Here is a 944833-nt window from a genome sequence, read left to right as displayed (position 1 = left end):
CACTTGGCAAAGAGAGTATTTCCTTTACACAACGCAAATTTGATTATCTAATAGTCATTATATTTTGTAACATGCTAATTATTGGGTTATGTAATATTTGAATCAGCTTCCCTGGTGAGTCAATGGTAAAGAACACACCTGCCAATTCAGGAGAAGCAGGTTCAATCCCTGGGTCAGGAAGACCCCCTGGAGAAGGAAATAGCAACCCACTCCAGTATTCTTGCCTGAAGAATTCCATGGACAGAGGAGTCTGGTGGGCTACAGTCCATGGGGTTGCAAAAGAATTGGACACTACTTAAAGACTTCCCTGGTGGCTCAGATGGTAAAGCATCTGCCTACAATGTGGGAGACTTGTGTTCGATCTCTGGGTGGGGAAGATCCCCTGGAGAAGGAAATGGCAACCCACTCCTGTATTCTTGCCTGGAAAATCCCATGGATGGAGGAGCCTGGTTGGCTACTGTCCATGGGGTCGCAAAGAGTCGGACACAACTGAACAACTTCACTCACTCACTAAAGACTAAACAACAGAAACAATATTTGTCCCATGTTTTGTTCCTTATACATTCACTCATTTATTTGACAAATGTTTATGGTATTCCTGGGCTTTCCTGGTGGCTCAGACAATAAAGAATCCACCTGCAATGCAAGAGATCCTGGTTTGATCCCTGAGTTGGGAAGATCCCTTTGAAGAGGAAATAGCAACCAACTCCGGTATTCTTGCCTGGAGAATTCCATGGACAGAGGAGCATGGCAGGCTACAGTCCATGGAGTTGCAAAGAGTTGGACAAGGCTGAGCAACTAACACTTTGACTTTATGGTATTCCTGCAATGTATTAGGCACTGTGCTGAGGTCCAGGAAGAAGCCAGGGAGAAATTACCTCTGCAACAAGTGATTACTATGAATAAATTGTGATGAGTGTTACGAGGGGAAATAGAGAAAGTTTTGGGAGGTTATAGCAGGAGACCCCTTCTGATCTGGAAATCAGGAAGACTTCTTTGAGGAAACAACTTAACCTCTTTGAGTTGAAGCCTGAAGGTCAGAAGTTAGTGGGCAAGCAACATATAGGCAAGAATTCTCTAAGCAGAGCACTTGAGTGAGCACATAAAGTTAAAACAGGGGCCACTAGAACGAAGGAAAACATTGGTCTATTTAGGCCACAGAGGCTAGGGGCAGTTCCAGAAATGGCAATAAGACCCAGTGCTTATACAGTGCTTATTATGTGCCATTTGTGCTAAGTTGCTTCAGCGGTGTCCGACTCTGCGACCCCATGGACTGTAGTCTACCGGGCTTCTCTGTCCATGGAATTCTCCAGGCAAAAATCCAGGCTTCTCCAGGGGATCTTCCCGACCCAGGGATCCAACCTGGATCTCTTGCATTGCAGGTGGATGCTGGAGTCCAGCTCCAGCAGCCAGGGATTCAACCTGAAGGGGTGAGCGGTGTCGGCGAGAGAAACTGAGGCAGCCTCTCATTTTACTTGGACTGCCTGTTTATTTCAAGCTTATGATTCTCTTTTATACTTTTACAAAAGCGTTAGGTCAGAGGTTTGATATTTTTAGTTCCCATGGACCCAGATTTATTTTTCTCCAAAAATCATTGTTGCCCCTCAAAAGGAGTTCCTTCCTCAGCGATTCTCTTATCTACTTTTTCTCATGTGTCCTTGTGAATACACTGTAACTCATGCTAATGTCTGGGCTGCATACCACATTCCTCAGGTTAATTCTTATCTTTCTAAGTCCTGTTTGCTCCTAGTATCCTAAGCTCACTATTTCTTAGAAAGGGCTTCTACCTAATAATATCTCTCAAGTCCCTAATTTCTATAAGCTATAGTAGAATATGCTAACATTACAGCAATCCTTAAATCTTTAGCTTCTAATTATTTTAATTATTCCTAAGCCCTAAATTCAGCAAACTCCTTTGCCATAAACTTTTCTCACAAATGGGCTTCAGATAGCAACCCCTCCCATGGCCTCAAGCTGCGGCCTGTGTGCTCACCCTGGAACACTTTTTTGTAAAAGTCCTTGAACAAATGTCAGTGATTAACTTTATGAATTATTCTTTGAGCACAGTTGCAGAAGGCTTTATGCCTTCTCATGCTCCTCTCAAAAACAATAAGCATCTTAATATTCTCTTCAGTCAACTCAGCTGAGGAAAGGGAAAAACAAGTCAGAATCACAAAGCCTAACTCCTTCATTCTGGGTCCGTGCCTACGGAACAAAGGGAGGGGGTTTAGGGCCGTGCCTCTATTTTGTCAGTAATGCCTAACGCGGCTCTCGACAGGTGGATTCTTTACCAGTAGTCTGAGCCACCAGGGAAGAGCTCTATATCTATTAACTACTTTACCTCTCATAACAACTCTCTGAGGCAGGTATTAATACTACAATTTTCCCTCTTTTATAGACATGGAAACTGAAATAACAGCAAGGTTAAATATGTTATCCCAGGCCATAGTGGCAGAGCTGGGCTTCAAACTTAAGCAGGTTGTATCCAGGGTCTGTGCCCTTAACTACTGAGCCATTGTGCCAAAAGATGAGGCTAGAGAACTTCTTATACATATGCACATTTGTGCATCCACACAAAATTTGCATGCAGTTTCATTCATAGAACCTAGATTAAAAACCAAGGTTGCTTTAGTTGATTCCACAGATCTGGTGACTGAAGATAGGCAAGCAGATAAGTAGTTTGGAAAAGAAGTTAGAGAAAGTGGAGAGGAGGGCCTTGAGGAGCACTCGCATGATAGGACAGCTAAGCCTGGAAGCGGTCTGTGAAAGGGGGCCAGAGAAGCTGGAGACATGTTAGATTGGGTCTGAGCAGATTAGGAAAGTCACACAGTAAATTTGAACAGGGAACATTTAATATGAAGAACTATTAAACATAATGAGGGCCTGGAATAATGAACTGACTTGTACAGGGGTGGTTAAACTTTTCTTGTAGAGAAAAATATTTTAGGCTTTGAGGGCCATCTCTTTTGTAGCTACTCAACTCTGCTATTGTAGCATGAAAACAGTTATAGGCAATATGTAAATTAATGAGCATGACTGTGTTCCAATAAAACTTTATTTACAAACAGGCAGTGGGCTGTATTTGGCCTGTGGGACAGTTTGCCAACCCATGGGCTAGCAAGGAGATGGCAGCCCACCAGGCTCTGCTGTCCCTGGGATTCTCCAGGCAAGAACAATGGAGTGGGTTGCCATTTCCTTCTCCAATGCATGAAAGTGAAAAGTAAAAGTGAAGTCGCTCAGTCATGTCTGACTCTTCGCAACCCCATGGACTGAAGCCTACCAGGCTCCTCCGTCCATGGGATTTTCCAGGCAAGAGTACTGGAGTGGGTTGCCTGCCGGGGTCCAGCCCCGGCTGATCCAGGGTATTCAAAGCGGGGATGGCGTCGGCGACCTATTTAATTATTTATTCATCAAAGATATAAAGAGTAATAGAATGAGGATAGCTCAGTAGGAAAATTCAGTGGAGAAAAGAGGCTGAGTAGCTTGGTTTACGCGGGGGACCAATAAAACTTCAAGACAAGAAGCTTGCACCACTTATGTAGGCCACAGGCGTCCTTCCGTTCTCCCGAAGGAGAGGAGACACTGAGGCCTCCCCGGTCGGATCTTAGAAGCCCAGGCATAATTAGTAAGCATGGTGGGTTCCGCGCTCCAGATGGAGACTCAGCCAGAGTGAGAGAGAGACATGGGGAGACCAGTCTTTCGAGGAACTGATCCCAATTCTTTATTTTCCATGGTCTACTTTTATACATTGAGATGTTATGCAAAAGTCACGCAGGGTCAGCAGTCCTGACTTTTATCAAAGTCAGGTGCTTCATACAAATGTATACAGAGGTCTTAGGGGTGTTACATCATCCTCTGGCCAGGGGGCCTGCTGACAATTTATGACCCTCTCCTTGTGACAGCGGTCAGTCAACCAGGACACTTATTTCTCCAGGGGTGATTATTCTTAAAACAGACGCCACCCAAATAAAGTTACATTCCTATAGGGTGAGGGTATAGTGGGTTTTAGTTAAGGAAAGAATTTACTTAGCCTAAGGTCTAACGTGATTTATATCAAAGGTTAATACTTATTTCTTCTATATATTCATTAATGTGTGTAAGGGCAGGGGATATGGAGACTTAGCAACAAACATTGGCTCAACAAATGAAAAACCCTTCATCAATACAATTTCTAATCACCCCATTACACTTATACTAATAATTTTCTAACTTTTCTAAGGAACCTGTTTTTAGAAGGTTTAAAGCATCTCGTGCCTCTCACGGTTGGGAGGCTGTGAGCAATCACATGTGGCCGGACAAGCCTGTCAGGCAGGCTAGAGAACCTTCAGAGGAGTTTGTAGGTTAAAACACTCTTGTCACGCCCAGGAGTTTTTATTAACTGGAGCTCTAGGTTAACGCCTTCTCCAAAAGAGGTGGTGGGGGACAGCCCCCCGTAAAGTCAGAGGTGTAGGTGAGAGCACAAAGTAGTAAAGTAGGCAGGCTCTGGTTATGGGGGTAGATGCTCGAGGATTTCCAGGGGGACTCCTGAGGCTCGATCCCACCTTTGCGTATGTCGAGCCTCCTTCCTCATGACCTTTGCCACGGGCGGAGTACCTCACTCTGGCCCCCAACAGTTGCCATTGCTTTTTTCAAATAAAGAGTAAAGAGAACTCTTAAGAAGATGAAAATAACAGCTGAAAAATATGACCAATATTTAAAATTGTAATAGCAGGTTGTCATTGTTCAGTCACTCAGTCAGGTTTCCTACTCTTTGTGACCCCATGGACTGCAGCACTCCAGGCTTCCTTGTCCTTCACCATCTCCCAGAGCTTGCTCAAACTCATGTCCCTTGAGTTGATGATGCCAGCTAACCATCTCTTCTTCTGTCATCCCCTTCTCCTCCTGCCTTCAATCTTCCCCAGCATCAGGGTCTTTTCCAGTGAGTCAGCTCTTCACATCAGGTGGCCAAAGTAATGGAGCTTCAGATTCAGCATCAGCCCTTCCAGTTAATATTCAGGACTGATTTCCTTTAGGATTGACTGATTTCATCTCTTTACAGTCGAACGGCCTCTTGAGTCTTTTCTAACACCACAGCTCAGAAGCATCGATTCTTTGACGTTCAGCCTTCTTTGTGGTCCAACTCTCCCATCCACACATGACTACTGGAAAACCATAGCTTTTGCTAGATGGACCTTTGTTGGCAAAGTAATATCTCTGCTTTTTAATATGCTGTCTAGGTTTGTCCTAGCTTTTCTTCCAAAGAGCAAGCGTCTTTTAATTTAATGGCTGCAGTCACCATCTGCAGTGATTTTGGAGCCCAAGAAAATAAAGTCTGTCACTGTTTCCATTGTTTCCCCATCTATTTGTCATGAAGTGATGGGACCAGATGCCATGTTCTTTGTTTTTTGAATGTTGAGTTTTAAGCCAGCTTTTTCACTCTCCTCTTTCACTTTCATCAAGAAAGTTCTTTAGTTCCTCTTAGCTTTCTGCCATAGGGTGGTGTCATCTGTGTATCTGAGGTTATTGATATTTCTCCCAGCAATCTTCATTCTGGCTTGTGCTTTAACAGCAGGTATAATATAAATAATACAACACAATACAACATATAATAGCTTCTACCCGGGGCAGAGAACTCCCAAGGGAAAGACCCCTTCCACTTCCAGACTGGAGCCCAGACCTTGTTAGAGCGTATAGCACACCGAATGGCAAAGAAGTCACTTTCTGCTTCATTAGTGGAATTTAATGGAAATCCACTGTGCTGGGGTAAGCTGTCCCACAGAGAGATGTCTTGCTAGAGGCACTCTGCTACAAAACCACCTGACGGGAAGGTTGCTGGGGGAGGCTGTGAGCAACTGAATGATGATGGAGCCAGGCACTGGAGAGGCTGTGTGGATCACAGGAGTCTGGCACTGCAGGAGCCAAGCACGCTACAGAAGTCTACAGAGCTAGGGCACCAAACCCCTTTCCTTTTTTAGTGTCTCTCCAGTGCCATCTGTTGATAAAGCTTAACATCCTGCCACATGCCAAAGAAGAGGATATTTAAAGGGTCTAGTTTCACTCTCACAGAGTAGGCAAAAAAGATGAATTGGATCTGAGAGGCAATAAATTGATAACTGACACCAGAAGGAGGGGTTTCCCTGGTGGCTCAGTGGTAAAGAATCCATATGTCAACGTAGGAGCCACAGGAGCTGTGGGTTTGATCCCTGGGTCAGGAAGATCCTCTGGAGGAGGAAATGTCAACCCACTCCAGTATTCTTGCAAGGATAATCCCATGGGTAGAGGAGTCTAGCGGGCAACAGTCCAAGGAGTCACAAGAGTCAGAGATGACCAAGCACACATGCAAACACCAGAGGGACTCCAGTGGATGTAATGTAACAGAATGCATTTAAAGACATTTAAAGAAATGGGTACAATACCAAAAGCATAATCCATAGACTAATGAATTGATAAGTTAGACTTTATCAAAATTGTTAACTTCTGTTCTTTGAAAAATAAAGACTGGGAGAAAATATTTACATATCACGTGTCTGATAAAGGACTTGTAGTCAGAATATATATTTTTAAAACTCCCCAAACTCAAGATTAAGAAAGCAACCCAGTTTTTTAAATGGTCAAGTGATTTGAACTGATACTCCAACAAAAAGATATATAGATGTAAATGAGTACATTCTTTAAATGCTCAAATCATTAGTCCTTGGAGAAATACAAATTAAAACCACAATAAAATGCCACTATATACCTACAACAATGGCTAAAATAATAAAGACTGACAATGTCAAGTGTTGATGAAAATGTAGAGCAACTAGAACCCTCATACACACCTTTTGAAAATGCAAAATGGTACAACTACTTGGAAAACAGTTTTTTAATTTCTCAAAAAGTTAAATGGAAGTTAAACCTACATCTATCATATAGTTCTTAGGTTATCTCCCAAGATAAATGGAAGTTTATTCCTACAAAGACTTGCATGTGAATGATCACAGAACCTTTCTGTATTATAATAAAAAAAAATAGGAAACAATCCAAATGTCCATCAACAGGTGAACAGATAAACACATTGTAATATATCCACACAGTGAATATTACTCAACAGTAATAAAGAATAGATTTCTCAATGCACTCAACAGCCTGAATGAATCTCTAAGTAACTATGTTGAGTAAAAGAAGCCAGACTAAATGATTCCATTTATATAAAATCCTAGAAAAAGCAAAACTGTAGATTATAGATTGTGATGACAGAAAGCAGACCAGTGGCTTCCTTTTAAATGGGGGCAGAGGGGAGGAAGAGGAGAGGGATGGAAGGTTTTACCAAGGGGAATAAGGAAACTTCAGGAGGTGATGGATGTGTTCATTGTCTTGATGGTGCTGATAGACTGTGTGATAAGCATATGTTTATGCCCAACCTCATCAAACTATATACTTTTAATATGTGCATATAAATTATACCTCAAAAAAACTGTGAACAATAGAAGTAGGTAGTGATCAAGTATACTATACTACTGATAAGTCAGGCAGCATAAAAGTTGAGACTTGCCCACCAGATTCAGCGTTGTGTCAGTCATTGGCGACTTTGGGGAGAACAGCTTCAGAGAAGTGGTGGGGTGGGAGCTTTATTGGAGGTGGCTGTGGGGTGAGCAGAAAGTTAGAAAATGTAGGCAACTTTTCAAACTGGGAAAGAGAAAGAATTTAGTATAAGGAAGAGGAGGTGGGATAGTAGGAATATTTTTATTTACTTGTTTATTTTTGGCCACCCTGCATGGTTTGTAAGATTAGTTCCTCCATCAAACCTGGGCCCTCAGTAGTGAGAGCATAGGGTCCTAACCACTGGGCCCCCAGGGAATTCCCTGGTAGGAGTATTTTTAAAGACCACAGAGGAAAGAGCAAGAGAAGATAGGAGGTAAATGATAAAATAAGATCCCCGAGAAAGCAGGAGACAGTGGGCTAGGGAGAAATTTATTTTAGGAGGAAATGAAACTACAATGAGCATGAATTCAAATAGACTTCTAGACTTGGTAGCAGAATATTGAGGACTATTTCTTCTGATGGTCCCTATGTATGTGTGTGTGTGTGTGTGTGTGTGTGTTAAGAGGTCAGGATACATGCTGAAATCCAGACAAGAAGTTAAGAGGGATAGTAAAGGTGTGAAACAATCTTTGTGGAGATGAGGTTGCTGGCAATTAGGGAAATTAAAAAAAAAGACTGACTGACAGTTTCTTTGGAAGCCTTGGGTGACATGGGTGGCTATGCACTTATAATGGCATCATCATGCAACGTGATGTGATTTTTCTCTAGCAGCTGCACGAAGAGGACCAAAGCATGGGTTCATCCAGAGTTGGGGTTTTCAGGCTCTTAGCACAGAAAGACTAGAGTGTCAGGGGCTGAGGATATTGGCGAGAGGATGATTGAAGTGGTAGGTATGAAATCTCAGTTGGATAAGAGTGGAAGTGATGACAGCAGGCATTTATAGTGATCCGGAGGTCCTCCTGGGGTTAAATATCTGTTGGGATTCATGCCACGAGACCTAGATAAGTAGGAGGTGCTGAGAGGGGGAACCTGAATGTAGAACTTCAGAGGTGGATGGTTCCAGGTGCGGACAGACCCAGGGACAGGAATGAGGTAGAGGAGAGGGTTTCTGGTGAAGAGGAGGTCAAGGGTCCGAGGGTCCAGGGAGTTGCTGGCTCATCTATGAAGATAATGAAGTCACCTGGATGATGGTAGTATTAGGATGAGAAGGCTGAGAACCAGGCACCAAAGTCATCTGTGAAAGAAGAGACATGGAGGGAAGTCAATCCAGAACAGGGTCAGAGAGGAGGAGTCTCATGAGCCAAAAAAGGGGCAGACACTTCATGTCAGGGTGGAGGAAATGTCTGAAAGTGGGAGTGGGGTGTGGAGAAGACAGTGATACCCTGGCCCTGGGGAGCTGAGGCATATGCAGAGTGGGAGGAGCAACAGCCTCCACTTCAGAAACTGCAGGCAAAGAGGTGTTCACAGGACAAAGCCAGTTTTCAATTGAGGCCTGGAAATGGGGGTACATCAGAGATACAAGGGCTTCCCTGGTAGCTCAGTTGGTAAAGAATCTGCCTGCAATGCAGTAGACCCTGGTTCAATTCCTGGGTGGGGAAGTTCCCCTGGAAAAGGGATAGGCTACCCACTTCAGTATTGTTGGGCTTCCCTGGTGGCTCAGCTGGTAAAGAATTCTCCTGCAAAGCGGGAACCTGGGTTCGATCCCTGGGTTGGGAAGATCCCCTGGAGGAGGGCATGGCAACCTACTCTAGTATTCTTGCCTGGAGAATCCCCATGGACAGAAGAACCTGGCAGACTACAGTACATGGGGTCACAAAGAGTTGGACACGATTGAGCGAGTAAGCACAGCAGAGATACAAAGGCTGAAGATGTGAGGGTGTTTATTATTCATGAAAAGGGAATTCCAGTGAGAATTGTGGAGGGGAGAGGGTTGTGGGCTTGGTTCAGGGAGGTTTATGTTTGAGAATGTTCACTCAGCAACCCTGTGTGCAGTGTGGTATGCTTGTTCTTTCAACAGCCAGGAAAATGTCAGTGAGGACGCAGCACGATAAAAGGCTGTTGTAGAAATAGCACAGGCCATTTGAGGGTACAGGAGTGGAGCACCACTAGGCCAGGCAAACCAAACTCCAACTAATGAAGGAAAGGCATAGTCAAGAGGCCAGGAGGAAGGGCAGGTGGACCAAGCTGGCCAGTAGATGGGGCGGACGGGTGATCAAAGCACACCAGGCATGGGTTTGAGGGCACGTGGTGACTGAGGGCACAGTGTTCCAAAAGCATGAAGGAGTCTAGATCAAAGAAGGGGAGGGTACAGGTGAAGGATGGCAGATCAGGTCAGAGACACAGGCAACCGTCAAATCATGAAGGACTTGTGTGCCAAGCCAGAGTTACAACTTTATCCTGAAATCAAGCCAGTGAATAATTGGATTTATGCTGCTGTCCCCCCAAACAAACTGTTCAGTTCAGTTCAGTCACTCAGTCATGTCCGACTCTTTGAGAACCCATGAACCACAGCATGCCAGGCCTCCCTGTCCATCACCAACTCCCAGAGTTTACCCAAACTCATGTCCATTGAGTTGGTGATGCTATCCAACAATCTCATCCTCGGTCATCCCCTTCTCCTTCTGCCTTCAATCTTTCCCAGCATCAGGGTCTTTTCAAATGAGTCAGCTCTTCACATCAGGTGGCCCAAATATTGGAGTTTCAGCTTCAGCATCAGTCCTTCCAGTGAACACCCACTGATTTCCTTTAGGATAGACTGGTTGGATCTCTTTGCAGTCCAAGGGACTCTCAAGAGTCTTCTCCCACATCATAGTTCAAAAGCATCAATTCTTCAGCGCTCAGCTCTCCAACTCTCACATCCATACATGACTACTGGAAAAACCATAGCCTTGACTAGATGGACCTTTGTTGACAAAGTACTATCTCTGCTTTTTAATATGCTGTCTAGTTTGGTCATAACTTTCCTTCCAAGGAGTAAGCATCTTTTAATTTCATGTCTGCAATCACCATCTGCAGTGATTTTGGAGCCCCTCAAAAATAAAGTCAGCCACGGTTTCCCAGTTTCCCCATCTATTTGCCATGAAGTGATGGGACCGGATGCCATGATCTTAGTTTTCTGAATGTTGAGCTTTAAGTCAACTTTTTCACTCTCCTCTTTTACTTTCAAACAAACTGTAATGCTCAATAAAACAATTTCTCCTGCCCAGACTTCTCTGAGCTCCAGACCTGTATTTCCAACTACCTGCCAGATCTCTGGAGAAGGCACTGGCGACCCACTCCAGTGCTCTTGCCTGGAAACATCCATGGATGGAGGAGCCTGGTGGGCTGCAGTCCATGGGATCGCTGAGTTGGACATGACTAGGTGACTTCACTTTCGCTTTTCACTTTCATGCATTGGAGAAGGAAATGGCAACCCACTCCAGTGTTCTTGCCTGGAGAATCCCAGGGACGGGGAAGCCTGGTGGACTGCCGTCTATGGGGTCACACAGATTTGGACACGACTGATGTGACTTAGCAGCAGCCAGATCTCTCCCTTTGACTGTCTTGGCCTGTCCTCTGTGTGCCTTGAATCTAGTGAATGACACCTCCCTTCTTTATGCCTACACCCAACCTTATGGGTGCTTTTAGAAAAAAACATGCTGCTGGGTAGACTGGTGCCAAGACAGATTAATGGTTAGCAATGAAGTTGCCTAACAGACGTGGGTATTAACTAATATGCTTCATTATCATGCTTGATCAGAGTTTGAAGATGACCCAGTCAGCATAACTGGTTTCAGGGTGGAACTGATCTCTGTGTGCATGCTAAGTCACTTCAGTTGTATCTGACTCTTTGCAACCCTATGGACTGTAGCCAGCCAGGTTCCTGTATCCATGGGATTTCTCAGGCAAGAATACTGGAGTGGGTTGCCATTTCCTCCTCAAGAGGATCTTCCTGACCCAGGGATGGAACCCACGTCTCTTACATCACCTGCGTTGGCAGATAGGCTGTTTACCACTTATGTCACCTTGGAAGCCCAGAACTGATCTAGGGCATATTATTTTCTTTTTCTCTTCTAAGCTTTTATTTAAAAGATAAATGCATAGATAGTAAGATTTCATTAGTAAGGCTATCTGCTCCTTCCAATCACTTAAGGAAATTACTTTGCAAATATAGGCTTGCAAGAGTTCTCCAGAAAAGTTCTCTTAGGTTGTCTTTTCAGTTACCTATAGTTGTGTAACAATCCACCCACATGTAAAGATTAAATAGCACTTATTTTATAACATTCACGAATTGTGGGTCAGAAATTCAGGCAGGGTTCAGCTAGGTGATTCTGCCTCTCCATATGGAGTTGACTGCGATTATCCAAAGAGGAAATCAGATGATGTCTGGGTTGATCTAGAGGGTCCAAGAAGGCTTCTTCACACACGTCTTGAATCTCAGGAAGGATAACAAGAAGCTGAACTCAGCTGTACCACTCTCCCTCTCCACAGAGTCTCAGGGCCTCTCTATAGTCTTTCCAGCAGGCTTGTTTGACTCCTTCCATAATAACAGAACTCGAGGAATGATATTGAAGAGAGGAAATCTCTTCTCATCTGGTCTTGGAAACTGGCATGTTTCTCTGTAGTTTGTTGGTCACAGAAGTCACGTGGAGCCCACCAAGATTCAAAAGGGGAGGAGGGGCACATAGACCTACATCTCCATAGTTAAGAGACCGAGAGAATGTATGCCAATTTTATTTTTTTTCTTTTCCATTATGGTTTGTTACAGGATATTGAATATAGTTCTCTGTGCTCAATAGGACCTTGTTGCTTATCCATTCCCTATAAAAAGGTTTGCATCTGCTAATCCCAAACTCCCAGGCCAACCCTCCCCTGCCTATCCTCCCCCCTTGGCAACCACAATGTATGCTGTCTTTAAGCTGTGTTCTTGCTAGGAATCTAGACGAATATTTTATAAGTGAAATTATTCTTTGGTATTTCTGTGAAATTTACTGAAATTTTTATCATTCAAATATGTGTGAAGCCAGGACATCCCTGGTGGTCCACTGGCAAAGAATCCACCTGCCAACGCAGGGGACTCAGGTTTGGTCACTGCTCTGGGAAGATTCCACATGCCGCGGGGCATCTAAGCCTATGGCCCACAACTGCTGAAGCCCCCATGCTTAGAGCCCAGTCCTCCCCATCCACAGAAGGTACTGCATTGAGAAGCCAGGGGGAAGAACAGCTCCTGCTAGTGGCAACTAAAGATAGCCCACCCACAGCAACAAACACACAACACAGCCAAAAGTTAATTAATTTTAAAAACTCTAAAAAAATGATTAAACTTTGTAATATGTTATTGAATTCTTTTCTTGTAACTGACTTCTTGTTTTCACTTTTGCACCTAATATTTATTCATAGTTCTATATTCTTTATTTTCTGGTTACAAGTTTAATGAAGTCCAAAAGGCTTGCACGATGGTGCTCAGAGTTAGGGAGGTCCAGGCTTTCCCTTTGCACCTCAGTAGAAACAATATGCGGAGAAGGCAATGGCACCCCACTCCAGTACTCTTGCCTGGAAAATCCCATGGACGGAGGACCCTGGTGGGCCGCAGTCCATGGGGTCGCTAAGAGTCGGACACAACTGAGCGACTTCACTTTCACTTTTCACTTTCATGCATTGGAGGAGGAAATGGCAACCCACTCCAGTATTCTTGCCTGGAGAATCCCAGGGACGGGGGAGCCTGGTGGGCTGCCGTCTATGGGGTCGCACAGAGTCAGACACGACTGAAGCGACTTAGCAGCAGTAGCAGTAGCAGAAACAACATGGTGTCCAGGTACCCTGGCCAGGCTTAGCACATGGGGTTTGCTGGCAGAGAAAGAATCTGATAGCTTGAGGAATTCCTGCGTGGAGTCCATTATTACGCTGCCATCGCAGTGGGTCAGTACAGAGGAAGCAACCGACCAGTGTCTGTCCATCTGTCATGCGGATGCACATAGTCTTGTTTAGTGTCACCCCCAGCTTCTGCCTGGCGTGTACAGCTGGGGGGTCCTCAAGGAACACTCTGCACTGAGCTCCTCTCCTAGCAGCATGGTTGGTCCAGCTCCAGCCATTTGTCCCCCAACCGCCTCCACGCCCTTCAGCTTCCTCCAACCTCCTCCAGGACCTTCAGCTTCCTAAGAACCTTTCAGGTACTGTGGTCTCATACTACTATGTCCTTTTTCTTTAAAAGAGTCCCGTAAATTGAACCCTCCAACTTTGCCATCCACTTCTGATGTTTTATTTCGTTAGCTAGATAGTGAGTAACTGTGAGTATTCTTTATATTCTGTGCTACAGGTTTTGGTTTACCCCAAATAGATTATAGTCAAGCATTTTTAAGTAGTCTAGGTCAGGAATCCCCAACCTCCAGGATCTAATGCCTGATTATCTGAGGTGGAGTTGATGTAATAATAATAGAAATAAAGTGCACATTAAATGTAATGTGTTTGAACCATCCCGAAACCATCCAGCCCTCACACACCCAGTCCATGAAAAGTTGTCTTCCATGATACCAGTCCCTGGTGCCAAAAGGTTGGGGACCTCTGGTCTAGGAGGCATTTGTTTTTTGTATCTCTCCTTGTCCTGGTATTGGGTGACTCTGACTCTGCTGGTGGCCGTGGGTACTCGAGTTGGCAGAGAGTCTGGACAGCTGAGTCTCTTCCTCCTTGAGGTCTCACAGTGCAGATCTAAGGCTTGGGCTTTGGGGTCCTCTTTTATTTAAAAAAATTTTAAAGACTTAACTGCAAAACCCTCTTAGCTTCTTTTCTACATCCCATTGCATTTCAATCTCTAGGGCCCAGTGCATTCCCTTTTTAATTATTCCCTATAGGGATGACTCACAGTTCACTTCTATTAGAACCAAAATCGTCACAATGTTCACAAAGCTGTGAAGAATTAATCTAGAATATTTTAGAATTTCATAACCAGAAAGAGATTACTATAAATTCAGTCATAATTACCACTATTGATTGGGTGTCTGCTTCATGCAAATCTTGGTTCTAGGTGCTGGGAAAAAAGAAAAAGGAAGACCCTATTTCTGTCCTTGAGTTGAGAAGACAAGAATTTGCCTAACTAAGCTACAAGCCAAACTACTATGGTTCCCTTCAAAGTGTTTTAGTCCCTCAGTCACGTCTGACTCTTTGCAATGCTGTGAACTGTAGCCTGCCAAACTCTTCTGTCCACAGGATTTCCCAGGCAGGAATACTGGAGTGGGTAGCCATTCCCTTCTCCAGGGGATCTTCCCAACCAGGAATAGAACCTGGGTCTTATGCATTGCAGGCAGATTCTTTACCACCAGGGAAGCCTTTAGGGAGAGGTGAGTGAACTCCAGGAGTTGGTGATGGACAGGGAGGCCTGGCGAGCTGCGGTTCATGGGGTCGTGAAGAGTCGGACACGACTGAGCGACTGAACTGAACTGAACTGAAATACCATGTATGGGAACAAGAGAAGGAGATGATGATTAGGGCAGGTGAATGCTTCAGGGAAGAGATGATATTTAAATTAAACCTTAAAGATAGTAAAACTTCTTCAGCTGAAGGAAATTCCCATGACTATATAGTAGGGCAATTGTCTTCCTATCATTGCATTTTGTTCTATACTTCTCAATATTGTACCATTATAATCTTTGGATAATTTTTTTTAAATACAAAAAAAGAAAAAAGTATAACACAACATTGTAAATCGTTCAACTAATACTTCAATTTTTTAAAAAGCATAAATATGGCAATGTTTTCCAGCTTTTTATTCTGAAATGTTATGTCTCGATTCTTCATGACAAAAGGTTTGTGTGTTTTCAACATTTTAATGTGAACAAATGTGAACATTCATAAAAGCTTAAAGAATTTTACAGTGAACATCCACATGTCCATCACCTAGATTGTACATTAACAATTTGTTATGCTTGTTTTTTCACAAAAATAAAACAAGTGTAATAAAATGTCTTCCTTCTATCCATCATCTATCTTATTATATTCATGCACTTCAAAGTAAATTGCAGACATAAACATATTTCCCATTTAAAAACTCCAGTTGGGGATTTCCCTGGTGGTACAGTGGATGGCAGAGAAGGCAATGACACCCTACTCCAGTACTCTTGCCTGGAAAATCCCATGGACGGAAGAGCCTGGAAGGCTGCAGTCCATGGGGTCGCTGAGGGTCGGGCACGACTGAGCGACTTCACTTTCACTTTTCCCTTTCATGCATTGGAGAAGGAAATGGCAACCCACTCCAGTGTTCTTGCCTGGAGAATCCCAGGGATGGCGGAGCCTGGTGGGCTGCCATCTATGGGGTCACACAGAGTCGGACACGACTGAAGCGACTTAGCAGCAGCAGCAGCAACAGTGGATGGGAATCTGCCTGCCAATGCAGGGGACACGGGTTGGATCCCTAATCTGGGAATATCCCATGCCACGGAGCAATTAAGCCCGTATGCCACAACTACTGAGCCCATGTGCTCTCGAGCCCATGTTCCACAAGAGAAGCCACCACAGTAAGAAGTCTGTGCACCGCAATGAAGAGTAGCCCCCAGGTGCTGCAACTAGAGAAAACCTGCACGCAGCAACAAAGCTCCAGTGCCACGAAAAAAATAAATAAAATTTAAAAAACTTCAGATGCATATCATTAACTAGAACTTAATATTTGTCTACAGTTTTTTTCTTTTGATGCAAAATTTACATATAGTGAAATGCACAAATCTTAAGTGTTTATTCACTGAGTTTCAACAAATGCATAGATCCATGTAATCCAAACCCTCTCAAGATATAGAACATTCCCATCACCCTGGAAAGTTTCCTCATGAGGAGTGCACAGATCCCAGCCCTAGTAGACGAATAGAGTCATCAGAGGTATTCAGAATTAAGCCTTACTAGAATAGAATATGTGCATGCTCAGTCGTGTACCACTCTTTGTGACCCCGTGGACTCTAGCCCACCAAGCTCTTCTATCCATGGGATTTTCCAGGCGAGAATATTGGAGTGGGTTGCCATTTCCTATTTCAGAGGATCTTCCCAATCCAGGGATGGAACCCGAGTCTCTTGCATCCCCTGCATTGGCTGTCAAGCAGATTCTTTATCACTAGCATCAACTGGCATGCCTGCAGAATTCAGCTGGGAGAAGGTGAAAGGGTTAGGAGATAGCTAGAGCCTCTAGCTCCTGGAAATGTACTAATAACTGACTATGTATAAACAGGTTAATCTGGCTAAACTCCAGCTGAGTGAAAGACCTAGGATACAAAGCAAAACATTACTGTGCTCTAACCCTTTTTATTACCACACATACTGAAGTTGTATCATTCTGTTATCCTGAAGGCTCTACCTCTTGGAGAGCAGTGGCTCTCAAATGGGATAGTTTTGCCCTCCAGTAGATAGCATAGACTGGAGATGTTGTGGTTGTCACAGGGGCAAGTAGTGCTACTGGCTTGTATGTATAGAGGCCAGGGATGCTGCTAAGTACTAAGTACTTCCTCCAAAGTACAGGGCAATCCCTCACAGGAATCTTTTGGCTCCAAAATCGGTAGTACCTGCTGTAGGTGACTAACCCATATGGGAAAAATCAATACATATTACATACTAGCAGTAGACTTTTTTTTTTAAAGAAGAATAATAAGTTTTTCACCTTTTAAAATCAAGAAAAAGGAACAATCAGTGTTTGCTTTGGCAGCACACATAGTAAAAAAAAAAAAAGAAAACTGGAAAAAAGGAACAATCATTATTATTGGATAAAACTAACCATTTTGGTAGTTTGGGGGTAGGGATATTGGAAGAGGCAGCAAGTTCCTCATGGAAGAAATAGAAATATCTATGCCATGCTGTATAAGCCCTTTTGGAGAGGTGGGGGCAGTTTGTGGTAGGAAGTTTGGATTTGAGACACTCTACTTCTCTGCTAAGTGTCCAGAATCCGTGATTTTAAGACTAGGTGCGATCCAAAAGTCTACAAGTAATAAATGCTGGAGAGGGTGTGGAGAAAAGGGAACCCTCTTACACTGTTGGTGGGAATGCAAACTAGTACAGCCACTATGGAGAACAGTGTGCAGATTCCTTAAAAAACTGGAAATAGAACCTCCTTATGATCCAGCAATCCCACTGCTGGGCATACACACTGAGGAAACCAGAAGGGAAAGAGACACGTGTACCCCAATGTTCAGCGCAGCACTGTTTATAATAGCCAGGACATGGAAGCAACCTAGATGTGCATCAGCAGATGAATGGATAAGAAAGCTATGGTACATATACACAATGGAGTATTACTCAGCCATTAAAAAGAATACATTTGAATCAGTTCTAATGAGGTGGATGAAACTGGAGCCTGTTATACAGAGTGAAGTAAGCCAGAAAAAAAAACACCAATACAGTATACTAACGCATATATATGGAATTTAGAAAGAGGGTAACAATAACCCTGTGTACGAGACAGCAAAAGAGACACTGATGTATAGAACAGTCTTATGGACTCTGTGGGAGAGGGAGAGGGAGGGAAGATTTGGGAGAATGGCATGGAAACATGCAAAATATCATGTATGAAACGAGTTGCCAGTCCAGGTTCAATGCACAATACTGGATGCTTGGGGCTAGTGCACTGGGACGACCCAGAGGGATGGTATGGGGAGGGAGGATGGAGGAGGGTTCAGGATGGGGAACACATGTATACCTGTGGCGGATTCATTTTGATATTTGGCAAAACTAATACAATTTTGTAAAGTTTAAAAATAAAATAAAATTTAAAAAAAAATCAGGTCACTATAAAAATAAAAAAAGGAAAATTAACCTGAATACTAACCATTATTGTTTGGTAGTCCAAATATCTTCTCATTTTTTAAAATATATATAAAATTTGATAAAAAAAAAAAAAGACTAGGTGAAGAGAAAGTGAGAAGGAGAAGTTTCTAGTTCTTCCTCCTGCTCTAATTTGTAAGAAGTCCCTTTCAAGAGTAACCAGGGCAGGTGCAGGCGCAGGTAACCAGGTGGCCAGAGCAGTATGACTTCATATGAATTGCGACCAAAAGTCAAATCACAAAGCAGCCTTCCAGCTTCCTCTCGTGTGATCTCTCCATAGCACACTCTTTAAGGATGGTGTTACCTTCTGATCTGTGATTTAGCAGGTGTCAGGATGAGGTGTTGCAAATGATGAATGCTTCCTCATAGCTGAATTTTAGGTCTGTTCCTGCACTGGTTCCCCTGATGTTTTCATCTCTTTCTATCACATGTAAGATTAAAATCCTTAAAAAGCAAGTGTCAGATTTTGGTGTCGATTCCAATGATGAAGTAGGTCAAGATGTTGGTTTCAATACACCTATGGGCACTTCATTTATTTATTTATTTATTTTTTACAAAGGAGGCAAGAATATACAATGGAGAAAAGACAGCCTCTTCAATAAGTGGTGCTGGGAAAACTGGACAGCTACGTGTAAAAGAATGAAACCAGAACACTTTCTAACACCATACAAAAAAATAAACTCAAAATGGAGTAAAGATTTAAATATAAGATCAGAAACTATAAAACTCTTAGAGGAAAATATAGGCAGTACACTTTTTGACATATATCACAGCAAGTTCCTCTTTGACCCACCTCCTAGAGTAATGGAAATAAAAACAAAAGTAAACAAATGGGACTTAAGCTTAAAAGCTTTTGCACAGCAAAGGAAATAATAAAAGACAACAATATTAAAAGACAACCCTCAGAATGGGAGAAAATAATTGCAAATGATACAGCTGACAAAGGATTAACTCCGAAATACATAAGTAGCACATGTAGCTCAATACCTGAAAAACAAACAACCCAATAAAAAAAAATGGGCAGAAGACCTAAACAGACATTTCTCCTAAGAAGACATGGATGGCCAACAACCACGTGAAAAGGTGCTCAACATCACTCATTATTAGAGAAACGCAAATCAAACTACAATGAGATATCACCTCACACCAGTCAGAATGGCCATCATTAAAAAATCTACAAACAATAAATGCTGGAGAGGATGTGGAGAAAAGCGAACCCTCTTGCACTGTTGGAGGGAATGTAAATTGCTACAACCGCTCTGGAGAACAGTGGGAGATTCCTTAAAAAACTAGGAATAGAACTACCATGTGACCCAATAATCCCACTACTGGGCAAATACGATGAGAAAACCATAACTGAAAGAGGTACATGTACCCCAGTGTTCGTTGCAGCACTTTTTACGATAGCACGGAGGAGCCTGGTGGGCTGCAGTCCATGGGGTCGCTAGAGTCGGACGCGACTGAGCGACTTCCCTTTCACTTTTCACTTTCATGCATTGGAGAAGGAAATGGCAACCCACTCCAGTGTTCTTGCTTGGAGAAATCCCAGGGACGGGGAGGCCTGGCGGGCTGCCGTCTATGGGGTCGCACAGAGTCGGACACGACTGAAGTGACTTAGTAGCACCAGCAGCAGCAGGACATGGAAACAACATAGATGTCCATCGACAGATGAATGGATACAGAAATTGTGGCACATATATACACTGGAATATTACTCAGCTTTAAAAAAGAGCACATGTGAGTCAGTCCTAATGAGGTGGATGAACCTAGAGCCTATTGTGGAGAGTGAAGTCAGAAAGAGAAAAACAAATACTGCATATTAAGGCATGTGTATGGAGTCTAGAAACATGGTACTGATGACTCTATTTGCAGGACAGCAATGGAGACACAGACATAGAGAACAGACTGCGGGAGGGAGAGGGTGGAACAAACTGGAAGAGTAGCAGGGAAACATAGATGTCACCATATGGAAAATAGCTAGCCAGTGGGAATTTTCTTTTGTGACACAGGGAACTCAATCCAGTGCTCTGTAACAACCTAGATGCATGGTATGGGGTGGGAGATGGGAAGGAGGTTCAAGAGGAAAAGAGCATGTGTATACCTGTGGCTGATTCATGTTGACATATGGCAGAAACCAGCACAATATTGTAAAGCAATTATCCTTCAATAAAAAAAAAATTTTAAATGTTGTTTTTGCATATACAGAAACACATGTTTAAGAATATCTCCATACAGTTTTGAGAAATAGCCTTGTTTTGTGATATTGCAATGGTTCAGTTCAGTTCAGTGGCTCAGTCGTGTCCAACTCTTTGCGATCCCATGAATCGCAGCACGCCAGGCCTCCCTGTCCATCACCAACTCCTGGAGTTCACTCAGACTCACGTCCATCGAGTCAGTGATGCCATCCAGCCATCTCATCCTCTGTCGTCCCCTTCTCCTCTTGCCCCCAATCCCTCCCAGCATCAGAGTCTTTTCCAATGAGTCAACTCTTTTCCAATGAGTCAACTCTTTTCCAATGAGTCAACTCTTCACATGAGGTGGCCAAAGTACTGGAGTTTCAGCTTCAGCATCAGTCCTTCCAAAGAAATCCCAGGGCTGAACTCCTTCAGAATGGACTGGTTGAATCTCCTTGCAGTCCAAGGGACTCTCAAGAGTCTTCTCCAACACCACAGTTCAGAAGCATCAATTCTTTGGCACTCAGCTTTCTTCACAGTCCAACTCTCACATCCATATATGACCCCTGGAAAAACCATAGCCTTGACTAGACGGACCTTTGTTGGCAAAGTAATGTCTCTGCTTTTGAATATGCTATCTAGGTTGGTCATAACTTTTCTTCCAAGGAGTAAGCATCTTTTAATTTCAATAAACAAACAATTTGTTTCAAAGTGATCTGGGTCTTTTTGCTCAAAACTTTAATTTTTAATAAGCCATGGCTTATAAGTTCACAAGGTGCAAAAAGGGTACATTCAGTGAAAAGCCTCCTATTCCTGTCCCCTGTCCTCCTAGAAGCAACCATTGTTAACTACTTATCTTTTCTGAGATGGTCTATGTATATCAGATAAATATGTCCATATATTCTTTTTTAAACAAATGGTAACATATTATAAACACTCTTCTGCTCCTTGACTTTTTACCCTATGTTCTCAAAGATTGTTCCATGTCCCTATGTTAAAAAAATTGTTCTTTGTTACAGCTGGACATTTAGAAGGGTTTTCAAACTTTCACTATTAAACACAGTGCTGCAATGACATTCTTATAAAAATAAGAACGTGGGATGTCTAGGTCAACAGGTAAGAGCTTTGATTAACTGGATGTTTCTACACTTCTCTCTGTAACAATCAACTCTCAGTAGTATTTCATCATTATTTATTCATACTCTCAACCAGTGGATCATATTATAATCTTTTTGATCTTTGCCAAACTGATAGGTGAAAAGTGGCTCCCGGTGCAATTTTAATCTGTTTTCTCTTATTATGAGTGAGGTTAAAGAACCACCTGTATTATTTTTCTGTAAACTGTTATTTTAATTGAGTTTTTATTCTTTTCTTAGTGATTTTAAAGAGTTTTTTATATGCTAAATAAATGCTTATCTGCAATGCATGTATTTCCTATCTTATTATTAGGTTGCATCACTTGAAAATCATTTAAAAATTTGTTCAGTGGTTTTTCTTAATACTTTAATGGTTTTGTTTTTCACATTTTTATCTTTGATCTATTTGGAATTTTTGTGTAAAGAATGAAATAAGGATCAAGATTACTTTTTCCCAACTGTATACCTAGGTATTATACTTTATTAAATACACCATCTGCCCCACCCCACCCCTGATTTGAGATGGTGTTTTAGCATATCTATATTTCCGTATGTATTGGGATCTGTTTCTTGGCTTTCCATTTGTTTCTACTGGTTTGTCTGACCATTTACCTGCTTGTACCACACCATTTTTAGGGCTTCCCTGGTGGCTCAGATGGTAAAGTATCTGCCTGCAATCCGAGAGACCTGGGTTCAATCCCTGGGTCAGGAAGATCCCCTGGAAAAGGATATGGTATCCCATTCCAGTACTCTTGCCTGGAAAATTCCATGGACAGAGGAGCCTGGTAGGCTATAATCCATGAAGTCGCAAAGAGTCGGATACGACTGAGTGACTTCACTTTCACCACACCATTTAAGTTGGTATAGTTTTAACATAGTTTAACATTTGGTAGACGGGGGAGCCTGATGGGCTGCTGTCTATGGGGTCGCAGAGTCGGACACGACTGAAGCGACTCAGCAGCAGCAGCAGCAGCAGAGCTAATCAATCACCTGGTGATGGTCTTTGAATTGCAATATTTAACATGTTTTCAGCCAATTATTTGTGTCTTTTCATAATTCTAGATGTCTTATCTTCCTTCTAACATCTTATCTGTGCTGCTCCAGAGCACAATATACTGTACTTTAGGGCTCTCTGCCTCCCAGACAAACTTAAGATAAATTGCATATCATCTCCACAGGGGCAGGGCATTTTAATTTGATTCAGTAGTGATGGGGAGCCTACGAGACTTTAGTACAAAGGTACTCAGATTTGAGGTTCCTAGATGTACTTTCCCTCTCATGGTATGGCACTGTGTCTGTCTCAGTAGTTGACCCTAGCTCTGATTACATGGGGGTAAGGAGGACTCAAATAAAACACCAATAGATCTTGCTTTCACATGAAATCTATGGTGTTGCAGACCCAGTATCAGCAGGTATTGAAGAAAAGGACTCTGTCCAATCAACAGGACCCGGTGGGCCCAGCAGACATCCATCTCAAGGAGACAGACACTGAGAAGCACCCATAGAAAGTTCGCCTCAGGGGCTTCAGAGACTTTGCACTATTTGCAACTGTCATTGCTGCCGTGAACTGAAGCCAGCGTAGGAGACGTGGGAATATATGGGAGAGGCAACCTGGGAGTCAGGAAGGATTCGCCTTGAGAGTGATCTGACTACTCCTTGTTCTGTTCATCGGTTCTTGGGATTCGCGAGGGGCGGGAGTGGCTCTGAGAAATGCTCAGTGAGTGTATGTTCAGTAAATGGATGAATCGTTGAGTGAGGGAGTGAGCAACTGCCTGCCGCAGAAGTCTTTTTTCATCACTCATGTCTTTTAGGGGCCTCCTCTATCTGTGCAGGAGGGAGCGGATCTGGGGCATAAGTCTTGGAGTCCTGTCCAGGAGAGGAATGCTGAGTAAGCAGAGGCTGTGAACCCTTCACATTCCCCTCCCATCCCCTCACGCAGCTCCAGAGGACTCTGAGAGTTTCTGCTAGGTTTGTTTCTTATGTTTCCCCTCATCTTTAATAGCATTCCACTGAAACATTCCCGGCATTCATTACCTCTTGGTTTTCTTCACTAACCCCTTGAATAAAGCAAGTAAAACAGCAAAGGAGACAGAAATCAATACAGCTAATGACAACAGCCAAATCCTACACACAACTAAATGTGTTAGTTTCTGTCTCAAATTTTCTATTTAAATACTTTAAAAGGTAGGTATATATTTTATCATGCCCATTACACAAGCGAGGAAACTGAATTAACAGAGAGGTTTAGTAACTTACCCAAGGTCACTGCTCTGGTAAACAGGTCAGCTGAGATTTGAACCAGAAAGCTCACTCTAGAGACCACGCGCTGGCACACTATCCCTTTGCTTTGGCTTGTGTACGTGTGGGTTAACTTCACTGAAATAGAACATAAACACAGCCAAGGGCTTCCGTGGGGGGCCAGTGGCTAAGAATCTGCCTTGCAATGTAGGGGACGCCGGTTTGACCCCTGGTCCAGGAGGACCCCACACGCTGTGGAGCAACTAAACCCAAGGGCCATAACTGCTGAGTTCATGAGCCGCAGCTACTGAAGCCCCATGTGCCCAAGAGCCTGTGCTCTGCAACAAGAGAAGCCACAGCAATGAGAAGCCCATTGCACCACAGTGAAGACTCAAGTACACTAAAAAATAAATTAAAAAAAAATTAAAAACCCACCAAGTGCACAGATCAAGTGCATGACTCAGTGAATTTTCACAAAGTGAGCACACCTGTGTAACAGCAGCCACCTCAAAGAACAGAACACTCCCAGCACCCCCCACCAGAAGATCCTAACATGCTCCGCCCCAATCTATACCCCTTCCCCATCAAGGGAAACCACTCTCCTGAATTCTCTCATCGTTCTCCTGGGGGTTTCTTTTTTGTCTATTTTAATCATACTGTATTTCAAATATCATGGGATCTGTTGCTAAAGTTAAAAATATTCTATTTTGCAGGTGTGGAGCTGGGGGTGGTTGAGAGATTAGACCCCCTAGATAAGAGAAATGATTGAGGATGGGAAAGTTAGGGGGCTGTTCTCCATCTGCCCTCATTCTCTTTGCTAATGTGAGGCTCTGCTCTTTTCTCTGTCCTCCTCCCCCAGGACTACATCTCCCAGCAGGCTGTGCTCTGACAGCTCTCGGATTTAAATAGGATTCTGGGCTACGCTCAGAGCCAGGCTGTTGCTGAGCACCCAGGAGCGAGAGGAGCTGGAGGAGAGAGAAGCAGCAAGAAGCAGCCAAGAGTTGGAGCCAGACCAGGAGGAGCCTGAGCCAGAGTTGGAGTAGAAGTTGCTCTTGCTGAAGCAGCAGCAACTAAAGAAATTGAAAAGATGCTGGTTGTCTTGGGACTGCTTACCTCCTTCCTTTCTTTCCTGTATTTGATCGCTCCATCCATCAGGTTTGTCTTAATTCAGTAATTCATTGAATAGTTTACAAAGCCCTAAGTTGGGAGCCATGGAGCTTGTAAGGAGATGAGTTCTCAGCTGCTGAAGGAGGAGAAAGGGATGGAGGCCAAGGGAGAGAAAGTCAAGGCAGAAAAAGCACGAAGGAAGGAGATGGTTATGAATACCATGGTGGAAGATGAGAAGGAAGCACCTGGGGCTGGGAGAGGAGAGGCAGGTTTGAATTCTGAAGCTAGTGAAAGGCTGCATGGATGACTCTAGTAAGTAGCTTGAAAGCCATCTTATGGGGGAGCCCTTGCTCTTTCATTCTACTCCCTTGGGTTCCTCTGAAGACCTCCCTTTCTTCAGTATCCCCAGTCAAGGTGGGCTTGCTGCATTACCAAGGGACTCATTGTTAAGTACCAGGCATCTTGGGAAGGAAATGAACTCTCCCCACTTTGCAACTACTGACAGGTAATGTTTGGGGATGGCTATTTTGCTGTAAGATTTCTGGGGATGTCAGAGAAATGTGTGTTCTGACTAGAGAATTTTTAAATTGCTGATGGCCAAGAAGGTTAAAGGGACATATCAAGGACAAAGTATTACTCTAGGTCCTGGCAGAGAAACCTGGGTTCAGATTCCAGTTTTACCACTGTTAGCAAGTGAACTTCTTCAAGCCTCAGCTTTCTCCATTGTAATATGGGGATAATAACAGAATGACTGAATTAAATTCCCTTGGAAAGAGCCTGGCTTAGTGCTTGGCAGCTGGATGATGTTCAGGTCATGTCAAGTCTGTTCCTTCCTGTCCTATTTTGGGGAAATTGTCAGGTCAACTCTATGTAAAAGAATGCTCTTCGCACAGAGGTCTGAGCAAGGGAGGTTTTCCTCTCTGTGCAGACGGCTAGAATGAAATTTCTAATAAGATGGCAGAATATTCTGGCTCTCTTAAAACTGGCAAGGCAACCCAAGGGCCATGTTTACATATGGGACGCCTGGAGGTGCTGTTCATCAGTTACTCACCACTGATGCTTATTGGAGACCGAGGGCTCAGGACCACTGATTGCACGAATGCCCACCCCTCTCATGTTTGTGGCACAGGTTAGAGGAGGAATCTGACCTCTGAGAACCTCTAGAGTTAAGAGCAAGATATCTTTGTTATCTAACAAGGAAGGTCTCCATTGGCTCTGGCTCAAGAGAATTGATTTTATTTGCTCTTATGATCATTTGTAGCTTCCAGGCACATGACCTCCCCACCTGAGCTGATAAGCAGGAGGCTGTCTTGCTCACTGGGACAATGCTGTCCCCTGAAGATTAGCTGCTTTAAATCTCCTGACACAATGCAAAGAAATCCCTCTTTGAGGGCAGGTGGGTTTTATGAATCTCCTTCTGGGGTTAGAAAAGATGGTGCATAAATGTTTTGTTTCCTTTGCCTATAGGAAGTTCTTCGCTGGCGGGGTTTGTAGAACAGATGTGCAGCTTTCTGGGAAGGTGGTGGTGATCACCGGCGCCAACACAGGCATCGGCAAGGAGACAGCCAGAGAGCTTGCTCGCAGAGGCAAGTCTTTCCCTTCATCTCCACAGGGCAGGACCTCCTGCCTTTCTTGCTAGGAACTCTGCTCACATTCCCTTATCTTTCCTCCTGGGCTTGGAGGTTGTGGCCAGGAGCTCAAGGATCCTGGGGTTCAAGTCCAGCTGGGACACCAACTTACTCTATGGCCTGAAACCTTCCTTCCTGCCTGCCCCTTCCTTATTATATAAAGTAAGGAAAACAGTGATGCCTGCATATAATATTGGTCAGGTTGGTTATTCTAAAAGGAGGTCCTTAGCTACAGTAAATATAAAACCAGGGTTGTAAAAATCAGGGTTCCCAGCCTGGGCTGAAGCTGATAGCAAAGAGAATCCAGAAGTGACAATATAGCCACTCATTGTTTTAAGAATGGTGAGGGGGAGTGCTCTGCCCACCAGTCCTGAACTCACTTACTAGACTCTTCTTCAGCCCAGACTCTGAACTTGTAGTCCTCTGTTTGTTTTGGCCCTAGGAGCCCGGGTATACATTGCCTGTCGAGATGTACTGAAGGGGGAGTCTGCTGCCAGTGAAATCCAAGCTGATACAAAGAACTCCCAGGTGCTGGTACGGAAACTGGACCTATCTGATACCAAATCCATCCGAGCCTTTGCTGAGGGCTTCCTGGCAGGTGAGGCCCCCGTAGGTGGCTAGAAAGGCAGAAAGCTGGGTGTGGGAGTGGCTGCTCCACCCTGGACCATCTCTGACTGTAAAATCAGAACCATCATGGATCCCACTGGACAGGTTCTGCCGCGTGAACTAGCAGGGCAGGGAACTGGCACAGGGACAGCGGGTGGACAGGTTGGGCAGGATCCTTATCATTCTCTCGCCTCAGAAGTGGGGATGTTGGAGGTGTCAGCTCCCTGTCTGGGCTTGCACCTTGGCATCGTGGTGTGGTCCTGATGCCACGCTCTTCTTTGATTCTGAGAATCAGCATTCTGTTGGCACAGGCACTAGAGGAGGTTGTGTTGCTGCTAATATTCTTCTGTATCTTGGAAAATGACCATCTCCCATCAAGAACTATGAAATCTATGAAGGACAGGGACCATCTCTGTCTTATTTACCACTGTGTGCCCAGTACCTAGCCCAGCCCTGAGTCAGTAACTGAATACACATTTGCTGAATGAATGGATGAATGGTGTCCGGGAAGACAACAGCAACCAAAATTAGAAACCCAGTGACAGCGGTTACAGAATATCACTGAGATAGGCCCAAAGGCAAGGAACAAACACTCAGAAGTGGGACAGGCAGCTAACCACATGGTCTCTTTGGCTGTGCTCTTTAGAGGAAAAGCAGCTTCATATTCTGATCAACAATGCAGGAGTGATGCTGTGCCCATATTCCAAAACAGCTGATGGTTTTGAAACCCACTTGGCAGTCAACCACCTGGGTGAGTATCTTTGAGTGACTGAAAAGCAAGGCATACTGGTTTTTCCTTCATTATCTCTCTCCTAACCAGTACAAAAAAGTGAGCTCCTCTTACTCACACCATTACAAAACCCCCCAAATTAGGAGATACCAGGAAGAAGAATGTCATTCTTGAAGGGAACTATGGTAATGAAGACTTGCCAGGCAGGGCCAGATGTGGGGGTGCAGGGATCTTTGGCTGCAGGGGGTCAGTTACTGTAACAAGTAAACCAAGGGTTGGTCCATGGAGGAGGCAGACCTTTGAGACTTGAGGTATGAGAGAGGTTATGGTTCAGAGTTCAAGGCGATGGCTTTCATGAGGGTATCATGGAGCATGTTCTCTGATCATAAGCACGTGTTATTTTCCCTGAATATTTCATCCTTCCTTAGTCCATGGTCACAGCTGTGTGATCACAGCTAGAGGGGAGATGTCCAAAGCTCACAGTTGCCCCTCACTGGGGCAAGGGCAAAGGTAGAAATAACTACAGATTACATCTGTATTGCCTTACCTACAGTCCAGCTCTGGCCCTTGCCTTGAGAACTCCACTAACTCAGACTGACTGACCACTAGTGCTAAGTTGCTCATTGTATCAACGTGTTCACATCCAGAAGAGAGTGAGCTGGTGCTAAAGTCCTGTCATACGCCAGCTCTCACACCCAGGCCCAGGCTGCCAGTCCACTCTTACATTCCCCCGCACTGGCTCTCCTCACAGGTCACTTCCTTCTCACCCACTTGCTCCTGGGGCGGCTGAAGGAGTCCGCCCCTGCACGGGTGGTGAACCTGTCGTCCGTGGTCCACCATATTGGCAAGATTCGCTTCCATGATCTCCAGGGTGAGAAGTACTACAACTGGGGTTTCGCTTATTGCCACAGCAAGCTGGCCAATGTGCTCTTCACTCGCGAGTTGGCCAAGAGGCTCAAAGGTGAGTCTAGAGAAAGGGCCAGAGTTAAGACGGCAAAAGCGTGGGCTCAGCCCAGTTTCGAAGTTGGCAGAAACTTCTGAAGTCAGAATGTCAAGCATGCACATGTCAGTGCACTAAGGAGAATGAGGTTACAAACAGAGTGAAAAATGAATGAGGTTATAAAACAGAGTCCTTGCCCTTGGGAAGGACTGTTAAAATTGAACAGGGGTCAGGAAAACCTATAAACCTGATGTGTTTTGTTACATCTTATTGGGTTGGCCAAAAAGCTCATTTGGGTTTTTCCATAACATCTTACAGAAAAACCTGAATGGACTTTTTGGTCAACCCAGTATTTCATATTTATAATCTCATCTGATTTTTAAAATAATTTTATTTATTGTGACTGTGCTGGGTCTTCATTGCTGTGAGGGCTTTTCTCTAGTTGCGGAGAGTAGGGGCTACTCCCTAGTTGCAGCATGCAGGCTTCTCATTGCGGTGGCTTCTTTTGTTGCAGAGCGTGGGTTCTAGCGCACGCAGGCTTCAGTAGTTGGGGCGCATGGGCTCCATAGTTGCGGCTCCTGGGCTCCAGAGCACAGGATCAATAGTTGTGGTGCACAAGCCTAGTTGCTTCACAGCATAAAGGATCCTGCTGGATCAGGGATCGAACTCATGTTTCCTGTATTGGCAGGCAAATTCGTTACCACTGAGCCACCAGGGAAGCCCTCATCTGATTTTTTTATGACAACCTCTTGCAACAGGCAGAATAGGTATTATTTTTACTGTTTTATGGGTCCGCACTGAGATTCAGAGAAGTGGCCGGCCCAAGATTATACAGCAAGTGAAGGACAAGGACTGGAATGTGGGGACTGTGATTTAAGTCAGGTTGCTTCCTTTACTGGGCCTTCTGCTGAGGTTCACATGGTGAGCTGAGATACAGAGCGGCCACTTGCTGCCTGGAGTCAGGGTCTCAGATACTTGGGTCTGAGTTTTTGCTCTGCCATATGCAGAGCCACGTGTATATGCAAACATGTCCCTTTAATCTCCCTTGACTTCATCCCTTCAGCTGTAAGGGGAGGTGAGGCCACTCTTAATCCTATGATTCAAAAACTCCCCTGGAGTTTTTGTTGAGCTGTTGACTTTGATATCTTTGAATCTAGAGGACCATTTGCTCTAGTGAATAAGCCAGAGTTTGGGGGAAGTGGTATTTACTATCAGAATGCAGAAAGTAGAAGAATCGGGTAACTCTGTTCAATGTCATATGGTGGCCTGGGTAGGAGGGGAGCTTGGGGGAGATGGATACATGTGTATGTATGGCTGAGTCCCTTTGCTGTCCATCTGAAACTATCACAACATTGTTAATCAGCTATACTCCAATATAAAATAAAAAGTTAAAAAATACTAATAATGACAACAATAATTGAGAGTTTGTGTATGCCATGTACTATTGATGTCTTTACTCATTTAATACAATATTCCTATGAGGTAAATGCTATTGTTTTTCCCCTCCCTACAAAGAAAGAAATGAGCACAGATACCTTAAGAAACTTTCCCAAGCAGGATATATTATTCCTAAATGAGACAGGATTCAAATCCAGGCCACTTGGAAGTCCATGCTCTTTGCTCTACATCAGGGTTCAGACCTTAGCTCTGCAACCTGCTAGGTGGGACCTTGGGCAATTTCCTTAACCTGTCTGATGAGAACTCAATTTTCTTAGCTATAAGTGGGCTTCTTAGTATTGCTTACCTCATGAACCTCTTTGAGAGTCAAATGAGATAACATGTAAAATATCTGGCACAGCCCTTGGATGTAATAAATACTGAAGACAGTAGAGGTAGCAGGGGTGTCTTAGGGGCCTGTCAGTAGCCCCCATCATATCCATCAACACCCCTCAACCTATATACTTCATCAAATGTGTTTGCCTGGCAAATGCAGTTTACAACAAGGTCCTAGCTTCCTACCTTCTAACAGAATTGTTACCCCTGAGACCCTCCTATAGAAATTCCAAAGATACCATTTAAGCCAAAGATTAAGATAACACTGAAACAGGGACTTCCCTGGTGGTCCAGGGACTTCACCTCCCAGTGCAGGCGGTATGGATCTGATTGCTGGTTGGGAGGTAAGATTTCATAGGCTTCATGGCCCAAACACCAAAATATAAAACAGAATCAATATTGTAACAAATTAAAGACTTTAAAATCAGTCCACATAAAAGAATCTTCAAAAGAAAAGATGACACTGAAATAGAAGGACCTTCAACCAAGCATTCCATCTGGCGCATAGAAGGCTGAGAAAGTTATAGATCTTTCTGGATAACATCAATGAATTACTTGTGAGCTTCTACCTGGCGACTTAGTGGCTAAACCACCACCACCACCTCCACCTGGCTAGAAGTGGTGTCTTTGGAACACAGGGGTTCCCGAGGCTCTTCTTGTCACTTGTGCATGTTGGTGCAGGGGGTGAGCTGTTTTCCTGGCCTGGGAGTGTGTCTCTGGTCTAACTGTGCCCTCTTTGCCCTAGGCACGGGAGTCACCACCTATGCAGTGCACCCAGGCATCGTCCGCTCCGAGTTGGTCCGACACTCCTTCCTGCTGTGCCTGCTTTGGCGGCTCTTCTCCCCCTTCCTCAAGACAACATGGGAGGGGGCCCAGACCAGCCTGCACTGTGCGCTGGCTGAGGGCCTGGAGCCTCTGAGCGGCAAGTACTTCAGGTGAGTAGCAGCTGTGTGCCTGCCGGGGGAATCCAGATTCAGGCTGGGCCAGTAAACCAAGTACTTTTACTTTTTAAAGGAAGCTTAGATTTGATACATAGGCTTCCCTGGTGGCTCAGTGGGAAAGAACCTGCCTGCCAATGCAGGAAACGTAGGTTCAATCCCCAGGCTAGGAAGATTCCCTGGAGAAGGAAATGGCAACCCACTCCAGTATTCTGGCCTGGAAAATCCCATGAAGCCTGGCAGGCTACAGTCCATAGGGTCTCAACAGAGTCAGACATGACCTAGTGACTAAACAAAAGCTTTGAAACTTGGCAAGAACTGGTTTCTACAACAACAACAAGGGTTGGTTTCATGGCTCGGTTTGAAGCCTGTGGGCCACATTTCCAGGTAAGCTTTGCAGAGCCTTTTTCTTTTCGCTGAAGCTTTTGGCTGACTTCCTTCATGAATTTTTAAATAGCACATAGCACAAAGCTCCAGGGCAAAGCCACTGCTTCCCAGCGTGAACTCTGTCTCCCAAAGATGCCGAGATTGGCATTAACTGATGGAATGTAAGAATAGACATTTTGTTGTCTACTAGATGAGCTAGCCTGGGGTCTGATCACCACCAGATTTCAAAGGATTGGTGAGCAGAAGTGACATTCTGTGGTCTCTGAAATAGTGGACCTTTGAATAGTGGTCCCTGAAACCACTGCAAAGTGACATGAACATGTTACTCTGCTATACATTTGTTTTTAAAATATTTTATGCTGTATATAAGACAGATAACCAACAAGGACCTATTATATGGCACAGGGAAAGCTACTCAGTATTCCGTGATAACTTTTATGAGAGAAGAACCTAAAAAAGAATGAAGATATATACATGTCTAACTGAATCACTTTGCTGCACACCTGTGCCTAACACAACACTGTAAATCAACTCGACACCAAGAAAATAAAAATTTTTGAAAAGTCAATACAAAACCCAAAATATTTTAAAATTGCATTTTAGTACAGTTAGTTTCTTTTTTATCTAATATATTTTATACAGTTAGAAATCTATTCCAAGGAAGAGGACGTGAACTTTTCCGGACTGTCCATTTTCACACCTGGATATTCACTCTCTTTCTCTGCCCTCCAGTGACTGCAAGAAGACCTGGGTGTCGCCCAGGGCCCGGAACAACAAAACGGCTGAGCGCCTGTGGAACGTCAGCTGTGAGCTTCTGGGAATCCAGCAGGAGTAGACCTGGTGGAAGACGCACGGTTGTATCAGGCCGAGTTCACACCATGAGAAACGGGGACCAAGAAGGCCTACCCTGCAGGCTTGTCCTGGCAGGCTGCTGTAGTGAGCCCTGGCCTGCTGTGATACTCCCGGCCCTTCTAGAAATCTTTGCACACCCAACACTCTCATGAGGCTAGCTCATGGCATAAGATGGTCACACCTACAAAGCACTCTTCTCCAAGACTTACAGAGACTCTTGGGCCAAGAGAATGGGGCAGATGTCAGGCTGGGCATGAGAATGGCAGAAGAACCTGGGAAACTGGGTCAGTTTCCTCACCAAGACCAGGAATGCCAGTCACCACACTCAGCTGAGGGGATGAACATCAGTGTTACATCTTTCTAGGATCTATAGGCTCAAAGACTATTGACTGATCTCTTTCCTCTTTGTAACGCTAGTCTGGAGTCTGGACCAACTCAGGAGGATCTTGGCTCAACCTTGGCTGACTTTATTTCCTTCCTCTGAGCATCCTGGAGCCATAGTGTAAAGGCTCCAGTGTAAAGGCACAGGAGCCTGTTCTCTCTTTCCAGTAGTTTTTTTTTTTTTAATTAAAAACAATTTTCTCAGCTCTACTGAGATATAATTGACACATAACGTTGTATAAGTTTGGACCTTCCCATTTTCAATCATGTAGATGGTTTCTTTTCCTAAAGAGTTGCCTTTGCCTCAATTTTAGAGAAAATAAAGACTGTGTATTCATCTTATTGCCTTATTTATTCTTTCAGGGTAGCAAGGGAGAAATGAAACCAACTTCAATGAGTAATAGTTCACTTTCTTACCCACTGACCCATAATCTTCTTATAATATGTCCTCTAGGTACAGAATAAGATGGTTCAGTTGGGTGTTTTCTCAAGTTTCTTTCAGCTCTCACATTTTACTATTTAAGAAGTGGTAGGAGTGATTTAAATTATACAGATGCTGAGCTTCACTATAGCTTCACTATAGATCAAGGTCAGAGAGGACTTCATTTAATTTGATACATAAGACAGAAAAATCAAGCTCTGATAAACCCTCTAATTAAAACCATAGATCTCTTCTCTTCTGGCCTCCCTGTTCTCGTCTACTGTGGCCCTGGGTGACCTGCTCCTTGCCTTAAGTGCTGAAGGTCACCAATAAGAGACAGAGAGATGCCAAATTTTTAAGTCAATTGACCCAAGAAATTATGTTATTGCTTCCAGTTTGAACGTATCCAAAGGGCATATTGGAGAAGGCAATGGCACCCCACTCCAGTACTCTTGCCTGGAAAATCCCACGGACGGAGGAGCCTGGTAGGCTGCAGTCCATGGGGTCGCGAAGAGTTGGACACGACTGAGCGACTTCACAGCTATTTGTAAGGCCTCCCCAGACAGTCATTTTGCTTTTTTGCATTTCTTTTCCATGGGGATGGTCTTGATCCCTGTCTCCTTGTACAATGTCACGAACCTCATTCCATAGTTCATCAGGTACTCTATCTATCAGATCTAGGCCCTTAAATCTAGTTCTCACTTCCACTGTATAATCATAAGGGATTTGATTTAGGTCATACCTGAATGGTCTAGTGGTTTTCCCTACTTTCTTCAATTTAAGTCTGAATTTGGCAATAAGAAGTTCATGGTCTGAGCCACAGTCAGCTCCTGGTTTTGTTTTTGCTGACTATACAGAACTTCTTCATCTTTGGCTGCAAAGAATATAATCAATCTGATTTCTGTGTTGACCATCTGGTGATGTCCACGTGTAGAGTCTTCTCTTGTGTTGTTGGAAGAGGGTGTTTGTTATGACCAGTGCATTTTCTTGGCAAAACTCTATTAGTCTTTGCCCTGCTTCATTCCGTATTCCAAGGCCAAATTTGCCTGTTACTCCAGGTGTTTCTTAACTTCCTACTTTTGCATTCCAGTCCCCTATAATGAAAAGGACATCTTTTTAGGGTGTTAGTTCTAAAAGGTCTTGTAGGTCTTCATAGAACCGTTCAACTTCAGCTTCTTCAGTGTTACTGGTTGGGGCATAGACTTGGATTACTGTGATATTGAATGGTTTGCCTTGGAAACGAACAGAGATCATTCTGTCATTTTTGAGATCATGGTATCCGGTCCCATCACTTCATGAGAAATAGATGGGGAAACAGTGTCAGACTTTATTTTTCTGGGCTCTAAAATCACTGCAGATGGTGACTGCAGCCATGAAATTAAAAGACGCTTACTCCTTGGATGGAAAGTTATGACCAACCTAGATAGCATATTCAAAAGCAGAGACATTACTTTGCCAACAAAGGTCCGTCTAGTCAAGGCTATGGTTTTTCCTGTGGTCATGTATGGATGTGAGAGTTGGACTGTGAAGAAGGCTGAATGCTGAAGAATTGATGCTTTTGAACTGTGGTGTTGGAGAAGACTCTGGAGAGTCCCTTGGACTGCAAGGAGATCCAACCAGTCCATTCTGAAGGAGATCAGCCCTGGGATTTCTTTGGAAGGACTGATACTAAAGCTGAAACTCCAGTACTTTGGCCACCTCATGCGAAGAGTTGACTCATTGGAAAAGACTCTGATGCTGGGAGGGATTGGGGGCAAGAGGAGAAGGGGACAACAGAGGATGAGATGGCTGGATGGCATCACTGACTCAATGGACGTTGAGTCTGAGTGAACTCCGGGAGTTGGTGATGGACAGGGAGGCCTGGCGTGCTGCGATTCATGGGATCGCAAAGAGTCAGACACGACTGAGCGACTGATCTGATCTGATCTGAGCGACTTCACTTTCACTTTTCACTTTCATACATTGGAGAAGGAAAGGGCAACCCACTCCAATGTTCTTGCCTGGAGAATCCCAGGGATGGGGGAGCCTGGTGGGCTGCCGTCTATGGGGTCGCACAGAGTCGGACACGACTGAAGCGACTTAGCAGCAGCAGCAAAAAAGGGCATATGGTGACAAAAGTGCCCTTTCTCTCCACAGCAGGCAGACTTAAAAAACAGACAAGCAGGACTTCCCTGCAGGGCTAGTGGTTAAGAATCCACCTGAAAATGCAGGGGACACGGGTTCAATCCCTGGTCCCAGAAGATTCCACATGCTGTGGAGCAACTAGGCCCATGTGCCCCAAATATGGAGCCCATGCCCTAGAGCTGGTGCTCCACAACAAGAAAACCCACTGTAATGAGAAGACTGCACATCGCAGTGAAGAACAGCCCCCACTGGCTTCAACTAGAGAAAGTTTGCATGCAGCAAAAAAGACCTAAGGCAGTCAAAGATAAATAAAATATATTACAAAAAAAAAAAAAACAAGGAAGCAAAAAACTATTTTACTAAGGATGTTTTCAAATAGATGAAAGTAAAGCAAATAGTGGACTTCCCTGGTGGCTCAGTGGTAAAGAATCTGCCTGCCAATGCAGGAAACACAGGTTTGATCCCTGGGTTGGGAAGATCCCCTGGAGAAGGAATTGGCAATCTACTCCAGTATTCTTGCCTGGGAAATTCCATGGACAGGGGAGCCTGGTGGGCTATCATCCATGGGGTTGCAAAGAGTCAGACACGACTGAGCGATTTCACTTTCACTTTCACTTTTCCAGTATTCTTGCCTGGAAAATTCCATGGACAGAGGAGCCTGGTGGGCTATAGTCCATGGGGTCGCAAAGAGTTGGACATGACTGAGTGACTAAACAACGAGGCAAATAGTTTTGTGAATGTCCAGGTACCTACCTATCATCCAGCTTTAACAGTGTTAACATTTTGTCAATCCTGTTTCATCTATTTCCTCTTGACATTTTTTGGTGTTGGGGGTGGGGGCTGGGGGTTGGGGGAGAGTTGGGTAGATATTTTAAAGCACATACTGCTGCTTAGTCACTCAGTCGTGTCTGGCTCTGTGCGAACCCATGGACTAAAGCCCGTCAGGCTTCTCTGTCCAGGAGATTCTCCAGAAAAGAATAGTGGAGTGTGTTGCCATGCTCTCCTCCAGGGGATTTTCCTGATCCAGGGATTGAACCCAGGTCTCCTACATTGCAGGCAGATTCTTTACCATCAAGCCACCAGGGAAGCCCTTTGAAACACATTCCAGACATCAAATATTCACCCATAAAGACTGTAATGTGCTTATCTCCATAACCTCCGTGTTTTACAAAGCGACAATACCATTATCACTCCTAACAACATTAACAATTCCTGAATCTCATTTATCAATAATACTCAGAGTTTTAGTTCCCCTGGTTGTCTCACAGATGTGTTTTTACTGTGGGTTTGTTCAAATCAGGGAAAGAGAAATGGTTCTTCTGAAGAAAGAAGAAGATTTTCTTTGCAGAAGCCCCAGCAAGTCTGCCTGTGCTTCACCGGCTGGGATGAATACAGGTTTCCCTCCTGAACTCATCACTAAGGCTAGGGATGAGCTATGTTCATTCCATTCAGTTCAGTCGCTCAGTTGTGTCCGACTCATTGCGACCCCATGAACTGCAGCACACCAGGCCTCCCTGTCCATCACCAACTCCTGTCCATTGAGTCAGTGATGCCATCCAACCATCTCATCCTCTGTCATCCCCTTCTCCTCCCGCCTTCAATCTTTCCCAGCATCAGAGTCTTTTCAAATAAGTCAGCTCTTTCCATTGGGTGGCCAAAGTATTAGAGTTTCAGCTTCAGCATGAGTCCCTACAATGAATATTCAGCACTCATTTACCTTAGGATGGACTGGTTAGATCTCCTTGCAGTCCAAGGGACTCTCAAGAGTCTTCTCCAACACCACAGTTCAAAAGCATCAATTCTTCCACGCTCAGCTTTCATTATAGTCCAACTCTCACGTCCATATATGACTACTGGAAAAATCATAGCCTTGACTAGACGGACATTTGTTAGCAAAGTAATGTCTCTGCTTTTGAATATGCTATCTAGGTTGGTCATAACTTTCCTTCCAAGGAGTAAGAGTCTTTTAATTTCATGCTGCAGTACCATCTGCAGTGATTTTGGAGTCCCCCAAAAATAAAATCAGCCACTGTTTCCACTGTTTCTCCATCTATTTCCTATGAAGTGATGGGACCAGATACCATGATCTTAGTTTTCTGAATGTTGAGCTTTAAACAAACTTTTTCACTCTCCTCTTCCACTTTCATCAAGAGGCTCTTTAGTTCTTCTTCACTCTCTGCCATAAGGGTGGTGTCATCTGCATATCTGAGGTTATTGATATTTCTCCCAGCAATCTTGATTCAAGCTTGTGCTTCCTCCAGCCCAGCGTTTCTCATGATGTACTCTCAGTTTAGTTCAGTTCAGTTGCTAAGTCGTGTCTGACTCTTTGCGACCCCATGAATTGCAGCATGCCAGGCCTCCCTGTCCATCACCAACTCCCAGAGTTCACTCAAACTCATGTCCATTGAATCAGTGATGCCATCTAGCCATCTCATCCTCTGTTGTCCCCTTCTCCTCCTGCCCCCAATCCTTCCCAGCATCAGAGTCTTTTCCAATGAGTCAACTCTTCGCATGAGGTGGCCAAAGTACTGGAGTTTCAGCTTTAGCATCATTCCTTCCAAAGAACACCCAGGACTGATCTCCTTTAGAATGGACTGGTTGGATCTCCTTGCAGTCCAAGGGACTCTCAAGAGTCTTCTCCAACACCGCAGTTCAAAAGCATCAATTCTTCAGCATTCAGCTTTCTTCACAGTCCAACTCTCACATCCATACATGACTACTGGAAAAACCATAGCCTTGACTAGACGGACCTTTGTTGGCAAGGTAATGTCTCTGCTTTTGAATATGCTATCTAGGTTGGTCATAACTTTTCTTCCAAGGAGTAAGTGTCTTTTAATTTCATGGCTGCAATCACCATCTGCAGTGATTTTGCAGAAATCAAAAATAAAGTCAGCCATTGTTTCCACTGTCTCCCCATCTATTTCCCATGAAGTGATGGAACCAGATGCCATGATCTTCATTTTCTGAATGTTGAGCTTTAAGCCAACTTTTTCACTCTCCTCTTTCACTCTCATCAAGAGGCTTTTTAGTTCCTCTTTACTTTCTGCCATAAGGGTGGTGTCATCTGCATATCTGAGGTTATTGATATTTCTCCCAGCAATCTTGATTCCAGCTTGTGCTTCCTCCAGCCCAGCATTTCTCATGATGTACTCTGCATAGAAGTTAAATAAGCAGGGTGACAATATATACAGCCTTGACATACTCCTTTTGCAATTTGGAACCAGTCTGTTGTTCCATGTCCAGTTCTAACTGTTGCTTCCTAACCTGCATATAGGTTTCTCAAGAGGCAGATCGGGTGGTCTGGTATTCTAATCTCTTTCAGAATTTTTCACAGTTGTTGTGATCCACACAGTCAAAGGCTGTGACATAGTCAATAAAGCAGAAATAGATGTTTTTCTGGAACTCTCTTGCTTTTTTGATGATCCAGCAGATGTTGGCAATTTGATCTCTGGTCCCTCTGCCTTTTCTAAAACCAGCTTGAACATCTGGAAGTTCATGGTTCACGTATTGCTGAAGCCTGGCTTGGAGAATTTTGAGCATTATTTTACTAGCATGTGAGATGAGTGCAATTGTGTGGTAGTTTGAGTGTTCATTGGCATTGCCTTTCTTTGGGATTGGAATGAAAACTGACCTTTTCCAGTCCTGTGGCCACTGCTGAGTTTTCCAAATTTGCTGGCATATTAAGTGCAGCACTTTCACACCATCATCTTTCAGGATTTGAAATAGCTCAACCGGAATTCCATCACCTCCACTAGCTTTGTTCATAGTGATGCTTTCTAAGGTCCACTTGACTTCACATTCCAGGATGTCTAGCTCTAGGTGAGTGATCACACCATCATGATTATCTTGCTCGTGAAGATATTTTTGTATAGTTCTTCTGTGTATTCTTGCCACCTCTTCTTAATATCTTCTGCTTCTGTTAGGCCCATACCATTTCTGTCCTTTATCGAGTCCATCTTTGCATGGAATGTTCCCTTGGTGTCTCTAATTTTCTTGAAGAGATCTCTAGTCTTTCCCATTCTGTTGTTTTCCTCTATTTCTTTGCATTGATTGCTGAGGAAGGTTTTCTTATCTCTTCTTGCTATTCTTTGGAACTCGGCATTCAGATGCTTATATCTTTCCATTTCTCCTTTGCTTTTCGCTTCTCTTCTTTCACAGCTATTTGTGAGGCCTCCCCAGACAGCCATTTTGCTTTTTTGCATTTCTTTTCCATGTGGATGGTCTTGATCCCTGTCTCCTGTACAATGTCACGAATCTTCATCCATAGTTCATCAGGCACTCTATCTATCAGATCTAGTCCCTTAAATCTATTTCTCATTTCCACTGTATAATCATAAGGGACTTGATTTAGGTCACACCTGAATGATCTAGTGGTTTTCCCTACTTTCTTCAATTTAAGTCTGAATTTGGCAATAAGGAGTTCATGATCTGAGCCACAGTCAGCTCCCAGTCTTGTTTTTGCTGACTGTATAGAGCTTCTCCATCTTGATGTACTCTGCATAGAAGTTAAATAAGCAGGGTGACAATATATACCGCCTTGACATACTCCTTTTGCAATTTGGAACCAGTCTGTTGTTCCATGTCCAGTTCTAACTGTTGCTTCCTAACCTGCATATAGGTTTCTCAAGAGGCAGATCAGGTGGTCTGGTATTCTAATCTCTTTCAGAATTTTTCACAGTTGTTGTGATCCACACAGTCAAAGGCTGTGACATAGTCAATAAAGCAGAAATAGATGTTTTTCTGGAACTCTCTTGCTTTTTTTGATGATCCAGCAGATGTTGGCAATTTGATCTCTGGTTCTTCTGCCTTTTCTAAATCCAGTTTGAACATCTGAAAGTTCACAGTTCATGTACTGTTGAAGCCTGGCTTGGAGAATTTTGAACATTATTTTACTAGCATGTGAGATGAGTGCAACTGTGCGGCAGTTTGAGCATTCTTTGGTATTGCCTTTCTTTGGGATTGGAATGAAAACTGACTTTTTCCAGTCCTGTGGCCACTGCTGAGTTTTCCAAATTTGCTGGCATATTGAGTGCAGCACTTTCACAGCATCATCTTTCAGGATTTGAAATAGCTCAACTGGAATTCCATCACCTCCACTAGCTTTGTTCGTAGTGATGCTTTCTAAGGCCCACTTGACTTCACATTCCAGGATGTCTGGCTCTAGGTGAGTGATCACACCATCGTGATTATCTTGGTCGTGAAGATCTTTTTTGTACAGTTCTTCTGTGTATTCTTGTCACCTCTTCTTAATATCTTCTGCTTCTGTTAGGTCCCTACTATTTCTGTCCTTTATTGAGCCCATATTTGCAGGAAATGTTAGGTTAATCACTATCCACCCCTGAAGCCAGTGTTCATTCCACCTCACCCCACCCCATCTCACCCGTGGGAAAGAATAGTAGTTCACAGAAAGCCTTTGTATATTTAGGATTCGCTATCCTGGCTTAAAGCTCAACATTCAGAAAACTAAGATCATGGCATCTGGTTCCATCACTTCATGGGAAATAGATGGAGAAATAGTGGAAACAGTATCAGACTTTATTTTTTGGGCTCCAAAATCACTGCAGATGGTGATTGCAGGCATGAAATTAAAAGACGTTACTCCTTGGAAGGAAAGTTATGATCAACCTAGATAGCATATTCAAAAGCAGAGATATTACTTTGCCAACAAATGTCCATCTAGTCAAGGCTATGATTTTTCCAGTAGTCATGTATGGATGTGAGAGTTAGACAATAAAGAAAGCTGAGCACTGAAGAATTGATGCTTTTGAACTGTGGTGTTGGAGAAGACTCTTGAGAGTCCCTTGGACTGCAAGGAGATCCAACCAGTCCATCCTAAAGGAGACCAGTCCAGGGTGTTTATTGGAAGGACTGATGCTGAAGCTGAAACTCTAATACTTTGGCTACCTCATGTGAAGATTGACTCATTGGAAAAGACCCTGATGCTGGGAGGGTTTAGGGGCAGGAGCAGAAGGGGAAGACAGAGGATGAGATGGCTGGATGGCATCACCGACTTGATGGACATGAGTTTGAGTGAACTCCGAGAGTTGGTGATGGACAGGGAGGCTTGGCGTGCTGCGGTTCATGGGTTCACAAATGCCGGACATGACCCAGTGACTGAACTGAACTGAACTGATCCTCACAATAACCCCCTGGGGTAGGTATTATTGTTATCTCCGTGTTTTACTAATGAGGCACAGAGAAGTTAAGCAGCTTGCCAAAGTTCACATACCTGGTAAGTGGTAGAGTGGGCCCAGATAGTCCGTGTCTAGAACCTGGAATCTTAACAAGTGGAGGAAGCAACAAAGTCCCTCAAGGAAAAACGTAGGAGTGGGAATGAGCAGGGTAGAGAATGCTGGGAATACAACCAATGTATGTTCACTACTGGGACCTCTAATCTCTGCTTCATAGGCTATTGGGTCCAGTGGAAAATACTTGGTGAAGAATGAAGGGGAAAAGAGGAGAGAGAAGAAAAACAACAGGAAAAGACCATGCAAGGGTGGGAGACAAGGCTGGCAGAGAGCACACCAGGTGTTGATGACCCTGGATGTCTCCTCCGGGCTGGAGGAACACACTTAAATCAGAAACCAGGCGCGCGGAATGTGGAAGCAAGCATGCAGGGCTGCTTTTGGGGACAATTATAGCTGGGAGGGTGAGAGCCACACCTGTGTGTTCCTGTGAATGTCAAGCAGTGCAGTGGAAACACTAAGGCAAGAGGGGTGAGCTTGAGGCCTTTATGCACATCAGAGGGAGCTGGCTGTAAATGGAAGAAACAAAGCCATGCTAGGGCTGCAAGGCTTTGATGCCAGCTGCCATATCTAGGCAATACACTGGCATTGATCTTGGCCTAGTGCATGCATGCTCAGTCATGTCCGACTCTGTGCAATCCTATGGACTCTAGCCCACCAGGCTCCTCTGTCCATGGGGTTTTCCAGGCAAGAATACTGGAGTGGATTGCCATTTCCTTCTCCAGGAGATCTTCCCGATCCAGAGGATCGAACCCGTGTCTCCTGCACTGACAGGCAGATTCTTAACCACCAAGACACCTGGGACTATGGTTCTGGAATAAACTTGCTCACAGGCTGGGTTCCTCCACTTTCACACATAGTCGTTTTAAACAAACCTATGGTTGCCAACCTATGCTTCCCTTGTAGCTTAGTTGATAAAGAATCTCCCTTCTATGCAGGGGACCCAGGTTGGATTTCTGGGTCGGGAAGATCTCCCTGGAGAAGGAAATTCAACCCACTCTAGAATTCTTGCCTAGAGAATCTCATGGACAGAGGAGCCTGGCAGGCTACAGTCCATGGGGTTGCAAGAGTCGGACATGACTTAGTGACTAAACCACCACCATGGTTGCCAAAGGGAAAAGGGGAGGGAGAGGGATGAATTAAGAGTGTGGAATTAATATACATACACCACTGTACATAAAACAGGCTTCGCTGGTGGCTCAGATGGTAAAGAATCTGCCTGCAATGTGGGAGATCTGGGTTTGATCCCTGAGTTGGGAAGATCCCCTGGAGGAGGGCATGGCAACCCACTCCAGTATTCCTGCCTGGAGAATCCCCGTGGACAGAGAAGGCTGGTGGGCTACTGTTCATGGGGTTGCCAAGAGTTGGACACTACTGAAGCGCCTAAGCACAGCACATATTAAAAACAGAGAAACAACATAGATTTTCTGTATAGCACAGGGCACTATATTTAATGTCTTGTAATAGCCTCTACTGGAAAAGAATCTGAAGCTGGACACCCAAACCGAACCAATATTTTAAATCAACTATAGTTTAATAAATAGAATTAAAAAATAAAACCAAATGCAGTCATGTTTATTAAAGTGGAATCTTCTCTCTATAGAACATATTTTTCACATAACAAAATGCTAACCCATTCAAAAGATTGTTCTTTAAAATATATGGAATCCTTACAGTATGTGTGTGTTTGGAATCCTTTGGGCTATTACATTTTATACTTTTTGTGTGTTTGGCAGACTTTTTGCTAGTACAGTTGGCTTAATAAAGGTTATCCAATTCTTGTGTGCTAAGTCACTCAGTTGTGTCTGACTCTTTGCGATCCCATGGACTGGAGCCTTCCAGGCTCCTCCGTCCATGGGATTCTCCAGGTAAGAATGCTGGAGTGCGTTGCCATTTCCTACTCCAGTCTAATTCTTGACTTGTGTCAAATACCTGAAATCTGAAAAACCTCTTTGTATGTTCTGAGACTCAAGGGCTTTCCCTGTGGCTCAGATGGTGAAGAATCTGCCTGCAGTACTGAATACCCAGTTTCAATCCCTCACTTGGGAAGATCCCCTGGTGAAGGGAATGGCAACCCAATCCAGTATTATTACCTGGAGGACCCCATGGAGAGAGGAGCCTGGTGGGCTACAGTTCATGGGGTCACAAAGAGTTGGACATGACTGAGCAACTAACACTGTAAGAGACTCAGAGAGCTTGGGACCAATTGCTGGGGGCAGGGTGCTGATAATCTCAGTCTAGAGTACAGGGCCTGGGGCATAGCAACCGAATGGGGCCTAGGACTCAGGGCCAAGACAGAAGCTTGAATATAGAATCCTCAGGGCCTATAAATGCTAGAAGCGGCACATCTAATTTGGGGAGGCAGATGTAAACAATCTGAGTGGGATTCTGACACCCAAGAGGGAGGGACTTGTCTCCCCCACAGCCTAGTGGTCTTAGGAACTTTGTGGGCTCATGGTTGAGGGTCATGATGTTTGTTGGAGAAATCCATCCTCTTGAATTCTAGGGTGGGGACTGGGGAGAGTGCATTCCCTACATTATCACCTAACCCTGGTCTCTGGAAAACACAGAAATTGCCCCAATCCTACTTCCCTAATCATAACTCCCATATTGTAGATCCCCCTCCTTCCTGAAGAGCGACTCAACCAGAACATTCCCCCTTTTCCGCCATCCTTCGCAAGGGGCACAGCTCAGCCAGCCCAAGGTGGTCAGGCCAGGGTGGTTACTCCTGACCACAGTGCTACAAGGCTTCTCACTGAAAGAAGTCTAGTGAAATATTATTTGGCCAGGGAAGATATTTTAAATCAAAAGTTTTCTCTCTCATCCTATTGTTGGGTGCATTAATACCTAACAGTAGTGATGCCAGCTGTGGGAGAGCTGAGAAGAAAAGAAGGCAAAAAAGAAAGAAAGAAAAGAAAAGAGGTGTGGGTATTGATTTCACGGGTTGTTGGTGTTTTTCGGCTACTGTTTCCCTTGTTTGGATTCTAGTCTCCATCACTGCTCATGGCCTTAGTCTCCCATGAGACTCAGCCTCCCTCAGCGTTTGCTCCTCTTTTGGGAGCCTCTCCTGCTCAGGCTTCATTACGTCTCTGTGTGACTTTCTGCCCCCAAATATTGTCTTCTCTGTTCAGCCTGGGCAAGGAACAAGTACCAGCCTTGACCTCTTGTTATGTTTCCGGAAGAGACTTGCCCCACGTTCACCGCCATACAAGGGAAAGGCTTTGTCCCAGCACAAACAAGGCTGGGGGATCTGGTGGCTGAGTCACTCTTCTGCCGTCTCATCTCTGCACCTTAGCTTCTTCTGTGACCACAGAGTCATTTCCCTTCCATTCCACTTGTGCTATGGATATGCCTTCCTGTCTGGAAGAATGCCTCTTAGTGTACAGGACACAAAATTGCAGATGAGGGCTCAGGAATGACAGTCACTGGGGATTTCTCTGCTCCTTGGTGCCTCTCTAGCAGCCCCAGGTCACTGCCTTCACTAGTCTTCATTTCCGTAATGCTCTGAGATGCTCAGCTAGCCTAGCCCAGGTGAGGAAAAATCTTTCCCTTTGGCTCCACTGAGACTGGCTTAAATTTCTAAAAAATAAAACTTGTCCGAGACACTAAAGAGAAAGGAAATCAAAGAGACATGAAAGTCGAAAAGCAAAAGTCCCAGAGCACAGACTACCTAAGGGCTGACTAGCTGCCGCACATCACCTTGTTGGCACTTGGTCCTTTTCCAAGTCAAATCTGTGCTCCAAGTCCTGAAGGATCTACCTTGTATGTTTGGCCTCTTTTACAGGATACACACCCACTTTGAGAAATCATAGGCAAAAAACAAAACATGGAATACCTTCCTCATAAATTCAAGGAAGGACAGAAACTGGAAAGTGGGAAAGGGCAGGGATAGGTCTCAAAAACTAGAACTCAAGCATCAGAATCACCACACTCCTATACTAGGCCTTTCTCTAGATGTAGGCTTCATTTCAGAGTAAGTGGCAAGACACTGTGTTGTTGCAAACTCTCAAGCTTTACACCTTGTGGTTTTTACCATTGAAGAGGTACTGTAGCTACTTTTTTTTTTTAGTATCTAACGAATCTCAGGTTTGGCTAGGAAGCATTCAGCTATGGTAAGGGAAGGAAGAATCATGTGCGAATGTGACTAGATGTTGCATTTCAAATTAGGGAGAAAAATGTGGACTGTTGAATATATGGGGTTGAACATACAGTTCTCCAAGTGAAAACATAGGGTTAGAGTTCCTGTCTCATACCATTCTAAAAACAGGTATACTAGAGGGATTAAAAAAAATGTATTAGAGGAAAATATAAGAATATATCTTAAAGATCTTAGAAGAGGGAAGGTCTTTTTGAGACTTGAAAAGCAAGAAGCATACAGGAAAAGAGGGATATACCTAAAAAACACGCCTTAAAAAGTTTAAGTCAAAAGTCAAGTGACGTTGATGAGTATACTTGTAATTCAGGTCAAGTATCCTGGGAGATTGACTTTGAGATGGACATTGGCACACAGGGAGTTTGTGGGGATTTCTCTTGGGATCAGTGTCTATGGGGGAGGGATGCAAATAGGGTTGGGTAAAAGGGGAGTGGGATTGTGGGGCAGTCCTGATCCCACAGGGAGCGCTGGAACTGAGTTGTCCTGAATTGAGCAGAGGAGGTTGACCCCCCCCCCCCACACACACACACACCGGATGTGGGCAGTGTCCAGGAAGGGGACATGATCTGGGTGAGGGCTCTGTGTTTAGTGAAGGCATGCTCTAGAGAGAGACTCAGCTGTGAACTATCAGCTATGCTCCCAGCATCTAGGGGGATGGAGGCTTTGTTTCCTTTTTGTTTCTGTTTATTTAATTATTTTTGGCTGCGCTGGGTCTTCCTCGCTGCCTGTGGGCTAGTCTCTAGTTGTGGTGCGAGGGTTCTCACTGTGGTGGCTTCTCCTGTTGGGGAGCACAGGCTCCAGGGCTCAGTATCTGTGGTGCATGGCTTAGTTACCCTGCGGCATGTGGTTATCTTCCTGGACTAGGGATAGAACCTGTGTCCCTTGCATTGGCAGGTATATTCTTAACCACTGGACCCTCAGGGAAGTCCAGGTCTTCATTTCTGAAATGAAGACTCTGGTTGGCACCCCACAGCATCTACTGTACTGATATATAGGTCAGAGAAAAGAGTAGCGCTCATTTAAAGAAATTTTACTTGTCAATTAAGATAGGACATAGTACCCAACAGACCACTTTGCAAAAGGTATTAATAGGAAATTTGCAGAAGAAATAAAAATGGTCTATACACCTTAGTAATAATCAGGAAACTACAAATCAAAACAAGATGCCATAATGTAATTTTTCAGTCATCAGATTGTCAAAAATTAGATTGCTTAACAAATTTTGGCAAAAGTCTATGAAATAGATATTTTTATATACTGCTGGTATGAGCAGAAGAAATGGAGAAGCCAATTCTACTCAGAGATTTACTTCTTACTATCTGTGGTAACATTACTAGTAGTTATTTTTTATAAGAAATAAAAATAAATACTAACATTACGACACATAAACATTATTCCTTATGTGTGAAGAGGCATTGTTTGTACTAGGAAAGAATTGGAAACAACCTACAAGTCCATCAGCTGGGGAAAACTAAATGATCTTTGGTGTAATCACACAATGAATTAGTACACTTGCATTTGGGATAATTACTCCTAAAAATAATTGCACACACACACATACGCATACGCTATATGTATATATTCATATAAATTGATGAGTTGCAGAATGATAAATATGTGCAGGTGATAAGATTCATATTAAAAAATTATACACACATGTAACATGATATCATATATCTTCTATGGGTACATATATAAGTATACAAATGCACGGGAAAAGGTCTAAAACCAAATGCAATGAACACACAAGAGAAATTGCTCTTTAAGAATTGATGGAAAATAATATTTCAATTTTATTTGGAAATTAAAAATTAGTAGTTTCAGCAGATGCTGTTGGCTACTGCAGTCACTGTGGCCCTGATTAGCCTATTGCAGTGTTCTCAGCCCTGGAAAGTCAAAGTGAAGTCTCTTAGTTGTGTCCAACTCTTGAGCAACGTTATGGACTGTAGCCCACCAGGCTCCTTCGTCCTTGGGATTTCCCAGGCAAGAATACTGGAGTGGGTTGCCATTTGCTTCTCCAGGGGATCTTCCCTACCTAGGGATCAAACCCGGGCCTAACTACATTTTATTTTTTTAAAAAATATTTATTTAACTGGTCTGGGTCTTAATTGTGGCATGTGGGATCTACTTCCCTGATCAGGGATCAAACCTGGAGCCCCCTGTGTTAGGAGTACAGAGTCTTAGCCTCTGAACCAAGCACCAGGGAAGTCCTGACCCTAGCTGTATTTTATAACATATAAAATGCCAATATCTGGGGCTGTGAACCGCTGCTCCAAGACAATCATGGTGAGCACATTTCTCTTGCAAGTGACTGACTGTGAAAACCACATGTGCCTCAATCATGGGATGTGGAAGCTTCTAGGAGAGGCCTTCCTCATTGATCAAAAAGTGAGACACATGAAGAAATTTTCTGTCTTTTTCTGCTAGACATTGTCATGGCCGAATGTTGTATCTCAATCTATAACAATTACCTTGAGTCATAAGTGGAGCTGAGTGAGGACTTTAAGAGGTGAGATGGGGAGGGTGGAAGGGAGGCTCAAGAGGGAGGGGATGTACATATTAGCTGATTCAAGTTGTTGTACAGTAGAAGCTGACACAACATTGTAAAGCAATTATCCTCTAATTAAAAATTTTTTTAAATGTATAATTTGAAAAAGATAAGTGGAGCTGAGCTGGCCCAAAGACCAAGCTCACATGCTGAAGATAGTAGAGGGAAAGAAAAAAAGAAGCTGGGTTGCTGACAGTAAAGTGCTGCTGCTGCTGCTGCTGCTAAGTTGCTTCAGTCGTGTCTGACTCTGTGCAACCCCATAGACGGCAGCCCACCAGGCTCCACCGTCCCTGGGATTCTCCAGGCAAGAACACTGGAGTGGGTTGCCATTGCCTTCTCCAATGCATGAAAGTGAAAAGTGAAAGTGAAGTCGCTCAGTTGTGTCCGACTCTTTGAGACCCCATGGACTGGAGCCCACCAGGCTCCTCTGTCCATGGGATTTTCTAGGCAAGAGTACTGGAGTGGGGTGCCATTGCCTTCTCCAACATAACACCATAAATTGTCTTTATTATTGAAGTCTATGTCCTAACTGACGGAGAAGGCAATGGCACCCCACTCCAGTACTCTTTCCTGGAAAATCCCATGGACAAGGGAGCCTGGTAGGCTGCAGTCCATGGGGTCGCTGAGAGTCGGACACGACTGAGCAACTTCCCTTTCACTTTTCACTTTCATGCATTGGAAAAGGCAATGGCAACCCACTCCAGTGTTTTTGCCTGGAGAATCCCAGGGACAGCGGAGCCTGGTGGGCTGCTGTCTATGGGGACGCACAGAGTTGGACATGGCTGAAGCGACTTAGCAACAGCAACAGCAATGTCCTAACTGACACTATAGTATTATGTTGAGCCATATAAAATTGCTGACAATAAAAGTGTTAGTCGCTCAGTTATGTCCTACTCTTTTGTGACCCCATGGACTGTAGCCCACCAGACTCTTCTGTCCATGGAATTCTTCAGGCAAGAATACTGGAGTGGGTAGCCATTCCCTTCTTCAGGAGATCTTCTCAACCCAGGGATAGAACCCAGGCCTCCTGAGTTCTATGCTTTACCATCTCAGCCACCTATTTTTTAACCTACTTTTTTCCATCGTCACTGCTGATCTAAGGCGGATGCCTCCCTGAGTTACTTTTATCACCTTTAACTTCCTTCTGTTTCATTGTATTTTTCTCATCTCCAAAGATCTGTCATCTTTCATTGATTTTAGTATCCACAGTGATAACTTATCTAACATCCTAGCACAGAACCTTAATAGCTCTGTTTTATTTTTACAGGTATACATCCAAGTTTTAACCTGTATGAACAATCTATTTTTTCTACTTGATATCTTTTAGCCAAAATAAGCAGCAGAAAAGATTATAAAACATCATGTGCAATTTATTCTGATAGAAGGAGTAAATTAGCTGTTGGAACAACAACGCTAAATGTTGGCAGCTTAATGCTTGCTCATAGTCCAATGTGGGGATGTGAGTGGGAGGGTGGTTCTGCTCCGCATGGCTTTCATTTCAACACAATCATGAATTATGTGGCTGTAATCATCGAATATTTTTCATTCTAATGGCAGTAGTTATTTAACTGAAGGATCAAATACAAAATATACTTGTATTCAAAATATGTGCAATTTAAATACATTTTCATAAAATGTAAATTGAAATAAAAAATTTTTTAATGTCAGTTTATTTTCTAAAATATTTAAATTAACTATTAAAATTAAAGACAAAATACATTATCACTATGAATATCAACATTTTAAATCAAAATTTTGTAAATAAAGCTAAATTTTTGTCTTTAAAATTTTAAATATTTCTATGAATTTTTATGAAAATAAAACTATTCACAATTCTAATGTTCTGATCTGAATGTTCAATGTCCATTTAGCTGCCACTGTAAATCATGGCTATCATACTTCATGCATGCTTCCTCTACACTGACATGTCTATCAGTTTAAAACTAATATAAATTGATTATTATTTAGCCTCCATTATACAAGTGTTGCAAACACATGTGTATTAGAATATGGAGAGATGAGAAAATAGAAACTCAGTACTACTAAAAATGATACCTATTTTTATGCAAGTGTTCATTATAATCATGCTGAGAAAGAATTTGACAAGTTAATTAATTTGTCTTGTCCCCAGTTGCTTCCTCTATTCAAATTCTTCCCGGACTCAGAAGCAACAGCACAATCTACATACCTTCAGAACATTTGGATGTAGTCAAGCTGTATTTTCCAGGGGCTTAAACAGTGCTTGTCATGGGAGCCAATGTCTAGGGAATCAGGTAGTATATAATGTCAGAAATGAACACTAAGAACCTCAGTAAAGAGATGTCCACATATTCTTATATACATTTTCTTGTATATGCTTGTGAAATGTAGGGCTTTTAAAAGTGAGTGACTAAGAAAAGGAGCCCTTCCACAGTATAGGCCTGACATGGTTGTTAGACCCTGGTAATTCCCAGAAAAGAGGCTCCTTTCCTGTGCCAGGGCACATGTCTATCTTGGAGGTTTAATGTTGATCTGGCATGAAAGAAAGATTGAATGTTTACTGGACACAATAGAATTCTGCCTCATAAAGTTTCTGAGAGAGTATGATTACAGAGCAACCATCACAACTCAAATAACAACATGGTACTGTAGGAAGACCAAGGGAAGAGTGTGATGATCGTGGGTATACATGGGCTGCCCAAAGCACAATTATTTGAAAATGTCCACTCAGACGCAGTTCCCTGATCTCTGCACTGACCTGTCCCTCCATCCCCTTCATCTCCCTTTACCATGACAAGAACCACCCCTGGGCACTTTCTCATCACATGAACTTGCTGTGTCTCAAATATCTTAACTTCCAGCATTCCACTCCAACCACAACCTTCTACTCCTCCAACTTTCTCCTGCCAATTCCGTGTCCCATTATCACCCTCTCTGGCAAAGGCTAGACGAATACAGCTGCCTGAGTTCTACATGCCAAGAGTGCTGCTGGAGAAAATAATTCAGCCTGGCAGACTGGAGCCACTGTCAGTCACTGGTCCTCAAGGTCAACTTGGCTTTCAGTGCTACTGGACTACCTGTTCTTCCACAGTCAACGATGGATCCAGGGATGCTTATACAGTTCATGGGATCATCTTTAAAAGTTCAGTTCAGTTCAGTCACTCAGTCGTGTCCGACTCTTTGTGACCCCATGAACCGCAGCGCACCAGGCCTTCCTGTCCATCACCAACTCCCAGAGTCCACCCAAACCCATGTCCATTGAGTCGGTGATGCCATCCAACCATCTCATCCTCTGTCATCCCCTATCCTCCTGCCCTCAATCTTCCCAGCATCAGGGTCTTTTCAAATGAGTCAGCTCTCTGCATCAGGTGGCCAAAGTACTGGAGTTTCAGCTTCAACATCAGTCCTTCCAGTGAACACCCAGGACTGATCTCCTTTAGGATAGACTGGTTGGATCTCCTTGCAGTCCAAGGGACTTTCAAGAGTCTTCTCCAACACAACAGTCAAAAGCATCAATTCTTCGGCGCTCAGCTTTCTTTATAGTCCAACTCTCACATCCATACATGACTACTGGGAAAACCATAGCTTTGACTAGACAGACCTTTGTTGACAAAGTAATGTCTCTGCTTTTTAATATGCTATCTAGGTTGGTCATAACTTTCCTTCCAAGGAGTAAGCGTCTTTTAATTTCATGGCTGCAATCACCATCTGCAGTGATTTTGAAGCCCCCCCCAAAATAAAGTCTGCCACTGTTTCCACTGTTTCCCCATCTATTTCCCATGAAGTGATGAGACCAGATGTCATGATCTTCATTTTCTGAATGTTGAGCTTTAAGCCAACTCTTTCACTTTCCTCTTTCACTTTCATCAAGATGCTCTTTAGTTCTTCTTCACTTTCTGCCATAAGGGTGGTGTCATCTGCATATCTGAGGTTATTGATATTTCTCCCGGCAATCTTGATTCCAGTTTGTGCTTCCTCCAGCCTAGAGTTTCTCATGATGTACTCTGCTGCTGCTGCTAAGTTGCTTCAGTCCTATCTGACTCTGTGAGACCCCAAAGACGACAGCCCATCAGGCTCCACCTTCCCTGGGATTCTCCAGGCAAGAACACTGGAGTGGGTTGCCATTTCCTTCTCCAATGTATGAAAGTGAAAAGTGAAAGTGAAGTCGCTCAGTCTTCGACTTAGCGACCCCATGGACTGCAGCCTACCAGGCTCCTCTGTCCATGGGATTTTCCAGGCAAGATGTACTCTGCATTGAAGTTAAATAAGCAGGGTGACAATATATACAGCCTTGACATACTCCTTTTGCGATTTGGAACCAGTCTGTTGTTCCATGTCCAGTTCTAACTGTTGCTTCCTGACCTGCATACAGGTTTCTCAAGAGGCAGGTCAGATGGTCTGCTAATCCCATCTCGTGAAGAATTTTTCACAGTCTGTTCTGATCCACACAGTCAAAGGTTTTGGCATAGTCAATAAAGCAGAAATACATGTTTTTCTGGAACTTTCTTGCTTTTTCGATGATTCAGAAGATGTTGGCAATTTGATCTCTGGTTCCTCTGTCTTTTCTATATCCAGCTTAAACATCTGGAAGTTCATGGTTCACGTACTGTTGAAGCCTGGCTTGGAGAATTTTGAGCATGACTTTGCTAGCGTGTGAGATTAGTGTAATTGTGCGGTAGTTTGAGCATTCTTTGGCATTGCCCTTCTTTGGGATTGGAATGAAAACTGACCTTTTCCAGTCCCGTGGCCACTGCTGAGTTTTCCAAATTTGCTGGCCTACTGAGTGCAGCACTTTCACAGCATCATCTTTTAGGATTTGAAATAGCTCAACTGGACTTCCATAACCTCCACTAGCTTTGTTCGTAGTGATGCTTCCTAAGGCCCACTTGACTTTGCATTCTAGGATGTTTGGCTCTAGGTGAGTGATCATACCATCATGATTATCTGGGTCATGAAGATCTTTTTTGTACAGTTTCTTCTGTATATTCTTGCCACATCTTCTTAATATCTTCTGCTTCTGTTAAATCCATACCATTTCTGTCCTTTATTGAGCCCATCTTTGCATGAAATGTTCCCTTGGTATCTCTAATTTTCTTGCAGAGTCTCTAGTCTTTCCCATTCTACTATTTCCCTCTATTTCTTTGCACTGATTACTGAGGAAGGCTTTCTTATCTCTCCTTGCTATTCTTTGGAACTCTGTATTCAAATGTGTTTATCTTTTCTTTTCTCCTTTGCTTTTTGCTTCTCTTCTTTTCACAGCTATTTGTAAGGCCTCCTCAGACAGCCATTTTGCTTTTTTGCATTTCTTTTTCTTGGGGATGGTCTTTCTATCTGTCTCCTGTACAATGTCACGAACCTCCATCCATAGTTCATCAGGCACTCTGTCTATCAGATCTAGTCCCTTAAATCTATTTCTCACTTTCACTGTATAATCATAAGGGATTTTATTTAGGTCATACCTGAATGGTCTAGTGGTTTTCCCTACTTTCTTCAATTTAAGTCTGAATTTGGCAATAAGTTCATGATCTGAGCCATAGTCAGCTCCCGGTCTTGTTTTTGCTGATGGTATAGAGCTTCTCCATTTGGCTGCAAAGAATATAATCAATCTGATTTCTGTGTTGGCCATCTGGTGATGTCCATGTGTAGAGTCTTCTCTTGTGTTGTTGGAAGAGGGTGTTTGCTATGACCAGTGCATTCTCTTGGCCAAACTCTATTAGCCTTTGCCCTGCTTCATTCTGTACTCCAAGGCCAAATTTGCCTGTTACTCCAGGTATTTCTTGACTTCCTACTTTTGGATTCCAGTCCCCTATAATGAAAAGGACATCTTTTTTGGGTGTTAGTTCTAGAAGGTCTTGTAGGTCTTCATAGAACTGTTCAACTTTAGCTTCTTCAGCGTTACTGGTTGGGGCATAGACTTGGATTACCGTGATATTGAATGGTTTGCCTTGCAAATGAATAGAGATCATTCTGTGGTTTTTGAGATTGCATCCAAGTACTGCATTTCGGACTCTTTTGTCGACATGATGGCTACTCCATTTCTTCTAAGGGATTCCTGCCCACAGTAGTAGATACAATGGTCATCTGAGTTAAATCCACCCATTCCAGTCCATTTTAGTTCGCTGATTCCTAGAATGTTGACGTTCACTCTTGCCATCTCCTGTTTGACCACTTTCAGTTTGCCTTGATTCATGGACCTAACATTCCAGGTCCCTATGCAGTATTGCTCTTTACAGTATTGGACCTTGCTTTTATCTTTAAAAGAGAATACAAAATTACAGATACAGGGGACATCATTGGTGGTTCAGTGGTTTAAGACTTTGCCTTCCAATGCAGGGGGTGAGGGTTCGATCCCTGGTCAGGAAGCTAAGACCCCCACATGCCTTGTAGCCAAAAAGCAAAAACATAATCAGAAACAATATTGTAACAAATTCAATAAAGACCTTAAAAATGGTCTACATCAAAAATCTTAAAAAAAAAAATACATATACAAAATTAGGTACACAGGTGACATTGATTTAAAATGAGGAAACCCCCCCCCCCCCCCCCCCCCCGCAAATCATGAGTAATTGGAGCTGTGAGAATTCAAAATCGTCTGATATCTTTAGGCAATTTGATAGCAATACTTGCATAAAAATGCCTTCTTAAAGTAGTCTGGCTTCCTCTCCCCACTTAACTCCCCTCCCCAATTCCCACCAACTCCTGTAACTCTCAGGGGCCCAAGTGAACATCAAGAACTTAATTGTAAAAACAGCCCTTAGGTTACAATATGAAGAGGTTCACATCCTCTCTGTATTTTTAAGCCACTTCACAAAGCAGCTCCCTTGAATTAGTAACAGGTGATTTCTCCTCTGATTTCATGGAGAACATGGAAGCCAGCAGTCCTAACTACTTCAACTTTCTGCTACCACGCTAGCAAACTTACCTATATCCCATTCGTATATCTTCCTTTCTACTTTTCACGGTAAAAGAGGTGTTACTCCCTCTATTGTTTAATTTTCATATTGAAAAATTCTCTGAACATTTGTCTCCTTCTTTCATCAAAGATTAAGTGTTTGTGTTTGTTGCCCTCCTTCGCTCTTTGGGGGTGGTTTATGAGAGTAAATAGAGCCACGTGCAAACAAGAGATCAACACTTGTTCCCTTAGTTTCTGTGAACTGCATTCCTAGTTCTCCTCCCCTCTCTGGAGCTTCTTTCCAGGTTCTTCCTCTTCCTGCCCTTAAATTGTAGACCTCCTGCACTTCCGGTGGCAGAGTCTGGGGAAAGGGTGGCAGGTGCGGTGTGGGGCCACGAAGGTGGCAAGAAGAAGACCCTGCAGCTGCCCAGGAAGCAAGCCCAGGGAATGGATGAGGAAGATAAGGCATTCAAGCAGAAACAGGAGGAGCAGAGGACATTTGAGGAGCTGAAAGTGAAGGCCATGGGGAAAAGTTCCCTAGCCTCAGGTGGAATTAAGAAATCTGGCAAAACAAGCTGTTCCTTGTGCCTGAGGAAATTATGATCTTTAATTCCATCTTTTTTAAAACACCTGGGTTCCCTGCCAAAACATTTGTTGCCACCTATAGCTAGAATGAAGCTTTGTCTTGAAATCTATTGTACTTTTGCTATGCTATGCTAAGTCACTTCAGTCGTGTCCGACTCTGTGCGACCCCATAGACGGCAGCCCACCAGGCTCCCCCGTCCCTGGGATTCTCCAGGCAAGAACACTGGAGTGGGCTGCCATTTCCTTCGCCAATGCATGAAAGTGAAAAGTGAAAGTGAAGTTGCTCAGTCGTGTCCAACCCTCAGCGACCCCATGGACTGCAGCCTAACAGGGTCCTCCATCCATGGGATTTTCCAAGCAAGAGTACTGGAGTGGGGGTGCCACTGCCTTAAGAACAAGCTTTTGTTAAAAAAAAAAAAAAGTAAAAATAAAAAAATTGTAGATATCCTCAGGCCACCATTAGATCATTTATTTATTTAAAAAAGTATGCACGATGGTCCAGGATTGTTGCCAAGTATGGGTGATAGGAAGTGAACAAGGGACATGCTGTTTCTGCTTTTACTACAGGGACACGTGGCAGAAGTGCCCATGCTTGTCTGCGGTGGGGTGAAGAGATCGGAGGTGTCCTAAGCCACGTGCCATGTGTTTAGCAGGACTTGTTCACCAGGTGAAGAGAAGGTAAAAAGACATCAGGCAGGAGGCTCACAGGGGGCAAAGAATGGTCACATCTGAGAAGCTGAAAGAAGGGAGTGGGGGTGGAAGGTGAGAAATGAGACGTAGGTAAGGATCCAATAGGGCTTCCTTGGTGGCTCAGTGGTAAAGAATCCTCCTGCCAATGCAGGAGACAGAGGTTTGATCCCTGGGTCAGGAAGATCTGCGGGAGAAGGAAATGGCAACCCACTTCAGCATTCTTGCCTGGGGAATCCCAAGAACAGAGGAGTCTTGCAGGCCATGGGATTGCAAAAGAGAGTCAGACATGACTTAGCGACTAAACAACAACGATGAGGGTCTAATAAGGATGGGCCTTGTGAGCCCTGTTGAGGATTTGAAGTTTATTCTGAGGGCTACAGACAGCCTCAACTACCATCCAAATTTGGTAAAATCTCTGCTTCTCCTCCTCCCCCTGCCCCAACTAACCTGTGCTCCATTCTGCAGCCAAAGTGACCTTAAAATTAAAGACACATCATGTCATTCTCTTGTTTAGAACATTCTGATGCCTTTGTATTATTCAGTGGGTTAAATCCCGAACTCTTTAACAAGCTTATAAGACCCCACATCACCAGGTCAAAGCATGCTGACCTGGAAAGTTCTTTGATTTCTCTCATTGAGGTGCTCTGTTGTTTCTGGACCCCAAGACAAATTGTTTATCCTGCCAGGAACCTTTCTCCAGCTATTTGTGTGTTGAGCATCACATTTGCTGGGAAACCTCCATTGACTGCTCCCTAGTCTATATCTAGGACTCCTCCCGTGAGCTCTCATTTATACTTGGACATCCTCTCAATATTTAATACATAAGACTTATAACAAGTGACTGGGCATCTGCTATGACTCTAAAAACTCTAGCATACAGCTCACAATATAACCTTGATATTTGTTGGATAAATAAGTGAATAAAAAATGAAATAGGGGATGTAGTCAACATGTTCTGTGATCGCTTCTAGCTCTGAAAAATACATTCTCTGTAGGTGCTGTCTGATACAGGTGACTTAGGAAGAGTTGAACAATTTACTTCTAACAAGACAGTGGGAGTCAAATTTCTACTCTTTGAGTTCCTATTTCCATTAAATTGAAGTAACTACTATGTTGGATTTTTTTCCTCAGCTCAAATGTTCTCAATATATCAACACAGAAATGAAAAGTATCTCCTCAGCTTTTCTTTAAATATGTTCAATCTTGCCCATTTTCTCTATAAAGTACTTTTCTCTATAAAGTCTTTTCCTCTCTGAGGAAATGATTTCTATTCAGGTTTCAGTTTCAGTTCACTCAGAGAGTCCAACTCTCTGTGACCCCATGAACCGCAGCACGCCAGGCCTCCCCGTCCATTACCAACTTCCAGAGTACACCCAAACCCATGTGCATTGAGTTGGTGATGCCATCCAACCATCTCATCCTCTGTTGTCCCCTTCTCCTCCTGCCCTCAATCTTTCCCAGCATCCGGGTCTTTTCAAATGAGTCAACTCTTCCCATCAGGTGGCCAAAGTATTGGAGTTTCAGCTTCAACATCAGTCCTTCCAGTGAACACCCAGGACTGATCTCCTTTAGGATGGACTGGTTGGATCTCCTTGCAGTCCAATGGACTCTCAAGAGTCTTCTCCAACACCACAGTTCAAAAGCATCAATTCTTCAGTGCTCAGCTTTCTTTACAGTCCAACTCTCACATCCATACATGACTACTGGGAAAACCATAGCTTGACTAGACGGACCTTTGTTGGCAAAGTAATGTCTCTGCTTTTGAATATACTATCTAGGTTGGTCATAACTTTCCTTCCAAGGAGTAAGCCTCTGTTAATTTCATGGCTGCAGTCACCATCTGCAGAGATTTTGGAGCCCAGAAAAATAAAGTCTGCCACTGTTTCCACTGTTTCCCCATCTATTTGCCATGAAGTGATAGGACCGGATGCCATGATCTTAGTTTTCTGAATGTTGAGCTTTAAGCAAACTTTTTCACTCTCCACTTTCACTTTCATCAAGATGCTCTTTAGTTCTTCTTCACTTTCTGCCATAAGGGTGGTGTCATCTGCATATCTGAGGTTATTGATATTTCTCCCGGCAATCTTGATTCCAGCTTGTGCTTCCTCCAGCCCAGAGTTTCTCGTGATGTACTCTGCATATAAGTTAAATAAGCAGGGTGACAATATACAGCCTTGACATACTCCTTTTCCTATTTGGAACCAGTCTGTTGTTCCATGTCCAGTTCTGTTGCTTCCTGAACTGCATACAGGTTTCTCAAGAGGCAGGTCAGGTGGTCTGGTATTCCCATCTCTTGAAGAATTTTCCACAGTTTATTGTGATCCACACAGTCAAAGGCTTTGGCATAGTCAATAAAGCAGAAATACATGTTTTTTCCTGGAACTCTCTTGCTTTTTCGATGATCCAGCGTATGTATGTTCCTTAAGTAAACTATTCTCATTGGTTCGAACCAATTAAAAAATTCAGCTAAAACTGATTGATAGCCCATCACATGCCAGGCTCAGTCCTGGGGATATAAATAAGTCATTTGACCTTACCGTTATCTGACCGGCTTACAGCCTGGAAAGAACCTCTTGAACAGATAACTTAAAAATGTTTCACTTTCTCAACTATTTCTGGTTCAGGACATGCTTTATACTATACAGTTTAATTTAAAATAATATTTATGTACTGGTAAGCAGTGCACAAGTAATTTGTAAGTGAACTTGAAGATGAGAAAAGATGACCCTGGCTTCCAGGAGCTTATGGTCTATGAAGAAACAAAATGACAAGGAAAAACTGACTGTCAGCTCAGGGAACGTAGAGGGGTGGGAAGGGTGGCAGGTGGGAGGGAAGTTTCAAAGGGAGGGGACATACTACACCTATAACTAATTCATGTTGATGCATGGCAAAAATGAAACCAATATTTGTATAGCTTTATCTTTCAATTAAAAATAAAGAAATTAAAAAAACTGAATGTCAGGAAGGCAGACTAGGGGAGCTTTAAGAGACACAGGGTTAAATGAGTAACAGCACACATCCTTCGGGGAAGGGCAGAGACAGAAGTTGCCTAGTCACTCGGTCGTGTCTGACTCTTTGTGACCCCATGGACTTTAGCCCACAAGGCCTCAGTCCATTGGATTCTCCAGGCAAGAAAACTGGAGTGGGTTGCCATTTCCTTCTCTGAGAGAAGGAAGTGGGGAACCAGGAAACAAAAACTTCTCAGCACAACTGGTATTTGGAAAGGGCCCTGAAGTACCGATAAAATTGATGTAGGTACCTTATGTAAGTGGAATCATGTATTATTTATTCTCTGTCCTTTTGCATCTGGCTTAGATTTCACTTAGCGTAATGAAAAGACAGTTTTTATGTAGTCAAATGTATGCTTATGGGTTTTTAAAATATGGGCTTCCCTGGTGGCTCAGATGGTAAAGAATCCACCTGCCATGCAGGAGACCCAAGTTTGATCCCTGGGTTGGGAAGATCCTGTAGCAAAAATAAAAGGACTACCGAAAGTTGGAAAAACATGTTTGCAACATATATGACAAACAAAGATCTAATTAATTGAGATGTAAGGTAGAAGGGTGATTACCAGGGACTAGGGGTGGTCGAGGAGGGATAGAGGGTTAGTGGTGAATGGGTACAGGGTCTCAGTTTGGGAAGATGAAAACGTTATGGAGAGGGATGGTGGTGATGGTCGCAAACAATGTGAATGCATTCAATGCTACTGAACTGCACACTAAAAAATGGTTAAAACGGGAACTTATGGTTACCAGGGGGAAGGGAGTTAGGGAGTTGGGGATGGTCATGTACACACTGCTATATTTATAAAGGATAACCAACAAGGACCTACTGTATAGCACACAGAACTCTGCTCAATGATATGTGGCAGCCTGGATGGGAGGGGGTTTGGGAGAGAATGGATGCATGTATACATATGGCTGAGTCCCTTAAGCTGTTCAACTGAAACTATCACAACATTTTTAATCAACTCTACTCCAATACAAAATAAAGAGTTCCAAAGAAACAAAATGGTTAAAATTATGAATCTTTTTGTTAGGGACATTTTAATCACAATAACAGCTAAAAAACTTCATGGAAAATAGATGGGGAAACACTGGAAACAGTGACAGATTTTCTTGGGCTCCAAAATAACTACAGACAGTGACTGCAGCCATGAAATTAAAAGACGCTTACTCCTTGGAAGAAAAGCTGTGACAAATCTAGACAGCGTATTAAAAAGCAGAGATATTACTTTGCTGACAAATGTCCATATAGTCAAAGCAATGGTTTTACCAGTAGTCATGTACGGATGTGAGATCTGGACAAAAAAAACTGCTGAGCACCAAAGAATTGATGCCTTCGAACTGTGGGGCTGGAGAAGACTCTTGAGAGTCTCTTGGAAAGTGAGAAGATCAAACCAGGCAATCCTAAAAGAAATCAACCCTGAATATTCATTGGAAGGACTGATGCTGAAGCTGAAGCTCCAATACTTTGACCACCTGATCTGAAGAGCTGACTCAATGGAAAAGATCATGATGCTGGGAAAGATTGAAGGCGGGAGGAGAAGGGGACGACAAAGGATGAGACAGTTGGTAGGCATCACCGACTCAATGGACATGAGTTTGAGCAAGCTCTGGGAGATGGTGAAGGACAGGGAAGTAAGCCTGGTGTGCTGCAGTCCATGGGGTCACAAAGAGTTGGACACAACTGAGCGACTGAACAACAATAATTAAATGTTTCAAGGATTCTGGAACTTACATCTGCTTAGAAAGACTTCCCATGCTTGAAGATCATAGAAAAGTTATTTTTTCTAGAAGTATTTTGTCTGTTAATATGGAGTTGATTGGAGGTGCAACTTTTAGATAGGTGTTTGAGATGAAGAAAATAGGCTTCTGCAACAGTCAGAGGAGGAAGTGACAAGGACCTGAAGTAAGGTGATGAAGGGCCAGGTTCTTCAGTTGGGAAAGCAGGATAGGAGGTCTTGGCTTTCAACAGGATATATGCTTGATGCATGGTAGGTACTTGAATATTTATTGAATGATGAGGGAAAAGAAAGAGTCAATACAGAGAACTCCTGAGGTTTCTAACCCAGGCGGCATTCACAATAGTAATACTAATACTAATTAATTGACGATACTAATATTCATTGAAGGAGGAAGGTTTGTGGGTAGAAGAGGATTGTGTTCCATTTTGAACATGCTAATATTTTTAGGGGCAGTTCAGCCATCCGGGTGAGTTTCAGAAAAGAATCAAAGATGGATCTGATGTGGAAAAAACTTAAGGAAGGCAAATTTGGTTTATAACTTGCTGATGAAGATGATTGCTTCATCTTCATCATCAGCTTCATGCCAATGAAGATGATTGCTGAAGCTATAGGATTATTCAGGAGAGTATATGAGTGTCAAGGAAGAATGGATGAGACCTTGAAGGATTTTAGTCCTTCAGTGGGATGAAGAGGAAGTATAGCCAGAGCAGCAAATAATTTGTAGACAAGGCACTTGAAGTCGGTTTGAAGGGAATTCCCTGGTGGTCCAGTGGATAGGAGTCTGCACTTCCACTGCCAGGGATATACGTTTGATCCCTGGTCAGGGAACTAAGATCCCACATGCTGAATGGTGTGGCCAAAATAAATAAATAAATAAATAAAAGAAATGGGCTTGAAGGAAGGTTTTGGATAACAGCAGATTGGAGGGTGGGGTAGCGGAGGTGATGAAAGAAGAGCGCCAAGCAGAAATAACAACGTGAAGAAATAAGGAGTGTGAAAGCACCCCACTAAAGAAGCCATTCAGTAACCAGATGTTGAATAAATCTGTTGTAGAAGAATTGGAGGCTTCAAGGATGGGTCAGTTAACATTATTACTAAAGAAGAGAGGATGATGACCAAGACAGGCCGTTTCCCTCAGGGTTATGGTGACCGTTGCTATTTGGTTGCTTGAGTATGAAGAATCTGAGAGCATTTGATCTACTTCATTTAAAGCTCCAGCCAAAGATATCCAGTAAATTTGGAGCGTCTCAGGTTTCTAAACAGTCCAGGTCCTCTATCTTAAGATTTACTTTGGGTGTTCTAATTTCCTTTGTTTGAAGCATCTTCGTGCTAGATCCCAAACAGGGGGTTTTCAGGTCGACTTTCATCATTACTTTTTGTTTGTTGTGTGTTTGAAGTTTTGTTAATTTTCTTAAATGAGATATTGGATGAGATCACGTTCCTGGGGAAAGACGATAACGGTAGCAAAGCTCCTGTCTGTGGCTTAAGTGTCATTCTGCACACGGGTGCTGTAAGAGGGCGGCCAGAAAATGACAAGCCCAGTGTGAGTTCTACTTTCCCCAAAGATCCGACCCCTGGGTTCAAAGAGTCACAGTTTGGTTGATACTAAAAAGATACGTAGAATTAAAAAAAAAAAACCAGCTTGAAAAAAAATTTCAGAGTTCCATTTTTCATTCTCAGACTGGCACAGATCTAGAGTTTGCTAAGTGTTGAGGTAAGGGTGTGGGAAAGCAGGTCCTTGTCTTCACTGCTGGTGGGATAGGTAATTACCATGACCTCTATGGAAGTGACTGACAACACTCACCAAATGCTCATATTCTCTGACCCAGGGTATTCTAGTTCAGAGGTTTTTAAATTTTTTGACTATGCCATGCAGCATACAGGATCCTAGTTCTCCAACCAGGGATAGAACCCATACCTCCTGCATTGGAAGTGTGGAGTCTTAACCACTGGACTGCCAGGAAGTCTTTGACCCAGGGTATTCCAGACAAGATAATTCCCTGCAGCATAATCTGTTGTGGTAAAGATGGCAACCACCTAAACTATCCGTCAATAGAGACTGCTTAAATAATTATGGCATATCTTCACCACAGAATACTTCGGTCATTATTGCTTCTATATGCATAAAAGAGTTCTGAAACTATACACAAGAAACTGGTCACACAGGTAGCCTCTGGGAGGCGATGGGGCTGAGGGCTGAGGAGATAGGAATGGGAAGGACTTTTCACTTGCCTTCTCTACCTGATGAATGTATAACCAACGTCCACCCACCACTCTAATGAAGCAAAAAGAAAAAAAAAAATCCCTGGCGGTAGAGAGTACACTGGTAGGTTTTTGTGTGTGCCTAGTTGCTTCAGTTGTGTCTGACTCCTTGTGACTCCATGGACTGTAGCCTGCCAGAATCCTCTGTCCCTGGAATTCTCCAGGCAAGAATACTGGAGTGGGATGCCATGCACTCCTCCAGTGCATCTTTCCAACCTGGGGATTGAACCTGGCTCTCCCGCATTGCAGGCAGATTCTTTACCATCTGAGCCACCTAGGAAATTTGAGAAAAATCTTAACCCAAGAGGCCTGACTTATAACAGGAATCATTTTGAGAAGTTCAAGAGTTGAAGGTTATTGCATCTTTCCCACCCACCTTTTCACTCCACACAGAACCCAAGGCAAGAAGGGAAAGATAAGAGCAAGACAGCACAAATGAGCCATGAAGCCAAGAACTTGTAGGACAGACATTTTATTGTGACTTGCTTATAGTCAAACATTCAACCCGTCGACTTGCCCATTAGTTAATTGTTTTGCTGGAGATCACAGCCTGATGCCCAAAGGCCCTTAGCCTCATCTTATGTCAGTCTAGTCAATGGTTGCCTATTTTACAGTTCAATTAATTAGAGGAAAATGTCAGGAAAATCTGGTCTTAACATCTCAAATTAATGGCTGTGAGATTTGCAATCCATTTAATATAAAGTGCTCAAGTTCAGTGCAAAAAGGGCAGACTCAGAAGGGCAAGCAGATGCCAGGGAGGAACGTTTCCTGGGAGACAGATGCATTCTACAACTCAAAGAAGAAAAAGCCACTTGTCCAACTTCCCCATAACGGGGTCTAGTATTTTCTTTGCCATCTCTTCCCTCCCTCAGAGGACCAGAACTTCTACAGATACTCTTAGAGTTGTTAAGTTCACTATTTAAAAAACCCGGTTCAGAGGGAGATCTGCAGGGTTTCTGAGCACCAGAGATACTGACTTGGGCTTCTAGCTCCCGTTCCTCTCAGCAGCCCCTGTGAGGCTGACAGGCTGAGTTCTGGCTGGTAGGAGGCCTGCAGCTGTGGAGCTCTCTTCACACCCCTCATTTGCAAATTCACATCACGGACTAGGGCAGACCTTTCCCCAAAGCTTGTCAGATCTCCAGTGGGAAGACAGGCCCACACTAATTAAATAAAGGAGCACTTCATTTGGTTGCTCATCAATTGGACATGACCTACTTCATCATCCCCTTGTTTAACTCTTGTCCTCAGGCCCAACTTTAAAGTGAACCTTTGACTCCCACTGTTAAGACAAAGAAGTGCACTGCCTTCTCAATGATCCTGGGTCTCTGCATGTCCATCCTTCTGTTCTGAAGAGACTGAAGAGAAGCAGGTGGGAAGAGGAAGCGATTTTTTAACCAATTTAAGGGGCATAAATAGGACTGTAACTCAAACAGGCAAAGTCTAGCCATTCGGTCCCAGGACCTTGGCTATTGTTTCTCTCTCAGACTCTCCAAAAGGAAGCCACGTTCTTTTACGTGGCAGCAGGAATATTGACAAAAGCCAGTTCTGTGCTTGTAGACAACTCTCCTGCAATGCTGTTTGGAGAGGTTCCCCTTTCTCTCCCTGTGGATGAACACGATGGTGCCCCTCCTGCCCATGTCTGGGGCTGCAGACTCCCATCAGGTGGCCAGGCAGCCACAGCTTTCAGAAGCCAGCACCTGAGGACTCTTCTGTTCAGACTACTTTCCAAAGACTCACAGTAACTCTTGTGCTTGTGAGACGAGAGATGCTCAGAACGGTTTCACACCACAGGAAGCACCTGCCCCAAAGCCATCTCTGCATCTGGGGACGGGAAGGAGGGGAAAAAGAGGCAAGCCTCTGATGCAGCTCCATCATTCTCAGTCAAAAACCCTTCTAGTCACGAGAAGCTACTGGAACATCTCCACACCAAGGAGACTGTGTACAAACAGGATGAGCCCGGGTTAAGAACCAAAAACGCAGGAAGGTTTTCAGACAGGCAGAAGTCGAAAGTAAAGTGCCTCTTTGCAGTGGGGGAGAGCTTCGTTTGTTCAGAAATGCCTGGGCGTAAACATGAGCGCAAAGAGCGTGCACACTCACACTCACTCTGAGGTAGAAAGAACTGGCCATCTCCAGACAAACACACACACAGACTCCACAGTTCTACAGAAACATGGCACTTGCGTGAAAGATCCTGTCTTTGCTCAAGATGGCAGGTTGGGTCCAATTCCAGCTCTTTCCGACCTGGGGTGGAGCCAGGGAAGTCCTGCCCCACAGGTGGAAAGAGCTGGAAGTGTGCCCATCACTCCTGCCCCACAGCTGTCCGGCCCTGCAGCCAGGGTCACTTTCTGGAGGCCGAACCATGGGCACCCCGGCTGCGGCTCGTCAGAAGCCACTGGGAGCAGATGTCTTGCACCACTGCGTCCCCGCTGCTCTTGGCGGCCTGCTGCACCTGCTCGACTAGGACCGCGGCCCGAGGGTGTTCTTGCTTCACGGCGATCAGGTAGGCAGAACGCAGCTTGCAGCACATCAGGTAGGCCTGAACCTGGCAGTTGGGTGTGAGAGACGGCCGGAAGGAAACCATCACTGCAAGTCACCAAGAAGCACACAGGGCCGCGAAGAGAGACAAGACAGCACTTCTCACCTACCAGTAACTGGGTTCTTGCCTTTTATTACGTTATGGCCACTCTTTAAATATTCTGGACACTAAGCTATTATACTGTATTACTGTACAGTGTAAAAGTTATTATAAATAAGACAAGAATTTTAAAAAGCAGAAGGCAGGCAGGCAGAGCCTGGCCTCTATCTACTCCCTTCAAGGCCCTCGTCACTCTCCTGGGCTCTCCAGCTTTCTCCAGGCCTCACTGCTGACAAACTGGTTTTTGTGGTTATTTGGGTGATTATTTGATTGATGTCTGTCTCCCTGACTAGGAGGGCAGGAAAAGTGTCTGCTTTTTCTAACCATTCCTGGAGCCAAGCACAGGGCCGGGCATGTGGGTGTTCCATGAATGTGCATGAAGTGAATGAATGAATGAATGAATGAGTCATCACACCTGCCCTCTACAATTGGCCCATAGGGCCCCTTTCTCTATTTTTCTTCGACCTGCTTAGTTAAAAATCTTCTACCAGGAAGCTTGGGAAAAGAAACACAGATATACAATTAGAAAAAAGTCTAATTAAGGGGTGGCCCCAGATTGACCTTACTTGCTGTTTGCATCAGAGGCAGTCTAGTTTCCTGCATTCTGGACACACTCCATCTCATGAGTTCCTAGCATAAGGGAGATGAGAGCCCCTTCCTTCCCTGCCCTGACCCCACCTGCACCTCCCTGGTTAGCCAGGGCTCCAGGCTAGCAAATGGCAAGGTCCTGGTGAGCTGCCTCAGACCTCCAGGCCAGCAGCTGCCTTTTGCCATGACAGTCCTCCTGGTGGTTGGAGAGGACTCCCCTCTTCATGTTTCAAAGCTCTACCTTCTTTTCTTACTTCAGTCACTAAAGTCTTCCTTTTCTAAGCTCAATTACAGATAATCGACAGCTGCAAGATGGCTGGCACATTCTGAGCTCTGGTCTGGTTAATCCACCTGCTGCTCTGGGATGTTTGCTCTCACCCAGGCCTTCAGCTCCACTTGGCACCAGTGTACATTGAACAGAATATCACCAAGTCGACAGGCAAAACTCCCTACCTAGAGAAGGGCATTTTTCCAGAAAGTCTGGAATAAAAACTGAATGAAGCTCTTTTACGGCAAGATCTTGTGGCCTTAGATCTTGTGTGTTAGAACAGCGACTAACAGAAGAAAAAACCTGAATAAGTTAACAATGATGGTAGAGATTCCAGGGTCCATCTTTTCCAGGGACAAAGGCTCTGTCCTACTGAGCAGGAGGTCCCTGAAGGCTTAGAAAAGAGCCACACACAGTCTGAGAATCAAGAAGCCTGGGTATCAGGCCTGGCTGTCAGGTTCTCAGTCTGATTCTAGAAAAGGAATTTTTCACATTTTGGGATGTCAGAATTCCATCCTTTTCATAGGATCGCATCAGGATCTTGCAGAATTAGATGAAGAAATGTTAAGAACAGATCCTCCCTAAACCCTCGAATGAAACATGCCCTGGAAATTCAGTTCAGGAAATAGCAATACCACCATGGGGAGCAGCAATGTGGTAGTGTATAAGAAGTTGTTTGCTAACATGAGTTTTCTTCACGAGGCACTCAGCTGCCGGAGGATTCCGCTGCTAGTGGCCAGGGCGGGCTGGCTGGGTTTTCTCATGCCTCTCCTGGCCTGCAGGCCTTCCTCTGAATGGCAGATGGATTGAGCCTATGGTGAGCCACAAACTGGAGCAACTGGGAATACTTTTAGTCTATCCATTTCCTATGCAACAGGAAGCAGGTGCGGGCCTCAGGGGAAAGGCCTGTTCTGGAGACCAAGGCACTAACAGGCATTGTTGGTCAAAGGGCTGGCTGGGTTTTTTCCCTGCCGTAGAGGGTACCCTCGCCCCTTTAGGATAAAGAGATGCCTGTTCACTCTGAGAACCTTATTCAGTGAGACAAGCTGCAAGTGAGGATTTCCTCGGGATGGGAGAGAAAACCTCCATGGAAAATGGGGAGAGTGGAAAGGCCTGTATGTCTTGGGGGTACAGAAGAGAGAGGGCCAAGGCTCATGTGGTCAGGGTTCTTTCTCATGTTCTCTACATGTTCCCTCCCTTCTACGCCCTTCTCTGGGTCCCGGCCCCACCTCTGATAATAAAGAGGGCGAGATAGGGGTTGAATGGAACTGTCGTAGCACGTGAGGGGTGAAGGTGACAAGGCAACTCCAAAGGGCTGTTCCCGAGCATTACTGGATGAGGAGACAACTCTGCTCACCTTGTTGTCGTCACTGTGTATCGCCTGGATCAGGCCCTCCAGCTCCTGTGCGGGACAGAGACACAGCAGTTGTGAGACGGGGCATGGGAGCCGGGGCTCAACTCCGTCTCAGCCCAGCCCTTCTGACTCTGACTGGGGATGCCTGCCTGACCCTTCCTTATAAACTCAACTCCTGGGAAATCCTGGTGGTCCAGTGGTTAGGACTCGGTGCTTTCACTGCCGAGAGCCCAGGTTCAGTCCCTGGTTGGGGAAATGAGATCCTGATAGCCTTGTGGTGTGGCCAAAATAAAAAAAAACAAAACACCTCAACTCCTGCTATCAGAGCAACAGAGGAAATCTAATGATAACACTAAGCTTGGGAATCTGAGAATCAACATCAGATCAAAACCTTTTCCTTGGCTTTCATGAATGATGTGTCTGTTCATCCTACAAAGCCATCAGGGGACAGTTTTGCAGGTGACATGCCACCTGCAGGCCCACACTGACCTCATCTACAATCCCTGGGAGAAACTCAACTCCGTCTGTCCGCAGACACTTCCAGGTGTCAATAACATCAGACAACGGGATGCTTAGGGGGCGGCTTCTGGATACGTACCGTGAATTTTCTTTCCAGGGAAGGGTTGATTAGCGTAAGGCCATTATTATAGAGGGGTCAGAAAGACAGAGGGATCTTGTAGAGTTTCGGGTACATGATGGGGAAGAGAAAAAAAAAGACGGGGATGTGAAGACACTGAAACAGATGCAGGAGCCGAGGTCTGGGGTGGGCGTACCTGGGGGGGAATCCTCCTGAACGCTTCCACGCAGTTGAGGAGGACGGTGTCCCTGTCGCTTTGGGCCGCCATGCCCGACTCGCTGACGCACTTGAGCAGCTGTCGGATCTCACCGAACTTCTCCCTCTCCACCAGCTGCCGGGCGGCCTTGCAGTAGGTAGCGGCGGCATCCAGCTGGAAGTCCTGGAACAGAACACAGGATGACAAGGGTAGGGAGGCAGGGACTCCACAGCTGGGGGAAGGAAGGTGACATTCACAGAGCTCCGAACGGGCTTGGGGCAGACACGCCAAATTGACTGCAGTCCCAGTAGAAACATACATAAGCAGACAACCAGCAGAAGGTTCCTCTTTTGGAGTCTGGCAGACGTTTGGGAAGCAAGCATGGAAACTGGGACTTTGAGATCCACGCTGGTTCATCTCACTTGCTGCCGCATCACTGCCTGAAGATATTCTAATCAAATGCCCGAGACCAGCTCATTCTCCCTCTAACAAGTCAACCGTCTCTTGGAAAATGGATTCTGGGGGCTGATACTGGCTGCCCGGGACACCAGGTGCTCTGAGAAGAGAGGCTGTGGTGTTAGGAGACAGACCAATTCCCCAAAGGGCGGATGATCTAGAAACTACTGGATAAATACTTTGTTGCTTTGGGGTCTGATAGGAGCTGTCACTCTGCCTGCCCACGGGGGTATCTGTGTATGGAGAGCTTTGTCCAACACCAAAAATGGGTGGGAAAAAAGAGATCTGTCAGATTGGATTGCTTGCTGTCTTTGATCCTTGAGATGAGCACAGTGTTAATTAAGACCCTGCGTGCCTGGAGAGGGAGGGGCCTCTGGGTGCCTCTGTGTCAGTGTGGAGTCGGGGTGGTCTGGTTTCTCACGGTCTTAGCTCCCTGCTCCATCCTGCTCCAGTGCCACAGCTGTACCTGGGTCCTCTTATCACAAGCAACAAAAAATGTATGCCTCGAGCTGGCCCGTGGGCAGATGAAGGATGGAGGGGCAGCTCTTGTTGCCAGGGGCCCCCTCCCACTGAATAGGACCTCTCCCCCCACCATCACCTCCTCCAGCCATGCTCCCCTGCAGGGAGGAGAGCTGTGGTGAACTGTTGTAGACCTGGTTTCAGGTATTTATTTGACGTTTTGATGAACTTGTCACCAGTTGCTTGGCTTTTGTCAAAGTGGCCTTCAGTCTCGAACTTGACCCAGTTTTGTAGCAGCCACCTCGTTGCTTTCATCCTTGATGTAGTATAAATCTACTTTTCTCGGGATAAAAATTTTCTGAGGAATAATCTCTCACAGAACTGTGCTCATGTGCTGATCCCCGCTCGTATAAACCTGAGTAATCCGGTCATACCTGCAGAACACGGAATGCGATTCCAAAACCATCTTCTACATTTTTCCCTCCTAGCATGACCTGAAAAGGAGAGGGAAACATGCTTACAGAAACAATAATGACTGGAGCAGCCCCGCAGTTAAGAACAAGGCCCTCGTTCATTCGTTTATTCAACAAATATCTGGGAAGACTCTACTGGGCACAGGCATGAGGGATACGAGAGTCCTCAAAATGGACTCAAGCCACAGCCTTCTGGGGCTCACACTCCATCAGGGAGGCAGCCATCAAACAAACGACTGAAAGGGTCAGACGATTCCAAGCGTGATGAGCATTTAACAGCCTGCCGGGGGCCTGTGACATCAGGCATACCTTGCAGGCAACATCCATTTTCATGTGGTTATTTCCAAACAGGGTTGGCAGAGGCGAGGTGGTGACTTGGGAGGTCCCGGCACTTTCGCAGCGATGCAAGAACCTGGTCACTTCCATCTGCAGCTGAAGGGTGTTCATGTGTCTGTGGGGACAGGTGACATACAGTCTGGCCTCAGGAGGGAACTCGGGGGTAACTAGGACCAGCGGGGACTGAGAAGTCATAACAGGATGGCAATGAAAAGGGCAAGAGAAAAGGGTGCGGAGGGAAGAGATCCAAAAGGCCCTCTGAGAAGTTACGACAGGACAAAAAGGGGTGACGAGTGTTTACAGAGCACGGTATGCTGCTAACAACAGAGGTTGAGACAGACGTGAATCCTGGCCCCAGAGGCTAGAGGAGAGCTGTGGAGGGAATAAACCCACCAAGGCACCTAGCGATTGGGACTGTGAAGGAAAAAACAGTGACAGCGAGCATTCACTTCAGATGCTGTGTTCTCAGCATAAAGGCTGTGAGGAGGGAAGGACTCAGGGTGCCGAGGAGCCAGTGTGCCTGATGCACCTCAAGGAAGGAGAGTGCTTTGACGTAAGATTGAGATGAAGGGTCACCCAGGACTTCTTTTGCCTCTTGCATGGGGTAGGGGTTTAGTCTGATTGTCACGGGTGAGCCTAATCCCCGCCCCTTCCCCTCTCTCCTTTCCTCCAAGCTCCTCTGGAGACTTTTGAGACTTAACACCAGACACTATCATCCGTGAATGACTCCTATCAGGTGTATATGTTCGTTTCCCACGATTTCAGAGATGGGCGAGGGCGGCTTCATCACCAACAGTCCTCCCGGTTCCAGCCCTTCTGCACCGCCCCAACTGTTCCCTGAACCCTGAGCTACCTCGACACATCAGACGCCGCCATCTTCTTTCGGAAGAAGGTGGCTTTCTTCCTTCCGCTACGCCGGGAGGTTTCTTGGAGGTAGATCTTCAGGTGGTCCTTGGCTTTCAGCAGCCAAGAGAGCTTCTCTCCCAGCTCCGTGTACGTCTTTGCTTTGTGAGTGAAGAACCGGATACAGGTCATGGCGGCCCGCACATGGTCCTGGAAGAGGAAAATGAACGTTCGGGTCAAAGGAGGCTTGGAGGATGGGGATGCGGGGAGAATTCTGATCTGAATTCCACCCAGGATGTCTGGTTGCCAGCACCCCTTCCCTCAGAGGCCCAAGAGATCCAAAAGTCAACTGACTGGCTGGGTTCTTGTTTCTGCAGCCTTGTGGGCTATGTGTGTGCTCAGTCGTGTCTGACTCTGCGACCCCATGGACTGTAGCCCGCCAGGCTCCTCCATCCATTGGATTCTCCAGGCAAGAACACTGGAGTGGGTTGCCATTTCCTCCTCCAGGGGATCTTCCTGACCCAAGGATTGAAACTGCGTGTCTGGTGTCTCCTGCATTGCAGGAGGATTCTTTACCTGCTGAGCCATGGGGGAAGCAGCTGGCCACACTCTTGGGTGGGACATTATTTCACCACAAAAGAGATCTTTAAAAAGGAGCACATGTATACCTGTGGCGGATTCGTTTTGATGTTTGGCAAAACTAATACAGTGTTTCAAGTTTAAAAAAAAAAAAAAAAGACAATGGCATAAAGTAACAATTATATAAAAAAAAAGGAGACTTAAGATACTCCATTTGACTTGCCATCACTTTCACTCTGGCTTTGAATCATTCAATGTCTCTGTGACTTAGTATTGGCCACCCTCACAGACTGGAAGAAACATGATCCCTCTCCTTTCGTGCATCTTCTCTACAAATACTTCTCTACCCTTCCTTATGAATTCTGCATTCACACCCCATGTTTATCTAGAAACTACCATATCCCTCTCCTTTTTAATCTTTATATTTCCTGAATTCTGAAGAATGCCATTACTCACAAGATTAAAGTTTGCCTCTTTGGGATGAGAATGGAAATCCTGATATTACATAAGAATGCCTCAGAGCAACATGGATTTGTTGTTGCTGAGTCAAGGAGCAAGTCTAGGGACCAAGTGACAGTCTTGTTCCCTTATCCTGCGCAGACCCACCTCAGTGGCAAGGCTGCAGGGACAGAGGTAGCAGGCAGGATGGGGCTGTTGTTACCTTCATAAACTGCTGCAGCTCATACAGGATGTGGTAGTAGTTCTTCTTCTGTAAATGCTGGCAGGCAGCAATCAAGTACTTTCCCCAGCTTTCCAAGGATGAGTCAATAGATTCTAGGAGGTTTTCTAAATCGTGTAGCTTCCCACTTTTATAGCTTGGCTGGAAAATGCCTTCTATGAAGACTTCTGGGGGACTCTCCTGGAGCAGGGCAAAGCAACAAGTCAGAAGTCTTGAGCCTGGTTCTGGCACTGCTTAGGATCCATTCTGAGTTTCCTTCCACTCACAACCCTCCACATTCTCATATAGGGATGCTACTTAACCTTTTTTGTGCATCACAGATGGATCCCTTTGAGAATCCCACTCCAGTGACTGCTTCTCTCCTTCTCTGTACAGAAGAGCTCCTTGACAGAGTTATCTACACCCCCAGTCTCTAATTCCTCTCCTGTGATTGTCTCTTGAACTCACTCTCATCCAGCTTTTATACCTACACCTCCATTGCAACTGCCCCTTAGGTCACCGAAGACCTCTACTTTGTTAAATCTAAAATTCTTAGACCTTATTTTCCACCTATCCTGTCAATAGCTGCTGATAGCTGGTGGCTTGCTCCTTGAAAAACTGTCTTTACTTGGCTCCCAGGATACCATCCCTGCCAGGTTTTCATTCTATTTCTCTGGTTAGTCCTTCTCTATCTCTTTTGTTGATTCCTCCTAAGCTCCCCAGGGCTTAGGAAGATCCTCTTTTCTTTTAGTCACTCTTTTGATTTTTATAAGTTTCAGGGCTTTAAATCTAGCTATTTGCTGATTATATCTAAATCTCTATTTCTAGCCTGTTTATTCTTCCTGAACTCCAGAACTGTATATCTAAATTATATTCAATTGCCGACCCAAAAAGTCCTCTTGGGTATCTAGAGAATACATACTGATATAAAACTGCACCCTTGATTGTTTCTCCTCACTCTGCTCTTTCTGCAGTCTTCCCTTTCTCAGATGGCAATTTTATTCTTCTACTTGTTCAGGCCAAAAGCCTTCACCATCTTCTTCTTACCTTGCAACATAGAAGTCATTACCAAATTCTATTGGCTCCACCTCAAATATACACAGAATCTATATGTAATTGACCACTTCTCACCACCTCATGTACCACCCTGGTCCATGTCATGGGCACCACTTGCCTGAATGATCCCAATGGCCTTCTCCCTGGTCTTCCTCTTTTACCTCCTGCCTCTTTTTTGCCTAACGTCAATCAACCCAAGTGATTTGGTTAAAAACATAAGTTAGATCACATTATTTCTCTGCTCAAAATCTTCCAAAGGTTTTCCTTCTCACGCAGCACAAAGCTCAAGTCCTCATAATGTCTGCAAGGCCCTATATGATCTGGGCCCTATTAGGTTTCTGACCTTACCTGCTACCACCCTTTCCCCAGCTCACTCTGCTTAAGCCACCCTGGCTTTGCCCTTGTGACTGACTCCCTCCACCTGGACTGTGCTTCTTCCACAATCTGCATGGTTCATTCCCCACCTACTTTAAGCCTTCGCTCAGATGTCACCTGTCCAGACATCCTGTCTACAATCGTACAATTCGCCTCTTCCCTCTCCTCTACTTTATTCTTATTACTTGTCACCTACACTATATATTTTATCTTGTTTATTGTCTCTCTCCCTAGTATAATGTAAGTTTTATAAAAGTAGATTTTTTTTGGTTTGCCTTTTTTTTTCTTCACTGTTGTACTTCTGGTGCCCAGAATAGCCCTTGGCCATTTAATAACTATTTTTTGGGTGAATGAATAAATGATAAATATCATGGATCTCATCAGGAAAGTGTACACACTCACTAATCTACTCAATTCTGAAGTTCATCTGTGGTTCAGAGACCCTGAATCATACCCCCTCATTGCATAGTCATAGAAAAGAAAATCATTTGGCCATTTAGACTTTAGATTATGAGTAAGTGATGAGAAGTGAAGGATAGCTACAAACTCATGGCAGTACAACCATGCTGGCCCTGAAGCACTGGGCACAAGCTGTTTAGAAGTGGAGAGGATCTGGGCTTTAGAACATCCACAGTGGGCGAGTGGCTTCTTTCCTAATTTTGGCTTTTCCTGAACACTCAGACCTAACCTAAAAGTTGTAGGACACACTTTAAGAAGTAGGGAGATCAGCTGCACTGGAAAGGTACAATATCTCAGAAGAGCAACCCCTTAAGAACTTTCATTTCATCCACTCATTCACTGGCATTAGGACAGGTGCCTGAAGATAGCAGGTAAGGGAAGTAAGGGCCTTCTCGGTCCAGATGGGAAGACACAATTGTAAAGAAATAGCTGCAATCCACTGGGATAAAAGCAATAAGAAACCTAGGTTCTAGGCACAGCAGTGGTATATAGGAAGAGGTGAATGCTCAACAGAGAGGGTCTAGAAGGACAAACAGGAGTTCTCCAAGAAAACAAGGAGGGGCAGGGCATCCTAGGGAGGGGAAACAGCAATGCAGACTCCTGGAGCTAAGAAAGGGCGTGGTACTATTAGGAAAATTTAAGCAATCTGGCAAGTCTGGAATACAGATCATAGACAGGATTTGTGGTGAAAGTTAACTGGAGAAATAAGGGGACCTGATCCTATTGTGTTCTGCATTCATGCTAAAGAACGTGGACTTCATCTTACAGCCATGGGGATCCACCGAAGGCCTTTTACAGAAAGGAATCACATGAATTATGAACACCATAAATAACATGTACTATGTTTTAGAAAGCTCTCTCAGGGATGAAAGACAGGGAATGAGCATCTTCCATGCTCTAGGCATTCAGTTGTAGTTTTCACAATGTTTTTTTTTTTTCCTGTTGTTCTCCACCTGCTTGAGAAAGTAAGATAGTCCACTTCAAGGGTAGTTGTGATTACAGGAGACAGAAAGAAGAAGAAGGGGCAAAGCTGTCGTCAGCTTTTACCAAGATAAGTAAGTAAGCAGCTTAACTCTCTGGACTGGTCATCAGAAGAAACAGAACTGGGTGAGGTAAAGCAGCTTTATCTCAAAACTCATTTGGAAACTGAACAAACAATTAGCAATTGAAGACCAAATAACATAACTTTTACAATATTCTTGACACCCGGTTAAGACACAGTAGCTAAGGCAGGAGTGAAAACATCTCCCTTTTGTGTCCTGTGTGTGTGCTCATTCGTGTCCGACTCTTTGCGACCCCATGGACTGTAAACTGCCAGGCTCCTCCGTCCATGGGATTTTTCAGGCAAGAAAACTGGAGTGGGTTGCCATTTCCTCCTCCAAGGGATCTTCCTGACCCAGAGATCAAACCTGCGTCTCCAACACCCTGTAAGGGTGGGGTTACCAGGACTCTGTTCTGCTGACTCACTTGGAGATATTCGAGAAGGTATGTCTACTTGTAAATTTTCATTGGCTACCATTTTGGATGAGGGCAGCAGACTAAAATTAAAGTAAAACTCAAGTTTCTTTAATTTTATATGCAATTTGGTATGAATCAGTTTTTCCCTCAGAAAAACTTCATGGGACATTCAGATAAAAAAAGAGAAGGTCAAAGAGTCATGGTGAAATGGAGTTTTGACTTGGCTTAACAATAGCTCCAAGGAATCACACACTTCACCTTTGCCTCCTGTGAGAGGAGAGCAGAGGACATCAGAGGAACAAAGCAGAGCATACTCTCTCCTCCCGTAAGATGCTTGGGGCCAAACTTAGGATCTGTGTTTTAGGGTGCTTCCTGGGCTTTGTGATGACAACTCGGAGTGGATGTGCAGTTGGGTCAGCAGCAGGACATAATCCAGGGCAGGTGGGAAGTGTGTGGAAACAGAGAGAAGTTAAGCAATTTGCCCAAGGTCATACCACTCATACCAAGCATCTCGTTCCAGAGCCCACATTCTCAGCTATTATTTAGTTCTGCTGTATGTTCTGGAAGAAGGGATGAAATTTGTCATTGCCAGTGAGAAGAGCAATCTAGGATCCAGGTTAAGACTTTTGCATGCTCGTCCAAACATGATTTGTGTAGAGAGAATTTGCCATTTGCAGTTTTTTTTTTTTTTTTTTTTTTGGTCGCGCCACACAACTCGCAAGATCCTAGTTCCCTGAACAAGGATTGAACCTGGGTCCTCGGCAGTGAAAGTGCAGAGTCCCAACCACTGGACCGCCAGGGAAATCCCTAGAATTTGCCATTTGGACTTGACTCTGCCTGAGATGATCCTACAGCTGAACCCTGGGGTAGCGTTAAGGGGGGTTATTGCTCCCTGAAAGCTGGGCAGGCCAAGCCAGGTGGGCAAGGCAGGCACTGCGTGCGAGGGTGTCTGAGGGGCCCACCGTGTGCAGCAGGTGCAGCAGGGCTTCCCGCAGACAGCTGTGCCTCACATAGAAGCTGATGATGGCCAGGTGGGTGCTGTAGCTATGCAGGTAGAACAGGCATTCTTGGTAGTAGGTGTTGTTCAGGATCTTCCCTTCAGGAATCACTTCCAGAGAGAGGCTCTGGGTCCGGAGGGTTGCTTCCAGCTCTTTCAAGGTGGCCAAGAAATCATCATCTTGCTGCCAAGAGAGGACAGAGAGGGAACAAGGGACCCAGAGAGTTCTCAGCAGCCTCTGGAAACGCTGCTTTCAAAAAACGCTTAACAATATGGAAAAATGCTCTCTTGTATAGTGTTAAAGGTAAAAAACAGGCAGGATATAAAATTCTACACATTATAAACCGTATGCCATGCTGTGCTAAGTCACTTCGGTCGTGTCTGACTCTTTGCGACCCTATGGACTGTAGCCCGCCAGATTCCTCTGTCCATGGGGGATTCTGTAGGCAAGAATACTGGAGTGGCTTGCCGTGCCCTCCTCCAGGGGATCTTCCTGACCCAGGGATTGAACCCGAATTTCCTGCATTGGCAGGCATGTTCTTTACCACTAGCACCACCTGTGGAACCCTATCTACTATACAACAGCAATTTAATTCAAAAACATAACAGAAAAGTCGCCAAAATCTAAATACGGCTTAAGTCTGGATATGGGATTATATGTGATTTTCATGTCTTTAAAATAATTCTTTTTGTTGTTGGAAATTTGACTGTTTATGACTTATCTAATCACATAGATGGTGAGGGACAGGGAAGCCTGGCGTGCAGCAGGTCCATGGGTCTCAAAGAGTAGGACATGACTAGGCGACTTTCTTGGAAAAGGAACCACATACATTGGAAAGAAGGAAATCCAAACTGGACAGCTCTGGGCCAGGGCTGCACTGTCATTGGGACGGAAGCTGATCTTCTTCCCAGGCCATTACTGCTCTGGGGCCTTGCTGTTCCCCTGAGCCCAGCCTGTGCCTGCTGTGCTCTTACCACAGATAGGAGTGGCCTCGCTGTGGACTCCAGGTACTCAACCACCTCCTGTACCAGTCTTGAGCCATGACTTAGCTGACTGAGGTCGAAAGGGGGCTTCAGGCAGCGGCTGAACTTCTCCCGTGCAGCTGTGAGGTTCCCAGCTTTGAGGCAGGCCATGCCCCAAGCATGCCATGCCCCGGTGGGATCAAGGCCAGTCTTTGTGGAGACCTGGAGGAAAAACCGCTCCTTTTAGGGAAAAGGACTTGCAGCCAGGCCTGAGGGTCCCAAAGACTGATACTATCCCGTGGTTGTCAATCATCTCCCCTACCCCACCCCACCCCACCGCCATGACTCCCACACTGACAAAGTGGTCATGCCCTAGACATTCTCCGTGGCCAAGGAAAAGTGGAGGAAGTAACTCATTGGGGCAGACATCAGCTCTGTGCCTCACCTCAACACCCAGTTGGTAGTACTCAGCTTCCAAGAGCTGGTTCCTGAGCCTGGTTACCGCAGCCGGTTGCAAGATCTGATCCAGAGATGGCACGTGGCGATAGGCGGCAGCAACTAAAATATTCAGCACATCGACCTTGCTGATGTAGCTATCAGGAGGAAAAGGGCATGGCAGTGAGGCTCCCCAGGGTCCTCCCAGGAACAGTGCTGCTTCAAGGTTTCCTATTTCATTTTTAATGTGAAATGGGATCATGCGAATTGGGAGGTACATGGGCGAATAGGCGCTGGAGTCAGACTTTCTGATTCTCAACTTGATCTCTTGGTGGCTCTATGATCTTAGGCAAGTTAGCTAACCTTTCTCTGCCTCAATCTACTCATCTGTGAAATGGATATAACAGGGAGTTTTAAGGATAAAATGAAATAACTGAAGGAAAAGACTTAGGATGGTATCTGGAGCTTTGCAGTAGATTGCGGTAGATGTAGTGTTAGTCGATCAGTGGTGTCCAACTCTTTGTGACCCTATGGACTGTAGCCTGCCAGGTTTCTCTGTCCACAGAATTCTCCAGGCAAGAATACTGGAGTGGGTTGCCATTTCCTTCTCCAAGGGATCTTCCCAACCCAGGGATCGAACCCAGGTCTCCTGCACTGCAGGCAGATTCTTTACCATCTGTGCCACCAGGGAAGCCCCCCCCAGGAAGCTTTTAGGAACTCATTAAATGTTAGCTATCAATATGTGGAGTAGGGACGTTCTGGAACACTCAGGTCTACTTGAGGCAAGGCCTTTACATTGAACGTTAGGAGCTCACAGGCTACCCATTGCTTTTTGGTTCTCTGGAAGCCTATGTGGGAGAGCACATACAGACTGTATCAGGGGTCTGCACCTCCAGTCAGTATGGAGGTCACAGCACTACCATCCTCTGGAGTGCTGCTGGGCAGGGGCCTCCTGGCTTTTCACTTGGATTCTAGTGCCCTGGACTTGACATCCTCTATCTGGGTCAAGGATGGATACTGTTACTAGGACTGCTGCCTCTGATCTTACTCCGAATATCTGGTGATTGCAAAAACCTTTTAAAGACAGACTCCAGAAAGCTGTCTGGGATCATTCTGTGTGATCCTACCTGAGACAGGCCTATACTCAAGGTTCTTGATCTTGTATCAGATTCTATCAAAACCTCTCCATGGATCCTGACTTGTCCACTGATTTCCCTGGAAAGGGATTCAGCACATGAGTGAGTCTCAATGAGCGGGGGTAGGGCAGGGGATGGTACAGTGTGTAAAAGCAAGTTTGGTATCATCATGTACTGCTGCTGCTGCTGCTAAGTCGCTTCAGTCGTGTCCGACTCTGTGTGACCCCAGAGACAGCAGCCCACCAGGCTTCTCCGTCCCTGGGATTCTCCAGGCAAGAACACTGGAGTGGGTTGCCATTTCCTTCTCCAATGCATGAAAGTGAAGAGTGAAAGTGAAGTCGCTCAGTCATGTCCGACTCCCAGCGACCCCATGGACTGCAGCCTACCAGGCTCCTCCGTCCATGGGATTTTCCAGGCAAGAGCACTGGAGTGGGTTGCCATTGCCTTCTCTGACTAGATACGTGTAATAGGTGGTTTGAGCTTCTGTCTTTAAACATTATTTGTCTATAGACTATTGAGCATCCCTTGGACTGCAAGGAGTTTAAACCAGTCAATCCTAAAGGAAATCAATAGTCATTGGAAAGACTGATACTGAAGCTGAAGCTCCAATACTTTGGCCACCTGATGCAAAGCGCCGACTCACTGGAAAAGACCCTGGTACTGGGAAAGACTGAGGGCAGGAGGAGAAGGGGGTGACAGAAGATGAGATGGTTGGATGGCATCACCTACTCAATGGACAGGAGTCTCAGCAAACTCTGGGAGACAGTGAAGAACAGGGAAGTCTGGCGTGCTGCAGTCCATGGGGTTGCAAAAAGTTGGACATAGCTTAGCAACTGAACGACAACAATTTGTGTACTGGAAGAAGGTATTTAAAACAGTGGAAAATACTCTGCAAATCAGGAGTTCTCAATACCCGAGAGATGAATCTACTGTTGTCAGCAACTGGGTACAAATGCAGCTAATGTGAGGACTCCAGGGTTGGGCGGAAAGAATGTGCAATTTGGAATCACTGCTGTTAGGTGTCCAGCAAGCCCAAGACACCTACGGGTGGATGAGAATCCTCTTGAAGCAAGGCCCTCCTTAATTTCTGCTTGCTTAGTCCAAAGTGGATATTGCCTCCATCTGTACTGGATTTTGAAGGAAGTTTAGGACATACTATTAAATTTGTTCTGCCTCCCCACAATCTGAGTATCTTTTTTCTCTTAATAAGACTGTATTTCATTTACATTTCTGATATTTGAGAAATATTCAGATATCTCAAGATTTTTGCCATTAACTCTGCCTTTTGCTATATGGAATGGTTTCTGTTCTTTCCTTCTCTTCTCCCCCATTTCTGATAAACTGGTATAGTTTTGGTTCTTTACATGGTTATCTAAAAAACTGTATTTAACATATTATATTCCTCTTTTTTTGTCAACTTGAAAAATGATATAGAAACCTCTGTCTCTTGATCAGGCAGTAAAATTAACTCCTACATATTTCCTTCTACTTTCTGTCCCACTTCTTTCTGCCTTTCTCAACCTTCAGGTGTTTGTTAATAAGAATAAAACTGACATTTTTGGAGTACACAGGCCCAGTTCTTAGCCCTTTATATGGTTATAGTACTCACACTTTATCCTTATAACAGCCATATAGAATAAATATCATTAATATCCCCATTTTCCAGAGGAGGAAACTGGGGCCCAGAGTCATCTAAAGTTACAGAGCTCTAGGAAGTGGTGAAGCTGAGCGTCACTGCACTCTCTGTGATCTGGAGAGTGTGCAGGCCGGTACTCTGGGCAAGTGCCTGAAGCACTGACACGTCAAAGAAAATTAAGCTCTCTGCTCTGAAATCTGGGTAGGACTGAGTGCTGGGAACACACAACATGAGTCACACATTTGGGTGGGTAAGCTGGGAATTGAGAGTTTTCAATGTCAGGTTAACGGAGGCAGAGCAGGTTGTGTAGGGGCCTGGGGCAGAATCCTCCCCTTTCCACAGAGACTTCTATTTTATGACTCATGTTTCTCCCTGGGATGCAGGGACAGACCAGTCCACAGTGTGCTTCAAAGATCTGTCATCCACAGCTCCCTGAGGCCACACTCTCAATTTGATCAAGACTAGGTAGAGTTTTGGTTAAGGCTAAGGATACATTTTCCTTGTCTTTTTTTTTTTTTTTTTTTTTAATTTTTGGTTGCACTGAGCAGCATGCAGGATCTTAGTTCTCCAAGCAGGAATCAAACCTGCACCCTCTGTGGTGGAAGATTGGATTCTTAACCACTGTACAGCCAGGGAAGTCCCAGAACACATTTTCTTTAAAAGCCAGAAAGTTCCCCAGGGACTAAAGATGTTCCCCTAAATTAATTTTAATTACAAATTAGCCAGTCTTTCTTTCAGACCGGGTATAGCTAGAGAACCTTCCTTGAGGACCCCTCAGGGAAAGGGAAGAACTGTCGCGGGAGGGTGAGGAGGACAGCTTGTGGTCTGGTGATGGCATTTTGCCAACGTCAGACGGGATGCAAACAGTTCAGCATGTCTTGTCAGAGGATGGGGAGGTGAAAACTCACAGTGGGATCAGAAAAAGAAGCTGGATAAACATGTTGTTTAGTCGCTAAGTTGGCGATCCCATGGACTACAGCCTGCCAGGCCAGAATACTGGAGTGGGCTGCCACTTCCTTCTCCAGGGGGAGTTCGACCCAGGGATCAAACTCGCATCTCATGATCACCAGGTAAAAGAAGAGGGACTCACTTCCGCTTACCTGTCACAAAGCGCCAGGTCCTGGCTCTGGCCTGCCTTGACGAACATCATCTTGGCGCTGAAGAGCAGCTGCTTCATGATGTCCGTGAGCAGCCCTGCATCCACCTCGGGGTTGGTGAGCCCCTGGGACAGCCTGCAGCAGTGCTCGATCAGCTGGTGGCCACAGGCCACGCTGTCCTCGTGCAGATTCAGGATGGCAATGCACAGGGAGGCGCTGGGGGCCTGGCCCGAGCAGAAGAGGAGAGAGGCACACCGTGAGTTCAGGGGCCAGGTCAGTCTTCAAAGGTAGCTGGGGAGGCAGGAACTCTACCCATTTCAGGAAGCTTGAAAAGCTCAGGTGGAAGAAACCAAACTCCCACAGAGCAGAAGTGGAACTAACACAGTTAGCAAAAGCAGAAGTGGAACTAAACCTATTTCGAAGTTCTAAGTCATACTCTGGCTGCTAGGTTTTGTCACCTGACTGGGAAGAAGGCAGCTGTGTCCACGTGTCACATACTGCTTGGGAATGTCCGGAGGGGCCCTTCTTTCCCAGTTTACTAGGAGTTCAGGTACTCTTTGATGCTGGTTTGGACAATAGTTGACTTGCTTGTTTAGCTACCTGGAGAGGTCTCTGCTTCAAGCCACTGGACACAGTGCTGCTAAAATTAATATTCTTAAAGCACATTCCATGGCCCTTCATGTCTACCAAGTACATATATCTCACTGCAGAGTGTAAGGCCCTACACATACGTAGCCCATTTCAACCTTACCTCTATTAACACCCCATGTTTCCTCCAAATTAAACCACTTCTAACTCCCCAACTATTTTGGACACCGTGTCTTTGCTTGGATGTTCTAGTTTGGAACTCTTTATCCTTACCCTATCCTCACTCCCCTCATGACACCCAAACTTCTGCTTGTCAAACTCCTACCTCACTTCCAAAGCTCATCTTAAATGCCACGAAGGCTTTCCTGATTTTCTCCTGTGTATTTCTCAAGCTGTCCCTCATTTTGTGCTTTTAACTGGTTTCCCTGCCTTAGCTCCCATGTGATTACACTGTGAGCAAGTGAAGACCAGCCTGTGTTTGCCCAACTCTGCATTTCCTGCTGTGACTACACATCATGTGTGTGTGTTTTCAGCTGAGCAGTCGTGTCTGACTCTTGGCGACCCCATGGACTGTAGCCCGCCAGTCTTGTCTGTCCATGGGGATTCTCCAGGCAAGAATACTGGAGTGGGCTACTATTTCCTTCTCCAGACTACACATTATAAAGAAACTCAAATGACTATCCATTTTATCGCTATTACCTGCTCATAGTAAAATTCACTCCGCACCAGCTCATTTTCCTCCTCGTTCAGATCCAAAATCCATTCCACCTCTGCTGCTTTGGGGACTCTCACCACAGCTGAATATGGAGGGCTTTCACTCTTGGAGCTGTCTGGGGCTGAGAAGACAAATACCATCCATGTGTCATTCATTGGCAGCAGCCCAGTTAGTCCAGCCAGTGGGCAGCGTGAGCTGTTGGCAGATCCCTGCCTGCTATCTTAGGGCTCTTTCTTTCCTTTTGGTCCCTCGTATTTCCTTCAGGAGATCACCTTGGGAACCTCAAATTTTCTTCCCCAGGCACAGACCCGGGATGAGTGTTGCAATATTTGCCACACAACCCTGTTGCTTCATGTGAGAAGCCCTGAAAGGTACATGCTTCCCCAGTGGACGGCTGAGCCACTGGCTGCTCTAAACCAACCTGCCCAAACTACCAACAGTGACTGCTAAGGGGAGGGAGGGAGCGTTGGGAGGCAGGATGGTGGTCAAGGGGAACCTAGGGGGAAACAAGAAAAATAAGCTACTAAAAGTTCAGGACCCAATTCTTTGGCTACTGGCATTCTCGATGCTGGAAGCTAATGGGCCAGTGTGATAAGTTAATATGAAGCCTGATAGAAATGCCAAGAATTTTCTTTGGTCAGCCTACTGGACTGAGTTGCCACTGAGGGTGTCAGTTGCAGCAGGTATGCTGAAGGAATGGCTAACTTGAGCACAGAAAGGAAAGGTCACAAGGAGGGAGCTCCCTGGCGGTCCAGTGGTTAGGACTCTGTGCTTTCGCCTCCAAGGGCTCAGGTTCAACTCCTGGTTGGGAAACTAAGCTTTTGCAAACCTGGCAGCATGGTCAAAAAAAAGAAGTCACAGGGCATGTGAGTTAGCCTTACCTTCTGCTTGTCCTGGATTCTCCTCTGGTACACTGGAAACAGAGAAAGAAAAGGCGAAATGCCTGTGAAAACTGAATTCCTCCTCCTCCTTGAGCTTGGTATACAGCACTGACATTTACTATTACTGCACTGAGATTATCCGGGAATCATCCAAAACTCTTCTCTCTCTCTCACCTGTCACAGCCAACCACTTATCATTTCTTGTCCATTCCATCTCCTGAATACCTCTTTAAATATCCTCATCTCTCTCCTCATCCCTGTCTCAGAGACAGCCCTCATCACTCAATGCTATTGCCTCTGCAGTAGCTTCTCAACTGGTCTCCTTGATTCTGCCAATCTATTCTCTACTTTGTAGGTATAGCAAGCTTTCAAAAAATGCATTATGCTATGCTTCTGCTTCAAATTCTTTAATAGCTCCTCGGGGTACAAATATTCCACATTTGCAGGTTAGCAGACAAAGCTCATGGAGAAGGCAATGGCACCGCACTCCAGCACTCTTGCCTGGAAAATCCCATGGACGGAGGAGCCTGGTAGTCTGCAGTCCATGGGGTTGCTAAGAGTCGGACACGACTGAGCGACTTCACTTTCATTTTTCACTTTCATTGGAGAAGGAAATGGCAACCCACTCCAGTGTTCTTGCCTGGAGAATCCCAGGGACGGGGGAGCCTGGTGGGCTGTCATCTCTGGGGTCGCACAGAGTCGGACATGACTGAAGTGACTTAGCAGCAGCAGACAAAGCTCCCCATGGTCTGGCTGCCTCTGGAGACCATCTCCTACCACCCATGACCTCTGCTCAACCCATAAAAGTCCTATTCACACTGTCATAGGCTTTGATCAAGTTCAATTGGTGCCATTAACCACTAGATCCCAATGTCACAGGCCAGAGCCCAAGGCTATCACCTGCATGAGGAGCCTTCTGATCAACCAATCCCAGCCCATGCTGCCAAAGAGCAAGCTCCAAGCCATTGTGCCATTCCCTAGGTCCTCCCAAGCTCAGCTGCCAGCCCCTGAGTCTAGAACCCTAGCCCATGACCTACCTATTTACACTTTTCAAAGGACCCACATTTTCTCCTATCCCTGACTTTGCAGCTGTTACTCCCACTTTTGGACACACTCTGTTTTGACTTATTTTATCACCAACTTTTCATCCTCTAGGGAGGCTTAGGCCAAGTGCCACACCCCTAGGAAACCCTCCTGATCACTGAGCTAAGCTGGATGTGTCTCCATACCGCACTTACCAAAGGGCTTTGTGGTCTGTGTTTTGGCTATCTTCCCACCAAAATAGGAACTCCTCAAGGGAAAAGTGATTACTGCTGAGTGATTGCTGAGTGAAAGAATCCTTATTGACTGCTCATTTCAAATCTCAGCAGAAAGATAAATGGGTAATTTCCCTGACCCCCACTAGGAGGGAGACAGTGGTATGCCAGGGTCACAGAAACTGTGGTATAAGCAAGGCACATCTTCCTTTCTATCAGGTCAGTAAACACCATGATAAACAATGATAAAAAAGTTCATGTTAAAAGAAACACAAACATGCATTTGAGATCAATTTAAGTCTGTTCATAAAACACAAAGAAGTCTAAGTAATTTGGCTTTTGGATAGCTGCTTTGGCTCATATGCCCACACGCAGTTAGTTTTACCCTCTTTTGCCGCCAGAAGTAGTGGAAAAAACTGAGCGACACTGAGCCGGCAAAAATCCCTTGACCTGTTTTGCCAGTGGCGTGAGCAGTTTCTGAGATTTGTCCCCGGGTGAACTGTGTGTAGGAAAGTGTGTGGGGACTCTGAGTCATGGATAACAAGCCAGAATGATAAGGTCGACGAGAGCTGATGTAAGGGAGGCCCCAACATTCAGTAGGTGAGCGTGTCGTTTTGAGTCCAGCTGAGACCGACTGAAGCAAGAGTGGCTGGAAAAGAGGTGAGGGTGTTGGCAAGCAAACATCAGTGGCCTCAGTTAGGGGATAGGCCAAAGAACCCAGGGCCCTGATCTCAGAACATCACGCACGCGCTTGCTCTCTGCTTCTACGCACCCCTACGTCCTCTCTCTGATGTCTCTCTGACCAAGGTCGACCATTACACTGCAGGCTGAATGGCATTTCAGTGTGAATGTGGAAAGAAAACCTTCTGTAACTGCTCAGATTTGAGATGCTCTCCCTCATGAGACTTGTAGGTGTGTCAGGACCCCGGGGGAGGGGGCGCTGGTCACCAGCCGCAGTGGCCCCGCCGCAGGACACTCACTCTTGGTTGAAGTAGCTGTAGCACTGGTCACACACGCGGGCGGGGTTCTCTCGGCAGCCTTCCACCACCATTTTCTTGGTGGAGCAGGAACTGCACACCAGCCGGCCACAGCGGCGACAGTGATGACGCCTGTTGAACTGAGGAGCGTCATTGGAAAGAGAAAGAGGAGCAGGGAAGAGAAAGTGAGATGGCCGGACCTGTGAGCAACCTGTCAATCCATTTATCCTTGGAATGAGCCACCTGTGACTTGCTAAGACTATCAGGTGCTTGGGCCTCTGTTGAGAAAGAACACACTAATCCTTGCCTTCACAAAACTGACGTTTAAAAATCTCTTTCGGTTGATGGGCAAACATGCCCAAGTCATGGACAGTTTTGCAAGAGCTTCTGACAAACCCTACCTGTCTGTGGAGGAAACATGTGAAGACGGAATAAAAAGCAGTGGGGAAGAAGTGACTTTCCCAGCCAATGAGGAACACAGTTCTACAAGGTATTGATGATGATGAAAAAGTGTCCTTTTTTCAAGTGTTTTACAAATACTGCCTTATTTCATCATAAGAGGTTGATAGACATTTTACACCTTTTTTATAGAAGAGGAGGAAACAAACCCAGAGAAACTACACCATTGTCATTTTCCCACGTGCTGAGCTATTATGCCAGGCAGGTACTGTGCTCAGTGTGGTAACGTGTTACTATAGTGTTTATGAACCAAGTAATAATCATCACCCCCAGTTTACAAGTGAGCATCTGAGATGAAAAGATTAATAGTCACATTGCAAGTAAGAGGTAGGGCTGGGATGAGAACTGAAGTCCTCTGGCTCCAGCACAGAAAACCATTACCAGGTCACCTGTCTTATTGCAAAAGACACAAGAGCTGGAAACAAGATGTCCTGATGTTTGGTCACTCCTTCTGCAATACCTCTGCCTCTTATCATTTATTTCATAAGAAAGGCAGAGATTTAGAATTTAAGGCTACTCAAGAGTGGGGGGCGGTCTACCCTCTATCTGAACTCAGAAAATACATCCTGGTCAGGTCAAAGATAAACTCAGTGCCTTAGACCTTCTGAACATACCCTCTCTCTTGGGGACAGGAGGTGACTATAAATTCAGGCTCATGAACGAGAACTTTCATTTCTCCTGCAGGTGAAGCTGGAGACAGATAAGACTTACCATGGTGAAGTGCTCCCTGCGGCAGACCATGCAGACGCTCTCACTCTCATCTGGGACCCACTGGTGCCTGGCAGGGGGTGTGGCTGGGGGCACAAACTCCAGTGGCAACTGACTCGGGGGGAAGTTCCTCTCCCTCAGACTTGGGGAATGTACAGTGGAGACACCTAGGAGTCAGAGCCAGAAGTCAGAGTAAAAGGTGATTAACAGTCAAGCTGATAAATGACAAACCAAGGAGGCAATTAGAATTGTACCATTTTACAAAGCCTCCTGATACCACAGCTCCAATTAATGATCATCGATGGCTGATTGCCAAAAGAGCATTGTGTGGGACTTCCCTGGTGGGCCAGTGGCTAAGACTCTTGGCTCCCAATGCAGGGGGCCTGGGTCCAGTTCTTGGTCAGGGGACTGGATGCCACATGCCACAACTAAGACCTAGCACAGCCCAATAAATAAATATGTCATGTTTCTGAACTTGATGATTTAAAGAAAAAAAGAGCATTGTGCATTTCCTGACGGAAGGCACAAGACCGCCTATCAAATATACTAGCCAAAAAACACTGAGCCTGAATCAAATCAAGCTTCTAGATCTATCTACAGGGTACTGGAAATATCGGGGACGGAGACCCAGATTACCACAGGGTGACAGTCAACAAAATCCAGAGTGTGGGAAGCTCTATGGGACAAGTGAACCAGTTTCCTTCACAAATAAAAAAGAGATAGAGGGAAAAAGAGGGTACGGAAACCTATTGATTAAAAGAGATTCTTATTAAGAGAGAGTTTAGTCAAATGCCATGCGTGGACATTATTTACATCCTTATTCTAGAAATACCAATCCTAAAAAAAATTCCTCATGAGATTACTGGGGAAATCTGAATATGGACTGGATAGTTTATAATAATAAGGAATCATTAATTTGGTTTTAGGTATGAGAACGATGTTATGGTTTTGTTTTATGTAAGTCCTTACCTTTCAGAGATATACACTGTTTTTGGGGGTTTTTTTGGGGGGGGCCATGACATGCAGCTTGTAGGATCTCAGTTCGCTGACCAGGGATTGAACCCAAGCCATAGCTATGAAAGCCCTGAACCCTAACCATTAGACCACCAGGGAACTCCCGAGATAGACACTGTTTTATTTATGAACAAAATGGTATGATGTCTAGGATCTGTTTCAGAATAATCCAGTAGAGGGACAGGGGTACAGATGAAACAAGAATGGTCAAACTCAGATGATAAATATTGCAACTGAGTAATAGGTACGTGACACTTCATTACACTATTCTCTCTACTTTTGTGTACTGGAAATTTTGTCTAATAAAAAATAAAGAAAAAATTAAGTACACCAAAGCTGCTCAGGCTGCCTTATGCAGATTTGTGCAGCTGCTCATATCCCTGTACACCTGAGCCCTTCTGTTAGGTCTGCTGATTATCCTGAAGCATGGCTCCTTCTCAAAGTTGGGCCACAAAATGCCACTTTGCTTTATGGTATCTAAGCAGAAGGATGGTATGGTACCTAGCAGAATGATGTTGGCATGTCACAGAAAAAGAGAACTGGGAGCACAGTGACTCTTAGCAGCACCCAAAAGAAGAGGGATTGTTGACCTCTCCCCAGGAGCCTGTTCTCCTGACTGTTGGCAAAACAATCTCTTGCTGAGCCTCTTCTGAGTGCAGCCCATTGGGCAAAAGTCAGCAGATTGGAGTGGAGGGGTGGTGAAAAGTGGTGACCGAGAAATGGCAGGAGACTTCAAAGGCCTTGCACCCGGTGTGGGTGACAGGCATAAATAACTCCCTGCAGGACGAACATGACAACTAAACAGTCGATCCTCCTTATTGGGAGATTCCATATTTGTGAAGTTGCCTACTTGTTAAAATCTACTTTTAACTTCAAAATCGGTATTTGCATTGCTTTTGTAGACACATATAGAGTGGTGAATAATTGGAGTTGCAGGCTTGTTATTATGCAGGTTCTCATCTACGGTTGAATAAGGTCATGTTTTGCTTCCTTATACAGAGCAGACCAGAGAATGGAGCCCGTAGAGGACAGTGCGGCAGGGAGTGCAAGAAGCTCGCTTCTGGGGATGGCTGGACAGGGTTTGAATCCCAAATGCTCAATATGCACTCGTGAATGGGGTGACTTCAGGCAAGTCACTTTAACACTCTGAGCCTCTTTTTCTCTTTTGTACAATAAAGAAAATAGAATCTACTGGGATGAACTGTCTTCAGTTTGAGATTATCGTGTATGTGAAATGTTATATATACATATATATACGTCTGTATACGTACAAGCATACACATACATACAAGCATATTTTCCCTAGGAGCAATGGTTCAGTATTTGCTAATTCATTGTGGAATCTTCATAGATATACTATTGCAAATAATAAGAATCATTCATATGTTGAGTTTTCTGGGATATATAAAGCTGGAACAAATCAAAAAAACCAGTAAGAATGTTGTGACTGGAAATGAAAAAAGCAGCAAAAGAATCAGAAAATCAGAGTAAGGCAAGATTGAACTGAAAAATGGGTAACTCTCAGAACTCATTCTTACCAGGAGCAGTAGCAGAAGAGAACTCGGCTGATGGTGACCTAGACAAGGTCTCGAGGTCTGAGGCGTGACTGACAATCTCCTGGAGGTGAATCACAGAGTCTGCAGGGAAGGAAAATGTTGACAGATCATTCTACCATAAACAAACCTTACTTGTTTTGCTAGGAATTTAGTTCAAAGCCCTGTTGGTTTCACTGTCACCCCATGATTCTACCAGGTATGCAAAGAATGAGAGAAGGGCGTCTAAGACAGTCATAAGCATGCTTCTCAAATGCTTCAATAAACAAACTATGTTAGGCATGTGAGATAAATGATGTAGACACTAGGATTTTACAGAATAAATCAAAAGATGTCCAGAAGAAAGTGGAAGATATTTAAGTGATAGTCCTGGAGGGTAGGGAGTAAGAAAAAAAAAAAAAGCTGGCTGGGAACATTAGCCCTCATTTATTTCATTTTCTTCATTCTAGTAGAGACTGAGTCAGCTCACATACTAGTGACATCTGATGTGACCCTGGGAATAGTCCTCAAATCAAAATGATGGCACTTAAGAGCCCATTGCACCAAGGCTAGACAGACACCACTCTCAGCATGTTTTGTTTTCTGAAGCTTTATGTTATGATGCACATGGCGGTTATCCACCATCATTTCATTCAGGTTAGCCTGCCACTTCCTCCAAGACTGAGATCTCTCCTATACAAAAGAGCTCTCTCTCCTGAAGCGTATCCTCTCATTCTCTATCAACTCAAAATCATAAAAGAGGAGAAATGGAAACTGAGGATGGAGCACAGTATTTCCTTCTCCACGTAGAACTCCTCCGAGCACGCTGGCCGTTACCTGAGCGTTTCTCCCGCAGAGGGTATGGGAAATCCAGGGCTTTTCCCGCGTATCTGGAAAGCAGTGCATCCACCTCGTCCGTGGTGAAGCCGATCTCCTGGCCGGCCAGCAGCTGGCGCAGAGTCTGCACGGCCACAGCGGCCCAATCCACCTTCATGTTCATGAGCAGCTGCTCCAGCATGAGCAGGGGGCTGGAGGACAGGTGGGCGTAGCTGGCCCGGTGCTGCTCGGGCAGGGTCAGCAGCACCTAGGAGTGGGGGAGAGCCCCAGCGTGAAGAAAACAGGATATGAACTTCAGAAGAAAGTCAAGATTCTCACGGGGAAGTGGGAAGGGTATCTGGGACCAATGGGCTCTTGGCCAGCTGGCTGGGAGTCTTTTAGAAAGGAAGTAAGGCTGGACTCCTAGCTAAATCCTCCAGGTGGCAATCAAGATGAGGGGAACTTTCTCTGGAAAGGTTCAGATAGTAAATATTTCAGACTTTATAGGCCATAAGGTCTTTGTGGCAACTACTCAACTGGTAAATGAGCGTACATTCTTGTGTTTCAATAAAACATGATTTATATAAGCAGGCAGAGGACTGGATTTGGCTCACAGGTGCTGGTCTCCTAACCCCCAGCCTAGACCAACCAGGCATGATTGACTTCTTCCTGATCCTTAAAGTCACCATTCTGTCCTTCTGAGGCTTTGCTAGAATAAGCAATATAAGGTGGACTAAACCTGGCATCTCCAGGGTCCTACAGATGAATGATGACTCTAAATTCTTCCTAGGGGTTGTTATCACTGGGCTTGAAATATGTTCACTGGCTCTGATCATTGCCAGTCTTCAAAGATTCCACTCAGGCACAGTACAGCCAAAAAAGAAAAACAGGTGTATCCTCTTTAGGATCATTTTACGTGGTTGAACTCTTGGCAAGTAGGCTGGTGGTCATGTTCATGGTTCTATTCATGCAGTGTGTTCTATACTCAGGGGACAGTATGACAGGCAATCACAATCATCAGAGAGTTAGAAGGCCTTATCTTTTCCTAAACACTACTCCACTGAAATTAGCTTGTAATTTCTTCTACTAGGTTACACATCAAGGGTAAGGACTTGTTATCCCACTGTATAGTGAAAGAGTCAGTTCCTAGGCAGGTTGATAAGGCCTTAAACAGCCTGAGAAAAATGCCCAGAGGGGCCCAGGTGAAAAGGGATGGGCTTGCTATTACTGTGGAAAGGAGGGGCACCTCAAGCGGGATTGCCCTCATGCATCTAAGCCGCCCCCGGCTCCATGTCCGGTCTGCAAAAGACCACACTGGAAGAGAGACTGCTCCCGGAGGCGTAGGTCTCCGGGATCGGACTCTCAAGACAATCAGGACTGAAGGTGCCCGGGGGTCCCCACACAAGCTCCCGTCCTAATTACACCTGAGGAACCCCGGGTATTAATAATTGTGGGGGGCCAATCCGTCGATTTCCTTTTAGATACTGGGGCAATTTATTCTGTGCTTACTGAAGCCCCTGGCCCACTTTCTTCCCGATCCGCTTCCTTTATGGGACTGTCTGGACGAGCCAAAAGGTATTATTTCAGTTATTCTTTATCTTGCAACTGGGATTCTGTGCTGTTTTCACACAAGTTTCTGATCGTGCCAGAATCTCCCTCACCCCTTTTGGGAAGGGATATACTGAGCCAGGTCCATGCCCCTGTTTTCATGAATATGGAGCCCTTCCTTTCCCTCCCTTTAGTTGAACAAAATGTAAATCCTAGAGTATGGGCTGATGGAAAATCTGTGGGTCGAGCACAAAATGCTAATCCTGTAGTTGTTAAGCTCAAAGACCCATACGTATTTCCACAGAAGAAGCAGTATCCACTGAAACCTGAGGTTAAGGAAGGGTTAAAATCCACCATCAAAAATTTAAAGGAGCAGGGACTATTAATTCCCTATAACAGTCCTTGCAACACTCCTATTTTGGGTATAAAGAAATCGAATGGTAAATGGAGACTAGTTCAAGATTTACGAATAATAAATGAGGCTGTAGTTCCTTTACACCCTGTGGTGCCTAATCCTTATACTCTATTGTCTGAAATTCCTGAACGGGCCAAATATTTCTCAGTAATTGATTTAAAGGATGCCTTTTATTCAGTGCCTTTGGTGGAAGAAAGTTAATTTCTATTTGCCTTTGAAGACCCTACACAGCCAGCTTCTCAGTTAACCTGGACGGTTTTGCCCCAGGGATTTCGTGACAATCCTCACTTATTTGGACAAAGTTTGTCACGGGATCTACAAAACTTTAATCGCTCTGAAGCAGTGGTGTTACAATACGTAGATGATATTTTGCTCCGTGCTGAGACAGAGGAAGCTTGTTCACGAGCCTCAGAAGATTTCTTAAACTTTCTGGCAGGCTGTGGTTACAAGGCATCAAGAGAAAAGGCTCAGCTTTGTCAACAATCGGTTAGATATCTGGGCCTAATCATATCAGAAGGGACTAGGGCCATAGGCCCTGAGAGAATTAAACCTATACTAAATCATCCCCTACCTATGACTTTAAGACAATTGAGAGGATTTTTGGGAATCACAGGTTACTTTCACATTTGGATTCCGGGTTACAAGGAACTTGCCCGGCCTTTATATAAACTTATAGCTGAAACTCAGCAGGCCCAAACCGACAAACTGGTTTGGTCTCCAGAAACTCAAAAGGCTTTTAAGGTTCTTCAGGCTGCTCTCCTGCAAGCTCCAGCTCTGAGCTTCCCCACAGGGTCAGAATTTGTTTGTCACTGAAAGAAAAGGTGTGGCACTGGGAGATTTGACACAACCCTGAGGGCCTCACCAGCAACCTATTGCTTATCTAGGCAGAGAATTAGATGTAGTTTCACGTGGGTGGCCCCACTGCCTAAGAGTAATTGGGGCAGCGGCTTTATTAGCACCTGAAGCTTTAAAAATAATTAATGGACGAAACCTTACTGTACTGACTTCTCATGATGTGAGTGGAATCTTAAATTCTAAGGTTAATATTTGGATGACAGACAGTAGGCTTTTTAAGTATCAGTCATTGTTGTTAGAAGGACCAGTAACTAAGCTTAGTTTGTGGAAATTTAAATCCTGCCACTTTCCTTCCTGAGAAGGAAAATGAAACACCTGATCACGATTGTTCTCAATTCCTAACTTTAAACTATGCAGCTCGGGAGGATCTAAAGGATACCCCATTAGACAATCCTGACATGGAAATATTTACAGATGGCAATTCTTTTGTTTGGGATGGAAAGCGTAAAGCAGGTTACGCCATGGTGACTGCTGAACAGGTTTTGGAAGCAAAATCTCTCCCCCAGGGAACCAGTGCTCAGTTAGCGGAGCTTGTGGCCCTGACCCGAGCTCTACAGTTAAGCAAAGGGCAGCGGATGGGCCTGATAATCTATGTGAGTCTACTTCTGCTGACTCCAAATATCCTGAGTCTGCCGTTGGATCCTCAAGACAATGTCTTCCTGTCCTGGGCTCACTCCTATGCTGCATTCCACAATTGGTCTAACTGCTGGGTCTGCGGAGCGCTCCCCTCTTCATCAGTGGAAGGCTTCCCGTGGTGGACATCCCCACTTGAAGTAAAAGACTTTCTCCAAGTCTGTGAATACCTTCGACAACAATCACATGCGATGCCTCTTCTTCATCTGATGACATTTACCAACCCTAAAATGGACTGGTACAACACTTTGTACTTTAACTATGGACATACTGTGACTTTTAATTTCGATTTTAACTTGTTTTAATGACTATGTTGCCTGCATCTGTAATTGTATAACTGGATTTGTTTCTAGCGGCATGAAAGCTTTTAAGTTACAAATGATTGCTCAAATTCCTGCTACTGTTGCAACTTCCTCCAGCTACTATTTGGGGCCCCTGGATCAGATATCCTCAATATGAGGATTAGGAGAATATGTTGCCTCACCAATTTAGGGACAACCCCCCTTGTCAGCTCGGAAGCAGTTATGGAACGAGAACGTTGCCCCTTTTCCCTAGGCAACATAATTCTCCTAAAAGAAAAGGGGGGAATGGGGGAGTCAGTTCCTAGGCAGGTTGATAAGGAGTCTAGGGGTTCCCAAGGAGAGAGGGGTCTGGAATTCTCAAGGAGGAAGAAAGGACAAACTTTTTTTCTTTCCCCACATTCCTTAGGATTATATAACAATAATGTATCTTGCCTAAGGACAGCCTCTGGATTAAACCTTCTGTTATCTTAAAATGTAAATTATGGGAGTAGGTCTGATGAGGTCTTTATAACCTCCAGACATTCTTTAGATTCAATGGAGAGTATATAACTTCATTGTTAACACTAGCAAGCGGGTACTCTTTCTGCCCCCTTCTGATGCCTATGTCAGAAGCTTTCTCTATCTCCTTTATACTTTAATAAAACTTTATTACACAAAAGCTCTGAGCGATCAAGCCTCGTCTCTGGCCGCAGATTGAATTCTTCTCCTCTGGGGGCCAAGAATCCTGGTGTCTTCGCGTGATTCAACAACAACCTTTCAATAGACAATTGACCCCTTTCCTTTAGCACAGAGTAGTTTTAAGGATTTGAAGCAGCAGTTTTAAGTCCTCACATCAGAATCCTTCTGGAAAGCAGGCAGGTCCTGTCCCAAAAAGTTCAGTTGTAATTACTCTAGGGTGTGGGTCAACTACTGCTATTTTTAGAAAGTCCAGGTGATTCTAATTCATAGTCAGAATTTAGAAGCCTTGATATAGCAGATGTCAGGCAAAGCATAAAGAGAACTTAGGAGGGCCGTAAAATTCACTTTGGAGGCAGAGCAGTAGGCAACGCTAAGTTCTAAGGGATATGGTGGGCTATTAGGGTCAAGACTTTGTATAGCACAGGTCAAGGAAGGCAGATGCCTGGAAGAGCAAGTTCTCAAGTGGGAGCTGGACCAGCATGCTTTCCCGACAGCCCCTTCCCCTCCTGACCTTGGATCCCATGTACAGTGCCTGGATTTCACGGTGTCGGTCAGCGGTCAGTTCTCCATAGAAGTGGGTGGTGAGGTAGTTGGCCAAGAAGTGAGAAGTGGCCAAGCTAGGGTGCTGGTCGAGGGACTGCTCTGTGACCTCAAGGCACATGGTGGGGTCGGGAATTCTTTGTAGAAGCTGTTGCAGGAGGAAGGTAGAGGAGAAAGGTGAGGCCTGTAGAAGAACTCTTAGTCCAGCCTTGTTTTGTTTGAGAACAGAACCTTTCGGTTTATTCACTTTGGATTAACCCTTTTTCTGCACTCTTTTTTTTTCCCCCACCACTCCTTAGCTTCACAAATGATGATTTTGACAGGACCAGAGATCAGCAGGATCTTGGACCCAGCTGCCCACCTGGCACCTAATGTAGGGTTGGCACTTACAGGCAGGGTGACTATAACCAGCTTATAGAGGAGCAGATGTGAGACTGTGAGTGCTCTGAATGGGATCCAGTAGGAACAGAGCCATCCGATTCGACCAACCTTTGCATCCCTCCCCAAAGAAAACTGGGAAGAGTTGGAGGCTTACCTGCAGAGCCTTTTCATGATCTCCTCTTTCTAGAAGGTGGAGGAGATGCTTCTGATGTAGGTTGATTAAATGTTCTCTTGGAATAGGGTAGAGGCAGCCCCACTCCTCACATAGCTCATACTCCTGGAAGGAAACACACATGCCTTCAACCCCTTTAAAATCCAGGCCTTGTCACTCATTCAATGCTTGCCTGGTTTTTCTCAGCAGTCCTGAATCTGCCAAAGCCCCAGGACAGCTTGGGAAGTGTTGATGGGAACTTCGTTGTGGGATTAAAGTGGGATCATAAAGGACTACAATTGGCAAGGTAAGTTCTGAAAATGGTGCAAGTAGGCAGCTAAAGATGTCCTTTTCCTCTTAGCTCGACTATAGAAAAGAAACAGATGACATACAGCCACAAGCACTTGGTGTCGGTGACGGGAAGATACTAAGGAAGTGGGCAAGACGGAGAGGACTGTCAAAGGACACAGAGCCTACTCAGCTCTGACTGTGGCCATATGACTGTGCAGGCCCCGTGCTGCCAGAGTTTAGAAATTTTCAAAAAAAATTTTAGGGCTTCCTTGGTGGTCCAGTGGTTAAGACTCCACACTTTCACTGCAGGGGACATGGGTTCAATTCCTCATCAGGGAACTAAGCTATCTCTCACATGCTTTGTGGCATGGCCAGAAAAAATAAATTACAAAAACATTTTTTTTTTTAATTGAAAAATCTCCCTATTTTCCAATGCTGGCAATGAAATCAATATGAAAAGCTAAAAATTTTGCAGACCACTATTGCACAGGCCAAATAAACACGTTGGTGTTGGATTCCATTGATATCAACCCTTGCTACTCCCTGCATCCCCACCCCCAATTTGTGAACTCTGGATTAAAGTTTCAGACGGTGGAATTCTCAGAGCTACGGCTGAGTGTTCTATGGTGGCATGTGGAAGGCTCTCCCCGCAACTCTGCCTGGGGCCACCTTCTTCAGGATGTTCCCTTGTCTCTCAGGCTGCATTAGATGCCCTGCCTGTGCCACCACCACAGTCTGGGCTTGCTTCTGTCACTTGGTATATCACAATCACCTAGGGATATGTCTCACATTGCCCCCCACCCTCGCCCTACCCACCCCCTTCCCAAAAGAATGAGTTGCGCAAAGGCAAAGGCAAAGGCTAAGCTGAATGACCTTTGCTTCACCACTATCTAGCACAGTGGTCAATAAAGGTTTCCTGGATGAGTCAGCACCTGAATAAACACATCTACATTTTGATCTATGATACAGATCAGCTTCTTAAAGGGTAAAGAAAAAATTTACTCAGCATTCAATGTCCAACAAACACATGGAAAGGTAGTTGAGGTCATTAGTAATCATGACAACGTAAATTAAAACAATGACGAGATACCGTCTTATTGGCAGAAAGTAAAAAGCTGGACAATGCCAAAATTGCCAAGAAGATGCAGCAATAGGGACTGTGAGTGGGAGCCTAACAGGGCCAGAACAATGTGGTAACATCTTAGTAAAGGTGAGGATGCTCGTGCAGCAGTTCCACATTGGGTATGTATTTTGTACCTACTGTGGACAGTGTAGGAAATTTCATGTATGAAAACAAGGGTGTTAGTTCAAAAGCGTTAACTGTCTTATTCTTTACACTTCTCTGAATGTTGGTAAGTTTCACATGCATAAAAAAGAGAAAAAAGAGTGTTATGTAATTATAGAAAAAAATGTGAACCTTGACATATGGAAAGGAGTCTACCTAACTGGCTAAGGAGGGGCAAATCTACAAAGAGGAGGAAGGAGAATAGTACCCAGGAAAATGGTACCTTGGCTTCCAGAATCAGGTTCATGACAGTCGATGGGTCCTTAGCACAACAGTTCCTCAGGGCCTGCCAGTCACACCACACCGGGGTAGACTGCAAACCTAGAATCTAAGGAAAGACAAGAAAAGCTATCAAACCACACTGTAGTTTCTCTGTCCAGGAACAAGTCCTTGGAGTTTCCAGGGATGGGCCATCCCCAGGTCTCTGTACCAAACTTGCCAGGAGAGAGAGGGAATGAGAACCAATGGGACAGAGTGTTTGGAGAGATGAGTGAACCGATCTGGCAAGTATAACCAGGGAGCCAAGATTTGGAGTGGGGAGGCCCCAGTTGTAGGACAGTTCTCAGAGGCTTCTGTCCTTTGCAGCTTGTTCAGTCTTCTGGGGTCACTTGTCCCTTGCTCCTTCATCTCAAAACTCTATCCAGGTTATTCTTCTGGCTTGAATGCTCTGTGGGATCACCCTTCAGGTAGCATTTTAGCTCAGCATGAAAATTGCTGAGGAAGAGTGGAAAGAAAATCTTTTTCACTTGCCATTTTCACTTTCCCTGGTAGGGCTCTGGACTCTGGTTAACAGTACACTTGGAAAGATTAGCATATATGTATACTTGTTATGTAGCGGTATCACGTAAATCTACCTCTCTAAGCCTCTTGATCTTGAATATAACACATACATCAAAGAACCTTTCACTTGAAAGGTTGAACTGAAAGTGAAATTGTCACTTTCAGTTATCCCTTTCAAAATAGCTATTGTTATAGTGAAGAGTTCTCATAAAACATGATCCACTGAAGGAGGAAATGGCAAACCTCGAGGAAATTTTTGCCTTGAGAACCCCATGAACAGTATGAAAAGGCAAAAAGATATGACACTAGAAAATGAGTCTCCCAGATCAGAAGGTATACAATACGCTACAAGGGAAGAGTAGAGGGCAATTACTAATAGATTCAGAAAGAATGAAGTGGCTAGGCCAAAGTGGAAATGACGCTCAATTGTGGATGTGTCTGGGAATGAAAGTAAAGTGCAATGCTGTATACAGCAATACTGCACAGGAACCTGAAATGTTAGGTCCTAAAGCAAGGTAAATTGGACATGATCAAGCAGGAGATGACATGAGTGAACACTGACATCTTAGGAATCAGCCAACTAAAATGGACGGGAATGGGTGAATTTAATTCAGATGACCATTATATCTACTACTGTGGGCAACAATTTCTTATAAGAAATGGAGTAGCCCTCATAGTCAACAAAAGAATCCAAAATGCAGTACTTGGGTGCAGTTTCAAAAATGACAGAATGATCTCAGTTTGTTTCCAAGGTAAACCACTCAATATCATAGTAATCCAAGTCTAAGCCCCAACCACTAACACCAAAGAAGCTGAAGTTGACCGGCTCTATAAGACCTTCTACAGCTAACACCAAAAAAAGGTGTCCTTTTCATCATAGTGGATTGGAATGCAAAAGTGGGAAGGCAAGAGATACCTGGAGGAACAGGCAAGTTGGGCCTTGGAGTACAAAATGAACCTGGACAAAGGCTAACAGAGCTTTGCCAAGAGAACACACTGGTCTTCAGATCAGATCAGATCAGTCGCTCAGTCATGTCTGACTCTTTGCGACCCCATGAATCGCAGCACACCAGGCCTCCCTGTCCATCACCAACTCCCAGAGTTCACTGAGACTCATGTCCATCGAGTCAGTGATGCCATCCAGCCATCTCATTCTCTGTCGTCCCCTTCTCCTCTTGCCCCCAATCCCTCCCAGCATCAGAGTCTTTTCGAATGAGTCAACTCTTCGCATGAGGTGGCCAAAGTCTTAGTAAACACCATTTCCCAACAACCCAAGAGATGACTCTACACATGGACATCACCAAATGGTCATACCAAAATCAGATTATGTTCTTGGCAGCTGAAGATGGAGAAACTCTATACAGTCAGCAAATCAAGACTGGGAGCTGACTGTGGCTCAGATCATGAGCTCCTTATTGCAAAATTTAGGCTTAAATTGAAGAAAGTAGGGAAAACCACTAGGTCATTCAGGTATGACCTAAATAAAATCCCTTATGATTATATAGTGGAGGTGACAAATAGATTCAAGGGATTAGATCTCTTAGACAGAGTACCTAAAGAACTATGTACAGAGGTTTGTAACATTGTACAGGAGATGGTGGCCAAAACCATCCCCAAGAAAAAGAAGTGAAAGAAGGCAAAATTCTTAAAGAGATGGGAATACCAAACCACCTTACCTGTCTCCTAAGAAACTTATATGTGGGTCAAGAAGCAACGGTTAGAATTGGACATGAAACAATATGAACAAACTGGTTCAAAATTGGAAAAGGAGTATGACAAGGTATAGCAGAGTATATCATGTAAAATGCTGAGCTGGATGAATCACAAGTTAGAATCAAGATTGCTGGGAGAAATATCAACAACCTCAGATATGCAGATGATACCACTCTAAATGACAGAAAGTGAAAAGGAACTAAAAAGCCTCTTGATGAAGATGAAAGAGCAGAGTGAAAAAGCTGACTTAAAACTCAAAATTCAAAAAACGAAGATTATAGCATCCAGTCCCATCACTTCCTGGCAAACAGAAGGGAAAAAAGTGGAAGCAGTGACAGAGTTTATCTTCCTAGTCTCTAAAATCACTATGGACAGTGACTGCAGCCGTGAAATTAAAAGATGCTTGCTCCATGGAAGAAAAGCCATGACAGACCTAGACAGTGTATTAAAAAGCAGAGACATCACTTTGCCGACAAAGGTCCATGTAGTCAAAGCTATGATTTTTCCAGTAGTCAGGTACAGAAGTGAGAATTGGGACCATAAAGAAGGCTGAGTGTCAACGAATTGATGTTTTTGAATTGTGGTACTGGAGAAGACTCCTCAGAGTCCCTTGAACTGCAAGGAGATCAAATCAGTAAATCCTAAAGGAAATTAACCCTGAATATTTCTTGGAAGGACTGATGCTGAAGCTCCAACACTTTGTCCACCTGATGTGAAGAGCCGACTCATTGAAAAAGACCCTGATGCCGTGAAAGACCGAAGGCAAAAAATAGAAGGGGGTGGCAGAGGGTGAAATGGTTAGATAGCATCACTGAGTCAATGGACATGAATTTGAGCAAATTTCCCTAAAGGACAGGGGAGCCCGGTGTGTTGTAGTCCATGGGGTCACACAGAGTCAGACACAACTAGGTGACTGAACAACAGCAACACCGAAATTTAACTGAAGTTTAAAATAATCTTTAAAGAAGACAGAGATTAAATTCTATAAAAACTCTTGACCACCACCAACAAAGACACCATATCCATAAAATGTACACAAAGCTCAAATATACAGGTATTCCTTGGGGATACTGTGGGTTCAATTCTAGACGACGACAAAATGAATGTAATAATAAAGTGAGTCACACGAATTGTTTGGCTTCCCAGTACAAATAAAGTTATGTTTACACTATACTATAGTCTATAAATTGTACATTGTCTGAAAAATGCACATGCCTTAATTAAATATTTTATTTCTAAGAAATGCTATTTTTTAGCATCTGAGCCTTCATCCAGGTGTAATCTTTTTGTGACAGCAACATCAGAGTTCAGTGATCACAGATCACCATAACAAATATAATAATGACGAAAAAGTGTGAAATACGGTGAGAATTCTCAAAATGTGACACAGAGACATGAAGAGTAAATGCTATTGGACAAATGGTGCCAAGAGACACTCAACACAGGGTTGCCACAGACCTTCAATTTGTAAAAAACGTAGTATCTGCAAAATGCAAAAGAGCAAAGTGCATCAAAAAAAAGAAAGGTATGCCTACACATAAAAAAGATGCTTTTTAGACTGTAGAGCATCATTGCAGTGTTAATCTTGTTATGATTTTTAATCCTCATCTGACACATATGTATTTAAAATCATAGGAGTCAATAAAATGGGAACCAGATAAGAGACCCTATCGATATTCACCTAAGAACAGAAGCTAGATACAGAGAAATAGCCAGGCCTAGATTTTGTTTCTTAAAATCCACCATCACATGAGAACAGGCTGGAGCTGGTAACAGGGTAAGAAGCCTACTTCCTTTCTCTTGATGCCAGGTCCTATACCTTCTGATACACCTGCAGCTCTGCACGCTTTCTCCGTAGCTCACACTCCAGCCCATCTTGGACAGCTGTGTCGGAAAGGCAGTAGGCCAGGATCTCCAGGCACCACTCCAGGGGCCACCGGTCCAAAAACTGCAGTGTTAGCTGACTTCTCAGACATGCATCCTTCACAGCAAACAGGTACTGCCAACCTTCTTTGTCTACAAGACAAAAAGATGTTCAGCAAGCCTGGCACGGGAGCTCAGGAGTCCAGGTTACTTCTTAAGAGAAGGGCTGCGTTCAGTTTTACAAAACAGGAGTTGGGTGGGGTCCTGAAGATCCATCCGACCCAAATTAGTTTTTATACTTGGAACAATTCTATGATGGGGACAGATGCTATATCTTGTTTCTTGTTTATGCAAATGAAATCAAAGTCATGGGAGTTTCTGAAGAGAAAGGAGGAGAAGAGAAGAGAGGAGAAAGGAAAAAAGGGAGAAAGAATGAAGAGAAGGCAGAAGAACAGATGAGGAGCTCTATGGTTTGGCAAGCTGCATGCACAGCACCGTTTCAGACTCAACTTGTCAGCAGAACTTTTGGTTTTCCCTGTATTTCTGTGCTGCTTCCTACATTATGACTTGAAAGTTATTGCAGGCAAACTAGGTGTTTGTTTGTTTTTTTTTTTAACTGTTGTTTTTACTTAGAAGCTCTCTTTCTCACACTCCCACATCATAGAGCTGAAACACAGACTCCAAGCCATTAAGACCTCAGAGCTGGTTATGGATTTCTCCACCTTCTCAAGGAAGGATTTTCTCCACCTTCTCAAGGAAGGATTTTCTCCTTTCCATAGAGAAGCCAAGGACCCACTCACAGCCTGCCTGGCTCTTGCTCCCCCAGTGGAGGGCTGAAGGTCGCCACTCTCACCTCTGGGTACACATCAGTCTCCTGGGGACCTTTTATAGTAGGAGTTGACTAACAGGCCCCTGTGTATGTGTGTTTTAAATAATTTTAAAAAATCATTTATTTATTTACTCTTGAGTGCACTGGGTCTTTGTCACTGCCCAGGCTTTCTCTAGTTGCAGTGAGCACAGGCAACTTTCTAGTTGCGGTGTGCAGGCTTTTCATTGTGGTGGGCTCTAGAGCACAGGTGTGGTTGTGGCTTCTCATTGTGGTGGGCTCTAGAGCACAGTTGACCACCTCAATAGTTGTGGTCCCATGGGCTCTGTTGGGCTCCGCCAGCAGGTGGGATCTTCCTGGACTAGGGATCAAACCAGTGCCTCCTACACTGGCAGGTGAGTTCTTTACCATCAGGGAAAGGGTCTGTTTTTATAAAGATTTATTAGAAGATAGCCACACTCGCTTATTTATGGTCTATGGCTGATTTCATGTCATAATGACAGATCCGAGAGGTTGCCACCAAGCCTGTAGAGCTTACAAAGCCCTTTACAGAAAAACTTTCCTGATTGCTCTTTTAAAGCAAACACTTGCCTGAACCTTATCATGGGCTTCTGGAAATGCTGCTGCTGCTGTGAAGTTGCTTCAGTCGTGTCTGACTCTGTGCGGCCCCATAGGCGGCAGCCCACTAGGCTCCCCCGTTCCTGGGATTCTCCAGGCAAGAATACTGGAGTGGGTTGCCATTTCCTTCTCCAATGCATGAAAGTAAAAAGTGAAAGTGAAGTCGCTCAGTCGTGTCCGACTCTTCGCAACTCCATGGACGGCAGCCTACCAGGCTCCTCCGTCCATGGGATTTTCCAAGGCAAAAGTACTGGAGTGGGGTGCCATTGCCTTCTCTCTGGAAATGGGACTCAGGTATTTGTAGTCTATAACATTTGCCAACGATTCTGATATGCAGGGTTGAGAATACTGGTTATGAGTGCCTGTCCCAAAGTTTGATTGGCTTGGGTTCTAAGCTCTGCTTCACCACTGACTATCCTGGGCAGTTTCCCACACTCTGGGCCTGGCTTGCCTCTCAGTATCATCAGACTATGGCGGCACCTTTCTCTAGAGTTCCTGTGAGAATCAGACATGATGAGCCACTCGGTGAACGCTCAATGTTATTACCACTAGCTGAAGGAGGAAGACACAGCTTTCTGCTCACCACAAGCCGCTGCACAGCTCAAGACTGCATCCTGTATGCTGCTCAAGTCGTCCATATCTCGTCCATACACATCAGTGAGCTGAAGGGCCCGGCGCCAATCTCTAGCCACCAGGGCTTCCTCGAAGGCCTCGGTGAGCACGTCCAGGGCAGTGGGAGAATGGAGGCCCAGGAGGACGGTGGAGAGACTGGCCTGGCCACAGAGACTCGCGGCCAGACTCTGCCCCTGCTCGGAGGACCCTCGGAGGGGTTCCCAGGCAGCCAGGAGGGAGGCCTCCAGCAGAGGGAACTGTTCCAGGAGGCGCTCACACTCCCGAGCTACCTGCTCGGCTGTCAGAGGCACTTCCCTGCGGCCACGAAGCTCCTTCCATGACAAGCTGGGCTTGGTGACCTTTGACCCCCGGGAAGCCCCCAGACAGGCCACAGTAGCCAGCAGCTTCGAGCGGGACTTCAGAAAGGCCAAGGCGGAGGAGGTGAGGGCTGGGGGTGATGAGTCCCTCGGGGAGGAAGGGGGCTTTCTCTCCAGTGTGGGGTTCTCAGTTGACTTCAGGCAGCTCAGCGTGGAAAGTGGGAGGTCATCCAGGCAGCGGGAGGTGTGCAGCTGGGCCAGGGTGCCCAGGCGGGTCAGAAGGGCTGACGTCTGCTTGCTCTGCATGGAGGAGCAGAGGGTGAGGGGCTCGCAGCAGCAGTTGACAATGACCTGCGGCACGCTCAGGCTCAGACCCTCTTGGGCCAGGAGGGCTGCCAGCCTGGAGGGAAAGAAGCAGAGGGCACGCAAGGCTTGAGTACCTGGGCACCATCACTCAATCTCCAAATTTCTTTATGTTTAAACAAACAGAGGTAAATGCAGACTGTTTCCCCCTATTCCCCTCCTCTTTTTAACTCAAAAGGCAGCCTATTAGACCCAATGCCCTGCCCCTTGCTTTTTTATTTAATAACACATCTGGTAGATCTGTCCATATCCATCTACAGAGAGGCCCCTTATTCTTTTTTTTTTTCTTTTTTATAGCTACACAGCATTCCATTATCTGGAGGAACCTGAATTTAACTAGTCTCCTATTAGTGGACGATGGCTATGCCATACAAAGTTGTGATAAAATGACTTAGTACATACAGCATTTTTCAGATGGATAATAAAGCTTTGGGATAAATTTCCCAATGTGGACTGCCAAAAATGTCAAAAATGCGGATCATCATTTTAGTGGACATGGACAAACTGCTTTCCCACAGGGGCTGTACCAATTTATATCCTGCTGGTAATCTGTGAGAATGTTTGTTTTCCTACAGCCTAGCCAACTAATTGTGTTATCAACGTTTTGGATTTTTGCCTACTCTTAAGTAGAGTCACCTCTTTATTTTATTTACTTATTTATTTTTAATCTGATTTTAACCCCTTTATTTAGATGGGGATAGGAAGAAACAAGGCACATTGAATTTTAATGAAGCCTGCATAAGAGTAACTGCAAATTAATGGAAAAGTTGAAGAAATCCCCGCTTCCTGTACTGAACTCAAACACAGCTCCGCTGAGCCCTTGGTTTCCTTGATGAAACAATTAGGAAGGCCCATGCCCGACACTCACAGGGTGGCTCCTACCTGTCTGGGGGTACTTGTCGCTCAAGCAGGAGGTGTGACACCAGTTGGGAAGAGCTTTGTTGCAGGAGAACAAAGGGGTTTCCTACCTTGACCTCCACGTGATCTGCAGAAGTAAAGAAAGTGATCTTTGCATCACAGACTGCAACATTCAGAGCCCTATTTTCCAGAATCACCAACAAAAATAGTGTCAAAACTACACGGAAAGTCCTTTCATTGGTATTTTTCTAGGTAAAAGGTATTCTTGACATGATGCTGACCGCAGGTTTATCTACGCCTTACCACTGTTCTAGAGACTTCCAACTACAGACACACTTCAGTGAACATGTCTAGCCACAAATAGCAATTTCTGCTCCCTTCCATGTGACTGAAGTGCAGGTAATACTTGCTCTGTGGACTCAAGTAAGCGTCTGGCATTTTAAACAGAGACTCAATTCCTCTTCTCAGTTTTCATATCCACAGTAGATGGAAGATCTGAGAGAGTATTTTTGAGTCATTAATGCCATCAAAATGTACTGAATACTCTCGTGTGCTGTACCACTGCATGAGGCATCGGGGAGATAGAGGTGAATAAGAGAGGACCTCATACATCTACTGCTGCACCTGGAACCTCTTCATCGTGTGCCTTCTTCTTCCTTGCCCTAGACACTCGTGGGCCGGTCCTGGCTGTATTTCCTTTTTCCTGCTACTTACCAGGCTCAGAGCTCAGGCTCCGAAGGAGAACAGCAGCCAGGGTGCTGCAGTACCTGAAGAAGGTGCCCATGTAGTCAGTCCGCTTGCTGCCTGCTGCCGTCTGTTTGCCCAGGTTCTTCTGGAGGAGCTGAGCCTGGATATACACAGGGTGGGCCTCGGCCTCCGGAGCTTTCTGGGCCACCTGCTCCACCAGGGAGGAGAGTGGGGTACTCTTGGGTTCTGGGAAGAGTTACGGAAGGAGAAGGCATGCAGTCTTGAGTCTGTGCATCTGGCTTTGGGTCAATTTCCAACACAATACGGGAACTGAGCCTCTGCTCAGTTCTACATGGGGCATCCTATACTTGGGTATTATACTTACAAGGCAGCTATAAAATCCTAAGTTTATGAAATATAAATACAAATATACACTGCATGGGGCATCCTACAGCTTGGGTATTACACTTTAAGGCAGCTACACAATCCCAAGGGCTTCCCTGATAGCTCAGTTGGTAAAGAATCTGCCTGTAATGCAGGAGACACAGGTTCGATTTCTGGGTTGGGCAGATCTGCTGGAGAAGGGATAGGCTACCCACTCCAGTATTCTTGGGCTTCCCTGGTGGCTTAGGTAAAGAATCTGCCTGCAGTGTGGGAGACCTGGGTTTGATTGCTGGGTTGGGAAGATCCCCTGGAGAAGGGAAAGGCTACCCACTCCAGTATTCTGTCCTGGAGAATTCCATGGACTGTATAGTTCCTGGTGTCGCAGAGTAGGACATGACTGAGTGACTTTCACCATACAATCCCAACTTGGTTCCCTGTGCAAATGATTCTCAGCCAGGAAGAGTTCTGAGTCTGGAGAAATTAGGGTGAAGAGTTCCAGTTTCACCCCAGTGTCTCTGGGGTGGAACTCCTCTGCGAAATGCACAGCACTCTTTTGGGCACGGTTTGGCCAATGTTTATGGAGTGACTTCTGGGTATATCTTTCATTAGGAATGAGAAACGTGTACCAGCTAATGGTGCGCTAAGCATCCCTTCACTTAGGAGGTGGGGAAAACATGTGGGATTAGTTACAAGACCAGTCCTGGTTAACTAGAGTGCTGGTAGGGCCCACTTCTGGGCTTCCCAGGTGGCGCTAGTGGTAAAGAACCCACCTACTAATGCAGGAGACTTGGGTTCAATCCCTGGGTCAGGAAGATCCCCTGGAGGAGGGCATGGCAACCCACTCATGCCTGGAGAATGTCATGGACAGAGGAGCCTGGCGGGCTACAGTCTACAGGGTGGCAAAGAGTCGGACATGGCTGAAGCGACTCAGCACGCACACACAAGGGCCCATTTCTGAGTCCTAAGCCTCCATTCCAATGTGCTCCTTCACGCTCCACTATGTCCTTCCCCTAGTTCAACCTCAACTGCTCCCTTACAGAAGGACTGGTACCTGGCAGCTCTAGTGCTTCTCTTAGCGACTGCAGGATCTGCTCCAGCTGCTGGGAGAGGGTGGTGTGGCTGGCTACACAGTCCTCGGTGAGGCTGGGCCAACACATCTGAAGCAGCTCAGCAATGCTGCACCGTGGGGGACCTCCTCCTTTATCCTCTCCACTCTCTATAGAGAGCAAACGAGAAAGAAAAAGTCAGGTCTGAGGCTGACCCAACGTTCCCAGTCCAGGAGATTTAAAAAAGGTAGTTAAGCAGCTCACCTGATTTGATTTGCCCGGCTGACACAAGTGGGTAATTGAGAATCTTACTGATCTGCTGAAGAACGCCTGGAAAACCTCGAATGCCATCAGCATTGACAAATACGTGGTCTAGCCGGCGACCTGGAAATGGATGAATCAAGAGGGAATGCAGAAAAAACATAAGGTACTTTCAGAGATTGAAAGTCCTGTGTTTACGTGTAAAGTTTTATCTCCTTCAATATTAAGGGGGAGGTAGATGCTGTGCCGGTTGAGTAGACCAGTAAATCTGGTGTATTCCATGCTTGTGGTTCCAGGGCTATCTGAGGCAAGATGCCTCAGCTGTCCACAGCAGCAGACCCAGGAGCTCTGGTATTCCTGGGGAATTGCTGTCCCAAGCCAACCAGGCACTTCTTGTGGATTTGCCTTGATACCTTTCTTAGTTGAGAATTTGAGTTGGGATCCAGTCTCCTCTAATTGTTTTAAATTGTATCCTGATACCCTGACTAGACTATAAAGAATTTTATGTAGAGATTATTCCTTATACCTCTCTTGTGCTCCATAAACTTCAAATAATCTGGAAATGCAGCAGGTACTAAATTAATTCCTGACTGGCATGAAACCAGTTGGCCTGAATATTATATAATCTTCATTCATTTTAGAATATAAGTGCTAGACGAGGGGGAAGTAAACTGTTCAGTAAAAACAGCATTGTGTATGCCACAGTACACTTTCTTAGAAGGACTATGTCAGCATTAAAGGATTTCAAGCCAACAGCTCAGAAGTGATTTGGAAGGGCGTGCATAAAAGAGTTAACACAGAAGGCCTGAGACTGCTATCCTCAGAAAGGCCTGCTGGCAAGGTTGGTCCTTGGCTGGCATCTCCGAACTTGACTGGTAGAAGCTTTTCTACACTGACAAAATTCTCCCTAAATGATGGAAGTGACTGATTGCGCCTAAACCGTTTGTATGGTGTGGTTTATGCTGAACACCTGCCTTCCTTCCGAGAGTCTGGAAGTTTGGTACATGTTGGGCAGTGGGTGCCTTTGTCACCAGCCCCCAATAAAAACCTTGGGCTCTGGGTCACTGATGAGCTTCCAGTAAACAACATTTCACGTTTGTTTGTTGTCACAACTTATTGCTGGGAGAGTTCAGTACGTCCCGTGTGACTCCAGTGGGAGAGAACTCCTGGAAGCTTATGTCTGGTTTCCTCCAGACTTTATCCCATGAGCCTTTTCCCTTTGCTAATTTTGCTTTGTGTCCTTTTGATGATACAATTTGTAGCCATGAGTATGACTATATGCTGAGTCCTGTGGGCTCTCCCAGCGAATCACTGAACCCAGGGAAAGCTACTCATGTCACACTTGTTCACCATTCCGCCCTCCGTATTACTCAGAGTACGTTCCTTTCTCTCTGCCTCGTCACTCCTTCCAGTGTTGGGTGTGTGTATCAAGGATGGGTGGGGAGTGACACTTTGCCTAATTCTTTCTTCACATTCCTCTACCTTCATTCCTCTAAGAACTCCATAGACACATTCTGGGATATCATTAACCTCAAGGTACAATCCTCCCCTTAACTGTGATCCACTAAAATTTTCCCTTATACCTGGTGTACAAGTTTGAGACCCAGGTTTAAAGTGAAGTGGGATTCGCTGTGGAGGAGGTATGCAGTTTAGGGGCACAAATTCCATTTGTACCATTTTTGGAAGGCAACTATATTCACCACTGTATCAGCAATGCCATTTGAACCAGTTTTGAATGTTTATCTCTTTCTTGAGTTTATCTATAAACCAGAAGAAAATTTCCCCAAATGACTGTAGACTATTATGTCTGTTAAGAAGGTGAGATTCTTGGGCTTTCCTGGTGGCTCAGTGGTAAAGAATCCGCTTGCCAATGCACGAGGCACGGGTTTGATCCCTGATGGGGGAAGATCCCACATACCGCAGAGCAAATAAGCCCTCATGCCACAACTACTGAGTCTGTGCTCTAGAGCCGGGGAGCTACAACTACTGAGTCCCTCATGTGCTACAGCCTATGCTCTGTAATAAGAGAAGCCACTGTAATGAGAAGTCTGAGCACCACACCTAGAGAGTAGCCTGGCTCTCTGCAACTAGAGAAACAGCGAAGACCCAGCACAGCCAGAAATAAAATAAATTAAAAAGAAAAGAAGGCGAGGCTCTCAATAGACTAGTCACCAGAATGGACATGAAGAAATAAAGAAACAATCCTTTCTCCTTGTCCCTCCTTCCCCAGTAACTTTCTTCCTGTACAATTATCAAGCATCTCAAAACCCTGTCTCTTTATTTGAGAATATAGGGATCATGTGAAAGAAGCATACTCACCCTGACTCTCAAAGCTGCTGTTAAGGCGCCGTTCAGCTGTTTCCAAGAGCTGCTTGCCGGTTTTCCAGAGCTGGCACTGTGAGCAAGCCAGGTCAAACGCAGCCATGGCAGGCGGGCTGAGGTCCTCCAGAACCTCTTTCAGGGGAGCAGTGAGCTCCATTGGGCAACTGCTTATCCAAAAGTCCTCCTGGAGCGTGGGGATGGGGTCTCCAGAGGTGCTGAGCAGCTTGTCGGTCACATCAGAGATGGAATAAAATACCATCCCTGGACACCCAGTGGTTGGGGGTAAAAGGCAAGAGGTTAAAATGATGCTCACTACCACTTTTATTTTGAGAAGTAGTAATAAGGTCAGGAGGAGTAAGGGTTTCTTCCAGGTCGGGCCTAAAAGTAGGCTGAGAAAGAATGTGGTAGGTCTGTGTGTGCTCATCTGAAAAGATCTCTAAAATATATTGGTAAAAAACAAAAGCAGAAAATAGTACTTGTTATAAAAGCCCATTCATATTAAAAACAAAAAGCATATGCATATATTCTTTTGAATCTGTAAAGAAAATTTCTGGGAGCATATAGAAGGGGCAGTGTGTGATGGTAACTTGATATATACAGCCTAGACCGGCAAAAGATGTAAAAAATGGGACAAGATTCCACTTTCAAGAAACAATGAAAGGATGAGCTCTTTCTACAGTACAGCCAAGGTTGGGCCTGGAGATCTGAGAACCCCAGGCCACAGATGTTAGACAAAACTTCTTCACTTTTTAGGAATGTAAAATAATCCCTGAATAACTACATGGGAAGAAGATACACTAATCAATTCCCCAAAGCTCAAGATAATGGCCATCAAAACCCATGGTGGAAACTGCATTCACACTCCTCAGTATAAGTCACGTAGGACAGGCTTAATGGAAAATAGTTCGAGCGGCAGGTAAGAGACCCCTGTGGTCAGCATAGTTGGCCACAGATAGAAGATGACTCGGGGGTGTCAGGACTGCTGTTCTTTAAGGCAAGTGTCCTGCCCTGGGTTTCTATCATCTTCACGGTGAGCCTCTGGTTTGGGTGGTTTCTCGGCCACACCCTCCTCCCACAACTCCCTCAGCACCCGACAAGAGGGAAGCCGAACCTGCGGCCGCAGCACTGCCGATGGCCTGCAGGGTGGAGCGGCCACTTCCTGTTCTTCGGATGGTGCTGCTGCCCCCGTCTGAGTTCTGGTTTTCGATTTTATGTTCTACTCGGGCCAGCTCCTGGATCACCTCCTGGTAGCGCTCCATGAACATCAGCTCCCCAGAACTGTGTGAAGACTTCAGGTTGAAGGTGAACACCACCTGTCACAGGAGAGAGAAAGGAGTGTGGCTTTTGGTGGGCCTGCTGGAGTGGGGAGAGTCTACAGATCTGAAATCTTGCCAGTCATCAGCCTCTGGCCCTGAGACAGCTGCTTTGGGGGGCTGGAAGAGTGCTGGATGTGCAGAGAGTAGAGCAAATGTAGAAATGACTCATAAAAGTCAGCGAGTCACCAGAGCCCCAGCAGAGTATAGGCAAATGATGTAGACAATTTCAAAGAGAAAATACATGTGACTAATACACAGATGAAAAAATGCCTTCCCTTCCAAGTAGGATTCCTGTATTTCTCACAGCTTGCACACAATCCTCTTAACATTCCAGGAGGCAGCACAAGCAGGTATTACATTTAACTCCAGTTTTCAGGTGAGGATATCAAAGCTCAGAGAGAGTACCTCAGAGGGAGTAAGGGTCTTTCCGATTTTTAAATTTTAAATTCAGGGAATTAAAAAGTCATACTACTGTGCATCTATCATAAGGACAAAGTGTAAAAATAAACTCTCAGGGGGTGGTGGTAGAATGAGCTGCCACAATCTTTTTTGAAAAGCAATTTGGCAATCTATGGAGCTTTAAAAATGTTTATATTCTTTGACTCAGTCATTTTTATGAGAAACTTTCTTAATGAAAAAATTCCAAAGTCTTCATGTGTAAAGGTGATAATCTTTACACTAGTTATTACAATGATTACAGGATTGAAAATAATGGTCAAACGCAGCTACATGATCAGATAAGGTCACTAAAATCAGTTACAGAGCAAATACTTGTAATGTAAAAAATGTACTAAAATTTTAGATTCAAAGTGATCTTGGCTCTATATAAAGGTCACATATATTTCAGAAAGACATTGGCAAAAAATATACTTTTATCTTTAGTATTCGTTCCTCTGGATAATAAGATTAAAACTAATTTTATTTTCTGGTGAATACTTTTTGGCATTTTCTTATATGCACAACTTGCTCTGTAACCAGGTTGAAAAACTTCTATTAAAAAAGAAAAGAAGAAAAGAAAAACTCAAATTCTCAGAAAAGGAAGTGAGCACTTTAGTGGTAAAGCATAGGGGACCTCATAACTGACTTTTGGTTTGGGTGTCAGAAAGGCTAGTGAGAGTCCTATCCTCCTGAGAGGGACAGAATTGTCACTGTTATTAAAATACAAGAGCTAAAATGTGTCAGAGGAAGTTAAACAAAAATTGTCCCATCACATAGATGTTTCCATGTAAACTCACATGAAAGAAAAATTCTGACCTGTGTGTTAAGAGACCAGCATAGGCATCATAAGTACAACAAGAGAGTTTTAAAAATTACAATAGTGGGATTTTATGCTATTACATTTAAACAATAGCAGAGGATTCCTGTATTTCTCACAGCTTACACACAATCCTCTTAACATTTCAGGAAGCAGCACAAGCAGGTATTACATTTAACTCCAGTTTTCAGGTGAGGATATCAAAGCTCAGAGAGAGTAGCTCAGAGGGAGTAAGGGTCTTTCCATTTTCACTCCCTGCAATCTCCCCTACACACATGAACCTAACAGTCTGCTAGCCCCCCTCCACTTCCTGCGTATTCAACTGGCATTCTATTTCTTGTTAAAAATGGTCTGCACAGTGATTTCTAACTTTATAAAACCACATATATGTTCAGAGAAGGACTACAAGGAAAGACATAAATATCAATGTTTTGATTGCCGCCCAATATTTTATCTTGCTAAAACACCATTTATGTTAAGAAAACAAATGATTCAACAGCTTAAATCTCCCCCTGGCTGGCTCTTGAAATCCACAGTGCTCAAGATGGGGTTCCGTACATGCAGACTCCCTCCTGCTTCTCCTGCTGGAATTGCGTCCTCGGGTGCACCCGAGTGGCTCTGGCTGCACACACACCTGCCTCTATCTGTGGCCCCGCGGGTCCTGGACGGTAAAAGGCTGCCCTAGCGCTTTCCTGTGACAAGGTGAGGCTGAGGCTCCTAACGCCTGTTGCACAAGAACCCGGCTCACCTGGTGGGCTTCTGCAAAGTTCCCCCGGAGGATGCAGGATGCCAGCAGTGACTCAGGCGGGGAGAACATCATGGGGATGAGTGAACTGTGAGGCTGCGGCTGCAATCGGCCCTCCAGCTCATTCTTCCCAGACGCAGCACTCAGACTTCCCTCTGTTGGGATACAGGAACGTGGGTGGCCACGGAAGGGACAGAAATTGAGGAAAAATTACCCTGTCACGGGCTGCCCAACTCCTATCCTTCTCAAAGTCCTCTAAAAGGTATGTAAATAGATCTTGATTTTTCCTCAAATGAAGGGCACACCTATGCTATCATCTTTGTCTCTTCTTCTTAAATCTGAAGTACAGTTGAAGTAGAGTTAATATTGCATTACTTACAGGTGCACAGAAAGTGATTTGGTTATATCTACTCTTTTTAAAAATTCTTTTCCATTACTGGTTATTATAAGATAATAAGTGTAGTTCCCTGTGCTACCTACCCAGTAAATTCTTGTCTATTTTATATATGGAGAAGGCAGTGGCAACCCACTCCAGTACTCTTGTCTGGAAAATCCCATGGACGGAGGAGTCTGGTAGGCTGCAGTTCATGGGGTCGCTGGGAGTCGGACACGACTGAGCGACTTCACTTTCACTTTTCACCTTCATGTGTTGGAGAAGGAAATGGCAACCCACTCCAGTATTCTTGCCTGGAGGATCCCAGGGACGGGAGAGCCTGGTGGGCTGCCGTCTATGGGGTTGCACAGAGTCGGACACGACTGAAGCGACTTAGCAGCAGCAGCAGCAGTGTGTATCTGTTAATATGCTAAATTCTTTAGCATATTAAATATAACACTTTATCATCTTTAAATATAAGACTTATGTACCAACTACTTTCCTTGGGTATTTACTTCTGTTTCTCTCTACTGATGAGATATGGAAGGGCTCTCAGCTGATATGGAAATAGCCCCTTCACTGCTGAACACAAGCCAGAACTGCTCAGTCCAAGGTTTCACACCGGGGTGTATGACAACTCTATCAGGGCAAAGTTACTGGAAGTTGGCAACTGGCAGGGACACTGATACCTGAAGTACTTGTGCTCAGTTCACTACTCGTATTTTCCAGGGATGATCTGGAACCTTTGTCCCGGTCATCTAGAGGTATTGGGAAGAAACAGAAAATCAACCATCAATGCCTTACAGTGCAGAAAGTGGGAGGCTGGCTTGAGAGCTGAGATCCAGGTAGAGTGAAAAGATAATGAGTAGTTACTACACCAGTGGCTCCTTCTACAGCAAAACACCAGGTTCCTATGGACCTGTATATATACGCATATGTACATAATTATTCCCCCGCCCTGCCCCCCAGTGGTGAGTCTTTATTCCTTTTAGCTGAGCTGTATTGCTCCCCTTGCAGGGAGGAGAATTTCCTCCTATCTCAGTCCAGCTGCTCCTTCTGAGTGCCCTGAGAAATGGGGATCCATCTTCTTCGTCTCATTCTAGAAGGCTCCAGGCTTCCTCAGCTGATGGTCCGCCTCCCCTCCAGCACGAAGATACACCTAGCAACAAGCTCCAGGGAGGGGTGCTGGCCCTGGCAGAGGAGCAGGGTCAGGAACTGGGGTGAGAGAAGCGACTCAGAGTCTGGCTGAAGGTGCTAGAGCAGCAGCTGCAGGAGCAGGCCCAAGAGGTGAGAGCGAGGGCCCTGGCTGGACCCCTCCCTGGGCACACTGATGGCCCCAGGGTGGGCTTAATATGACCCCAGTGCCCATTTGGCTAGAAGCTTATACCAGCGGTTAACAAGCTCTGGGTCTCAGAGCCTCAGGAGCTTTCAAATTACTTCTAGGGGTCACCGACCCCCACCTGCCCACTAAGCACTGTCAACAGTCTGAAAAAAAATAAAAGCACAGCTATTATAGCCAGGAAGCAGCAGGATGCCAAAGAGGGTCACAAAAATTTTCTGACATAGAAAAGGTGGTCCTAGTACTTGAAAGAGTAGGTAACCAAAGTGTAGGGCCAGGCAGGCTAAAGACCACGATACTGAAAGCCCTGGAGAAAAAGCATCTTTTTCTCAACACTTGCTTTCCTGAAGTGCTGGGGCTTTCAAGGGAAGCTTGCTATTCCTTGTTGTGAAGAATATGTAATTCGAGGGTAATGTCAGGCCACATAAGGCAGCCTCCTTGGCTTACTGTGGGGAAGGAACAGACAGCTGCGGGAAAGAGAAAATGAACTATGCATTTGGGGTTGGATCAGCCAGGTGAATGCAAACTATGCCTTTTGACTCCAATTAACTGAGTCACTTAAGGGGCTCAGCCTTTAAGTTTTCCGTTTCTCTCTCCGTATCTTCCAGCCTGGCCAGGATGCTTGCATCTCTCATTGCCACTTATCTAAAGCCAACTCATTCGTCCATGTTTGGTTCAATAGTCAACTCTTTTATAAAACCTGTTTCTCTGCCTTTTCAGGCTATGCTGACCTTCCCTTCCAAGAGATCTCTTCTGTTCTCAGGCCATGCCACTGGGCAGTTTGTTTTTCATGGGTATTGTTTATGCAGGTAAATTATAAATTCTTCAAAGGCAAAGTCCCGGTTTATGCCTCATTCACTTCCCTCAAAATACCCAGTATTTTTTAGGGCACAGTAAACTATTTAAGAATTACCTGTTAATTATTTAAAAACTAACAAAAATCATAATGGAATATGACTATCCAAAATTTAATACTTCTGTATAATGCTCAATAGACAAAATGCAGCAAAGCTTGTAGCACATAATGACAGAATATTTTCCTTCAGGTATAAAGAGCTTCTTACAATTCAACAAGAAAGACAAATCCAATAGAAAATATGGACCTGAGACTGAAAATTATAAACGGCCAATAAATATATGAAAAGACACAATCTCAAACTAAAAATTAGTATTAAGTTGATGACACACCATTACTATACTAATCATATTGGCAAAGATTAATACTACTCATTGTTTTTTTTTGATACTGCTCATTTCTGATAAGTGTATATTCAAATAGGCTTTTATATACAGATGATGGGAGAGTAAGTTGGCCTGCCTTTTTGGGGGGCGATTTGTTACATCTATATTTTGTACCCACATATACTTTGACTCGGTGAAGGCAATGGCACCCCACTCTAGTACTCTTGCCTGGAAAATCCCATGGACGGAGGAGCCTGGTAGGCTGCAGTCCATGGGGTCGCGAAGAGTCTGACACGACTGGGCGACTTCACTGTCACTTTTCACTTTCATGCACTGGAGAAGGAAATAGCAACCCACTCCAGTGTTCTTGCCTGGAGAATCCCAGGGATGGGGAGCCTGGTGGGCTGCCGTCTATGGGGTCACACAGAGTCGGACACAACTGAAGCGACGCAGCAGCAGCATACTTTGACTTTCTGTTAAACTGCTGTCTATATTATAGATATATTCACACAAGTATGCATAGACATACATACAGGGTTGTTTACTGTAGCACTGTTTATAGGAGCAAAAAACTAGAAACAATTTAAATGCCCACAAAAGGGTAGGTAGGACAATGGACTCCTAAGCAGTCTTTAAAATAAGTGAAGTGACTTCTCAATACAGAGTATGATACATTTACATATGTAAGAGGATGTAAGTGAAAAAAGAAAGTTGCAGCTTCTCTATATAGTAACAATGAATCTATATATCTTCCCAGGTGGCACTAGTGGTAAAGAACCTGCCTGCCAATGCAGGAGATGCAAGAGACGCAAGTTTGATCCCTGGGTTCAGAAGATCCACTGGAGGAAGGCCTGGAGGAGGGCACGGCAACCCAGTCGAGTATTCCTGTCTGGAGAACCCATGGACAGAGGAGCACGGAGGGCTATGGTCCATAGGATCACACAACTGCAGCAATTTAGGGCACATATATATGCTTGCATTGCATAGAGAATTTCTGGCAGAAAACTATAAGCAGGGGTTATTTTAGGGGAGTGGGATTAGGATAATCTTAGACCACTTTTGTTTATACTTTATTTGGAATTGCTCTAAGATACTTTATCTTTGGGTGGTCCAGTGGTTAAAGACTCCACATTCCCAGCGCAGGGGGCCCAGGTTGGATCCCTGGTCAGGGAACTAGATCCCACATGCCACCACTAAGACCTAGCACAGACAAATACATAAATAACAATTCAGAAAAAAAGATACTTTATCTTTAAGAATTGCTTGACTGTTTTACCTTTAAGAATACTAGACAAGTGGCAATACATCATCTGCCTGGTGCATGGGATGGAGGCATGGGGAGAGCTCTTTGGATTACCTGCCCGGCTCTTTCTTGTCCGACGACCCCGGCGGAGACTGGGGTGCCGTGTGGTGAGGGGTCGGAATCTTCGGGAAGGTTGTTCCTCTGAAACAGCAAACCCAGTGGGTCATATGGGAGGGTGATCAATTTTTTTTCTAATTGATGTATCACTGCTGCTGTACAGTATTATATAAGTTATAGGTGTACAATATTATATAAGTTACAGGTTATATATAACATATAATGTAATACTGTATATTACAGTTGCACAATATAGTGATTCACAATTTTTAAAGGTTATACTCCATTTATAGTTATAAAATGTTGGCCCTATTCCCCGTGTTGTACAATATATCCTTGTAGCTTATTTTATACCTAACCGTTTGTACCTCTTACTCCCCTACTCCTATACTGCCCCTCCTCCCTTCGAGGGTGACCAATTTTGAGTTGGTCCACCTCCTGGGGTAATAACAGGGAAGATCTGAACCAGACTGTGAGCCGTGGAGCAGTTCCTGAGTTCTGACAGGGGTGGCTCTGGTGATGTGTCTGGAGCTAGTTGGCTCTATGCACTCCTAGCTCTCTCCCGTATTCCTGAGATGTTTCTTTCACCTCCCCTTCTGTTATCTCCTCTCACCTGAGCCCTGGATGCTGGTCACCACCTTGTACCTCCACTGGGCCTCCGAGAGAACCTTGGAGAACTGGTGCAGGCGACTCTGCAGTCCGTCTCTGCTGCCCGAGCCGCTCTGGCCTTCCAGCAGCTTTGGCTTCTCAGGGGGACCGCGGCTGCTCAGCTCATCCAGCTGCTCCTGGAGCAGCCTGAGGAAGGCTCCTATCGCAAATTCATCAGCCAGGAACCCACTGACACCACTCGTAAAGTGCTTTAGGTCCAAAAAGCTGTGCCCGTGAGGCTCCGGGGAACTGTATTTTGGCTCTGGCTTCGGACAGCTTGGAACTGTGTAGGCCAGGCCCCTGGCGGTACCCAGGGCACCCTGTTCTGACTTCCTCTCAGGCTGTGCTACGTGCTGAGGGCTCTCTGACGGGGACCTCAAACCCAGCGGGCCCTTCCCCTCAACATCATCGTCCTCAGCGTAGTCCTCGGGCAGGTGAGGCTCTGGGTGAAGATCGGCAGAGGTGATGAGGAGCAACGAGAAGATGTTTTCTAGAAGTTCCAGGCACAGAGAGTCAGGAATACTGCACAGATACTGTTGACACCTGGCCAGGTACGTTGAGAAGAGATCTGAAGCACCTGAAGCAGCATGGGTAAGAGAAGAGGCCAGAGAAGGAGAAGGAAAGAGAGAGAATGCAAACATTAGAAAGAGTACTTGCCAGACTCAAACACTTTCCCAACTTTAACTCATTTCTTTCTTTGTAACGACTCAGGGAACTGTGGTTACAGTCAGAAGAACGAGAGACCGCTGAGCCATGTCTTCATGATTTGCAGAAAGATTTTGTTCCCTTAACAAAAAGCACAGCTGACTGAGCACTCAAAATTTTGTTTCTGCTTTTTGAAATTAGATTATTCCTCATCTCGGAGAAGCACTCCATATTTCAATTCCTACAATGAAGACAGCCTGGAGACTCCTTATCCCTCATTTCCATTTTCATTCACTGTTACAGTACAGGTGACCACAGGCTACCCAGATCGCTTAAGACATACTCACTGGTCAGAAATGACCATGCTTACAGGTGAAGGTCTATTCCAAAGCTGAAAGGGAGAGAGATCTGAACACAAGGCACAGAAGGCAAATAAGGAGTTGCAAGTTATTAAGAAAAATGGGAGAGAATAGGACAGAAGGTTCTTTCAAACTGTAGGCTGTGACCCAAGACACTGACTTAGCTGCACTTGAAAAAATGAAATAAAACAGAAAAATAATCTGGAGTGTGCTCTGTATGGAAGGGTAAACAATGCTTCTTGAAAGTTATTTCAGTTTTGTTGTTGTTTAGTTGCTAAGTTGTGTCTCTTTTGTGATCCCCAAGGACTGTAGCCTACCAGGCTCCTGTCCATGGGATTTCTTAGGCAAGAATACTGGAGTGGGTTGCCATTTCCTTCTCCAGGGGATCGTCCCTACTCAAGAGATCGAACCTGCATCTTCTGTAGTGGCAGGCAGATTCTTTACCACTGAGCCACCAGGGCAGCCCTATTTCAGTTTATACGTCACATATATACATACACACAAAAGCACAGATTATATACCTAGGTACAAACTGAAGTGATGTAAAATACTGTGGATTGAGTTTAAAAAAAAAGCATTTGGAAAACACGGTACTAGATCAGACTCTGAGAAGTTATACAAATCACTTGCTTTCTCCATGTCCCTTTGATTCACAGAGGCTGATACATGGAAGAAATTAATCATGGGCATAATAAAAGGCCACCTTCCAATCCTGGTGGAAAAGTGTTCCCACGCAAAGAGCCTCCTGGGGCAGGTGGTGCGCAGCTTCTGCTGGGGAAGGGGTGAGGGCGGCACTGTACCTGGGGAGGAGGGAGGATCGTTCACGGGCTCTGCAACTGAGGCCAGGTCATCAGAGGGGCCGTCTTTGCACTGCCGGCACTGGGAGTGCTGGTGTGAGCTGACGCACAGGGCATAGATGGCGTACTTCATGGCACAGAAGCTCCGGTAGAGAGTCAGGCTCTGACTCTGGCTCAGGTGTGCGGGGACGAGGGTGTCAGCTGAATCTGAATTGCAGAGAGAATCAGGCAGAACTTCAGGATTGCTCTTTTTAGGCCAGGGCCGCACTCGGGCTGAAGCACAGAGATATCAAGCTACTAATCCCCTAAGTGTTCTCACCCTCTTTCTTTTTGGGCAGTGTGATGGGTATCTCTTCCAGGTCTTGTTTCCTACTCAACAACAATGTCTAGTTCCCCTGATTCCTTTTACCCACCAACTTCCCCTCTACATGTCTGTTCTACCCAGGTCTCCTGGCTATTTAACAAGTTTTCCCCTTGCATTTCTTAAAATACTTGTTTTTCCTTTTTTAAATAATTAAAACTTGTAAAAGTTTAGTCTACTTTAGAGAATGCCGCATTATCCAAAAGGAGGCTTAAAATGTGTTTAGATCAAGAAACAAGAGAGCAAAGTAACACAAAATTTTTTTAAAAATTGATATTTTTAGGAAAGCCCCAAAGCAGACATCATGGGGAAAAAAATACAAACTCTGTTGAGATTACTTTACACTTATTTAATAATTTATAATTTTTTATTAAAAATTTGTTTTGAATTTAGGAAGCAGGGTCCCATAATCTTTACAGAATCTCTAAACATCTTAATCTAGCCCAAATTATTTCCATAGAAGAAGTACAACCTGTTCAAAGAAATAAAGCAAAAAGAAGAAAAAAAATGTCACCCACAATCCTACCAGCTAAACACAAACCACTGTTAGGTACATTCTGGTTTAACCCCTTTCACACTTTGTGTACATGTAGAGTTGGTGGTAGGTCCTTTAAAAAAGTAAATGGTGGGGTGGGATGAATTGGGAGATTGGGATTGATGTATATACACTAGTGATATTATATATAAAATAGGTAACTAGTGAGAACCTTCTAGAGAAGGAAATGGCAACCCACTCCAGTATTCTTGCCTGGGGAAATCCCATGGGCAGAGGAGCCTGGTGGGCTATAGTCCATGGGGTCACAAAAGAGGCAGACACGACTGAGTGACAAAACAGCAACAATGAGAACCCACTGTAGAGCACGGGGAACTCTACTCAGTGCTCTGTGGTCACCTAAATGGGAAGGAAATCCAAAAAAGAGGGGATATATGTATACATATAGCTGACTCACTTTGCTGTAAAGCAGAAACTAACATAACATTGTAACGTAATTATGCACCAATAAAAATTAATTTACAAAAGTAAAGCAAAGCAATATCTAGGCTGAAAGACATCTACTGCCACATGAAAATGTTTGTTTCTCCCAAAGGTAAGGTCCCTGGCCTGTGTAGTAGATTGAGACCACACTATCGTATGATTTTTGAGAGCGGAAAGAAAGAGCTTGCTACGAGGGCTCTGAATTTACACCAAAGATCTAAGGCTAAAGTAAGGCTTTGTTACTGTTTAAGGCAAGTCTTTTTTTGGAAAGAAAAACTCTAAAAAAGTTTGAAAAAGAATCTTCTAAGAGAAAAATCCAACCTGTTCAATAGACTATGAAGAAGGTACAGGGAAGGCAGGCACAAAATGTGCTATGAGACAGCTAATGGACCTTGGAGACTCACCAAGAACTGGCATAGATACTGCCAGTGACAATGCTGTGAATTGCCATGTCACATGACAGTTCCTAATTCCATGGATTGAGGGTATGCTTGTGGTTCCTGAGCTGGATCCCTAAGGGACTGCTCTCATAGGATTCCCTTGGCCTCACCTAGAAAGGGAGGGTGTCCCTACATCTCATAATCTGATTGGAGCAAACAGCACTAATTTAGAAGGTACCTGCTGGACCACCCATCTTGACAGATCCCAGCAATCATGCTAAATAAATCTTGTGCTAAAAGAAACATGTGTAATACTTTCCTGGGGGGAACCCTGCCTAGGTCACTCCTTCGCCAACTCACCATGCTCTTGCTGGGGGTCCTTGGCTGGCACCTTCTGTAGGAGCTTGAGAACATCTTCCTCCCTGAGGGCTGGAAGGTTTGTAAGGTGATGGAGAGAGTAGAGCACTGAGTGGCTGTCTCCACCATGTAAATGACACAAGAGATCTCTCTTTGGTATGGGGTTGCTGAAAGCAAAAGTTGGGAGGATGGAAGGGGAGACAGTTTAAATAATTGCTTGGGAAAAGACCAGTCTCCATTTCCTCTTATTCTTTCTCTCTGGTTTGTAACACCACAGGTTTCACTTCCCCAAACACTAAATTTCAGATGGACAATGACAGAGGATAGCATTTGTTTTACCCTCAGGGAAGGACATCTATCAAACCAGCTTTTTACTTGTCTAGAAAAGATCTAGGAAGGGCCTTTGTGCTCAGCAGACTCTAAAAAGGCCCCACAGATTAAGCTTCCTAATTTCTGTAACCTTCCTAGCTGAGATCCAACAGGGGCTTCTCTGCTTTTCTTTGAGTCAGGGCCCCTCGCTACTTCCACCTCTGCTGGTAATGTGGGTGAAGAACAAAACAGGAACCCAGATTTAGGGAGGACTAAGGCTAAGTTATCAGGAAAACACAGGACCTCACACACATTTCAAAAGGCAGTTGTTGAATAAAAATGTGACTTAAGATAACATGCAGCTAAGGATGTGGACCACGCCCAAAAGCTGTGTGACTCTAGGCATGTTACTTAACACTTCTGGGCTTCAGGGGCCCCATCTTTAAAATGAGGATAACTTTGGTGTCTATCTCACAGGATTAGGGTCAAGCTCATTACGTAAATGACTTAAAGCAATCCCTGGTATACAGTAAGTGCTCAGGAAACACAAGCTTTTGTTTTTGTTATCATTGTCATCCTTAAATTATCCTCTAGTTATGACCTTGTGGCTGTAGTGAAGATTATCACTACTTGTATTTCTTTCCCGGTTTAATAGTTGGAAAAACTACTTGTTGTGGGTCAATACTGTCAACTCAAGACATTTATGGGGAAGAGGTGTTGAAAAGGCCACATGCGTAGATTGTGGGGTCAAGTGTGCCCAGTGGTGGGAAGGGGGCTGGTGGTACAGAACCGTACCTGCTGTGCTGCACACACCACTCCAGGACCTCCAGGTGAGCCCACAGCCCATCGCAGGCATCCCTCAGGAGCTTATCACAGCCTTGGTCCTGCATTGATACAGGAGAAGAAAGAGATGCTGACTCGGGTCCCTGGGGTCAGAGGCTGTGACCTACTTCAGGACCCTGCCCCAGCCCAAAGCCTCATCACACACATTTCTGGAGGAGCTTGGGCTGCAGCATGAGTTACCTGGGTCCTGTGGAGTGTCTGGAGCAGGCTCTTGGCTGACGCTAGGCTCTGGCAGTGTGTCCAGCCCAGGAGCACGAGCAGTCTGCTGAGAGGCCTGAATTCTCTATTGAGCAGGCAGCCAAGACTTGGGAAGTCTTCCTCCTTCAGTAGGGTGAGTGCTGTCACCTGGAAGCCAAAGGAGACGGCTAGAGGACTTGCTGCGCATCAGGGTGAGAAGATTTTCCGTTTAGAAGGGAGGTTTCCAACAATGCCAGAAGTGGCCAGTTGTTTATAAAATGTTTACAAAAATACTAGATGGTAAGCTTCCTGAAGGCAGGGACTGACTTCTGTTGTATCTCCAGATCCTAGCATAGGATGTAGCACATAGACTAAGTTAATAAACAGTTGTTGAATTAAACTGGACCTCAGCTGCAATCTGGAAGAAGGGTAGAGTAATTAGATTCCCCTGTCAATTAGGCGACATGTTGCTGCCACTGTCTCTTCTTCCTCACACTCTCCAGAAAGCTTACACATACCTGCCCAAGGACAGATATGAAATGAAATGCTGGCAGTTCTAAATATGAATGATACTGGTTCTCAGAGCCTTCTGGAACTGTGAGAGAGACACAAACTAGATGACTTACCACTAATTAAACTGCTTTGCATTGGACAGATGAATGGGCAAGAAAGGAAGAATGAAAAAAACCTGGAAAGGATCCCTGGGAACTTGTGTGATGGAGAATCACTGAGTTTGACTTACCAGGATCTGCTCGAGGAAGTGCTTGCTGTTGCTCAGGCAATAGAAATAGGCCAATTTCCAGGCGTGGGCTGGGTCAGGATTGGAGAACAAGGCTAGCATTGCCCGCTCAGGATCAAGAGGATCTGGTTGGAGTGAAAATTAACACAGACAGCCCAACTGATGTGAGAGTTCATTCTTTCAGAAAGTTACACCAGATTTTCTACACTTCTATCTTAAAGACTCTTTCTTCTCTTAGTGTGTGTGCTCAATTCATCAGTTGTGTCTAACTCTTTGCAACCCCATGGCTCCCCTGACCAGGCTCCTCTGTCCATGGGATTTCCCAGGCAAGAATACTGGAATGGGTTGTCATTTCCTTCTCCAGGGGATCTTCCTGATGCAGGGATTGAACCTGCAACTTTTGTGGCTCCTGCATTGGCAGGTGGATTATTTCCCATTAGCGCCACCTCTTTCCTGCTAGTGTATCATTTTTTCCCCCATCACTCCATCTTGGACTACAAAATACGTGCTTTCACAAAGCACAGATGCCCATTTTTACAGAACCCTTGCCCATTTTTGCTTAGCTTCTCCCATTAGATTTCCAGAGCAACATAGAAGGCAGGGATTCAGAGGGGTTGGACAGGGTGGAATTGGCAACACAGGAGAAGCTGTGCAGGGACACACCTTTTCCCGAGGGCGTGGCCTTCTCTGCACAGGTGTGGCTGTACAGGGACACCAGGTCCCGCCCGGCCTTGTGCAGCAGGCAGCCCAGCAGCCGCTCCTCCCGCAGGGGACTCCCCTCGGACCTGCAGGCCTCCAGCAGCTCCTCACACAGGAGACGCAGCTCAGCCCCGAGCGGCTCTGCAGGGCAGCGCAGCGTCCGCAGAGCCCCGTAGATGGCATCGACTGTCCCTGGGGGAGCGGCGGTAGGGCCCTGCAAAGTTCGCAGTGCCTTCCGAATGAGGTCCACCAGTGCTTCCTGCAGAGGCCAGCCTCGGAGGCCCGCACCATCAACCTCCCCAAGCAGGAGCTCCAGCAGGGCCTGTGCGACCTGGGGGGCCTCCCTCAAGAGATCCCAGAGCACAGACACAGCTTCTGAGCTGAGCCGAGGGGGCCAGCTCTCCTGCCTCAGGTTTCCATCAAGCACAGGGTCCACTCTGTCTTGTGCTAAGACCGCATACAGCTCCTAAATAGAGGATGAAGAGAGAGAGATGGGTGGTATGCCCAGAATGTCATCACTTACAAGCCTCGATGTTTCCCTCCTTTCAGTGTACACATGCATGGATATATACAATAGAAGCAGTAGCAAAGGTTTCTGTAGTTGCTACTATGTGCCAGGTTCTTTAGACAGAAAAATTAATACTTAAAACCACCTTAGGAAGAAGACACTACTATTATCCTCATTTTGAAGGTGTCCTCCAACTAGGGGGTTGAGGCAAAGAGAGATTTGTCCAAGGCCTCCATCCTCAAGCTAGTCTATCCACACCCCTATCCTCATTGCCCCTGAAATGTACACTGTCACACTAAATCAGGGACTGCAAGCTCACAGACCAGGTAACAAATTTTTATAAGCACTTAAATTCAATTTTTAAAAGAACACTACAGACTAGTTTTTAACCCTGGATCTAAATCCCAACAAAGATTTCAGATACAGCCTGTTCTTTTCTTTTTGATTGTTTATTTTTTCTTAACTTTTAATTTTATATTGGAGTATAGCAGATAAACAATTTTGGGATAGTTTCAGGTGGACAGCAAAGGGACTCAGCCATACATATACATGTATCCAATCTTCCCCAAACTCCCCTCCTATCCAGGCTGCCACATAACATTGCAGATACAACCCATTTTTTTATCTTTCCATAAAACCATCCCCAGTACCTCCAACCCACACAACTCTCCCTCCTTATGGGGCTCAGTACCATATGGTTTAGTACAAAATTGTGCTATGCATGTATTTCCTTCTTCCCCCACTAGACTGTAGTCTTTAAAAGGCAAGATCTCTGGAGCCTATAATTTGTTTGGTAGGTTATTTCCCACTCTTCATTCCTGTGGGTGGTGCTCAGGGATACTTCTTCATTACCTGCCTCCGAGACAGTCAAAGGACCTTGAGTCCTAGTGAAAGTCCCTACCTTAAATCCTACTGTAAATATGTCTTTCATTAGCTGGTGGCCAGATCATGAAGAAAATAAGCATTAAGCCTCAGAGCATCCCTCATGCACTAAAGGACAGATCTAGTTAAGATTCTGAATCTCTTCCCAGAAGGTTGTGAGGATTAACTATAACATATTCAGTGCACCTGTTACAGAAAAAAGATTTTTTTTTTTTTTCCTTGTCTATGGGATTTTTCCAGGCAAGACTACTGGAGTGGGTTGCCATTTCCTTCTCCAGAGCTATACTTAGTACTTCTGGCCAAAACACTTCTAGGAAGTCTACAATTAGATAAGATTTCCCTATCTGTAAATTTCCTTCAAGGGGCCTCCCCCTGGTCTGGCCTGAGAAAAGTGAACAGCCAGCATCCTGAGGGCTTGTTTCTGCTGGATCCCTGAAAGCTGGGCTTCTTGAGTGACTGCACCCCTGGGCAGACAGAGCTGGGGCTCTTTCTCACCTTGAGGATGTCCTCTGAGATGTCACTTGGGAGGTCTTCTGACAATAAAAGAAACTCAAGTTTTCTCCGGAAGCCAGTTGGGAGTAACTTCTAGAAGAATCATAAGAAGGAGCATAGAGATTAAGAATATGATTTAAGGGAATTCCCTGACTATCCAGTGGTTTCACTGCAGTGGGCCTTGGTCCAATTCCTGGCCAGGGAACTAAGATCCCACACACCACATGGAGCAGCCAAAAAAAAAAAAAAGACTATATTTTAGCTGAAAATTATAAGTAAGTACTTACTTTTCTCCCGTTCAGCTTATTTCTGCTGTTTTCTCTAAGATAAAGTACTTTCTTTCTTGATAAAATACTTTTGACCATTATGACCATTACATTTCTAGGTATGTTTTCATTCAGACACTTTTCTTTATAAACAAAAACAGCTAAACTGAACATATACTCCCCTTAAATACTAACACTGAGATCCCACACTGATCAGCCTCAAATGCCAAGGCTTGCTCATTTCATGTGATTTTTTCCCTAACTTGAGGACCTTCTCCAAGAATCTTCCTTGTGGTGTCCCAAATACCCAGTTATGAGTAAGTCGGGATGGAATGGCCCACATGATCCTTTTTTGGACCAACCCCCTATTTTTAATTTCCATTTTTAGTTAGAAAATTAAAGGGGGAGAGATCTAATGTTCATGAAACACTTATTCTGTGCCAGTTACTACATGCCAAGTTTTCATATGCTTTTAAAAATCTCATTTAATTGCTAAATCAACAAACCTATGGCCTTGGGATGTTTTAAGACACAATCTTCAGTAAAGATGAAATGATTAGGAAGTATTTTCCAATCATTTCAAGCATGCAAAGGAAGATGTTTGTTAAGGAGACATGTCATCAGAGATTACTGCATAAAGGAAGAGAAAGCTTCTGATTTATTCTGTACCTACTTATTTCACAGTAACTTCCCTTCAGCTGGTCCTTAAAACTAAAATGATAGTTCCCCTTTCTCTAGGCACAAATTAAAATAAGATGAAAGTCTGGGACTAATCCTAACAAGCACTCTTTAAAACTAGAGACACCTGTAAATCTTGCAGCTGGTTAAATCCTCCAGAAGATGGGTTTTATTGAAAAGTCTCCTAAATCAAGGCAAGAAGCACCTGCAGGATTGTGTGTCTGTTAAGAGAAGTTTAGAACATAAGAGCACGCTTACTTTATTCGTGTGTCATTCATTACATCAGAGGCTAATAAGATCTAGTATGTTCTTGGTCCAAGATCCTTCTTACCATGCCCTCCCCTAATGCTCTATGCCACCTGAATCCATGCATAATGCTAGTGATTGGAAGGTGATAAAGAAAATTCATCTGGCAAGCTCAAAGTTAGTGATTCCACTGAGGACTAGGAGGAAGGAATAGATAACGCCAGAGAGCAGGCTCTTAATAAAAGAACTGGTTAAGATTTTAGGACTTTCATTTAAAGTCCTAAAGACTGACTAGCTTGTATTTTTCTACTGGTGAGGTTACTTTATGTCTCCGCAGGGTCATAAACATTTAACATTTGTAAAACAGGCAAGAATTTGCCCAATGTTTCTAGGCACAGATTTTCTTATTATAAAATCAAGGCCATGTTCAATGTAGAAAAATCAGAGAATACAAACAGGCAAATGAAAACACACATTCACAACACACACATACCCCAACTCTTTCAACTGAAGGAGAACTATAATGACAACTGTATTCTAAGAGTATTCAGACCATTTTCTATATGTGCATATAGGCATGCATAACAAACACTGTTTTCTAAACAGCTTTTTCTTTTTCTTCACATAGTAGAGTACAAATATCCTTCCACAAGACTGCAAATTTATTTACCACGTAATTTTAATAGTGCCATGGTATGTTACAAATAGATTAATCAGTTCTGGACTGTGGACATGGGAGCTGTTTCCATTTTTCCTCTTTTAGAAGCAGCAGGCTGTGAACATTATGCTGTTCACTTGATAAAACATAAAAAGGCAGAAGGCAAAAATGGATGAAGGGAAGGGAAAATGGAATCACTGTTTCAACAAATAATTAAAAAGGAGCTTTCAGTAGCAGGTGGTAGACAGGAGAAGGAGCTGCCAGCAAGTCCCTAGAAGATGAAGGCCGGTCTAGGATAAAGACTGGCTTTGTAGAACTACTCCAGGAATGCATTTCAAGTCTTGGTCCTTGTATAAAGTTTTAAAATTCTCTGAGGTCCTTGTATAAAGTTTAAAACATTCCCTAAACTGCTTAAATAACTGAGGCACTGGGGCTTTAAGGACCAGATGATCTTCAATGCTGGCTAAAACAACTCTTAAGTCTGTGAAAAGGAGCCAGGGAAGTGAAATTCACCTTTAGATCTGGTTGAGTAACTGTGCAGAAATTTAACCACCACCAGTTAGCATAGAGTAAGCAAATATGTTCTGTGAGGCAAAAGTTCATCTGGTTTGACAAATTCCATGTGTGTACTGAAAAGGTCCTTGGTAACAGTAAGACATTTTTTTCCCCTTTTCTTTTTGAAGATACTTTTGGATATTTTAGTTGAAGATGTCTCTTTTAGATCTGAAACTACAGCCAACTCTGAATCACCCTGGGGTTGATTATTTCTGTTTTGCTTCTCTTTCTTTCCTCTCCTGCTGACCTTTTTTGTCATTTCTCTTTGCTAGTCCATTATCAAAAATCTGGATGATGAATGCATTTAGATTAGTAACTTCTGGTACTTTTTGAAATCTATGTGAAGAAAGGTAAGTGTCAGGCAAATTCGGAACTAAAGACAAAATTCATTTTGATGACCAAGAGAAGGGAAGAAGAAAATCAGGCTAAATTATAGACATTTACAAAACAGAATTTACGGTTTCTTACTTTCCAGTCCATGTAGGCTAAAGATAACACTGAGGTGGGAAAAGGAGAGGACCGAGGAGTTGGAGGCAGAAGACCCTGGTTCTGGCTCCAGTTCTGCCAACTAACTTTATGGTGTGACCTTGAGCCAGTCATCTCTTTTTTGTCAGAGGTTCCTCACTTAAATCTTAAAGTGTCAGCTTTAATACAAAATTGCCTCAGAGTTTCTTTAATGGATATTTATTTCTGATAATTAACACATATTTCTAAAAGAGCTAAGAATGGTAATTTTTCTTAAAAACAAACCCTAAACCCTTCCTTATGTTTTCTTTCACTATTAATTTATTCAGTTTTTTATTTGGTAACTTTTAGTTCCAGTCACGTGAGTTATTAACTTATTAATTAATGATGTTTAAATCAATAAGATTTCACTGTACTGGACTAGTTAAAATACAATTTTTGTATCAACAACCAAGTTTTGATTTAGCCATTCTCCATTACTTGAGTATTACGAGGATTAGACTTTGTTCACAGTCTTGCCACTTTCACCGAGTTCTCCAAAGTTCTCTTCCAGCACAAGAGTCACAGTGGTTTTTAACACAATGGTATCACCTCAAATGGTAGGTTGGTGACTCAATGCCAATGTAGGTTAGTAAATTAATAAATGAATTTAGATAAGGAGACATCAATAAATATTCAAGCCAACCTCACTGTCAATACTGAAAAAGGAATACAACAAACCTCAAAATAAAGGAAGCAGCAGACAGAAGGGAAATTTCACAACTCCTTCCAAGTTCTTTTTAATCCTGGCCTCAGGAGAAAATTTGAAATGTAAACCTATTTACCTTTTCCAGGGCCAACCATTTTTCCAGTACAAGAAGCCAGACCCAGGCTAATCTTTGAGGACTGATATCCTGTCCACATCTGAAAAATGTAAAAAGAAAAAAAATTCTAAACAAAGAGTTTCTACTTATTTTTTCTTCTTTGTGATCCAAAATTTAGATTTCACTGCTCAGTCTGTTTTACACCTGAACAGGCAAGACATCGCCCTAATGAGAAATTTTTGAATGTATGTGACAGATCAGTAAAGGGACAGATCAGAACAGAATTAGCAGCATTCACTTAAAAAAAAGGGGGGGAAAGGTCTCAATTCTATCTCTATCTCCTAATCTAGTCTTTCTTATTTTTAAACAAAATAATATTCCATCAACAGCCATAAAAGCAAAGCTATCTGAAACAGAAAACTTGAAATCTTGAAATAGAAACTGATATCAAGTAATCAAAGAAACCAGAAAGTTCATAAAAATTTAACTCTATGCTAAAAATAGGATTGGGGCTTCCCAGGTGGCCCTAGTGGTAAAGAACCTGTCTGCCAATGCAGGATACATTAGAGAGGTGGGTTCAGTCCCTGCATTGGAAGATTCCCTGGAGTAGGAAATGGCAACCCATTCCAGTATTCTTGCCTGGAGAATTCCACGGACAGAGGAACCTGGCAGGCTACAGTCCATAGGGTCGCAAAGAGTTGGACATGACTGAAGCGACTTAGCATAAAAAACAGAATTACAGGAGTTCATAAGCCTTTCTTTGAAGTTAGTAGTTTAGACAGTAATTGACTAGAATCCAAATTTAAAGGAAAAAAAAAGGAAGAAAAGAATCATGTAAATCTCCATTCTATATGTGTAAATACAATACTTTCTTATAAATAATCGCCAGAGTAAGGAAAAATGAGGGAAAAGACTGAAGTTTAACTCCTATACCACTAACTGTTAATAGCACTGCCAGGAAGAACTTCAAAATTCACACAGAGAACATTGGTTGCCAGGGGACAAGGAAGGAATCAATGCACAAACAGGTAGTCCCAGGGATGGGGGGAATTCTTTTGTGGTGATGCCTGATTATAGTGGTAGTTACATGAATCTAAGAATGGATAAAGATGCACAGAACTACACACATAAAAATGAATACATATTGGGACTACCCTGGTGGTCCAGTGGTCGGGACTCGCACTTCTAATGCATGGGGTGTGGGTTCCATCTCTGGCTGGGGCACTAGGACCCTGCATGCAGTGCAGCACGCCCCCGCCCCCCCCCCCCCAAAAAAAAAGAGAGAGAATGCAGATTAAAAAATGGTGAAGACTGAATAAGGGCTGTAGTCTAGCTAACAGTGGTGGTGGTTTAGTCACCTAGTCGTGTCCAACTCTTTGCGACCCCATGGCCTGCCAGCTTCTCTGTCCATGGGATTTCCCAGGAAAGAATACTGGAGTGGGTTGCCATTTCCTTCTCCAAGGGATCTTCCTGACCCTGGGGCTGAACCTGAGTCTCCTGCATTGGCAGACGAATTCTTTACCGCTAAGCCATGAGGGAAGCCCCTACCTAGTTAACAGTACCGGTGTCAGTTTCTTGGTTTGATATTGACTACAGTTATATAAGATGTCACAATTGGGGGAAGTTGGGGAAAGGGTACTCTTTGTATTATTTATGCATTTCTTGTGAGTCTATAATTAATTATTTCAAAATAAAAAGCTTTAAGTGAACTCACTTCTGCTCCTTTGTTAAAGCTACAACGGTATCTTCAATTTCACAAGCAAGGGAGCAGGATTTGCTCTTATGGAGGCAAAGAAAATGCTTTATTATTAATGATAATAAACATGAAATGCTGGTTCCAGGCTTAAATGCAGTTTCAGATGATAGTTCAAAGCCAAACTGATTAAGTAATAAACAGGCATGTATCAATATTATAGAAGTAAAATTTCAGAACAAGTGAAATACAATCTGCCTTTGTTAATTCTTCACAGGTGACTGAGTGAGGCACGTGGACCAGAGCTCAAGTATTGAACCTTTCCTCTCCCGTCCTGTGACTGCATGCACGGCACGAAGCGAGAGATCCCTTACCTCAGCTGATTGGGACACAGGACCAGCGCCCAGAGTATATCTTCCACCTTCTTTGGGATATCCCCTTGTGCCTCGTGGAGCTGAGGTACGCATGCCTTTGCCAGTTCCCATTCTCCTCTCCGAAGGCACTCACAGAAAAATCCTAAAAGCCGTTTCTGGGAAGCAGCTTCTTCTTTTCCAAATGGATGGTGCATTTTCCCCAGCACAGAGTGCAGGGAGATAGAAACAGATGAATTACACAAAACACATCGGCTTTTTTCTCATTTGTGGACTATCTCCTAGAAACAATACACATCCGAAAGAGAAGAAAAGAAAGGAATAAGACAAACTAGTAACTATTACCCGCACGAGGAAAGGCAGGACTTACTTTTCTAATTTGACATGTTACTGTCTCCCTTTTTGAGAAGTTCCACCTTTCCCCAAGGGGTGGATCCCATCTTTCTAGGCGCATCCAATATTTGATTAATATTCATCGTCATATTAGCCCGCGACGCAGACCCAAAACTCCACTTTCTTATTTCCTCCTGAACTTTATGCCCAATTCAGCCCCAAATCCCCAGGTGGTCGCCTCCCTAAAGATGAGAAATTCAGCAGGAACCTCCCTAGTTTGAGCCCTCTTTTAAGGCAGAGCACTGATGATCAGGAGAGGAATTGGGGTCAGAACTGGAAGACGGTGGGGATTGGGGCGCAGGGACGCTTCCTACCGGGATCGTGGAGAGCGCTCCTGCCTTCTTGGGGCTCTTTACACTCACCCGCTCCCGGTGCCAAAATCTGTACATCTTCCAGCGAAGCCATGTTTGAACCGAGTCAGGTGACAAATCTTGTTCGGCAGGCTTGGGCGGGGGGATTCGGGGGGGGGGGGGGGAGGCGGGAATGACGATTGACATCGGCTACTGTAATTGGTCAATGGAGGAAAGATGCAAATAAAGCGCCATATTTGTTTGGGTCACGTGACTCTACCTCAGGCCCGGAGGAAGCTAGCCAGCTGGGATACGTGCCTTAGGACCATCCCTCACAGTTCTGACAGTTCCTCGGCTTGATACCTTCCGTTTTGATGGAGCGAGTGGCAGGAATAGCTGTGTGCCTTGACCTTTTTTCTTTTGTTTTCTTTTCTCCTCCTAGTTTGAAGTTAGCGTTTGCCTAGCGCCAGCCAGTGACAGTGCTTTGCCACGCCCTGGGGATACCCAGATCAAGGCGACTTAACGTGAAGTCGCTCAGTCGTGGCCGACTCTTTGCGACCCCATGGACTGTACCCCATGGACTGTAGCCTACCAGGCTCCTCTGTCCCTGGGATTTTCCAGGCAATAGTACTGGAGTGGATTGCCATTTCCTTCTCCAAGGGATCTTCCCAACCCAGGGATCGAATCTGGGTCTCCCGCATCATAGACAGATGCTTTACCGTCTGAGCCACCAGGGAAGTCCAAGGAGACTTAAGTCCTCTGTTATTATTCCGCCCACTTGGACTCCCTTATAATTCCAGAACCCTACGTTCTGAATTTCCGGTTCCTTCTGCTTAACTCCCGTTATGTATTTGCTCATTTACCGACTTATGACCAACCTAAATAGCATGTTAAAAAGCAGAGACATTAGTCAACAAAGGTCCGTCTAGTCAAGGCTATGGTTTTTCCAGTAGTCATGTATGGATGTGAGAGTTGGACTATAAAGAAAGCTGAGTGCCAAAGAATTGACGCTTTTGAACTGTGGTGTTGGAGAAAACTCCCTTGGACTGCAAGGAGATCCAGCCAGTCCATCCTAAAGGAGATCAGTCCTGGGTGTTCACTGGAAGGACTGATGCTAAAGCTGAAACTCCAATCCTTTGGCCACCTGATGCGAAGAGCTGACTCATTTGAAAAGACCCTGATGCTGGGAAAGATTGAGGGCAGGAGGAGAGGGGGACGACTGAGGATGAGATGGCTGGATGGCATCACCGACTCAATGGACATGGGTTTGGGTGGACTCCAGGAGTTGGTGATGGACAGGGAGGCCTGGCGTGCTGCAATTCATGGGGTCGCAAAGAGTCAGACACGACTGAGCAACTGAACTGAACCGACAGCCGTGAACTGTGCACTAGACTCTACTTTAGAAGCTGAAGAAGGTGCGGTCTTATCCTCAAAGAGATCACAGTCTACTGAGGGGTGCAGGTCAATAGTAAGGATGCAGTGGGCTAAATGATAAGACAGAGGTATGCACAGGGGAGATGAGAGCAAAGAATTAGCAAAAAGCCATTCTCAAATATAATAATCTGAAATTGAGTCTTAAAACAATTTACTAGGTTTCCTCATCACAGCTGCTTTTATACTGAACTTTCTGGTTTCTGTCATGTTCTTCAACTATAGACTAGGACTTTTCCCCGTTACATGTTTTTGGCTTGAGCAGTTTCATTCAATATTTTCCAAACTATTTCACCACCAAAGGCGGAGAAAAAACCAAAGCAAACCAAAAATTCTCTTCCAAAACTTGGATGATTGGTGGATTCTCATCTATTCTCAGAAAATTAACTTGACTTTCTGGTCCATTAAGCAGTTTTTAAATGAAGTGACAAAATAAAGAATAGAAAATTAAAATAAAGTTACTTCCTGGCATCGTATTCTCCTTGCTGATATTCCTCCACAGGATTTTAATTATCAGTATAATGGGAAATTGACTGGGACTCACAGATATTGGAGAGTGTGAACTACAATTCCCAGCAAGCAGCGGAGCCGCCCTGGGCCTATGCCTACCTTTTATTGGATAGTTCCCCAGGGTGACGACCCAATCAGCGCTTCTGTTGTTGCTTTTCCTCACTTTCCGCGGGGAAGTGTGTAAGGGATAGGGGAAACTTTGAAAGTTGGATGCTGCAGAACCCGGTACTGGAAAGTTTCCTGTTGCGGGCGGTTTGGGGGAATGGGGTGCGCCCATTATTTCCTGCTCCTTCTCTGGGCACGTGTTGTTGCTATCGGGGGAGTGGAGAGCCACTCTTGGGTGCAGGCGCACGCCCCCTTAGGTACATTGGGATCTTAACTTGATCCCAGCCTCAGATCTTAGGGGATCTGGTCTTCCTTTGTGGGGGTTGCGTGGAAGCTGCACCTTGTTGAGAAGAGCTATTGTTAAGGGATTCTGGGGTGATGTTTTCGCCTCTTGATGTCCATCCATCTTCCCACGTGTGGGCAGTTTGAGGTCTAGGAAGGAGAGCCTGTCATTAAGGGAAGTTGAGTGTCTTCCTGTCTTCAGGTGTTGAATTAGAGGTACTTAATAGTGTGGAATATGGAGTCAGATACCTGGATTCGAGTGCAGACGCCACCTTGTGCTAGATGTTAGGTAGGCTTTGCTTAAGTTTTTCAACTCCCAGTGCCTCAAAAATCGGTGTTCTTGAAAAAGTGGCATGTAATAAGGGCTCAAGAAATATTAGCTATTATTGTTAATTCATAGTTTTCTATCGTGAGTATTTTTCTTTTGATAAGAGGATTCACTTTCCAGGATCGAACTTCTTCCCTCACACCCTTGTGTACATGCACTCGCACATATACGCAGAGTATGGATTTAACGTGGAAGAAACAAACGTTCAAGCCATAACAACGTGTTAATAAGATTATCGAACAAATGAGTACACCATGTGATGAGAACATTGGAGAGAAAGAGAGTAAGCAGGAAGTCTTTGTGGAGGAAAATCAGGGAGGCAGGATGGCGCTTATGTAACCTATTAATGTTATGGCTGGAAGGCAGGTCACCTGAGGTTGCAAATGCTGGTTTTGCTGAATGAATTGATAGTAAATGTTAGCACTACGAGCCAGGCACCATCCACATCCTCTAACCTTCACTACATTCCTGCAAAGTAGATATTTACACGATGTCTGTTTTTCAGATGAGGAAAGTAAGATACTGGGAGGCAAGTGATTTTACCAGAAAGGTCAGAATCTGGGCCTTGCAATCTGATATATGAATAAGAGGAAAGTGAGGGACCAGTTTACCAAGAGGCTTTAGGCCATCATAAGAAATGTGAAGTTTATCCTGTGGTCTCATGGTCCCATGGGCAGTTTGAAAGGATGAAAGCGACAGGATTGGAGCACATTTTTAGGAGGCTACCTCTGACAGGATTGTGATTTGTGGGTCAGGTTGGTGCTTATTCCTCTCTGCTTCCATCTGAGTGTGTGTATTCTTGTTGCTGTCGTGTCCGACTTTGTCACCCTGTGGACTGTAGCTGCCTAGGGGGATTCTCCAGGCAAGAATACTGGAGTGAGTTGACATAGCACATTTAAATTCCTATGACCGTACTTGCTACATGACTAATTATTTGTGTATGTATTACTTTTCATCTTTTACTGTGAGTTTCCAAAGGGGAGAAATAGGCTTAAGTGATTCTTGTGCCACAGCACTCAGCAGAATGTGTGCTTAAGAAGCATCTGTGGAAGGAACAAACAATTTATTTTTTTGTGGGTTGGGGGGTGGGTGTGCAGGGCAGGGAGTGACCAGAAGCAATATGAGTAGTCTAGGCAAGTGTGTGTGTGCGCGCGCTCAGTCGTGTTTGACTCTTTGTGACCCCATGGACTGTAGCCCACCAGGCTCTTCTGTCCATGGGATTTCCCAGGCAAGAATACTGGAGTGGGTTGCCATTTCCTTCTTCAGGGGATCTTCCCTATCCAGGGATCAAACCTGCGTCTCTTGCATTGGCAGGTGGATTCTTTTATCACTGAGCCACCAGAGAAGCCCTGTTCTCCTTTTTGGGTTGAATTTATTAGTCAAAATGATGTCATTGCCCAGAGCTACCTGGTATGTGAAGACCCTGGGCAATGATTCAGCAGATGTCACTTGGTAAACTTTCTATTGGAGGCGCAAAACCCAACACTGACAAATTCCCTTTGAGTGAAATGAGAAGGATTTATTTTGTGATTGTGGGAGGGATGGGTGTGTGAGAGAGAGAAAGATGAGGGAGAGAGAAAGAGTGTTAATCTGATTAGAAATTTGGGCCATGGTATTGGAAATAAATATCTACATTCTCAGTGAATAGTTTAGTTCCCAAATATGACTCTTTTTCTGATCATTTTATTGTTTTATCTCCTGGAACAATGAAGAGTCCCTGTTTCTATTTTATACAGAGGATATTCTGCCATCTGAGTATAATACAGCTTCTCCTTTGTTTGTGTTATTAAGAGAATCACAGTGATTCTGTTCTAACTCTGAAGGCACATATTTCATGAGCCTCATTTAGTCCTTACAGGGTTCAACAGCAAGAGTGAAATTTAATTGCATGTGGGAATGTGAGCAGCTACTATAATAAAAAACAATTTCAGTTTGTAAATAACACCTGAAATAACAAAATCTCAGTTGATTCACAATGTTTGTTCTGATTCCTAAAAGAGAGGTTCAGTATGATTATGGACTTGTAGAAGAGGGTACTGTCTAAGGGATAGGCCTCAGAGTCAGACTTCCTGGGTTCAAATTCTGGGTCTACAATGTACTTTTTCTGGTAACAGTGGAATGGCTAACCTTTCCAGACTTTGGTTTTCTCATATGTAAAAATGGGATCCGTCATCAACCTTCTTATAGGGCTGTTGAGAAGCTTAAATGTGGCAATTGATGTAAAGCTTTGAAACAGTGCCTGATACATAGAAGGTGGTCAATAAATTTATTATTGTTTCAGTGCAATGAAAGCAGACGTTTTTGGAGTGCTCTTTGGAAATATTTGTATTAATTACACACCCAAATAAAGTTTATGAATGAACTGAAAATCTTAAGAAAGAAAGAAAAGAAAGTGAAGTCGCTCAGTCATGTCCGACTCTTTGCGACCCCGTGGACTGTAGCCTACCAGGCTTCTCTGTCCATGGGATTCTCCAGGCAAGAATACTGGAGTGGGTTACCATTTCCTTCTCCAGGGGATCTTCCCGACCCAGGGATCGAACCCAGGTCTCCGGCATTGGAGGCAGATGCTGGTATTATTATATTTGTGTAATAAGTTTTTAAAGAATTTTTGTGAAATGCAGATTCTTACATTGTTTCTTTCCATGTTTGACAAACAGTAGTCTCCCCTATTTAAAGTATTTAGAAAGATTTATAGCCTTCTTTTATTTTATCAGTAATATTTTAAATACCATACATTTCATTTTATATATGGAGAGGCTTGAAAAATGTTTTATTTTGTAGAGTATTGTGGATAGCCCATCTGCTACTGCTTATGCTATTTCCCAATGTTTTTTCAGGGTTCTTTTTCTTGCTGCATCTGGAGGCATGGGTAGCAAGAAACTAAGACGAGTGGGTTTATCGCAAGAGCTGTGTGACCGTCTGAACAGACATCAGATCCTTACCTGTCAGGTACAATTTGTTTAATTTTGTGAGAAACCTGAAGTGCAAATTAATCTTAAGTGTACCTAAATAACTCTTTTCTTAAAAAAATTTTGCTTCAAGTTTTAGAAAATGTGTTTATTTTAATTGGAGGATAATTGCTTTAAAATATTGTTTTGGTTTCTGCCATACATCAACATGAATCAGCCATAGGTATACATATGTCCCCTCCTTCTTGAACCTCCCTCCCAATAATTCTTAATTGCATCTGAATGAACATTTAGGTTAAAAAAAAAAGATAAATGGTGGTGCTTGCTAATTCAAAATAACAAACCACTTACCTTGTATTTCCAAACGTGATTTCATTTCAAGAGTTTTGCATTTTAGTTAGGGTTGGGTCTGGAGAATGCTCATGGCAGAAGGTGAAATACACCTGGCCATTTATTTGGGATTCTAGAGAAGTTTTGTCCTTGTAAAAGAAATTCTGTAGTTACATGAGAAATATGACTCAAATGAGGAGACAGTATTCAAAATGGAGAATTTCTCATGAAAGCAAGGAAAATTTTTAGGATTATTTTTCTATCAGTGGAGTGATGTTGTATATTTAAGCACAAGAGTAAAGCAAATCCCTCTTAGGAGGTTAAATTAGATTTAACATTTTACATTAGGATTTAATCCTTGATAAGATGGACTTCTAGAGAATGCTGGAGTTTTTGTTTGTCTTTTTTTCCAATTGCTTTGTGTGTTAATGCTATCTTTGTTTTCTCTGTTATACATTGGATAACCTTCGTGTTCATACTTTGAAACACTCTTAAAAATATGATATTTAACATTTCAGTCCATAGTTGGTTTTATTCTCTCTCAATTATTAAGTACTTCCTCTGAATGATTTTATAGCTTAGGATGAAACTGATTTCATTTCTGGGTGTCTGTGTCCAAACTTTTGGGCACAGGGGCAGTGCTCATATCCACTTGGGCTGATTTCTGCTGCTATGTATTTTTACTTGGTGTGTCCTCTGATATATACTAAGTTGGATAATTACAAGATAAGATTATGTCATATCTTTTAGTTAAGGAATATGTAGGAGGAAAATACTATAAGAAACATACAAACTGATCTACAATAAATTATGCTTTTATTTACACATGGACAGTGTCAATTGAAAGCTTCCTTTTAATTCCAGTATCTTTGTTATACATGTATATTTAAAATCGTCTCTTCATGTTTTTTAGGACTTTCTATGTCTTTCCCCACTGGAGCTTATGAAGATGACTGGCCTTAGTTATCAAGGTGTCCATGAACTTCTGTGTCTGGTTAGCAGGGCCTGTGCACCACAGATGCAAACGGTATATATGTATTTTAGAGTTATGGTTTGGTTATGATTTTTATTTTGAAAAGCTTCTGTATTCTCTTTAAAATCTTTTAGGGGATAAGGTAAAAGCAAAAATAGAGATGAACACCTCAAAAATACCAACCCTCATAACATAAGAGTTAGTCCTCTAATGAGAATAAATTTATGTTGTTTATAAGTTCATGGGAGACAGTTATGGGAATGAGAGGTAACAGGAAGTTTTTTTCTCTGTAGCTGGCAGTGTTATTTCAAAAGGTCATCTTTCTCTTTTACTTGTTTGGGAAGGATTTGTGAACCTCATGGTTAAACTATAATATACTCATTTAGAGTATATTTAGGACATTTTAGAATGTCCCTTTCTCTATAATACTAACTTTTACCATCGTCATTTACTCTACATCTCAGAGTATGCATGTTGGACTTACACTGACTTTTGATTGAATGAATAATGCTTTAGAACTTATCCTCACTCCTGAGAGGAGTTAAAGTCTTTTGAAATAAGCCCAAATCAAGTTGTACTATTATTTCATACTTTCTGTGTCCTGCCTTTAGCTTTTCAAAATGTAGGTTTAGTGCATGGTAGAAAATGTCTTATTTTCTCAGCATAAGAGTTACCTGAAAGTCTGTCCAGTGTTTTGCAAATGTATTTATTTGTGTGGGTTGTAAACTATTTACTATGTTATATTGAAATTTGGTAACCACTGAGCAATAAAGGAGGATCCAACTCTGTGGAGGAGGAAGGAAGGAATATTAGTATCATTTGAAACTTTGAAAACAATGAACAGATTGAGTATTTTCTTTTGTTCAGGTTTTGCTTGTGGTCTAAGGAAAATACTTTAAAGGTAGAATCATCAGAAGGTGATTTAGAATTGGAATTAGAGATGGGCACTAGTCTTAGCTTTGTCATTGGTTTCAACAAAGATAGGTAGCTTTGAACAGCTCACTTTGTTTTATGGGAGAAGTTAAAGAGTTAAAATCATATGTGATGATTTCATTAGGAGGTTCAAATTAACCTGTCACTATTTTGAAAGTTGTAACGCACCAAGAGAACCTTTTAATTTGACATCTGTGATTCAATATGTATTGCATATTCCTAGTCGGATAATTAAGCAGGAGATGTTGGCTAGGAAATTCACCTTCAGTCTCCACGTCCTTCACCACTTTCAGCTGCAATGTCACTACCATTCCAATTGCCAGTTCAAGGTGCCATCTTTCTCCTTTGTTGCACATTTACTTTTGTAACAGTCATTCTTTAGAGTCCTGCCTTAAATATTGGATTAGCCTTAGTTCATTCCCTCACAAAGATTTTTTGTTTTGTTAATTTATCTGTTCAGTCATTTATTCCTTCAACCAATATTTATCGAGTGCCAGCCATGGATGTGTCAGGTACTGGAAATATTGTAGTGAAGATGATTGATAAAGTTTTCTGCACTTGTGTAGCTTACAGTCTAGTGGGAACAGTCGGACATTAAACAAACAATTGTGTAAATGATCAATTAATTGTAGTAATGAAAAGTCCTATCAGAGAAAATACAAAGAGCTTAGGAACTGAAAGGGACATTACTTAGTGTAGGGGTCAGCAAAGGCTCCCTCATGGAAGCAACACTTCAACTGAAACTGATGGATGAACAGGAGAGAGACAGCCAAAGGGATTGGGAAGGGAGGGGAGAAGGGAAGGGCTTGCAAGCAGTGGGAGTGGGAAATGCAGAGACCCTGTGAAGAGTAGGAGAATGCTGCTTGTATGGTAAGAAGGTCAGGCCGGTCTGAGTGAACATAGCGAAGAAGAGAGGGGCAAGAGATGAAGCTGGAGAAGCAAGCAGGATCAGATCATTGGGGCCTGCAGGCCTGTTAAGGATTTTGGACTTTATTCTGAGAGCAGTGATAAGTCATCAAAGGGAGTAATCTAGTATGTGTTTTTAAAAAACTCAGTCTTTAAACATAGACAAGTGATTGAAAAGGAACAAGGAAGTATTTGTGGACTAGTTAGGTATCTGTGATCATACTCCAGACAGATTGTGACATGGACTATTAGTGTCCATGTGTTAATGCCAATGGTATAATGTCAGTTACCATGAGCGATACGTAGGAGGTAGCATGAATAGGAATTGGTGATGATTTGTCTATGGGTGGTGGTGAGGTACAGGAAAGGGTCAGAGATTCCTTGGTTCCTTGATTTTGCTCTAAGAGACGGGATGGTACCATTTCCTGAGATAAGGAATATTGGAAGAGGATCAGGTTTGAGGGAGGCAGAGCATGGTTTTGTTAGTGCTTGTTGAATTTAGGCACTTGTGAAACACTGAATGAAGATGTGAAGTAGGCAGTTAAATATGTGGACCTAAGCTTGAAGGATAGTGTGCACTGGGGAGTCATTGGAATGAATATGGTAGTCAAAACCATGAAAATGGATGGGAGATTGCTGAGAAAGTATGCACAGTAAGAGAGTAAGTGTGCCTGAGGCCAAGTCCCGAGTCAATCAGCATTAAAAGATCAGATCAGACAACGATGGATCTGAGAAGCAGCCACCGAAGAAGAAAACTGGTGGAGTTGCTGATAAAAGTTTTTGGCCAACCCTGTATTAATATGTTGGTCTCCTGTGTCCTCATAGAGGCAGAAGAGCTTGGATTTGAGACCAGATTTATTAAATTGTAAGCTGTAAGTGGGTAGAAACTATATCTATTTGGTTTACCACTCTATTCCCAGAGCTTATCATATTATATAGCATGCAGTAGGCAATTAATTTGTATTTGTTGAATGAATGAGTGAATGAATAATTACAATTCTGTGGCTTGACCTCAGTTTATTTGGGCAACTTAATACTAGTAATTTTTAATGTTAGAGATTCTTACACATTGCTAGTAGGTATGTAATCATGTCAACCACATCTGGAAAGACCTTTTTTCCAACTAAGGTGACATCACAGGTTCCAAGGATTTGATACGGCTTTCTTTTGAGGGGCCATATCTTAGTCCACACCACCTGCTTTCAGGCTGTTCTTCACATACCAAGCTTGGTTTGAAATGGTAGCTTGATCGTGTCACTCCCTGTTGCTCTCAGCCTACATGCTACACTTCAGCAAGATTCATCTGATGCAGACCCTGCTTATTTCTCCAGCCTCATCGTTTGCCATGCCATCTCACGACCATGCTCCATCTTTCAGCCATTCTAAATCACCTCTTTCTTTTTTGCAATTTCCCTTAGTTTCCACTTCTTATTTCTTGCTCCTTGACCTCTCTTCCTACATTCTTGTCTCTTTGGCAGGAATATGCACATTTCCTTTGCCCATCTCATAGCCTTTTCAGGTTTTAGCTCAGACATCCAGATCTTCCCTTGATCACAAAATCCAGATCAGGTGATTTGACCTGGACAAATCCACTTGCCAGTCTCCACTTGCCCTATCACAGTAGCTTGTGTTTAACTGTATTGTAATTGCCTACTTTCTAGTCCTGGTTTCATAGTCTCTAGTTGGCTATAAGTCCTGTGAGGGTAGGGGCTCTGTCTTTTATATCACAGCCTTCAAATTTAGCACAGTCCATGTGAAGTGAAAGTTGGTCAGTCATGTCCGACTCTTTGTGACCCCATGGGCTATACACTCTGTGGAATTCTCCAGGCCAGAATACTGGCGTGGGTAGCCTTTCCCTTCTCCAGGGGATCTTCCCAACCCAGGGATCGAACCCAGGTCTCCCACGTTGCAGGTGGATTCTTTACCAGCTGAGCCACAAGGGAAGCCCAGCACAGTCCATGGCACAGAGTAAATAGTTGTAGAATAAATAATAGAAGGAAAAAAACATGAATTGGGTTCTAGCTGCTAAAATTTGAATTTGGAGTTGGCTTATGTTTTTGAATAAATATGGAGGTTGAAAAGAACTTAACTTTTTCTTTGATCAGGCTTATGAGATAAAGACACAGAGGTGTGCTGCTCACTCATCAGCATTTTTGTCTACAACCCTGTCTGCTTTGGATGAAGCCCTGCATGGTGGTGTAGCTTGTGGATCCCTCACAGAGGTAAAGAAGACACTTTCCAAACCTTCTAACATTGACCTAGAACCTTCAGAACCAGGGGAAAAAATATAATTAAGATATATAAATTATTTCATGAATACTAATCCAAATTGTAAGTACCTCAAGGGCAGGGTTCTCCACTCAGTCCCTGGTGGTACTAGTGTAGTATACCAAAAGGAAGATGTTCTAAAAATCTTTGCTGACTGACTGAAATCTACTTGGGTGGTTGTTTCTCTGAATTAGAAATTGAATATTATGAAATAATAGGAAACAATTCGGGGGGAATTAGAACAGGATCCCTACTTAGTGTATTAGGAAGGAAAATTTGAAATTTTATTAATGTGCAGGTAAATTTTAGTATTATGCTGAAATGAGCTATTTTTACTCCCTGTTAAAGATAAAATTTGGTTCTAGGAAGTAATCAGTTGTTGTGTTAGTTATTTATTGTTACATAACAAATTGCCCACAAACTAAGTGGCTTCCACGACAGTAAACAGTGATTTCTGTTTCTTTGGGACTGGCTTAGCTTGGAGATACTGGCAAGGGGTGCGAGGGGGCAGGTTGGTGCTGGTTGTTGGCAGGAGGTCATGATTCTCCCCTGGAGAGCTCCCTGCAGGCTGCCTCAGTCTCCTCGTGGCACGATGTCTGACTCCCCCAGGCAAGATGGAAATGGCCATTCCTTTGATGATTTAGCTTTGTATGTTACACACCATCATTTCTGCCACTTTCTTCTCTTTAGAAGGAGGTCATTAAGTCCAGTCCATGTTCAAGGAAAGGCAAATCAAGCTCTACCTTTTGAATGGAGTGTCAAGAATTTGAGGATATTGTAAAACAACAACAGGTTTTTTCCCCTGAAAACTGCATTGATGTGCTTACTGGTCCTGATGTGGTGACTCCATAGGCTGTGTTTACCAGTGCAGTCCTGAGGGCCTCCTTGCCTGAGAGTTCTAGGGGCATAGATGCGTGAAACAAACTTTTAATAAGAGTAGATGCTTAAAGCATGGTGATAGGCATAAATTTAACTGTATATATTTTTCTTGGAAGGTAGAGAACCTGTTTTAGATAGTAAGCCTTGTTTTATTTCCTGAATTCCAAGAAAGATTTAAAAATATGTGTTCTTTGCCTAGTAAATGAACCAGTGAGAGAATTGATCTTAAAAAAGAAATTAGAATCTGCTGTTGCAGGGCACTGCCACCAGATGGTGCCAGAACCCTATCTTCCATAATCTTTGCACTCTCGTTAGATCTTTCTTGAAATAGGTCTGTGAAAAAAAAGTTTTATAACAATTGTGAGCCATAGTTATAAACTTACTTATTTAGATAGCAAAAAATTGAACTTAAAGACGATTAACCAACAAATACTTTTTTATGTTTTAAGTTTTGGAGGAGTTTTCAATACTCTTTCACATTAGTCAGTTTCAGTCACTCAGTCGTGTCCGACTCTTTGTGACCCCATGGACTGCAGCACACTAGGCTTCCCTGTCCATCACCAACTCCCAGAGCTTGCTCAAACTCATGTCCATTGAGTCAGTGATGCCATCCAACCATCTCATCCTCTGTCATCCCCTTCTCTTCCCGCCTTCAACCTTTCCCAGCATCAGGGTCTTTTCCAGTGAGTCAGTTCTTCGCCATCAGGTGGCCAGAATATTGGAGTTTCAGCTTCAACATCAGTCCTTCCAATGAATATTCAAGACTGATTTCCTTTAGGATTGACTGGTTGGATCTCCTTGCAGTCCAAGGGACTCTCAAGAGTCTTCTCCAACACCACAGTTCAAAAGCATCAATTCTTCGGTGCTCAGCTTTCTTTATAGTCCACCTCTCACATCTGTACATGACTACTGGAAAAACCATAGCTTTGACTAGACAGACCTTTGTCAACTTTTTCATGTAGCTTTTATCAAATCTTTTCGAATTCAAGAGGTAGTTACAAGCCCTGAGATGTTTTTTCATGATCTGATAGGATGGCATGGAATATAAATACCCTGATTGTTTATTAGTGGCAAGTTCTTTACTTTCTGTTCCAGCCACAGGTAGCCTCTGCAGTCTTTTTTGGGACTTTTCAACTGATTACAGAGATTGTTTACCTTTTATTAAAAACAAAATTTAATATATATCTTCTGTATACAAGATTAAATACTTCCTGTATGTATAAATTATAAACATTTATGAGCCTGTGACCCCAATATCAACCCCAGAATACCAAAATCATTGAAATTAACTGTGGGCTCCTCCCTGATCCTATCTTTGGCTTTCTGTTGGGAGGTAACTTCCATCCTGAATTTCTGCCATTCTTGTAGTTTTTTAAAATTGAAGTATAGTTGAATACTTCAATTATTTACAATATAGTTGAATTAGTTACGATATAGTTGAATATCATTAAGAATTGACTTATGATAGTATATCAATATTAGTGTCAGGCATACAGCCCAGTGATTCTACCATTCCTGTGCTTTTTTCCCCAGTGGTTACTTATACCTGTAGTTTTTTTTTAATCACCCATGTACATAGGAAATGTAGCATTTTATTTAGTTTTGCTTTTTGAGCTCTGTTACATCATATATTGATGATTAAATCATAGCATATCTCTTCTATGAATCGCTTTTTCCACTTAATATTATTTTGTAAGATTTATCCATGTTGTTGCAAGTAGCCAGAATATAATTCACTTTCATTGCTATATCATACTCCTGGCCTTTTTTTTTTTTTTAATCCTTTTTTCTGTGAATAAACATTTGGCTTGTTTCCAGTTTCCTGCTAGTATAAATAAGTCCTATGAAAAGTGTTGTACATGTCTCCTGGGTCACACGTACAAATATTTCTCTATAGCAGGGATTGGCAAACTACTTCCTAGTGGTCAAATCTGGCTAGCTGCCTATTTTTTGTAAATAAAGTTTTATTGTCACACAGCTATGTTCATTTGTTTACATTTTGTCTGTGGCTTTGTTTGAGATACAAGACAGAGTTGAGGTACTTGTGACGGAGATCTCACGGTCTGAAACACCTAATATATTTACTGTCTGGTCCCTGTTGAGGGTATTTGCCTTGGAGTAATGGCTAGTTATAGAGTATGTACGTAGGTAACTCTGCAGAATCAGGACAAATTGTTTTCCAGAGTGGTTGTGCCTGTTTAATTTCCCACCAGTGATGTGCATGAATACCTTTTGCTCCATATCTCGCCTTGGTATTATCTGACTTCTTAATTTCTGCCTGTCTTTGTTTTCATTTTCCTGATTACTAGTGAGCTTCAATTTCTTTTTTTTTTTTTAATAAATCATTTGGCTATTTAAAAAATAATTTTATTAATGTACAACTTAAATACTATGAAAGTCAATGCTTGTAACTGTGTAATTCAATTGTATTAGGGGATTTATAGTAAGTCATCACCACAATCCACTTTTAGAACATTTCCATTATCCTAAAACATTCCCTCGTGCCCATTTATAGTTAATCCCTACTCCCATTCTCAGCCCTAGGCATCCACTGATCTACTTGGTGTCTCTATAAATTTGCCTTTTCTAAACATTTCATTTAAATGGAATTGTATAATATATAGTCTTTTGTGTTTGTTTTTTTTTTCACATAACATGTTTTTAAGGTTCATTTATGTTGTAACACGCTTTGCCCATTTCTGGTCGGTTCCCGAAGGAGACATTGGGTGCCTCTTGGCATTGGTAGGCTACGGAGAAGGCAGTGGCACCCCACTCCAGTACTTCTGCCTGGAAAATCCCATGGACAGAGGAGCCTGGTGGGCTGCAGTCCATAGGGTCGCTAGAGTCGGACACAACTGAGCGACTTCACTTTCACTTTTCACTTTCATGCATTGGAGAAGGAAATGGCAACCCACTCCAGTGTTCTTGCCTGGAGAATCCCAGGGACGGGGAAGCCTGGTGGGCTGCCGTCTATGGGGTTGCACAGAGTCAGACACGACTGAAGCGACTTAGCAGCAGTAGCAACATGTATTAGAAGGTTGTTCCTTTTAATTGTTGAGTAATATTAATATCACTCCAGCCACAGGACTGGAAAAGGTCAATCCTCATCCCAGTTCTCAAGAAGGGTAGTGCTAAAGAATGGGCTAACCGTCGGACAGTTGCACTCATCTCCCATGCTAGTAAGGTCATGCTTAAAATCTTGCATGCTGGGCTTCAGCATTATGCGAATCAAGAACTTCCAGATGTCCAAGCTGGGTTTAGAAAGTAAGAGGAACCAGAGATCAAACTGCTAACATTCACTGGATTATAGAGAAAGCTAGGGAATTCCAGAAAAACATCTACCTCTGTTTCATTGACTACACCAAAGCCTTTGTCTGTGTGGATCATAATAAACTGTTGAAAGCTCTTAAAGAGGTGGGATTACCAGACCATCTTACCGGTTTCCTGAGAAACCTGTATGCAGGTCAAGAAGCAACAGTTAGAACCCTGTATGGAACAACTGATTGGTTCAAGATTGAGAAAGGAGTATGACAGGGCTGTCTGCTGTCACCCTGTTAGTTTAATCTATACGGTGAGCACATCATGAGAAATGCCAGGCTGGATGAGTTACAAGCTGGAACCAAGAGAAGCGGGAGAAATATCAACGACCTCAGATATGCGGATGATACCACCCTAATGGCAGAAAGCAAAGAGAAACTAAAGAGCCTCTTGATGAGGGTGAAGTAGGAGAGTGAAAAAGTCAGCTTAAAACTAAATATTAAAAAAACTAAGATCATGGCATCTGACCTCATTATTTCATGGCAAATAGAGGGGGAAAAGTTAGAAACAGTGACAAATTTGCTCATCTTGGGCTCTAAAATCACTCTGGTGACTGTAGCCATGAAATCAGAAGACGTTTGCTTCTTGGCAGGAAAGCTATGACAAACCTAGACAGTGTATTGAGAAGAGAGACATTACTCTGATGACAAAGGTCCATATAGTCAAGGCTGTGGTCTTCCCAGTGGTCATGTACGGTTATGAGAGCTGGACTGTAAAGAAGGCAGAGCACTGAAAAATGGATGCCTTTGAACTGTGGTGCTGGAGAAGACTCCTGAGAGTCCCTTGGACAGCAAGGAAATCAAACCAGTCAATCTTAAGGGAAATCAACCCTGAATACTCGTTGGAAGAACTGATTCTGAAGCTGAAACTCTAGTATTTTGGTCATGTGATATGAACAGCTTACTCACTGGGAAAGTCCCTGATGCTGGGAAAGATGGAGGGCAGAAGAAGAGGGTTTCAGAGGATGAGATGGCTGGATGGCATCACGGATGCAATGAACATGAACTTGGCCAAACTTTGGGAGATGGTGAGGGACAGAGAGGCCTGGTGTGCTATAGTCCATGGGGTTGCAAAGAGTCGGACACAACTGGGCGACTGAACAGCAACATTAATGTTATTCCATGGTATGGTTATAACACATTTTGTTTATCCAACTGTTAGTTGATGTTCACTTGGATTGCTTATAGTTTTTTCTATCAGGAATATGACGTGTCTTTGTGTGGATGTCTGATTTTATTTCTCTTGGGTAGATTCCTAGGAGTGGAATGGCTAGATCATATGCTAGGTATATGTTTAGTTTTTTAAGCAACTGCCAAATTTGCTTTCTGGAGTGGCTGTGCCATTTTACATTCTCACCTGCAGTGCATGATAGTTTATTTCTCCATATCCTCACCAACACTTAGTATTGTTTATCATTTTAACTATTCTAGTGAGTGTTAGTAGTATTCATTGTGGTTTTAATTTGTCTTTTCCCAGTGACTGATGACATTGAACTCCTGTTCATGTACTTTTAACCATTTGTATGTTTTTTAGAAATGAAATATCTGTTCCAATCTTTTGCCTGTTTTTAAATTGGTTGTTTTCTTGTTACTCAGTTGTGAGTTCTTTGTATACTCTGGATACAAGTCTTTTATCAGATACATAATTTGCAGTCCAATCTATGGCTTCTCTCCTTATTTTCTTAATGGCAGCTTGTGAAGTTTTAAATTTTGTAGTCTAGTCTATTGGTTTTTTTCTTTATACTTGGTGTCAACTCTGTGAATTTTTTTTGCCTGGCCAGGCACATAAAGATTTTTGCTGTATCTTTTTCTAGAGTTTTATATTTAGGTTTTGCATACAGTCTGTGGTCTATTTTGAGTTTTTTTTTTTTTTTCTGTGATCTATTTTGAGCTATTTGATAGAATGATTTGTGGAATATCTTCTCTTTTTTATGTACTATAATAGTTTGTACATTGTTTCTTGAAAATTTGATATAAGTTTCCTGGAAAAGTGTCTGATCTTAGTATTTTCCCTGTGGGGAAAATTAAAACAATGAAATAAATTCCTTTAATGATTAAAGGACTATTCAGGTTTTTTATTTCTTTTTAAGTAATTTTACTGAATGATATTTTTAGAGATTTGCCCATTTTAAGTTTTAAAATTTATTGTCATAAAGTTTTTATTGTATTCTCATCTTTAAATCTTGTTTGAATGTGTTTCTACCCCCTCTCCCTGTTTTCATTTCTACTGTTACTTCTTTGTCTTCTCTTTCCCTTCCTTTTAAAAAGACCTGGTCAAATGTTTGAGTATTTTATAGTCTTTTCAAAGAACTGTGCTTTTAATTTTGGTTCTTTGTTGGTTTTCTATCTTTTCTCTGTCTTCTACTTAAGTGATTTCTGTTTTTTTCTTATCTCCCTCTATCTAATTGTATTTTTCTGGGATTCTTCTCCCCCTCCCTCCAACTTATTAAATTACACATTTAATTCATAATTTTCAGTTTTTCTTCTTTTTACTCTGAGCTGTTGCATTCTTTTTTTGTGTGTGTGATGAAGTATTTTCATTTTTATTTAGTTCTCATAGTGTTTAAAATTTTTCATTATAATTACTTCTTTCACTCATGATTTTTTTTGGAATTTTTGAATATCTAAATTATTTAATTAAATTTTCTTTCACATTTTAATTAGATTGCTAGCTTATTTGCATTTTAGCCAAAGAATTTTGTGTGCTACTGATTCTTGGAATTTTTCTTGTTTTAAGGATTAACGTGATTAACTTTTCTAAGTGTCCTAAATGTGCATGAGAAGAATGATTATTCTCTAATGATTGAATGTTCTGCTTATGACAATTAAGTTAAACTTGGAATTTGGGTTGTGCAACTCTTCTTTATCTTTGCTGATTTTTTTCTTCAACCCGACCTAATACTAATCCAGAGAAGGTTGTTAAAATAGTCCATTATATCATTAGCGAATTTACTTGTAGTTCTGTTATTTTGAATATTTTGAGCCTATTTGATTATGTTTAAATCAACAGAATTGTTGTATATTCCTTGAGAACTGACATGTACTATGGTTCTTCTATGTAAGTACTTCTCACTGTTACAGTTTTACTGTTTGTGTGATTCGTTACTGTATGTCTTCCTCATTGGAGAATAAATTCCAAGTGGGCAGGAATTGTCTTTTTCTTCTTATTTTTACATCTACAATATTAACACATGCGGTGCTGGTGAATTTAGTTGTTCAGTAATGTCCGAATCTTGCAACCCCATCGATTGTAGCCTGCCAGGCTCCTCTGTCTATGAGATTTCCCAGGCAAGAATACTGGAGTGAGTTGCCATTTCCCTCTCCAATTAGCATATGTAGAAGGTACATAGTAAATATTAACTGAATGAATGAATTTGTTTTCATTTATTTATTTTTAAGCACTTATTTACTCTAATGTTTTGGTTCCTGCTGCCTCTCCTTCACTATCAGACTCTTTGGTCTTGGAATAAGCCAAACTTCAGTAACTTTAAATGTTACTGCTCTTCCGCTGTACGGTATTTATTTTCATTTGTATGCCATTTGGTTTCTTCAAATTATCAAAATAGTACTTTTAAGAAATATGATTTTTCTACCTAATTGATTTCTTTATTAATAAACATCAGTGATTATTTTAGGAGTTTTTTTTCTCATAAGTTTTAAAGTTGTTCCTCTCTGATTCTATATCTACAGATGTATAGAACTGTGTTAAACTGCTGTTTAACAAACCATTCCAAAACTTAGTGGCTAAACACATCAATAAATGTTTATTATCTCACACAGTTTCTGAGTCAGGAATTCAGGAGAAGCTTAGCTGGCTGTTTTCAGTTCTGGTGTCTTAGGAGATTACAATCAAGAAGTTGGCTGAGGCTGCCGTCATCTGAAAACTTGCCTGGAGGTGGGGAAGATGAAGATGCCTTTAAAGCAGCTCCCTGACCTATACAACTGTGAGATAATAAACAGGATTGTTTTAAAGCTGCTAGTTTGTGGTCAATTGTTATACAGCAATAGAGAGCTCATGCAGATCTCAGAGGAGATGTCTAACTAGTTGTGTTGCTGGATCTTTGTTTCTGGTGAAAAGTTCAAACCTAGCATCCCAGATATCAGGTAGAAGTTAGATCTGGTGAAGATAAGATGTAAGGCATCTAGTTGAATAAACTTCGACCAGGCCTAAGGATGACTTGAGGGAGGAAGAATAAATCTGGAAACATTCTGCTGTCACTTTTATAGCTGCTCTTTCCTGACTCTGACTTCAAAACAACCTAATTTATTTATCATCAGTTTTGATTTATATGAACTGCCCTGAATCTGTGTATGTTCAGCTACAGTACCAAGATTAAAAGTGGAATTAGAGAAGTGCTACTCATGCCAAAGGCAGAAGCAGCAGAGGAGAAATCAAAGGGAAACCAACTGTGCTGAATCACTAATGGAAGTGAGCTACAGGGCTTTGTCTCATTCCCAGAGAACATCAGATCCCTTACTTATGGAAAAAATAAGCAGATAATTCTACATCTATTATGACAGTATTGGTAGGGAAGATATGTTTGAAGTTTAAACTTTAAATATTTATGTTATGTGGAGATCAGACCATGTAATGGTAGCCTTCTCATATGAGGTAATATAGATCAGTGTTTCTCAATCTTTGTTCATTACCACCCCTTAAGGAGCTTTTTAGTCATTTTCCCCCCCAATAACACTTCCACCCCTACTTGAGATTTTAATTGTTGCCAGTGAATTTAAGGTTCTTGCTTTGTCATGAAAGAATTTAGAGACAAAACGATAGGTAAGAAGTAGCTTTATTTAGAGAGAAACACAGTCCACAGACAGTGTGTGGACCATCTCAGAAAGAGAGAGCAAGAGAGCCTTGAAACATGATGTGGGTAGTTTTTATGGGTTGGATAATTTCATAGGCTAATGAGTCAGGGATTATTCCAATTATTTTGTGGAAGGGGTGGGTGGGGGTTTCCAGGTATTGGGCCACCACCCACTTTTTGACCTTCTGTGGTTGGCCTCAGAACTGTTATGGTGCTGGTAGGTGTGTCATTTAGCTTGTTATTTTACCAGGAGGAGAAGGGGATGACAGAGGATGAGATGGTTGGATGGCATTGCCGATTCTGTGGGACATGACCTTGAGCAAGCTCCAAGAGTTGGTGATAGACAGGAAAGTCTGGCGTGCTTCAGTCTGTGGTTGCAAAGAGTGGGACACGACTGAGCAACTTAACTGATATTACCATGAGCACATAATGAGACTCAAGGTCTGCTGGAAGTTGGCTCATCTACCCTCTTGGACCTAGTTAGTTCTAACCAGTCTTTGTCATGTTCTGTCATTCTTTAAAAGGTTGTGCCCTGCCCCTTTCCCTCCTGTTTCACGTAGATATACTATATATCTATTTATGTACTATATGTAGATCTGTGCTTTATATGGAAAAGAGAGTAACATCTTTCTTCCGTGATCAAAACCAAGTTTTGCCCTTGAGATCTCTGTCACCCTTGCTGAGAATGCATGATAAAGATGCTGATATAATTAGGTAAAATTAAAGGTTGTATTTAAAGGGATTGTTAAAAAAAGGTATTTTCATATTGTAATCCAGAGAGTATAGGAATAGAAAACTGGTCCAAACTCATGTCAATGAAAAGAGATATGGCATCTGCATATGTTGGTTGGAGAGACCTCTGGATGGGTAAACCTGTGAAGCACCGCCAAATCTTTATAACATTTAAGAAAAATGATTATACCCAGATCCTTGCTCTAAATAATGAGAAACAGTGTGGCACATGTCTACATTATTTGTGTTTCCTGAGTCATTTCTATGCTTTGTTCATGATTTAAGGAGACCAGGTGTCCTCCTCGAAGGGGGCAGTTTTGCTTTGGAGGTGACCACTCTTCTGTCCCTAAAAGGTAGAGGCAGAATGCCAGACTCCTCTTTTGGCTTCCTTATCTTTCCTTAGAATAGTTCTGCTTGTTTCTCGTTGACTGGGTGGGCTGTCTAAGATTACAGGAGACAATAAGTCAAGGCTTGTAAATTCAAGTGTCCACAAAGGTCTTGGCATGTATAGAAATGCATAAACAATGGAATATAAGACATACATACTTTATCAGTCAATTTTGGCTGCTTACTCTGCTTACAACAGCAGCAGACAGTCATTTTTCTTGCTCAGGGGTCTGCAGGTCGGTCAGGGTGGGTCTCATCTCTTTTTCAAGCTGCAGTCAGGTTCTGGTCTGTTCCACGTGCAGCAGCAGCAGTAGGAAAACTAGGGAGAGATTTCTAATCTGCATTCCTGGAACATCATCTGCTGACAAGATTTGTTTATCCTGCCCTGTGTTTTGAAAGGCAAGATAACCAGGCCTCTGTCCTAAGACAGGAGTTTAGCATATGTGGTTGATTGAATCATTGTTCCTAATTCTTCACTCATTTCCTGATTTAGAAATAAGTATCTTTCTCCATAAAGGTTTCATAAGGTCTTTTATATGGCACATATTATATGTTTGTTAAATTTTTTTTTTAAGTTTTATTTTTAAAATTTATAAAGGATAATTGCTTTACAGAATTTTGTTGTTTTCTGTCAACATCAACATGAATCAGCCATAGGTATGTCCCCTCCCTCTTGAACCTTCCTCCCATCTCCCTCCCATCCCACCCCTCAAGGTTGACTCACAGCTCCTATTTGAGTTCCCTGAGTCATACAGCAAATTCCCATTGGCAATCTATTTTACACATGGTAATGTTTCGACACTTTTTTTTTTAATGTGAATCCTGGGGTACTTGTCATTTTCATGTCCTCTTGTTTTCTTTGTCTACTCTGTTACCCTGCCTTCTTTTTTCCCCTTACCTTCCCATTTACTTTAAAAACAGCAGTTGTCAGTATGGAGTAAGAGAGAGTTGTGGAGAGAATTTAAAGTATAAAAGCTTCCACTTGTTGATATAAAATAACTTTAAAGATGAAAGTTTCTTTCACAAGGCAAACAGCTGCCTGACTGTTCTGATATTGTTTGCTTTTTGTTTGCTTTGGGATTCAAAGAGTGATTTTAAAAAAGAATTCTTTAGGTTTGAAAACCTAATTGTATTTCTAATCGTAGAGCACATGGAGACAGGTAGTTGGATGCTGGGGAAGGAGGCCATTAAAAAGATGATGTAACGTTTCCACATGCTCATTTCTCAGGTCAGAACCAGGCAGTCCTTAAATTTTCTCTGCTAAATATTGGCTTGGTGGATTGCCCCATCCTCTTGACCTCATCTTGAATGTGGGGGAACTCTCCCCCACATTCAAGATTTTGGGTCCTACTAGGTCTGGGTTTCACATTCATCCCTACTGCTTGTTCTCTTTTGAGACTAAAGTGACTAGGCTTCATTTTCACTTCAGTACAGTTAAACTGGGCTTCTTAGGTGGCTCAGTGGTAAGAATCTGCCTGCCAATGCAGCAGACACAGGAGTCTTAGGTTCGATTTCTGGGACGGAAGATCCCCTGGAGGAGGAAAATGGCAACCTACCCCAGTATACTAGCCTGAAGAATCCCATGGACAAAGGAGGCTGGCGGGCTCCAGTCCATGGCGTCGCAAAGAGTCAGACACAACTGAGCACACACGCATGCACAATTAGACTTTCTTGGTAATAATTCTTTCCCTTTAAAGCAATTGCTAATATTTGCTTCTTTGTTGATATTCTAGTGATCTTCACTACTGGATGTTTCCTTTCTGTTCTTTTACATTTCTCAGGCAGGATTGTTGAAACTCAGGCTCTAACTATACGAAGCTAATCGTATTTCACCAGTGTCTTCTGTGTGTAAATGCTGCATTCACTCTGAGTTTCCAAGGAGCAATCACTTAGACTATTCTGGTTTGGCATGTTCGCTCTTTCTGACCACCATTGGAGCTGAACCTGGGAACTGAACACAATTTGAAATTTTGTGGTTTGGCTGCTAGAAGTCAGAGCTAAACTATCTGAAGCTAAAAATTATTAATGTTGAAATGTTTTAACCCACTAAGTAAACTTGAAAAAATAATGAAATTTAACTCTAGCCAACCTTTAAAAATTGCATACAGCATATTTTTTGAGGCTAGAAAGAGAGGAAAAATATATGAAAACGATCTGAAATTGCTAAAGAATTAGAAATTATTTATTATAGTTTACTTAAAGAAAATATTAATATTCAAATTTGAAAGCAAAGTAAAGCAAACATAGAAAGCCAAATGAACCCCAAAATCTTATGTTATCCACGTGATGTTCTACTTTTCTCAAGACTGTACTGAATCAGTACATAAAAATAATGAAGCAGGTAAAATGCCAGTTGCACTCGTTTAACTTCAGATTTTTTTAAAAACATGTTTTCTTTGAAGATGAAATGATAAGATATTACCTTACATTTTCATGATATTTTATACTTTACTAAATATTTTCACATATAACATCTTAAAAAATGTTTTTAAGTTGAGGGCTTGCTTCACCTTTCCACTAAATATTAAAAGTATTTCATAGGTTTAAGCTCATTAGATCTCAGAACATATCTAAAGATCTAATTAAATCTTTCAGTTCAGTGGTTCAGTCGTGTCTGACTCTGCGACCCCGTGAACCACAGCACACCAGGCCTCCCTGTCCGTCACCAACTCCCGGAGTGCACCCAAACCCATGTCCATTGAGTCGGTGATGCCATCCAACCATCTCATCCTCTGTCATCCCCTTCTCCTCCTGCCCTCAATCTTTCCCAGCATCAGGGTCTTTTCAAATGAATCAGCTCTTCCCATCAGGTGGCCAAAGTATTGGAGTTTCAGCTTCAACATCAGTCCTTCCAATGAACACCCAGGACTGACCTCCTCTAGGATGGACTGATTGGATCTCCTTGCAGTCCAAGGGACTCTCAAGAGTCTTCTCCAACACCACAGTTCAAAAGCATCATTTCTTTGGCACTCAGCTTTCTTTATAGTCCAACTCTCACATCCATACATGACCACTGGAAAAACCATAGCCTTGACTAGATGGACTTTTGTTGACAAAGTGATATCTTTGCTTTTTAATATGCTGTCTGGGTTGGTCATAACTTTCTTTCCATGGAGTAAGCGTCTTTTAATTTCATGGCTTCAGTCACCATCTGCAGTGATTTTGGAGCCCAGAGAAATAAAGTCAGCCACTATTTCCGCATCTATTTGCCATGAATTGATGGGACCGGATGCCATGATCTTAGTTTTCTGAATGTTGAGCTTTAAGCCAACCTTTTTCACTCTCCTCTTTCACTTTCATCAAGAGGCTTTTTAGTTCCTCTTCACTCTCTGCCATAAGGGTGGTGTCGTCTGCATATCTGAGGTTATTGATATTTCTCTCAGCAATCTTGATTCCAGCTTGTGCTTCCTCCAGCCCAGTGTTTCTCATGATGTACTCTGCATATAAGTTAAATAAGCAGGGTGACAGTATACAGCCTTGTGTATGTCTTTAGGACATATCTGAAACTGGATAGATAGATAGTGTATATTGAAAGGAAGTCCTTTGTTCCTCTATTGGTTAACACTCTGAAGAGCTATCATTTTTCACCTTCAGGATCCACTTTCAACTTTATTTATGAATATTTCCTTTGCTCTGATATCCGGCAGTTAATTTGATCCATATTGTTTTTGATGATGATAAAAAAGTCAATGAAAAGTGTTTTGGGGTCTTCAAAACTGCCAGTCTCCAAAGGAGAGTATGTAGCATGGCCCATTAGGTTATGGGAAGAAAATACTAGAATTTTTATTGGTGTTACATCTAAAACATAAAATAAACCTTAATTGACATTTAACATATGGCATCCTCACTTGATCCCTATCTTATACTGTCATGTGTCAGATAATAATCCACGAGGAAAAGGTACAGAAGGTTGACAGAGACACCTTGTTTATATCTTTATTTTCAACATGTTGGGGTAGATTATAGTCCTACATGTTGGGATTCCCTGGTGGCTCAGACAGTAAAGCGTCTGCCCGCAATGAGGGAGACCTGGGTTCGATCCCTGGGTTGGGAAGATCCCCTGGAGAAGGAAATGGCAACCCATTCCAATACTCTTGCCTAGAAAATTCCATGGATGGAGGAGCCTGGTGGACTACAGTCCATGGGGTCGCAGAGTCGGACACGACTGAGCGACTTCACTTCACTCACTTATAGTCCTACATGGGCCTAGTTAGGTCAGTTTATGGATTTAGCTAAATCAAATCTCACAAAACAGACAAATGGCATAAAAAGATTCCTGCAAAAAAACTGTATATTGAAGGCAATACTAATAATGTGAGTAGAAATGAACCACATGTATGTAAAAGTCAGAGGTGATAACTCTCGTACGATTAATGAAGTAAAAATCAGTGACAGTCTAATCTCATTTGTAAAGACATCCCCAAAATTTGGAATTAGAAAACAATTTGATATATGGAATTATCTCCATTATTGTTAATGATGAAACTTTCTCTGTTATTTTGTTCCTTGAAATAGTGATAGTAGGAAGCCATTGTTAAGAAACATAAGTCACAGAAAGACAAACATTCACAAGTTTTTCAGTGGTGTTTAAGGTCATGTGACACATATTCAGTATCTAGAAAAATTTCAGTACAATTAATGTTAGATATTTAAAAGCCTCTTTTGGGTTTTCTTAATAACAAAAGACCAAATGCAATACATTTTTAATAACATTAGGGACACCCTTCAATGGACATGGTTTTGGGTGGACTCTGGGAGTTGGTGATGGACGGGGAGGCCTGGCATGCTGCGGTTCATGAGGTTGCAGAGAGTCGGACACGACTGAGCGACTGGACTGAACTGAACTGTTCTTTTGTTAAAATGGATGACATAAGACAGGGGAAGCAACATGGAATAACTTACATGGATTCTTTTGGGAATAAATACTTTCAGCTGGAAATCATTGCCAATGATGTGAAGCATTAAGGATTAAAGCAAATTATTCATTGAGGAAAGATGCTAGACAGTTAAAGTACAGAAGTTTCTAATAGGGCCCAGATTATCTTCTTAGCTAGATTCTGTTTCAGTAATGAGATACATGAACTAAATTATTTTTAAGCCACAAAAGTGAAGATATATCAAGGAAGATATATTCTCAAAAATAAATGACTTCTTAAATATAAAACAATGTTTATGAGGAAATTTTCTGGCAGTATTATTCTTGTTCTGACCTGATGGGGTTTGGATTGCTTACATATATATACATTTGCTACAGTTCATCAAATGAAACACTCAAGATCTGGGCATTTCATTGTGTGGAAAATTTACCGTAAAAGAAAAAAGAATCATACTTACTAAATTCAGGTTAATGATACACACATCAAACTTTTAGGGGAAAGTATATTTATGTCTCTGACTTACTTTGAAATACATTTAAAAACATCTAAGATGGACTGATGAATGAATGGATTGATGGATAGTCTAGTGTATTAGTGAAAGTGAAAGTGAAGTCGCTCAGTCGTGTCCGACTCTTTGCGACCCCATGGACACCAGGCTCCTCCGTCCATGGGATTTTCTAGGCAAGAGTACTGGAGTGGGGTGCCATTTCCTTCTCCAGGGAATCTTCCTGATCCAGGGATTGAACCCAGGTCTCCCACATTGTAGACACATGCTTTACTGTCTGAGCCACCAGGGAAGTCAAGTGTATTAGTAGACTGTACAATAGTATAAATGTATGTATATACGCATGCACACTCAGTCGTGTCCAACTCTTTTTGACCCCATTAGTAGACTATACCGCTCCAGGCTCCTCTGTCCATGGGATTTCCCAGGCAAGAATACTGGAGTGGGTTGCCATTTCCTTCTGCAGGAGATCTTCCTGACCCAGGGATCGAACCTGTGTCTCCTGCATTGGCAGGCAGGTTCTTTACCAGCTGAGCCGCAGGGGAAGCCTGGTATAATAGTATAATAGTAATAAAATGGCAGTTGCAGAGTCTAGGTGGTGAGTATATGTAAAATTCTTTGCATTTTTCTGGTACATCATCCTTAGTCTATAGTAACACAGAAGTTGATGTCATATGTGTGAAGAATGCTTCAGGATGGTACAATTTTTATAAAAACCTGACTAGTTTTTATTGACTCTTTATAGTACTCTGTAACGTGATGAGGAGTGATCATGAAGATCATTTGAATCACAAGAGCTTCTTTGGTTATCTCACAGCAAAGATTGTAAAAAGCTGTTGAATTTAAAAATGGGTGAAACTTTTTTAAAATGAAAAGTCAAATTTGTTGATCCTTTTTGTAAAACAAGTGACTGTGTAACTTGCCACCTAGCAGATTGCAAATCAGGCAATCAGCCAACCAATGGAACACTCTTATTCCATCCCTTCAAAGTAAAGGTGATAGTTTTACAATGAGTGAGAAAGTAACTGCTTATTAAATGACAGAGATCAAAATACAGAACATTATTCAAATTTCTGCTTGGAAATGTTTTATGACGTGGTTTTTGTCTTCAAAGATGTACGTATCTTGTGAAAAAACTCTAACAATATTTTCTAAACTGTTAAGAAATCTTCCAAATAGTTTCATTTGATTTTAAAATCAATTTTTAAAAATGTTAAAGTGTAATACATCTTGATTGGTTTGCAAGAATAATTAATTGACCCAAGGGAAAATGACCATTTATTAGCCAAAGTTGAACAATAGCTTTTGCAATTTATCCTTTCTCAACTACAGAGACATTACAATTGAGTACTACAATAAGCAGAACTTAGGAACTGTTTCAGTTGCTGGATTACAAAATATTTAAATCAGTATTTTAAAAACAATGTACATAATTTCATTTATTTTCATTGTTTATTAGATTGAAAAGATCTGTATAACTAATATATAAAATATGAGTATTCTTTATGTTTCTAGATATTACTACTTTGTCACTTACATATATCACAAATGTAACCTTCAAATTTATAAGTCATCTTTTTACTTTCTTTATGGCATGTTTTTATCAAAAAAAGTTCTTAACTAAAGCAATGAAACTATTGATTTGTATTTTAAATGAAAAAATATATGAAACTTTTTAAATGCTTGTAATCTTTTATTTTTAATCTCTATGTGTATTTTTTACTGTCCATAATGTATTAGTAAAATAGTTTATATATAATACATATGCATATACTGGAGGATTGTAATAAAATTTTGTTTGTGTTTGTTTTTTTTGGTGTGTTTGTTGGAGTATGTAATCAAAGAATTTTGGCATTTTCACTGATCACTCATGATCTGGCACAGTGTTATTGCTAGCAGCAATTATTTATACTAAAAGTTTAAATCATTGTTCTAGAGATTATAAATCAACACATGGTTTCTAGCTTGTGAGCCTTTGTTTTTTTCAACGTTAAACTTTGAAAAATGAAGTTTACCTTTAGTCTAAGTTCTATAACTGGTTCTCAAATGTGGAGCAGCATTGGTGTAAACTTATTAGAAATACAAATTTTCAGGTCCCATTCCAGACCTATGGCTAACCAGAAATGCTGGTTAATGAGCTTGCCAGGTGAGTTTAAGCTCAGTCATGTTTGAGAACCACTGGCCTAGATGATTTAGACTCCTGTGTCATCACTTCTTATTTCTTCCTGCTTCTTGGTATACCTGAGACAGTGTCTTCAGATCTGGTGTGTCTCAGTTTAGCTCAGAGTTCTGTTCGTCTCTACCTCAGATTTTCTTCTCTCCTCCTTTTCTCCTTTTTCTTTTCCCTTCTTCCTATTGTGAAAAATTATTCATTAGTGCTATTCTCACAAAAGGGATAGTGTTTTGGTTCTGAAAATTTGGATGCCATAGCCACTATGACAAACAGTATGTTTAAAGGGGTTATTTTAAATATTTCAAATTAATTTTTGACTACTTCCTGTTGGATTCAAATATGCCTTGATTAATGTCCTAGGCATATTCTTTTCCATCTATGCCCTCTTGTTTTCAGATTTTATAGTCTCAAATAGCTTTCCAACAACTAAACTTTCAAAATATACACTTCAAAGTATGAATCACCTAGATTTAGCAGTTGTTGAATTTGTTTCATTTGCTTTCTCTCTCTTCTACACACACACACACACTTTTTTCCTTTGCTAAACCATTTAAAATTGTATACATCAATACCTTTTACTCTTAAATACTTTATTAATATTAACGAACAAAGTACCTTTAAGTGGGACTAATATAAAATTGTTTTGAAAGGCCAGTTCATAACAAATGTTAAACCAATTATTAAAGCCTCTTAAATATTTTCAGAGCTTTCTATAAATGTCTTATTGAGAAAAAAATATAGAACTTCAAGTTGTGAGTGTATCAATGAATACTCAAGCCTTTCTCAACCAAAGTTTTTCATCTGAATTTTGCACAACACAGGGATGATTTTGGTGACTGTTTTCTCATTTCTCCCAAGGATGGTCCATAACTAGTACTAATCCAGATGCATAGGGGAGAAGTTCTTTTATTATATATATAGTGAAAGTGAAAGTCACTCAGTCATGTCCGACTCTTTGTGACCCCATGGACTATACAGTCCATGGGATTCTCCAGGCCAGAATACGGGAATGGGCAGCCTTTCCCTTCTCCAGGGGATCTTCCCAACCCAGGGATTGAACCCAGGTCTCCCGCATTGCAGGTGAATTCTTTAACAGCTGAGCCATAAGGGAAGCCCAAGAATACTGGAGTGGGTAGCCTATCTCTTCTCCAGTAGATCTTCCCAACCCAGGAATTGGACTGGGTGTCCTGCATTGCAGGCGGATTCTTTACCAACGGAGCTATCAGGGAACCCTTAAGAGTTGTATTAACAGTGTTCCCTTTGGGAACCCAGGTTAGTTGAACTGTGGCAAGTTCTTAAAAGGGTTTTGCTTTAACTAGATTGTAATGTTTATACAAATAATATTTTTTTCTTCTTATTTTTTTAGATTACAGGTCCCCCAGGTTGTGGAAAAACTCAGTTTTGTATCATGATGAGCATTTTGGCTACATTACCTACCAACATGGGAGGATTAGAAGGATCTGTTGTGTACATTGACACCGAGTCAGCATTTAGTGCTGAAAGGTAGGAGATTTTATTTTCTATTATAATGCTTTATTTTTGTAACATATACAGCATAAAATATTTACAAACAGATTAATATTTACTTTTGAGAATATAGAGTATCGTTAATAGATACAGGTTAAAGGAATTTTCTTTTTAAAATTGACACAGGAAGCGTATTCTTTTTTTTCAGACTTTAAACTTTTTGTTTTAATTTGATGTATAGCCAATTAACAATGTTGTGGTAGTTTCAGGTGAATATTAAAGGAACTCAGACATACTTATCCATGTATCCATTCTCCTTCAAGCCCGGCTCCCATCTAGGCTGGCACATAACCCTGAGCAGAGTTCACTGTGCTATACAGAGGTCTTAACCTTCCTAAAGTCCCTAACTCTCCAGGAAACATTTTCTTTTTGCCTTTTCTATCCCTTTGTTATGGTTTAAAGGGAGTTTCTGGATAAGCTGTGTTTTTCACAAAGTCAGGAAGAAACAAGTTTAAGAAACAGAGGGAGAAATGTAAGTAGAAAATGGAGAAGAGGGAAGATTAATAAGAAAGACAAAAGGTAAAGTGTTTTGTAAGTAATTTCTAGTTGGAAGTAAAATATTTGTGAATGAAAAAAATTGCAATTTTCAAAACATTTTTTATTGAACATTATTTTACTTTAATCTTTGAAATAATGTGGTATTAAATGCAGGAAATACTGATAGTAAGTATATGCATGCTTAGAAAGAAAAGATTTCCTTAATTTGGCAAGGACCTTTGTTTTAACATTCTGTGAGAAAGGTATTCAGTCATTTATGTAATTCTGTAAATCTGAAGATAAGTCTGGTCTCCTCTTCTGCTACTCTGATAGACATTCATAGACAGGAGTGCTTTATACATCTGGAAACTGATTCAATTCTGTTTTCTTAGCCAAGGTGTAGTGTAGGTATAGTTCTTTGAGTCTTTCTCTAATTGTATCACAATGAATCTTCCTTATTTTTCTCTAAGAGTACTACAAAGATCAAAGTGTATTCCCTGACCAGGTAAATTCCAAATTTTGCCTAGCGCTTGTTTGCTTTGTTCTACAAATGGCACCCCACTCCAGTACTCTTGCCTGGAAAATCCCATGGACGGAGGAGCCTGGTAGGCTGCAGTCCATGGGGTCGCTAAGCATGGGCATGACTGAGCGACTTCTCTTTCACTTTTCACTTTCATGCATTGGAGAAGGAAATGGCAATCCACTCCAGTATTCTTGCCTGGAGAATCCCAGGGACAGAGGAGCCTAGTGGGCTGCCGTCTGTGGGGTCGCACAGAGTCGGACACAACTGAAGCAACTTAGCAGCAGCAGCACACTTCTTGATAATCTTTTCTTCCTAAGTATATACCACTGGTTTGTCAGCTGTTTAAGTTTGTGTTACATCTTTGTATCTTCAAAGCCAAATCCTACAAGTGGCACATACTGGCTACTCAGAAAATGTTTGATAAATGAGGGAATTGACAAGTGTTACTCTCAGATCATGGAATCCAGATACCATTTCCTACTAAAAGGAACTAGGGTTCCATAGGGAAATGGCCAATTCTAGCTATGGAGCAGAAAGTTTTTGTTTTTTAGTAAGAGGCAAAAGATTTATTTGATCTGAAGTTCAGTCAGAGTATTAGGAGGTTTATAAGTTGAATCTGAAACATCAGATATCAAGAGAGCTATCAAAGACTACTTACAGGAGTATCAGAAGGACTTAAGAATCAACCTGAGGAGCTCACACTAGCCAAAGATGAAACAAATTGTTTACCAATAGAACAATAATAGAAGTAGACTAAGATACATGAAATATATTTAAATTCATGAGTCTGTAATATTAAGAATGAAAAGCAACAAATTGATCACCCTTGGAAAATTCTGGAGATCCAACTTATTATTTTGAAAATGGGTTTTTATAAAAAGGGAAATTAAGCATTTATTCTGTTTTCTATATAAATATTACTAAGTAGCAGCTGCTGCTACTAAGTCGCTTCAGTTGTGTCCGACTCTGTGCAACTCCATAGACAGCAGCCCACCAGGCTCTGCCATCTTTGGGATTCTCCAGGCAAGAGCACTGGAGTGGGTTGCCATTTCCTTCTCCATACTAAGTAGCAAATATGTCTTTTTTATAGACAATAAATGAAGAAGAAATAATAGAATATCACCAAATTATAAACCCTAAAAATCTAATGGATCTAGGCACTGAATATTGTGATATAATAAATATGTGTTTTGTAGTCATCCTGGTTCCTGTCAAAAGAACTTCTAAAACTTTTGAAATTTCCCAAGTGATAGAACTGAAAGAAGCATCATTTGTATTCATAATTACCCCCTTTCCAACCATACTTGATTTATGCTAATGAGATGACTCTTGATGGCCCTCTAGATTGCATCCAAATGGAACTGATTGCCAGAGGAATCTGTCATGTAATTATAGGTTTGAACTTTCAGTCCTACCTCCCCAGTCTCTGAGCAGGGAAGAAGGACTAGAATTGGATCAATCAGCATTTCAATCATGCCCATGTAATGGAATCTTCCAAAACTCTCTAATTGATAGAGTTTGTAGAGCTTCTGGGTTGGTGAACCTGTTGAGGTGTTGGGGGCAGGTGGTGCTCTCAATTTATTGCTGGCTGGTCTGAAGTAACAGAGGTCTGGGACTTGTGATTGATGTCTGAGGTCGGGGCAGTCTTGTGAATCTGAGCCTTTAATCTGTGTGGTCTGAGTTAACTCCCAGTAGTTAGTGTTAGAATTGAACTGACTTGCAGGACACACAGTTAGTGTCCATAGGGAATTGGAAAATTGCTTAGTATAGAAAACCTACACATTTCGTGTCAGAAGTGTGAATAAAAACGGTTCATAAACAGAAAAGCATGCTAACATCACAAGGCAACCAGCCATTTTGGTACTTCCTGATGGAAGAATAATCAAATCAGAAAGTGATCAAGGTTTCAGATCCAATGACCAGTTTACAGGGGCTTCCAGGTGGTGGTGGTGGTAAAGAACCCACCTGCCAATGCAGGAGACGTAAGAGATGTGGGTTCGATCCCTGGGTTGGGAAGATCCCCTAGAGAAAGAAATGGCAACCCACTCCAGTATTCTTCCTGGAGAATCCCATGGACAGAGGAGCCTGGTGGGCTATAGTCCATAGGGTCACAAAGAGTTGGACACTGCTGAAGTGACTTCAGTCACTTAATAATGTTTCCTAACTCACAAGGAACTTATGAAGGTCATTTGAAGACAAGGATTGAAATTTATATTGTTTTTACTTTTCTAGTCTATTCTTCACAAGGCTTGAAAAGTGTAGTCATCTAGTTCTAGGGTCAGATCGAATCAAAGGTCCCGATGCTCTTTTGTATAGATGTCAGACTTGTGTTCTTATAGTGCCTTCTGGAGTTGGACATAGCGGGTTACAGAGTGGCACCAGCTCTGTCCTGCTTGGTCATGTTTCATTTGTGCTATTACAAGAGTGTTTGATGTTTGGTGTTGCTGGGAAGGGTAGGTCAGGAAAGCTTTGTCCTGCAAGCAGTTGAATACCCAAAGAATAGTGGCTTAAACAACAAGAGGTTTACTTTTTCTCTTATAGCAGGAAGACCTGAGTTGCTGGCAGTGGTTCTGCTTCTCAGTGGTGGTAGAGACCTAGGGCTGGTACATTTTCGGCATTATATCCATTCTGTGTTCCAGTCAGTGAGATGAGAAAGAGCCATTATATCTTAATCAGGAAAGTATACTTTTCAGAATAGCTGCCTCTTCTCTGCTGATTTTCTTTTCATGCTTTGGAATCCTTCTCCAGATTTCTCAGTTGGTCACCCTTGCATGCAAAGGAGGAGGGAAAAATCAGGGGAGAAATATTTGTAACAAGTCTGATGGGGCTGGTTAACATTACTGCCTGAGTGAAATTGAGGTTCCCACATTGCAGGAAAGAAGTGGAAATGGATATTGGTGGGTAATTAACAGTGTCTGCCACAGCTGGGATAGTTTATGGACTTGGAAAAGATATAAAGCAGGAAAAATAAGACTGAAAAGGGAATATTTTTAGCTTTCTGTATGTCTCTATATGGAGCACTCTCTCCATTTTGTGTTTACAAACAACTTGTTGGAAAAAGGCAAATGAGAAAGTAAATTGAAGGATTAATATGATGGAAGATTAAAGGATTCACATCTAGGGAATTTAGGGTAAGTGGAAAATATTTTCTATCAATAAATTGCTGAATATCTTTTTATCAAGGAGGAGGAAAACAATAAATAGAATGAAAAAGAATCAATAAAAGTAAAAATTTTTAAATTTATTTTAAAAAAAGAAACCCTTGTGGGTGATGTACTAAAAGCACTTTGGAATGAATTGGGATGATTAGTTATATATATTTTTTACAACAGTGCACTAGCTAGCTTATTTTTATATGACTTTGAGCAGTATGTTAATCATACATGTTCATCACAGACTGCAATTGTATTTCCATACTGTTAATAATTAGATAATAGTATGAAAATCAAAGTCGCTCGGTTGTGTCTGACTCTTTGCAACCCCATAGAGTATGCAGTCCAGGGAATTTTCCAGGTTAGAATACTGGAGTGGGTAGCCTTTCCCTTCTCCAGGGAATCTTCCCAACCCAGGGATCAAACCCAGGTCTCCCATATTGCAGAAGGATTCTTTACCAGCTGAGTCACAAGGGAAGCCCAAGAATGCTGGAGTGGGTAGCCTATCCCTTCTCTAGTGGATTTTCCCAAACCAGGAATTAAACCGGTGTCTCCTGCATTGCAGGAGGATTCTTTACCAACTGAGCTATCAGGGAAGCCCAGATAATACTATAGTCTGGTGCTAAACCCTCAGGTACTTAGAGACTGCCTTGGGGAGAGGGGAATGTGGCAGAATTCTGAATCCCCTTCTTCTGATTGATTCAGGAAAAGTCTGTTTTTATTTGTTTTACCTATTGGATTTCTGATTAAGGTCTGATATAGTTTTAGATGCTATATACTGTATACACCTTGAGAATATGGATAAATAGATTAGTGACCTGTCTATGGAAATTTTGGCAGCCATGAAAATTCCAGTATACATGAATTGAATAAATACTATATTGTCCCTATTGGGGATAATTGGAGAAAAAGATGGAACTGGAGGTTAATAATAAAAAAGGAAGGTAATATGAATGGTCAGTAGTAATAGTGATTTTTGAAATAAAACTTTGTGAGAAATAAAATGGATAAAGGAAAATAAACCCAGGTCTTAGGACTGCAAGTGGATCTGTGTGTGAGAAAGGCTGAAGGATCTGGGGAAGCCGGAGATCTGGGGAAGCTGGACTCAGGGCCCCGGAAGGTGGCGACTTGGGGAGGAGGGATATAGAACTGGAACTGTAAGAGGTGGAAGTGGACATTACTGAGTTGTCATGAAATCAGAAGAGCTTGAAAACCAAGGAGAAAGATGTAGTGCAATAGGGGATGAAGACAATCAACTAATCACAAAAATGTAAAATTATAACTATTATAACTAAGTATGCAGAGGAGAGGTATATGTTGTGTTGGTACCATGTGGAAGCAATGGCCAAGCTTAGATCTGAAAGAAGTTTTCTACTTAGGGTGCAAGTCACTTCTGAGGGTACCGGGTACTTTACCACTGCTGCTGCTGCTGCTGCTAAGTCGCTTCAGTCGTGTCTGACTCTGTGCGGCCCCATAGACGACAGCCTACCAGGCTCCTCTGCCCATGGGATTTTCCAGGGAAGAGTACTGGAGTGGGGTGCCATTGCCTTCTCTGACTCTACCATTAGTGCCCTTTAGTTCCTACCAAACTACTCAGAACATCAGTCTTTCTGAACCAGTGAAAGAGGGAGCAACATGTAGTGGTAGTGATAGCTTGACTTGGGCTGATTCTGATGGCAATGGCAGTGTAGTCTTAGGACCGTCTACCTACTTGATAGTTAGTATGAAAGTGAAAGAGGAGAGTGAAAAAGTTGCTTAAAGCTCAACTTTCAGAAAACTAAGATCATGGCATCTGGTCCCATCACTTCATGGCAAGTAAATGAGGAAACAGTGGAAACAGTGGCTGACTTTATTTCTCTGGGCTCCAAAATCACTGCAGATGATGATTGCAGCAATGAAATTAAAAGATGCTTACTCCTTGGAAGGAAAGTTATGACCAACCTAGATAGCATATTAAAAAGCAGAGACATTACTTTGCCAACAAAGGTCCGTCTAGTCAAGGCTATGGTTTTTGCAGTGGTCATGTATGGATGTGAGAGTTGGACTATAAAGAAAGCTGAGCATGGAAGAACTGATGCTTTTGAACTGTGGTGTTGGAGAAGACTCTTGAGAGTCCCTTGGACTGCAAGGAGATCCAACCAGTCCATCCTAAAGGAGAACAGTCCTGGGTGTTCATTGGAAGGACTGATATTGAAGCCTAAACTCCAATACTTTGGTGACCTGATGCGAAGAGCTGACTCATTTGAGAAGACCCTGATGCTGCGAAAGATTGAGGGCAGGAGGAGAAGGGGACGACAGAGGATGAGATGGTTGGATGGAATCACCAACTCAATGGACATGGGTTTGGGTGGACTCTGGGAGTTGGTGATGGACAGGGAGGCCTGGTGTGCTGTGGTTCATGGGGTTGCAAAGAGTTGGACACGACTGAGCAACTGAACTAACTGACTGACTAACAAATCCAGGATCTTTGATCCAGGAGACAAACAGTAAGGGAGATAAATTCCCTTTTACCAGTTTATGAGATAGCTTCTTGAGTCTGATTAGGTTTTTCTTGGTTCACTTCCAGCTCTCCTATCACTTGTGAATCCAAGTAAATTAGTGGTGAGGGAGATCCTGAAGATTTCTGTGATAGAAAATAAAAATTATTCATAAGTACTTATTATCACTAAAACAAAACTTTGGAATATTCTGAAATCTGTAAGGAACTAATAGATTCACATTATTATACTTAGTAATACCACAGTACTAAGCAAGTACATACTGAATTAATGAACAGGAAAGTATTACACGTGTGCAAGAAGCTTTGAGAAACCATAAACATATTTCAGCACATTTATTATGCTAGATTTCAACTAGAATTTTGAAAAGTTTTTTTTTTTTTTTTTTTTACATTAAGCTTGTGTTTTGTTTCAAATTGGCATGTGGTCACTAATGTAAAGCTTTTAACTTTCTTTTTATATGAGAACTGTGAAGTAATAGGGGAAACTAATAACAGAAACCTTGATCTGAATCCAGTCTTCTTCACTTTCAGTTCAGTTCAGTTCAGTCGCTCAGTCGTGTCTGACTCTTTGCGACCCCATGAATCGCAGTACGCCAGGCCTCTCTGTCCATCACCAACTCCCGGAGTTCACCCAAACTCTTGTCCATCGAGTCGGTGATGCCATCCAGTCATCTCATCCTCTGTCGTCCCCTTCTCCTCCTGCCCCCAATCCCTCCCAGCATCAGAGTCTTTTCCAATGAGTCAACTCTTGGCATGAGGTGGCCAAAGTACTGGAGTTTCAGCTTCAGCATCATTCCTTCCAAAGAACACCCAGGGCTGATCTCCTTCAGAATGGACTGGTTGGATCTTCTTGCAGTCCAAGGGACTCTCAAGAGTCTTCTCCAACACCACAGTTCAAAAGCATCAATTCTTCGGCTCTCAGCTTTCTTCACAGTCCAACTTTCACATCCATACATGACCACTTGAAAAACCATAGCCTTGACTAGACCTTATCTTGAATACAGTGTTACTAATTACCTGAGCTGTTCTCTCGGTCAAGTCATTATCTCTTATCGGGATGACTGCACTAGCTGATCTTGCTGTCACCCTTGCCCCTCTGTGCCCTATTCTCCATTTGGTAGCTAGAATAATTGTTCAAAAAAAAAAAAAAGAAGTCAGGGTTTTCCTTGTGGCTCCGTGGATAAGAATCCACCTGCCAATGTGGGAGACACAGTCCAGGAAGATCCCACATGCAGCAGAACAACTAAACCTGTGCACCACAACCACTGAGCCTGCAGTCTAGAGCCCGGGAGGCGCAACTGTGTGAGCCCACACACCCTAGAGACTGTGCTCCTCAATAAGAGAAGCCACCATAAAGAGAAGCCTGCACACTGCACCTGGAGAGAAGTTAGAGAAAAGCCCGTGCGCAGCAACCAAAACCCAGCACAGCCAGAAATAAATAAAGAAATAAAATTATTTTAAATATGTCATATCGTGTCAATCGTGATCGTATCTTAGTGATACGATCTTAGTGAATTTCCTATCTTAGTGAATAAAATCTAAAAACAAAAACAAAACAAAACACCCGCAAACATAAAAATCTTTTGTGTCTTTGGCCCCTGGCTGTCTCTTCGACCTTATTTCCTTTTATTCTGCCTCCTGGTTTCTGTGTTTCAGCTACTACATTAGCCCCCTTGTTTATTCCTCCAGCACACTAGGTATCTTCTCACCAAAGAGTGGACTTGTGCACTTGCTGTAATTCTTTATTCCTGTGTACTGTTTCACTGGATAGCCATATGGTTCATTTTCTCATCTCCTTTAAACTTTGGCTCAAATGTCAGTTTATTAAAGAGGCTTTCCCCGACTACCTTCCATGAAATAGCCCTTACTTCCTTCTGTTACAATGTGTTCTCTGATCCTGACTCACTTTTCTTTAAAGCACTTATCATCTGCCATATATATTTATTTGTCTTTCTCAGTAGCATGTAAGTTCCATGAGGGAAGGATTTTTTTGTTTTGTTGTTTTTGTTCACTGTTGTATCCTTAGCACCTAGAATGGTATCTGGCATATAGTGGTGATGGTTTAGTCACTGAGTTGGGTCCAACTCTTTGTGACCCCATTGACTGTAGCCTCTCAGACTCCTCTGTCCATGGGACTTTCCAGGCAAGAATGCTGGAGTGGGCTGCCATTTCTTTCTCCAGTGGGTCTTCCCCACCCAGGGATTGAACCTGGGTCTCCTGCATTGGAGGCAGATTCTTTACCAACTGAGCTACCAGGCATATGATAGGTCCTCAAATATTGGTTGAATGAATGAATATTAAGTGCACCTTTTGGAAAGAATGCTTTTTATAAAAAAGACATCCACTAGATGGCATTGCTTTCAAATTTTTTGTAATTAATGTCTGGGAGGAAAAGATAAGATCTTTTGCTTGCTGTATCCAAAAAGACCTTTGTAATAAAGATTGTCCTAGATTAATGTGAGGCCTACAGAATATTACATTTATATTTGGTTTTTGATTTATATGTATTTTAGATACATTTTTCTAAAGTAAACATGTGGAGAAGCTTATAGGAAAACAACAGCATATTGGTATGTAATAGCCATAAGATACCGTTACTTAGCGTGGTTAACTGTGATGTCCATATAGTTCATGTCCACACACTGACCATCCTGCTTCTGAGGGGCCTACATGCAACAAGAGAGCAGAAATAAGTTCCAGAGTCTTTCACTACTCGAGCCACCAGTTGAAATCAGGCCTAGTGTTAGAGGCAGGAAATTGTTGTTGTCTGTCAGCTGTTCAGTTGTTGCCGCCAATGAGTTAAGTACTCTCATCTCATTAGGTACTCTCAGTCCGGTTCCTAATCAATTGAAGATCCAAATATTAAAAAAAACCCTCCCTGTTTCCGGCAGATGTCACCATCACTATCCTGTTGAAAAGCAGTAGGCTCCAAGGGTCAGAGTTTTTTAGCTGACTTCTCTGACTAGCACTTAACTCAGCAAATAGTTTTTCTAATCAAGAAATTTGCACATTTTCCCTAAGCTGTTAAAATCTGCCCATTCCGCCTTTGCCCGTGTCACCTCATTTCTTCTTGCTTTCATCACTTACTTCATTATTTGTCCAATCCCTATGCCTACCTCTCTCATGTACTTCTCCTGAATGGTCATTTGATCCATCTTGTTCTCACTTTGATGGATCCTGGTTCTCAAGCTGGAATCGGGGTTGCCAGGAGAAATATAACTAATCTCAGATATGCAGATGACACCACCCTTATGACAGAAAGTGAAGAGGAACTAAAGAGCTTCTTGATGAAAGTGAGAGGAGAGTGAAGAAGCTAGCTTAAAAACTCAACATTCAAAAAATGAAGATCATGGCATCTGGTTCCCATCACTTCATGGCAAATAGATGGGAAAACAATGGAAACAATGAGAGACTTTATTTTTTTGGGCTCCAAAATCACTGCAGTTGGTGATTGCAGCCATGAAATTAAAGGACGCTTGCTCCTTGGAGGAAAAGCTATGACCAACCTAGACAGCATTTTAAAAAGCAGAGACATTACTTTGCCAACAAAGGTCCATTTAGTCAAAGTATGGTTTTTCCAGTGGTCATGTGTGGATATGAGAGTTGGACCTCTTCTTGGAACTCACTATTTAGAAAGGAAAAGTGTTTTTTATACTTTTGTATCATTAAATGGGACATAAAATATAGGATGGTTTTAGTGTTTACAGTCATTCCTCCCAGTCATCCTTGGATGATTAAGTTTTGGAGCTGCTAACTATCAGAGACAGAGACAGTTACACTCGAAGATTTACATTTTTAACCAGAAATATCTGAAATTTCTAGTATTACTCCATTTCTTATATTATTAATGGTAAAGTTGCATCTGTTTCAACTTGTCACCTCTAATGCTCAGCCTACCCCATGTATTTGATCTAGCTTTGAGGTGAGAATTCAGTGTTTAGAAAATAGTTGTTTTTTTTTTTTCTGAAGGAAATGATGGGGTTCTCTTGTGGTTCAGACTATAAAGAATAGGCCTGCAATGCAGGAGATCAGTATTTGATCCTTTAGTCAGGAAGAACTCCTGGAGAAGGGAATGGCCACCCACTCCATTATTCTTGCCTGAAGAATTCCACGAACATAGGAACCTGGTGGGCTACAGTCTGCTGCTGCTGCTAAGTCACTTCAGTCGTGTCCAACTCTGTGACCCCATAGATGGCAGCCCACCAGGCTCCCCCGTCCCTGGGATTCTCCAGGCAAGAACACTGGAGTGGGTTACCATTTCCTTCTCCAATGCATAAAAGTGAAAAGTGAAAGTAAAGTCGCTTAGTCGTGTCGGACCCTCAGCGACTCCATGGACTGCAGCCTACCAGGCTCCTCCGTCCATGGGATTTTCCAAGCAAGAGTACTGGAGTGGGGTGCCATTGCCTTCTCCGGGGCTACAGTCTATGGGGTCTCAAAGAATCGGACGTGACTACTAAGCACAAAGGCAATGTGGATAGCATCCATATGTTTAGAAAATAGCATCCTGTTTACAAAGGAGCAATTAGATAGCATTTATTTAGTATGTATTAAGCTTTAATTGATAAATCATATTTTTCTGGTCTGAGACATGGAGATTTACTGATATCTGATTATTAGAATAATATTCAAATATATATTTCATTCATGAAATTGAAAGCCTTTACTAAACACATCTTATAGGTGGTAGTCAGATGGTCATTTATAAAATAACATTTTTGTGTTAAACCTCAGAGATACTGCTTTCTCAGCACTAGATGAGATCTAAAAGCCCTTGCTGGGCTCATGCTCTGACTGGTGATCTTTTAGGGATTATAAAGAAGGGCTTCCATTCCAAAAACATATACAAAGCCATTTTGCTTATACCTGCTGTATTGATAAGGCTTTTTTTCTAGTGTTACTTATGGCTTATGAGTTTCCTAAATAAAAGTCATTAGAGGTTTAGTAGTGTAACCAGAGATCAAATTGCCAACATCCGCTGGATCATGGAAAAAGCAAGAGAGTTCCAGAAAAACATCTATTTCTGCTTTATTGACTATGCCAAAGCCTTTGACTGTGTGGATCACAATAAACTGTGGAAAATTCTGAAAGAGATGGGAATACCAGACCACCTGATCTGCCTCTTGAGAAATCTGTATGCATGTCAGGAAGCAACAGTTAGAACTGGACATGGAACAACAGACTGGTTCCAAATAGGAAAAGGAGTACGTCAAGGCTGTATATTGTCACCCTGCTTATTTAACTTTTATGCAGAGTACATCATGAGAAACGCTGGACTGGAGGAAGCACAAGCTGGATTCAAGATTGCCGGGAGAAATCTCAATAACCTCAGATATGCAGATGACACCACCCTTATGGCAGAAAGTTAAGAGGAACTAAAAAACCTCTTGATGAAAGTGAAAGAGGAGAGTGAAAAAGTTGGCTTAAAGCTCAACATTCAGAAAATGAAGATCATGGCATCTGGTCCCATCACTTCATGGCAAATAGATGGGGAAACAGTGGAAACAATGGCTGACTTTATTTTTTGGGCTCCAAAATCACTGCAGATGGTGACTGCAGCCATGAAATTAAAAGACGCTTACTCCTTGGAAGGAAAGTTATGTCCAACCTAGATAGCATATTCAGAAGCAGAGACATTACTTTGCCAACAAAGTTTCGTCTAGTCAAGGCTATGGTTTTTGCATTGGTCATGTATGGATGTGAAAGTTGGACTGTGAAGAAGGCTGAGCGCCGAAGAATTGATGCTTTTGAACTGTGGTGTTGGAGAAGACTCTTGAGAGTCCCTTGGACTGCAAGGAGATCCAACCAGTCCATTCTGAAGGAGATCAGCCCTGGGATTTCTTTGGAAGTAATGATGCTGAAGCTGAAACTCCAGTACTTTGGCCACCTGATGCGAAGAGTTGACTCATTGGAAAAGACTGATGCTGGGAGGGATTGGGGGCAGGAGGAGAAGGGGACGACAGAGGATGAGATGACTGGATGGCATCACCAACTCAATGGACAAGAGTTTGGGTGAACTCCGGGAGTTGGTGATGGACAGAGAGGCCTGGCGTGCTGCAATTCATGGGGTCGCAAAGAGTCGGACATGACTGAGCAACTGAACTGAACTGAGCGTGACCTTAAATATTGACTTATTTAAAAATTTTATTACAATTTTAAAGGTTACTATCCATTTATAGTTATTACAGAATATTGGCTATATTCCCTGTATTGTACAATACATCCTTGAGCCTGTCTTACACCCAATAGTTGGTATCTTCAACTCTTCCACCCCTGTACTACCCCTCCCCACTCCCCACTAGTAACCAATAGTTGTTCTCCGTATCTGTGAGTCTGCTGCTTTTTTGTCGTATTCACCAGATTGTTGTGTATTTTTTAGATTACACGTGTATGTGATACCATAGTGTTTGTCTTTCTCTAACTTATTTCACTTAGCATAATGCTTTCCAAGTCCATCCATGTTGCTGCAAATGGCAGAAGATATTAACTATTGTTGCTTGTGCTATTTTTTCCCTTCACAGACTAGTTGAGATAGCAGAATCTCGTTTTCCCAGATATTTTGACACTGAAGAAAAATTACTTTTGACAAGCAGTAAAGTTCATCTTTATCGGGAACTTAGCTGTGATGAAGTTCTACAAAGGTATGCTGTTTTAGATTTTGGCATGTTAGTAATACTTTGAAGATTTATTCTTTTGTTCTTCATGTTTTCAGCTTCTGAGTGAAAAAAAGTCCCTACATATTAGGATTAAGAGAAAAATCATTTCAGTGTTCTTTATTTACCACAGCCTATTGGTTGAAGTATTTCTTTAAAAATGAAAAAAAATTAAATGAATAAAATGTTTTAGATTTGACTAATTAAGTGGTGTATTAATTATCTACTGTTCTGTTAACAAATTACCCCAAAATTTAGCAGCTTAAAATAATCTATTTATCTCACCTCGTTTTTGAGGGTTAGTTATCTGGGAATAGCTTAATTGGGTATTTCTGGGTCAAAGTTGCTCAAGAACTTGCAGTTAAGCTGTTGGGCAGGGCTGTAGTCATCTCAAGGGTCACTTGAGGCTGGGAGATCTTGGAGAATTCCTGGATCACTCATGTAGTTGTTGGGAGACTTCCATTTCTTCCTGGATTCTAGCCAGAGGTCTCCATTTCTCACCATGTGAGCCTCTCCATAGGGCTTCTTACAATATGTTGTTTATGCAAAAAAGTGCACAACTTAAAAGTTGAGAATTATGTTTTATTCAGTGGTCATACTGAGGACTTCAGCTTGGGGGGCAGCCTCTCTGATATCTCTGAGAGACTACTCTAAGGATGTAAGGGAGGAACCAGGATATAGGAGTTTCTGCAACAAAAAACCAGGTAGTCAGAATATCAAAAGATGCCTGTTAATTAAAGAAAAACCAGACATCTTAAAAAAAAAAAAAATATATATATATATATATATATTTATTTGGCTGTAGCAGGTCTTAGTTGCTAGTTTCAACACATGGAATCTTCCTTGCAACATGCAGGTTCACAAGGGATCTATAGTTGTGGCCTGTGGGATCTAGTTCCCTGACCAGGGATTGAACCTGGGCCCCATGCATTGGGAGTATGGAGTCTTAGCCTCTGGACCACAATGGAAGTCCCCAAATCAGACATATTGAGTTAAAGAATTTAGCACGTTTCTGTGTGTGGGAAGATGCAAGAGTCTGGGCTCATTGAAATCATTCCTTTGATATGCACCTTAACTGTCTAGACCCAGTATCTTGCTTTTCTCCATCCTGAATTCCCTCATGGTACACAGCTTCAGTAGCTGATGGCTTGATGGCCTCAACATCATTTGTTTACTCATGTGGCAGGTGGCATTTCTGGTCCACAGTGGTATCTTGCCTTCCCCAGAGCGAGTGCTCTTGAGAGAGAGTGGACAAATGAGAAAGATCCCAAGATGGAAGCTGTAGCCTTTTACAGCCTATCTCTCAGCAATGATGCACCATCGTTTTGCCATTTGGTCCACAGACGAACCCTGGTACAGTTGGGAAGGGGACTCCATAGGGATGTGAATACCGGGAGATGGGAGTAAGTGGGGGCCATTTTGGAGACTAGCCACTGCAAGTAGTTTTGCTCTAAAACTGGAGCTTTAGCAATATCATGAAAAAACCAAGGAATAAATCTACAGGAAAATATTTTGTCCTATTTACAAAAGAATGCAATATGTATGGAAGAGCTGGAAAATAAGTTATGTTTATTGAGAATATCTGCACTAACTACTGTAACTTAGAGAAGAGTAATTTGTTGTTTTGCAGTTGGTTAACCTTTGCAGTGCTCAATTTTTAAGAATTGTACCTTAAAGTCATCCACTATCTTATATATTCTGCTTTTACAGGATTGAATCCTTGGAAGAAGAAATTATTTCCAAAGGAGTTAAACTTGTGATTATTGACTCTGTTGCTTCTGTGGTAAGAAAGGAGTTTGATACACAGCTTCAGGGCAACGTGAGAGAAAGGAACAAGTTCTTGGCAAGAGAAGCAGCCTCTTTGAAGTATTTGGCTGAGGAATTTTCAATCCCAGTAAGTTTTTCTTTTTCTTTTTTTCCTTTCTTTTATATGAAGTTCACTATCTTTTAATATCAAATAATATAATTAGAAAGAATTATAAAACAGATGACTTTTTAAGGGTAACACAGTCTGATTGCTATAGCAAATACTGCCATCTTCTAAAATTTGTTTATCTGTTGAGATTGTTTTATCTTTTTCATAATTTGAGCCTAGAGCAGATTTAAATATTATTTTCCAAAGTTCCTATAGTCGGTCCTTTTCTTCTCTCTCATTGTTTCCTCTTTGTGCATGTTTTTATATTACTTTTGTTATGCTGAGGTAAGTAATAATTAAAACTCCATGAAATCGCCCATATCTATATACCTTTTTTTAAATGACAGTATTCATCAGTTTTATAAATTTTTAAGGTTTAAATATTGTTATTGTGTTCAGTGCTGTTTTGTATGCTGTAGAAATTGGTTTGCTTCAAAAGCCAGAGATTGATTCTTAGGGTATGAACATTGGGAGCGATAGTAATGAAAGTGTAAGTAAGGAAAACTTGAAAACTTACTTTTGGCATGACTTTCAGTAGTGGACCAGGAAATCTGAAGATGAGATGTATTGTAAGTTTGTGGTGGGTAAGCTACAAGAGCAATAAGTTATATTCCCATCAGTAGCGTGTGGGAGAGTACAACTTATTCTGAAGTCTCGCCAGCATTTAGTACTGTCAGGCTTTTAAATTTTAGCCATGTGTCATCTCAACAGAAGATAGGAAAATTCCTTAAACTGAGATAAAATTTAGTAATGATTTTATAATTTTTAGATTTGTTTGGAAAATTAAAACCTTGGATCTTGGTAACATAGGAATATGTACTATTAGTGGAAACTATCACATAGCCTTTGAGATTTATAAACTAAAACAAGGAGTTGAGGGAGAAAATGTGGCATCCAGAAAGTTCTGCATGTTTTAATGGCTTTTAAATTCATATTTTGGATTATATGGTATAATTCCTGGTGAAGCAAGTGCTGTAAAAGTTATCTTGGATGATGTTTATCTTTTAAATTTTGTTACAGTTACATAAAGGGACAAATTCAAACTGTATATTTCCTGGTCAGACTAGGGAATTAAAAAATATTTTATAGAGTGGATTAAGTGGAAAAGTTAAGTATATATGTTTATTTCATTAATTCATACTGTTGCCTGATTTAATCTTACGTAAAATATGAAAATTCACTTTTTAAAAGTTGTATTATTTTTCTATTGTAATTATAGACTAATACATTTCAGTTTTTTCTCAGGTTGTTATTTTTCTGAGTGAGAAAGGGCCTCTGCTTTTGTTTGTTTTTATAGAGCCGTCTGAAAGAATGGGTGCTTAGCATCTCCATATTCCTCTGTCTTTGCCTTTGTTTTTCTGTTTAGAGGTAATAAATGCAGAATACAACATATATTCATATAACACAGTATGGTATTGGTTTTTCTGACAAATCAGTATTGGTTTTAGAAAGCTTTTGAAAAATACTTCCTTTAGGAAATGTCTGACTTTTCCTAGTCTACTTAGCTTGTCTAAATGGAAAACCATAAACTTTTAAACTTTTATACTATACTTTGAATAGGTGACTTCGTATGGAACAAAATACGTTAAAAAGTATGTTGTCTTTTGGTTCATTGTACCTTTCAAATTAGCAACCTTATGCCTCTGTATTAACTCAAAGTGAAAGTGAAAGTCACTCAGTCGTGTCCGTCTCTTTGCAACCCCATGGACTATACAGCCCATGGAATTCTCCAGGCCAGAATTCTGGAGTGGGTAGCCTTTCCCTTCTCCAGGGGATCTTTCCAGCCCAGGGATCTAACCTAGGTCTCCCACATTGCAGGCAGATTCTTTACTAGCTGAGCCACAAGGGAAGTCCAAGAATACTGGAGTGGTTAGCCTATCCCTTTTTTTTTTTCTTTCTTTTTTTTTCCTATCTCTTCTCCAGTGGATCTTCCCATCGCAGAAATCGAACTGGGGTCTCCTGTTTGTGTTTACTCAAACATGTCCACAAACATTCCTGTCCCAGTAAGTGTTTGCTGTTCCTTAGCCTGAAATATTCCTCCACTATATCCATATGATTTATTGTCTCCTGTTGTCTTGTTAGCGAGGACTTCCCTGACCATACAAGTATTAATCACACTGCTTGTGTCTCTCTCTTATTATGCTTTATGTTCCTCCATCATAGTTTTCACCCTCTAGCATTATATATTTTTTATGTTTATTGTTTGTGTGTCCCCGCCGCCCCATCGCATGGTTATAGGGACTCTGTCTTCTTTGTTCATGGCTTTATTCTCAGTACCAGGAATAGTGCCTAACACGTAGTAGGCACACAGAATGTGTGAACTTAGATATTGCATTTCTTCTTAGGCTTGATTTAATCATGTATATATTTATATTGAACTTAAATTTTATTATTTGCTTTAAATTCTATATTGACCCTATCTTTAATATTATTTACTGTTTATATAGTGATAACATATAATTTTAGATGGCAGAATCTTATCATATAGGAGCTGCACTCAGTTTACACTGGTGTCTTATAGGAAGAAAAATAGTTTTGAAGATTCTTAAGCTTGGAAAAGGCTTTAGAGATCTAGATAGTATCACAAAGCCAGGAATTTTAGAAGAGATTTTATGTCAGTTTAGTAAAACTGTGAAAAGTGAATGTCTGATGATCTCTGAAGACTGGGCAAAAAGCCAGGCCCTCCAACCTGTTGTTTGGCTGTGGATCTGAGGTGGTGGATAGGGCCAGGAAACCTGGCATATTGATACACTTTAGGTATGTTTTCATTCAGATGAGAATAAAGAGTCAAACCAACTTGGGTGGTGGGTTGATTGCTTCATTGAATTTAAATATTTCTCGATAGTGAAACTTCAGTGCTTTAAAAATGTGGGAAAAAAGCTTAAAATATAATTTGTATTTCATTTTGATCATCACACTGTGTATGTTTGTGTGTGGTATGTACAGTTGTCCCTCAGTGTCTGTAGGAACTTGCTTCCAGAACACCCACAGATACCAAAGTCTGCAGATGTTCAAGTCCCTTGTGTAAAATGGTGGGCCTCCTTATCTGTGGGTGTTATGTTCAGGGCTTTGCATCAGAAATTCTTTAAGTGAGAATTTTTGATCCATGGTTGGTTGACTCCTCAGTTTTGGAACCCATGAATATGGAAAATGATCATATGTATGTTTGTATGCAAGCATGTCTATGTGCATGGAGATTTCAACTTCCTTTCTCAGTAACTAACGGAATAAATAGAAAGTCAGAAGAATAACATCAATCAGCTTGATCGAATTGATATTAGATTAGATTATAAAACTTCCCACTTAAATGCCTGCAGAATACATACTCCTTTCAGGTGCACATGAGATATTCACCAAGATAGACTATATTTGGTGCTGTAAAATAAATCTCAACATATTTAAAAGATTGAAATAGTACAAAGTATGTTTTTAGACCACAAGAAAATTGAACTAGAAACAGAAACATGTCTGGAAAATTCATAGGTATTTGCAAATTAAGTAAAAACACTTCTAAGTAACTCATGAGTCACAGAATAAATCTTCTAAGAACTTAGAAAATATTTTGAAATAAGTAAAAATGAAAATACAGTGTATCAAAATCTGTGGGTTGCAGCTAAGTCAGTGCTTGGAGGGAATTTTTTTTTTCTGCTATAAGCACTTGATTAAAGAAAGAAAGACTTATTTAATATTTAATATTAATTTTTAATATTTAACATTAAACTAATATTTATTACTTAATTTTAATATTTATTATTTGATTTTTATTTAATATTTATTTAAAGCAATCAGTGATCTAAGCTAGTGAACAGTAGAAAAAAATTAAATCCAAAATAAGCAGAAGGAAGGAAATAAGATAAAAGCATAAATTCATGAAATTAAAAATAGGAAAAAATAGAGAAAAAAATCAGTGAAATAAAAAGCTGGTTCTTTGAAAAGTTTAGTAGAGTTGATAAGACTCTCCAGACTGATCAAGAGAAAAAAGAGAGAAAAAGCAAATTAACAGTATCAGGAATGAAAGAGGTTATATATCACTGGAGGTCCTCAGATATTAAATGAACAATAAGGGATTGTTATGATCAACTTCATTTCACTAAATTTAGTGATGAAATGGATAAATTCTTTGAAAGCTATAAACTACCAAAGCTTTCTGAGGAAGAACCATATAACCTGGATAGTTTCATATCCATTAAAGCAATGGAGCTTAAGGGACTTCCCTGGTGGCTCAGTGGTAAAGAACCCACCTGCCAATGTGGGAGACTTGGGTTTGACCCCTGATCTGGGAAGATCCCACATGCTGCTACAAAGCAACTAAGCCAACTGTTGAACCTGTGGTCTGAAGAGCCTGAGAGTCACAGCTGCTGAGCCCATGTGCTGCAGCTACTGACGCCCATGCAGCCTACACCCAGCTCCACAGCAAGGGAAGCCGCCACAGTGAGAAGCACACACGCCATAACTAGAGAGCAGCCCCTGCTTGCTGCAATTAGAGAAAAGCCCGTGCAGCAACAGAAATCCAGCACAGCCAAAAATAAGGAAGTAAACAAAATTATTAAAAAGAACAGAAATTGAATTTGTAGTTAAAAATCCCATGAAGAGACAGCTACATGTAAAAGGAGGAAATTAGAACACTTCCTAACACCACACACAAAGATAAACTCAAAATGGGTTAAAGACTTAAATGTAAGACCATAAACTATAAAACTCTTAGAGGAAAACATAGGCAGGACACTCAACGACATAAATGAAAGCAAGATCCTCTATGACCCACCACGTAGAGTAATAGAAATAAAACCAAAAATATACAAGTGGGACCTAATTAAACTTAAAAACTTTTGCACAGCAAAGGAAACTATAAACAAAGTGAAAAGACAACCCTCAGAATGGGAGAAAATAGTAGCAAATGAAACAACTAACTAAAGGATTAATTCAAAAAATATACAGGCAGCTTGTACAACTCAATACCAGAAAAACAAACAACCTAATCAAAAAGTGGGAAAAAGACCTGAATAGACATTTCTCCAAAGAAGACATACAGATGGCTAGCAAACACATGAAAAGATGCTCGACATTGCTCGTTATTAGAGAAATGCAAATCAAAACTACAATGAGATATCACCTCACACGGGTCAGAATGGCCATCATCAAAAAGTCTACAAACAATAAATGCTGGAGAGGGTGTGGAGAAAAGAGAAACCTCTTGCAGTGTTGGTGGAATGTAAATTGATACAGCCACTATGGAAGATGGTAGGGAGATTCCTTAAAAAACTAGGAATAAAACCACCACATGACCCAACAATCCCACTCCTAGGCATATACTCTGAGGAAAGCAAAATTGAAAAAGACACATGTACCCCAATGTTCACTGTAGCACTATTTACTGTAGCTAGAACATGGAAGCAACGTAGATGTCCACTGACAGATGAATGGATAAAGAAGTTGTGGTACATATACACAATGAAATATTACTCAGCCATAAAAGGAACATATGAGTCAGTTCTAATGAAGTGGATGAACCTAGAGCCTATTATACAGAGTGAAATAAGTCAGAAAGAGAAAGATAAATATTGTATACTAATGCATATATATGGAATTTAGAAAGATGATACCAAGAATTTATCTGCAGGGCAGCAGTGGAGAAACAGACACAGAGAACAGACTTATGGACATGGGGAGAGGAGAGGAGAGGGTGTGATGTACGGAGAGAGTAACATGTAAACTTACATTACCATATGTAAAATAGAGAGCCAATGGGAATTTGCTGTATGTCTTTGGGAACCCAAACAGGGGCTCTGTATCAACCTAGAGGGGTGGGATGGGGAGGGAGATGGGAAGGAGATTCAAGAGGGAGGGGACATATGTATACCTATGGCTGATTCATGTTGAGGTTTGACAGAAAACAACAAAATTCTGTAAAGCAATTATCCTTGAATTAAAAATTATATAAATTAATAAACAAAATCCCATGGAGAAAATTCTAGGTAAAATTCACTGGTAAAATCTATCAAACATTTAAGGGTGAAATAATATCAGTTTTACACAAACAACTACAGACTGATGTTTCTCATGAACATAAATATACAAATCCTTAAAAATATTAACAAAGTAAATTCAGCAATAAATAAAAAGAGTGAATACATCATGACCGAGCAGAGCTTATTTCAGGATTGCTAGGCTGATTTTGAATGCAACATTAAGATGTAAAATTTACCACAGCAACAGATAAATAAAAAAGATCATTTCAGTAGATGTAGAAAGAAAAAATCATTGACAAAATCTATTAACTATTTATGATGAAAACTCTGAGGAAACCCAGAGTAGAAGGGAACTTTCTAAACCTGATAAAGGATTTAATACTTAATAGTGCAAGGCAATGGCAACCCACTCCAGTACTCTTGCCTGGAAAATCCCATGGATGGAGGAGCCTGGTAGGCTGCAATCCATGGGGTCGCTAAGAGTCGGGCACGACTGAGCGACTTCACTTTCACTTTTCACTTTCATGCATTGGAGAAGGAAATGGCAACCCACTCCAGTGTTCTTGCCTGGAGAATCCCAGGGACGGGGGAGCCTGGTGGGCTGCTGTCTATGGGGTCGCACAGAGTCGGACACGACTGAAGTGACTTAGCAGCAGCAGCAGCAGTGAAATACTGACTTCTTTATTCCTAAGATTGGGAATAAGGCAAAGATGGTCTATTCTTGTAATTTCTAATTAGCAGTGTATTGTTGAATCTAGCCAGTGTGATATGGCAAGAAAAAGAATACAAGTGTATTCAGATTAGAAGAAATAAGACTATCTTTACTCATAGACAATATGATGTATTTGGTAGAAAACCCCAAAGATTTTACCCAAAAAAGCTACTAGATTTAATGAGTGATTTTAGTAAGATTACAGAGTATGGGAATCAATATATAGGCATTAATTGTTTTTCTGTAAGCTAGTGATGGACAATTGGAAATCAAAACTTACAACCTATACCATTAATAAGAGAACCTTAAACCATGAAATATTTGGTGATAAATGTAGCAAAATATATGTAAGATTTATATGCTGAAAGCTATAAAACATTGATGAGAGAAATCAAAGTAGACCTAAATAAATGAAAATATACCATGCTCATATACTCAAGACTCAGAAGTGCCACAGTGTTAATTGTGTATGCTTGTATCTTTGTCAGTATTTGGTAATGTCAGGATTTTTGTTTTTGTTTTTTGAAGTATTTTAACAGGTATATAGTAGTACTGCATTGTGATTTTAATTTGCATTTCTTAATGACTAATGATTTTGAGCATATTTTCTCATGCTTATTTGTCATCTGTATATCTTCCTTACTGAAGTGCTTCCTTACTGAAGTGTCTCCAAATTGCTCTGTATATTCCATACACAATCCTGTAGATCCCAGTAGGCTTTTGGGTAGAAGTCAATAATCTGACTGTGAAATCTATGTAGGAAAGCAAAAGATTAAGAATAGCTAGAGCAATTTATGAAAAAGAAAGTGTAGTTAGAAGACTTGCACTCCCTGATTTTAAGAGCTACTAGAAAGCCATAATAATTAAGACAACATTGTACTGACACCAGATCAATGGAACAGAGTAGAGAGTGAAGAAATAAATCCACAGTTTGCAGTTAATTTTGAACAAAGATGCTAAGAGAAGTCAATGGAAAAGGAATAGTTTTGTCAACAAATGATGCTAGAACCAGTGGATATCCGTATGTAAAAAACAACAAATAAACTAATTCCTTTCACTATTATAGAAACTCAACTCAAAATGAATCATACACCATAACATAACACCTAAAACTATAAAACTTCTAAGGAAAAAAAAAAAACATGGGAGAAAATCTTTGTGGCCTGGGGCCAGGCAAAGATTTCTTAAATGACATAAAAAAACATAAAATATAAAATATTAACATTTCTATTGTTTGAAGACACTTAAGAAAATGAAAAAATAAGCCACAGACTGAGATAATACTTGTGCAACTCATATGTTAAACGACTTGGTAACTAGAAATATAAGGAACTATGAAAACTCTAACAATCTAATTTTTAAAATGGACAAAAAAAAATGGGCAAAATATTTGAATAAGCACTTCAGTAAGGAAGATATACAGATGACAAATAAGCATGAGAAAATATGCTCAAAATCATTAGTCATTAAGAAATGCAAATTAAAATCACAATGCAGTACTACTATATACCTGTTAAAATACTTCAAAAAACAAAAACAAAAATCCTGACATTACCAAATACTGATAAAGATACGCGCGTACAGAGCACCTTAAATTCTCCTACGTACTGATGGAAATGCTATTAATGGTATCGCCACCATGGAAAACAGTTTCTTACAAACATCTACTTTAACCATATGACCCAGCAGTCTTTCTCCTAGGTATTCTTTTTACCCAAATATATCAGTGCAAAAACCTGAAAATATTTTTAGTGGTTTAATTCATAATCACCAAACACCAGAAACAGCCCAGACAGGTCTGGGTTATAGTAGTAACTAGTTGTTCTTTTAAATTCAATTTATTTATCACAGAGCTTCAAATACAGCTTAACAAGTAAAAAAAAAAAAAAAAAAGCTGTAAGGGGCCCTTATGTCTAATATTTAACATCTTCATTTTATAAATCAGAGAATCTTATCATCTTATCTCTCTTCTAGAAACAGTAATGCTTTGTTTCCCACTTGTTTGCTTCAGGACTTTCAAATGCCAGCGAGCGCATTCTCATTTTGCCCTATTAGCTCACTGTCCAAAGGTCAGCAAATCTTTTCTGTAAAGAGCCAGATAGTAATATTTTAGGTTTTATGGGCCCTACAGTCTCTGTGCAACTACTCAATCAGCCATAGTAGCATAAAGGAGCCTTAAACAATTTGTAAACAAATGGGTAAGGTTGCAGTTCAATACGATTCGTTTACAAAACCAGATGGAGGGTCACAGGCCTTGGTTTGCCATCCCCTGATCTGCCCCTTTCCCTTTGCTCCTTAGCCTCAGGACCCAAGGCTGGTGCTACCAGTAGGATGAGGATTTTAGAGGAAGGGTCAGAGAGCAGTCTCCTCATAAAGCAGTGTTTTCTCCAACTAGTGTAAGGCACTGTTGCTAAGTCACTTCAGTCGTGTCCAACTTTGTGCGACCCCATACACGGCAGCCCACCAGGCTCCCCCGTCCCTGGGATTCTCCAGGCAAGAACACAGGAGTGGGTTGCCATTTCCTTCTCCAATGCATGAAAGTGAAAAGTGAAAGTGAAGTCGCTCAGTTGTGTTCGACTCTGTGTGACCCCATGGACTGCCGCCTACCAGGCTCCTCCATCCATGGGATTTTCCAGGCAAGAGTACTGGAGTGGGGTGCCATTGCCTTCTCTGGTGTAAGGCATAATGCAAGTAATACTTTCATTAACCTCCATTTCTGACTTCAGGATTATTATAATATCATAGAAGTATATAGAATTATGTGCTAAGTCACTTCAGTCATGTCTGCCTCTTTGTGACCCTATGGACTATATAGCCTGCTAGGCTCTTCTTTCCATGGGATTTTCCAGGCAAGAATACTGCAGTGGGTTGCCATTTCCTCCTCCAGGGGATCTTTCCAACACAGGGATTGATCCCGAGTCTCTTATGTCTCCTGCATTGGCAGGCAGGTTCTTTACCAAAAAGTAGTTAATAACTCTTCGTTTTAAACCATACTTACGAAACCATAAAAGTGGGTTGTATTTATAAATAACACAATACTATTCAAATTAATTATTCTAATATTATAGATGATAATTTTTTAAATTAAACTATTACTTGCAATATAAATATACTAACTTATGGTGTAGCTTCTTTTGAATTATGTGTGTGTGTGTGAGTGTGTGTGTGTGTGTGTGTGTGTGTGTATTTACTGTAGTTCATGTGATGCCTCAACTTTGAACTACTGTAAAATCTTTTTCTCTTTGGGAAGGATGACATCATTTGGCCTTCACCTGGGCATGAATGCCTTTACATTTGAATTCTGCCATTACTTTTTATCATTCAGTTCAGTTCAGTTCAGTCCAGTTGCTCAGTCATGTCTGACTCTTTGTGACCCCGTGAACCACACACGCCAGGCCTCCCTGTCCATCACCAACTCCCGGAGTCCACCCCAACCCGTGTCCATCGAGACGGTGATGCCGTCCAACCATCTCATCCCCTGTCATCCCCTTCTCCTCCTGCCCTCACTCTTTCCCAGCATCAGGGTCTTTTCAAATGAGTCAACTCTTCGCATCAGGTGGCCAAAGTATTGGAGTTTCAGCTTCAACATCAGTCCTTCCAATGAACACCCAGGACTGACCTCCTCTAGGATGGACTGGTTGGATCTCCTTGCAGTCCAAGGGACTCTCAAGAGTCTTCTCCAACACCACAGTTCAAAAGCATCAATTCTTCAGTGCTCAGCTTTCTTTATAGTCCAACTCTCACCATACTTGACTACTGGAAAAACCATAGCCTTGACTAGATGGACCTTTGTTGACAAAGTAATGTCTCTGCTTTTTAATATGCTGTTTATTAGATTCTGACAGTGAAAGCTGTGCCACTTGGCATCACTTGACTGAAAATACACATTAACATCTGGTGTCAATTTTCAATTATAAAATGCCTATACTAATACATATTTTGAGGCCATCATTGAAATGGAAACATAAAATTTAAAAATTCTCAGAAACAATTTATAAATCTTTGAATATGTTCACTGACTATAGTTTGAGAAATATTTGTACAAGTTTTGCAGAATTTTTTTTTCTGAATTTTATGGCGGAAGTTTAAAAGATACTTTGCTCTTGGGATGTAAGATGCAAAACCTTTGTCTTTTTAATTGAAGTATAGTCAATTTACAATGTTTTGTTAGTTTCAAGTGTACTGCAAAGTGATTCAGATTATTTTCTATTATAGAAAACCTTTGTCTTTTTAAAGTGTGTCTATGCCAGTATTGGAAGAAACAGTAAGCTCTATAATTGTTTATAGATAATTGATGAAAATAACATAAAAGAATTTAAATATTACCTCTATAAAATAAATGTAGATTATGGTTGCTTGTTATCATTGACTTCTAATTACTATACAAAATAGTTTAGATACATTGTTAATTATGTATTAGATTAAAATAATGAGGGTTTTTTGTTTTTTGCCAGAAAAGACCTTAAAAATCATTTTCATTTTATAGATGACACTGATTCTGAGAGGTGACTTGACTTATTCTATTTTTAGCATAAGAGAGGACAGATGAGTGGGTACAATGCAAGGTCTTTGGGGTGCCAGTTCTTAAATTTTTTTCTTACAGTAGGAGTCTCTTTTTTTCTGAGATCTACAGAATGATGGTGGTGCTTCTCTGAAAATGCTCCAAAAGTGTCTTAAACAGGCCCTTACAAATGCAAAAAATGCACAAAATACCGATAGCAATTTTTGATGTTTCAGAGAATTCAAGTTAATTTTAGTGTTGATCTATGAGTAGCATTGAAGTTTCTTGTCTCTTCCCCTCGCTTTTCTTTTACCTTCCTTGCTTGATATTGTGCAAATGTTTTCTAGTGTAAGAGAACTAGTACTAGTTATCAGAATTTAGAGAAGTGGTATTTCAAGAAAAATTAGAATGTACTATTTAAAGGTTCTAAGAAGGAAAAGTCTTTTTTTCATTAAAAGTTGTTAAAATCCAAATTATTTTACCAAAATGTGGTTTTGACAGGTTTTTCTGTTGTTGCCATCTGTATATTCTTGATTATGTGTTTTTTGAGAAAATGCATTGCTCTAATGTGTTGCATAACATGATTTCTTTTGAAATATTAATGCTTATAAAATATTTAAAGCTGTTTAGAAAAATGAATTAAAATGTGTATTCCCTATTTTCATGTTTTAAGGACATAAGAGTTGAAAATAATTAACAAATTGAAATTGTGTTTAGTGAGGCAAATATTATAAGGTTAAACTTTTCATTATTATTTGACAAAAGCATAAAAACATTTTTCTCAGTTTCATGGTAAATTCACATGGGCCAGAATTTCTTCTTCTTTATTTTTAGCTGTTCGTCATACAAGATAGATTTAATCTTATAGCATTATATCTTATTTTAGATATTAATAAATATTTAAAATTAAAAAAATAGGAAGCTAGGTCAATGCATTTAAAATAATTAAGGTTTTGTTAATTGCAAAACTATAATACAATGTTTATGACGTGAAATAGAGGGAAAAGGTACATATGAACCCAGTTTTGACATTTTTATCATAAATGTAAAAATTCAGGACTTGCATTTTCATAAAGCATTTCGTAATGAAGTTTCTCTAATTGCGAAGTTGAAATCCTGGACTCTAGATACATGTAAGTAAGCCATCAAAACTCTATAGTTATATTTTATTCTTGTATAATGTTATTATTTGATTTTTCAGAAATGATACAATTTTTGGTTTGATTACTTTCATCTTAATTACTGAAAGCAAACACTATGGGAATTCTATGAGATAAGAAAAGTCTTTTACATTTTTCTTTCTTTTTTCATAAGTACCTTGTGTTTGCTAACTCACATTTGAAGTCAGAGTATCCTTAACGGTACCCTATATTCATTTTGGTGGCTGAAACTAACAGTCCGGACTAAGTCTTTATTTTATTTCATTAGTAGCTGATAATAATTCTGGAAAAATTATATTCTTCCTTTGTGTGGTTCTTTATAATTTATAAAACTTTGTTTTTATTGTTGACTAGAGCAAAAAGCTAGGAACAACTTAAGGTGAATGAGTATGGGGTGATTGGCTAAATTAGTGGTAGAATACCCATACAATGGAATACTGTGCTGTTGTTAAAATGAAGGAGATAACCCAAAAATGTATTCATAAGTTGTATAGGGAAAGGTTAACTCAGCTGCGGTGGGTTGCTGAGACCTAGCATGCCCCCAAGAAAGTCTGGTTTTTAGGACTACCAGCTCCTGGGAAATGAACTCAGAGCCTTTGGAACATTCTTAAGAGTGTTTTTGTGTGCCGGATGCCTTGGACCACATAATACCAGTTGAATCAGATGGTTTATGCAAACAGTGTGATTTATGGTGAACACTTAACGTTGCTCTGGTGTTTAGTCGCTAAGTCATATCTGATTCTTGTGACCCTATGGACTCTAGCCCACCAGGCTCCTCTGTCCATATGGTTTTCCAGGCAAGAATACTGGATTGAGTTGCCATTTCCTTCTCCAGGGGATCTTCCTAGTCCAAGATTTGAACCCAGATCTCCTGCATTGCAGGCAGATTCCTTACTGACTGAGCTACCAGGGGACTGGAATCTCAGTAGCTCACGTCAGTCATGCAGGCTCTGCATGTTGTGTGACTGACCCCTAATAAAAACTCTGAACACTAGAGCTTGGGCAGCTCTCTTGGTTGACTTTACTTTTCACATGTGTTGTCACATATAAATTCTGGGAGAATTAAACACGTCCCTGCAACTCCACTGTGGGATGACACCTGGAAGCTTGTACCTGGTTTCTCCTGGACTTTGTTCATGCTCCTTTTTTTTTTTTTTTGCTTATATCAGACTATATCTTTTTGCTGTACTAAACCATAACTGAATGTAAAAGCTTTTCTGAGTCCTAGGAGTCCTTTCAGTGAATCATTGAGCCAGAAAGTGGTCTTAGAGACCCCTGACACAGAGGGACATTAGTAGATAGGTACAAGAATGTTTAGGACTTTTATGGCAACTTAATTTAATTGTTCAAAACTAACAAAATTTAGTTATTAGTATTTCATCAGCCTTAATTTATTGGTTTTGATCAATGTATAAGATTATTTATAAAAGATGTCAACATTAGGAGAAGCTGGGTGAAGAGCATGTAAGAACTCTAGGTATTTCTTTTTGCAACTATTTATTGGATGAATCTAAAATTATTTTTAAATAAAAAATTAAAAAGAACAGAGTGGGTTGGGTGCTTTTATATGTGTAAATTGGCTCTGGAAACTCATTAAGAAACTCTGTTGGTTGAATCTGGAGAAGGAAAGTGGGTGTTGAAAGAGGGCTTATGTTTTAATCACTGAATGTCTTCCATTTAGTCATCTGGTCCTGTAGGTGTTACCTAATACCACTCCAGTTTAGATGCTACTCTTCATCTTTCAGCTAATCTGGCTCCATTTCCAGTATATACTAAGTACCATCATCAGATTAATTCCCAGCATCTTCAATGCTATCTACCCTGGTTCCTGGTGGTTAACAGTACTGGCTTTGGAGTTAGGTGTTGATTTGAATCATAGCTTCACTGTTTGCTGGTTTTATGACCTTGAGTAAGTTCCTAGTGCCAACTCTTAGTTTCCCATTTGAAAAAATGGGAATAATAATATCTGACTTTTGGGGGTGTGGGGGTTAAATAAGATAATGTCTGTACTGTTCTTTGTGCAGTGTTTGATACATTCAATAAGAGGTAGCCATTAATTATTAATTTTAGTAGTTATGTCATTCCACATGCTTGGTATGTTTTATCTCTTGCCTCCTATTTTTTTTTTCCTTAGAAGTCTGCAAGCTCTTCAGAAGGAAAAATGTCTTACTGCTGTATCCCCTTCCAGATATTTTGCTGTTACCATCTGACTCTCCTATACCTGGTTTACTCACTTATTCTTTGGATCTCAGACACTCTTCTTCTTTTCCTAATTCAATCCTCAGCAGTGTGTACAAAACTCTGTGCTAGGCGCTACGAGATCATAATGATGAATAAAACATAGTCTTTGCCCTTAAGACTTATGTAAATAAGTTATTTGTAGAAGACAAATGGCTCTCTATGGTATAATGGAGAATGATATAAGTACCTTGTCTGCTATTCTTTTTCTAACAGATAAGTAAATGCCTTGGTGTACTCTCTTCTCTGTCCTTTACTTGGAACTACAGATTACACACAGAGAAATAAAGAGAGGTGGCATAGATCTTCATTTTTGTTGTTCAGTTGCTCAGTCATGTCCAACTCTTTGCCACCCCATGGACTGCAACGTGCCAGGCTTCCCTGTCCTTCACCATCTCCTGGAGCTTACTCAAACTCATGTCCATTGAGTCTGTGATGCCATCCAAACATCTTGTCTTCTGTCCTCTTCTCCTCCTGCCTTCAATCTTTCCCAGCATCAGGGTCTTTTCTAATGAGTCAGCACTTCGCATTGGGTGGCCAGAGTATTGAAGCTTCATCTTCAGCATCAGTCCTTCTAATGAATATTCAGGACTGATTTCCTTTAGGATTGACTGGTTGGATCTCCTTGCAGTCCAAGGGACTCTCAAGAGTCTTCTCCAACACCACAGTCAAAAGCATGAGTTTTTCTGCTCTCAGCTTTATGGCCCAACTCTCACATCCATACATGACTACTAGAAAAATGATAGCTTTGAGTAGATGGACCTTTGTAGGCAAAGTAATGTCTCAGCTTTTTAATATGCTGTCTAGGTTAGTCATAGCTTTTCTTTCAAGGAGTAAGCATCTTTTAATTTCATGGCTGCAGTTACATCTGCAGTGATTTTGGAGTCCAAGAAAACAAAGTCTCTTACTATTTCCATTGTTTCCCCATGTATTTGCCATAAAGTGGTGGGACTGGATGCCATGATCTTCATTCTTTGAATGTTGAGTTTTAAGCCAGCTTTTTCACTCTTCTCTTTCACTTTCATCCAGAGGCTTTCATCATAGATCTTCATAGGCTCTAGCTAAATTCTGTCTCATCTGATCTTGACCCTGATGGTCCATTCTCTTTCAAAGAGTATGCTTTTGGAGACAGATAGTGGTTAAACTGATGAAGTGTAATTCCAAAGTTGAGTTGGTAAGAAAAAGTTAGAGATGAAAGAAAGCAAGTTGTAGCTGTTAGATTTTAGTGTTACTTTACATTTATTAGGCAGCGCTTTGATGTGCTTGTAGAATTTTCCTGTTGAAGATCTTAAGGTTGTAGCTGAATGGCAAACCTCAATTCTCAAGTGAGAACAGGGATGCAGAGAAATGAGGTGTTTTATCTAAGACTGCTCAAGAAGTATTTGCAGAATTGAATACTATCACTTATATCTTCTCTCCTGGATTATTATTACAGTGTCTTAATTGTTCTGTTGCTTTTCTACCTAAGTACCTATTACTGCTGCATAATTTCCCAGAGTATATCTCTGATCACATCCTCTGCTCTGAAGAATTGCATGGCGCCATATTTTTTTTATGGAACAAGCCACTAGACTATCATCACTACAAGGGTAGAGAACTTCTCTGTTTTGTTCACACTTGGATCCTTTGCGTCTCGAATTGGGGTACATGACACAGAATAATTGCTTTAATTGGTATTTGTTGAATAATTCATTCTCAGTTCCTGATCTGATATTCAAAGTTTGCTTCCACATGGTTCTAGCTTACTTCTCCTGCCTTTTCTTTTTGGTTCTGGCTGCTGGTCTGTCCCTGGTCACCCTATGTTTATTCCAGCTGTGGATGTCCTTCATCTCTCCTTTCTAAACTTTACTCTTCTTTGTTGTCTGAGCTCTCACGTTTTCTCTTTTTCCTGAGAGTTTGGTACCACTTGATTTTTAAGTACCAGTTAATTAGCCTATGTAGACACAGGCTTTAATCTCCATCAATTCTGTCTTCTTTGTAGTATACATGGTCTTGACTTCTAAATTGGAACTTTAATCATTTATTGCTTTGCAGTATTATTTAAATTTTTGTGTGTCCCTGTCTGGGCTCCTTAGTTATATTAGGAAGCTTCCTGAAAACAGAGCTATATTATAGGTATACTCCAGAGCTGCCTATATAGAATAGTATCCCTATTCATTAGTGTCCTATGTATATTTTTAGAATGATTGTATCACTTTTTCTAGTCATGCAATTTATGAAATGCATATTTAATTGTCTACTTCATGTCTTACAATACTTAAAGGGAAAACTTTCTAACATTCATTATAAAAAGTGAAAAGATACTTGGAAACTAAACTTTGATGTCTTTTGCCAACCCCTTTCCTTCTTTAAAATTGATTTGCTCATAATTTGCTAGTTCTGTACCTTTAATTTAATATGATGGAAGAACTTCTGTCAGACATCATCGATCAAGATTTTATACAAAGAGTTGTGATCATCAAAGTGGGAATTTAACATTAGTGCTCTGATACATTATTACTATAATGCCTTGTTTGGAAGCTTAACAATATCGGATAATGCTCTATTTTATGATTTTTAACTTATCAGAGGAAAGCATTGTAGATAAATTGGATCTTGAGTTTCATGGAATCAACAAACAGCTCACTGTTTAATTAAATTCAGATGAAGAATTTGAAATACAGTCTTGGCTTATGAGAGGTTGGTCAGAGCATACTGCCTTGTGTTTCTCAAAGACAAAAATGATTTCTTTTGTTCATACTGTTGTATGTTCTTTGTCTTTCTTCAGTATATCTGTTGAGTTAATTACACTTATCTTCCAAGTGCATACATATTGACATGTTGTTAGTGTTTTAGTTTTACACTTTTTAAAAAGTATATTTAAAATCTTCATATTTTAAAAAAAATTGTATTTTTTCGAGCTTAATTCTTTGACATTGTAAATTTTGACTTCTTTCTGAAAGCTTCCAGTTTTATAATTTCTGTTTTCCATCAGTTTATTAAGTCAAATAAATTTATTTCTCAGATAACTTATAATTTTAATAGAGTTTGAAGTCCTAGGCAAAGTTTTGCCTTAAAACAGAAAACAATTTTAATCATGGCAGTTAGAATTTTTTCCTTTATTGAGTACAAGAACTAAAGTAGGCGTTTAATTAACTTTCCAAGATTTAAGAAAAGTTTCCGAATACTTGAGTCTGTGTAAACATGTAACAGCTGTAGTTTAAAGGTTTTATTTCTCTTCCAATACAATTAAAATAATTTACAATAGAGACTATTTAAAGTTAGATGTTTCTTATTTGAGCAGTTTTTCCTTCCCCCTTTTTAATCTTTTGTTTATCCTTGATATTGAAAAATTTCAATTTCACATTTTCCTATTTGTTTTGATTCTCTTAATGTGGATTTGTCTCTGCTGGGAAATGTCTTATTAAAAGTAAAACATTAAGGAATTCTCTGATGGTCCAGTGGTTATAACTCAGCGTTCTTACTTCTGGGGCCCTGGGTTTGATCCCTGGTGGGGGAACTATTATTAATAAGATCCCACAAGCAGCATGGCATGGCCAAAAATAAAGTAAAACATTAAATCAGTTGATGGCTCTTTAATTCTTAAGACTGTTTTGATTGTTATGGGAGAGAAAAATGTATGTGGATAGAGAACAAGGGCTCCTTACCACTATGCTATGCTACGCTAAGTTGCTTCAGTCGTGTCCGACTCTGTGCGACCCCATAGACGGCAGCCCTCCAGGCTCCGCCGTCCCTGGGATTCTCCAGGCAAGAATTACTGGTGGTTTGAAAAATCTAAGCTGCTTCTAAAATTAAATTTTGATCATAGATGTTTGGGTTTTGAAGTCCCTTTTAAGATCAAGGACCCCTTATTTAGTATTTCAGAGTTTGTGTTAATTGTTTTACTGGCAGAAGTAAGTAGTTGTTGACGTTCTAGTTTGTCATCTTGAAAGACTGTTAATTATAAATAGCTGGACCTTACTGAGCACTTAAGTTTTTGTTCCAGGTATTGTAATGAGTACATTTTAAACATTTTTCATCTAATACTTTAAATAATTTTATGAGGCAGGTTATATTATTCTTGTTTTATAGGTGAACAAATTGAACCTTGTAAGCATTAAAGATTTTAACTTTCCCAGAATCACATGGCTCCTGAGTGAAAGGGGTAGAATTTGAACGCAGATCTGTTTCATTCCAATGCACGTATTTTTTATTCACGGTAGAGCATTGTTTCTTAAAGCACTAGTCAAAATTATTCTGCTCCCTCACTTAAAAAAAAAAGAAGAAAGTTTTATTTATTCATTTTTGGCTGCACTGGGTCTTCATCGCTTTGCATGCGTTTTCTCTAGTTGCAGTGAGCAGGGGCTACTCTTCCTTGTGGTACTCAAGCTTCTCATTGCCGCGGTTTCTCTTGTAGAGCGCAGGCTTCAGCAATTGCAGCACATGGGCTCAGTAGTTGTGGTACACAGGCTCTAGGCACTCGGGCTTCAGTAGTTGTGGCACGTGGGCTCAGTAATTGCTGCTCATGGGCTCCAGAGCATGACCTCAGTAGTTACAGCAGCATGGGCTTAGTTGCTCTGCAGCATGTGGAATCTTCCCTGACCAGGGGTTGAACCCATCAGTGTCCCCTGCTTTGGCAGGCGGATTCTTATCCATGGCACCACCAGGGAAGTCCCCTTAAAAGCTGTTCAGTGCTCAGAATTCTTTCTTCCAAAGCTTTTTCAATGGGAGATTTCACACTTCGCTTAATGCTTTGCTTGTTGTTTGGAAGTGTAATGGTAGATGTGCTTCTATGTTAGCTGTATTGGTATTTCAAGTAAGAGAAATATTTGAACAGTTACAGCTTGGTTGCTTTTCCACCTGCATATAAATCATACTTGTATGTTAAGGGTATAATTAATCCCTTTTATCTGCTAGTGAATGTGCAGACTTGTTGGGTTTCTATATTTTCCAGCTAGAATTGGTGAATCTTAGCCTAAATCTTGTGTTAGGTATGCTATCTTAGGAAAATAATTTCTAGACACTTGTACTTTAGACTTCTCTTAGGGAACATCTGAAGTACAGACAACCCCCTAAGATTTTGCTCTGAGGTTTAATGAAGACTTAATACGTGCTGTGACTGTACGGGAGATATTTCAGTTTCATGGCATTGCCAGATGTATCTGGTAAAATTGGGTGTTCATGAATTTAATTAAAAGTTCCTAGGAACTTACAACTTAAGGTAGTTTTTATAAGCATCGGTACTCAAAGGATCTTTAGCGTATATATTTGAGGGAGGGACAGTTTTGACTTGAACTGAAATAAAGCGAAGTTTGTAGTTATGATGACCAAGGTGCAGTATTTTAAAGAAATACTGAAAATGTTATAATGTGAAGTTTTTTTTTTTAATGCTCCTGGTTTAAAGTTATTGCAGTTGGTTTCATTTCCTAGACTATATTGCAGTGAATCTCTCTTTTGTTCTTCTTTGTGATCTTTAGCATAGTTTACTGGGTTGTCCAATGACATAAGCCTTAGAAATGACACTTCTGTGTTCAACAGTATACCTCTCCTTTCACATTTCTTACCCCATCTTTGGGAATCAATCATGTTTTGAAGAGTAAACATGTTATACAAACAGGATGATGTAGTAGAAAGTACCCCAGAATTTCAAGTCTGAAGATACGAGTTTAAGTACCAAGTATATTTCAACTAACTGTGTGATTATGGTCCAATCAGTTCTCCTTCCTGAGCCTCAGTATCCTCGTCTGTAGAAAGAGCATATAAATTCCTTCTCATAAGCCTTAATGTTATTGTTACTCATAATAGTAATATTATTACTAACACAAACTATAACTGCTGCTGCTAAGTCGCTTCAGTCGTGTCCAACTCTGTGCGACCCCATAGACGGCAGCCCACCAGGGGCCCCCCGGCCCTGGGATTCTCCAGGCAAGAACACTGGAGTGGGTTGCCATTTCCTTCTCCAATGCAGGAAAGTGAAAAGTGAAAGTGAAGTCACTCAGTCGTGTCCGACCCTCAGCAACCCCATGGACTGCAGCCCACCAGGCTCCTCCACCCATGGGATTTTCCAGGCAAGAGAACTGGAGTGTACTAGTAGATGAATAATAGTATTCATATTATTAGTAATATTTATTGCTAATACAGATTGCTAAATTACTTTTATACAGATTTTTACAGTTAACAAACCACTTTCATACATAGTAATTTTTTAAGAAGATCTATCTATCTATGAAAGGACTAAATTCTAAAGCACTGTGTGAGTATTAATTGATATTTTCATAACCAACTGAAGTGGCTGTTTTCAGTTTTAGTCATTTGAATGATAAACCAGAGTTTTTAAAATTCAGATAACACATTTCTGTTTAGCTAAATTAGAAGTTTTAGGATGTTTTCTAACTAGTATTAAGATTGATTTTAAGTTAAATTTCAATAACATCTGATTTCTATATTACTATTATTATTTGGATTTCCCTGGTGGCTCAGACGGTAAAGCATCTGCTATTTAAAGAAATAGAGATAGGTGATCAGTAAAATTATGAGTGGTCAGGAGTACTTGTGAGCTAGTGTCATTTCTAGAAACTACAACAAGGTTCCCGTTGCACTAACAGTAAGTTTATCATTTACTGCTAAATCACTGTGATTATTTAAAAATAAATAGCCCTTTATGTTTACAAAGTACCCTGCAGTTGTTAATTAGCCTGCATCAGTGTTTATAAAGGGCTGGACTAGTGCCTATATTGGTCAGCTTTGTGCAGGATTTCCAGACACCATTCTGATGACTCAGTCTAACTCTGGGATCAGTTGATATTTGTCTGTATACTGCAGGGCATTATCAAAGCTTATTTCATTGTTCAGTTGCACCATCATTTTCTCAGAAAAAAGCTGAAGAAAAAATTATTAAATCTTTTCTGTGCATTTGTTTTGAGAACCTCACAGTTTCTGGGACCTAGAAGTTCTTACTAAGTATAATATAAATATTTCCCTTCAGAATTTAAATAGCTAATAGTTTTAAGGTAGTTACCATTTAAGGCATTTTGTAATGAAATAATCTTTGCCTTCAAGACTCATTTTCTACTAGTGGATGTAAGACATATATGTGAGAAAAGATCAATGTGATATAAGGTAGTAAGTAATGAGTGTTAACCAAGTGGTTGTGGCAGATACTGTTAGTTGCCTATCTAGTCCTCATTTCCATCTCCCATTGTTAATAGACCCCGATTAAGGTGGCAGTGTCCTCACCTTAGCTAGTGTTAGTGTCAGTCACTCAGTCATGTCTGACTCTTTGTGACCCCATGGACTATAGCCCGCCAGCTTCCTCCGTCCATAGGATTTTCCAGGCAAGAACACTGGAGTGGGCTGCCATTTCCTTCTCCAGGACACCTTAGCTAAATTCATGGCAATCATGTTCCCTCATTTCCCAGGTTCTTTGCAGGTGAAGGTGGTCACGTGATTTAGTTCTGGCCAATCATAGTCATTTTAGTTCTCTATTGGTGCTTAATAAACTCTTCCAGAATGTAGTGACTTAAAACAACTTAAAACTTCTAGCTGTAGCTAGAAGACTCCAAGATTGGAGGCTGGAATTGTATGAAAAGGCCCCTTTGTACTGTTTGACAGTTAATGCTTATGTCTGCTGGGGACCCAGCTAGAACATTCACACGTGGTCTCAGCGTGGTTTCTGGGCTCTAAGAGTTTCCCAAAAGAGAGAGCCCCAGATGGAAGCTGTATTTTTTTTATGATGTTGCCTCAGAAGTCACATTGCATCACTTCTGCTGTACTCTGTTGGTCAAAAAGTCCCCCTCCCAGATTCAAAGGGAGAAAATATGACCTCTCAGTTGGAGAAGTACCTATCACATTGTAAAAAGAACATGTGGGATGGGGTGAGTTGGTTGGTGTGGCTGTCTGTGAAAAATAAAGTTTGCCACAACCTATTGAAGGGGAAGCTTATAAGAAAGCTTTTATAATACTTTCCAGATAAAAGAGAAGTGATATTTCTGCATGGTTCTTTGTTACTTGTCCCTTTTCCCTGCCTTAAAGGCGCAGCAACCATCTTGTGCTTATGATGTGACAAACCAGTATTCTAAGGATGTTAACATCATTGGATGTCAACCCTGGACTATCTGCTTTCAGACCTTTTCTTTAGTTAGTTCAGTTGCTCAGTCATATCCAACTCTTTGCGACCCCACGGACTGCAGCATGCCAGGCTTCCTTGTCCATCACCAACTCCTGAGCTTGCTCAAACTCATGTCCATCGAGTTGGTGATACCATCCAGCCATCTCATCCTCTGTTGTCCCCTTTTCCTCCTGCCTTCAATCTTTCCCAGCATCAGGGTCTTTTCCAATGTGAGGCAAATAATTGCCTATTTATTTAAAATTGCTGTAGAGAGGTTTTCATTTTTTTTGTTGTAATTTATTTATTTGGCTATGCCAGGTCTTAGTTGCGGCATGCAAACTCGTAGTTGCGGCATGTGGGATCTAGTTTCCTGACCAGGGATCGAACCCAGGCCCCTGCATTGGGAGCACAGAGGCTTAGCCACTGGACTGCCAGGAAAGTCCCTAGGTTTTCATGATCCTGAAATCTCCTGGTTGTCAATACTGAGTGTGCATAGAGATCACCTGGAGAGCTTGTTAGGGCTGACTTAAAGGGAGAGATGGATCTTGGGCTAGATAAGTATGATTTGGACAGATAGAATTAGGTAAGCAATTCAAGTATTACAGGTGGAATGAGCAAATACATCAAAGCCAAAAAAAAAGTTAAGTTTTTTTTTTTTTTTTTAACTTCTATAACGTAATCAGCTTACTTTGAGTTTTTATTGAGGGTTGGAAATTAGTTAAAGGGGAGGTAACAACTATATTAAGGAGGTCCTTGGAGGCCAGAAAGACATTTCTTTTTTATTTTGTAAATAGTTAGATGCCCAGAACTTGTCAAAGGCTTGTACTGTTTGACCGTTGTCATTTCCCTCCCCCCCCGTTCCTGCTAACCACCATTCTACTTTGTTTCCTTGATTTTTTTTTTTTTAAGATTCCATGTATAAGTGAAACCATACAGTATTTGTCTTTCTGTATCTGCCTTATTTTACTTAGCATAATATCCTCCAGGTTCATCCATGTTGTCGCATATGGCAGAAATTCCCTCTTTCTTAAAACTGAATAATATTTGTTCATTGGTTGACACTTAAGTTGTTTCTATATCTTTTTTTGGCTATTGTGAATAATAATACCCTTTAAATTTTATATTTCACTAGATTTGTGTAGTGCCAGATTTATGTAGTGACTTGAATTAGGTACCAATTAGACTTCAAGTTATTGACCCATATCTGAAGATAGCCTTGTATAGTATATATGTAATAATTTATATTGTGCATTGTAGGTCTGATTTTGAATTAATAGTTCTTCCTTTATGTCAGTGTTGAATACAAGATAAAACAGTGAGCCTAACCTGTAAAATGATCACATTCCTTTAGCTTTAGTAGTTTAAAAAACTGTCTCATCTGTTAGTATGTTATGACTGAGATGTTTGCCAAGTTTTTCTTAGGAGCAACTGTTGTGCAAGCTATGAACCTATATAGTTGACTCCTGCCTGTACTTTCTGTTATTAGCAAATAGTGTTTCTTCCAGGGAATGTTACGTTTCCTGAGTCTAGAAGTTCTGTGAGGTAGAGCAACACTGAAGGTCAGATCACACAAACCACATTTTTGGTATTGCTTCCAGAGACCTCTTACGCAGTTTCTGTGACTGATTTTTGTTTAATCTAAATAGTAGATGTTTGACATTTGTGACATATGTGACTGTCTTTTTTAGATAGTTTTCTCCACAAGTTGTTGCTCTGTATTGTTAGAGGGAAGTGTTTTGTTTGTTTGTTTTTTAAAAACAGTTTTTTGAGCTATAGTATACATACCATATAATTCACCCTAGGAGGAAATCTTGCTTCCATCGAAAGACTGATAGTTTCAAAACAAAGCCCACATTTCTTTATTATTTATTCCTACATATATCCCATATTATGAATTTATTTCCTACTTTACTGCTAGGCTACTATATAGCCTGTTGCCATTATTATTATTATTATGCATCTTACTTTATACATTTTGAAATAAAAAGCTTCCATGTCATTTTAGATTGATGAGTATTTTGAAATTATTTTTATAGTTATACTCTAATATGAATTCTAATAGATGAAAGAGCTTTGCAAGCCATCTTATTGAAGACAGTAAAGATTTTAAAGATGTCCCAGTATAATGAGATTTCTAACAGCTGGAAAAGTTGATGCAGTGAATTCAGAACCAAATGATAGCATTGAAACATTAATGGGATGAGGGAAGAAAATATTTATCTTGGATGTTATTTATAGTCTACTAAGCATCCGTTCTTCTTTCTTCTTTCCTAATGGACCCATGCTTTTTCTCCAGGATTCCCCTGAAAGTGAAAAAGAAAGTGAAAGTGAAGTCTCTCAGTCATGTCTGACTCTGTGAGCTCATGGACTGTAGCCTACCAGGCTCCTCCATCCATGGATTTTCCAGGCAAAAGTACTGGCATGGGTTGCCATTTCCTTCTCCAAGGGATCTTCCCAACCCAGGGATCGAACCCAGGTCTCCCACATTGCAGGCAGACACTTTACTATCTGAGCCACCAGGGAAGCCCTGGGATTCCTCTACTCCCATGTAACCAGTGAGCATCAGGAAAGCTGATTTCCACCCTCAGTTCAAGAGTGGGCCTGGTTGATCCAGGGTTACTTGCTGCTTGATGGTTCAGGCGTGAACAGATGACCTAATCCTGGAAAATAGGAAAGTGTTTTAAGTTTTGGGGCTAGTATTCCTTATTCTTATAAGAGATCCATGGGAAGCCACTCTGTATCTTCTGTGGAAAATAATCAAGGATCAGATCAGATCAGATCAGTCGCTCAGTCGTGTCCGACTCTTTGCGACCCCATGAATTGCAGCACGCCAGGCCTCCCTGTCCATCACCAACTCCCAGAGTTCATTGAGACTCACGTCCATTGAGTCAGTGATGCCATCCAGCCATCTCATCCTCTGTTGTCCCCTTCTCCTCCTGCCCCCAATCCCTCCCAGCATCAGAGTCTTTTCCAATGAGTCAACTCTTGGCATGAGGTGGCCAAAGTACTGGAGTTTCAGCTTCAGCATCATTCCTTCCAAAGAACACCCAGGGCTGATCTCCTTCAGAATGGACTGGTTGGATCTCCTTGCAGTCCAAGGGACTCTCAAGAGTCTTCTCCAACACCACAGTTCAAAAGCATCAATTCTTCGGCGCTCAGCCTTCTTCACAGTCCAACTCTCACATCCATACATGACCACAGGAAAAACCATAGCCTTGACTAGACGGACCTTTGTTGGCAAAGTAATGTCTCTGCTTTTGAATATGCTATCTAGGTTGGTCATAACTTTCCTTCCAAGGAGTAAGCACCTTTTAATTTCATGGCTGCAGTCACCATCTGCAGTGATTTTGGAGCCCAGAAAAATAAACTCTGACACTATTTCCACTGTTTCCCCATCTATTTCCCATGAAGTGATGGAACCGGATGCCATGATCTTCGTTTTCTGAATGTTGAGCTTTAAGCCAACTTTTTCACTCTCCTCTTTCACTTTCATCAAGAGGCTTTTTAGTTCCTCTTCACTTTCTGCCATAAGGGTGGTGTCATCTGCATATCTGAGGTTATTGATAGTTCTCCCGGCAGTCTTTATTCCAGCTTGTGTTTCTTCCAGTCCAGCGTTTCTCATGATGTACTCTGCATATAAGTTAAATAAGCAGGGTGACAATATACAGCCTTGACGTACTCCAGTAATCAAGGAAATCATGTATTAATAGCTCTGATTACTATTGTGATCCACACTGTACCCAAAAAGGTAGAGCCAACCTTAGGATGAAGCTGACATTTTGGATGGTATCTCAGAGAGAGAGAGAAGCTATGGGTTCTTGATCACATTGTTGAACAGTTTTATGTCTGGGTTTCCAGAAGTATTAATACATATATTTTTCGTGGTTTAAGTCGCTGGTATGGAAATGGTGGTCTGTGAACTGATAGCATTAGCATCACCTGTGAGCTTGTTTGAAATAAGAAATTTCAGGGCCTACTCTAGTCCTGCTGAATCAGAATCTCCATTTTAATAGGCTGTCCAGTTGATTCATGTACACACAAAAACTGAAGAAGTGTTATTTTAAGCCACTTTGAAATGAGTTTTTGTTTACTTACAAATGAAAGCATCCTACTATGACATTCTAGAGTTTTTTCTCTAAGAAGTTACAACCTGTTCCAAGCATGCCATTTAGAAATAATGGAGTTGGGGATAGACACTATTTCTGGTTGTTATTCTACAGCATTTATTGAGTCATGGTACAGAGTTTAAAAAATTCTCGTCACACTTTGACTGATGTATGGGTTTTTTTTGGTTGTTTTTAATAGTTATTTTTAGATGAAATCTAAAACTGTAGTCCTTACTACTTGTGGTCAAAAAGACCCTAATGTTATTTTGGAAAGTCGGGAGATGTGAACTTAGCTGTGCTGGCTGAAAGCCAGCTTTGAGAGCTGCATTTTACCTTACCTAGGACCACCCCTTCCCATTTTTCCTCACTCCCATTCCTATTTCAACTCGTTTTGTACTGCTCTACTGTTCCAGAACTATTAACCCGTTAACGTCTGGGGAGTATGTCTTGCAAACGTCTGCCTTTTAGACCAGATGTGTGTTTCAGTTACATGAATGGAGAAAAAAATTTTCTCCGCCTGCTGTAAATTATAAATTATCTGTCTGTATGAAGGTTAAAGATAGCATGAGTAAATTAAATCCACTGTCTATCTGGGAATTTTATTTGAGAATTTTTTTCTTCTACATTTGTGCAGAATTAGATGCAGCATTCCAAAGAAGCAACTCAGATTATTAAATTATACTTCTTTGTCCATTTTTCTAGAGGCCTTAATGAGCCTCTGTCAGGATAAATTGGATAATTCAGTTCACAAATTAGATGATCATTTCTGTAATTAATTGAGGATGAATGGTATCTGGTATGCTTTACTGTGAGAATTGCCAAAGGTCTGTGTTCAGTCAGAAAGGTCTTAGCTCTGAAAGGAGTACTTTTAATGGAAATGCCAGTATGCCAATTGATTTTATTATTGCTATTTGCTGAGTTTTTACTGTGTGTTAGGCATTATGCTAGTTACTATGAACATTTATCTCTGATCCTTACAGTTACTCTAAAAGTAAATGATCATTTTATTTCCATTTGGACATGATAAAATTGGGGCTAGAGAGATTCATTAACTCCCAAGATCATATATATGTTAGAGCCTATGACTGGTATACCCAAGCTCATTCAGGCCCTCAAGGAGTTTTAATTTCTACTGAATGGGAGTCTAACATGCAAACAGTGAACTGTAATACAACAAAAGATAAAGTAAAATTTTAAAATAAAGTAAAATCTAAAGATAGAATACAAATAACATTTAATGAGAGAGTAGAGGAAGAGGGAATTAATTCTAGTCCAGAAGATCAGGAGAAAAATAATTCATCTTCCTTCCCATTTCTCTAGTTCCTTAATAGGCTTCACGTGACTTCTCTTGTTCTCTTAATGTTATTAGTAATCAAGACTCAGAACCTTTACTATTTTGATTTTCTTCATATTCTTACATTTCGTCAATCTGTAAAGTCTTTTAGTAGAGTTTCTGGCCGTCTCCTACTGTTCATTCCCACTTCTATTATCCTAGTTTTATCTATTGCTGTACCATCTGGACAGTAGTTGTTAACCTCTGTTGCGCCTAGGATTCATCTAATGGTGCTTTGTCGATGTACAAATAGATTTGATTCATTAATTTGAGGTCACAGGTGATTCTGATGCACATTACAGTTGAGAACCACTTAACTAAGACAGGGGGTCCTCAAAATTTGATCTGGGCCTCCCGGGGTTAGGAGGCATTCCCTGGGAATCTTTCAGGGGTGTGCACAGTCCATAACTGTTTTCATAATTGTACTAAGATATTATTTGCCTTTTTCACTGTCCTGACTTTGCACTGATGGTGAAAAAGCACGAAGAGTAAATTTGTAGTGCTTTACTCAAATTAAGGCAGTGTTGCCAAGCTATGTTAGTAATCATTGTGTTCTTTACTGTCACTCCCTTGTGGAAAAAAATCTAGTTTTGCTTAAGAATGTCTTTCATGAATCAGTTAATATTGTGAATTTCATTAAATCTTGCCCCTTGAGTACATGTTTTATTATGACTCTATTTGACTGCTCATTGTGCATTCTGATGTACAATGGTTGTCTCAAGGAGTGGCACTTTTGCAGTTGTTTGAATTGCGCTAAACTTTTTTTTTTTTTTTTTCATGGAACACCATTAAAAAAAAATACTGATAGACAGACTGTAGTTATTTAAGATTTTGATATTGGGCAGAAGTTTTCCCCAAATGAGCAAAAAGAATTTTACCATTGCTTGTGATAAAATTTAAGCTTTCAAGCAAAGATGAAAATGTGAAAAAAAAACTTCCCAGTACTTGAAGACTTTTAGGGTGAAATTGATGGTGTTTGAAATGTGTCGCTATTAGAAAGATAGCCAGTGTATTCCACATGACCAATGCATGATATTATAAAATCATTCAAAGTGCAAAGTAGAACAATGGATTTTAATGTAATAGAGCCTCAAGAGTTCACTGATAATAGTTCAAGTAGCAAGGCAACTGTCCATTTCTCTATCTCCTCTTCAACATTTGTTATCTGTGTTCTTTATGATAGTCATCTGACAGGTGTGAGGTTTTATCTCATTGTGCTTTTGTCTTTAAAAAATGACCACTTGTTGAGTTTTGATGTACTGTCAAGGAAGACTATCTATAGTTACCCATAAAAGCTACTGAAACACTTCTTTTTCCAGCTACATATCTGAGGCCAGATTATTTTCAGATACCTCAACCAAAACTATACATGATAAGACTGCAGAAGTAGATGTGAGAATCTAGCCATCTTTGATTATGATTTACAGACATATAAAGCAGTGCCATTCTTCCCACAATTTTTTTTGAAAATACATTTATTGTTCATAAAAATGTGTTAAAGTGCAATGAGATTTTTTTTTTTCCATTTCTGTCTTAAATGAGCAAACTCAAGGAGATAGTGAAGGACAGGGAAGCCTGGCATGCTGCAGTTCTTGGGGGCACAAAGAGTTAGACACAACTTAGCGACTGAACACAAACTACAACAAAATAAATGAGTAGATAAGTACTTAAGCACTTAATTTTTATTTCTAATATGGTAGATATCAATATCTAACATGGTCAGTCAGTTCAGTTGCTCAGTTGTGTCTGACTCTTTGCGACCCCATGGACTGCAGGCCTCCAGGCTTCCCTGTCCGTCACCAGCTCTCAGAGCTTGCTCAAGCTCATGTCCATCAAGTTGGTGATGCCATCCAACCATCTCATCCTCTGTCGTTCCCTTCTCCTCCTGCCTTCAGTCTTTCCCAGCATCAGGATCTTTTCCAATGAGTCAGCTCTTCGCATCAGGTGGCCAAAGTATTGGAGCTTCAGCTTCAGCATCAGTCCTTCCAATGCATATTCAGGACTGATTTTCTTTAGGATTGATTGGTTGGATCTCCTTGCAGTCCAAGGGACTCTCAAGAGTCTTCTCCAATACCATAGCTCAGAAGTGTCAATTCTTTGGCGCTCAGCTCTCTTTATGATCTAACTCTAACATCCATACATGACTACCGGAAAAACAGTAGCTTTGACTATATGGACCTTTGTCGTCAAAGTAATGTCTCTGCTTTTCAATATGCTGTCTAGGTTGGTCATAGCTTTTCTTCCAAGGAGCAAGTGTCTTTTAATTTCATGACTGCAATCACCATCTGCAGTGATTTTGGAGCCCAAGATGATAAAGTCTGTAACTGTTTCCATTGTTTCCCCCATCTGTTTGCCATGAAGTGATGGGACCAGATGCCGTGATCTTAGTTTTTTGAATGTTGAGTTTTAAGCCAGCTGTTTTACTCTCCTCTTTCACTTTCATCAAGAGGCTCTTTAATTCCTCTTCACTTTTTGCCATAAGTGTGGTGTCATCTGCATATCTGAGGTTATTGGTATTTCTCCCGGAAGTCTTGATTCCAGCTTGTGCTTCATCCAGCCTGGCATTTCGCATGATATACTCTGCATGTAAGTTAAATAAGCAGGGTGACGGTATATAGCCTTGATATACTCCTTTCTCAATTTGGAACCAGTCTGTTGTTCCATGTCCAGTTCAACATATGAAAAAACTCTTTGGGAATTGCAATCATTTTTAAAGAGTGTTAAGGGGCCTGTAAGTGAGTTGAGTGTTCTCCAAAAAGATATGTTCATGTCATAATCCCTGACCCTTTATTTGGAGACAGAATCTTGGCAGATGTAGTCAAGTTAAAATGAGGTCATGGTGGATTACCACATGCCCTAAATCTAATTACTGGTGTCTTTATAAGAGCAGGAAGAAGGAGATTTGAATATAGAGATGCAGAGGAGATATATAGAGAAGAATGCCCTGTGAAGACAGAGGCAGAGATTGGAGTGATGTAGCTATAAGCCAAGGAACACCGGAGATTACCAGAAACACCAAGGCTAGAAAGTGGCAAAGAAGGATTCTCTCTCAGAAGCTTCATAGGGAGTGTGGCCCTGCCGGCACCTTGATTTCAGACCTCTAGCCTCCAGAATTGTGACAGAATACCTCTCTCTGTGTTAAGCCACTCATCTGTGGTACTTTTGTTATGGTAGCCTAGAAAACTAATACAGGATCTTGAAACCAAAAAAGTTTAAGAATCTCTGACCTAGGTTACCCACCTATCTTTTCTTCCAGATTTTGTCTTGTCAATACATACTGCTCACCACTGCCAACTTACTTATCCTAAAACAAATATTATGCTTCCCTTTCTAAGAAAATGTCACTGAATTTTAAAATTATCTTTCAAATATAGTTCAAACTCTAAATTTGCATTCAAAGTCATCTATAATCTGGCCCTAACCTACTTTTCCAATTTTGTGTCCCACATTTTCCTAAGATACGATTTTCTAATATACTATATACCCTTTGGAATATTCACTTGAGTGTACATTTAAGCATGTATTCTCTTGTTCATTCATTTATTTATTCAACAGAAACAAATACCTGTTCTGAGTTTTTATTCTAATAGTGTGTTGTCTAGTATGGTAAGCAGTAGCTCCAGGTGTCTATTCATTTGAAATTAAATACATAAAACTGAAAATTCACTTCTTTGGTCTCAGTGGCTGCATGTGACTGGTGACTGCTATATTGATCAGCACAGAAATAGACCATATCCACTCTGTATAAAGTTCTATTCTTTTTTTTTTTTTTTTTTTTAGATAGTTCTATTCTTATAAATAATCTCTTCACCTTGGCCCACATCACCTTGCATTTTCCTTTGTTTTCAGCACTCCTGATATGGTCTTCCCGGAACTGGCTCTCTACCACACACACCCCACACCTTTCCTCCAATTCCCTGGCATACTTTCCTTCCTGTTATTTATCAAAATCAACTTTTGATTCTGACTCAAATGATATGACTCGAGCTGGATAGAATTCCTTGTTTCTATTACTGTAACACTAATTTTATTCTGTGACATGTTTTTCTTGACCTGCATTTGCACCTGGCATGAAAGATGAACAGTTATGGTGTCTTTCCTACTAAGCTCATTGAAGGTAGGAACCTTGTCTAATAGATTGGGGTATACTAATCATCGTACTAGAAATAGAAGAAAAGAAAAAGAAACCCACCAGATAAATCAAATGTTTAGTGAATATATTAATTTTAAAATCTTAATTCTATTGAAAAATCCTCTCAGGCACATCTGTAAGGTGTTTATGATGCCTTGTTTTCTTGTTGTTCAGTGGCTCAGTCATGTCCGACTCTTTGCAACCCCATGGACTGCAGCACGCCAGGCTTCCCTGTCCTTCACCATCTCCTGGAGCTTGCTCAAACTCAGGTCTATCCAGTTGTTGATGCCATCCAACCATCTCATCCTCTGTTGTCCCCTTCTCCTCCTGCCTTCAATCTTGCCCAGCATCAGGATCTTTTCCAGTGAGTCGGCCCTTCCCATCAGGTGGCCAAAGTATTGGAGCTTCAGCATCAGTCCTTCCAGGATTGATTTCCTTTAGGATTGACTGGTTTGATCTCGTTGCAGTCTGGGACACTCTCAAGAGTCTTCTCCAAAACCACAGTTAGGAATAAGAATTATACTGCTTCAGTATTTTTGTTTGTTTGTTTGTTTGTTTTTTGTCTCCTGTTTCAGAACCAATCAAATTGCCAGGTAGGTCTGTCTTCTTGGATGTCTCATAAGCTCTTCAGATTCTTTGTATCTAAAACTGAATTTCAAATGTGTTAGTGGCTCCTACTGGCCACAGAAAAGATATGAGTCTCAAAAACAAAACAGAACAAAAACCCCTACACAATTGATTGAAACACATTTAACATAAAATGATCTATATCATAATGACAAAAGGAGAAATACACAACACCTCACTGAGACCACTGAAGAAACTAGGGCACTAATTCTACTCTGAAAATTGGCCATTTAAAGGAAGAAATTCAGCATTTAATTAATTCACACTTAATACTAATTAAGATTTGTATAGCTAATCCTCTGAATTAGCTTATACTTCAGGAAGGCCAAGTAGCCCTTTACAGAAGAATTCCAGCTAATAAGTATGGAAAAAAAATGATAGAAATAGAAGCTCATCATTTTGTGACCCCCCGAAAAAAATTATTGATTTAAACCATAATCATTGACAGATGAGGTTTGAATGAAAGGTTAAGTATGATTGATTATGTGTGTTTTGTTCCTTTACGTATATTTGTGTGATGCCTCTTTACCTAAGTATGCATGTCTCTTTACTAAGTATGCACCTAAATAGTAAAATCTCCTTCAGTCTGAGTTTTCACATGATTAGATGTGAGAAATACTCTTTCTGGGAGGGGGTATATGTATACCTTTGGCTGATTCATGCTGAAGTTTGACAGAAAACAGCAAAATTCTGTAAAGCAATTATCCTTCAAAAAAATAAATTAAATAAAAAAAAGAAATACTCTTTCTGACAAGAATACCACAGAAATGATGTGTATTCTGTGTATCACAACAGAAGGTAAATGATATTGATTTGTCCCATTGCTATTGGTATTAACTTTAATCACCTTGTTTAGGAAGTATCTTTCAGGTTTCCTACAATAAAGTTACTATTTTCCCCTTTGAAATTTACGTATCTTATGAGGGGATAGCTTTGAAGCTGTAAATGTATTCTGTTACCCCTCAAGTTTTCACTATTTTAGCATCCACTGATGCTTCTTGCCTGAATCAGTTACCACTATGTTGGTTGTCAAATGGTAATTTTCTAATATTATCATTTTATTTACATTTGTTAATGGGATTTCTACTGGAAGGAAGAAGTTTTCTGTTTGTTTGTTTTTATAAGCATGAATTCATGGATTTAAAAAAATTCAGTTGTCTGTAAACCATTACTATTATTATGAGAAAAGGTGAACATCTTTTCTTAGGTTTAAAGCCCATTTTTGTATCTTTTTGTGTAAATTATTGATTTTTTGCACATATTTATTTGGGGCTTTTGGACTTTTTTCCTTTAATTTTAAGATTTTTAAAATTTTGTTAGTGATTATTAGCCCTTTATCTGTGACATATTTTACATATACTTTTTCCATTTGTCGTCTTTTGACTTTTGCACATTTTTTGCCATGCATAAGTTTTTTATTTTTATGTAATCAAACATATTTTCTTTCAAATGTATCTAGAATTTAAGTCATGGTTAGAAAGCCTTTTCCTATCCTGAGGTTAGAGGGGAAGCCACTTGTATTTTCTTGAAGTGTGTACATATAGGTGATCTTCATTGCGGATTCTGTATTTATACTAAAATGTATTTGTAACCCCAGGTTAATACTCGTGGTGTTCTTGCAGTCATGTACAGATATTTGCAAACTGGCACAAATCCGAGTCAGCCAGTGATCATGGGCCCAGCTGAGTTCGTACAAGGCGATGCTCTGCCTCCTTTCAGCTCTCGTATTGTAAACAGTGTCCTTTTCATATTTTTGTGCTTTTTGTTGGTGATTTTACTGTTTGACCCCAAAGTATGGTGCTGAATTTGTGTCTACAGAACTTCAGTTCTTAAGCACATGAATACTGTGATGTCCGTTAGGGAGAAAATAAGTGTATTAGATAAGCTTCATTTAGGTATGAGTTATAGTGCTGTGGTGGTGTGTTCAATGTTTATGACTCAACAACATACATTAAATAAGGTGTCTCTGAACAAAAACACATAAAATAAGTTATGTGTTGATCAGTTGATGAAATTATTACCAGAGGCTTGCAGGAACCTGACCCGTTGTTTGCCCTAGGAACAATCATTCAGTACTTGTGAATTCAATGTTTGCAGAGACTTTGTAGAACATTGCCATGAATGCCATGAATACCAAGAATCGACTCTAGTTTCATTTTTTACTTTTTAATCTCTGATCTTTTGGGATTTGTGTGAATGATTTGTTGTAGGGATCTAGTTTTATCTTTTTCCAAATGGCTAAACAGTTGTTCCATCATTTTTCTTTCTTCCTTTCTTCCTCTCTCTTTTTCTTTCTTTCTTTCTAAAATTTGCCTTAGTTGTAGTGATTTGAGATACCACCTTTATTATTACTAAGTTTCTATATGTATTTGGCTCTGATTTCAGAGTCTCTTTCGTAGTCTATTTGTGTGCTGATACCTCATGTTTTAATTATAGATATTTTGTTTTATGTTCTAATTTTGGTAGTGCTAGTTCCCTCTCATAGCTTTTCTTTTTTGGTGTTTTCCTGGATATCTTTACTTGTTTATTTTTCCAAGTTGTCTAGCTCCCCAAAAAAGATTATTAGTATTTTTATTAGGATTGTATTAAATTTAGAAGTTAATTCAAGGAGAACTTACAATTTTATGATGTTTAGTTATCCTGTCCAAGAACACCAGATATCTTTTCATTTGTTCAAGTCTATTTTTGTGCCTGTCAAGTGTCTTAAAGTTTCTGTTATATAAGTTTTGCACATTTCTTGTTAATTTGTTTGTAAGCATTTTATCTTATTTGTTGTTATATTAAGGAAAATTTTATTGTCCACCATATCCTTTAACTATTTAGTATGCTTTCATATGAAGGCTATTGTTTTTTATATTTTAATTTTATATCTGGCTACCTTATTAAATTCTTTTATTATTTTAATTAGTTTATCTTATTGATTTACTAAGATTTTCCATGTTCCCTTCTACATCATTTGAAAATAGTTGTTTAATTTTATTTTATTTTCCAATTTATAAGCTTCTTGCCCATTTCATTGGCTAATACTTTCAGTCCAGTGTTGAATAGTAGTGGAGATAGTGGACATCCTTGCCTTGCATTTGATCATGCATCTCTAGTGTTTATTAAGCAAGATGTTGGCTTTAGGACTGAGATATGTATTATTTTATCAAGTTAATGAATGATGCTTTTATTTTGATATAGTAAGACTGCTAGAATTTCTAACTTAGTGCTGGGAAGATCTAAGTAGAGAGAGGAAATGAAGTTGAAATGGACAGAAGAAGGAAGTAAGTGAGAAAGGAAAAGGCTTTGGAATGATCAGTAAAACTGCTCAATGGGAAAGAGAATGCTGTTTTTAATAACAACACATCTCACTATTCACTTGGTTAATTAATCAAAGACTGAATGTCTGCACATTAAGATAGTAGAAATAATTCTAGAAATATTATTATCACTCTGCCTCTATTATATTCTTGGATTTTGCTGGTAGCTTGAGTAAATAAACTACTTATATGACTATAACCCTGAAAATGGAGCTTTGCCTTGTTTTTGAACTTCCAGTTTTTCCAGATCGCTCTATAAGGCAATCGTAAATGTTTATCGAATGCCTTATATTAGAATATATATATATTTATATATATGCACATGCACATATATTTACAGTGTGCACACACATACACATTGTCTAGCTTCAAGTGAGATTTAATCCAAAGGCTCAAATGATTTTATCAGAACTCAGTCTTCTTTCTCTTGATCTTTCTGTTCTACTTTTGTTAGTGTTACCCTCATCCTCAGGGTCTGCTTTTGGCAGAAGAGATTTAGATTTATGTCTTCACCTCTTTGTAGCTCCTGTACAAGTCCTTGGAGTTCACTCTGGCTGGACTAGCCCCATCATATGCCCACAGTGGCAGCAGGGTTTGTGGTTCCTGCCGGACCCCAATGGCACATTCTACTCCTTCTCATGGGGATGCAGGTTCCTCCCCAAAAAACATGGTCTGAGAGACTGGAGGGGTAGTTTTCCAAAAGAAATGGGGTGTATTTATTGTAGTAGAAGAAGGGAGGGTTAGGTGCCAGTCAGGCAAAAAAGCAGCAGCTGTTTGCTGCAATAACTGAGTAGTTTATTCGATGGACTCGAGTTTAGTAGTGAATGAAAAAGTTGCAGTAATTTGGAGAAAGGGAAAATGCCTGAATGAATTCTTTGGACATAGACTCCTCACTGCTTGCTTCCTTCCTTCCTTTGGCAATAGCTTACTGTTTTCCCCCCAGAACTGATTCCTCTCGCTTTATTGGATTCTTTCACCCTTGCTGGAGGGAAATGATATCAGGTAAGTAGTGAATGTGAAGATAAGCATCACGGTTCTGTTTTTCTGCAGCTTTAGTCCTGTCTCCCACATCTGCTGCCAGAGATGAATAGAAGGCCTCCTCCCAGCTTTCTTCTTGACTCGAGAGGATGAAATGTGTCATTCTTACATAACACAGAGAATATTTATCATATGGCATACTTGTACCGCAGAATTGGTTCTTTTTTTTAGTGTCATCTAAAGTAACAACACGTATAAGTCTCTATCTTTCCTTTCTAGGGCTGCCAATACAAAAAAGTAATATTTCCTTTTGGAGCCTGAGGCTTGTTTTCCTCTTATTTATGGAGAATATGCAATTTAGATATTTGAATAGGAATAGCGGAAGCAGCCAAAAACTTTTCAATAGTCCAGTTAAAATACATAATAGCATGTGTTTAAAGTAAATCTTTGGACTACAGATTGGAAAATCCTGGGTACAGTCATATTGTATGTACCGCAAAGGCATGCCTTGCTAATAAGTACAAGTGGGAGAAAGCAGTACATATCCTACAAGGGGTCAGAGATTCCTACTAAGATGTTTCTCTAGCAGCCTTGTTCCCATCTAGGTAACTGAAGGACTAAAGGAATTTTCCAGTCTTGCTTAATCTACTGGCTTTTATTGAGTTAAATGCCATCACCTCTGCAGCCTCACATATTTGCATAAACACTCTCCTTCAGAATGTAAACAAAGTTATATATTCTCCTTTGTTAGAAATGTAAGAAAAAAACTTGCAAAGCCTGGAAGTCTATGGAGGATTCACCTCATTTTAATCATAGACATGGACAGGGGACAGTCTAAATTTAAACATGTGGACTTTGGCACCAGGCCATCATGGATTTTAACCCGGTTTTTCATGTTTTGGATGTGTATCCTTAGACAAGTTGATCGTTGTAGGCTTCACTTCTCTTATATATGAAAGTTATTCATTTATTCATCCAACATGTTTGTTATTAACTACTCTTCCAGTTAATGCATCAATAAACAAAACAATAGAGGTCTCTTCCTTTCTGCGGCTTATGTTCTAATGGTGGGGAGAAGCAAGAAAGAGAAATTATGTGTTCAAAAATCATAATTGCTGTAAGAAAGGAAAGAGAAGAGCTAGATCATGGGGAAATGGATTAGGGAAGAGAGTGGGTGCAGAAGTAGGGTAATCAGGGTTGGCATCACCGAGAAGGTGATGTTTGAAGTTTTCAGTGAAGTTTTAAAAGACGCTCTCTGCCTTGAGAACAGATTGTCGGGGGTTAAAAAAATAGAATTGTTAGGAGGCTTTCATTGTAACCTCGGTGAGAGTTGATGGTGACACAGTAGTAACACTGAAGATGGTGAGAATGGCTGAATTCTGTATACATTTTGTAGGCTCAGCCAACAGAATTTTCTGATGGTTTAGCTATGTTGTGTGAGATAAGAAGAGAAACCAGGGCTTTTGACCTGAAGAACTGGATGGAGGAATTGTTAACTGACAAGAGAAAGACTGTGGGTAGGGTGAGTTTTAGGGAAAAGATTAGGAGTTCAGTTCTGTGTATATATATATTGACTTTGAGATGTCTGTTAGGCATAAGAACATATACCCACAGGTTGCTTGTGGTGATTCAGTATGGTGAATATAAATCACTTAGCACAGTGCCTGACATAATTATCTGTATGAGATCAGAGAATGTATTGCTACATGAAACAAGAATCAGTTCAGTTCCGTCACTCAGTTGTGTCCGAATCTTTGCGATCCCATGAACCACAGCATGCCAGGCCTCCCTGTCCATCACCAATTCCTGGAGTTTACCCAAACTCATGTCCATTGAGTCAATAATGCCATCCAACCATCTCATCCTCTATCGTCCCCTTCTGCATTCAGTCTTTCCTAGCATCAGGGTTTTTTTCAAATGAGTCAGCTCTTTGCATCAGGTGGCCAAAGTATTGGAGTTTCAGCTTCAAATTCAGTCCTTCCAATGAACACCCAGGACTGATCTCCTTTAGGATGGACTGGTTGGATCTCCTTGCAGTCCAAGGGACTCTCAAGAGTCTTCTCCAACACCACAGTTCAAAAGCATCAATTCTTTGGTGCTCAGCTTTCTTTATAGTCCAACTCTCACATCCACATGACCACTGGAAAAACCATAGCCTTGACTAGAGGGACCTTTGTTGACAAAGTAATGTCTCTGCTTTTCAATATGTTGTCTAGGTTGGTCATAACTTTCCTTCCAAGGAGTAAGCGTCTTTTAATTTCATGGCTGCAATCACCATCTGCAGTGATTTTGGAGCCCCAAAAAATAAAGTCAGCCACTGTTTCCACTGTTTCCCCATCTGTTTGCTGTGAAGTCATGGGACTGGATGCCATGATCTTAGTTTTCTGAATGTTGAGCTTTAAGCCAACTTTTTCCACTCTCCTCTTTCACTTTCATCAAGAGGCTCTTGAGTTCTTCTTCACTTTCTGCCATCAGGGTGGTGTCATCTGCATATCTGAGGTTATTGATATTTCTCCCGGCAGTCTTAATTCCAGCTTGTACTTCTTCCAGCCCAGCATTTCTCATGATGTACTCTGCATATAAGTTAAATAAGCAGGGTGACAATATACAGCCTTGACGTACTCCTTTTCCTATTTGGAACCAGTCTGTTGTTCCATGTCCAGTTATAACTGTTGCTTCCTGACCTGCATACAGGTTTCTCAAGAGGCAGGTCAGGTGGTCTGGTATTCCCATCTCTTTCAGAATTTTCCACAGTTTGCTGTGATCCACACTGTCAAAGGCTTTGGCATAGTCAATAAAGCAGAAATAGATATTTTTCTGGAACTCTCTTGCTTTTTAGATGATCCAGCGGATGTTGGCAATCTGGTTCCTCTGCCTTTTCTAAAACCAGCTTGAACATCTGGAAGTTCACGGTTCACATATTGCTGAAGCCTGGCTTGGAGAATTTTGAGCATTATTTCACTAGCGTGTGAGATGAGTGCAACTGTGTGATAGTTTGAGCATTCTTTGGCATTGCCTTTCTTTGGGATTGGAATGAATACTGACCTTTTCCAGTCCTGTGGCCACTGCTGAGTTTTCCAAATTTGCTGACATATTGAGTGCAGCACTTTCACAGCATCATCTTTTAGGATTTGAAATAGCTCAACTGGAATTCCATCACCTCCACTAGCTTTGTTCGTAGTGATGCTTTCTAAGGCCCACTTGACTTCACATTCCAGGATGTCTGGCTCTAGTGAGTGATCACACCATTGTGATTATCTGGATCGTGAAGCTCTTTTTTGTACAGTTCTTCTGTGTATTCTTGCCACCTCTTAATATCTTCTGCTTCTGTTCGGTCCATATCATTTCATAACAAGTTGCAAAACCAGATATTCAGGGGGAAAGGGCTCATTGAATATAATAGCAAAATGATAAATAATAGTTTGGAAGGCTGAGGAAATCTCTTAGAAAATGAAAGTCAGAGGGATGCAAAAGTCATAGAGAATCCATGTAGGAGGTCTAACTCCTTCCTAATGGGACTCTTAGAGACACAGACCAAAGAAAACTAAAAGAGGAAATTATGAGTGAAACAGGACAAGAAAAAATTCCAGAACTGAAGGACAAGAATTCCTAAATGGAAAGTGCTCAGCACTAAGAATAGGGGGTTGAGTGGGGTGGGAAGAAATATAGTACCAAGACATTTTAGAGCAGCAGAGAGAAGCAGCAAGTCACAAAGAAAGGATTAGAAATTAGCAGATTGTCAGACTTTTCAAAAGTAATACAGGATGCAAGTAGACAATGGATTAGTACCTTTAGGGTTCTGAGGGAAAATGATCAAACATAGATTTCTATGTCCAGCCAGTTAGTTATAAGGATAAGAAATATTTTCCAACGTGCAATTTATTTCTCAGAAAATTTATTTCCTAATACATCCTTCTTTGGGAAGCTATTAGGAAAATAGGATATGACAGTAGAAAGACATAGAGGAAATTCCTAGAATGAAGATGAAATAAAGTCCAGGATAACAGCTAAATAGCAGGTCTAGAGGTTAAGGTAAATACAGTTAGGGCAGAAGGATGTAAGACCCAGGGAACATGTCTCTAAGAAGAAGATTGAACTGACGTTTGATGTGTTTGACTTTTCTGAAGGAGATTCATAGGTCTTTCAGAGAGCTAGGGGATAAACTGTTCCCAGCTTAAAGCAACTTACACTGTAGTATGGCATATGCACAAGGAAGTAGGTAATTACTGTAGTCTGTGAAGGTTTGGAAAGCTTAGTACCCTTCTCCTAGACCACCCATAGTTGGAATATGGGTTTAGAAGTCTAGTATTTAGCTCCTTCAGCATCTGTAATTGAACTGTCAAACCAACAGCTTGAAGCTGACTGTTGGACTAGCTGAAAAATCATTCCACAGTCTAGGAAAGAAAGTCTTTTTCTTTTTCAGGGGGTGGGCGGGGGAAACTATTGCTTATTATTAGTTGAAAGAATTTAAAATATATGTATGTATACTTATAATCATTTATCAGTTTTTATTTTTGTATGTATGACACTATATGTTTGTAAGAATGTCTTGTTTTTACAATAAGTATGGAATAGTACAAGGGAAAAAACTTTCAGTTGTCAATTTAGGTATAAAAAGCAACTGAATTTTTTATATAATAATTTATTTTATCCTCCCAAGATAACTTAAACCCCATTGACTTCTGCCTATAAGATAATGTTCTCCCAATATAATAGTGACCTTTTGTGTGTGTGTGGAATTCTTCACTATAAAGTTATTTTATAGTTGGAGATTGATTGCAAGCAAATTCAAATTTTACTGTTTGGCTTAGACTTTGTATTTTTTGGTAAGCTTTGGCTATAATAGAACATATAGCGGTTTTGTGTCACATAAGTATTTCTCAATATAAATATGGAATGATATTTATGTCTTATCTAATTTCTCACTCACTGCTGCAATCCATGGGGTTGCAAAGAGTCACACATAAATGAGCAACTGAATAGCAACAGTTAATATATATACTGTACAGATGAACAGAGTGAGTATATAAAGAAAAATTGCAAGGGGAGAAAAAGATAATCAAAATGAAGTTTATTATTTTAAAGTTTTAATACTATGTAAGATTTTATGGTAGTTAAGTTCCTATAAAATATGGTCATCTGTAATATATGACCTGGGAATATCAGTTAATCTGCTGGGAACACAGGAAAAGTTAAGACATTATTCCTGCCCTCTGATAATACTTAGTCCTAAAGAAATTAATTTATAAACAAGTAAATGTAATAAAATAGAGGGTTGTTGATGCGTTGTGCTAAGTTGCTTCAGTCATGTCTGACTCTTTGCTACCCTATGGACTGTAGCCTGCCAGGCTCCTCTGTCCATTGGATTCTCCAGGCGAGAATACTGCAGTGGGTTGCCATGCCCTCCTTCAGGGATCTTCCCCACCCAGGGATAGAACCCATGTCTCTTATGTCTCCTTCATTGGCAGGTGGGTTCTTTACCACTAGCGCTGTCTGGGAAGCCCAAATAGAGGGTTAGAAGTACTTTAAATGATATTTACCAAATGAGTAAAGAGAGAAAATCATCCCAAGAAAAGTATGGATTAAGAAGACAGAGATGGAGATGCAGTACTATTTGTGGAAATGGCAAACTTTTTGTTTGTTTGTGGTGTAGATTAAGAGGAAGGACCTGGGAAATACATCCATCTCATAGAGCAGGCCTGCTGTATACTCAGAGATTTAATTATTTCATCCTAGGACAGTGTTTCTCAAATTTATGTGATCATAAGAATCATGTAGAAAGTTAAAGCAAAGCAGAACAAGAAAACCTCTAAAGTTCACCCTTGACCTGACAAATCAGAATCCTCATAGGAGGTCTGGTTTAATGTATCTGGTGCTGCTAGAAGACCTAACTGGCACAACAGAAGAACTGCAATTCATTGGTATTTCTTAGTTGTTGTTATTTGGTCGCTCAGTGTCTAACTCTTTTGCAATCCCATGGACTGTAGCCCACCAGGGTCCTCTGTCTGTGGGATTTCTCTGGCGAGAATACTGGAGTGGGTCACTCTTTCCTTCTTCAGGGGATCTTCCCGACCCAGTACCCGGTCTCCTGCTTGGTAATCAGATTCTTTACCACTGAACCACCAGGGACACCCATTTCTTGGTTAACTTTCAGGTTTCCCAGTTTTATTACGTGGTTCCTCTGGATAAAGGGAGCTTAGACCACTAGGGGGTGCTTTGTAATTAGAAAATGCAGGTCCTCCTTTGCTTCCACTGGGGTCAGTGTAGCAAAGCAGTGGCCAGTCAGAAGAGTTGGTGCCAGTCCTAAGACACATTTAAAATAAGAGAGAAAAGAAGAAAGGAAGAGATGACAATAGCGAGAAAAGAAGTCGAAGGGCAAGAAGAGAGAAGAGGAGAAAGTAAACAGGTATACTGTGAAAGAGGTTGTCAAATACCATCAGTAATTACCTCAGGAAAATGGCTCTTATGCCACTTGTTGCTGATTTATTTCTGTGTTTATTCATTTGACTCTCATTTAAGGAGAGTCAACTGAGGACACCATGGTTAACAAGATGTTCTCCCTACTCTCCGAGAGTTTATAAAGGTAAAGGGAGCTTAAAAAATCTGAACTTAAAATCTTGACCCTTTCTTTGTGGAGTATGTTAAATAATATGGAAAAGTATACTTTAAAATTTTAGTTTTGTTTGTTTCATATCCTCTGTTTCATTCCCCTACTGGAGAAAACCTTTTCTAGAATTTCAAAGAAATTTTTCTGATAAAAGTATTTGAAAATTAGCTGCTTGAGGTCTAATTCTTCAGAAATTCAGAGCATGTAGTTCATTACTGGGCTGTTATTAACAGGTGAGGGAGTGTGGAGGTATCCAAGTGTGTTGAATAAATGATGGGTTCAGAGAGGGCCCTCAGTAGCCAGCTCGTGATTAGAGTCTGCAGCCTTCCTGGCTCGTTCCAGAATTCAGGCTTCTGACCCTGAGCACTCTCCCAACAGCCCAGTATTCCCTCCTCAGCTGCGGCACGCTGCTGCCATTGCCTGTTTACAAGGCATTCTGTGTGTCTCCATAGTGGTGAGTTCTTTTACGGTAGACTATGTGTCTAATTTAACTCATTTATGTAATCCCAATGTTTGGCAGGTGTGAGTGCTCAACAAATTTTGGTTGAAAGGGTGAGTAAATCGAATTCGGTAGTGAACTTGGTAAACGATAGATTCCTAATAGGGGTCCCTTCTACAAGAGGTGTTTTTTGAATATGCCAGAAAGCCCTTTCTTTAACACTTTTCATATGCATGAGAGAGTGTGTAGACTTGAAGTATAAGATTAGAGTACACTTTCAGAGATAACCAAATGATGCACCCTTCATCAGATAGAGATGGATTTGTCAATCCAACTCAAATTTTAATGTTGGATTCTGTTGCTTCACCATAGGTAAATAGCCCAGCTGTAGTTCTCTATATTTCTAATATAATAGGGACTGATGGCACCTATTATTAATACTTCAGGCTCTAGGGCCTGCTGATGACTTTGTCTTACAAAGATGTACATTGAAGTTGTCAAAGTTGAGTTGAGGAGTAAAAGACAGGACGACAGATTTCACAGTGGGTGAATTCTAGTCCCCCAGGAGTCAGTGACAGTAGATCAACATCTATTGAATGCCAGAGCTTTACTATTCAATAATGCACATCATGAAATAGATGTATCATTATAGACCTCAAAATACTTGTTGTTTTATAAAGAACACATTACAGAAAGCCTTCAAATAACAGAAATTTTTAAAAACAGCTTTATTGAGATATAATTCACATATCATACAACTCACCCTTTTAAAGTAGATAAGACTTTTTTTTTAGCATATTCACAAATTTGTGCAACTGTCCCCACTATCTAATGCCAAAACATTTTCATCACCCCCCCAAAGAAACCCATACCTAGTTAACAGTCACTCTCTGTGACTGTGAGAAGAGAATAATTATTTCCCTCTTTTGTGGTTCAGGCAGTGTATGCTTTTAGAGATACAGCTAAAAACAAAAAGCAACAAAGGGCCAGCTGGTTCCAGCAGGGATGGCAGTAGTTCAGCTCTAGTCAAATCATTATCAGAGCAATATCCTCACAGTTGATCAATATCATAGTGCTGCAAGCTGTTATCTATCTTTGACTGTGGGTTCAGTGAGAGTTGCCCTTGGGCTACCAAACACCTAATTTAGATGATGAAGGGGAGGTATGAGGAGAAAATATAATGTCTGTGTCAAGGTTTTCTACTAGCCATGCACGAGTGAACTGCTCTGATGAACATGGACATGGAGTGACACAGTGAGGTGGTTGTGACCACTTGCATGTCTTTTTGGTGGAGTCTCATCCTGTGGTCAAGAACAGTCTTGGGTGCCCTCACCACACCTTTAGCTTGATATCAAAGTGTAGTGGTAACAGTGAAGATAGTTTAAACTCAACTGAGATAAATTAAGAAATGGTCATATGTAGCAAGTGATAGGTACAGATGAGTGATTTTTTTCCTTCTTTTTTTCATGGAGTGTTTGAAAAAGAATACTAAGAGTCTTCTGAGAATGATGTTCAATGTCCCGAAACTTTTTCCTGGAATGACCTATCAAAACTGTTATGGATTCTTGACCAAGACTTCTCAGCTGTATTAGTGTGAAAAGGTTTGGGTTTGGTAAAGTAGCCTGGCATATGCTGCAGTACTTAAATTTTTTTTTTAATTTTAGTTTTTTTTAATAATAGCACTAATTCCAGATTATAGGTGCACTTGTGTGAACAGTTCCCTAAACTTTTCTTTCTAAAGTGTAAATTGTTAAGTCTTTCGGAATAACAGTACAGTTGTCTCTTTAGAAAGATCCTTTAGATTGATGTCTTATGACTGGCCTAAGTTCTTCTGGCACATTCTCTCCTGACTCCTTTTTATACCCAGAGAGATATTTCTTTCTTCTTAATCTATGCTTTGTTCAGAATAAAGAAATGTCAGAGAAGTTCTCTAACATACTTTTAGGAGAGGTTGCACAATAAAATTTTGAATCCAGAATGGCATAAACTGTCTACTTTTGCTGTTCTAGGCTGATGGACAAATTTGTAATCAACCGTTTTGCATAATGGTCATGTAATTGAAGTTGTAGGTTTATCCTTAAGAACACAGCCTCAAAGACACTTGTGTTCAGTTAGTAATGTTTAAGGTGATTATGAAACTCTTTGCTGTCAAATAGTGGGGACTTCTCTATCAGTTTGGTTTGCTTTGTAGACGATGCTGTCTTTAAGTAAAAAACAGTTGACACCTCCATGTCTCATTGGCATGTCTGGTTAAATGTAGCTCAAATACATATTAAACTTTTGTGTGTGATAATGTGCTCTCCAAGTAAGGAGTCAGCACTGTATGACTCTAGTAGAGGAATTGTCTCATTTGATAATTTCAGTACCACCTAAGATTTTATCTAGTGTGTGATGAGGTCATGTAGTGACTGTTATTATATATTGATTCAGAGTCTAGGAAGATAATTGATAAACTTGGTCCTTGGTTCCTAGAGGTCTGTCATAGGAGAAAGGCAATGATTAAAGAAGCAATCTTTATTGTTGCTGACCAGCTCTACTGTGGAACATTTAAGACATTGGGGCTCTGATGTGAAAGATGAATTGAAAAATAAGTATTTAGCACTTATTCTATGCCCATAACTTTGTTAGGTACTGGTAAGTTAGAGACATAATTTCTGATCATGAGGTGCTTAAATTTGGGGGAAGATAGGCAAAAAGATACTTCTTTAAAAAAAAAAAATACATTGAGGTAATGGCTTCCCTGGTGGCTTAGATGGTTAAGAATCTGCCTTACCATGCAGGAGACCCCGGTTAGAACGCTGGGTCAGAAAGATCCCTTGGAGAACGGAATGACTACCCACTCTGGTATTCTTGCCTGGAGAATTCCATGGACAGAGGAGCCTGGTGAGCTACACAGTTCATGGGGTTGTAAAGAGCTGGACACGACTGAGTGACTAACACTTGAAGGACTTTACTTTTTCTCCCCTCCCCATTGTGGAAGCATGCACAAAGAGGGATTAGCAAATACATCAGAACATGCCATCAGTTGTAGTAAAAATTATTTTATAAGAGGCAAGAATAAAATAAATGCATTACTCAGAATATTGATGATCTTCGGGAGGGAGACAGAAGAATGGAATTCAAGAAGGGCCAGTGTGTAACTTCACTGGGATTGGGAATATTCTGATTCATAAATTGGGTGATGGGTTCATGAGTATATATTTTATCATTATGGTTCAGTAACCTACATAGTATACATATTCTTTTATATCTATTAAATGGTATATAAGTTTAAAAAAATCAAGATATTTTAGTAAACATTTCCCAATCTTAATTCATTAGAAGCATTTACTTAGGATAAAATGGGAGAAAGACTGAACTCAGCCAGACTTTCTCTGAACAGTATCTATTCATCCACTCATCCTTTTTTTGTTTTACTTTTATTTTTTGAAATATAATAAAAATAATGTAGATTTTTTTCATATGACCTGAATGCCCTATTTCTGTGCTCCCTAAGGTTCCATGGACTCTGTGTAGAACCCAGTTTATAAGTCAAAAGGATTCTGTCTGGACTGGCTGGCTAGACATTTAAGTATTCATTACCTCTGTGCATGTGTGTGTACGTGTGTGTGTATATTTAATGATGTTTGTGCATGACTTAGCTAGGGATTTTGAAGTATTTGTAGGGTTTTCCTATTTGCTGGGTGGTTTTAGAATTGAGAGCCATCAGTAGAAAGAAAACAAAGAAAAATACTGTTTCTTCTTTCATCTATGTCCTGTATCATACAAGTGTTGGCTGAAAATAGCACCAATTTTCTGGGAAAGGTCATGCCTGAGACTTTTCTCACCCTTTACCCCTACTCTCCAATTCATGTTTCCTTCTTACAATGTGGTCATGCGCTTGCCCAAGTCGGGCTTATGAACCGTGTAGAATATTTGTGCAGTTTTGTTTTTTAAGCCCTGCACTGTGCACATGATGCAGTATTTAATTTGGAATGGACCCTGAGTTTAGTCACACGTGCTTCTTGTGGTGTTTATCTTGGAATCCACAAGTAGGAGGGAGGTATTTTTGCATTTTATACATCTGGACATTGTTCATGATCCTCTTGTGACTTGGGAATTCTGTGTGGGGCAAAATCCAAAGAACAGCATTAAAAATAACATGGAGCTATTATGACATCTGAGTAAAAATCCTTGAGAATGCCCTTCTAATCCCAGCAGAGTTTGATCTTGACGGTGCGTGTGTGTGTTAGTCACTCAGTCGTGTCTGACCCTTTGCAACCCCATGAACTGTAGCCCTTCAGGCTCCTCTGTCCATGGGATTTCCCAGGCAAGAATACTGGAGTGGTTTGCCATTCCCTTCACCAGGGGATCTTCCCGACCCAAGGATTGAACCCAGGGCATCTGCATTGCAGGCAGACTCTTTACCGTCTGAGCCACCTGGGAAGCCCTTGATTTTGAGAGTGAACTTTTTCAATTGCGCACTTCACTGTTGGCCTGAGTAGATTGCTGTGGTTATGCTTACCTGACACCTTTGCATGGAGGCTAATGCACTGCCAGGCTTTCTGAAAGTCTACTGCACAGTCAGCCTTTTGGGAGGGGAAGATTCTGCCTTGATGGTGCATGGGGTAAGACAGATGAAGTAAATTCTGCTTACTGCTGCAGTGTCTCTGCCATTCTCTTACTCCATGGGCATCTTAAGATGATGATGACCTGTGAGCGTCTTTCCAGTCATTCCCTGGATCTTGCCTCATTCCATACAGTTTAGAGCTAAAGGTTGATCTGACACCACCTTGGGCTGTGTCAAGACTAGGGATGGGAGTCGGGGGAGGGTGTTGGGGGATGGGTGGGGGAGGCAGGGAGGTGAGTCCGGTGAACTTATCCTTTCCTTGATTATACATGGGAAGTCGTTTTCAACAGGATTGGACAGATACAGTACATCGCCTCCTCCTTTTGGCTAGGGTTCTGCTAGGATGGCAAAAGTGAGAAGGGATGTATAGAAGTCTTGCTGCTCTTTGAGTGAGTTTGCATACGGACAGTATTGCTTTTTGGCTCCAATCTAGTTTTCTTTCATTCCCATGTTTCATCTTTTATGCAGCTGCAGAGAGCAGGCTTGGAAAGCGGAATGAAAGCTTCAAACAAATTCGCTCTTGAATACAAGAAAAGAGTGATTTCTCTGGGTCAGAGTACAGATTCAACTGAGGAGGAAGCTGTTTGCCTTATCACTTTCCGAATGAGGGCTGTTAGCTTTTTTCCCTTCAAATGTAATAAAAAGGGGGAAAAGCTGATAAGGTAGTTGGATCTGCTAGTTATAATTTATATAGAATTTTCAAATGTACTTAATAAGGTTTATCATATGATTATAAAAGAAGTAAATACTTGGAGGGCAAAGGTCAGCCTTTGCTTGAGGTTTCAGAAACAGTGGAATATGGGGTGGTTGAGTGCTTGAATAGGACTACTCAAATAGGAGCTGTTTCTCTTTGCTGGTTTCTTTGGCTTTTCCTTTGGGAACTTTTTCCTCCTTACTTTCCTAATGCATTTTGCAACTTTCAGTTAAAAAATATCCACCAGAGTTTAAGCTTTTAGCAAATAAACACGTTCTGGTCCTACGATGGGAATCACAACATAACCGAGAATGGCTTGACTTCAGCTGGAGAGAGGTTAATCGTCGGAACTCCGAGGGTTGATACCAAGATCGTGCTTGTTTAATGTTTTAATGACTCCAAAAGGAAATGGTGAAATCTGCTGATGACACCAAATAGTTTTTGCTGATCCAAACAGGAATTTCTGGGAAGCTTCTTCATAGTATTTGGAAGACTGGAAGAATTGGGCAATGTGGTAGCAGACACACCAAACTTGAAGTGAAGGTTTATGTGAAGTAGCAGGAATAATGTCAATTTGTTGAAGCTACAAAGCCTGCCAAGTCCTCCAAGGGGAAGACTGCGGGGTCTCTATAAAGGACTTGGCTTTGATTCCTCTCATGAAAGGAAGATTTAGAACAAAGTACATTTTGCTATATAGAAAATGAAAACTACTGTGGTAATAGTTGTAATTATAAAGCATAGTGATTTAAAGATATGGTGTCCAAGTTTCTTTCTTGTGCCAGCAGTAGTATATCCACATAAGTGCTGTTTTCTCGCCAAATGCTCGTGGAAGAGTATATACTCATTTTATGCGTGCTCCTTTTTGGGGAACTAGGTCCTAGTATATATCCTTTTCACTATTTTCTGGGGTGGCAGGTCTTAATTTTTTAGGTTTATTTTTGATTTTTGATGTAGCCAGTGGTCAAAGGACTTCCCAGGTGGCTCAGTGGTGGTAAAGAATTTGCCTGCCAATACAGGAGATGCAGCCCATGTGGGTTCAATCCCTGGGTCAGGAATATCCCCTAGAGAAGGAAATGGCAACCCACTCCAGTATTCTTGCCTGGAAAATTCCATGGCCAGAGGAGGCTGGTGGGCTACAGTCCACGGGGCCGCAAAAAGTTGGACACGACTGAGTGACTGAGCAAACTACACACACAAGTTGTACAGGGTAATGGTTTGATATATGTATATAGTGTGAAATGATTACCACAATGAAGTTAACACACCCAGCATCTCACATAGTTACTACTGTTTTATGTTTGTTGAGAACACTTAAGATTGACTTTCTTAGCAAATTTCCAGTATATAATATACTGTAGCTCGAAGTATAGTCATCACACTGTACATTAGATCCCCAGAACTCATCCATCTTATTACTGTCCCTTTGTCAAGCATCTCCCCATTTTCCCCCAATCCAGCCCCGACCAACTACTATTTTGCTCTCTGTTTCTGTGAGTTTGACATTTTTAGATTTCACATATGAGTGAGATCATACAGTATTTGTCTTTCTCTTTCTGAATTATTTCACTTAGCAGAGTGTCCTCCAGGTTCATCCATGTTGTTGCAAATAGCCAGGCTATTTAGAATAAGTTCTTGATTGATTTATTTCCCAAATGTCACTCAAATAGATATGTAATGATAGTGTTGTTAAAACACTTGTTTCATTACATTATAGCTACACCATGTTTATAAGTGACCTTCTCTTTTTAAAGAACTCTGTGTCCCCCAACTGTACTCTTAAGGAGGAATGAAGAGATTGAATAGTAACTGGAGATTCATTTAATACATTGATATTTTCTCATTAAAACCTCCATCTGTATAATTAAAGAAGACCCTGTGGGTTAATAAATAAGATAGTCACTGTCACAGAGGCTCTGGGCTAGCTGTCTGTATCCATCCATCCATCCATCTATCTGTTCATTTACTTCATAAGAATAGTCATAGACCCTTACTTCAGGATTTTTTTTTCCTTGACATGGTGGTAAATTCATGTGAAGCAGATAGCAGTGAGTTGTACCGGTGTCAGCGGAGTAAGTCAGTGGTTTTCAGACTTTGTCTATGGATGTATTTTGATTAAATGAGGGCAGGATGGGAGCGGTATTTAATTTTTGTCTTCTCTTTTCCCCCTCAATGAGAATTCATGGAGTAACTTTTGAAAAATCACAGGTACAGAGAATAAGTTATCTGGAAGGTCAGAAAAGAGTTTGTATACAGAAAGCAGTGAGGGAGGCTTACTTCATTTCTTCCCTACTCTTCTAAGATTATTTAAACAGAATTAAGAATTTCCATTTATCAATCTTATATTTTTGTATCTTGAAAGTCAGTAAAACACAAAATCCAAATGTATGACAGTTTCACCATCATAGTTCTCTGTGTATAAACTCTTTAAAATACGAGAAAAGTAAGGAGAACTTCTAATTTAAGAACAGATGGATAGCACAAACATAAACTATGTCTTAGAGCTCTATTGTTCTAAATTCTGGGCCCCAGACTGACTGTGTCAAATCTGGCAAGGCTTTCAAATTTCAGCTCAGACATAATGAATCAATCTCCAGAGTAAGGCCCAGGTATTTTAAAAAGTTCTTTGCGTTAAAATAACACCTCTGGAAAAACAGATGTATACGAAAAAAGCCTATAGGGAGAGATAATGATGTTATAATGTATTAAGGTAAAGTGTTGTAGAGTTTGTCCTATGGAGTTCTGATGACAGAAGGCTGATTAATCATTATTTGAACCTACCTATAGTAATAGCTTGATATCATGGTGAAGAGATGGGTTCTAGACCCAGAATGTCTGGATTTAAACATAGTTTGATCACACTTAGTTGTGCTACCTTGGGCAAAGTTTGCATAACTCCTTTGTGCCTCAGTTTCCTTATCTGTAAAATGGAGATAATACTAATGAGAGCTGTCTCAAAGGTTTATTGTGAGAATTACTTGAGATATTGAGTCTAAAGCACTTAAAACACTGTTTGGCACACAGTAAACTTTCAGTCCAGTTTCATGGATCACAGCCTTGTGGTGAAAGGGCTTGTGACCCTGATGCTGGGAAAGATTGAAGGCAAAAGAAGAAGGGGGCGGCAGAGGATGAGATGGTGAGATAGCATCACCACCTCAATGGACATGAATCTGAGCAAACTCTGGGAGATGGTGGAGGACAGAGGATCCTGGTGTGCTGCAGTCCATGGGGTCGCAAAGAGTCAGACACAACTTATTGACTGAACAACAAAAACTCTCAGTCAGACTTTGCTACTATTATGACTTGTTCTTCTAATATACAGGAGTAAGTATTTGGTCCCTACTGTGATACTCTGCTTATAGTGAGTTTAGGCCTACTAATTAGAAAGTGAAAAGAAAGCAGGAAAAATGATTGTACAGATATGAAAGTGTGTGTGTGTGTGTGTGTGTATAGGTAGGCAGTTACACCAAGTATATGTATAAAAATATGTAATGGGGAAAAAAGCACACCCTCTAATTTTTTTGGAATAGAATTTTAAAGTTACAGATTCTTAATTTACTACATTTTGCTTTTCTCTAGCACTCTGATAAAATGAACAAAAAATGATGTGATCCTGACAGACACAGTAGATGGCGCTTTAGACTTAATTTTTAAAGGAACTGGCACCAGAAGGAAAAAGAAAACTAAAGCACATTTTAGTGGACTTTTTAAAAGTTTCATCACCAGGACAATTTCATCTTAGGATACATGCCTTTAAGAAGTAAGGATTTTTTTTTTTTTTTTTGACAGTGCTGGACAATAATTTTAGCAAAAATAAATTTCCCAGTTGCTATGTTTGTGCCAGGTTTGTCACTTGGAAAATGTTAGTTGTGTTTTAAGCCACAAATATATAAGGAAATAGTTTTCTTTTGAAACACTGAGATTTATGAGATTTCCCCTGCTCTTTTTCTCTATATTTAATATTTCTTTTCCTAGTTTTTTTGGATCCTTTTTAATTATTTATTTTATAAAAATGTCATAAAATTAATTTGAATCACATTCATTTATAATGTAGTTATATTTAAAAATTCAGCTACAGTCATCCTAACAGGCCTCAAAATGTAGGTCTCCTTTAAAGGATAATTATAGTACTTTTGTTACTACTATGTGATGCTTTGTGTACTTGATCTTACTTAATCTTAGCAATAACTCTATCAGGATTGCTGTTCTCTCTTTTTAGATAAATAAACTGTCTCAGAGATGTTTTGTAACTTGCTGAGCTCGCATACTTAGTGGTAGAAGTAGCAGCCGGTTTAAAAGTTTCATCAGTGCAGTGTAGGTGTGTTTTTTGAGCAACTGCTGTGTGTCAGGCTTGCCAAGCACTGGCCGTAGTATAGTGACCAAACCCTGCCCTTCTGGACCTTGCAGATTGTTAGCTATTTGATAGCAACTCTTTGAAGTCTACAAGATTAGGAATATGCAGAGATGTATTTCAGAGTCACTGTGATTTTTAGGTAGATCAGGGAGCCCTTAACCAGAGAGAAAGACTCATGCCTAGCTTGAATGTATTGCTATACTGAAATACTTCTTCAGGCATACTGATTCTAGCCAAGGAAAGAGCAAAATCTCCCTTCTCTCTACAACTCTGGACAGTTAAATTATAAAATCAAAAAATGAAAAAAATAAAATCAACAAATAAAACCCACCATAAGCCAAACTGATTTCCAGATATGGGACAGGTAGAGTAAGGAAAATATAAGTGTACTAGAATGTCAAAATTTTCCTTTGGTTAAATGGTATTGAAATATATAAGGCAAGAAAATGTCAGTGATAGTCTGAGAGAATAATGGACTTTGTGCCCACTAAGAATATGGTAACTTCTAGATGGTTTCACTTGTGCCATTTGGTGAAATGTTTTAGTGTACAATCAGTCTGTGCTTAGTCGCTCAGTTCTGTCCAACTCTTTGTGATCCCATGGACTGTAGCCTGCCAGGCTTCTCTGTCCATGGGGATTCTCCAGGCAGGCATACTGGAGTGGGTTGCTGTGCCCTCCTCCAGGGGATCTTCCCAACCCAGGGATTAAACTAAGGTCTCCTGCGTTGTAGGCAGATTCTTTACCAACTGAACCACCAGGGAAGCCCAACCAGTCTAGTGATACCCAAATTGCCAAGTATCTCTTCCACTTTGAGACGTTTAATATTTTTCTTTTAACTGATTTTTTTTTTCCAAAAAGTTTTGCTCTGTTATTTTCACATATGATCCCAAGCTCCTATGCTAGAGAAAGGTATGTAATCAATGCGGAAACAGACCAAGAGTTTTAAACTAGTGTCCATAACTGGGCTTCAGTAAGTCTTTAGAACTCCTGAAATTGTATGAAATTTTATGTGTAAGTACTCAGGAATGTTACTCTAGGAAGAAACTCCATAGCATTCACAAAATACTTAAAGACTTCTATGACTATTAAAAAAGTTAAGAATTACTGTAATTAGGACTTTAGTCAAAGAAGTTTGCTAGATTCACTCCAGTTCAGGATCATAAAAAGAGAGGTATCTTCCCAAACAGCATCTTAGAAAAGGAGGGGCTGTTTTGTTCCTTGTAGGGATTGCAGTTTTGAGACTCTGAGTGAATTTGGGATTTGAAGGTATGTCTTTATCAATGGAGTTTTAGAACTCTCCACTCTCAGTGGGGTATCCTGACTTCAACTGGGGGATACCTTTGGGGACTTGGAAAATGCTTCTTTTCAATATAATCTTTTAGTCAAATGATTCCCAGGTAGCACAGTGGTAAAGAATCTGCCTGCCAGTGCAGGAGACCCAAGAGACTGGGTTTCAATCCTTGGGTTGAGAAGTTCCCTGGAGTAGGAAATGGCAACCCATTCCAGTATTCTTGCCTGGAAAATCCCATAGACAGAGGAGCCTGGCGGGCTGCAGTCTATGGGGTTGCAGAGTCAGACACAACGGAGTATGCACGCATGGACTATTTTTTTTTTTTTTTGAAAATGAAATAGAAAGGTAGTAGCAAATGAAAAAAGTTGTTAGATCGCAGTGGAATAAATAACTGAAGAAATTAATTCCTAAATCTTTAAATTTCATCACAGGTTAAAGATATTCCTTTAGTTCAAAGTCTTTGGTGTAGGTTCTTTGATAATACAAATTGACTTTTTTGGGACACAGGTTTAAGAGGATAGGAGATGTGTATAGTTCTTCTTTTTTCCCTGTCACCTCTCTTATCTTAACCTTTGCATATATTTTGCTGAAGAGCAGGTAGTTATAACTTACAGTTAGGGTTTCCCAATTAAGCTGTTACCTGTGATTCATATTAAAAAGCAGAAACATTACTTTGCCAACAAAGGTCTGTCTAGTCAAGGCTATGGTTTTTCCAGTGGTCATGTATGGATGTGAGAGTTGGACTGTGAAGAAAGCTGAGCACCAAAGAATTGATGCGTTTAAACTGTGGTGTTGGAGAAGACTCTTGAGAGTCCCTTGGACTGCAAGGAGATCCAACCAGTCCATCCTAAAGGAGATCAGATCTGGGTCTTCATTGGAAGGACTGATGTTGAAGCTGAAACTCCAATACTTGGGCCATCTCATGCGAAGAGTTGACTCATTGGAAAAGACCCTGATGCTGGGAGGGGTTGGGGGCAGGAGGAGAAGGGGACGACAGAGGATGAGATGGCTGGATGGCATCACTGACTCGATGGACATGAGTTTGGGTAAACTCCGGGAGTTGGTGATGGACAGGGAGACCTGGTGTGCTGCAATTCATGGGGTTGCAAAGAGTTGGACGCGACTGAGCAACTGAACTGAACTGAACTGTGGTTCTAGATAGATGAATCAAAAAGTAGAATTAGATTTCTTAATTTGATATATTTGTCTTTTATTTTTATCTAATAATTTTTGATCAAACAGGGATCTTTTAATTCTAACACTGTCACACATAATAATAGTACCTATCAAATAGGATATGGTGAAGATTATGGTGAAGGGTAGACTGAATAATAAATATGGTGTTTAGTGTAGTATCTGAGGTTTAATGAATACTTACACAAGTATTAGCTATTGCTGTCTTCATCATCATCATTATCATTAATAGTAATATGTATATTATATATCTCTATGACTGAATACATAGCATAAAATCACCCCAAAATGTAAAGAAATGGGAAGGCTACGTTAGCTGGCCTCTTGTTTAGGGAAGTAGATTATCCCAGGAGTTGAGAGAGTTTTCTGTAAGGCATGTGTATCTTTTATTCATGGATTAATGGCAATATGGATAGCTTTTTTTTAAAAAAAATTAATTTTTTACTGAAGGATAATTGCTTTACAGAATTTTGCTATTTTCTGTCAAACCTCAACATGAGTCAGCAATAGGTATACATATATCCTCTCCCTTTTGAACCTCACTCCCAGCTCCCTCCTCATCCCACCCCTCTAGGTTGATACAGAGCCCCTGTTTGAGTTTCCTGAGCTCTTTGGATGTAAGAAAAATAATGGTGTTAGATCAATTATAAACTCATTTCGATGTTTGGCAAAACTAATACAATATTGTAAAGTTTAAAAATAAAATAAAAAAAAAATATGAAAAGCAAAAAAAAAGAAACACTCATGAGGGCAAGGACTGTGTTTTATTTGCCTGTATCCTTTTTGGTTTTGGCTGTGCCATGTGGCTTGGGGGATCTTATTTTCCCAACCAAGGGGTCTAATGTGGGCCCCCTGCAGTGGAAGTGTGGAGCCCTAACCACTGGACCACCAGGGGAGGCCCTCTGCCTGTACCCTTAACTCTCCTTTCAGTGTCTGGCCCATGATTGGTGTTCCATTACTTGTTTTTATTTATTTATGTTTTCTTTGTTTTTCCTTCAGCTTCCAAAAATATTTGCTGTTTCCATATTCAGAATTCCTATGAAAGAGTTACATTAGTGTTGTGACTTTTTGAATTATTGATTAAAATGTGGATCTTTTTTGAAATGTTTTGCTTGAAGCAAATTACCTGTGAAACAAGACTCAATTCAACTTAAGAACATTCAGACTTAAGACTTTTTGTAGAAAGGCAAATATTTGGTCTTAACAAAGGAAAAAGAACTTTATCTTCATTTGTGTGTGTGTCCGGCAATCACTAATGTTTAACAACACTTAAGTTACCTAGTGTACTGGTGTGTATATATCATAATGGAAAAATGTACTGCCTAAAGAACAATATCTTTAATAAGATATTTAAGAAACACCATTTTACTCTCCCATATTAGAGAACTTTAGACAGCCCAACAAGTATTTATGATTATAGGAAACATGGTATTTTTCAGAAATGAATACCAATCATAAGTATGGCTACTGTTACAAAATTAGGTAAAATAGTTACATCTGTTAACTCATCTTTCTTTTGGAAATGTATTTAGATTAAATACTAAATTGGACATAAAGATTAGTATCCCTATTGCATAAAAGAGCCCAGCTATACTGCAGGCCCAGGGTACTTTGTTATAGTTTAAAAGAACATTGTAGATATGACCCCTTTGAAAAATGGACTCTTATGAGGCTTGGTTGGTTCTTGAATCACTCAAGATTGAGCTCAAGTTAGGGGACATTTCACTTCTTTGGTCATTGAATTGTTTTCTCCCTATTTCTAGTAATAAACAACTCTGGATGCCTTCTGAGACAGAGTAGAAATAGTACATATCTCTAGTAACAGGAATTAGGGTCTGGAGATAAATGATACTCAACATACAGTGTTACAGTATCTTTGTTTTGGTAGGAGATTTGCTTACAGTATATGTAGCTGGTCACCTATGGTTTGGTATCCATTGAAATGTATTATTACTCATTTGGTCTGGAGTTGGGTGAGGTTTGTATTAAAAATATCTACTTGTTGTCAGAGGGCTTCTGGTCTTTTTCTTTCTTCTGTGGTAGTGTGCTATTATTAAGTGAGATTTTTATGAACATTTTTAGAAGAATAGAAATTGAAAAATTATTTGTTAACTAACTTCAGCCTTAAATGTAGCGTTCATTCCTCCCACCCCCCAAAAAGTTATTGTCCTCTTAGATTAAAAGGTTTAGACGGTGGAGTAAGAATGATGAGTAATTTTGAAATTCAAAAGTTAGAACCTGTTTTCTCTTAATCATATAATCACTGCTGCTCAGTCACTTCAGTCGTGTCTGACTCTGTGCGACCCCATAGACAGCAGCCCACCAGGCTCCTCTGTCCCTGGGATTCTCCAGGCAAGAACACTGGAGTGGGTTGCCATTTCCTTCTCCAATCCATGAAAGTGAAAAGTGAAAGTGAAGTCGCTCAGTCGTGTCTGACTCTTAGCAACCCCATGGACTGCAGCCTACCAGGCTCCTCCATCCATGGGAGTTTCCAGGCAAGAGTACTGGAGTGGGGTGCCATTGCCATATAATCACAGGAGTCACAAAAGAGTGTGACAGTTCAAGATTATCTGAATTTAAAGTTTTAAATTAGGGTCTTCCCTGGTGGGGCAGTGGATAGGAATCCACCTGTCAATGCAAGGGGGCTCAGGTTCCACCCCTGGTCCAGGAAGATTCCACATGCCTTGGAGCAATTAAGCCTGCTAGCCACAACTACTGAGCCTATGTGCCACAACTACCGAAGCCCACTCTAGAGCCCGAGGGTAGCAACTCCTGAAGCCCACGTGCCTGGTTTCTGTGCTCTGCAACAAGAGAAGCCACCATAATGAGAAAATTGTGCTCTGTGATGAAGAGTAACCCCTGTTCGCCGCAACTAGAGAAAAGCTCATGTAGCAATGAAGACCCAGTGCAGCCAAAAATAAAGAAATAAATACATTAAAAAAATTAAACTTTACTTTAACCATAGTAATGTTATTAAAAGCCTTACTTAAATCACAGTTGACTTGATGCCACCATGTTGTCTTGGGAGGTAATGTCAGGTGGCTGGAGAGTTGCTTATAGTTAACCTTGAAGGTACCTCATTCTCCTGAGAACACTTTCTGTAACTTAGTATTTATTTGCAAAATAAACCACATTTTCCCCTTGCCTTATTAAAATGATGGCATTATTTCTAGCATATGGAAACATTTCTGCACCTCATGTTCTTTTGAGCAGGTAACCCCATGTGATTTACAAATGTTGGTAAAAGCAATAGATATTTCCAAATGCTATTAGAATGATGCAACTAATATATAGGTATTAACAAATTTTCTTCATTGGGATAAATGAAAACTGCAATGAATAAGGTATTAGGTACTCTTTCTACTGTTTTAATTCCAGAATTACTTTAATTATTGTTGCTACTTTAATGTTTGTTGCTACTGTAATATCAGTATCACCACAAAAGATTCAACACTCATCTCAACAGGCAACAGAATATTGCCCACCAAAGGTAGAAAGTTCTCCCTGCTTCACTTACAGAGAAAATAGCTGGTAGTTAAAAAAAGGTGTCCAGACTCTTGAAAGTATCATTTTAAATTATCATTGTCAAAATACATGCCAGGTTGAGATTTTAAGCATATAAAATCTGTGCATGGAAGAATGAATGAAATATTTCTATAATATATTAATGATGATCAGATATTAATATACGGGGAGAAGTAATAGTAAACCTGGTCCTGTATTCTGACTGTAAATGAGCAGAGTGCTCATAAAAAACAGTGACATATCACTGTAATAGGATGTATTCTAAACTCCTTCCTAAATGACATCTTGAAATTTTGCCCTGTCCAAAAACATTTTTTTTTTTTTTTTTTTTGAGGAAGGACAGATGGGTTTAGCTGCTGTCTTCAAGGAAAAAGAAAAAGTGACATCATAACCTATATTAAATTTCATGAGGTAAAGTAAAGATGGCCTCTGAAAAAATGATAAGGTAGAGAAGGAGCAGGAGAAGAAGGAAAGGGGCTTTAAAAAAATAGAAATAGTTGAAGATACTGGGATGTCTAATATCATCAGGAACGGTGCGTGTAATGAGACTGTTGGCAGAGTGCAGCTTCAGAGTTCTCTGAGGATTCTAAAAGCAAAAATTGTTTTTTCAACACAAAGGAATCAGACATTCTTTGGCATCTTAAAATGAGTGTCTGCTACTACATCAGCTGTTTTGTGAGACTTCATTAATTCAGTGCATGTTCTAGATCCATCTACTGTAGGCTGCTATGCTGAGCACTTCAGAAAAAAACAAGATGTTACGATATTGTTTCTGTCTCAGAGAATTTATTATCCAGTAAGGGAGAGAACATCCATATACAAATATCCACAGCACAGAGCAGAACAAACATCTGAGAGGACTCTACTGACAAGACAGACCCCATCCTTTCGTCAAGATGAATGCTTCATGAGGGAGGACAGGTGAACTGGATGTTGTTTTGCTCCTTCCCCCCCCCCCACCCCCGGCTGTACCACGTGGCTTGTGGGATCTTAGTTCCCTGACCAGAGATCAAACCCTAGCCCCTTGCAGTGGAAGCACTCAGTCCTAACCACTGGGCTGCCAAGGAAGTCCCCTGGGGTTGTTGTTGTGTAGAATTTGGACAGTTTAAGATGGAATTGGGGTAGGAGTTAGGCTTTTGGCAAAGAAAGAAGCATGAGCAAACTGGAGCAGGGATGAAGATGGGGGGCGTGTTTAGGGAACAGGGCAGAGCTGAGAGAGGGTGAAGTGCAGGTTTTATGGAAGAGAGTGGTGGGAGGCAAAATGGAAAGTAAAGCTTGGAGTCAGGCATGGAAGGTTTTAAAAAGTGAACTGAAGGATTTTGGTCTTGATTCTCTAGGCAGTAGGGAGTCCATGAAAGCTCTTCATCGGTGACAAGATAGAAGCTAATAGCTGTGCTTTAGAATTCTTAAGTCGGAGAAGGCAATGGCACCCCACTCAGTACTCTTGCCTGGAAAATCCCATGGATGGATGAGCCTGGTGGGCTGCAGTCCATGGGGTCGTTAAGAGTTGGACATGACTGAGCAACTTCTCTTTCCCTTTTCGCTTTCATGCATTGGAGAAGGAAATGGCAACCCACTCCGGTATTCTTGCCTGGAGAATCCCAGGGACGGGGGAGCCTGGTGGGCTGCCGTCTATGGGGTCACACAGAGTCGGACACGACCGAAGCGACTTAGCAGCAGAATACTTAACTGGAAGGATACAGTGGAGTAGGGAGAAACTTTAGAACTAAGATTTAAAATTAAGAGGCCTGGAGAGGCTCATGTGAAAAATAATCAGGGCCTGACAGAAGCTGTGGCAGTGGAGAAGGTAAAAAAGGAGAAACATTTAGTGAGAATCAGCAGAACTGAACTGTGATCATGTGGGGTAAGTAAAAGAAAAGAGAATTCAAGGAAGATTTGCATCTGCTTGAGTTAGGGCAGTGGTGCTGCCGTCAACAGAAAGAGGAATGTTAGGCAGAGGAGCTGGTTTGGGAAATTAAAATTCGTTAAGGCAGTGGTTGAGGAGGAAAAAAGAAGATTTGTTAAATGCTTGAAATGAATGGGTAGGGGCACATAAGAATGGTAAGGAAGAAAAACAAGAAGACAAGAGAAGATTAAAGATGAAGAAGCCTTAAGAAATACGTACCTTTGGGGATTCGAATAGAAAAAAAGGAAGAAGTTGGCAAGAATGGTCAAAGAGGGGATGAAGAGATAAGGACGCTGTGTTCTTCAAAGGCCCCTCTTTTAGGCTGTGTGACCCTGTTTTATGGCGGTCACTGAAGATTCTACTATGTGTGGTCCCTGCTACACTCCCTCAAAGACTTTTCACTGTCCAGTGAGTAGCCTTTCTAGCAAAGAAAACCCCCCAAATTTCTGGGAAATTGGTTATAGTAACCCTCTAACTCAACTTAATTCCATTGTTCTTTTTATTTCAACATCACAGGAGCTGTTATGACTGATAATCAACAAAAGGGTACAAGGAATCAGAGGCTTACATTGCCAGTGCCAAGGTTACATAGCACTCCCGAGCTCGCCTGATAGGTCAGATTCTGTGTGCGTACTTCCCCCACACATAGGAAGGAAGGAATCGGTGTGAGTCTGCTGTTTCTTTTCCTGTATCTTATGCGTGAGGGAAGGGTGGTAGGCATTTTGTTGGTGTCGAGGCTGGCTCTCGTGTTCATTCTCCAGATCAGTGTGTCACTTGGAAACCAAGAGATGAAAACATTTTAATGAGAGTTCAGTCAGTAGTATCATGATTAACACCACTTGGTTTAGTGGTTTTGAGCTCATGGATGGCCTTTGAGAAGATAGTTTTAGTAAAATAATATAGGTAGAAGAATCCACTAGTTATGGAATAAATACATTATCAAGAATGGACTTAACTATTGTAAACTACTCTTTCAGGACTTGAGAATAGAGAGGAATGGGAATAGATAGGAGCACTAGGATGAAAGGAAGATTTTTTTCCCCTTCTCTCTCTCTCTCTCTCTGTTTTTAGTGGGAAAATGAACATGTTTGTAGGCAGAGGTAAGGGAGCCTTAGGAGAATGTACTGGGGAGTAGAGGGTTCATTACTGATTGACAGATATTGGAGGAGTCTGGAAAGAAGGAGAGCAAGAGTATGGGTTCAGGTATTGATGTTGGGAGGGAATATTTAGAGATCAGAGGAAAAAGGATGAAAGATGGATGAAGGTGGGGGAGCTCCATGGTGGAGAGCACAGGTGCTGAGGGACAATGTACCACATGACCTCAGACATCTCATTAAAGAAGGAAAATCCACTTGCCAGGGGTGAGGGGAAAGGAAAGAGGAGAAAAGATGTGGAGTAGCTGCTGTGAGAAATAGTTTAATTGTTGAGTTTCAGTGAGAATGCAATTGAGAATAGTTAATCTTATTTCCTGCTTTTCTTTAGTAAGATTTACTTGAGGTTTTTGTTTTTTTCACTTAAAAGGATAGAAGAAATTTCCATGAACGTCTGCGCTCAAAAATGTGAAGAATTTTGTTGTCAGCTAATTCATGCTGATGCACATATCTTGGATCCAGAAATATAGATGACGATGGTACTATTCCTGCTGATGGGTGGATCACAGAAAAGCAATATCCACTGAGGACCTGATGGTTCTTTCAAGTGTTAAAAGAAAACAGAATTTCTTCAGGGACTTGTTTTAGGAATGTAGCTTGGGATTTCGCCAAGCATATCTTCTCTGTCACTCAGTGGCATGGTTTTGCATGACAGTGTCTGGCTCCTCTTGTTTCTGATTTCTTCTTTTTCATATGAAAGGTATTTCTCTAGGTTTGGAAATACTCCAAATCAAGATATGTAAAAGATGCTTGACTCAATCCAAGAAGACTGTAAATTTTCTGAATTTGTCATAATGAAAAAGGAAATATTACATATAGGTATTGGTGGTAGTTCAGAAAAGTGAGACAGTAAATTCTATGGGGCTAACATTCATTGTGTAACATTCATTGTGTATAATGAACTTGACAAACATCTGTAGAACAAAGCAGAATTGAACCATCTGAGAAGACTCCCAGATCCCAGCCTTTTTTTTTTTTTTGGTCAAGGGGAATGCTTCATGAAGGCGCAGTACGTGAACTTGACGATATAGTACATTTAGAGTTTGGATGATGAAGGTGAGTTTGGGGTAAGAGGCTTTTGACAAAGAATATAGTATAAGCAGAGATGAAACAGAGATGGAGATGTGCAACATATTAAGGAAACTTCTTTCTTTCCGTAGTTCCTTTTCTGAAAGTAAATACTTGAGTTAGCTGCTTGTGGAGGACATACAGTTCAGATAGTATAACATCTTTCTTTGTCTTGTTTTACTTTAATGGTTTTTAAATGGATTGTCTGATTTTTAGAATTACTTGCTATTTTTAAAGTGGAAAGAAAAAAGAAATGTCAAAGTCTTTAAGTTTTATCAGTTGCTATCTTCATTTCAACTAAAGAGTGTTTTAAAATACGCCTACTATATATAAGATGTTGATGAACAAGATAAAATTCCTGTCCTGAAAACATGTGCACCCTGTTAAGAGAAATTTTACCTTGGAAATTTTAATTATTTGAGCAAACTATGCTTTAATGTTCAATTTATTACACAATATAAGCAAACCAAATTGTGCATAATTCTGTATATTCCCATTGTGATTCTAGAGCTACATTGTTCAGTATATTAACCACTAGCCACTTGTGGCTATTAAAATGAATGAAAATTAAATAAAATTAAAAATTAAGTCACACTGGTTCATTTCTAAGTGCTTAGCAGCCACATATGACTAGTATTTATTAGTATATACTGTATTGGAAGGCAAAGATACTGAACATTTTCACTGTTGCAGGAAGCTCTGTCCTGTTCTAGAGATCTAGAACATATTTTAATTGTTTTGGTCAGGTGATTGGCTTAGTCATTCATCTCCTCAGTGATGCAGCCACAGTACTGAGCATTTTTTCTGTGCCAAGTCCAGCATTGTGTCAGAGAAGCCCTGCAACAGCCCAGTGAAGATGAAGAAACTGAAGCTGAGCAAGGTCAAGTCACTTGCCCACATCACTTAGCTGAGAAAAGGCTGAGTCAGGATCTGTACCTAAGCCCCTCTGATGCCGTGTGTGCTCACTCAGTTGTGTCTGACTCGTTGCGACCCCGTGGACTGAAGTCCGCCAGGCTCCTCTGTCCTTGTGATTTCCCAGTCAAGAATACTGGAATGGGTTGCTATTTCCTCCTCCAGGGGATCTTCCCAACCCAGGAATCGAACCTGTGTCTGTTGCGTCTCTTGCATTGGCAGGAGGATTCTTTACCCCTGTGCCACCTGGGAAGCCCCTCTATAAACCTTCATTAAATGCCTGCCATGTGGCAGGTGTTGTGCTAGAGCTAAGTAATAAAGAAAAGTCATGGTTTCTGTCCACATGGACTTTTCAGTCTGGTGGAGGAAAGAGATAAGTTAACAGGTGGATTACATAGGCTATGATAAGTGCTTTCAGTTGGTAAAGAATCTGTCTGCATTGCAGGAGATCCTGGTTCGATTCCTGGGTCGAGAAGATCCACGGGAGAAAGGATAGGCTACCCACTCCAATATTCTTGGGCTTCCCTTATGGCTCAGCTGGTAAAGAATCTGCCTGCCATGTGGGAGACCTGAGTTTGATCCCTGGGTTGGGAAGATCCCCTGGAGAAGGGAAAGGTTACCCATTCCAGTGTTCTGGCCTGGAAAATTCCATGGACTGTATAGTCCATGGAGTTGCAAAGAGTCAGACACAATGGAGCGACTTTCACTCACCATGAGAAAAGAAATCCAATAGGCTATGAACAGTATATAAGGAAAACTACAGAAGCAATGCTCAAGGTTTACCTCTGAGGAAAGGTCAATAGATACTGGCTTGTGTAAGCTGGAGAGAGTGGTGAAAAGATGATCCTGGCAGTGTAAAACACCTAGGATGTAAAACAACACGGCAAATTGGAGGAACTGAAAGATGTGCACTCTGACTGGGGCCAAATAATCTCTAAGATCTCATAATTCTTTCTTTTTATGATATATTTACATTACTTTAAAAAACAGGCTGAAGTTGAACAGTTTTGTGAAGACCTACAAGACCTTCTAGAACTAACACCCAAAAAGATGTCCTTTTCATTATAGGGGGCTAGAATGCAAAAGTAGGAAGTCAAGAAATATCTGGAGTAACAGACAAATTTGGCCTTAGAGTACAGAATGAAGCAGAGAAAAGGCTAATAGCATTTTGCCAAGAGAACGCACTGGTCATAGCAAACACTCTCTTCCAGTAGCACAAGAGAAGACTCTACACATGGACATCACCAGATGGTCAATACCAAAATCAGATTGATTATATTCTTTGTAGCCAAAGATGGAGAAGCTCTATACAATCAGCAAAAACAAGACCAGGAGCTGACTGTGGCTCAGATCATGAACTTGTTATTGCCAAATTCAGACTTAAATTGAAGAAAGTACGGAAAACCACTACACCATTCAGGTATGACCTAAATCAAATCCCTTACGATTATACAGTGGAAGTGGGAAATAGATTCAAGGGATTAGATCTGATAGAGTGCCTGAAGAACTATGGATGGAGGTTCATGACATTGTACAGGAGGCAGTGATAAAGACCATCCCCAAGAGAAAGAAATTCAAAAAGGCAAAATGGTTGTCCGAGTAGGTCTTACAAATGGCTATGAAAAGAAGAGAAGTGAAAGGGAAAGGAGAAAAGTAAAGATATACCCATCTGAATGCAGAGTTCCAAAGAATAGCAAGGGGAGATAAGAAAGACTTCCTTAGTGATCAGTGCAAAGAAATAGAGGAAAACAATAGAATGGGAAAGACTAGAGATCTCTTCAAGAAAATTAGAGATACCAAGGGAACATTTCATGCAAAGATGGGCTCGATAAAGGACAGAAATGGTATGGACCTAACAGAAACAGATGATATTAAGAAGAAGTGGCAAGAATACACAGAAAAACTGTACAAAAAAGATCTTCCTGACCCAGATAATCACAATGGTGTGATCACTCACCTAGACCCAGACATCCTGGAATGTGAAGTCGAGTGGGCCTTAGGAAGCATCACTACAAACAGAGCTAGTGGAGGTGATGGAATTCCAGTTGAGCTATTTCAGATCCTAAAAGATGCTCTGTTAAAGTGCTGCGCTCAATATGCCACCAAATTTGGAAAGCTCAGCAGTGGCCACAGGACTGGAAAAGGTCAGTTTTCATTCCAATCCCAAAGAAAGGCAATGCCAAAGAATACTCAAACTACCATACAACTGCACTCATCTCTCATGCTAGTAAAGTAATGCTCAAAATTCTCCAAACCAGGCTTCAACAGTACATACACTGTAAACTTCCAGATGTTCAAGCTGGATTTAGAAAAGGCAGAGAGAAACCAGAGATCAAATTGCCAACATCCGTTGGATCATCGAAAAAGCAAGAGAGTTCCAGAAAAATATTTACTTCTGCTTTATTGACTACGCCTAAGCATTTGTGTGGATCACAGCAAACTGTGGAAAATTCTGAAAGAGATGGGAATACCAGACCACCTGACATGCCTCCTGAGAAATCTGTATGCAGGTCAGTAACCAACAGTTAGAACTGGACATGGAACAACAGCCTGGTTCCAAATCAGGAAAGGAGTACGTCAAAGCTGTATATTGTCACCCTGCTTATTTAACTTATATGCAGAGTACGTTATATGAAATGCCGGGCTGTATGAAACACAAGCTGGAATAAAGATAGCTGGGAGAAATATCAATAACCTCAGATATTCAGATGACACCACCCTTATGGCAGAAAGTGAAGAACTGAAGAGCCTCTTGATGAAAGTGAAAGAGGAGAGGGAAAAAGTTGGCTTAAAGCTCAACATTCAGAAATCTAAGATCATGGCATCTGGTCCCATCACTTAATGGCAAATAGATGGGGAAACAATGGAAACAGTGACAGCCTTTATTTTTTGGGGCTCCAAAATCACTGCAGATGGTGACTGCAGCCGTGAAATTAAAAGACGCTTGCTCCTTGGAAGAAAAGTTATGACCAACCTAGACAGCATATTAAAAAGCAGAGACATTACTTTGCCAACAAAGGTCCATCTAGTCAAGGCTATGGTTTTTCCTGTGGTCATGTATGGATGTGAGAGTTGTGAAGCTCTGTGCTTCTGAGCTTTCTGTGAAGAAAGCTGAGCACCGAAGAAGTGATGCTTTTGAACTGTGGTGTTGGAGAAGACTCTTGAGAGTCCCTTGGACTGCAAGGAATCCAACCAGTCCATCCTAAAGGAAATCAGTCCTGAATCACTGGAAGGACTGATGCTACAGCTGAAACTCCAGTACTTTGGCCACCTGATGCAAAGAACTAACTCATTGGAAAAGACCCTGATTCTGGGAAAGATTGAATGCGGGAGGAGAAGGGGATAACAGAGGATGAGATGGTTGGGTAGCATCACCAACGCCATGGACATGAGTTTGTATAGGCTCTGGGAATTGGTGATGGACAGGGAAGCCTGGCATGCTGCAGCCCATGAGGCTGCAAAGTTGTACACGACTGAGCGACTGAACTGAACTGAACTGAAAAAACAGGCTCCTTCCTTTTCTGAAAAGAAAAAAAAAGGTCCCTGGGTCTCTCCCACTGTTTGGGGAGCTTCTTATACCTATCTTACCTTTGTAGATCCTGCAGTTACAGGAAGACACGAGGTAAAAAGAAATTGGAGAAAAGAAGGAAGAAAGAGAGAAAGATGGCCAGAACAAGCTGCAGAGAAATAGGACAGGTGATATTTGATGGGGAATGTCAGTGCCATTTATAATACTTTGATTCCCTGTCTCTCATCAAAAGTTCAGATCAACCATTTCAAAAGGTCATGTCTTTGTATCATGAAATATATTTATGTGAGAATATTTTTGATAAGGTATCTAAAAACTGAGCTGCTACAGTGATTCATTTCATTAGAAATCATAATAGAATTTTCTTTATTCTATCGTCATGTCTGTGCACTTACAGTATATTCCACCTGGCAGAAATTTAAATGCTATTATTTTATTTTTATAGGGCAATACGTAGTCACTGTAAAACTGTAAGATTGAAACATAAGGAGTCAGAGATGGATTAAAGTCAGGACACAATGAATTGTATCTTTACTCACCAATTCTAGAGATTATTCCATGTATTATACAAAATACATTACACGTAATAAATCTCTCACATTTTGTAAATATTTAGTCGTTGTTGATTTATTTCTGCCTTGGCAGCCATCACGTCTCTGTTCTGCGTTGTGAAAGTCTGTTTATATGTCTGTGTCCACATCATCTGCGCTAGGGTGGAGGCTTCTGGAAGGCAGGGATGATGTCTATTTGCTTTGCATAACGCTTAGCATATAGCTCTGTACATGGAGGTTTATTTTTGTTTGATGAGGATGATTTTCTTTATGTATTTCTTTTCTTTCCTGTCTTCAGATTGGCCACATCTTCTGGTAACAATGACTCCAGTAGAACACAGAGATGAAATTAACTGTTGAATGCCTACTCAGGCTGGGCAGCCCAGTGTCTCTTGCAGCTATATGAGGTCTTACGCCACCACAAAGAGGCACCCTCTTGTAAAAAAATGAAAAATACAGAGAAGCCACCCACGTTGGTTTTCATGAAGGAAAAATTTGGTGTCTAGTTTTACTACCAGTGCTTGTCAAATAAACTTGGTATGAAATCAAGGCTGAATACAGTAAACAGAAAATTCAGATAAAAGCTAAGTGGGAAAAAAAAATCCTCTTTATTTCCATCCCTATTCTTTTTGGGGATGGGCTTCTGGAATAGTGTTGGGGGTTCAATGTAAGTTAGATCAAATGGAGCTGGAGCCAAGTAAGAACTCAGTATTTTTTGAAGATCTTCCAACTCTTTGTTTTAGTATAAACAAATTTTACTACTGTATCCTCCTTTAGGTTATCCATCTTTTAAAACTGGCACCACTAAATTATAAATCTGGGTATCTAAAGTCATTGTGTGGGCACAATTATTAAGTTTAGTTTTGTTAGAATATTCCAAACACTAAAAAGAAACATCCTAGACTCTTAAGGTACCTTTGAACATTTCCTTAAAAACTCTCTTTTCTCCTTTACCTTGCCTTTTCTGCTCTTTCTCTAGATTTATCATGAGTTTTTCTATTGTATTTCAGAGAACTTTTAGGGGTTACTTGTTATAACTTTTGTTATAGTCAGCTTTTTATGTAACCTTTTTTGTATTAACCTATTATAAGTGACATTTCTTTTATATGATTTCTAGATTCTTCATTTTTATTTTTTATTCTATATTTTATTGAGGTCTGTATGTGTAACATAACAAATCTTATTATAAGGGGAATCAATATTCAGTTCAGTTCAGTTCAGTTGCTCAGTCGTGTCTGACTCTTTGCGACCCCATGAATCGCAGCACGCGAGGCCTCCCTGTCCATCACCAACTCCCGGAGTTCACTCAAACTCACGTCCATAAATCACATTTGTTTTGTTAGTTATCAGTGAAGGTTCTTATTTTCTTCAGTGCAACATTTCAGAGGAACCTATATCTTGGCTTTTGTTTCAGGACCCTGTCTTAGGGATTTTAGTAATTTGAATGCATCAGAGTATAGGTTTATCAATATATACAAAATATACGTAAGAGGAAATATATTTAAGAGAAATATATTTTTGAGAACACTGGATGGTGCCTGGACATATTAATCAACAATTTCCCAGACTCTGAAAGGAATTTCTTTATCCAGATACAGTTTGATAAGAGAAATTATCTAAGGTCCTTATTTCCTTAACCTCTGAAACAGAAGAATGAGATCAGTCAGGAAAAAAGGAGAAGTTTTCTTTCACACATGCTCTGTATCTCTGTCTCAGACAGATGGGGTGCTGGTGATTAGAATAGCAACACGGCTTACTTTGCTATTTTTTCAAAGCTACTTACTAATCCTCCTCATAGCTTGAGGAAGAACTTTGTTCTTGGAAAGTTATGTATTTTGGATCATTGACATAAAGATGGTTAGTGCTTAGCTGGATACTTAAAACTTAGAGCTAGCTTAAGTTATAGTTATATAAGCTCTATATCTGTTAGTGCCTATCAATATCTGCGTACAAGTAACAGTATTCAAAAAAATTTAGGAAGTTTAGGTAGGCAAAAGGAAAAAAATCACTGACTGCAGCAGAAAGCTATTAAAATTCTGTTGTTAGCCTTTTGGACTTTATAGTACATGTATATACACACATAAATCAAACACAATATACATAATTAAAATAATACACTTTAAAATATGCTCATATTGATGAAAAGTGAGATTGTAGAGCTATGGAAACAAATTATGGACTAGAACAACACCATTAAAAAACTAGAAAGTGGTGGAGAACCAATAAGGAATAGAATAGAGATGGCTGAAAATTTAATGGGTTGGAGCAAAAGCTTGACACAATCACTGTGAAAACAGGGGTAAAGATGAAAGCATCTTGGTTAACAGTGAAAGATATGACACAAGGCGAGTTAAGGAAAAGATTACTGGTGTCTGTGAGGAAGAGGAGTCAAACAAATGGAACTAAAAAGGTATTCAGAGAATTGAAACAGCAAAACTTAACTGAAATGAAGAGCTGAATCTGCAGGTTAAACATACACACCAAATACTGAAATTGGTAAAGAAGAATCAGTATCAACTCATATCCTGGTTGTGTCTGAAGAGAGACTTCTTCAGTCATCACACAAAAGCATAAGTCATCTGCAAGGGAGAAGATGAGAGTGGTCTGAGACTTCTCCACAACAAAGTGTAAGACTAGAGAAGCTATGTCAACAAAGTTCAGATACAGGAAAATATGACCAAGAATATTGTATCTAGACTAAAGAATAAAGGTAGCAGGCATGTAATCCTCAAATGTGAAAGAACCCTGAGAATACAGTATCTGTGAGATCCCTGGAAAACTTACTTGTTAAAATTTAGCCAACCAAGAGATGAATCAAAACAAAACTGGTTTTGAATATTAAAAACATTTATATATGTCTCAGATTTAGAAACTGTGGTAACAGGATGTGAAAATTATACACCGTAGCAAAGTAAAACAAATATTGGGAGGTGGGTGGAAGGGAAATGGAAATTATTAATCTCTTTATCTTTCATAGCAACAATTCAGTCAATATAGTCTAAAATTTAAAGCAGTTTTGAAGTAATATTAATCTCTATGATTTTTTATATTTTTTCTTAAACATGGATTTTTATAATTAATATTTTTTGAGTGAAGAAGCAATTGTCTAAAATTGCTTCAGTTTCATTTTAACTTCTGTTACTTTCAAGTAAAATTAGCATTGATACATTTTTATTATTTTTAAAAGTGAGTATACTCTTATTTTTTAGAAGTAAGTATACACTACTTTTAAAACTGAGTATACCCATCCTAGAAATTATAAATTTGTTTTTGTTTATACTTCTATCTGTATATGTGAGTAGCTGTCTGGAGTGATATTCACTAAATCTTAATACTGAATATTTCTCAATGGTGAGATTTTGGATCATTTGTTGAATTTTTCATTGTTTATTTTGTATTATATGAATATTGATAGACTATTTAGTGAAAATGATACAATGAATTTATTATCCTGAAAAATGGATTTATACTTATATATAGTTTCTCAGATATAGAATTTACTATCCTCATTTACTTTGCCAACAAAGGTCTGTCTAGTCAAAGCTATGGTTTTTCCAGTAGTCATGTATGGATGTGAGAGGTGGACCATAAAGAAAGCTGAGAGCTGAAGAATTGATGTTTTTGAACTGTGGTGTTGGAGAAGACTCTTGAGAGTCCCTTGGACTGCAAGGAGATCAAACCAGTCCATCCTAAAGGAGATCAGTCCTGAATGTTCATTGGAAGGACTGATGCTGAAGCTGAAACTACAATACTTAGGCCAAGAAGTATTGGACTGATTGGAACTAACTGGGAAAGATTGAAGGCAGGAAGAGAAGGGGATGACAGAGGATGAGATGGTTAGATAGCATCACTGACTCGATGGACGTGAATTTGAGCAAGCTCCGGGAGTTGGTGATGGACAGGGAAGCCTGGCATGCTGCAGTCCATGGGGTCGCAAAGAGTCGGACAGGACTGAGCGACTGAACTGAGCTGATCCTCCTTAAAAAAAAATTTATTATGACCCTTTTCCTCTTGCCATGATATTTAACAGCTCACAGTGTTTTATGGATATGTTACACTTCTTCCAACCTTGATCTCAGTTTCTTCATCTGTAATTTCAGAGTTGGATTAGGTTAGTAGTTTGCAGTCTTTTTCTTTAAACAGTAGAAACTTTCCAATAAATAAAACAATTTATAACTCTTGGAATATAGTTTCAAAGCTGTACAGATTAGGTAATTTCTGAGATTTATTCCATTTTACCAGAAAAGTGTTTTTCTTAGGATTTTTTTTTTTTTTGAGTGACTGCTTACTATGTGTTAAAAAAAGAAAAATCAAGTAATAGCCATAATCTTAAGAATCAGAATTTTAAGGTGGAAGGGAGGAGCCTTTAAAAACCATCTCATCTATTTCCCCTAACTTTTAGATATACAGAAACCAAATTTAAAGTTGCTTAACTAATGTGAAATGTATGGGACTTCAGCCCAGATCTTCTGACTTTCTATGCTGTTCTTTCCTCTACAGTACATGTGAATATATATATATATATATATATATATATATATATATATGTATGTATATTTTAAATGATGGGCAGGAGAGATACAATTTTATCTTAACCTATTTCACATGTAGACTAACTTGTAAATGTGAGGAAATGCACTTAATTTATAGTGTATTTACTTTTTTCCTCGTGAAGAAAGATCTGCAGGGAAGGCATTTGTTGAACTCCTAAGTTCCAGAAGTTAGGAAAGTGAGTGGGATTTTGGTGAGGAAGAAAGCATTTACTTGTCAAAGATTTGGAATTTACTGTGGTTGCTGAGATTAAAATAAAACTAAAACTTGACTTGGCAGAGGATTAAAAACAAAGCAGCTCCAAAGTGTGTGCACATTATGGAGAAGATGCCATTCTTCCTTCAGGCGTCCAAGGGGGAAGGGAGTATTGTTTCTTTGTGTTGCCGGAGTTGATTTATTTAGTTATGATTTCAGCATGCCTAGGAGGCAAACCCCAGAAAACATTGCACAACATTAACCGGAACAAATGTTTTTTTTTCCCCCTATATCCCCCTTCTTAAGGTTTTCCAAAAAAAACAGCACTGTTTTTTGTTTTTGTTTTTTCAGACTGTTTAGATGGTTCTGATTATGTTTGACTGTTGGGTGTGGCAGGTTTTAGAATCTTAAGTGGTACTACAGGTTCCTGAACAAGAAAGAGAATTAAAGATGAGGTGACTTGATTATTGGAATGTGTAGAATGTAAAGTCTGAGAGGTATTATGGTCTGCCGCAGGCTGCTCTTAGTAATAGGCCTTCTTGTTAAAAGCCCTATTATTATTGGAAATTTATTTTGGAAACGACCATAGACGAAATTTGACAAGAAAGTGAAACAAACCACCTTGTCTCGTATTTCCTTTCCAGACAGGCACTTTGAAGAGCTATCTTAAATATTGTCAAGCCTCAATTATCCTGGAATAGGTTAGCATTAGCACCATCCTCACATTCTCACAAACTTAAATTAAACACACACGGTGTTGCATTGTGTGCAACAGCACAGAGACAGTTAGCAAACAAGATCCTTATCCTTTTGGAGCTTGCTAAAAGTTGATAGCTTCGTATATAGTTCACCAAATCCCCATCTCGTTTTCCCACACGCTGTCTCTAAAGCCGCCTCTCTTCCTGTGTTCTCTCTCTTCTTTAATAGCTCTCCGTCCTTTCAGCTGGAAACCTCACGTTCATCTTCAGTCCTTATGTTCTCTTAGGTTTCCCAGCCAATCGATCTACAAGTTCTGTCTCTTCTGTCTCCAGAATTGCTTTTGAATATGTTTCCTCTCCTCCATTCTCATAGCCATAGGCCTTGTTTAGGCCCTTTTCATCTTTCACTTCTTAGGAGAGATGCTTGTCTGCTTTCAGGCTTTCCGTTTTACAATCCATCCTCCATACTGCTGTCAAACCTTTCTTTAAAGACAGATCCAATCATATCATCTTCTGGCTTAAAAACCTTTGATGGGCCCCCATTGCCTTCAAGGGGATAAAGTCTAAACTCCTTAGCTAGTCATGCAAGGGTTTCATAGTCTGGCCCCAATCTGCTTATTCTAGCCTCATTTTCTGCCACATTTCCGTCTCCCTCCACTTCTTGTTCCACCAGCTTCCTCATGGTTTCCTGAGTTCACCCTTTCCTCGTACTTTTATCATACTGTTCCTTGCTCTCTACTCACAGAATGCTTTTTCTTGATTGCCATGATCCCCAAGCCCAAGCGTGGTTCAGTTCAGTTCAATTCAGTTGCTCAGTCGTGTCCAACTCTTTTCGACCCCATGAATCGCAGCACGCCAGGCCTCCCTGTCCATCACCAACTCCTGGAGTTCACCAGACTCACGTCCATCGAGTCAGTGATGCCATCAACCATCTCATCCTCTGTCGTCCCCTTCTCCTCCTGCCCCCAATCCCTCCCAGCATCAGAGTCTTTTCCAATGAGTCAACTCTTTGCATGAGGTGGCCAAAGTACTGAAGTTTCAGCTTTAGCATCATTCCTTCCAAAGAAATCCCAGGGCTGATCTCCTTCAGAATGGACTGGTTGGATCTCCTTGCAGTCCAAGGGACTCTCAAGAGTCTTCTCCAACACCACAGTTCAAAAGCATCAATTCTTCGGCTCTCAGCCTTCTTCACAGTCCAACTCTCACATCTATACGTGACCACAGAAAAAACCATAGCCTTGACTAGACGGACCTTTGTTGGCAAAGTAATGTCTCTGCTTTTAAATGATGACTATTTTCAGTTTGGTGTCTGTCCTTCAAAGCAAGCCTTTTTATATGCGTTGACTTAGAGATAGATGCAGGGGTTGATAAATAGGCTTATGAAAGACACACAGTGTTTTGTATGTGGGTGTTTGTGTGTGCTTTTCCCACAAAAACAGTATTGTATGTATTGCCTTTCATTGGTCAAACTTGCTTTTTAGATTCTACAATTGATATTGGAGATCTTTTCATATTATCACATACAGATGATGATTTATAACCTTTTTTTCAGTTCCTCCCACATGGTATCACCTTTAGGACTAGCTTTACTTTTCCTCTTTTCCTGTATTCTCATATGTACAATTAGAAGGTAAAAGAGAAAACAATTATAGCAAGCAAGTATAGATTCTGATGCCAATTAAATAAGGAAGTGAAAGTGAAGCCGCTCAGTCGTGTCCAACTCTTCAAGACCCCATAGACTGCAGCCCACCAGGATCCTCTGTCCATGGGATTCGCCAGGCAAGAGCACTGGAGTGGGATGCCATCGCCTTCTCCGATTAAATAAGGAAGAAGCTTGCAATTGCTGGCTGGGGGAAGGAATGTTTTCCTTAAAAATTAGACTGTCTTAGAAACACTGTTGGACGCAGTTCAAAGGATATCACTGACATTAACACCCTCTCCCCTCCCCTTCCCCTACCGCGTTTCCCCAACTGTTGCTGGAAACTAAACGTAACCAGGGCTCTTTGTGTTATGTGTACATCTGGCTTTCCCTTTTCCATATGCTCAAGTCCTCCCTCCTCAATTGCTTCTGTTTAGCACTTAATTTAAATTCCCAAATTAATCCAAGAAGCAAATTTGAAACCTGTAAATTGAGGGGGTTTGATGATTTTTTTAGGTCTTTTAGAGCTCTGAAAAGCGAAAGTGAAAGTCGCTCAGTCGAGTCCACCTCTTTGCAACCCCATGGACTGTATAGTCCATGGAATTCTCCAGGCCAGAATTCTGGAGTGGGTAGCCATTTCCTTTTCCAGGGGGTCTTCTCAACCCAGGGATCAAACCAAGGTCTCCCGCACTGCAGGCGATTCTTTACCAGCTGAGCCACTAGGGAAGCTCTTTAGAGTTCTAGGATTCTTTTAAATAGTAGACAGTTTTATTTCAGAGAATTTATTCTAATAAAATGTTTAAGTTGTAGTTAAGAGCTCAAGAGTGGGCTCTTGTCTAACATTCTGAAACAAATTGTCGGAGGAGACAATTATTGGGAGACTTTATTGGGAAGGGGTGCCCAGGCAGAGAGCAGGAGGGTAAGGGAACCTAGGAGGACTACCCTGCCATGTGACTTGCTGTCTCTGGTTTTCTGGTGATGGGGTTGGTTTCCTGGTTGTCTTTGGTCACTCAGGGTCCTTCCTGGTGGCTCACACATTGCTCAGCCAAGTTGGATGCCAATGAGAAGGATTCTGGGAAGTGGTAGGACACATGGGGCCTCCTTTTGACCTTTCCTGAGTTCTTCAGGTTGCTGGTGGCTTGTTTTGTGTTCCTTGCCAGGACTTCCTGTTGTAAAATAACTCATGCAAATAGTTACCACGGTGCCTGGCCAGGGTGAGTGGTTTCAATCAAAGTTTCCTCTAACATTAGGCTAAGAAAAAGTTTTCTATGTTAGAAATAAAAATACTGAAAACTAATATAAAAGTCAAGGTTTGTAACATTGTAGGATCTGATCTGATCTATACAATTCTCTCCAGCTCTAATGTTCGAAGATATTTACTGCCTTTGACAAATAGTTAGTGACACACCTTTTAGGTTTTTTTTGGTTATATATTTGTTGAAATATTCTCCATGAGTTCTGTCCTTTAGATAACCTTGGAATAGAAAGTCATATATAAAATTTTCCACTTTATTTGAATTCTAATCCTTTTTGTGGAGTTATTATGTCAGGTTCTGTTTCTAAATTCCATTTCTCACTTTCTTGTGATTGGTCGTTTTTTATGATAAAAACCTGTTAAAAAAACTCTTAACCTCCTTGAAAAATATCTGTTGTTCTTTCAGTTGATGTAAACACCAGTAAACTTCCTCTTTAAAGAAAAAAAGCAATTGCAGTCGAAAGGAGATATATATTTGAGGAAGAGTGTAAAGAAATGCATACTTTTCTCATTGTACTTCTTTCCAAATTTTTGTCACCCCAGGGGTTGTGAGAATTCTTTCGAAGCTTCAGGTCTGACTGGTGAACAGAGCTGACACTTGATCGTGTGAAGTCCAGTGGTGTTTGGCTGTGTAGTTTCTGCATCTGGAGACGATTCTGTTATGTGAAAAATTAAGATTACAATTTTTAAAGTATATATTTCACAATCAGAGTATTTATAAACACATATGAAACTTGTTCTACATGTAACTTATGCTGAAATGAAATGGTAATGTTTATAACTCAGTAGGTAAACTACTCTGAAATGTTTCAGACCCGTCTCAGCTGACATTTTGAACTAATAACATAAGAAAGAGTTTGTTTCCTTATTCAGCAGTTTCATATGCATTTAAAAAGATAGCTGATGTCTAGTTAGTTCCAAATTTAAGTTTGCTATACTTATGCCACTAGAACATGTTTTTTCTTCTGTTTGTAGACATAGTAGTGTTGGTCTTGGAAAATGGATTTGCAGGTTAAAAAAAAAAAGATTACTTTATTTGATTCTTCTTGAGCTTTAGAATTCAAATCAGTCAAGTAACCAAGAAGCACAATTAGGATACTGTTGACATGCTTTATATTTCTGTTGCTTTTTCTTTCTTTGTCTGCAAACTTATACTGAACTGTGGTTTTGTACTTAAAAATAAATATTAGAGAAAACTTGGAAAATGGAGAGAGGAAAATGAACTATAATAAATAGGGTCTGAGGTGAGTCTTGAAGAATACATAGTACTTAATGTTGGTGTTTAGTCACTAAGTTATGTACGACTCTTTTGCAACCCTTTTGCTGTAGCCTGACAGCCTTTTTCGACATTCAGAAAACTAAGATCATGGCATCTGGTCCCATCACTTCATGGGAAATAGATGGGGAAACAGTGGAAACAGTGTCAGACTTTATTTTTTGGGGCTCAAAAATCACTGCAGATGGTGATTGCAGCAATGAAATGAAAAGATGCTTACTCCTTGGAAGGAAAGTTATGACCAACCTAGACAGCATATTCAAAAGCAGAGACATTACTTTGCCAACAAAGGTCCATCTAGTCAAGGCTATGGTTTTTCCAGTGGTCATGTATGGATGTGAGAGTTGGACTGTGAAGAAAGCTGAGTGCCAAAGAATTGATGCTTTTGAGCTGTGGTGTTGGAGAAGACTCTTGAGAGTCCCTTGGACTGCAAGGAGATCCAACCAGTCCATCCTAAAGTAGATCAGTCCCAGGTGTTCATTGGAAGGACTGATGTTGAAGCTGAAACTCCAGTACTTTGGCCACCTCATGCGAAGAGTTGACTCATTGGAAAAGACCCTGATGCTAGGAGGGATTGAGGGCAGGAGGAAAAGGGGAAGACAGAGGATGAGATGGCTGGATGGCATCACCGACTTGATGGACATGAGTTTGGGTGAACTCCGGGAGTTGGTGATGGACAGGGAGGCCTGGCGTGCTGCAATTCATGGGGTGGCAAAGAGTCGGACACGACTGAGCGACTGAACTGAACTGAACTGACAGGCTCCTCTGTCCATGGAATTTCCCAGGTAAAAATACTGGAGTGGTTTTTCATTTCCTTCTCCAGGGGATCTTCTGAACCCAGGGATTAAACCTGTGACCCCTAGGTTGGCGGTCAGATTTTTTACCACTGAACCACCAGGGAAGACCAGTATTTGATATATTCCAGACTGTCTCTTGGACGATCTGTGTGACTGTTGTGGGTTATATGTTATGCAACTGTGGTCATCCTGCCTTGGTGGAAAGAGTTGATAACTATGGTATAATCTTTTAAAATTTTTTCTAACTTAAAAAAAAATTTTTATTGATGTATAATTGATTTACAATGCTATGTTAGTTTCTGGTATATTGTAAAGTGATTGTTATACATATATTCCTTTTCAAGTTCTTTCCCATTGTGGGTTATCACAGATATTGAATATCTGTGCTTGTTTATCTATTTTGTATATAGCAGTTTGTATCTGCTGATCCCAAACTCCTAATTTTTCCCTCCTCCGCCCCTATAATATAATCTTAACATATCTCCATCTATAAAATGATCATAGCTATATAATTTAAGGTCTGTTTAATTCAGTGGAGGTAAACCTTTTAAATTTGTGGAAATGACTTTCACTGTGAGTGGATTTAAGATAGAAGATAGCATTGCATATTCACACATTGTTCTACATTTAAGATGGAACCACTTTTTTTTTTTTGGCATAACGGTGAAGATTAGGCTCCCAAGATAGTTTGAGTGCCTTCTGCGTGTTCTAGCTGGCAATAGTCTTAACCAGCATCTGGTTTATCCATGAGACCCTTATAATTAGCCAGTTAGTACTTCTCTGTTTGGGAAGATTTATAGTATACTTCAGGTGATGTGAGATAGAAGGCAAAAGACTAAATAGCTAACTCTTCTTAGTTTAGAAGAAATGTGTATTCCTGATACCAATATTGTTAAGAAATTATTTCCCAAAACTCTTCATTTGACGTGATTGATAACTTTACTGTCTGAACAACCAAAGAAGCTTAAGCCCCTTGGGTGTGGTGTGGTTTTAGTCTTAGGAAAGCCTGAGGAACCTGAGCTTTAGGGGGGTTGACTTGTGTGTTCTGGAGTGTTATGCAAGGAAGAATTATTGGGCCAGGTGCCTTTCATGTCTGTATCTGCCACAGTAAAAAGCTGTAGAGGCAAGAGTTTGTCGCAATAAAATTTTCATATGTTCTCTTCTCTAGGCAAAATGGCTTTGTAATACAAGCAAGAGTCCAGATACTTCATAGGTAATCAGTCTCAAAAGGGAAATTTGTTTTCTGATTGGCTATCAAATAGATACACACTTCTGTTGCTGTGTTCTGCTTAAACTATAATTAAGAAAATCTTGTTAAATAGGATTTTATGAAATGAAGCCTATTAATTACATCAGACCCTTTGGTTTTATGTGAAACTATTATCATGGCATGAATTGAGAGCTGATTGTGCAACCTACTTATTTGGAAAATTCTTTACCTTGAAATTTTGTTTCAAATCCATGACTTCTAATGGAAAGGGTGTGGTGAGAGGCAACAGTAGATTTCTCATTCTCTTTTTCTTAAAAATCCCTCAGTGATCAAACTGCTTTGATTGAGTAGATCTAAAACCAGGGTTTGAGGTTAGTTTCAAGACATTTTGTGAAATACTCTTCTAGGGACAGGTTTATGCTAGCTAGACCCATAGAAATCAAAACCTATCAACATAGTGATGACAATGTAATTAGCCACATCTATCAGCAGTGTATAATCAACCATATCTGAGGCTGCTGAAATGTCCACTGAGGTAAAAATTCTTGCCGTACCCTTGACTCTCAGTAATGACCTGAGATTTTGAACTCTGTAAGTGGACTTAAATCTAACCTGGGATTTACTCTGTGGTTCCAGGTAAATAGTGTGCAAAGTTAGGAAACTAGATCAAAACAAAACTCACTTTATAACTTGGATAAATTATGATAGAGTGAGAAATTGGCAGTAAGAAGTTTTAGTGAACAGGACCTTCAAAGAAAGCTGAAGTCTGTTGCACTGACTTTAAAAAAAAAAAACAAAAAAAACTTTGTCTAAACTGTTAAAGAAGATTTTATGTAAATTGTTCATGCTAAATATTTGCATTATATATTCCTATTTCTTTGTACTTCCCATTTGATGAAGTTTTCAAACTGTGGTTTGCTAGAGGGGGAAAAAAAAACCCAAACCCAAACCACATAGGACAAATTGAATTACAAACCTGGTGTGGTCCTTTAACTCAATTACATCTAATTTGTGTTATTTTAGTCATCCTGGGAGGCAGCTGTTCTGCGTGATTGCCCACAAACAATTTCAGTGTAAGAATTTGTCCTGATTAAGACTCCTTAAGATTAGTAGTAGCCTATTTCTATTGTAAGGGGCAAACTTACAGATTAATTTTGTGTTATCAGGACCAATTTAAAAAATTAAAAATACAGTTGGTTTGTTTCTTAAATTGACTTAAGTATTAATAGTAAGCATATAATGTTTAAGTGTTAACTTTTTAATAAGTTCACCTCATTTTTTTTTTAATTTCTTATGCTTCTAAAGTTTCTCCTAACAATAGCCTCTTAATTACATCTTTTAGGCAGTTATCAATTTGAAGGCAAGGGAATATGGAATTTTAGGTTTTTGAAATACCTAAATAAATATTTTGACATTCTAAACCAACATTTGGAATGGTCTTGGAAGAAATGACAGGAAAGAATATGGAATTATTGCTGTTCAGTATAATTGAGAGGGAGATTTCAGTTAGAGTTGAGTTAGGATTGAGTCTGAAATGCAATTGACTTTACAGAAATGAAGAATTTGTAAATTCTTCAGAATTTATAGAAATCTAAACCCAAGTGGCTTATGCAAAAACAGACACGGGAACCACTTACATGAATGGTGTCTAACAATATCAACTTGTCCTTCACTCATCTTTCTGTCTTTTATGATTATTCTTATTTTATTCTCAGGCGATTCATCTTCTGAGCAAAATACTCAGTTTAGATCATAGAGTATTATTAACTTTGACAGTAGGAGGACACTTAAATGTCTTTATTATTAGAGGTGAAATCTGCAGAATATATAGATGCAGAAGAGAACATACATGATAGAGAGATCTCAACTAGTTGTCTAAAGTGGGCAGATGGGATTACTGTGAAGAGATACTGTCCAACAGAGACAAAAATGGAAGAAAAATCTTAATTCCTCAGAAATGATATATGAATATGTTTGGAAAGACATCTTTCTACTGTATCTAGTAATTTTCAGTTAGCAACTGAACATCGGTTATAGGTTAGATGTTGTTTTAGGTACTGAGACTTCACAGATCACTAAACTATAGGTCCCTACTTTGGAGGAATTTACGTGTAGAAAGGATGGCAAACATGTAAATAATAATTTATAGGGAATTCCCTGGCTGTCCAGTGGTTAGGACTCCATGCTTTTAATGCATGGGCGTGGCTTCAATCCCTGCTTGGGAAACTAAGCCACTTGGCATGGCCAAAAAAATATACAATACTTTATGGCACCAAATGGTAGGTAATGTGATAGAGGTTTGAATAACTTCAAAGCTTATATTTTGTTAGGTCAAAGTATAGGACTAAAGTTAGGATTTAGATCAAAATGGAAGTGTATTCCAAAAAATACTACTTTATATGAGAGGCATCAGTTACTAGTTGACCCATAGATTTAGGAATATAAATTAAGTTTGTGGTGTCTTTCAGTTGCCTGTACTACTTTCCCGTCATTCTCTTCATAAGGAAGAAACTAACAATTTGATCGCCTTTTATTCTGAGCATTTTCTTGCATATTATCTGCTTTTAATTAGTTGTGAACTATACCAAGTTCAGTAACATTTAAAAATTTTTTTCATCATCCTATATTCTTTTATTTCTGACCCTATCCACATATTTACTACTTGAAACTCTTACCACCCCTTGGTTTTCAATGGCAGTATATTTTTTTATTTTCCTCTTGCCTTTCTAACCTTACTTGGTGTCCCTTTTGCTGGCTTCATTTCTAGATTAGTTATCTATTGTTGTGACAAATTATCCTAAAATTTAGTGGCTTAAAGCAATGAACGTTCATTGTCTGACTGTTTCTGTGAACCAGTAATAACACAGGCACATAATAAATATTCAGACATTCAACAAATATTGTTGAATGTTTCATAAATGGACGCTGTTATTCTAGTTGATGTTCTCATCATTTCACACCTAGATAACTCCACCTACTTCTTTACTGGCTTTCAGTCTTTATCCCCATGTTGCTGTTAAACCAGCATTTGTGAAGAATTTCATGATGCTGCTTCTCTGGTCTGTAACCAATTGTGACTCTCATTGGACTAACTTTAAGTTTGTATTGGTCTTGGCATTCAAAGTATTCCATATAGGAGCCTCACCCTATTTAACCATTTTTCTCAACAAACACCTACTTTATCTACTTATTTATTTTTATTGGAATATGGTTGCTTTATAATCCTGTGTTAGTTTCTGTTGTACAACAAAGTGAATCAGCTATGCATATGCATATATCCCCTTTATTGGGGATTTCCATTTAGGTTACCATAGAGCATTGAGTAGAGTTCTCATTAGTTCCATTAGACAGTAGGTTCTCACTAGTTACCTATTTTATGCAGAGTGTTGTATATGTCAGTCCCAATCTCCCAGTTCCTCCCCCGACCCTGTATCCATACATCTGCATCTCTATTTCTGCTTTACAAATAGGTGCATCCGTGTCATTTTTCTAGATTCCACAAGTAAGCCATATTATCTGATACTTGGTTTTCCTTTTCTGACTTTACACTGTATGACAGTCTCTAGATCTATCCATGTCTTTGCAAATTTTGTTCCTTTGAATGGCTGAGTAATATTCTGTTGTTTATATGCACCACATCTTCTTTATCTGTTCTGCTGTTGATGGACAGTTAGGTTGCTTCCATGTCCTGGCTATTGAAATAGTGCTGCTATGAACATTGGGTTGCATGTATCTTTTTGATTTATAGTTTTCTGCTGGTACATGACCAGGAGTGGGGTTGCTGGTCTATGGTAGTCTAGTTTTCGTTTTTTAGGGAACCTCCATATTGTTCTCCATAGTGGCTGTATCAGTTTACATTCCTACCAACAGTGTAAGAGGGTTTCCTTTTCTCCACACCCTCTCCAGCATTTACTGTTTGTAGATTTTTTTTGATGATGCCCGTTCTGGTGGGTGTCAGGTGATACCTTATTGTAGTTTTGATTTGCATTTCTCTAATAATTAGTGATGTTGAGCATCTTTTCATATGTTTGTTGGCCATCTGCATGTCTTCTTTGGAGAAATGTCTATTTAGGTTTTCTGCCCATTTTTTGATTGGGTTGTTTGTTATTTTGATATTAAGCTGCATGAGCTATGTATATATTTTGGAGATTAATCCCTTGTCAGTTGCTTTGACAAATACCTTCTTTAGTTAAACTGGTTGTTTATACCATATAAACCCCCAGCTCCATCCCTAATACTGTGTTTGATTTTGTTTTTTTATTGCCTTTATTACTGATTTTCTCCCAAATTTTATTCTCTCTCTAATTATGTTCCTTGCACTTTTTCAGTAGTCACTTTGGACTTTTTCTGGCCCATTCTAGTTTTTAATATTTAAATTTTCTGTTAAGTAATGCTCTGGCCTGGAGAATTCCATGGACAGAGGAGCCTGGCAGGCTACAGTCCATGGGGTCGCAAAGAGTTTGATACGACTGAGTGACTTTCAGTCACACACTCACACACACACCCACCAAACAGTATAGTTCTTTATCTTTAGTTTGAGTTAATTTCTCTTCCCAACTAAAATCCCAATTATCTGAGAGCAAAATTCTTTCACTGCTTGTATCTCTAGTGTACTGAGTCTGTAATGTGCATACATGCATAGTCACTTCAGTCATGTCTGACTCACATGTTGTTTGATTGAGAATTAGAAAACTCGAGTCACCTGTGAAAATGCTGCTGACTGAATCTTAACTCCCAGAGCCATAAGTGAGGATGAGCTGGGACTTCAGGACAGTTTGGAACTACATTTCATCATTTTCATGAAGCATTGATGTATGAAGTGATTAATTTGAAAAATGTTCCCTCTGGCCAACAATCAAAACTGGCTTTTAGCCTTGAACTATCAAAGCAAAAGTTTCACAGTTGCCTGGAGCAAAACAGGTATTCAGTAGCAAGCAGTTCAAGGCCTCTGATCCCTGCTTCAGCTATCTGCCTGGCCAAGCCCCTTGGCATAGATAAATCAAGGAATTTACTTTTATCTTCTTTCTCTTGAAAGTTTCCTGAGTTTGATTCACAAAGAAAGGGTAATAATTGAAATTTTATGTCAGCATCTTCTCATTCTCCTAAAAAAGTTAAAGTTAGATAATAATATTAATCAAAATATAAGAACACATATAGCTTGAAAACATCATTGGGGCTAATTGTGTTCCTTAATCCTGGTATAATTTTGCACTAGCCCTGGAGAATGAGGCCTGAGAGCCAGTGGGAAGTAAAACTCCAGTTCTTTTGGTAGCTTTAAGTTTAGTTTTGTGGTTTTGCTAAGATAGGATTCTCTTAATATTCCCTTGTATGCCTTTATTTTTTTATTTCCTTCTTTCTCTCCCTTTCTGTTCCTCTTTGTTCAGTTCAGTTCAGTCGATCAGTCGTTGTCCGACTCTTTGCGACCCCATGAATCGCAGCACGCCAGGCCTCCCTGTCCATCACCAACTCCTGGGGTTCACTCAAACTCATGTCCATCGAGTCGGTGATGCTATCCAGCCATCTCATCCTCTGTCTTCCCCTTTTCCTCCTGCCCCCAATCCCTCCCAGCATCAGAGTCTTTTCCAATGAGTCAACTCTTCGCATGAGGTGGCCAAAGTACTGGAGTTTCAGCTTTAGCATCATTCCTTCCAAAGAACACCCATGGCTGATCTCCTTTAGAATGGACTAGTTGGATCTCCTCTTTGTTGCTGCTGCTGCTAAGTCGCTTCGGTCGTGTCCGACTCTGTGCGACCCCATAGACGGCAGCCCACCAGGCTCCCCCATCCCTGGGATTCTCCAGGCAAGAACACTGGAGTGGGTTGCCATTTCCTTCTCCAATGCATGAAAGTAAAAAGCAAAAGTGAAGTCACTCAGTCATGTCCGACTCTTAGCGACGTCATGGACTGCAGCCTACCAGCCTACTCCTCTGTCCATGGGATTTTCCAGGCAATAGTACTGGAGTGGTTGCCATTGCCTTCTCCTCCTCTTTGTTACTTACCCCCAAAGCTATAGGTATGGTATTTGGTCATGGTTAGAATATAAGAAGAACATTAAAATTTTCATTGCAGCCATCTCAAATTCTTTTTAGGTTTGTATTTTAGGATTATTTATAGTATCAAAACTATGATTTAGTTTATTATTTGCACAGTTTTGGTTTCGCTGTGGCTAAATTACTGTTGTTTATATAAAAACTTTTTTTTTTCCTTTTTATTTGTTCATGTAGGTGTTTCAGCCAAGATTCCTGACTTTAGCACAGGAATATTTGAATTAGAGAAATAAAGGAAGTTGAAAAGGTTAAAGCTTTTGATTCTGGCCTTTTATCTGTATAGCTAATGACTTTTGGCTGTGTTTCCTGGAGAAGATAAAGAATATCAGTTGTGAATTTACCTGGTTACTACCAGATCACCTTGATTCATACATCCTGCCTCTGCATTCCTGCCTCTAGTTTCCCTGCACGTCTTAGGGCCTGCTCATACATGCCAATCCAATGATGCTAGCTCTGATTATTACCTCTTTTAGTTTTCTTCTGTTCTTATCCCATATTTCTTCACATATGGAAAAGTGAAGTCACTCAGTCGTGTCCGACTCTTTGCGACCCCATGGACTGTAGCCTACCAGGCTCCTCTGTCCATGGGATTTTCCAGGCAATAGTACTGGAGTGGGTTGCCATTTCCTTCTCCAGGGGATCTTCCCGACCCAGGGATCGAACCTGGGTCTCCCGCATTGTAGACAGACGCTTTACCATCTGAGCCACCATCTGCTACACTACCTTCAGCTGTGCTTAAAAGTGGGCTTCCCAGGTGGCTCATTGATAAAGAATCCACCTGCCAATGCAAGAAGCCTGGGTTCGACCCCTGGGTTGGGAAGATCCCCTGGAGGAGGAAATGGCAACCTACTTCTTGCTGATATAATTCTATGGACAGGGGACCCTGGTGGGTGAGCCACTGAGTATGCACATGCTTAAAGGTAAAAGATGAAGAAGTGGGAGTGAGGGAGTGAGGGAGAGGCAGAGACACAGAAGAAGATTGTCAGCAAGAGATATGATTGTCATCTCCAATGGACTCCCTGCCCTTTCCAACCACTGCCCTCCTCTGCCTTGTTCCTGTTGTCAGCACTTGAATGTTTCTAAATGGAAGTGTTAGTCACTCAGTCGTGTTTGACTCTTTGCAGCCCCATGGACTGTAGCCTGCCAGGCTCCTCTTTCCACGAAATTCTCCAGACAAGGATACTGGAGTGGGTAGCCATTTTCTTCTCCAGGGGATCTTCCCAACCCAGAGATCGAACCCGGATCTCCTGCGTTGCAGGTAGATTCTTTACTGTCTGAGTCACCAGGGAAGCCTCAAAAGAGATTTAAATAAAAATTAAATTTTTATTTGAATTTCAGTTCTCAACACTCAGAAGTGCTTTTGAGAAGATCACCAATGTTGTCCTTAAATCGCATGGTTTTTGCTTAGTTTCTGTCTTCGTTGATCACTCTGCTGCATTTTATACAAATTGAACATTCACTTCTTGCTAAGAGAGAAGACTTACGAATACAACTTTTGCCACATGAAACCTTGCCTAATCAGCCTCTATTGAAAGTACACATTTCATTTTATGGCATTTGCAAATTATCTACCCTCCTCTGTCCCGGAACTTGGAATATTAAAATGCTTCCATATGCTAAAAGCCAGTCTACTCATTTTGCTGAAGAAGAAAGAAGAAAAATGTATGTTACTAACTTGCTGTTTTATAAACATGAAGCTACAGTGTGGGCAGACTTGGCGATGGCAGCCCCTCAGAGTTCACTGTAAACAACTTTGCAGCCCTGAGGCCTCACTGCCATTCAAGATGAGTGTGGAGAGTTGTTTTTGCTCCACAAAAGTAAATTGTTAAAAAAGAAATGCATTTGTGACTTGTATACAGTTCTAAACTATTTCAGTTCAGTTCAGTTCAGTCGCTCAGTTGTTGTCCGACTCTTTGCGACCCCATGAATCGCAGCACGCCAGGCCTCCCTGAACATCACCAACTCCCGGAGTTCACTCAGACTTACATCCATCGAGTCAGTGATGCCATCCAGCCATCTCATCCTCTGTCGTCCCCTTCTCCTCCTGCCCCCAATCCCTCCCAGCATCAGAGTCTTTTCCAATGAGTCAACTCTTCGCACGAGGTGGCCAAAGTACTGGAGTTTCAGCTTTAGCATCATTCCTTCCAAAGAAATCCCATGGCTGATCTCCTTTAGAATGGACTGGTTGGATCTCCTTGCAGTCCAAGGGAACTATTTAAGTACAGTTAAAATATAGTATTAGATTTTGATTAGATTTGGACATTTAGAATAGCTAAAATACTTAGCTATTCTAAGTTTCAGATTCTTTATCTCAAGGCATTTATTTCAATAGCCACCACTCTGATCTGGGTCCCCAACACCACATGGCTGGATTACAGCAATAGTCTTCTCACTGAGCTCCCTAACATTAGTCATTCTCCCTTTTAGTCTCTCCTACCTGGTGCTGTAGGATAATCTTTCTTAAATAACTTTATGCCTTTTCCTATCAACTGATCTCACTTATACTAATCTCACCAGTATTTCTTTCAAGCTCTGACTTATAATTTCCTTTATGGAGTCTTCCTAACAATCCCATCTGGCCCTGTTTTTTCCACAGTACTTTTCAGCCAAGCTCCTGCTCAGTTGTATGTAGTTGCTTTGTTACAGATTTCCTTGTTGTTGTTGTATGTGTGTTGTTTCCTTCTCAAGTGGATATTAGTGTGATAGAAATACTGTCTGCTATTTCTTTTGACTGGATTCTCATGGACTTATGAGCAAATAATAGATATAAAATACGTATATTCTGTTAACTACAGGTTATCAGTTAAAAATTGTGGCTGTTTGCCTAAATTGAGTAAATTATCAAATAAAGAGCTGAATTACAGTATCTGAGCAATGCTAAATATATACTAGAGACTTTAGAATAAATCCTACTGAAGTCAGTAGGAGACTGTACTTTGTCTTCTTTGAAGATTTATTGCTTGGGTTTTAGCACTGATGGTTTTATCTTTTAAAGAAAGAAATAGGTCTGCTGTTCATGTGGTTATAGACAGAAATTCCAGTATTTCATATTTATCACTGAAGCATCTTACACCAAAAAAAAAAAAAAAATGTCTTAAAGAACAACTTTGGAAAAGGAGATAAGGTTTGAGGACTAACATTACCTGACGTCAAGACTTATAAACCTAGAACAAATAAGACAATGTGGTATTGTCATTAAGACAGAGAAATAAACAAATGGACTTGATCCACACATAATTGAACAACTGAATTTTGACAAAAGTGTAAAGGCAATTAATTGGAGAGAGACCATTCTTTTAAAATGATGGTGCTAAACCAGTTGGATATCCATATTAAAGAATGATTCATATCATACCATATAAAATATTAACTCAAAATGGATCATAGACTTACATGTAAAACCTAAAACTGTTAAATTCCTAAAGGATATGATAGCAAACCTTTATCTTGGTTAGGCAAAGGTTCTTATACGCAATTACAAATGTATAATCCATAAAAGAACAAATTGATAAATTGGGCTTCATCAAAGTAAAAAAGTTGCTTTTCAAAAGAAAATGGAAAGATAAGCCACTGAGTAGGAGGTAATATTTTCAGAACCTATGTGTGATAAAGGACTTGTATATACTCAGAATGTATAAAGAACTCAAGAAAACAAACCACCCAGCGAGTAATGAGACAAAAGCTTTGAACAGATTTTATTTTACCAAAGAAGTTATATGGGTGATGAATAAGAACATGAAAAGAAGCTAAACATCATCAATTATTAGGGAAATGCAAATGAAAGCAAAAGTGAGATACCATACCTATTGGTATGGCTAAAATTTTAAAGATTGACCATGCCACGTGCTGGTGAGAATGTGGAGGAACTAGAACTCTGATGCCCTGCTGGTGGGAACATAGAATTATACAGTCACTTTGAAAAACAGTTTGACAGTTTCTGTTTTCTAGCTTATTTTGAGATATAATTGATGTTGAACATTGTGTAAATGTAAGGTATGCATGTAGATTTAATAGATTTATATACCGCAAAGTGATTACCACTCTAGCATCAGCTAACATTTCCATCCTGTCACATAATTACTAATTTTTTTTTTTTTTGTGGTGAGACTATTTAGTATCTACTCTCTTAGCAGCTTTCAAGTACATAATATAGTATAATTAGCTATAATCGCCATGCAGTACACTAGACCTTATTAACCTTTCAGATGGAAATTTGTGCCTTTGACCAGTTATCTCCCCATTTCCCGTACCCTTCAGCCTCTGGTAACTGCCACTCTACTCTCTGGCAGTTTCTTAAATGTTAAGCATAGACCTACTATTCAATCAGCCATTCTACTTAGCTTTGTACCCAAAAGTATTAAAAGCATATTACTGTACAAAGGTGACTTATACATGAATATCATAGCAGCCTTATTTTTAATAGCCCCAAAATGGAAATCATGTCCATTAACATGTGAATGGATAAAAAAACTGTAGTATATCCATGCAAGAGAATACTATTAGAAATAAAAAGAAATTAATTAGTGGCATATGCAACAACATGCATGGCTCTCAAAATAATTATGCTGAGTCCAACAAGGCACACTTTCTCTTTACTGCCCGCTCCCCAAAGTATATACTGTAGTATTTCAATTCTGTAAAATTCTAGAAAATGGAAACTTTTCTGTATTGACAGCAGATCACTGGTCACCTAGGAATGAGGGGCAGGGGAAGAGGAAGGAGTCCAGAGAGGCACATGGAAACCTTTGAGGATTATTGACATTTTCACTATCTTAATTGTGGTAATGGTTTTACAGGATGTATATGTGATTCAGAGTTTATAAAATTTTGCTCTTTGAATATGTGCAGCTATTTTATAGGTCAATAAAACTATATCTCAATTCAAAAAAGAAAAAATATTGTAAAAAAAAAGGTCCAATTTAGCAGCAAAAGCAACATCATTTAGCATACTTATTTACATGTTATAAATAATATATAAACAAATATATGTTTATAAACATAAATATAACAACATATACATTATTGAAGAGACCCACATGCCACTTACCATATTTAGTCTTATAGAGTTGCTAGAATGTTATCAAAGAAGACCATTTTAAAAGGGAATTATTATACCCTGACCATCCAGCACTCGCCTTTCATTCTGCATAGAAGATGTGTACAGCTGCAGTGATAACAATAAAAAAAGGAACTGCAAGCTTTATTTTTAATTCTGGAGGACTATCTCAATCTTTATCTAAATATCAATATTTTTGTTTTTTTGTTCTTTCACTTTCTTGATAAAGCCTTATATTTTGCTTTATCTTCTCAATGTGTTCTCTTAAACCAGGTTATTAACATAAAGAGTGGATCCAGAGGAGCCGTGTAAACTGTTCCATGGTATTGCTTAAGCAACTAAATTACAAAAAAATGTGGGAAGGGAAATTACTGTATTTTATCACAAGTGAGGAATGAGAACCAAAAAAATACCAGTGATTAAAATAAAGAGTCTAAATCAAGCAAAGTGTTAAGGTTCTCTTGTTATTTTATATATTGTGCTGAAGTTTTCCATTATGAAAGTGAAGTCAAATCTCATTGGTCTCTTTATTTTTTAAAAAAGGGGAATTTTATGTAGGCCAACTTATATCAACATCAGTCTAAGTGAAAGAAAATAATGAGTTTCTGCTAAGGTTCAGTGACACCACTTGGACAGCTCAGTACTAACATGTAATAATGAGCTAAATATACACAAATTCGTTAGTGTTTTCTCACTGCAAACTATCACCAAACTACCAAGGAGCAGACACTAGGGGTGTATGACTTTGACTTTCTATATATAATGATGTTTAAGAGATACTTAAACTTGACTTTAAAGCTCTGCAATGATTTGTCTAAGATGAGCCTACAAAACTACTAAACTTTAGGTTTTTTTTTTAAGTTCTTGTTGATAGTAATAAGCATGTCAATTATTTGATGTTTTAATACTTTGGAGGAAAGAATGTGACCAGTTGACATTTTGGCTGAAATAACATTGCAAAATAAGTGGCCTGTGCTCACAGTTGTTAGGTATATCTTGATGGTAAATTACCTTGATGGATCGGAAACAACTTTATATCTATAGTTATATAACCTAGACAAGTAAAAATATTAGGTGAAGCTAAGTTTTTATTAAAGATTCAGTTTTGTTCTTAAATGTTATAACTAAGTCCTGATGCATAACTTACCAATGACTTATGTACTTTCCTGAATTAATCCTGTAAGACATTGCCAGGTGTTAATTATTGTAAACATTTTTGGTTTCAAGACACTTCTTACTCTAGATACAAGCTTTTCATTACCTATGTGCTTTGTTCTTCCTTGAATTTATATTCAAGACCTTTCACAAAATCCATCATCAAGCTATCCTTTATCTCTCTGTGTCACTGTGCCTCTGTATGAATTGCTAAGAATTCTGAGATTTTCTTCTTTGCCTTTTGTCTGTCTCTGTTCAGCTGGACCCTCTACTTTCCTCTCCTCTTTAGTTTTAACCCCTCTAAGCCCCACAGTGCTTCAGGTGCCACATAAGTCAAACTTTTCTTGATATTCTGGGCTTCCCTGATGGCTCAGTAGATAAAGAATCCGCCTGCAATTCAGGAGACACAGGAAACGTGGGTTCGATCCCTGGGTCAGGAAGATCCCCTGGAGGAGAAAATGGCAACCCACTCAATTTTCTTGCCTGAAAAATCCCATGGACAGAGGAGCCTGGCGGACTATAGTCCAAAGGGATACAAAAAGATGGACATGAGTGAGCATGCACTTTGGCTGTTGTGCTTGACATTCTGTTCACACATGTTATATATGCCTCTTTGGTGCTACAGGTTGTCTGTGCCATTTGTCACCAAGGTAGGGGCAGAGGAAGAGACTGCCCAGGATGTTCCACTGCGGTGCAGGAAGAAAAAATTAGAATTTTACAAATATTTTTAATCTCATCCTGGTTAATTTGTGTGTGTGTGTGTGTGTGTATGTCTTATAATATATAAGATAAATTATTATCCAAACAGAAGACATAAAATAATTGACATACATATAGTGGGGTTGGGGGTACATGCCCCAAATATGTTACTGATGGAGCACACACCAAAAAGTTAGAGGACCACTGATCTACACTGGTTATCATATGTCTCGAATTGTCGGATCTGTTTCTTCATTTGTTAAATTAGGTCCAGGATTGGGTTAGATCATTTCTAAGGTCTTTTGTAGCTTAAATGTTCACTGAGTTAAAAATGTTGTTAAAAATTTTTTTTAAGCATACAGAGAAGTTTCAAGTATGGTATAGTGAACTCCCTTATGCCATTCACATAGTTTTATCCACTGTTAACTTTGTGCTACATTTCCCATTTCCTCTTTCTCTCTTAAATACATGTATATCATAATACTTTTAATCAGAACCATTTCATAACAAATTGCAAAGGTTGTGACCATTCAATGTAAGTACTTTAGCATGTATCTATTAAGAGCAAGGACAGTCTTACATAACCAGAGGACATTGATCAAATTCAATGCTGGACTATTATCTAGACCTCATTCAAATTTTTCAAATTGTCCAGAGTATGACCTATGTAAGCTGTTTTCCCCACAGTCTGAGGATTGGAGGATAATTTTTTTTTTTCATGTCTCTTTAGCCTTCTTTACCAGAACAGTCTTTTAACTTTTCTTTGTCTTTCATGACACTGACATTTTTTGAAGAATAGAGACTTTCAGTTTTCTGGAGTGTCTCTTTTGAGTTTTGTGCAGCTGTTTCCACTGTACCTTGGTGTTTTCTCTTTTGTAGTTTAATTCTCTCTCTATGTTATGTACTCATGCTGTGTGTCATGTGTGGGTCTTCTTTTCTGAACTAGGTTCTAAGTTCCTCAGAGCCAGTGATGATTTACCCTGTTCATATTTGTTCTTTACACTTCCATGCACATGTAATACTTTGCCTATAATATGTGTTACAAATATTCACAAACCAAAAGCTCTTTCATAATTTTTTGTAGGTTAAAAGGGTTCTTTAAAACATAGAGAAGGATATAACAGATTAATTAACTCTCAGTAATTAATGTCAAAGAATGCCATGGTAACAATAGAGACATTATGTTTTATTTTATTGAGTCTCAAAGGAAATTGGCTGCCTCAAAGAGTAGTATAATATGGGGCATGCTAAGAACACTGTGAATCTTGTACTTATTGACATACTTCTTTTCATCATTCCTTTGAGGAAACCCTTTGCAATAATGTTTGACCCCTTTCCATACACAAAATTCCAATATAGCACTTGCATCTGTTCTGATATTTCAATAGGCAGTGAAATTAGGATGAAAGATCTTAGGCATAAAAATATCTTTCAAGATTGGAAATATCTAAGGTTGTCAAGAAAAGATGTTTATTATACTTAATTATCCTTTCAGTTAATAACTAAACAAAGTTATAAGAAAGTAATTCAGCCAAAATTTCAAGGCAGCCACAAGTTAAAAGTTTTCCATTTTAAAATCAGCATCTGAGAAGATGCACTGTAGCCTTTTAGAGGCTCTGATTTCCCCTAAACTTCATCAGTCATTCGTAAAAGTCCATAGCTTTCAGGAAGTCTTAGAACCCAGTTTTCTCTTGTTTTGATGGCTGACATTTAATACATGGGTTTTCTTAGTATTGACATTTGTAGCTATCATCTGGAACAATTATTGTCTTGGTTGATTATCTCTGAAAGCGTATTCTAACTCTACATTTATCTGAACTTACTGAATAACTCCTCGTTACTCAGCACATACTTTAGTGAAGATATTCTTAGGAGTAGCGGCTGACATTCTCCATATTGCGGTTTGTCTGTGTGTGTGTGCCTGTGGATAACTTGGCAATCACTTCCTCAGTAAAATAACAGTCAGTGTGGTTCAGCCAAAGTTTAGAGGAGTGAAATGACTGAAGTGGGAGTTTTTTGCGTAATGCCAAGTGATACTGTCCTTGGTTCATTCTTATTGAGTTGCTCAGGTAGCAGGTAGTGTTTCATTGCCTTGGAAGGTATTAAAAGCACAATACAAAGCAAGCAAGCAAACAAAGAAAACCCAACAACAAGTGACAAACAGGAAATACCAGGTAATTCAGGTGCTCTACTCTCTTGCCATGGTGTGAAGACAAAAACTCTTCCTGTAACTGAAAAATGTATGCTTAGATAAGAATCTGATTTAGAGAATGAAAAACATCTTTTCTGTTTTTTCCAGGATCAGATTTAGTAAGAAACTGGTGATGCAGTAATCTTTTCTTAGATATGACTTGAGACTATTTCATATGTAAAAAAAAAAAAAAAAAAAAAAAAAAAACCAGAATTTTTTGAGGCTTATTTCTACTGCAGCAGGAAGAGAAGTCCTGTTATCCACTAAATTGTATGAATTAAAGGCATGATCATGGAACAGGCCATTGAAAATGATGGCTCCTGCAGGATTAAAAGTGCTTTGATCTTCTGTTTTCATATGATGAGTTTATCTTTAATTATATGTGATGATAGTTGATTACTATACACTTAGACTATTATAATGTGGTTTGTAAAATGTAGTTTGCACTATATAATAACTTTAGCACCCATGTTTCAGTAGTTATGGGCTTGCAGAGATATGTTCTAGTTTTGTTTAAATGAAAACTACTAGATTTCTGAATTAGCAGACACTTAAAATGTAAAATATTTATCTGCCAGGCAAAGTATCTTTCCTGTAAAATAAGGATTATTGTGCTCAGTTGGACCCAGTGTCTTATTTTATGAAGGTAACAGAATTATGTATGGTTATTAATTCCTGATCTATCCACTAACTGTCTGCTTGACTTCAGGCAAATCACTTAAGTTGTCAGGGCCTTTGAAAAATGAAGGCCTTAGACTGGGTGAAATTGTTACTGAATACAAGTTCATGTGTCTGTCCCACAGTGAAGCCAAGCAAACTGAAACGTCAGAGTTTGGAGCAGAGAAAGGGTTACTGCAGGCGAAGCAAGGGAAATTGATTGGCATTTGCTCTAAAAATCCCCCAATAACAATATCCCAGGCTTCAACTCTGAAATTCTGTAATTCTACTATTCTGTGATGTCTGTGATAGACATAATACAGAATAAAATAGAAATTCCCAACACATTTTCTAAAAGAAAGATGTTTGTGCAGTATTGCATAAGTTAACAGTTTGACCTTGCATTTTGATATGGAAATGAGATTAAAAAAAACCCTACAATGACTTTCATTTTGCTGGGTCAGGGCAATGGATTGGTGGGCAACCCCGCTAAGAAGCCACAATTGTCAATTTTATTTGAAATTTCCTGTATTACACCATCGCTTTAGCCTTAAGGGTATGAGGTCTTTCTTTGAAATTGCCTGCTTTGCTTGCTTGCATTTACATGCCCAGCCTTGGATTTTTCCCAATTTAGGCAGTTATATGCTCTGCTTATGAAATGTCCTTAAAAGTTTGAACTGGATTTAATTCTCCAGAGGAAATTACAAAATGATTCTTTTCAAATGTAGCCAGTCGTAGTGATTTGATTCTTAACACCGTTGCATCAATTTTGCAATTGTTCCTAATGGGACAATCAGGCAAAAAACAAAAGTAAAAGCGAATAAACAAAATCCTTCAAGTCCAGGGGCTATTTGGATAGTACAATTAGGGAGCATAATATTCCATGTGTTTTTATCCTGGATTTTGCTTATCTTTGTCATATGATAATCCTTTACTTGCTTAAAAGGCATCTCATATTTTAAGAAACTTTTCCCTAATTATGGTTGGGATGCTCTGGAAACATACAGGATGATAGGTCCATAATAGAAATTTGTAAATGTGAATATAAACTTTTAATATTTATTTATTATATTTTTATAAACATAAATTCACTCAATAAATATTTAAGTGAATTGCAGTTTCAGAAACGTTTTTCAAACATAAACATGAAAGATTTAAGAGACTGGATTAATGGTTGAAATTGTTAAGCTTCTTAACCAATGCTAGAGTTATCTTTGTTGAAGAAATGAATTGTATGTTTTTCTTCTCTCTTTTTTTAGGTACATTTCTTTAATTTTATTTTATTTTTAAATTTTACATAATTGTATTAGTTTTGATTCATTACTTTAAATTCTGATCTGTTGCACATGACAATTGGGTATGATTATTTACTGCCTAGGAAATAAGCATTACTACTTTGACAAGTTAAAAAAATTTTTTTTTTACTGAAAGATCATAGTATGTTTTATTTGTAAATACTTGCAGATTTTTTTAAGCTAAAGCCTATAAATACAGATAATTTGTAGTAAGTAAGTGACAGAGTGAAAAGCAAAACCAGAAAGGTATAATCATACAGCTGCATCTCAAGCTAGTCTCTTCTTTGCTCACAGACTATTGCTATGTTAAGATTTTAGAATTGGTTTCTTTTTAGGGAGAGTGGAAAGGTGAAGTCTTAGCATAAACCAGCAGTCCTCAACCTTTTTGGCACCAGGGACCAGTTTCATGGAAGACAGGTTTTCCTTGGACTGAGGTAGGGGGGATGATTTCGATGATCAAATGCATTACATTTATTGTGCACCTTGATTTTTATTATTATTTCATCAGTTTCACCTCAGATCATCAGGCATTAGATCCTGGAGGCTGGGGGCCCCTGAATGAACCATTTCCAGGCAGTTAGCTCTATACCACATACTAATGGAGAAGAAAAGAGGTACAGATAATTCAAAACAGTTGTTAACTATTGCTTCCCTTTGTTGGTAAAAAGAGCGCAGGAAAGGCATTTGAGAACTGGAGCTGGGTGGGCATGTAAAATCTGGAAACCCTGTTGTTGGTGTCTTTTTTCCCCTCTGCCTCTGTCTGGATCCCTCTCCCTGTGCTTGTTCAGGATCCCTTGAGATTGAACTTCAGGAGGAAGAATGAAGGGGGAAAAGAGAGAGAGGACAGATCACTGAGCCTAAGACAACGGTGACCCTAATGATAAAGAACCCACGTGCCAAGTGCAAGAGACTTTAGAGATGTGGGTTCGATCCCTGTCGGGAAGATCCCCTGGAGAAGGGCATGGCAACCCACGCCAGTATTCTTGCTTGGAGAATCCCATGGACAGAGGAGCCTGGCGGGTTACAGTCTATAGGGTTGCAAAGAGTCGGACACAACTGTAGCGACTTAGCACACACGCAAGGCAATAGCATCTATGGGTTCTCTTTCTTTCTTGTTCCCTACAGGCAGTGAATGTGACATGAGTCTTCAGTAAAATTCCAGGTTAGATGATTTAGCAGATGAGCACTCAGAAGGAAAAATATTGATCTCTAAGGAGCCAACCTGAGTTTATTAAAAAAAAATGTTATGATAGATTAACCTAAATTCATTCTCCTTTAGCAGATTATCAGGAGATTCCCTGGTGGCTCGGATGGTAAAGCCTCTGTCTGCAATGCGGGAGACCCAGGTTCAATCCCTGGGTCGGGAAGATCCCCTGGAGAAGGAAATGGCAACCCACTCCAGTACTCATGCCTGGAAAATTTCATGGATAGAGAAGCCTGGTGGGCTACAGTCCATGGGGTCGCAGAGTCGGACACGACTGAGTGACTTCACTTCACTTAGCAGATTATTAGACTATTAACACACAATACAAGTGTCTGAATTTCATCATGATGGACCATACCATCATGATATCATTGTAGTCAAGATGAGTGAGAATGATATGATAATGCAGTTATGTTAATGTGCAGCTGGTTGAATAATTATCTGAAAGAGTGTTAACAGAAAAGGAAGACTCCGGGATACTACAGGAATCCTGTCTTCGGCTTCATATTACATAATACATAAACAAAGAGGTAAAAGGAAATAATAGCTGGCACACTGATCTCATTTGTAGATAATGCATAATTGGAGAAGAATGGCTAAAGTTACTAGATGATAGAGACAGGAATCAAGAGTTTTTAAACATGCAGGGATGATGGGCTTGATCAAGGAGATGAAATTTACTGAGAACAGTTTTAGAATGTAATATATACTGTGCATGCATGCTTAGTTGCTCAGTTGTGTCCAACTCTTTGTGACCCTATGACTGCAGCCCACCAGTCTCCTCTGTCCATGGGATTTTCCCCTCAAGAAAATTGGAGTGGGTTGCCACTTCCTCCTCCACAGGATCTTCCTGACCCAGGGATTGAACTCGTGTCTCCTGTGTCTCCAGCATTGCAGGTGGGTTCTTTACCACTGAGCCACTCGAGAAGCCAAGAGGTCATAATAGCCATCTCCTAATCTTTGATGGACCTCCCTATAGAAGAGGGTTTAGAGTGAGGCTGTGAGGGTTCACAACATAAAATGATAGCCAATGGTTGTATGTTATGCAGCGATCGATTTTGGCTCCATATAAAGAAGAGTTTTCTGGTCCTTAGAAGTGTCCGAAAGAATGGAATGGGCTACATTGGGAATTAAATAGTGAGTTTTCCAGGCTCTTGCCAAATTATTTTCTGGGCCTGTGGTAACAGGAAATTTATTCATCCAATAGGGAATAAAACTGGTTGATTCAAAGATGCAGCCTGACTTTTCTTTGGTGGTATGGTCCCTGTTTGTTTACTACCAGTCTTGCTTCCTGTCATTTGGCTAAGAATGTCTTTGACCGAAAATTATGAATCAGGAATCATCTGTATAGGTTATTATCAAAACATGCCTGTTGCTTTTGCAAGGAGCTTTTTTCTTATCTGTTCACTCCTAAAATATCTTTCTGAAATTAGAAGGACTTAACAAAAATGTTTAGAAGGGAAAATGTTTGTAGGAAACATTATGTATATACTTGACACATTTTTTATTAGCACCAGAACCAAGATGATCATATGGTAACTGTTAGAAGATAGTACTCTGCAATGAACACATACGATACATCAGAAAAACCAAGTTTACTGGTTTGGTCTCTCATTTGTTCTTTTACTCATTAATTCATTTATAAATATTTTTTGACTCCTGGTAAATGCTAGGCACTTTGCTAGGTGATAGGAAGCTAATGTATACTAGTTTCTCTCATCAAAAATCTGTAATAGGCTCTGTTTCTTATAACTTGCCAAGAAATACTTTCATTTAAAATAATAATATTTTCTATTTTTTGATAATATAAACTTCAAAAGAAAGTATAGGGAATTCCATGGCAATTCAGTGATTAGGACTCTGTGTTTCCACTGCCGTGGGCCTGGGTTTGATTCCTGGTCAGGGAACTAGATCCCACATTTCATTCCCACAGCCATGTGGCATAGCAAAAAAAAAAAGAAACTCTGGAAAATCCTGACATTAACTCTGGATTATATATATTCATATAAAATTATGATTTTATTAATCATAATTTTATATAATAATCATCATTATTAGCATTGCTTTGAGACTGGATTTGCAGGCAGAACTTGGTGTTTTCAGCTTTCTTTTCTTTCAGAATTAGTGTTTTATATATTTTCTTGTTTTTCTTCCTTGGACTGTTAGTATCCATGTTGCTCTTTGAACAGAAAAATAAAATACTATATAAAGGGCTTAAACATACTAAATACAACTTTTTAAGAAAAAGTTTTGCTCTCTTGACTGAATGTTTTTAGTTCGTTTTAATTCAGTGTGTATTATTGCTAGGTAGACAGGAATGATCTTGAAAAAAGAAAGCTTTTGAAATATTAAGCCAGCAAAGGCATTGCCTGCAGGATCAGTTAATAGTTGAACATATTCACTGGTTATGCTGCCAAGTTTTATCCTTAATTTATTTTAATGTAAGGTGGTTACTTTGTCTTTCATCTTTAAAGTGCACCTATTAATATGAGCTTATAAATCAATATCACACCCAGGTAGGGTTTATTAGTAGCATTTTTATAATTAAAAATATAGAATGAGAAGCAAGTCCTCCTCTGTGTGACTTATATAGCCAAGCAGTGTTTAAGTCAGGGAGGGGTCCCCACTGGGTGGTCTTCAAGTCATCTGTACATGTCTGAGACTATTGCTACTGCTGTGTTGTCTTTCTCTGAAGTTTTCCAGGTTTCTCTGGTGAAATGTTAGCTTCCAACAATCAGTCTTACCATCCCCAGCTTATGGTCTTCTCTAACATTTCCCATAATCATCCCAAGATTGCAGAGAAATGGAAAAGATACTTATATACTCATGTTCATAGCAGCATTGTTTACAATAGCCAGAAGATAGAATCAATCCAGATGTTCATCAGCAGATGCATGGAAAATTTTTCAGCCTTAAAAAGAAAGGAAATGTTACAATATGGATGAACCTTGAGAACAAAACACTGAGTGTAATGAGACAGTAGTAGAGACAGATAGTATATGATTTCATTTATATGAGGCATCTAGAGTAGTCTAGCTCATAGAGACAGAAAGTGGAATGTGGTTGCCAAGAACTGGGGGAGGTGGTAATGGGAAGTTGTTTAATGGGTATAGTTTTCTAAGATGAGAAAATTCTAGAAATTGGTTGTGTTAATACAACAGTGTGAATATACTGAACACTGATGAATTGTATACTCATAAGTGGTTAAGATGGTAAATTTTTTATATGTATTTTACCACAATTAAAAAGAGAACTTTCAAAGATACTTCAAAAGTTAACTAAATAGAAGTGTTCCATCATATTAAATAAAAAGTTGCAAAGAAATGAAAAAAAATAAGAACCAAAACATGGCCTCCACAAAAATAGGTCACCAGATTAAGACCTGGCTTTGACTTTCAGGATTTGGACTGTGAGACAGATTTACTAGAGGAAATAAGTAAGTCATGTACTCCACATGTCCAAAACTGAACTCAGCATCTTTTCACAAATATGTTTTTGCTTCCTCTGTCCCTTGTTGGACATATGAATGTCAATTCACACCTCTTTTTGTCATTTGCCCTCCAGATACTACTGATGGGCAAATCCTGCTAATTATATATTCTTCACCTTTCTCTTAGCTGTGTTCTCTACATCACTGATACAATTTATTCATTTCAGGAATACTTTGTTAGCAGTAGTATATGCAGGACTCTGTTCTAGTTGACTGAGACTTATCAATCAGTCCAGTTTAGTCCCTCAGTCGTGTCCGACTCTTTGTGGCCCCATGGACTGCAGCACGCCAAGCTTCCCTGTCCATCACCAACTCCTGGTGCTCAAACTCATGTTCATAGAGTTGGTGATGCCATCCAACCATCTTATCCTCTGTCGTCCCGTTCTCCTCCCGCCTTCAATCTTTACCAGCATATATCAGATGTATCAATGAATAATAGCAAAAAAAGATCCCTGCCTTCCTGAAGCTTGTGGTGAGGACAGATAATAAAGACTAGATCTAAGAGTTAAATGAATTGTATAATATTTTAAAAGGTATTAATGCCACAAAGAAGGAAATAGTATGATAAGATGGGGGTTTTGAACTGTGGGAGTGTGGAAAGAGTTGTGATTTTAAAAATAGTGGTCTGTGTTGACCTTACTGAGAAAATGGAAATTGAGCAAAAACCTGAAGGAGGTGAATGAGAATATCTGGGGAAAAGCTTTCCAGATAGAATAAGTCAGTGCAAAGACTGTAAGATGAGAGTATCCCTGGTGAGTTCAGGGAACACCAAGGAGGCCAGTACATGTGGAGTACGTCTGGAGTACAAGAGAGCAAGAGCAAGGGTCATGGGAAATGAGATTTTAGATTTAACAGTGGTCAGTTTCTGTAGGTCCTTTGTGGAACACTGAATGGAGGTATGCGTTACACAGAGAAGAGATACCAGATGTATATTTTAAGAGAGTCACTTTGGTTGCTGGGCTGAGAATGGATTGTGTGAGCAAGGACTGAAACAGATGGGTTAGGAGGCTGGAATATTTTAATCAAGAAATGAACATAGCTTAGATGGAGTGTTTAGTGTTAAATGGACTAGCACTTAGTCCAACAGTAGTTGGCAACAGTAGTTTCTAATAGATTAGATACTGGGCATAACAGACAGGGTCAAGATAAATCTAAGGTTTCTTTTCCTCCCCTCACTGAGTGAGTATTTCCCATCAACTGAGATGAAAATGCTGTGGGTGGAAGAGCTTTAGAAGGGAGCAATAAGCCTTGAGTTGTTGGACTTGTTAACTTTGAGATGTCTACTTGGTATCCAAGTGAAGGTATTGAGTAGATAGTCAGATACATGAGTTCAGAATTCAGTGGAAATAAATTTGAGAGTCAAATGCAAATATATGGTATTTAAAATCAAAGGCTAAATGAATGTTCTGAAAGTATGAGTAAAAATAAATAAATGAAAGTATGAGTAGATGGAGAAAGGGACAAGAACTGAGCACAGTGCTCTTCAACACTAAGAAGTCTAGGTTTGGGTGAGATGGGGACAAAAAGAGAATTGACAAAGGAGATGAGAAGAAGCAACCAGTGAAATGACCGGGAGATCTAGTGCGGTGTCCTGGAAGACCAGTGAAGGAAGAGTATCAAGAAGGAGCAAGTAGTTCATCTTCGCCTTAGTTTAGGTTTCCTTAGTCATTTCCTAAGTTATACAGAATCCACATCTCCAGTCCTGTCCTCAGCCCTTTCTGTATACCCTATCCTTTTCCTACATCTCTATTGTGAAAGTGCTCTTTAAAGCAAAAACACAAGGAAAACATTATTCTGCAATTAAAACTTTATCAGGTACTCCTAGTTGTCTCTGAAATCCATACTCCTTTTCATGATACAGATTTTTGTGCTCTGTCATCCGTTTATCTGGTCTCACCTCTGTTCCCTTTCTATCTTCTGCTTCAGCCTTACTGAATTATTTTACTGACTCACATTATCTCATGCCTCTTCTATTTATGGAATATATTGTGTTTTCCTACCTTCATCCCCAAATTCACTTATTGAACATCTGTATATCTTTCAAATCTTAGCTCTGTCATCATCTTTGGATGAAGACTTTTCTGTAGAACATACCTCCTAGCAGAATTGATCACTTCCTTCCTTGCTCTGACTATGGCAAGTACCTACTGTTCTCAAAAATCCTTATATATTGCACATATATAAGCATATTTGTTTATCTGTCTTTCTTCCTCCTAAGTGTCTTGAGGGTAAATATTATTTCTGATTCATCACTTTATCCCCTGATTGTAGCATAATGTGTGATACATAGTGGTACCAAACAAATGATTTAAAGGTAACATTTTGTGCTTTAAACAATGTTTGAAGGAATTAAATAAATGAGGGGAAAAGCCTTTTATATTTAACATTAAATAGTAATATTTTAATGAAATTTATTTTATAAATTTATCAAAGTTTAATTTGTACATGTTTACTATGATAATACAATTTATAAATGATGATTTTATATTTATTAACCCACTTCAGTGTTCTTGCCTGGAGAATCCCAGGAACAGAGGAGCCTGGTAGGCTGCCGTCTATGGGGTCACACAGAGTTGGACACGACTGAAGCGACTTAGCAGCAGCAGTAGCAGCAGCAGCAAATATTAAGTATTAAAACTAAAAATTAATAATAAATGCTACATATTTACTTTTTCTGTTATTCTTTGTTTCTTTGTGTAGATCCAGGTTTTCATCTGGCATCATTTAATTACATCCTGAAGAACATTCTCTAACATTTCTTTTATTGCAGGTGTGTTTGCAATAAATTCTCTCAGCCTTCGTTTTTCTGCAAAAAAAATCTTTATTTTACTTTTGTTTTTAAGGGTATTTTTACTAGATACAGATTCTGCAGTGACAATATTTAGTGTGGGCATGTGTGTTTTTCCTTTTCGCACTTAAGTTGTCATTCTATTATATTCTAGCTTGTGTTGCTTTGCATGAAAACTCAAAGGAATTCTTACCTTTGTTGGTATGTAATGTTTTTTCCGCTACTGCTTAAAATGTTTTCTCTGTTTATAACTTTTCTTTTAGCACTTTGATAATGATGTGATTTTCAGTGGTTTTCTTTATGTTTATCTTGCCTACCATTTGTTAAGCTTTTATGTGTGTTTTTTTTTCCCCCCATCAAATATGGCAACTTTTGACCGTTAGGTTTTCAAATACTGTCCTGCACATCCCCCACCCCCTGCCCCTCTGCGTTCATGATACTCTAATTATATGTATGTTAAAATAGTTGATTTTGTTCCACAGATAGTGAGCCTTTGTTAATTTTATCTTTCTTTTTTCTGTGCCTCAATTTAGGTGCTTCGAGGTCAATGATCTTTTCTTATGTCCAATCTGTGATTAATTCTATTCACTGAATTTTTCACTTCAGATAATGTGTTTTTCACTTTTAGGAGCTCTGGTTTGTGTGTGTGTGTGTAGCTTTCATTTCTGTCTGTGTTTTCATTTCCCTTTATGTTCACAAAAATAAGTAAATTTAGTTCTTTTACAGTCTTTCTCTGCTATTTCTGTGTCTTTGTCATTTATGTAGCTATTTTATTTACTAACTTTTCTTTTGTTTATGGGTTTCATTCTCTTGCTTCCTTGTATGTCTGATAGTTTTTATTGGATATTGTGAATGTTACGTTGTTAAATGAAGAATTTTATTGTCTTTCTATCAAGTGTGTATTAGGTTTAGGTATAGCAAGTTGTTTAAGTTAATTGTGGATCAACTCTCTTGAACTGGGTTGGAGTCAAGAGTTATCTTTTCTCTAGGGCAGTGGTTCTCAAAATACATTACCTGAACTAACTGTATCAGTATTATGTGGAAACTGGTTAGAAATGTGAATTCTAGAGCTTTACTCCAAAATTACTAAATCAAAAACTGTGGGGGTGATACTTAGCAGTCTGGGTTTTAATAAACCCTCCTAGTTTTTCTGATGCATTCTAACTTAAAAAAAAATATTTATTTTATTTGGCTGCCTTGGATCCTGGTTGCATCACGTGGGATCTTCTGTTGCTGTGCCGAGACTCTCTAGTTGTGGAATGTGGGCTCGGTAGTTGTCGCGCCTGGGCTTAGTTGCTCTGTGACATGTGGGATCTTAGTTCTCTGACCAGGGAATCAAACCCAGGTCACCTGCATTGCAAGGCAGATTCTTAACCATTGGACCACCAGGGAATCCCTGCATCCTTACTTTTTAAGTACCACTCCAGAGCTACTCGGGACTCTTTGGAGTCTCTGTGCAGTGTTCTATATATTTATTGAGGGCTCTACTTTAGCTGGTCAAAATATGTCACAGCCTTGTATGAATTCTGGATGTTATTCAGATTACCAGTCATTGAAGTTTGTCTCTGTGGCCTTTATTCTAGTTTTTACCCATAGTCTCAAGAAGACCCCTATACAGATTTCTTGAGCTCTTCTCTGCATGGCTGCCTTCTCTCTACTCTGTCCTGCAGAGTCCATCTCTTCTCTTCTTCAAATTCTGGACTCTGTTCACCCCAAGTCAACAAGACATCTGTACTCTGATTGGGTTACCACTCCCTGTGTTGCATTCCAGAAAATGCTTTCAGACAGACATCCTGGGTAATTTGGGGGCTTACCTTATTCATTTCCCTTCACTTAGGGGACACAGTCTTACCCTGACATTTGTCCAAGGTGTAACAATAATTCTTTTGTATATTTTATCCAGGTTTCTCACTGCTTGTAATAGGAGGACAACTCTGGTCCCAGGTACTTAATTTTTTATGATCATGAGGCCTTACAATAGCTAATTATATGAGGAAAATGAACATTGTATTAATTTCCTCATATCATATCTAGCACTACTAGTGTGCTTTATGTACTACATAATTGACAATATACTAGGATAGGCGTATTCAAACCTAGACAGGACAGAGTCTTTGCCTTCAAAGATCTCAACCTCTGAGGGTGGACTGACATATAAACAACTCATCATAACTCAGTCTACGGTAATGGCTATAATAGAAGCAGCCGTAAAATGTATTATAAAATGTAAAATGTATTATAATTTTACATAATTTAAAATTATGTAAAGACCATGGACTTTGAAGTCAGATAGGCTTCATTGGAATCTCGTATCCATGACTTATAGCTTTAGTTTCCCATTCTGCAGAATAGAGAGAATAGTACTTTGTAGGACCATTGAGAAGATTAAAATGAAACTCTTTTGTAGAGCATCTATCATGTAGTAGAGGCTCGTGAAGTGGTAGTTTCTCCTTAGAATGAATGGAGGATACAGGGACAGGAATTATTAAATACATAGAGTTCTTGAGTGAGGAAATGATATTTAAATTGTTCCTTTGAAGGTCAAGTAGGATTTTGATAAATGTTAGATGTGTGCCAAGAACATTCCACTTTTATGGAGCTAAATGAGCAAAGGCTCAAAGGGTAAAATGTGGGAAAGCTTGCAAATATCCTTATGAAAGTTAGCATAGTCTAGACCCTTAAGAAAAGCAGTTTGGATATTAAAAAGAGAATTCCTAGGAGGAGGAAAGTAAAAATGCAGAAAAAAGGGCAAACCGAAAATCTAAGCCATAGTAAAAAGTATACTTCCTTAGACCATTCCTATTTACTGCCATGACTAATAAATTTGGGCAGGCCTGTGGAAAATTCCTGTGGGCTGATATTTTCCTAACCACTATTCAAAATGACTTTAAGTTGATATTCTAAGCCGATCATTTCATTAATATTAAACTTCAGACCATGTCCTCAAGTTTCCAAGTTTGCTTCATTGTTTTTCTCTAGTATCTGTTTCCTTGGGTTACTTCTATTTTTTTCTTTCTCATTCTGCAAACATTGATTCTCTAGGTTTTCTAAATGATTGGTAATATGAAAGCACTAAAAGGATCTTTCTTACTCTGGTTTGTCTTTCTGTGTTCACATTTGGTAGGAATACTAAAGGGCTTAGTAATTATATGAATGGTATTCTTTCTACATTTCTATTGGTGGGGGATTATAAACATAAACAAGTTTAAAGAGGATTTTAAATTAACTTTCAGGTTAGGATTTGTGCTCATGAGATTTTTGTTTGTTTGCTTTCAGTTATTATCTTTTATACTTTCTATTAAGAATCAGATGGCTTCCTGGATTGAGTTTGCTTCATTTCTTCAGTGAGTAACTTTTATGTGACCTTTAGATATTTATTCTAATATTGTTTGGTTTGGTTTCTGAAGCTTTGGGATGTTTTAGGAAAAATAAAGCTTAGGACTTCCCTGGTGGTCCAGCGGTTAACTTTCTGCACTTCCACTGCAGGGAGCCTGGGTTCCATCCTCGGTCAGCGAACTAAGAACCTGCATGCCAGTGCATGCTCAGTTGCTCAGCTGTGTCTGACTCTTTGCTACCCCATGGACTGTAAACTGCCAGCCTCCTCTGTCCACAGGATTCTTCAGGCAAGAATAGTGGAGTGGGTTGCCATTTCCTCCTCCAGGGGATCTTCCCAACACAGGAATCGAACCCGAGTCCCTTGTGTCCACGGGCAGACTCTTTACCACTAGTGCCACCTGGGAAGCTCTGCATGCCATGGGGTGCGGCACCCGCCTCAAAAAAAAAGTCCCATGGAGAAGAGCTATTATCCCTGAAAATGAAAAGATCAAAAATAGAAAAAAGAAAAATCAGAAATCACCCCTGAAATCTTTATTTCCGTTTTTAAAATGTCCTTTGCTTCTGTCTCTGATACCAATCATTTAGAAGATTATCTGTCTCCTTCTGTGATATATTTTCACCAAATATTCTCTTGTGTTTGTACTAGATTATATTGAGTTGAAAACTTAAGTGAGGAGAATTTACATATTTATGACAGTGAATTTTATCACTCATGAAAATGTTTTTTCCTTTATTTATTTAGACCTTCTTCAGTAATATTATAGTTTTATCCTCAGAGAGCTTACACATCTTTTATTAGGTTTATTCTAATAAAAGTTCTTAAGAGTTTTTTAAAAATGGAGTTATGCACAGTCACATTGGTAATTGCCTCAAAAAATTGATTTTATGTTTAGATTTTGAGTCCAACAAACTTGCTTTACTTGCTTATGAAAATGAGTTGTAGATTTTCTTTGATTTTCCAGGGAGAGAATCCTATCCTATGCAATGCAATCCTTTCCTTTTCAAATCTCATACTTCTTTATTCTTGAATGACTATGGTGCTGCTGCTGCTGCTAAGTCGCTTCAGTCGTGTCCGACTCTGTGCGACCCCATAGACGGCAGCCCACCAGGCTCCCCTGTCCCTGGGATTCTCCAGGCAAGAACACTGGAGTGGGTTGCCATTTCTTTCTCCAATGCATGAAAGTGAAAAGTGAAAGGGAAGTCGCTCAGTCGTGTCTGACCCTCAGCGACCCCATGGACTGCAGTCTACCAGGCTCCTCTGTCCATAGGATTTTCCAGGCAAGAGTACTGGAGTGGGGTACTAGTGGGACCTTATTTTGTTCCAGATTTAAAGAGACTCTCTCTAATGTATCAATTTTCATGTTAGAAAGTTTCTTTTTGTTGCTGAATCAGTGGACATTTTCAAAAGTAGTGAATCTCTATAGAATTTCACAAATGTGTTTCCTGTGTCTACTGAGGTAAATTGTATGGGTTTTCTCTTTTATTCTATTAATGTAGTAACATATGTTAATGGATTTTCTAGTGTTGAACCATTCTTATACTCCCAAACTCTATTTGGTTATATAAAAATAATATATTGCCAGGTTTCTTCTGTTAATATTTTGTTAAGGAATACCCTGGGATCTTTCTTTTTACTATTATACCTACCTTTTAATGATAGAGTAAACTTGGTAGCTTTTCCTCATTTTCTGTTATCTGTAAAAAGTTATATAACATAGGATTTATTTCTTCCCTGAAGATGATACGGTAAACTTATTTTACGCCATCTGTACCTAGTGTGGAGTTTTTAGGTGGGAGGTATTTTGTTTTTTCTTAAATTTTTAAAATATTGGAATATAACATATATATGGAAAAAGTACATAAATCATAAACATGTAACTCACTGAATTTTCAGAAACTGAATAGATGTGTATAACCAGAATCCAGATTAAGAAACTAAAAATTGCCAGCTCCCCAGAAGTCCTTATTGTGTGCTGAAAGGACACACCATGGTCCTCCCCAGGGGTAACCACAATCCAATTTCTAAGCCCTAGGTTAGAATCTTTTTGTTTGATTGGTCTCATACTATATGTAAATAGAACCATAGAGAAAGAAATTTTTTGTATGTGGCTTCTTTTACTCAACAGTATATTTGTGAGACTCATCATATTGTTTTGGTAATTATAGTTTATTCTTTCTGTTTACTGTGTAGTATTTCACTCAATAGAATCCACTACATCATTTATCCATTCTCGTACAAATGGATTTTTGAATACTTTCCAATTTTGGCCAATATGACTATGTCTTTTGATGAGTAAATTTACATATTCTCCTTTAAATTTTTAAATTAAAATATTGTAGATTTACAATGTTGCATTAGTTTCAGGTGTATAGCAAAGTAATTCAGTTTTACATACAAACATCTGTGTGTATATATATGTGTGTGTGTGTTTACATTCTCTTCCATTATAGGTTATTATAAGATATTAAATATAGTTCTCTGTTGTATACAGTAGGTCTTTGCTGACTATCTATTTTATATTTATATATTTTAATCTCAAACTCCTAGTTTATCCCCCACCCCTTGATAACCATCAATTTGTTTTCTATATCTGTATGTCTATTTATGTTTTTTTAAATAAGTTCATTAGTATCATTTTTTTTTATTCCACATATAAGTGATATCATATGGTATTTGTCTTTCTCTGCCTGGCTTACTTTACTTATTTATTTATTTATTTTTTTACTTTACTTAGTATGATAATCTTTAGGTCCATCCATTGCTACAAATGGTATTACTTCATTCTTTTTCATGGCTGAATAATATTCTTATTGATAGACACTCAGGTAGTTTCCATTTACATTTTCTCTTCAGCTGAGAAGTTGAATTCTTGGATCATAGGATTTGTGTTTGTTCAGTTTTAGTGGTGGTGTACAACAGCTAAATTGTTGAACTGCCTTACATTCTTACCAGCAGTGTTTGAATTCTGAATGTTCCACATTCTTGTTGGGATTTCATATTTAATTATTTTAGCCATTTAATGGCTATGTTGAATATTATAGTATTCTGTTAATTTTTCCTTGGTGAGAAAGTACATTAAGGACCTTCTTCATAAACTTATTGCTCATTTGTATAGTCTCTCTGGTGAAGTACCTAGATAAGTTTTTGTTCATTTGTATCATCTGCCTTTTTCTTATTGATATATGAAAGTTCTTTATATATCATAGATACCATCCCTTTGTTGGATTTCTTTATTTCAAGTAGCTTCTCTTAATGATCAATTATGAATAGACATTTATTATAATAGTAATTATGGATGTTTGGGCCTACATCTTCATTTATCAACAGCTCCAACTCAATTTTAAGAGAAAAGTATTAGGAACTTTTCCAGCATAAATTAAATGGAGCTAATTAGTAGCAAAGTGCTGATAAAAACTACATGAAAAATTTAAACATCTGTTTACTAGAAAAACTTTAAAGGTCAACAACAAAGAGGTGGAACTGTTTGCAGCATGTGTGTTGATGAAGGGCAAATCTCTCTATACATAGTGTTCATGAAAATCAGAGAGAGAAACGATGCTAATCTCTAATATAAAATGGCCAAACAATATTAAAAAAAAAAGATTTCACAGAAGAAATACAACTGGCTAATAGAAAAAAGATTAGCCTCATTGATTAAATAAATGCAAATTCAATAATGACATGTTATTTTTTGCCTTGCATATTTTCAAAAAATATGATACCTTTTGTGGGCAAGTATGGAATGGAAACTCTCAGATAACTAAGTAGCAGAAATGTAAGTTGGCATTACCTTGTGGAAGACATTTGACAACACTTATAAAGCTTGATATAATATATCTGTATAATTTAAACCAGAGTTTTACTGCTTGGAATTTATTCTAAGAAAATAATCGTTATTTTTAATATAGGTTGAATACAGTGATGTTCATTCCAACATCAAGTTTAATGGCATAAATTTGAAATGAACAATAGAGAGATGGTTAGTTACATTAGACTTAGTTACAGTAGAATATTTTACCATTATTGAAATTAATCCTTTAAAATGTGGGCTAATTGCTTTTCAAGTAATATTAATGTTAAATGAAAAATAGCAATATACAAATCTATGTAAAAAGTATAACACTTCCATGAAAAACAACAACTATTCCCATAGCAACCATTAAACATATACATGCATATACATATATAAAAATAAACACCTCTTTATATTGGAAATAAATACCACATTTCACTGATAGCAGTTATCTTTGGATGATATTTTCTCCTTTAGATAGTTCTGAATTTTCCACATTTTCAAGAATAGATACATATTGCTTTTAAATTAGGAAAAAAGTATAACAATTATGAATAAAATGTTTTCACACAGATTAAACAGATTATTATAGCATGGTGAGAATTTGTTCCATATGGCCATGGGATTTTCTGTTTATAAGTTGAAGTGCTGACAGTTGTGAACTATTTTTCTAAGTGATAGGAAGCAGCTTTGAAATGTGAAGCATTCTAAACCGTATGGGTTGACAATGAAGAAAATACTTGGGCAAATAGTGTCAATAAGCTTGACAAGTACTGCAAGCTTGTCACCAGTTTGGTTAACGTCCATGTGATGATAACTTTGTTATTCCTCCCCCATTTATTACAGTCTCCCAGCTCACCCTTTGCCAAGCCCATATGAGTAGTTATATGTTGCAATAATAGATATGAGGCCCATTTCAGTAGTTCTCTCTCACTCCAGCTTCCTTCCAAAACCTAACATTTACCTTTAAATGTTATATTTTATTTATTGTTGTGAATATGTTAATGGAATTTCCCTAAATAAGGAGAGCCATCTGCCTGATTTTGGGGTCATGGTCTCTTTTAATTATCTTGGAGTTTTTATAATTATATCTAAAGTGGAAATCTGCATTAATTCAACCTTATTTTACATCTCTTGTGTATCATTGTACTTGTATTAGGGATATAACAAGGAATGGACTGTGAATTTTGTCATTCTGGAGTTACCAGTGGAGACTATATATTAATAGTATAGTGGGGAGAGAATCAGTTCAGTTCAGTCTCCCAGTCATGTCTGACTCTTTGTGACGCCATGGACTGCAGCAGGCCAAGCTTCCCTGTCCATCACTAACTCCCGGAGCTTGCTTAAACTCATGTCCATTGAGTCGGTAATGCCATCCAGCCATCTTATCCTCTGTCATCCCCTTCTCCTTCTGCCTTCAATCTTTCCCATCATCAGAGTCTTTTCCAACGAGTCAGTTCTTCACATCAGGTGGCCAAAGTATTAGAGTTTCAGTAATTGAAAGAATAAACTACTTAATGGGATTAAATGCCTGCTTTATAATTTACCAGCTTGCGATTTAAGCTCTCTATAGCTTCATCTCTAAAGTAGAAATAACAGTACTTCCTTCCATCACCCTCTATTTCCCTTTATTTTTCACTTTTCTTCATTGAACTTTTCACTTGTGAGACATGGTTTTGTTCATTTATTGACATTAATGTAAAATCCTGGAGGACAGTCACTTTATTTGGTTCACTTATGTATTTTCAGCATCTAGCTGAGGATCTACTACATAGTAACTCTCAGTAAATTGCTATTCCTTCTCCTGGGAATATTCTTCCTACGTATTTGCACATAGCGCATCCTCATGCTCTATTATCATGCCCAAATATCATCTTGGTGGAGGGACCTTGCTAGACAACCTCTTCTATAAAACAGCATCCTCTATTTTTCTCTGTTTTATCTTGCCTTATTTTTCTCTGTAACACTTGGCGCTACTGATATTATATTTCTTGTTTATTGTCTATATTTTCCACTAGAATATAAGATTTCTGATTCTAGGACTTTTTGGTTTACTCCTTGATCCTCAGTTTCTCACCAGGCACATTAGGCTCTTAAATGTTTGTTGAATGAATAAACGAATAACAGTGTTGAATATATGGATGAATAGGTAAAGGAATATTACTTATACTATAGGGTTACTATGAAAATGAAAAAATTCATGTGTTACACTTCCATAGTGACAAGTAGATGTTTAAATAAATGCTAGCCATAATATAATGGAGAAGGCAATGGCACCCCACTCCAGTACTCTTGCCTGGAAAATCCCATGGACGGAGGAGCCTGGGTGGCTGCAGTCCATGGGGTGGCTGGGAGTCGGACACGACTGAGTGACTTCACTTTCACTTTTCACTTCCATGCATTGGAGAAGGAAATGGCAACCCACTCCAGTGTTCTCACCTGGAGAATCCTAGGGACGAGGGAGCCTGGTGGGCTGCCGTCTATGGGGTCGCACAGAATCAGACACGACTGAAGTGACTTAGCAGCAGCAGCATAATATAATGTTGCTCAGAATTTCTAATTCTTACAACAAATTTGCTAAAACAGTTTTTTTTTTTTTTACTATTCTATAGATGAGAAAATTGAGGCTTAAGATTTGTTCAAGGTGTAGTAAAGGCTAATTCTGGGGTTCAGACTTTAATCTGCCTTTTTCCTCAACTGCATCTCTTTTCACTCTGCTATGTTGCTGTCAGAAATATTAAAGAGTGCTCATGGGGATGGCAACATTTGAACTAGCTTTGAAAGATGAATGGGAGTTTGCTTAGCATACAGTTGGAGGAAGGGCATTCTGAGTAGTGGGAACTCCATGATGGAAACCATGAGCAGTGAGCAATGACAGAAAGCATGGTTATGCAGGTGCACTTATGGCAAGCTAGCTCCTTACTCTCGGAGAAGGCAATGGCACCCCACCCCAGTACTCTTGCCTGGAAAATCCCATGGACGGAGGAGCCTGGTGGGCTGCAGTCCATGGGGTCGCTAGCAGTCGGACATGACTGAGCGACTTCACTTTCACTTTTCACTTTCATTCATTGGAGAAGGAAATGGCAACCCACTCCAGTGTTCTTGCTTGGAGAATCCCAGGGATGGGGGAGCCTGGTGGGCTGCCATCTATGGGGTCGCACAGAGTCGGACATGACTGAAGTGACTTAGCAGCAGCAGCAGCAGCTCCTTACTGTGAAGAGTATCAAAAGAATTTTTTTAAGCAGAATTTTTATAACTGGGGTGTTATGGACATTCTGGCTGCCAACTTTGTCAGTGATTTTACAAGTCTTAATGGGCATATTTCTGGCACACAAGCAATAGACATGAACTGCCCACAATGGTAGCCAGTGGACATCTGTGGCCATTTAAATATAAATTAAAAGTAAAGTAAAAAATTAGTTCTTCAGATGCCCTAGCTGCATTACAGGTGGTCAATAGCTACAGGTGGCCAGTGGCTACTATATTAGAGAGTGTGGCTATGGAACATACCCATTGCAGAAAGTTCAGTTGTGCAGCATTGTTACAGACAGCTAACACATGACTGGATAGAGGACTCAAGCTGATTTATATAGAAGGAGAGGATAGTGAATAAAAAGATTCCCCAAGCTAAAAATGTTTTACAAACAGAGTGTGGAGTAGTTATTGGAAATTCTACTCTAATCAAACTTAAAAAGGTCAGTTAGGCTTTTGTTTTTCCTTATAGATGAAAACTTCAGTTTGTTTGGCTTGGGTGGAGATACAAAGCCAAAAGCTTCAGGAGTCTTGGAACATCGCTTCATGGATATAGATTAAAAGTCATCTAATGTGACAGAGGATGAGATGGCTGGATGGCATCACCGACTCGATGGACATGAGTTTAGGTGAACTCTGGGAGTTGGTGATGGACAGGGAGGCCTGGCGTGCTGCAATTCATGGGGTTGCAAAGAGTTGGATACGACTGAGTGACTGAACTGAACTGAATGTGCCTCTCTATGCTGCCCATTAACCTGGCATGCCAAAACAAATGGAGTCAGAAACTGGGAATAGCCCATCCCTGATCTAGGCTCTGAACCACTTAGACTGGTTACTCATTAGGTAAAGAGTTGAGTTTACTTAATATGGATTTATAATCATCTTCATATTTACAGAAGTTTATATATTGTCTCTTCTCACTTTATAAAAACTTCACATAAATCCTCAAAATATCCCTGTGAGTTTAGCTCTGTTTCTTCAGACAGAGAAATAAGAATGCATGTGGACTTGTCCAATACCGTGTAACCAGGAGGTGCTAGAGCCAGTATGCAGCCTCATATTTTCTGACTTTTAGGTCAAATGCTCCTTAAACCACGTTAACAGTAAGGATACACTGTTTTAACCTGGATAAAAAGGAATGTAAAACTTATGACCAAAGTGAGAAGAGCTCAGATGAAAGGTAGGATGAGAGGCTTTAAAGAAGAGACTCTTTTGGCAGCAACAGGTTGATCCTCAAAATCATTGAAAGTCACCAAAGTTCTGTCCTTGCAGTGTGGTAAAACTTGGTAATGAACTTGATCACTCTGTTGAGGAGCAACTAGGTGAAAGAGCATGTTTGATGCTGGGAATCTAATGAAGTATTATAAATAAAAGGTGATCTGGGCTTGGACTTTGTAGAAAGAAGTTTAAGGGAGGTGGATTAAGATACATCTTGAAGAAAGAATACATATTATTTGGCATAACATTATTCTAACAGTCAGGCTTAAAACATTGGTCTTCCAAGTTCTAGTCAGGATTGATTGTGCCATCCTCCGGACTATTATAATATGTTGCTTATACCTATATTATAATATTGATTATGTTCAAACTTCATTTTCATAATTTTTGAGTGCCTTGTAGGCACTCAAATGGCAGGTCTCCATAAATGTTTGCTAAACTGGTCCATGCTTTCTGTCTTATTCTCAAATTTAATAAATTGCCAGTTTGTGACAATTTTCAGGTTCCCTTTATCTGTTTCTGTGCCCACTTCGATTTTCCCTCCCACCACTGTCGTTCAGGCACCAGCCACTTACTTTGTATACAGCTGAAGTTTCTTAATTTTGTTTTTTTTTTCTCCAGTCCTTTAACCCTCTAATCCAACCTGCACAAGAATCTAGATTACACTTCTTCAAATATTGCTATTACCATTTCACTCTTTTTCAATGGCTTGCCATGATCTCTGAATTAAGTGAAAATCCTTAACTTGATATTCAAACATTTTTATATGATAGCTAATTGGAACATAACTTTCCACAGCACTAGGGAAAGTCTTAAAGGAAGTAAGTTCTTAAGAATTGCTTATTGATGTGTTTAGATTGCTTTGAGATTCAAAAGCTTCTAAAGACACAAAGCAACATAAAAAATGACTTGAAAACAGTAGAAATCAATATATCATCAATTACTTGACCATGTGATTAGTCCACACATGCCGTAGTTCTCAGAGAAAAAGATCATTGAAACTTTGGGTCATCAGACATACAGCTTTATTGGAGAAGCTGACAGTTTTTGAGACCCTGAATCATTTATTCATTTTATTTATTCAGACTAAATTTCCCCCTGTTTTCCTAGTAAATATATGAGGTTTTAGAATAATGGGCTCTGTTTTGTCAGTATAAAAATATTTCTTTTGTCAGAAGAATTCGTATACTTATACATAGAAACTTGTGGTTAAATGTCATTATTTTAAATGTTATTGGATCCCTTCTCAGAATATTGAAAATATATATACCTGAGCTGTTTCTTCTGATCAGCTTCTACTGTGGGCACTTAGTTTGAAGTCACAATAGAATAATTGGAGAAAAAGTTGAATTTGGCAGATATAGCATTCGAGTATCTATCATAAAATTTGGGTTTCAAACAGGATGTGGCATTGTTTAAGCTCAACTTATAATAAGAATAATTTGTCAATTATGTAATATAATATATACTCAAAAGTTCTATTTTTATGGATGATGGCTTTTCCTATATGGTTAACTTCTCTGTTTTGTACTCAATACAAAGAAATTTGTATTTCTTTGTCTTTTAGATAAAAGAAATCTAGAGTGTCATACACAATAGTAAAAATATTAGATGCCTTTAATAACACTTCTAATTTTCCAGGAATTTTCAAAAATAGAAGATGTAAATTGGCTAGTTGTATCTTTTTAGTGACTGGATTGGTTACTTTTCCTGAGGACTATTTTAACTAATTAATTCATCAAGACAAGCTGTTTCTATTACCATGACATGGCTAGCACTTGAGCTGCTAGTGATACTTAAGCTGCTAGCTGATAGTGTGTCTATCCTATGCCTGTAAAAAGGGCTGTCTGTGACCCTATACTTACTGCTTTTTTTTTACTTAAACTTTATTTTGCATTCCTAAACAAAATGAGTAAACATTTTTATACATATGATTTCATTTCCTCCAATACTTATTCCAGTTTCTAAGGGCTTTCTGATTTACAGACTCTTAAAAATCTTTCTCCTTCCAATTCAAATGTAAGTAATTAGCTTCTTCCTAATTTGGAACTTCAACTTGAAAACTAGTGTGTTTGATTTGGCATTAGATTAGGCATCTTATTTTAGATGAGATCGTATAACTTTGGTTTTAGGTGATCACAGAAGTGTTTGTCGAGCAGCATCTTTGTAGCCTTGAGGAAACTAGAAAACAACTTTTCTACTAAGATTATGATTCTCCTTGACAGTCACTTTAACTGCAGTTAGGTCCTGGCTGTACCAACTCCAGTTTAAACAACTGGACTCTGAACCTGTTTTTGTTCTGATTAAGAAGTTTATTTATATGTTTGGGAATACAGAGGCACAACCTATTAACAGCTGTAAATTTGGTTGATTAAGCTCTATGTAGACAAATTTACTAGCGGGGACTGCTCCCTAGAAATTCCAGTTCACTTACATATGAAGGTAGTCTGGCTATTTCTCACCAGTTTCCATCACTTCCTGCCAAGAAAAATAAACATTTTCTTGCAAAGGATTGATGTAGAGGTTAGAAGTGGTCAGTGTTTTATCAGTCATACTGGGCTGTCGTGAATCTCAATAAACAAACATAGTAATATCCATGTATATGCCTGGAAAAGCAGCCAGACCCGAGAGAGATCATTTCTTTCAGATAGTCTTCCAGACCTTTTCAATGTAGGTGAATGTCAATTATTAATAGACATTTATTGTAATAGAAATTATGGATGTTTGGCCCCATATTTTCACTTACCAACAGTTCAGGGAAGCTTGTGGTTTTAGTGGATAATAATAGGCTGGAGCCAGAAACGATGTTTTCTTAATTTAGTGTAACTGTAGGTACTATTATAAGTATTGTAATAAAAATGAGCTTATTAGGTCAAACTTCTGGTATTCAACATTTCCCTATAATGGTCTATTGGGCAAACTATGGCCCCAGAGCCATCCCACAGAATATTTTTGTGGTGGGCACAATCTGAGAATTGTTTTATATTTTTAAAGAGCTATAACAAAGAAGAATATGCAGCAAAGACTATATATAGCTTTCAACGACTAAAATGTTCATTATCTGACCCTTTAAGAAAAGTTTGCCAACTCCTACTAATATAGGTTAGCAATAGTCATGGTGAGATCCATTGTTGTTTAGTCGCTCAGTTGTGTCCGACTCTTTTGTGACTCTGTGGACAGTAAGTAGCCTGCCAGGCTCCTCTGTCCATGTGATTTCCTACTCAAGAATACTAGAGTGGGTTGCCACTTTCTTCTCCAGGGTATCCTTCCGACCCCAAGGGATAGAACTCATATCTCTTATGTCTCCTGCATTAGAAGGTGGGTTCTTTACCACTGAGCCACCTGGGAAGCCTGGCGATCCATTACAAGGATCCAAAAAAAGCCATCTGAATAAACAAAGCAAGATGAAAATATGAAAAATATGTTTTTCTTGGTTTTAGTTTTAGAGCTTTTTATTTCTGGTTTGCACGTGATATGTGAAATAAAGATGATACCATTATCCTTATAGGGTTCTTAGAATCATTGAATCATGGCTCCTTGCAGTACCTTACATATGGAAGATAACTCGTATCTATTACTGTTGTTATAATAATGTGTTGAATGCCTGACAATTGTTTCTGCTTTATTTTATGAGTCTCTGTTCTATTCATGCCATATTTGCATTTTATTTGATTTTGTAAGCCACTTTAATTCTTTTATATTTTAGTTGAAATGCAAATCTTAAGTGTTGCAGTTTTATTGCTCCTGTTACTATGGCTGCGTAACAAATTACCCCAACATTTAGAAGCATGAAAAAATAGGTTATAATGCTCACAGATTCTGTGGATCAAGAGTTCAGACAGGGCACAGCAGGATGACCTCTCTTTTTGTTCTGCAACATCTGAAGCTGGAAAACTCAAAACTGGGAACTGGAATCATCTGAAGACTTCATTCACTCTGACGGTTGTTGCTGTCTGTTGGCTAGGAAGGCTCCAGTTCCTCTCCATATGGGTCTCTCCTTGTGATATCTCCAAATGGACTAATTTGTGCTTCCTTGAGTGAGCCAACAGGGTTCCCCAGAGCATGCATTCCAAAAAGACAGAGCCAGGCTGGAGCTATCCTCTCTATGACATAGCCTTGGAAACCACAGAACATCATTTCTTTTTCCTGCTTTGATGGTCAGAACAGGCACAAGTCCTCCAAGTTCAAGGGGAGAAAAAAAGACTTTTGATGGAGGCTGAGGATATTTTTGGAATTAAAATTTCCTGTAATTATATCATTTTATTTATTTAACAATTGCTTACATATGATTTAATCCACATACCAGACACTGTTCTAAGTATTTTGCAAATATTAATTCATACACCCTAGAATAGGATTATTTTATAGATGGAGAAATTGAATCAAAATATTGAATTAACTGAAATACAATTTTCTCTGACTTTGATGGATCATAAAAAAGTTACTATAATTTTTTTAATTTGAACAGAATTAATTCAAAGATTTAAAAATATTTCAAATACATACTTCTGTTTCTTGCCTTAGAATTGCTTTGAGAGAGGCATAGTTTCACATAAGTAATTTCTTAAATGTGTGCAGTGGTTAGGCCCCCACAGTTCCATCCTTCCATATTCTTAGTGTTGGGCTGTGTGGTAAATAAGCTGGGATTTCTTAATGAAGCAGGTTTCAAATAATCAATAAGTAGGAATAATACTCTATTTTGACAGCAGTCTTGGACTAGCTTACCAAACTTGACTAATAGATTGATTCTGTGTCCTTTTATGAAAATCAATACAATGTCTTGGTCTAGGTGTGATGATCTTACATATCAATTGCTATCTTTTCCTTCATTGCTATTGAAATCACAACCTTTGGTTGGTCAGTGATCTTTCAGTCTCCATTGTCATGAAGATATTTTATCAGGGGCAAATATTCCTTCTCTTGTTTTTTTTTTTTTTTAATTAACAGTATGAATGTTTGTTGGGTATATTTCAAGCCCTAGGTCTTTTTGGTTTTGTAATTTTTTTTGCTCTTTTACATCTGTTGATTGGTTTTTACCTTGGAGATTTAGCAGTCTCTGACCAAGTTGTTTATAGCTTTTCAATCGGTTTGGTCTCCCAGAATTCAGTAGTCTTATTTTAAGGTTAGCCCAAAGTGACTTTCACCCTGATTCATTTGTGACACAGTTAACACTATATCTCCGAGTCTAATGAATTTATGCTTGCTTATACGTTGTGCTATATTTAAAATGGATAATCAACAAGGACCTATTGTATGTACATGGAACTCTTTTCAATGTTATGTGGCAGCTTGGATGGGAGGAGAGTTTGGGGGAGAATGGATACATATATATGTATGACTGAGTTCCTTTGCTGTTCACCTAAAACTGTAACACTTGTTAATAGGCTATCCCTCAATACAAAATAAAAAATCTCAAGAAACACTATATCTCCTAGTCTCTGCATATATAAATGTATAACAAGTATGAAGTATGCAGATAAGAAAAGGGTAGCCTTGTTAGAGTTCAGTTCAGTTCAGTTGCTCAGTCATGTCTGACTCCTTGCGACCCCATGGACTGCATGCAGCACGCAGGCCTCTCTGTCCATCACCAACTCCCAGAGTTTACTCAAATTCATGTCCATTGAGTCAGTGATGCCATCCAACCATCTCATCCTCTGTCATCCCCTTCTCCTTCTGCCTTCAATCTTTCCCAACATCAGGGTCTTTTCAAATGAGTCAGTTGTTCATCAGGTGGCCAAAGTACTGGAGTTTCAGCTTCAGCATCAGTCCTTCCAATGAATATTTCCTTCCCTTTCCTTTCCTTCCCTGGTGGCTCAGCTGGTTAAGAATCTGTCTGCAATGCAGGAGACCTGGGTTCCATCCCTGGGTTGGGAAGATCCCCTGGAGAAGGGAAAGGCTACCCACTCCAGTATTCTGCCCTGGGTCACAAAGAGTCGGACACGACTGACCGACTTTCACTTGTTAGAGTATCAAAACTCAGATGAAGTATCTAATACTTTAGGGGGATATTTAAATAATTTTGTTCTAATTGTAAAATTTGGATTGTTCTTTTAAAACATTTGATTAGGAGTACATGTAGAAATTTGCGTATCAAAACTTGCCAAATCTAAGACTCACTAATTTTATATTTTTAAATTTAAAATATAAGACAGAGAGATCAGTACTATGTGATCTGATTACACATATGTATAATGTATGTGAATGAACTGATTACACTGAGTGGCATTATTTATTTACTTATTTAGACTCAGAAATAGTGTAAGAATGAATGCACTAAGGAGCTGTCCTGCTGCCCACTCATTTATCTGCGAGGTAGCATGGTGCCTGGTTTTATAGTCTAGCTCTTCTGCCATCTATGTGATTTTGTTCTAGTTATTATTTCTTTGTGATTCAGTTTCATTGTGTAATAGCTTAGTTCTCTCATTGGTCATGGCAGCACCTACCTCTTAATGTTGTAGTGGAAATGAAATGATTTAATACATATCAAGTGCTTCAGACAGTGTCTAGCAAATTGTAAGCTCCTAAACAGCTCTTATTCATTAATCCATCCTTTCACTTACTCATTAAAGAAACATTTATTGAACATCGACTATGATGTGGACACAAAGATAAAGAAAGTTCTGCTCTGAAGGTATGAGTAGTTTAGTGGGGCAGAGGAATATAATAGTTATTGTAACATAGGATGAGGGAAGTGATACATTGTAAAGTAGATATACAAAAGTGCTATGAAAAGGAAGAGGTTGGGGACTTCTCTGGTGTTCCTCTGCAGGGCACACAAGTTCCATCACAGTGCAGCCAAGAAAAAACAAAAGGAAAGGAGGAGGATGGTGTTTTTGATAGCCTTAATCATTTTACTTTTCTATGACACTGTTTTTCATCTGAAAATGTTCTTTTGTGAACCTTTTATTTATTTTTTTTAAATTTTATTTTATTTTTAAACTTTACAATATTGTATTAGTTTTGACAAACATCGAAATGAATCCGCCACAGGTATACCTGTGTTCCCCATCCTGAACCCTCCTCCCTCCTCCCTCCCCATACCCTCCCTCTGGGTCATCCCAGTGCACCAGCCCCAAGCATCCAGTATCGTGCATCGAACCTGGACTGGCAACTCGTTTCATACATGATATTATACATGTTTCAATGCCATTCTCCCAAATCTCCCCACCCTCTCCCTCTCCCACAGAGTCCATAAGACTGATCTATACATCAGTGTCTCTTTTGCTGTCTCGTACACAAGGTTATTGTTACCATCTTTCTAAATTCCATATATATGCGTTAGTATACTGTATTGGTGTTTTTCTTTCTGGCTTACTTCACTCTGTATAATAGGTTCCAGTTTCATCCACCTCATTAGAACTGATTCAAATGTATTCTTCCTTTCTTTGTATCTCTGTATCATTTTATCTTATGATATTTATCACTTTTTGTCTTGTTAAATCATTATTTGTTCATATCTTTTTTATTTGAAGATGTCAACATTTCTGTATCACCAACAACTACTCAACACAGTACTCTTTAAAAATACTTTATAAACATTTTGGGGAGGGAGGAGGGAGGAGGGTTCAGGATGGGGAACACATGTATACCTGTGGCGGATTCATTTTGATATTTGGCAAAACTAATACAATTATGTAAAGTTTAAAAATAAAATTAAAAAAAAAATACTTTATAAACATTTGATAACTTAGCTGGTAAAGAATCCACCTGCAATTTAGGAGACCCCAGATTGATTCCTGGGCTGGGAAGATCCTCTGGAGAAGAGGTAGGCTACCTACTCCGGCTTCCCTGGTGGCTCTGACAGTAAAGAATCCATCTGCAATGCGGGAGACCTGGGTTTGATCCCTGGGTTGGGAAGATCCCCTGGAGAAGGGCAGATCCCCTGAACAAGGGCAGATGCCCTGGAGAAGGGAACAGGCTACCCACTCCAGTATTCTGGCTTGGAGAAGTCCATGGGGTTGCAAAGATTCAGACATGACTGAGCAATTTTCACTTTCTTTCTTTTTCAAGTGGCTCAAAAAGTAAAACTGATTAAAATGCTTAGATGCCAGTCTCTGCTTCTACCTTTTGAGGACTTTTTAAATGTGTAGATAGGTGGAAAAGTACAGAGTCTGAGGGTGAAATAAACAAGATACATATATGGCTCACTGTCTGAATAATCAGGCTAGTTCTCTAGATTCTCTAGGAGGGTAAAAAGCCCCATTTGTACCATTTTCCCATTTCCACAATATGAATACTCCCACTATGGCCAAACTTATGCTACAGTGTGACATTACTGAGTGTAGATGGGAAGAGATGTGCAGTAGAATACCAGTATATAGTAATATCTCCACTGTATAGATACAGTAGCTATAATTAACTTTGAGCAAAGATATTAGTAAGGTGTAGTAATACAATTAAAAAATGATGAATTTTGAGTATTTTTTAATTTAAAATTTAATTATACATTTACAGAATTTGATTTTTAATGATGTTGGTGTTTAACAACTTGCTTAGAAAATTTCTGATAATTTAACAATAAGTACTTGTGAACCTATGCAAGCTGAGTCTATCACATCTCTTGTCCCAGGCCCTGTTCTTTACTGATTATATGTCTTTGACTAGTGATTTAATTGCTAGAATTTATGCTAAGGAAATTATCTGTGAATCCAAAAAAACACAGATGTTTATCTTGGCATTATTAGCATAACAAGAAGCAACCTAATATAATAGTTTAAAGTGAATTGTGGGATTTTTATTGGTTTGTTCAGTCACTGAATTGTGTCCAACTCTTTGCGACCCCATGGACTGCAGCATGCCAAACTTCCCTGTCCTTCAGTATCTCCCGGAGTTTGCTCAAACTCATGTCCATTGTGTCAGTGACGCCTTCCTACCATCTTATCCTCTATTGCCCACTTCTGCCTTCAATCTTCCCTAGCATCAGGGTCTTTTCCAGTGAGTCAGTTCTTCATATCAAGTGGCCAGAGTACTAGAGCTTCAGCTTCAGCATCAGTCCTTCCAGTGAATATTCAGGGTGGATTTCCTTTAGGACTGACTTGGTTTGATCTCCTTGCTGCCCAAGAGACTCTCGAGAGTCTTCTCTAGCACCTCAGTCTGAAAGCATGAATTCTTTGGCACTCAGCCTTCTTTATGGTCCAACTCTCACATCCATACATGACTACCAGAAAAACCATAGCTTTGATTATATGGATCTTTTGTCAGCAAAGTGATGTAAAGTATGAATTGTGTTTAAGTAATTTATTAGAATATTTCCTAGAATTAAAAGTGACCTTATTGAAGACTTTAGAATAGCATAGAAAAATGCCATAAATTTAAGTGAATAAGAAAGAATGCTGAATACCTAATTTATATAGAATTACCAAAAATTTTTATGAATGTAGAAATATGTTAATTAGAAGGAAGTGTTAGTGGTGAGAACATGGCTGTATTTTTTTTTAAATCTTTATCTTCACTTTACAAATTTCCAGCAATGAGCATATTTTATATCTATAATGAAAACAGTATCATTTTTGTTACAAAACCGAATTCTAAGTAATACCTATAATTTTTTGTTGAATTAAAAGCATTATCAACATAGATCTTTTCTGTTTTGGAAATTAAATATTTTCTTGTAACAACCAATAAAACATACGAATTGAATTTTTTTTTTGGAATTCAGAAACACAAAACTTATTTATTCTTTTAGTTTGTTGCTTATTGTTTTACTGGAATTTCTATAAAAAATGCTTTCTTTAAGAAAAAGTAAAAGCTGTTGGCATCCAGTGGCATTTTTTAAAATTTATTTTTTAACTGGAGTATAATTGCTTTATAATGTTGTGTTGGCTGACTCATATTGTTTTATAGCAGGAGCTAACAGAACATCGAATTTGATTTTTATAGATCTATACTAGATTTGTTTTTCTCCCTAGATCTCATGTACAGGCTGTCATAGATTTCCATGGAACATTTTGAATTTTTATAAAAGTATCCTACATTAAAAATACTAACTTCAGAAATACCATTTTAACAAGCTGCTTAGCAGTTAAGTCACTAACTCTTCACTTTAAGAAAACTGAAGATATATTGTTTCACAGAGATGTGGGTCCTGTGTGTCTCACATTCCTGTCTAATCTCGGCATTGTTAAAAAATTTTTTGACCATTATAGCTCTTCTTTTGTGAAAGAATTTCTCCAGAGCTTTTCAAATTATCTTTCGATATAAACTGATAATCTAATTTCACACACTTCCAGAAAGTAGTTTTTACTGCTTTTACTGTCCCTTTTTAGTTAATAACTGGTTAACTGTAGTAGACAATTTAGAAAAGCTTCTGTGTAATTTTTTTCCCCTGAAGATTAAGATGTGATGAAACAAATCACCTGTGGCATTCTTTGTAGAAAGAAAATGCTTTTTTGGTGATTTTTTTAAAGGTACTAATTTAAACGTCAAAGCAAGTTCTGTTAAGATTTTGCCTTTGTTCCAAGGTTGTAATGTCTCTTACCACTTTATTTACTTGGTTTGGATGGGTTTCAACAGGATTTGGTCTAATGTAATTCTCTATATTTTTATGAAGGAGAAATTGAAGCATTTCACGATCTCTTGAACTCTCCCTCCTAGGAACTCCTAGTACTTATTATTTGTGTGTTTTTATCATGTGTTCTTATTAACTTTTTGAATTATTCAACTTTTTATTTGTCTGGATTGTGTTTTTAAAATACCATAAACTCGGTGATGCAGATATGTGTGGGCCATGGGGAATGATAGGTAATGAACTTTAGAGAGGGTAAATCTGACTTATCACTTACTGTCTATGGGACCTTGGGTAATTATTCTTTGGGCCTTAGCCCTCTTATCTCTAAAGTGAATAGAACAACCTCTAGCTTGTGGGGTTACTGAGAGGATTAGAGATAAGGTATAATGTTCCTGGCATATAATAGCTGTTCAATAAATGATTGGTTATTAGGTGATCAGTAACAATTGAGTGAATGATTGTATATTAGTCTGCTTGGGCTATAATAAAACACCATAGAAACACCATAGACTGGTTGCTTAAGCATCAAAAATTTATTTTTTCACAGTTCTGGAGGCTCACAAGTTGAAGATCAAGTTGCCTGCCAGTTCACTTCCTTTTCCTGGCTTACATGTGGCTTCACATGGTTAGGGCTGGGGGTAAAGAGAGAGAGAAAGGGAAGAAGCAAGCTCTTTGGTGTCTCTTATATGAGCACTAATTCCATCATAAGGAACCTTCATGACCTCATTTAACATAATTACTTCTCAAAGGCCCCATTTCCAAATACCATCACGTGAGGTGGGGGGAGATTCGGGCTTTAATATACACATTTTGTCTTGAAGAAGGCAATGGCGACCCATTCCAGCAGTCTTGCCTGGAAACTCCCATGGACAGTGGAGCCTGGTGGGCTGCAGTCCATGGGGTCGCTAAGAGTTGGACACAACTGAGCAACTTCACTTTCACTTTTCACTTTCATGCATTGGAGAAGGAAATGGCAACCCACTCCAGTGTTCTTCCCTGGAGAATCCCAGGGATGGGGAAGCTTGGTGGGCTGCTGTCTATGGGGTCGCACAGAGTCAGACACGACTGACGTGACTTAGCAGCCCCATACACATTTTGGAGAGACATGATTCATAACAGAAATTTGGATTACTGAAATAGCCATTAAACACCTACAAAATTTTAAGCACAGTCAAAACATAAAATTAAAAGATGCTTGCTCCTTGGAAGAAACACGATGAGCAACCTGGACAGCATATTAAAAAGCAGAGATGTTCCTTTGCCAACAAAGGTCCATATAGTCAAAGCTATGGGTTTTCCAGTAGTCACATATGGATGTGAGAGTTGGACTATAATAAAGAAAGCTGAACACAGAAGAATTGATGCTTTTGAACTGTGCTGTTGGAGAAGACTCTTGAGAGTCCCTTGGACTGTGAGGAGATCCAACCAGTCCATCCTAAAGGAGATCAGTCCTGAGTGTTCTTTGGAAGGACTGATGCTGAAGCTGAAACTCCAATACTTCGGCCACCTGATGCAAAGAACTGACTCATTTGAAAAGACCCTGATGCTGAGAAAGATTGAAGGCAGGAGGAGAAGGGGATGACAAAGGATGAGATGGTTGGATGGCATCACCGATTCAATGGACGTGAGTTTGAGTAAACTCTGGGAATTGGTGATGGACAGGGAGGCCTGGCGTGCAGTCCATGGGGTCACAAAGAGTTGGACAAAACTGAGCAACTGAACTGAACTGAAAACTTAGAAAAGAAAATCACTTATAATTGCATTGTCCAGTATTAATGTTTTTAGAGTATATCAGGTCAGACTCTTTTTGTGTTCACATGTAAAAATTTATTATTTTCATGTGATAGATACAGAATTTAAGTTTGGGAAGATGACAAAGTTCAGGAGATGGATTGTAATGATAGTTGCACAATAATGTGACTGTATCTAATGTCACCGAACTGTACATTTGAAAATAGTTAAAATGGTAAGTTTTATGTTATGCGTATGTAACTGCAATAAAAAAACATTTAGTGTTTGCAAAAATAAGCTCATACTCAATATCTTTTTTTAAAGTCTACTTTTTATGCTCAACAATGAAAAAAGAACACCTTTCCACATAAGTAAATATATTTTTGTACTGTGATTTTTGTGGCTGAATATTTATTTTATCCTTTGGATGTACCACCTTTTATTGAGGGCAGTGTTAAAGCAAATAAAAAGGAGTGTTAGCCCTTTCCTTTTTAAGTGGATTCACAGAGAACTTTGTGATGCATGGCAGAGGACTTGGGGAAATAACCAGATGGTGGAAACTGAAAACCCCCCTGGGTCCTTAAACTGTGTCTGCCTTGTTCAAATGACTCTCTAAATAAACTGCTTTACTGTTCTGATGTCAACATGGCAGCTTTGCTTTCTTTTTTTTCCAAGTATAATTTTTTTTTATTTGTCTAAAAGGATGTTTATTCCAGACTAGTGGTTTTCTTGGATTTCTGCCTTTACTACGTTAATGTCATATTAGAGGAATCAGGGCAAAAGAGAAGCAATAGATGGAGAATATTGCACCCTGAGAATTGGTTCCTTCACACAAGGATCAGATGCCATGATGGCAGGCATGTCTGAAATTTCAGCATTGGTAAGCCACTCTTAGGAAGCTTCCTCTTGACTTAAGGTCTGGCTCTCCCCTAAGATGCTATTTTTTTTCTTTTTTTTAATAGCTCTTCTGAAAGGATGCTCCTCATTTTCCCACACTTTCTCTGTCACAGGGTCCTTGTCTTCCTAGGCTGCCCCTACCTCTTTTAGACCACGATTTCTTCACCTGCTGTAAAACACTCTGCTTCTTTTTGTTTCTGTATTTTTGACTGAGCTGGGTCTTTGTTGCTGCACGCAGCTTTTCTCTAGTTGCAGAACGTGGGCTTCTCATTGCAGTGGCTTCTCTTGTTGCGGAGCAGGGCTCTAGGGCATGCGGGGCTTCGGAAGTGTGGTGCACAGGCCTAGTTGTCCCACGGCACGTGGGATCTTCCTGGGCCAGGGATAGAACCTGCATCCCCTGCATGGGCAGGTGGATTCTTATCCACTGGACCACTAGGGAAGTCCAGTACTCTGCTTCTTTGAGGATGCCTTTGCTACTCAGCTAAGCTAACTGGTATTTCTTTTCTGTGCCATAATTTCCTTATCTTTCCAGCTTATACACCAAATCTTCAGCCTTTCAGGGACTTGCTATTATATGGCACGCGTTCTTCACTCCTTTTTATCTTCACTTTAGATTCCATGGACCATAACTCTTAACTTATCTCTTGTCAGCTTACTGAACTCCAGTGCCCCATTATCAGTCATGTCTGCTTGGTGTTTTCACAACTGTGGGTGACTCTGAGGTTTTTCTGCAATTGCTCCCAGGCTGCTAAATTCAGTGGGAGAAAAGTATAGCGTAAGGCAGATGTCTCCATCAATACACGGCCCTCTCCTCATCTGTGCTCTCAGCATTGCCGAGAAGCCTTGTGTCATTCCCTAAATAACCCTCTCCTGCATCCTCCATGGCAGTGTGTTTCACCTGGGGCTTTTCCTGCGAGTCTCAGCTTGCACCCCCCCCCCCCCCCCCCAAGCACCTCATATAAAGCAGTTCTCTGTAAGTTCTCTTGGCCCCGGAATCCTGATTAATTTCCTCCAGTAGCATATCACAATGTGAAATTATCTTGTTTGCTTGTTTATTTTATGTGTTCCCCTGCATAAACTTAAGGATCATATGAGCTGATAACTTAGTTTTGTTTTACTACTGTATTCCCTGTGCCTAAAATAGTACCCAGTGCCTTTTGTTGAGTGAATGGGTGACAGTTTCAGTTATTTTCTACTCTTTAATCCTATCTTGATTCTCCGCAAATGACTACTTCCAAGTCAATAGGAAAGATGTATGTGTGTGCTCATTTGCTCAGTTGTGTCTGATTCTTTTGCGACCTCATGGACTATAACCTGCCAGGCTCCTCTGTCCAAGGAATTTTCTAGGCAAGAATACAGGAGCAGGTTGTCATTTCTATGCCAGGGGATCTTCCTGACCCAGGAATCGGACCTTTGTCTCTTGTGTCTCCTGCATTGGCAGGCAGATTCTTTACCACTGTGCCATCTGGGAAGCCCCAATAGGAAAGATAGAAATCTTCAAATGGAAAACCTGTTCCTCATTTGCCATTAAAAGTAAACCTTTCTACATGTTTTTTTTTTTTCTTCCTCTGTCCTGTCTGTTATGAAAAAAAGGCTTTCCTCATTTCCTAAAGCCTGGGGCCCATCCTTTTTCACCTTATAGGTATCTTGATTTTTCTCTAATCCTGTGTATGGAATGGTGATTATGAATGTGGACTTTGTAATCAGACATATGGATTCAAATTTGAGGTCTGTTGCTATGAAATTTTGGGAAAAGTATCTAACATCTCTCAGCCTCAGCTTCTGTGTTCTTAGTTGGAGATAGTAATATCTATATCATAGAGTTGTGAAGCTGGAAGGATTTCATATTTTTAAAGTGCTAATAAGTTTTGTGGTTGGGACAAAACAAGCACTCAGAAGAAAGGTTTTTGTTATTATTGCTTCCCTTTCTATGAACTCCTAATTTTATTAAGGTCATCTTTAAAAATTGTCCTATTTCAGCGACATATTTAACACCCTATTTTTCTTTTACCCATCACACCTGTTCTCCAGTTTTTACCTCCTCCTCATTTTAGAACCCACTCTGGTCTGGCTTCCCAAACATTTCACATTTTATTCCCAATCCTAATCCCAGTCTTGTTACTTTCCCATCCATCGCTCTCCAAGCCTGTCCACCTCCAGTGATTTCATCTCCTAGTGGTCCAAATCAGAAGCTTGGAAAGTAGGCTTGTCCTCTCCTTCTTCCTTCCCTACATTGCATCACCAAGCAGAATTCTGATAATTCTACCTCCTAAATATTTCTTCAATTTTCCCTCATCTCTTTTTCCTTTGATGCTGCCATTCCAGTCCAAAGATCTATATCTGTCACAGGATTGTGATCATAGCTTCCTGTCATTCACTCCTGTACCACACTGTTCCATACTCCACACTGTCGACAGAGCAATCTTCTAAACAGCGCAAAGCCGATAACATTATTCCCCTTTTAAACATTCCAGTGACTTCTTACAGTTCTTCAGGCAGAGCCCTTATTGATTAGATCTTACTTATCTCTTCGGCTTTACCTTGTACCATGGTTCCCCATGTCCAAGCCTTAGCCCTCTAATGAATTTAATTTCTTTCTCGTTTGTTCAGCTCTTTCACATACTGTTCTGCTGCCTCTTTCATCATCCCTCTTTCCTGCTTAGCCTTCTGTTCTCAACCTAAATTTTACTTCCTCAGATAGGCCTTCCTGCAGTTTGGTGCCCTGTGGTCTGTCCCATATCGCTGTATCAACATGGTGTTTGTTACATGTGATAGGTCCTTGTCTCTTCTCTAGATCCCTGATAGCAGGAGGCATGTAATGTTTCCTCATCAGTGTATTCCCTTGTGGAGTGCCTGGTTTATAGTAGATACTCAGCAAAGTTTTATTAAATGTTGTTATGAAATGATAATTCAGTGAGGAGAAAAACCATGCTGTTTTACATTTGGTAGGGTTTAGAGCTACATATGGTATTCCTGTATTTAGCTTTGAATTTATCTTTAAACATAAGTAAATGTGGAAAATAATAAGACTGCTTTTCAACACATACTCTTATTTTTCTATCTTCACACATTCCCTTATTTTAAAATCTTTTAATGTTTGTTTTTATTCTGTACTACAAACACAGATTCCCCCATGTGGATGCTTTTGAGTGTGAAATGCCACTTAACATCAGCACGTCTGCCAACTTTCATTCAGCTCTTTTCCATAGACAATCTTGTGAAGCTTTTCTATTAGACATTGAGTCTAAGTCATGCAGTCTTCTAATGGTGCATTTGCAAAATGGTGAAGCCTACTGAACTGTCTTGTTCTCTAGCACACTAAATAGAAAGCACTAGAAGGACAGAGAGCTGTGACTTGGACTTTTTGGCTCTTCATTGCCACTCCACAGGCTCTTGATGGATTAATGATCCTTTCCTTCTCAGTCAGCCTTGGGTCTAAGCAGGTTATGGAGCTGAATCATCCCTGACAGGCAAAAATAAATGCTCTGGAAAGACTTGGGAACTGGCTTAGATGCATTTTCTTCAAGGGTATTGATGAAAGCTTCATTATGGAAGGTAGCTGACACTGATTGTGTTTTTACTGTTCTTAAGAAAGAAATCCTTTTTTTTTCTTTTTTTAAAATCTGAGCTACAAGGACATCACTGTATGTTAGTTTCCCTTGCCTTACTAATATGACCACCAATTATTTGACTGTTGTTTGATAATGTAGTTTGTGGCAGCATTTATTCGTTTTTTAGTGCATTTTGGATTAAAAGTGTAAATAGGAAAATTTTACAGGGAAATATTTGTAATCTTGTATTTACTGGGCTTTCCATAGGATTTGTCAGAACTCTTTTCCCCGAACGGATTAGACTTTTATTTTTAGATCAGTCAAGATTATTTGCTTTTTTAAGTCTATAACAAGAATATAAGATTATTATATTTATATAACCCTATTGATACAAAATTATCATTAGCTAGAGTTAAATTAATGGATATCCCTTGTGCACAGTTTCAGGCAGACTTGGATAGCACTTTTAGCAAGAAAGGTAAATCGGTTGTTGAAAATCCTCAGAGGAAGGTCAGTCTAGTTAGTTATGAAAAGTCCTTTAGGGAGAAAAAGTAAGCTGTTTCAATTATTTATTTATTTTTGATGTCAGGAAAAACTGAGAAAGCAGTAGCTAGAGGGATCAATGGTTAAAGAGGTTCTTTTGTTTGTTTTTTAAATTTTTATTGGGGTATAGTTGATGTACAGTGTTGTGTTAATTTCAGGTGTACAGCAGAGTCAATTAATTATACATATACATATATCCATTTTGTTTTGTTGTTAGATTCTTTTCCCAGATAGGTCATGACAGAGTATTGAGTAGAGTTCCCTGTGCAATACACTAGGTCCTTAATAGTTAGCTGTGCCACTTTTTTTTTTTTCCTTCAAATTTTACTCTGGCAATTGTCTATACCCAGGGAGCCTGGAGGGCTCCTCTGAAGAAATTGGGATTCCTAATGTTGCAAATTAAGTAATTCATCCTTGTGCCTTGGATTTCAAGCAGAAGCAGGAAGAGGATCTGATGAAGGAATTAACTTTGTGTCTCCAATGTTAAATATATTCTAAATCCATTTTGGTAATAGGTGTTTCCTGGTTGCAATGTGATCTCTGGTTCTTTTAGACTCTGATAATTTAATTTACTCAGTTCTACTTTAAGTAAAACTGTCAAGAGCTCGTATTCATGGATTTCATCATTTTATCTCTTATTTCCAGAGTCTTTTTTTCCTTTTATCCTTATCTTTAAAAAAATAACTTAAGGTGTTTGTCTTAGGAAGGCTGGCAGGATGTCAGTTTTAATGTGTTCATAAAATGAGCTGTTTTTGTTTTATGTACATGCTCAGATACTCTGTGTAAACATCAACTAATTTAAAGGAAATTAATTCAAGTGTTTTAATAAGTGAATAATTACTTTCTCACAGATTAACACATTCTGAATTACATTCTTGGGTGAGATATGAAAATAAGAAAATACACCATTAATCTCCTCTTGTTGAGTACTAATATGAAAGAAAGTTTATCTCATTACTACTTCGACACTCCGGGAGGTGGACTCAAGCTGCTGTTTATACTGTGGAGGAAATATATCCAGGGTTAGATGGGGAACAGCAATCCGAAGTTCCCCCCTCACTCTTTCCTTCTGCTTAATCATGGGAGGAAAGGCTGGGGCCGCAGGAGCTGCCACTGATATTCTGGATGCTAAGAGAGCCATGCCTTCCTCTGGTAGTGTAAAAAATACTGTTTCTCCCCCCTGGTAATAGGCCCCAGGGCATAATGAAAAGAACACAGACATTGGAAGCAAGATGGACTTGGGCTGTAATCCCTCTGCTGTGATTTACTTGCTGCTTAGTCTTAAGCAAACTGCACTTTCTGATGCTCAGAGAGATTAAATGAGCTTGAAACCGAGAGTGAGAAAAAAATATGACATCTTATGTTTATGACCTGGTTCACCTGAGGGAGCCAAGCTTCCTGTTTCAGGACATAAAAAGGTAGATGCAATCTTCAAAGGCCTATTAACTATTCTTGCCCTGTTGTTACTGACCATGGTACCAACTTATTAATGACAGACTAGATTCGTAACAAAACCTAACACCACGTTTCGGTATCTTTCGAATACAAAGAAAATACCAGAATTAGTTAATGCTAATAGAAGTTAAATATGATCTACCACTATATCCTAGAAGATTATAATGATTAAAGATGGTTATATAGTAGATTTCAAACCCTAAGGTTTAAGATTCAGTTCATTTCAGTTCAGTCACTCAGTCATGTCCATCTGTTTGCAACCCCAAGGACTGCAGCACTCCAGGCCTCCCTGTCCATCACCAACTCCTGGAGTTTACTCAGACTCATGTGCGTTGAGTCAGTGATGCCATCCAATTATCTCATCCTCTGTTGTCCCCTTTTCTTCCCACCTTCAATCTTTCCCAGCATCAGGGTCTTTTCAAATGAATCAGTTCTTTGCATCAGGTGGCCAAAGTATTGGAGTTTCAGCTTCAGCATCAGTCCTTCCAATGAATATTCAGGACTGGTTTCCTTTAGGATTGACAGGTTTGATCTCCTTGCAGTCCGGGGAACTCTCAAGAGTCTTCTCCAACACCACAGTTCAAAAGCATCAATTCTTCGGTGCTCAGTAAGGTTTAAGATTTTGGTCAGTCTTAACAAACACAGTTTATGTTAAGATGTAGAATTTTTGCGAAGATTATTCGTACGCTCAGTCATTCACTCCTTTTTTATTCTATATGATTTTACTTCATATTATAAATTTTCAAATGCCGCTCTTGTCATATATTAGTAAGTATCTGGCATTTGAAATGTGTGGCCATTGTGAATGGAACTTCTAAGGAAAAAAAGAAGCAAACTGTTGCCATCACTATATGCCCAATAGTTTAAAAATAAAAATTGTATGTATTAGACACATGAGAGAGTTTAGAGAGAAGATTCAACTGAAACCATTGTGCCCCAGAACCTTAATAACTTAAATGCAAATACTGGCATATATCCAGAAAGTAAGATTCAATTAAGTACAGTTGTTTCATCTTAAAAAAAATCATCTTTCCATGAAGAAATTTTGGCAGCTGTATTGATGACTTCTCAAGAGAGGGGCAGATGGGACTATAAAGACGCCTGAAATCTTCTTTTCCCACTGACTTCCTAATTCTTCATTTTTTTTTTTTTCTTTTTACTGTCAGGAGGAACCAGGCCGTAGAAATCAAGTACTCTGATATGCCCTCTGCTTTTCCAATCATAAGTTTAGTTACTCTAGCTGTCTCTTATCTGTTCAGATGTTATAATTTGTAGTGATGGCGTAAGTGGATGTAATGGAAGTGGAAATTGGATAGGATCTAAGATGGCAGATTATGGGCTTAGTTTCAAAGACTGTTTTTACCTGTAGAATAAATAAAAAGAGTTAATAAGCATTTTCTAGTGATTGGTGGTTTATCTGTTCCTTGTGTTCCACCTTGACTTAGCACTGGTCTCTCGGGAACTTCTAAAACCTCTCTTGCCTATGTCAGAATTCATATTTTTTCCTGAAGAGATCAAAGCTTTTATGGGCATTATTTATTGTAGTCTCACAATATCCTAGGGAGCTAAGTAGAGTTTACGTGGCTCCATTTTTATTTTTAAAGTCAAGTGACGAACAGATAAATCTCTTCACCAAGGTCACAAAATGAGGCTGTGGTGGAGGCAGAAATAGACTTGTTAGTCAGAGACATCTCTTAATTCTGGCCCTTATGTCTAAGATGCAGTAGATTGTTTGGCCTTTCTCTAAACAAGCCTTTGACACTTAGAGTGTGTGGAAAGTATGCGCTTCCGTCAACGAGTTTTGCTGTTTAGCTATTCTTTGCCTGTTAAAGTAATGACTAGGGGACTAAAGAAAACAGAAAGGACTGAAATAAGTCCAAGCCTTATTTCAGCCATGAGCTTTGAACAGAGAGTGCTTTTTTATTTCCTTAGGATTACTTTTTTGTCTTTATATTCAACTTGAAAAGGATTTTTCTTCAGGGCACTACTGATATTGAGAACTTCTAAGGGAAATTAATATTATTATTTTTTTTAAATGAAAGCTTTGTATGTGAAAATTAGACTTTTGAAATAATATGTATACCAATACTAGACCACATTGAAAGATTTGGGGAGATAACTGCACATTTTTACATTTTCAAATGTAGGTTTAGTGGCCCCCCTTTTTTCTTTTTTCCCCTGAAAGTCATTGCCAAATGGATTATATTTTAAAATTACCCTAATTCAGCCATTTATATCACTATACATTAAAGTTTTTAAAAATGAAATAGTATGCTTGATAATTATTTTGTTAAAATAAAATTTCAACTGTTTTCATTTGAATATTTATCACTCAGTGGTTATTAAATTTATCACTTTTTATAAATTTACTCACTCCACTCTTCTCTTTTAGTATCCATAATGCTTATTTGGAATTTTAAGCACAAGACAGGAAGGAATAGTTTTTCTTCTTTCCTTTTCTTTAAGGTCTGCTTCTCAAATTAGCCTGCATGCCTGAACCTGTGTTACAATTCAGAAGGAACAGTGGAGTGTATTGCATACAGTCTTTTTGTTAAGCCGGGTTAGCACCACTCTCCTCCTGATGTCTTAAACACTGCAATTTTTGTAAACTTTTCCATGTGCCTCCAGCATCTCCAATTTGTGAGCGAGTCTTACTATATTTATCCCTATTGTGTATGTCCGCATGTTTGTTTTGCAGTGTAATAACTCTTGACAGTTATACATTTTTCCATATGTTCCGTCCTGTAGAGATAAACAATATGTGTGCTGTATGTTTCCCTCAGCTTTGAAGACTTACTTTTGAAATAAACAAACCCAGAGGACACTATGCTTGGTTTTGGAAAGTCATTTACATGAGCATACTTTCCATGAAAGGGAAGGTAGCGAATTTTCACCCTTTTAATGTGAAGCTGGTTAATTGAATTTTTCTAAAGGACTGAGAGCTACTTAACTGCTTTCAGTTTTTCAGAGATTTGCCAGGCAATTCAGACTTATTTTTGAAAGTCTTTAAAAGTGCCAGTTAAATCATAAATGACCATTTCACGAAGTTCTCTCAGTCTCTCACCGGTTTACTTTGGCTGTAGGGATTAGTGAAATAGCTTTGGATTTCCTTATAATTTTCCCTTTTATCTTTATAGATCGAAAAGTTGGTATTGGCATGTAATGATGGCATCTGAAGCATTTATATTGTGGCTGCTTTTTTATTTTGTCTATAGAAAGAATCATTATGATTCACTTATAAGCAGCTATTTCTTTTTCTTTGTATTCTCCTAGGAAATCAAGTCTTTCTGACCAGTTTAATATGTGAAAATTGATGCAAGTATCTTTATTCTTAGCTAGATGCATGTGTGTGCTCACTCATGTCTGATTCTTTGCAACCCTGTGGACTGTAGCCCTCGGGGCTCCTCTGTCCATGGGATTCTCCAGGCAAGAATACTGGAGTAGGTTGCCATTTTCTTCTCCAGGAGATCCTCCCATCCTAGGGATCGAACCCATGTCTCCTCCCTTGGCAGGCGGGTTCTTTACCACTATCGTCACCTGGGAAGCCTTGATGTTCTTTTTTACCCCAACAGATATCGTCTGCCTACATTTCTTTCCCCCAGAAATGCAAAGGTGCTTTTATTAGTTGATTTGCTAAAGCCTTTGGGTATATAAATGTTTCCTACGTTTTCTATTGCTAACTGCAAGATTGACTGCATAAGAGATACAAATTGTATCTGTATTGCAATTTTTATTTATTTATTTTTTTGTTGTCTCTTTAACATACAAAATTTATCGTCTTTCGCCAAGTGATTTTTAACTTAGAAAACTGAAAAGTGATTTGTAAATCTGGTGGTATAAGCAACAATGTGTGGGATGTGGTTCAAGGCTAGTAACATGCTAAAGTGAGCCCTCACCAGCTCCTAAAAACCAATTATTAGATTTTCAGAAAATTTCTGAGCTTGTTAACATTAAAAATTAAACTATATAAACTTTTAATTAAAATAAATTATATTAAAAACAAAAAGATTTGTACTCAAAACTCATCACATCATAATTATTTTTTACTACATTTTACTAGTTGACTCATTGGAAAAGACTCTGATGCTGGGAGGGATTGGGGGCAGGAGGAGAAGGGGACAACAGAGGATGAGATGGCTGGATGGCATCACTGACTCAATGGACGTGAGTCTGGGTGAACTCCGGGAGTTGGTGATGGACAGGGAGGCCTGGCGTGCTGTGATTCATGGGGTTGCAAAGAGTCGGACACGACTGAGTGACTGAACTGAACTGAACTGAACTGTTATCAGTGCTCTTGAAATTATTTGTGCCTATTTTATCTGTATTGGAAATACTATATACTAGTGAATACTTCTGGACACCTCTTGCAACTCTGTTCACTGATGTCTTGTTGGTAACTTGAAATCAAAGAAGTAGTAACACCATTGGCAAACACAGCAAATTAGGACTTGATTTATTGTTTTGTTAATTGTCTACACTTATGAAAGTGATGAAGTATCAATGACGAAGACTAAACTTGGAAGTATGTCATGTCTATAGCTACTATTAGGTTGGTGCAAATGTAACTGAGGTTTCAGACTGTGAATTTTAAATCATTATAACTAGGCTCAAATACATCTTTATTAATCAAAGTAGGAATCATTACAGTCAACACATTTTTGCCAACAAGAAGTGTTTGTTTATTACTGTAGCCTAAAAGTCTGGGCTTCAAGATTTGATGAACTCTTTGAAAGCATTTTCTGCCTCCTGATGGTTATGGAAATGTCTTCCCTGCAAAAAGTTGTCGAGCTCCTTGAAGAAGTGGTAGTTGGTTAGCAAGAGATCAGGTGAATATGGTGTGTGTGAAGTCACTTAAGTTGTCTGACTCTTTGTGACCCTATGGATTATAGCCCTCCGGGCTCCTCTGGCCATGGAATTCTCCAGCAAGAATACTGGAGTGAGTTGCTATGTCCTTCTCCAGGGGATCTTCCCCAACCAGGGATCAAACCTGCATCTCTAACATCTCTTGCATCTACTTCTCATGTAGTTGTAAGAGGATCAGTTATGATGATCCTCTCAACTGGTCTTTGTCAACTTCCAATGACTGGTCCCTAGGCTCCCCATCTTCCAGGCTCTCGTCTCCTTTGCAAAACTTTTTGAATCACCACTGCTCTGTACGTTTGTTAGCAGTTCCTGGGTCAAATGCGTTGTTGATGTTGTGAGTTGTCTCAGCTGTTTTACAACGCATCTTGAACTTGAATAAGAAAATCACTTGAATTTGCTTTTTGTCTAACATCATTTCCCTAGTCTAAAATAAATATAAAATAAATAGCAAGTAATAAGTCATTAGCAAAAACCCATAAAGTGAGAAATGTGCATTAAAATGATATATAGCATAACCATATTTATTTAGGAATGTATTTCAGAATCAAATGGCAAAGTTCAACAATGCAAAACTGCAATTACTTTTGCACCAACCTAATATGAATAACACAAAAAAACTTGAGAAAATATTTTTCCAGTATTTGAAACTGTTATCTGATTTAGCAAAGAAGTGGTTCACATCATGGAAAACTGAATGAGTGAAATTCTGACATACATCTGTGTTCATGTTCCTTTTTCTCATTAACTTGAACAAAATCATCAACCAACTAAGCAGAATTGTAAGAATAATATATTGCTCCAAGTGTACCAGACATTCGATGCTAAATACATCAAGAAGCCTTTTATAGTTCTCTTCTGAAAACCATGCTACTCACAAACATGCTACCTCTCTTCCAACTCATACATGACTTTAGATTTCCTCTCTTTGCTCTAAAGGCTATTGTTAAAGGGTATGACAAATTCATGTATTCAGTCATCTGCATCCATCCCTTTGACCACAAATTACCTTGGAGTAGTGTTAGAAAAAGTTTGCTGGAAAAGAGAAACAGTTTAATACTGGATTTATAAAACCGTAGCTTTCCTTCTTGGAGGCATAATTCTGTTATTTAGCCCACTGTTGAGAGGTGGTTTAGATTGGCAGTTTACGTATCAAAGGAGAAAATAGCTTTATTCAATAGAATTTGTTTTTCTAAGCTTTATGGATAGTCTTCCCTGGTGGCTTAGAGGTTAAAGCAATGCAGGAGACCTGAGTTCGATCCCTGGGTCCGATCCCTGGGTCAGAAAGATCCCCTGGAGAAGGAAATGGCAACCCACTCCAGTACTCTTGCCTAGAGAATCCCATGGATGGAGGAGCCTGAGGGGCTACAGTCCATGGGGTCGCAAAGAGTCAGACACGACTGAGTGACTTCACTTCACTTCATGGATAGTCTGATGATCTATGATAGTGTATGTAATTCATACAAATAAATGTGGGTAAGAATATCATATGGTTAAAGTTCAGTTTTTCAGCCTTGAGTGACCAGAAGATTTTGAAATACATTTGGAACTCTTATCACACACTTGCTCCTTATGATGGGATAATCTAGTCAAGCCCCTGCCTTCCTGTTTTAATTGATGCTTCAACTTTAGTCATTTGAATATCACGCTCATCATTTTTGTCATACCCACGTACCTCTTATACCTTTATTTACTTATTAATTTTTTAATTGACTTTTCCCTTATGACATAGCTTTATTCTAGGTGACAATCGGAGAAGGCAATGGCACCCCACTCCAGTACTCTTGCCTGGAAAATCCCATGGACAGAGAAGCCTGGTGGGCTGCAGTCCATGGGGTTGCTAAAAGTCAGACATGACTGAGCGACTTCAATTTCACTTTTTACTTTCATGCACTGGAGAAGGAAATGGCAAGCCACTCCAGTGTTCTTGCCTGGAGAGTCCCAGGGATGGGGGAGCCTGGTGAGTTGCCGTCTATGGGGTCACACAGAGTCGGACACAACTGAAGTGACTTAGCAGTAGCAGCAGCAAGTGACAATATCCATGAAATCTTGAGTTTAATGTAATCATCTTGTGTTTAAGTTATTTTTTTCTAATACCCATTACAATATTGCCTAAAAATTAAAATTTTTTAAGTTTGTCCTTGTACCACCAATGGTATGTGTACCACATTTTGGGAAATGATGTACCAGTGGTTGGTAATAACTAGACATTAGGCCAAATAGTCTTGTTTATTCCTCATGTCAACTTTATGAGGTAGGGATTGCTATCTCTATTTAATAGGTGAGGAAGCTGAGAAGTTAGATTTGTTAACTAACTTGTCCACAGTCATTAGTTGAGTCAAAATTTACCTAACAAAGATCCACACTAACCCCTGAGACTCACAGCTTGATTTCTAGTCCAGCAGTATCCAGCATCACCTGGGAGCTTCTTAGAAATGCAAAAGCTCTGGCCTCACTCCAGACCTAATTAATTAGAATCTGAAGTTCAACAAGATTCCCGGGTGATTCTGATGGACAAGGTGTGAGAAGCCTTGATCCAGACTCCTGTGGTGTCTGCCACAGGAGAAAAAGAAAAGATGGATGCCTCGACGAGTCTTTTACTCTCTGCAGTAAAAGCGACCATCATGCCCTGCTGCTCTGAGATGTAGCTATTTCTGAGAAACATCCATTGGTTATGGATGGGAAGGTAGGAAATCATGTTCTCAATCACTGGTTATTTTTCTGTCTTGAAGTCACCTTTTGTTTGCTTCCCTTTTTTCCTTGATTAAGGTATAAGGCTGGGTTGAAAGGTCAACATTTTCTCTCTTTTTTCCTCCTAGTTTCCTTCCCCAGCATCCACAGATCCACTTCTTGCCCTCTGAAATGGCCTGGTCCTTTTTCTCTTGCCCACCCCAAACCTACCTAGGCCCTGAGAACTATCTGCACAGCTACAACTAATTTTCAGTTATTCTTGGATGGTTCTAATAGTGTGTATACTGTCCTGACTCTTGGCTTCTTTCCTTCTGCTTGCTGCTGTCTGCAGCTCAGCTATTTTACTGCTTGCTTTTATTTTCTCTAAGCCATCCTTAGCTCTGCACTCAGGAGGCCTCTGTTTCCATTCTGCTCTGCATCTCACTCTTGCTGTTGCTCTTACAATTGAAAGTGTTACTATAAGCGGCAGCCTCAGGAGACCCTATTAAGACAATCTCGTGGAAGTGGTCAGAGTGTTGGGAATTTGATGGTTGGTTCTGGGAATATCAAGAATGGCTGTGACTGATGAACATAACTAGCTATAAATTTTGAAGTATTCCTGTGCGTCATCAGCATTTCATCAGCTTATTGTCTTAGTGTTTTTTTCATATAATTTCCTTGTGAATCCTATGCCTAGAGGAATCTGCAGGGTTTCTAGACACCACACCCAGTTTGTACAGTTACAGGCCTTCTGTCTTGGTATTTATGTAGTTGTTTATTCAGTCTCCAAGATGACTAGTTATTTGAGATGAGTGGAAGTTGCATTTATTAATGAGATCAGACCTTGCCTTCTTGTTCACTACTGGCCAGGTACAGGTCATAATAGTATTTCATTTTCTTAACTTTGAATAGTGTTAAAAGGGAGTTGACTCATTTGAATTATAAGAAGTACTGAAAGAAAACTATACCATTCATTATATATTGTAAACTGAGAAACAAAGAGGGATGGTTGTTTCTTACCATAGTAATTTCAGGCTCTGAAAGATTTGTTTATCAGCCAACTGTAGACACACCTATCCCAACCCAGATTTTTTTAATGACCTTCAGCTTTGTAGTCATTTAGACTTGAGTCTTTTTTTCCCCCTCTTTTCTCCTTTCTGCCACATTTTTTGGGTACACACCCTTCTTCCCTCCCCTTTGTCATTTTCTTGTTTCCTTGAGAAAAGGAGAGTCCCTCTTAGAGTGTAAACAGTTCTTTGTGAAGTGTGACTTACTTATGCTTGAGGGGTTGTCAGTGTATACACAATAGAGAAGGTGATGGAGGCTCCCAGGCATGCCAAGTCAGCACTTTGCACATGTGAAGGCCAAAGAGCATGCTAAGCAGGCTGAAAAAATTTTAACAAGTCAGAACATTTTACAATTTCCATATTTATCAAACATGTCAGGGGATGGGATCACAAAGCCTTCCAGGGATTAACTGCCTCTAGGACTTGAACTGTTTTATTAAGATGGAGGAAGCCAAGTTCTCAATACCCCATGATTTTCTCTAATAATCACAGGAGTTAGAATGTAGGTGATCCTTGCTGAATGAAAGGTAATCCTCGGGCTAAAATGCTCATTGAATGGGAAAAAAAAAAATCTCTCAACAGATGCACTGTGTGTGAATCTATCTGACAGAGCTTTGGAGCTTGAAGTTTATTTACCTAGAGCTTCAGTTTTATTAAATCTCTGGTTGGTGGTTCTTGACCTTTGACACTTAAGGGCTTAGAATATGAAGACTAAGTAGATGTCAGAAACATGCAGACATTCTTAAAGAGGGGTGGCCTTTGGGTTTTGGGGTTTGGCAAGGCATCCTAGAGTTATTATTTATTTTCAAATGTTTGGGGTTTGGCAGATCCAAAGATGCATTTTGCCAAGCATTTTCCTTTGAATTTTAGTACAGGAATATCTTGGGTGGAATTTAATTGCTTTATTGGTGATTCATTTGCATTATACTGATCAGAATGCTATTTTGGAAAAGATATTTGATGATTGATAAATATTAGGAACTTGACAGTTTTTTGAGTACCAACATTTTCTTAGATGAGGATAGAAATGGCATTCAGGCTCCAAATATTTTCAGTAAGATTTGGAACTTGGAATCTTTAAGTAGTTTCCAAATTTGTCTATCCCTTTTTCCACAAAAGCAAACCAGACTCTACTTCCCTGGCTTGATCTGCAAACCTTTAGAAAAGTTGCCAAGCTGATCTGCAACATTGGGCCAACTCTTAATTTGAAAATTAATATTAAAAAAAAGATTTTCAACAAGTAGAGAGAGCAACCCTCTTCTGGAGAAATAAGCTGGAATTAAAACAACAACCCAAGAAGACTAAGCATAGGGTAGATTTTGGGTTCTAAAGCCAAATTACCAGGAATGACAAAACCCCTGAGAGGACTAAAGTTATATAAGGTGCCATGAGGTAGCTTTTCCATTACAGTTTGTAGAAAAGCTTGTAAAAGAAGGAAGCATGCTGAGACTTTACAAATGAGGACTAAGTCATAACTTTTTAAAGAACAAGAAAGGGACATGGCTAAATATGGCACTGAACTTCTCACTGCCCATTGGGTTACAGCAAAGTGTAATGATAAAAACAAGTTTCTTATTGTCTGTTGCCAGCTTCTTATCTTTTGTGATTGGCTCAGAAGCAGCAGTGCCAGCAACTTGAATGACTGCACACACTCTCCATGAGAAAACAGCAATGCAAATAATCATCTAGCAGGAGAAAGACAAGCATTTTAAACAAATTGACATGGATGTCTTCCATGTCCCAATTATTTTAAAACCAACTGGTGGAAATTTTGGGAAATTCTAGTTATGAATTCTGCAAACTAGTGGTAGGAGATGACAGAATGACATAGACTTCTTCATTTGCTTCAAATAGTGAGGTGCAGGAAACTGGATGTATCATTGAGCTCGTATCTCCCTTAATCCGTATGTTCTTTAAATGACTTAAAATGCCCAAGCAGCAAGATGATCTGTTTTGAATCCTTGACTTTATCCTGGTACTGATTTAACAGATGAGATTATTAGGTGATCTGTAGAGAACCATACTGATGTATGCCTAACATTTTTTATTTGGACCAACTTTAAGTAATTGTAAACGTCTTTCAGTGTAAGTAAAATTTCATGTTTTTCTTCTTAAACTTTGGTCCTGATGACCTTAAAACAGGCAATTTGCCAAAGACAACTTTTTATTTTTCCTTTCTCTCTCTTCTCTTTTTACCTTGTTCCTCCTTCCTTCCCTTTCTTACTGGTTATCGTCTAATTAGTGGGTGGTTATTAATGACCAATGGAACATGTGACATTTTGCTCAGCTGCAGTCTGTTCCAGCAGGCAGGATTTGTGTGAAGTTGACAGGAAAGGATGGATCCCACCCATCTGATGCTGTTACCTTTTAGAAAATTGAAGTGATTTGTTTCATAATTGAGAACATGTGTTACATTTGGACAGTAGAGAATGTAAGTAAACATTTCAAGGGTAACTCTTGCTCTGTGCTTGCTATCTCCCACAGTGCCTTTTATGTAGTAGAGGCTGAACACAAAATTGTTACTGATTTTAATTCTGTTAATTTTTGACTATAAGGGAAGATAAACTCATTTTGTTATCTTAATATGTTATCCAGGGGTGGTAAACAACATATTCTGCGAAAAACCCACGAACCATAGTAAATAAAAATCAACGAAAGTCTTACAAGTAAGAAGTAATTTAGTTTTTACAAGTTATGTATTTTTTAAAGAGAAGGATAAAATGTTTTGCAATCTCCATTTGAAATTAAGATTAAGAAGCAAAGCATTCTCACAAGTAAGTGTGTGAAACAATGAGAAAGTACCTTTCCTCTGCATTTAGTGCTGTTCTACAGTAGGTATTAATTAGTGACCAGAGGACAAGCCAGTGTGTAGTATGGGATAGGAGAAAAGAAAGCATCTTACTTAGTTCAAGGCTGCTGTAGCAAAATACCAGAGACTGGGTGACTTAAACAAAAAGTGTTTATTTCTTATATTTCTGGAGGCTGTGAACTCTAAGATCAAGGTACCTGCAAATTCATTTCTTGATGTGGGCTCTCTTCCAAGCTGTAGACAGTTGCTTTCCTGCTGTGTGGTCATCTGGCCTCTCCTCACTGCTTGTGTGTGGAGAAAGAGTGAGACCTCTGTGGCCCTCTTCTTATAAGGGCACTAATCCCATCATGAGGGTCCCACCCTCATGATTTAATCTAACCTAATTACCTCGCAAAGACCCCATCTCCAAAACCATCACACTGGGGATGAGAGGACTAGGGCTTCAACACATGAATTTTGGGGGAATTCTTTCAATGCATAATAGAGAGTGTGATGTGCAAGCTCTCATGCATGATGGTTTAACTGCTTAAAAAGAAGCCTTCTAGATTTGTTCAGGGTTTACAAATATTGGATTTTTAAAGTTTAATTATTTTAATTCTTTTCTCAATTCTTCTCAGTTTTTTCTTCTTAGATTTAGTAGCAGCACTACTGGAAACCATGGCTTCCTCCTCAGGAAACTGGAAGAAAAGAGAATCTGTGGAATACTTTGTTCATCTTGTAGCCATTAGGAATATTGCTTCTGAAAATGTTTAAGGCCATCTGCAAACTGTGGTTTTCAGTATAAAATGGGGTTAATTATTGATACTTCACTACAGTCAGATAGAATTATGTTATGGTTCAATTTAAGCTCATTGGATGAAAGATCCTCCAATTTAGTATGGTATTTGTAATATATAAGATATAGGATAATTAGGATTTTGGCAATTTTTAAATTCTAACATTTCCTGTGTTTTCAACATATTAAGAGGCCAATTCACATCATGTATTCACTACAGGAGGCTTTTACAATAATGTGTCATGTAGCTACATAAGTAAGATTTCTATTTATAAGTAAGCTTCTTAAGAGCTCATTTTTGTTTATTTTTTTATACATATAATTAAAAAATTTTTACTGAAGTATAGTTGGTTTACAATGTTGTGTTAGTTTCAAATGTATAACAGTGATTGTTATATATACATACATATGTATATATATTCTTTTTCAGATTCTTTTCCATTATAGGTAATTTAAATATACTGAATATAGTTTCCTATGTTATACAGTAGGTCCTTATTACCTATTTTATATATAGTATGTGTAAAGTTTTTATTCTTTAAGGTCAGAAAGCAAGTGAAAGAATAGCAGGTAGACAACTTTCAAAGAATCAGAAGGAACAAGTTGAAGGAAATAAAGTTTCTGAGAAGAGCTTTGATCTTGTCATTAAGAGAGCCAAGGTGTTCAACAGAGGGAGAAGACAAAAATTCTATCAGTATCTACTTGGCAGAGGAAGTAAGACCCTCTCGCATTTCTTTTATGCAAAATCCCAGATATTTTCACATTTACAATTATAAAAAAATATATGTACCTGTTGGGAGAAATTTGAAAACAATCAGAAAAAATAAAGAGTAACCATGTAACATCAACAATCTGGAGATTAATTACTCAACTTTTTTCTCATGGTTGCATGACTTTATTCATGCATTTTCCCATATTTATTGAAATGTAATTGATTTAATATCATTATATAAGTTTAGAGTGTACAATGCAATAGTTTGACATAGGTATATAGTATTGTGAAGTGATTACTATGATAAGGTTAGTTAACCATCACCTCAGATAGGTTTTTTTTGTTTGTTTTTGGTAAGAACTTTTAAGATCTAGTCTCTTAGCAACTTTTAAGTGTACAATATGGAATTATTAGCTATAGTAATCAGGCTGTTCATTACATCCTCAGAACTGATTAATCTTAAACCTAGAAGGTGGTCCCCTTTAATGATATGCACCTCCTCCACCTGCCAAGCATCTGGTAGCCACCAATCTGCTCTGTTTTTGTGAGTTCCTGTTTTTCAGATTCCAACCTAAAAGGGATAGCATACAGAATTTGTCTGTCTAACTTAATTCACCTAGTATAATGCCCTCTAGGTCCATCCATTTTTCTGTGTTGCTGTAGATGGCAAGATTTCCTCTTTTTTTGGTTTTTAATGGCTGCATAATATTTCCGTGTGTGTGTGTGCATGTGTATGTGTGTATTGCATCTTCTTTGTCCATTCTTTTGCTGATGGGCACTTAGGTTATTTCGCATCTTGGCTATTGCAGCAATGCTGCAGCGAACGTGGCGGGGCAGCTGTTTCTTTTGAGATAGTGACTTCATTCCCTTCAGATATGTATCTAGAAGTGTAATTTCTGAATCATGTGTCAGTTTTGTTTTAATTTTTCAGGAACCTCCGTACTGTTTTCTATAGTAGCTGTGCCAATTTACATTCTCACCTGCGATGTAGTAAAGTCCCCTTTTCTTGAGCCCTCCTGTACTGTTAGTGGGAATGTAAATCGGTATAGTCACTGTGGAATAGAGTATGGAGGTTTCTTAAAAAACTAAAAATAGATTTGCCATATGTTCCCACTCCTGGGCATATACCCAGACAAAAATATAATTCAAAAAGATACATACATCACTATTTTCATAGCAGCACTATTCACAATAGCCAAGACATAGAAGCAACCTTAATGTCCATTGACAGATGAATGAAGAAGATCTGGTATACGTATACAATGGAATATTACTCAGCCATTAAAAAGAATGAAATAATGCCATTTGCAGCAACATGGATGGATCTAGGGATTATCATGCTAAGCGAAGTAGGTCAGACAAAGAAATACTAATATTGTCTGATGTCACTTACATGTGGAATCTAAAATACAACACAAATTAATATGTCTATGAAACAAAAACAGACTCATAGAGAACAGACTTGTGATCGCCAAGCAGGGGGTTGTGTAGGGAAGGATTGGGAGTTTGGAATTAGCAAATGCAAATTGTTATATATAGGATGATAAACAAGGTCCTACTGTATAGCACAGGGAACGATAGTCAATATCCTGTGATAAATCATTATGGAAAAGAATATATATATGTGTGTGTGTGTAACTGAGTCACTTTGCTGTATAAGCTATACTTTAGTAAAATTTAAAAAGAAAAAAAATTCCTTTTCGTCCATCCTCTTCAGCACTTGTCTTATTTTTAATAGTAGCCATTCTAACAGATGTGAGGTGATAACCTCATTGGGGTTTTGATTTGCAATTCCCTGATGATTAGTGATGTTGAGCATCTATTCATATACCTGTTAGCCAATTGAATATCTTCAATGGAAAATGTCTATTCACATCTTTGCCTGTGATGAATAAGTGTTGTCTTGCTATTGTCCTGCTTTTGGTTTTGTTGACCACTGTGTTTTATTCTCATTCTGAATAATTACAATATCTTAGGCACTGTGTTAAGCACTTTACAAATACTATATCCTTTCATCTTCCCTGGTGGCTCAGGGGGTAAAGCATCAGCCTGCAATGCAGGAGACTGGGGTTCAATCCCTGGGTCGGGAAGATCCACTGAAGAAGGAAATGGCAACCCACTCCAGTATTCTTGCCTTGGAAATCCCATGCACGGAGGAGCCTGGTGGGCTACAGTCCAGGGATCACAAAGAGTCAGACACGACTGAGTGACTTCACTTTCACTTTCACTTTCATGAACACTATAAGGATAGATACTATTATGCCTTGAGGTTTTGTTTCAGGGAATGTCTATAAATGAGTCTGCTTCTTCAAGTGGGTGGGCTTCACTGTATGGGGAGAATGCCTACAGGAAGAAAGAAAGCTAGATACTTTTCATCTATAGTCTTTTCATTTCTCTCACCTTTTTCTTTCTCTTTCCTCTCCTTCTTTGTTAGGTTTTATTTTAGAAAGAAGGAAAGGAAATTTTCCTTTTTAAAGGATAAATGTTTTTAACTGAACCCTTGTCTGACGTGTTTAGTGTGTGAACAAGTTTTAAATTGTGAAAAAGTCTTATCAGAAGAAAGACTGCTTTGAAAGTGATATGGACATATTTGTTGGGTGTTCACTTCTTTAAGCCTAGATGAAGTATACGAGGGAGTAACTAAATTTTACAATGTTTGGATGGTTGCACAGTGAGTAAGCATTCTTTATGCCTTTAATAGAAAGTTAAGATCAGTCTTCGTAGAGTTTATATGATAGGACTGAATCACGGAATTGGTACCTTGGACATTTTTGTTAGCTCTAGAGCTGCTACTCAGACCCTGGGCCAGGTCCCACTTCCCTCTAAGGTGCCAGAACACATCAGAGTTCCTAGAGGCTGCAACAATGTTCCAGAATACTTCTCCAATTAAGTGCCTCTGTTCCTCTGCCAACACCCAAGGCCTCTCCATCTTTCCTCCTCAGAGGCACTCCTTGCCCTTTCCTCCACCTTCTAGATTACAAACAACTCCAGATTCCCTGTGTCCAAGTGATCTGTAGCTCCTAGAGCCCAAGATCTCTTTGAAATTGCTATTAAGACTTTGAGATTTTATAGCAAGAGTTTCTGACTTGGATTTGCCCCTGTGACTCTATCACCATAGCCAAGAGAATAATGCAGGCCTTCGTTACTCCAGCAGCCTCCTAATCAACCCTTCTGCTTCTTGCCTCACTGCTCATCCTCTTACGTACCCTTCCAGATTTATCTTTCTAAAATGTTTTTCTCCTGTCATTCCTCTTCTTAAGAATGCCTTGAGCATCAGGCCCAGATTCCTCTCAGCTTGTCCTCCAAGGCCATCTTTAACCTAACTGGCCCTACTGGGCACTTTTATTTCCCCTTCCCCCATGAAACGTTCTTTGTGGCCCACAGGTGTGCGTTTTAGCCTGTATCCCTTTGATTGTGTATTTCCCATAGGTCTAGAAAATCCTTACTTCTTAAAATTTATTGAAACTTTATCCTCAAGTTCCATTTCTTCTATTAAGTGTTTCCTAATTCAGTTTTCCGAAGTGTTGTCTTATTCTGACAACTTCCCCTTATAGAAAGTGTCATATAGATGAAATCATGTTATTATGGAAGTTATTTTCCCAAATAGATTATAAAATTCTTCATCAATGAAGCTATGATAAAAATGGAGTGAATGCTGTTTCCTTTTCTTCATCATCTTGATAAATAAAGCATGTACCCTTTAAAAGCTTACTCTTTTTTTTTCCTCCAACTTTTTTCCTATCACCCCTCCTTGATAATTCAAATCATTGGACTGTTATCCCCTCTCCCTTCTATTATATTTCTCTCTTTTCTTTCGGAGGCCTCATCAATATACCAGCATACTCTAGTATGTATCATATTTTAGTCTATAGTGAAAAGAGCTTGTTTTTTTGTACATATTACTGTGTAATTATCTTCATGTAAAACATTTTTGAAACCCTCATAAAAAGAACCTGAAATCCCATCACAGTAAGAAGTCTACCGTGAACATTTTGGTGACTTGTCTGTTTAGGCATTTCCGTTTGTACACACATTGACGTAAGTGCCATGCTGCTTTGCAGGAGTATCTTTTCAAAAATGTACATTTTTTTTTTAGAAGGAGGTTTCTCTTTTCTCATCTTCTTACTATCTCTTTAGGCATCCATGTTAACAAGCTGTATGTCTAAACATTCACCAAGTTCATTTGATCATATACAAATACAGGGGCTTTTTTTTGTTGCAGGAAGGGGGACCCCTTGCAGAGCCCGAAACTGGGCTCTTGTCTAACACTCGGAAATGAATTGTCTGAGGAGACACGTGTGTTGACAAAGCAAGAGATTTTATTGGGAAAGGGCACCCGGGTGGAGAGCAGTAGGGTAAGGGAACCCAGGAGAACAGCTCTGTCACATGGCTCACAGTCTCCAGTTTTATGGTGATGGGATTACTTTTGGGTTGTCTTTAGCCAATCATTCTGACTCAGAGTCTTTCCTGGTGCACACCTTGTTCAGCCAAATGGATGCCAGAGAGGATTCTGGGAGGTGTCTCCTTTTGACCTTTCCCGAACTCTTCCGGTTGGTGGAGGCTTATTAGTTCTGTGTTTCTTACCGGGACCTCCTGTCATAAAATCAGTGTGCTTTCCCTAACACTTTCAGTTTATCCTTAAGGGTTTTTGAAATTTATGACACTGCTATGAATAGAACAATTATGTTTTTAGCTAGTTACTTAATGGTATAAAGAAAAGCTATTGAGATACATATATATTTAGTATCTAGTCATCTAATCAGACTTTTTTCTTATTAATTCAAATTCCTTGTTAAAATTTCTTATAGAGTTAGACACAAAGCAAATCTTTAGAAGAATTTTCTCAGTGTATAGTTAAGTGGAGTGGAAAAAGCTAAATCCCAATAACTGTATATAATCTGATCCCATTTTGGCAAGCATACTCCCCTCCCATACGTAACACTATATCCATATATCCATATATAAATATATATAAATGTTATATATAAATAAATATATATAATATATATTTTATATATAAACAAATATATATATATATAAATATATATATAAGTATAAATCCATATATATAAATGTTGTAAGGAGCATCCTGTGGGTAAATTTTTGTGCACAATCCTGGTTGTTTCTATGAAATAAAAAACCTGGAAATAAAATTGCTGGATGAATTTTCACATTTTTAAGGCCTTTGCCACATGGGTGCTCATTATTGTGCTATTAACAATTGTTGTTGTTTTAGTAGCTAAGTGGTGTCCAGCTCTTTGTGACCCTATGGTTTGTAGCCTGCCAGGCTTCTCTGTCCATGGGACTTCCCAGGCCAGAATACTGGAGTGGGTTCCTGTTTCCTTTGCTAATCTAATTCCCAATGGAATCTTTGTTTACTAAAGAGACTGGACATTTTTCACATTTGGTATTTTTATTTGACAAGTATTTTTTTCTTTTTTGACAACTGTTGTTAGGGGAACTACAAAGGGATCAACTCACTAGCTTTCAAAACTAAGAAAAAAACTTACTTGAGGTTTAAGGCATTTTGAGATGTAAATGGTATGCAAACTGACAAATTGCAATCAAACTACAGACTCCAACTTTTTAAAACATGACAGGAAGACCTGGTTTTTCTACATTTCACTCTGTTTCACTCTCTATGGCAATTAGGACATTAATATCTTGAAGAAATAAGTGATAAGCAAAATGTGATATCTGGGGAATTCCATACCAGAAATCTCTTAAATTTTCTTCTTAGGTCCAACTTGGGTAACACCATCAAGGTGTATTTCTTCAGCTTCTACTAGTAATTAATTAACAATAGTAGTAATAACTAACATATTGAAATAGAATAGATAGAATTCTATTATTCTGAGATAGGATAATAGAAATCCTGAGATAGGATTTAAATATTTTGTTTCTTTTTACTGATGGGAAAATTTACCATAATGAGGAATTAACTAGCATTGAGTGAGAGGACAGAACCCTGCAGCTGGCCTCATTATTACTCACCATAATCGTTTCCCTCATTCAGTCTTTTCTGTCCTTAGTCCTGACTTCTGCTTCATCACCTCTAGTCATTTCTAGATTTCTTTACTCTTTTTCTCTCTTGGTGTCTTCCTTTGTCCCAATTTCCTGCCTCCTTGTTATATGGACACCAGCTGTGCCGCCTTCTCTTTCTTTTTTTTTTCTGTCTTATCATCCATTTGTTTTATTGGTTGCTGCTGCTGCTCCTAAGTCGCTTCAGTCGTGTCCGACTCTGCATAGACGGCAGCCCACCAGGCTCCCCCATCCCTGGGATTCTCCAGGCAAGAACACTGGAGTGGGTTGCCATTTCCTTCTCCAATGCATGAAAGTGAAAAGTGAAAGTGAAGGTGCTCAGTCGTGTCCAACTCTTCGCAACCCCATGGATTGCAGCCTACCAGGCTCCTCCACCCATGGGATTTTCCAGGCAAGAGTACTGGAGTGGGGTGCCATTGCCTTCTCTGGTTTTATTGGTAGCTATATTTAATTTAACCTACGGAAGCTTGATCTTCTTCTGTAGAAAAAGGGATGGATCTACTGCCCATTCAGTTGGAAGGAATGTTTACTTACATTGTTGTGTTTTAAAAATGTAGTTATTTATTTATAAAATTAAAAAAGCTAAAAACTAAAAAACATGTATAAAAAAGGAAATAAACATTGGTATAATACTGTTACCTAGTTTATAGACCTTATTCAGATTCTTTCATTTGTTTCAATAATAGCCTTTTTAACAAATTAAAATCCTTGATCATGTGTTGCATTCACTTACCATGCTTCTTAATCTTTACTCTGAGACATTTTATTAGTCATCTTTGTCTTCTACTATTAACATATTTGATTAGTACTGGTTTGTTATTTTATTCAATGCACATAATTTTGAGTTTGTGCAATTCCTTATGATCAGATTCAGATTGTGTATTTTCAGCACTAATACCACAGAAATGATATTTTGTCCTTATCTCTTCCTGTAAAAAACTATGGGTTCATACTGATTACTCCAATTCCAATTCAGTATCACAAAGTTCATTCTATTTTTCCTCTTTTCCATATTTTTAGTCCTCTTTTTTTAGTGAGAAAAAAAGTGAGAAACTGGATCCATTATCTTCAATATATTTACTTATTTATTCAATCCTAAAATATGAAGAAAGCAATTTCAGAATTTCTAACCCATATGTCTACCAAAGGAACCTTGTTAACTATGTACAGTGTTTTAGGGTGCTTTGTTTTTAGTCTAATAAATATGGTTGTATTTATTATAGTGCAAATAACTGTGTCCAAAATTTACTTGGATTAGTTTGCCATTCTCAGTTCTCCTCTGCTCCTCCATCAAGTGTGGTTGTGTTATTCATTTAAAATACAAGTGTGATTCACTTATTCTATTTGTGTTTCATTTTCATATCTCCTGTCATTCTTATTATGTGTGTGGGTGGGTGCATGCATATGTAAGACATCGACATGTTTCCAAAACTCAGAACTGTATGAAAAACTATATTCAGAGAGGCATTACCTCCCATTTTTTCCATGTCATTTCCATATTCCATATTTCCCACCCACCAATCTGTAAGTATCTAATCTCTCTCATTTCTTGTGCATTCTTTTGATGTTTCTTTTTTTTTGCAGATATGTATATATTTTATATATATTTTTTTGAAGATATGTATATATTTCTTATTTGAACAGATGCTTCTATACTTCTTCTTTTTCTCTTCTTTCTTACACAAAAATGTCACATACCATAGATGCTATTCTGTATTTTTTCTTAATAATGTTCTTAAATCATTCCATATCAGTTCATAGAGATTTTCCTCATTCTTTTTTTCAACAGCATAATACTTCATTGTATCAATGTATCTTTAGATTACATTAATCTTTTTTTTAAAAAAACTTTTTATTTTGTATTGAGTTATAGCTGATTAACAATGTTGTAATAGTTTCGGGTGAACAGTTTAGAGACTCAGCCCTACATGTACTTGAACTAATCTTTAATTGTATTGAGGGAACTTTTTCTTCTTTAAGTTTCAATCAGTTTGGAGAGCTATTAATAGTTAGGCTATGGTGGTAGTAGTATATTGTATTAATTTCCACAAACTCAACAGTGTAGGAATAAACTAATATTCCTAACAAGTGAGAAAGACTTATCTAAATATGCAGTAACTTGGGGCCTTACTTTCTGCACCTATAAATATGAAGGCATTGATCTAGATGATCATTGACGTCCCTTCCATCTTGAATATATTGATTTTTTATCCTGAAACTTTACTGTTTGTTGATTTAGTTCTAATAGTTTTTTTGTTTTTTTTGGTAGTGTCTTTCGGGTTTTCTATATATAATATGTCTTCTGAAAATAGAGATAATTTTATTTCTTTCTTTCCAGTTTGGATGTCATTTCTTTCTTTTTCTGGCCTCATTGCTCTGATTAGGACTTCCAGTACCATGTTGAATAAAAGTGGCAAGTTTTGTCTTGTTGTCTTGTTTGTCTTGTCTTGTTCCTGATCTTAGAGGAAAAATTTTTAGCTTTTTACCATTGGATATGAATTTAACCGGAGAAGGCAATGGCACCCCACTCCAGTACTCTTGCCTGGAAAATCCCATGGACAGAGGAGCCTGGTAGGCTGCATTCCATGGGGTCGCGAAGAGTCGGACATGACTGAGCAACTTCCCTTTCACTTTTCACTTTCATGCATTGGAGAAGGAAATGGCAACCCACTCCAGTGTTCTTGCCTGGAGAATCCCAGGGACAGGGGAGCCTGGTGGGCTTCCGTCTATGGGGTCGCACAGAGTCAGACACGACTGAAGCGACTTAGCAGCAGCAGCATGGTGTTAACTGTGGGCTTGATATATATATGGCCTTTATTATGTTAAGGTACCTTGCCTCTATACCAACTCTCTGGAGAGTTTTTGCCATGAATGGATGATAAATTTCGTGAAGTTTTCCTAAATCTATTGAGATGATCCTATGATTTTTATCCTTTATTTTGTTAATATGGTCCATCACATAGATTGATTTGTGGATGTTGAACCAACTATCCTTGTATCTGTGAAATAAATTCCACTTGACCATGTTGTGTGATGCTTTTAATGTATTATTGATTCCAGTTTCTTAATATTTTGTTGAAAAATTTTGTATATGGTTCATTAGGGATATGGAAGTATAATTTTCTTGTAGTGTTTTTGTCAGATTTTGGTATCAGGGTAGTGCTGGCTTTGTGAAATGATATTAAAAATATCATTTTTTAAATAAATGCCTTAATAAATCCCTTGGAGAATGAATGATTATTGACTTAGTTATGTATTTATGTATGATTAGGATGTTCAAGAATTCTGATGTACTTGATGATATGCAGATAAACAGTATTAACATATCCTTTACTACTGCATTATGATAAATTGTTTACCACCAAAGGCAAAAATTCCCACAAATGATTCAGAAAAGAGGTTAAAATAATTAACAACCTAGAAGAAAAGGATAAATTCCTAGAAATACAACCTACCATGAATCCTGAAGAAATAAAAATTTGAATAGAGCAGTTACTAAGAAGGAGACTAAATCTGAAATCAGAAACCTCCTACAAACAAAAGTCCAGGACCAGATGGCTTCACTGCCTCATGGAATGTTATGGTGTGAGGTGGAGAGCAATTATGTGATAATAGCAGCTAGAGATCAATAAGCAATGCTAGTGTGCTCATGTGAGCAGTACATATACTAAAAGTAAACAATGCTAGGTACAGAAATCTTGTTGAATATTTTAAAATATACAATTATTTATATCTTTGCAAAAATATAAGATAAATATCACACAGACATACTTTCTAGATATTTATAATGTCCTACTAGAATTGGGTTACAATATTATCATTTGCCAGTAGATGCCACTATCTGATATTATATCTTCTTAACAACCAGGATATTGTGTTCCTTACTTCCCAGGCCTCAAATACTAAAAGTAGTTGCCTCCAGTATCTATTGGATACTCCAGTATCAGTTTCTATAAAGTTGAAAGTCTAAATTGCAAGTTTATTGAAAATGAAGATTACTTCAATTGCCTTGAAAATTTTAACATTACAAAAGCTTTCCTTTTTTCCTTTTTCTGTTCTCCTTTTATTTTTCTCTTTAAAGTTTTCATTTTCCTTCTTGAATGAAACTTCCTTTCATTTATAGGGTTGTGGGGCTTCCTTGTTGGCTCAGATGGTAAAGAATCTCTTTGCAATGTAGGAGACCCTGGTTCAATCCCTGGGTTGGGAAGATCTCCTGGAGAAGAGAATGGCTACCTATTCCAGTATTCTTGCCTGGAGAATTCCACGGGCAGAGTAGCCTGATGGGCTATAGTCCATGGGGTTACAAAGAGTTGGGCATGGAGAAGGAAATGGCAACCCACTCCAGTGTTCTTGCCTGGAGAATTCCAGGGACGGGGGAGCCTGGTGGGCTGTCGTCTCTGGGGTCGCACAGAGTCGGACACGACTGAAGTGACTTAGCAGCAGCAGCAGCAGAGCGACTAACATGGTGTTATTAACAAGGAAAGCAACCCTTTGTTTTGTCTTGATATTGCTTTAGCAGAGGCATGTGAGTGTCATTCAAGCTTCATTCCAAGGTTGGCTCTGATTTTGTCAGTTTTCAGTATATATATATTTTTGAAATAGGTATTGAATCTCAACTGATATATCCTAAGTACCAGATATAGCACTAAAAAAAAACCTAAAAGAAAGCATCAGTAAGTGTTGATGTGAACCTCAATAGAGAATAATTTCTTAAGCCTAAGAGCAATGGAAGAAATAAAATATTAATAGACTTGTGTTAAAATATTAATACTTTATTAATACAAAAACCTTAAATATAAAAAATCATATATTTTGAAAGTGAAAGTGAAGTTGCTCAGTCTTGTTGGACTCTTTGCGACCCCATGGACTGTAGCCTACTAGGCTCTTCCATCCATGGGATTTTCCAGGCAAGAGTACTGGAGTGGGTTGGCATTTCCTTCTCTGGGGATCTTCCTGACACAGGGATTGAACCCTGGTCTCCCACATTGTAGGCAGACACTTTTACTGTCTGAGCCACCAGGCATACTTAAAACTTATTGATTTCATTTTATTTTGTTTAAAAATAATGCCTAAAGTTATGTATGATATGAACTCACGCATAGACCTTTGGGGTATAAAATGATACAGCTCCCATAGAATGTAACTTAGTGTCATCATATCAGGAATTTTGAAATTGTCTATAAATTTTTTTAGTATCATGATTAACAGAAGAACTGTTAAAAATAATCATATATAAATATAAGTATTTATAAAGAATTTACTGCCTTATTATTTTAAAATGAAAAATAGAAAATAATGCAAATATTTCAGTGATTAAATATGTTATTGATATTTATACAATATTATACAGTATTGGGCTTCCCTAGTGGCTCAGCTGTGAAGAATCTGCCTACAATGCAGGAGATGGAGGTTTGATCCCTGGGTCAGGAAGATCCCCTGGAGAAGGAAATGGCAGCCCACTCCAGTATTCTTGCCTGGGAAATTCCATGGACAGAGGAGCCTGGTGGCCTACAGTCCAGGGGGGTCATAAGAGTTGGACATGACTTGGTGACTAAACCACTACATGGGTGTTATTTTCTAAAGGGTGTTTTCTTCCTTTGACATGGCGAGATCAATCTATTGACTTGCAGTATATTCCAAAAGAATAATCAGAAATATAAAAAAGTATTCATTGTCATACTCATAATAGTGAAATTTTGAAAGCAACCTAATGTTATGAGAATTAAGGAGGATGATAGTTCAATAGACGAAGATATAATGTTTGCAAATAATCTGTAATGGTATGAGGAAACACAATTAATATAATTAAGGGGGCATTTTATAAAATTGTATGTATAGTTGAAGTCTCAAACTATGTTGATAATACCTGAAATAAAGTATGAGGGAGAATACAGAAAAATGTTAGTTTTTCTGCTGGATTGATAATATAATAAATACTTTTAAAAAACATATATAATGTTTTCATTTTTGTTTGTTTTGTTTTGGCCTAAGACAACAGAAATTTATTTTCTCACAGTTCTGGAGCCCAGAATTTCAAAATCAGTGTCTTGGCAGGGTTGATTCCTTCTGGAAACTGAGAGAAAATTGGTTCCATGGATTTCTCCCTTTGTTTGGTAACTGCGGGTAGTCCTCAGCATTCATGGTCTCGAGGCTTCTTAACTTCAGTCCCAGCTGTACCACATTTATTTATCATTTTATTTACCACATTTTATTTATCCATTCATCACTTGATAGACATTCAGGTTGTTTCTACTTTTGGGCTATTATTAATAATGCTCTTATGAGTATATGTATACAGGTTATTGTATGGACATGTTTCAGTTCCCTTGTATTTTTACTTAGGGGTGGAAGGAATAGCTGAGTTGTTTGGTAATTCCTCAATTGTTGCAAGCCTTTTGATTGATTCCCAGAGTTCTGGAGGAATTGATTCTGACAGTTTTGCTACCACTGGGTGTAATTGTCAATATGGGAGGAAATATTTTGGGCAGTATTGGTTGTTTGCAACTGGCCTTCTATGGGTCAGTTTCCTTATGTCTAACTGTGGATCAAAGTTATAGGAATACAGATTTTTAGTTACTTCTAGAAAGGGGCCTGACAGTTAGAGCTGATTTCTTATGTTCAGAAGTAGTTAGCATGAGTTTCTTAGGAGCTTGTCAAAATAATTCCTAATTGGGAGAAAGTTTGAACTAACACATTTTGGGAACTTTCTTACTTGAAGAATACATCTAGTATTTTTTATGTGTTACAATTACTGTGAAATAAATTACTTGCCCCAGATTCTTGCTTAAACAAACTTTAGTTCATTTCTATTACTTATTACATGAAAGTGAGAATTTCCTTTAGGAATATAAGGGACCTCTCAGAATTCAAGAAATAGTTGTACAGCTATACCTAAAAAAAGAAAAGGAACTAAGATAGCTCTAAGAAACTCAGCAAAACCTTTAATAGTCTGCCATTGACATGTTTAACTTCCCAATATCAGTGTGTGTGTGTGTGTGTGTGTGTGTGTATACACACACATGTGTGTGCTCAGTTGTGTCCAACTCTTGCGACCCCATGGACTGTAACCCACCAGGCTTCTCTGTCCGTGGGATTTTCTAGGCAAGATACTGAGCGGGCTGCCCTTTCCTTCTTCAGGGGATCTTCCTGACCCATGGATGGAACTTGCATCTCTTGCGTGGCCTGAATTGGCAGGTGTATTCTTTATTGCTTGTGCCACTTGGGAATCCCAAATACCAGTTTATGTGCCTCTGATTTCATGTTCTCAGGTGAGACAGTCTGATTGCCTTGATGGTGTTCTGTCTGCCTGTGATTCATTCAGCTCTAGGCCAGGAGTAAAAGTCGTGTAATAGGAGGTTAAAATGGCGTTAGTGCTGGGCTTTATCCTCTGGGTGGTGGTCAGCAGCTCTAAGAGGGAAGGTGGAGTAAGCTGTGGACTAGACGCTCCGAAAGATATTTATCACATTTCCCAAAATGTCAATGGTAAAAATAGGGCTAGGATTTGGACTATTTAACTCTATTTTGGACAAGTATTTATTATATAAATATTATATGCAAGCCACCATGCTAGGTGATGGACAGAATGTAGAAATGTAAGAAATAGTCCCTGCCATCAGTATTTATAGTCATTCTGTCTAGTAGACTATTTATTATTTAAGAGGTCATCTTGCTGAGGTTTCATTTTGGAAGGATTAACCTACTGATTATGTTAAAGGGCTCCATGTAGACTCAAAAACGTTTCAAGTTGAATATTAAAACATTTGCTTTTTCTAGATATCCACACCTGTATCATTTGTGTAGGCCAATCCTAAAAGATGATCATAAGCTCAGACTCCAAAAACACAAACAAAACACCCAATTTCTTCACATCAAAGAAAAAAATGAGTTGTATGTCTTGCATTGCTAGGAATCTATCATATTAAAATGTGTGCCGATTCTTCTGTGTACATGAGGAGGAAGACTACAGATATTTTAAGGCTCTTTGAGCTACCCAGTATCTTTGATAATGAACATATATAACATGACATACACATGCTGCTGCTGCTGCTAAGTCACTTCAGTCGTGTCCGACTCTGTGCGACCCCATAGACGGCAACCCACCAGGCTCCCCCATCCCTGAGATTCTCCAGGCAAGAACACTGGAGTGGGTTGCCATTTCCTTCTCCAATGCATGAAAGTGAAAAGTGAAAGTGAAGGCGCTCAGTCGTGTCCGACTCTTCGCAACCCCATGGACTGTAGCCTAGCAGGCTCCTCCGTCCATGGGATTTTCCAGGCAAGAGTACTGGAGTGGGGTGCCATTTTCTTCTCTGTGACATACACATATGGTGCAGATATTACCTGAAGGAGTATGCATATTAATTATTTCTAGTTTTTATTTTCATTATTTTAAGGGTATGTATTTATTTCAATTGAATGGCTAAGAATATTATGTTATTTCCTATCTGTGTTTCAGCTGCCTTTAGGTTTGCAATATGTGAAAGGTGTCATTTCTGGTTTGCATTCAGCTCTTATTTTATCAGTGGAATAGTTTATCAGTAGCAGATGATAAAGTAAAAATGTATGTGTGTTCAGTCACTCGGTTGTGTCTGACTCTTTGCAGTCCTGTGGACTAGAGCCTGCCAGGCTCCTCTGTCCACAGAATTTTCCAGGCAAAAATACTGGAGCAGGTTGCCATTTCCTACTCCAGGGGATCTTCCAGATCCAGGTGGATTCTTTACCATTTACCTGTGAAGCCCATAAAGTAAAAATAATGTAGCGTATATGTTAAATTCTAAGCCTTAGCCTTATTTATTTTCTAAATAAAGATGATGAAGATTTTCTAGGTGGAATGTAACATTAAAACCTTATAAAGATAATTAGTAGTAGACTTAGAAAATTGTTTGTATGTTTCCAGAAAAATGAATTTTGGCTGTGATGTAAGAGGTACTGGATTTCCACTTGAATAGGCCATTGGTTTTATTAAGACCCTATGTTGAAATCCTGGATTTATTTTAAATGGTTATCCATATTTTCATGGTATATGCTACACCTTCTTCTGGGACTCTGTGTGGCCTTAGAACACAACTAACTTCTCTATGGATATTTCTCAGAGACCATTTTTCCTAAATAATCATTTCATTTTTTTGCATTTTAGTGAGCATTTTAAAAGTTGTTTTACAATTGTTCATATATTGTTAACTCTCCACTCTGCCAGTATGATTTCAGGAAAGGAGCACTTAAGAGAGTATGTTCAATTAAAGTTTCTGCAGATAAATTATTACTTGCCCTACTTTTCAAGTTTCATGTGGTCTTGGCAAAATGTAGTCAAAATTGTAGTATAAATGTAACTTAGAATCGTATGTTTCCATTGATTTTTATAAAATTTGTGGCTGTTAAAAATAAAGTACATCAATCCTGCTGCTGCTGCTGCTGCTAAGTCACTTCAGTCGTGTCTGACTCTGTGTGACCCTGTAGACAGCAGCCCATCAGGCTCCTCCATCCCTGGGATTCTCCAGGCAAGAACACTGGAGTGGGTTGCCATTTCCTTCTCCAATGCAAGAAAGTGAAGTCACTCAGTCGTGTCCAAATCTTAGCGACCGCATGGACTGCAGCCTACCAGGCTCCTCCATCCATGGGATTTTCCAGGCAAGAGTACTGGAGTGGATTGCCATTGCCTTCTCGATAGTAATGATTAGCTCTTCAGATCAGATCAGATCAGTCGCTCAGTCGTGTCTGACTCTTTGTGACCCCATGAATCGCAGCATGCCAGGCCTCCCTGTCCATCACCAACTCCAGGAGTTCACCCAGACTCACGTCCATCAAATCAGTGATGCCATCCAGCCATCTCATCCTCTGTCATCCCCTTCTCCTCTTGCCCCCAATCCCTCCCAGCATCAGAGTCTTTTCCAATGAGTCAACTCTTCGCATGAGGTGGCCAAAGTACTGGAGTTTCAGCTTTAGCATCATTCCTTCCAAAGAATACCCAGGGCTGATCTCCTTCAGAATGGACTGGTTGGATCCCCTTGCAGTCCAAGGGACTCTCAAGAGTCTTCTCCAACACCACAGTTCAAAAGCATCAATTCTTTGGCGCTCAGCCTTCCTCACAGTCCAACTCTCACATCCATACATGACCACAGGAAAAACCATAGCCTTGACCAGACGGACCTTTGTTGGCAAAGTAATGTCTCTGCTTTTGAATATGCTATCTAGGTTGGTTATAACTTTCCTTCCAAGGAGGAAGCGTCTTTTAATTTCATGGCTGCAGTCACCATCTGCAGTGATTTTGGAGCCCAGAAAAATAAAGTCTGACACTGTTTCCACTGTTTCCTCATCTATTTCCCATGAAGTGATGGGACCGGATGCCATGATCTTCGTTTTCTGAATGTTGAGCTTTAAGCCAACTTTTTCACTCTCCTCTTTCACTTTCATCAAGAGGCTTTTTAGATCCTCTTCACTTTCTGCCATAAGGTTGGTGTCATCTGCATATCTGAGGTTATTGATATTTCTCCTGGCAATCTTGATTCCAGCTTGTGCTTCTTCCAGTCCAGTGTTTCTCATGATGTACTCTGCATATAAGTTAAATAAACAGGGTGACAATACACAGCCTTGACGTACTCCTTTTCCTATTTGGAACCAGTCTGTTGTTCCATGTCCAGTTCTAACTGTTGCTTCCTGAACTGCATACAAATTTCTCAAGAGGCAGATCAGGTGGTCTGGTATTCCCATCTCTTTCAGAATTTTCCACAGTTTATTGTGATCCACACAGTCAGAGGCTTTGACGTAGTCAATAAAGCAGAAATAGATGTTTAACTCTTACTTCTGCCTAAACTCTGATACGTTCAAGAAAGTGGAGGGTGTCCTAGTAGTGTTTTCTTTATAGTTGTAGCATAGAATATTACTATCATATAAGTAAATATTTGAGAATTAGAATGAGCCTGCCTATCTCAATGGAATCTAAATCTTTTAGTTGATTTTTGCTTTGTCACTGCTACACCCAGTGCTAGTTGAATATTAAAATCAAAATGCATTAACAATATAAAAGGCAAAAAGACAGAAGGTTTTTTAATGTGTATATATTTTTTTCTCATTTCCCATGACATTAGACTACCTCTGTGCCATCTATTTAAAATGAATTTCTGTTTCCAAAAAGATTTCAGGTGTGTTTCTCACTCTCTCTCTCCATCACCCCTGCCCCTCTTCCTTACACACATAAACACCCTCCTAGACATCAAGGACCCTGTCTTTTCTCCCTTTCTCCCCACTTCTTTTGTTGCTGTTCAGTCGCTAAGTCATGTCTGACCCTTTGCCACCCCATGGACTACAGAATACCAGGCTTCCCTGTCCTTCACTATCTCCCTGAGTTTGCTCAAATTCATGTCCATTGAGTCTGTGATTCTGTCTAACCTTCTCATCTTCTGCTGCCCCCTTCTCCACTGGCCCTCAGTCTTTCCCAGCATCAGGGTCTTTTCCAAGGAGTTGGCTCTGGGCATCAGGTAGCCGAAGAATTGGAGCTTCAGCTTCAGCATTATTCCTTCCAATGAATTCAGAGTTGATTTCCTTTAGGATTGATTTATTTGATCTCCCTGGCTAAAATAATATTCTGTATGCATGAAAATGATCATTGCATATTACGCCGTGATTATTAGGTAGTTCACAACTTTCTTGAAGGACAGATACAAAGAACAAACGGGTTCTTCTTTCAAAGGAAAGATTAAAACATAGCTTCCTGCGACTTAACCTTCCTGTTCTCACTCAATCATTACTTCTGTAAACCTGTAACTTTTCCCCTCCACATTGTGAACTTTTCTGCTTCATGCCTGATTTTCTTATTTGCAAAATAAGAATAAAAACAGTTGCTTCCCATTTACTTCACAGAGAATTAAAGGAATGGGCTATGTTCCTTCCCCAGATGTAGCAACTTAATCTTACTTGTATATATTCTGTCTGTTCTTCTCTTCCATAATGTCCAGTTGTATATATATTTTCCATTCTTTTATTTACATTCTTTTCTTTCTCTGGGGTTTTTCAAAATCAAAGCGTGTTAATCACATTTCACAATGTACTTGAGTACTCAAGATACTTTTCAGACATGGGAGATGTTTGAATAGCTGCATTTGTTTTGGAGTGTCTGTCAAAATCCAGGCCCTGGACCATTGAAAAGTACAATAAGGCAGAGTGTCCCCAACCTGAAGTGTTGATTAGGTCCTAGGTGAGTCTTTCAGCCTTCTCTGAAAACCTCTCTGGTCTTCTCAGTTACCTTCTTTTCTTTTCACCTAGATGATCATTTATGAAACAATGGCATGATTGAGGGTTGAGTTTGTTCTCTTCAAGAGCATTAGCTGAAAAGTCCGATTTCTCATCTGAAGAACAGATGCTTTATCACAGTCCTCAATGCTTATGTGCCTGGTCAGCTTGGTATTGATAGAGAAAAAGAAAAAGTTTAGTAGTCAATATCTGGTGTCACTATCAATTACAGATAAACTATTAACAGTTAAATTACAACATAGTTATTATTTTTGAATAATAGAGCATTGAAACTTAGACCTAAACTATTAATTGATGGAATTTCACTGAAGGTTAGTGTCAGAATAATGGCTTCCATTTATAAGGCTGTGCAGAAATCCTGACCTTGATATGATTTATGAATTCCAGTGGGAGCAAACTCTTAGTTGAAAACCCTAAGTTTTTAGCACTAACACAACCTGGAAACAGTGATCTTAGATTTTGAAGTCAGGAGTTAATTAGAAGTCTCTATCACTTTATTATGGCTCTTTAAAAAATTTGCCCTATAATGAGATCCCTAAAGGATAGAGTGTCCTCCAGAGATCACAGGTTTTGGGTTGGTATAACTGATAATGAATTTTTTGTCTTCTGTTAGAAGGTGACCAAAGATTCAAATGCTTCTTGAATCTGCTCCTAGAATATGTGAGCAGGGCTGTGGTCCCAGTTCCATGGAGCATCCTAAACTTTCTTTTAGCTGTGGCCCCAGGACATGTGTCCAGATCATATAGTCACTTCATGAAATAATTGTTGTTGTTTAGTCACTAAGTTCAGAGAAGGCAATGGCAAGCCCCTCCAGTACTCTTGCCTGGAAACTCCCGTGGATGGAGGAGCCTGGTAGGCTGCAGTCCATGGGGTCGCTACAAGTCGGACACGACTGAGAGACTTCACTTTCACTTTTCACTTTCACACAATGGAGAAGGCAATGGCAACCCACTCCAGTGTTCTTGCCTGGAGAATCCCAGGGATGGGGGAGCCTGGTGGGCTGCCGTCTCTGGGGTCACACAGAGTTGTACACGACTGGGGCGACTTAGCAGCAGCAGCCACTAAGTTTGTGTCTGACTCTTTGTGACCCCACTTGCTACAGCACGCCAGGCTCTTCTGTCCTCTACTGTCTCCCAGAATTTGCTCAAATTCATGTCCATTGAGTCGGTGATGCTATCTAACCATCTCATCCTCTGCCACCCACTTCCTCTTTGCCTTCAGTCTTTCCCAGCATCAGGGTCTTTTCCAGTGAGTTGACTCTGCATCAGGTGGCCAAAGTATTGGAGCTTCAGCAACAGTCCTTCTAATGAATATTCAGGGTTCATTTCCTTTAGGATTGACTGTATTGATATTACAGTCTAAGGGACACTCAAGAGTCTTCTTCAGCACCAGAACTGGAAATACAGGTTTTTGGTTTTTTTTAGAAAGAGAGGAGCTAGGACAAAATTTTAGTTTTTGACACTTAAATTTGGAACCACCTGTGTCAAACTTTTTTCTGTATTTATGTGTATTTCTTAATGATAGACAAATAAATTAGGCAAAAACATCTCATTTTTTTTCTTTTCCATAATATAGGAAAATGAGCTTTATCAGTGTTCACTAGTTGAATCTTAATGCTGCCTCTTTTTCATTGCAAGTACATTGATTTGAAGAGAAAGTTATTGAGGAAAAAGCTGCCATCAATTTTGTTGTTGTTGTTGTTAATTACTGTTTTGTTTGGGCTTCCTCAATGGTGCTAGCAGTAAGGAGCCTGCTTCCCAATGCAGAACATGTAAGAGATGAGAGTTCAGTCCCTGGGTTGGTAACGTCCCCGGGAGGAGGGCATGGCAACCCAGTCCAGTATTCTTTCTTAAAGAATCCCATGGACAGAGAAGTCTGGCAGGCTACAGTCCATAGGGTAGCAAAGAGTGGACACGACTAAAGAGACTGAGCGTGTACTGTTTTGTTAGGAGTTCTTACCAGTGCCATGTTCATAGAATGTTGAGGTACACATTGACCAATATATTAACAGAATTTACTGATTTAGAGAGTAATAAATAATTTTTCCCCTGATGGACAATTATGCATTGTTTTGGCAAATTAGATTTTAAATTTCAGTTATATTATTTTCGAATAGGAACTACATTCAGCTGGTTCACGATTCCAGAGCCACACAGCTGCACAGCAGTCTGTAGGAAGAAGCGTTCTGCTCATTCTTTTCCCCAAATCACCATATTAGTCTCTCTGAAGTACAGTTTCTGTTATCTAAATTCCTTTGTTTCTTTCCATAAATATTTTATACATATAGAAGATATACATATGTGTACATGTATATATGTATATTATTTGTAACAAAAGAATTTTCCTTCTCACATAAATGCTTACTACTATTTCTCCTGTTGCTTAGTTTCACTGAACAGTGTATCTTGAAAACAATTTCATGTTGGTCTGTAAAAAGCTTTCTTACTCTTGTGGCCTCATGGTATCTATTATATGGATGGATGGTAGTCTTATTTAATGTAGGCCCCTACTAATGAACATTTAGGTTGCTGCCAATCTTTTATTTTTTATTAACAATGATTAATATTGCTTTCTCCTTATTTTTCATTTTTAATTCATTTCCTGCTTTTGTCAAGGTCTATATATTAGTACCAAGAACTGAGAAGCATTTATTCTGACACATTTGGTGTTTGTATGTAGACATTCAGGTAAATGTACACACTCCTAAGCTATATAGTTCTAGTCGCCTTCCTAGAGTACCCACCTACAATAAAACCTATTTATTGGAATTCATATGCTATATAAGTGCTGAGTCACAGCGCCTATTGGCAAACTAGAAATTTCCAGTTACTAATCTGTGATTTCGATTCTTGTGCCATATTCCATGTTTCAGTGACAGGGAACAACCCTTATTTGGTGAGAGTCAAATAGCCTTAAGTAAAACTGTATCATTGATAAGATAGGGTTAACAAAATGGAAACTGTCTAAGCTCTTAGGGTAAGATGAGTTTAGGAGATCAGAGCAGTTTTACTCTTTGATTTCAGGGTTTCTATACATTATTTCAGATAATTCTGTTAGGGCCACAGCTGGGACATTTGCTGATCAGAACTCTTAAGGTAGTAATATGTGTGTGTGTTTAGTTGCTCAGTCGTGTCTGACTCTTTGGGAACCCATGGACTATACATGATGTTTTCCAGGCAGGAGTACTGGAGTGAGTTGCCATTTCCTTCTCCAAGGGGTCTTCTTGATCCAGGGATCAGGGTCTTGTGTCTCTTGCATTGGCAGGTGGATTCTTTACTGCTGTGGCACCAGGAGAGTCCCTAAGATAGTAATCAGATGTAGTAATTAGATAGCGAATCATTGAGCAGGTTTGTTGACCTATGGTTCAGTTCAGTTGAACTCAGTCGTGTCTGACTCTTTGCGACCCCATGAATCGCAGCACACCAGGCCTCCCTGTCCATCACCAGCTCCCGGAGTTCACTCAAACTCATGTCCATCGAGTTGGTGATGCCATCCAACCATCTCATCCTCTGTTGTGCCCTTCTCCTTCTGCCCCCAATCCCTCCCAGCATCAGGATCTTTTCCAATGAGTCAACTCTTTGTATGAGGTGGCCAAAGTATTGGAGTTTCAGCTTCAGCATCAGTCCTTCTAATGAACACCCAGGACTGATGTCCTTTAGGATGGACTGGTTGGATCTCCTTGCAGTCCAAGAGACTCTCAAGAGTCTTCTCCAACACCACAGTTCAAAAGCATCGATTCTTCGGCACTCAGCTTTCTTCACAGTCCAACTCTCACTTCCATACATGACCACTGGAAGAACCATAGCCTTGACTAGACGGACCTTTGTTGGCAAAGTAATATCTCTGCTTTTCAATATGCTATCTAAGTTGGTCATAAGTTTCCTTCCAAGGAGTAAGCATCTTTTAATTTCATGGCTGCAAAGTTACTCTAAATCGTTATAATATCATATAAAGTACAAAAAGAATATTGTCAAAGCAAGCAATGGAGGTTTTAATATTTAATCACTAGATTGAACCAATTTTCCCCTAAAATTTTCACTTTTTCACTCAATGAATCATAACTGCAGTTCTCTTAGCTTACTCTGATTTTGTCCAGAAAACACTTTAAAAAAAAAAATGTATCTGGAAGGACAATAGAAATAAAGTCATTGGGATTGTTATACATTGGCATTGATTTGATGGTTATTTGGCTGTATAAATAAAGAGAAAACAGATAAAATTCTATATTTTAAAAGTCTATTGAAGTAAATAAAAATTTTACTGGATCCTGATTATTTTCTATTAATGTATTTCAGTGACATATACATATATATATATTTTAAATAGACTTAGCCTCTTTAACCCCTCTTTCCCTCTGTTTAGAAACTCCCTTTCCCCTCTCTTTTTTCCATTTCTTGCTTTTCTTCAGATAATTGGGGACTTTGTGTTGCAGCATTTGCTGCTATCAGTCATGCCAGGAAATCTTCTGCACCAGAAATACTGTGAGATGTTTTTAAGCAAGACACAAAAAAGAGAGAGAGAGGGGAGGATAAAATAGGAGGAAGGGGGTAGATGGGGGTGGGGGATGGGAAGGAGGGGGACAGAAGCAGTGTCTGGGGTCATTGTGCTGGTGTTTTTTTCCTCTTTCAGTGAAGCTTCAGATTCTGTTTGGCTCTGGCTCAGCTGCTCTTTGGTCATAACTGAAGAAGGGGGTCAGAGAGGGGGAGAAGGCAATTAAAACCTTGAATACTGTAAAAGCCCTTCTAATTAAGTGGTGAGGATGGAAAAATAAAATTCCTTCTTAGGCTTTATTTCCGTTCTCCCTTTAAAAGTCTGCTGAGGGATTGAAGTTCATGTCCCTTAGAAGAGATAAAGTTCAAAATAACAACTCTGGAAAGAAAAAGTTTTCATGAACTTTTCAAATAAAGCCATCTTTATTTGATTTCCTGGGGCCCCCTCACCTGGTTCCTCCTCGCCACCCCCACCGTCACTCCAGCGTGAAGCACCCAATTCTCTGGAGTATTGCAGGAGACAGTTCAAGTAGCTTGCTGCTCCAGTTCCTTTGTGCAGGTTGCTTTTGGTCCTTGCTGGGAAATGTTCTGAAAACTGAACCGGCCATGAAACACAAAGGCTGACCTATGTCTTCCCTCCCGGTAACCACTGTGCGATTTGTTCCCACTCCTGTTCAGGACTCATTAGTTCCTCGGAACAGAAAAGGTTGTTCCCCTGGAATAAAAGGAATGGGCCGGGCTCAGAGTCCTCTTTCACCTTTTCCTGTGTTTTATTTGGGTGCTCTCAAAGCCCCCTACCTTCATTAGTGACCTGGTGCAGGGGGGTGGGGGGGGTCACGGTGGGTTGGCACAGTGCTGAGACCAGCTTTTGCTGGTTCCCTGGGTGTATCAGAGATCTCAGAACTCAATACCTTACTGTGAAAATAAAATACTCTGCTTCAGACGACCTTTGCATGGAACAAAGCCATACGTCCCAGTCTGCCTGGGCCTCTCAAATTGCCATCCCTGCCAAGAGCCCGTCTTGCATTTTGCACATGCCCTTCACCCCCCAACTTCCCCCTCGCCCCCACCCTTCCTCTGACTGTGGTTCTTTAGGTTGCCTCTGTATCAGGTAGATGTTTATGTGTGTGTGAACATGCAGGCTTTATGTGAAGACCTTGTGTATTTAAAACACAGTTCAGGGTGGTAGTTTCTTGGAAGAGCTGTAAGCAGCAGATATTTGTGGGCTTTTACACTCCAAGTGTGGGCTTCCCAGGTGGTGCTAGTAGAAAAGACTGCCTGCCAATGCTGGGGTTGCAAAAGACACGGTTTCTGATCTCTGGATGGGGAAGATCCCCTGGAGGAGGACATGGCAACCCATTCTAGTATTCTTGCCTGGAAGATCCGATGGACAGAGGAGCCTGGCGGACTGCAGTCAATGGGGTCACAAAGAGTTGAACACAACTGAGTGAACAGACACACACATACCCCAAGTGATATCATTTCAGATTCATATAGGAAGTTTGGGAAAGTATGGGAAAACTTAAGAGATGCTCTAGAAAACTGAGTTATGTATTTATAATTCAAGTTGTTTTCCCTAATTTTCCAGAGTAACTTAATTATTGTCTTATTTAAAACCCGGTCTCCTGGAGATCTCTCCCTGATGCCAGAGCCACAGGTGTACATGTGTGTAATAATGTGTGACATGAACATGTACAGTGTCCATCAAACTTATCTTAAAGCCCTTGGAGTACTCAGAGTATTGTGTCTGTTCAACTCCCAGTGTTTACATGCTATAATTCTTGGAAACGCATTACTGTACTTAACTTTAAGGCATTGTGGGAAACTAAAACTAAGGGACTTTTTGTTATTAAATGACCATTTGAGTCTTAAGTAGAACTCTACTTTCTTATCCATTGATTGTTATCACATCATCATTGCAACAACAAGGTAAGATTTGCAGTTCTAATGTGCTTAGTCGCTCAGTCGTGTCCAACTCTGTGAGCTCACGGACTGCAGCCCACCAGGCCCTTCTGTCCACGGTCTCCTCCAGGCAAGAATACTGGAGTAGGTTGCCATTCTTTTCTCCAGAGGATCCTCCCAACCCAAGGATCAAACCCGGGTCCCCTGCATTGCAGATTCTTTATTGTATGAGCTACAGGGAAATTCTAATAAATTGTTCTAAATCTCAAAGTTCATTATTTCATTTCAATGATAATATTCAGATTGTATGAGATATTTAGGGCCTTTGTTTATAGAGTATTTAGTAATTTAAGAAAAATCTCTTTTGAGTCCACAGGAAAATAATATACATATGCAAATATGATGTGCTATTTTTGTTTTGTATTTCAGGTTTGCAGACATGCTCTAATTTTCTACAGAAAGTTTATGATAGACTCTTGTTTGAAAAATCTATAGAGATAGAAATATTTTCATAGTTTGGGTCTACATGATTTTATATTGCATAAAAAAGTGGATTACCTCTTCCTTCCTGCTACCACAGACAGCAGTGTAGAGCATCTTTGAACTCTCCAGGGCTTGTACTCAGGAGTAGGATTGCAGGGTAATCAAGAACACACATTCTGAACATCCCTGAGTACTGCCAGGTTGCTTCCTGGAAAGGCTGCCCTAGTCTGTGTCCCACCAACAGGAGATGACTGCTCCTGTATCCCACATCCTTGCAAAGATTTGCTATGTTTAGACTTCATCATTTTTCCAAACTGATAGGTGTAGAGTGATACTTCATTTTAATTTGCATTTCTCTGATTGCTAGTGAAGTTGAACATTTCTTGACATACTAGTTAGTTAGTTGGCTTTTTACTATCATGGCTTGATTTAAGGTTTCATGTTGATGTAGACCTTAATTTTGAGTTTCACAAATATATTCAAAAATTATGTATATTTTAATCTTACAGTTTATGCTGTTAGGATTCAAGATCATGGGTTACTCTCTGACATTTTTTTCTGTTAGCCACACTACTTTTAAGCTTTAATTCATCTAGATGTCACTTTTGGTTATAGCAGCATTGTTTTAGGTAGCAAATTCATACTTTGGAACATGATACAGCAGTTTGGTATGAACTCAAGGGCCATATTGCATCATGGATGCAGTCTGAAGAGAGGATTCAGTGAAAAAAAGATGGCTATGGATTCATGGTATATTAAACATGTATATACACAAGATGGAGTAGGAAATAGCAACTCACTCCAGTATTCTTGCCAGAAAATTCCATGGACAGAGGAGCCTGGTGGGCTATGGTTCATCGGGTTGCAAAGAGTTGGACACGACTGAGCAAGTGAGCACATATGCAAGACAGTACTTGATATTTTTCAAATAAACAGTCCATATCCAAAGATAGTCACCAGGCAGGTAAGTGTTTGTTTATGTAGGAGTAGGAGAGAATAGGAATTATAGATAAAGGGGGAAAAAAACCCAAATAAATTAATAAATTAAAATAGACTGAGAGAGGGGCCTTGCAGAGATAGTATGTTCTGGACTGAGAAGTATGACTAACCCAGTGATTTGGGGACAGGGTGAATATAATTTAGAGAGGTAATCAGAAAATAGGTTAGGTGACCAGCTAAAAGAGGTTAATTGAAGGAAAATAAAAATAAAATATTTTAATTGTTATAATTTGTAAGTAAGATGCCTATAAGGAAAAAAATGCTCTTAAATAACTGCATCTGGTTGTGGGCTTTTCTTCTTCTTTTTTGCTTTTAAAGCTTGTGTGGGAGAAACAAATTTTTCTTATTATTCCTTAGGTGAAGATATCCGTAAGAAAGAAAGCAGATGTTTCTTTTCAAGTGCTTGTGTACACCTGCCATAAGACAAAATGAGTAGTTACCACTGAGAACAGGCCCTGGGTATTTTTTATGTTGCTTGTTAAATTAAAAATTTTTTTTCCTGGAAAGCATAGGTTTATAATTAAGTCATTTATCATAAGTGTTCTTTTAACTGCAACTTAAGTTTGATGACATGCAGAAGTAATATGTGGATGGTTACTTGGAAATTAGATGAATGAATGATTTTACTGGCCTTTATCATTTGATGTGTTGATCTTCCTATTTATAATAAACACTTAACACTGATTAATTATTTGCAACTGAAAAAGTAAAAGACATCTTCGTTTGGAACTGTGTTCTTGACTTATTTCCAGCCCACCAACACTTGAGGAGTGTGCTACATCGCATTAATAGAGATGGTGCTGTCTTGGCACCATACTCAATTCTTTTACAGTATGAAGAAGCTTCCATGTCAGATATAGATTCCATGTCTCCCTTGCCTCAATATCATGTATTCTCTTTTATTACTATATCGGTTCTGTGGGTACTCTGCCCCATGCCCTCTCATTTATTTTGTGTCCACATACTCAGCACTACAATAGCACTCTGCATTTTTTTAATCTCATTTAGTCCTCATTACACGTCACATACTGTAGATAGAGAAAATAGACTCAGAAAGTGGATGTGATTTTTCTAGGGTCATACAGCCATCAGTAGCAGAACAAAGATTTGAAGCCAAGCATAACTCCTAAACACGCCTCTTTTTCTGCTTGATTGCATTTTATTTTTCATGGGCTATCTTCAAAATTCAAATTTGTGTAGAGTGTGGTATCTTCATTGCTGCTAAGTCACTTCAGTCGTGTCTGACTCTGTGCAACCCCATAGATGGCAGCCCACCAGGCTCCCCCGTCCCTGGGATTCTCCATGCAAGAACACTGGAGCGGGTTGCCATTTCCTTCTCCAATGCATGAAAGTGAAAAGTGAAAGTGAAGTTGCTCAGTCATGTCCGACTCTTGGCGACCGCATGGATTGCAGCCTACCAGGCTCCTCCATCCATGGGATTTTCCAGGCAAGAGTACTGGAGTGGGGTGCCATTGCCTTCTCCAGGTATCTTCATTAGGCTCCTTAATTTTGAAAGAGAACATTAATCCTATTCTCTGCTCCCACTGTTGCTCAAAGAGGTGGACACCTTTAAGGTGCATCTTAGAGAATCTACATTCAGGTTCCCTTTACAGATTAGAATTTTGAACTCTCTACTATTCTAGTTGGTCAAAAATCTGCTTGTAGAAGATTGGCCTTCAATGATTGATGATGTCATGAAATTCACTCTTCATAAGTAATGGAGTTTTTGAAGAGGCCCTGACTACATCACACCCAATCATCTTTAGGATGACCTGGAAATGAAATTCCTCAAGCCTCTGGGTCAGGAAACACTGCTTGATTTTCTGTTAAAAAAAAAAAAAAATCTTGTGGCTTTTATGAATCTTATATTTGATTATATTTTCTTCTTTAAGTACCTTAGAGCCAAATTTGCACATAATTTCTATTAGCTGTGGAGAAATAAACAATGTGCATTTGTGTGCTAATCTTACTCTTAGCATTATTACACCTAGCATTATTTCTCTGTGTTCCTCTTTGATCTTTTGTTTCTTTTTCTCTATGGCCTCATGGCCTGTAGCCCACCAGGCTCCTCTGTCCATGAAATTCTCCAGGTAAGAATACTGGAGTGGGTAGCCATTTCCTTCTCCAGGGGATCTTCTGACCCAGGGATCGAACCCGGGTCTCCTTCATTGCAGACAGAATCTTTACCATCTGAGACACTAGAGAAGTCTTTATTTATCTTATTAAGTGTATTTTCATTTGTTGTTGTCGTTGAGTTACGAAGTAGTATCTGACTCTGTGATCCCATGAGCTGCAGCATGCCAGGCTTCCCTGTCCTTCACTGTCTCCTGGAGTTTTCCCAAACTCATGTCCATTGAGTCGATGATGCCATCCAACTATTTCATTCTCTATCGTCCTCTTCTCCTCCTGCCTTCAATCTTTCCCAGGATCAGGGTCTTTTCTAATGAGTCAGCTCTTCACATCAGGTGGCCAAAGTGTTGGAGCTTCAGCTTCAGCATCAGTCCTTCCAACGAATATTGTGTTGATTTCCTTGTTGATCTCCTTGCTGTCCAAGGGACAGTTTATTTTCATAAATTGTCACAAATCATTTCACTGGTGTGGAATATAAATATACAATATCATGTGTAAATTTTCCTGATTTGACAGCTCAGTCACATTCCTATTAGGAAATGTCATGTGTTTATCTTTCATGTTTGTTTCCTCTGTTCTTTCATTTCCTAATTTTCCATTGTCTGTTAGGGATTTCTCCCTTGATTAACAGGTTAGTAGAATTTCAGTGGTGTTTCTGATTGTTGAGTGTCTACACAAGGAGTTATTTTATTTTAGAAAAATTAATCTTGTAATTTGTTTTTCTCTAAGTCCATGTTTTTAGTAAAAGTATAATTTTTTATGGAAAAAATAAATTTAACTAATTTGATTTTGTTTTCATCTGAGGGTAAGAATAGGGAAATTTGAAAAAAAAAAAAAAAGAATAGGGAAATTTGGAATCTCAGAGCAGTGCCATTATATAAGATTTGGAGAGTTTATATAGAATGAAATGATTTTTCAACTTATTATAATGAAGGCAATGAATTCTCTGTCTATTGCCTATTGGACATCACTAATTGGATGTTCAGCTGCTACTTCAGATTGTCTGAAACTTCACATCTAATTCTCTCCTTAATGAAGTTGCCTCCGCCATTTCTGCCTTCCCATTCCTCATTCCATTTCCTAATTTGGTGACTTGTATTACTTTGTACCTTGTTACCCAAATCATATATGTGGCAGTCATATTAGACTCCTCCAAGCAGTCACTTGGCTTCCCCGGTGACTCAATGGTGAAGAATCTGCCTGCCATTGCAGAAGACACAGGAGACATGGGTTCGATCCCTGGGTTGGGAAGATCCCCTGGAGAAGGAAATGGCAACCCACTCCAATAGTTTTGCCTGGGAAATCCCATGGACAGAGGAGACTGGTGGGTCCATGCGGTTGCAGAAAGTCTGAAGCAACTTAGTGACTAAACAACAACAGTCAGTCACTCAGTTCTTCACTTATTTCACAGCTTTTAAGCTGGCCCTTTTCCAGTCTCATTGCTTTTTACTGATTCCAGTGCCTTGCCCAGAGCCTTTCCTAGGCAGGCACTCCAAATTGTTGGTTGAAAAAAGGAAGAAATGGCTGAATGAATTCAGGAAGGAATTGTCTTCATTTCACTTCTGCTCTCTGGACTACTGCAAGATCCTATCTTTGTGCCTCTATCCTGGCCCCTCCTAATGTCCTCAGAGTGATAACCCTAAAATGCAAATCAGATCCTGTCAGTCTTCTGTTTAAAACTTCCAACAACTTCTTTAGCTTCCAGGATTAGGTTTAGTTTAGTACCAGAGCCATCCGTGCCAAGTCCCCTGTGTTTTTCTCATTTACCGCCTGCATTTCTACTGGTAGCTTCATCATGTGGCTGCATGTTCCACCTCCTCCCACATGCTCCTTCATTCTGAAGAATCTAACTGTAGCTTCACTGGAGAACTTGACTGACTCTGCCAAGTCTGAGTTAAATGCTTTTTCTCACTGCCTTCATATTCCTTTATTTACAGCACATGCCTCATCTCACATTAAACTACTATCATGACTTCCTTATCTAGGGGCCTTTAATTTTTTTTTTTTTCTTTTTTAATTTGGCTGCATTGGGTCTTAGTTGTGGCACTTGGGGTATTTGATCTTCATTGCAGCATGTGGGATCTAGTTCCCTGACCAGGGTCGAACTCAGGCCTTCTGTATTGGGAGCAGGGAGTCTTAGCCACTGGACCACTAGGGAAGTCCCTAGGGGCCTTTTCTTAACCTGGGTTCTTTACTCCTAGACAGTATCCAACATGTAGCAAGTAACCAGTAATTGAGTGACTGACTGACTGAATATGGAATAGAAAAAGTCTGTAGGCTATAATCCAATCTGTTTATTCAGTAACTATTTATTGAGTACTTACTACGTTTCAGATGTTGGTTGAGGGCTGGGATTACTGCAGTGAACAGTTACTACACAGACAATTATAAAATTAGCAAATAGATGTATAGTGTTGGATAGTGTTAAGTGCTATAAGGAAAATGAAGAAGGAAGGATACAGAGATTCCAGAGTGTACAGTCAAGCAAGACATGTTTGGAGAGGAAACCTTTGAGCAGAGACCTGAATAAAGAGAGAGGAGCCGTGTGGCTCAGGTGGTGGTATGGGAGAGGGGTGGTTCTAGGCAAAGATAATAACTTTCCTGAGTACTTATCATGTACCAGGCCCTACTCTAGGGGTCCTGGGGAAAGCAATGAACAATACTGTTAAACATCAGAACTGTTTATTGTTTAATGGTGAAGTCTATTCTTTTTCAATATTACATATCATACCTTTCTTTAATTGCTTGATTTTCTGAAATTGAAAAATTCTATTATGGGGAAGTCCCTTTTTTCTCCCTAACTGCTTTTCATTTTTCTTCAGGAGAAGAACCTCTAGATTTTTGCTATCTAGGGAGTCCTAACGCTAGTAAAGTAATGCTCAAAATTCTCCAAGCCAGGCTTCAGCAATATGTGAAATGTGAACTTCCAGATGTTTAAGCTGGTTTTAGAAAAGGCAGAGGAACCAGAGATCAAATTGCCAACATCCGCTGGATCATGGAAAAAGCAAGAGAGTTCCAGAAAAACATCTATTTCTGCTTTATTGACTATGCCAAAGCCTTTGACTGTGTGGATCACAATAAACTGTGGAAAATTCTGAAACAGATGGGAATACCAGATCACCTGACCTGCCTCTTGAGAAACCTATATGCAGGTCAGGAAGCAACAGTTAGAACTGGACATGGAACAACAGACTGGTTCCAAATAGGAAAAGGAGTACGTCAAGGCTGTATATTGTCCTCCTGCTTATTTAACTTCTATGCAGAGTACATCATGAGAAATGCTGGGCTGGAGGAAGCACAAGCTGGAATCAAGATTGCCAGGAGAAATATCAATAACCTCAGATATGCAGATAATACCAGCCTTATGGCAGAAAGTTAGGAAGAACTAAAGAGCCTCTTGATGAAAGTGAAAGAGGAGAGTGAAAAAATTGGCTTAAAGTTCAACATTCAGAAAACGAAGATCATGGCATCTGGTCCCATCACTTCATGGGAAATAGATGGGGAAACAGTGGAAACAGTGGCTGACTTATTTTTCTGGGCTCCAAAGTCACTGCTGATGGTGATTGCAGCCATGAAATTAAAAGACGCTTACTCCTTGGAAGGAAAGTTATGACCATCCTAGGCAGCATATTAAAAAGCAGAGACATTACTTTGCCAATAAAGGTCCGTCTAGACAAGGCTATGGTTTTTCCAATAGTCATGTATGGATGTGAGAGTTGGACTATAAAGAAAGCTGAGCACCGAAGACTTGATGCTTTTGAACTGTGGTGTTGGAGAAGACTCTTGAGAGTCCCTTGGACTGCAAGGAGATCCAACCAGTCCATCCTAAAGGAGATCAGTCCTGGGTGTTCATTAGAAGGACTGATGCTGAAGCTGAAACTCCAATACTTTGGCCACCCGATGTGGAGAGCTGACTCATTTGAAAAGACCCTGATGCTGGGAAAGATTGAGGGCAGGAGGAGAAGGGGATGACAGAGGATGAGATGGTTGGATGGCATCACCGACACAATGGACATGGGTTTGGGTGGACTCCGGGAGTTGGTGATGGACAGGGAGGCCTGGCGTGCTGCAGTTCATGGGGTTGCAAAGAGTCGGACACGACTGAGCGACTGAACTGAACTGAACAGTAGGATACTGATTCAGGAGACAGACCCTCAATCTAGCCATATTTAATTATGGTGTTTGGGAATATGTGATAGTATCTTAAGCTTTTATGTCTTTGAGTTGACACAAATTGTGGATGTACATAAAGTTCCCTTTCCATGACTAGATATAAATATCCCCATTTCCTTTTTCTAGACCCCCATCTAGCCCACAATCCTGGGTAAAACATTTTTAGATCCTTTTGAGTCACTAAAACAATTTTTTAAAAAGTGGAGTATAGGTAATTTACAATATTATGTTAGTTTTAGGTGTACAACATAGTGGTTCAATATTTTTATAGACTGTACTCTTTTAGAGTTATTACAAAATAATGATGGCTCAGCAGGTAAAGAATCTGCCTACAGTGCAGGAGACACCAGAGGTGCAGGTTTGATCTCTGGGTTGAGAAGATCCCCTGGAGGAGGAAATGGCAACCCACTCTAGTATTCTTGCCTGAAAAAAATCCCATGGACAGTGGAGCCTGGTGGGCTGCAGTCCAAAGGGTCGCAAAGAGTCAGACACAACTGAGCAACTAAGCGCACACACACTTCTGCTGTGCAATATCTCCTGGTTGCTTATTTAGTTTACACATAGTAGTTCTTTAATACCCCTGTCTTGCCCGTCCGTACTTCTCTCTCCTCACTGGAAAACACCAGCTTGTTCTCTGTATGTAAGAAATCATAGATTTTGATGCTATTCCTTACTTTGTCGCTTGCCTACTTGGTAAGTTAAATCTGCTCTGTGGCAGTTTCCCATTGGTAAACAAGGCACCCTTCCAGTTAAGTTATAAACAATCTCTCTTTAAATAAGCCCCCATGCCCTTGAAGAATAGGCGCTGTAGAAGCGGAGTGTCCAAATAGGAAAAAAGAAAGAACATTCCTCAGAAAACTGTGTAAATTTGCAAATTCGTTGTCCCCTGGATGCAGCTGACAGGTGGAGTGACAACCCAACCAAATAACACTAGGGCCATTGTGATAGGAGGGAACTTAATATTGTTATTGTTCCGCTCGGATGAAGTTTGCGTGAGGCCATGCCAGCTCTTGTATTGAGAACACCCAGTCGAGCGGAAGAGTCTTTGGTTTCTGCGTTTAGAGCTGCCCAACAACTGAGGAAAACCGATTAAATCTGGAAGGTGGCAGCTCACTCGACAGGCTTCTCCGGGCACCCTTGAGCAGAATCAAAGATAAATAAATACCACGTTTTATGAGAGGAGTGTGGGGTGAGAGGGGGTGCCTGGACAGGAGCTAAAATTTCAAAGGGTGCCTGACTTTCTTCCTGATCACACTCTTGTCTTATGACCTCGTTCATGCTCGGATTAGAGCCAGCCTTGTAAACATGTTTGAGTTTGATGGGGAAGAAAGGAGATAAAAGTGTATTTCCAACGACCTCATCTGTAGAAGCAAAATATTCAAATACAAATATCTTTTACAAATGGTATATTGGGTGTTTGTTTGCCTGTGGAATGTGTAAAAATTCTGGCCTGTTATGCAGAGATTTATTTTTGAAAGTCTAATTTTTTTCATGGAAAGTTTATGGACTTTTCAATATGGCCCATGTTCCAAGTTTGGTAAATTACCTCAAGGCCAGGTGGCACTCTGATTCTCTGTTTCCTGGGTTTGGACCTTGGTCCCTCATCTTTCCACTGTGCCTTACTTTTTTTTTTTTTTTTAAATCTTAATGAATAATTTTTCACTTGAGTTTGACCTACCTCAGAGGGCTATGAATATTTAATTGGCTAAAAATAATTAATTATTTTCATAGACTTATAGAGCTTTAGAGATCATTTGGCCCACTCCCATTTTATAAAGAGAAACAGAAGTCCAGAGAAGTCAAGTGGCTTGCCTAGGGAAAATCAAATGGCAAGGATAGACTCAAGGACTTCACCCAGATTCTGATACACCCAGTACTTTCCCCCCACCCCCATGTCTTTTGAGCTGCTTAGGGTTCAATATTACATACAGTGGAGAGAACTATAGCAGTTTACTTTATTGATTTATAAAAAATAATTAATGAAATAATTACAGGAATTTTCATATAATTCAAAACCTTTTCTGAGAGCAGCTGCGAAATAGATGACCACAATGAGTTTTAATTTGTTGTGTTTTCCTTCCGGCTGTGGTGAATATGGTAATTAAAAAAATAAAATGAAGTAGCATAAAGTTAGGCAAACAGCAGGTAAAGAACAAAACCAAAGGTGTTAATTACTTTATTAAGTGCCAATAACTGAGATTCTAGACTATGACTCCTGTGAATATAGTTTGAATTGCTGTGACTATTGTTAAAACATTTTATGTCTCCATAGCTTATAATACTTTCTCATTCTCATTCTTTTTTCCCAGTGTGCAAAGTTGACTTAAAATACTAGTACAGATTGAGGAAGGATAGCTTTTAAAGATTTTCTAGGAAGATAGGGGCCCTTGCCTGGACTAGAATAAAGGAGAAGAAAATATATTATTGACTACTTTTGATAGACCACTTCAGAGAACACGTTTTTAAACAATTAATTTAAAAAGGCATTAGTATCAAATAATCCCTCAAAAGAAAAGTGCTTTATGGATGAAAAATACAGTTAATTAGTCCTGTAAAAATGTCGGGAATTTTGCAGGTTCAGTATATTTTGTTCCCTCTTAGAAGTGATAGTTGGCATTTGTTAGTATTAGTTATCACTGCTGCTATTTTTCAGTATTAGCTGTGGCTTGCCTGGTCTATCCTCCTTCTGTCTTTGTTTTAGAGAATAGAACTCACCCAGTCAGTTTTCAGAAGGGCTGAGGTAACCTTCAGTATGACAATAGTACTGTTTATGTTGGAGACAAATCCCAGAAACTCACAGTAACGACATACACAGAGTGAGAGAGTATATCCGGGAGATTTTTATTTGGCATTTTTACTGCTAACAATCTACAGAAGTTTTAGTATTTAGTGCCAGGTCAGGCTTAAGGGGCAGTTTCTATTTCTGTGTGATTTTGAAAGGTACAAAGAATAAGCAAAAGATTATATAATAGATAATAGACAATGAAGATTCTGGCTTCTATAGAAATTTACAAAGATACGGGGGAAGGCAAACAGCTGCTTCTATTTTGCTGTTGTTGTTTTAATTAAAGGAGCTGAAGAAGTTCGGTGTGTTTTTTGGTTCTTTGAGCAAGGCCTTTATTTGCAAAAGTCTTGGAAACCCACCCCCTTCCTCAGACCTATATATACTTTTGTGACAGATTAAAAAGACAGGTAAACTGAGAAACAAAGAATTTAGAAGATAGGCCTCGGGTCACATGGTGTGACCAACACAAATTCTGTGTCTTAAAACTTAGTTATCTAATCTCCCCACTCCATTGCATATTCTACTAGCAGTCATTCAGTAAAGTACCTTTCAACACTGTGGAGTCTTGCTATAAACACAGTGGCTTTGGAACAAGGTTATCTCTAGACTGTTGACATCGTGTCTCTGCTCACATACCAATTGGGTGAATATTGGTCCGCATGATTCTTTTAAGTGGATTACAAGGAATCCATGATAGATTTCCTTCACTTCTGATGAAACCAGGAACTTTGCCTCTCCAGTGTCTTAGTGAGATACTGTTATTTGTGTATTACTCAGGGTGCAGGTAAGGGCTGTTAGCTCTGTAAGTTCTTAGGCATTCAACTGTGAAAATCAAATCCATCATTTTACTGCACTTATGCATAAGTTAGCTACATTTGTAATAAGGTCTAGTAGGAAATAGTAATATCTTTTAAAATTATGCAAGGAACAAAATAGCAGAGCTTCCAAGTCCTAAGAGTTACGCATAGCTCTGGCAGTTAACTAATTTTGGACAAGTTACCTAATTAACTGAGTTTGTTTCCTGAACTCTAAAACAAAGATAAATGCTCTTCAGGTAAATGCTCTTCTAAGTTGCCTCAAGCTCTTAAGTTCTCTAATTACTGTGTTATAGTCATACACTGATAATGAAAAAAAAAATTATCTATGTGCATAGTTATATTTTGCAGTAAAGAAGATGCTTTATATTTGTTAATAGTAGACTTGAAATTTCTTTTGTGTGTGTATAGTTGGTTATACTTGGCCAGTGAATGCAAAATTTCAGCTTGTTAGTAAGAAACAGTTAACAGTTTCTTCTAAGGAGCAAGGCTATGGGTTTGTGGGTAAGAGAGGAAGAATTTTATATTCATTTTATACTTCTTTTCGCTTTTATTTTTTTACTAAGTCCATGCAAGTTTTAAGTTATTTAAATTTGGCCTTATTATTTTTCAAAGAGCAAAGGGGAGACTTTAGAATCATTAGTGACTGTATACTAGAATGATAGTATCTGGAACTTAATTTCTGACTCCAAATATTTTATTTAGCCTGAGAGTATTATTTGAAATTACACATAAATTGTTTGCTTTTATTAAAGGTCTTTTAAATCCTATCAATGAGAGCAGCTACTTTTGTTTGATGAAACAAGCAGCCTTTTAAAAGCATAGAAGCAGAGTTTAACAATATTAATGACAGTATTATATAGCTTCTATTTACTGATCCTCTGAAGATCTTTATTCTTTATCCTTTCTGTAACAGTTTCTGGAATTATCTTCCTTTGATTTGCAGCTATGCAAATCAAATAGAGGTGGGAAAAAAATTGTTTTTCATATCAGTTAGTAAAGATGAATGCCAAGTTTAGAGTGTCTCACAGTCATATTGCCATGCTTTAAATGCAAAACAGTAGCTCTTTCTTAATCTTCTTAGACGATAAAACTACAGGAAATGAAAAAGTCTGTTCAAACATTAGAAGCCATTTTTAGAGGCTGCATATGGCAACTGGACTTGAATTTTGGTTTGAACATTGGTTTTTGTTCTCTTTTCCTACTTTTACAGATACTTCTATGAAGTTTTGAGAAACCCTAAGAACCCCAAAACTAGGGGTTTCTAGTCTGGCATATACATGGGGTTCCTTTTCTTTTTATCTTTTCTACTTTTTGGTTTTTTGAAAAAAATGAACTTTTCAGAAAATGAGAGCCTAAGGAACATTTCATTCTATTTTTGAAAAATTGGAGTACTTTCTTAGCACTGTTAACGCATTTATTTTATTAAAATCAATATAATACAGACATGATGGGGTTTTTATTTTCAGTTGTTCTATCAAACCTTAAACATTTCCCCCTATCTGGATCAATGTTTTCTAGCCTTATCCAGATTCAGCAGGAGCAAATATGGTGGTTCCTTCATATCTGAGGGAGATTGGTTGCAGGACCCCCATGCATGCTCAGTAACTCAGTTATATCTGACTCTTTGGGACCCTACAGACTGTAGCACACAGGCTCCTCTGTCTGTGGCATTCTCCAGTCAAGAATACTGAAAGGAGTTTTCATTTCCTACTCCAGGGGATCTTCCCGACTCAGAGATTGAACTTGAGTTTCTCGTGGCTCCTGCGTTGACAGGAAGACTGGATACTGAAATCTGAGGGTAATCAAGTCCCTCATATAACATGGCGTAATACTTGCATATAATCTTTGCACATCAGCCCATATACTTTGAATTATCTCCAGATTACTTATAATACCTAATACAATGTAAATGCTATTATATAGTTGAAAATACAATATAAACACTATGTGAATTGTTGGCAGTTCTTGGCAAATTCAAGTTTTGCTTTTTGTAACTTTTTGGATGGTTTTCGAATATTTTTGATGCCCAATCAGTTAAATCCAAGGATGTAGAACTTCTGATACCTTATCACAATCTACTTATGTGGAGAACCTGTCTTATTTGATTCCAGTCTGCATTCTGCTGCATTCTACTGCCTCATGATAATCAGTACTGTTTCCTTCATTAAAGATGTTTATAAACATATAGCATTGGTTTGAACATGCTTGATTATGGACGTAATTATTTCTTTTTAACCTTGGTGCTTCAAGACTAGAAGAGACACTCAAACCTAATACTTTAAGCATCAAAAAGGGTACAACACTTAGAAATAAATTTTACCAAAAAAAAATTAGAAGATTTTTACATTGAAAACTACAAAACATTGCTGAAGGAGATTAAAGCAGCCTAAACAATGGAAAATCCCATGGATGGAGGAGGCTGGAGGGCTGCAGTCCATGGGGTTGCTGAGGATCGGACATGACTGAGCGACTTCACTTTCACTTTTCACTTTCATGCACTGGAGAAGGAAATAGTAATCCACTCCAGTGTTCTTGCCTGGAGAATCCCAGGGACGGGGGAGCCTGGTGGGCTGCCGTCTATGGGATTGCACAGAGTCGGACACGACTGAAGTGACTTAGCAGCAGCAGCAGCAGCAGCAAACAATGGAAAGATATCTCGTGTTTAAGGATTAGAAGACTCAGTATTAAGATGGAAATATTCCCCAAGTTGATCTACAAATTCAGTACAATCTCTATCAAAACTTTAACTGATCCTAAATTCATTTTGCCTCAAAATAGCCCAAATAATTTTAAAAAGAAAAACAGAGTTGGCAGACTCAACGTTTCCAACTTCAGACTTAACTGCAAAGCTACAGTAATCCAGATAATGTGATGCTGGTATAGGGTAGAAATACAGATCAATGGATTAGAATTAAGAGTTCAGAAAACAGATTAGTGGTTGCTAAGGAAAAAAAGAAAGAAAAAATGGGAACAACTACTAATGAATTTTTTGGGGGGTAATGAAAATGTTTTGGACTTATGTATTGATGATGGTGATATACTCTCTGACTATACTAAAAAACACTGAATTGTAAAAGAGTAAATTTTATATTGTGTGAGTCATTTCTCAATGAAACTGTTACATGTATCTGGTTTTGGGAGTTTGGATTAAATTTGGATTATCTGTTTGTATTTGGGTTATTTCAGTCTGAGTACAGTGTAATGTAGACTTTTATTACCATGAGGATCTTTAATCTTCTTTGTCTGTCTGTCTGTCTGTTGCCTTACTTTACACTGGCTAGCCTTATTGAAGTGAACTGAAGGGAAGTTGCTCAGTCGTGTCCGACTCTTTGCAACCCTGTGGACTGTAGCCTACCAGGCTACCAGGCATCTCAGTCCATGGGATTTTCCAGGCAAGAGTACTGGAATGGGTTGCCATTTCCGTCTCCAGGGGATCTTCCCGACCCAGGCATCAAACCCAGGTCTCCCACATTGTAGGCAGACGCTTTACCCTCTGAGCCACCAGACTAGCCTTATTAGGTATAGGCAAAAACGGATACAATATGAAGCCATTTTGTTTATACTTTCTTCTTGATTCCTTTTTTAAAAACCTTAATGTTATATTAATTTTCAAACCAAAAGTGGCATATTATTATAATTATATCACTCGGATTATGTATTTATTTTCAGGAGTACAGATTTGATTTAGAAACTGCTTTTCCTTCGTTCTTGCTTATTCATTGCACTTGATGGCCACCCAGTTTAAATGCTCCCTGGCCAGAGCACAAGAGTCTTGGTGGGTCAGTGTAGAAGTGATTCATGATTTGATAAAATGCAGGCAGGTGGAATATGACTTTTATAATGTGGCTGTGAGCCCAGCTTATATTATGGATTTGTACGCATCTCTTTCGTAAACATGGAATTGAAGTAGGTTTTATTTCTTGAATGTTCTAGCATAGTGCTGGTGAGAAGTGTGAGTATCCTACCCAGAGCATTCTATAGCAGGCAGCAAAGTTTGCTGAGAGAAATAGGGAGCTTGGTAGAAAGAGAAGATAAAAATCTTTGATGGGGGAACAGTTCTTTTCCATTGATAGTCCCAATGCATTTCCCCAGAGTGTATGCTGGAGGATCCTGTGCTGTAGTTGGTAGATAATATTTCCTCTTATGCAGGGTGATTGGATAAAGAAACCAGTTATTTGGGGCCTGGAGTATAGACAGCAAGGAGCCATGGTTCTGAATGTGGTGTCTGGCCAGGCATGCTTGCCAGTGATGGTAATATAAGCTGGGTGGAGAAAGAGTGGGCGGCAGTATTTGATAACACAAGCCCTGGCATCACCAATTTTATTTCTGGTCTTCCCTTTTAAAATAGATTATGTTTTAGCCTCTTGTCAAATTGCATTCTGAGTATCCCTGTAACTGTTGCCTGCCTTCCAAGTCATTGACAAACATGGAGAGAATTCTGTAAAAGCAGTTGCCAGCACATTTGAATTGTTAATTTTAATCAACTCTTTCATGCATTGGTCCTGCCCACCAGCAACTTTCCCTTTTTGCTCTTTAGTCTTTCTGCCCAATTCAAGTGACAGCAACCTCCAAATTCAGCACTCTTAATCCCTAACCTTATAGTTGTTACTTTCAGTGGTACCATGGGCAGTTGGCTTGTTTGTTCACTTGAATTTCTGAAGAAATAACATGGTTTCATGCCAGAAATGGACTTCCCTGGTAGCTCAGATGATAAAGAATCTGGCTGCAATGCAGGATACCCAGGTTTGATCACTGGGTCAGGAAAATCCCCCAGAGAAGGGAATGCCAACTCACTCCAGTATTCTTGTCTGGAGAATCGCACAGTCACAAAGAGTCAAACACAACTGAACAACTAACACTTTCACCCTTTCATGCCAGAAATGCATTTTAATTATTACACCATCTTGGAGTTAAGTGGAATCTTGAGATAATGTCCACTCTCTTCTTCCTAGTGGAATGCTTTAACTAAAACCATCCTAAGAAATAAACAATCTTAATTTAAAGAAAACCTTAATTTTAAAAGAGATAACTCATTCTAAGGTTTATGGGTTTTTACAGTCAGGGAAATTGTATTTTAAATTTTTTTTAATTGATTTCCTTAAGCAAAGTTAATTCAGTTTTCTCACTTATTTTTCCTTAATATCCTATCAGGTAGATTTTTAATATATTCACTCTCAATCTGAAGCATGTCATTTTTCTCTACTTTAACACTAAACATTTCTCTCCAAAACAGGGGGAGAGGAGGGGAGTCTCTTAGACAAGTGGCTTCCTAGTCACCCTTGAGTTGTATCTCCTTTGAGTTCACGTTATGCTTGAACTGGACATAGATGTCTGGTTTTACTACTCAGAGATATGCTGACATTTAAGTATTATTAATAGTTTGAAGCCTCTGAAGTCCAAATTCTATTGAAGTTCATAACTAGACATATGCCATTCCCAAGAACCATCACATTCAGGAGCTACTGAGAAATCAGGGTAAGTTTAGTGTGTCTCCTGTGAAAGGTGGAAGTTTAAGGTGGGAGAACTGTGCGCAAGGGGGCAGTAGGCCTATTCTTTGAGGTTTCCTGTTGAATTCAAGATCCTGATGGGTTAGGAACTCAAGAGAATTTGTGCCATGGACCCAAGGGAGCTGGATAGAAGTGGAGGATGAGGAGATTCTTAACTATGCTGAAAAAAATCGGGAAGTGTTCACAGTATCCCGTAATCCCCTCTTCTTACCATTATGACTTTGGTAAGAGGACAAAACTGAATCTCCTTCCTCACCTCTGCATCAAGGTTGTTAACCTGCATTAGATGGAAAGGAATCAAGGAGGGAGCAGAGCTACCTTACTTAAATTTGTTTTTTTTAGGACTCTGGATGCTGAAGTCTTAATGATAATCAGTTTAGGTTTTCATAAGTAAAAGTAGGACTCATAATTATTATCATTTGTTGAATACAGGAATTGTGCTAAGCACTTTAACTATATTATTGCTTTATTTATTTAATCCATACAGCTCTGTAATATAAGCATTTCTCTATAAGTTAATGAATGTAAAGCACTTAGAATAGTGCCTGAAATATAACAAGAACTCAATAAAATGTTATTGTCAATACCCATTTTGAAGATAAGAGAATTATCTTAGAATAGCATTGGTAGAATTTGAATCCATGGCTGTTAAACTCTGAAGTTCATGCTTTAAACTTTTATGCAATATCGTGTCCCTTTCCTTCAAGAACTAAACTTCCTTTACAAAAGTGTTTCCTGATCTTCTCTGTGATATCCATTCTAGGATAATACTTATTTTTAAAATTCTACATTCCTACCTGTTCTAGTTTGTGAGTCCTAAATCCTTTTTTTCCCCTAAATCCTGGGGAAGTTCATTCTTCAAATTATCAAGGTCTGGGCCAGATTTGTTTAGTGAGAATGTAGAATTCTTCTTACAAGATTTTAAAAGAACAAGTAAGATAATTACATGAAAGGATCTGTTTAGGCTCTTTTGCATGGTAGTGGGTGGACCAAATAACCTTTGGATCACTTCCACTTGTATAATTCACCATTTCGGCAGGACAGCAACATTTCAGGCCAAAGTTCAACTTTTTTTTATTATTAAATTCTTTTATCGTCACCAGGAAACTAGAGAAAATGAATTCTTCACAGTGTGCTTGTGCATGCAACTTGAAACGGTTTGCACACTAAATGAAATTAAATGAAAGACAGCTGTTTGGGAAAGAGCTGTCAGAAACTGATTGGGTTCTATTAGGGAAGAATAGAGGCTAGGAATAAGTTTTCAGAAACAGGATATCAGTGGTTTAAAAAGCAAGCAAATTTACATACACAAAAGCTCTCATGTGGTTGTGCTGTTGCATGTCTTTTCAGTTCATTCATCTTAAATTATTATTTGCTCTTGGTGAGGAGGTGTCTGCTTTCAAGGCTGCTTTTCACATATCAAGTGTACAGCAGTTCTTTCTGAGAAGTAAATACAGCACAACCCCACTACAATGCCATTCTGAGTACTTTGGTTTTGGTTAAATTGCAAATCTAGTAATGCTCACCAAACCACTTCCTTTGCCCAGTACCTCTGTGTTCCTACCAAAATGCAAAAGGGGAAGGACCACCTAGGCTTGGTTGCCAGAGATGCCACCAGGGTTTCCTAAAATGGCTGACAGCAAGAAAGGAGCAATTACATCCCGTCACAGACTCAAAGCAGATGGTCTCCTATGGTGATAAAGAGCTATGATGTTATTAAGCCTTTGACTTGTGATTTTACTTTGTACTTTCAAAGCATTCAAGTTGTGTTACCTGTGTGATGCTGCTCTCTGACCCGCAAGACCTCATTGCTCATTGTTTGAGTATTTGTCCTTGTATCTTACCCTGAAACCCTGCTACTGCTGAAAAGCTTCACTCTGCTGTCCTCCAACCCTCCTGCTAGATGATAGCTCTTAGTAGGGTCTCTGCTGGGCCCTCACAGCAGCGGATACAGTGCTACATGTGAAACTACCTTTAAAGGAATTAAAGTATTCCTTTAAAGGAATAAAAATATCCTCACATTACAGCTCCTATATTCTTTATTACTTCTACAAAATAAGTGGCGGTAGGCACCAGTTTAGAGGCACCAGCAAAGTTCGCCATCTTTCTAAAGGTATTTCTTGAAGCAGATGTCATTATTGAAAGTAAGCCATGAGCTTACCAGTGATTTTGTTGGTGAGAACCTTTGCTTCTTAGTTCTGAAACTGCTTATGTTAATTCCTCTGAATGCTTTCTTCCTTTTTCTCCTCGTTAAGCTCTAGAGCAGATACCAAAAACATTGCCCTTTTTTTCTTAAACTTTTGATTTTGTATTGATGTATAACCAATTAACAAACCATGTTGTGATAGCTTCAGGAGAACAGCAAAGGGGGGATTCAGCCATACATATACGTGTATCCATTCTTCCCCAAACTCCCTTCCCATCCATGCTGCCACATAACAACGAGCAGAGTTCCATGTGCTGTACAGCAGGTCCTTGTATATAGCAGTGTGTATATGTACATCTCTGGAGAAGGCAGTGGCACCCCACTCCAGTGTTCTTGCCTGGAGAATCCCAGGGACGGGGGAGCCTGGTGGGCTGCAGTCCATGGGGTCACTGGGAGTCAGACACGACCGAGCGACTTCACTTTCACTTTTCACTTTCATGCATTGGAGAAGGAAATGGCAACCCACTCCAGTGTTCTTGCCTGGAGAATCCCAGGGACGAGGGAGCCTGGTGGGCTGCAGTCCATGGGGTCACTGGGAGTCGGACACGACTGAGCGACTTCACTTTCACTTTTTACTTTCATTCATTAGAGAAGGAAATGGCACCCCACTCCAGTGTTCTTGCCTGGAGAATCCCAGGGACGGGGGAGCCTGGCGGGCTGCCGTCTCTGGGGTCACACAGAGTCGGACATGACTGAAGCGACTTAGCAGCAGCAGCAGCAGCATATGTACATCCCAAGCTCCCTAAGTATCCTTTCCCCCGAAGCCATAAGCTTGTTCTCTAAGTCTGTGAGTCTGTTTCTGTTTTGTAAGTAAGTTCATTTGTATTGTTTCTTTTTACATTCCATGTATAAGGGATGTCACGTCATATTTATCCTCCTCTGATTTACTTCACTCAGTTTGACACTCTCCAGGTCCATCCATAGTGCTGCAAACGGTATTATTTTGTTCTTTTTTATGGCTGAGTAATATTCCCCTGTATATATGTACCACATCTTCTTTATCCATTCCTCTGTTGATGGACATTTAGGTTGCTTCCATGTCTTGGCTATTGTAAACAGTGCTGTAATGAACATTGGGGTGCGTGTATCCTTTCAGATCATGTTTTTCTTGGGATACATGCCCAGCGGTGGAATTGCAGTGCCATGTGGTAGCTCTATTTTTAGTTTTTTAAGGAGCTTCCATACTGTTCTCCATAGTGGCTGTACTAATTTACATTCCCACCAACAGAATAAGAAGGTTCCTTATCCTCTAAACCTTCTCTAGAATTTTTTGTTTGTGGATTTTTTTTTTTTTTTATGATAGCCATTCTGGCTTGTGTGAGGTGATAACTCATTATCATTTTGATTTGCATTCCTCTAATAACTAGCGATGTTGAGCATCATTTCATGTGTCTATTGGCCATCTATATGTCTTTTTTTGAGAAATTTTCATTTAGGTCTTCTGCCAATTTTTTAACTGGGTTGTTTGTTTTGATGCTGTTAAACCTCATGAGCTGTTTATAAATTTTGGAGACTAATCCCTTATCTGTCACATCATTTGCAAATATTCTCTCCCAATCTATGGGTTGTCTTTTTGCTTTTATTGTTTTCTTTGCTGTGCAAAAACTTTTGAGTTTCAGTAGGTCCCATTTGTTTATTTTTGTTTTTATTTCCATTATTCTGGAAGATGGATAAAAAAAGATATTGCTGCTATTTATGTTAGAGAGTTCTGCCTATCTATTTCTCTAGGACTTTTATAATATCCAGTCTGACATTTAGGTCTTTAACCCATTTTGAGCTAATTTTTGTGTATGGAGTTAAAGAATGATCTAATTTTATTCTTCACATGTAGCTGTCCAGTTTTCCCAGCATTATTTGTTGTTGTTGTTGTTTTTTTATATAGCTGTTATTATATATCTGTTCTTTTTTTTTTAATTTTATTTTATTTTTAAACTTTACATAATTGTATTAGTTTTGCCAAATATCAAAATGAATCCGCCACAGGTATACATGTGTTCCCCATCCTGAACCCTCCTCCCTCCTCCCTCCCTATACCATCCCTCTGGGTCGTCCCAGTGCACCAGCCCCAAGCATCCAGTATCATGCATCGAACCTGGACTGGCAACTCGTTTCATACATGATATTTTACATGTTTCAATGCCATCTCCCAGATCTTCCCACCCTCTCCCTCTCCCACAGAGTCCATAAGACTGTTCTATACATCGGTGTCTCTTTTGCTGTCTTGTACACAGGGTTATTGTTACCATCTTTCTAAATTCCATATATATGCGTTAGTATACTGTATTGGTGTTTTTCTTTCTGGCTTACTTCACTCTATATAATAGGCTCCAGTTTCATCCACCTCATTAGAACTGATTCAAATGTATTCTTTTTAATGGCTGAGTAATACTCCATTGTGTATATGTACCATAGCTTTCTTATCCATTCATCTGCTGATGGACATCTAGGTTGCTTCCCAGCATTATTTGTTGAAGAGACTGTCTTTCTAGCATCATATAGTCTTACCCCCTTTGTCATTTATTAACTGACCATAGGTATATGGGCTTATATCTGGGTTTTCATTCTGTTCCATTGATCTATAGTTCTATTTTTGCACTAGTCCCATACTCTTTTAATGACTGTATCTTTGTAGTATAGTCTGAAGTCAGAGAGCCTGATTCCTCTAGCTCCGTTTTTCTATCCCAAGATTGCTTTGGCTTTTCAAGGTCTTTTGTGTTTCCATATAGATTCTGAGATTTTTGTTGTTGTTGTTCTTTTTCTGTGAAAAATGCCATTGGTAATTTTATAGGGATTGCATTGAATTTATAGATTGTTTTGGTAAGTATAGTCATTATGACAATATTGATTCTTCCTTTCCACGAACATGGTATATCTTTCCATCTGTTTATATCTTTGATTTCTTTCATCAGCATCTTATAGTTTTCAGACTACAGGTCTTTTGTCCCTTAGGTAGGTTTATTCCTAGATATTTTATTCTCTTTGATGTGATGGTAAATAAAATTGCTTCTTGAATTTTTCTTTCTGATTTTTCAGTGTTAGTGTATAATAATGCAACATATTTCTGTGTATTAATTTTGTAACCTGCAACTCTACCAAATTCACTGATGAATTCTAGTAGTTTTCTGGTAGCATCTTTAGGATCTTCTATGTATAGTATCATGTCATCTTCAAAGTGAGAGTTTAACTTCTTCTTTTCCAATTTGGATTTCCTTTGCTTCTTTTTTTCTTTGATTGCTATAGCTAGGACTTCCAAAATTATGTTGAATAAAAGTGGTGAGAGTGGACATCCTTGTCTTGTTCCTGATCTTAGAGGGAATGCTTTCAGCTTTCCATCATTGAGTATGATGCTAGCTTGGTTTATCATATATGGGCTTTCTTATATTGAGGTATGTACCTTCTATGCCCACTTTCTGTACAGTTTTTTTTTTAATCACATATGGTTGCTGAATTTTGTCAAAAGTTTTTTATGCATCTAGATGGCCATATCATTTTTATTCTTCAGTTTGTTGATGTGGTGTGTTATATTGATTGATTTGCAGATATTGAAAAACCCTTGTGTGCCTAGGTTGAATCCCACTTGATCATGGTGTATGATCTTTTTATACTGTATTGTTGGATATGAATTGTTAGCATTGGGTTGACCATTTTTGCTTCTATATTCATCAGTGATATTCGTCTGTAATTTTTTTGTGTGTGATATCTTTTGGATCATCGAAATATCTGTTGGATCATCAAAAAAGCAAGAGAGTTCCAGAAAAACATCTGCTTTATTGACTGCATCAAAGTCTTTGACTGTGTGGATCACAACAAATTGTGGAAAATTCTTCAAGCGAGGGGAATAACAGACCACCTGACCTACCTCCTGAGAAATCTGTATGCAAGTCAAGAAACAACAGTTAGAACTGGACATGGAACAACAAACTGGTTCCGAATAGGGAAAGGAGTACGTCAAGGCTGTATAGATTGTCACCCTGCTTATTTAACTTATATGCAAAGTACATCATGAGAAACGCTGGGCTGGAGGAAGCACAAGCTGGAATCAAGATTGCTGGGAGAAATATCGATAACCTCAGATATGCAGATGACACCACAATTATGGCAGAAAGCAAAGAACTAAAGAGCCTCTTAGTGAAAGAGGAGAGTGAAAAATTGGCTTAAAACTCAGAAAACTGAGATCAGAAACATTCAGAAAACTAAGATCATAGCATCAGGTCCCATCCAGTAGATGGGGCAACAATGGAAACAGTGACAGCCTTTATTTTTGGGGGCTCCAAAATCACTGCAAATGGTGACTGCAGCCATGAAATTAAAAGGCACTTGCTCCTTGGAAGAAAAGTTGTGACCAACCTAGACAGCATATGAAAAAGCAGAGACATTACTTTACCAACAAAGGTCCATCTAGTCAAAGCTATGGTTTTTCCAGTAGTCATGTATGGATGTGAGAGTTGGACTATAAAGAAAGCTGAGTGCTGAAGAATTGATGCTTTTGAATGGTGTTGTTGGAGAAGACTCCTGAGAGTCCTTTGGACAGCAAGGAGACCCAACCAATCAATCCTAAATCCTAAAGGAAATCAGTCCTAAATATTCATTAGAATGACTGATGCTGAAGCTCCAATACTCTCTACTTCTTACTTTTTCTGTATCACATAAATAATTAAATCTTAAGTCTTGTCTTATTGTTACCTAGTTAGGGGAGATTTAATTGTTTCTATCAGTTACCTTTTATAATCTTCAACACTTTCCCATCTCATTCATTCAGAAAACATTTCTTGAGCAACTGTTCTGTGCTAGGTACTATTCTAAGACTGATGTCAGAAAAATTGATGAACTGTGTCTCTTGCTCTTGAGAGCTTATGGTCTGGTAAGCTGTGAGGAAAAGTGTTTTTCTGAGTGTTGATATAATAATTACTTGTTGTTAATGGCATTTATGTCAATAATAGTTTTAATAATATATTTCTCTCCTTCTTCATCTGATCAATGTGATATTTATTCCCCTCCACAAAATATGATCAGCCCTTTTGTCTACCTGACCTCAGATGAGAAGACAAAATGTGCATTGGGATACATGACACAGCCACAAACGTAATTCTCTGTGCAGATAGTCTTCCCTATTTCTTGGCACATTTTAATTGTTAATGTTGTGAGTCTTCGCTGTAGTAATATAGATTGAATTATCGTGTGATCAAGCTGGGGTGATTGTTTTTAGTGTAGCCATGAGAAATCAAAGCTGACAGTGGGGATGCAGCTGTGACCCAGCTGGTTCTGTTGAGCTGCATTCAGTGGGAGAAGGGGTGGCAGCTCTCCAGGCTCCACAGCTCCAGGAGATGGTCTTCTTTAGTCATCCAAGGCAAGCCCTGCCGGATGCTTTTGAAGTTAGTGCAAGTAACACTCAGGAAGTGAGCCTTCAGTAAAAAGATATTAAGAATATAGTGCGTGTTTAGGGCACATGTCATCGTCATTTTCTTCCTTACACATTTAATAAACCTACAACATAAAGACTACTTACCTCATACAATCAGGCAATATTTTCCCTGCATTACAAAGACATGCTTTTAAGGTTGACTGTCTTAATGTTCTCTAAACTCTCATAAGATTCTAACCTATGATGTCTAATTTTTACCTGAAAATATTTATAGATTCTATTAGGCAGAATAGCATATTTATGTTTAAAATCTATTCAGTTGTTTTACTGATTTTATTAATTCTCACTAGAATTTGCATTAGCTACTTTTAGTTTTCTTGGAGCAAACCATGTTTGTAATTTAAATTAATCAATGTTGTCCTTATTTTAAATGATATTAATACTATAATGAAAGCTGGAATAAAATTTTTGCTGTGCATAATGAATGACTGACTAGTATCCACAATATATTCAGAATTGTACAACCTATTGTGTTGGTTTCTGGCATATATCAACATGAATCAGCTGTAGGTATATTTATATCCCCTTCCTCTTGACAAGCTTTATTTTTAAGGATAAGCATTTTGAGGTTTCTTCACATATGACCTGTTAGTGAAGACCTTCCCACAATCATTATATGTACAGGTTTTTCACTGTACATATATGCATATGTATAAATGATGCAGTCAAAGATATGATTTCTCAGCAAAAGATTTCCCACAGATAGTACATCCATGAGGTTTCTCTGCAGTATGAATCTTCTGAAGTGTAAATTAACTCTGACTTCTAGCTGTGGACCTGCCAATATTCAGTGCATAAGAGTTTCTCTCCAGGAAGAATTTTCTTGTACGAATGAAGTCTTAATCTTTTGATGGGAGTTCTTCTGCATTCCATATATACATAGTTTTTCATGTCTGTGGACTCACTGATGTCCTAGGAATTGCAGGACTCATGCTTGTTTTACTGTTTTGTCCTAAATACTTGTGATCCTTGTTAGTGACAGCTGTCCAATCCTGAGTCATGGCAAACACTTCACCTTTATTGAATGACATGCTCTTTGCCTAATTATGCTTTTTGTTATGTATCTGAATTTATGAAAGTGGAATTTGACTATTTCTTTACTATATGCTAGAAATTGTTCCAAGTTACATTGAAAGACCACTTGTTTTTGCTGACCCATTTATATAGATTGCATGCTGACTTGTCATAATAATCCTTCAGCTATGTAATCTGAGTGTCACACAGTTGAATAACAGTATTTTTCTTATCTACCAGCTTAGTATGATAGTCACTCTTTCAATTAAGCTTGTAAGGGTTATACATAGCCTTTTGTCTTTAAATTTGTACAGTTATATATGATGGTTTCTCTGTTCTATTTCATAATATACCAACATGTTAAAATTGTTATGTCAAGAGTACTTATTTTCTTAATCTTGTTACTCTTATTGGGTTGAGTTTCTTATCAAAATATGGGCTAAATATTTATTAACTTGTGTTCCATTGTCATGGGTTTGGTGTACAAGTAAAAGTATTGGTATTTCCCTAAGACAGTCATAAAATCATTTTTATTGAACATCAATTGATTTGTCAGAATTTATTATTATTAATTGCAAATCATTTTTGTAATTACTGTTTATTGAGTTCATACTCCTGAACAGCTATTGTGTAGAATGTTTCATGTATTATCTCATTTAATCATCTTAAAAACTTTTAGTATGGCTGTGTTTTCAAGTGAGTAATAGTTTCATACTGTCTAAGTAGAGCACAAGTAGCAGTAATTTGAAGGGATTCATTGAGAAAATGTGTAAAACTACAGTAACAGAGGGCAAATGATTCAAATCTGCAGATATAAAATTTTCTTTTAGCCTCTGTAGGATTCTGCTCTTTGAATAGTGATAGAATATGGTCTTCTGTTTAAGCAGAGAATCTGAGAGTTGTGAGATAGTATTGTGAACTTTAAATCTTTACTAACTCTCTAAATCATTGTATTTCTTTAAAAATCCTCAGCTGGAAATGTTGAATGAATGTGCTTAGCTATTACTGAGGGGCATTTTTTATACTCACAGGCTTAGACCGTCGGTGAATACTGCTTGGGGTTTTTGGTTAGTTAATTGTGTTTGTTCCTGGTTCTGCAGTATAAGAAATTGGACTTTGCTTATATAAAGAGATGTCTATAAAGGCACAGGCAAGTAAAGTTGGTATTTCTTCCTTGGGGAAATCTGGAGTGTAGAGGTATAAGCAAATATTAAGGTTCAAAGCAGGCAATATAATGAGCACATTCAAGAAATTAGTAAGTATGTAACACTTCATGTTTGCAAACTGTTTTACAGCCATATTCATTCATTTACATAAGTTCCCTGGAAGGTAACAATGTTATTACATCTGTTTTATAAGCAAGACAAGCAAAATATAGGCAAATTAATTGGCAAAAGATAGAGAAATTAGGACATTGATTCCAAGGCTTTGGCCTATAATCTGTACAACGTTATTCCATTAGGGAAATAAATAAAATGCTTCTGTTTTGTTGTAGACTTGGGCATCATGCCTATTTGGGTAATTGCTTATATATTTATATAATTTTATATATTATTTTTTCAATTATATGGTTTAAAGGCCTTCCAATACAGCTTCTAATGAATGAAAATCTGAACTTATTAATTCATGAATAAGGTCCCTAGTTATAAATTTTACATAAAATGTTCATGGCCAACAGATTGGTGAATATGTCTGGGGGATGCTCAATGTTGACCTTGATAGAATACACACTGAGACCAACCAAGGGATGGATGACCTCGGAGAGCTGACCTTGCTAACTGCAAACTGCCTGTACACCACTCTCTTCTCTCACTGTTTCTCTTTGTACTTTCCTTACACTCCCCAGAGAATAGCAAATTTCTACTAAGGAGTAATAAATTTTCTCATAACCTCAAAAAGGTAAAACTAGAAGAACTTCCTAACAGACGAGATTAGAAAAATCACTCAGACTCTTGTGTTCGAAAACAGGAGACATGATAAATTATTGCATTCAATTAACTTTTCTTTCACTTACTAAGCACACAGAAATTGCTTTAACACCCTGAGGTGTTAAAAGTAACGAAGAGTCACTTTTTAGAATAAATATACCATAAGCTACCCTGTTTAAATGAATGCTATTCTTCAATGTAGCCACTCTTGTACACTAATTCAACAATGCTGTTATTGCAAAAAATATTTTTGGACCTTGTCCTTTTGAATTGCCTTTGGAAGCTATAAAACTGTAAAAGAAAACAGAGCCGTATTTACCTAAAGTCACACCATATTTTTTTAATCAACTCCTCTCCAACCAAGAAATTTATTACCCAGATAGATTACTGACCTTTTCACCATCCTTTGTTCTGCACTGATTTTTCTTTTCTTTTCTGATTTCAAAATCAGTTCTATACTTAAAAAAGAAAATAACAATTTGCCATCAATAAGGGTATTTATTAATTTTTTAAAACTTAAAATCTTAAACTTAGGAAGTTACAAAAATAGTAGAATTTCCATTATTCTTCACCCAGCTTTCTCTAATGTTAACATCTACTTGAAGTATAGGGCAGTTCTCAAAATTAGGAAATTGTTATTGATAAATACTATTTGATAAATACTAGACATTATTGAAATCTCTCCAGTTCCCCAGTAATATACTTTTGTGTTTCAGGATGCAATCCAGGATCCCACATGGCATTTAGTTGTCATGTCTCTTTAAGACTTTAACTGTAATCTGTGACAGTTCCCAATAAGAACATTTAAAAGAAAGTACTCCCTTGGAAAAGAAGGCCATAGACTCCAAATGTAATTCCAGAAATATCTGTCTCTGTCACTGTCTTGTGAATATTTGATTTATTGTGGCCTAAAATTTGTGCTGACTGCTGAAATAAAAAGAAAACTAGGATACGCTTGGACACAAAGGAGCTCACAGTGCATGAAAGCAAAAGACCTGTCTGTTAGGGTGCCAGGTGTATATCAAGCTCTGGATTTTTTTTATGATGCTCAGAGCCTCTTATATCTCTGCCTTCCTTTCCGTTTCCTTTGCCGCACCCTCAGTTCAGACTCTCTCTACCTCATGCCTCATCTGTCACAGTAGTTTTCTACCTAGTCTAACTATAATTCCCTTCCCCCTTCCAGTTCACCTAAAATATCTCTTATATGTATCATCTCTCTATTCAGTAACTTTGTAGCTCTCCCTAAATTTAATTTCTTAATAACTTCTCTGTTTCTTAACTGGACAGCTCTAATGTTTGTTAATCATTGAACCTACTCTAATAGCTCCCTAATTGGTTGCCCTATATCTGCTCTTGTACCTTCATATTATACAGAATGATCTTTTCAAAATGCAACTCTGACCACATCATACTTCTGTTTAACCCTTTGAGTGACGTCCCATTGTTCATAGGATACCATCCAAGATATCTTTAGCAAGACCTATTAGCCCTTGTATGATCTGACCATAATATTATTGCCTCATAGGGTTTTAGGAAGGATTAGATGAGTTAGAACTCATAAAGCACTTGAAATGTCATAAGCAGTTAATAAAAGTACAAAATCATTTCATTAAGAATGGTGAATTTTATAAAATACTTTTCATCATGTAAAGACATGCTAATATAATTTTTCTATTGATGTTATAATATGGTAAGTTATATTAATAGATTTCTTAACATTGGACTATCCTTATATTCCTAGTATGAACTCTATTTTGTCATAGTGATTATTCTTGCAGGCATAATGACTGAGACTTATTTGTACTATTAATTTTTTATGTTAGTTTCTCATTCTGTAGTCTTTCTATGAGATATCTTATTTCCCTTATATTGTGCTTTCTGCTACTATAATTAATTTTTGTCCAATTATTTGTTTGATGTCTTTTTCCTGTTAGACTATAAATACTTTGAATGCAAGAACCAAGTTTGTTTTATTCACCAGTGTATCCCTTACACTCAGGTCTTCCCAGGTGGTTCAGTGGTAAAGAATCCACCTGCTAGTGCAGGAGATATGGGTTTGATCCCTGAGTCAGAAAGATCTTCTGGAGTAGGAAATGGTAACCCACTTTAGTATCCTTGCCTGGAAAATTCCATGGACAAAGGTCCATGGGGTTGCAAAGTGTCAGATTTGACTGAGCACGCACAAACATTCCTTACACTCAATACAATTCTGCGAGCACAGTAGATGCTCAACAAATATGTATTTATTGAATAAATGAATTAATTAGTAATTATACAAGTGAATAGATACATTTTTTGCAGTGATGCAAGCGACTTTAGCTTCTTTCACTACAACTACTACAATAAGGGATTATGTAAATACTATACAAGTGTTTTGTGTGAAAGTTGTTCAGTCATGTCTGAGTCTTTGTGACCCCATGGACTATTACAGTCCATGGAATTCTCCAGGCCGGAATACTGGAGTGGGTAGCCATTCCCTTCTCCTTCTCCAGGGGATATTCCCAACCCAGAGACTGAGCCCTAGTCTCCCACATTGTAGGCGGATTCTTTACCAGCGAGCCACCAGGGATGCCCATAAGTGCTTTAAAGTTAAGCAATTCCAAGAAAGGAAAATTTAAATGAATAGTGTCTATTTTCCCTGTTTCCTCTGCTCTCACAAATATTTGTGATTTAATGAAGAGGTAGAATAATCTTATAGGAGAAATTATTGAATAATTCATTACCTATAACACTTCCAATCAGGCTGAAATTGTTATTTAAATAAAAGACACTGTATTTACAAAGATAAATGGGCAGAGGGCTGAAAAATTCAGCCCTTTGTCCCTTGTTCTCAAGATTCTGACCATTTAGAACTTCTTAACTTTGGCCACCTCATGCGAAGAGTTGACTCATTGGAAAAGACTCTGATGCTGGGAGGGATTGGGGGCAAGAGGAGAAGGGGATGACAGAAGATGAGATGGCTGGATGGCATCACTGACTCGATGGACGTGAGTCTGAGTGAACTCCGGGAGTTGGTGATGGACAGGGAGGCCTGGAGTGCCGCGATTCATGGGGTCGCAAAGAGTCGGGCACAACTGAGTGACTGATCTGATCTGAACTTTCTGTTTTTCCTAACACTTAACTTTTAAAGAGAAAGTTTAAGTGTTAGGGATGACCCACCACTGGCAAAGTTCATACTGAAGAGGAGAATGTGATTGGGCTTAATCTGTTTTCAGATTGGTAAGTGGGCACAGACCAACCACCTATGGATTGTGGATCCTGGGTCAAGTTAGTATCTTTCATCCGTCTGACTGGACATGAGGACAGAATCGTATGGTATAAACCTTGGCTGCTACCACTCAACAGGGTGAAATAACATCTCTTAGCAGCATATTGGTAGGCAGTTGCCATACTGTGTGTCTACTACAGCTTCCTACTACCTTGAATCATTGGAAAAGTTTCATAAATGGTCTGACTTTCAGTTTCTTTACTTTAAAAATAAGGCTAATAAGGCATGGTTACAAAGTTAGTGTAATGATTAGAGATAATATATGTAAATGCCTGGTACACAGTAGTACTCAGTTGTTATAGCTAGTGTTATTCATATGAGATAACATTAAAAAGTGTTCTAATTTGGAACACACAGAAGAAAGCTATGAATTCCATGGATTCTTGTTCAGTCGCTCATATCTGACTCTTTGCAACCCCTTCGACTGCAGCACATCAGGCTTCCCTGTCCTTCACTATTACCAGGAGTTTGTTCTAATCCATGTCCATTGAGTCAGTGATGTTATCTAATGATCTCATCCTCTGCCACTCTCTTCTTTTGCCTTCAATCTTTCCCAGCATCAGTCCTTCCAGTGAATATTCAGGGTTGATTTCCTTTAGGATTAGCTAGTTCGATCTCCTTGCAGTCCAAGGGACTGTCAAGGGTTTTCTCCAGCACTACAATTTTAAGAGGTTAGGTAATTTATTTCCTTAGGACTACATAGTTTATATGTAGAAGAATTTAGTTGCAAAGTTTGTGCTTTTGACTACTATGTTGTCTTTCATATGAAGATACTTTTTAAAATACATGTATGTATATACCTAATTTGAGAGGCCAACATCTTGCTTAATAAGGAAACAGCAAAAGCATTTCCATAAAATTATTAAGACAATAGCTCTATTCCCACTATCACTTAATATTGATGTAGAGATACTGGCCAAAGTAGTCTTACAAGAAAACAATTCGAGGTAAACAAAAAGTTAGAAAGAGGAGTGTTAATCATACTTTGAAACTTATGGAATTGTATATCTGGAAAACTGAAGTGACTCAACTGAAAACCTGATAAAAATAAGAATGCATAATGACATGCTGAGAAAGAAGAGTATAGAGGTGAATTAGTCCATCTTTTTAATAAAAATATTGAACTATAATTTATGCTGATATAGCTGAGTGGAAAAGCCTGGGAAATTCAAAAAATCAATGTGGGATAAATATACATACGTGGAAATGTCACAGATGATAAAATTGGCATTATGCTTCATAATGGACAAGATGGAGGCTTTAATAAATGTTAACTTTCTGTAAAGAAATAAAGTTAACTTTTACCTTAAACCTTATTACAAAATAATTCATAATGGAACATAATTTAAATGTAAAGAATAAAATGAGAAAAATCTTTTCAAGATAAAATACAAAATCCAGTAGCCATGAAAGAGATGATACATTTATATACTTAACAAAATTTTTCATTGAAAATAATCCATCATAGCCAAAAGGCCAAGACAGAAAACAGCAAAATTCTGTAAAGCAATTATCCTTCAATTAAAAAATAATCCATTATATGCAAAATCAAATAACACATGAAAATCTAGAGAAATATCTTATGTATATATGTCACAGACCAAGAGTATTTTCTTTATTGGATAAAGAGCATCTACAAATAAGTAAGAATACAATAACCAGCAATCTGGTAGAAAAAATGGATAAGGGACAAGGACAGAGTAGTAAATACCAATGATTTTTAAACTTAAAATAAGATGTCCAATTTCACTTATAATATATATTAAGTGAAATAACATCAGATTGTTGAAGATAAAGAAGTTTAATCAAAAGTGGATCATCAAGGGTTTGAGGAAACAATTGGTCTCATACTTCTGTTGGAATGATAAATTGAAACAACTTCTGTAATGGTCAGTCTATTAAAAAAAAACCCTTAAATTCGTGTATACTTTGATTAAGTAATGCCACTCTTAGGAATTTTCCTACATTTCTACTTTCATTTGAGCAAAATGGCGACATAAGCATAGTTACTGCATTATCATTTGTAATAACAGAGGTTTGGAAACAACTTAAACATCTATCAGTAGGGGGCTGATAAATATATTATGATATACCATGGAATATACTATGCAACTTTTTAAAAGAATGGGGACGTTCTACAGTGCTAATGGAACAATCATATTGTTAAGTAATAAAGCAAAATTAGAACAGTAAATTTAATATGCTACCATTTGTATAAATTACACACATGCAAAGCTTAGCTTATTTTTATAGGATTGTTTTTAGGGAGAGAATTGATGCTTGGGAAACAGGGAAAAGAAAGAGATTCTCTTTTCACTGCAAATCCCTTTGTATTTTATATCATGTGCAGGCTTTGCCTGTTTGAAAAAAATAAAATTAGCCATGTAAATATTGTGAACTTATTTTAAAAGTGAGATGATGTCAATTCATGGTTGCATTTCAGACTGTTATTGAAAAGATCTACAAGCACAGGAAACTGCGTGGAATTTCATTTGTTTCTCTTAGAAGGATAAAAGCTTGGTTAGACTTGGTCTGATTTGACTGTTTCTATAGGAGCTAATATTCCAACATGATGTATTAGGTCCCTGGACTCTTTTGATTAGTGATCTATAGGTCAAGACCTATGATATGCTATTTAAATCATCTGGCAAATAGATGTTTGAGGGAAAGAACTCTCCCCATTTTTTTAAAAAAGAAACTTAAGTTTGTTTGTGTGGTAAGCACATAGAAAGATTGGAACCATCATTTTGGAAACGTCCTTAAATGAAAGGAGGATATGTTAACTCATAATTCCATCCAACAGGGCAGGTCCAGCTTTATTTTTCCGTTCCTTCCATGGAGCTGCTGGGTAACCCTGAGTAAGCAGTTTCATGCACTTTGACCTTAAGCAGTTTCATGCACTTTGACCTCAAGCCTGTATATTCCTAATGGAGGAGCAGTTATGTTGGTACGTTTCTTATTCAGAGGGTGGCAGATTAATGAGACTTTGGGTAGTTTCAAGATTCTAGCCAAACAAAAAGGACTTTTGTATACAAGATGGTGTGATTTTTCACTTAGTTATTTTATTACATCTCTACTCTGTTGAAACCCTATAAGAGTTTTTCCTAATTTAAAACACTGAACTAGCTCCTTAATGTCACTGAATTTGCAAATCATTTTGGTTCATTTTGAATAATGAATAGGTCTCATAAATTGTTAATAAAAAGAAGACAGATATTCTTATTCTCATAATAATATAAAGATGCAGTTGAAAGATTATATAACTTTCTCAAGTTCTCATGAGAAACCAGATGACAAAAGCTTAAGTTTTCTCACATAATGTCATTTTGGATGAGAAATATATTCTTGTTTAAAATATTATATCAGTGAGTCACAAGCTTTATGGAGCTCTCATGCCAGCAGTAACATTACTGAGCCCTATACTGGGCAAGCAAGCAAGTGGTCTGAAAATTGGATAGAGCTCTCGCATCCATTTACATAGCATTCAAAACAAAATTAATTTCGAGTCAGGCAAGTGGAACTGTAGAATTTAAGGGGGTGGGAAATGATTTGTGTTCACTTCTTTTTTTATCCTCTCGTTTTCTTTAGCTGATGTTCTTCTCAGATGCCAGAGAGACCAGTCATGGTTGCCAGATGACTGGGCCCTGCTGGCTCATCAAGGGACTGTGGCAGTGCTTGTTTCCATGAGAGCTGGAGGAAAAGATGCAATGGAAAAAGCACACGCAGTCATTTATAAGTAGCTGGCTATGTAATTCTCAGTGCCCTGTGCACCTCAAAATGTGAACTTAATCTGGGAATTCTTACATCTGGGGCATCTTTAATACAAATTCAAGTGCCTGAAAGCTGATACATGAGCAGTGGCAGAGCACTTTGGTTAATGTGTACACATCCAGATTTGTAGGCATAATCAGTGCCACTTGACTTGGGTCGATTTGATTGCCAGGAGTCTATGAGTGGGAAAGACGAAGTGCCTCATTTCTGGAGATACTGTAATCATTTAGATACCTAAGAGATGTATTTTGTAAAGGTAAATCCCTTTTTGGGTGATCAGAATGTTGATCTTAACTATCATGAAATCTGCTATGAAATTTGATGGTAGGCTCTGTTCCGAGAATAGGAGTTCAATCAAAGCCCATTCTCATGGTGTTTTTTAGAAGTATATTAAATATGATAAGGTACCAAGGCCCCACAGGAATCACATAAAAGCAGAGTTTATAAAGAAGTTACTGAAATGATACCTTTGAAGTTGGTGTTTTCTCATGGCTTCTCCGTTGCTAGATCTGACATGAATTACTTGGCTACAGTAATTGTAATGAAATGGAGATTGAATTATAAACATCTATTTCTTATAGCCATGCAATTTCTTTGGGCTAATGATATTTTTTCATGACTGAGTGACTGAGCACATACTTCCCATAGTAGCAAAAAAGAATCAGTTTCCTTTTTTGAATATTCGTACTTCACTCTTAGTTCATATGGCCTAATTTTCTGATCACTTTTACTTTTTTGGTTCTGTTGTGCGTATTATTTTTCCTGGTGAGCCATTTAGTTCTTGTATATGCCAAAAAACATCTCACATTCAAGATGCACAGTTACTTTTCTTCTTAATGGATTATTCTGTTTTCAAGTTTTCTAATTCTAAATCACTGTCAGCAAAGATGAGAATACAGCATCCGAAGTATTCTACTACTTTGAACAACTACATAAAACTGTATCAACCTGTCCACCTCCAGATGGGTTTTGCACTATCGTACATCTGATCAGTGTGAGATTGCTGCTGGACTGGACCAGAGGCTGTGCATCGACCCTCTCAACAGCAGAGGAATTTTTTTTACTTCCCTTATGCCTAAACTGAAGCATTTGTCTATACGCAGAAGTGACCAGCTTGTTTTCCAATTAAAATGGCTTTTTTCTGCAATTCAACCTTTTTTGGAAATTAGGTACACTTTCCAACATATATGTTTTGAGGCCCTTGGGTATTTGAACCATTTCCTAGCCCATTTTCCCAGATATAAAAGATAGCATGTGTGAAATATGTGGAATGAGATTGTCAAGGTGTTTGGGTGGATTCTTTCTGCAGAAAATGTATTTTCTTATTGCAGTTTCTCTATAAAGACTTTGTGTCAGGGAAAATCTATAAGCACCTCTTCAGAACTGAAGCCATTTATGTCTCCCAGTATAAATAGAACCTAGAATATAAGCCAATTAGCCGCTGCAAATACCACCTCCTTTATGTAGCCTTCTTCATTCATTGCCTTTGTTGAAAAGAAAGCAGTCATCCCTTCTCCGCTTTTACCAAGCACTTTCCATTTACAAAACAGTGCTTATCTCATATCTCAGTCTGCCTCTAATTAGGTTTTTATACATTTCTCTCCCCATCCACCATTAAAGCAGGGTAGGGATTTTGTCTTCCTCATTTTTTATTTCTCCAACTGTTATATCCGGACCGTTGATTGTAGCAATACATCAGGCACCTGCCCCAACCTGCCTGATTTCTTCCTCTAAAAAGGTCTGTTTATTTGGCAAAACTAATACAATTATGTAAAGTTTAAAAATAAAATAAAATTTAAAAAAAATAATAAAAATAAAAAGGTCTGTTTACTCCTTTGTCTCTGCTAGGATTATGTTCTCTTAAAGCACTACTCACACACTATTCCAGTGACTTGCTTGCATAGGGGTTTCTCCTGTTAGATTTTGTACTCCCTGGTGACACGACTACGCCCTCCATCTGTATTTCCTCAGAGTCCATCATAGTGTTGGGACACACAGAGTACTCATTAAATTTCTACTGAATGACTGTTGGACTTAGTGAACAGTGGCCTTAAGTTATATGAATGGGAAAGATAGGGGCCCATTTTCCAAAGTTAGCTGTACTGTGTAATAATAATAAAGCATAAATAACAATTGCACATGGCAATACATATTCATGCTTTGGTACTTTTTGTCCCTGGAGAACTGTGAATACTCAAGAAGTATTCTACTTTATGTTCATATCATCAAGACATGAGGCATATTTTGCTTTTAATTCTCACCTTAAAACCCAGAGATGATAATCTGTCATCTCTTAGAAGGTTAAGTAGAGTTGAGTCCTGTCTTTTTGTCTGATCTGTAATCAGATTTAGACTTAAATTTTTGAGTTTTTATTTTATCAATTGATAGAATTGGCTTTCCTGGTGGCTCAGATGGTGAAGAGTCCGCCTGCAATGCAGGAGACCTGGGTTTGATCCCTGGATTGGGAAGATCCCCTGGAGGAGGGCATGGCAACCCACTCCAGTGTTCTTGACTGGAGAATCCCCATGGACAAAGGAGCCTGGTGGGCTACACTCTATGGGGTGGCAAAGAGTCTGACATGACTGAGTGACTAAGCACAGCACATTGATAGAATTGCCTGTTAAAGAAATGGTCTGTCTCTTCCAGGAATGTGCACACCCTGGGTGTGGAAACTGTGCCTCTTACTCCCAGGCTGCTAGCAGAGAGCCTGAAACGTATGGTAGATGATCAATCAATATTGAATTGAATGTGAAAATAAATATGACCCAGATGAAATTAAAAGACGCTTGCTCCTTGGAAGAAAAGCTATGGCCAACCTAGACAGCATATTGAAAAGCAGAGACATTACTTTGCTGACAAAGGTCCATCTAATCAAAGCTATGATTCTTCCAGTATTCATGTATGGATGTGAGAGTTGGACCATAAAGAAAGCTGAGTGCCAAAGAATTGATGCTTTTGAACTGTGGTGTTGGAGAAGACTCTTGAGAGTCCCTTGAACTGCAAGGAGATCCAACCAGTCAATCCTATAGGAAGTCAGTTCTGAACATTCATTGGAAGAACTGATGCTGAAGCTGAAGCTTCAATACTTGGCCACCTGATGTGAAGAACTGATTGGAAAAGACCCTGATGCTGGGCAATATTGAAGGCAGGAGGAGAAAGGGATGACGGAGGATGAGATTGCTCTATGGCATCACTAACTCAATGGACATGAGTTTGAGCAAGCTCCGGGAGTTGGTGATGGACAATGAAGCCTGGCGTGCTGCAGTCCATGTGGTTGCAAAGAGTTGTAGACAACTGAAGCGACTGAACTAAACTGAACTGAATTAGAAACACCTATGTGAATTATTTATCTTAATTTTCTTTTTCTTTTAACTTAAAAAAATTAACTGATTTAGCTGCATTGGGTCTTAGCTGTGGCGCGTGTGCTCTTTCTTTGCAGTGTGCGGACTCTCTAGTTGTGGTGCTGGGCTCCAGAGCGCACAGGCTTCAGCGGTTGTGGCTTACTGGCTTAGTTGCTCCGTGGGATGTGGTATCTTAGTTCCCTGACCAGGGATCAGACTTTCATTCCCTGCATTGCAAGGTGGATTCTTAACCACTGGCCCACCAGAGAAATCTCTCTTTATCTTAATTTTCAAGTGAGAGTTCTTTTGCCTGCTTGGAAATGATCACTGGACAAAATGACTTTTGTCATTTCCAGATAAAAGTTGCAAAGATGATGTCTTACTGCTAGAATATGTGTTGTCTGGTGTTGGTTATTCCTAGGTTCTTTTTTTAGAAAATTGTGCTTCATTCCTTTAGAAGCTTAATCCTATTTGTTTCCCTATTTCTATCTTAGATTATCATCCAGAGAAACAGGTTTTCAGAAAAGGTAATGTGGAGAACAGTCAAATTAGGTCACAAGAATAAAGTTTCCTAGCAGTCACATTTTCTGTAACTTTCAGATCAAATGTGACAGAGGATCCTTTTCTGCCTATTCTCATGTGAAAGTAATTGGTATTACCCAGCTCTTAATAAGTTATCCCTTTCCTCTTAAAGTGACATGAATTAAATTTAAATTCTCAACCTAATTTTGATAAGCCTCTAAAAGTTAATGTGTCATTGAAAATTAATTTCTCTTTACTCCCAAAGATAGCTTCCTACAGATGGAAAGATATCTAGCATTTTCTACTTCTTGTGAGATATTATGCAAATTAAGCAACTTGCAATATTATTTACTACTTTATATCTTTCTTTTATCATCAAGGGCATTGGTCTGGCCTCGTCAGGAATGATCTGTGAATGAGAAAGCCACACATAATTTAGCTGCAGAAGACCTTAGAGCCCGTCCATTGTGCTTCATTTTATAGATGAAGAAATATAGGCTCTGGGATGTTAACTGACTTCTTAGGATTACACAGTTAGACCCTGGTAGAGCCTCACTGGATCCTGAGGCCTTTGGCCGCTAGTCCAAGACTCTTTCTACTGTGCTTTATGGGCTTTCTTTATCTAGTAAGGCACGATGCTCACTTCCAGGTCCTTATTGCTAAAACTGACCATCGGAGTCGTATGAATTGAGTTTTGGGTGGCTAAAATGTAACACACACAGCCAAGATGTAAAGATTTAAGTTCACTGTATTATTCTTTCACTGGAGAGCTAGATGGTACAATGTAGATACCACATGGCAGTGATCCCCAACCGTTTTGGTACCAGGGATCATTTCTATGGAAGATAATTTTTCCACAGACTAGAGGTGAAGGGAGTGGTTTCAGGATGATTCAAGCATATTACGCTTATTGTGCAGTTTTTAATATTATTATTATATCAGCTCCATCTCAGATCTTCAGGCATTTGGTCCTGGGGGTTGGGGACCCCTGCCCTAGGGGAACAACAACAGTGAGGTGCCTCTTAGTTAATGAGGTAATGAATGTAATGTTTATCCTTAGAGGTTAAACTACAAATCAAGAATACTGGAGCCCAGTGGATATTTATACAACAGTTTTAAAGGGTATAATGCCAAGGCAAAAATAGATGACTACAAAACTAAATAGCATGTATTAACATCCCAGAGAAAGAGTGTATCAGTCAGAAAATATGTTGGCCAGCTGTTGAAGCATGGATGATCACAAGGTCAAGTTTCCTGTGCCTTAACCATCATGTACTTCTGTGGTTCCCAGACTGTGGTACACATCAGAGTTAGCTGGAGGGCTTGTTAAAATACAGATTGTGGGGCCCTACCCTCCAAATTCCTCTGGCCCAAGAATTTGCATTTCTAATAAGTACCTAGATGATAGTGATGCTGGCTGGGGGAACTACATTTTGAGAATCATGGGTTTATAGGTGTATTAGTTTTCTATATTTGTATAACACATTACTAAACTGTGACACACTTAGCAGCTTAAAACAACCTGTTAGCTCACTGTCCTATAGGTCAGAAATAGGGAACGGCATGCCTGAGTTCTCTGTATTCAGCCCGAAATCAAGGTGTTGGATGGCAACATTCTCATCTGGAGCTCAGGGTCCTTTTCCAAGCTCATTCCTGTTATTGGTAAGAATGATTCCCTTGAAGTGATAGGACTGAAGTCTTTTTTTTTGCTGTCAGCTCTAATCGAAGTTGGGGCCTGCTCTCAGCTCCTGATGGTCACTCTCAGGTCCATAGAGGATTCCTACAAGGGAGAAAGTATGCTAGACCGATAGACTCAAATGTTCCTGGTCTATGTAGTAACTGATTTCACTCAGATGATTAGTAAATCAGTATCCTGATTATATCTGTTAGCTCCTGTGAACTTATTTAATGTGAATCTCATCTTAGTAAAAGGTCCCATTCTTACTGTGTTTAATAGACTGGGTTTTGAGACTGAGTAGCCGCAGTTCAGATCCTGGATAAAAATAAACTCAACAAAATGGAAACTGATGTTGGGGAGCAGACAGGGCAGCCAGCCTACTTTCCTAGCGATCACCCTTCTCTATTGCTTTACATTTGTACTTGTTCTTCAAACGTTTTATTATGTAGCATATCCTAGACTAAGCCATGCTTGAAATTAAAATGGAAAAGTTCTCAGAAATTCAGACAAAACGTCCACTGGTTTTTCTTTAGCCAGTCTCCCCAACATCTCTTTGTTGGAATTGATTCTTTAGCTGAAGCCTTGCTAAGCAGTGTAAAGTTTCTGAACTGAAGTAGGACGCTGAAGATAAAATGAGAAAAGGTGAAACAGTGGCAGCTTCTCTTCACTTACCTGGGGGATTCCTGAAAACACCAAGATGGAGAAGTACATGGCAGCTGCGTATGATTGAGACTTAATACATAAAGCTTTGTGATCTACTGGTTTTTAATACCATCTGTGTTCCTAATTGTGCATGTGTGTCTTTTATTTCTGTTTTCCTAATTGTTTTTCTTCATCACTTAGGAAAAAGGGTATCAGTGGCCTAGAGGTCCTTTAATATGCATTTGTTGTTGTTGTTGAGTCACCAAGTTATGTCCATCTCTTTGCAACCCCATGGACTGCAGCAGGCCAAGCTTGCCTGTTCTTCACTCTCTCCTGGAGCTCGCTCAAACTCATGTCCATTGTGTCGGTGATGCCATTCAACCATCTCATCCTCTATTGCTCTCTTCTCCTCTTGCCTTCAATCTTTCCCAGCATCAGGGTCTTTTTCAATGTGTCAGCTGTTCACATCAGGTGGCCAAAGTACTACAGCTTCAGCATCAGTCCTTCCAATGGATATTCAAGACTAATTTCCTTTAGGATTGACTGATTTGATATCCTTGAGTCCCAAGGACTCTCGAGAGTCTTCTCCAGCACCACATTACAAAAGCACCAATTCTTCGGCACTCACTTAGCTTATTTTTTAATATAACTGAAATATTCAAATACAAAGTTTTTATATTCCTTTAGTAAAGTTGATAATAGGACTATTCTTAGTTCATTCCTTTGTTAGATCAGGATAGGTTCGCATTGCAAGAGAATAAAGCTCAGTTCTATTTGCTTTCTTTCCTAAAGTCGGTGACAATCATGTCAGAACACTGGCAATAGTAAACCTTTGTAGACTAGGCTAGAATGAACTATATAATCCAACAAGCTGAAATGTTACTCAGGTTTTTAAAAGTCAACTATATAATTCAGGGAAGAAAATATTTAATTTTATAGAAATTAGTATGAAGAAGACCTAAAATTTTAATTCCCTATAAACTCAAACTCTACCGTCATTCTCGTACACTTGTGACAGGGAATTTTACATGAACGATATTTCCATAAGCATGTGTCTGGCCCAAAGATGGAAATATTATTCTATCTCTGCTATGACCAGGCCGCCTGTTTTTTGACTGTTCAGAAATTTTTTGATAAATGAGTTTACTTAGGAGGGAATCATTCAGGTTAGAGATTGGAAGTCGTCACATAAAATAATACATTTTAACAAACTGGGCTTGTTGTTTAGTCTCTGTCATGTCTGACTCATTGTGACCCCATGAACTGCAGTACACCAGGCTTCCCTGTCCTTCACTATCTTCTGGAGTTTGCTCAGATTCATATCCATTGAGTCAGAGATGCCACCCAACCATCCTCTGTCTCCCCTTTCTCCTCTTGCTCTCAATCATTCCCAGCATCAGGGTTTTTCCCAGTGAGCTCGCTCTTCGCATTAGGTGGCCGAAGTATTGGAGCTTCAGCATCAGTCCTTCCAATATCTATTCAGGATTGATTTCCTTTAGCACTGACTGGTTTGATCTCCTTGCTGTCCAAGGGACTCCCAAGAGTCTTCTCAAACACAATTCAAAAGCATCAATTCTGTGGTGCTCAGTTACATAATGTAAAAAGAGAACTTGAGGGGTGGGTATGTTTCAGTTAAGAGTCTTTGATTGCGTAAACTAGGTAACTTTAACAATAATATACCTCATTGGAAGAGGGTCAAGGAATTTATAGACTCAGAGAAAATAGAAGAATCAGGTTACCAAAAAATGGGGTCTCAGCAGAGGGTCTCAGTTACCCTGGTAGTCATGTTCCTCAGGGCTTCATTGCCAGAGCCATCAGTCCTCAGCAACCTTCAGCACTTTTGTGAAGATTCAAAACTAGGGATTCTAACTTGGGTCATGTGCTCACTCTTTGGCTAAAGGAAGGCAGGATACCTTGACTCACATTCCTACCAGGCTACATTCAGTAGGGGAGAGGTGATTTCCCACAAAGAATTGGGATTCTGTTATTGATATAGGGAAGCATGCTCTGCAGTCAAAAAGTAACAATTTTCCACAACAGGTTATGTGATCATGATCTTTGAATATTTGGAAAAGAGATGAGACTTGGTATAGATGTAGGACAAGGGTTAGCATGTCAAGGAGGTCTTATTGGATTTTAACTTGAGGAAGAACATTCCAACAGAGCTGTTAACAGGCTGCATTGTGAGGTTATGGACCTCTTATTTTTTATTAGGATTCTTCTGGTTGCATGCAGCAGAAATTTGTCTTGCATTCGCTTGGTAGAAAGAGAAAATTATTAGAAAAATACTATGACTATCTCATGTGAACAAGGGAAGGACTGACCAGCCAAAGGACTGTGGGAAAGGCAGACATCCCACTGGGTCTCAGAAAAACTAGAACCAAGGACTCAGATGCAGCGGGTCTTATTTCTGTTTCTCCCATCACTTGCTCTCTCTGAGTATTGGCTTCATTTTTTTTTTTTTTCCTCTGCAGACTCTCTCTCATGTGCATCATGTGAAACATGGTTGCTGAGTGCCTGAGTTTCGCATTTCACAACACTGCAGAGAAACTCTCTTTCTCTATCACATTTGAGAAGAATCTTGCGGAAAGGCTCTGGTCCAGCTTCGGCCAGATGTCCAACTCTGGGCAAACCAACCAGTGCTAAGGGACAGGAGGGCTTCCCAGGTGGTGCTAGTGGTAAAGAACCTGCCTGCCAATGCAGGAGACATAAGAGACGCAGGTTTGATTCCTGGGTTGGGAAGATCCCCTGGAGGAGGATGTGGCAACCCACTTCAGTATTCTTGCCTGGAGAATCCCACAGACAGGAGCCTGGCACGCTGTATAGTCCATAGCATTGCAAAGAGTCAGACACGACTAAAGCGACTTGGCACACACAGGGTCAGGTTGCTCAGTGTGGTCAGCTATCTTCTCTGGACTGAATCAGAGTATGGGAGAAATTTGGCTCTTGGCAGAACCACAATTGGGACAAAGCAGTTCACCACAGAATAAAAAGGGGTGCTTGTGTTTGAAAAGAATGTGGTGGGCAGGTAAAACAATAAGAATCCATTGCTCTGTCACTGTATCTGTTTAAACAAAGGTTGGATCAGTCAGAGATATTACAGAAAGGATACTTCTGTTGGTGGAAATTTAAACTGGAGTTATTAGAACCCTAACTTCTAAGAACTTAGAACCCTAAATTCTTTCCAACTTGGAGATACAAACATTCCAACTGCTTTCTAAATAAGGCAGTCATGTGTTAGTTTTGGGTTGTATCTGAGATTTTCTTTTTCTGTGTATTTCAGTTCCACAGTTATTCTGGTTGAAAACCAGGAAATATTTACCCAGAAATTTTTTTTTTTTTTTTAGTTTGAGAACAGAGAAAATATTGTATGATTTAAAAATGAATAGATTCCTGTTTCAGGAAGATCCACTGGAGAAGGGATAGGCTACCCATTTTGGGGCTTCCCTTGTGGCTCAGCTGGTAAAGAATCTGCCCGCAATGCGGGAGACCTGGGTTCAGTCCCTGGGTTGGGAATCCCCTGGAGAAGGGAAAGGCTGGCTACCCATTCCAGTGTTCTGGCCTGGAGAATTCCATGGGCTGTATAGTCTATGGGGTTGCAAAGAATCGGACGTGACTGAGCAACTTTCACTTGGCTTTCATCCAGTGGAGGAGTCATGTAAAGGTTTAAAAACAATGGAACTTAGGGACTTAAAATCACATAATTTTCTTCAGAGGGCTAGAACACTCTTAAATCTGAATTATTTGTTTTAAGATGATTTTGTAAAAACTTTTTATTTTGAAATAATTATAGATTCACAGGAAAATGCAAAGAAATGTCCAGGGAAATCTCATGTGCCCTTCACCCAGCCTCCCCCAGAGTCAGCATTTTGCATGACTCTAGTCAATATCAAAACCAGGAAACTTGAATCAGTAAAATCCACTGAACTTATTTTTCACAGATGTTATATATGCACTCATTTGTGTGTGTGCATACATATAATTTTGCATTTAATCACATGTGTAGCTTTGTTTAACCACCATCAGAATACTGTACCGTTACCATAAAGGTCTCTACAGCCACACCCATGCCATCCCCAAGTCCCTCATCTCTGGCAACCACTAACCTGCTCTCCACATCTGTAATTAGATTATGTCACAAATGTTATATAACTGGAACTTCCACATGTACCATTCTGAGATTGCCTTTTTTCGCTCAGTAAGGTTTCATTAAGGTTCATCCACATTGCTGTGTGGATATGTAATTCATTCTTTTTTATTGCTCAGTATTATTCTGTGGTATGGATGTACTGTAGTTTAACTGTTTACCCTTTTAAGGGTATTTGGCTAGTTTCTATTTGGGGGCTATTATGAATAAAGCTGCTATGAACATTCATGTACAATTTTCCAAATGTAACCTTTATTTTCTCTTAAGATATATGGCTAAGAGTATTTATCTGGGTTATTTGATAAATCCATTTTTAGTTTTAAAAGGTATTGTCAAACTATTTCCAGAGTGGCTATTCCATTTTGCATTCCTGCCAGCAGTGTATGAGTCTTCTAGTTATTCATGTCCTCTTAAGCAATTGGTGTTATCACAAATTTTAATTTTAGCTATTTTGATAGGTGTATAGTTATATTTCATTGTTTGATATTTTTTTTGGCCAAACTGTGTGGCATGAGGGATCCCAGCTCCCTGACTAGGAATTGAATCCATGCCCCATGCATTGAAAGTGCAGAGTTTTAACTACTTAGCTGCCAGGGATGTCCCTCATTATGTTTTTAATTTATGTTTTTCTAATAGCTAATGCTATTGAACATCTTCTCATGTGCTTACTTGCCATTTGTGCATCTTCTTTGCTGGAGTGTCTCTGCGTATCTTTTTGCTTATTTTCTAATTGAACTGTTTGATGTTTTAATGTTGAATTTTGAGAATCCTTTCCATAGTCTGCATACAAATCCTTTGTTGGATATGTGGTTTACAGATGTTTTCTACCAGACTGTTAATTGTTTTTTCATCCTCTTAACCTGGTCTTTTGCAGAGCACAAGTTTTAAATTTTGATGAAGATGATTCTGTTTTAAATAATGAAAGAATATATTTTGCATATTTGTGAGTGATCTAAAGAATTTTAAGTTAGTAAATTACCTGCTCCACCTTCTCCTTTTACTGCTGAGAAGCTGAGACATGGTTAAATTTAAAACAAATAAAATTATTTAGTATACATGTTCAAATGTACTGGAATGCCTGTGTGTTTGACTCTATTGTGGACTTCCCTGGTGGTTCAGATGGTAAAGAACCTGCCTGCAATGCAGGAGGCCTAGGTTTTGATCCCTGGGTCAGGAAGATTCCTTGGAGAAGAAAATGGAAACACACTCCAGTATTATTGCCTGGAGAATTCCATGGACAGAAGAGACTGGTGGGCTACAGTCCACAAGGTTGCAAGGAGTTGGACACGACTGAGTGACTAACAATTTTTTACTCTAACACCTATTTTTTTTCTTTAGTGATATTTTAATTAATGAAGAAAAAGAAAATTCAAGTCTTTTAAGGAGGTAGTTTCATTTTTTTTTTTAATTTTATTTCATGTTTAAACTTTACAATATTGTATTAGTTTTGCCAAACATCATTTTTTTTTTTTTAAGCAAGATACTACAGATTGGAGAGAGGACATGTAATTCTGCTTGTACCACTGATTTTGCAAATAAAGACACTTCACATTACTAGTAGTTTTCTCTCCATGCAGTCCCAAACACACCAGCAAGTGCAGCCACGTTGAATATTGCTTTGGTTATACACATTTGTCTTTTGGCTTTTCCTCTGGACAGTCCATTTGCTCAGTCTAAGATACTGCAGCACATACCAGAACCTCAGGACTGTGCTGGATTTAGGGTTATAATGGGAAACAAGATTCACATAGGTGCTGCCCTCATGGAGTTTACATTTTTGTTCTTATTTCTTGATATTATAATATTTGTTCTTATTTCTTAATATTATAGACTTGTGCTGCTTGTCAGTGTTTCATTGATTAAATTAAATGTTCTTATTTCCCATCTCTTGTTACAGAATCTTTCCCACTTATCCAGTGTGTCCAAATTTCAGTGAATGATTTTGATGCTTTGGGAGTGGCTGCATTCCATTAAAATGAAAACTAAGCCAAACAAGTAATACTTACAAGCATACACATGAAAATTTGTTATGAGGAGGATAATCCTCATATTTAGTTACTTTTTTGCCAATGGAGGAAATTTTTGGCAGAGCCTTAAGTTATCTTAAGCGTGATTGAAGATTCTAAATATGAGATCTCAAAGGCTCCCATTCACCTTATTCTATAAAATGAAGCCCAGCCATTTAAATGAGCCAGTTCATATGCCATTTGAATGAACCAGTTAATATACTTTTTGCATAAGCCATGTTTTAAAAAATCTTGATCTTGTATCATTTATAAAAATTATGGTTCCATGTTGATTTTATGTTATAAATAGGACACTTTTCCTGTCTATAAACTGGGTGACCTATTTGTAGTCTGGCTTAAATGTAACTTGCCCAAACATAGAGAATATTCTAAAATAGCATCTAAAATGTATTAGTTAAAAGTCAAAATTGGTTAAGAAACATTCTGAGTTGAAATTTTAGTTTTGCGTTAAATTCTGTGTTATTTGATAGAATCAATAGAGTTAAGAACAGAGGGAGAAGGAAACTAAGATGTTCACATCTGTGACAGATGATATTCTTTTGCGTTGTTATAGCTGAACTTTGGGACCTACATCAAAGTGGAAAGTCCTTGTAGATTTTTAGTACTACACTGATTGATCAGAACCTTTTTATGAGAAAGTAATAAAAAAATACAAGTAAAACTCTATCATTAGGTTGCATTTGGCTGTAAGTTACAAAACTTCTACTCCAAATGACTTAACAAAAGGGAATTTATCATCTTGTTATCTCACATGTTGAGAATATAGAGTTGGCAACAATTCAGCAGCTCATTGATTTCATTAAGAACTCCTATTCCATCCATGCCTCTACTTTGCCTTTTAGTGGGGAGGCTCTGCTGCTAGATTGACTCTCCTCATGTTCAGATGGCTATAACATTTCTATCACATTTTAAACCAACATTATCCAAAGACAGCAGAGAGACTCTTGTGCACCTTTTTTAGGAATAAGGAAGCCTTCCCCAAAAGCCTCTTGACACACTTCCCCATATGTTTTATTGACCAGAATTCTGTTACATGCCCATCTGAAAATCAGTTTCAGGCAAGGAGAATGGTATTACCACGTTTGACTAGGCTCGATGCCGTCCAACAGAACTTTCTGTAGTGATGGCAATGTTTTGTATTTGTGCTGTTCGGTACAGTAGCCACTAACCACACGTGGCAGTTCTTGAGCAACGAACACTAATGCAACTGAGGAACTGAATGTTAAAAATTATTTTAAATTTAACCACATATGGCTAGTGGATGCCATATTGAACCACATAGGGCTGGATCAGTCATTTGAGACAGTGGATTTTGGGTAGTCAACTACCATGTTCATTGCATCTTTAAATAAAACAATGAACCAGTGATACACTAGTCTTTAGAACTTCAGTCGAACTACTGACCCACTAAGAAGGCTCTTTGGGAGACAGATAAACCAAATAAGTAAAACCAGTGCACACAGGTGTGTGTGGTAGCAGTAGCAGCCTCCTGTAGGTGAGAAGCTAAGGTTGTGAGATGATGGGATGCCAGCACTGTGGCACGGTGTAATTGATAGTGGGGATGGGACTGGGATATCGTTGGCTAGGAACTCAACTGGTGAGGAGCTCCTCTTCTCCGTTAGGACGCTGTTTTATGTGCAGTGTTGTAAACAAGGAATAAGGACAGCTGTTATTAATATAATAATGCCAAAGCCTTTTTGCCTTGGAGGTTGTACAGCCAGGGAAATGCATAGATGGCATTGATACATCCAGTAAATATCAGTTATTTGCTGTGCGCCACATACTATTCTAGGTACTGAAAAGACAGTAAACAGGACTCAGACTAGTGAACAAGTTCCTGCCCTCATGGAACTTAGTTTTTACAAACAAGTAATATGTTTCAAATTGTGATAAGTGTTAAGAAAAAAGCAAGATAATAGGTAGAGTGAATAAAACAGCCTTAACAAATGTCTAGATCTGTGACTGTCTTGTCAAAAGCTCGGGGGTTTTAAGTTTTTCCTCTGGGGAAAAAAGGACATTTGGTTTTATAGGCTTAATTAGTTTAACAGCAAAGAGAAACAAAAGGTCTTTGGATTAGCTATTTGCCAAAATACAGGGAAATTAAATTAGTTTCTGAGAATGGTTTTCTGATTTTAAACTAAATTTTGCCTGAGTTGTTGTGGTATTGTAGGTGTGACCCAATTGTAGGATGAAGTTTATTTCTATTTTGACCCTTTTCTTCTGTATCCTTTGCCTTATCTGGAGAACTTTGGCTACTTTGTCAACTTCTAGGCTCCAGCTCTCTCAACCATAAAATGGCATTATTTAATAATAATAATTAATTATATGGGTTCTGGGAAGATTGTCTATTATCAGAATAATTATGAAAATTTTATAAAATTGCAGGCCAAAGGAAACATTAAGCTTTTTTCATTAAAATTGAGCAAGTCCTTTAACCTCTCTGGGTCTTAGTTTTTCCAGTGTTGAAACAAAGTAGTTATAGTGTTGTCAAGAATGTTAGCAAACAGATCCTCTCTTGCAGTGCTGATGGAAATTGTTGTTTAGTCACTCAGTTGTGTCTGCTTCTTTTGCGACCCCATGGGCTGTACCCACCAGGCTCCTCTGTCCATGGCAATTTCCAGGCAGGAATGCTGGAGTGGTTGCCATTTCCTTTCCCAGGGAACCTTCCCAACCCAAGGAGTGAACCCAAGTCTCCTGTATTGGCAGGTGGATTCTTTACCACTGTGCCACCAGGAAAGCCTTGCTTTCCTGGGATTGGTATAGTCTTCCTCCAGAGCCAACTTTCAGAATAATTTCAAGTTCTTTAAAATGTACAAATCTTTTCCCCCTAGGAACAGAATTCAAACAAGTATTCACAGGTACATGTTTAAGGATGTTTATCATACTATTGTTTATAATGGCAAACAGACCATAAATGGATGTTGAACAATTGAAATTTGGTTCAGTTATGATACATTCCCTGTGAAATTCTGTGCAGCTACTAAAGATGATAGTATTAATAAATATTAATGTAATTAGATAGAAGTTCTCTGTGCCAACATAGTTGGTAGTCTGCCTCTTCACTTTGACCTACTGCAGTCAAGGGTAGTCATTATGGTTGCCTAGAAAACAATCTAGCAATAGTGGAAGATAATAATTGAGCACTCCAGTATCCTAGGCACCAGGCTGAACTTTCCTCATGTATCATCTCACTGAAGTTTTCATATTAACCCTATTGAGTAAGAACAGTTTGGAACCTAACTTTACAGATGAAGAAACCAAAGCTCAGAGGAACAAAGTACCTTGTCCAAGGTCTCAAATGCAGTAGTAAAGTCAGCCTTCGTAACCTAGTCATTTGACTTCAGAGCCTGCTTTCTGAAACTAAGGGCCATATTGCCTCTCTCTAAACTATCTTTGGATTCTTCTTGCACTGGTAGATTGTGGGAACTCCTTCACATCCTTTCCTGTAGCTGCACACTTATTCGAGAATACTTTGGCCTGGGACTATGGTAGAGGAATGAGTGGTTCACTGTTTAATACAGAGGCCGGCAAACTACGGCCAGAGTGCTGATACAGCCTGCTGCTTGTTTTTGTGAATCAAGTGTTACTGCAACCCAGTCATGCTTATTCATTTAGGTCTTGTCTATGGCTTCCCTGGTGGCTCAGATGATAAAGAATCTGCCTACAATGCCGGAGACCTGAGTTTGATCCCTGGGTTGGGAAGATCACCTGGAGAAGGAAATGGCAGCCCACTCCAGTGTTCTTGCCTGGGAAATCCCATGGACAGAGGAGTCTGGCAGGCTACAGTTCATGGGGTTGCAGAGCTGGACACAACTGAGCGGCTAACAGTTTCAGTTTCATGGCTGTTTTTGCACTGCTAGAGCAGAAATGAGTGTTTCAACAGAGACCATATGGCTATTTGTATTATCTGGTGCTTTACAGAGAAAGTTTGTCGATAGAAATCTGGAAGGATGTGTGCTGTATTACAGTTATCATTTTTCTTTCCTTAAAGAGAGTAACTTATAAGACAAGACAGTGGCTTCTCCGGTGGCTCAGTGGTAAAGAATCTGCCTGCCAATGCAGAGGACGTGGGTTTGATTCCTGGTCCAGGAAGTTCCCACATGCCGTGGAGCAACTAAGTCCATGTGCCACAACCACTGATCCTGCGCTCTAGAACCTGGGAACCGCAACTACGGAAGCCCGTGAGCTCTAGTACCCCTGCTCTGCAATAAGACAATGAGAAGCCCATGCAACTAGAGAAAAGCCCACGCAGCAACAAAGACCCAGCACAGCCAAAAATAAACTTATTAAAAAATTTTTTTCTTTAAAGAGGCAAAACAGCTCAGGTTTAGGACCACTCTCCTGCCACAGGGATACAGGCCGTTGTGGGGTTTTCCAAGGCAGTGAATAAGAATCTATTTTGGGACGACTGAAGGCTCTCTGTGTGCACGCGGACTGGCATTCTCTAACTGGGTCTTAGTTGCCTTGAAACCCTGCCTGCTGTTGCTCCTCTGAGATGGAATGTGTATTCACAAGTGAGGCGCTCCATTAGTCATGGTGCATTTCCTGGGCCCTGGAGACATGGGCATGACATCACCAAGGGCCAATGAGAAAGGCTTCCCCTGTCCCGCAAGCCCTTGAACCTCTTTAGAGGTCTGTATGGAGTGTGTGTTCTGTTCGTAGCCCTCAGGGTGTGATTTGAGACTGCCTTCCTCATCCAGCCATATTCTGGGCACAGAAGTTGAGCTTCCAGACCCCAGAGGCCAGGACAAGTTTGAAAATCTGCAGAGCTGGAGGCAGATTCCCATTTCGTACTTTTTTCCAGGGCTAAGGTTTTTATTCCCACAGTTTTCCACTCTTAATGACGTTGATACTTCATGTGGGGAAGGGAGGCTGGTGAAAGACGCAGACTGTGTTAGATAAAAGAAACTTGGCAGTTAGAGTTTCTGGGTAAGTATAGGTTGGTAACATAACAAAATCAAAAGCATATTTTGCTGTTTTGTTACATGGCTTTTGTGTGCAGCTTAACATTGTAAAACAACATCTTTTAACAGAAAAGTCTCCTGGCAAAATTAGTGTGGCTCAGAGTAGGGCAAGTACCAAAGGAATTTTACTGAGGGGAATTAGTCACTCATTAAATCTTTTATCTTCAGGAAGAAAAGAAACTTTTCTTTTCCAATTCTTTTTTCTTAGAATCTAAGCATTTTAGGTATACCCTGTGCCAGCACCCCCTCTTCCTAATTTGTGTATTTGTTTATTTATGAGAATGATTTGTGAAATTTAGTTTCAGGGATAACTGCTCAGGGATAACTGTCTACCAGAAAGTTAATTGAAAAGGACTTGTGTTCTTATGGATAACAGCTCAATCTCTTGCTAACAAGTCATAATCGTAAAATTCCCTCTTTAAAAATCATTCAAGGAAACAGGCTCAGGACTCAGGGTGAGGTTATACTGGACAGACTTTTATAGTTCAGTTTAGGAATTGAGCCCAAACTTGTGTTTTCCAATCTTCATAGGCAATCTATGGTTGAGTGAGAATGATTCTTTTACTATTTTTTCATGTTTGAACACTTGTTGAGGACATCTAAGAGAAAATATGAGGCACAGTCATTTTTGTTAGTATGTTATCTGTGGCTGCCCTAAGCTACCCCTACTGCTTAAAAAAATAATCCTCATTGTTTCTGCAAAGATGAAGATGATTTTACTTTATTAAGTTGTAGGCGCTTTTAAGAATCGCTTGAAAGCATTTGAATTGATTCCTGTTTTCTAAGGACAAATATACAGTAGGTAAAGGAATTTCTTCTAGAACTGTGCTATATACCATAAAAGAGGGCTGTGTGTGTGCTTAGTTGCTCAGTTGTGCTTTTTCGCATTTCAGAGATTCTCCCTTGAAGAACTCTATGCAGTTTAAAATATTAATGATTAAAATTTCCAAACATCTGTGGTATTTTTTCATGATATAGCTTTTATGGGTGAGGAAACTGACATATGGAAGGATTGAATCTCCTATCTTGTGTCATTCATAGAAGTAGATGCTGAATGCATAAATCATTCTTATCACAACACTTAAGACATTCCTCTGTGTCTTTATACATGGTTGTTCTTAGTTTTTTCTTTGCTAGCTTCAAGCTTTGCCTCATTAACAACAAATTGTGTTTTTCACAAGCTCTTTGACTGGGACAAAAGAGCAGGTTAGCCTGGGCAGACTGGAGCCAGCCTGGAAAGGGGCCAGTTACTATAGGGGTGAAGGTGTGGGGCCGGGCCTCTGGGGGATCTCCTACTGCCTTGCTCTTGGCAAAAGGACTTGATTCTCCTCAACCCCATCCCCCACTTTCTCACACCTGAACTAATATTTTGCCACCTCTCAGGGTTGTCATGAATACCGATGAGTTTCATGTCAAAAAAATGCCTTTTGGAAAGAAAGTCTATCTTATATAAGTAAGTACACAATTAGTATTGGCCACAGTACCTAGTCACAAGCCTCTTGAGTGGGCAGTAGGTACCCTTGGATGAAGTTAACCAGATCCTCATTTTGCTGAGGACAGACTCTGGAGTGAGGTCTGCTGCTGCCTTGAGAGGGCACATCTGGCTTAAAATGTTGAAAGCCAGGTGCTCCTTACAGCAGCTACACAGTAATGTCACTTCGCTGCTTCTGTTTTCTGCTAATCTGGGGAGTAGCAGATGCCTCCTTCGGAATCCCTCCCAGAGCGCTGGCATGCCGTGGTGATCTTCTCACTAAGCCCTACACTTCTCCCACGAGAAGAAAAGTCTCGAAAGACTAATTCAGAATATGATAGCGAGAAGTCTTGAGAGATAGTCAAATTGGTTTAGGAAAAGTTAAGGATGAGTCATGTTACTCCTAAAGGGCTTGGCATCCATTTATCACACTAAACCAAACACTGAAGGAAGAATGTCTTTAGTCTCATTAAGGAACCCAGACAAAAATCCCACTTAATCCATCTTGCTTTTCCTTTTCCTCCGACTCAGCTGGTGTGCAGGTGTAGGGCAGCTTGGCAGAAGCTTTGAACATTTGGAAAAGGGAGTCATTACTGAAAGTCTCTGACACACACTTCCCTTGGAATGCTGCTGATGTCATGGAAAACTGGGACCTTAGCAGTAACCCCTAACAACCAGAGCTACAGTAAACAGTAAATGTTACCTCCACCAAGGCATTGGTTTTTAAAGAGTTTTAACAGGCTAGGGCTTGCCAGCCACAACTCATAAAAATGTTCTTATAATTTTATCCTACTCTCTAAAAGCACTGGATAACTGCTAAGGTTTCTCTGCCACTGGGGTATGCAAAGCCAAATGCGTGTCAGTTTCAAGGTTCACTATTCAGAATTTATGGTGCTTCTTTTCCATTCCTTTTCATACCCCCTGCCATGCTCACAGGGAGATTTAATACTTTTTCAAAAAAGGCTCTTGTCTTACTGAGTTGCCCCCATTTCTGATGATGGGGTAAATCTATGTGCTAGCTTTTGCCTAGTGTTTTATTAGCCTAGCGGTTAACCCAGTCTGGTTAATTTGTAGCCCTTGATCAATAGGTTATATTCCAACCAATTTGAGATAGTTGGTTTAAGTGACACCTTGTAGTTCAAATTCTGAACTAGGTGAGTAACAAGAGAACAAGTAGCCCGTGCTGTCGTATAGAGGTGTCAAGAATGGTTGCTGTCGTATAGAGCTGTCAAGAAAGGAAAAGTAGATATAGACACCAGGAGATCAGGAGGACTTTTCTTCCATGATCGGCTTTCTTTAAGGAGAAGAATTTGGAGAAATATTACTTTGTAAACAAAACCCAGCATGGCTTCTTTTAGACCTGTCCACACAGTGGGAAGAAGCAGAATGCTCGCAGTACTCATGCAAGACATTGTCAAAACCATATAACTTACTGTCCAAACTGGATACTTGGGAGAGTGAAAGGGCAATACTAATAATTACTCTGGGACAATGGGAATAAACCTGGACTGTCCTAAGCAAAGCAGGCAATGGTCACCCCCATCACTGTACCAAAATCCAAGCCCAGTCCCTTTGAGGAGGCAGTCTTCACAGTGCCAGAGAGAGTAGACCCATTCGTGCAACCTGGGTTGTCTCAATTTCAAGAAGACAAATCCACTCCTAGAATTAGTGGCCTAGATAAGGAACTCTCTTACTGAAAAATTTCCCTAAGTTAAAACCTCAAGTAGAATAAGCACTAGGATATCTATTAAATAGACAGAAGGAAGGAAAGTTAGCTAATTTAGCTAGTTATTGAAGTCTCTAGCCCCCCAGCCCCCAAAATAGAGGGCATTTATTACATCTTTAAAATATCACAGATAGGTCTTAGAAATCATGAAAAAAGTGAAAGTGAAGCTGCTCAGTTGTGTTCAACTCTTTGCGACCCTATGGACTGTAGCCTGCCAGGCTCCTCTGTCCATGGAATTCTCTCCAGGCAAGAATACTGGAATGGGTTGCCATTTCCTTCTCCACGGGATCTTCTTAACCCAGGGATTGAACTTGGGTCTCCCACACTGTGGGCAGACTCTTTACCACCTGAGCCGCCAGAGAAATCCAAGAATGCTGGAGTAGGTAGCCTGTCCCCTCTACAAGGGATCTTCCTAACCCAGGAATTGAACTGAAGCCTCCTGCATTGCAGGTGGATTCTTTACCAGCTGAGCTGCCCAGGAAGGCTGGTTTTAACCTTTGTGACTTGCTAAATCAAAGCAGCTGAATTTGACATAAGTTCAATATAGTTTCCTTCAAGAATTAACTCATATTTCTAGACTTGAGATACCCTGTGGATATTTTTTCCATGTTTCTTTTCCACCCAGGACATTGTAGAGATCAACAAGAGACCTCTTTAAAAAAATTTTTTTTTAATATTTTTAGTTGGAGGATAATTGCTTTCCAGTGTTACGTTGGTTTCTGCCATACAACAAGGTGAATCAGCCATAGGTATATATATGTCCCCTCCCTCTTAAACCTCCTTCTTACCCCCTACTTCATCCCACCCCTCTAGGTTATTACAGAACACCTGATTGAGCTCCCTGTGTCATACAGCAACTTCCCACTGGCTATCTATTTTGATATGGTAATGTATGTATTTGAGTGCTACTCTCTCAATTCATCCCCTCTCCCTTCTTCCCCCCGCTGTAACTGACCTCTTCTGAATAAGAATGTCAACTGGGAGGTGGGCACGTGCATGCGTCACCTTAACGACCATAACAACCCCTGTAATGCCCTTGTTGGTGTCCTGTATAAAACTACAGATGGTGCCAACTACAGCCAGTTCTTCGTGTTTCCCACTATTTGCCAACCCAGAGCCGCTTTTCCCTCCAAGGGCAACTGAGGTCTACACTGACGTGACTGAAGCCCCTCTGCAGGGTGCCTCTGGGGCCCTTCACAGTAACCATGTGGTGATGGTTACCGTCTGTGTTCAGGGTGATGTGGACATTTTCTGGAATGTCGACAGTCTGTTGAGAATTGACTTCATTCTTACAGTAGATGCAGCAAAGGGAGGCATTTTTGTTTTTATGTTTTAATGTCATTTTAACATGGTTTCCATAGTACTGAACAAAAATTTTTTTCTCAAAAACAAATCTGAGAAAAGACGATAGACTGCTTTGTTATGTACTTGTAAACTGATATTCAGTGGGCCCTGCATATCCGCAGATGTGGAACTTGTGGATGTGGAGGGCCAACTGTACTGAGCCATTTTATATAAGGGACTTGAACATTCAAGGATTTCGGCGTCTGCACGGGATGTCCCGGAACTAATTCCCTGTGGATGCCAAGGGGCCATATTTCCACCCATCCCTCCACACTCACAAGCTCCTTTTCAAAATCAGAACCTTTAAAGCCTTTAAAGGTTGGTTACTTTTTTCTGAGAATGTGATTTTTCTCAACATCAGAAATTATTTGTTTTGGCAAGAAGGGAAAAATTCTACTATATATTATATATGTGTGTGCATTTGTTTGTGTGTGTATATATATGCATACCACATCTTCTTTATCCACTCACTTGTTGATGGATAGTTAGGTTGCTTCCATGTCTTGGCAGTTGTAAATAATGCTACTGTGAACATTGAGGCGCATGTATCTTTTTGAATTAGTGTTTTTTTTTTTTTCCCCCAGATATATACTTAGGAGTGGAATTACTGGGTCATATGATAATTCTGTTTTTAGTTTTTTTTAGAACCTCCATAGCGTTTTCCACTGTGGCTACAACAGTTCAGATTCCCACCAATAGAAGGTCCCATTTCTCCGTATCCTTGCCAACTTTCGTTACTTGTGTTCTTTTTGATGATGGCCATTCTTACAGGTATGAGGTAACAACTCATTTTGTTTTTGATTTGCATTTCCCTGTTGATTAGGAAACTGACCCATCTTTTCATGTGCCTGTTGGCCATCTGCATGTCCTCTTTGGAAAAAATGTCAATTCCGTTCTTCTGCCCATTTTTTAATTGGATCGTATGGGGTGTTTTATAATGTTGAGTTGTATGAGCTGTTTATATATGCTGGATATATATATCTCCACATATGGATATATATGTTGAATATTATATATACAAATATAAGTATATATATGTATATATGAAACCTCTTATCAGTCATATTATTTGCTAATATTTTCTCCTATTAAGTAGGTTCTCTTTTTGTTTTATATATGGCTTCCATTGCAGTATGAAAGCTTCTAATTTTAATTAGGTCCCATTTGTTTATATTTTTTGGATCCATCTCCTAAAACAAAGAACTAAAGATATTCTGCTTGGTTTTAGGTTAGTCTTTTTTCTGAGTGCAGTTAGTTATATGTCTCCAAGTCTCTTTTCCTTAAGACCTAACATTTTGGATAGTTACTTACAAACCTTACATGCAATTTTAAAATAAGTAAACAGAGAGAATATATCACAGTTCTTATCAAGTTCTCTTTTAAAAAGGGCTTGAAAAAAATTTTTTTAAATAAAAAGGTTTGGTGGGGGAAGATTAGTATTTTGTCTGAGATGGAGTCCTAAAGGAACACCGATATTTGTGGACAGGGAGGGCACTGACTGGATGGAATGGGAGAACTGGATATTTGTCCTGACTTTTGCTGCTCTCTGAATATTAGTATGATTTCAGCAGGTCACCCTGCTTTCCTTAGGTACTCTTCGTTTCCCCATCTGTAAAATCAGAGTGTATTAGATGGTCTTAAGGCCCCTTGCAGATCATCTTACTCTATAGTTTGTATTATACTGTCAGGACTTCTTGAAGTCCTTAGTTGACAAATAAGGTTTGGGCGGAAATGACAGAGTCTTGAATAACCAAAATGGATTTTGTCTACACGCATGTGCTAATCCCCAAAAGAAGAAAAAAATGCAAACGAGCCAGAGGCCGAACACGAAAATGGTGACATTGAGAACATTGAAGCAGACAGCTGAAAGCTCCCATTTCCTGGCCCGCATGAGAAAAGCTGAGACTGCCAAAGCCTCCAGGCAATCAAGGCCAGAACTTTGGCTCACTCTTATTTTGAGCTACCCCCACACCACACACACAAACCACACAGGAAAATTGTGTCTCTCCCTTCATATTTGTGCATTTGGGCTATACTTCTATGTATGCCAACTTCTCGCCTAATCCCCTCCTTCCAGCCGTCACTGTATTCTGCCTGCTGCTTTCTGGGCTTTGGGAAGCAGCTGCAGTTGCCAGTGGAGGCCCAGAGGTGGTGGCCTTGGCAGTGGGGCGTTGTCAGGGTGTGTGGACTTGGTCAGAATCCACGGTCATGTCAGTGGAGGCCCAGAGGTGGTGGCCTTGGCAGTGGGGTGTTGTCAGGGTATGTGGACTCTGTCAGAATCCACGGTCACTTTTACCTGGTTTATAGGCAGTTTGAGCAGTGTTCTCACGCTCCTTCTTTGGCAAATGTCAGAACTGATGGCTTTAATTTTTTCCTCTCCTCTCTTTGGGGGAGATTTTTCCTCCCTCTGCATTCCTCAGGCTTTTTGTCTGCGAACATCCTATGGAAGGTTTGGTTTGTCTCAGGTTCTCTGCCCATCTTCTTCTTTTTTTTGCCTTTTTTCCACATAAAACATATTTATCTATCAGGAGAGCTTGAGTTGGATAGCCAGAGCTTACAAGCCTAGAAATTTGACTCCTTCTCATCTCTGACAGTGTATCCCAAGCCATTAGGTCTCCCAAGGCCCAGAGAGCTCTTGGCTGGTCGCTGTCCATCCAGCCCCAGTTGTGGGGGTGGCTAGCTTTGGTGCTCTTTCACCTCTGGCTTTTGGTGTTTTCCCACTGAGCTTGTCTGCATACACCTCATGCTGGCTCTTAGTGATGGCGAATGAGCAAAGAGACACTTGGTTCTCATCATTTTAGAAAACTGAGCAAGAGTCAGGAAATCTGCTTGAAGAATCTTGGCTGAATATAAGAAGTCATGAAGGTTTTAAATCATTTCAGCATGCACAGACTGACCTTCCTGGCCTGAATATTGAAAGCAAAACACAGCAAAACCACCTCACAGTCATCTTTTGCTGATAAGGAGAGCTTCTTTAGGTCCAATGGATTGTTCTCTGCCACTCTGGAAATGCCATCAACTATCTTGCCTCCTACTTGGCAGAACCAATCCACACTATGGTTATATAAGAAGAACTTTACACAGTTTTCAGAAGCTAGGGTAAAAAGCAAAACTAAAAATGTGTCTGTATTTGTATGATTTTTGTATTTTATTTCAAGGAATTTAAATGTTGCTGCTAAGCTAAGTCGCTTCAGTCGTGTCCGACTCTGTGCGACCCCATAGACGGCAGCCCACCAGGCTCCCCCGTCCCTGGGATTCTCCAGGCAAGAACACTGGAGTGGGTTGCCATTTCCTTCTCCAATGCATGAAAGTGAAAAGTGAAAGGGAAGTTGCTCAGTCGTGTCCGACTCTTTGCGACCCCATGGACTGCAGCCCACCAAGCTCCTCCGTCCATGGGGTTTTCCAGGCAAGAGTACTGGAGTGAGGTGCCATTGCCTTCTCCGAATTTAAATGTTAGGTATGTTAAATTTAAATAGGTGAGTCTATTTGATAAAATCCTTTGGTGATAGGATTCTGTTTAGCTTTGTAGGAACTATGTTAACTCTTTCCATTCATGTTGGGAATATAATATCAATATTACAAAGCCATTTTCTTTCAGTTCTATGTCTTTTTCTCAGTCCTGGACTTACTTGATGATATTGTTTCTTATGCCCAGTTAACCCTTTTCTCATTCATCCTTTCATCCAGTCCACATTTTTGTGTTGTCTATAATTCATAGAGTTATAGTTTGATAAAGCATTAGTGCTGGAAGGTCCCTTAGATGCTAACTACCCAAACTTCATTTCCTAGATGAGAAGAAGCCTACAAAAGGAACAGGATTAGGCCAAGGTCACATACTTGCCAGAGCTTAGGCTCACAAGTATTTTTCCATTATACTACTCCAGACTCCATGTGTCAGGAATTTTCCAAATCACTAGACCAGTAATAACTCCTTCAATAGCCAGGGAGTGCATCCTCCTAGAAAGGGCAGAGGGTAAATTGGGCAAGTAATAAGTTTTTAGGGACTCTGTTTCTTCTTCTGTAATATGGGAAGCCGTCTATGGGGTCGCACAGAGTCGGACTCGACTGAAGTGACTTAGCAGCAGCAGTAATAGTTTAGAGTTATTATGAATATTGCATTATCTGATCTATATAATGTGCCTGTTATACATGTGTTCAACAAATTATTATAAAACTCTACCTATCATAGGGAAATGTTGTATCATATATGTAAATAATAATTTATTAAAATAGGTATTTTATAATTGGCTAGTCTGAGCATCACTTCTTCAATATGCTCCTAAATTTAGCATTAAAATATGAATAGGGTGCGTTGTCTGGAAATGAATTCCTGAAAGTTATTTATACCATGACAGTGATTCATGTATTTCCCTTTTCTTTATGGCTTTCATCTGTACTTAGCTGCAGTGTATCTTGTCCAAAAATTTTTGTGCAAGTTGAACTTAACTTAGGAAGACATCTGGAGCATCCTTGGGTTTGGCCCCTGGTTTTCATTTAGATAAACACTAGGGTATAAATCTAGAATATAAGCTATATGGAATGTTATATTCATATTTTTGAGAAGCTTGAAATATTTACTGTTATCCTGAAACTCAGAGAGCTGTGTGATGAACAGCTTTGATGTGAAATTATGCGTACCTGTTTGGAGAATAGGCTGAAGTTATGTTCAACACAAAGGGGTCCAAGATCATTATGTTAAAAGGAAGTAAATCTATGTTTTTATTGTTGTTCTTGTTGGACCCTATGGCATGGAGAGGAGGAATGAGTTAGGAAACAAAAGCTAAGACTGAATTAGCAAAGGCCGGAAGCAACAAAGGAAGGTTTGGAAGCTTCAGAAGGAGTGATTCAGGGGAATTTCAGTTGAGGGCCTCTTGGGTTGCATTGATGTCGTTGGCTGACTGGAATGCACTTAAGTTTGAAGTGGATGGAAGGACCTTGAGAAACTAGACAGAAAGAATTTTGCTTCTTTAATAAAGAGAGGGCTTGGGATAAAGAGCTTTGGCTTAGATTTGAGAGAAATTAAGTGCAACTAGAAAGAGACACTATTTGCTTTCCTCCATATGGAACCCTTCATTGCTTAGGTCCTTACAAATCCATGTAATGTGGTCCATAACTGTGATTAGATACATAGAAGTGTAGATGCTTTTTTAAATTGCTTTTTCAGTAAGGAGAAAGTGAAAGTTCAGGAGTGGTAGAGAGCAGAATGGATATTCCTTGTGCATGTTCCTATCCACTGTCATATGTTAGGTTAAAAGCCTTAGCCTGGCAGTTTCTTAAAAGTAGACATGAGTTTGGAGGAATATTATAACCGAATATGAGCAGGAAGTAGAAGGTGCTATTTTGCTCTAGTTTGGGTTCATCCAGATGGGATCAAACCAGAGGAATTTGGCAAGCATTGGGACTCACCACTTAGAACCGCACTGAAATAGTTGTGGTAGCAAAAGAATTTCTCCAGGAGACTTATTCCACTTGAGGCATAACAGCCAGAGATTCCTGACCCTTAAGGGGAGCGTGCCAAAGTTGATAAATTTTAGTACAATCAACTGAAGTCTATAAACTCAGGAGAAATAGTTCAATTAGATGATACTGGGCCTATATTGTTTCCTTGATTTTCACACAAAGGACATACGATGAGAAAAATGTTTCTGTAATCCACTGTTTAGAATTAGCTCCACCCTAATATTATGTCCTTTCCTTGGGATTTATTATATTGCAATTTAATAAATGAGACGAGTCTAAAAGAATTTAACTTTAAGAACGTGTGTTTGACTTCTGTATTTGTGAAATTCTGACATATTAACCTTATCTTTTTTTTTTTTTAAGACTTTCTGGAAGAGCTCTTTGTGATCTAAAATTTACCTTCCCGTTTAATTATTCTCTGAGATTTTTTGTAGTCTGGCAACATGAACTACACTTTATCACCATTGGTGTTGCTTATCCCTTGTCACCTGACATCTATCCCTGTATTGTCCAATTGTATCCCCTTCAAGCGCCTGGTCCACTGACTTAACATACATTAGGTTTTCATTAAATATTTTTTTATTTAGTGGTGAATGAGGAAGTATTTCTTTATATTTGAAACAACTGGCTATTGTGGAGAAAGCACAACAGGAAGGAATTACTGTGAGTAGAGAGTCAAACGAGACTACAAATGGGAGTGTTAAAAATTTTTAACAGCTCTATTGAATCATAATCGACAGTAGGCAGCACATCTTTAATGCAATTCAATAAGATTTAACATATGTATACACCCATGAAGTCATCGCCACAGTCAGGATAATGAACGTATCCATCATCCCCAAAAGTTTCTCTGTGGCTGTTTTAATCCATTTCTCTCATCCTTCCCCACCTTACCCTTTTCAAGCAAACCACTCATCTGTTTTTGTCACTATAGTTTGCATTTTCTAGAGTTTTATATAAACAGAATCATTTAGGGTAAACTCTTTTGGTCTAGCTTTTTCACTCAGCTTAATTATTTTGAGATTTATCCGTGATGTTGCATGTATCACTATTTTACTCATTTTAAGTAGCATTCCATTGTATTCATATAACACAATTTACTTATCCAGTCACCTAGTGATGGATATTTGGGGTTCTTTTCCAGTTTATGGATATTATAATTAAAGCTACTATGAACACTTGGCCACAAATCAGAGGTATGCTGTTTTATTGTTTTTTTTTTTTCATGGATAAATTCCCAGGAGTATAATGGTTAGATCACAGGATGATGTGTGTTAAGTTTTGTAAAAAACTGACAAACTATTCCAGAGTGGCTATACCTTTTTGCATTTCTACCAGCAATGAAATAGAGTTCCTGTTGCTTCACATGCTTGCCAGCATTTGATAATGTCAGAGCTTTGCATCTTATCCATTCTAATAGATGTACCGTGATATCTCATTATTGTTTTAATTTTCAATTCTCTAATGACATATGAGGTTGAGCATCTTTTAAATAAATACTTATTTGTCACTTGTATGTCTTATTTGGTAAGATGTCTATTCAAATCTTTTACCCATTTTTAAATCAGATTGTTTAAAAGTTGTTTGAGTCCCTTGTGTATTTTGGATATGAATCCTTTATCACTAAGCGTTTTGTAAAGTTTTTGTCTCGGTCAGACAAGCCATTTCATTCTCTTAACAGTGTCTTTTGCTAAGCAGAAATTTTCAATTTGAGTGAAGTCCAGCTTGACAATTTTTTCTTTCATGGAGAGCGCTTTTGCTGTTATATCCAGAAACTCATTGCCAAGCTCAAAGTCACCTAGCTTTTCTCCTGTATTATTTTACCTTCCAGAGTTCTCTGACTTTGTATTTTATATTTAGTTCTATCATCCGCTTTGAGCTAATTTTTGTAAAGGGTGTAAGCTAAGTGTCTAAATTCATTTTTTTAAATGTGGGTGTTTGTTCTAGCACCGTTTGTTGAAAAGATGATCCTTCTACATTGAATTGCCTTTTGCTCCTTTGTCAAAATTCAGTTAACTATGTGTGAGTCTGTTTATAAGCTCTCTCTTCTTTTCCATTGGTCTAGTTATCTGTTCTTTCACTGATGGCACACTACCTAGATTACTGTACCTTTACAGTAAGTCTTGAAGTCAGGTCGTTTCAGTCCTCTGGTTTTGTTTTTCTTCTGTATTGTGTGGACTACTATGGGTCTTTTGCCTCTCTTTATAAGCTTTATTATCAATTTGTCCTTATCCATAAGGCAACTTATGGGGATTTGAGGAAGAATATTGAGAATATTGGGTCTTCCTATCCATGGAATGTCTCTCCATTTATTTAGATCTGCTTTGAGTTATGTCATCAGAGTGTTATAGTTTCCTCATATAGATCCTAAGTATTTATACCTAAGTATTTCTCTCCCTTTCTCTTTCAGTGGCAGTATAAATGGTGTTGTGTTTCTAATTTCAAATTCTAATTGTTCATTGCTGGTGTGAGTGAGTGAGTAATAGTCGCTCAGTCATGTCTCACTCTTTGCAACCCCATGGGCTATAGTCTGCCAGGCTCCTCTGTCCATGGGATTTTCCAGGCAAGAATACTGGAATGGATTGCCATTCTCTTCTGCAAGGGATCTTCCCAAGCCAGGGATCAAACCCAGGTCTCCCACATTGCAGGTGCATTCTTTACCAGATGAGCCACCAGGAAAGCCCACCAGTATATAAGGAAGCAATTAAGTTTTGTACATTAATGTATCCCATCTTCCTTTGGATTAAGTATTTTTTATGATACTATTTTATATCCTTTATTGTCTTGTTACCTATAATACTTTATTTGTTTTTTGTGGTTACTTTAGAATTTATATTATATATCTCAAGTTATCACACTCTAGCTGCTGTTATGCCACTCCACATATAGTATACAAATGTTGTAGTAGCTTTATTAGTAGTTGTTATACAATGGCACCCCACTCCAGTACTCTTGCCTGGAAAATCCCATGGATGGAGGAGCCTGGTAGGCTGCAGTCCATGGGGTCGCTAAGAGCCGGACACGACTGAGCGACTTCACTTTCACTTTTCACTTTCCTGCATTGGAGAAGGAAATGGCAGCCCACTCCAGTGTTCTTGCCTGGAGAATCCCAGGGATGGGGGAGCCTGGTGGGCTGCCGTCTATGGGGTCACACAGAGTCGGACACGACTGAAGTGACTTAGCAGCAGTATACATTTTATTTATACGTGTTATACTTAAATTATGAATCACACATAAAGTTTTGTTTAGGCAATCAATTTTATTTAAAATATATTCAAGTAATAAAATGTCTTACATACTTACCTGCTGCTGCTGCTGCTGCTGCTAAGTCACTTCAGTCGTGTCCGACTCTGTGCGACCCCATACAGGGCAGCCCACCAGGCTCCCCCGTGCCTGGGATTCTCCAGGCAAGAACACTGGAGTGGGTTGCCATTTCCTTCTCCAATGCATTAAAGTGAAAAGTGAAAGTGAAGTCACTCAGTCGTGTCTGATTCTTCGCAGCCCCATGGACTGCAGCCTACCAGGCTCCTCCATCCATGGGATTTTCCAGGCAAGAGTACTGGAGTGGGGTGCCATCGCCTTCTCCATATACTTACCTAGAAGGTATCATTTTCGTTGTTCTTTATTCCTTTGTATAGATCCAGATTTCAATTTGATGTTATTTTCCTTCTACCTGAAGGGCTTACTTTATTATTTCTTGTAGTGTAGGTCAGCTGGTGATGAATTTTTTCAGCTTTTTTATGTTTAAAGAGCTCTTTATTTTACCTTTGTTTTTGGAAGATAGTTTTCCTGGGAATAGAATTCTCAGTTGAGTTTTCACTTTCAGTTTTTTGAAGTTGTGCTACTGTATTTTTACTTTCGTTGTTTCTAACTAGAAACTGCACTTATTTTTGTTTCTCTGTATATAACACATCTTTTTCTCTTGTTCCTTTTTCTTTCTTTTCACTTGTTTCGAGCAACTTAATTGTGATGTACCATATGTCATTTTCTTATGTTTTTTTATGTTTGGGATTTGTTGAGCTTTTTGATATTTGGAGTTACAGTTTTTATCAAATTTGGCAAAATCCTGACCATTACCTTTTCAAAGTTTTTCTTCTCTTTTACTTCTTTTCTCCTCCTTGAAGACTCCTATTACACATATAGTAAGCCACCTAGTATATTCAAAGGCAGAGACATTATTTTGCCAACAAATGTCCGTCTAGTCAGGCTATGGTTTTTCCAGTGTTCATGTATGGATGTGAGAGTTGGACTGTGAAGAAAGCTGAGCACCGAAGAATTGACGCTTTTGAACTGTGGTGTTGGAGAAGACTCTTGAGAGTCCCTTGGACTGCAAGGAGATCCAACCAGTCCATTCTAAAGGAGATCAGTCCTGGGTGTTCTTTGTAAGGATGGTATGGGGAGGGAGGAGGGAGGAGGGTTCAGGATGGGGAACACATGTATACCTGTGGCAGATTCATTTTGATATTTGGCAAAACTAATACAATTATGTAAAGTTTAAAAATAAAATAAAATTTAAAAAAAAATAAAAATAAAGGAGATCAGTCCTGGGTGTTCTTTGTAAGGAATGATGCTAAAGCTGAAACTCCAGTACTTTGGCCACCTCATGTGAAGAGTTGACTCATTGGAAAAGACTCTGATGCTGGGAGGGATTGGGGGCAGGAGGAGAAGGGGACGACAGAGGATGAGATGGCTGGATGGCATCACTGACTCGATGGACGTGAGTCTGAGTGAACTCCGAGAGTTGGTGATGGACAGGGAGGCCTGGCGTGCTGCGATTCATGGGGTCACAAAGAGTTGGACACGACTGAGCGACTGAACTGAACTGAACTGAACTGAAGCCACCTCAGGTTGTCTCATAGCTCAGTGATGCTCTTTTCATTTTGTTGATTTTTTTCTGCATTTCATTTTAGATAGTGTATGTTGCTATCGCTTCTACCATTAATCCTATGCAGTGTATTTGCCATCTCATATATTGTAGTGTTTATCTATAAAAGTTTGATTTTGAATCTTTGTGCTATCTCTATTTAACTTTTCAAACATACAGAATATAGTTAAAATAAGTATTTTAATGTTCTTGTCTACTCATTCTAGCATTTATGTCAGTACTGAGTCCATTTCAGTGACTGATTTTTCTCCTTATTATAGGTCTCAACTTTGCAGTTTCTATACATATTTAGTTATATTTGATTAGATGCTAGACATTGTGAGTTTCACCTTCTTGGGTGCTGTATTTTTTTGTACTCCTGTAAATGTTAAGCTTTGTTTTGGGATACAGTTGAATTATTTGGAAACAGTTTGATCCTTTTGTATCTTGCTTTTAAGATTGGGGGGTCGGGGTGGGGGCAGAACCAGAACCATTTGGTTTAAACCTAATTATTCTTCCCTATCAAGGCAAGATCCTTCTGTATACTCTATTCAGTGCTCCATGATTTATGAAATTTACAGTCTGGTTGATGAGGAGATAGGCTTTATGCCTGGCTTTGTGTGCATACCAGGCACTTGTCTCTTTGCTCCTATCAAATCTTTTTTTCTACAGCCTCAAGCAGTTTTCTCACATGCATGTATTGAGGGGGATTCTCCACAGATCTCTCTTGAGAACTCTAGCTGCCTTGTTCTTCCCAGGTCTTAGGCTTCATCTCGTCAACTTGAGGGGTCTGCTTGACTCCATCTGGGCTCTATCTCCTAGAAATTATTTCAGGGCAGTATACTGGGGCAATCATAGAGTGTTCTTTGTTTTTCTGTCTCTGAGGGATCACTCTTTTTCACTGCTTGATGTCCAATGTCTTGGGAGGGAGGGAGAAAGTTGTTTCATATGTTTTGTCTTAAAACTTTTTTTTTTTTTTTTTTTTTTTTACTATTCTAGGTGATGGGGTAAATCTGATCCCTATTACTCCATCTTGGTCAGAAGCAATAAAGCTTTTAAGTTTTCAGTGGTGGTTATAAAAATGACCAATAGTAAAACAGGGAGTCTCTAATCAAAATATCCATGGTATTTTTTTCATAACTTTAGAAATTGGAAAGAGAATTAATCTCAGAATTATCATTATCTATTCTTTCTTCCACTCATATCCATCACAAACATTTACACAACAAGATTTGTTGAACAAATAGTCAATCACATCATTCGGGGGGGGAACACTGAATCTGAGAGGAAAAGCCATCACAAGCCACTAGAATTATAAGTTTCAAAGAACATATTATGTAAAAAGGAAATGATGTCAAGTGAATTGAGTTGGTATCATAGTACAGTATTATTTTAATTTCTTTATATCAGTAAATAGCTGTGAGATTTTTGGTTTTGTTTGTTTTATTTGTGCTTCACAGGGAAGCCAAGTGATTTTTGCCAAAAAAAGAAGCAGAAAAAAATAAGAAAATGCTAGAGAAATGTAGGTTATCTCTTACCTGTTCTTATAGCCCCTATAATGTCAGCCTAGTCAATAAATGTTTGCAAAAATCCAACTAGAAAGTGATAAGGTAGTTGCTGTAGCTGCTTTCTCTTTTCCTACTTTTGTAAAAGTAGGAAAGTTCATGCATAAACGGTAGTAATTAGCATGCAATTGTGAATCTAGGTTGCAATTTGCAAGTGTGAGTTTCAAACTGACTAGGCCCTCAGAACAGAAAGACCCTTCTAAGACTGGTACACAAAGACTTGGAGTTCATCTGCCCAGTTTATATGACTAATTAGCACTTAGGGCTTTCTTCAATAGGGGCTAATGAAATAAGACCTAAATAATATCTTGTAAGATCTTTTTTTTTTTTCCTATCTGTACTTCTTAGAAGAGGGGCTTGTTGAGTTGGAATGGAAAAATTAAACAGATTTTTAAATGAAGCCCTGACATACTGGCTGCTTGCCTGCTCTATTGGGACAACTCTGGTTCCAGGGAAAGAGAATGCTTTTTTTGTTTATTTGTTTGTTTCCAGACAATTTCCTGCGTCATCACATTTTTTGTGAGAGCCAAGTGTTTGAGGTTGATGATGTTGACAGAGCCCTTGGAGAATCGAAGGAGTTCATCTCCACAGAGAAAAGCTTTTGTATTTCAAGTTCTGAAATCCCAGAATATCTTTCTATAGCATTGTTATTGCTAGCTTTTTATGTTTCTTTATTGGAGAAGACTGATCTCCCTTTTATCTAGTCATCAACTTTTTAGGTGGATTACTCTTTTAAGTCGAGAAGGCTTTTTAGAAAAACTATTTCTCTTGGTATTTATGAAAGTCACAACCACGTATCTTGCTCTATTTGAGTCTGTCTGGCTGGTTGTACATGTTGTAATCCCAGAGGCTTAGAGTTTCATTGTAACTATAAATTCTATGTTTATTCATATTTAATTTTCCTATAATAGAATCATTGTTTAATTAATGATATTTTCTCTTGAAGTGTTTGGGAAAATATAAAATATGTTTGAACTATAATGAATTATAATGGTTTCCATTTATTTACAAATTTACTTTTCCAAATAATGTACCCAAGAGTATTTTTGACAATTTGAAAACAGAAACTTTTTATATATGTGTGTGTACACACACACACACACACACACACACACACACACACATGTTTTTCTGGTAAGATTTGGGACTCTGACATAAAGGTATAAAGTCTTATTCATAATTGAGTTCTCAGTCTGGTTCCATAGCATCTCTGATTCAAAGAGAGTGTCACAGTTTGTAAAAGACTTACCTTTGGTAGCTGAGGTGGTGATTTTGGAGAAATTGTGGTAGAGGGGGAAGTGTTAGGTACAGAAATATTTTTCTAACATCTATTATATGCCAAGTGCTGGGCCAGACATCTATATGTTATCCTTTTATAAACTGTCATTTCTGAGTCTCAGAAAATGACCTGATTAGGTGGGATTTATACAACTAGAAAATCTTACTGTTATTTCTTTTTTAAGCTAGACCTATAAAAGAGCATTAAAAATTCTTTTAATAGGAGTGCTTCTTTTTCTCTGCTTCAGATTTAAACTGTTATTCTATAAGCTAATCAACAGAGGGGTAATTAATATTTTAAAGCATGTTATAGGAAAGGCAAGGCATTATGAAAAATGGAGACATAAATAAAATGTAATGAATAGTAGGTATGAAATCCAGTAGTCTGAGAACTATAGAATTAAAAATAATCTTAGAAGTCACTTGGACCATATATTTCACCTGACAGACTAGAAAATTGCTGTCCTTGCTGGGCTGGATGAAGCTCAAGCTGAAATCAGGATTGCCGGGAGAAATATCAATAACCCCAGATAGGCAGATGATACTACCCTTATGGCAGAAAATGAAAAGAAACTAAAGAGCCTCTTGATGAAAGTGAAAGAGGAGAATGAAAAAGCTGGCTTAAAACTCAACATTCAAAAAATGAAGATCATGACATCCAGCCACATCACTTCATGGCAAATAGATGGGGAAACAATGGAAATAGTGACAGATTTTATTTTCTTGGGCTCCAAAATCACTGCAAATGGTGACTGCAGGCATGAAATTAAAAGTCACTTGTTCCTTGGAAGAAAAGTAATGACCAACCTAGACAGCATATGAAAAAGCAGAGACAGTACTTTGCTGACAAAGGTTTGCCTAGTCAAAGCTATAGTTTTTCCAGTAGTCATGTAGATGTACTATGTACTATACATGTACTATAAAGAAAGCTGAGCGCCAAGGAACTGATGCTTTTGAACTGTGGTTTTGGAGAAGACTCTTGAGAGTCCCTTGGACTGCAAGGAGATCAAAGCAGTCAATCCTAAAGGAAATCAGTCCTGAATATTCATTGGAAGGACTGATGCTGAAGCTGAAGCTCCAATACTTTGGCCACCTGATGTGAAGAACTGACTCACTGGAAAAGACCCTGATGCTGGGCAAGATTGAAGACAGGAGGAGAAAGGGACAACAGAGGATGACATGGTTGGATGGCATCACCAACTCGATGGACATGAGTTTGAGCAAGCTCTGGGAGTTGGTGATGGACTGGGAAGCCTGGCATGCTGCAGTCCATGGGGTCGCAAATAGTCAGACACGACTGAGTGACTGAAGTGAAGGAACATGTAGCTCATGGCAGACTATTCTCATCACACCCTTCCCATAAACTTTTTTTTTCTCTCACCCATATCCCATTCCAACCTGCCTTGACAAAACACAGTGAACAGGAACCATTGTATGAATCGGAAGGAAAATGCCTTAAATATATAAGTTATAATGACTTGGTAAGTGCTATAAAAATACTCTGTAACTGAGTTGGAAGTTGCATCATCCATGCCTGTGGCACTATGGACTGGGCCCAAGTGGTATAATTCTTTACTGTAACACTGAAGTAATGTTTGCATCTGCCAAGTAAATAGGTTAGATTTCAAACCTGTGAAATGGCCAGCTGTAATTGTTCAATTCCAGTGAACCACAGGTATATTTTGTTTACTTTACTTCTTACTGTCTTCTTTAGGTATGCTGAGCCATCTAATTAAGATTGTGTTCTTATATGAATCTACAAGGTGAGCTGTAAAGTCACTCAATGTATTTGAATGCCTACATATTATACAGCCCTGCTGTCTTAAATGTACAAACTCTTTAATAGAGTATAAGTCCATTTCTATACAGAAAACAATAATTGTCATCTACATATGTCATGGTAATGATAGAAATGACATATTGTAATAATAGAGCATGCTGCTGCTGCTGCTGCTAAGTCGCTTCCATCGTGTCCGACTCTGTGCAACCCCATAGACGGCAGCCCACCAGGCTCCCCCGTCCCTGGGATTCTCCAGGCAAGAACACTGGAGTGGGTTGCCATTTCCTTCTCCAATGCAGGAAAGTGAAAAGTGAAAGGGAAGTCGCTCAGTTGTGTCTTCGCAACCCCATGGACTGCAGCCCACCAGGCTCCTCCGTCCATGGGATTTTCCAGGCAAGAGTGCTGGAGTGGGGTGCCATTGCCTTCTCTGAATAGAGCATGAGAAATCAGAAATTTTAGATTCATCTTTTCCCTTACTGTCAATTTTCATTGAATCATTTCCTTTCTCTTTAGCTTCTTTGTCTGGTGAAGGTGAATAATAATACTTTCATTTGCCCCACAGAGGTGCTGGGAGAATGAAAGATAAATTTTTCCAAAGCACTTTGAGCTATTTAAAACAAAGATTATTTGTTTATTTGATTATTATATTGTTATTTCTTACATTCAAATACCACAGTAAGTGTTAGAAGAGGCTCAAAAGATTTGGTTGTTTTTCATAATTTCATTTGTAGTAGGTAAGGAGGTGAGTATAATGGCCTGCATCTTATAAACAAAGAAACTAAGGCCCCAAAAGATTTGTTTATTGTGGCACTTAAAATGAATATCCCTTTATGAGAACTGGGAGAAATCAGTGAGGGTATAGGCAATAACACTGGCCATGAGTTGATAATTATTGAAACTGTTAATGGGTATGTGGGGGATCATTATACTTTCCTGTACACCTTGTCTGTGTTTGAAAGTTTGCATAATACAAAGTTAAAAATATATTGATTTTAAAAAAACAATGGCCTCTGTTTTTATTTACAAAGTCTTTTTCAAAAGCTACTAAGTCCCTTTATCTCCTAGGCCTGGATAATTCTTTATTTCATAGGGTTCAGCAAAAAAAAATTAACATGCTTGGATCAGAGCACAGGCATTTTAGTTTTTCATATTTAGTGTTTATGTTCTATTTCCTCGTGGCTCAGCTGGTAAAGAGTCCTCCTACAATGTGGGAGACCTGGGTTTGATCCCTGTGTTGGGAAGATCCCCTGGAGAAGGGAGAGACTACCCACTCCAGTATTCTGGCCTGGAGAATTCCATGGATTGTATACATGGCGTTGCAAAGAGTCAGACACAACTGACCGACTTTCACTCACTCTTTTTCCATTGCTTTTTCAGTCACCTGCTACTTTTATCACTTTTAATGTAATAGATTATTTTTTAAAGAATTAATAGATTACTTTTTTTCTTACTCCTATTCCAGATACTTGTTACCTTCTCTTTGTTGTTGTTGATTTTAGATTTTCCTTTTCCTATTTCTGAAGATTGTTGGGAATTATAAGCAGTCACTTATTAACCCAATTATTTTATGCTTCAGCAGACTTGTCAGTGGGTGGGCTGTATGAATTATTTCAGCTTTTAGCGACACAGATCAACCTTGCTACTCCATACCCACAATGGAAAGCTGCTGACCTCCCCACCGCAGGATCTTATAATCAAATGGCATGTGACACATGTGAGAGCACTCATATTAAACAAACAAAAACAACCCGCAACCTGGGTTATTTTCACTGGTAGACGTGAATGCTTCAAGCTTGTTATTTCATAGGCTCCTAGATAACACGAATGCTGGACTGAAAATGTGACATATTGGTATTTATTTGTTTTTAGACATCAAAGAAATTAAATTTAGAATATAATCATAGGACTTTAGAGTTAAGAAAGCTCAGTTTATGTGTGAAAAAACTAAAGTCTAGAATGGCCAAGTAATTTTCTGGGTTGCGTAACTCAGTACTGGCAGAGCTGGTTAGCTTTCAATTCAGAGTTCTCAACTGGGTTGCCTCTCAAGAGCATTTAGGTCCTTGATGCTGTTTGTGAATACTAGATATGCCTCTGCTTTTTCTATTAATAGCTTAGAAATTTTACTGTTCTGGAATGCCATGATGAGCCATTTTGAAGCCTGGAGCAAAGGAAAAAGTCAATGATGTTGACCTTGCCTTTATTTAAAATTCTGATATTTTCTTCCTCATGGATTTTTGGCATTAATTTTGAATTTTAAATTGTGCATTAAAATATCATTAATGTTGCTTCTACCTTGATTACCGAGTTTTGCATCTAAGGTAGGTGTCTCACTCAACACACCCTAGTCCCAATTGTGATATTTTGATGATTAAATCCACTGTTTAACCCCTCTTTCAGTCTTCTGGAAGTTTTTTTTTTTTTTTAAACTATTAATATTAAATCATTATACTCAAAGCAAACCTTTACTGTTGGCCACCTAGAAATGTGGCAACAAAGAAAACAAATCAAATTTGCCTGTGCTATTCATTGACATCGTAGGAGGTAACTCAAAGCATAGTAATTTTTGGCTCTATGAATTTAAGCTCTTTTAGACTCTATACCGGAGAAGGCAATGGCAACCCACTCAAGTACTCTTGCCTGGAGAATCCCAGGAACGGGGGAGCCTGGTGGGCTGCCGTCTGTGGGGCTGCACAGAGTCAGACACGACTGAAGCGACTTAGCAGCAGCAGACTCTATACCAGTTTATTGAAAAGAACTCAAAGCCAATCATGGGTTCTGATCCTTGTGTTTTTCAGTCTTATATAATTGTGTTTGTTTTGATTTCTATAAAGTGAGAACCAGAGGAAGGAAGCTCTTTATAGGCTTATTGTGTTCATTATTTTACTTGGTCTTTTCAACAACTGTTTGAGATAGGTAACTCATAGGTTAGGACCTTTTTGGTTCCAAGTGATAAAACCCAACTCAACGCTGACTTAAGTAAAAATAAAAGGGAATTCATTACCTAAAGTAACTGAAGAACGTAAGGGGTAGATCGAACTTCAGGTATTTTACATCGTCTCATCAAGGTTTGGTCTCTCTCTGTCTCTTGACTTTATTTTCCACTGGGTTGATTTTTCCCACACAGAAGCTCCAGGCTTATGGTCCTACTCGCTTAACAACTTCAGGAGAAAGACAATGCATCTTTCCTCTTTCTCCAGCAAAATGCCTCAGAATTTGCCCATCCTTGCACTATTAATTAATGCCTAGGACATGCATTTATTTCACTGGTTAGGCGGGCCTCACATGCTCAACCCTGGAGCACAGGAATATAATGAGAGTGGAAAAACTGTTTCCTCCTAAGGAAGAGAGGACTTCTTAACCCCTTCAACCCAAAAGGGATGCTGGAGGGCAAAGGCAAATGTCTACTAGGATGTTGTTACACCCGTTTCATTAATGAGGAAGTTGAAGCTTAATTAAGTTGATTTTCAGAAGGCTACACAGCTATGGAGTGATAGTCCTAATTCCAGTCTGTGTAACTCTAAAGCCCATCTTCTTTTCTTTGTAACTTGTATCCCTAGAATACTGTGCTTCTTCCCTGATGGCTCAGGTGGTAAAGAATCTGCCCACCATGTGGGAGATCTAGGTTTGAGCCCTGGGTGGGGAAGATCTCCTGGAGAAGGGAATGGCTACCCACACCAGTTTTCTTGCCTAGGGAATTCCATGGACAGAGGAACCTGGCATGGGGCTAAGCAACCAACACTTTGACTTCACGTTCTCCTGAATAAAACTGTGATGGTTGTCGTTCCTTTATAGCAGTTGTTTTCAGCTGGGGTGATTTTGCCTTTAGGGGAAATTTGGTGATGTCTGGAGACATTTTTTTGGTTGTCAGAACTGAGCAGGGAAGTTGAAGAGATACTGCTGGGTAGAACGCAAGGATGCTGCTGAACATCTGTGCACAGGACAGCTCCTCACATGAAGAATTACCCAGCCCCAAACGCCAATATAGTGCTAAGGTTAAGAAACCCTCCTGTATAATAAGGTTCCAGTTCCAAGCTATTGCTATTAAGAAAAATTTTGAAAGAAAGGTATGATACAGAGCAAGATTTGAAGGATTCAGACATCTAGGTACAGTTCAGTAGCCAATTGATTCAGAAAAACATTTATTTTCATAACAGCCAATATTAGAACACTGATTTCTCTTATTTAATGGGTAAAATTGTCATATTAGTGAAGTAAATCAAACAGAGAAAGCAAAATATCTGTGATATCACTTACGCGTGGAATCTAAAAAAAATTATACAAATAAACTTATTTACAGAAATAGACTCACAGACTTAGAGAATAAGCTTATGGTTCCTGGGGGAAGGGGCAGGGGAAGTGATAGTTAGGGAGTTGGGGATGGACATGCACACACTGCCATATTTAAAGTGGATAACCAACAAGAACCTGCTGTATTGCACAGGGAACCCTACACAATGTTGTGTGACAGCCTGGATGGGAAGGGAATTTAGGGGAGAAGGGATACAAGAAAACCTATGGCTGAGTCACTCTGCTGTGTACCTAAAACAATCACAACACTGTTAATTGGTTATAATCCAACATAAGATAAAAGGTTAGAAAAAAGTTTAAAAAAATTGTTCTATAAAAGCTTTAGCTAATTTTTCAGGTATAATTTTTATTTCATATAAAATTTCTTTAAACTATTAATCTAGGGTTATTTTAAATCAAATACTGAATGCTTTCAATTAAAAAATCTTCACAGTATTTATCTCCATTTGTTTAATCTTATTTTATTGCTTTCATGAGTTTTGGGTAGTTTTCAGCATACAAGTACTACACATGTTTTGTTTGATTTACGTCTAAGTACTTCATTTATTTTAGTGATGATAAATAGTATTTTTCCTGGTTTTACTGAGGTATAATTGACAAATAAAATTGTATATATTTAAAGCATACAACATGATTGATATATGTATACAATGTAAAATGATTACCATAGTTAATTAACATCCATTACCTCACATAGATATATTTTGTGTGAGTGTGGTGAGAAAACTTAAAATCTATCCTCAGCAAGTCTTAAGAATACAGTACAGTATTCTTGACTATAGTCACCATGATGTACGTTAGATCCCCAGGACTTCATCTTATAACTGAAGGTTTGTGCCCTTTGACCAACATCTCCCCACTTCCTCCACCCACCATGGCGACCATGATTCTGCTCTCTGCTTCTCTGAGTTGGACTTTTCTATTTTTAAATTCCACATAATGGTGAGATCATACAGTGTTTATCTTTCTCTGTCTGGCTTGTTTTACTTAGCTTAATGTCCTCCCTGTACATCTATGTTGTCACAAGTGGAAGGATTTTCTTCCTTTTTTATGGCTAATTGTGTGAATGTGTGCACGTGGGTGTGTGTATATCACACTTTATTTATTCTCAACATTGAGGTTGTATATCTATCTTGGCTACTGTGAGCAGTGCTTCCATGAACATGGGAGTACAGATATCTTGCCCAGATACTAATTTCATTTCCTTCAAATATACACCCAGAAGTAGGATTGCTTGATCACATAGCAGGTCTATTTTTAATTTTATTTCAGTATCCTGTGTACAGGCTTCTCTGATGGCTCAGTCGGTGGTAAAAAATTTGCCTGCCAGTGCAGGAGACTTGGGTTTGATCCCTGGGTCAGGAAGATCCCCTGGAGAAGGAAAATGACAACCCATTTCAGTGTCCTTGCCTGGAAAATCCCATGGACAGAGGAGCCTGGCAGGCTACAGTCCATGGGGTTGCAAAGAGTCAGACATGACTTAGCAACTAAACAGCAGCATCCCTGTGTACATGCTAATATGTAGAAATGATTTTTGATTACTTGTCTTGTATCCTGTGACCTCGCTAAACTCACTTATTAGTTCTAAGAGGGTTTGGTGGTGTTTTTGGTATATTTCTTAGAGTTTTCTTTTTCTTTCATTGAAATATAATTGATGTACAGTATTATGGTAGTTTCAGGTGTACAGCATAGTTATTTAACATTTACATACATTATGAAATGAAAAGTCTAGTAACCATCTGTCCCCATCCAAAGTTTCTACAGTATTATTGATGATATCCCCTAGGCTGTATATTACAACCTGTGACTTATTTATTTTATAACTGAAGTTTGTTTCTCTTAATTTCTTTCACTTATTTCTTTTATTCCCCTGGCCCTTCTCCTCTGGAAACCACCAGTTTCTTCTCTGTATCTATGAGTCTGTTTCCATTTTTTAAAACTCATTTTGTTTTTTAGATTCCATATATAAGTGAAGTCATAATTCCACATGTAAGAAATCTGACTTATTTCATTTAGCAAATACCCTCTAGGTCCATCCACATCTTCACCAATAGCAAGATTTCATTCTTTTTATGGCTGAGTATGGGCTCCCCTAGTGGCTCAGTGGTAAAGAATCCACCTGCCAATGCAGGAGACTAGGGTTCAATCCCTAGGTCGGGAAGATCCCCTGGAGAAGGAAATGGCAACCAGTAACCAAATACTCCAGTATTCTTGCTTGGGAAATCCCATGGACAGAGGAGTCTGGTGGGCTGCAGTCCATGGGGTCGCTAAGACTCGGACATGACTGAGCGACTTCACTTTCACTTTTCACTTTCATGCATTGGAGAAGGAAATGGCAACCCGCTCCAGTGTTCTTGCCTGGAGAATCCCAGGGATGGGGGAGCCTGGTGGGCTGCCGTCTATGGGGTTGCACAGAGTCAGACACGACTGAAGCGACTTAGCATATATATATCTATATACCATGTCATCTTTCCATTCATCTTCTGTTAGACATTTAGGTTGCTTCCATGAATACTGAATAATTTTAAAACAAATATATAAGTTTATATTAGAAGCCTTTTAAACCTTTCAAATAGAATATTCTATATGAGGGGAAATAATTCTTTTTTAACCTCTCAGCCAAGCTATTTTTTAAAATTATGATGCTAATAGGATATTTAATGTGCTAGAAAATATACAGAATTTTTTTCCCTTTAATCAGCACATGTTTTGGGGAAAAAAGAATGAAGGCAGAAGAGTATATTTAATATACTGTAGCTGCTAGTTATAGGGGCTTTTCTGGTGGCTCAGATGGTAAAGAATCTGCCTGCCATGCTGAAAACCTGAGTTCAATCCCTGAGTTGGGAGGATCCCCTGGAGAAGAGAATAGCTACCCACTCCAGTATTCTGGCCTGGAGAATTCCATGGACAGAGGAGCCTGGCAGGCTACAGTCCATGGGGTCGCAAAGAGTCAGATACAACTGAGCAACTGAGCTGCTAGTTATGGGGCTTAGCATTTCAGAGAAATCAATCTGCTTGTTTAATGACACGAACATACTTCCAACAGTCCATCTCCTTAGGACTGCAAGTGCTTTCTGGATTGTGCAAGTCTGAATAAAGTAGGAAAGCTGTACTTCTCTAGTCACACCTCACATAGTATTCCAGTAGAGTAATGGAATGAGTAGAGGGATAGTACAGAAGGCATTGACAGAGAAGTCTTTAACAATCCAGCAAATCAAATTTATTATTGGAATTGGAAGATTTGGGACTTTTCTCATTTTGCCTGTCTTACCAAATAATTTTTCAGTATCATATTCCAGGTGCCTCACAATTCTGTGCATGCACGGAATTACAGATCCATTTCTCTCTAATTCTTTTCAGCTTGACTGAACCCAAACCAGATCAACAGCATTTTCTCCAATTTCAACCAAATAATTCCTACTTGCCTTGGTATCTCACATGGAAGACCCTCCTTCTGTCTTGCTTTAATCACTCTGAGGTCCCTTCAGCCCATGCCTATCACCCCCTGGTTTGGCTTCGTTTTTTAACTCACCATCCACCCAGCTCTATGATTGCTTCTTTTGTTCCTTCTGTTTTCTTTTGGCCTCAGTTCCCTCCCCTTTGTTATATTTCCTCCATGCAGATTACTCTTACTTCCTTTTGTGTCCCAAGCCTTAAATGTTGTTGTTGTTTAGTGGCTAAGTCATGTCAGAACTCTATGCAAATCCATGGACTGCAGCACGCCAGGCCCTTCTGACAATGAGGCAAGAATATTGGAGTGGGTTTCCACTTCCTTCTCCAGGGGATTTTTCCCTCCCCAGGGATCAAGTCTTCCTCTCCTGATTGGCAGGTGGATTCTTTACCACTGAGCCACCTGGTAAGTCCTCAAGCCTTATTTACTAGTTTCATATCCCTAGATATTCCCATTTCTTAGTTTGTGTCCTCACCTACTAAGATGTCTAATGTCTACCCGTTTAGCATATGTTAGTAAGGTATGGATGTATAGAAAAGCCATCTATTCATTGTTCATAAAATCCAATTTGCAATTTCCTGGGAAATAAGGCAACTACTTATCTTCAAACCACCCAAGGTCTTAGTCTCCAGAATGCAAGTCCTCCTGACACAGTAGCAGGGGTAATAATTGTATGTCTACAAAACATTTTGGGAAAATACCTTTGTAAATGGTGCTGGGTAAAATGTTACACTTTATTAGTATAGTCCTGCTAATTTCCTTGAGAAGAAATGTTATTGGAGATTTGGAATTTCTTATTTCTCCATTTATATGCATTTTCCTGGTGCCGTCAGAAGTTTACTCCTCCCCACAGTTTTGTGGGATATGTTGGTATTCTCAGTTTACAGAGCAGAGAGAAGAGGGGTCACTTGACTAAACCAGTCATCTGACTTGTTTAGAATTTTACAGCAAGCTAATTGCAGAGTCCTTGAGTTTCCTGGCTCTAGTTCCTGTGATATAAATATAAAATGATTTATTTTGCATTGCTTATTTATATAAATGCCTTAGAGCATTTCCTTTCCTTCTAATAAAATTGTAAAAACTCTTACCTGGTAAAGATATTGTTAGTATAGAAAAGAAATGAATTGGGGCCAAGGTTACCTCAATTTGATTACTGCCTCTTCAGCTGACTAGCTCTAAAGGATGTTGGTTCCTAGACTCTCCTTTCAAATTGTGAAAGCTGTACTCATTTTATTCCACACTGGTGATGTCCCTTGAAGTCCTTTAAGAAAAACAAAACAAAACAGAAAACTTAAAGTACAAAGTGTTCTTATTGATTAACTTAAAATGACCCTTGTTTGTGTTGCTAGGGCAGGTGATCCCATGAGCATTGTGGTGTGTGGTGGGAACCAGCCAGGTCTCAGTAATTTCTTTTGGATTTCTAGGACTGTCTTTCTGTGGAGTTGAAGTGGGGAAACAGCTTGTGGAACTGCTTTTGGTGCTGCCATGAGTGTGTTTGGGAAGAAAAGGGTGCATTCCGATGGTATGTTAGGGGGATGTTAGCTGTTCAGGAAAAATAACCCTTACCAAAGTTAATGGCTCCCACTAGCATTTTCAGTAACATGTACCAGATGTGGGTAGTTAATTATTCTCAGATCTGATAAGTACCTGCCAGCCAAGGCTAATTTTATTTTCAGTAAACAGTGGCCAAAGGTCCTAGCTGTTCATTTGATAGGATAGGGCCTGTTTGCACTTATCTATTAATAAAAGCACAACACTCCTTTAGTTTTCCTTTCCCAGGGCCAGATAAAACATTTCAGACACTCAATGTATTTGTCTTAGTAAATCAGGCAAAGTAAACAAATCTGGTGGATTAACTTGGTAAACAGAGAGTGGTTAAGTGTTACCTTTTGAGTTTAGCTCAATGCCATATAAATAGCATTAATCGCATGGTATTTTCAATAACCTTTATGGAGCAAGACAGAAGAAGCCTTTTTTTTTTTTTTCTTTCTTTCAGTCACAAGGGATATGGTGTGTTTCTTAAGTACTTTCAGATGTCCTTCTGTAGGAAGATTTGAAAATCACTTTAAAATGAAATTTATTCTTTTGTCCCATTAATACGCATTGGGAAACTTGCACCAGTTAATGTGTGTAAACCTGGAACCCTCCATGGATCATCTTAGAAAGTAAGATTGCACAGTGGCATGTGGGCTTTGCCACAGAGAGATAAGGAACATCTAGAGGTTATTGATTTGGATGGAACAGTGGAAAGGGGGACCACCTTTATGGTGGAGAAAGGGGCAGGGAGGCAGAAATTCAGACTTTATTCATCCAGAATTTTTCTCTTGGACAGAGTCCTATTAGGGTCAGGAGTGCTATTTATTTTGTGATGTAGATGCTTGTCTTGTGAGAACTGGCATGAAACAGATCAGTTATTTCATACTAGCCAACAAAGCACCATTATATCAAAGTATCTTCCAGTCACACCAGGCCTGGACTGGATTTGTACTGGTGATCATGTGGTATAGAGCTCCAGTCTCTCGCCAGCTCTCTGTATCATCTTGTATCCCTCATTAAACTTTCTTTTTTTAGTAATGATCAAAACCAACTCTCTACTTATATGCACACACACACATATATATTTTGCATTGGGTTTATACTTAAGGTTGTATGTACTTTATAAAATTCTTTTTAAGTTTTGCATGCTGTAGAATAATTCATTTAATTTGGTAAATATCATAGGGAATTAGAGACAATTCCCTACTCACACCTCCACCCCCATTCCTCTGCATTAATACCTTATTCTATAAAAGGGTGATCTGACCCAGTGCTGTGAATACAGTGCCAGGTGAACAGAGTACAAGGTACCCACCCAGTGGTAACCTCCCGGAGGTGACTGATGATGGTAGGGTGGAAGAGACAGTGAAAGCCAGGAATTTAGATCTGTTCTCTCTTTTCAGCTTCACTTTATTGACCTACTCGGGGACAACTGAATGACTGCAGTTGTCTTCTTGCCACCAGACCTACCCAACTGCAGTCTATTCTCAGGCCATTTCTAGATTAGCCTTCCAAAATACAAGTCATAAAGTGTCACTTTCTCACTTTAAAAAATTTGGTAGTGGATTCCTGTGTCCCTACAAGATAAGATTTAAACTTCTGATATTATCGCAGTCTTAATTATTTTTGCCTTGTTTCTAGCTTTGCATCCTCTCATTGGTTTATGCTTCAACCATACTGAATATTTGTGGGTTATTAAACACACATGTTGTTGAACACTCTACCCTCTCTCCATCCATTTCTTTGATCGATGAATACCTGTTGATTTTTTAACACCCAGTTTCAGCATAAAGTCTCTAGTGATTCAAATGGAATTGATTAATCTTGCTTCATCGTACCCTGTGCATGTTGCTTACATAGTTCCTATGAAACCTATGGCACGTACTTTGTGTATTTCCTTTTCTTTGTACTTAATTACCAGAGGGATTGTATCTTGTCCAGTTTTGTATTTTCGTGTCCAGCTGAGTGATTGGCACAGAGCTAGGACCTGTCTGGTTGTTTGATGGATGGATAGATAGTTAAGTGTATGCATGGATGGATGAAGTAAAGTCCCATAACCATATCTCCTTGCTCAAATTCCACTCCCTTTTCAGTGTTGCATGGAAATGGCCCTTAAAAGTACACAGATTAAGATTTGATAGGTATACTTGGTCTTTACTTGCGTGAGTGAAGGATCAAGAAGAATGCTCCCATACTCCTTGTACTTACCCAGAGATTTCATAGTCTGAAATTTCACCTTAAAGACTCATTCATCAGTTTTCTTATATTCTGTCTACATTTCCTGCCCTCTTTAGAACTTTATACATAGTTGTGACGTCCTTCCATAAGCATTGTCTTATTTAGTTTTGAAAATGACTTTATTAGATAGATTTCTATTATATATATTTTAGAGGTAAAAGAATATAACTTCAAAGCAATTCACTGATCTGCCTAAGGTCATTCCTTTGCCATGGATGAGCTAGTGCTGAGCCGAACGCCTTTGACCCTGGCATCCTCTTTTCTTTAGCCCCTTGCCTTAGAAGGAGACACAGATCTATTAGTCATTAAATACTTTAGGATATTAATACTGTTTGGTATTAATCAAACAGATCACTCTCTACATGCCAGCTCACCAGATTCTGAGGAAAATAAGAGTTTTGATTTCTAAATTGGGAAGGAGAAGTAATATGAAGAGAAAAAATGAAGGGTAATTTTAAAGACTGGGTCAAGCACAAAGAGTTTGGTTAGATATGACAGTGGCCCAGGATGGACACTATCTTAACATAAATATACCAAATTTATATTACTTAATTCACCACTTCTTTGTTAAACTGCATTTTCACTAATAAAAGGGACATAGACATTTCTATCATCATTATATTGATATTCATACAGATCTTATCAAAGTACAAGGTGCCAAATATTGAAAATCATATCCTTAACATCCCCAGAATTGCCCTTGAAGCATCTTTAATATAGTTGTTTCATTGTTGTTGTTGATGTTCAGTCACTAACTTGTGTCTGACTCTGTGACCCCATGCACCACGGCTTGCCAGGCTTCCCTGCCTTTCACCATCTCCCGGAGCTTGATTAAACTCATGTTCATTGAGTTGGTGATGCCATCCAACCATCTCATCCTCTGTCATCCCATTCTCCTCCTGCCTTCAATCTTTCCCAGAATCAGGGTCTTTTCTAGTGAGTCAGCTCTTTGCATCAGGTGGCCAAAGTATTGGAGCTTCAGCTTCAGCATCAGTCGTTCCAATATGTATTCAGAGTTGATTTCCTTTAGGATTGACTGGTTTGATCTCCTTGCTGTCCAAGAGACTCTCAAGAGTCTTCTCCAGCATCACAATTCAAAAGCATCAGTTCTTTGGTGCTCAGACTTCTTTATGGTCCAACTCTCCCACTGGGAAACACAAACTGTTTTTATGACACAGGTGACATGGATGGGATTATGATTTGCTCTTTATCTCTCATGGTGGAGGCTTTCTTTCAAAAATCTGATGTTCTCTGGCCCTCTGTGTTGAAGAGTAAGAGGTGCATGCACATGTGTGGGCATCACATGTTTGTACCACACACACAGACACACACAGGTGCTTTAGGTACATGGGCAGTTTTGTTGACTGGTGTCTTTATTAGACGGTTTATGGCATGGAAACAGTGTCTTGTGGGTGGACCTCCAAATGTCTACATCTGTATATCTTTTCTCTACATAGAAAAGAAATCTTTTTGTCCAGAGAAGACTGTTTGAATTTTCTTTTTGAGAGTTAAACATCTGGTTGCCAGAGTTTAGGGAGCTGAGGGAGAGAAAGAGGCTAAGGTTCAGATGTTGTCTCTCCCAGGATGTAGACTCTTCCTTAAATCTTCCATTTCAGTTCAATTACCTCCTCCAGCCCACCCTCTACCTTTGTGTCCAGAACCCCTTTACATCCATTTCATTGGGAATAAACCCCTGAAGTATATGTTAATTGTGGGTAGGATTTAAACACAGGATCAGAAAACCTTCCTGCAAAAGGCAGGAGAATTTAAGGCTGAGTCCCTCTGTTGGGCACCTGAAACTATCATAGTGTTGTTAATCGACTATACTTCAATATAAAATAAAAAGTTTAAAAAAAGGAAAATGCAAGCTAAGACATGAATTTGAAGGAAAAAAAAAAACAATGAATGGGAAATAGCCAATAATTCACTTCACTTTGTGTGAAGCACACATGAAGATCTGTACTTAAGAAGAAATGAACGTGGGAACAGAGACTAAAGCTTCAAAGACTAAGAAGCCTAGACTTGTGGAGGCATCAAAGAGCCAGCTTCTGCACACTCATTCATTCATTTGTTCAGTCAGTTTCCGAGAGCCTGGTAGATCATTACCGGAGTTTTAAAAATGAGTTAGATTGGACTGCTGCTCCGTGACTTTGACTCAGTTCACTATTTTTCAGTTGAGGTCTCAACATGGAAAGACTTCATATTTCATATATATAATGTTGGAGCTCACAGATTCTAAGGAGGTTATCAGGCTTGGGAGACTTGATGTTTTTTGAGATCTGCATTTCTTTCTCCAACAATGAGATCATTTTGTTAGAGTATGAGAGTTTGGAAATATCTTTTATCTTCTTGTCAGTGAATGTTATTACTTATAGCACAAATATCACTTCTTCAGGTGGGCCATATGACCAAGAGGCTCGAATGAACATTATCGCTTCATAAATGGAATTAAATTTGATGTTTAATAGAAATGGACTTCTAGAATTTTTTGCCATCAACCCAGGACCAAAATACAGGACAAAACTATTGTATATTGCCTAACATTGTGCTCAGTTCTGCAAAGTCCTTTTATGCTGTTGATGGTGATAGTGGTGAAAATTTGTAAGTAGTTTTTGCCCACATATGTATGCCATGGTAAAGCAGCTTTCTTCCTTAGCAGTCTAGGAAGAACATTATTATATTTATAGACCTCAGTTACAAATTCTCTCCTTCAGACTATTGGCCTGAGCTTAAAAATATGACATGATTACACAAGCACTCTGGAATTTAGATTAAACAGCATTCAATTTGAAAACCTAATCATATTATCTAAATATCATGAAGTTATAATAGGCTGATTGATAGGGACCAACGGTGTCTTTTCCTGGCGCTACATGCCTTTCACTCAGCCAGCCTTTTCCAGCTAAGATGTTGATAAAGGCGACTATAAATCTTAATAGTTGCAGACAGTTTAAAAGCATAGTTCACTGGGTAAGGTCGCACCCACTTAAGTGATCTATTTTGTATACTTTTCAAAAATAGGTTAATTAACTTAATAGAAATAATAGGACTCTCGTATTGATGTGCAATTACTACTAAAACAAGTTTTTTCTTTCTTTTTTTTTTTCCCAAGTGAACATGATGTTCATGAAATTGAGGGCATAATAACCATGACAAGAACCAGGCTTAGCAAGGCAGGTCACATTCAGCGAGTATATTTCAGACTTGCCCTTTAAAACCCGCCTTTATTCCCGTCCTAGGACATGGGCATACCTCCACCAACGCATTTCATTCCTGGCACTCTCCTCTTTCAGTTTTCAGGAGGGATTATTCTTGCTGTTTTGTTTCCCTAATCACTCTCACAGTCGTTTATATAGCCCCTGTTCCCTGAAGACTCCAACGTGCGTAGGATGCTCTATTAATTTGGGTCTCTGTTCTTTTTCATCTGGGGCTGTTTTCTTTACTCTTCTAACAAATGATTCATCTGGTACCCTGGGAGAAGCATGGTTTCAGAGGAGGCTGCAGTGAAGGACGACGAGGGAGGGCCCAGGCCAGAGTCATGTTTGGGACAAGTTATATTGTCCTAAAATGGCCTGGTTTCATTTTATTGTTTAGTGCCTGGTTCCAGCTTTCTACACTCAAAGTGATTTACCCTACTCTAAGACCTCTTGTTGGATGGCTTAACCTTCTTATTTTATTATTGGTCACTCACTTTGCATAATTTGATTTTTTCCATTTATTTAGTCTTTAAAATAGACCTCACTGTTTTATATCTTAAATCAAGTGTATGGGTGTTTATTATATTATTTTTCAGAACACCTCAATATATTTAAAATAGCATATTACATTTTAAGATGTGCATCCCTTCCTTCAATGTGGTATCTTATATCACAAACAGCTCTCTCTGTGGATATTGCTGAGTCCTCAGGGCTTGAATTCTCCTGTGGCCTAGGCGGTATAAGAGGTAGTTGGTTGTTGTTGTTTGTTGCTAAATCATGTCTAACTCTTTGTGACCCCATGGACTGTAGACTGCCAGGCTCCGCTTTCCATGGGATTTCCTAGGCAAGAATTCTGGAGTAGGTTGCCATTTCCTTCTTCAGGGCATCTTCCCGACCCAGGGATCAAAGCCACGTCTCCTGCTTCGGTAGGAAGATTCTTTACTGTCTGAGCCACCTGGTTAGTGATATCTGTACATATGAGGGCAGGATGCATTTTGAACCAATGGGCATATTTTGAACTGGAGATCCCAGGTGGATTCCTAGTTCATCTTACAGCTGTACTGTTTTTCCACTTCCTTAGACTGCCCTGCCAACACAGCCTTTTCTAAACAGAAACAAATCTTGTTGGTACGTATGTGTGAATGTACATAGAAAAGAGCAGGTAATACTTAGCTGGGGTAGAAAGAACCTTTTAACCATCTCCCTGCCTTAGGTTCTTCATTAGAGAAATGCCTTCCTTACAGATGGTTGCAATGACTGTGAAGTTCAGTTTTCAGACTTAGTTTTCTGTTGAGCAATAAAATGGTTCACCTGCAGTGCAGGATGGAACCACCCCACTTGAATATGCCATATTCCTCTGTTTCCTAGGTTAATGTTAGTGGTTTTCCCTCCCAAGCATTCTCTCTAGAGTTTAGCAGCATTCCTTTCTTGAAAGCAAAGACCTCATTTCCTATTTCTTTCATATCCTCTAATTTGCCCAGTACAGGGTCCAATTGAGAACAAGCGTTTGTTAAAAACATTTTAGGTAATTAACTAGAAAACGTCTGGCTTGGGTTTCAGAGAGCCTGAGAGATTGGGCACGGGAAGTTCTGGCAACAGAAGAATTGAACTCAAAGGGATATCTTTTTTTGTTACTATTTTTCTTTAATAATAAAAGAATTATAAGTACCTTGTACATATAAAATTTGGGAGCACAAAATTGTTTTTAAAATGGATCCATCTGCTCCTAAGTATACACTTAAAATAATTGAAAAAAAGTTGTATACAAATGTTCATAGCATCATTATTAGTAATACCCCCAAAGTGGAAATACCTTAAATATACATCAGTGGATGAATGAATAAACAATACGTGGCATGTCCATACGATGAAATATTATTTGATGGTAAACAGAAATGAAGTACTGATACATGTTACAATGTAGATGAACCTTGAAAACATTATGCTAAGTGAAAGAAGGCTTTCACCAAAGACCACACATTCTATGATAACATTTGTGTGAAATGCCCAGAACAGGGAAATCTATAGAGACAGAAATTAGGTTAGTGGTTGCTTACGGATAGGAGTGGGTGGGCTTGTGGATGATAGCTAAAGGGTACAGGATTTCTTTTTGAAGTGATAAAAATGTTCTAAAATTGATTGTGGTAATGGTTGCCCCACTCAGTGAATATTTTAAAAATGATTGAGAATTTTTCAATGAATGAATTGTATAGTATGTGAATTATCTCTCAATAAAGCTATTATAAAAAAAAGTTAATGGTCTAAAACCCCATCCTTAAATATCTACTGTTAATAACATTATATTTCCTTCATCTTTAAATATTTAAATTTTTACACACTTTAGCTCATAGTTTACATAATCTTGTATAGTGTTTTCATTTGCCATTTCATCATGATCATTTTCTCATTCTATTAAAAAATTTTTTGTAAACAGATTTTTAATGGCCACAAAATAAATTCTCTCATTGTAGCATAATTTCCATCACTGTTCTTCTAGATGTTGTACATTTAGGTTGTATCTCTTTTTCACAATTAGAAAGTTACATTTTGGAAAGACTATGAAAACTTGTATTCTCATTTGTGAACATAAAGAGTTGAAGTAAAAGAAAAAAGAAAAGTGTAGTGAATAATGCCTTCATTGAGTTTTAGACTAAGGTTTCCCAAAATAAAAGCTTTATGTCTTGGTTTTAGCCTTTGGGTGCTGCTGCTGCTAAGTCGCTTCAGTCGTGTCCAACTCTGTGTGACCCCATAGACTGGCAGCCTGCCAGGCTCCTCTGTCCCTGGGATTCTCCAGGCCAGAACACTGGAGCGGGTTGCCATTTCCTTCTCCGGTGCATGAAAGTGAAAAGTGAAAGTGAAGTCGCTCAGTCGTGTCCGACCCGCAGCAACCCCGTGGACTGCAGCCTACCAGGCTCCTCCGTCCATGGGATTTTCCAGGCAAGAGTACTGGAGTGGGTTGCCATTGCCTTCTCCAAGCCTTTGGGTAGAATCAAGTAAATTTTCATTAGGAGTCATTAGAAGAGCAAGGCCCACCTGCCCAGGGAGAGTTTTAGGTCAACATACAAATTAGCTCCTCCTCCATACCCTGGCAAGTAGCAGAAATTTCTTGCTTTCCTGTGTGAAGAGGTGGACAAGTTCTCAGCCTGACTGAGTTCATATCTTTATACAGTAGGTTCTTTTTCCTAAGAGGTTCTACCTTATTTGATCCTTCATCATTTTCTGTTACTCTGGAGCCTGCAGTATGAAAAAAAAGTAAGAATTTCTAGAAAAGAGTCTGCTTTAGAGAAAAGGATTAAAGTTTTATTCACTGTAAATTTTCATTTTGTTATTTTCTAAAGAAAAAATTAAATGCAGTGTTTTAGGCAGTTATAACCTTTCATCATATTTATCATATCTCATATTCTTATTTTAGGCTGATGAAAATATTTAAAACTTGAACATCTCCATATCATAACTCTGTTTAAATTTGTATACCCACCAGCCAGTTTTAGTATGCTTCTTTCCATTATATTCTGTTTAGTCTCTAATTTCAATTTGTACCTTCCCTTCTCCCTTAAATTGTCCAGTTCTAATTCAGAAGGGTAAGGAAATGCTTGGTCAGTTGTTGAGAGGAGGGTGTTGATCCTGTGTGTTTTTCTGTCATTTCATTCTTAACCTATTACATGTATTAATACATTTGTCCTGTCCTCACTGACTTGACCTCTGATCACATTGCAAAGTACAAACATCTTCTAAGGAAGGGAGAGCCAGGCGCTAATGAGCTTGTGCCTTTGTTAGCCAGGGCTCAATTCAGAATTTCTGTTTTCTAACTTGGGGGAATAAGAAGCTTAGCTAGATTAAGAGAGTTGCCTAAGTCACATAGCAAGAAGCTGAGATCAGGACTGAGAGCTGTTGCCAAACTCTTCCACTAAAATCTGTAAACTTATGGAAGCTCACTCATACAATATATAAATTGGTGTAGGGAAGAAAAATAATTATGTATCCAGGTTGAACTGATCTCTCTCAAATTTCAAGTGAAGAAAGACCCTTTAAGGAAGAATTTAAGAGAATTAAAATGATGTGAACCTGAACCATGGTTCCTTTCTCATTCAATTATTTCCTTTTAACCACTGATGGCTTTTTGTGCTTGGCTGGGTATGTGTTCAGCTAGTCAAGCCTATGTTATGAAAGAGAAATAAGACACTTAATCCTGTGAATGATTAACCTGCATTGGCCTCCCTCCCCAGTAGCTTGCCCTTCCTGTATTGTAGTCTGTTTACTCACTTCTGAGCCAAATCTCCAAGGTCTCTTCTTATTGAGTGTAGGGCCATCTGGATCAGGAGTAGGGCCTTGCCTTTGTTTTATTCTGGAGATGATGTGACTGATTATACAGCTCCAGGCATTTGCATTTTTCAAAGGAATTTTTAAGTTTATTGCTTGCAAAAACCCAGTTACAGTAAAATATCAGTTAAAAAAAGTTTACGGATGAGGAAGTTGAAGCCAGCGAAGTTTTGACTTTCCGAAAAAAGTTCCCCAACAAGTCAATGGCAGAATTCAAATTGGTGTACACTCTTATATAGTTAGTTCAGTGTCTAATTTGTTGAGGTGTATTTTTTATTCTTATTTATAAAGCCAAGTAGAGCTGGCTTGAGTCATTTGTAGTTAATAAGTTTTTGTGTTTGATCTGTTGCTATTGAAACCCAGGTCAGGCTTAAAGATAGTTATATTCTCTACATTCTTGGCAAAGAGCTGTTTGCTACTTTGTCATACTGTCTGAGAGAGAAATTCAACCTGAGAACCAAAAATTTATTCTCCAAGATAGCTGTCAGTAGGTTCAGTGAGACCTAGGGAATAACCTTTGGGCTGTAGATTTTCCTTCTGTCAACTGGAAGGCCTAATTGGGCTCCCAGAGGTGACAAGAACAGACTGATTACTCAGTGATTTAGATTCCAGGGCTTGGGCATTTTAGTGGGATAAGAATCCCATGGAATATGAGTAATTTTGTGTGAAGGTCTCTAGGACTTAGTCCAGGGGCGTAGACTCTTAGTTCCTTAGTAGAGGGAACTAAGGAGAAATGGCTTTCACGTTGTCATATTGAAAAGTAGGAGCAGAAAGAAGCCAGATTTCCTGGCTTCTCTCTTTGGGCTGTAACCATTAGACTGCGTAGATAAATATTTACTCAAGGAAGAATGCATAGCACTGAAAGAGCAAAGTCTTAAAATGGGTAAAATATACAAAATACTCCAAGGTAGGTTATTATATTGACATTTGTGGCCACATACTGGTCCATGAAGGGGAAAGTTCTAGCCACTGAAACCTCAACCACTAGAAACTTACTCTGCAGGGCGTCTTTGTAATTATGGCACTGACTAGCCCATGTTAATTAGCAACCCCTATTAATTCCTCAGTTCAGTTCACTCGCTCAGTCGTGTCCAACTCTTTGCGACCCCATGGACTGCAGCATGCCAGGCTTCCCCGTCCGTCATCAACTCCCAGAGCTTACTCAAGCTACTCCTTGTGTTATTTTCCTAATGACCCTTACAAAGTTTGCTATCTTCTTACTCTGCACATTTAGCTTCTGGTGGAGGTGCTGGTGAGTTCTACTTTCTGGTAGATTTTTAGCTTCTGGTGGAGGTGCTGGTGAGTTCTACTTTCTGGTAGATTTTAGAGTCCAGATAGTCAAGAAAGAAAGAACAACAATGAGAAAAAGGAGAAAAAAAAAAAAAAAAAAAAAACCACATCAATTTGACTAAGATAAGGATATAGTGTTGATGGGCCTCAGTGACCCCAAGCTAAGATCAGAGCAACTTAGATTTAGTGTTAAAAGCTCTTTAATGGAAGCTATTTAAAAATAAAGCATATGAACCTAAGACAAGCTGTGTTGGAAAGAGGGAACAATGCTGGAGCAAAGCCAAGGGCACGTGGTGAGACTCCACCCAGTGGGGCCGAGACTAGGAGTGTTGGGTTGGATCAAGGTTAGTGGCAAAAATGCTCTTCTCCTTGATAATCACATGACTAACTCCCTCACCCTCTCCATTCTTTGCTTTAAATATCATCTTGTCAATGAGACCTACACATCTATTCTGACCCATCTATTTGAACTTGCAGTGAATAAAATGAGTTAATTAAACCTCATGTTGATTAATCCTGAATTACACAAGAAAATTTAATGCTATAGATGGTTGAGCTCCATGGTATTATAATCCTCATCTTGGTTTTTAGTTTAATGCTCCTTGAAAATACTGGTATTCAATTAGTGTAAATATTAAAAAAATATTTGCCCATGAGAAAGGAACAGGATGTTTATTCCCTTTCTTCAGCCATACTTTGAATCCTGGTGATCAAGATTTTCCTGAAAGATTAAAAATGAAATAAGGCAATACATTGATTTTGTTACATGATCTTTTTGTATACTAATATACTATATTTTCTCATTTCATTTCTTTCTTGTCCATGTTTTTTTTTTTTTTTTTTTTTTTCCTAGCCAATGGAAACTCACAATCTCAAACTCCTTTTTCATCCTTTTGCTGTCAGGGGTGAGGGAGAACGCAAGATGCTTTTGTTGAGCTTAAATGTAGTTAAATGTTTATAATCAAAGTAAAGCATACCAGTGGAGAAGGAAATGGCAACCCACTCCAGTATTCTTGCCTGGAGAATTCCATGGACAAAGGAGACTGGCATGCTACAGTCCATGGGGCCACAGAGTTGGACACGACTGAGCGACTATCACAGTGTACCAAAGAGGCACAGTATTAGAGTTTCATCAGTCATGTAGGGTAATTTAAGTATGAAACGCATCAGACAGCTTATTTCCGCTTTCTTTGTTATAGGCATAGCTTAAAAAGGCTTGGTAGATGTACTTGTTCATGGCCTTCCCACCTGTGTTTGGGATGAGCTCATCATGGTTTATAAACATAGCTGACATGAGGTAGTCTTTACATGGAATACAACTAAGAAACACCTATTTTGGGTTGCATCAGGTGAGCTATTGCTGACTCACCCTGTGATGCTTTTCTGTCTAAATCATTGCTGGGGCTTGATACTAAGTGTGCCAGTGCTCACCAGGAAGACCAGAGCTCTTTTATGGTTCCTAAATCAAATTCAAGTTCTGGAATTTATGGTGTCTGTTTAAATTCCAGGTGGCTGAGATAAGTTCTCAGTTAACATTTACACATTGGATCGTCATCTTCTAGTACATTCATAGTATTGATAGAAAATGTATGGATTAGCCTGACCTAGGTTCAAATCTTTCTACTGCTACTTATTCTGTTGGGTAAACCTCTTTGTGCCTCCACTTCCTCATCTGAAAATCTGACAGTTCAAAGATGATGGCTTCATGATTCTTGACTACACATTCACTTTTTAGAATAGTTGCAAACAATTTGCAATATCTGTCATTGAGGTGTTACCTATTTTTCCTTCCTTTGTTCCTCTATTGCTGTAACTGATATAGCAGCCTGTTTACTGCAGTCATCAGGAAATTGCTAGTCCTCTAATTGACTGGCTCCTCCTGGTGAGCTGGGACTCCATTTGGGTGTTGTGTTCTATTTGTTGTTGTTCAGTCACTCAGCGTGTCCAACTCTTTACGGCCCCATGGACTGCAGCAGGCAGGTTCCCTTGTCCTTCAGTATCTCCCAGAGTTTGCTCAGATTCATGTCTGTTGAGTCACTGATGCCATCTAACCATCTCATCCTCTGCCACCCCTTCTTCTTTTGCCTTCATTTTTTCTCAGCATTAGAGTCTTTTGCAATGTGTTCACTCTTCGCATCAGGTGGCCAAAGTATTGGAGCTTCAGCTTCAGCATCAGTTCTTCCAATGAATATTCAGGGTTGATTTCCTTTAATATTGGCTGGTTTGATCTTCTTGTAGTCCAAGGGACTCTCAGGAGTCTCCTCCAGCACCACAGTGCAAAAGCATCAATTGGCATTCAGCCTTCTTTATGGTCCAGCCCTCACATCTATACATGACTACGGGAAAAACCATAGTTTTGACTATATGGACCTTTGTTGGCAAAGTGATGTCTCTGCTTTTTAATGTGTTGTCTATGTTTGTCATAACTTTTCTTCCAAGGAGCAAGGGTCTTTTAATTTCATGGCTGTGTGTTCTATCAGCTGCCTTCTGAGTATGTGTTGACTTGCCAGTCTATCATATAGTCCTTAACTCTGGGAGATGAAGAGACAGATTTTATTTCTTCGGTGTATGCATTTTGGGAAACATCAGCTCACACTTACCGACTTTTCTGGGACTTTGCGTGAAGAGTAGAAAGTGAAAACTAGAGGTTATGTCACTTATTCAAGATCCACAAGAGTAAACAGGGAAACAAATTCAAACATAGGTCCAACTAGTTTCAAAACCTGCACTCTTAGCTCTCAAATACTTGGTCATTTCTAAAACTAATGTAATAGAATCCAGTGGTGAAATAGTGAATCAGGAAATTAAGATTTCACTTCTCAGGTTCACCATTGCCTTTACCTCGGCAGCTCAATTATCCTTTGATGATTTGTCCATAAGGATAGTGAGGAATGTAATGTCTGTAGCATTAAAAGCTAAAACAAATTAGCATCAGTAAAGACTTTCAGTCTCCAGAGAGGATGAACATTGCATGAATTTATAGTTGTTAATGTTTCATATTGAAGACTTCTGAACACATCCATTTTAAATACAAAAAGGTAAACTTTGGACCATGAAAATCCAGATTCTGGGAATCAAATGGTAACCAACCTTGAAATAGTTATAACAGTGCCCAAACAGGGTAGGATAACAGAACAATGTCACCCAGGTAACTACCAGAGAAGGCTGCTGGATTGTTTCAGTTAGCAGCGAGAGTATGCATTTCTTGAGCCCAGAGCATATTAATCAACTGCCCTGTGCCAAGACTTGAGTTCTGTTTTTTTACTAGAGACCTGTTCTAAATCACTTTATTCATAATATTGTCGTCAAGTTTGCCATCCACAGTTGAGGCATGTCACGAAATGAGCAAAGGAGCTTTTTTCTCCCAAGCTGTAACTACAAGAATGAGCCAAGAAAGATAATTTTGAGGATTTAGACTAGTTTCTGTGAAAGCTTATTCTTCTAGACTCTAGAATGCCACTGAGTGTACACTGTCACATCTCCCTTCAAGGGCAAACAGCACGTAATGCTATACACAGACATACTCAGTGATGTTTCTCCTGGAAACCTTTAAAAGTACCACCTTTTCCTGGATGCCGGAAAGACACTCAGCCCACCAGCAGCTGCCTCTGTTTATGCACATGTGTGCACATAAAGGCACTTAGGTTCTTGTTTTTAGAGAAGGATCTTTTTTTTTCCTGAATGATCTTGTTTTTTAGAATGATCCTGTTGCTGCCCATTACCAGAGTAATCTAATTATGTATGCTTTACTGATCCCCATCTAGCAATATCCATTTTTCAAGTGTAACTAGGTTTCTTCAATGGTTCTTTAAAAACATGTGATCCATCACAAGTAGTTATCATTTCGCTTAGAGCTGAAGTCCTTTCATAAGGAGAAAATATAAAATTGTTTTAATTTTGGCATTACCATTGAAGTTTCTCCAACAATTCTAAATTGAGAGAGTGTGAGAAAAAGAGAGATGGGAGGATGGAAAGGGAGAGGGGAAGCAAAAGGGAGAGAGAAGGGGTTAAAAGAATTGAACTGTCCAGCCAAAAGGTTCAAACCTTCTGACCTTTGACCAACCTTTCACCTGGTCTTATCTATTGTTCCTTGAGTCACTGTTGAGCTGACCAAGATATCTAGGGGCTGAGAATACTTTAAAGAAAGTTGCCTTGCTGGAGAACATTTTCCTCCTCAAGTGTCTTTAACAGCTCAGTGCACATGACCTTGACATTACCTGAAAGGGGCAGCTCATCCAAGTGGGTAGAGTACCAGATCATGTCAGCACGGCTTTCATTCATTACGGCACTTTCCTAGCATTGAGCTGGTGACTATGTGCCGCCTTCATTTTGCAAGAATCAGGGTCTTCTCCTTCTTTTCTCACCCTCCTTCCCTGCCCTGAGGCTGTTTTGACAATGGTAAGCATTAACTGGAAACCCATCTCTTTGCAAAGACCTAGAATCAATTAATTGGTAGGCAGCTTTTTAGTATTTAACTTTGGACTCATTTATCAAAATTCTAACTAAGACTCTTCCCTGGTGATCCAATTAATTGGAATATGCTTTCTAAAGCTGTTGGAGAGACTATTACTGTTTTATATGCTTTTCTGTTACCACTTCCCATGTTGCAGTATACCATACACACTTTCTTGTCATCATCTCCCTGCCTATACTGTCAGTTTCATGAATGACAAACTGGGGTTAGTACTTGACCATAATCATGTGAGGAGCTGGCATTGGAGATTGGATTAAGATTTCGGTCATCCAAGTAATTAGACTACACACAGCTTATTTAATCACATTCCTTTCCAAATCCTTCTTTGTTAAAAGTTTGAAGGTCGGGATGTTTTATTTTCTCTTATTCCTATAAGTCAACCAAGGAATTTTTAGGCTGCATCTGGACTTCTTCCCAGTCCTGGCCCACAGCTAACATATGTGAAATTGGCAAAATGTAGGGTCAAGAGTGAAAGGGGTTCTCAGTAAAGCACCGTGAAAGCTTTCCCCACACTAACACATCCATTTCAGTGCTCCTGTTTTGTGTGGCTGGCAATTGATGTTGTTTGGGTTGTAAAAAAAATCATTTTGCCCAAGTTTTTCAGGCAGACACAAGACAGGATTCTTTGAGGTCAGAACTCGAGCAAAGTATTTGGTTCTATTGAAGAAGTTGAAATAAAGGGCACTTTGAATGAGATGCATAGATGAAAATGTTGCTCTGGTCTGAATCACAGAGAAGTGTGTGTTTTGTCAGAGTATTGTGGGAGTATATTGGCATTTTGGACATAGAAGCAGGTGAGATTAGTGCCACCTTCTTGCAAAGTACAGTAAAACCCCTTCTTCCTTCATTAATATTTTTTCCTTTGAAGATAAAGGAGCTACTTCAAGTATGTGTTAGCATTCCTTTTATCATTAAATTATTGTTTATTGGTATGTGATTTCCTTGTTACTCTAGAATGTGGTAGATTCTCCTCATATATAATCCCTGGATTACAGGCTTTGTTTTTAGGATAAGGCTTTGTTGTTGTTATTATTTTTTTCTTTCTTGACAAGAATCTGCTTGGGGATAAAACAGATTTCATTCAGCAAATTAAAAATAAATATTTAAATTACTTTTTTCTTCACCTAAAAATTTCAAAGCACGTATAGCTAATATTACGCTCAGATCAATCCAAAGGGATAAATATATATATTTTATCTCTGACCTATAGATAGGAAATTAAAGAGCAGAATAGTAAAGGCCTAGTTTCACTTACTAGGTTGCACTTACTAAGTTATCATTAAATGTTTGAAGCTTACTGAATGGTAGGTTTCTTTCTGGTATTAGTTTAGAGCAACGCTTCTCAACCTTTCTATGCCATGATACACAAAAATGCGTACTAATTACTGGAATATTTTTTTCAAAGGACATCTCTAGTGATAACATAATTTAGATAGGAGAACAACTTGAAAAATATTATGTTATATTATTATTGTATGTGTTGGGTGTAAAACTGCCAAAGGGCTCATGCATTAGAGTGCTCGTCTGTGACATGGGTAAACAGACAACACATCCTTTACCCCATAGGAGTGTTATGCCAGACATCATGCTAAAGAAACAAATGGCTTACAAGGAGCCACAAAGACTAGGATTCCAGCCAGTTCAGGTCTTACTTCAAGACAATTGATTCCTTTACAAATGGTAGACAATGTCTATGTGTGTATTCCTCCAAGGCATTCTGTGACTAGAGCTGGGCCTTTGACACCAACAGTTTCTCAGTTCTGAAGAACATGTATAGGCCAGAGCATTGCCTAACTCAAATAGTCATCCTTAGTATTCTTGCCTGGGAAATCCCATAGACAGAGGAGCTTGGTAGGCTACAGTCCATGGAGTCACAAAGAGTTGGACATGATTTAGCGACTAAGCAACAACAGTCAAGGAAAAGAGTTTCAGCACCTGTCACCTTAAAAATATGTCAAATTTGGGTAGATTCTGAACCATCACCTGCATTTTTAGAGCATTTAGTTTCATGGAGTACAGAGTATTTAGAGCGCTCCACCCCATTCATCTTTATTTTGCCTTTGACTAATACTTTGCCCAAACTTGTTTATCCTATAGCATGCTTACAAGTACCTCCATTTGCCTTTGCTCACTGTGCTTTGCAAGTAGCAGCTCATCTGTCCACTGATAGATGAGGCTGTACTGGTAACAGTACATTACTATACTGTACTATTAGAGGGGACCAGTTAGAGGAATGATCTTTTTAAGAAAAGTACTCAGCATTGGTAATGGAAGTATCATGATGTTCATCATCGTGCATTACGACATTTTAGACACTGCTATAACATTGTGTGTTGATCCTTTAAAAAAATATTTTAGGTGGACATGAGTTTGAGCAAGCTCTGGGAGTTGGTGATGGACAGGGAAGCCTGGAGTGTTGTAGTCCATGGGGTTGCAAAGAGTCGGACACATCTGAGCGACTGAACTGAAATGAACTGATAGGTGATTTACATTGTTGTGCTTATTTCTACTGTACAGCAAAGTGATTCAGTTATACATACCTGTATTCTTTTTCATATTCTTTTCCATTACGATTTATCACAGGATATTGAAAGTAGTTCCCTGTGCTATACAGTAGGATGTTTAAAATTAATCCATCCTATACATACTACTTTGCATCTGCTAATCCCACACTCCCAGTCCTCTCCTCCTGCATCTCTCCTCCCTCTTGGCAAGCACAAGTCTCTTCCCCATGTCTGTGAGTCTTTGCTTCATAGATATGCTCACTTGTGTCATATTTTAGATTCTGATATAAGTGATATCATATTGTGTGTGTCTCTGTCTTTCTGGTTTACTTTTCTTCGTGTGATAAGCTCTACATCCGTCCATTGTTTCATTCTTTTAGACGGCTGAGTAATATTCCATTGTATGTGTGTATCTTCTTTATTCATTCATCTGTTGACAGACTTTTTTTTAATTTTTAAAATTTATTTATTTTAATAGGAGGCTAATTACTTTACAATATTGTAGTGGTTTTTGCCACACATTGACATGAATCAGCCATGGGTGTGCATGTGTTCCCCATCCTGAAGCCCCCTCCCACCTGCCTCCCCATCCCATCCCTCAGGGTCATCCCAGTGCACCAGCCCTGTGCGCTCTGTCTCATGCATCGAACCTGGACCAGTGATCTGACAGACATTTAGGTTGTTTCCAGCTCTTGGCTATTGTGAATAGTGCTGCTATGAACATAGGGGTGCATGTATCTTTTGGAATTAGTTTTCTCTGGGTATATGCTGAGCAGTGGGATTGCTATGTCATATGGTAACTATTTTCAGTTTTATGAAGCATTATGTTTTCTATAGTGTGTTTTTCAGCAATGTCTTTTCTCCACAGCCTCTCTAACATTTATTATTTGTAGACTTTTTAATTATAGTTATTCTGACCAGTGTGAGGTGATACCTCATTGTAGTTTTGATTTGCATTTCTCTAATAATTAGCGATGATGACCATCTTTTCATATGCCTATTGGCTGTCTGTATGTCTCTTTAGAGAAGTATCTATTTAGTTCTTCTGCCCATTTTTCAATTAGCTTGTATTTTTGTTATTGAATTATATGAGCTGTTTTTATCGTATATTTGATCTTTACAACTCTACGAGGTTGCTGGCATCCTTATCCTCATTTTACAAATTAGGAAACTGAAGCAAAGAGAGGCTGAGTAACTTTTCCAAGGGCATGCAGGTCATGAATTTGCAGAGCCTAGAACGTTTAACTCCAGAGTCCCTGGCCTTATGCACTATTTCTTCTTTACATAGATGGGAGTGGGGAGAGATACCTTAGGGAGCAGATGCAGAGAATAATAGATAATCACAGTGGCGGGGTGAGCCCTTATGCTGAGTTAAATACTTCAAGAGGTAAGGAAAAGATGGGGAAATGTGAAAGACAAAAGCGTTTTTTTTCTAGATGAGAGCAGCCATGTGGCCATCATGGTGAAGTTGGATCCTGTCTGGTGTCTACTGTGAGCATTCCTGTCCGTATACGTTGGGAACACTAAGATGGGGAAGTGGCAAGACAAGCCAGCATCACCTCCATGAGGCTGGTGAGGAAAGGGAGGCAAACAGTAGAAGCATGGAGTGTCTTGTATTTAGGTGAGCACACAGCCTAATGTGAAAACTCACTTATTATTACATCAACATTTGGATGCTCTTTGAAAGGCTTCTGGGAGGGTTATGAGAATGATTTGAGGGTGGGTTTTGGTCTTGACCCTGTGCCACAGCAAACAAAATGAAACTCTCCTTGAGCTCAAGGTAATCAAGATGAAAGTGTGTTTACATAGATGAGCAGTGGGATTTATTCTGCGACTCTGGAAGGTAATCCCAGGGTTCAGCGCTCCATGAATACCATGCCGTGTTCCTAAGCTGGTAAATTACTGTGAGCTTTTATGAGAATGGATTGTGGGAAGCATCTAGATGAAATTCAGCCTGTTTCACCTCAAGTCCAGGGCCCACTAATGCACTCCAGGTGTGCAGGCTGCCCAGGCTTTCTGCCTTGGAAGCCTCAAAGAAGAACTTTCATCCCACAAGGGAAGCTTTGAAGAATACCAAGGGCCTTTCTATCTCTCCTTGTTTTTTTGTATTCTGTCTGCCCACATTTGGTAATTGGAGATATTTGTGGTGTTAAAGCCGGACTTGTTCCTTCTCAGCCTGCCCCTCCAACAGTGAAATTTTAAGCCTGTGGCTTCAATTGTGCACAGCAGTGATTTCTCTGCAGTGTCCCTCAGATGTAAAAGGAGAATGGCTGAAATTCTAGAAAGGGGGATATAGGAAATCACCAAACAACAATTTTCCACGTCTATAGATCCTTTCATCTGAGGGCAAAAGAAGCTGGAAAGGGTCCCTCCAAGAGGACTGGAGGGGGTTGGGGGCACAATTTAAAACTCCCTGGTTATGGGCTAAGGAACTAAGATCAAAGGACTCTGTCCTCAGAATTACACAGTGAGTCACTGGAAAAACTCTGGGTAAAAGTCAGGCATCCTGTTCTCCAATCTTATATGGCTAATAAGTACAATTGACTTTAAACAGTACATTTATTTTTTTCATTTAGATCCAATACCTTCCTAAAGAATATAATTATATGTGCATTATGGATGAAGAATTTCAAGCCCTGGGGCAGTCTGAGGGATTTTGCTGTGATGATACAGCGGTTGAAGGGAAAAGGGACTTGAGAAGCCATGTGTCTATTGTGTGGTCCCTGTGCTCTCCTGGGTTGTTGGCCCCCCTTACAAACCACTGCCATTATTCAGGCCATCTTGTGGCTTCCATTTAGAAGTTCTCCTTTAGGAGAGATTTTTCCAAAGCTAAATTAACAGCTATGCACTGTACTGGGTAAGTCTGTGATTTCCTTTTTCCAGTTTTGACTGCTGTAAGCATTTCAGTCTGTTGCCCACTAGTTCAGATTAGCATGTCGGTTTTAACTTTATCTCCAAATGGACTGCTTTCACATAGTATAACAAATGTGTTTGTAGATTTGAGGGCAGCAGAGTTGGCTTGAACAGGGACTGTATAAGTTCTGTAAATATTTTAATATCCCATTGAATTTGGATTCTTTTTTCATAGGTCCTCTTTTTTTAAAATATTTTTGGCCTCACCATGTGGCATGTGGGGTCTTAGTTCCCTGACCAGGGATCGAACCCGAGCCCCCTGCACTGGAAGCACAGAGTCTGAATCACTGGACCACCAGGGAAGTCCTCACACGTCCTCTCGATGTATGTCAGTTTCTGATGATGGGTGATCTGGCTTGAAGGTCAGGTGCCTTGAAGTGCAGGTGGCTAATATGTGCATGTGCCCACGTGAATTGTTCATGTGGTAAAACTGAGCCAGAGATGTTAATCTTCTCACTACCTGCCAGAAGCTGGAAGAAAACATCCACTGCAGAGATGAGTTCTAAGTATCTTCCCCAAGCATGTTCTAAGAGACCACGTCCTGGGGAAAATGTTGAGGGCTTTGCCTCTTTGTTTCTTGGAGATTTAAAGAGCATTGGCTCTCTGACTGTACCTAGATTGGTGAGACACGAGGCTGTCATCTTTGGGGTCATCCAGGAAGTGTATTAGAGTCAGAGAGACTTTTGCAAATCCTTTGAGACTCTTACAGATATAAAGGTAGCAAGGACATAATGAAAAGAGCATAAACTTTGCAGTGAGACAGATTAGGGCTTAATGCAGGCCGCACCACTTCCTGGATATGTAACTTTCAGTTAATTACTTAATTGCTATCATCTTGATTTCTTCTTTCATGAAAATGAGAATAATAATAAGTACCAGCCAGATTTGTTGTGAGACTTAACCAAGAATAAATATGTGAAAGTTTCTAGGACATGGTAGAGTTTCTCTAAATATTAGTTTTATTTCACGTCTGTCATAGCCCCCTTCTCACTCTATCCTCATATGACCAGCAAGAAGAAAAGAAAGCTCTTGTGTTTCTTCTTGTAAGGGCACTAATCCCATCATGAGGGTTCTACTCTCATGACCTAATTACCCAAAGGCCCCATCTCCAAACACTATCACGTTGGGAATTAGAGTTTCATTATGTGAATTTTGGGGGGACACAAATATGTCCCCTCCAATTCATACCACTTTCCCTTTCTCCCTTTTGCATATCTGATTTGAAAAATCTATATACTATCAGTTCAATTCAGTTAAGTCGCTCAGTTGTGTCCCACTCTTTGCAACCCCTTGGACTGCAGCACACCAGGCTTCCTGGTTCATCACCAACTCCTGGAGCTTGCTCAAATTCATGTCCATCAAGTCGTTGATGCCATCCAACCATCTCATCCTCTGTCATTCTCTTCTCCTCCTGCCTTCAATCTTTCCCAGCATCGGGGTCTTTTCAAATGAGTCAGTTCTTTGCATTAGATGGCCAAAGTACTGGAGTTTCAGCTTTAGCATCAGTCCTTCCAGGAATATTCAATATTCAATGAATACTGATTTCCTTTAGGATGGACTGGTTGGATCTCCTTGCAGTCCAGGGGAATCTCAAGAGTGTTCTTCTCCACACACCAGTTCAAAAGCATCAATTCTTCAGTGCTCAGCTTTGTTTATGGTCCAATTGTCACATCCATACATGACTACTAGAAAAACCATAGCTTTGACTAGATGAACCTTTGTTGGCAAAGTAATGTCTCTGCTTTTTAATATGCTGTCTAGGTTGGTCATAGCTTTTTTTCCAAGGAGCAAGGCTACAGTCACCACGTGCAGTGATTTTGGAGCCCAAGAAAATAAAGTCTCTCACTGTTTCCATTGTTTCCCCATCTATTTGCCAAGTGATGGGACTGGATGCCATGATCTTTGTTTTTTGAACGCTGATTTTTAAGCCAGCTTTTTCACTCTCCTCTTTCACTTTCATCAAGAGGCTCCTCAGTTCCTCTTCACTTTCTCCCATAAGGGTGGTGTCATCTGCATATCTGAGGTTATTGATATTTCTCCTGGCAATCTTAATCCCCCAGCTTGAGCTTCATTCAGCCCATCATTTCACATTTTACTCTGCACATATATTAAATAAGCAGGGTGACAATATACAGCCTTGACATACTCCTTTCCCAATTTTGAACCAGTCCATTGTTCCATGTCCAGTTCTAACTGTTGCTGACCTGCATACAGATTTCTCAGGAGGCAGATAAAGTGGTCTGATATTCCCATCTCTTGAAGAATTTTCCATAGTGTATTGTGATCCACACAGTCAAAGGCTTTGGTGTAGTAAATAAACAGAAGTAGATGTTTTTCTTGAACTCTTTTGCCTTTTCTATGATCCAACAGTTGTTGGCAACTTGATCTCTGGTTCCTCTGCCTTTTCTAAATCCAGCTTGAACATCTGGAAGCCCTTGGTTCACATACCGTTGAAGCCTAGCTTGGAGAATTTTGAGCATTACTTTGCTAGCGTGTGAGATGACTGCAATTGTGTAGTAGTTTGAACATTTTTTGTCATTGCCTTTATTTGGGATTGAAATGAAAACTGACCTTTTCCAGTCCTGTGGCCACTGCTGGGTTTTCCAAATTTGCTGACATATTGAGTGCCACACTTTCGCAGCATCATCTTTTAGGATTTGAAATAGTTCAACTGGAATTCCATCACCTGTACTAGCTTTGTTTGTAGGGATGCTTCCTAAGGCCCACTTGACTTCGCATTCCAAGATGTCTGGCTCTAGTTGAGTGATCACACCATCGTGGTTATCTGGGTCACGAAGATCTTTTTTGTATAGTTCTGTGTGTTCTTGCCAGCTCTTCTTAATCTCTTCTGCTTTTATTAGGTCCATGCTGTTTCTGTCCTTTACTGTGCCCATCTTGCATGAAATGTTCCCTTGGTATCTCTAATTCTCTTGAAGAGATCTCTAGTCTTTCCCACTCTATTGTTTTCCTCTGTTTCTTTGCATTGATCACTGAGGAAGGCTTTCTTATCTCTCCTTGTTATTCTTTGTAACTCTGCATTCAGATGGGTATATTTTTCCTTTTCTCCTTTGTCTTTAGCTTCTTTTCTTTTCTCAGCTATTTATAAGGCCTCCTCAGACAACCATTTTGCATTTTTGCATTTCTTTTTCTATATGCTATAATTGATTTTAATTATGCTTTTCTCACCATAAAATGCGATCAAAGTCTTCTAAAAACTTGATTGGACATTTGGATTTCATTACATCTTTTCATGACTTGCTTATAACATATGTATGATTCTATCATTTGACTTTCTTAACCTATGTGAAATTCAGAGTATAAATTCACTGACAAGAAAGCATTCAGTGTGCTGTTAGCATTTTCCTATCAAAGTCTGGTCAGCAGTTAATGGCCCTAGATTAAAGAAGAGAGGCTTATCCACGACTATGTCAGGGTCTGGCCTTGCCCACAGGGCCTATTTGATTTGTCACCTAACACTAGTTGTTTTCATACATAAATTCCTAAATCTCAATGACTCAGTGAATTCAAATTTATTTCCTGCTCCCATCAAATTTAATTAGATGTTCTTAGTTGGTGGAAAGCTCTTCTCCAAGCAGAAATTCCTTCCACTTTGTAGCTCAGTCATTTTCAACAAGTGACGTCCAAGGTCACTTTGGAAGAAGAAAGCACATGAAGATTTGTAAATGGGAGGTTTTTAGAGGTCAACCCTGGAAGTGTCTCAGATCAGTCCCATCCATATTCCACTGGCTTGGACTTATACAGCCATAGTGAGCATAAGGACAACTAGAAAGTGTGACATAGCTATGTGTCCAGGTAGAAGAGGAAATAGGTTCTGTGCACAATCAGCCATCTCTGACATATGTATTTGTTGATTCAACCTCATCCTTCTGGACTTGTTTGTCTTTCCTCAGTTGACCCCTGTTCCAACTTATGACATCAGTTTGTAATTTTGACTCTAACTTTATTAACACCTTATTTAAGAGATTTTGACTTACTTAATTTGTCCTCATCTTATATCCTTTTGACTCCGATTCTTGCCCCTGCCCTCTGGCCTTTTTTCATTCAGAGAAGATTGGAATTGTTTCAGATTTAAAGAGAATTTTAGAGATCATTGAGTTCAAGAATTGTTTTTTGTGCTTCCCTGGCTTACCAGTGGTTGGTACTCCCTGCTTCCACTGCAGGGCACACGGGTTCAATCCCCGGTCAGGGAACTAAGATCTTGACTGCCATGCAGCGTGGCCAAAAAAAATAAATAAATAAAAAGAATTGTTTTTTATACTAGAGGTGTCTATTTCCAAAGACCATTGGTAAGTTTACATAGTACATGAAAACAAAATATGAACATATCAAAATCTTTTTCTGCAGCTTTCCTCTTTTCTTAAATATTTATTTTATTTATTTATTTGGCTGTGTCGGGGCTTAGTTACCGTATATGGGATCTAGTTCCTTGACCAGGAATCAAACTCAGGCCGCCTGCTCTGGGAGCATAGAGTCTTAGCCACTGGACCACCAGGGAAGTCCCTGAAGCTTTCTTCTTTATAATGCTTGGGCATTGTGAAAGGAGCTTCCTGGTGTGATGGAACGTGTTCATGAATTTCAGCCCTAGTTTTGATGTTGATTAGTCATGTGAAAATTTTCTCATTTTAAAATGGGCTTAATAGGAAATGACAACCCACGCCAGTACTCTTGCCTGGAAAATCCCACGGATAGAGGAGCGTGGTAGGCTACAGTCCATGGGGTCGCAAAGAGTCGGACATGACTCAGCATCTAACACAATGCTTAACAGAATGTAGAGAAGAATTATTAGACACAAGGAGTAACAGCGTTATTTATGTCTGGTGGTAAGACTATGAATGATTCTTTGGCTTGGTTCTGTTTTGTTTTGTTTTTTACTTTTTTTTCCTCCAGATTTTATGCACTGGGAATGCATTCCTTTTCTCTTTACTGCCCTTTCCCAGCTGAGTATCTCTTCAAATGTAAAAATCATGAAGAGCAAAGAGATGGAGATAAGTTCTAGCTCTAACTATCTCATAGAGTTAGGAGAATCACATGAAATAAGATATAAGAGTACACTTTGAAAAATGAAGGCTAACTATATAATAAGGTTATTGCTGACAGGTTAGACTTGGCCTTAAAGATTCAGAATTTCTATGCAGGGGAAGTGGAACACATGAAGACATATTTTTTTAAAATTACTGATTTATTTGGCTGCTGCCAAGTCTTTGTTGGGGCACACGGATCTTTAGTTGCGACCTGCTGTGACTATAAGACATCTTGTTGTTGTGTTAGTCACTTAGTCGTGTCTGACTCTTTGTGACCCCATGGACTGTACTCCACCAGACTCCTCTGTCTATGGGATTCTCCAGGCAAGAATGCTGGAGTGGGTTGCCATTCCCTTCTCCTGGAGATCTTCCCGACCCAGGGATCAAACCCGGGTCTCCTGCATTGCAGGTGGACTCTTTACCGTCTGAGCCACCTGGGAAGCTAATGATGCATCTTGAATATCTTCAATTCACCATTTCAGTTTATTGCTCCTCCAAGAGGAGGAAATTTGGCAGGCCCAGCATGAATATTTGTTTCTCACAAAGACAAAAGCTAAAGATCATTTGCTGCTCATACAGACTAACAGTAAAATAGTCAGTATTAAAATAATCACTTGAACGTCCACATTTGGGGGGAAAAAAATGACCTTAGGAAGGAATTACCCCATTTTCCTGAAGAAAGTGAGGAGATAAATGAGGATTGTCTGCTAATCTAGAAACCCTGCCTTTGATATGTTATGTTGGCCACATAGAAATGGGGCAAACCTGCTTGTTAGTGGTGCCTGTCACATGGAAGGGCTTTAGTTCACTTATCTGGCTTCCCACAACCTTTGTGATTATAGGCCACTGTCGAAAGGTTTTATTTAAATCAAATTGATCCTTCAGTGGTTTTTCTGCTTGTAAAAGTAGTACATACTCATAAAATTCAGACTTTTAAGAACTATATTATGGGGAAAAAGAACTAGTCCCCCATTATCTTAGACTTAACTACTGATAGCAAGTTTGTGTATAGTCCTTTACATTTCTTCAGTGCATATATGAACGCATTTACTATGAGTTTTCTGAACAAAAATGTGTTTCTGTGTTACATACTGTTTTGCACATTTTTTTCCTCATGTTACATCATTACATCTTGAACATATTTCATAGGAGGATTTTTGATACCCATTTCCCTACTTTCCTCATTTTCTTTCAGAGCCCCTTAGACCCTGATCCGGATGGTAAATAACTTACAGCGTGAAAAACAAGAGAGCCGGAGAGTGATTCAAAAAATAAGGCAAAACCTTTTTTAAAGTCAGAGCTTTTTCAGTTTGGCCATGGCCCTACATTCGTATTGGCCAACCTATTACTCGTGACTGTTGTATTGATAGTATGAGTCATGATTAATGACTTCAGAAAAGTGATTTTCCCCCATCCTGGCATTCTTTCCAGCACAGGGCTTGTGAAAACTAATTGGATTTAAGGGTGATGTTGATCTGCCCTGGAAAGATGGAATGAGTTATCCACTGAGAAATACATCTGATCCAGCCACTCTCCAAAAACATCTCTCAATTTCTCTTCTACAGAATAGAATCCAAACTCATTAGTTTCATAGGTCAGATTTTCTTGGCTCATCTCTCCAGTTTCAACTCCCAGCATCCCATTCCATGTACACGTGCTTCACAAACTGCCTTTCATGCTGACTCTTACCTTTGTGTTTTTGCATTGACTTACCCTTTGTGAAGATGCATTTTGCTAGCTTCTTTGCTTGGTGGAGTTTGTATGCTCATCAGCTCTTTGGTGAGATTTTGCTGGACTCCCTAGGCAGAGTAAAGAACTCCTCTCTCTTCTCCATGCTGGTTCTATTACGGTGGTTCTGATGCTAGAGTGAAACTTACCTTACCAGTCTGAATTCACACCTGAACTGTAAGCCTTTAGAATTTAAGAACCATATTTTATTCATCCTTTCTCTCCAGAGATACTCAATAAGTGCTTCAGTGAATTAGTAACACTTATAATTTCCTCAGTCCATCTAGTGTTGATTTATTTATGGGAAGGGGACAATAAAGGTTTTGTTTTATTTGTTTGTTTGTTTGTTTTTTAGGACTGTGACCAAGTATATTTGTTTACTTCCTTGCCGCTAGCCCCAAAAGTGAAGAGATATAGCTCAGTACCAATTTCCTCAGTAGCAGTTATGGACTGTCAGTAGCAATTATGGATCCATGAACAAAAACAAATTTTATCCATTTATCTATCCACTTGATGAGGCTTCCCTGATAGTTCAGTTGGTAAAGAATCCGTCTGCAGTGCAGGAGATCCTGGTTTGATTCCTGGGTCAGGAAGCTACCCTGGAGAAGGGATAGGCTACCCACTCCAGTGTTTTTGGGCTTCCCTTGTGGCTCTGCTGGTAAAGAATCCGCCTGCAATGCAGGAGACCTGGGTTCGATCCCTGGATTGGGAAAGAGAAGAGAAAGGCTACCCCCTGGAGAAGAGAAAGGCTACCCACTCCAGTATTCTGGCCTGGAGAATTCCATGGTTAGTCCATGGGGTCGCAAAGAGTTGGACACGACTGAGCGACTTTCACTCACTCACTCACCCATTTGATAAAGTTTTACTGGAAAATATAAATCTTAAGACTTGAGGTATTAGCAGAGAGATATGGTTAGGATCAAACTGCCTTCCCCTTATTATTTATTCCTTGTAGTAAAAAGCAACTGTGCCTTCCCTTTTAAATTCCTAAATCTAGGTTTAGACTGCTTAAGAAATGGAAATGGATGTTTAATTTCAAAATTGCTTATCCCACTAAGAGTTGCCGACATAGTAAAGGAGATAGTACTTATGTATGTTTTTTTTAAGCTAAATATCAGAAAACTTGCTCAGAGTAATTTGACTTAACAAAAGGGTTCAGTAATCTTCCTTGAAAAATGATCCTGAAATCAATTCCTTTAATTTACACTAGGCTCTCCAAGGAAATAAACACACTTTCCTATTTAAAATGAGGCTGGCCCAGATACCTTTTCTGAGCTAGAAAAATCCAGGCTGAAATAGTACTTTACACTGATTCCTTTTATAAACTCTTCTTTGGGACTTCCCTGGTGGCTCAGATAGTAAATAGTCTGCCTGCAATGCAGGAGATTCAGGTTTGATTCTTCCTGAGTCGGGAAGATCCCCTGTAGAAGGGAACAGCTACCCGCTCAAGTATTCTTACCTACAGAATTCCATGGACAGAGAAGCCTGGCTATAGTGCATGGTGTTGCAAAGAGTTGGGCATGACTGGGTGACAAACTCTTTCACTCTGAAAAGTATATCTAGAAATAGCTAAACAATAGAACCAAATGGGCTTTTTTTTTTTTTTTCTGTCCTTATGAACTCAGATACCTTTTTCCCTTTTCAGCCTTAGTTTTTTTATTATACAACTGCCCTTCTTCCATTAATTAACTAAGCAATCAATCACCTCATTCATTCACGTTGTCATTGTTGATGCCTATTTGATGTGCAAGACACTCTAGATTTGGGGACACAAAGGTACCAAGTTCAGGTTAGAATTTTATCTCAACTCTCTGTTCTTGAAAAATTAGTTTTTACTCCCTGTGACTGACTGCTCAATTTAATGAGTGTCCATTTAGGATCTATTCTGTGCTCAGAACTGTTCAAAACCCTAATCCATAATCTTTCTAGAAGCTAGCAATTTATCCCATAAATTTAAATGACTAATAAATTTGAAGTTCTTTCTGTGGTTAATGTCATATATTTCTTTTTTAAATTTATTTTTTATTGAAGTATAGTTGATTTACAATGTAGTGTTAGTGTAAGTTATACAGCAAAGTGATTCAGTTATATATATATATATGCTTTTTCAGATTCTTTTCCCATATAGGTTATTACAAAATACTGAGTATAGTTCCCTGTGCTACACACTAGGTCCTTGTTGTTCATCTATAGTAGTGTGTATATGTTACTCTCAAATTCCTAAGTTATCCCCCCCTCTGTTTTTCCCTTCAGTAACCAGAAGTTTGTTTTTCATGTCTGTGAGTTTCTGTTTTATAAATATATTGTATATATTTGTATCATATATTTCCTTAGTAATAATGAAATGGAAGATTTATGGAAACCCTTCTTATTTCCTGGGAAATATATATCTCCTTAGTTCTCAATATGGATTATCCAAATGCTTTTAGTTAATGCTCTATTCCTGTAGGCTTTTTTAAATATGCTGAAAGAATGTATCTGTGTTAGACAAATGTTATTGTTCATTTTTAGAGGGACTGAGTGGTTTTGTTAGCAGAGTTGGAAACAGAAATGTGATTGCTTAAATCTTAAATTGTGTTAAGATGTGAACTGGTGATAAACAGGCAAAAATTAATCATATGTGCCATGATTATGGTTTTATAGAGGTCAGAGATCTGCTTTATGGAAACTGGAGTTTCTGTGTAACAGTTTGAAATTATTGCATAATCAGGTCACTTAATAGGACAACCCAATAAAAGGTAATTTGAGGTCTATGTTAAGAAACTGAAAACCAAATGATATGACTACTTACCAGGTGAATGAGAAAAGTCAGTCTCTCCTTTAGTTTCATCTGCTGTGGGAAGGGGAAAAACAGTTCTTAGAATCAGGTCTTAGCTTATCTAAGACTGAGAAGACACTGGCAGCTTCTCAGTGTATACCTTCTAGGGAAGCAGATAATGAAAGACCCTTTCTTCCTTGTCTTATATGATCTCTCTTTTAAAGCCCAGGTCTTATTTAAGCATAGATTCTCATACTCAGAAAAACTCAGACTGTTTTGGTCTTAACCTATAAATCAAGAGGTAAAGCCTTTTCCTGCTCTCCTGAAGAGTTCTGCCCTCAGTAAAGGGCAGAGAAAGAGTTTATGTCATAAATCACTCAGGAGTTGTTTACCATGTTAATCTAGAGGGCACTTGCCCATGGCAGGCAGTAAAGTTACCTTGGTTGTTTAAAAATAACCTGAGTGGTTTATTCAGACTGTTCACAAATGTTTGGACGTTATTCAGGGGCTGTCTTAGACTGACCAATTACCTTTATTTTTCACTGCTCTTCTTAGATTCACCCTTACACCATCCAATCACATTGAGTGGAGCAGAGGTTCCTGAAATTGCAACATTACTGACTTTCCAGCCATGTGATATAGCGTCTCAGACCCTGAGTTAATTTCAACCTGGGCATCTCTCTTCAATTCGGGTCACCTACAGGCTAGACAAAAATCAAGGTCATGTTGAACCAATGTAAGGAGTTTTTTGTTGGTTGCAATAGCTATAATATTATTCACTGTTTGAAATACTATACCATGGTTAATCATAAGTTGCTGCTGTTGTTGCCTTTTATTTATGAGCCCTTAATCAAGAGGATGCAGCAAGGGCCACTGTTTGAAAGGAGCCTTTCATGAGGTCTTCCTTTTGGATGCTCCTTCATCTTTCATTGTGAAAAGAGGACTTCATGTGACTTTCAAAAGTTATTGAATATTGTATATTGGTCTCTTGGAGAACAGATTTTACTCTTCTGAATTTAAATGATCGTGGTGTAAACTTTATGTTTCAGCTGATAACCAGTAGAACACTAAGCCAGTACTCTTCAGACTATTCCTTTCAGTTGGTCCCAAACTTGATTAATTCTTACATGTCAGTCACTATCACTAAAAGTTATATATTGGTTCTCTGAAAGCACATTTTGCTATCTAGAATTCAAGTTGTCTGTTTTTAACCATATGTTTCTGCTGATGTTAATGTAAACAGTCAGACCAGATCTCTCCAGGCAGCTCTTTTTACTGCCCCTCCTCCCCCACTCCTTCAAACTAATGGTTGAGACCTTAAATGTCAGTCTCTCTCTTTTTTAAACTTTTATATCCTATTTTATGAGAATTCATCTTGTGAGTTACCCTTGTTAAAAGAGGGGGTCATATCCAGGAATTAGAATAGGATCATTTTGTGAATGAATTTTGGAATTGATCACGCATGTGAATGAATTTTTTTAAATCTAAGAATTGAGTAATAGGTTATGCTCTCAGACTTGTTGATTTGTCAACTTCATCCTAAATTGAATTTGGATAAAACTAAAGCTTGGGTAGCTGCTTTTTCTTTGAGGCACTCAAAATGTTTCCAAAGTTTAAAATCAAATTTATTTTTTACTGATAGCTTTTTTGTGGATAATGATATGAAATGATATGAAACGAAATGAAATGATAGCTCATTTCATTTACATGAGCTTTTAACTCTTCAGTTGATCCCTTGTGAGCCCTCTCCACGGGCCACACTGATTTCATGTGGTTCCCTAAGTATAGCACACACTCCTGTGTGGCTTGGATTTTGCTGTTACTGTTACCAACCAGAGTTCTTGGCCTCCTTAATCAATAGAAATAGATAAGAGGCTAGACAGGAAATTCAGGCAAAGCATTATCGGGGTTCCTGTTGTAGCAGGAAGGAGTGAGCGCAAGTAACAGGTTCCCTTGCTTGCTCACTCCCTGAGGTGGGACAAGCTGGTTCCTTTTGTGGGGTGAGGGTAGCGGTGGGTTCAGCTGTTGGGCCTGAGGGTGGCTTAGGTGTTTTGCCCATCCTTTTGGTGGTATTGTGTGCAGGGAACATGCATAGTACCCTGTTTTTGCACCTTCCTCTTAAGAAGTGGCAATTGGGTTTTTGGTCTTTTTGTATCTTGTTGTCCATAATTTGTCCCAACTGCTCATGTATGTGGTTATTATTAGTCCCTTATTTCTTTTATTTTGTTGCTTGAGGAGACATTTGTCCAGGGACAAGCAGGCTAGCAAAGGGTCCCAGGTCTCGGTCCCAACCTGTCTCATTACTGCAGGCTGGTGTTCTATAGTACTTGACATTCTTGGAGATAAGGCTGAAGTACTCCTTCCATCATTACCTTCTGCCCTCTGCTTACCACCTGGACTCAAATGCTGCTCACTGAACCATTTTATTTGGCCTGTTACTGAAGCACTTTTTTCACTCTACCTTGTGTTTTAATTGATTTTGTACACATTTTACTCCTCTGTGAGAGGCAGACTTATTGAGGAGCGGGACTCTATTTTCATGCAGCATCCAAATGATTGACCTGATACAAAGCTGTGTGCATCTCCCGTTTTTCCATTAACATAAAGCAACATTTCTCATAACATTTCTCAGAACTGCTGTGAGGAAGGGCTAAGAGATGGAGAGGAACTCTTGATCAAATTCAGAAGTCTCTTTACAATAGTGTTGATCTGAAAAGGAACACCTCAAGTTTTCAGTGACAGAGTGTAACATAACAGCTTTGCATTTTTCTAAGATACCCAAAGATTAAGATGGATAGTTGGCGAGAACAAGAGGTGATATCTGCCTCCAATCTGTTTGACCAAGTCAGGTTGAGACAAGAATACTGGAGAATGAGCTTCTCCGACTGAACATGTTTGTTTAGGCCTCCTTCAAGCTTCTTACCCCTGGGCTTCCTCTCTCCTTGTACCCACATTTTCAATGCTCTTTTTACGTAGAATGGCATGTTAGCTGTAAGAGATAAAAGGGATCATATTCATTGTACCAACAATAGTCTATCTTAATGTGATCACACGCACTAGACAGATTATTACAGGAACTTGGGGTAAATAGCGTGGGACATTAAAACAAACAAGCCAAGAGGGCTGTCTGGGACCAAAGGAACAGAGTTACTGGATTTGTTTAAAGAATTAAGCTTATGAGCTACACTTTCCCCCTTTGCAACACAGATAAAAATCTTTACTTGAGGGACATTTCAACATCACAGCTGCAAGTGTAGCTTACAATGGAAAATGTTTTTCATTTTGGAAAGAGGCAATTGCTATTTTGTAATGGAAGACATGCTATTTTGCATGCAAAGCCAATACAGTTTGATGAAGGGAGCAGAGTCTAGTGTAACAACCTCTAAGTCAGGAGATCAACATTTTCCTCTTACTAGTCCTTCAGTCAAGAAATCTTAAGTGTCTCCTCTGTTTGGAACTGCTAAGTATCATGGACAATATAGTAAAAGTAGAAGACATTATGTCTTCCCCAGGAGGGAGAGGAAATGTAATAGGCAGCTCATATGTACCAAGGTCAACAAAGTATGTTAGTTCAGCAGGGTATTATCAAAGTGTCACATGACTAACTACGAACCAGAAGGCAAGGAGTGGATTTCTGTGGATTTTACTGCTAGGTGGCTTTAGATTCTTAGATCTTCTCCATGACTCATAACTTCCATTTAAACTGAAGATTATACCCACTGTCTACCAAGTAATGGAAGTAATCAAAGTAATGTTGAGGCTGTGAATTTAGAACCTGAGTCTCTTGCACCTTGGTACACAGAATGAGGAGATATGACAGTGTGGTAGAAGAGACTCATGAAGATTGATGAGATTCATGTTGATGTATGGCAAAACCAATACAATATTATAAAGTAATTCAGTTCAGTTCAGTCGCTCAGTCATGTCCAACTCTTTGCGACCCCATGAATCGCAGCACGCCAGGCCTCCCTGTCCATCACCAACTCCCGGAGTTCACCCAGACTCACGTCCATCGAGTCAGTGATGCCATCCAGCCATCTCATCCTCTGTCGTCCCCTTCTCCTCCTGCCCCCAATCCCTCCCAGCATCAGAGTCTTTTCCAATGAGTGAACTCTTCGCATGAGGTGGCCAAAGTACTGGAGTTTCAGCTTTAGCATCATTCCTTCCAAAGAAATCCCAGGGCTGATCTCCTTCAGAATGGACTGGTTGGATCTCCTTGCAGTCCGAGGGACTCTCAAGAATCTTCTTCAACACCACAGTTCAAAAGCATCAATTCTTCGGCTCTCAGCTTTCTTCACAGTCCAACTCTCACATCCATACATAACCACAGGAAAAACCATAGGCTTGACTAGATGGACCTTTGTTGGCAAAGTAATGTCTCTGCTTTTGAATATGCTGTCTAGGTTGGTCATAACTTTCCTTCCAAGGAGTAAGCGTCTTTTAATTTCATGGCTGCAATCACTATCTGCAGTGATTTTGGAGCCCCAAAAAATAAAGTCTGACACTGTTTCACTGTTTCCCCATCTATTTCCCATGAAGTGATGGGACCAGATGCCATGATCTTCGTTTTCTGAATGCTGAGCTCTAAGCCAACTTTTTCACTCTCCTCTTTCACTTTCATCAAGAGGCTTTTTAGTTCCTCTTCACTTTCTGCCATAAGGGTGGTGTCATCTGTGTATCTGAGATTATTGATATTTCTCCTGGCAATCTTGATTCCAGCTTGTGTTTCTTCCAGCCCAGCGTTTCTCATGATGTACTCTGCATATAAGTTAAATAAGCAAGGTGACAATATATAGCCTTGACAAACTCCTTTTCCTATTTGGAACCAGTCTGTTCTTCCATGTCCAGTTCTAACTGTTGCTTCCTGGCCTGCATACAGATTTCTCAAGAGGCAGATCAGGTGGTCTGGTATTCCCATCTCTTTCAGAGTTTTCCACAGTTTATTGTGATCCACACAGTCAAAGGCTGGGGCATAGTCAATAAAGCAGAAATAGATATTTTTCTGGAACTCTCTTGCTTTTTCCATGATCCAGTGGATGTTGGCAATTTGATCTCAGGTTCCTCTGCCTTTTCTAAAACCAGCTTGAACATCAGGAAGTTCATGGTTCACATATTGCTGAAGCCTGGCTTGGAGAATTTTGAGCATTACTTTACTAGCATGTGAGATGAGTGCAACTGTGTGGTAGTTTGAGCATTCTTTGGCATTGCCTTTCTTTGGGATCAGAATGAAAACTGACCTTTTCCAGTCCTGTGGCCACTGCTGAGTTTTCCAAATTTGCTGGCATATTGAGTGCAGCACTTTCACAGCATCATCTTTCAGGATTTGAAATAGCTCAACTGGAATTCCATCACCTCCACTAGCTTTGTTTGTAGTAATGCTTTCTAAGGCCCACTTGACTTCACATTCCAGGATGTCTGGCTCTAGGTGAGTGATCACACCATCGTGATTATCTGGGTCATGAAGATCTTTTTTGTACAGTTCTTCGGTGTATTCTTGCCATCTCTTCTTAATATCTTCTGCTTCTGTTAGGTCCATACCATTTCTGTCCTTTATCGAGCCCATCTTTGCATGAAATGTTCCCTTGGTATCTCTAATTTTCTTGAAGATATCTCTAGTCTTTCCCATTCTGTTGTTTTCCTCTCTTTCTTTGCATTGATCACTGAAGAAGGCTTTCTTATCTCTTCTTGCTATTCTTTGGAACTCTGCATTCAGATGCTTATATCTTTCCTTTTCTCCTTTGCTTATTGCTTCTCTTATTTTCACAGCTATTTGTAAGGCTTCCCCCAGATGCCTCCAATTAAAATAAATAAATTTAAATTAAAAAAAGAGTGCTTTTATAGTATGATTTTAATTAAAGAGATTCTTCTTTTAGTTTTGTAAAATGTAACTTTCTGTTAATAAGTGGCAACTTATTAGAAAGATCTATCAAGTTGATTTGTTGTTCCTTTAAGAAACACAGGACATTTTATTTTCCCATAAGACTATTTTTTTTTCATTTTTATTTTATTCCATTCATTAACTCATTCAGTTTATAATTACTGAGCACGCATGCTTTACTTGGCAGGAATATAAATCTGAAGAAGACATGGGCCATGTTGCTAAAGATCTCATGTAGAGGAGACTGAAGAAACCAAGGAGAGTTTTTACTGTTTTGAGTAGTTAGGATCATTTTTGCTTGTTTTCGATAGTTTGAAGAAAACTCCAGATTTTAGCTAGGTTTACTGTGCTGGCTTCATTTATTCATTTTTTTCCAAGTTAATGGGTACTAGACACCTGATCTTTCTTGACATCTACTTTTCATTTGCCCTCGAAATACAAATGTTCCCCAAGTCCTTTTGATGCCTGTCTCCAGGATATGTGTTGAATCTGTCCACTTCTCAACTTATTTACCCTCTTGACTACTCCATTCACCTTCTAACTGGTTTCCAAGGTTTTGCTCTTAATCCCTCTCATTAGAGGCTTTCAACTTTTTTTGACTATGACTCACAATAAAAATATACATTCACGAGACCCACAGTACACATATGTCTGTGCTTTGTTTCTATCAGTAACTTTGAAATGAGAGAGTCATGAAATAATACTTTTACTCTGTATGACACAGTCTGATATTTTTTTAATTCTGTTTTTTTTTTTTTTTTTTTATACTGCCATGGTCAACTAAATTCACTTCATGATCCATTAATGGGTTGAAATACACTGTGCTGGTCTTTTTCAACACAGTGGCCAGTATGATGGTTTTATCCCACTTCTTGTTTAAAACTTTTCATTGGCTTCCCATTGCACGGATGATGAAACTTGGAAATAACAGTGCTATCCGTGAGGTCTTGCATGATCCCCCTCCTGCTTCTCCTCATTCTTTACCATTTTTCAACACCTTTTCAGTTCAGTTTGGTCACTCAGTCATGTCCAACTCTTTGTGACCCCATGAGCTGCAGCACGCCAGGCCTCCCTGTCCATCACCAACTCCCGGAGTTTAACCAAACTCATGTTCATTGAATCAGAGATGCCATCCAACCATCTCATCCTCTGTTGTCCCCTTCTCTTCCTGCCCTCAACCTTTCCCAGCATCAGGGTCTTTTCAAATGAGTCAGCTCTTTGCATCACGTGGCCAAGTATTGGAGTTTCAGCTTCAACATCAGTCCTTCCAGTGAACACCCAGGACTGACCTCCTCTAGGATGGACTGGTTGGATTTCCTTGCAGTCCAAGGGACTCTCAAGAGTCTTCTCCAACACCACAGTTCAAAAACATCAGTTCTTCTGCACTCAGCTTTCTTTATAGTACAGCTCTCACATCCATACATGACTACTGGAAAAACCATAGCCTTGACTAGACGGACCTTTGTTGACAAAGTGATGTCTCTGCTTTTTAATATGCTGTCTAGGTTGGTCATAGCTTTCCTTCCAAAGAGTAAGTGTCTTTTAATTTCATGGCTGCAATAACCATCTACAGTGATTTTAGAGCCCCCCAAAATAAAGTCTGACACTGTTTCCACTGTTTGCCCATCTATTTCCCATGAAGTAATGGGACCAGATACCATGATCTTCGTTTTCTGAATGTTGAGCTTTAAGCCAACTTTTTCCCTCTCCTCTTTCACTTTCATCAAGAGGCTTTTTAGTTCTTCTTCACTTTCTGCCATAAAGGTGGTGTCATCTGTATATCTGAGGTTATTGATATTTCTGCCAGCAATCTTGATTCCAGCCTGTGCTTCTTCCAGCCCAGCATTTCTCATGATGTACTCTGCATGTAAATTAAATAAGCAGGGTGACAATATACAGCCTTGATGTACTCCTTTTCCTATTTGGAACCAGTCTGTTGTTCTATGTCCAGTTCTAACTGTTGCTTCCTGACCTGCATACAGGTTTCTCTAGAGGCAGGTCAAGTGGTCTGGTATTCCCTTCTCTTTCAGAATTTTCCACAGTTTATTGTGATCCACACAGTCAAAGGCTTTGGCATAGTCAAGAAACCAAACATAGATGTTTTTCTAGAACTTTCTTGCTTTTTCAATGATCCAGAAAATGTTGGCAATTTGATCTCAGGTTCCTCTGCCTTTTCTAAAACCAGCTTGAACATCAGGAAGTTCACGGTTCACATATTGCTGAAGCCTGGCTTGGAGAATTTTGAGCATTACTTTACTAGCATGTGAGATGAGTGCAACTGTGTGGTAGTTTGAGCATTCTTTGGCATTGCCTTTCTTTGGGATCAGAATGAAAACTGACCTTTTCCAGTCCTGTGGCCACTGCTGAGTTTTCCAAATTTGCTGGCATATTGAGTGAAGCACTTTCACAGCATCATCTTTCAGGATTTGGAATAGCTCAACTGGAATTCCATCACCTCCACTAGCTTTGTTTGTAGTGATGCTTCCTAAGGCCCACTTGACTTCACATTCCAGGATGTCTGGCTCTAGGTGAGTGATCACACCATCGTGATTATCTGGGTAAAAAGATCTTTTTTTGTACAGTTCTTCTGTGTATTCTTGCCACCTCTTCTTAATATCTTCTGCTTTGGTTAGGTCCATACCACTTCTGTCCTTTATTGAGCCCATCTTTGCATGAAATGTTCCCTTTGCATCTCTAATTTTTTTGAGGAGATCTCTAGTCTTTCCCATTCTATTGTTTTCCTCTATTTCTTTGCATTGATCACTGTAAAAGACTTTCTTATCTCTCCTTGCTATTCTTTGGAACTCTGCATTCAAATGGGTATATCTTTCCTTTTCTCCTTTGCTTATTGCTTCTCTTTTTTCACAGCTATTTGTAAGGCCTCCCTAGACAGCCATTTTGTGTTTTTTTGCATTCTTTTTCTTGGGGCTGGTCTTGATCCCTGTCTCCTGTACAATGTCACAAACCTCTGTCCATAGTTCATCAGGCACTCTGTCTACCAGATCTAATCCCTTAAATCTATTTCTCACTTCCACTGTATAATCATAAGGGATTTGATTTAGGTCATACCTGAATGGTCTAGTGGTTTTCCCCACTTTCTTCAATTTAAGTCTGAATTTGGCAATAAGGAGTTCATGATCTGAGCCACATCTGTACATGTGTTCTTTCCTCTTCCTAGTTTTTACCCAGCCTACTCCTTCTGTTTTCCTGCAGGACTCTGTATAAAGATGACTGCTTTAAGAAAATTAGATTTCCCTTTATAATCCCTCATCTTCCTCTTTACTTTTTATTAATTGTAATTGTTATAGTAATAAAAAAAAGTTTATCATAGTTTTATGATCATGTGTTCCAGTGTATGACTCTTTGTTTAATATTGATGGCTCACCCTAGACTGTAAATTGCACAACAGCTAGGACCAGGCCTGTTTTGTTATTGCTGCCTCCACGGCACCTCGCACAGTCCTAGTGTGGTTAGCAAATATTTTTGAGCATCTACTTTGTGTCAGGCTCTGTGCTTGGCCCAAGAGTGCAAAGATAAATAAGTCATAGACCCTGCTGTCAAGGATATGCCTTTTTTGGCATGTGGTGCGTCTCCCATGGACGGAGGAGCCTGGTGGGCTGCAGTCCATGAGGTTTCTAAAAGTTGGACATGACTGAGCGACTTCACTTTCACTTTTCACTTTCATGCATTGGAGAAGGAAATGGCAACCCACTCCAGTGTTCTTGCCTGGAGAATCCCAGGGACAGGGGAGCCTGGTGGGCTGCCATCTATAGGGTCGCACAGAGTCGGACACGACTAAAGTGATTGAGCAGCAGCAGTGTCTGAAAACAAGCTCTGTAGAAAGCAAAATAGATTAAGAAAAATGTTTGAAAGGGTATGAGAATGCTAAAGTTCCTACAAATATGGGTTTCTTTAGTTTAAGACTGTAACTGGAGCGGGGTTTTCCTTATTGTAATACAAATTCAAGAAACTATAGTGTTTTGTGGAATGACTATGATATTTCTCACTGATATATACAAGGATTTAAGCAAATGATAGATGCCTTTTCTTTTGAATGTTATTTATGTCTCATTACGTGGGTCTCAGACTCAGTCTGAAAGACAAGGCATTGAGACTAGTCTCCCTCTGAATTCCGGAACACTCAAGTTATAACATCCCTGCCAGGTGCTCATTAAACCTTGAACTCTTGGAGAAGTAACTCTTAGACAAAACAGCCTTTTCCATTTTGGAACAGTTTGAATTGTTAGAAAATGTTTTATTACGTTGCCTTATTTTTCTGCCCATGTGTCTGCCCTTTCAAGTCATGGAGATATGTTTGCTCTTTCTTCCACAAAACAACTCTCCAGCTATGTATTTGCAGATAGCTCACCTGCCCACAGCGTTCTTTTTTCCCAGTTGAAATAATTTTGGTTTTTCCAGTTATTCCTGTGATATGATTTCCCTACCCTTTCTATTCCTATGACACTCTTAACATGTTCCAGGTATTTCCATGTATACTTGGAAACTTAGCAGCCTCGGTGGAGGCAGCACTCCACTTGTGTCGGAACCAGTGCAGCACAGGACTATTTTTTCCTCCTCTGAACACTATACCTCTGCTAATCTGGCCTTAAATTGCATTGGATTTTTCAGCAGCCAAGCCACGCTGCTTGCTCACATAATGTTCACAGTCAGCTAAAACCCACTAGGTCTTTTTCACATGAACTCTTGTTCAGCCTGGTCACTCTCCCACCCTGACCTGAGGCATGTAATAGTTTTCTTTCTTGTATCCATGTAATAGGTTTTTACATTTATTCCCATTCAGTCTCATCTTATTAACTTCAGACCAACATTCCCTCCAGTTGCTTGTGGAGTCTACAGGCTTGGCAAAAGAAGAAAAAAAAAAAAAAAAAACAAAACCAAAAACCCTCCAACTCCAGTGAATACCACAAACAGTTATTTGCTTTAGGTTCAGGAAATGAAAAGTTATGCTGGTTTTAAGTTTCTCAATTTGCCTTCCTCGTCCCTCCTCCGTGCCACCCCCCACCCGCTTCAGTGTTTTGGTCTGAGGCCTAGTGCAGTATGTCTGCAACTTAGGCTCTCTTTACCGAGGGCCCAGCTCTCATCCTCCATACGCTGAGGTGCGGCAATAGCCAGGGTCTGTCTTGGCTAAGCTGAGGGAACATCTCTTAGCCTTGCTGAGGAAACCTTTGCTGCCTTATGATATGAAACATGCCACCTACTTGCTCTGTGCCATTGTGGGGCCTACTTGGCTCATTGTCTCCCAGAGGAAACACAGAGCAAGCAAACTCCTTCTCCCTCTCCCCCTCCCTCACCCCCCACCATCTCTTTTGTCCCCACAATCCAGCTCTGGAAAATATCTGAAGGCCACAGAAGTGGGAGTACCCTTTGATGTTTATATTGGCTGGCTCCTTTTCCTTTTTACTTCTTCTTCTTCTTTTTTTTTTAATAATCAGAGTAGTAGAAAACGTGGAGAATTAACCGCATGACAGCAGCAGAGGAATTCATTAGAAAAACTGAGATGAATTCTGCTCAGATTTCAGGTTCTCAGGCAGGAGTCACAAAGGAGTAATCGTCTTCTAGTTGTTTTTAATCATTTCTTTTGTGGCACCTTCCTTGTCCATGAAACCAATCTCAGTGTCCAGCATGAGGGAGCCTGAGAACAGAGGCTGTCGGAATGGAGGCTTTGATTGGTAAATTACTACAGTGGTATTAACTACTTCCTTCTAACCTCCCTTTGATGGAACTTGTCCATCTTGGAGAGGGCAACGGACAGTGCTATGTCACTGTATTTTATTTCAACTGTTACCTATTAACTTTTTAAGACTGTAAATAATGTGCATAAAACTTTACTACAGAAAATTCTTAAATTGACGAAAACGACTTCTGAGGCACCAGGTTTTGCAAAGTGTGTTTTCTCACTTAAACTGCAGAACTCCCCCCAACCCTTTTTTTCTTTATTAGCCTTGAAAGCAACTCTGATGGTGTCTCTGCCCTTGATTTAGTTCATTTATGTTTAAAGTTTTCCTTGAAGGAACTTGGTAAAATAAAACACTGATTTTCTCTCTAAATATATAAAGGCAGCAACTGGATTTCCAGAAGCTATGATAGGATAAAAATTTTACTCCAAAGTAGTTTTGACTGCTTTGCTTAAATATTGGATCTTCATTGCTATTCTATTTACTCATGAATCTGTTTTAAAAATGCAATCATATTAGGAAGTTTCATAGTGGAATAATTTAAGAGAAAAATCTTTCTCAAGTACTTTCATACCCTTCAGAAGTTCCTGTTAATACATAATGTATCAATCTTTTAAGTATGAATCTTTGTATCTACTTATTAAAGCAGATTCTATAAAGCCCCCCTTTCAGACCTTTTAGTGCAGTTCTAGTAAAATAGATCTACCTGAAAAGGACAGCGCTTGAATCTTAGTGATAGTTTTGCAAAGAGAATTCATTAACCTGAAGTACTCATGCATGTCATTTATTTAAAAGCCATTTGGTTTTAACTTTAAGCTCACCCAGTCAGCACGTGCTTTCGTCAGACATTTAGGGCCTAACAGGGATGGATTTATTTAGTATCACAGAAAATTTCCCAGGGAACACTCTTCTCATCTTAGGACACAAAGTCAGACTCCAAGACTCAGAACCAGACCGTTGGCAAGTAAATTACCTTTTCATGTCATGTTCCTCTTACCTGCCCAGTGGAGATGCACAAACTCGTTATCTGCTTGTCAATGAGAGAAAAATATATCCTGTCTTTTTTGTGTCAGTGGTTATCAGGAAGCAGTGATAACTGTGGCCTGCAGTTTTTATGGGAAGGCCCTGTGGAAGATGGGAGACATGAGCGAGGCCTGGGAGAATACATAGGATGTTAGTCATTCCGAGAGCATTTTTTGAGGACTTCTGATACATGGACGTTTAAGATATGTTGCCTGCTTCTGTTTTAGATTGGCACAGAGAAGTCACGAAGGCAACAAGAGAAAGGGAGTAAAAGCATAGCAGCCAAAAAGCTCATAGTGTGTTTTATATTCACGAAGCAGTGGAAGATGTGATTCAAGTTTAAAAAAACAGCCACTCATCCTAAGGAGATTATTAAGAAGAGTATAAAGTATGTTTTTATGAATATTTTTATTTGTGCTATTTATAAAAATGAAAAGTTGGGGGGAAAAGTCTCAGAAAACTGATTAAATAAGACTGTAAGTAGAGAATGGAGTACTCTACAGATATTAAAATCATGCTGTATAAAAGTATCTATTCCAATGGGGAAATACTTGTGGTATAGGGAAGAATGGAAATGTAGGTTATGAAATAGAATATACACTGTGGTCCCAATTTTGTAAAGTGTTTATATTTATTATGTGGGGAAAAATTAGAGAGGATCCGTAACAGTTAGCAATATGTTCTGAGATGAGTTTGACTTTCTTCTTTGGGCTCTGATGTTTTCAGCTTTCTTCTGCCAACAAAAGGCAATTAATTCTTTTTTAAGGTTAGGCTAAGAAGTTAGGCACTTTTTGGAATTGATTTATTCACTTATATGAGGCAATACAGAGTCCACTGAGAAAATCTGAGTCGATGAGTGACAGAATGAAAATAATCTTGTTGGGAGACGAATAAGATAAATAAGCCTAAGATGTTTCAGTGTAGAGAGACTACAGTTGGAGTGATGAATCTACAGACTGCAACAATACTTTATTGTAAAATGGTAGATGTTTGATGTTTGTTCCTGGAGTAGGAAATGGCAACCCACTCCAGTATTCTTGCCTGGAAAATTCCATGGACAGAGGAGCCTGGCGGGTTACAGTCTGTGGGATAACAAAGAGTCAGATGCAACTGAGTGACTGAGCACAGCACAACACAGATGTTTGAAATAAGAAGGTAATTGTAGGAATTCAAAAGAAGGGATGGATGCGGAACGGTATGAAGGGTGAATAGGCAGAATATGGTGAAATGGCTCTGGAGATGGGGGAGAGAATAGTCCTGAGGGAAAATGCAATATTTCAAGCTTGTTGAGGGCATGAAGTCAATAGAAGACAGAGACCGCTGTCTTGGAAATAGGGAAAAGTGGTTTTCAGTCCAGGTTGGTTGGTTGGTTTGGTTGGTTTTTAGTGTGTATGTTTTAGTTTCTAGCTTTTTATTGGGAAGTGCAAAAAAATGTTGCAAAATAAAAATAGTATATTTGAGTACCTTTACCCAGTGATATTTGACTACAGTTGCTTTATAACTTATCACTTGTCTATGTACATATACATACTTTTTTCCAGATATGTTTATCTTGATCCTTTACCCTCAAATACTAAGTTTGTATTTCAGAGAAAGTGGATATTCTCTTCCATAACCATTGTAGAGAATTATCAACTGTAGTAAATTTGGTTAGATACATTTATCTACACTATCATTAATATTCCAGTTTTGTCAATTACGTCAGTAATGCAACAGTGTCTTTCACAGCATTTTTTTCTCTCTAGCACAGGAAAAAAGCCTAGGTTTAAGTATTACAATTAATTGTCTTTCCTTTTTAGTCTCCTTTCATCTAGAACTAGAACATACTCATAGCCTTTCATTTTCTTTTATGGCTGATATTTCTGAAGACTATGGTTCGTCTATCCACCCCCCTCCCCCGACCCCCTTTTATTTTTAATTTGTTTTATTCAGTTTCCTCATGATTAGGCTTGAGTTATGCCTTGTCAGCCAGGTAAATGTTTTGTTCTTCTCAGGTTATCATATCTGGAGGCACATAATGTTCATCTGCCTCTCACTGGGATGTAAATTTTAATCATCAGGTCAAGGTATTATTCGATTTTCCTCTACATAGGTACTATTTTTCCCTTGAAAACATTAAGCAGTCAGTGGGAAGCAAATATCTTATTGCTCATGGTTCACCCAGATTTACTGTCCATTAATTCTTTCATAATCCAAACTTTTTAAGATAGTTGCAAAATCACAATTTTCCAACTCCAACATTCCCGCCACACTTACCAATCATCACTAGATATTTTCCAGTAAGCAGAAGAGCTCTTTGTTTTTTTCATCTATTTATCCATCCATCTCTTCCTCCATCCATCCCTTACCAGTTTGGATTTATGGATTCCTGTTTTGTTTTGTTTTAATGGTCAATACTGTACTGAATCACTTTGGTGCTCAAATTGTCCCAGTTTGGCTAATGTGTTTTTGTGCCATATCCTCACCATTTATTTCCCTTTCTTTTAAATATATTTACTTTCTAATTTTTTGGCATAGTAAGTTATCTTAGGCTCATCTAAACCTATTCCTTCCTAGTCCTCAAATTGCCCATTTCTCCAAGAATCCTCAGTTGTTTTGTAGTGGCATGATATTAGAGACCAAGTTCTGGGAATAGGTGGGCTCATTACTGCTGGAGTATCTTTGCTTCTTGGCCCTTTTGTGGACAGAGTTGAGAACTATATACATACATACACACCTGCATATATACATACATACATATACATATTTTAGAAACTGAATTCATTCGTATGCTTCCAAATTTAGTCCATTCCCACAGGTTTCTTCCTTGCTTGATTCAGTTTTCTATGACTTTCAGTTTGAAATAATGATAAGGCAAAATGGTACAGAAGTCCGGCATGCAGTAGGGAGACAAAATTGAAACTCACGTGAAAGCGTCAACTTTAGTGATTAGGTTAGGGTGTCACCCACACAGAGTAAGGTGCAAGTCAAGTTTGCCAGATCCGTAGGCAAGAGAAAGATAGTGAAAGTGGCAGAGGATGGCCACTGAATTTTGAGATACATGAAGAAATTGTAGTAGAGATAAGAATAGCTCAGGGAAGGAGATACAGAAAATGGAGTCAAAAAAGGAGGAAAAGCCAGTAGAGTCATGATGGTCAAGACTGGTAAGATTTTCAGTAGCCAGATACTTCAAAATGGTCAGAAAAAATTGAAGATTGAGACTAGACCTTTGGATTTGATATTTGATTACCAAAGATTTTACAAACTAGAGCTCATTGGAGAATTTTTTGAGAATACAACTTTAAAGTGGCCACGTAGCTCAGGCTAATTATGATAACATTTGATTAAATGTTTGGGGAATATTCACAGTTCCTTTTTTTTTAGATATGTTCACCAAATACCATTTTGTTTCTAATTACATGCTAATAAGCAAGTATGTTCTGTGTATAAAGTGACCAAATCTAAGAGGCATTGTAGACGGGCTATTTTAGGGAACTCATGTTTTTCTTTAAAAGCTCAGTTAGCATTTGGAATCGATATACAGTATAATATTTAAAAGAAAAACAACATATTTCCTCATCCCCCAAGAGGTTTCTTAAAATAGCATGTAATCCTACCTACAGTGGGAAAAAGTCTCAAATTTTATAAATTGGGTTGAATCTACTAACTCAGATTACCTGACCAGGAGAGCCCCCAAGAAAAACAAGGTGTGGTAAAGGTTATTGTAATGGTAATTAAGAAATTTGTGTTCTGCATGCTGGGCCTCCCTCACTAAAGGCAGTGACCCAGCCTGTGGCTACTGGCACCGTTACTACTGCTGAGACATGCTGTCTTTTTAGAGAGACGTCCAAACCAAATCTTTGCCCACTTTGAAAGCCAAAATATTCTTCTCATTCCTTGCAGCCACAGAAAGGCTGAGCTTTTGCTAATGGGATCCATGTCTCTGTGACCTGTTGAGGCATCAACCTGTTTTCTTACGTGGCATGTTAGCAATACAGGGTTTAATTTTAGTTGTTTTTCTTCCCAGAGTCAGAAGTGCTAGAAATCAGAAAGGATCTCTGAGGTCAACTGCTTTAAGCCTCTCACTTTCCAGATGAGAACACCAAGGCTCAGAGAGGTGAAATAATGTGTCCATGGCCCCACAGCTGGAAGACAGTGGAGCTTGAACTCAGGCCAGTTGACCTTCCTCCCACGTCTGCAGCTGTAGCATACATCACAGCATCTCTAGTCAACAGTAAAACCTCTGGGGTTATGTATTGTACGTTAGATGCTATGTATCAGATCTGTGTGGTGACAACCTGTCCTGTAACAGAGTCTTACTCAGCAACAGTTTGGTAGCTATACCCACAAGCAAACCCTGTGGGCAGTCTGAAGGTACAGTCTGTTCTGAGTTGAAAGGAGTCTGTGGAGATCCATTCTGTAAATCTGTGAAGCTCTGTGTTGCTGAGTGCTTGCAGCTATTCTCCAAGCTGTTGTACTTTGTGGAAGTCCTTTCCTCTTTCATGATGGGTAATTCCATTTGCCATGACATTAAAAGACTCTTACTCCTTGGAAGGAAAGTTATGACCAACCTAGATAGCATATTCAAAAGCAGAGACATTACTTTGCCAACAAAGGTCCGTCTAGTCAAGGCTATGGTTTTTCCTGTGATAATGTATGGATATGAGAGTTGGACTGTGAAGAAGGCTGAGCACCAAAGAATTGATGCTTTTGAACCATGGTGTTGGAGAAGACTCTTGAGAGTCCCTTGGACTGCAAGGAAGTCCAACCAGTCCATCCTAAAGGAGATCAGTCCTGGGCATTCATTAGAAGGACTGATGAAGCTAAAACTCCAGTACTTTGGCCACCTCATGCGAAGAGTTGACTCATTGGAAAAGACTCTGATGCTGGGAGGGATTGGGGGCAGGAGGAGAAGGGGACGACAGAGGATGAGATGGCTGGATGGCATCACTGACTCGATGGACTTGAGTCTCAGTGAACTCCGGGAGTTGGTAATGGACAGGGAGGCCTGGCGTGCTGCGATTCATGGGGTGGCAAAGAGTCGGACACGACTGAGCGACTGAACTGAACTGAACTGAACTGAATCCCATTTGCAAACTCTGATGGACCAGGAAGATTTTCTTATCCTTCATATTACAAAACTCAAAGACAGTCGATAAAAATAGTATTTCTTTCTTCTTTCTTCCAGTAGCGAACATTCTACTTTACTTTCAATAGCATGTTCTACATGCTAACGTCTAACATTTTGGCACAGACAGGAGCTTGTTTCCATTTTGTCTGATTTTAGTCAACAGATATTTACAGAAGGCGGTGTGAGCCAGGCACCATGCTGGGCACTGTGAGGTGACCAAGGGCCTTTGAGAACTGTTCATCATCCCTCCTGAGTTCAGGGTAGTGACCGATTGTGCAGCAACCTCTGCTGACTGTCTCTGAGAGGCCCTTGATGAGTAACCACTCTGGTTCCCAGGGCCTTGCTATCAGCTTCAGGGAACTTGTCCCTCTCACTATGATTCCCTTCAAAAAGATGAGATTTTCCAAGAGAATTTAAAAAGTGTCTTTGTTGTTTTACTTGTTTCATTTACTTGTTTCATTTTTCTTTAACATTTGAAAGGTCTGAAGTCAGGAGAAAGAAGAATGTTTAAGTCTAAAAAAATGTGAATGTTCCTTTAAATCTGCTTTTGAGAAATGATAGAAAAATGTTCAGTACACTCAGAGATCTACTGCCCTTGGGATACTCATGCCTTGATTATCATCATGTTAGAAGATACTATGTTTAGGCTTCAAAGAAAGGAATTATACTGGGAACTCTTAGTAATGAATCTTTTATTGTAACCTTGGTTTTCTTCCTCCTGCTAATCTTTTTAAATGGGTATTGCAGGAAGCTACTTGCCAGGCTGTAATATACCTCCAGGGAATGTAGCACATAATCTTTCTCCTTATTTGGCACTGAAATTTCATCAGGCTGTATTAATCTGAGTGAAGCACACTCTAGGAATATCTTGAGAATAGGTCTCTAGTTAGAAAAGTTGAGACCAGATGCATGCCTGAAACAAATAAAAATGACCAGTATTTGTGTGCAGTATCAGATACACCAGGACCAAATAAATAGTACTATCTTGAAAACCTTCTCATCCATGTCTGTGTTTTCTTTTAAAAACGTTAAGGATGATAACACAGTGTAGGGTACGTAGATAGACATGAATCATTGCAGAAACCGGGCTCACTTATTTGGTTGACTAGGACACGGGCTAATTAAGGTTAGTGGAGTGATCATCCTGTCTCTCCTGGTGGCCTTTGGTGAAGTCTGGGTGGACTGTGATAGCAACCTCAGCTGCTGTAATATCATAGAAAAAAAACCTTGAACTTAAAACAGTTTCCTTACCCGTAACAGACAGACAATAATCTCCACCTCACAGAGTTGGTGTGAGGGTTAAATGAGAAAGTGGGAAAGTGCTTTGTCATCCACATAGCTCTCTGCAGAAGCAAAGATGTTCTTCTGATCATTGTCACAATGACATGGAATGAGTTATTCCCCAGATATTTATGATAAGGTCGTCAGAAAAGAGTAGGCAGCTCACTTCACTAGGATTCTGAATGTGTTACGGGAATTCCCAGTTTGAGTCACAGAGTTAAATGAAAGGCAATGAGAAGTGTGCTTCGTTGAAAATGTTATTTCATTTTCGCATTTCATTCTTCACCACTGAACTCTTTCACTTCATTTCCAGTCACTTTCACTTTCAAGTTTTCAAGCTTCAGTTCAGTGTTAGTGATGTTCCCACACTTCAAAATTTGCATTGTTTTCCTCGATCTTCTCTGACTAATGGATTGTGGTCAGGATGAGAGCATTGCTCAGGGTGCATTTCCTAGGTAGGAATGTCTAAAATCAACAAGAACATTCTCTATGACCCTCCTGTCCCACCCTGCTCTCCCAATGCCAAGTGACTCTGATTTGTTTGCATATAGGACTACTTCATTTTTAGTTCAAGGGCCTGACCGCTTGTACACTGGACTGTTTCTGTGAACTGTGGCTTAGAGCCTTTATCAGCATCTGGCTGCCTGCTTTTTCTGTAAGTGAGAGTGTTATAACAAGGCAGTAAACTCTTCCATGACAGGTTTTCGGGATTCCAAGGTATTCTGGCTTAGTCTCAGGAATCACAGTCTAGAAAACATTCATAGCACGTATCCTGTTCTGTCATCTTTCAGCATCCTTCTCATAAGCCCTAGAAAATACTTAAACCAGAAGAAAAGGTAAGCAAGTAGGGTTATGCTGTGCTTAGTATCTGAGCTGGCGTGAGGCCTCAAGGTGTCTAAGGGAAAGCAGGATGGGATGTGTCCTCTGGGGCCCAAGAGACAGACAGAACCAAGGCTGTGGGCAGAAGCTACACAGAGACAGATTTTGAACTGAATAATATGAAGATTGTTCTAACAGAGCTGTCCAAACATGGGATGAATTGCCTCAAGAGTCTGTGAGTTTCCATTACTGGAGGTGTTGAGAGTAAACTAGACTACCAGTGAAGGTATATCATAGGGAAAATTTATATTATCAGATGAGATAACTTTTATTTTTTTAAAGCATTGGAATTTTAACCATGAAAGTAACACATGCCTTTTATAACAAATAACACAGGGCTATATAACGAATCTTAATAGTCCTTTTTCTTTTCTCTGATCACATTGCTCTTTCTCTTTCCCCTTTCCCCAGTGAAACCACTGTGAGGAAAAGATAGGAAAAAAAAAATATCAAATCCTATTTCTATACTAAAAAGGGGGGCTTTCCGGTGGTGCTAGCAGTAAAGAACCTGCTTGCCAATGCAGGAGACATTAGAGATGTGGGTTTGATCCCTGGTTCAGGAAGATCCCCTGGAGAAGGGCATGGCCACCTACTCTCCCGTATTCTTTCCTGGAGAATCCCATGGACAGAGGAGCCTGGTGGGCTGTAGTTCATAGGGTCACAAAGAGTCAAACACGACTGAAGCAACTTAGCACGCATGCACACACTAAGAAAGAAAATTAAAAAGATAGTAGGAGAGCGCCTGTTTTTCTTAACTGAGTCAAAGGTTTTAGGCCAAAGCTGGTTATGTTATGAGTCTAGACTAGATGTGGGAGTTACTCAAGGACTTGGTTGGGAAGTAAATTTATCTCTCTCTATTTATATATGGCCACCAGAGAATGGATTAGAGCAAAGATGTGGAAATTCATCTAAAGACTATGATGATCTCTAAGCCAAAGACTGGCAGGCGTGGTGGTGGTTTAGTCGCTAAGTCATGTCCAACTCTTGCGACCTCATGGAGCCTGCCAGGCTCCTCTGTCCATGCGATTCTGCAGGCAAGATTAAACCTAAATAAAACACAAATGTGTCAGAAAGGAAGCTAGTCAACATCAGAAGCATCCAGAGTGAACACTGGTTGTGCTCTGTGTCCCCAGCAATTGTCTATAGGAATGGGAGTCTTCAAGGTTTCAGTTCCCCTGGCAAGAGCCTTCCTCTGTAGAAAATTCAGTTCGACATTCCAGTTCTATAGCAAGCTCCTCTTTCTGATACTTCATGATTACCATTTGCCTCTGTAGGTAGAACTGTCTGAAGGGGGAAATGCTCTGGTCAGAATGTTACGAGTATCTTAGTCTGTGTGGTAGATACATCACTGTTGTAAAGCAATAAATTGGCATTCTGGTTTGCAGCACTGGTTTATTATGAACTTGGTTAAGGTGAAGTGTGAGAACTAACCCTTGTCAGCTCTGGGATACAGACAATGTCAAGTTTCTGGGCCTGCAAGGCTGGAACTGGACCCTAGCTGTTAGTTCGTATAGTCTCAGGTTGTCATTTAGTACAAAAGGGAGATAATAAACACTTGGATAATTTAGTCTCTAGAGTCTGATTTGGGTTTGAATACTTGATCAGCCATTTATAAAATGTATGAACTAAGCCTTTTTCCTTCTCTGTAAAAGGGGAGAGAGATCATCATAACCCCAACCTCAAAGGGTTGTTTTGAAGATGAAATTAGATAATCTATGTAAAATGCTTGGCTCAGAGCCCTACACAGAGCTGCTCTCATCTTACTACCAAAGCAAATGACACCTTGTGATGATTATTAAAAGCCAGTATGAGCTCATTAAAGCAAAGCATTTCTATTTCCTTCTTTTACATTTCATCTGATTACTTATAGGAATGTCATGGAGTAGAGTTGAGGTGTTTGGCAGAGATTTTTATTATATCCTTGATGTCTCATGGGGTTAATTAAGTAAACTCAGAGCTGGTTGAACAAATGTGACCAAGTGGTTTTGAGCTTAGATTGATGACAATCCAGAGGGAGATCATCACAGTAAGGAATCTGTTTGCTGATACTGTTCTATCCAATTTTCTCACTTAAAATTTTGATGAAAGCAGAGAAGACATGTTTGTGTAACATATGGTGGCCTCAAAGTTGAAAGAGATGGCTCACCCATCCAATAAGAGAGACCAGATTTAAAAAGATCTGTGTAGGTTGATGGGATAGGTTTGCTGCTAACAACCACAAATACATTTATTGAGCGCTTACCATGTGCCAGGCAGAAAGCTAAATGTGTTCCATGGATTCCCTCATTTAATCCTCACAGTCACCCTCTGAGTTGTACATTATTAATACTGCATTTGATAGGCAGATATAGAAGCACAGAGATGTTATTTCCTCAAGTCCTCCAGCCACAGAGGCACAGCTGGAACATGGACCAGTTGTCTGACACCAAAGCCCACACTCCTAACCACTGTAATAAGCTCTCTGAGCCAGTGAGTCTAAATTTTACATAAGTCGATGTAAAGTTCCACACTTAGGTTAGCAAAATATTGTGATAAGTCCTAAAAAGAAGGCAGGAGCTTGGTTTGATAGCAAGTAATGGGGAGAAGTTTTAGGGGTGTTTGTTGATGGGTAACTCAGTGAATCAACACTGTCATGTACTTGCTTTAAAAAAAAAAGAAGAAGAACAATGTCTTCCATACTCTGAATGAGAGAGAAGGTAGCCTATTTCACATCTGCCCCAAAATCCTTCTTGGAATCCTTGGATGGGGCTGCAAAAAATACCAAAATGTTGCTCTAGCAGGAGGCCCCTCAGGAAAGCCTCAGGGCAAGGGAATTGTGCCCGTACTGGTCATCCGTGGCTCCAAGGGCAACCAGATCAGTAGAGCAGCCTTGTCCCTGGACTGTCCAGCCTCTGTGTGGAATGGTGTGAAGATGACCCTGCCAGCAATGGGAGTTGTGGGGGATAGAAGATTTCTAAGACCCCATGCCTAAGATTCTCTGAGATAATTTATGACACACACTGAACAACAACTCTGAGTTAAGGAAGTCGGTGGTTTAAGGGCTGAGTTTAAGCAACAAGAGACGGCCGATATTCTGAGTGTTGTGGCAGTCATGTTTGGGACGTGGCTTTGCTCCAGCTGTTTGTTCACCAGTGTTTTGAGTTAAACGGAATGACAGTCTAGAAATTTATGTGCATGGCATTTCACAGAATAGAAGAAGCCAGCTTCTGGCCACTGATATCCACATGCAACAAACAGAACTTGTATCCTTCCCCTAGGACTCAATTTGTAAGCCTCTTTATTGCATTGTGCTATAGTAACTATTTCCCAGTTTTGTGGGCGATCTGTGAAACCATCTTTCCCTTGATTTCCACTTTATTGTTGTTGTTTTGCGTTTATACAATGAGTTAAATGATCCCTTAGGGGTTCCAAATATATTACGAAAAAAAGACCTTGGAGTTCTGAGAACCTGAAGAACATTTTGTTTTTCTCAGCTAGATATTTAGGGACCTTTAGGACGTAGTTATCATTTTCAAAAAATGTCAAGATTAATCCTCTCTGTCAGCTCAGATGTCAGAGATAGTATATTCAATTCTCTCTTGAGTTATCCTTATAATAACCCCATATTCGTATATGGTCTTTTACATTTCCCAAATGCTATTTCACATATGATAATCATCACAAATAATACTATCTGGAAGATAGAACACAGGAGGCAAAATAGATATTATTGCCTCATTTCAGAAACAGAGAATGTGAAACTGAGGTTGGTCGTGGTAATAATTAGTTATTTTCTGAAAGCCAACTCTGTGCCAACTACCTGCAATACTTTATTTAATTCCTATTAATAATAGTTCAACAAATTAGGTATTATTATCTCCATTTTGAGATGGGGAAGCTGTGGCTCAGAGAGTGATTTGCTCAAGGTCACACAGTAGTAAGCAGAAGAACCAGAATCAAATCTAGGGCTTTTGGTTCTGAAATCGAGGCTCATAATCAATAGATTATTACCATCAGAGAGGTTATGAACCTGCCCAAGGCCATCTGGATACTCAGCAACCTCATTCAGGCCAGAATCTATGTCTTTAGACTGCTCAGCATATTTTTTTCCTATGTATATACTGCAGCTGCTTCACTGGTTTTCATTAATATTGGTTCTTTACAACGTATAAAGAGGAAACCCCTTCATGGATCATAGCCTTGTTGTGCTGAAGGGGCTTGTGTAACTCAATGAAATTATGAGCCATGCTGTGCAGGGCCACCCAAGATGGACAGGTCATAGTGAAGAGTCCTGAAAAAATGTGGTCCACTGGAGGAGGAGATGACAACCCACTCCAGTATTCTTGCCACAAGAACCCCATGAACAGTAAAAAAAGGCAAAAAGATATGACACTGGAAGATGAGCCCTCTATGTCAGAAGGTGTCCGATATGCTGCTGGGGAAGAGTGGAGGGCAATTACTAATAGCCCCAGAAAGAATGAAGCGGCTGGGCCAAAGCAGAAATGACACTCAGCTGTAGATGTGTCTGGTGGTGAAAGTAAAGTCCGATGCTGTAAAGAACAATATTGCATACGAACCTGGAATGTTAGGTCCATGAATCAAGGTAAATTGAACATGGTCAAGCAGGAGATGGCAAGATTGAACATCGACATCTTAGGAATCAGTGAACTAAAATGGATGGAAATGGGCGAATTTAATTTAGATGACCATTGTATTTACCACTGTGGGCAAGAATCCCTTAGGAGAAATGGAGTAGATCTCATAGTCAAAAGAAGAGTTTGAAATACAGTACTTGGGTGCAACCTCAAAAATGACAGAATGAACTCTTCTTTGTTTCCAAGGCAAACTATTGAACATGACAACAATTCAAGTATATGCTCCAACTACTAATGCCAAATAAGCTGAGGCTGACCAGTTCTGGTCAACAAAAGAGTCCGAAATGCAGTACTTGGATGCAATCTCAAAAATGACAGAATGATCTCTGTTCGTTTCCAAGGCAAGCCATTCAATATCACAGTGATCCAAGTCTATGCCCCAACCAGTAACACTGAAGAAGCTGAAGTTGAACAGTTCTATGAAGACCTACAAGACCTTTTAGAACTAACACCCAAAAAAGATGTCCTTTTCATTATAGGGGACTGGAATGCAAAAGAAGAAAGTCAAGAAACACCTGAAGTAACAGGCAAATTTGGCTTTGGAATACAGAATGAAGCAGGGCAAAGACTAATAGAGTTTTGCCAAGAAAATGCACTGGTCATAACAAACACCCTCTTCCAACAACATGAGCGAAGACTCTATACATGGACATCACCAGGTGGTCAACACCGAAATCAGATTGATTATACTCTTTGCAGCCAAAGATGGAGAAGCTCTATACAGTCAGCAAAAACAAGACCAGGAGCTGACTGTGGCTCAGACCATGAACTCCTTATTGCCAAATTCAGACTTAAATTGAAGAAAGTAGGGAAAACCACTAGACCATTCAGGTATGACCTAAATCAAATCCCTTATGATTATACAGTGGAAGTGAGAAATAGATTTAAGGGCCTAGATCTGATAGAGTGCCTGATGAACTATGGAATGAGGTTCGTGACATTGTACAGGAGACAGGGATCAAGACCATCCCCATGGAAAAGAAATGCAAACAAGCAAAATGGCTGTCTGGGGAGGCCTTACAAATAGCTGTGAAAAGAAGAGAAGAGAAAAGCAAAGGAGAAAAGGAAAGATATAAACATCTGAATGCAGAGTTCCAAAGAACAGCAAGGAGAGATAAGAAAGCCTTCATCAGTGATCAATGCAAAGAAATAGAGGAAAACAATAGAATGGGAAAGACTAGAGATCTCTTCAAGAAAATCAGAGATACCAAAGGAACATTTCATGCAAAGATGGGCTCGATAAAGGACAGAAATGGTATGGACCTAACAGAAGCAGAAGATATTAAGAAGAGATGGCAAGAATACACAGAAGAACTGTACAAAAAAGATCTTCACGACCCAGATAATCACGATGGTGTGATCACTCACCTAGAGCCAGACATCCTGGAATGTGAAGTCAAGTGGCCCTTAGAAAGCATCACTACAAACAAAGCTAGTGGAGGTGATGGAATTCCAGTTGAGCTATTCCAAATCCTGAAAGATGACGCTGTGAAAGTGCTGCACTCAATATGCCAGCAAATTTGGAAAACTCAGCAGTGGCCACAGGACTGGAAAAGGTCAGTTTTCATTCCAATCCCAAAGAAAGGCAATGCCAAAGAATGCTCAAACTGCCGCACAGTTGCACTCATCTCACACGCTAGTAAAGTAATGCTCAAAATTCTCCAAGCCAGGCTTCAGCAATATGTGAACCGTGAACTTCCTGATGTTCAAGCTGGTTTTAGAAAAGGCAGAGGAACCTGAGATCAAATTGCCAACATCCGCTGGATCATGGAAAAAGCAAGAGAGTTCCAGAAAAGCATCTATTTCTGCTTTATTGACTATGTCAAAGCCTTTGACTGTGTGGATCACAATAAACTGTGGAAAACTCTGAAAGAGATGGGAATACCAGACCACCTGATCTGCCTCTTGAGAAATTTGTATGCAGGTCAGAAAGCAACAGTTAGAACTGGACATGGAACAACAGAGTGGTTCCAAATAGGAAAAGGAGTACGTCAAGGCTGTATATTGTCACCCTGCTTATTTAACTTATATGCAGTGTACATCATGAGAAACACTGGACTGGAAGAAACACAAGCTGGAATCAAAATTGCGGGGAGAAATATCAATAACCTCAGATATGCAGATGACACCACCCTTATGGCAGAAAGTGAAGAGGAACTAAAAAGCCTCTTGATGATAGTGAAAGTGGAGAGTGAAAAAGTTGGCTTAAAGCTCAACATTCAGAAAACGAAGATCATGGCATCCGGTCCCATCACTTCATGGGAAATAGATGGGCAAACAGTGGAAACAGTGTCAGACTTTATTTTGGGGGGCTCCAAAATCACTGCAGATAGTGATTGCAGCCATGAAATTAAAAGACGCTTACTCCTTGGAAGGAAAGTTAGGACCAATCTAGATAGCATATTCAAAAGCAGAGACATTACTTTGCCAACAAAGGTTCGTCTAGTCAAGGCTGTGGTTTTCCCAGTAGTCATGTATGGATGTGAGAGTTGGACTGTGAAGAAGGCTGGGCACCAAAGAATTGATGCTTTTGAACTGTGGTGTTGGAGAAGACTCTTGAGAGTCCCTTGGACTGCAAGCAGATCCAACCAGTCCATTCTAAAGGAGATCAGCCCTGGGATTTCTTTGGAAGGAATGATGCTAAAGCTGAAACTCCAGTACTTTGGCCACCTCATGCGAAGAGTTGACTCATTGGAAAAGACTCTGATGCTGGGAGGGACTGGGGACAAGAGGAGAAGGGGACGACAGAAAATGAGATGGCTGGATGGCATCACTGACTCGATGGACGTGAGTCTAGGTGAACTCCCAGAGTTGGTGATGGACAGGGAGGCCTGGCGTGCTGCCATTCATGGGGTCACAAAGAGTCGACACGACTGAGTGACTGATCTGAGTGATCTGATCTGACCAGTTCTGTGAAGACTTATAACATCTTCTAGAACTAACACCAAAAAAAATGTCCTTTTCATCGTAGGGAATTGGAATGCAAAAGTAGGAAGTCAGGAGATACCTGGAGTAACAGGAAAATTTGGCCTTGGATTAAAAAATGAAGCAGGGCAAAGGCTAGCAGAGTTTTGTCAAGAGAATATACTAGTTATAGCAAACACCCTTTCCCAACAACCCAAGAGATGACTCTACACGTGGACATCACCAGATGGTCGGTCGTGAAATCAGATTGATTATGTTCTTTGAAGCTGAAGCTGGAGAGGCTCTATACAATCAGTAAAAACAAGACCTGGAGCTGACTGTTGCTCCAATCATGAGCTCCTTATTGCAAAATTCAGGCTTAATTTGAAGAAAGTAGGGAAAAGAACTTTCTTTAGGTTTCATTTAGATATGACCTAAATCAAATCCCTTAGGATTATATAGTGGATGTGAAATTAGATCTGGTAGATGAAGTGCCTGAAGAACTATGGATGGAGGTTTGTAATGTTGTACAGGAGGTAGTGACCAAAACCATCAAAACCTAAGAAAAAGAAATGCAAGAAGGACAGTGGTTATCTGAGGAGGCTTTACAAATAGCTGAGGAAAGAAGAAAAGCAAAAGACAAGGGAGGAAGGGAAAGATATACCCAACTGAATGCATACTTCCAGAGAATAGCAAGGAGAGATGAAAAGGCCGTCTTAAGTGAACAAGGCAGAGAAATAGAAGAAAACAATAGAATGGGAAAGACTAGAGATCTCTTCAAGAAAATTGGAGATACCAAAGGAACATTTCAGGCAAGGATGGGCAAAATAAAGGACAGAAACAGCAAGGACCTAACAGAAGCAGAAGATATTAAGAAGAGGTGGCAAGAATGCACAGGAATGTACTGAAGAGCTGTATCAAAAAAGGTCTTAATGACTCAGATAACCACAATGGTGTGGTCTCTCCCCTAGAACCAGACATCCTGGAGTGTGAAGTCAAGTGGGCCTTGGGGAGCGTTACTATGAACAAAGCTAGTGAAGGTGATGGAATTCCAGTTAAGCTATTCAAATCCTAAAAGACGGTGCTGTTAAAGTGCTGCACTCAGTATGTCAGCAAACTTGGAAAACTCAGCAGTGGCCACAAGAATGGCAAAGGTAAGTTTTCATTCCAATCTCAAGGAAGAGCCGTACCAAACAATGTTCATACTGCCATAAAATTGGGCTCATTTCAAATGCTAGTAAGGTGATGCTCAAAATTCTTCAAGTTGACTTCAGCAGTATGTGAACTGAGAACTTCGAGATGTACAAGCTTGGTGGAGAAAAAGGAGAGGAGCCAGAGATCAGGTTGCCAATATTCGTTGGATAGAGAAAGCAAGGAAATTCCAGAAAAACATTTACCGCTTCATTAACTTTGTTGAAACCTTTGACTGTGTGGATCACAACAAACTGGAGGAAATTCTTAAAGATACAGGAGTACCAGACCACCTTACCTGTCTCCTCAGAAACCTGTATGTGGGGTAAGAAGCAACCATTAGAACCAAACATGGAACAATGAACTGGTTCTAAATTGGGAAAGGAATATGACAAGACTGTATATTGCCATCCTGCTTATTTAACTTATATGCAGAATACATCATGCAACGTGTTGGGCTGGATAAATGACAAGCTAGAATCAAGACTGCCGGGAGAAATATCAACAACCTCAGATATGCAGATGACTTCACCCTAGTGGCTGAAATCGAAGAGGAACTCTATTACTCATGAGAGTAATAGAGGAAAGTGGAAAAACTGGCTTAAAACTCAACATTCAAAAAACTGATCATGGCATCTGGTTCCATCACTTTATGGTAAATAGAAGGGGAGTGGAAGCAGTGACATATTTTTCTTTTCTTAGGCTCCAAAATCACTGTAGATGGTGACTGCAACCATGAAATTAAAAAATGCTTGCTCCTTGGAAGAAAAGCTATCACAAATCCAGAGAGCATATTAAAAAAGAGACATCACTTTGCCAACAAAGGCCTGTATAGTCAAAGGTATGGTTTTTCCAGTAGTCATGTATGGATTTGAAAGTTGGACCATAAAGAAGGCTGAGCACCAAAGAAATGATGCTTTCCAATTGTGGTGTTGGAGAAGACTCTTGAAAGTGCTTTGGACTGCAAGGGGATCAAACCAGTCAATCCTAAAGGAAATCAACCATGAAATACTCATTGGAAGGACTGATGCTGAAGCTGAAGCTCCAATACTTTGGCCACCTGATTCGAAGAGCCAACTTATTGGAAAAGACCCTAATGCTGGGAAAAATTGAGGGCAGGAGCAGAAGGGGGAGGCAGAGGAGAGATGGTTGGATGGCATCACCAACTCAATGGACATGAATTTGAGCAAGCTCCAGGAGATTGTGGAGGACAGAGAAGCCTGGCGTTCTGCAGTTCCTGGGGTCATAACAAGTTGAACACAACTTAGCTTCTGAACAAAAGAGGAAGCAAATGAAAAGTGAGCCAAATTTTGCCCTTATCACATAAAGGAACTCACTTAGAACCAAAGAGAATCTCAGGCTCTTATGGGTTTTTAAGTTCCTGATGTTCTCTTCATAGTCTTCATCTTCACCATCACCATCATTTAATGCAGGTGGTTCTTGTCTGAGGGTGATTCATATGTGACCCTGCACCAGGTACACCTGTTCTGCTAGGTTTGACATCTGTAGAGGCAGCATGTTTTTCAACCAACTTGGGGGAAGTAAGTTCTGATACTCTGTAGTAGACAAACAGGAGAGACAACAGATTGAGCAGAAGGAACTTTGGCATCAGTTTTCAGCAGAGTTAAAAATCCCAGCTCAGCCTCTTCCTAAAGGAGTGAGTTTCTCAACCTCACTACAAATTTGTTTCTGCATTTTAAAATGGAGATAGCACTTGAATCATGGGTTTGTTGTAAAGAACAAATGAAAAAGGTAATTAAGTGTTTATTGGGCATGTACTCTCTGGTTGGTGCTGTGCTTGCATCATTTACTTTTTTTTTTTTTTTAACATTTTTACATCATTTAATCTTCATAACAGCCTTAGGAAATAAGTGTTATTAGCCTTTTCCCCACTTCCAACCACTTGACAGATAAGGGAACTGAATCTTAAGGAGATTTTATAACTTTCCCGAGGTGATTTTCACCACGGTGTCTTAGAAAAGTTTAAGAGGGCATTCTATCAAACAGTTTCCCTAAGCAAATCAGTTTCCCTAAGCCATGAACTATCCTTAAGACCCCCCCAAAATGTTTCCCAAATGTTTCCCAAAATCTTCTTAAAGAATGCCATCTAGCTTCCGTTATCTTAGCTGTTTCTCCATCTTTTTGGTGCCATAAAATTAAATTTAAAATTACACAGAAAAAAATATTAAATGTATATTGCTCTGTGGTATGGATTTATGTATCCCCTTCTACATCATCAGGAATCAAGAGGGGGTATATGCACTTGAATAAGATCCACTTTTACTTAACTTCATTGGATACTCCATTATCAGGAGTCAAGGGGAACCCAGGTAATCATCCTTCTCTGACCCCACTCTCAGCCTGGCCATCAATCTCTGCCTCTAGTAACACAGATCTGATTTCATTGTGCCTCGATTACTGTGTAGATGTCACAAGGAGCCCAACTTGTAGGAAACCCTTTATCTCCCAAACTCTCATTCCTCTCTTCCACGCCTTCTTCATCTCCCTGCCAAGTCCTGTGTCCCTACAGTTCAGAAACTGACATCAGCAAAATCTGGCATCCTATATCCTCAGCCTCTTCTTGGAACACTCCTTTCCCCTTTTAACTCTAGGAGAACTTTGCTTCTCATGTGTCTAAGCCTGCTGCCCTCTTAATTGATGGCAGTTATTTTCCATAGTCTCCTACCATGAGCCCTGGATGTGGGGTCGGCATCATCCTTTTCCTCATTGCTGCTTTCAGATCATTCTTCATTCCTCCTTTCTAAAAGCCTCCAACTTAGAATCTCAGATTATCAGTAATACGGAAACTTCAGAGACTTTTTTTCTACACAGTATAAAGGCATATCATTTGTGGTTGATTCAATGCTCTTTTACAGAAAGTGATCCTTTGTAAAAGGTCCCTTGATCAAGAACATAACTGCTGTTTTAGTGAGTCAGTATTTTGTGATAGGGCTGTGTGGGACGGGGGAAGTGGGTTTAGCTTCCATCACTGGGAGTTGGCATCATAGCCCATGAAGAGCACAAGAACTGCTGTATTAATGAGCAGACGCTCAGACACACTGTCTGAAGCACTACTGGCATCTGTTCTGAACGTCGGAAATATACCATCCCTGCCCTGGAGTGATAATCACAAGATTTTTTACCTGGTGGGACTGTGTGGCTCTGGGCTAAATTAAATTTGAAATAAACTCCATTTTCATAGTCTCTGTGGAGGAATGGGACCTACAAAATGTGGTGCAGAGAGCTGGGCACCTATGTTGAATGTTTTTCTAAAACAGAGGAAGTCGTGGAAGACTCAGGATCTGGAGTGTTAAGTGTTTGTCTACCTAATTTTGAAAGGACAACTTTGTAGACATGAGCAAAGCCTTCTTGTTGAAGGTTAATTTTAAAAAGTAAGAAGGCCTTGTTGGATTTCTCCATAATTCTCAGTGGCTCCCAGAGGTCAGAACTACTCCTTATCTATAAGTGGCGGGTCTTTAGGTTATAGACCTAATGGGGATATAACTTTAATGTTGTGCAGTTAAACCAGCTTCACACTATTTACAAGACATGTCAGACAACACTGAAAACAAGAAATTAGAGTATGTGGAAACTATGCTACTAAAATTAAGCAGTGTAAGGAAAATTAATATAACCCTGTAAGTCACAGCTTGACTTCTGTCTCAGGAGCCAACCCAAAGGCAATGGAGCCAAAAACAATTTTAAGACCTGTTCTGTTCTGACTTGTAAAGATTATTTGATGTTACCCCTCCACATACACCCCTACCTCACTTCCAAGTTAGTATAGGGGTTAGGAAAAAGATTATAATATTTCCTGATTCATTTCTGGTCTAACTTTGATTCTGGCTTCAGTAAGGTGAGATGTGTACTTTCTATTCAGTATTGCTGGAGTTAGCAGTGCATTTTGTGTTAGTTTATGTGGCTGCCAAGTATTATTTATGATACTCTGAAGATGGACATTGAGGAAATATGTACTTATTGGAAAGTATGCCAATTTGTAAGGGATGACTTAGTTTTGCTATTACCTGAGTGTGAATGCTATTAATATGGCATGATCTATTTAAACAAGAGACAAATTGCAAATGTATAATTATGACATGAGTGTATTGATCTCTCTTCAGAGATAAAAAGCATATAGTTAAGAGCTGTGCAAAGTTGCCCTAATTATATCATAAAATTCATAGTTCTATGTTGAAAATGTATGTAGCTAACATAATCCAAAAGCTTGATTCTGTGGAATTTTCAGTATGAAAATATGATGTATTAGTGAGTGGGCTGTATATATTTTATCAAGGCACAACTTGGAATATTGATATTTGATTATCCAGTTATCATGGAGGGGAGCAGAAGGGATTCCGTGAAGCACAAAGTCTGGCAAGAGGTGAATGAGAAAAATTCTCCAGTCTGACAGACTGGTTGGACAGAGATAAGGCTGACAGCAGAGAAATTTTCAGAATTAGGGGAAAATTAGAAAATTCTGGAAATATTAGTAAAGAGAATGGGAACTTCTAAGTAGCTAAAACTCCCAGCATCAGTGTTTTTGACAGAACACCTGAGTCTTGTGTATCAGAGCTTCTGAGTTCATCTGCAGCAGGAGAATTTGGTAATTTTTTTTCTCCCATAAGGATGACTTATAGAGGAAAACAATAGGAAACTGGAATTATCCAAAAGAAGTTGACTTTAACATAAACCCAGTTGGACTTCATCTAGTCCATAACATGTCTTTCTATTTATCCCACTTGGTTACCTTAAAATACTCTCTAGTCCCCCTCCCCCACTGCTGCTGTCCATCACTAACCTACTGTCTGCAAATTCTAGACATTGTGTATAAAAGTGTATGTTGCCTTTTGTGTCTGACTTCTTACTTTTAGCATAATATTTTCAAGTTTCTCCCACTCTGTAGCATAAATCAGAACCTCATTCCTTTTATGGATGAATAATATTCCATTGCATGGGTATACCATATTTTGCTTATTCTTGCATAGTTGTTAAACTGAGTTATATTAATGTCATAGAGTCTATTCTCTTCCTCCCTCAGGATACTCTGTCAGATTTGAGGTTTTGAATCTTATTTAGCTTTTCAATTCTTTATTCTTCAGTTTTATAAGATTCTTTTGAATTCCTAATTTTACTGCCCAACACAGTATTATTCACAAGCTACATAAACCTACATCAAACATGACTTGTTTCATTTTTTAAACAGACATGTTCATTATATGATGGATATAACAAGTCCCTTCTCATTTGTCAGATTCTCATCCCTCGCAAGTTTGGGCATTTACTAAACAGTCTTAGAGAAGAGCACTTCTCAAAGCATGCTAACTCACTGGTCCTGGGAATAGGTAAGGATGGATTAGCGTGTTTGATAGCAGATGCTCAGTTTTTACAAAACCTCCCTCCTGTTGCTGATGGTGATCATTTGTTCCTCTTCATGAGGAGTGGACATACAGAACATGAGGACTTTTAAAAGAGCATGGATTGGGACTTACTTGTGGTCCAGTGAGGTTAAGAATCTGCCCATCCCTGGTCGGGGAACTAAGACCCCACATGCCATGGAGCAACTAAGCTTGAGCACTATAACTAGAGAGCTGGCATGCTGCAACTAGAGAATCCATGTGCTGCAAGGAAAGATCCCAAATGACCCAACAAAGATCCCACGTGCCACAACTAAGACCCAACATGGCCAAATAAATATTTTTTAAAAACTTTTTAAAGAACGTAGATTTACTCTTGTGAACATAGACACATTTGGCTTTGTGTCTTGGCTGTGCTATTTGGCAGCAGCTGTATCCTAATTGTTATATCTGTGAAATGGAGTAGTAATATCAACCTTGTATAGTCGTTGTGATGTCTAAATGAAATAATCTGTAAAGTCCTTCCAAATAATACCTGAAAAGTGAAAGTTAAAGTGTTAGTTGCTCAGTCATGTTGGACTCTTTGCAATCCTATGGACAGTAGCCCATCAGGCTCCTCTGTCCATGGAATTCTCCAGGCAAGATTACTGGAGTGAGTTGCCATTTCCAGGGGAATCTTCCTGACCCAGGAACTGAACCCAGATCTCCTGTATTGCAGGCAGATTCTTTACTGTCTGAGCCAGCAGGGAAGCCCTTAATAATGCTTGGATGTGCATTTAAGAACAAAATGAAAAGCTTAGGGAAACATATTGGAAAGGCATAGAAAGTACAAAATAATATTTTCTATTTCACTTTAGTAAGTTTTGAGGGACAGTGTAGAACCTGGTGGGCTACAGTCCATGGGGTTGCAGAGCCGGGCACTTCTGAAGTGACAGCATGTACACATGTAGAGGAGGTACCACTGATATCAAGAAAGAAATGTGTCTTACTCAGATACCCATAAAACCATCTCCGGAAGGGCTGGAACTCCCGTTTCCTTCTCCTGTATGCCTGGAAGTACCATGAAATGACTGCATGGCGTGGCCACCCCAGGGAGGTATATACTAAATCGCTGCCTGTTACATCGCTCTAGATGCCACCCTTGGTTTGCTTCTCTCTGTGTGTTCTCCCTGGGCGATCTCTTATTAATGCTTATGAAATCCACCCACACTCTGACCAGTCTCAGAACTCGACTTCCAGCCCAGACTTCCCCCCTAAGCTCGCGGCTCACGTGTCCAAGTGTTTGCTGGATATCTACTCGATGTTGTGTAGCCACCTGCGGCTCAGAACGCCCAGGTCTGGTCCACAATGACCATCTCTCACAGTTTTCCCATTTTTGTTAGTGGAAAATCATGGTCCACATAGCTGCCCGAGTCACAATTTAGGGGCCTAGGAACTCCGCCTCCCCCATCCAAGTGAATGCATTTACCTTCCTCTTTCTCCTGTGGTTCAGGATTCCCACCAAGACAGGGTCCTTTTCTCATTACTCTTAGCCTTCCTCACCAAAGTTTGATCCAGAATATACACGTTTTTCATAAATGTCTAGTGAACTAGCATTTTATTCTATAGTTTTTCGTTTTTATTGAAAGGGCACACACACAAATGTGTGGGCCTGTGACCACATACATCCATATACGTCATCCTAGTTCACCATCTCCCATTCAGTGCTCTGAACTCCCTCAACTTATTGAGGAGATTAGCACAAACCTACAGGCCTGTCTAGTTGTAAAGAGGATGTGAATTGAGAATTCTGCCATGATAAACTCAAAACTCCTTCCTACTGGCTAGTTAAGCCACACACTCCTTTCTGCCAAACCTTTCTCAGACATTTCTCAACCATTTTCCTTCTCCTTTGCTAACCAATTTTCAAAATTAAAGAAAAAGAAAGAAGGAGAAAAGAAAAGCATACCCTAAGACATTATCTTGAGCTGGATGCAAATACCGTTTGGATTCCCAGTTGACCATTTTCCATTCTGTCATGGAGACGTATCTGAAGAACAACAATAAATAACCCCTGGGCCCTGTCGCTGTTTCTTTATGGTTCATGTTTCATGCTCCGCTGCTTAGCCGGCAGGGAGGGAGGCTTAACTGACAAACCCAATTTCTGGAGCTGTGCTGATATCATCCATGATTCAAAGCCATAGTAAAAAATTACAAATCAACCTCAGCCACATTTTTTGTTGTTGTTGTTGTTCTTCTTCTTGCTGAGAAACACACACGCACAGACAGAGAAGCCCCGTGTTTGCCAAGTGGGACCAAATGATCCCGTGTGCAATGGAGAAAGATTGTGAAACCACAGTGAGTGAAATTATGGAAACCATAAAAGGCAAATGACTTTGTTTCCCTGGATCGCCTGGCCTTTTAAACCATCTCCTTTTTACGTAGTGTCCATCCTGCACAAAGCCTGTTGTGTTAATTAGTTGTTTACTCACTAACTGAGATTGCACTGAAATGGCGTGACTGCGTGAACGGTACTTGGATGACTTTTAGTTGGAAAATTTACTGTAAAAATAGCGTCTCTCCAGCATCCAGTTTGGTTCTTTCCCAATGACTCCCTTGGCCAGCGTGTCATTAGCTATGTCAGGAATGCCATCCTGCCTTCCTGTGCTTAGTGGATGTGCCTTCAGCTTCAGTGTGGGGTCAAAATCCTGCTCACTCCTCAGTGTCCACCTTAAATGTCATCTCCTTTGGAGAACCTTCCAAGTTTATATGTGTTTTGTTTTGGTTTTTTTTTTTTCATATTCTTTGCCAATCTCTAAGCACCTAGTATGTGCATAGCAGGTATCTGACAAATATTCATTAAGTTGATGTTAATATATGGCTCATACTATTGTGATCTTAATTCCTCATGTAAACAACAAAAGACATCTTAAAAAGCCAGTTTCATTTTGAGCCTCAGTGGTACTCACAGAAAACATATGAAATAAGTATGTTTGTTAGAGAAAAAAGCATAATACACACGCCACTGTGCAATTTATAAAAATTCTTTTTCCTAAAATATTGTGAATTTAGAAAAATTGTGCAAAGAAGGAGAAAACACTGTAGGAACAGTGTATGGTAACTAAATTGTGTTCCAGCAACTCATTACTTCTTAGATGCCACTGAACTATCTGTGTCAATATAAAAACAGTGATGCACAAAACCCAAATCTCCTTATATTTACATTTGATACACATTTTAGATTCCTGTTCAGCTAACTTATTGATACTTTCTTATGTTTTTCCTGTATTCTTCCAAGGTAGTTCTCCCTAACTGCTTGAAGGAGAGTAGATAGAAAGAAGCATGTTGAGAGTTGGGAGAGAGCCAGTTTAAGTTTGCTCTGAAGGATAATTTACTTTTACCCTAAATTAGGGTGCTATAGTTTTACAAACCAAAGCATGATCTTGGAATGCTAATTTAGGGAACCTTCCTGTAGGAACTATGACACAATCAGCTTGCTAGTCCGCATTCAGAACCATAGTAGGAAATTGTGCTCAGTTCTGTGATTTGTAATTAACGGGGAGGAGTTGAGTCTCGAGGTAGCTGAGAGTTCAGCCACAAAGGTGATTAAAGGATTGGGAAAGAAGAAGTATGAGGGAATTTAAAGAAACTGGGATTAGTCAGCTTGGAAAGAAAAGAGGATAAAAGACAGTTTAATAGCAATCTTTGCATCCATGAACATGCTTAGCAGAAAATAATGACATGTGTTTTCCATCTCACCTGAAAATAACACAAGAGGCTTAAACTGCAGTGTGAAGGATTGGGGATGGATATAAGGAAGTATCTACTAGGAAGCAAAACTGGAGTAGACTATTAGAAATGTCTAGAATTTCCATCTCTGAAGGTTATATATATAACTCTGTTCTCTTTAAGTGTTTTAAAATGAGTCCTTTTAAAAAGTTTTTATTTTATATTAGCTGATTAACAATGTTGTGACAGTTTCAAGTAGACAGTAAAAGGACTCAGCATATATACATATATATATACATGTATCCATTCTCCCCCAAACTCTGCTCCCATCCAGGCTGCCACATAACATGAGCAGAGTTCCCTGTGCTATACAGTAGGTCCTTGGGTTTCCTGAAATAAGTCCTGCTCAAAGACAGTGGCACCAGAGCATGACAGAAAACAACAAAATTCTGTAAAGCAGTTATCCTTCAATTAAAAAATAAATAAATTAAAAAACAAAACAGTGGCACGGATCCTATGGCTTCTTTGAATCTCATTAATCATGTGGCATTACTTTCAAGTCTCATGGACAGCAGGAGAGAAACAAGAGTACCAATCAAGTCCTGAAGCAGTGTGAGTAGAAAAGAGGGTACCACACTTTTGAGGGAACTTCACTGCTGTCCTAGGTGTCAGTCAGTCAGTTCAGTCGCTCAGTCATGTCCGACTCTTTGCGACCCCATGAATCGCAGCACGCCAGGCCTCCCTGTCCATCACCAACTCCCGGAGTTCACTCAGACTCACGTCCATCAAGTCGGTGATGCCATCTAGCCATCTCATCCTCTGTCGTTCCCTTCTCCTCCTGCCCCCAATCCCTCCCAGCATCAGAGTCTTTTCCAATGAGTCAGCTCTTCACATGAGGTGGCCAAAGTATTAGAGTTTCAGCTTTAGCATCAGCCCTTCCAAAGAAATCCCAGGGCTGATCTCCTTCAGAATGGACTGGTTGGATCTCCTTGCAGTCCAAGGGACTCTCAAAAAAACATCAATTCTTCGGCACTCAGCTTTCTTCACAGTCCAACTCTCACATCCATACATGACCACTGGAAAAACCATAGCCTTGACTAGACGGACCTTTGTTGGCAAAGTAATGTCTCTGCTTTTGAATATGCTATCTAGGTTGGTCATAACTTTCCTTCCAAGGAGTAAGCGTCTTTTAATTTCATGGCTTCGGTCACCATCTGTAGTGATTTTGGAGCCCAAAAAATAAAATCTGACACTGTTTCCACTGTTTCCCCATCTATTTCCCATGAAGTGATGGGACCGGATGCCATGATCTTCGTTTTCTGAATGTTGAGCTTTAAGCCAACTTTTTCACTCTCCTTTTTCACCTTCATCAAGAGGCTTCCTCTTCACTTTCTGCCATAAGGGTGGTGTCATCTGCATATCTGAGGTTATTGATATTTCTCAACAGCTATCTTGATTCTAGCTTGTGCTTCTTCCAGCCCAGCGTTTCTCATGATGTACTCTGCATATAAGTTAAATAAGCAGGGTGACAATATACAGCCTTGACGTACTCCTTTTCCTATTTGGAACCAGTGTGTTGTTCCATGTCCAGTTCTAACTGTTCTAAAGTTAATTAATTAATAACAATTGTATTGTTCTTGCCACTTAACTTCTCCATATTTTAAGTTCCTCATATGTAAGGTAAGGAGGCCAAGTTAAATGACAGAATGGAGTTTAAAAGATGAAAAGTATCATATCAGTAAACATAAATTAAAAGCCTCTTCTAGGCCAGCCATTGTACAAGACTGCTTTACATATTATCTCCTTTATAGATCATCTTATCAACCCATTTTATAGATGAGGAAGCTGAGGGCCAGAGAGATTAAGTTTTATTTTATTTTTAAAATTTTTATTTTATATTGGGGAGCTTCCCTGGTGACTCAGATGGTAAAGAATCTGCCTGCAATGTGGGAGACCTAGGTTTGATCCCTGGATCAGGAAGATACCCTGGAGAATGAAATGGCTACCCAGTCCAGTATTCTTGCCTGGAGAATTCCATGGGCAGAGGAGCGAGGTAGGCTAGAGTCTATGGGGTCTCAAAGAGTCGGACACACCTGAGCAACTGACACTTAAGTTATTACATAATATTGAGTCAAGTTCCCTGTGCTATACAGTAGGTCCTTGTTGGTAATCTATATTTTAAATACTATATTTTAAATAGAGTAGTTAGTATGTTTAAGAGACTTACTCTTTTTTTTCCCTCCACTTTTCCTCCAAATTAGCAGTCTTTGATTTTTCAGTCTGTTGCTGGATTGGATTTAATGTAGTGTTTCTGTTTCATCAGTTTTATACATCTACTTTTAGAACTGGGTAGGACCCTAGTCTCCTGACTCCCAGGCCAATGTTCTGTCACTGAGCTAGGGCTCTGATAAATTTATTGAGACTCTTTTCTAGTTTTTTTAACCTTCACTTCCCCTTTTCCTTCTAGAAATGTTTATTGTGCCCTAATAATATGGTAGGCACTATAGAAGGTGCTGGCCATACATAATGGATCTTTGATGGAGTCATCAAGGACTTTAATTCAGAAGTGCTGGAGGCATCTTTGGGATTTTTCCAGGCATGTAAATACCTATTACAGCACGATAATGCCTCCTTGACTCAAGTCGGTCAGAGGCAGAGTATCAGGAGGGAGAGACACACATCCTCCAAGGCCTGTGGCTTTGACTTAGAGGGCAGTAGGCCTCTCCTGTCTTTTTTTCAGACAGTCCCTTCCCTCTTTTTTTCTCTCCTCTCAAAACCTCTGATTTGGACCTCAGCATGGCTGAGACATAGGTGGAGCTTTCCCAGCTGCCGGGACCAGGTTCTGGAATCCCAGGAGTGTACCTCCCCTCCTGTGGAGGCTCAGGGCTGTAGCCAGTCCTTCAATCTGAAGATTCCTTGGGTTTAAATCCCTACTCTGCCCCTCACCAGCTGCTGCTGCTAAGTCGCTTCAGTCATGTCTGACTCTGTGCGACCCCATAGACAGCAGCCCACTAGGCTCCCCCGTCCCTGGGATTCTCCAGGCAAGAACACTGGAGTGGGTTGCCATTTCCTTCTCCAATGCATGAAAGTGAAAAGTGAAAGGGAAGTCGCTCAGTCGTGTCCGACTCCTAGCGACCCCATGGACTGCAGCCCACCAGGCTCCTCCATCCATGGGATTTTCCAGGCAAGAGTACTGGAGTGGGGTGCCATTGCCTTCTCCACCTCACCAGCTGGTGACCTTCAATAAATTACTTAAGTCTTCCACAAAAAGGAGGTAATCCTGATGCCTCTACCTCAGAGGGTTGTTGTAAGGATTAAATGAAACCATGCCTGTGAAGCTATGATTATTACTGAGGAAGCAATTAAGTGTTAGCACTCAGTACATTTTAGCCATTTTGATTTCCAAGGCAGCAATACTACCCTCACCTTCACAGCCATGGTCCCTTCAACATAGTTCCAAGGAGACCAACCCCCTCCCAGATCTTTTCAGTGAAATGGTGCTTTCTTCTCATGGATTAGTCTAGAGAGTGTATTTCTGTTTGGAGACAGTGTACAGAGTAGTCATGTGTTCAGGTTCTCTTTTTTCCATCCTAAGCAAGAATGAAGGCCTCACTTCTGGACCAGAAGTAGACATCATAATGGTTTCTAGGCCTTACTTGTTAGCTGACTGAAAATAGCCCCTATTGCTGGCAAAACAATTCACGTAATGTTGAATCATTATTGTTGATATGATTGTACACATTTATCTTTTGCCTCAATTCTCTTGCCTTTACCACAGTGTGAAAATGTATTAATGCTAAAACATCAAGAGGCACTTTTAGAAAGCAACTTTTTTCCCTTTTTTTTTTTAAGGAACTTAATTATATTTATATTTATCATTTTATGCCTACATAGGTCAGCTCCTGGCATATCAGATGTGTTTTATAAATGCATGTTGAATGGGATGAATGAATGAATGAGACTTTAGTAGCTTTGTTTTTAAAGCACTTGGTGTAGTGAAACAAGCACTGGACTTAAGTCAGATAATCTGTGCTCTCAGTTTAGCCAGGCCACCGATCAGCTGTGTGACCTACATCAAGTAACTACTTCCTAACTGGCCCGCACATGCAGTTTGACCTTTGTAAAATGGTGAAATGTAATCTAAATGATTGCTAAGGTCCCATCCGAGTCTCAGCTTTTGTAGCTTTCTGTAGACTGTGGAAATAAAGTATTCTTCTTTTTTTTTTTTTTTTTTCAGGGATTCATCTGGAATCCCAGAACCTAGCCAATTTGGAAAGAAAACCTTATGTTCTCTAAAAATACTACAGAAATTCTTAAGTTACCAACAGATAAGTTCCAAAAGTCTACTTGTTCCTAAGTCCCAAAAGATACTATTCATGCAACAGCTAATAACATCTTTTGCTGATGAGCTAAGTTGACTGAGACATAGCTTTATACTTTTGAAAGTTTATAAATGGAAAGTTCTGTTGTAAGTAAATACTTCTAGATTTCTGAGAAGTAATTATTTTCTCTTACGTCAATTTGAATATATTTAAATATTTTATATTAACTTGTAATAGCATCACTGACTCCATGGACATGAGTTTGAGTTGGTGATGGACAGGAAAGCCTGGCGTGCTACAGTTTATGGGGTCACAAAGAGTTGGACATGACTGAGGGACTGAACTGAACTAAATAGTTGTCATCCTGGTCAAGTTAACGTGTTTTAATGGCCAGGAGCTGGAGAACCTAGTCACTATTGGCCTCATTTTATTCTCGGCACACCTATGGAACTCTTGGCATTTATAAGGTTTCTTATAAAACTCTTTCCTGGAGGGGCCTTAGTGGATAATATGAACAACACATTGCATTTTAGAATAGTATGGGATAAGAACCAAGATGATGAAATAATGTTTGAGACTTCTGGACAATTTTCAATGTAGGTAAGAATTTGATATTATGTAAGATGCCTCTGGCTTACATTGCCATTTCCAAGGTCTTTTATATTGCAGGCTGAGAAATGAGCCCATGGAGTAGACAGCTGCAATAAAATCTGAATTAATCTCCTCACAGTTAGTTTCAGAGCAGAGCAGTATCCAGGGTGTTGGGAATAACCCAGCCACAGTCTCTAGTCGTAGACTCCCTTACATTCTTTTTTTTTTTTAATTTTACTTATTTATTTGGACACACAGGCATTTGGGATCTTAGTTCCATGACCAGGGACTGAACTTATGCCCCCTGCATTGGAAGCACAGCCTTAACCACTGGACCATCAAGGAAGTCCCTCACATTCTTGCAAGGTGTTTGGCATAAGCTGTATAGTGCTCCCTTTTCAGGTGGTCAGTCACCATGTCTCCAGACAAAGAGGCTGGCCCTGAAAGCTGTGACCAACAGGGCAAATATCCCAGCTCCAGTGTGGGGCTTGCTATGCCCTGTTAGACAAGGCTTCATTTTGGGGCCAGGCTCAGAGCTGTGTTATAGATCTGTATCTCTGCAACCATACCCCCCACCCTCAGTTCTCTAGATTGTCTCATCTCTAAATGAATGTCTTAGGGTTTGACAGAATGGTCCTGACCAGTTTCTGGTGCCATCATAAACCAGGCTACAGCTTCATCTCTTATTAAAATTTTAACTTTTTGACTAGGTTGACTCATCTCATTTCTAGCCTGTCACTGCATTCTGGCCCTACTTTTCAGAACAAGTTAAACTGTTTCAGCTGGGTTTCCAGAACTGCGACGGCACAGAGAACAGGCCTATAGTTGAGAGGTTGCAAAAGGCATCAAGCTGCAGGACAGCCTTACACAGATGACTTGTTGATTCAATGTAATGTGGATCGTATTAGTTGAGAGTTTTTAATTAAAATTAACAGACACTAACTCTGGCTGATTAAAGGGGAAAAACAACTTTGGAATAGATGCAAAGTAAAGCATATAACTGAAGGAAAAGTAGAGTAGGACAGCTCTAGGAATACAGGAAACAGGAACTAGTGGACACATCATAGTACCACCTTGGGGATGCATCCATTCCAGATATTTTCTGATCTTTGTTGATTAGCTAATATGAGATTTCCGGGAGAAAGTTCGATTGGCTGGCTTGGGTGATAAGCCCACCCCTTGGCTAGCAGAATCACCTGTACCTGGGATGACAATCCCATCAGCACTGCCTACAATGAAGGTCAGGATGGTTCTCCAAACCACGTGGTTCTACTGAAAGAAAGGCAGGCTCAAAGACAACAGATGCTAACTACGAGTCTGTACAGAGTGGGAATAGAGTCAGCCTCACAGCCTAAGAAACAGGCAGCTGTGCAGATATTTCTGTTTCTTAGGAGTTGCCATACAGATATTTAACCCAGCTTAGGGGTCCTTGGCTCTAATTTTCATGCCCTTTTGTCCCCAGTATACTTTCAGGCTTTAAATCAGTAATTAACAAGAGGCATCTTTTGGTCATTGTAGTTGCCTGGAGCAAAATGAATTTTTAAAATTCTTTGTGATTAAAAAACACCGTCATTGTCATTTTCGCATATGGAAGGCCAGTAAACTGTCAGAAGAACATCCCCGTTAGTTCTTTTCTCATTTTTGAGTTATGTCAATTGACAGGATTTGAGTCTTTGAGGGCTTTGATGAGAGTAGCTGACTTCAAAAGAGTCAGCTAGACCGATATTTCAGTTTCTATAGGCTGAGGGATTTCTAACCAGAAGCCATAGTGTGGATAGTAGATTATAATAACAAAGGAGATTTTAAAAATGAGGATGACACATTGACTTGGAATGTTTTCTCATCTGTATTTACTTATTCCTAAATATTTTCCTTTATGCTTTCTTTTTCAAGTGGATGGCCAGCTGCCTGCCACCTTTTTCTTTTCTCGTTGCCTCTGTTCCTCGTTTCTTTCTTTTCCTTAGCCATTCCACTTTCCTTCCTTGAATCCTGTGTTTTTTCTCTAAATCTTCCTTTCTCTAATCCTATTTCATCCCCCTCTTTCTTTTCCTTATTTGGTCTTACAGTTCATAACTTCTCTTTCTTTTCCTGAAATTCCCTTCTGTTCTCCTCCTCCAAAATCAATGTTCTGGTGCCCTATTCCCAAGCTTCTTATCTCTTCACTGTTAATCCCTAATGTGTTTACTGATCTGTGGGCCAAACGGCAAAATCCCCAGGGCTCTCTCTCCATGCCAACACAGTGAAAAGCAGCAGTTAGTATTGCTCAACAAGTGCCCTGTGAACCATGAATCAGTGGGTGAAAACCCTGTCAGTGAAAGGTTGCATATGTCTGTTTGTATGTGTATATGAGATGTATGATGATGCTCAAGCAACTAGTTCGTTGAATGGAGGGATTCTTGGATTTTTTTTTTTCCTGGCAGTAAAGAGAATTAAGCAGCAAGCTTTGCCTACATCTCTTTCTTCATTAAGTTAATGGACACGTTTCTAAGAAGTTATGTAAGGAAAACAGATGATGTTAAAGAGAGAAACAGAGACAAGAGACTGGTAAACAGTCAGGCATTAGTAGATCCTGCTGACACATTTTTGATAGCAAACACAAAGAACGTGTTATGAATGCAGTGATAGAATAGAAAGCAGAACCAGGAAAGAGATGGCAATAAATGGTAATAAAATCCAAGTGATTCATATGTTTAAATGAAAGAAAGAAGAAAGACGGCAGTGCTCAAAATGTGAAAGGGTAAGAAAATGGAAGTAGAGACATACTGGTGGAGACCAAGGGATTAGAAATTTGAGGAACTCTTCTTACATCAATACAACATTACATGTTAAACAACAAACAAAGAGCATGCAACTATACTTCTCAGATGCAGTATCTCAAGTAACTTTAGGGAAATAAAAGCCAGATAAGATTAGTGTAGCATCCTTAAAAAAAAAAAAAAGTAAACCTCAGAATTCACATCCGCTATAAAAGGATTGGAAGAATTTGAATAGATGAGGAACAGTGGCAAGTGATAGAAATCTTAAGCAGAAAAAGTGATTTTAAATGGTATTGCCAGGTTTTCAAAAAGGAAAGTACTCTGGTTCTCTCTGCCCTGAGAGTTGGGAGACCAACATGGCCTAAAGAAGAATAGACCCACCTCATATTTGCCATATACTAAGCTAGATGCTTTACATTCACTTCTCATTTAAGCCTCATGATACATAAAAGTGAAGCCAAAGACTGAGAATGATACCCACTGGGAGGAAAAAGAGGGAATTTTCTGAGCTAGTTCCAAAATCATAAGGCTCAGGGGGAGTAGCTTTGGTTTTGTCAAGTCAGAGCGGACAGCCAAAGGCAGCAGACATAGGATATTATCAGAGGTAAATCACCCAGCTAAGCCTGTTCTGTCTTTATTGCAAGGTCAGAGGACCATAGCAAGGCGGCCAAATGTTTTCAACCATGGAAATCCCCTAACTTTCCAATGGCTGCAGCCCCACAGCTCTGAGGTTTTACTCACAGGATGGCTCTCATCCAGCTTTCAGATGGTCTTCAAGTGGATTAATCATTTTCTTCTCCTGACTCATTCAAGCCTCCAGCAAATAGCTGTAGGTACTGGAGGGGCTGAGTAGATCAGTTGACTTGATATTGGGCTATAGAAAAACCTAGAATACAGTGACAAAAGCACCTAAGTGTCTGTCCTCAGGTGCTAGTATGTGGGTTATGGCCAGACGACATTGGCTCATTCATGTGTTTGAAGCAGGGTATTTTCATTTGCAGTAGGAAACTTGGTTATGTGTGGGGATTTTAGTCTCTAATCGTAAGATTAAGTATTGTATGCCACTTACTTAGACAGTAGAATTCCATTATGACAGCTTATTTTTATTTTTATTTAGATGGATTATGGGTCAGAAGATAACCCCTTAATAACAAGACCAAACATATATACAGTGCTCATGGCGTGCTGGGCATTGTACCAATTGCTTTCCTTAAGAGGGCATATTCACAGGATTGAAAGGTCAGTTCTGGTTGTCTAAGCCAAGACCATGTCTATCAATTACATTATTTTGTCTGGCTAATGTTCCTCATCATGAAGTTTATTTTTGAAGAAGTGTTCATTTTTAGATTCCTGATTGTACTTAGCTATACTGGAAAGTCTGTTTTTCTTGCTTTCGGCATGCTTTAATTTCCCGGTTCAGTCATTCAGTTCATGGACATTTATTAAGCACCTGAGTGTACTGGTCATGGAAAATACGGTTGTGAGGAAGACATGGCCTCAGACCTAGAGTTCAGCACTGTGTTAGTGCTTTGTGATTGGCATGAGCAAAATACCTGGGAAGCAGCAGCAAATATTTCTTCAAAGGAAACATTAGAGCTGAAACTTTAAGAATATATAGAAACTGCTCACTCTAATAAAGGCAAAAGGAGCATCATCAATGGAAGAAACAGCATGTGAGAAAGAATATAGCATGTTCAGGGTGGAAGATGACATTTTAAACATGGGATTGTGGCAAAAAAAAAAAAAAAAAATGAGCCTAAATAGGTTAAGTTGGGATAAGATTCTGATGGATCTTGTATAACATCCTAAGGCATTCTCTTGTAAGCACTGGAGGGGCTTATGGAGGTTTTTAAGAAAGAGTAACTTTATTTGATTATGTTTCAGTAAGAGAGTCCTGATGATAATGTGGGGTAGGAGAGAGGGGTAACAAAATGGGACTGGTTAGAAAACTGTTGCACAGTCTAGAAGCGATAGCAGTAGGGGCAAAGGTGGGGGATAGATTTGAGATGCAGCTGGGGATGTGAGCAGACTGTAATGTCGGGTTGGATACAGAGATTGATGTGTGGGTGCTGTCCCAGATGAGGGACTCAGGTCTTTGGGTGGGCCATGATGCTTTACCATGAGAAATGAGGAGGAAAACTAGCCTTGGGGAGTGATGAGATTCCTTTGTGACATGTTGAGTTGAAATTAAGGTGCTAGTGAGAGGTGAAGTACTTGAAGCTGATTAGATCAGTGAAGCCGAAGAGGAAAAGGGGCCAAGGACACTAAAGCGTGTATTCTATTTAGATTGTGGGTCAGAAATCTATCCACGCTGCGTAGAGAGAGTTTGGGGAATTACTAGCTGGCTGTTTTAGCCATGTTGGTTGTTTCTGTGGTAGAACATGCTTTGGATTCTGTTATTTTCCTATGCGTGACTAATACATTTTTAAATGAGGTTGGAAGCCTCAGTCAAAGGCTAGCAGGACACTGACCCCGTATAGACCATTATTCTGCATGTGCTGCTTTGGGGAGGAGTTGAGGAGTCATTCTTGAAGACACAGAAATACAAGTTCCCACTCAGATTTCTCTGGCTGACCTGGATTCCAAAGGACTGTTGGCCCTATAGAGATTTGCAGACATCCACACAAAAGGAGCATCGTTTGTATGTAGCCCCTGAACTAATTGTAACACTCTGTTCCTTAAGTCTCTGAGAAAGCACACAAATTGATTCTCCAGGACTTGTCCATTTTCAAGGACATCTGTGTGACCCTTCATCACATCAGCTGACCCCTCCCCCTTTTGTTCACCTGCTGTTTCAATTATGTGAGCTGGGATGTATCTGCCTCAAAACACCCTGTCCTGGGAAATTCCTTCAGAAGAAAATTATTGGAAAAAATATTTCTGCTTTTGAGGCAACTCAGGGATTTAAATCTCCTCCGGCCTACAGAGCCCTTGGATTCAAGTGTCTCTTCCCTTTTGACTCTGGAAGACTGAGTTGTGTCGTGAATGGAAGCTCATAAGCACATTGAGGAACTCGGAGTCTGTTTCTTCCTGCTGTTTACTGAAGCAATGAAAAAATAAACAAATTCAGTTAGTCCAAAGCCAGTACTAAGGATCATGTGATAGGGCCCAGTGGTGTTCCCGGAGCTCAGGAGGTCAGTTTTGGTGCCTGGTGCATAACTGTCTCCTGCAGGCTTCTGAAGCCACCTGCCTCTTTCAGAAATGCCACTTTCCATTCATCCTCATAATTGACTGACCAGGACGTATGTTCTTGTTCCTAACTTTCAGTGCCTTATACCCAGGAGGTCTGTGATAAATATTTTCAACCTGTTGGATTGTCTCAAGTTTTGGAGGTCACTTAATATATTTAAAGGCTTCTGAGTTCATTGAATGCCATCTACTTTGCTAAAAGCAAAGGAAGGTGCATATATTGATCGAAGGTCAAAAGCTGGCAGGTCATGGGATCCTATGATCTATGGGCCATACTTAACTCTCTCAATGATGTCTTTAGGAAAATATGAATTTAGTATCAGTATTAACAGATAGAGCAAAATCATTGTAAAACAACCCAGGTTTTCTGACTTTTTTGGAAACTGCAAGATTTGACAATATTGGGCTGCATTCCTGCAGGTTGATGATTGATGAGAGCTGCATAACTGCTGCTCATTTGAGGGTGGGCATATCTCTCCCATTTGCCAAGATCTCCACCATTCCCTTTTTTTTGTTACACTCAACATATCTCACTCACATGTATCATGCCTCACCTCTGTAGGTTTTTCTTTGTGGGTATCACCAGCAAAATTACTTAGAAAACTTACAAATTAGCATGATATTTCAAAAGCATTTTATTTTGATATAATTCACTTACCATAGGGACTTCCCTCATGCTCCAGTGGTTAAGACTCTGCATTTCTCCTGCAGGGGGTGTGGTTTTGATCCCTGGTTGGGGAACTAAGATCCCACATGCCACTCAGCCAAAAATGAAAAAAAAAAAAAAAAAAAAACCAACCACTTACTATATATAAAGTTCACCCATTTAAAGTGTGCAGTTCAGTATTTTTTGGCTTATAGTTGTGTAACTATTGCCACTACTGCGTTTTAGAACTTTTTCATACTCAAAAGAGATTGTATACCCATTAGCAGTCACTTCCTATTCTTTCCCCCACCCCTAGACCTCTGTTAATCTGCTTTCTGTCTCTGTGGCTTTGGGTTGGTTCTACTTTTTAGCTATTACAGATAATGGTGCTAATGAATATTGGCATACAAATGTCTGAAAGGACATATGTTTTCATTTCTTTTGGGAATATACCTAGGAAGTGAAAGGATTGGTCTTAACTCTATGTTTTAATTTTTTGAGGAACTGCCACATTTTTTTCCAAATCGACTGCACTATTTTACATTCCCCATCAGTGTATAAGGGATCAAGTTTCTCTATACCCTCATCAGCACTTTTTATTGTTCTTCTTGTATCCATTCTAGTTGTTGCAAAGTGGTATTTCATTGTGGTTTTGATTTTTAAAAATTTTTTTATAAAATAGAATTTATTAATTTTTACAAGGAAATGTTGCTAATAGGTCATGCTAACCCTTCTTCATCACTGGAACTCTCAGCTTCATCTCAGTTCTCATGGTCAGAACACATCATATATTGTATATATTCCCCTGGCTGTCACCTGTGGTGCCCTCATGAATGGGATTAGTGCCCGTATTAAGAAGACCCCAGAGAGCTCTCTTGCTCCTTCTATTATGTGAGGTTGCAATGAGAAGATAGCAGTCTGCATTCCAGAAGAGGGTCCTCACCAGAAGCTGACCATTTTAGCAGCCTGAACTTGGTCTTTCCAGCCTCCAGAATTGTGAGAAATAAATTTCTGTCATAAGCCACCCAGTTAACAGACTTGATTACAGCAGGCCTGATGACCTAGGTGGGAGCTTCTCTGGTGGCTCATATGGTGAGAATCTGCCTACAGCGCAGGAGATCCTGGTTTGATCCCTGGACCAGGAAGACCCCTGGAGAAGGGAATGGCAACCCACTCCAGTATTCTTGATTGGAGAATTCCATGGACAGAGGAGCCTGGTGGGCTACTCACGAGGTCGCAGAGTTGGACATGATTGAGTGACACACACACACACACACACACACATGCACGCACCAGACTTAGACACTGGCCTTCCAAGGGAAGAAGCAGTGATCCTGCTCTAGACTCAGGTTCTCTTTTTTCCCCAAGAAGCTGTACTTTTTTTTTCCCCAACTGAATCCAAGGGCTTAACTCTGATGCCTGACTTGGATCTGTTTTGATGAACTCACCACTCTCTGCTTTTGTTCACTGCTCTCTATCTCTCCTTTCATGCTTTCTCACTTTTACCCACCCATCCCATCAGCCCAGTGGTTCTGATCCAGTTCTGAGACTCTGGAGCCGCCTTTAGTGATACCACCAGCCAGAAGAACCACATGAGTCCTTTTTTGTCCAGAAGAATCTGATTTAATTATCAGATGTTCCAACAATTGCATTTTGAATATTCTGTTCCATCCTTGCCTTAACTTCACCGGCAAGGTTTTCAAGTTGCAAAAATTTGGCTGCCTTAATTGTAATGCAATCAATATCTGAGTGAAAAAGTGAAAGATCTTAGTCTGGATGTGAAAAAGCTTCATTGGCCACATTGTTCCAGTCCACAACTATTCCATATTTTTACTGAGTCTACGTAAAAGGCTGCTATCTGACCACAAGAACATGCATGTAGGCATCTAGAGCAAAGAGACCTTTTCCCTAAGTGTGGCACTGAAATGCTCCAGCAGCCCCCAACCCCTCTTTATCAGCAACAGTGGGTTTTATAGGACACCCTTATTACCTGGGGTGTTATATCTGCAATAATAAAGACTGCCTCAGATCTTTCGCTTCCTTTATCTCAGAACAGACCTTGTTGTGTGTATTTAGAGCCACAGCCCAGGCCTATTACCTCTGTAACGAATGGGATGACTTAAAACAGCACCTTTCACCTCAGAATCTGGAAGACTTTAACAGCCTCAGTGCCACACTTCCACACACAAACACTTTAGGGAAGGACAGACAGTAAACAGGAACTTCTGGTGATTGTCCTGTCAGAGAGAACGGAGAGAAAAAGAAGACAATATGCCTGGGCAGTGTGAGCCTTTCTCCTTCAGTCACTGTGACTTAAGCTCATGTGAGTGTCTAGGGTAATTTTTCTACAGCATAGGCATAATCAGTACTTTCATTTACCTAATCTTTCATTAGAAGTGCTTTACTCATCGATTGCTAGAAGGGAATTTGGTGATAAAGGACAATTATTTCTCTAACACATAGGAACTTGCTCTTTCTGGTGAGTCAGTAGAAGAATAAGATAAAGTGTCCAGAGTACAAACGGCCTCTTGTTTTCGAATGGCCTAATATTTGTTCACCTTCTTGCTTCATTTATTTCTCAAGGAAACAGGCTGTATTCCCGTACCTATACTCACTTATAGGTAAGGCCGGAACTCTAGGAATTTAACCCATAGAAACTTGCCTTGATGTTTTTCTTTCTGAAGATTTAGAGAACTACTTTATATTTTTCCAACTTAAACCTTCAGAGAAAGAGAGCTTATCTTACCTGTTTGTTGGCTATAGTGGGAAGCTGAGAAGGAAAAGGAGAGGATCTAGCATTTGCCTGGCTTCAGGCGCTGTGCTGGTCACATTGTCTATATTATCTCATGAAACTAAAAGAAAACCCAGAATGTGTATCATTTGTTCTGTTGGCCAGTAGCCATCTGTATGCCATCATGGCCTTAGTCCTGATACCCACCAGGACCTATTCTATGATATCTTGTCTTTCCTTTTAAAATGTTGCTCTGGTACATTAATAAACCCAAATTGCACATTCTTCCCTCTTGCAAGGTGCTGTTCAGGGTGGAACTTAGCATTAGACAAACATCTTTCTCTCTGTTTTAAAAATCTCTTTTCTCTCTTCCTTTGTTGTCAGAAAAACATATTTATACTCTTTTAGAGTTGTCAATCACAGTGTTATAGTAAAATACTTGGTTTTATCATTTTGGCTCAATCGAATAAATAAGTTCCATTTAATTTAAATTCTCTTGGTTCTCAGATTTTCTTTTTTTTTTTTTAGAAACCTGTAGTCCCTGCTTAGGAGAAGGCAATGGCAACCCACTCCAGTACTCTTGCCTGGAAAATCCCATGGATGGAGGAGCCTGGTAGGCTCCAGTCCATGGGGTTGTGAAGAGTCGGACACGACTGAGCAACTTCACTTTCACTTTTCACTTTCACTTTTCACTTTCACTTTTCACTTTCATGCATTGGAAAAGGAAATGGCAACCCACTCCAGGATTCTTGCGTGGAGAATCCCAGGGACAGAGGAGCCTGGTGGGCTGCCGTCTGTGGGGTCCCACAGAGTCGGACACGACTGATGCAACTTAGCAGCAGCAGCAGCAACAGTCCCTGCTTGCTGCCCCCTTAGCCCAACCCTGGCAGTCCAGCCCATGTTTTTACCCCCTACCAATAGTCAAAAGACTATTACATGATTCTCCTGCCCAATTCTGTCTCTCTCTTCACAAATTCTGGAGTCATACTGACTGACTTTGTCACCCCCAAAACTGAGCTGTGTGACCTTGGGCTCACATTTCCTCATTTCCCCATCTGAAAACACTGACTCAGTTATTATTAGGATTAAATGACCTGGTGGTGTCTGCCCTGTACCCAGGTTCCCCCTGCTTGGGTTGATTGTGTACCCAGCTGATAAATCATTTTGCCTGAGCCTTGCCATATCTTGACTCTGAAGCTTCTCTAGCTCCTTCCCACTGTGCCTTCGCATTTGAGGGCCTTCTAGATAAAGAGGCTGCCTGCAGTGCAGGAGACATGGGTTCGATCCCTGGGTTGGGAAGATCCCTTGGAGGTGAGCATGGCAACGCACTCCAGAATTCTGGCCTGGAGAATCCCCATGGACAGAAAGTGCTGGCATGCTGCAGTCCATGTGGTCACAAAGAGTCGGACGTGACTAAGCACCACACGGTCCGGCACAGGCTGCTCCACGCTGCTCTTTCCAGACCTATTTCTCGCTACTCCACAGCATAAACTGTCTTCCAGCCAGCCTGGACTAGACATTCCCTAATGATGCATTTGCTGTCTTCACATTATACTTCTCTTGGTACACCCTGTTTTCCCGGGATGAGTCCCTTTTGCCATCTTTGCTCATCAGAAACCCCATCACCCTTGATGGTACCCTCAAGGGAGCGATTACTGGTCACCTCCGGACTCTGAATCCTAGTTAGTCTATGCCTGGATAGCTCTTGTCATAGACAGCTGGAGAATGATTAGCACAACTTCTTTTCCTCTTCTAGGTTGTAAGTCCCATGGAGGTAGGAAGTTTAGTTCTTCTTACATGTCAGTCCTTAATAAATATTTGTTGAACAAATAAGGCTCCTTTGTCACTTTCTTGTCTCCTCAGTTGAACTTGATAGTTTCCTCTACTGTTTAAACAGAGGAGGACAGAGTATATGTACAGTCCGGATTTGATCTTATGTCACCAACTTGCACTTTCTGAGTACCTGCTGAATGTTAGAAACTGTGCTGTTGCTGGGGTCAAAAATAATAATTGCAGCTACAATTTACTGAGCCCTTCCTAGGTGCTAGGCACCATGCTAAACTGTTTTTTTAAACATTATCTCACTTAACACTCAAGATAACCTTATGAGGAAGATACTTTCAGTGTATTGTCATGAAAGCTATATGGTTCAGAGAGGTTAGTACCCTGCTCAAGGTCAGCAGCTAGTCAGAGGTAGAGCCAGGATTTGAAAGTAGGTTGTCTACTCCCAAACCTGTGCTCTTAATCATGTTAATAAGAGTTCTACCTTTTGAGTTACTAAGTGTCCAGTAATGAAGATATGCGAGCTGGTCCACATTTTCTTCTCTGACTTTTACCTTGTAATACCACACTTCAACCACACTGGCCTTCCGCAGTCCCTTCATTGTACCAGACCTGTTCCTGCCCCAGGACCCTTGGACCTACAACAGTGCAGACAGCCGCTTAGAATGCTCTCAGTGTTGACCTTCACATCACTGGCATGTCTTGATTAGAAAGTCATCTCCTAGAAATACTTCCCTGAACTCCTCAGCTAAAGTAACATTCCACTTTCCCACCTGCTCTGTGCTCCCTCTACCCCAGTTACCCTGGTGCATTTTCTTCTGGTATTTCTATCACTGTCTGCATTGATCACATGTACTTGTGAATTTATTCTTTTCCCCTACTAGAACTGAAGTCCAGCAAGAGTAAAGATTTATTCACCACTGAATCCCCAGTATCTAGAACAGGCCTTGTGTGTTGAACAAATGGGTGAATTTTTGACAGCTAACTGTTTCAGGTTGGGTTCCGGAAGAGTATACACTGAAGTGGACTTCGCAGTGCAAGAGGTTGTTGGCAATCAATACTTGCAAAAGACAGGGGAAGGGGCAGGATTGAACAGAGGGAGGAATTGCCAACTCTTTGCAACACAGAGTTGGATCCAACAGAGCTTCAGTCAACCCTGTAGCAAGTTTTAGAGTTAAAAAAAAAAATCTTCCCACTAGAATTTGCTGTATGACATAGGAAGTTCAAACCGGTGCTCCATGGCAACCTAAAGGGGCGGAATGGGGTGGAAGGTGGGACAGAAATTCATAAGGGAGTTATTGTTGTTCAGTCACTAAGTTGTGTCTGACTCTTTGTGACCCCATGGATTGCAGCACCCCAGGCTTCCTTGTCTTTCAGTATCTCCCGGAGTTTGCTCAAACTCATGTCCATTGAGTCAGTGATGCCAACTAACCATCTCATCCTTTGTCACCCCCTTCTCCTCCCAGTATCAGAGTCTTTTCTAGTGAATTGCCTCTTTGCATCATGTGGCCAAAATATTGGAGCTTCAGCTTCAGCATCAGTCCTTCCAATGAATATTCAGAGTTGATTTCCTTTAGGATTGACTGCTTTGATCTTGCAGTCCAAAGGACTCTCAAGAGTATTCTCCAACACCACAGTTCAAAGCATCATATCTTGATGCTGGGGGACATATGTATACCTATGGTTGATTCATGTTGATATATGGCAGAAACCAACACAATACTATAAAAAATTATTCTTCAATTAAAAATAAATTTTAAAAAGAGAGAGAAAAAAATCCCTCCGCTAGACTAATAATAAGCTAGCATTATATTAATAATTAAAAATCAGGTTTACTCTAGAACTTGCTGTGGACTTTATACTCCTTCCCCCCTCCTGTGATGCCTCCTTAGTTAAGGGGTGTGGGTGTGATCTACTCCTGGAAGGTCATGACCTCAGGCAAGGAGGCCTCTAAAACTGGAGCTGACCCTGAAGGAGTTAATGTTGGATGCCGTTTGCTGACTATCCTCCCATAGCCAGAAATCGAATCCTTCCTTACAGAGGCCTTTGGTCAGTGAGTTTTAGTATCTACTAACTAATGACAGTATTATAAATAATGTGTACCTTATGCATGATTGTCTCTATTGTTGATGTAAGTGGTGTTCTTCAGAATTAATTTACATCTAAAAGCTGGGAGTATTTATACCAGAAATTTTAAAGCAAATCAGTACTTGTTGCTTTCAGATCACCCATTGCTTTGATTCACATATGACATTCAATGACCTTTCTCTCTCTTTCTCTTTCTAATATCTGTTTGGCATTATAATTTTTCAAAATGCACCAAAAACTTGCCTAGAATTATTACTATGATGACTGCTTTATAGTTAGTGACAGATTTTCAAGGTGATCACATTATTTAACCTTTGTAAGTTCTGGTAAACTGAAGTTTCTTTTTATTTTTTCTGTAAAGCAGTGTTCAAATTTTTTTTTTCTGATTATAAATATACTTAGATAAACCTTTAGACTAACAGCAACTTTCTGCATGTTATTTCATGTTTTTAATAGTTTATCTTTTGAACTAGGTCATTTAGCATGTAAGAACTATTGAGCAACATCACCAATAAATTGTCATGTTTGACGTTATTTTGTATTTTCTGAGGTCTCAATCTTAACTGACTTTTTTTTTTAATCTGGCGTTTTTCTTCCTTGGGGAATTTAATTTCCCTTTGTTCACTTATTTATAGCTTTGCAGATGGTGTGGTTTGGAACCTTAGTTTTTATTGGTTTGATTATTCTACAGTAATTGACACACTAAACATTCCTAGTCCCATGTTCCATTTACATATGGACACATATGACTTGATGACTCAAATAGACTATAATGAATCCCCTTTATTCTGGGATATCTTTGAGATTCTGGGTTACTATGTGGGTCTGTTCTCCTTAAACATGGAACTGACAGCATTGAGTATTGGAAACAACTGACCTTTTATTTCCGCTGGCATTTCATCACTGTGGGTGCATCCCAATCTAATTATATGTTGATTTGTAATCAAGAGAGGCTTCCTCTCATTTAATTTTCTGCTGACTTTATTTTCTCCCTGTTTGGAAACCGCCAAGATTATTATATCAGTTTCAATTTCTTAAACAGGTTTTCTTTCATGATGGCCTGCTTCCAATCTCTTACTTTGCTATTCAGTTACTCTGTCAACCCATGTTATCTGTTTAAAAAATAAAAAAGCCAAACCAAACAAAATGCTGATCCGTTGGTGGGCTCTATGCTGTCATCTAAACTGTTATGGAGAGAACTATTTATGTTATAATGTTGTTATGAATTAACTCAGTGGCCCACATCTCTCTGTACATGAAATGCACTTGACCTTAGTAGAAAAAAAAATCTGAACCAGAATCCTCATTGAAGTCTCTGACTTGGCTACAATAAGAATTCATCAAAAACATAGAAGCTACATTTCCTAGGAAATGCAGGCTTTTTCCTGTATTTGGGAGCGGTAAAGGATACGCCCAAGAACTTGGAACAAATACAACCCTGGCAGACAAACAAAAGATCTGAAGGGCAGAACTTCCTTTTTATTCCCTGAGCGCTCTCTCCCATTGTCTAAGAGAAGATGGGGCAAATACTCAGACAGAAGCTGCTTCAGTATTGTCTTTTATTGATAGGCTGCTTGTGTTCAGTGATTCCTCTGGCCCATAGTGTCTGCTGGACAGTTGGAGGCTTTTTGAAGCCATTGTATTGTTAGAGAATAATTAGGGTGAATGAAGCAGGGGGTAGGGGTTAACAACAATTCTTTGTTGCAAGCAATTGCTAGTCTTGGCATCAGTATTGGTAACAAGGCCAATCTACTGGAAGGGATGGAAACAAAAGAAGGAAAGGTTGCCGTTGGTTTGTCTAATCCATCCAGCAAATCCACCCATGCGTGGCCATTGTGCTTTGTGAGCTCTCTGGAAATGCCTTTGGTCACACTGCATTCCAAGCCACTGGGTGGGTGATCTCTAGGCCGATCTCATACATGGATTTCCTAGAATGCTTCCCATAGCGAAAAAGTGGATGCACAGGTGTTGCCTTGGCAACTAATCGGCATACTTCATAAAGAAAATAATCTTCTGACATTTGGGTAGATGAATGTCCTAACACAAAAGAGCTAAGATGTGTCGATTGACACCAAGGTGAACACACCTGTGCAGAACCGTGGCCTGTGTCCTCGCTTTCTCCTCCATCCTCTCTAGGATAGTCAGGCCCTGTCCTGGTCATCATGGTCTTGATCTCACTTGAATTGTGATTTAGAGGAGCCCCAGCCGGGGTAGGGTCCAGCAAACTGGGGTGGTTATCAATTTAATGCTTCTAGGAAAATGGTTCTTACTAAAAGACTTTATAAACTGGTTGCCCATCTCAGCTTGCCCATTTGGGGAGCTGGAGCTGCTGCTGCGTTCAGAGTCAAGGTGATGTCTAGTTGTGGTTGATCCGATACCTGAGGTATTAATAATACATGGCAGAGTACCTCACATGGGGGCCTAGGTTCCTACTTGGAGTCTGTTGTTCAGATTTTATAGCCTCCGTGTAATTTTGTAGCATGTGTTGCTTCCTACATCCTTCTCCCAAATCAGCTTTCTGACAAGGGTGCCCAAGCACAGAGGGGGTGTGCCTCAAATAGTTGATTCAAATTGTACAACAGAAGTTACCCCATATATCCCTTCCTGTTGCTTATCGAGAAGGACAGAGACACAGTGGCAGTTTGGAAGTGGATGGAGGCATCTCTCCAAGGAGATTTTTTTGACCTTGGACACACCTCCCCGAAAGGTGAAATCCTGCTCTCACGTAGGGCTTTAATGTTACAGTCTGATTTAGACCAACGATGATTTACATTTGAAATCTCAAATGGGGAATGTTCAAGGTTGATCCTGAACTCTGAGCAGTTGGGCCAGGGGTGGTGTTTACCTATGTGTTATGCTGAGGGCATCTACGCTCCCGGGAGTGGAGTGGTGGGAGTGGAGTGGTGGGCGTTAGGCAGCGGGTAGGGAGAGAGAGGTGGCATGGGGCTTTAAGGAGCGGGGAGGACGGACAGAGTGTGCTTCTTTTCAGTTTGTCAGCTGTTCTGGAAAACTGCCAAAATGAATGAGCTACAACAAGCCCTCATGGCTGTTGTAAGCCAAGGCGAGGCTAGGCCCCTCCTTTTAAAAGGCTCTGTGGAATTTAGACTTAAAACTTCATGTGTTTGGGGCAAATGTGAAATCCCTGAACTTTCCCCAGGAAAATATTAGCTCCCTGGAACACACAGTGGGTCTGAACTCTCTGGACAGAAGTGTGTCTTGAGGGAGAAAAAAGAATCCAGCACCTTCCCATTTAGCCTCCTGACTCTGTTTGGCCAGCAGAGAAAGATTGATGAAAACCCTGATTAGATCTGTCTCCATGGCCTCCAGCAGATTATTGGAAAGGCCTGAAAAAATCCTTTTGATACAGGGGGTAGAGGTTCCAGTGGACGGGGTGGGGGAGGGAAAGGGCTGAATCTTACTAGCCCAAATGTGCCGGGATACACACAAACAAGCAGCCGGTGAGCGGGGGGAGAATGAGCAAAGGCTGAGCAGTTTTACAAGACTAGGCACCGGCATTCTCCTAAGGGAGAGGGAACCTGGAACATTTAAAATCAGGCACTTGCACATGGGAAGAAGAGCCTGTAAACCCAGTGTGGTTGAGATTTCAGAAACAGATCCATAGGTTTTTCCAGGCAGGACTTGTATCCTCTGTTGGCACTCAGGTTCCAAGCCTGACCCCTCTGCCGTGTGACTTTGGTCTGACGTTCATGTCAGGAAAACTCTAGGCTGTTTTTGCCGTCCTGCCTGCTAATGTTGACATTGGTAGGGAGAGAGGAAATCTGGATAAATAGAACTCTTTTCTTGGCGTTGTTAAAAATATTACTAAAAAGAGCAAAGGGTGTTTTCAGAGCTGCATGGAAGCAAAGTCTTTCTTTGGAACTTTGAAAGCCTAGGTAGGTGGCTGGGTAAGCATTTTCTCGCAGCCTGTTTGTTTTAGCCTGTGGTAGTTGCTGATTAGCTTTAAAATTCTGATAGAGGGCACACACACCCCCATCCCACAGTGGCCCTCTCTCCTGATGCTGTCCTTTATATCTTGTGATTGAAAACTTACACAGCTTTTAAGACTTTTCTGAGGATCACATTGTAGCTGGTCTACCACGAGCTCTAAATTTTCTTGAAATTTTACTGTCAAAAGCAGAACAGCAGCTTTTCATCACTGAACTGGGAGGAGCAGTTTTGTTTGCCCCTTACGTTTTACACTTTCAGAAACTGAAATTGAGAACTACAAGCAACTTGCCTGAAGTTACACCGTTTAGTTAGCATGGGAACAGAAATGAAAAACTCTTAAGTTTCCTGATGCCTGGGTTATTATCATAACAAAAGCTGTGCCCCCAGTAGGAAATTTTGATTCAGATTCTCTATAACTTTAAGAACATGGACGAATATATGGATTTTAGTAGAAACAGCTGATCAAGATAACCTCATCATTCTCAAGGGAATGTAACTTTGAGGAGACACATTTGGAATAACCTGATTTTACACGATAATGCAAATTCCTTCTCTACTCTAGTGGGGGAGATTTTCCTATGTTGCATGAACTATTTGAATATTTTCTAATTTAAAACTTCTTATAACCATAAAAGCATTTGTGCTGTGCTCAGCCGCTTCAGTGGTCTCCGACTCTTTGTGACATTGTGGTCTGTAGCCCACCAGGCTCCTCTATCCATGGGGGTTCTCCAGGCAAGAATAGTGGAGAGGGTTGCCATGCCCTCCTCCAGGGGATCTTCCCAACCCAGGGATCGAACCTGCATCTCCTGAGTCTCCTGCATTGCAGGCAGATTGTTGACCCACCGAGCCACCTAGAAGTATACTTTTTTGAGAATAAACACAAATTGGTTATGCAAGCCCTTCACACAGAGGGCTCCGTAACTGATGCTGTCAACCAAGGAAGGGTACAACAGAGTGGGAGAGATGGTCTCCATAGTGCTTTATAGCTGACAGGACGCCTTGGCATACATGTTCAAACTGATCCTCTGGACAATTTTGTAAAAGTAGGAAAAGTAGGCATAAGTACAACTGTTTTCCAGAAAAGAAAAACAAAGCTCAGCGATACAGAGTAACTCACCCAGCACAGGTGGGTGCTGAGTTGGGTCTCAAACCCGGGCTTTCACTCTAAGCCCGCAACTCATTTCATTACCCGCTGATACATGCATTACACAAGTGATAATGCCTTATGGAGGCTACACTGTGCCTGCCCAGATGGTTTTTACTTCCTGGCTTGTTTTATTCTATTAGTGCTATTTACCTTCCATGGAGGGACTCGACCTTTTAAAAATCATTAAAATGGGTTTTTGAGGTTATCCTCATTTCTCCTTCACATCCTGAACTTGAGACCTAATGCTCCCCGTCTTTCCATTCAAACGAGAAAAGGATTATTGTGATTGTTGGTGATGCCTCCCCAGGATGCCAGCATAAATGAAGGATGCTCTTTTTAAGAAAGAAAGAAAAAAAAAAATGCAGTTTAGCAGTGTTCTTGATTCTTTTTTCTCTTTTAACACCGCATCTGCTTTTAAAGACGCTATTTGTTTGTTTCCATGTGTAACGCTAGGTGGCAGAATAACTACACCGCATAGCACATAGCCTTTGTTTCTTGCTGCTCTCAGAGCAGGGACCCGAACTGTGAGGCATAAACCATCTGTGGTTGCATGAGACTGGACCAACCAACCTGGCCAATATTTTCTTGACAGGGAGCTGGCTGCAGTGATTCTAAAACATATGCTTCCAAGATACTGTCGTTAAGGTTGCCCTCTTTCTTTTTTTTTCCAGCTCCCCAGCATTTTAATTTGTATGCCCCATTGCATCCATGTAGACAAGGCCTGCAGGCAGCTGCTTTGAAATGGCAAATCTGGATGGACACACCCAATGGTGCTGGCACTCTTGCCCTTGTGTGCCAGTGGGTCAGGGAGGGTCTGGGGAAAAGAGGCCTGAGCCCTTGTCCCCACGTGGTGTCAGCGGGTGTGGTCAAGGGGCAGCAGTGGCCAAGCTGGACCAAGCTTGAAAATGCTGCCCTCACTAACTCAGGTATACAGAAGGGTGTTTGTTTTGAAACAGCAGCCTGATCTTGGTTCAGCTGTTTTGCGGGTTTAGAAATGCTGCCACGTGGTCTGTGGGACCCTGCCTCCGTTTCTTCCCCGTGACGCTCTGCTGGAGTCTCAGTGCTCAAAGTGTCCATTGCCCTGAGCCCCTCCAGAGCCAACAGGATGTGCTGTGCTAAATGGAGCTGCTCTGGCGTTCCCCTTTCATGTTGTAAAGAGGATGAGCTTGGGAGTGCAGAAATACTTCTTCGGATTTTTTGCTGAAAAAGAATATCGTTATAACAAAACAATCCATATTTAAGTCTAGTGATAGCACTCTAAGTATACTCTGCCTCAAGGCATCCCAATGAAACCAAGTCTGAATGTGTAAAATGGATCAAACAGGAAGGTCTTATTTTCATTATAAAAGCATTCCTTACAACTGGAGCCACAATCGGATTTTCATTAAATAGCATGCTCCCTGATGTGAATTGTAAATGATTCTATTTACAAAAATGAAGAAAAAAGAAGTATTTAAACCTTGACTTTTCAGGAACCCACTTGTTGCATGAACTGGACTACAGTTTACCGTACTTTCACCACACCCTACTCCACTTTCCAACTGGGAATCGCAGGGTATTTTTAGCTTATAGCTGAGGGTGCTGGCCCTGACTTGAGTTTTCAGGGAAGACATTGGTGACGTGAAGGCTCCTTGTTGATGGGACCCAGGTGAGTCACAGTAATCAGGGCAAGTCTGCAGCTTAGGGATTTGGGGGTTTTGTTGGTTTGTTCGCCCTCCAGAGATACCAGTCTTTCATAAAGAATAAACTATGTGACTTTTGAGAATACCTGAAACAACATACATAAATCAGGCCAGGGATATCCATCTCAGGCCACCACCATGGGGAGGCTTTGAAGCTCAAAGAGGGTTGAGACCTTCTTGTTTGTTAAGAATGAAATGTCATAAAAATTCCAAAGCAAGACTCAAATTTCCAGGGGGAAGGGACCTCTTTATTGTTTCCTCTAATAGCTGCTTTGGTGCTTTAGTGAATAAATGTGTTGCTCAAAATAACCCGAGATGCAGGCTCGGAACTATAGCCTGGCTTGGCTCCACTTTTGTCCTGAGCATCCATCCTGAATTATTTATTTATGATCATTTTGCTATTTTCATCACTCCTCGCTACCCCCTCTCCCCACTCCCTGCCACCATTTGTCCCATCTTTTATTCTCACGCCCTTCAATTAAGTGATATCTTCTGCTCTTAGGACAGCAGCAAATGTGTCTCTGCGTGTTTATGTGGGATCCTCAGTAAGCAGGCCATGCTTTTAAGTTTCTGGAATAGAACAATGACAGAAATGAGTCATGGCTTGTTTCCATATTTGCTTCTGAATCAAGAAACTTAGTTTTCCCAGTATAATGCTCAAGGTGCAGAGCTTGAGTTGACTTTTTAAAGACATAACCAAAATGTAGTCAGCTCCTTTCATCAGATGTTTTTGAATCATACAGAATTCTCTAGATTTGTATTTCCAAAATGAAAAAAGCACAGTGGCCATGGTTTTATTTTTTTTTTGTCTGTAGGGAGAAAAGCCTTACCCAAAATAGGCCAGATCTTCCCCCAAATTTTCTCCAGCAACAGGCCTTTGGGGTATGCCCAAGGTTGCTCATAACCTTGGGATGACCAGCCTTCACTGAGGGCCTTATACCTGTATTTAAATGACATCTTAAAACCAGAGACCTGAAGGACTGGGATCTAATAGTAAGAAAATAATGAGATACAACTGAGGGTTAGGGGGCATTTGTGGGGTGAGGGTAGAATATTGGCAAAACAAAACGGGAGAGGCAAGCTGGGGGCCCAGCCCCACTGCAGTGGCCGGACTGTAGCAAAGGGTGACCAGAGGCTCTGGCGCCTCCCCCCTCATGGACACAAGCCAGAGATGTCAGTTTGCCTTGATTTTCAAACATAATAAAGCCAAGTAATGTTCTTGAGTGTCAGTTCATGGATATCTCCAGTGCAGCCTCATAACTTATATTAATTGGGAGGAAAATGCTTCCAGAGAAAAGAGAGATGCTGGGGAAAAAAAGTGTGTCTTTGACTAGTTGTCACAGCCCTGCCGTTTGCAGTCACTGACGAGTCCTTGGTTCTTATATGACAGATCCTGAAGAAAAGTGATTCATCTTCTCTCTGCTGTACCTTTCAAGGAGGACATTTTTTTCTTTCTTTCTTAAAGACAGATTATGTTTATGGACAGAACATCACTGGCAGTGGCCAGTGGGCTGAGAATCTTTGCAAGATATAATTTACTATTCTGCTCCTCCCTCCTAAGTTTGTGCACCACGAGAAGCTCCATCCCATTAAAATTCCTTCTTAAAAGCATAAGGTGAAAGAGCCAAGCATGTGTTTTTTTGTTTTTTAAAGGGAGTGTAGCTGCAAAAAGGGAGAGGACTCTGGCCTTTTCTCTTTAAAATGCTAGTAAATAGCTTAAAACCCGTGGAAGCTTTTGGAGGAATGTGAAGGAGTTGTCATTTGACTCTAATGTTTAGAAAAACAAAAAAGTTTTAAGAAGACCCTTTTCCATGATGGACTCTAGTCTCTGGAGTGTCCTGTGAGCACCACATCCGTTCCTCCGTGTACATCAGCTAACCTCAGTTGCCTCCATGACTGCTGGACCCAACAACTTTGCTCATTTTCCTACTGAATTTTTTTTTCAGACTTTAGGTCTGTTCTTTTTTCAGCTCCCTCCTTATAAAAGTGTGCAGTACTGTTTTTGACGGCAAGAAAGAATAGTGTTGTTTAAAGATGAGATGCTAATATATTTCTGTACACATTCTTCATTTTCTAATGTTAGAGGAAAACCACCAGTGCCTGTTGTGACTGAATGGCATTCTCACTCAGCCATGTTGCCTTAGGCTCATGCCCATAGAGATGGACCTGGGAAGCCTTCACAACCTGAAAGGCTCGGGAAAGAACTGGGTTTTATCAAGAATTTAGAAGGAGTATCTTTCATAGCCAATAGCTTTCCTTTCTGAGTCTCTTATTTCTAAGAGGTCTTTTGCTGCTTCTGCAAAAGAGAGAGGGCTTAAATTCGTCTTTGAATCCTCCAGCCTGAAGGAATTGAATATACCTATAGTCAAGCAGGGCTTCACTTGTGGGTCATCTGGTAAAGAATCTGCCTGCAATGTGGGAGACCTGGATTCCCTGATAGCTCAGTTGGTAAGGAATCTCCCTGCAATGCAGGAGACCCTGGTTCGATTCCTGGGTCAGGAAGATCTGCTAGAGAAGGGAAAGGCTGCCCATTCCAGTGTTCTGGCCTAGAGAATGCCATGGACTGTATAGTCCACAGGTTGCAGAGTTGGACATGACTGAGTGACTTTTACTTTCACAGTCAAGCAGCTAAAACTTGAAAACAGCAAAAGAAAGATGTGTATTCAATTATGTCTGACTCTTTTGCAACCCCATGGACTATAGCGTGCCAGGCTCCTCTATCCATGGAATTTCCTAGGCCAGAATACTGGAGTGGGGTACCATTTCCTACTCCAGGGGATCTTCCCAACCCAGGGATCGAATCCACGTCTCTTGTGTCTCCTGCATTAGTGCCACCTGGGAAGCAAATTACAATCTAAAAAAATTGTTTATTGTATTTTAGCTGTGGACATTTTGAGCTTCAGACCCCAGTGAGGTCCTGGTTTTCCTGGGAAATTGTCTGTGTAGGACCTCAAGTTCAGATCTTGAAAAATTATATGATGGTGAAACAGAAGCCATGTAAAATGATGTGAATCTAGCTTGGATATGTATTTTTGAATATACATTGAAAATGATCCTATCTTAGACTCTGGAAAGGCAGTATACTCCCTCAGACCCTAATTTATTCTCCTGCTTCTCATCCACCATCTCTCCTTCCATCACACACACACACACACACACACACACACACGCATCTTTTGGCAAATAGCGGAGAAATATACATAATATTTTTAATGAGGTTATACTTAACTGTTTTGTAACTTGTTTAGTTTTATGTTAAAACATGGCAGAGAAAATATACTTCATTCTGTTATAACAGCTGCTTATTTGAAGTTATTTGAATATATGCATGCATATTATGTATGTTTCTAACCCGTTTGCTATAAATGGACATTTAGAGGACTCCGGACTCTTAATTTTTCACTATTCCAAGCAATACTGCAGTGTTATTTTATTTGTCTATTAAAAAGAAATGTTTCCCGTTGTAAACTTGGTCAAATTCTCCATTCACAAAGGCAGCAAAATATAAAGAATATAAAAATCACGTACTCGTAACCCTCTATCCAGAGACGCCTTTAACATTCTGACTTCCATTCTCTTTTCAATGTATTCGTGTTTTTATCAAGTTGATAGGCTGCTGTATGTAGTTTTGGTCCAGTTTTTTTTCTACTTAACAGTTTACTTCAGGTATTTTCTCACATCATTAAAACTTCTTTTGAGCAAACTTTCCATGTGTATTTTGTCTTTTGTGAGTCGTCTGTTTGTGTCTTTTGTTCATTTGTCTATTGGAATGTTAGTGTGTGTTTTTATATTGATTTGTGAGAACTCTTTTTGAGGTAAGACCATTAATCTTTCGTCTCTCATATTCATTTCAATTATTTTCCTTAATTTTTCATTTACCTTTTAATTTTGTTTATGGAACCAATGCTATTTAAAAGTCTTAAATTTCTGTGTAATCAAATATATCAGTACTTTCCTTTATAGTTACTTTTAGCCTTGAAAGGACCTTTAAAGAAACCGTAATAAATAATAGACATTTTTAGCACTTAACTACCATGTCAACGGTTTTATATGTATGTATTTTCTCTTTACAACAAATCAGTGAGGTAGGTAATATTATCTCTGTTTCCTTGTTGAGGAAATTAAGGCACAGAATGTCGTATAGACGGAAGAGGCAGAAGCCTAGGCAGCCTGGCCGGGGAGCCTGTCCTCTTCCTGACTTCACTGTATTTGCCATATGTTTGACAGAGTGTATTTATTTAGCCTCAAGTTCCCTGCTAAATCCTGCTCTGTTTCAACAATCACTAAAAACAAACAAACAAAAAAAGCATCCATATTTTCTCCTGGTTTTGAATTGTTTTAATTATATTTAATTCTAGTGTGTCCAGATCTTACCTTGACGTGTGGTGTGAGCTGGGGCTTGTGTATTTCAGCCAGTCAGCGTCCCCAGTGTGGGTGCATTTCTTTAAGAGTTTGGAAAGGACTTGCCTTTTCCAAGAAGCCTTTGTAGTTAGTGCCACTTCATGCTGTTTCTTCAGCTATATTTCTTCAGAGTTGTCGGTTTTCTCAGCAACTTTGGTCTGCATAATTTTGTGGAATCTCGTGTGCTGCTAGATTAAAAGAGACTCTTCTACTTGTTTTCACTCTGTATAAGAATAGGATAAGAGATTCTCATCCTAGGGTCAATGGAACCCTCTTCTCCCTGAATTCAGGATATCTGTGAACTTGGATGAGTAAAAGAAAGTACATCTCCATTTTCACTAACCTTTTAATGAAATCGATCTTTTCCTTCAGTTTTGAATGTAGATCACACACCTCAGTAGTATTAGCAGAACCTGGGATTTTAAACTATAGATACTTAGTATTACATTTCATTTGTTCTTGAATAATTCTTTACACTTATCACTACTTTGACATTATAGTAATTATATTAGACCGACCACTAGATTTTGCTATTTAAAGGATTAAGAAGCACATTTATTAATATTTTACTTATTCAGAAGTTATTTTGAAAACTGGATTTCTATAGAATTGGTTTCCTTTGTGATCCTATGTATTTTTTTTTTATGCACTAGGAAACATTTTTCTGACAAAGTTTCCACAGGTTTCATCAAACCACCAAAGGGATCATGGCATAAACATTGTGAAGAGCCCTCATCTCTTTGAATGCAAGGCATACCATTCGGCTTTATAAGCACTCCTTAGGTGCTGAGTAATCAAGAGATGATTTGGGTGGAGGTGGAAAACAGTCCAGCGTATTCCTCTCTGTTGTCTTGATTCTTTCACTCCTGGAAATATTCTCTTTATCATCCTAAATAGAACTGTTTCTTCTCTTTCTTCTTCTTCCTTCTTTACCCTCCCTTTGCACTTAGTACTCCTCATTCTTCCTATTCTCTCTCTTTTTCATTTCTTCCTCTTTCACTTCCTCCATTTGGCTCTTATTTTTCTTCCTATTCTTATTTCTCTTCTTAAAAAAATTAATATCTTAAGGAATTTGTTTCAACTACTTTAAAAAATGTTTCCTCCTTTGGGTTTAAGAATGAATTCAAAGACAGTGGGGGAAAAGAATTGATAGAAAGAGTTAATAACATCAGCAAGAAGTTGAAAGCAAGATTTGCCAAAGATAAGTGTGAGATAATTCCCTGGAGATAATTAAAAATTGACGTTTTGTTTGGCCACAGGAAAGAGTCTGTGTCTCTTGGTTCTGGCTCATAAGTCCAAGTCCTGCTTTCACATCTGACTTAACCAACTTCTTTGATAAATTGTTTGCCTCATAATACAATCAATCACTCTATAAATTTACAGAGTACCCACAGGGAGGAACCTGTTTTGAAAGAATGAGACAACCAGGCTGTATTATTGATTTGCAGTCATTTCTTTGGGATCAGTTAAAAAGTATACATATTTAATGTGCAAAAGTTATCACACAGTTTTCTCACTTAAAGTGGAACTTTTGATGCTTAGAATAAGTTAGTATTTCATTTCTGAGATGCTCATGCCATGGGCTCACCTGTCTGCTGAAATGTAGTAATGATTCATTTTAGTCATTGGTCATGGGTGTCTACTGATAAACAATCTGTATGGCTATAGAATTTTTCCTCTTTTTCTTAAAGTAAGTTCTGTCTGGGATAATGCTGTTTTTCTACACTAAACACATTAGCTCGTCTTACAGCTAACATAAGCTGAAAATTAGAGGTGCCTAGGGGAGGGAAATGAGGCAGATGGATTGTTTACATGAGTGCTATAGTTTCACTTTTTATGCACCAGTCACCTTGGAAAAATTAATGCCCTGTAAGTTTGCCAATCAGATTGCTCCAGTCATCTTTAAACATTCCATTTGGTTTATTAGAATAATAAATACTGTGCAAAGAAAGTTCATCTGGATCCAAGACATTATACTGTGGTCAACCAAAGAAATATGTGCTGCACCTTACCTCTGACTACATTTGGTCAGGTGATATGCTGAATTGGACAAACGGATACAGATTTACCCTATTTGGGCATTGAATTTGAGGACTGGCCACTGGAGTTACAACATCATTGTTGCCTGTCCTGGCCAGTGTTGGTGGCCCTTTCACTCGCCATGTCTGTCATGTCCTTCACCATCTGATGTCTGCTAAGTGTTCTCTTTGGAAAGGAGTAAGAAGTTTCTCTTCATCTGTCAGGTAGATTTTGTATCTGAAGTTATCTCCAGAGAAGACTTACCAAAAAGTCCATTTAAATGTTTCATCTGATTTGATGACTGGGACCTTGAATTAATTTCGATTTGAGAAGTCTCAGTTTTTACATCTGGCTTTCAGATCCTTCTCTTCTCTTTCAGGTTGTTTTAGCTGTTCCCCAGTGATACTTCTGCCTCCTTCAGGGAACCAGTTCTTTGAGTCACACTGCTTCATCATATACTTCAGTATTTTCTCTGAAACTGCTTTCCTTATTTGTAGAATCCCTCTTCTCTGAGGTATGTTTCCAATGCCTGAGTCAAGTTTCACCTTCTTCGCTTGCCTTTCCTACTGTCTCCATCCATCACCAGTTCTCTCTTGCTGCGCTAAACTTCTACTGATCTGACAGTTGGTACAAAAAGACTAACTTTGGGCATAGGAAGCAATCCAGTTGAGTCAGAGACATACTAAAGTCATCAATATAAAAAATCTAGTTTTTTTCATACAAGGTATACTAAAGAGATCATAAGTAATCAGTCTTTCTAAGAACAACATTCTTATTTTAACTCTTTATTTCTGGGGAAACCGGATATAGGGAAAAGTAATAAAATCTAAAATTAAACAAACATTACAAAATGACCAGTGCACTGATTAAATTAATTGCAGCATTATTTATAAAGGGAAAAGCATCCTCAATGTCTAACAGTAGAAGAATGACTAGTTTGCTTAATATATTGTGCTTTTATTAATTGATAACAATTAAAAATTAAATGATAATTTTGAAGATATTCGACTGATAACAATTTTTGTATAATAGTAAGCACAAGCTGGAATCAGGATTGCCAGGGGAAATATCAATAACCTCTGATATGCAGATATACTACTCTTATGGCCATAAGCGAAGAGGAATTAAAGAGCCTCTTGATGAAGGTGAGAGAGGAGAGAGAAAAAGCTGGCTTAAAACTCAACATTCAAAAAATGAAGATCATGGCATCTGGTCCCATCACTTTATGGCAGATAGTTGGGGAAACAATGGAAACAGTGACAGACTTTATTTTCTTGGGTCTGAAATCACTGTGGACAATGACTGCAGCCATGAAATTAAAAGATGCTTGCTCCATGGAAGAAAAGCAATGACAAATCTAAGCAGCATATTAAAAAGCAGAGATATTACTTTGCCTACAAAGGTCTGTCTGGTCAAAGTTGTGGTTTTACCAGTAGTCATGTACAGATGTGAGAGCTGGACAATAAAAAAGACTGAGCACTGAAGAATTGATGCTTTCGAACTGTGGTGCTGGAGAAGACCCTTGAGAGTCCATTGGACTGCAAGGAGATCAAACCAGTCAATCCTAAAGGAAATCAACCCTGAATATTCATTTGAAGGATTGATGCTGAAGCTCCAATATTTTGGCCACTTGATGCAAAGAGCCGACTCATTGGAAAAGACCCTGATGCTGGGAAAGATTGAAGGCAGCAGGAGAAGGGGATGACGGAGGATGAGATGGTTGGATGGCATCACCGACTCAGCGGACATGAGTTTGAGCAAGCTCCGGGAGATGGGAAGGACAGGGAAGCCTGGTGTGCTGCAGTTCATGGGGTCACAAAGAGTCAGACGTGACGTGAGTGACTGAACAACAACAAAGCAATAAAATCAGAACATGAAATTATAAACATGTGTATATATGGATCAGGATAGAGCATAGATAAATGAAAACAGTTGATTGGTTAAGGTGGTGGGCATTGGTAATCTTTTTGATTGAAAGATTTTCATTTTAGCAATATTATAAAATCCTCAAGTTTGTTATATGAATATATTAGAGTTTCAAATCTTGTTTTCTGTGAAAATTTTTGACATCCTAACTCAATTGTAAGCTCCATAAAAGGAGAGTATATGTCTTTTATTTCTATCATACTCTGTGCTTTTAAAAGAATAAATTGGTGCAGCCACTATGGAAAACAGTATGGAGATTCCTCAAAAGATTAGAAATAAAGTTATCATATCCAGCAATTCCACGTCTGGGTATTTATCCAAAGAAAACAAAAACACTACCATGAAAAGATAAACACACTACCATATTCATTGCAGCACTGTTTACAACAGCCAAGATAGGGGAAAGCCTCAATGTCTATTGCTGGGTGAATGGGTAAAGAAATTATGATATACATTATGGTGAAGATCGCTCAGTCATGTCTGACTCTTTGCGACCCCATGGACTGTAGCCTACCAGGCTCCTCTGTCCATGGGATTTTCCAGGCAATAGTACTGGAGTGGATTGCCATTTCCTTCTCCAGGGAACTTCCCGACCCAGGGATCGAACCCGGGTCTCCTACATTGTAGACAGACGCCTAACCGTCTAAGCCAGCATATATATATGTGTGTGTATATATATATATGAATATATATGCAATAGTATTATATACAATATTATTTAGCCATAAAAAGGGATGACATCTTACCATTTGTGACAACATGGATAGACTTTGAGGGCCTTATGCTAAGTGAAATAAGTCAGAAAGACAAATACAATGTGATCTCTCTTATATGCAGATTAACAAAAAAACAGCTTATCGATACGGAGAACAGACTGGTGATTGCCAGATGTGGGGGTCATTGGGTGGGAGAAATGGGCTGTACGGTCAAAAGATAAAAAGAATTAAAAGAAAAAAATAAAACTAAAAGCCTCATTTCAAAAAGTAAATAAAATAATAAAGTAGAACAGATATTATCTCTCCAAAGAATTACTTAGTAATCAAGAATTAACAACAAATGAAATATATAGTTTAACTTTGTCAGCAAGGAAGACTTAATTTTTTTCTTTAGGAATATATGCATTATTTTTTGTGTATGTACTTTTTTTTTTTTTTTTTCAAAATCCTCTCTATCACTTGGAAAAGCAGAAAATCAAAAAGTAATAAAATAAATTATCTCTTGATTTATGAATTGAGCACTTAATATGGAACAAGAGTCCTTACTAAGGTTTATGATTTCTAAAAAAATTTTTTAAATTAAATATTGCTTTAAAATGAATACAGAATAGATAGTTCATGCTTTTGGTTAATGAGTATATTTATTTATTAATTATGAGGAAAGTAAGAACATTTACACTAAAGGGTGGAAAGTGATGTTTTTAAATACTTTTTATGTGCCCGACAAGGGGCTAAATGTTTAATATAGTTTATTTCATTTAAATATCTGTTCAGTTCAGTTCACTCAGTAAAACCCTGTAAATATATGTATTCTGTATATATCTGTGAACACCTCATTTGTGGAAATCGTTCGAAATCATATGTTTCATCCAAACCGGGGTGAAACTGGAGCTCGAAGAATAGCAGTCTCAGATCTGCTATGTTGTGTCTTCATAGTGACTTGAATGGTACTAAGATGCTGATCTCAGACTTCTGTAACAAACACTAAGCAAGTACAGTTTCCTACAACACAAAGTAAGAGTCACAACTTTAAGGTGAAATTGTTGTAAACAAAAACATTGTTTTTAAAAATCACTAAGTCAAAGTAGAGCTTAAACTAGCCAGGATTTACTTTAGTGATGAAAATGCACAGAGGAAGTCTGGTGACAAAGGACCTTGCCTATATGCATGTATATACACCACTTGAGTGAGAGTTGGACTATAAAGAAAGCTGAGTGCAGAAGAACTGATGCTTTTGAACAGTGGTGTTGGGGAAGACTTTTGAGAGTCCCTTGGACTGCAAGGAGATCCAACCAGTCTATCCTAAAGGAGATCAGTCCTGAGTGTTCATTGGAAGGACTGACGCTGAAGCTGAAACTCCAATACTTTGGCCACCTGATGCAAAGAACTGACTCATTTGAAAAGACCCTGATGCTGGGAAAGATTGAGGGCAGGAGAAGAAGGGGACGACAGAGGATGAGATGGTTGGATGGCATCACCGACTCAATGGACATGAGTTTGGGTAAATTTTGGAGTTGGTGATAGACAGGAGGCCTGGCATGCTGCAGTCCGTGGGGTCGCAAAGAGTCGGACACGACTGAGCAACTGAATGGAACTGAACTGACACCACTTGAGGCCATGTAGCTTTGTATATAAACATGTATATACCCAGGTGGCTCAGAGGTAAAGAACCTGCCTGCCAATGCAGGAGACACAGTAGATTCAGATTCAATCCCTGGGTCAGGAGGATCTCCTGGAGTAGGAAATGGCAACCTGCTCTAGTGCTCTTGCTTAGGAAATCTCATGGACACAGAAGCCCGATGGGCTACAGTCCATAGGGTTGCAGAGAGGAGGACGTGACTGAGTGATTGAGCACATTCACCTCTTTTAATGGTGAGGTATCTGAGATTCAGAAACATGAATTGTGTGAGGTGATGTGGGTAGTAAGATTTGAAACTAGTTGTTGGTTTTGATTAGTTTTTCCTTATCCGAGAAGCATATTTCTTTAGTCAGTAATAAAATTACTGTGACCCTGGGAAATTCCTGTGGGCTTTGTGTCTTGTCTTAATAAAACTTAAAAGCCCTAGATTCGTTGAATATGTGTGTAAGTGTATGTATATGTATCACTAATAATGATTTCTATGGTTCCTTCAAAATACAACTTATTCTCGAAAACTATGTCATCTCAAGGATACAGTTCAGTGGGGACCGTATTGTCAGATTGTGTGTGTGTGTGTGTGTGGTGTCAAATAATGAAGTTATCTTTTTCATCATTTTCTCATTCAAGGCTGTCCCACAAGTTGCTTGCTTTGTTAGGGCAGTTCATGACCATCCCCATGGGATGATTTACTAAAGAGCATTTTCCCCCCTCCTTCTCATACTGGTTTGTTATTGCTGTTTAGTTGCTAAGTTATGTTCGACACTTTGTGACCATATGGACTGCAGTACACCAGGCTTCCCTGTCCTTCACTATATCCCAGAATTTGCTCAAACTCATGTCCATTGAGTCGGTGATGATGTTTAACCCATCTCATCCTCTGTCATCCCCTTCTCCTCCTGCCCTCAATCTTCCCTGCATCAGAGTCTTTGCCACTGAGTCAGCTCTTTGCATCATGTGGCCAAAGTATTGAAGTTTCAGCTTCAGCATCAGTCCTCTGAATTAATATTCAGGGTTGATTTCCTTTAGGACTGACTGGTTTGGTCTCCCTGCAGCCCAAGGGACTCTTGAGAACCTTCTCCAACAGATTAAAAGTATCAATTCTTTGGCGCTCAGCATTCTTTATGGCCCAACTCTCACATCTGTACATGACTACTGGAAAAACCAGTAGTAGCCTATATGGATCTTTGTTGGCAAAGGGATGTCTCTGCTTTTTATACACTGTCTAGGTTTGTCACTGGAGAAAGAAATGGCAACCCACTCCAGTAATCTTGCCTAGAAAATCCCATGGATGGAGGAGCCTGGTGTCCCTGGGGTCACAAAGAGTCAGACACGACTGAGCGACTTCACTTTCGCTTTTCAGGTTTGTCATAGTTCATACTGGTACTGTTGGAATTAGACTTTTGTGGTTGTGAGGAATAAAGATCCATTCAAACTAGCTCAAATGAAAAGAAGATTTATTGCAAAGAAAGAAGAATCCCCTGGAAATTCAAGAACAGGAGTCATGACAGTGTGAAGCTTCATGGAGGCAAAAACCAGAAGGTAGACTTCAACACAGGCACTCCTGGAATCTTATTCATTGCCAAGTCTCAGCTGCAGCCCAACCAGTTTCTTCCAGATCCACCACCCACTGTCAAATTCTCTCCTAACTTCTTGTCCTTGACTCAGTTGCTTAACTCTCTGCTCTAATCAACTTTGGGAATGGATAAACCTGGTCTAAAATATGACCACCTAGGCAGTGGAGGCTCAGAATTTTACATAGGAGGCCATGGGAGCAGCAACATGGTTGGGGGAAGAAGAACAAGGATGCCATTAAGAGGCTACATTTGAAGAAAAATTTACAGAGAGTTTCATTTGTATCAGAGGATGTGAGAAAGGGGAAGGGGCATAACTTGTACCAACACTAGCAGAAAAGACTGTTGATAGGTGGTCTTTTTAGGAGACCTGCTTGCAGTAGGCCAAGATCCAAGTGTCTAGTTTACTTGTTGTTGTTGTGTGGTTGCTATGTTATGTCCCACTCTTTTGTGACCCTATGGACTGTAAGCCTGCCAAGCTCCTCTATCCACAGCATTTTCCAGGCAAGAAAACTAGAATGAGTTGTCATTCCCTTCTCCAGGGGATCTTCCTGACCCAGGAATCAAGCCTGCATCTCCTGTATTGCAGGTGGATTCTTTACTGCTGAGCTACCAGGGAAGCCCAAGTGTCGAGTGTAGGGACATGAAACAGATTATTGTTATTTATTCCAGCATATGGATTTGTTTTCAATTACTACTGCCTAGACTCATATTTCGGAGAAGGCAATGGCACCCCACTCCAGTACTCTTGCCTGGAAAATCCCATGGATGGAGGAGCCTGGTGGGCTCCAGTCCATGGGGTTGCTAAGAGTCGGACACGACTGAGTGACTTCACTTTCACTTTTCACTTTCATGCATTGGAGAAGGAAATGGCAACCCACTCCAGTGTTCTTGCCTGGAGAATCCCAGGGACAGGGGAACCTGGTGGGCTGCCGTCTATGGGGTCGCACAGAGTCTGACACAACTGAAGCAATTTAGCGGCAGCAGCAGCAGCAGACTCATATTTAGATGCTGAGTTTCACTCAGAAGCAAGAGTTAATCTCTAATTAGAGAGGGAAAATATAGAAACTAAACTGGAGGAAATCAGACCTATGGTCATCATTCAACTTCCTGGTCTCTGCTAGGCTCCTGACTTCATTTCTGTCCACCTTATGTTTATAATCCTTCTTGATGATCTCATTACCCCAGGTAGATAATGTGTCCAACATTCTAACTTCTTGGGGTTACGCCCTCCCCGAAGGATCTTTTCTTCCGTCCTACTTCAGCAACCCATTCTAATTGGCTTACCTTACACCTGATACTACCAGTTACGCCATCCCCTCTTCCAAAGTCATGACTTTAAGTATCTTCCACCTCCTGTATTTATAGGTCATTTATTCTATTATCCCTACTCCAAAAACACTTTGATCACATGAAGACCCCCAAACTGAGTCCATGGTCCATTATGATAATAGCAACTTTGTATATACACTCAACTTCTTGCTTTTTGAAATACTCATACCCTTCGGAAGACCTCTATACTAATTCTAATATACTATAGAATCAGATCAGATCAGTCGCTCAATCGTGTCCAACTCTTTGCAACCCCATGAATCGAAGCACGCCAGGCCTCCCTGTCCAACACCAACTCCCGGAGTTCACTGAGACTCACGTACATCGAGTCAGTGATGCCATCCAGCCATCTCATCCTCTGTCGTCCCCTTCTCCTCCTGCCCCCAATCCCTCCCAGCATCAGAGTCTTTTCCAATGAGTCAACTCTTCGCATGAGGTGGCCAAAGTACTGGAGTTTCAGCTTTAGCATCATTCCTTCCAAAGAAATCCCAGGGCTGATCTCCTTCAGAACGGACTGGTTGGATCGCCTTGCAGTCCAAGGCACTCTCAAGAGTCTTCTCCAACACCACAGTTCAAAAGCATCAATTCTTTGGTGCTCAGCCTTCCTCACAGTCCAACTCTCACATCCATACATGACCACAGGAAAAACCATAGCCTTGACTAGACAGACCTTTGTTGGCAAGGTAATGTCTCTGCTTTTGAATATGCTATCTAGGTTGGTCATAACTTTCCTTCCAAGGAGTAAGCGTCTTTTAATTTCATGGCTGCAGTCACCATCTGCAGTGATTTTGGAGCCCAGAAAAATAAAGTCTGACACTGTTTCCACTGTTTCCCCATCTATTTCCCATGAAGTGATGGGACCGGATGCCATGATCTTCGTTTTCTGAATGTTGAGCTTTAAGCCAACTTTTTCACTCTCCTCTTTCACTTTCATCAAGAGTCTTTTGAGTTCCTCTTCACTTTCTGCCATAAGGGTGGTGTCATCTGCATATCTGAGGTTACCTCTATACTAATTAAGCCTAACTCTTTGTCCACTCTGGTTTTCACTAAAATACAACATATACTGTCTAAATTTATGTTTATAATCTTAACCTGAATGCCTTCAGTCCTGCCCAGCATCACCTCTCTGAAATAACAATTTCATATCTTCTTCTTTCTCTAACTTTTGATACTTCTTTTCTGCTCTTTCCTGTTGAACTTTTCTCAGACTTCACTGAGAAAATGGAGGCTATCAGAAGAGATTGTTTCTCATCTTCCCACTAACAACCCTGTCAACTCTACCTCTACTCATTTTCCCCCTGGTCCTATCTAAGGCCAGTGCTTAATTTGTGCACTGGATCCCACTTACTCTCACCTCTTCAAATTCCTCACGCCTTTCTTTCCTCCTAAATTTCTCTCTCTCCACGTCCCATCAGCATTAAAACTGGAATAATACTTATCTTGAAAATCAACTTTAGACTTCACATTTCCTCTCTGGCTACCCTGTGTTTCCTTCAACTCAAAGGGCATATCTAAATCCCCACTCACTGTGTTCAACTCACCATCCATTCTCTTCTCAGCCCACTGTGATGAGGCTCTTGTTCCCAGCCTCCCCCAAAACCAATCTTTTCAAGATTACTAATGACCTTTGCTTTGTTGAGTCCAGGGGCCAGTTCTCAGTTTTCATCTTTCAGGCATTCTCACTAGCATTTGACACAGTTGATCCTTGATTCATTTCCTTTACTTGGCTTGGCTTCTGGGACATCATGCTGCTGCTGCTGCTGCGTCTCCTCCTCTCTTTAATCCATTTCCAGTTAATATTTTTGTGTATGGTGTAAGATAGGGGATCTAGTTTCATTGTTTTGCATGTGGCTGCCCAGTTTTCCCAACACCATTTACTGAAGAGACTCCCTTTACCCCATTGTATATTCTTGGCTCCTTTGTCATAAATTAATTAACCATGTTTGCAGAGGTTTATTTCTTGGCTCTCTATTCTGTTCCATGTGTCTTTTTGTGCCAATACTATACTGTTTTATTTTCTTGGGCTCCAAAATCACTGTGGATGGTGACTGCAGCCATGAACTTAAAAGATGCTTATTCCTTGGAAGGACAGCTATGACAAACCTGGACAGTGTATTTAAAAGCAGAGACATCATTTTGCAAACAAAGGTCTACAGAACTAAAGCTATGTTTTTTTCAGTAGTCATATACACATGTGAGAATTGGACCATAAAGAAGGCTGAATGCCAAAGAATTGATGCTTTCAAATTGTGGTGCTGGAGAAGACTCTTGAGAGTCCCTTAGACTGCAAGGAGATCAAACCTGTCAGTCCTAAAGGAAATCAACCTAGAATGTTCATTGGAAGGACTGATGTTGAAGCTGAAGCTCCAATATTTTGGCTACCCAATGTGAAGAGCCAACTCATTGAAAAAGACCCTGATGCTAGGAAAGATTGAGAGCAGGAGGAGAAGGGGATGACAGAGAATGAGATGGTTGGATGGCATCACTGACTCAATGGACATGAGTTTGAGCAAACTCCAGGAGATAGTGGAGGACAGAGGAGCCTGATATGCTGCAGTTTATAGAGCTTCCTTAGAGTTGGACATCAGTTAGCAACCGAATGGCAACAGCAACAAAAATACTGTTTTGATTACTATAGCTTTGCAATGTAGTTTGAAGTCAGGGCATATGATACTTCTAGCTTTCTTCTTTCTTGAAATTGCTTTGGCTATTCAAGATCTTTTGTGGTTCCATACAAATTTTAGGATTATTTATTCTGTTTTTGTGAAAAATGCCTTTAGAATTTGGATAGGCATTTCATTGAATCTATAGATTTCTGTAAGTAGTATAGACATTTTAACAATGTTAATTCTTTCAGTCAATGAGAAACTTCTTTACTATTCTCTTTGTTTGTATCTGTCCCATGGTTTTTATTATTATTATTATTATTATTATAATCTCAGATATGCAGATGACATCACCCTTATGGCAGAAAGTGAAGAGGAACTCAAAAGCCTCTTGATGAAAGTGAAAGTGGAGAGTGAAAAAGTTGGCTTAAAGCTCAACATTCAGAAAACTAAGATCATGGCATCCGGTCCCATCACTTCATGAGAAATAGATGGGGAAACAGTGGAAACAGTGTCAGACTTTATTTTTCTGGGCTCCAAAATCACTGCAGATGGTGACTGCAGCCATGAAATTAAAAGACGCTTACTCCTTGGAAGGAAAGTTATGACCAACCTAGATAGCATATTCAAAAGCAGAGACATTACCTTGCCAACAAAGGTCTGTCTAGTCAAGGCTATGGTTTTTCCTGTGGTCATGTATGGATGTGAGAGTTGGACTGTGAGGAAGGCTGAGCACCAAAGAATTGATGCTTTTGAACTGTGGTGTTGGAGAAGACTCTTGAGAGTGCCTTGGACTGCAAGGCGATCCAACCAGTCCGTTCTGAAGGAGATCAGCCCTGGGATTTCTTTGGAAGGAATGATGCTAAAGCTGAAACTCCAGTACCTTGGCCACCTCATGCGAAGAGTTGACTCATTGGAAAAGACTCTGATGCTGGGAGGGATTGGGGGCAGGAGGAGAAGGGGACGACAGAGGATGAGATGGCTGGATGGCATCACTGACTCGATGGACGTGAGTCTCAGTGAACTCTGGGAGTTGGTGATGTACAGGGAGGCCTGGCGTGATTTGATTCATGGGGTCGCAAAGAGTCAGACATGACTGAGCGACTGATCTGATCTGATCTGATTATTATTATTTTGGCCATACCATGCAGCATGCAGGGATTGAACCCATGCCCCCTGCAATGGAAGCTTGGAGTCTTACCACTGGTCTGCCAGGAAAGTCCCCCCATGGGTTTAAATATCAGCTGTATATACATGGATGGTGATTCTTGCTCTGAATTCCTTGGTTCCAGATTTATATATCCAAATACCCCTTGACACTGCCATTTGTATGTCTAATAGGCATTCAAACTTAATATATTTAAAACAAAAGTCTTGATTTCTCCCCAAAGCTTTCTTTCATAATCTTCGTGATCTTAGTTAATGGCACACCATTTACCCAGTTGCCCAGGCCAAGAATCTTGGAGTCATTCTTGATTATATTTTCCTCACTCACATTAAATCCATCAGCAAGTTTGTCAACTGTACTTTCAAAATAAGCCCTGAGCCCGTTCTCTTCTTCCTTCTTCCACCTCTATCACACTAACCAAGTCACCATCATTAGTGATCTAAGTAACTTGTTATAGCCTGGATTCCAGTTTCTACTTCTGCCCTCTCAAGTCTGTTCCCCTTACAGTAGCCAGGGTGGTCTTTCCAAACATAACTCACTATCACTCCACTGCTTAAAACTTTCCAGTGGCTTTTCTTCTGTCTCAGAATATAATCCAAAATCCTCACTCTGGCCCCCACGGTTGTACATGGTCTCCCATCATTTTGATCAGATTTCCCTCTTGACTACGGCTGCACTTGTCTGCTTGTCATTTCTCCAACCTACACACCAACACGATGTATCCTACTGTGATGTAAGCTCCACAAAGCAGGGACTTTATTTTGGCCATTGCTATAATCTCAATCCCTAAAACAGAACCTGTTATGTAGAAGATGCTCTATAAATATTTGTTGAATGAAATGAATAACATAAGAGTTTATTTTAAAAAAAAAAATAAAGAGGGAGTAGAAAGTGCTGTCATCGGGGAAATCATTCCAAGTATGGAATTTTTCCTGCATTTCTCTCTCATATCTGTCTCTCCTAAGAATTATATGATTGCAAATAAACCATACTGAAATTCTTGATTGTCTCAAGGAAATCAAAATGTTGTTTTTAGATGCATGTGAATGACTTTTTAAAAATAATTTTAGTTTTGTATATTTTTGACTGTGCTGGGTCTTCACTGCTGTGCGGGCTTTTCTATAGTTTTGGCGAGTGGGGACTACTCTCTGTTGCAGCGAGCAGGCTTCTCATTGCGGTGGTTCCTCTTGTTGAGGAGCACGGGCTCGAGCACGTCGAGGGCTCAGTAGTTGCTGCTCCCGGGCTCTAGAGCATAGGCTCAATAGTTGCGGCACATGCACTCAGTTGCTGCACTGTATGTGGGATCTTCCCGGGTCATGGATTTAACCTGTGTCTCCTGCATTGGCAGGCAGATTCTTTACCACTGAGCAACCCAGAAAGTCCCATATGAATACATTTTTTTTTTTGAATACATTTTTAAATGTTGAAAATCATATGTAGAGGAAGCATCAGGATTTCAGGAAGTTGTGGAGATGAGTTCATCAGCATGCTGGTCCTTCCACTCAAACTTGGTCCCGTTGGGCCTGTCTGCTCTCTTACTATTTTGAAAAAACTGAACAATATGCAAAGAAAAGGAGGATGATATAAAAACTCTTAGAGCACAAATAAAGTGTTCTAAAGGCCTTTGCTGGGGTCACCACATGTGATTTCACATAGAAGGGTTTGCCTTTTTCTAGGGATTGAAGAAGAATTGGCATGGTTAAGCATATAATGCTAATTGTAATCTGACAGTGTGGTTATAAATGGCCATAGTTTCATATGATTTCAAAGTAAGGTGGATAGCAGACCATGGATAAGCACATATCTGTGAGGATACATACACAGAGCACCACTAAAGTATGTTTTTTACATTTGCTCCAGTCTATTCGAAGAAGCTGGCAACACATTTTATAAAGTAAATTCTCTTAGTCATCCTAGAAAATTTTGGTAAGCAACCAGTGATAATATTTATTTTAGTCTTGTTTTGTTTCGAGTTAGATATTTTCCAGTGGATATTTGTAACAAACATTTCTGAAAAATAAATGATATAAGTCAAAACGAGTATCATTATTTCTACACCATCTGGAGAAAAAATTGCCTTCTGAGATCTGTATCTTTCCTGGATTACATCCTTTGTTTTGTTTGTTTTTAATTTGAAGGTTTATGTCATTTTCACCAAAAACATTAGATCTGGAAAACTCATTTGATGTGTGGTTTTCTGTCTCACAAAGATGGGTTCTGTGAGATCTTGATCAAGGAAATGGTTGTGGGGAAATAAAAAGAGAACTGTCTACTGAGTCTCGGGATTTGGGTTCCAGTCTTGACATGTCCCCTTCATATATTTTTTAGTCACATCTCTCTGGCCTCCCGTGTTTTCATGTGTATAAACAAGGATAAAGTTGAATTTTTACCCTACATGGTTATTATAAGAATTAAACACCCATGTAGACATAACGGGGGTAACTAGGATGATGCCTGACACGTTAGAAGATATTGGGGGAAATATTTGTTTGTTCTCCCATTCATCATGGTTTGTTACTATATGCTGTTTTATCCCCCATTCTCTAGTTAACTATTCAGTGTCTTCCATGGCTCAGATTATAGGGAACACATACATTTATTATCACTGATTCCATCTGCCTTCTGCATCTTGTCTTCTAAGTGGATTATTTGTTCCTATAATAAGTGATTCTTGGGGTGAGCCCCCTCTGAGCCTTTTCTGATATTTCCAGTCAGCCTTGTATGCACATATGTTTGTCTTTTGTCTCTTACTGTGAAGTTGGTGGTGTTGAGCTTGCTGACTCTTGCTCCCATCAGCGTCCTCTGTGGCAATGTTCTTAGTGCAGTGTCGGGTCTACAGTGTGATTGGTAAAGTTCTGTGGACTTGAGTCTCAGCAGGCACTGTGAAAAGAAGTGGGTATATTCTTTTGGTCAAGGAAGAAGGCATCATGTCTTATGGTTATGCCATAACCAGCTTTCTTTTCCCACAAAGCTGTAAATTGGAACTCTGTGTTCTCACTGAGTCTAGCTGAACCAGGTATAAGGAGCCTGGGTTTTAGTTCATGGTACAAAGAATTGGTTCTGTTGGAAACCTCAGACAGGGATATACCTGATATTCCTGGTAGGTGATGGTTCTGTATCTCTAGTATCTCTCCCCTCTTTTTAATAGGCAGAGAAGGAAGACAGTATATAGAGGAGTCGCCGACCAATGAATCCTATAATATTCTTGGCTATCTAGAAATGTAAGCTTCTAAGTCATCTCTTATAGCTCTATTTTCCCTCTTGGCCTCTCCCTAGTACTTAAGGTAGCAGGTACCAGTTAGACAGGGTTCCCTGGCCATGATGCTGTGGTCCATGCAGGAGGGCTAAGGCTACATGGCCATAGCTTTATGACTGTTTTGAGAATTATTTATTCTCTCATCAAATATTTACTGGACACCTAAACTGAGCCAGGCATGAACTAGGTATTTAGGAGAGAGTGGTGAATAAGACAGAGTTTCTGTCTTCAAGGAGCTTACATTCCAATGAAGGGATTCAGACAGTAAGCAAAATAACAAATATATGAGATATTTTCCAATAGTTATAAATATGACAAGGTAAATAGAACCTTGTCATGACTCCCTGGTAGCTCAGTCAGTAAAGAATCTGCCTGCAGTGCAGGAGTCTCGGGTTTGATCCCTGGGTTGGGAAGATCCCCTAGAGAAGGAAATGGCAACCCACTACAGGATTCTTGCCTGAAAAATCCTATGGACAGAGGAGCCTGGCGGGCTATAGTCCATGGAGTCTCAAGAGTTGGACACAATTTAGTGATTAAACCACCACAAACAGGGAGAAGACAGGTACATGTAGAGAGACTGGAGAGACTGACTGCTGTAAAATGGGTGATTAGAGGGACTGCCCTGGTGGTCCAGTGACTAAGACCCTGTGATCCCAATGCAGGGGGCCAGGGTTCTATCCCTGATTGAAGAACTAGATCCACATTCATAACTTAGAACTGGCAGCCAAATAAATAAGTAAAAAAAAAAAAAATATATATATATATATATATATATATATTTTATGGGTAGTTAGAGAAGGCTTCTTTGAGGACTCAACCTGGGCTGAGACCTAAATGATGACAGATCCAGTCATGGGAAGAACTGAGGAGAACATACTCAAGATAGATGTAGATGGCTGGTGCAAAGGCCCTGGGGTAGGTGCAAGCTTGAGTTACTGAGACCTTGTGTGCATATATGTGGGGAGGGGGAAGAAGTAGGGAGGAGAGGAGGAAAGTAGGGATAATGATACAGGGATAAGCTTATTTTCTCACATTTACAGGAATATTCAACAGCTAAGATAAACAATTACTGACGCTATATTGAAAGATATACTTGGAGAATGAGTACTTTAGACCCCATAAGCACTTTTGCAAAAATTATTCAGCTTCCATTCATCCTTCAGCGTCTGTGGTAACATTTGTTTTACCGCACGTTTTAGTTCAAATGCCCTTTACAGGTCATTCTGCCTGGCTTCTTAGAATTGATTTTCTCTTTAGGCCGGTGCATCCTTCAGATACCTTGGGCTAGTTGGTTTGAAAGACCCTTACATTCCCTCCAGGTTGAGTGCAGTGGACGTGGCAGCCCCGGGAAGCATCTGAAACTGGGCATCTTTCACAGCCTGGTGTAGAAGTTATTGCCTGCAGTTCTTACCGGCTTTCTCTTTTAGAAATCTTCTTTTGTTCCTGCCACAAGGCAAAAACAGGAAAAGAGATCTGTGTGAAAGAATGCTCTCCCTTATTCTTTTGTGGTGATTGTGTATCTTAAGAGAAGGCCTCAAAGGTTCCCGGAGCTGTCTGTCTTTTCATGTAAATGGAGCCCTTAAGCCTATTTAGAAGTGTGCGGAAGCCTGTGGGAGTTGGGGGTGAAAGAGGCCTAGGTAGCATCAGCGGCCCAGTTAATTTATTCAAGTTCAACTTTGCGCTGTCTTTCGTGTATATAATTAAAAATACTGCAGAATTGTATTTTGCACTTGTAATTTTAATTATATGCTATGCATATTACTGTATACACATATTACTATGCACTGTCGTAACTGCAAAACCCTATATTTTTTACTGGGAGGTTTAAGGGATTTTCCAGGGTAATTTTGACTATGTAAATTTTGCCTCAGATGCTAACTATAGAGGGCAATCCCTGGGCAAATGTGACCCTCTGTATTAGATACTTGAAAATCCTACTCATCCCAAAGGGGTAGACATAACTGGGACTCATATTCATCCCTCACCCCCAAACCAGTGACAGATATAGGATTGATACTGGGCTTTGTGAGTAGAAAAGGGATGAGGCAGAAGGAATTTAGGAGATTAAAATAGAAGAGAGCTGAACAAGGGAATCTCAGGTCAGAGATGGTGGGCCAGAGATTCCAAGGTCAGGCAGGGAAGAGGGGCTGATGGGTGGTTCCTGAGTGATACTGTACCTTCCAGTAAGTGCAGGGCTCAGGGCCATCCAAGTGATGCAGGAGTAGACCCTTCTGGGTGGCATGACACCTTTCCGCTAGAAGCCCTTCACCTTAGGACAACACTACAGTGCATTGTTCCTTGTGAGCATTGCTGCCTGTGTGTGGGTATGCATGCATGTGTGTGTGTGTGTGTGTGTGTGTGTGCATGCACATGCACGCACGTGCACAAATGTGTACTTGTGCCCTTACAGACAGAGTGGAAGGAAAAAGAAACAGTGTTGGAAAGAAGAGACAGGGAAGCAGGAGGATATAGGACCTGAGGTTTTCGGAACAAGTTCAACCTTTCATGGTTCTGTGGCTGGGGCAGTGTTAAATGGGAGGGACCTGAGACACTAGGGGCGGAGCAGAGTGAAAGTCAAACTTGTATGATCCTTGCAGCCCCTTTCCCAGGCTGCTGCCCTCCCCCCAGCACCTCTCCCCACTCCCTTCCCAGCCCTTCCCAAACCCCAAGGCCACATCTGTTTATTCTGATGCACAAAACTTTCAGATTTGGTAGCTGTGCTTAGTTACTCAGTCTTGTAGGACTCTGTGTGACCCCATGGACTTCAGCCTGCCAGGCTCCTCTGTCCATGGGATTCTCCAGGCAAGAATACTGGAGTGGGTTGCCATGCCCTTCTCCAGGGGATCTTCCCAACCCAACCCAGGTCTCCACATTACAGGTGGATTCTTTACTGATTGAACCACCAGGAAAGATAAACAACCTATCCCAGTGCACCACCTAAGCTTTTTACTGAAGTGCAGGTGAAACTTATATTCAGAATCCCTATTGTGGGATTTTCACTGGCTCCGTTACCCATTCCTTGAGGACATAGATGGCATTCTGAGTCTTACCAGCCTGGGTTGGAATCCTCTCCAGGACTGTCAGCTGTTCTTTTTTTCCCCCTTTTTTAAAAAAATTTTATTGGGATATAGTTGCTTTACAACTATATTCTATAGTTGTAAATACACAGCTATATTCTATGGTTGTACATACACAGCTATATTCTATGGTTGTACATACACAGCTATATTCTATGGTTGTACGTACACAGCTATATTATATTAGTTTCTGCTGTATAGCAAATTGAACCAGCCACACATATATATATACTCCCTCTTTTTTAGACTTCCTTCCCATCTATGTCACCACAGATCATTCAATAGAGAGCCATTTAGTTTTGAGTGAGTCTCTGAGCCTCAGTTGTGAGGGTTGAAGATAGCATTGTCTTCAAGCACTTTCCCACAGGTTTTTGCAGGTTGCCTGTAAAACAAACGGGTCTACCAAGGGAGTTTGAACACAAAAGATTCTAATGCATAGTACAACATTTTGATCAAGACTTTGTTGCAAGTGAGAAAAACCCAACAGAGACTGCTTATTTGCAAAAATCTGACATTTCCTATTTCGTAGAAGCCAGGGAAGAGCTGGAATGAAGGTTCCCGGTGACATTAACAATGTATTTTCAACCAAAATTTAAATGATGTTTTTGAATTTCAATCTTACAATAATATTCATTATGAATACTTAATTCTAATTTTACATTTTAGATTTATTTTGCTCATATTGATTACATATATGGCAAAGATTAATATATTTCACAATGTTTTTTTTTTTCTTAACAATTAGTTGTTATCTGAAGACACAAACTACATTTTACTGTAAGCAAAAAAGAATCTGTCAGGCTTTCGATTCGGAAACCTGAGTCAAATCTGCAGTCTCCTGGAGGAGGAAGGTTGTAGGGCCTACGTTCTTTCATAATGGGTCTAGCCCTTCCCCCTCATCTGACATTTTCTTGTGGAAAACATCTGGTTCAAATGAGCACTCACGGCAGCCTTGATCATCAGAAACCAGAAAGCAAAAATCATAAACAGTGTATAGTACATACAAGGGATGCCAAGAAGCATTGTGCAAAGAGACTGTCAGCAGCAAATTTATTTTCTATGGAAATCTCACCTTTTGGGCGCTTATCTTCTCACTAACTTATACTCCTCTTCTGGAGAACAGCCAAGCCCCCCTCAAACACAGGGGTGAGCCTTTGTCCCACTTTGCCAAACCTTTGAGATGGATCTGCAGACCTATCCTCTAATTCATGACCTTCCCGCCACTTCATCCAAATTCACTGAAAACAGTGGATAGAGTTCTACAGACCAGGGCATGCTGCTTAGAGTATCGGTGAATATTTTGTTTATCTAGGGTGATAGCTCCTAAATGAGTAGTACAATTTTGACTAGCCCTGTTCTCCTGGTGGGCTTCCCGGGTGGCACCAACCCAGGTGGGTAAAGAACCCACCTGCCAATGCAGGAGACCCAAGAGATGCGGGTTCAGTCTCTGGGTTGGGAAGATCCCCTGGAGGAAAGGATGGCAACCCATGGCAGTATTCTTGTCTGGAGAATCCCATGGACAGAAGAGCCCAGTGGACTATAGTCCACAGGGTCACAAAGAGTCGAACACAACTGAAGCAACTTAGCACACACGCATGCACATTCTCCTGGACTTATATACAGGGATGGAACCAGACTTCTGATATATATCAGAAGTTTATAGTCTTAGAATTTACCAGAGCAGAAAAGAAGAGAAAGTTTCTGAGGAGGTAGTATTTTGGAAGGATGGGGTTTGTGAGAAGGTTTAGGATGAGCCAGTAATTGATACTATGGACTATCAGGGGCCTTAGCAATTTGTGGGGAATTCCAAAGGTGCAGGAGGTATCTCATAGGGCGTTTGCCTTTCCATAGACTAGGAAAGAGAGGAAAGGGAAAGTGGATACAAGTTGGTTATTGAAACTTTTATGGAGCTTTACTCCTTGGAAGAAAAGTTATGACCAACCTAGACAGCATATTCAAAAGCAGAGACATTACTTTGCCAACAAAGGTCCGTCTAGTCAAGGCTATGGTTTTTCCAGTGGTCATGTATGGATGTAAGAGTTGGACTGTGAAGAAGGCTGAGCGCCAAAGAATTGATGCTTTTGAACTGTGGTGTTGGAGAAGACTCTTGAGAGTCCCTTGGACTGCAAGGAGGTCCAACCAGTCCATTCTAAAGGAGATCAGCCCTGGGATTTCTTTGGAAGGACTGATGCTGAAGCTGAAACTCCAGTACTTTGGCCACCTCATGCGAAGAGTTGACTCATTGGAAAAGACTCTGATGCTGGGAGGGATTGGGGGAAGGAGGAGAAGGGGACGACAGAGGATGAGATGGCTGGATGGCATCACTGACTCGATGGACATGAGTCTGAGTGAACTCCGGGAGTTGGTGATGGACAGGGAGGCCTGGCGTGCTACAATTCATGGGGTGGCAGAGTCGGACACGACTGAGCGACTGAACTGAACTGAACTGAAGACGGTTGTCAGGGGCTGGAGGCTGAGGCCAGTTTGGAGACATTTCAGAGTACTGAATAAGATGTTAGAACTTTCAGGATCCAAGGAGAATGGATGTCAAGAAGTAAGAGAGAGTTGTTCACTTTGTGTTTTAATGTCCTTTACCACTTCTCATCTGCCTTGTCTGTATGTTACTTATCTCAAATTAAAGGTGTATCTCTGGAGGTTGAATACTGGGAAAAACATGAAATATAGAGTCTGAAGACCTTTGAACTCAACCTTTACGGTGGCATATGTTTACCACAGGGTTTGGTGTGAAATAAATGGGATAATCTAGGTCAAGTGGATTGGACAGAACAGTGGCCAAGTGACCAGATGTCTTGGGATGAGTGGGATAGTCTTGGATTTCAGCTTCCTATTCTGAATCGAGTTCACTTTACTGATAGAGCTTCCTATTACCCTGATATGTGGAGTGAATAAATCTTTATGAACTAGATACCGGTGGTAACTTTTATCAGTGGTTAGAACAGAATTCTTAAGCTGGATTTATATGTTTAAGTAGCATTATAATGGCAGAGCTACTGTGTCTTTGGGACAGTGATTTGGCCTTAGTAAAGTTTGGTCTGTTACGATTCATCACTCATTTATGGCTAAAGTGTTAGTTGCTCAGTTGTGTCCAACTCTTTGCAACCCCGTGGACTGTAGTCTACCAGCCTCCTCAGTCCATGGAATTCTCCAGGCAAGAATACTGGAGAGGATTGCCATTCCCTTCTCCAGGGGATCTTCCCAATCCAGGGATTAAACCCAGGTCTCCCTCATTGCAGGCAGATTCTTTACCATTTGAGCTGCCCAGGAAGCCCATTTTTGGCTAAGAACATCACAAATAATTATTAGGTCCCATAGTGAGCTTTCAGCAATCATTTCCATAGGATCTGCCATGTAGCAGGTGCTGTGCTGTGCACAGAGGTGACTGAGCTAATGGTCCTTGTTTTTAAGGTGTCCCCAGACCAGTAGGACAGACTGGGATGAAAATAATTGAATGTGTAGAATAAGATAGTTAAGTGCTATTCTAGTGGTATGAATCAAGTAGAAAGAGAAAATAATTCCCTTTGGAAAATCAGGGAAGTACTCATAGAGGAGGGAGTGGATGGCTGGGGTTTTGAGGGATGAATATGATCATGGTCAGCAAAATGTGGATTATAAATATAGTGACATTGGAAATGCACCATAACTGAAGTGCCACCAAATAGGATAAAGTGTACCTTTTGGGTTTGTGGATGGCAGATGGATGATCCTGTTGTGTTTATTCTTTATCTCTTTACTGCTCATGAGAAAGTCCTTGTCTAGCAAAGTGATCAGTGTTTGCAACCTTGGAAACAGGCGTTAGATACTTCCTTCTCTGGAAGGCAGATGGCTTTTTGATCTAAGTGAAGTTATCAGAGGCAATGTGGTATAAACGAGCAGAGGACAGGCTATGAAACAAAATTCTAATTCCACCACTTACGAGCTGAGTGTCTTTTGACAAACCGCACATATTCCCAGGGACTTGGATATCTCTATGAAATAGGATTAAGAGCAGCGCTGACTTCACAAGGTTGTTGCCTCAAGTGCACTAATAAATATGAAAGCACTTTGTAAAGTGCTGTGAAAAGATGTAAATGTTACTCTTTTCTTTTTTTTTTTTTTCTTTTTAAACTTTACAATATTGTATTGGTTTTGCCAAATATCGAAATGAATCCGCCACAGGTATACACGTGTTCCCCCTCCTGAACCCTCCTCCCTCCTCCTTCCCCATACCACCCCTCTACATCTAACCATTTATTTATGTAGTTGTATATATTGTGCAGAGCTGCAGAGACAGAGGACCCATCTTCTGGGGAAACAGAATCAGAATTCCAAATTGGCTCCAAAGCAGGGAGACCAAAGCCTTAAGTTCTCACTAGGCACCCTGACCCAAAAGAGTAGACATAGGAGTCTGCCTCTGTGTTCCTCCAATGACCCTGTTTGCTCTTCAGCTGGGTAAAAAGCAATTTGGAAAGGGGAAGTAGATTATGCTCTCAGGAAAGAAATTACTTTTTTTTTTTGCTCTTTGGAAATGTTTGCTCTTTTAATTTTGAGCTCCAAATATGAACAATCCAGCTGATTCAGATCCCTAGAGTAGCCCTAATCACAGAAATACTGTGACAACCACAAATATTAAAAACATACCCCAGTTTAGTCAACCAAGGTAAGGCAAATACAAATAGTATTTGAAGGAAATGGCAACCCACTCCAGTGTTCTTGCCTGGAGAATCCCAGGGACGGGGGAGCCTGGTGGGCTGCCGTCTATGGGGTCACACAGAGTCGGACACGACTGAAGTGACTTAGCATTATATGAAAAGAAAATTTCCCTATGCAAACCTAGAATGTCATTGCATTTAACATTAAGGAAGTAATGACAGAACTTGTTTACCACAGGGAGATTCAAGGAGATAGTCTTCTGGATATAGGCAGTAGAAAGAGAATAATGAAGAGCAATCTTGTTTCTGGAAAAGTAAAATTGGGAGATTATATTAACATTATATTAAAAAAATTTTTTTTAATTTATATACAATAAAGTGTATGGTTTGATGCGTTTTGACAAACATGTGCACCTAAAAACCACCTTTTCATCACCCCCAAAAGTTCCCTCATGTTCCCTTGCAGTCAGTCCCCTCCCACAGCCTTAGGCAAACACTGATTTGCCTTCTGATGCTGTAGTTTTGCTAAAGTTTCATTTTAATTCATATTTTGCTGGATAATGATGATTTTTTGCAGAGATGATAACTGGACATTGTCAAAATTTAGGATGGACTAGAATCCTACCTCCTTTTAGTTCAGTTTAGTCGCTCAGTCATGTCCGACTCTTTGCGACCCCATGAATCGAAGCACGCCAGGCCTCCCTATCCATCACCAACTCCCGGAGTTCACTCAAACTCATGTCCATCGAGTCAGTGATGCCATCCAGCCATCTCATCCTCTGTCGTCCCCTTCACCTCCTGCCCCCAATCCTTCCCAGCATCAGGGTCTTTTCCAATGAGTCAACTCTTCGCATGAGGTGGCCAAAGTATTGGAGTTTCAGCTTCAGCATCAGTCCTTCCAAAGAACACCCAGGACTGATCTCCTTTAGGATGGACTGGTTGGACCTCCTTGCAGTCCAAGAGACTGTCAAGAGTCTTCTCCAACACCACAGTTCAAAAGCATCAATTCTTTGGCGCTCAGCTTTCTTTACAGTCCAACTCTCGCATCCATATATGACCGCTGGAAACATAGCCTTGACTAGATGGACCTTTGTTGGCAAAGTAATGTCTCTGCTTTTGAATATGCTATCTAGGTTGGTCATAACTTTCCTTCCAAGGAGTAAGCGTCTTTTAATTTCATGGCTGCAGTCACCATCTGCAGTGATTTTGGAGCCCAGAAAAATAAAGTCTGACACTGTTTCCACTGTTTCCCCATCTATTTCCCATGAAGTGATGGGACCGGATACCATGATCTTCGTTTTCTGAATGTTGAGCTTTAAGCCAACTTTTTCACTCTCCTCTTTGACTTTCATCAAGAGGCTTTGTAGTTCCTCTTCACTTTCTGCCATGAGGGTGGTGTCGTCTGCATATCTGAGGTTATTGATATTTCTCCCGGCAATCTTGATTCCAGCTTGTTCTTCTCCAGCCCAGCATTTCTCGTGATGTACTCTGCATAGAAGTTAAATAAGCAGGGTGACAATATACAGCCTTGACGTACTCCTTTTCCTATTTGGAACCAGTCTGTTCCATGTCCAGTTCTAACTGTTGCTTCCTGACCAGCATATAGGTTTCTCAAGAGGCAGGTCAGGTGATCTGGTATTCTCATCTCTTTCAGAATTTTCCACAGTTTATTGTGATCCAAAGAAAGTACAACTCCAGTAGTTTCTCTGAATCTCAGTTTTACCATATTAATAAGTAGAGTAACAACTTTTCTGTATACCTCGAAAGATTGCTATAAAAATCCAAAGAGATAACAGATGAGAATTAAGTAAGAACTTGAAGGATTATTTAGCAAATATTAAAGCTAATCAAAAAGACGGCACTTATAGATATAAGCCATTTTATGGAGTAATTTCCATGCCAGAGCTCATGTGGTGCCTGTGCAGACCCATGAAGGCAAGTCTTCCTCACAGTAGAGAAAATTGTCTTTGAAATAGTTGGCTCATGGGCCAAGAATTCAGTCTCTTGTCTTTCTAGTTGACAATAGAGGACTATAACTCAGCTGGTATATCTGAGTTAACATCAGCTTGATCTTATAAATCATATTGAGTATGAATATGATATAAAATATTCTCTTTTTTTTTTTTGCTGTGTTCACAATGCTTTCTCATAATAAATTAAATAGTTTGCTTCATGCACACACTCCTGCTGGCCTGGCTCTGAGGAGTGTCAGTTTTACAGTTCCCATTTCACACAGATAAAACTGAACTCTTCAGATGTCAAGTCATGTGCCAGTGTAGACCATCAACTCCCGTTATAAATTGCTGTCGTTTTAAACAAGTGACCTAAAAGCCATTTTTATTGGAAATTGTTTGAGTGGAAGGTAGAGACTGACATATAAAATAAAGCCTCTGACTGAGTTCTAATATTTCTCTGTGGGCAAGCAACAAGAGAATTGCATTCCTTGTTGGCCAGAGAAAACAGACCAATTTTATCTTCCCTTTCTGGGAGAGATCACTTTAGACACTTTGTAGACATATTTAGATCTTGCTTATTTCTCTTGGACGAGCTGTTAGAATGCATAGGTATGTGTGTACACACACCCTCACTCACAACCATACACACCATGCTGCCATTCTTCTCTGTGTATGCATATATATATATCACATGTAGATGGTGCATTTCCAAAAAAGACAAATGATCACCAGCTGGTCACTCTCACTTCCTCCCATGTACATTTTGTAGCTTCCCCATAGGGAAGCGAAAGTGATGGTGGTTTGGAAGAGATTGCGTTTACTGAAGTGGATTCAGCCAAGTGGCTGTTTATGGATGACCTTTATCTTTTAGGGGGCATTAGCAGGAGGAGATATAGATTCCTCTAGAATGTCTGATCATGTCTCATCACAATTAGAATTATAAACCATGGGCCTTGTGAGTGCATTCATCTGAGACAGAGATGGACCAGGTATGCGAAGACCTGGGACTGAGCTCTGTCTTTAAATATCTCCACATATGTGAAGGTAGCCCTGTACCACTGTGCATCTTTTCCCTCTTCCTTCTGTCTTCCCCATGAGCTTTTCTAATCTTCAAAGGCACATTGCATCTGTAATTTACACAGTATTCACTTTTTCATCTTTTTCTATTCCTGCTCTGCATTTAGTAGGGATATAATAATGACTTGACAATAGAGTAAGACCATATCCTGCCTTGGATGAACTGGAATTCTTTGAAAGTGTTGCCAGCTAGAAATATTCTGCTTCAAGGCCATCACTACTGTTAAGAATATGCTGGAACGGTGTGATCAGATACCGTCTCCTCCCAGGTCTCACCCTCTGGTCCCCCTGAGAAGATGGGGCTATGAGATCACTCCCCTGGCTCCAGTCTATACCCTTAATGGGTCTTTCTCCTATTGTGCTGTGTTTTTGAGACCCTGTATTGAAGTCCCTACACCTCTCTCACTTCTTAGCATCCTGAAGAGTCTTAGTGGATACTCTTCCTCCTTTCTCCTTCTTTCCTTCCTTTCTATCTCCCTCTCTCCCTTTCTTTCAAACAAGAGGGAGTGAACTCATGAATATCTGAAGTGGATTTCATAGAATGTAAAATTTCACAAGGGGAATACAGAGGTGGAGTTTTAATTCATCAGAATCATCACACTTTAAAACATAAACCAGATCATGTCAGTCCCCTACTTTAAACCCACTCGTGGCCTCCCACCACCTTTAAATTCAAACCCACAATCTTTGTTCTGGCCTACAAGACGCTGTCTGAGTCTACCTTGTCCACCTCTCTCACTAACCTTCAGCCACATGGGTCTTCTTTGGCTTCTCAGAGCACCCCAAGTTGGTTTCTGTTTCAGGACCTTAGCACTCATCTTTTGCCTGGGACTCTCTGCCCTGAACTCTGTGCTGCCCCAGAACCACTCAGATCTCTGCCCAAGTGCCCTCTCTCAGACAGGCCTGCCCCGACCATCCCATCAATAGCCCCCACACAGTACTGTTTCCTTCATGTCACTCATCATATCTGAAATGTCCAACCCATCTCCATTTTCTTGTATGTTGCTGGACCCTGGCTAGCGTGGGTGCTCCCTCCACAGGGCAGATGGCGGCTTTATTAGTCCTGTTCTGTTATCTCCCAGCGGGGCTCCATGAACATATAACATGTTACTCAGTGAGGGATCGAATCTGAATTTATTTCCGTCTCTCTTGGCTTTTCCTTCGCTTGCTCTCTCATTTCTTTTGCAGAAACTGCATCATGAACAGCAGTGTGATGTGATGCTGGAGCACAGGTCCTGGATCAGGGCCCTGGGTTTCACTGCTCAGTTGATCGTACACAGCTGCCAATTAAAACAGCTGTTCTCAAACGACTCTCTTTTTTTCCATTGATCAACAAGGAAATCAAAAGTGGGGATAAGTTTCAAATAGTCTGTAAGACTTTACTAGCGTTAAGTCAGGTAATAACTTTCAGTCTTAACTTCCATGACCAAACTGCTGCTTCACTTCCCCTACTTGGTGAGTTACCCTGTGATCTAACCCAATAGAGGAGATAATGTAGGATATATACTGCTGTATCCTTGGGGCTTTTCAGGTGGCACTAGTGATAACCCGCCTGCCAATGTAGGCAGACATAAAAAACATGGGTTCAATCCCTGGGTTGGGAAGATCCCCTGGAGGAGGAAATGGCAACTCACTTCAGTATTCTTGCCTGGAGAATCCCATGAACAGAGAAGCCTGGCGGACTATAGTCCAGAGGGTCACAAAGAGTTGAATACGACTGAAGTGACTGAGCACACGCGCGCTCGCACACACACACACACACACACACACACACTGCTGTATCCTCAGATACAGTCAAAGAAAAGTGCTTGTGAACTGGAAGGGGAAGACGGTTCAACCAGGGACCGTTCATAGAGGAGGCCAAGTACCAGAACTGAGTGCCTAGCTTTAGGTGTTTTGTTCGAAATTTGAGAATACAGGGATAGCTTCGTAGGATTTTGCTAATAGAGGGATTCTCTTTTTGTTTGTATTAAGAGATTATCTCTGTAACTTCCCACAGACATAGGCTGAACTCCCGAGTGACCCTAGCCCTGTAATAAGTTCTTACAGCAGGATTGCCTAGGCCTTGTGAACTCTTGGAAAGCGTAATGGAGGTTTTGCTGGAGATATCACATTTAGGTCACAGGGGTTCAGCTGGTCTTTGGCTGCTATGCCGAGCAGTTTTATGGGAATAGTTGTATAATGCTAACATCTGTAGGCTGAGAGCTTGACGAAGACATCACCCAGATTGCCTCGGAAAGCTGCTTACTTTGGGAGCTCATTCTTTATGGGTTAAATATATGCCCCTCCTCTTTCTCCCTTGCCTCTACACAGTCACCCAACCTTCCCATTTCCATCTGTAATGGTGGAAGAGCTCTGTGCATGTTTGCTTGTCACCTTGCACTATGCATTTTTGGCAATTTAGGACGCCAAGCAAAGGCCCTTGGCTTTTGAACTTTTCTGCTTTCTTGGTGTTTCCACATGAGATAAGATGTTAAAGAGCTAGAGGATTTCTCTTTAAAGATTTCTGGTGAGGAGATAGGGAACTGACTGATACTCACATGCCTGCTGCCTCAGCAACTTCAAGTCCATATTTCTCCTTTCCCGTGAAGCCTCTCTTGCCCGTTTTGTTTAAAATCACAGCCTGTTCCGACACCTTATACTAAATCCCCTTTACTCTGGTTTGTCTCCCCTAGAAATGATCACTCCTGGACATGCAGTATTCTTTACCACTTACTGTGTTCATCGTCTGCCTCCATTGTCTGCCATAACATAGACTCCTCAAGGGCAAGGATTTCTAGCTGTTTTATTCACTGTGTATCCGAAGAGCCTAGAATGGTGCCTGGTGTGTAGTTAAGTCTTGATACAGAGTCCTTGTATGAATGAGCTAACAGCCCAGCAAAAGTAGAGATGATGTAGTGTCATGGTGAAAAGCTTGAGCTTTGGAGTCAAATGATCCTGGATTTGAACCCCAGCTTTGCGACTTACCAGCTCTATGTCTTCAGAAAGTGATTTAAACTCTCTGAGTCTCAATTTTCTCATCTGTAAAGTAAGAATTGTAGCACTAACCTTGGAGGTTTGTTGTAAAGATCAGAAGAGAGAAAGAGGCAACATGACTTGATGGTTATGAAGCAAGGCTTTGCATTCCTGTAGATCTGGAGTCTGGGCTTTACCTTCAAGTTCTGGCTCTCCCAGTACTTTGTGCAATTTTTATACAAACTCTCTAAGCTCACCTTCTTCATATGTCAAATGGATATAATACCCTGGCCTATCTCATAGGATAGTGGTAAGAAGCTAATCCATATGAAACTCATAGCAAGGGATTCATTAACTTGAGCGGTTTGGAGGATGGTGATAATGATGTTTGTAAAGTTAGCCTCATTACTTGCACAAAGTAACTGCTCAATAAATGGTAGGTTTGGGAAAAGAGCATGCTTGTAGAACCTTGGAACTCTCCTAAATTGATATGGCCATTTTCTCTGCATTCCCCTTCTTCAGGGAGAGTAAAGCAAATGCTTATTATCTTTGTAATGTACTTGTTTCAACTTAAAATGGAACAGCGAACATTTTTTATGTGCCATAGCCCCTTCTTTGATCTGTAATCAATTCTATTTGGATTTCAGGGGTTATTTTTGAATTTTCCATTTGAGTTGCCACAGGGGCTCTGCTCCACCCAGTGATCTTCAGAGGAACTTCATATAATTTGGGTGTTGAGTCAGCACATTCGCAGCCAATGGAATTGGCTCCAGCAGCCGTGGGTTTGGGAGATTGTGCTGTTTCCAGGGTTCCATCAGCTTCCGCCTGCTTTTATGAGAGATGCCTCCTCCCACCCCTAATCCTCACTTGCAGTATGAGTCTCAGCAAGACACTTCACATCATCCAAACCCTTTAACTGTATGGTTCCTGTGGGAATCCATGCTTTGTCTTGCCATATGACCCTGGCCAGATTATTCAACCTCACTGTGTTTTATTCTCCACTGTTGTAAATTAATAATGGAAATAAAAACAGAATGTTTTCACACCACAGGGTTTTGTGAGGACTGAATGAGTTATTCTGTGTAGTATTAGTCGCTCAGTCGTGTCTGACTCTTCACAACCCCATGGACTTCAGCCTGCCAGGCTCCTCTGTCCATGGAATTTTCTAGGCAAGATTACTGGAGTGGGTAGCCCTTCCCATCTCCAGGGGCTCTTCCCAATTCAGGGGTCAAACCCAGGTCTCCCACATTGCAGGCAGATTCTTTACTATTTGAGCCACCAGGGAAGCCCAAGAATACTGGAGTGGGTAGCCTTCTCCTTTCTCCAGGGCATCTTCCCGACCCAGGAATGGAACCAGGGCCTCCTACATTGCAGGCAGATTCTTTACCAGCTGAACTACCAGGAAAGCCCTATTAGGGCATTTTGAAAGTACTCAGTAATGCTTATTATTATGTTTTTTATAAAAATTGAAATATTCTACTACTAGATCTATGAACATTTCCTGTATTTAGAAATCTCTTGGTACTTCAGCTTCTGCTCACAGTGCCCTGTGGGGTCCTGAAAGTACATGGTGAAGAATATCTTTGCTTGAAACGAGCCACACGTGTCCACTGCATCTTCCCGGAGGTGGTCAGACACAGTTGCCTCTCCACTGTTTAGTGTTATATAGGGAAATAATAGGGATTCACTGGGTTGTTGTGAAAGTGCTCAGGGTCCTGTGGTGAGAGGACACTGCAGCCGGGGCGGCTTCTGAGGAGGAGGCTGCTGGCCAAAGTCAGGCAGTTTGGCAAGGTGGGCTTTATCTGGTGATCTGGCCTCAGCCCACGTTTTGACCCAGGGCTTGTCACACTCGGGAGGACCTGGCCTGTTCTTGGTCCCAGAGCTCAGAGGGACCGAACTAGGAAAGTAGAATGCTAAATTATTCATTTTGTGATGAAAAAGAAAGCTGTTTTATGCATTGAAGAGCCACGCCTGTCTAGCTAGCATGTTTCCCCTTTAAAGCAAATTATAAATGAGAAATCGAGTTATTGGCAGATTCCTTGGTAAGTATGGAATTGATCAAGGGATTAAGTGATTCAGAGGTTATGGTATCAGGAGCCGTTAGCCTGCTGCATCCGTCCCCACAGTCCAGCCCTCCTTGTCAAGTGATCCATGCTCATGGAGAGGGGAGGGGTCCCACATACCTGGGGCCTGGCAGCTTTAGTTGGGTTTGGAATCAGTACTGCTACCGTTTGTTTCTCTGACTATCCTTTTAAAAAAAAACATGAAGTATTGTTTCTTTACAATGTTTTATTAGTTTCAAGGGTATAGCAAAGTGATTCAGTAATACACACACACACACAAAATACTTGTATATGTATGTATATTCTTTTTCAGATTCTTTTCCATTATAGGTTAATCTAAGATTTTGAGTTTGGTTCAGTACAGTAGGTCTTTGTTTATCTATTTTATATATAATAGTTTGTATCTGCTGATCACAAACTCCTAATTTCTCTCTTTCCCACCACCTCCCATGATCCCTTTTGGTAACTATAAATTTATGTCTATGAGTCAGTTTCTGTTTTGTAAATAAGTTCATTTACATCCTTTTTTTTTAAGATTCTACATATAAGTGATATCATAGGAAATTTGTCTTCCTCTGTTTGACTTACTTCACTTAGGATGATAATCTCTAAATCCATTTATGTTGCTGCAAATTGCATTATTTCATTCTTTTTATGGCTGAATAGTATTTCATTGAATATATTCCTCTTTTACTGCGTATGAAGCAACACTTATGTTGTTTCCTTGTCTTGGCTATTGTAAATGGTGCTGCCATGAACATTGGGGTGCATGCATCTTTTTGAATTAGAGTCTTTTCCAGATATATACCCAGGAGTGGGATTGCTGGATCGTATGTTTTATTTATAATTTTTTTTTCCTTCTTTTTTTTTTATTTTTAAACTTTACAAAATTGTATTAGTTTTGCCAAATATCAAAATGAATCCGCCACAGGTATACATGTGTTCCCCATCCTGAACCCTCCTCCCTCCTCCCTCCCCATACCATCCCTCTGGGTTGTCCCAGTGCACCAGCCCCAAGCATCCAGTATCGTGCATCGAACCTGGACTGGCAACTCGTTTCATACATGATATTTTACATGTTTCAATGCCATTCTCCCAAATCTTCCCACCCTCTCCCTCTCCCACAGATTCCATAAGACTGTTCTCCATAGTGGCTGTACCAATTTACCTTTCCACCAACAGTAGAAGGGGTGCCTTCTCTCCACACCCACTCCAGCATGTATTTTTTATAGACTTTTTGATGATGGTCATTGTGACTGGTGTGAGGTGATACCTCATTGTAGTTTTGACTTGCATTTCTTTAATAATTAGCAATGTTGAGCATCTTTCCATGTGCCTGTTGGCCATCTGTATATCTTTAGAGAGATGACTGTTTAGGTCCTCTGCCTCTCACTATGCTTTATATTAATTTTTGGCTGACAAACGTCCTCCCCACATCATTCTGATGTATGTTTTAATTTACATTTTGTCTTTCATCGGAGTGAAACATATATTGTTTTATTAATCTAATAATCATATAATACTTATATCCAAAAACAGCATGTCCCACCCTATGTCCACTTCTCCCCTTTGATTCTTTCTTTCTGGAAACAGGCACTTTCAAATCATTATAGCATAATCGTGTTTTATTCTTTCCTTGTTGATTCTGCTAGTTACTCCCACATTTCTAAATTGTGTATACAAATTACTATTTTTGATTTTCCTATTGAAGATGACATCTGTGGAAATGACCACTGAAAACTTATTTTCTCTTCCTTCTTGTATGGTTATATCTTATATATTTAGTTAAAATCATATTTAACACTTACATTATTATGCCAATGTAAGTATCCATGGTGAGCTTTTAAAATGTACCATTATTATGTTTCCTTCCTTTCTCTCTTGTATGTATTTTAAATTTTGTCTCTGGAACATATTTCTCCATCCACCCTTTCTCTTAAAATTGATAAGGGTATTTGAAACCATAACTGCTATGCCTTTACCATACCTAGTAAAATGAACAATTCTTTAAATCCTGTAATACCCAGCCCATATTCAAATGCCCCGATTGCCTTGACAATGTCCTTTTATAGTTGTTTACTTTGAATAAAGATCTAAATAAGGTCCACAAATTGTATTTGGTTGTTACATTCCCTTTCTTTTAATCTGTGACACCCCCTGCAGCTTTATTTGTGACATTGATTCATTGATCAATTGAATATAGAGTGCCATATTTTCTAGTGATTGGCTGATGGCTTTGTCATGGTGTGATTTAACTTGTTCTTCCATATCCTATAAACTAGTGGTTATTAGATTAGGGTTTGGATTTTTTAGGCAAAATATTGTCTAGGTGGTGCTATGTACTTGCAGTTTTATTGTCATAAGGGAATAATGTCTGGTTATACCACCTGTAATGATGATTAAATTGATCAGTGGATTCAGAGGATGAGAGCCTCATCAGTCTATTGCTAACTTCCCTATCAGCTTTTGACCTTATGGTTACCTAATGATCATCTCCTGAAGATTATTGCCTAGATCCACTATTTTACGGAGCACATAGCCCATCCTTCTGTTGTGTGATTCTGCTTTGAGCCAGTAAGTGCTGATTACGTAGTTTACCCCAAGGGTCATTTTATTTTCCTTATTCCCAAGTCTAGGTTGGGGTCAAGGGGACTTCTGTGTGACTCACATGTAGTACTAAATAACTGACTAAATTTACATGAAATCCATATGATTATATGTTATATTGATTAATGTTTTTATTTGAACCATAGTTGAGCTTTGCTGTTGGCTTAGAGAACATAAACAGAAAAGTGGAAACGTTTGTCAGTCATGTTGAAATGCAACTGGCAGGAAAAAAAATAGATTGTTTTAAGAAGTGGAATAAATCAGAGGACTCTGCTTTGGCTCATAATGCCTTCTTTCTCCAGGGTAGGAAAACTCTGAAATCTAATGGGGTCTCTTCTGCTCGTGAGGGAATTGAAAGGAAACTACCAGAATGGTCTCTGATGCAGTCATTTGAGGACTTTTGGGTTGTTGTTTTGTTTTAGTTTTCACTCTGCTAGTTTGCTAAGAAGTCTTTCATAAAGATTTTTCCTAAACCCTGTTGCATATGAATTAGGGCTTTTCCTTTCCTCTGTAATGGGGCCTGATACCCTTTGATGTGTTCTAGCAGAATTTAGCTTCTAAATACAGTTTGAAACTTAGCTCTATAGTTTGAAACACACACACATGTGCCCTTGCCTCTCCCTCTCTCGACTGCCGTGTTTGTTTTTTCGCTGCAAGAACCTTTCCTGTAGGAACTAACTTCCATGGCAGGATGGTACTGTGGAGACCCCATCTCCTTCCTGAAAGGTCAGGATGTGCAGGTGTGAGAAGTTGTATGAAGAAGGGAAGTTTTCCCCAGTGTCTCTTAGCTGGGAGATCTGTTTCCATTTTTTTCAAGTATCTCCTTTTAAAGACAGATACATCCCTGATATAAATGTCTGGTCTGTTACTGTAAAGAGTTGCAGATTGATTACCTTTTGAGTGACTCCTAGTATTCCAGTTTAAGGCTGTTCTCTGAAATACGCTGCAGATCCAAATTCTTACAATATTGGGGCCTCTTTTGCCATTTGGAATGACCTTTCACATAACTTTCAATGACCAAATGATGCCTATCTTTCAAGGCCTAGATCAAATGACACTTTCCCTGAGTCCCCCAGTGAGAAGTCATGTCACCCCATCTTCTAGACTCCTGCATGACAAGAATTATTTATTTGCTCCCTTTCATTCTAGTTTGCTCATCTACTCATATTACTGCCCCTTTTTAACAGGAAAATAGCAGTCTTATTTTTTTGTTCTGACCATAGTATTTAATAACCAATTTATTAACATTTTAAATTTTAATAATTAATAAATTGCTTGAGTAATATTATTTTGTCAGACATTCAGTTTATATTTCAGCTATGCTTCAGATATCTGTGGGGGAAATCTGTCAGTCAGATGTAGAGCCATATTTTCTATTTCAGAAGAGGGAGGGAAAGAATGTATAGAGAATTAACGTGGAACTTGAAGATTCAAGACCCAGCTGTAACACTTCAGTGTCATTGTTTTAAAGCAACAGGTTAGATTCATCACTAGGGGCCCTATCCTGAGAAGTCAATGGCACCCCACTCCAGTACTCTTGCCTGGAGAGTCCCATGGACGGAGGAGCCTGGTAGGCTGAAGTCCATGGGGTCGCTAAGAGTCAGACACAACTGAGCAACTTCACTTTCACTTTTCACTTTCATGCCTTGGAGAAGGAAATGGCAACCCACTCCAGTGTTCTTGCCTGGAGAATTCCAGGGACGGGGGAGCCTGGTGGGCTGCCATATATGAGGTCGCACAGGGTCGGACACGACTGAAGCAACTTGGCAGCAGCAGCAGCAGCAGTAGGGGCCCTATCTGGTAACATAAAGATCTGCAGCCAAAGTCACTTAAGACTTATTTAAAATTTTGTTCTTTAGAGAGAGCTGTACAGATTTCTGAGCAGTGGTAGATGGTACAGGGATGGGGTCTTGGGCTCTTAAAGCCCAGCAAGGTAGGGCAGGCAGGGAAAGGAAGTCTGGGAGGGGTTCCACTCTTGCTGTACTAGGAAGGATGAGTGTACAAAGGCTGTGGGGTACCTAGGAGAGAGAGAAGATCATGAGGCCTGGAGTGGAAAGCTATGATTATATACTTTATTATTTAACATCCTTTCAGTCTTGCCCTGGACCTACCTAGTCCCAGATATGGCTTTCTCTCACTTCTTATTTCCTCTGTCCTCTCTTGGGAACTCCTTGGCTGAATTATGAATGGGACCACTTTGATAAACTATAATAGCACTTATAATGAGCCTTATATTAGTAATGGAAGACTACCCTCAGAGAGGCCATAGAAGTTCTAACACTATGTAGATAGTCATCTCTGTAGAGAAGTGAGGTAAAGCCAAGATCCCATGTACTGGACTTCACAACTCCACAAGCAGCTCATATTTGTTTCAGAAAGACCTGAGACCCAAAAAGACCTGAGACCCAGCTTTTTCATGGTTGCTATTTCTTTACCATCAATCTGCCTCTCTGCAAGCTACCCTCCCCATTAGGATCAAAGAATGTAAAGAACATGGGATCCGAAGTCTTCTGACTGGGTTCGGGTCCATTTATATGCTGTAAACTATAGGCTACTCACTTTTCCTGATGTAATACCTGCCTTATCACTAGGTGGTAAGGAGATTTAGATGCGATATTATGAAGAATTCTTCCCCATTAACAAGTTATCACATTTCAAAAGGTACATCTTTCCAAGGGTAAGAATCGAAGTCATGTTATGGTCCAGTGGCACTTCTTTTTATTAGCGTAAGCAATTACCTACACCTCTTGGCACCTTTGCTTTCCTCTCCTGTGAAATGGGCAAGAATATTAGTTGTCCAGAGAAGAAACTTATCTGGAGTGGAAAATGTGCAAGGTAGGCTTAGGACTGGTGAGTTACCATTATGCTAGTTCTGATACCACCAATTTCATTTCTTCCAGCAGGATTTAGAATGCCACAGTGGTCTTCTCGGTGTCATGCTTGAACCTGGTATATCTGGTTGAAAGAGTGATTTGGGGCAGCTGCTTGCTATGAGCTAGGCACATTATTGGGCTTCCCTGGTGGCTCAGATGGTAAAGAATCTACCTGCAATGCAGGAGACCTGGCTTTGATCCCTGGATTGGGAAGATCCCCTGGAAAAGGGCATGTCAACCCACTCCAGTATTCTTGCCTGGAGAATCCCATGGACAGAGGAGCCTGGCAAGGTATAGTCCATGGGGTCTCAGAGAATCAGACAGGACTGGGCAACTAAGCACACAGGCACATTATTAAATATGTTTATCCTCAAAGTAGAAGAATAATATCATCTACCTCATAAGATTGCAAAGAGGACTGAGGAGCTTATGTAAATAGGGTGCTGAGTGGGGTATTTGGCACCCAGTGGGGACACAACCCTAGACTATATATTGCTTTTCAGGTTCTACCTTCATCAAATAGCATTTATTAAAAATTCCCAATAAGACATGATACTAGGTGCTTTTACTTTAAATAATAGAGGGCTAAGGGAAGGTCTGGAGAAGAAAATGGCAACCCACTCCAGTGTTCTTGCCTGGAGAATCCCAGGGATGGGGGAACCTGGTGGGCTGCCGTCTATGGGGTCGCACAGAGTCGGACACGACTGAAGCGACTTAGCAGCAGCAGCAGCAAGGGAAGGTCAGGTTGGGGTGAAGGGCGAAGGGAGCCAGTTTGTATTTGTTTGTTTGTTCTATAATAAACAGTAGTAACATTGCCTCTCCTTCCCCTGGTCCCAAGCCTGCTGAGTCACTGTTCCAGCCTCTTGGCCCCACGATCTCTGGCTGTGTCCATGGAATACAGCAAAACCCACAAGAAACCAGCACTAATAAACGGCAGATCATTTTGAGGGATTTTTGTTTGCGTTCCTGCGCTTGCTCTCCTGGCGAGATAGGAAGCCTTTAATAAGACTTTTCCAAAATGATGCTGCATGTGAAATGTGAATTTTTTCCCCCTCTGTTCTCCTAACAAATGACCATTTCATGAGGTTTCTTTTCATATTTTTTCCATCTTCTTTCCTGCTTCTCAGTACATTCTACAAAGAACTTATTCCTCTGCTGGTTACTGATTGATGGTTCTACTCTGTGTGCCCTTTAATTTTGCAATAAACCAACAAGGAGTTGAGACCACAAACTTAAAGAGGATTGACTTATTTATTTGACTGGATTCACTAGAGCAACAGGCAGATTTAGTCATTTCAGTGTGGTCCTGGGGAGGGCAGGAGGAGTCCATGAGAAGGAACACTTTGTTGTAAATAACCAGATAGAAGAAAACTTGCTTGTCCTCCCATTCCTGGACACCCGTTCCCAGCAGTGATCCCTTCCAGACCTTCGTGGGAGCAGGACGTCTTCCACGAGACTTGCCCACAGCTCCAGGATTCTGAATTCACTGGGATTCTGGATAATGTGGAAATGATAGCACTACCCACAGGTCCCATGTCCCTTCTTCTCAGAGAGATCATAGTGCCCCTTAAAGAGTTGCAGGAATATCCACAAACCTGCCAAGGTCACCAGTCTTTCAGACCTAGCCTCTTGACTAGATCACTTCGAAGACCCAGAACAAACCTGTCTCCCTACTACCTCCATCCCAGCTGTGTCTTCACCATAAAACTGGGGCCTCCGGGATTCAGGGGCACTAATACACTTCATGAATTGATAACAAAACATATTAAGAATTAGTCATTTCTCACTTAGCACCACCATTGTATGGAGTCACCAATCTGAAAATAAATGCAAACATCATTTCAAGTAGGAAAATAACAAGCTTCTTGAATGACTCATGTGAATAATCCTCTGTAAACCAAAGAGAACCCTTATAGGGTATTTAAAAACATAAACTATAATGGAAAAGAATCTGAAAAAATATATGTATTAATATATAACTGAATCACTTTGCTGTACATCAGAAACTAACACAACATTGTCAATCAACTATAATTTTTTAAAAAAATGAGTAAAAAAAAAAAGACCACATAGATATTATTATCATTTAGATTTAAGGATTGCTCCATACCCAGTGCTGCTCTCTAAGAATTGATGTGAAGCTGGAAGACAAATGCCCAAATGGAATTTGTCCCAGCTGTGAACTGCTCCAGATCTCAATGTTGTTTGCGGCTCTGCCACTTTTAACCAACTAACTGCCTGTTCTTATTCTGCTCTTATGTGGCAGCCTTTCTTCTGAAACTCTTGTCATCGCATTTTAGCAGAAGTGAAAATACTAGCAAAGTGGCTAGAGGCCAATACAGAAATAGACTCCAGGAGTCTGTGTCCTTTCTCTCGCCATACCTGCTAGAGCATGGTTCCTCCCTGGCCTGAAGACTCAATATTTCCAGCTCTACCAGACAGCAGTCAGTCGACTGCTTTTTTTCTGTCACTGAAAGTTTGTCTTATTCTCAAATGTTTGGTACAGTTTTCTTTTACATGTGATTTTGCTTTAAACAGCACAGAACTTGGTCAGTGTTATATCAGCAAATGCCTGGCTCTGAAGAAATTAATCGACAAAGATCCACGAGGCTGTGAGTTTTCATGTTGAGAGCCTTTTATGTGGTAGAACCAGCGTAGGCTAGAGGGCCAGACAGATCTGGTCTGAATCCGGCTCTTCCACGTGCTAACTATTTGGTCTCATAAAATTGCTCAATTTCTCTAAACCTCAGTTTCCTCATCTTCAAAACTGCGATAATAATGTTTACTTTACTGGGGTATGAGGATGAAATGAGCTAATGTATGTAAAGTACTTGGTACAAGGTCTGATGCATAGGAAGTGCTCAGGAGATGCTAGTTTCCCTGCCTCTCCCTCCCCTCCTTTAGAAACACATAAAACCTCAAAGCATTTACACTGAAGGTCGAAAGATAAGAATAACACGGGTGATATAACTAGCGAAAAATTCTCATACTGAATTACTTGGTACTGATTCTAGGGTGGGAATGTTCAGAACTGAGAGATCAGTGTCAGCTAGCATAGTTAGGAAAGAGCTCATGGAAGAGGTAAGATTTAAATTGGCCCCAGAAAGGTGGAAACTTAAAGAAGAATAAAGGGGTTATTTCAGACTGGGGCACTTGGGGTGGGGTCTATAGTCCAAGTGAGTGAACTGTGAAAAATATAGAGATAGAATATAAAGGTCACAAGCCTCAGTTGTTTTCACTGGGAAAACTGAAGTGGATAGAATAAAGAGCTAATATTTTTTAGGCACTTGCTAGATATTAGGCACTGTCCTAAGTGCTTTGTATTGAAGTCATTTATCCCCACAATAGGTATGATTGTTATCTCAGTTACAGACTTGAAGAAAGGCAGAGAAAGCCTAAGTATCTTACCTGAAACTATCCAGCCAGTAGGTGGTAGAACTGAGATGGAAACCCAGGAGGTCTGACCGCCAAGCCCACCCTTCTGACACTCGGCAGCTGCCTGGGTTATTTTTCATCTTCCCTCACAAGGCAGTGAGGGTCAACTGAGACCATTCTGTGAACAAACTCTGAAAAATCTAAAGTATCATGCTCGTGGAAGATGGCGCGATTGTACTAGCTAATGATGTCAAGTGCGAGGTGAACAAGATGGTAGAAAAGAACTGAACGTGATGGAGAATTTCAGGATGGCACACTCACCCGACAGTGGGCAAGTGCAGCAGCGCTGTGTCCCCCCATCCCCTCTAGCAACACAGACGCCTGACGCCACCTCACGTTTCCCCCCGGGTCAGTGCTTCAGGTGGCCGTTCCCAAGCCACCAGCGTGGGTATGGGAGACCCGGGCCTACTTGTCATCTGGCATTGAGTGTTCCTGGAAAATCCCATGGGCGGAGGAGCCTGGTAGGCTGCAGTCCATGGGGTCACGAAGAGTCAGACATGACTGAGCGACTTCACTTTCACTTTTCACTTTCATACACTGGAGAAGGAAATGGCAACCCACTCCAGTGTTCTTGCCTGGAGAATCCCAGGGACGGGGGAGCCTGGTGGGCTGCCGTCTATGGGGTCGCACAGAGTCGAACACGACTGAAGCGACTTAGCAGCAGTAGTGACCTGCCAGGATATCTGTTTTATGAGCCTGTAGCATGTGATCGGTCGTTGGCTTATCAGTGGCCATGATGGAAGATCACCACTACGTGGCATTGCCTTGGAAGGAAGTCTGCTCCTCCTCACCATGTAAATATTTAACCATTTTAATGTATTTATTCTGGGCCTGTTCTTCTTGTATCTCTCCCAAGTTGACTCTGTTTAATCAAAGTTGATTACTGTTTGCCTTTATTGATATCAAGTACTTAAGTATAGACACAGACAGCATTGCTTCAGCTCCCAGCCACTACCCCGCCCTGCACCTTTTGTTTTTAAATAACACCTTACACAATATCCCTTTCTTGAGGATGTCATATAAATAGCTTTTGTTTGAGAGCATATCTGATGAGGCTGCTGCCTTGGAAATTTGTTCCTAGGCAGACCTTTTGACCTCCTTTTGAACAGACAGTGAGTGACCTCTGCTCCCATTTTATGCCACAGATTCCCTCTGGAGATAGAGTTGAATGCACACATCCATTTACTGAGTTTGGAGAGCCCTTGGTTAGCCTGCCATTTGCCTGTGTGAAATAGAGAAACAAGGAGTCAGACCAGTGTTGGCTCATCCTGCTTTGGAGGTTCCTCAGAGGCCCCTCTGGGCTTTAGCCTCTCCCTCCTCTAAGCCACTGTAAGCGTGGTGGGGCCTGGAGAGTAGCCAGATCAGTGTTTATCAGGCTGGACTCCCCCAAGAACTATATTTTCTGACCACCCCCCCCAGGGAGCAAGTGACTCAACAGGAGTGTTTTCTTGATCTCAGATGAGTCTAAGGAGGGGAAATCAGTTAATAGCAGCTGTCTGTGATGGACTGATCACAAAACTGTGTCTTTCTAATCCTCTGCAAATCAAAGAGAGGGGAATCCCCAGAGCCCAGGCGTACAAGTGAATAGAAAGCACCACCAAGTAACAAAACACCTAAAAAGGTCAGCAGAAACTCGGGGGGGTGTTGGAAATTCACCTCCCCTGCCTTTCTGTAGGGCTCAGTGGGCAGGAGGGGTGTGGGCGAAGACAACCAAACAAACACCCTGCAAAAGCCACTCGGCCACAGGAAATGTACAGTGGAGGAAGGTTTCTTCCACGTCCGGGAACCTCAGAGTCCTCTGACAGTTGGCCTTGTTCTTTTCCAAGCCCTGGCTTTCGGAGACTCTTTTGCTCCCGTGCTAACTGCAGAACTGCACCCCGTTGGTGTGCGCACCATTAGAAGCCGCTGTGGACGCACTGTCGCAGTTCACCAATGGTGCGTGTTGCTTCCTGCAGCGGGCCCCACATCGCTGACAGGATGCCGCCGAGGTTGGGCTGAAGGTGGAAACAGCACACCAGCCTGCTCTTTGTGGCCTCGTTACAACTGTCGCCCCATCTGAGACCCGGAACCAACACGTGTTAACCTCAGCCCCATTGGGGCCAGTGGAACAGTGAGCCGACCGTGGAACCCGAGCACTTCACGCCTACGTCCACAGCACAATAGCTGCCGGCCCAGGGTTTCCACTACATCCTCTCATATGTGCACCCCAGGAGAAGTAGGCCAAGGGGAAAGCCGCCCTATGGTGCAGCCCTGTTTGCTCGTGTGTTTATTTTGGCCAAATGGCAGACATGGTACTTACTTCAATGCATTTTCTCTAAACTCGTTGGTCAAGGCAATGGCTGCAACAGAGTGTAAGCAGTACATCATCAATCCCTTCGTGATTGACTGGATGTGTATTTGTGCAAGGATGAGAAGGTTCTTTTCTGTTCTTCTGTCTATGTTGCCTCATACTGAGCTTTAGGGACTCCCCTACTAGCTCTACCTGTGAAAATCAAAGTGAAATCTACAACAGAGATTTCCCCCCACCCCCAGGTCCACTATTGGAGATGTGGATTTTATCAAGATTGAAAATATTCTCAGCATAAACACAGAATTATTTAAAGTTGTCTCCCTTATTCTTTTTTCCCCTCCTCTCTTCCTCAGACTCTGCCAATTGGTTCTATGTAGGATGGATCTCCTAAGGTTAGACATGATGAGAACCAAGGATAGTGGTGAAATATTAAGTACAACACTCATACCGATGTGGTGTGAAACCTTTTTCGTAGTGGGCTGCCATTACGGTCATAATACATTCTTTTCTTCATGTCCTTTATGGACTCACTTTTAGGTACAGAGACATTCGGAGCCTTTCCCAAAATTGCACAGCAGGTTAGCGACAGAGCCAAAACTAAAAGGCAGGCTTCCTAACTCACACAGTAATCTTTTCGTCAAGCCAAAGTTCAGTTTGGTCCTTTTACCACAAATATTTCTAAAGGAAAATCCCCCATAGCCTTTCAGATTTTCCCAGAGAACAGTTGCCATGCAGAACTTCAAGATGGAAATAGCAGGCTGGAATACTAAAACCCTATCAGTTCTGGATTCTAGAGCTGACAGTTGATATTCTCTGGGCTGAAGCTAAAGAAAAATGATTTTTTTTTTCCATAATGGAATGATTTATAATTTTCCAGAGCTTGGCAAAACTAAGCCAGTGAATAGTAAAACCAGATTTGTGACGCTCAAACTCCAAAATATTTGGTCTGACTTTTCCTCAAATATTGGATATCTCCTTTCAAAGCTGGAAGTGATGGGAAGGGAGGGGGTTGGGAATCGTCAGAGGAGAGGCTTGAGTCTGTGAGTATGGCTTTCCGGATCTGCTTTTAGGGGGCTTACCCTGTTCCCACGCTGTACTCAGAGCACCCCCTGTCTCTTCTTGGCCTTCTCCCCGCCTCCCCCCACCCCCCACAGTCTCCCTCGTACTCTTAGCTCCTATTCAGCAGGCTGGTCAGGGCAGACACTGTCATGGTTGGGAGGCAAGAGGAAAGGATGGTGAAAACCACTCCAGGGCCTTTCTCTTAAGCCTTGGTGATGAAAGGACTCAACGAACCTTAACAATTTCTCACAGGAAAATTCCATCCTCTGTCTCCTTAAGAGCAAGGCATTCAGTAACCCTTAACCGAGTCAGGATGAAAATGCAGGATTTCTGACTGAATCAAGGCCTCTGTTTAGACAGAAAGGCTCCGTCATAGTCATACCTGGCAATTCGGATCATTCTAGATACCAAAAGTAACATTTTTAAAACGGGTACCTTAAGCAGATAGGTTGTGTTTAATATAAAAATAATAAATACAGGCTTCAAACTGGAGCCCTGGTTTGACAGGGCTCAAACCAGAGCCCTGTCATATTTTTTTCATATTTGGGGAAAGGTTTGGCTATAGTCCCTTTATTTTTCTTAATCAAAGTATAGTTGCTTTATAATATTGTGTTAGTGTATTGACCATGGATTTGCAGACAGTCAGACATGACTGAAGCGACTTAGCAGCAGCAGCAGCGGTATTGTATTTCAGGTGTATAGCAAAGTGTGATTTGGTTATACGTGTGTGTGTGTGTGTGTGCATGCATGCATGCTAAGTCGCTTCAGTCATGTCCAACTCTGCAATGCTATGGACTGTAGCCCACCAGACTCCTCTGTCCATGTGATTTTCTAGGCAAGAGTACTGGAGTGGGTTGCCATGCCCTACTCCAGGGGATCTTCCCAATGCAGTGATCGTGTCTCTTCTGTCTCCTTCATTGGCAGGTGGGTTCTTTACTACTAGTGCCACCTGGGAATCCCTTGGTTATACCCATATATGTATATATCTATATTCTTTTAAAAAACTTCTATGCCATTTTAGTTTAGAGCTTGGTCATTTTGAGAGTGCTAGATATGGCATCAGGCAAGCAGTTTGGGAGCAGAGTTAGTCCTGAAGTCTCTCTTTCTCATCAGCTGATGTCCTTTCTCTGGCTGCCCAGTTTATCCAGGGGGCTGCCTGTCCTTTTGGGATCTGTGAGTATCAGGGCCTTTACTGTACCTAGCTCTTCAGGTGCAGTTAAAGTGATCTTGAAATTTCTCTGATTTCTTTTATGTTATAGCAGGTTTCTGGCACAGAATGAGCAGGAGGGCGAAGCTGGTATCCTTATGGGTGTAGAAACACCCCCAAGATGCCTGAGGTTGCCCGATGATTCCTCTAGACCTGTGTGTGTGTGTGTGTGTGTGTGTGTGTGTTCAGTTGTGTCTGACTCTTTGTGACCCTGTGGACTGTAGCCTGCCAGGTTCCTCTGTCCATGGAATTTTCTGGGTAAGAATACTGGAGTGGGTTGCCATTTCCTACTCCAGGGGATTGTCCCCATTTAGGGACTGAACCTGTATCTTTTGTGTCTCCTGCATTGGCAGTCGGGTTCTTTACCAGCCGAGCCACCAAGGAAGCTCCCTCTAGCCCAGACAACTCCTCAAACTTTGTTGCACCATGAACATGAAGAGCTTTAGTGTTCAAGCCTCCTATGGGTTTTGGAAATGACGAGCCACATACATGCATCTGAAGTCACTGAAAGCCACTAAAAAAACTGGCAGAATTTGGCTAGGATTGCTTCAAATGCTTAGTCCTTTCATAGAGGCTGAGCTTTACTTGGTTTATGGTTATTTATTAGCATCAGAGTCTGAAAGCACTCTTGCCACAAGATTGGAATTGTTACAGTGTTTAGTTCAGTTCAGTTCAGTCACTCAGTCATGTCCCATTCTTTGCGACCCCATGAATCACAGCATGCCAACGCCTCCCTCTCCATCACCAACTCCCAGAGTTCACTCAACTCATGTCCATCGAGTCAGTGATGCCATCCAGCCATCTCATCCTCTGTCGTCCTCTTCTCCTCCTGCCCCCAATCCCTCCCAGCATCAGGGTCTTTTCCAATGAGTCAACTCTTCACATGAGGTGGCCAGAGTACTGGAGTTTCAGCTTTAGCATCATTCCTTCCAATGAACGCCCAGGACTGATCTCCTTTAGGATGGACTGGTTGGATCTCCTCACAGTCCAAGGGACTCTCAAGAGTCTTCTCCAACACCACAGTTCAAAAGCATCAATTCTTTGGTGCTCAGCTTTCTTCACAGTCCAACTCTCGCATCCATACATGACCACAGGAAAAACCATAGCCTTGACTAGACAGACCTTTGTTGGCAAAGTAATATCTCTGCTTTTCAATATGCTATCTATGTTGGCCATAACTTTCCTTCCAAGGAGTAAGCATCTTTTAATTTCATGGCTGCAATCACCATCTGCAGTGATTTTGGAGCCCAGAAAAATAAAGTCTCTCACTATTTGCATTGTTTCCCCATCTATTTGCCATGAAGTGATGGGACCGGATGCCATGATCTTAGTTTTCTGAATGTTGAGCTTTAAGCCAACTTTTTCACTCTCCTCTTTCACTTTCATCAAGAGGCCTTTTAGTTCCTCTTCACTTTCTGCCATGAGGGTGGTGTCATCTGGGAGGTTATTGATATTTCTCCCGGCAATCTTGATTCCAGCTTGTGCTTCTTCCAGCCCAGCATTTTTCATGATGTACTCTGCATATAAGTTAAATAAGCAGGGTGACAATATACAGCCTTGACGTACTCCTTTTCCTATTTGGAACCAGTCAGTGTAGCATTTTCATAATCTTTTAATGTATTTCTAGATGTTGAAACATGTATAATATCATATGTGAAATGAGTCGCCAGTCCAGGTTTGATGCGTGATACAGGATGCTTGGGGCTGGTGCACTGGGATGACCCAGAGGGATGAGATGCGGAGGGATGTGGGAGGGGGGTTCAGGATGGGGAACGCGTGTACACCCGTGGTGGATTCATGTTGATGTATGGCAAAACCAATACAATATTGTAAAGTAATTAGCCTCCAATTAAAATAAATAAATTTATATTAAAAAAAAATTTTTTTAAATAGATGTTAGACCGTTTGTTCGTTACTTTTATTAGATCAGATTCTGGTGACCCGGATTCAAGGCCTGGACCTGTCCGTGGCTGTGGGCTGAGAGTTGTTCTCTCTCTTCTCCTCTGCCCAGTCCTGTCTTGGGAGGGAAAGTGGTCAGGGAGGCCTGCAGACCCCCTTTCTTATCTGAACTATTAATCTCAGGCCAGTGACTCTAGTTCACTCTCTAAAAAGAAGGGATTAAAAAGTTTGTCTCTCACCTGCCTGCACAGAAAGCTAAATGAGAGCATGTGCCATATTCTTAGGTCCTTAGAAATATCCAACTTATAGATGTTGAGCTATTGTCTTGTTGATCATGAATCTCTCTTCTGCTGACCAAACAGGGCCAGATATCCCATTCCAACTTATTCTACTCCTGGTTGACCACACAGTCCCTCTTAGTTGCCTCCCAAGAGTCAAATAAAAAGAGCTTCTTTTTCAAAGGCTGGACTTTTAGGCCTGACAATTTCCCACTCTGATTTCTCCAGCACTGTCCCACTCTTTCTTCTCTCCATCACTTTCTAGTACTCAGTGGCCTGGACTATACTGAGTGGCTGCTAATGATACCTTTTTTAACACTTCAGTGTAGAGTGGATCAGGTTAGGTACATACAAGCTACACACATACAGAGGCCCCAAAGGCAGGATTTATTCTGGACCAGGAGTGGGAGGCATGAGTGGGGTGTAGGTATAGCCTAAATTAGTCTTGTCCTAGAGTAGCTGAAGAAAGATGTGCCCACTGAAGGCAGATGGTCCACACTGGTGGAGGGTCAGGCTCAACTGGTCAGCGGACTCCAGCTCACCAGTTCCCTGGCCCTGGGGGCTGATGGTTCTTCTGACCAGCTTATCCTACTCCTACCTGCTTTGTTGTTGTTCAGCCTCTCAGTTGTGTCCAACTCTTTGCAACCCCATAGACTGTAGCCCACCAGGCTCCTCTGTCCATGGGATTTTTCAGGCAAGAATACTGAAGTGGGTTGCCATTTCCTTCTCCAAGGGATCTTCTCAACCGAGAAATCAAACCTACATCTCCTGCCTTGGATTATTTACCACTGAGCCAATTGGGAAGCCCTACCTGCTTATCTCTAGGTATTTCCTTTCGTAAGCTACCTTTTTGCTACTTACTGGAAGGGAGTCATGTTTTCATTTGTCTGTTGGCTGGATTTTCTTCCCCAGGACCTTCTGCCTTCTGACAAAAATGACATTCATTCCCACCTGTCTGCCTTATTAGTTCTTCTTGTCTTTAAATGCTTCATGTTTTTCCATCTCCTTGCTAGCTTATGAGGGAAGTCCTACTCTCTATGAAGGCAGGGGCTATTAGGTTTTTTATAAATCTGTACTCTGAAACTTCTTCCTTAGAGAGCTTCACTGTTCCCTTGAATTGAGCTTAGTTGTTCAACTTCAGTACACACAAGGGTTGAATAGGATGCATTTAGAGAAGTTGGGTGATGCAAGGGAAACTTAGAACCCAAGGGCAAACTTATGAAACCCCTTTATTTTGCCTGGGGAGGGGAGCACTAAAAATGAGACTCCAGGTGTACATGACATGATTTGAGAAGTCATTTCCTTTCATGTGTACCTGAAACATCCTATAACCAGCTGTCGTTGTAAGGAAGTCTTGGGAGAAATTGATCTCTCCTTATTTAATGCTGAATGGAGTTTAGTTAGTAGTTACCTTATACATTGTATAGGGCTGCCTATTTCTCCCAGTAAGTAGATCATCTTCTCTGGTCTGAAGAGTAGACTTTAAGCTGAATTCCATTTCCTTCTGGCTTCAGATGTAAAGATGTAATCACAACCATCAAAAAAAAAAAAAACCTAAAAGCAAAATTTCTCCTTAGTTCAAGAGTCTCACTCTAGCCTTTGGATTTGAAATTGATGGTAGTAGCAGGAAGAGGGAATGTTATATGTTTTCAATTAGTCATATTTTTAGAGAAATGGCAAAAATAGCATGCACTTTCATTTAAATCTTTATTGCTTTTTTAGCATATCACCAACCAATATTTGTTCTTTGTCATCAGTATACTATATATTGTACAAAAGGGAATCAGGCATAGGTTTTCTGTCTAAACAAGCCAGGTATAAAGTCAGCAAAAGATAACTAAAGACAATGGTGGAAGTTAACGTTTAAGCATTTCCCACTGGCCAGGCACTATCCTCAGGACTTTATGAGCATTATTCAGTTTAATCTTCAGAACTCTGAATTAAGAATTATACCCAGAGCAGTTGTGGCACTTGCCCATCATCACACAGTAAGTGGTAGAATCCAGGATCTGAACTCAGATGTGTCTGACTCCAAACTTCTCAACCTCATCATGTACACAGACAGCCCTCTTGCACAAATTCAGTACCAAGTGTGAGAAGGCTTCATCTTTTCAGCAGAGCAAAGCAGCAGGAAAGCCCCTCTGAAGTGTCAGTATCAGAACTCATTTTCTGAAAGCAGATAGTGTTAAGATTCTGTTCATAACATGTAATCGTATTTGATAAGTTATTTTAGGAGTGTCGTTTTCATGACTCCAGGTTGCCTCAGAGGACAGCACATCTATAGGCTTCCACCCAAGTCATGATTATTTGTAATCGATGCTGTTTGGAAAGGTTTCCATTCTATCATTTTGCTGATCACAGGCTTAGCAAATCACAGCAATTCAGTAAGAGCACCCTCTCGAGTTTGGTTGTGTATCCCTTCAGCAATTTGGCTTTCAGACTTCTAGTAAAAAGGGAGTGGATTATTATCAAAACCATGGAAGTGCTTGTTCTTTTGCCATTGGAGAGTGAAAATGTTTTCTTCTCTGTCTACTCTTTCATTGGAAGTGGCGGTGGGAGTGGGTATCTTTGGAGGCACATCTGTAGTTTGCTTTTAGGCTTGGCAAGGTATCATTTTTATTAGCTATGTATAATAAAAACATCATCTCAGTGCACATTTCCATTATAGGACCAGGGAAATAATAATGCAATTGAGAATAAGTGGTCTGAATACCTTAGTAAATGTTTTACTTTTAACTTACTTAGTTTCTCAAGAAGACACACCAAGACTTCATCTCTTTATTTTCCCCTGGGTACATAGTAACATGCTCTGCATGGTCAGTATTCAGTAACTTTTTTTCTTGTTACTGTATCACTAGTGTTTTAGTTATTTTCACCAAACCATCTTTTAGAAGAATTCCCTAAAAAGTAGAGCTTACATATTTAGCTCTCTCGAAGCTTCACTTTTTTTAAAAAGACTATGACAGGCAGATACATTATTTTCTTCATTAGTAGACAAATTATGTAGTACTCTCAGAACAATATCAGTTTGTTGCTGGCTTTGCTTTAAATAATTATTATCTTTTTCTTACTGAGATTTTTACGTAATTCTTTGCACCTAAAGAAAGTTTAGGACTAAGATGGGCAGAAATGATCAGGTGCTGATCTTGATGTAGAAAATTGTGATTTAATATTGTTATTAGATCTAATATCTGAAGCATGTGGCATGTGCTTTATTAATAATTTATTAGCCTATATAACACCCTTCTGAAGGAAATAGTAGCAACAACAATGGCTTACATTTACTGGATATATATCATGTGCCAGACACTGTATTTAATACCTTGCATTGGTTATTGATTATCTCATTCAGTTCTCATAATGATTCTATAAGATAGGTGTTATTTCACCTGTGAATAGATGAAGTTCGAAGATTTAAGTAACTTTCCCAAGGTTCACAGTGTCAGAATTTGAACCCAGTTCTATTGAACTCCAAAGCTCATACCCTATAAAATAAAGAGGAAAATGAACATAATTTCTTACTCTTGCTCCTAAATATGAATATTGTTTCATAAGAGAGCAGGCTATTATTTGACCATTTCCAGACATTTTAATTGAAAAACTTATCATATGTGATTCTTACCCATCCAGATAAAAATGTGCAATACAAAAGAATAGGAGGGAAAAGATTAGCAAGCACTCAGTGGAATACTGCAATATCTGGCAGATACATTATTATGTATTATAATTATTATGTATTATAATTATTATGTTTTATACATATTATGGCAGATACAATATCTGGCAGATATCTGCAGATCATCGCTGCAGAGAAACTGGGGATTCACATGAGCCTTGTTGACACACAAAGAGCTTGGACAGGCTGTCTTTGCTAAGAGAGTACTTCATTTCGTTACCTGACCCTGCCATCCTGCTGCCCTCTCCGCCCCCAATTAAGCTGCCATTGGCATAGGATTTATAACGTGTCATTGGTCCATTCAAGAGACAGCAACAGAGGTGCAGCTGAAAAGCTGGACAATTAAGAATGGAGACGATTTCCATTTCTACTCCAGTCAGGATGGCAACAAAACCATAGCTGACCCTTGGGACAGACCAAGACAGTCTGGCCAGATGCATATTCCAGGCACCAAATGCCTGGTTTTTCAGAAGAGGGACCAAAATGGCTCACCAATGTGCCCATGATGGGAACACCCAAATCTGGGGAACTGATCGTGGCATTAGTCAGGCTGCAGTTTTCCAAAAGAGAATCTGTGTTTTGTTCTTTAGCTTTATAAACAATAGAGTAAATTTTACAAATGAGGATTTTTAAGGAAAAGAATAATTTCTTGATAGAACCATATATTAAAATATTGTGTGGAAATAAACCATGTGAATTAAGTAATTTTAGAGTTCTTTCTAGGAATTTTAAATGTTATGAACTTTATTTTGTATAGGTCAGATTCTATTCATTTGTGTTTTAAATACGTAGTGAGACTTCCAATTTCTTTTGTTAGAATTCAACTTGTTTAAAAGAAGAAGAGTGCTAGTCCTTTAGAGATGAGTTTTATTCCAATTTCACAGATTTGGAAAGAAAATTCTGATTTTCACGTTGACAAGGGAAGAAGCCCCAGGCATTCAGATGTTAAATCATTGCTTCTCTTCAGCACTGTGATATTGTATGTTGTGGATATAATCTTAAAAATGATAAAATGTGTACATGTGCATTTTCATTCTCTGGTTGGCCTTGTGTTAATATTATTCAGCTGATATGACAATACTTCTCTGTCCCAATTTGCTCAGCATTTAGAAAGAATTGATAAATAGTTTAAGCTGGAAAAAAAAAAAGTTAGTCTGTTTCCTGGGTTTTCTATGATTTGAATGACCTGGAGACTTGGCCAGATATTCTGGCCTCAAGATAAAATTGATGAAAGTCAGAGCTGGGGTTTTCCTACCTGTGTACTTAGCAGTCTTCCCCTAAACCACAGTCTGCTTTTTGATAGCTCTAATAATTAATTTGGTCTTCTCTCTTCTCCCTTCCCTCCACCTTCTCCTTGTCTGTTCACAGGTTATCTTGACGAATCAGATTACAACCCATCTGAGCGGAGCCCTAGCTTCTCAGGCAGACCTGGTGTCTCCAGCTGATGATTTGTCCCTGTCTGAAGGTAAGGGATCTGTCCTAGAGGGGCTGAAACTTGACACTGACATCCAGCCCCGCCACCACCTCTCTGCCTCCTGCTGAGAACTGAGACAGAGCTAATAGGTGCTGGCCAGTGAATCAAGCCGGAGGCGGGCGATGGAGTCTTGGCCACCTTTCCTGGCCTCTGATTCCTTATATTTGTAGAATCTCTTATTCTGTCTCTAGCTTGTTCTGTCTCTACAAGTGAACTTCCTTTTTCACTTGAGTGAAGCATCTTCGCAGGCATCTTCACCACCACCTAAGGCCTCCTCTATAGTTTCTTTTGGGTCCTTAGTACAAAAGCTGGTAAACTGCTCAATGACTTTGTTTTTGAGACTGATGCTCCAATGTTGGCTTTACCCCTGGTCCCACAGCAATTTAACCTTTTTTTTTAAACTGGGTCCTTTGGGGCTATCTAAATGTATGCACTAGTATCACGTACTAGAGATGTGGCATTCCCAATCAGTTTTACAGAAAGATTAAGAAAAAACTCTCCATGTAGGTAAATCTGCAAATTTTATCCACCCTCCCATGCTAGCAAAGGTCAGACTGGCTCTGGTTTACGTAGCTAGGGGAATTACACTACTGAGCCAGTGGGTGGTTTCTAGTTTTATTGAAAGTTCTTACTTGACATTTCTGAGTTCTGCTAGCTGCCTTCTGATTTCTTTTAGGGTAAAAAGCTGTGGGCCTGGGTGGATGAACATAGCTGTTCCAGGCCCCTCTGCACTTTCCATTTTCTGAGAATTATTCATGATGGAATATATGGGACCTCTAGGGCTCCTAACTGCCCAGGTGGTTTTCCATGGATTGGCCTTGGTTTACGGTCCCCCAAATGGCAAGGACTACATCCCTGCTTCTTGGTGGTGTTTTGCAGGATGAAAATGAATTACTTCTAAAAAGCATAAAATGTTCTGTGTACCCTATTTCCACACTTGGTGATGCCTTTCATTCTCCCATCACCTGGGCTAAAAAGCTGAATCGCCACCTATCATCCTTCCTTCCATATACTTCTTTCATCATCAAATCTACTTGATTTTTTCTTTCCAAACATACCTGTCCCCTCTTATGAGTTATATTGTGAGCAATACTCTGACTTACTAAAAACTCACAATTGGATTATTTTAATAAATTCCATAATGACCTTCCCATTTCCAGCCTCTACCACATCACCCACTTCCCCATTTCTGGCTTCCTTTTATTGTGTCATTCTCCTACTCTTGAATCTTGAAATTATTTTAGCCCATTTCCTGAGAATGGGCAAAAATCAACAAGCTGATTTTAAAATATTCAGGAATTTGTGGCTTGTTAGCTTTCAATCAACCAGGGTGGAAGTATTTACACCATGGAAATCAACACATACTGAAAATCAGGTTTTTTTCTTTCCTTTCATGTGGATCAGTTTCCCCAAAAATATCCTAGGTTAGGTTGATACTTCTTAATTCTTGGTGGTCTAGCCTTTCCTTCGTATTCAGCCTCTGGGAAGCTCCTCCAGCACGTGTGCGCCCTTCTGCCGACTCTCCCGACCCCTGCCTTTGTGCTCTGCACAGACAGCTTGCCCTTCTAGAACACCATCCCCCTTTTTACTTCTACCTCTTCTTTTCCTCCCAAATCCTCCCACTCCTTCGAGGTGAGGTTTGTTTAAAGACCGCCTCTTCCACAAAACCTCCTTGCCTGTTCCAGGCTGCCTTGGTCTCACTCTCTCTTCCTCCTCTGTGGTCCTTCTACCTGGTCACTAAGATAGATCTTTAAAAGATCTTTAAAAATAATTTAACTTTTCATGGTTTCCCTACCGAATTGGCAGATATTTTAAGGACACAGGCTTTCTTGTATTCTTTTTTTATCCATGTTGTGGATTAAAAACTTTGCTGAGTGACCAGCAAGGTTTTAACCACAGTGTGTGTGTATGTGTGTGTGTGTGTGTGCACGTGTGTGTGTGTGCACGTGTGTGTGTGTGTGTGTGCACTCAGTTGCTCAGTTGTGTCCAACTCTTTGCGAACCCATGGACTGTAGCCCAGTAGGCCCCTATGTCCATGGAATTTTCCAGGCAAGAATACTAGAGTGGGTTGCCATTTCCGTCTCCAGGGGATCTTCCCAACCCAGGGATTGAACCTGAATCTCTTGCGTCTCCTGCATTGGCAGGTGTTTTGTTTACCATTGTACCACCTGGGAAGACCGTCTAGGCACAGAGTAGGCAGTAAATAAATGCTGAACCAATACCATAGTAAATGCTTTGTAACAACGGTTAACCATGGGAATCACCTATGAATGTGACTAAAAATTGTTATTATAATAATTACACACAGACACACATTTATTCAGTTCCTAGGAGGAGACCACAAGAGAATATCTTGTTTCCTCATTTGAAAACCAATAAGCAAGAGTACTTCTCCTTGTCCTGGCTTCCTGGTTTATCTCAAGCAAAGAGGAGGAGCAAAACAGATACAAAGGAAATTGCTTTGGGGCTCCAGTGCAACCGCTTTAAGAAAATGGTAAAGTCATGTTCATGGCAAAGGGACAGTTACCAGCTCGTTCCGAGACAACTTTTTCTTAATGTGAAACCCAAGGGAGAATGGAAGCAATTGATGTTTTTGGTCTTTTCCTTGCATAGCAAAGCAGATAAAGAGTCTATGGAATTTTTTTTTCTGAAGTTCTTTACCAGTGAATGAAAAAAATAATAAATTTCTTAGAATATTTATACCTATTCAACTATATCACAGTGTTTATTAATGTTGCTATTATGATTAAAATGTATAAATCGCATTGTTGCTGTTGTAAGCATTCATTGTATCGGCTTTGCCCTTGTGCTATTATCTCTGTAAGCTTGAACAGCTCTTTTAATTACTTTGGGCCTCAGTTTTTTTCTGTTAAATGACAGACTGGATGAATATAAGATGGCTGAAGTCTTTTCTGGTTTTAACATTATTAGATTGTGATGTGGGTCTGAAGGTCAGGAGCTTTCACTCATTGATGGGGTTTTAAAATTCTGATTTACAGGGTGGGAAGAGTGACCTTGTCGTCCTAGATTAAGCATAACGGGGCGGATCTTTGGAAATCTTAGCGCTGATCCATTGGCATACCTCTAACAGCTCCCTCTCCCCATCCTGCTGTCTCTTTCCCTGTAAACATTTCTGGGTTTGTCTGTCCCTTGCTCTTGCTGCCTCTCTCCCACGCAAACGTGTACACAAGAAGTGTGCAAGCTGGTGAGAGTGAGGAGCACACTGCAATCGGCTGAGTCCACGGTTTACCCTATCCTGTAATGGATTTCAGCTGCAGAGCAGAGGGCACAGCTTAAAACAGCGCTCCCTTGAAAACAGTTGTAGGGTGAGAACAAGCAGCAGAGAGCAGCCAGTGAGAAAATGATCCGAGTTGACCCGAGAGAAGTACCCAGCAGGGGCTGATGTGCAGAGATGAAGTCCCTTCTGCTCTGACGCAGAGCAGGGAATATGAGTGACCTGGCCCAACTGAGAGATCTCTTCCACACCAGCAGATCCTGTACTATTAATATCTGCCAGCTGCAGGCCCAGAGCTTCCCCCTGCTGAGATCAAAAGAGCTCCTATCTTAGCTGGAACAAGGTCATCTGCACAGGGCTGTAAAAGGGAGCCCTGGCTGGCTGCAGGGACCTCGATGGGGGAGGAGAAGGCAGGAGATGGGAGGTGTTCTCTCACGCTCCTTTAATCTCGGCTGACCAGCTGTTGCCCTCCCAGTGTTTGTAAAGTTGAGAGTTCTTTGTTTTTGTGTTGCTGGGGTGTTTTTTTTTTTTTTTCTTATTAAATTTATGCTTGGATTATGTAGATCCACATTCACTGCTAGGGTCCATGGTCTGATTCCCTTCAAGGATTCATTCCCCAGGTAAATTATCCAGTTCCCAAGCAGGGGTAAGCGACGAAGGGAGAAGTGACCCCCAGAGAACTCTCCAGACATTGCTTCTGCTCATAAGCTGTGTGCGCTGAGAAGGCATTAGAAGGCAAAGTGAATTTTCCCTATTTAGTTAAAATAACTCCCCATGTGTGTACATGTGCTTGTCAGTTTTCAGACTGCCTTTCACAAACGTTCTCTCCTTTAAGTGGGAGAATGGACTGGTCGAGGCTTATGCAAACTGACCAAAGTTCTATTGTGAACCCAAGGGCAGAAATCAGGATTTTTGACTTTATGATCTACATTGTTCTTGACCAGGCACTGTGAGTCAAAGTATTTTCTTCTTCGGTGTTTTTTTCTGCTGGTGGAAACTCAAGCGTGTAGGTTATTACGAAGTTCAGTGTCTGGTTACTCACTAGATTATGGTCACTGTTCCGTGGCCAAGGATATATTTCTTAGATGCCCTTGATGTTTCTTCCTGGAGGTCATTGAAGGTGTTAAGGATGATGGGATTTCACAGAGAACATCCTTTTTGCCTCTATTGATCAGTGGAGAGAGGCTCTAACAGTCCAGCTGGCCTAAAACACCATCTATGTCCTATTCTGAAGTCACCTGGAATTTGAGCAGAAGGGCTTCCTGAGTCCCTGTCTATCCAGGCAGAGTTGGTAGTTGAGATTGATGTATGGTGACTGTGGACCCTCTGCAAGACTGAAGCTCTCTTCAACTTAGATCATTGGCTTTCCTCCCTTTGATAATGTTTTGGGATAGCATTCACTCCAGTGTGGTGACATGTCCATGTCAGGAGCCTAGGGTGGCACGTTAATATCCTCTTATCTGTAGTAATAGTTTTGGTAGATAATAGCCTTAAAAACTAAAAATTTAAAGTATCTGGCTGGGTCAAGGAAAGAACACAAGAGAAAAAGTATTATTTACTAGGACTAAAAATGATTTCTAGTTTTAGTATTGGAAGCCTTTCTATTCCAATTGAATTGATGGCTGATTCCATGTGCACGAGAAATATTTTGGGATTCATATTCCCTAGCAAACCATCCTTGCAAAAAGCTGGAGTCCATTTGATAGATTATATGCAAGTGTGTGTCTTGTGTCTCTTTTAAAATAAATTCAACACGCGAGAACAGCTCGGAGTGGTTGGGACAAATCAGGGACTCGTGGTTGTGAAAGAGGCAGACTTCAAAGCATGGTATGAATTTTCAAGTTTTATTTCCACTCTTGCTTTCCAGCTGGATCTGCTCTGGATTTACTGCAGGATGTTTGAAAATGTGGCTCCCTGCTAATCTCAGACAGTTGCTATGATCAATGGTTTCTTCCATTTCCGATAAAAAACACTGGTGTTTCTGCTTAAATTGTGTGTACTTTCAGCTTTATTATTATAGTAGTAATTTATTGTCCAGTATTACCCAAATTTGTAATCCATTAACCACAAACTTTGGGGTGGATTGGTCAAGTTGGCAGGACTCTGTCCACGCTTTGGCTCCAAGGCTCTGCACAGTCCAACCCCAAACTCATTGTTCATTTAGATAGGACCCTGGGCAAAATGAGTGTGGACTGAAGCAGCTTTAAAAATCCACTTCTCGGGGTCATGGTGCAGGTTGGTTATAATTAGCACTTTGAAAACATGAAGTGTCGCCATGTGACTGCAAGGTTAATATTAACAAGGACGATCAACATGTGAACATTAGCATTTCCATAGTATTTTAAAATGTCTTAATGTGATGAATCATTTGATCTGTCTCAAGCAAGTGATGCATGAAGGCGAGAAGGGTGTTGCCCAAAGGCCCCACAGCAAATGAGAGGTGATGGTGCCAGAACCAAAGCCAGAGCTCCTCTCCTGGGTCCTAGGTTCGCACACTGCTGCCGCTTAGGAGAGAGTTTGGGGCAAAAACGTATGTCTCCTAGTGGCCTTTCCATTTTTGATTCCAAAGCCCCAGACGTGGATCAACACACACAACTTCACAAGCTTTTGGTTACAAGGGGACATACACCTACCTCTGCTATGCTTCCCCTAGTAGTCAAACATCCAGAGTCCTTAGCTGGGTATATACCACTTCTAGCAATGATTCAGGTGCTATGAAAGGTCTAATTTATAGAGAAAACTTAGAAGATTGAAACACTACCCAAACCCTGTAGTATTTAACTAAAAGGAAACCTAAATGTTATGTGAGGTGGGGGCTGCCAGAGTTGAGAGGGGACTGGGAACAGCCTACAAACATCTGAAAAGCTGTCAGTCTCACAAGGGAGAGGAACTTGTTGAGGATTTTTCAGCAGCGAGGCCAGGGGCAATACAACCATAGCCGAGGGATCAAATGGAGAAAGGAACAGTGAAGTCAACCCCCAGGAAGCGCTTCTTGATCAGGAGCTCTGTTTTGCTAGAGAGTTGCCAGAGAGACGTGTTTGAGGCAGGAGGTACGTTAAGATCAAATGAGATGAGAGCTGAAAGTTTTCTTAGGGAAGAAGTCTTTGAGGTGGTTCATGGGAGAGCAGGGTTAAATGTTGTGAAAGTCTTTTCCCCTCACCCTCAGACCTCTTCACTATTTAGGATTTACGGGCTCATTTCCCAGATCTACACATGTTCCTTCAGTGTCATGAAGGCAGAAGGGACGAGAACACCAAAGCCAGTTTTGCCAGTTGCATCAACTACAGAGACAGAGGGGCTGAAGACCCAGAGAATGGGATGTTAAGAAGAGGTGTGATCCCGGAGGGCTACAGATTAGAAGGATTCTCTGAGAAGAGATCCTCGTTTACCATCATTGAAAAGAGTTCTATACCAAAGATGAGATGCGTCTAGGTCAGCAATCTTAAGAAAAGTATGGTTGGTTTCTAGGAGTGGTGCCGGGGGATAACTTAGTCTGTGCTGTTATGTGGCATGAAAAACATTTAGAATGCATTGGTGGTGTTTACTAGGATTTGGAAAGGATTGTAACAAGGTCTGGTAAGGTGGTCTGGCCCCAGAATAGACAGTCCAGCTCAGCTGTGCCCTAGGTTAGGATCTCTAACGGCTTTGCTTTTCTTTCTTTTTCTGATAAGCCAGTTGATAAATATCAGTTGGATTAAACAGTATTTCATTCAGTCAGACTGACTTTTCCTGGGCATTAGCTGCATTCCTGCATATATTAGCATAGTTTTAGAGCCTTGGTCCCTCCAAAAAATTTTAAAAAAACACCTTTTTGGCTAGGTGAGGAGACCTTTCAGTGACTTAGAACCTTATGATTTCATGAGTGTGGAGCCCATACTTTATGCACTATATTTACTATATTCATGTTACAAGCCAGAAGTGCACAAGATTTGGTCCCTGTCCTCAAGATATTTGTGGCGCAGTTTGAGAGTCATTCTAAAGAACAGTATTTGGGTAGAATGTGTGCAGTGCTTTGGACAAGTAGGGTATGAAACAAAGTCTCCAGGATTTAGGAAGAAAGGAACATCTCTTTCAGTAGAGGGAGAGCTGAAGGGTCCAGGGAAGAAGGTAGAAGAGATAGGCCTCGAAGGATGGATAAGATTTCAAGAGGCACAGAAAAGATCAGGAAAAGCTGAAAACTAAGGCATTAAGTTCAAAATAGGCCTTGCCTGCCCTTTTTCCTATCAGTCTCCCCTTTTCCAAACCTGCTCTAGCTGTATAGCCCACTTCCTTGTTCCTTAGACTCTGGGCTTTCTGTCTCTGGCCTTTTGCACTTGCTCTTCCCATTGACTGGGGCACTTGTCCAGAGCTTCTCTTTGCCTGTTGCCTCACTACCTTCAGTCTCACTCAAGTGTCATCTTCCCAGAGAGGTCTTCCTGCATCTCTGTCTTAGATGAAACCTCTACCCCCATCCCAACCTTCTCTAATCCCCTAAGCCTGCTTTATTTTCTTCATTGCCCTTATCACTACCTGACCTTATAAGTTTATTTGTTTATGGGTTTATGGACTGCCTCCTTGCTTTTGTATAATCTTCTCAAGGGCAGGGACTTTGTCTTGATCACTCCTGTAACCCCTAGCTCCTGGAGGGTACTCAGTAAATACAGCATCTCTGTTGCAGGGAAATGTAGCATATGTTGGGAAGGGGGCATTTGCCTGGGGCTTTAGGCTAGACATAGGAGGTCATGTGCAATGAATTTGGAAGTAGATTGGGGCCAGACTTCAAATGCCAGACTGAATTAAGGTTTTATGATAAAATTATCATAATATGTACTCTGTGGATTCTCTAGATGAGATGTGTTAGATGGCTTAGGGATGGGGAGATTGGAAGTAAGGAAACAATGAACTCATCAAATATTTAGGGAAATGGGACACCCATTATGCACCAGGAGCTATACTTAGTGTAAGGATACAGAGACGAAAGAATGATGTTCTAGATGGAGGATAGATCATTACCAAAGCTACGATGGCAAGAGCATGGCCATCTGAAGAAGATAAGAATCATTCCTTATGACTGGGAGTGCAGGGGGCACACAGAGGAAGGCAAGGGATGAGACAGTGCAGATCATGGACATCTGGCATGCCATGATGGGGAGTTTCCTGAGGCCTCTGTGAGAAGAATGAGAGGATGATCCATTGGCAACATGTCATTTCCCTGATCATCATGATTGATGAGACTTATTTGACTGGCTGGGAATGCTTCTCCATCCTCTTTTGTAGTTTCTTGTGTATCCCTTCCTAAGCCATGAGGTCAAAGATGGATGATTCCCAGATAGAATAGGACTTCAGTCAAGGATAAGAAGTGGTGTTTCCCCAACAGAACCCTCATTCCAGTGGGTCTCAAACTTTAGTGTGCGTTAAAATCATGCTGAGAGGGTTATTAATACACACACCACCGAGCTCCCACTCTCAAAGTTTCAGTCAGTCTTGGGAGGGGCCAGGGAATTTGTAATTCTAGCAAATTTTCAGGAGTTGTTAATACTGCTGTTCTAGGAACCTCACTTTGTTATTGTTGTTATTCACTTGCTCAGTCGTGTCTGGCTCTTTACAACCCCATGGACTGCAGCTCCCCAAGTTTCCTGGTCCTTCACTATCTCCTAGAGTTTGCTCAAACTCATATCCATTGAGTCTGTGATGCTATCTAACCATCTCATCCTCTGTCGTCCCCTTCTCCTCCCACCTTCTATCTTTCCCAGCATCAGGGTCTTTTCCAATGAGTCAGCTCTTTGCATCAGGTGGCCAAAGGATTAGAGATTCAGCTTCAGCATCAGTCCTTCCAAATGAATATTCAGGTTGCTTTCCTTTAGGAGGGACTGGTTTGATCTCCTTGCAGTCCAAGGGACTTTCAAGAGTCTCCTCTAGCACCACAGTTCAAAAGCATCAATTCTTCAGCACTCAGCCTTCTTTATGGTCCAGCTCTCACATCTATACATGACTACTGGATAAACCATAGCTTTGACTATATGGACCTTTATCGGCAAACATCCGATAGTCTGCTTTGTAGGTTTCTTTCCAAGGAGCAAGCGTCTTTTAGTTTCATGGCTCCAGTCACTGTCTGCAGTGATTTTGGAGCCCAGGGAATAAAAAATCTATTTGCCATGAAGTGATGGGAACTTTGAGAAACACTCTTTATGCATTGAGTCTTTTATCCATGTTAGGCACAGAAATACCAAGACAAAAGCATCTCTATCTGAGCTCTGAAGGAGACAATACCCTAAGAGAGGAGACAGGCATGTAGAAGGTGTACCATCAGACTCCTGGCAGCCACATGCTTTCACTGGGTCACCAGTGGAATTTTCTTCAGGCTTTGCCTCATGTCTGGGAGACAATATTTACTAGACTGTTTCAGGGCTCTTTTGGTAGCAAGAAACAGAAAGCCACTCAAGTTTACTTAAAAAAAAACTCAGGTCTACTAATAAGTGTCGCCACCATTCATGGACCATGTTTTTGTGTGCCTGGCATTGTACATCCACAATCACATTTAATACTCACAACAACCCTCTGAGGCAGATGGTAATCATTATCCATTTTCTAGATGGAGGAACTGGGTCCTCGGAAAGTGACAGCATTACTGGCAGAGCCGGGATTCCGACTCAGAGAGTCTGGCTTTAGAACTTAAATTTTCATCCACTAAGTTCTTCTGTAAGGATGTGTTGGCATTCTCATGGCTATGTGCAAATAGAAGGCAAATTACAGTCAGATTTCTTGGAAACTGGAAAGGTTGAAACTTGGGACACTGTCTTCATTTTTCTCCTATCTGTCTCATCTTTCCATGGCACTGACCTTGGACCATATGAGCTGATCAGCCCAATTTACCTTTTCACACCTGCTAATTCTGTGGCTGGGTTATCTTTTGGTCCAATCAGCCATGGCCAAGAAATAATATGGTAAAGAACTCAGCCAGTACACCCATCCTTTCTGTTGGGTCCATGGATAAGGGGCATTTTCCTCTTATAAGGGGTTATGTGTGAAGGGCAGATTCCTTTGGAAGTACCTACGGAGTCCCCAACCATAGCATCTAGTTAAACAACTGTGTCCAATGGAGCCGATATTTTTATTAAGTTTGCTTGTAAACACGGAAGTCTGTGTACCTTTGTCAATGGCCTTCAATCATATTCATTCTCAAAATCATCTTCTTTTAGATCAAGGTTTAAGTATTACATCCCTATTGCTAGTCAATGTGTTAAATCCAACATACTGTTTTTCTTTTTAAATATTCAAAAACATTTTATTTCTAGTTCCAGATTGGGCTCCTCTTTGATCTAATTTTCTTTATGCCCACTGTCAGCCCTAAAGTACCTCTTCAGGGTAAAGAGAGGTCTCTTCTGTTTATTCAGAATTCACTACCTCCTCTAAACAATTATTATCTGAGGAGATATGTGGCTAAGCTTACCTGTGTGGAAGTTGCTTCCCCTTCAGGGACATGTGGCAGGTACGTTAGCACAGACTGTTTATCCTGTGGCCAGCCATCATTTACCCCTACTTAAGACAAGCAAGGCAGAGAAGCCAAGATGGCAGCTGGCGGATTGAAATGCGTGCAGGAAGTAGTCTGTACCTGTCAGTTACACCCTCTCCATCATTACAATATGCTGGAACAAAATTACTCCTTCCTTTAAGAGAGGGTCTGAAGGATGAAGTGAAATTTGTGTGTGTGCATTGAAGAGGGCTTCTTACGTTTTAGTAGAAGACATGGAGGCCTTTTTAGGTTCTGATGTTTATTTTTCTCCACTATCTTTCTATCTAATAGGCCCATAAAAGAAGCTCAGAGAATCTAAGTTTCTCAGAAGTATTTCTTTCAGCTATAGAAGGTGGATGACACCCTAGTGGGTGAAGCAGTAAGGAGACAAACTTTTTTGCTTTTAAATGTAATGTAAGGGGAGAGGGATAAATTAGGGATTTGGGATTAACATGGACATACAACTGTGTATAAAATATATAACCAACAAGGCCTTAACTGTATAGCACAGGGAGCTGTACTCAATATTTTGTAATAACCTATAAAGGAAAAGACTCTGAAAAAACAGATATATATGTATATGTAACTGAATCACTTTGCTGTACACCTGAAAATAACATAACATTGTAAAATGTATAGATAAATGAGGCTGGAAAAGCACTAAAATAAATTGCTTCTGAGTTGTGTGACAAGGTGGACATGCTTCTAAGAGAGATGTAGACCAGAGATAGAACAGAGGATTGAAATCTCTAAATGTAGAACTCATGAAACCAACATCAGTGAGTAAGTAGCTGGCAGAGCCCAAAGTCAGGCTCTTCCAGGCAGGAAGAACCTCCTTACTCCTTCAGAGACCCAACTAGAACTAAGGGAAATTGCTTGGCCTTTGACATGATAGCCCCAAGTTAAGGTTAATCAGCAAGAGAACCCTGTCATAGGGTCATTAGAATGTAAGCTCCCTAAGAAGAGGCCTCCTTATCTCTTTCATTCACTGCTGAATCTCCAGAGCGAGGAAGAGTGCTTGGTCCTTATAGTTACTCCATAAATATTCAATGAATGATTGAGACATCTACAGCTACAAGAGGGACAATCAAAGAATGATTTAAAGTTTTGGATCAGTACTCACCTAAAATAAGCAAGAGACTGCCACTGTGACCACTGAGATATCACGTATGCTCTGAAATTCCTACCAAGTACAGTCAGCTTGAACTATGTGCCCGCTCTGACTGTATTAATGAATAACAGTAGGCAGCATAGGGAAAACATCAGAGAGGAAAGGGGCCCAGCAGTTCTGCTTTGGGAAAAGGAATCTCCCATATTCACGCAAGAGTAGTGAGTGAGGTAGTTTATTCTGATTTACAAATAAGGGTGTTTACCAGGACTCTCCTGGGTCCTGAGCTAGACAGACGGCTTAGGGATACAGAAACAGAAGCTAAGGCCCAGCTCTTTGGAAAGCTCATAGTCAGGTTGCTGGGGAATCATAATGTACGTGTATACAAAGTGTGCTGTAATGGTTCTTGCATCAGGGTTTTGCTGGGGAAGCACATGAGAGTCCTAATTTGGGGGTGGGAGTGCTCTGTGAAGGTTCTTCATGAGAAGACACTTGAGCTGGATTGTGAAGGATCAGTAGCTGTTACCTAGAGGAGAAAGAGAAGAGGAAGGTGATCTTGGCCAAGATAAAAGCCCGTGTGATGGGACAAGAGGCAGGGTTCCATGGGAGACCTGTGGGCCATCCGTTATGGCTGACATGGAAGGGAGTGGTAACAGATTGTCTGCCCCCTGAAACCTCTCTACAAATGGACGTTAGAGAAACAGTGTGTTATAACAGTAGATAAAGCACCGCATTTGGAATTAGGAGACTTGTGTTCAAGGGCCAGCCCTAGCAAGTCACTTAACTTCTCAAAATTGAGCTTTGGTCTAGTCAACTTTTCATTCATTCAAAACAGAACATGTATAATAAGAAATGCTTCCTGAAGGTTCAAGGGTTAAAAAGAACAGTGTTAGGCTTGGTCTCTGCCCTCTAGAACATAAAGGCTAGTTCTCATTTTTTGGCAGCTTTATCTGGTTGGAACCCTAGAAGTCCTACCTACTGTAATGAGCTAACCTTACATCCAAACTGGCTGTATGTGTTGTACTACCATGGATAGGACAGGAAAAGATAAGAATATAAGGAAAGGCCAGAATATGAGGCCCATATACATGGAGCAGCTAAAGTCACACTACAGCCCAGCAGCTAGTGAATTACCAGGTTGAGGGAGACACATCTTTTATGTCAGAAACACTCAAGGAAGGTGAAACCATCATGATCTTGTGGCATAATCTTGTGGTGGCTTGGGCCACCATCTTGAGATATCAGGGCATAAAGACGGACTCCCTGATCAATCTTTCCTGAATCACAGTATAAGTAGGTCCCTGGATATCAGCCAATAGCCAATCTCCAAGATGGGCTTAGACCCACTCACAAAGTGGCAGGCTGTAAATCAGCCCCACACTTTCTGAGAACTTGCCAGGCTGGCCAGGGGAGCTTAGCACCTGTGGTGGGTGGCTGTTTTTCTGGGCCAGCTGTTTAATGAGCCCCAAATCAGGTAAACTGCGCTTGGTTCCTGTGTGCTCTCCAGACACAAACAATGACGCTCATCCAGCTGGAATGGTCCTGTTAGCGAACCTGGCTTCCTTGTGTCAATCATCTGGTTTTCCCACCCCCTTGAGGGAGATTTTGGAGAAGCTGTTGGGGTGACTTTGAGAAAGTTGTTAACCGTTTAAAGTTTAGCTCTTCATCACCAAAATTTTTCAGAAATGGTTTGTAGCCAATGCCTTCCTGCTGCTGCTAAGTCGCTTCAGTCGTGTCCGACTCTTAGCGACCCCATGGACTGCAGCCTACCAGGCTCCTCCGTCCATGGGATTTTCCAGGCAAGAGTACTGGAGTGGGGTACCATTGCCCTCTCCCAATGCCTTCCTAGGTAGTTTTAAAGTTATCAAAATCACAACTTAATTCATCTTAGCCTCTACTCAGGGTTGGCTGAGAGAAGTAGGAGGTTACAGTTCATGGATCCTTTTCTGGTTTTGTAACCAACCTACAGTCTCAAGTTGAGGTAATCACCTTGCCCTTCTTAGTTTATTCATCTGTGACCCGGGGTAAAGCTGCCCATGCCTCATCTGGTTGCGTTTCAAATTTTGTGAGAAATTTCTTTGCTTCATGAGAATGCACAGATCAGCTGAGACTAGCATGATTGATTCCAGACACAAATTAGAACAAGCCTGAGCTGAATAGCTCTCCCAGGAGAAGTCATCGAAAATTGGTTTGTGTGGCCTAGTATGGCCTTTGACCAACTGGCTTCGGGAACCGGGACGGGCATGGAGGAACTCTGACCTTGATCTGTTGCCTGCCCTACTGATAAATATTCTTGCCATTAAGTGTATCTTGAATTTGTGGGAAGTGTGTATTGGAGAAATCTTTAAAAACAAGCAAGTCAGTAATGCTGTCTCTTTGGGAGGATGTACTTGCATGTCCTTAATGACCCAAATCTGAGATTTCAGTGGGAAGAGTCTGGTGGAGAGAGAGCAAGAGAGTGTGTGTTGATCACTGGAGGACATATTATGGTGTGCCAGGTGATGGATTTCCCCATCAGGAAAGGAATCTAGAAAGGCAAGGAGACTCATGAGAAAGGAGGTGACTTCTGTTGACAGGTCACTGTTGTTCAGACTCTGTGAGATGAGAAAGGAAATCCAGAAACCTATGTGACAGCTTCTCTTGGACTGGATGAAAATACTGACTTTTTTCTTCTAGCTGGAATTTGCCAGGGTCAGTTCACGTCTGGGTTTTCAGCACTTAATACAGGGCCCTTTTGTCTCAGGAGGCGGCTGGACTGGTTTTTCCTCCAGGCAGGTGCACAGAGAACATTTATTGTAGCCTGAAATGCAAACACCAAGCCCCTAGGCCCTGATCCCCACACTCTCTGGCGTGGCTCAAGGAAGTACAGTGAACAATGTCTCTTGCAAAAGGCAAGCACTGTAAATGCCACTCCTGAATGAAATATTTCTTTAAACGTTGTATCTGTAACTCGATCGTCTCTTAAAACTTAATTATATGTCAGGGAAAAGGAAGCCATTGGCTCCTCCAGCCGTCCAGGTTGAACATGGGCACACAATGGAGCATATCTGATTCACGGCCTGGCTTAGGTAATCAGATTAATATCTCTTGAATTGAATTTACCCTTTTGATACGGAGTCTTTCAGCTGCCTTGTTTCACGTCTCCAATTCTGACAAAGCTGTGCAGCCTTTGAGTAATTCCCCCGAAATCTATATGCGGGAAGCCTGTGCTCTTTCGAACACTTTTTGGGACTTGTACCAATTAAATCTGTTTCTGGCACACGTTTAATGGCATACTTTCCCCTGAGTCAACAACTGCTCCAAAATCTGAGGTCATTTGTTTAATTTAAAAGCAAAGGTTATGAAACATCCATTTCAGGCTTCACCAGCCAAGCCCCTGTGGCTTTGAAAGGGGTGATGAGACAGGGGAAAGGCTAATAAACTGTATTTCTTACACACAAAATAAATTCATTACCATGTTTCTGTGAAATCAGTATCAAACCAGGTTTGTCCACACCCTCCCTGCCTGCCTGGCTGCCCCTTTCTCTTCAAACACACACATCCTCGTCTTCTGGGACTCTCATGCTCAAGACTGAAGTTCACCATCTTGCTGTTGTTCTTGCAAAACAAACATCTGGACTGGATTTTTGTCAGCTGGAGTTGAGAGAGAAATGTAAATGATGCAGTGATTTTTTTTTCATGCTTATTAAATTTATTTATAGCCAGTCTGAAGCCAGGAAACATGTTTTTAAATGGCTAGAGCCCTTGATTGGAGGTGCTCGAGGAACAGACAGTGGATGGTATTTATCCCCCTGCCATTTTCTAAATAACACAAGGGTAGTATTACATAATTCCACCATTTGGGTGGGGTTTTTTTTCCCCCTGAAGGAACCTTCATGAAGACATGTTGTAGATCAGAATTCTTCCCTTATATTAGCCTATCCAATGTGCCCTTCTTTCTGTCTGTGAGAGAAAAGAGAATGTAACTGGCAGGGTGTTTCTGAATAATATAATCATGAAGAGTGAGTTTCTGGTTATTTGAGATGTGAAGCAGGGGCACGGATATTTTCTTTTGCCAGAAGAACACAGCCTGGGTCCTATTTCTACCTTTTCCACTCACCAACATCTAAAGTCTTAAAAGCTGCCGTAGCCTAAAGACTCTCAATCATTTTCTCATTATTTAAGATAATAAAAGGCTCCACGAGGGGGCTTACTAAAATAATTTATAAAATACTTTGGTGTGCCCTTAGATCGTATTAAATCACAATGCCTCCCAAGGCATTGTATAATTATTTAAGGAAAAAAAACCTTCTAGAGGAAGCTGAGTCAGATGATGATTTTTTTTGAGGTCCCTTCCTGTTCTGTGATTGGAGATGATTCTTTGATTTCCTTTCACTGTCATAAAGCAAAAAAAGGGGGGGGCTGTTTGAGAATGAGGTTTGCTACCCACAGGCATTTTCTTCTCCAGAGAAAAGGCTAATCTGCTTCCTGCCACCCAAGTAAGTCATCCTCAGCCTGAACAATGGAGCTTAATGTTCTCCATCTTGCTAAGGGTTAGTCTCTGTTGTTATGAAAGTGAATTGAAACCAAATGCACTTTCTATTGGAAAAGCTGCCATTGATCTCAGCTCATAGACAATATTGAAAGGGAAGGTGCTTATAAAACAGAGGGAAAAAGCCCTCGCTGTTATATCCCGACACCACTTATCTCACGGTGAGGCCTATGTACATATCTTTGATGCCACATCACTCTGTTTTATGATGTTTCCGTGCCACTTGAAGATTGGTGTTCCACATTGAGTTCTTAGGAACATTAACAGGTTATTTAGTGAATTGTCTGGCTAATGGACTGGGAAAGCTATTCTTAAAGCAAGACCCTTCATTAACTAAGAGGGCATAAGATAGCTCACGTTCTCCACCAAGAAAGGCAGCTCTATTTCATCTGCCTAAATGGGGAGGCTTTGGAGGCAGGGCAGCCTCATCAAATGTGGTGTCTGCTGCCCACTTTCCAGTTATTAAAGTAGAAGCCAAGTCATTGGCACTGGTTCCCGGCAGTGAAATGAGCCACAGAGAGGTCACCACTCATCACCAGCATCACAATTCAAGCCTCTGGAGCAGAAAATGGCAGGCCCAAGGGTAAAGAACGTTTATTTTCCATTAAGGAGAAAGGAGAATCACAGAGAAGTAGAGAGAGGCAAAGGGCAGAAGATGGACATCTGGACATTAAGCAACAGTGCATCTTCCAAGATCATAAAGCCAAATGGTTCCTGCTAGATTCAACTTTTATTATGTTTGCAGATGAAAATCAGAGGGTGGATAAAGGTGCTTGGAGATTTGCTGCTCTAGGCCACTCGTGCGAGGGGCGTGAAGTCCTTGGTCTGCCCTTGGAACATTCCACGGTACTTTCCTAACAACAACAACAATATTAATAAAGATAGTAATCGCTTTTATTAAATCCCGCTAAAGAAGCATCTTTCAGTGCGGTGTTGTTTGCTATAAAACTTTCCAGCTAATGGCAGGGTCAGGATCTCTGCTGGAGCTGTGGTGAGGGACTGGACACAGGACCACTGGTAGTGGACGCTGGCTGAGTCAGTTCCTCTGACCAAAAGTAATGGATGGTTATGGTCAGTGGTTATTCTAGCTGCGATGCTTAGAGAATTTCAACAGAATGGGATAGTATTATGTAAGGGATATTTTTCGACTTATCAGGATGATGTATGTCAATTAACTGGACTGGCTATAGTAGGGAAACCTAATTTGATGAATATGTAAGATGTTTTGTAAGGTGTTATTTGATTTGGCTATATTTTATGTTAGTTTGGAGTCATTGTCAGGCATGGACAGTCTTTCATTTATATTCCTGTTTTCTATAATTCAGTACCATATACGTAAATTAATTTTGAGTCAGTAAAATCTTATGAGAATACCCCACATCACTCCTGCATAAAATCCATCCTCCTCTGGAATCTTCCATTGAGTAGCAGTAAGATCAGATACCCTGTTCACTCTAGGATGGAAAGGATCACATCAAAACTTTGTTGGCTATTTCCCCCTCAGGCACCCGAACCTGATTTCCTTTTATCACTCTATGAATTTTTAAATGTTCTACTTTTTTCATCCTCTGTGTTTGTTCTTTTTATGAAGCCACAAAGCCTGAAAAACTGCATGAGAGATACGATCACAACATTACTTGGGAGCACGCCACACTGTTGTCTGGACTGTTGTAGGTCTGAGAGCCAAGGTGGGACCAGTCAGGCTGAACGTGAGAGGGAAGAGAACAGTCTGTTGAAAGAGCAAATCGCCTTTTTCTCTAAAGGAAAGCTAGTTTTTTGGTTTTGTTTGTTTTTAAAATAATGTTTATTGGAGTATAGTTGCTTTATAATTCTGAGTTAGTTTCTATTGTATAGCAAAGTGAATCAGCCTTACATATACATATATCCCCTCCCTTTTGGACTTCCTTCCCATTTAAGTCACAAAAATAAACTCCACAGAGTGGAGAGCAGCCTTGCTTATTTGAACCAGGTTGCACCCTGTCCTCTGCCTTTTTCTCTTTAACCCCACTGTGAGCCACTTCACTTCCTCTCTCAGAGGCTTTCCCAGGGCACTGCAGTCATGGCGCAGCCTCCGCTGTGGAGATGTTTTCAGTCACGTTGTCCTCCCAGCAGGGAACCCAGTCTCTCATCAGGCAATACTTTGGAGATGAACCTCTTCAGAGAGTAGCCTTTCTTCCCTTGCCTTTTAACTCTTTTTTTTTTTTTTTTTTAACTTTACAATATCGTATTGGTTTTGCCATATATCAACATGAATCCCCCACAGGTATACACGTGTTCCCCATCCTGAACCCTCCTTCCTCCTCCCTCCCCGTACCATCCCTCTGGGTCGTCCCAGTGCACCAGCCCCAAGCATCTAGTATCGTGCATCGAACCTGGACTGGCGACTCGTTTCATATATGATATTATACATGTTTTCCAACCCTGTATACCTCATCTCTATATGGATGAAACTCAGTCTCCCCAGAAAGTTTCCATGAGTGGCCAGAGTAGACTATTGTGCCATGTCAACTTTGTTCATCACAGCCCAGTAAGTAATCCAGTAGAAGTGGACTTGGATCCAAATCAGGAAAGATGGCGCCATTACAATGGAGGAGCATATGAGGCTGAGGAACGTCATCCTTGGGGCGGTGTTCAGTGTCAGAGCTCTTAATGGGGCCAGTGAGTAACCCTCATTGCTTGCATTTTACTTGCAGTAGTGATTGAGTAAAGGATTGCGGTCATAGTATGCACACTACTTGCTATTGTTTTGTTTTAATATTCAACTGTGGGAGTGTGTTAAAAGTTAAATGAACCCTGTGTGGCAGGGTGGTGATTTACTAGGGTAGTCAGAGGAGGACTCATGGAGAAGGTGACATTGGAGGAAAGACCTGGAGGTAAGCCATGGGGCCATCTAGGGAAAGAATGAGCCAGGGAGAGGGCACAGAGTGCGCAAAGGCCCAGAGGCAGTGTTGTGCTTTACATGTTGGAAGAACAGCAAGGACCCCTGTTCAGGAAAGAAATCCAACAAAATCAATTTTAGCAGACTACCCACAGGCAGTTTTTTCTGAAGAGGAAGTAGTGGCAAAATAGGAAAATGAGACTTAATGAGTAGGCCATTTGGGAAGCAAGCAGTGATTATTTTCTTTTATTTTTTGCCAGCAAAATGGGTTTATTTGGAAGCAGCAAAGAGGGCAATGACTATTTTAAAGTTGGGGGGGTGCAGTGTCTAACATATGTGTATGCCTTTCCCTGCCTCATCTCTTACAAATAGATAATGGTTGACGTCAAGACAAAATTCAGGAAAAATGTCTTTTTTTTTTTTTTTTACTTCCAGGAAATCTGGTCACTGTGTCCTGTAGCCAGTGATAAATGGCAATGCCCCCAGCAGTGACCTAGGACATCCTGAATTCTTACTCTTATGAAGAGCTTGCATTCTCTTTTTGAAGGGCTTGCATTCTCTTTTGGAAAGGTATCCTGTTCTAAAGCAATCCTGGAGCTATCGCAGCTCCAGATCATCTCCCCTCCACCCATTACCATACTTAAAATAGCAACGGTGCTGTATAGAAGACTCAGCAGAACTCATAGATGTTGATGTCATCTGGAAGGAGGGAGGGATGAAAAGTTGGGAACTGGATATTGGCCCCGAACATATTATAGTGCAGCAAATCAACCCACCAAAACTCAGTTCTGTTAGTTCAGCTGTTTATTTCAAATCAAATAAATACTAGTTTGTCCACTGGTGGGAGTTCCCAAGTGCCTTACATCCACAAAGGCCATATTCCTATAGAGTAGCAGCATCGTGGAGGAGGAATGTGATGTTTAAAACAAAATGTGCTGGTGAAAGGCCCTGTTCCCAAGGGTAAATTTTAAACAGAGCAACTGTTTCTGATTATGAAGATTGATTCACTCTGTCTGCACGGATGCTACCTAAAGAGGTGGGAGGAGCAAAGAATAGTTCCCAGGAGCCTCTCAGTTGCTTTGTATCCCTGTGAGTTTAAAGCAAAAGATAGAACCAATCCATCGTTCTGCTTCCCTGCTGTCTTCAGTTTAAAACGTGTTGAGGACGAAGGTCCAGCGGGAGAAGGCTCTCTTGCGCTGTCTCTGCCCCGTGGGTCTCCACACAGATTATGCAGGTCCTTCAGTCTTCAACCCATTGTCTGCTGGCTGAGGCAACAGGTACATCCCTCTTTTCCCTGAGCCAAGGCACCTGGACTTTCAGGGGAGAAAAAGCCCAACTCTAGAAAAACAGTTCTGAAAACCCAATTAAACTAGAATGTCTTGTTAGCAGTTCCTTTCCACAGTTTATGGATTTTACATAATTATCATTATGCAAATTTTTGCACAATTATCACTAAGCATCATTAGCAAGCTTTTACTGTTTCTCTTGTTCCACTGTCTTGCTTTGCTTGAGTCACCTGATGATATCATTGCCTTTCTTTCTGAAGAACCTGCGGAAGATAAAATATTGCTAAAAGCAATTGAGATAGTACTGAAAAATATTAGGAAAGAAATAGAGGGAGTAGCCATTGTCAACAAAATGGCCTGGTTATAAGTAGTAAGCTTGGAAGAGAAGAACTGTAACCATTTGGGCTATCTGTACAAAACACCTTTGTTTATCCAACCATGGAAAAAGCCCTTGCTTGGGGTGTCTTGAGGAGTCAGAACCTGGAATGGTTCCAAGATTGCTAGCACTGTGCTTCAACCACCACATGGCTGTAACTTTCAAAGTTTAGAGGAAAGGGAATGCTATGAGTTTTGCGGTCTTTGCTGATTTCTTATTCCAAACACTCTTTCAGTTCCAAGCAGCTCATTACTTGGATTGCTTATACCTGGTGAATTCTAATACTCTGTATGGAAACTGCACCGCATGGGGTGGGGGGCGGGCTTCCCATCTGCCTCCTTTGTGAACCTCTTCCCCTTTCAGTGCTTCCAAACTTGGGGCTCCGGAGAGGAGGACAGCAGCTGAATGTCATGCTCTTGGGCCTTGGCCCAGGCATGCATCTTTCTGGAAGGATGATTGAATCCCCTTCTTAAGTCTAAAGTTCCTCTTGATTAGCAGCTCCTTTTGTTTGTTGTTTTTAAGGCATCTCTGTCTTTCATGGGTAGCTTACAGGGATGTGTTTGAGAGCCCCTTCCAGCTGGGAAGCTGCCCAACTCCCACCAGCTGAGTCGGGGGATGACTTCCCTTTAGTTCCGCTGCTGCCTGTGGCCTCCGCAGACTCCACTTCCAGTCCCAGCCACAGTGGTCCTTGTCTGCTGTGCAAACTTGGCTCTGTTCTGCGGGTTTTCATTCTCCAGCCATCTGGGCATTTTGAGCACCCCTCTTATCTCAGTACCTTGGCGCTCAGGACTACATGCCATCCTATCCTAGAGATGAAAACAAAGGCATCCTTCATTTTTGGCCTGCAGTTTCCCTAGAACCATCCTAGGTTGAGTGACAGTCAACAAGACTGTTGGGCCAGGGATGGGTCTGGAGTGATGTAAACGGTTTTGCTGATAGAAAGCCTACGGAATGGTGTGACAATAGCTAGGATTGTTCAGGGCCAGATTCCTAGTAACTAGTCTTCATTTTCCCTTGGCTGTTTTGAAATCAAGGAGCGAGGAGTCAGGAGCATGAAGATCCCTGTGGCCTCTGATGGCTGTAGCCTATCCAGGACTGTCAGCCAAAGATTAGGGTCTAGCAAGTACTATATGCTGGCAGAGTGAATCTAGCTTGCAACTAAGAATTCTGTATGCATCACCAGCTTTTAAAATCCCTCCTTCCACCTCCTCAACTGCTGATTTGGGAAGGGTTTGATCAGAGTCCTGTACTCTTCAGAGAAGTGTCTGGAGAGATTAGTCTAAGAGCGCTGACAGCAAGTTCCCTATAATCATTCTGCCTAGAGAAAAATAAGCATTTGATTCAAAGACAGTCCCATCGCCCAGTTTCCTCCTACTCCACAGAGTCCTTTCTGTCCCTGACCCCCAGCCTCTGACCCCCATGTATTCATCTAGACCCCTCACCCTGTACACACCTCTCGGAGGTGGTCTGTGAGGCATTGGCTAGCCAAAGAAATGCAGCCAGTGTTAAGTCACTTCTTTGTAGACCCTGGTAATTGGGTGTGGCTACAGCTTCTTGAAAGGCAGATGTAAAATGCTTGCCTCTTTTTAGAGATTCTGATTTCACATTTGGCCGCTGATCATCTGGTACTGGCGTTAATTCGTATGTTGGAAGCCCAGAACTTCCACACACTTGATTCTACAGAGCCTTGTAATACTAACAAGACATGTCTTGATTATGGAGCCAAAAAGGTGATGCAACGTCATTTCACACCAAAGTGGGTGGGTATGTTTATTTATGTTTTAATAGTTGAGGCAGCAGAAACACAGGGAGGGTCAGAAATTCATTCAAGATCATCCAGTGAGCCCAAGTTCTGATCTTCTGGTCCCTATGACAGGCAGCAGTGGTCTCTTTCCTGTACAGCATGTGACCAGTGTGACTGGAATCATGGTTTCTAGATATGACTCCCCCTCCCCACCTACCGACACTGTCACCCAGTTGCCAGAACCCAGCCGGTTTCTGTAGAACGCCAGCTAATGGTACATGGTGTGGGTTCCACCAGAAGGCTTTTCAGTCTATCTCATTTGAGGTGTTACATCTCAACCAAGAAGATAACTCTTCACATATAAAATTAACTCCCTCTAATTTTCACAGTTTCTTTCCAAGAATCACCCACTGTCAGCCCCTAGTCCTCTGTCTGGCAATTTTAGAAGAAACGATGCAGTTCAGACTGATCATCACTCTCAACACACATTAATGAAACAGTGACCTTTCGTGTGTCTGTAAATGAGTGGAGAAGGAATGCATATTCTCTGGCACAAGCTGGCTCTCCCACATGGTTTGAAGTAAATGCCATTTTATTTCACATTAGGAGGAGAGACTGGAACAGCTTGGCAACAGATCTGTAGCTGGATAATTAATCTAAGAACCATAGCTTTCTTCCACTCAGGAGATTAAATACCAGTCTTTGGTCAGATCAAAGCAGGCCTCTTGAGCGATCTGGTCTTTGCAGAAGACCCCATGTTGGGCCAACACAACCATTTTTTCATATATTGCTCCCTATGTTAAAAAAAAGAGAGAGAGACCATTTTAGTGTGTTTAAAGAATTAAATCTGCCAGCGTTTGTAGCTCTTTGTAAGCTGAGTAAATATGGATTTTCTTCTACTAAAACAAGTCCACTGTCTCTCAGAATTTGAAGAAAGGTGAAGGTTCTTTTCTGAATGAACACAGCAGCGTTTCTCTTTGGGTAGCATTACAATAAATAACATTTCAGACTAATCTGGCATTTTCTTTAGGGCATTAACAACTGAGTTTATGGCATCTCTCATTCATTTTCTTGATATCTCATCGAAATGATTTGGAGACTGGTCCTATACCCTTCATCTGTAAAACAGAAAGAACGAAAGTATTAAGTTCAACTTAGATGGATGACAAGAAAGAATGTAGACATTTGTGTGATCTGTGTTGCCAAGATGCTGCCCAGAACTTTTAAATTTTGTTAAGAGCTGCATTTCACCTAACTAGGGGGCATCTAAGCAGTGTATAATTTGGGCCAGGGTGCAACAGGCTTATGGCCAGGTGGAACTGGACAAATCCATGGAACTGGTTCCAGTTTACCAACCTGGCACTAATTATGTGCTGGTCAAGGAAGTGTTTTTCAAATCACAGGGAGCCACCAGTGAAAATCCATTGGTGCTTTGATGGTGGCCTTTGGAGATACTTCTATAATTTGAAACCATTCCCATGGCAGGCCCAGGGAGAGGTCTGACTTCAGCCAACATGCAACATTAGGCAGAAGAAACGGGGCCTTTCTTGCTGAGTTGACCTGTGGGTGGGCCCTCTTCCACATGTTTCTAATTAAGGATGCAAGAGAGAGTAGATATTCCATGGCGACTCTCCTTTCCTTCTCGGCTGTGAGATAGAACAACAGTGCCTTTATGGTGACCTCTGTAGAGCTGTTGACATTTGGTGACCTGCCTGAGCTCCCCTGCTAGCATGGATGCACCTCCTGGCTAACAAGGAACAGCCACGATATCTGGTACTATGATGGACCCTGAAGTCAAAATGAAAAAGAAGATACTTTCCTTGTGGAGTAGACTAAGTTAATTTTTTTTAATGTATTTATTGAGGTGTAATTTATATACCATAAGCTCATCCATTGTAAGTATACAATTCAATGATTTTTAGTAAACTTAGAGAGTTATATTACCGTCAACACAATTTGGTTTTAGAACTTTCATGGGACTTATTTGAAAATGCCAAATAATGATCATAATGGGAGTGCAGATCATGCTGAAGTTCAAAAATAAATTCTGAGGCTATCTTGGACAAAGGAAAAGGGCCACATAGGATGTCATTTGAGACAACTAAGTCTTAAATTTCTCCAAGTACATGAAGCCTTGAGATTAGCATTTATATTTAGGAAGACTTTACTTATTTTTGCTCATCAAATGGTATGACCTACCTGAAAGAACCAAGCAGACATTTGCTACAGAACCTAACCTCATATGTTGACATCAATTAATGTTTCTTAATTATAAAGAGAAGATACAGAGGGTGAGAATGTGTGTACCCTCCCCTCAATGAGCTTATAGTCCACTTTGAACATCTCATCAAGTCTTTACTTGCTTGACTGCCCATCTTCAGGTGTTATGTTAGGCACTGCAGATACATAGATGAGTGGACCAAGGTTTCTACCTAAGAGCTTGTAGTCCAGTGGCTTATGTAGTTTATGTATAAACAGATAATTTCAGTGTGATGTCATAAGTTCTGTGGTAGAGTTAAGTGCCATGCAGTATCAGAAATGTCATCAATAAAATTTTCCTAGAGAAGATATTACTAAGAAATCAAAGACAGAGTTAATAACTACATCAATCCTGCTGACATAGGTTGAGTACCCTGCCCCCTGCTCTATTTGGACAAGGCCCTGTAAGATCTGGTTCCTGTCTTCAGGGGGCATTATAACTGGTAGGGAAAACAAGACCATCACTATCAAATGCTAATGCCTGCATTTAAGTGGGAAGAACAGCACACACTAAGAATTCGAGGCAAAAGAAAGATCATTTCAGGGAAGCCTTCCAAGAAGAAGTATCCAAACACTACTTCAAAAGCTGGAAAATTTGAATTTTGACCCATAGGTAGGACTTCAGCAGGCATGGTGAGTATTAGGAAGCAGTTCAGAAGAAAGATGCGAGCAAAGGCTCAGGGGCAGGAGAGCTTGGGATGTATGCTGAGAACAGTGAGCAAGCCAAGATGGACTGATAAATAAAACTATGAAGTGAAATGAAGTTTTAGTCACTCAGTCATGTGCAACTCTTTGTGACCCATGGACTGTAGCCCGCCAGGCTCCTTTGTTCATGGAAGAGAATTCTCTCTCTCCAGGCGAGAACACTGCAGTGGGTAGCCACTCCCTTCTCCAGGGGATCTTCCTGACCCAGAGATGGAACCCTGGTCTCCTGCATTGCAGGCAGATTCTTTACCATCTGAGCCACTAGGAAAGCCACCAATATGTCTGCTAGTATGAAGTAGTTCTATATATCTGTATCAGAAACAGGGAAGTCAAGTGGATCAGAAGTTCAGAATTTCCTTGCCTATATCAAGGAAGGCTTCCTAGAGACGTGGTTTATTTCTCTCTGTCTCTTAGGTAGGCCCTATGCCAAGGGGATATGATGATTAGTTTTCTTCTTCAGTTTCTTCTTTCATGATTCATCATATTGCCACCACCTACTGGGCCGCCATCAAAGCACCAGTGACTTTTCACTAGTGGTTCCCATGATTTAAAAAGCTCTCCTTTGATCAGTGCATTCTGGTGCCAGGTTGATGAGCTGGACCAGATTCCATGTGTTTGTCCAGTCCTACCTGGCCACAGGCCTGTTGCACTCTGGCACAGAAGTCTCATGCAATACTTTCAAGAAAATTGAAAAAGAAAAAAAAAAAAAAAAACCCTTGGAAATATTGACTCCTGACCTTTGAAGGAGTCATTCTTGTACCTGAGTAGACATAGGAAGTAGATTAGAGGTCTGAGAAGAAAAAAATGGATAAGAATGGTACCATTCGCTTAAAATTCCCAGGGGTCCACAGGGTAAACCTCTTTCTAAATTTAAGTCGCTAAGGACCTTGAACCTGGAGTTGTTTGGGGGGATATTTTGCAAAATAAGGAATCCTGTTGGCTTTCATTCAGGAAGGAAAGAACTCAGTTGTCTTTGATATAACCAAGGAAAAAGGAGTTCTTTATTTGTGTGTTTGCATGGACGATCCACCTACGGCGTGGCCTTGTTTGCGACATGGCTAACCTCTCTCTGGGGCCAGTGTGAATAGCCAGGCTGCAGCTGTGACTAGAGACAATGGCCAGCACTGTTGGGCAGTGCCCTTTAGGCCCCAAAGATTAATTTCGTAATATTTTGTGGCATTGAACCTGCCAACGAAAATGCTTTGTCATTTGGTGAAATGTTTCTGTATGTGTTTTTGTTTGGTTTTTTTTTTTTTTCATGAAGAATAAAGAATAGAGATTTTCGGAAGGACTTAACTCATCCTATTGGCCTTGCTAGAAAAGCTAAAAAAGCAAGATGTCATACTCTTACAAGCGTCATGTCTGAAACGTCAGTTGACCAATAATTATTCATATGCCATCACAGGGCAAATCCCCTCCCATTGTTATTCTTTTTCTCTAGACTTAGATGGTTGAAAAAAAATCCCTGGGTGGGGAAATTATATCTTTTTTTAAAGTCTGTAAATGTAGTACTATATTTGCTGAGAAGTAACAGCCCTAAGAACTGTGGGGTTTTAGGGTTTTGGTGTTTTTTTTTTTTTTTTTTTGCCGAAAAGTAACAGCCCAAGGAACTGTGGGGTTTAGGGTTTTGGTGGGGTTTTTTTGTGTATGTTTTCCAATGCAGTGCCAATTATGGATGGAGGCAACTTTGCTTTGCCAGTCTGCAGGTTAAAAAGGGCAGTTTCTTGGCCACTGTCTAGAGTTGCCAAGTAAACCTACAGGATGTCCAATTAAATCTACATTTTAGCTAAACAGCAAATAATTTTTTAGTGTTAAGTACATCCCAAATATTGTACTGAGATATACCAAAGTAAGTATACTTTTTTTATATACCAAAAAATTCATTGTTTATCAGAAATTTAAATTTAACTGGACATCCCGTATTTTTTATTTGCTAAATCTAGCAATCCTACATTTACTTATGTGATAAAAATGCCACCCGAGGAGAGTGGGAGCTTTCACAATGACTGAAAGTCACTCTCAATTTTGAATCCAAACAGAACAGTATATGAGAAAGAACTGAATATAGAATCAGGTTAGTCATATGAAGGTGAAGGGGGTCCTTCCTCATTTCTTTATCTTTGTGTGGCTCTGAGGATTCATTTCTATTGGGAATGGCTCTCCGACATCCACTATAGGTCAAAATCATACTTGGTAGGCCACCCGGATAGCATCTTTGTCCCAGCTTTAACTAGATGAGCATATCAGAACTGGAGGTCCCTTTTATTTTTTATTTATTTTACAAGTTTATCTATTTATTTATGGTTGTGCTAGGTCTTCACTGCTGCGTGCAGGCTTTCTGTAGTTGCAGCAAGCCAGCTGCTCTCTGTTGCAATGCCTGAGCTTCTCATTGCAGTGGTTTCTTTTGTTTCATAGCACAGGCACTAGGCATGTGGTCTCAGTCGCTGCAGTGCGTGGGCTCTAGAGTGTATGTGTTTCAGTAGTTGTGGCCCACGGGCTTAGTTGCTGAATGACATTTGAAATCTTCCCAGACCAGAGCTTGAATTCATGTCCCCAGCATTGGCAGGTGGATTCTTAACACCTGAACCACTAGGGAAGCTTGGAGCTCCCTTTTAAATCCAAAGTGCTTGACATCTTTAGGATAGCTCTGGGCCCTCTTGAATTTTTGCTTCTACAAAATTTCTACCAGGCCTAGTGAAGTGGGTTCTTACCAAACTTGTGTCTGAGATTAATTATAGCTGTCATTTAACTGAGTGCCTTATAGATACCACTGCTTTTCCAATATCTACCTACATGAGTCATATTGCCTCCTAACAGCCCTGTTAGATGGGTACTGTTATTTCCATCTTACAAACGACAGAATGAAAGCTCAAAAAGATGAAGTAACTTGCTGCAGGTCACAGAGCCATTGAAAAGCAGAGTTGAGATTTGCATTCAGATCAGTCTGACTCTAAAACTCCATTGTTTAACCACTGCTCTTCCACACGTGGTCCCTTAGATCCCCATTCTTCCCTCTGCAGAACCCAGTTGGATTGATATTGGAATAGCATCCCTTTGTCTCCTTGGTCCTTACTAGTTGGAATTGGCCCTGCATCATCGTCCATATGTATCATGCAGCAGTGCGATACACACAGAAAGCTGGGCACTGGAAGTTGTTACCTTTGGATGTGTCTTATTTTACATGAGAATGATTAAACCAATGGGGAAAAAAGCCCAGGAACTTTGTTACAACATCTTAAAATGTGTCATCATTTTAATATCTTTAAAGAGCCTTAAGAGACTTTCCAGCATGAGACTGTAAATAGCTAACAGCTCCAAGATGAGCTGATATAGGAATCACATGATAGTTCCAAAATGGCCATTTGTCCAAACTCTGCAGAGCTGCCGTGGTGCTCAGCCAACTCTCCTGCAAAGGCGGAGGCCCTCTGTGCCCCACCCATTCCCTCCACCCAGCTCTCCTCTTGGTAAAGAAGTAGCAAAAATATACTGCCAGACACCATTTTCTTTTTGAACCAACACATGCTCCCCCTCAACACGTTCACTCCTTATATGAAATGATTTGTCAGCATTTTGAGCTCATCAAGTAAAATGTTTTACTTGTTCCAGCTGGGAAAATCCACAGAGTTGGCCATTCTCTTTCCATCATCTGCTGTGGCCCAGTTGTTAAGTGTAAAATATCTCTGTTGGGTGCGGTCTACACAATGGCATTTCTCAAATTGTGGGTTATGGACTCAAGGGTCTGGAAGAATTTGTTTCACAGGGTCACACTCGAACACTGACTCTTTCTGGTGAAAAACTGGCCCAGTCTTCTTCCTCTGACTCTCATCCTGTCTCCCATCTTTCTTTTTCCCCGGAGTAGCGTAATGAGCTGTCTCTCTTCTTTTCCTCTGCGCTCTTGTCATGTCTCCTTTCCCCATTGGCTGTATTTCTTGGTGTTCCTGATTCTTTTAACCCCTAACTCCTCATAGTCTTAAAAACCAGGTCCATCCATCTCTCAAAGAAAATTTAAAATAAGAAATGGGACACTAGGAAAAACAATGGAGGTGGGAAGCATAATATTCCACTTTTCTTCTTTAGCCGTCCACATCTGAGAAAAACAAGCTTGTTCTGTTCTCCATGGAAACTCAGGGCAGCCCCAGGCATTCTTTCCCCCTTGATTTTCCCTCCTGACATCCATCCCTCTGTTCTTTTGTATCTCTAACTCCTCTCCCCACTTCAGGTGTAACGTAGCCAATTTCTACACTTGGTAAATTTGCAAACATTTTGTTTCCCTCCTTTTAGGTGGTGGAATCCTAGTGCATGGGGGCTTTTAGGAACAATTCAGTAAGTGATAGTCGTGTGAGTATGTATGTCTGTTCAGATCTCTCCGACTCTTTGTCACCCCATGGACTGTAGCCCGCCAGGCTCCTCTGTCCATGCAATTCTCTAGGCAAGGATACTGGAACAGATTGCCTTCTCCAGGGGATCCTCCCAACACGAGTCGGAAATCTAACCCAGGTCTCTTGCGTCTCCTGCATTGGCAGGCAGATTCTTTACCACTATCACAGGAAGCTCAAGTGATAGTCTTAAAATATTTCAAAAGAAGTTCTGTGAAGATGTTATTGATTAATCTCTGCACGTGGTATTTCATTTGCCTCTTTGAGGGGCTCAGCAGACAGAGCATTTGGTCCATCATCTGCTCTTCCTTGGGAACAGGAGAGGCAGCACAGGCATAGGCCTTAGCAGAGCTCCTAAATTCTGTGTTTTTGTTTTCCCAGCTGTATAAAGGACAAAATAATTACTCCGACTTCACGGCACTGCGGTGCATATCCAATGAATTAATATTTATAAATCTGTTGGAATAGGGCTTAGCACATAGTAAGCACTGTATTAAATAAGGAAATGTAACAAGGCAAAGAGCGATAAGAATATCTTTCTTCTGATTCATACATGAATAGGTGTATTCAGCTCCTTTATGACACCTTAGAGATATAAAATAAATCCAAGGACTGTAGCCTAACACACTTCATAATTTCACTCAAGGACTTTGGCAATCTGGTCTTAATGTACCTCTTCTCACCTGCATTTTGGCCAGACTGATTGGCTGATTATTTTCCACTCAAATTCCCCCTTCCATGCCTTCCAGATGTGTCTAGATGCCCTTGCTGCCTTTACCTCGTATTGGCTGTCAGCATGTGTGGCCCAGTAGTATTGAGCATCTATTTAAGTGCAGAGCCTTTCTTCTCTTCTAGATCACAAGCTTCTTTTGAGGGGTGAGGACCACCTTTCTGATGGTTGTGTATCATTCTTCATGCCTTGTACATAAATGGTACTCTGTAAATGTTTTGATTGGCTGATTTGAGCTTTTGCAGACTAGGAAACAGTTGGCTGAGAGTCAAGTGGCCCCTAGATGAATCTTGCCTCGAGGACTTATGGATCTGTTCTGTTGAAAGGCCAGTGCCTTCCTGCTTTGTGTTAAGACAATGAAGCCTCCCATTTGTCCAGAAAGGGTCGGGGCAGACAAAGCCACTGTGAGATTGGGGTGTTGGGGGCAGTGTGCTGGGATTCAAATGTGGGACAGACGAAAGAAGAAGTACCAACAAATAGAAGGCTAAAGGCAGTGGCTTTGCACAATTACCAGGAATGCTTTTAATTAGCACCTTGAAAAAGTTTGGGTGAAAAGGAACAGTTAAAAAGTACTTTTTATAATGCAATGGCCTGCCTCCAAAAATGTTCCAACTTTGCAGGCCTAGTGGGAAAACGACTAAACACAGTTGGAAAAAAGTCACAGCACCATTGCTCAAAGGTGTATAGGTTGGAGCAAAATGGAGACATTGGCATACCCATTAGAGGCCGTCTCTAAAAAAAAAAAATAAACCAGTGGGGTGCTTTTGCTCATATCCTGTGTGATTTTTGGTGGATGGATGAATAAAATTATATGAGAAAGCTGTTTTCTAAAAGTAAATTCTGCCACTCCAGCACAATGGTATGTATGTCCACCCTTTGATAAATATATTTACACAGACTCACGTGGCCATGTAGCTAGCTCTCACATGTTAGAAAGACAGTTGGAAGAATTATAAAGTGCTATGTTTTTTCCCCATTTGTGGGTAGCTTTTGATGTTTGTAAATGTGTGGTTCTATTAACCTTGACTAGTAGGTATGGCAACTGTGAGAATTTCAACAAGGAAAGCAAGACTCCAGAGAGGAAAACATCTCCTGTTTCTAGGGGGCAGTCTTCCCAGCAGCCCTCAGTCCAGAAGACAAGGAGGGCCCAAGGACAAGATAAATAGGCTTCCTGACCCAAAGCAGGAACACTCAGGAGACCAGAGGATCTGGGAGTGGGAGCAGATGGGAGAGTGTCCAGAGGGAGGCTGGGACCAGCTGTGGGCTGGGCAGTTGGTCATTCTGTGGCAGCTGAGCATTGCTGCCGTGCAGCAGAGGGCAGGGCCCCTGAGAGGCCCAGAGGTGGGAGCCTGCCTTTGTTTGTGCCTTCATTCTTCAGCAAACCTTTCCTGCCTTCTTATAATATGCCAGATACTGGGCTGAGCCCCAGTGTGTGAACTCACTAGGCACTGACTCCGAGGCCTTCGCGGCTAAGGGTGACGTTCCTTAGAGAACTGGGAGGTCTGCCAGGGAAGAGGCATAGCACAAACAAGAAGGCGCTGGAGAACCCATCAGAGGAAGTGATGCACAGATGCTCTGCACCAAGAGCAGCAGCCGGAGCCGCGACATTCTTCTGAGAATTCAGACCTGACTTTGTACTGTGGTATTCAGATACTCGGAGAACTTGCAGAAGGAGTTCAGAGACCCTTCTAGCCAGGGTATGCCATTGTGAGTCTTCTGAAGCTACACAGCCAGCCAGGAGGAGCAGGAGAAGAAGCTGAGAAAAGGAGGCAGCACAGATACCTGCAATCGCCAAACCTCTTTCAGGGCCATAAATAGCACCATATCTTCACTTGAACATACTGTCGTTTGTTTGATAAGTGCTCAGCATAGCAAACTGTGCAGTTTACTTACAGTCCTCTTTGGTTGGTTTTCAAATTAACCTCTTATTTTATGTTCTTAAGTCCACTTGGATACTGCAAGCATAGAATCTGAGTCCAGGTAGCCTGAACAGATCATCTTCCCCCAGTCTGCATGTCTGGGCAGGGATGACTCTTGTGAAGTTTATATCACCTCTCAGGTTGCTTTTGACCCATCTGCTCAGTGCTTTATCTACCTGTCCTTCACACTCTGCCCCAGTTCTTCCTTGCCTGTGCTGTATGGCCTTATTAATGTCAGTGGGGCATTACCCATTCTATTTCTTGCCATTTATGGGTCCAGAGAAAACTCTCTTGCGTGCATCTCTGTGCTTCCCATAGCAACTAGCACAATGCCTCTCACTCTAGTAGATGCTCAACAAATGGGTGCAAATAAATTCCATTAGTGAGACAAGGTAGTTAGGAGCAGGTATTAGCTCATTGGTGAGGGAGCAGGAGCAGACTAGTTAAGAGTATAAGCATTTGAGTGGGACTGCCTGGGTTCTAATCTTGGCCTCATCACTAGCTACATTTATGACTTTGAGAAGTCTGCCAAACCTCCCTGGATCTCAACTTCTTCATCTTTAAAACGAAGACAACAGTAGTACTTATGTGATGAAGGTAAGGGCTAACTTAAGAGTTCAGATAAGTACCACACTTAGCCCAGGGCCCAAATTCATTATCAGCTGCTGGGGTTTGAATAAAGAAAGCTAATTCCTCTAAGTCAGGGGTCCCCAACCTCTGGGATCTAACACATGATAATCTCAGGTAAAGCTGATATAATAGAAATAAAGTGCACAATAAGTGTAATACACTCGAATCACCCCAAAACCACCGCACCCCTAGTCCATGGAAAAATTGTCTTCCACAAAACCAGTCCCTGGTGCCACAAGGTTGGGGACCACAGACCTAGGTTATGTTCTGTGAAGTCTGGACTAGAATGCATCTTCTTAGATCCCTCATGGAGTACCTTGTATCCTGCCTTTTTTCTACACAGGGAACATGTCTGCTTCAGGGTCATATGGACCATCTTGACTCAGAGTATTTTTTTCCTCTACCTGTAGTCTTTGACCTATATTTATCTATTGGTGTCAGAGCAGGTATATTGTTTTCATCAGATTCTCAAAGGGGGAAGTCCATGACCCAAAATAGGTTTTAATACCACTGCGGGAGACGTTGATGATATTCTGATAAGAAGAGTGAGGAAAGTCAGAAACTGCACCGTTGTGCACATGGTGGAAATGTACACTCAGGACACACAAGTGTGGCTTCCCACGGCACTTGCCACCCTCCTGTCCCCATGAACAGACACTCCAGTTCATCTCGATAAATGTTTTAATGGGCCCCTATTGAGTGTCAGGCCCTGAGCTAGGTCTGGGGACCAGACCCGTGAGTCGGACATGGTTTCTGCTATGGAGGTACTTGGGGTTCTAATGGTTTCCTTTAATCTTTTATTAAGCACTAATTGAATAATTTTATAGCTCATGAGTAAGTAAGACTCATCTCCCTGAGTGAGCTTACTGCGTGCTTAGTGCTGTCCTGGACACTATTACAAGCAGTGCTGTTTGCCCCACCACTACCCAATGGAAGGAAAGAGTGACGAGCTGAAAGATGAGGTGGGGATTTTGAGGACACTGGGGAGGAGAAGGCAGGGTCATGTCAACATGCTGAAAGCCGAGCAGTCCTTGCTCCACGCTTGATATCTATGTCTAGATAGAGGGTAGAGGACTGAAGGCTTTTTTGGTCATAAACCTCCTTATGCCTTGGCTTGGCCTGCATTCAGCTCTCATAAAAATAGTAGTAAATGTTAGGACTAGAAATAAAACGAGGCACAGGTTGCCATTAGAACTTTTTCTACAACTGAATTACTTTTTCTTCAGCTGAATATATTACATGTTGTATCAGCCAAGATCCCATCAAGAGATGGCTTTCATTAGAATCATTCGGAGACTTTAATGATAAAAGGAGTACTCTTAGTGGAATGAACAGGGGCTTGCGCAGGTCTGCCAGGGCTAGTAACAGTAGGGCTCCACTAATACCCCTATTCCTGAAAGGATGAGGGGACAGACTGGATTCTAGAAGCAGGAGACAGAAAATGCTGTCTGGGGGAATCTGAGACCTTCAGGAGGTGCAGGCAACCCACAGCCCAAGGCCCCTCTGCCACCTCCCATCTCCTGCAGGTGTTTCCCAGCGGTCAAAGCCAGGAAAGGGTCCTGTTGATATGGTCCACATAGGTCCGATGCCAAAGCGAGAAACCAGGGTGAAGAAGGATGCAGAGTGTTCTGGAGCAACACACAGGAAGGTAGCTGGCAAACATGTGTGTGCTTGATTTTAGAGATAAGGGTGAGTATTTCAACTTATCTGTTTTGGCAAGCTAGATTTTTAATAGGGTATAAAATATTTCTGCCATACTCATTACACCATCAGTTTGATGATCTCAGCCATTTTTCTCAGTGCCTTACGAGTTTAGCCTTTCTTTTTGTAGGGGAATTTGTATATAAGCCTGTTCTCTTCCAGAGCGTACAGAGAATAAAAATGCTATTTTTCAGAGATATTTCCTTGTACAAAGAGGGTTGTTCCATTTCCTCTCTTTTTTTTTTCCTCTCTACCACATTCTCCTTCTATGCTTTGGCCAAGAGTATATTATATTTGGAGACATCTTGCCCAGTGCTTCCCAAAGCTTTCTCAGCCAAAGACTCCTTTGGGAATCCAACTAAATTTCCTGGTTCTCTTTTGCTTTTAATACCAATGCCCATATTACCCAACGAGGTTATTTTTATTACTTACAAATATTTTTATAATTAACTTAAGACTCAACAAGGAACCAAACCAAAGATAAACAGACCGTAATTATTTCAAGTTCTAACCACTATGAGTGGATATTAATCTCTGAAGAAGGTATTATTAAAACAGTATAAAATTGTCACAAATATCAAAGTCATAATTCCAAAGGCATATCTGTGACTATAAAAGGCAAAATAAACTGGAATTTAAAAGGTGGTTGCTGTGCCATAGTAAATATGATTGTGATACATTTCAGCACAAGATTAGAATAGGACCTTATCTTCTGATTATTCACTGATAGGCATTCGTATTACTATGATATTCAGTAAGAAACCTCTTATATCACTTTCCAAAGGTAGGTGACTTTGTAGAACAGCTGCCCTGCCTCTGCCAAGAGCCTTATAGGCACCCACTCCTCTATAGCGCCCTGGTTTCTTCCTCCCTTCCCACATACCTCATACATCTTTATCCAGCCTTGTTCCTCTGGCCACCCCAGCTATTTTACTGAGCTGGCCAAAATTCACTGCAAAATTTTGATCAGAACTTCACTGAACCAGGGATCAAAGACATGCTAAAGGAATTCTCATTATAGGCTTTAAGTAAATATATGTTACTTCTTAGATGCATGGGAGTGATTTCTCTAATTCTGGGGTTGCCCTCCCTGAAATTACACAGAAAGGACTATGTCTTCTCAACCCTTTTCCCTTCTCCACCACCCCCAACCATTCCAACCCAGCAAACATTTTCCCTGGTGCATTGCTAGGCAGTGCTACGGTTATTCTTAAGTGCTTGAGGTCTTGTGCTGGTACTGGGCCCGTGGTCACAAAGGGGCCAGGCTGCTGGCCAGTGGACTCATTCTTCAAGCCCTTATCAATTCCATTCTTTGTGTCACAGACCGTGCTATTTGTGGCCTTCCTGAAAGGCTGTGAATAGAGGAGCGTGTTCTTCCCTACCACACTTCTCTTCACCCTTCTTATGGAAATAGCGCCTAATCTGCACCAGGTCCCCAAAGTTTTCCTTTGGGGAACTGCCCCAAACGAATCTCCATCTAGTGGTCTGCATGAAGCTGATGCCACCTTCTAGCTCTAGAAGTTGACTCTGAACTTGGATCAGACCAAGCAGAGTTTTGGTGATTGGTTTAGGAATAAATACGTGACCCAAGCTGAGGATATGAGAATCCACCACAAGTTTGGGTGGAGCTACTAGAAAAGAGGAACCTTCTCTCTCTGCTGGGTCCCTCTACTGGTATTCTGTAAGCCTGTTGTTGTTTAGTCGCTAAAGTCATGTCCGATTCTTTGCGACCCCGTGGCCCACCAGGCTCCTCTGTCCATGGGATTCTTCAGGAAAGTAGACTAGAGTGGGTTGCCATTTCCCTCTCCAGGGGATCTTCCCAACCCAGGGATCAAACTCACATCTTCTGCATTGTAGGCAGATTCTTTACCATTCAGGCAACAGGGAAGCCCTTATGTAAGCCTATAGTCATCGCTTAATGGAAGTCTGCCTAAAAATGCCAAAACACTGGAACACAGAATTGGAAGATGGAGAAAGACAGCTTCCCATCATCATTTAAGCACTTGGGTCCAGATCCTTTTGGTAATGTGACCCATTAATAGACCCCACCTATTGTTTTGCCCATGATAACCATTTGAGTGGCACTCTTGTCATTTCCAACCTTGACTCCTGAGTAAAACATCCACACACTTGATAATTCATCACTTTCTGAGACCCCAGCCCTAGGGAGGCCACAAGCTACTAAAAAGAGTCTATAGTCAGCTTGAGCTGCAGGGCGGAGAGAACTACATAGAGTATTGTTATTTTTCTTTGGTTCCAGAAAATAAGATGATGCACATATGAAACTTTGAAAATTCCAGGAGCAGACTTGGGACTGTAATAAGGTATATTACCAGCTATGTGTGCCATCTGTGATTAAATTTGTTAAAATCCTATGAGGACTAGGTTTTTACCTTAAGAGAAGCACATTCTAAATGATTTGGGGACTTTTCACTTTTAAACAAGTTAATGTTAAAAATATTTTTTAATAACAGTTTAAAGAGGTCAAAGTAAAAATCAATTACATATACACACATATTTATATATGTGTGTATGTGTGTAGATATATATATATTATATATACATATATATATATATTTAAGTACACTTTAAAATCTAACACGATGCTGGACTGTATTGGCATGAAAGACTGCGTCACCATACTCAGCGTTAATGGAACACTTAGTGGCCAAGCTGTCATTCAGTGACCATGCCCAGTTTGGGCTTCTGCATTTTGAGAGGATGTGGAAAGCAATTGAATTGATTAAAAGCATGGAAAATCAGATCTCTGAAGAATGATGAAAGTGGGCTATTTAACCTACAGAAAGGAAGATTGAAGGGAGAAAATAAATGGTGTTTAAGTCTAGAAAGAATTCTTATAAAGAAAAAGGTGGCCGATGTTTTCCGCCTCCACAGAGTATATGAAGAGAAACTTGCCTTAGGTATTTTATTTGTAGTAAAGAAGGATTTTTTTCAAGCAGATGAGATTCCTATACTGGATAAAGAAGTTGGACTAGGTGAACTTTAATATATCTCTTCACTAAGATTCTGTGATTACTGGATTGAGAATTTGCCTATCAAAAGAGTTGTGGAAATGCTTGGTGCATATCTTAAAAGATAACTTGAACAAACACTGACTGGTTTAGTTTAAATGTTGTTCAGCCCAGGAGTTACTTCTAATTCTCATAATATGCCTGTGAAGAAGCAAATATTATGTATAGACAAATAGCATATCAAAGAAAAAAGAAACCTGGTGATCAAGTAATGATAAAACCAAGGACTTCTATTTTCTACTCCTTCATTTTTGGCATTAGAAAGCAAATGAGAATTCATTTAAATGAGACAAATCATGGGATAGCTTAGTATTGTGCCAGTATTTTTGGAGAGGTAGAGTTAAGTATATAGGTTCCATATTGAGTCAGGAGCATTTTAATGTTGGCTCTGGTAGGTATCTGGCTTATTTCCTACACGTCTAATTTAGATTCAGACTTCAAACCAAGACTCAAGAAAATGGATTTTACTTAGGGAAACAATTCTAGTTTATATATTAAAAAGCTATTCTAAAGCACAATAGCTTTGGCATTATTACTGCTTTGATTCTAGTTCTAGACTTATTTTAAAAGTTAAGGTTAAAAAAGTGGTGAAACCCACAGGTTGCTCCACATGGTTCTATACTGTTGGGTTGGGTGAAAAGTTCCCTTGAGTTTTTCTATAAGATGTTCTGAAAATGAACTTTTTGGCCAACCTGATATTTGGGCCATTACATCAAGTTCTACTGTCTGGCAATCCTCTGACCATACTTTTCATGCATCCACATAATCTACTAATTGCCTTCACCACTGGATTCTGCAGTTTCCTTGGCCACATGGCTTAGAGGCTACAGTCTCTGCATATTACATACCAACCGTCATTTTTCCTTCATGGAGCCCACATGGTTTCTTGCCAGTCATTTATCCAGGAGGCTTTCCAGTCTTTAAGCAAATCTCTTAATAAGCAAAGGTTGACTGACTTCACAGTCAGTTACTCTAAATAAATTCAAATGATAATTTCTAGATCTGTAGTTTTCAGGTTACTAACTGGGGAGAGAGAATAGCAAGTCTGCAAACCTTTTGTTGAAAGGAGGAAGAGTTTTCTGAAGCTGGTGATTTTGATAAAACAGGACCTCACAATCCCTTCCCCGTACCCATTTTCTGACTGAATTTTGTAGAAAGAGTCAACTGAGAAATAAAAACAAATGAGCAAACAATTCAAACACCTCCTAACAACAGCAACAAAACCTGACTTCCAAACGGATTGCACATTTATAGGTGGCCTTTTTTAAAAACTGATTTAGAAACAAGAAGCTAGTTTCTAAGTTTATTTCCACACTTGCCCTCTGACCTCTGTCTTGTTGAAAGATTCAGGGTATCAGATTCTCTCCCATCATCTCCTTTCAACAGAACTTACTGTATTACCCACCCACCCCCCAAATATAAATTGCTAAAACAGCTGGCTCTTTCACTCTGGGTATGCACACACAAACACAAAGGAGACACACACATATACATGTAGAATATACAGCTCTGCATATGTAAACACACACTTTGGTCATTTATTTTTTTAACAGAATAAAAGTCATTAATCAAAATACAATTCATTTTAACAGTCAAGGTTTGACACGAGATCATTATTTCAGGGAAACCCAAAGAGACTAAGCTCCCTTTCATAGCATTGTTTTCTTTCTAAACCTCTGTAGGGTACATGACTCTTCTCCTCTGAGGAAGTTGGGGACAGAGCCGTGGTGCAGCCTGGTGCCCACATGTTCAAAGATCTAGGTTTTCTTGGGGAAGGAACTTATGCCACATACTCACTCACCTTACAGAAGAGAAGACTTTGCATCTGCTGTATTTCTAACACTAGGCTGTCTCTAGTTAACCCTAAGGCAAAGAAAACAAAAATATTTCCTCCTGTTTCTCTGAAGGTGCAGAGAAATAAAGCTAAATGTTTTTATGAAAACTGCATTTCAGTTTAGTTTCATCTGCTCTTTTCTTAAATGTTTTATAAGCTGAGAGGAAACATTTTCAGGTCATTTCATCTAAGTGAAACCTGTCTTTAGAAAGCTTAAGAGAGTACAAGTCTTTTTCTTCTTCAGTCCATGCTGCTGCTGCTGCTGCTGCTAAGTTGCTTCAGTCGTGTCCAACTCTGTGCGACCCAGAAACGGCAGCCCACCAGGCTCCCCCGTCCCTGGGATTCTCCAGGCAAGAGTACTGGAGTGGGGTGCCATTGCCTTCTCTGCTTCAGTCCATGAGAGATCATGAAAAGGCTTATAAAGATTTCTGCCTCTTACTGCCTAGGAAATAGAGGTGTTGAGTAGCAGACTGAACAGATGAATGACCAAGCAAGTGAAAAAGAACCCAAGAGCTCTGTCCATAACCTGCCCATCCAGATGAGTAACTAGTTAGCTGTTTCCTGAATAACATGACCTCACTCCTGTGCTGTTGATGCAGGCTCTGCCACGAAGCCTGCCCCCAAGTTGGGTGGCCCCTTTGCCCAATCAGGGCCATCCAGCAGCTCCCATGTTAGTCTGTAATCTATGACCCTCTAGCCTTAAGATGTTCAGTATATTCATATTCTCTAAGTCACAAGAAAATGGCAACCCAAGAGAAAAATGGGCAAAGGCTATAAACTGAGTATTCAACTTTACAAGTCATTAAGGAAATAAAAATTAATGCAAAAATGAGATACCACTCTTAACTCATCAGTTTGGCAACAAACAAAACAAATAACTCTACCAAAACCAAAACTGAAAACTCCTAAAGTTGGTGAGCATGTGTGGAGACTGGGACTCCATTGCTAACGGGAGAGTGGATTGGTACAGGCACTTTGAAGAACAATCTGGCAGCTTCAAGTTAAACGTAGAAAGAAACACTGCAACCCAATGAATACAGTTCTGAATTTGTGCCTTAGAGACACTCTGTGCTTCACTGATAAGATTATGTAGTCCCAAGAGACTATATTTATTTTAGAAAGACTAGAAGGATGTATACCAAATTCTTGAGAATGGTTGTCACCTGGAGAAGGCAAGGTGATTATGGTACTTCAGCATGATATATTTTTAGACATACAAGACAACAAAGAAAAAAACTGAAGAAAATATAGAAACTGTGTTTGTTATCTTTTTCTCTGTAATTTTCTATATTTAAATTGTTTTCAGAGTTAAAAAAAGAAGAGAACCATCCATGCATTTGACTAGTGCTATCAGCATATTTTAGTCCTTCAATAATTTTCTGATTTGCGTCTTTCCTGTCCTGGAGCACATCGACTTTCCTTTATGATACCAACAGGTTTCACTGTGACTAATTTTCCTGCCTAGAGCTGCTTATAAGCTCTGTGAAGGTGGTGCTGACAAGGCCCACCAACATGGGTGTTGTAGAAGAGGCCTAGCATCTTTTTCTGTTGTTGTTGTTTTTAATAACATTTTGCAGAGCTGGAAAATAGCCTCAGGGTATTTTCTAATACCTACTATCTAATATCCTAAAAATATCTAATATAATTCTTTTATTTAAATGAGGAAATTGAGGCCTTGAGAGGCTTGTTCAAAATCACTAGCTAACTAAAGGTAGAGTTGGGACCAGAATCCCTGACTACTGATTTTCCAGTAACAAAAGTTTGACATGTGGAAATGAATGGAAGCAGATCCTTTCTTCAGAGCCTTCATGGTGGACTTGCAGGTACCCCACACAGGTTTAATGTTATGGAAATGGCCATTAGACCAGAGATACTTGAAGAGACTGGAAGGAGAAAAGTGAAGACTCTGTGTGGTCACTATGACACATGAAGCAGGAAAGCGTAGAGGTGAAGGGGTTTGTCAGAATTTGCAGTTTTTGCCTGGATATAGCCTGGCTCTGTTGCTTCAGGCATTTTACCTTCGCTGTTATTTAACCCTTCTGTGCCATTGTAAACATGAGCATATTAATCAGACCTATTTCAGGGGCCAAAATGAGAGTTGAAAGAGTTAATACTGTCATCTGTGAGGATGCTGTCTGATATATGTGTTCAAGTGTTAGCTCTTATTATTACATCATTTGTAGAGCAAGCGATTGAGGAAACTGGATATTTAATTATGGTTCTGCCATCTTTTGCCTTAAACCACATACCTACCCTCAAAGCTGCCATTAGTATCTTCCTTTGTATTTGACTTGGATGAGTCTCTGTTTGGAGTTAAGAAAGCAGAATTCAGAAAGGTAAGATCATTTGTTTGTCCAGAACAATGTCATAAAGGAGTGGTAGTGATTATATTTTCTTTTCACTACATTTCACTTAACACTTATTCCTTTCTTTTGGTACACCTGGGGCTGTCGGTGGGGGATATTAAGCAGTGAAGTGACCGTAGTAGAAGGCTCATTCCTTGAGGGGTCTTACTGTCCAATGCCCAAATTATTGTGGTATTTTCCAATCAATTACCAGCAGGTTCTTGAGGTTTTTCAAGAGGTAAATAACCACCCCCTAAATTCCTACAGTCATCTCGACAGAAGTACCTTGAACTTTAACCTAAGATGATGACAGGATTCTACTTGCTGCCAAATTTGTATTTATTACTTGGAAGAGGTTTCTAAGTTCTAAATCAGATTCTCTTCCTCTTATTTTATGTTTTATTGAAACTCCTGTTGTTGTACAGGAATCCTTACATGCCTTTCAGACTTCAGTCTGTTCACTGGTGGAGAATTCACTCCCAGGGTTTGCAGGAGAGCTAACCATATCTTTCTTTATTACCAGTGCCTCTTAACCCAAGAATGTAGTTCTTAAAAGGTACATTTTTATAGAGTAGAAGATTACAAACTTTTTTATAATTGTTGAAAAAAATCTTGACAAATATTACAGTAATCTTTCTCATCTAGCTCAGAAAAAGATTACTCTCTAAACCTGAGATAAATTCCTTTGTCAAAGTTACAAGAGGGTGATTTCATTTGTAGTTATATTTACTAATTTATTCCATAATTTGGGTGTTAATTTTGCTGTCAGATGAATACAATCAACTTTTGGACTCAATTTCTTCCTGTGCAGGGGAGAATTTCTATACCAAATTCCCACTTAATTGCCTCTTTTGCACACACCCACATCTTATTTTCATTTGTGCCTTGCCTAGCCCATCATAACCTATAATTGTCTAGCTAAATAATGTTTTTTTAAGATCTGATGCTTCCAGATACCAAAATGATTTAGATTTAAAGCTACAGGGAATAGTTTATTGTTATGAAAAGCAAACCTGAAATACTTTGAATCCTTGGAGCCTTAAATCCCTTTCATGACAGGAGACTGACATTGACCGCAGTTTGTTCGGTGTGGAAGTACATGCTGAGTCATTTACAGTGTGCAGCTTTGTGGAAGTGGTGTGCAGTCTTGCATCCTATGGGTATTCCTTCCCCTTTTGCCATTGTTATCTTGGCCTGGAATGTCCGTTTTCTTCTGATGCCCAGCCTTCTGCTATGTACTGGTTGCCATTCCATCAACCATAGTTCTTCTCTTGAGTTTTTAAAAACATCACGTGTCTGAGTTCTTTCCCAGACCTGCTGAATCAGACATGCTAGGGGTCTGAGCAGGAGGGTATTTGGATTTTCAGAAACCTCTCTAGAGCATTCTGATGCTCAACCAGAACTGAGAACTACTGTCTCTTTAAAAAAATATATATATATTGCTTTATGATGTTGCTTCTGTACAGCAAAGTGAATCAGCTATATGTTTACATATATCCCCTCTTTTTCAGATTTTCTTCCCATTTAGCATTGAGTAGAGTTCCCTGGGCTAGGTTCTCATTCGTTATCTGTTTTACACATAGAATCAATTGTGTACGCATGTCAATCCCATTCTCCTAATTAATCCCCCCCCCCCACACACACACACACTTTTCCCCTTGATATTCATACGTGTGGAGAACCACTGTCTTACTGCCTAGGTTAAAAATCTTTTGCTTACAAATAGTTGAAACCCACTCAAACTGTCCATAACAACAACAGCAACAAAAAAAGAGAAATTTACCATAAGAAAGCAGGAGAGTCTTATAGAACCCGGGTGCGTGGGATCTACATGGGCTTCTTAAAAAGACCCAGTCCTGAAACTGGAACACTGACAAGGACCCAGGGAAGCTAGTCCTCTCTTCCCATGCATCCCTCTATTTGCCCAGCTCCTTTCAGATCTTGTGATCTCAGAGCTCTACTTCACTCTGTATGTCTGCTTCTTTCTTTTTCTCTTTCTTAGTTGGCCTCTTTCACCACTAAGTAAACACATGTCCCAACATGGTAGCCTCCTCAGTACCCAAGACTATATGTCCTCAGTTCAGCTGACCAGTCTAGGTTGACTGGCATCTTTCAGTCTAAATTCCTATGAGAAGATCAGATTGGCCAAGGACCGGTGATGTGTCTGCCCTTACCAATCAGATAACACGGTTCAAACATGGCTGCCCAAGGTCCACCCTGTGTGAGTTCAGAATGAAGGCTGTTCAGATATCTCAGACTATTTATCTACTTGCCATATTCTCCATACTAAATCACTCTATTTTTTATTTCAGCTTTATTGCCAATATTTTCCCATTTAAGGAAGTTGAGTTACAACGATTTCCACATATCAGGGTGTTTTAATTTTGCAGATGCCAAACAGTGAATGTGCTATTCTTTATCCTTTGTTCTCCCTTTTATAAATATGCATCACTTTAAATGTTGAGAAAATTGGAGCCTTGGGAAATCTGCTTCTCCTAAGTAGTAAAAGTCAAAAAGTAGTAGAGTAAGAGCAACTGAATGGCACAGTTATTTTCTATAATATGCACCATGTTAATCATCAAAATGAAGAATGTTTAAAGGCATAGAGGTAGTTCATCACAGACAGTGCTGAGATGTGACCTTATAATGATCTTTTACAGAAGAGTTTCCTGCCTTTTCTTTGTCAACACAAGGACTTTTAAAAAAAAGAGGAAATGCTTTTAGGAGGAATAAAACATAGAGCCTGGCAAAGGATTAGTATTCAATAGTATTTTACCAATAGCATTTACTTAAAAATATTTATTAGAAATAACTTCCAGGCAGTATTGAAACACTGGACTAAGTTACCAAGGAAAGTAGGTAAGATTTTATTCACTTCTATTTTAATCGTCCTATGAGCATCTTACACATATGGAATAGACAGAGATACCCATAATATTTGGCTCTCTATGAAAACAGAGTTTGTTAGAGGAAGTAAAATACAAAAACAGTGGATAACACTCTTACCTTTGGTATTCAGAGATCTCCACATGCTCTCACTTGTCCCATTTTATTTTTACGGGGCAAGAAAAAGGAATAGGGTTCACTGTCTCTGTTTTACTTCTGAGTAAACAGAGGCTCAGCCATTCCTACAATTAAAGATTCTAATTTCCCTAATTTCTCCTTCAGGGAAGGTGCACAACAATTTGCACATACCACAGTGACTTAATCTTGCGGGTATCACTAAGATGAACTAAGCAGATAGAACGTCAAGAGAGAGCACAATGTTAATGACTAAATTAGAATTGAATTTGGTCTCTTTAAAGGGCAACAAGAACCAAGGTGACTGTATTTCAGTAAATTATAATGCAAAGAAAATTCACAGAAGTATATTTGTGTTAGTGAAGGTTGGGTTAGGAAAGGGACTTTTCTGGTGGTCCCATGGCTAAAACTCCATGCAACTGAGCACATGATAGGAGAGCTAAAAACTGAAGGTAATAGTTGATAAATGTTATTGTATCAGAGTAGCTTCATCACTGGATGACACTGTGTTACTCAGAGCATAACTGGCAATTCCTGGAGCATATCTTACAGTGTTAAAGCAGTAAGCATCTTCATAAAGCTTTGCAGAAGTCTCAGCTCTAACATCTTCAGTCAAAGGTAAAAGAAAAATAATCTATAAGTAATGTTTTCAAGTAATTTGTAAGCTTATGATAAATACTGTGTTATCTGGGATTTTTTGTTGTAAGTAGCAGATTCAGTGGAATCTGTTGGGTAAAATTAATTGGGTAATTGAGATCTAAGGGGTAAATCTAACTCCGTTTCCAGTGATGTCATCATTGTTTCTTCTGATATTTCCACCTCTCCGCTCTGCCTTTCTCCTGATGGTTTTATTCTCAGCAGGTTTTGCCACATGATGACAAAGCAGCGTCCCTGGTCCTTATCACTTAGGATATCAGAAAGCATGAGGTCCTTTTTCTTTCTGCTTTTAAGTCATTACCCCCCAACAGAATCCAATTGGACCACTAGATCACCTGCCTACCCCCTAGGCAGGGAGGCAAGAGGCCTAAAGTTGGGGCTGAGTAGTTCGCTAAAGAAAAGGAAGGCTTCTGTTACCAGAAACAGGAGAAGGGGGTGTTGAGTAGGCAGAAAGAACAGATGTCCACCCATATATTACACAATTGCCCGTTAGGCACTTTCACATCCTTGGCAAAAAAAAAAGCCTTCACTAATGAAAAAAAAAAATGACAGCTTGAAATATTATAAGTAGTAAAAGAAAAAAATGTTTGAGTCCTTTTTAATATTCTCTCCAGTGCCTCAGGGTTACAACTAATTATTGCTTTCTCTTTGCTTGTAAATATTTGCTTAGCCCTCTGCTCTGTTATTCAGTTATCTTTCTTCTACAGATCTATCTTCCTGAAATAGGGTATGAACACTTGAAGACAAGAACTTTGTCTTTTATCTGTTAATGTCCAGTGCCTAGCTCAGTACCTGGGACACAAAAGCCACCTGATGCTTTTAAAATGGAATTGGATCCTATCTAACATCTATCTGTTATATGTATACTACTTAAATTAGGAAAAGAGCAATAATAAAAATTTCGCTAGACTAGGTAGGTCACTCCTCCCCAGGGAAACTGGAATGGCTCATCTGATTGGTGAGTCTGGGATGAGGAAGGAACTGCTCACATTCAAGTAGGTTCTTCCCCCAGCCACAGAGGCATGGGAGCCACTGCCTGATCCACTTTGGAGGCGCCCACAGTTGCTGTGCACCCAAGCCATGTCTTTCACCTCCCCTGTTTCTTTTGATGGGTTCGGAATTCAGGTGCAGAAAGAGTGTATAGTCCAATGGTCCTCTCAAAGAGTTTAGAAAGACCCTGTGTTTGTGTTTAGATATGTGCAGAGAATGGATTTAAAAGTAAGTATCTTGGTATTTTACATATTAATTATTTATATCCCATCATTTTCCAAAACAAATGTAAGATGGCTTCAACTTTGGCATGCTAATCTAATCCATGACATTCAAAAGCCACAAGGGCAGATAAAGAATTTGCTAAAATACCCTGAAGCACTACTTCATCTATATGATTTCTTAGCCTAGATTATAATCAGGAAGGCACTGATCCCTTTTATTTTTGTTGTTTTTAAGCAGAAAGGATCCTATTGCTCCTCCCCTCTTCTTCCTTGTGGTGAAAAGCTCCACCAGCTACCCCATCACCAAACCAGAAACCTGGAATCAGCTGATTTCTTTTCCTCCCTGCTGCCCTTCCCCATAAATATCCACTCTATCATCAGGATTTCCTCCTCGACACCTTCTCTAAGTTCACACATTGAATTTTCTTTCTCCTGGCCCCCATCCGGCATTCCCCTTTATAGACCTTCTTTTCCTTTTCTGACTGTGGCCAAAGTGTTCCTTCTAATGTAACAGTGTGATTGTATTACTCTTGCATTTGAAATCTCTTTACTGCCTCTAGGATTTAGTCCAAACTCCTTAGCATACATACAGGGACTTCAAGGATCTGGCAGCTGCTGAGTTCTCCAGCCATGTCTCTGAATGATTTCTCTCTCAGTCCCGTTTCCCCATCACCCCTCCTCCTCCAAAACACATACACTAGAGCCATTGTGAAGTACTCAAAGTACCTCTTATGGGCTAGGCTCATTCACATTTGGGGGTTGCTTTTGCTGCTCTTCTGCCTATAATTTACCCCTTCCAGTCTCCTCCTGCCCCCAAACTAGCTCAGCTTTCAAGACTCAACCCAAGTGCAACTTCCTCTCTGAAGTCTTTTTGACAACTCACCCTCAGGAAAAATCAAGCACTCTCTTCCATGTGTCTCCTTCTGTGTCTTGTAATCTCTAACACATTTTTTTTTCATCAGCTGTCTGCAATACTCTGCCTCCTGTAGACTGAAAAGATCCTGGGGACTAAATCCATGTCGTGATCCTTTCGTTATCTGACACTTTAGCAATGTCCCATAAATGTTTGTTGACTAAATGCATGTTTCTATGCATGAAAGAAGAACAGTTCAGGAATTTTTATTAGCAGTGTTCCTTTACTTCCTGTAACTTTGAGAATATAGAATTAGCTGCTCCCCCAAAATGGTTGGGGAGGGGGGCCTGTATTGTAAAGAACTGGCTTTAAGAAGCAGCCTTGTGAAAGGCAGCAGGCTCTGCCTACAGTAATTTCAGCTACTGATGTTAGCAGGCTTTGTTCCTTGTAGGGTTCAAAGAGCTGCTGGCCACTTTTGGTCTTTATCTTACAAACACCCACACACAGAAAGATTGCATGGGAAGTCAAGCAGAGAATATCTGTGTATATTGAGAGAGGACTTAAAAGCTTTTGAGCACCTCATCTTTCTGGAGTATTTTAAACATGCATCTCTCAGGCATAGGGATGGAATAAATGAATTGCCTCAAAATTCCATCCAGGTTCTGAAACCCAACAGAGCAAGAGGGAAGTTGAGAAGCAAAGATGGCTGGTAAAGCCAGCAAGGATTTACTTAGTGACCATTGCTTGGCTCGTGCTATGAGAGGGAGGGCACAGACCAAAGTTAAGTAAAAAGAACTTTTCTCAAAGAGGTAACAGTACAAAGTCATTAATGTTACTAAAATAAATATACCTTCTGTGATAGGTTCTAATGAGAAATGTAGACAGCTTTTTTTTTTTTTTTTTCTAATTATATAACAACGTAAAGAACTTTGGGGCTTCCCAGGTGGCTTAGTGGTAAAGAATCCGCCTGCCAATGCAGGAAATGTGGGTTCAATCCCTGGGTAGGGAAGGTCCTCTGGAGGAGGAAATGGCAACCCACTCTAGTGTTCCTGCCTGGAGAATCCCATGGACATAGGAGCCTGGTGGGCTATAGTCCATGGGTCGCAGAGAGTCGGACACAACTGAGCATGCGAGCGCTGTACACTGCATAAAATACTTTGCAAAGCCCAGACTGTTTTCTTACAGTTTATAATGGTTGAAAAGTGAAGAGTTCAAGGGATGCTCATGTTCTGAATCAGAGGCTGTATGTTGGCCCACTGGACGAGAGTCATACAAAATTTTCAAATTCAAGAATTTTTTTAAATAAAAATTAAGATTTCCTACTTGTGGTTTCTTGGGGGAAAACTGTACAAACAGTTTGGATAAGTGGTTTCTTGTAGAAACACAGAGTATATTTAGCTCTATTGTGAGTTCCTAGGCATAATGCATAGGTTTGTTAAAAACAGCCCCATCCCCAAAAGCAACGGAAAATTAATATTGCCTTTGTTTCATGGTTTAGATCTGAGATCAACACACACTTTCAGTAAAGGGCTAGATAATCAAAGTTTCAGGCTTCTCATTGTAAATCATGTGGTCTTTGTCGCAGCTGCTCAACTCTGCCATTGCAGTGAGGAAGAAGCCATAGATAATATCTGAACAGATGTGCATGGCTGGGCTCGCCTGGTGGCTCAGCAGTAAAGCATCTGCCTGCAATGCAGGAGATGCAGGAGACTGGTTTCGAGCCCTGGGTCGGGAAGATCCCCTGGAGGAGAAAATGGCAAACCACTTCAGTATTCTTGCTGAAAGAATCCCATGGACAGAGGAGCCGGGAACGCTACAGTCCTTGGTGTTGCAAAGAGTCAGACACAACTGAAGCAACTGAGCAGGCACACACATATTCCAATAAAACATTATTCATAAATACAGACATTTAAATTGTGTATAATTTCCATGTCACAAAATATTGTTTTTCCTTTGTCTTTTTTTCCCCCAGTGATTGAAAAATGTAAAAATTATTCTTAGCTCGTGGACCATATGAAAATAGGAGACAGACCTCACTTGGCCCTAGGCCAAATGGCCGTTCGATGATTATCATTAAAAATTTTTGCTCTTAGGCTTTTTAGTCCTAATTAGACCAAGAGGAACAAGTTAGGATATGCTGTCCTCTATAGAGTGCCAGGGAATTCTCCGTTCCTCACTTCTTTATACTCAAAAGAAGCTGGGTCAATATTCCACTTGAAGATAGAAGAGCCAAGTTGCTCCCCTCAGAGGCTAGTCTGCATTTCAGACAGACCGAGTGAAGAGTGAGGCTTGTGTTTTCCACAAGGAACTCTATCCCTTCAGCATCTGTATCCCAGTCATACTTATGCATGGAAAAGGCTAAGTAAAATTTATTAATATCCTAGCTAGAAAGAAAACTATAAAATTACACATATATGCAAGCTTGTGTGTATCTGCAGTTCAAAGTGTAGTCAGCAAAAAATGCACGCACGCTAGTGCACTGGGAGGAAACCGGTGTCTTTGAAATCAAATACCCTGCCATTGGCATATTCAGGCTTGAAACCCGGCTTCAGCTTTTAGCTTCCACCACATGTTTACATTGGAAATCTCTCTGTGCGCATATAGAGTTTGTTCTCTTATGAAATCATGTCTCTTGGGAAGGATAATTTAAAGCCATTTCCGTTTGTTATGTCTGAGCTGAACTAGACTATTAGGGCTTGTTAACGCTGGATAAACTTGAGCCCTATAACTGCCTTCATCTGCAGATTATAGAATCTGTCCAACAAATTGCATTCTGATGTTTTCAGATGAAGGCTAAGCAAGCAGGGGCCTTTTAATTTATATTCTATCACCATGGTTGTCTGAGGAATCATGGTTTTGCCTTTCATGCCTACTTGGTAGAGTATAGATGATATAAGTCTTGAATGGGCCAAATCCAGAAGTAATTGAGACACAAAACTCCCATCTGCTACAGCCAAGCAAGAAAGGCTGGCAGTCAGAAAACTGCTGGCTAAGCATCTTTCTTCAGAGTATCTCCCTCCCCACCCCAGTCTTAGCATAAATCAATGTTAGGTCCACTGGACTATCGTGTGTGGTCTGCATTTAGAAATTTCATTTGAAAATTATATCGTGGCAACCATGAGACAGAAGGATAAAGTAAAACAAGTTTTCTTTAGGCTCGTGTTAAGTAAATAGAATTAAGTGAAGATAGACGGTTTCCTTGATTTAGCGAAGGGGAGGTGATGGCTGTCCCAGGGATCTCACTCCCTCCGCCTTCGTTCATCAAGCCCACAGAACACCCTTACTGTCATGCTCCTCTTTAAGCATTTGGCTTGTTGTCATTCTCTTTCTTAGATACTGGGGTATTAGAAGGTGAAAATTGCATCTGTTTGACTTCTTTTTAAAAAAAGTTTAGCAGAACTGCAGGACAGCTTCAGTAACATCTTCAGTAGGATGGTACTGGGTGGCAGTGTGACCAGGCAACATGGTGTCTCTAACTCCGTCTTATTAACAGTGTCTCTGCTGAGTTCAGTTCTCTCCAATAAACTTGTAGAAGGCACCATCCTAAGCCCAACAGTTGGTGACAGGTGTGGTGATGGGATATAGGGACAGTTAAGACATGGACCCTCTCAAAAGATGACTGTGGATATGAATCACCTTTATCAGGACCAGATTCAAAGAATGCCAGAAATGAAGGGCAGATACTGGAGTATAAAATTTAAATGGGGTTTTGAGTAGGAAATCGGGTTTTAACCAGCAGGAAAGAGAATCTTCTAGACTAAGGGAACAACATAAACAAAATTCTGAAAGTAGAAAAGTTCAGAACGTGTTCAAGGAGTGTGGGAATAAGCCCTCTCCAGACTTCCTTCCTTCCCTCTTTCCTTTATCCAGTAGTTATTTAATGAATACCTGGGGGAACCAAATAGACTTGGCGCCTGTCTGCACAAAGCTTACAGCCTAGAGAGGAGACAGCGATGACTCAGGGAAACCCAGTGTGAATGACAGATTGTAGCTGTGATCCCTGCCTCCAAGAAGAGGGCTGCTTTGGCTAAGAGAGCCTTACAGGAGAATTCAACATCCTTTTGGAGTAGTTTAAAGGGATAATAGGCACTGATTTGTTATTGTTGTTCAGCCACTAAGTCGACTCTTTGCAACCCCATGGACTGCAGCACGCCAGGCTTCCCTGTCCTTTACTCTCTCCCAGAGTTTGCTCAAACTCATGTCCATTGTGTTGATGCCATCCAACCATCTCACCCTCTAGTGCCCAGCATCAGTCCTTCCAGTGAATATTGAGGGTTGATTTCCTTTAGGATTGACTGGTTTGATCTCCTTGTAATCCAAGGGACTCTCAGGAGTCTTCTCCAGCATCACAATTCAAAAGCATCAATTCTTCAGGTTCTCAACCTTCTTTATGGTCCAACTCTCACATCCATATATGACTACTGGAAAAACCATAGCTGTGATTGAAGACACTGATTGGAAGGGGTCATTGCATGAAGTAGGAGTGTACAAAACATGTACAGGAGACCCTGAGAGTGAGGCTATGTATGTTGTTCGATGCAGCCCCAAGAGAGTCAGGGGGTGGAATGGGGTTCTTGTCTTTGTTCTAAGAGCAAAGGAAAACTATTGATTTGCTTTCGGCAATGAACGCAATGGTGTGATGAGATGTATTTTTTGGAAAGATCAATCTGGCTGCAGTGTAGAGACTGAATTAGAGATGTTGGGAGGAGGTGGGGAGTTTTCCTGGATGGCAGATGCAATTTTCCAGAGGGAATGTTACTGGTTGTTTACTCTAGGGTAATGCTAGGGAGATGAGAAGAAGGAAATGATTTTGAGGGCTGAGGATGCGCTTGGCCTTGGAGACATTGATTTTGAGATGCCTGTAAGACACTGAGAAGATAGACCAGAAAGTTATGAGTCTGGAGCTCAGTGAAAACATCTGGGCTGAGAGACGCATTTGAGAGTCATCTCCTTATAGATGGAAATTGAGCCATGAGTGCGGTTAAATGCTTAATTGAATGGATGATAGAATGAATAAATTAATAAATAAGATTGGGAGAGGAGAGAGCACACAGGGTAAGAGGAGGGGCCAGCAACTGTGTGATGCTGTGTTTCTGTGACTGCCATTGTCATTTGTGAGGATGCCAAGGTAAGCTTCTGGTTCCATGGTTAGCTCTCATGCCTCACATGGACATATTTGCAGAGCTGACAAGAACCACAGAAGTGACCAGGCACCCTGTTTCCCATGAGGAGATGCCTCTCCTAACCCTTCCAACTTACAAGTGGGCAGGCTCCAAGAGTTCCCAGAGAAGATGGTTGTTTGGGTTGTAAAACTGTTCCCCGAAGAACAGCCTTGGTTCCTAGGCTGATGCCATCAATGATCTGAATTGATCAGGGTCCTTTCTATGAGACACTATGTTCACGAGGACCTTGGGGGACCAGGAGAACTTTGTTCTGGTCTTCTTGCCTTGGGTACTCTTGTGGGGAGCCTTCCCTACTCTCCTCCCATCACACTCGCCAGGCACTGAGAGACAGGACTGTCCACCTAGTTGTCATCAGATGGGGTTTGGGCTTCAGAGAGGGAGTTTCAGGGGATTCAGGGATACCTACAAGCACAAGTTCCCTGAGGGTCTTCTAGACCTGCCCCTGAATCTAGTCACCCTTTTGTCATCTTTTCTGAGGACCCCCAGGGTTGGCCTGCCTGTATCTCTTGCTTTCACCACCAGCAGATGGGGATCCGGTGGAGTGAGGGGGAGAGAGATGATGGGGAAGGTGGGCTGGCAAGGCTTTTCCCCATGTTTAGCCTGCAAGGTGTAGTCATAAAACTTCTCATCCTTCTAGTTCTTGAAGTGAGCACACAGCTCCTTGGAAGTTTCTGAGGGTTTTTATGACTCGCAAAGTCAGAGAGCAGGTTAAGAGCCAAAGCAGCCCCCTCTGGGCCTCCTCCCCCAGCCTCTCCTTATTTTGTGTCGTTTTCCTTAGATACCTATCCCAGTTTCTGAGGTCAGGCCTGGTGTACACCTGGTATCTTGGCATAATTGCCAGTCACACCTCCTTACCCTTTAAAATGTTTAGAAGATAAATTACGGCCACCCTGTTTAACCTCAAAGAGAAAGAGAAATTGATGTCTTGATGGTAATGGTGGGTTCACAAAGGACTGAAATCACCTTTCTCTGTATTTTAGTGAGCCAGCAGCATAACTTTTTTGGTATTTCGTCCCAACAGCTGGACTGGGCCTCTGCGTGTCAGTGTAGGGGTTGGGGTACTGGAAGGGAGATGCATGGGAAAGTGCTGGATCTGGTGCTGGGTGCTGCTGCAGAGATTAGCCTGCCCTTTTCTCCGGTCCCTTCCTTCCTCCATGACCAGTTCTGTCCATGGGAGATTCAGACTGGCCCTTGAGGAAGATGAGCGCAAAGACTAGGGTTGAGAAAAGTGGGTTTCCAAGCAGCTATGGGCGTCAACAGTGGAGAGGAGAAAAATTTGGAGACAGAAATGGAACCAGGTTACAACAGAACAAAGCGTAGGGGTTGCAGTGGGCCTGTCTGATTGTTGTCTGGTTGTTGCAGCAGGGGGTGGGGAACACAAAATTGTCAACATTTACTTATAATTTTTCTCTAGAATAGTTGCCACTTTGGGGAAATGGTTCAGGAAGACCATCCCTGTGTCCACATAGCTGTGCTTCTATTATGAGGTTTCTGGGCATCTCAGGCCACCCAAATGGAGTAACCCACCCAAGTCTGTGGGTCTCTAAGGGATGTATTTAAATCACATGTACTCAATGTAAGAGCCATCCGTGATGTTAAACCAACCAACCAACAAACATCTGATCCTTTCTCATTGCCACTTCCGTGCAACAAAAAAATATTTAGAGTTGTTGACTATGGGGGTAGTGTTTTCTCAACAAAGAAATAACTTGTAAAGTAATAACATTGGAAAAACAGCCACAGTCACCACTGGTTTTGGTGCTACATTGGCGATCTGCTTATAATAACCTTTGCATCTCTCTTGGATGTTTTAACATAGAAAAATGAAGTTTGTTGCTTCTGGGCACTCAGAGAGTCTGAAAACCTTATGCTGTCTGATAGGGAAGACAAATCAATTAAGTCCTTGGGAATCTGTAGGCCAGCCTCTGGAATCACTCGTGAGTTGAAGAAGAAAAGGAAAACTCAATGGTGGATTCGGGACTGAAATTTGAATTCAGAGCCCCATATCAAGCTTTAAGTTCCAAAATGCCTCTGTGTAAGCCATGTGGTCTCAGCGTGACTCAGTTTCTTTTTCTGTAAAAGCAGAAGGTAATCCTAGTATTAGAACTAGTATCTCAGTACCTTTCAGCATTTAGGAAAAATTCCAGTGAAGGAAGAGAGCTCTGATTGTGTAGCAGACCATGGTGTACAGTGACTTGGGCTCGTCACTGGAGGGGTGACCTTGCTCAGGAATGGTAGAGATGACACTCCTGCTTTGGTGGGACTAGTGCAAATATGTTTTTGCTTCACATTTTTATTTTGTCTGTTTTTAGAGAAACACCTTTTTTTTTTAATTCTTTGCATTGCATAAAGAAAATGTTAATATAAATCTTACTGAGTGGTAGTTTAGTTCCAATAATTCTGAGTCAGTTCAACATTCTTAAATAAAGAATAACACTATTAATTAAAGTGACTATATATAATATTTCATTAAATAGATGTGCCATAGCTCATTTATGCATTTCCCAATTATTGATCATTTGGGTTTTTCTGGTTTTGTTTTGTTTTACTATCACAAAAAAGCATTGTAATGAACATCTTATTACAGATTTCCAAATTTGTCTAATCATCACCTTAAAATACATCCCTGAGTGAAATCAGTCGTGAATAATCATTGGAAGGACTGATGCCAAAGCTGAAACTCCAATACTTTGGCCACCTGATGCAAAGAACTGACTCATTTGAAAAGACCCTGATGCTGGGAAAGATTGAGGGAGGGAGGAGAAGGGGACGACAGAGGATGAGATGGTTGGATGGCATCACCGACTCAATGGACATGAGTTTGAGTGAACTCAGGGAGTTGGTGATGGACAGGGAGGCCTGGCGTGCTACAGTCCAGAGTTGGACACAACTGAGCGACTGAACTGAACTGACTGAGTGGTATTATGGGTCATATGTGTGTTTCTATTTTTATGTGAACTGCCAGACTACCTGTGAGGAGGGTATCGGTTCACATGCCTACACTGGGGGATTGTATTTTCTTTCAGTCTTTGTGACTCTCATATGAAAATGATATCTCGTTGCTGATTGTACTTGCTTTACTTCGGCTCCTAGAGAGGTCGAGCATCTTTTGTGTGTATATCGCCTGTTTGTATTTTTCCTATTGTGAATGGCTTGTTTAGTCCAGACTGGAAACTCTGGGAGGGCTATGGTCTGGTTGGTCCATGGAATGCAGGATGTGGGCTATAAATTATTCTTCAGTTAGATGGCATGATATGAAAGCCTACAGTAAAGAAATTTTTAAAAACCATTAGAAGGATATTTTCAGAGTATTGCATGTTTATGATAAACTATGCCATGGAGTTTAAGTATCCTTAACAAAAGGAGAAATTCACAATGCTAATTGGAGAGACCAGGCCGAGGGAAGGTGGGACAGGACTGTGTCCCTCTGCTGCCTGTCTGCTAGTAGTAACGGAATTCTTGGAAACCTCTCCAAATTCACACCACCCCGCAGAGGAGCCGCTGCAGCAGCCGACCGTACCCCACTTGCTCACAGAGGCCATAGGCCTGCCTCTCCAAATTTTATGATGCATCTGAAATGAAGTTTAACTGCATCCTCCCCACCCAACTCACAGAAAACCACGGTAGGGGAGGAAAGAAAAACAGAACCCACCAAGAGGAACCGGCAGACCTGTCCAAGGGTGGGGACTTGGCTACTCCATGGGGCAGCGGGAGAGTAAACGACAAAAGGCATAAAGCACACCTCGCTTTAATCCCTTCCATCCGCCCACAGTCCCCAGAAAGCTCATAAAGCCTCCCTTTCTGGGTGATTGGATTCCTTTAGCTCAGGGGCAGGCAGGGTGTTTTTCTTGTTTGGAGAGAGGGCAGGGAGGGGGAGGGGGCTGGTTGAGGAAAAGGAGAATGGCCATCACTGGGGGAGAATGAAAACCAAGTCCCCCACTTGCTTCAAGGTGGTGAGTGGTAAACACAAACAGCTGCTGCCTGCAAACACGTGGGGGCCGGGCAGCCAGGGCAGTCAGCTGCTGCGAGCAGGACCCAGCAGTTCCTAGAGGCAATTACCTCCCTCAGAAGCTATGCCTATCTGCGAAATGTTTTTTTTTTTTTTCCCCCTTTTTTCCACCTTTTGAGGGCTCTTCTTGGCTAACTCAAAGAAATCATTTTGAATGCTGCTGGCAAAAATGTTGCCGAAAGTTGTGTGTGGTGGGTGGTGTGTTTCTTCTCTCTCTAAAAAGAGTAGTTGTTCTCCTCTGCCAGCATTTAGAAGCTGGAACTGTCTGTTCTTTTTGTTTGAAGTAGAGACTTTGGAGACCAGTCCTTTCAGAGACCAGAAGAAAGAAAGAAAGAAAAAAAAAAGAATCCTCTCGATTGCCTTTGGCCTGGAGACTTGTCGCCTGTTTACTTTTGACCTTTCTCCCTATTTGTAGCCTACACAGGAATCCTGGTCAGCCTGGGCTGGGCTCCGGGTCTCGAACAACAAACTCTCAAACAATCCAAAAGAAAAATTCTTTGGCACTCAAGCTCCTAAAGTTTGTCTAGGCTTGCTCATTTTTGAACTCCTGATGAATGCGGAAAAGAAAATGCCCTTACTTGTTCTTCATCCTGTGGCCCACCTCCCTCCTAAGGCCTTCTCTTATTCCTCCTCACTCAAGTCTCCCCCAAAACACACTCCTGGACAGAGCTGCCCTTTGGGCTTCTCCACCTTCGCAGGTGCCACTCCCTCTCCTGGAAGCTTTCTCCCCCATCCTTGGCTGCTGAAGTCCTCCTGGTCATATCCAGCTGCCCTAAATGCACTGAGCTCAGCTGGTAAAAAATCCACCTGCAATGCGGGAGACCTGGGTTCGATCCCTGGTTTGGGAAGATCCCCTGGAGAAGGGAAAGGCTACCCACTCCAGTATTCTGGCCTAGAGAATTCCATGGACTGTATGTATCATCCACGGGGTCACAAAGAGTCAGACACAACTGAACAACTTCCACTTCACTTCACTTTCCTTCCCTTCCATTGGCTGACGGCTTTGAAAGCAGGGCCTAATCTTAGGTGTCTAGCACAGCGCCTTTGGTACCAAGGCAGCAGGGTGTTAAGATTAGTGTCAGTAATGGTAACATACTACTTGCTCTTTTGGGGGCATGTGCCTTGTTCTAGATACCTCTCACATGCATTGTCTCTTATCCTCCCAATAACCCTACCTCATAGGTGATGTCATATTTGTTTTATAGATAAGGAAATTGAGGCTTAGAAGTTCAGAAAGTTCACTGAGCTAACAAATAACTGAACCCAAGTTGGAATCCAGGTCTTAACTCATTCCTACTCTATTTCCAGGCCTCTTAATAAATGCTCAGTAACTATCTATTAATTGAACACATGGCCCTGAAATTGTTTTTCTGAGCCTGGGGAAATCTTTCCAGGAATTTCAAGAGCCACAGCTTTTACACTTGATCCCTTACACTTGGTTCCTTGACCTTTAGTCTCTCTTCTTCTATACCTAGTATCATCTCGTCTCCCGTTTTGCCCCTAAGAATCATACCTTGTCTTCATGTTTTAGCCCTGGAGGGTGGGGATGGAGCAAAGCAGTAGCCTCCTGGTCCTTGTTCCATGTGTCTCACCTTGAGCTGGTCTTTGTTCCCCTGAAGTCTTTATTGTATCCTGAAGGAAATTAGGCTAACTTAAATAAAGATCAAAAACAGTTGAATTTTGTACAAACATACAAACAGCCATATTGTATGGTTCAAACGAATACAGTGCCTCTATCAGAAGCTTTAAGAAGGTGCCTACAAACTTTCTTCATGGAATTGTTGTAAGAATTACATAAATATAAGACCACTAATGTCTGACACATGGTGAGTTCTCAAAAAATGCAAAAGTTAGCTCTTGTCATTGTTTTTGTAAATCCTTTACTGGGGTACTCAAACTCCTAAAAGGGATTGAGATAAGGGAGATACTTTAATATTAATAATTATTATCAGTTCAGTTGCACAGTCATGTCCAACTCTTTGAGACCCCATGAATCACAGCATGCCAACGCCTCCCTGTCCATCACCATCTCCTGGAGTTCACTCAAACTCATGTCCATCGAGTCGGTGATGCCATCCAGCCATTTCATCCTCTGTTGTCCCCTTTTCCTCCTGCCCCCAATCGCTCCCAGCATCAGGGTCTTTTCCAATGAATCAACTCTTTGCATGAGGTGGCCAAAGTACTGGAGTTTCAGCTTTAGCATCATTCCTTCCAAAGAAATCCCAGGGCTGATCTCCTTCAGAATGGACTGCTTGGATCTCCTTGCAGTCCAAGGGACTCTCAAGAGTCTTCTCCAACACCACAGTTCAAAAGCATCAATTCTTTGGCGCTCAGCCTTCTTCACAGTCCAACTCTCACATCCATACATGACCACAGGAAAAACCATAGCCTTGACTAGACAGACCTTTGTTGGCAAAGTAATGTCTCTGCTTTACAATATGCTATCTATGTTGATCAAAAGTTTTCTTCCAAGGAGTAAGCGTCTTTTAATTTCATGGCTGCAGTCACCATCTGCAGTGATTTTGGGGCCCAAAAAGATAAAGTCTGACACTGTTTCCACTGTTTCCCCATCTATTTCCCATGAAGTGATGGGACCAGATGCCATGATCTTCGTTTTCTGACTGTTGAGCTTTAAGCCAACTTTTTCACTCTCCTCTTTCACTTTCATCAAGAGGCTTTTTAGTTCCTCTTCACTTTCTGCCATAAGGGTGGTGTCATCTGCATATCTGAGGTTATTGATATTTCTCCTGGCAATCTTGATTCCAGCTTGTGCTTCTTCCAGCCCAGTGTTTTTCATGATGTACTCTGCATATAAGTTAAATAAGCAGGGTGACAATATACAGCCTTGACGTACTCCTTTTCCTATCTGGAACCAGTCTGTTGTTCCATGTTCAGTTCTAACTGTTGCTTCCTGACCTGCATACAGGTTTCTCAAGAAGCAGGTCAGGTGGTCTGGTATTCCCATCTCTTTCAGAATTTTCCACAGTTTATTGTGATCCAAATAGTCAAAGGCTTTGGCATAGTCAATAAAGCAGAAATAGATGTTTTTCTGGAACTCTCTTGCTTTTTCGATGATCCAGCAGATGTTGGCAATTTGATCTCTGGTTCCTCTGCTTTTTCTAAAACCAGCTTGAACATCTGGAAGTTCAGGGTTCACGTATTGCTAAAGACTGGCTTGGAGAATTTTGAGCATTACTTTACTAGCGTGTGAGATGAGTGCAATTGTGCGGTAGTTTGAGCATTCTTCGGCATTGCCTTTCTCTGGGATTGGAATGAAAACTGACCTTTTCCAGTCCTGTGGCCACTGCTGAGTTTTCCAAATTTGCTGGCATATTGAGTGCAGCACTTTCACAGCATCATCTTTCAGGATTTGAAATAGCTCAACTGGAATTCCATCACCTCCACTAGCTTTGTTCGTAGTGATGCTTTCTAAAGCCCACTTGACTTCACAATATAATAATTATTATAGCAACTAATAAATATTTATTACTATTTATCAAGTACTTTTTAAAAGGTTTTTCAAATATTAACTCATTTAATTCTTACAATCTGATGACATAGGTACTATCACTGGCTCTTTTTACAGTTGAGGAGATGGAGGAACAGAGAGGTTAAGTTGGGGAGCTTGGGTTCAAGTCTCTGGTTCTAGAGTCTACACTCTCATAGTCATCACTGCTCGGAAAAAAAATAAGCATGAGGCCTAAAAGAAACATAACAGAAATGTGATATATTTAATCCCTTCTCATTCTTTTCTTGAATGTGCATTTTCAGGAGAGTGAGTGTATTTGTGAGAGGCAGTGCCTCTGGTGTTTTTGCTCCGTCCCAGGCACCACCAGGAGGAAGCCGGGTAACCCAGAGTCATCCATGTTCCTGGTAAACAACTCAAAATGGGTAGAACCTTGTGCGCCAAACCCAGCCTCTGCAAGCTAGTATTTCCCAGTTGCCAGCTTGGCACAAAACCCCACATTACCACAGTTGAGCCTGTTTTGTGAGGAAAGACTTTTTGGTACAAAAATGTTTTTCATATTCGCTCTTGTTACTCTTGAGACTGCAAAACATCATGTCTTCCTGCTGCCAGAGGCCAAAACAAATTCTATGGCTGAGGACAATTTTTGCAGCTCCTTTTCAGAATGGTCCAATGCAGAGAGTAGAATTAACCTAGGCAGCTCAACTGTAAAAAGCAACACATATATCTAGGTGCTGCATATTTGCATAGGAAATCACACACATACAAAATAAATTTCATACACAAACTGTACATTTATGTGTGTGTGTATATATATATATATGTGTTAACATATATTTTTTTCTTTCTTTGTGCTAATCTGTCTTTTCTGAATTTTCCTTGGTGTAGAGATGGAACACATTTAAGGGTGCAAGCTGGGACTCAGGAGGCCCCCTGACCGCGGTGTGCTGGGCTCTGTGGACCGGTGCCCACTCCTGTCTTCCTGCCTTATTCAGCTCATCACCCTGTGGTTACCATCACTCTGGGGTTCAAGTGGCGGGCCAGGAGCAGAGACCCAGGGCTGGTGTCACCTCTGAATGTGTTAAAGAAGATGTTCTATCACCATGTTTCCACCAGCCTCGTAATGCACCAGGCAGAGCTGGAAACAGGCCGGTGGGGGTGTGTGTGTGTGTCGGTGTGTGTGTGTGTGTGTGTGTGTGTGTGTGTGTGTGTTGGAGGTAGAGGCACCCGCTTAGTAAGACTGTGGGGGAGGTGTGTGTGTGTGTGTGTGTGTTGGAGGTATAGGCACCCACTTAGTAAGACTGAACCTGGCCTTCACCGTGTGCTTCCCTGTGCCCACGTATAATGTGGAAATCACAGAGCTCCCCAAAGAAAAGGCAAAATCGATGATGTGTTAGCATCTGCAGGAGAGCGCTGTGCTGTGGAGAGAGGCCAGCGCTCTGCTGGCCGGGCTGCTTGCCCATTTTTACGCACAGGCTCTGAGTGAGGGCAACATGCAGCGGGCTTCCTCCCCGGGCACTGGCCGCATGTGGCAGAGTTAATGTGTGTGCGGTGTCTCCTTTGGCCTTTCCTCATCATCGAGCTCGGCCTGATGCTTTCTCCTCTCCTATGGTCCTCTCCTCTCTCAGGACTGCACTTGTTTGTTCCTGCACTTCCCAGCTCCCAGCCGCCCTGCTCACCCCTTGCTGCCTTCTCCCCTCCCCTCCCTCTACGACCACTCACTCCCCACAGGGAGTGCAGAAGAGCCCTCTCTTGACTCAAGACACCCATTAAACAAGACTGAGACACTAACAATCATCAGGCACTTTGTGAGGAGGGCCAATTAGAGGCCGGCCTGACCAGGGCGAGCAGCAGGACGTCCAGAAAGACGCTTTGCTCCTGGGGAGTGGGAGCCTAATCCCGTTTCTGGCTGGATGGAGGCTCCTGGGGCCCAGGAGCCTCATTCCTGCTGGGCCTGGAGGGCTGTCATTGGAGGATGGCCGGGCCTGGGGGCTCCGCTCTCAGGCAGCCTCCCTCCCTCCCCCAGCCCCCTCGTGTGTCTTTTCTTTCGCAGTGACACACGCTGCAGTGCCTCTGAGGTCATTTGTTTCCCACAGCCTCACAGGGCGCTGTGGCAACCAGGGGGACAATGATCTCTCACAGGAATGATGGGAGGCCTTTTTTTTGCCTTAAATAAGCTCCTTCAAGGGAGCAGTAAGGTCTGTTGTGTGTGCGGTTTGTTTTTTCAGAAAATCCTCTTGCACGTAGTTCCAGTGTGAAGGACTCAGGCAACTTCAATGGAAGCCATAAAGAATCTTGTGTGTGTGCCTGTGTGTGTGTGTGTGTGTGTGTGTGTGATTTTATTTTTATTGCTGTTTTGAGACCAGGATCGTGTTTTCCATTCTGCCAGATACCCTTTTCCCACTCATGCTCCCTCAACCCTAGTGTTCTTTGATAGTTTTAGGCAGGAATTGGCAGGTGTTGGGGCAGAGATGCCCAGGGCTCTGTGCTGGCATCTGACTGCCCTTGACTGTGGTGATGCGGCTCTGGGCTGAGTGCCCCAGAGGTTTGGTACTCCGCACATTTCTCATCCTATCCCAGGCACTCCGAGAGTGCTCGGGACTGGATAACTAAGGCTGGAATTCAGAGTAGAGTGAAAGTGAGCTGGGAGGAAACCCAGCTTTGTAGATTGCCTCAGAACAGATCACTAGCTTTAATGCCAGAGCTTCAGGGGAATATGTGGAAAGAAAAGGGTCTGTATGTGAAATCTGGAATAAAGAGAAGTCAGGTTCTTTATCTGATGTAGCTGTTTCATGAGGGAAGATATAGTTTATTTCTCCCCAACCCTGATAGCACCATTGGAAACCAAGACTCTGTCCTATTCTCCAGTGTGCTAGGTCTTGAGACTGCTGAGGATCGAGTAACCTTAGAGCCTACATATGCACACATTATCATTTTTAAAGGCTTTTTACTTCATGAATTACATTGTATCGTATAATCTAGATATTTCATCTGGAAAAACTGAGTTTAGGCAAATTAAACTCTGTCCCAAAACCACATGATGAATTAATTTTAAAGCTTATGATTAAAACCTAGATCCTTACCTTTCCAGATCATTAACTAATCAGTGTGATCTGCAAATTGCTTCTCCTTGTTCCAAAGAAAAAGAGTAATCAAGACATTCTCTCATCTGAGCCTAATGTATTATCAGAAACCGAATGGCTGTCTAAATTATATTTTAAAGATATCTTTTCATTCTTTACCTTGTATAAATCATGTTTTCAACTGTTTACAAAATTTTATCACCTCTTGACCATATAAGGCTCAAAAACTGTTGGCCTTACAGCTGAGCCACTAGAAAAATATAACATTTTTTCCCTTACCTTTTCATTCCCTGACTTCTTTCCAGTGATAATTTTAATGCATTTGTGAAATACTCAAGCAGGAAGGAGAGTTTTCCAGATGTTTCTGTTGACTGCTCTGTTGCAAACACAAGACAATTCAGAGACTGGTATCACTTTTTGGTAAAGTGAAGAAACATATTTTTTTGATCACTAGCTATCCTTGAGATTAATAAACACTCCTAAGATTAACTCTTAACAATCCCAGTGTTATTTTAACTGTCCACAAATTCTAAAGTGGGAGTCCTGGAAGTTCTGATAAACAGATTGACATGTTGACATATTTCTCTGGACCATCTGTTAAAGGTTTATTCTCAACTCTTCATTAGCTTCGCGTAACAAACACACCATAGTCAATTCCCCAAAGAGAGCCAGTGTCTCTTTCTTACAGTCATAGGATGTTGGCCAGACCATCTTTTCTCTGACCATGATAGACGTGTTCCAGACTTAGCTAAAGATAGAGCAACTCATGCTTTAGTATTCATTTTAAAGGAAACAACAAAAATAAATAAATAAAGTCACTAATATAAGAGCTGTAGCAGATGATGAACAGCAAAAGAACTCCCTGATCCTGCATCCTTAATAAGCCACCTTTGGAAATGTTTGACTCAAAGGGCAGGCAGATTGTTCCTGGTCTGCCTGGACTCAAGCTCCTTCCCCCTGGGCTCATCTCAGTATCTTCCTAGAGGTTTCTTGCCTCCTGGCAGGTCCCACTGCATCTTCCAGATGCACAGAAGATGAGTATGATTAAATCAAAAATGGTAACCCAAAATGTTGAGTAGCTAGAAAGTGGCCATGGTGGCGTCAGGAGCTGGTAAATAAATAACAGGCTTGTTGTCCCACACCCTAGTTTAATGCTCTCAAGAGGTTCTTATATTGCTTGCATTAGTGGGCATGTAAACGAAACCCCTGTTGGCCTTGGCAGATATTGGCCTCTTCTGTGACCTTGTTTGACTGAAACAAAAAGTCATTGGTGGAACAAAATTTTCAGAGCTCCGAACTGGGTTGAAAGAAAAGGGCAATTCTCTGAATTGGGTAATTGGATCACCCTCCCAAGTGCCCTAGGGCTTGTATCAAACATATAAGAAGAGAATTAATAACTTCAGTGTATAAATGAGCTTTAGGCGGCTTCCAACTGTAACATTTCACTCTCAGGAGCTTTAAGACATAAATACAGATTTTTCCCCCCTAGAGCATTTTGAAGTGCTCTTCATAAAATGCAGGAAGGGACTGCAGACCTCTGTGGAATCCTTGTAATTGTGTATGGTCCATCTCATGGGTGGGCAACCTGAAAGCCTCTATAAAAGAGCCACTTAATAAAACTGTTCATGAGTTGTATTATTGGCATTAGATGATGACAATGATATTATTTCAAATTGTGCTTGATATTCATTTCCTTGGTCATCATTCTGTTGTCTAGATTAAATTAGATGTATCTATACAATGGAAAACTCATCATTTTCCTATTTCTTACAGTTGAGTCAGTGAATTTTAAAACTTACTACAGACCTATATACTTTTGTGTGAGTTGTAAGGAGCCATTTGAGAAGCTGAAAACTTAAATAATAATAATTTGTTAATTTATTCATTAATTTGCTTACTCAATATTTATTTAATACCTACTATATACCAGGCTTGAGAACATACAAAAGCATAAAACAGAACAAGTATAGTAAGACCCATGAATAGATATTTGAAATATCTATTGAAATATTTGTCAAGATTGAAGGAACATGCAAGCGGGGAGCCATTATTTCTTAGGAATGAGGAGGTCAGGAGAGGGCTAAAACTTGTTTTAAAGTTTTCACTCAGACAAGGGGTGAGTCCAGGAGACAGAAAGATGAAGAAAAGTATTTCAGGCAGAGGGTTCAACACTGGACAAGATTCTGCACCAAGGCCAAGTTGGTGAGTGATTTGGCCCAGATTAGCGATATTGGCCAAAACTGTCATTCTTCTCTTGGAGGAGAAGGATCAAGAAGGGTCCTGTTGGGTCCTGAAGAAGTTGAATTATTAGTGATGGGGCAAACTGTTAGAGCCCCAACTTGAGTAGAAATGGGGAAAGGAGTGAAACGTCTGAAAATACATCATTTTGAAATATATCTTTAAAGTATAGACATTCTGAGACCTTTGGCACCCACATAGAAGAACTCATGGGGGAACATTCTAGAATTGATTCTTGTCTTAATGGCTATAGATCTGTCTGGATTCCAAAACAGTTCGAAGACTCCTGCTCTGTATTTATGACTAATTAAAGGTGGCTTTTTTTTTTAACTGAAGAAATACTACCAAAGCTGGGTAGAGTTGTTTCTAAGAACTAAAATACCAGAAAGCTAATCAGAAAACGAACTAACTTTAATCGTGACCCAAGTATTTATTTTCATTTTTCTCCTATAATTTGAATAGAAACCTATGAGGCAAGGGTTTTATCTAGGTAGTCACAATAAACAACTTCAGAGAAGTTAAATAAATCCTCAGAATCCTACATCAGCATTTGGCAAAGCCCATGTCCTCCTCGTATCGATACTCCAGCCCCTCATAGCTAAATCTTTAGGTTTAGGTCCACCTATAGGCGTGCATGTGTACTCAGTCACGTCAGTCATGTCCAACTCTTTATGACCCCATGGACTATAGCCTGCAAGGTTCCTCTGTTTATGAGATTTTTCCAGGAGTACTGGAGTTGGTTGCCATGCCCTCTCCAGGGGATCTTCCCAACCCAGGGATCAAACCCACATCTCCTGCATCACAGGCGGATTCTTTACCACTGAGCCACCAGGGAAGCCCCAACCTACAGGAATAAAGGCAAAATACTTGAATTCTCTCATATTTGTTTTGGTTTTCTCACAGACCATGTTTTTCTTCCTATAAAGTAGATTTGATTCATTCTTCTTCTTTTTTCCCTATATTATCTAGGTCCTTCTGATCAGAGGTGGCAAATAGGTTCCATCTTCTATTCAATTCCAAAGGATCAGTAGTAGTTTATTGGGTGACTGTATAGTAACTGCTTAATAGCAGCTCCCATGGTCTCTGTAGTGGGGAGTGGTACGTGGGCTGCATATATGTTACCAAGGCTGCTATGTTAGCATCTTTATATCATCCCTAAAGTGGTGAATGAGATAAATCCTCTAAAGTCCTAATGTAAGAAAGTTATGTCTTCTTCCCAAAGTAGGGAACACACCTCTTCTGCATTAAGAAATCGAAGACAGCAGTGAATTTATAAGAAAGATTTTCAGTCTGAGAATCAGAAGGGAAACTCTGTAGAGGGCTAGATGAAATAGATGACAAACATCTGAAGTGTAGCTGCAAAATCAAGTTGGGATTTTTATCTTCAGAGTAGATGTAGAATCTGTTTGCTGTTTTCTTTTCTTTTTTTAGCATCATTGTGTTTTTTTCCCTCTGTGCACAGTGAGATGGCAACCACAAAAAGCAACAGCCTCTTGGGTCTCTTGGCTTTACCGTTTAGCCAGTACCCAGTTCCCCTCCCTGCAGCCAGCACTAGCTTGTCCTAAAGAGGCCGGTGACTCATCCCTCTTGGGAGATGAGATGTGGTTCCATATTGATATCACTCATTGGCCTCATTGCTTGAATCCCCAGATTGTTCATGTGCTTGTTGAGTTTTCATCTAAAAATAAAAGTCACTTAAGGCAGATAGCCTATGCCAATGGGTTTGGCTATTTGTAAAGTTTATAAACTCATTTAGGAAACCACCATCAGGATTTTCTTGGCATTGTCTCAGACTTGGCATGTTGCACTTCAGCACACCAGCTCTTGCACAGATGGAGTCTGTTGAGTTGAGTTATGGGAAACCTCCCTGAGAAAATCAAAACACTCAGGAAGTAGTATTGGTAATCCACAAGGCACTGCTATGTCCACTAAGGTTCTCTCCTGATATACCATTGTTCCTTCTTGAGTAAAATGTGAGGGTTTCCCCTTCCCAGGGGAAAACGTGCTAGTTGCTTGGCTTTAGAATTTAGTGCAACTCAGTCAATGATCTACCTCTTCCACAAACTCCTCCTGTTCTTTAAACGGGTGCCACATCCTTCATTTTCCCTCCCAAGTCATTATACATTATTTCTGGCTGCTAGATTCCATTCCAGAGCGTACTAAATTTAAGTAATAGATGGAATAATCGTAATGACTAACTCAGTACAAGTTGCAGAATTGGAAACTGCAGCCTAGTCATCCCTGTTGGTCACACAGAAGTCACTTAGGACAAAAAGTGCTGTATACAACATATATTTTTAAAAACGATCTTTCTTCTACTTTGTGCTGCAAAAACAAACTTTGAGGGGATGGTTCTCCCACAGGATATGGAAATGGCCTTGGAGCACATCCAGGGTTAGTGACACAGCTGCTGTTTCCTGCTAGGGACATCCCACAGCCAGAAAGGGAAAAAGACAAAGTTAAATATATAGCAGGAAGTTAATGACTGAACCTATTAACAAGAATGAAAGAATCAGCCTGTTACACAGTCTGTTTATAATAATATACAGCCATTGGCCAAACTTAACAGTTTATGTTTAGAAGACATATTTAAAACTCTTTACCAGAGGGCAACTGATCCAATAATAGCTGTAGCATCAGCAACATTGTCTGCTTATGGTAGCCAATAATTTTAAAGTTCCTTTGGGTACTTAGGTCTATATTCACAACAACCTGGTGAAGCTGGTAAGTTGGATAGAGAGGTTGGTGGCTTAGATGGTAAAGAATCTGCCTGCAATGTGGGAAACCTGGGTTCGATCCCTGGGTTGGGAAGATGCCCTGGTGAAGGGAATGGCTACCCACTCCAGTATCCTGGCCTGGAGAATTCCATGGACTATATTGTCCATGGGGTCACAAAGAGTTGAACATGACTGAGCAACTTTCACTTTAATTTCTTTCAGGGTGTGTAAGCAAGGTAAGGAGTTTGGATTTCATTTTAAGAATGATGTAAATTTTTAAGCAAGGCCATTGCATGGCATGTCTTACATTTTAGAAAGATCGTTCAACTTGCTCTATGCAACATGGACTATAGGGTGCCAGAGCAGAAGGTGAGGGACTAGTCAGGAAACATGACACTAATTCAGGTGAAAAATGATATGGTTTGGACTGGGTAGTGGTGGTGAAGGGGTGGTTAGGTAAATTTTGAAGAAACTACTTAAAAGTAAACGTTGCTCAGTCATGTCTGACTCTTTGCGACCTCATGGACTGTAGCCTACCAGGTTCCTCCGTCCATGGGATTTTCTACTTGCAAGACCTACAAATAGATTGGAGGTAATGTGTGAATTTTTAAAAATTAAGAATATCTAAATTTGGAAGCCTAGATAACTTAGAATGCTGGGGTGTTTTTTTCCCCCCTATGAAGTTCTGTGATGTTATTTAGGCCCCCAGATCTAGGAATGCTGAAGGAAAGAGCAGATTTGTGTGGAGAAGAGTAGGGTAGGGATTTCTGTCCTGGAAAAGTTGAGTTTGAAATGATTGTTAAACATGCAAGTGGAGATATCATGTAGGCAGCTGAATATAGGAGCCTAGAACTCTTGGGAATGGGCTGAACTGGGGATGGGGAGAGGCCTAAGGACTGATCTCAGAGGTACAGCAGCATTTGGAGACAGGGAAGTCTGGGAGGGAAGGGATAATAAGCTGGGGGAATCCCTGAGAGTATGATTTTTCTGGAAGTCAAAGGAAGCAAGTACTTTGAGAAGGAAGGGGCTAAACCTAGTGCTGAGAAGTCAAGGAAGATGATGACTGAGAATTGACCCTTGGATTTGACAGGATACAGTCAATGTTGAACTTGATAATAATGGTGTCAGTAGAGTGTTGGGGACTTAAGCCTGCCTGGAGTAGGTTTAAGGGAGAATCAGAGATAAGGAAATAACATGGACAACTTTTTAAAGGTGTTTTGCTATGAATAGAAAGAAGGAAATTGAGTGGAAGCTGGAGAAATCAAAGGTGTTTTTATTTTAAGTTTTTGTATTGATGTACATGATTAGTAGAAAGGGAAAATGGGTTAATACTGGAGAGAAAGAAGGATCACCACTTGTAAGTGCAAAGACCTGGAGGATGTAAGCAGGGATGGGATATAGGTCTGTGTGGATGGGCTGGCCTTCCAGCCAGGTGGAAGCAGGACTGTTTATCCACTGGACCAGAGAAGAAGGGCCACTGCTTGAGGACAAGTGTAAATGCATAAGTAGATTTAGTGAGGATAAGAATGAATTAGTTCTCTTCTTATGGCTTCACTTTTCTCTGTGAAATTAGACATGAGATGGTCAACAGAAAGTGGAGAGAGGGAAAAAATGTTGGAGATGGCAGAAGACATGAAATAGTCAGATAATCTTCACACTTAGCCTCCACTGCCTTGATTCCTAATGATTTCGTGGGAAAACAGAAAACAGGTCTAGACTTGGTAATTTACTTGACAGAGAAAGAGCTCAGGAAGAAGATATGACTTAAGCGGCTGCCAGCTCTGTGGACTAGAGAAAGTGGGATTTATAAAGAAGGGATAAAATGTTGGTGATCAAGTGAACCATCTCTAAAGACTCCCCTGCTCCCTGTTTATATCCCCCCTATAGAGTGTGTGGAACTGGGAAGCTGTGCAAGCCTTTGCCTCCTTCCTAGTTGCCCCACTTGGCAGAAGTCATGTTTCCCAGCTCTTCCAGGGGCATTGCTGACCCAATTCATTCTGTCCCTTACTAGGTTGCTTAGAGACACTCACCAAATTAATTCAGCATATCATCATTCCCCATTCACATTATGCCTCTTTCATATTTATGATAGAAGTCTTGACTCATATCTGCATGTACTACAGACCCTCTTAGGGAAAGAGAATAATGACCAGAGGACTTCACATATGGTATATGTCTAGTATATTCCCTTGCAGATAATTGAATTCTGCTCAAATACTATCAGTATGCTGGAGTTAATTAAAGTTCTTATTTTCTAAGATCCTTGCTTTGTGTTCTGATAACTAGAAAGTAAAAAAGCTAGGTGTATAGATGATAAAATTCTTGAGCCCCTGAAAGGATGGCAACAGGAAAGTCAAACAGAACTTTCTTCCCACTTTAAGGTGGTGATATTCCCTTTATTTATTTATTTTTTTAATTTTGCTGTGTTGGATCTTAGTTGCAGCATACAGGATCTTTCATAGTGCACAGACTCTCTAGTTGGACACAAGGGCTCCAGAGCACATGGGCTTCAGTAGTTGTGGCACGTAGGCTTTCTAGTTGCAACATGCAGGCTTAGTTGCTCCAAGGCATATGAAGGTCTTAGCTCCCCACCCAGGAATTGAACTTACGTGCCTTGCATTGCAAGGTGGATTCTTAACCACTGAACCACCAGGGAAGTCTCAATGATATTGCCTTTTTGTGGCACTTTTCATTACTTCTCCCAGAAATCCTGTTGTGATGTACTACATCCTTATGATTAATGATATATTCCTTTAATCTGTATTTTTGTTGCTCTATGAATAAATGAGATAAATGAAGAAAAGTACATACAAATAGTACTGTAATAATTAAACCAGTTCCTTTGAGATAGGCTGTGTGTGTGTCTTTATTATTTGCTAATCACCCAGTTATTTTTCACAGCTTATTGGTTAGCCAGATGGCTCAGATGATAAAGAATCTGCCTGCAACGCAGGAGACCTGTGTTTAATCCCTGGGTCAGGAAGATCCCCTGGAGAAGGGAATGGCTACCCATTCCAGTGTTCGTGCCTGGAGAACTCCATGGACAGAGGAACCTGGCAGGCTAAAGCCTGTGGGGTCACAAAGAATCAGACATGACTGAGCAAATAATATGCATTGGTTAACCTGGACATGTTGCATTGATCATCTTATTTAACCCTCAAAACTGCTCCATCGTTGCCATTTTATAGATAAGGACATGGAGACCCAGAGAGATTTGAAATAGTAATGTTGTGCTCAAGACCACATATCCAGTAAGAAGGAAAGTCAGTAATTTAATTCTGCTGTCTGTGTTTCCAAAGCCAGAAATTTTTCCACTAACCGCCTTGCTTACTAAATGATCAACAGTAATAATGGCTTGCTTATTTGAATTGGTGAAATATCTTTTATTGAAACTCTAAACATTAGTGTCTTTGTGATTTCGAGAAAGAAAGGAAAGAACCAATGTTTATTGGACACCTTATATGTGTCAGCTTCCCAGGTGGTACAATGATTAAAAAAATCTCCCTGCCCATGCAGGAGACACAAGAGACATGGGTTCAGTTCCTGTTGGGAAGATCCCCTGGGAAAAGAAAAGGCAATCCACACCAGCATTCTTGCCTGGAAAATTCCATGGACAGAGGAGCCTGGTGGGCTATAGTCCTTGGGGTCGCAAAGACTCGAACACAACTGGGCATGCACATACCTTCTAAGTGTCAGATATAATTTTAGGCACATTCACATACCAGATGGGTTATATTATCTTCATTTTCAGATGAGGAAATGAAACTTAACAAATTACTAAGTTACCCAGTGCCGCAGCTTACAAAGGAGTTAAGAGTCAGTTCTGGCACTTGTCTTCAGCAAATGCTCAAGTCTGCTGGAGCAGGGAGAGAGTCTGTTTTTAGTCCCTGTTATACCCCTAGTGTATAGTACAGGGTCTCTGGCACATAGTAGATGCTCAGGAAAGGTTTATTGAGTAAATAATGATTGAACCTACTATAAGCTGCAGTTAGAATGCAAGAAGTCTTGTCTTGTGCTGCCTAGGATCTTCCAGTGAATATTGACATGATATAATGAAGGGATTCTGAAAAATGAATCAGCAAATGCAGGAATGTTTCTGATTACAGAGCCCTTGCCCTTCTCACAGTTGTGTGAGCTCAGTGATAAAATTGCTTTTCTATCGTCGGGAAAACTGAGGCATAAAAGTCACCCTGGCAAAGGTTTTGCAAGTCAGTGGACACTTTGTGGCACACCTAAAATCTTGAAATTCTCACCTTTATAGCCCCAACCACTTAATGATCCTGTGGTGCTGGTGGGATTATAGCTTTCCATAAATCTGTAACTTAATCATTTAATCATTTAAAGAGATGGCAATTTATCTTAAATACACCCCTTCATATGGATGTGACACACTTAGCACAGATGGTCTCAAACGTTTTTCCTGGCTTCCCCTACCCTCACGGTATCTAGTAAGTTAACATCAATATTAGCTTTACTGTTTTAGGTAACTTTGGTATGCTTCTCATTAGCTGGAACCATAAAGAGCTCAGTTTTACCTGCACTAAGGGATCGCTAAATTCCTATTGGCATCTGAGCGCACAGTCCCATGTCGAAAGTGAGGTCATGTTTCTCCTGGATTGTGCCTGTATCTGATGAGCCTGGGCTGGCGTGAATCCGAGACAATGAAATAATCACACCCATTAGCTCACCAGGGCCCTATTAAGATGTGGCCTGGCTTTCCATCCATTTCTCCTGCTTGGAAAAACTGACACAGTCGTGGCTGTAAAGGTTAGTAGAGCTATAACTGCTTCAACAACCGAAACTTAGCACTACCCTGTATTTAGACCTGAGACCTGCCTGCTACTTAATCTGGGGAAATGGCACTCCAGGAGCTGGGGTGCAAGGATCTTCTTTAATCTTCTTTTGTGCGCTGGTAAAGCTGGATTTTCCCCCCATCCCAGCTTCTGTGACCAGTGGGTCACTCTGGAGCAGTGGTTCCTAAACAATTCACTATTTATTGTATTTCTTTTTACAGACCTCACTTAAAAAAAAAAATTGGAATATAGTATTGCTTTGATGTTGTGTTGGTTTCTGCCGTATAGCAGTGTAAATCAGCCGTAAGTATACATATATCCCCTCGCCCTTGGCCCTCCCTCTCACACCCACTCCCATCCCTCCCCTCTGGGTCATCCCAGAGCACCAAGCTGAACTCCCTCTGTTATGCAGCAGTTCCCACTAGCTAACTATCTTACACATGGTAGTGTATATATGTCAGACCCCACATTTTGAAGGTTTGGGTCTAGTAAACAAACCATAAGGGTTAGATAATGATTCGGTTTTCTTGTTGATACCTAATGTCATTATGTTGCATCGTCTCTGGCTCAGGTCTTCATGGTTCTTTCTTAGGGCCACCTTCCCAGACCCTGTGACCATTCTTGGGCTGTGGCCTCAAGTTATACCTCACAGAGTGTCCTTAACCTCAACAGAGCACTTTTCACAATTATAACTAATTACTTGTGTAACTATTTGCTCATCTAGACTGTAGGCTCCAGGAGCACAAGGACCACACCTGTCTTGTTCACAGCAATTTTCCCAGTGCCTAAGCCTTCATTTGACACATAGCGGACATTCAAGAAACATTTGCTGAGGGAATTAATGAATTAGCTGATTTCATCCCAGTGAAAAGTAAATCTGTCCCTTATACTGACTTAGGGAGCCTTATCCTGTGTAAATTTGATAGGATTTTTGAAGTGTTGATGGGGCTTTCCTGGTGGCTCAGATGGTAAAAAATCAACCTACAATGTGGGAGACCCAGGTTTGATCCCTGGGTAGGGAAGATCCCCTGGAAAAGGGCATGGCAACCCACTCCAGTAGTCTTGCCTGGAGAATCCCATGGACAGAGGAGCCTGGCTGGCTATAGTCCATAGGGTCACAAAAAGTCGGACACGACCGAAGCAACTTACTTCTTTTGAAGTGTTGATGGTAGCTTGACTGAAAATCACCACGTTTAGAATAAAGGTTAACTCAGGCTGGAGACAAGATGGTGCTATTGGGGAGGATTACACAAGGGGCTTTCAGAATATTGATAAGGTTCTATTTCTTAAACTAGAGGACTCCTAGGGATTCAAGGCCCCCGACTCATTCCTAAACTAGGAAAGTAGTGAAAGTGTTAGTTGCTCAGGCATGTCTGACTCTTTGTGACTCCATGGACTATAACCTGCCAGGTTCCTCTGTCCATGGAATTCTTTAGGCAAGAATACTGGAGTGGGTTGCCATTTCCTTCCCCAGGGGTTCTTCCCGACCCAGGGATTGAACCCTGGTCTTCTGCATTGCAGGCAGATTCTTGACTGTCTAAGCCACTAGGAAAGCCCCCTGAGGGGGACATGCCAAATAAGCCACTTGCAATTTATGCTATGCATATACCCAAGGCAGAGTCATCAGGACCACCTAAGGATTTTGCAAAAAGGGAAGATGATATTAAAATAGGCTTATTACTTTATAACTCTTATGATTGTTCACCAAAATCCTTGAAAACTACCTGTTTCTCTCTGCTTATATCTCTGGAGACAGAGTTCCTGCAAACAAGGCTTTTATGTCAACTACCTCTTGAGCCCATCTCATGTTTCTAAGCCACTTTCTGAAACAAAACCAAATTAAAACCTAAAAACAAGCAATCAGCCAGCAGTGGTCAATTGAGTACCTACTATCTGCTTTGCATTATTAGCAGTAATTAAAATACCTTGAGTCTTGTCCTGAGCGTCCTAGGATCTTGTGGATATCGTCATGCAACAATAAGAAAGTTATCGGAAAGTGATCTGATGTCAGGGCAATTTTTTTAGTCTTGCCTGAACGTCTGATGTTTTCTTGTATGGGTCACAATCTTTGGAATGATCAGAGATATCTTGGAAAAGTCACAGCATGTCCCAACACAGTTGAGCAAGGACCCAAGTGGGATGACTGGTGTGGCATTGCTCCCTGATATTCAGAAACCACCTAACACCAAAAACTTGTTAGGACCTGTTCCAGGGAAGGGTCAAGGCAGCGGGCCCAATCAATCTTCTCATCAGATCACAATCAAAAGTTACTTGATAAATCAGTAAGGCTGAAAATATTCTTGGCAGTTTTAACAGGCAGAGGTAAGAACATGCTTTCTGAATTACAATGAGTTTATTATGTAAAGGCCGGAAGTGACCAAAATCATTGATTGGCTAATTATACATAACTCAAGGACCATAATGCTTCAGTCATTTTGTGGGAATCCTCATAAAGCACTTGAGTTCAGTTCCAATAGGAGAAGGAATGCATCCAGGGAACTATAGGGCAAAGTCTGGGAATGGAGAGAGTATAGGATATTATTGGTCTAAAATGGAAAGGCTTAACGTATTATTGAGTTTTGCAAACAGATACTTGAAAAACAGACTCCCTAAGTCTTTCCCAGCTTTCAGATGGGATGAAAAACTAGAAGCCTTAACCTTTACTTGTGGTCGTCTAAAAATCTGCCCTATTTTTCTTAGGAAGGGAAGCAGTTGCCTTAACACCTTGGCCAGATTCCCAACATGTACAGGGTGGCCCGTTTAAAACAGGCCCGTGGATGCTTCAGCGTGAGGAAAGGGGTTTGTTGTAAAGCGCCATGTGTATGTGGGTGTTTAATGAATATGAGCTGATTAAATTGGCCACCCTGAATTATAACCTCATACCTTCTGCAGTTCCTCTCTGGTTTTTAGCTTGAGACCATATTCTTCCTACTTTTCTGCCCAAACTTGTTAGGCAGAAATGCTATCGCTATTAAAACTGTTTGGTTTTCTACCCAAAGTTCCTTTGTTTCAATGGTGAGCAAAAGAATCTCTCCTTGGAAATAACTCGCTTACAAATTGCTGGCCCAGCTGCAACTTTCCGCATCAGCCACACCCACGTCACCTCCCCTTCAAACCTTCTTGCCTCCATCTGTTTCCCTGTCTCTGGGCTAACACAATACCAGTATCTGTCTGGAGCAGATAGTGAGCTCTGCCACAAACAGAGGAGGCCTTGTCTAAAGAAGGAAAAGGCTTTGCTCTAGAAATCAGGTGACCTAGACTTCTGGCTTGCTTTTGCTAATAGCCATTTGTGTGGCTTAGGAGAGTCAGTGTCTTCCCAGACCTAAGTTCCTTCATCCATAAAAGGAAGGGGTGAGACAAGAATCAAGATTTCTCAAAATGGGGGCTGTGGCAACTTGGAATCTGCATATTCTGTAGGGTTTTATATTTTTTATGTTTTTATTTTAAATATATATATATTATTATGAAGACAATGCTTTGCAATGAAAAGACATTTTCAATAAGTAAATCCTAAGTTTCTTAAGTTGACAATTCTGAAACTCAGACTAAGGTCTCTTAGAGGTTTCTAAATATATTTTTGGTGTCTCAAATAATTTTTCTCCTTTAAAAGGAAGCCATATATCATTCCCCTTTGAGAAACACTGGACTATTTCCATATACTCATAAACTAGATATATAAGTGGGACAAAATATTAGCTCTAACTTTCTTATTCTCATCCTACTCAACCTAATTATTTTTAGACCACCCTAATGGGCTTCTTTAGTTTTCATAACTGAAATATCCCCTGTTTTCAATCGCTATGTATTAATTCATAGAGCATGTTTCTCCCAAAAGCAGTTTCTCTTTCCCTTTAAGACTCAGATGAGTTAATTTATTGGTAATTGACCTGGTTGAGACCACCTTCTTCTACAAAGGCTTCTGTGTTGGTTGAAGTGAAAAGATGAGCTTCTTTCATCCATGACCTTAAGACTGAGCAATTGTACCTATAGTTTATATATGCCTTCTATTTTCAGACTATACAAAATGCCTTCTTTCATGTAGGTTATTTCTTTTGATTTTCGATGCAATCTCATTTTGTAAGTAAACAAGTAGCAGGAGCCCCATTTTACAGATGAAGACACTAAGGCACAGAGACGCCTCCTGTCTTTTCTTTTTCTTTTTATTAAAAATTTATTTAATTTTTAATTGAAGAATAATTGCTTTACAGTATTGTGTTAGTTTCTACCAGACACCAACATGAATCAGCCATAGGTCTACCCATGTCCCCCCCCTTCTTGAACATCCCTCCCACCTCCCCCTCATCCCTCCCCTCTAGGTTGTTACCAAGCACCAGTTTGAGTTCCCCGAGTCAGACAGCAAGCTCCCATTGGCTATCTATTTTACATATGGTTATGTATGCTTCCCTGTTACTCTCTCCACAATCCTACCCTCTCCTCCCCCCGCCCCCAGCCATGTCCATAAGTGCATTAGGCCTCCTATCTTCTGACTCAGTTTACTCGTTCTTTCCAACAATAATGCTTCTTCATCCAGTAATAGCAGCAATATATACTGGGTAGTTATGATTTGCCATATTGTGCTGTTCCACTGTGGTTTTGTTCCAGGAAATTTTAAGCGAAGCTTCTCACTTAGGATAGACTAATATTACCAGGCTTGTTCAGCCTGACAGAAGTCATATGACATTATTTACTAAAAGACCTAGCTGGTCTTACTCAGCCCAGTTCCTTGTACTTAGAGATTACTCAATAAATATTTATTGGAGGATGAGTGCATAGATAAACAACTCTAAAAAAATCATCCTTCCGATAAAAACTCATACACTGGAGATAATTTTTGCCAACATTTGTTCAAGTTCTCAGTCAATTGGATTTACTCAAAGACTGCCAAGTGCTCGAAAGGGAGAAGAACAGGGAACTGCTGAGAGAGGTGCGCTGACCAGCCAGCAGAGGAAATCCCCTTTCTGGCTTTATCTGCCTTCCTGCCTGTGATGGGTTTCCTCGGCTCAGAGTAGATATGGGAAATGGTGTCACTTTGCCTGGAGCTGACTGAAATAATCAACTCCCACCATAGGGAGAGGAGAGAAATGATGGATATGTGTGAAGAGTACGTGGAAAGGCAGATCAGTGGAACCGAGTTAGAAGATGAGGATGGAAAGCAGAGCAGTTGGTGGGAAGACGGTTTCTGTGGTCAGGCTATGTCTGAGTGGAGAAGGGAGAGATGTTTGGTGTGCTCCTTCCGTGGTGTGGTTTGGCTGCTTTCCCTCTGCTTTCCAAGAGAACTATTAGTGACCAGGGACATCACGTTTCAATCAAGGCAGCTCTCTCTGGGCTGGTAAGCTAGGCTCCCAAGGGTGTGGTGAAGTTATAGCAGGCTGACCAGGGAGTCTCCTGGTCACAAAGGGATCTAGTCACCCTCTTCCGCTGTTGGCGGCTGTTGTGGTGTCTATAAACATATAGTGTTCACTCACATACTCATAAATGCTGGTTATTGTCATATGATTGCATTGTCTATGAAAGTGGATTGCCTGGAGAAAGAGATTCCACTTCTTTTTTATATACTCATTGTTCCTGGAACCACTTCCTGAAATTCCAGGCTTCTTTTTTTCTTTTGCTGTCATTTGCTTAAATTACTGCTTTCTCAGAGCCCCAGGGTTCTGGAGATGTTCTTGTGCTGAAGTGGGCTTCTAAGTAGCTTCTGGGAACTGTGTGGAATGGGTCTGGCTCTGGCTGGTCAATGAGGAGGCTCCTTTGCCTCCCGATTATTCCTCTCTGACAGCAGTTGTCGGTCATATTGAAAAGCTAAGGATGTGAGGGGACCAGAGTGAAATTGCAGAGCGTGGTCACCCAGCCAAACTGAAACACACATGATTAACTGACCACACACATGGTCTTGGAATGACATCTCACTTGGGGAGTAAAAGCCAAGGATTGTGGTTAGTGCCCCAGCAGGCCCCAGATGGTTAGAGTTAATATACACCTGTACTTTCTGCCAGGCAGTTTTCATCAGTTTCCTCAGGATGTCAGTGTGTGTGTATAATTAAGAGTATTTAATCACATTATAATTCCCCACAGAGAGATGGGGGTGGGGGGTGGGGGGTGGTGGGTGGAGTAGGATCACTGGCTTTTACCGTCACAGAGAGTCATCGGTTGAAAAAGAAACTGAGAAGCCAAGTCTCTGAGCTATGTCTGTGCCATGCTCCTCAGAAGCTGGGCTGGCACAGCCCCTCCAGTGACACTGCAGTGAAAACTTAACCCACATGTTTTGTTGCAGTCTCAGCGTTCTCGGTGTTAGGTTAGAATACTTGAATTGCAGGAGGAAAACTATGTTTTAATTCTCCCTCCACTGAGGCCGTGTTTGTGGAATCCCACGTGAGGCAACCTTCAGTTTGAAAGGGCAGTGACTCTAGTCTTGTGAAAATAAATGAGGCCGACACTTCGGTCATTTTAAGTTAGATCTGACCAACAGAGTCCATTTAACCAGCATCTGTTGATAGGATTCTAAATAAAAAGAGTGGAACCTAAGCCATGAAATCATTTTTATGTTTATTTTAAGTCCTTCATTTTTTCCAGCTTTTCTGTATATTATCTTTTCTTTATCCTGTCAATTGCCAGATTTAGCTGCTGAAAGTGACTTCTTATTTTGGATGAGGAAACCAAGTCTCATTGACAGTAAGGGACTTTTAGGATCACACAGCTCGTTAGCTAGTTAGAATCTGGGCCACCAGAATTCTCATTTTTTCACTTTACCAGGTAGTCATCCCTAGGATATATATTTTTACCTGTTCCTTAGATGAATTTTGGTAATGTGAGTTTCACTTAAAGCAATACAGTTTTATTTTCTAATTCCATTAAATCGATCATGGTGAATTTCTGTTTAAATGCCATAGAGTAGAGTTTCCCTGTAATTAGGTTCCAAAATCATTCCTTCATTCATTCACTGAAAGAATAGCTATTGCAGATGACACTTTGTCAGTCCCACAAGAATGCAGAACTTAATACTCTTTAGATGCTACTCAGTATAGTTGATTTGCTCACCCGTATGAACGAAATGAAGATTTTGAGGTTGTATTCCCTTATCTAGCTTTAACTTGGACCAGGCATCTCACAGGTTGGACCAGCACAAAAGTATCCTGGTCACTCCAAAAAACACTTTAAAGACATATCCTCCTGATGGTATGTTGAGAGCTTCCTAGGATATGAAGGTGACATGGTAAAAGCTTGAAAGGACTCTTAGAGACAAGTGGGGGGGGGAAGAAATCCTCTTGTGAAATCAGCAGCACAGTGTCACATGGCTTTTTCTGGCTCAACTGAGCCCAGCCCTATTGGTCGTTAGACTCAGATCACTATTCTTTCTGATACCAGATGGCCTTGTTTATATTTCTTATATTCCTTTAGTTTCCTCTGATTCTTCTTTCTAGATAAGAAATCAGTTGGGGGGAAAATCAGTTAATACTTAATTTGCTCTTAAATGTCTCCCCCTTTTTTTAAATTAAACTTTTTATTTTGTATTGGAGTATAGCCCATTAACAATGTTGTGATAGTTTCGAATGAACAGCAAAGGGATTCAGCCATACATATACATGTATCCATGTATAGATCTAAAATATCTCCCCTTTGGAAAGTAATCAATGCTCTGTCATTTGGTCCTGGTTCTCCTTCAGTATTTCATTCTCTTTGGATACTTATGAGCTGGATTCTTATTAAGCAAGATAAAGATATATATCACAAGCTAGTTACTTAACTTGTCAGAGCATCGGCTGTAAGTTTATATTAAGTCTCCCATTCAAGCTTTTTTCAGAATTTTAGCTCTACCTTGTGTGCTAATGTACCAGTTATTCTCAAGCTGGGGTAATGTTGCCACTCCAGGGATGTTTGGCAATGTCTGAAGTCATTTTGTTTCCAACAGCTGGAGGGGGATACTTCTGGAAGATGCTGCTAAACATCCTATAATGTATGAGACAGCCCCACAACCAAGGCTTACCCAGCCAACATGCCAACAGTGCTGAGGCTGAGAAGCCCTATGGTGTACAGTGCAGGGAATGTAACTGAACTAGATGCTGATCATTTACCAGTTCCACTTCTTCAGGATATCCTCCTCTTTTTACAAGGAAGTTGTGCCTAGTTACTTCCCATGAAAGACAGCTGACCCTTAGGGTTGCAAAGTGTGTTCACTATGAAGTTCCACTTCCAAAAAGGTTGTATTTGGTTCCCTCAGAGCAGTGCTTTCTGTACCCAATGTTCAAGATCTCTACAGGCATATTTTGCTGCTTCTAATTATTAGGCATATGATGAAGGGTAGAATATAAGTATTTCCCCAGGTATCCTTTGGTCTAGAATTGACCCTGCTGGCTGACAAGCTGCAGATGCTTAGAGATGATTGCTTTCACTATGTCCGTCCCAAGGTCCTCTTCTAAGAAGACAGCGGTGAGCAAGGAGCCCCCAGAGGGTCACTGGGTAGGCAAATTTGGGGATATAGGCTTCTTTCTCAATATCTCTATTTAGGTGCCTGGTCTATTGAATAATTCAGTGACCACTTAAGTTTCTTCTCATGAGTCAGCTTTTCACTTTGCAAAAGCAAAACCCATTTGCATCAGTGACGTTTAAATTAACTTTTTTAAGCCTCTTATTTACCTTACTGAATGAAATAGAGGTGGAATAGCTGGCGTGGCAGACATTTTCCAAGATACATAAGTCAGGGTTTTTTTAAGCTTCTTTTTCTTTCTGAAGCTCTTCTATTGCTTACATATTGGAATTTTGTTACTAAAGAGATTATTATAAAAATGAACCGATTTTCAAAAGTATGAGGCAGGTTTTCCAGTAGGGCTCAATCTCAGCTGGCCTCAATGCCAGGTGAGTCTCTGAGCAGCTGACACCATATTACTACCTGGAAACAATGACCAGTGAAAAAGAAGCAGGAAAAAAAAAAAAAAAAACCCTACAAGAAGCGCAGTGTGGAAAATAACTTGTAAAGTGGCTGTTTGCCTCCCAAAGTGGCAAGGTCTGGTCTAAGCAAGCACAAGCATCATTTATCACATGTGATAAATGCCTATGAAGGAAACTGTTCCACAGTCTATAGGTCTGACTAAAGGAAACTCATTTTGGGTTCAGAATAAAAGTTCCCTTTTCTTGTTTTCATCCCCAAGTTATAAATTATACCCTTCTGAGCATTCTCATTTGCAACTGTGTGCCTTTTAAGCTGTTGTTATGAGGAATCATATGTCAAGTATAAAATAACAAGAATTCAATAAAATTAACTTTGCTTTTCCTTTAGAACCAAAGGTCAGTATCTCTCCAAAGCTGTCTGAAAGACATTCTCACCACTATACCCCACTTGTGGGTGACAGTTATATTTAGAAAGTCCTGTTACAGCTTTTTTTTTTTTTTTTCACACAGGATGGTTTCTCTGTGACCATGATCTTCTGAGATGAGCCAAGAGGGCCGGGTAGAGTTAGATAGCATGAGGACAGAGGAGAAGCTAGTGGGAGCACATTGCAAACAGAGATGGGAGAGTTAAGTTACTGCAATTGCCATCTGTCTCTGTTTTGCTAACTCATTAGCTTGGACACCACATTGTGTTAATCCCCACTTCCCCTGGCTATGAGCTTGATCCAGATCTCCAGGAGATAGTGGGACTGCTTAGCCTGACTCTCCTGTCAGATGGGCTACTGCCTTCCACAGTGGGCAGCTTGCCAGGCCTGCACCTTTCCAGAAGACTCTTTGGCCTTTTATTCACTAGCACCCTGTTCCCTGCACCTGCCCTCACCTGCACCATGCCACAACCCAAGGCAACTGCAATTTCAGGCTGACCATCTTGGAAGTTTGATGGCACTACATACTATCAACCAAATGGTCTTTCATCCTTTCTGAAAATGCTGAGGGGCACAAGAGTCCATTGGGCAACTAAGAACAAGTGAGCCCTTATTTGTCCCCCAGGACAGTACTGAGGAGGAGTAACCAGGAGGACAGAAATATCTCATTTCTGGTCCTAGTCCAGCATTAAGAACATCCAATGATGATACTTATGGAACTTTTTGAGAATAGTTTTTCAAGAATGTCATTGTCTCTGCTGACAGACTGGTTGGGCTATGCGAGTCATTTCTGTTCACTTATTTTGACCTCTCTGGCCCTTGGTTTTCTCACCTGTGAAAAGGTGTTTTCTGACGGCTCAATATTTTGTGAAGTCTTTTCCAGCTCTGAAAATGAAAATATGTTGTGCTTGTTAGTAGTAAAATTTACTAATCTTGCCAAACACTGCTCTGGACATTTAACATATATGAACTCATTTAATGGTACCTATGATTACAGATGGACTTCCCTCGTGGCTCAGTTGGTAAAGAATCTGCCTGCAGTGCAGGAAACCTGGGTTCAAACCCTGGGTTGGAAAGATCCCCTGGAGAACAGAATGGTTACCCATTCCAGAATGGAACAGAATGGTTAATTCTTGCCTGGAGAATTCCATGGACAGAGGAGCCTGGAAGGCTACAATCATGGGGTCGCAAAGAGTCAGACTCAACTGAACAGCTAACATTTTCACTTACTTTTTGATTACTGATGTCCTCTGTGATTTACAGATGAGGAAACTGAGACACTGAGAGATTAAGTAGTTTGTCCAAAGGCACACAGCTAGTAAGTAGCAGAGCCAGAGCTGAAACCCAGAGCTCAGCTCCAGAGTCTGTACTTTTAGCCATGTAATGTGGTCACTTACTGTGCCCCCTTGCTGCTGCTGCTAAGTCACTTCAGTCGTGTCTGACTCTGTGTGACCCCATAGACAGCAGCCCACCAGGCTCCCCTGTCCCTGGGATTCTCCAGGCAAGAACACTGGAGTGGGTTGCCATTTCCTTCCCCAATGCATTAAAGTGAAAAGTGAAAGTGAAGTCGCTCAGTCGTGTCCGACCCTCAGCGACCCCATGGACTGCAGCCTACCAGGCTCCTCCGTCCCTGGGATTTTCCAGGCAGAAGTACTGGAGTGGGGTGCCATTGCCTTCTCCACTGTGGCCCCTTCAGATCAGATCAGTCGCTCAGTCATGTCCGACTCTTTGTGACCCTATGAATTGCAGCACGCCAGGCCTCCCTGTCCATCACCAACTCCCGGAGTTCACTGAGACTCACGTCCATCGAGTCAGTGATGCCATCCAGCCATCTCATCCTCTGTCGTCCCCTTCTCCTCCTGCCCCCAATCCCTCCCAGCATCAGGGTCTTTTCCAACGAATCAACTCTTTGCATGAGGTGGCCAAAGTACTGGAGTTTCAGCTTCAGCATCATTCCTTCCAAAGAAATCCCAGGGCTGATCTCCTTTAGAATGGACAGGTTGGATCTCCTTGCAGTCCAAGGGACTCTCAAGAGTCTTCTCCAACACCACAGTTCAAAAGCATCAATTCTTCGGCACTAAGCCTTCTTCACAGTCCAACTCTCACATCCATACATGACCACAGGAAAAACCATAGCCTTGACTAGACGAACCTTTGTTGGCCAAGTAATGTCTCTGCTTTTGAATATGCTATCTAGGTTGGTCATAACTTTCCTTCCAAGGAGTAAGCGTCTTTTAATTTCATGGCTGCAGTCACCATCTGTAGTTATTTTGGAGCCCAGAAAAATAAAGTCTGACACTGTTTCCACTGTTTCCCCATCTATTTCCCATGAAGTGGTGGAACCAGATGCCATGATCTTAGTGTTCTGAATGTTGAGCTTTAAGCCAACTTTTTCACTCTCCACTTTCACTTTCATCAAGAGGCTTTTGAGTTCCTCTTCACTTTCTGCCATAAGGGTGGTGTCATCTGCATATCTGAGGTTATTGATATTTCTCCCGGCAATCTTGATTCCAGTTTGTGCTTCTTCCAGTCCAGCGTTTCTCATGATGTACTCTGCATACAAGTTAAATAAACAGGGTGACAATATACAGCCTTGACGAACTCCTTAATCTGCCTATTTCCTCAGCATTGTTTCCAGAATTTGTAGGTTCTTCAGATGTGCTCTTATTAACGTTTAGGGCAGTATATTTGGAAAGTTTTTGTTGCCCCTTGTTTTTTACAAATTTAAACTTTGAGATAAAAGCAGGGACTTGCATAAGGCCACACGTAAGTTCTTGTTCTCCTCGGAAGCCAGAACCCCCTGCTTTCTGGCTGGGGCCTCTATCTGCTAAGTCTCTCTCCTACTCATCATGAGCAGAAAATTCAAATATTAGAGGTTAAGTATTCTTTGACCTGCTTAACCCTTTCAACCAGGGCAAATCAGGAACAACTCCACAGACAACTGGGTTAAGTTCCCAACTCAAATGATGAATGATCTCCACAGGATATAAAGCCTTTACAAGCCTATGACATAGAGAAATGTAGCAATAACATACTGTTCCCCACTTCTCTCCTTGGCACTCAATAGCTCACACCTCTTGGGATGGCAGGAGTTACAGAGAATTCTGCAGACTTCCTCCCACGTTCAGTCCCTGCAGGGCTCATCAGGGAATTTGAACAGCAGGAGGTGATGGAGAGCTTGCTCTTTTTGGTCCTTTCTGACTCTGCCCTCATACTGCCTAGTACCCTTTGGCCTTTACCATCTCCTCCAGTCTCCCTGGATCTCATGTGCCTTTAGCATTAGAGGGTTTGAAAGCCAATCCAGAAACCTTCATTATAGAATTCTCTCTCTCCTCACCCCAGGAGGGTTTCCCATCAAGCAGCACGAGGGTGATTGTTTTAGTCTCTCATTTAGTTGTGCCTTTCCACCTTCCTGGCAGTAATTGCCTGCCGAAATGTCCTGGGAACTGGGACCACATATGCATTTAGGATGCCCAAAGACTGGTTTGTGACATGGGAAAATTAGAATCCAGATAAAACTCTACATTGATATCACCTCTCCTGTTCAGGTCTAGACCTATAGCAGAATGAAATTAACCTCAGTGAAGTTAAGCTCTCGACCCATTCCCCTCAAATTCCAGTTCCATGTTTAACCAAAGACACACAGAAATAAATGTGTGTTGGCAGAAAGACAAACCCTGAGATGAAGTAGGAGGGATGTTGGCTGATAGAAAGGCTGTTTTTTCATTTCTTTTACATTGCAGCAGTCTCAGATGGATGGTATCCAGGTAACTTGTAGCGCCTGCACCTTATTAAACTCCTGTTTGATTCAGAATTTACAGTTAAAATGCACCTGGAATACTTCAAGCTAGAACAAGACTTTGGTTCATTTGTTCTCAAAAGTGATGTACAAATTGATGGTGCAACCTGCAGCAAGTAATAGAAAAAAACTTGCAGAATTAAATTTGTGTTAATGCTTTTATTTCTTGATTTATAAATTCAACAATGCTGATTTAGTGTCAACTCTTTGACAGATGTTGTGCCTCTAAAGCAGGATGCACATATGGGTGTGTTTTCCCTATATTTATCTTTATAAGTTAGGACTCTTTTTATTCCAAGTGTCAGAAACCATACTTGAAGTAGCTTAAGCAGAAAGTGGAAATTCTCAAAGGATACTGGCGTATCTATAGGAACTAAAAACTGGAACATAGATGATTTCAGGAACAGATGGAGCTGGTATTAAATACCATCAAGTCAGTGTGAGTTTTTTCCTCTTTCTCTCTGGCAGTTTTACACACACACACACACACACACACACACACACACCCTGTTCATCTTTGTAAAAGAACTTCCACCAAATGGATATGCCCCTAGACCTGCATTGCTGATACAATAGTCACTAGACACATGTGGCTATTAAGCATTTGAAATGTACTATATGTGTGAAATATACACTGGATCACAAAGACTTAGTATTAGGGAAAATAATGTAAAATATCTTAATTTTCATATTGATTTCATGTTGATCTGATAATGTTGTAGACATACTAAATAAGCTATATTATTCACATTTATTTTAACTTTTTCTTTTTTCCATGTGGCTATTACAAAATTTTAAATTATATTTGTGGGCTATATTGTATTTTTATTGGACAGTGCTTTTCTAAATGGTTTTACCAAAAAACTACAGCAACACAAACCTCCTCACTCCTGACTTGGCTTCCTTGAGGCACACTGAAGGGACAAACAGAGTCACAAATCACTAAATATATGTCATCTTACTACATCTTTTTCCTTTCTGTTTACCATTCATGGTAACTTCTACTTGAGCTGTAACAGTTTCCTCTTTTTGAAAGTGGATTTATACACTCCCTCACTTCAAAAATATTTATTGAGCCTCTATTCTGTGCCAGGATTTGCATTAGGCGCTGGGGATATGAGGTCCTGGCCGTCACAGAGCCTCTCTTCTAGCAAATACAGTCACTTTCGCTTGTTTTTATGAATGCACACTCAGTGCGGGAAGTGCACCTCCCAGTGTGGCTGCATCTGGTCCAGGCTGATTCATCAAGCCTTATAGTGAGGCTGAGTCAAATGAAAACCTGGATTTCCAGAGTCACCATCAACAGATCAGGACCCTTCTGTGACGCAGATTTGAATTTCTCTTCCTGCTTTTGTGGAGCCTGGTTCCAGGCCCCCTTCCTCAGAGACGGAGCTACAGGGATACTATCGTCTTCTCCTTGGGATCACCACCATCAGAAGGAGACAGTTGTATACCTGAAAGTTCAGTTTGAAGTATCTCTCCCCACCCAAAAAGAAGAGCCGTTTCTCTCAACTTCTTGACTCTGTGTGTGTGTGTGTGTGTGTGTGTGTGTAAGGAAGCCTCTGGATGTGGCTTTGGTTTAGCTTGGTTTGGTTTTCATTTCAGTAACTTTAAAAGTGCAGCATAATACAAACAAAAAAGTGTATGCATCGTAAGTGGACAACTCTGTGAACTTTTCCAGCAAACACACATGTGTAACCACATCAAAGTAAGAAAAAGGGACATTAATATATCCTAGAAGCTCCCCATTTCTATCACTACCCCAAACGCCTCCACCAAAGGTAACTACTATCCAGATTCTACAAACATAGATTAGTTTTGCCTGTATTTAAACTTCATATAAACAGAATCATGTAATACATTTTCTTTGGTAATGTTGCCTTTTGCTCAACATTATGTTTATAAAATTTATCCATGTTGCTATAGGTACCAATAGAAAATATAACCAAAAAAGAAAATAAAAATCACAAAGGCATTCCATAAGATAATGTAAAATATCAGTGTTTATAATTTTATCCACTTTTCTATGCATATAATACTTAGTACTTTTTTTTTTTTTCAAAAATTAGACCATCGTCCACATACTACTTCATGATTTGCTTTTTTGTTTAATATATCAGATCTACCAAAGTATTCTAAACCTTGGTCTGTCTTGAGAAGGTTGCATTCTGAATTGACCTGAAAGGTAATATAGAAAAATGAAACTTACCTTTTAAAAATCAGGAACACACATTATTATCTGTATTAGTCATTTTGCTAGATCTGGATTTAATCCATCCTGGTCAGGCTTCCAAAAGACTTCTAAATAAAGATAGTAAGCAAATGGACCAGTGAGTCACCAGGGAAATCAGATACTCAGGATTGAATTGGACCTTTTGTTTCTCAATGAATCTTCTAAATTTCTCTCTACTCTTTTAAATCCAGGTTTTCTGATAACCCATTCGGAATCCAGGTAATCCTGTGAGTGACTTATTGGAGTCTCTGGTTTAGTTCTTACACTCTCATCCTAGATAAATCGATAAAATGTCCTCTATTTCTCAAATGAAGAATCTTATTGCCACATCTGTTTGAGATCATAAGAAATAATACCTTCATAACATGTTTAATATCTTTGAATGAAAAGTTCCTTGGAGTTGCTGACCATTCTTAAAATTTCCTCAACTAACATTGTGGAAACCCATTGTCATGGAGATAGTTGATGAGCTGGGTCATAAACTAGACAGCAAATCTTGGGTAGTGGAAACATCTGAGCCCTGAAGCTCTAGTCATTTATTTCAAAAGCTACCCATTGATTTCCTAGATGTTAGCATAGAGAACTTACCCTGTTGTAGTTTTTATTTACATGATGAATCTCCCCATTTGGGTCTTCATCCTTTCCCATTTGGAATGTATCCACTGGCATATGCCAGCAGGTTCTCCTGAATGAGGTCACCTGGAACACTGGTATTCTGACTTTAACTTTCTTCTGTAGGAGTGAAGAAAAGTGGCCAGTAAAGCTTGAATTCCTGACCTGAGACTCCTCAGACACTGTAAGGCACCCCTAGGGACCAGCTCTGGATAAAACTACAAAGATAGAAAATATAGTATGGCAGGGGAAAATGCTGGAGCCAATCTATGCAGAGATACAGTAGTTTTAGGGCATATTAGATATGGAGGGGGTATTAGAGGCCCTCTAATCCTACTCCTTCATTTTTCAAATCAAGAAACTGAGTCCAAGGAAGTCACGGAATGAGTTCATCACAGAATAAAGTTGGAAGCTCACTTTATTGTTCTGTTACCTACCCAGATGTCTGTACTGTTCAGGAGATACAGGGAAAGACATGTCAGAGGAGTGGTTAGGGTGAGCTCTAGGCTACATTATACTAGTACTATCCTTAGTAGGATCCAAAGCCATGCACTTCTCTGGGCCATTCAAGGATAAACTGAGAACATTAATCCATTCTTCCCCTTTCCTCACCTTGGGATTATAATGGGGAGAGATATTTGGCTTTTTATCTGCTTGGCACTGGAAACTTGACCTTCTTCTGGAGAATTCAAATGTTCAGTTCAGGAGATATTCAGAAAATGCCTTCTTCCAGAATCAGGTGATGAAGATCAATTGCTATTAAATTTATAAAGCTTTCCTTCTCTCCCTCTCTCGTCCCTCTTTCCCTCCCTCCCTTTCTCCTCCCCCCCTTCCAGTATTCTTTTTTAAATTTAATTCTGATGACCTCTTAACTCCTGCTTTTCAAGTTCAATTACATTTCTGTTGTCACAGATATATCTGTGCTTGAGGCTTTAGTATGCAGACATATTGAACTTTCCTTCTTGTAATTCTTCCGGGGTCAGTTTGCTTTATGGTCTAGGTCCAGGAAATGAGAATATTTCCAATTCATCAGGGACCATCCTGGCCTTGAGCAGAAGTGGCGTCTGAATCATTACCTAAGAGGGCTTTGTAGATCGTCACAGTTGGCAGCCTCCAGGCTTGAGCTAATCCTGGAAATTCTTTAACTTCCCAGAAAGAAGATTCCACAAGGTCAGGCTGAGGTCCTCAGAGAGAGCAGATGGAATAAAGCTTGCAGCTAGTCACTTTTGCAGCTGGATTTGAAGATAAATAAAATTATACCCATCTTTTTTTGCATCATCAAGTCTTTGACTTTCATTTGTTCTTTACTCTTTTTTCCCTGTATGTGGAGGGGGAAAAAAAAAAAAAAAGAATGTGCTGCAATCAGTGAAATAAAAGCAAGCAAACTTGTTGACTCAGTTCCCATGGTGAATACAAGGAAGGCCAGGCCAATAGAAACAACTGAGATATTACAAAAATGTGTTTCTTTCTGGCTGCTACACAGTCAGTCCTTTATATCCAGTCATTGTAATCAGCCCATCACCCAAGACTCTTTCCAAGGTCATTATTCTGGTTGCGGGGGCTGCTTCTCCTGCAAACAAATGTTGATTTTACTAAAAGTCCTGTCTCTCCAACCCTCTTTGTGACAAAGAGTATCAAAGCATCGTTCTTGAAAAGAAAGTATAAAAGATCAGAGAGATAAAATACTTCGGGTTTTCTAAATGCTTAGACATATCTGGCTCAAGCAACACAAATTATAAACTAGGAAGCCACCTGTAAAATCCTGTTTTAATTAACTTGAAGGCACACCAATGTTATTTCATTAAAATGAAATTCTCTTTAAATGGAAAACCACCACTGCAGGGTACATTGAGGGCATTGTTCACATGGCTTTTAGGGTTGGCAAGTGAACCCTGTATTTAGAAAAACTAAAGCAAATGCTATTTCCTTGGAGCCTTCTTAAACTTTGAACGACTTGTCATAGTTTTCTTGGAATGTAAGGAGTATCCCTCGGTAAGCCCTGGGCAAACTCGAAATGTTGTTTGCCAATTGTTTTTTTTTTATAATCCTTCCAGGCTTCTTCCTGTTCCCTGCCTCCCTCCATCTCTTTAGTCCTTAGCCTTGATGTTCCAGGACTACCTCTCACATCTGCCACCTGGAAGACTAATTTGATGCCACTGTCGTTTGGAAGGATATTGGATGACACAGAGGCAATACGAAGAGACAAGGGTGCTATTTCAGGCTTACAAGCAAAATGAAGCTCAGATTGTCACAAGGGGCTGGTGAAACATAGAGGCCCTCTTTTGAAATTCTCACTCCACTCATGATCTATGGAGCTGGAAAGAAAAGTAAAAGTGCTAATTGCTCAGTTGTGTCCGACTCTTTGGGATCCCCTGGACTGTAGCCCACCAGGCTCCTCTGTCCATGGAATTCTCCAGGCAGGAATACTGGCGTGGGTTGCCATTTCCTTCTCCAGGGGATAGTCCTGATGTGGGAATCAAACCCGGGTCTCCTGCGTTGCAGGAGGATTCTTTACTGTCTGAGCCACCAGGGAAGCCCAGTGAGCTGGAAGATACCTTAAAGATCCTCTCACGGAAACCCCTCATTTTCCCGTGGAAGACGTTGAAAATCAGAGGTGAAGTGACTTATCCAAACCAGTTAGGACCACCCCCGTGGGGCTTCTCCAGTCGACTCTTGTCCTACTTCCTCCAGCAGTTCTGTGGACCTGTTGATTACAACACTGCCCACGGCCAGAAAATCCTGCCCCATCAGCAAAACAGCTTTCCAGGCTGACATAGGACATGTCCCGTTAGAAGACGGCTGAGTTTTAGTTCCAGTTCTGCCCCTGCTTTGTTGGCTCAAATGAGTCACTTCTTCCTTTGTCTATTTCCCCTATTGGTAAGGAGAAGATAATGAACCTTTCCACCTATCAGGCTCACTTGAGTGTTGTAAAGAATAATGAGGTGATATTTGTAAAGTGCTTTGAGCGGCTGGGAAAGAGGAGGGGTGGGCTCAGTAGAAAGCATTATTAGCTGCAAGCACTTATCAATTGAGCTGTTTAACAATAGCAGAGAGTAAGAATACCCAGAAATGAATTCCATGGACTGACCCTGCTTTGAATTTAGGAGGAGGATTAGTGGGGACCTAATAGGTATTCCACTTCTCCAGTTTCTTTAGTGTACTGTCAAACTAGGAAAGGTAATTACATTCTTCTATGTTGGATTCAGCCTGGAGTTTCAATTGGGATGTCAAAGCGTACTTGTCTTCTATTCTCCTCCCGAGGCTGTGTTCTGTTGTAATTGTTAAAGCCTTGGGCATCTTCTATCCCCAGGGGTAAATTCACTTAGGAGCTATACAAAGTCATTTCTGTGTAGTGGCTGGGCTGCTGTTTATAAGGTTGATTAGTGGAGCTTTCTAAATCTAAAGTGCCTGGGGAGCAATTTGGATGAAGCTGGGAAATAAAAAGGCAAAGTCTTCATCATGGTTGATCTTTTTTTATTACACTGTTCCATGGGAATTTTCTTAGTAACTCAGTGTATGCACAGTGCAGTATGGCTTAATAGTCATTGCCACATCCCCTTTCCTGGGGAAACGGAGACCTAGCCCAGGTTAAGATGACTGTGCCAGGTCACTAAATATATTTAGAGCCACCTTTTAACTTCTCTTACTCCCACTGAGGGCTTTCTGGTGGTTCAGTGTAAAGAATCCACCTGCCAATGCAGCAGACACGGGTTCGATCCCTGGGTCAGGAAGATCCCCTTGGAGGAAGAAATGGCAGCCCACTCCAGGATTCTTGCTTGGGAAATCTTACAGACAGAGGAGCCTGGTGGGCTACAGTCCATGGAATTGCAAAGAGTCGGACACTGTGACTAAACAACAACTCCCACTGGGGGTCAGATGAGAGGTATTTGTGGGGGTCTAAGACGTGTAGGAATGTTTCCAAATAATGATTCTGGTCTGTTTCCCCAAACTCATGCCCCACTGTCTCAAGATCCTTAGGCTTGAGTTCAGTTCTGTCTCATTTTCTGAGTCAGGGCAGAAGAGAGAGGCAAATCAAAACCAGAGAAATGTTTTGAGCTTGTGCAGGTCTCTGTGGGCCAACAGGACAGTGAGCCAAGAAGAATGTGGCTCCCTCCTCATTGGGTAGGAGCAGGGCTGAATTCTTTCATCATCCTCTAGAGGCTGTAGGGAGACTTCAAGGGGTCATTTGGAACAGAAATTTTCTTGATCAGAGTTATATTAAGGAAAGTATACTGACGGATGCATCTTTGTGCCCTGAAGTTTATGGGCCTTTTTGCAGTCGCTGCTTCCGCAAACCCTTAGCTCCTTAAACTAATTATCCAGGCCTCCATATGCAGGTGTTAACACTCCCAGGAGACCAGAGGTGCCTACATCGCTCCATGGTGACTTGTGAGTCTCCAATAACATCCACCAGCAGTGAGCCCACCAGCAACCCCATCCTGGTGCCTGTCTCTCTCTCTCTCTCTCTCTCTCTCTCTCTCTCTCTCACACACACACACACATACACACACACACACACACCTGGGTGCTAAAGGTCCCTCCTCTCCTCCTGTCATCCCACTGTGTCCAGCGAAGCCCCGCTCAGAATTTGGTACCTCTTTGGGGGCAGACTCAGATCTCTGGGCTCCTTCCTGAGTCTGCCCCCCAACTCCTGCTGGATTTCCTCAGCAAATCTTCTCTGCCCTGAGACTCCTTGAAATCATACGGGATTTACTTGGCAGGATTCTCTGACCTCTTTCAAAGACCTAGATTTCTTGTTTACTGTAGTTTCAATCCTCTAAAAGCATTTGGAATATTTTCTTCATTTCCCTCTTCCAAGGTATCTATTTGGTCCCAGGCAGGCCTCCCCCAGTGCCTTTGGGGGTGGGGGAGGATCTGGGCCCCAGCCACTGTCCTTTCCTTCACCTCTGCCAGGGCAAAGACCAGTGCTGGGCTGACCTTTCCTGGCCGGGCCAAAAGAGAAGGCTGTGGAAACCCGCACGCCCCCACGGCCGCCCTGCCCTCTGCGGCCACAGCTGCTTGCCCTCCCCGCCCCCCGCCTGCTCTTTTTCTCAGTGATCCTCCACGCCGCTGGCCCCAGCGAGCCGCTGGGAACAGAGGTCTGTTCCCCCCCTGCGTTGGCCTCGGCTCCGCACACTAGAACATTCAGGCATCAATGGGAAACAGCAAGATCTGTCAGCATCACCCTTTTCTTCGGGGCTTTGAGGGCCACATTCTCCACGGCCATCTGTTCCCTTTCACCTCTCTGGACAATGTTGCTTTTTAAAGCCAGGGATTCTTCCTCCTTTATCTCCTCCTCTCCTGCCTCCCCTTCTTCTGCATTCCCACCCTTCCCCGCCCCCCACCCCATCATCATCTCTCTCTTTGCCCAACCCTATGAAATGAGCTTCTCTGAAGAGAAAACTTGCCCTTCTTCCACACAAAGCTGTTTTACAACCCCTATGGGTTTTGGAGTTTTTATTAAAAAAAATTTTTTTTTTGAAGTGAGAGTTAGCTGCTTTTAAACTTTGTGATTGTCTCGGATGGAGGGGGGAGCTGTTCTTTTGATAGGGATGGGAATTGGAAAACCTTTCAGTCATGCAGAAAGAGAACACAGAATAATAATAAGTGTTAGGTTCCTGCTGGCAGGCACTTGCCTCTTTCAAGAAGGAACTTGATGATCAGTTTAGAGAAATTTTTATACCCTCGAGGTGTTTCCACCATTTATTTTATTATTATTTTTGTTGTTTCTGTTGTGCTGTTTGTATTTATTTTCTTTTTTATTTTAAGTCCACATGTCTTGTGCTGTTTTTAATTTAGAGTCAGGGCTGCTGAGAAGCGGGTGCTGTGTTCCCTATGGCCCTAGAGAGCTGTGTCCACTTACAAAGATGCTTGGTCTGACAGGAGGCCAATGTTGTCTACGAGAAGCACTAGGTTCTGAGGTTCCAGGACGTAAGAAGGAGTGTTTGTCCGAGTACTGACCTATGACTAAGCGTGTCACCTTAGGTATGTCACTTTCCTTAACAGCGATGGTGATAAAATCTTAAAATGCTGATAAAAATCTTCGACTCTAAAAAAAAATGCTTAATACGTGACTCTTGTATTTGTACTTTGACGCTGTTTCATAAACAAGATGTGTCTGTGGTAACGTCATGAAAACTTTATGGGCCATCCTTGACTATGGATGTTAGAATAATCCACTGCTGGGATCAGACTCAGCTGCTGCCATGGGAAGTCAGCTAGAACATGGACTCCCAGCCTGGACTGCCTGTGGGAATCACGGGCAAGGCTGGAGCAGGCCCTGGGGCTGGACTGTGAGGGTTTGAATCCTCCCCACCACTTACTAGCTGTACAGATGTGAGCACAGTTTCATCATCTGTAAAATGAGGGCGGTAATAGTATCCAGTTTCATATTGTTGAGATGATTAAGAGAATTTTATCATGTAAAGCGCCTGGAATCACATCTGGCGCGTAGTAGGTATGGGTAAATGATAACTGTGGCTGCTATGTCAGCACGCATCTCACAACTATAGTAATATCTGCAATGCAGTACAGATGAGAAGATGGGCTAGTTGGCTCCTGTGGGTCTCTTCTGACTCTCCCACACTTGCCTTCTGCTGCTTTATTTTTTATTGTGCAGTTAACATTGAGAAAAGCACTAATGCAATTATCAATGGGATTGTAATGATGATTAACATAGCAATTCCACTTGGCAATGTCATAAAACACAGCAACATCCTAAGATATACACAAAAGACATATGATAATGTTCTTCTGGCAAAGAAGGTGAACCAGATGTGGAGATTATAGTCACAGAAGGAAAGCCAGTCATGATTTTGGCAACTCAGGTTATTTGACATATTTTCAGTTGAAAAGCTACAGAATCTGGAGATTTATTTTTCTTTGGTATCAGTTTCGAGAAACCTATCATATGACTAAGAGTTTCCCAACAACAGGGAGAGAACGCTAATCAAATATGCTTTTCTAGTCAGGCACAGATGACTCTGAATAAGACATTAAATATTATAGTTTAACATGGAAAAGAAAATGAGTAGAATATTTAGAAAATGGGGTAGGGCAGCCCAATGACTTTTCTCTTCCAGAGGGGGAAATGAGTGGTCATTGTTGTGGTACCTTCTAAATGGCTGAAGTGACTAGTTAGACACCTGGGATCAAGTCCTTACTCTGCCACTTGCTGAGCAACCTCGGGTAATCACTGACTCTCCCTGTTGATCAGCTTCCTTCTCTAGAAAATTGGCATCATAATGACATCTCCATAGAGATAATGTACGTAAGGTATTGAGCCTCCTGCTCAGAAAGTACTAATCATCCCCAAAAATGTTACCTGGTAGTCAGTCCTTTACCATAATGCCTTATATCAGCTGACCTCTGAGTTGGGAGACAAATTACACCAACCCAGTTGTCTTGGTCAGTTTGCTGAAACTGGCCATTTTCAGTAAACCCATAGTTCCAGCCCATAGATAAACAGTGGCCTTCAAGGAAGAAGGAAATTGCCTTGCTTAAGAACTCATGGTTTGAAGATGTGGACTGACAGCCTGCTGCCACCAAAACCAGTTCCCCCGATTAAAATAGCCCTGTTAGCATCAGCACATTCGGTTCATCAGTTCCCTTTCCCTTCATAAGCCTGCTGCCTGAAAAGCTGTGCTGCACCACGGACTGGGACACTCTCTTGGAGGAACACTTGAGGAAGTTAAAGCAAGGTCATCTCCATTGCCTAAGAGCCCCTACATTCTAGCGGTCTGCACATGGTTCGGACCTTACAGCTTGTGATCTGGGGGCCACTGTGAGTTCCTGTCACAGATGGGATTTTCCCTTCCTCGGCGGCTGCAATTTATTTTGAGCCTTGTGTTGGTATGACAGGCATGGGGACAGCCCTTGTGTACGTGCGTGTGTGTGCACGTCGCAAAATAGGAGACGTGCAGTTGCTTCTATCCTAGCCTTGACTCAGGAAGCCCAGCTCCAAATGTCAGGGAGACACAGGCTGAACTGAAGGAACGCAGCAGCCAAGCTGAGTTCACCGGTGTGGGAAGGAAACCTGAAGAACCTTTGGGGTTCTTGTGTAAAACTCAGGGTGCTGTGGGTTCTGAGATTGCCTCACCAAGGATTCAACAATCTGCTCCCCCACCCCCCGCCCCCTTCTTAGAAGCCTTCGGGGCAACAAACATATGAGACACCAGCATTCCATTCCCTCCCACGCATGAAAATATCCTGATTTCTGTCATGATCACTCTACTTCCCAAAGGGGTGCTTAAGTGGGGCCGGAGGAAAGCATAACAATAAATCTTCACACTCTGGGCAAGGTGATAATTAGAAGCATTCCCCACGTTGATGTGCTCTCAGATGCCCAAAGGGAAGCAACTGGGACAGCAGGAAGTCGCAGAATACCTGGGCTTGGGCCCCAGCTCTGCCTTGGACTAGGTGGGTTTCAGGAGTCAGGTCACTTCTTTGTTCTGTGAAATGGGAATAATGATTACACCAATGTAGCCGCTTTGAAGGAAGCAGTATGTATTAATGCACTTTAACTTGGATTCACTGGATGCTCCTAAGTTCCCTGGAGTTTTCCAAGCACCTCAGGGCGTCTTTCTCCAATCCCATTTCATTCTCTTTATTTTCTGTTTCTGTTCTCACAGAAGAAACAAAGCAGGGAGCTTGAACTCTGAAAGCTGAGCTGTGTTTGGCCTCTGGAAGAAATGGTGGTCAGGGAGCCTGACTGAGGACCTTACTGAGGGTCTCTGCCTGCGTGGGGACGTGGGCCCCTTTACTTGTCCTGTCCTGTTTCATGCCCCAGGCAGTCAGCTGCCCCTCCTTCACTTTCTGAATTAGGGTCTTGGGTGATTCTTCTGACAAGCAGTTTAACCAGATGAATTATAGAATTTCTAAAGAGCATTTACTTCTCTTCTCTACCCTCCTTGGAAAACAGACCAAAGGGCATTCACCAGAATGTTGCCTTCCATGATGAAAAGCTGCATCATGGGGTATTTAGGTAGAGATTTTCATAACATTTGCTCCATGGACTGTCCATGGGTCTGAGAAACCTACACTTAAAAACCAAAACAACAAATGCCTAATATGTAATTTCATTTTCAAACGAATGATCTGGGAGAGCATTTTGAAAATGCAGACCTCTGGGCAATGACCGCTCAGAGATCCTGACTCACTAGGTTTGGTATGGGGTCAAGGAGTCTGCATTTTTTAGAGTGGTTTACCTGGTTTAGGTGATTCTGCTGCATAAAAATACATATGAAACAATGCCTTTAGTTATTTCTCCAGAGATCTAGTCTTGTATCCTGATTTCATATCAGTTACCCAGGTCTTCTCATAGGGTAGGCCAGCCTATATTTTCACGCCTTTTTTTTTTTTTTTTTTTTTTTGGTAGAAAAAGAATTCAAACCTACAAAAAAGTTCCAAGGAAAGTATAATGAACTCCTACATATCCTTCCCCTAAATCGTTAACATTTTACCCTATTCATTTGATTTCTTTCATATTACTGTTGTCTATTTTTTTATAATATTAATTTATTATTGTTATCTTTGCTGAACCATTTTAGAGTAACTTTTAGACATCATGACCCTTCATCTCCAAATGCTTCAGCACTTTTCTTTTAAGCACAAGAACTTCTCTAACATAACCACAATACAGTGATCTCACCCAGGAAATTAGTGCTGATATAATACCATTATCTAATATACCAGCCATATTCAAACTTTGCCAGGTGTCCTAATAATGTCATTCACAGCAGTTTTTTTTTCTGATCCAAGAGCCAGTTCAGGATAACACATTGTATTCAGTTGAAATGTCTTTCCACATTGATGATCTTTTTTAAGCCGCTGCTGTTTTCATAGAAATATTTTTCAAAAACATATTTCCTGATAAACAACAGCGTTTCCCCTCCTTCTCTCCTTATTACTTGCAAAGAGCCAGTGATCCAGTGTCAGCCTGAAGCAAAAGCAGACTTACCTGGGCCAAATTCTGCATCAGCTGAGGCCCTGGGAAAAGACTCTGTCTCCTGGTCCTGGGTTTGCCCTGTAAGCTGATTTCCCAAAGACAAACCCTGTGACTGTTAGTGTATCCCTTTGATCTTTAATCAAATGGGCTGTCACCTGGCTTACTCATTGTCCAGACTAATTCCTTGGCTATGAAAAGCTACTAAATATTATTTTGCCATGGTTTTTAATAAACCTTGACTGTAACCCACCAGGATCCTCTATCTTATGGAATTCTCTAGGCAATAATACTAGAGTGGGTAGCCATTCCCTTCTCCAGGGAATCTTCCTGACCCAGGGATTGAACCTGGTTCTCCTTCATTGCAGGCAGATTCTTTACTGACTGATCCACCAGAGAATTCTCAATATTCTTGCCTGGAGAATCCCATGGACAGAGGAACTTGATGGGCTATATAGTCCATAGGGTTGCAAATAGTCGGACACTACCGAAGCAACTTAGCACACATGCATAGTTTTTAAATCTGCCCAGGAAAAGTGACCAATAAGTGATATGCCACTTTAAAAACAAACAAAATAAGTAAAAAAGTAAATAAAAAATAAAATCTTTTTTTAAAGAATATATAAATTCCAAGAAATGTTGAAAAGGAAAAAAAAAAAAAAGATGTGACTTTTTACCCTTCCCAACTTTCTCCAAAGGCAATGCACATATCTGAGGGTGATCTTTTTCCAGAAGCCAGGACTGTTTTTGTTGTTTAGTTACTAAATGGTGTCCAACTCTTGCTACACCATGGACTGTAGCCCGCCAGTCTCCTCTGTCCATGGGATTTCCCAGGCAAGAGTACTAGGGTGGGTTGTCATTTCCTTCTCCAGGGAATCTTCCTGACCCAGGGACTGAACTGCGTCTCCTGCACTGGCAAGCAGATTCTTTACCACTGAGCCACTATAAACAATCAGTAATCAGGATAAGTTGGCTGTATTCCTTCTACTTCAGCAAGAAAAGAGAGTCACCTGAAAATGAATGGTCAAAAAATGAGATGATGACCAGATATAATACCTAAGATTTACTGCAATCTGGCTCTGATATCCTCAGATTCTACAGAGTAGAAAAGCAGAACTCATACCAAGATGGCTGATGGGCACAGTTTGAGGAATTCACAGCAAACAGATGGGACACATTTTTGCAGAAGAAAGCCCATTTCACATAAGTCATCTTCCTGCCTTATATTGAATGACACCTAAATTAAGAGAAAAAAAAAAAAAGCCTTTAATTTCCTTAAATGTTTGAGTTCGGGGATTTTTTTCCCTTTGTTTTATTTTGCTGGCATTTACTTAAAGATAGTATGTGTTTTCTCTAGTGAGTGAATTTATTTTTATTAAAGAGTTTTTCAAAGGGTCAGGAGATCTAGCTAGAGGCCACCATTCAGAATCTTTTTTTTTTCCTTAAATAGAGGCTAGCAGGAAGAAAACTGTGTCATTGGAGAAAACGTTCAGGGTCATGGCCTCCTGAGCAAGATGGAAGCTGAGCTGGGTGGGGAGATTGCTCCTTTCTATTCAGACACCCTAGTTCTGTTCTTCTCAGGCCTGTGTTTTCCTAGCTGTCTTTGAGGACCTTTACGATTGTCACTGCAAACATAAAAGCCCTATGCAGTGTCCCCTATAGAACTTCTGGTCGGTAAATGAGATGGGTTCTGGAAGGACCAATATTTCGTAGGGTGAAAATCCTCATCCCAATTCTGGACATTTCCTACAAGATATCTCTGTAGGGTGAACCATGCATCTTGGTTGGCCCCTGAATGGTCCTGATTTCTCTCTTTCATCCCAATATATTTATTGAGATGCCCCCATTTCATTTTCTAAAGCATTCTGGTGGGATTATAGCTTACATGAACCACTCTGAGACTATGGGAAACTTAAAGTATTTCCTCCCCACACAAAAACCAGTGGACTTGTTTGAGTGGTTTGTGCTGCTGCATAACCAGTCTTTATCCTAGTGATTAGCTTAACTCTACGTCTCCCTTCTGCTGTGGAGGATTGCCCCATCTCTAACCCTTGCATTCCAAAGGTTCTGATCATCCCACCTTATCTTGTCTTCTTCACATTTCTTACCTTCCTCAGGAATGAGCTTTACAGAAACTTGGACAAGACTGGGTGTGTTGTGCAAGGAAAGACTCTGGACTGCATTCACCTTTTTCACCTCTCACCAAGAGACATTGGGAACGAAATCCTCTGTTTTCTCAAAATGCAGCAACCTTATTCTTTACTCAGGCCGAAGGTCTTCCTCAGTGGGCAGATGCTGTTGAAGCAGTTATTGTGTGGTTTTATGCCTCAGATCCTTTATTTGTAAATTTGAAAGAAGACTAATAACTTTAAAGTATTTTGAGAATCTCAAGGCTCAGAAGATTATAAATAACAAGAGATTTTTTTTTTCCTCGTCTAAAATGGCAGCACAGATACTGTGGTTACTTACTTAATAGATAGCGTGTGGTCCCCAGGCCATATGCAGCTGATGGGTTTTTTCCAGTGTGCTATTTATAGAGCTAGATCAGAAATATCACTTCCGTTGGAACTTGACCTACAGACCATCGGCAATTTTAAAGACCCAAGGAAGTAGAGTATATGCTAAATACAGCTGGTTCACAGGTTCAGTTAGTGAAGCACAAGCCTCCAAGGAAATTAATTTTGCTGGAGGACAGATGTCTGAGCCTGTCTCAATCACTTTTTATTTAAATTAATTTTTATTGGAGTATAGTTGCCTTACAATGTTGTGTTGGTTTATACTGTACAGCAGAGTTAATCTGCTATATGTATACACATATCCCCTCCCTTTTGAATTTCCTTCTCATTTGCCATGTGGCCTTATGGAACTTGTCAGTTGTCTTGAATCCTTATTCTCAAATACCCTATCCTCTGTAGTCTTCCTCCCTCTTTATAGACAGCCTCTTCAGTGTAGGTTGCTGAAATTCTGGCTTTCTGCATCAAATAGCAAAAGGGCTCATGATCCATTAGCAGAAGTAACTCAGGCTACTCTGGGAAGCTTGGGAAAAAGATCTAAATATTTCCCTACTTCATCTTTCTATTGAGGCTAAACAAGATTCTCAGTCACTTCCTCACTTCAAATGAGTAACCCAACAACAACAACAACCAAAAAAACATATGCTGAAGCTCAGCAACTTCCATGGGCCTGGTTTTAAACAGGGGAAACTGAATTTAATGAACGATAATCCCTTTCTAATCCCTACTCTCTCACTCAGACTCCCATCTTTAAGCTTTGTTCTTATGAAGTTGTGTTTGCTGGGATTTGGCCACTGGCCAACACGTGTTTACCCATCAAAAGGTTTTAGTAGGTAGGATAGACTAAGAAAATCCCTAGTCTGGGGAGAAATCTGCTCTTAGGAAAAGAAGCCCACATCTGCACTCTTCAGTCTTAGATGAGTGCTGGGTGGGGCGCAGACATTGAGAAACAGCACACGGAGTAGAGCAGTCTCAGACTTCCTGGAAAAAGTAAGGTCCAGAATGAGGAACTAATTTCTTGCCATTAAAATACCATCGATTCAAAGTTCTTTGTACAGGCGGGAACTTTTGAGATCATTTTGAACAACCCCTTCTTGTCGTGGATGAGGAAATGGAGGCTCAGAGAAGTGAACTAACTGCTCATTACCAAGGTCTGCTAAGATGTTCTCAGTTACATCATTCTCTTCTCCCACCTGGTCTCATTAAAAGCCCACAGCTAGGGACTTCCCTGGTGGTCTAGTGGTTAAGAATTTGCCTTGCAATGCAAGGGATGCGGGTTCCACCCCTGCCTAGGGAAGTAAGATCCCACATGCCACAGAGCAGCTAGGCTGGTGCAGCACAACTAGAGAGCCACGTGCTCTGGAGCCCACACGCCACAACTAGAGCCTCTTCACTGCAATGGAAGTTCCCACATGGCGCAACGAAGATCCTCCGTGCCTCAGCTAAGACCGGACACAGCCAAATAAATAAAGAAATATTAAAAAGAAAAAAGCCCACAGCTAAGTCAGAAATAGAATTCCAGGGTCCTGTCTTCCAGCCAGCCATATGCCATCATGCATCATATAGAACATGTTTCAGATGTGAGGATGAGAGATCAGAAAGAGAATGTCAACTCCAGTGGTTAACAACACCATCCCCTTCCCTGAACTTATTTAAGTACTGAAAACATTTGTATTTTCATCCTTTTTTTGTTTTTTAAAGTTTCCTCTTTCTAGTCTCAATAAATTGTCTTTCATTTAAAGGGGCAGGAGAGACCTAATGTCCAGAGGAGCCAGCCCTCTCTGGCCATGAACTTCTCCTTCCCCTCGGTTCCTATTCTGGGAGTTGCTGCTTTGTTTACATTTTTTTTTTTTTAAAGCATGGAAAAGTCTAGTCTTTTAAAGCTGACCTTTTGCCACAGGGCACACTTTCATGTTATATACTGGAGATTCCATTTGACTTCCCAGAAACGCTTAGCATAGGAGCCATAAATTGCAATGTTTTTAGAGAAGGAGTTTCCTCATTGAAAGCGCCCTCAGTACTGACACTGATTGGTACCAGAGGCCCATTACCTTTTTGGAAATCAAGGCTACATAGCAACCTGCTTATCCTCCTCCAGGCTGATTGCACAAGGACTACACCCTCCGTGCAGAGCCGAGAGAGAGAGAGAGAGAGAGAGAGAGAGAGAGAGAGAGAAAGAGAGAGAGCGAGAGAGCACGAGCTTCTTGCCTTATAAGAAATTTGTCTTCGTAACCACTCCCACTCCAAAGGAGTAGGGGAATGGATCCAGAGATAGTAGTCATGAAAGATATTCCAGAATCCAAATCCTGCTGTTTTAACCACTTCATTACTGAGCTTTACTAGCCTGCCTCATTGTAAGAATAAAAAAAAAGTACTAGATGATGATTAAACTTCTTTTCTCCCTAGAATTTTATCTTCAGTGTTTAATCATCATTGTTCCTGTCATTTATACATATCAAGTATCTTCATCTAAGGGTCATCGAGAACCTTTGGTTTCCTGGAGGCAAAAATTATTATTCACATTTTACGGATGGATGAGCAATCACAGAGAGAGGGTATGCTTTGACTTACCTGAAAGTGTCTCTGAGACAGTAGAGGATGACTATTCCCTCGGTCTTTTTAAAGGAGATCCGGTGATGGTGGTTTAGTTTTAAGTCATGTACAACTCTTATGATCCCATGGACTGTCGCCTGCCAGGCTCCTCTGTCCATAGGATTTCCCAGACAAGAATACTAGAGTAGGCTGCCATTTCCTTCTTCCGGAAATCTTCCCAACCCAGGGATCAAACCCCCTATCTCCTGCATAGCAGGCGGATTCTTTACCGATGAGCCACTAGGGATTCCCAAAGAGACCTGACTTCGGTGTAAATAAATTAGATTTTCTGTCTGGAGCTTACTCAGGTACTTCTATAAGCTCAGTCTTGTGACCATGAAAAATCTCCAATAATGAAAATATTTTTAAAACCCAATTCACTTATTTGATTTTTTATTTGTATTGGAATCAACCAAATTCTAGTACAATGAAGTCATACTGCCTTGGCAGATCTAAATATCACAGTCATCGAAAAGGAGAGAGGGAGAGAATGCCCCGATTTTTGTACCTTCTGCTAAAATGAGCTTAGAAAAGATTCACATAGCTGTTTCCTGACCAATTAGGTCATTGGGCAGGAAATCACCTTTTCTGAAAAGCCAATAAGCAGATTCCTTCTACCTTAAATTTCCTATAAATAGCATTAATGATCATCTATGCCAGCCCTCACACAGGAATGCTTAAAAGTCAAAAGACATTAGAGACCACTGAGTTTTCTAGTTGAAAATAAAATTACAAATTTATAGTAACTGATAGCTTCCCCACTTCCCTTTCTCAAGCCATGCCACCACCTGTAACCACTCTTCAATTGTTTTTCCATATCCAGAGTCCTATTAAGTGAAATAACTTTTCAGTCTTCACCAGATTTTTTAATCCTCCAACCAGAGAGGGTCAGTTTCAGGCCACCTGATTTGCCTGAATCCAGTTGCTGGGCCAGTTGAGTAAGGTTAAATAACTTGCCACGCCAGGGCACGTAGTGTCTTTCTGGAAACCCCTTGCCCTGGGTTATTGCTGTACATCAGAACAGAGGAAGCCGAGTGTAGGGCCTGAATGACGCACAGAGTTCAGATGAGTTGATAAGATGCTCACAACATACTTCCATCAGTGTCTTCCCAGAGATAAGCCTCTGGGCTCTTCAGGCCCTTCCCAGCCACCACCACCCCACCTGCCCCAGGCTGGCAGAGTGGCCAGCTATTTGACATAATGAGCCTGCTGCTGCTGCTGCTAAGTCGCTTCAGTCGTGTCCAACTCTGTGCGACCCCATAGATGGCAGCCCAGCAGGCTCCCCCATCCCTGGGATTCTCCAGGCAAGAACACTGGAGAGGGTTGCCATTTCCTCCTCCAATGCATTAAAATGAAAAGTGAAAGTGAAGTCGCTCAGTCGTGTCCGACTCTTAGCGACCCCATGGACTGCAGCCTACCAGGCTCCTCCGTCCATGGGACTCTCCAGGCAAGAGTACCGGAGTGGGGTGCCATTGCCTTCTCCGGCATAATGAGCCTAGAGAAGGCTAATTGGAATAGTGATTAAGACCCAGTCATATACCTGCTACTATATGTAAAAGAAATTACCAACAAGGACCTATGTGTATAACACAGGGAACTCAACTCAATATTTTGTGATAACCTGTAAGGGAAAAACGGAGAAGGCACCCCACTCCAGTATTCTTGCCTGGAAAATCCCATGGACAGAGGAGCCTGGTGGACTATAGTCCATAGGGTCGCAAAGAGTTGAACATGACTAAGCAAATAACACTTTGGTAAAGGAAAAGAATCTGGAAAAGATATATATAATCTGAATCACTTTGCTGTACACTGGAAACCGATACAACATTATGAATCAACTATACACCAAAAAAAAGACTCGGCCTAGTTTTGAACCCTGGTTCTATCATTAACGAACATGTGACCTTGGGAGAATTACTTATCTCTTACAGCCTTGGTCTGTTGATAGGGATGATGATATTACCTACCTCATAAGGTGGTTTTCAGGATCAAAAAAGATGTACCTAAGATACAAAGCTCAAACAGGGTATAAGCCCTCCTTATTTAAAGGGCTTACCTAGTGCCTAGTTTATAGTATTATACTTTTAAAATATTGTTTTTCCTTATCAACCGTTTAACGTTTAACATTTCCCATTTCCTTATCATCTAAGGTCCTGCTGTTATCACTCTTGTGGTGGCTTAGCATTTGTAAACACTTCTGAAGATATAGCTCCCTAAGCTTGCCCACTCAAGGTTTCCATTGGAAAATTGTCTCTGGTTATTGATGCTCATGGCCCTGGGTTAAGGACCCAAGCTTACCTGTCTGACAAGCAGCCAAGCATGTGGGTCCTTTTCTAAAATTCTGTTTTCATTCATTTAGGGACATGGAATTCTTTAAATAGGCACTACTGCCGTTTATGGCTCTGACCCCTTAAACAGCTTTTGGACCTGGGCAACATCTACAGTTGTATCACCACTTTTTTTTTTTTTTTTTGAGTGCGTAACTCATTAGCAACTCCTCGGTATTCACAGGTAGCTCTTCCTTGGTGAACTTTCAAATTCAGGCTCAGTTCCTCCTATCACTTAGTGGGCATCGGAGCCACAAGCTTCTAGAGTTTGCTTGAAAAATGTAAACCTATTAACTTTGGCTTAAGCAAGATGGGATTAAGAATGTAAATCTGCTGCTAAAACAAATATATAACATAGTCCAAAGTTTAATAGTAATAACTTATTGACTATTTAACCACAGTTTCTGAAGCATCCTTTGGGTCTTCAACCTTGTGAATCAGGCACACTAATATAAATCAGACTTGGACTTGGTCCTCTTAAAATATACATCAGAGGTGCTAAGAAAAGCACACAAGTAGCATGCCACAGGATAGAAAATGGCAGCAACATGAGAGCATAATATAAAGTGTCATGGGCATTTGAAGGAGGAAGGCATTATTTCTGTGATGACCAGGGAGGTGGCGTGTAAGAAGGAGTATTGAAGACGATGCGTGGGCATGGGAGGTGGGGGACACGAGGAAGGAGTGATTACATTGGAGCAGACAGAGTCTTTATGAAGTGGAATGGAGGGAAGACGTGTGCAGAGGCAGGTCGGACACAGCTGCAAGAGCGCCAATCTTAGGAATTTAGAACTCTTCAAAAGAACTCGGGGGCCGCCAAAAGTTTCTGAGCTTGCTGCTCGTAAGTGGAAGGGCAACACGCTTAGCTGTGTGCCTGGGCAGCTGAATCAAACAGTAGAATAAAGCATGTTTTCGTAGGGAGAAACTCAGAGCAGCATGGTGACCGCAGCCATCCCCAGGTGAAAGCTAATGTGCCTCTGATCTAGGTTGGGGTAGAATGAACGGATGTAGGTGAGACATTGACAGTGAAACGAACCTGACTTCACAGTTTATTGAAACTGAGAAGCACAGGAGAGGGAGACATTTTTTAAATGGAACTAAGGTTTCAAATCAGATTAACTAGAAGGCCAAAGAAGGAAGAATAAATTTATACGGGAAGCGTATAAGCTTGATTTGAAGATACTGAATTTATAGTACCCAAATTCATCATGTTAGGCCTGCAGATCTTGTCGCTGAAAATGAGGGACAGGGGCTGAGGTAAGTGGGACACTAAGAGGCTTAGAAGTCATTCCCCCTGGGGGTGTCATTCTCGTCAACAGTGAGGACATCCCGCATGGAGCAGACATTGCAAGCTTGGTAGGAATGGGTCATTTAACATGTTTAAAAATTGTTTTAAATAAACCAGCATTTTCCAATCAGAAGATTGTACTTAAAGTATTAGTTTTTAAAATAAGATCAAAAGATATGGCTAACCATGAACTCTTATTGCCATGTGACAATAGCAGCTGGGGCTGGTTGGGGACTGTCCCCTTGAAATCGTGGGTGAGTTGTCTAATTCACCACCATCTCCACTATTCCCCATCATCTCCTAGCACTTACTATTAGACGGAAAGTGGATTAATAATTGCCTAGGGCTTCAAGACAGGAAGAAAGGGCTGCAGGCTTATGGCTAAGAGATCTGGAGTTTCTTCTGGGGGTGATAAAATGTTCCAAAGTTGATTGTAGTGACGGTTGATCAACTCTGAATATAGTAAAAACCATTGAACTGTACACTGTAAATGGGTGGATGGTACAACATGTGAGTTGTCTCAGCAAAGCTGTTTTGTAAAAATGCAAGAAAAAGGAACATCTGTGGCTACTGTCCTTGCAGTGCTGGCTTTCTTATAGCAGAAAATACTTCTCTGTTAACGTGTCTCTATCAAAAACGGGGGAATGAAAGACGGACTGAGAGGTCCATGTATTTCAAGAAAAACGGGAGAGAGTACATCTCTTTGTGGTAGTGAAGACTTTCTACCGGCTAAGATGCAGACACTTGGTCTGTTTATTAATATGCATTACCTTCCTAGCCACTGAAGGCATGTGGGTGTTAGGGAAATAACTGTTCATGACCAGCTCTCCGAGATCCACCCACAACTAAGGAGAGAGAGAGAGGAAAAGCAGAGAAGGAAAAGGAATACTCAACATGATTGATACAAGGAGAAGCAAAGAGGCTAGTATATTGGATGCTGGAGGAAGCTTTATCAAATGCTGACAAGAGTTCAAGGAGGATGGAGACAGAGAAGTCAGAAGGTTACAGGACCATCCACCCAGAGAAATGGGGCCAGAGAGATGCAGATGCAGATGACAAAGCATTCAGAACACCTAGTCCTGAAGTTAGCAGTGTGGTCAGATCAGCACAGTCCAGATTATTTGTTTTCAAATTAATTCATTTGTGTTTTGAATTGTATATATGATGAACCAAGGTCACCCTAAATTTTATTCTCTCCTTCACTAAAATCTCCCTCAGTCTGAAACCCCAGGCTTGTTGAGGCCCTAATGTGGATGATATCCAATTCCCATATCTGCTTGAACCAGAGAAAAATATATGTGTTTTTTTTTAACCCATGGCTTCTCACCACCGGCTCTGTTGTATCTGGGGCTGGATAATTTGTTGTGTGGACTGGCCTGTGCATCACAAGGTGTTTAGCAGCATCCCTGACCTCTACCCTCTGGACACTATAGCACTCACACCTCGATATTGCCCACAGAATCATTTCCAGCCTAGAACCACTGAACCACGTTTATCTGTTGCTGTATTTGAGTCCAGGAGTTATCAAATCCCCTATGAATATGCAGTGGAGGTGAGGAATAGATTAAAGGGATTAGATCTGGTAGACAGAGTGTCTGAAGAACTATAGGTGAGGTTTGTTACATTGCATAGGAGGCGGTGACCAAAACCATCCCAAAGAAAAAGAAATGCAAGAAGGCAAAGTGGTTGTCTGAGGAGGCCTTACAACTAGCTGAGAAAAGAGAAGAAAAAGGCAAGGGAGAAAGGGAAAGATATACCCAACTGAATACAGAGTTCTAGAGAATAGGAAGGAGAGAGAAGAAAGCCTTCTTAAGTGAACAGTGCAAAGAAATAGAGGAAAACAATAGAATGGGAAAAACTAGAGATCGCTTCAAGAAAATTGGAGATACCAAGGGAACATTAATGCAAGGATGGGCACAATAAAGGACAAAAACAGCAAAGACCTAACAGAAGCAAAAGAGATTAAGAAAGAGGTGGCAAGAATACACAGAAGAACTGTACAAAAAAAGATCTTCATGACCAGATAACCACGATGGTGTGATCACTCACCTAGAGCCAGACATCCTGGAGTACAAAGTCAAGTGGGCCTTAGGAAACATCACCATGAACAGAGTGAAGGTGATGGCAATCCAGCTGAGCTATTTCAAATCCTAAAAGATGATGCTGTTAAAGTGCTGCATTCAATATGTCAGCAAATTTGGAAAACTCAGCAATGGCCACAGGACTAGAAAAGGTGAGTTTTCATTCCAATCCCAAAGAAAGGTAATGCCAAAGAATGTTCAAACTACCACAAAATTGAGCTCATTTCACACATTAACAAAGTAATGCTCAAAATCCTTCAAGCTAGACTTTACCAATACATGAACCAAGAACTTCCAGGTGTACAAGCTGGATTTATAAAAGGCAGAGGAACCAGAGATCAAATTGCCAACATCCATTGGACCATAGAAAAAGCAAGAGAATTCCAGAAAAATGTCTATTTCTGCCTCATTGACTACGCTAAAGCCTTTGACTGTGTGGATCACAACAAACTGGAAAATTCTTAAAGAGATGGGAGTATCAGACCACCTTACCTGTCTCCTGAGAAACCTATATGCAGGTCAAGAAGCACCAGCTAGAACTGGACATGGAACAATGGTTTCCAGCCATGGCTGGGAATCCACTGGTGCTGCCTCCTGACCAAGCACTCTCACCAAGTGCTCGCATCCCTGATGGGGTTTGTGATCCTGTTTATTACCATTCTTCTGTCCACGTGTGGGCCTGATTCCCTGTGGAAACCAGGGCTTCCATCACAGGGATTTTCCCTAAGCACAGGGTTAGGATCAACGTGGTCAGTAAATGTGCAAATGAACATTTTTTTAAAACACACACACACAAAAAAAAAATTGGGAAAGGAATACGTCAAGGCTGTATATTGTCACCCTGCTTGTTTAACTTCTATGCAGAGTACATCATGTGAAATGCTGGACTGGTTGAGTCCCAAGCTGGAATCAAGATTGCCAAGAGAAATATCAACAACCTCAGATATGCACATAATACCACTCTAATGGCAGAAAGTGAAAAGGAACTAAACAGCCTCTTGATGAGGGTGAAAGAGGAGAGTGGGAAAGCTGGCTTAAAACTCAACATTTAAAACTCTAAACTTGTGGTGTCTGGTCCCATTGCTTCATGGCAAATAGATGGAGAAAAAGTGGAAACTGACAGATTTTCTTTTCTTGTGCTTCAGAATCACTATGGATGGTGACAGCAGCCATGAAATTAAAAGATGCTTGCTCTTTGGAAGAAAAGCTATGACAAACCTAGAGAGTGTATTAAAAAGTGGAGACATCACTTTGCCGACAAAGGTCCATGTAGTCAAAGCTATGGTTTTTCCAGTAGTCATGTTTGGATGTGAAAGTTGGACCATAAAAGAAGGTTGAGTGCCTGAGGAATTGATGCTTTCAAACTGTGGTGCTGGAGAAGACTCTTGAGAATCCCTTGGACAGCAAGGAGTTCAAATCAATCAATCCTTAAGGAAATCAACACTGAATATTCATTGGAAGGACGGATGCTGAAGCTTCAATACTTTGGCCACCTGATGTGAAGAGCCAACTCATTGGAAAAGACCTTGATGCCGGGAAAGATTGAGGGTAGGAGGAGAAGGGGGAAACAGAGGAAGAGATGGTTGGATGGCATCACCGACTCAATAGACATGAGTTTGAGCAAACTCCAAGTATAGTGAAAGACAGGGAAATCTGGCATGCTGTAGTCCATGGAGTTGCAAAGAGTTGAACATGACTGAGTGACTGAACAACAACAAGCTTAAGACCATGCAGAGTTGGGAGAGCACCCTGAAAGATGGTGACCCAGAAAAGAGGACCAATACCTATTTCACACAGAGGGTGAACATGAGATGATGCCATGAGCAGGCAACAAACGAGACATTCAAGGCCTCATTTTGTTTTAGCTGATTCAGTGGACTTCAGCCTTTTGGTACTTGGTCTTCTCATTGGAAAGAGATAGAATTTTGAGTACACAAGGCAAACTACAAGTCCACCATGCCCCCTCAGGCTAAGACTCATTTCATGGCCCAGGGCCAAAGTGAACACAGGAGCTTGGAGGAGACCTCAGAATGTGCTCCAGATGAGAGTCAGTGCTGACTTCTAAGTGATGGGACTTGTAAGCCTGCCGCTAACACAGAAGAAGGGAGAAGTGCAGGAATGGGTTCCTTCTGGTTATGTTAAGCGAGATCAGTGATGCTCTGGAGATGTCAGAGGGTAGCTGAAATGTAACTTAGTATAGACTAGAAAGTCAGATAAAGTTTACTTCAGATCCTCCCCCTTATAGGAAAGTCTTAGAAGGTAAAAGAATGTTTCTCTTGGGATAAGAATGTCTAATACAGATTAGATATGAAATGATGAGATCTTCCAGATTCCTCTTCTGGGTTCATGTATGTTCAGGTTGAAAAGGCATGCTGCTGCTGCTGCTAAGTCGCTTCAGTCGTGTCCGGTTCTGTGCAACCCCATAGACAGCAGCCCACCAGGCTCCCCCGTCCCTGGGATTCTCCAGGCAAGAACAGTGGAGTGGGTTGCCATTTCCTTCTCCAATGCATGAAAGGGAAAAGTGAAAGTGAAATCGCTCAGTCATGTCCGACTCTTTGCGACCCCATGGTCTGCAGCCTACCAGGCTCCTCTGTCCATGGGATTTTCCAGGCAAGAGTACTGGAGTGGGGTGCCATTGCCTTCTCCATGAAAAGGCATAGAAATTTTATATACATATGCCACCATTTCTATATTGATAAGGAAAATTGAATTAAGAGTCTTATCAAGCTGGAAAAGTCTTACAACTTTATTAAACTAAGACTATTTCATAACTGGCTCTTATTCTGTGTAGTCGAGTTATGCCTTTCTGCCATGGATGTTGAGTTAGCTTGATTTATTATTAGCGATGGCTCCAACCTGCCTTGCACTGTAACCTCTTATTGATATATAACTCTGTTATCTCTGAGCCCAATGGTGGTTACTTTCACTGAGGCTGAAGGAAACCCATGCTGGTTTTTCTTTTTAGTCTCATATTCCTAAGCCCTTGCTTCCTTCTTTCCTTCATCAACTTTTGTAGAGTTACCTGGGCTCCCAAATACTGTCTGAGCAATGAACAGTGACTGGACTTTTGCTTAAGACCATGATGAGACTGGGTGTCCATAAGCATGCTTTCGTTCTATTTCGTTTCAGGCACTTCTGGATCTAGCTGTTTGACAGCTGCACTAGGAAACACCTGGAGTCACAGTGTGAACACCCGGCTGATTCTCCAGTACCTTGGTTCAGAGAGAAGACAGGTGAGTGCTTGGACAATGTTCTCTGACTGTCAAGGTCAGGGAACAAGATGTACCAGCAGTCTGGGTGTTCATCTTCTGAAAGCATCGGCCATGCTGTCTGTCCTGGGCCAACACTGTCAGAGAGTGGGTAAAGAAACCAGTCTCCCTGCCTACCTCAATAGCAGTTCTAGTAAACTGGGAAGATAAGTCACACACAAGGAAAAAAATACAAAAAATAGAGCATTGCCCCCTGATTTTTGCCAATAGCTTGGTGAGTGACCAAGGTTTCCACCCCTAAGGGATCTCCAACACTGTACCTCTAAAGGGTGAATAAATGATCATTTCTCTTAGCTAATATTTGTTAAGGGCTAGATTATTTGTGTATAAATTAAATAATGATGATGCTTTTTCTTGAGGTTAGGATGTTTTGAAATCCTTAGGCCACACAGACTCTGCTAAGTGAATACACTCTTCTCCAGATCCTGGGTACTTTTGCATTAACTCATAAACCAGTAGGTTAAAGTACTGAATGATGCCAGAAATTATCCAAAAGGATGATGACTCTCTCAGAACTCTATTAATGCTGTCTATCCTGAACTCAATTCCCCACCTATATCCAGAAAGGTTACTTTTTACATCTTTCTTAATTTCCCCTCCCACTCCAAAGAAAGGAACACCACAGTCTGACCCCTTCCATGAAAAGTTTCATAATTAGGAAGTTTATTTTTCCTGATATCTAACCTCAACTTTATCCTGCTATGTGGACCAGGCTCCATCTTGACCTCTCCTACAAGTGGGAGAAAGAAGACAGGGGGATTATCCTGTTTTGTTGGATGGGGCAGAATTCAGAACCCAGACTTGCCCATCTTGGTAAACATATAACAAATCCAAGTTATTAATGAAAGAGGCATGAAGTATCATGATGGTGGTCCTTTCTGGAGAAGGTGGTGGGAAGGGAGTTGTTTCCCTTTACCTGCATTAAGTAAACTGGCTGTTTTTCAAGGAATCAGGAATCATCAAAAACAGACATGAGTCTTTGCCTGTTGCAGACATGACTTTCTGAGTGCCCTTGGTTATAGACCAGAGACTTCTTCTTAGTTTGCTCGGGACTGTGTAAATAACATTCCAGCTCGATGATTGAGTCGGCCATGTTCTGAGAAGATAGAGCTGCTTGTTTTCACTGAAGGGAACATTCTTGAGTGTTCAGGCCCTGGCCTGTGCATTACCTCAGTGATAACTTTTCCCTGATGACTTAAGTATTCTGGGTTCTAAATCCATTACTTCTCTTTCAGTGGAACATGTTAAAAAATGTTCCAGTAGAACCCAATAACCTTTGGTTTGTACCTTAAGTTATAAATCATGTTAAATAAACCCTGTTTACAGCCATCAGGGATACCATTAAGGATTGTCAAGCACTACTACCTAAACTCTAATTTGAGAAAGCAAAATTGCTTGTGTGCTTTCATTTTCATGGATCCTTAACTTTATGCCTTCAAAACTTGCAGTTTATCTCTGTTCTTGATTTTAGATGGTACACACAGATTTTTTGATTCAGTTTATTATATAGGGTACCATGGATTCCAGGTTCCCAGATCCCAGTTTTAGTAATTCTACTTAGCATTTATTAGTAAATAAAGAAGTCAGAGCCACATTTTTCTTTTCCTTTTGTTTTAGTAAATTAACTAGTCATTTCTATTTTGTCAGTGTCAACAGAAAGTAGCTAGCAGGCTACTGTTATTTGGTGAGTGGAGGGTTTGGGTGGCTCTTGGTTCTTGGCTCATAAGGTCAAATGCAGGCCACTAGTCACAAGAAGAACAGAAAGCAAAGCAGGGATAGATCAGTGACAGTCTATCAACTCCTATCCTATTAGATAGGTCAGCAGCGTTATCTTAATCTACAAAGGACAACTTGTTACCATCATTACTAATCCATCGAGTGGATTTAAATGTTTTTGAATCATGTTTGCACACAATAATCGGAAATTAAAGTAAAATATGACCAGTGTTAAAATGGCCAACCCAAGCAAAAGAATGTACATTTCATTAATTTATAGAAATGTATGTGACTTTTGGGACCAGTTGTTAAATGTGTGGCCTAACAACCAGGATAAATGTTGGTATTGAAAACATGTCTCTGTTTGATGACCTTATCTTGCCTTAGCAAAGGGTGTACCTAGTGATTCACTGAACCTTTCCTGTGATCTGACTTCCTGATCAAGTAGAAAAGCCATATGCAAGCCAAACTTTTTCTGGGATATGGGCATAAAATAAGATTTGAAAGCTACCTTTTAAGGTAATTGCACAAAATATTTCCTTCTAACTCAATTTAGTAGGAGAATTTGCCCGGATCATTCTAGTGTGGGCAGACCCATGGAGCACCAGCTACTTGGGGAGGATGCCAGGATACCTTTTTTTTTTTTTTTTTTTAATGCACAGGTAGAGGCCTCTAGACTAAAGGATCAAGGTTATAGAATAAGGATTATGTTTTATCCCCTTTCTATGACACTGAGCTCTACAACAGGGCTCTTGAATGTGAGGCTTAGTCTGAGACCACAGAGCTGGAAGGGGGTCAGGTCAAGCTGAGCAGATCCGCGAGCCGATTAACCTGAAAGTTGAATTGTATAGTCCAAGGCAAGGAGTCCGCCGTGGGTGATTATTTTCTTTACACCCTGGAAACTTTGTAAAATTATATAACCAGGAAAGAAATCTCCTTATCAGGGCACAAGCCAAGTTAATTCTCTTGTTTATTCTGCTTCAGGGTTGCAAAAAAAAAAAAAAAACCCTTTTAAGAAGCTGGGAAACATTTTCTTTTGGACTAATTTAGCTTTTTTTCCATTTGACTTTTATTTACTCTTTCCCTCCTCTCCTTCAGTCTTGCCCCACCCTTTTTGCAGCATTTTTATTCTTACCAAAGACATCCTTAGAGTTAAAATGGTCTCTATTAGGTGTTTTTTTTTGTTTTTTTTTTTTCTTTTTCTTTTTAATGCTCAAAAATATGTTTTGGTCCACTATATGCATGGCATGGGGATGCAAAGAAGTAGAAGACACAGTTCCTGCCTTCAGGGTTCTTCCAGTCTAGTACAGGAGATGAACCAAAATGCAGTAAGTGAGTTAAAAAGCAGACTCTCACTGAGGTCCTGTAACAGGCAGTGTTTGATTTGTGATCTAATAAGTGGTTAAAAACGATAACTGCTTTGAAGCCAGAGGAAGGTGAACTCCTCGGAGGCACATTCGTCTTTTCAGGAGAAGGTGGGACTTGAGTATCACTTTAAATCATCATTTCTCAAGCCCTGGCTGCACCTCCCACTCACCACAGGAACATTTACAAAATACCAACGCCAGGGCTGCACCCCAACCAAGTAAATCAAAATCTCTGCTGATGGGGCCAAGAGTTGGTGTTCATTTTATTTATAACACTCCCTCCAGTGCTTCTACTGTGCAGCCAAGGTTGAAAATCTCTGCCTTAAATAGATCAAATTAGGTGAGTGAAAAAGGAAGGGGAAGATGTGGGAGGGAAGTCAAACGGCAAAAGAAGAGAAACAGAACGACAGGTCACGTGTTCAGAAGATCCGGGCTGAGGTTTGCCTTTTAACAAGAGCAGAGGGTTTGGGTCACACATTCATTTGATACACCTTTATTTAATCACCTCTTGTCTGCCAATTTGTGTGTAAGATGCTAGAGATTCAAAGTGTAAGTGGATGTCCTGTAGTTGTTCACAGATAAACATCTAAAGAGTACATGCTGTACCAGCATCACGCATCCGGTGAGCATAGAGGAGGTGGCGGCGGCTACAAGAAAGGAAAACCATGAATGAGGCAGCGGCACCCAGAATGGTTGGCTAAGGACTCCTTTGGGGCAGCTCTTTAGTAACCAGGTGCCTTGTAACAAGGGACTGGACAAGTTAGAAGGAGGGTGGTTATACTTGAAAGAATGATGAAAAAACTTGATGAAATATTCATACTATTTCTCATCAGATCCTCATGTAGTCTGTTCATACAAACCACATATGGGATTATATAAATTTTTAAGTGCCCTGGAAGGAGTAATGAAGTAAATTAATCCCAACTAAGCTTCACACCCCCTTGATGAAATAAATATTATGACTCTCTTATTTCAACAAATTGGAGAGAGGTAACTTTTTCATATAGGAGGTTTATTTAAATGGACTTTATAATAATATTTTCATCTTCTGCTTAGAAGGCACTCTGAAGTTTCAGAACGCTGGAGGGAAGAGCCTAAAGACCAATCCTGTTACTCAAACTCTGATTCTTGAATCCTTAGGCTTTTTTGAAGTCCCTGGTTATTTTGCGTCTTGAAGGTATTTGGTGTTTCCTTTCTGGTGACGGAATTCTTCACTCAGTATCCATTTTGTGTTTTGAAAGACTCAAACCCCATCACTGTGAAGATTTTGTAATGCATGCATGCCCAATCGTGTCCAACTGTTTGTGACCCTGTGAAGGCTGTGACTGAATCTTAACTGTGTACCCTCAGAGGCAAGGCAAGTGCTCGACACTCACACATTCAATGCATGTATTTTGAGAAAGAAAAAACAAAAAGAGAAAGAATCTCCTTGCATCCACACATGAATGCAATCTTGAGGAAGAAGGATATACTGCCTATTAGAATCACTCTTCCCCATAGAATTTGAGTTTTCCACTGTAAAAGTTCCTTTAAATTGTTAGTAATAGTCATTTTTAAAGGTGAGCATCAAATCTTATAATTCAAGCAGATACTTCTATAGATATACTGTAAGAATACTGAGTATAGGAATATCTTTTTGCAGAACCCGCCTGCTGGGGGCTGTAGGAGAGTGGGAGCCAGGCTTCCCTTGAAATCCTAGTTGGAATTCCTTTGTGTAAGCAAGCCAGAGGCCTAAACACAGACCCAGGCGGAGCACAGGAGTCCTGCAGCTGCTCCCAGGGAACAGGCAGCCAGGGGACTTTGGCCTCCGGGAAGGATAAGAAATCTTTGCTGCTATCTTCCATAGGTCTTAAGTTCTCTACTCTGTGGTTGGAAAGGCTTAATGAAGGACTGAAAAACTGAAAGAAAAGATGATAAATCTTTTCTCCCAGATAAACTGAAGGGCAGATTTGGGGCAAAAATGTCAAACATATATCCCTATTCACCCAAACAAAGACAGAGATTGGAAATGATGTTTTGCCTGATGTTAAGTCAGTTTTAACTTTTCAACTTTCAAGTCAGTTTTATAAACCTTTATGAACCTCTACCTTTGTAAAATGGCTCCAGGGCACTCATCTTGTTTGTTCCTTTATTTTCTGCCCCAGCTCATCTGCTTTTCTTAAGCAAAGAGACGTTTTTTTGTTGTTGTTGTTTTCCAATGGTGACTCGATCCAGCCAGAGGAGAAGTTTGGCTGTGCTGCAGGGGTGGGAGAAATGTCTTTTTAAGCATAAATATCTGCAGAAATAGCAAAGGGAACAGAGAATCCCAGCCAAGTACATTGCCATGGGTATAAATGTTCCCTCCCTTTCAGAGCCCCTCATGTGTGAAGTCTAACCCACTGCTCACACTCGTCCATCGGAAGTGCTCTAACAGCTATTGAGAATCTGGGAGAATATATGAAAGGGGACCCCAAAATAGGAACTTTTAAGAGGATTCTTTTTTCAGGTCACCAGGTAAGTGTATTAAAATCTAAGGAAATCGCACCTTAAAGTAGACAGTAGCAGCAAATGAATGCCGTGAACTAAGACTCACCAAGCAGAAAGACAGGTTCTGACCTAGAAAGGGTAACTCACATACCCAAGTGCACACTTCCTGTTTCTATCTTCACGTTCGAAATAAGAATATAATTATCTTTCCCACCACTTAACCAAAAAAACGTAAACTCCATACGGCTCCCTTTGAAAAAAATCAGTGTGCCCCCAAAATCTCTCTTTGTGAATGGGCTAAAGTAGAGAAAACTTCTCCCTTTTCCAATGAAGAGGTTCCACTGGAAACTGACAGTTTAAAATGTACTTTGCACAACTGCCCCCAGGCTTCTGATGGGGGTGCCCCTTTCAGATACTTTGTACATGAAAGACCACAGACCTCTGCTGAGGAAAAGTGCCCATGTCCCTAGGAGATTTTGAGCCACTTGAGGTCAACAGAAATTTAAAGAAAAATCAAACCAAAGCAAGAGTTGGGGAATCAGCATAAAGTTTTAAATGTCTTTTTTTTTTCAATCAAATAGAGTTGCAAAATTAATTGTTGCCACCCTTTAAAAAAGGTTAAAATACCTTTAACACCAGAAAGTAGAAAGAATACATCTGTGAATAAAGAATACTGCTGTAAATTGAATACATTTGTTTTTATGAAAGACTTAGTACATGTCTTCATTTCTCTCTTTGAGGATCACAGCCTCTGATGGTCAGGGGCTGAATGAGGGGTCCAGTCACTGAGTGTTTAGGTAACTTCCCCTGTGATGAACCACTCATTTCACCGGTGTTTTGTTACCTCCGTCATTCTCCAGCTCTGACTAGTTTTATTTTTACACACTGTCTGGCAGCAAATCTCCTTATTCAGTGACCCTCCCAGCTCTAACTTGCCAAGTAAACCAGAGCAAATAGGTGAATGAGAGATTTCTAGAGAAATCTCAGCTGTGGCAGGAAGTAGAAGAGACTCAGGGTTCTGGAATCAAAACTGAAGGCCTCATTGTCAGGCTAGGGAAACAACAGAGGAAACAGCTACAAGATCTCATGGACAAGGCAGTGACCTGGGAGTCAAGGATGCTGATTATTAGTTGGCTCACTTGAAAATGAAGGTTGGACAGGATGTTGTATCTTAGCCTTGGCTGGTTAGCTATAGAAAGTGAAGTCGCTCAGTCATGTCCAACTCTTTGCGACCCCATGGTTAGCTATGAGTGAGGGAAAAAACTGGGTTCTTTGGTTAGGAGAAGCAAAGGAGAACGAAGGATTCCGTATGTCCATAAAGTGTAAACTGATTTACAAATGAACCAGCACTTTCACTAGAACAAAACCATTTAGAATATGACAGTGTCCCTGTCCTGAGATACCCTCGAGGAATCATCTCATCCAGTGATTATCAACTACAGTGGGAGGGAGGCGTAAGAGGGAGGGGATATATGTAAACTTACAGCTAGTTCACATTGTTGTACAATTGTACAGCAATTGTACAGCAACATTGTAAAGCAATTATCTTCCAATGAGCAAAATAAAAAATAATAAAAATTAAACAAGAAAACAAACAAAATCCCAAGTGTTCATTAACAGTGAAGATACCTAGGCCCTGCCCCTAATGACCACTCAGATAGGACAAGCACTTTCGGTGTTTCTCACAGGAGTGGTCTTCAGACCCATAGTCTATTCTAGTCCCTTCATCAAAGGGTTAACAGTTAGGGATGACTTATTCAGCATCATACAACTAGTACACAGTAGAAATGGAACTGGAGTTAAATTTCTGAACTTCTAATTTGTCGCTATTTTCACTTTGCCAACTTTTAGTAAGAAAAGTGGGCAAAAAAGTCCCCAACCCAGTCAAATTACTATGTTTGCAGGCGATGTGATATTTATATTCCCTCTGATTTTCCGTGGTGTATAGAAAGCTTCTACAGAACTCTGCAGAAAAATATTTTTGAAGGGTACCATCCCACCCCGCATTGCAGTGAATTATCAGCCTTTTAAATGCTTGGGCCCAGGCATGTGAATAAGTGACTTTTTCCAAGTTGAACCTCACCATGAGTGTGGACTTTGCAGTTGAATAACTTACAGACAACATCCTGCAAACAAGGCTGACCTCTCTGCCCCTCTCCTGCAAATGGCCTTTTGTGCTCATAGAGGGTCGCCCTTGATGCTCATAGAGGGTCACCCTTGAAATCTTGAGCTTCCTGTTGCCTATCTTCACAGGCTAGATGTGCTCAGTGGTTTTTGAGTACTGGAGTTGTGTGTCTGGTTTTCTCAACATGGGAGAAACTTCATAGCTACATTTTTTACGTGTTTGCATCTTTAGTTTGAGAAGTCAGAGTGGGACAGAGACAGCAAAGAAGGCAAGAAGTAGCCCATGTGGGGACCTGTTTTCTACCATCTTGGGGTGCCACTGTTTGGTCATGAAAAATATCCTTTCTCCATTTCAGTGCTCTAGGCAACACTAATTTAAAGCTTCTTTAATTTCCAGGAATGGAAGGAAGTTCTTTGTGGGTATCAGATTTTATAATTCCACATTCATTTTTTAACTTCGACAAGAACCTTTTAGTATACATCTCATCATCTTCCTTTTTACAAATAGATAAACTGAGCTAAGAGGATAATACTGTATATCCAGTAGTAGTAATGAGATTTGAAGCCAAGTTTGTGTTAACTCTGGAGCTTAAGTGTTTTTGGCTATACCATATTCTCTAAGGTGAGAGAATTTATTTTTAATTTAGGAATGAAATGAGATGCTAGAAAATGAAGCCTTGTCTTAGTGATGATTCTTTTGGCTTGTAATAAATAGCTCTTATTATCTTTCTGTCTGATTTTTCCCTGGAGATGGCTGGATCTTGAGTGTCATTGAGCTTACCTCCAAAGTTACTGAATTGCATATTAGAACAGCACTTCTGCTCTGGGGCAGGGACATTAGGAAGTAGATGATGGGCTGCTTCTTGCTTTTTTCTCTTACTCTTGCCATTATTTGGCTTGTGACTTCTGGCACGTGACTGATTTAGAATGCTCCTTGCCCTGTCTGTGTACATGATTTGAAAAACGTAGTTTGTCACATATATGAACCAAGGAGATCCAACTTACAGAACTCATTGTCTGGTTGGTTGCTGTGGATGGTAGAGTGTGCCTGCCTGAGCCTGTGGCCTCTGCTTCTCTCCAGGGATCTGCGTGGTGTGATGCTGGTCTGCCTTTCAGTCTAATTGGAGCAGCAAACGGGGTGGGGCTTCAGACCCTTCCAAAATCTTAATGGCTTATGAAATTAGGTGTAGGGGTATGGGAAGCAGACAAAGCATTTGCATGATGGAGATGTGAGGGGAAATGAATCAAGTATGTCTCTAGAATTCTATTTGAATATATATGTCTGATTATGTGACCATAATATTTTATGATATGCTAAACATTATCTAATGCATGATTGGTTGTCAACTGCAGTATAACTCATTGAGCATTCCTGATTTCTGCTGATCTAAGTAATTTGCAATTTTCAGTTACCAGAGTTGACATATTCACTCCTTCCTTCCCTCAACTTTTTCCTACCCTGTTGATCCTCTCTCCACACCCACCCCTCCAGTCACCTTCGGATTTTTAAACCAGTCAATGACTGCTGGCAACTGCCTTACAGTTCAAATGCTTGAAGCAGAGATTTTTCCACAGAGGGTCTCTTTCTGAAAGTTTCCCTGCTTGGCTTGGCAAAGCTTAAGAGTTCTGGCGTCTAGGACAAAGAACATGTGTGCTGGAGTCTTGGACCCGTGTTTTATTGTTACCAAAGGGATCATGATTTGGCGAACACCTTTGGAGAGCCGAGCTACAGTGGCCCTACCCATGCCTACTTTCTGAATCCTCGACTCAGAACTGGCAGTGAGCGACTGAGCCGAGATCATGATCCATGACTCTAAGTAACAGAATTCCCTGTGCGTCACACTTCCAGAAAGAGACGCATCAATATAAACCTGTAAACGTTAGAAGTGAGGCATCTGGCGTGTTGGGAAGGGATTGAGCACAGATCACCCAGCACAGCCCTGACTTTCTGGTTGCTTTGCTCAGTCTTCTCAACCATATATTGAGTTTCCTTTGTGCCAGTCACTCTCGTAAGTACTTTGTGGACATTTTCCTGGTCAAGCCTCACAACTACTCTATGAGAGAAGTATTACTTGGTATACTTTAGGATGAGGGTATTGAGGTTTACAGAGTTTTTTAAAAACTGCTCTGAATCACATGGCTTCCAAGGGGTGGCCCCCCTATACATACACACTCTCTTCCTTGCAGCCCTCTCTTCTTAACCATTATCCTATATTGAAAATGTTAGTCACTCAGTTGTGTCTGACTCTTTGTGACTCCATGGACTATAGCCCACCAGGCTTCCCTGTCCAAGGAATTCTCCTGGCAAGAATCCTGGAATGGGTTGCCATTCTCTTCTCCAGGGAATCTTCCCAATCCAGTGATCGAACCCAGGTCTCCTGCATTGCAGGCAGATTCTTTACCGTCTGAGCCACCAGGGAAACCCATCCTATACTGAACCCCATGTTAATATAAGATTATTCATGCACACTCCTTGGAAGGAATTGCAGAACATTTCTCCAAACAGTCACTGTGGTGTGGCCACCTTCAATGTTTGAACCAGGGAGAATGACACCTTCAAAGAATAGACTGAGTCTTTGCCTTGAGAGAGCTTTGTATAATAATCCCTAGTTATTTCCTATGATGATGTGGCGCTGGGTAGCTACAGAACACCCTTGAGGAAGAATGAGCTCCATGGGACATGTTCAGCTCCTCTGAACCTCACCATCCAGACAGGGGACAGCCTGGCCCTTCCTCTCTCAACTGCTAAGTTCTGGCCTTTCCAGCCGGTTTCTTTTTCACATTCTGATTTGGCTTCAGTGTTCTGCCATGTTCCGTCAAAGCCAAAAAAGATAGTCTCTGTGGAGTCTTGCCCACACTGGAGACAGTCTGTGCCCACCTGTTCATGGTCTCTTCTGGTGGGAACCTGCAGGCCAGGAGGTACAGTGGCAGAGACATCCCTTCTCTCATGGATGATACAGCATGACATATAAGCCATCTCTGCCTCTTTACACTTTCCTTGCAAAGTCACTTTCCCCACGGAGTAGTCAATGCCATGTTTTACATTTACAGCCTTCCTGAGTTGTCTGTTCCTCTCTGAAAACATTATTCTATCCCTGCTGAGGAAGATTCGGTCACTGTCTAGTGAAATGGGAAGACTCTGACAGTTCTGTGTTCTCTGACGGGGGCCTCCCTAAAATACAAGTGCAATAGATCCAGTGTGGCCCCTTCCCCTTCCACAGGCATGCTTATACAATGCTGTTCTCTCTTGTTTATAGCTAGGCAGTATTCTTTCCAGACACACTGTCCTATATGGCCACACATGGAAACTTAGGCTATTCTTTGTGACTGGTCTCCACTTTCTACCTGTAACTAACCTTACATTCTGCGACTAACCTTATGTGTTTATAGTCCTCACTCTGAGATCCCTGGGACAGCCTTTGCTAAGAGCATGTCAGCATTTCATCCCATTGCCTGGAGAAGAATAGTTCTTCCCAGAAGCCAGCCTTTAACCTATTAAACAGCAGAGGTTTCTACCAGAGGCTTCATTTGTCTCTAGGACCCCTGTGTATAGGGAGTCTCATTACACACTGTGGTTGTCCAAAAGCCAAGTATTTGCAAAGAAAACCCACTGAGACAAGTTGGCTGAGCGACGGCCATAGCATCTGTGAAGTTTTGGTCACTTTTTTTTTTCCTTCTCCTAAAAATTGAATATTTTCCCTCAGTTAAGAAATGGTATACATTACAGCTTTAAAGTCTTTCGCAATAAATCTTCTAGAGTCTGCAATTGTAATAATAGTCCTTTGTGTTTGCTCTAACCGTAGACATGGATCCTCTTATAACTCTTCTCTTTTTATCTGGACGAGACCATTAAGTACTTGACACTCCCCTTTCCTGCCATCCTTTCCTCCCTTCTTCCTTTTCTACCTTCAGATCTTTGCCGGGTAGGTGTGTGTGCCAAATGCTGGGGATATGAAGTCAAATGAGTCTGATTTCCCGCCCCAAAAAGCCATACAGCAGAAGGAAGATGCCTAGTAGAGAGTGACAGACATAAATATCAATATATACAAGAAGGGACTGAGGGAACTTCCGTGGAGGACAGAGTGGTCATCAGTATTGGGACGCTCAGAACCCTCAGCAGCGAAGACACGGTCAGGGGAGGATTCAGAGGAGGGTATAATGTTTAAGACTTGAAAGGCATATCAGTACTGGCCAGGTAGGTGGGAAAGAAGGCTGAGGAAGCTGTGTGAACAAAGGCTCCAGAGCAGGAACTGCAAATGGTCCTTCTGTAGTGCTACTGGGGAGAGGATATGGGTGTCTGTGCAATGGGTAGGGGTGGGGGGAACTGAGGCCTGTGTAGAGAGATAAAGCAAGGAAAGATAGGACAGATTAGACTTGACTCTGAAGGCTTAGAAGCCCCTATGAGAGACTTCCAGCAGGGCTGTGACATCAGATTTATACTCTGCAAGGTGCTCTTGAGCAGGAGTTTACTATATGGGTTTGGAGGTGTTTGAAATAAAATGCAAAGAAATCAGGGCCTGAATGGGAACAGTGGCCACTGAGATGGAGAAGAAGGAAAAGAGATGCAATGACTAGGAGGCAGGATCAACAGCATTCTAGCACAGTGATTGGCTCTGGAAGGAGGTTGGAAGGAGGGTCATTTCTGATATAAGTGAGTAAATGAGGTTATTGTTCATCTACTCACAGACTGGGCCAGTCCAGGAGATGAGCAGCCTGGGAGGGGGACAAGACCTGGCCTTGCCCAGAACACACGCCATTCCCTACTTATGGGACAGAGTAGCAATTTCCTGTCTTCCACCAGACCTCAGTGACTGCCGTCAGGATGGAGATCAGAAGGGATTTTTATAACTGTGCAGAATCTTAGGTCCAAATGTTCTCTTACCCCCGCTGACCCTGCACCATCTCTTCCAGCCCATCATTCCCTTCTTCCCAACCTTCAGTGCTATTTTCTTCTTTTAGAACCCTGGTTTCCATAAAGAGACAGTGGTCATCAGAATGTGCAGGAAATGAAGTTTAGAAACACATGTTGGGGAAAGTGAGGACAGGTGTATCTCCTGCTCCAGGGAATTCTGGCAAACTTCAGGTCTAGGGGTGTAGAATCAGTAGCCAGTTTGGAGAACTACCAGTTTAGGCTTCAAAGTTTTGTTTTTTGAAGATCCTTATCTGCAAATTGGGAATCAAGAGGCCCTGCCTTGTTGGGTCCTGCCAGTCAATTCCTTCTTTGCTCTCAGATACACTCCCTGCCTTTCCTCTGCTCAGGTTAATACCACAGGGAACTAACCATGTGATCTGCCTTTCCCAGCTCCCTTTCCATTGATTCTGCTTAGTTTGGGGCCCTGGAGGGAGAATGAAGAACAGAGGTATGGGAGAAGCCACATATTTCTGCCTCCCTCTCTCTTTTTCCAGTGATGTCTCCAATGACCCCAATTCCTCCTCCGTGATCCCTTTGTAAGGGCTTCTAGATGGTGCTAGAGGTAGAGAACCCATCCATGCAGGAGATGTGAGAGACATGGGTTCAATCCCTGGGTCAGGAAGATTCTCTGGAACAACCCACTCCAGTATTCTTGCCTAGAGAATCCCATGGACAGAGGGCCCTGGAGGGCTGCAGTCTGTAGGGTTGCAAAGAGCTGGACATGACTGAGCAACTGAGCACAATCCCTTTGTGGACCCAGCTCTGTGAAGAGCTGGAGATGGGCAGCTCTATCCTCTGAGCCCTAACAGCAGCACCCCTTCCTTTGTTACTCCAGCCCTAGGGGTGACGGTGGCTTCTTACTCTTGTTAGTCTCTATGTTGCTTCACTGTTCCTTATTCTCCTTTCAAACTCTTCCAACACATTTGTAATTAGTTCTCAACATTAAACTCTCTCTCTTAAACTACCTGGGGTAAGTCCCATTTTTCTGATGGACCTTGACTGACATGATCTACATTAGCTCTTTGATTAGCACATGGATATGAGACCCTAAATAGTCTCCATTGGTTCTGTTCCCCAAAGGGCTCCTCTGTCTGCCATGATTCTCCAGTCCTGAGAGTTGGGTTTCTGGACTAGGCTGTCTTAGAGGGCAAACATTTTGTGCAGTGCTTCTTGAATGGCATGAGAAAAGGAGTTCTCTTGGCTCAGTCTCCTTCCTGTGGGATTTTCCAAAACTTTCCAGATGTATCTAAGCTCAGGAAACATTTTAATGGCTGGAAATAATGCCTCATGGGGGCTTGGGGGCTTGAAACCCACAGAACACCTAAAAGAGGTGTGTTGAAATATTTCATGGCCTGTATGTACGTATCCAGACCCTGCCTCTCCCTTGTTGGAAGCCTGGCAGGCTCCCTTCCTCGTCGTGGAAGAGGAGTTGGCATTCTCTGAATGCACTGATGTCATGGAGTAGAGGAGCAGCTCTGAAGGTTGGAATTCTATCCAGGAAGGACAGGATGATTAAGTGGTTAACTATGTAGCTGGATACTAATTCAGATTCCACCTCTGATTCTATAAGGAGAATTCTATTATCCCCTTCTAAGGCCAATAATAATGACTATAAGATTGATCTGGTGGTGGTGGTGTAGCCACTAACTCATGTCTGACTCTTGCAACCCCATGGACTGCAGCCCTCCAGGCTCCCCGTCCATGGGATTTCCCAAGCAAGAATACTAGAGTGCGTTGCTATTTCCTTCTCCAGGGGACCTTCCTGACCCAGAGATTGAACCCAGGTCTCCTGCATTACAGGCGGTCTCCTGCATTGCAGGGAGATTCTTTACTGACATGAGGGAAGCCCCATAAGATTGATCTGCTGCTGCTGCTGCTGCTGCTGCTAAGTCGCTTCAGTCGTGTCCAACTCTTTGCGACCCCATGGACTGCAGCCTACCAGGCTCCTCCGTCCATGGGAGTTTCCAGGCAAGAGTACTGGAGTGGGGTGCTGTTGCCTTCTCCGAAGATTGATCTAAGTCATAATAAATCTTTTCTAAGGCCACCATTACCAACTTAATGAATAGGAGCCTTCTGAGATTCTCAGAGGATGGGCATCATCCAACTGCAGAATACATTACTGATTTTCTCCAAACAAAAAGCTAAGGCTTTCACTGTGCTTTGTTGCCTACATTTCTTAACAGCTTTCAGAAGGGACTCTGTTGGGGGATCATCGTTATCTTAAAGCACTCATCAAAGAAAAATAGAAGTGGGGGTGCTATATTTGTGTACCTTCTCAGATCCTTCAATATTGGGCCAAGAATTAGAGAGTAATCATTTCTAGTCTGTGGGGGTGAACCCCCCAGAAATTGCTAAGAGCCTCTTACGTACTGCTGGGAATATCTGAGACTCCATCCTTTCCAATGACTCTGAATCCAACCCCATATTGATTCATCTGGGCTGTGTCCAGGAAGTTCCCAAATTCTTTAACACAGTAACCACTAAAGAGGATACTTGTGCGGTTATTTGATGACGCACAGAACTTTATAGGTCTTGGGGTCAGATATATGTTTTATATTAGAAGAGCAGAATTTTAATGAAAAGGAAGCAGGTGGTGTGCACTAATGTGAATAGAGTTTCTGGTGTCTCTGAAATGTCCAGCATCGTATGGTGTTGTTACTTCTTTCTTCTAACCAAGTTTCTTCCATTAGCCTGCAAAGGAGCTGATAGAATGAATAATAGCCCCAGACACACCGTGGGAGAACTTTTACGTTTTATTGCATCAAAAAGCTAGGATGATTTTTTTATTCTCTCAGCAATTAAAATTAATTCATAGTTCCTAGCCTATAACAAATATATATACATAGCCCTTTGTCTTCACCTCTAAGTACCTAGAAAAAAGATTCTCCATTGTGAAAACAGGTAATGATATTTTAGAATTACATTCTAGCTTTGTTTCTAATTAGATGCATGATCTTGGGCAGAGGACTCTGAGTCACAGGTTCTTCTATAAAATAGATCTAGAAGATGAAGCAGTGCCATGTTCTACCTCAATTACTATTTTGTACAATGGGAATATTCTTCATTATTTATGGTAGGGCTTGCCACACTGCTTGTGCTGAACCATGGGCTACAACCCTAGGACTCTGCACAGTTATTAATATTTATTTGGCTAATGACTTCCTTTTGTAATGTTTCTTGACCAGTGGTCAGAAGAATACCTCTTGGAATCCACTAGTAGAACTTGTTAGCATTCAGATTTCTGGGCCCTCCTAGACTAAATCAGATGGTTCTAGATATCTGCATGTTTTATACATTGCCCAGGTGATTCTTAGATACACTGGGTCTAAGATCCACTGCCAGCTGATAGCACATGGTATCCTCTGTAATATGAATTACTTTAACTCTTTTTAATCTTTGCATCCAGTCTTCAAGGTCTTAGCTCAGGATCTACCACTAACTGGATGACTTGGTCACACGTTTTCATCTCTGATGGCTCAGATGGTAAAGAACCTGCCTACAATGTAGGAGACCTGGGTTCAATCCTTGGATTGGGAAGATGCCCTGGAAAAGGGACTGGCTACACACTCTGGTATCCTCACTTGGAGATTTCCATGGACAGAGGAGCCTGGCAGTCTACAGTCCTTGGGGTAGCAAAGAGCCGGACACAACTGAGCAACTTAAACTTTTCATCTCTCTAGGACTGTTTTCTTATTTGTAAAATGTAGGAGCTGGAGTATTAATCTCTAAGGAATCCCTGGGTTTTAATAGTCTATGATGGTAGTTCTCTGGTGACTTGTTAGAGTTCCGGAACCAAGCTTAGCAAATCCTATTTCTTGAGTCCCTACTATGCCCTGGGCATTGTGCAACTTTTACATATTCTTTATTTTTTTCTTCACAGTAACCTTTGATATTAGCACTATTATTATTCACTCTTGACACTTAAGGAACTGAGGCTGGGAAAAGTGAAGCAGCTTGTCCAAGTCTGCTTAGCTAACAAGGGGAACCGCAGTGAACTGGGATTAAACTGGGGTCATAAACACATGAATAGTTGCCAGAGTTGCTGTGCCCCCCATGACTTCGAAAGGCCTGGGGCTTGTCCAGCATGCCTTTCACTTACTCTGCGTTCTACTATCCCAGCAAAGGAGCCTGGTTTTGGTTTCCTTAGATGTTTACTTGGCCTCTTGCTTAAGCATTTGCCTTTCCTACTCAGTAACAGTGAAAAGACCTTTAAAAAAAAAAAAAAAAATCCCAGGGCTGGAAACATTTTGTTTCCTACAAAAAGAATATTTTGCAGCCAGCTCTGTGGTCGAAAGTATTTTTCCTGTGGTCTAGGGATGGGTTGGATCCCATCTCTTCTTGGCCAGTGTCTGAGAACTTAGCCCATGGCTTCCCATCAAGCACACAGTACGTTGTGTTTTTTTAAATGAGTGTCTAGTGATGTTGAGTGTGTGCACAAGTGGACGGATCCGTTTATCTGGGTGTATAAGAATGTGTACATGTACCTCTGGCCTTTCCATGGCAGAGAGAACCCTGGAATGGTTTTCCACATGCTGCACACATCAACATAGCTTTTAAGGTTTCATCACTCACACGACAACCAAACAAATTCAGATGCTGACAAAATGAGAAGAGAGTGATATGTGAGCCTTATGTGGATTTGCAAGTAATTAGAAAGCCAAGGGAATCTGAGATTTTGACCTGTCACATTTCTTTCCACTTTCAGATGTTCAAAACCAAGACCTGGGGCTGGTTTTATTACATGGCAGGGTGGTCTGATGATGATGGCAGAAAACGTGAATTCTGAGATCCGCCTCCAGCCTGGCCGCTTGCAAAGTTCAGGACACTGACCTTTGCCCAGCCTTGCATAAGTCACTGCTTCTCAAGGACTGCTTTTTCCTGTCTAAAAACATAAATTAAAAAAAAAAAACAAAACCACAGCTGTATGCTTCAAATAATAAAAGCTCTTCCATGGGAGATGAATCTCAAGCATTCCAACAGAATTTGCAGATAAGAAGTATTACTAGTACTAGGTACATTTTCTTTATTCATAATTTATGTGCTTTCAGTAAAACGTTGCAGTGTGTGGTAGTGCCTAGAACTTTCTACCCTTACTTTCTTTGCTCAGGCTGTATTACCTGCCTGGAAGGCCCTTCATTTGAAGAAATACTACTTGTTGTCCTTTATGGTGTGGCTTGGATGATACCATTTCTTTGCATTTGTCTCAACCACAAGGCTCTCTGTTTTCCCACTGAGTGTGGTTTTAGGTAGTACTTTCCTGCCACGTTAGGCGTTCAGCTAAATTAGAAGGCAGGGCTGACTCGATCCTAAAGGTCCCGGCACAGTGCAGAGCAGATGGCCAGTGTGTGTTTGTTGACTCAAATGGAATTGACTTCTCCAAGCATGACAAGCTCCTGTTTGCAACTTCATAATTCTCTGGTGTGGGTCCTCTATGTAGCTGTCCAACTGGGGACATTTTGAAAACTCAAGGCATCATGGCTATCCAGGGAGAAAAGTTGTAGTCATAGTCATGGGATTTGGGGGTACCATTTGAAGAAATAAGCAAATCCCAATGGTGGAAGGAGTTATGAATCCTTTTGTGTTTACAATTTTTGAGAGGGGGAGATATTAGGGAAGAATTGAAGGGCTATTGAAATAGAAACTAAGCCATCATGAGTGGTTCCCTTGAGAAGGGCAGGGATTGAGATAGAAGTAGACCCCATGCCCAGGTTCAAGCATTGGTGACATTGGCTATAGAGCTGCCCCTACCCTGGGATGCAGGAACTGGCCCATCCAAGTGAGTCCGTGGGAAAGGATGACCACAAAGAGATCAGGGTTCACCAATGGGGAAAAGCTGGCCTTTGCTCCACTTCCTCACAGAAGGCAGTGGAACTATTCTCACGATAGGGTTGGGGTGGGGTTGGGGTAGTGGTGGTGATTTTAGTAAACCAATTTTCCGATGACAAGCATGTTTCTGTTTTTACCCCTTAACAATGAGACAACAACCCAAATAACAGATCCCTCAGTACATTGAAATGCCAAGGCTAAATGAACTGGTGGAACTTTGTGGCTTTGGCTCTTGGCTTACAGGCGTATCCATGCATTAGGGCCATGGCTTGGCAGTAGACAAAGCGGCTGTGTGGGTCCATAGGGAGCTTTCTGGCTCTGTGGCTTTCTTTGATATGCAATTGAACTTTGGCAAATTTTCCCTCTCAAGTCTCTGTTTTTGAGGTTCAGAGGTAGATAGAGACTCTCATTATAGGCCCAAAGCTAACAGCAGACTAGAACTACAGGATATCTTCCCACTTTCACACTTTGCTTTCAAGGCTAAAGAGCTGGCCCACAAGGCTTACAACAAAGGGACAAGTTAGGGGTGGAGACTGCTGAATTCTCTTCCCAACTTCATACATCTCTAAACCTGTAAGGTTGGCCAGAACTCTTAAATTTTCTTTCTTTCAAAATGAAAAAGATCTCTTGCTTGTCAAAGGACCAGTAAGATCATCAATTTACTGGTTTTCAATGTAGCTGTTCTTAACAACAACAGCTAACATCAAATGCTTAACCACTTACATGGTCCCATGTAATTATCCATTCAGTCATCACATCTTTGTAAGATAGGTACTATTATCCTCATCTTACAGATGAAGGAATTAAGGCACGAAGAGGTTAGGCCATTACTAGTTGTTGCTGTGCTTAATTATTATTCACTAAGTTAAGGTCCAACTCTGCAGGTATATCTTAAAATTGACTGGCTTTCCTGAATCCATTTCTCCTCAGATTTTATCACTGGGCCAGAAATAATAAAATTATTGGAGTTAATAGAGTTAGCATTCTTAATTGCTGACTCGCCTTAAAGTGTAAGTAGTCTTTGGCCATGTTCAAGTTACATCATTCTTATATTGAGAAACCTTAGAAATTAAGACTTTGGAAAGTGATCGATTTGGTGAACAAGGGGGATTATCCATTCTATTGAACTTGTACAGTAAAGAGAAAACAAATGTGGTATTGGGCTGAGAAGAATTTTAAAAATTGAAGATAGGGATTCTATTTAAGTGCCAAGAGCAAGCCAGTGGACTCCAGGGGGGCTGAAAAATGAGGCTGTATGCCATGGTTTGCGTCTAGGTTATGGCTGTGCACCTTCTGTCCTACTCATTTCTGTAAGAAAGTGCCTTTGTGGGGTAGCGTTTGTGCTTTCTATAAATGCCCCTGGGAATGCTGATGATAACATTAACTGTCAGCCATTTTTGTAACAGGAACATGATGAGAGCTATACAAACTTTATCTTTACAATATACTATGAGATGGGTTTTTACAGTACAACTATGAGATGGGTATTACTACTCTGATTTTACAGTTGGGGAAATAGGCTCTCTGAAGCAAAAACAACTAATAAATGGTGGAAAATGGAGTCAAACTCAGATTTAACTCTGAAGTGACTGAGCCCTGATTTTCTATAAGGAGACACCTCTCTTCCATTTTCAGCCTGTGCTGTATCCACTGGCTTGAGGTCTGGCCAATGGTGGGATTACACACTCTTTCTGTAGAGATGGTTTGCAGCGGTCAGTTTAGAATCAACCTGGGACTTTGCTAAAATAATCAGAGTTGCTACATCGGTAGAATGTAAGCCTGGCACTCTTGGTGGCCATCTTTGCCACTATCCAGAGGGAACCTACTTGAGAATGACAGTGAAGTCAACCCAGAGGGAGACAAAACCAAGAGATTCCATGAGGGGGAGAGGGGGAAGTTCAGAGGTCATCATTTGAGGCCCTGGATCCAGCTGTGCCTGAGGTCACATACCCTGAAGATTCCAGTTATGTGAGCCAATAGGCTTCCTTCTTATTTAGTCTCAGTTGCATTTCTGTGACTTGCATCTGAATAATACATGCATTAGATGTTCATAATTGTGTACCAATGTGCAGCCAGAAAATTCTAATAAGGAGAACCTTTATTATTAAAGGGGCTTCCCTGGTGGCTCAGATGGTAAAGCATCTGTCTGCAATGCTGGAGACCCGGGTTCAATCCCTGGGTCGGGAAGATCCCCTGGAGTAGGAAATGGCAACCCACTCTAAGACTGTTGCCTGGAAAATCCCATGGACAGAGGAGCCTGGTAGGCTACAGTCCATGTGGTCGCAAAGAGTCAGACACGACTGAGCAACTTTACTTTACTTTCATTTTTATTATTAAAGTGGTTTATACCCTCCCATTAGGTAGAGACCAGTCCTGATTATTCAGGCCCACCTTCCATGTTTCTAGATGATTCTACTCCTGTGCATCTCTTCTTCCTCCTTTTACATTTGTTGAACCTCTCACTGGTTTCCTTTCAGACTTTTTCTTATTCACCTCCACTATTCTATAGAGAAAAAAAGGCGAGAAACTCACATTCAACAGCTTTTCTGGTTTATGAGGCTCTTTGAAACAGTTCAGATAAAGAGTAAGTTAAAAATAATGACTTAAAAGCAATTAAAAAATCATTTTGAGCTTTTAGTTAGCCATGGCTTCTTTGCTACATACGAAGCTTTATGGAAGTACTTGATGTCATTTCTTCCGTGATAAAAATACATTTTCTGGTTTAGTTTCACTTAATCATTAATGATAGGCTGTAAAATATTCTTTCCAGTTCAAAAGTGGCATCAAATAAGTAGCTGAGATTAGTAATAATTTTGGAAATGTGGTCATTTAGCAAGCTGGCATTTACTGAACATCTACTGTGTACTGGACTAAGCTCTGGAAAAAGCAAAGATGAATAAAACATAATGTTCAAAATCTAGCTGGATCGGCAAGGCTAGGAAACACTGACCATAATGTAGTGTGACGAGCAGGAGGACCGTGCAAGCATTGTACGACTGGTCCTGAAGAGGGGGGACCAGGCGGGATGGATGCCAGACCATGGGGGAAGGGGCTTCTGGAGCACCCCCTCCCCCGCGCCAGGCAGTAATCCCTTAGTACTGGATCACGTGGCGGGGGAGCCTTGGGCTGGTGAAATAGTGGAGCCCTAAGGGCCTTAGGAGCCGCAGATATTTGCCAAATGACATGGCAGTATTTCAGTATTTTAACAACTGGAATGGCCTGAGGAAAAGCCTGGGAGTCATTCTGTGATCAAGGCCTCTTAAAATAGAGGGGAGGGAAGAATGACAAAGAATGCAGAGATGAAGGGTAACTTTACAGAGGAGGTGACTTTTGAGCTGGCCTCTCATGAAATTCATTCAGGTGAAAGAGATCAGCCCAAGGTAAGGCATGCCTGACATCTTTAATTAGCAGAGTTAGATTGGGGAGTAATCAGGAGGGGAGGAGGTAAGAGGTGAAACCAGGGCAGTGAGTTGGGCCAGGTTGAGAAGGACCTGCCCAAGAGTTTGAAAAGATACTAGAGCGCCAAGAATGGATTTTGAGAAATTAAAAAATGTGATAGTTCAATGGTGAGGTCCTTTGGTTTATCTGCAAGGGGTCTTGCTTCTCTGATGGAGAGAGAACGCTCATTTTAAGATTAAATGGATATATGATCCATATGATCTACAAGGACCCCTCTTTTATACATTGATCTGATTAATCTGGAAAAGCTAGAAGTACAGGGCTTTATGCCATGAAAACCTTGGACTGCCATTCACCCTGAGGCAAGGGGCTGGGAAGCAAGTGTTTTCTCCCTGTGTTATCTTCTGGATCCCCAAGGCCTTGGGTTACTTCGGCACTTACCATTTAGCTTCTTATGGGCAGGGACCTCATCATATTCATTTTCATTTTCCCTAATGTCTAGCTTAGTACCTAGGACGTAGGAGGTACTCAGTAAATATTTGTTGAATTAGTATAACATTAACAAAGTTATTCACTTCTCAGCAGCTGTTGCTTACACTTATTTTAAATATGGTTTTATTTAATTGCAAAGTATCTATCCTTTTTAGGTCCTGTGTTTTCGTTCTGGCATGATCTACTTTCAGTGGCATTCAGCTACAGTCTATGCCACTCAACAGGAAATATCTGGCAACAACAAATTGCATATCCTGGCTAGATTGCTGACTAAGTATGGCAGAACACTCACTTTCTCTTTAACTTGACTTTCCCTATCTGTATGAAGGAAAGAATGTTTTTGCTTATTTATTCTGAAACAGGAAACATAAAAGTAATGCTTGCTTGTGGGGGAAAAAAGCAAGCAATATACATAGTAGAAGGGAAAATCTCCCAGGGGTATATAATCTCCTAGGCTTTTCTGTGCATATATTAAAACATGTGTGTGCTCACAATATCATCCATACATCATGGATAATCTTTCCATGTAAATATAGTTACTTATCCTTTTTTTCACAGCAGCATAGTATTCCATGATAGGGATATATAGAAATATAGGCAAGAGGATGGCAAGTGGAAAATTCTTAAAGAGATGGAAATATCAGACCACCTTACCTGTCTACTGAGAAACCTGTATTCAGACCAAGAAGCAACAGTTCGAACCTTACATGGACAATAGATTGATTCAAAATTGACAAAGGAGTATTACAAGGCTATATATTGTCACCCTGTTTATTTAACATCTATGCAGAGTACATCATGTGAAATGCTGGGCTGAATGAATCACAAGCCAGGATCAAGATTGACAGGAGAAATATCAACAACCTCAGATATACATATGATACCACTCTAATGGCAGAAAGTGAAGAGGAACTAAACACACTCCTGATCAGAGTGAAAGAGGAGAGTAGAAAAGCTGGCTTAAAACTCAACATACAAAACACTAATCTCATGGCATCCGGTCCATCACTTTATGGCAGGTAGATGGAGGAAAAAGTGGAAACTGTGACAGATTTTCTTTTCTTGGGTTCCAAAATCACTGTGTCCAGTGAGTGCAACTATGAAATTAAAAGACACTTACCTTGGAAGCGTTATGACAAACCTAGACAGCATATTAAAAATCAAAGACATTACTTTGCTGACAAAAGTCTGTATAGTCAAAGCTATGGTTTTTTCAATAGTCATGTACAGATATGAGAGTTGGACCATAAGGAAGGCTGAGCGCCTGAAGAATTGATGCTTTCGAACTGCGGTGTTGGAGAAGACTCTTGAGAGTCCCTTGGGCTGCAAGGAGATCAAACCAGTCAGTCCTAAAGGAAATCAACCCGAAATGTTCATTGGAAGGACTGAGGTTGAAGCTGAAGTTCCAGTACTTTGGCCTCCTGATGTGAAGAGCTGACTCATTGGAAAAGACCCTGATGCTGGGAAAGATTGAAGGCAGGAGGAGAAGGGGACAACAGAGGATGAGATGGTTGGATGGCATCACCAACTCAATGGGACATGAATTTGAGCAAACTCTGGGAGATAGTGAAGGACAGGGAGGCCTGGCGTGCTGCGGTTTATGGGGTCTCAAGGAGTCGGGCACAACTTAGTAATTGAACAACAACAGGCAAGAGGATGATGACATTAACATGATTGAAATGGTACATTCCTTAAATTCAAAAAATTTAAGCATTTTTGTTTTTAATTATTTAAATAAAACAAACAACTTTGATCTAAGCTAGAGAAGTAGCATTCAATAGCTTCACTTCAGAAATAGCTGGCAGTCTACTAATATTTGTTGCCATTCTTTGCTTCATTGTTAACCTTGTCTAACCCCTTCTAGCTAGAAACCCCAAAGAGCACAGTAAATGTTATACAAATACTCCATAAAAGTTGTTCTTTACTGATCTGGACTGAAATGGATCTTAAAATATAGTTGGTTTTTTTAATGTCTTTTAATAGGGCTCACCTTAATTGGTCCTCTCTCTTGATCCTGATTTTAAAAGATGATGGCTCAGAAAACTGCTCCAGGTCACCAAATAAATCCAAGCTCAGAACAATAGGATTCCTTTAGGCCCATCCCCCAAGCTGTCCCCCCAAATCACACTCTCCATCACATGACTTCTGTGAGCTGGAGATTCTGCAGCTGTTTGGAAGAGGACTAAAATCTCTGCTCTTGGGTTACTGAACCTGGCTTTTGTTTTTTTGCTTCCATTCTTTTTTTTTCTTGCCTTTCTTCCTCTTTGGTGTCCCAGTTTTTATAGAGTCCTGGCTGGCTCCCCTAGAGATGAATCTGCCTGCCTGTGTATAGAGGAATCCATGGTGTCATTAGGGGAGTTACCTCTAACCATTCTTCCTCATTGCTATTAGAGGAACTCTGTCTGAGCGCTAAGAAAACGTCAATGTGTGGGCTCTTGTCTTTGCGATGAAAGCTTTTGTCCCATAGTAATGAGGCAGAGCTCTCGTTTACTTCTAAAACATGATTAACTCCTTGGGAAGGAGGGGGAAAAAACAGAGTTGTTATTTAAGATGGTGCCCTGGGGGAACAAAGGAGAGGCTTTTCACATTATTGTACCTCCTAATTGGGCCAAGCCAAGGTTGCTGTATACCATTCCAGAAAGCAGTTCCCTGCTTGGTGGCGGGGACAGGAGCTGAGAGGTGACAGATTGAAGCTGACATTGGAAAGGCATGGAACCAGAAAGAGCTTAGGACTTTTTAAGGCCAAATCTTCTGGACTTGCCTCCCATCCCACCTCCAAAGGGCCCCAAGGGAGAGAAGGGAGCTTTGACCACCCACCACCTCCCCTAACCCCAGCTCCCACTCTGCTCTGTGGTCCCTGACATCAAGAGTTCCCTTACCCAGAATTTCTGGGAAAGTGCTGGTTTGCTTTATTCCTCACAATTCTATATTTATTGAATTGTTTATAGTAAACAGGCATTATTTATGTAATCAGGGAAACATAAAGGAAGCTATATTCATAGTGTGGCAGGGGAAAAAAGAGAGAAAGTCAGTAGTTTGGTAGAAGTGGCAAATAATTCCTTAGTGCAGTCCAGTCAACATTAAAGATAAAAATTTTATTTGGGATTAGGATACTTTAAAAGGTGCCTAAATTCTTAACAGAGCTGATCATTAGCATGAGGACCAAAAAGGAAGACTAAACACCCTCACCTCCTTCCTTTAGGGGCTCCATGCTAGGCCTTGCTGGACCCTACAAAGCATCCTGTCCAGATTTCCCAGCCCAGAGAACATCTACATTAGACAGTTTTCTACCCTCTTGATGGTCAATATTCATCTGTATTCTTCAGGGTCATGCATTTTAGGCAAGATTATCTACTGACTTATTCTGGAGAAGTTTCTCTGCCTGATAGAACACACTTTGTGTTGAACAGGGAGACCAGCTGGAGACACAGGTTTTACCTGAATGTCTGATTCCAATGAGAATTTCAAACCCTCACAAGTCAGCAAGAGAGGGAAAATTTTGACTAGGGACCTTTGGCAGCCCCTCTAATCAGATCCCATGAGTGGCTGCCTAGTGAGTGCACTTGTTCTCAATAGTGTATAAATAAAAGTTTTGGACATGGACATGGGCAACCAGACATGCCCCTCTGTTGATCAGTAGACTTTCATGATCTGCATCTCAATTTCTTCATTGGTTAAATGGGATAATAATAGCATTCACCTCGTAAGGTTGATATAAGGATAACCTGTCTTAGGACAGTGCCTGGCACATAACAAGAACTTAATAACTGTTAGCTCTTATCACTATAATTACCAAGTCTGCCAGGAGTCCTGATGTTTAAAGTAGGCCCCAAATGGAAATCTGATGGGCTCTCAAAGAGATCAGATAGTTTTAGACTCCTTCCAAATCCGATCCAGTTGCTATCAAGCTCTTCTTCCCACGTCCTTTTAAAGTCCTTCTCCTGCAGATTCCTATTTCTTGAATTATTTCAGTCTATGAACCTGTTTCTATAGGTTAAAAATACCTTAATTTTCCAACAATATGTAATAAATGCACCACTTTATATTTATATCTAGTGTAAGATTTAGATACAGTAACATTAAAAATACAAAAGACTAAACTGACAACTCCCAGTTATGCCCTAACAACACCAGAGAGAGTTATTATATGAAGTTGCAGCTTCCTTCCATCTGATTGAGCTTGTTGCAAAGACTGGTTCCAACTAGACTGAGTTGAAGCCCTAAAGGAAAGGATAGGAAAGGTACTCTATTGTCTCTCTGTTACACCCATAAAGTCATCTGAAATCCTGTCTTGTGTTTCCTTCTTGTCCTTTGCCCTTTTTTTCACTGGAGGAAGGCTTTAGGGAAATAGTAAGAATGCTGCGGTAACAGAGGGAATTAATTTGACCCTGCTCTGAAGAAACAGTGTGTTGATTCCCACTAGCAATAGTTTCTCCACCCTTCAGAACAGGGCAAGGGATGCGGTCCATTACACAAGCCAGTCCCACTTGACCAGCCACTTTTGGAGATGTTAAGTCCAGAGTTCAGCCTCTCTACATAGAAACATGTTGCCTTCCTCGAATCAATTCCTTTGAGACTAAAGAAAACCCCGTGTGGCCCAAGCATGATGTAACAGGGATGTGTGCTTCAGAATTCAAGACACACCCTCTGAGTTCCTGGCATCTTTTTTACCATAATAATCGCACAGTCACAGCCTTCCTTCAGTGACCCTTGCAGGTCAGAGTTCCTTTGACTGTGTCTCCTAGCAGACTCGGGACAAGAAGGGCCAGCTCTGCTTCCTCTGGGTCTGTGGACAGTGCTAGGAAGTCAGGCCCATCTCACCAGGTGTTCAGAGAACTTAGCATTTATATCTGGACAGAGTTCCTGTGCATCTTATTTTTCTGGTCATTTTTATACTCCTGGTTTATGGTAGAGAAAGGGAATTGGTTTTTGTCACTTGAAATTGCCTGTAACAGTATTTAGTTGCTTTAATTGGAGCCAGATTGAAATTTCCAAATTTCTAAATTCAGACAATGCAACAAGCACATACTTGTTCATACTTGAAAGTTAAAACCAGTAATACTTATACCAACTTTTGATTTTTAAAAGAAACATTAAAAATAAAGTTTAAATGTGGTATTTGATGGCCATGAACTTGCTAGTAATACAAACATCTCTTCTTTCTTTAGCAGCACCCCACAGCAATACTAACAAATGATAACACTAACAATTTCGAAAAGGGTTAGAAATATCATTTTAAACTTAAATGTACAGTGCTGTGGCCTGTGTATAAAACTGTACGTTAGTCTTATACACATAGACCCTCTTACATGGGCAGTAAAGTAAGCAAAGGCAAATAGATCATGGAACTAATTCTTTAGCCTTCAAGATAGAGAAAAATCACTAACCTTCCTACATTTTTTACCTGCTCCCCCACCACAGTGGAAAGAAACTTACATTTATTAGGTTCTTATGATGTGCCATATTTTTCATTCATTTCATTCATCTCACTAATTTTCACAATAAGCCTATGAAGCTGGTATTAGTGTGCTCATTTTAGACATAAAGAAAGTGAGAGGTAGAGAGGTTAAAATGCCTCAAATCATACAGCCAAGATTTGAAGCCATAGTGACTAAATTCAAAGCATCTTATATTTTGTAATAATGATGATCATACTTGGCCTCAAGCCACCTTTTTTCAGTCCCCTGAAAGGATGATTTAAAGATAGTTAAAAATTATATTAACCACTGAGAGGAGCTTTTAGGTGTATGGTAATTTTATATATAGTATGTGCATAAGTGTATGTGTGTGTGTGTGTGTGTGTAACTGACCCTCAAAGCTGATATTGTGATAATACCACCAATTCACTACCCGACTGGAGATAAAAGAACTAAAGCTCACAAAGAGGGCCTCGTCTCTAATGTGAAGGTTTGACCACTTAAATCTCCACTCTTTCTCATGATCTATCTGAAATTATTTCCATTTAATAATAATAAAAATGGTTAACCCCAAAGGGCAGGAAGATTAGGTCTCTTTGAGACATCAACAGGTTTCTACAAGATATTAGAAGACAGGAAGTGATGGAAGATTGACAAGATATAACTGAGGAAACTATAAGCCAAAGTATTCTCAATGTAGTGTAGCAGCAGAACACTTAAAAGATTTCCTGAGACTTGGAAGCACCAGACATCACAGAAAGCAGAGAAGATGAAAACAGGAGATTGGTTGAAAATTTTACATGAAATATAGGAAATAGTTGGACCACCTTTCTCACTCTGACAGCCAAGTGACCAATCTCCAATCCAAGTCGACGACCAAAATTTATTTTGGAGAAAATGAATTAAAGAAGTTTCAGACTTAGGACTTCAAATAAAAGTGGAGGACAAAGTGAGAGGCATTGCCTAAAACAAGGGATTACACCTGTCAAATGGTGAAGCTGAAGCCCCTTTCTCTGCCCTGCTTCTAGAGTGTAGGAACTAGACAAGAGATTGGACAAGTCTTTTCTGTAAATACCAACCTACCTCTGAGAAGATATCTCCATGTATTGACATTTATAAGCCCCCAGTGAATCCCACCAGTTTACCATATGCACGTTATTTCTAATTATAGTTTTAGAGTAAATTTTATTTTCTATTATATAATTTAAAAATGACTGGACAACCAAGGATCACCCAACTCATAGAATGTACCTCACACAAGAAGGCAAAAACTAATAAAAAGAACACTGAGGAATTATAGATAATACAAGATGTAAGGGAGGAAAGTGCTTACTATAATTAATATCCTCAGAGAATTAAAAATTATATAAAAACAAGGGTAGGATGTGTTGAATTAGAAATAGAAGACAAGAAAGAGCTCTTGGAAATTAAAAATATGATGGCTGACATAAGCTCAATTAAAGAAGTAGAAGATAATACCAAGTGATATTATCTGAATTATGTGTAAGCATTAAGTTGATTAAAAACAAAATAAAATAATCAATTTTCTAGAATTGTGAAAATATTTTAAACAGAAAGAAAATTGCAGAGTTGAACAGGGGGAGATAACAAAGACAGATATTGAATCAATGTTTAAAAATTAGTCTTGGGAGACTTAACATATAGAATGGCAAAGTAAGGCACTCAGGCAGCTTGCATCTCCTCAAAAACAACAAGAATATTTATTAAAACTGTCAAAATCAACTTTTTCAGAACTCTGGAAATTACTGGAGGCTTGGAAAATCTGGCAAATTTTTCCTCAAGAAAGCCAGGTGAATCTCAGTAAGAACAGCAAGATTTGTGGCATTAAACTTTTACAAATTCCATCATTCTTTCCCCAGCTGTGTAGTAATCTTGAAAGCCAACCATCTCACAACTACAGTAGCATTGTATTGCAGCTTGGAAAGGTTTGGAGGTCCCTTATAGCCCCATGCAAGAGAATTGTCACTATTTGACCTGACTCAGAGCTTGGTCTGTGTGAATAGCCCTACCCTATAGGCTGCTGGCAATTGTTTACATCATGGCTGCCTAAGGTCTTGTTACCTGGTAGAGCTAACAAAAGGCTGACCAAAATATTTTAAAGAAAAAAATTGGGTGATGAGATATCCACAAGGAGTTTTGTAAAGGTCCTACGTATACCAGGCTAGAATGCTATACACCTTCCCAGAGTTTTGCTCATGGCCAAGAAGAATCCAAGAAGACCTTTAAGCTGTCACTTCTGGCTGACCTTGAGGCTCTGTGTGAACAGGAAGTGAACATTAAGACAAAGCTTTAAATTCCCTGAATGCATGCCCCAACACACACACAACACACACATACACACAGCTTGGGAGACTTACTGATCCAGGTTATTTAGGGAAATCTGTTCAGTCAAATTCAGTTCAATCGTTAATCACTAAGTGACTTCATTTACAAGTCATCCTCAATAAAATTATAGGCTGGCTTCCAATCAGAAACTCTGGAGGTCAGAAGGCAACAGAATGATGTATTCAAATTGCTGTCAATCCACAATTGTATATCCAGCAAAACTATCCTTCAAAATTGAAGAAATTAAAACACTCTCAGAAATGCAAAATCTTAGAATTTGTCACTACTACACCAAGCCTACAAGAAATACTAAAAGCAGTTCTTCAAGTTGAAAAGACTCTAGAGGGTAACTGGAATCCATATGCAAAAGTAAAGAGCACCGGTAAAGGTAAATACAGAAGTAAATCTAGAAGTATGAATGTGGGAAGTGTTTGTTATTTTTTTCTCAAATAACAACTGCATAAAACCATAAATCTAAAGTTGTGTTGGTGGACTTCTAATGTATAAATATGTAATTTGTATAACAGTAGTTGTGCAAAGGAGGAAAAGAGAATGGAGCTATAGTGGAGCAATTTTTTTGTAAACAATATAAGTTAGCATCAGTCTAAACTAGATTGTTTTAAGTTAAAACACTAATAGCAACTTCCAGGGCAACCTATAAGAAAATAACGCAAAATAGATAGTAAAAGAAACAAGAGAATTAAAATGGTAAACTAGAAAAATACCTAACATAGAGACATCAGTAATAGAAAAATAGAGGAACATAAACCACAAGATATACAGAAAAACACAGCAAAATGGCAGACATATATCCTGTCTTATCAAAAATCACATTAAAAGTAAACGGACTCAACACATCAATCAAAAGGCAGAGATTGTCTGATAGAGTCAAAACAAACAAACCCCACCCCCATGATCCAACTATATGTTGCCTCCAATAGATACACTTTAAAGTCAGACACAAATCAGTTGAAAGTAAAAGAATGGAAATTATATACCGTAGTATTGTGATTTAGAAGATATATATAGATATAGATATATATTTGGTCATTCAGATAACCAAAATATATTTCGCCAAAATATATATATTTATGCTGCTGCTGCTAAGTTGCTTCAGTCGTGTCTGACTGTGCGACCCCATAGACGGCAGCCCCCTGGCTCCCCCGTCCCTGGGATTCTCCAGGCAAGAACACTAGAGTGGGTTGCCATTTCCTTCTCCAATGCAGGAAAGTGAAAAGTGAAAGTGAAGTCGCTCAGTCGTGTCCGACTCTTAGCGATCCCATGGACTGCAGCCCACCAGGCTCCTCCATCCATGGGATTCTCCAGGCAAGAGTACTGGAGTGGGGTGCCATTGCCTTTAGTTTTTATTCATAGTTCCTAACTCACAGGTTCCAAAACCCTTGAAATTCTCTGAGTGATAAGAACAACAGGAGCATCATTTGTTGCAATATTTTCTCTCTTCAGTTCAGTTCAGTCGCTCAGTCGTGTCCGACTCTTTACGACCCCATGAATCACAGCAGGCCAGGCTTCCCTGTCCATCACCAACTCCTGGAGTTCACCCAAACTCACATCCATCTAGTCGGTGATGCCATCCAGCCATCTCATCCTCTGTCGTCCCCTTCTCCTCCTGCCCCCAATCCCTCCCAGCATCAGGGTCTTTTCTAATGAGTCAACTCTTCGCATGAGGTGGCCAAAGTACTGGAGTTTCAGCTTCAGCAGTTTTTGAAAATGCTTCAGAGCCATCACAGTGAAATAGGTTACTTGTTACTTATAACAAGCTGTTTCCACCACAATGGGGTTCATGTAATGAAGTTGACTTTTGTATAGCACCTAAGGATGGGTGGTAGTTGCCAGGAGAACCAATCATGAAAAGAGAGTGGGAACTTCCAGTCCCACCCCCTGATTTCTGGGAAGGGCAGAGGGGCTAGAGATAGAGTCAACCAGCAGTGGACAATGAGTTAATCAATTATGCCTGTGTAATTCAGCCTCCATAAAAACTCAAAAAGAGAGGTGTTTAGAGAGCTTCCACACTGGGGAACCAGAACACTCTCCTATGCCACCATGCTGGGCTCCAAGCTCCACTAGGACAGAAGCTCCTTTGTTTGGGACTTCACCCTATGTATCCCTTCTTCTGCTTGTTGATCTAAATTAATAATAAGAAAAGGAAATTTGGGGGATTCTCAAATGTGTACAAATTAAACACACACTCACATACTTCTAAATGAGCAACAAGTCAATAAATAACAAGGGAAATTAGAAAATACTTTGAGAAAATGAAAACAAAAATATAACATACCAAACTTATGAGATGCAGCTAAAGCAGTGGTTGGAGGGAAATATATAACTTAAATACCTGTATTAAGAATTTTATTGTATGGACTTCCCTGGTGGCTCAGTGATATAGAAACTGCCTGCCAATGCAGACGACACGGGTTTGGTCCCTGGGCAAGGAAGATCCCATGTGCCAAGGAACACCTAAGCCCATGTACCAGAACTATTGAGCCTGTGCTCTAGAGCCCAGGAGCCACAATTACTGAAGCCTGCACACCATAGAGCCTGTGCTACGCAGGCAACAAGAGGTATCACTGCAATGAGAAACCCTCACACTGCAATTAGAGAGTAGTCCCCACTCACAACTAAAGAAAAGCCAGCACAGCAGTGAAGACCCAGCAGAGCCAAAAGTAAATAGATAAATCAAATTATTAAAAAGGATTTCATTATATGCATATTCACCTCAATAAAGCTGATATTTAATATAGAAATAATGACCCATATTCTTTGACTATACAAATTTGCATGCTACCATATAAATGTAGACACTAAATTCTCTCTAATTTTAGTATAATTTGGAAAAAATCACTAACACTTTCAAACCACATATAAAGTTCACTGGGAAAAAAAAAAGAACCCTAACATGATTTTTAAAATATATGGACAAATTCTAAGCTTATATTTAATTATATGCATGCTGAAGTATTTAGGGGAAACTGCACTGATGTTTGCAATTTACTTTAAAATGCAACAACATAAAGCTAAGATGGGTTGTTGGATAGATAAGTAATAAAAACAAGTATTATAAAATGTTAGTGGTAGAATCTACTTGTTAGGTTTACGGGTATTCACTATAAAATTCTTTAAATTTTGCTGCATGTTTGAAATTTTTCATAATAAAATGATAGGAAAAATAATAAACTCAAAATACCACTCTGACCTGAACTATCACGATTGCATAATTTACTAAGTTAATAGCCTATTGATCTGAAGAAATTAATGTTTTCTTTAAGGAGCAAGTTATTTTAGTTTATAAACTTTGGGAACCTAATATATTATATAAACATTTTTAAACAATTGCCTCACCCAGAGAGATGTTATGAAAAAGCATAATGATACTCTGGGGGGGGAATAAGATCTTGTAGCCTCAGGGCCAAACTTTCTAGGAGAATCTTCCCAGGGTCTAGAATTATATGTCATAAGGGATTCAGATCAACTTTAGATTTCTGCCCCCAGTTTCTGTCAGAAAAGTTGTTAAATAGGCCACATGTAGATAAATTAATAAGTTCATGCCTGCTCAAATACGGTGCCTTTTTCCACCTTGTCATTTTCCAGCACAGTATTACTACTACAGATCTTGCTTCCCTATTTTGAGAAGGCAGTTTAGACACCATTCACTTCTTTCTCTACTCTCCCCTCATAATCTTGCAAAGCTGTTGGTACTGAGGCTTCAATGTTCCATGAAGAGTGGTTTTCGAAGTGATGAAGCAGGTTCTAATCAATATACAATCCAGATATGTACTGGGACCTGGATCTCTGCCACCTTTCCCTCCAGCTCTCTTAACACAATGACTAGGGAATTCCTTTGAGGATCACTGAGTATGCTTCAAGCCACCCTGTTCCTGTGGCCTCCTTCCAGCCACAAGATCTTCCTGTCTGGAGCATTTCCGGCCCTTCTGTCCCTTGGCTTGGAGAGTTCAGCTCAACCTGGGGAAAGGACAGAAGACTCGAGGTTATCAAAAGCCTGTTGAATTATCTGATGCAAGACTGGCTGGCTTGTTTGCCTCCCTGGCTCTCTTCCTGGGCTTCAAAGCAGCTGAGAAAACAACCTTTTTCTAAGTCTTGGACAAGGAGGAAAATCTCTGGCATGAAGGATTTCTGTCGCAGACATTTGGCACAGCTAGAGGAAAGGTTTGGTTAGCTTGCAAAAGGTTTTATTAGCCCAGACATCCAGGCGAAATGAGATAATGGGGTCCCTGTTGAAGGACATTTTAGAATCAGTGGGTTTGCTCCCTTCTTTCTCAGCAGGTCCCTTGTGTACAGATGTAAATATTAGAAGTGTTTAACGAGGACACCGCCGGTGAGTTCATCAACTACCACACAATCCTGCTGATCATGGGGGTGACTGAGATAGGGTTAAAAAATTAGCAAGCTAGAAATCTGTGGATGGATGCAAAGTCCTATTTCTGAGCTATCCAACTCAACCGTTTCTCACCCCAGCTTTCTTAGCTTAACACATTACAATGTCTTTGGTCCCTGCATTTTGTGGATGGATAGAAAGGGATAGAAAGAAAGCCAGGCCTACCACCTGCCCCTGCAGGAAGAAACTGTGCTTACACTTTCCTTCTGCCAGCTCATTTTACTCTGCCCTTTGCCCCTGACCAATATGAGATTTGGGGTAATGGGTGGGAAAGGGAAGGAAATAAAAGAGAGGAAGGATTCATTAGCAGTGTTAAAGGAAGCCTGCCTGGCACAGGAGTCAGAGAAGAGAAAGTGAAAGAATTGGTGCCAGCTAACCCTCAGCACATGGCTGCCTATTCATGTCTGCTTCCCTTGGCCACAAAGGCAAAACTCACTTTTTCCTAAAGTCAGGGCTCTTTTGCAGAAACTCATATACCCTGCCAGGACCAGAATTCTATAAAAGCAGCCTCCAAGAGAGCTGTACCTAAGGTTCCTGATGTCTTTGTGCTGTCTTGTCCACACTGACCTTCCTGGCCACCCATGGAGGAGAAGGGTAGGCCGGGTTGCTCCCGAGGAGGGTCACACCTGTACTTTAAAGGGACACAAGTACTATCTCTAGGTGTCACCATCCTGGAGGATGCTTGAGGTTCCTATGTCCAGCACTTTCTGTTCTGTGGCTCCTTTTCCACTTTCTGAGCCTCTTGGAAGTGGGATCAGGCCAGGAAAAACATGTGATGCTATAGCAAGCTGAAACCAAAGACTTGACTGTGGTTCTGCCCAAGCCAAGTCTTGGCAATGATTGACGGGGCAGCCTGCACTTTTCTATGTGACATAGTCTAAGTCCCCCAACTTTGGGGATGGGTTGCCAGATAAGCCTCAAAATAGGTATGAGTCAGAGCTTCAGAGAGTCACCATTTTTTTATATTTTATAATTGAGTTTCTGTTATGCATACAACATCATACTGGAGGTTGCTAGGACTAGGAGAAGCAGCAATGATGATGATGTCCTTCGCCTTCAAACACATGGTAATAAATTCAGGGGGCATTAACTATAAAATGGTGGAGAAAACAGTGAGTGCTATTAGAGAGGTTATAGATACAGTGTGATAGATTTGAGAGACATTACCTCAGGCTAGAGAAATTGGCATGAGCTTTCTGGAAGAGGTAGCATTTTTACAGCATTCCAAGAGTAGGTAGGATTTGGACATTGAGACAGGAAGGACCAAAGGAAGATTATCAGTGTGGACGCTTGTGACCCTCTTAGTCAACCTGCATGGATGCCCTTCTTTGTCTTGAACTGTGCAGAATCCATGCTGGAAAGCAAATGCCTTTATTTGTTGTTATGTATTCTGCCTCCTTGATGTCTTATCCCTTGGATGTGGATTTATCTATGCATGACAGATTAGAGGTTACCATCATGCTGGTTGAAAGTACAGACTATAGAACTAGTTGGCTTGGGCCAGAATCTTGTCTTCAGCACTTATAAGCTATCTGCCTCAGAGGGCTGTTGTGAGGAATAACGTCTATTGGTTGTTTGCATCATCATTACTGTGGGACCCTTGGAAGGTCCTCCAGCCCACCCCAAACCATAAGACTTTCCACCATTTTTAGGTCTATTACTCTCTTCTGACAGTCTTACATTAAAATGCAAAATGTAAAGTTTCCTTAGCACTAGAAGGTTTAAACCAGCTCTGCTTTAGAGCAAAAGAGAATCAGCTGATAACTTATTTGCTTACAGCAAAATAGGCACCTGAGTGGAGAGATATAAAAGGAGGAGAACAGAGTCTGTACAGGGAGGCTGGTGAGCTCCAGGAGCCAACTTCTCCCCCCATGTTTTATTTAGAGTATCCAGGCTTCTGGGGTTTCACTTGCACACTGAGAGAAACCTTCACACATATAGCATGGGGATAACGTGAGGAACAGTGAAGAAATGTCCATCTGTCATTTTCAGAGACCACACATGCAAAGCACTGAACTGGGCTCTATGAAATGGAAGGGTATGGGATCAAAGCAATGTCCTTGATCTTTGCAATCCCACTGAGAATTCAGAACATATTTCTAGGAAATAAATTGAGGTAGAAATGTATAGCAGTCTTTTTTTTGTGTGTGTCATCATAATGGTGAAAGTGATGATATTCCAGTTGAGATATTTCAAATCCTAAAAGATGATGCTGTTAAAGTGCTGCACGCAATACACCAGCAAATTTGGAAAACTCAGCAGTGGCCACAGGACTGGAAAAAGTCAGTTTTCATTCCAATCCCGAAGAAAGGCAATGCCAAAGAATGCGCAAAGTACTGCACAATTGCACTTATCTCACACGCTAGTAAAGTAATGCTCAAAATTCTCCAAGCCAGTCTTCTGCAATACATGAGCTGTGAACTTCCAGATGTTCAAGCTGGATTTAGAAAAGGCAGAGGAACCAGAGATCAAATTGCCAACATCCACTGGATCATGGAAAAAGCAAGAGAGTTCCAGAAAAACATCTATTTCTGCTTTATTGACTATGTCAAAGCCTTTGACTGTGTGGATCACAATAAACTGTGGAAAATTCTGAAAGAGATGGGAATACAAGACCACCTGACCTGCCTCTTAAGAAATCTATATGCAGGTCAGGTGTTGGAGAAGCAACAGTTAGAACTGGACATGGAACAACAGACTGGTTCCAAATTGGGAAAGGAGTACATCACGGCTGTATATTGTCACCCTGCTTATTTAACTTATATGCAGGGTGCATCATGAGAAATGCTGGGCTGGATGAAGCACAAGCTGGAATCAAGATTGCTGGGAGAGATATCAATAACCTCAGATATGCAGATGACACCACCCTTATGGCAAAAGTAAAGAACTAAAGAGCCTCTTGATGAAAGTGAAAGAGGAGAGTGAAAAAGTTGGCTTAAAGCTCAACATTCAGAAAACTAAGATCATGGCATCTGGTCCCGTCACTTCATGGCAAATAGATGGGGAAACAGTGGCTGATTTTATTTTTGGGGCTCCAAAATCACTGCAGATGGTGACTGCAGCCATGAAATTAAAAGACGCATACTCTGTGGAAGGAAAGTTATGACCAACCTATTCAGCATATTAAAAAGCAGAGACATTACTTTGCCAACAAAGGTCCATCTAGTCAAGGCTATGGTTTTTCCAGTAGTCATGAATGGATGTGAGAGTTGGACTATAAAGAAAGCTGAGCACAGAAGAATTGATGCTTTTGAACTGTGGTGTTGGAGAAGACTCTTGAGAGTCCCTTGAACTGCAAGGAGGTCCAACAAGTCCATCCTAAAGGAGATCAGTCCTGAGTGTTCATTGGAAGGACTGATGTTGAAGCTGAAACTCCAATACTTTGGCCACCTGATGTGAAGAGCTGACTCATTTGAAAAGACCCTGATGCTGGGAAAGATTGAGGGCAGGAGGAGAAGGGGACAACAGAAGGTGAGATGGTTAGATAGCATCACCGACTCGATGGACATGAGTTTGGGTAAATGCCGGGAGATGGTGATGGACAAGGAGGCCTGGCTTGCTGTGGTCCATGGGGTCACAAAGAATTGGACATGATTGAGCAACTGAACTGAACTGAACTGAATGGTGAAAGTTTAATTAATTGTCTACTCTATGATTGTGTCTGCTTTCTCTTTAAAAAAATTTTTTTTGTATTTTAGTACAATTGTTAAAGATACTTTCCATTTACAGTTACAACAAAATACTGGCCATATTCTCCATGTTGTACAATATATCCTCAAGCCTAGCTTACACCTAATAGCTTATACCTCTTTTCCACCCACCCCATGAACTCCCGTCACCCCCACCACAGGTCACCACTAGTTTGTTCTTCATATGTGTGAGTTTCAGATGGCAGTCTTTTAAAAAGTACAAATTCTCACAATAGATAGGATTATGGCTCACAGTACCACACACTTGTCTTGTGGAGTTCCAGAGTTTTCAGAGCCGCACATGTCTGTACTCATTCTTACCCAACTATATATTTCTGTGAACCCTCAGAAAATTCTAAAACCAACTTCACATATTACACACAGGGTTGAGTGGGATAAAAACTTTTCACAAAAGTCCTGGATACTATTAAGCTACAGGGCTTATGTATTGAAGAATCCAGAAGGGCACTCGAAAACCGCACAAGTCCGACAATGATTAGAACACCCCAGCTGTATAGGTTGACTGACCTTCTGAAGCAGCAGCCTGAGTTATCGGCTAGGGAGGGTTGTTTGCTTTATAAGAGGGTTATTTATTGTTTGAAAGGCACAAGGGCATGGGGTGCTCATTGAAGTCTAAAAGAGGGAAAAGTCAATATGTATTCACAAGGACAACGTGGCAAACATCACTTTTTTTCCTGAAATCTGTTAAGCTAAAAAGCTAATTTACACTTCTTCACTCTGCCACGTAACACTAGGGAATCTTCAGGTCAGAAAACTCACGTTAAAAGCAACATGCATTTACCTTTACCCCAGGCCTCTTACCAGCATGTTTGCTTTGAAGTGTTTATGGTCATAGGTTGGTTTGGGTATCTAACCACCCTGATGGAGTTCTCCTCCAGTTGTTCTCTTGTCAGTTTCCCTGTAGAAATGTGGGCTCCAGTCCAAACATATTTCATCCACCATGGTTTGCTGAATGAGCAGAGTAGCACCTTGTTCTAGATACTCTGTCTCCATTAATACAACCTGAGATCACACTAGATTTTTGCAAACCACATCTCCCAGCTGACTGGTACTGAACTGTAGTGAACTAATACGTAATTCATTTTCTGAATGTTAAACCTCATCTTCCCCATTCTGAAACCAGAACCAATTAGTCCCCTGTTCTTGAGGGCAAGGCTTTACATGTATTTCAATAAAATTGTGTCCTAAAGATTCATAGGGTTTGTCCCAACATTCTAACCAAATTGAGGTTTGTTTTCATATAATGGCTGTCTAATATATTAACTGTTCCTCTAAATTTGGTGTCTCCTGTTGCCGTATCCAGCATCTCATCAGTGGGTTTAGTTACATGATCCATGAGTCCAAATGTCACTTTTCAGGTGAGATCTTCTCTTAACTCCCTCTTTTAATCCAATACGCTTCCTATACTCTTTCTCTGCTTTTTTTCTCCATAGCATATATAATCATCTAATATGCGATATATTTCACTACATATTCATTTTGTTTATTATCTTTTGCCTCCTTTAGAATGTATCTCCTAGGGTAGCAATTTTTTTCAGTTCTATTCCCTGTTGCATGGATGTGGTTGAATACGTCAGTATGTGCATCCAGATCAGTAAGTACGTTTTATATGATAGGACTGAGGATAGAATCCAGTACCTTCTACTAGAGGTTTTTACCCCATACGATTGTTACTAAACTTTTGGATACTTTCAGATCCACTTCGTGGTATTAGCATCCAGTCCACCTTGTCTTCACTTGATCCAGAAGGCTACTGAGAATTTGTTACATTTTTTTTTTTGCTGAAAATCTGATAGTTCATGCTGGTGGTAGCCCTCTGAGCTATCAGTCTGGAAGTTCTTTCCCAAAAAAGGAAGAGGGATTCATCTGACGTAACTGATCACTTCCTCTTTCCAACTGCATACAATCATCCTTTGGATAGTTCATTTTAAACCCTGTCCAACCCTTGATTTCCTGGAAAGGAGGTTCTTCCAAGTGTGAGAACCTTCCATGTGAGGTCCTTCTGGCTTGAGCTCTGGGCTTGTTCACAGAATGGGCACATGCTTCCTGGAAGAGGAAGTCATCAGATGATGGTGGGTAGCACCACTGAGCTGAAGGCTTAGGTTCAGGTGGCATTTATTGTGTTGCATTGGAATATCATATCCTTTTTCTGATTCTAAGATTCTGTGGTCTATAAAATAAATTTTCAAAAATATAGTATGATAGTTTATTAAATACTGTTTATTTACACTCTTCTGGCTTTTCATGTCCAATTTTTCATGCAGGCAATGAAGATCTGAGGTTTGGTATATGTTTATTTATATTGATTTTTGATCTAAAGGCTTTTTCTTTCTCTTTTTATTTCTCTTCTCCATTCCTCTTTTCCCATTCTTCCTGACACACCTGTGGTTTAAGTGTCTCCTCATCCCTGAATTATTACAGTAGCTCCCTGACTCCAGGACTCCTGTCTCTTGCTTCTCCACCTTAGACTCTTCAGTCAGGTTAATTTCCTGAACCCAGCTATTCAGAATGTGGTCTATGGACCACAGCATCAGCATCTCCTAGGAGCTTGCTAGAAAGGCAAATAACTCAAGCCCCACTCAAAACCTAGTGAATCAAAATCTACAGGTCAGGACCTGCAGGTGATTCATACCAACATTAAAGCTTGAGAAGCACTGTCCTCTCTTCTGCCATTCCCCTACCAAGGAGCACCCATAAATTCACGTTGAAGCATCCCTACATTATCTCTGTCAGAAATGATCCACTTTAATTATCAGGTGAGAAGTTTTTGACATAAAGATGTAAGTGTCCACCTATACCATCTACTCATTTGTTCTGAGAATGAGCGCTAGTTTATCTAGATAACTTTAGAGCAGTTATCAAAATTGAGATTCAACTTGAATTGAATCCTTCAGGTAAAAACCAAGTATATTGCTTTTTGGTAAGTGAAAGTTAAGGGGAACTTGGGAATCATATGTAGTGAGTTGGTTGGAAATATTCAAACTAAGGTTTTTAGTTTGACACAGGTATTTTTACAGTTAATTTATTTTAGTTTTATTTATTTATTTTTGGCTATGCTGAGTGTTCACCGCTGCACAGGCTTTTCTCTAGTTGCGGCAAGCAGGGGCTACGCTCCATTGCAGTCCGCAGGCTTCTCCCTGTGGTGGCTTCTCTTGTGCAGCACAGGCTCTCGAGTGCAAGGGCTTCAGTAGTCGTGGCTCCCATACTCTCAAGTACAGGCTCAGTAGTTGTGGTTCATGGACTTAGTTACTCTGCAGCATGTGGGATATTCCTGGACCAGGGATCAAACCCATGTCCCCTGCATTGGCAGGCAGAGTCCACCAGGAAAGCCCAACACAGGCATTTTTTATACTTAATCTTCAACATTATCTCATTTAGGTGGGTGTTGTTATCTCCATTTTACCTATAAGGCAACTGAGGCTCAAAAAGGTGAAGTTGTCCAGAGCCAAAGTATTGGGTACATTTCAGGCTATACCATAGGCATCCGAAATACAGTGGTTCACACAAGTGGCTCTGTACTGAGCTGGACAGGTGACCAGGTAGGAGGCTTTGCTGATTTATGAGGTCACCCAGCTTCCTTCCCACATGTTGCTTCATCATCCCCCAGGATGTGGTTGAAGCTGGGTCTGGCCCTTGGGAAGAGGGAAAGGGAAAGTGAAGAGCCCCTAATTTTCTTATAATCCAGAAGTTCTACCTGTCACTTTTGTCATCTTCTGTTAGTCAAAGCTTAGCCACATCACCACACCTAGCTGCAAACAAGGCATAAAAATGTTGAAACCTGGGGAGTTGTTAACTCTAAGGAAGAAAAGAGGTGGCTACTAGGGGGAGACTACACAGCCATCAGTTGACTTGCCATAGGCATTAAGTTGATTAGTGGAGGAACCTTGATTCAAACTCCATGCCTACAACCTGTGGTCTTTCTACCATTCTGTTCCACCCTTTCTCACAGTTGACAGTGAATGTTTGTTGAATTGTTGTAGATTGAGATAGTACAAGAGTAAGCCTTTGGTTATTTGAAATTATTTCTTCCTTCTCCCCTCTCTCCCTGATTACCTAAGTGGCTCTGTGTCAAACTATCACTATTTTTTTGATGACGTTTATTTGCAAAACAGGAAATAGATCGTCATCTTCCTTCAGGAGAAATACAATAATAAAACATAATCCACCAGTTCTTAGAGGTTCTGTGGAATCATATGCAGTGTGTTAAAGGGTTAAATAATAGTAATCTTTTAACTATCAAATGACCATCCCTTTTAAAGTAGGTATCGTCATAGTAGAGTGTCATTACGCAGAATATTTTTGATACTTTGTGTTGGTTGGTATGTCAGCCAATTGTCACTGCTGTAATGCTTTGTGACAACTTCAAAATCACAGAGGTGTGCATACAGTCATAATCATTTAATCCATGTGTATGTAGATCTCCTGGGGGTCAGCTATTTAGATTGGACCTAACTGGCCAGCTCTACGTCAGGTGTCTCTCTTCCTCCTTCTGAGACAGCAGATTAGCTTGGACATATTTTTCTCTGGCAGTAGCAGAAGCATAAAAAGAACAAGTGAAGTTTTGTGAGGCTTCTTGAGGCCTAGGCTAAGAACTGGCACAACCTATTAGTCAATGCAAGTCATGTGGCCAAACCTATGGTCAAGGATCATGGGAAATACTCTATACCTCCAGGAGGAGGGAAGGTAGTCACGTGGCTAAGGACGTGACTACAGACTTAGTGAAGGGTTGGGGCCAACCAGGCAACCTGCCATGGCTCTGCCTTTAGCAAGTTATTTTGAATATTTGCAGTGATGTTAAATCTTTATCTTTTAGGGGTAGATTTGAATTTTTTAATAAAATAGCTAAATTTATGAATATAGTTAAAGGCTCAGGCTAAAAGATCTTTGGGCAGAAAGGTAGCTATTTAAGCATGTGAGATAATGAAATGAAACTTAATGAAACTTATATCTAAAACTGGCTCAAGAATATGGCCTTCATTGATAGAATCGTTGGAATTGATGTACAGCCTACCAAGGTGGTCAGTTGTTTGAAGGAATAACACTCATTTGGTTCTAAAATAATTTCAAAGTAAACAAACCTCATAGTTTGTGGTCACATGTTACCACTTTGCTTTAGAGTGGGAAGAGGAGTGAACAGAGGCTCGTCTCTATTTCCTTTGACTAATCCTGAGCAAATATGCTTTCTGTGCAGATTCTCATTGCCAAGTCCCCTCTGGCACCCTTCACTGCCTTTGTCTACACCATCGAGAAGGAAGGCCTGGTTCTTCAAGGTAAGATCTTCAGGCGAAGCCATTTCTTTCATCTAATTATGTTCAGCACTGCCCATTGTGGGTGTTAATTACTGCTTTGCTCCTGATGGAAGCTCCTTCGGGACAGAATCAAAGGCCAAGAAGAACTAGCCAGTGATGTTGATCCTGATAAGATAAAAGAGGTTGGCAATTGTGGCAAGAATTTGACAGAGGTCAGGGAGAATTACAGAGTTCCCTAACAGAGTGGGACAACCCAAGAATGAGGGACAAGTCGAGCAGGCTAGGAACTGCAACTCCTCCAGTCCTCTTTGCAGATCCCATGGAGGAAGGGACCCAGGCCTCCCTCAGAGCCTTCTCACTTAGCTGGGAAGAACCATCTAGGCTGGCAGCCTGTGGGGCATTTTGTCATGGCTCCATGAGCACCACTTCCTCGGCCTCCTTCTGGTCACTCTGTTTCCTCCCCCTGTACTCAAGTCCTGACCAGGGACCAGGCCTTGCAGACCTGCACTTTGTGACATGGGCCTGAGTTCTGACTCACGGAAGAGCCCCTCAAGGCCACAAGCTGGAACTAATTCAACAAACGGGAGAAAGCGGATTGAGAGACATCATTCCTTGATGTAGGATCAGGGTGCTTAGGAAAGGTGTCGTTTGATGGCAGGTCTGCAGAAAACAATGAAGAGGAGGGGGTAAATTCAAACCCCATTGAACTTAGCCCGGAGGGTCAGATGTCCCACACTGCTTTGTAGATTAAGAAGGGTCCCCATAAAAGTGCTCAGAGTACACATCTGTCCCCCACTGTTGGGCTGGAGACATCACCCAGAGATGCTTGGCACACGTCTGCTCAGAACCTCCGAGGAGCATACTGTCTTTGCTGTCTGTGGGAGGAATATCTGCCCTTTAGGATTTTATAAGCTGAGTGTTTTCCCCAAGTTAGGGGAAGGGTGAAATAGGGTGAGCCCTTACAGTATCCCATGGAGACCCCTTGCATTATAAAGCTCTAGCAGGACTTCTAGGCGGGCGGCTGGACAGTGCTTCTGACTGAGAAACAGGCTTCAGCCCTCCCTTTCCTTGCCTTCTAAAGCATCCACTTCTTAATGGATCCAGAAAGCAGCGTGTTTGTTTGGTGTAGCTGAGCTCCACAGCAGGGACTCGGGTCCAGGGAAATTTGGAGTAAGAACTCCTGACCTTTGGCTCTTAGCCTTTGACTTATGCTATCCAAGTTCCTTGGTAAATATTTTTTTTTACAATTGCAAATATTGTTTTCTGACAAAGCAGCAGAGATTTTAAGACCAGATTAAGCAAAGCAAACAGCAGGCCTCTTTGTTACGGACTCGCTAAGAGTGTATAAGTAATAAGCAATCGGAGAGCTGGACTTGGGTTTACCCTGTGCAGTGTGCCCTTTGGCTTTTCATATTTAGAGCCTTGCTTAAAAGATTAGAACTCCAGCAAATAGCAAATTTAGACGAAGATTTCAAGAAGTTCTATGCAAGATTACAAGATAATTTCAGGAGGAAAAGAGCCCATTCTGCCCAGATAGTTTGTAGGAGAGCCTTGATATGGTGCCTATATCTTGATCACTGGGCATTTTGGTAAACAACAGTTGAAAGCCTGGTCTTAATTGGATAACTTTGGGATAATATTGTGGAAGCGAGATTCACAGAGTTGCCTCTCTGACTCTCATTGCTAAGATCATGATTTTGACGGGAAAGAGGAAGTTGTTTAGGGAAAGTAGAAACTGAAACCACAGTAAATTGGTAGGGGTTAGAAAGCTTCAAAGAAAGACTATTAGAAATAGTTAGAAAAGGAGAGAAAGTGGATTACTAAAGAAGGCTGGCCTGGAACCAGGTGTCCAGGAAATAGAAACATTCAGGAAAGTGTCTGATGATGCAAGAATCCCAACCAGTAAATAAAAATGTCTGGGAGACCTCAGAGCCTCACCTGTTTGCTTTTGAAGCCACACCTTCCTCTCTGAGGTTTTCTGGAGGCAGCAGGAACCTTCTGCCCCTATCAGCAGTGCCATTTCATGTAAACCTCTGGGCATTCCCTCCCCTCTAGCTATGTGCTCCCAAGGCTTTAAGTAAACAAAAAGGAGCTCTGATCCTCAGAAAAATGGGGGCCCCTCCTGTATTAGACCCACCTTGGATTTCCGTTCCAGCTCTGGTATGTTCTTGAGAAAATCTCTCAAATCCTAGTTTTGTCAGCTTGAAAAAGACAATGTTGACCTTGACTCAGTGCTCTGCAAACTGTTTTGTGACTCATTGGTGGGTCATGAAATAAGGAATCACAACCAGCATTGGGGAAAAAAAAAAGAAAGAGAGAATAGAAAAAAACAGATTATATCACATATGTTGTACTGCTTTGTGAAATATTTCTTGTGTGATTGTGTGTGCATGTACATGCATTATGAGTTTATGTACCGAGGTTGCAGTGCAAAATGATTTTCTTCATTGCATTGTAGTTATCAGCCTGGCTGATCTCTAAAGGCCTTCCCACTTCACCTTTATCTGATTCTCTGAGGAGATGATGTACTTATCATTCACTGAGCTCAGTAGAGTTGTACCCTTGAGATCTCTACAACCTGGAAGGTAAAAGCTTATTTTCCCCCCAGTTTTAACAGATGACTGAGCTAAAAAACACCTGCACCATTTCCCAGGTTGAAAGCAAAGAAAGCTTTGATCCCTGGGTGATAACCTTGGAAAGGTCTCAGAAGTCAAGGCCAAGAAGCTTTTCTGGTGAGAGGTTGCTCTGGCATGATAGTCCTGAAGTGGCGCGCAGGTTGGCACCCACAGCTGTGGGGAGGTGGGGGCACGTACAATCCTTGTCTGAGGGACATAGAGACAGCGAGGGGAAGGGCTGGAAGAGTGAGGGTACTTTCTGGGTTACCAACTAAGGAAGAGCCAGCGGCTGTGGCTCCACTTTCCGTCTTTGTAATGGAGCCAGCCTGGGGTGGCAGGAAAAAACCAATCCAAATAGGCTAGCCTGGCTTTTGGCGGGGGTGGGGGTAGGGGTGAGGGACAGAGCTATTAGTGAATCTGGGAATGATCGCTGGGTGCCTTTTATCCCATTAGCAAGCCCCAAGATTCCTACCAGCCTGCTAACCAGGAGGTTTTATAATACCTGAAGAGCTCCTGAGTACAGAAGCAGAGGGAGGGAGAGAATAAAAGGTGAGGCCCACATTGGATTTACCGGCTCCACAGGCCACGCCCCACCCCGGTTCTCAAGGATTAGGATGCTGAGAACAAGCCAGCCACCGGGGGCCTTTCAGCCTTCCCGCCCTTTTGTTCACAGGGATAGGAGGGACAATAAAACGGCAGGCTGGGGAGACTGAGGGGCTTGGTTAGAGATTTCTCAGGCTGCTTTTTGAAACACTTGAAGGAGCCGGTCCATGCTATTGTTGTAGTAAAATAGAAAGCGGAACTATTCTCCTTTCGCAAGGAAAAAAGAAAGAAAGAAAGAAACCCCCCCACCCCCCACCCCAGCATCTTCAGGAGGCTGCTGGGCTCAGGCTGTTACCATGGTAATACTGCGTTGTTCGCATCTTCTTTGTCTCCCACTGGTCCAGGATCCTGGCTTCTCCTGGTTGAGCTCAAGACTCTGGAAATACTTGGGCCCCTGGACCCTGGAAACATTTGGGCCCCCAAGGACAGGGATCTCAGAGCCCCCAACTTCTTGATGGTTCAGACTCTGAGAGGGACCAGGTCCCAGCAGAGGAAGAGTTCAGCTGTTTTGTGCTACTCAACTGGGAAAGGTGGAAGGGGGTCAAGAAAGATCCCATTAATCCATTTTCCCTTTTGTTCCCAGAGTTCACCGTGAAGTCCCAGTGCCCACTGAATGGGAAAGCTTAGGGGTTTGACTAGCCCAGAGTGAGGCCCAGTGGTGCTAGGACCTAGTGGAGAGGAGAGGGAAAAGCGAGACTTGGCTTTGGGAATTGGCTTGCATGGAGTGGGTCCACAGGACCGCATGGCTGCGGATGGGAAGGGAGTGTTGACTCTGAAATCCAATTTGATCCACATCTATTCTGGTCATGTCCTCTGCTTCCCCAGTAAGCCCCAAATGTTGTGCCACCCAGAGCACAGCCGGGGCCCCTGGACCTCTGTGTCAAGGCCAGGAATAATGATTCTGTCCCTGAAAGCAGCCAGACTGTTGCTGATGCCACAGGAGGTGAAGGGACAACCCAGAGCCCAAGTCTCCTGGAGCCGTTGTGGCTTTCGTGGGTAATAAAGGCCTGCCAACTTGGCAAAGGAGAGGATACCCTAGGAGAGGTTGGCCAGGGAAAAGGCAGGAGTGGACTCGGAATCTGGGTGGGGGGAGTACCCTCCTTGATCACTCTTCCCTGCCCTCTAGTCTCCTTTTACTTAGGGATCTAGGAAGTGTTTGAAAAACAAAAAACAAGTTGTTTTGAACAGGATAGAGGACAATGGTTTAGTTTCTCAACAGGGCAGAATTATGTGCTTTTAAATTGTTTTAAAAAAATAAAGATCAGGTCAGGCAGGTTGAATCTTGATTCTGGTGCTGCTTTTATTAGTTTAGTTTGAATAAGCAGCATATACTTTGGGCTTGGGAACCTCAGGGGAGCCCAGAGCACCCTGAGATAGGTCCAGAGAAGGTTCTGGAAACAAAGCTAGTTTCCTGTTTTTCCAACTACCCAGTATATAGGGACTCAGAAAATAAAAAATGATGATTTGAGAGCTGGGAAGCTATAAGCCTCATCTTCCTTGTAAAGTCAAAAATGATTGTTTGATCACTTTTTTGAAGCACACTGGGAAGACATTAATCTCCTCTGTTTGTTCCCTTGTCACAAAGTTGGGTTAGACTCTTCCACCCCATTTTCTTAGTCACTGAGCCAACTGGATGATTCATTGAAAACTTCTTTGCCCCCAAATACCACCATCTGAGTTCATCAGATTTCAGTTACAATCAGTAACCCATCTAAATGTTTCTGCCCAGTGGACTCAGAGTGACCCAGAAGATTCTCAGTCTGAATCCATCCATCCAGGTATGGAGGTGTCTGCCTGGTAAATATCACCCACACACCTGGCACAGCCTGACATGCTCTTGGGAGCCTGGCAGAGAGCCCTGGGATTCAGTGGAGCAGAGTGAACTCGTCCTCACAGGGCATGAAGGAGAGGGCCCCGGATGCCTGTCTCATTGTCCTGAGCTGCTTCTGCCTGCCCCTCTAAGAGGCACTTCCAAGGGCAGAGAACACAGGACTCCCATTTGCAGTGTTGCCCCTTTTTGCTTCACATCCCCTCCCTCCATGACAGCATCCCACACTGGCCCTCAGCTTTTGGTCCCTTCTTTCACTCTCGCTGTTAGCCTCAAAGACAGATTTTCTTTTTAACGTGGAAAATATATTTTAAATATATAACAGTACAGAAAATAGTAAAGCCAAACCCATGACTCTAACATCCAGAATTAACAAATGTTAATGTTTTGTCAGATTTTTTTAAGCTGAAATATAGTTGATTTATAGTGTTGTGTTAGTTTCAGGTATACAGCAAATTGATATCAGTATATATATTCTTTTTCAGATTCTTATCCCTTATAGGTTATTACACAATACTGAATAGTTCCCTGTACAGTACAGTAGATGCTTGTTGTTTCTCTATTTTATATATAGCAGTCTGCATATATCAATCCCGGGGCTTCCTAGGTGGCGCTAGTGGTAAAGAACCTGCCTGCCAATGCAGGAGACATAAGAGACGCAGGTTCAGTCCCTGGGTTGGGAAGATCCTCTGGAAGAGGGCACAGCAACCCAGTCCAGTATTCTTGCCTGGAGAATCCCATGGACAGAGGAGCCTGGCAGGCTACGGTCCATAGGGTTGAAAAGAGTTGGACACAACTGATGCAATTTAGCACACACATATGTTAATCCCAAACTCATAATTTCAGATTTTTTTTAAAAGTATAGAAATATAACCTTACAAAGTTCAAAGCTCCTTTGTACCTATCCCTAGCCGATTCTCTCTGTCCTCTATGTTGCTCCACAGAAGTAAAATCTCTCTAGGGTTTGATATATATCTTCCCCCCACTCTGAAAAACTTTTCTACATATATGTGAATCCAAATATCATATTTGCTCTGAGTCCATCCTAAATTTGCATAAATGGTCTGTTGTACACATCATTCCACAACTTGCTTTTTTCACTTAGCATCATGCTTTGTGACGTATCTGTGTTGATACATGTGGATCATGTTCTTTCAATTTAACTGAGGTGTCCATATCCATTGTATAAATATACCACATGTTATACATTTCCCTACTGATGGAAATTTTGATTATTTGTTAACTTAATGAATCCTGTTGCACATGTTTCTTGGTATATGCAAGTATGAGAGTTTCTCTAGGTATATATAATTTTTAAAAATGGAATGGCTAGCCAGGGGATGCACACTTTTGTCTTTATTTTCCCAAATTGTTCTTCAAAGAGGTTTACCAATTTATGCTTCTTTTGGAAGTAGTGGACCAATTCCTGTGTAACTGTGTATAATGATAAGTGCATTGTCATGTTTCCATGGGCAATCTTCTTATGTATTCTTTATGGCTGCCTCTTTTATCTACACCATTGGGGTGTGAGCTTTCCGTAGCTTCTAGAGGGATTTTCTGCATAGTCGTGGGCTTCCTTTGTGGCTCAGATGATAAAGAATCTGCCTGCAATGCGGGAGACCTGGGTTTGATCCCTGGGTTGAGAAGATCTGCTGGAGGAGGGCATGGCTACCCACTCCAGTATTCTGGCCTGCAGAATTCCATGGACTGTATAGTCCATGGGATCACAAAGAGCCGGACGTGACTGAGCCACTTTCACTTTCACATGTGCTTTATGCATATAGTTACATGATTAACTGATAAAAATTATTCTACTCCTCTTAAATTATTCTACTCCTCTATCTCCCAGAAAGGGATCTTTTCATATTCATCTTTATTTTCAGGTGAGGGGACTGAGTGCCAGAAAGGTGAAGTGATGCTCACTGCCTCAGAATTGGGTTTGTAGCCATTTCCAAGTATTCAGCCTGGGCTCCTGTGATTTTTCATGAAATCAGAAATGAGTTTGGGCCCCTTTGTCTTCCATCATGGCAGCCCCTGTGACAACTTACCTCTTGGGCTTCATAAGCCTCCATTGGGATAGTGTAGACCCATTCTGAATCTTGAATCCTGAAATCCTAAGCTATGATGGATCAGTCACATTGATATAGTGATCCTTCAAGGAATTTCCTTAGTTGGATCATAAATTTGGCTGGGTGGAACCATAACCTAGATCAACAGTGGTGTACAAGGTAGAAGTTGACTGCTTTCTCATGTAGCATTATGGAGGAATGCAGTCCAGAGCTGATATAGCAACTCAGCCCCACATATTAGTCCAGGTGCTGCTGCTGCTAAGTCACTTCAGTCATGTCCAACTGTGTGCGACCCCATAGACGGCAGCCTGCCAGGCTCCGCCATCCCTGGGATTCTCCAGGCAAGAACACTGAAGTGGGTTGCCATTTCCTTCTCCAATGCATGAAAGTGAAAAGTGAAAGTGAAGTCGTTCAGTCATGTCTGACTCTTCACAACCCCATGGACTGCAGGCTTCTCTGTCCATGGGATTTTCCAGGCAAGAATACTGGAGTGGGGTGCCATTGCCTTGTCTGATATTAGTCCAGAGACCCTGGCAATTCTCTTGTTGTTCCAGCATGCCTGGGAGGCTGTCTTCGTTGTCATGATCCAAAATGGCTCACTATCATGTCCTATATCAAGGTAGTGGGAGTTATATGGGGCAGAGATTCAATAGGAGGAAAGGGCAGCCCCCTTCCTTAAGGGTATTAACAAGAAGTTACACATATTATTTCTGCCAATCTATAGATGTATGGAAAGTAAGGCTGGAAAATGTAGTTGTTAATCTCAGTGGCCATGTGCCAAGTCAAATTTGAGGAGTTCTATTATGAGAGAGAGAGGAGATGCATATTCAATGATACATTTCGTTCAGAAGAGCATAGTTGCAGAGATTAGCCCCCAGGGTACAATAGTACAGACCCTAGAGCCGGACTTGTTGCATAATGTCCAAATATGGTATAAATATTGCTGTTTCTCAGAGTTACCTGGAAAATAGTTTGGCTCAGATAAATCTCTTTTCTGTTCTTAAAAAAACAAATGTATGTTTGAAATGCTATCAGGACATTCTTTAATAGAGTCTAAAACAGAGTAGTAGAGTATCACAGTCAGCAATGCCACCAAAGATCAACCCCCAAAAATCTTGGTTCCCCTTCCAAAACAAAATTTCTGTCAAGCAGAAACTGAGGACGTGTTTTGCTATTGTGCACTATTCAGGAAAAATACTTGAACAAGAGCTAGTGCTTATAGCACAAAGCAGAGTATAAATTTGGTTCCAAAGTCATAGACTAAACACATTTTTTTTCCTAAAACGTTTTTTCTGTCTCCACCTTCAAAAAAAAGCATGAAACAAAATGTCAGTTTGAATAAGGTTATAGAGAAAAACTTATTCCAAGGCCTGGATTATGGTTAGAATCGATCCATACTCCGCTTTGGGAACCGGGAAGCCATTTGGCTATCTTTGCAGAGTTAACAATTTGCATTTGTGAAAATGCCCAGGTAATAATACCGAAAGATGTTAAATCAATTCAGGTTGTTGATTTTCTTTGAAAACCTCTTCCAGAAGGACTTGGAGTTCTTTCTGGAATATGACTTAGGCTCCATTTCAGTGAGTTCAGTTAAGCAGGTATTTCTTGAACATCTATTGTATATAAACCATGGTGCTCAGGAGAGAGAGGCTGATTAAAAAAAAAAATCCCTTATTTTAGTAGTTGACAATCTAAATAGTTAGCTTAAAAACAAACTAGCAAACTGCCACACCTATTATCAAGGCTCAAACACTGGGATCTGAAAAGATAGAGGAAATAAGACTCATTCCATCTGGGATGACTGGGGAAGATTCCTGAGAGGACAGGGGACTTGAACTGGATGTCAGCTCCTGAATACTGACGAAAACGGCATTTCATTGTCTCTTGACAGAGGCCAGTTTCTTTTGCTGTTTGAGGATCGATTTGGGCACACTGGGGAATGCTGATTAGTGCCGTGTGACTCATGTTGAATCATGCTGACTAATGTGTTCTAAATGGATTGATTCAACAATAAAGGGAACACTGAGAGTCAAGAGTTCAGATCCTGAATTTTATCATGTGATGAAGTGTAAATCACTTAGCCTCCGTACTTCATTTTTTTGTCAATTAAAATGTGCTCCTGATGAGAAGCCAACAAATCACCTTGACTAGAAAGTGCTTTACAGAGCTCAAGGATAACAGAAATGCTTAACAACAATTCCCAGGACAGGCTTATACAACCTTGGGTTATTCATGGTCCACACAGAATCAGAGCATCCATCACAGGCTGCTCCCTAGCCATGTGAAACTTCTATTTCCTCACACATGCCATGAGAACTGACAAATAGTGCACTGCACTCACAAAAACTGACAAACAGAGGAGCTTTTGAAAAATCTTCCTATATACCTACTGGGGTGTCTCTGTTTCTCGACAACAAATGTCGCCACAGAACTGAGAGCCTGCATTGCACACACAGCTCTTTCTCTCTTTTGACATCTCCGCAGCTAGACTGCTTGAGAACCTGGCCTTCCGTGTCCAGATGTTTACTGAATTCTGAAGGCCCCCCCAAAGGGCCCAAGTTCCTTTGTTGCTCTCCAAATCACTTCCCACAGAGACTGACCAATGTCCTGAAGGAGCCCTTCAATAGGGAGGATAAATGGAGGCAGATGAAGACATGACCCCCTGAGGCTCGCCCACGTCCACGCTAACAAAGGGTCTGAGGCACAACCTTGTAAGGAGCATTTTGGTCAGCAGCATCCCCTCGAGAGGCCAGGTCTCCCCCACAGGGCTGTTTTCAATGGCTCCCATCGCAGTGGAAGCCCTAGGCATTTGTTCAGGGCCGGGGTGTGCTAGGTACAGCACAAAACATCTAAATCATAGCCCCCAGCCTTTGTGAGGGCTTCCTGGCTACAGATGGCAGCTGGCTTTCTCAGGGGAAACCTGGGGGCAGTAGAGGAAGCTGAAGGGGGGGCTCCCGAGTCTCTGGATGACCTCTTCCCACCCGGCCCAGAAAGGCTCCCCTTTTGTTTACAGCTATCGGCAGTCTAGCCAGGGCTGTGGGGCCTTAGCCCACACCTGTGCTGAGTTTCTGGGTGTCTCTGGTTTACGAAGCCATTGGCTCCCTGAGTAATAGATAGATAGGTACGCATGTCAGAGGACTGCCACCGGAAGGAGAAGTTTATTTAGACTGCTGGTGAGAAGCTACTGCATTTCATGACAGCGATGGTTTTTGAAACATTCTTTCTCTCCCTCTCTCTCTCTTTTTTTTTTTCCTTTAGACCAACAGAGGCCATAGGGACACTATGACCTTTGTCTCGAGCTGATGGGGGCGTGATTTGTGAAATGAAACAGGACCGGGCTGCTTGGAAGAAGGAAACGGAAGCCAACATAATGGGGATTAATTAGTTGATTGCTGTTGAGATGGTAACAGATTTGCCCCCCCACCCCTTTACCATTGAGCCAGCCATCTCAGACCTAGCAGGGAAGGTGAAGATGAAGAGGCCTTTGTTCAGGTCTCTAGATGCTTGGGGCTGAAGGCTTTGCCGCCATGGGATGGCAACAGCCATAATAATAATAATTTGCACTTATATAGCACCTTTCAACCAGGCACCTCAAAGCGGTTTAACCACATTAATTAATTAAAGCCCACAATCCCCCTGGGGAGAGGAGGAGGATGACTAACAGGATTTGTAATTACAGGAGGGAACATTTCCGAATAAAGTATTGTCCACCAAATAAAAAGAGTAGGTGTAAAGGAATTGGGGTCTCCAAAGAGTAACTGATTCAGAAATGAAATCTTGGAAGGATGGGGGAGGCTGAGGGAGGGCATGGGCACGGGGGTCTGCTCTTGTGTCAAAGGGAGGTCAGTGGGCTCAGAATTCACTGACAGGTTCGGATCCAACGGAGAAGCGGGACACGTATGGTATTAGTGGCATTTGGAAGGTCATTAGTGGTACTTGTATTGTGGTGTAAATTCAAGTTTCACTGGTATATTGTGTAGAGCCCTGCAGGACAAAGAGTGAGATTCATGCAGTGTTTAATAAAGGATGAAATGATTTCTTTAGATTTAAAGCCCAAGGCTGGGCCAGTCAATGAGCAAATCAATCAATTGGTGACCCATAGGATAATTTAGTCATTTTCAGCAGAAGACCCAGCCTACTCCTCGTACTGCATGAGGTTTCCAAACGAAGCATCAAAGCTGAGGGGTTCAGCCCCTTCAAAGCCAGGCATCAAATCTTCCCAGCCTTTGACATTGGGACCTCTTTCCCCCAACTTGTTGCTGACACTCAGGCTGTCCTCTATAAAATCACTCTGTATCTGCTTCCCCTTCAGAGGTTTATAAATGCCTTGGGTGCCAGAATCAAGTTTTGTCCTATCTCATGTCTGCCATCAATGCCCAACAGAGTGTCGTACCCAAAGTAGGTACCTGATCAGCGAAGAATGGTTAAATGACAAAGTCTTTTAACAAAACTCAGCATTTGTTGAACACATGCCAAATACTAAGGCAAAGCTCAGAAACATAGGTTATGTGTATTATGAGGAATGGAAATGACTCATGTACTCCCAGCTATAATATAAAGCAGAATAAAATAAAGTCGACATTGTAGATGTATGCCCCAGTCACAGGCTGAAAGCGCAAAAGAAGGACATTTTATGCAGCTGGAGTAAATCAAGGAAGATATTCCTGGACAGCAAACAATGCACCGGGCATTGGAGGGTGAGGAAGATTTTGCTGGACCTGGAAGAGGTGGAGGATACCGAGTTTCCAGACTGTGGTCATCTGTCTCCTTCAGAGCGAGGGGCCTTTGGAGAGCTTGCGGTCTTCAATAGAACATTTGTGAAAACCAAGCTGAGTTTTTGCAGCTGATTCAATGTACATTTCCTATGAATTCTTGAAGATGAGCTGACTAATTTGAAACAGCCAGGGACTATTCGGGAAGTTGAGAAAGATATTTTGTTCTCTGTAACTATTAATTCGCTCTCTCTGCACTTTTACTGTCCACCAAGAAAGAAAAGCTAAGCAGTTCACATATTAAACAGGGCACTTAGGAATGTCTGAGAAAGGAATGAGGAAAATATATCTCAATCCCAAATGTTAAAGATTAAATAGCTTCCTACTTGAGGTCGCAGATTTTTCTCTCTTCAGTTTCTGACTGCGCTGGGTCTTCGTGGCTGTGTGCAGGCCTTCCCTGGTTGCAGTGAGTAGGGGCTACTCTCTAGTTGCGGGGTGCGGGCTTCTCACTTGAATGACTTCTCTTGTGGAGCACGGGATCTAGGTGCAGGGGTTTTAGTAGATGTGCGCATGGGCTTAGATGCCTGTGGTATGTGGGATCTTAGTTTCCAGATCAGGAATTGAACCCATGTCCCCTCCATTGGCAGGCGAATTCTTAGCCACTGGACCAGCAGGGAAATCCGAGGCCTTTTTTTTTTTGGACCCTAGAAAACAGTAAGACAGTGCTCTCTGCTCAGTGATTGACAGACAAACCTGTCCCTGTGCTTTCCTGCTCCAAGGTCCACCAGGACTTTCATCACAAACTGAGCTGCCAGGAAAGGACCTAGGCACTGTCTTTGCATCGTGCCGACACTCAGTGTTGCTGGGTGTGTCTCACACACACACACTGTAGTTGTATCCGCTCATCCTACCGCCTCACAGTCTCACATGGTAGGACTTTACGTCATTCCTTCTTCAAAGATGAAGGATGAGGCAAGAAAAGTTGTCTCTTGCTATAACGTGATGGAATGTGGATTTGAACCCTGGCAGTCTTGTTTCTTCCCCTCTTTCCCCTCACCCCTGTACTCTTTCTGTTCATATCTGTTACAACCTTTCTTAGTCACCCTCACTAACATACTCAGCAAAATACTATACACATAGTAGGAATTCAGTGAATATTTTCCAAATAAAAGAATCATCAGAGCAGTACTGGTAGTTGGATCTTCCAGTAGAAGTGACTGCAGAGAATATGGTAGAGGATCTATCACTGCCTTCTTCTCTTTTTATTAAAAATGAGGAGACATGTGTAGGAAAGCTGCCCCAGGGAATATTCACAAGGAAGAAGACACAGGTGGCACTCCTGAGCTGAAAGTCTGCCAAACTGGTACGACTCATGGAATGCTAGTGAAGCATCTTGTATTATTAATTACTTTTATTGAACTTGGATGTAATGCTTGGGATGTATTTCTTGAAATTTCTTGGGATGTATGTACCTGTACATATGTAAGGCAAAGTCCAACTTTTGTCTTCCTAAGTGTGCTAGCATCCTGCCTGCTCTGCTGATGTGCTGTAGTCCTGGTGAAGATTCAGAAGTGCGTGGTCCCTGTCAGCCCATGGAGTAAACACTTTTGAATTAACCCAGACGTACCAAACTCTACGCCTAGTGTCTTTTAGTTTGATGTTGTGAACAAATCCCAGAAGTGGGATTGTAGAAGTTTGTCCTGCAAACCCAGGATTGCCAAATGAGAATTCTGGAAATTGGCAATGAGGATTAGATAATGGAGGACAGGGGAACGAAAGTAAGAGGAAGTGCAAAATATCAGATTCTGACCTAAACAATCGTGGGCTTAGAACCACTTGGGAGTGTCATTTTTTCCCTAGCCTTGGTTTTAATACTATCACCATCACTTTTGTCTGATGGCCGTGAAAGGAATGTCTTTACAGAATCCAGCAGAGGCCACTTTTGCTCAGATGGAGCGAAACAGTCCATCACTCCTCTCAGATGAATAACCTAAGTGGGAGAGAAAGCACATGGCCTACTTTGAATTTCAGTGAAGGTGGGATTCAGATGTAGCACAAGTGCTCCAGAACTCCGAACAGAACTTGGAGGAGAGAAGACCAATCAGTAGTGGGCCTAAGTCAGGACAGACTTGGTTTTGTTGCTGAAAGCAACTCCCTGAAATCTCAGTGACTTAAAACCACGTCTGCGCATAACTGAGAGACCCTCCCCAGAGGCTGTCCTCTGTGTGATGATTCAGTTCTTCAATTCAGTATCAACATGCATTTCACATTTGCCAATGGGGGGAGGTGTTGTATACTAGCAATTAAGTGCCTCTTCCAAGAAACAACACATAATCACTTCTTTCATGGCCAAGTAATCATGCATCCACCCATCCCCAACTCCAAGGAGCCTGGAACCTCGACTGTATTGGGAAGGAAAGGAGAACTGGAGATTGGTAAACACTTGCAATGTCTGCCACAGACTCTAGACCCAGCAAGTGGTAAACATCTCCTTCCTTCACATCCACCGCTTGTTCCTTTTCCTTGGATTACTGGGCATTTAGCAAAGACTTATGGGGTAGAGTTGAAAACTGAAGACCAAATAATTTTGTAGCCCATTTTAGTCCACAAAATGGTGACCTTTTTGAAAAAGAGGAATAGCAAAGGAAAATCAATTAACTTTGGGTTCTTTTCCCTTAAGCTATCGATACTAATAACTCTGGGAAAGGATAATGGGTTAAAGGCAGCCATGGCCCAATTTAAATGATATCTAAGACAGAACGACTCACCTTAAGTTGCCCAGGACCATCATGCTTTGTGTGAAAAGACATCTGGAAATGTGCCCTCCTGCCTCCATCCTGTCCCTTGTTACCAGACATGATTCAAATTCCCTCTAAGCCCTGTGATTTTTCCAGAAAGCAGCTTTCCCAGCAGCAGAGAGAGAGAGAGAAGAAAAAAGAAACTTTCCCTTATTACTCTTCCAATAATGAATTCCTGCTCTGAGTGGGCTGCTTCCATGTGTTTTCAGTCAAGTGCTGATGGCAGCCTTGCTGGGGGACATTTCCAAGAGGTTGTGGACATAATGGCTGCGGTCTCATATTGACAAGAGCTGCTCTCAGTTTTCCTTCCAGTTGAGCCCTCCTGAGCCCTGAAATCCGAGATGAGAAATGATTCACGAGATCTCGCTGGTGAACCAATATGGCTGCCACACCTCTCTGCTCTTTTGAACTAAGTAAAAATGCATGCTTTTGAAGCTTCCCTTAGAGAGATTTGTTGACATGGATCTTAGTAACTTTAAAAGGTCCTACCTTTCTTAGACTAAACCAGTTCTTTGTAGATGCCAAGATCTCCTTTCTTCAGGACTGAAATGTAGTTTTGACTTGCTTTGACATCAGAAGAACAAAAGCAGAAATTGGGTCACACCATTTCCTGCCTAAAGCCTACTCTCAAGAACACAAGATGCTACCAAGTAAGCCGTGGTGGTAGGTCATGTTTGCTAACCTACTCCTTTTCCCCAAAGCAAATGTATTCAGATAATAATTCAATTCCAGCTTACTTACAAGAACTTGAGCAAACGATTATAGTTAGGCTCTTTCCATTGAGAAGAAACTCAGTTACTCCGGTAAAAGGGAACAGATGTTGTTAAGGGTACAAGGGGTTTGGAATTGGAAAATCTTGAGGAGCAAAGGCAACCCTGGGGCTTCGTTACCTTAGAGTCTCTGCTTCTCTCTGTATACATCCCCAAGGCAACTCTCTCCCAGCAGACATGCCCTGCATACTACAGTTCTGCTTATTCAGAACTTCAGCTGGCATATACTCGTCTTGGTCTCTTGAGCTCCTCTCTGTCCACCTCAGCCTTTCAACTCCAAGTCTGTTGGCATTTTTCCTTGGTATTTAGTAGTTGGAATTCCTAGGAGAAAGTATGATTGATGTAGATTCATCTTATTGTTTTTCCTCAGATAACATCATTGGTCACTAGCCAGCCAGTCTACTGTGGGCTGAAGGAGGAGCTGAAAGCGTGGCTGCCTAAGCAGTAGCAGATATGGGCAAGGCAACTCCATAAAGAGGCCATGGAGAGTGAGACAGGAATGATGAACCATCGTGCACTGTTTGTACCCTTAACCAGACTGCTGCACAGATTCTCATCCTCTCTCTTTCTTCTGTCTCCCCTTCTCATCACCGTAGACACCCCCCATCACAGCCTGGTCTCCCACTATTGCTCATCCCCCACCCCTGAGTTCTAGGTGGTTCCCAGGTGGTTCTATTGGTAAAGAACGCACCTGCCAAAGCAGGAGATGTAAGAGATGTGAATTCGATCCCTGGGTTGGGAAGATCCTCTGGAGGAGGAAATGGCTACCCACTCCTGTATTCTTGCCTGGAGAATCCCATGGACAGAGGAGCCTGGCGGGCTGCAGTCCACAGGGTCACAAAGAGTCGGACACGACTGAAGCAATGTAGCATGCGTGCACATACCCCTGACTTCTGTATCCTGCTTCTCATCCTGTGAAAGTACCCAGCCACAGAGGTGGATGACTGGGATGGAAGGAAGAGATCTTAACATGTATGTGAGAATAGAAGGAAAACTGGGGGAGGTGTGATATGGAAGGAGGAATGGAAATAAAATCCTTTCTTAGTTAAAGAAAATCTCATTCCCACCAGAAGCACACTTTCACCAGAAGCACCACTTTCCTCTTTCTCCCAATCTTTACAGCAGTTTCCCTCTCCCCAAAACCAGACATCCGCAGAAGCAAAAAAAAAAAAACATCCACTGAGGAACGCCAACCAAGCAGAGAGGGAAGGTATTCTGGCTCAACTAATCCTCAAGACCTTCTGACCCCTGATGATGAACCGTAGAATGCTTGGATGAACCATAGCATTCCAAGTCCCCATCCCAGATCCTTGCCTTTCCCTGGCCCCACCTAGGCTTCAGGGAGCCCTGATCTCAGATCCTTGAATAGTAAATGCCAAACAATTTACTTTCAAACTAAGGTTTAGAAAACCAATGAAGGACGCTGTTTAAATAAGGTCTTTGCCAATTGTGTCCTCCCAAGATGCACAAAGCTCTTCATTGGCAGTTTTCACAAATCTTCATGATGCTTTTGGAGGACTGGTCATGTGTAGTGTTGCCCTATTTCAACTGAGTCAGAGAAATTGTGCTTGTCTAAATTCCACACATCAATAGAAGACTAGGGAGAAAATTGACTTGTGATACTGAGCTTCGCCTTTTACTCATTATAGACCATTCCCTTTATCTCTCATCAGATGATAAAAACCCAACCCAAACCATCTACATTCAGATTTCAATATTTCCATATTCCTTTCAGTGGACATGAAGCTAGAAATGAATTCAAGGGAAATCTAGACAACCCTGTGTTTTCCTGCTCTCTCCTGAGCTCTGAGTGTGTTAGTGTTGATTAAAACACAGGTCGACCCTTGACCTATGACTGACACTTTTATCTACTGACTAAAATTTGAACTGTGGTGTTGGAGAAGACTCTTGAGAGTCCCCTAGTCTGCAAGGAGGTCAAACCAATCAATCCTAAAGGAAATCAGTCCTGAATATTCATTGGGGAGACTGATGCTGAAGCTGAAGCTCCAATTCTTTGGCCACCTGATGTGAACAGCTGACTCATTAGAAAAGATCCTGATGTTGGGAAAGATTGAAGGCAGGAGAAGGGGATGACAGAGGATGAGATGATTGGATGGCATCACCGACTCAATGGACATGAGTTTGAGCAAGCTCCAGGAGTCGGTGATGGACAGGGAAGCCTGGGGTGCTGCAGTCCATGGTGTCGGACACCACTGAGCGACTGAACAACAACAACAAAATTGCAGTTTCCCTAGGAATCTAAGATGGCAGAGGAGGTGGTGCTAATGGTGTTTCTAAACCCGTTGCTATGAGATTCTAGAGCCAGTTTCACTGGATCACTTCCAGATCTCTGCTCATTCCATGTGAAATCTGGGTTTGAAATCGCTTGCTATTGGCTGTCCCCTGGGATCTGAGGGCCCATCTGGGGTTTGTCTGATGTCTCTCCCTCCCACCATCCCCCCTCCACAGTCATTACTACTCTAACAGCTTGAAAGTTGATGCAAAGATGGAGCAGAAGCCAGTTTGGCTTTCCCCCAGTTCTCCAGGCCCCTCTGGGGTTAATCAGCAAACAACCACCTATCTTTGTGTTAAAAATAAAAGCCTCTCTAACTAGAACACCTGGAGGAGACCCATAGGAAAGCTTAAGATGAAACCAATTCTGCAGTAATTATTCTGACCATCACTCTGTTTAAGCTTAATTCAGACTCTGAAGACAAAAACAGTGTTTTAAACCCAAGCAATGGCCTGGATGGAACTATAACTCTTAATGTACCTTAACCCACCTTGAGTTTTGCTAATACCCCACACCTCAGCTCCCAAGTCTCCTTATGCTGTGTACTTCAGGCAGCATCTCCCCATTTCAAGTTTAGCAAAATGCCCTGAGTGCATCTCGCTGGTAGTGGCCCCCTCCCAGCCCTTTCCCTACCCTCCCAGACCATCTGATGGTGTTTGCACCCTGCAGAAGTAACAGAACTTCTTGCCTGGGACTGCTGACCACTCCTTTTAATAACTGATCCAAATGCCCTTAAGTGTTAGGTGATTACCTGTGCTGAGGAAAGGGGCCAGGGGCTGGGGGTGCAGAACAGATGGGCAGAGAGTGCATGGAAAACAATTCCTTGCTGTCATCTGCTAAGGCCGCCATAACAGAATACCACTGCTGCTGCTGCTGCTGCTAAGTCGCTTCAGTTGTGTCCGACTCTGTGTGACCCCACAGATGGCAGCCCACCAGGCTCCCCCGTCCCTGGGATTCTCCAGGCAAGAACACCGGAGTGGGTTGCCATTTCCTTCTCCAATGCATGCAAGTCAAAAGTGAAAGTGAAGGTGGTCAGTCGTGTCCGACCCTCAGCGACCCCATGGACTGCAGCCTTCCAGGTCCTCCATCCATGGGATTTTCCAGGCAGGAGTACTGGAGTGGGGTGCCATTGCCTTCTCCAAACAGAATACCACAGAAGAGCTTAAACAGCAGAAAGTTATTTTCTCCCAGCTCTGGAAGCTAGAAGTCCAAGCTCGAGGTACCAGGTGCTTTGGTTTCTCCTGGGGCCTTTCTTCTTGGCTTGCAGATGGATGCCTTCTTGCTGTGTTCTCATGTGGCCTTTCTTTACGCGCACTCCTAGTGTCTCTTCCTCTTTTTGTAAGGACACCTTGGATTAGGGTCTCCTCTTATGACCTTGTTTAACCTTAATTACCTCCTTTTAAAGGAGATAATGTTGCCAGAACTTCTGATTTTTCAAGGGAAGCCAGAATTCTGGATCTTCAGATGACATTTTTCTTTAAATAAATCTTTACATTATGGAAAGTAATTCAAAAATTATAAAATACTGTAGGTCAAATAAACACATTTACAGTCTAAATGAACCCTGGAGGCTGGCAGATTTCCATTCTCAGAATACTAGAAAGACATCTATAATGTCATCACATGAGGATGTAGGTGTTTAAGAGCTCAGGGTCAAGAGTACACTGTTGGGTTCATATTCCAGCCCACCACTTACTAGCTTTGTAATCTTGGGCAAATTATGCATGTAACTCAGAGGTTTTATGAGAATGAAATCAGTTAATACATGTAGATGCCTAGAAGAATGCCTGCTTCCTAGTAAGACACTAATATCTGAGCCAGTATTATTAGGTAGTATCAATAAACCTCTTGGTTTCCTCATCTGTAAAATGCAGACCATGTTTGCCTTACCTGTCCCCCAAAGGAAATAAATGTAAATGAAAGGATTTACAAAAGTGTGAACATTACTAAGAAATACACCATGCATAATTTTTGCTACAGTACCTATAAATGAGACTCAGCCTTGCACCATGCAGGCACGGGAATCCCTAGGAGGAGGAGGAGGAGGAGGACAGTGGTGACTGGATCTGGTCTTCTTTTTCTTTCAAGGGTCACTTGGCCATATTGCTGTTCTTAGAATTTGGCGAGTTTTTCTTATTTTATGACATTTTTAAACATTCAGCAACATAGAGGAAACAGTCTATGAACACCCAAGTATACTTATCTAGATTTAATCTTTGTTAACATTCATCTTAGTGAGCATTCCTGGCAGAATGTAGGAATGGAATGTGACAGAGATGCAGTAAGGAAATGGGGTGGGGGGAGGAGTGGGCTTAATGGTGCTGAATGGGAGAGACCGGGAGTTTTAACTCCCTCAGAGACTCCTCATATTTTGCAAGAAAGTAAAACCCAATCAGATGTAGATGATTCCTTTTTTTAGATAGGGTCCAAAGAAGTGGTGTTTGTGACGGATTGTTTATTAGAGATGATACGTTAGTACCATCTTAATGATAGGGGCATTATAACCTGGGACACAGAAACTTTTTCATTATTTATAAGGTTTTTATTTATTGTTGTTTTTAAGGGTTTGGTTTTCTTGTTGTTATTTTTAAGGTTTTATACATGAACATATTCATGTATTGCTTGTGTAATTGAAAACTTAAAATGTCTAAAGAGACTTTTAGAGTACAAATGTCTGTCATAAAGGATTTAGATAATGAAACTGTGGCGGATGTGTGAGAAGCCCTGTAAAATCATGGTGATATAAGAAAAGTTGGTCACTAAAAATGAAAGGCTTGAGGAGCAGAAACATTCAAAGAAAGTATATGCCAATTATAAAGGGCTCTTCTGTTGAAGCATGTAAAAGGGTCTCTAAGACACATTGCCCCATTTCTCAACATGAGCTCTTAACTGCATGTAAATGCAAAAGCTTCTACCCTGGAAAGGATGCCTTCCAATACTAAAGCAACTAAACCTTGCTTTAAAATTCTATTATTCAGACCCTCATTCATTTAAGCTGACATTCCTCCTCAATTGAGGCAAATCATCAAAGCTTTATTGTATTGAGAACCTTGAATTCAGCAACAAAGAGCGTGGGGTTTGGAGGGAAATGTGGAGGGGGGAAGAGACTGAGAGCTCTGAGACCCAAAGAGCCGGGGAGGGGAGGTAGAGGAGGGGAGGGCTGGAGTCCTGAGAGGCAGAAGGGAGAGCAAAGGAAGTAAAAGAGCCTAGAGGGACCACTGGAGGCAGCTCTTTGCTGCAAAGCTGCCCCTTGTTAATCAACATGGCAGAAAGCAAAACCAGCCTGCAACTCTGTCCTCCCAAATACTTTTCCAGAGTCAGGATAAGAAGGAAGAGAGGGAATAGGGAAAGCATTTCCCTTTCTTCCTTCATTCAGGGGCCTCTGGAGTCTCCTGTCCCTGGTGCCCTGAGCCACAGCACAAGGCCTGGCAGGAAGTCGCCCCTGAGCCTGGACCCCAGCGCTCCCCCTCCCTCCTTTCATCAGTTCCATCTGGCCCAGTGGCACCTCCACCCCAGGCTTCCAGCAGGCTCTCTCTTCCTTTCTGGCATGATTTACTGCAGGATGTACGAAGTGGGATGTAGAATATATCGGGTGCATTGTTGAGGCATCAGGCAAGAAAGGATCTTTGAAATGTGAGGACATCACCCACAGACTTTTATTGAGCATCTACGATGTCTACTGAGAATAAGGTAAAATTTGTAAGACAGACTTGAAAGCCTAAGGGAAAACTGGGTTTTTCAATTAAGTAAAATACTGATTTTGAAAAGCAAATTACAGTAGTCCCTCCTTTTCCATGGTTTCACATTCTATGCTTTCAGTTACCCACCATCAACCATGGCCCAGAAATACTAACTGGAAAATCCCAGAAATAAACAGTTCTTAAGTTTTAAATTGCAAGCCCTTCTGCATGATGCAATCTTGCACTGTTCAGCTCCATTCGGCCCTAGACGTGAATCATCTCTTTGTCCAGTGTATCTATACTGTATGCTCTACCCACCCATTAGTCTCTTAGTAAAGATGCTTACTCCTTGGAAGGAAAGTTATGACCAACCTAGACAGCATATTAAAAAGCAGAGACATTACTTTGTCAAAAAAGGTCCGTCTAGTCAAGGCTATGGTTTTTCCAGTGGTCATGTATGGATGCAAGATTTGGACTGTGAAGAAAGCTGAGCACCGAAGAATTGATGCTTTTGAACTGTGGTGTTGGAGAAGACTCTTGAGAGTCCCTTGGACTGCAAGGAGATCCAACCAGTCCATCCTGGAGGAGATCAGTCCTGGGTGTTCATTGGAGGGACTGATGCTGAAGCTGAAACTCCAGTACTTTGGCCACCTCATGTGAAGAGTTGACTCATTGGAAAAGACTCTGATGCTGGGAGGGATTGGGGGCAGGAGGAGAAGGGGACAACAGAGGATGAGATGGCTGGATGGCATCACCGACTCGATGGACATGAGTTTGAGTGAACTCCGGGAGTTGGTGATGGACAGGGAGGCCTGGCGTGCTACAATTCATGGGGTCGCAAAGAGTCGGACACGACTGAGCGACTGAACTGAACTGAGCCTTCTGGGTTCTCAGATTGACTGTATCATAGTGCTTGTGTTCAAGTGACCCTTATTTTACTTAATAATGGCCCCAAAGTGCAAGAGCAGTGATACTGGTGCTTTGGTTGTGCCAGAGAGAAGCAATGAAGTGCTTCCTTCAAGTGAAAAGGTGAAATTTCTTGACTTGAAAAGGTATACAATATATTGGGTTCAGTACTTTCCCCGGTTCAGGCACTGGGGATCTTAAATTTACATCCTCTGCAGATTAGCAGGGGCTACTGTAGTCCCAGATGGTCTTTTTCCTGCACCAGAAGAGTCATCAAGGACGCAACAGACTTATGTGGACACCGTGGAGCAGACAGATCCTGGTGCCCAGCGACCTGCTGAGAGTAACTCAAAGGAGGCTATAGTACTTTAGCTTCCAGACTGCCACCTTCCAACTCTGACCTCAGTGAATGCACGTGACCTCCCTGTGTCACAATTTCCCAATATGTAAAATGGTTACAGAGATAATCTGTCTCATTTTCAGCCTGAGGGACCCATGAGGGTGAGCAAGTAGGCAAACAGGTGATTTTCCAGCCTTCCCTTTGATCTGAACCAGGGTTAGTACATTGACCCATCCTCCAGCTTTAAGATAAATCAGGTCATGTTATTCTTCTGCTCAAAACTCTGAAGTGGCTCCCTTTTCACTGAGACTGGAAGCAAAGTCTCTCCCCTGTCCTTAAAGCCCCCTGTGCCCAGAAGCACCTGGTGTCCCATCTCAAAGCTCCCCCCCGGCTCACCTGCTACAGCCACCCAGGTCTCCAAGCCCTTCCTCCAGTTACCAGGAACCCTTCCCCTTGGGGTCTCTGCAACTCCAAACCCTTTGTCTGAATGCTCTTTCCCCAGACAGTCTGTAGCTGATGCCCACACCTCTTTCCCCAGATTCTGGCATGACTCTCTGACTGCTTAGTTTTTGCCAAAATGTCGTCTTCTCCATGAGACCTACCCAGTTTAAGCTGCAGCCCACTCTCCCTACCCTCATCCTGTTCTACCTGTGCTTTCCCCAAGCACCCATCACCAGGCAACAGCACAAATAACTCACTGTGTTTACCATTCGTTGTGTGTCCTCCCTGCTAGTTTAAGCCCTGGTGGGCAGCATCTTTGATTGTGTCCTAAGTACCTTGAGCAGTGTCAGGCACATTAAGGACCCTCAATAAATAGGTTGGATCTTTCTCAGAGGTCCAGGGTATAAAGCAGACCAAGAAGGGCTACTCCAGTTGAAGGGAATATGAGCTCAAAATCTCCTCCACCATCTCTGCAGGCTCTCCGTGGAATACTTCTTGCTCTAATGAGGAGGTTTGAAAACTGCTGACATTCCCTCCTATGTAAAACCCATGTCTAAGATACAAAGTGCCATGTCAAGTCCAAAGGCCTGGCATAAACAGGTTGGTACAAACAGATGCCAGGTTGGTACAGTAATAAGGGAATTGGAGGGGTAGCAGGGGAGGGACAAGGATCCCAGGAGTGGGTCTTTGCTGCCTTCACCACTCAGCCAAGCCTTACTTGTCTATTCTTCCTTTGTTTCACACAACATAACTATGATGATTTTAGACTGGAAAACACATTTTTAAGGACATTTGTTGAGTAGCTACTGTGTGCTGGGCAGCGTCTGCACTCAACTCACTACATAAGTGATCTCACAAAACTATCAGCACTCTCACCGCTGTCACTGTGGTATCTTATACCAGTCCTGGCACCTCTAAGGTGCTCAATAAATGCTCACTTATTTCCCTAACGACTCTCTGGGGCGGTACTATTAACCCCTTTTTCAAGCGAGGGACCAAAGTTCAGGTTTGGGTAGCTTGCTTCAGATCATACAAGTAGTGAGTGACAAAGCAAGGATTTCTTTTTCATTGTATTTTATTGTTGGAGTATAACTGCTTTACAATGTTGTTAGTTTCTGCGGTACAACAAAGTAGATCAGCTACATACCTGCATCTATCCGCTCCCTTCCCATCCATCTAGGTCATCACAGAGCAGTGAGCTGAGCTTCCTGTGCTTTAGAGCAGGGGCCCACTAGCCATCTATTTTACACATGCTACCGCCGTGTTCACTGCAGCACGATTAACAGTAGCCAGGACTGGAAACAACCTAAATAGCCATTGACAGAGGAATGGGTAAAGAAGATGTGGCATGTATTTCCAATGGAATATTACTCAGCCACACAAAGGAACGAAATACGTCATCTGTAGAGACGCGGATGGACCTAGAGACTGCCATACAGAGTGAAGTCGGAGAGAGCAAAGTAAACATCACATATTAACAAATATGTGTGGAATCTAGAGCAAGGGTTTCAGTTCTACTTAGACAAGCTCCAGCCACAGTGGTTCTGAGAGAGAATTCAAGTTACATCAGCCCTCCAGTCTCCCCTCAAGCAGATCGGTCTCCTGGCCACACCAGGAGATGAGGGAATGGGTATTTCTTTTCTTCTTGGCTTTCTCTTCTCCACCTGGCTCATGCCTTCCCTTTGTATATTAACTCACCTGGAGGAGGCTCCTGCCACCTTTTGATTAATCGGCCTGCCTTTCCCACCCTCTGTGCCTTGGTAACCCCAGTGTTAGCAGTGGTTCATCTTGAATCATAAATCAAGTTCTGAAAGACATTGTGTTTGTGCTTAAAATCTTCCTAGAATTCAAATTCTTTCTGAGGGTCCTTTGCTTATGAGTAGAATGATGGATTTCACATCTCTCCCTTTAAGAACAATCTGGATGGTATCTGCTGGCTTCCCCTTGCCCCCTTCAAAAACACTGCCCTAGTTAGTCCATATGATGCAGTTCGAATTCCCCCAAGGACCTCACATTCCATTTCCGCTCTGGCCACACTAAGGAAAAGCTCCAATCATGTCATCTTTTTGCATAAACAGAAATCATTTGTAACTCACATGTTCACTGTGCTTTCCATAACCCACCCTTAGCTGGATTTTTCTCTCTTCACTATTGCTGAAAGCCATGCCTGCTATTAGTAAAAGGCTGGAGTAGTTCTTCAGTTGTGTGGGACTCTCCTGTGTACTAGGGGACTTTGTCCTTCCTGTCTTATCCATAAAATGCCAGGTGCATCCCCCAGTAACTCAAAGAAGCAGAACAGCCTGTAGGCAACGTTCCAAGTGCCCCTGGCTGAAGTCGCCAGTGATGGGATCTCTGAAGATGGTGCACCAGATGCAGATACTAAGTTCTGCCACTGGCAAGGGCATCAGTCTATGTCCAGGGACACCCCCTTTCTCCCAGTGTAAGTTGCTTCCCTCCTTGGTCTTGATGAACGCTTATTTTAATCTCTGATTTCTCCTATGTAAAAATGTAGACAGTGGGAAGAAGAGGAGAAAGTACTGAAATTTTCCCTGGGCCCATATCATTTTAAGAAGGATTTTGTTCTCTGGAATGATTTTGTACTCTTTCAAGTTCATGACTGAGAGAGTTTACTAGATGTAAGTTACCAAGTCTAATCAGCAATCTGGGATAAAATCAGAGTCTGGGATAAAAGAGAGAAACAAATGGATTCACCAGGACTGAAACATTGGACGGCACCCATTGCAGCTTCCCTACTTGTGCCCCACATCAGTCCTGACTTGCTGTGAATCCCTGAGCTCCACTCCTCTCCTACCCCACAGAGCATGGCGAGTTCTAATTTCCAAAATACCAACATTCTCTGCAAATGGCCTGAGTCGGAATCTTCTAGTAGGGCAGGGATTCAGTAACTCCCTGGACCCTGGAAGAGTACAGCTGTCTATCAAGAACCATCCAGAGAGGCTGTCAGATGAATCAGGGTATCTATTCATCTTGTCCTACTTCTTGTCTCTCTTGGGCATGACTTGCCATACATGCCAGTGCCCCAGCTCACAGACCATCTATTCCAGCCCTGCATCCCATCCTCCCATCTTGCCGAGGCAGTGCTCTGTGCTGCTCTCAGCACATCCTGTTTGTTCAGTCCCCTTTGTCTCCCACCGGAGCAATAGGGAGAGAGGATTCTTCGGAGTCCCTTTGCTTTGGGCTTTGAAATCAGATCCTGGCACACCTGATTACACTCAATAGCTGGAAATGGTAAGGATGTCCGATGGGCAGACGGCTCTTGTTCTAAGCTGTGCACATCAGGAAGGCAGGGGCTGGGTCTCCTCCTGGAGTCTGCGCTGGAGGGGGCAGGATGCTCTAGCAGGAAAAGCAAACAGTGTAACTGAAGGGAAATTTACTTGAAAAAGAACTCAGACATAACCATCAAGCAGGGTATAAACCATCCCCAAGGACAAAAAGTGGAGCTTAGACTCATTCCTCTCGCCTCCTGCATCCTTCCCTGGGAAACATTCAGTCCCAGTAACCATCTGCCCAAGGGCCAAGAGGGTCAAACCTCCTCCTTGTCCTTTTTTCTGTACAAATGTTGCCACTGAGACCTTGGCAAGGGGAATAAAAACACAGCGACTTACATGCCACACAGTGGGAAGCTCAGCAGGCATTGGAACATGAAAGGGCAGCTCTTGTGCTTCCAAGAGTTCCTCAGCCTCCTTGCACTGCAAGCTTTCCAACACTGAAGCTACCCCCATACTTGAAAAGTCATTAGGAAAATTTCACACATACAGAAAGGCTTAAGGAGCAAAACTGACCCACACCCAGCTTAAGAAATGAAATATTTTGCATGCAGTTAGAGCCCTGCCTGAACCTTCTCCTCCCTGCCTCCGCCGTGCTAACTGCTTAGCTATGCTGGGCATTTCTTTACACCTAATACATCCCAGTGATGTGTGCAGCCCTCTTAGGGATATTGCTTAACCTTTTTGAGCCTCAGTGTCTTCATCTGTATAAAGGGGCTATTGAGAGGATTAAAGGGAATGCCTTATGATAAATATTTGGCTGCTGTTCTTAGGACAAGGAAAAAGTCAGCAGAAAGAACTGGGTCAAATGCAAGGCTCTTCCTAGCCTGGTCCTGACCTGCCTGGACAGCCTCCCTTCCTCTCTGCAGCCCTCCCCAGCCTTCCAAATGCCAGGTTCCCAGAATCCCAGAGGGGCCACCTGTTTTCCTGACTTTTGGACCCACACAGATGCTGTGCTTACCTGCCTGAAATGCTCGTCCCCTATTGAAGTCCTGTTCGACTGTGGGTTCACATGTCACCATTGCTGGAGACATCACCCCATCACCCCAGGCAGTGACTCTGGAGCTCTCATGGCCCTCTGCTTCTGTCTGAGCACTATGCCCATGACATTCCCAGGGTGCCCACCCCTACTCTTTCACTGAGCTGCAATGGCAGGAAGGCCAGGGCCTGGGGCTCCTCTGGCTGCGCCAGCTAGTATCCTGACCCATTGTCGGCTGGTGCAGGCCAGGCCCATGCTGAGTGAGCGAGTGAGTGGATGAGTGAGTGAGGGTGTGAATGAATGACTGTTCAGTCATCAGACTTACAACTTTCTGCCCCAGTTAACAGGAAGAACTCCCTGTGCCCCCAGTTCTCCTTATAGGCATTTTTCTCCTCTTACGTCCCAAATCTCCTCTGTCCTAGAAGCACAAAACTAAAAGTTCTCTTCGTATTTCTCAGAGTTGGAGCAAATGTAATAGGAGCGTGAACTTTCTACTTCCTAACTTCAGCAAACAACAGTTGCAAAGAGTCCTAGACGGGCTTTGTGTGCCTTAGGCAGGCCTTAAATATGTTTTTCTAGGTGTATTGCCACTTGTGTTCTTTTTCTTCTTTGCAGCCTGTAGAAATTCTTAAAGACAAAGCAATATACAAGCCCATTCATCTTGTTTAGAAAGGCCGTTTTACCGCCACAAAACCCAAACATTGTGAAACAACAGTCTGGCTATGAAGGTGTTCTCACCTGCACTCATTGTTCTCTGCCAGAACGTTTGCTTGCCTCTGTGCAGACTCAACTTTAGTCACGGCAATTTAGAGGATGTGTCTCCGAAGTGGGATCAAGAGCAAGGCTGACGGTAATCTGCACCCTAAGCCAACTGGGTGCCTTGGCACTGAACATGGGCACACAGGTCTGCCCAGGAAGGCACTATGAAGTGAAAATGAGAGCAGTGCCTGGGGTGTGTGCCTGGAACACAAAGGTCAGCTTTGGGTTTTCTGTCTCTTTTTCCCCCACATTTTAAATTTTTATCAAGGTGAAATTCACATAGTTTAACCATTTTAAAGTGAACAATTAAGTGGCAATTAGTACATTCACAATTTTGTGTACAACCACCACCTCTGTCTGGTTCCCAAACATTTTCATCACCCTGAAAGGAAACCCCATACCCATTAGGCAGTGCTCCCCAATCAGCCTTCCTCCAGCTCCTGAAAGACACCAATCTGTGTTCTGTCTCTCTGGATATACCTCTTCTAGATATTTCATATAAACTGAATCATACAGAGTGTGACCTTTTGTGTCTGGCTCCTTTAACTAGCATGTTTTTGAGGTTCATCCACATTATAGCATGAATCAGTACTTCATTCCTTTTTATGGCCATGTAATATTCCATTGACATTCAGAAAACTAAGATCATGGCATCTGGTCCCACCACTTCATGGGAAATAGATGGGGAAACAGTGGAAACAGTGTCAGAATTTATTTTGGGGGTCTCTAAAATCACTGAAGATGGTGATGGCAGCCATGAAATTAAAAGACGCTTCCTCCTTGGAAGGAAAGTTATGACCAACCTAGATAGCATATTCAAAAGCAGAGACATTACTTTGCCAACAAAGGTCCATCTAGTCAAGGCTATGGTTTTTCCAGTGGTCATGTATGGATGTGAGAGTTGGACTATGAAGAAGGCTGAGCACCGAAGAATTGATGCTTTCGAACTGTGGTGTTGGAGAAGACTCTTGAGAGTCCCTTGGACTGCAAGGAGATCCAACCAGTCCATCCTGGAGGAGATCAGTCCTGGGTGTTCATTGGAGGGACTGATGCTGAAGCTGAAACTCCAGTACTTTGGCCACCTCATGCAAAGAGTTGACTCATTGGAAAAGACTCTGATGCTGGGAGGGATTGGGGGCAGGAAGAGAAGGGGACAACAGAGGATGAGATGGCTGGATGGCATCACTGACTCGATGGACATGAGTTTGGGTAAACTCCAGAAGTTGGTGATGGACAGGGAGGCCTGACGTGCTGTGATTCAGGGGGTTGCAAAGAGTTGGACACGACTGAGCGACTGAGCTGAATATTCCATTGTATGGATATACCACTTTTTGTTTATCCACTCATCCACTGATGGACATTTGGACTGTTTCTACATTTTGGCTATTGTGAACAGTGCTACTATGAGTGTGTGTGTATATGTATTTATGCAAATACCTGTGTTCAATTCTGTGAGGTTAGTAGAATTGCTGGATCATATAATAATTCTATGTTTAACTTTTGGAGGAACTGCCACACTGTTTTCCACAGTGACTGAACTGTTTTACATTCCCACCAGCAATGTAGGAGCACAGGTCAGATTTTATCCTTCTGGGAGTCACATTCTAAAGTGACAACGAGGCCCTCCAAGGTATAAAGGGCCATTTTCCATGTACACAGATCTCACACTCTATATGTGAAGATACAGATTCTGCACACACATGTGGACAGGGAAAGGGGAGAAAGTGGAATCCTTGGTAGACAAGCTGAAGGATGGTTCAGAGAGTAATGGACTTCTTAGCCCATCTGTCTTGCCATGTTATTCTTAGCTAAACAAGGAACACACTGAAGAATTTCACTGTCTACTCTGTCTTCTTTTACTTCTTTCCAGTTAGTCTTCACTCCTACTTTTTCCTCGAGATTGTAGGGTCGCAGTGACTTTTCCCCCCTTGGCCATTTTCCAGTAAACATGTGGTACTGTTAGCTTGTGATCCAGTGTTTAGAGCTCCCACATTTGCGAATGCTGAATGCTCCACACGCCACTCAGCAACATCTGTGAGCCCGAAGTAGGAAGAACACCTTTAAAGAGAGAGATGTGAGAGCAGAATTACTAATAGTAACATGTTGAGAGGATGAGATGGCCGGATGGCATCACTGACTCGATGGACGTGAGTCTGAGTGAACTCTGGGAGTTGGTGATGGACAGGGAGGCCTGGCGTGCTGCGATTCATGGGGTCGCAAAGAGTTGGACACGACTGAGTGACTGAACTGAACTGAACTGAAACCTATTGAGAAGAAAGGTAAGGCCATTGACAGAGTCCCCTGCTGAATCCGATTCTTCGGAGGGAAAGGGCACAAAACTGGTTTCTTTCTCAAAACCACCTAGAAGGAACCAAGGCCTGCATTAAATCTATGTATCGGTATTATTTGATTGGAAGAGTTAAAAATACTGTAGTATTCTAATCTTCCTTTTCTCACAGTCTGGCAGCTGAGGTCTCAGCCATCTGGGGGGGAAGGCCTTCCTGAGAGGGCTGAACTCCTGGGACGATACTCTTTCTACTAGACAGAGGCCTTCATGGCTGAACAAGGGTCTGAAAGAGGAAATGGAGAAGAGGGGCCAGGGAGGAGGGCCCGAGGAGGCCTCTGAGAAAAGAGAGGAATGGGTCCCCTGTGTGTTCTCCATGAGTGTGGGGCCTCAGGAGGGTGGCAAGGAGACAAGGGGAAGGCCTGAGCGCAGCGAGAATTAGTGCTTCCAGGGATTTGGAGGGAAGGAGACTCACCACACCACTGGGAAGTAGGTCTTTGAAGCTCACTCATAAGCCTTAGAGGCAAAATGAGGTTGGAAACCCCAATGTATCTGGCTAAGAACAAGAGGCCCCAGGATGCAGTTCTGAATTGAAATTGAACCCTGCCTCTGGGTATGGTTGAGGTGGGGTGGTCCTCAGTTCTTCACAGAGCAGGAGGGACTCACTATAGTCCTCACTATCTGCCAGTAAAGAAAGAAGGAACAGCCAGGTTATCTTTCAAAGATGAGCCACACTCCCTTTTGGGGGTCAAATGGAAACCTGGTGATGTCAGCCTAGAAAGAAGAGAGCCTCCTCCCCAGCCACAGGTGAGAGCTCTTAGCTTTTTAGTCATAATCCAATGAGACAGTTTGCAGAGTTAGTGGGTGTGGTGGGCTTAATGGTGCCCCCACAAAAGTATGTCCACACCCCAATCCCTGGAACCTGTGAATGTGACCTTCTCTGGAAGATGGGTCTTTGCAGATGTAATTAAGTTAGGGATCTTGAGATGAGATCATCCTGGATTACCCTGGTGAGCTAAATCCAATGACAATTGTCCCTGTAACAGAAGGCCACATGACCACGGCAGACTGGAGTGATGCCCACAGGCCAAGGAGCATCTGGAGCCACCTGAAGCTGGCAGAGCCAAGGACATATCCTCCCCTGGGGAGAAACACGACCCTGCCAACACCTTGACTTTGGACTTCTGGCCTCCAGAACTGTGGAAGAATAAAGCTATGTTGTTTAAGCCATAAGGCTTGTGGTCACTTGCTGCAGCTAATACAGGGCAGATGCACGGAGAGAATCAGGGACTGCAGAGCGGAAGGGTCTGGAAAACCAAGTTCAGTCCTGGATCTGCTGCTGCTGACTGAGGTGAACTTTATGCTTCAGGTTCATTTCCTCTTCTGTTCCTCACATGCCTGGCCCTCACAGCTGGGTGCGGGGCTCACATCTCACTTGAAGAAGTTACTCAAAATCTAAGGAGATCAGGTGAGATACTCCCTACCTGTTTGGAACAGTGGTAACAGGAATAACCACACTCGTAGAATGTTGAATACATACTAGATACGTTTACACACATTATCTCGTGTAATCCTCAAAATAATCCCACAAGATTAGCATTCACATCCCCATCTTCTAGGTGAGGAGACTGAGGTTCTGAGAGGTCCTATAGCCTGTTCAAGGTCATTCACCGAGCGAGCCCATGTCTACCTATGCTCGATCCACAACATTACAAAAGGCTCAAGCTCCACAAAGACAGTGGGTCCAGATTCCCACAACATCCCACAGCACTCACAGCCCTCAGCTGGATGACGGAAGGGCTTTGTTTATTTTCTGAATATTAGCCTCACTGGCGCTACAGCTGGGGGGCGGATGGCAGAGTAAGTTTGCTGAGAGAACCTGTTTGGACTCTGCTAACAGAGTGGACTCTGCTAGCATGGTGCATGCATGTGTACTCAGTCGTGCCCAACTCTTCACGACCCCATGGACTGTAGCCTGTCAGGCTCCTCTGTCCATGGGATACTCCAGGCAAGAGTACTGGAGCGGGTTGCCATGTCCTCCTCCAAAGGATCTTCCCAAACCAGAGATGGAACTTGCGTCTCTTATGTCTCCTGCATTGGCAGGTGGGTTCTTTACCACTAGCACCACCTGCGAAGCCCTGCTAACAGTAGAGGGTTAGCAAAATATCCACATTAGGGAGAAATATAGTCACAACTAAGACCCATCTTGGTCCTCTTGGCCCCAAGTCTCCGAGGCTTTCTTCTCTCTCACCTTGCTGGAGAAAGAGATGAAACCCCTAGCCAAGTGGCTTCTGCCAAGTGAGAGTCTGGATGGACAGTCACACACACACACAGAACATATCCACATCACTTCCTCCCCAGCCAACACGAAGAAGAGAGGGAACCAACTGACAGACAGGCTCTAGAGAAGCCCTGTCCTGAGCAGCCCGGCACATCCGGGGCCCCCTCTTGTCTGGCTGGAGTCTCTGTGCCTTTCCCAGAGTCCACGTCAGAGGTTTAGGTGATCTATACCGATCCGCTGCTGGCTGTGGCTTAGGCAGGGCCGTGGCTAACATGGTAGCTGCTTCCCTGTCCTTCCAGCGCTTTGGGTTGGAGAGAGAGCTGGAGCCCAGAGATGACCCAAGGACCTGCCAGATTTCCTCCCAGGCAGACCTCTGTGCGAGATAAAGTCAGGCAAGGCTGAGCCGCAGGACAGCAGCATAATAAATTCCCCTGGCCTCCTCCCAGGCTCATTGTTCTATTGCTGGAGTTGTTTTGAGTAGGATCAAAAGGAAGGAAGAGCTCTGCGCTATCAGGCTGGGGAAGAAGGATGCTCTCCTGACCGCTCCTGTTGCCCTTGGCCACCCTCGTGTTAAATATGAGGAAATTGAAGGGCAGTGTGCAGCCTAACCTCGTCCTCATGGTGAGGCGCATGGCCCTCAGTGAGGCAGCACCCCCATCAGAGCCCGCTGACGGCCGCCGTGGTCATCCAGTCCTGGTCCTCTCACCCGGGCCAGCCCAGCCCTGGGAGGCCGAGCCCAGGGTCAGCGGCGTTGGGGAGGTGGGGGAGCCGGAAGTGGGCCCTGGAGTGGCTGTATTAGCTGTTGTTTACCCCTGGGGCTAAGAACTGAAGCTGTAGGGCCACAACCCTTGGAAATAATAGGCCAGAAAAGGAACTTCCCGAGCTTGGCTGGCTTAGTGCCTACAGCTCAGACAGTGAGTTGCTCAAGTTCTCAGGAAACATAGTCAGCTCCAGGATTTGTGGCCTTTCCTCTGCTCTACCTGTGTTCATGGGGTGGTGAGCGCCTTCAGGCCCCACGACTGGATTCCTGGGGGGAACTGGAGCAGAAAGCATCACCTTCCTTCAGCCCTGGACTGAAGAGACAGGAAGGGCTGAGCCGAGGGTTCCTCATCGCCGACCCGCGGGGCTCAGGGAGTCCTTGGCCCCTCAGACGTTCTGCTCTGCCCAGTGCCAGGGTCTGATTCCCCAGGTGCCTGGCTGCAGCGGGCTCGGTCACCTTTGTCTGGGCTAGTGGCCATATCTGCGCCATCAAAGGACCTCAACGGGAGAGGATGTCAATGTGTTTCCTCAACCAGAAAGGTGGTTTGAGTTCAGCCAGAGCAGCCCAAGCAAACAAGCAGAAGCCTGTCAATGGAAAGCTGGGGGCTGCTGGGAGATCACAGACAACAAAACGAGAACCATTATCAGTCCCGGCCCGGCCCGAAGGAGGGACAGCCTTTGAAGCCACAGACAGGCTGAACAGAACTTTCCACCTGAGAGACGCTGGAGATGGGAGGTCAGGCTGCCTGCAGCCCCCGCAAAACCTGATCAAAGCCTTCTGTAGAAGGGAGGAGGCCCACAGCTGCAGCCCCACTGCCCCGCCCCCCCGGCACGGGGCCTCCCAGGGCTTTCTGAAGACAACCGGGCCGCCTTCGCAGGGGCCTGTGGGAAAACCCAGCACAGATGCGCTGTGCAGCCAAACCTCCGAGCACTGTGGGCCAGGGGAAAGTAAACCCCTCAGCGGTCCTGAAAAGAAGAGGAAGGGAAGCAAAGCACACAGAAAATGCTAAGACCACCCACCTGATGAGCGCCCACCTTTCGGAAACAAATAGCTGCCAGCTTCCCAGGCGCGCTTCTAAAAGAACAAACAGGCTAAACACACCACCTCAAAGCTCCGTGCACCGAGGGAATTGTGGGAAGCCCGGCCTCTTACAAACATTGGAAGCTTAATTTAAAGTGCATTGGCCTCCGTGGTGCCTGTTCGAGGGTTTCCTTGCATCCGCTCTCCTCCCTGGCAACTGAGAAACAGCGAGAAGCCTCATCAGGGTGGGATCGGGTCCTACGTGGACGCCTTTAGTGTACTTCTCTCGGGCTGGATAGGGACATTCTGCCAGGAGGTGTTCTGGGGGCATCTTCCAGATGGATCCAGGATGAGGGTAGCCCTGTCAGTCCTGCCTGGATTGGTCCCTCTGGGACAGCCTCACTGTCCAGGGACACAGCCCACTCTGCCTGGCCTTGTGGTTCTTCCCTTTGGAGAACCAGCACTTCACGGAACCCATAGTTTTATCTTTTCTGAAGCCGGGTGCAGCAGAGCAAAACCATCTCCACTATGTTCTCCTTCTCAAAAGACTGAGAAGGATTTTATCTTTTCCTTTTTGGGGATAGGTTTGAAGTGGGTGGGGGGGGCGTGTGGAGGAGGACAGTCATATGGAGGCCTTGTAGGTTTTGGGGGGAAAGAGGGAGTGTGTAGAGGAAGTAGTTGCCCAGCAGTACTGGGGGAAACTGAGATGAGAAAGTTCCAGAATCTCTGGTTTAACCAGCTGGCATTCTTTCCACAGTGGATGAATGAGGACTAGACAGAGGGCCTCAGGGAGAAGAAACAGAACAGAGGACAGCGGCATCTCCTCTCCCAACTTATCCAGAGGCCAGATCCTGAAGAGGGGAGACAGTTGGGAGTTACCGATCGCCCACCCACTACCCACTAGAAGATCTATACCTTTTTATTACTTTGCCCTTGAGATGATTGGGATTGCCTCCATTTTACAAGCAGCAAAACCAAGATCCCAAAAGGTAACCGAGGCTCTGCTAGGACATACATGAAACTGCAGAGCCAGAACTCAGCCTCAGATGGCCTGGCTCCAAAGTCCATAACCTTCCCCACTGTTTCCAGCCCTGCCCTGCCTCTCAGGATTAGGCATGTGTTTGTCGATGCTACCAACTGAACAGACACAGACCTCTTTCACCCTGATCAAGAGGCATCCTTACAGGGTCTGGGTTATGGAAAGAAATTCTCCAAGGCACCAATAAAATCCTGCTCTGGAGTGCAAGAAGGCCTTTTTGGAAATACTTCCTAATAAAGTTGACACTGACCTCCCCAAAGCAAAAACAGAAGGGAACTAGATCAGTCAAAAGCAGAGTAGGTAGATAATAAAGCCTCACTGGGTCAGCTTTCTTCCAGGAAGCTAAAGCCCTCACAGGCTCTCATTATGTCCTCATCCCCACGGCCCTGTCTGGAGGTGGTGGACACATGTGGACAGTGGTCCTCATGTTAGGTGTGGACGGTCTTGAGTACTAAAACCATTAGTTCTCCCTAAAGTAAACGGAGTACAGAGCCGAACTGGGAGCACAGCCTCATTCCCCAAAGCTGTATGAGATGCTACTTTTAGTTGTGTCTCCTGACTCGGCAGTTAAAGCTAGGTTCTTCTTTGAGAGGTTTGGAGGGTCCAGGGATGGGGGGGGGCACAGCTGAGGAAGGAGGCCTCACTTTGTTCGCCCATAGGCCCATTCTTTAACTTAGGCTCGTGTCCATCATTGGTGCTCACAGTCATGGGGCACAGAGGCCTGGGATGGGCCACTCACCAGACAATAAGCACCTCTGAAGATGAAGATGGGAAAATGGCAATGTGGGCTGACACTCATCCAGGAAGGCCTGCTGGACACAGGGGCTGTTGAGGCTCAGACAGCTGGAGAAGGGAAAGGGGATCTAATTGCAAGAGAGTCATCCCCCTTTGCTGGTTCATATCCAGTCATGTCATTTCTTGGCTTTAATAACATAGTCCATCCTAAAGGAAATCAGTCCTGAATATTCATTAGAAGAACTGATGCTGAAGCTGAAACTCCAGTACTTTGGCCACCTGATGCGAATAACTGACTCATTGGAAAAGACCCTGATGCTGGGAAAGACTGAAGGCAGGAGGTGAAGGGGATGACAGGGGATTAGATGGTTGGATGGCATCACCAACTCGATGGACATGAATTTGAGCAAGCTCCAGGAGTTGGTGATGGACAGGGAAGCCTGGCATGCTGCAGTCCACAGGGTTGCAAAGAGTCGAACAGGACTGTGTAACTGAACTGACCTCAATTCCATTTCCGCTCTGGCCACACTAAGGAAAAGCTCCAATCATGTCATCTTTTTGCATAAACAGAAATCATTTGTAACTCACATGTGTTGTGCTTTCCATAACCCACCCTCAGCTGGATTTTTCTTTCTTCACTATTGCTGAAAGCCATGCCTGCTATTAGTAAAAGGCTGGAGTAGTTCTTCAGTTGTGTGGGACTCTCCTGTGTACTAGGGGACTTTGTCCTTCCTGCCTTATCCATAAAATGCCAGGTGCATCCCCCAGTAACTGAAAGAAGCAGAAAAGCCTGTAGGCAACGTTCCAAGCGCCCCTGGCTGAAGCCAGCGGTGATGAGATCTCTGAAGATGGTACACCAGATACTAAGTTCTGCCACTGGCAAGGGCATCAGTCTATCTCCAGGGACACCCCCTTTCTCCCAGTGTAAGTTGCTTCCCTCCTTGGGGCCCCTGTCATTGTGTGACTCCTTCTAGGACCCCGATTCTTATGTCTTGCTCCTCCCCTAATTTCTGTGCAGGGATTCACAAAAACTTTGTGAGCTGCAGACCTGTGGGGGCCATGGAGTTTCAGCAAGGGGTTCCTCCCTCTGTACTCTACACCAAATAGGGGCTACAGCCTGAATCACCAGTATGAAAACTTCAGGTTAATTTGAAAGGGCCATCAAATTTCTAGCAGTTCTTTACATTGTGTGTTTTCTTGGTTACTGAAGTTCAACAACTGCTATGAGAAGAGACCTGCCTGCATTGTGATGTTGTTCAGTAGCTGAGTCGTATCCGACTCTATGACCCCATGAACTGCAGCACTCCAGGTTTCCCCATCTTTCACTCTTTCCCAGAGTTTGCTCAAACTCATGTCCACTGAGTTGGTGATATTATTCAACCATCTTGTCCTCTGTCGCTCCCTTTTCCTCCTGCCTTCAATCTTTCCCAGCATCAAAATCTTTTCCGATGAGTCGGCTCTTCGCATCAGGTGGCCAAAGTATTGGAGCTTCAGCATCTGTCCTTCCAGTGAATATTCAGGGTTGTGATAGCGGTTTTCAAACTGGGATCCTAGGAACCCCTCAGAGAGGCCCTGAAGGGGGAAGGTTCAGGATGAAACCAGAAGAGATGGAGACCCCCATCTGCCCCCTGCACACGCACGCACATGCACACACACACACAACTAATTCATCCCTTTCCTTTGCAACCAGAGCAACTCTGCTTTTATCACTCTTGCACACTGGGCTTTCTAGTAAGATTTTATTTGACGGAAGGACTCTGCTGGGTAGGAGGGTGGGGTGGTGTTTACAAGCAACGACTGAGGACAAAGTACAGGTACTCCAGCCATCTCCTTGCCGGTGTTTAGTGGAGCACAGTGGGACATCTGTCACAGCCCCACTTGTGTAAACCGTGAATAAACTGTGATGTGTGACTGACACGATGGCAAGCAGCTGCTCCATCCAGACCCACGACATAAGCAAGTTGGGTTAGTTTCCCAGATGCCTGAAGTCCATCAGGCTCTTGGAAATAAAAAATGAACTTGTACGTTAGCGGGTCCTATGGTCAATGCAGACACAGTGTCAATGTGTATACATATGTGGTGCAACATCTACTCCTGTGGGGGGTGGGGGGGGGCGCGGGGTGGGCAGGGAAATCCAGCCCTCCCAATGCACCAACGTTCCCAAGCAGGGGTGGTCACTTGGGGCCCATTTTCATCTCCTTCAGTTTCTACCCAAATTAGTCTTTGCTCGTGTGGCTGGTGCTTTCTACCCAGGCCCTCAGAGGACATGGTTTGCCCTCAGGCAGCCTGGGCCTAGAATAACGAGAGGCGGCAAAGCAGGACCATGAGCTGGTAGTTAGGTGGCCATTTATGAGTCAGTCCTGCCTCATCCTAGACAGGGTCATCTTTCACTCCCCCACCTGGACACGCCCAGAGATCCTCTCTCTTGTGGTCAAGGACCACTGCTAGGTTTTCAGCCATATCAGGACCAAGCAAGGTAAAACAGCCAGCACAGGTTGGGGCATAAGACCTAAAATGTGATTAAAATTAACCCAGGGTTCATCATGCTGCATTTGTAATAAACTAGCTTTGTGGTTTTTGCACCCTCTGACAATAATATTTGTGGAAATTCCTCGGCTGAGGCTCCATCCTCCCAGTTTGGTTTCAGACAGGGCAGCAAATAAAGAAATTCTCTAACCCTGCTTATTAGCACATGAGACTCAGGCAGGAAATCGGGAGGGCCGCCTTTGTCCCTGCTTTGGCTCTACTGTCACACGTACTTTTAAAAAGCCACCTTCCCAGCACTCAGGCTCCGGGGCAAATTCGACAAAACAGATGGCAAACCTCTCTGTTACATGAATGTCCCATTAGAGGCATAGGGGAAACAATGGCAAGCAGACCCAGGCCTGTCAAGTGTATGACTGAGCCTGTTGGAATGTGGCTGTGTGTGTGTGTGTGTGTGTGTGTGTGTACACATGGGAACCTAAACACACTTGGCTCTGAGTTCCTACATGCCGGGGGTATGCTGAGTGAGCAAAAAGCTTCACGTGTGTCTGAGAGGGTGACAGGGAGCCCCCAGACGCTTAGCTGCTCAGATTTCTAGATGGGGAGAAGCAAGGGGAAGTTTTGAGAATGGGAGGGCAGCTGTGTGTGAACACACGTCTCCATTTGTGTGTGTCGGGGGAAACTGAGGGGAAATTCTGCGTTTGGGTGTGCTAGCCCTCATGGCGGGTGTGTGTGCATTCAAGCGTGCCGAGGGGAAGCTGAGAGAAAGTTTTGCGAGTTTTGAAAATTCACAGAAAAAATCTGGCAACTGCCCATACCACAGGTTGGTACACATTCAATGCTTGTGAAGCTCATTTCCTGTACTAGTTACCAGCCCTTGTTTATACAGGACACAAAATATGATTTAGAGCAAAAGCTCCAGGTGTCAGAGGTGAGTCAAGGGACAGTGTATTCCCAGAGGATAGGGAAGGGAGGGCAGTCTCTGCCAATGCCTTTTGAAGCAGTGAAATCAACTTTCAGTTTTAAAATCCATGGTTCCCACCTTTATAGGCTTGAAAGGGAGAGATGATTGAACTCAACTCTTAAAATTAATGCCATCCTGCATCATTGCTCTGAAGCAATTTTAGCACCCAATCTGCTCAGCCAATAGCAGCACGGCGTTCTTGTGTGTTTATGCGTTGTTAAGCTCGGCTGTCTGGCTTCACTCTGAGCCCCAGTTTGGGAGCCCAGCTCCAGAACCTGTTTATGAGCTTTTATACTCGGCTTTATTCTGACTCAGCTTTGTTTGTTGGCACAGAGGGTAGCGCCTAACTTCAGCACTCTGTTCTTTGCATGGGGATCCCAGATCACAGAGGGTCCTCGGGCTGCCATCCACAGCCAAGTTCAGGAGTTTGCACCACCGCCTCGTGGTGTGCATGTGGGCAGGCATTTCTGAACGCCTCAACGTGGGGAGACACGGCACTCTACAAACTCCTTGGCATGCGACTTTCTCAGAGTCTGTCTTGCCAGAGTGTTCATCCATGTGGCACCCAGCTTGTAACAAACTTTCAGTGGCCGATAATTAACCATGGTGCATTCCATTCCGTTCAAGGCTCATGAAGCCATGACCAGAGACAACAGAGCCAATATCGCTCGCTCATCAGCCCAGCTCAGGACCTTGCTAGATCAGGTGTCCTGAACACCTGCATGGTTTCCTGATATATCCATGTGACAGTCATGAGCCTCTGTTCTTTCTCTAGTTTAGAGGGAAGCAGGAACAAAAGTCTCCCAGCTGTTGGACTCCAGGGAGCAAAGAGCCCAACCCTATCAGGAGACCAAGTCTAGGCAAAGCACAACTTTGAGGATTACTCCCACAACTCTTGGTCCTGGTGGAAGTGAAGAATACCAACCAGGGAATGTACTAGGAGGCTCACCAAAAGGTGGAAGCCAGAGAACCATACCTTAACCTTTATCAAGCCAAGATCTAAGTCCTGCTTAAGGCTCTTCCTGAGCACAGAGTCCCTGTGATGGTGGGACCCAAAGATGCTGATGGGGGCATTTCCCAGGCTTTACACTGGTTCAACTTGGGACTTACTTCAGTTATTCATGATGATAGGAATTTGCTTTATACTTCATCCTGGCTCAGTTGGAGCCCCTCCATCATCCTCAGGCAATTCACAATCTCTAGTAAGCTGGGAGTGGACTTCCCAGTTGGCTCTAGTAGTAAAGAACCTGCCTGCCAATGCAGAAGGCACAAGAGACTCCAGTTTGATTCCTGAGTTGAGAAGATTCTCTGGAGGAGAGCATGGCAGCCCATTCCAGTATTTTTGCCTGGAGAATCCCACGGAGAGAGGAGCCTGGCGGGCTACAGTCTATAGGGGCGCAAAGAGTTGGACACAACTGAAGCGAGTTAGTACTCACTTAGCATTCAGTGAACTGGGAGACCTCTGAACAACAGCAGGACTCTAAAGATTGTGACCCGTGACTCCTTAGTGAATTCTACAATCCTCTGAGGCACTACCTAAAGTTCGAGGAGGAGCTTGCCAAGAAAGAGGGACCTGGGGACAGCAGTGGAGATGGAGATGTGGAGTACAGATCATTATTCTTTACAGGAATTCTCAGATCCTGTCTGCTGGAGGTCTTTACAGAGAGTTGACCTTCTGTGCAAGTTAATGTGGCAGTCTGTTGAGCTGTGATTCTGTTCGAGGCCCAGTATAACCAAGAAGATGAGGGGGAAGGGAGGAGGGGGAGGGGATATTCCAGGTTACAGCCACTGCGGCCCGGGGTAACATCCTTCCTTGGGTAGAAGTGTCTTCACCTGTGAAATGGGAGTATAGTGTTGTCAGGGCAAGTGCTTTGAACCCATAACTGAGTGGCCAGATTGTTAGCTTTGTTCTCTGTTGCCACTGGTTAAGTGAGCATAAAGACACTTCCCTAGAAAGCAATATTTGCAAGGAGCCTAGTATGGTGTGGGAACTGAGTGGATCCTAAATCTGTCTCCTCTTGTCCTGTGAGTGGAATAGGCCGCCCCATAGTTCTCCAGCTAAGGGGTCAGCAAACTTTAACTATGAGGGGCACATAGCAAATATTTTCAGCTTTGCAAGCCATACCATATCTGCCACGGTCACTAAAGGAGCCGTAGAAAATACGTAAACAAGTGGGCATGGCTGTCTTCCCATTCAAGTTTATTTACACAGTCAGACTGTGGACCAACCTGATCCATGGGCTGTAGTTTGCTGACCCCTGCTTTAGCTCATGGTAGATGTCCAGCAAACACTTGGGAAATTAACCTGTTGAAGATAAGTGAGTAGGGATCTCTCTGTCCATCCAGATCTTTGATTTGAATGCTGTTTTCACAGGCCCAGGTTATGTGTTCCTACCGTGGGGTCAGAGCAGCAAGACCCTCACCTCCTCTTCACTCCCCTCCCCCAGCTTTGAGAGACCACAGGCTCATTCAAACCCACCCCCATAATGGAGAGCAGCATTTGTGTACCTTTCAGGATCTGCTTCCCTACCCCTCCCCACCTAGGGCCTTTCCCTTCCATCCCGTTTGTGGGACACACAATTTGTAATCTCCTTAAAGCCCAAGAAGCCAGGTCTCTGATTCATGTAGATTAAAATCAGCTGCAACCTATTAATGGCCCAGAGCCCAAGACAGATTTTAGGAAACAAAAACACTGGACCAAATTAGACTGAACTGGCCTCTGTCTCCAGGGGAGGGAGGTGGGGTAGGAGGCTGGGGGTGAGGGGAGTGGCCATGTGGTTTTAATTAATTTGGATTCTCTTCCTGAAGCTAATTCACCCAACACAAAGCATGTGTAGCACCATGGAAGCAGGCAGCCATGGAGCTGGGCTCTCCCTGGTGCAGCCCCAGGTCCTATTGGGGGACTGGGGCTGGTTGTGTGTCTGTAATTAACAGGTTTCAAAGTGGTTATTTTGGAAAAGAGAATTTCAGTGGCGCGTTAAAATCCTTTCATCAGCCATCAGCCGGCGTCCCAAGGCCTTTAGCAAGGCCCTGGCCACTTATGGCTTCAGAGCTTTGAATTCCCAGGGTCTTGTTTGAGAATGTGGAGGCTTTTGCCATGGCTTTTATTAGGCTGATGGTTACCATGATTTTCATTATGTTGTTTGGTTACTGGAATCATAAAAATGCTTCTCTCTTCCTAGAGTACCTAAGAACATAAAAAATAAAAAGAAGAGCCTCTGCCTTTATAGAAGTTGCATCACATACAAAGCTAATACTCCCTCATGAGAAAGAGCTGGCTGTGCCTCTGGGTGGGTGGAGGATAGGCAGGAATCGTGAGGCTAGGAAGAGGCAGGAAGGGTGCCCGACCAGCACCCCGTCCTGATCTCACATCTGAGGAAACTGAGGCCAAGGGAGATGCCTCCTGCTGGACTCTGGCTCTCCAACTCTCAGTCCCCTGTTCTTTTTCCTCCTGGTGGCATCAGGCTGTGAACAAGAGTTGCAGAGGTAGATGCAGAAGTGAGAAGGAGTCTGAATTCTTTTAGGCTGGTGCTTCAGGACACTTCTGAGAGTAGAAGGAAATGGTCGGATTCACATGCAGCTTAAAATAAAGCGCCGGGGTGTATAGGGAACTGATCCGGGCCCGTGCTGTGTGTTCTGATGGTGCCTCTGGGGGTGCTGGGGCGGGGGGTGCACTCCTCGGGCTGCAGCAGCTGCACGGAGGCCCTGGAAGGAGAGGGGAGTCACTGGGGCCCTCATTTGGCACCCACAGCCTTGGGCTGCGGGAAGAAGGGAAATAGGTACCAAATCCCACAAGCCACAGAGATGATTTCTTGCCGCTCTGAGTACAAAACCTCTGAAACCTGGTCAAGCTCCCAGAATCACCATATGGGGCAACAGGAACTTTGGTTAAGCCTGCGTTATCTGATAAATGGAACCCCAGCCTGGCTTTCCTTCCTATTTTGATGGTGGCTACTTTCCAGAGTGTTCTTTCATGGGGGACACGAAGAATAGTCTGGGAGAATTTCTATGAAATAACCTCTGTTACTCCAGAGCAGCAGCCCTGGCTTTCAGGAGGACATGAGTAAGACCTTCGTCCACATGAAAGCTATGATGGCATGTTCAGAGAATCATGGAGTACCAGAGCTGGGAAGGAAATGCAAGTCTAGCCAGCCCATCTTACAAATAGGGAAACTGAGGTCCGAAGCCAGGGTCAGGTCCAGCCCATGGTTTCTGACTATCAGTTTGCTCAACAATATCATTCCTCACCAGGCCACAGTTCCCCTTTGTCTTGATATTTTTGTTCATTCGTTTAATATTTACTGATTATACCCTATGAGCCAGACACTTTAAGGTGCATTAATTTTGTTTCTTTAAATTTTTTGAGATGGAATAAAAGAAGTACGTTTCTGTGCAATACAGTAAAGAAAGGAAAGGAAAATCTTCTCCCCTCCCAAGTTCAGGTTTTAGGAAAACTTTGTGAGCCTGGGCACCCTTGGGAAACACCTGCTGGGCTGGACGTGCCTTTTAGATGGCCTAGTAATATTGCTGTCACATAAGGATGGACTTAACTAGGCTGCCTCCGCTTGCAGTCACCACCTAGGCAGCCTAGTCCAAAGGATTCTGGGAGTGACAATCATCAGGGATTCTCTGGATCCAAGTTTGAGCCGATGCTGTGGGGAACCCAAGCCAGTTGAAGGAATACAGATTATAGGGGTCCCTTGGTCTGTTTCCCATCATTCTCATATAATTTGCTTGTCAGTCCTTTGCTCTTACCTCTGTGTGAATAACTCCTCGATTGTAAATCAGAGGACTTGGCACTGAGGTTTGGATTATCTGTGATCCTTAACTTTCCCAAGGCAAAAGAAATTTAACAAATCTCTTCTCTCACGATGTAGTATCCAAATCATGCATGCATTAATCTGTGTAGAGCAAGCCAAGTCTGAGCCTCCCCACCCCCACCACACTCACCCTGAGCAGTCATGCACACATTCATTCACTGATTCATGGATTCATTCAACAAATATTCAGTGAGCAATTAGGTGCCAGACTCCATTCTAGACGATGGAGATACAGAGTGGAAAAAGACAATGTCCCTCCTTACTCTGTTCACGTCTTGGGGGGGCAACATACAATAAGCCAAATATATATATATATAGTATATACTATATATATATACACACACACACATACATACATGAACTAGTGATAAGCACCTTGAAAAAAGTAAAGCACAATGAAGAGACAGGGCTGAGGGGAACACTTTTACACACACAGAGGAGTCAGGAAGACTTCTCTGAAGAGGTGACCTTTGGCCAAGGCTTGAATGAAGAGCATTCCAGGCAAAAGGAATAATAAATGTGAAGACCTGGGACAAGGACCAGTTGGATGTCTTAGGGAACAGCCAGGAAAGTCAAGCTGGAGCAGAGGGAGCAATAGGGATGTCAAGGGTACAGAAGGTCAGAGAAGTGAGCAGAGCCCAGGTCAGGGAAGGAAGACTTCACGTCTGTTGAGCACTATGGGATGTCTTTGGAGCAGGAGAGTGATGCTGCAGAGACGTACACTAGAGGGCCATAGAGAAGCTGACAGAGTGATGATGGCCCAGCTCCGGTTAAACGTTTGCATTCAGACCCATGGCAGGTGGTGCTCCTCAAGGGCGGTGCCTGAAGTGCAAACCTTCGAAGAGAGCTACATGTTTCAACAGGGTGAGGCTGGGCCTGGGAGCTCACTACCTCTCTACCAATTAGTCTTAAGCCCCAAAAAAGGAAAAGGTGCTATTTAAATAGCAGGGTTGGGATCTGTGAGTCAGAGAACTCTCAATCCATCAGGTCACCCCCAGTTAGGCTCTGGAAAATTGCTGATGCTCAGGCCCCCAGTGGGGAGTTTGGCTGCAGGCTCAGATACAGACCTGGCCTTTAAGGGATCGGGCTTTATTTCTGGCTGACTATATACTGTCTGGTCAGTTTCATTCCCAAGCCCTTCACTTTGCAAAATGCAGGTGACTTAACTGGGTAGCAGAGGGAAGAGGGAAAAGGCATGAACTGTGGTTTCAGTCAGCCTTGGGTTGCAATTTTTGCCTCCATGCTTAACAAACTTTTGGAAATGCTACTGAATCTGCTACAACTACACTATCCAATACAGTAGCCACTGTCATGTGTGGCTACTTACATTTAAATCTTAAGTTTAAATCAATTAAAATGATATGAAATTTAAAATTTAGTTCCTTAATCCCACTCTGCACACCTCAAGGGCTCAATAGCTACATGGAGCTGGTGACTATCATGGTATCAGACAGTGCAGACATAGAACATTTCTGTCATGGCAGGGAGTTCTGTTGGATAGTTTCACTTCCTCGAAAAAGAATTAACCTGTGAGAAATGAACGTGTTAACACACAGAAAGCACAGGATACTTCTGTCTCATTATAGGTACCCAGCAAACAGCAATCTCCATGATTTACTATATGGATCTCCATCCTGGCTCTGCTATTGACCAGCTGTGAGGCCATTCAACCTCTCTGAGCCTCAGTTTTCTGATCTCTAAAATGGAAATAACAAGTAATACTGAGTGAGTTTCTCATAGCATAACATATAACATAATCTTTATTTTTCTCAGTTTTCCCTGGACCTGAGAACATCCCCGTTAACCCTCTGCTGACTTATCGAGACCCAAATTTGGAATCTCCAATCCTGCCATGCTTAGCAGGAGGCATGACTGAGATCATGGCTTCGTGATGAGTCCTGGAGCTTTTAGCCATTTCGAAGGGTTTGAGTACAGTCAGGGGTGTGAAGTTCTAATGAAACAAGTGGGCAAGTCTGCTCAAGAAATACAATCATTTTTACTCAAGTCAGATATTCTCCTGCTCTGGTACTCTGAAAGCAGTCGTGTCAGGGTTCCCCTAGCCCTGGGCCCCTGCTTCCTTGCCTGAATGCTCCTTCTCAGGGTGCAGCCTGCAGGGAGAGGCTCTCAAGCAGCCCTTCTGGTATCTTAGCCTCCAATCAGTCTTCTTTTTTCTACTTTGGGGCTTTGTTGTTGTTGAACGTTTATTAACTGCAGGTATTTGGTGGGTGGAAGTGGATTTGCCTGGGGCTGGAAGGAAGTTATTTGCCAGGCCAGGAGAAGGTGTGGTTTCAGAGTTGAAGCTGGAATCCCCTTCACCTGCTTAATGCATTTCAGGGGAGATTTGCTTTCAACTCCCAAATTACCTGCTAGGATTTCTAGACCTGAGATCCTATCTCCCCTGGCTGTTTTCTTTCATTTCCGATAAGAAAGACAAAGAAAAAATTAAAGAGTGAGAGGCTCAAAACAATAGTCTCCTGCTCTTTTAAATTAAATTGCACACAGTGAGTGATTTTTTTCACTGTCTACTGTCAGGCTGGCAGGAGAAGGGCCTGTGCAAGTACTCAGAACCTCTGCTTTTGGGGACCCAGGGAGAAAGTACAGCTGGGCTTCTGCAGAAAACTCAGGGAACAGTGTAGACTTACTGTATCCAGTGGAACTTTCTAAATCTCCCCCCTGCAAGCTGTTCCACCTGCAACTTTCTCAAGTGATAGCAGCTCCAACCCTTGGGCTGTTTACGACCCAAACCTAAATAGAGCCATACTTAAACCCCGACTTTCTTTCACACCCCACTTCCAAGGTGCCGGAGCATGTTATTGGCTTTACTTTCAAAATCTGTCCAGAATCCACCCAATTCTCATTATCCCCTCTGCCAGCATCCTGGTCCAAGCCACCACCATCTCTTCACCAATCACTTGTGATAACCTCCTACCAACCTCCCTCTTTCCACTTCCCACTAACTGGCCCACATACTTCTACTTGCCTTGAAGTGTATTCTCAACATACTCTGCTCCAAATCCCCAAATGGCCCACAATGAGTCCCATCCCATCGAGAGTAAAAAGCCAAAGTCCTTCCAGTGGCCATGGGAGCCCTGAAGAATCTCACCCATTGCTAATGCTGACCTCTCCGCCCTCCCCTCTCCCCTTTGCTCATTCATCTCCAGTCACCCTGGCCTTCTTGCTTTTCTCAGACACCCAAGATACATGCCCATGTTGGGGCCTTTGCTGCAGCTGTTCCTTTACCTCTTCAAGTCGTCACTAAAATGTCACCTCACCAAAGCTCCCTCTGATCACCTGGCTCATCTCAAGTTCTCCTCATACCCCCTTGCACTCTCACCTGCTTTGAGCTGACTCAGCCTCCCCTCCTTAACACTTATTGCCAGGCAAAAAAAAATCCAATAGGTCAAGGCTACAAGGAGGGTTAAACTCATAAAGGAACCCCAGATAAGTTTAAGTTCAGAAGAAACAGAGCTAGAAGGAACTGTCCCCAAGGTCATGGAGGGTAAGTGAGCAAGAAGTTGCCTAAATGATCGTATGACTATGAGCAAGGAGACAAAGAAGGAAGAGGAGAGGGAAAGAGAGATGAAGGAGAAGGAGAAGAAAAAGAATTGACAAGGCTATCAGCTCTCACATGTTTTGCTCATGTACTGTGCTGTGCTTAGTCACTCAGTCGTGTCCAACCCTTTACAATCCCATGGACTGTAGTCCTCCAGGCTCCTCTGTCCATGGGGATTCTCCAGGCAAGAATACTGGAGCGGGTTGCCATGCTTCCTCTAGGTTTTGCTCTTAAGGACCCCTTTATACTTAAAACTTGTTGAAGCCCCCCCAAAAGCCTTTGTTTCCATGTTTGCATCTGTTGATAAATCCGGGGGTAACCAGCCTCCTGGATAGTCCCCAGTGATCCTTATCTCCCAGCATTCATGCCCTTGTGTGTTGAATGAGGGCTGGTCTGTGTGGCTGCAGAAAATGGTAGAAGTGAGGATACGTGACTTTAGCTGGCTTCAGAGGCTAGGCCTTAAAAGGGGCTACAGGTTTCTACTTGGTCTCTTCTACTGTCCACTCCAGAGAAAGCCAGTTGCCGCATTTAGAGGACACTGGGAGAGACCTATGTGAAGAGGAAATGAGGCCCCTCACAATAGCCAGACACAACTGGCCAGGCTTGTGAGTGTACTACTTCGACAGCAAATACCCTAGCCCTGGTCAGGCCTTAAGGGTACAACCTCTCAAGAGAAAGAGCCCAGCCACTCCTGAATTCCTTATCCGCAACAACTCTAAGGGGTAACAAGTAATGGTTGTGTGTTTGAGGGTGGGGGGGTTATATTTATTTTATTGAAGTATAGTTGATTTTCAATATTGTGTTCATTTCTCCTGTACAGCAAAATGATTCAGTTATTCACATATATACACATACTCTTTCATATTTCCCATTATGGTCTATCCCAGGATTTTGACTATAGTTCCCAGTGCTGTATGGTAGGACCTTGTTGTTTATCCTTTCTTTATATACTAGTTTCTGTCTGCTAATTCCAAACTCCCAATCCATCCCTCCCCACCCTCCTACCTCTTGGCAACCATAAGTCTGTTTCTATGCCTGAGTCTGTTTCTATTTTGGAGATAGGTTTATTTGTGTCATATTTTAGATTCCACATATAAGTGATATCATATGGTATTTGTTTTTCTCTTTGAGAGTCACTTCACTCAGTGTGATATTCTCTAGGTCCATCCATGTTGCTGCAAATGGCATTATTTCATTCTCATTTACGGCTGAGTAGTATTCCATTCTGTATGTCCCACATCTTCTTTATCTGTTGAGTGACTATTGTTGTTTTAAGCCACTAGGATTTGGAGTATTTTGCTATGCAGCAATCGATATTTAAGTCATTTACCATATTAAAAATTAGAACAGAAAACTATTTAAAAAAAAAGTTGTTGAGACTTGCTCAAATGTGGCTGTTTTGATATATACTTACATAATAAATTGCCAGCCACGGGCATTAGTTTCTGCAAAAATCTCCCAGTCAATATTGTGTTAATGCTTATTTGTTAACCATTTAATGTATATTTATATGAATAAATTCCTATTTATTAATTAACAAAAATCCAAAACTTTATTTGTTTGAAACTTTAAAATAGCACAATCTTACTGTAAAAATAGCTGTTTTCCAAAACAAAACAGAACAAAATTTAATGAGAAGAATGACAGTGTTTTACATTTTTGCAAATCTCTTTAATGTCTGGCTTAATAGAAGACAGCTGGATTCTCATATCTACTTCTGCATTCAATCAGCAGTGATAATATTGTTTTGGTTGAAGTTTATGAAGGAAACCCAGCCTCACATAGATACGAAGTTGGAAAAGGGAGGAATATTTTTCATAGCCTTTTCAGATAATTGTAGATATTCTTCTTTGACACTAGACCAGAACTCGATAAATGGTCGCTTATTAAAGGTTACTTGCAGTGTGGAATCTGAAACTATCTCAATGAACTCTTTGTACTCGGTTTCATGAAAATCTGTTTGGTCTGTGTTGCACTGAATGGGTCTTTTGCCCATGCATGATTTTGTAATCTATGCATGGTCATTTGGAAAATATTGCTTCACTAAGTTATGCGGATCTGAATCTGATCTACTTCATGATGAAAACTAAAAATTCACATTTGTTGATATCACCACTGATCTTATCTGAAACCTCACGAAGTACTGAAACAGTATTAAGCTCACTGAGACAGATACAAGTTTTCAGAAATTTTAACGTTTGCTTGAAAGTTTTTATTTTGACAACGAGCACTGTCAATTATCTTTCTTAAAATGACAAGTTCAGATTGTTCCTTTTGGAGAAAATGACTGTCAAATAACCAAGTCTGAATAACTGTGGTAATTCAGGCCTTTCAAGTAAACATGGTATTTCATGAAAGTGGCTAGTTCAACTCACAACTCAGCCGCTCTCACAAATGCTTTTTCTCTGAACAAACAATTGTACCTCAGAAAGCACCAGAAATGCCTCATGCTTACTTTCTAGTTTGCCACGCGTAATACTCAAAAGACTTGGACTTTGGGCAAGATTTCATAAAATTAATAATTTTTACTGCTCCATCTCAGACACGCTTAAGTGAAATTGGTTTCTTTTTTTTTGGTCCGACTTTGTGGCAGTGAAGAATATGACAATTTTACCCAAATGTCAACACTGTGAAGCAGACAAATAACATCTTGGAATTATGCACATAGTTTTGACCTTGAAAACACCTTCTTAGGGTCTCAGGGACCCCAGGGGTCCATAGACCTCACTTTGAGACCCATTGCTTTAGAGAAATGGATCCTGTTTCATCACTTAGAGCACTTGTAGGTGAGCGTGCTACATGCTAACACATGTGTGTACCAGGTCTTTGTGTCAGACTGTGATGGCCACCATCTGTTACACAAACTGGAAACATTGTTAGATATTTGTTACATACATAGCTTGTTAGATACCAGCTTACTCTTGTGGTTAGAGTAGACATGAGAAAGGTTATATAAGGGAGGTTTAGGGTATTTTTATGTTTCTGTTTGCCCCACTTATGAAAGGTGTGTGGATGGTAGGAGAAAGCTAGGCTCTGGGGAATTCCTCGGACGATCAGGGTGGTATAATTAAGGTAAATGAGGAAGCTAACACCTGCAGCCCTTTCTTTATAATGCTTTTCTTCTCTCCCGTTCATCCAATGAGCTATAAAAGCTCAGTGCACTGCAGAGGCATCCTTTTCAGAGCAATGGGGTCCTTCAAGCTCCAGATTTAAAGCGGGCAAGAGGGCTCACTCCCTCTGGCAGGACCACCAATCAGGACAAGAGAAGCAGCAGGCCCGAGAGGCTGCATTGGTTCTAAAGGTCAGGGCACCCGTGAGGATTTGGTCACTGTGGAAAAGCTGACAAGCCGGCCTCTCGTAAAGTCCTCAGCATTTCCACAAAATGGACTTAGAGCAAGGCACGGAGGGATGGGGTTATTTTTCAGTCCGTTTGAGTTCAGTTTTTCGCTGCAGACACACAGAGTAGGTTTGAACCCACACCTGACCGGGCCCAGCTCTTTGGTGAGTGATGTGTAACTGTTCTGTCTGTGATCACGGGTTCCATCGGCGGGGGAGAAACAACCAGCAGTTGTGTCCGGAGCCCTGAGAACTGGAGACCTTTCCACATCTGTTTGCCTAGTCGGGGGTGGGAGGAAATCACCAAAACCCTCCAGAGCTGGGCCGGAGCCGGAGGTGGGGGTCGGGGCACAAAAGGGCTTAAGCCACTGGCGACCCCGGGTCATATGACCACCCCATGGTCCTCCCCCAGCCCCTTTCATCCCCTCAGGTGCCCAACACTCAGCCTTTTCATCATCCCCTAGGTCAGCAGGATCAGGTTTATGTGAGTCGACCAGAAAGCTTATCAAACGAAGGCAGAAGCAGGTGTTTGAAAACCTCCTCCTGCTAAAAGCTGGGTCGAACAAGGTTGTCGATGCGGCCAAGGCCAGGGCCCTCACTAATTGCGTTTTCTTTCCTGTTCCCTTTTCCTCTCTTTCTGCTTTGGAACCCCTAGAGGTCTTTGGGAATCGGTCACTAAAACAAACCACTCCAAGAGCTGGGGATACAGGGAAAAACAAAGCTAAATCCGGGTGTCATTGTTGGTAGCTTGAATCGATCGTGATGGGGACAGTTGCATCATGGAAATCAATAGGCTACAATGCAGACTCTCTTCCCTCCAAAATCAGTTGTTAAACATTTACCAGCTTTCACTGTGGAGACTGTTGCTCAAAGTATGATTCTCAGAGCAATTGTATCTGAATTTCCCAGGGAAAGAAAGAAGGTAGGGGTGGAGGTGTTGCTATTTAAATACAGATTTCCTGGTCAACCTGAACTCAGTGAATCAAATTCTCTGGAGGGGAGCCTGGAGAGATGTGTTTTTAGCAAAGTTATTAATAAATTTGATAAAGTTTAAGACTTCGGTCTTAGGGAGTGGGAGAGAAGAGTGGGTGTACATCTGGCTTTTGGCATCTAGAAGGAACAGCTGGCTTCAGTCCCAGTTGGCCTGAACCCGGACAGCTGTTTTCCCTCGAGATATAAACTTCATGACGGGAAAAGGAGGTGGGAATTCTGGGGTCCCATCCATCCACTGACAACATGATTGGTTCTGCCTTGGATCGCAGGATGTCTCCACATTCTAACCTTGAAACTTGGACGCAAGACAACATGAGCAAGTGCCCAGACATATGCATTAGCATGAAGAAATTCACCACCATTCATGCCATCGATAGGGCCAGTGGAAGCCCTACCCAGGGCTCCAGGCAGAGGAGCCCAGGCAGGACCCAGTGTTTCCATATTAGATTGCCGAGGACAGCAATTTTCTTTCAGGTTTGTAGAGGCATTAGTGGGAGCTTTCACAATCAGATATGATTTATGAAAAAAGGTCCTTGTTTACTTTAGCCCACTGGATCAGGAAGAGAAGGTCCTTTAAAGAAGAAAGAAAAAGAGAAGAGAGATCTTTGTTTCCTCAGAGGTGAAACAGAAACTTTGCAGAGGGCTCAACATTGCTTTTGACTTGTTTTGCATCTACCTGAGGGAATAGTACAGATTAATTTTTTCTGAAAACTTAACTACATTTCCAAACAGTTCTGGGAGGTAGGTGTTGATGAGAAAGAGAAGACCAGGCCAGACCACATGAAAATAGAGCTGGTAAGTGGAAGGAAGGGCTGGAGTTTGGACTCCAATTCTGATGAAGCCCCGCTCCCCAAAAAATACCAATGCAGTTCCCTCCCAAGCCCAATGCAGTATTTTTTTTTTTTTTTTTTTTTTTTTTTTTTGCATGTGGTTGGAGCCCAGAGGAGTTGTTAACAGGCAACTGGGACAGTGACATTGGACATGTGAGCTCAAATTATTGTGAATTCTTAAACTGTTAGAGCTCCTTGTATCCTGATGCAAATTCAGAAACATAAAGCCACATGTAAAACTTTCAAGATTATGAACTATTAGATTATTGGCTATTAAATTATCCACTGGAATGGATAGTTGAGAGTCCACCATGTTGCTGAGTATAATTTAGGCACTCCCCATATCAGGCATTCAGGCTCACAGCACTTCATCAAGTTCACAAGCAGGGCCTACTTGTTTGCTCTGACTGTTCGGGCTTTTATCAAATATGAAACTTCATCAAGTGGAAGGGGGAAGTGGCCAAATGGCCTACTTCAGGAAAGCAAGATGTGATCTCAAATATTTTTTCTGAGGTTTCATGGCCTTCTTGTACCTAAGAACTCTCCTCCTCACCCAAAGCCTCATCTCCACTTTGAAATCACTCACTCATTTAGCAAATAATTAGCAAGAACCTACTGTGCATCAGGGCTTCCCTGGTGCCTCAGTTGGTAAAAAATCGGTGTGCAATGCAGGAGACCCATGTTCGATTCCTGGATTGGGAAGATTCTCCTGGAGAAGAAAATGAAAGTCCACTCCAGTATTGTTTGCCTGGAGGATTCCATGAACAGAGGAGCCTGGCAGGCTACAGTCCATGAGGTCTCAAAAATCGGACAGAGCTTAGTAACTAAACCCCCCACCACTATGTGTCAGGGAAGAACAGAAAGCAAATAGACCACATCTCATCCTCATGAAGTTCTGTCTATTGAGAGACAGATATTATACAAAAATATATAAAAATATTCTACCTTGTCTGAAATGCTGTGAAAGAAGAGCACATGGTGCAAAGAGACCAATGGTTTTGATGGTCATCCACAGCAAGAACATTTACAAGGAAACCTTATTGATAGGACTTCTTGTTTTCATTGTTTTGGGTGGCACGGGGTGGGGAGAAGGAGTTGCTGAAAGTTTAGTTGGGAACACTTGAAAGGGAGATGTCATGTAGGCAACTGAATTCCAAACTCAGGAGAGAAGCTGGTTTGGGAGTCAGCAACACAGAAGAAGACTGGGGCCCTCATTAGAGGGCCCAGACGAGGTCATTTAGGGACGATGTGTACAACGACTGAGGCCTGCACCCTGGGCTGCCCATATGGAGCTCTCTTGGACAGAAAGCCATTTGAAAAGGCTGGTCAGTTGCACTTAGGAGTAGTGGACGTACAAATACAAAAATCAGAAAAGCAATTCACAGCCCCCAGGACACTGACTCCCACATCTTTTTTTCCCCATAAGCCAAGCAGGCTGTCTGTGGGCCAGTGAGTGGATTAAACTAGAACTTCCAGAATTGGAACAACTAGCCTTGTCCTAGGAAGTGCTTCATAGCTCTGTTATTTTCTCTTTCTTCCTCAGTTCCAAGTTCCTTGGCCCCTTGGAGATGCTGCGTGTGTAGGTGTTAGGGAGAAAGCAAGTAAACCAGTTCACACTGGTGTGTGAGTGCTGTTTAACCACCTAAGCCTCACTGAGGTATATCACTGAAAAAAGGCAAAACTAAATCTCAAGTCTGTGCAGTTTTAGGAAAACTAGTATATTGATGGTGATGCCCTCGGGAGGGAAGACACTTGTGGGTAGGGGTGATCACTCTGTCCCCCCTTCAGCTTCCTTCCATTCCTCCATTGCAAGACTCCCAAGAGCCTTGAAAATCTCCATCACTTACAGAGTGGTTCCTCTGGCATCATAACCAGGCCCCTGACAACTATGTTAGCTAATAACAGTGGACATTAACTGAGCACTCACTATGTGTAGAAAGTGCTACACTCAAGCACTTTTCACAGCTGACCTCGTTTAGGTCACAGCAACGAGGCTGGGCCACTCTTCTCACTTTACAGGGGAGGCCAAGAAGGATTTGCCATGTGACTCAGCTGCCTATGGACACGCAGCTCATAGGCTGAGATTTGAAACAGGGTCTTGCTTCCCAGTCCACACTTGGGGAGGTGAGTCTGAGACTCTGTATTTGGGTTTGCTGAGAGTATAAAAGTGAACCCCAATCTGGTGCTCTGAGGTGGGCTCTCACTATGCCTGGCTTAGTTTGGCCCCATCCTGAGGTGTCTCAGGAGGACAGCCCAGGCCAAGCCTGTCATTTCTGATCACAAACAAAATGGGAGTCCTGTGAGGTGTCAGGCTTCTGTCTCTTTAGAGAGAGGACCAAAAATTCCCCTGAATTTGTTAGAATGAGTTGGAGGACACAGTCTTTTCAAGCCAAGCCTCTTGGGTAGAGCCTGCAGTGACCACAGAAGAATACGGAAATTCCCCTCACTGTCTCTGAGGTGTTCACATTCTTCTCTCTCTGGAACAAAGCCTTTGGAAGCCTCCATAACCCTCCCTCTCTTGGCTCAGAGGCCCAGCTACACTTTATAAAACAACCCAGGGCCATCTGATTTGAAGCATGTACCGGCTCGTGTGGGCAAGACAGTAATTACCTCCAATTCCAGTTAGGAAAGCTGAAACCTGCCTTTTTCATGCCTCAAACAATTATGGAAGCTCCTTTTGAAGCTCTAGATAGAATAGAAAAGCAAAACAAACCAGAGCCAATTAGAGCCTGGGATTTGAGGATGGCTTAGTTTTGTGCAGCGGGACTCAGGAGGAACTGTGGGAGAGGGTCAGGGGTCACCCCAAACCTCCAGCTGCCAACCGACTTTGCCTGTGCCAAAAGGACCATTATTTTGTATTTAAAATCAAGGCCCCTTTCCCTGGCTCGGGAACAATTTGCAGGAACGGCCTCTGCATCAGCTGTGAAGAAGACTCCCTGATTAGATAAGGCCTGGAATGCATTTGATGTTGAGCAAAACAGTTCTCTGACAGCTTTCCTCACATGCCTTTAACATGTTTTTCCCTCAGTTCAAAGTTGGTAAGAGAAACTGAATCCCCAGAGGCTCTTTTGCTTTGGGGTCCATATCTGAGGAATTTCTGTGGCCCGTGTGCCATTTGGGGTTGAAGTTCTCCAGCCCTGAAGCCCTTCTGGGCTTGGTTGTAGAATCTGGCTGTTTGGAGGCAGGCTGAGGAACTACGATGAGAGTGGAAAGAGCAGATGACCAGGCATGAGGTCAGAGGTCAGCAAACAGTCCTGGGGTGGGGCGGAAAGCCCGAGGACCCATGCTTCTTTACAGAACCCAGTGACCATTCTGTGTTGTTCAACACTGTGCCACAAAGTACAGAGATGGAAGTGGAGCTGGGGCATGGAGGTTTGAAGCTGCATTAAAGCTGGTTTGGCCAAAATCTGTTCATGAGAAAGATTGTCCAGGTGGCCTTTTGAATTAGTAGGATTGGGCTGACTTTGAGGGCCACGTGACATTGCTCTGGGAGGCTTCCCTTTTGAGTTTGAATTAAGATTAACTGGACACCAGAGAGCCCTAAGAGAATGCCCTCTGCTGTATTTGTGCCCTTATTCCAAACTGAGAAAAGACCTTGGTATAGCTGCTCTGCTCTCCATCTGCCTGTCATTCACCCACTTGAAATGGGGCTTGATGTCTCCCTTTAACTATAAGAAACAGCCATATGGGAACAGTATTCCTGTAGAGCAATACAAAGGAAACTTTGCTCAGGAATATATCTGCTGCAGTCAAGATTGGGTGAATATCAGTGTTCTTGAGATATCAAAATGACTGGCTCTCCGGCTATAAGAGAAAAGCTTCATATCTTGTTAGGTCTTTGATAATTGTAACAGCCAAGATGTATCAGAGCTTTTACCAAGTACTGTGCTCTATTCTAAAGGCTTTGTGTGGTCTCTCATCTGCTCCTGACTCCAACCCTTTGAGGCAGGTGCTTTTATTATCCTCAAGGTACAGATGAGGAAACTGAGACGTGGGGAGGTCAAGTAACCTGACCAAAATCACAGAGGGAATCAGCCTTGCTCGTAAGACACCGACAGAGAAAGCTACTGTCATGATTTTGGAGTGGCTTAGAAGCACTGAAAATTTTTTTTTTTTTTTTTAATTTTATTTTATTTTTAAACTTTACATAACTGTATTAGATTTGCCAAATATCAAAATGAATCCGCCACAGGTTTACATGTTAAATAATAATCAGATCAGATCAGATCAGTCGCTCAGTTGTGTCCGACTCTTTGCGACCCCATGAATCGCAGCACACCAGGCCTCCCTGTCCATCACCAACTCCTGGAGTTCACTGAGACTCACATCCATCGAGTCAGTGATGCCATCCAGCCATCTCATTCTCTGTCGTCCCCTTCTCCTCCTGCCCTCAATCCCTCCCAGCATCAGAGTCTTTTCCTATGAGTCAACTCTTCGCATGAGGTGGCCAAAGTACTGGAGTTTCAGCTTTAGCATCATTCCTTCCAAAGAAACCCCAGGGCTGATCTCCTTCAGAATGGGCTGGTTGGATCTCCTTGCAGTCCAAGGGACTCTCAAGAGTCTTCTCCAACACCACAGTTCAAAAGCATCAATTCTTCGGCGCTCAGCCTTCTTCACAGTCCAACTCTCACATGCATACGTGACCACAGGAAAAACCATAGCCTTGACTAGACAATGCTTAAAATTTTAAAATCCAAACTTTTCAATCTGGTCAGGCTAAAAGTGTATAGCTGGAGTTAACCCTGAATGGGTAGCCAAGCAGTGTTGGAATCAGAGGCCTCTCTCCTGCATAATCTTGAAGGAGCTCTGTCAAGACCAAGAAATAGAAGCATGTTACAAGTACTACATTAACAACCCTAGAAGGGAGACATGTGAAGCACCCACAGGCTCAAACTGCTTTTGAATAAAGTGTCCCTAATGTATCCAAAACACATGATTAAGAAATGTTCTGGACACATTTTCAAGATTTTGGAGCTGAGTTACCTGTGGAAAATGCTCATATTGTCCTAGAAACTGTGTCTTGTGGTCATTGTTCAGGAGGATTCCTGGCTGCTGTCATTAATTTGACCCTGTGGGATGGTTCTTTTTTTAGGCTCTGGTGGGGAGCATAGGCATTGATGCTCTAGACTTTGAGTTGAGTCTTCTCAGGAAGATGGGTGTGTCTGAAGCCCTTTAAGCATCGTTTATGTGATTTCCCAACCTTTTCTCTGCAGCAGACCCCAGGTGATTCTTCTCCAGGATGCAGCAGAGACTGCCAGCTGCTTCGTAGGCTCTCAGTTGGGCTTGAATGCTCATAATCAGGGTTCTCAGCTTTTCCATTTGGGGCCTATGGTAGGCAGAATAATGACCTCACAAAGATGTCTATGTCCTAATCCCTGGAACCTATGACTATGTTATATGGCAAGGGAGAAATGAGGAAGCAGATGAAATTAAGGTTGCTAGTCAGTTGACTTTAGAAATAACATCCTGGGTTATACAGGTGGGCCCAATGTAATCACAGGGCCTGTAAATGTGGAGGGAAGCAGAAGAGCCAGAATGATGTGATATGAGAAAGACTTTGATGGGCCATTGCTGGCTTTGAAGGTGGAAGGGGGCCATGAGTCAAAAAATGTGGACAGCCTCCTGAAGCAGGAAAAGGAAGGAAATTAATTTTCCCCTAGAAGCTCTAGAAAGGAACACAGCCCTTCCAACACCTTGATTTTAGTCCAGTGAGACCTATGTCAGACTTTTGACCTCTTGAGCCATAAATTTGTATTGCTTTAAGCTATTATATTCATGGTAATTTGTGAGAGCAGTCATAGAAAACTAATCCAAGGCCATAGACAGCTACAACATGAAAGACAGCAATCTCTTCAGGGTCCATGACCTGGGAGTGAGAAACCATGATGGCCACCTCAGCATTTTCCCAGTAACTGTCTGGAAACTCTCACTGCCCCCACCCCTTGGCCAGTTACCATCTACATGTGCACACTCCAGTCATCAGAGTTTTCCCTTTATGGGGCCTCTTCTCAGCTGGCATGGTCCATTTCTGGGCAGTGTTGCCAAGGCCTCTCCCCAGTATGGTCCATAAGCCCTATGGTGTGATGGTGAGACGCTTTTCACATCCATCCAAAATGCCAAACACTTCTGGCTAGCTCAAGGTTTGGGGGATTTTTTCTGTCTTTCCAAACAACCAGCCACAGCTTCTCTGAGATCTAGAATATGGAATTAATATGACAGAACCTTGATATGCTAAGTGTGGGAGGACCACCTGAGCTATCCTTGGATTTGAGAAGCCATATGTTGCAAAATGTATGGTTTTCTTCTATCTTCCACTATTCCTCTCACATGAACATTCAAGTCAAACTTGTGGCCTGGGTTAAGAAGCTAGAATTCCTGGGATTCTGGCTCAGTCTCTTACTAACTCTGTGATGTTAGGTAAGTTATTTAAATTCATTGTGTTTCATCTCTTGTCTGTAAAATAGGGAAAATATGAGTTAATATAGGTTAAGTGCTTAGATTACTTCCTGTAACATGTTCAGTGCTATGCAAGAGTTATTTCTTATTATAACTACTGTGTGTGTTCTGGTTGCTATTATTATTAAATGGGTCCCAAGCCTCAGGGGCAAGTCATTTGGCACATTGGGAAAACCAGCCTCTTCATGGTTTGCCATGTTTTGTACTTCCAGCAATTGAGATGAATTACCACCATATGGAGTGTGGAAGCTCAGGTGTGTAACATCCTTTTAAAACTTTTCTTCCCACAAACATCTCCTTCAGGAAGCGGACTCTGTTGTGCCAGGGTCAAATGAGTAATTGTTGGGAAAGACAAAGCCCTATGCTTAGAGTTATGCAAATATAGTGGAGAGAGGGCATCTCAGTTGCTGAGTCACATCCACTGTCAACCCAGCCAGATTCATCCAGGTAGCTCAGAGATCTCCACTCGGAGGATCTCAGCTCACCATGTGGACAACCAGGAGCCCTGACATTTAGGCCTCTTGGTTCTTCAACACTTAGCTCATCGGTCCCCAAAAGTGGTGAGGAAGAGGGGAGAAGATTGGCCAGTTTTTGGGCAGAAGCACCCCTGGCACACAGGACACTACTCGCATTGGCCAAAGGCCACTCACAGTTAACTGCCCCTTCTGGGTGTGGCAGCCAGCCTGTCTTGGCGACCATGTAGCCTGGATCATGTAGAGGGAGCAGGTTATTAATAGCTCCTTAAGGGCTGCTGTAGGATGCTTCAGTCTGTGACTCACCCAAGAGAGAAGTTTCTGGGCAGATAAGGGGGCTCAAGAGAGAAGGAACTTACAACTGCACAAAGCTTCAATTATAAAGCACAGTAATAACAGTGACACGCAAGAATGTTCCCTGCTCTCCAGTATCATGGAGACTGAAAACAGACCACGATTTCTGACTTTCTCTTACCTTGATCCCCATAAAAGATGTTTGAATTACAATATTTTATCAGAACAAAACCCATCAGAACAGCTGCCTGAGCTAACCTGAAAACCTCACATGCTGGAGTTAGTGACCTCCAACATGTAGGGGAAGGGGAGTAAAGAAAAGAGAGAGATAAGGGAAAGAACGAGCTCCTTCTGCTTTCTGTTCTGGCCATTTGGCACCCACGAGCTGGCTGAGCTGATGTCAGACCCAGGCACCCCTGCTCCCAGGAGTCACAGGCGAGTACCAGGCACCAGGGAGATGCCTGTGTCTCAGAGAACAGCACCTAGTAGAAGAGAAACACTACCCTGCAGAATCAGACACACCCAAGCGTGTGTTCTTGCTCCTCCTCTCACCAGGTGTTATTTAAAACCAGTTACATAACCTCTTTGCAAACATGAAAACCTGCCTTGTACCTGTTGGTATTAGGACTGTAAACACCAGTAAGTATCTGGAGCACATTGGGCATTCAATAGGCAAGCAATAGATATTCTTATTATTAAATATAGTAACCACTTGGACCAAAGACCACCTAATTTATAGTCATCTTACTGGAAGACCACTACAAGAAGTCAGCTAATATATGTACACATAGAAAAACGTCTAGAAGGAAATTCATTAAAGTTTTGATAATGATTGTAGACAATGGGATTATGAAGAGACATTTTTTGTTTTCTTCTTTATGCTCTTGTATTTTCCAAATTTTGGCAATAAATATGTATCTTTTATTACCTGAAGTTTTCAAAACATTACTGTTTAAAAAGTTCTCAATCCCAGCTTCCTGTCTCCAAGAGTGATATTTGCAATAAGTCACTCAAATCCAGAGTTGTTCAGCCTATTTCTAAAGCCAGAAGGATAGATTTCATCTCTATGTAGAGAATTCCTTCTTCCACACCATGTACCGGGAATGGAGCTCAACCTCTAAATGGTTTTTAGTCCATTGTAACCTTGCCAAACTACTTAAGAGAAAAACTTTAGCCATTGAGAACTATGTCACCCATCACTTTCCACTCTTTTGCCTTCAGCTGCCAAGAAGCCTTAAGCAAATTTAATTCTCAATTACAGAAACAATTAGCTCAGGTTTTTGGCATAAGTATTCTCCCTTTCTCCTCTATGGTTCAAACTTCTCTCTTTCTTATTCATCTAATTTATTGTACATGTGCCTGTTATTATAAACTATCTCAAGAATACTTTGACAGTTGGATATAAATCATAAAGTCCAAATTAAATTAATGAAATTTTACCTGATCTGTTGTAAGAACCTATGATCAGCCTGTTAAAATTCATATTATTAAGGATCTTGATCAGCAAGTACCAGGAGGGAGGCATGAAGAGAGTATTGAGAAAGTCTCTAAGTCCAGATCCCATATTTAGGGGAGGGGGACTTCTGGTTACAAATATGGATTTGTTTGCAACTAAATATTTATGTTTTAAAATGATTGGTTGATAATCATTCTAATGCATGTTGTGAGCATCCACTGGGTGCCAGACACTGTTTCAAACTTCATCCCATCAAAGTTGTGAGGTAGGTATTATCATTTCTAACTGATGAATTTAAACATAATCAAACAAGTTAGATAACTTTCCCCAGACTTCCAGCTAGTAAGTGGTGGGTCTGTGGCTGGCACCCTGGTCTGTCCAACTCTAAATAATTCTGCTTCCACAAATGAAGCTAATTTTCTTTTTCTCAGTGAATTAATGTTGAAATGGTAGACAATGCTGAAGCTGCAGTTGGCTGAATTTCAAATCCAGAAGGATAAAAAGAAGCTCCTGTGGAGTAAGGAGGACTAAATTGCTCCAAGCAGAGTTGATGACTGGAGTTAGGTTCATGGCTTAACATTAAGCACTGAAGTAGAACTTTCTCATTAGAGAAAGAAGGTTGGGAAAAAAAAAAAAAGCTGATGACACTACCAGGACTGCTTCCATGAAACTGTAAGCCTTCTTAGATGAACAAGGAAGTACTCACAGCTCAGCAACCAAAAACCACGTGCTTCTACTACTCAGGGAGAGATCACTAATACCATGGTTGGGCAGGATCTCAAGCTATCATTTAGTTCTGAACCAGAGACCTCTATAAAACCTCTAGGATAGAAAAGATGAAGAGAAAGAAGGTAAAAGGACACCCACTCAAATGGGCATTCAAAAAGATACCCAACACTAGGAAAAACAGTCAACAAAATTAACACTTGTTAGATCAGTTTTGTCCAAAAGATATTAATATGACAATCTGACAAAAACTTTGTGTGGTTTAAATACTCAAAGAATAACATCCATTTTTAAAAGATAATTATGAAACAGAGCAGGCATAAATGAAAGGAGAACTGGTAAATATAAAAGAAAACCAACTAGAAAGGTAAAATCTTTAGATAGAATATATTCTAGTCAATTCAGAGGAAGAGGGAATTAGTGAATGGGAAGGTTGTCTTGAAGAAATCACCCAAAAAAAGTAGCCCAGAGTCAAAGTTAAGGCCATGAAAGAGATTGAGAAGTTCCAATTTATGTCTAATATTAATAAAAGTTCTGGAAGAAACTTGGGATGGTAAAGAAACAACATTTGAAAACATATTAATTGGAAAAATGCATTTTGAATACTGAGCAGGATAAATAAAAATAAATCCATATCTCTATATTTGCAGTAAAACTGTAGAATTTCAAGGATAAAAAGGCAATATTGAAAGGTACTTGAAGAAAAAGAAGTTACTTATAAAGCAATGAAAATTGCATTGATGGTAGACTCCTCAATAACAATAGATTCTAGAAGACAAGGGGGTGATATCTTCAAAGATCTGAGGGGGGAAATTGTTAATCTAGAGTTTTATACCTAGTTAAACTATCATTTTAAAGTGAGTTTAAAAATAAAGGAATTTTTTTAAAATTAAAAACAATTGAGTTTATCAGCCTTGAACCTTCATTAAAAGTGCCATTAAAGGATGTATTACAACACAAAACTGAATCTTTAGTAGCATATATAAATCAAGAATCCTTAGTGAGCATAAAAATACTTTTTTTAAACGGTTAAACAAAATATTAATCAAGATAATATGATGGGAAAGGGAGTGTTCATTAGTTAAAATGTACTAAGATTCTTGCCTATTCAAGAGGAGGATAAAATACTGAAAATCTTTATACTTTGAAACATTTGCAGTTAAATGTAGATGGTAAAGGTGCTTCCCTGGTGGCTCAGATGGAACTTTAGGGTCATAGAACTTCAGTCTATAGCTTCCAAAACCAAAGAGGAAAATATGGGATACAGAACACCTTATAAATTTAAGAAAAGGCAAAAAGCAATAAAAAAAGGAAGAAACAAAGAAAGATAATTAGAATAAATAAAATGGAAGAAATAAGCCAAATATAATACTAACCACAATAAATGGATTAAATGTACCTACTAAAAATTAGAAATTATCAGATAAGAATTTTTAAAGTATCCAGCTATGACCTATTTTCAAAAGACAAAATCACACAGAAACTTAGAAATAAAGAGATGGCAAATGATATACCAGGAATTCCTAACCAGAAGAAAGGGGGAGGATCAGAGTATCAATAGCAGACAAATAGAATATAGGTCAATACATATTATATTAAAAGAAATAAAGAGAAACTCATAATGACAAAAGGAACGCTACATCAAGAAGACATAACATTCATGAAGCTGTATGCCTCTAAAAGCATAATCTCAAAACCTCAAAATATGTAAAAAGCTGAGAGAATTACAAATGTACAATCATTGTAGGAAATTTAAACTCATTTTTATGAAGATGCTTATTAAAAACTTAAAAGCTATAACTACAAACTGACACTTTACTCAAAATTCAACAATAAAGGATACATATTCTTTTTTTAAGAAAACAGTCAACATTTACATAAATTGACATCACAGTCCACAAAAAGTCTCAACAAATTTTTAAGAATTGACAACAAATAAGAAAACAATAAAAAATAGTTTAGAATACATTTGGAAACCAATCTCCTGAGTAACTCATTTGTTAAAATAGAAACAATGTAGTTATATATCAAAGCTTAAGGACATAGCTAGAGCAATACTTAAGAGAGAAATTTAAAATCTTAAAGTTCATTAATAAAAAAATGGAGTGAATATAAAGGAGCTAAATGTTTAAATCTAGCAGCAAGGAAACCAAAAGCTCAAATCCAAAAAAAGCAGAGAACAAAATAATACAGTTCAGAAACTAGTGGAAAAGAAACAGAGACGCAAACAAACAAAATGGAATCAACAAGTTGATTATTTGAAATTACTAGTAACACAGATATAACTTGATACAGCAGCTCAAGAAACTAAGAAAAAACATAATACATAATATTAAGAATTAAAAAGAGACTGTGGCTCATAACAACATATGTAGTTGGGATGAAAAATATTGTCATAAAGGAGGATGAGCAATTTTATGAACAGCTCTGTAAGCAACTTAATGCCAATGGATGAAATCGATACTTCTTAGAAAAAAAATTTTCAAAACTGAATCAATGATATTTAATTGGAAAATTCAAATTAGTCAGTATTCCATGAAAGAACTGATCACTATTCAAAATTTGCCACTCAAATGACATTGGGCCTAGGTAGTTTTGCTGGAATGTTTTACCAATCTATCAAGAAACAGCTAAACCTCTATGTAATACAAACAATCGTAGAGTGTAGAAAAAGAGAGGAAATTACCCAATTTATGAGGCTAGTATAAACTTGATATGAAGTCTAAGAGTTTACAATTATAGATTCAGTTCAGTTCAGTCGCTCAGTCGTGTCTGACTCTTTGAGACCCCATGAATTGCAGCATGCCAGGCCTCCCTGTCCATCACCAACTCCCGGAGTTTACTCAAACTCATGTCCATCGAGTCAGTGATGCCATCCAGCCATCCCATCCTCTGTCGTCCCCTTCTCCTCCTGCCCCCAATCCCTCCCAGCATCAAGGTCTTTTCCAAAGAGTCAACTCTTTGCATCAGGTGGCCAAAGTATTGGAGTGAACACCCAGGACTGATCTCCTTTAGGATGGACTGGTTGGGTCTCCTTGCAGTCCAAGGGACTCTCAAGAGTCTTCTCCAACACCACAGTTCAAAAGCATCAATTCTTCTGTGCTCAGCTTTCTTCACAGTCCAACTCTCACATCCATACATGACCACTGGAAAAACCATTAGTCTATTACAAATTAGGTGAAAATTTCCTAAATAAAATATCAGAGATGATGATGGTGTGTATGTGTGTATTTTTTAAATTCTCTATTGAAATTTATCTTAAGAATAGAAGGACTACCCAACATCAGAGGCTGCTAATATAATACACCACTGTAATAAATTAAAATATTAATAGAAAAGGTTTATGATCTTTTATAGATGCAGGAAAGTCATTGGATAGAATCCAAAATTCCTTTGTTATAAAAACTCAGTAAACTAAGAATAAAAGGAAGTGTCCTTTATTTGATAAAGAATATATAACAAATACCTTTTAGAATCACACTTAGTAGTCAGAGCTAAACTATGTACTTATTAAAATCAGAAAAAAAAGTAATGATACCTACTACCACCCTCATTAATCAATATCATTCTGGAAGATCTACCAGTGCAATAGAAAGAGAGAGAAAATAAGACATAAAAATTGGAAAGGGAAGAGTCAAATCTATCTTCCTTTAAAGATAACAAGATTGTTTACATGGAAAATCCATAGTATAGGAAAATTATTTTAAATAATAAGAATTCAGCAAGTTTGCTTAATACAACATCAATATGGAAATTGCCAGAGGCCAGCAAGGAGAGAGAGATGAATAGTCAGTGCACGGAGGATCTCAAGGGCAGTGAAACTATTCTATAAGATACTATGATGGATACCTGTCATTACACATTTGTCTAAACCCAAACCATTATACATTTGTATAATACCAAAGCAAACAATGGGCTTTGAGTGACAATGATGTGTCAGTGTGGGTTCATCAGTTTAACAAAGCTACTACTCTGGTGGGGGATGTGGATGATGCAGGAGGCTATGCGTGTGTGGAAGGCAGGAATATCTCAGAACCTTCTGATCAATTTTGCCATGAACTTAAAACTTCTCCAAAAGTAGAGTCTGAAAAGTCAGTATCATTTCATACATACTGCTGCGGCTGCTGCTGCTGCTAAGTCGCTTCAGTCGTGTCCGAATCTGTGCGACCCCATAGATGGCAGCCCACCAGGCTCCTCCGTCCCTGGGATTCTCCAGGCAAGAACACTGGAGTGGGTTGCCATTTCCTTCTCCAATGCATGAAAGTGAAGAGTGGAAGTGAAGTCGCTCAGTCGTGTCTGACTCTTAGCGACCCCATGGACTGCAGCCTACCAGGCTCCTGCATCCATGGGATTTTCCAGGCAAGAGTACTGGAGTGGGGTGCCGTTGCCTTCTCCGTTCATACATACTAGGTAATACTAATTAAAAGGGAGACAGAGAAATAGGATAGTAGCCAGAGTAGAATGTTGAGTCAGAAGGGAAGATTTTTAAAGATGAGAGATACATGGGCACTTTGTTGCTGATGTGGATAGAATGACTTAGTAGAGTGGAAGAAGCTGATTATGCAGAAAAGAGGGAGAACGACCTCAGGAACAAAGTTCTTGAGATATCTAGAGAAGATGGGCTTTTAAACACAAATAGAGAGGTTTGGCTTTAAGTAAGGAGACGGGCACTTCTGTTGTAATGAGAGGGAAGACATACTATACCATATACTTGGAGATGTCATTATGGGGAGATAGGAGAGTTTCTGATTATTTCTATTTCTCATTGAGACAGGAGTTGAGATCATCAGCTATAAGTAGGTGATCATTGGAGGTTTGAGAGGGAGAAGACATATAAAGTGTGATCCTGGAAAAAAAAAAAAGGAATGAACTTACTAGGAAAACAATGTAGGATTTCTGGGCAATATTGAGTGCTCATCTATTGATAAGCACTCATCTATTGATGTACTCATCAATATTGAGTGCAGTAGTCATCTATTTAAAGTTTGATCAATCAATTCAGTATATTGTTTTCTCCAGTAGTCAGATTTAGTCAGCTTGGGGTTGTGGTAGGCAAGTTTGAGTCGAGGAAAGAGGGGCAAAGAAGTAGAGGATATTTGTAGTATTTGTAGGCAGTGTTTATAATCATGGGCCATAACACTGATGATGGGTAAAGAGAAAAACAAGGACATGAGAGAAGGTGACAAGTAGAACAAAACAGAGCAAAACAACACAAAAATAATAAATAAGCAGGTGTGCTTAATTGATTGGAGGAGAAATATTAGAGAAAGTTGAGTGGAAAACTGAAGCAGGTGGTTGGATCATATGACAAATGAAATCTAGACTTGAAAAGTGGTGATGACAATACCTAGGCGGCGGCTGCTGCTGCTGCTAAGTCTCTTCAGTTGTGTCCAACTCTGTGCAACCCCATAGACGGCAGCCCACCAGGCTCTTCTGCCCCTGGGATTCTCCAGGCAAGAATACTGGAGTGGGTTGCCATTTCCTTCTCCAATACCTAGGCTATAGCCATCTTAACGTAGCTGAGGAAGGTGGAAGAACAGATCACTGGAAGTGAGGAGGCCAAGGAACTCAAGATATTAAAGTCATGAAGAATGACAGAAATAGGGGTGAAAGGGAGGAGGGTGAGTTGGGTGCTTCAGTGTGCAATAAATGGGTAAAGAGGAGGTTGTTGATGACAGCAACAAAATGGGAAAAGAGGGATAGAGCCTAAGGAAGAGCTGTGGTTTATATACAATGAGCAGGAGAAAGGAAACCAGCTTCTCTATCTTCAGGCTTTGGGATATGTGGACAGTGAGAGAAAAAGCATAACCCACTTTTGAGGGCAATGGGAAAAAACACATCCTCAGGGCCATACTGGTTTCATTTAAGACACCAAGAAGAGCAGAATGCTTAAAAAAGAGGATAAAGATTTAAAGGAATTTCAGAAAGTTTGGTGAAATAGGTGGGTATTGGGTCAGATAGTAATAATTGGGTCAGATATTAAAAATAGCACCAACATTGTTCATTGTCTCTGCCCTTACTCCCACCTGCCCTAGCATGTAATCTTCATGAAGGCAGGGATCTTTGTCTATTTTGTTCATTGATATATCCCAAGGACCAGAACAGCACCTGGAATGAAATATCATAGATGCTCAACATTTGTTGAGTGAATAATTATAGCTAATATCTGTTGAGCGCTAATGTACCAGAATATGCTAAATGTTTATATGCATTATCATTATCACCCTATGTTATAGGACAGGACGTTGAGGGACAGAGAGGTTAAATAACTTGCCTAACTCAGGTCATTGGGCTAGTAAGTGCTAGAGCTGAAATTCAAACACACTCTAGTTATAGTTTGGCCCTACTGCTACTGCTAAGTCACTTCAGTCGTGTCCAACTCTGTGCGACCCCATAGACGGCAGCCCGCCAGGCTCCGCCGTGCCTGGGATTCTCCAGGCAAGAACACTGGAGTGGGTTACCATTTCCTTCTCCAATGCATGAAAGTGAAAAGTGAAAGTGAAGTCGCTTGGTCATGTCCGACCCTCAGCAACCCCATGGACTGCAGCCTTCCAGGCTCCTCTGTCCATGGGATTTTCCAGGCAAAAGTACTGGAGTGGGGTGCCATTGCCTAGAGTCCCTGTATTCTTAACCTCTAAATTACCCCTGTGGTTGGCGGACATCTAGAACAGTATCAAGATAAGAGACCAGGTGATGGTAAATGATGAAAGAGCAATGAGATTAAAAGTTAAGCAATAAATATTGCTACTGATTTCAAAAGCTGGTCTAGGGATCTGCTGCCCCTAATGTCATATACTCATGTCCATCTCTCACTGTGACCCAAGCACTTTCTGCTATCGGTTCCTAGTTCTTTTCATTTCTTTCCTCTATATCTTCACCCACCCCTCACGTATCCCCCTTCTTCATTATTTTTCGTTCCACCTGGCAAACCCTCAGCCTTTTCCACTAGCTTTGATCAAGGGCAGTCAGGCGCACTGGAAGCTAGTTTCTAAGCATGTGATATTGACACATCGATCTTACAGCAGGCCTTAGGCTCACCAGGCTGACTCACTGTCATACTGATTCCAACTATATACTCATTCTGGGAGTGTCCTTTGAAGTGCTGAGAGTCTGCTGGCCATTTTCTGAACAGCTCATGCTGTGAAGAGAAAAATGAAACGAACATTCCACAATTCGGGAAAACTGAGAAGGAAACTGAATCCATGTAACTGGGTAAAAGAAACCTGGGATAGTGCCACTGTTTTTGTGTTAAGTCTCTACATCATATCCTTCAGGGAGATACCCTGAGGTCAAGATATATGGAAGGTTTCGATAAACACTGGTTAAACTGGACTGAAGGTCAGTACCCATGGGGTACTGGTGCTGGTTTACTCACTAAGTCATGTCCAACTTTTGTGACCCCATGGACTGCAGCCTGCCAGGCTCCTCTGTCCATGACCTTCTCCACCCATGGTGCATTAGGTATAGTGATAAATGAATACAATAACTTGTGTCCCTTAAAGTTCTTTGGTTGCATGTAATAGAAACACCTCTGGCTAACGTAAGCCCAAGGGAGTTTAAAAGAAGGAGGTAGGATGCCTACAGGCATGAGGGGCGACTAGAGACCCAGTCACAGAAATGGATGAGAAGCAATCAAGTTCTGGAATCTAGGAGGTAAGAATTCTAGAAAGTAAGAATCACAAAAAGGGTCATAGAAGTCTGTTCAGGATATGCTGCTCTGTGACATTCCTAGCATTTTCATTCTCTTTGTTCCTCTGCTCAAAACTCATATTCCAGTGAAGAAGCATCTGATTGGTCTAACTTAGATCACAAATCACCTAATAACCAGTTCTATCCACAGCCTGTATCCTATGGGGAAGAGATTATCCCCCCAAAAGAAAACAGGGTGTTGTCAGGCATGGAAAATGGGTGTTAGGTATTCTAGCACAACCAATTCCCACAATTCCCAATTCCTCCTTGGATATTTCAGTTCAGTTCAGTTGCTCAGTCGTGTCCGACTCTTTGCGACCCCATGAACACACAGCACACCAGGCCTCCCTGTCCATCACCAACTCCCAGAGTTTACCCAAACTCATGTCCATAGAGTTGGTGATGCCATCCAACCATCTCATCCTCTGTCATCCCCTTCTCCTCCTGCCCTCAATCTTTCCCATCATCAGGGTCTTTTCAAATGAGTCAGCTCTTCACATCAGGTGGCCCAAGTATTGGAGTTTCAGCTTCAGCATCAGTCCTTCCAAAGAACACCCAAGACTGATCTCCTTTAGGATGGACTGGTTGGATCTCCTTGCAGTCCAAGGGACTCTCAAGAGTCTTCTCCAACACCACAGTTCAAAAGCATCAATTCTTTGGCACTCAGCCTTTTTACAGTCCAACTCTCACATCCATACATGACTACTGGAAAAACCATAGTCTTGACTAGATGGACCTTTGTTGGCAAAGTAATGTCTCTGCTTTTTAATATGCTATCTAGGTTGGTCATAACTTTCCTTCCAAGGAGTAAGTGTCTTTTAATTTCATGGTTGCAGTCACCATCTGCAGTGATTTTGGAGCCCCCAAAATAAAGTCAGCCACTGTTGCCTCTGTTTCCCCATCTATTTGCCATGAAGTGATGGGACTGGATGCCATGATCTTAGTTTTCTGAATGTTGAGCTTTAACTTTTTCACTCTCCTCTTTCACTTTCATCAAGATCTTGGTAAGGAGAACCCCTGCCTTGAAACTCATGCTTTAAAGGGCCTAACTCTGGCCCTTGTCTAATACCATGGACCAAAGAGATATGACCAGCGTGAGCCTATGCTCCCTTCTAGACCATGTGCTGGGTCTCTAAGCCCATTTAGGTCTGTCCTCCCCAAGGGCAGACTGCACCCTTGATGTGGGTAACACTAAGCCAGAGGGACAGCAAAGGGTGACTGTCTGAAATGTAGGGGTAGAGCCAAAGCTTGGACTTGTGGGCTGGAGTGTCTGTCTGTGTGAATGTATGAGGCCCCAGGCAACACGGGACAGAGCCAGGAGTGGGAAGAGAAAGCTGGGGACCAGGAACCAGCACTCCCTGCGGCTGCCCCATTTCTGTAAGGAACTCCAAGGTGACCTCGAACTCTGAATGTATACCTGGCTTTGCAGCCCACTCCAGTATGCTTGCCTGGAGAATCCCAGGGACAGAGGAGCCTGGCAGGCTACAGTTCATAGGGTTGCAGAGTCGGACACGACTGAGCAACTAACACTTTCACTTTTCAATTTCCAGGTCATTATAGGAAGGCATGTTTTTTCATTACAAGCAGACAGAGCATATTTTAACAGTTAGTGAGCTTGATTTTTACCTTTTCAGTATTTAGACATGTGATACATGGGCCTCCATTTGTGCTTTTGGCCCAGACCCTAAGAACGTGAGTAGTGGGCTTGCAGTATGCTAACATTTTGTTTGGCTACCGTGTCTGGTTTTTTTGTCTTAAACATCTTGAATTAGTTTCCAACATTAACAATTGGAGATGTCATATAGGAATTAGAGATTGTTGGTTTCTTTTTTTTACAAAACACAGAAAATCATGTCATTCAGAGCCTGCCTATCTGTGTGGCAGGAAGGGGCAGAGGCTGCATCTCAACTGCCTTCCCTGGATGGGCAGGTGTTTTCTCCTTGGCCACAGCTCCCACCTGTCTGCTTTCACTCGTTTTGGTGACCGCTCTGGCCGCTGGGAGCATTTGAGTTTGTCATCCCTGATTCAGGTCCTTCATTAGATGTCTCCTTTCCAGATAAAGCCACCAGGCTCACATATTTTTGCACATTTGGAACCTCTTCTCTCCACCTTTCCTCAAAGAAAACTGTTTTTCGGATTTTGTTTTCATTAGCTCACTGTAATTCCCTAAATTTTAATATGGCTGAGTCCCCATTATTTTAGTATCCTGTTCCCTAACTTCTGAGTTTTGGGGAATCATTAAAACAAGAGCTAGGAATTTCAAGGGAGCAGTCTCTAGGCAGAGATCCCCACCGCCACTCTCACCAGGCTCTGCAAACTGGGGACCAAATGAGATGGATTTTCTCACTTTGACCCCAGTGAGGGAGGGAGATTTTCGATAACTGACAAAGAGCTTTTGTTCAGATTTGCGTCAGGATAAATCAGCTTGCCCTGCTGCATGGCCCCTTACTTCTACCAGGCTCATCTTCCCTTTCTACCCTAGAAGAGCCCCCTGCCCTTCCTCCTCCCATGCATGGGGGCCACAGCCCTCAATGCCTCCAGGTCTCCAGCGCTCTACCCCTCCTCCACTCCGCCTCTCAGTCTGGAAAACAGCTTTGCAAGTTAACCTCCAGGGGCATTCACTGGGTTTCCAGCGGGGTCCCCAGCCCCACAGGCTGCCAAAATAGGCTCTTTACACTCCATAGATGGGAGAGAAAAATCTGCTTGTTCGGTTGCAACTGTCAAGCAAAGGACGTGCTGAGCTTAGATAGAAATAGCAGCAGGGTCAGGGCAGGGCAAGGCCCTAGCATTTCATTAGCTCAGCCCACTAAGGGTGATTGAATGCACACAGTGGCCCATGAATGGGGCCATGGAGGGCAGCCACACAGTGCAGCACAGAAAAATCATTCTTTGGCCGCTGTCAGATGGCTGAATGGGACTTAATTATCGGGATAATGAGAACTGATTTTCATTGTTTTAATTTTGGGGAAGGGGTGAGAAAGGAGGGACTTTTTTCCCTCATCTGGGTGAAAGGATGCTAAGTATGGCCTCCAACTGGGCCCCACATCTTCTAGGCTGCTGTGAGCTAAGCCTCCTGCATTTGCTGTTTTTTATGGATGCAATAAGTAAGGGTGTTAGGCTTGTCTTCTGTGTTGGTACTTCCTGTAGGCCCTGTAAGCCTGGCAGGATGTATCCTTGTAAGAGCATGTCTGTGCTGGCATCTGACCCCAACAGCTGGGCTGAGGTAACATGGACAGAATCCACTGGACAGATCTGTCTGTTCTCAGCTCTTTCCAAGTGCTTTCAAGTCATCAGTGAATCCTGTCTTGTTTCTCTTTTTGTTTTGTTTTTAATGCAAGATCTAGAGAATTCCAACTATTTGCTGAGGTCAAACATAGGAGAAAAATTCTGAGTTTCTTCTTTCATTTTGAGGCTCAAAGTCCCAGGGGTCCACTGCAGACCAGTGTGGAGGTCATCAGAACTCTTTAAAACCCAGAAATCCTTGATGAATGAGATAAGCTCTGACCCCACGAACCGTGAATGTCACAAATCCATCTCACTCTTATTCAGTTTAATTCACCTGCTACTTTCCTAAGAGCTTGTTCTTCATAGAGAAATGAGAGGGTTATTTATTCTCCAGCTTGATCACTCCTTTCTCTAAATGACATATACTATTAGCTGGATGGTCAGACAAAAAGTATTTGTAAACTTGGGTTTAGCGTGGTTCTAGATGCTACTGAAATGCATGATACATCCACCCCATAAAAGTCATCTGGGAAGACCTAAAACAATTACAGAGGCACACAAGGAGGCTAGCCAGGGGGAGGAGGAGAGAGTGGGTTTAGGAGTGGTGAGGGAAGCTTTATGAAGCTGAGGGAGGCTTGAGAGGACTCCAATTTCATCGGAGCAAAGGGTGAAATTGAATGGTGTGTTTGCGAGAAGGAAACAGACATCATTAAAATGAAGAATTCACATGAGGCGTAAGATTTAAGATTTTGTAGAGTAGGGCCAGATGATTAGAGTTGTGAAAACCGGAGCATGTTTTTTTTGTTGTTGTTTTTTATTTTCTTTCCTAACTCCATCTTTGGCCATAAAAAAAATGGTTGTAATTGCTTTTGTTTTGTTTTTATTTTCATTTTTCCCTCCAAGTGCTTTAATAAGAAAAGCAGAAAGGAAGAGGGTGTACTCTCCTTCTGAAGAAAGATAAGAAAACTCTCCTACATGTTTCAGGGTTTTTAGTGCTTATTCCTGCCCGGAGACTGCCTGACCTCTATACCCCCTGGAATTCCTTATCCTGCCCAATTCAATTTATCCTTTCTTTCCTTAAAGACTTGACAGGGTATAGGTTAAGTTATTCAAATCTGGCAACTCGGTTCTTTGTGGCAAGGAATAGATGGTTAAAGAGAACTGGCTGTGATAGGTAAATGGCCCACCTGCCCCTCTCCAAGGAGAAATGCCACAGTCCTTCCAAGAAGCCACGTCCTACCACATACAGAGTTTTGATAGGATGAGCCTGCCCATCACAATCAATTAATCATGCCTGTCCACAGTGGGAATGTCCTCTGTGACTAAAACAGCGCTTATGTCCCTCATGACTGAAGATTCCTTGCTTTGGAAACCCTTACATGTAAGACAGGAAAGCTGAGTCTGGATGGCGTACAGTATTCTTTGGGTATGTTTTCTCATCCCCAAAACTTGCTCTGTGCTTTATGTCAACCAAATAACTCTGTTCATTGCAAAGCTATATTGTCAGTGTAAACTTTGTGGCCAGAGGTCAGCAAACTTTTCTGTAAAAGACCAGAAAAGTTTTATAGGCCATACTGTTCTTGTCACTACTCAATTCTGCCATTGTAGTTCAAAAACAGCCATAGATAATATAGACATAAACCAATGAGCATATGTTCCAACAAAACTTTCTTTGCAAAAATAAGAGGTAGAGTGGATTTGGCCCTAGGGCTGCTGTTTGTTAACTTCTTCCATAGAGAGCTTCTACCATCCCACTTCCAGCTTTTTCCCCAGGATCGTCTGTGTAAAATCTCCCCTTCCCCAACACACAGAATTCCTTGAAGTCAAAGACTTTTATACATCTTCTCTAGAACCTAGAAGTCCTGGGCTTAGAGGTCATTCAGTAAAGACATACTGGGGCTTCCTAGTGGTGGTAATGCTAAAGAACCTGCCTGCCAATGCAGGAGACACAAGAGATGCAAGTTCGATCCCTGGGTCAGGAAGATCCCCTGGAGGAGGGCATGGTGACCCACTCCAGTAGTCTTGCCTAGAGAAGCTTATGGACAGAGGAGCCTGGTGGGCTACAGTCCATGGGGTGGTGAAGAGTTGGACAGGACTGAAGCAATTTAGCAAGACATAGCATGGCAAAGGCATACTATTCCACTTTAATTTTTATTAAAATATAGTTGATTTACAATATTGTGTTAGTTTCAGATATATATATCCTTTTTATTAACTTTCTTTTCCATTATTACCAAGTATTGAGTATAGTTCTCTTGCTATACAGTAGGTCCTTGTTGGTTATCTGTTTTATATACAGTAGTATGTATATTTTAATCCCAAACTCCTAATTTATCTCCCCTCTTTCCCCTTGGGCAACCATAAATTTGTTTTCTATGTCTGTGAATCTATTTATGTTTTGTAAATAAGCTCATTTGTATCATTTTTTAGATTCCACATGTAAGTGATCTCTTATAATAATTTGTCTTTCTCTGACTTGCTTAGTATGATAATCTCTTGTCCATCAATGTTGCTGCAAATGGCATTATTTCATTCATTTTTATGGCTAAGTACTATTTCATTGTATATATGTATATGTACCACATCTCCTTTATCCATCCATCTGTCAATGGACATTGAGGCTGCTTCAAGTCTTGGCTATTGTAAAAAAGTGCTGCGATGAACATTAGGGTGCATGTATCTTTTCAATTTATGATTTTCTCTGGATATATGCCCATGTGGTAGCTCTATTTTTAATTTTTAAAAAATCATCCATACATTGTTCAGAGTAGCTATACCAATAGCAAAGGCATATTATTGAAAATCTAGAAAAATTCTTCCATTGAGTATAAGATTGAATAGCTTGCTTATAAGACTTACACCAAATAAAAGATATATAAAAATCCTAATTAATAAGATTAAAGCATTTTGCTTAAGTAGGAACTAGACTTGCTAACAGGCCAGTGTCCTGCTGATCCGAGCACCCACATTCATATCCCTATCATGCTATTTTGACCCACTACTTCAGTGGAACCTGGAGAAGCCCTTCATTTTCAATCACAGAGGCATATCTAAGACCGAAACCTCCCTAAATGTATATGATACTTTATGGTTTGCAAAACGTGTAGCACAATTCCCATTTTGTAGATGAGGCAACTGAGGTATTGTAAGGGAGTTGCCCAATGAATGACATAGCTTGAGCTTTGACCTGGTTTTCTGATTCCCCACTTAGGCTCTTTCATTATACCAGACATCTCTTAATTAATTAGAACAAAATGACAGTGCAAAATTAATTCAAAGGATAAATTACCCCTATTTAAGATTCCAGAGAGACTTGGGACAATACATGTGAGAATTTCAATGGTATTTTGTGGAGATGGCCCAATGGAAGTATAGATCCCTGCCAACTTTACACAAGATACATAAATCTCAAAATTGATTTAGCTAACCTTCATTTATTTTGGAAACACAAAACTTTATGCTAGAAATTGGCTTGAATGAAGAGATTCACACCAAGCCTGCATCCTTGCTACTCTTGGAAAATGTTTCATGAACCCCAGTGTGAAGACCTCACTGTTTTAGTTTGACTGTGAAGGCAGCCTACATATACTTGCTGCCAGTGGAAGGTTAATACTGACTCAGAAGCAAGAGGTCCACTGACTGAATCACCACCACTTACTCCAGTCCTTTCCTCTGTGTTCCTTGGAAACCTCTTGCCTCAGTTTGGGTTTAACCCAACCCACTTAGAAGGAGAGAGAGCAATTTTACAGGCCCGCGTGGAGTGACTCCAAGCCAATCGTATCTATTTCCAAATGATCTGACGCAGCAAGTGGATCATATTTCCTTTGGAGGCTTGGCTGAGGACAGTTGAGTTGGCAACATTGAACCAGAGTGAATAAAATACGGCTGTCAAGAAAAAAATCTGAAATGGTCCCTAAGGACATAGGAGTAATGAAATGCTCAGGTCAGGGGTGGGGTGCTTTCTGGGGAGACTGAGAAAAGAAAAAGAGGATGAGGTGACCATGTGTGAAATTCAAATGAATCAACAGTGATTTGAGAAAGCCAGGCAGATTGGCACATGCCCAGTACCTTTCTGAGAGCAGGCACCAAGCCTAAAAAAAGTTTCAGAAAATCTAACTCCTCTTTTCATTCTTACCTTTAATCGGATTTTTATTGCAATTTTTATTCTTAGTTCCCTGTCCACTTTTCCCTCATCCTGCCAAAGGAGCCAGGGACTCTGAATGTATTTACCAAAGACCAACAGACCCCTGTGTTCAATTATTCTGGTCTTAGGGATTAATGCTTAGGAAGTTCCAAGGATGAGAGGTGGGAACAGCACAGAAGATAGGTTCCATTTAAGGTCATTGGAAAGAAACAAGTACCCTAGTTGCTAGGATGGAAATGGTGCTGTTTCTTTGCACATCTTTTGAAGGGATGAACTGAACCCTAGAACCAACTCACAACCCAGGGGAGTGTCTGTTCACATGAATACAGGCAAATCTTTGAGCACCAGTCTCCACTGACACATATCTGCTTCATTGTTCTCTCCTTGGTTGTGCAAAAATATTTTCAAAGGCAAAGACTCAGTGACAAAGTTAGGCTCTTTTGAAACTGTTCCTTGAACAGGAGGAGGTGTGTGCCTCTGGCCATCCACTTGGCAATGGATGTTCGACACTGCTTCTTTCCATCCAAATATTTTGGCCACTAAAATTGTTTTAGCAGGAAATAGTCTACAAAGGACAACAATCACTTGCCTTTGCTTCATGCTCTTCACAGTCAATTCAACTGGCGTGTTTCATGCACCCACTCTGTGCCAGGCATTTTTTCAGAATGGAACAAGACCTCCCTCAATGCCTTAGCAGGCTAGCAGGAGAGACAGTCAAATATTACAAGTACCTGGGGCAGAAACAGTGGAAACACCATGGAGACTCAGGGAAAGGAGCCATTGCAGAAAAGCTTCACCAAAGAGCAGACGTGAGAAAGGGGAGAGGGCATTACTCTGGTTGGAACCCTATCCATCATTCATTCATCCACACATTGATTCCCCAAACATTTATTACCCATCTGTTATTTGCCAGTAACAAGGGACTTGGGATTCAAAGATGAATGGGATTTGGAGCACAGAAAGGAAGGGCTTGAGGATAGAGGAAGTTGTGGAAGAGGAATTGAAAAAAGATTGGGCCAGATTGACAAGGGCCTCACATGCCAAGCTGAGGAGTTGAACTTCATTCTATAGATATTGAGGAGCCTTTGGAGATCTTTACATGGCTGGTGGCACAGATACTCACCCTACCCCTTATTACTACAATTTAAAAGTATTTTATTCACTCATGTGTCTTGTGCTCTTTCCCCTTTGACTCCCCAGCTGAGATGTGAGCCCGATGAGGACAGAGATCCTCCCAGTCATATTTATTGTTGTATGCCCAGTTCTGGCACAGAGTGGGCCCTCAGCAAACGTTTACTGAATCGAATCTGTGTTTAGACAGTTGTCTCCTGTTTGTAAAGTGGAGGGAGATGCAAGCCTGGGAGATCCCGAAGGAAGGATTATAATAGCAGAGAGATGCCAAGAGCCTAAAGGTGGCACAGATGGAAGGGAGAGAGAGTTAAAGGGCTCATCAGAGTTAACACCGACAGACCTTGATCTGGGAGAAAGAGGGGTCGGGGTGATTCTAAGGTTTCCATTGGGATGTTTCAGTGGCCAGTAATATCACTGACTGAGAGAGAAAGGATAGGGGAGGGACCATGGAGGGGCTTGTCATGGGAAGCAGGAGAGCGTAGATAATGAGATCAGTTTTGGACATGTGTGATTTGAGACAACTGTAGAACGTCCAACTGGAGATGTTCAGCAGACAGTTGGAAATATATGCGGGCAATTCAGGAGGTGGTGGGGGCTGAGGTCATAGGGTTTCAGCGATGAATGGAGCCAGCAGAGAATAAGGGCACTCAGAGTAGAGTTCAGAGAAGGCAGAAGCCCAAACCTGGAAGAAATATAATTTAAGGGAGGTTGGAAAAGAGGAGCCAGTGGAGGAGACAGAAGATGAGGTCTTAGAGATAGGAGGAGAAGGGAGGAGGGACTCCTGGCTAATTGAGAAATATGGGTCTACCCAGGGCTTCCCAGATGGCACAGTTGGTAAAGAATCTGCCTGCCAATGCAGGAGATGCAAGAGACACAGGTTGGATCTCTGGGTTGGGAAGATCACTTGGAGAAGGAAATGGCAACCCTCTCCAGTATTCTTGCCTGGGAAATCCCATGGACAGAGGACCTTGGAGGGCTACAGTCCGTGGGATTGCAAAGAGCTGGACACGGCTGAGCACACACACAGGACAGAGCCAAGAGAATGGTAGCTGCCATCTTGGTGACTAACTGCCTACGTCTTCCCATATTAATGATGTCGGGGAAGGGGGAGGTTCTTAGCAATTCTGGGCCACAGAGAAGAACAGAAACACCTCTATGTAGTTTATCAGTATTTTCACATTCTGAAAGACCCTGAGGGCGGGGCCAGATTTAGACATGTGCCGCATGGTGTGCCTATTTGAGGAGGTCCTCAGCTTGGAAACCCTTTTGGGTGGGCAGTTATGACTCCAACGCCAGCACGTCCTGCCTCTTATCACCTTCTGCTGAGAATGGCTCAAGGGGACTTGACGGTTGCTTGACAGACAGCCCCCACTCTGGGGTCCGGTTCAGGGGCCAGCAGGGCGATGGCGGCTGGTTCCAGTTCTCTCAGGGAGATGGTTTCCTCTGAGAGCTGGTTCACATGGAAGAGCTGATCCCAACCCCCCCTCAGGGCTCACTCCTTTTCTCAGCATCCTCTGCCACATCCCACCCTGTTTCTACAGACCCTCCTTCTGCCTGCCTGCCTTCCAGCCACCGCATACTGCTTTCCACTTCCTGCTTGCCGGGACAGACCAGTGATTTCCACACTGATTTTCATCACTGAAAATGTTGTGGAAAAGAACTGAAAACCTAAAGAGAAGCCTGGAAAGCAGACCAAAGTGGAGGTGCTCTGACTCCAGGGAGGAGCATAGGGGTCCAACAGTCCGGCTCACTCAGAGCCCTAGGGTGCCAGGGAATCTTCTGTGAGCCTCAGGATGGGAGAATCAGGTCACGTCTCTGAGTCTGCGGACCTAGATTCCTTAGCCCATCTCTTCCGCTTATCACCAGTGGATTCAGGTTCCTCCTGGTTCTGAAATTCTCTGAGAAAGCATCTGCAGGTCTTGAGTCTCTACTCTCTTTGTGGGGGCGTTTTCCCTCCCAGGGAAAGAACAGGCCAGGCTGGGACAGAATGTTGGACACCCTGACTCAGAACACACTCCCATCATCCCCCTGGTTTCTCCCAGAGCTTCATCGCCTAGACTTTCAGACCCTTTCTGTGAATGGAGTCATGTAGTCTGTGTGGCTGAGCAGAGCTTACCTGGAAAAGGCTGCTTGGGGACTCAGAGACATGGGTGTCCCACTGTAAGAAGTCCTCCAGTGGAGGACTCCCGCCACACACACACACAATTTAAAGGATCCTGTCTTACAGGCCTCAACATTTTCCTCTTAGGGAGGAAAGCTAAAGAAGGAAAATGAGAAGCTTTGTAAAGTTAGCATCATATTCTCATATTCTATCTATCTATCCATCATATTCTTATAGTCTATCTATCTATCCATCATATTCTCATAGTCTATCTATCTATCCATCATATTCTCATAGTCTATCTATCTATCCATCATATTCTCATAGTCTATCTATCTATCCACCTGCTTCCCAGGCAGTGCTAGTGGTAAAGAACCCACCTACCAATACAAGAAAGGTAAGAGATACAGATTTAATCCCTGGGTCGGGAAGATCCCCTGGAGAAGGGCATGGCAACCCAGTCCAGTATTCTTTCCTGGAGAATCCCATGGACAGAGGAGCCTGGCGGGCTATGGTCAGTAGGGCTATAAAGAGTCGGGCAAGACTGAAGCGACTTAGCACAGCACAGTACATCTATCTAACTATATCCATCCATTTATCTATAGCTCTCTATCTCTCCCCTCCTTTGTTAACTGCTCCATCTCTCTCTCTTTCTAGCAGACTGAGCTTGCTAGGGCTTCCTTGCCCCTCCCTCACTTCCATTTAGTGCCGGGTGAATCCTGTCCATCACCCTGCCTGGGACTGCACCAGTCTCCTTTTGTGGCTTACTCACCCTGGTGCCCAGCCCAGCCCCGCCCTGCCGCATACTTTACTCAGCTCGTGCGTCATGGCTATTCATCTTGTTTAGTGCTCGGCTTGGCTGCAGATGCTGTAAATATGGTAATTTTAGACTGGCTGATTGGAAAGGGTTGTGGGGTGGAATGGGGAGAGGGCAGGAAGGAGAGCTTGGTTTACTCTGTTGGAGCTGGTTCGTAGCTGGCCCTGCCATTCACTCTCTGTGTGCCCTTCCCCAAGCTGCAGCCTCAGCAGCCCCTCTGCTCTGAGCCTCTGAGAAAAGAAAGGAACAAGGGATGTGCCTGGTTTCTGAGCCTAGCCTGGAGAATGGCAAGTTAGCACAGGGCACTTCAGGCCAAAAGTGTAGCCAGTGACACATGGGGTGGGGGTCCTGACCCTGCCATGACAATGCAGAGGGTGAGTGGCCTGGGGATTAGTCCCCCACCCAGGGCCCGTGTTCCAGAGCACACTGGAGATGAAGTGGGGGCAGCCAGAGGCCTCTGACCCCTCCTGAGCTCACTCCCTTTTTCCACTCTTTCCCTCCTGACCTACCCCTGTGGGGGGCTGTCATTCCCAAGGGCCTTAGGCAAGGCTCCCAGGGTTGCCAGCTAATCCCTCCTCCCACCCCTATAGCATTTAATGGTATAATTTGCATTTGAGTGCAGAACCCCTGATCAGTCTCTGGGAGGATTCAGATCCCCAGGGAATAACTAGGAGGCTAACATTTCAGGCATTTGGAGTCAGGGTGGGAGCTGAGAGAACTTAGAGCCCAGGGCCATGTCGGGTCCTTCTAAAGCCACCAGATAATGCTTCCAGCTGTCCCTCCTGTCTGAAGGACAAAGCTAATCCCAAGGCTCTGAGCTGGACTTGGAATGACCCCAGTTTTTGAGCCACTGTCCAGTCAATCCTAAAGGAAATCAGTCCTGAATATTCATTGGAATCAGTTCAGTTCAGTTCAGTTGCTCAGTCGTGTCCGACTGTTTGCGACCCCATGGACTGCAGCACGCCAGGCCTCCCTGTCCATCACCAACTCCCAGAGCCTACTCAAACTCATGTCCTTCACATCGGTGATGCCATCCAACCATCTCATCCTCTGTCGTCCCCCTCTCCTCCTGCGCTCAATCTTTCCCAGCATCAGGGTCTTTTCAAATGAGTCAGTTCTTCGCATCAGGTGGCCAAAGTATTGGAGTTTCAGCTTCCACATCAGTCCTTCTAATGAAGACCCAGGACTGATCTCCTTTAGGTTGGATTGGTTGGATCTCCTTGCAGTCCAAGGGACTCTCAAGAGTCTTCCCCAACACCACAGTTCAAAAGCATCAATTCTTCGGCGCTCAGCTTTCTTCACAGTCCAACTCTCACATCCATACATGACCACTGGAAAAACCATAGCTTTGAATAGATGGACGTTTGTTGGCAAAGTAATGTCTCTGCTTTTTAATATGCTGTCTAGGTTTGTCATAGCTTTTCTTCCAAGAAGCAAGTGTCTTTTAATTTCACGGCTGCATTCACCATCTGCAGTGATTTTGGAGCCCAAAGAAATAGTCTCTCACTGTTTCCATTGATTGATGCTAAAGTCCAATACTTTGGCCATCAGATGCAAAGAGCTGACTCATTGGAAAAGACCTTGATACTGGGAAAGAATGAGGGCAGGAGGAGAAGAGGGTGACAGAGGATAAGATGGTTGGATGGCATTATTGACATGATGTACATGATTTTGAGTAAGCTCCAGGAGATAGTGAAGGACAGCGAAGCCTGGCGTGCTGCATCCATGGGGTCTCAAAGAATCGGACAAGACTGAGTGACTAAACAACAATGACTACAAGTCACAGAATGTTCGCCCCAGGAGCCAGCTCAGATTTCTATGAGCCCAAATCCCCACTTGACCAAAGAGAAGTGACCTGCACAAAATCACAGGACCCAGTAACCATGGGATTGTTAGCCTATATCTGGTTCTTCATCCATGCCCCAGATACATTTTTATAGGAGGGTCTAGAAGAAGGAAAGAAGGGTCTGATAGGTATTTCTTTGTTTCTGAGGAAGCCACAGTCGCTGCTGATAGATGTTGAGCTGATGTTTGGTCATCTCTGGGGATGGGAAACTTGCCGTCTCCGAGGAGGCAGCCTGTGAAAATGTTGGTCAGCTCAGACTGCTGTCTAATAACTCTGCCTCTGTGAACTGTCCTGCATCTGTTTCACGGGGTGGGGTGGGTCCTGGGAGAAGAATTGGGGGGAGCAGGGAGTCTCTGAAGGGGGACATAGGCTGTCCTGCTTTGGGAAAAGAACTAGCGGGTCTTGGACATCTGAGGGTCCAATGTAGCAGCCTAGAGAGACCCTCTCAGCTCTCCTCAGTAGCCCCACTCCCTTCCTGTGTCTACACCACAGACAGACGCTCCCTTCTGCAGTGTCGCCCACCACATACTTGTGCTTGTTCCCTTTGCCTCCTGGAAATGGGGACCCAACAGCGTTTGACTCACTTCAGAGCAAGCGGTCCTTTCCTGGAAGCCTTAAGGTGCATAATCCCCAATGAGAGTTGTACCGTCATTGTGGGACCGAAACAAAGAAAGAAAAAGAAAGTTGCTGAGTCGTGTCTGACTCTTTGTGACCCAACAGACTGTAAGCCCACCGGTCTCCCTCATCCATGGAATTTTCCAGGCAAGAGTACTGGAGTGGGTTGCCATTTCCTACTCCAGGGGATCTTCCCGACCCAGGGATCAAACCGGGGTCTCCCGCATTGTAGGCAGACGCTTTAGCATCTGAGCCACCAAGGAGTCCACCTGTGGGACCCAGGTGTTCAGTGATATTTCGTGGAGTTTTTCTTTCTTACAGATGCATTGCAATGAAGCAGCACTGGTTTGGACTAATACAGGTTATGGCTAGAGAGCCTCAGGCATCATGCATGCCTAGCCTAATAGTCTTATTACTCTCCATCCTGTCGAATAAATCACAATCACAGCTAACAAAAATCTTCTCTGGGAGAGGTGTGGCTTGCTCTGCTTTGAGAAGTAGATGGGCCTCGTGTATAAACAGCATTTTGCCTGTTGGACTATGTGTGGGAGTGTTCAGAAACAGTTTGTTCTCTTAGTGGATTACCAGTTTCCCCCTGAAAAAAAAAAATCGTTTCACAGAATTTGCACACTCTTCCTTTGTATGCAGTAAGGGATTTTATATCAGCCAGCCTGGAAGGGTCAGAACTCTGGAAGCTTTGCTGTGCTCAAGCCATCGACCCTGGCAATGATCTCTGTTATAGAGAGTTGGGGACAAAGAGGGACTGAGTATTTTCTGGAGAAATTTGAAGATAACAGTACATTAGCAAAAGAAGGGGATGCTTCCAAATTTTCAAAATTAGTTAAGGAAAAGGTATTTACAACCACAAGACCTGGTCAGCAGAGAACACAGACGTGCTGGTGGAGGAGAACCAGAGGAACATGCAGGTGGGAAGAGACGAGTTTAAAATGTTTTCCTTCTATAAAATTCCCATTATCCCCCCGAGGCAGTCAGTTTGGGCAGCATCCCCCACCACCTCCCAAATTTCATCCATCCAGAGATCTGGTAAAGAAAGCATCCTTCACGGGGCTCCCCACCCATTCCCAGGCCCCACGCGGGGTTTCCCCACAAGCCTGCTGTCTCGTCTCCACTTCTGCTTTATCCTGTGCTCACCGACCCCTGATGACCACTCCCACAGGTCATTTCTGTGCTTCCCCTTCCCTGCCAACAAGTGAGCTAGTCTGCCATGCTCTGACCTGGCATTCAGCATCCGCATGGCTCCAGAGGACCCTTCCCATCTCATGCCTTGTCCCTCATGTGTATGAAGCCAAAGGAGCGTACTTACCAGCCCATGGAGCACTTAGAGAGGGCCTAGCATGCCATAGCTACCATTGTAATAACCAGTTATGATGATGATTTTATTATCTTGCTTTTGCTTGGGCTGCCCCTCCTGCTCCCTCTCTGTCTGGAAGGACTCCCCCAACCCTGACCCCCCTCCACACAGAGGACCCTCCTCTGGTCTCCTGTAACTGATGCAGGTAACATTCTTATAGCTGACTGACTCACAACATCCAGAGTTTCTCTCACTTTCCAGAATGAAAACCCCTTTGGGTCAAGGACTCTCTCTCGCACTTATTTGTTAAGTCCTTAGCACTTAGCACAGTGTGCTGTACACAGTAGGTGTTTGTTTTAGGCTGTGACATACTTAATAATAATGGTCATTCTACTTTATTATTCATTCCCCATGTGCAAGTTGTTGGGGACTTCTGCTAAGATTAATCTTCACAGCACTCCCAATGAGTGTTCTGTTTTATGGAGTAGGAAAGTGAGGTTCAGAGGATGTTTACTTGCCTGAACTCATAGGTAGTGAATGACAGAGCTGCAATTTGAACCCAGGTTTGTCCACTCTTGAACCTGAACTTGAACTCATAAGGGCTCCGTTATACTCTCATGAAGACAGGGACTGTGTCTTTCCCTAAGACGGGGTTGCAAATTGGCAACCTGAGGGCCAAATCTGGCCCACAGATGTGTTTTGTTTGGCCCATGCAGTGTTTTTTAAAAATCAGGAAATTTTACATCATCATCTACATTTCTGGCTTTGCTGGAGAACCTGGGCGATCCAGTAACCCTGTCTCAGCACGGTGATACTAGGCTGCTGCTGAGAAGCAGCTGTGCCCTCCTTTCTCTCTGTCCCTCCCAGACGTGGCCAGCATCAACTATCCAGTTCTGTTCTTCTCCCCCAGGGTGTTGGCACTGGGGGCAGGTCAATTCTTGGTTACACGGGACTGTCTATATAGTGTAGGCTGTTTAGCAACCTTGGTCCTCACCCCCTGTAAGTCAATAGCGCCCTTCCTTCTGTGACTTTTGACAATCAAAAAAACACCCGCCAAACACTTCCAAAGCCCCTGGTGGGGGGAGCCACACCGTCCCCTGTTGAGAACCCCTGGTAGACAAGCCCTTACACTACCAGCGCTGGCACACAGTAGGGCCTCAGATAGATTAAGTAGACTTAGAATGAAATAGCCATAACCAAATGGCTCCACATGTGAAAAGTTCCCATGAAAACGAAGGCAGAAAAATGAAGTAATCAAAGCATTTTTTTAAATATAAATTATCTGGAGCAAATTTAGCGCATTCCCCTAAACACCTGTCCAACAGTGGAAAAAAAATTAGTACTAACACGTTCCTGTTGAGGCATTTCCATTCTGCATGCCTCGGTTCCCACTGTAATGTTAATTGGTTATGGTTTTCTCTGCTTCTAGTCCTTACATGTAACAAGAGTTACTGTGCAGCTGACAACCAGACACCACCCAAAAAGGCTGCATTTAAAGGGAAACAAGCAGAACTAAATCACAAGTGGCCTTTCTTCAGAGAAACATTGTTAATACTATTTTTGCCTTTTGTTCTAATTATAAAAATACTATATGTTTACAGTAGAAATTTCAGAACATGGTGAAGTACTAAGAGTAAATAAAAATCACACACTCATCACCTGAAGATAATCACTATTTCTATTTTTGTGTATTTTCTTCCAGTCTTTTTTACCCCCCATGCACATATTTGTGTTGTTAAAAAAAAAAAAAACTTGTTTCTTTTGGCCCTTAGAAAAACTGGGATCTTCCTACTTATAAAGTTTTTCTTGATATGTCATGGCTGAACCCATAATGAATTCAACCAATCCCCTTTTGTTAGACATAGAGTTGGCTCTCAGCTTCAGCTCTTAAAAACAGCACAGTGATCAGCTTCCTTACTGATAAATCCTTTTTGTTCACTCTGATTGCTTTTATAGAAAGTGTGATGTGCCCACCCGTACAGAAAGACGTTATTCCCCCCACTGGGAGATAATGTTGGCTCTGGATCTAGAAAAGATGGGTAAAGAGTAGATTAAGGTTTGATAATGAAGGTCTAGAATTCCCAGGTGGCACTAGTGGTAAAGAACTTGCTTGCCAATGCTGGAGACATAAGAGACGGAGGTTTGATCCCTAGGTTGGCAAGATCTCCTGGAGAAGGTCATGGCAACCCACTCCAGTATTCTTGCCTGGAGAATCCCATGGACAGTGGAGCCTGGAGGGCTACAGTCCACAGGGTTGCAAGAGTCAGATATGACTGAAGGGACTTGGCATGCACACACACAAGAAATGTCCAGGCAGGGAAAAGCCCATGTTGTTGAACTTGCACCTTAGTGTGGCCAAAGCCAAGCCATCTGCCGGGAACAAGGGGAGTGGATGTGGAGTTGGGGACTTGGGTTTGGAGTTCTCACCGCACGAAGCAAACAAGGGTTTAACCAAAGGATGAAAGCTGTTGGCAGCACTGAGAGCCCAGTTGAGGTCACACCATGGGATTTAGTAACAGAGGCCATTGGCACAGACACACAACTCTCTCCAGTGAGGCTGTGAGACAGAAACTGAGATGGGGGGTGGGGTAAGGGCGGGGATCGTAGGATTATCTGAAGTTTGGGAAATGGCTTGATAGATCATCCAGAGAGCCTCATGCAGTCTTTTCCCACTCCAAATAATAAGTAAAAATAGTCTTTGCAACTTGGCACACAGAACTAAGAAATTATATTTGCCTGTTAGAATGGCTTTATAGATCCAGCATGAGCTGAACAGAGCCCCTGAATTGCTTTATGGTATAATAATAACAACAGTGAACAATTTCTACAGCACATCGCAGTTTACAAATGTTTTATACAATATAGTCCTATTTAGTCCAATGTCTTCAGGTGAAAGTTATTAAGCGTGTACCCATTTTGCAAAAGAGAAAATTGAGACTGTGATTTATCTGGGCTCAGAGAATGTGATTTGTCTAAGCAGACAGGTAGCAGTACTGGCGCTGGGCTCCAGACCAGCATGAAAGACAGAGTTGTGACAGACTGTCCATTCTCTTGTATTGTCCCTTCTGCCCTTGTGAGATGACATTTGTTGGGAAACAGATATATCCTAAGCCTATGACCTTGACCTCCTTAGCAAGATGAATTAGCCAGGTGAGCTACCAGGAAAAGCTAGTTCTCTCCATGGTCAGAATGGACTTAGTGCTCTTCCCATCAGACTGCCTTCCTCGCTGAGCCTTGAACAGATCATGTGTGCACAGGACCGTACTCTCTGCAGGCAGTTGCTGCACCTAAAATCTCTCCCAAATGTCACCACAGCTCATTTCCTCACCTCTTCAATCCAAAAAGATAACACGTTTCAGTGGTGCCTTCCCTGTCCACTTGATTTTAAATTGTGTCCCTCCGACAGCCAACTCCCACTGCTGGCACTTCCTGTCTCCTCCCCAGCTTTATTTTTCTCACCTTCTCTATCCTATACATACTCCTCATCTTCTTGTTTGTTTTCTCTACTAGAATGTAGATGTGATGAGGACTGGATTTTTGTCTGTTTTTTCCCTGCTGTTTCCCCCAGTCTAGACCATACCGGGGGCATGGTAGGTGCTCAAAAAAGAACTGTTGAATGAGTAGCGGTAGAGGCATTAGGATAAATAAAGACTTCCTAAGAGTACTAGCATATGACTAGTTCATAATAGGGAATTAATATGTGTTGGGTCCCTTTCTCTCCTTTCCTTCTCCTCTGTTAAATGCTATATGCTCAGCACAGCTATCTTTTTTATTAGAATATAATTACTTTACAATTATATTTTATGCTGTACAGGGAAGTGAATCAGCTCTGTGTATACGTATATCCCCTCTCTCTTGGACCTCCCTCCCACCCATCTAGATCATCACAGAGCACTGAGCTGAGCTCCCTGTGCTTTATAACAGGTTCCCACTAGCCAGCTATTTTATGCAAAGTAGTGTATATATGCCAATCCCACTCTCCCCTCGCCCCTCGACTCCGCATGGCTGCTCTCTACATCTTTGTCTCTATTCCTGCCCTGGAAACAAGTTCATCTGTACAATTTGGGAACAACCTAGATGTCTAACAACTAATGAATGGATAAAGAAGGTACGGTCCATATATACAATGGAATATTATTCGGCCACTAAAAGGAACAAAATAGGGTCCATTTGTAGAGACGTGGATAGACCTAAAGGCTGACATGCAGAGTGAAGTTAGAGAGAGAAAAACAAACACTGTACATTAACACAAGTATGTGGAGTTTAGTACAGTCACCTTTCACAATTAAAATATTTCTGAAAGCGATAAAACATTAAGCCTTGACATCCAGTCCATAAAGCAGATATTGCAGGGAGATGAAGCCCACATTGGCCCTCAAGAGAAGCGGACAGTTCACACCCTAAACCAGTGAGGGTCTAGGTCCACCTCGTGGGGGGTGTGAAACGTGTGGTCTCAGGGGACGTCTTCAGTGCTGTCTGCGATTGCAGCCAGGCTTGGCTCAGTGTGGCTGAAATAGGCGACAGGTGTGGGAGTGAGTCCCCTCCTCTGCCTGCCAGAGTTCCTGGGATGTCTGGTCATCAACTTGTAAGGGAGGAAAAAATTTTCCTGCACTCCCTCAAGGTCCCTGTTGGGCTTGAAAATTAAAGTGCCAGAGACAGATTAGCAGGTGAGGAGCATACACATTTATTTAATGTAAGTTTTATGTGACACGAGGGCCTTTATCAGGAAAGGGAGACCCAGAGAAATAGATTGGATATTTTTATGCTAGGTCTGATGAAGAGTGGGCAGTCGTGGAGGGATAGGATAGGAACATGAGGCCAGTGGAACAAACCGGGGAAACTTGGCAAAGCTTGTTTGCTAGGATTCTTCTTGGCATTCCTTTGTCTTCAGAGACAGATATACTTTCGGTCACAGGAAGGGCACCCCTCACATGAGGGTTTTATGGGCTGGGTCAGGGGAAAAGAGTCAGGGGGACAGTCAGAGTGACTTTCTTGCTTCTATTGTTTTCTCAGACTCCTTCAGCTTAAAATATTTCATGTATTAAGTTGCCATATTTGAGGGTAGAGTGTCCAGAACCCCATCATCTGCTGTGGGCTTGCAGACAGTGTCCCTTCTCTTTGGTGGGGACTCCACTGAGTTACTCACTTACCCACTCACCCCTTCACCACCACTTCGCTTATTCAGTAGATATGTACTGAGTGTCCACACACATCCAGAGCCTTCTGGGGCCTGGAGAAGTGGTGTTGAAGGCACAGACAAAGGCTCGTGGCTCCAGTCAGGTGAAGGAAACAGACCTCACTCAGGAAAGACCCACCTTCAGGGCTGACTTTCCTATCCTCCTTTTTGAGGGCTCCTCCTTCCCAAGGCCTTGCTCGGGCTGTCCCAGGAGCCAGCTGCCTCCCCACCATCCTCTTGTTCACACCCTCCCAGCATACCCCTCCTCCCAGTGCAGCCTGCTCCCTTCCAGGTTGCTCCTAAAAGCCAGGATTGGATGGAGCATGGTGGCCCCGGCAGAGGCAGAGGGCTAGTCTTGTAGAGAAAAGCAGACCCAGCTGAAAATGCCCCGTGCTCCTGAAGGACAGGCCTATCTGCCCCAAAGGCAGGGGCCAGGTGAGCAAGGAAGGTCAGAGGAGATGGGGGTGGAGGGCAGGCAGGGGACACCCCAGGTGGGGACCGTCTGAGAGGCGAGGTGGCCAGAAAGAGCAAAAGGGACAGGGAACAAAGAAGGGTGATTCTAGTGTGGGAGACTGGAGGATAAAACATCCCACAAGGTTTGAGGGAAGGTTTGCTCTGAAGTGCATCAGAACCCACAGCATGGCCACCAGGAAGCCTGGGGTGGAGCACCTATCAGGCCTAACAGGCCCTTTTCTGAATTCAAGTCCAAGGGGAAGCCATCATTTGGGAGGAACAATCCGTTTACACAGATTCTGGGCACAGTTTCAATCTGTTCCTCTCCACCACCCACCATTCTTAGCCAAGCTCTCAAGACCACCCCCCGCCCCCCAACTCAAGGCCTCTGCTCACCTCTCCAGCCATGTTTCCTGTCCCTGCCTGGCCATCTCCACACACCCCAGCTTCTCACCATCCCCCGAGAAGGCACATGAGTGGCTTCACCACTTGTTCCAGGCTGTTCTCAGGAGCTCCGGCACCTTCTTCCTCTTAGCATGTTCCCAAACCCTTCCTGGTGTTCATGCCTGTAAGCATCTTCCATTTCTTCCATACACACCCAACTTCTCCTGGGAAATTTCCTATAAACCCCCTTGTATGGGGTCATTTTCTTGATGTTCATGACTTAGCTGTTGTGCCATCTAGATTGTAAACTCCTTAAAGACAGGACTAAGGATTAAAATTCCTTTTGTCCTGCAGAGAGTTACTACCATGCCATGGACATGGAGCCCCTTAGATTGCAGCTGATTGCATCCACTTCCCAGGGCCAGCCCAGGGAGAGGCTGCCCACGGCAGGGGCGGGCAGCAGAGGCAGTCAGCATCCTAAACGTGCCTGTCGCCTTTGGGTCTGGTGCCTGGAAACAACTCCAGTGGCCTTGAAGAATTAATACTGCTGTCAGAGGGGCTGCCCTTCAAAGGGTCCTGATAGCTCTTGTTATATTCAAAGTGGAAAAGGTAAGGGGACTGTTCTCGGCATTTCCTGCCTCTCAATTGAGTGAGGACAGATGGATGATTTATTGGGCATTTCCTACCCTCTCCTTCACCATAGGGAACCAGTCTGGGGAAAAAAAAAAAAAAGGTGCAAATTTTAAAAAGATGTGTGGCTGTTTGGAGGAGGGTGGGGAGGATTCCTGTGTACCATTAAAGTGAAAAGACAAAACTCTGTAACAGCCTGAAACTCCCATCTAGAACACTAGCCATAAATTTCCACCACACTTTGAGGGCTCAAAGCTCTCAAAAAAGCTGTCCTGGTGTGGGGAGAGAGTGGGGCAGGGAGAGAAAGACTATGGAGTGTCATCCTCTCTCACCTACCAGTTTCCAGATGACCAGGCGTGGACTTAGGGTAGGTGGCCAGTTGTCCTGAGCCATCAGCCATCACCATCGAGGACTGGGGAGTATGGGAGCTTCATAATCTGTCAGATGTTGGTTTCAGTTGGAAACAGTTAAGTATCTCCACCCTACCCCTTCCCCTGAGAGAAAGAGAGAGAGAGAGAGAGAGACTTCCAGGGAAAGGAGCCAAGAAGTGGGGGCTCAGCAGATGCAAAATCTTGGTGAACACTAAGGCTTTGCTTCTCTTCCATTCCACAGCAGGAGGCCTGTTCATTTCCTAGGGCTGCCCTAGCAAAGACTCACACACTGATGCTAAAATGGGTGGCTTAAAACAACAGAAATGCATTCTCTCACAGTTCTGGAGACCAGAAGTCTGAAGTCAAGGTGCCTGTAGAGCCATGCAAGCTCTCAGGAAGGACCCGTCTCTGCTTCTTATTAGCGTCAGATGGTTGCTGGCAATCCTTGGAGTTTCGTGGCTTATAAGATGCATCACTCCAATCTCTTTCCATCTCCATAGGGCCTTCTCCCCTGCATGTCTGTGTCTTCTCCCTCTGTATGTCTATCTCTGTTGTTCTTACAAGGACACCAGTCATACTGAAATAAGGGCCCTCTCTCCTCTAGTATGAGTTTATTTTAATTCACATCTTGGTTACATCTGCAAAGACTCTATTTACACATAAAGTCATATTCACAGGTTAAGACTTCAGTATATCTTTTGGGGGACACAATTCAACCCTCAGTAAGAGTCAAATGTTTATTGTCTGTGGTTTCATTGGGAAGTCTTAGGTAATTTAACCAGTGGCTCATGCAGGTCTGTATATGTGATTTGTCTTTCTGTATAGTGTTTTATATATACATACAAATACCAACATATATGTGCCTGTGTGTGTGTATATATATATATTTTGTTGTTGTTGTTTAGTCGCTAAGTCATGTCCAACTCTTGCGACCCCATGGACTGTAGCCCTTCAGGCTCCTCTGTGCATGATATTTCCCAGGCAAGAATACTGGAGTGGGTTGCTATTTCCTTCTCCAAGGGATCTTCCCAATGCAGCAATTGAACCTGCATCTCCTGCATTGGCAGGTGGATGCTTTACTGTTGAGCTACCAGGGAAGCCCATGTGTATATATATACAAATACCTATATATAGATATTTACCTATATATACCTATAATGTACTAGGTGTTTGTAATATACATATGAAAACCCTCAATTTGTATTTGTATAGTGTCATATATATGACACTGTATAAACATATATGACACTATATGTGAAACATTATATAAACACAAATGACAGGTATTTATGATTTGTATAAGTGCTGTGCAACACAATGTCAATAAATATATGACACTATATAAATACACATCACAGGGGCAACTTTGAGTAATGCTCTAAGTTTATTACTCTGCAGAAGACCGCAGAGCTGCTCTGTTTCCTGTGGTTTTCCCACTGAAGAGACAGTGGGAAAGGTCTGGGTTTGCCCAGGTTGGACTCTGAGGAGGACTCAAGCATGCAGAGTGGACAGAGGCTCCATGTATCCGCTCGGGTGGCCCCTGTGCCACAGGGCAGCCGCTCTGCTGGCCACACTGGACTCTCCCCTGCTCATCCGTGTGCTCCCTGGACCCAGAGCCTTGGCGTGGCTCATCCAAGTCCACATGGACACAGAAGGAGAAGTTGGCCTCCGTGGGCCCAAAGTCTCCCCATGCTCGTGCCACCTCACTGCTTTCTCTCCTCCTAGTCCCACTTTTCTGTCGTTGTTGCTCAGTTGCTAAGTCATGTCCCGCTCTGTGACCCCGTGGCCTTCAGCACCCCAGGCCTCCCTGTCCTTCACTCCCTTCCGGAGTTTGCTCACATTCATGTCCACTGAGTTGGTGATGCTTCAGACAGGATCTCCATCTCATCTTCTAACCACTTTCCGGACTAACAGTCAAATTTGCACTTGAGTTACTTCCTCAGAGCATGCCCAGCTGTTATAGGTGGTTACCAAAATAGCACTATTTTCCTTTAAATGAGCTGAGAAATTATTTTCATGGAGGTTCTACCACGTGCCAAGTTTAAAGTACTCTGTGTTCAGTTGTTTTGGAGTTGTTGGTGAGTTGAGGAAAAACACTTCCAATTTTATAAAGGATTTTTCTTTTTTTCATTTCCTCAAACTCCAAACTGATCAAAAGCTTAATCTCATTATCTGGACACAGTGGCCTTCCCAGGAGTGTCTTCCATTAATGAGTTGGGGACTCGGGGTCTCTCGGGGCAGCTTCTCTGCTAAGCCTCTGAAAGCGACCTTCAGCAGTACTGGAATGTCCTTTCCTTTGCCCTGGGTGGCCTACCTGGGTGTCCACCGCGTTCTTTCTGCTTTGCAGGCTGTCTGCTTTCCCTTTTGAAAGCCCTAGGGCCTGATATACTCTCCATCCTGTTTGCTGGGATCATCCAGCAGGAAATGGCCAGATTCAGGAATGCCTTTTAAAATGGGGTTCTGGACTCACTCTACTTGGAACTTTTGCTGGGGAATTTTTTACCAGGGCCTTCGCCTCTCCAGGAGTTTCAGATGGACTGGCAGAGAGACCACGTCGCCTCCTACATCTTCCTGTGCCAGTCCTTACTTCCTCTCAGCCCAGTCCCCCCATTTGAGAATACCCACGCGGGGACCCAGCTAAACTCCCAGCTCTTTGCACGGCGCCTGCTCTACAGCCTCTGAACCACAAGAGGCAGAGTTCAGTGCGTTGCTATCTGGTTTCTGTGTGGCTACATCTGGCTCGTGTTCAATACATCATAATTCATAAAAAGCCGAAACTATGGGCCTCAAACTTTAGGGAGCGTCAGAACCCCTTAGGGAGCTTGTTTAAAATGCAGATTTCCAGTCTCTCTGCTGAGAACCTTAATGAGGTTTACAGCAGCGCCTGAGAATCTGCATTCTTGAAGCATCCTAGAGGATTCCGGTGCTGGTTGTCTAATTGCCAGCCTTGGATATTTGGTCAGGCTGGCTGACTTGGGGCCTCTACTGTGCAAAGTGCCACCCAGGGCACTTAGAGGAAGAGGTGACAAGGAGGAAGGAAAGACCAGAAGTGTGAGAGTACGGACTGAGGCACAAATATAAACCAGGTGGGCATGGGCTTGGGCCTGGGGAGCTGGGTGGAGGGAGGGCAGCTCCAAGTGTGATGGTTCAGGGACCGACACTGCAGGGCCCTGCATGGAAACACAGCTGGGACGGCGACTGGAGACACCTGGACGCTTTCTGCTGGCATGGCACAGGCCATCAAGCCTGATGAAGGAACTGCTCCTAAATGCTGTATGTGTGTGTGGGGGGGGGGGGGGGCGGGGTGCTCCTGCAGCTTCTCCTCAGAGTCAGCCCCGCATGAAGAACAAAAGCCCTGGCTTTGGACTCACCCCGCCTGGGTGATCGTCATTGTCCAATCTCTCAGGGAGAACTTCAACAAGCTACCTACTGTCTCTGCACCTCGGTGTCCACCTCTGGAAAAGCAGAACAATAGTACCTGCTTCTGAGGGTTATTGAGAGGGTTAAATCTGAGATGATATGTACAAAGTCCTGAGCCGTCCTGGGAACAGCAAGGGCTGCATGAACCTGGACTATGGCCTTGGTCCTCACCACTGCCTGTCTGCCTTGAAGCACATCTCCAAAGCTGCCTTTTTCAGAATTGGGCCACACGAATGGTTTGGATGGTCCACGAGTGCCTTTGTTCCCCTATTACCGGAAAGCCTTTGGTTTTCCCTTTTCCTCCCTCTGAAGGCCCTTGACGCCCTGCAAGTGCCAGTTTGAAATAAGCAACGCCTACGGTAACACCCGCCTTCCTCTCCAAGTGACCTCACCTCACGGAAAATGGATGCCCTCCCAGTGATATTGAAGGAAGCTCTGCTCAACAGATGGGGGCCAGAACTCTGCAACCGAAAACTGCGGGTTTGAATTCCAAACCTCCGCCTGCTGAAGGCTGTGTGATCTACAAAGTGATATAGGGAGTTCCAGGTTGGAATCAAAGACTCCCGAGCAGATGGAGAAAGGAAAGGCACAAACGCAGGTCCAGACGGCCCCCAACTAACGCCTCTATGCCTCTGCCACCTTGCGGGGGAGGGGAGGTGGTGGTACCGGCCTCAGCCTTGAAGGACACTTTGTCCCAGTTTCCCCCTGCAGGCTGGAGCCAGCACACGTGTTTCACTGTATGGTAAACTAGCTCCTTTTGCAAGCGGTACAGTACTGGGAGCACTATCAGTAATGATCAGCTGTGAGCACCTAAGAGATGCTATAGCTTGGTAAATAAAAGATCTCAATTTGTCAGGATAACCAGGTAGCCATGAAGCAACTGTCTCCCTGCCCCCTCGTCAGTAGCACATGTTTTAAAGGTCAGCAATGCTGTTCTGTACTCATCTGGTACAAAAGTCCAAGGTAAGATAGCCCAAGGTAAGTATCCCTGGGCCAGAAAAGTCAAAAAGAACAAAGTAACATCTCTGCAAGGGAGACTCAAAACCCATGGAGCATTTTCTAGATGGAGACCATTGCCTCCACATCCAGACACCAGCTATGTTGCTAACGAGGAAGACCCTCCTCTGTGTTCCATGAAAGGAACTGAGGTCCGGCATGGTTCACAGTGGGGCCCCCGGGGGCCGACCCCCTCCTCACTGGGGTGGCTCCCTGGTGAGTGGGAAGACGAGGCTGGGAGAAGAGCCAGGGTGTGCTTTGTTGACTCTGTGGAGTTCAGAGAGGGCTTCCCATTTGACTTGGCGAAGGAGAAAAGTCCTTTATTTCCCCCTAGCTCTGGGGCCTGCCGGCCCCACGGCTGAGGGAGGGGGCTGCCCCCCTTCCCTGACTCCCACACCGTGACTTGCAGAGTTCAGTGAGAAGCCCCATCCAGAACAGGCTGAGCTGGGTCTGGGACGCGCCTGTTCGGTCCCCAGAGCACGCTCATGCACCCCACCTCCAGCCCAGCCAGGCAGGCCTTCCCAGAGATCCTCTCGATGTGGCTTTTTTTCTTTTTCTTTTTTTCCCCTAAGCCCAGAGCCCAGTTATTTACCCAAAGAAAACAGGGAAGTGACAAGGTAACAGAGTACACATGTTGTGAAAATATGCAGGCTGAGGCCGAAGAAAAGAAAACATTCTTCCATAAGTAGCTGCCTTGTTAATTCATTTTTTTCCCCCAGATTAGAACCAGCCATTTCTTGTGCTCCTTCAAGCACCTTCTGTGGTTTCCTAACAGCTGCCTGCAAGGGGTGAGATTTGGCTTGAAAAATGGGCCATCGGTCATGCTTCAGGGGCAGGGCAGAAACCAAAATTCCCAGATTGCTCAAATTCACTGCTCCCTTTTTAGAGGGGAATGAAAGAGGGAGAGGTGGTGGGGAGAGGATTGTATAAACTCCAAGGCGTCACCTGATTTTCCATAAGACACGACAGCTCGGTAATGAACCGTCCTTGGGACTGGCTTTCTTACCTCCTCTGAAGTCGGTTTCCGACCCCTGGCAAGCCCGCACTCTGCAGCTTTGAGGAACAGCCATGGGCTGATTCTCGGCAATTAAAAATAACATTGGCCCTGATAGAGGACTCATGGGTGCCCCCCCACACCGTGCATACACGCATGTGCGCACGCGCGCGTGCACACACACACACACACACACGCCTTCTTCATTCCGTGCCAAAGATCACTTTCCCAAACCTGTTTGAAACACCTGGCTGCATCCGAGGAGCAGGCTGCAGCCCTGAGCACCCTGAGCGGACCTGGGAGTGGCCAGGGTTATTAATAGCATTTGCTCGCCAGTGTTTGGGGCAGAAGAAGGGTGATCGCTTCTTTGGGGGATATTTGGCCATCATGGTTTGGAGCCTGATTTTTCCTCGTTGGATCCTTTAAACCTCAGAGCCAACAGAGAATGGCTGAGACGGCCTGCAAACCGGCTCGCCCGGCCCCAGTACAAACCTTCATGTTTCTCATTTTTTCCCTCCTCAATGTTCCCACTCTACTTCTCGGCCTGTGGGCATTGGCCCACCGCTTGGCCTGGCTCCTCACAGGAGAGGTCACACCGCAGAGGCCTGGATGGCCCCTGTTAGCATCGCTGTGGCACTTTCTGTTAACCGGAGGCCTCTGGAGCCGGGCGGTCCACCCCAGCGTGGGGCAGGCCTGTGAGAGTATGTGTTCCCGTTTCCTAGACAGGCCTGTGCAGGTCTGAGGGAGAGCTGGGCTTATAGGAGCCTTCTCACACCTTCCTTACTGCCACAGAGTTCGTCAGCTCCCCACCACCAGCACCCAGCAGCCTTGACCTCAGAATGGGTGGAAATCCGACCGTCTCCCCAGAGGGCTTGCCACCACCACAAGGCCCCTCCCCAAGAACCCCAGAGGGGGCTGGACATCAGGCCTGGAGTGGCCTTGCTATCAGGTTGTATTCAGGCAGAAGTGATACACCTGGAGATGGAGGCCCATTACGGGTCGGATGATAAGGTGTGGCCTCCAGGCGGACCTCTCCCACTGAGAGAGCTGCTAGGCTGGGGCCCTTCCCATCAGAGCCTGCAGCCTTGTGGGTGGAAGAAATCTCAAAGAGCCAGTGTTCAGGGCCCAGGCTAAGAAAGCCCAGCCGTGCCCTCTAATGAGCCTCCTTAACACTGGTCACCAGGTTCTCACTGGGGGAACGCATCCTCTCCCCCAGGCTGGGCCAGGTTCCAGCCTCGGGCCGTAGGTGAGAGACTATTTCCGATGATTGTTTTCAGATATTCTACATCTAGTGCGTGAAAACACAATAGTGACAGGAAAAATTCAGCACACACACACACACGCACACAATACAAAGGTGGTTCCATCCTCACTGTAAGGAGGTCAGAGGACTCTTTCATCACTCCAGTCCTTGATGTGGCTCCAAGGGAAGTAGCGCCTTTGAACTCTGCGGCATCCACTGCAGGCCCGGCTGCAAGGGTGGGGTCGGGGAGCCAAACACGACGAGCGGCCTTTTCAGGGGCCAGTCTCAGGCCCTCCGGTGAGGACCAGGCTTCCTCTCCCACAGGGTGATTTAGAGCTGTTTGTTCAATCATCCGAGATGGCCGAGGAGGGCTGGGAGCAGCTGGGATCTGACTTAGCCAGAGCCAGGCCCTTCTGTTCTGGAGTTTCTGCACAGACCCCTGAGGACTGTGTTCTAATTCTGAGCAAGTCTCTTCTTTGACTTTTGTCTCTCCATTTGGGGCATTTTTTAAAAAATGACTCCCAGGAGAAGGAATGACCGCTAAGCCCTTGGGGATGAAGGGCTGGCAGGGAATGAATTCTGTCGACATTCAATTTTGAGAACCAGCTTTTGCACCTACAACCATGCCTTGCATATAGTAGGTGTTCAACAATGGTTTGTTACTATGTAGTGGAGGGAGACCACCTGTGTTAAAATCCTTGCCTAGCACTCTCTAGCTGTGTGCCCCTGAGCAAGTGACTCAACCTCTCTGTGCCTGCTTTCTCACGTATAAAATGGCAATAATAAAGTGCCTATTTCATTGCTGGTTGTAAGGATTAAGGTGTTTAAAACTTTCGTTCATGTAAAGTGCTTAATAAATGTTAATTCAGTTCCATTCAGTTCAGTCGCTCAGTCGTGTCCAACTCTTTGCGACCCCATGGACTGCAGCACACTAGGCCTCCCTGTCCATCACCAACTCCCAGAGTTTACTCAAACTCATGTCCATCGAGTCGGTGATGCCATCCAGCCATCTCATCCTCTGTCGTCCCCTTCTCCTCCTGCCCCCAATCCCTCCCAGCATCAGGGTCTTTTCCAGTGAGTCAGTTCTTCGCATCAGGTTGCCAAAGTATTGGAGTTTCAGCTTCAGCATCAGTCCTTCCAATGAATATTCAGGACTGGTTTCCTTTAGGATGGGCTGGTTGGATCTCTTTGCAGTCCAAGGGACTCTCAAGAGTCTTCTTCAACACCATAGTTACTAGTCTTAAAAAACAAAAGAACCAGCTTTGGGGGTCCTATACTTGCTTCTAAAAGGTTTTTATCTGGATTCTAGGTGAGGCTGATCCTCAGACTCCTCCTTCTACCTTTCAGGTCTCTGCTTTCCTTAATTAGAATTTGAGATTGGGAGAGTGGGAGGGCTTTGATTGGCCCTGGAATCCAACATAACTGTTCCAACAGATGACCATCCTGGGGTTTGAATTCTCCCAGAATGGGCTGTCCACTACTTTGATATCTGAGCCATTGTTTGAAAGTTTTCATCCTTAGGCAGGATTTTTTTTCTTACTGAAGTGGAATCTGCCACTCCATGACTTGTATCCATTGACCCAGTTTTATACTAATTCTTGAAACCCGGGTAACGGTACAGCCAGGTCTCCATACCAGGCAGAGCAGGCACACTGAGAAGCCTAACCCTATCCCCTCTGCCCCTGCTTCTCTCTGTGTCTCATGCCAGATTGTTAATACTTTGATTACACATTAGACAGACTGAGTCTTGCTTTCCCCCTAATGTGTTTTCATGATGGACTTAACATCTTCATGTCAACAGTACTTTTTTAAGATCTTCCTGGAAAGATGCTATTTTTGGAGAATGCTCAGAGGAAGCAACTGCCTCCAGTGCATCTCATTCCATCCCTTTATCCTGATGCAGCTGGGAGAGTATCTGGATCTCTCCTCTCCAGGGGAGTTTCACCTCTCCCATCCTTTCCTGGTATCACTATGACTACAAGCCACTCTTGCCGGTATATCTGTTTGCATCCCTTGGGCATGGTGGGGTAGAAAACGTGAGGACTGCTTTTCTAAAACAAGGTAAGCTTGTTCCCTCCTCATGGTGCCAAAGCCCCATATTTCTCTGGTTTTTCCCTTCTCTCCTGGCCTCTCCAGCTTAAGCTGTTCTAGGACCCACGTTTCTCTGCAACTGATGAGAAGCTAACTTTACACAGCTTCTTACTAGAATGGTAGCTCTGGGAGAGTAGGGAGTTTGTTTTGCTGCTCTGTCCTCAGAGTCTGTAACTATTTGTTGAATGACTGCCTTACTCCCAAGGTGCAACTTATAAAGAAACCCACATCTTCATCTCTCACCCTCTGTACTAAAAACCCAGAGAATAAACAAGAAGGTAGATGTGGCCCATTGTCCACAGCACTGTCTTATCTATTGTTCTTGTTAGATGTTAAGAAAGCAACATCAAGGCCGTGTTTAAAACAGCAAGAAAGCGGCATAACCAGGCCAACTCCTCACGCTTGTACACTCCTTGCATCACATGGTATGCCTGATTCACTCGTAACGCGATCTTGATCCATTTCTCGCAAGTCCATACTCACGGAACACTGCGGGATCTTACCCACTGCTGCCAGATCCACTGCAATCTTCCATAGCTCTGTTCACAGATAATCATGAGGTCACAGCATACGGCTGCTGGGCTGGGAGAAACTCTTGCTGCCTTGATGATTGGGAGAATGTTCTAGTTTCTCTTAATACTCGTCAAACTCTGCTTCTGCGGCTATAATTTTCATTACATCACTTCTCAGCTCTAAAACCTACAAAGCCTCTTGTGTTCTTCAAAATCAAGTCCTGACTTCTCTGCTTGACTTTCAAGACTTCGCCATCTGGCCCCACCTTGCCAACCCAACGTAAGTTCTTATTACTCTCTAATGCATACTCTTTTCCACAATCTACGGTCAAGCCATGCTATCTGGTGCCTTCCCCATGTATTTTGCTGGCTCTTTTTTTCAATATGCTTGAAAATGGACTCATACATTTGTAAAAAAAGTGGACTTAATTTTTTTAAGAGCAGTTTTAGATTCACAGCAAAACTGAGCAGAAAGTACAGAGATTTCTTATATACTCTGTCCCCACACACACACAATCTCCCCCACTATCAGCATCCCCTGCCAGAGTGAGTGCATTTGTTGTAAGTGATGAACCTACAGTGACACATCAAAATCACCCAAAGTCCATAGTTTACATTAGGGTTCATTCATGATAGTATACATTTTGTGGATTTTGACTAATGTATAATGACCTGTATCCACCATTACAGTTTCATACAGAACAGTTTCTCTACCCTAAAAACTCTCTCTCACCTTCTTCTTATAATCCTATTTTCATCATCATAAATAATGGAAGCTCTACTTTCTTCCCTCAAACCCTTCCAGTAACTGTAGTCCTAACAGATCTCTCTTTCCCCAGGACTCTTGCTATACCCACAGGTAGGGACACCGTTGCCAATGCCCTTATTGCATCCTTCCGTGTTAGCTCCCTCTCTGCAACTAGAGTGGAAGCTCCTCGTACTTGGATTCCCCCATTGTGCCTGTGTAGGTGTTTCATAAACAGGGCCACCATACTGAATAGCTCTGGGGGTCTCATTCTCATAATATCCATGTGCATAGGATCCCTAGAATTAGGTAGCTGGATTTAGAAAAGGCAGAGGAACCAGAGATCAAAATGCCAATATCCGTTGGATCATAGAAAAAGCAAGAGAATTCCAGAAAAACCTCTGCTTCATTGACTACGCTAAAGTCTTTGACTGTGTGGATCACAATAAACTGTGGAAAATTCTTACAGAGATGGGAATCCCAGACCACCTTACCTGCCTCCTGAGAAACCTGTATGCAGGTCAAGAAGCAACAGTTAGATCTGAGCATGGAAAAACGGACTGGTTCCGAACTGGGAAAGGCTGTATATTGTCACCCTGTTATTTAACTTATATGCAGAATACATCATGTGAAATGCCTGGCTGGATAAAGCACAAGCCAGAATCAAGATTGCCAGGAGAATTATCAATAACCTCAGATATGCAGATGACACCATTCTTATGACAGAAAACAAAGAGGGACTAATGAGTCTCTTGATGAAGGTGAAAGAGGAGAGTGAAAAAGCTGGTTTAAAACTCCACGTTCAAAAAACTAAGATCATGGCATCTGGTCCCATCACTTCATAGCAAATAGATGGGGAAACAATGGAAACAGTGTCAGACTTTATTTTCTTAGGCTCCAAAATTACTGCAGATGGTGACTGCAGCCATGAAATTAAAAGATGCATGCTCCTTGGAAGAAAAGTTATGACCAACCTAGACAGCATATTAAAAAGCAGAGACATTACTTTGCCAACAAAGGTCCATCTAGTCAAAGCTATGGTTTTTCCAGTGGTCATGTATGGATGTGAGGGTTGGACCATAAAGAAGGCTGAGCGCCAAAGAATTGATGCTTTTGAGCTGTAATGTTGGAGAAGACTCTTGAGAGTTCCTTGGACTGCAAGGAGATCAAATCAGTCAACCCTAAAGGAAATCTGTCCTGAATATTCATTGGAAGGACTGATGCTGAAGCTGAAGCTCCAATACTTTAGCCACATGATGCAAAGAACCAACTCATTAGAAAAGACCTTCATGGTGGGAAAGATAGTAGACAGAAGGAAAAGGGGATGACAGAGGATGAGATGGTTGGATGGCATCACTGACTCAACGGACATGAGTTTGAGCAAGCTCCAGGAGATGGTGAAGGACAGGGAAGTCTGGCGTGCTGCAGTCCATGGGATCACAAAGAATCAGACACAACTAAGTGAGCAAAACAAGAGATATGTAGTGCCATAGCCCTGTTCACAAGTCCTTGGTTATTGAATCCCAATCTAGGACCTGAAAAGAAACAATTATCCTAATCATGATTCAATTCAATTCTTCAGGTGATGGCTAAATAGCTAACCACCACCAATACCAAAATCAATAATGATTGACTGAGGGTGATCCTACCCTCGAAGGAATTATAGTCTTGTAACAGAAAACTAAGTAAACAGATCACCATAATACAATGTGAACAGTGCTAACATATAACTATGTATAAAGAATATAGCACTAAATATGTAGCTTGAAGCAGCAGCAAGAATCTGTCAGGCAAGGGAGTGGGTAGAGGACACTCCAGCAGGAAGATGGCAAAATGAACCCAGATGGCATATTTAGAGACTTGCAAGTGGTCGTTTATTTCCCAGTGATAAAACGGGAAGCATGATGGTTAAATGATTGCCTATGCTCCCCAGGTAAACTGATAGTAGATCATTGGCACAATAGGACTGCATACTCACTTCTGGAATTAGAAATGAAAGAGTAGAGCCCTATCCTGCTTAGTCATCTCTTGCTCTTCTGAGGACTGGGTGGGATAAGCCCCAGAGTCAGTGTATTTCTTTCATTCACCCTGTCCTGTGTTGCTTTGTGCACGATGGGGTGGACCATCCAGGCAGCAGGGTTGGGTCCTCCCGAGTCCTCCTTGAACAGCCTCAGGAATGGGTCATAGTTTTCTATAGGCTTGCTTTGGAAGCTTGCACTGTTTTGGCCTACTTCGTGAATTTCTTCTTTCTCTTCCTCCTCTTCTTCTGCCTTCGCTTCCTCCTCTTTCTCATCCTCTGATTTTGGGGGGATATTAAATGTCCGGTTAATCAGCTGAACACCAGTGTGGGCCAACAAAGAGCAGCTTACGCCCCTGACATGGCTTCCTTTTCCCAGTCCCGTGCTAGGTGGACAGTCGTTGGCCACCATGTTGGAGTCTGGACATGACTGGGCTGCCACAGTGCATGGCCCAGTCCCAGGGTATGAACAGGGTGTCGAGGCCTTGCTGGATGAAAGGGCTGGAGCCCCACGTTGTGATTCTGGGCACCTCTCATTTCCCCCTTCTCCATTTCCGCCGTTTCATTGCCAGCAGGAATCTGAGGCTTCTAGAGCTTGTCTTTGTTTCACCTGGGAAAGTCCCTTCAGGGAGAGCGAAGATCTCCCCGGAGGAATGGCTGGAGGCCTGACCTCTGTCTCCTGAATTGTTTAGATGAAGAAGCCCCCAGAGGGGTTAGGAGGGTGATCAATTGGGAACTTAAGGAGCAAAGACCTCTCTCTCCCTCTCCTCCCTCTGCTCATTGTGCTCAGAAGGGCAGCGGGGTCAGCGGTAGCAAACTGAAGGGCCAACTAGCCGCGCCTTGAAAGGCGCTCGTTTTGTGTTTCAGTAATGAGCGCTCTCTTTCTCCCCTTGGATGCACTCAGATTTCACGAGTTACAGGGAACCTGTCAACTGCTGTTTTCATTGTATGGGACTCACAGGGAACTTGGGTATAGGGCAAGCTCATTTCAAAGAGAGCAGGGGGAGGAAAAGTCCTGAATAGATGCAAAGCGCTGTCATATGCAGATCACAGCCCCAGTTGCTATGGGACACCTCTGCCCGCCTAAAGGACGAGACGCTGAAGTCCTGTGTTGAGGTGGCTGCTTCCTTGGAGATGGGAATGCCACTGCCGAAAGGGCACAGCCAGCAAGCCTGCACTGCCTCGGGCTCCCGGGTTTGCCACGGAGCCCCGCTTATCACAGCTTGGATCCCAGCAGCCTCTGCCCCCGACTGGCTCTGCAGTCAGGAGCCTCTCAGGAGCTGAGGGAACAGGCCCATTAACCCTGGAGGAGTGGAGACAGGCAAGTAGAAAGGGGGTCTCTTTAAGGGCCACCAGGTCTCTGCTCCCAGATTTGCCACCAGAGCCCATGGACCCGAACTGGGACATGATGTGAAAGGCAGGTTTTCACCTTCTTTGTTTGCCGTGCCCTCTGAAAACACTTGGCAGTAACACTGCTTTCCTGATGGGTTCATTTTGTAGCTGACAGACATTGTTTTCTTTCCCCTGTTTACCTAGAGTGACCCAGAGTAACAGGACAGGCCGTGCCTAAAAGAGGGAAAAGCGGGCCTGCCTTGGCTCCCCACACCCAGGTCCTTCTGCCCTGCATCCACCTATGGGGACAGGGACGAGCCCGGGGACTGTCCTGCCTGGAGTAGAGACCAGAGCAGGACCTACAGAGGAGTCCAACATTAGAGGAGTGCCCAGAATTAAGACTCTCTCCATAAGACTCTCTCCAAGGCGTCCTTCAACTGGAGGTCCTTGGAGTGAAAGCATCTGGTCGAGCTCATGGTAGGACCTAAAGAAACCAGGGGAGAGTCCTAAGGGAAATGTTGCCAGCAACTGTTTACTGAACACCTTACTCTGTCTACAGTTAAAGGGCCAAAGTATGGCCCTGTCTTTGGGGAGTCTGAGTTTGAGAGCTGTGACTAAGCCAGGAGGTAGGGCCAGTGCCCTTGGCAACATGTTGTGACCTCCTCCTGACCCTCATGTTTTCACTCCTGTGCCCACTTTTATCACAGCTTAGCTTCTCCCTAACCCAGTCCAGTACTCTTGCCTGGAGAATCCCATGGACAGAGGAGCCTGGCAGGCTACAGTCCATGGGGTTGCAAAGAGTCAGACACGACTGAAGCGACTCCGCACGCGTGTAAGCTTCTCCATACGAGGGCTGACAAGATACATACTTCAGTCTAGGACCTTGCCCTCAAAGAGGCCTCTATGTAGTGAGAGGGTAACTTTTGCATATATGGAACTATTGTGGAAGGTGCTTTGCAAGGCTGAAAGCTCTGTGCAAATGTAAGACATAATGACCCTCTAGGAGGAATCTCAAACATTGGCAGAGGTGAGAGGCAGGCACAGTTCAAGAGTGGCAAGACGCCATGACTGGCTGGAGCACAGGACAAGGGACCTTGTGAGCTAAGGCTGGAGCAGCAGGCTGAGGGGCCACATATGCTGCAGTCCTGAGACTGACCATGTGGAACAGTTTAAATTGTTACGGTGTTTGTTTTCTATTTCAGCTATAGCATGTTGCCACAAACGAAGTGGTTTTAACAGTACAAATTCATTATCTTACAGTGCTGGAGCTCAGATGCCTGACATGGGTCTCACTGGGCTGAGATCAGGATACTGGCAGGGCCATGTTCATCTCTGTAGGCTCCAGGGTCAACTCTGGTTCCTTGCCTTTTCCTGCTTCTAGAGGCCACCCACATCCCTTGGCCTGTGGCCCCTTCCTCCATCTGCAAAACCAGTAATAAAAGGCTGAATCTTTCTCACATCTCATCACTCTGTCCTCCCCTTCTGCCTCCCTTCCATTTTTAGGGACCCTGTGGTTACATTGGGCTTCTCTGGTGGCCCAGTGGTAAAGAATCCACTTGCAATGCAAGAGACGCAGGAATCACAGGTTCGATCCTTGGATCTGGAACATCCCCTGGAGAAGGCATGGTGACCCACTCCAGTATTCTTTCAGGGAGAATCTCATGGACAGAGGAGACTGGCAGGCTACAGTCCATAGGGTCACAAAGAGCCGGACATAACAAAGCAACTTAGCATGCAGGCACATGATTACATTGGGCCCATCTGGATGATCTAGGACAAAATGCCTGTTTTAAGGCTAGTCAATTAATAACCCTAAGCCCCCTTTTCCTTGGAAAGTAACATGTTCATAGGTTCCAAAAATTAGGACATGGGCATCCTTGAGGGCCCATTATTCTGCCATTGGTTAGTTGGTTGGTTATTCGTCAGTTACTGGTTGTTTGGTTGTTGGCTGGCTGTTTTCTGAGACAAACCCCTGCCCTCCACACTCACTCAAGAACTGGATAATCCCATTTATAAGAAGGGAAAAACAAGCGTGAGAGGCCCCTAAGGGGAAGAAGGGAGGCAGACATGGTTGCTGCTGCTACTGCTAAGTCACTTCAGTCGTGTTCGACTCTGTGCGACCCCATAGACGGCAGCCCACCAGGCTCCCCCGTCCCTGGGATTCTCCAGGCAAGAACACTGGAGTGGGTTGCCATTTCCTTCTCCAATGCAAGAAAGAGAAAAGTGAAAGTGAAGTTGCTCAGTCGTGTCCGACTCTTAGCGACCCCATGGACTACTACCCACCAGGCCCTCCATCCATGGGATTTTCCAGGCAAGAGTACTGGAGTGGGGTGCCATTGCCTTCTCCTATCAGAATGACTTGATAAACCACAATCCCAAGAATAAGACAGCATATGATTCTGGAGAAGTCTGTTAGCCCATACACCCCCTCAGACCCTGGTGCATAGCTGGGTCATTTTCCATGCAAAAGTTTAGCCTCAAGTTCTTGGTTTCTGTCCTGTGTCCTCTGGCTTAGAAGCAGAAATGCTTGTAACCCATTCTAAAATGTCTGGTCAACCTTTTGAGATAGTATCTCTAATCCAAATACACTAGTGGATTTTTCTAAGTGTCCAACAGTCCCCTGGAGCCTCTCAATTCCACAATGGGTTTTGGTCTGTCTCCTATGCTTCAGCCCCAGCCCTGCTTCATGAACCCTGCCCAGCAGCCTTGAGGACTTCACAGCTTGCAGGCTGGACTATGTCAGCAGCTGCTCTGCTTCCCACCTTGTTAGAAGCTGAAGCTTGCTCTTTAGGAAGTCCATCAAAACCCTTGAAGTCAAGTGTAGATATCCTTTGCCCCTGAAGATATTGATCTCCCATCTCTAAACTGCCTGTGTCCCACAAACAGCATCAGCAGCAGCGTAATAATGGCTGATGTTGGAACACTTCCTGTGTGCCAGGCACTGTGCATGTATTACCTCATTTAATGCTTGCAACCACCCTAGAAAGAGCCCTATGAAGAATGGGCACTAGTCCATTTCACCAATGAGGAGACAGAAGCAGAGAGCGATTAAATAGCTTACCCAAAGTAAAGGAGGGTTTCCCTGGTGGCTCAGTCAGTAAAAAGAAATCCAAATGCAGGAGAGCCGGATTCAATCCCTGGGTTGGGAAGGTCCCCTGGAGAAGGAAACGGCAACCCACTCCAGAATTCTTGCCTGGGAAATCCCAAGGACAAAGGAGTCTGGTGGAATATAGTCCATGGGGTTGCAAGAGTCAGACATGACATAGCAACAAACCACAAAGTAATGGAGCTCATATGAGATGGAGTCAGGATTCAAATCCAGGCTGTGGAGGCCTGTCGTCCCTCACCAGGATCACTGCTGTAGGCGCCCTCTTTTCACTTTACTCTGCTTATCATCCAAGCCCAACAGCCGGAGTGATCCATGTATATGAGGTTGTGTGCCCCCTGTTTTCAGAACCTTCCAGTGGCTCTCATCTGACTCAAGAAAAGCCAGGGGCTCACAGAGCCCCGAGGCCCACATGATCGAGCCCTGCTCCTTCTCTGCTGGCACCTCCTGCCATCTCCCCAGCCCTCTCTCTTCCTTTCCAGCCACACTGGGCTCCTTGCTCTTTCTCCTGCCTTGAACATGCTAGTCTTTCTCCCTGGTTGCTCTCCCCAATCCCCATATCTTGGCTCATTCTCTTCTCAAGGGAACAGTCTACATAAAGAAAAAAGCAAAACAAAACCTGTATTTGTGGCACCCTTACCCAAAGACTCCCTAACCCCATTCCCTAGCTTATTTTCTCCATAAGATTGTCACCAAATAACACATGAGATATGTACCTGTTGCTTATTATCTGTTTCTCCCACTGGAAACAAAGCTCCAGCATGTGCTCATGGATGAACGAGTGAAGCCCCAGGACTCCCCTGAAGACCTTTATTTAAAATCATAAACCTGAGAAATCACTGTTAATCTCTTTCTAAGGATGGCTCCACCTAGGACTTCTGCAGCCCATGTAGGTGGCACCCTGAGGGTTGCTTGAGTGCGTCTGGGGCACTGGGGCCGCTATGTTGAATCCACCAGGACCGTCCTAATGAGAGCCCGCCTGGTCAATGGATCCTGGGCTGGGAAATAGGAATGTGTTACTAAAATGGCCCCATGGTTTGAGAGCCCCATAGGAACAGGTTCTGGGCTTGCGTCCCCCATCACCGTTCTCCAACAGAGAGTAGTCTTTTATTTTATTTTTTTATGGCTAATGGCAAGGCTGCACCTGTGGTAACCTCGTTAGTCTGTTCCAGAGCTCCGCAGAGAGAGGTGAAAGCCTGCCAATTCAGCGAGGGATTTTTCATCTCAGGCTGCTAGGTGTGGGGGGACTGGGGACTCAGCCAGACTCTAGGCTGAGAATCCACAAAAGTTTGGGGTCCAGCTGATCTGGAGTGAAATGAGCTCAGGGGATGTTTCTTTGTGTCTTGGACCCCACTTGGTAAGTTGAAATTGATCACTGGATCAACCCCCAGCCTCACAGATTTCAGAACGCAGAAACACAGATTCTGTCTATTTCCCTATAACCCCCCTCCTTACTTCCCCTTGTACACCTTTGCTGAGCTGGGACTATCCCAAAAAGGAAGGCTCAGTAACTGCCGGGGGCCTCTGCCCTGCTCATTCTAGAAATCTATAAGAGCCAGCAGCCACCCCTGTGCCTGGCCTATTCGCCCAACAGGCAGCCAGTTTCATCCTTTGTGGATCGCCAGGTTTTGGAGAATGAGATGTTAAGACCTTTGCAGGAAGGCTGAGGATGCATAAACATAAAATCCTTGTTCAAAGGCAAGTCTCTTTGGCATCCTTCTCATGCTGCCTGGTGATGAGGAATGAGTCTTACTTTAGGGACACAGACACTAAAGCCGTGGGCATGACTAGCCCTGAGGGATGCAGGGAAACATTCTCAGGGAATGATCCAGGCCTTGGTACTTGGGAGCTTCTAGTGTGGGAGATATCTTCGCCTCTTAACAAGTAGGTCACTATTGCTCCTCTGAACTCTATTGTTGGATTGAGCTGTGTTGGAGGCAAGATCTGGTTTGGACTTTGATTCAGGGCAGGAGCATGATGTGAGGTCAGCGAGGGGTCAGAGATGGGCCTGAGCTTGATCTCTGCCTCTTCATTCAGAATCATTGTTCTTTACTGTGCTCTTTTCTGAACTCACCACGGCCTCAGTACAGCAGATCCCAGCATGCAGATATTTCAAGAGCAAGAGAAGACAGTTAATTTTCTCTTATTTAGAAACAAGCCTGGATGAAGGAGAAATAAACAGGGCCATTCTCTTTGTGGTTTGCTGAGATTCCCTGGAAAGCAAGCTTAGGAGGCCAGAGCCTATGTCAGAGCAGGAGAGACCAACGCCCTCTGCAAGATATGTGCAAACAGAAAGGGCTTCAGAACTGGCTGGAAGTCATGGAGAGGGAAGCAAAATTTCCAGTTTGGGTCCAAGTCTTTTCAGGCCTTGACCTTTAACCTAAAAGCCAGAGAACCGAACTGATCTCCATGATGACCATGGATCCAGAGGAGATCCATGGGCCAGGAGATGGGGGAAATGCTAGCTTTGCATGGCCAGGGTCACAGGAACCCAAGGAACTGCCCTCCCCTTTGCAGGATAACTAAAGCAAAGCTCCTGGTTCCTCCTCATCCCAAGACCTTATCATGCCCTTGTCTGTGACTTTAATCATTTTGCAAATGAAGTCCCAAAAAGGATTAACTAAGGATGAATCCTGTCACTTCTACTCTAGATGATTCCACAGTGAAATGTAAAGTTATTATTCTGGTGATTTTACTCATTGTTCCACTGATTTTTACTTAAAAAGAATAACAAATTTGAGTCTCAGGCTGGTGCTTGCCATGAGGTTCTAAATCCCAGGCCACGAGCCAGGGTTCCTACTTCTCTCTTTACCCCTTCCTCCTACTTCTCTCTTCACCCCTTCCTCCTACCTCCGCCCAGATCCCACATTGCAGCTTCCACCTACCTGGACCTGGTCTGAGCCCTTCTGCCTTCAGGCCATTCTCCCTGCCATGTTGCTTCCCTGCTGAGGCCTAGGTTTTGTCTCAAAATGAAGGGATAAGGCTGGTCCTGGAGTGCAGCCCCTCCCTGGTGCCCTGTGGTGGAGGTCAGCCTGACACCGGGACCAGCTCAGCCCACACGCCCACCTCCCTGGCTCTGTCCTTTGGTCCATCTCCTTGCCTTTCTCTTTTTCTTCTCATTTGGAGACAAAAATGTGTCCCTGCCAAGAGTCACATTCTCCCAAGGTGCACTTCTCTCAGTGAGGGAGCTGCTCCCAATTTCATAAAAATACATCTCCTCCTACTTATACCTTCAGTACAGCCATTTGGAATTTGGAACTGGACTTGCGTCTTAAAGGGACCACGTGTTGTCCTTGCTTTTTCTGAAATCTATCCCCGAATCTTTATCTGAATAGACCTGGATGTAGACAGAGTAGCCTAAGATCATGAATGATCATTACAATCCTAACAGTTGCCATTTACTGATTGTCACTTGCAGGCTCAGTGCTAACTAAGCCCCTTGGTGATAGCTCAGCTCAGTAACTTGTTGGGGGTGACCTTGGGTCAGCCTGACTGCAGAGGCCACTCCCTGAACCACCACACAGAAAGGTTCCTTTCTGCCTTCTCTCTTCCAATCTGCCTGGACCCCCCCCTACAGCACCCACCCACCCAAGCATAGCCAGCTTCTTGGGATCTACTTCACTACACATTACTTGCCGACAACTCAGGTTCATGAGGCCCCAGAGCCTGTCATCAGCACACGATCATCATCACCCACAATCTACTTGTGTAGCCTGGCTTTCATGCCTTCCAAAGGTCTCCCACTGTATACACCTTAAGTCTTACTGGGACACCAAGATCTTCCCATCTCTAGGTGCAATAGAATACATGTGCAATCCATTTGCAGCCATCCCTCACTCCCAAGGATGTTCTTGATTTAGGAAATCTGTACCCAAAAAGAACCAGCCTTTGCTGCGGGTAACCTGACTTGCCACCAAATTCTGAGCGTGGCTCTTCAGTAGCTCAGAGAAGGACCTCAGGGCTTCACCCTCAGACCCCTTCTCTTCTCCGTCTTCATTTACTCCCTACATGATCTCGTGCTATCTCATAGCTTCATGTGACATCCATCTGCCAACAGGTCCCAAACTGAGTCTCTGGCCTGGACCTCTCCCCTAGATTCCAGAATTGCATCTCTAACTGCCTACTTGATATCTCCACTGGGATACAGCTCTGGGGCATATTCAGATGAATGTATCCACAATCAAACTCCCAGTTCTCATCATCCTCACAACATGCTCTGCCCTCAGTCTCCTCATATCTATAAAAGGTAACTCCATCCTTTCAGTTTTTCAGGCCAGAAGTTTCAGAGTCCTCCTTGCCTCCTCTGGGAATATTATACCCTGCATCTCAGTCACTGGCAAATCCTGCTCACAATTCCTTCTAAACAAACTCAGAATCCAACCATCTCTTATCATCTCGATTGCTCCTTTGCTGGTCAAAGCGACCATCATCTCTTGCCTAGATTATTGCAAAAGCCTCCAGCTGGTCTCTGCTTCCAGCCTCCCATGCCTCCCTTCAAACTATTCTCATCACCGCAGCCAGAATGATTGTTTTTAAAACACAAACCGATCATGTCACATCTCTGCTCAAAGTGTTCCGGGCCTTCCAGCCTCACTGAGAGTAAAGGCCAGTGTGCTTATGGTGGCCTGCAAGGCCTGCCTGATGGCCTGCTCTATTCCTCCCCTGCCTCTTCTTGCCTTCATTCTCTGCCCTGCACACTGGCCTCTGTGTCCTTCCTCCTGCATGATGGGCTTGATTCCACCTAAGGACCCTCTCCTTGCTGATCCCTCCATCTGGAATGCTTTATCCCCTAGATCTTTGTAGCTAGCTCCTCATTTCAGGTTTCCAAATTATCAGTTTATCAGAAAAGGGTTTGTCACCTCCCTCCAGCAAAGAGCAACCTTGTCACCCCTCACTGCTTTATTTTTCTCTCTAGCACGACTGTCACCAGATAGATGGTGTTTGTTTATTAGTCATCTCCCCCTCAACACATGCACACACACAAATAAGGACTTTGTCTATTTTCTCCAAACCTATATCCCCAACACTTTGAGTAATGCCTTCCATGTAGTGAAGTGAAGTGAAGTCGCTCAGTCGTGTCCAACTCTTTGCAACCCCATGGACTGTAGCCTACCAGGCTCCTCTGTCCATGGGTTTTTCCAGGCAATAGTACTGGAGTGGATGGCCATTTCTTTCTCCAGCGGATCTTCCCAACCCAGGGATCGAACTCAGTTCTCCTGCATTGTAGACAGATGCTTTACTGTCTGAGCCACCAGGGAAGACATCCATGTAGTGAGTGCTCCATTAAGTATTTAATAAGTGAATGAATGAATGATTTGTCCTCGGGGGTAGGATCAAAGCTGAGGGAATGTTGGGTGTGGAATTTGTTTTGCTTTGTGGGATTTCAAGCTGGTCCAGTGGGTCATTCCCATGAGGCAAACTCCTAACAAGCTCACTGAGCCTCCTGATGCTGCGGGGTGGGGTGTGTCAACAGCACGTAGTCAGACACACTGCTGCCCTTGCAGCAGAACGCTGCCACAGCTGTTGAAACTCGTCGCTAATGGAAGTGAAAGCCGAGAAAGCAAAAATGAACAAAGCAGCGTGCCCTCAGAGAGAGTGTGACATGGCAGCCTTCATGGGGGTTTCAGAATGTGCCAGCCCCCCTCCTACATGACCTGATACACAATTAGCTAAAAACAAACCATCACATTTGAGCCCCAGGTTTTGAATGTCTTTTGATAACCTCTCTCCTTGAAGATTATATCAAATTATAGGGATAAGTCCTGGATGATGAACTGCCAAGGTCAGGATGGAAGGAGTAGGTCACAGGACCAAAATCCAGAAAGGCGTTCAGAGAAAAATAGTCTGGATTTAGACACTGTACCCAACACACATACCTTCTAACACATGACAGATCAAAGGGTGATCAGAGACAGGAGGAGAGGAGAGTGCGCTGGAGGAATAACTAATACATTTATGTGTCACCCTACCCCAGACCTAACTCTTGGGAAGTACTGGGATATTCAATGATCTGGGTTGCAGGCTTAGCTTCCCTCCAGCGGGACCGCCTCCACTTGCCCTTGGTACACCTGGCCTCGCTTCCTCGCTTGCTGCAAAAACACAAGGATCTTAAGGCAGATCCTTCAGAGCCTCTCCTACAAGGAAGCAGCCCCTAATCTGCTTCAAGATCTTTGTCCAGCTGCTTCCAAAGTGCCAAGCTACCCCTCTGCCTCACTCTGACTACCACCCATGGAGACATAGGCCCCCTGCCAGAGTGGGCCAGAGGAGGGACCTCTTAACTTGGCACTTAAGCTTCTCAGACAACAAAACAAGATAACTCAGAGATTTCTCTTATCCAAGGAGCACAAGGCCATAAGCAGGTCCACTAGATCAAAGGCTCGACACCTGCCTGAGCTTCTCTTTAACTGAGTCCCGGGAGCCAAGCTGGGGGTTTCTGTTTCAGGGTTGCATTGCCAGATTTGGCCAACGAAAATAGAGAAGGCCCATTAAAATTTGAATTTCAGGTAAATAGTGAATGATTTTTTAGTTTAAAAGCATGTTCCGTAAAGTATTGGGCGTATATGTATGCTGAAAAATCATTTCCTTGTTTTCTGAAACCCCAGTTGATTTGGTGTTCTCTATTTTATCTGACAACCCTATCTGCATGGTTCCTAAACATACCAGCCACACCCCAGTCAGCCTGGATAGATCTGGGCCTGCAGTTGGGACACAACTCTTGACCCCAGTTTCTGTTCCCCACACGCATCTCTTCCAATGGAGCTGGCTGGCCATCCATCAGGGGAGAAAGGAAAGAAAATGCTTGTTGTACACACATGACTTATATAATGTTATAAATCAACATGATCTCAATTTATACATGGATGCATGAAAGAAATGAAAAAAGAAATGTGAAGAAGAAACTGCTCATGGCATTGTGCTCCCCAAAGTCAAGGGCACCGGGATCTGTGAAGGGCCTTGTTCAGATAATATATCCGGGAGAAGGAGGTGGCCAGGGAGGGGTGGCGACAGGGAGCGGAAGCAGGAGAGAGGGAAAGGGCCCAGTAGGGCCAGCGTGGAGCTTTGAAGGGGTTTCCAGAAGGTACCACCTGGGAGGCACTGATTTCCTGCAGAGCAGCTGCAAGCCCTGCCATCCCTGAGGCCTCAGCTGGCTCCCACTATCCCAGGACAAAACAGGGCTTGAGCTCTGGGACCCTCTCATTTCCCCCTTTAAATTCATCCTCTCTCCATTCTCAGCCCCCTCAATGTTCTGGAAGGTGGTGGACATGGACACCTTGTGGAAAGTTCCAGACATGGCAGAGGCCCCACCGCTCTATCCCCCACCCTCATGTCCTGCTCATAGACCCACTGTGGTCTGACTGGAGGGTAGTGACCAGCACACATTGATCTCCCAGGCTCAAGTCCCCATCCCCGCCTTGTCCTAGCTGTGTGACCTTGGAATACTTAGCACTCTGCCCGTCTGTTTCCATCAGCAAATGGGGACTCATGTCGGGATGAAATGACTTAATACTCAGGAAGCACAGTAACCCGCATGGAGAAGGTGCTGTTAAACACTTGGGCTTGTTTTCTATCCCTGCTTCTCCCAAAGGGCCACCTCGATCACGCTTGCTGATTATATTCTTGGTTCTCGCCTTCTCGAGCCCCTTGCTGCCCCTGACATGCACCTCCCACTCTCTCCTCTCGTGGCATCCATGATGCTTGCCCTGTGACTGTGCTTCTCTGCTGCTGATATCTCTGCTTTCTTCTCAAGGTCCTTTACCTCCTTCGGACTCTTCTAACCAGATCCATTTCTCCAAGGTTCTTTCTAGGCATGATTGTGCTCTCATCTCAGATCCCCTTCCCTTGGAGCTCTCCAGTAACAGATGGGAATGCTAAGAGGGTCTAGCCTTGGACATGCACAGAAAGTTCTGCATGGGACACAACCACCGTGTTTCCATGGTCATCTCTGCAGAGGGGCATCTGAGCCTCAGTAAGGTGAGGGAGCTTCTGCATTTGACTTTCTACCCTGCTGGAGGCTATGTAATCCTTTCCATGGGCATTAACTACTTTTCCAATAGTAATTGCAATGACAGGGTGGTTTTTTGGAGGAGAAGGGATGGATGTCTTCTGACTGGGTTCACAGGCAATTCTGTATTGAACAGTCTGTCTTTAGGATGGGGTGGAAGAAGGACATTCAGAGTATAACAGACAATCTGGGCAAAGGCACAGAGTAAGAGACAGAAGGGACTGAGAGGCCTTGGTGCTTATATAGAAATTTCAGGCCTCACTGGTGGAGACAGAGAACATGGGGGAAGCTAAGGAGATCCTCCAGGTTCCCTCAAAATTACTCAGGGGCCGAGTCTGCCCCCCAATCAGGCAGACCCTGCATGCTCACCCAGGATCCCTAGGATCAATATGTGATCAAGGCCAGAGTAACATACCTGGGAGACTCTCTGCGGGCCTGGGCTCCGTGTCGCTGTGCCTTCTGAGACTGACTGCAGGGAGGGGGGCGATTCACCAAGGCCTGGCCTCCATTGGGTTTGCCCATAAGCTTGCCTAGGGTACCTGCCGGTCTGCCAGGGCCTGGCCTCCATTGGGTTTGCCCATAAGCTTGCCTAGGGTACCTGCCGGTCTGCCAGGGCCTGGCCTCCATTGGGTTTGCCCATAAGCTTGCCTAGGGTACCTGCCGGTCTGCCAGGAGGGGATGAGCTCATCCGAGACTAGGTGATCCTTAATAGCCTTGCAAGTTGAAGGAAGGACTGTAAAATTGGTAGGAAACTTAGACACATCCTCTAACATTTGGAATCCAGCCATGAATACAACAGAGGCCTGCTCCCACACGTCTAAATATTGGAAAGTACAAATCAAGCTAACAAACTATTAAATATCATGTTCTCTCCTCTTACTCTTGACAAATACACCTTCATGACATCCTGAAGGCCAAGTTTGAATTTAGAATTTGTGGACTCCTCGGAGTTCCCTACTGTATTACGGTGGCCTAAGCAGAGGGCTGGCTTCATAGCTTGGCTCCGTCTGGTAGGGTCTTGAGTGCACATGTTTGTACACTCAGCTCACATGTTCAAGCTCCAGGTCCACACACACACACACACACACACACCACCCAAAGCCCACCACTTGGTCACCGCTGAGGCTCATAGGTATGCATACCGTAGCACAGTCTACTCTTGTTGGCAAGTCAGGCATAGGTTAGAGATCTGCACTGACCTTGGGATTACGCTCAGGGAATTGAGCAGGAAACTCCAGGGTCTGAGTACTTGAAGCTAGGTCTGGAGCAGAGCATGTGTGGGTTTGGGGGGAAGTGTCCCTTTACCCACATGGACTCCTGGCTCGTGGCTGCTGGACTGTGGCTGGAGGAGAGCAAGAAGACCCCTAACTTGTGGGCCACAGCAAGGGCCACTCTTGTCCCTGGATAGGGGTGCCCACTGAGGGGGAAGGTAGTCAATGAGGAAGAGCCTCCAGATTTCCTAGAAGAGTCCTCAGTGCGCCCAGGCATCTCCCTGCCCCAGACTGGGCGTCTGTCCGACACCTCGTGCCTCGGGGTCATTCAGGTGTCACCGTCTCACGCTCCTGACACAGTAGGGAACTTGTTTTTCTCTTCTCTCACTCCCTGACTCCAATCCTCACCAGCCTGTGCCACTTGGCTGGCCTCCTTGGCAGAAAGGTGACAAAAGGAAGTGTCTCTGAAGAGTCAGATCCCTCAGCCAGAACTCAAGCCTCCTCGGGGCCGCGTGAGCCGATGGTTGAGGGCCCTGACCTCCAATCACGGACCCTGATGTCTCTCGCCTCCCACTGCTGGGGTGTGGGTGGCGTCACTCAGAGTAGGTTCACCGACAAGAGAAGCAGGCGCTGTCACACTGCTGAGAGCAAGCCTCCACTCTCCTCTCCTGCACTCTCGCTGCTCCCCACTGCCTGGACTGCCCATCTTCATCAAGCCTTACCTTCTAGTGTTTCTCAACATCTACTTCGACTCCAGCCAGCTCACCTCCTCCCCTGCTCCCAACAACTGCTCATCTGCCCCCAGTTCATCAACTTTCTCCTGTCCAAATCCTTTTCATTCTTCAAGGTACACTTTAAATTTCACCTCCATGAAAGCTTCCCAATACTTCCATTAATCCTCCTGATTTCTCACCTGCATGGTTGACCACCTGGACCCCACATTTGGCCCTTGAATTATATTCATGTAGCACTTTATACCATTCGGTGTTAGTATGGACTAACTAACAGGACTAGAAGAGACCCTAAAGACCATCTCATCCAACCCTTGCTTTTTGAAGATGAGGAAACCAAGAAAAACAGGTTCCGTAACTTACCCAGGCTGAAACTGTTGAAATGACACTAAAACTACAGTCAGCTCTCTTAACCTAATGCAGGACTTCCCCACATCCCCTTGCTGCCCCTCTACATGGAATTTTGTGTCACCCATAAGCTGGGGCTGTCATGCAGGGCAATCACATGATGTACTGATCAGTTGGGCACATGGTGCCTCCCCTTTACCAGCAGGACAGAGCCCAGACCTGCAGCCCACCAGTAGACCCCATGTATTTCAAGTTCCTTGCTATCCATTTTAATAACCACCCAGCCAAAAAAAAAAAAAAAAAAATGTGATTACCAGAGGTCCCTTGGATTTTCTCAGACCAGCTCTGATTTCCTGCTGTATCCCCTTTAATTCAAAAAGAATAAGCCCAATTCCTACTCCACCGTGGCAGAAGGCCAGCTTCTCCTGCTGCCAATCCCCATAATCCCTTACATTTTCCTTTTGGAAGACCAGAGCGTATCTTAGCAAGCCTCTCCTCTGTCTTTCCCAGGGACAGACGAGAAGGCAAGAGGCTGGCAGGCCACAGCCAGGATGGGCACTGAGTACACAGCCAAGGAGGGCCTGAGTGGAGGGGCCCAGCTTTCACAGAGGGCGGGGAGCAAGGGGAGAACAGACTAGGGGCAGAAGATCTGGGAGTGGTGGGGCCAAGATGACCTGCCCAAAATAAGGCCCCTAAACTCCAAGCCAATCACCCCATTCAAAACCATCCGGAATAGGGCAAAACAAGCATTTTTCTTTTCTCCCTTCTGCTCTGGCTGCCCTGCTCACTGCAAGGAAGAAAGATAGAATAATGAGCCACGTCATCAGAGAGTGACACCCAAGCAGCTCCGGAAGGCCGTGGGCAGATGCCTGGCTGGGTGGCTAGCTTTCTCTGTTTTCTGGTAGAGGTTTTATAAATATTCGGAGAGTTTGATCTGAGGCTGGTGGTGGGGAGGCGAGGGGAGCAGCAGAAGGGGGAGATAACTCAGCCCACGGGGGTTCTGGGACCTCTCCGAAGCCTGCTTTTCATTAGCGTCTCCAAGACAACGGCCCATCCGCGGCAGATCCCCTCACTCCCTGCAAAGCGTCCTCAGCACATGACGCCTTTCCTTGAATAGTGAATCTGCTGCGATCAGCCTTCCTCCAAACCCCCTCCCCTCAGCCTGCACCTCCTAGGCTGGAAAAGAGAAGAGAATTATGGGGGAGATTGAAGTCCAACTCTCAGGCTGGTGTGGAGAGACAGAGCCTCAATCTTCCTGCTCCAAGGGTGATGACTGACCCAGGGGGCAGTTGGGGGCTGGGTGGTAATGAGTTTGGGATAACCAGGCTGCAGCAGCACCTCAGTTTCAGTCCCTCCTCCACTTTGCACACCCAGCCTTAACTCTCATCTCCTCCCTGTCTGACCTGACCTTTCCCCTCCGCACATACATTTATTCTTGATCAGGGCAAATGTTTGCAGAGTTCCCAAGGAGCAACCTGGCCAGTCATTGTGCTGATAAGTTCCAGATGCCCGTGGAAGCACAAGCCCATGTGTGTCTCTGGTTTTCACCAAGATGTCCAGTGGGTTCTAAAAGGGTGGTGTCAGGGAGGCTGGCCAGGGAAGAAAGGGAGGTCCGTGTTTGCAAGTCAGTGTGAGAGTGGACAACTCTACCCAACGAGGTGGCCGTCTCACCTTGGAGAGAAGCGAGCTGGGCTGGGTGATCAACATGGCCTGGGAGGAATTGTAGACTCAGAACCTGTAACCCCAGCATCGCAGACACTTGGCATTTTCTCCATGCAACTCCATTTCTCTACTTAAAGATCAGCTCCCTCTAGCTGTGGGCTCCATGGGGCTATAGGCAGGGACCCCGGGTCTCTGCTACACACCTGTGCCAGCCAAGCACCTGTGTGTGGCCCTTGGTAATGCCTGTTGAAAGGAGAGTTGTCGGCAGATAGACTGCAGGGTCTGGGATTTCTGGGTTGTCTTTCTAGCCTGTCTTTGTGCTCCTGAGCAGACCTGAGCCCCAGCCTCTCCCAGCCCCTCCTTTCTGTGGAATGCAGGTCACCCCAGCCCTCCTGAAAGGTCTATACTCAGAGCCAGCCCTGGAGGCCGGGGCGAAAAAGCCAGAGAAGGTCCTCCTGGCTACAAATGGAGCAGAACCAGGAACCCGAGGCATGTGGCTCAGACAAAAGCCACTTCTGCCTTCTTACTTGTGTTCTTTTTCCCACCAAGATTGGCCCTGGAGGAGCAAACCCCAAGTTCCTCTGCTAGTCTGAGCAGGAAATTTCTGTCAGCTCGTGGGAGAGACCAACCGGGGGAGATATCATCACATCGATTTCCCCTGAGATACAGGATCATATCAAAGGCTTATCCTGGCCCTGGGGAGCGACTACTCCCTGCCACCATCCCCTCTGTGGCTCTCTCAAGCAGACCCTGCCAGTCCTCCTCACCCGGAGATGATGTTAGGTTTTCGGCAGTCACCCAAGGAGCAAGGAGGAGTGAGATGATTAACAGTAATTAAGCGTAGCTAACTGGGCCACATGGGTGGTTTTTGGGTGCATTCTGGTGGCAAAGTTGTATCAAAGAGGCCGGGACACGGCAGCCCCAAGGGCACGGATAAGTATGGATTAAAGAAGGCAGGGGGATGAAGATCCTTGCTCCTCACATGTGATCCAGGGGCCTGCAGCATGGCCATCAGCCGTAGCTGGCTACAGGGGCAGAATCTCAGGCCCCTGCTGAATCAGGAAATATGTTTTAACAAGATGGCCAGCGGATCCAAGGCACACTTGAGTCTGAGACACATTGGTGCACAGGAAGGGACATAGGGTGCTTCTATCTCTGACCCCACGGATTCTAGTCCAGATCTGCCAGTCAGTAACTGTGTGACATTAGGTAAGTGAAGCCCTCTCTCTGAGCTTCAGTTTCCTCACTTGAAAGCAGAAATGCTGTAGTCTATCATAAAGGTTTGACTGACGTGACATGGGGCTTGGCACCAGTAGGCTCCAACCCTAGTAAATCGTTGTTGTTTGCTGTTTAGTCACTCAGTCGCGTTCAACGTGTGACCTTATGTACTGTAACCCTCCAAGCTCCTCTGTCCATGGAATTTCCAGGCAAGAATACTGGAGTGGGTTGCCATTTCCTTCTCCAGGGTATCTTCCTGACCCAGGGATCGAACCTGTGTCTCCTGCATTGGCATTACCACTGAGCCACCAGGGAAGCCCCTAGTAAATGGTAGCAGCACAGAATTGCTTGCTCGGAGAACAATAATAATATCCTTGGCTTCCCCAGGCCAGCTACCCAGGAGGCTGGGATTCGGCCAGACCTCTTGCTATTATTTCACTTTTGCATTTTCTAGAGAGGATCTATAGACCTCCAATCATGAATCCTGAAGCCAATAGTCATAGCCTTTCATCTCCAGTTTCCCCATAAGTGAAATTAGAACATGAGTGCCCTCGTGGTGGGATGGATGCTGTGGGTGTAGGAGCTGGAGTATGTGGCCAGGCAGGGCCAGGCTGAGAGCTGGGGCTTCTAGGAAGAGATGACACCGCCTCTGACTTTGGCAATGGAACCTTATGAACAGCACTTCGACCATTTCCCACGAGCAAGTAGTACAGAGTCTGGGTTTCATTTCTTTTATCATCTCTATGTTTCTTTGAGACACTATAGGATTCCCATATGGTTGAGGGGGTCGACCGACTCCCCTATGTCCTGTCTTGATGTTTCTGTAGCAGTATTTCCCCCCACTTTCCCAGGATAATGTAATGGGGTCTACAGGGAGCTCGAGGTCTTTCCGAATGCTGGGCTCACAGAACTGCTTCCCCAGTAATGCTTGGCTGAAGTTACTTTTCACTTTAGTTTCAGGGAGAAGAGAGAAGGACAGTCCCCAGGTATTCCCTGGAATGTGCTGGCTGATGACCTGGATGAGTCATTTAACCTTTCTAAGCCTCAGTTTCCTCCTACGATGAAAATATTAAGTCAAAGAAATGCCCCAAAGATGCCAGACAAGTCTTTACCCATTCCAGGGATGATGGGATTGCTGAGGGATTAAATGAGGTGATACTGATAAAGAACACGATCCAGAGAGGGATATATATGGTCAATACATGCTAGCTGCCCTTTCTGTGGGTTGTTAGAAGAGGTAGGCCTCAGACAGTTGGCCCCGGGCAAAAATCACAAAAAAGAGAGTGGCCTCCATTTGCAAACAGCAAGGCCAGCCTTCTGGCTCCTGTACAGGTCAGCAACTGACCCTTCCCTCCCCTACCGTCATATTTCTTTCTTTCACACAGAAGTTGAGACTTGTGGCTCACCAGGAGACCCCAACGAGTTTAAAGCTTGAAATCAATACACTCTCAAAACTGCTGTCACTTCCCTGCCCCCATGACTGCCGCAGGCCCCTCCTAACCTGGGGATGGCTCTCCCTCCCTCTCCCCCTGTTTCCTCTCCTGCTGGAAGCCAGGCCGGGGCTGAGCCCTCGAGAAGGTATCTCCGCTGCACGTATGCTGGTCCCAGGGGCCCTGCACGGGGCGGACTGGGCTCGTCCTGATCCAGCACAGACTCTCCTCTTCCTGGGTTTGTTAGAAGCCTGACCAGGCCCCGAGTCTTATGACTTCAACAGATGTTTCTGCTTAAGCAGCCCTGGCATCTTTATGGCCTGTTTTTTCCATTCTTGCTTCTCTTCCTCTGTCCCAGCAGCCCTGAACGCAATTTGGACTTCATTTTCTTTCTAATGGTTACAGGGATAGAAAGGACTATTTTTTTTTTTTTTTCATTTGTTCCCTTTTACTTAGCTTTTCAAGTGACACCCATACACCCACCCACCCACACACACACACACACACACACACTCCATAGGCAGGCGGATCTGTGCTGCCGGTGTGCATTTGTCAACGTTGCGCTGACATTTATTTTAGCTTCAGACTGAACCCCAGTTCAAAACTTCCCTCCCTGCCTCCACCAGCACCTCACATTTATCCCCTCTGTGTCCCCACATGGGTCACCCCAGGGCCGCTGATTAGCGTGTCTTCCCAACTGCTGATTCTGAAAGCTTGGGCTGGCCTCGGGCTCTGGCCTGTCCCTCCAGTTAGACGTGAAGAGCCGTGTGTCTGTCCAGCTCTGTGGGTCTGGGAAGGTTTTGCCGCCTGATGGAGGGAAGGCTAAGAATACAGTGACCCCGTATCTCGTCAAACTGCCTGGCCAGCCGGTCTGCCCAGGCTCAGGTGGGGCCAACGTGACAGCTGTTAAAAAATGGAGCCAGTTTTCCACGGGTACGTGACAAGCTTGAAACCAGTCGGGCCACTCTTCACGTCAACACCTATAATTCCACCTGGCTTGCCACCATGACAGGGTGTTCCCACCCACTGGCCCTGTAGGGCTTGGGGTCACTTGCCTTGAGTCTGGTTCCCAGAGCAAAGAAAGCCTGGAGACTGCAGGTGCTCCACCAAAGGCCGGTCTGTGTCGAAGGCCCCTAGGGCTCAGAACCCTTGATCTCCTCCCAAGACTGCGGCGCAGAGCTGGATTCCTCCTCTGGGCTCCCACCACGGGTGTGGACAGATCTACCCGGAGTGCTGAATGTTGACACCACCTGCTGCCTCACCTGGTTGCCCATTGCCTAAGAAGTGCGTGTGTGCGTGCTCAGTTGCTCCAGTCGTATCTGACTCTATGCGACCCCATGGACTGTAGCCCGCCAGGCTCCTCTGTCCATGGGGTTCTCCAGGCAAGAATACTGGAGTGGATTACCATGCAGTCCTCCAGGGGATCTTCTGACCCAGGGACTGAACCCAGGTCTGCCGCATTGCAGGCAGATTCTTTACCATTGAGCTACCTGGGAAGGCCCAAAGAAGTGCATCCAACGTTAATTCCTCCAGGTCCCTGCAGCCTTTCTACCTGAGTGTCTGATGATACTGACTCACCTCTCAGGACATGTTTAGAGCTGAGCTAACCATCAAGGACCACCGGCTCTTGTGAGCCATCTTCTGCTGACCGTGGGGGAGGGGGAGTCATCAAGATGTCCCATCTTCAACGCCCTTACATGAAGGGCCTTTTCAGAAGGACAATGACAGGGGCCTGAGCTCAGCCTCATGAAGTCCTTACTCGGTGACTGCCCCACTTGAGAAGAGCCAGCCAGCCAGCCTCCCCTCCTCTCTCCACTGTGGTCCTGTCACCGTATACATTACATGCATCGCCATTCTCTTCTCGCCTTCATATTGACACAAGTTAAAACCCTGGTTCGTATTTCTTCATGTTTTGGAGGCTGAGTCGTGACACCCTCCCCACAGTGGATTAAGGGAGGCTGCTCAGGGAAGTCAGCCACAGAGAGGTGAGCTTGGGCTTCAATAACAGGCTGACATGCACATGAGGGCTGCAGGGAGAGGAGGAAGGAGGAAGCCCTGGAAGCAGGGGTGAGGGGTGACGGTCCCCCACGCAGCTCTACTGAGCTGGGCATGCAGAACGGCAGCCACGTGCTTCCAGCAGGGTCCTGTGGATGCCCCCTGCCGTTTGCTTCCCTGTCACACATATTCACCGATGAAGAGGGAGACGGGAGCTGGCTCCTTGGCTTTTCCATTCATATGACCCTCCAGAATTCCCCTCCAACATAGACATATCTCCAGAAACAACTCTATGGTAATGTCATAACCAGAGATCCTGCTGATGGTTCAAAATCAATTCAACATCAACAGCCCCATTAGTCTGAAGCCGTCCTTCCCTGAGTGTTTGCCCCGCTGTGTGTATGTGAATGGTGGGGGAGGTGAGTGGGGGAGAGGGGGTGGCTTGTTTCATTTCTGCTGCTCTCCAGGGTCCCCCAAATCAAGTGTCTGCAACAGCATCTCTCTCCTTGTCACTAAGGAGCACTGGGTACCTGCATCCATGTGAGGCTCTGGCTCTACCCAGGAGGATCTTTGGGGATCTCCAAGGGCCATTGGATTGGGAATGCTGAGCCCTGGGGAAGTGGGACTGTCTGGCCAGCCAGATACCCAGCATAGCCCTCTGGTCACTCCCCTTTCTCTCCTGTCACTAGGGGATCCCACCAGAGGAATGAAGCCTGGAAAACTAGAACTGTGTGGAGCCAGGCAAGATACAGGTGGCAAGTGACCTCCAGATGGTCAGAGAAAGCCCACCCTCCGTGTTCTCTGGAGGTCTCCTTCCCAGAGGGATCTGGCCGAGCCCTTCTTTCTGGACAGCTGTGATGTCGTGTCTCTTCTATCCCAGGAGTGAGGAAATGGATGCTTTCCTCATTCTTCAAGAACCAAACCTCCAGGCTTTCCTGGCAGTCTAGTGGTTAAGAATCCACTTGCCAATGCAGGGGACAGGGGTTTGATCCCTGGTCTGGGAGGATCCCACACGCCCTGGAGCAGCTAAGCCCATGTGCCACAATTAAGCCAGCACTCGAGAGCCCACGTGCTGCAACAACTGAAGCCCATGCGTTCTAGAGCCTGTGCTCCACAAGAGAAGCCACTACAATGAGAAGGCCGTGCATGGCAACTAGAGAGTAGCCACAACCCATCACAACTAGAGAAGGCAATGAAGACCCAGCATAGCCATAAATAAACAAATAAGTCTTTAAAAAAACAAAAGAACCAATCCCCCTTCCTGCCTTAGGAGGCCCTGCTTTCATGGTTGATAAGGGAACAGCAGAACCCCCAGGCCTTTATTCCACCATATATGTGAGGGTAATGATGCGGTAAGGATGGGGTGTTCAAGGGAAGGGAGAAAGGAGCAAGCAGGTCTTTCTGGTCCAAGGTAGGTCTCTGTTGCAAGGAGAGAACTAAGTGACCCTCGTGCTTCAAATATATGCACCCCAGTTTTCAAAGAACCACGGTAGTAATACTAATAATTTTTTGACTGTCATTCAGGGAGATCTTTCTCTATGCCAAGCATTTAGCATATATTTATATCATTTAATTATGTGAGGTACCTATGGGGTACGAGTATTGTTATGTCATTTTTCAAATGAGAAAACAAGTATTGAAAAGTTAGGTCAATTGCCAATGATCATGGATCTGAGAAGTGGCAGAGCCAGGATTAGACTCCCAGCTCCTGACCCAGAGCCCACAGTCTTCACCAGGCTGCTCATCCACCTGTATAGAGGAGTGACAATATCTACATGGATAATAGCAACTGCTTACATTTACAGAATGGGCTTCCCTGGTGGCTCAGTGGTAAAGAATCCACTTTCAATGCAGGAGACTCAGGTTCAATCCCTCAGTCGGGAAGATGCCCTGGAGAAGAGAATGGCAACCCACCCCAGTATTCTTGCCTGGAGAATTCCACGGACAGAGGAGCCTCACGGGCTATAGTCCACGGGGTTGCAAAGAGTTGGACATGACTGAGCAGCTAACGCTTTCACATTTGCTGTGTACTTGCCACGTGCCAAATTCTGTTTTATGTGCTTTATATAGATTCACTTAATTCATTGTCACAAAACTCTATTTGCTATTATCTTATTGTACAGATGGGCAAACTGAGGTACGGAGCATTTCTATACTGATTTCCTTCCACAAATATAAATTGAACACCTCTTGTGTGTTAAAACACTGCACCAGGGGCTCTGTGTAGGACCCAGAGTTGAGTAAGACACCAATCTTATCCTCTGAGTATCAGCACGGTCCATGGCCATGACCAGCAGAGTGAGCTTGGGGTGGGATTTTGGAACTTGAAATGGAGCATGGTTACAATAGGGCATCCTAAGATATCCTAGCGAGATGGGCGTACCAGGAGGTCTCCAAAGCAGAGACCCAAGCGCAGGAGCAAGACAGAATCCTGTGGTCAGATTGAGGCCTCAGGTCACATCTGGACTAGCAGTTGAACAGATAGAACCAGGGCCATTTGATTCTGCCCGCAATGGGGCCTTAAGAACAGGACTCCAGAACCCAGCTTCCAGGTTTAAATCCTCACTCTTCTACTCTTCAACGGTATGACCTGGGGCAATTTCATAAACCTCTCTGGGCCTCAGTATTCTCATTTGCACAATGAGGATAATAGCAGTGCCTATCACATAGAGTTGTTGTGAGAACTCAATGAGTTAATACAGGAGACACCCTTAGAACAGGGCCTGGCCCACGGTTGGCTCTCAGGCTCCCATCAGCCTGTGATCACGTTGTATCCTTGAGGCTGAGGCAGGCAGAGGCTCCAGGTGGGGGCCAAGTTGTCTCAGCAATAGAAAAAAACTGTAAAAGGAACCAGTTAGAGCCTGTCCCTGGAGGCTTCAAAGAGAGGGAGAGATGAACTCTGATAGGATACAGAGGGACTTCACAACCTCGGTGGAACAGGCTGACAAACGGGCATTGGGCTCTCCCTTCTTAATCACCAGAGGCCAAGATGCAAGTGCCTGGCACCCGGGCTGGATGGAAGCGGCGCATTTCTCTGGGCTGGCATTTACAGTGTCGCCACTGATGTCCAATTCTGGGCGTGAAGAGAGGTTCCTGCTGCCTTTCCACAGTTTCTCAATCACTCAGGACAGGCTTATTGATCTTCTCCCAGCATCTTCTCTATAAACTTCCCCCAACCTCAGCCTCTGGCTTGGAAGAAAGACGGGGGTGACTGGGGGAGGTGGTGGACGGCAGCCATATTCTGTTGCAGTAAATCCTTCCTAGAAGCCCTGCCTGCTTTCCTAGAAGAGGAGACAGCTGAGCTCATCAGCCAGGGCTGGAACGGCCCAGAAACAATCCTTTCCAATCCCCAGAAGACCCCTCAGCAGCTTGGGAAAGGAGCGGCTCGCTGGGGTGCTTTGTTTGTGGACGTGGGACTGTCAGACTGGGCAGGGGCGTCTGGTTACAGAGCGGAACAGCTGAGAAGCAAGGATGGCCTTTTGGAGGTGGGACAGACATGCAGCCTAAGGGGAATCTTGTGACTGGCCCAGCTCCCCACTCCCACTCTTTAGAGAACTGGCTCTAGGACTTTTCCTATGCACTGGAGACTACAATTTCCTCTCAAAGCCCCATTAAACTGTGAGTGAGCCAGTGTGCGTGTGCATACACATGAACATGTGAGCCTTTTGCCCCACCTACTTTTAATTTCTCATACTTCTTTGCACATTTCAACCATCTTGTGATTTCCCATGACATTCCCCTTGAACTCATTCTCTTGCCCTGAAGTCTTCCCCTACAGGCCTCTTCTGAAAGCCTTGGGACCTCAGAGGATAGCAAGAGGGTCTTACAATTTGCCTTGAAATGAGAATTTCTTCCTTTTTGTCATTTGAAGGCCACTGAAGATGTGCGTGGGGCCGTTGGGATGAGAAGGGGGTGATGGTGTGGGATGTGACCACTGACCCCTCCCACCCAGACCCAGCTGTCAGGCCTGTAGCACCTGCCTCTCCACCTCGGAGCCTGTTTCCCCTCTGGCCTCCTCTGGCCTGAAGTACCAGCGACACGGAGACTGGAGGTGTCTAAGGCACACCCCCATGTGGAAGCTTGAGCTTCTCGAAGCTGAGCTGAACTGAGAACCAGTGACCTAGATTTTGCCCCAGATTCTCAGCTGGGAGTCTGCTCAGTGCTGTCCTCTGGCCAGGCCAAGAACAGTATAAGCTCCTTGGCATTCGGGGAGCCCTGGGTCTTTGTGCTAGTCCCTCACGGTGACCTACTCTAATGGAGCAGAACAGCAACACTGAAAATACGAAACATTGACGCTGGTTCCAAATGATGGATGGTTCAGTCCGGAACGCATGCTCCCAGTTGCCTTCACTGCTCTACCCTCTAATTACAGGCTTCCACAGCTATTAAAGTCACCCTCCCTCTCGTGTCAAAAAGACGATCAAGTCAAAGAGGAGCCAGTTAAGGGCATCCGTTTTGTCTGAAACAATGCATCTGTGAAGAAATAAGTTGAACACAGCTATCTTTTCACATTGGTAGGTGTTTCGGTGGCAGGGAGGGAAGTCTCAGGGCTACGCAGTCTTGAGTAGATTGCTTGTCCTTGTTTTCTGAGCAAGAGTTGAGAAGTCATGATGTGGAGTCTGTCTGGCCCACACATGACTGATGGCTGCTGAGGAAGAACGAAGTGATATACATCTAGGACAATGAGGCAGCCTGAGTTAGGCTCGCGAGTGAGTACAAACTGTTATCTACAATAGCAAGAAATATTAGGCACAACCTAAATATTCACCCACGAGGTATTAGTTGAATGACCATCTGTATGATGGAAGACAGTCGATAGAATTATGGGCTAGAAGCAGGCTTAATCTCATGGGAAAATATTCACAACATATCATTAAGGAAAAAGTGGATTATAAGGCAGTATGCATAGAATGTAGCAGCTGTGCAAGAAAAAAATATTGTGTACATTTTTTAACTGGAAGAATACATACAAAAATGTTAACAGTGCTGTCTCTGGGTATTAAGATTTGGCTTGACTTTTATTTTCTTTCTTGGATTTGTCTCTGTTTTTCAAATTTTCTCCCATGAATACATATTATTCCAAATCAGGGGGGAAAGAATTGTATTTAAAAAATTATTATCTCAGGGATCCACAGATGTGTTTCCTGTTTCTTATCCCATGTCTATTCTGCATTTGATTTTGGAGATTCAGATGCCTCAGCCTTTCCCACCACAGACCCTGGAGCAGGGGGGCTGGAGTAGCTGATGTCCTGAACAGCGCCAAGGTGAATTAGTCACTGACAGTAACGACAGCAACAGCTTTGGAAAGATTTCATTTCCATCTGACACTGGGAATTAATTGTACCCAAATCTTTTTTTTTTTTCCCCCTAATCAGGAATGAGCTTCTCCAAGGGATCTTTTAATATGTATACAGGGGCTTACAGAGGACAATTATAAACCTCAACAGCTGCTCCATGGGTTTTCAAATGTGAGAGTGAATCATCTCTTCTCCCAGCACTTTTTACAGCATCCCATCCCTTAGAGTTTTAAAAACCTGCTGTCACAGTGACATGGGAAGGAGCTGGAAGAGCCGTGACCCCTGCTTCTTTCATGGAAGGATGAGGAAGGGAAATGGAGAGAACAAAACTGAGGGGCTGAGACACTCTGGCTTGGTGTCTAGTTCCTAGGACAGGGTCTCACACAGAGGAGGGAGTGCCCAGAGAGTGGATGAAGGGGGTAAGAAGTGAGTTCTCAGGAGGGAACAGCTGGAGCGCGGAGAAGTCTACTGATGAAGAGAGACAGACCTTCGCGCGCACCATTTCTGCCACAGATTTGGTTTTCCCTGGTGGCTCAGATGGTAAAGAATCTGCCTGTAAGGCAGGAGACCTGGGTTTGACCCCTGGGTTGGGGCGATCCCCTGGAGGAGGAAATGGCAACCAGTTCCAGTATTCTTGCCTGGAGAATCCTGTGGACAGAGGAGCCTGGTGGGCTACAGTCCGGAGCGGGTCACCAAGAGTCAGACACGACTGAGCAACTAACACCGTGTAGCTTTTAGCGGCTCCTCATCTAAACAACACGGGCTAGACTGTCTCCCTCCTCACCACAGGACTCAGCACTACAAGTGTCCCAGCTGTCCCAGAGGCTCCATTCACGTCAGTGGCAGATGTTACGGGAAGAGGCGAGCTGTTGCCCTCCAGGCCACCATTCCCGCTTCCAACTCCGTCTGCCACCCCGGCGGTGCCATGTCCCGCTACGGGTGCAGTCAGAGGATGGCTTTTCTCAGTCAGCTTGTCCCTGGAAAGTTCATCTCCTATTGTATTGGAAAATTCCTCTTGTGCCTGTCGCTGAGCACATCAGGAGACCAAGGTTTCCATTTTCTCAGAAGTAATTAGCCAGCTACTGTCATGGAGACTGAGCTTGTTCCTGGAATTTTTTATTTATTCTTTGAAAACGATAATCCAACCCCAAGAGACGAAGTCTGAGGCAGGGGCCTGAGTTCTCCCAAAGTGGAGAAATAAGCTGAGGGTAGGCCAGGCTGTGTCCACACCCACTCAGCCTCACCACTGAAATCATTTCATGTCATCTGCTCTTGACTGCCTGGGGATATCCGAAGATGGCAGAATAGAGACCACGGAAGGAAGGGCCAGCTGAGGAACACTTTCTTTATTGAATAAGGCTTCCTCTGCCTTGGCCCTCCATAAGACTTCTTAGAAGATATATAAATAAATAAAAGGAGATGGACCTAGATCAACCCTGATGGTGGGAAGTCTATCTTATCCTTGCCAGATTACAAGATGGGGAGACACAGAAATATAAAATACTGGATTTCAGGGGGCCCCAAACAGAACAGATTCAACAGAAGATCCTCACTATTTCAGTTCCTGGGATTTTCTGAAGTGAGGAAGTCAGCTTGGAAAAATAGATGAGGATCCCCTTTGCCCCTGAGAGTGCCATAGCGGGCTCCATGTGATTTTAAATCTAAATTCTCCAGTGTAAGTGGCTCCTGGGGAAGACAGATCTACTTGTGCACAAAATAGCACTATCAGTAGGAAATCCTGAGGCCCTACTGTCTCATTATCAAAGCTGATGAATGTGATATAAGTTGATATCATTGTCAGACGATGCAAAACAGACCAACCCAAACCTCACATTCATTCCTGTGTCTGTTTAACAAACATTTACTGACCATCTTGTATGTACATGAACCAAATATCATGCATTACCTACCATCCCTGAGCTCATAGCACAGGAGGAGGGCATTCAGGGAGATGGGGAAATTACAAAAGGAGGAGAGGGTGGCAGAGGATGAGGTGGTTAGATTGCATCATTGACTCAATGGACATGAACCTGAGCAAACTCCGGGAGATAGGGAAGAACAGGGAAGTCTAATGTGCTGCAGTCCATGGGGTCACAAAGCATCAGACACGACTCAGTGACTAAACAGCAACATGATTAATGCCTAAAGCAAAGTAAGAAGGACAAGCCCCAGGGCACAAAGATGAGGGCTGCTCACTCTACCTAAGGCTCCTGGGGCTCTTTACAATCAAGCAGACTTGTTAGTTGGGGTTGAAAATGAGCAGAAATTTTCCGAGCAGTTGAACTGATGTTTTCACTGTAGACATGCTTGTGTTTCACTATGCATCTGAGCTCCAAGGAGTCAGGACACAGTGACTGTGGGTGACAGCTTCTGAAGGACATGTACACCTCCACCAACAGGAGCCATGGCTGCTCTTTGGCAGTGAGCCTGCCCAGGGGGTTGGTGGCCCAAGCAAGCCATCATGTTTAATGCAGCCAGAAGACACTTCAGACCAGAGTCCTGAACCCAGTGGCATATCCGTCCAGGGACAGCTCCTTCTCAGGAGAAGGAGGGTCCAACTCTACTGAAACAACAGGCAAACATGCCTGGACAAAGATTAGAAAGGGCTTGTACAAGGGTAGGTCCAATTTCACCATGGGTCTCAGTCCCACAGTTTTACCCCTCCCTCCCTCTGCCTGTCACATCTGCTCCCTTCTCCCCTGAGCATCTGATGAACACGCACTCAGGATTCAAGACTCGGTTCAAATGCCATCTCCTCTCAGACAACTTTCTCAATATTCCCAGAGCAAATGATCATCCCCTTACTTACCCCACCCCACCCTTCTTACCTTCATCAGAAGTCACTGCATTCATTTATTTACATGTCGGTCTTCCATAGTGGCTCAGATGGTAAAGAAATCTGCCTTCAATGCAAGAGACCCGGGTTCAATCTCTAGGTCAGGGAGATCCCCTGGAGAAGGGAACGCTACCCACTCCCGTATTCTTACCTGGAGAATCCCATGGACAGAGGAGCCTGGCTGACTATAGTCCATGGGGTCACAAACAGTTGGACACAACTAAGCCACTAACACTCCCTGAGGGTACCATCTCTGGTGTCTACCTGAGTGCCTGGTAAACTTATTGAATGGATGCAGGCTGCACTTGTGTACTGAGCATGCCCTGGAATCTCTCAGTAGAGCAGAAGATATTCTACTGCAAAGCCCCTCCTGATAAAAATCCCTGAGTGTCTAATACATATAAAAATATCACATATAATGAAACTAACGTGTAAGGGGAAGCAAGTCCAGAATTGAGTTTGTGATGGATGCCAGAGCGCAAATCCCAGCCAGGATCGTGCTGAGACCAGAATTCCTCAGAGCCCCTGGGCCACCCCAAATCAGATGAAATTCTAAACAAGCCAGAGCCTCACTGAACAGCTCCACAGTGTTGGGCTCCAGAGTGTTCTGGAAGGTTCTCCTGGGCCATGCCTCCAGAAGGTCAGGGAGGGCAGAAGCCCCACAGGCCCCAGTGCAGTGTCAAGTTCCCCCTCTGCTGTCAGCAGGCCTGGAAGAGCCTTGAAGAAAATGGAGTATTATTATTTGTTTGTTTTTTCAGTGACTCATCTGTCGTAACTGGGTTAAAGTCCACTAAGAGAAAAGGAGAACAAAAGACCTCCTGTTAGTGCTGGAAGTTTGCCTCTTAAGATATCACTGAGAGGAACTGGGAAGAAAAAAAAACCCCAGCAGGGCAGAGGAAGCTGCAGGCCTTGAGGAACACAGCGGCACTTTGGAAAGCCAAACACGGCGGCTTTCATCTCCAGCGCCCTTTCTGCGCCGGCCGCTCCCTCGGCTTCTGCATTGTGACCCGCTGTAGCGCTGACCCTCGGATGCCGGCCAGTGCCCGATTCCCACACTCTGAGAACAGGGGGAGGCTGCCAGGAGCTGTGTCCATGTGGGCAAATCCCTACATCCAGCTGAAACGCCAGGCTGAGAAAGATGACTGTGGGACTAACATCTAGACCTTACTAGGTGGCAGGCTGTTCTAATATTATATAACATAACTAATTTCATAAGTTCCCCAGCTACAGCAGAAAGGAGATGCCATAAGGCAGAGATGTGGTCTTGCCCACTTTGGGAAGCCCGCTGGCCTCATTTCTCCCAGAAGAAAAAGCATGGGGTTTGTAGGCTCCCTAATGGAGTGCAACCAGCTTTCCAAGGTATGGACTCAGGCCATCTGATGCCATGATCTTCAAAGGGTGAAAACTCACCCTTTACTTGCTTCAAATGAAAAAAAAAAAAAAATACAGTCCAAGAAAGAGAAGACTTCAGTGCTCTTACCACAACCTTCCACCTGATCAGCCCCACCAATGTTCAACCTACACCCGTGACCTTTATCTGTGCAGTGTCAAGTTATGTCAAGAAATGCTATTCTCACCCTTGTCCACCCAGTCCATGGGGTGGGTCTGTACCACGACTGCCCATTCTGCTGTTGGCCCACTTCACCCTTATGGTAAAAGGCTGGACTTTCTCTGTTCCAAGGCTATGAAAGAGGGATGGGGACAAGAAAAAGAAGACAGAAACTCCCTGAAAATCCCAGGTCTTCCCTCCATTCAGAAGCCTTTCATACCACCCTCTTTACAAGGGTCTGCTGGTCCCCCAGAGATGAGGCCTCAACTGTGGGTCCCAGGCCTCTGCCCTTCAGGCTGGCTGGGCCTTCTGGGTCTCTCAATTCAAATAGCCATTTCCTGAACAACACACGGGCTTCCCTTGTAGCTCAGTCAGTAAAGAGTCTGCCTGCAATGTAGCAGACCTGGATTCAATACCTGGGCCAGGAAGATCCCCTGGAGAAGGGAATGGCAACCCACTCCAGTATTCTTGCCTGGAGAATCCCATGGACAGAGGAGCCTGGGAGGCCACAGTCCATGGGGTCGCAAGAGTCAGACACGACTTAGGGACTAAACGATGACAATGAACAAGACATGTTTTTGGTAATTTCTGATCAGACACCAAGAATTCTGCAACAGAAGCTGCAAAATGAAAGTGTTAGGATGCTAATTTATCCTTTCTTTTCTCATGCATATCCGTGTTCCATGGCCTGCAGCAGAAACCACCTACATGTTATAGTAGGCGCCACAATTTAGCTGATTCTGTGCAGGGCTGGTCCTCCAGTTTTCTGTTCACTGCTCTGTGACTTTGAAGGGATTATTCCCACTAATGAGCAAGGCCTCCACAAACAATGGGTTGACAGGAAGACTCAAAAGAAGCTGATCCAATGCTCTTTGGGTTGCTTCTCCCTTTGCCTAGCCTTATGGGGTTCAGCCCTTTGGTGGAATCACAGGAGATTTTGGGCTTAATTAAACCCTGGCTTCAGGCCAACAAACCGGTGGCCCCTTGAATTTCCCAGGTCCATCCAAGTGGATAAACACTAGACTGGGAATGCGAACTGCTTAGCTGCTCCCACAAGAGCAGTCCTCATTAGGTAAGAGCCTGAGTATCACCAGCTCCCAGGGCTCAGCAGACGTGGGCAGGCCCAATCCCAGAAACGCAGCATGACTTTAAGGTAATGGTTCCCACATCTATACTCCCTGGGGCTGCAGCTGGGGGGCTTTGCAGACCACCTGCACCATTGGGATCTTAGGATCCTCTTCCTTTCTTGTCCTGATAAAACCCAAGCCCATCACTCAGTGGAAGAAACCAAATCACCTTCTCAGTGGGCTGTCCTTGGCTATGCTTTACATTTAGAGATCTTTTTGCTTTTGAGCAAATGGTTGGATCTTGCACAGCCCCAAGCATAAGGATTGGGAGTATTTCCCTACTTGAGGGCACTAGAGAATTTCTTGTGTGAGGGAACCCACCAAAAGAAAAAAGTGGAACAACTGCATGCTTTCTTGAGTTTGGCAATTTTGTTGTTGCCTAGACCCAGCCTGGAAAATCCCATGGGCCGAAGAGCCTGGGGGGCTGCAGTCCATGGGGTTGCTAAGGGTCGGACACGACCGAGAGACTTCACTTTCACTTTTCACTTTCATGCATTGGAGAAGGAAATGGCAACCCACTCCAGTGTTCTTGCCTGGAGAATCCCAGGGACGGGGAAGCCTGGTGGGCTGCCATCTATGGGGCTACACAGAGTGGGACACGACTGACGCAACTTAGCAGCAGCAGCAGACCCAGCATTTGCTCAGGACCCTCAAGGACTCAGCAGAGGAAGCTGCTTAAATGTCCATGTGGCCCAGGACTGAGCAAACAAAAGACCCTTTTCCTGAGCCCCGCAGCCGGCTGGCCCTTAGGATCCCTCTGGGATTATCCCCCAGTCACCCGCTGAAGCATTGGACCCTGTACTTGGTCTCATTGCCAAGTTTCACCAGCTACTTGGGGGGCCTGGCAAGATGTGGGTGATTTAGGAAAGGCCTAGCAGCGGAAGGGGTGGAACCAGACACAACTCCCACCCCGACCAGCTTTGTGACCCTGGTTGGCAGCACGGTTCTTATCTTGGCCAAGATGTCTGTGCCTGTAAACATAATGATGATAACTGCCACCAACTTTTCCCTAAAGGGGGCTGCGGGAGTGAATTAATTAATGTTTATTGAGCACTTGGAGTTCTTTGGAGAAAGGCCTTTATAAATATAAGGCATGATTAAAGGATATCAGTTTGCCAGCTCTCAGAGGAAGTACTTAATGGGATCAGGGGTGAATATCTTGATGACTGAGTTTCATTCTTTATTCAAATATGCACCAGGCTCCCATAACTCAACTCTGCTATCCACTCTTGTTATTATCCTGGTGCTTTTCATTTCCACAAGTATAGTGGAGTCCAACAAATGTTACCCACTTACCCTGCTTACCCACTTCCTCTTTCCCGCACACCAGCCTCTGACCCTTCCCCTGAGGCTGCAAGGTCACCAAAATGTCAAGCCCAAAGGCTTTTTCTCAGTCTTTATTTTCCTTATCCCTTCCAGAGTGTGACACTGGTCACTACCCCGTCCTCACCTTTGAAAATCTTATTCTGCAATGTCTGCGATGTACAGCAAATCTAAACTGAAGTCACCGTCGTCCCCAAGCCAACTGACCGTTCCTGTGCAGCCCAGCCTCCAGACCTCCCTCTTCATTGCCATCCCCTCAGTGCAGTCCCTTATTGCCCCAGCCTACCCAGTCCTAGCAAAAAACTGTCCCTGGCTGGTGGAAACTCCAGACTCAAGGCAGAGTGATGTGTATGTCCCTGAACTGCTCCCTTCATCCAGACCTCTCAGCACCACCTTGGCCTCCAGTTATCCTGTTCCCAAACCCACCTGAGTCTCCTGCCATCTTGCTGTTTTCCACTCCATGCACCACGAGACTTGCTTTCCTGCTAGTCCACCTTCCTGCCTGTTTCCCAGACCCAGCTTGCACCACTACTACCAGAAACCAACCAAAAGTCCAACAATAGAGGTCCTTTTCTAGGATACCATGACAGACCCACCCCTCCCCCTGCCAACAGACACAGGCACTTGTACACTTGTGTGGGTAGCCAGAGGCACACAAGCATACAGAGAGATACAGGTACACACGCAGGCCCACACAGACATACAATACAAATACACACACACTCATGCAGATATACACAAACACAGATTCCCAGATATAGTCACAGACATAAATACTCAAACAGATACACACAAACAGACATGCACATAGGCACACACATCCAGATGCACACAAACCAAGTAGGCATGCACATAATGACACACACATGGATGTATATACACACACACATCCATTTTTGCTGTGTTCCCAGCATCCTGACAGACTGAACTGGTCCTCCTACTACTATCTCCATTCCCAACTGCATTCGTTAGGGTTCTCCAGAGAAACAGAACAAATAGGATGTGTAATATTCTCTTATATGGTTACATATACCTACAACTATATTAAAAAGCAGAGACGTCACTTTGCTGACAAGGGTCCATATAGTCAAAGCTATGGTTTTTCCCATAGTCATGTACGGATGTGAGAGTTGGATCATAAAGTAGGCTGGGTGCCGAAGAATTGATGCTTTTAAACTGTGGTGTTGGAGAAGACTTCTGAGAGTCCCTTGGACTGCAAGGAGATCAAACCAGTCAATCCTAAAGGAAATCAACCTTTAATATTCACTGGAAGGACTGATCCTGAAGCTGAAGCTCCAATACTTTGGCAAAGATTTGACTCATTGGAAAGACCCTGATGCTGGGAAAGATTGAAGGCAAAAAGAGAACAGGACGGCTGAAGATGAAATGGTTAGATAGCATCATTGACTCAATGGAAACGAATTTTAGCAGACTCCAGGATTTAGTGGAGAACAGGGGAGTCTGGCATGCTGCAATCCATGGAGTTGCAAAGAGTTGGACATGACTTAGTGGCTAAACAACAACAATACCTACACCTATACCTCTCTGTCTCTGTCTCTGTCTAAATATATGTGTGTGTGTGTATGTGTGTGTGTGTGTGTGTGTATGGAATTGGTTTATGCAGCTGGCAATTCTGAAATCTTGCCAGTCCCCAGGGAAGAGCTGATGTTGCATCTCAAGTCAGAAAGCAGTCCAGAGGCAGAATTTCCTCTTCTTCAATAGAACCCCATTCTTTTCTCTTAAGGCCTTCAATGGATTTGACAAGACCCACCCACATCGTGGCAGGTCATCTGCTCTACTCAAAGTCTACTGACTGAAATGTTAATCTCATCTATAAATCACCTTCACGGCAACATGTAGACTGGTGTTTCACCAAATATCTGGATACTATGGCCTAGCCAAGTTGACACACACAACTAACCGTCACACCATCCATCTGGTAAGCCATTGCTCATATAAATCTCTTAAATGTCACTCTCATCACAATGGTTCCCCGCTCTAAAACCTAAACACCTTTCACCCCTGACTCACAGAAGACACAAGGTAAATAATTATTGAGTAAGTGAATAATGAATAGCCTTGGTGATGGGCACCACTCAGCTCAACGCAGCAAAATATTTTGAGAGCCCAACAGTGTGCTTTGCCAAGAGCTCAACATCCAGATATCAAAAGCCTCTCTATGTGTCTGAAGTTCCAATACTTTGGCCACCTGATGCCAAGAACTGACTCATTGGGAAAGACCCTGATGCTGGGAAAGATTGAAGGCAGGAGGAGAAGGGGATGACAGAGGATGAGATGCTTGGATAGCATCACTGACTCAATGGACATGAATTTGAGCAAGTTCCGGGAGTTGGTGATGGACATGGAAGCCTAGCGTGCTGCAGTCCATGGGGTCACAAAGAGTCGGACACGACTGAGTGACTGAACTGACTGATGTGTCACTTGTCTTCTCCCTCCACCTTCTCAGGGCCAGGCCTGCGATGCAGACATCACTAATCCCCACAGTACTTTAGACAAAGCAGACCCCCAGTTACTTGTGGATTAATTCTTTTTTACTAATCCTTATATCAAATTTAGGGGCTTCCCAGGTGGCTCAGTGGTAAAGAATCCTGCCAATGCAGGAGACACAAGTTCAATCCCTAGGTCAGGAAGATCCCCTGGAGGAGGAAATGGCTACCCCCTCCAGTATTCTTGCCTGGAAAATTCCATGGACAGAGGAGCCTGGCAGGCTATAGTCCACGGGGTCACAAAGAGTCAGCCACGACCTAGTGACTGAGCACACGTGCATATCAAATTTACCTGCAATTTTAGGGCCTCATTTACAAAACTATAAATTGCCGTGTTAGTCTGTTTCCATTTTTATTTTTAAGGTGCAGATGTGAAGAGACATTTTCATACCAGGGGTGGGTATATATACGCCAGAACACTGACCATGGTCTCTAGGGGTGGGATTGTGGGTGGCTTCTATTGGACTTTTTATTCTTTTGTGTGTCTTCCAACATGCCCTCTGTGACCATGTGTTACTTTTATAACCTGTTTTTCTTTCATCTTTTCCTTTATGAGCATGAGGAGATTAAGCGTTCTCAGCGTTTTCTGGGGGCTCTCAGCATATCTACACAGCCTTTGAAAAGAAAGTGTTCTGGGACGAACGTCCTTATAAAAATCCACAAAGTCGTAAAAGGTAAAGTGAACTGCAAACGGTTGTTCTGTTTTAATTATGTTCAAGTGTCAGGTAACAGGGAACTTTTCATGAAAGGCTTCGAGGAGTTAATGATTATGGCTGTTGTGCAACAAGAGGCAGCAGGGAACCCAGGTACCCAGGTCTCGCCTCGGGCCACTTCTCCAGCCTCCAGGCCAGCTGCGCGCCTATCAGTGTGTTGTCAGTCTTGCCAGAGAAGCACTACCCAGCCTCACGGGAGAAGCCGCGGGGAAAGCAACTCTTCTTTGAAATTTGCTTCAGATCCTGCCTGCCACGGTCTCAGGAGGAAAGTGTTCACCTCTCGCCCAAATGAACTGGAGCTTCAAAAAACCCATAGCCTCAGGCCTGAACTTTGTATTTCTTAGACGGCCAGAACCGCTGGCTTCGAGGACTCCCCAAAATGGGAAGGAGAAACCAGAGAACCGGAGGAGCACAGACATTTGTGGCTGCAGAGTCTGAGAGCCGCCTTGGATGTGGGGCCATGTGTGCGGGGAGCAGCTGGGCCTCATGCGAATGTGGGTGACCCAGAACAGGAAGGCCAGGCTCGCTTCAAGGCTGCCATTCCAAGACACTCCCCCTGCACCAGACCAAGTGTGTGAAATCCTCCCTGTTCTGATCCTGCATGAGTTCTGGGGTTTCCCGTGTGATACTTGATAAGTGCAAATGGGCTGAAAATATTCCCAAGATTTGGGGATTTATACAATTAGCGGTGGCTGCCGAGGCCTGTCTCACCACCTACAGCACCCCACCAGTGGGTGCAGTTTGTCCTGGGCCACTTCGCCCCTACAGTAAACTCTGCAGAAGAAAGCAGGGCCCAGCTCTACAGCCTCACAGGCATATGCCCCACTGCAGCCCTTCCTGGGTCCTGTCCAGGCAGAGAGACCATGTGTATGCGTGCGTGCTAAGTCGCTTCAGTTGTGTCCCACTCTGCAACCCCATGGACCATACCCCACCAGGTTCTCTGTCCATGGTTGCCATGCCCTCCTCCAAAGGATCTTCCCAACCCAGGGATCGAATATGCGTCTCCTGTGGCTCCTATGTTGTAGGTAAATTCTTAACCTCTGAGCTACTGGGAAAGCCCAGAGAGACTGCAGTAGCCCCGCAAAATGCCCTGGTGGCAGCACAATGGCCCCCAGCCAGGATGCCCTCTTTGCTCCCTTTTAGTCACCAAATATCAGAGCCATGCCCATGGACCCAAACTCCTCATTTGGGTTCAAGCTCCCTGACTGCAGGGCAGGGCTGGCTCTGGGCTCTGTACCTTCATGTTCCCAGAGCTCAGCACACAGTAGGGCTCTATAAATAGGTGGTGAGTGAGTGCGTTAATGATTGGAGTGACTCATTTGTTCTCAGCTTACCTTCATAGAGTAACGTTTTGGACAGGTCACATCTCACTCTGTCCCCTCAGCTTTTCAGTAGAAAGAGCCCATTGTGTCCCCTTCTTGCCTTGCAGAATCCTTGGCACCGAGCCAGGCACAGCCTGCCGCTCCCCAGGTGCCCCCAGTATGGCTGGGCCCAGGCCTTGGTCTCTGTTACAAGTGTCTGCAGCGGGGATTTACTACTATCAGCCTCTGTACTTGTTTCCTGCTGCTGCTGCTGCTGCTAAGTCGCTTCAGTCGTGTCCGACTCTGTGCGACCCCATAGTCGGAAGCCCACCAGGCTCCCCCGTCCTTGGGATTTTCCAGGCAAGAAGACTGGAGTGGGCTGCCATTTCCTTCTCCAATGCACGAAAGTGAAAAGTGAAAGGGAAGTCGCTCAGTCGTGTCCAAGGGCTGCTGTAACAGCATCACAAACTCAGTAAAGCTTGGGTTCAAACAGCAGATACTCATTCCCCCGCAGTTCTGGAGGCTAGAAACCTGAAATCAAGATGTCAACACGGTCGGCTCCTTCTGGAGTCTGAGGGAGGATCTGTTCCAGGCCCTCCTCCCAGCTTTTGACGGTTGCACACAGTCTTTGACATCCCTTGGTCTATGGCTGCGTCCTCACTTGTCTCTGCCTCCCCCTTCACATGGCATCGGCTCTGTGTGTCTCTTTGCTCTTATCATAAGGACAGCAGTCATGTTGTGTTAGGGGCTCCCCCTTCTCCAGTATGGCCTCATCTTAACTAGTTACATCTGCAATGACTCTCTTTCTGAATAAGTTCATGTTCTGAGATTCCTACGTCGTTGTTGTTCCATCGCTAAGTTATATACGGCTCTTTGTGACCCCATGGACTATATAGCCCATGAGGCTCCTCTACCCAAGGAATTTTCCAGGCAAGAATACTGGAGTGGGTTGACATTTCCTTCTCCAGCAGATCTTCCTGACCCAGGGATTGAACTCACATCTCCTGCATTGCAGGTGGATTATTTACCGCTGAGCCACCAGGGAAGCAGAGAGGACATGAATTTTAGGGGGACACTATCCAACCCAGAACACCCTTCCTACGCCCCTAACCAAGTTCTGTCTTGTTCTTCACCTACTTGCCCCATTGCCACCTGGCAACCTCACTTCCTTTTCCCTTTAGTTGGGGGTGTGGCCTTCTGGAATTCAGTCTCCTGTAGTCTAAGCAGCAGCTGGGAGGCAGAGGGGAGGGAGCTGTCTGTCACTGTTTCCCATCCTTGGACATGGACCCTCTGGGGCTCCTGAACTCCCAAGTCTGAACTGTAAGGCCGTGTACCCAGCTCACACTCCATATCAGAATTGCCCAGAAGCTCTTCACCTCACAGAGCACTAACTACACACCCAGGATGGGTCGGGGTGGGACCTGGTCTTGGGATTTTTCAAAAGCTCATCAGGTGATTCGAATGTGAAGCCTGGGATGAGGACAGCTCTTCCGTTAGCACCACCCCATGGCTCCCCCCAACCCAGACCACATTCACCAGCACAATGGGTCTCCGCAGCTCAGCTGCCTGGGGGGCCCAGAACAGCCATTAGAAAACTCCCCCACCCCATTCACAGGCAGCAAGAGAGTGCAAATATGTACATACTCTGAGGGAACCCAGAACAGACAGCAAGGACAGAATGCCCTTGATGCTTCCTGTTGTCAAGTTTAAATTTTGCATCCTCTTCTATAGTCTGGCCATCCTGTTTCAGAATTTTTTTGTACATTGGTGTGTTTTTTTTTCCCCTCCAGAAATAGCCAAGTGTAGAAATGAGGCTCCAGAAAGATGTGCCATGTTTACCCTCCTTGACACATTATTCGTTTCCCCTGAGTTTCCTGACTTTGAAAAGCCCAGCCAGAGTTAGACGGAACAGCAGCCGATCTGTTTAAACTTCTTACAGAGGAAAGCCTGCATCCAGAGAGATTAAGTCACTCACCCAAGATCACACAGTTTGTTCCTAACTGAATGGGAACGATACCTCAGGACCCACCTTTTCCACTGCACTGACCTAGGTCAACTGCTGACTTGCTGTGTGACCTTTGATAGATCCCTTTCCCTCTCTGTGTCAGTTTTCCTGCCCATAAAATGCCGATGCTATCTGCTCCACTTCAGATGAGAAAGGGTGTGTGGAAGCACTTTGAAATTATACATAAAGGCAAGACGCTGTAATTGTGGCAATTACAGCCTCACACTTCTAGGCGAGGCACAGAGATTCCAGCGAGAGAGACGCCTTCCAGGCTCATGATGAGCCGGCCACTGTCTGAGGGCAGGAAGAGCAGCGTTGTGCTGCCTGGTCCTCTGAGTCAGCTGATAGGTCCAGGCAAACTCCCCGATGTTCCAGTCCCAGGACAGGCTGAGGCCAGCGAGCTCAAACCCACGCTTCACTTTGCTCTCCACTGGTCCAAGCTTTCTCTCTGCCTGACCCCAGCCTAAGAAAGCATTTCCCCTAAACAACCTTCTGGCCCAGTCCTGAGAATGTCTTTTCATAAGGATAAGTCATGGAAAAATGAGTGGCAAACAAGGCAGGGCCAGCGTCTTCTCTCTCCTTTATGAGGCCGTGGAGACCTTCCCCTACAACCCAGCCCTTCCAGAGGAAGTGGGGGCCGCTCCAGGCCCCTCCCTCACCGTCCCAGCCTGAGCGAGGCTCCACAGCCCACGTCCGCCCTTTTCTGTTTATACTGCGAGATGAGCTTCTACTGAGCTTAAGTGCAGTTCTGGCCCTTTTGTTTGTTTTTAAGTCAAGTTACAACTTTGCTCCTGGATTTATTGCAAATTCCATTTATCTTCTTCTGCCCAGGGTCTCTGCATAAATCCTTTTGAGCTCTCCTCCCCTCCTGAGGACGTATAACCAGGGGGCACAGGGAAGGGAGAAGGAACACATGGACAATGATGGACAGAAGGACATGGGGGAGGACACCCTGGCAAAGGGCCAGAGCGGTCCCCTGCGGACCTGGGGAAAAAGAGCAAGGCTGACCACACAGGATTGGCTGCAGGTTACCCAGGGCAGGGCAGGCCAAAGGAAGGCCAGTGCCCAACCTCCCGTCCCTTTCCTACAAAGACCTCCACTGGAAGGACGAGCCAGGTGGACAAGCAAAGAAACTCCAGTTCTCAGTGGAGGGAGGAAAGAAAAATTAGTTCTGATTTGGAGGGAAGGAGCCCATGGCGGTTTCTGGCAGTGGTGGTCTGAGCCTGGGGATCCCAAGGGCCTGGAAGGGATGTCATGTGGGGCTGTCCGACAAGGGCTGAGGGTCTGAGGGCTGGCTGTGGACATGCACCCATGGAGGCCACTCAGGCAAGGGGAAACCCACTGGGAGGGCCGAGCGCAGCATCTGAAAGTTCCCTTCCCTCCTCTTTCCTCCCCAGATACCGCTGGTTCCCCGAACTGCTGAGGAAGAGCAAACGACCACAGGCTGAAGCTCACCAGGGAGAGAAAGAGAATCAAACTGAGAGTAACAACCCACGAGCCAGGCAACCAGCCACGCTGCCAGCAGGTCCTCCTGAGGAGGCAGGGCCAGCGCCCCGTCCCAACAGAGCTCCTTGGTGGAGGATGTGCAGGGGACACTCACGGGCTCCACTACAGGCCTTCACAGTTTGAGGGGGATGGGAGGCAGATCCCAGGGGCTGGGAGAGTGGGACCTGCTGGATGCTCAGTGCCTAAGGACCTGATGTCAGGATGGGGTTTTCATCTTCCCTGGCCCAGGAGAGCGGCTGCAGGTGGCTGGATGACCACGGAGTGCAGGCTGTGGGACAGCGGGTCAGTCACTGAGGCACTCTCTCTCACACCCTCCACTCCATGTCACAATCCAAACACATGAAACTCAGGCCCCAGTGTCCAGGCCCAAGACCGCATTCAAGGAGCCTCAGGAAATAGGGACTGAGTGAATGAGAACAGGGCAGGCCCCTCTGCCTTTGGGAGCCATCCCGGCCTCCAAACAGGTGCTGTTGCAAATGAGAAGAAGGACTTACCCAGGAATTTGACAGGCTGTGACCTGGGCTCCACCCCTACCAGTGCTGTTGGGCTTTGACTCTCCCTCAGTGGTCCTCAGTGGTGGGAGGGGTGCCAGGCCATGTGAGAAGAAGGATGTGAGGTGGCTCCTGGGCCACTGTTACGAGGAAGTCCTATGAAATGGACTTCCTAGCCCCCTCACCCTGCCCTCCATGCTCTGGCCCCTCCTCATCTCTCCAGCTTCCATTCTGCTCCATCTCAGTCACGTACCTGACTGGACACCTTCTTTGCCCACAACTATTCACCTCTGAGACCTTCTCTAATTCTGGCTCTTGGACCACAGCTTCCCCCTCTCACATCTTCCTTTCTCCTGCTCCCCCCTCTAACCCTGTCTCTTGTGCTTGCGCCCTGCCCCCATGTCCGTTTAGGAGCTTGCCCTCCACCAAGCTCTCATCTGCGCCCTCAAGCCCACCGGCCCGTTTTCCCTGAGCTTCCAGGGCCCACAGAGGGCAGAGTCGCCACCCTGGCTACACAGCTTACCTGAGTCCTCCTCTGCTCTACAGCCAGCAAGTCAGCCAGACCACTGTCCCAAGGCTTTCACTCTCCTCAGAGTCCCCCAGGCCCATTCTACCTTCTGTCTGAAGAATCTCTCACTGCCCACCTGACAGAGAAAGTCCAGGCCTTTCCACAGGGACTCCCTCAGTCTCCTTACCCCACCTCATAGCTTGTTCACATCACCCGTCCCTCAGTCTGAGTGCAGCTGACCTCCCTCCTCCTCAGCACAACTAACTTACTTCCCTGGTCCAAGATGGCACATCAGCTCCCATCTCTTCCAGGCCATGTTGACCCTGCCCTCATTCCTGGGTCATAAGCTGCATGTTAACAGGCTTCCTGTGATCTGAATGCACGTTCATGGGTGAGAAGCATGGCCTTAACCTAACATGGTTTCTCTTGGCCCTGCTGCCTCTCCGTTTGTTCTCCTTTCCTTTATTACAAACTTCTCTGTAGGGTCCTATACACCTTCTCCTTCTACTTCCTCTTCTTAGGCCTTGGCAATTGGCTGCTGGTCCAGGGCCATTCCATAGGACTTCCTCGCAACAGTGGCCCAGGAGCCACCTCACATCCTTCTCCTCACATGGCCTGGTGCCCCTCCCACCACTGAGATTTATTCTTCAGGCTCCTGGCTACTTCCTGCTGGGCTCCTGCTTTCCTCTCCATCCAGGTGCTCTTTACCTGCTTCTCTGCCTGGCCATCCTCTCCCCTCACCATATCCTCCTCATTATCTCATCTACACCCACATCTTCAACTATTATGTCCATGAGCTCCAGATCTCTAGCTACCAAAATTTCCACATTTCCACCTGCCTGCTAGTCATCTCTACATAGGCATCTCAAAGTCTTTCTGCACAAAACTAAACTGGTCGTTTCCTCTCTATACCCACCTCTCTTCTGGAGGTTGCCCATCTCTTGTGAATCTCCACTGTCCCCAATGCCCAGGCTCAAAATCCTCAAAACTGTCCTTCTCTCCTTCTTCTCCCTCTACTTGTACTTCTGATCAACCTAAAGTCTGCAGAATTTTCTTTTGCTCTATTTTTTTATTTATCCTTCCCCCCTCAATGTGGTTATCTAATTCAAGACATTATCAAGTCTTCCTTGGACCTTTGGGCTCCTCTCTTGTGGTCCACCTGCCCTTGAACACAGAGCCAACGATAGTGGTCCATCTCCCTTTCAGAAACGCATGTGGACTCCACACTGCTTATGGCTCCCCAGACTCCCACAGAGACTCTGCCCCTGTTCTGGCCCAATCCTCACTGCTCCATCATCACTTAGCTGATAGTCACTGAAGGCCTACTGTGTGATGAGCCCTACTCATGGATGCCTACTTTCTGCTCCCAGAACTTGCCACCCTCTCCCCACCAGTTTGCTGGTCCTTCTTTTGCTTCACTTGTTTTTCTGCCAGAGACACCTCTTCTCTGCTCCCATATCCACCTAGAAACACTTTATCCGACCTTATTCATGCCCGAGCTCATAGCCCACCTCCTCCAGGAAACCTATAAGATTCCAGAGACAGACTCAATCCGTCGCCTTCCCCATTCTCCCTCTCAGTACTATCGGTTTCCTATTACAACTGTGTCCGAGCACAAGTATATGTCTCATCTCCCTGGCTGAGTGGTCCTACAGCCCAAAGGACAGTACTTGCTCAACTCTGTAGCCCAGACATACTTAAGAAACTTTTGTTGGATTTGAATTGGGTCCTATTCCCTCATGATAAAATTGTGGCCTGGTCTTAGATGCTAGTCGGCAGTAGAATCACATCCCAGCCCTAGTCTCCTGGTTCCTGGTTACTCAGGAAATGAAAGAATTCCAGGCTCACTTGCCCAGTGTCCAATTGCACATGACCTCTACAGAGGTAGGTGGGGTTTTCCTGGCCACTTGGTAAAGAACCTGCCTGCAATTCAGGAGACCCATGTTCAGATCCCTGAGTCGGGAAGATCACTTAGAGAAGGGAATGGCTACCCACTCCAGTATTCCTGTCTGGAGAATTCCATAGACAGAGGAGCCTGGCGGGCCACAGTCTATGGGGTCACAAAGAGTTGGACATGACTGAGCAACTAACACTTTCACTTTTTTTTCACTACAGAGGTAGGTACCCACTGTCCTCAACTCTGCTCTTCCTCCTCTAAGCTGGGCAGACTAAGAACAGAACAGAGAGACCTCAGATGTGTAGCCAAGGTGCATCCAGGGGTTACTTAGCCTATTTTTCCAGCACCCACAGGTCTACACTGAATACCCAACAATGAGTGAAACAATCCTGTTTCCTGAACCTTTGGGGAAATTGCTTTCTCATCTTTCTCAGCAAAGAACATCATTGTCTTACAACGTCTCCAGGGAAAAATTACTCTTTCCTCTTCTCTAAATCTTCCTCCTACCCCTCCAATCCTTGACACCCACGATCAGTCTCATTTGCTGTGGCCAGGTCTTCTGTGGAGATAGGAGGAACTCCTCTTGCCTTCATGACGGCATCGTCTGTACCGCAGGAGGACTTTTGAAGCTGGTTAAGGCTTATGGCTCCTAGGAGGAAATGATGCACCATCCAAAAATAAACAAATTAGTGTGTTTTGTAAAAGTCAAGTAGGGGCTTCCCTGGTGGCTCAGACAGTAAAGAATCTGCCTGCAATGCAGGAGACCTGGGTTCAACCCCTAGGTTGGGAAAATCCCTGGAGAAGGGAATGGCTACTGGCTCCAGTATTCTTGCCTGGAGAATTTCATGGGCAGAGGAGTCTGGTGGGCTACAGTCCATGGGGTTGCAAAGAATCAGACATGGCTGAACAATTAATACTTGCACTTCACTTTCACTATCTGTATAGCTGGCTGTCCGCACTGGGTAGTCATGCCGGAGTTCTCATAGCGGGATTTGGGGAAAGCTAAACTTTTTCACTTGATGAAGGTTCACGTAGCTTTGTGCCTGGGCACCCGCACCCAGAACGCACTCAGTCCGCCACCAGATCTGGTCTGGACATCACAATGTCTGTGAGAGTCTCCTTCATTTTCACATCTCCTTGCTTCCAGTCTATCTGTGGCCTGACGTCAAATCCAGTGAAAGTTTCTCTCTTTCAGTATAAGGAATTGGTTCATTCATCTTCACAAAAGCTGGTGGCAGGATCATGCAGGAGACTCATATCTTTGCAGTGAATTTCAAAGGCCTGACTGAGTAAATACCATGTCGTGCCAACAGCATAGATTGCATCAACCACAATTAGTCACAGCAAAGGACATTTTGAAAGTCCTTCACATTGCATTCTACATAACTTGAAACAGAAAAATATTCATTTCTCTGAAGGAGCTTATGTTCTCTTTCAAGGTAAGTGGGAGCAGGCTGACCTGGGAACAGGCGCTTGAATATTTTCACTTGCGTGGGAAGTCCAGCTGTCTCGATGGGGCCCAGGAGACAGACCAACAAGGGGAGAATTCCTGTGTTTGGGATTGGGTTTATAAAGGCTCCTGTTTGTAACAGCCAACTTACAGAAGAATGTCCAGCTGTTGTCATGGTGAGAAAGCCCTCCTGATTCTGACTCGGGCTCTTTCTATGCTCTGGTCTCTCCTATTCCTTTTCCTGGGTGGGTTACCCCCATCAAACCCCCATCCTCTGGGCCATCAATGGAGCCAGGTGACACTTTGCCATCAAGAAACAGAAGTTGTAAAGGGACAGATACTGTATGAAACTACTTAGGTAAGGTACCTGGAGGAGTCAAATTCACAGAGACAGAAGGTAGAATGGTGGTCACAAGAGGCTGGTCGGGGAGGAACGGGGAGTTTGAGTTTAATGGGTAGGAAGTTTCAGTTTGGGAAGACGAAAAAATTCTGGAGATGGATGGTAATGTCACAGAATCATTTACTTAAAATTGGTTTAAACAGTACATTTTACATTCTATAGTTTTAATCATAATAAAATAAGAACAAAAGAAATATAAGTAGGGACTCAGCCATGGTCATAGCACTGCTGAGAGAAGGCAGTCAAGTGACTCAATTTCCATCTCTAAAGAGGGTGTGTGTGTGGGTGGATGGGAGGATGTGTGTGAGGGTAGATGGGTTGGGTGTGAGGGAGTGTGGGTGGCTGGGTGGGGGGTGTGGGGGGGGTTGGTGGTGCACATATGTGCACATGTGTGCACAGGTACATGCATGTCATGGGTGATGTGACACTGCAGGAGTGAAAAAAGGAGGTAAAAACATCCTAGTTAAGGAGATACAAACATCATAGTTAAGGAGATGAGCCTACCAGACCAAGCCATTTAACCTCTAGGGCTTCCCATGACTAGTCTGGAGATCATTCTGCAGAATGCAGACCAATGGAAGATTCTCAGTGGAAGTTGCTTGAATGCCAGAAAGCCTGCCTAATATCCTTGGAGGGCTGGGTGGGAGGCCTTTTCTCCATGACCTGTTTAAAAATGGATATCAGATGTTCTAAGAAAGACTAGGTTTGGGGAGGTAAGAGAAATTGGGGCTGGAGTTCAGAGTCTGCCCCTGTGTGGCAAGTCATGATGCTTAATGGAAATTTAAATGCCTAAGTTCAAAAGAGTGTAAATATGAAAATACTCTTTGTAAACAGTACAGTGTCTCTTCATCATCTTTTATTCTTTCAATCAAGACTAGCTATGGGAGCAAGTTGGCAATGCGTTTTTAAAAACTCACATTGCAGGGAAGTTTGCATAAACCCTAAAATACAAGTTCTCCTGTACTACCTGTTACAGGATTCTTTTGGCTTTGGAGGCAGCCCAGTAGCAACCACAGTTGAGAATGAAATCTAAAGTCATAGGAGCTAGACTTTTTGAGAAAACAGATTCTGTAGCTTCTGAGGGGAGAGGTCAAGTTAAATCAGATATTCCTGAGAAGACTGGCACATAAAGCCTTTATCAGCATCAGTACAGATATATTTCTATCAGATCCTTATTTTTTTAATCCACATACCATAAAATCTACCATTTTAAAGTGTATAATTCAGTAGTTTTTAGTGTAGTCACATGGTTTTATAACAACCCCTACTATTAAGTTCAGAATATTTTCATCACCCCAGAAAGAAATCCCAATTCATTAGCAGTCACTCTCCATTCCTCCCACCTCTAGTCCCTGGCAACCAGTAATCTACCATCTGCCTCTATGAATTTTCCTATTTTTTAATTTCATATAAATGGAATTATACCATATATGACCTTTTGTGTCTGGCTTCTTTCATTTAGCATGTTTTCCAGGTTCATCCAAGTTGTAGCGTGTATGAGAATTTCATTCCTTTTTATGGCTGAATAGTGCTCCATTGTATAGATATACCACATTTTATTCATTCATCATTGATGCACATTTGAGCTGTTTCTATTTTTTGGCCAATATTAATAGTGCTGCTATGGACATTCATGTACAAGCGAAGGTAGAGATGTATTTTCAGTTCTCTTGGGACCATATCTAACAGTAGAATTGCTAGGTCATATGGTAAATCTATGTTTAACTTTTAGAGGAACTGTCCATTTCTTTTCCAAAGCAGTGGTACCATTTTACATTCTCACTAGTACTATATGAGAGTTCCAATCTCTTCACATTCTTATAACACTTGTTACTGTCTGTCTTTTTCTTATAACCATACTAATAGGTATGAAATGATATCCCATTGTGATTTTTATTTGCATTTTTCTAAAAACTATACATGTGTATTTTTCATGTCTTTATTGGCCATTTGTATGTTTTCTTTGGATCAATGTCTATTCAAATCCTTTGCCGCTTTTTAAAATGTGGGACATCTGTCTTTTTATTGTTGCATTGTAAGAGTTCTTTGTGTATTTTGGATACAAATCGTTTATCATATACGTACTTTGCAAATACTTTCCCATTGCATTAGTTGTCTTTTCACTTGATGGTATACTTTGACACACAAATGTGTTTAATCAATGAAGTCCAATTTATTTTTCTCTCTTGTTGCTTGTGTTTTTGGTGTCACAGCTACGAAACCATTGCATAGTGCTGGGTTTTCAATTTCACTTATTTTTACTCACCGTGTCCAGTTTGCTTTAAATTTCATCTAATGACTTCTAATTTCAGATATCATACTATTTCATTGCTAGAAGTTCCACTTGGTTATACACGCACACAAACACACACACATACGTATTTCACTTCTTTCCTCATTCTATTCATGCTTTTCTTTAGATCTTTGAGCACACTTTACATAGTGTCTGTCTGCTCATTCTACCAACTCTGTCATTTCCAAGTCTGTTTCTATTGCCTGATTTTTCTCTTGGTTATGAGTCCCATTTTCCTTCTATTTGGTGACTCTAGTGATTTTTTTTCTTTTTAACTGGATGTTGGATTTTTTAAAAGTTACATTGTGGATTGTCTACTGTTTTTTTTTTTAACCTTCCTTTAAATAGTATTGGACTTTTATTTAGCAGGCAGTTAGGTTACTTATGGATAAGACTGGTTCTTAGGAGATTGTTTTAAGCTTTGTTAGAGTGAGTCTAAAGTTTTCATTTCTCTAAGGATAGTTTAGTCCTGGGCTTCGCTGGTGGCTCAGCCATAAAGAATCCATTTGCAATGTAGGAGATGCAGATTCAATCCCTGGGTCAGGAAGATCCCCTGGAGGAGGGCATGGCAACTAGACTCCAGGATTCTTGCCTGGAGAATCCCATAAACAGAGGAGGCTGGAGGCCACAGTCCATAGGGTTGCAAAGAGTCAGACGTGTGAAGTGACTTAGCACACACGCAGCATAGTTTAGTCCTATGATTAGGCAGGGCCCTTATGGGGTGTCTACTAAATGCCCTAGGGGGTGAAGTTGGTTAATATTTGAGCATTTCTCAGTCCCGTGTGCAGTTTGTGAATTATTCAGCTCCTGGTCATTCTTTGCCCAGCCTTATAGAGCTTCATTCTGTGTGTACATCTTCGTATTAAGTAAGTACTCAAGAGGACCCTTATGCAGATTCCTGGAGCTTTTTCTACAGAATCCTCTCTTTTCTAGACCTCTGTCCCATAACTTCCAAACAAATTTTGTCTTTGATCTTCCTTTTCTTGTCTTTCAACTCAGGAAAACCATCATACTCTGCTCAGGATTCCTTCCCCTAGTGCATCATCCAGAAATACATCTCCAATCACAGGGCTCACCTCCTTTATTTCGTTCATCTCAGGGATCACAGTCCTGTACTGTCCGTTGTTCAGAATCTGAAGCCATCCGTACAATTATGTTGTCTAGTTTTTTTAATCGTTGATGGTTGGAAAGTAAATCTAGACCCTGTTGCTCTATCATGGCTAGAAGTGGAAATCATAAGAACTGATTTTGATTAAAGAAATAACAGTGATTTCCACTTCTAGCCATGATAGAGCAACAGGGTCTAGAAAAGAGAGGATGACTTAGAGATGCTCGAGTTTTACTACTCCCTTTCTGTACCCTGGGACCCCCAGCCTAATCATCAGTGTCTAGATTTTGATGACTAGGCTGGGGGTCCCAGGGTACAAAAAGGGAGTAGTAAAACTCTAGCATCTCTAAGTCATGGAGGACCAGGTACAACAATAAAGAAGGAAGAAAAAAATGTGGAGGCTACTATGAACCAATCTTGTCTGTTTTCTCAGATGGCTAGATAGATTCCATGTGCTCCTCCAGATCCAGCCTCCACCCTTCGCCCTAACTGGTACCCCAGATGATGAACCTATCCATACGGCATCCATAGTGCTCCTGTGACCTCTGGTCTCTAGTCATACCCAGGCAAAGGGAGGGAACAGCAGGAAGTTGGAAGATTATTTATCCCCCTAGTTCCTTCCCTGCCAATCACCGTGGATTAGTGTCTCCACCAAAGGCCACAAGTCGGGTCAGGCAGCCTTCTCCTTACAGGTCCTCTCTCTGGGTTCTAGTAATTATTCCTTCTTCTTGACACTTCAGACTTAGAGATGGTAATACTTCCTCCAAGTTATTAAATCTGAAGTATCATACCATCCTTTGTCAGTTCCTTAAGCCCTGCCCATACCTTGCTAAATAATCCCTTCACTAAACTCCCTCTATTTTCCCCACCAGGCCCCTAACTGATACTGTGGAGTGGTTGATGCCCCTAAATGTGAACAACCTACTGTCCACTAATTGTGTGACCTCTGGCAGATCCCTTGACTGACTTCATCCATCCTCAGTTTGCCCTAATTCAGGAGACTACACCACAGCAACAGCCCTGGGACAAACAGTGGCCCCACTATGTCCCTTAGCTGTTTTTTCTGTCCCCTACTCCCACGCTGCAATTCCTGGCTTAGCTGCTCTGCTTCACAGGGTCATTCAAGTCCCTCCCTCCAGATCTTAGCAATGGATACAACCTGCTGAAGGTGAAGCTAGCTGGCCAAATGAAGAACACTTACATAGAGATGACCATCAAGCGGGGATCATAGTCAAGGTCAAGTTCATACAGGCCACTCAATTTTTAGCCTGAATTGGTAGGGCTTAACAAATAGGAGCCTCTTTTCCCTCCTGACACATGCTTCCTGGAAAAACATTTATTTTTAGTTTTTAACTAGAAAGACAGATGAATAGCATAAATAAAGAAAAATGTTGAAAGTTCAAGATTTTAAATAATAAAGAAGGGAAAGTCATGAGTTTTTAAGGGTTTGTGTTATATAAAGGTAGTCAGTCCATAATGCAAAAAAAAAAAAAAAAAAAAAAAAGGTCAATAAAGCAAATCAGACAGAGCTGGTACTGCAGCCTCCCTCCACCTCGCAGGCTGAAGCAGATTTAGAAATGGATGCCAAAGGTATGGTGGAAGGAATCGACAAGCAAGAGGAGTCAGAGTTGGTGGCAACCTATCCTCAAAGACCTTCAGGACCTGTGAAGACCCTACATGTGAACACATGACTACCCGGGCAGGCATCCACCAGCTTCCTGTCCTGTGAGAAGGATGATGAAGTGGCCTTCTGCCCTTCTCTGAAAACCCACTAAACCCCCTTGCCTTCCTGGGGAGGTTATTTCTGCATAGTACACCTTTTGTGTCTTCCCCTTGATCAAAGGAACACAAGGCCCCTCTGAGGCATCTAACATGACAAGTCTATTCGCTCTCCAGGGTTGACATTTTCCTAGAGTTTCACTTGACCCTTGCCCAAATACAATGTGCCTTTTCTCAGCCCACCTTGGAACGCAGCGCCAAAGCCTCCAGGGCCACTGCTCCTGGGTCAGTCCTTCTCTCCCTTGCTCACTCTTCCTCCTACAGCTCCTTCCAAGATTTTTCAGGTAAGGTTTACACTTCTTTGGGAATGAGGCCTCCTCATGCCTATTCTTACACAGTCTTAAACATGACATTGCATCTCTTTTTAGAGAAACTGCCATTTTTTCCTGTTATTTGCAGACATTATCAGCAACCTAGACCTACCAGAGAATTCACCCAGGCAGGTTGCTGGATTGGACCTACCCAGGAGCCCTGGGATTCCTGAGTGAGTTCAGAGAGCCCTGAAGTAGCAGCGTCCTGAGAATGGGACCCGTTCCATACAGCCTCTGTCTGACTCCCTTCTAACCACCCCCACCACCTAGCTGTTGTATACTGACTCACAGTTCCCCTCTGGAAAGATAAGGGCCTTTCATGAAAGAAGCCTCACTCATCCCCACCCACACTGCCCACAGTCTTGGTCCAAGGCTTGGAGGGTTGTAACCCTTTGACCTGCTAACCCTTGACCCTGATCCTAATGAACTGTTCCCAATGGGCCTTCCCTGGGAATACACCTGTACTTGACATTTTTTACTGAAGGGAGAGAAGAGACAATCCACTCAATGATTTGCTTATTGTTAGAGTAATTAATACTCCAAATCCCTGAGTAGGAGTGACTGAAAAGCTTAAGGCTCTTTAACTCTTCCTATTCTCAAACTAATCTGGAGTGTATTTTCCCCGCCTCCTATAATCATGTTTCAGGCCCTCACCTGTCTTTCTTGCCTCATTCACTTGGTCCGGGAAGGGATTTGGGGAGAGTAGACACAATGCCTTGCAGTTGACTGGTGGCAGCTCTGGAATTTCTGTAAAGGAGGACCTAGATGTGAAATATGGCTGATACAGAGTCCGGGGGGATTTCTTCAGGATGCTTGTATAGTAAACACTATTTTTCACTTAGATTGCTTGCTTTTTTAGGACAGAGATTAGAGGGAAGAGAGAAGGCCCTCTCAAACCACCCCTGGCACCAACATTGTAGCTGAGAGTCCCTGCCAAAACTGCTTCATCCATTATTGGATTCTCTCACGACTTTGTTTCTCCCCCTTTTTACCCACTCAATTCCTAGCTAATTCTATCCCACTGATCTTTGTCCTACTCACCCACCCACCCACCCAGGATGGCAGCTCCTTCCCAATGGGGAATGAAGTCCCTTGCTAGAGAGAAGCCCTATTTTTTTCATCCAGGCCTGTGGGGCCTGTGGGATCTACTTTGGCTTCACACCCCAAGTGGTGCCCAAGGCTGCTGTGGGTGTTACTGCACTTCTCCAAGTTACCTTTCTCCTCATCCCCTCCCCAACCCTTCTCTCTACTTACAAGTTTCTTTTCTGTTTTCTCTCCCTTTTTCCTTTCCTTTTTTCCCCCCTCTGCTCCCAGTTCTCTAGGCCTACTCCAGGAAGCCCCACGGCTACTGTGTCGTCATTAAAACTAAGGAAGGACCAGAGTCCCATCTTAGAAGAGCTAACAGCTTTAGTTCACAGGTCCCCCCTCCCCCAGCCACCTTCTGTTTGCCTGAAGTACAAGTCGTTCAGTTGTGTCTGACTCTTTGTGACCCCATGGACTGTAGCCCGTTAGGCTCCTCTGTCCATGAGATTCTCTGGGCAAGAATACTAGAATGGGTAGCCATTCCCTTCTCCAGGGATCCTCCCGACCCAGGGACTAAACCCAGGTCTCCTGCATTGCGGGCAGATTCTTTACCTTCTGAGCCACTAGGGAAACCTCAGTTTGCCTGGGGCAGAACTAAACTTACCTACTCACTGGCCATCAAGATCTGGACTTTAAGGCTTCTCTGGGGTGCCCAGAGCATCCAGCCTCTGTGTGGGGCCCCAGCCTGGTTACAGCCCATCTACAGGAGAAAAAATGAGCTCTCAGCATGGAAAGGACGGCCTTCCCTCCTGTTGCTATTGACAACAGAACAACAGAAGGCCAGGATCTAGTGGGCCAACAAGAATTAAACAGTGCTATTCACAACCAAGGCCCGGATAATCTCCTTCCACGGTGACTTGGGTTCTGCACAGTGACGATTGGTGTTACCAGACCCAGAGCTCGGAGGTGCAGGAGGCAGGTCCACAGCCACAGCCTCCCCCCTTCTCCCGTCTCCTCTGCCTCTGGTTGGTTGGAAGGCGGTGGGGGTCACATGGGCTTGAAGTACCAACATCACCATCCGGCTCACTGATGAGGGTGCCTCTTCTGAGCTGAACTCTCAGGTCATAGCTTTATTTCTTTCCTAAAGAGGGAGCAGGACCAAAGCCAGGGCATGTGAAACGGCTCTGCAAGCATGCCTCTTACCTGGCCTGCACCCCATACACTGATTACCCCTTTACTATCCAGGCTTCCAGAGTCTCATCCATCCTAGAATTTCTGGCTTTAGGCTGAAGGAATCTTAGCCATCATCTGGTCCCAACCCTCTCAGGAGCAGAACAATCCCTGCTTGGGATTCAACCCCCCACAGGAGATGTATTTCCTAAACACTGGACTATCACAGGACAGGAAGCCGTTCTGATCCAGTCTACTTGGTGGAGAACAAATGGATTCAGTCAACACACAATACTTGGGGCCATGCTTAGCCAGGACTGGTACAGAGGCATCAGACAAGTGCAGACGTTGTCCCTCCCCTCCTGAAACTGACTAGTGGGGAAAACAGAAATGCATCAAGCAAGTAAAGTGAAATGCTGTTTATCAAAAAGGAGTGTGCATAGGGGTGGTCAGAAAAGGCCTTTCCAAGGAAATGGCATTTAAACAGACAGCAGGAGAGTATTTTTCTCATCCACCTCTTCACCCCAGGCCTAGTATTGAACTGGCACATGGTAGATACTCAGTAAATGTTTGCTGAATGAATGGATGAGGAAATGAACAACTGTCTACATGTTTCCTGAGAGTCTGGTTCCTAGCAGGACTGGGGGCTGAGTCTATTAATGTATCCGTTTGTAGAACAATCTAAGTGAACTTGAAGTTGTGAGTCTTCATGAGGTCTACTCATGTTATGGACATGCTGCATGCTGTCCATTCCGCTTTAGAGGTGAGTATGCTGGGGCATAGCTGGGGAAAATGATACCCCTGAGATTCCACAGAAGTCTTCTGGACTCACTCCCTCCCCCGCAGATCACACCCTGGAGAACTCCATAAATGGGCTCATCAAAGCAGGGAAGGCCAGCCCCTTGACAGGTGATTGGATTTAGATCTGAAAGCAGAGATGGGTTACATCTCCCTGCACCCAGATGTCCTAACCACAGACCAAAGCTCAAGAGGAGGAGAGGGGAGACTAGCTCCACGGCCCTACCCTCTCTTTCTCAGAAGAGAGTGAAGGGTTCTTGGAAATTCCCTTAAAGCATCCAGATGAGCAAATCCGGAGCTGGTTGCTGTCAGATTTCCCAGTAGGATTATGGGCCGACTAGCCAGCTGTTCCATCCCCCAGGTCTGTCTTAACTTCAAAGACTGGGTTCTCTGTCCCAAGAAAAGTGTGCCCTACTGGAAAATGCCCTGAAACTCTCAAAACATGCCTGCATTCAAGTGTTGCTCTTAGGCCTCCAGGAACCTGTCTCTAACATACAGCAATAGGCATTCTCTTCCCTCTCCCTCTCCAGCAAACACCTCTCCAAGAAAAGAAACTGAACTAGTGACAATGTGCGCAGGCAGGGCCACCATGCACAGTTGCACAGGCTGTTCACTGCACAAAGCAGGGGCTGAAATCCAGCCCTCACTCTGCTTGCCAAGCTGTGCCCCCTGGCATAGCTACATCCACACAGGGGCAGGGGTGGCTTGTTCTAATTTGCAAATAGGTGCCATGTGGATGAGCAGTGACCCTGGGTGGAGAGCCCAAAGAATTGCATCTGAGAAAGAACATAAGCCAATCCTAACCTTGTCATCACCTAAATAGTTTAACCAGGTGTTCCTCAACTGATCAGATATGCAAATAGGGCAGCCTTCTTAGAAGGTAATAGAATATGATGGATAAACCAGTAGGTCCAGTAAGGTTTTATTTCTCTATGTCCTGAGTTCAGATGACAGAGAAAATGAACTATTGAGATGTACTAAAGGAGGATCGAATGTCTTCTTTCTGTTAAACTACTTTAAGGAGAGTAAAGATTTACAGTAAGTATAACCGTTGAAAACACCAGAGTTTTGGAATCTTTCCCAGACATGGGGCTCTAGCTTCACGTACCTAGAGCCTGTTGGTCAGGAAGTAGGCCCCTGAAAGATGAGGTAAAGCCGGCATTTTCTCAGGAAAACGACCCTCCCTGTGGAAGGCCAGGCTTCTCACCAGAGAATGCACTCCATACTGAGAACGAGTCCCTGACAGGACCTTCTGAAAGGTGGCCTAACACGATGCACCGCTTGGGAAAGGCACTGTGACCCCAGCAAACACTTGATGGACCCTGAGGACAGGGCGCTGATGTCCCTCGTGCCGCTCTACACCGCAGGCACGTTTGGCCAAGGGTAACTTATACTCCTGGGCAGGCACTGCTGCCCCCTCTCAGAAATGCCTTCCAACGTGGTCTCCTTTGGTAGCTGTCTATCTGCCCCATCTTCGTGGAGGTTGAAAAACAAACTGTGGGCTGGGGACACTGAGAGGAAAGATAAGGAAGGAGCAGAGACTGCAAGTCACAGCTCGCCTAGTGCTCCTGACGTGTCCACAGGCTGGAGCCTGAAATGCGATCAAGGGATGGAACCAAAATGCTTCCTGAGGCTCTGGGGCCCCCCCAACCTCAATTCCCTCCCCAACCAGCTCCAAATACTCTATGGCACCTGGGCCAGGCAATTCCCTGTGAATGACCCTGGGGGGATTAGTGGAGGCAAGTCTATCCCTGGCTTCAGGAAGAGGAGCCAAGGCTCCCAGGGCCATGTGAAACTCATGGAATGCCAGGGCAGTTCTGGGTGGTGGGGCACATGTGAGCACCTCGGCCAGGAAAATCAAGTCAGTGTCGTATGGGTCCTGCTTGATCTCCCAAGCAGCAGACGACTGGAACATCCAGCACCCTGGGCAATTTCATTCCCAGGTGAGTCTCCCTCTTCTAGCCCCATCATTCCTGTTGATTTTTCTAAGTAAAAACCACTCCTGCTACATCAGTCAGGACCTTGCAGATAACTACACATCCACAGCCTACCCATGCCTTGAGGGAAGTGCATACAATAGGAGCCAACAATTCCTGAGCACCCGCAGGCACCAGCCATGGAGCAGAATGCTTACTTTGCTAGCAGGATCTCACAGAATCCCCAGGCAACCCACAGATGAAGAATATCACTATTCTTTTACTGATGAGGAACTCGAGGTTCAGAGAGGTTAGGCAACTCGCACAAGATCACACAGCCAATAAGAGATAAAGCTGGGGCTCGAACTCAGATTGTGAAGCACCAGAACTTCCAGGTCTCATTAGAAGATTGAGGTATAATGAGGAGGCACCCTGAATAAGCACCAAGTCCTACAGAAGCAGCCCTGCCTCTCCATCATGGACCCTAGCGTCCGTACAAGTCCATAGGTGAGCCTGGGGAGTCCTGCGGGCTCACACTTTTGTGGGGGCTTGCTTCCATCCATGCAGTTGTAACCTCCCTGGCAGCCATGATAAAAGACATCAGCAATCACATGCGAAAGAGCAAAAGCCAAGCCACAAAGCACATTGTGATGCTGTTCCAACTGTTATTCTCCAAGTTTATCGGGGGGAATGGCTTGACAAATCTGCCAGTGTTAGGGAGGGTAGGAATTAAATCAGAGCCTACCTCACGATGTCCACCACGGCATGGAAGAGACAGATGCACGTGGAGCAATTAGCAGGAATACAAGGTTTCTGTGCTGTCTGCCAAGCATACCGCAAAAGGAGAGGCGGCATTGGGAGCACACAGGGGAACAGTAAAGACTGATGTTAGAGCCCCTTGAAGTGAATGAGTTACCACAAGTGCCTCTTCTGTCTTCCCTCTCCATCCAGCATTTGGTTGTTGTTCAGTTTCTAAGTCGTGTCTGACTCTTTTTAACCCCGTGGACTGCAGCACACCAGGCTTCCCTGTCCTCCACTGTCTCCTGGAGTTGGCTCAAGTTCAAGTCCGATGAGTCAGTGATGCTATCTAACCATCTAATCCTCTGCCCGCCCTCTTCTCCTTTTGCCTTCTGTCTCTCCAGCATCAAGGTCTTTTCCTATGAGTCGGCTCTTTGCATCAGGTGGCCAAAGTATTGGAGCTTCAGCTTCAGCATCAGTCCTTCCAATGAATATTCAGGGTTGATTTCCTTTAGGATTTCCTTTAGGTTTGATCTCCTTGCTGTCCAAAGGACTCTCAAGAGTCTTCTCCAGTATCACAATCCGAAAGCATCAATTTCTCAGCGCTCAGCCTTTTTTATGGTCTAACTCTCACATCCATACATGACTACTGGAAAAACCATACCTTTGACTATATAGACCTTTTGTTGGCAAAGTGATGTCTTGACTCTTTAATACACTGTCTAGGTTTGCCATAGCTTTTCTTCCAAGAACCAAGCATCCTCTTATTTCCTGGCTGCTTTCACCATCCGCAGTGATTCAGCGCCCAAGAAAAGAAAATCTGTCACTGCTTCTACTTTTTCCCTTTCTATCTGCCATGAAGTGATGGGACTAGATGTCATGATCTTAGTTTTTTAAATGTTGAGTTTTAAACCAGCTTTTTCACTCTCCAGCATTTTATCCCCACATTCAATTACCAATTGCTACAGAACAGACTACCCTCAAACTCAGCAACTTAAAATAATTTATTACTATCCCTTACACCCCTGCTGATTGAGCTCAGCTGGCTGGCTCTCATTCAGAATCTCTTGCAGTTAGAGTCAAATGGCGGCTCCTGTTAGAGTCATCTGAAGGCTCTACTGAGCTAGACAGCCACGTGATCCGCACTCACAAGCTGGCAGTGATGTGAATGCTGGTGGAGAGCTCAGCTAGGGTTCTTGACAAGAGCACCTACCTCTGGCCTTTCAGTGTAGCCTGGACTTCTTATAGGATGGTGACTGGCTTCTAGAGGTAGTGTGTCAGGAGTGAAGGTTCTAAGAGATGCAGACAGAGATCATAAGGTTCTCATGACCAAGTCTTAACAGTTCCAGGATGTCACTCCCACCATATTCTGTTGGTCAAGCAAGTCTCTATGGTCCGCCCAGATTCAAGAGGTGAGAAGCAGCACACCAACACTAGCCCGAAAATGGTTGAGGCCTGCCATTTTGGAAACCATCTACCACAACGTACTGTAGATAAAGATAAAATTCTTTTATTGAGCTGGGAGAGGGAGAGGAAATGAGCTCTGGGCTAAGGAAGTCAAGAGGAAAGAGACTTTGTCCCTGTGTCCAGAAGAAGGTACTTGGCCAAGTCCCTCCCCACACTGTTCTCTTACCTCACATCCCAAGGTACATTCTTAGACTGTCCTAGACTCAGAATGTGAAGGAGTGTGGAAAAAAACCACTGACATCATCCTAACTAACCAGCCTTCATCTGAGAATGAGTCTGCTACGTGACTGTTGCCACAAAACCGTTTTATCTGCCCTAGCTGCAGTGTGGCCTTTAAGGGACACGATCTGGTGCCAGTGACATCCCAGTGGTGGTTGCCCTGGAGACCCAGAGGTCAAGGATGATGAGGGAGAGTGTTGCCAAGATGACCTCACATAGAAATCTCTTTGCTTTCTTGTGACCACCTGGTAACTGAGCTACAAAGGAAAGAGAAAAAGCCATAAATTCCTCAGATGCATGTTCACAGGCAGAGCAAAGAGAGCTAAAGCAGAGTCCCGGCACAGAAGTTATAGACACCACACTGATGCCTTCCATCCCCCCTGACTTACTCTGATGGGGCCTCCATCTAACCTCCGTTATTCTGAAGGCTCTGGGATCACCTGGTGCCTTTCCCATTCATCTGGATAATTTAAGCATAATAACTCACAGTTCTAAGTCTGCAGTTAGCTTCTCCCAGCCTCTGCCTGACACTCCCCAATTACGCGGGCTGGGGGGAAGGGAGGAAATCATTGCCAGTATACAGCAGGATCGGGTATTTTGTGCACCCATCCCCCACTAAGTCATTCCTAGTCTATCTTAGCTGGGAGACTTTTTCAATAATCTTCCTCTCAAGCAACAAAATATTTAATAATTACTATCTTTCTTCCTTTTCTATCTCAGAAACTCCAGCACATTGATTGCATGAATTATATTTCTTGGTTCTTGACCCAATCTTATCTTTGTACCATGCACACTCCACTTCTACTTAGTTATTTTAAAAATATATTTATATGTATAAACATCGGCCAGCCCACAACCCTAAACAAAAGCCAGGGCCTTGACAATAACCAACATATCTTTCAAATCCCAAGTGACAGTAAACAGGAAAATAAAACAGCCAGTCACCCAGCATACACAAGACAGAAGAACTAGGCCTTTAAAAAGGTTTCGCTAGCGCCTGAAGAAGGCGTCTTTTCGAAATGCCTCGATTTTTACATGGCCCAAGCGTCCCATTAAATCCCGGTCATTTAAAATCTGGGTTCCCAACTGGTATATCATTTTATTTTAATGATCTGTGCTTCCTATAGAAACACGGAAAACGACTATTTCTTTTTTCAATTAAACGTGTAACGGCCAGCAGATGAAAGCCAGCTTCTCTCTCCGCCGACCCCGGGGAGCGGCCGGGGAAGGGGTTAACGAAGGCTCCGCGGACCGGGGTGGAAAACTCTGGGTAACCCGAGCGCGGCCAGTCCGCTGGGCGCATGCGCTGGGGCAGCACTCTGCGCGCCCGCCCGCAGCTCCCCGCTCCAGGCTGCTTGGTACACAAAGACCTGCTTTGTTCCCTCGGCTCTGTTTTAAATATCTGACGGTTATTCCCCCCATCCCTGCGCCAAATCCCCGGCCTGGCTGCAGGCGCGGCACAAGGGCGCATTGTGGGGCCGAGCGAGGGGAGAAGGGGGCTGGGGGCGGCCGCCCCGTTGGGGACGCTCGTGTTTCGCCAAGTTGACGCAGCCTTTTGGGTCACCTGGGTTGTGTCGTGGGGGTGGGTGAAGAGGAAGAGACGAGGGGCGGGGGGGTGTCTCATCGTCTTTTTTTACCCTGTCCCAGACGTAAAGATCGGAACCTGGGGACCCTGGGAATGAGCAGAATCCAAAGTTTCCAACGCAGGCCCCGGGAGGAGGTGCTGAGGTTTCAGCCGAACCACCGAGGTGGGGGGCTCGCCGGCCCTGCCCCAGCCCCGGGGCTGCCAGGAGGGCCACGAACTCGCGAAGCCAGACGCTGGGTTTCTTATCTCTCCATCGCTGTATATTTAGAAAGTGCCGATCACTCAGACACTTTGAATAGCGTGGCATTCCAGCGCAAACCAACCCGAACGAGGGAAGGGGGAGGAAGGACGTGGGGTGCTCCCTTCTTCCTCCAAGCTGGGGGCCCAGAGGCGCTCCAGAATAGGCACTACCCTGGTCTTTCTGCACCCCAGCTTTCAGGCCCTCGAGGTGCCCTGCTCAGTTTTAGGAATAGCCCCCTCGGGGAAATCATACCCGCCCCGGCGAGGCTTCTCCCTCCCACGGGCAGGTAGTGAAGGCTGGGATGGGGTTCAAACAAAAGTAGGCTTTCAGCTCGCTGGCTAGCTGGCCCTGCCCCACCCCCGCCCCTCCCTTGTCTTGCTGGCGCTCCCTGCAGACTCCCAGGTAGTTTTTCTTCCCATCTCAGGTGTTTGTTTACCTGCTGAGAAGGAGGAGTTCTTGTACTCTGGGGAGGTTTGCAAAACGCCAGTCAAAAACCCACTTCTCTTTCCCATTTTCTTCTTTTAATGACAGGGAAAACATTGCCTTTCAGACCAGGTCTTGGAAACTTAAAGCAAAACACAAAATGTGGGCCCTAGCAGTTCTGAAAAGTGAGCTTGGTCTTAAGTTTGTGACCAAAGCCCTCAAGACCCCTCAGAGTCTGGGAGGGAAATTGTGACCCTTCCACAGGTCAGGTGAAGGAGGAGGAACTGGCTCAGAGGATTTGATTCAGAAGCAAAGGGCCCTGTGATTTCGATGTGGCTGTTCTAGGCCTGACTGGGAGCCCCCAAAGCCCCCCTCATGGTTTGTTATGAATTTCAGGGTGGGTCTCACATTGCCTTGGTCAGATTCCTCAGCTGTGAAGACCAGAAATATTTCCTGAGATTTATTTTTTAGAATCATGCTTTATAATTTTCACATTTCATATGTTATCTCAATTCACCAATACTCTGAGTGTTAGAGTTCATACAGATCAACCCTCTTACTTTGCAAATGAGAGAAGTTGTCCAGAACCACTCAGAAAGACAAGGCAGAGGCCTGGAGGTCAAGTCTCCTATGGGCACCACTGGATTCTTTCCCCTCTGAGATGCAAGATAGTCGTGGGCTAAAAGACCTGGGTTTCACCTACCACTTCCTCCAAAAGTCCTTTCCAAATAAAGTATTCTAATTCAAGGGTAAGAAGCTTTGAGAAAAGATTCTTGAGTGTCAGGCAGCTCTGATGAGTGTCTAGGACTCACTCTTCAGTGTATCCCCTAGAACTGCTGCTGAGTTTGCAAGGACCGACCACACTAGCTTCAAGCTTAGAGATGTAAGTCACGCTCTACTGCCAGGGTTGCTAAGTGGCAGAGAAGTCCTGGGTGTCTGTTTCCAGGCACTCTTTGGTCTGCTGAGGAATGTCTTCAAGCAACACGGAGTGTCCTTTCACCACTCGGTTCGCCAGTAAGCCCCATATCTCTGGAGGTGATAGCAGCCCCCCGCCGACAGCAGTCCAGCCTGCCATGAGTTGTATGGAAAAGTGTTACCTAGAACTTGACTCCTGGTGATGAGTGTATAGAATCTCTCCAGCTGTAAAACAGGATAGGGGTCCCTACAGTCCCCTTCCGCTCACCCACCTGCAGCCTCAGAGATGTCAGAATGTTTACTGGAGCATATCTGTGACGTCACACAAACTGCTTGGAGAAAAACCATCACCAACCCAACTGCATGGCAGTGCCTGCCCTTTGGGGCAGGAGGTGGCAGGATTTATACCCACACTGAGCTTCAGAGGGTGGGGTCATTCCAGATGACCCTTAGTTTGTATTTCTGACTTTGGTACAGCCCTCTTTTTCTGTATATTCAACACTGGCCCATACCACCTCTAGCCCTCACCCCGCCCCCTCCTCCTTGAGCCAAATGCTGGTTTCAAGCTTTCCCAGGTTGGCAGATGAACTAACATTTCAAGCCATCCCATGGAAACACAGCCTGGCAGCCAACAGTTCAATTTCACAGTGTCACCTTTTGACCATTCAGCAATGTTTGTGCACGTATTTAAATATTTTATTGCATTTCAACCTTATTATTTTATAAGAATGAGTGGAAAATGGAAAAATGAAGTGCTGATGCTAGTGATAAGAAGTGCAGGTCTCATAAACCTAATATAATTGAGACAAAGATGGAAATCATTAGGCATGCTGAACATGAGGAATATTTAGCTTCAATCAACTGCACACTGGATGTGAGCCAGTCAACTGTGTGTTCAATCGTGAAGAAAAAGAATAAAAGATTATATATGAAGTACTGAACATACAAGGTCAAAGATTCTATCTAAAGGTGGTGTGTTTCAGGATTTACCATATTTCTTCAATTCTAAACCTGCACTGATTTCATAACAGATTTTCTGAGCTGGGGTGAGGGAGATGCCGTGAGACTGGAAATCCAGAAAATAGAGTGATAATATTTTCTAACTTCCTGGGAACAGAACCTTCCTTTAGAACGTGCAGGTCTGCTACTTGCCTCTTGCAATGTGAGACCAGTGGATGCTCAGAAAAGCGTTAGGTATGAAAGGAAAGGGTGATCTATGAACACGGTCACCATGGGGGTCACCCCAGCACCAAAGTCAGGAACAGGCCTTGAGGGGATGTGCCAGAAGGGAACTCAACAGAAGCCCTTGTGCCAGGAGGCTTTCTCAGCCTGCTTGTGCCTGGCTGTCAGAAAATCAGGAGAGTCGAAGGCAAGGACTGCGGGGTGGACCTCTTCTTTGGGCACAGGCTCCCATCACAGTCCCGTCCCAGCTGTCTCCGGGGTGAGGGCGGGGGCACGTTCCCCTCTCCGCGGTTGCACAGACGTGCCCTCTGCCTGGATTAGCTGTCCTTCCTCTTGGGCTGCCTGGCTGATTCCTGGCTCTTCCTTGCAGACTCAGCTCACGCTCCTGCCCGCTCACTGCAAGCTCGCTGCCCATTCTCTGTCCTCGCTCTTTCCGCACGTGTCGCCATCACTGGCTTGCGTGGGAGACCTCTGAGGGCAAGGAGAGCCCTCAAGCACGGCATCCAGGCTCAGCGGCCCTCAGGAAGTGTCTGCTAAGTGACCAAGGGACTGAAGGACCAGTAGACCCGTGGGAAGGCCTCTTTGGCACGAGACTGTTGATGGGCTTGCGAGGGCAACATAGTGCTGCCATTTGAACTCCCTGAAAGTGAAAGTATGAGTCGCTCAGCTGTGTCTGACTCTTTGCAACCCCATGGACTGTAACCTGCCAGGCTCCTCTGTCCCTGGAATTCTCCAGACAAGAGTACTGGAGTGCGTTGCCATTCTTTTCTCCAGGGGATCTTCCTGACTCAGGGACTGAACCCGGGTCTCTTGCATTGCAGGCAGATTCTTTACTGTCTGAGCCACTAGGAAAGCCCCTTGAATGCCTTAGACTCTTCCAAAAAAACCTTTTTTCTCCTCCAGACGCAGACCATTTGTCTGTAAATTCCTCTCCCTTTGCTACAAGTTTCCCTCATCGGTGGGCCTTCTTGCTCACACTAGCGTCTTCAGTCTCAGCCCGGTACGGCTGCCCCTCACCTCCCCTACCACACCATGGTTCTTTACAAACACTTTTATTAAGTAAATCCACTGACTTTTCCTCCAACGATAGACCTCTTGCTGAATTCCTACCACTTTCCTCAGGCAAAAACAACCCAGAAATGCTGTCTGATCCAAAGCATTTCCCAGGGAGGGCAGCCAAGTGAGTGCAAGAACCTCTCGGCCGTCTGGGACTGTGATGTGATGTCTGAACAGCCTCTTTAGACACACTCCAGCCTTTTCCAGCGATGCCATGCAGACGGGGTCGCTCCGTGTCAGCCCCTCGCAGTTGTCAGGGGTCCTGGGGGTAGGTGGGAGAGCACCCAGCCAAGGAAGTTAGCTGACTGGGCCTCAGTTAGGGTCACTGGGTCAGTCGTACATGAAGAGGGGGTCAGAACTCTGGTTTGCAGCCCTCCATCCACTGACTCTTTCTTGGCCTAACACACCCTGCCCTGCTGCCCTTGGCTGTCACAGTGGGAAGCAATGCCTGAAAAGCCTGAGTGGGGGCAGCTCAGAGAAGCCCACCACTATTCCACCTGCCACCCCACCCAGCATGGTGCCCAGGAGCCACCTTGACCAGCTGGGTAAGATGCATTCAGCACTGGTCAGTCCCCCTTACTCTCCCAGTCCTCTGGAGAGCCAGCTCTCTGGGGTGGAACCCAGAGTCCACTTGATAGAAAGCTGATTCTTTTCCTGTGGGGCAAACAGCTCTGATCAGGACACGTCAGCCAGGGGGCGACTTGGCAGAGCTACAATGCCAAGGCCTGATGCATCCTTTCTCTGTGGTTTCCCAAATCCAGGCAGGAAAGCATGCCACCCCACCCCCAGCTCCTGGCTCCCCCCACCGGCATTCGCATCCCCCCCAATGCTATATAAAAGGAGCCAGTCGCCGGCCCCAGCCAGGACAAGGCTGTGATTCAGCCAGGCTCCTGTGACATCCCAGCCGTGAGAGTGCAGCTGGGGCGGTTTATGAACAGCACGGGTCCCAGGGGGAAGTCGGCCCTGTCCTCTAGCCCACAAACGTCTATTGTTCACTTTCTTGTTTTTCTCCAAATGTTGAGATGTGCTCAGAGCACAGAAAAGCCCCAGACCAAGGCCATCAGCCAGGGCCAGCTTGAGGCTGGAAATCTGGGGGCCTCCTCTCCCTTCCGCCGACAGTTATTCCCACCTCTCCCTTAGATGTGACCCTGCTGGGGCTGGAGGGTGAGAGGGTGGCCTCTTCTTAGCGGAGGCTCTTTGGACTACAGAAGGCTTGGGCTGTTCCACTGAGCAAGGTGTGAGGCCACGGCACAGGCTCACTTGGTTGGCAGCTAGGCGCTACTGCCCATGTCACCCGGGGTGGGCCGCAACGTGGACGAGGAAAAGTGTCTTCCAGTTGCTTGTCACTGACCGCAGCAGTGTGACAAGAACACTCGTGTGCTGGGTCCTGCCTGCCTCAACAATTTGGGCTCCAAGGGTCAGCCTCTTGTGTTTGACTCCCAGCTCCAGCTCATATTAGCTATGCAATCTTGAGCAAGTGGCTTAGCCTCTCTGAACCTCAGTTGCCTTCTAGGCAAAATGACATATCCCTCTTAAAGCTTTTTTTTGGCTTTAACATGACAATCAAGGGAGACACCTGACACAGCCCTCCGTAATACTCATTATTCTTTGCATAATTCTTCTTCTTGTCTGTGACCACTCTCACACCATCCTGAAAGCACCCCCTCTCTGCTTTGAGGGCCCGCTTTTGTACCTAAACTGAATGCCTTTGACAGTCTCCAGTTGGGGGTCAGAGAACAGCTGTGCGGGCCGGCAGTGCCAGAGGAATGAAGGATGAGGTGCCTTGTGACGTAGGGGAGGAGAGAACGTGCTCAAAAGCCCGTAGCCTCCGCCTCCCCCGCCCCTCAGCCCCAGATCCCTTTCTCATATTACCTGCCCTCCCCCATCAATGATGGTTCTCAGCCCTGCCATGCCACGTGGCCAGTTCCAGCAGGCCCACCGAAACCCCATCCCTGCCAGGAAAGCCCCCCTTGTGCCACCTGGGCAGCTACCAGTAGCCAGTGTGGGGACCCGGAGTTGCACAGAAGTGGAGTCTCTGGAAATTTTGCCTAATCGAGAGGGTGTGAGGATTCAGATCCCCACCGCCAACCCTGCATAAGCCTGGGCTGCTAAGTGTGCTCTAGAGATTGGGGGTTCATTTACAACAGCCCAAAGGACTTGATGGACATGAATTTGAGTAAGCTCCAGGAGTTGGTGATAGACAGGGAAGCCTGGCGTGCTGCAGTCCACGGGGTCTCAAAGAGTCGGACACGACTAAGCGACTGAACCGAAGGGCTTTGTTGTGAAGTGGGGGTGGACAGTGTGGGAGAGAGAGGAGCCCAGGGAAGGCAAGAGAAAGTCCTGAGTGCTAGTCCTCCCTGGCTGGGATCAGTCAGTTCCCATCCCTACTGGGGGGTTTGGGGCTTTTGCCTCCTCAAAGCAGAAAAGAGATGATCCCCCTTTGGAGTCATTAATCCTTTTGAGAATAAGGCCCTGGGAGCCTCCTGACAGGGCCATATGGTTTCCTTATCTTCCTTATCGCCCAGCACTCACCTTCCATTCGGAATGTTTATCCCAAGATAAAGATCAGATTCCACTTAGGATGATTGAATGGGGGCCTCCTCTGGGTATTTCCCCCACAATCTCAAATGAAGGGACCATCCAACCCAATAATAAATGAGCCAGACCAGGCTCTGATCATGGATAGGACACCCCCACACTCTCCCAGGCCCCCTCCAGAGATCCCCCAAATCCTCTTCCCTCTCTTCCACCTGAGCAGCTCCACTTTTACCTGCTTTGTATAGTGGAGTTCCCACTGGACAAAGTGTAACTGCCTTAAATGATGTGTTCAAACAATCATTTTTTAAAATTTAATTTGTAAGGTATTTCACTTTCACATTTTGATATTTAGTCTTCAAAATCTAGTGTGTGTTTAATGTTTTGGGTCGATTCGGACTAAGCACATTCCAAGTGTTCTGGTGGCCCAGTGGCTAGTGGCTTTTGTATTGGACTGAGAGGGTCTAGACAGACTACACTAAGACAGCTGGGGCCAGGAAAGACTGTTATGGGCAGCATGGCCATCGCCCTTGATCTGGCTGCCATCGAAAGGCTCTGGGGGAACATGGACAGTCCATGAGTTTGTTCCAGGTCAAAACAAAGGTCCAGACTCCATCTTGCTGCCCCGTAGCTTTCTCCCCCACCCCCAGGAAGGAAAACACATACACATCACGGTGTTTTTTTTTAATGGTAGCCATTTTTATTGCTGTTTATTAAATATTAGTCATTTCAGGTGCTAATAAACTTGTTCACTGAAGCCTCTATCACTAAGGTACTTTACCTTTGGGCTGTTTCAAGGTGAAGATGGTGTTGGTTGACATCAAGCATCCATTCAGTGGGTTCCACTGTCAGAAGAGGGGGGAGACCTGGCTCCCCCTGAGTAGTTGGCCAGATAGTGATCACCAATGCCAGTACATGCACCCTAATTCTAGGAAGGAGGAGACGTGATTCAGACACAGACAGGACACTTGGACAAAGCTGCTACTACTTATTCAGATGCCACATTGTGTTCTGAAGAGGGAACGAGAAGAGGACCGTGTCTGTGCTTAGTGACTTCCTTCTGGCCAGGGTGAGGCTCTAATAGTTAATAATGCAGTAGCTCTCCTGCTGTGGCTGAGCTATACTCAGTGCCTCCCCTGCTCTTAAGATCAAGATAAACAGCATACAAAGAGAAGGATGGGAGGGAAGACCTCTGGCAAAGCAGGGGGATGTTAAAGATGCCAGCCATACACCTCACATGGAGAAAAAAAAGGTGGGGGAAATGTTCCAGGCCTCCTGGGGAGGCCTTCCTGATCACTCTGTATAAGAGTTGGTCTCCGGCCCCCTCTCTCTGATTCATCTTTTGAAGTATTTATTTATTTGACTACTCTGGGTTTCATTTGCCTCACACTCAATCTTTCGTTGCTGCATACAAACTCTCTAGTTGTGGCACTTGGGTTTAGTTGGTCCACGACATGTGGGATCTTAGTTCCCTGACCAGGGATCGACCCCAGGTCCCCTGCATTGCAAGGCGGATTCTTAAGCACTGGATCACCATGGACGTCCCCTTTGCTTCATTTTTCTTCATAGTCCCTGTAAGTCTCGACATGCTCTTACATTTTTCTCTGTTGACTGTCTGTCCTCAGTTTGCTTCTTGTGCACTCCAGTGCCTAGGAGGGTATCTGTCACTGTTAGTAAACATTTGCTGACTGAATAAATAGTGCTTGAGAGGTTGTGCAGGCCCCAAAGAGCTGTGGTCCCTGGAACAGCAAGAGGAGGAGAGCGAGTGCTTTGGAAAGGCTGTGAGGGTGGGACAGGGTGGGGAGGGGTGTGAAGACACAGAAAGAGATGGTGGTCTGTGTGTGCGATTCCCCTAGTAATGGGAGACAGAGAAGAATTTGAGAAAGTGGAGGAATGTGATTGCAGCACAAAAGCAGTGAGATTATTTTGTCAGCAACATTTGGATCCCATTGGTGATGAGAGACATGTGGGCCCGGCAAGGAGACAATTGTGGTAGTCAAGACAGGATGTGAATAAGACATAAAGAAGTGTTTCATCAGTGGAGATGGAAAAGAACCAGGGCTGCGGTAGCCAAGTCAAGGAGTAGGAAGGGTCAGCCCCAACATTCCCGTGGGCTGCGTCTCATCCCCCCGCAGTGTGCTACACACGTGCACAAGGGCAGACATGCGTGCAAACCTGCACACACGCCCACGTGCACGTCAGGACCCACTAGGCTGCCGGGAAGAACGGTGCAATCAGAAGTCCCCATCACACCTTCTAGCACAACTGCAGACGCCACTTTCCACTCCGATCTCTGGTCTTTGTCTTCTTTTGGCTTCTTCCCATTTCTATGAAGACAGCCTGGTGGGGACAGAGAACAAGGACCCAGAAACTCTGGAGCAGGAGGCAGTATCTTGTCCATTCGCCAGGTTTGTTTCTGCCTAGTTTGAGAGGGAAGAGGCATGGAAGAAGGCCGCATAGTCCCCTGGACTACAGTGAGAAGAGGAAAGCTGCAGGGAAGGAAAGCCTGGAAGAAGAAAGAAATCTTCTTTGAATTGATCGCTGCCATCCTAATGCATGGTCACACATGTGTGGGCCACGTGAAGGGGCTGTCATTGGGACTGGGGACCCGGAGGAGGCGAACAAGCTTGTTCAGAGTGGGTGGGGACATGCTCGGGGATCCAGCTGAAACAGGATTTTATTTTTAAAGAGGCTTAGATTGATGTCTCTGCTAGCCTAAATATAACCGAGCAGCCAACTTCTTCCCAGCTCAGCCAGGCCTCCGAGCAAGCTCCAAGGCCCTGTGTTTAAAAAGGAAAAAAAAAAAAAAAATGAGAGGGGGAAGAGAGAGGAATCCACAGATGCAAAAGGTCACGCAGTTAGCCCTCTGAGTGTGCTGGGAGGAGGAAGATGGATGAGCTGGCTGTGTATACTCTGCAACTCCAGCCTCACCCTCCAGCACAAAAGATGGAAGGTTGTTGCAGGGAGGGGGAACAGACACCCGCCTTGTATCTGGGCTCCGCCTGGCCTGGTGGGCACAGTGGCAACACAGGCTTGTGCTCAGGGGAGCCGACAGTCCAGGGGTGAACAGGCTCATGGCGTTGCAGCACAGCGATGATGATGGGAGGCAAGCGAATGGTGGGCTGTGAGCATCCTTCCACGTGGCTGGAGGACCCGAGAAGCCCCGTCTTGAAGAAGGAAGGATTTTAAGTGGGAGGATTTTGACAAAGATGGAGAAAAAACAAAGACGCAGCAGAGACAACAGTGGACAGGATAACATTTGGGCAGCTGTGAGTTTGGATCTGACAAGAGTGCAAGAACGGGAGAGAGACAGAGAGAGCATAAGTGGTGGGGAGGGGCTTGGAGCTCCAGGCTCTGTGCCTCTTCCGGAGGCTCACCCTGGAGTCTGTAAACAAAGGGGAGCCATTGAAGACTGGGGAGGACAGCAGCGACACGACCCAGATAGACTGAAGGAAGGTTGCTTTGGCAATGAGATGTAGGGTGAAGGAGAACGGGGAGTCTCTGTGATGGGGAGAGCCAGGGACACAAAGATCGGTGAGGGCTCTGAGCTTGCTGAGGTTCACTAGCTGCTGCAGCAGATTCCCGAACCTCAGACACACCGTAGGAGTTTATTCTTTGTTCACGTACAGCTCACTCGGCCCAGGGCTGGGTGTAGGGCTCTGCCCCTCCAGTAACTCAAGGACTCAAGGATCCTGACTGAGGGAGGCTCTGTCCCCTTCAGCATGCCGCGCTGGAGGTCACCCTGCAACTGACATCCACCTGGCACAGGGTTTTTCTTTTTATATGGACCAGGCATTCTGCTGACCAGGGCCCAGGCACCTGCAGGGGCCCTGTGGATAGTCCCTGGCTGGCCACACATCTCAGAACATGGCAGTCAGGAGGTCATCTTGGCTGCAAGGACAAGGAGAGGCACTCAGATCTGAAGGGGTATGTTGGCAGCAGAAAAGGAAATCTTTCATTTATATGAGGTGGGCAAGTGGGCAGAGCGGCCACATTTAGGAGTTAGGAGGAGGAGAAGCCAGAGAAGAAAGTCAAGGGAGGCAGCTTGAGGGGAAAGAGAGAAAATGGGTCAGTGTTACAGTCTTCAGGGAAGGGGGACTCAGGAAGAGCCTTTGGATGTGACTCTCACAAGGCCTGGGAGTGGGGTAAGGAAGCAGCCGGCAATGACTCCCTAGGACTTTCCACAAGCACACCCCTGAACCAGGTGTGCAGGACCCCTGGGAAGGCATGCACCAATGACTCGCTGTGGAGCAGCAGCGGGAACATGGACTTTGGGGTGAGAAGACCTGGTTTTGCATCCAGGCACCCAGGCATTGCCATCTTCACTTGAACAAACACTTATCTCTCTGAGTCTCTGTTTTCTTACCTGTTACCTACCTCTCAAGAGTCCCTTGGACTACAAGGAGATCCAACCAATCCATTCTAAAGGAGATCAGCCCTGGGATTTCTTTGGAAGGAATGATGCTAAAGCTGAAACTCCAGTACTTTGGCCACCTCATGCGAAGAGTTGACTCATTGGAAAAGACTCTGATGCTGGGAGGGATTGGGGGCAGGAGGAGAAGGGGACGGCAGAGGATGAGATGGCTGGATGGCATCACTGACTCGATGGACGTGAGTCTCAGTGAACTCCGGCAGTTGGTGATGGACAGGGAGGCCTGGCGTGCTGCGATTCATGGGGTTACAAAGAGTCGGACACGACTAAGCGACTGATCTGATCTGATCTGATCCCTTGTGTAAAGTGCTTCGCTCAGTGTCAGTTTTGGGTAACTCGTGCAGCAAGTGTTTGTTGTGCACGTACTGGGGACCAGGTAACCTTATTAGGCATTGGGTACTTAAAGGGCCCAGACAAAATTCCTGCCCTCAAGAGGCTTATACTCTGGTAGGGCTGATAGCCACAGAAGCAGATCCTTAAAATACAACAGGATAAATGCAGTATTGGAAGTGTTTCTAAATGGGGAGGTCCAGCCCTGGCTGGCTGGAGGAGATGACTGCCTGACTCTTAGTAGAGAAGAGTTCTTGGAATAGAAATCCCAAAGATAAACCCAAGATCCTATGGGGATCTTATCTTTAACAAAGAAGGCAAAAATATGCAATGGAGAAAAGACAGTCTCTTCAGTAAATGGTGCCGGGAAAATTGGGCAGCAATGTGTAAAAGAATGAAGTCAGAACACTTCCTGAAACCATACACAAAAATAAACTCAAAATGGATTAAAGACCTAAATGTAAGACCAGAAGCTATAAAACTGCTGGAGGAAAACATAGGCATAATACTCTTTGATGTAAATCACAGCAAGATCCTCTCTGACCCACTTCCCAGAGTAATGGAAATAAAAACAAAAATAAACAAATAGGACCTAATTAAACTTAAAAGCTTTTGTACAATGAAGGAAGCTATAAGCAAGGTGAAAAGGCATCCCTCAGAATGGGAGAAAATAACAGCAAATAAAACAACTGACCAAGGATTAATCTTCAAATTATACAAGCAGCTCTTGCAGCTCAACACCAGAAAAATGAACAACCCAATCAAAAAGTGGGCAGAAGACCTAAGCAGACATTTCTCCAAAGATGGCTGATAAATACCTGAAAGGATGCTCAACATCTCTCATTATCAGAGAAATGCAAATCAAAACTACAATGCAGCATCATCTCACACCAGCTGTAATGGCCAGCAACAAAAAGTTTACAAACAATAAATGCTGAAGAGGGTGTGCAGAAAAGGGAACCCCCTTTTCTGTTGATGGGAATGAAAATTGATACAGCCACTATGGAGAACAGCAGGCATATGCATGTGTTCTCACTCAAGTCCAACTCTTTGGAACCCCATGAACTGTAGCCCACAAGGCTCCTCTGTCCATGGGATTTTCCAGGTAAGAATACTAGAGTGGGTTCTCATTTCCTTCTCCAGGGGATCTTTCCAACCCGGGAATTGACACTGTTTCCCGTGTCTCCTACATTGGCAGGCAGATTTTTTGAGCCAGTAGGGAGATTCCTTTAAAAACTAGGAATAAAATTACCATATGATCCAGCAATCCAGCTACTGGGCATATACCCATAGGAAACCATAACTGAAAAAGGCACATGTATCCCAATGTTCATTGCAGCATTATTTACAATAGCTAGGACTTGGAAGCAACCTCGATGTCCATTGACAGATAAATGGATAAAGGAGTTGTGGTATATATACACAATGAAATATTACTCACCTATGAAAAGGAATGCATTAAAGTCAGTTCTAATGAGGTGGATGAACCTAGAGCCTATTATACAGAATGAAGTAAATCAGAAAAAGAAAGACAAATATCATATATTAACACATATATATGAAATCTAGAAAGATGGTACTGATGATCTTATTTGCAGGGCAGCAGAGAAGACACAGACCATAAGAACAGACTTTTGGTCACAGTAGGGGAGGGAGAGGGTGGGATGACTTGAGAGAGTAGTATTGAAACATATACATTACCATATGTAAAATAGATGGCCAGTGGGAATTTGCTGTATGATCCTGGGAACCAAAGCCAGTGCTCTGTGGCAACCTAGAGGGGTGGAATGGGGAGGGAAGTGGGAGGAAGCTTTGAGAGGGAGCTTATGAGGGAGAGGACATGTGTAAGCCTGTGGCTGATTCATGTTGATATATGGTGGAAACCATTACAATATTGTAAAATATTTATCCTCCAATTAAAATTAAGATTTGGGGGGAAAAAAAAGAGTTCTTGGAGGGTTAGTGTACCGTGGGCATTGCTAGCATGCTGATTCACACAACAAATATTTATGTGTTCATCGCAGTTCATGCAATGAGCACCTACTGAATGCTCAGAAGGTTGCCCCTAAGGTCTTGAGGGAGAGGCGAGCATTCTGCAGGGCTGTAGGGTGTGCCCCTCTTCTGGTGCCAGGCTGAGGCCCAGGACCCTTGCCATGGGGCCTGTTCCTGGTCATCCGACTATAGGAACTACCTCTTTCTACCTCTTCTCTGCCACCCTAGGAACCCCTAGAATCCTTCTTTGAAGCTGGGACTCCATCCTAGGACCCTACATGGAAACAAGACCCTGGTTTCTGCTGCCACTTTTTGAAGCCCTCATACCACCCTGAGGGCTGCTCTCCTTTGTGAATCTCTGCCTCAAGAGCAGGGCTGTATTAGAAGAGGCATCACCCCTCCATCCATTTCCTATCTCACCTCGGAGTGTCATTTGTTTGGACTCTCCTAGATATGTCATCAAACAATGGTTCAGGTTGGGACCATGTCTCAATTTTGGTTTTATTATATTTTCTTAATTAACTCCACACCTGCCGTTGATCTATGCTCATGCTGGAGACATTAGGAAAAAACAAAACTATTAATATAGAGAGAAGAGAATAAAAATAGTCTCAGCACTCAGCGGGAGCCACTCTTGGCATTTTGTGTTTCTCTCCTGTCATGAGTTTGAGTGAACTCTGGGAGTTGGTGATGGACAGGGAGGCCTGGTGTGCTGCAGTCCATGGGATCACAGAGAGTCGGACATGACTGAGCGACTGAGCTGAACCTGTGCTTATTGTTCTATGTACTTGAGATCATAGCTTTGGCCTCACTTGTTTTAAATTTTTTATTGTGGTAAAATATACCAAAAATTTACCACCTAAGCTATTTTTAAGTGTACAGTTAAGTGTAAAATAGGGACATTTACATTGTTGTACAACCATCACCACTTTCCATCTCCAGGACTCTTCCTCTTGCACAACTGAAATTCTGTACCCATTAAACACCAATTCCTCACCACCCTCCCCCCAGCCTCTGGCAACCACCACTCTAGTTTCTCTCTCTATTGTTTTGACTACTCTAATTTTCTTAAATAAGTGATGAAAGTGAAAAGTAAAAGTGAAAATCGCTTAGTCGTTGCAACCTCACGGATTATACAGTCCATGGAATTCTCCAGGCCAGAACCCAAGTTTCCCGTGTTGCAGGCAGATTCTTTACCAGCTGAGCCACAAGGGAAGCCCAGGAATCCTGGAGTGGGTAGCCTATCCCTTCTCCAGTGGATCTTCCCGACCCAGGAATCAAACCAGGGTCTCCTGCATTGCAGACGGATTCTTTACCAACTGAGCTATCAGGGAAGCCCACTTATATAAATAAGTGATATCATATAGTATTTGTCTTTTAGTGACTGGCTTATTTCACTTCACAAAATGTCCTCAAATTTCATTCATGAGGTAGCATGTGTCAGAATTTCTTTTCTTTTTTAAGGCTGAAAAATATTTCATTGCAATACCACATTTTGCTTATCCCTATATCCATCAATAGACACTTGGGTTTCTTTCACATTTTAGCTATTATGAATAATGCTGCTATAAACATAGGTGTACAAATAATCTCTTCGAGATCCTTCTTTTAATTCTTTGGGGTATATACCCAGAAGTGGAATTGCTGGATGCTATGTTAGTTTTATGTTTAATTTTTTGAGGAACTGCCATGCTGTTTTCCACATTGGCTGTACTGTTTTACATTCCCACCGACAGTATACAAGGGTTCCCATTTCTTTATCACATTCTCCCTAACACTTGTTATTTTCCATTTTGTTTTGTTCTGTTTTGATAGTAGCCATCTTAAGGGATATGCAGTGCCTGCTCGTTTTTTAACTTTACCTCTTATTATAAGTATTGTCCTTATGACCTTGATGCTGGGAAATATTCAAGGCAGAAGGAGAAGAAGGCAACAGAGGATGAGATGGTTGGATGGCATCACTGTTTTAATGAACATGAACTTGTACAAACTCCAGGAGGTGGTGAGGGACAGGGAAACTTGGTGTGCTGCAGTCATGGGGTCACGAAGAGTTGGACTACTTGGTGGACTGAACAACAACGTACGTATTGTCATTAGAAACTTCAGACACAGACCCTTTCCCGTTCTCCTACTGTTGAAAATTTACGATTTTTTTTTTATATTTTTGCTATCATCATAAATAAAATTGTAACAAAGATCTGTGCCTGAATCTTTGCAGCATTTTGGATTATTTCCATAAGCAAGGATTGACAGATATATAAATATAGGATGCTCAGTTAAACTTGCATTTCAGAGAAACAATAAATAATTTTTTAGTATTTTAGTCCCCAAAATTTTGTCAGGGACAAGCTTATTCTTAAAACATATTTGTTGTACACCTGAAATTCATATTTAACTGAGTGTTCTATATTTTTATTTGCTGCTGCTGCTGCTAAGTCGCTTCAGTCGTGTCTGACTCTGTGCGACCCCATAGACGTCAGCCCACCAGGAACCCCCGTCCCTCGGGTTCAAGTCTAGCCACATTACCACAGGTAGAATTCTCAGGAGTGGAAGTAATGGATCAAAGTTGATGAACATTTTTAAGAAGCATATGGCAAAAGGTCTTTTCAGTAAAGCGATGCTAGTTTTTCCCCCAACAGTGAATAAGAATGCCTGTTTCCCTATAAAACTGGCATCTTTGAGTTATGTCATTTAAAAATAAGCAAAACCTTGCTTCTTTAATAAGAAGAAAATGATTGATCACAAAGTTTTTATTATCAATGAATCTGGTCCTCCTTCCCTTCTAAAGGTTGGTCTTTGTACTTCCTTTTACATAAACTATGTGTTCCTGCCTTTGCTCATTTATCTTTTTGTTTTTCTTGTCAAAGTATATGACCTCTTAAAGGATAATAGCCTTTTGTCACTCACTATTTCATTCAAATACTTCTCCCAGCTTGTTGTTTGCCTTTTAGTTATGCTTCTATAATTTCCAAAGTAAAAGTTTTTAAACATTTTTATATAGTCAAATGTCTAGTTTTTCATGACCCTTCCAGTTGCTTTGAGTCTAGAGTCCTCTCTCATTTAGAGATTAGGTATGTTTATTCATTTATATTCTCCTCTAGAAGTTTGTGTAGGTACTTTTACCTGTTTTTTGTTTGTTTGTTTTTTATATTTAACTCTTTAAAGCATTTGGAGTTTATTTGGAAATGATGTCCAATGAGTCTCTGAATAAATTTTTTCTCTCAAATCTCTAATTTGTTTCAGCTCTATTTGCTGAATAAAGTCCTTCCCTTCTCAATGATTTGTGGAACCTCTTAATCTTATACATAAAGAAAAATCCATGTTTCTTAAAAGTGAACTTATCAAAGTCATTTAATCATTCATATATTCAAAAAATATTTATTGAGCACCTACTGTAGGTCAGGTACATATTTAAGATTTCTTCCAACCTTAAAATTCTAAATATATGGGAACTTCTATCCATTTATTTTCACATCTTTGGAAGAAATGGACATAATTTGCTCCACTTGTTGGCTTTTATTTGTGTGTCTTAGATTAATCTACTTTGTGTGCATGTGTGCTAAGCTACTTCAGTCGTGTCCAACTCTCTGTGACCCTCATGGACTGTAGCCCACCAGGCTCCTCTGTCCATGGGATTCTCCAGGCAAGAATACTGGAATGGGTTGCCATGCCCTTCTCCAGGGGATCTTCCTGACTCAGGGATCAAACCCATATATCCTACATCGAAAGCTTAATTTTATTCATCTCCTTTCTAGGAGTTTTACTTCTTATTGTTGTATCATGTCTTATTGCAGTAGAAGAAACTTCAAATGATTTTTATATAATAAAACTGTATAGTTTCATGTAATCTTTATTTTATCTCCACTTTTAATGACAATGTCTCTAATGTTGTGCCATTAAGAATAGTCTCAGTGGTCCAGTGATTAGGACTTAGTGCTTTCACTCCTGAAGGCCCGGGTTCAACCTCAATCAGGGAACTAAGGTCCCACAAGATACATGGCATGCCCCCCGCAAAATAATAATAGCTAAATAAATAAATTTAATATAATAAATGTAATAAGTAAATAATATAAAATTTAAAAAAAGAGCCTTGGCTTTTGATTTAAGAAGCATTTTCATGTTAAGAAAGTAATAGTCTCTTCTTATTTTTCTAATAAGTTTCTTTTTTTTAAAGAAATGGAAAATCAGAAATGATTAATTTTGCTTAATGTATTTTGTAGTTGGGGTTCCCTGGTGGCTCAGCTGGTAAAGAATCTGCCTGCAAAGCAGGAGACCTGGGTTCGATCCCTGGGTTGGGAAGATCCCCTGGAGAAGGGAAAGGCTACCCACTCCAGTATTCTGGCCTGGAGAATTCCATGGACTGTATAGTCCATGGGGTTGCAAAGAGTTAGACACGACGGAGTGACTTTCAATAATTAATAATAATAAAACTGTGCCATTTTAATTTTTATAGTTTTTCATCTGAAGTACAAGTACTGCTGGTTCACCAAACTGCGTGAGGTAGAATTTGGGTAAATATACACAATCCTCACCACATTATATTATATGGTGCCTTTGTGAGCAGCAACTCTGAACTTGAACTATGTGTTAAAATCTTGATTGCACAAGCCTACTAATAAAAAACTTGAAGATCCTCCAAATATATATGGGTATATATATATATATATATAGAGAGAGAGAGAGAGTTTTACAATTATATATAATAGTAAATAAACATATACTTTATACACATGTGTGTATATTTACTATAATATATACATTATAAAAGACAACAAATTAAATTTTAAAAAATAAATATTCTAATATTTTTCCCTTACCCCAATAAATCAGTTTTCACATACCCTACTTCCATGACCAGTCATATAAAAGATGAGCATTAGTGGGATATTTAGAGGTTCATTCTACCATGGGTGAATACCGAGTTGTGTGGTGCATACTCATGCCTATCAATCATCAAAGATAACAAATAAGGTATTTGAATTGGAATATTAACAACTCAAAATGCCCTATGAAGCTTGTAGAATTTTATAAACTAGTGGGATTAAGCAAACCACCCCCCCCCCCCCCACCCCACCCCCCGCACACACACAGGAAAAGCAAGTTATTCAACTCTGCCTGAACTTGTGCAAGTTATGTAGCTCTTTGGGACTCAGTTTCCTCATTACTAAAATGACAGGGTTAGGCTAGATAACTGCTGAGCCCCTTGCTGCACTGACATTTTTTAACAGTGATGACCCTGGAGGAGCATCAGGTTAGGGGAGAAGCAGGTCTGCATGTCAGTCAGCTGGACAGCTCTGTTATTAGGAAATCAAGCAGAGTGCGGTCCTAGGGTGGACGACCAGGAATGCAGTGTGCATTGCAATCAGTCCTGGCTATCCCCAAGGGCAACCCTGGCACCAGATGGAGCAATGGGACATGAAGAATTTGGAAATCTTTAGGAGGGATCAGAGAAAGACAACATAAAGATTAAAGCCTTGGAAAATGGGTCCTCTGAGGAAACGTTAAAGACTTGGAATTCCTCAGGTTGAAGAAGGATATATTAAGATGGATCTAGCCTGGAGCTCCTGGTGTTTGAGCAAGTGTTTTAAAGAGATTCTGGCAGTCTTAGACAAAGCACTCTCTGTTGCAAAGAAGAGACTTCCTCTAGATAGATCATAGAAATCCACAAGGACTCAAAAACAGACAGCTGTGAGGGGCTCAGCCAGCCCTCCTTTAGTGACTTCAAGTTCTACACGTTCTCCAAACCTCTGCTCTCCACTTCTTACTCCCACCTTCCATTTAACCGTAGGAAAGTCAGCTCTCAGCCAACATCATGGCCCCATCATAGCTACATTTTCAATGTTAGTGTCCAATAGTTCCAGTCTTTCCACTTCCAATCCTAGATTTCCTTGAAAGGATTGATTTATCCTGGGTCATCTTTTTGAGCCAGGCCATCTCAATCTTTGGTCATCATTGGTTGGGTCACCCATAAGTGGGTGCCCACCCGTGGTCCCATCATGTGAGGAGGGGAGATGGATTATGTGTTCCAGAGCATGGTTTGTGTAGGGCACATTTCCTCAGATCAGCAAGTGGGCAGATCGGCCGTGAGGCACATCTCAGCAAAGGGACCAATTGTCTTTTAATCTGACACTGATACGAGAGTAAAATATGTCTGACCCTGAGCTCTCATATAAGAGAAAGTTGTAACAGCACTTCTCAAGACCCTCTTTGAAATAATGTGAGACTCCTCCTGTCTTGAGTCAACCTAATAGAGCACTGCCTTGGTGCGGTGGTGGCCTGGGCTACAGCGCATCTGAGAGTCACCTTTTGGCCTGTTGGTCTGGGAAAATAGAAAGTCACTTCCCCTAGTGGAGCCTAATTTCTCTGTCTGAACTTTGCTGATGGGAGATCAGCTATTTGAGGACTTGACACAGCACTGAATCTGATTAACCACAGAAAGACTATCACTGCTTAACCAGAAGAGAGCAGAAACAACCCAAGGACCTTTAGGCCCTCCCAGGTTGGCCTGATTTGAATATCCAGTCTCTACCTAGAACCAATACACAACCCAGTTCCTTCCTATCCTCCCGTTTTTTGATGCTACATATGGCTCTTCTGCTCAGCATCCTGCCTGGAAATCATCATCATCTTCCAGCACATAGAAAATGGGACATTCGTGAGCAAGTGGGTAGGGTCATTCTTTATGGTCTTTTTCCTGTGCTGGGTTTAATCACACTACCAGCCTCACATACAGGCAGGCAAAAAATCCATTGACCTCAAATGCAAGGGCCTTGAGAACATAGGGTTCAAAGGAGAATCAGACTTCCTTTACCCAAAACATAACTACCCAGACACCTCACTATCTAAAATCAGACCAGAACCTGGAGATGAGCCAAGTGACATCTAAGTAGCCAAAATTATCTTCATAGGCTCATATTGGTTTATTTAAAGTAGCATATAATTCAAAGCAACTGTCCCCAGAGAACTAGATGAACTATTACCCTCTAAGAAAGACTGAATAAATCCTATAGGAATAGAAGAGGCTAAATTCCTCACTCATATTCTGTTTACTTTCTGTTTACACAGAATTTTAACGACTTGGCATATCTGGTTTCTCAACCCAGAACAGACTAAAAAAAGTTAGGTCTTGGAGTTAAATGTCATGCTCCTGGATAAAAAGTAGACCCAGGAACCCCAAAAGCACAACAACATGAAGCGACTTGGGATAGAGACAATGGCCACACATATCTCCAAGGTCTTGGGTCCACTGGAAGAACAGCATGGTGACTAAAGTTTATTAAGATAACTTTAAGCATAATAACAATATTAAATTAAAATCAGCGTACTCCATCTCAAAACCTAGGAAGTGAATGCTTTTTTTTAGAAAAACTTCCATTCAAAATAATTACATTTTAAATGTAATGTTTCAAAGGGCAAACCTTGAGCTAGCCAGAAAGTTCCACTGTCCGGAATAATACATTCCATTCTGGATAACTGAAGTTTTATTATAGCTCCATTTGAACCCCCTAGACTTTTTCCTAAAGGACGGTGGAGCACTTAGCTGGGGAAATCCTGTTGCTTTGACTTATATGCTATTTGGAATAAAGCAACAGGGGCTTAAGGAGGTTTTACTGTATTTGGTTTGCAGGCTTCTTTTGGCACCATCTCTTTAAAAGGCTGCCTGCCTTTGAACTAATCCTCTATTTATAATCCAGCTGGAGAAAGGCCTCGGCAATATATACAAATTCCTAGGATTTACAGAGTGCTGCTCATGGAGCTCTGAGCCCCCACGCCAAGCCCCTGCCTCGGCCCTCACTCTCCAGAAAGCCCCTGTGGCATCCTCACCCACATCTCGGTGCCGTGGCTGACGGGCCACCTGGCACGCCCAGGAATGTACCGGTGTCCTTGGTGGAGAGTACAGGGCTTGTCTGGGGACATGGGCATGAGCTGGATCAGGCTCCGTAAACACCATCACTCACTCTTGACGGCCTGCACTGTTCAGACGCCCTTTCCTAAGGGCCCGGGGCTGAGGCTTCGTGCACGGCTCTCCCCTATCAAGCCGTTCTTTTCTTATAACTCATTCCCTCCCTGAAACGACGCCAACTTCACATTTTCCTTTTTCCCCCCTTGCACAAATTATTGCAAGTCATGACAGTCTAAATATAGCCCCCGGTCTGTTTTCCAGATGCGGAGGCCTCGACGTTTTCCTGATGTCTCTCCAGCTGCCTCTCTGCTCTTGCTTTCCTTTCTCCTTCTTTCTCGCCTTTTTTTCCTCCCTGATACTCCTGCCCTCTGCCTCCCAGGCTCCCCTTGTCTTTCCTGCTTCCCCAGTTCAAAGGAAAGTTCTAGAAGCAAGGCCTGAAACCTGGCCAGCCCTCTCCCCAGAGCTCCAACAGTGCCGGTAGTGGAGTGGGGATGTAATCAAAGGAAAAAGGCACTTACTTGCTCTGTCCAGGGGCCATTTACCTCCACCCCTCTCCTTACCCCCACAGGCTTCTTCTTCTTCAGTCCTGGGCACCAAAGAGTGGCTGGTCATGTCCTCCACTTAGAAACCTCCTGTGTTACTGAAGTACAGCCACTAGGACTCCCTTCAGCCATCACTCCTCGAGATTAAACAATATCATTCCTTTGCATTTCTTCATCAGGCCTAGGTGTCCAGAACTTTAATCATTTTTATAGATTCTATCGGTAATGACTCCAAGCTGGTCCTATCCCACCAGTAGGACATGAAGCCAATCCTTAAGTCCTCTGCCCTAATAAGGGTCAACTCCAGCCATGAGCCTGCGTTGAAAGAATTCACCTGATACTTCTCAATTACAGGCTTCTGTCTAATTAAAAAACAGATGCTACAGTGGAGATATGTGTTCATGCCAAACTTGACATCTACTCCAGTGGTATTACATAGGTCCTTTCCTGCAGTGAATGCAAACGTCAATTCAAGAACATGTTTTATTCCATCCTTTTCAATATACTTCCTCACTATTGGTCAACTTTCTTAAGTTCTAATTACCTAGTCTCAAAGTGACCCACATCTTATAGACGGAGAGGACATAAAACTATTAGTCAGTCTGCCCATATATTTGTCAGATACCTCTTTAGGCCAAGCACTGCAGACAAAAAGACACAAATAAGAAGTCACCTTAGAGATACACATTCTAATACAGAGTGGCTCAATCTTGGCACATGTGGGGCTAAATAATTCTTAGTCCTGGGGCTGTCCTGTGCATTGTACAGTGTTTAGCAGCATCCCTGGCCTCTGCCCTCTAGATGACAGTAACAGTGCTCCCCAAAGTTGTCTCCAGACAAAACCCAAAAGTCCTCAGAAGGTAGAATCACCCCCAGGGGATAGACAAATATGTAATTGATGGTTACAGGTTTTTTTAAAGAAGTCTTACGAAAGAGGCGCAAACATGCGACTGTGCATGGAGTTAGAGGGCATTTGACTGTGTTCTAAAGGTGACTGTGTTCTAAAGGACAGATATGCATTTCTGGGGAGACACAGTGTTGGGGAGGTGATATTCTAAGCAGAGAGAATGGCATGTGCAAAGGCACAGGGGCATCGGGGAACAGTTTCATGTACCTGGCGTGGCAGGTACCTGGGGAAGCAACAGGTGATGAGGAGGAACTGGGGCTGGCCCCAGTTTATACTTGTGTGGCTAAGATGCTTGCACGTGAGCCTGGGGATGAGGGAAAACGAGGAGATTTTCAGGCTGGGAAGTGTCGTGAGCAGATGCATTTTTGGTATGACAGGATGGTGGCAGGGAGGGTGGTGTGAGCAGGTATGGTGGTAATTCAGAAAGAGATGATGGGAGCTTGAATTAAAGCAGTGGTGCTTGGGGACAGAAGGAAGAGGCAGGATTTGGGAGCCCTCTCTGAGACAGAACATGCAAAACTCAGACACAGCGGCGGATGGGGGACAAAGAAAGAGAGCGGAGTTGGACATGACCCTGGTGCTTCGGAGTGGATAGGATCCATCTGCGTCAGTCTTGGAGCTGAGGCCTGTTTTTATCCTGGAAACACTCTGGAGTTCGCACCACGTCTGCCTCACAAGGGAAGATGAGGCCCTGGAAATATGTTTACCTTAGGGAATGTTTACATTAAGCCTTCTTCCTCTCCTGTCTTTACACCAGGCTCACGGGAGGCAGCTGGTGGAAGGAACCTCACCTTTAGGAACTGGGTTAAGGGACTGAGCTTTGTCACCAGCCGCGTCTGGCAGTCAGGTGGCCCTGAGCCTCAGTTTGTCCATTTGCGGTGGAAGGAGAACCCCCCTCCCCCGCCCCCACCTCACCAGGATGTGGTGAGTGTGAAGAGGGCAGTTTCTGTGGGTGGCTCAGACCCCCGTAGGTACTTGGCACTTAATGCCTGCAGTTGGCCGGGATCGAGAGTGGTTGTAATCAGGCCTGATGGAAAGGCCCCTGACTCCACCGCGGCCTTGAGCAGCTGCCAACTCCGAGACTGGCCTGCTTTGAGACTTGCCTGCAAATTCTTTTTTTTTTTTTTTTCAGGGTGTCTGGTTCCTGCAAACTGGCTTCCCAAAATCTTCTCGGGCTCCAAGAAGCCCCTTTGGCTGTGCATCCCACTGTCCTTCATGGTCCCCCAGCTCAGAGGGAAGTTGAGACAATCCCAATCCATTTGGCTTCATGTAAACCCTCCCTTCCAACTCCCCCTCACTGCTTCCCAGTGTGAGAGAAAGAGACACGGCTGGGATAGAAGCAGCTTAGAGAGAGGCTAGCCCAGCTGGTCAGTCGTCCTGGACTAGGGCCCACTAAGGACCACCTCTCCCAGAGTCTACTCTTCTGGGCAAGGTGTGTGGATGGTACCAGGAGGCAAATGGCGGGTGTGAGTATGTGTGTGCATATGATTGCGCCTTGGTGGTGGGGAGTTGAGCTCACTGCCCCTCATTCCCAGGAGCCCCAGTACTGATGGTGATCTCTCGCAGTGCACGAACAAGGTTTGCATTGTTAGCTTGCCTGTCTCTTGGTTTCTGATTCACCCCGGGCCACTGCAGCCTGAGCAGGTTCGCAGCTGCTCTGGGATATACTTTCCACCACATTTAGGACTTGGAAGAGCCCCAGGTTTCAAGAACACATGGTGAGGCGGGAGGGAAGGGGCTCGAATGGAGTTGGAAGGGGAGAAGTGAGCTACTTCTTTCATGCTTCAAGACGAAGCTCCATTTTCATCATCTGGTGGCAGAAACAGCATCTGAGGATGCCGGATGAATTGCAAACCTGTGCAGGTCGGGGGAGAGGGCAGGCAAGTAGGGGGAGATGGGCGGATTCATTTCACCCTGGCTGAGGTTCTTGTGCAGCCCCGGCCCCTCTGACACATGGCTCCTGCTCCAGTTACAGACTCCGCCCAGCCCCAGCCTGCCTGCCCAGAGCCCGTGGGGCTCTTGCCTGCAGTGGAAGTCAGCCCCGGGAGCCAGTCTCTGGCTTCCAACCACCAAGGCCAAGAGGCAAGAGAGGAGCCAGAGACTGGCTCTCAGATCTGGGGTCCTGGCGGAGCACCAGTGCCAGTGGGCCTGGTTGTACAAACGAGCAGCCTCTCTTCTCTGCATCCTGTTGCTGGTAAGGAGGAAATAGAGACTGTCCTGAACAGGGGTGGTACCGTCCCAGCTCTGGCATCACCTCTTTTTCTCCCAGACAGTTCACCGTCTCACAGCAGACAGGCTCTGGGCGACACTGCTGTGCCTACATTCAGCCCCATTCAACCCCAGCCATTCATCCATCCGTCTGATGTCTGTTCAGGGCCTTCTTAGTGCCAGGCGTGCTCAAGGTACCGGCTCTTGCAAGGAACAGAACAAGATCCCTGCCTTCTGGGAGTTCCACTTAAGGGAGAGTCCAGAGGAATAAGTCCACGCATCCAGTGCAGAGTGAAGGGGCTCAGGCAGGATGAGTCCAGACCTGAAACCCTCAGTTCCTCGGAGAGACCAAGCGACCTGCTCACTGGACTTCAGACAGCCTCTGTCTCTGCCTCCATCAGTGCCAGCAGTGGAGTGGGGTTGTAATCGAAGGACAAGGCACTCATTTGCTCTGTCAAGTAAGGCTGGGTGCCCAGGGCCAGTTTCCTTGTGCCCATCAGTCATCTCAGTCCGCCAGAGAAGATGATCATAGGGAGTCCCACCTGCCTCCCAGGGTAGCTGCCAGACTCCAGTTAGACTGCACACAGCCCCTTGGCAGTGTATACATCTCTGATTCTCGCATCCTTCGGCTCCCTCTTTCCCAGTAGGGTAACCGAGGATGACAGTCCATCCCACACGAGCCAGCATGAGAACAGGGAGGGGATGTGCGCCGCCAGAGCTCGCTGCCCCTCCCCAGCCGACCTCTCTGGGCAGAGCTGCACAGGGCTGGCCTCTGTGCGGGACTCAGAGCAGCTCCCGGGCTCCCAGACAGAGGGCCTTTCTGCACAATTCTGCACAAAGCTCACTCACAGGGCCTATTCAGAGGGCTGAGGGACTGAAAGGACGACCTCTGGGCCTGCCTGGGTGGGTGAGGGAGTCAGGCCCCACGGCCCTGCTGCCCTGAAGGGTTGGTAGCTTAGTCACTCAGTCGTATCCAACTCTCTGCGACCCCATGGACTGTAGCCCACAAGGCTCCTCTGTCCATGGAGATTTTCAAGGCAAGAATAATGGAGTGGGTTGCCACGCCCTCCTCCTGGGGATCTTCCCAACCCGGGGATCAAACCCAGGTCTCGCGCATTGCAGGCAGATTCTTTACTGTCTGAGCCACCAGAGAAGGCCAAGAATACTGGAGTGGGTAGCCTATCCCTTCTTCAGGGGATCTTCCCGACCCAGGAATCAAAATCGGGTCTTCTGCATTGCAGGTGGATTCTTTACCAGCTAAGCTATCATGGAAGCCCCCTGAGGGGTTTGCCAGGCCCTAAATCTGCATAGACGCCTCAAGGAAGGTACAGAGGGGCCCGAGGACAGGGCTGAGTGCCTGGACCCAGCCCCTCTGCTCTGCTAGGCTCCTGTTCCTTCCCAGAGCCTGGGGATTAATTACCACACTCCCCTCAGGGACAGACAAGCTGGGTAGGCAGAGGGTAGAAGACATAGGTTTGAAAAATAGCGAGTCTGTAGCTATTTTATTAGTTTATTTTTGTTTATTTTATTAATAGTTGTTAATTTTATTAATGGTTTAGATGGCATGACTAAAACGATAGCAAGTTAACACAGCCCAGTCACAGTCCTGCCTAGTAGAGCTTTCTGGGCAGGTGGCAGCTTCCATGTCTGATAGCCACCAGCCACACGTGGCTACAGAGCGCTAGAATGTAGCTCGTGCGACTGAGGAACTGAGTTTTTGTTCAGTTCAATTAGCTGAGTCACCTGGACTAGTTCAGTCAGTTTAGTCGCTCAGTCGTGTCCGACTCTTTGCGACCCCATGAACCGCAGCATGCCAGGCCTCCCTGTCCATTACCAACTCCCGGAGTTTACCCAAACCCATGTCCCTCGAGTCAGTGATGCCATCCAACCATCTCATCCTCTGTTGTCCCTTCTCCTGCCCTCAATCTTTCCCAGCATCAGGGTCTTTTCAAATGAGTCAGCTCTTCGCATCAGGAGGCCAAAGTATTGGAGTTTCAGCTTCAACATCAGTCCTTCCAATGAACACCCAGGACTGATCTCCTTTAGGATGGACTGGTTGGACCTCCTTGCAGTCCAAGGGACTCTCAAGAGTCTTCTCCAACACCACAGCTCAAAAGCATCAATTATTCTACACTCAGCTTTCTTTATAGTCCAACTCTCACATCCATACATGACCACTGGAGAAATCATAGCCTTGACTAGATGGACCTTTGTTGGCAAACTAATGTCTCTGCTTTGTAATATGCTGTCTAGGTAGGTCATAACTTTCCTTCTAAGGAGTAAGCATCTTTTAATTTCATGGCTGCAATCACCATCTGATTCTGGAGCCCAGAGAAATAAAGTCAGCCACTGTTTCCACTGTTTCCCCATCTATTTGCCATGAAGTGATGGGACCAAATGCCATGATCTTAGTTTTCTGAATGTTGAGCTTTAAGCCAACTTTTTCACTCTCCTCTTTCACTTTCATCAAGGGGCTCTTTAGTTCCTCTTCACTTTCTGCCATAAGGGTGGTGTCATCTGCATATCTGAGGTTACTCATATTTCTCCCGGCAATCTTGATTCCAGCTTGTGCTTCTTCCAGCCCAGCATTTCTCATGATGTACTCTGCATATAAGTTAAATAAGCAGAGTGACAATATACAGCCTTGCCATACTCATTTCCCTATTTGGAACCAGTCTGTTGTTCCATGTCCAGTTCTAACTGTTGCTTCCTGACCTGCATGCAGGTTTCTCAAGAGGCAGGTCTGGTATTTCCATCTCTTCCAGAATTTTCTACAGTTTATTGTGATCCACACAGTCAAAGGCTTTGGCATAGTCAATAAAGCAGAAATAGATGTTTTCTGGAACTCTCTTGCTTTTTCGATGATCCCGCGGATGTTGGCAATTTTATCCCTGCACTAGGGACATCCCCAGTCGGTCAGGCTGGTCTGCTGGAGAGGGGATGCAGATGCTCCGAAGCCACACAGACCAGGTTCAAGCCTCACTGGAACTTATTGCCGTGCGACCAAAGCATGGTGCTTGGCGTCTCTGACTCAGTTTCCCCATCATTAAATAGATGGTGGTATAATGATACGAAGTGAGCCTGGCGGGAGGAGCCTGAGTAGCCTGACACTGACCAGAAGGGTCCAACTCACAGGCGCAGAGGTCAGCTGGTAGATGCCTCAGTCAGGGTGCATACTCCCCTGGTAGGGGTCAGTCTGGGAGCTTCAGGCATCCAAGTTCGCAAGGAGGAGACAGATCCAGGCTTCTGCTTCCTAGGTCTGTACTTCACAGCGGGAGGCCTATGCACAGAAGAAGGTCACCTCTCCACGGGGTGCGAAAGGTTTGACAGAGCAAGTCCAGTAGCCTTGGGACAGGCTGTCAGCCTGGGCCTTCGGCTCTGGGCCCACCTGCTTGATCATCTATGAACAAACATCCTGGACTCTGTTGGCCAGCCTGCCAGATTCAGTTTGGACAGTGATCAGGCTAGGAGGAAGTTTCTCTCCCTGGACCTCTGCTTTCCACCTAAGCCATGCACCTGTGCCAACTTTTCTTCTTCCTGTTGTACCTGAGTCAAACTTACCCCACCCCTCCCAACATGTGCCATCCTGGTAAGAATTTGCTCACATCATTTTCCCAAATGAGAGCTGCCTTGCCCTGGTCCAGATGCTGGTTTCTTCCTGAGATCTGACCATGGTCATTGCAGGACTCTAGGAGTAGGACTGTCAGGCAGTGTGTAAAGGAGAGAGGTTCTGGGCCGGGTGGGCAGGTGACATGGGGGGGAAGGGCTCCCCAAGCCACCCTCTGAGGGCAGCCTCATCCTTGCCTTTTCCTATGGGAACCTCTAAGCCAGCATCCCAGAGACCCCAGGCCACTGGGCCCCAGCCAGCCCTGACAGGTCTGTCTTCATGATGCATGGCACAGGGACTTCATCTACATGACAAGGGCGTCTGACCTCCCTGGCTAGTAAGACCAGACAGGAGAATTGGTGCGTACCATGGAGCCTACAGACACAGAGAGAAACAGCCCCTACAGGGCCAAGAGTGGTGAAGTTTCCCCATCACCCCTTCATCTCAGGTATGTCAAGAGTATCTGCTCTACTTCATGATCGTGATCCTAATCCCTCTACAGAGAGAAGGGGAAAAACTCAACTCCATCTGCAGAGAAGATGGAAGTCCTTCAAGTCACCCAGAGACTCAGCATCAACTTTCTCCTTCCCTCCCACCCCACATCCCATCAGGTCATCATCTCCGCCACCAGCGCCACCCCCTCGTCACCGTTTTTTAAGTATTTATGAAGTGCCCAGTTTTGTGTGGAATGTGCTTGTTATATTGTTCCATTCTGTGTGAAGTTAAGTATCACTATCCCCATTTCACAGATGGATAAACTGAGGATCAGAAAAGTTACTAACTTATCCAGAACCACACAGCTCCTTTGATACTGGAGAGAAGACATGACGCCCAGGCTGTCGTTCCCTATAAAACTGAGCAAGCCGTCAAGAGAGAGAAGCAGAGGGGAGGAAAGCTGGTGGGACGGTCCCTCCTCCATAACGTGCCTCAGAGCTCAGAACAAGGGGTTTGCTGCCAGTGGACATGGCCATGCTACCTGCAGCGCATGCAGGCAGAGAGCAGAGAGCCGGCAGGGAACACTGCTGACCCAGCTGCAGAAGCAAGCCGAGCCTCTTTCCACGGGCTTTTCCTCCAGGCCAGCCTGTTCCACTGGAAAAACAACCTCCCCTGCCTGGGGACTTGGGGCCGGCTGGGCCACCTTCTGGTCTGTCTTCATTCAGATCCCATTTCTCCTCTCCCCGGGAGGTGGGGGAGGGAGTCCCGCTGGGGAGGGCGAGGGTGAGGCTGAAGTCTTCATCTGTCCCCCTTTAAGCCAAGCAAAGAAAAATAGCTCTTTGCCAAGATCTTTCATCTCAGTCATTTACTCTCGCAGATGTTTTCTGCAATATAAACAAGAAGCAAAGAATGTTGGGGAGGAGAGGAGGGCAAGAGGCGGGCGGGAAGAGAAGGAAGAGTGAATACAGCTTTGAAATCTGGGCCTGAGGAGGGCAGGAAGTGGGTCCTCGGCAGGGTCCCTACTGCCCTCAGAGCGTGGGCAACCTCGGGTCACTGCCCCGGGCCAAATGGAGGGTCATTTCCCAGGGCGTCTTTGAAAGGAGGTTCTATGGAAGTGGCATTTGGAGCGGGTGGTCTCCCCACACAGCCTCCCCCGACCCCCAGCCTGGGACCTGACTCACACAAAGCAGCTGCTGGGGTCTCTGGGCTCAAGCTGAATCCGGGCCCTGCTGGGGCACACACCTGCCCACCTAGGGCTGCCCATGCGCTGGGCGAGGCCCCCGGGGCAGGGATGCTCAGTTTACTGCCAGAAGCTCTGTCCACAAGACCGACTGGAGGCAGGGGGCCCGCTGTGGGAATCAGGACTTGGTGCACCAGGAAGAGAAAGAATCTTGGGCTGAACTGGGATGAAGAGGCACATCCTAGAGCAGATCAGGATACAACCCAGGAACTCAGGTATCTCTAAGCTCAAAATGCCATGGGATTCCTACTGATGTCAGTCGCTCTCAAACTAAATGCAAATGCCGAAGGAGGCTAGCAGGAACCCAAAGGGGTAAAGCTGGGTAGACCGCCATGACCTAGAGAAGACCTTTCTACAGAGGGGAGCCACAGCTCAGTATCAGCCGAACATTTAAGAGAGCCCAGAAATTCAGAGTAAAATCTGTGGGCAGTTTTTAAAAAAAAAAAAAAATTTACAATAATTTAAAACAAAACAACAGCAAAACTGACTGTTGACCTCATGAGACATGCCTATGGGCAGTTTTAGTTCATGAATCACGAGTTTGAGACATTTGTGAAATGTTGGTTGAATGAATGAATGCTAACTTTCTGTTTACTCCTCCTGCTCTAGACTTAGACTTTCGTGAGAGGAAGGTTGAAAAAAAAAAAAAAAATCAAGCAGCTTTTATTGGGTACCTACTGACATGGGCTTCCCTGGTGGCTCAGAGGGTAAAGCGTCTGCCTACAATGTGGGAGACCTGGGTTTGATCCCTGGGTTGGGAAGATCCCTTGGAGAAGGAAATGGCAACCCACTCCAGTACTCTTGCCTGGAAAATCCCATGGTCTGTGAAGCCTGGTAAGCTACAGTGCATGGGGTCACAAAGAGTTGGACACGATTGAGCGACTTCACTTCACTTCTTCACTGACTGAGTGACTAACGCTTTCACTTTGGCCTTCCTGGGTGGCTGAGATGGTAAAGAATCTTAGCCTGCAATGCAGGAGACCTGGGTTCGATTCCTGGGTTGGAAAGATCCCCTGGAGAAGGGAATGGCTACCCACTCCAGTATTTTTGCCTAGTGAATGCCATGGACAGAGGAGCCTGGTGGTCTATAGTCCATAGGATCGCAAAGAGTTAGACATGACTGAGCAACTCATGCTTTCCCTTTTTCACTGTCTTCCCAAGACAGAGATAAACATTGTGATAGATTCAGAAAATCAGATGACCTGGTCCCAGTCCTCGAGGGTTTACTCTGGGATTGGGGAGACTGCAGTGACACAGGCAAAGAGACTGGCCTTGACAGGGCTTGCTTGTGTGGCACAGAATGTTCAGGGACAAGGAGAAAGCAGGCACCGCTTCCCAGAGGAGGCGGTGTCTGGGCTGAACCTCGACAAATGGGTAGAACACGCACTCGTTCGGGCTGCTTGTGAACTCTGAAACTGGAAGGATTCTCACCCCACCCAGGACATGGAGAACTGTACAGAATCAGGACCCAGGAGCACAGGAAGAGGAGGTTCCACCTGCTAAGAAAGAGTGGCCACCGTATTATTGGCACCAACCTCCCAACCCCACCCACCACCACTGCCACCAAATTATGGGTAGGATCTTCAAGGAAAAGTTATTGAGGGGGAGGCACGAGCCATGAACAAGCTGTGGAGAAAGAGCGGCCATTTAGGAAGGACCAAGAGGCAGGCCTGGTGCTCAGCACCTTTGAAGAAGGACAAAGGGGGACAAATTTCACATAAAGGCCATGAAATTTCTGGGCCTTCCTGATTTCCTGACAATGGCCCTAGCTCTAGCTCCTTGCAAGAAATAAAAGGCAAAGGGAACTAAGCGTGGGCTGATCTCAGGCTCCACCCATGTTACCCCTGTATGTCTTACAATGCTTGCTGCAGGGCGGGAAGCAAAGAGCACAGCAGCTCCCTGAACTCCGCTCCCCAGCATGGGGCCCGCACCCAAGAGCTGAGTGAATCTTCTGAAGTCTCCCAGCCAGACATGGCCAAGAGGAGGCAAGCCCAGGTCTGCCTGACCCCACAGCCCAGGCTCTTTCCACTCCACTGGGAAAGCCTACATCCCCAGGGTTCTCAAACAATTACTGGATGTGCTCCATCCCCATGACCACAGCCAGTGGATGGTCAGCGGGTTGGAAGAGCAGTGTGCAAACATTGCTCATGCAGCTGGGCATTCAGACTCACCAGAGATCCTCTGAAACGATACGGGCGTCCTTTTCACTCTGTGCCTCAGTGTCCTCTGCACCAACCTGTGGCCAGAACACCTCCAGAGAGAGAGACCCACAACCTCACTCCCTCCTCTGACTGCCGGCAGGCTGAGCTCCAATTAGCTGGCCTCTCTTTAGACTTCAGAGACATTACTTTGCCAACAAAGATCCGTCTAGTCAAGGCTATGGTTTTTCCAGTGATCATGTATGGATGTGAGGGTTGGACTATGAAGAAAGCTGAGTGCTGAAGAATTGATGGCTTTTGAACTGTGGTGCTGGAGAAGACTCTTGAGAGTCCCTTGGACTGCAAAGAGATCCAACCAGTCCATCCTAAAGGAGATCAGTCCTGGGTGTTCATAGGAAGAACTGACGCCGAAGCTGAAACTCCAATACTTTGGCCACCTCATGCGAAGAGTTGACTCATTGGAAAAGACCCTGATGCTGGGAATGATTGGGGGCAGGAGGAGAAGGGGACGACAGGGGATGAGATGGTTGGATGACATCACTGACTCGATGGACAAGAGTTTAGGTGAACTCAGGGAGTTGGTGATGGACAGGGAGGCCTGGTGTGCTGCGATTCATGGGGTGGCAAAGAGTCTAACACGACTGAGTGACTGAACTGAACTGAATGGTCATGGTGCTCGCGTTCTACACAACATGGACAAGGCACCTTGAAGACCCCTTTCTTGTTCTCCCTCTCCCTTGTTGTCCTTATCTGCCGCTCCTTTTCTTTCACATGTGTTCCTCACATGCCACGCTCTCTGACACCCTCCTCCATCCCCGTGCCTCTCCCCAAATGCAGGGCCATCTGTGCGTCTCCTTTAAAAGTGATGCTCACTGTGGCCTTCCAGGGCTCCCCTGGTGGCTCAGATGGTAAAGAATCCACCTGCAATGTAGGAGACCTGGGTTCAATCTCTGGGTCAAGAAAATCCCCTAGAGAAAGGAATGGTTACCCACTCCAGTATTCTTGCCTAGAGAATTCCATGGACAGTGGAGCCTGGCAGGCTGCAGTCCATGGGATCCCAAAGAGTTGGACACGACTGAGTGACTAACATTGGGGCCTTCCAGATGGGACGGACCAGCAAAGGGTCCAGCAAGAGAAATACCTCCCTGTCCTCAATGCTCTTTGTCAATTAATGTCACCTAAAATCACACCAATTTTCTTGCTAATCAACTCATGTCAAGTTTACCATCAACATAAACCCCCAAGTTTTTCACATCCTCCCATCCAAGATGGATAGGTCTATTTGTTTAGGCCCCAAGGTTTCAGATGTACCTTTAACCCTATTATTTTTTATCCTGTTACAGTTAGCCAAAACTCATCCAAACTATCTATCATTGGGGGGGGAGGGATTTTAATTCTTTAATCCAAAGTATGAGCTACTCCTAGCCACTAGTAGATGGTTCTTCCTAGTCTCTGATGAAACTGTTGATATAAAGGCTTTGGGGGAGCTTTGAGACACTGATGGAACTATCTGTCCAGGCTGACATTCACCTGTTTCAATCAGCATTTTAAGGCTTCCCTTGTGGCTCAGCTGGTAAAGAATCTGCCTGCAATGCGGGAGACCTGGGTTTGATCCCTGGGTTGGGAAGATCCCCTGGAGAAGGGAAAGGCTACCCACTCCAGTATTCTGGCCTGGAGAATTCCATGGAGTGTATAGTCCATGGGGTCGCAAAGACTTGGACACGACTGAGCAACTTTCACTTCACTTCACTTCACTGAGCACATTCCCAGCCACTCTATTTATGCTGTCTTCGCTTCACTGTCGTCAAGAATGCCCTAAGGTCCTTCCTGCCTACTGCAATGCCATGAGCTCCCAACTCAGGATTCCCGTGCCCTCCCTAAAAGGGCAACTGGAAGGCCATCTCTTTTCTTGGTGACTCCATGCTGATTCGTAATGGCCAGAATTTTCTTTCTCATATCCTTAGAAGACATTCCTTTACCTGTAGATGAAAGAGATTATCCTTGAACCCCAAAGCAGAAGCTAAAGTCAGTCAAACAGTCAAACTTGTTATCTCACTGTGGCTGGGCATGTCCATCTGTCCATCTGCTCCTCCAGTTCCCCTCTTCATCCTTCTCCCCTGGCTCTGTGCCCCAGGAGGCTAACTTTGAGGACATCATCACTGGGCACCCTTGCCCTCTGGCTTCAGTTGGGTTCAGCCAATGAAAGGCACCCAGAGAGAGGAAGGCAGGGCAACATCACAGGTTTATATTCCCCTGGTTCCTCTCCACCAGCCCCTACTTGGCTGTGTCCCTCTACTTCCCTCTACTCAAGGCCATAGCACCTGTTAGGTGGTTCTCTCCTAAGGAACTTTCTCTCATGCCTCTGTCCCTCTCCCCATAGGCTCTTACTCCTCTTAGCCCTGGAAGGCTTCCCCGTACCTTATTAGTTTCCTTTAACCTTACTCAACCTGTAAGTCTTCCCATTTCTAAATTCTCCTCAATTACCCGGAGTGTGCCATCTGTCTCCTGCCAGGATGCTGATGGATGCACTCCTGTTCTGAATCATGTTGCCCAAAGCCTTAGACAACAGTGTTCAGGTGTGTGGGAGGTTGTGTAGGTGCTGGTGAGAACATTATAGTGGTTAAGTGCACAGAATCTATGGTCTAACCAACTGGGGTTGAATTTTATCTCCACCATTTTCTCATTTTGTGGCTATTTCACTTTGTGAACCTCTGCTTTCTCTTCTGCAAAATGGGAACAGGGGCTTCCCTGATAGCTCAGTTGGTAAAGAATCCCCCTGCAATGCAGGAGACCCTGGTTTGATTCCTGGGTCAGGATGATCCACTGGAGAAGGGATAGGCTACCCACTCCAGTATTCTTGGGCTTCTCTTGTAGCTCAGCTGGTAAAGAATCCACATGCAATGCGGGAGACCTGGGTTTGATCCCTGTGTTGGGAAGATCCCCTGGAGAAGGGAAAGTGTACCCACTCCAGTATTCTGGCCTGGAGAATTTCATGGACTGTATAGTCCATGGGGTTGCAAAGAGTCAGACACGAGTGAGCGACCTTCACTTTCACTTTCAATCCCTTCTCACAAGCTCATTGCAAGGACTCAATGAGATTATAGTAGTAAAACACTGAGTTTAGCATCAAGTTATAATGCATCACTCTATAAATGAGAGTTATCATAGATTATTATTAAAAGAAAATCCAACCATTGAGGGTGTTGCTTTGGTAATAGGATCAGCTATCAGTATGCTTCTAGATTTTGCTAGATTTTTTATAGCTACCGGGGAATTTGGACCTCAGGTTATCTGTCCACATGCTACAGGAGAAAGAAAACAAACATTATTGTTGTTATTTTAATAGGTAAAGAAACTGTCAATTCTATTATTAATACTCAGTTTCAAGAGAAGTTTTAACAGAGAATACTCTAGAAGACTGTTTTTTATATTCGATCTAAACTTTCCTACCTCTTCTTGGCATGATCTTAAAGTCCCCCAATCACAAAGCATGATTCCTACAAGTTTAAACTCCAGAAATGTGATGCCCTTTCACCTGCCCTTGCAGAGCTCCCCCCACCATCCCATTCTTCCCCAAATGATGTTCTTAACCAAAATAAGCCTCAGAAGAGAGTCTCTTAACTCTGTCCAAAAGCTAAAACCAAGAGAGGACAAAAATTCTCTGGTCAGTCACATTTCACCCAACTATTTTTAGCTGGCATAGGGTGAAACAAGGTTCCCCAAAGATCTGGGTCCTGTGAAAGTTGGAAGCTCTGCCAAGATGGAGGAATACAGCTCCCCCCATTGGAAAAGAGAGAACAATTCCCTCCTTCATCACTTGCTGCCAAGGAGTCTTCCACCTGCTCTGTCTTGCTTACATTTGATCCCATTGGGTTGGTCTGCTTGTTCACTGTTTCAGCCCCAACCTTTGCTACCAAGCTGTCAATTTGTCAATTCATTCTGTGGACCGTCTCATGCCACATTATCCTCCAGCTCTTGTGTTGGAAGCTTGGTGGGTTTCTGAATCTCTGTCCTAATGGAAATGCATGACAAAGTGTCCTGTATTCTCAACCTGGACACACTTCTTTTTCCTGGTTTCTCTCTCCTAAGAGCCCCAAGCTCTGCCATACCCTTCTTTCAGCCCTTTCCTCCTCCTACTCACATAGATGCATCAAGGGCAAGCATCTTCCTGCCCAGAGATATCTGCGCTTCCACATACTCCTATATGACCTTCCACTCTCTGACCTCCATTGCTGAAATCCCTTGAGTTCGAAAACCAGAGATGTTTCCATGACTTTTAAGGCTTATATTGGCAAGGCTTACAGAGAAGGGAGCGAGGGACCATGCTGAGTTTCTGCCTGACCCCAGATCACCACTGAGGGCAATGCTATGGGAAGGTTGCCTCCCCACAGGCCTAGGGGCTATCTCATTGGGATGACACCATTGGAGACTCAGTGTCCACTCTTCTGTTCCTTCAGTCTTCAGGCAGGATACTGGGCAGATGGAAACTGAGTTTCAAGTTAAAGGAGTGGGTAGAACTCCATACAGTGATTTATGGCCTAGGCCAGGGCTTTCAAAGCTGTATAAAGAGCTATTCCTGGCCAAGTTCCTTATTAGTCATATGTGTGAAATGGAAACATCACTTTGTCAGAAATATACTCCCCCACCTCCTCCCCAACTGTGTCTATAATCAGGTTCTGGAAATAGAGCTGGGTGTTGGGAAAAGGACTTAAGGGAAGAACACTTTACTAATAGACCTTGCATCACCCTGGCAGCGGCATTTGCACCAAACACTGATGGAAAGAGCTCCTGGGGCAGGCGAAAAAAGGATAAACCAACTTCACGTTGGCATTGCCCCCAGAGGTGCTTTTCTGTAAATGAATAGATTGTGAATGTTTCAGCTTTCTCATTTGTCATTTTATCTATTCAGCACTCATCTACTCGTCTAGTACCCATGCCCCATTTTCCTCTTAGGGAATCCCACCGTATCCTCTGTTCTCAGTCCATGAGATTCTAGGGCAGCTCAAGATGAAGCACATGATCCAGGCTTAAGCCAATCAGTGCAGTCCATTCTCCTGGGGATAGAGGTTCGTTTAAGAACTGGCAGCTGATCAATCAGATTCAATTAGATACCTTGAGGTTTTTCTCTAGGATTTCTGGGAAAAAGATTCACTCTTTCCCTTAAACCTCAAATCTGGGAGATGTAGGGCCTGGAACTGCGGCTATTTTTCTATCATGTGAAAACTGAGTCTGAAGCCAGCAGAGCTGAGAGATGGAAAGTAATCACGTCCTGACAACGGTCCTGAATCCAGTTGTGTCTGATGCTAGTTCTCATTCTAGATCTTTTGGTTGCAGGGACCATTAGATTTCCCTTTTGTGAAAGCAGTTTGAGACAGATTTTCTGTCCCCGGCCTTTGTTAACAGTTGTTTAAAAGAATACCTAAGGCTTAAATGGAACTAAAAGAAAAGCAGGAGGGCCAGCACTAGGCCTGCAATGTGCAAGCACAATCTGTGGCTCAGGTGCACAGACTGAGGTTCATCACACACTTTAATGTGAGCAAAGCACACCAGGATGTACCCAGACAGGAAGAGGAAGAGCCCCAGACAGGAAGTTCCCCCAGCAAACACCACCTTTTAGAGATGAAATTGCTAAGACCATTTCTATTGAGTTCAGTCTGTGTTACACCCCACTTCATATATTTAATGCAATAGTAAATACTACTACTTTAGTAAAACTCCCTCATTTATACCATTTCAACTTATAATTCCCTATAATTTACTCCTTTTCCTTATGAATTCATAAAGAAAAAAATACCTGTTCATCTATGAAATGACTTCTCATTTAATCTCTGCCTTCCCCTCATTGAATTGATCAAAGTTCTTCAGAGAAACAGAGCCAATGGGAGGTAGAGATAGAGATATAAGACAAGAGAGAGGTTGAGAGATTTTTTCCTAATTGGCAGCAGGCAGCCTGGATTCAGATAAGAGTTGATGTTACAGCCTTGAATCCAAGGTTAGACACTCAGGCAAAATTTTCATGTTGCAATTTGGAGGCAGAATTCCTTCTTCTTTGGGAAATCTCATCCTTTGTCCTAAAGGCCTTCAACTGATTGGATAAGACCCACCCACATTATGGAAGGTCATCTACTTTACTTCAAAATCAATAGATTGCAAATGTTAATCATATCTAAAAAATACCTTCACAGAAACATCTAGACTAGTGTTTGACCAGATAACCTGGCACCACAGCCTATATAAGTTGACAAATAAAACTAACCATCACACCCAGTTGTAACCAATAGTCCCATCAACTCATCCACATATTAGTGAGGGTTCAGCTCCAGATTCTCAAGCCAATACCAAGGAGGACTCTATACAAATGACATCCTCTTGTCAAAGTTCTATTAGTTCCCAGCATAGAGGAAAATTCATAATGATCACTCAGTTCAGTTTGGATGATTTGCTTCATTATTTCTGTTGCTGTTGAAGTATGTAAATCAGCTCTCATTTATTAAATCTCCCTTGGTTTAGTTTTCACTATTTGCAGAATTTCCCTTCTTAACCACCATCCCAGAAAAGCCCTTGAGCCCTGCCCCACAGATGTGACCACTGTATCCTAGTTGAAGGCAACAAAGGAGCCCTGGGGTGTTGGGGTGAAGCACCTCGAGCAGGAGAAAGCATTTGTCCCATGAGTTCTGCCTGTAGGAGAGCCTGAAGTGAAACAGACACAAAGAAGACATTTCACCTGGCCTGGGTCTAGTAGAGAAATTGACCTTTGGTCCCCATAAGCACGTGTGTGTGCTCAGTCGCTTATGTCCAACTGCTGAGACCTATGGACTATATAGCCCACCAGGCTCCTCTGTCCATGGAATTCCCCAGGCAAGAATACCAGAGTGGGTTGCCATGCCCTCCTCCAGGGGATCTTCCCAAGCCAGGGATCGAACCTACATCTCCTGCATTGCAGGCAGGTTCTTTACCCACTGAGCCACCTGGGAAGCCCTCCCGCCCCTCTCGGCCGTAAGCACAAGTTACTACAGCTCCGTGTGCTTTCAACTGAAGGACTTTGGTCCTGCCTTCTGAAGATCTGGGATACATCTACTTATACTATAATCCAGGTACTTTTTTTTATTCTCTTTAGCTACCTGTTCTAGGTCCCATCTTGGCT

At 42.0% G+C, this 944833-nt stretch overlaps 3 protein-coding genes and 6 long non-coding RNA genes across 21 annotated transcripts; 3 read left to right on the top strand and 6 right to left on the bottom strand.

Moving 5' to 3' along the window:
- The first annotated feature begins 24737 nt into the window (after positions 1 to 24737).
- Positions 24738 to 33502, top strand: RDH12 (retinol dehydrogenase 12). 2 transcript variants are annotated; one of them, XM_006056172.4, is made up of 7 exons: positions 24739 to 24973; positions 26393 to 26511; positions 26996 to 27151; positions 27806 to 27910; positions 28641 to 28850; positions 31348 to 31537; positions 32660 to 33502. In XM_006056172.4, exons 1-7 carry the CDS (start codon positions 24906 to 24908, stop codon positions 32760 to 32762), a joined length of 951 nt encoding a protein of 316 aa, XP_006056234.1. In that variant the 5' UTR covers positions 24739 to 24905; the 3' UTR covers positions 32763 to 33502. The 2 variants fall into 2 exon arrangements, with proteins under 2 accessions (XP_025151089.1, XP_006056234.1); XM_025295304.3 differs by lacking the exon at positions 28641 to 28850 and having other exon boundaries at positions 24738 to 24973.
- Positions 33503 to 64262: 30760 nt separating this feature from the next.
- On the bottom strand, positions 64263 to 134839 carry ZFYVE26 (zinc finger FYVE-type containing 26). 3 transcript variants are annotated; one of them, XM_006056168.4, is made up of 42 exons: positions 134748 to 134839; positions 133996 to 134273; positions 131950 to 132028; positions 128261 to 128350; positions 126340 to 126841; positions 125680 to 125801; positions 124941 to 125105; positions 124713 to 124801; positions 123612 to 123775; positions 121538 to 121741; positions 119699 to 120310; positions 119083 to 119169; positions 115894 to 115962; positions 114835 to 114986; positions 112627 to 112828; positions 111513 to 111776; positions 109197 to 109316; positions 108938 to 109102; positions 107530 to 107748; positions 106840 to 106942; positions 105249 to 105994; positions 103178 to 103374; positions 99089 to 99193; positions 97293 to 97415; positions 96729 to 96905; positions 91808 to 92054; positions 90977 to 91075; positions 88428 to 88591; positions 87261 to 87397; positions 85025 to 85056; positions 84128 to 84264; positions 82844 to 83064; positions 78982 to 79129; positions 78549 to 78758; positions 77539 to 77757; positions 73232 to 73429; positions 72002 to 72201; positions 71122 to 71263; positions 70774 to 70833; positions 69425 to 69607; positions 68655 to 68699; positions 64263 to 66348 (listed from the first exon to the last, which is right to left on the bottom strand). In XM_006056168.4, the coding sequence occupies exons 2-42, from the start codon at positions 134187 to 134189 to the stop codon at positions 66145 to 66147; spliced, it is 7596 nt and encodes a 2531-aa protein (XP_006056230.3). In that variant the 5' UTR covers positions 134190 to 134273; positions 134748 to 134839; the 3' UTR covers positions 64263 to 66144. The 3 variants fall into 3 exon arrangements, with proteins under 3 accessions (XP_006056230.3, XP_006056231.3, XP_044780746.2); XM_006056169.4 differs by having other exon boundaries at positions 134700 to 134778; XM_044924811.2 differs by lacking the exons at positions 131950 to 132028; positions 133996 to 134273; positions 134748 to 134839 and adding an exon at positions 128545 to 129022.
- On the top strand, positions 133949 to 751587 carry RAD51B (RAD51 paralog B). 10 transcript variants are annotated; one of them, XR_006542660.2, is made up of 12 exons: positions 134788 to 134806; positions 140169 to 140280; positions 141484 to 141597; positions 145488 to 145604; positions 164698 to 164834; positions 178029 to 178148; positions 179871 to 180054; positions 583817 to 583913; positions 697160 to 697263; positions 702734 to 702875; positions 740677 to 740755; positions 751108 to 751587. XR_006542660.2 is itself a non-coding variant. In XM_044924813.2 (10 exons), the coding sequence occupies exons 2-10, from the start codon at positions 140197 to 140199 to the stop codon at positions 714668 to 714670; spliced, it is 1038 nt and encodes a 345-aa protein (XP_044780748.1). In that variant the 5' UTR covers positions 134788 to 134806; positions 140169 to 140196; the 3' UTR covers positions 714671 to 714846. The 10 variants fall into 10 exon arrangements, 8 of the variants coding, with proteins under 8 accessions (XP_044780749.1, XP_044780747.1, XP_044780748.1 ...); XR_006542661.2 differs by lacking the exons at positions 740677 to 740755; positions 751108 to 751587 and adding an exon at positions 714590 to 714846; XM_044924813.2 differs by lacking the exons at positions 702734 to 702875; positions 740677 to 740755; positions 751108 to 751587 and adding an exon at positions 714590 to 714846.
- Positions 664612 to 674034, bottom strand: LOC112587958. The gene is made up of 5 exons (XR_003112515.2): positions 673899 to 674034; positions 673263 to 673406; positions 672651 to 672742; positions 667475 to 667527; positions 664612 to 664748 (listed from the first exon to the last, which is right to left on the bottom strand). It is a non-coding gene; the product is annotated as an uncharacterized LOC112587958 (long non-coding RNA).
- Positions 751588 to 770646: 19059 nt separating the features above from the next.
- LOC112587959 lies at positions 770647 to 775263 on the bottom strand. Its single transcript, XR_003112516.2, has 2 exons — positions 775159 to 775263; positions 770647 to 770872 (listed from the first exon to the last, which is right to left on the bottom strand). It is a non-coding gene; the product is annotated as an uncharacterized LOC112587959 (long non-coding RNA).
- A 15-nt stretch (positions 775264 to 775278) lies between these two features.
- On the top strand, positions 775279 to 776517 carry LOC123327990. The gene is made up of 2 exons (XR_006542659.1): positions 775279 to 775404; positions 775917 to 776517. It is a non-coding gene; the product is annotated as an uncharacterized LOC123327990 (long non-coding RNA).
- Positions 776518 to 781769: 5252 nt separating this feature from the next.
- LOC123327989 lies at positions 781770 to 783757 on the bottom strand. The gene is made up of 2 exons (XR_006542657.1): positions 782890 to 783757; positions 781770 to 782214 (listed from the first exon to the last, which is right to left on the bottom strand). It is a non-coding gene; the product is annotated as an uncharacterized LOC123327989 (long non-coding RNA).
- Positions 783758 to 783950: 193 nt separating this feature from the next.
- LOC123327988 lies at positions 783951 to 785716 on the bottom strand. Its single transcript, XR_006542656.1, has 3 exons — positions 785577 to 785716; positions 785137 to 785282; positions 783951 to 784086 (listed from the first exon to the last, which is right to left on the bottom strand). It is a non-coding gene; the product is annotated as an uncharacterized LOC123327988 (long non-coding RNA).
- Positions 785717 to 798571: 12855 nt separating this feature from the next.
- LOC102403866 lies at positions 798572 to 799253 on the bottom strand. The gene is made up of 2 exons (XR_006542655.1): positions 798897 to 799253; positions 798572 to 798719 (listed from the first exon to the last, which is right to left on the bottom strand). It is a non-coding gene; the product is annotated as an uncharacterized LOC102403866 (long non-coding RNA).
- Between the last annotated feature and the right edge of the window lie 145580 nt (positions 799254 to 944833).

Source organism: Bubalus bubalis, chromosome 11, assembly GCF_019923935.1.
Source record: "Bubalus bubalis isolate 160015118507 breed Murrah chromosome 11, NDDB_SH_1, whole genome shotgun sequence".
In the NCBI taxonomy this organism is placed as follows: Eukaryota; Metazoa; Chordata; class Mammalia; order Artiodactyla; family Bovidae; genus Bubalus; species Bubalus bubalis.
This window is presented reverse-complemented; position numbering and strand designations above follow the sequence as displayed.

What these genes read in the sequence shown, in the direction of transcription:
- ZFYVE26 (XM_006056168.4), bottom strand. Translation starts at nt 134,189, where the DNA reads ATGCACCATCCATTTGGAAAAGAAGAAGCTGCTTCCCAGAAACGGCTT. An exon ending in AGCCGGGCAAATCAAATCAG is followed by an intron (nt 109,103 to 109,196) that starts GTGAGCTGCTTA and finishes TGCTCTCTATAG; the next exon opens with AGAGTGGAGAGGATAAAGGA. An exon ending in GTGAATTTTACTATGAGCAG is followed by an intron (nt 83,065 to 84,127) that starts GTAATAGCGATA and finishes TGCTCGGGCCAG; the next exon opens with GCCCCCAGCGCCTCCCTGTG.
- RDH12 (XM_006056172.4), top strand. Translation starts at nt 24,906, where the DNA reads ATGCTGGTTGTCTTGGGACTGCTTACCTCCTTCCTTTCTTTCCTGTAT. An exon ending in TTGATCGCTCCATCCATCAG is followed by an intron (nt 24,974 to 26,392) that starts GTTTGTCTTAAT and finishes CTTTGCCTATAG; the next exon opens with GAAGTTCTTCGCTGGCGGGG. An exon ending in CAGAGAGCTTGCTCGCAGAG is followed by an intron (nt 26,512 to 26,995) that starts GCAAGTCTTTCC and finishes TTTTGGCCCTAG; the next exon opens with GAGCCCGGGTATACATTGCC.
- RAD51B (XM_044924814.2), top strand. Translation starts at nt 140,197, where the DNA reads ATGGGTAGCAAGAAACTAAGACGAGTGGGTTTATCGCAAGAGCTGTGT. An exon ending in GTGCACCACAGATGCAAACG is followed by an intron (nt 141,598 to 145,487) that starts GTATATATGTAT and finishes TTCTTTGATCAG; the next exon opens with GCTTATGAGATAAAGACACA. An exon ending in CTTGTGGATCCCTCACAGAG is followed by an intron (nt 145,605 to 164,697) that starts GTAAAGAAGACA and finishes TTATTTTTTTAG; the next exon opens with ATTACAGGTCCCCCAGGTTG.